The sequence below is a fragment of the Hypanus sabinus genome, chromosome 2, assembly GCF_030144855.1.
Source record: "Hypanus sabinus isolate sHypSab1 chromosome 2, sHypSab1.hap1, whole genome shotgun sequence".
NCBI lineage: Eukaryota > Metazoa > Chordata > Chondrichthyes > Myliobatiformes > Dasyatidae > Hypanus > Hypanus sabinus.
In genome coordinates, this window is record NC_082707.1 from 38842218 (window position 1) to 39980332 (window position 1138115).

The 1138115-nt window shown below is 40.4% G+C and overlaps 13 protein-coding genes, 3 long non-coding RNA genes and 1 other non-coding gene across 37 annotated transcripts; 10 read left to right on the forward strand and 7 right to left on the reverse strand.

The window, feature by feature from the left end:
* The first annotated feature begins 202529 nt into the window (after positions 1 to 202529).
* LOC132403427 (adhesion G-protein coupled receptor G7-like) lies at positions 202530 to 228073 on the forward strand. The gene is made up of 6 exons (XM_059986834.1): positions 202530 to 202749; positions 214101 to 214244; positions 216876 to 216945; positions 219573 to 219743; positions 226272 to 226422; positions 227939 to 228073. Exons 1-6 carry the CDS (start codon positions 202530 to 202532, stop codon positions 228071 to 228073), a joined length of 891 nt encoding a protein of 296 aa, XP_059842817.1.
* A 50865-nt stretch (positions 228074 to 278938) lies between these two features.
* LOC132403438 (NACHT, LRR and PYD domains-containing protein 3-like) lies at positions 278939 to 318416 on the reverse strand. Its single transcript, XM_059986844.1, has 14 exons — positions 318407 to 318416; positions 318025 to 318156; positions 317907 to 317930; positions 315587 to 317321; positions 313603 to 313689; positions 313167 to 313337; positions 312543 to 312713; positions 301928 to 302044; positions 301499 to 301669; positions 300901 to 301065; positions 299491 to 299652; positions 297620 to 297695; positions 281921 to 281993; positions 278939 to 279423 (listed from the first exon to the last, which is right to left on the reverse strand). The coding sequence occupies exons 1-14, from the start codon at positions 318414 to 318416 to the stop codon at positions 278939 to 278941; spliced, it is 3579 nt and encodes a 1192-aa protein (XP_059842827.1).
* Positions 318417 to 318614: 198 nt separating this feature from the next.
* Positions 318615 to 318721, reverse strand: LOC132390650 (U6 spliceosomal RNA). The gene has a single exon (XR_009510968.1). It is a non-coding gene; the product is annotated as a U6 spliceosomal RNA (small nuclear RNA).
* A 28789-nt stretch (positions 318722 to 347510) lies between these two features.
* LOC132404603 (uncharacterized) lies at positions 347511 to 391147 on the reverse strand. 2 transcript variants are annotated; one of them, XR_009515602.1, is made up of 5 exons: positions 391050 to 391147; positions 388181 to 388351; positions 384598 to 384818; positions 383655 to 383821; positions 347511 to 348469 (listed from the first exon to the last, which is right to left on the reverse strand). It is a non-coding gene; the product is annotated as an uncharacterized LOC132404603 (long non-coding RNA). The 2 variants fall into 2 exon arrangements; XR_009515595.1 differs by having other exon boundaries at positions 387896 to 388351.
* LOC132390573 (NACHT, LRR and PYD domains-containing protein 3-like) lies at positions 348860 to 380547 on the forward strand. Its single transcript, XM_059963183.1, has 10 exons — positions 348860 to 348869; positions 350299 to 350373; positions 354337 to 356107; positions 358730 to 358816; positions 360981 to 361151; positions 362896 to 363066; positions 364714 to 364884; positions 369197 to 369367; positions 375423 to 375590; positions 380427 to 380547. Exons 1-10 carry the CDS (start codon positions 348860 to 348862, stop codon positions 380545 to 380547), a joined length of 2916 nt encoding a protein of 971 aa, XP_059819166.1.
* A 76-nt stretch (positions 391148 to 391223) lies between the features above and the next one.
* LOC132377866 (protein HEG-like) lies at positions 391224 to 471835 on the forward strand. 9 transcript variants are annotated; one of them, XM_059944306.1, is made up of 12 exons: positions 391224 to 391398; positions 432447 to 432647; positions 435478 to 435681; positions 438926 to 439093; positions 439367 to 439480; positions 442008 to 442154; positions 442660 to 442860; positions 450982 to 451107; positions 455278 to 455394; positions 457112 to 457237; positions 463571 to 463700; positions 469956 to 471835. In XM_059944306.1, the coding sequence occupies exons 1-12, from the start codon at positions 391326 to 391328 to the stop codon at positions 469990 to 469992; spliced, it is 1644 nt and encodes a 547-aa protein (XP_059800289.1). In that variant the 5' UTR covers positions 391224 to 391325; the 3' UTR covers positions 469993 to 471835. The 9 variants fall into 9 exon arrangements, with proteins under 9 accessions (XP_059800289.1, XP_059800294.1, XP_059800306.1 ...); XM_059944311.1 differs by having other exon boundaries at positions 439034 to 439093; XM_059944323.1 differs by having other exon boundaries at positions 432600 to 432647.
* Positions 471836 to 490203: 18368 nt separating this feature from the next.
* Positions 490204 to 513216, forward strand: cpdp (CPD photolyase). Of its 2 annotated transcripts, XM_059988902.1 has the most exons (11): positions 490204 to 490340; positions 490456 to 490575; positions 499240 to 499805; positions 501094 to 501239; positions 503172 to 503354; positions 505578 to 505736; positions 506402 to 506600; positions 507240 to 507392; positions 508861 to 508982; positions 509253 to 509412; positions 511650 to 513216. In XM_059988902.1, the coding sequence occupies exons 3-11, from the start codon at positions 499346 to 499348 to the stop codon at positions 511808 to 511810; spliced, it is 1743 nt and encodes a 580-aa protein (XP_059844885.1). In that variant the 5' UTR covers positions 490204 to 490340; positions 490456 to 490575; positions 499240 to 499345; the 3' UTR covers positions 511811 to 513216. The 2 variants fall into 2 exon arrangements, with proteins under 2 accessions (XP_059844885.1, XP_059844894.1); XM_059988911.1 differs by lacking the exon at positions 490456 to 490575 and having other exon boundaries at positions 490233 to 490340.
* Positions 513217 to 520458: 7242 nt separating this feature from the next.
* On the reverse strand, positions 520459 to 651491 carry rubcn (rubicon autophagy regulator). 3 transcript variants are annotated; one of them, XM_059944371.1, is made up of 25 exons: positions 651098 to 651491; positions 649646 to 649895; positions 601389 to 602297; positions 578682 to 579042; positions 572369 to 572522; positions 568972 to 569010; positions 565942 to 566022; positions 561549 to 561696; positions 559489 to 559595; positions 556562 to 556718; positions 555062 to 555592; positions 550194 to 550289; positions 546594 to 546709; positions 541729 to 541933; positions 540256 to 540360; positions 539644 to 539718; positions 536767 to 536827; positions 535475 to 535607; positions 534985 to 535130; positions 534816 to 534880; positions 534046 to 534284; positions 533252 to 533313; positions 530442 to 530595; positions 528147 to 528240; positions 520459 to 526153 (listed from the first exon to the last, which is right to left on the reverse strand). In XM_059944371.1, the coding sequence occupies exons 4-25, from the start codon at positions 578747 to 578749 to the stop codon at positions 525987 to 525989; spliced, it is 3003 nt and encodes a 1000-aa protein (XP_059800354.1). In that variant the 5' UTR covers positions 578750 to 579042; positions 601389 to 602297; positions 649646 to 649895; positions 651098 to 651491; the 3' UTR covers positions 520459 to 525986. The 3 variants fall into 3 exon arrangements, with proteins under 3 accessions (XP_059800354.1, XP_059800360.1, XP_059800369.1); XM_059944377.1 differs by lacking the exon at positions 649646 to 649895; XM_059944386.1 differs by lacking the exons at positions 578682 to 579042; positions 601389 to 602297; positions 649646 to 649895; positions 651098 to 651491 and having other exon boundaries at positions 568925 to 569010; positions 572369 to 572387.
* On the forward strand, positions 584847 to 593917 carry LOC132404621 (uncharacterized). The gene is made up of 3 exons (XR_009515607.1): positions 584847 to 584938; positions 587216 to 587448; positions 591216 to 593917. It is a non-coding gene; the product is annotated as an uncharacterized LOC132404621 (long non-coding RNA).
* On the forward strand, positions 602511 to 641649 carry LOC132377915 (UAP56-interacting factor-like). 2 transcript variants are annotated; one of them, XM_059944406.1, is made up of 10 exons: positions 602511 to 602627; positions 610691 to 610834; positions 620491 to 620648; positions 623693 to 623796; positions 624026 to 624122; positions 627082 to 627140; positions 630329 to 630364; positions 631072 to 631143; positions 636432 to 636558; positions 639225 to 641649. In XM_059944406.1, exons 1-10 carry the CDS (start codon positions 602558 to 602560, stop codon positions 639318 to 639320), a joined length of 963 nt encoding a protein of 320 aa, XP_059800389.1. In that variant the 5' UTR covers positions 602511 to 602557; the 3' UTR covers positions 639321 to 641649. The 2 variants fall into 2 exon arrangements, with proteins under 2 accessions (XP_059800389.1, XP_059800380.1); XM_059944397.1 differs by having other exon boundaries at positions 623690 to 623796; positions 639225 to 641644.
* Positions 651492 to 651541: 50 nt separating the features above from the next.
* Positions 651542 to 793590, forward strand: lrch3 (leucine-rich repeats and calponin homology (CH) domain containing 3). 8 transcript variants are annotated; one of them, XM_059944417.1, is made up of 21 exons: positions 651542 to 651818; positions 683830 to 683974; positions 688883 to 689009; positions 694429 to 694534; positions 701177 to 701313; positions 712386 to 712498; positions 718627 to 718720; positions 719377 to 719497; positions 726073 to 726221; positions 728429 to 728508; positions 730320 to 730368; positions 731947 to 732108; positions 734677 to 734733; positions 741760 to 741819; positions 746142 to 746222; positions 767354 to 767411; positions 768463 to 768567; positions 771476 to 771594; positions 775174 to 775311; positions 782614 to 782691; positions 785752 to 793590. In XM_059944417.1, the coding sequence occupies exons 1-21, from the start codon at positions 651560 to 651562 to the stop codon at positions 785956 to 785958; spliced, it is 2445 nt and encodes an 814-aa protein (XP_059800400.1). In that variant the 5' UTR covers positions 651542 to 651559; the 3' UTR covers positions 785959 to 793590. The 8 variants fall into 8 exon arrangements, with proteins under 8 accessions (XP_059800400.1, XP_059800428.1, XP_059800419.1 ...); XM_059944445.1 differs by having other exon boundaries at positions 789412 to 793590; XM_059944436.1 differs by lacking the exon at positions 746142 to 746222.
* Positions 793591 to 798569: 4979 nt separating this feature from the next.
* iqcg (IQ motif containing G) lies at positions 798570 to 832282 on the reverse strand. The gene is made up of 10 exons (XM_059944493.1): positions 832145 to 832282; positions 831313 to 831442; positions 822043 to 822290; positions 820749 to 820877; positions 820028 to 820109; positions 812902 to 813063; positions 806995 to 807069; positions 806254 to 806385; positions 802500 to 802601; positions 798570 to 800169 (listed from the first exon to the last, which is right to left on the reverse strand). Exons 1-10 carry the CDS (start codon positions 832219 to 832221, stop codon positions 800041 to 800043), a joined length of 1266 nt encoding a protein of 421 aa, XP_059800476.1. The 5' UTR covers positions 832222 to 832282; the 3' UTR covers positions 798570 to 800040.
* Positions 832283 to 832527: 245 nt separating this feature from the next.
* Positions 832528 to 837646, forward strand: rpl35a (ribosomal protein L35a). The gene is made up of 5 exons (XM_059944505.1): positions 832528 to 832634; positions 832823 to 832860; positions 833427 to 833579; positions 836428 to 836572; positions 837572 to 837646. Exons 2-5 carry the CDS (start codon positions 832850 to 832852, stop codon positions 837593 to 837595), a joined length of 333 nt encoding a protein of 110 aa, XP_059800488.1. The 5' UTR covers positions 832528 to 832634; positions 832823 to 832849; the 3' UTR covers positions 837596 to 837646.
* An 18010-nt stretch (positions 837647 to 855656) lies between these two features.
* On the forward strand, positions 855657 to 879083 carry LOC132377972 (uncharacterized). Its single transcript, XM_059944532.1, has 3 exons — positions 855657 to 856362; positions 866886 to 867002; positions 878227 to 879083. Exons 1-3 carry the CDS (start codon positions 855711 to 855713, stop codon positions 878361 to 878363), a joined length of 906 nt encoding a protein of 301 aa, XP_059800515.1. The 5' UTR covers positions 855657 to 855710; the 3' UTR covers positions 878364 to 879083.
* A 232-nt stretch (positions 879084 to 879315) lies between these two features.
* LOC132377976 (uncharacterized) lies at positions 879316 to 885138 on the reverse strand. The gene is made up of 3 exons (XR_009506858.1): positions 884927 to 885138; positions 882297 to 882392; positions 879316 to 881989 (listed from the first exon to the last, which is right to left on the reverse strand). It is a non-coding gene; the product is annotated as an uncharacterized LOC132377976 (long non-coding RNA).
* Positions 885139 to 885247: 109 nt separating this feature from the next.
* On the forward strand, positions 885248 to 1031150 carry psmd1 (proteasome 26S subunit, non-ATPase 1). Its single transcript, XM_059944518.1, has 25 exons — positions 885248 to 885394; positions 908176 to 908219; positions 908956 to 909029; positions 909693 to 909862; positions 911112 to 911317; positions 912052 to 912195; positions 913470 to 913696; positions 917980 to 918046; positions 919430 to 919567; positions 919648 to 919736; positions 930346 to 930424; positions 939709 to 939882; positions 941632 to 941743; positions 949365 to 949561; positions 958558 to 958653; positions 960290 to 960354; positions 1003554 to 1003668; positions 1004355 to 1004471; positions 1017125 to 1017227; positions 1021538 to 1021707; positions 1023591 to 1023683; positions 1025371 to 1025466; positions 1025717 to 1025872; positions 1029636 to 1029787; positions 1030943 to 1031150. Exons 1-24 carry the CDS (start codon positions 885379 to 885381, stop codon positions 1029780 to 1029782), a joined length of 2895 nt encoding a protein of 964 aa, XP_059800501.1. The 5' UTR covers positions 885248 to 885378; the 3' UTR covers positions 1029783 to 1029787; positions 1030943 to 1031150.
* htr2b (5-hydroxytryptamine (serotonin) receptor 2B, G protein-coupled) lies at positions 973690 to 991832 on the reverse strand. Its single transcript, XM_059963193.1, has 5 exons — positions 991718 to 991832; positions 989044 to 989200; positions 984460 to 984929; positions 975441 to 975641; positions 973690 to 974837 (listed from the first exon to the last, which is right to left on the reverse strand). Exons 1-5 carry the CDS (start codon positions 991830 to 991832, stop codon positions 973963 to 973965), a joined length of 1818 nt encoding a protein of 605 aa, XP_059819176.1. The 3' UTR covers positions 973690 to 973962.
* Positions 1031151 to 1138115: the final 106965 nt, after the last annotated feature.

Here is a 1138115-nt window from a genome sequence, read left to right on the forward strand (position 1 = left end):
GCTGAGCAGTGAAAGGCACTATTTCAATGGAGACTGCAGACAGAGATATTATTGAGTTGCAGTCAGGAATGAAAATGAGCATGGACAAAATTGGAAAGTCTAAGCAGAAACTGGCCTGGCTGAACAAATTATGTTATCACTGTGGCAGGAGCTCACATACATCAAAGAAATGCAAATTTAAAAGCAAACCTTGCAGAAGATACAAAAAATAGGACATATAGAAAAAGCATGTCAGGCAGACAAAAATAAATTGACTGCACAGAGAAAAGAAAGTCAACCATTCAAGTTGCTGCTTCAAAAAGAGTACTAATCTGCATGCTGTTGATGAAAAATTGGATAATGATGGGACACAGAAATTGGATAATGGGACTCAGAACTGGGTGCACTTGAGATTCACACTGAGAAAACAATACGGACTAGACCAGAAGTGAAGAGCAAATTCATTAAAATGGAATGGGACACAGCTTTGGCTGTTTCAGTCATTCCACAAAATGAGTTTGAACAACATTTGAAAGATACTAAAATTAAGCTTGCAGTTATCCATCTAAGAACTTTTACCGGAGAAATGATAACACCTATGGGAATGACACTTGTGACAGTGAAATACAACAACCAGCAAACCATATTGAGTTTTTATGTGATTAAAACAGAAGGACCCGCATTATGGAGGGGTGTTTGGCTAAGACAAATACAACTTGATTGGAAATCCATCCACCAGTTGCATGGAACGCCCCCTGCAATAAAGCCAACGGAAAGCAAATCAAAGAAGGTATGGGATGATGCCACTACTACTTTCCCGCTGAATAATAAAACAAAGAGAAGACAAAGAGGTGTTGGTGCCAACTTCTGTACCTCTGATTCAAATGCGTATTGGACCAAGAAAGGACCATGCTGCTCAGAGGGAACTTGAAAGTGATGAGATCAAGTACAGCTTTTGCAGGCAACATATTTGAGAAAGGTTCTGATATGTTACTCAGGTAGTTACTTGTGAAACCTGGCTTGGTTTTAACCTGCAAGAGAGTATAACAATCTTCAGGAAAATTGCAAGCATTTGGCTTCTGTGAGGATAAAGGACTAGAATCTACTCTGCATGTTTTAAGGTTGTTGCATGAGCTTCAAATGAAAGATAAAAAGCTGCTTATAAAAGTAAATGCAAAGACCAAAGTCCTGCTGGATGAACAGAAGGCTGAAGAGAGATGTGTCAATGGAAATACAAAAACTGAGGATTCCTCAGATGATGTTGTGGACGAGGAAACCAAGAGGAGAGATCAGATCATAAAAGGGAGCAATTCTTCTACTGTGAAGTTGCAAGCAGTTGTAGTAAATGGATTTGTTTCAATTTTAGATGTGTAGTCGAGCTCTGTGTCACTGAAGCTGATGTTAACTTGCTTGTCGCCTCTGTAGTAGATGGTGCAGGAGTTGTAGTCCTCTCTAAATTGTAGCCACGTTGAATCACAGATTTTCGAGGTGAAATGTGCAATCACGAGAAGTCCACTCTGTGTCAATGAGGCTGATGTTGATGTACTTGTTGTCTCAAAAGTGGATGTTGCTGTAGTTGATGACTGAACTGATATCAAAGTTGTAGTCGTTACTGTAGTTGTAGCTGCATTCAGATACTCATGGTCAAAAAATATCAAGAAAATAGCTTTGTTCTTGTTCACACACAATGTGAAAGCAAGCAATGAACAGTAGAAATTTTGCGGAACCAATGATTTCTGTAGTCATGGAATTTTTCATTCTATGCAAAATTGCTAGCACCAGGAAAAATGGACATGCTGTACCTTTTGGAGATGTAGCAGAAATAGAAGCAGCTGAAAATAGTATTGATGAAACAGCAATAGGTGCATAATACATAGTCATATCAGGAGATGATCAATAGGCAAACAAGCTGTAATACTAGTTGTGATAGGATTGTTAGAAACAGTACCTGAGTACCTACACCCCGGGACTGCAGCGGTTCAAGAAGGCAGTTCATCATCTCCTTATCAATGGCAACTAGAAATGGGCAATATATGCTGGCTTAGCTGGCGATGCCCACATCCTGTAAATGAATTGTAGCACAACTTGCCTTCCAAATGGCATTTGTGCTACCAATATTATTCTGTGTTTTCTTCTTTCTTTATCAATCTTTTTATTAGTAAAATTTATATATATACACACATACAAATTATCACAAATATATATATATCTATAACAGTTCAAATAAAAGGAAAAATAAACATTATCAAGATCAAACAATGTATTAATCTAATAGTATATAATAAAGAGAAAGGTAATTGATTCCTGCTTCCGAAGGAATGATCCCAAAAATTGCTATTAGTAAATTCAGTTGTAGATCCAAATTCAGAACCTTTGACAAAGTTTTGAAAACTTCTTTCCAAAAATTATCTAACTTGATACAAGACCAGAACATTTATGTTAAAGTAGCCACCTCAATATTACATCTATCACAAATAGGATTAATATTAGAAAAATACAAACTAATTTGTCCTTTGACATATGTACCCGATGCACTACCTTGAACTGTATCAAGGAATGATGGGCACAAATAGAAGAGGTATTTACCAAATGAAAAATTTTATCCCATTGATTATCTGAAAGTGACATTTGAAACTCCAATTCCCATGCAGCTTTAATTTTGTCATTAGAAAACATACACAAGTTCAATAACCATTTATAAATTATAGCTATCAGTCCTTCTTGAAATGGTTTGACCTGAAAATGAGTATCAATAATATTGGGTGAGTAAGCCAAAGGAAAATCTGGCAGTAAATTATGTAGAAAATTCCTAATTTGTAAATATCTAAAGAAGTGTACATCAGATAGATCATATTTATCCACTAACTGAGTGAAAGACATTAGACAATTACCCAAGAACAAATCTAAAAAAGTTACTCTTCCATTGGTTTTCCAAATTGAAAAGGACTGATCAAAAATTGAAGGTTTAAAAAAATAATTAAGAGGGATTTTACTAGAAAGAACAAAGTTATTAAAATTAAAGGAGCTCCAAAATTGAAACCAAATTCTTAATGAATGTTTAATAATAGGATTAAAATCTCAACCACTGGTTTACTCAATCTAGGATTTTTTTATTATTCCAAATAAAAGATAAAATTTTGGAGTCTATTCTATCAAAAACAGTTTAGGAACAAAAGGGGGGATTGCTTGGAATACATATAAAAACTTTGGTAATACTATCATTATAATAGCATTAATATGGCTAATTAATGATAATGTCATAAGAGACCATTTAGAAATTATTTGCTGCATATACTCAATTAATGGAAGAAAGTTATATTTATACAGGTCGTTAAAAGTTTTGTTAATTTTAATACCGAGATAAGTGAAGTTATTTTAGCAATACTGAAAGGAAATTGATCCTATTGATCAAAATAATTGTTAATAGGAAATAACTCACTTTCATGCAAACTTAATTTAAATCCAGAAAAACTACTAAATTCAGAAAATATAGATAACAAAGCAGGAATCGATTTCTTAGGATCTGAAATATAAACTAACAATCTGCTTATAATGAAACCTTATGCACTTTATCTCCTCTCTTAATACCTAAAACCTCATAGGAGTCCTGAAGAGCAACAGCAAGAGGTTCTAGAGCTAAATTAAATAACAGCAGACTGAGAGGGCAACCCTGCCGAGTACCTTGATATAACCTAAAATAAGATTTTTGATTATTAGTTACAACGGCCGCCAAAGGGGCTTGATAAATCAATTTAATCCAAGAAATAAAGAATGGATAAAAACTAAATCTTTCTAAAACCTGAAATAAATAGGGCCATTCTACCCTTTCTCTGCATCAAGAGAAACAACACTTTCTCTGCATCAAGAGAAACAGTACATTCAAATTCTTTAGATGGAGAGGAATAAATGATATTCAGTAATCTCCAAATATTAAAATATGAATATCTATTCTTAATAAATCCAGTTTGATCTTTAGAAATAACCTTAGGTAAATATTCTCAAGCCTGTTAGCCAAAATCTTAGAAAGAATTTTGGGATTGACATTTAATAAAGAAATTGATCTGTAAGAGGCACATTCAAATAAAACTTTTCCTTTTTTAGAAATTAATGAAATTAATGCCTCATAAAAAGTTTTTGGGAGGGTCCCAGAAGATATAGATTCAGTGAAAATTTGTCATAGATGAGTTGTAAGAATATCCTTAAATGTCTTAAAAATTCTACCATAAATCCATCCAGTCCCGGAGCATTACCTGATTGAAAAAATGATATAACTCTTACTATTTCCTCTCAATTAATGAGTGCATCTAAAGTATTTATATCTTGGGTAAAAATTTGGGATATATTCAATCTTTGCAGAAATTCATTCATAGAAGTGGTGTTGTCTGAAAAATCAGATTTATAGAGTAAAAGTCCAAAAAATCCTTATTAATTTCCTGGCTGTCAGATGTTTCAGTTCTATCAGATCTTCATACTTTCAAAGTCTGCCTTCTAGCCATAGTTGCTTTGTTTACCTGATTTACCTCCATCTATTTAAAAATGACTTTTCGATTTCAAAAGTTGCTGCTCAATGGGATAAGTCAATGGCAAATCATGCTGCATTTGAAGTTTCACCCTTTCCTTGTATAAATCTTCAGTAGGTAATCCTGAATCCTTAATCCTGTTAGTAATCACTAAAAGCTCCACTTTAGTTTTCTTTCTTAAAGCTGCTGAATATGAAATTATATGTCCCCTAAGAAAAGATTTCACCATATCCCAAATGATCAACTTTGACATACCCTCAGCTGTATTTAAGTCAAAAAATAAAGAGATTTTCTCTTTTATAAAACTTTAAAAAGTTGAATCATGGAGCAGTGCAGCATTGAATCTCCACTGAGCAGCCTTCCATGAGTTAGCAGAAAGCTTCAGTGTGAGTATCATAGGTGCATGATCCAACAGCACATTAACTTCATATGCACAATCAGCAACAAAAGATACCAATCGCACATCTAAAAAATAATCAATTCTTGAACATTTGTGATGTACATGTGAAAAAAAGGAAAATCTTTCTCTTTAGGATGTAGAAATCTCCAAATATCTAACACACCATATTCTAGTAAAAAGTAATTAATGCAGGATGCAGGCTTATTAGGAAGGCACGGATTGGACAATGACCTATCAATCGAGGGATTGAGACAGCAGTTAAAGTCATCACCCATAATCAACTTATATTCATTTAAATTCGGCAGTGCAGAAAATAACCTCTTAAAAAATTCAGGACTGTCTACATTAGGTGTGTACACACATACCAATGCCACCTTTTGACCACATAATAAACCAGTAACAATTAAGTATCTTCCAATTGAATCAGTGACAGTATTAAAATGTACAAAAGAGATTTCAAAATTAACAAAAATAGACACTCTATTTTTTGAAATTGACAAAGTGTGATATTGAGAACCCATCCAAAATTTTTAAAAATGATTTTTATCTTCCCTACGGATGTGGGTCTCTTGCACAAAAATAATATTGGCTTGAAATGTTCTCAATTTCTTAAAGACCTTTCTACGCTTACTAGGTTGATTTGAGCCACTCAGGTTCCAGGAAATTATATTAATTTTATTAACGTCCACACTGAGATTTTAATTTAAGGATTTATAAAAAGAATTAGTGGGCCATGACAAGCAGAATCCACAGGGAGGAATAGAATGGATTTGATCAGAAAAAAAACATGATTGACAAGAAAACCTCTCAGGACTGCCCAATTGAAAAAACCTAAACTAATAGCCCCACCCCTCCTCCCAAAGCCCGAAATTAAAACTATCCAATAGGCAGTTAGCAAGCTAACTACACCCTTTAAACCCATGTCTCTAATAGGCAGACTCTTTTTTAAAAAAAAGTTATATACTAACATCAGTGACTCAAGGAGCAACATCAGATGCACAGAGAAAAAAATCAAACAATTCTAAGTATTATAATATTATGTCTAACAGAGGTTAAAACGTAGTTAACAGCAGCCATCTTAAATTCATTTAATAAACCTTGATCATATATTCAAAAAAGAAAAATCTAATCAAGTAATATGATATGACTAGTAAAAAACTCTTACAGATCCTAAAAGAAAGCAGAAGAAAAAAGAATAAAACCATCAGACGATGTCTGGATAATCAAAGAATGTAAATTAAACTTTCAACAATTGAGCTGTAAATGACTCTCGACTAAAGATTGAATTCAATTTTATGTCTAACACATATTTAACAGTGGTCATCTTAAATTCATTAAGTAAAAACTGATTATATATTTAGAAAAAAATAGATTCAAGCCAATAATATGTTGTGACATGTTAAATTCATACAAATCTTAAAAAAGAAAAGAAATACAAGAATCAAAGTGATGAATATACAGACATAGAACATAGATTAGACTTTAAACGATTCAACTACACATGATTGTCAGCTAAGGATTAAAAGCTGAAGTTGCTTGCAGAACAGCACTGGAGTAGTTGCTTACACGACTGACTTAAACTCATTGAAGAACTTCCTAGCTTCCTCGGGAGAATCAAGATGTTTAGGATGAGTGTCAGGCGGAAAAATTATCAAGCAGGCAGGGTAGCGCAAAGATGGGTGAAGATTTTTCCTATACTGTTCTGCCATCACTTCTCAATATTTAATTCTTTCTGCATAAACTTCAGGGGCAAAATCTTCAACAAAACGAAACTCCACACTTAACTTCCCCCAGTTCCTGGCATCTCAAAGAATAGCTTCTTTAGTAGCAAAATAATGTAAAAACAGAATTACTGCTCGTGGTTTCGTCTCAACCGATGGCTTGTTGCGGGAAATTCGGTGCACCCTGTCCATTAGCGGAGAGGTTTCAAGTATCTCACTAAAAAGTGAGTATAACATACCCGTGAAAAACGTTAATGGCTCCATATTTTCAGGCAAACCCAGTATATGTAAATTCATCCTTCAGCTTCTACTTTCCAGATCAATCACTTTCTTCTTAATTCTTAAAAGAAAACTTTAACTCCTGCTCGTTAATCACTTGATGTAATGTCTCTAGTTGTCTTTGGATTTTATTACTATCCATTTTAAGCGTTTGATATTAAGATTCCAGATTCCTCAAAGATTCTTGGACGGCAGATACGGTTTTTTCAAGCTTTTCATTATCTTTCATCAGTTAATCAATTTTAGAATCCACCATTCCAATTTTGGTATTAGTATCTTGTATCAATAAGAACATTCTTTCAAGAGTATAGGTTTCTTCTGCCTCCCTTGTAAATTCGGTTTGTTCAGTTTCAGAAACAATTCTGCCACGTCTTAATTCCTTTCCAGTTCGGGTTCCAGCCATCGTAACCAAATTGAAAATCCTTCACTAAAAGTAGTGAATCTTCAAAGTTTAAACAAAAGTAGCAGCGGAAAGTAGGTTGTTAAAGGATAGAGAAGAGCCAACAAGCTTCTTACGCCATGAGCTGCCCAGAAGAGACTCTAATCTGTGTTACTTTCAAAGTTAAATAATCAGAAAGGAAATGACACACAAGAGAACATGAATGCTGGCATTTGGAGCAAAACTTCAAGCAGCTGGTGGAAATAACATTCCAAATGAAGCACCCTAACCAAAAATATCACCTGCCCATTCCCCTCAACAAATTCTGTCCATCTGGTTGTTATAATGCAACATAACCTTTCTCAATTTCAAGGAAAAAGTAATTATGCATTGCAAAATGTACTTTCTGATTGTTCAAAATGAAGAATTTTGTGATTTCATATGGTGGTGATGTAGTGAGAGAAATTGTTGCAGGTGCATAGAAAAGTTCAAACAGTCAGAATGGGCTGTTTTATGAAACTCCCTGCTTTCCCCTCAATGCACAGTACATAATTAATAGAAATACATAATTATTGAGAGAAGTTACCATTATTAACACTGTGATGCTAGAAACTAGAGGCTTGCTTCTCTTCAAATAACAGGAGATTGAATATTCTGATTGGTTACTTTGTCTATACTCACACAACACTATGTAATGGCTTAGTCATTGCCATGGGCATAGCTTTGTCTACTTAGACTTCTAGGGTTGTTAAGCTGGGAGCAGTTGTTGTAAGCGGACTTGTTTCAGTGTTATCTGTGTAGTTGAGCTCTGTGTTGCTCTGTGTGCACCTGTTGCCCCTGTAGCAGCTGCTGCTACATTTGTTGATGAAACTGATGACAAAGTTGTAGGAACAGGAGTAGTTGATGTTGCCTCTGTCGCAGTATGGAATCATAGATGCTAAGGGTGGAATGTACAATCGTACTAAACCATTTGTTTTTTGCTGACTCACAATATGTTATCAAGCACCAGGAAACACTGCTTTCTGAAAGAAAGGCTTTTCATGGTTTTATTCAAGTTTGTTTGCATCAAGAGAATTTGTATAAAGTGTATCTGCTAGCAGTGTAACATTAATAAGAGTAGCTGAGTGTAGTGTAGATAAAACACAATAGCGGCATATATATTACTTGCATCAGAAGAAATAAATGGACATACAGCAGTACTAGTCATAGGAATAATGGAAGCAGGAATAGTTGGATCAGCAGAATTTGCAATAGGAGCAGACAATATCCACTTTTGACCTTGGTTTGAATTTGATGGATGACTATGAAGATGTCTATCATTCTTCTTCCAAAGACAAATAAGGTATCGTGCCTCAGTGGTTATCACTCGATGGCTCTAACACCCACCATCATCAAGTGCTTCAAGAGGCTGTAGGGTGCAGTATATTTCCCTGTCTACACCAGTGGACAGAATACATAGAAGCGTGAGAATAATAACCACCAGGCACCAGGGCAGCTTCTATTCCACTATTATAGGACTCTTGATCAGACCACTTGTATGATACAGATAAGCTCTTGAACTCTCAGTCTATTTCATAATTGCCTTACACTTCATTTGTCTGCCTGCACTGCACTTTCTCTCGAACCAGCACTATATTTGGAAAGAATGAAGGGGTGTTGCATTTCTAATTAAGGAGAACATCACGGCAGTAATTTGAGATGAAATCATGGAGGGATCATCCAAGGAGGCTTTATAGGGGAGCTGATATATATATATATAGTTCCACAAATATCCGTTCCACAAGACAATGTTCGAAACTGGGGCAAGGCAAATTTGGGTATTGGACAGGATTTATTGAAGTAGGATGTGTGGGGGCAAAGAATTGTCTGGAAAGTGAGAGGTGTTCATGAGTGAGATAACAGGAGTTCATTGCTGATAAAGTGAAGGGCAAGACTGACAAGAATAGGTAACCCTGGATGATAAGGGATATTGAGGCAACTGGGATTAAGAGAATCCCTAGATGATATGGGGCATGCAGGAGTAAATTTGAGAAGGAAATTAGATGGACAAAAAGGGGGTATGAGATAGCTTTGGCAGAGTAGATTAAGGAGAATCCAAAGAATTTCTTAAGCATATTTAAGGGAAGAGTAACCAAAGAGAGAATAGGACCTTCCTCTGACTCAAGACCAAAGTGGACACCTTTGTGTGGAGCTACAGGAGATGAACAAATCCCTCAATTAATATATCTCCTTGTTTTTAACCATGGAGAAAAACATGAAGACTTCAAAACATGAATTAGTTAATGAGAATGTCTTAATAATGGTTTCCATTACAGAGGTGAGGTGCTGGATATCTTAAAATATATGAAAGCAAATAATCAGGTATATCCAAGAAGTCACCAGAAGAGATTCTGAGGGATATCACAGATATGCATTTGGTATGATTTTGGAGAGTCAGCACACCTTTGACTGTGGGAGATGATGCATCATGGATTTGATGGAGGTCTTTGAAAAGGACACCAAAACACTCAATAAGAACAGGGTGGTAGACTTAGTCTATAGAGACTAGAAAGGCCTTTGCTATGGCTAATCATGGTAGGCTGTCATGGAAAGTCAAACCAGGGGTATCTAGATACTTGCACGAACAGTTGGCATGTTGGTAGGAAGCAGAGGGTGATGGTAGAAGGTTGTTTTTTTTGTAATGGATGCTTGCGACTTGTCATGTTTTCTGTGTTCACTGCTAGGGCTATTTTTTTAATCATCATTTTCAATGAATTGGATGAAAATTACAGGGCATGGTTAGTAAGTCTGCAGATGACACTAATGTAGATATATAGGGTAAGAGGACAGGGATTTAATACGGATCCTAAGGGCAACATTTTCAGCCAAAGAATGTTCGTCTATGGAATAAGCTGCCAGAAGAAGTGATTAAGACAGGTATATTTACATTTCACACACTTGAACAAGTACATAGATAGGAGAGGTTTGTAGGGATATAGACCAAACACAGGCAAATAGGACTAGCTTAGTCAGCATGGAACACTGGGCTGAAGGGCCTGTTTCTGTGCTGTATAACTTGATGATTTGTTCAGCTAATTGCTTGAACTACAGTCACAATTTCATGGGGAGTTACAATCACTGTTTTAAGAACCGCAATACCAATACTATGGTACATAGTATATATACTATGAATGGAGGGGCAGTATGGACTCTAATGGAACCAAGAGTACAGAGGCAAGGAGGACAGGTGCACAGTTGGTTGAAAGCAGTGTCGCAGGTAGACATGGTCAGCATTAACTAGTTAAACTGAAGGCCCTGTATCCTTGCAGAGCTGCTGTACAACTCTGAGACCTTTTTGAACAGATAAAAACTGACTACAAGATATCTTCATATTATAATACTGACAAGTACTCACTCATGTATAATTACTTGTATTTTATGTTCTCGATCTTAATGCAAAGGAATACACAGAAATGCATCTTGATTTTGTGTTATTACTGAGTAGATTCCTGCTCTTGCTTTTTTTTTTAAATCCCAGATCAACCAGTAAATAATAAGGCAATTTTTCTTGCTTACTGTTTATTGCAGCTGCAGTTGTTGATTCATTCGCTGATGCAGTGGAGCCATCTATAGCTGTTAATAGTGTTGTGTTGGTTGTTCCAGCACTGGATGGAGATTGAATGGTCGAGCTAGTTGTTTCAGTAGTCGTGATTGTAGAGAATCCAGTTAGTTCTGCAGAAATATAAATGATTCAGATTCTGTATGTAATGTAGATTCAAATGAATTGTCCTATTTTACTTAGGTTAAGTATCAATGAGATAAACAATGCATATTTGAAACCAACATATTCATGTACAAATGGTTGTTAATGTTGTTTATGCAATTGTAACTACAATAAGATTAATTATAGTTCTTTAGAATGTGTCTGAAATTCCTCTACGCTCTCTCATATTGGTCTGGAGGAGGAAGCAACTTTTATCGATCATTTGAGTCTATTACTACATTAATCTTTTTTTTAGAAATATTCTTCCCAGATTCTCCCACTCACATACACACCAGGGATAATTTATAGTGGCCAGTCATCCCACTAACCTGCATGTCTTCGAGAAACCCAGCTACTTGGGAATACTCCACAAAGGCAGCGGCCCTGATCAGGACCGAACCTGAATCAATGAGCAGCAACATTGTGCCTCCCTGTACCATGATGTTGAAAGCAATTAAGGCAGTTTGTTGAACAAACTAGCTTTGTGGAATTTTATAATTTCTGTCTGGTGAGATTGTAACTGGATTATTTTAAGAGATTTTAATTGCAATTGAGGGAGTAAAGGTATTAATCTTTCTTGTGGTGAAGTGGTGGTGTTCTTTAAGCAGAGATAACCACATTGACCTAAATGATCTAGACTTTACAGGACAGTACCCATTGTACATAGAACAGTACAATACAGGAACAGGCCCTTTTGCCCATCATGTCAGTGCCAACTAAGATGCCAATTAAAGCAAATCTTATCAGCCTGCACACGTTTTATACCCTTCTCTTCCCTGCCCAATCATGCGCCGATTTAACTGACTCAGGGTTTAAATCTTCCATCCTTTAAACTTCCATCCTCTTACCTTAACAGATGCTCTCTCGTACTTTACATTTCCACGCTAGGGAACATTCTAACTGCCTACCTTCTCTTGGCATCTCAGAATTTTATATGTTTCTGTTAAGTGTGGAAATTGTCTAGAATCAGGTGCAACATTGTTGTGCAATCATTCCAGTTTGCTTCACTTCTTTTACTCATAGTACTGAAGCAGCTTGGCCTGAAAACCCAGTCCAGTCAAAACATAAATATCCATGCCACATCCAAGGAAAAAGGCATCAAACTGTGTGCTAACATGAAAGTTACCTGCACATTCTCTGTAAGAACATTGTCTGCATGAGGATTTTTTCACAGCAGCATCTGCCCTTCCAAAATCAGTTCTGTAAGCATTTCACTGTGTTCTTCTGCTATGTCCATTGTCCATTTCCATTCCCCTTCTTCAATCCTCTGTCCTCTCTAGAAAATGCCTCCCCATTCTTTTTCCCCATGCTCTTGCAAGCATTTCCCAAGACACATCCTATTGGCTAATTCAACAAGCCTAACTTAATCAACTGAATTTTTATTTTAAACAGCAAAAATGAAGTACTTGATTGTATAATGTAATTTTAAACACTTAGTGCATTGAGAAAATCTGCAGAAAATAAAATACCCAACAGCATAAGTCTATTAATAAAATAATTCATGGTCTTAAACCTCGTTTTGGTCTTATATAAAAAAGCAGAATACTAGAACCATTCAGCAGTAGGCTTCATCTATGAAAAGCAGAGTTAGTATTTCAGATTGATCATCAGAACTAGATTCAAGATTGTTTAATGTCATTTCCAGCATTCAAGTGTAAAGGAAAACAAAATAATTGTTACTCCAGATCTGAAGTAGCAGAAAAAACACTAAGATAAAAACACAATAATTATAACTACATAAGGTTGCTTATACACATTGATTGTATGTTCATAAAGTGACACCAGGTACAGCAAGGTCAGTACATACAATGACTGACAGGAAATGATGTGGTGGTAGTGGGGGTGTGGATGGCTGGGTTAGTGGGTGGAGGTGTTGATCAGCCTTACTACTTGGGGAAACATCACTGGTTTCGAATCTAGTGGTTCTGGCGTGGATGCTACATAGCCTCCTCTCTGATGGGACAGGGACAACCTGTCCATGAGCAGGGTGGATGAGATCTTTCATGATCTTACTGGCTCTTTTCTGGTCCCTTTCTGTATATGTCCTTGAGGGCAGGAAGGTTGGTGCCAGTGATGCATTGGGCAGTTTTGATCACTTGTTGTAGAACCGTCCTGTCCATCCCAGTGCAGTTTCTGTACCATGCAGTGACGCAGCTTGTCAGAACACTCTCTACTACGCATCTGTAGAAAGACATGAATATAATGTGCATAGTTCAGCTTTCTTCAGCCTCCTCAGAAAGCAGAGTTTTCTTGACCGTGTAGGATATATAATTGGACCACGAGAGATTGTAAGAGATGTGCACTCCCAGGAGTTTGGAACTGCTTGCATTTTCCACTACTGTGCTGCCAATGTAAGGAGTGTGAGTGGTGCAAGTTCTCCTGAAGTCAATAACCAAATCCTTTGTCTTGTTGGCATTGAGGAAGGGGATATTTACCCTGGACCAAGCCTCAGGCTCTTCCACCTCCTCTCTGTAAACTGTCTCATCATAGTCCTCTATTTTTCTAAGCTCCCTGTACCTATCCAAAAGTTTCTAAAAAGACCCTATTGTATCTGCCTCCACTACCGTTACCGGCAGCCCATTCCATGCACTCACCAATGAGTAAAAAACTTACCCCTAACATCTCATCTGTACCTACTCCCCAGCACCTTAAACCTGTATCCTCTTGCGGCAACCATTTCAGCCCTGGGAAAAAGCCTCTGACTATCCACACAATCAACGCCTATCATCTTATACATCTCTATCAAGTCACCTCTCATCCTCCTTCGCTCCTAGGAGAAAAGCCCAAGTTCACTCAACCTATTCTCATAAGGCATGCTCCCCACTCCAGGCAACATCCTTGTAAACCTCCTCTGCACCCTTTCTATGGCTTCCATATCCTTCCTGCAGTGAGGTGACCAGAACTGAGCACAGTATTCCAAGTGGGGTCTGACCAGGGTCCTATACAGCTGCAACATTACCTCTTGGCTCCTAAATTCAATTCCACAATTAATAAAGGCCAATACACCATACGCCTTCTTAACCACAGAGTCAACATGCACAGCTGCTTTGAGCATCCTATGGACTCGGACCCCAAGATCCCTCTGATCCTCCACACTGGCAAGAGATTCACCATTAATACTATGTTCTGCCATCATATTTCGCCTACCAAAATGAACCATTTCACACTTATCTGGGTTGAACTCCATCTGCCACTTCTCAGCCCAGTTTTGCATCCTATCAATGCCCTGCTGTAACCTCTGACAGCCCTCCATGCTATCCACAACACCTCCAAATTTTGCATCATCAGCAAGCTTACTAACCCATCCCTCCACTTCCTCTTCCAGGTCATTTACAAAATCACGAAGAGTAGGGGTCCCAGAACAGATCCCTGAGGCACTCCACTGCTGACCGACCTCCATGCAGAATATAACCCGTCTATAACCATTCTTTGCTTTCTGTAGGAAATGTCCCCTTGGATCCCATGTCTCCTTACATTCTCAATAAGCCTTCTATAGGTTACCTTATCAAATGCCTTGCTGAAATCCTCATCCACTACACCTACTGTTCTTCCTTCATCAATGAGTTTAGTCCCATCTTCAAAAAATTCTATTAGGCTCATAAGGTACAACCTGCCCTTGACAAAGCCATGCTGACTATTCCTAATCATGTTATATCTCTCTAAATATTCATAAATCCTGCCTCTCAGGATCTTCTCCATCAGTTTACCAACCACTGAATTAAGACTCATTGGTCTATAATTTTCTGGACTATCTCTACTCACTTCCTTGGATAAAGGAACAACATCCGGAACCCCCCAATCCCTCGGAACCTCTCCCATCCTGATTGATGATGCCCAGAATATCGCCAGAGGCTCAGCAATCTCCTTCCTCACCCAGAAATCACCCAGTAAAGTTATTGATCCCTTCCTGTTCCCAGCCTCCACCCACACAGACTCAGTAGACAATCCCTCCATGGCGTCCACCTTTTCTACAGCCGTGACACTTTTGTCTTTTGTCTTTTCTTTGTTCTCTCATCCCTCTCATATGTTTTCTGCTCTTGTAACACTTCATAAAACAGCCATAAGCAACAAGTTTTTTGCTTCACTCTTGACTTTTGAAGAACCCAATGATCAGGATTCAATATCTTCCAAATCTTTACTCTGAAAGACAGCTGCAAGCCTCAGCCCCATCTCACAGTGTGTGTGTGTACTGCCAACTGTTGGGGTTCAGTAACCTCGCATATTCCACCATTCCTTGGGTTGTTTGTGTTTATCTTTTTGCAGTAGGATGTGAAGTACAATTTCAGGTGCAAAAAAACTAACTAGCAGGGAACAGGCAAGGTGACAGCATTAATGCAACAACATGAGTTGACTTCATTTGAAGGTGAGAGCATCCTCAGGCCTATCCTCAACAAGAGAAAATCTGCAGATGCTGGAAATCCAAGCAACACACATGAAATGCTGGAGGCAACTCTGCTGCCTGGCCTGCTGAGTTCCTTCATGCATGTTTGTCCTTACTTCTCACATTCTACTTCTCCCTCATCTCACAATATTTTCTGATACATACGTTAAAAGACGACACCTTTTATTTTCCCCGTCTTTGAGAATCTTTTATCCCCACTGAACCTATATACTCTCATTTGGTTCATAGTCATCAATGCCTTAGTAATTTGTATTTGTCTCCATGCTACATACATGATATGAGAAAACCTGCCTGCACCACCACACTAGCAGTCAGTGTGTTCCCGATTAAGTGCCTTGTTGAGCAAGGCACTTAACCACACATTGCTCCAGTCCGCCCAGCTGAAAATAATGGATACCGGCAAACTGCTGGGGGTTAACCGCACGATAGACTGGCGTCCTATCCGGGGGGGGGGGGGGGGGAGTCTCATACTCTCAGTCACTTCACGCCACAGAAACCGGTATAAGCACCGGCCTGATGAGCCTAAAGGCTAGGGACAGACTTTAACTTTTTAACTGAGAATCATTTTACCTTGGGAGGGGTGTCTAAAGCAAATGGCAATGGTAATAAAGATGATGCTGGGGGATCAGAGGGGATCTGAGAGGGATTTTAGTTTTACACAGAAAATGGCTGGAATCGGGAACACACTGACTGTGAGTGTGGTGGTGCAGGCAGGTTTTCACAGATCATGTACAAAGCATCTAGACAAATATAAATTGCTAAGGCATCGATGGCTACGAACCAAATGAGGGTAAATAGGGTCAGTGGGGATAAATACTGTGGTCATCAAGGGCAGGGTGGCTGAAGGACCTGTTTCTGTCCTGTACAAACTTACCTTTGTGTTGTTATACAAATAGCCAAGAACTATAAGTTGTCAAACAGGGTTGATATTAAAAAAAGGACCGAGTGCTTTAGGTTCATATAAGGACACCAGAACAAAGTATACAAAATAGAAGCAAGCTTTGTGCCCTCTGAGGCTGTTCCCCTGTTCATCAGACTTGCCTGATTTTTTGTAAACCTCAGACCATCCTCCAGCACAATCACTTTATCTCTTGACACACTTAAAATCTATAAATTTGGCAATCTGATTGAATGAATTCAATGAACTGGCTTCCATGGGCCCAGATAAAGAATTCTAAAGGCTCATCAACTTCAGGTATTTTTCCACATCTCAGTTCTAGATAGACTTACCAATTTTTTTTTTAAAAGACTCTGATGCCTGGTTCTAGACTCCGCTCCCCAGACAGCATATTTACTGCATCCATCTGTGAAACCTTGCAAGAACAACATGGCCCAGATGACCCGTATACAATTTAGAATTTGGCTTCATGATCATCATGTGGTGAGACACTGATTATGATTGCTTTTGTGCAGTCAATTCATTCTGTTGTCAATGGAGGAGACGAATTGTATGCTGTCCCCTCCAGTGAGAATAAGCAGCCTCTGGAATATCAAAGCAATGGCTCAGACTTCTCGACATTGTGAGAACACAATGACTCTGTTATCACAGAGGGGATAATGGACTGAGTAATGCAAAACTCCTGTACATTATTTTGGAATTCATGAGTCAGCAACAACACGTCATATTGCCCCACAATTGAAACACAAATCCATGCTCTTAAAATGATAACAACTGGGCAGATCACCACTTGAAGGTTCAGAAGAAGATAGTGATCTAGAAGCTTTTAGTCCAACTTATGGGACTGTAGCAGAACCTATTCCACATGCTAATGACCGTGTAGCTACACTGGATTCTGTTAGTCCCAAGTAAAGATACACCAGGCAGCAATAGAAGGTGCCAGAGGGAACTGGACATATCTGATTGCATTTAAAAAAAACACTAACAGAGCTCTGGAAGAACTCAGTGGTTTGAGCAACACCTGTGGAGTCAAAAGATACACAGTATGTTATTTCAAATTGAGAGCTCTGCATTATGACTGGGAGGGAAGAGGAACGATGCCAGTATACAGCAAAGGGAGGAAGGGGCAAGATAGAGCCTGCTTTGGGAGATCAGATCTGGAGTGCTGGAAGGTGGGGAGATGAAACCATATGGGGGAGCAGAGATGGTGGAGTGGATGAGTATTATGGGAGAAGAAGTCTAGGTAGAAATCTGAGTGTGCGTGGGAGAAGAATACTGGGACGTGGGTTACCTGAAATTGGAAAATTCTATGTTCATGCCTTCATGAGCTGCAAGTTAACCCAAGCAGAATGTGAGATGCTGTTTTCCAGTTTGGGCCTGCCCTCTCTGTAGCAGTGTGGGGTGTAGCTATGGAAAGGAGAGTTAAAATGAGGTGCAATTGGAAACTTGAGATGACAGTCACCCAGGTTTGAAGAGGTGCAGCTGAGTCTCTACCTCACTTGATAGGTCTGCTTTGGACTGGATAGTGGCGAGGGAGGGGTTAAAGAGACAGGTGTGGAATCTCCTTCTGTTGCCAAGGGAAGTAACACTGAGTTGGGTGGGAAGGAATGAGCAGACCAGGGAGTCACACAAAGAGTGGTTACGGTACTCTTTTCCGTCATTCACATCATTCCCCAATATCTCCCCCAATGCCCCCACCCACCCCCCAAACTGTTTTAGGTTCTACCAGCCCTCATCATATCCCTCCCTCACAGTCTTTCCTCTTCCCTCTTAATTCCAACGTAGGGTCCAGACCCAAAATGTCAATGTACACCATTTGCCTTCACAGATGCTGCTGAACTCTGAGTTCTTCTGGTGTTTTGATTCTTTTTGCTCCGGATTCCAGCATCTGCAATCTCTTTTGTCTTTTCTACAGTTTTTTGTTGATTGGCAGTTAATTCTGTAATTCATCAGAATAATCCATTCAATTTGATCTGGCATCTACTCAACCTATCCTTTGTGGGTTGGTGAATGTTATAACCTGTAAACACTTGTTAAGTGGAACTCTAATCTCAGAAGACACCATGGTGTATAGAATTGAGCAATTTGTTGTGTTTGACTGCTCTGGGTTGCCACAGAGCTGTTTTCCTTAAACTTCCAGTAGGGGGAGATAGGAAGACATAAAGATTAGTGCCTCCATAAATAATACACATGATTCAGTCTCCCTGTCTGCCTTTAATTACAGTGTACTCTCAGGCATCCACATTCCATGGGGATGTGGGTTGCTGGTTGCATGAACATGATGTTTGTTGGCTTCTGAATGACTAAAACAATACTTACAATAGTTAGCAGAGGAGGGAGGAGTGTTACAGATTAATTTGTGTTCATAAGTAATACTGATAAATGAGATGGCAACAGGCAGAAAAAAATCCACCTGCTTTGTCTCGTCGTCTTTCTCCAGCTCTCCCTTTCCACCTTCTCCACATTCTTGTCTTCATCCTTTTTCTGCTTTTGCCCCTCTTCCTGGTGGTCATCAAGCTGGAGCTACATAATGGCAAGGACGTGCAGCACAGAGCAGGCCAAGACACCTGCTGATGGCCGTTTTCATACACACTGCAAAGGTTTTTCAGGCAGCAGAATCCGATTCGGATTCATATTTAGATTTATTTCTCACACGTACAGTGAAATGTGGCACTTGCGTTAATAGCCAACACACCCGAGGATGTGCTGGGTCAGCCCGCAAGTATCGCCACACATTCTAGCGCCAAGATAGCATGCCCACAATACTCAGCAAAACAATACAGAACACAACAAACTACAAAACAGCAAAAACAAGGCAAGTCCCTATCCTTCCTCTCACCCACCCACAGACACGAACAGTCCTCCAGCTCCAGGACAGGCCTCTGTGCTTCTAGTCACCTGCTCACACAGGTATCTGATCCTGAGACCCTCTGATCTGGGACAGCCTGATATCCATGGATGGTGAAAGTTCAAACGTCAAAGTAAATTTATTATCAAAATACATATAGTTCACCATATACAGTTGTTACTGTGGAGATATCGGGCATAGACTGTATGATCACCCATCATTTGGATGGTCATTGGTCATTGCTCATCTCCAGCTTTGCACATGGCAGCAACAAAATGAGTTGAATGCAGGCTATGGCCTCACCAGAAGCTAGCAATACTTGGGAATCTGCAAGAAGCTATGCGATGCAGTTAGTTCTCCTTGAACAGAACATTGCAGGATGTTACACATGTCCAGTGCATAAATATTAATTTCTATGTCACCCACTGCAATGTGATCCTCACCCTAACATGAGGATACATGTATGACTGGATTTGATGGCTGATTTAATCATGTTTTCCCTTCTAGAAGCACATATCATGGAATTGTACAGCAAGAAAACAGGCATTTTGGCACACTGTATTTTTGCCAGCCATCAAGTACTATCTATACTGTTCCCATTTTTCAACACATGCCCCCTTGGCTGTTTCAAGTGCTCATCTGAATACTCCTTTAATGGAAGAATGCTTGCCTCCATTTTATCAAGGAGGTTATTGCAGATTTCAATCATCATCTCCATGAAAAAAGTTGTTCCTCAAACCCCACCCCTTCTAAACTTCTTACCCCTGATCTTAAGCCAATGATCTCTGGTTCTGCTGTGGGCGATGTTTCTGAGTATCCACCTCTCTAAGCTCCCTTCGTTATTGTATGCTTTTATCAGGTCTTCCCTCAGCACTCTGCACTTCAAGGGAAACTAATCCAGCCCTCCAGTCTCTCTGGGTGAGTCTCCTTTGCACTGTCCCCATTGCAATCATGTCCTGCCTGTGGTGCGGTAACTGGAACTATTTACACTACACCAGCTGTGGCCGAACCAACGTTTTATAACATTGCACCTCACCTTCTCCCTCTGATACTTCATGTCGCAACAAATAAAGGAAATGTCTTCTTAACTACTTTATCTATTTTTGTTACAATCTTCAAGCAGAATTTCAACATGTGAATTGTGTATTCTTTAGTTCTTTCTGGAATCCTACCATTGATTGCCTATACTCTAACTTTATTAGTCTTTACAAAATACATCAACTTTAATTTATCAGAAGTGAATTATATTTTCCTTTGTGAACAGAGCAAACTCATCAATATTGTCTTTCTTCATTATCAACGCCACCACCTGTTCGCTTGTCATCTCACACAGTCTACTCTCACATCCAGATTGTGAACGTATGTAACAAACAGTAAATGTCTCAACACTGATCCTGGTGTCTAGCACCAATCACAAAACTAACTCATCTATTATCCTCTGCTTCCTATGACCAAGCCAATTCAAATCCAGACTAGGAACTGTTCCCCATCCCATGGCTTGTACACTTTACACCACTTTTACCTTTAGGACATCGTCAAAATCCTTACTGAAATTTATGCTGTTATCAGTACACTTAGTTACCTCATTGGGAAAAAAATAGATTATTCTTACTGATTATCCATTTTCTAACTGGCATGTAGTCCTGAGTTATCTTGACAGAATCCTAGCTGAAGACTGGTGAGCTGACAATTACTGAGAATGCTTCTCGATGGTTATCATTCTGCTGACATTTGACAATGGAACGATGATGCAGTCATTTGGTAAGGTGGATCTATCCTGTTGTGCTGGTGTGGGTTAACTAATAATACAGATGTGGAGCACAGCACTAGAAGCAGCACATTGTCAAGGTCATCTGATTGAAATTGGTTGAAAGCATCTTTGAACAACATAAGAACATAAGAAATAGGAGCAGGAGTAGGCCATCCAGCCCATTGAGCCTGCCCCGACATTCAATAAGATCATGGCTGATCTGCCCATAAACTCAGCTCCATCTACCTGCCTTTTCCCCATAACCCTTAATTCCATCACTATGTGAAAACCTATCTAACTGTTTCTTAAATATACTTAGTGAAGAAGCCTCAACTGCTTCCCTGGGCAGGGACTTCCACAGATTCACCAGTCTCTGGGAAAAACAGTTTCTCCTCATCTCCATCATAAATTTTTTCCCCGAATCTTGAGGCAATGTCCCCTAGTTCTAGTCTCACCTACCAATGGAAACAACTTTTCTACTTCTATCTTATCTATCCCTTTCAAAATTTTGTATGTTTCTATAAGATCCTCTCTCATTCTTCTGAATTCCAGAGAGTATAGTCCCAGGCGACTCAATCTCTCCTCACAGGTTAACCCCTTCATCCCTGGAATCAACGTGGTGAACCTCATCTGCACTGCCTCCAAAGCCAGTTTATCCTTCTTCAAGTATGGAGACCAGAATGGCACACACAACTTGCTTTTCTTTTAGAGACTGCATGTTGCAGAAATGCAATGCTTTGATCTGGTTCATTGATTAAGGGATTGCTCAGCCCTGACTAAAACAGCACCAAGAATTTAGAAAGTAAACACAAGGAAATCTGCAGATGCTGGAAATTCAAGCAACACACTCAAAATGCTGGTGGAATGCAGCAGGCCAGGCAGCATCTATAGGAAGAAGCACTGTCGAAGATTCAGGCCGAGACCCTTCGTCAGGACTAACTGAAAGGAAAGATAGTAAGAGATTTGAAAGTAGGAGGGGGAGGGAGAAATGCGAAATGATAGGAGAAGACCGGAGGGGGTGGGGTGAAGCTAAGAGCTGGAAAGGATCATGGGACAGGAGGCCTCTGGTGCTCCCCTCCCCCTGTCTTTCTCCCTAGGCCTCCCATCCCATGATCCTTTCCCTTCTCCAGCTTTGTATCCCTTTTGCCAATCACCTTTCCAGCTCTCAGCTTCACCCCACTCCCTCTGGTCTTCTACTATCATTTCACATTTCCCCCCTCCTATTTTCAAATCTCTTACTATCTTTCCTTTCAGTTAGTCCTAACGAAGAGTCTCGGCCCAAAACGTTGACAGTGTTTCTTCCTATAGGTGCTGCCTGGCCTGCTGTGTTCCACCAGCATCTTGTGTGTGTTACCCAAGAATTTAGGATGTCTTAATCTAATGTTGATCTTCAACAAGTTGGATATCATTTTCAGGTGCACCTTCCTGTTTCTGATATGCTCCATATAGTCCTCTTTAAATTAAGCTGGCCTATCAGGCTTGTTGGTATGTCACCAAAGACCAGCAAATTTTGAATTATTTGGAAACAGCTCCTTCCCCTCTGCCATCAGATTTCCAACTGGCCCTTGAACACAAACACTCGATTCCACTATTTATTGTTGTAATTGATCATAATTTTTTTATGGTTTTGCACTGTAGTATGTCTGTATAATAAGTTTCTTGACTTACAGTATGTCAGTGACAATAAGGGTGATTCTGACTCAGTTAGTGATATGTATGCCAGTAGCCACTCACTATAATTCCACATTCCATTCCATGTCATGATGAGGCCACACTTAGGCTGGAGGAACAACACCTTATATTCTGTCTGGATAGCCTCCAACCTGATGGCATGAACATCGATTTCTCAAACTTCCAGTAATGGCCCTGGCATGTCTCTCCCCTGGCCCCACCTTCAGCATTTCCTATCCCCTTGCTCCTCTCTGACTTTATCTCCTTGCCTGGCCATCATTCTCCCCTCACCCCAGTGCTCCCCCTTCTTTCTTTCTTCTATGACCTTCTGTTCTCTCCTATTGGACTCTTCCTTCTCTAGCCCTGTATCTCTATCACGAGTTAACTTCCCAGCTCTTTACTTCACTCCTCCTCCTTCCCCCCCCACCCATGTTTCACCCATCACCTGAGTTTATCCCCTCCCTCCCCCCACCTTTTAACTCTACCCTTCATCTTTTTTTCTCCAGTCCTGCTGAAGGGTTTCAGCCCGAAACAACAACTGTACTCTTTCTCATCCAGGGGTCGGCAACCTTTACCACTGAAAGAGCCATATGGACCCGTTTCCCACAGAAAAGAAAACACTGGGAGCCACAAAACCCGTTTGACATTTAAAATGAAATAACACTGCATACAATGTTTTTTTTGCCTTTATGCTATGTATAAACAAACTATAATGTGTTGCATTTATGAAATCCTGCAGAGAAAACGGAATTACATTTCTGCATGCAACAAAAATATTTTGAACTCTGAAAAAAAGACGTTGGGTTGAAGGTTACTTTTAAGTAAAATACTCAATGTCTATTTGAGTCCTTCCTGAATTTATGAAAAACGCCAAACTTAAATTTTCCGCCAGCAGCAAACCAAAAATAACGTCAGCCAGCTGTCAACCTGAAACATAAAAGGACTATTTCACTGAACAATGAAAAAATATGAATATATGTAAAATAATAGGCAATTAAAATATTTATCATACTTGGTTAATGGGATTTCTGCTCCTGGACCTCAGCGCACAGCGTCTGCACATCAGGGCTGTATGACATCACCTTCATCTTTACACAGGATCGCAAGCCGTCATCTGTGAGGCGTGCGCGATGTTTGTTTTTAATAAAGTTCATGTTGGAGAACACCTGCTCACATACATATGTGGATCCAAAGATCGACAGGACTCCAAGCGCGTACTTTTTAATGTTTACATAAATGTCGGGGATAGCATTCCATGTTTCGAACACAAGTTTGTCCGTTTGGGGAGGTTTTCAATATCACTCCATCTGAGCAAGAACGGCCTTCTGACGGGAAACCTCTTCAAGGTCTGCTGTCAAGCGTCTAAACTTGGACACCCATATGTCTTTGTCGGCTGTGTCGGCCAGTTCCATCACAAGATCAGGTTGACTCACACCTGCCAATGCAGTCGTATTCAGTAGGGATGGATCGATGCTTAGGGGAGTGGCGGGTGTCAGGCATTGGCAGTGGTGCCATATTAATAGCAATAAAAAACACTTTGTAGCGGTGTGCTACATGCAGCGCTAAAACAACGACACGGAGTCGGTAAACTGCAGTCAAAGATAACTCTATTCGAACTAAACAGCCTTGCTTTTTAGCCTCCCTCAACCCTCCCCCCTGTGGGTGCGGATGCTCCAAAAGACACTTACTCACAAACCCCCGTAGGCTATCTCCCTTAGCCGGAACGCTGGCTAATTGTGAGCCGGTTCGGATGTGCCAGGAAATGGGTCGCCACAACGTTTTATTTAAATTGTACAAGATCACCATAATCTTCAAATTTAGAATTACATTTCAAAAACTAACAAACTAACATAAAATACATTTTAATTAAATACTCACCATTTATTTTCCAAAGCCACAGGGAGCCGCAGCACAGAGATGAAAGAGCAGCATGTGGCTCCGGAGCCGCGGGTTGCTGACCCCTGCCATAGATGCTGCCTGGCCTGCTGAGTTCCTCCAGGATTTTGTGTGTTGCAGCAACATGCATACTTTTAGATTACGACATGTGACAGAATACAAATCTTCTGCTGATGTTATATTTTTCCCCAAACTTATCCAGTTAACTAAAGTTAAAACTGATATCTGCCATTGTGGTATTTGAACGTCTATCTCCAGATTATTAAAACAGGCTCCGCAATAAAAATCTAGTAAGGTAAATATAGTGCTGTCAACATCCAACAGCCTTCCACAGGGAGACTGGCTATTTCACCAAGTATTGAGACATTTGTCTTGTAAATGATGGTCTGAAGTACAATCCCAGAAAAAAAAGAGGTTAAATAGCAAAACAGTGAGAGTGTTCTGTGGGAATACTGTGGTGCTGAGTGGCTCCAAATAAGAATGTGGTTTATTATCACTGACACAAGTGGTGAAATTTGTTCTTTTGTGGTAGCAGTACAGTGCAAGTAAAACAAATTATCGTAAGATACAAAAATAAAAATAAACATTGCAGATGAGCAATAGTGAGGTGGTTTTCCTGGGTTCATGAACCATTCAGAAATCTGATGGCAGAGGGGACAAAACCATTCCTAAAACAATGAGACTGGGCCTTCAGGCTCCTGTAACTCCTCCCTGATGGTAGTAGTGAGGAGTGAGTATGTCCCAGAAGGGGTGGGTCCTTCATGATGAATGCCACCTTCTTGAATCACTGCCTTTGGAAGATGTCCTTGATGGTGTGGAGGCTTGTGCTTGTGATGGACCTGGCTGAGTTCTTAACCATCTGAAGCCTCTTATGGATCAGTGCGCATTGGCACCACTTTACTAGATGGTGATGCAGCCAGTCAGAATGCTCTCCATGGTACATCTGTAGAAATTTGCTGGAATCTATGGTGACATACCAATTTTCCCCACCTAACGATTGTCTGCATCATTATGGTGGCTTGAGGAAAAGCAGATAAACATTATGTCTGGGACTGGTTTTAAGAATTTAATATGACCTGATATTTTAGACACGCAGCTCTGCAGCAGATGTAAGAACATATTAAGAGATTAGCACAAGAGATCCTACAGATGCTGGAAATCCAGAATGACTCAAACAAAATGCTGGAGGCAGCATCTATGGAAAGGAATAAAGAGTCAATGTTTCACGCCAAGATGCTGATGAAGTATCTCAGCCTGAAACATTGTCATTTTATTCTTTTCCATAGATGCTGCGTGACCTGCAAAATTCCTTCAGCATTTTGTGTATGGTAAGAGAAACCTTTGTGAATATTAGCAAAGATGCGTAGATGGAATGATCATTTCTAATTTCAGTTTTTGATGTTGTTGTTCTGCATCCATGGGTCAGCTTGAGATTACACAATGGAAACAGATTAACTTCTTTACCATAGTTTCTCAAGATTTATGATATTTATAACCTTCAAGAAAATCCCAGAGATCTTCAGAATTCATGCTTTTAGGATATTGAAAATGTTTTTGATTTTACTTTTTTTGATACAAAGTCAATTACTGAAGACCAGGCCTATTCAAAAGTACACAATATTGTATTTTGGTGGTGGTTGATTGCAGATATAGGAGGATTTCTATGGGTTCCAGCTCATGTAGGGGTGAAGGGGAATGAGAGGGTGGATGAGTTGGCAAAGAGGGCATTAAAGAAAGAAAACATTAGTATCAGTAAAGCAGAGGCTAAGTGTGTAATCATTCAAATGTGGCAAGAAAGATAGGACAGAGAGGGGAAGGGGAGGCATTTATATCAAATACAAATGAGTGTTACAGGTACTAGGGTAGGCAGTGGATACAGAAGAGAGGAAACTGTGTGGACTAGGTTAAGGCTGGGGCACTGTGCTCTAAACAAAACATTGAGAATGATAGGGAAACACCAGACAGGATTGTGTGAGGAATGTCAGGAAGAGGAGTCAGTAGAACATGTAATTCTGAGTTGCAGGAAGTATAGGACACAGAGTGAGATGATGAGAATTAATCTAAGGGAAATGGGGGTGCAGGAATTTGCATTAAAAGGGTTACTGGGCATGGGTGAGAGGGCATAGGTCAAGGTACTTTTAGCTTTCTTAAGGGATACGGGGGGTTTTTATAGGATATGATGGATAAGCAGGAATAGGGTACTGGGATGGCCAAAGGAGGAAGGATAAAGTGTAGATTAGGGTGTGTGTGAGTGCGAGAGTGAAAGTGAGAGAGAGAAAAATGGGTGAAAGGGTTTAGAATGTAAGTCTATCGTCTGCTCTACACCCTGGAACAGGAGGTGGTGGTAAAACACCATTAAGCTGGGTGTCAACAGCCGTAAAACAAGAAGAAGAAGGGAGGAATGTATTCACAATTGTGTAGGAATATCAAGAGGAAGTTCTGTACTGATAAAAAACAAGAATATATCAAGATGTCACACTTCACTAAAGAATGTAATACTGCAGTTAAGCCAATTATATTTATATTTAAGTCCAAGAGGCCAATAGGTATGGAAGGCATGAAAATAATTTTTAACTTGGCCAATTCATTAGCTACTTACTTCTGGGTTTGCTCAGATCTCAACTCCATTATCAAAACCAAAATTTCTGCATAATCTTCAAACTTTCTGCATAAACACTCAAAGAGTTGAACTGCACGTGCATGTAACGAGAGCTGTATAACTCATCTCCTTCTACCTTAGATCACGAATTTATCAATCACCCCTGCTGTTAACCACTTCTGGAGGTCCAAGACACCAACTTCTACAAAGACAGGATCCGAATGCTCCACGACCACTGGACTAAGTGTGTAAATGTAGAAGGGGTCTATATTGAAAAATAAATGTGTTCGGTTTTCCAAAATAGACTCCTTCTACCTTAGGCCACAAACTTATCAATCACCCCTCGTACTCTACAGGCAGGAGGAAAGGGAAGAAGAGTGAATATTTTCAGCATCTTCATATTTTACCTGAATAGTTGGTTTTCTGAAGAAGAACTGAATGGATTTCAGAAGTTCAACATCTTAACAATTCCCAACATGAAAGCTGTTGGGGTCAACAAGGATCAGGAGACTGATACTGTAATCACTGCTTTTCATTGCAAGAACGGCTAGGGTCCTGGTTAAGTGCTTTACAAAATACATAATACAGAAGGGTTGTTGATGAAATTATTCAAATAACTTCTCCATCCATTCACAAATCTGAGATCTGCACTGAAATTACCTTAAAGAAACTTACTGACCACCAGTATCGTAGGATGTATTGAACTATTTGTATCCCAAATGCCTGAAAAGAATGTTCGTAAGGAACATCAAAACCAAAAGGAGAATTAAAGCTAAGCAGAATATAATGCATCTTTAAGAAATTTGATACTCTCTGCAGTACAGATTTCCCATACAATGAGCTACAAGACAAAATGCACAGAACTGTTTTATGAATTGTGAGGAATGAAAAAGAGGTCACTGTCAATATTGATATTAATGCAGCAGCAGTAGCAAACATACAGTAGTTGTCTGAGTGGTTCTGGAAGCTCTCAATTATGAGGTTCACCAGAGCCCTGACTATCACCACTGGATATTTAGGTGTCAAACCTGACTTGTCTCAAGATGAACCTGTCTGGGGCTTTAACTTGTATTGCTTGATTCCCACTGGCAAATTATTAGCTAAAAGTATGTAATCCAGGAAGTAATTTTTAAATGTAGTTATTATGTATAGGTGTATATAATTAGGCATACAATTGGAGAGGCATTTTCAGGTATATTTGAGAGAATAGGCAGAATCCAAAATGTAATTGATGGGATAGATCTGAGAGCTCACATAGACTCAATGGGCTGAATGACCTCCTTCTATGTCAGGTGCAAATAATAAATATGAAATGAAAATTAACAGAAATTAACTTTCTAAAGCAACTGTGTGTGTTTTAGTGCAACTACTATGTTTTTATTTTTGCTCTAAAACTCTTATGTATTGCAACAACTGAGGTTTTGGTAAAGGAGCACAAATGTATCTCATTGTCTTGCTCTGATTGCTGGAATACACTGAGGTGATATCTTCAGGAGTTTGGAGTCTATAAGCATCCAATGTAGAAACGTTTGTGCACCTGTGCATACTGACTTGAAACACTGGGGCCATTGGAGGAAGGGAATGATCTGGGAAATAGAATCATGTCAATAATTTGTTCCAAGCAAGTAATATTTAAATTTTCCCTGAGAAGTGAAAGAATCAGGGATGGTGGACTCCCATGGACCAAAGGCACCACTGCAAGTTTGACCTCTTTGTGCTGTGCCCAAGTGGATGGATGTTCAGAAGACCTGGAAGCACAGACGTGTGACTGTCTACTTAGGGGATCAGCAGTGGAGATGGTCATGAGCTATTGATACTTGGGTGTTAACATATTGGACAAACTCTCCTGGACCTAGCACATAGATGCAGTCAGAAGGAAGACATATCAGTATGTTTTTTTTTTCTTTCTTAAGATGTTAAGGAGGTTCAGCTTGTCACCCAATACTTTAACTGACTTCTACAGATGTACTGTTGGAGGATTTCTGACTGAATGTTTCGGGGTCTGGTGCAGGACAATTTGAATGGGCATGGAACATAATGACATAATCACTGCAGTACAACAACACTTTGATCACTGTGCACTAAAATGGATTTTGTTTTTTTAATTTTCATTCCAGGACGAAGGAGATGCCTTCCTTTTTTAAACAAAGGGGCTTCCCTTCTTCCACCATCAACTCTGCTCTCAAACGCATCTCTCCCATTTCCTGCACATCTGACCTCACCCCATCTACCCACCACCCCACTTGGGATAGGGTTCCCCTTGTCCTCACCTACCACCCCACCAGCCTCCGGGTCCAACGTATAATTCTCCATAACTTTTGCCACCTCCAACGGGATTCCACTGCCAAGCACGTCTTTCCCTCCGCCTCTCTTTCTGTTTTCTGCAGGGATCGCTCCCTACACAACTCCCTTGTCCACTCATCCCCCCCCCCATCCCTTCCCACCGATCTCCCTTCTGGCACTTATCCTTGCAAGCGGAACAAGTGCTACACCTGCCCTTACACTTCCTCCCTCACCACCATTCAGGGCCCCAGACAGTCCTTCCAAGTGAGGCGACACTTCACCTGCAAGTCGGCTGGTGTGGTATACTGCGTCTGGTGCTCCTGGTGTGGCCTTTTATATATTGGTGAGACCCGGCGCAGACTGGGAGACCGTTTCACTGAACACCTATGTTCTATCCGCCAGAGAAAGCAGGATCCCCCAGCGGCCACAGATTTTAACTCCACGGCTCATTCCCATTCTGATACGTCTATCCATGGCCTCCTCTACTGTCAAGATGAAGCCATACTCAGTTTGGAGGAACAACTCCTTATATACCGGCTGGGTAGCCTCCAACCTGATGGCGTGAACATTGACTTCTCTAACTTCCGTTAATGCCCCTCCTCCCCTTCTTACCCCATCTTTGATATATTTAGCTTTTTTCCCCCCTCTTTTTTTTTCTCTCTTTCTGCCCATCACTCTGCCTGTTCTCCATCTTCCTGTGGTGTTCCCTTCCCCCTTTCTTTCTCCCTAGGCCTCCCATCCCATGATCCTTTCCCTTCTCCAGCTCTGTATCCCTTTTGCCAATCACCTTTCTGGCTCTGAGCTTTACCCCACCCCTTCCAGTCTTCTCCTATCATTTTGCATTTCCCCCTCCCTCTCCTACTTTCAAATCTCTTACTATCGTCCTTTCATTTAGCCCTGATGGAGAGTCTCGGCTCAAAACGTCGACAGCGCTTCTCCCTATAGATGCTGCCTGGCCTGCTGTGTCCCACCAGCATTTTGTGTGTGTCACTTGGATTTCCAGCCTCTGCAGATTTCCTCATGTTTGTTTTTTAGTGTGCTCTTTCCCGTAAAAACTGTACAATTTATGTTTAGAATACTTTTCCTTCAAATGCTTATGTGGCTGTGATGCCTCTGCAAGTATTTTTTCATTGTATCTGTTCATACACGTACTTTTGTATATGACAAAAAACTTTGAATTCAGTTGAAATACTAAATTACTCTTAATCTTTCTGCAATGAGATATCATGTACTGAAACCCTCCTCTGCCAAGGTGATTCACTGTGCACAGCTCGATGGGTACTGGTGGAATTCTGTTCATTCAAGGTAAGCTCCTGCTATATCCGTTCCTCTATTCCACAAGAACACAATAAAGTAGCAGTAGAACTGGGCCACCTTGCCCCTCAAGCCTGCCTTCTCATTCAGCTTGACCGAGGCTCATCTTTGCTGCCCTCAACCCCAATGACAGTACCTCGTAACCCACAATTCAATGGTTTTTCTAATATTTATCTACTTCCACTTATCTAATGATTTGGCCATCTAAACCCAATAATCTCAGGAGTTCATATCAATGGGAGTTACTTTGTGAAGGCGCACCACAATTATAGAGTTATGCAGCATAAAAAAGACTATTCAGTCCATCAGACTAATGCCAACCATAATGCCTAATCTATATTTAGGCTTGCCTCTCTAAGTCCAACCCTACGTCTTTGTTATGAGTGATGGAAATGGTAAAGCCAGGCAAAGGGCTCTGGTGAAGCTGTATAGGCCAATGCCCTTTATAGTCAGTTACAGAAGTGTTGATGAACTCCAACCATACCATCAACTTCAGAGGATGAGGGAGACAGGAGGTCATCAATGTCCTCTGCAGCACTGGGAGCTAAGCACCCAAGTAAGTATATTTATTCTTTTTTTTCCATATTTTATTTAAATTTTTGAAGAAATATAAGGACTCCATTAATACAACATTTGATACATACCGGAAAAAACTAATTCAATACATTGACTCCAAGAGAAAAAGGATCACCTATCCCAAAATATAAGAGACAGAAGGAAGAAAGGAGAGAAGAAACAAAAGAGTAGGCATCCAGCTCTCAGAGTCAGTTTAAAATGCAAATTTAAGAAACTAGGTTATAATAAGGGATATATTAATTTAAAAGAATTAAAATAAATAAATTAAACAATCCAGGCATTTAAATAATCCAAATATGGTTACCAGATCTCAATGAACATAGCGTATCCATTCCTAAGGGCTTAGGTAATCTTCTCAAGGGGTATACAACTTGGCATTCCACCTGGCTATGTATGAAACTCCACTCCTTTTGGATAGATTTGGGGGAGGTATTGGGAAAGATTCTGGGGATGGATTTCCCTCTAGACCCAGAATTGTTTCTCCTGGGGAATTTAGCAGTTTTGAAAGCTGGCCTCCCCAGGAATAAATCCAAATTTATCAAAATTGCACTATCAGTAGCCAGGAAATGCTTAGTGGTAACATGGAAATCCGATTCCCTGGTACATATTGATCGTTGGAATAAAGAAATGCAAAGAAGTATTTTTATTCTTAACCTATATTTAAAGTAATTGCCTTAATTTGTCACATACACAGCGAAACCTTGAAGAGTGAAATCTGTCATTTGCATCAAATCAAGATAAAGTTTACAGATTCAGGTTTATTTATCACGTGTACATCAAAACACACAGTGAAATGCATTATTTGCATTAACAACCAACGAACTCAAGGATGTGCTAGGGTATGCCCCCCCCCCCCACCAAGTGTCACCACACATTACGGCGCCAATAGAGTATGCCGACAATAATTGGCAGAACAACACAAGCAACATAATTTCAACAGCAAAATCAGCTCCCTTCCTATCTCTCCCCATACACATACACATTCCTTTAATCCCAGGACATTGCATCTTCTTCAGCTCCAGCCTCCAGCAAGGAAAGTGCTGGGAACTGCCTGCAAGTGTCACCACATTTCTGGTGCAAATATAGCATGCCAACAAATTACTAACCCTAATCCTAATCATACATCTTTGGAAGGTGGGAGGAAACAGAGCACTAGGTGAAAATACATGTAGTGACTGAGATACTGACAACATCTTCGAAAACACAGAGCTTCATTCAGAAGTGCATTGAAGGTGTTGCTCCTCAAAAATTGGTCCAAGCCTACCCAAACCAGAAGCCTTGGATAAATAGTTCAGTGTGTGTTGCTCTCAGTGCAAGGGATAAAGTCTTCGCCTCTGGAGACCAACAGGAGCTCAAGAGATGCCACTATGATGTGTGTAGAGCCATCAAGGTGGGCAAAATGGCAACACAGGGACAAAATCCAGTCACAACTCTGTAACAATGACACACACAGCGTATGGCAAGGACTGCACCTATTGTGGACTTCAAGAGGAAACACAACAGTACAGCCAATATTGTCGCCTCTCTCCCAGATGAGCTAAATGTTTTATTATGCTCAATTCAAGGTTGATTGGACTAAACCCCCAAGGAGAGCCGCGAACAAGACCTGCACCTATTGGAGTATAAAAGTTGAATTATTTGCTGTGTAATCAAAACTATGTAGTCAGCTTGCTATGCTCAGTTGAGTTTGCTATTTGCTATGCATGTAACCTAAGAATGTAAAAGACAATGGTGTGTTAGAGGAAGCTAAGAGATGTAAATTATGTAATCTGAGTTTGCTATTTGCTATGCATGTATCCTAAGAATGTAAAAGACAATGGCATGTTAGAGGAAGCTAAGAGATGTAAATTATGTAATCTAAGTTTGCTATTTGCTGTGCATGTACCCAATTTAGCAGGAGAATGAAATATTAAGAATGTAGAAGACAATGGTGTGTTAACGAGAGGTAGTTAAGAGATGTAGATTAGAACACGATTAAGTCACGAAGTATTAAGAATGCAAACTTGCTATTTGCTAGAGAATGAAATTTTAGGAATGTAAAAGACAATGGCGTGTTAATGAGAGGTAGCTAAGAGATGTAGATTAGAACATGTATGTGTGGTACCTGTGATACGCAACTATAGCAACTGGACCAGGAGATTGCCATAAAAAATGCTGTGTTCAAAGATCGGTGGGCAATCAGCGACTAGCTCAATGACCGTCTCAGCTTTGATTTGCAAATTAAAGTTTAACCCTTCTTGAAGAATCTTCTGCGGCTCCTGGTCATTTGTGAGGCACGAAAAACCACGACACACCCCGGTCATTTCCGAAGCTGAGGTACATAGAACATTCCAACGTGTCAACAGTTGCAAGGCAGCGTAGCTGGACAGCATCCCCGGGTCGGTCCTCAACTTGTTTTCGGAACAGCTGGATGGTGTGTTTATGGATATTTTTAATCTCTCCCTCTCCCGGGTGCAGTGACTTTCTGTTTCAAACCATCCATTATTGCCCCTGCATCTAAGTAAACCAAGGTAGCATGCCTGAACAATTGTGAACTATGTCACACTCATCTCAATTATAAGCAAATACTTTGACAGGATGGTTAAAGGCTACTTCTGCAGCTTGCTACCACCCACACTGGACCCCCTACAATTCCCATACTGATGGAGCTGGCCTACTGACGATGCCATAGCTGCATCACTACACACCAACCTCACTCACCTGGAGAAGAGGGATGCATTCTTTAGAAAGCAGTTGGACTATAGTCCAACATTCAACACCATAATTCCCTGCAGACTTGAGAGGAAGCTCAAAGACCTCGGCCTGCACCCCACCTTGTGCAGCTGGATCCTAGACTTCCTATCAGATCGCCAACAGGTGGCAAGAATGGGCTCCCTCACCTCTGCCCCTCAACACGAGGCACTTGTCCCAAGTCCCCTCCTGCATTCAGTTTGCACCCACAACTTTACTGCCACACACAGCTCCAATCTGCTAATAAAATTTGCAGATCGGTCTTATTTCTAGTGGCAACAAGATAGCCTACAGAGGAGGCTAACACAATGGCGCCAGGATAACACCCTCAAGGTCCAAAAAAAAGGAGCTGGCTGTGGATTACAGGAGGAACAGAGACAGGCTTGGCCCAATCAACATCAATGGGTCTGCAGTTGAGAGGGTGAGTAGTTTCAAGTTCCTCAGTATACACATCACCAAAGATCTCATCTGGACTGTACACACCAGCCATGTGGCATAAAAAAAGTACAACAACATCTCTTCCACCTCAGGCAACTGAAGAAGTTTGGCATGGCCCTGAAGTCAAGACCTTCTATAGGGGCACCATTGTGAGTATCCTGACTGGCTCTGTCACCACCTGGTATAGGAACTGCATCAACACAGATCGCTGGGCACTGCAGAGAGTGGTACTGACAGCCCAGCACATCTGTGGATGTGTACTTCCCTCCAGTGAGGATATTTAAAGCAGCAGATGAGTAGGGGCAGCATGGAAAATCATCAGGAAAACCAGTCACCTCAACCATAAGCTGTTTCAGCTGCTTCTGTCTGGCAAACAGTACTGTAGCATTAAAGCCAGGACCAACAGCTATGGAACAGTTTCTTTCTACAAGCCATTAGACTTAAAAATCCACATTTCCAACCCTCTCCTCTGCATGTGAGTCCTCACAGATAACGCATATGAACACTGGTGCCTTAGTTCAACACAGTAGTCCCATTTTTTTTTATTTGTTTTTTGCTGATCACTGTCCCTTCAACAGCCCTCAATTCTTGGCCCAATAGGAGCAATTTATAGTTGCTAACAATCTGTCAGCCAGCACACCTTCGGCATGTTGGAGCATAATGCTATTTAGTTTGCTGACTACAAAGTTCTAAGCTCAGACTTAAGCTGTATCCAATATAGAAGGCCATGGGTACCCTCAGTAAAGGGAGGTTGTACTGTAGCTACCTACTCTTTAAAAACTAGTTCACTTCCCTGTTTGCCCTCTGTGGTATCGAAGGCAGTGTGGGAGCCCAGGACCTAGGGTAAAGTATTAAAAGGAATGTGGACGCACAGGACTGGTATTTTGAAGCGGGTATGGGAATCCTGGGCCTTGGTGCACTGAGTATTCCACAGCCCCAGAGATTTGAGAGGATCTAGAATACCAGCACCCAGTGAGACAAATGCCGAACTATCTGTGAAAAGTCACAGAAAAGATTATAGGGTTTTTATCTATCCTGTCTGTCATATACCAATAGGTCAGAATCAGAATGAAGTTTATTATGAGTGATGCATGTCATGAAATTTGTTCTGAGGGAAAAGAACAGTGCAAGACATAAAATTATTACATTACAGGGATTTACATGTAAATCATGTAATTATTACATTACATGTTGATGGTGGCAGCACGTCCAGGTGAGCAGAAGCAGAAGTCGGAGAAAGGAGGTCTTCTATACGCCACATTTTACGCAACCAGGGATTTGGCGCTGGGCTCTTCCCTTCTCACTCACAGTTACTGAGGGAATCCTCATTAGTTTCATTTCCTCCGATTAGTAATATGCTTAAATTCAGTGGGTTGTCACGTCTGATCTGAGGTCGTAGGCAGAAGAGAATGGAGCACTGGCCAGGCAATGCTGCAGGGCAGTGCGCGACTTCCAGCAGGCGGGCGAGAAGGTGGACCAACCCAGTGTGTGCCAGCTCCCCCACTGCTGACGGGCGAGACAGGCGGGTGTCTGGTGGCCACATCTCACACAAATGATATTAATAAATGTAGGTAAACAAGCAGGAATCACCTGTCTGTGCTTACAAGAGCATGCCAACACAGGAACAGGTCGAATGCAACCAAAACAATGCACAGTAGATTGGTACGATGGCCCAGGAAATTTGAAATTACACTTGCACGAAAAATCTTCAATCAGTGCCAGATTATCAAAGGAAACAGATTACAGGTAGTCAGATTAGCTAAGGGCGACTATACAATAAATAAGTGATCATGGACCAGTCAGAAATCTGACAGAGGGGATGAACCTGTTGCTAAAAGAGTCGGTGTGAGTCTTCAGGTTCCTTTACCTCCTCCCTGGTGGTAGTAATGAGAAGACCACACGTCTTCAATGGTGAGAGTCCTTAATGATGTAAACCCCCTTCCTGAGGCACCACATTTAAAGATCTTGTCAATGATGAAGGCTGTGCCTGCGATGGAGTTGGCTGAATCTATAACCTTCTATAATACCCTCTGTGGCTTCTTTCAGTCTTGTGCAATGAACCCTCCATAGTCGGTGGAGATGTAGCCAGTCAGAATGCTCTCCATCGTATGTCTGCAAAAATGAGCCAGTCTTTGGTGCCATACCAAACTCCTAATGGCTTTGCTTCTTCATGATTGTATCAATATGGGCCAGAATAGATCCTCAGATGTTGAGACCCAGGAACTTGATAAAGAAAGCAAACTGCTGAGAAACCAAGTGAGGGGAATTACCACTGTTTGACACACTTGCAAATAACTGAGTTCCAAGTCAAAAAAACATGTTTAATCCTTTATTATGAAAGCAAAGATGAATGATCAAAAATTGTGATAGAAAATAAAGAAACTAGTGTATTAAAGTGAAATTAGTGGTCAACAAAATAATATATACCTATTCCCTAGCTCACCCCCTCTAACTAAACTAACATCAAAGGTCAAATGCATCACTATATTCATTTACTTCTGCCACACTCAAACCCACATGACAAATTACCATAATCCATAGTAAAAGCGTGCAACACAAAATACAATAAAATGGAACCAAAATAAATGCATGGCTTCTACAGTATGTATTACTCTTCTACAGTTGCTCAAAAGCAGAGTGGACCACAATTGAGATTGTGTTGGCTGTAAACCTGTTGTGATGGTGGGTAAATTGTAGTGGGTCCAGATTCTTGGTTAATTCTGACCATGACAACCCTCTTAAAGCACTTCATCTCAGCAGATAGCCATTGCAGCAGCTCACCCTGCTCTTCTTGGACATTGGTGTGTTTGATGCCTTTTTTCTATCAGAGAGTGACTGAAGGTATTCTTGAACATTCTAACCAATTGGTTGGCATAAATTTTCAGTACATTGTCAGGTATACCTCTGGGGCCTGATGCCTAGCAAGGGTTCACCCTGTTCTGATGTTGGCCTCCAAGACAGTTTATAGGGCTGCCAGACACTGTGGGGATTCGCACAGGTATAGTATTGTTCTCTATTTCAATGTGTGAATAAAAGACATTGAGCTCAGGGGGAGTGAAACATCACTATTTATGCTGTTGGTTTTCACCTTATAGAAAGTAACAGCATACAAACCCTGCTGCAGCTGTTGTGTGTCCGATTGTGACTAACTTCATACAGAATTGCTTTATCACTCTCAGGATAGCCTTCTGTGGGTCACACCTGGACCTCTTGTAGAATTCTGGATTACCAGTCTTTAAAGCCACAGGTTTAACCTTCAGCAGACTGAATCTCCTGATTTAGGTAACCAACAATCAATTACTTAATTACATCATTCTGATTTAAGTATGTTCAATATATTCTTCAAGACGCAAACTCATCCACACAAGCCTTGAAGTTGTTGATGACTCTGTCATGATCACTCAGATTTAAAGATAACCCCAGAATATAGTTCAGTCCTCTGATTAAAAGCAGTCCTGAAAGCACTACTCCACCTCCCTTGATCATACGTTTGTGGTCCTTTCCAGTGGTGCTGCGGACCTCAGTCTCTGCCTTTATGCCAAGAGCAGATGTACAGCAAGGTGAAGGAAGTAACTAAGTGCGGGCATGTGATGGCAACCAAAGTATTCTGATGGCAGTATAATTATGACCAGCTGAGCTGGCTCCTCCAGTCATTTCAATGATGGGCAAGTGACCTTAACCCCTTCAAGATGGTTGAGAAGTATTAACTGTTCCTGAACCTAGTAGCATGAGTCCCGAGGCTCCTGTACCTTCTTCCTGAAGGCAGCAATGAAAAGAGACCATGTCCTGGCTGGTGGCGGTCTCTGCTTTTCTGCAACAACATTTTGTGTAGATATGCTGAATGGTGGGGAGACTTTACCCGTGATGGACTGGGCCACATTCACAACTTTTTGTAGGATTTTCTGTTCAAAGGTATTGGTGTTTCCATACCAGCTGTGATGCAACCATTTAATATCCTCTCCACAAAACAGCTATAGAAGTCTGTAAAAGTTTTAGATACCATACTGAATCTTTGATAACTCCCAAGTAGAGGTGCTACCATGCTTCCTTTGTAATTGCCCTGGACCCAGGACAGGTCCTCTGAAATAATAGCACTGCAGAATTTAAAGTTGCTGACTCTCTGCATCTCTGATGAGGACCAGCTCACGAGCCTCTGGTTTTCTTCCCCTGCAGTCAATAATCAGCTCCTTGATCTTGCAGACATCAAGAGGTGGTTGTTGTGGCACAACTCAGCCAGATTTTCAATCTCCCTCCGATATGCTGATTCATCATCATCTTCAATTCAGCCTACAACCGTGGTGTCATCAGCTAATATGTATATGGCATTGGAACTGTGCTTAGCCACACAGTCACAAGCGCAAGTCGAGTAGAGCAGGGGCTAAGCACAGAGTCTCGTAGTGCACTTGTGACTCATCATGTAGATGATATCATGGAGACTTCATCAGCCACTCTGTCCACATCAATGGATGAAAGTAGGATCAGTCTAAAAATGGCTGATAGTTGGTGTGGACTCAGTAGGTCAAAAAAGCCTGTGTTCATGCTGCATTTCTCAAAAATTGTATAATTCCACATCTCCAGAACATCTTGGCATATGTCACCTTCTGTTGCAAAAGTGTGTGGGGGGGGGGGCTGTCATTCCCTCTTTAAAGAAAGATGTAAACTCTTTATTTCCCTCTACCAATAACTGCCCATTGTACCATTTAAGCTTGACGTTGCACATGGAAATTATATTTGGCTTTGAATAAAAGTAAATTTCCAGATACAATGTTTTTGAAAGGCTCAAAGTTAGGTGAGACAGTGCATCACGAGCAAAGGAATTGAGATCAGTGTCCATTTTACACTAGGAAGTAAGCAACACAAGATAAAAATTGCTGAAGCCTACATGATAGCATTTTCAGTTGCCAATCAAAAATAGTGGAAAGAATCACTATTTATTTGAAATTTAGATATAAGCAATTTTTCCCCCTCAGAATATGGTAATCCATCTGTTGATCAGGTGGGATCTTCAAACTACAATAGACAGTAGGTGCAGGAGTAGGCCATTCGGCCCTTCTAGCCAGCACCGCCATTCACTGTGATCATGGCTGATCATACACAATCAGTACCCCGTTCCTGCCCTCTCCCCACATCCCTTGACCACACTATCTATAAGAACTCTATCTAACTCTCTCTTGAAAGCATCCAGAGACTTGGCCTCCACTGCCTTCTGGGGCAGAGCATTCCACATATCCACCACTCTCTGGGTGAAAAAGTGTTTCTGCATCTCTGTTCTAAATGGCCTGCCCCTTATTCTTAAACTGTGGCCTCTAGTTCTGGACTCACCCATCAGTGGGAACATGCTTCCTGCCTCCAGTGTGTCCAATCCCTTAATAATCTTATATGTTTCAATCAGATCCCCTCTCATCCTTCTAAATTCCAGTGTATACAAGCACAGTCGCTCCAATCTTGCAACATATGACAGTCCCACCATTCTGGGAATTAACCTTCTGAACCTACGCTGCACTCCCTCAATAGCAAGAATGTTCTTCCTCAAATTTGGAGTCCAAAACTGCACACAATACTCCAGGTGGGGTCTCACCAGGGCCCTGTACAGCTGCAGAAGGACCTCTTTACTCCTATACTCAATTCCTCTTGTTATAAAGGCCGGCATGCCATTAGCTTTCTTCACTGCCTGCTGTACCTGCATGCTTGCTTTCATTGACTGATGTACAAGAACACCTAGATCTTGTTGTACTTCCCCTTTTCCTAACTTGACTCCATTTAGATAGTAATCTGCTTTCCTGTTCTTGCCACCAAAGTGGATAACCTCACATTTATCCACATTAAACTGCATCTGCCATACATTTGCCCACTCACCCAACCTGTCCAAGTCACCCTGCATTCTCATAACATCCTCCTGACATTTCACACCGCCACCCAGCTTTGTTTCATCGGCAAATTTGCTAATGTTACTTGTAATCCCTTCATCTAAGTCATTAATGTATATTGTAAACAGCTGCAGTCCCAGCACCAAACTTTGCGGTACCCCACTGGTCACAGCCTGCCATTCCAAAAGGGACCCGTTAATCACAACTCTTTGTTTCCTGTCAGCCAGCCAATTTTCAATCCATGTCAGTACTCTGCCCCCAATACCATGTGCCCTAATTTTGCCCACTAATCTATGTGGGACTTTATCAAAAGCTTTCTGGAAGTCCAGGTACACTACATCCACTGGCTCTCCCTTGTCCATTTTCATAGTTACATCCTCAAAAAACTCCAGAAGATTAGTCAAGTATGATTTTCCCTTCATAAATCCATGCTGACTCAGACTGATCCTTCTACTGTTATCCAAATGTGTCGTAATTTCCTCTTTTATAATCGACTCCAGCATCTTTTCCACCACTGATGTCAGGCTAACTGGTCTATAATTCCCTGTTTTCTCTCTCCCTCCTTCTTGAAAAATGGGACAACATTAGCCACCCTCCAATCAGCAGGAACTGTTCCTGAATCTATAGAACATTGGAAAATGATTACCAATTCGTCCATGATTTCTAGAGCCACCTCTTTAAGTACCCTGGGATGCAGACCATCAGGTCCCGGGGACTTATCAGCCTTCAGACTCAACAGTCTATCCAACACTGTTTCTTGCCTAATTATAAATTTTCTTCAGTTCATCCTTTACCCTAATTCCTTTGGCCACTATTACATCTGGGAGATTGTTTATGTCTTCCCTAGTGAAGACAGATCCAAAGTACCTGTTCAACTCATCTGCCATTTCCTTGTTCCCCATAATAAATTCACCTGTTTCTGTCTTCAATGGCCCAATTTTGGTCTTAACTATTTTTTTGCTATTCCTCCGGTTCCTCCCAGTCCTATTCCTAGTCCTACTCCTATTCCTAGTCCTAGTCCTACTCCTATTCCTTCCCAGTCCTCCAGTTTCCCGCTCATCTTTGCTATGTTATACTTCTTCTCTTTTATTTTTATATTGCCCTTTACTTCCCTCAAAAGCCACAGCCGCTCCTTACTCCCCTTAGGATCTTTCTTTCTCTTTGGAATGAACTGATCCTGCACCTTCTGCATTATTCCCAGAAATACCTGCCATTTTTGTTCCACTGTCTTCCCTGTTAGGGCATTGTTCCATTGAACTTTGGCCAGCTCCTCCCTCATAGTTCCATAGTTCACTTTGCTCAACTGTAATACTGACATATCCGATTTTCCCTTCTCCTTCTCAAATTGTAGGTTAAAGCATATCATATTATGGTCACTACCTCCTAATGGTTCCTTTACCTCGAGGTCCCTGATCAAATCCGGTTCATTGCACAACACTAAATCTAGAATTGCCTTCTCCCTGGTAGGCTCCAGTACAAGCTGTTCTAAGAATCCATCTCAGAGACACTCCACAAACTCCTTTTCTTGGGGTCCAGTACCATTCTGATTCTCCCAGTCTACCTGCATGTTGAAATCCCCCCATGACAACTATATCATTACTTTTGCAACATGCCAATTTTAACTCTTCATTCAACTTACACCCTACATCCAGACTGCTGTTTGGGGGCCTGTAGATAACACCCATTAGGGTCTTTCTACCCTTAGAATTTCTCAGTTCTATCCATACTGACTCTACATACCCAGATTCTATGTCCCCCCTCGCAAGGGACTGAATATCATTCCTCACCAAAAGAGCCATCCCACCCCCTCTGCCAGTCAGTCTGTCCTTTCGATAAGATGTATATCCTTGAATATTCATTTACCAGGCCCTGTCCGCTTGAAGCTGTATCTCAGTTATTCCCACAACATCGTACTTGCCAATTTCCAACTGATCCTCAAGCTCATCTACTTTATTCCTTATACTTCGTGTAGTCATATATAATACTTTTAATTCTGTACTCCCCTCTCCTTTCATATCAATTCCTATTTTACTTGGCCACACTGTATGATCTCTTCTTGAGCTTTCTACTCCATTGATTCTGTTGTCCTTTTTAACTTTTCTTATTTCCACTTTCCTTTTAACTCCATCCTTACATTTCCAGTTCATCCCCACCCCACCCCCCCACTACTTAGTTTAAACACATCCGTGTTGCAGTGGCAAACCTGTCTGCCAGAATGCTGGTCCCCCGCCTATTAAGGTGCAACCCGTCCCTTTTGCACAATTCATCCCTACCCCAAAACAGATCCCAGTGGTCCAAGAATGTAAATCCTTGCTTCCTGCACCAGTTCCTCAGCCACACATTCAAATCCATTATCTCCCTGTTCCTGCCCTCTCCAGCATGAGGAACTGGAAGCAAAGCAGAGATAACCACCCTGCAAGTCCTGCTTTTCAGGCTTCTTCTGAGTTCTCTGAAGACCCGCTGCAGAATGTCCTTCCTCTTCTTCACGATATCATTTGTGCTGAAATGCACCACCACTTCCAGCTGTTCACCTTCACCCTTGAGGATTCTCTGCAATCTGTCCGTGATGTCCTGGATCCTAGCACCAGGGAGGCAACACACCATCCTGAAATCTCGCCTGTTGCCACAGAAACCCCTTTCCGTACCTCTTACTATGGAGTCCCCTACTACCACGGCTCTTCCTGATGTCCGACTCCTCGGCTCTGCTTCTGCACCAATTTTCGGCTCGCAAACCTGTCCGCCTCTCAGAATGGCAGTATCTTCTGTCCCGACAGCTTCCAAGAAGGTGAACCTGTTTACGAGAGGTACATCCCCTGGGGTCTCCTGTACTTCAAGCATCCTTTCCTTCATCATCATCCCCTTTCTCTCTTCCGGTATCCTTGGTGTGATGACCTCATTGTAGGTCCTGTCCAGAAAACCCTCGTTTTCACGGATAAACCTGAGGTCATCCAGTTCTTCCTTCAGTGCTGTAACATGCTCCTTCAGAAGCTGAATCTGGACACCCTTTCCACAGCTGTAGCAGCCAGGGACACCATCTGTGTCTCTGACCTCCCACATCATGCACATAGCACACTAAATCAGCTTAACGGTCATGTCTTCACCCTCTGCAATTGTGCCTGGTGTAGTCTCCTCGCCAAAGACTAGCACCTTTTACACCAGGCACTTCCCTCGACCAGGCCCCTCCACTAGAGCTCTCCCTCATTTTATTTGCTTGAGCTTTACAAGCTGCAAGGTCACCTGACCTCGATTGCCCAATCAGCTGTTTTCTGCTGAGTCTGAACTATTCAAATCTTGATTGCCAATCAACTGCTAATCAATTCTTGATTGCACTATCCATCTGCCAAAACTGCCAGAACCTCTCGAGCCAAAGACTAACACTTCACACCAGGCATTTCCCTCAACCAGGCCACTTCCCGACAGGTTGGAATCTAATAAAAATGTAATGCCCTGGATAAGATTTCTACTGGTATTCTGAGGTTTTCTACAAAAGTGAAAAGTCCTGCTAGCAACAGTGTTTTAGTCTGGGCCAAAGGTAATGAGCTATGTCGTCCAATTTAGGAATATGGTGCCAGGTATTCAGGGTTGGCTTGGTATGTCAGCAACAATCTGCCCAGTAGAACATCAGAATGTGCTGTGCGAGGGTGATTTCTGAAGGACAGTACAGAGGTCTGGTTTGGAGTCTTTTTTGGCTGAAGCTGTAGAGCGGGGCACAAGGGAAGGTACCCCATAATGCCGTTTTAAGGAGAGTCCCCATTGTAAGAAGTACTTTGTGCAATGGAATGGCACCAAGGAGGATCCAATAATTCTGAGAGCTAGTTCGTTTGAGATGGCCTTCAAGGGAAGTTCAGGCTGTGGTGGGTACTTTCACATAGACCGTGGGTTTCACACGAGTGAAGCGATACTCCAGAAATTAGTTCCAATGTTTATGTACATATTGGGCTAGTTTAGCTGTAATGGGCCTTTTATTTTTATGTAACTGTAAATTTGGTAAACATTTCTTTGTAGTTTTATGCCAGTGTACAATATGTTAATTTTCTGCCAAGCAATAACTTTGCATGGAGCAGTATTTATACAGCAATCACTACAGTCAATGTTCCTTAATCAGAATGTCTCAACTTTCCTGTTTGGTTGAACCCCAATCATACTGACACTAGACGTATATTGTTTAAGGATGGTGGTCTTCTCACAGCTGAGTCACATGGCTGTTAGCAGAGTTAACTAACAAGCCAAGTTTGTATACAAGCCTAGTGAGAGAGTTACAAAAACGTACACACCATCTTTACAGTTGGTCAGTTTCTATGTCAATAATCAGAGTTTTTAAATCAATAATAGTGTTATGCCAGCATTCTCCTACTGAGACACGTTTCACAGATAATTTGAGGACTATTAGGCAAAGTTAGATACAGGAAACCTTAAAGATGTACAGAGGCTTTGCCAATTAACAGTAAATTGCTCTAAAATGAATTCCATCTTCCTGATGTACTTGAAGATGCCCAGTGAGCATATTTGTTTGATCACATCATTACACAAAGAATTACTCAATTTCATTTCATTGCTCTGAAATCCACAGTATATAACACAATAAATATATTAGATTTGTTTACCTGTTGTGGTCTGGTGGTGAGCCACATCAATAGTAGCCAGAAAAAGGAAGGAATACATCCACATCGCCGCTATAGCCATGGTGTTACCCTCTTGTTTGTGCCTCCATTCACAGAACTTTTTCCAGTCTGCAGTAACTTTATTAAACATTCACCTGCTGTCATGTTTTGATAACGTGTCTGCCAGAACTCCACCCTCCTTTGGAATTGTTCCAGTTACTTTGCCTGACACTTTTTCCGGGTTGGGTTATCTTCTCATGTTTCAAAGGCTCAAGTAGCCTTGGATCTCCCACCACATTGATCAGTAATCCTTGTTTATGCTCCAAATTAAGGCAAGTCAGAACTATGAGGTGGCAACAGAGACTATTCCACAGTCATTTTTATTGTTCAGCTGAATACCACTGTTTGACAAAAATGTATGAGAGCAATTATGAACTGGTTGAATTACCACAGTAGGGAGGCAACTGTGAATTATGATTATGTCAATTATGACCAGGAAGAGCTTATATATTTTATGAACAATTTATAACAAATCGAGGATGGAGTGGTAGCATAGTAGTCAGCACAACACATTTACAGCTTGAGGCATTGCTGTCTGGAATTCAATACAGAGTTGTCTGTAATGAATTTGTATGCCCTCCCATGAACACATGAGTTTCCTCCAGCTGCCCTAGTTTCCTCCCACAGTACAAAGGCGTACTGGTTAGTAGGTTAATTGATCATTGTAAATTGTCCTGTGATTAGGCCAGGGTTAAATTGGTGGCCTGCAGAGCGTGAAGCTTGTTGGGCCAGAAGGACCTGGTCCATGCCATATCTCTTAAAAAAAGGAATTTAAAAGAAACTTGTTTTTTGATAGTAGCATTTGTAGTGTCATGCCATTCCAAAGTCTTTACAAGTAAACAATTTGTGAAATGAAATTGTTGTTCTAATGTTAAGGCAATTAATTTGTGCATCAGTTCTCATAAACAGGGGTGTGATAATGACTAGATAATCTACTTTGAACCATGATGATTCACGAGTAAAATTGGGACAATATCATGGAATATGACTGCTTTACTTTAGAATATTGCTAGTTCATTTTCTGTCTCTCTGAAGGAGCACATGAGAGCTCTGCTTAATGGTTCACCTGAAGATTGTACCTTTGACAGCACTTCAGAGCCGCTGTATGGCATTTCCAGTATCTCTGGAAAAGGCTTCCTGGCTTGAAATCTGCAAATGCCTTCACAACCTTAAAAATAATTTTTAAGCCATTAATTTGTATTTCAAAAATATTCAGTTGTATATGATACAACTATTTTTAATATTATTCATTGTCAGATAACCTGCAATTGGGTTTGAATGCTTTACATGTTAATACATAATAGTAGAAAAATCTTAATTTTACATCTTTTGCACATCAACTAATTTGTATCATGTAAGTTTTAGGAACAAGTAGTATAGCACCATATACAACACTGAAGATTATTTAATGACTACATTATTGGATTGTTACTGGACTACAGTCCAGGGCATTGGATTATTGACAGACAATTCAAATTGCACCTTGATTCCTGTGGAATTTGAATTCAAATACTTAAATGAACCTAATCTCTGTAATAGTAAAATACAGGATTGCTGTAAGAAAACCCTATCTATCTGATCTTCAGGGAAAGAAATTTATCTTTATCTTTATCCATTCAGGAGGACAGTATCACATAATGGTACCGGACAGCGTTGATGTTTTCAGCCAGCTCTGTAAGGAGTACCATGATACTCCAAGTCTTCTATTATAAAGCTGAAAATTTCAGTACAATGACTGCAGTGATTGAAGCCATTTAATCTCATAAGTAATCTTTCAATCGTAGAGAAACTCAGCAAACCATATGACCAAAATGGAGGGCCGTATAGGAAGGTTTAGACTGATCTTAGTATAGGTTATAAGGTCAGCACAACATGATGGGTCAAATGGCCTGAACTATATTGCAGCGTTCCATGTTCTTTGTTCTGTACTCCACGTTCAATGTTTAAACTACCTACAAAGATAGATCAACACCTGCTGGTATCATGGAGGCCTCCATTGTGACAGATATCAAGACTAAAGTACCTGGGCTTGAGATGCTCCTCTCTACCATTACCTCCCGGATAAATTGAAGTGATTAGAAAACAAGCTAGAGGACCTCAGAGCAAGCCTGCTGCAGCAGAGACTTGGGACACTGCTGTGCACTTTGTTTCACAGAGACATCGCTCATCTCCATCTCTTTGGATGTGACACTCCATCCTAAGGATTTCACCACTGAGGGATTGAACAATGGTGTCAGCTAGAGCAGAGACAGAGGTGTTTGCTTCTTCATCAACTTGCCCTGGTGCTTGGACATACCGGTTCTGTCTCAGTCTTGCTCCCTGACCTGGAGTACTTGGCAGTCAATGTCATCTACACTATCCACTGAGGGAGTTCTCTGCCACTACCTTGGTTGCAGTATTCATCCACATTAGGCAGACATCAAGCTGGCACTGGAGGAATTGACCACTATTATTAACAGAAACAAACTGGCAATGAGACCTTTGCTCTCATTGCAGAAGACTTCAACCAAACAGCTTACAGAAACCTCTGCTGAACTACTACCTGGAACACCAGAGGACCCAACATACTTGACCATGGCTATACCACCATGAACTGCATTTACTGAGCCATCCCACACATGTACTTTCGGAAAATTAGACCGCTTGGCCCTGCTTCTGCACACAGGCAGATAGCAGAAGCACCAGCCACCAAAGATATCTACAAGAGTCAATAACTCAGAAGGGTGACATCCATCAATAAGGACCACCCTACTACCATACTATCCAGGTGACACCTTCTTCACAATGCTGCTATCATTGCTGTCTCCCATCAGTTTCTTGATCTGTCCTGATAAACCAGCACTTTCTCAGACATTATTGCTTTTCCTTCTCAGTTTTTTTCTATTTAGTTTTCTCCCCATGTGAGTCATGTTTGTAATGTATAGTGCTGCTGCAAAGAGTTCACTTTCATTGCATTTATACCCTACATAGCTCTGCCCTTGACAATGAACTTGAATTTGGACAATGAACCTGACACTTTATTACTACTACTTCATTTTTTGCATTGGATAGGGAGAGGAAAATATAATTAGTCTATTCTATTTTGATAACAAATCAGATATCCTAGGCTGAAAGATTCATTTATCTGGGTGACTGACGAAGTTATATCAGAAACTACCTGCCATAGTTCTCACAGACAAGTTCAAAAAAAGTAAGAGGGCCCACTTGTCAATAGGCTGGTAGAATTCTACACCTGTAAAAGTCGCTCAGTTCAGGACAGGGACAGAAAAATAGAAAATATGAAAAGACTATTCATTGAAAGTATCAAAAGGTGATTGTTAATTGATAAGCTATTCCTCAGGGTACAGGACAAAGCCAACAATTTTCGCTGATCCTACCTGGTTAAAAACAGACAAAATATTGTTTTTGTCTTAAATTTTAGAACACAACATTTGGGGTACACAGAAGTACAGCAAATATATGACATAATCCTAACAGATCTCTGTTTCACATGGAAAAATGCAAATGGTCACAAGAATGGATAAAGGTGTTATGAAAAACAAATACACAATGACAAGGAAATGAATAGCTGACTAGCTTTCAACTGTGTCATAGTGCTGAATGGCAACTAGAGGTTAATAGTCATTTAATATTTACAAGATAACTACTCTTAGAAACAGCAGTACATCAGGTGTCATGCCATTTATACTTAGGAATTAATGTGTTAATACTAGGAATGGTGGAAATTCCCCCACCAATTTTTACTGTAGATCATTAGTTCAGGATAAGAAACATGCACTGTGTTGAAATGAATCAAATAAAACAAAAAGAAAATCAGACAACACCAGAAACACTCTAACTGAGCAATTTGGAAAGAGAAACAAAACTACATTTCAGATCAATTTCTTCAAAAGTGAGAAACATTATTGGTTGCAAAGAATTGAGAGACGTGGAGAGAGAGAGAAAATAAAAGGAGTGTGTATAGTGATAAACCATAATTGCCAGCCTTGGAGGCTTTTATAGACCCTTAAGGTTGGACATACAGAGCCTATAAAAAGTATTCTCCTCCCTTGGAAATTTTCATGTTTTATTATTTTACAACATTGAATCACAGTGGATTTAATTTGGCTTTTTTTGACACTGATCAACACAACACTCGAATTCTGCAAGCATACAAGTCTATGCCAAATGCACTGGGCGATGCCCTTCTCATTGTAATGTATACAAAATAATAGATGAAGTGGATTGAATCTCATTATACTATTAATATGGTGGAAAGTTTTCATGTTTTATTGTTTTACATTTAATCACAGTGGATTTAATTTGGATTTTTTTTGACACTGATCAAGACTCTTTTGTGTCAAAGTGAAAACAAATTTCTATAAATTGGTCTACATTTATTACAATTATTAAACTCAAAGTAACTGTTTGCATAATTACTCACCCCTTCAAGACAGTATTTAGGAGATGCACCTCTGGCAGCATTTACAGCTTTGAGTCTGTATGGACAGGTCTTTATCAGCTTTGCACATCTAGACGCTGCTATTTTTTCCAATTCTTCTTTACAAAACTGCTGAAGCTCTGTCAGATTGTATGGGAATCATGAGTGAACAACCTTTCTCTAGTCCAGCTACATACTCTCAATCAGATTGAGGTCTGGACTCCGACTTGGCCTCTCCAGGACATCAACTTTGTTGCTTCTAAGACATTCCTGTGTAGCTTTGGCTTTATGCCTGAGGTCATTGTCTTGCTGGAAAGCCAATCTTCTCCCAAGTCACAGCTATCAGCATAATTTCCTCCAGGATTTCCCTGTATTTTGCTGCATTCATTTTACCCTCTACTTTCACAAGCCTTCCAGGGCCTGCTGCACTGAAGCATCCCCACAGGATGATGTAGCCTCCACCGTGCTTCACTGTAGGGATGGTATGTTTTTGGTGATGAGTGGCTTACACCAAATGAAGTATTTCGTCTGATGGCCAAAAAGTTCAATTTTTGTTTCATCAGACCAAAGAATCTTCTTCCAGCTGACTTCAGAATCTCCCAAATGCCTTCTGGCAAACTCTAGCTGAGGTTTCATGTTAGTTTTTTTTCAACCACGGTCATCTCTTTACCACTCTCCCATAAAGATGCAACTAGTGAAGCATGCAGGCAATAGCAGATGTAGGCACAGTCTCTCCCATCTCAGTGACTGAAGTTTGTAACTCCTCCACAGCTGTCATAAGTCTCTTGGTGGCCTCTCTCATTAGTCCCCTTCTTGCATGAGGTCTCAGTTTTTGAGGACAGCCTGCTCTAGGCAGAATTACATCTGTCCCATATTCTTTCCATTTCTTGATAACTCCAAGGGATGTTGAGCGATTTGGAAATTTTCTTGTATCCATCTCCTGACTTGTGTTTTTCAATAACTTTTTTCTTTTAAACAGAGTTTCTTGGAGCATCATTCTTTTGTCTTCATGGTGTAGTTTTTGCCAGGATACTGACTCACCAGCAGTTGGATCTTCTTCTTCGGCAGTTGGCACCCAGCTTAATGGTGCGTTACCGCCACCTTCTGCTTTGGGGTGTGGATCAGACGATAGACTTACATTCTAAATCTCTTCACTCATTCACACACATGCACATACCCTAATCTACACTTCATCCTTCCTTCTTTGGCCATCCTAATACCCTATTCCTGCTTATCCATCATATCCTATATTTTAAAAACCCCATATCGTTCAAGAAAGCTAAAAGTACCCTGAGCAGTGCTCTCTCACCCATGCCCAGTAACCCTTTTAATGTGAATTCCTGCACCCCCATTTCCCTTAGATTAATTCTCATCACCTCTCACTCTGTATCCTATACTTCCTGCAATTCAGAATTACATGTTCTACTGACTCCTCTTCCTGACATTCCTCACACAATCCTGTCTGATGTTTCCCTATCATTTTTAATGTTTTGTTTAGAGCACAGTGCCCCAGTCTTAACTTAGTCCACACAATTTCCTCTCTTCTGTATCCACTGCCTGCCCTAGTACCTGTAACACTCATTTGTATTTGATATAAATGCTACCATTTCCCCTCTCTGTCCCATCTTTCTTGCCACATTTGAATGATTACACACCTAGCCTCTGCTTTACTGATACTAATGTTTTCTTTCTTTAACGCCCTCTTTGCCAACTCATCCACCCTCTCATTCCCCTTCACCCCTACATGAGCTGGAACCCATGGAAATTTTTCCAGACCTCCCTGATTTGCAACACTTGTGACTGACTGAAGGACTTCATAAAGTACATCTTGCCGGCTGTTTGAGTGACAAGACCTTAAACTTGCTAGAACTGAAGATGAATCTGAGCACATCAATGCTTTGACTAGTCTAGCTTTCTCCACCCATCACAACCAACATTGCCACCATCTCCACTGTATGCACCCCTAACTTATTAGATGTTCTTCTGCTGATTCCAATTTATTTTGATGGTTTAGCCACTCCAAACTCTGTCACTCCTGTTTCAGGTTCCTTAGTACCATCCATATAAATCTGAGTATCCATCACATGATAATTAAAAGCACTTACCAAATCAGTTTTATGTTTTTCTTTCCTTTTTACATCTAACCAATGCCAGGCTATGTCAGGTCGTACAATCTTCCATGGAGCTACAACCGGATAAACTACTGAAGGACTTATCCTTGGATCAAACACTCCACATTCTTTAGCAATATCATTCCCTACCAGACTGAAGTTATCCCTCTGAAACCTCCCATTCTCCCAGCACTCCTGCAACAGTCCTTTTGTGGGGCGAGAATCATTGTGCCTCTGTAAGTTAGCCCAGTAGTTTGCCATCAGTTGCATCCTTCTTAGTTCCAAAGGCATTACTCCCAATTCTACCTGTAGAGCTGCTATGTTTTAAAAGCCCCACTGCATATTTTCAAAGCCTGAATCACATCCAGTTTCTTATAAGAGACCTAGCTGCCAAACCATGTGCTATATTTCCATAGGCCAACACAGATCTTATTAAAGCCACATACATTTTCTTCAAAAATGAACAACTTGCTCCCCATTCCCAAACAAACATCTATTACTATCACATTTATTACGTTTTTACACTTCTCCTCAACTTTCCTGATACAGTCTGCCCATGTTAACCGTGAATCAAATATAACTCCCAGAAATTTAAATGATCCAACCCTTTCTAATTCTATCCCATACGTCCTTAACTTCTTCCCTACCTCAATTATCTTCCTGGTGAAACATACAGTTTGAGTTTTTTTTCTACTGAAAATCTACACTCCCAATCATAACCCCAACCCAATTGCTCCTTGTAGCTTCCTGATTACATGCTCCATGTTTCTACCTCTTATCCACAAGGCCCCATCATCCACAAACAGTGACCTACCTATATCCACTGGTACCTTTGTGAAGATGTCATTGATCATAATGATGAAAAGTAATGGGCTAATCACACTACCTTGAGGAGTGCCATTTCCCACTATGTACTGATTTGATAATTCTGACCCAATCCAAACTTACATTTTCCTTCCAAACAAAAAATCTTTTATCCAATTAAAAACTCTCCCACCAACCCCCATCTTGTGCAGTTTAATTAACATAATTTCACATCGTGTCATGGGCTTTTTCTATGTCAAAAAAACACTGCAACTACCGACTCTTTATTTGTCTGGGCCTTTCTTATTCCAGTCTCTAACCTTATCACTAAGTCCATGGAATTTCTTCCCTTCCTAAAACCACTCTGATAACTTGCCAGCACGCCTCTCTTCTCAAGATCATACAATAACCTTTCTGTTATCGTCCTTTCCATTACCTTCCATTTCTATTTGATGTTAGTGCTATTGGCCTGTAGCTAGTGGGTTTTAACGGATCCTTGCCAGGTTTCCTTATTGGAATTACTACTGCTTCTTTCCATGCACTTAGTAATCTTCCCTCCTCCCACACTGTTGTAAAGATGCAGCAACTTCAAGAGCGCTCCTTCTCCTAGATTTTTTAGCACAACATAGCAGATCAGATCCTCCCTGGAGAGGCTGGTCTCGATCTCTTTATTACTCTCACCATCTCTGCCAACATAAATGATTCATCAATTATATCATCAGTTTCTTCCCTCCTGTTTAAACACACCTGGCTGTTGACTCACTGTTCTTTCCTTTCTCCATTCTTCAGGCAAATTTTCTGAACAATATCTTTATAAATGACCATGATCTCAGTCTTATCCCTGCTGGAGACTGCTGTTTCCTCCTCAGATAGCATTACTGGATATTCTCATTCCCTTCTATCTCCTCCCATCCTCTTAATCATTCCCCATACCTCTCCCACAGGCATTCTTCCTATTTTGTTACAAAAACTCCTCCAACTTGCCCTTTTAGCTTGACGTATAGTTCTTCTCACCACTGCCTGTGCCTTCTTATACTGAATCAAATGCTGCATATTATGGGTTCTTTTAACTAGTCTGAATGCTCTATTTCTGTTTTTTTTTGTGTGTGTGTTTTTTTTTTAAAACAGCTTGACAACATTCCTCTGTCCACCTTTGCACCAGTTTTCTATTCACCCTGGGTATTGATCCTTCTGCTGCCATAATAATTGCTGAAATCACCTGGCTGTCTAATTCATTTATATTTCCAGGAATGTCAATCCTTGTCAATGCTTCTTCACTCAACTTCTGGAACTTACCCCAATCTGCTTTTCCAAATACAGACTTTGAGATTGCACCACCTGATCTTACTTTAACTTTTACACCCCTGAACATGAAACTAGGTAGTGATCTGTCAAAGCAGTCCAAACTCCACAGTTACTAACACCAGCCAAGGTATTAGCCACTAACGTAATATCTAACACTGACTCAGTTCCTGTTGTTATCTTTATCCTTGTTCCTCTACCATCATTTATACACAGCAAATCCTTTTCTTCCATCAAATCATCAATTACCTTTCCAGTTGAATTTGTAAACAAATCCCCCCATATTGTGTTGTGAGCATTGAAATCTGTACACCACACTACTTTATATCTGTTTTGTGCTTGTATCCTTAGTAGGCTACCCAAATCCAACCTTTTACATGGATTATTATAATTTATTATAGCTACTTCCTCCCCTCTCTCCCACACTTCCACCACTATATATTCCTGATCATCTCCCTTTTCCAGTACCCTATATGGTATACCTTGTTTGATTAATATAGCACAACCCCCTCCTCCCCCTAGATTTCTATCTTACCTTATCATCGTATATCCATGAACCACAAAGTCTAAAGCTGGTTTCAACCAAGTCTCCTGAATACACACTACATCCAGTTTTACAAACATTTCTTTAATAAACTGCTTGAATTCCTGGCTATTGGCCAGTAAGCTCCTTGCATTCCATTGCAAAAGAATCACCATAATTAGTATTAATCAACCCATGACATTCCCTGGTTTGACTGTTTAGTGAGGTTCTCCCTCACTTCTTCCCATGTCATTCCGACTAACCCTAAATGGTTCATTGCTACTTTGACAACCAACTGAATTTCTTTCACTTTTTGACTTTACCTCAGCCATACCATTAATCACTCCTGCAATGAATGTTACTAAAGCCTTTTGTCTACATAAATCCTGTCATTTGTTCTTTGTTGCATCTCTTGCATCCCTCTTGCTCCCTGTTCATTAGGAGCATTATTCTGTTCTCTTGACATTCTTACCGCTTCTGCATAAGTGATTTTTCTTATCACTCTTATTTCTTGAATTTTATTCTCCCACCTCATAATCTCACACCCACTATATGCCACATTATGAGCTCTTTCACAATTACAGCATTTTGGTTGCACTCCTGTTCTGCACTTCACATATCCATGATTGCCCCCACATCCAGCACATCTCCTCTGCCTATTACAGTTTTTAGCTATGTGTCCAAACCTTTGACAATTATAGCACCTCAATAGCTTTGGCACATACACTCTTACTGAGTAACTCATGAAACCCAGGAACACTTTCCTTGACACACTTTCTTCTTCAAATTCAATCAATACTGTTTCACTTTCCTTTTCCAGTTCCTCCTTTTTTGTTTTCAGTCATTGAACATTCATTACTTTTCCTCCTTTGATATTCTCCTTTAACTCCTCCATATTGATACTCATTGGCACCCCCCATGATCACTCCTTTACATTCACCACCATTTCGTGCTCCCACCCTCCATGTGTATTCCACCTTACATTTTCCTATCTCTCTTAATTTGAGTGCTTTCTCAAGCTGTTCCTCATTCACACATCTTACCAATATGTTTCCATCATTAAGGACTTTCACAAGTACTATATCCCTATCTTATTTGCTAGTGTTGTTGTTAGTACAAACAGGTTAATTTTCATGTTTTCTTGAGCTTTCTCACTAAACCTTTTTATGAAAACACCTTCTCTCTGAACCTATTCATCTTCCTCACTTTCATAGCACTCTCCATCATCTTTTCATATTCTTTTACTCCCTTTGTCTCAGTTTTCATTCATCCATCCCCTCACTATCTCCTCATTCCCTTTATTTCTCCCTTCACAGCCATCCATTTCTCCCCAGCTGCCTCCCTAGTAAGACCTTTCAGACCAACTCCTGGCCACTCCACCCTCTCCTCAGAGAACAGCTACAGCCAGCACCACACCTGCATTTAGCAGGAGATCCCCCCAGCAGCTGAACCTTCCAGCTACAGGTGCATTTTTACTACAATCAATTGAAACACCTTGATTACATACAGGTGAACTCTATTTAACTAATTATGTGACTTCTAAAACCAATTAGCTGCACCAGTGATGATCTGATGTGTCATGTTAAAGGAGGTGGGGTGAATACTTATGCAGTTATTTTGTGTTTTATATTTGTAATTAATTTAGATCACTTTGTAGAGATCTATTTGCACTTTGACACAATAGATTGAAAACTTCCGGAGTGTGGGGTGCATACATTTTATAGGCACTGTATAAGTGAAGAATGGTAAACCAATGTATCGCTGAAAATCACAATCTTTGTTCAAAATCAGAATCAGAATTATCTTCACTGACATGTTCTGATATTTGTTGTTCTGTGGCAGAAGTACAGTGCAAAACATTAAAAATTACCATAAGTTACAAAGTAAATAAATATGATTAAAAGATTATTAATGAGCTCATTGGTTCCTAGAACAGTTCCAAAATCTGATGGCGTAGGGAAGAAGTTGTTTGTAAAATGTTAAGTGCTGGTCTTCAGGCTCCTGTACTTCCTTCCTGATGAAGGGTCCCTTTATCTGGTTTCATCTATCACCTGCCATCTTGTACTCCTTTCCCTCCTCCCACCTTCTTATTCTGGCTTCTTCCTGTCTTTCTTTCCAGTCCTAATGAAGAGTTTCAGCCCAAAGCATTGACTATTTATTCCTTTCCACAGATACTGCCAGACCTACTAAGTTCCTGCAGCATTTTGAGTGTGCAGGTTTCCAGCATCTGCAGAATCTCTTGCATAGAACGTTGCCATAAGTTACAACAAGACATCGATAGGATGCAGAGTTTGGCTGAGAACTGGCAGATGGAGTTAAATCAAGACGTGTGAAGTGATACAATTTGGAAGGAAGAGACTGAAGGCAGAGTACAGGGTTAATGGAAAGATTCTGAGTAGTGTAGCAGAGATATCGTGGGGCCCATGTCTATAGATCCCTCAAATTTCTTTGTTAATCTCTTAAAGTTGCCTTGCAAGTTGATAGCACGGTTAAGAATGCAGAAAGTATGTTGGTCTTCAATATCTGAGGGATTGTGTTCTAGAGGCACAAGGTAATGTTGCTGTTCTCTAAAACCCTGGATGGACCAAACTTGGAATATTATGTTCCATTCTGGTCGCCTCATTATAGGAAGGATGTGGAAGCTTTAGAGATGGTATAAAGGAGATTTATCAGGATGCTGTCTGGATTGGAGAGCATGTTCTATGAAGATAAGTTGAATGAGTGAGGGCTTTTCTCTTTGGAGTATAAGAAGATGAAAAGTACTGTAACTTGATCAACATGCACAAGATAATAAGGGCCAAAGATTAACTGGAAAACTGGACACTTTTCCATGGCAAAAATAGCTAAAATGTAGGGGGGTATAATGTTAAGGCAATTGGAGGGAAGTACTGGGGGGTTTGAGAGAATTTTTTTTTACACAGAGAATGATAAGTGCATGGAATTCAATACTGGGGTAGAGGTAGAGGCAGATACATTAGGCACATTTAGGAAACTCCTAGATGGGCAGATAGTTGAAAGAAAAATGGAGCACTATGTGAGAGAGAAGGGTTAGATTGATCTTAGAGTAGGATAAAAGGACAGCACAATGTCGTGGGCCAGGGAGTCTGCACTTTTCTAATATGAGAGGGGTCTGTCTGAGAACTGAGGGTATTTAATGATGGATGCCTCCTTCTTAAGGCATCACTTCTAAAAAAATGTCCTTGATGTAATGAAGGGTGGTGCCCATGATGGAACTTGCTGAGTCAACAAGTGTCTGCAGCTTCTTGCAGTCCTGTGCTTTGGAAGCTCTAGGCCAGACTGGGATGCCACCAGTCAGAAAGCTCTCTGCCAAACATCCATTGAAATTTGCAAAAATCTTTGGTGACACATAAAATCTACTCAAATTCCCAATGAAGTAGGATTGCTTTTGTGCCTTCTTGGTGATTTTGTCAAAGTGTTGGGCCTGAAATAGATCCCCTTATTTGTTCGCAGTAATAAAGTGAAAAAGAGAAGTGAGGATGGATATCGGGCCACTGGAAAACAATGGTGGAGAGGTTGTGATGGGGGAGGGGGGGGGAGGGAACAAGGAAATGTGTAGGCCTCCATTAGTCTCGATAGAACATGGATTTGCACCTTGGAAAGTTTCCAGGGAGCAAGCCTGGGCAAGGTTTTTTTTATATGGAAGACTGGCAGTTGCCCAAGCTGCAAGTCTCCCCTCTCCACGCCACCAATGTTGTCCAAGGGAAGGGCATTAGGTCACATATAGCTTGGCACCAGTGTCGTCGCAGAGCAATGTGTGGTTAAGCGCCTTGCTCAAGGACACACACGCAAGCCTCAGCCAAGGCTTGAACTAGTGACCTTCAGATAGCTAGACGAACTCCTTAACCACTTGGTCACATGCCAACACTACAAGGAAATAGCAGACAACTAAATAAGTATTTTACATCCATCTTCATTATGGAAGACACTAGCAGCATGTGGGAAGATCCAGGTGTTAGGGGTCATGAGATGTCCAAATTTGTCATTACTAGAGAGATTATTGGGAAACTGATAGGTCTGAAGGTAGATAAGTCACCAGGACCAGATGGTGTACACCCAGAGTTCTGAAAGAGGTGGCTAAAGAGATTGTGGAGGCATTAGTAATGATCTTTCAAGAATCACTAGATTTTGGAACTGTTCTGGAAGACTGGGAAATTGCAAATGTTACTCCACTCTTCCACAGGGAGGGAGGCAGAAGAAAGGAAACTGCTGGCCAGTTCATCTGACCTCAGTGGTTGGGAAGATGTTGGAACTGATTATTAAGAATGAGGTCTCAGGGTACTTGGAGGCACATGATAAAATAGGCTATAGTCAGCATGATTTCCTCAAGGGAGAATCGTGCCTGACAATCTGTTGGAATTCTTTGAAGAAATAACATGTAGGATAGACAAAAGGGAATTGGTTGACATTATGTGCTTGGATTTTCTGAAGGCCTTTAACATGGCACCACACCTGAGGCTGCTTAACATGGTATTACAGAGAAGATTCTAGCATGGATAAAATAGTGGATGATAGGCAGGAGGCAAATAAAGTGGGAATAAAGGGAGCCTTTTCTGGTCGGCTGTGATGACTAATGGTGTTTTACAGGGATCTGTGTTGCAACCAATTCTTTTTACATCATATGTGAATGATTTGGATGATGGAATTAATGTTTTTGTTGCAAAGTTTGCAGACAGTACAAAGATAGGTAGAGGGGCAGGTAGTTTTGAGGAAGTAGAGAAGCTCAGAAGGACCGACAGATTAGGAGATTTGGCAAAGAAATGGCAGATGGAATATAGTGTCGGGAAGTGTATGGTCATGAACTTTGGTAGAAGAAATGGAAGGGTTAACTATTTTCTAAATGGAGAGATAATACAAAATTCTGGGGTGCAAAGGGACTTGGGAGTTCTTGTTCAGGGTTCCCTAAAGGTTAATTCGCAGGTTGAGTCTGTGGCATGGAAGGCAAAAGCTATGTTAGCATTCATTTCAAGAGGACTAGAATATAAAAGCAAGAATGTATGTTGAGACTTTATAAAGTACTGGTGAGGCCTCATTTGGAGTATTGAGAGCAGTTTGGGGCCCCTTATCTTAGAAAGGATGTGCTGAAACAGGAGGGGGTCCAAAGGAGGTTCACAAAAATGATTCCAGGATTTAATGGCTTGTCATATGAAAAGCATTTGATGGCTCTGGGCCGATATTCACAAGAAATCAGAAGAATGAGGGGTGACCTCTTTGTTATCTATCGAATGGTGAAAGCCCTTGATAGAGTGAATGTGTAGAGGATGTTTCTTACAGTGGGAGAATCAAAGACCAAGGACACAGCCTCAGAATAGAGGAGCATACTTTTAGAGATGAAGAAGAATTCCTTTAGCCAGAGAGTGGTGAATCTGTGGAATTCTTTACCACTGTCAGCTGTGGAGGTTAAGTCTTTATGTACATTTAAGGCAGAGGTTGATTGTTTATTGATTGGTCAGGGCATGAAGGGATATGTGGGAAGGCAGGAGTTTAGGCTGAGAGGAATATTGGATCAGCCATGATGAAAGTGACAGAGCAAACTTGATGGGCCAAATGGCCTAATTCTCCTCCTATATCTTATGATGTTATGATCTTATGGTAATCATTGCATGACACTTCTGTGGAGCAAACATTATTTGTTACTCCTCAGCCCATGTCCAAACATCATGGATGTCTTGTTTCTTATATAGACAGTTTCTTATATAGACAGTGACTGCTTTGGTTTGCAAGGAACCACAAATGGTATTGAACACTTCAATTACTGACCCTATGATGGAAAGCTGATCAAAATACCAATCAAAATCCATAGCTCCATTGAACATTTAGATTGGTATCTGTCCTGATATTTTTAGTTGGCACAAAACATTCATTTCAGCTTCTTACCAAAATGCTTTATAGCTGATATGTGGTCACCATTGTGATGTAGGAAGTGCAAGATTTGATTTGTAAACCAAAACTGTGTGGTTTTAGAGATAGGATTGCTGTCTGCTTGAGCACTGCTGATACTTCTAAAAATAATTTGATAGTGATTGTCCTAAATACAGGGAGGTACAATATTTACAAACACTTTAGAGTTCAGTACCAACCTGATCTTGACAATATTGATTCAATGATAAGTTCATTTTACAAGGGCAACTGCTAGGGACTAATATAGGCTTTTAATTAATTTAAGTTTTTAAAGTGTCATTTAAGAGCCTTTAAGTATTTTAGGACTCTTCAATTTTTGAGAAATGCTTTAAATCTTTAAAAACATTAATAGTGTTCGATGTTTTGAATAATGGTTTTAAATCTCAGTGCATTCAAAGTATTTCAAAATATTCATTGTTCCAGCTAAATCAGTTGCTGCTAACCCAGCAAATCATAAGCACAGTAGATTCTCCATAACTTTTATCATCTTCAAGATTCAAAATTCAAAGATTCAAACTATATTTATTATCAAAGTATGTATGCAGTTTTATGTATGTATGCAACCCTGAGATCTGTCTTCCCACAGAGAGCCATGAAAGAAAGAAAACCACGGAACCTGTTCAAAGAAAAAACATCAAACCCCTTAATTCGGGGGGAAAAACACGAATTGTGCAAATGTCAAAAAAATTAATGAGAAACGTGGAAAATAAAATATCAAATCACAAAGTCATCGAAACAGTCCAGGAATATTCAGTTCAGCTCAGTTCAGGTCAATCCAGCACCGGGTCATTTGTTGACTGCAGGCCGCAGCGCCAGTCCGTCCCAATCAACATCACACAAAATAGCAACGAGAACCCAGAAACCAGAAACACACCAGAACCTGAACTTCAGGTTCCAATCCTCAAACTTTGCCCAAAGCCCAAGACTCTGGCACAATCATCTGGTATCACTGAGCAAGAGAGTGAGAGAGACTGAGCAAATTCAGGCACCTTCCTCCAGTAGCAACAAGTAAGAAGGAGAGATAGAGTAATCAAACGCAGAAAGATGGTGCTGAACACCCACTCACCTTCAGCTCTCATTGATTTCAATCTTCCTCCATGACTTAGTTGGTGAAATCAGTGAAAAATGGAGTCAATCATGGGCTCTTGCCCTGCCTCCAGGCTTCTTGACCTCCAGGCCACATACTTGGCTTAAAATCTCATCGAACTCCTTCAGAGACAGCAAAGCACCAGATCACTCAATCGGCCTGAAATCGCACTGTCAAAATATAGATCACAGGCTCCAATAGTAGCAGAATCCTATTTGAAAGAAGGTGACATAAAAGAAATAAGTAGTTTTGTGAACTGTTTGATGGATGTCGCCCTTTGGTCACGTTGTTCGCTTCGCTGGTGCCATCTTCTTCAACAGGATTCTACCACTAAATATATCTTTACCTCTGACCCCCCCCCCACCCACTCTCCACTACCTGCAGGGATCACTCCCCCAGCAAATCCTTTGTTCCCTCATCCTTCCCTTCTGATCTCCCTCCAAGTGACGGCATGAACATTGACTTCACTAACTCCAGGTAACTTCTCCCCCTTCTCTCTTTTTCCCTCTTCCCCTTACCTGCTTATCACCTCCCTCGGATACTCCTCCTCCTTCCCATTTTTCCATGGTCTACTCTCCTCTCCTATCAGATCTCTCCTTCTTCAGCCCTCTACCTTTTGCACCTATCACCTCCCAGCTTCTAATTTCATTGTCCTCCACACACACCTACCTTTCCCCTTACATGGCGTCACCTCCCAGCTTGTACTCTTTCCCTTACCCCTTCCTTCCTATTCTGGCTCCTTAAGTTCTGATAAAGGGTGTTCACCCAAAACATTGAATGCTTATCCCTCTCCATTGATGCTGCTTCAATTGGTGATTTCCTCCAGCACTTTTTTTTGGTGAGCTATTCAAACCCAGCAGGCTGTCAGTGAATTTTCCACCACTCCTGTTGATGGAGCCTAATCAGTTCCTTATACATCTCCTCATCCCCCTCTCCTTATGAACCCAATATATCACCAAAAGCCTTTTCAATAAGTATGGGGTCCAGTTAGTTCTCCATCACTTCTTGAGGCTGAATGATTCCCAACAAATTTAATTCAACTTTATTTGGAAATAAGTAAATAAGGATACTATGGCACTGATCATGAATTTTGGGCCAAAAAGAAATTTGATCTGATAATGACTGGAACATGCATATTTAACTATTTTCATGAACTACAACACCAGTTCTTATTTCCTGTATATCAAATCCAAAATAAGATGACCAACTAAACTGGAACAGCTTAGAAACACAGTAACAAAGGTTGAACAAAGAAAATGAAGGTAACTATAAATATATTTTTGTGTTAGATATTCATGCAAATATATAAAAAGTATATGCTCAGAAACAAAATTACTATTAATCTGTGTCAAAACATAAAGAAAATAGTTCTTGTTGGACAGGTTTGACAACAAAAATGCTTAAGTTCCCATAAATGGGCGTGAATGTGTTGACAGTGGCAATAGCAACAGAGCTACTATTGTAACTTATTGTTACATCAGGCAAAATGTCAAATTCTCTCACTGAGAGAAAATGCTTTTATCAGCTGAATAGCTGCCAAGAAAACAAAACCCTTGACATATTTTTGGCCTTCCATTTCCTTAAAATCTCAGCAGGAGACTACTGAAAGTCTCTAATACGTTAGTATAAATTCCAGGCTCACTTTTATCACAATGCCATTTTACAATGTGAGACCCTTTATGACCATTTTCTCAGTATGTGTTGATTACTGGTAAAATCAGTATGTATTGCCTATGCCTTTTCTTTGTATTTGAGAAGGAGACAGTGAAGTTCTTGAATAGTTAGTTGTAGTTCTTCCAGTGAAGTTATGCACATAATTTTGCTGCCGGGGAGTTCCAGGATGTAGACAAGTGATAACAAAGGTGCATGAGTTAAAGGGGAGCCTGCAGATGATGGTGTCCATATGCATTTTCTATCTGTGTCCTTCTAAGCAGTTGAGGGTCCAGATTTGAGAGATGCATCTATTGATGCACACACAGCACGAAGGGTACACCCTTAACTTTGAGATAACCTCTAAAGAAGAGTTAATCTCAAACTTTATTTTTAAATAATTCTTTATCCATTATTATTATGGAATATTTTTTGTTGCATGTTGTGAAATCCTAATACAGCAAATTCCTAATACGTGTAAATAAATATGGCAAATAAAATTGATCCTTGATCCTTCATGAGGTGAATGGAATGAACATTGGAAAGGACTCCAGTCAGGAGATATCAGAAGGTGAGTCATTAACCAAAAATGCTATGCTTCCAACGTGTTCTTGCAATTGTAGTAAGTTATGTGGCTGTTTGACATGAGGTTCTGCTCAGTGATTACTATAAGACAATAAGACCATCAGATATAGGAGCAGAAATAGACCATTTGGCCCATTGAGTCTGTTCTACCATTTCATTGTGGCTGATCGATTTTTCTTCTAAGCCCCAATCTCCTGCCATCACTCCATATCCCTTCTTGCACTGACCAATCAAGAAATCTATCAACTTCTGCATTAAATATACATAAAGACTTGGCTCCCACAGCTGCCTGTGGCTACGAGTTCCACAGATTCACCATGCTCTGGCTAAAGAAAATCCTCCTCATCTCTGGTATAAAAGGACACCTTTCTATTCTCAGGCTGCATCATCTGGTCCTAGATTCTCCTGCCACAAGAAACATTCTTTCCACATCCACTTCGATGAGGCTGTACAACATTTGATAGATTTTAATGAGGTCAATACTCATTCTTCTGAATTCCAGTGAATATAAGCCCAGAGGCATCAAATACCAATCATATGAAAAGCCATTCAATCCCGGAATCATTTTTGTGAAACTCCTTTGAACCCACTCCAAAGTCAACACATCCTTCCTCAAGATAAGGGGTGCAAAACTGTCTCACAGTACTGAATAAAAACACAAAATGCTGGCAGAACTCAGCAGGTCAGACAGCATCTATGGGAGGAGGTAGTGACGACGTTTTGGGCTGAAACCCTTCATCAACCCTTCACAGTACTCAAAGTGAGGCCTCATGGGTTTTCAGAAGGCCTTTTGACAAGGTCTTTTTCAGAAGGCCTGCTTAACCAGCTGCAAGCCCATGGTATTAGAGGAAAAATTCTAGAATGGATTAAGCAGTGGCTGATTGGCAGGAGGCAAAGAGTCAGAATACAGGGAGCCTTTTCTGACTGGCTGCTGGTGACGAGTGGTGTTTCACAGGAGTCTGAGTTGGGACGAGTTCTTTTTACGTTATGTGTCAGTGATTTGGATGATGGAATTGATGGCTTTGTTACAAAGGTTTGCAGATGATATGAAGATAGATGGGTGACAGGTACTTTTGAGGAAGTAGAGAGGCTACAGAAGGACAGATTAGGAGAATGGGCAAAGAAATAGCAGAGTGCAGGGAAGTGTATGATCATGTACATTGGTAAAAGAAATGAAAGATTTGAGAGAAAATACAAAAATCTGAGGTGCAAAGGGATTTAGGTGAACTGGTGGAGGATTCCCTAAAGGTAAATTTGCAGGTCAAATTTGTGGTGAGGAAGGAAAATGCAACGTTAGCATTCATTTCAAGAGGACTAGTATGTGAAAGCAAGGATGTAATGTTGAAAATTTATAAAGAACTAATGAGGCCTCACTTGGAATATTGTGGGCAGTCTAGGGCCCCTTAGAAAGGATTTGCTGAAACTGGAAAGGGTTCAACAGAGCTTCATGAAAGTGATTCCAGGATTGAATGGCTTTTCATAGAATTGAATGCAAGTCTGATGGCTCTGGGCCTGTGATTCATTAGAACTTAGAAGAATGAGGGGTGACCATTTTGAAACCTAGCGAACGCTGAAAGGCCTTGATAGACTGGATCAGAGGATGCAGCCTCAGAATAGAGGGTGTCCTTTTAGAAAGGGGTTGAAGAGGAATTTCTTTAGCCAGACCATGGTGAATCTGTGGAATTCTTTGCCACCAGCAGCTGTGGAGGTCATCTTTTTATATATTTAAGGCAGATGTTGATAGATTCTTAATTGGTCAGGGCATGAAGGGATACAGGGAGAAAGCAGGCATTTGGGGCTGAGAGAAAAATTAGATCAGCCCTGACGAAATAGTAGAGTAGATTCAATGGGTCAAATGGTCTAATTCTGCTCCTATAACATATGGTGTTATGATCTTTATAAAGCCGCAACATTACATCCTTGCTTTTATATTCTAGTCCTCCTGACATTGCAGATGCCTTCCTCACCAGGGACTCAACCTGGTGAATCCTGCACGAGGACCCCATGTCCCCTTTCACCTCTTACTTTTTGAATTTTCTCTCCATTTAGAAAATAGTCTATCCTGTTATTTCTTCTAACAAAGTGCATGACTATAAACTTCCCAACACTGCATTCCATCTGTCACTTCTTTGCCCATCCTCACAATCTGTCTAAATCCTTCTGCAGCCTGTCTACTTCCTCAAAACTACTTGTCCCTCCACTCATCTTCATATCATCCACAAGCTTTGCAACAATGCCATCAATTCCATCATCCAAATCATTCACATATAATATAAAAATAAGCAGTCCCAACACAGACCCATATGGAACACCAGTAGTCACTGTCAGCCAACCACAAAAGGCTCCCTTCATTCCCATTTGTTGCTTTCTGCCAGTCAGCCACTGCTTTACCCATGCTAGAATCTTTTCTGGAATACCATGGGCTCATAACTTGTTAAGCTGCCTCATGTGTGGCAACTTGTTAAAGCCCTTCTGAAAAATCCAAGTACACAACTGTTACAAGGAGCGGGGGACAGGACACAGACACAGAGGTACTATAAACAGAACTGGGATTATTAATAGTTACTAGGAAGGCCAGGGAGTGAGGACAAAATGTCAACATGGACATAAACATTGGATAACAAACCGGTAAAACCTGGACTAGGACTTGGAACATGGACTTGAACTTGCCTTGGACTCAACTTGGACTAGGAACTTGGACTCGGACCCTGGACCTCAGCTTAGACTCAGAACTTGGATTTTGACTTGGACTCGGAATTTGGATCTTGATTTGGACTCGGACCATGAAAAGACGGAATACCCAACTCGGAGTAGTGGCAAATAGACAGACCTACCCAGATGGAAGGACATGGACAACAAAGAGACGGAATACCCAACTCAGGGTAGTGGCAAATGGCCAGACTACTCAGCTGGAAAGACTTGGACAATAAGGAGACAAAACCACACAATGGCAGCCCATTTGTATCTTTGCTCTGAGTGGCAGCAAATGACCAGCGAGTGTCAGCTGGCCACGAAAATGACAGAGTTTGTATCTTACTGGGATCAGCGGCAACTCAGCTGGACATGAAAACGACTGAATTCGCTAAGCAGCCACAGGCACTGAAGCGACTAGAGTCCACGATTCTCAGCGATCCCCGGATGAGCATAGCCGCAGTGGCTACGGTGAGATGACTGGCTTCCGGTGACTGGTTACCGGTGACAAACTTCTCATGACGGTCCAGCAAACTCAGCAGCTGTAACCCAGAGCCTTTCATGCTGCCGGTTGGAAGTGAAAATCAGGTGCCTTAATCAAGGCACCTAACAGAATGTGGTGAAAAAGAAATACCTGGAATGAGGAGTCCATGGACCAGACCATGACAACAACATCAATCAATTCTCCTTTGTCTATCCTACTTATTATTTCTTAAAAGAATTCCAACTGATTTGTCAGGCAAGCTTCCAAATGCTCTACCTTTCCACTAATTTTTGCTCTATTTCTGTCCTCACTTTGTCTTTGATGCTGGCTTTGACTTCTGTTAACCACAGTTGTGTCAGCTTGTCTTTTGAATATTTCTTCTTTGGGATGTACATATCCGGTGCCTTCTAAATTGCATATGGAAATTCCAGTCATTGCTGATTGGCTGTCATCCCTGCCAGTGTCCTTTTCCAATCAGTTTTGGCAAACTCCTCACTGATGCCTCTGTAATTCCCTTTATTCCGCTGCAATACTGATACAGCAGTCTTTAGCTTCTCTTTCTCAAATTTCAGGTTGAAATCGATCATATTATGATCACTTACCCCAAGGGTTTTTTGCCATAAGTTCTCTAATCAATTCCAGTTCATTATACAGCACCCTATCAAGATTAGCTGATCCCCTAGTGGACTCGATCATGAGCTACTCTAAAAAGCCATTTTATAGGCATTTTGAAAATGCCCCACCAACCTGATTTTCCCAACCTACCTGCGTATTGAAATCCCCCATGACTATTGTAGCATTGCCCTTTTGGCATGCATTTTCTATCTTCTGTTTTAAATGTAGACCACATCCTTACTACTGTTTCAAGGTCTGTAATACTGTAACTCCCATTAGGATCTTTTTACCCTTGCAGCTCTATACACAATGATTCCCCAGCTTCCGACCTTATATTGTGTCTTTTTAATTATTTGATTTTATTTTTTTACCAACAGAGCAATGCTACCCCCTCTGCTACCTTCAATACAATATGTATCCTTGGATGTATAATATTCTTTCGGCCATGATTCAGTGATACCCATAAAATCATACATGACGATCTGTAACTGTGCTACAAGTTCATCTAACATATTCCGCATACTGTGTGCATTTAAATATAACACCTCCTGTCCTGTATTCACCCTTTTCAATTTAGTCCACCTTTTACATTGCAACTCATCCTATGCACTGCAATTTTGCTCTATCATCAACCTCTCCTCACTAGAGGTCTCACTACACACTACCTCTGTTTGTAAACCAACTACTTCATCCTCAGCACTATCACTCCAGTTTCAATCCTCCTGCCAGAATATTGTTGGTGAGAATCTCAACGATTACGATGTCAATAAGTTAAAAGGATAGGTATTTAGAATCCCTCTTGCTGGATATATCAGTATATCTGTTTGTCATTTGCTGCACACTTGCCTGCTAACATCCCCGAACTTTTTTCTCAGCTCATCAATGACTGCATTAGCGCTGCCTTCTGCATACCTGCAGAAGTTAACAGTTTCATTAAACGTGCTGTCCAGTTATTACCCTACATTCACTTTCATCTTTGGTTTATCACTTACTTTTTTGAATCTCTCTACCTCCATCTCCTAAGCAGCTGGGTACCACCTACTAATTTTCCAGCCTGTTATGTTTCATTCCCCTCTACCCACCTCCTGGAAGGACTCTACTTCAATTCTCAGCTCCCCTATCTTTTTTGTATTTGCTCTGATGCAGAGGTGCCTCTGAAATGTCTTCCTTCTTCCCAAACCATGTCTTCCCTTTAAACAATACATACAAAATGCTGAAGGAACTCAGCAGGCCAGGCAGCATCTCTGGAAAAAAGTACATTTGACGTTTCGGGCTGAGACCCTTCGGCAGGACTGTAAAAAAAAGATGAGGAGTAGATTTAAAAGGTGGGCGAGGGCAGAGAGATACGTGATGGGTGATGGGTGAAACCAGAAGGGAGAGGAAAGAAGTAAAGAGCTGGGAAGTTGATTAGTGAAAGAGATACAGTGCTGGTAAAGGGGAAGTCTGATAGGAGAGGACAGAAGGCCATGGAAGAAAGAAAAGTGGGGGAGCATGAGTGGGAGGTGATGGGCAGGCAAGGAGGTAAGGTGAGAGAGGGAATAGGGATGGGGAATGGTGAAAGATGTGCCATTACCAGGTTCAAGAAATCAACATTCATGCCGTCAGGTTGGAGGCTACCCTGATGGAATATACATGTTGTTCCTCCAACCTGAGTATGGCCTCATCGTGACAGTAGAGGATGCCATGGATAGACATTTCAGAAAGGAAATAGGAAGTGGAACTACAACGGGTAGCCACTGGGAGATCCTGCTTCTTTCCTGGCAGACGGAGTGTAGCGCTCGGTGAAGCGGTCTCCAAATCTATATCCGGTCTCTCCAATATACAAGAGGCTGTACCGGGAGCACCAGACACTGTATATGACCCCAACAGACTCAGAGGTAAAGTGTCATTTCACCTGGAAGGACTGTTGGGGCCCTGAATGGTAGTAAAGGAGGCAGCGTAGGGGCAGGTGTAACACTTGTTCTGCTTGCCAAGAGGGAGATTAGTGGGGAGGGATAAATGGGCAAGGGAGTCATGTAGGGAGCAATCCCTGCAGAAAGCAGAAAGTATGGGGGAGAGAAAGATGTGCTTGGTGGTGGGATCCTGTTAGAAATGGTGGAAGTTCCAGAGAATTATGTGCTGGACATGGAGGCTGGTGGTGTAGTAGGTTTGAAGAAGAACCCTGTCCCTGCTAGGGTGGCTGGAGGATGGGGGTAAGATCAGACATGAATGAAATGGATAAGATGCAGTTGAGGGCAATATTGATGGCAAAGGTAGGGAAGCCCCTTGCTTTGAAAAAGGAGGACACAGAGTAACTGAGAGAAGGGTATGGCAGTTTTACGAGTAACAGAAGAGGTATAGTCCAAGTAGCTTTGACAGTCCGTGTGTCTATAATAGACATCAGTAGATAAGCTGTCTCGAGAGATAGGGACCCTTCAAACATTGTTAATAAAGCAATACACACAAAATGCTGGAGGAACTCAGCAGGTCAGGCAGCATCTATGGAAAAAAGTACAGTCGACATTTCGAGCCGAGACCCTTCTCCAGGACTGGAAAGAAAGAGGAATATATCAGAATAAAAAGGTGGGGAAAGCAAAAGGAGGATAGCTAGAAAGTGATCAGAAAAAAAAAGAAAGTGATCAGTGAAGCCAGGAGGGTGGGAAAGTTAAAGGGCTGGAGAGGAAGGAATATGATATGAGAGGAGAGTAGACCATATGAGAAAGGGAAGGAGAAGACCCAGGGGAAAGTGATAGGCAGGTAGAAGAGGTAAGGGTTGTATAGTTGATATTTCAATAGTATTTGAGTTTTCTTTTATTTACTTGTTTGTTTGTTTAATTTAGATTCTTGTTTGTTTAAATAATTATTTAGATTTTACATGAAAAATATGCTATTTGCATACATTGTCACATTATCTTGTGCACCTTGCCTAAAGAAAATTCAAACTACACCCATATTTTTGGACTCGTGTGGTTCATTTAAACTAGCTTAATGTTTCAAGTTACAAAACATAACTTTGGTGATGAGTTATTTATAAAACAAACCCAAAACAGCTATTGCAGCAAGAGATTCAAAAGAAAATAAAACATGGTGAGAGCAATGTTGAAACAGAGCAGTGTGTGTCTTCAGAAGAGAAATTACTGTCAAGTTTTTCTTTAAAAAGTAAACAGAAGAACGCAGGGTACAAAAAGAGTAAACACTGGGTGATGCTAGTCAGAAAAAAGCTGAAATGGCTGGTTACAACAGAAAGATTGATGAGTGTGGTCACGCAACAGGTAACAGGCACATGTATACTGAACTATTGGAACAGTATGTTGAAGTAAATGAAACAACCAACGAGAAGCCAGTACCTTTTTTGCTGAGTTCATCAGGTTTAAAGGTGTATAATTTGCTTCAAAGTTCAACTGCTCCAACCAAACCATCAGAAATGAGCTTTGGTGCTATTGTTAAAGTAATGCAGAGACACCTAGAACCAAAGCCATTATAGATTGAAGAATGCTTTAGGTTTCATGATTGAAATCAAGGAAGAGGAATTTATTTCAGTATATGTAACTGAATTGAAGCGACCATAACATCATAAGACATAGGACAGAATTAGGCCATCCAGCCCATCGAGTCCATTCCGTTATTTCATCATGAATAATCCCAGATCCCATTCAACCCTATATACCTGCCCTCTCACCATCGCCCTTGCTGCCCTGACCAATCAGGAATCTGTCAACTTCTGCTTTGAAATAACCCACGGACTTGGCCTCCACCACAGCCTGTGGCAGAGCATTCCACGGATTCACCACTCTTTGGCTAAAAAATTCCTCCTTATTTCTGTTCTAAAACGTTGCCCCTCAATTTTGAGCCTGTGCCCTCTAGTTCTGGATACCCCCACCATAGGAAACATCCTCTCCACATCCACCTTATTTACCCCTTTCAACATTCGGCAGGTTCAGTGACATCCCCCACACTCTTCTAAATTATAGTGAGTACAGGCCCCAAGTTGTCAAGCCGTCCTCATATGTTAACCCCTTCATTCCTGGAATCATCCTCACATCTCCTCTGGACTCTCCCTAATAACAACACATCCTTTCTGAGGAAGGGGCCCAAAACTGTTTACAATACTCCAAGTGTACCTGACTAGTGTCTTATAAAACTTCAGCATTATCTCCTTGTTTTTAAATTCTATTCCTCTTGAAATAAATGCCAATATTACATTTGCCTTCTTTCCCACAGACTCAATCTGCAAATTAACCTTGGGGAGTCTTGCACAAGGACTCCAAAATCTCTCTGTACCTCTGATGTTTGAACTTTCTCCCCATTTAGATAATAGTCCACACTATTGTTCCTTTTACCAAAATGCATTATCATACATTTCCCAACACTGTATTCCATCTGCCACTTTTTTGCCCGTTCTTCCAATATGTCTGTCTTGCTGCATTTGCACAGCTTCCACAGCACTACCTACCTCACCACCTATCTTTGTATCACCTGCAAACTTTGCCACAAAGCCATCAATTCCACTATCTAAATCACTGACAAATAATGTGAAAAGTAGCAGTCCCAATACTGACCCCTGAAGAACACCACAAGTCACTGCTACTTACCAGAAAAGGCCCCTTTTATTCCCACTTGCTGCCTCCTGCCTGTCAGCCATTCCTCTATCCATGCCAGAATCTTTCCTGTAACACCATAGAATTTTATCTTGTTAAGCAGCATCATATGAGGCACCTTATTGAATGCCTTCTGAAAATCTAAATAAATGACATCCACCCTTTGTCCACCCTGCTTGTTACTTCCTCGAATAACCCTAACAGATTTGTCAGGCAAGATTTCCCTTTACAGAAACCATGCTGACTTTGACTTATTTTATCATTAGTCTCCAAATACCCCAAAACCTGGTCATTAATAATAGACTAACATTTTCCCAACCACTGAGGTGAGGCTAACTGGCCCATAGTTTCCTTTCTCTTGTCTTCCTCCCTTCTTAAAGAGTAGAGTGACATTTGCAATCTTCCTTTTTCATCTGGGACCATGCCAGAATCAAGAGATTCTTGAAAGATCAAAACCAATGTATCCATTAACCCTTCAGCAACTTCTCAGCAACTCTGGGATGTAGGGGTCCATCTGGTCCAGGTAATTTATCCACCTCACGACATTTCAGTTTGCCGAGCACTTTTTGCTTTGAATGGCACTCACTCCTGATCCCTGAAACCCGCAGACCTCTGGCGGTTGTTTTCCACAGTAAAGATTGAAGTAAAGTATTTATTAAGTTCACCTGCCATTTCTTTGTCCTCATTACTACCTCACCAGCATCATTTTCCAGTGGTCCAACATCAACTCTCACTTCCCTTTTATTCTTTATATTACTGATAAAAACTGTTAGTATCCTGCTTTATATTCTCGGCTAGTTTGCCCTCATATTTCATTATTTCCCTTCTTATAGATTTTTTAGTTACCTTTTGCTGGATTTTACAAGTTTCCCAATCATCCAACTTCCCATTCTTTTTTGTTACCTTATATGGCCTTTCCTTGGCTTTTATGCAGTCTTCAAATTCCTTAGTCAGCCACGGTTGCCTACCCCTGCCATTTGAGAAGTTCTTCTGTGGAACATATCTATCCTGCACCTTGTGGACTATTCCCAGAATAGCTTCTGTACTTATGTTGTTTAAATGTTGTTAGTGCAGTGATAAGCATGATGATACACAGAGAGATTATTTTGTTTGCGGAATCTTAAAAGTAAGCATTCAAAACAGCCCCTAACTGAAGCAGAGCCTACTTCCGAATGAAAAATTGAATTTGGTATTTTAATGGAAACCACAGACAGAGATACAACTGAGTTGAAGTCAGGAATAAAAGCAGCCTCAACAAAATTGCAGCATCTAAACAGAAACCAGCCTGGCCAAACAAATTGTGTTACCTTTTGTAGCAGGGGCTCATATACACCAAACAATTGCAGATTTAAAAGTGAAATTTGCAGGAAATGCAAAAATGACACATACAGAGAGCATGTCAGGCAGACAAGAATAAGTGGACTTCACAGAGAAGAGAAAATGCTAAAAAGTTCGGTCGCAGTTTCAAAACAAGCACTAATCTTGTTGATGAAAAACCTGATAATTGTGTTGGTGACACAGGACTATGTAGTCTTGATATTTACATTGTGAACGCTAGCAATAGACAAACAATACTGCTGATGCTAGAAGTAAATGGCAAGCCTGCAGATATCAACAAAAAACTTATACTGAAGAAAAGATAACTCCTATAAGAATGACATCCATAATAGTGAAATACAACAACCAACAAGCCATAATGGGTTTGTATATGGTAAAAACAGCAGGACCTGCATTGTGGAGTGGGGGAGGGGGGTGTGATTGACTGAGATAACTACAACTTGATTGGTGATCCCTCTACAGTTTACTACCATAACCCCTGCAATGAAGTCAATTGAAAGTGAATTAAGAAAGGTGCCAAAACTGTCTCCATGCTGAACACCATGAACCATCACCCAAAGATGACAAACAGGTGTTGGTACCAACCATTGTGCCTATAGTTGGAAAGTATATTGGACCAAGGAAGGAATTTGCTTCTCAGAGGAACCATGAATGTGACGAAAGCAATGGTCCAATGCCAACAGTTTCTGTCGGCCACATAAATGAGAAAGCTTCTGACATGTTAATCAGGCAGTTACTTGTGAGATGCAGATTGCTTTTAAGCTGGAAAAGCTTTCAAGGAATTTCAAAAAAGTTAATTCAGCTTTGGTAAGTATAAAGAGCTGTGTACATTAAGGTTTTTGCATGAGCTTCAAGTGGGAGACAAAAACTGCTTGGAAAAATAGATGCAAAGACCAAAGCCCAGCTGGATGAACGGAAAGCGAAATAGAAATGAGTTAATGGAGATATGAAAACAGAGGATTTGTCAGATGATGTTGTGGATGAGGAAACCAAGAGGGTTAATCAGATTGTAAAGGAAGCAATAGAAGGATCAATAAGAGAATACAGTGAACTAAATGTACTTTCCCAAGATCAAGATGCACAAACTAGAAGAAGGAAAAGGAGAGAAGAAATGTGAGAAAGAAAAAGAAAGGGATTGAAGTACATTCAGAGAGAGAAAAGAACAAAGGTGTCCGGAGCTGTCGGATTCACAGGTGAAATGTTGCCTCACCTAGAAGGACTGTTTTGCAATCTCAGAATCGATGCCCAAAACCACCATGCAGGTGTTCCTAAAACCTGATATTATTTCAACAGCCACTATCTCACCAGGCAAGCAGAGTGATCCCCCTTGTCAGGAAAGGTGTTATCCCACAAGAGTAAAAAATTCCTCCAGAGTCATTATACATTTAAGCCTGAATAGGACAATTAAAAAGTTACTATGATTTGGTTGGCTGTATATAGTAGTTGTATCTTGTGATCTACTTTGTATATAGTTGAGATGCATTCTACATTGAGTTGGAGTTTATAGTTAAGATGTGTATTTGCTATTTCAATAATATTTGAGTTTACTTGTGTGTGTGTATATATATATATGTGTGTGTGTGTGTGTGTGTGTGTATATATATATATATAGTTTGATTTAGCTTTCATCTCTATTTCAATAATTCATTATGGGTATATGTAAAAATAGGTGAATTTCATACATCATCACACTACCACATGATACATGCGTGCCTTGCTTAAAGTCAAACTACATATTCAGACTCCCATGTTTCATTTGAATTAGTTTAATGTTTTGAAGTTACAAAACATAACAGTAAGAGGCCAGAGGGGGAAATAGAAGAAATGGATATGACCCAGTCCAGCAAAGGTAAAGCACCCCCCCCCCCCACCACCACCATTGAGCACATCGACATGGAACATTGTCATAGGAAAGCAGCATCCATCATCAGGGACACCCACCACACGGGTCATGCTCTCTTCTTGTTGCTGTTATCAGGAAGAAATCACAGGAGCCTCAGGACTAACACTACCAGGTTCAGGAACAGGAACTTGCTCCATCACTGAACAGTTCTCACAAACTACAGACTCACTTTCAAGGACCCTTCATCTCATGTTCTGGCTATTTATTGCTCATTGTTTGGCCATTGAGATGTTCCGCTTTTGGCGGATGGAATGGAGGTGGCCAATGAAGCCGTCCCCCAATGTACAATTGGTGTCACTAATGGAAAAGAGGCCACAATGGGTACAAGAAACAACCCCAGCAGATTCACACATGAAACGTTGCCTCACCTGGAAGGACTGTTTAGGGCCCTGAATGCAGGGGAGGGTGGAGATGAAAGGGCAAGTGTAGCACTTAGGCCGTCTGCAGGGGCAAGTGCCGGGAGGGAGATTAGTGGGGAGGAATGAAAGGACAAGGAATTATGGAGGGACCAATCCCTGTGGAAAGCGGAAGGGGGAGTGAACTCTCACCCATCACCCCATCAGCCTCCGGATCCAGCATATTATCCTCCGCAACTTCCGCCACCTTCAACAGGACCCCACCACGAAGGACATCTTTTCCTCTCTACCCCTCTCTGCTTTACACGGGGATCATTCCCTCCGTGACTGCCTGGTCCACACGTCCCTCCCACCTGGTACTTATCCCTGCAAGCGTAAGTGCTACACCTGTCCCTACACCTCCTCTCTTACCACCATTCAGGGCCCCAAACAGTCCTTCCAGGTGAGGCAACACTTCACGTGAGTCTGTTGGGGTCACCTATTGTATCTGGTGCTCCCGGTGTGGCTTCCTCTACATCGGCGAGACCCGACGCAGATTGGGGGACCACTTCATCGAGCACCTCCGCTCTATCTGCCACAACAGACAGGATCTCCCGGTTGCCACCCACTTCAACTCTGCTTCACATTCCCATTCAGGTATGTCCATACATAGCCTCCTCTACAAACATGATGAGGCCAAACTCAGGTTGGAGGAGCAACACCTCATCTACCATCTGGGTAGCCTCCAGCCCCTTGGTATGAACATCGAATTCTCTAACTTCCGGTAATTCTCTCCATCTCCCTTCCCCCACCCCACTTTCACTCTGTCTCCTCTTCTAGCTGCCTATCACCTCTCTCATGATTCTGCTTTCTTCTGCTAGCCATAGTGCTTTCTCCTTAGATTCCTTCTTCACCTCTCCAGCCTACCCCCGCCCTGCTTCCCCTCCCCCACCCCTTGATCTTCCCCCGATTGGTTTTTCACCTGGCACCTTCCACCCTCCCCCCATCTTATTTATAGGGCCCCTGCCCCCTGCTTCTTCAGATATGTTTAGTTGTAGGATACCTTTGGAGATGGCTGCAGTTGCTTCAAATAATATGTTATCTGGAGGCTTATGGGGTGGTAGGTGAGGACAAGAGAAGCTCTAACATGGTTAAGGTGGCTGGAAGATGAAGATGTGAGAGTGGATTTCTGGGAAATAGAGGAGATGGAAGTGAGGCCAGCATCAATGCTGGAGGAAGGAATGCCCATTCTTTGAAGAAGGACATCTGATGTCCTAGAAAGGAAATCTGCATTCTGGGAATGGATGTGGCAAAGATGAAGGAAATAGTATTTTTACAGGAGACGGTGAAGAGGTATAGTCCAGATAGCCATGGGAATCAGTAGGTTTATAAAAGGTCGACAGTTTGTCTCCAGAGATGGAGACAGAGAGATCAAGAAATGGGAGGAAGGTGTCAGAAATGGACCATGTGATTTTAAGCAACACAAACAAAATGCTGGAGGAACTCAGCAGGCCAGGCAGCATATATGGAAAAGTCGACTTTTTGGGCCGAAACCCTTCAGCAAGACTGGAGAGGAGTAGATTTGAAAGGTGGGGGTAGGGGAGAGAGAAACGCCAGGTGATAGATGAAGCTTGGAAGGGGAGGGATTTTAAGGGCAGGTTGGAATTTGGAGGAAATGTTGATGAAATTGACAGGCTCAGCAAGGGTGTTTGAAGCAGCACCAATGCAGTCATCGGTGTAGTGGAGGAAGAATTGCAAAGCATTACCAGGAAAAGCTTGGACCATGGACTGTTCCAAGTAGGCAATGAAAAGGAAGGCTTAGTTTGGGGCCTATGGGGGAGCCCACGGCAAACACTCAAGTCTGGAGAAAGTGGGTGGAGTTGAAGGAGAAATTGTTGAAGTTGAGGACCAATTCCTCCAGATGGAGGGAATGGTGGTGATTAGCTCTTTTATTGAGAAATAATTGGAGAGCTTTAAGGCTTTCTTAATGGGGGTAGAAATGCGTAGGGACTGGACATCCCTGGTGAAAATGAGGTGGTCAGGGCCAGGGAATTGAAAGTTAGCGAGGTGATCAAGAGCATGAGAAGTTTCATGGGTGTAACTGGGAAGGGACTGAAGGGGAATAGAATGGAGTCAAGGTATGAGGACATGAGTTCAGTGGTGCAGAAACAAGCAAAGATAATGGGCCAACCTGGACAGTCAGATTTGTGGATCTTGGGTAGGAGGTAAAAACGAGCAGTGTGGGGTAAGGGAACTATGAGTTTGGTGACTGTCGAGGTTCTCAAGAGTTGCTGAAGTTAGTGATGGTGTTGGAGATAGTTTTCTGATGGTCAGGAATGAGGCCCTCTTCAAATGGTAGGTATGTGGAGGTGCCTGGCCTCACCAAGATAGTGATCAGTCCATCACACTACAACAGCACACCCTTTGTCTGCGGGTTTGATGCTAAGGTTGAGATTGGTGTGGTGAGAGTGGAGGGCAATGTGCTCATAAGGAATAAAGTTGAAGGAGGAGAGAGGAATGCTGAAGCCAAGCCGGTTGATGTTAATAAAATCCTTGAACATATTTCATCTATTTCTCACAGACGAAATAATTCAAAAGTCATTGCTGGAATCAGTCCATTATGCTTATGTTAGAATTCTGGTCTTGGACTACAGTTCAGCATTCAATACCATAATCACCATCAGGCTTGACAAGATGCTCAGAAACCTCAGCCTGCACCCTGCCTTGTGAAGCTGGATCCTGGACTTCTATCGATCACTGACAGGTGATAAGAATGGCACCATCACCTCTGCCCCTTAACACAGGACTGTATCCTGAGCCCCTTCCTCCGCTCCCTATAGACCCATGACATGCACAGCTCCAACCTGCTGACCAAATTTGCAGATGACACGACATTGATGGGCCTTATTTCCAACAATGATGAGACAAACCTACAGAGGAGAAGTCAATGCCCTGACACAGTGGTGCCAAGGAAACAACCTCTCCCTCAATGTCACAAAAACAAAGAAGTTGATCATGGATTAGAGAATGAACAGAGACAGGTAGTCCCTTTTGACAACTATGGGACTGTAGTTGAGAGTGAGTAGTTTCAAGTTCCTCAGTATACACATCACCAAGGATTTCACCTGAACTGTACATAATGGCTGTGAGGTGAAAAAAGCACAACAGCACTTCTTTCTCCTCAGACAGCTGAAGAAGTTCAGCATGAGTCCCCAAATCCTCAGGACTTCCACCATCAAGAGCATCCTGACTGGCTGTGTCACTGTCAGCTACAGGAACTGTACTACCTTCAATCGCGAGGCATAGCAGAGAGTGGTGCGGACAGCCCAGCAAAACTGTAGATGTAAACTTTCCTCTATTCAGGACATTCACAGCAGCAGGTGAGTAAAAAGGGCTGAGGGGATCATCAGGAACTCCTGTCATCCCAACCACAAACTGTTTCAGTTGCTTCCATCCGACAAACAGTATTGCAGCATTACTTTACTTTATTACTGCCAAACAATTGATACTAGAGCGTACAATCATCACAGTGATATTTGATTCTGCGCTTTACGCTCCCTGGAGTACAAATCAATAGTAAATATAATAAAAATTTAGATTATAAATCATAAATAAATAGATAAGGAAAAGTAAGGTAGTGCAAAAAAAAGACCGAGACAGGTCTGGATATTTGGAAGGTACCACCCAGATCCAGGTCAGGATCTGTTCAGCAGTCTTATCACAGCTGGAAAGAAGCTGTTCCCAGATCTGGCCGTATGAGTCTTCAAGCTCCTGAACCTTCTCCTGGAGGGAAGTGCGACAAAAAGTGTGTTGGCTGGGTGGGTCGTGTCCTTGATTATCCTGGCAGCACTGCTCTGACAGCATGTGGTGTTAAGTGAGTCCAAGGACCGAAGATTGGTTTGTGTGATGTGCTGGGCTGTGTTCACGACCTTCTGCAGCTTCTTCCGGTCTTGGACAGGACAACTTCCATACTAGGTTGTGATGCACCCTCGAAGAATGCTTTCTACGGCATCTATAAAAATTAGTGAGGGTTTTAGGGGACAGGCCAAATTTCTTCAGTTTTCTCAAGAAGTAAAGGTGCTGGTGGGCCTTCTTGGCAGAGGACTCTGCTTGGATAGACCAAGTCAGGTCATTTGTGATATTGACCCTGAGGAACTTAAAGCTTTTGACCTGTTCCACCTGTGCATCACCGACATAGATGGGGTCGTGCGATCCGCTACTCCTTCTGAAGTCAACAACCAATTCCTTCATTTCGCCGACATTGAGGGATAGGTTATTGTCTTCACACCATGCCGCCAGGTTCTTAATTTCCTCTCTGTACTCAAACTCATCATTACCCGAGGTACGGCCTACAATTGTGGTGTCAATTAAGGCCAGGACCAACAGGCTCCAGGACAGCTTCTTTCAGCAGCCCATCAGATTGATCAATACACATTGATCAGATCGTATATATGACTGTACATACATGGACACAAACAATTATGTATACAATCTTAGCGTTAGGCAATATCCTCCCACATTTCCCTTATTGCTTGTACATGACGATAGATATTTTTACTTCCTCATGTTGTGAGATTAATGTAAGAAATAAAATAAATTCTAATTCTAATTTCAACTAACAGCAAGGCAGATTATTTTAGAACTCTATTTAACTCATGAATAGAGCCAACAAGTCAGAAAAAAATCTGATCTGTTCTAGCTAACTTACAAAGACCTGGCAATACGTACCATTACAGAGCCTAGCATACATGATTGGTATTCCTTAAACACATTATTAGGAGCCTCACAGCTAATTGTTGTAAATCATAAGCACAAAGAGATTCTGCAATTGCTGGAAATCCAAAACAATGCAAACAAATTACTGAAGGAACTCAGCAGGTCAGGCAGCATCTATGGAAATGAATAAAGAGAAAAGTTCATTCCGAGACTTTTCTTCCGGGCCCCTTTTCAGCTGATGGCTGTATTTTAATTGTTCGTCTATCCACAAGAGCATAACAATGTTTTATTGCAATACAAGAAGGTCCTGTTGAAGGGTCTCTACCTGAAATGTCAAGTCTTCATTCCTCTTCATAGATGCTGTCTGACCTGTAGATCTTCCAGCATTTTGCATATGTTACACTGTACTTCCGGCATATGCAGAATATCTTGTCTCTCCTTATGGAATATCAGAAATGTGGAGAAATTTCTTTAGGCAGAGAGTGGTGAATCTGTGGGATTTATAACCACAGGCAGCTGTGAAAGCCAGGTTTATGGGTGTATTTAAGGCAAAGCTTGATAGGTTCTTGATTAGACACAGCATCAAAGGTTATGGGGAGAAGGTCAGGTAGTTGGGCAGAGGAGGGAGAAAAAAATAAGATCAGTCATGACTAATGGTGGAGCAGACTAGAAGGGCCAAATGGCCTAATTTTACTCCTATGTTTTATGGTCTTATGGTCTTAAACTAAACCTGTAGGTCTCCATTAATTTGCCCAATCATATGACCTGCATAATTATATTAATCTCTGAGCCTGCCTGATTACATTAACCCCTTACCTGCCCCTCTTATGTTGTGTTCGATACGGAGGGATGGTACAGAGCACACCAGGACAGCAGCCTTGCAAGATATTCAACCAAACTCTAATGAAAATTCTGCTTATACAATATGTGAACCCCTTCCATGTGGGAGAGACTAACTGACAAAGGGATAGCTATTAATTACCACTAGTTCTCCCCTTCTTGAAAAAAAAGTAAAACTAGGTATGTACTTCTCTTTTATAGAACTGCATCGAAATTATGGTGATTGAAATTGAGCAATGCCATTCATCTTACCAATAGCATGCAACTTACGCTCTTTACTTAAATGTAAAAAAGAATTGCCATTATAACTGTCTTTCTCTTTGTTTTAATGGTCTCCCACTCTATTTGTTTTGTCATATCTTTCCCAATTACATTTTTTAAGAACAGTCAAATTTTGTGAAATGTTTTCAACACTACAACTCTTTTTAAAAAAACAATCTAATGGAGGTCAGGGTAGACTATCTGAACACTCCAGCAGAGTGAGAGGATTATTCTGCCTCTTTGGTCATTTACCCTAAGCTATTAGGCTATGGAGTCTATCTCTGTGGTGGGACAGGTAAACAACCTGATCTGGTGTAGGTTCCTGGAAATGTCGGCGGGGATGGAGATTCTTGAACAGATGCGTCCACCTCAGGTAAGTGGTCCTCACCATAATGATCAGGCCACTCTATTTCCTTCCATCTGATTACACCTTGCAATATTCTGGTCACAAACGATCATGGTGCATGCTGCCAGATGACAGTTCTTTCAGTCAATTGGTTCAAAACCCAAACAGCTTCACCACTCCTGAGTGGCAACAAAGATTTTGCGCTGTGTTTGAGATCATGCATGCTCCTTGTTTTCTCACGCTGCTTGTCTCAAAATTTCCTATTTTGTTGAAGTCCGGTAAGTGAGGTTGGAGAAGGGAAGGAAGAACTGGCAGGCTTGTTCTCAGTCTCTGCGCATTAACAGCTCTGATAGAGGTGTGGAGTGATAAGCTAGCAGTGTTTTGTAGGGATCTTTCGCCTTCAGTAGGAGACTCCTCACAGTTCCACTGCTCTTTCAAATTCTCCATTTCCTGTGGGTACTGTGGACCACTTGTCTGGTGTTTGAACTCACAGTCCCGAGCAAAGGCTTTGAATTCTGGGCAGCTGAATTGTGGGCCATTGTCTGACACAGCGTCTCTGGTATTCCATGGTGAGCGAATAACTGCTGTATAACTGCTGCTGAGAATGTAGAGGACAGCTTGGACACCTCAACATTCCATGAGTAGTAATCTACAGTGAGAAGATATTTGTCTCTTCACAGCTGGAAAATGTCTGTGCCTGCAATTTGCCATGGAATGTCTGGGAATTCTGTGGACCAGACTGGTTCAGCATGACTTTTGTGTAGTTTTCTGCTTGCTTCACATTGTTTTATAGAATCTCCCAGCTGTGAGCTCAGACCAGGCCACAACATGGACTGCCTTGCTCCTTAGGTGACACGTTTCAATGCCTTGATGTCCTTGGCAGATTTGATTGATGATTTTGGTGTGCATAGAAACAGGGATGACAAGTCTGGTGTCCTTTAGCAGCAAACCATCAAGAACAGTAAGTGTGTCTCTTTCAAGCCTGTAAGGTCTGAGTTTGTGAGCTCCATTGGAACAGGTGGCCACTCATGTTCACAGTATTGCACAACCTTGCTGCAGATTTGGTCCTTTTTCTTTTCAGTATAAATTTGGTACAGTTTACGCTGTGATGCAGGAAAGCTTTCACATAACTGAGTAGATTTTGATATCTTCCATGAGGGTGGAGTCAGCTTCCCTCCATTCACTTTTGCATGGCATCCTCGACAAAGTGTCTAGTATTGTGAAGGATTTTCTGGGGACAAGTTCTAAGTCATAATAGTATTGCATAAGCCTCATTCTGAATCTTTGCAGATATGGAGGTAAGTCATCCAAGTGTTTCGAGCCGAGGAGGCTGACAAGTGGCTTGTGGCCTGTTTCACATCAGAACTTAATGGCTATCAAATAACAGCTAAAGAGTTCACAAGCCCACATGAGAGCCAGCGTCTTTGGGCATAACATTATTCAATAGGCGTTAGTACTCTTGATGCAATGCCAGCAGTTTGCATACACCACTGCAGTTTTGCATGAGCATTACCCCTAGGCCAAAGGAAGAGGTGTATACTGAGAACTGGCTTGTGTTGTTCAGATCAAAGAACACCACTGTTGATGGAGAGATAAACTCTGTTTTAGGTGATGGAAATGACTTCCTATATTGTGCATCTCTCTAAACTTTTCTTTGAGAGACGAGGTTACGTAGTAGTTTTGTTTTCTCTGCCAAGTCTGGAATGAATTTTCCCAACTGGTTTACCATGCCAAGGAAACTGTGGATCTGCAATCTGGTAGGTCGTTCCATGTTCCGAACTCCTGCTAGTTTGTCTGAATCTCGTTGCACTCCCTCTGAGAACAGTAGGTTGCCTAAGATCTTCACTTCCAACTTCACAAATTTGCATTTCTTTTTGGTCAAGGTGAATCCAGCTTGCTTCACTCTAGTTATGATGTCAAGCGCCTCCATTCTTTCAAGTTCAGCTTTGACTTTGTTCATCAATGGGACTGGTGTATGCCTTGCTGTGGTCAGAGAGTAGGGTGTCACTCCTGGCCTCAGTTGTTCAGTACCCCCAGGCCTGTGAACAACACGGGGTAATTCTCCTGCCACTGAACATTGTTTAGTGAATCCAACCTTGCACTGAGATTCAGCTTCTTGATGGCATGGTGTACCAGTCGTGGTGAGAAGAGACTCTGAACAACATCAACATTCTCTTTTAACTTTTTCCCATTTTTACGGATGGAAATAATAAACATTCCTTTCACACTTAGCTTATGTTTCCCTGGGCCCACAAGCCACTTCCTTTGTTGAGTTTAGAGTAAGGCCTGTTTTCTTCACCATTTTTGTAAACAGACATCTGGGGATAGCTGTGACATCTGTCTCAGTGTCCATTTTGAATGTCACCACCTCATTTTGCAACTGAACTGTAGTACACCAGCCATCTCTGACCTCCTGAAGAACTTTGTTTGAGTGACACTGGCTTTTATAATGGTCAACTCTATTGGTGGCATTTCATTGCTTTTGCTGGACAGAGCTCTTTAATGTGGACTTGATACTTGTCACATCTCCTGCAATTAGATATTTTACCAGCTCTTTGTTACACTTGTCTGTTTTGTTTGAGCTGAGCTCTACTGTCACTTCTTTCTGTAGTCCTGCTGACTGCACCTTGTTTGGACCTTTCTTTTTGCACAGTTTCTAGCTTTACCTCAGTGTTGTTTCATTCCTGAGCTCTGCCTGTTGCCAACAGACATCCGCACTCTGCCTGACCATAGTAATAACTTACTCTAGCAGATTTGCCAGCTCTTGAAATCTCTCTGACCATTTGGTGTTGTGTAGCCCCACAACAATCCTGTCTCTAATGAGCTCAGCTCTCAGATTTCCATATGTGCAGTTGTCTGACTGGGCATGCAAAGCTGAGATGAAGTCATTTACACTTTCACCTGGCTCCTGTTTTCTGGAGTTCAACTTTGTCCTCTCCTGTATCACATTTGTTTTCCTGTTAACTATTCTTTGAGTTTATCTTGATATTTTTTTTACTCCTTTTCTGAGCATCTGTAAGTCCATGATGTCACCTGCTTTGTCACGCATGCAGTATATCAATATGCTTACTTCAAAGGTTCAAAGGTCCAATTTAGTGTCAGAGAAATGTATACAATATACATCCTGAAGTGCTTTTTCTTTGCAACCATCCACAAAATCAGAGTGCCCCAAAGAATGAACAACAGTTAAATGTTAGAACCCCAAATTCCCCACTAGATCCCTTCCTTCCTGGGCTTATGTGGCAGCAAGCAAAAATTTCCTCACCCTGCTGGCAAAAAAAAAGCATCGGCACCCACCATCAGGCACTCAAACATGAGCAAAGCAAAAGCAAAGACACAGAGCTGCAGTTACTCTAAAGATTTTGTGTTTCACCCAGTATACAGCATACCACAGGCACGCGTTTTCTCTCTCTCTCTTCCCCCCTCCTTCCCTCCCTCCCTCCCCCTAGTAAGGGAGAAGGAGGTATCTCCATTTTCCCAGTGAGCAGGGAGACATAACAAACAACTAACTGGTTTACGATGTTAACCAGTCCATTATGTCACTCAATCCACCCGTATCTAGAGCCCAGAGATCTTCCAAAACCAAGCCAGACTCTTAGGCCAAGCCCTTGGCATGCCAAAGAGCAATGGCCAGTTATGAAACCCTGAGAGTGGGTTCCATTCCCGCAAAGAACCAAAGTCAGCGTGTAACTTCAGGTCAGGATCTTCAAAAGAACCCTGAAAGAGAAAAATCAAGATATTAAAGATGGAAAGGAAGAGGCAAGAGGCAAGCAAAGAAGTCAACATTTAGCACCATCGTTAATCCTCTCCACCTCCTTGTAATGGTGCTTGATGCTCTTCTGAAGCCTGAGTGAGATGGCTTGCAACTCTAAATCTCTCGAAGTGTCTGAGCCATCTCTCAAAGTCCCCTAGTTTAGAAAATCCAAATGCCTTGGGGAGCTTTATTAGATAGGTAGATGTACTGCAGGTATTTGAGCAATTTCCTGTTTGTTTACTTTTTTATTATATTATTTATTTGGACTACAAAAATCTTTTCTCTCCCTGACAGCTTGACTGAGTTCTCTGCTGTGCTTGTGTCTCTGTGTGCTTCCCCAGGCTAGTGGCCCACAGATTGTTAAAATGAATCCTCTTTTAGGTGTAGCTCAAATGCCTTGCCTGGAAACCCTGGCCAGTTCTCAGCTCATGCCTTACTAGCATAGACTGTGACAAGAGACCTTGACAAGGATGGCTTGGACCCAAGTGCTGGAGTATCCGAGGCTGGAACGTGACACAGTATAATGCTGGAACAAGAACTAAGCAAAAACAAAATGCTAGACAATATCTCTAGTTAGGTTTATGATTGAGCAACGAACCTCAGTTCAGGTTCTCTTTCTATGCACAAGACTTGGCACCCGAAACATGATTGCCAATTAGCAGGATGATCCTGAATCCTTAAAAGGTCTGCACCTGCTATCCATATTCCAGAGACTTAGTGCATCTAAACGCTGGAAGCTGTCATGGCTGAGTGCATATCATAACAGGACCCCCTCCCCTATGGGTGACCCCTGATGGCCCTGGCTGCTTGGAGAGATGATGATGGTAGTCATGGTTGAGATCCAAGATGTCCCTCTCAGGAACTCAGCACTGTTGCTCATTTCTGACTCCCTCCCAGTCCACAAGGAACTGCCAAACACCTCAAAGTGTTTGTGAATCCAGAATTCTTTTTACAATGAAAACCTGTTCTCCATTAACAAATGTGGGTGGTTGTGGGATTGATGGTGGTGGGGCAAAAGGACTGGTACTCACAGGTTTTAATTTGAAACTATGGAAATGGGATTGATCTTGAGGGTCTTGGCAAGATACATTGTGTAAGGCATTGCATTTACTTCTTTGATAACATTGAAGGCTCCAAGGAACTTGGGCAACAATTTCCCAGACTCCACCTGGAGAGGAAAATCCTGGGTTGACAGCCAAGCCCATTGCCCAGGCTAGTAAACTGGTCCCTGTCTTCTCCTTTAAATTCAGCCTTCTGGGTAGAGGCTAACATAATCTCCCTTGTCTTAGTCCATTTCTCCTCGCAGCGTTGGACAAGATCTTCAGCATAGGAACCCCAATCTCAGCCTCCTCCTCAGGAAAGAGTGGCAGGGAATGCCCAAATTGGCATTCAAAGGGGGATATCCTGTGCACTGAATGTCATAAAGTATTGTGGGTGATCTCTGCCCACATCGAAGACATGTCTGGTCTTTCAGACGCCAGGCCTCCTAAGGTACGTACCATATCTTGGTTCACCCGTTCCATCTGGCCATTGAACTGTGGGTGAAACCCAGAGGAAAGACTCACTGTTGCCCCAATGGGCTTGCAAAACACCTTCCGGAAATGTGATGCAAATTGTGGACCGTGGTCCGAGACTATGTCCACCGGAAAACCATGGATTCTGAAGACCAGGTCCAGGGTAATTTCAGCTGTTTCTGCCTTGGGTGCTAACTTGTCCAAGGCAATGAATCTGTAGGCCTTTAAAAATCTACTGACAGTTACCTGTCCTCGGTCCATATTTACGTCCATGGTCTTCGTCCTGTCCATAGAGATGTACGCCAATGGTCTGTCCAGAACAGGGAGAGGCTGGAGGAGCCCTTGAGGTTGGGTATGGGACTCCTTGTCCGAGCGCACACCTCACATGCCTGCACATTTTATTGAACCTTTTTTGCCACTCTAGGCCATCAATAACTTACCATGATGAACTTAAGGGTCCTGGTAATCCCTGGGTGAGCAGCCATTCTCAATGTGTTCCCACTGGAGTACCTGTGACCTGATGGAGCTTGGGACAAACAGCTGACCTGGAGGACTGTCCTTAAGAGATTCCCCTTGTGCCTGGCCTTACAAACAAGCTCATCAATTCCCCAGTGGATTGGTGCTATAACCTTCACTTGAGGCAAAATGGTAAATATAGTAAGTTGCTCCTCTCCTTTGGGTTTTTCCAAATTGACAAGACAAGGCATCAGGTTTTCAATTCTTTGACCCTGGTCGATAGGTCAGGACAAAGTTAATACAGTTGAAATAAAGGGACCACCTGGGCTGCCTAGAATTCAGTCTATTGGCCTCCTGTTCTTCTGGTCTGTCCAGACTATAAAGGGGTTCTTGTCCCCCTCAAGCCAGTGATCCTATTCCTCCAATGCCAACTTAACTGCTAATAGAACCCAATTCCCGATGTCATAGTTTCTCTCTGATGGGGATAGTCCCCTGAAGAAGAATACACACAGGTGCAGTTTGCTGTCAAAAGGTGACCGTTGGGACAACACTGCACCCACTCTGATGCCTGAGGCATCCACCTCCAAGAGGAAGGGAAGGTCCAGGTAAGGTGACACCAAGATGGGAGCTGATGTGAACCACTGCTTAAGCTTTGCAAAAGCAGCATCCACTTTGGTAGTCCAGACAAAGGAGCCTGTGGATCTCTTTGTTAGTGTCATCAGTAGAGCTGTCACCGAGATAAACTTCCGATAAGAGTTAGCAAACTCCAGGGATTGTTGGACTTGTTAACACTGGATAGTTGTAGCCAATCTCTGACTGCCTGGGCTTTCATAGGGTCCATTTTGAGACTGCTGTTGGGGATGCTGAAACCCAAAAGTGAAAGTCGTCACGTGAAATTCAGACTTCTCCAACTTGACGCAAAGTCCATGGTCTAGAAGCTTCTTTAAAATGTCTCTGACATGAGCAACATGCTCCTCCAAGGACTTCAGGATGATTAGGATATCATTCACATAGACAAGCATCCTGAAGAGCATCCTTTATAAAGGTTTGGAAAACGGCTGGAACATTCACTGGGCTGAGGGCCATAACCAGGTACTCATAGTGTCTTGTCAGTGTATTGAAGGCAGTCTTCCACTTAAATTTTTCCCTAATACGAACCAGATTATATGCACTCCATAGATGTAGCTTAGTGAATCCTCTTGCCTCAAAGACAGTATTCTTGAGTGGAAGAGGGTATCAATTCTTGACTGTTATGTGCTTTAATCCTCTATAATCAATACATGGCCGCAGGCCCTTATCCTTCTTTTGTTTGAAGAACTCTGCACTGGTTGGTGAGGTGAAGGGCTGAATAAGTCCCATAGCAAGAGTTTCCTTTATATATTCTTCCATTGTACTCCTCTCTGGGTTTGAGAGCGCCTACAATCAACCCTGTGGAGGACAAGTACCAGGCAGAAGATCTATCGCACAGTTGTAGGATTGTTATGGTGAAGGAGTCGAGACTTTTCTCTTGCTGAAGATCTCTTCCAAGTCCTTGTATTTGGAAGGACGTTCAACCAGCCCGGGTGTTGCAAGTTCTTCTGAACTCTCCTTCAAGGACAACTCCTGAGGCTTCTTAGGTGACAAGGGTGGTCTCCTTCCTAGGTTCACACAACTCCATGATATCCCATGCTCCTGGGAACAGACTCCAAGGGTCTGCAGTTAGGAGTCCTCCCTTTAGTCAGAACCTGGCGGCTGGATTCCTTAGGCTTTGGGTTACCTCGCAGTTAAGTCTGTCCCCTTGCTGGTTGTTGGCCTCAGCAGAGGCTGGGAGTCAGAACAACCCGCTGCAAACGTACAATAAAATACATCACAATAACTGGACCAGGCAATGTTTCTCCCCTCCCTCTAGTTCACAGATGGATTATGCTGGGACAGCCAAAGGTATCTGAGATTTAGGGGTATGAGTCGAGAGTCAGTAATGTAAAAACTAATGTCTTCCACATCCCTGTCTTCCCTATCTTCATCTGCAAAACCACCATCTTCTTCTGGATCTGCCCGGAATCTAGCGGCAGCTGTTCAAGACAGCTGCGGCCATGGATTAGCTCAAGTCTCACATGGTGTGTTGAGCTGTTGAGCAGTTCCTAAGTGCAGAAAACTACCCGCTGCCCCAGAGTCCACGAAAGCCTTCACCTGCCTAAAGTTCTCAGCCCAGGTGAACTTCAGCATGAAACCAGAATTGGTGGGAATGGTACTAGTGGCTGCTACCATCACAGTCCTCCCGACACCGGATGGCCTTAGCAGTTCTCCAGCTGGTTGCAGCTTCGGACATTCGGCCCACTGATGAGCTGCTTCCCCGCAGTAATAACAACCACCTTGATTCTGATGCCGAGACCTCTCGTTAGTGGAGAGCTCCGTGTGACCGATCTGCATGAGCTCAATAGAGTCCCAAGAATGAGCATGGTCTGAGACTGAGGGGTTGGAGGGGGTGAAATCACAACAGATTGAGGCTGGGCTTGAACTTGCCCTCTTTGGCCTCTTACATCCTGCCAGCTGGTTGTGAAGGCATGTAGACTGGTCGATGAGAACCTCTAAGTCCCTTGTTATCTCTCCTAAGGCATGATTTCCAATTAGTGGGTGTTACGGATTCAGCAATAATAACTATATAAGTGAGGCAGGGTTTTTTATAACAAATAAAACATTTATTAAACACTGAAAAACAAACCCCCCCCAAAAGTAAACAAACCACTAACGTAACCGGCAATCAGCGGCTGTGCGGCAGCTTAAACAGTTCTTAAAGCAATGTTGCAAAAAAGGTTCTTCAAAGTAGTACTGCAAAAGTTCAAAATGCTTACAGTCCATTGAAGGAGAGACTTTTTAGATGATTTAAATTCTCTTTCCCATCGTGTTGTTGCGGTTCCCTGTCAAACTATGCTTTTCCCGGAGAATTTACGAAGATGAAAATGAAACGGCTTAAAGGCACTGACCTTTCCTTTCCACAACTGTACCCAACCCTTTCTGCTATTATTTGCAGGGGTTACCACGGAGACAGCCAACGAATTCCTTCCGAATGAGGATCAAACAAGGTCGAACCTGTTTCACCATCGAAATCGACCTTCCTGGATCTTTTAGCTCCCGAACTCCGATCTTCACTCTCCACTGATTTTTAATGCAGTATTATAAAGAAACTGCCGGCAATGACCTTTCAAACTTTAGGCATTAAATAAAACTCCACCTTTCAACCAAACTGCAACATAATATTGGACCACATGGTGGCATGAAGTCAAAATGGCAAATCCAGCCACGAACTGCCCCTCCTCACAGGGGGGGGGGGTCCTCCCTTTATACCCTGTTACAAAACCTGTCACATGACCTCTACTGGCGGGAAAATGACATCACTCCACCATCACAAGACCACTACCTTAAGTCCAGTATAGCTTCAACACCACTGTCACGTGACAAGTACAAAATACCCACAGGTACGTAACATGGGACAGTCCTGAACACTTAAAGGGGAATGCCAGCTATCCATATTCTGGAGTGTTAGAGCATCTAAAAGCCAGAAGCTGGTGCAGTTAAGTGCGTGTCATAACATAGACAGTTTAGGTTGATATGTCTCTGGATATTTTTCATAAATTTATGCTAACAAGAACAGTCACTGTAAATTCTTGCTTGTTGGGGTCACGTGGTCTGTTGCACCAATTCACTGATAATCAACCACTTCTAATGCCATGTTGCGTTTGATATTGAGGGATAGTGCAGAGTACACCAGGATGTCAGCATGCAGGATTCTCAACCGAACATTTTTGGTAATACTGCTTGTACAGTTTGTGAGCTCCTCCCGTATGAGTGTAGCTAATAGGTGGCATAGGAATAACACTATTCACCACCGCTACATCGTCCATCAGCACCTCTGCTTTTCCCTCCTCGCTCCTGGGACAGGACAAGCGCAGAGTTCCCCTGTTCCTCACTTTCCCTCCAAATAGGCTCTGCTACTTGGATTATACTCCTTAATTTCAACCAGTTTCAAAGAGATTCCAACATGACATAGCCTCCCCTCTTCTCTTCCTGTAAGGTGTGACCAAAACTGAACAGTGTTCCAAAAGTGGTCTAACCAAAATTTTATACATCAGCAACATGAGTTGCCAACTTTTATACCCAACAGCCTGACATATGAGGGCAGACATACCATACACCTTCTTTATCATCATAAATACCTCTCTTATATTTCTTATACCCCTCAATCACCAAATTTGTTCTTCACTGCCTATATCTGCTATGCACCTCTTTCTTCTTAGCCAGGTCCTCAATATCTCTCAACAACCATTTTATTCTGACAGGAACATACAAACTCTGTACTCTTCAAATTTCACTTTTGAAGACCTCCCATTTACTAAGTACACACACACACACACACACACACACACACACACACACACACACACACACACACACACACACACACACACACACACACACACACACACACACACACACACACACACACACACACACACACACACACCTCCCCCAATATCTCAGCAGTTTTACAAGGAGAAAAGACTCCTTCACAGATCTGACAAAGTGTCTTAAATCTGAAATATTAACTCTTTCCCTTCCAACTGGCCTGATACGTTGTGTGTTTTCAGTATTCTCTGTCTTTCTTTTAAGACTAAATGTTATCAGGGTCTTGCTGTGTGCAGTTTGGATGACTTCCTTTGCCAAGAAGTATTAAGTCTAATTAAACAAGGAGCAAACATTGGTGAATAGCTCACCTCTAACATTAGGAAGGCTGCTGATGAAGCAGCTGACTACTGTTGGGACTGCCCTGAGAAATTTTGCAATGACATCCTGAGTTTGGAATATTTGACCTGATAAGTTGGATCTAGCTGGACTCAAAGTGATGAGAAAAAGTATAACTCTGTAGATCCGTGGGTCCCAATCTTTCTTTGGCTTATCACCACCACCACCCACAATGACTTGAAAGACCACGTCCCCAATGCCCCCCTCTCTTTCCAGCCATTACATATAAAATATAAAGAAATTTGAATTCTGATGCACAGTAAAAGAAATTGGGAACTGCAAATTCAAAGCAGTAGCAACTAATTACAAAAAATATTCAAATCTATTTAAACTTACCGCTTGGTACGCTGCTGGTGTTTAAGGCAACAATGAAGGTCCTTCATCTCTGGCGTTCTTCGTGTCAGTAACTTCTTCTCAGATTTTACTACTATTCTTCACGCATGGAGACTCAGGAATACCATCACACTCAGATGTAGAAGGATTCTCCATTGCTTTTCCTGTAACAACTTTGTTTTACCAGTCAGGATTGTTAGCCCTGAGCTGAACCCCGAAATCTGGAAGATCTTATTCTGTCCTCTCAAGTCCAGTCAAACCAAGTCAAGTTTATTGTCATTTAACTCTATACACGTATACTGGCAAACGAGACGTTTCTCCAAACCGCGGTGTAAAGCACTGTAATATACATAATGCATAGGAACTTATGAAAGGAAGGATGAAATATCCAGACGGATTACCCATAATTAAACAAACTAAAGTGCATAAATTGAGTATTGTAAGGTACAGAACAAATTAACCAGTGACACTTTCAATCCAATGCAGCATTCAGTTCAACAGCTGAATGGCCCGAGAAAGAAGCTATTTCACATCCTGACCATTCTAGCTTTTATGCATTGGAGTCTCCTGCCTGATGGTAAAAAATCAAGGGGGATGCTGGATGGATGGGTGGGATCCTTAATAATACCAAGGGCCCCGTGTATGCAGCACTGCTTAAATATCCCCAGTGGAGGATCCCTATGACCCCCTCAGCCATCCTCACATTCCTTCGTAGGGATGTGTAAAGTGCAAGGACGCTCTCAATTATGCTCCATTTTCTGGGGTATGATATTCTCAAATGCGAAACTGAGGTCTATAATTAGCAACCTGGAAGACCAGATTTTCCAGGTGGGACAGAACAGAGTGGAGGGCAGAGGCTCTACGCTTTGACATGCTTGGCATTGGTGACCCTACCAGAGCAAAAGCATAGAGCACTGACTCCAGCCAACATAGCTCTCTGGGTCATTGAGGCACACAAACCTTCTTGGAGGAAGAAATCTACTTAAAGCTACAAATAATTTCTTTATTTTGTTACAGTTAAACAATTTTCATCAATGTTAAAGCCTACTTTAGTTGTGAAACTTTTCAGTACTTCATTGCTTTTTCACCTTTCAATGAGAAGGATGGGTTTTGTGCAGTGATATCAGCTTCTCAAGAATGTCATTCAGAAGGGTCTCAGATCTCCACATTCATTAACATGCAGTCTGCTTCATTGCTGAAAGAACTTGGCTAACTACACTGAAACTGCACTCCACTAGATATAATGTTGGAAAGGCAATAAAGAACATCTTGATGATTTTCCACAGTGCAGGATAGCATTCAGAGATTTCTTTCAGCAAGCTAAAGTCTTGATACGATATTTTGAACCTTGGCTTCAGCTCAGTCATTTTGTGGCAAGACCAGTTCTTCCTCTGTCCTTTCTGTTAATATGTTATTGCAAATGTTCAGGAATCAATTCATTACCCAATCTGGAATTTGAATCGAAGGAAGATCATTAAATTTCTCTGTCGTTGTTCTATGCAGCTGGTGGTTACAGTATAACTGAAGATCATCATCTGGTATTCTTTCTTACTCTTCCAACTCAGAGAGGCTCAGAAACTTAAAAAGGTTGCCATGATCAATGCTGCATTTAAATTGGGATAACTTGGGCAGAAAAGTGCAGACAACTGCTTTAACATTGACACGATTGACATCATTACCTTGTAATTGAGGATAAATTTTATAAAATTTTGTGAATAATTCTGACAAATAAGCAATGACACACTTAATATTCTTGAGTTGATTACTGAATGAAGCAATTGAGTCTTCAAAGAATTTTATCAGTTTCAAAAAGTGCATACAAGTGTTTCAGGCACTTTCCTTAAGAAAGCCATCTGACTTCTCTGCGCAACTTCAAGCATTCAAACTGTTCATCATTCTCAATATAAAGCCTTGAATTTGCTGAGAATTGAAAACATGGAACTTGATTTTATTTGCCAAGAATATTAGAGAGTTGAATGTCTTGCTCTTTGAAAAATTGCTCAACAACCTGCAATATTGATTCCATATGTTTGTTGCTTGACAAAGTTGACTTATCCAACTGCAGAGCAAATTCTATTGTGCTAATAAGTATGTATGTCCACATTCTCCGATATTCCATCTATTCATCTTTCTGCAATATCTGCAGAAAGAGAAAATTGAGCTACTGCTGTAAGTGAGTTACTCCAGCATTTTGTGTTCATTACTTTGGATTCCCAGCATCTATTTTGTTTATCAAATTAGACAGAACAGCTAAAATGTGTATAATTATATTGTTTACAAATCATTTTAAACATGCAAATACAGATAAAAGAGCAAACACCATGCATTAAAAAGATAGCTTAACAAATTCTTACAGCTCTTTTTGAGCATTTATTCCTGTCCCTCCACATGAAAGGGCTTATGGATGCCACACCATGCAGAGTTTCACAGTCTCCCTTGACAAGAGATCCAGGTGGTTCTCCATTACATCTTGTCGTTGAATGGATCACTGCAAGTATTTTTCATTCACAAACAAGAGAAAATCTGCAGATGCTGGAAATCCAAGCAACACACACTGTCAAGTCAGAGTTCTTGTTCTTTTTTGAACAAATGCAGCTTCCCCACTTGAAAGAGATGAATGCGCCTACCCAAAGGTTTTTAACCAGATTCCACTCAATGACCAAACAACTTTTCCTTTCTTCTCCCGCAAGTGCGACAGTTTGATAGTTTTTAGGCCTCATAAGTCTAGTCATAAGGTTAAGGTTAGGTCATTAGGTATAAGGTTAAGGTTAAATCATGTCATAAGTATTAGGTTAAGGTGAAAAACTGGCTGCCTCTTGGACTTTGTAGACAAATTCGGACCTGCAGCTCCATTTCTCTAATGGACCGTTATGATTTCAAACCGGGCGAATTCTCTCGAAGGTTCACGAGCTCTTCTGACACCTTGCGCCATTTCTCCGAGAAGTGCCGCGATGATCCCGTGGCGAAGTTGGCGCTTACCCAAACGCAGCGACAGCAGTGTTCTTTTCCAAGAAACAGTCTCAACTTATTTAAAGTTCAGCATCTTACCACCGATTGCACCGCTGCTCCCGGATTGCCGCCGTGACGCTGCGGGGTCCGCCCACATGTTCCTGGCAGAAGCAGCCTTCCGTCCGGTCTGTCAGTGAATTCTTGCTCGCACTTTTAAATTTTATTTTCTTTTGCCCCTAGGTCCCAATACTTTCTAGAAACTCAAGTTTGACTTGACACACAGAAAACGCTGAAGGAACTCAGCAGGCCAGCTGGCATTTATGAAAAAGAGTATAGTTGACGTTTCGAGCCGAGACGCTTCATCAAGCCGGGCATCCCTGCTGCCCTGACTAATCATCGAGTCCTGTTGAGGGGTCTTCATCTGAATCATTGACTGTTTAGTCTTTCCCATAGATGCTGCCTAGCCTGCTGAGTTCCTCCAGCATTTTGTGTGTGTTACAAATATTTTTCAACTTTCATTGGAAAACAACAGCATACAAAGATTCACTGTCACTGGCCAGATATTCTGGTTGAATATTTTGAACCGAAGAGGAAGACACCATGAGACCATAAGACATAGGAGCAGAATTAAGCCATTTGGCCATCGAGTCTGCTCCACCATTCACTTATGGCTGATCCTTTTTACCCCTCCTCACCTCCACTCCCCAGCCTTCCCCCTGTAACCTTTGATGCCATATCCAATCAAGAACCTATTAATCTCTGCCTTAAATGCACCCAATGACCTGGCCTCCATGGCAGCCTGTGGTAACAAATGCCACAAATTCAATGTCCTGAGGCTAAAGAAATTTCTCCATATACTCTATCCTGAGGCTGTGCCCTCTTGTCCTAGACTCCCTCACCATGGGAAGCATCCATTCCACATCTACTTTGTCTAGGCCTTTCGTCATTCGTAAGGTTTCAATGAGATTTCCCCCCAATCCTTCTAAATTCTAGTGAGTACAGACCCAGGCCCATCAAACGTTCCTCGTATGATAACCCCTTCATTCCCAGAATCATGGTTGTGAACTTCCTCTGAACCCTCTCCAACGCCAGCACATCTGTTCATAAACAACGAGCCCAAAACTTCACAGTACTCAGCGTGAGGCCTCACCAGTATCTTATAAAGCCTTAACATCACATCTCTGCTCTTGTATTCTAGACCTCTTGAAATGAATGCTAACATTGCATTTGCCTTCCTCATCACTGACACTACTTGCAAGTTAACCTTCAGGATATTCTGCATAAGGACTCTGAAGTCCCTTTGCATCTCAGACTTTTGGATTTTCTCCCCATTTAGAAAATCATCTGTATATTTATTTCTAATACCAAAGTGCATGACCATACATTTTCCAACATTGTATTCTATTTGCCACTCTCTTGCCCATTCTCCCAATCTGTCTAAGTCATCCTGCAGCCTACCTGTTTCCTCAACATTACCTGCCCCTCCACCAATTTTTGTATCATCTGCAATCATAGCAACAAAGCCATCTATTCCATCATCTAAGTCATTAATATACATCATAAAAAGAAACTGTCCCAACACCAACCCTAGCAGAACACCACGAGTCACTGGCAGCCAACCAGAAAAGGATCCTTTTGTTCCCACTTGCTGCTTACTACCAAACAGCCAATGCTTTAACCATGCCAGTAACTTTCCCATAATACCATGAGCTCTTAACTTGATAAGCAGCCTCATGTGTGGCACCTTGTCAAAGGCCTTCTGAAAGTCCAAATATACAACATCCACTACATCTCCTTTATCTATCCTACTTGTAATCTCCTCTAAGAATTCCAGCAGGTTCATCAGGCAGGATTTTCCTTTAAGGAAATCATCCTGACTTTGTCTTATCTGGTCCAGTGTCACCATGTACTCCACAACCTCATCCTTAACAATTGATTCGAACATCTTCACAACCACTGAAGTCGGGCTAACTGGTCTATAATTTCCTTTCTGCTGCCTTTCTCCTTAAAGAGTGGAGAGATAATTGCAATTTTCCAGTCCTCTGGCACCAGGCCAGAGTCCAAACATTTTTGAAAGGTCATTATTAATGCTCCCACAATCTCTACTGCTACCTCTTTCAAAACCCTATGGTGCAGTTCATCTGGTCTGGGTGACTCATGTACCGTCAGGTCTTTCAGCGTTTTGAGCACCTTCTCTCTTGTAATAGTAACTACACCCACTTCTCTTCCCTCACACCCTTCAACATCTGGCATACTGCTGGTGTCTTCCACAGTGAAGACTGATGCAAAATACTCATTTAGCTCTCTGCCATCTCCTTGTCCCTTGTTATTATTTCTCCGGCATCATTTTCTAGTGATCCTATATCCACTCTCATCTCTTTTAGACTATGAGGAGAAATTGAGCAACCTGGGTCTATACCTGCTGGAATTCAGAAGAATGAGAGAAGATCTTAAAGAAACATATAAAATTATGAAAGGGATAGATAAGATAGAGGCAGGAAAATTGTTTCCACTGGTAGGTGAGACTAGAATGAAGGAACATAGCCTCAAGATTCAGGGGAGTAGGTTTAGGGCAGAGATGAGGAGGAACTGCTTTTCCCAGAGAGTGGTGAATCTGTGGAATTCTCTGCCCAATGAAGCAGTGGAGGCTACCTAAGTAAATATATTTAAGACAAGATTGGATAGATTTTTGCGTAGTAGGGGAATTAAGAGTTATGGGGAAGAGGCAGGTTGGAGGAGATGAGTCCATGGCCAGATCGGCCATGATCTCATTGAATGGCGGAGCAGGCTCAATGGGGCAGATGGCCTATTCCTGCTCCTATATCTTATGTTCTTATGTTCTTTTTTTATTTTTTTTTACGTATTTGAAAAAGCTTGTACTATTCACTTAGGTATTGTTTGCTAGCTTGTTTTCATATTTCGTCTTTTTTCTCCTAATGATTCTTCTGGTTGCTCTCTGATCCCTGTGGCACACCACTAGTCACAGGCCTCCACTCAGAGTAGCAATCCTCCACTACCACTCTCTGGCTTCTTCCATTGAGCCAATGTCTAATGCAATTTACTACCTCTCCATGTATACCTAGCAACTGAATCTTCCTAACTAACCTCCCATGCGGGACCCTGTCAAAGTCCATGTATATGACGTCCACTGCCTTCCCTTCATCTACTTTCCTGGTAACTTCCTCGAAAAACTCTAATAGATTAGTTAAACATGACCTACCACACACAAAGCCATGCTGACTGTTTCTAATAAGACCCTGTCTATTCAAATACTTGTAGGTCCTATTTCTTAGTATTCCTTCCAATAATTTACCCTACCAATGTCAAACTTACTGACCTATAATTTCACGGCTTACTTTTTGAGCCTTTTTTAAACAATGGAACTACATGAGCTATCCTCCAATGCTCTGGCACCTGACCCGTGGATATCGACATTTTAAATATTTTTGCCAGGGCCCCTGCAATTTCAACACTAGTCTCCTTCAAGGACCGAAGGAATATCCTGTCAGGTCCGAGGGATTTATCTACTCTGATTTGCCTCAAGACAGCAAGCACATCCTCCTCTTTAATCTGTATAAGTTCCATGACCTCCCTACTTGTTTGCCTTGTTTCCATAGACTCCATTCCAGTTTCCTTAGTAAACACAGATGCAAAAAACCCTGACAGGAACATACAAACTCTGCACTCTCAAAATTTCTCCTTTGAAGGCCTTCCACTTACCAACACATCCTTGCCAGAGAACAACCTGTCCCAATCTACACTTTTTAGATCCTTTCTCATTTCTTCAAATTTGGCCTTTTTCCAGTTTAGAACTTTAACCCGAGGACCAGATCTATCTTTATCCATGATCAAGTTGAAACTAATGACGTTATGATCACTGAAACCAAAGTGTTCCCCTGCACGCACTTCTGTCACCTGCCCAAACTCATTTCCTAATAGGAGATCTAATATTGCATCTTCCCTAGTTGGTACATCTATATATTGACTCAGAAAAATTTCCTGAACACGTTTCACAAACTCTAACCCATCTAGACCTTTAACAGTATGGGAGTCCCAGTCAATGTATGGAAAATTAAAATCCCCTTCAATCACAACTTTCTGTCTCCTGCAGTTGTCTGTTATCTCTCTGCAGATTTTCTTCTCCAATTCTCGCTGACTATTGGGTGGTCTATAATACAACCCTATTAATGTGGTCATACCTTTCCTGTTTCTCAGCTCTTCCCATATGGCCTCAGTAGACAAGCCCTCTAATCTGTTCCGCCAAAGCACTGCTGTAATATTTTCCCTGACTAGCAAAGCCATCCTCCCCCACCCTTCATCCCTCTGCCTCTATCATGTCTGAACATCGGAACCCTGGAACATTAAGCTGCCAGTCCTGCCCCTCCTGTAGCCAAGTTTCAGTAATGGCTATGATGTCATAATTCCATGTGTCAATCCAGGCCCTCAGTTTGTCTGCCTTTCCCACAATACTCCTTGCATTGAAATATACACACCTCAGAAGATTATTACCACCATACACAACCTTACTATTTGCCACTTTGCATGAACTGCTAGCATCATTTATTTTTACTCCCATTCCACTATCTACTCTGACACTCTGGTTCCCATTCCCCTGCAAATCTAGTTTAATCCCTCCCCAATAACACTAACAAACCTCCCTGCAAGTATATCGGTCCCCTTGTACTCCAGGTGTAACCCATCTCTCTTGTACAGGTCCCACCTGCCCCAGAAGATGTCCCAATGATCTAGAAACTCTGCCCCCTACACCAGTTTCTCAGCCACGTGTTCATCTGCCAGAGCATCCTACTCTTACCCTCACTGGCATGTGGCACAGGCAGCAATCTGGAGATTACTCCCTCGAGATCCTGTTTTTCAACTTCCTACCAAGCTCCCTGTACTCACTCTTCAGGACCTCCTGACTCTTTCTAACTACGTCATTGGTACCGATGTGTACCACGATATCTGGCTGATCACCCTCCCATTTCAGAATGCTGTGCACGCGATCAGAGACATCCCTGACCCTGGCACCCGGGAGGCAACAAACTATCCAGGAGTCTCTGTCACAACCACAGAATCTCCTGTCTGTACCTCTAACTATGGAGTCCCCTATCACTATCGCTCTCCTCTTCTTCCCCCCTCCCTTCTGCACTGCAGAACCAGACTCAGTGCCAGAGATCCGGCTGCCGCAGCTTATCCCAGGTTAGCCATCCCCCTTCAACAGTATCCAAATCCGTATACCTGTTTTGGAGGGGAATGGCCACAGGGGAACCCTTTCCCCTTCCCTCACCTGACGGTAACCCAATTACCTGTGCCCTGTTCCTTAGGTGTAACTACCTCCCAGAAGCTACTATCTATAAACTGCTCAGTCTCCCGAATGATCCAGAGGTCATCCAGCTCCTGCTGCAGTTCCCTAACGCGGTCTGTTAGGAGCTGCAGCTGGATGCACTTCTTGCAGATATCGTTGTTAGGGACACCAGGGGTCTCCCTGACTTCCCACATCCTGCAAGAGGAGCATTCCAACAACCTGCCTGGCATATTCTCTAGTCTGAACAAAAAAAAAGAAGAAAACAGAAACTTACCGGAACTTACCCTCACCTCTGCCTGTTTCTCGCCAAAGCCTGATTGAGCCAAAGCCGCCCCACTCTGACTCAGTCCACTCCAACAATGGCTGCTGTATATGGCGATCTTTCTTCTAAACCTCGGTGCGCTACATCACACACCTGTGCAGTCTGGCCTCCTTTCCCTGATCAGTTAAAGAAAAGAAAAACGACCTTCCCTCTGTGATGCTTCAGACTTCCACTCTCAGCCTCTTGCTTCGCTTGAAATTTCTCTTTTGCTTTTACATTAGTTTTGACTTCCCTTGTCAGCCACCGTTGTAATATTTTGTCATTTTTTCATTTTTGGAATACATCTATCCTGCACCTTCCTCAATTTTCTCAGAAACTCATGCCATTGCTGCTCTGCTGTCACCCCTGCCAGTATCTCCTTCCAATTCACTTTGGCCAACTCCCCTATCATACCACTGTAATTTCCTTTTCTCCACTGAAATACTGCTAATTTAGACTTTACTTTCTCCCCATCAAATTTCAAATTGAACTCAATCATTACGTGATCACTGCCTCCTAAGGGTTCTTTTACCTTAAACTCCCTAATCTCCTCCAGTTCATTACATAACACCCAATCCAGTATAGCTGATCTCCTAGTGGGCTTAATGATAAACTGCTCTAAAGAGCCATACCATCGGCATTCAACAAAGTCACTCTCTTGAGATCCATTACCAACCTGATTTTCCCAATCAACCTGCATGTTAAACTCTCCCATGACTATCATAACATTGCCCTTTTGACTCAACTTTTCTACTTCCCATTGAAATCTGTGCTGCGCATCCCAGCCACTGTTAGGAGGCCTGTATATAACTGCCGTCAAAGTCCTTTTACCCTTGCAGTTTCTTAACTCAAGCCACAAGGATTCAACATCTTCCAATCCTATGTCACATCTTTCTACTGATTTGATGCTATTCTTTACCAGCAGAGCCACACCACACCCTCTGCCTACCTTCCTATCCCTCTGATACAACATGTAACCTTAGGAACAGAATTTGGCCATTCAGCCCATTGATTACGCTCTGCCATACCATCATGACTAATTTATTATCCTTGATGCCTTGACAAATCAAGAACCTATCAACCTCTGCTTTAAATATACTCAATGACTTGGTTCCCACAGTCATCCATGGCAATGAATTCCGCAGATTCACCAAAGTTCAAAGTACATTTATTATCAAAGTCTGTCCACATTATGCAACCATGAGATTTGTCCCCAAACAGGTAGCCTTGAAACAAAGAAACCCAAAAGAATCTGTAATAAAGGATCACCCAGCGTGGAGAGAAAAAAAACAAACCATGTAAATAATGGCATTGTGAACCGAGGTCCGCAAAGTGAGTCCTGTAGTTCAGTATAGAACTAAGTTGTGGAGTACCCATCTGAACAAGCCCATTTCTCACCTTGGGCCCTGACATCCTGACCTTTGCAAAATGGCCCAGCACCAATATCAATGTCCAAGCATCGGGTTTAATCATCTCGATACTCTCTGGGGCGAATAGCCCACCACCTCAATTCAGCCTGTAACCAACCTTTCTGATTCGTCCCCTGTATTTAAGTCTCCATCTAAGTATTGGGTTCAGTCACTTTCGTACACTCTGATGCCCGGACCTCAGCGTCTTGATTCAGCCTGTAGCCAAACTTTCCGATTTGGCATGATGCTTAAATCGATCGAACCTTGGGTCTTCCTTGCTCTCAGTGAGAGGACCACTGCCTCACCTTGCCTCAGTTCTGCCACATTGAGTTGCCTTCAAATTCAAAGGGAAGTTACAGACTATTACTTCCTATTATTGTTTTCCAGGAAATGTGTGATAAACAAATTAGTTAGTTATCTTCCCTGTTTGGTTAGCCACTAGCCAGACATCATTGAGGTTCACCAGCACCATCTTAAATGGAAAGGTTTAAAATGGCACCAGTTTCACTCTCTGCTGAAATAAATTCTTCCTCATTTCTATTAAAAATTCACACTCCTCCATTCTGAGGATGTGCACTCAGATTCTTTGAAGGAAACATCATCTCTTCATCCACTCTATCTAGGCCTTTCAATATTTGACAGATTTCAATGACATTTCACCTTATTCTTCTAAACTCCAGTGAGTACAGGCCCAGAGAGATCAAACAGTCTTTGTACATTAATACTTCCATTCCCAGAATTATTCTCAGAACCTCTTGGACCAAATCAACCTGCAAGTTAACCTTTAGGGAATCCTGCACAAGGACTCCCAAGTCCACCCTGCCATCCTTCTACCATCAAACACTGCCCATATTCTAACCCTTTCCTCACTGATATCACTCTTATAGACCTCCTCAAAACCTTCTCCAATGCTATCACACACTTTCTTAGATAAGGACCCCAAAACTGCTCACAATATTACATACATAGTCTTTCAGAGCCTCAGCATTACATTCTTGCTTTTATATGTTAGTCCCCTGGAAGAGAATGCTAATACTGCAATTGCCTTCCTTACTGCTGTATATGTCCATGCATCAAAACTAGTTGTGTAAGGATAAGTAATGTTCCATGTGTTACAGTGCGTTACCTACCCTTACACAAACAGTACTAAACTATATTAAACTGTATTACTACAGAAAGTTCAACACAGAGGCAATGGGTCAAAATGTCTCTAGTATGAGCTATCAAACTGCATAATTCTACAAAATTCTAGATATTGGTTTGATGTTTTTACAACTGCAATTATATTCTTCAATATTTAAATTATTGTGTTTTTTTTTTCTTTTAGCCTCCTGGACAGAGTTGAACATTACTTCGGCCTTTAATGAGTGAGATTACAATGTGCTACAATCCAGGCCAGAACTCGAACTGATCTCCGGTGAGCTTGCAAACATTTGCAAAAATATTATTTAGCTTTGTTCTATGCTTCCCTTCATTACAACAGCTTATTTCTTTACATTTTCATCTGAAGCTTGGTTACAATGCCACAGATTCTCCTGAAAACCTCACCTAATTAGTGGCCTTTCATGCCCTAGATTTTCTGCTATAAGCAGATGACGCAGATGAGTTCCAGTACACTAACTCGCCTGATAGTATTTAGAGGTGTGGAACTGAACAGCTCATTTCCTTTCTCCTTGGTCAAGACCATTGGGATGAGCACTATCAAATACTGTAGCAGTTAATGTCAGCTAACTCAATCCACACGAGTAATCTAAACTGGAGCCCCAGACCACCAATCAAAACTGGAGCTCTCATAACCATGGACAGCTTGCCCATTCAAATTCCATTCAAAACAGGGATGCATTTGCCCACAGCATCTTAATGTTCAACAATTATCACCGCAATAAAAAAGGCTGTCACGCAAGGTGTAACTAAATATAGAAATCTCCATTGTTAATCCATCTGTTACCTCATGAATCAATTACATGTTACTCTCCAACAAACTTTAAAATAGCCAGCGTAGATGAAAATTTTTTAAAAGCCGCAGAAGTTGGAAATCTGAAATAAGAAGAGAAAATGCTGGAAACGCACAACAGGCCAGGCAGCATCTGTGGAAATAAACAATGTTTCAGATCCCAAAACATTAATTCAAGAGATTCTGCAGATGCTGAAAATCATGAACAGCATGTAAAATGCTGGAGGAACTCAGATAGCAACTATGGAGAAAAATAAACAGCCAAAATTGGGCCGAGACACTGAATCAGGTTTGCAAAAGAAAGGGGCAGAAACAAGGAGGACATGAGGACAAACATTCAAAACTACTTGAACTGCTTATTAGTCTGAAGAATGGCATAGTTAAAATGCTTGATTTCTGACAGCAAATGCTTCATAGCAATGCTCATATTTACTGACTGTATTCTAAACTGCTGGGTGTCAGTGAACGTTCACTTTCTGAAAAAACCTTATGACAAAAGAAAGTTTATATCAGAAGGCTCAGATAAGTTTATTGTCATATACACCTGGTGCAATGAAATTTCATGCTCGCGTGAATATTAGCAAAGCTTATGCACAGGAGTAATAAATTCAGCAATAAGTGCAGAGAGAAGCATGATATAACCAAATGGTGCAGAGAATTGTAGAGCTAAAGAACTGCTAAAGTAACTATAATGGAAAATAGTTCTCAATAATTTTTCTAGTTCGTTCAATTCTCCTCCATCTATTTTTTCTCAATATAGAACCAAATTAGATACCAATTACTGAAAAGGTAATTCACTCTTCCAGGAGACCTTAAGACCATAAGGAATAGGAGCAGAATTAGGCCACTCAGCCTATCAAGTCTGTTCCAGCATTCTATCATGGCAGATTTATTAGCCCTCTGAACAACGTTCTCCTGCCTTTTCCACATAATCTTTGATGCCCTGACTAATCAAGAACCTATCAACCTCCACTTTAAATATATTCAATGACCTTGCTTCCACAGCCATCTGTGGAAATGAATTCTACAGATTTATCACCCTCTGCCTAAAGAAATATCTTCTCAATTCTGTTTTAAATAGACGTCTCTCCATTCTGAGGCTGTACCTTCAGGTACCAGACGCACACACTATAAGAAACATCCTCTCCACAAGCACTCTATCTATGCCTTCCAATATTTAATAGATTTCAATAAGATCCCAGTGAGTACAGGCCCAGAGTCATCAAACACTCCTCATGCATTAACCCTTTCCTTCACAGAATTATTCTTGTGAGCCTCCTCTGGACCCTCTCCAATGATAGCACATTTTTTCTTAAATATGGGGCCCAAAACTGCTCACAGTACTTCATGTGCAGTTTGACCAATGCCTTCTAAAGCTTCTGCTTTATATCCTTGCTTTTATATTCTAGTCATCCTTACCACTGACTCAACCTGCAAGTTAACCTTTAGGAAATCTTGCACAAGGAGTCCCAAGTCCATTTACACCTCATATTTTTGAATTTTCTCCCCATTTAGAACACAGTCTATGGCTTTATCAAAAGCAACACACACACAATGCTGGAGGAACTCTGTAGGCCATGCAGCATCCATTGAAGAGAATTAAAAAATTGATGTTTCAGCCTGAGACCCTTGCTTTGGATTTCCAGCAGCTACAGATTTTCTCCTGACTTTATTCCTTCTACCGAAGTGCATGACCATACACTTCCCTGCACTACATTGTATTTGAAACTTCTTTGCCCATTCTCCCAATGTTTCGAAGTCCTTCTGCAGAATCTCTACTTCCTCAGCACTACCTATCTATCTATCTTTGTATCATCTGCAAACTTGGCCACAGAACCATCAAGTCTATCAACCAAATCATTCACGTATAACAGGAAAAGAAGTGGTCCCAATAATGACCCCTGCTGGACATCACTTGTCATCTGCAACCGATCAGAATAGGCTCTTTTTATTCTGCCTCTGCCTCCTGCCATCAGCCAATATTCTATCCATGATCATATCTTTCCTGTAATACGATGGGCCCTTATCTTGTTAAGCAGCCTCATGTACACCACCTTGTCAAAGGCCTTCTGAAACTCCAGAATGGATTCATTGGTTAGACTACTGCTACCACAACAAGAATACACACCCTTCAAACTCACTGAATCAACTGGGTAGAATGTTACAGAACTATGTTTACTGTACAAGACAAGCTCACATTGCAACAGTCATAGAGTAATTGCTGTCAATGAAACCATCTCGAATTTTGAAATTCTTGCTTCCCAGACAGACGGGTGTTAATGTCCATGGATCTTTTCAAGCTAAAGTTGCCTTTGGCCGACCCAGAAGCAGAGTGATCATAAAATGCTGATGGTGGAATGCAAAAAGCTCATGTTACCAAGGTATTTATGGTGCAGAAACAACCATCCAGTCTAACGTGTCTAAGTCAGTATTCACGCACACCAAGACATGAATGGAATTTGAAGCTGATGCAAATCCATTCCATACTTTATCATGGTATTCCTGTTGGTTAGATTGAAAACAAGACCAACATCAAATTGTAATAACCTTCATGTAGAATGTGCTCAGATTCAAAATCTGCTTTATTATCATTGGCCTATGACGTGAAATTTGTTGTCTCATGTCGGCGGTAAAGTGCTAAGGCATACACATCTATAAATTAAATAAATATTACAAAAGCACTGAAGAATGTAGTAATCTTCATGGATTGACTGATTGCTCAGAAATCTGATGATGAAGAGGAAAAGGAATTCCTGGATCATTGAGTGCCATTCTTCAGTCACCAGTACCTCCTCCCAGTGTTCGTAACGAGAAGTGGGCATGTCCCCAATGGTAGGCTTCCTTTATGATAGATTCTCCATCTTAAAGCGCTGCGATAGTGGAGAAGGTTGTGCCCATGAGAGTGGAGTGAGTCTGTAACCCTTAGGAACCTTTTGTGATCCTATGCATTGGAGGCTAATTCCAGTCTATGATGCACTAGTCATAATACTCTCCACTATACATTTATAGAAATTTGTAAGCTTTAGAAACATACTAAACCTCCTCAAACTCCTAAAAAAAATAAGAGTCGCTGAATGAAATTTTGACAGGTCTCTACTGTTCTTTTCAATATCTCTTGCAATGGGAGTTCCCTTTATTAATTAAATTTTAGAAGCAGTGGGCAATTCTGGTAAAGCCAGTATCAAGCATTCCTAATTGTACTTGAGAAATCAGATGGCTAGCCAGCTTTTTGAACCATCCCAGTTCTTCTGGCAAAGATACTTCAGTATTGCACATTAAACAGGTTCAAATTTGGTTAAAGTATTTGTTTCAGCTATGGCTAGCGGGAAATGTGACTTCCTGGTGAAGTAGTTCATGGAATTATCAGAGAATAATTATTCATTGCCAGATCAATCAAAATTAATTGGACTAGAATTGGCAATTAATGTTAAAGTGCCCTTGTTTGCTACTGGCTTCTCAATAAAAGTAAAATATATTTGGAAAAATGCAGTGGACTGGTCATTGATGAAGCACTTGAAGGCAATTGTACCTGGGGCATAAAGAATAGGGTGAATCTCTCATTGTGAAATAGTTTAGCTTTCAAATGGCCTTCCATATAGGTTATTAACCAAAATTAAAATACACACAATTGAGGTTAATTTATTGTGAATTAAAGATTAGTAGATGGGTAAAAATACAAAACTAAGAATAAGCAGGTCATTTTTGGTTGGGAGGCTATGACTAGAGGGATGTGTATGTACATCAGTGATTTCACTGATGAGGTCAGGATGCAGATTAACTGATGATACAAAGCTTGGTGACAGTACGGACTCTGAAGAGGTTGCAGGAAAGTTTCAGTGGCACTCATCCACTTTGGTCGGAAAAATAAAAAATCTAATGAGAAAATGCAAGTCCACAATCCCTTATCCGAAATTCTGAAATCCAAAAAGCTCTGAAAACCATAGTTTTTAAATCGCCAACAGCTGACATCACTCAGGTGTCACATGGCAGCACCAGCAGAGGCCGCCAGACGTCAGTTGTGGCTCAACACTCGTACTGGTTACACATGCATTTGCTGTTCGCTGATATTTTGTGTTCACTGTTGACTTTTGTGTTTAATTTCACTGTGAAAATGTCAAAAAGAACTGCAGATACCACTATGGGTAACAATGAGAAAAAGAAAAGGAATTATCTATCATTATCAAAATCACAGAAAGTGGAGGTATTGCAGAAGCTTGATCATGGTGTGTCTGTGCGGCGTCTTACTGAAGAACATGGTGTCGGAACTACCACTGTATATGATTTAAAGAAACAGAAAGATAAGTTACTGAAGTTTTATAGTGACAGTGACATTCCATATTTATTCCAAAAAGTCATTTACCATGTGTCTGATTGGGTTCGTTTGAAGCTGTATCTTTTTATGTTTTATTGAATGTTTTTGTTGGAAATAAATTTTTTTCTTGTCATTATTCCCTAAACAATACAGTATAAACAGCTATTTACATAGCATTTACATTGTATTAGGTATTATAATTAATCTAGAGATGATTTAAACTATATGGGAGGATGTGCGTAGGTCCAGAGCTCCACCGGATCTTAAAGTCCACCGCACTGATATAGGTTAAATAAGGGACTTGAGCATACGTGTTTTTTGGTATCCGCGGGGGATCCCGGAACCAATAAGGAGGGATTCTGAAATCTGAAAAATTCTGAATTCCAAAATGCAACTGGCCCCAAGGATTTCAGATAAGGGATTGTAGACCTATATCAGTGTTAAAAGGGTTCTGTGTATGTTTGTAGACGAGTCAAGTACAGGAAGAATAATGAAGTCAAATGATATGTTGGCTTTATTCCAAAATAATTTCAGTACAGGAGTAGAACATGCCCCACTTATACAGCGAACTTCTTAAACACCAACTGTAGCACTGTATATCATTCTTGTCTCCTTATTTCAAATGAGGGAGAGCTCTGAAGGTTCACCAGCTTCATTCCTGGGGTGGTGGGTATCTCATATGAGGAGAAATTAAACAAACTAGCTCTTTTTGCTCTTGAAGTTAGATCAACAAGGTGGAAGCTGATTGAAGAGTACAAGAGGAGCTTGACAGGGCAGATACAAGATACAGTGCTGATGCAGAGCTAAGAGCCACTGTCTCAAAATAAAGGCTGGACCACAGCAATTAAAATAAATGGACTAACAGCAATTAAAATAAATGTCATGCCACAGCAGGTAAAGATTCTTTAGAATTTGGTACGCAAGGGGCTGTGGACACTCATTCATGGATATATTCATCACAGCATGATTAGATTTTTTGATATCAATGGAATTAAGGCATATGGGGTATAGTGGGGATTTATCCCTCCAGACCTCATCTTGGGTCTAAAATTGCTCTGTAATTTTATCCTAAAGGGACTTCAATGCCTCTTCTCTTGAGATATGTGAGGCTCTGGACCCTTTACAGCAGAAGCAGCTATCAATCCTCCCCAGATCCACCCTATCTAGTGCTTTCAACATTCAATAGGTTTCAAAGAGATCCCCACCCCTGCATTCTTCTAAATTCCAGTGACTACAGGCTCAAAGCTCATATGTTAATGCCCTCACTCTTGCAATCATCCTCCTGAACCTCCTTGGGACTCTCATTAATGACAACACATCCTTTCATATATATGAGGCCCAAAACTGTTCACAATATTCCAAGTGCAGCCTGAATAATGTCTTTAAAGGTTCAGCATTATCTCCTTGCTTTTATATTCTATTCCCTTTGAAATAAAGGCCAACATTGTGTTTGCCTCCTTTACCATAGACTCAACCTCAATCTGGGAGTCTTGCACGAGGACTCCCAAGTCCTTCTGCACCTCTAATGTTTGAAGCTTCTCCCCATTTAGCTAATAGTCCACACTATTGTTCCTCTTACCAAACTGCATTATCATACATTTCCCAAAACTGTAATCCATCTGCCACTTTTTTGCCTATTCTTCCAATTTGTCTAAGTCCTGCTACAACTGCATTTCTTCCTCAGCACTGCCTACCCTTCAACCCATCTTTGTATCATCCGCAAACTTTGCCACAAAGCTATCAATTCCATGATTCAAATCATTGAAAAGTGAGGAACACCACTCGTTACCAGAAAAGGTCACCTTTTATTCCCACTCACTGCCACCCGCCTCCTGCATGTCAGTCATTCCTCTATCCATGCCAGTATCTTTCCTGTAACACCATAGGACTTTATCTTGTTAAACAGTCACATGTGTAGCATCTTATCAAACGCCTTCTGAAAATCCAAGTAGATGACATCCACATAAGTAATGAAGGCAAGGCTTCTTTTTAAACCTCTGATGTCTGAATGTTATGAGAAAAATCTAAAACCTGCACTCTTATACCCTGTGAAGCTCAGAATATCGCCTCCGAATGCACCTCGGAGTGTTTTCCTTTCTACATCTGAAGCGAGAAGCTTTCTGAATGAGAACTTCCTTACTGCTACGGATTCTCATCTCTAATAAATGAGTGATTTTGATCGTGCAAGATGGTTTTTGTTTCTAAAACCAGATTTTGTTTCTGGCTATTGGTGTAGGTTTACTCTATATTTTATACTCTAATTAAAAGTTTTTTTTTGACATACTAATCTTTTTATTTTACTTACTTCAACCACTGTATTTTATCTTTGGTCATTATTATTAATCTTTCAAAGGTGAATTTTTTTTTTACTAAGATGGCGGTTTCTTCTCTAAAATATTTTCGGCTTTTTTTCGATTTCGCCATTTTTTTTTCTCTCGTCTTCTTCCTATAATGCATTTCTTATCACAGTTTAAATTTTTTTTGGTTTGTTTGGGTATTAACCCAATTTATAAGTTACTAGTGATTATATTCTTTTTGGGTTTTTTTTACTATCAATTATATTAAGAAGTTTGGTTTTAGTATAGTGATTATTATTTCTTTAGAGTTTGGGTGGATCTTTTTTTTATCCTTTATATGCGGAGTTGTTGTCTGCTGATATGGGGGTGGAGTTAGTTTCATCTGTCCTTTTTCCCAGCCTTTTCCTGGCTGGGGTGGTCTTTTTTCCTCCTGGGTGGGGGGTGGGGTTTTTTTTTCTAAATCTTATGTTCCTTACATCAGTTTGTTTTAGTTTCTTCATTTGGGCTGATTTTAAACTACTAAAATGTCCGTGATGTCGTCACTTCCGGGTCCACCCCTTATTTTTGTTCCTCTTCCAGGTGCATGAGTTCATAATTTGGTTAACCCTTTATATACCAAAGGGTTGCTTTCAGAAATATGGCTCAGACCATTAATTTTGCCTCTTGGAATACTAATGGCTTAAACCATCCGATTAAACGGAAAAAGATTTTTAAAGTATTCCAAAGACTTATCGCTCATATTATTTTTGTACAAGAAACTCATGTGAGGAGTTTTTTAGTACCATTCGAATTCGAATGCTAAAGTAAAGGGAGTTTCAATTTTTATTGACTCCTCTATTGCATTTGTCCAACACGATATCTTTTCGGATCCGAATGGTAGATTTTTGTTAATTACTGGCCTACTTTTGAACAAAAAGCTTGCTATGGTTAATGTTTATGCTTCAAATGTGGATTGTCCTGATTTTTTTAAGTCCTTATTTACTTCTCTACCTAATCTAAATGAATATAGTTAATAATGGGTGGTGACTTTAATTGTTGTTTAAATCCTTTGTTGGACAAATCTATATCTACTCAGACTTTACCTAATAAGTCGGCCACTTGTATTAACTCTTTTTTGACTGATAATGGAATTTTTGATATTTGGAGATTTCGGCATCCTAACGACAAAGAGTTTTCATTTTTCTCACATGTTTACCATTCCTACTTGAGAATTGATTATTTTTTTATTGACTCTTGTTTTATTCCATCGGTAATTGGTTGTAATTATGATATTATAGCCAACTCTGACCATGCTCCATTAAAACTTTCTATTAAATTTATGGATACAGCTTCTAGTGCTAGACAATGGCGATTTGATTCTACCTTACTGCAAGATCCGGATTTTATTAAATTTATGCAGGAACAGATTGATTTCTTCTTTTCAACTAATTCCACAGATGATATTTCTCGTGGTACACTTTGGGACACTTTTAAAGCATATATACATGGACAGATTATCTCCTACTCTGTTTGTGTGAGAAAACGCATTAAGAAGGAAACTCATTTATTGGTTGATAAAATTAAAGAGATTGACAAGAAATATTCGATTACTCCAAGTAAGGAGCTTTACAAACAAAGGGTTGAACTTCAAACAGAACATAGTTTATTACTTACATCTTCGATTGAAAATCAATTAATGAAAACCAGATCTGATTTTTCTATACATAGTGATAAATCGGGTAAACTGTTAGCTAGTCAATTGAAGAATGCTTTGGTTAAACATCAAATTACTAAGATCCGTCAGCAGAATGGGGATCTGACAGTTAACCATGATGAGATAAACAAATCATTTCAAGATTTTTATACCTCCCTGTATCATTCCACATTCCCTCATGATCATAATACCATGTGTGATTTTCTTGGGAAATTGAATTTTCCAAAATTATCATCAGATGATCTTTCAATATTAGAAACTCCTATTACAGATGCAGAAATTAAAGGGGTTATTTCCTCTATGAATTCTGGGAAAGCACCAGGTCCAGATGGGTATACAGTAGAATTTTTTAAATGTTTTTCTGCTACTCTTTCTCCTTGGTTATGCACGGTTTTTGAAGAAGCAATTAGATTGGGCAATCTGCCACTATCTTTTTATAGAGCTTCCATTTCTTTAATATTGAAGAAAGATAAAGACCCTACTGATTGTGCATCCTATAGACCAATACCTTTATTGAATGTAGATTCCAAGATCTTTTCCAAGCTACTGGCATCCAGGCTGGGGAAGGTATTACCCCAAATTATTTCAGAAGATCAAACTGGCTTTATTAAAAATCGCTATTCTTTTTTCAATGTTAGGAGATTATTGAATATTGTTTATACTCCTTCACATAGCACTTCAGAATGTGTCATTTCATTAGATGCAGAGAAAGCATTTGATAGAATTGAATGGCCATACTTACTTAATGTGCTTGAGAAGTTTAATTTTAGTCCAACATTCATTTTCTGGATTAAACTGATATATCATACTCCAGTAGCTTCTGTGCTTACTAACAATCAAAGTTCTCCCTTTTTTCGTTTATTTCGGGGTACTAGACAAGGCTGTCCTCTTAGTCCATTATTATTTGATATTGCTTTAGAACCCTTGGCAATTGCTATCAGAGACTCACAGAACATTTTTGGCATTAATCGTGGGACAGATATACATAAGCTATCATTATATCAGATGATTTAGTATTATTTATTTCTGATCCTGAGAAATCCATTCCTGCAGTTATATCATTGTTGGCTCAATTTAGTGAATTTTCCGGGTATAAATTAAATCTTAATAAGAGTGAATTGTTTCCTTTAAATAGACAGGTTCCAATTTATGGAAATTTACCTTTTAAATTAGTTAATGACTCTTATTTACTTAGGGATTAAGATCACAAAAAACTATAAGGATTTATTTAAGGTTAATTTTTTACCCTTAATCGATCAGATTAAATGTTTGTTTACTAAGTGGTCACCAGTATCTTTATCTCTGATAGGTCAGATTAATGCTATTAAGATGGTTATTTTACCTAAGTTTTTATATATATTTCAAGCTGTACCAATTTTTATTCCGAAATTTTTTTTGCTAATGTTGATTCAAAAATTTCCTCATATATATGGCAGAATAAAAATCCTAGATTAGGTAAAAAATATTTACAGAGGGCAAGGAAGGAAGGTGGATTGGCATTGCCTAATTTTAGATTTTATTATTGGGCAGTTAATATCCGATATTTGATATGTTGGTTAAAGGATTGGGATTTATCTTTTAGCCCTCATTGGGTGAACCTGGAAATTAAATCTGTACAAGGATTTGCATTGAGTTCTATTTTAGGGACTTCTCTTCCCTTTGCTCTTTCTAAATTGCCGAAACGAATTGACAACCCGATAGTTAAACATACTTTATGTATATGGTTTCAATTTCAGATATTTTTTGAGTTGACTCAGTTTGTTTTAAATATTCCTATTGTATCCAATTGCTTTTTTTATCCTATTATAGACCAAGCTTATTCAGCTTGGAAGACTAAAGGATTTCTACAATTTTCCGATTTATTTTTGGATAATTGTTTTATGTCTTTTGAACAATTATCTAATAAATATAATTTGCCTAGTTTTCATTTTTTTAGATATTTACAGATTAGGAATTTCTTAAATTCTGTACTTCCTAGTTTTCCAAATTTTGTGTCTTCAGATATTTTGGAGAATTTGTTTCAACTAAATCCTTCTCAGAAAGGGCTAATATCAAAACTTTACAATATAATTATGAAGATACATTCAGAGCCCTTCTATAAGATTAAAAATGATTGGGAAAGAGAACTTAACCTTACTATCCCTATTGAGAATTGGGATAAAATTCTTCAATTAGTTAATACATCATCTATATGTGCTAAGCATTCATTAATACAATTTAAGGTTGTGCATAGGGCTCATATGTCCAAGGATAAATTGGCTCATTTTTATTCCTATATAAATCCTATTTGTGATAGATGTCATTCTGAGATAGCGTCTTTAACTCATATGTTCTGGTCGTGTCCGCTTTTGAAAAAATATTAAAAAGCCATTTTTGATATTATTTCTACAGTATTGAACATTGATTTACAACCTCATCCTATTACTGCAATTTTTGGTTTACCAATGATGGACTCACTCCATTTATCCTCTTCCGCTTGTCGAATGATTGTATTTCTTACATTAATGGCTAGAAGATGTATTTTGTTGAATTGGAAAGAAATTAATCCTCCTACCATATTTCATTGGTTTTCTCAAACTATGTTATGTCTAAATTTAGAAAAAAATTAGAAGTGTTGTAATTGATACTTCTATTAAATTTGAAAAGATATGGAGACCATTTATTCAATATTTTCATATGATGTAATATGACTCTGTTCCAAGCCTATTTGTTTTTCCAGTTTTGATTTTATATATGTTGAGAGGATCGGAGTTGACGACACTGATGATTTTTTATTTTTGTGAGATATTATAAACAGCCCTTTTTTCCCCATTTTTTTCTTTTTCTCTTTTCTCTTTTTTTTGTTTTTTTTCTTTATTAGTTATTAGATTATTAGATTAGTTTTTTATGCATAATTTTTTTCTTTTTTCTGTTCTTTTTTAATATATATTATGATATACCTAGGTTTGCCTTGTTTATTTGTAAGTTGTATCGCCCAGGATTTGGGAATACTCATTTATACTGTAACCATTGCTTATGTATTCTTTCATGTTCAGTTGAAATGTGTACATTTGTAATCCCATTATCTATGTATCAATTTTATTTTGTTGATATTAATAATAATAATAAAAAGATTGAAAAAAGAAAGAAAGAAAAGATGATATCCACAGCCTCTCCTTTGTCCACCCTGCTTGCTACTTTCTCGAAGAACTCGAACAGATTTGTCAGACAAGGTTTCCCTTTACAGAAACCATCCTGTGTCTTCCACGGTGAACACAAATGCCAAGTACCCATTAAGTTCATCTGCTATTTCTTTGTCTGCCATTACTACCTCACCAGCATCAATTTCCAGAGGTCTAATATCAGCTCTCACCTCCCTTTTACTCTTTATATAACTAAAAAAACTTTTGGTATCCTGCTTTATATTATTGGCTAGTTTGCCCTCATCTTTTTTAGTTGCCTTTTGTTGGACTTTAAAAGCTTCCCAATCATCCATCTTCTACTTGCACAACTTTTACTTGGCTTTTATGCAGTCCTTAACTTTCCTTGTCGGCAACGGTTGCCTACCCCTGCCATTTGGTAACTTCTTCTTATGTGTGATATCTTTTCTGTGCCTTGTGAACTTTTCCCAGAAATTTCAGCCATCTCTGCTCCACTGTGATCCCTGTCAGTATCCTCCTCGAATCCACCTGGGCAAGCTCCTCTCTCATGCCTCTTTAATTCCTTTTTTTCCCATTGAGATACAGACATATGTGACTTAAGTCTCTCCCTCTCAAATTGCAGTATGAATTCAATCATATTATGATCACTGCCTCCTTTGTGTTCCTTTGTATTAAGCTCCCTAATAAGATCTGTGTTATTACACAACACCCAGTCTAAGATAGTCTTTCCCCGAATAAGCACAAGCACAATCTGCTCAAAAAAAACCATCTCATAGGCATTCAACAAATTACCTCTCTTGCAATACGACACCAACCTAATTTCCCAATCCCTTTGCACATTGAAGCCCCCGATTACAATTGTGTCATTACCCTTATTACATGCCTTTTCCAGCAACCTTTACAATCTCAGCCCCACAGCTTATCTACTATTTGGAGACCTATATATGATTCCCATAATGGTTTTTTTTTTACCCTTGTAGTTTCTTAACCCCAACCACAAAGATTCAACATTCTCTGACCCTACGTCACCTCTTTCTAAAGATGTAATTCCATCTCTTAACAACAGAGCCACACACCGCTTATGCCTTTCTGTCTGTCCTTACAATACAAAGTACAGTATGATGTTAAGCTCCCAATTGTGGTCTTCTTTCAGCCACGGCTAAGTGATGCCCACAATGTCATACCAACTAATCTCTAATTGCACCAGAAGTTTGTTCACCATATTCCAAATGCTACACACATATAAATACAACACCTTCAGTCCTACTTTCTTTGCCCTGTTTGCAACTGTACCTAATCATTAGCTGGTCCTTCCTTAACTTCATGATATACCCATCATTCTCAGCTCTATCACCCTGGTTCCCATCCCCCTGCCATATTAGATTAAACCACTCCCAACAGTTCTAGTAAATCTGCCCACAAGAACATTGGTATCCCTTGGATTCAAGCGCAACTTGTCCCTTTTGTACAAGTCCCACCTGCTCCAGAAAAGGTCCCAATTATCCAAAAATCTGAATCCCTGCCCCCGCTCCAATTCTTCAGCCACACATTTATCTGCCACCTCAATCTATTCCTATCCTCACTGTCACGTGGAACAGGCAGTAATCATCAGATAATTTTATACTGTGCTGTAAACAATGTAAAAATGACTAATGACTAATGGAAATTGTGGTTTTAATATGGAAGGTTGCAGGACAATCAGATTCTGCAGTGAACACACCCTTTATATCTAGCACGTAAAGGAAAATTTTGCAAGGGGAAGTAAATAAAAATAAGCAAATTAAGTACTTTGTGTGGAGATTAAAGTATGAATCCTAATATGGTCAGGTGAATTAGCATTCTGTTTGACTTTAAATGTTTAACATAGGATCAATCTTGTCTTAAATAAAATAAAGTGGAAAATCAAATAACAACACATTTAGAACATCTACAATTAAATATTAAGGTCATTGAACCATGCTAAATGTGTTATGCATAAACTTTAACAAAGCAAAATAATTCATTTGATAGAAAATGTGTGTAATCAGTAACAGTAACATCAGAAAATGAATTGTACATGCCTATGCTGAAGATGTAATAACAGCTGCAGTACAAGTTTTTACAAGTATTGGTGCAGATTCCTTCACAGTTTACCATGTAGGGTACACATGCATCAATATCTGAAGAAGATCAAATTAACACATTACTGAAACAAATACAAAACTCATTGGAAAACTCAGCCAGTCAAACAGCAGCAGCTGTGGAAAGCGAAACCGGTTAAATAAGACTGAGAAAAATTAAGACAGATTAGGTGATTAGGTGAGCGGGAGTATTCCCCATGATTGTGGGAAATGATTCCACCACTCACTTCCATGTTCCATCAGTCCCTACTCCCTATTCAGTAAGGCTAGCATGAACTAGTGACCTAGACAAATTTCAAAGTTTGTTATCAAAGTACATACATCAAAGTACAACTCTGAGATTCTTTTTCACGTGGGCATTCATAGTAAATCCAAGAAACTCAATAGAATCAATGAAAGATAACATCCTACAGGAAGGACAGACAGCTAATTCTGAAATGAAAATATTCCTGTTGCATCAGAAATTTAGAGTAAGTTTTTAAAGAGAAAAGTTTGTTTTGAAAGCAACCAGATTGAACAGTTCAATCAGAAATTCTATCAGAAAGTTATTTCCAAATCATTGATTTCAGAGAAAGCGATGGATTAATCAAAGTCATTGCTGAAGCCAAGATTGCAACTGTACACAAAATATGTGTTGATGCAGGCTCGATGGCAGCTTGATGTGCTTGTTGCACATTCATTGACAGCTGGGAGAAAATGTCCATTATTTCATAAAGCTGGACAATGCCAAATTTCATTACAGTTTTAATATGACGTCATATAGTATATTAATTTACTCTTTCTAACAATAGCTTTATTGATGTGCTCTTCCTTTAAAATACGAACTTGCTTTTATGAAACTTGAAATATATGCTTGACATTTCTTCCTGGAATTGATTTGCCACAATAGCTTTAAAGAATTCTGAAGTGACATCATCCCTTCCAAGAAAAAGAAAATGAATATCCTGACAACCATTATGCAGATAAATATTGCAAGTGTATGCCTGCAGATTGTGTCAGCAAATCAAACCACTAGGTAGAATATTTTGCCAAGAAATACTGATATACACTCAAGGAATTTATACATCCGATTTTACTTATGCTGTGGCAGGGAGAATAGGACAGAGAAGAGGAGTGATTTTGACAAAAGGATTACAGGAGTGGTTTGAAACCCGTCTTGCCAGACGTGATCGGATGCCAGCAGTGAGATGGGGACTAGGAATTTGGATGGCAGTGCTGTGGATAGGGGAGGAGGGTATATGGAAGGTATTGGGGCAAGCCAAATGGCCAGGCCTAGGTTATTATCAGGTTTGGTTGTGGACCTGAATCACAACAGGGTAAAAGATTGTTGTGGGATCAGGAGCAAGATCAAAGGGCATTGGGATTGTGCGGTTGAAGCAAAGCAAACAATGACCATTAGATCCATGATAAACAGTTGATTCATTTGGGAGGAATACTTGCCTGTCACTAAAAATTAGCTCTTTGCATCTGGACCAATTTTTGTCCAAATTTCCCTGTAGTGCTCTAAAAGGATTGTTAAATACCCACTGAACTGACCCAACAATGGTAAGTAACTAGGCTACAAAGCAACTTGTGTACAGAAAAAAAACAGTCAAAATCCCAGTGGCTCAAATGACCCTGAGAGAAACATTGTGTTTCACTTCCAATGGTGAGAGCAGCATCATGCAGGCAAGTTTCTATTCCACAGTTCTGAATTTATCAGTTATATAGGATCCACATCCTACCAGTACAATAGTTGTCGGCTACTGTGAAGCCAGGCAAACATCTGCACACATAGTTTCCAACCGTGTTGATGCAGAGTTATTGACAATAATGTGTGTTTCTTGCACATTCATCAATGTCTGGAAAGAAACAGCCAATCATTTAGTCACTTGGTCATACATTGTCACATTTCCACCACAGTGTGTCAAATTCTTCCCTATGGTGACTACAAATTTCATTGTTGTCCACCTGCAAAATACCAACAACTTTACAGAGCTTGACTAAGTGGATGGGGTAACAACAACAATAACCTGGGGAAGTTTTGGTCAAGTGAGATCTTTGAAGTGAGACCACCAGAAATCCTTCTGCTTACACCGACAAGATAGACTGAGGCAGTGTGTACTCAAACCAAATGAGTGAGGCCTCTGTAGTTTTTTTCCAAAAAACTCTTGTTCAGTATTTGATATTTCAATAATATTTGATTAATCTCATACAATATTGTTTAAGTATTATTGTTCATTCAAATAATTAAGGGTTATATGTCAAAATACATATGTCATCATTGCATATGTCATCATCACACTACCACTTGATATGTGTGCACCTTGTGTAAAGTAAACAAAGTATACGCGTACCTTTGGACTCCTGTGAGATCGTTGAATTAGGTCAATGTTTTGAAGTTACAAACATATTTTTGAAATTAACTCGAGATGACTTCTGACCTTTTAAAACGGAACAAAATGATCAAACTAACAAAAAAAAGAGTAAAATACCCAGTCTGACACACGCAGCAAGATGGTCAGGTTTTAAGTAAAAAGCAGTGCATCGTATATCCTTCGGAAGGGAAGACTTGATTGAGTTTGTTTATAAAGCCAGAAAACGGAAGAATTCATGGGTTCAAAAAGAGTACTGAAAGTCAGCGTGCATAAAGTTGCATCATCTAAACAAACAGAAACCAAACTGGCCAAAGGAATAGTGTTACCATTGTTGTAGGGTCTCGCATACACCAACCAAATGTAGTTTTACAGAAAAAACTTGCTGAAAATGCTACAATGCAGCAAGTCGAGCAGACAAAAATCAATGGACTGCTCAGAAAAGAGAAAAAGCTAAAAAGTCAAGTAGCAGCTTAAAAAAAGAGCACTAATCTGCACAATATCAATGAAAAACCTGATAACAATGAAAGTGACAGAGGATTGTGTACCCTTAAATTTGCAGTTGGAAATTAACAATAGACAATTAATATAGCTTACACCAGAAGTGAAAGATAAAGTAATTAAAATGGAATTAGACACTGGTTCAGTTGCTTCAGCCATTCCAAAGGGTGAGTTTGAATGGCATTTCGAAGACACCAAATTGAAGCCTGCAGATATTCAACTAAGAGCTTGTCCTGGAGAAAATATAACTCCTGTGGAATGATCTCTGTAACAGCCAAATACATCAACCAACCAACCACATTGAGCTTGTATGGCGTATATGATAAGACAGAAGGACCAGCAGTGTGCGTGTGATTGGCTGAGATAACTACAAATGGCTTGGAGTTCCATCCACTATTTGCATGCCACTTCCCCAGCAATGAAGCAAAATGAAAGCAAATGGCTGGATGATGCCACAGAAGTGTTCAAAGGTGGCATTGGAAAACTCAAACATATCATAGGTAAAATAGTGTTAAATGAAAATGCCGCATCAAAGTTTTGCAAAGCGAATCTGGTTCGTTACACCATCCGGGATAAAGTAGCCAGTGAGCTAGATTGCATGGAGGCTGAAGGAATTCCTTCCAAGGTTGAGTGGATCTATGGACAACACCAATGGTCCCAGTAGCCAAGAAGATTGGGTCTGTCAGGATCTGTGATGATTTTAAGGCTACCATCAACCCAATACTGAAAGCAGAACAATACCCTCCGCCCAGGATAGTGGCTATGTTTGCAAACCTTCCGGAGGAAAACACTTCCAGCGAAGTGTACTTAGCTGAGGCCAACTTGCAGGTGGAAGAAACGTCCAAAGGGTTTCTCACCATAAACAGTCACGAAGGGCTTTATCACTATAATTGGCTTGTTTTTGGAGTGGCATCTGCACTCTGGCAGAAAACTGTGGACCAGGTGCTACAAGGCTGCCCTAGCACTCAGCGTTACACAGTGAGGATAGTTTTAAAGAGGTTAGAAAATTAAGGCTCAGAACATGATGCGATGAGTGTGAGTTCTTTAAACCAAGCATTGCTTACTGTGGTCACACAGTACTGATGCACAAGTATTAAATAGTGTACTAAGGAAATTCAAGCAGTGTTAGATGACCCAAGATCAAAGGGCTTGAACAGGCTGTTTGGCCCACAATGTTGGCCAAAAAACAAATCGAATACGCCCAAACACTAATCTCTCCTACCTACATCATGTCCATATCCCCCTATCTTCTTTACATCCATGTGCCTATCCAAGCATCTCTTTAAAGCCTCTAATGAATTTGCCTCTACCATCATACCAGGCAGCACATTCCAGGCATCCACCACTCTCTGAGTAATAAACTTACCTCACATCCCTTGAACTTACCCCCTCTCACTTTCAATACATACCCTCTGATATTAGACCTTTCAACTTTAGGAAACAGATTCTCCCTGTTTCCTCTGCCTATTCCTCTCATAATCTTGTAAACCACTATCAGATCTCCCTTCAGCCTCCGCTACTCCAGTTAAAATAACCCAAGTTTACCCAGCCTCTGCCATGGTCCCTTCTGGCACCTGGCTATCTTCCTCAGGAATTGGGTCTTAACCACCTCGTTTAGTTCCCAATCATTCCCTGGCTCCAACAACTACAAACACCTGCATCCCATCAGCCAAGTCAGTATAAGAATCCTGTGACCACAACTAGAAGGTGCCAGTTCATTGGTTGACTTGTGTATGGGTAACCTCATTCCATGGGACTGAGGACTGTCAGTTCTAAACCTAACCTTGTTCCTGAATTATCTACTAGAACCAAGATTCTGGGCAAAGACAACCCTTCCCACTCTCGCTACGATGGCAACGCCTCCCAACTCAGCCTCCACGCCTGTGTTCTGCATTTGGGTTCATTCCACTGCCACGTCCTTGCAACAGCCTCTCGTAATGCCACATGCCCTCTAAACCAGGCAAGATCCTGGTAAACCTCTTCTGCACCATCTCCAGAACTTCAAAATCCTTCCTATAGTGGTGTGACCAGAACTGTGTAACTCCAGATCTAGAGTTCTATAAAGTTGCAACATAATTTCTTGACCTCTGAACTCAATACTTCAACTAATAAAAGCAAGCATTCTTTAAGCCTTCCTAACCACCTTAGCTACTTTCAAGGAGCTATGAACTTGGACCCCAACATCTCTCTGCTCAACAACACTGTTAAGGATCTTGCCCTTAGCAGTGCACTATCCCCTTGCTTTTGTCCTAGCAAGGTGCAACATCTCACATTTATTGGGGTTAAACTCCATCTGCCATTTCTCAGCCCATATCTGCAACTGATCTATATTGTGTATTATTTGCCAGTCTTCCACACCATCCAAAACTCCACCAGTCTTGATATCATCTGCAAACTTATCCATCTGCATTTTCATCCAGGTTCCTTATGTACATCACAGTCAGCTGAGGTCCCAGCTCAGTTTGCTGTGGAACACCACTAATGTACAGCTTGAATAGGTCCCTTAAACAACTAACATCTGTCTTCTATGTGCAAGCCATTTCTGAATCTAAACAGCCAATTTGCTGCGGATCCCATTTATCTTAACCTTCTGGATTAACCTCCATTGAGGGACATTGTCATATGTCTTACTTAAATCTATGTAGGCAACATCTGCTGCCCGACCCTCATCAATCTCTCTCGTCACCTTGTCAAATAACTCGATCAAGCTGGTAAGGCATAATGTGCCATGCACAAAGCCATGCTGCCACTCTCTACTTAGACCATGGGTTTCCAAATGCTCATATGTCCTACCTCAAAGAATTTTCTCCAACAATTTCCCGACAACTGACATGAGATTCGTTGGTATATAGTTCCTCAGGGTTTTCCCTTGTTTCCTTCTTAAACAGAGGTGCAACATTAACCATTCGCCAGTCCTCCTGGACATTGCCTGTGGCTAGAGAGGATTTGAAGATACTGGTCAAGGGCCTAGCAATCTTATCTCTTGTCTCCTTCAATAACCTGGGCTAAATCCCATCAGGTTCTCAGGATTTACCCACCTTAGTACTCATTTGGAGCCCCAGCTCTTCCTCCTCCTTGAACTCTAAATGTCCTAATTTATTTATACCCTCAGCACTGATCTCCATATCATTTCCCTTGGTCAATACTGAAGCAGAGCACTCAATAAGTACTGTATCAGGTTTCTACCAAACTCTGCTACTGTGCTCCACCCCTTGAACTCATTACTACGGATCGGGAAGAACTGACAACAAACAAAGCAGTGTGACATGGCTTTCGAAAAGGTAAAGGAACTGGTGATAACAGGCACTGTACTGACAGATTATGATCCACATTTTCCAGTGGCATTTCACCTTATGCTTTGGGTGCAGTCTTGTCACATGTTATGAGTGATGGAAGTGAACACCCCGTAGCCTTTGCATCACTTTCCCTTACCACTGCAGAGAAAAAAATATGCACAGATTGACAGAAAGACCTCGAGTCTGGTTTGGGGTGAAAAACATTTCAACCAGTACTCGTATGGGAGAGGGTTTACCTTCATACTGATCATCAGCCACTAGTGTCCATTTTCAATTCACAGATGTATGTTCCACCAACAGCAGCAACATGAATGCAGAAATGCTCTCTGTTCCTCGGAGGACACAATTCCAAGATCAAATTCAAGAGTATGACTTATCATGGAAATGCTGATATATTGTCCTATTTACCCTCAGCAAAGAAAGTACTAGAAGATTTTACTGAAAAAGTAGATGAGCTTGAGGCTCAGTTGGAAATTGGCAAGTACGATATTGTGGGAATAACAGAGACATGGCTTCAAGCGGACAGGGCCTGGGAAATGAATATTCAAGGATATACATCTTATCGAAAGGACAGACTGACTGGCAGAGGGGGTGGGATGGCTCTGTTGGTGAGGAATGATATTCAGTCCCTTGCAAGGGGGGACATAGAATCAGGGTATGCAGAGTCAGTATGGATAGAACTGAGAAATTCTAAGGGTAGAAAGACCCTAATGGGAGTTATCTACAGGCCCCCAAACAGCAGTCTGGATGTAGGGTGTATGTTGAATGAAAAGTTAAAATTGGCATGTAATGATACAGTTGTCATGGAGGATTTCAACATGCAGGTAGACTGGGAGAATCTGAATGGTACTGGATCCCAATAAAGGGAGTTTGTGGAGTGTCTCCGAGATGGATTCTTAGAACAGCTTGTACTGGAGCCTACCAGGGAGAAGGCAATTCTAGATTTAGTGTTGTGCAATGAACCGGATTTGATCAGGGACCTCAAGCTAAAGGAATCATTAGGAGGTAGTGACCATAATATGATATGTTTTAACCTACAATTTGAGAAGGAGAAGGGAAAATCGGATGTGTCAGTATTACAGATGAACAAAGGGAACTATGGAGCTATGAGGGAGGAGCTGGCCAAAGTTCAATGGAACAATACCCCAGCAGGGAAGACAGTGGAACAAAAATGGCAGGTATTTCTGGGAATAATGCAGAAGGTGCAGGATCAGTTCAATCCAAAGAGGAAGAAAGATCCTAAGGGGAGTAAGGGGCGGCTGTGGCTGATGAGGGAAGTAAAGGGCAGTATAAAAATAAAAGAGAAGAAGTATAACATAGCAAAGATGAGCGGGAAACCGGAGGACCGGGAAGCTTTTAAAGAGCAACAGAAGATAACAAAAAAGGCAATACACCAAGAAAAAATGAGGTACGAAGGTAAACTAGCCAAGAATATAAAGGAGGATAGTAAAAGCTTCTTTAGGTATGTGAATAGCAAAAAAATAGTTAAGACCAAAATTGGGCCATTGAAGACAGAAATGAGTGAATTTATTATGGGGAACAAGGAAATGGCAGATGAGTTGAACAGGTACTTTGGATCTGTCTTCACTAGGGAAGACATAAACAATCTCCCAGATGTAATAGTGGCCAAAGGAACTAGGGTAAAGGATGAACTGAAGGAAATTTATATTAGGCAAGAAACAGTGTTGGATAGACTGTTGAGTCTGAAGGCTGATAAGTCCCCAGGACCTGATGGTCTGCATCCCAGGGTACTTAAAGAGGTGGCTCTAGAAATCATGGATGAATTGGTAATCATTTTCCAATATTCTATAGATTCAGGAACAGTTCCTGCTGACTGGAGGGTGGTTAATTTTGTCCCACTTTTCAAGAAAGGAGGGAGAGAGAAAACAGGGAATTATAGACTGGTTAGCCTGATGTCAGTGGTGGGAAAGATGCTGGAGTCAATTATAAAAGATGAAATTACGACACATTTGGATAGCAGTAGAAGTCAGCATGGATTTATGAGGGGAAAATCATGCTTGACTAATCTTCTGGAGTTTTTTGAGGATGTAACTATGAAAATGGACAAGGGAGAGCCAGTGGATGTAGTGTACCTGGACTTCCAAAAAGCTTTTAATAAAGTCCCACATAGGAGATTAGTGGGCAAAATTAGGGCACATGGTACTGGGGGCAGAGTACTGACATGGATTGAAAATTGGATGGCTGACAGGAAACAAATCGTAGTGATTAACGGGTCCCTTTCAGAATGGCAGGCTGTGACCAATGGGGTACCGCAAGGTTCGGTGCTGGGACTGCAGCTGTTTACAATATACATTAATGATTTAGATAAAGGGATTAAAAGTGATTTAGATAAAGGGATTAAAAGTAACATTAGCAAATTTGCTGATGACACAAAGCTGGGTGGAAGTGTGAAATGTCAGGAGGATGTTATTAGAATGAGGGTGACTTGGACAGGTTGGGTGAGTGGGCAACTGTATGGCAGATGCAGTTTAATGTGGATAAATGTGAGGTTATCCACTTTGGTGGCAAGAACAGGAAGGCAGATTACTATCTAAATGGAGTCAAGTTAGGAAAAGGGGGAAGTACAACAAGATCTATGTGTTCTTGTACATCAGTCAATGAAAGCAAGCATGCAGGTACAGCAGGCAGTGAAGAAAGCTAATGGCATGCTGGCTTCTATAACAAGAGGAATTGAGTATAGGAGTAAAGAGGTCCTTCTGCAGCTGTAGAGGGCGCTGGTGAGACCCCACCTGGAGTATTGTGTGCAGTTTTGGTCTCCAAATTTGAGGAAGGACATTCTTGCTATTGAGGGAGTGCAGCGTAGGTTCACAAGGTTAATTCCCGGAATGGCGGGACTGTCATATGTTGAAAGATTGGAGCGACTGGGCTTGTATACACTGGAATTTAGAAGGATGAGAGGGGATCTGATTGAGACATGTAAGATTATTAAGGGATTGGACACACTGGAGACAGGAAGTATGTTCCCGCTGATGGGTGAGTCCAGAACTAAAGGCTACAGATTAAGAATAAGGGGTAGGCCATTTAGAACAGAGATGCGGAAAAACTTTTTCACCCAGAGAGTGGTGGATATGTGGAATGCTCTTCCCCAGAAGGCAGTGGAGGCCAAGTCTCTGGATGCATTCAAGAGAGAGTTAGATAGAGCTCTTATAGATAGCGGGGTCAAGGGATATGGGGAGAGGGCAGGAACGGGGTACTGACTGTGTATGATCAGCCATGATCACAGTGAATGGTGGTGCTGGCTGGAGAGGCCGAATGGCCTACTCCTGCACCTATTGTCTATAAAAAGACACCCTTCTTGACTAATTCACCCTAATACAAGTTGGAAGTCTCTCTATTATGACAGAGATCAGATCATAAAGGGAGTAATAGGAGGATTAATAAGAGGATACTCCAGTAAGCTAAATGGGCCTTCCCAAGATCAAAATGCGTAAACAAGAAGAAAAAGGAGGGAAGAGCTGGAGAGAAAACACGTGAATGAGAAAGAGAATGGTGTGAAAGAGAGAAGGAATATAAGAAGGAAAACTAAAGGGAACAAGGTAGATCCAGAGAGAAAAAAGGAGAAGAAAGGTGTTCAGAGCTGTCAGAACGACTTCCTGAAGTCTCAGATTAAACTCCCTCAGCCACCATGGAGAAAACCCCAGAACCTGAGATTTTTTCACTAGCCATGTAGAATGATCTGGATTGTCAAGAAAGGTGTTCTACCACAAAAGAAAGAAATCCTCATCATTGATTAAATCTTTAGGCCTGAATAGGACAATTTAAATTTACTAAACTGTGAATGTCTGTATATAGTAGTTGTACTATATAATCTACTTTGTTTATATTTGAGATGCATTCTACACTGAATTGGAGTTTATAGCCAAGCATGGAGCAGTGTTGTGTATTTGATACTTCAATAATGTTTGTATTTATATTTTTTAATGAAGTATTCTTGTTTGTTTAAGTAATTAATGATGGGTTAAGCATAAAAATACATTAATTACCTAAGTCACCACACTACTGTGTGATACGTGTGTGCTTTGCTTAAAGTAAAGATGAAGCCAGACTCACATTACTGGACACCCCATGCCTTCCTTTGAATTAGTTTAATGTTTTGAAGTTACAAAACATAACGGATTTTTCTGAGGCATAATGTCCCTTTACACAATAGGGGTTACAGACAAACTAACAGAAGAATGCGAAATATACCCAACAATAAGGTTCTATTGTTTTGTACTACTTCAAAATACCATCAATCGCCTGCTCGAAGTTTCAATTGACTTTTAGCATCTCTATTGAAAATGGCGATTGCTCTTGAGAGTAAGGAATTCAAACAAACACAATTGACAATGACAAATCTCTATAACTGAGACTAATTCTGTATAAAAATAGCAGTTTTCTGTTCAGACTTCGGAACGGTGTGGTGACCGGGACCTATGCTGGCTTCCTTGTTCACAAGTACAATTCTTTAAATGCTTGTATCATATGAGTGTGTTGTGTTGTGGGCCCAGTTAATTTCGTTATTTTATTTTACCATCAGTGATGACTGTTTTACTTCAACAGAGAGTATGAGTTATTAAGTTGATATTTACCCAAACATACTATAATGTTTCCACTTATATTTATAAGAACAGGGGCATTGGGAAATTTCCAGTTATTTATAAAACAGAAAGCATTTTGTGTGTGTTGCTCTGGATTTCCAGACTCTGCAGAAACTTGTGTTCTTACACAAGTAAGAACAAGTAAGAAACTTAGTTTAACTTTCTTTGAACACTGATATACAACAATAATTTTTATGTGGTCTGCCGTGAAACCATCCCTGCTTTGGAAGGCCATGGAAAGTAATAATAAATCCTCACTTATTCATTAATTTGACAAAATATTGTTGAATGAACAAACAAGAAGCCTGAAGAACTCAGGCTGGGTCAGGCAGCCTCTGAACTGATGAAGGGTCTCAACTTGAAACATAGCTGTCCACTAACACTACTAATGCTGCCTGACATGCTGAATTCCTTCACTTTCCTGTTTGTTGCTCCTGATTCCAATATCTACAGTCTCTAGTGTCTCTTTTGGTGAATGAAGCCTTGCAGATTGTACAGGCCAGTGAGAACCACTGGATGGAGTATTTGCCTAGAAACTCAGGTGCACTGTACTTCATATCATTGACTAGTACAGGAGTCAGCAACCTTTACCAGTGAAAGAGCCACTTGGACCCATTTCCCACAGAAAAGAAAACACTGGGAGCCGCAAAACCCGTTTGACATTTAAAATGAAATAACACTACATACAACGTTTTTTTTTGCCTTTATGCTATGTATAAACAAACTATAATGTGTTGCATTTATGAAATTGATGAACTCCTGCAGAGAAAACGAAATTACATTTCTGCATGCAACAAAAACATTTTGAACTCCGAAAAAAAGACGTTGGGTTGAAGGTTACTTTTAAGTAAAATACTCAATGTCTATTTGAGTCCTTCTTGTATTTATGAAAAACGCCGAACTTAAATTTTCCGCCAGCAGCAAACCAAAAATAACGTTAGCCAGCTGTCAACCTGAAAAATAAAAGGACTATTTCACTGAACAATGAAAACATATGAATATACGTAAAATAATAGGCAATTAAAATATTTATCATACTTGGTCAGGTTGACTCACACCTGCCAATGCAGTCGTATTCAGTAGGGATGGATCGATGCTAAGGGGAGTGACCGGGAAGGATAATGTGTTTTTTCCCTCTCTGAACTCACAGAAGCGTTTCCCAAACGATGTTTGCATTGCGATGATTGCAGAATGTAAATACTCCGAATTTATCATGTTGTGACCTTGTTTGAACTCTCTCAAATTGGGGAAGTGAGACAATGTGCCTTTCTGTAAATCTCTGGCAAGCACTGTCAACTTGCGCTCGAATGCCAAAACATCCTCCAACATGTTTAGGGCTGTGCGTCCTTTCCCCTGAAGAGCTGTGTTCAGCGTGTTCAGGTGCGCTGTCATGTCTACTATGAAATGTAGCTTTTCTAGCCACTCTGGCTGTTCCAGCTCAGGAAAGGTGAGCCCTTTGCTGCCCAGGAACGTTTTCACTTCTTCCAGACACGCGACAAAGCGTTTCAGCACCTCCCCTCTGGACAGCCAGCGATAAAAACACGTTGTAGCGGTGTGCTACACGCAGTCAGTAAACTGCAGTCAAAGATAGCTTTATTCAAACTAAACAGCCTTGCTTTTAAGCCTCCCTCAACCCGCCCCCCCCCCGTGGGCGCGGATGCTGCAAAAGACATGTACTCACAAACCCCCGTAGGCTATCTCCCTTAGCCTGAATGCTGGCTAATTGTGAGCCGGTTCCAATGTGCCAGGAAATGGGTCGCCACAACGTCTTATTTAGATTGTACAAGATCACCATAATCTTCAAATTTAGAATTACATTTCAAAAACTAACAAACTAACATAAAATACATTTTAATTAAATACTGACCAATTATTTCCCAAAGCAACAGGGAGCCGCAGCACAGAGGTGAAAGAGCCGCATGTGGCTCCGGAGCCGCGGGTTGCCGACCCCTGGACTAGTACGTTGGCATATTACTCAAACTAATAAATGGGGAAGATGGTCAAATGGGGGAAGGGTGAGAGGGGGAATGATGAAAGAAGCTATCTTCCCCTCTCACCTATCACCTGCCAGGACTTGCTCCATCCCTTCTGCCCACATTTCTATACTAGCCATCTCCCCTCTTTCCTTCCAATCTTGATGAAGAGTTACAACTTGAATCATGTCCCTCCATGGATGCTGATTGACCTGCTGAGCAAATCCAGCATTTTGTATGCTGTACCAATTTCCAGCATCTGTGGTCTTTCTTGTTTCTCCATGTGGAAGAAATTTTGTTACTAGGTAGATACGAAGGGGTTAAAGAGTTTATTTTTTCTTCACAGCAGCCTTAATCTGCTCCTGGAGGGCTGCTAAATGACTAACTAGCCTGAAAAGGAGTAATCAAAGCATAATCACATGATGTCCTGTTTTTCTTTTAGTTCTACTCTGTAATTGCCCTTGCTTGAAGGCTGCAGGCAGAAGTAGCCTTCCAATAGATAAGGAAATAGTAACTTAATTATACTTTTTTCTGTATTGTGCTAAGACAAGGTTATTGAGTGAAGGAATTATCTGTATGCTATATTTCACAATCATGCTTGGAAGCTTTTGATACATACACTCTGTCTATATAATGAGAAAAGTCTGTGTAATCAGGAGAGTCTCAGGAACTCTGCTTTAAGAGAGGTTGAGCTCTACTTGCTGTGCATCATGTTACAATAAAGACTTTCTAAGGCGACCTCCCTTCATGTCCGAGTAATACCCTTTCCACAACACTCCAAGAGCTTTATGAGGCATGCCAGGAATTAAGCTTACCTCATATAGCAAACCACTGACTTATCATTTGTTCCTGGGTTCTGATGAAATATCATTGGTCTAAAACATTAATTTTGTTCCTCCGAGTGCTACACGGAGCAGATGAATAAGGCAGCGCCAGTATTTTCTTAAAAGCTCGAGGTGTTTTGGTTTGCCACCAGATATTTCTAACAAACTTCCAAATACACACTTTTGAAAACAGCCTAACATCACGCCTAGTATGACAAGAAGTGCAGAGCTGTGGACACTGCCCAGTCCATAGCAAACACAGGCCTCCCCACCATTGACAGAGACACTGATGGAAGAAGGTTGCACCCAAAATAACAATCATCCGGGTCATGCTCTCTTCACACTAACGCTGTCCCAGCAATGGGACACAAAGGTCCACCTCTTGCACTTCCATTCACTTGTCCTCAACTGTGTCATTTTTGTGTGCACAAGGACTTGCTTTGACATAGTCTACTCTTAGTTTTACACTGTGGTATAATTTTATGTACAGTATAACTCATGTATGATTTATACTCTCTGTGTTATCTATACCGACATGTTTATGATGTTGTGATGAGCAAGTTATTTGTCGTACTGTACTTTACAGTAATTTAGCATGCAACAATAGACTAGACTTGTTTATAAAAGATAAAAGGCTAGTTTTACTTGTCACACATACATCGAAACATTCAGTGAAATGCATTCTTTGCATCAAATCAAATCAGCAAGGATTATGCTGGGCAGCCCACAAGAGTTTCCATTCTTCCAGCACCAAGGTGGCCTACCCACAACACACCAATCACAACCACATGTCTTTGGAATGTGGGAGGAAACCCATGTGGTCAAAAGGAGAGCAGACAAATTCCTTACAGATAGTAATGGGAATCGAACCCCAACAGAGTCATAGAACACTGCAGCACAGAGGAAGGTCCGTCAGCTCATCCACTACACACCAGAGTTTAAACCTGCCTGGCCCCATCCCTCTGCACCTGGACTTTAGCTCTCCATACACTTCCCATCCATGTATCTGTCCAGGCTTGTCTTAAATATTGAAAATAAACCAGCATCTGTCGCTTCCATTGGTGGCTTGTTTGACACTTTCTCACCATGCGCTAGGTGGTGAGGTTCCCCCTCATGTTCCCCTTAAACATTTTACCTTTCACCTTAACCCATGTCGTCCAGTTCCAATCTCACCAGACCTCAGTGGAAAAAGTCTGCTTGCATTTACTCTATCTATACCCCTCATATTTTTCCATATCTCCCCTCACTCCTTTATGTCCTAGCGAATAAAGTCCTCACCTATTCAACCCCTTTCCCAATAACTTGAGGTCCTTAAGAACCAACAACATTCATGTAAGTTTTCTCTGCACTCTTTCAATCATATTTACATTTTTCCAGCAGGTAGATAACCAAAACTGCAGGCAATACTCCAAATTAGGTCTCATCAATATCTTATACAACTTCAACATAACATCCTGTAGACAATACTTTGACTTATGAAGACCAGTATGCCAAAAGCTCTCTTTACAATCCTATTTGTCTGTGATGCCACTTCCAAGGAATTATGGATCTGTGTTCCCAGATCTGTCTATTCCTCCACACTTCTAATACCACTCACTGTCTAAGTCCCACCCTGGTTGGTTCTCTCAAAGTGTAACATCTTACACTTGTCGCATTAATTTCCATCTGCTATTTTTCAGCCCAGATTTCCAGCTGTTCCAGATTCAGCTGCAAGCTTTGATTGTCTTCCTCACTGTCCACTGCACCCTCAATCTTGGTGTCATCTGCTGATCCAGTTTATCACATTATCATCCAGACTGGTAATATAGATGACAAAGAACAAAGGACCCCGCACCGATCCCTGCAGCACACCACTAGTCACAGGACTCCAGTCAGAGAGGGAACTTCCTACAACTTCTCTTTGTATTCTCCTGTGAAGCCAATGGGTAATCTAATCTACTACCTCACTTTGAATGCCAATTGACTGAACATTCTTGACCAACCTCCCACTCAGGACCTTGTCAAAGGCCTTGCTAAAGAACATGTAGACAACATACATTGCCTTGTCTTCATCAACTGTTCTGGTAACATCCTCAAAAAAACTGTATGATTGGTTACACATAACCTACCACATACAAAGCCATATTCACTATCTCTAATCCATTCAAATACTTATATATCTCATCTGTTAGAATACCTTCCAATAACTTACCCACTTCTGATTTCAGGGTCACTGACCTATAATTTCCTGCCTCGTTCTTAGACCCTTTCTTAAATAATGGAACATTAGCTGTCCTCCAATCCTCCAGCACCTCACCTATGACCAAGGCTGTTTTAAATATCTCTGTGAGGGCCCCTGCAATTTCTGTACTAGTTTCCCATAGGGTCCAAGGGAGCACCTTGTCGGGTCATAGGGATTTATCCACTCTAATTTTCCTCAAGACACCAAACACCTCTTCTTCTGTAATCTGTACAGGGCCCATGACCTCATTGCTGCAAATTCTCACATCTATAGATTCTGTGTCCATCTCCCCAGTAGATACAGATGCAAAGAATGGGTAGATCTCCTCTTTAATCTACCATCAGACTAATTTTGTCCTTTTCCATCCTTTTGCTCAAAGTTCAAAGTTCAAAGTAAAATTAATTATCGGAGTACATACTTGTCACCGCATACAATCCTGACTTTCTTTTTCCTGTGGGCATACTTAGTGTGGTGAACTACATATACCTGTCTGGACACGCACCCCCCACCCCGCTGACTGCTCCTGTGGCTCCTCCCACTGACCGTGGCTCCTCCCACGGACCGCGGTATAAAGGCGATTGGAGCCTGAGCCCCGGCCTCAGTCTCCAGGATGTAGCATGGTGGTCAATTGCTGCTTGTTCTTTCTTCCAACCAATAAAAGCCTATATCTTGCCTTACGTCTCCGAGAGTTGTTGATGGTGCATCACTTAGCAAACCTATAGAACTGTAACTGTAAACAGGATCAATGAACAACAAACTTTGCAACTTCAAATATAAATAAATAGCAATAAATAATGAGAGCAGGGAATAATAAGATAGAGTCCTAAAGGTGAGATGACTAGTTGAGGGAGCAGCAGAACTGGAATGAGTGTAGTTATCCCCTTTTGTTCAAGAGCATGATGGTTGAGGAGTAGTAACTGTTCTTGAATCTGGTGGTGCCAGTCTTGAGGCTCTTGTACTTTCTACCTGATGGCTGCAGCGAGAGAAGAACATGGCCTAGTTGGTGAGGATCTTTAATAATGGATGCTGCTTTGCTACGATGTTTCATGTAGATTTGCTCAATGGTCGGGAGGGTTTTACCCATGATGTATTGGCCCAAATCCACTACCTTTTGTAGGATTTTCCACTCATACCAGGATTTTCCTGGTATGGTGTTCTCATACCAGGCCATAATGCAGCCAGTCGGTACACTTTCCACCACACATCTATAGGAGTCTGTCAAGGTTTCTGATGACGTACCAAATCCCTGCAGATTCTTGAGGAGCTTGAGGCACTGTCATGTCTTCTTTGCAATTATATTTATCTGATGAGCAGTAGGATACTGAGGAATGCTGTAGAGCAAAGGGATCTGAGTATACTGATCCATAATTCCTTGAAAGTGGCATCACAGGTAGATAGAGTTGTAAAGAAAGCTTTTGGCACATTAGCCTTCATAAATCAATGTATTCTGTACAGGAGTTGGGATGATATGTATAAGACATTGATGAGGTCTAATTTGGAATATTGTGTGCAGTTTTGCCTACAGGAAAAATATAAAGGGGATTGAAAGGGTGCAGAGAAAATTTGCAAGGATGTTGCCAGGACTTGAGGACCAGAGTTATATTGAAGGGTTGAACAGGCTACAGAGAGAAAGGAAGAGGATGGTGTTGAGAGGGATAAAAGGAATCAGTCATGATTGAATGGCAAAGCAGATTCTCCTTCCTTGTCCTATGGTCTTATGACATCAGATATTATCATGTACTCTGCATCATAGAGATATGGCTGACATCCATACTCCAGACTCAGTACTCCAGCCCAAGGGCTTCACAATCCACCACATGAATCAGTCAGAAGTGTCCGGTAGAGGCAGAGATGGCAGCATTTGCTTCATGATTAGCTCACCATGGTACATAGATGTGGCAGTTCTGTCGCTGTCCTGCTCCCTAAGCTGAAACATCTGGCGGTCATGTGTCATACTGGTTGGCATCACTTGGCTGTTACCCTGGTTGCAGTGTACATTCCACATTCACCAAGCTGACGCTCGAGGAGCTGAGCATTGTGATCAGCAGTTACGAGACAGCGCACCCTAATACCTTCCTGATTATCGCAGAGGAATTCAGCCAGACAAATTGAAGAATTCCCTCGCAATAAATCTAGAATTACAGATTGGCCTGGTAATGCGAGCCCAGTAAATGTGTAACCATCCTTTCTAATGCTTTTTGCCTTCATTTCCAGTGCATAAAAAATTAAATTCCACAGCTGGAAAAGTAGAATTTGAAGTCAGGTCTGTGGAATGTTAGTCCAGGCCTCATGATTCTCAAGATGGTACTTTAATCACTGCACCGGCACTTTACTGGAATTGCTGGGTTCACAGAAAGATCTGCCAAGTCCCTAGGCTGAAAGTGTAACAGACCATTGGCCTGGATTTCTGATTAAATCCTGTTCCATATATCAAATTAATTATGGTTTTAATTACTTGACCATTTTAATTTAGTAATTCAATGATTATTTTCATTTATTAATCAATTGTTTTGACTCATTTGTTATTCATTCAATAAAGTAACATATATATTTTCTTAAGAGAAGCAGGAATTGCCAGATATACACAGTAGGTCGGTCAAGCAGTATCTATGGAGAAAGACTACTCTGAGTATCATCACCTTGTCGTAGCTTGTGAGTACCTGAGATCCCTAAAGCAGTACTATCTGGAGTTTAGCAATCTGGTGCCCATGGCAGGAAGCTTCAAGGGGGTGTTCCCAGACAAACAGCCATCCAGCCAAGACTTCAGCAGTGGAGCTGGCAGAAAATAATGACACATCACAACAGCAGTGAAGGCAGAGGAAGGCTGTAGCTGTAAGGGATCTCCTGCCATCTAGTGGACCCCGACCCCGATCTGTCACGGACCATGTGGTGGCTGCCCATGAAACAATCTCCCAATCTTAAACAAAGTTATGTAGAGGTGTTCTTCATTAAGGGAATCCATCCTTACATCCCAGATTACAACCACTTGGAGAACATCATACTCGACTCAGGTGAATGCACTATTACTACTGCTACATAGCAAGAAAGAATGTTTCAAGCGTGTGGGCTGATTTTTATTTCACATTTCCAGCATCTGCATTTTTCTCTCCTTTTTTCATTACATTTTCCATCCCTGAGCCAAAAACACTGGCCTGGTTTAAAATACAAAATACATTCTTTTCATTATAATTTAAAACCTATCATATTCTCCTTCCATTTGCTGCTTTTACTCAGTTAATGATTAATAAGATTGGATGACTATATGGCAGGGGAAAGTCCTTATAGAAACATAAATAAATAAAAATGTAGAAGATTGCTTTGCACATATTTATAAAGAAGGCATAATAAATATATATCAGCTGATATTTCAAATACAACACGGTCCTACAACCTCAAGACGTTGCTTAGATCTTTCTATGCAACAGCAAAAGATTTGAATAAATCCTTTGAGAAACAACTTAGTCTTTACCCCTAAAAATGGCAACCAGTGGAAGAAATTTTTGTGTGCTCATCATTCTGTGCCAGGTAAGATTTTTGTTGGTTCAATTCAGAAGTTTACTATGTTATTGTTGTTTTTACCATTGCCCTAAACTCTAAGCAATACTCATTTAAATTTCAATGTTAAATTCCATCTGTTTTCTAGTTTTTTAATGTAAGCATTCTGATATGATTTATGTTTAATGGTTTATTTTTGGTTTATTTATAATGACACAAAAGGAGACTATTTGGCTGGGAGGGCAATCTCATTAGTCCTGTTACCTCTCTTTATTTCCTTCCACCTCACTGCCAATTCCTTCTCAAAAGGCAATCAGCACCCTGTTCATTTTGCTTTGCTGTTATCCTATGCTGAGGGGTAATTTCATAGTAGCTAACTTATTCATCAGAACTTTATTGTATGGGTGATGAAATGGGAGCTTCTTGGAAAAAAAACTTATGCAGTCACAGGAAGAACGTGACATCTCCACACAGCCTCCACTTAAGGTTGAGATTCAACTAAGGTGTCAGGAAATCCAAGGCAATGCTCTATTTGCTACACCATTTCCTCCTTGGAGGTGTTTAAATAAAACTGGTTATTTTTTTTAAATCTTAGATCAAAATTAAATAGATTCATTCAACTATAACCTATAAAAGTACTTTCAGTATTTGTATGGTCAGATGAATAATTTGTTAATTTTATTCAGAGATGCAGCCCACGTCACCTATTACACCCATGAGGACAATCAAGCCAATAACCCAATATGTCTTTAGAAAGTGGGAGGGAACGGGAGCACCTCAGAGAAACCCAGAGAACGTACAAGCTCCGTACAGAGAGTGGCAGGAATTGAAACTTAGTCACTAGCATTATAATAGTGCTATACTAATCGCTATGCCAGATCTGAAGGGCATGGTTCTGTACTGTAGTGCTCTATGACTCTATTGGATCAATAACTATCTTTCCAAAAGGTATGGATGTGCTGTCCATATACAATAATTCACCACGACATTTTGGGAATCAGTTTGTCAGAGGCAGATTGCAGACATTAGGGTGGAAACTTCCATGGGCTCCCATTTCAGTGGAGTTTCCCACAAAGCGAGTGGTGGATGATAGGAAATAAACCAACAGACGAGGGCACCCATTTTCCTGTACTGTTGCTGTACTGTCCTGTACTGTTACCACTGCTACTGTGATAATTGCTGGTGGGACAAATAAACATAAGAAGCACCATCACAGACTACTATTGAAAATGATTTGTTCTATATACCCTGTAAATTCTAAAAAGAATTAAATGAAGTTACCACTTATTCACTTATATTTGGAATCTCACTTCATAATTTAAACTTTGATACACAACTCTATCAATATCTTGTTCTGTAGTTCCAAAAACTGTACGGAGTTCCACAGGCTTTGTACAACCATTATTTTATACCCATACAATAGTCATTGCCTTTGGGATTATATTTTACAACAGACCATGATATTTTAATTGGAAAGCAAATAAAAAGCTGCAGATACTCAAAATCTGAAATAAAATGAGAAAATGGTAGAGAGGTTCAGCAGATGAGAGATATGGTGGTTGAGTTCACTTGACAGGCATGGCCAGTTCCTTGCACTTATGTGGCTTAAATATGGCAATTATCAACCCATACCTGAATGTTACCTGGATCTTGCCTTATGTAACTTAAAACAAAGTCCCTGTTCCAACAAAGGGTTTTGGACCTGTAATGTTAATTATGTTTTTATTTCATAAATGCTGCAGTTTTACTTTTATGGCTAGTGGATATTCATTTATTTCTTTTAGGATGTACTAGAAGCAATCATGTCACCTGGACATGTAGGCATTCACTCTCCAGCCACCTCTTGCACTATCCACAACTTAAAACATGTTTGAATTTTCACTAATGAAGGGTCATTCGTCTTACAGCTCTTTCTCCGTGGTTGCAGCCTGCTCTGCCGCAATATCTCATTTTATTACACTGTAGTTTAGTAACCCACATAAAATAAGTAATAAATAATAAGAATTGATTGGAACCACTTTTCCTAGCTATTCAGCTTCTGAAAAAAAATGCACCCACCCCTCTGTTGCAGATGATCCCACACTTCCCTGCAATGAAATGTGTTTCCATTCAATGAGGTCATTCACACTTCAGCAAATTTGAAAATAACTAGCTCTCCGCTGAGTTATTGGTTTCATTAAAAAAATGTCACAAACAGATAAAGTCCCAGCATGTATTCTTTGGGATGTGGCTAATTGCTTACCTCCATTCAAATTACTGCAAAATTTCAAAAGAATGTATTTTTGAGATACTTTTTAGAGCAACCCTATCTCTTTTAACAGATTTGTAGTGCATCACCAGACAATACTGGACCAGTTGATTCCAGGAATACAAGACAAAAGACTAATGTGAACTCTACTCTCCATCCCCAACGTCCTCTTCCATCAATATTTTTGCAAAGTCCATTAAATACAGCAACAGATAAAACAAAGGGAGTAGAAAGAAGAACTGGCCAGCATCGATCCACAGTACACATAGTGGAAATAAAGAAGGATAGTAAAAATAAGGAAGAAAATAGTGCTGCTTTAACTTCAGAATTAAGCCCAAAGACCTCTGGATTTTCCAAATTCATACCACTGGAAAAAGCATCAACAACTCATTCAAAATTGCAAAAAGGAAGACAACGAGGGTTGGAAAATCAGACAATGCCCCCACTGATTAGAACATTGCAAAAAGGGCTCGAGTTGAAAAATGTAAGATCAAGGAAAAGTAAGCAAAATTCAAATAACATGCTTGAGGGCAAAATGTTTTCTTTAAATTTACAAGAAGATAATCAGTTGATAGAAAAGTCTTCAGTGAATACACATCTTCATCCCATGAGAGGAAGAATTGTGCAAAACAAAAAGCAGACAATAGTGAATACAACTTTGCATTCAATAACTGAAAGAACACAACAGCAGGGAAGCCAGATTTCAGAGGAAAAGCCTACTGGAACAGAAGCTGCACCACTGAGAGAAAACCAGATGGTATTCAGTACAAACCTTTCCACATCGCAGAAGACTACATTGCGAACTAAAGAGGCACTACAGAAAGCAACAATCCTGAAAAAACTTGCAACCACACAGTCAGAGAAACACATCACATTGTACACAACAACAATGACAAATTGGACCACTATGTTGTGGACAAAGAAAACCACAGTGAATACAACTTCCACAACAGCAAAAACAATTGGGAATAATCTGACAACTATGAATTCAATATTATCAACAAATTGGGAAAATAAATGGTCAATTAACCAAACCACAGTGAATTCAACATTCTTGACAACAGCAACCACACCACTCTGGAATAATCGAACAATAGTGAATTCAACATTCCCGACAATGAGAACAACGACTCTATGGAATAATCTTACTGCAATGAATTTAACATTCCTAACAACAAGAAAAACGACACTCTTGAGGAACCTAACAGTGAATCGAACAATCCCAACTACGGATTCAACAACCACACTCTGGAATAATCCTACAACAATGGATTCAGCATTCCCAACAACAAGAGCAACCACACTCTGGAATAATCTTACGATAATGAATTCAACATTCCTGACTACAAAGACGATGACACTCTGGAATAATCTTACTACAATTAATTCAACATTCCTGACAACAGGAACAACCACACTCTGGAATAATCTTACTACAATGAATCCAATATTCCCGACAACAAAAACAACGACACTCTGGAATAATCTTACTGCAATCAATTCAACATTCCCAACGACAGGAAGAACCACACTCTGGAATAATCTTACTACAATAAATTCAACACTCCCGACAACAAGAACAACGACACTCTTGAAGAACCTAACAACTGTGAACCCAACATTTCCAACTACGAATTTAACAACCACACTCTGGAATAATCTTACCACAATAAATCCAATATTCCCAACAACAAGAACCACCACACTTTGGAATAATCGTACGACAATGAATTCAAGATTCCCAACAACAAGAACAACAACACTCTGGAATAATCTTACTACAATAAATTCAACACTCCCGACAACAAGAACAACGACACTCTTGAAGAACCTAACAACTGTGAACCCAACATTCCCAACTACGAATTCAACAACCACACTCTGGAATAATCTTACCACAATAAATCCAATATTCCCAACAACAAGAACCACCACACTTTGGAATAATCGTACGACAATGAATTCAAGATTCCCAACAACAAGAACAACAACACTCTGGAATAATCTTACTACAATAAATTCAACACTCCCGACAACAAGAACAACGACACTCTTGAAGAACCTAACAACTATGAACCCAACATTCCCAACTACGAATTCAACAACCACACTCTGGAATAATCTTACCACAATAAATCCAATATTCCCAACAACAAGAACCACCACACTTTGGAATAATCGTACGACAATGAATTCAAGATTCCCAACAACAAGAACAACAACACTCTGGAATAATCTTACTACAATAAATTCAACACTCCCGACAACAAGAACAACGACACTCTTGAAGAACCTAACAACTGTGAACCCAACATTCCCAACTACGAATTCAACAACCACACTCTGGAATAATCTTACCACAATAAATCCAATATTCCCAACAACAAGAACCACCACACTTTGGAATAATCGTACGACAATGAATTCAAGATTCCCAACAACAAGAACAACAACACTCTGGAATAATCTTACTACAATAAATTCAACACTCCCGACAACAAGAACAACGACACTCTTGAAGAACCTAACAACTATGAACCCAACATTCCCAACTACGAATTCAACAACCACACTCTGGAATAATCTTACCACAATAAATCCAATATTCCCAACAACAAGAACCACCACACTTTGGAATAATCGTACGACAATGAATTCAAGATTCCCAACAACAAGAACAACAACACTCTGGAATAATCTTACTACAATAAATTCAACACTCCCGACAACAAGAACAACGACACTCTTGAAGAACCTAACAACTGTGAACCCAACATTCCCAACTACGAATTCAACAACCACACTCTGGAATAATCTTACCACAATAAATCCAATATTCCCAACAACAAGAACCACCACACTTTGGAATAATCATACGACAATGAATTCAACATTCCCAACAACAAGAACAACCACACTCTGGAATAATCTTACTACAACAAATTCAACATTTCCAACAACAAAAGCAACGACACTCTGGAATAAACTTAGTACAATTAATTCAACATTCCCGACAACAGGAACAACCACACTCTGGAATAGTATTTCGACAATGAATTTAACATTTCCAATAACGAGAACAACGACCCTCTTGAAGAACATAACAACAGTGAATCCAACATTCCCATCTATATATTCAACAACCACACGCTGGAATAATCTTACTACAATGAAACCAGCATTCCCAACAAGAACAACCACACTCTGGCATAACCTCACAACAGTGAATTCATTCCCAACAAACTGGACAAATTCAATGTGGGTTAGCCAATCCACAATGAATTTAACTTTCCCAACAAAAGGAGCAACATTTTGGGATAACCATACCTCAACATTCCTTCCAACTGAAAAAACTTCATCTTGGGAGAATTTCACCTCATCTGTAACCTATACAGAATCAGCCAGTACTACAAAGAAGCAGTCTGTACCAGTTTCAACACCAGAAGGTACAGATAATGAATTTTTCCTTTGTGTTATCTCACATTCAAATATTATTTCTTTTTCCAAGGTTGTGTTCTTGCTCTTAGTTTCTGATGGTCTTTGCAGGGGAGGTAATAAAATAATAGATTTTTGTTTTAAATTATTGCTGTACATTGAACTATGAAATCAAGTATCTCTTATGCTTTCAAAGAAAATTAAGATGTTTGTGTATGTTGGAAGTAATTCATCCTCTTGGTATTGTGGACAAACTCTTCCTATATCCCTCTTTTTAAATGGCTCAGAATGTCAAGAATTACAGGGGAAGTTCCTAAGTGTACTGGGTTTTAACAGCGGTTTGTTGATAACTTGTCTTGTTGCCCACCCATTTGACCCATTTTTGCTCTCTGTAGGCTGTTTTGCCTTTCTAAATCTGGATCAAGCATATAGAGTCAATGGGCCAATGGAATCTCCCAGTGGCTTTTTTGGATGGCAGATACCGCCAAGAAAAGTCCAGGCCATAGTTTTACAAAGAAGCTGAATGCAAGCTCCAACAGTTCATGCAGATACAGTAGAATACATTTTTAAGACAGTATATGAGATACTTGCATTCATTGTTCAATGCATAGCATACGGGAACGAGAAGGTTGTTCGTAGGATTGTTACACAGTCATAGGACTATGTGTGATTGCAGTTGCTAAAGACAAAAATTATTTATGAGAATGTTGCATAACAAGAAATAGCAATAAGAAGAGATCATATTACACCTCAAGTTGACTTCACCATTTAATAAGATTTGGCTGCCTGTCAGATAAATTTTCTTGCTTGATCCCCATGAACCTGACTCCTATAATCCAACAAAATATTGATATTAGCCTTAGGTATGTTCATTTAGTTAACCTCAAAAGCTCTCTGTGTATATATTTACAGAAATTCATGACTGTCTGAGTAAAGACAGGGTGGCTCCTCACTCCAAAGTTACACTTTTTGTTCTGTACACCCCACTTTGTACCAAGGTTGTCAAGCCGAGGAGTGGTAGTGGGGACAAGCTCCCACTACCTAAAAGTGCTCCTCACGGCATGCACCTCAAATAGCCTCTGACAACCAAGTCCAGCTCCTGTCCTTCTTGTGTGGCTTAAACTCTAAGCCCGGCAGAACTGTTTCTACTGACAGGAGAAGGGGCGAAGGCGGGTCCTGGTGCCTTAAAACCAGTGCTTTCTGTAGATGGAGCTCATCAGCCTGGGAAGGCAGTCCATCTAAGAGAGGGAAAACTCTGATTTCAAACCTCCACTGCTTTGAGGCCATACCCTTCTCCTTCTTCTAAAAGCTAATGAATGTGTTAATTATCTGCCATAGGCTATCCTTTCATCTCAGGATTCATTTCAAACAGTCTCCAATAAGACATGTCTCTCCTTAAGAAGGCAACTTTAAATGGCACAGGAGTTATGATCCCATCAATGGTCAAAGCAGTTGTCGCAAGAATTCCCTCCTTTTTTTTTGCTAACACCCTCTTTCAATAAAGACAAATATTTCTCTTGCCTTCCTAGCTAATTGGTTTATTTTTGTTGAGGCCCATGCTTCAATCCCACTTGCTATAGTGAGATATAGCCTGCCTGAAGATGACAATTTGTTCACTATAAAGGATTCAACATGGTCATGCTTCTATAAAACTATGAAGACACTGTCTAATGATTTACTTTTCTTGGAGTTCTGGTGTATGAAATTAAATTGATTTAAGCTGTTTAACCTTGACAGAGGTTAGGTTAGCCAATGAAATCCCTTGTTTTCCATTACACTATTTCCTTGAATTGGAGCATTACATGCATGGTGCAGCAATCCACCAGAAACTTTCTAGACTGCTGGAAATTTCTAAACATCACAACAACTACCTCTTAATTTCTGATCAAGGGGTGTTGATCTGAAGCATTAACTTTGTTTCCCTTCACAGATGCTGACTCTTTTGCTGAGCATTTCCTGCACTTTATTTTATTTACTGAGAGATATAGCAAGGAATAGGCCCTTTCAGCAAAATGAGTCACAACACTTAGTGAATTTATTTCAGATTTCATCCCAGCACTTTGTTTTCTTTTTTTTTCAGATTTTCACCATTTGCAATTCTTTACATTTCAATTCACATCTACTCTTTCTCACCCATATTTTGACAATCCTAATGTAGGTCATCAGGTTCTGGGATTTGCAGCCTTTTATTTCATTTGCTTACCTCATAGTTTTTCTCCTATCAGAGTGATGATTTTAACTCCTTTCTTCCCTTGTACTTCCTGACCTTCCTCGACAGTGGGGTTCATTCATGCTTTGCATTGTGAAGAGAGATTAGAAAATACTTGCTCAAAGTCTTCACCCTAGTTTCCTTTATTACCTATTCAACCAGATCTTCTAAGGAACCAACTTTTACTTTAATTGCTTTATTCTAGTAGGAACACTTACAGCTGGCTTCTGTGCTTGCTTACTTATTCTCAAAGTATGTTTTACCTCTTTTATTGGCCAGGTAGCCTTGTTGGTTTGTAATATTTTCCTAATTTTCTGCCCTACCTCCAATCCTTTGATTCAATCCTTTTTATTTAACTATGGATGGAACATTCTTCTCGTAGAGTATTTATTTCTCATTATACCTTCTTTAAATATTTACCATGATTGCTATGAGGAGCCACCCTTTAAACTCACTGTCTGAAAGGCAGAGACACTCATCGTACCTGAATAGAAGTTGGATGTGCGCTTAAAGAGCTGAGACCTGGTTGCATCACAGCCTGGTATAGAAGCTCCAATGTCCAAGAGCAGAGAAGTGCATAAAAATTAGCAGATACAGCCAAATCCTTCACTGGCAAAGCCCTCCCCACCATTGAGCACATCTACTTGGAGCACTGCCACAAGAAAGCAGAATCTATCATCAAGGACCCCCATCATTTAGGCCATGTTTTCTTCTCACTGTTGCCATTAAGCTGGAGCTACAGGAGCCTTCGTTCCCACACCATCAGGTTCAGGGACAGTCATTACCCTACAACCATCAGGCTCCTGAACCAGTGTGGATTAACTTCACTCACCTCAACTCTGAGATGATTCCACAACCAATGGATGGACTTTCAAGCGCTGTAAAACGTAGTATTATCTATTTATTTTATTTGCACAGTTTGTCTTCTTTTGCACATTGTCTGTTTGTCAGTCTTTGAGAGTACTTTTCTATTGTTTCTGTTATGCTCCTCTGTTTTCCTGTGTATGCTTGCATATGAATCTTAAGGTAATATATGTAATGGTGCCATATATATTAAGTACTTTGATAAAACTCAGATCAGCCTCTACAGCCACCTGAGGATGCTGCAGTAGACAACACCTTAATAGAACACCTTACTCAATTTCTGTGATCATGCCACTACTACAACTTTGATGATAAATTTACTCTGAACTTCAGACTTGCACAACTGTCGACCTGTTTTAGTTAGCACTGATTCTTTGTTGAAAATTATGCAGTATTCCTTCAAATATCTGTCATTGCTTACCCACCACCTTAGCTTTAAGCAGTCTTACTCCACTCTAGTCAGCTCTACTTTCATACCTTTGTTATTTTCTGTATTTAATTTTATCATAACATGATGGAGGAGAATACTTTTGCCTGCAACTTGGTCTTCACTAGAGAATTATTTACTGTAAAATAGTTAATTAATCCTTTTTTTATTACACACTGCAGGACATAAAATTAGTTGTTTTGCTATGCACTTTCCCAATTGCACCTCATGAAGCTGTAGTCAGCAATACCTTTGCTAATTTTGTATGTTGAACCTTTATGGTTGGAGTCCCCATAGTTATTGGAGTACATATCTTGCAAGGCCAATTTTCTTTGTTTATACACTGTCTGAAAATGTAACTACTCCGTGTGGGCTTATACATTGTTCTTACCACTGACTCTGTCCCTTTGCTAAATTTTATCTCCATCCAAATTTATTCAATATTCTGAGCAAAGATATTTTTTCTCTACAGTACTAATTACACAGAGGAATTGTTTGCCTTAAATAACTTACTGTTAATTGGCCATTAATAACTTTAATTATAATTTATGCTATGTGATTTGCACAAAATGATGAAGTGATGGTGGTTACTCACAGCTGCAGAGAAGAGAATGATGTTTCTGGCATAGTTTCCCATTATGCTGTATACACATATGTGCTTATGATTATTTTTTAAAGAATATTTTTGTTATTAGATACTATGCCAACACTAACAAAGATTACCTCAACAATCTCATCTACAGCAACAAGCCTAATTCCACCAACAACCAGAATTCCAAGAACCTCAACTTCAACAACAACCTTAAATTCAACAACCTCAGCTCCAGAAACAACCTCAACTCCAACAACAACCTCAACTCCAGAAACAACCTCAGCTCCAACAACAACCTCAACTCCAGAAACAACCTCAACTCCAACAACAACCTCAACTCCAACAACAACCTCAACTCCAGAAACAACCTCAACTCCAACAATAACCTCAACTCCAACAACAATGTCAACTCCAGAAACAACCTCAACTCTAACAACAACCTCAGCTCCAGAAACCTCAACACCAACCTCAACTCCAACAACAACCTCAATTCCAGAAACAACCTCAACTCTAACAACAACTTCAACTCCAGAAACAACCTCAACAACAACAACCTCAACAACAACAACCTCAACAACAACAACCTCAACTCCAGAAACAACCTCAACTCCGACAACAACCTCAGCTCCAGAAACAACCTCGACACCAACAACAACCTTAACTTCAACAAGCCCAACCTCAACTCCAACAACAGACTCAACTCCAACAATAACCTCAACTTCAACAACCCCAACCTCAGCTCCAACCCCAACCTCAGCTCCAACAACAACCTCAACTCCAGAAACAACCTCAACTCCAACAATAACCTCAACTCCAACAACAATGTCAACTCTAGAAACAACCTCAACTCCAACAACAACCTCAACTCCAGAAACAACCTCAACTCTAACAACAACTTCAACTCCAGAAACAACCTCAACTCCAACAACAACCTCAACAACAACCTCAACTCCAGAAACAACCTCAACTCCAACAACAACCTCAGCTCCAGAAACAACCTCGACACCAACAACCTTAACTTCAACAAGCCCAACCTCAACTCCAACAACAATGTCAACTCCAGAAGCAACCTCAACTCCAACAACAACCTCAGCTCCAGAAACCTCAACACCAACCTCAACTCCAACAACAACCTCAACTCCAGAAACAACCTCAACTCTAACAACAACTTCAACTCCAGAAACAACCTCAACTCCAACAACAACCTCAGCTCCAGGAACAACCTCGACACCAACAACAACCTTAACTTCAACAAGCCCAACCTCAACTCCAACAACAGACTCAACTCCAACAATAACCTCAACTTCAACAACCCCAACCTCAGCTCCAACAACAACCTCAACTCCAGAAACAACCTCAACTCCAACAACAACCTCAGCTCCAGGAACAACCTCAACTCCAACAACAACCTCAGCTCCAGAAACAACCTCGACACCAACAACAACCTTAACTTCAACAAGCCCAACCTCAACTCCAACAACAGACTCAACTCCAACAATAACCTCAACTTCAACAACCCCAACCTCAGCTCCAACAACAACCTCAACTCCAGAAACAACCTCAACTCCAACAACAACCTCAGCTCCAGAATCAACCTCAACTCCAACAATAACCTCAACCCCAGAAACAACCTCAACTCCAACAATAACCTCAACTCCAACAACAATGTCAACTCCAGAAGCAACCCCAACTCCAACAGCAACCTCAGCTCCAGAAACCTCAACACCAACCTCAACTCCAACAACAACCTCAGCTCCAGAAACAACCTCGACACCAACAACAACCTTAACTTCAACAAGCCCAACCTCAATTCCAACAACAGACTCAACTCCAACAATAACCTCAGCTCCAGAAACCTCAACACCAACAACCTCAACTCCAGAAACAACCTCAACTCTAACAACAACTTCAACTCCAGAAACAACCTCAACTCCAACAACAACCTCAGCTCCAGAAACAACCTCAACTCCAACAACAACCTCAACTCCAACAACAATGTCAACTCCAGAAACAACCTCAACTCCAGCAACAACCTCAACTCCAACAACAACCTCAACTCCAACAACAACCTCAGCTCCAGAAACAACCTCGACACCAACAACAACCTTAACTTCAACAAGCCCAACCTCAACTCCAACAACAACCTCAACTCCAGAAACAACCTCAACTCTAACAACAACTTCAACTCCAGAAACAACCTCAACTCCCACAACAACCTCAACAACAACAACCTCAACTCCAGAAACAACCTCAACTCCAACAACAACCTCAGCTCCAGAAACCTCAACACCAACCTCAACAACAACAATGCCAACTCAGGAAACAACCACAACTCCAACAATAACCTCAACTCCAACAACAATGTCAACTCCAGAAACAACCTCAACTCCAACAACAACCTCAGCTCCAGAAACCTCAACACCAACCTCAGCTCCAACAACAACCTCAACTCCAGAAACAACCTCAACTCCAACAATAACCTCAACTCCAACAACAATGTCAACTCCAGAAACAACCTCAACTCCAACAACAACCTCAACTCCAGAAACAACCTCAACTCCAGCAACAACCTCAACTCCAACAACAACCTCAACTCCAACAACAACCTCAGCTCCAGAAACCTCAACACCAACAACCTCAACTCCAACAACAACTTCAACTCCAGAAACAACCTCAACTCCAGCAACAACCTCAGCTCCAGAAACAACCTTGACACCAACAACAACCTTAACTTCAACAAGCCCAACCTCAACTCCAACAACAGACTCAACTCCAACAATAACCTCAACTTCAACAACCCCAACCTCAGCTCCAACAACAACCTCAACTCCAACAACAACCTCAACTCCAACAACAACCTCAATTCCTACAACAACCTCAACTCCTACAACAACCTCAACTCCAACAACAATCTCAACTTCAGCATCCACAACTCCAAGCAAAAGTCATGATAATCCATGTAATTCCAATTTATGTCTGAATAATGCAACCTGCTTAGAGAATGGGAGAGAATACAGTTGTATTTGCACAGCTCAATACCGAGGAAAATTTTGCAATGAATGTAAGTATATAAGTTTTTCTTCTCTAGAAGACATTGAATAATAGTTCTTTCCCTGAAATTAATTTCCACTTTTCTTTTACTAATAATTAAGTTCAACTGTCAACTGTTATTCAAACAATTATATTATTTCAAGGGATTTAATAATATTACTGTAAGGGACTTTCACTTATTACTAACTTTTGAAGAAATAGCACCCTTTTTGTAAATTTCTTTCTCGGTTCTTGTGAGCATTTCCTTATTTAATTGTTTAATTGTTTGCTATTTTGTGTCCTCTTTATTTTGTTCCTTCATGCTATTTTCTCATGGCATACTGTAAATCTGAATCTTACTGAGTCTATATGTGGTCTGCATCTCTGCATTCCATGCCTTTCCCTTAAAAGGATGACTGCAGTCCAGGGACTGGCAGGATAAACATCTACCATTCTGCTTTAGCCATTGAAATGTGTATATTCCATCTTGTCACCTCCATGGTAAAATAAATGAGTTACAACATTTATAAACCTCACTCCAGTTTTGCTTAAGCAATCCCTTCACACAAACTCAGTGGAAAAAACCTTTGAAAGAGTTCCATCTGTGAAGTTGCACCACGTTAATAGGTCCAGCTGTCCATTATTCATTCACTCCTGCCCCACTCCCACCCCATCTTTAATAACCTTGATTTCATGATCTAGTTCCAGGAAGCTTAGGAAACCAGTGGGTTCCCAGTAAGACTTCCAAATTCATGCTGGCATCACTATAAACTACCAGCTTGTCTGCTTTGTAGCCCTATTTTGCTCATTTGTCATATTGAGGTTGCATGTGAAAGGCAGCCAACTGAAGATGGCTTCTAAATGACCGGCGTCTTCTATACATCCAACCATTCAACATCTCTTGTTCTCTAACAGTCACACTTCAGATTTCAGCCTAGTGTGCATCACCCAAAAGTGCAATGTATGTCATGGTAATTAACGCAGTTTCAGTATTCCTTTGTCCTAGCAGTCATTGCCAGATTCCAAAGGTCAAGATTACATTGCATTGGGATGTGATCTGTACTTTGTGGTCAGCAATTAGGAATGTAATAAGGGTACTTAACCAGTTTCAGCACACCTGTGCCAGATGTGTTACATAACATTCACAATCGGAGGGGTCGCTGATGCCCACAGAATCAACCCCAGTGGGAAAGAGAACTTCCAAGAGAAATAAACAGAAAAGGGAGAGGTTTCACATTGTACAGTATTTTCCTGAAAAAGTTATTTTTCTTCTACAGCGGCTGTCTGCAACAAATCTTCAGAGAACATAAACGGCACAAAAATTACTTTTGGGGAAATTAAGTTGGATTTGATAGGCTATTCAAATGAGTTTTGTAAGTCAGACACTGCTAATGGTAAGTAAATTGAATTTTTCCTTCCTGTTGGTGTGTTGATTAGTTTTATTTGATTACAACAGAGCTAATTAAAAACAGTCCTTGCAAATAGTCAGACTTTGTCATCCTTGGCCATATTTATGGTTCTTAACATTTGAAAAAGATGTAGAAGCAAAAAAAGATATTTGGTCCCTTTTAAAAGCAAACACGAGGAAATCTGCAGATGCTGGAAGTTCAAACAACGCACACAAAATGCTGGTGGAACGCAGCAGGCCAGGCAGCATCTATAGGGAGAAGCGCTGTCGATGTTTTGGGCCGAGACCCTTCGTCCAGACTAACCAAAAGGAAATCTATCTTTCCTTTCAGTTAGTCCTGACGAAGGGTCTTGGCCCGAAACGTCGACAGCGCTTCTCCCTATAGATGCTGCCTGGCCCGCTGTGTTCCACCAGCATTTTGTGTGCGTTGTTTGGTCCCTTTTGCCTGTTTTGTCATTCTATAATCAGAATCAGGATCAGTTTATTATCACTGGCATGGGTCATGAAATTTGTCAACTTAGCACATGCAGTTCACTGCAAAACATAATATAGAAGAAGAAATAATATGTGCAAAATACCAGAAATAATATATACTTAAAAAGTGAGGTAGTGTTCACAAGTTCAATGTGCATTTAGAAATCGGATGGCAGAGTGGAAGAAGCTATTCCTGAACTGAGTGTGTGCCTTCAGGCTTCTGTACCTCCTACCTGATGGTAACAGTGAGAAAAGGGCATGCCCTGGGTACTGGAGGTCCTTAATAATGGACGCTGCCTTACTGAGTCACCGCCCCTTGAAGATGTCCTGGCTACCTCGTAGGCTAGTACCCAAGATGGAGCAGATTAAATTTACAACCCTCTGCAGCTTCTTTCGGTCCTGTGCAGTAGCCACAATCCCTACCCCCCCCCCCCCCCACCACCACCACCAATACCAGACAGTTATGCAGCCTATCACAATGCTCTCCGTGGTACATCTAAAGAAGTTTTTGTGTCATATAACTAATGTCTTATCCCAATACCACTTTCCTACATTGTCTCTGTATCCTTTGATTAAAAAAATCTCTCTTTTGATCTTCTACAGCCCTCTTAAATAGAGAACATCAAAGACTATAAAACCTCTGCAAGGAGAATTTGTTTTCATTTCACTTTTCAATGCCTAATCCCTTACTTTGAGCCTGAGACCCTGAGCCGAATTTGAGCTTGTTGCTCTGCGGATCAACATACCGTACCCTGATCTTTGCTACTGATTTTTGATATGATCATGGATGAGACAAGTTTTAATCAAGTGAAACTGCAGGAAAAAATATCATTGAGGACCTGTCTCTGGAAGGAATGAGGGGAGAGGTGAATTGGAAAAGAGTAAGCCCATGTATTTGTTGGGTGAGAAAGGGACTGTGAATCAGAATTGGAAATTGAAGCAGATTGGTGAATCAGGTACTGGAATAGAATGGGAAAAGAAGAGAGGACTATCAATTGTATTGATCAGACCCAAAAGACCCAAACCAATTTGAGCCCCCAGAAACCGTGGTAATAAGTGTAAAGGCACAACAAAGTAACTTAAGCTGAATTTATTATCATAAAACAGAAATAAACACACAAAATACTAGTAATTCAATTCAATTGAAGTTTAATTGTCATTCAACCATATATGAATACAGCCAAATGAGACAGTGTCACTATGGGATCAAGATGCTAAAACACATTACTAAGTCACACACAAGAACACATTCACTGAATAAAAGAGCCCTGACAGGCCGGCCCCACTCCACTCCTGTGACACCATGGCATGAAGTTCAGCCTGTGCATCACAGGTCAACAAAACTGTATAGAATACCGGTAAAATATAACGGCACAGGATATGCATGTAGAGTCCAGAACCCCCAGCCTACTGATATTATACATCAACCCACTTGGTGATAGTGAGGCTTTGAGGCCCAGTCTTCGCATATACAAGCACATATACTGTAGAATGTTAATAACAATACAATTAGACAGAGTATGCTTGTATACAGTCCAGAGCTCCCAGTCCACCGAGATCATCTCTCAACAGGTGATACTGCAGCTTAGCAGCCCAGTGCACACATATATAGGAAGATATAGAGTGTTAGTAAAAATACAACCAGTCAAATATGTACGTACATTGTGTAATCCAGATCCCTCAGTCCAATTGAAATCTTCAGTCAACCATGACTGTGCTACACCACCCTGGTAGAACACAGCAGCTCGGGCACCTCTCCCCCGGCAGTTGAAAAGCAAGCAGCCCTGCAGCTTGAGGCCCGAGTTGATTAAGCGCTGCCAAGAAGTTTGCAGCCGACCACAACAGAGCCTATCTTCTGCCGAGTGAGACCCTGGGAGGGCAGTGATGAGTCCATTCTGCCACATCGCCCCCAGTGAAGCACAATGGCTTCATCTCCTCATTTCAGCGGCTGCAAACAGACGATTGAAGGCGGGGCTTCAGGCCTGGTCTCCGCTGCTAGTTAGGCCAGGGAGCTCCCTCACCATCCTCCCCTGCTCTCATCCAATAAATCAGTGAATCAGACTTGTGGCATACCAGAATAACAACATCCATAAGGATCTTGCAATCACAAGAGAAGCGACCATGATGGTCACTCGCTATTTGACTGTAAGCCTCTATCAATTCAGGCAACAACATGTTCCGCAGCTCCTTCAAGTGAGCATCTTGCAGGTGGTGTAGACCTGCAGTACTTTAAGTTTTTAATGTATAGCAAGATCTTGTGATCATTAGAAGTACACTTCCATAGCACCTTTCGTTGACCATCTGGAAGCCACTGTGACCAGTCGCACTGCCATCTTGCTGGAAGTTGTGGTAAAGTTACAAAGATTTCAACAGAGCTTTCAGGGCTCATGATCCTCAGCCACTACTTGACTGTGGCCACAGTCAGAGGAACTCTGAATTCCAACTCATGAAATCAACCTGGATCAGTCCTGGGCACCTATTGATCACAATCCTTGGTGTAGGTTCCCAAGAACTGAGCGAGAGATGTCTCATTAAATAGCGATTCAATCCGCAAGCATTGAGAGACATGCAGAGACAGATATATTCTTTGCTCTTTTATTCTCATGCCACTAGTGCCTGAAGCTAAAAAAGAATCCAGAGGCTATTAGCAAACATTTAACAAACCTATAGTGTGATACAACCACACCTAACAGACATTCAACAAATCTGGTGTTTAATTTGTACAGAAGCCCTACATGCTGCAAGCTCCCAAAGAGCTAAAGTGTCACTTGGAATTGTTCAGACTTTGATCTAAGATTTTTACAAAATTTAATACATCACAACACACCAATTGGACTGGGAAACATAGAACATGAAATTGCAGCACAGAATAGGCCCTTTGGCCCAAGATGCTGTACCAGACTATAGATTCCTTGAAGTCGCAGCACAAATGGACAGGGTGGTTAAGAAGATGTATGATGAGTCATTATTCAGGGATTGAGTTCAACAGTCATGAGGTAATGTTATAGTTTTGTAAAATACTGGTTAGGCACACTTGGAGTATTATGTTAATCTTCGTCACATTTTAGGAAGTAGGTGGAAGCTTTAGAAAGGGTGCAGAGGAGATTTACCAGGATTCTGCCTGGATTAAAGAGCATGTCTTATAAGGAGAGGTTAAGCGACTAGGGCTTTTCTCATTGGAGAAAAAGAGGATGTGACATGGCTTGATCGAGGTGTACATGATGATAAGAGGAATAGAGTGGATAGCCAAGACTCATTCCAAGGGTGGAAACGACTGATACAAGCATATCTTTAAAGTTTGAAGGAAGGTGTTGGAGGGGAGATGCAGTGAGTAGTAGATACATGTTAGTCACAGTGTGAGAGGCAGATTTTTAGGGACATTTAACAGACTCTTAGTTAGGCACGTGAATGAAATACAGATGGAGGGTTATGTGGGAGGGAAGGATAAGATTGGCCTTGGCATAGGCAAAATGGCCAATGGGCCTGTACTGTTCAATACTGCATATTTTCTATCCCTTTGTTCCTCACAATCCTTACATCAACCTTGTACTTAGCCTTCAAGTTCAATTCTCCAAATGTGTAACTTTACACTTCTCTGGACTGAATTCCATTTACCACTTCTCCATCTAATTCTGTGTCCTGTCTGTATCTCACTGCAATCTGCAGCAATGTTCTGCACAACCCTCCACACCTGCAATCTTTGTGTCATCCACCAATATATTAACCCACCCTTCTACTTCCTCAACTGAGTAATTTATAAAAATCACAAACAGCGGGGGTCCCAGAACAATCCCCATGGGCGCCACTTGTCACTAACCTTAGGCAGAATACGGTTCATTTACACCACTCTCTGTGGGCTAGCCAATGCTGAATCCATGCAGCCAAGCTTCCATAGATCCCATGCCTCATGATTTTCTGGATGAGCCGACGAAGGGGAAGCTGGTCCAATGACTTTTCCCCCCACATCCACTGCTCCGCCTTCACCAATATGTTTTGTTACTCTGCAAAGTTATTGTAACAAATAAGAGTTGCCCAAAATGGATCCTTCAATCTTTGCAGATATTTACATTCTTTTAAGAGAGACAGAGAACAAGGAAAAGTAGTGATCACCATCTTCATTAATTGTTCTGGCCAAACATGTCAAACAGTTAAATCATATTTGTTTTGTTATTGGCACATTGGCCTTCATAATTCAGAGTATTGAGTGCAGGAGTTGGGATTTTATGTTGATATTGTATAAGATATTGGTGAAGCCAAATTTGTTTGCAGTTTAGTCACCAAGTGTACCTAAAGGAAAGATATCAATAAGATTGAAAAAGTACCAGGAAATGTACAAGGATGTGCCAGGACTTGAGGGCATGAGTTAGAGAGAAATGCTGAATAGGTTAAGATGTTACTCTCTGGAGCACAGGGGAATGAGGGGAGATTTGATAAAGGTAACAACATTTTGAGGGGTATAGATAGGGTAAATGCAAGCAGTCTTTTTCCAGTGAGTTTGGGTGAGACTGGACCTATAGGTTTTCAGTAGATTAAAGGTGAAAGATTCAATATTTAAGTGGAACATGAAAGGAAACTTCTCCATTCAGAGGATGGAGCAAATATGGAACGAGCTGCTTGTGGAAGTGGTGGATGTGAGTTTTATTGCAACATTTAATAGAAGTTTGGGTAAGTACATAGATTGGAGGGTTATAGAGGGCTATGGTCCAGGTGCAAGTCAATGGGACCAGGCAGAATAACAGTTTGGCATAGACTAGATGGGTTGAATGGCCTGTTTCTGTGTTGTAATGTTCTATGACTCTCTCATTCTAATTAAATCATGTTTAAAGCAGTCAAAATGAATTTTCACTTTCAGCAGCTAAATTACATCTTGCAACTCGACGATGTACTTTACACAACAACACATTAAAACTTACGCAACCAATTCTGACTAACTGTTCTCAGGATCTGGATGGTGTATTGGTAAGTGAAAATATCAACTATAAACAATTAATGAACTTGAATGGTGACAACTTATATATCAGTATATGTAATATAAATAACATATCATCTCCTGGGAATGGTGTGGTGAAACATGACAATGGCTTAGACAACTGGACTTAATTGTCTGTTTCTATCTAAAGATTCTTTGTAACATTTTTCAAGACTGGAAGTGATGAAAAAGGATATTTGGGGAAGTTCTGACAGAGAAATTGCACCGCGGTGAGCAGGTTTTCTCCTTCCTAACTTTAGAATTGGAGGCATTGACATGATATACGGAGATGTATGTTATATCTTGGTCTTAATAGTGTTCATCTCAAAGTGGAGAGAAATTTCAAGATGAAATGATGTGTTAGCATGTGAAAGCCAGAAGTCTTTAAAAGCCTTGTGCCTTGTATGAGGTTTGAGATGTTAAATTTGCTATTTTCTGAATGGCTATCAATTTGGAGGCAACCTTTGATCATATCAAACAACTTTGCCTTCACCTAAAACAGGTTGTGGAAAGTAGCGGCAGTCATATTTTGTGACTGGGCAATTTTGTGAACTGGTATATATTGTAATGATGCTGCATGTTGGCAGTCAAGGAGACTTCTCCAATCTTCATACAGAATGGATGGGGAGGTAAAGTGCCCATCCCTATTTTAGTCATATTTGGAAACAAAGGAAAAAATGCAATTTTTGACATTTCATCCCATATTACCAGAAGCTGAATACATTCCTTCCCTTAAGGTGCAAAAATTCCTCTTCATGCAAGTTCTTAAGCATTGCTTGACCACTGGAAATTCTCTGCAAACTCTGGGAAAATATTACGGCTTTTCCTTTCAACCACAAGTGATTTCTTTTTTGTCACACCTGCTTTCCCTTCTGACCTCAGAATCAGAACCTGGGTTATTACCATGACATGGGATGTGCAATTTGTAGTTTAGTGGCAACAGTGCAGTACAAAAGCATAAAAATCTATAAATTACAAGAGTGCATGTCCCAAATGGTGAGAGTACTTAATGATAGATACTGTCTTCTTGAGGCACTGCCTTTTCAAGGTATTGTCAATAGTGGGGAGACTTGTGCCTGTGACGGAAATGGTGGGGTCTACTGTCCTCTGTGACCTCTTTCAAACTCGTGCATTCGAGAGTCAACACCAGGAAATGATGCAACCAGTCAGAATGCTCTCCACAGTATATCGGTAGAAATTTGCTAGAGTCTTTAGTGACCTACCAAATCTCCTCAAACTCCTTTTAGATAGTGCTTTTGGTGCATAATAAACTTTGAGTGTAATTGACTGTGAATGGAATTCTGAAACATTGCAAATATTATGGATAAATGCCAGATCTCAAGGAACATAAAAAGATATAGCAGTTCAGATCTGTCACCGCTAACATTTGATCCTGTTCTATCAGCAGTAGTGGGCTACTGGTATTGAAGCTGGAGGCTAAGTCTGACTTCCTACTCGGCCACTCAGCAGAGCAGAATGGGACTTTGTTCAGTTCTCTCATTTTCTCCCACATGCCAAAGCTGTGCTGGTCGATAAGTTGATAACAACTGCTTCTCCAAGTACGGGTGTGTGGCCCAAGAGCTAAAGGAAGCTTATGGGGATCTGAGCAAGAAAAAATGGGACTACTGCTGATGGCATTGAACTAGTGGGTAAGGCACCTGTATTCACGTGCCTTATCTATGAGCCCTGTCATGCAGAGGAGGGGAGTGAGAATGCTTTCCCCACAGCATCACATTAAGAAAGACTGGTCAATGAGTGATTTCGTATAGAAACAGGCATTTCTTCCCATGATATCAATGCCAAATATCATACATAATGACAATATTCCTATTTGCTACCACTCAGTCTATATATGCTATGACAGTTCAAATGATTGTCTGCATATGTTCTAGATGCTGAGAAGGTACCTATCTCCACAACCCTTAAGAACAGCATACCAGATTTCAATTGTTCTCTGGTCAACAGTAAATTCTTCTCAGGATCCCTTTAAACTTGCTGTTTATGATCTTAAGCATGTGCTCTCTAATTACAGACAACTCTGCAAAGAGGGGGGAAAAACAGGTAAAAATCTGCTATGGTAAAACTCTGGTAACCCAGCACGTCCACATATTTCATGGTTCCAAACTGGCAAATGTTCAGGCATATTGGATGTTAATCCACTCGAACGCTACCATATGTTTAATGCATTAACTTTTAGCTGTTACACTGTAGAATAATGAATATCCCAGAAAAAAGCTATTAATTTAAAAGTACTATGGGAAAGAGAACCCAGTGAGTTTCAAAACAGTGTGAATAGGAGGCCAGTGAGAATCACAGAATGAGAGTATCCTTGGCCCATGTGTGCTGATGGGAGTGTGGAACCTCAGGACCTGGCATATTGGAGGGAGTGTGGAACGCTAGAACCTGGGGTATTGATGAGAGTGTGGATCCCTCGGACTGGGGTATTGATGGGAGTGTGGAATCCCAGGCCCATGTGTGCTGATGGGAGTGTGGATCTCCAGGCCTTGGGTATTGAAGGGAGTGTGAAACGCCAGGACTGTGATATTGATGGGAGTGTGGAACCCCAGGCCTTGGGTATTGATGGGAATGTTGATCCCCAAGTCTGGGATTAGATTATGAGGACATTCAATCCTCGTTTATTGTCATTTAGTAATGCATGCATTAAGAAATGATACAAGTTTCCGGTGACGTCATCGTCAAGAATGGCAGCTTAAGTCACTAGCTCCTCCGGGAAAACGCGTATTAAGCCCCGTTAACCCATCAAATATAGTATTTTTCAAAAAAATATTTGAACTGAAAAAAGGGGCAAGAATGGGGAAAAAGAATGGAAATTTAAAAAGCGACACTGCGGAGCCTGCGTCCGAAAGGAGTGCAGCGAGCGGCTCTCTTACCTGATCGCATGCTAGCGAGGTGGCCGCTGGACCTCGTTTAGGTGACGTGGCGAATGTCTTCGAAATCCTGAAAGAAATAATAGAGGTCCAGAAAGAAATAAAGCAGCAGCTCTGTGATATTAAGTCAGAGCTCGACAGCGTCAATCAAAAAATAGTGGTGGCAGAGACTCGAATTGAGAAGGTGGAAGATCGCGTTCAAAACGTGGAACAGATACTGAGTAAGACAATAAAAATATTACATCACCAAGAAGGTAAACTGCTTGACCTGGAGGGAGGATGATGATGGAAAAATATCAGAATCTACAATGTTCCCAAAGGAGTAGAGAGCTCGTCTATGATGGAGTTTGTCGGAAAGTTGCTGGGAGACGTGCTGGAGCTTCCCCTGGCTATGGAGCTGGAAATTGAAAGACCCCACCGCGCGCTCGTCCCGAAACCTACCCAGGATAGAAAGCCACGCTCAATAATAATTAAATTCCTTAGGTACAACACCAAGGCGGAGATTCTACGAAGGGCCTGGGGTAAGAAGAGAGTGTTTTTAGAGGATAAATTAATATATTTCGACCAAGATTACCCCACCCCACGGTCCTCCAGAAACGCAAAGAATACTCTGAAGTAAAGCGAATACTAAAGCAAAATAAACTTAGATTTCAAACTCCGTACCCTGCTAAACTTCGAGTGTTTTATGACAACGGGACGCAGTTGTACCAGACAGTGGGAGGTGACTACAGACATGAAGGCCAGAGGGTTGCCCGTCAGCATGACCAAAACGAGGGAAAGCCTGGCTGAGGAATTATCCCACTCCGCTTGGGAAATAGTGCAAGAATCGAGAAGGCAGGAGACGGGAGGAGGCCAAGAGAAATATATCAGGAAGAGACCGGGAGTTTCCCAAAGACAGTCCTCCCCCCCCCCTTCAGAAGAGCCATAAGGTTTGGCTAACTTTAAAAATGTTGAGAAGCTAAACAGAAGTACACAGTGATATACCTATCTCAAGGAATACTTATTATAATGTGGACCTCAGCCTTGGAATCACACGTTCATTGCCATTTTTGTTATTATTTGCATTTCTTGGTTCTTATTTATTCAGGGAGTAGACCAATTAAGTTTTATTCTAATTTCAATGATACATTGACAGATAAATACAGATGGCTAAGGACAAGGTAAAATTCATTTCTTTTAATGTCAATGGGCTATTAAATACAATCAAACGTAAGAGAATTTTATCCAAAATGAAAAAAGAACAAGCCCATGTAGGATATTTACAGGAAACTCATTTAAGTGATAATGAGCATAAAAAACTAAAGAGAATGGGCTTCACTAATCTGTTTTTCTCCTCATATAAATCAGGACATAGGAGAGGAGTTGCTATTCTTATCTCAAGTAAGCTAAATTTTGAAAAAGTATTCGAAATGGGAGATAAAGAGGGCAGATATATTCTGGTAAGGGGGAAGATAGACGGAAATTCAGATACTCTTTTGAATATATACGCACCCCCGGGAAGCGATATTGGTTTCTTTCAGAAAATTACTGATATTATGGTAATGGAAACAGAAGGTCTCCTGATATGTGGGGGAGACTTAAATTTACAATTATAACCAAACTCAGACTCTTCCAATAGAAAAACCTATGAAACAAAATCTTTACATAAGAAAGTTAATACACTTTTTGAGGATGTAGGTTTAGTTGATATATGGAGGGAGCTTTTCCCTGACAGAAGGGATTACACTCATTATTCTGCTCCCCTTTCTGTATATACAAGAATAGACTATTTCATAACATTTGGAAAAGACAAAGACAAAATAAACCCCTGTGGAATTGGGACGATAGATGTAAGTGACCATGCACCTATATATTTATCTGTTGATTTTGACCTACAACCAAAGAATACTATTTGGAAACTAAATTCAAGTCTACTCAATGATCAGTACTTTAAGGAACAAATTAAAAAAGAAATTGGTCTCCACTTAGAATTTAATGATAATGGAGAGGTTTCACCTCCCATTTTATGGGATACTCTGAAGGTGGTCTTAAGAGGGAAAATTATAGCGATATCTTCATATAAGAAAAAAATAAGGAATAAAATATTAGGGGAATTACAAAATAGGCTGAAGGAACTAGAGAAAAATCACAAATTGAATTTGACACAGGATACATTAGGGGAAATTAAAAGAATTAGGAATGAAATAAATAATTTGGCTACGCAAGAAATCAGGAAAAACAATGTTTCTGAAACAGAGACATTATGAAAGTGGATCGAAATCTATGAAAATACTGGCGTGGAAACTGAAAAAAAAGATAGCATAAAATACAATTCATAGAATTAGGGACCCAAGAACGGAAATGATAAAAAGTAAGCTAAGTGAAATTCAAGAAGCTTTTGAAGTGTTTTACAAAACTCTATATTCCTAAGTTCCAGGGGAAGCATAACCCAAATTGACACCTTCTTGAATTCCCTAGAGTTACCCACATTAACTGAAGAACAAAATAGAACGATGATTGCTTACATAACTGAAGTTGAATTAAAAGCTGCAATTAGTAGGCTTAAATTAAGCAAGTCATCAGGATCAGATGGGTATACCGCAGAGTGGTACAAAGAATTTAAAAATGAGTTAATTCCTGTTTTACTCCCCACACTGAACTGGGCTCTAAAAAAGGCACAAATGCCACCCAGTTGGAAGGAAGTGATAATCTCAACTATACCGAAAGAAGGCAAGGATAAAATGGAATGCGGGTCATTTAGACCAATATCCATTCTCAATGTAGATTATAGGTTATTTACCTCCATCATGGCCGAACGATTACAGGAGTTTCTACCTGTACTGATACATAACAATCAGACAGGTTTTATACGACAACACCAGACACAAGACAATATACAAAGGACACTTCACATTATGGATCATACACAAAAAAATTAAATCGAAGCAATAGTGATAAGCATAGACGCTGAAAAAGCATTTAATTCAGTTAATTGGAATTTTCTTTGCAGAGTTTTACATAGATTTGGTTTCCAAGACACAATTATTAAAACTATACAGACACTATATGACAATCCTACTGCTAGGATAAAAATCAATGGATTTATCAAATAGTCTTACCCTAGAAAGGGGCACAAGACAGGGTTGTGCATGGTCACCGCTACTCTTCGCATTATATCTGGAACCATTAGCTCAATACATCAGACAAAATGAAGATATCAGGGGAATTACTATTAAAGGGACAGAGCATAAATTGGCTTGTTATGCGGATGACATTTTGATCTATCTAGGGCAACCAACATACTCTTTGCCTAAATTGATGCAATCCTTTGAACAATATGGTCAATTATCAGGATACAAGATCAACATAGATAAAACCCAATTACTTTCATATTACTATAGCCCACCAAGAGAAATTGAAAGTCGATATCCCTGGGCAGGACGCACAGAGTCTTTCAAATACTTGGGCATCATTATGCCAAAAGATTTGGCAAAATTATCAGAATGTAATTATCAGCCTTTATATAAAAAAATTAAGGAAGATGTGGCAAAATGGAACCTGATTCCTTTTTTCTGTCTCAGTTCAAGTATTGAGTCTACTAAAATGAATATACTGCCCAGACTGTTATATCTCTTTCAGACCCTATCAATCAAAATCAAAATCAATTCCATGAATGGAACAAGATGCTATCAAGATATATTTGGCAGGGTAAAAGGCCTAGAGTTCGTCTCAAAACATTGCAATTAGCAAAGAAAAGGGGAGATGGGGCCTACCTTCTCTTAGAGATTATTATTTTGCAGCACAGTTGAGAGCTGTGATATGTTGGTGCAACCCATCATATGATGCTCAATGGAAAAACATTGAGGAGCGAGTACTTCCCATCCCCATAAAAGCAATTTTGACTGATAGCAACCTGCAAAGGTACATAAATACTATTTATCAATGGGTGAAATTGACTCTTAAAATATGGAAAACTACTATAAAAGAATATAAACTAGAAGGAGAAATTGCAATTCTTAAATTGTGTGCATATGACTTGGATTTTACACCAAATAAATTGGATGCTAGATTTAAGGACTGGACAGCTAAAGGAATAACAGTCCTTTGCAACATAATTAAAGAAGGAATACTGTTCAGTTTTGAAATGCTTAAAGAGAAACACTTATTAGAAAAACAAGATTTTTATCGGTATTTACAGATGCAACAATATGTTAATAAGATGCTTAAAAATGTAACCAAGGTAAATACATGCTCGATAGAGCTCATTAGAAAAGCATATAAATCAGATAATGGTAGTAGGATCATTTCAAGCATGTATAAGGGGTTGTTAAATCTTAAACCACATTTGACTTCATACATTAAAACAAAATGAGAGAAGGAAGGAGGGATAATTATAACTGAGGAAGAATGGACAACAATATGGAGATATCAATGGAAGTGTACCAGTTCACAGAAATGGAGGGAGCTTGGATGGAAAAACTTGATAAGATATTTTATTACACCCTCTCAGAAATCCCATTATGATAGTAACCACCCTGTTTGCTGGAGAAATTGTGGAAATCAAAATATAAATCATTATCATATTTTTTGGGACTGTCCTGTTATCAGAAACTATTGGAGGGGGATACACAATGCCCTACAAGACATCCTTAAATGTGAAATACCCTTAGAGAGTAAGACCATATATTGTGGATATATACCTCAAGAATGGTTGAAAAGAGATAAATATTTAATGAATATACTGTTGGTGGCTGGTAAAAAGACTCTTACTGGGAAATGGTTATCACAGGAGAGCCCAACTTTAAATACATGGATGGAAATTACAATGGACTTTTACAAAATGTAGAAGATAACAGCATCTGTTAATCATAAGCTGGAACAATTTGATTCATACTAGGAAAAATGGTTTAACTATATAATACCTTATAGGCCTGATTTTATTCTCACAAATCAATGAATCTGTTGTAAAAAAAAATCACTCCCTACTTGTACATAGTTCTTTCCTTTTCCTTGTTTTTTCTTTCCACTCTTTTCTATAGGTGTATACCTCAGCTAAATACTTTGTGGAGATTTGTGATATATATGATTATAAGATATATATGTACAATGTCTGAAATACATCTTATGGAAATGTTTGTTTGATGACGAACTTCAATAAAAAAATAAATTACGAAGAAATGATACAATGTTCTTCCAGTATGATATCACAAAAACACAAGAAAGACCAAGACTAACTGACAAAAACCACATAATTATAACTTATAATTACAATAGTGCAAAGCAATACCGTAATTGGATATGGGCAGACCATGGACATGGTGAATAAAAGTCTCAACGTCCTCGATAGCCCATCATCTCACGCAAACGGTAGAAGGAAGAAAAACTCTTCCTGCCATGAACCTCCAGTGCTGCAAAACTTCCCGATGCAGCCTCTGGAAGCATCCTACCACAGCCAACTCTGAGTCCGTCTGAAAACTTCGAGCCTCTGACCAGCCCTCCGACACCAAGCACCAAGCACCATCTCTGCCAAGCGCTTTGACCTCGGCCCCGGCCACCAAGCAACACGCAAAGCCAACGATTCGGGTCCTTCCTCTCCAGAGATTTTTCAATTGCATGGTAGCAGCAACAGTGAAACAGGCATGTCAGAAGTTTCACCAGATGTTCCTCCGTGTTTCTCATGTCTGTCACCATCAAATCAGGATTATACACGGCCTCCTACGTAACAGATAGCAAATATTCATTCCTGGAGTGGCCACACACACTGCCATTGCACCGCTATCTTCTCTTCTTTCTCTTCTATTGATGGGCATGTGGAACCCCAGGACAGGGGTATTGAAGCAGGACCTGGGGTATGGGAGTGTGGAACTCCAGGCCCGGAGAAGTTCTGGCCTCCAGAACTTCATGCATGGGAGGTGGTCATGTCTAACCAAACTTATAAAGTTTTTTGAGGAAATTAACAGAAAAATGGATGAAAGCAAGGCAGTGGATGCTGTCTACATGGATTTTAGCAAAGTATTGGACAAGATCCTACATGGGAGGTTGGTCAAGAAGTTTCAGTCACTTGGCATTCAAGATAAGATAGTAAATTGGATTAGACATTGGCTTTGTGGAAGAAACCAGAGAGTAGTGGTAGGTGGTTGCCTCTCCAACTGGAGGCCTGTGATTAATAGTGTGCCGCAGGGAGCAGTGCTGGTTCCCTTGTTGTTTGTCATCTATATGAATGATCTGGATGGTGATGTGGTTAACTGGATCAGCAAATTTGGGGATGACACCAAGAAAGGTGGTAATGAAGAGTGAGAAAGCCTGTCCTGCCTTGCAGGGAGATCTGCATCAACAGGAAAAATGGGTTGACAAATGGCAGATGGAATTTAATGCAGACAAGTGTGAAGTATTACTTCAGTAGGACAAATCAGGGTAGGTCTCACACAGAAAATGATAGGGCACTGAGGAGTGTGACAGAACAAAAGGATCTGGGAATACAGGTCCATAAATCATGAAAAGTGGTGTCACAGGTAAATAGGGTCATTGAAGAAAGCTTTTGGCACAATGGCCTCCATAAATCAATTTGAGTAAAAGAGGTGGAATGTTATGGTGAAGTTGTATAAGACATTGATGAGGCCGAATTTTTAGTACTGTGTGCAGTGTTTGTCACCTGCCTACAGGAAAGGTGTAAATAACATCAAAAGAATACAGAGAACATTTGCAAGGATGTTGTCAGATCTGGAGGACCTGAGTTATAAGGAAAGATTGAATAGATTAGGACTTTATTCCTTAAAATGTAGAAGATTGAGAAGAGATGAACATCTCCTCTCAAGAGGAGGAGAACATGAGGGGAAACTTCTTCACTCAGAGGGTTGTGACAGTGTAGAATGAGCTGCCAGCACAAGTGAGCTCAATTTCAGCTTTTAAACAAAGTTTGGATAGGTAAATGGATAGTAGGGGTATGTAGAGCTATGGCCCCAGTGTAGGTTGATGAGAGTAGACAGTTCAAGTGGCTTCATCATGGAGTAGATGGGCCAAAGGGCCTGCTTCTGTGTTGTACTTCTCTATGACTCTAAATTGAAAGGGCTAGATAGTGTGGATGTGGAGAGAAGGTTTCCATTACGGGGATATCCAGAATTGGAGAGCACAGCCTCGGGATTGATGGACATCTCTTTAAAATGGATCAGGAGGACTTTTTTTTACCCAAGGGTGGTGGATCTGTGGAATTCATAACCACTTCCAATTGTGGATGCCAGGTCATTGGGTCAATTCAAAGTGCAGTTTGATTAGTAAGGTTGTCAAAGTAAGGTAGATTAGTAAGGTATGAAAAGGCAGGAAATGGGGTTGGGAAGAAATATAAATCAGCCATGTTTGAATGGCAGAGCAGACTCAATGGTCTGAACAGCCTAATTCTGATTCTATGTCTTATCGTCTTGTGGTCTAATAACCAATCTCTGAGCTACAAAGGGACAATGTCACCATCATATTACAGTTCTGATAAAGGTTATGCTTGAAATGTTACAGCATTTTGCATTTTATTTTAAATTTTAATTTATTTTATTCCTGAATTTTATGTTTAGTTTTTGTTTCTTTTCACACAGGGTGCTTTCAAAACCCCAAACGATTCTGCAAAAGCAGCAAGTCAAGTTGTGGTTTTAACATCAAATTCAAATAACTTAAAAAAAGATGATGTTATAACAACCACAAAGATTCTCAGTAAATTAATGGAAAATTTTGAATCCGCCGAAAATGAGGTCAGTAATAAGTGTTTAAACTGGAAAAGATGATACTTAATTTTTAGCGTAACTGGATTTCCAAAATAAATCAGTACTTACAGTGTTTGGTGATGCTGGGCTTTAGTAAGGCAATAGGTTGTGATGCTTTAAATATTGCAGTGGCTTTTGGTAAACTGGGATGGAGGTGGACAGAGAAAACAAGGGTGCTAAGAGAAATTTATCTTCCTCTACATCCTATTTTTTCCGCTTTTCCCCAAGAAATTCTCTTAATTTCCATTAGCCTAGGCCTCAAGAAGGGTCACTAACTGAAGAAAGAAAAGAACTTCTGGGGCTAGGAATCTGAAGCACAAAATGATGAAAGAGTTCAGTGGGTCAGGTTGTAACAAAGGAGCAAGAAAGAGTCATTTTTTTTAGTTAAATGGCTTATCACCTGAACTGGATAAGTGAGAAAACATTGATCTTTTAAGCTGCAGAGAGGTGGAGGAGAAGTGAAGAGAATAGAGAAAATATTTGTGTGAAGTGTATTTTAGGGTTTTCCAGTTAAGAATTACTTGATTATAGAAAAAAAATACATTAGAACTGTAGTGATTGCTACAGTGATGGTGATCGTAAAGTGGACTGTTGGAACTGTGCAGGACACCGGGCAGCCTCTTCTGAGCCAAAAAAAAACTGATGCAATATTAAAGAGAATTTTTTCTCTCTGCACCTACTAACCAACTTCAGTAACTCTAACTTATTTGATTTCTTTAAGTTTTGCTCATTAGGAATGTGCATACTTGCAGATTTAATATGAAATTAAGCTATGACTGAAGTTGTGTTTCCCTACAGACTATAGCATACACAATTGAAGCATTCTGCAACGTGTTGAAAGCAAAGGGTTTTGTCATTACTGAGGCACAGTCAGCGCTGCAAAGGTATTGTAATTGGATAAAAAGGAAATTATAATTATGGGGTATCTGCTTTGCTCTTCTTATCCCTTGACCTGAATTTCCCTCCTGTTTAAAGCCATATCCACAGCTCTAGTTAATGTGATTTGTTAGGATACTGTCCCAGTTTGATCCAAAAGACAGTTTTCATGAAACAGCTCCCTCTTTCACCAATGTGGGTGCCAGTGCTTTATGATTTCAAATAGTTTTCTCCCACATTCATCTTTTAACTGCACATTCAGTTGTCTTATTCGTAATTGTCCTATGTCAAATTGTAAGTGATTAAGTTAATAACCTCAAGATTACCTTTGTAATTTTACTTTTAAATTTGAGATCTAGCTGTTACACTTTTTCAGGAGAATCTTCTTGTATTGCTTCCCACGTAGACTATAACATGTGAATCATCCCCATCCCATATAAGTTTCTCTCTAGACTCAATAAAAACACCAGTAGCAGGCAGGCAGCACAGCCCTTGGGACTTGGGCCCAGTGATGCAGAGAATGATGCCTATACTTTGAGCTATACTGTACTCAATCACAATACCCCAGTTGGAATGTCTCCGTGCACTATGGTGCTGTGGTCAGTTTGCTTACTGATTGCATTTCCTGCTCTTGCCACAACAAGCTGCAAGAATTTTATATCTGCTGGAATTGCAAGAGCTGGAGCTGCTCTAACACTACCTTCTGAATTCCCAATCACCCTCACTCATTGTCACACTCCTGTCCCTATGGACTGATTAGTTCTGCACACTGTATCTAAGGAGTGTGACTGTCTCCTGGAACAAAGTCTCAGTGTCTGAACCTTGGACTCCAGCCCATCAATTTTGTGTTCAAGTTCCTCGAGCTATAGAAAATCACTACAGATGTGTTCCCCATGGGTCTTGGTGGTGTCCATTAGCCGGAACGCATAGTGAAAATAGCACATTACTTTCCCTTTCTTAATTTAATTATGTTATTTAATGTTTTAACTGTAAACCATTACTTTTACTCTTACCTCGCCTACATTTCTTACTTATTAAAGTCAAAAGTGAATAAATGCTGTGTACTGCGCTCATCACATCAGAACTGCATGACAGTCATAAAGATGTGGAATGGAACAATACCACTCTGCCTTGTTTCCTAGAAAGAAAATTAAAATGCCTTTAATATTTCAATAAACTTCAAATGCGATTGCAATTTCTGTGGGTTTGGTCCTTAGTGCTTCATTAACCACTATTTAATAAAGTGGTCTGAATAATTACCTGACTTCTTTGAATTAGGCCAGCCATCTGCAAAAAGCAATATTATGCAAATAATTTGTAGAATGCAAATAAATTAGGTAGGTCGAAAGGTTAAATGTGTTCCTTGAGTAATTTGATTTTAACGTTAGGGTTCCACTGTTTGAATTGCCTCCCAAATGGGACTGCTGGGCCTTCTCTACATTTCCTCTCACCACTATGGATTCAGTACACATGTACAAAATCACGTTTTTGGTTTCAAACTCATTAGCATTACTTATCTAGGCAAATTTTCTTGCTAGAGCTTAGGGTAAAGTTTTAAAACTTCTGAAGACATTGGGGTGAGAGCAAAACTATAAATCAATGGAAGCTTTCATTTGCATGCCACCCCTTGCATGATATGAGATGATGATTAGTGAAAGTTATTTCCCTAAAGTGAGTAATAAGCTTAATTAATATATTACTTTTTTTGTTTCAGTTTGTCTCAAACACTAGAAAATGAAACAACTAAAGTGGATCTGGATGAAGTGTGTCCAATGGTGGCAGTGAAATCAAAGGAAAAAATATCAGATACCGAAGGACTAGTTCTTTATAAAAGTAAGATTTTACATGAACATAGACCTAAGAGCAAAAATAGTCCACTCCAGCACAGAGTCTGCTCTACCATTCCATCATGGTTTATTTAGCAGCATAGCAGTAAAAATGTGAGCCATGTCATTACACCTGAAATAGTGATACATCTGACTTTATCTCTCTCTAATACCGAAGTGTGAATTATATATTATGATTACTGTCTCCTAAGGATTCTTTTACCTTAAGCTCCTTAACTAAATCTCATTCATTACACAAAATCCAATCCAGAATTCCCTTCCCCCTTGTGAGCTCAACCACAAGCTGTTCTAAAAAGCCATCTCGAAGGCATTCCACAAATCCCTTCTCTTGGAATCTAGCATCAACCTGATTTTTCCAATGTATCTGCATATTGAAATCCTCTGACACTCTAGTCCCTTGTTACATGCCTTTTCTATCTCCTGTTATAATTTATATCCCACATCCTTGTTACTGTTCAGAAGCCTCTATATAATTCCTATCAGTTTCTTAACTCTATGTACAAAAATTCTACAGCTTCCATTCCTATGTCACCTCTTCATTTGATTACAATTTTTACTAACCGAGACACACCATTCCCTTTGCCGATCTGCCTGTGCTTTTGACATAATGTGTATCTCTGCATTTCAATCTCTCAATTATGATCTTGTGGCAGCTTGCCCACATGGCAAGCGAACTGGCTCCAGCAGTCGCGGGCGAGTCCACAGTCAGTGGCAACCGAGAGGGCCCTGAGTGCTGGGCAGACCTTGGCCTGGAAGCCGATGTCACTTCCGCTCCGCAAAGAGCAGAGGATGCTGGGAGCGGATACTTAAGCACGCGCGGATTTAAACAGTAAACAGTTCAACCAGACCCCGCTCGACTCACTGTGTTGCTTTCACTCGTTGCGTATCAGTGCAATGACATTGGTGACCCCGACGGTCCAATGGTTTCCCTTAAACTGCCAACCTTCTTACCACTCAACCCCTGGTCTGGTTCGAGCAAACAGAGGCCCAGTTCCAGGTCAAGCAAATTGTCTCAGTCGCCACGTGGTGGGCATGGTGGGCGCCTTCAACCAGGAGACAGCCGGCTGCGTTATCGACTTTCTGCATCGGCCCCCAGCAGCAGACAGGTATGAGGCACTCAAGGCCCTGTTAATTCGCACATTTGGCCTCTCCCGCCGTGAACGGGCCACGCGGTTACTACATATGGATGGCCTGGGCGACCGCGCGCCATCAGCCCTGATGAGCAACATGCTAGCACTGGCAGACAGCCAATAGACTTGCCTCCTTTTTGAACAGATCTTCTTGGAGCAAATGCCAGAAGACATCCGCCTCCTGTTGGCAGATGAAGACTTCAGAGACTCGCGCAGTGTAGATTCCTGGTGGACACAGGGGTGGAAATCAATGGCCTACCCCCTTGAGCCACGAAACCTGAACTAGAAGAACAGGACCGGAACTTACGGCACCATCCGCACCTACAAAACTAGAACCATCCCCTTGCAGTTCGGTTCCAGTGGCTTTACATGGACATTTACGCTGGCCGTAGTATTGCAGCCATTGCTGGGTGTGGACTTCCTCCGTGCATACTGCCTGCTCATGGATTTGAAGGGACAACAATTGGACGATGCGAAGACGTTCCAGTCTTTCTCCCTCGGTGCAGCCAGGTTACTAGCCCCGCACCTGGACTCCATCACGTATTCTGACAACGGGTCCGCCTGAGTGCTATTGGAGTTCCCATCTATCATAATGCCACAGTTTTCCTCAACAGCCCCCAAGCACGGCGTGATGCACCACATCCCCACACAGGGACCGCCCAACAAGCTCCGCCTCATGAAAGAGGAATTCAATAAGATGGAGGAGATGGGGATTGTGCGGCGTTCCAACAGCCCGTGGGCCTCCCCACTCCATATCGTGCCCAAGTCTGCGGGAGGGTGGAGATCGTGCGGCGACTATAGGAGGCTGAACGACACCACCACGTCTGATCACTATCCGGTACCACACATCCAGGACTTTACGGCGAACTTGCATGGGGCGCACATCATTTCGAAGATTGACCTGTCCGAGGGTATCATCAGATCCCAGTCCACCTGGACGATGTACCCAAGACGGCCCTCATTACCCCCTTTGGCCCGTTCGAGTTCCTCAGGATGCCGTTCGGGCTCAAAAAGGCGGCGCAAACGTTCCAGCGCCTGATGGATACAGCAGGGCGAGATCTGGACTTTCTGTTCATCTACCTGGATGATATACTTATCGCCAGCCATTCCTGCCAGGAACATCTAGCACATTTACACCTGCTCTGCTCTGTCTAAGCGACTACAGCCTGGCTATCAACCCCACCAAGTGCCAGTTCGGCCTACCCGCCATCAACTTCTTGGGACACCAGATCGAATGCCATGGAGCTGTGCCCCTGCCAGCAAAAGTTGAAGCCATCCACTAATTCACCAGACCCAGCACTGTTAAAGGCCTGCAGGAATTTGTTGGGATAGTTAACTTTTATCATCGTTTCCTGCCCTCAGCAGCCCGGATCATGCAGCCCCTTTTCGGCTTGATGTCCGGCAAGGATAAAGAGGTCAGCTGGTCAGAGGAGGTGATGGCGGGTTTCGAATAAGCCAAGAGCATACTAGCAAACGCCAGGCTCCTGGTCCACCTCCAGTCGATATCCCCACTGCACTCACTGTGGAAACCTCTGATGCGGCAGTTGGCGGCGTGCTCGAGCAGCTCATCGAAGGCCAGGGGTGTGCAGTTCACATCGGTTTTGTGGTCTGCCCTGGCACAACTCCTCGAAACCCAGCTCCACCAAACAACTGCTTACCACCCGCAGTCCAGCGGCCTGGTGGAACGTTTCCACAGGCACTTGAAGTCAGCCCCGATGGCACCAATGACCGTCTCAAACCGGCGCATCTAGACCTTGAACACCCGGTTGTGGTGCCACCCCCACGACGATGAGGCCGGTCACCTAAAAGAACTGACCGTGTGCAGGCTGTGGACTCTGCACCTCCTAGCGCCCGTTCTGGGGGTGGGGGGGGGGGTCATGGCAGCTCGCCCACACGGCATAGTGAACCGGCTCCAGCAGTCGCGGACGAGTCCGCAGTCAGTGGCAACCGAGAGGGTTCTGAGTGCGGGGCAGACCTCGGCCTGGAAGCTGTTGTCACTTCCGCCCTACAAAGAGCAGGGGATGCTGGGAGCGGGCACTTAAGCGCACGTAGAGTTAAACAGTAAACAGTTCAACCAGACCCTGCTGGACTCAGTGTGTTGCTTTCACTCGTTACGTATCAGTGCGACCACAATCTTCTGTCAGCCATGGCTCAGCGATGCCCACAACATCATACATGCCAATCTATAGCTGTGCTACAAGTTCATCTACCTTATTCCATATACTGCGTGCATTCACACCTTCAGTCATTTGCCTAGTTTAATGTCAAAACTGTATCACTGAAGCTTAAGAGAATATTTCTGATCGCTTAGAAGATGTTTCATTATTTAATTTTTGGAAATAAACTGTAGTTCCAATGTTGGAAAAAATATTGGTGTTAGTGTTAAATCAAAGATCCAACTGTTTTTACTGTCTGTACACTTTATAAATCAAATTAATAGCATTAACAGTAGAGGTATAAGTATTAACTAGATTGAAATTCTCAGATACATTTTCAAAACAAAATAGTATTTCCTGTTTATTCCATTTCCAAAATCTAGAAGTATCCAGATGTTTCTATGATTATAAAAAAACTCAGTGTGGTTTCACATCACACTTACTGGGGCATAGGCCACCATTAGTCACTCGCCAGAGTCCTCTCCCCAGGTCAGTTTTTCAAGTTGTCCCCAGTATAGCCCATCTTTCTTGCCCACGGATGAGCTCTTAGGAGCTTCTGTTGGCATTTCTGCAGCTCTGTCTTTTTAAAGGGATGGGGTTGCTAGTTCCATAACCAACCCTCCTCCTTTTACAGCTGGGCTTGGGACAGTCCAAAGTTCACTGGAAAGTTACAGTGCACTGTTTACGGTTGTTACTTACTTTTTCTTAAGTGTCCTGGTACTGTTTCTGACTTCCACAGTTTTCTATAGGTGCCAAAGTGAAAGTATTGCTGGAAGGACTGACAATGATTTTAAAGTGATTATTCCTTATACTGGAAGCATCCATAAAGGATTTATTTTTTCCTCTGTCATATCTATTGAATCTATTACTCTTCTTAGTACCTCAACTTTTCAAGGAATTAAGTATAAAAGCTAAAACAAAAGAGATCTGATGTCCTCATACCTGATGCTAATGTATTTAAATAATCTTCCGCATTTTGCATTTCTACAGCTTCCGCCAATTACACCCTTGAAAAAAATGCAATTAAATTTGAAGAAAATAAAGGCACAGTCAACGACTCAAAGATTCAGGCATACATCTCCATATCTGGCATAGAGACCAGTAAGAACTTTTCATGTTAACATAAATTTTGATATGTTTAGTAAAGAAACAAAAGAGACTTTCAATGAAAGATTAATTACATTGATTATGGTACAGGTATTACTATTTATAAGATGTTGTAATTATTATTGGTGCACCTGTGTCTCTTAAACCTTTGTGATTTTACATGGCAATATTACAGGCAAGTCTGTAAATACCTTCTATAAATATTGGCTCTTCATTTATAATAAGCAAAAAATGTCAATGTTCCTTGTTTATTTTGTTGTATTGCATCTCCAGCCCAATATTTTGTACCAGAATTGTAGTTTGACCTACAATATCAGATAGCAGGAAGATCCATATAATAATATCACTCAAGTTACTTCTGGCATAATCAGATTACACTGCTAACCTCCTGCGTATTGTTGGCCCAGAATAAGGTCTATTGAGTGGGAGATATTTGATATACGTTACTCCGGGAAGATGTTGAAAATGCTGGTGGGAGTTTGTTGATGGAAATTTGATGTGGCTGCTCTCTCCACCATCCACCCTCCTGTGTTAATATTGAGCATTGAACATCACAGCACAGAGACACAATTCCTGATTTAAAAAGGGGTTTTTTTTGTCTTTGCTGACCTGGCCTGGATCTAGCTATGGCTTCTTACAGTGATAAAACTGATAGCTCTACAGCTAGGGAGCACCTATCCCGAACGTCTACTGCAACCAAACTGAGCATGCTGTTCACCCTGAACTTTATTGTGATAGCCAAGGGTGAGCCTCTTTTCTCTTTGAGGTTAACACCTGATAGCCCAAGCCCTAATAAGATTATAAGACACAGCAGAATTAGGCCATTTGGCCCTTCAAGTCTGCTCCACCAATTGATAATGGCTGATTTATTATCACTCTCAATCTCATTCTCCTGCCTTCTTCCCATAGTATTTGAAGCCCTTACTAATCAAGAACCTGCCATCCTCCACTTTAAATATGCCCAGTGACTTGGCCTCCACAACCATCTGTGGAATTTAATGCCATAGATTCACCACCCTTGGGCTAAAGAAATATCCTCTCATCTGTTTTAAAGTGACATCCTTCTATCTGAGGCAGTACCCTCTGGTCCTAGACTCCCCACTATTTGAAACATCCTTTCCACATCCACTCTATCGAGGTCTTTCAGTATTTGATAGGTTTCAATAAGATCCCCTCTCATTCTTCTAAACTCCAGTGAGTACAGCCTCAGGTGTTAACCCTAAACTCTAGTCAGGGTTGTACCCTAACCCAACCAGTCACTGCGCTCCCCACAAATATACACATCACATATCTTGGTACTCTCATCCATAATCCTTCTCTACCACCTAATCAATAAAGAAACAAAACCCCATCTTGAGCTCCAGACTAGACCCAGAATGAACGTGCTTGAATGAAGACAAGGTGAAGAGAAAAACCTGGATCCCCATAAAATCAGGTAATGAAGCAGGATAATGAGAGTGTTGACCAGATCAGAGTGATATCTCCCAGTGAGACTGATGATCTCCCATAGTGAGAACAGTAAGTACAAGAGGGATGGATTTCCCACTGCCCACAAAATGACACACTAACCCCAGTCCTGTTTTACTTTCATCCTGTGTTGCAAGAATAGACAAAGTCTTGGTTCCATTCAAGACTGCCTTACTAAGGTGCTAGATGACTTTTAGAGGCAAAGTTCTGTACAACATAGAGATAACCCCACTGTGCTTGTGCCAGACATAATTCCTAACCATATTAATCTCACTTGCTTGCATTATTTCCATATTCAAGTAACTGTTCAGGTGCCTCTTAAATGTTGTTACTGTTTCTGGCCAGAGCAACCCCTCTGATAGATCATTCCAGGTACCATCCTGTCTTTGTGTGAAAAAAATCACCCTTAAATCTCTTCCTTCTCATTTTAACCTCTGTCCTCTAGTTTTAATCACTCACACCATGGAAACAGATTATCTATGCTCTCATAATTTTATATATTTCTATTCGTTCACTTCTCAGCTTCCCACAGCGAATACAGACCCAGTTTATTTGAACTCTCTTTATAACTCAAGCCCTCTAATCCAGACAAAATCCTTGTGAATCTTTGCAGCACCCACTCTAAGTTATTCACATCCTTTCTTTAGAGTGACAACCAGGCCAATATATGTTTTAAACAATGAAGCCAGTTGTCCCAACTCTTGAACTCAGTGCTTCAGCCTATGAAGACAAGCATGCCATGCTCCTTCTTGTCAACCTGTCAACATATGCAGCTACTTTCATGGACCTATGTAAATGTCAGAGGTTTCACTGTTCAACAACATTCTCCAAGGGCCTGCCACACCACAGGTAACAGGCCTCCAGTCAGGCCTCCACTACCACCTTCTGACTCCTACAACTAAGCCAATTTTGTTTCCAGTAAGTCATCTCACTCTGGATTCCATGTTGTTCGAACTTTCTAGATCTCCCTACCATCTGGGTCCTTGCTAAGGTCACAATCCTGCTTAAAATCCTTATAGGGCATTGTGTACTACCATACAACTTCCCCCATCAATCATTTTTGTCACACCTTCAAAAAACGCAATCAAATTTGCGAGATTATTTCCCTTGCACAAAGCTATACTATTTCTAATTCTGACTTTCGAAATGGAAACAAATCCTGACTCTCAGAATTCCTGGAGTTCACTGTGGCCTTTCTTAAGTAAGGGTATGGAAACTTTTGAGCACAAGGAACAAGAAAAAGTTGGAAAAAAGGCACAATATTAGCTATCCTTCAGCCTTGTTCCGAAAAATGATAGAAATTTTTTGTCAGGTCAAATTCCTTCTTCCTATAGCATCCTGGAAACTGCCTAGTCAGCCTCAGGAGATTTTTCCTGAGAGATGTGTTATAGATGAGTTCCCTGAATTCATAGGTCTCTACATCCTTCTCAACAGTAAATACAGGTATTTATTTAAGACCTCACTCATTTTCCATGCCTTCACAAACAGATTATCACATTGGTCCTTAAAGAGGCCCCCTCTGTCCCAATTTACTCCTTTATTCTTAGTATGCACAGAATCTTTTAGAGTTCTCCTTTATTTTATTGCCAGAAATACTTCATGCCTTCCTTTGCTCTCCCAATTTCCTTTTTTTGGTGTATATCCACAGACCTTGTACTCCTGAAGGAAATGCCCCAGCAGTCTATACTTTTATCCTGACCAGACCCTCGACATCATCCTCATCATCAGCCAAGGTTCCCTAATCCTTTTCACACTTCCAGGAATATACCAGGCCTGAACTTTCCCACTTTTAAACACCTCCCACTGCCAGATGTCTCTTTAAAAGTGAAAAGCCTCTTTCAATCAAATTTTACAAGAAGGTGCCTGATGCCATCAAGATTAGCTTCCGTCTAATTTAGGATTTTAATTCAAAAAGCAGTTATATCCTTTTCCATAAAAGTTGAAACAGAGCTCAGGTAACTTCTGATTTTTCTCAAGTGACCAAGTCAGCAATGAAAGTGAGCGTCGAGCGCGCACTTTAAAAGACAGGACTTCTTTTCAGAGTGGTCATTTGAATCGGGAGCAAGTTACAGCTTGTGATTCAGCTGGGAGCTCAGAGAATTCGACCGTGTAGGTAGGATTTAAGCCTACCTGGTCAATACCTGTGGAGGAGGGGGAACTGTGCAGGCGCGAGTGACATCAGCGTCGAGCGCGCACTTTAAAAGGCAGGACTTCTTTTCAGAGCGGGCAGCGGAGTCCGTGGAAGCAGAGTCCTGGGCTTTGGCTAAGTGGGCTTCGGTAAGCCTGTGTGATTGCTCGCTGAGGGGAAGAAGGTAAGGTCGCTAGGTGCTTTTTAGACTTATTCTATTAATCCAGTTCAGGTACGAGGGAGACAGTCAGAGCAGTGGTGTGCTCCGTATGCAGTATGTGGGAGGTCAGGGTCAACACAGTTGTCCCTGATGACTACACCTGCAAAAGGTGTGTCCAGCTGCAGCTCCTATCGGCCCGAGTTAGGGAGTTGGAGCTGGAGCTGGATGAACTACGGATCACTCGGGAGGCAGAGGCAGAGATAGATAGGAGTTATCAGGAGGTAGTCACACCAAAAAACCACGAAGTAGGCAGATGGGTGACGGTCCAGAGAGGCAGGGGGAGCAGGCAGAGAGAGCAGAGCACCCCTGCGGCCATTCCCATTAACAATAAGTATACCGTACTGGATATTGTTGATGGGGATGACCTACCAGGAATGAGTTGTAGTGGTCCTGCCTCTGGCACAGAGGTTGAACCCTCAACTAGAAAGGGGAGGAGGGAAGAGAAGAGAGCAATAGTTTTAGGGAATTCTATAGTTAGGGGGGCAGATAGGAGATTTTGTGGGGCAGATTGGGAGTCTCGGATGGTATGTTGCCTCCCTGGTGCCAGGGTCTGGGACATCTCAGATCGGGTGCAGGCTATTCTTGAGAATGAGGGCATGAACCCAGATGTAGTGGTCCATGTAGGGACCAACAATGTAGGTAAGGTGAGTGAGGGCGTCCTGCTTAGAGAGTTCAGGGAGTTAGGAGTGAAGCTGAAAGGCAGGACCTCCAGGGTGACAATCTCGGGATTGCTACCTGTGCCACGTGCGAGTGAGGCGAAGAATAGAATGATTATGCACATTAATACGAGGCTGAGAGCATGGTGCAGGAAGGAAGGGTTCAGGTTTTTGGATAATTGGTCTTTGTTCCAGGGACATTGGGATCTGTTTCGAAGGGACGGTCTACATCTGAACCGGAGGGGTACTAACATTCTTGCAGGAGTGTTTGCCAGTGCTGCTCGGTGGGGTTTAAACTAGATGTGCAGGGGGCAGGGATCCAGATCCAGAGGGTTGGTCAGAAGGAGCATGGGGTTAAATGTGTAGAAGGTTTGGGTGATCTTGAGAAGGTCATCAAAATTCAGGGTGCAATTAGCCCGATGGAAGTTCAAGGAGCTGGATTAGGTACAGTAGACAGTGTTTTAAGCAAAGAGAGGAGGAATGGGTTAAGAATTCTATACTTGAATGCGCGTAGTGTCAGAAATAAGACAGATGAGCTTGAAGCTCAGATAAAAATGGGGAACTACGATATTGTTGGGATAACAGAGACATGGCTGCAAGGGGATCAGGCCTGGGAATTGAGTGTACCAGGGTATACGTGCTATCGTAGAGACAGAAATATGGGAAGAGGGGGTGGGGTGGCCCTGTTGGTGAGGAATGAGATTCAGTCCTTAGCAAGAGGTGACTTGGGAACAGGGGAAGTAGAGTCTGTGTGGATTGAGCTGAGGAACAGTAAGGGTAAAAAGACCCTAATGGGTGTTGTGTACAGGCCCCCAAACAGTAGCATGGATATTGGGTACAAGTTGATTAGGGAGTTGAGATTAGCATGTGCTAAAGGTAATGCAGTCGTTATGGGAGATTTCAACATGCAGGTGAACTGGGAGAATCAGGTAGGTGCTGGACCCCAGGATAGGGAGTTTGTGGAGTGTCTAAGGGATGTATTTTTGGAACAGCTTGTGCTTGAGCCAACCAGGAACGAGGCTATTTTGGACTTGGTGATGTGTAATGAACAGGAATTGATAAGTGATCTTGAAGTAAAGGAGCCATTAGGAAGTAGTGATCATAACATAATAAGTTTTTATCTACAATTTGAGAGGGATAAGGGCAGATCAGAGGTGTCAGTGTTGCAATTAAATAAAGGAGACTACGGAGCCATGAGGGAAGAGCTGGCCAAAGTTAAATGGGCGGATGCCCTGGCAGGAAAGACAGTGGATCAGCAGTGGCAGATATTCTTGGGGATAATACAAAAGATGCAAAAGCAGTTCATTCCAATGAGAAGGAAGGATTCAAAGAGGGGGAAGGGGCCACAGTGGTTGACAAAGGAAGTCAGAGATTGTATAGCATTAAAGAAAAAGAAGTATGACAGGGCTAAGATGAGTGGGAATACAGATGATTGGGAAAGTTTTAAGGAACAGCAGATCTTAACTAAAAAAGCAATACGGAGAGGAAAAATCCGGTATGAGCTCAGTCTAGCCAGGAATATAAGAGGGGATAGCAAAAGCTTTTTTATCTATGTGAAGAGAAAGAAGATAGTTAAGAACAATGTTGGCCCCTTGAAGAATGAATTGGGAGAAATTGTTATGGGAAACAGGGAAATGGCAACAGAATTTAACGCGTACTTTAGATCTGTCTTCACCAGGTAGGACACAAGCAATCTCCCAGATGTATGCATGGGCCAGGGTCATAAGATATCAGAGGAATTGAGACAGATTGACATTCGGAAAGAAACTGTGATGAGTAGACTGGTAGGACTGAAGGCTAATAAATCCCCGGGTCCAGATGGTCTGCATCGAGGGTTCTAAAAGAGGTGGCTCAGGAAATTGCGGATGCATTGGTAATCATTTTCCAATGTTCCTTAGATTCAGGATCAGTTCCTGAAGATTGGAGAGTGGCTAATGTTGTCCCACTTTTCAAGAAGGGAGGGAAGGAGAAAATGGAGAACTATCGCCCTGTTAGCCTAACGTCAGTCGTGGGGAAGATGCTTGAGTCCATTATTAAGGACGAAATAGTGGCACATCTAGATGGCAGAAATAGGATTAGGCCGAGCCAGCATGGATTTACCAAGGGCAAATCATGCTTGACTAATCTGTTGGGGTTTTTTGAGGGTGTAACAAGGATGTTAGACGAGGGTAAGCCAGTGGATGTTGTGTACCTAGATTTTCAGAAGGCATTCGATAAGGTGCCACATAGGAGATTGGTGAGTAAAATCAGAGCTCATGGCATTGGGGGCAGGGTTTCAACATGGATAGAAAACTGGTTGGCAGACAGAAAGCAAAGGGTAGCAGTGAATGGGTGTTTCTCGGACTGGCTGGAGGTGACTAGTGGGGTACCACAGGGCTCTGTATTGGGACCACAGCTCTTTACGATTTATGTCAATGATTTAGATGAGGGCATTGAAAACTATATCAGCAAGTTTGCTGACGATACTAAACTGGGTGGCAGTGTGACATGCGAAGAGGACGTTAGGAGAATACAGGGAGACTTGGATAGGCTGAGTGAGTGGGCAGATACTTGGCAGATGTCATTCAATGTGAATAAATGTGAAGTGATCCACTTTGGAAGCAGGAACAAGAGGGCAGAGTATTGTCTGAACGGTGTAGAGTTAGGTAAGGGAGAAATGCAAAGAGACCTAGGAGCCCTAGTTCACCAGTCAATGAAGGTGAATGAGCAAGTGCAACAGGCAGTGAAGAGGGCAAATGGAATGTTGGCCTTTGTTACAAGGGGAATTGAATACAAGAGCAAGAATGTCCTTTTGCATTTGTACAGGGCCCTGGTGAGACCACACCTGGAATATTGTGTACAGTTTTGGTCTCCAGGTTTAAGGAAGGACATTCTGGCAATTGAGGAAGTGCAGCGTAGATTCACTAGGTTGATTCCTGGGATGGCAGGGCTGTCTTATGCAGAGAGATTGGAGAGATTGGGCTTGTACACGCTGGAATTGAGGAGATTGAGAGGGGATCTAATTGAAACGTTTAAGATAATTAAAGGATTTGATAGGATTGAGGCAGGAAATATGTTCCAGATGTTGGGAGAGTCCAGTACCAGAGGGCATGGATTGAGAATAAGAGGTCAGTTATTTAAAAAAGAGTTGAGGAAAATCTTCTTCTCCCAGAGAGTTGTGGAGGTGTGGAATGCACTGCCTCGGAAGACGGTGGAGGCCAATTCTCTGGATGCTTTCAAGAAGGATCTGGATAGATATCTGATGGATAGGGGAATCAAGGGATATGGGGACAAGGCAGGGACTGGGTATTGATAGTGAATGATCAGCCATGATCTCAGAATGGTGGTGCAGACTCGAGGGGCCAAATGGTCTACTTCTGCACCTATTGTCTATTGTCTATTGAAGGACACGATGTTTGACTTAGTAACTTTATTTAACTCTTAACTACTAGAACAAAGAAATTAGTAACTCAACCAGCTCTTAACTAAAGCTCTAATTCAACTAACTACATCTACAAATCTAGCGTAATTCAACTAAAATAACAAAACAAGACATATTTATTTGATTTTTCAGTAATAAATCAATCTCAAGGTTGCATTAAATGCATACTAATTCTGATCAGCAATTAGCAATCCGGCTTGTACAGTATATGCTTAACCACTCAGTCTTTAGTGCTGGGCAGCCCCAACAGTTCGATGAGACATGAAGTGATATCATGTTCACTAGGCACTGGGCATCATCCACCCCTGGAGAACCTCCAAACGCTTCTTGAAACAACCTCACTGTTATACTGTTCAGAGTCTCCCTTATCTCCATTGCAAATCATCTCAGGCGGGTCTACCTGCATAACCAAAGCTTAAAATTGAACTTGAGATATCCATCCTGTCAACATATTGAACCATTTTTATAACTGCTCTAAAAGAGAGATCACAAATTTTGTTTCATCTTACCACAGATCCTAAAGTACTCATCCATTGACACATCAATCACTTATCCAACCTTATTTCCTTAGGGCAGATCTAATGCAGCCACTTCTCTCATAGGTTCATCAGAAAACTTGTGTAGACAAGCTTAGCACAACTCTTTTAATACAAAGTCAGTCTTAGTCAATATTACAAAGGTTACAGTGCTATCATGTTTGCTGTTGTGTGCTGGGGCAGCAGGCTGAGGGTAACAGACACCAACAGAATCAACAAACTCATTCGTAAGGCCGGTGATGTTGTGGGGGTGGAACTGGACTCTCTGACGGTGGTGTCTGAAAAGAGGATGCTGTCCAAGTTGCAAGCCATCTTGGGCAATGTCTCCCATCCACTCCATAATGTACTGGTTAGGCACAGGACTCATTCACCACACATGATTCAGCCAGAGACTCATTCCACCAAGATGAAACACTGAGCGTCATAGGAAGTCATTCCTACCTGTGGCCATCAAACTTTACAACTCCTCCCTCGGAGTGTCAGACACCCTGAGCCAATAGGCTGGTCCTGGACTTATTTCCACTTGGCATGATTAACTTATTATTATTTATGGTTTTATTTTGCTATATTTCTTCACTATTCTTGGTTGGTGCAACCGTAATGAAACCCAATTTCCCTCGGGACCAATAAAGTATGTCTGTCTGTCTGTTAAAATTAGCTACTATTACATCTCTATTATTCCTACATCTATCTGTGATTTCCTTACATATACACTTATTGGCGACTTTACTAGTTACACTGGTACACCCGCTCATTAATGCAAATATCTAATCAGCCAATCACAGGCAACAACTCAATGCATAAAAACATGCAGATATAGTCTAGAGGTATAGTTGTTGTTGAGACCAAACAAAAAGGGGGAAAGAAATGTGTTACAAGTGACTTTGACTGTGGAATGATTATTGGTGCCAATCAGGGTGGTTTGAGTATCTGAGAAACTGCTCTCCTGGGATTTTCAGCACAACTACTATCTCCAGAGTTTACAGCGAATGGTGTGAGAAACAAAAAACATCCAGTGAGTGGCAGTTCTGTGGATGAGTATGCTTTGTTAATGAGAGTGGTCAGAGGAGATTAGCCAGACTAGTTCAACAATGGTGTGCAGAAGAGCATCTCTAAATGCACAGCACATCAAACCTTGAAGTGGATGGCCTGCAGCAGCAGAAGACCATGAACATACAGTCAGTGGCCAATGAGTCTATTTCCTTCATCTCCTAACTATTTGGGGGCCTTTTAATAGTTTTATTTCTAAATTCTATGCATATGGAATTCTTGCACATCCTCTCCTGGGATACCCACTCTAAGTACTCTTAGAGAGTGCAAAGGAGATTTACAAGGACGTTGCCTGAATTGGAGGGTGTACCTTATGAGAATAGATTGAGTGAACTCGGCCTTTTCTCCTTGGCATGACGGAGGATGAGAGGTAACCTGATAGAGGTGTATAAGATAATGAAAGGCATTGATTGTGTGGATAGTCAGAGGCTTTTCCCAGGGCTGAAATGGCTAACATGAGGGGGCATAGTTTTAAGGTGCTTGGAAATAGGTTTCGAGGGGATGTCAGTGGTAAGCTCCTCATACAGAGAGTGATGGGTGCGTGGAATGCACTGCTGGTGGCGGTGGTGGAAGCAGATACAATAGGGTCTTTTAAGAGCCTCTTAGATAGGTACATGGAGCTTAGAAAAACAGAGGGCTATGCGCTAGGGAAATCCTAGGCTGTCTCTAGAGTAGATTACGTGGTCGGCACAACATTGTGGGCCGAAGGGCCTGGAATGTGCTATAAATTTCTATGTTCTATGTACTCTGGCCCTGATGGAGGGTCTTGGCCTGAAATACCAACTATTTACTCTTTCACATAGCTGTTGTCTGGCCTGCTGAGTTCTTCCAGCATTGTGTGCGTTGCCACTCTAAGTCCTCTGCTGTGCTGTTCTCCTTAATCAATAATGTGATTTCCCCTCTTGCCTCCACTTCTAAAATTCTGGAAGCATATCTTCCTCAGAATGCTGAACTGAGCTGAGCTCATGGGGAAACTGTAATAACCACCACAGACCCACATGGTGATCTATAGAATATAGAATAGTACAGCACATTACAGGCCCTTCAGCCCACAATGTTGTGCTAACCCTCAAACCATGCCTCTCATATAACCCCCCACCTTAAATTCCTCCATATACCTGTCTAGTCATCTCTTAAACGTCACTAGTGTATCTGCCTCCACCACTGACTCAGGCAGTGCATTCCACGCACCAACCACTCTCTGAGTGAAAAACCTTCCTCTAATATCCCCCTTAAACTTCCCTCCCCTTACCTTAAAGCCATGCCCTCTTGTACTGAGCAGTGGTGCCCCGGGGAAGAGGCGCTGGCTGTCCACTCTGTCTATTCCTCTAAATATCTTGTACACTTCTATCATGTCTCCTCTCAGCCTCCTTCTCTCCAAAGAATAAAGCCCTAGCTCCTTTAATCTCTCATCATAATCCATACTCTCTAAACCAGGCAGCATCCTGGTAAATCTCCTCTGTACCCTTTCCAATGCTTCCACATCCTTCCTATACTTTAAGTTCATCTGAGCTCCCCATAAGATATTCTGCAGCTTAGCCTGTGAGATCTTCCACACCTCATGTCCTGCCCACTGGACTTGTTTATCTTTGTTGCAAAATGAATCTCAATGCACCAAGTAGCAGAAGGTATCCCACCTGCACCAGTTTTTCAAACACGCATTCATTTGCTTTCACATCCTAACCTTACCCTCTCCAGCACAAGGACTAATCCTGAGATTACAACCATAGAGCTTCTGCTTTATTAATCATCTGCCTGCACCCTGTATTCACTTTGCGGGACTTCATCTCTCTTCCTGCATACTCCCACTAATTGAGCCTCAACTGCAATGCAAGTTAAAATCAAGGAAGAAAATTAAAACTTGTGCTGTTCACTAAAATTTGCAAAGTGCCATTCTATGGCTGGAAAAAGCTCAGATGTTAAATCTCTATTTATGCAGTCTCTGATTTTTTAGAAATCCTGGTATTTCAACATCTTACTTACATGGCTCTGATTCCTACACTAAATTTAGTATATCATCAGAGATTTACTATCTTTTTTTCTAGCCACAAGACACCACTTTTCCTGCACCTCTTTCAACTCACCATGGCCATTTTGCTGTACATCTATTAACTCGAGGGGTTTGGGGGGGGGGGGGCTGCTGTTCCAGTACGGTCTCTAAAATCACTAGGGGCCCAGCCCATGCTCCTTTTAAATCACTTAATGCCATAATTCTCAGATTTCTTTAACCTCACTGGAAATGTTGTAAAACAATTTGTCACTTTAAAGAAAAAGTGAATTGGATGTGTATTGGGTAGCAAAAGAACCTAATATGCAGAAAATCTGCCAGTTTGGCATCAATGAAGTGTTTTGTTATACTTACATAAAAAAACCTACAGCAGAATACAGGCCCTTCGGCCCACAAAGCTGTGCCAAGCATGTCCTTACCTTAGAACTACCTAGACATTTGATTGCTTGTACTGAGTATGGTGAATGTTTTCTGCTTTTAATATAAATTATGTTTAAAGTTAAACTTGTTCTATATGATGTTGATTATTAATTGCAATTTCTCAATCTTCTTTATTTTCTATCCTTAATTTAGAGAATAATGATCGCATTGGATTTGTTCTCTATGACAAAGCCACATTCTTTCCGGTTCCTAAAAGGACGGGCAGTACAGTTTTGAGGACACAAGTAATAGCTGCCTCTGTTCCTCATCCTAATGCAGATATTAAAGCAACAGTAAAATTAAGGAAAGTGGTAAGAAAATTCAAAATAATGAGTAGACATACAAAAAAAGCAAGCGGGGTGGGTAAAGCTGCATTTGTCATGCCATTCCTCTAAATTCACAAAGAACGCTTCAAATATAAAAGAAAACCTTGAATTAGAAATTGGACTAGATAGGGGTGGAATGGTGGTGCAGTGGTTAGCCAGCAGCATGGGTTGTCTTGTTCCAGTCGCATAAAATCAGTCTCAGAAAATAAACTCAGACTCGTAAAATCCTGCTGCTGTCTGTAAGGAGTTTGTTTGGTCTCCTCATGATCACATGGGTTTCCTCCAGGTGATCTGGTTTCCTCCAACTTTCCTACAACATATGGAATAGTAGGATAAATGGTCACATGGTTGTAATTAGGCACTATAGTCTTGATGGACCAGAATAGCCTGTTACCTTGTTGCATCTCTACATAAAATAAAAATTTGTCGGCCCTATGATATGTTGGAAAAACAAATGAAGCCAATGACATGCAGTTCCCAAGATTTGTCTTCAATGATATTTTCCAACACATTGGTCCAAAGAACAAATAAATTCTTCTCAGGCTTCCAGCTGGGTACAAGTATTGATTATAACCGACATTTTGATGACAAACTCTGCCTACTTCATCAGGGATGGCAGAGTTTGCCATCAAAATGTAGGTTATAATCGATATCTGTATTGGGTTGGAACCCCGTGAAGAGTTTATTCATCATATATGCCAGGAAAACACTTGATCTTTGATCCAAAGAACTTTATATGCTGATAACTTACAGAAGAACTGTTATGATTTTCATCACTAATGATGAAAATTTGAATGTTATTAAAGGTTTGGTTCAGCATCTGCAACATGGACCTCATTTGCAACCAAGGTATTTGTACTTAAGTCTTTTGAGTCATTTAAACCTCAAACCAATTGAATCTGGGTCAGGAATACAACAAGCTGTGCCAATAAATCAACATTATTGCGAAGTTAATATACATCACTCTACACGTTCACATTGCACAATCACAAACTACTGGATGAACTCAGCAGGTCAGGCAGAATCTATGAAAATGAATGAACAGTTAACATTTTGAGCCGAGACCCTTCATCAGGGCTGGAAAGGAAGAGGGCAGAAACCAGAACAGAAATGTGAGGGAGGGGAAGGAGAACAAGTTAGAAGCAAGGTGGGTGGGGAAGCCAGCCAGTGGTGTAGTGGCACCTGCACCAGACTTCAAGGCAGGTGATCCCGGGTTTGAACCTGGCCAGCTCCTTGCATGCTTTCCTTCTGTGCTGGGTTCAGTGTCGAGCCAGCATTTTATTCTCTTAAAAAACAGACAAAATACTAAAAAACCACAAGGTTGTGCCCAATGTGCCACAAGGTGCGGAAAGGAACAACAAGGTGGGTGGGAAAGGTAAGGAGCTGGAAAGAAGGAACCTGATAGGAGATGAGAGTGGACATATGGAGAAAGGAAAGGAGGGGCACCAGTAAGAGGTGTTAGACAGGTGGGAAATAAAGTAAGAGACCAGAGTTGGAAATGGAAGAAGAGAGAAGGGGGAGGGAAAAAGAAAAAAAAAGACAAAAAATTACCAGAAGAAATCAATGTTCATGCCATCAGGATGAAGGCTACTTGGACAGAATTTGAGGTGTTCCTTATCCAACCTGAGAGTTCTGCCTCACCATGGCAGAACAGGACTGGCTCATGTCAGAATGGGAAAGGGGATAGGAATTAAAATTGACCACTGGGAAATTCTGATTTTGGTGGATAGAGCAGAGGTGCCCAATAAAGCAAACCCTCAATATAGATTTGGTCTCACCAATGTAGAGAAGGCCGCTTTAGGAGGACCAGATGCAATAGATGATCCCAACATATATTTATCTTCATATATATGCCTATCGGTGATGAGAGGCATTGATTGTGTGGATAGTCAGAGGCTTTTTCCCTGGGCTGAAATGATTAACATGAGGGGACACAGTTTTAAGGTGCTTGGAAGTAGGTACAGAGGGGATGTCAGGGGTAAGTTTTTATGCAGAGAGTGGTGAGTACTGGAATGGGCTGCCAGTGACTGTGGTGGAGGCGAATACATTAGGGTCTTTTAAGAGGCTCCTGGATAGGTGCATGGAGCATAGATAAATAGAAGGCTATGGGTAACCCTAGGCCATTTCTAAAGTAAGTACATGTTTGGCACAGCATTGTGGGCCAAAGGACCTGTATTGTGCTGTAGGTTATGTACTATGTTTCTATATTTCTATATTTTGCATACTGGACACTCCACACTAGTGCTTCCTTACATCTTACAAACAATACTGCTTCCCAATGTCTATTGGTGTAGAGCCACCAGTCCTTTGCCCTGGTGACATGGGTTTTCAAAGAACATCATCAAGACACTGCAGACCAATGAGGGTCATTTCATCCTCTCTCTCCACTTCCTAGCATGCAATCCATTCCTGGTGATAAGTTGACTAAATGTGCACTGTGAGTTTATTTTTTTGAAAGGAGACTTTGACTATGTTTGATATTTATCTTCAAATCAATTTTTTTTAAATTAAGTACCATTTTTTCTTTTTGAATTTCTTCCTTTCTTTATAGTTGCCAAAATGCTTGATCTTTCAAAACACATTGGGTGAAATTATATAGTGTTTTAATAAGCAGTCATCTTGTAAGTGGATAAATTGTAATTGAATCATTCTTAACAGACAATTTTTGTGACTAATATTAAAATTACCTCCCAGGTTATGTTGGCTAAAATAAGGGAAATTTATATTTCAGGAGAGATTACAAAAAAGCTTTCTCTAGGTCTGAACACCATTTTATTTTCTCTTCACAGGTGCTAAATGATGGATTCTATTTTGATCATCATGAATGTGTGTTTTGGAATTACAGCATTAATGAATGGAGTACAAATGGATGTAAACTAGAAAAAGATAATAACTCATATCTTACATGTAATTGTAGTCACCTAACTAACTTCGCAGTTCTCATGGTAAGATATAATGAACTTTGTCTTTATTTTGGATGATAAGATAAAAGCGGTGATAATTTCCTTGCAGGAAAATTTGCTGGTGCTAGTTAAAACTAGAATAACTGGGGCTGGGACACTGAGCAGGAGCCAGTCATGGGTAAAGCAGTATCCATTGAGACCAGTCTTGTAATTAGGATAGTCAAGGGTACAGTAAAGGCAGTGAAGGAATACTCCATTAAACTGCATTTATTTCAAAGTACAAGGCTTAACAGAGAAGACGGACAAACTCAAAGCACAAATTGTCTCTGCGGATTAGGGTGTTATAGCCATTAAAAAATGACATGACTGAGAGAAGGGCAGACAGGCAACTCAATATTCCAGAATACAGATACTCAGGTACAGGCGAACACTAATGAAAAAAATAACAGCTGTGCTCTGATGTCATTCTGGGGTTTGGTCTAATTAGGCCTTATGGGTAGAACTTAGAAACAAGGAGAGGAGAGTCACTCAGGTGCGGCTGTAACATGGACCCCCAAAATGGTCAGCAGGAATGAGGATTTTATGTGCTCACAGTTGTAAGAATAAGAGGGTTGTATCAGAAAGAAGCTAGAATGTAGAACAGAACAGTTGCACTCAATGTTGTGTTGACCTTTAACCTACTACAAAATCCATCTAACCCTTCCTGCACACGTGACACTCCATTTTTCTTATATCCATGTGCTTATTTAAGAATCTCTTAAATGTCACGGATGTATCTACCTCTATCACTACCTCTGGTGGGGCGTACCACATGCTTCCACTCTCTGTGTAAAAAAGCATTCCTCTGACATAACCACTATACTTTCCTCCAGTCGCCTTAAAATTATGTCCTCACTAACCCACCATTCCGCGTCTTCATGTGAATTATTTACAAACATCACAAAGAAAAGAGCAAATCCCTCTGGAAAGCCACTCATCTCCAACCTCCAGTCAGAAAATGCTCCAGATTCTTCCTAGCTATCTTATAACTCAAGAGCTTTCTCTGATCCTTGCTTCCTACATCTTAATGTTCCACTTCTCCTGACAACCATAGTACTTTCACCTTACCATCCCTTGCCTGCCTCAATGGGACAAGCCTATCCAGAACCCCATGCATGTGCTCCCTAAACACCCTCCACATTTCTGTTGTGCTTTTCCTAATTTACGGTCCTAAGTTCCTGCCCAAAAGCATCATAGTATATACCTTCTCCCAATTAAATACTTCCCCATCATCTGCTCCTATCCCTGCCCAATGCTATAGTAAAGGTCTGGAGATTGTGGTTGCTGTTTCCAAATTGCTCACTCATCAAGAGTGACCACGTTCATTGCCTGGTGCTTGATCCAATATGGCCTCTCCTCTAGTCCGCCTGTCCACATGTTATGTCAGGAATCCTTCCTGGACACACCTAACAATTTCTGCTGCATCTAAACCTTTGGCTCTAAGTTGGGAGGGGAGGGGGGTCAATGAATATTAGGGAAGTTAAAGTCAGCTGAAATAGCAGCCATTGTAACTATCTGCCGCAAAATGGGAAGATTTCACAATATTTTTTATCAAAAAAATTACTTCCATTAGGGAGAGTATAGCTACAGATACCAGTAACCTTTGCTGCCATCCTTGTAAAATGACAGCAACTATGTTAAAATTAACAGGTATTTCTGAATCAAAACTCAATAAGATTGTAACAAAGAATAAACTGTCTACTTGCTGTCTCAACCCTGACCCTACTGCACTTTTAAGGACACTTTCAATAGTGTTTTCAATTCTGTTAGGAAAATTATTAACACATTCCTTGCAACTGAAGTATTTCCAGATGCTTTCAAAACTGCAACTGTCAAACCCCTACTTAAAAATCCAAAACTAGATAGTGAGGTGCTAGCTAACTATGGACCAATATCAAATCTTCCCTTCCTGGGTAAGGTTCTTAAAGTCATCTTGAATTAATTCAACCACTTTCTGAATGACAACAATATTCTAAAAGAGTTTCAGTTGGATTTTAGTGTCAACCACAGCATGGAGATAGCCCTTACCAAAATGGTCAGTGACCTTAGGATCAACATTAATGCCCACAGAGGCTAAGTTCTAATTCTTCTAGATCTAAGTGCTGCCTTCAACACAAATAATCACAACATTCTCCTAGACTGCCTTCAGAACTGGGATGGCCTTTCCAGTAATGCCCCTAATTGGTTTTGTTCATATATCTTAGAGAGAAATTTTTAGTCTGTTTTGGAGACCAATTTTCTAAGAGATACAACGTAACTTTTCCTCAGTAAAGTTATCTTGGTCCCCTACTCTTCTCTTTCTACATGCTCCCCTTAGGAGACATCAATGGGGAGCATAAACCTGATCCCCACAGTTGACACAATTGCATGTCTTGCTTGAGTCTGATGATGATAACACTCTATCTTCTCTGACTTCTGGTATGGCTGCAAAAAAAATGGATGAGCAACAATTTCCTAAAACTAAATGAGAATAAAACTGAAATAGGTCTGGTTGGTCCCAAAGCCAAAAGAAATAAACTACTTGACTAACTTGGGAACTTGAATCTCCTTGTAAAATCAGAAGGATCTAGCATGGGTGTTATCCTTGATTCAGGTTTGAATTTTAAGTCCCACACAAAAGAAGTGACCAGAGCAGCATTTTCTGCATTTACTGTAAGATGTTGCAAAGACACGCTTATTTCCTTCACATAATGATGCTCAAAAACTAATTCACACCTTCATATCGAATAGACTAGATTACTGCAATGCGCTTTTTACTGGGTTTCTTTTTTTTTTTAGTGGGGGTGTCACACTGTGACTCTGGGCAGGTTTCTGCTGTGGTTTCCTGTTTCTTGAAATGGCTGTTGTGAGTTCTTTTTTTTTTTAATAATTTTTTATTGCATTTTTAAATGATTACAAAGTATGAAAAAACAATGTATATAACCCATACCCCCTCCCCTTAACCCCTCCCCCCTAACTGCCCCATAGAAAAAAAAAGAAAGAAAGAAAGAAAGAAAGAATGCCTGGTGGTTGGAAGATCTCCACATGCTCCATGGAGTTCGTAATAATTTTAATATGTATATTTATTTCTTTCCCCTAATAACCAATTGTTTCATCTTAAAAGCATCTATATATTTAATCCTATCTTTTGTAAATAAGGGCTCCAAATTTTCAAAAAATGTTTCATATTTATCTCTTAAATTATAAGTAATTTTTTCTAATGGAATACAACCATAGATTTCTTTCTTCCAAGAATCTATACTTAAATGTGTATCCGATTTCCAAGTAACTGCAATAGCTCATAGATTTCTTTCTTCCAAGAATCTATACTTAAATGTGTATCCGATTTCCAAGTAACTGCAATAGCTTTTTTGGCTACTGCCAGTGCAATTTTTATAAATTCTTTCTGATACTTATTTAGTTTGTAAAGCAATCTATCAACTCAACTCATTCTGTCAATCTATCAACTTCAACTCATTCAGAACACTGTTGTTAGACTTTTAACCAAAACCAGGATGAGGGAACAGATCATTCCTGTAGTAGCTTCACTGTATTAGCTTCTATCTTTTAAAATTGATTTTAAAGTTCTATTTCTTATTTTAAAGCTCTTAATATTCTGGGACCAAAGTACATCACAGATTTTGTTTTATAATTTTGCTCAAGTTCTCAGGTCTTCTTCCACTGGTCTCTTAAATTTAAAAAACCTCCCTCAAAAGATTATTGGCAGGTCGGCTTTTTTGAACTACACTCCTAAAACTATAGGGGATGCAAACTCATTTGACACTTCTACAGGCAAGCTCAAAATCTATATATTTAACCTTACTTTTAATAAATTATTTTATTTTCAATTTTGCATTTTTATGCCATTATAAAGCACTTTGAACTACATCATCTGTATGAAAAGTACTCTATAAATCAGAATGTGAAATAAAGTTAGTAATAATTAGTATGATCATTATGTTTCCAGAATCCACCCAGGAACTTGAAACTGCTCACCCTTTCCACTTCTGATCCCTCTTTGATGATTGGTGTGTGTTCCCTCGACTTCCCCTTTGCGAAGTCCTCAATCAATTCCTTGGTCTCACTAACATTGAATACAAGCTTGTTGTTGTGATACCACCCAACCAATTGATCTATCTCACTCCTGTACGCCTCCTTGTCACTATCTGAAATTCTGCTAACAATAGTTGTGTCATCAACAAATTTATAGATGGAGTTTGAGCTGAGCTTAGCCACACAATCATGGGTGTGTTTAGAGTGGAGCAGAGCTAAACACGCATTCTTCAGTGTGCCAATATTGATTATCAGTGAGAACAAGATATTATTTCCAATCTGCACAAACTGTGGTCTTCTGATGAGGAAATCAAGGATCCATTTGCAGACAAAGGTACAGATGTACAGGTTTTGCAGTTTGTTGATTAGGAGTGAGGGTATCATTGTGTAGAATGCTGAGCTGAAGTCAATCAGCAGCAGGCTGACGTAGGTATTACTATTGTCCAGGTGATCCAAGGCCAAGTGGAGGGCCAGTGAGATTGCATCCGCTATAGACCTTTTGTGGTGATAGGTAAATTGCAGTGGATCCAGGTCCTTGCCCAGGCAGGAATTGGTTCAAGCATGACAGTGAGAATAGGAATAGGATGAGGTGGAGGATAAATGTGTGGCTGAGGGATTGGAGCAGGGGGCAGGGATTCAGATTTCTGGATCATTGGGACCTCTTTTGGTTGCACTTGAATCCCAGGGGGACCAAAATCCTGGCAGGGAGGTTTGCTAATGCTACTGGGGAGAGTTTAAACTGGAATTGTTGTGGGGTGGGAACTGAACTGAAGAGACTGGGGAAGAGGAGATTAGCTCACAAATAAAGAAAGCTTGTAGACAGTGTGAGAGGGATAGAGAAAGGACGCGTTCAGAACAAAGTCTTGAGATGTGTCTATTTCAATGCAAGGAGTGTTGTGAACAAAGCAGATAAGCTTAGAACGTTGATCAGAACTTGGAGATATGAAGTGGTAGCCATTACAGAGACTTGGATGGCTCAGGGACAGGATTCGTTTTTTCAAGTCCAGGGTTTTAGATGTTTCAGAAAGGACAAGGAAGGAGGCAAAAGAGGTGGGGGAGTGGCACTGCTGATCAGAGATAGTGTCATGGCTGCAGAAAGGATGGACACCATGGAGGGATTGACTATGGAGTCTCTGTGGGTGGAGGTTAGGAACAGGAAGGGGTCAATAACTTTACTGGGTGTTTTTTATAGGCCGCACAAGAGTAACAGGGATATCGAGGAGCAGATAGGGAAACAGATCCTGGAAAGGTGTAATAATAACAGAGTTGTCCTGATGGGAGATTTTAATTTCCCAAATATCAATTGGCATCTCCCAAGAGCAAGGGGTTTAGATGGGGTGGAGTTTGTTAGGTGTATTCAGGAAGGTTTCTTGACACAATATGTAGATAAGCCTACAAGAGGAGAGGCTGTACTTGATCTGGTATTGGGAAATGATCTGGTCAGGTGTCAGATCTCTCAGTGGGAGAGCATTTTGGAGATAGTGATCATAATTTTATTTCCTTTACAATAGCATTGGAGAGAGATGGGAACAGACAAGTTAGAAAAGTGTTTAATTGTATTAAGGGGAATTATGAGGGTATCAGGCAGGAGATCGGAGGCTTAAATTGGAAACAGATGTTCTCAGGGAAAAGTATGGAAGAAATGTGGCAAATATTTGGGGATATTTGAGTAGAGTTCTGTATAGGTACGTTCCAATGAGACAGGGAATTTATGGTAGGGTATAGGAACCGTGGTGTACAAAGGCTGTCAAGAAGAAAAATCTAGTCAAGAAGAAAAGAAAAGCTTACAAAAGGTTCAGACAGCTAGGTAATGCTAGAGATCTAGAAGATTATAAGGCTACTAGGAAGGAGCTTAAGAAGGAAATTAGGAGAGCCAGAAGGGGCCATGAGAAGACCTTGGTGGACAGAATTATGGAAAACCCCAAGGCATTCTACAAGTATGTGAAGAGCAAGAGGATAAGATGTGAAAGTATAGGATCTATCAAGTGTGACAGTGGGAAAGTATGTATGGAACTGGAAAAAATAGCAGAGGTACTTAATGAATACTTTCCACTATTCACTATGGAAAAAGATCTAAGTGATTGTAGTGATGACTTGCAGCAGACTGAAAAGCTTGAGTATGTAGATATTAAGAAAGAGGATGTGCTGGAGCTTTTGGAAAGCATCAAGTTGTATAAGTCACCAGAACCAGACGAAATATACCCCAGGCTACTGTGGGAGGCGAGGGAGGAGATTGCTGAGCCTCTGGTGATGATCTTTGCATCATCAACAGGGACAGGAGAGGTTCCAGAGGATTGGAGGGTTGCGGATGGTGTTTCTTTATTCAAGATAGCCCAGGAAATAATAGGCCAGTGAGTCTTACCTCAGCGGTTGTTAAGTTGATGGAGAAGATCCTGAGAGGCAGGATTTATGAACATTTGGAGAGGTATTATATGATTAGGAGTAGTCAGCATGGCTTTGTCAAGGGCAGGTCATCCCTTACGAGCCTGATTGAATTTTTTGAGGATGTGACTAAACACATTAATGAAGGAAGAGCAGTAGATGTAGTGTATATGGAATTCAGCAAGGCATTTGATAAGGTACATCATGCAAGGCTTATTGAGAAATTAAGGAGGCATGGGATCCAAGGGGACATAGCTTTGTGGATCCAGAACTGGCTTGCCTACAGAAGGCAAAGAGTAGTTGTAGATGGGTCATATTCTGCATGGAGGTCAGTCACAAGTGGAGTGCCTTAGGGATCTGTTCTGGGACCATTACTCTTCGTGATTTTTATAAATGACCTGGATGAGGAAGTGGAAGGATGGGTTAGTAAGTTTGCTGATGACACAAAGGTTGGAGGTTTTGTGGATAGTGTGGAGGGCTGTCAGAGGTTACAGCAAGACATAGATAGGATGCAAAACTGGGCAGAGAAGTGGTAGATGGGGTCCGAGTCCATAGGATGCTCAAAGCAGCTGCGCAATTTGACTCTGTGGTTAAGAAGCCGTATGGTGTATTGGCCTTCATCAATCATGGAATTGAATTTAGGAGCCAAGAGATAATGTTGCAGCTTCATAGGTCCCTGGTCAGACCCCATTTGGAGTACTGTGCTCAGTTCTGATCAACTCATACAGGAATAATGTGGAAGCCATAGAAAGGGTGCAGAGAAGATTTACAAGGATGTTATCTGGATTGGGGAGCATGCCTTTTGAGAATAGGTTGAGTGAACTCGGTCTGTTCTCCTTGGAGCGAAGGAGGATGAGAAGTGACCTGATAGAGGTGTTTAAGATGATGAGAGGTATTGATCATGTAGATAGTCAGAGGCTTTTTCCCAGGGCTGAAATGGTAACCACAAGAGGATACAGGTTTACGGTGCTGGGGAGTAGATACAGAGGAGATGTCAGGGTTAAGTTTTTTACACAAAGAGTGGTGAGTGCGTGGAATGGGCTGCCGGCAACAGTGGTGGAGGTGCATATGATAGGGTCCTTTAAGGGGCTTTTAGATTGGTACATGGAGCTTATAAAAATAGAGGGCTGAAGGTAAGCCTAGTAATTTCTAAGGTAGGGATATGATCGGCACAACTTTGTGGGCCGAAGGGCCTGTATTCTGCTGTAGGATTTCTATGTTTCTATATTTTCTAACCTCTCAAAGCACTTCATCAAAGTAGATATGAGTGCCACTGGGCGATAGTCATTGAGGCAGATCAACTTGCTCTTCTTAGGCACTGGTATGATTGTCTCCCTTTTGAAGCAGGTGAAAACATTGGCTGCAGCAGTGAGAGACTGAAGATGTCCTTGAACCACACAAAATCAAAATTCGAATAGTTAAACAAAATGTTACCTGTCAGTGGGGTTCTTACAACAATAACCACTAGCATGGAAGTCAAGAAAGGGAACCTTGGTAAGGGGACAGGCATTGTATTTTGCTTCATCTGTTCCATCATGGTTTTGTTTTTTGCAGTTTGGATCCACGTTATCAAATCATCACAGTTAGTTCAGGTACTAGTCCTGTCTGGAGTGTCCTATCTCAGTTCCTGCTTGACAAAGCACAAAACGAAGTTTAGAGTGGCTCAGAGTAGGTTGGGGATTTCATTTGTCCTTTAAGTTAGCCTGTTGTTTCACAAAACGTCTTAATAAGTCTTAATAAGGACAAGCTAAGATACTGTTTTGAAGTATTGAACCAGAAACAGTGAACAACAAATCTAATATGTTCAGTCATGCAACTTATCATTATGAATTGCTTTGATTCTTAATAATCACAAATGAAATAATAGTTAATGGTAGTTTATTAAATTTCCTCTCTAGAGTGTTAAAACTAATGATTTACAATTCTTGGACACAATTACATACATTGGATGTGCATTATCCATCATAGGACTATTGGCAACCATTGTGGCACCAATCCGAATGAGGTAAGGACTTTTTTTAATAACTTTCATTGTGGTGACTTTTTTTGTACAAGGAATCAATATATAATCTGCAGACAGAAAAATTCTCAGCCACTTGATGGACCTTGTGTAGTCCATTGGAAAACAGCTTAAGGCATGGTAGCCATTTAGTTTCAGCTAAAACAAAATCCACAGAAAGCAGCTGTGTCAATCAAGGCAGGCAATACTGAGCCAGGATTACTTGTGTTTGCTCAGTGCGGTAACTGTAGACAAAAAACTTTAATTACTGAAAGTGATCTTGCCTTTTCCTGTGCCAGCTCCATGGGTTCCCATAAGGACTTGGATTTAGGGCAACAATGGTTGAAGCATCCAGAATAAGTCATAAGTATTTAAAAATTAAATTGTGGTTCTGATGCCTTGGGCTTTTGGGGTTTCTGCTTTCAGGAGCCTGACCCGACATATGAGCTACATGCTGATGAAAACGGGGTTAAGCAGCACTACATCTGAGCTTCTGTGTAGACAAATCATAAAAATCAGTCCCATTATAAATTCTAACTTAGTGGTGGTGTTGAATTCAGTGCTGTACTTTCATAGAAGTACCATTGTTTACAGTATGATTTCACTATGTTAGCAAAGATGGAGTTAATAGAGTTATTCCTATACCATTTATTTTGCCTCTCCCAAATGGGAGGAATTCACATACTGTGCAAGCTGAGTTATCAATAAAATTCAGCTGAGTGTCCTGCAAGTTGGTGTCCTGGTAGGCTCTGCTCTCTCCCTCACTAACAAACTCAACATGGTGTCAGAAGTGGTTGATCATTGATGAGTTGGTAATCATGATTACAGACTAAGTGAGATGCCCAATAAAAAAGAATTTACAGTATGATTGCTCGGGTTCTCATATCTACGGAATAAGTCCATAGACTTATCAACCTAAACTGCCTATGCTGGTTTGTTAATTGTATACGTCATGAGGCTGAGCTGAGAAAGGGCCAGAATTGCTAGGCAATGCCTTCAAGCCACACCTAAAAGTGGATGGGTTGTGATAATCCATGGGCCACTAGCCAGGGGAAGTGCACAGAGACACAAGCACAGTAGGAAAGTCAGTCAAACTGTCAGGGAGAGAAAAGAAAGCTTCTGTATTCCAAATAAATAAACTGTTATGATCCCAGCCCCCTCCTTTGTGAGAATTGCAAGAGCACCCGTTGAGGGGGGGGGTCAGTAGACCCAGTAGGAGAGAGAGAGAGAAACGTGCTAAATTGCACGTCCCACCCGGGATACAGAATAAGACGACAGCGACTATTGTCTCATGGAGACCACGTGAAAAGCCCTCGGGCAAGGTGGGCTAGTTGAGAGAGAGACCGCACCATCCCAAACTGATTAACACCTGCGACCCCGTGAGGAAGTATAAAGGAGGGTCTCAGGGGGACAGCCCCCTCAGACGCACCAAGAAGACATGAGAGTGTCCCGCAGCAGCGGGAAGCCATTCTGAAGGAAGCCACGTGCGTTAGATTCCGGGATTGGAATCTGTGGCTGGAATCACAGAAAACCACTTTTATCTAACATCGGGGAGAGGAAACCAACGCTCCCCCGATTTCACAGAAGATTCATCGAGACTCGGCAAGTTCTTTCTCTTCTCCCCCCCAATCTCTCTCTCTCGGTCGCCCCACGTGAAACCCAGCGATTTTCAAAGGGCTGAGGCCCGCAGACTTTCAGAGTGACTTTTATATTTCCAACGGACAATCTATTAACCCCTAGACAACAGCAGAGCTCACTTCTTAATGATGAGTATTACTATACCCGCACTTTAGATTGAGTGTTGACGATGTGCACTATCTGAATGTATGTATTAACCCTACTTTTGTGTCCCTTTATAAATAAAACGTTTGAAAATAGTGACATCAGACTTCAACGGACCTCTCTATCTTTGCTGGTAAGTTCTCCAGTTACGGGATTCGTAACAAAAAAAACAAGCAAACAGGAAAATGGAGCAAATACATGCTGTATCTACAACTACCTACCTAATAAAGTCCCCTGAGACATTTGATTTCTCTAAACCAGAAGACTTTGAGGGATGGCACAGGCACTTTGAGAGATTTAGAGTTGAAGCAATATCATTCAGGCTTCAGAAGAACATGAAGTAAGCACACTGGTACACTGCATGGGTGACAAAGCAGGTGACATCGTGGGTTGATTAGGACTGACAAATGTCAGAAAAAAGAGTACAAAACTGTTCAGAACAAATTCAAAGAATATTTCACAGGAAAGTGAAATGTGATACATGTGAGAGCAAAGTTCAAATCCAGAAAACAGGAGCCAGATGAAAGTGTAAATGACTTCATCACAGCACTGTATGGCCAGTCAGACAATTGTGCATATGGAAATCTGAGAGATGAGCTCTTTAGAGACAAGGTTGTTGCCAGCCTACTAGAGACTAAATGGTTGCAGGCAAAACTCACACGAGAGAAAGTTATTACAATGGTCAGGCAGACTGAGAATGTACGTTGGTAACAGGCAGAACTCAGTCACAAAAACATTGCCGAGGAAAAGCGAGAAGCAGTACAAAAGTGAAGGAAGGAGACAAACAAGGTGCAGTTGGAAAAGACGACAGTAAGAGGTGACAGTAGAGCCCAACTCAAACAAAACAGACAAGCGAAACAAAGAGCTGGTAAAATGTCCAACTGCAGGAGATGTGACAAGTCTCTAGTCCACGTCAAAGAGCTCTGTCCAGCAAAAGCAGTCAAGTGCCACCACCTCAATAGAGTTATCCATTAAAAAGCCAGTGTCACTCAAAAACAGATATTCAGGAGGTCAAAGAAGACCATGATTCAGGCAAAGAGAGAGCTTTCCTTGGGGCTCTAGATTCAGTCAGGCAAGGCTGGTGCAGCATGCACCATGCAATTGCAAAATGAGGCAGTGATGTTCAAAAATGTACACTGTGGCAGGTGTCACAGCCGTCCTCAAATATCTGTGCACAAAATTGGTAAAGAAAACAGGGATTATGCTAAACCCAACTTAAAAGGGGACTCGTGGGCCCAGGGAAAAATAAGCTAAGTGTGAAAGGAATGTTTACTATTTCCATCTGTAAAAATGGGAAACAGTTTGAAGAGGATGTCTACATTGTTCAGAATCTCATCTCACAACTACTGGAACGACATGCCATCGAGAAGCTGAACCTTAATGCAAGGCTGGATTTGCTAAACAATGTTCAGTGGCAGGAGAGGTACCCGGAGTTGTTCACAGGCCTGGGGGTACTGAAAGAAGTGTACCTTGTCCAACTGAGGCCAGGAGTGACGCCCTACTCTCTGACCACAGAGAGGCACATACCAGTCCCATTGATGAATGAAGTCAAAGGTGGAGAGAATGGAGGCGCTTGAGATCAAAATGAGAGTGGATGATCCTACTGACTGGTGTGCTGGCTTTGTTCCTGTTCCCAAACCAGGTGACACATTGAGGATCTGTATTTATCTAACACAATTGAATAATGCCGTGTGGTGGAAGAAGTTTATTCTGCCCTCTGTTGAGCATACATTGGGTATGCTGGGTGGAGCAAAGCTCTTCACCGAACTAGATGCAAACCGAAGTTTCTGGCAAATCTGTTTATTCCCCGAGTCACAGAACTCTCAACCTTTATCACACCATATGGATGTAATGCCTTCAAGAGACTCCCTTTTGGCATCTCATCAGCCCTGAACTCTTTCAGAAGAGGATTAACTGAATTTTGGAGTGTCTGGAAGGAATAGTCTGCCACATGGATAATATACTCATCTTCGGAAGCTGAGGAACATGACAAAAGAGTGGAAGCTGCCTTGGAAAAACTGAAACAGGCTGCAACCACCCTGGATAAAAAGAAATGTGAATTTGCAAAGTTGGAGGTGAAGTCCTTAAGCCACCAACTGTCCTCAGAGGGAATGCAACAAGATTCAGGCAAACTGACAGGAGTTCGGAACATGGAACAAACTATAAATGTATCAGAGATCTGCAATTTCCTTGGCATGGTAATCCAGCTGGGAAAATTCATTCCAGACTTGACAGAGAAAGCAAAGCCACTACCTCTGTCAGAGAAACGTTTGGACCTGGGCACAGAACAGGAGAAGTCATTCTCATCAGTTAAAGCAGAGCTCATCTTTCTGCCAACATTGTCATTCTTTGATCTGAACAAAGCAATCAAGGTCTCAGCAGATACCTCTTCCTTTGGCCTAGTGGGGAGTGCTCACGCAAAACTGCAGTGGTGAATGGAAACCGATGTCATATGCATCAAGAGCACTGACTCCTACAGCACAGCATTATGCCCAAATTGAAAAGGAGATGCTGGCTCTCGTGTGAGCTTACAAATGTTTCAGCTGCCACTTGATAAGCACTAAGTTCCTACTTGAAACTGACCACAAGCCACTTGTCAGCCTCCTCAGCTCGAACCACTTGGATGACTTATCTCCATATCCGCAAGATACTGAATGAGGCTGATGTAAGACTGTTATGACATTGAACATGTCCCCAGCAAATCGTTCACAACCCCAGACACTCTGTCAAGGATGCCATGCAAAAGTGAGTGGATGGAAGTTGACTCCGTCTTCATGGAAGATGTCAACATCTACATAGCTCAGGTATGTGAAAGTTTTCCTGCGTCACAGAGTAAACTGGATGAAGTGCATGCTGAGTTGAAAAAGGACCAAATCTGCAGCAAGGTTGTGCAATACTGTGAGCATGAGATGCCACCTGTTCCAACGGAGCTCACAAACTCAGACCTTACAGGTTTGAAAGAGACACACTCACTGTTCTTGATGGTTTGCTGCTAAAGGACACCAGACTCATCATCCCTGTTTCTATGCACACCAAAATCGTCAGTCAAATCCGCCAAGGACATCAAGGCATTGAAACGTGTCACCTAAGGAGCAAGGCAATCCATGTTGTGGCCTGGTCTGAGCTCACAGCTGGGAGATTCTATAAAGCAATGTGAAGCAAGCAGAAAACTACACAAAAATCATTCTGAACCCATCTGTTCCACAGAATTCCCAGACATTCCGTGACAAATTGCAGGCACAGATATTTTTGAGCTGGGAAGAGACAAATATCTCCTCACTGTAGATTACTACTCATGGAATGTTGAGGTGTCCAAGCTGTCCTCTACATCCTCAGCAGCAGTTATACAGCACCTGAAAGCTGTATTCACTCACCATGGAATACCAGAGACGCTGTGTCAGACAATGGCCCACAATTCAGCCGCCCAGAATTCAAAGTCTTTGCTTGGGACTGCGAGTTCAAACACCAGACAAGTGATCCACAGTACCCACAGGAAATGAAGAATTTGAAAGGGCAGTGGAACTGTGAGGAGTCTCCTACTGAAGGCGAAAGATCCCTACAAAACACTGCTAGCTTATCACTCCACACCACTTGTGAATGATTACGCTCCATCAGAGCTTTCAATGGGGCAAAGACTGAGAACAAACCTGCCCGTTCCCAATCTTCCCTTCTCCAACCTCACTTACTAGACTTAGACAAAGTGAGAAATTTTGAGACAACACAGTGTGATCTCAGACACAGAGCAAAATCTTTGTCACTGCTCAGGAGTGGTGAAGCTGTCTGGGTTTCAGACCAATCGACCGAAGGAATAATCATTTGGCAGCATGCACCACTATTGTTTGTGACCAGAACATCACAAGGAGAAATCAGGTGGAAAATGTGTGTGCTTGTGTGCCTTCAAAGTCTAGGAAAGGTAACGATAGAAATAGAATGGCCTGATCCTTATGATGAGGACCACTTACCTGAGGTGGATGCACCTGGTTCAAGAATCTCCATCCGCTCCAGGAACCTATACCATTTCAGGTTCTTTATCTGCCCAACCACAGAGATATACTCCATAGTCTAATCAGGGCAAGTGACTTGTTGGAGTGTTTAGGTAGTTTACCCTGACCTCCGTTAGATTTCGTGTTTTTTAAAAAGAGTTCTAATGTTGAAAACATTTCACATAATGATGCAGAATCAGGTTTAATATCATTGGTATATGCCGTGAGATTTGTTAACTTAGCGGCAGCAGTATAATGCAATACATGATACATAGAGAAAAGTAAGTAGATCAATTCCAGTAAACATATATGTGTATTAAATAGTTAAAATAAAAATATTGAGTGCAAAAACTGAAATAATAAAAGTGAGGGTGTATTCATGGGTTCAATGTCCATTTAGGAATCAGATGACAGATGGGAATCACTGAGCGTGTGCCTTTAGGATTCTATACTTCCTTCCTGCTGGTAACAATGAGAAGAGGGCCTGTCCTGGGTGATGGGGGTCTTTAGTGATGGACTCCGCTCCTTAAAGATGTCTTGAAGGCTAGTATCCAAAATGGAGGGAACTAATTTTACAACTTTCTGTAGCCTCTTTCAATCCTGTGCAGTAGCACCTCTCCTCCCCCACCCACCAGTGATGTAGCCTGTCAGAATGCTCTCCATGGTACATCTGTAGAAGTTCTCAAGTGTCTTGAGTGACACTGCAAATCTCCTCAAATTTCTTATGAAATACAGCCACTGTCATGCCTTCTTTATAGCTCCATTGATAGGTTGGGACCAGGTTAGATCCTCAGAGATATTGACACCCAGGAACTTGAAATTGTTCACTCTCTCCACTTCTGATTTCTCTATGAGGATTGGTTCATGTTCCCACTTTCTACCCTTCCTGAAGTACGCAATCATCTCTTTGGTCTTATTGACATTGAGTGGAAGGTTGCTACTGCGACACCACTCAACTAGCTGGTATATTGCATCTCCATCTGAGATTCTGGCAACGATGGTTATATCATCAACAAATTTATAGATAGCATTTGAGCTATACCTAGCCACGCAGTCATGGGTATAGGGAGAGTAGAGCAGTGGGCTAAGGAGATATTAATACCAATCCACACAGATTATGGTCTTCCGGTTAGCAAGTTGAGGATCCATTTTCAGAGGGAGGTACAGAGGCTCAGTTTCTGTAGTTTCTTGATCAGGACTGTGGGAATTATTATGTTAAATTCAGAGCTATAGTCAACGAACAGTATCCTGACATGGATGCTTGTATCATTCAGGTGATCTAAAAACTGTGTGAAGAGCCATTGAGATTGCATCTCCGTAGACCTACTGTGGCTATTTGCAGATTGCAGTGGGTCCAGGTTTTTGCTGAGGCAGTGGTTCATTCTGGCCATGACCAACCTTTCGAAACATTTCATCAGTGTAGATGTGAGTGCTACTGGACGATAGTCATTAAGGCAGCTCACACTGTTCTTCTTGAGCACTGGTATAATTGTTTCCCTTTTGAAGCAGGTGGGAACTTCTGACCATAACAATGAGAGATTGAAAATGTCTTTGTATACACCCACCAGCTGGTTGACATAAGTTTTCAGAACCTCACCAGGTACTCCATCATGGCCTACCACCTTACAAGGGTTCACCCTCTTGAAAGGCAGCCTGACATTTGCCCCTAAGACAGAGGGTTAATGAGTTAATGAGAGGGTTAATAATTAAGGGTCAATGAGTGCAGCAGGAATCTTCACAGCTGTAGTTACATTCTCCCTTTCAAAGTGGGCACAAGAAGCATTGAGCTCATCTGGTAGTGAAGCATCACTGACATTCATGCTATTGGATTTTGTGTTATCGGAATTAACATCCCCCAAACCCTGCCAGTGTTGATGTGCATCTGATGTCATCTCCAACCCTGCTCAGTACTGTTCTTAAAAAAAAACAAATTTGTGGAAAAAAAGCAGGGAAACAAAGAGAGAGACCATTTAAAAACAAAGAGGAAGACAATTATAATATTGGCAATTCTTTTTTATACAAAGAGAGTGAGAGACCACTAAAACAAATGGAAAGACAGTTATAATTGATGGCAACTCTTATACGTTTATGTGAGAAGCCTAAGTTACGTGCTATGTGTAAAGTGAACTGAATCACTCAATTTCAGTGACTTCAATTTCAACACAGTACCCTGGACAAGATGTACATACCTAATTTTTCTTTTTTTTTTAAGAAGGGGAAATGTAGTGGTAGTTAATAGTATAATTCCAATGCCATTCAGTTAACCATGTCCACTTGGGAGGAGTTCATAAACTATACAAGCAGAGTTATCAGTAAAGTTCAGTTCAATATCCTGCATGCTGGTGTCCTGGTGTGCTCTGCACTATCTTTTTTATCAATCTATTTATTAGTTAAATAAAAAAGTATATGTATATATATATATATATATATACACACACACACACACACACGTATAAACAAGAGGAGAATTGTCTTAAAAATCTATATCAATAACAATTCAACTAAAAGGAAACATACAAATTATCATGCTCATACATAGAATTAAGCTAATAGTATATAATAAAAAAGATAATTGATTCTTCTCTTATCCATAACTAGAAGAAAAAAGATAAAGAAACTTTTATAATTGAAATGTACATCGAAAAACCCCAAAGCAAAAAAAAACAAAAGAAAGAAAAAGAAAAAATAACTGGGCAGTTCATCTTGAGAGTAAAAGCAGGAAAAAAAGGAAAAACTTTCTGATCAAATCCAAAACTTCAAAAAGGTAACTGGAAGGGCTGTAAGGCAGATCCTATGAACATAATGAATAAAGGGTCGCCAAGTTTCCTCAAATTTAAGGGATGTATCGAATGTCTGACTTCTTACTTTCTCTAAACTTAAACAAGACATAACGGAAGAAAGCCCAAAAAAGACAGTAGGTGGATTAGAAACCTTCCATTTGAGCAAAATGGCTCTCCTAGCCAATGAAGTAGTAAAAGCTATCATCCGTAAAGTGGAAGCAGGAATATCTCCTGCTTCCGATGGAATAATTCCAAAAATTGCTGTTAATAGGTTCAGTTGTCGATCCAAATTCAAGACTTTATCCAAAGTTTTAAAGACTTCGTTCCAAAAATTATCTAATTTGATACAAGAACGTATGTGTTAAAGTAGCCACCTCAATATTACATCTATCACAAACAGGATTAATATTGGAAAAAATAGTGGCTAATTTATCTTTTGACATATCGCACAATGCACTACCTTAAACTTTATCAAGGAATGATGGGCGCAAATAGAATAAGTATTTACCAAATAAAAAATTTTATCCCATTGATTATCTGAAAGAGACTTCTGAAACTCTATTTCCAACACAGCTTTAATTTTATCATTTGCTAACATACGGAAATTCAATAGCCATTTATAAATTCTAGCTATCGGTCCTTTATGAAATGGTTTGACCTGAAAAAGAGTATCAATAATATTAGGTGAATAAGCCAAGGGGAAATCTGGAAGCAAACTACGTATAAAATTCCTAATTTGGAAATATCTAAAAAAGTGTACATTAGATAGATCATATTTATCCACTATCTGAGTAAAAGACATTCAACAGTTGTCCTTGAATAAATCTAAAAATGATACCATTCCTTTGAATTTCCAAATTGAAAAGGTCTGACCAAAAATTAAAGGTTTCAAAAAATAGTTAAGATGAATTTTACCAGAAAGAACAAAATTATTAAAATCAAAGGATCCACGAAACTGAAACCAAATTCTTAATGTTTGTTTAATAATAGAATTAAAGTCTCAACTACCAATCTTAGAAAGCAAAAAAGGAAGAGGAGCTCCCAGTAAAGAGGCCATAGAATACCCCTGCACTGAGTTTTTCTCCAGATGTACCCATAAGGGGCAGTGTGAGTATTAATTGCCGAGTAGTACATTCTAAAGTTTGGCAAGGCCACACCACCATTTTTTTTTTAATTTCTGCAATAAAGGTTTACTCAATCCAAATAAAAGATAAAATTTTAGAGTCTAATCTATCAAAAAACAGCTTAGGAATAAAAGAGGGGATTGCTTGAAATACATATAAAAACTTAGGTAACACTATCATTTTAATAGCGTTAATACGGCCAATTAATGATAATGTCATAGGAGACCATTTAGAAATTACTTGTTGCGTGTACTCAATTAATGGAAGAAAGTTATATTTATACGAGTCATTAAAATTTTGGGTGATTCTAATACCAAGATAAGTGAAATTATTTTTAGCAATACTAAAAGGAATTTGGTCACATTGGTCAAAATAATTGTTAATAGAAAATTTTATGCAAATTCAATTTATATCCAGAGAAACTACTAAATTCAGAAAATATAGATAACATAGCAGGAATAGATTTCTTGGGATCTGAAATATAAACTAACAAGTCATCTGCATACGATGAAACCTTATGCTCTTTATCTCTTCTCTTAATACCTAAAACCTCATTGGAGTCCCAAAGAGCAATAGCAAGAGGTTCTAGAGCCAGGTTGAATAACAACGGACTAAGAGGGTAACCCTGCCAGGTACCTCTGTATAACCTAAAATAAGAAGATTTTTGATTGTTTGTTATAACTGCCGCCATAGGGGTTGAAAAATCAGCTTAATCCAGGAAATAAAACCAGGACCAAAATTAAATTCTTCTAAAACCTGAAATAAATAGGGCAATTCTCCCCTATCAAAGGCTTTCTCTGCATCAAGAGAAACAACACATTCAAATTCTTTAGATGGAGAGGAATAAATAATGTTCAATAATCTCCAAATATTAAAATATGAGTATCTACTCTTAATAAATCCAGTTTGGTCTTTGGAAATACCTTAGGTAAAATATTCTCAAGCCTGTTAGCCAAAATCTTAGAAAGAATTTTAGAATTCACATTTAACAAAGAGCTTAGTCTGTAAGAGACACATTCAAATAAGTCTTTTCCTTTTCTGGGAATTAATGAAATTGATGCCTCATAAAAAGTTTTTGGGAGGGTCCCAGAGGATATAGATTCAGTGAAAATTTGCAATAGATGAGGTGTAAGGATATCCATAAACGTCTTAAAAAATTCTACTGTAATTCCATCTGGTCCTGGAGCTTTGCCTGATCAAAAAGAAGATATAACTCTTGCTATCCCCTCTCAATTAATGGGTGTAATTAGAGTGTTCATATCTTGGGTAGAAATTTGGGGAATATTTAATCTTAGTAGAAATTTATTCATAGAATAGTGTTGCCTGGGAAATCAGATTTATAGAGATTAGAGTAAAAGTCCAAAAAACCTTATTAATTTCCTGACAATCTGGTGTTTCAATTTTATCAGATCTTCGTATTTTCAAAATCTGCCTTCTAGCCATAGTTGCTTTGAGTTGAGCAGCTAACAATTTACCTGATTTATCTCCTTGTATATAAAATTGACTTTTCAATCAAAGGATGCTGCTCATTGGGATAAGTCAATAGCAGGTCATGCTGGGTTTGAAGTTTCACCCTTTCCTTTTATAAATCTTCAGTATGTGATACTGAATAAATTTTATCTATTTGTTTAATCCTGTTAGTAAGCACTAAAAGATCCATTTTAGTTTTCCTTTTTAAAGCTGCTGAATATGAGACTATCTGTCCCCTAAGAAAAGATTTCATTGTATCTTAAATAATCAAATTTGTCATACCCTCTGTTGTATTTAATTTAAAAAATAAAGAAATTTCCTCTTTTATAAAACTTAGAAATGTAGAATCATGAAGCAATGGAGAATTGAATCTCCACTGAACTACTTTCTGTGTGTTATCAGAAAACTTCAGTGTGAGTTTCATAGGTGCATGATCCAACAATGGAATAACATCATACGCACAATTAGCAACAAAAGATACCAATCACATATCTAACAGAAAATAATCAATTCTTGAATATTTATGATGTACATGTGAAAGAAATAAAAATCTTTATCTTTAGGATGTAAAAATCTCCAAATATCTAATAAGCCATATTCTGGTAAAAAGGAATTAATACATGTTGCAGCCTGATTAGGAAGGCACGGATTCGTTGTTGATCTGTCCATCAAGGGATTAAGACAACAATTAAAATCACCTCCCATAATCAACTTATATTTATTTAAATTCAGCAACGCAGAGAATAACCTCTTTAAAAATTCAGAACTGTCTACATCAGGTGTGTACACACAAACCAGTGCCACCTTTTGACCACATAACAAACCAGTAACAATTAAGTATCTTCTAATTGAATCAGTAACAGTATTAAAATTTACGAAAGAGACTTTAAAATTAATAAAAATAGACACCCCTCTATTTTTCGATACTGAGAACCCTTCCAAATTTTTTTTTAAAAACAGTTTTCATCTTCCCTACCAATGTGGGTCTCCTGCACAAAAATAATATCAGCTTGAAATGTTTTCAATTACTTAAAAATCTTTCTACACTTAATAGATTGATTCAAGCCATTCAGATTCCAGGAAATTATATTAATTTTATTAACATCCATATTGAGACTTTAATTTAGGGATTTATAAAATAAATTAGTGCACCAAAGTAAACCAAACCCGCAGGGAAAAACAAATTATCAGTTTGATCAGAAAGAAAAAAAGCAGCATGATTGACAGGAAACTCTCTCAGAACTACCCAGTTGAAGAAACCTAAACTAATATCTCCACCCCTCTCGCCCCACAAGCCAGAAAACAAACCATCCAATAGGCAGATGGTATGTTAATCTAAACACCCTAAATTCCTGTCTCTAAATGGCAGACTCAATTTTTTAAAACTAAGTTATATACTGACACCACTGACTAAAGACACAACATCAGATAAAAAGAGAAAAAAAAGAAAAGTTCCAAATATTGTAGTATTATGTCTAACAGAGGTTAAAACGGAGTTAACAGCAGCCAATTTAAGTTTGTTTAACAAAAATTAAACATTCAAAAAAGAAGTATCTAATGAAATAATATGACACAACTAATATTAAACTTACAGATTTTGGAAAAAGGAGGAAGAGAGAAAAAAAATAAAACTGCCAAATGATGTCTGAGCCAAGAATAAATGTAAATTGAACTTTGACAATTCAGCTGAAAACAACTCTCAGCTGAAGATTGTAATCAATATTATCACTAATAGATGTTAGCATGTATTTAACAGTGGCCATCTTAAATTCATTTAATAAAGATTGATCATTAATTCAGAAAAGATAGATTCAAGCAAATAAAATGTTACTCATATTAAATTCATACAAATCTTAAAGAAAGAAAAAAGTAGAAGAGTCTAACCGATGGTTATACAGACCTAGGGCATAGATTAAACTTTCAACAAATCAACTACCAATGATTGACAGCTAAGGATTAAAAGTTAGAGTTGCTTGCAGGACAGCAGTGTTGGAGTAGCTTCGAAGACAGCTTTAAACTGGTTGAGAAACTCTCACGCCTCCTCAGGAGATTCAAAACGTTTTGGACGAGCGTTAGGTGGAGAAGTTATCAAACGGGCAGGATACCTTAGCGATGGATGAAGGGTTTTCTTATACAATTCTGCCATCACAAGCCGATATTTTATTCTTTCTGCATATACCTCAAGGGTAAAATCTTCAACTATATGAAATTCCACACCATTATAAGTTAGTTTCCCCCACTTCCTGGCATCTCGAAGAATTGCTTCTTTAGTAGCAAAATAGTGTAAACACAAAATTACCGTGCAGGGTTTCATCTCCACTGATGACTTGGGGCGAGAAATTCAGTGCGCCCTATCTATTAGTGGAGAGGTTTCGAGTATCTCACTAAAAAGTGAGTGTAACATGGTTGTAAAAATCTTCAATGGCTCAGCGGTTTCCATATTTTCAGGCAAACCCAGTATGCGTTATTTCATCCTTTGGCTCTACTTTCCAGATCAATCGGTTTCTTCTTAATTCTTGATAATTCCGAAGAAACTTCAGCAATTCTCTTTTCCATGGTAGAGAACTTTAATTTCTGTTCTTTAATCACTGGATGTAGTGCCTCCTGTTGCCTTCCAATTTTATTAGTATTCATTTTAAGCGTTTGATATTGAGATTCCAAATTCCTCAAAGACTCCTGGACGGCAGAGACAGTTAATTCAAGCTTTTCATTAGCTTTCGTCAGTTTATCAATTTTAGAGTTCACCATTCCAATTTTAGTGTTAGTATCTTGCATCAAAGAAAACATTCTTTCAGGAGTATAGGCTTCTTCTGCCTCCCTTGTAAGTTCAGTTTGTTCAGTTTCACAAATGATTTTATCACGTCTTAATTCTTTTCCAGATTGAGTTCCAGCATCATAATTAAATCAAAAATCCTTCACTAAAAGTGATAAATCTTCAAAGTTTAAACAAAAGTAGCATTGGAAGCAAGATTGTAAAAAGTTGGAGCAGAGCCAACAAGCTTCTTACTCCATGAGCTGCCAAGAAGAGACTACTGCCCTGCACTACACCTCAATAACAAACACAACATGCAAATTCAATTTACAAATGCTGAAAATTTGCTCTAAAAATTGCTTTAAATTTGAATTTAAATGACATCCATCATTCCATAGTGGGGATACTTCATAGATTATTGAAAATAGCAGAAGCTGCAAGTCTGCTGCAATAAAAATATGAACACTCTGAAGGTCAGTCAGTATCTGTGGAAATAGAAACAGAGTTAATGCTTCAGATTGAAAAGCCCTCATCAGAAAATGTGTAAACAAGTTACCTTTAAGTTCCAAACTAAGAGGATTGGGAATGATGGACAAGACAAAGAGAATGTATCTGATAGAGGCAATTCCAATGTTTATGCAGGATTTTGGTTAACAGAGCAATGAGGATAGATCAAAGCAAAATGGGACAGTTAAAATGGTGAAGTCCAGCTCAGCTGTTGCTGAAACCAGAAGCTAAAGCAAAATGGTGAAAATCTCCAGGCTCATCAAGCATTGCCTATGCAAAGAGAGATACTGACTTGTTGTTGCAGATGGATAACCTTATTGGTCTGACCTGGCATAAACTTAAAAAGTTGTTGAATTTCGCTGAAATATGAATGGATGGTAAATAAGCTGCAGTTCCTTTGGTTTTTGATGTGCCTTGTTGGTATGGTGCAAAAAAACTGGCACTCAGGACTCTCTTCCTATTTAGACCTTCTACCTCAGTTCTTTTTCCATTACATTGGTGACTATATTTGTGCAGTTTCATGTGCAAATACAGAACCTGGAATTTTCCTGACTTCTGCTACCAATTTCACATCCATTTCTGACTTCTCTCTTTCCTTTTCTGGATTTCTCTTTTCCCTATTTCTGATCTCCACTTTGAGTCCAGCATCTGCCACAGTTACCTTAACTACGGTTTCCTGTAGTGACTCCATTCCATTCATTCAGTTCCTCCACTTCATTTCTATCTGCTCTGATAATGACACGCTTTCTACACCAGAGTCACCAAAATGTTCTCCTTTCTCCTGAATCAGGCAATTCCCTTTATTGTAACTGACAGAGCCTTCAATTACATCTCATCTTTTTCCCACACCATTCCTCTCACCCCCTCAGCACCTGACTAGAGAAAAATAGGGAATCTTGGTCCTCAACTTCCACCCCGCTAGCCTGCACTTTCAACAGATCATCCTTCACAATTCTTCTCTGACATTTCTACCACCATTCATCTTCGAGGTCCATTTAAACAATTAAAGGCTCATTTGTCTCCATTCCCCTTCTCATGGCAATTCCCCATGCAATCATAAGAGATGCAAAGCTAATTTTACTTCATCTTTCTCAACATCAAAGGATCTAAAGAGACCCTCCTGATAGAGTAGTGTTTCAGTTGCACTTCTGATCTGGAGTATTTCATTTGGTAATTAATATGTGGTCTCCTCCACATTAAACATAGATTGGCTGAACACTTTCCAGGGTACCTCCATTGCGTCCATAGTTGTCTCCTTTTTTCCCCCAACCCCTGGTTGAGTTTAAATATAAGCTTCATTCTTTTTGTGTGTTGATCAGGAGAAAATTACAAGGAATTTCTAGTTCTGTTCCATTTTTGCCTCAGTTACACAGGAATATAATAGGGAAAGATGAATTTAAAGTTCCTTTACCTTTTCGATAAACTCAGATAAATAAGAAAAATGCCTAATGTGTCGATTATACTAATTTTATGATGTGACTAATCTATTTAATTATTAAATCAAGGGATTATCGTAGAAGTGTGAATGGAAAACTGCAAATAAACCTATCCATTGCTCTGCTGGGGGTGTACATCACCTTTCTGTCTGGGGCAATAAACAGTTCCTGGGCAACAACTGAACCTGAGAAATCCAGCGAGAATCCAAAACCAAATGATGAAAAATTTAAAAGCCCTTTCTGTACGGCAGCAACATTTCTTTTACATTTCTTCCTTTTGGCTTCCTTTGCCTGGATGTGTGTACAAGGAGTTGCATTGTATAGTTCATTTAATCGCATCATTCAGCAACTGGAGACAAGCTACTTTCCCAAAGTGGCAACAGGCGTGGCATGGGGTAAGAAGCTGTTGCACTCTACTTGTATTAATTATATAACAATTGCTAATGAACATTACTTTTCAGAGTTCAAAATCTAAGCAATAAGAAAAATCAAAAATTCAGAACTCTAATTTCTTGTCTGATAGCTTAACAATTGTGCTCATGAATCATCTTCTCAACTTACCTTACAATATCCAGATTTCTCTGTGTGGTCATCTAATTTTCCAGCATTCATCCTTCTTCCTACAAAATACTCTTCACAGTTACTGTAATAAAGTTCAACACAGTAGCAGGCCCTTCAGCCCATCTAATCCATGTCAAAACCATTGAAATTACCTACTCCTATCGTCCTGCGCCAGAACCATAGCCCTCCATATCACTATGATCCATGTACTGTACCTATCCAAACCTCTCTTAAACATTGAAATCAAGCTCACGTGCATCATTTGTGCTGGCAGCTCATTCCACACTCTCACAACCCTCTGTGAAGAAATTTCCCCTCATATTCCCCTTAAACCTCACCTTTCACCCTTAATCTGTTACCTCTGGTTGTGAAACCCACCCAATCTCTGTGAAAAAAGCCTGCTTGCACTTGCCCTATCTAAACCCCGCATAGTGCTGTACACCTCTGTCAAAATTCCACTCAGTCTTCTAGGTCTTAAAGAATACAGTCCCAACCTATTCAGTCTTTCTTTATGACTCAGGTCCTCCAGACCTGGCAACATACTTGTAGATTTTCTCTGCACTCTTTCAATCTTGCTTACATCTTTCCTGTAGGAAGGTGACCAAAACTGCACACAATACTCCAAATTAGGCCCCAACAACATCTTATACAACTTCAACATAACATCCATCTTCTGTACTCAGTACATTGATTTATAAAGGTCAATGTGCCAAAAGCTTTCTTTACGACCATTATCTATCCATGACACCACTTTCAATGAATTATGGACCTTTCTTCACAGATCCCTTTGTTTTACCACACTCCTCAGTGTCCTACCATTCACTGTGTAAGATCTGTCCTGGTTGGGCCTTAAAAAGTACAAAACCTTGCACTTGTTTGAATTAAATTCCATCGACCATTTTTCAGACCATTATTCCAGCTGATGCAGATCTCTCTACAAGCCATGATAGCCTTTCTCACTGTCCACTACGCCCCCAATCATGGTGTAATCTGCAAATTTGCTGATCCAGCTAACCATATTATCCTCCAGATCATTGATATAAATGACAAACAGGAAAGGACCCAGCACCAATCCCCGTAACACATCACTAGTCACAGGCCTCCAGTCAGAGAAGCAACCCTCTACAACCACTGTCTGGCTTCTTGACTGGCCTTCCATGTGGGATCTTGTCAAACGCCTTACTGAAGTCCAGGTAGACAACATCCACTGCCTTGTCTTCATCCACTTTCCTGTATGTGTAAAATTTTATTATCACACCTGCCTGCTTAGTTCCTCTAGCATTTTGTGTGTGTTGCTTGGATTTCCAGCATCTACAGATTTTCTCTTGTTTGAAGTTCTCTGTTGTTTACTACATTTCTGAGCTTCATTTCATCAGCATATGGTCTGTATTCTAATTGCATACCAGAATGTTATTTTGTTATTTGTTCACAATGCATTAATGATGCATCCTTTAAATCCTTGTCATATAGTTCTGTGATGTGCACATGTAACTAACTTTTATTGAAACGTGTTGCTGCTTGGTGAGAATTGATGACAATCCATGGTTTCACACATATGTGTATAACCATCAGTGTTATATTAAGTATTTGGTAGAGATCAGGACCACACTATAACCAGGGACCCATTATGTTTGAGGGAGCAGGATAAACAGGAGCTTTGTGTGGCTGAAGGCACATTGTAATCAAGGCTTAGTGAATTAGGGAGAACACCACAATCAGGGCGCCAGTGTGTCAGATGGAGTGTGGGAATTTGGGAGTCCCGGTGAATTACAGGATGTATGGACACTGGGGATCCCAATGAAGCAGAGATAATGCGGGAAATGGGAGTCCCAGAGAATCAGAAAGAGTGTGGTATCAATACCCATTGGGTCAGATGTCAAATCACTGGGATTTCTGAATAATCAGACAGCAGATTATTGGCATTTACTGATCTGGCTCAGTCCTGAAGCAAGGGCTATCAGGTAGAGTTTGTGCAATCGACTTATGACCAATTTCACTCAGGCTGGTTTCTTTCCACATCCAGAAAGGTGTGCTGAGAGGTGAATTGCCCACCTTTTTTTTACACTTTTGTGCTGGTAGGTAGCAAAAGGATTATAATGGGAGGCTACTGGGCTAATGAGAGAGGAAAAGTTGCAGGAGCACGGAGGAATGAGATGAGGGAGAACGGAATGGATGAGCTTGCTCTGCTTGGAGCCAGCATGGTCTTGGTGGGCTGAATATGTGAGAAGATGTAAGAAATATACATTGCCTGAGTACATTGATGTTGTTTTGCTCTTATTATCTTACCAGTTCAGAATCCCCAAGAAACAATGCCATTTATGAAGAGTTAATGTGTGATCTGTCATTTGTAGAATCAGTATTATTAATCACCATCTGGAAAGAATAACAAGGGAGAGTAATAATGAAACTTGCTGCATTCCCAGAATAGATGCATTGTACCAACTAAACTTTTGTTCTTCTTTTAGGTGTACCAGCTTTAATTGCAATTATAACAATTGGCGCAACATATTCTAATAAGTACAGACAAGATAAAATGTGAGTTCAAATTTAAAAACAAGGCAATGAATAATGAAGTGCCCCTTACAAATCCTTTTGGGTAGTAACTTGTTTTTGGATATTGTGTTAAAATAATTATGTTACTGAATTAAGGGCCAGCATTCTGCATCATGAACCTAGTAACTGAGTTTCAGCTTCACAACTGCAGCTGGAGGATATGAATTCAATTAATCTAATAAATATGTCATTTAAAAGAAAGTTAGTAACAAAAATCAAGTACAGATATGCTGCATTTTGGTAAAAAAAAAACACCATCATTCATTAATGTCCAATGTGAAGGTTCAGACTTATGTCAGTTCCAGGGCAGTGAAAGATGGCAAAACTCTGTCATTGCCAACGACACCCATACCTCATTAAAAAAACCCTTTGTAGTTCACATTCGTGATAATGATAACATCTTCTTGGTCTTGAGCATTTTCCTAGAAATTAACTTCATGGTGGTTCCGTTACAAATGTTTTGCCACTCATATTTCTTCTCATCTTTACTTGAAAATAAAAGTGAGAGAATCAAATTAATGAGCTTATCTAGGCTATTATGATAAACAATTGCACAGGTATTAGTAAATATAAGTTTTACCAAGTTCAACCTAAATTCTTCATACACACCTGGTTTGACCGACTATAGGTGATTGCCACTGAGATGCTTTCTCACTATTTTGTAGCATATTGTCAGTGATAATAACCCTGATTCTGATTCAATAAAGATGGGGGTAAGATTGGTGGGGGGTGAAAAATATTTAGCTCGCAAAGGTTTTCTTTGGCTGAGCAGTAGAAACAGATAATAGTCGTTATACTATGCTGCTAATCACTAGCGTGCATTGAATCCTATTTACCTGTTCAAGGTCCAACATGCAAACAAACTCAACGAAATCGGAGGTCGCCCCCTCCCCTTAAAGAGGTGTTTGGAGTTTACAGCTCAGAGCACCACCTGGTCCTGTGTTCTCATCTGGCAAGAGTGATACCTTTACTGAGAAGGCTAAAAAGCTCTAGTACAGCCCCGATGATGGTAGGAGATGCGTATGCAGTGTCACTAGAGGTCACATACACGAATGGAGTGGCAATGGCTTGGCTTTTTCTTTGCCCAGTGATCTTTGTATCTGTTTTCAAGATGAATGAATTAATTTGAAGTCAAGTCAAGTCAAGTCACTTTTTATTGTCATTTCAACCATAACTGCTGGCACGGTACACAGTAAAAACGAGACAACGTTTTTCAGGACCATGGAGCTACATGAAACAGTACAAAAACTACACTGAACTACGTAAAAATAACACAGAAAAAAGACTACACTAGACTACAGACCTACCCAGGACTGCATAAAGTGCACAAAATAGTGATAAGCAAGACAATAGGCACAGAAGAGGGCAGTAAGTTGGTGTCAGTCCAGGCTCTGGGTATTGAGGAGTCTGAAGGCTTAGGGGAAGAAACTGCTACATAGTCTGGTCGTAACAGCCCGAAGGCTTTGATGCCTTTTCCCAGAAGGCAGGAGGGAGAAGAGTTTGTATGAGGGGTGCGTGGGGTCCTTCATAATGCTGTTTGCTGTTTGCGTGTAGTGTAAATGTCTGTGATGGCGGGAAGAGAGACCCCGATGACCTCACTATCTGCTGCAGGGTCTTGCGATCCGAGATGGTGCAACTTCCGAACCAGGCAGTGATGCAGCTGCTCAGGATGGTCTCAATGCAACCCCTGTAGAATGTGATCAGGATGGGGGGTGGGGGGTGGACTTTCCTCAGCCTTCGCAGAAAGTAGACACGCTGCTGGGTTTTCTTTGCTATGGAGCTGGTGTTGAGGGACCAGGTGAGATTCTCCGCCAGGTGAATACCAAGAAATTTGGTGCTCTTAACAATCTCTACCGAGGAGCCATCGATGTTCAGTGGAGAGTGGTTACTCCGTCCCCTCTTGAAATCAACAACCATCTCTTTTGTTTTGTTCACATTCGGAGACAGATTGTTGGCTCTGCACCAGTCCGTTAGCCGCTGTACCTCCTCTCTGTAAGCTGACTCGTCATTCCTGCTGATGAGACCCACCACGGTTGTGTCATCAGCGAACTTGATGATGTGGTTTGAGCTGTGTGTTGCAGCACAGTTGTGAGTCAGCAGAGTGAACAGCAATGGACTGAGCACGCAACCCTGGGGGGGCCCCATGCTCAGTGTGATGGTGTTGGAGTTGCTGCTCCCGATCCGGACTGACTGAGGTCTCCCAGTCAGGAAGTCTAGGATCCAGTTACAGAGGGAGGTGTTAAGGCCCAGTAGGCTCAGCTTTCTAATCAGTTTCTGAGGGATGATTGTGTTGAATGCTGAACTGAAGTCTATGAACAGCATTTGAACGTATGTGTCTTTTTTGTCCAGATGGGTTAGGGCCAGATAGAGGATGGTGGCAGTGGCATCATCTTTTGAGCCGTTGGGATGGTACGTGAACAGCAAGGTGTCCAGTGAGGGGGGCAGCAGGGTCTTGATCTGCATGGAGGGGAGGAATTACACTGACATTGTTGAGCTAAACTTTTTCTAAGCTTCCTTGAAACTTTACTGAATATTACCATAACGTAAAATTTTATTTTGATATGTCTGATTACCATTGTTCACTTTAAGTGTGAATGTTTCACTTTCAGCTGCTGGCTTGCTATACCCCGCGAAGGAGGCAACCTTGCTAGTGGAGAGAATGTGCTATTGTGGGCATTCTTACTTCCAGTCTCTTTGATGCTACTAGTGAACATGGTGATCTTTGGATTGATCATGTCCAAAATGATCTGCAACCAGAAAAACCTGAAGGCATACAGAGGGTAAGGCTCTGAGTGATGTCACTTGGAATTACAGAACATTGAACAGTACATTTGGAACACAATGTTGTGCCAATTGTGATGCCAAGTTATACTAAATCTCCTCCTCCTGCATATATTCCATATTCCTCTATTCCCTTCATATTCATGTGTCTACCTGAAACTTTTAAACTCTGCCAAACTACCTGCTTCCATTACTACCCATCAGAGCCTATTCCCATTGTAACCAAACTACCTGCTTCCACTGTGATTTAAAACAAAACCTTGTCTGTCTCATCACCTTTAAACTTCTCCCATCTAACCTTAAAAACACGGTCTCAGTTGTTTTGGCATTTCTACCCTAGAGAAAAGATTCTCTCATAAGTATAAAAACTTCTATTGGGTTTTTCCCCAGCCTCTGATGCTCTAGGAAATAAACCTAAGTTTATCCAACATTTCCTTATTGTTCATACCCCCTAATCTGCTACCATTTCATAATCTCCACATCCTTCTATAACAGGGTGACAAGAACTGCACACAATGCTCCAAGTGCATTCTGACTAAAGGTTTATATAGCTGCAGTATTATTTCCTTACTTTTATACCCAACACACTACTAATGAAGGCAATCATTGCATCTGGAAAAGTTAGAGGATTGGGAAGCTTTTAGAAACCAACAGAAGGCAAATAAAGAGCCATAAAGAAAGAAACGATGAAATCTGAAAGTAAACTACAAATGTAGTCAATAATATGAAAGAGGATATAAAAAGGTTTTAGATGAGAGTAGGTATTGGACTGCTGGAATGATAGTAATGGGAGACAAAGAATTGGCGGATGAACTTAAGTTTTTACATCAGTCTCCACTGTGGAAGACACTGGTAGAATGCCAGAAATGTGACTGGGTTAGGGGGCAGAAGTGAATATCTTTGTGCGTGGGAAGGTCAAAAGTCTGAAGTAGGCAATTTACCCGACCAGATGGACTACACCCCAGGGTTCTGAAAGAAGTAGCTGAAGATATTGTGGAGGCATTAGTAATAATCTTTCGAGAATCGCTATATTCCAGAATGGTTCTGGAGGACTGGAAAATTGAGAATCTCACTCCACTCTTTAAGAAGTGAGGGCAACAGAAGAAAGGAACTCCTGGCTTCAGTGGTTGGGAAGATGTTGGGATTCATTATTAAGGATTAGGGTTCAGAGTACTTGGAGGCAAGTGACAAAATAGGCTAAAGTCTCCATGTTTTCCTTAAGGGGAATAAAGGAAACCTTTTTTGGTTGGCTGCCAGTATCAAGAGGTGTTCCACAGGGATCGGTATTGGGACAGCTTCTTTTCACGTTATATGCCAATAATTTGCATGAAGGAATTTGCGGCCAGATTTACAGACGATACAAAGATAGATGGTGTTGAGGAAGGAGGTTGTCAACAGAAGGACTGAGCCAGACTGGGAGAATGTAGTGTAGGGAAGCATATGTTCATGCGCTTCCATATAAGGAATAAAGGAGTGGACTATTTTCTATTTTATGGAAATGAGGCAAAGCAGCAGCAAGGTCATGAACCCCAGGCAAATTACAGAACAGGAGGTATTAGCTGTCTTGAGGTACATTAGGGTGGATAAATCCACAGGGCCTCAAACAAGGAGTTCCCTCGAACTGTGGGAGGCAAGTGCAGAAATTGCAAAGATCCTAGCAGAGATACTGAAATCATTTTTTTGTGACAATCCTCCAGTAGACTGGAGGATAGATAATGTTGTTCTGCTATTTAAGAAAGGCTCTAAAAATAAAGCAGCAAATTATAGCTGGTGAGTCTAACATCAGTAGTGGCAAGGTTATTGGAAGATAGCCTAAGGGCTGCATATATGAATATTTGGAAAAACATGGGTTGATTATGGATAGTCAGCATAGTTTGTGCGTGGAAAGTCATGTCTAACCAATCTTATAGAGCTTTTTGAGGAAGTTGCTAGGAAAGTTAATGAAGACAAGGCAGTGGACTTTGTCTACATGAACTTCGGTAAAGCATTTGACAAAGTCCAGCATGGGAGGTTGGTCAAGAGTTTTCAGTCGCTCAGCATTAAAGATGACGTAGTAAATTGGATTAGACAATGTCCTTGTGGGAGGAGCAAGGGTGAAGTTGTAGATTGTTGCCTCTCTGACTGGAGACCTGCTGCTGGGATCAGTGGTGGGTCCATTGTTGCTTGTCATTTATATGAACAATCTGGATGATAATGTGGTAAACTGGATCAGCAAATATGCAGATGACACCAGGATCGAGGGTGTAGTGGTTAGAGGGGAAGAATATCAAAGCTTGCGGTTGGATCTGGACTAGCTGGAAAAGTGGGCCAATAAACGGCAGATGGTAAAGGTATTGCGCTTCAGAAGGGCGAACCAGTACAGTGATTGGTAGGGCATTGAGGAGTGCAGTTGAACAAAGGGATCTGGGAATACAGGTCTATAATTCATTTAAAGTGGCAAGACAGGTAGATAGGGTCGTAAAGAAAACGTTTGCCATTTTGGCCTTCATAAATCAAAGTAATGAGTAAAGGAGATGGAATGTTGTGTTGAAGTTGTATAAGATGTTGGTGAGGGCTAATTTGGAGTATTGTGTGCAGTTTTGGTCACCTACCTACAGGAAAGATGTAAGTAAGTTTGAAAGAGTGCAAAGAAAATTGACAACAGTATTGCTGGGACTTACAAGGGAAGATTGAATAGGTTAAGATTTTATTTCTTGGAATGTAGAAGATTAAGGGGAGATTTGATAGAGATATACAAAATTATGAGAGGTGTAAATGCAAGCAAGCTTTTTCCACTGAGGTAGGGTGGGACTACAATCAGAGGTCATGGGTTAAGGTGAAAAATTTAAGTCGAACGTAAGGGGAAACTTCTTCACTCAGAGGGTCATAGGAGTGTGGAATGAGCTGTCAGTGCAAGTGGTGCATGTGAGCTCAAGTTCAATGTTTAAGAGAAATTTGTTTAGGACCATGGATGGTAGGGGTATGGAGGGCTCTTCTCTGAAGATGCAGTTTGACAATGGGAGTAGGAGTTTAAATGCCATTAGCATGGGCTAGATGGGCCAAAGGGCTTGTTTATATGTTGTTTCTCTATGACTAGAATACAAAAGCCAAGGATGAAATGCCACTTTAAGGCATTGTCCAGAATATTGAAAGGCCTAGATAGAGTGGATATGGAGAGGATGTTTCCTATAGTCTAGGAATGGAGGGCACAACCTCAGAATAAAGGGGTGTCCATTTAAAGCAAAAAGGAGGAAAACATTTTAGCCAGAGGTTGGTGGATCTGTGGAATTCATTGCCACAGTTGGCTGTGTAAGCTAAATCACTGGGTATATTTAAGACAGAGGTTGATAGGTTCATGATTAATCAGGATGTCAAAGGTTACGGGGAAAAGGAAGAAGAATGGGGCTGAATGGAATAATAAATTGGTCAGGATGGAATGGTAGAGCTGACTCAATGTGCCAAATTGCCTAATATTGCCCTGATTGTATGTCTGATGGTCTTATGTGCTTTTTTTTCCACCATCTTATCCTCCTGCATTGCCACTTGCAGTATATGACAGACCTGGACCCAGGATCTCTCCATTCCTCAGTGCGATTCAGAGGCCAGCATTAAATGTATTCTTTCTCCTTTCATTTGACCTCTAACACCTCACTTGCCCAGATTAAGCTCCAGCTGCCACCTCTCTGCCTCAATCTATAACACATCCAGATGTTACTGTGTTATTTGATAATCTTTTACACTGTCCACACTTGGACTGCCCTCAAATGTACCAATCCACGCATCTACATTTTCATCCAGATCATTGATGCATATCACAAACAGAGATCCCAGTACTAATCCTTGCAGAACAGAACTGATCATGGACATCCAGCCTAAATAACAGCCTTTCTCCACTACTCTCCGTCTTCTACAGAGAAGCTAGTTCTGATTCCAGACTTGCAATTTACTCTGAATATAACTCACCTTTATCTTCTAAATCAGCTTACAGTGAGGGACCTTGTCCAATGCTTTACTGAAAACCTTGAGGACTTATCTAATTTAATGATTTTCTGAAGACTCAGCCCTCCAATACGACCTCTTGTTAATCTCAAAATGTCCCAATACATCAGTATGCTCCACATTGCTTTCACTACCTTCCAAATCCTTCTCAGTAAATATTGACATTAAGTACATGTTTAGTACTTAAGAGAAGACCATAAGATATAGGAGCAGAAGTAGGCCATTCAGCCCATCAAGTCTGCTTCGCCATTCAATCATGGGCTGATCCAATTCTTCCAGTCATCCGCACTCCCCTGCCTTCATCCCATACCCTTTGATACCCTAGCTAATCAAGAACCTATCTATCTCTGTCTTAAATACACCAAATGACTTGGCCTCCACAGCCACTCATGGCAACAAATTCCACAGATTTACCACCCTCTGACTGAAGTAATTTCTCTACATCTCTGTTATAAATGAATGTCCTTCAAACCTGAAGTCATGCCTTCTTGTCCTAGAATCCCCTACCATGGGATTTGCCATATCCAATCTGTTCAGGCCTTTTAACATTTGGAATGTTTCTATCAGATCCCCCCTTATTCTCCTGAACAGAGAATACAGACCAAGAGCTGCCAGACGTTCCCCATATGGCAACCCTTTCATTCCTGGAATCATTTTGTGTCTTCTCTGAACCCTCTCCAATGTCAGTATATCCTTTCTAAAATAAGGAACCCCAAACTGCACACAATACTCCAAGTGTGATCTCACGAGTGCCTTATAGAGCCTCAATATCACATCCCTGCTCTTATATTCTATACATTTAGAAATTAATGTCAACATTGCATTTGCCTTCTGCACCACCAACTCAACCTGGTGGTTAGCCTTTAGGGAATCCTGCACAAGGACTCCCAAGTCCCTTTTCATCTCTGCATTTTGAATTCTCTTTCCATCTAAATAATAGTCTGCCCATTTATTCCTTCCACCAAAGTGCATGACCATACACTTTCCGGCATTGTATTTCATTTGCCACATCTTTGCCCATTCCCCTAAACTGTCTAACTCTCTTTGCAGGCTCTCTGTTTCCTCAACCCTACACACTCATCCACCTATCTTTGTATCATTGGCAAATTTAGCCACAAATCCATTAATACCATAGTCCAAATCATTGACATACATCGTAAAAAGCAGCAGTCATAACACCGACCCCTGTGGAACATCATTGGAAACTGGCAGCCAGCCAGAATAGGATCCCTTTATTCCCACTCACTGTTTTCTGCTGATCAGTCAATGCTCCACCCACACTATCAACTTCCCTGTAATTCCATGAGAACTTATCTTGCTAAGCAGCCTCCTGTGCGGCACCTTGTTAAAGGCCTTCTGAAAATCCAAGTACACCACGTCTACTGCATCTCCTTTGTCTACCCTGCCTGTAATTTCCTCAAAGAATTGCAGTAGGTTTGTTGGCAGGATTTTCCTTTCAGGAAACATGCTGGCTTTTGCCTATCATGTCATGTGCCTCCAGTTACTCTGTAATCTCATCCCTAACAATCAATTCCAACAACTTCTCAACTACTGATGTCAGGCTAACAGGTCTATAGTTTCCTTTCTGCTGCCTTACACCCTTCTTAAATAGTGGAATAACATTTGCAATTTTCCAGTCATGCAGTACAATGCCAGTTACTCTAATCCCAAGCATGCATTCCCTCTTTTATTGTTGAGTGCACCTACCCTTTGTTGTGTTACCCTAATATTTTCTTACTATATCTATAAATTGCCTTGGGAATCTCCTTGATCCTGCTCGCTAAAGACATTTCATGGCCTCTGTTTGGCCTACTTAATTGCCTTCTTGAACACTCCTACTATTGGCAAGGGCCAAGCCTAATTTTAGCTTCGAAAGCCTCACATTTCCTTCCTTTTCCTTCCTATCTAAATTTAGGACTTCTCAGGTCATCCAAGGTTCCCTTACCTTACTATCATTCTCCTTACCCAAGTTTATGCTGTGGCATTGAGTTCTGGGCAATCAAATCATGGGGTTCACAACCTGAGGTCCACAGGCCCCTCTGTAAATGACAGGGGTCCAGGGCATGAAAAAAGCTGGGAACCCCTAATCCAAACTAACCAATGCTTCCATCCCACTCACAATACTAATGAAGAGTTGGCAAGTGTTGAGGTCGTAATGATACTTGTGCATGGGCATTTTAAAAGTTGGAATTACAAACAAATTTAAATTATCAACGTAAAAATATTTGGAATAACATTCAGGTACCTCCTAAAAATTGCATTAATTCTATGACTTGTAGCAAGTACAATGAGCTTTCAAGTGCTTGTAACTGTATCATGGGTAACTAATGCAGTTACAAACCACTGACTAAAATCACTCATTTCATGCATAATGGAAAGAATACATGTTCCATGGCTTAATTGTGATATTTTGAGTTCATAAAATCATAAATGAACTTCAGCATTGAACAGAAAGAAAATCTTTTAGCATTACGAATGAATCATTTCTGAAAATCACCTGAAGTGCTTTGAGAACTGAATTTAACTGAAACTTATCTTTATTTTTATAGAGAATTTAAGAAAACTCTTCAAAAGAATTTTGCCATAATATTTGCTAACACGGTGACATTGGGCATCAGCTGGGTCATTGGTTATTTAATGCTTATTAACGCAACATACGAATTTTTCAGCACACTGTTTTGTATATTGAACTCTTTCCAGGTAAGGGAACTCAAAACAAATGTATTTTTAAAGTACTTTCAACCCTAGCAGTGTGTTATTAACTTCTGGCATCAACATGGAAGGTGCCAGGTTTTTGCTGGACTCTGTTTTTTCACTGACAACCAACATATCACATTTATTGCACTACAAATTACCCTGTAAAATGTGAACTACCTGGCACATTGATACCATTGGCTTTCCTTCAAATACATTTTGATTGCTCTGGAACTCAGCCAGAAGATAACAGGGTGCTCAACTTATCATAATTACCTGTGCAGCTCTGAATTTTCAAGCCATGGGTTCCTGCTCCAGTTGGAAGGCGAGGACTTGTTATACTGTTCATATACCAATAATATATCAGTCATGAGTAACTTTAGAGCCAATGCATCCTTTCGATCTAGACAAGCATAGTTGTGATCAAAAAACAAATTGCAAAGAAGATTCTGTATCTATATTCATCCCGAGTCATGCTTGAAATTATGTCAAAATTGGGATAAAAATTAGCATTGGTTCATTATTGTAATATTTACCAACACAGAATGGAAAGACTGTGTTTGTGTGCTGAACAGGAGAGGGGAGAAGAGAGAATGACCAAAGTGGAAAGGGCTTTTGATTGTGTAGGCTGCTTTCCCCAAGGGAGTGAGAAGTATAGATGAATTCAGTGGAGGGGAGCAATTCCATGTGGTCTTGTGTAAAGCAGTTGCCATACTAAGCTATATGGCATCCATACCGGATCCTTCTATTGTGCAACTGCAAAAATAGCTAAATTTGTCTAGCCTTTTGAGGAGCAGAGGCATTGGTGTGCTTTCTTGTCCATATCACCCACGCAGCCTGATCAGGAATACTTATACCTAGGAAGTGAAGCACTTAACCATTACCATCATGAATTAGCACCACTGATACAGATAGGTGCATGTAGTCCATTTCACTTCCTGGAAACAATGACCAGCTTCTTCAATTGAGAAAGCAGTTGTCATCTTGACCCCATGCTACTTGCCTCGCTACTTCTTTCTTGTACTCCACCTCATCATCATTTATCCACCCCATGGCACAGGTGTCACCTGCAAATGGAATTGAAGGAGAACCTAGCCACACAGTCATGAGTGTGTAGAAAGTATGGAGCTGAGAACAGAGCCTTGTGGGCTTTAGTACTGAGGATAATCGTGGAGGAGATTATGTCAACTGGCCTTACTGATTGCAGCCGTTGGCCAGGAAATAAAAAAGACCCATTTGCAGAGGAATGTCCAGAGTTCTTCGTCCAGGAGTTTAAAGATGAGTTTCTTTTAGAATTATCACCTTTCATGCTGATGCTTGAAGAAGCTGACATAAAAATATCCGCTTTCTGTTATTCAGACAAATTTAGGGCTGAACTTATCTGTCTTATTTCCCAATATAAACACTTGAAATTGCATTTATTAAAATAATTAATCACTGTTGCTTTTGGAAAAATTCATATCATATATAAGTGATTAACTTGATAATGTATAATCTTAAAGACTTGATGTTTGTATTTTAGGGAGTTTTAATTTTCCTCCTGTGCATGATGAACATAAAGGGATTTAGAGACCGAATGAAGCAACCACTGAAAATACTTACAAAGGAAAAACGGACCAACATCTCAATGAGCAGACTTATTGTGAAAGGTGATTAACACAACTGCTCGCAATTAATATATTTTGGACATTGCAGTAGGAGTGTATTGTTAGTGTTTTTAGAGTTTTTTCCTCAATGAACATTGTGGGATGTACTGTCTTCACTCGATATTAATACCAATTGATATTGTTGCCAGCAGGCCAGTGGTGTGGTGTGCTGTGAAGAGCAATGTTAGAGTGAAACTCCAATGCATAAAGCAAGGACATGGTAGAAACAGGAAAAATGGTGATTGAAATCAGATCACCATGGTAAAGCTACTCAAGATTGTATCCCATCTGTACTAAATGGCTAATCTTTCAGCATTAACCTGAAAAATTCAGGGCAATTTGCATAATTTGGTGCTCACAAGCAGGAACATGTTGGCAAAAATCACAAGGGTGTTTAAAAGCAATTTTCTAAATGTCTTTAAACCCCCGTTAATTGATGGGGCAAATGAATCTTGAATGGCATGAGGTGGGTGGCAGACTGCAAATGAGTAGAGAAGTCATTCTGATATCTGATGGTCGGCATGCTAGAAGCAAGTAATCAGCAAGGCAAGATTACAGTCAAAAAGTCAACCACAGCACTAGATGAAGTCTTATATTCAATGTGAAGTGTGATTTTATACCATTCTTAAAGTTGGAAATTAATTACTAAAGCTGATACTTTCAAAGCCTTATAACATTTTATTACCATTTAGATTGTTAAATAAAGCTGTTATATAATGGACCTTTGTGTATGGCTCAGTCTTTCCCATTATCTGACAAGCAAAAGTTAAGTGTATTTTACTTACAGTAACACTGCATATCTGCTATTTAAAGAGCATCCTGTCATGGTTCCGGTTGGCCGTTCTCCTTTAACACTTCTTTCTCCCTGATTATGCCCCAATTTCAGTCAATTGCTGCTAGTTTACCTAATTACCATACATCTGGCTCTCATCAGAGACTGGGAAATAAATACAATAGCCACTCTATCACAGGTTACCAGTTCATTGGTCAGTTCTCGTGTGATACTTCATTCCCTGTTCCGATTAGAACCGGTAGTTCTAAGTTCCGCTCTAGTTTCCAGACAGTCCCTGTGAATCCCGTCTTCTTGTCAAGATCCCTCTGGTTTTCTGTTCTACATTCAGATCTACGCCAGCCTCCCCAACTGAGTCGACGTGCCAGCATTTGGGTTCTCCTCCGTTGCCCCCATGTAACACATCCACGGTTCATTATTCTAGCTAATGTTTGAATCCAGCTCAGTTAGACAAGCTCATATCCCAAAAAGTGAATTTCAATCCAAAACTTTCATGTATATGTCAGTAAAGAATCACTTAAGATTTATACCTCCAGCCACTATAACGTATAGCCAGCTGGTGGTGTACTGGCTTCGCTAGGCTTCGGGGAGAGAGGTCCTGAGTTCGAATCCAGCCAGATCCCTTGCATGCTCAACCTCATTTTTAAAAAAAACAAACCTGGAGAGGGATGGGCTCCGCCAGATGACCAAGACACACCATATGATGAGCACACCAAAAAGATCAGCACAAAAAACTTGTCCCGACGACTCCACTAGGAATTAAGGGCACATGCACCACTATAATGTATCAATCAAATCAAATCAATTATAATTGTCATTCAAATCATACATGGATACAAATGAGCCAGCATTCTTCTGGGGCCAAGGAGCAAAAATATACAAGCACTTTCAAAAATATTGAGAAAGAGAATAAAACATAGTCACTTAAGAAAAGACATTTTTATTCCAAGACCCTGAGCAACAAGTCCCACAAATTGGCAGCACCAACGGGCGAGACTCAACTGGACACCATGCTACAACACAAGCCAGTGGCTTAAGGCCTAGTCCTCACTACAACTGAGGCAACACTTCTTCCTCTCTGCCTGTCTCACCACCAAGCAAGGGAAGCAGACTGCAGCAATCAATGTCCAACGTGTATGGCACAGTGCAGATCGTCTCTTTGAGTTGCCCTTAGAAAGTGAAGATAAAATATGAACTGAACCTTAGCCTGTCATGTAGTAGTCTTAATATTTGCAGCTCAGATTATTTGCGCAAATGCACTCCGCCCTTCAGCTGCAATGTCGTTTTAGGACTTAGCTATTTTCTAGTAGAACGACACACTGCTTCAGATTCGCAGCAGTTTCTGTAGATGCTGGAAACTTTGAGCAACACGCACAAAATGCTGAAGGAACTCAATAAGTAAGGCAGCATCTATGGAAGGAAATGAGCCTTGATGAAAGGTCTCAGTCCAATGTGTTAACTGTTCATTCCCCACCATAGATGTTGCTTGAGTTCCTCCAGCATTTGTGTGTGTGTTGACCATTTCAGATTGCACTGTTCCCACAGGACTTCTCTATCTTTCTCTGTTGTGGTGTCACACAGTCTGGGAACACCAGGCTCTTCACCATATCTCAGATTCAGTTTATTGTCATTTAAAAACCACAAATGCAATGCAGTTAAAAAATGAGACAACGTTCCTCCAGAATGATATCAACAAAGCACATGACAAAACAGACTACACCAGAAAATCCACATAATGTTTGGCAATCCCCAATCCAGAGTCTGGAGAGGTTGCTGCGTATTAATATCACGCTACGTCTCAGTGCGTTCCACGGAAAGGAGCTCCAAATCCACCAGACAAAACAAGACCAAAAACTAAAGCCTGCACAAAACCACATAGTTACAACAGTGCAAATAATACCATAATTTGATTAAAAAAAACAGACCATGGGCATGGTAAAAATAGCCCAAAGATGTTAAAAGACTATAAGTTCGAAAGAAACCACCACACAGTTTCCACAAGTCCTCAGGGTCCCGATAGACTCGTCATCCCACGCAGGCGGCAGAAGGGAATACCCTTGCTATGGACTTCCACGGCACCACCCAAATCAGCCTCGCAGACACAGCACACAATGAAAGCTCTGTCGAACCCAGACTCGCAGACACAGCACTCACTGAAAGTGACCTGACCACAGGAGACTCTGAGTCTGTCAAACCCCCGAGCCAACGACCATCCCCTCCGGCACATCTTCTCTGAGCACCATCCTCTGCCGAGCGTATTAAGACACCACTGGCAACGCGATCCTGAGGACAGGGGGCCTGTTCTTCCCAGCAGAGACCCGGACCTCACAGCAGCAGCTGTGAAAAGGGCCTTTCTGGAGATTTCCAGGTGTTGCTCCATGCTCCCACGTCCATTTTTCATTAGATTAGGATTGCGCATCTGACCAACTATCAACCACCCATGCACACTAATCTCATTTTTCTTCTCTTGTCTCCATTGAATCCCTTCCACGCTAATTGATTCTTTTGCCCCACACTATACCAATACTGTACCAATTCACTATCAACCAGCAGCAGTCTTGGGACACGAGAGGAGATCAGAGTACCAGAGGGGAAATACAATTTAAGAAAGGAAGGTAGTTCAAACTTCTAACGGCCAGCACCTATGCCTGGATTGACTAATATTTGTACCATAAAGAATCCACTTGTGTCCTGGTAGGACTGAATAATGTTCCCCCAGAGCATCATGATCTTCTGAGACTTTGGTGACCAAGTAAGACTATATTCTAACAGTATAAATGCAATACATCGCTGTAGAACTGCACTGTGATCCTAAAAGGTTGCACAGTGTCCACCTGAGTGTTGGTTGTATATTGTAGGGTCTGATATTGGTGTATTATTGTCACATGTGCTAAGAAAAAGTGAAAAGCTTTAGTTTGCATGCTATTCAGCATGGTAATTCTTAATTACATCAAGGTAGCAAAAATGAAAGATGGAAGGCAGAATATAGTGCAATATAGCATAGCTACAGAGAAACTACAGAGCTTAACAGGAAGTGGGAGAAAGGGGAATGCCTGAAGTGAGAGGGATCCCAGATTAAGTTGATTGCCTTATAGCCCAATAGGTCTCTGGAGTGGCCCTTGTATTGGCAGGAGTTCCAGACAGTGTATCTTTTGCTTGTCATTATGGAACAAACCCAATATCAAAGTTTTGTAGTCCAGCCAAATCTAGTCAAGCTTGATGATAAATAACTCATTGGAGCAGGACAATTTGCCAACAATTTGCAATGAAACTTGGATCAAATGTGTGCACCAAAGAAAGCTGAATGATTTGTAATCAAGTTCATCAGGAAAGTCTGAAGTCTGGCTTCCTCTGAGATCTCAGAAGGCAGACTACAGCCTATTTAATATATTCTCTGTGTTATCTGAGAACACTGGTTAAGGTGAAGTCTGATGAAAGTATGCACTGCAGAATTAGCCATGTCTCTAGCTGAACCATCCACCAGGCCGAATGGAAAATTATCCACATATGTCCAAGTCCTTGAAAAGCAGGACCATTCTGTCTACTTTCAATTAAAAGCAGAGTGATGGTAAGTGTAAACAGAAGTATGACCAAGCAGCATTCACTCACTGTTGCCTAGTTTGAGTCCCAATCACCTTCAGCATTCTTATGAATGACCTTCTCTCCATAAGCTAATGGAAGGATGTTTGCTGACAAAAGATTTAATTCCATCTGCAACTGCCAAGAAATTGAAAAGTTCCATCTCTTTGTGCAGCATTCAGGTCTGCCTTCACTCCTTTCCCTGCTTCTTCCCTGCCACTTCGTACTGATGCTCTTCACCCACCCAATGCCTTCATTCCAATTTCTGATCTACCATCTCTTCTCCACTCTCCAAGTCCACAGGCCTCCACTTTACCAATCCTATCCCTCCCCTCACCCTCACAGGCTTTTGATCATTTTACCTGTAGTGCCATTTGATTAAAAATCTCAGTCCCACAAAACTCACATCAGAAATTTGCACCAATAATCAGGACACAGCGAGCCGACCCCCTGAGAATCACTTTCCATTTAGGGACTGGTGAGCATCAAGCAAAAAGCCCCATTTCTGCTGAATGATTAGCAGCCAAACTAATTTAACACAACGTCACATCTGAAGCCCTTTCAGAGGCTTTGTGTAGAGGGAATACTTAGAAAATACTGGAGCACGGTATATAAATGCTGTAACTTATTTTCCCTGCTAAGGATGGAACAATGTGATAACTTTGTTTTGAATGTTTCAATGGCCACATCAGCATTGTTGTCACTTATCCTGCCAGACCTTGAAACTCAAAACAGGCCAAGGAGAAGGAGAAGTGGGATTTTCAGAAACAACCCTGCTTACTATGGGTTTCACAGTGGGAGGAGACTGCTGAGAAGGGCAGATCACAGAAGACCAGAGTATATGGGCAGGATTAGCTTCCAAACTAGTATTTCAGGAGATATGGGCTGTTGTGTCAGTCATATAATTGTGGCCAAGAATAGAGAAGTCCACAGACTGCTGAACACAGTGCTAATGCTTTATCAGTAACCATTAACATTCTCAACTTCTTTGCATATCATATATTTCAGAGTTCTTTCAATGTACCTGCAAGTTTCGGCAAATAGAAACACACAAAGATTTCTTTCCTTAGGTGGTCTCTTAAAGTTTAAGGAGGAGTTGCTTCCACTCTAATTTTGTGGATTCATCAGTGACTGAGGAAGCCAATGTTTGCACTAACAATCTTCCAGAGATCAGGCAAGTATTGGCCAATGCGGTGACTGAAGAGGAAGTCTGCTCCTTCTGTTGTGAATGGAAGATACTTGATGCCTGACTTTGAAGTTCTCAGCACCATCCCCAATGCTCCCTATCCATCGGAGGCTATCAGAACTTTTGCATTTTTTTGGATCCCTACAGGAATTTCCCAAAAGCAAACCATATTTAAGTTAAACATCTCCCAAACTAACCATATCACAAATTACAACGGGAGATAGAAAACGCAATGTTACAATGGTCGTGGGGGAGTTTCAATATGCAGGCAGATGAGGAAAATCATATTGGTGCTGGATCCCAAAAGGGGCAATTTCTAGAATGCCTATGAGGTGGCTTTTTAGAGCAGTGCATGGTTGAGTTCACTAGGGGATCAGCTATTCTGGATTGAGTGTTATGCAATGAACTGGAATTGATCAGAAAGATTAAGGTGAAAGAACCTTAGGGGCCGGTGGTCATAACATGATCAAATTCACCCTGAAATTTGAGAAGGAGAAGCTAAAATCAGACGTATCAGTATTACAGTGGAGGAAAGAGAATTACCGAGGGATCAGAGAGGAGTTGGCCAAAATTTACTGGAAAAGAACTCTGGAATTTCTGAAAGTAATTTGGAAGTCACAGGATTTATACATCCCAAATAGGAAGTATTCTAAAGACAAGGTGACACAGCTGTGGCTAACAAAAGAAGTCAAAGCCAACATAAAAGGCAAAAAGAGGGCAGAAACAGAGCACAAATTAATGGCAAGTCAGAGAATTTGGAATCTTGCCTGACAAATCTGTTGGAATTCTTTGAACAATAACCATAATAGACAAAGGAGAGTTGGTTGATGTTGTGTACTTGGATTTTCAGAAGGCCTTTGACAAAGTGCCATACATGAGGCTGCTTAACAAGATACCAACCCAAGGTATTACAGGAAAGATTCTAGTATGGATACAGCTGTGGCTGATTAGCAGGAGGCAAAGAGTGGTGACTAATGGTGTTCCACGGGACCTGTGATGGGACCAATACTTTTAACGTTATATGACAATGATTTGGATGACAGATTTGATGACTTTGTTGCAAAGTTTGCAGACAATACAAAGATAGGAGGAGAGGCAGGTAGTTTTATGGAAGCAGAGAGGCACAGAAAGACTTAGATTAGGAGAATAGGCAAAGAAGTAACAGATGGAATACAGTGTTGGGAAGTGTATGATCATGCACTTTGGTAGAAGAAATGAAACGGTTGACTATTTTCTAAATGGGGAGAAAATAAAAAATAACTGTGGCACAAAGGGACTTGGGAGTTCTTGTACAGGATTCCCTAAAGGTTAATTTGCAGGTTGAGACTGTGGTGAGGAAGATAAATACAATGGTAGCATTCATTTCAAGTGGACTAGAATATAAATGCAAGGAGGTAATGTTGAGGTTTATAAAACACTAGTGAGGCCTCACTTAGAGTATTGGGAGCAGTTTTGGGCTCCTTATCTTAGAAAGGATGTGTTGAACCTGGAGAGGGTTCAAAGGAGGTTCAAGAAAATAATTCCAGGATTGACTGGCTTGTCATATGAAGAGCGTTTGATGGCTCTGGGCCTGCATTCACTAGAATTCAGAAGAATTGGGGTGACCTCATCGAAACCTATCGAATGCTGAAAGGCCTTCCTAGAGTGGATGGGGAGAGGATGTTTCCTGTGTTGGTAGAGTCTAAGACCAGAGGACACAGCCTCAGAATAGAGGGGTGTCCTTTTAGAATAGAGATGAAGAGAAATTTCTTTAGCCAGAGTGTGGTGAATCTATGGATCTCATTGCCTTAGGCAGATGTGGAGGGCAAGTCTGTACAAATATTTAAGGCAGGGGTTGATAGATTCTTAAATGGTCAGGGTATGAAGGGATACAGGGAAAAGGCAGAAGATTGGGGCTGAGAGGAAAAACATATCAGCCATGATGAAATGGCAGAGCAGACTAGAGGGGCCAAATGGCCTAATTATGTTCCTTTATCTTATAGTCTTAAAGTCTTATATAAGAAGGAAATCCTAGAACTGCATCAATAACAACATTTAAAAGACATTTTGACAAGTTTACGGGTAGGAGAGGTTTAGTGGAATATGGTCTAAATGCAGGCAAATGTGCTCGCTTGGTGAGTCCCATAGTCTGTACAGAGGAGTTGGGCGTAAGAGCCTATTCCATTCTGTAATAGTCCATAGCTCTAAAGTTCATTTCATGTCAACAGCTACAGTACATTGGTATCAGACTATACCTCTAGTAATTTAGATGCTCTTTTCTTATTTAACTCCATAGGGCATATGACTGCAAGGTATCACCTCACTGATTAAAACTTTGGAATGTGTGGTTAAGATAAACAAGACCCAGGTCAAGATGGATTGAAGTAAAAATGAAGATTATACTGTAGGTGTTGAGCTATCTACCTTAATTATAGGTGAGAAAGAGGCAATGTGAACTGTGAATTACCCACAATTGAGCATATGACTACTGATAAAGTTTCACATTAGCGATCTTTGCACTATGCCCTCACTTCATTCAGTGTTTCCCGTAATCCACTGCAAATTCTTGATGCCAGGTTGTTGTGATAGTCTGCCATAATCATAGATCCCTATTGTTAAATTCTCCTGAATACCCTGAACTGTCTCAGAAGCAGAATTCAGGCAGAGGTAACGGAAACTAGAGTGGCAGCATAATCAGACTTGATTTCACTAGCCTCTTTTTAAAAAATATTTCATAAATTTGAATTTGCCTTAAAAATCACAGGATCATGGAATAGGTACAGCATTAAGGGGGTGATTTAACCCAATCCAGTTCAATCCAGTGAAAATCATTTCCCAGCCACTCCCCACAACCCAGCGATATCTGTCCTTTTATCTACATACCCACCCTTCTATTTAAGGCCATCATCAAATCCACCTCCACTTCTGCCCTGGTTGTGCAGTCCAGATCCTAAACATCTGCTTTCTGGAATGGTTCAGTCAAGAATCATTCACACTCATTTCAACTGGGTCAAAAAGTGAAGCATTTACGTTTGGAGACACAAGAGGCTACAAATGTTGGGACCTGGACCACTTGGGAATTCAGCAGATACAGACAGCAACTATGGAGGGAAAGGAACGGTTGATGTTTTGCATCAAGACCCATCATATGGACTGAAGGAAAAAGGGGCAATAACCAGTAGAAAGAGGTGGAGGGAAGGGGTGGAAAGCGAGCTAGCAGCTAATAGGTGGATCCAAGTGAGCAGAATAATAAGCAGATGGAGGGGGAAGAGCATATTGATGTCAGAAGCCAGGAGGTTAGAGGGCTGTGGAGATGGCTGCTAATTGGAGAGGACAGTGCAGTATGGAATGAAAGGAGGGAAGTAGTGAGGGTATATCAGTTGGAGGAGTGTGTGGGTGATTGTCAGCTGGAAGGAGTGGGGGGAATGGAGAGGCAGCTGACTGTGGACGTAGTAGATCAGGAGACAGGGAAAATGCACAGACGAAGACTGGTTACTGGAAGTTTGAGGTTTCAGTGTTTACATACCTCCCACTGAGAGTCAAAGGCTTCAAAGTGCATTTATTATCAGAGTATGTATACATTATGCAACCTTGTGAGCTGAATGCTCACAGGCAGCCACAAAGCAAGGAACCCGAGGGAACACAATTAAAAACAGAAAGACCAACATCCAATGCACTGAGAAAAAAAGGAAAACTCAACTCATGCGGACAACCCTTCCTAGTCACCCCACCCATTCCCCGCAACCTGGACCCAACTATCACCTGCCTGCTCTTGCTCCACTCCTTCCTTCTATCTTTTTCCAGTTAAATCCCCTCTTCCCTTCAATCCTGGTGCAGGGTGTCGACATGGAGTGTCTACAGCTGATCTTTCACAGCAAGAGAGAGAGGGGTCTGCTCACCTTGCAGGTGGTGTTTGCTCACATTGCTTGGTTGAATGGTGCATGGCACTTTAATGCACTCTCTGGTTGTGCAACATCTCAATACGGCCAAATTATGAACATTGCTTCTGACATCATCTAACCACAATAGTCATCATTTGATCAGGGTTTGATGATCTGATGCCCAAGGCATCTCTTTGTTCCATTAAGGCCCTGGTTCTCATGGCAATGATACCAGGAGAAACCTCATCTCCAGGGGCCTGTTAGTCCCTTTCATATTACAAAACACAGAAACCCTACAGCACAATACAGGCCCTTCAGCCCACAAAGTTGTGCCGTACATGTACTTTAGAAATTACCTAGGGTTACCCATAGTCCTCCCTTTTTCTAAGCTCCATGAACCTATCCAGGAGTCTCCTAAAAGACCCTATCATATCCGCCTCCATCGCTATCACCGGCAGCCCATTCCACACATTCACCACTCCCTGCATAAAAAACTTACCCCTGACATCTCCTCTGTATCTACTTCCAAGCTCCTTAAAAATGTGCCCTCTCATGTTAGCCATTTCGACCCTGGGAAAAAGCCTCTGACTATCCACATGATCAATACCTCTCACCATCTTATACATCTCTTTCAAGTCACCTCTCATCCTCTGCCGCTCCAAGGAGAAAAGGCCAAGTTCACTCGACCTATTTTCATATGACATGCACCCCAATCCAGGCCACATCCTTGCAAATCTCTTCTGCACCCTTTCTATAGTTTCCACATCCTTCTTGTAGTGAGGTGACCAGAACTGAGCACAGTACTCCAAATGGGGTCTGACCAGGGTCCAATATAGCTGTAACATTACCTCTCGGCTCTTAATCTCAATCCTACGGTAGATAAAGACCAATGCACCATATGCCGTAGCTTTGAGTGTCATATGGACTCAGACCCCAAGATTCCTGTGATCATCCACTGCCAAGAGTCTTACAATTAGTACTATATTCTGCCATCCTATTTGACCTGGTTAGCAGAGCTGGGACTTCTCTCTTTGGAGCATTGAAGAATAAGAGGGGACTTGATAGAGGTCTACAAGATTATGAGAGGCATAGATAGGGTGGATAGTCACCAATAGCAAACACCAGAGGGCATAGGTACAAAATTAAGGGAGGGAAGTTTAGGGGAGACATCAGGGGTAAGTTTTTTACACAGAGGGTTGTGAGTGCCTGGAATGACTTGCCAGGGATGGTGGTGTGGGCTAAAACATTCGAGGTACTTAAGATCCTCTTGGACAGGCACATGGATAAAAGAAAAATGGAGGGTTATGGGGTAGTGTGGGATTAGTACTTTTTTAAGGATTATATGGGTCAGCACAACATGGAGGGCTGAAGGGCCTGTACTGTGCTGTAGTTTTCTATGGTTCTATGACCTACCAAAAATAACCACCTCACATTTATCCGGGTTGAACTCCATCTGCCAATTCTCAGCCCAGTGTTGCATCCTATCAATGTCCCGCTGTAACCTCTGACAGCCCTCCACACAATCCATGACACACCCAATCTTTGTGTCATCAGCAAACTTACTAACCCATCTCTCCACTTCCTCATCCAGGTCATTTATAAAAATCACAAAGAGAAGGGGTCCCAGAACAGATCCCTGAGGCACACCACTGGTCACCAGCCTCCATGTAGAATATGACCTGTCTACAACCATTCTTTGCCTTCTGTGAGTAAGCCAATTCTGGATCTACAAAGCAATATTCCTTGGATCCCATGCCTCCTGACTTTCTCAATAAGCCTTATATTGGGTACCTTATCAAATGCCTTGCTGAAATCCATATACACTACATCTACGGCTCTTCCTTCATCAATGTGTTTAGTCACATCCCCAAAAAATTCAATCAGGCTAGTAAGGCACTGCCCTTGACAAAACAATGCTGACTATTGCTAACCATATTATGCCTCTCCAAATGTTCATAAATCCTGCCTCTCAAGATCTTTTCCTTCAACTTGCCAGCCACTGAAGTAAGACTCACTGGACTATAATTTCTTGGACTATCTCTACTACTATTCTTGAATAAGAGAACAACATCTGCAACCCTCCAATGTGTTGTGATCTGTTAATTAACTGTCCACATTGTCTGCATTTATTGGAAATAATGATATACCTCACTGCCCTAATGTTACTATGTGTGGCATGTCAGGCCTACCCTCCACCACCATTATCACTACCCTATGGGTTTCTGCAAGATCCCTGAAAAATTGCTCTTATCATTATCCACAGTAATTATTAGCCTATAGAGTAGCTAGTAATTGTAATTGCATTTCTATTCTTTCTGAAATATGAACAAATAGATTTAGTATTTTTCCTTTTAAGATATTTTTTCAATTTTCAGCAACATAATATCCTCCTTAATCAATGCAACCATTCATTATCCTTTCCTAGTTTCCCTACTTTGGTACTTTGATACTTTTTATCCAGAATATTTAGAATCTATTCTTGCCCCTTTGTTTAACAATTCTGTATAGCTAATTATGTCGGCAGCTCACCAACTTATTCAATGCACTTCTCTGTCAACATAAAAGCACTAAAATCTATCTTGAATCTGCTTCTATTCACTTTTCATCTGATGTAGATGTCACTCTTCCACAATGACCTCTCTGATTTCACATTCTACATTGTAAGTCTGAGAAATAGCACTTCATCTTTGCATGGCCACATTACAGCCCTTGGGGCCCACTACCAAATTTAACAACAACAGATAACTGCACCTTTTTTCCCCATGTCTTTCCAGAAATGTAACTTTCTGTATTGATTAGTTCCCCCCCCCCACTGTCTCCTATTTGCAGATGAACAAAAACAATTGAAAGAGGCACGCTCCACTTGCGTGAAAGAAAGCAGCGTCCATCATCGAGGACCTCGGCCTTAGGCCATGCTCTCTTCTCACTGCTGCTATTGGGAAGGATGTACAGGAGCCTTCTGTCCTGCACCATGATGTTCAGGACACCATCCAGCTCCTGAACCAATGTGAATAAACTCAACTCTGAACTGATTCCACAACCAACGGGCTCACTTTCAATGACCCTGCAACTCATGTTCTCAACTTTATTTATTTATTTTGCATGTGCATAGTTTAGTTGTTTGTCAGTCTTAGTGCATAATTTTTATTGATACTAATGTATTTCTTTGTTCTGCTGTGAATGCCAGCAAAAAAAACTCCAGGTGACTTATATGTACTTTGATAATAAATTTAATTTAAACTTTGAACTGTTTTGATCCTCCACACCAATCCTGACATTGTATCCTGAATTTTTCCTTTTTTGTTGTTCTCTTCCTGGTGAATTATTTCCTGTTTTAATGATTCCCTTTCTTACTAATAATTAGGTCAGCTTAAAGTTGGATATATAGATTGATTTTGAACAATAGAGATTCTGATTTCCAGTCTGAAGATAAACATTCCAATTGCGAAGCAACAAAATTTGGAAGCAGTTAGCCGAAATCACACTCCTACTGTTGACAACTTCCACAATGATTCTTTTGTTCTTTGCACACGTTTCATCTGTTTTTCAAGCTGTTTCCTCAATCACTTTAGTTAGGCTACTTCAAACTATAAACATCCACTGCATTCAAAAGTTCTTCTAAGTTCTCCCTTTGATTGCTTTCTCAAGACCCCTGTAGTCACAGACCAATTTTCTATTGTATTAATGTTCTTTCTCATTTTGATAACGTATGACAGATCTTGTCTTTCTTTGCAACTAAGCAGATAAAAATTCTTGTGGTTTGAAGTTTTCTTGATCCATTTTCTAGATCATTTGTACTTTACTTGTTTGTTCTTTGCAACCAGCAAGTAACTTCCATTATCAATAAGGAACCATTCAATGTATAAGACAAAATAAAACAAAAGAAACAGTCATTAGTCCAGCTGTAGCAGTTAAAAAAACTAATTGCCCTCAATTTAGCTTTAAATAAAAGATAAGTAAAACACTCAGCAGGCTATTATGGGAAACTTTAATCAATAGGTCATTTTATTTCAATAACAGCTTTGTGTATGAATTATCTCAGTTTATTGTAGTTTGATAAGTGATTATCTGCTCAGATTAAAAATTATCTCAGTTTATTGTAAAACTAGTACAGAATGATGCAAAGTCTGAAGCAAATAAACGTAATTTTTCAATTTCTCTTTTTCATACAAAAATGATTCTATATTTATGCAGGTGCATTTGTATGTGGGTGTGATTGTGACTATGTTTGCATGCAATTGTGCATTTGTCCAATTCAGTGGATGCCACTTCTGGGAGAGGAGACTGCATGAAGGTAGGTATAGGAACGGAATTGCTCTGATGGTTCACAAAAACTCCATGGATTAAACACCCTCCTACTGAATGTCAAAAAGAAATATGAGAATGATTACATAATGTGTAAATCTGACTGCAAAATTCAATTGTTAAAATACCTGTAACTAATCTCTAATATGAGGTGTTACACTGCTAACCAGCAGAGCCATATTTCCACTTCTAACTATTTCCCTTAATTTTTGCAAGGAAATTGCCCTCGCACTTTTTCATAGAGCATCTAATGGCCTACTCTTTCACCACCATTTCAGATAAACACAAGAGCCTTTTGGCAATTAGTACCAGTTAATGTACTTCAAGCATTGGGTATAGTTACTCCAGAATGTATATGGTACTGATAGAGAGAGTGTAGAAGAGATTTATCAGGATGTTGCCTGGAACAGGCTGTAGTTATGAAGAGACATTGAATAAAACGGGCTTACTCTCTCTGGAACATGGTGGCCGAGCAGTGACCTTTAAGAATTCTCTTAAATTATTTGGTACACAGATAACACTGATTGTCAGAATATATTTCCCAAGGTAGAGGTGTCCAGAATTAAAGGGCATAGGTTTAAAGTGAGAAGGGAGAATTGTAAAGGAGATTTGAAAGGATCATCTTTCACACAAAGATGTTTGTTATCAGAATTGCCAAAGAAGGTGGAAACAGGTACAATTACAATATTTAAAGGTATTTGGGCAGATATGTGGACAGAAAAAAGCATAGAGGCATAGGTGCTTATGCAGGGCAAATGGGATTAGAGTAGATAGGTGTGACAATAAACATGATTGATGTGAGCCAAAAGGGCTTTTTTTCTGCGCAGTGGAACTACTGTATTTCAATAGTTGCATTATATTGCTGACAAGTGATCTAGAGGATTGGACTAACAGTTCAGTAATAGCAGTTTAAAATGTCATCACATTAATTAGAACATTTTAATTCAGTTAACTAAATGATTAAAATAATTGGAATTTTTAAGATAAATATTAGGATCAGTACAGGATATCATGCACCTAAATATGTGGAAAATTTCGTAAATATATGCTGTTTTCAAAAAGGAGGACAAAAGCAACCCAAATAAGTACTATACACAATTAGTTTACTCTCAGTAAAATGATGAAGGTATACTATATCGATGATGTTAATTGTTCATCAATAATCTGCTTTTCAATATCTAATATGGATCTTGTCAGGAGTACTCTACATCCAACCTCACCACCACCTTGTTTCCTACATGAATGTCGGAGCTCAAGGTGAAGGGAGGTGACAGTGGCTGCCCATGGTTAGGTGCAGCAAAGTAATAATGGTGAATCTGAAGCCAATGGGCATTGTGGGGAAAACATCTCTGTTTGGAGTCAACTGTCTTTGTGCAAGATGCATGGCTATTGCATGTCAATTATGTCAGCCGTTGCACATCACTACAGCTGTTCCTCTAAAGCACATCCTAGTTTCAGCTATCTTCAGCATAGGGTCAGAAATGTGGACATTCACTGAAGATTACACAATGTTCAATCCCATTTGTAATTCCTCGCAAATGAACAGTCCATGAAGCAAGACCTAAACAACATTTAGGCATTTGCTAATAAATGGAAAGTTAACTCCAAGAGGTCCAGAATTTGTAAAAATTCACTGGGTCTGGCATTAGTCAAAATAAGAGTAACCCATTGTGAATAAGGCCCTCTCCTTCCATGTATAGAATTATAGGTTATAATATTTAAGAAAGAACAATTTTTACTTGACAGATAGAGTCATGACATCTTCAAGAAGCCAGCATTTGTTGTTATAGACGATCACCACCGTGATATACCCTCTTCCCATTTCTACTATCAAAGAGGAGGTACTGGAGACTGAGGGCTCACACTCAGGCTCTCCAGATCAGCTTTCTGAACATGCATGAACACTATCTCATTATTCATCTCCTTCACAATTTATATTTGTAACTTATAGTAATTTTTAGGTATTGCACTGTACTGCTGCCACAAAGCCACAAATTACATTTCATACAAATGTTAGAGATATTAATTCTGATCCTGGTCCTAATTCCAATTTTGATCCTGATTGAATGAAACACAGAAGGCCTTTTGCTGTCACGTTACTGTCATTACCATTACCATTCTACTTTATTGCCCACAAACGATTGATACTGGAGCGTACAATCATCATAGTGATATTTGTTTCTGCGCTTCGTGCTCCCTGAAGTACAAATCAAAGTAAATATAATAAAAATTTAAATTATAAATCATAATTAGAAAATAGAAAAGGGAAAGTACGGTAGTGCAAGTCAGGTCCGGATATTTGGAAGGTACGGCCCAGATCCGGGTCAGGATCTGTTCAGCAGTCTAATCACAGTTGGAAAGAAGCTGTTCCCAAATCTGGCCGTACAAGTCATCATGCTCCTGAACGTTCTTCTGGAGGGAAGTAGGACAAAAAGTGTGTTGGCTGGGTGGGTCTTGTCCTTGATTATCCTGGCAGCACTGCTCCGACAGCGTGTGGTGTAAAGTGAGTCCTAGGATGGAAAATTGGTTTGTGTGATGTGCTGGACTGTGTTCACAGTCTTCTGCAGCTTCTTCCGGTCTTGGACAGGACAACTTCCATACCAGGTTGTGATGCACCCTAGAAGAATGCTTTCTACGGTGCATCTATAAAAATTAGTGAGGGTTTTAGGGGACAGGCCAAATTTCTTCAGCTTTCTCAGGAAGTAAAGGCTCTGGTGGGCCTTCTTGGCAATGGACTCTGCTTGGTTAGAGCAAGTCAGGTCATTTGTGATATTGACCCAGAGGAACTTAAAGCTTTTGTCAACATATAATATTGATGATTTCACTCTTCAGTAATTAAATTTCACCATTCAGAATGGCACAAATATAAAATCATGCAGTCACCTAGAACATGAGATTAGGTTTAGCACTGAACTTATACCTGTTGACCTCTTCAACTGATGAATTTCTTCCAGTAACTGAACTATAAATCTCTTGTTTAAATATCTCATTTTCAAACTGGTTTGGATGAGTTTATTATCAGCACATGCCACGAAATACAATGGAATTGCACATCATTCTGCCAGATCATATCATGCATAATTACATAATTACACGAAGGCTGTAAAAAGGAATAATGCAAAATGTAGTGTTGCAGTTATAGAGAAAGTTCGTTGTAGGTAACAACATACTCAATAAGTCTAAGTGCCATGACGAGGCATATTCAGGGATCAAAAGTTCAAGAATTCATCTTTGAGTATGGAAGATCAGGTAACAGCAGGATAGAAGCTCAAGCATTGGCATCTTCTGCCCAGTGGAAGAGAGAATGACTGGGGTGGGAAGGGCCATTGATTATGTTAGCTGTTTTTTGTTGCCAGCAGGAAGTGTAGATGGAGTCAATAGAAGAGAAGCTGGTTGGTGTGATTGACTAAGCTGTGTTCACAACTCTCCACAAGTTCTTGCATTCTCAGGTAGTGTCGCCATACTAACTGTGATGCATCCTGATAAGAAGATCTCTATAATGCATCTGTAAAACTTAGTAACCTTATCAAGGACTTGGTCTTAGCCTTCTGAGAGGCATTGGTGTGCTTTCTTTGCCTTAGCATGGTTGAACAAGAACAAATTGTTGATGATAATTGTACAACTAGGAGCTTGAAATTCTCAAACATCCTCACCTCACTGCCACTGATAGAGGCAAAGGTTTGCACTCCACTGTGCTTCCTGAAGCCAATCATTCCAACCAAACTTTATTTTGCAAGCAATAAAGAAGTTAATGAAAATTTAAAACCAGAACAGTGCATTTGGCCCCCTCATTTTTTTTTATACCGAGTTTCTTCTGCTTGTGAGCAGTTGATTAAGACACAAGTTCTGAAGATTCCAGGCCAGTCCTGTGATCAGAATTCTTGTTACCACAGACATATTGTACCAATATTCATCAGGACAAACTAGAGAAATAAATCAGCTTTTTCTTTCATGTAAGTTTCCAGAGCCTGATAAGTTATGAAGCTCTTCTAATACTTGTCAGCTCCAGTTAAATTCAGTTCTCAAAACAAACTAGATGAGGTGCAGTTATGAACTGATATGGCAGCTGTTGTTGGAAGATTTTCTTACAGTTCCCTGCTGAAGTTCCCTAATGATACATACATAAAATATCACATTTGATCCAGAATAAATTTTAATCACTTCCTTTTCTGGTCACAATTTTCAGCTGGAAGCTCATTGGATGCCCATATGCCTGACAATCAGTGATATCCATCACTAAGGCCCCCCACCACCAAGACCTGCCCTCTTCTCATTACTACCATCAAGGAGGTGGTACAGGAGCCCAAAGCCACACATTCATCATTTTAGGAGCAACTTCTTCCCTCCAGCATCACATTTCTCAATGGTCAATGAAACTATTTTTGATCCTTTTTTGCATTACTTATATAATTTATATACATATTTTTATTGTAATGTATAGTATATTTTATGTATTACACTGTATTACTGCTGCAAAACAGCAATTTTTACAACATGTCACTGATAATAATCCCGATTCTTATACTATTACAATCAAATTGTATATAATTCCATAATTTGCTAGCTTAACTATTTGATTGTGTATGTAATCTGTCAGATAATATCATTTTTGTGGCAGCACTTGGGGAAACAAAAAGCGTTGCGTGTCAGACACTCAGTTGGCCTCCGACCAGTGTCTAAAGGTGTTGGCCATTTTCATCATGCAAATTTACAATACCGCATGACATTCTCCCCTGAATAAACAATGCAAAGAGGAAAATTGAGACTCGTAATTGTGAACTTCGGAAGCCAAATTGAAGTCTAAGTTTTAATGAAACCCCTTCAGAAACATTGCACGTGTAACATGCTGTAAGGTTTCGCTGCTAATGCAATGTTTCTCTGTAGCAGCAATGTTTGGGTTTTGACTAGAGATAACGGGGGCTTTGGAATGTGTGCCATCCAATGAGAGGCATGTTATTTCTTTCCTGGGGGTCTGAGAGAAGGATTCACAGTCTTTTGCAGGGGGCAGATGAAGAGAGAAGACGCAAATGAAGAGAGTTGGTAGACCACTAGAAGGAGTGGACTCGGAGTGAGGGTCTGAGGGTCGGCAACGCTCGGAGGTTGACGGGGATGAATGGACAGAACCGTGAGCTCCAACGTTGCACATTAGACTGTTTCATGAAAATGGGCCCTTTTCCTTTTTATTTCTTTACTAACCAGATAGTCAAATTAAGAATTATAAGGCTCAATCACTTAATTGCATATTGTGTACTGTTTGTTATTTCGTGGTACTGACTTGTAACAGGGAAACACATCACGCAGCATCCACCCAAACAAGATTACTTAAGTTTGGCCAGGCTGGGGGCTGTCTTCCCCTAGATTAAGCTGCCAGTCAAACATAAGGTTACAATTGTGGTGGCTCGTCCCGGATTGATTTTGTTGGATTCTGTGTGATTACCCTGAGCGTTGAACCAGTGGGGTAGATATTCGTACTTTGGATGAATTGTTAATTCTCCTGTTAAGTACCGTTGAAGCGTTGAAGTTGCGATTGTGGGCAGACGTTTGATAAAATGGCGGGTGCAGCTCTCGTCTTAATGCAGACCAGTGCGGACATAACAGTAGCTGGGAGTGATGATTTCAAAGGCAGGGTTCCATCGTTTCTGAGGTGTGAGAGGAAGGAGTGGTTGGATATGGAATGTCTAATTAGTCCTCGTTCCCCAGTGAAAAGTGAGAACTCTGAGGTAGTATCTGTCCTTACCTCTCTGGCGAATAAATGGAAAAATGCCAAGGTCCAAAGTCCCAGCTATGGTAGGCTCCACCTATTCTCTGGAATAATGCTCACCCCTGAGGGAGAAGAGGAGTGTGACACTTGGGCAGAGCAGACCTCTCTGTTGTGAGATGAGTGTCAGTACTATGATAATGTAAAGCGACAGAGATTGGTTGAGAGTTTGATTGGGTGGGCTGCTGATGTTGTGAGAGCCTTCATGTCCTGGTTTCCCCTAGCAGCTATGAGCAATTACATGCAAGTACTGGAAAATGCTTTTAGCACGACAGAAAGCCCAATGGCACTCATTGCGAGGTTTCAGAACATGCATCAGGAGAAGGGGGAGAAGTCTTCTGCTTACATTTTGCAGCTAGACAGGCAGATAAATTGCTTGTTGCTCAGAAGGATCATTCAGGCCGCTGAAATGGATCAGTTAAGAGTGTACCAGATAGCCAAGGGCACCCAGTCCCAGGACCTGATTGCTTGGGGTCTCCGACAGTCTCATAAAAACTGCCCTCTCCCTCTTTTGTTGAGCTGATCGGAGAGGTAAGGGAGGAGAAGAATGTGTCGGAGTTGCAGGAGGGCTCCTTCAGCAGGGTACAGCCCTCGGTAGTTGTCCCCTGCAGTGAGATGACACTGATAGCCTAACCCGGGGAGCGGTAGAGGAGATTGTGGCAGAGTTCAGAACTGAGATGTCTCAGCTGTTATCAGCAGGTGTGACCCCCCCCCCCCTATGATGGAGCTGTTGGGAGGGGGGGGCGGATTCCCCAAGGGGACGAACAATGCGGAGGGCTGCTGGCAGCAAGTGTCACGCCAGAAGGAGAGTGAGCCCCTGGGTACCTCAGCAGAGAGAGTCGCTGGGAAAACTTAGAGGGGACCCAGTGAGGGAACGGCCTGGTGACTCTGGGGGAGCACATTCCCAGCAATGTGCCAAGGAACCCCCAAAAGCAAAAGACCCTATTCCATAGAACTATCACAAGACAAATGAGCAGAAGCAGCCCCTTCAGCCCATCGAGTCCGCTCTGCCACTCCACCATGAGTTCCAATTTCCGGCTTTTTTCCCATATCCCTTGATACCCTGACTAATTAGATACCTGTCAATCTCCTCCTTAAAAACCCTCAATGATTGGACCTCCACAGCTGTAGAACATAGAACATTACAGCACAGAAACAGGGCTTCTGGTCCTTCTTAGCTGTGCTGAACCATTTTTCTGCCTAGTCCCACTGACCTGCACCTGGCCCATATCCCTCCAGACACCTCTCATCCATGTACCTCAGTGGAAAAAGCCTGCTTGCATTCACTCTATCTATACCCATCATAATTTTATACACCTCTATCAAATCTCCCCTCATTCTCCTATGCTCCAGGGAATAAAGTCCTAACCTATTCAACCTTTCTCTGTAACTCAGTTTCTCAAGTCCCAGCAACATCCTTGTAAACCTTCTCTGCACTCTTTCAACCTTATTAATATCCTTCCTGTAATTCGGTGACCAAAACTGAACACAATACTCCAAATTCAGCCTCAACAGTGCCTTATACAACCTCACTATAACATTCCAACTCTTACACTCAATACTTTGATTTATAAAGGCCAATGTACCAAAAGCTCTCTTTACTACCCTATCTACCTGTGATGCCACATTTAGCGAATTTTGTATCTGTATTCCCAGATCCCTCTGTTCCACTGCACTCCTCATTGTCCTACCATTTCCCTTGTATGTTCTACCTTGGTTTTTCCTTCCAAAGTGCAATACCTCACACTTGTCTGTATTAAACTCCATCTGCCATTTTTTAGCCCATTTTTCCAGCTGGTCAAGATCCCTCCGCAAGCTTTGAAAACCTTCATCACCGTCCACTACACCTCCAATCTTTGTATCATTAGCAAATTTGCTGATCCAATTTACCACATTATCATCCAGATCATTGATATAGATGACAAACAACAATGGACCCAGCACTGATCCCTGTGGCACACCACTAGTCACAGGCCTCCACTCAGAGAAGCAATCCTCCACTATCACTCTCTGACTTCTCCCACTGAGCCAATATCTAATCCAATTTACTACCTCACCATGTATACCTAGCAGCTGAATCTTCCTAACTAACCTCCCATGTGGGATCTTGTCAAAGGCCTTACCGAAGTTCATGTAGACAACATTCACTGGCTTCCCTTCAGCCACTTTCCTGGTAACTTCCTCGAAAAACTCTAATACATTTGTTAAGCATGACCTACCACACACAAAGCCGTGTTGACTCTCCCTAATAAGTCCCTGACTATCCAAATACTGGTAGATGCTATCTGTTAGTACTCCTTCCAATAATTTACCTACTACCAACATAAAACTTACTGGCTTATAATTTCCTGGATTACTTTTAGAGCCTTTTTTAAACAACAGAACAACATGAGCAAATGTTGTGATGAGCAACATGAGCAAATCCTCCCACTTACCAACACATCCTTGCCAGAGAACAACCAGTCCCAATCCACGCTTTTTAGATCATTTCTCATTTCTTCAATCCACCGGCACCTCACCCGTAGATACCAACATTTTAAATATATCTGCCAGGGCCCCTGCAATTTCAGAACTAGTCTCTTTCAAGGTCCGAGGGAATACCCTGTCAAGTCCTGGGATTTATCTACTCTGATTTTCTTCAAGATAGCAAGCACCTCCTTCTCTTCAATCTGTATATGTTCCATGACCTCACAACTTGTTTGCCTTATTTCCATTGACTCCATTGTCAGTTTCCGTAGTAAATACAGACACAAAAAAACCATTCAAGATCTCCCCCATTTCATTTGGTTCCATACATAGCCGACCACTCTGATCTTCAAGAGGACCAATTTTATCCCTTACTATCCTTTTGCTCTTAATATACCTGTAGAAGCTCCTTGGATTATCCCTCACCTTGACTGCCAAAGCTACCTCATGTCTTCTTTCTTAAGTGTTTTTTTGCACTTTTTATACTCCTCAAGCACCTTATTTGCTCCCTGTTTCCTATACATGTCATACATCTCTCTCTTCTTCTTTATCAGAGTTCCAATATCCCCAGAGAACCCAAGGTTCCTTATTCTTATTCACTTTGCCTTTAATCCTGACAGGAACATACAAACTCTGCACTCTCAAAATTTCTCCTTTGAAGGCCTCCCACTTACCAACACATCCTTGCCAGAGAACAACCTGTCCCAATCTACACTTTTTAGATCATTTCTCATTTCTTCATATTTGGCCTTTTTCCAGTTTAGAACCTCAACCTGAGGACCAGATCTATCTTTATCCATGATCAAGTTGAAACTAATGGTGTTATGATCACTGGAACCGAAGTGTTCCCCTACACACACTTTCATCACTTGTCCTATCTCGTTCCCTAATAAGCGATCTAATATTGCACCCTCTCTCATCGGTACCTCTGTATATTGATTTAGAAAACTTTCCTGGACACATTTTACAAACTCTAACCCATCTAGACCTTTAACAGTATGGGTGTCCTAACCAATATGTGGAAAATTAAAATCCCCTATGTTGTAATGTGAGTATTATTAAAAGTAAGTTAATACTAGTCGGTGAGCTATTGGTAGCAAGATGCGGGATCCAGGGTTGGCGGGGTCTTTACTTCTACTCTTTTTTACTCCCAGTATGCATTGTATATAGTTCCTCCACCCAGGCTGCACGAGGTACCTGGAAGCCTCTATATTGTAAATATCATTTGCCACTCCAGATAAAGAAGCTCTTTTGGCCATCAAGTTGTCGAGTGGTCTTTTTGTAAAGTAGAAGTTACCACACACTACTATCACAACTTTATGTTTCCTGCAGTTGTCTGCTATCTCTCTGCAGATTTGCTCCTCCAATTCTCGCTGACTATTGGGTGGTCTATAATACAACATCATTAATGTGGTCATACCTTTCATACTTCTCAGCTCTACCCATATGGTCTCGGTAGACAAGCCCTCTAACCTGTCCTGCCTGAGCACTGCTGTAACATTTTCCCTGACTAGCAATGCCACCCCCCCCCCCCCGCACCCTTCATCCCTCTGCCTCTGTCACGTCGGAAACATCGGAACCCTGGAACATTAAGCTGCCAGTCCTGCCCCTCCTGTAGCCAAGTTTCACTAATGGCTACAATGTCATAATTCCAAGTGTCAATCCATGCCCTCAGCTCATCAGCCTTCTTCACAATACTCCTTGCATTGAAATAGACACACCTCAGAAGATTATTACCACCACACACAGCCCTTCTATTTGTGACTTCGCATGAAACTTTAACATCATTTATTTTCACCCCAGCTCCACTATCTACTCTGTCACTCTGGTTCCCATTCCCCTGCAAATCTAGTTTAGTTCCTCCCCAATAACACTAACAAACCTCCCCACAAGTATATTGGTCCCCTTGAAGTTCAGGTGTAACCCGTCTCTCTTGTACAGGTCTCACCTGCCCCAGAAGTGGTCCCAATGATTCTGAAATCTGAAACCCTGCCCCCTATACCAGTCCCTCAGCCACGTGTTCATCCTCCAGAGCATCCTATTCTTACCCTCACTGACACGTGGCACAGGTAGCAACCCTGAGATTACCACCCTCGAGGTCCTGCTTTTTAACTTCCTACCAAGCTCTCTATACTCATTCTTCAGGACCTCCTCACTCTTTCTTCCTACATCATTGGTACCGATGTGTACCACGACATCTAGCTGCTCACCCTCCCATTTCAGAATGCTGTGCACATGATCAGAGACATCCCTGACCCTGGCACCCGAGAGACAACAAACCATCCAGGAGTCTCTGTCAGGACCACAGAATCTCCTGTCTGTACCTCTAACTATGGAGTCCCCTATCACTATCGCTCTCCTCTTCTTCCCCCCTCCCTTCTGCACTGCAGAACTAGACTCAGTGCCAGAGATCCTGCTGCCGCAGCTTGTCCCAAGTAAGTTGTCCTCCCCAACAGTATCCAAATCGGTATACTTGTTGTTGAGGGGAATGGCCACAGGGGAGTCCTGCTCTGCCTGCCCTTTCCCTTTCCCTCGCCTGACGGTAACCCAATTACCCGTGCGCTGCTCCTTTGGTGTAACTGCCTCCCTGTAGCTACTATCTATAAACTTCTCATTCTCCTGAATGATCAGGTCACCCCGCTCCTGCTCCAGTTCTCTAACGCGGTTTGTAAGGAGCTGCAGCTGGATGCACTTCTTGCAGGTGTCATTGTCAGGGACACCAGAGGTCTCCCTGACTTCCCACATCCTGTAAGAGGAGCATTTCAAACTCCTGCCTGGCATTCTCTCTACTCTAAACAAACAAAACAAAACTTACCGGAACCTACCCTCGCCTCTGCCTGTTCACGCCGAAGCCTGTTGAGCCAAAACCATCCCATTCTGACTCAGTCCACTCTGACGATGGACGCTATATATGGCGGTCTTTTTTTTAAACCTTTGGTGCGCTACGTCACACATCTGCGCAGTCTAGCCTCTTTTCCCCGATCAGTTAAATAAAACTGAAGGCTTAGTGGGGCCATGCTCCAGTGTGTCGCTACAGATAGAGGGTATTTATGCTACCCAGTCGCAGGTCACGTTGCTGTACCGTTCGTTTTACAACCGGTATCTGACACATTTACCATTGACACCATTCAGTGCACTGGAGATCTGGGGTCTTAGTGCAGGTGATTATCCATACAACGGTTATTTGTCAGTGAAACAGGAGTTTTTGGAGGCCGATGTGGGAGCAGCTGAGGTCCTTGATACATTAGTGCAGGTTTGTCTGGACCCCATTGAGAAGGGCAGTGTTTCAATCCTGGTGGGGACCAACACCCCTCTGGTGAGGAGGCTCATGGGGGCTGCAAGAAGGCTGGAGAGAGCTTTCTGGGAACATTGTCCGTACACTCGGGTGTTTCGAGCTGCTTTTGAGGAAATGCATGGCTGCATTGGGCCGGATACCGAACTTAGATGGGGGACAGTGTTGTTCACCTAGTCAAAGCCTATTGTGGTACGGCCCGGGGAAGTAGCAAGAGTGATGGGGACCCCCAAATTTCCCGGAGTGCCTGAGGGCAAGGTCCTCTTAGTGGACTCTCCAGAAGACCACAAGGAGCAGTCGGGATTTCCTGCTGGGGTACTGGTGAGGGCCAAATTGCAGAAGCCCTCAGTTGTAGAGGAGAGCAGGATGGCAGTGATTGTCAGGAACACTACGAAGAGGGAGGTCATCTTCAAGCGGGGGATGCCCCTGGAGTATCTGTTCCCGGAGACAGTAATGTCTAGTGTCCCTGTGAGACAAGCCGGGAAGAAGCTATTGGAAAAAGGGGGAAAGTTAACCACTGAGTCATTTGACTTCGGGGACTCCCCAGTACCTGCGGGTTGGAAGAGGAGGCTGGTAGAGAAGATGTTGAAACTGGAAGGTGTCTTTTCCACTGACGAGTTTGATGTGGGTTGTTCCAAGAGCACTCGTCACACTATGCAAGGGCACACCGTTCGGAGAGAGGGTGCGGCGACTGGCCTCTGCAGAGGTGGAGGACTTTCGGCAGCATTTGTGTAAGTTGAAGGAAGCTGGGATCATCACTGAGTCCCGAAGCCCCTATGCATCCCAAATAGAAATGGCCCAAAAGAAGAATGGGAAAGTACGGGTGAGTGTGGACTATAGGACTCTGTACAGGTGGACCGTTCCTGACCAATATACAGTCACGTGGATCAAAGACGCGCTGGCCTGTCTGAGTGGTGCGAGTGGCTCAGTGTGCTGGACTTGAGGAGTGGATATTACCAGATCCCCAGGAGTGAGCCTGACGAAGAGAAGAGAACGTTTATATGTCCCCTGGGATTCTTCCAGTTCAAAAGGATGCCACAGGCCATCAATGGTTGGTCACGTTGTCTGCCTATGATTTCAGCCTGAAGTACGGCCGGGAAGCAGGAACATTGATGCTGATGCTTTGTCCCGATGGGCACATGAAGGGCCATTCAGGGACGAGGAGTGGGGAAGCGTTCCTGCCCCAGGGGTGAAGGACATGTGTCAGTTTGCCATCACCGTGAAGGCAGATGGAAAGGAGGGACAGGATTGAGCGGTGAATCAACTGGGAGCTTCTGATGACACCATTCCACAAGTTTGCTGTAACCTGACTGTTCCGAAGACAAATCAGCTGCCGGAATTTAGTTCTGGGGAAGTGGCAGCTACTCAGCGAGATGGCACGGGCATTGGCACCATTTGGTCTGCGTTCGGAAAGGGAGACATGGCTCAGGCAGAGAAGACGAAACATGCAGCAGTGCGTCCATTACTGAGAGAGTGGCCTCGGCTGGAGTTGCGGAACCAGGTTCTATACAGGGTCATGTCACTCCCGGACCGACCTCAGCTGGTTCTGTCAGAGAAATATCAGAGGATGGCATTGAAGTCACTTCATGAGGATTCTGGACATTTGGGGCTTGAAAAGACCTATGGATTGCTCAGAAACCGTTTTTACTTGCCCCGAATGAAGTCGGAGGTCAAAGAATACTGCAAGTTGTGCATTCGATGCATACAGCGGAAGATGCTGCCTACAAACTTGCAGAGTGCAGGGCCTCTGGACCTGGTGTGTATGTCAATAGGACCCGATGCCAGCAACATGGCGAATGTCTTAATCATCATAGACCACTACACTAGATATACTCAGACTTTCCCTACCAAGGACCAGAGGGTGTCGACAGTGGCCAAACTGTTATGGGAGAAGTATTTTATTTATTTTGGCCTCCCCAGGTGGATACATAATGATCAAGAACAGAGTTTGAAGAGTAGGCTCATCCCTGAGTTACAGGGCAAGCTTGGAGTTGAAAAGTTGAGAACCACTCCCTATCACCCGCAGGGTGATCCCCAGCCAGAGAGGTTTAATCGGACCTTGCTAGACATGCTCGGGACCTTGGAGATCAGCAAGAACAGCTATGGAGTCAACATATCAGATATCTGATCCACAGTTACACAAAATGAAGCTACCGACTATTTGATGTTTGGGTGCAATGCAAGGTTGCCCATTGACCTTTGTTTTGGGACTGGCGAGGGCGACTTACCACCAAAGACTTATCTGAAGTACAGGTATGTGTCTGATATGAGAACAGAGCTGAAAACGGCTTATGAATTAGCTGGAGTCACAGCTTCCAAGCAGAATCAAAGAAATAAGAGGAGGTATGATCAGAAGGTGAGGTTCTCCCAATTCCTGATGGGAAACCGAGTCCTCATAAGGAATTTATGGCTACCTGGGAAGCACAAGTTGGCTGACCACTGGGCGGCTACGCCCTATGTGATGGAAAGTCAGATACCAAACCTACCAGTTTTCCGGGTGAAACCAGAGGATGGGAATGGGCCTGTCAAGATTCTCCATCAGAACCACCTGCTGCCCCTGGGACAAGAGGTGCTGGCTGACCCAGAGTCCGACCTGGAGCCTACACCCAGTAAGAGGACTCTGCAGAAAAGCGACTGCAGGGCTAACAGGGATACTGATTCGGAGGACAAGGACCTGGATTTGTGGTATGTGATGCCCTATGTTAACTCCCCATTGATTGAGGAAGAGCCTCCCAACCCTTCTCCCATTGAGTCAGGTGAAGTTGGAGGAGGGTGTCTGTCTCTGGACAGCCTTGGTTGCAGTGGGACCTTCAAGGTATGAAGCAGGGCTTGGCCATGGGACAGAGGGCTCCGAGTTGCCAGTGGGCACGAGTGAGAGGCCAGGGGAGGCCTCTCCAGATAGACCAGAATTATGCCCACTAGTGTCAGAACCTGAAGAGTTAGGTGAGGGAAACGGAGGTCTCAGAGAATTAGGAGACTGCCAGATAGGCTGGCCTATGTAGCACCAGGGGAACAGAGTGTGACCCCTACCGTTTTGGGGAGCTACGTCCCTGCCTTTTACACCTGGGTTGGACTTTATGTTTTGCAGGAAGGGTTGGTGAATTATCTCAATGTCATGAGGACATGACTAAGTTTGGTGCGGGGAGAGTGTAACAGAATGTAAGGTTTTGTTGCTAATGTAATGGCCTCTCTGTAATGTTTCGCTGCTAATGCAATGTTTCTCTGTAGCAGCAGTGTTTGGGTTATGACTAGAGGTAACGGGGGCTTTGGAACATGTGCCATCCAATGAGAGGCATGTTGTTTCTTACCTGGGGGTCTGAGAGAAGGGATTCACGGTCTTGTCTGTGAGAGATGAGGACAGAAGACACAAATGGAGAGAGTTGGTAGACTGCTGAACGGAGTGGACTTTGAGCAAGGGTCCGAGGGTCAGCCATGCTTGGAGGAGGTCGACGGGGAACGATTAGATGGAACCATGAACTCCAACGTTGCGCATTAGACAGTTTCATGAAAATGGGCCCTTTTCCTTTTTTGTTTCTTTACTAACCAGATAGTCAAATTAAGAATTATAAAGCTCAATCGCTTAATTGCATATTGTGTACTGTTTATTATTACATCTTACTGATTTGTAACAGGGTAACACCTCACGCAGTGTCCACCCAAACAAGTTTGGCCGGGCCAGGAGCTGCCTTCCTCTAGATTAAGCTGCTAGCCGAACCTAGGGTTACACACACAATAATGAAGATAGTCATTACTCAAAAGTCAAAGTCAAAGTAATTGTCATATGCACAAGTACATGTATGCACAAGTGCAATAAAAAGCTTATTTACAGCAGCATGATGGGCAAATAGTTTCATTAACAACAAAAGCAAATTAAATAAATCATACACAATACTTAAATGAACAAAAAAGCTAAGTAAATTTTATTACAAAGTCCTGTAAGGGGTACATCTCATAGAACATACATTGCTGTACACTCTTACTTTTCAGTTTCAGCTTAATTTTTTGTTTAATGGAACAGAACAATTTTCACCTACATTCCTCCATAATGTTGGGAAAACAGTTCTGCAGACCAGAGCCAATTATTCACACTTCTTTTTAAGCAATGTCATTATCCTTGTTGTTGAGAAGACATGAAATTCACAGGCTCCTTGTCCACGTATCTTCTGCCGGTGGATTAGTTGTGCCAGCACCTTTTACATGCACCTGAAACATTCAAGATCGTACCATTAACTGATGAAGTTCTCATACCCAGAAAGATCAGCTTTATTTGGCACGAGAACATTGAGTCATTAGAACATACAGTGAAATGCCTCAGTTTTGTGTCAGTGACTAACAAAGTCCAAGAAAATGTCACTATGCTTCCAGTGCCAACATAACATGCCCACAACTCACTAATCCTAGGTGCATGTCTCTGGAACGTGGTGCTCTTGATTTCTTCCTTGTGTTCTCTTGCATGTCTTATACTCCTTAAGTAGCTCATTTGCTCCTTCCTGCCTATACCTGCTATGGACCTCCTCCTTTTTCTTAAGCAGGGCCTCAATATCTTTCAAAAGCCAACACTCTCTAAAACTGTTACCCTTGCATTTTATTCTGACAGAAACATACAACCTCAGTGCTCTCAAAATTTCCTTTTGAAGGCCTCCCATTTACCAAGTACACCTTTGCCAAAAATCAACCTGTCCCAATCCTCAATTGCCAGAACCTTTCCAATGCCATCAAAATTGGCCTTTCTCTGAGTTAAAATCTCAGCCCGAGGACCAGACCTATCTCGTTGCATATTTACTTTACAACTAATGGCATTATGCACTGGATGCAAAGTGTTCCCCTACACAGCTTCTGTCACCTGCCCTTTCTCATTCCCTAATAGGAGATCAAGTATCACAATCTCTTTAGTTGGACCTTAAATGTATTGTTTAAAACTATAAGGCCATAAGACATAGGAGCAGAATTAGGCCATCTGGCCATCGAGTCTGCTCCACCGTTCAATCATGGCTGATCCTTTTTTTCTATTTCTTCCTCAACCCCAGTTCCTGGCCTTCTTCCCATAACCTTTGATGCCATGTCCAATCAAGAACCTAACAATCTTTGCCTTAAGTATACCCAACGACCTGGCCTCCACAGCTGGATGTGGCAACAAATTCCACAAAATCACTACCATCAGGCTAAAGAAATTTCTTCACATCTCTGTTTTGAAACAGAGGAAGCTTCCTGAACACATTTGACAAACTCTCTCATATCCAGCCCTTTTACAATATGGAACTCCCAGTCAATTTGTGGAAAGTTAAAATCACATACTATCACAACCTTATGTTTCTTGCAACAGTCAGCGATCACTCTACAAATTTGCTCCTCTGTTGGGTGTTGGGTGGTGCGTAATAGAATCCCATTAACGTGGTCATACCTGTCTTATTCCTCAGTTCCACCCATACAGCCTCAGTAGATGATCTCTGCTCTGTCTGAGCACTGCTTTGACATTTCCCTGACTAGTAATGCCTCCTTTAATCCTTCCCATTCTATCAAATCTAAAACAATGGAATCCTGGAACACTGAGCTGCCAGTCTTGTCCCTCCTGCAAACAAGTCTCACTAACAGTTACGATGCCATAACTCCACGCACTGATCCATGTCCTGTCACTTTTCCTCCAATACTCTTTGCATTGAAATGTACACAACTCAGAACACTAGTCATACAACGCTCAATCTTTCAATTCCTGACCTTGTATGGAGGCTTAACATCTGCCTCCACAACCACTCCACTACCTGTTCTGGCAGACTGGTTCGCATCCTGCTGCAACTCTAGTTTAACCCCTCCACCCTACCCCCGGTGCAGCACTAGCAAACTGTCCTATAAGGATATTAGTCCCCCTCCAGTCCAGGTACAAACTGTCCTTTCTGCACAGGTCACACCTTCCCTGGAAGAGAGCCCAATGATTCAAAAATCTGAAGCCCTCCCCCCTGCACCATCTCCTTACTCACATTTTAACTGTATGAGCTTCCTATTTCTGTCTCACTAGCTTGTGGCATGGGTAGCAATCCTCAGATCACGACCCTGGAGGTCTGATCCTTTACTTTAGCACCTAATTTCTCTGAACTCACTTTGTAGGACCTTGTCATTCATCCTACCCATGTCATTGGTACCAATGTGGACCATGACCTCTGGCTGCTCACCTTCCCACTTATGAATGCTGTGGACTTGATGCAAGATGTCCCTGACTCTGGCACTTAGGAGGTAATATACCATCCAGGAATTTTGTTCTTGGCCAAAGAACCTCCTGTCTGTTCCCCTAACACAATCTTTGTTCCCTCAGGAACCCTCAGAATCTTCTACCTGATGGGAGGGGCAAAAGGGAGAATGTCCAGGGGAGTCTGGTTGGCTGCTTTACCAAGGCAACAAGAAGTGTTGGCAGAGTCTATGGAGGCAAGGCTGGTTTCAGAATCAGAATCAGCTTTTTTTATCACCGGCATGTGAGGTGAAATTTGTTAACTTAGCAGCAGCAGTTCAATACAATACATAATCTAGCAGAGGGAGAAAAATAATAACAAATAAACTAAAACATAATAATAAATAAACATGTAAATCAATTACATATATTGAATAGATTATTTAAAATGAGCAAAAACAGAAACACTGTATACAAGCAGTCCCTGGGTTACGAACAAGTTCCGTTCCTGAGTCCGTCTTTAAGTTGGATTTGTATGTAAGTCAGAACAGGTACATCCGGTATTATTTAGCATCAGTTAGTCAAACGTTTGTCTTAGTATATAGTATGTATTTTACCTTTCTATGCATATAAAGCACTTAAGAAACGTATGTCTTTCAATAATTAAATCATTGCATTGCTTAGTAATAATTGTAACTTTCATCGGGGTAGGGCCTTTCACATGCTCCATTATTCTCACTTTATCCTTTACCTGTATCCTTTAAAGTTGTTCCAATCGTTGACCATCTGTAGCCTGAAGCTTTTCCAATGACCGATGATGTTTCACCTCTTTGTAATCGCTTTATTATTTCCACTTTATTTTCAATCGCAATTGTTTTCTGTCAATGGAACTGAAAACTATGGATTTTATGTTCTATCACTGAGCAGCAGTGAACCATCTGATTGGCCTATCAGAGTTCTCTTTGGGAACTAGTTGACTTGATCAGGATTTCTGATCTGGCTATTGTTCACGATCGCACTTAATAAAAAGCAGCTGTGGGTAGCGGGTCTTGTGCTGCTCCGGGTCCTAAAGTCCACCTGCACTGAGACAGGTTAAATGGGACAAGTGGGGGGGAGGGTATTGACTGGAAAAGGGGGATCAGGGTGAATCTTGCTAAGAAATATTTAAGTTACACACTCAACACATTGTTAACGGCAACGACTTAAAATGGCGGACTGAGCAACCCCTTTGTTTCCTTGGGAGAATAGTGCCCACTCCTAGGAATTTGAAACTCTCAGCTCTCTTGTCCTGAGCACTGTTGATATAAATAGGAACATGTGCCCTGCCCCCTTCTTGGTAATGACCAGCTCTTTGCTGACATTGAGGGAAAAGTTGCAACAACACCATGTCATTATGTTGACTCTCTCCTTCCTGTACACCGACACATCATGGGGACCAAAGGGAACATTCAAGGTGATTATCAATGCCTTCAAATTTGTCGTTATTTCTAACTTGTTGATGTATTGAAATCATTTCATTTTCACTCCCAGTTGTTTCTGTCATTTCCAAGTACGAATGCTTGCAACCACAGTGAGCAAAACAATTCAGAACTATCTTACTATCACTACCTTTTGAAGACTAACACACACAAGTGACGTTATTTAAAAACTGTTCACTCAAAGCATGTTGTAGTAGCTAACGACCACACAGGCACGCGGGATAGGTGCTAGTTAGAAACTGCTCGGCACAGTCTCCTGTCCCAATTGAGAGGCAAAGTGGTCCAAACAAATGAATTAATTCTGGCTATTTTCTTGATTACTTTTTGTTCTTTAAGTGCTGTCCTAAATAAGTAACATCCCCCATTAACCGATGGTCCAATTAAAAGGATTCCATTGAATATTTGGCCTCCACATCCTTCTGTAGCAATGAATTCCACAAATTCTCTACTCTTTTTCTAGAGAAATTCCTCCTTATTTCTGTTATAAAGGGACATCTTCCTATTCAGAGGCAGTGTCCTCTGGTCCTAGACTCTCCACTTTCACTTTATGCCTTTCAATATTTGGTTATTTAATGTAACCCCCCCCCCATCATTATTCTAAACTCCAGTGAACACAGGCCTAAAGCCATCAAGCACTCCTCATAGATTGACCCTTTCATTCACAGAAATTTTCTCGTGAACCTTGTTCAGACCCACTCCAAAGCCAGTGCATTCTTTCTTAGGTGTGGGTCCCAAAACTGCACCTCCCTTTTCTGTATTTCTGAATAATTAATCCTTTCACTTCTTCTACCAAAGTGCATGATCATACACTTTCCTAAATGGCATTCCATCTGCCACTCCTTTGCCCATTCCCCTAATCTGTCCAAGTCCTTTGTAGACGCCCTGCTTCCTCAAAATGGCTTGACCCTCTACCTATCTTTGTATCATCTGGAAACTTGGTCACAGTCATCAATTCAATCGCCTGGATTATTAACAGATCATGTGAACGGTAAATCCAACTGCAACACCTGCGGAACCCTAATTACAGGCAACCAACCAGAAATGGCTTCCTTTATTCCTAGTTTTTGCTCGTATCAGCCAGCTAATCTTCAGTTCATGTTAGTAACTTTGCTGTAATGCCATGGACTCTTATCTTATTTACCAGCCTCATGTGCAGCACCTTGCAAAGACCTTCTGAAAATCCAAGTAAACAACATCCTCTGACTTTCCTTTGTCTATGTTGCATATAATTTCCTCAAATTCCAACATATTTGAAGGGCAATGTTTCCTTTTAGGGAAACTATGCTGATTTTGGCATATTTTATCATGAGCTAGCAAATAACCCAAAACCTCGCCCTTAACAATCTACTCTCACACCTTACCACCGACTAACAAGTGTATAATTTCCTGTCTTTTACATCACTCTCATCTGAAAGAGTGGAGTAACATTGCCAATTTCCAGTCCTCTGGTACCATTCCAGAAACTAGTGATTCTTGAAAGATCACTACAAATGCCTGCACAATCTCTCCAGCTACCTTTTTCAGAACCCTGGAGTGTAGTCTATCCGATCCAAGCAATTTATCTACCTTCAGCCCTTTCAGCTTCACAAGCAGCTTCTCCCTTGTGATAGTGTCTGCTTTCACTTTTGCCCCCGACACTCTTGAATTTCGGGCACACTGTTATTGTCTTCTGCAGTAAAGACCAATGCAAAATACTTATCCAGTTAATCCGCCATTTCTTTATCCCTCATTACTATCTCTCCAGCATCATGTTCAATGGTATAATGTCCACTCTTGCCTCACTTTTACTCTTAGAAACAGAAAACCTACAGCCACAATACAGACCCTTCAGCCCACAATGCTGTGCCAAACATGTACTTACTTTAGAAATTACCTAGGGTTACCCATAGCCCTCTACTTTTTACGATCCATGTATCTATCCTGGAGTTTCTTAAAAGACCCTGTCGTACCCACCTCCACCACCATTGCCGGCAGCCCATTCCACGCATATACCATTCTCTATGTAAAAAACTTACCCCTGGCATCTCCTCTGTACCTGCCTCCAAGCACTTTCAAACTGTGCCCTCTTGTGTTAGCCATTTCACCCCTGGGAAAAAAGCCTCTGACTATCCACATGATCAATGACTCTCATTATCTTATACTCCTCTATCAGATCACCTCTCATCCTCCGCTGCTCCAAGGAGAAAAGACCGAGTTCAACCTGTTCTCATAAGGCATGCTCCCCAGTCCAGGCAACATCCTTGTAAATCTCCTCTGCACCCTTTCTAGTTTCCACATCCTTGATACTTCTGAAAAAAATTTCAGCATCCTCTTTTATATTACCCTTATCTTTCATCTTTCCTCACCATGTTGCTTTGTTAGTTGCCATCTGTTGGTCTTAAAAGCTTCAGAATCTTCTGGCTTTTGACTGAGTTTTGCTATTTTGTACATCCTCTCTTTTGTTTTTGTCTTGTTATTGACTTCCCTCATCAGCCATGCTGCCTCATCCTCCCCTTAGAATCCTTCTTCCTTGGGATGAACCTATCCTGCACTTTCTGAGTTACTCCCAGAAGTTGCAGCTATTGCTTCTTTACCATCATCCCTGCTAGTGTCCCCTTAAAATCAACTGTGGCCTGCTCCTCTCTCATGCCTCTGTAATTCCCTTTACTCCACTATAATACCAATACATCTGATTCTAGCAATGGAAGCAAAATTGCCCAAAAGACTATATTTTAACCATAGAACCATTGAACACTACAGCACAGTACAGGCCCTTCAGCCCTCCATGTTGTGCCGACCCATATAATACTTTAAAAAAGTACAAAACCCACACTACCGCATAACCCTCCATTTTGCTTTCATCCATGTGCCTGTCAAAGAGGATCTTAAATACCCCTAATGTTTTAGCCTGCACCACCATCCCTGGCAAGTCATTCCACGCACTCACAACCCTCTGTGTAAAAAACTTACCCCTGATGTCTCCCCTAAACTTCCCTCCCTTCATTTTGTACCCGTGCCCTCTGGTGTTTGCTATTGGTGCCCTGGGAAACAGATACTGACTATCCACCCTATCTATGCCTCTCATAATCTTGTAGACCACTATCAAGTCCCCTCTCATTCTTCTATGCTCCAAAGAGAAAAGTCCCAGCTCTGCTAACCTTGCTTCATAAGACTTAATAGACAATAGACAGTAGGTGCAGGAGTAGGCCAATCAGCCCTTCTAGCCAGCACCACCATTCACTGTGATCATGGCGGATCGTACACAATCAGTACCCTGTTCCTGCCCTCTCCCCATATCCCTTGACCCCGCTATCTATAAGAGTTCTATCTAACTCTCTCTTGAAAGCATCCAGAGACTTGGCCTCCAATGCCTTCTGGGGCTGAGCATTCCACATATCCACCACTCTCTGAGTGAAAAAGATTTTCCGCATCTCTGTTCTAAATGGCCTACCCCTTATTCTTAAACTGTGGCCTCTCGTTCTGGACTCACCCATCAGCGGGAACATGTTTCCTGCCTCCAGTGTGTCCAATCCCTTAATAATCTTATATGTTTCAATCAGATCCCCTCTCATCCTTCTAAATTCCAGTGTATACAAGCCCACTCGCTCCAATCTTTCAACATATGACAGTCCCACCATTCCGGGAATTAACCTTGTGAACCTACGCTGAACTCCCTCAATAGCAAGAATGTCCTTCCTCAAATTTGGAGACCAAAACTGCACACAATACTCCAGGTGGGGTCTCACCAGGGCCCTGTACAGCTGCAAAAGGACCTCTTTACTCCTATACTCAATTCCTCTTGTTATAAAGGCTAGCATGCCATTAGCTTTCTTCACTGCCTGCTGTACCTGCATGCTTGCTTTTATTGACTGATGTACAAGAACACCTAGATCTTGTTGTACTTCCCCTTTTCCTAACTTGACTCCATTTAGATAGTAATCTGCCATCCTGTTCTTGCCACCAAAGTGGATAACGAACACATTTATCCACATTAAACTGCATCTGCCATACATTTGCCCACTCACCTAGCCTGTCCAAGTCACCCTGCATTCTCATAACATCCTCCTGACATTTCACACTGCCACCCAGCTTTGTGTCATTGGCAAATTTGCTAATGTTACTTTTAATCCCTTTATCTAAATCATTAATGTATATTGTAAACAGCTGCGGTCCCAGCACCAAACCCTGCGGTACCCGACTGGTCACAGCCTGCCATTCCGAAAGGGACCCGTTAATCGCTACTCTTTGTTTCCTGTCAGCCAGCCAATTTTCAATCTATGTCAGTACTCTGCCCCCAATACCATGTGCCCTAATTTTGCCCACTAACCTCCTATGTGGGACTTTATCAAAGGTTTTCTAAAAGTCCATGTACACTACATCCACTGCCTCTCCCTTGTCCATTTTGTTCTCCAATCCAGGCAACATCCTGGTAAATCTCCTCTGCACCCTCTCCATAGCTTCCACATCCTTCCTATAATGAGGTGACTAGAATTGAACACAATACTTTAAGTGCGGTCTCACCAGAGATTTGTAGAGTTGCAACATGACCTCTCTACTCTTGAACTCATTCCCCCTGTTAATGAAGCCTAGCAACCTATAGACCTTCTTAACTACTCTATCAACCTGCGCAGCGACCTTGAGGGATGTATGGATTTGAACCCCAAGGTCCCTTTGTTCATGCACACTCTTAAGTAACTGACCATTAATCTTGTACTCAGTCTTCTGGTTTGTCCTTCCAAAATTCATCACCAGATTGAACTCCATTTGTTATTTTTCTGCCCAACTCTGCAGCCTATCTATATCCTCTTGTAACCTTCGACCACTTACAGCTCCATCCACAACTCCTCTAATCTTCGTGTCATCCGCAAACTTACTCACCCATCCTTCCGCCTCTACATCCAGGTCATTTATAAAAATCACAAATAGCTGGGGTCCCAGGACAGATCCCTATGGCACTCCACTAGTCACTGACCTCCAGGCAGAATACTTTCCTTCTACAACTACCTTCTGCTTTCTTCTTTTAAGCCAATTTTTCATCCAAACAGCCAAGGTTCCACTTATCCCATGCCTCATGACTTTCTGGATGAGTCTCTCATGAGGGACCTTGTCAAATGCTTTGCTAAAGTCCATGTAGACCACATCCACTTCCCTATCCTCATCAATTTCTTTTGTTACCTCTTCAAAATACTCAATCAGGCTCATGAGGCACGATCTTCCCTTCACAAAGCCAAGTTGACTATCCATGAGTAGACTGTACTTCTCCAAATGCTCGCAGATCCTATGCTTAAGAAACCTTTCCAGTAGCTTGCAGACCACCGATGTAAGACTCACCGGTCTATAGTTCCCAGGTTTCTCCCTATTACCTTTTTTAAACAAGGGAACTACATTTGCCATTCTCCAGTCCTCTGGCACTTCCCCTGCAGCAAAGAGGATTCAAAGATCATAGCTAATGCTCCTGCGATCTCTTCTCTCAATTCCCACAACAGCCTGGCGTGTATCAAATCCGGCCCTGGGGATTTCTCAATCTTAATCTTTTTAAGAAGATCCAGCACTTCTTCTTCCTTAATCTCTACATGGTCCAGCACACAGGCCCGCTCTACTTTGATCTCATCCTGATTAAGATCCTTTTCACTTGTGAATACTGAAGCAAAGTATTCATTTAGGACCTCCCCAACCTCCTCCGCCTCCAAGCACATGTTGCCCTCTTTATCCTTTAGCGGTCCCACCTTCGTTCTCGTCATCCTCCTGTTCTTCACATACACATAGAACGCCTTGGGGTTCTCCTTAATTCTACATGCCAAGGCCTTCTCATGCCCCCTTCAAGCTCTCCTAAGTCCTCACTAAAACAATAAAATCAGTTTTCTTGTAGCCAGCAGCTACAAGTAAAGTATTCACTTGTTAAGTAAACAACTGCAATCAAACATATAAATATATATGACTATATTCAGTGTCATAAAGTGTAAGGGCAGTTTCAGAATGCTAAGATATAATTAAGCTTTAAAATTTTAAAATAAAATTCCTTCCCATCTATGCAGATTTCAAATTAATCTATTCATTTTAAAGATAGAAACAAAGAAATCCTTAAGAACACTGGGCATAAACTGCTATTCCATTCCCATGTGTGAACTGCAGAGGCATTGCATGCACACATTCTGTCATTTAGCTCCCTCAGCAAAGACCAGATCACAGTGCCAGAGGAGACCACAGCACCACACGGTGCTCTGTGTGAGCTACGCTGGCAGCAGTGTCCCTGGTGGTCTGACACTTTGCGAGCATTTTAGATCCAACAATCTCAAAGTTCAAAGTGAATTTATTATCAAAGTACCTACTTGTCACCATAAACAATGCTCACATTCATTTTCTTGAAAGCATACTCAATAAATCCATAACAAATTAATATCCATAATGGAATCAGTGAAAGACTGCAACAACTTGGGCATTCAACCAGTGTGTAAAAGACAAGAAACTGTGCAAATACAAACAAATAATAAATAAATAAGCAATAAAAATTGAGAACATATGATGAAGAGTCCTTGAGTCCATAGGCTGAGGGAACATCTTAATGATGAACAAGTGAAATTGAGTGAAGTTATCACTTTGGTTCAAGAGCCTGATGGTTGAGGGGTAATACCTGTTCCTGAACCTGGTGATGTGAGTCCTGAGGCTCATGTACTTTTTTCCTGATAGCAGCAGTGAGATGTGAGCATATCCTGGGTGGTGGAGGTCTCTGATGTTGGATACTGCTTTCCTGCAACAACGTTTCATGTAGATGTGCTCTTTAGTGGGGAGGACTTTACTGTGATGGACTGGGTCATATCCACTACTTTTCTTTTAGGATTTTCCATTCAAGGGCGTTGGTGTTTCCATACCAGTCTGTGACGCAGCCAGTCAGTAAAGCCAGGTAATGAGCTGTGGATATTGCTGGTATTGGCAGACTTTATCATTATTCCCTGATAGCCTTTGAACTGAGGAGTCTACAATTCAGGCAAATCCAGAGACATAATTGAGCATTAGTGAACTTGATAGGATTTTAACATAAACTAGTAGATTTACTGAGGATTTATTTAATTAATGGAACTCACTGTGAGGCTCATTTTTGTGCCTCTAGCTCCATGGTCCGGAATTCTGGCAATTAGTTCAGCCACTCAATGTCACTGTACTTCTCAATGATTTGGTCTCCCACCAGGATTGCACGCGGATAAATTGATCAATTGATCAATTGGTTTATTATTGCCACAGGCACTGAGGTACAAAACTTTGGTTTTCATGCCATCCATCCAGATATGCTGAGCTGTGTCCATAACTCCCTGCAGCTTCTTGTCTTCCTTCACTATTCACTGTGTTTAATAACAACGGTGTCATGGCTTCAAGGCCACTGATGATGACATCATACTAGCTTGTGTAAACTGAGAAATGTGGCAGCAAAACAATGTGGACAAATCTGTGATAGATTGATTTTAATCTCAATGAATGTGAGGTAAACCGTGCTGGACCAGAGAGGAATAGATCTGGTAAAGCAGAAGAGATCCTTGGGGTTTCGTAAACACAAGAGACTGCAGATGTTGGAAATTTTTATTTTTATTTAGAGATACAATGCAGAATGGGCTTTTCGGTCTAACAAGCCTCTCTGCTTAACATCCCACCAATTTAACCTGGTAACTGCTGTGCCTTTGGACTGTGGGAGGCAACGGAGCACCCAGAGGAGTTCGCAGTCATGGGCAGAATGTACAAATTGCTTAAGCACAACACCAGAATTGAACTCTGAACACCAACACCCTAAGCTGTAATAGCTACACTACCGTGACACATAACAACATAAGAAATAGAAGCAGGAGCAGGCCATCTGGCCCGTCGAGCCTGTTCTGCCATTCATGCATGACTGATCTGGCCATCGATTCATCTCCACCTCTCTGCCTTTTCCCCTACTATGCAAAACTCTATCCAATCTTGTCTTAAATATATTTACTGAGGTAGCCTCCACTGCTTCATTGGACAGAGAATTCCACAGATTCTCCACTCTCTGGGGAAAGCAGCTCCTCTCATCTCCTCCTAAATCTACTCCCCGGAATCTTGAGGCTATGTCCCCTAGTTCTAGTCTCACCTACCATTGGAAACAACTTTCCTGCCTCTATCTTATCCACTCCTTTCATAATTTTTTATGTTTCCAGAAGATCTCCTTTTATTCTTCTGAATTCCAGTGAGTACAGTCCCAGGCGAATCATTCTCTCCTCAGAGTCTAACCCCCTCATCTCTAGAATCAACCTGGTGAGCCTTCTGTGCACTGCCTCCAAAGCCAGTATATCTTTCCTCCGGTAAGGAGACAGGAAATGCATGCAGTACTCCAGGTGCGGCCTCACCAGTACTCTGTACAGTTGTAGCAGAACCTTCCTGCTCTCAAATTCAATCCCTCCAGCAATGAAGGCCAACATTCCATTTGCCTTCTTGATTTACTGCTGCACCTGCAAACCAACCTTTTGTGATTCATGCACAGGCACTCCCAAGTCCCTCTGCACAGCAGTATGCTACAATTATTTACCATTTAAGTTAGTGTTAACCAACCTTTTTAAGCCCAAGATCCCCTACCTCGGCCTTAGTAAAAGGCGAGATCAAGCCCAGATCGATTAGTTACACGTATGTGCACTGGGGCAGAAATGACCGGAAGTAAAACCCCACAACCCGGTGTGGTGAACTACATTTACCTGTCTGGACACACCCCCCACCCCCCCCCCCCCCCGCTGACTGCTCCTGTGGCTCCTCCCACAGACCCCAGTATAAAGGCGATTGGGGACACAGCCCCGGGCTCAGTCTCCAGGATGCAGTGTGCTGGTCAATTGCTGCTTGTTCTTTCTTCCAGCCAATAAAAGCCTATATCTTGCCTCACGTCTCCGAGAGTTGTTGATGGTGCATCACCTGGAATGCATAAACACCAGGGGTACCCACAAGTTTTTTGCACCACGGACCAGTTTAATGTTGACACAATATTCTTGCAGACTGGCCGACTGGGGTGGGGGGGGTGTTAAACACGACAGGAATACAGCGATACTCGAAGCAGGTTCCTTATGTCCAGTCTATTCTGCAATTTAGTTTTCACGGCTCTCAGCACTTAGCTGCTATCCCACGCTGCTCACGTATTTTTCCGCTGAAAAAAGTCTTTAAGTTTAGGGTGCTTGGACTCGGTACCGAAGCAGTTTTGAGGGCTTCATTGCCTCATTAGACAGCCTCCGGGCCTGAACTCCAGCCTCTGCTCGTCCGCCGCCAGACACCCTGGCCAAATGCGGCTGGTCGTGGGTGGGGTGAGAGGACAAGCTCAGGGCACGAGGTCCCAGTGACAGAGCCACAGTGGTCACAGTCCAGAGAGAGTGACCGACCACCGAGCGAGGAGTGTGACAGGACGCCCTCCCGCCCGCCCCCCTTGTAGGATCTATCAGTGGACAAAAGTTTGGCTGGAGGGATGACTTTCAGTAGATCGCAGCGAGGTAGCTGCTCTGCTACTTACAAAACGTTGAGCCCGAATTAGGTCGTCTGCAAATATTTTAGCACCAAGTTCCCCACAAACATTCGGTGTGGTAAACAGGTTTAGAGGCTGTTCCCACCGGCCGTGCTCCGGGCCAGTAGCATCGGCACTTCCCGCCGGCCGCGCTCCGGGCCAGTAGCATCGGCACTTCCCACCGGCCGCGCTCCGGGCCAGTAGCATCGGCGGTTCCCGCCGGCCGAGCTCCGGGCCAGTAGCATCGGCGGTTCCCGCCGGCCGAGCTCCGGGCCAGTAGCATCGGCGGTTCCCGCCGGCCACGCTCCGGGCCAGTAGCATCGGCGGTTCCCACCGGCCGCGCTCCGGGCCAGTAGCATCGGCACTTCCCACCGGCCGCGCTCCGGGCCAGTAGCATCGGCGGTTCCCGCCGGCCGAGCTCCGGGCCAGTAGCATCGGCGGTTCCCGCCGGCCGAGCTCCGGGCCAGTAGCATCGGCGGTTCCCGCCGGCCACGCTCCGGGCCAGTAGCATCGGCGGTTCCCACCGGCCGCGCTCCGGACCAGTAGCATCGGCGGTGCCCGCCGGACACGCTCCGGGCCAGTAGCATCGGCGGTTCCCACCGGCCGCGCTCCGGACCAGTAGCATCGGCGGTTCCCGCCGGCCGCGTTCCGGGCCAGTAGCATCGGCGGTTCCCACCGGCCGCGTTCCGGGCCAGTAGCATCGGCACTTCCCGCCGGCCGAGCTCCGGACCAGTAGCATCGGCAGTTCCCACCAGCTACACTCTGGGCCAGTAGCATCGGCAGTTCCCACCGGCCAAGCTCCGGGCCAGTAGCATCGGCGGTTCCCACCGGCCAAGCTCCGGGCCAGTAGCATCGGCGGTGCCCGCCGGACACGCTCCGGGCCAGTAGCATCGGCGGTTCCCGCCGGCCACGCTCCGGGCCAGTAGCATCGGCATTTCCCACCAGCTACACTCTGGGCCAGTAGCATCGGCATTTCCCACCGGCCGCGTTCCGGGCCAGTAGCATCAGCGGTTCCTGCCGGCCACACGAGCTGAACACTGGCATGAGGGTATCACTGCTTTTAGGCAAATGAAGACCTCACGTGGGTTCAAGTTCAACAGTGGCTGTGACAGGGTATGAGGAAAGGTGTCCCTGACTCGTATTGTTTCCTTGCGGCCTGGTGGTTGGGGACCGCTGAAGTACACTGTGTAGTGCGGGGGAGCTGTGCGCATGCGCACTGTGCAGAAAGCACAGAACGAAAACCCCGCAACCTGGAAACAATCTCTCAACAGTATTTGTGTACTTATTTTTTATTATTTTTTCGGGATCTACTGGGAAAGTCTCAAAGATTGACCAGTCGATCACAATCAATGTGTTGGCAACCACTAATTTAAGTAATAATCTGCTCTTTCACTTTTCCTTCCGAAGTGGATGACCTCACATTTACCAACATTGTACTCCATCTGCCAGACCCTTGCCCACTCACCTATCCAGTATCTCTTTCCAGACTCTCCTTATCTTCTGCACAATTGCTTTTCCACTCAACGTAGTGTGATCAGCAAACTTAGATACACTACACTCAGTCCCCTCTTCCAGATCGTTAATGAATATCGTGAATAGTTGCGGACCCCAGCACTGACCCCTGTGGTAAACCGCTCACCACTGATTACCGACCAGAATATCACCCATGTATCCCAACTCTCTGCTTTCTATTAGTTAATCAATCCTCTGTCCATGTTAATACGAGGGATGATTGATAGGTTTGTGGCCTAAGGTAGGAGTCAATTTTAGAAAACCTAGTATATTTATTTTTCAGTATAGTCCCCTCCTACATTTATACACTTAGTCTAGCGGTCGTGGAGCATACGGATCCTTCTTTGTAGAAGTCGGCATCTTGGTTATACAGCTCTCGTTACATGCACGTGCAGTTCAACTCTTCGAGTGATTATGCAGAAAGTTTGAAGTTAATAACTCATCTTCTCGTAATAACTCATAGGCCATGAACTTATCAATCACCCCTGTTGTTGACCACTTCTGGAGGTCTAAGACACTGACTTCTACAAAGAAGGATCTGTATGCTCCACGACTGCTGGAGTAAGTGTGTATATGTAGGAGGGGACTATGTTGAAAAATAAATGTGCTAGGTTTTCTAAAATTGACTCCTTCTACCTTAGGCCACAAACTTATCAATCACCCCTCGTACATCACCCCCAACTCTTCATCCTTATCTCAAGGATATGTCTTGTATGTGTCACCTTATCGAACATCTTCTGGAAATTTAAGTAAATAATGTCCATCTGTTCCGCTCTATCCACTGAACTTATGATATCCTCAAAGAACTCCAGTAAGTTTATCAAACAGGACCTGCCTTTGGTGAATCCGTGCTATGTCTGCTTGATGGATCCATTTCTTTCCAGATGCCTCACTATTTCTTCTTTAATGATAGCTTCAAGCATTTTCCCAACTACAGATGTTTAACTGACCTATTGTTACCTGCCTTTTGCCTACATCCTTTTTTGAACAATAGTGTGATGTTTACCATCTTCCAATCTGCCAGGACCTGCCCAGAATCCAGAGAATTTTGGTAACTTATCAGCAAAGCCTTGATTATAACTTTTGCCATTTCTTTCAGTACACTGGCATGCAGTCCATCAGGTCTAAGGTGCTATCTGTCTTCACCCTGCTCTGCTGGGTGAGAAGCTGACAGTGATGCAGGTGGATGCTTCCCTGGTGTCATGGATTATTGATTACCTGACTGGCAGACCACAGTACGTGCGCTTGCAACACTGTGTGTCAGACAGAGTGGTCAGCAACACTGGGGCTCCACAGGGGACTGTCCTGTCTTCCTTTCTCTTCACCATCTTCACCTCAGTCTTCAACTACTGCACAGAGTCTTGCCACCTTCAGAAGTTTTCTGATGACTCTGCCATAGTTGGATGCATCAGCAAGGGAGATGAGGCTGAGTACAGGGCTATGGTGGGAAACTTTGTAACATGGTGTGAGCAGAATCGTCTGCAGCTTAATGTGAAAAAGACTAAGGAGCTGGTGGTGGACCTGAGGAGGACTAAGGCACCGGTGACCCCTGTTTCCATCCAAGGGGTCAGTGTGGACATGGTGGAGGATTACAAATACCTGGGGATATGAATGGACAATAAACTGGACTGGTCAAAGAATACTGAGTCTGTCTACAAGAAGGGTCAGAGCCGTCTCTATTTCCTGAGGAGACTGAGGTCCTTTAACATCTGCCCAATGATGCTGAGGATGATCTACAAGTCTGTGGACTAATTTCCACTTGGCATAATTTACTTATTATTATTTAATTATTTATGGTTTTATATTGCTTTATTTCTACCTATTCTTGGTTGGTGCGACTGTAATGAAACCTAATTTCCCTCAGGATCAATAAAGTATGTCTGTCTGTCTGTCTAAGATCACAGATTGGCTCAGCACTTCCTCTTTAGTGATAGCTATTGTATCCTGGTCCTCTCCTCCCATTGCATCCGTAACGTCTCTCTTTGGTATGTTAGGCATGTCCTCCACCATGAAGACTGATACAAAATAGTCATTCAAAGCTTCAGCTATTTCCTCATTTCCCAATATCAGTTCCCCCTTCTTGTCCTTCAAGGGCCTATGTTCACTTTAGCTACCCTTTTTTGCTTTATATAATTATAAAAAACCTTTACTGTTTTTATAGTTTGTGCTAGTTTTCCCAGTCTTCCTGTTTCCCACTACCTTTGGCAACTTTGTACACATGAGCTTTTAGTTTGATGCTTTCTGTTATATCCTTAGTTATCCATGGCTGGCTCTCCCCACCCCTACTGTCTTTGCTTTTAACTGGAATATACTTTCATTGAGCACTGTGAAAAATCTCTTTGAAAGTCTTCCACTCTTCCTCAACCATCCAACATATAGCCTATGTTCCCAGTCTACCCTAGCCAAATCCTCCCTCATCCCATTGAGGTCTCCATTGTTTAGGCGTAGTACACTAGTTTTCAATCGAACTGTTGCACCTGTCATTTGTATGAGAAATAAGATCACTCTTTCCAAGAGGCTCCCGAACTACAAGCTCACTAATTTTAACAGTCTTATTGCACATGACCAGATCTAAGATAGCACATTCCCTTGCAGGTTCAGTAACATGCTGTTCAAGAAAGCCATCACAGATGCATTCTACTATGTCCTCCTCAAAACTGTCTTGACCAACTTGATTCACCCAGTCTATGTGCAAGTTAAAGTCCCCCACGATAACTGCTGTTCCATTCTTACATTTCTCAGATATTTCTCTGTTTATTGCCTGTGCCATAATAATATTATTATTCAGTAGCCGATAGACAAATCCCACCAGCTATTTTTTCCCTTTACTGTTCCTAATCTCTACCCAAATGGATTCAACATTCTGCTCCTTAGATCTTGTATTGTCTCTCACGATCGCCCTGATTTCATCTTTAATTAAGAGCGCTACCGCATCTCTCTTAATCTTTCTGCCAGTCCTTCCATATTACCTGATATCCTTGGATATTTAATTCCCAATCCTCCCTACCCTACAGCCACATTTCCGTAATGGCCACCAAAACATACCTGCTTGCACAGATTTGGCCATAAGTTCACTGACCTTGTATCAAATACTATGAGCATTTAGATAAAGTTCCCTGACACTCACTGTGCTTTTAAAATCTTGTAACATTTTTCTCTTTTGCACTTTACTTTACTTCACTCCATGAGCTCCGAAAGTTACACAATGCAGGGTTGTTACTTAAGCTGAAAAAGAAAGGAAAAGGCTTGCATTTCTGCTACACTTTAACCAACTGAAGGTCATGCTAAATGCTTTAAAGGTACTGAAGGAAAATTGATGTGTAATTCCTGCCATATACAGGTGTCCCCTGCATTACGAGTGTTCGCTTTACGCCATTTTGCTTTTACAAAAGACCTACATTAGTAACCTATTTTTGCATTACAAAGAGGATTTTTGCTTTTACAAAAATTTTTCCATATAAATTAATGGTTCTTCACTTTACACCATTTCGGCTTAAGAAAGGCTTCATAGGAACGCTCTACCTTTGTAAAGTGGTGGGGGGGACACCTGTACAACAATTTGCACAAAAGCTCCTTCCCCAACCCGCAATTTCTTTTAAGGTGTTTATTGTGGAACTAAAATTATAGTACAGTTAGATTATTTCATTACCTAAACAAATCAGGAAGAAAATAATACAAAGAAAAAAACATATCATCTTGTATTAAAATATTTTATACTGACTATATTTAGTCCTAGTTAAATGCTTAGCTGTTGAATTAAAGTAAATAGATTTGCACTATATTCCTAAAGGTTGGCTGAAGATAACAGTGGCAATACCTTGAGTTGTAATATGGAGATGTGTGAGTTGGCATGCTACCAACTGCTACAAGTTGAGATCATAAATTCGTGATAATTCTTTGGTGAGTAACTGGATTTACAGCTCTGACACCACCAATACTGGCAAGACATTGAGTTGTAATGTGTAGATGTGCGAGTTGTGCTACCAACTGCTATTGTCTGAGATAATAACTTCTTGATAAATCTTCGGTGAGTAACTGCATTTCCAGCTCAGACACCTCCATTATTGATAGTGGAGTTTTTTTTTAAATTCCTGTAATTTGTATCCTCATTCTGAATAGTTCTTTACAGTGTGGTCACTAAAACCAGCCATAAGGCCCCAGTAGCCAAACATATATCTCACAAGAAGAAAGAAAAATATCTGTCTTCAAAATTTATTCTAAGCTGTATGGAATGGGTAAAAAGATTAAGGTTCACTATCAAGTAGAAATCCACAGAGATTATATCAAAATCTTGTTTATTTATTGATATACAGCGTGGGGTAAGCCATCTGGACCTTAGAGCCATGCCAGCCAGCGATCCCCCAATTTAATCTGAGCCCAATGACGGGACAATTGGCAACGACCAGTTAACCTACCAACGGCTACGTCTTTGGAATGTGGGAGGAAACCAGAGCTCCCAGAGAAGACCTACGGGTAGAACGTCCAAACTCCTTATAGGCAGCAGCGGGAATTGAACCTAGGTCACTGATACAGTAAAGTAGTGGTTGCCAACCTGTCGATCATGATTGACCGGTCGATCTTTGAGACTTTCCCAGTAGATTCCGAAAAAAAAAAGAAAAAGAAATATACAAATACATTATGCCTGATAAACCTTTTGATGCAAATATGTAGTAACTTCTACTTTGAAAAAGGACCATTCAACAACTTCATGCCCAAAAGGAACAACTTTATCTAGAACGGTGAAATGATATTCACATACAGAGGTTTTCACGAATGCGCACCGGGTAGAAAAGACTGGAAGGAAAACCCCGCAACCCCGGAAACAATCTCTCTTTACAAACAGCTTCTGTAGCGGGAGTATTGCTATATTACCATGATCCTAATAGGTATTAACTTATCTTTATAATGCTCACATTACAACGCTTCTCCCACTTTAAATTCCAACATTCCCCAAATGTAAAAGAAATGGGAAACAAAAACAGTGGTGTCTTTAGCTTGCGTACCCCTGAAACTTATACTGGTGTCTCAGTTGTTGTTGTTCATCTTTCGGAGTCGAAGACAACTACGACTTCTGTCAGGTGGAGGGTTTGTGACTGTGGGTCCGGAAGTGAATGGTGAGGCCAATCTGGGCCCTGAAAGCTCGCCCACATGTGGGACACATGAGGGTAGGTGCTGCAGTGGAAGTGGAGGTAGTTTGGGCCTTGCACGCGGCGCGTTTCCTCTGAGCCTCTGCGATGCATCTGATTTCTGCTGCATACGCTCCTTTAGTGGTCCTGCTCCACCAGGTTGGGCGGTCCAGAGCAAGTGATTCCCAGCTACTGGGATTGATGTTGAGGTCTTTGAGGGACACTTTGAGGCAGTCTTTGAAACATTTCTTCTGCCCTCCAACTGAGCACTTGCCCTGTCTCAGCTCTCCATACAGCAGCTGTTTTGGTAGTCGACTGTCAGACATCCTGACAACATGGCCAGCCCATCTGGCTTGGGCTTTCTGTAAGAGGGTGTAGACGCTGTTGGTTCTAGCCCGCTCCAGGACCTCCGTGTCTGGGACTTTGTCCTGCCATTGTACGTGGAGAAGTCTGCGGAGGCAGCTCACGTGGAAGTGGTTGAGCTGTTTAGCGTGTCTGCTGTAGACAGTCCAGGTCTCGCTGGCATAGAGGAGGGTGGTGAGAACCACAGCTCGGTAGACCTTCAGCTTGGTGGTAAGGCTGAGTCCTCTCCGCTCCCATACATTCTCACGGAGTCTCCCAAAGGCGGCACTGGCTTTGGCAATTCTGTTGCTGATGTCTGCATCTATGTTCACCGCTCATGATAGAGCACTGCCCAGATAAGTAAAGCTGTCGACTGCCAGTAACTTCTGCCTCTTTACTGTGATGTGTGGTTCCTGGTAGGGCTTTCCGGGTGCGGGCTGGTACATAACTTTGGTCTTTTTGGTGCTGATTGTAAGTCTGAAGTTGTCACAGGCTCGTGAGAGGCAGTCCATTTCTCACTGCATCTTCTGCTCTGTGCTGGCGTTGAGGGCGCAATCATCAGTGAATAAGAGGTCTCTGACGACAGTCTCCTTTACCTTTGTAACAGCCTGTAGACGCCGGAGGTTGAATAGCCCACCGCCAGTCCTGTATCGTACGTGTATACCATCCTGACAATCGCGGAAGGCATCAGTCTGCATAGCAGAGAAGACCATGCTAAAGAGTGTAGGGGCGAGAACACATCCTTGCTTCACACCGTTTGTCACTGGGAAGGCTTCTGACTCGTCATATCATCCAAAACTTTCACCATCATGCCATCGTGGAACTGCCGAACAATCATGATGAACCTGCTAGGGCAGCCAGACTTCTCCATTATCTTCCACAAGCCATCTCTGCTGACCGTATCAAATGCCTTGGTCAGATCGACGAAGGTCATAAAGAGGTCGCTGTGCTGCTCTTGGACATTTTTCCTGGAGTTGGCGTGCAGCAAATATCATGTCGACAGTTCCACGCTCTGCACGGAAGCCACACTGGCTTTCTGGGAGGAGACCTTGCTCAAGGTGTTGGAGAAGGTGATTAAGCAGGACGCGAGCCAAGATCTTCCCAGCTATGGACAGGAGGGAGATGCCTCGGTGATTGTCACAAGACTGGTGGTTGCCTTTCCTCTTGTAGATGTGGACTATCTTTCAACTGTTGCGGGACCTTTCCTTCATTCCACATAGACTGGAAGAGCTCAGTCAGCTTCTGCATCGTGAATGGGCCTCCTGCTTTGTAGACTTCAGCAGGGATTGTATCTGATCCTGGTGCTTTGCTACAAGAAAGTTGCCCAATGGCTTTTCTGACTTCTTCTTCTGTGGGGTGGATGTCAAGGTCCATGTTGATCTCCACCTGAGGTAGGCGAACAATGGCCTCATCGTTGATTTCGGCAGGGCGGTTGAGGACCTGGTTGAAGTGTTCAGCCCATCTCTCCAAAATCTGCTTTTTCTCTTCCAGCAGCCGAGTTCCATCTGCACCAAGGAGTGGGGAGGAGCCAGAGGACTGAGGTCTATACGTAGCCTTCAAAGCATTGTAGAAACGCTTGGTGTCTGACTGTCTGCGTAGCCCTGGATCTCATCGGCCTTATTGCTGAACCAGACATCCTGCATCTCATCGAGTTTCTTCTGCACTTTCCATCTTGCACTGGCGAAGGCATCTATCTTTGCTTGTGATGTGGGATTGTTCTGGTGCACTCTGAACAGTTGGTGTTTCTCTGACAACAGTGCCTGTATCTCCTCGTCGTTCTCATCGAACCAGTCTTGATGTCTACGGATTGCTGGTCCGAGGTGTTCGAGAGCGGTAGAGTAGACCGCATCTCTGAAAGCCGTCCACTGCTCTTCAATGCTGGTGTGGTCATCCTTGGGTGTGTCAAGCAGCCTGCTATCTAGGTCTTCACGAAGTTCTTCTGCAACTACGCTGCTCTTCAGCTTGGAGACATTGAGCCTCTTTGCAGTCTTCTGACCTTGGGGTCTTCTCACAGGCAGGATGCGAAGTTTAAACTTGGACACTATGAGTCAATGATCTGTCCAGCAGTTGGCACCACACATGGCCTTTGTCACTCTCACGTCTTGCCAGACCCTCTTTCTGGTGATGACATAGTCAATCAGATGCCAGTGCCTAGAGCGTGGATGCATCCAAGATGTCTTGTTACGGTTAGGGAGGCTTCTAAGTTTGACTGTTTGTTAGATATTGCCGCCTAACTGTTAACTTCCGGTTAAGTTAGTCATTTGTTTACTTTGCTAAGTTTTGAGCAGTGGTTAATAAATCTCAGGATTTGTTTTAAACCCTGTCTCAGTTTCATATTCATTGCTGCTGCATTCAGAACACCTAAATGGCATTCTAGGTTTTGAGAGGTTTCACAAAACAGAACAAGCAGGGAGAAAACAATTCCTTTGACAATAGATGCAACCAAGATAGGGAGCACGGTAGTGTTCTGATTAGCACAAAGCTTTACAGTAGTGGTCACCAAACTTTTTAAGCCCAGGATCCCCTACCTCGGCCTTAGTGAAAGGCAAGATCGACCTACTAAATCGTTAGAGAAAAGACAGCTCAGATTGTACTTCCAACTTGAGGCCCTTTATTTGAGCTAATTGTATATTAATTACATAAAATGCTTTTGTCAAACTTTCAAATTAATTCAACCAAGAAAACACTATAACCAGCATATCAAACAGGCCATAGCAGCATCGAGCTTATCCAATAATGCTTTGAATAAGTGGTGCTGAAGCACTTTTGCTCGAATCAAATTTATCAGCTTGACCACCAGTGACATCACATGAGAAAAGTCCACGACCTTCCCAGCCAAGGCCTGCTGATGAATCACAAAGTGATAATCCAGGAAGTCAGGAAAATCAGGGTCATTACGGCACAGTGCTATAAAAACCAAAATGCAAACCGCGCATTGCTGGGCCCCATCATTAGCAATTGCTCCCAGTTTATGAATGGGGATGTCATTTTCACGGACATTTTTTTAAAACTCATTGTAAATATCCTCACCTCTCATTCTCTCCTTTAAGTGCAAAAGAGTGAGGAAGTCCTCCTTTGTTGTAAAATCCCGGAAAGCCATTCTGACAAATACAACAAGCTGAGCTGTTTGCGTTACATCCAGGGATTCATCGAACTGTAGTGAAAAATATTCATAGAGTGACAAGTCCTTTAACACTTGTCGATCCACGTCTTCTGAGCAGCATGTTTGCTGGGCCTTCAACCCCGCTTTCAGCTCCTCAACTTTCCTGGTATTGGTAAAATATTACTGAGACACATGGGGTGTATGGGGTGTCAGGGAGAGGTAGTACCTCTGACAGGGAACACGTCGTACTCTTCTGGGTAGATCGTCCGCATTGGTCCTCACCTGACACTCAGCTCTCACCAGTGGTTCCTCTTAGCTGCTTGCATGCAACAGCGGCCACACCCCGGGCAACGGCTTCGACTGGCCGGCAAAACCTGGTGAGGGTAGCCGATGGGCCTCAAACCCTCGGTGAGTTAGAGTTTATCTACCTACACATGCAAAGACTGAATTCGGCAGACTACGCGGAGGAGACCACCACTTGGCGGTCCAACGAGTAGAAAGGCGGACCCAGCAAAGCATTGTGGAGTGCAATCAGGGCACAGTGAGACACGTAGGACACTGCTGGCCATCCACTGCAACCTGACTTATCTCCAGCCGTCTCAACTCCGTCTTGCAACTGGATACAGATAGGTCGGGACGAGAGGGTGAGGCTGACGATTTGCATGCCACAATTCCTGAACGAAGTCAAAAAAAAAGGTCGATCATCCCCAAGACGCTGAATGACATTAACTTTATACAATCCTTTGAACTCGGATAACTCCGGTAATGCCTTCACTCTCTGATACCAATCTGTAAGGGAAAAATAAACGTGCAACAAACAAAACTGGTGGAGCCTCCACACCTCCGACTGGCAACAACAACGTTGCACAAAAATAAAAATGAGAACTGCGTCACAGACTACGGGTTGGTTGAAGTACTGTTTGGAATATGCCATCACATGACATAATATCACCCTATGGTCATAAGATAATTATATCATCCCACTCACAAGACTATTACATCGTCCCACTGTCCCGTGATCAAACTGTGAGCATGTAGCTTAGCCTTCTCACTTCCTTTCTTCATTCAGTGTAAAATTAACTTAGTTTTCCTAAATTCTCTCAACATTGTACTTTTCTGTTGAATCATAGCTCACAAATCCTAACAATGACATCTATCACCAAGGGCAGCAGGCACATGGGAATGTCACAACCTGTCTGTTTCCCCAAGTGCACACAACTCTGATGTGATAATATTTCACCAATCCTTTAATACTGTAGCGTCTAAGTCTTGGAACAACTCACCCAACAGCATTGTGGAGATATCTTTACGTAAAAGACTACAGCCATTCCAAAAAGCTGCTTACTAACAACATTTGAAGGGCAAATAGAGTGGGGCTTGTGATGCCCAGATATTGGAAAATGAATTAATTTTTTTTAAAAAATCTTCACAATACCTTTGGCTTCTTTCCGAGATTGTGGTGCCTGAAACTGAACATAGTTCTTCAGCTGAAAGTTAACCTTTGGTTGCTAAGAAACGAAATCTGAGAGTGCTGGAGAACCTGGCATGTCAAGGAGCATCTGTGGAAGGAAAAACACTCAGTGTTTCAACGTAAGGTTTCGGACGACTCTTCATTAAACCAGACAGCCATTTGCCCTCTTTATTTGTGCCAAAGAAATTCAACAGGAGGAGGAATACCTTTTCTGAGAAGTTTGAATGTGATGAGGGTGAATTGCTGTTGCGTGACATGTTAACCACTGGCCTCTGCTCTTCTCCATCTCTTATTATGCTCTTGTTTTAGGTTTTGCTGAGACCTGATATTTGCCAGAAAAAGAGGTTACTTGTTTCCTTTAAACAAACCCTTGCATTGAGGAAACAATATTAGATTTTTAACCTTAACTAAAGATATAAATTCCTCCAGTCTTTCTTGGAAGCATGAATGGCCTTTTCTTCAGGAACATTTTTTTAACTGAGGAAACAGAAAACAATATTCAATAAAGCTTTGGTAATTATTAATAAGTTGAATAAGAGAAAGTCACTTAAGTCACGCACCAAACCAAATAAATTTAATTAGTTTACCACTGGTTGATCCGAACTTTGGAATGCAGATGATTATTTCAATGTTTGAAAATGAAACAAAACTTTGAAATGCAGTAAAGAGCATAGAGAATATAAAAGGCTTTAGGAAGATGGAATGGAGAGACATGTGGAAAATTAATTTTAAACAAGGAAGTGCAAAACAATATATTTTGTATGAAGAAGGAGGCTTTTCATTGACCATGTAAGTAAATGATGGTATACAAGCACAAAATCAGCATCATTCTATTAAATTTCTGGTTTGGTGCATGACTTAAGAAACCTTCCCACAGGCAGTTTTGTATATACTGGGGGATGTACCGAGGCAAATAGTGAGTATGGGCTGTTTTCCAAAGTTCAGCTCAACACATAATCAGAAAAGCAAAGGACCAAAGGGAATAGGAGCAGAATTAGACCATGGCCCATAAAGTACATTCTGCCATTCCAACATGGCTGATTTACTGTGCCTCTCATTCTCCTGCCTTCTCCCCACAACCATTGACACCCTACACTGTAAGCAAACTAAAGAAGAACTAATTAAATTTATTAAGCTTATTGTTCATGACGAATCACAAAGGTGTTCTTTAAATCCCCCTCCTGTAACTTTAATCGTGCTTACTTGCACGGAGGCTTTATTGAATTGGATTTTTAGATTACTGACTGAAAATTAGTGACATTCATTATAAGTGCGTTACCATCTATGTGATAGAACATCCCTTTGGCTCTTAATTTCATAAGACCATAAGGTATAGGAGGAGAATTAGGCCATTTGGCCCACCCAGTCTGCTCCACTATTTCATCATGGCTCATCCAATTTTCCTTTCAGCCCCAATCTCCTGGCTTCTCCTTGTATCTTTTCATGCACTGACCAATCAAGAATCTGTCAGTTTCTGCCTTAAATATACATGAAAACTTGCCCTCCTTAACTGCCTGTGACAAAGAATTCCATAGATTCACCACTCTCTGGCAAAATAAATTCCTCCGCAGCTCCATTCTAAAAGGACACCCCTTTATTCTAAGGTTGTGTCCTCTGGTCTTAGACTCTCCCACCATAGGAAACATCCTCTCCACATTCACTCTTTCAAGGCTTTTCACCATTCAATAGGTTTCAATGAGGTCACCCCTCATTCTTCTGAATGACTGTGAATGCAGGCCCAGAGCCATCAAACACTCTTCATATGACAAGCTATTCAATCCTTGAATCACTTTCGTGAACCTCCTTTGAACCCTCTCCAGTTTCAGCACATCCTTTCCAAGATAAGGGGCCCAAACCTATTGCTCCAAGTGAGGCCTCACCAATGCTTTATAAAGTCTCAACATTACATCCTTGTTTTTACATATTAGTCCTCTTGAAATGAATGCTAACATTGTATTTGTCTTCTTTACAACAGAATCAATCTGTTAATCAACCTTTAGGGAATCCTGCACAAGGACTCCTTTTACACCTCAGTTTCTTTTTGTATTATCCCTCCATTTAGAAAATAGTCAACTGTTGCATTTCTTCTAACAAAGTGCATGACCATACACTTCACGACACTGTATTCCATCTGTATACATGGAATGACGAACATTAAAGAAAGATCTAAAATATATTCTTGGTTTTGAGAATAAAATAGAACAAGCAGAAGAAATTGGTTCCACTGGGTCAGCAGCCCAATGGAGCAGTTCAAATACATACTGATTGTGGAACAGCAAGTGAGCGAGTGTCTTTGACGCGATCTATGTTGAGTCTAGCTTGAAGGAAATATTTGCTCCAATAGTGGATCTTAATTTCTCTACCCATTCTATACAGGCCTCCTCAGCTGAGTTACATTTTAGAATAATGGTTGAAGAAACATATTTTTATACCTTCCTTAAGGATTAATGTTTTGGAGCTCCACAGGTTTTGCCCTGAAATGTCCACAGTTCCTTTCCCCTAGAGATGCTGCTTAAACATTGAGTTCCTCTGGCAGATTGTTTGTTGATCTAGGTTTTGGGGCTTGTGACTGTTTTGCTGACTGCACTAAAAAGTATTGCTTTTAGAATGGGGATGCAAATTCTAGGAAATAATAAAAGAATTAAAATTAATTATGGTGTCTGAACAGCAAATCCAGCAATTCATCCAGTAATTCGTCCAGGAATTACTCATAACAGATGATAAACATAAGTCAGCTTTTCAGTTCTTATATCTTCAGAAAGACAAATCTCAGGGTTGTATTCTGCATACATACTTTGATAATAAATGTACTTTGAATCTTTATAAGTGACAAGGCAACTCCAGATATTTTATCTGCTTTTCCAAACTGAGGTTCTTAAAGAATAAAGGGCAGATGATATACAGTACAGCTTCAATATAAGGAGGTTATCAGGAATTGGTATGTGCATAAAAATTCTTCTACATTTAGCAGGTTTCATTTTTATTTATGCAATTCTCACCTTGGGCCACATGATATTGCCTACAGTATATCTGAGGTGTTGATATAATGAGGTGCATCATGCTCTTTTTATTTTAGCTAAGCAAATAAATGAATTACACTCAGCATATAAAATCTAAGTGCCAGATGACGCTAATAACTTTCTCTTTGCATTATTTTATTCCTGCTTTCTTTAAATTATAAAAGAATCTACCTGAGCTCAAACTTTAGCAGGATAGAAAGTTGTTAGAATATTCATTATTAGTAGAAATAATTAAATATAGAAAGAGGAGTAAACATTTCAACTCTAAAAGCCTTTACACCTTCAAGTGGGAAGCTGTGATTAAGCTGTCATTACGAATTTGGTTCCAGTTTTGTAACTTTTTTAATCTTAAAAAATTTAAACTTTTTAGTTGAATTTATTGAAATTATTTATTTATCAAGTCAAGTCAAGTTACTTTTATTGTCATTTTGACCATAACTGCTGGTACAGTACATAGTAAAAATGAGACAATATTTTTCAGGAAAAATATAATAAAAACACAAAATGCTGGCAGAACTCAGCAGGCCAGACAGCATCTATGGGAGGAGGTAGTGACGACATTTCGGGCCGAAACCCTTCATCAGGAGGATCACTACCTCCTCCCATAGATGCTGTCTGGCCTGCTGCGTTCTGCCAGCATTTTCTGTTTTTATTTATTTCCAGCATCTGCAGATTCACTAATGTTTTTCAGGAGCATGGTGTTACATGACACAGTACAAAAACTAGACTGAACTACATAAAAAACAACACAGAGAAAGAAAAAAACACACAACAACTACACTAGACTACAGACCTACCCAGGACTGCATAAAGTGCACAAAACAGTGCAGGCATTACAATAAATAATAAACAAGACAATAAGGAAGTAAGGTGTCAGTCCAGACTCTGGGTATTGAGGAGTCTGATAGCTTGGGGGAAGAAACTGTTACATAGTCTGGTCGTGAGAGCTCGAATGCTTCGGTACCTTTTCCCAGACAGCAGGAGGGAGAAGAGATTGTTTGAGGGGTGCATGGGGTCCATCATAATGCCGTTTGCTTTGTGGATGCAGCATGTAATATAAACGTCCGTGATGGCAGGAAGAGAGACCCCGATGATCTTCTCAGCTGACCTCACTATCCGCTGCAGAGTCTTGCGATCCGAGACGGTGCAATTTCCGAACCAGGCAGTGATGCAGCTGCTCAGGATGCTCTCAATACAACCCCTGTAGAATGTGATGAGGATGGGGGGGTGGGAGATGGATTTCCCTCAGCATTTGCAGAAAAAAGAGACGCTGTTGGGCTTTCTTTGCTATGGAGCTGTGTTGAGGGACCAGGTGAGAGTCTCCGCCAGGTGAACACCAAGAAATTTGGCGCTCTTAACGATCTCTACCGAGGAGCCGTCGAAGTTCATGGGGAGTGGTCCCTCTGTGCCCTCCTTCGTTAAATGATCCTACCTTTCTTTTTTGGAGGAATAAAGGGGTTTATTCCTTCATGGATCTGTTCCAAGATGGCCGATTGACTTCTTTTGAGAAATTAGTAACTAAATACTCTCTCTCATATTCACATTTCCTGCAATATCTTCAGGTCAGACACTTCTTACAAAAATACTTAAGTAATTTTCCATATATACAAGATTCTGACCTGTTAGATATTATTTAAAAAATTAATCCTTTAGTGAAGGGTTTTATTGGGAAAATTTATAATTTATTGTTACAACAGCACAATTACCTTTCACTTAAGATTAAGCAAGATTGGGAGAGAGAGCTTAACATGACCCTGATAACAGAAGATTGGTTGTGGATTTTGAAGCTGGTTAACTCTTCTTTGATCTGTGCCAGTCACTCTTTAATTCAATTTAAAATTGTAAATCATTACTGTTTGACAAAGGAGAGACTGTCTAAAATGTTTCCTAATGTTGATAGTCAGTGTGACAGATGTAAAACCGAGACAGCCACATTGACACATATGTTTTGGTCATGTTCTGTACTGAAACATTTTTGGAAGTCTATTTTCTCTACAATTTCTAAAGTTTTAAAAATTAATTAACAACCTAATAAATTGACAGTTTTATTTCGTATAATCCCTCAGTATATTCATGGTATTTCTCCATCAGACCAACATGTAATTGCGTTTGTTACATTATTGGCCAGAAGGGCTATTTAGTTGAAATGGAAATATGTTTCTGCTCCTACTTTGATACAATGGTTCTCTCAGGTGATGCTATGTCTTAGTTTGGAGAAAATCAGAAGTCAAATTCTTCAAGGCATTCTTCAATTATGTGAAAAACAAAAGGATGACAGGAGTGAAGGTAGGGCCGATTAGAGATAAAAGTGGGAAGATGTGCCTGGAGGCTGTGGAAGTGAGCGAGATCCTCAATGAATACTTCTCTTCAGTATTCACTACTGAGAGGGAACTTGATGATGGTGAGGACAAGATGAGTGAGGTTGATGTTCTGGAGCATGTTGATATTAAGGGAGAGGAGGTGTTGGAGTTGTTAAAATACATTAGGACGGATAAGTCCCCGGGGTCTGACGGAATATTCCCCAGGCTGCTCCATGAGGCAAGGGAAGAGATTGCTGAACCTCTGGCTAAGATCTTTATGTCATCGTTGTCCACGGGAATGGTACCGGAGGATTGGAGGGAGGCGAATGTTGTTCCCTTGTTCAAAAAAGGTAGTAAGGATAGTCCTGGTAATTATAGTCCAGTGAGCCCTACATCTGTGGTGGGAAAGCTGTTGGAAAAGATACTTAGAGATAGGATCTGTGGGCATTTAGAGAAACATGGTCTGATCAGGGACAGTCAGCATGGCTTTGTGAAAGGCAGATCGTGCCTAACAAGCCTGATTGAGGAGGTGAGCAGGCATATAGATGAGGGTAGTGCAGTGGATGTGATCTACATGGATTTTAATAAGGTATTTGACAAGGTTCCACATGGTAGGCTTATTCAGAAAGTCAGAAGGCATGGGATCCAGGGAAGTTTGGCCAGGTGGGTTCAGAATTGGCTTGCCTGCAGAAGGCAGAGGGTCATGGTGGAGGAAGTACATTCAGATTGGAGGGTTGTGACTAGAGGTGTCCCACAAGGATCTCTTCTGGGACCTCTACTTTTTATGATTTTTATTAACAACCTGGATGAGGGGGTTGGCAAGTTTGCAAATGACACAAAGGTTGGTGGTGTTGTAGATATTGTAGAGGATTGTCGAAGATTGCAGAGAGACATTAATAGGATGCAGAAGTGGGCTGAGAAGTGGCAAATGGAGTTCAACCCGGAGAAGTGTGAGGTGGTACACTTTGGAAGGACAAACTCCAAGGCAGAGTACAAAGTAAATGGCAGGATACTTGGTAGTGTGGAGGAGCAGAGGGATTTGGGGGTACATGTCCACAGATCCCTGAAAGTTGCCTCACAGGTAAATAGGGTAGTTAAAAAAGCTTATGGGGTGTTAGCTTTCATAAGTCGAGGGACAGAGTTTAAGAGACGCGATGTAATGATGCAGCTCTATAAAACTCTATTTAGACCACACTTGGAGTACTGTGTCCAGTTCTGGTCACCTCAGTATAGGAAGGATGTAGAAGCATTGGAAAGGGTACAGAGGAGATTTACCAGGATGCTGCCTGGTTTAGAGAGTATGGATTATGATCAAAGATTAAAGGAGCTAGGGCTTTACTCTTTGGAGAGAAGGAGGATGAGAGGAGACATGATATAGGTGTACAAGATATTAAGAGGAATAGACAGAGTGGACAGCCAGCGCCTCTTCCCCAGGGCACCACTGCTCAGTACAAGAGGACATGGCTTTAAGGTAAGGGGAAGGAAGTTCAAGGGGGATATTAGAGGATGGTTTTTCACTCAGAGAGTGGTTGGTGTATGGAATGCACTGCCTGAGTCAGTGATGGAGGCAAATACACTAGTGAAGTTTAAGAGACTATGAGACAGGTATACGGAGGAATTTAAGGTGGTTGGTTATATGGGAGGCGGGGTTTGAGGGTCAGCACAACATTGTGGGCCGAAGGGCCTGTAATGTGCTGTACTATTCTGTTCTACGTTCTAAATTTTCGATCCACAATTTGATTTTGAGAAAAGGTGGGGTTCATTCGCCCACTACTATCATCTGATTTGAGTTAATTAATATGGTTTCCTTCCGATTTTTCTTTGAGTGGATTTGAGTTGGCAGATTGATGTTTTTCTTTAATGGAAGCTTGTATGATGTATAGCTCCGGGGTTGTGCTCCCAATGGGTTTTTTTTCCAGTTAGTAGGGGTTTTTTTAGTTAGAAGGGTTTTTTTTTCCTTCTTTTTCTTTCAAAAAATTTTCTTAACACTTTATTTTCTCTTATTATTATTGATATATTACTTAGCTTTGTTAATCAGTTATTTGCTAATTTAATTCCTTATTGTATATAATGATATATTGACTTAATGTATCTTTTTACTTGTTAATCTTCAATAATAATTAATAAAAAGATTTTAAAATGAAATGGAAGTGGTGTGGCGACTCACTTTCTGTGCAGGCAAACCGGCTCACAAATAGCCAGCGCGTGGGGGGAGACTTTGGTAATGCACCTCTGATGTAATTTCCGCCCGGAGAGGGCGGGCGCTAGGGATTAAATGCCAGTGCCGCAAAGTTTGAATAAACTAGTCTCGAAATGACTTACCAACTGCGTGTCATTATTTCAGCGCTGTGTGTAGCACATCGCTACAGTGGGAATATTTTCTTATCTAACACCATCCATCATCTTTAGTCTCAATTCATAGATTCATAGAGTTAGACAGCACAGTAATGGACTCGTGACCATACAAACCAAGATGCCTGTCTAAGTTGATCCATTTGCCTGTGTTTGGCAGACAACCCTCTAAACCAGGAGTTCCCAACCTTTTTTTTATGTCATGGACCCCCACCGTTAACTGAGCGGTCCGTGGTCCCTGGGTTGATAACCCCTGCTCTAAATGTTTCCTAACCATATTCCTGTCCAAATGTTTTATCAAACATCATAATTGTATTTGTCTCTACCAACTCCATAGGCAGTTTGTTCCATTTACCTATCACCCTCTGTGTGATAAACTTTCCTCTCAGATCCTCTTTCACCGACAACCCAGATGACTGCCCTGGGACATACCTTCGCACCAGTGGTCCCAGTTTATCCATTCTATCTCCATATCTCAAGCCCGTCATTCCAAACAATATCCATATGAATATTTTCTTCATATGATCATGCTTGTTCATGTCCTTCTTGTAATGTGGGGACTAGAAATGCACACAGTGATCTGTCTCTGGATAAATGAATCTTTTATACAACTGTAATATAAGGTCCCAGTTCTTGTACTCAATGCCATATTCAGGAAAAGCGAGCAAGCCATACACCTTCTTTACCAGGTTATCTGCGTATGTTGTTATTTTCAGGAACAATGTACTTCTACACCTCTGGTCTCTATGTTCAACAACACTTCAAAAGGTCCCTGCCATTCTCTGCAGATGTCATACCTGGTTTAACTCCCCAAAATGGATCAGGTCGCACTTACCTAGGTTAAATTCCATCTGCTGTTTTTTTGCCTGATTTCCTGGTTGATCAATCTCCTGTTATAACCTTAGACAACATTCTTCACTAAAATCTATAAGATAAGATAAAATAAAACTTTATTTATCCCAAAGGAAATTATTGTAGCAAGGTTACTCAGTCAGCAATGTATTCCAGTATTCAGAAGAGCTTGCTCTAAGTATGAACAGGATTATGATTGTAAACAAGGTGGAACAGCAGAAACCTGATTGGTTGAAGTCTAACCAATCAAGAAGGTCGGACGACAGGGGTACATATACCAGCAGAGTAGACGTGCCTAGGATTCGTCCCTGATCAAGGTGATGGAGTCTGTCATCAAAGCGTTGGTTGAAATCGATACCTGTACCTAGCTGGAAGCCTGGGAAGAGTTTATTCATCTGCAAACTTGTTATCCATGCCATTAATAACCTCATCCAAATCATTTAGAAGATAAACAACAGAGGATCCAGCTCTGACCCATCACAAGCCTCCAATCTGTAAAACAGGGCCCTCCACACATTTCTCCCCCAACCGACCTCTGCCTCCTGCCACCAAGCCAGCTAGGAATAGCTGATTCCTAACTAAGAATAAATGATCAACCTCACATATTAAGTCATTATTTGAACTAATAGCCACTGTGAATTTCCACATTTTCAAATTCCCTGATGAATGAGCTACATCTGCTTTTCATGCGCAAAAGCAAACTGTTGGAAGATGCACCTGTTGAGGCAAACAGATGGTTGAAAATAGGGAAGGTAACAAGGTGAGAGAGCAGTTGGAAAGATATTCAGTAGGTGGATCCAGGTGAGGAGTGAGTGATTGACAGATTGAGCCAGATGGGGAGGAAAAGTTAGAGATAGTGAATGAGGCTGGGAGGTGATGGGTGGAGGCAACAAAGGGCTCCAGATAATGGAATCAGATAAGTAAGGAAGCTGATGAGTGAAAGCAGATGCTGGTTAGACGGAAACGGTGAGGGGTTAAGAGGAGACAGGTTATCAAATGGATAGAGGGTGTTACTGATAGGCAGGTGGGGAGGGTAAAGAGCCTCAGTAAAAGGAGCTGGTGAGGAGGGTAGTGCTGAGAAAGCAAGCGGTGTGTAAAACAACCTGGATGTATCAGAGGCAAAGGGAAAGGAACCGAATGGGTGTGGGTTACCTGAATTTAAGTTTACTTGAAATCAGTGTTCATGCTGTTGGGTTGAACACTATGTAAGAATACCTTGGTCCCCTTCGAATTCCTGTGATCCTTATTTTTCACATTACCTGCCTCTACATCCAGAACTTTTCTCACTCCTCAGAGCCCTAGTAACCTTATGCACAATCTGCCCTGTGTGTTACTGAGACTTCAGCATTCTATGTTCAGTATTATGTAATGGTCATTCTGTACACCAAGTTTGGTCCAGAACTCCAGATTTGAAAACAATTAGCTTTAAAAACTATTTTTAAAGCTCACTGCTTCTTTTTACTGATGTGTGTTTGAACCATTAACTCACTCATGATTTTCTTTTCTTCAACATGCAAACTCATACCTTTTCCTTTCTGATCAGCATGGATGATCTCACAATTAACTTCCTGCGGGTTCTGGTGAACTGGTGCATCAGAGGAATTAAACTTGAGATGGATCATCTTTCCTCTTTTTACTGCATGGTGGGTCAGGCTTCAGAGACCAGGTGGCTCCTATGTTCTTGGATGCTGTGGAGGTCAGTGAACACCCAGAGCCCCATTAGGTATTCCTGCAGGTAATGGCCAGAGCAGGTTTCTCCAGGGATAAATGACCCAGCGGCATGCAGCAATGTTGCAAGAAAGCTCATGATCTCATATGATAATATCAAAGTGAGTTTACACACTAGTGGTAAGACTGCTGTCTTATCAAGATGGACTTTTAGACACACATATACACTCCCTCTCATGTACTCACATAAACTGTCTAGCACCTAAATTGTCACTTGATTATACTGACTCAATTTCACCCACATCAACTCACTGCTGAGATGGTGCTGATGACTGAGGATAGGCTAACTGAACTGAATAGAATTGAATTGACTTTATTACTTACATGCTTCATATACAGGAGGAGTAAAAATATTTGTGTTACTTCTCCATCTAAATGTGCAATGTGCAATTAATAGTAATTTGTAATAAATAGTACGTACAACAGGAAGGTCAATATAACATAGAAATACAATTGAATCAGCATGAATTAATCAGTCTAAAGGCCTGATGGAAGAAGCTGTCCAGAGCCTGTTGGACCTGGTGGTAGCATTTCCTGGATGGTAGAAGCTGGAACAGTTTGTGGTTGGTGTGACTTGGGTCCCCAGTGACCTTTCGGGGCCTTTTTACACACTTGTCTTTGTAAATGTCCTGAATCATGGGAAGTTCACAACTACAGGTGCGCTGGGCTGTCCGCACCACTCTCTGCAGAGTCCTGCGATTAAGGGAAGTACAGTTCCCATACCAGGCAGTGATGCAGCCAGTCAGGAAGTTCTCAATTGTGCCCCTGTAGAAAGTTCTTAAGATGTGGGGACCCATACCAAACTTCCTCAACCGTCTGAGGTGAAAGAGGCACTGTTGTGCCTTTTTCACCACACAGCCCGTATACACAGACCACGTGAGATCCTCAGTGATGTGTATGCCAAGAAACTTATAACTGCTCACCCTCTCAACCCCAGATCCATTGATGTCAATAGGGATTAGCCCATCTCCATTCCTCCTGTAATCCACAACCAGCTCCTTTGTTTTGCAACATTGAGCTGGTAGATATTAGCCGGATTAGATTTGTCCTGCTTTAATGAACAGAGAGTCAACTATCCCTTTTTACTGAGCACACGAGTTGCTGAGGACAAAAGTTAAAAGCTGATCTGAATAAAGTAGATATTGCGCAAGATGTGAATATCTTCAAAAAGGATTTGCCTCTACATCTGGATTTTGTGGCATGTCATTTGAGTTGTACCACCAGGGAATCAAAGGTCAATAAGCCAAAGCCAGGCTGGACAACTCATCGTCTATGCCCAATCTGGGCAGCTCATTAACCAAAGGCCAGAGGACACTCTGTGAACACTATCCAGCCTGGATATTCACTAACCACAACTCACTGATCTGCACAGCAGATTTTGGGAGAATTTTTTCTGTCATTTGAGCTCTCCCAACTGAATATTGGTGCACTATATTGATGTTATGGGTTGTACTATACAGAGAGTCACTTGTTTTGCATTGGGAAGCATGATTTTACTGGTTCTTTAAAAAAATACTCTCCCTATGAATGATTTTCATACAGATAGCATACATTATTGACAAGTGAGAGACAAAATTACAAACAAGAGAAAATCTGCAAATGTGTTAAATCCAAAGCAATACACACGAAATGCTGGAGGAACTCAGCAGGCCAGGCAGCAGCTATGGAAAAGAGTACAGTTGATGTTTTGGGCTGAGACCCTTCATCAGGATCGGTGGAAAAAAGATAAGAAGTCAGAGGAAGAAGGTGGGGAGAGGAGGTAGAAATAAAAGGTAGCAGGTGATAGGTGATATTGGAGGGGAGAAGGGTGAAGTAAAGAGATAAAAGGCTAGAGAAGGGGGATCTTTAATAGGAGAGGACAGAAGCCCATGGAAGAAAGGAAAGGAGGAGGTGCACCAGAGGGAATTGATGGGCAGGTAAGGTGCGAGAGGGAAATGTGAATGGGGAATGGTGAAGGAGAGGGTGGTGTCATTACCGGAAGTGACACATCTCTGGAGACAGAGATCATTTACAAACATCTTTTACTTGTTTTACAAACCTGTCACTAACAAAAATGTCAGTTCTTCTGTCTCCTCCACATCTGCTTTCAAAATGGGGTTTTCCTCTCCAGAACATCTGAGATGTCACCTCTTTCAAAGAATGGGATTTCCCTTCTGCCATCATTGATGCTGCCTTCACCCACATCTGCTCCATTCCCCGCACATCTTCCCCACCCCATTCTCCTGCTATCACAACAGGGATAGGGTTCTCTATGTCCTTACCTACCAACCCATGGCCCTCCATATCCAGCAGATCATTCCAACCACTAAGGCAAGCTTTACCACACACTCATACACTCCCCACTTTCTGTACAGGTCACTCTCTATACCTCCGTCCACTCATTCCACCCCACTGATCTCCTTCCTGTCACTTATCCCTTTAAGACCATAAGATCATAAATTATAGGAGCAGAATTAGGCCATTTGGCCCATTGAGTATGTTCCACCATTTCATATTGGCTGTTCCAAATTTCCTCTCAACCCCAATCCCCTGCCTTCTCCCTTTATCCCTTCATGCCCTGACCAATCAAGAATTTATCGACCTCTGCCTTAAATATAAATAAAGACATGCCCTCTACAGCTGCCCTTGACAAAGAATTCTGCAGATTCACCACGCTCTATCTAAAGAAATTCTTCCTCATCTCCATTCTAAAAGGATGCCCCTCTATTCTGAGGCTGTGTCTTCTGGTCTTAGACTCTCCCACCACAGGAAACATCCTCTCCCCGTCCACTATATCAAGGTCTTCCACTGTTCAATAGGTTTCAATGAAGTCACTCCTCATTCTTATGCAGTCTAGTGAATAGAGGCCCGGAGCCATCAAATGCTGTTCACTTAACAATACATTCAATCCTGAAATCATTTTCCTGAACCTCATTTGAACCCTCTCCAGTTTCAGCGCATCCTTTCTAAGATAAGGGGCCCAGAACAGTTCACAATAGTCCAACTGAGGCCTTACCAGTGCTTTATAAAGTCTCAACATTACATCCTTGCTTTTATATTCCAGTCCTCTTGAAATTAATGCTAACATTGCATTTGCCTTCCTCACCTCAGACTCAGCCTGCAAATTGAACTTTAGGGAATCCTGCACAAGGACTCCCATGTCACTTTGCACCTCAGTTTTATGTATTTTCTCTCCATTTAACAAAATAGTCAACCCTCTCTTTTCTTCTACCAAAGTGCTTGACCATATACTTCCCCAGACTCTATTCCACCTGCCATTTCTTTGCCTATTTTCTGTGCACTTGATGAGGGTATAGAGGAGCATGGCCTGGGATGGAGTGCCTCCACTTCTCCTTGGAGCAGAGGCACCTGATGGTGGTGCACCGAATTAAGCATCATTAGGACAGACTTAAGGAAACTCCTTCATCTGCGAGAGGTGTCTAAGACCAGAGGACATAGGTTTACTGTAAGGAGTAAGAGGGGATCTGCAGAAGATACTTTATCACCCAAACAGTAGTAGCGACGTGGAACACATTGTCTGTGAAATTGGTACAGGCAGAGCCGCTGACAATGTTTGAGTAGCATCTGGTTTAGCACTTGAATTCACCCAAATATAGTAAGTAAATAGGATTAGTATGGATAGATATTTGACAGCTCGTGTAGACAAGGTGAGCTAGAGGGGCTTTTCCTGTCTTGTACGATTCCATGACTCCATGGAGAGAAGCTGTCAATGTTCCAGGTCAAAGACCCGGCATCACAACTGACAGCGAGCTCAACAGCAGGCAAAATATTTTTTTTAAATGCAGGTCTGGAAATCTGATTTAACAACAGAAGTGCTGAAAGCAGTCAAGTTTTATATTTCAAGCAAGGGAAAATCTGCAGATGCTGGAAATCCAAGCCACACACACAAAATGCTGGAGGAACTCAGCAGGCCTGCTGAATCATTGACTGTACTCTTCTCCATTGATGCTGCCTGGCCTGCTGAGTTCCTCCAACATTCTGTGCAAATTTTATATTTGATGCCCTGGAGTATTAATCCGATCTTTTTCCCAGAGATGTTTCCTACATTTTCCAGTTTTATATTAAATAATTCTGTTACAGCACACAGGAATTGAATGGTCATCATATGCCACCTTTCTATGTATTTTGTCTTGCGTGACACTTAATAGAAAATCTAGAAAATTTGCTCATTATTTTAGAGCTTCACCATAGACAGCAAAATTGTATTTACCTGCATCACTTTTGTATTCCACAGTTAAAAATCACCTTCTAAGCAATGGTTTTCAATATCATTAAGCTGGCTTCAGAGTCAGAGATGCCTTATTCCTTATTTAGTTACAGAATCTCTTGCTACAAATCTTATTGTATCTTCATGCAAAGCAGAAAAATTTGGATAAAATAATTTAACATCAAATTATCTGTGTTTATATAAAAAGGAGAGTTATGTGATGTGTTAATTTGCAGTGTTATAGTTTATTATCGTTATGGTAATTTCACAATGAGTGACTTTTTCTTTTAAGTCTCCAAACAAAAGATTATATGAATTTTGCTTCAGAAAGCGTTTTGATAATAGTGCATTCAGGGTATTCAACAGTAGGATTATATACTTTTGTTGTAAAACTATTTAGCAATTAGCAGGATACCATAATCTCCATCTCATTAACAGTAAGATTATTGAAAATATTACCATTAAGTTTTTAATAAAATATGTACTTATACATAAAGATACAGCTCTGATCTTTTTGGATTTGTAAAAGCTGAAGGAATCCTGATCATGTAGCAAAAATGGCAATAGGTACTCTACATAATTTTCATGCATTTTAAATAGATGTAGAATTCACAGCTATTACTAGTCAACTTAATTACAAATTAAACATTTCTGAAACAGTAAAAGCTTAATCGGCACACATTGAAAGACACAAAATATGTCCAATTAGCGATGCCATTTGCCTTTATTCTGTTTTTTAATTAATGCGACAATTGAAATTCGATACAGAATATTGTTTCACATCTTTCTACTCACATAGTAGTTAATCTCGTTTCAGGGCACAATCTTTCTAAGGCTGTCACATGGACACACACACACACACACACACACACACACACACACACCTTATACAGTAATAATGTCTGATAATGAATGCTGAGGCCAAGCAGGGCAAAACAGAAATTAAACTTTTATGTACCCCAGACTTTATAGTTCATGTCTCTGCTATGATATATACAAGTAGTTAAACTAGCTGAACAAATCCATCATAAAAATAAAATGATTTCACACAATCACCCAATTGCTATGATTACATAATTTTGAAGTTTACAGTATGCTTTCTGGCATTTTTCTATTAATTCCTATAGAATTATAGATATTCAAAACAAAGCACAGGGCAATTCAGTGACGTTACTTAGATTTTTTCCACCTTAGACACTCTTACATGGAGATCGTTCCTTTTCTTCTCCAGCTCCTGTAGCTTTTTGTAACCATCTGTAGAAAAACGATTCTTTTCCACCCTTTATGACAGATAAGAAATAATATTAGCTAATACAAATATCTACAAGTATAAGTCCCTTTTGGTTCATCTGATTTTTGCAATGTCCAGGGAAGAAAGGTTCTGCCTAACTCTCATCATTTCTCTCGTGGGAAACCACAACAAAACAAATGTGCTAAAATGGTCCATTAATGGGAATTTCCTCTATCCATCCGGCCTTTAAAAGAAAAAAACATCAAAGGAGAGATTGCTTAAGCTTAAGCTATAAGGATTCACTTGGTAGAGATTCCTTCACCCATATGTGGAAGGTTGTAGTTAAGTTATTATTATTTTGGCTGAATGCAAGCTCTTTGTTCTTTGTAAAGAACATTGGCAGCCTCCATCAACAACAAGTCTGTGAGGTCAATGAGACCAAAGTTCTAAGTTCAAAATTCAAAGTAAATGTATCATCAAGGTACATAAATGTCACTCTATACAACCCAGAGATTCATTTTCTTGTGGGCATGCTCAATAAATCCATGATAGAATAATATCCATAATAGAATCAATGAAAGACCACTTGGGCATTCAACCAGTGTGCAATAGATAACAAAGTGTGCAAGTACAAAAAGAAAGAAATAATAATAATAAACAAATAAGCAATAAATATTGAAAACATGAGATGAAGAGCCCTTGAAAGCGAGCTCCACCTAAAACCACCAAATTTTTACTTCAGAAAAAAGATTAAGTTGGCTGTCTTGATCAAGGACAATGGTTTACTGGGGAGGAGGATTAAGCTAAATAACTTCTGATCTCTCAGTCAGGAGGTGGGGTCAAGTAAAGTATCCTCCTGAAATGGCCAGTTTAGTTTCCTCTGAATACCGGGGATATGCTGATGAAAGATGCCAGTTAAGCTGAATCGATGTTGAACAGAAGTAGCCAATGTACAATTAATCTTTAATACTTAGCTATTTTTAATTTATCTTATCAAAATTAAATAGAGATAATTTCTAAAATAGTACAGTATAGTGTTCATTTATGGTCATGATCTGAGGCACAATATCAGGAAACACAGTATTTTCTCTTCAGTGCCTCAGTGGAACTGAATTGCAGAAGTAGAGTGTGGTGAACTACATATACCTGTCTGGACACGCCCCCCCCCCCCCCCCCGACTGCTCCTGTGGCTCCTCCCACAGACCCCTGTATAAAGGCGATTGGAGGCACTGCTCCTCCCTCAGTCTCCAGGATGCTGTGTGGTGGGCTCATGCTGCTGACGGTGCTTTCCTCCAGCTAATAAAAGCCTATCTCACCTCACGTCTCCGAGAGTTATTGATGGTGCATCATAGAGTTCGAAGCATCTACGTTATCTTTTAAATAGTGTGTTCAGTGCATGCTTCCTGACTGCAGTCTGAAAGCCAATGATGACCAGGCAAGGAAAAGTCTGCAGCTGCGACATCAAATAAAGCACCCTCCAGATGTTCCATTTAAATTTAATTGGTTGAATCCAAAAAAGAAAACAATATTTGGGATTCAGGGGAAGAAACCAATCAAAGTACTAAAGCAAATACCTTGTGCTGCTGGATTCAGATTATTTGGTGTTTTCACTATTAGGTGTTCAATGTGACCAAAAATCGAATATTTATGTCAAAAGTCAAGAAGAAGATCTTTCTTCAAGCATGTATTAAAAGTAATGTTTGATTTTGCAAACAGTAGCCTGCCTTGGTTGGAGCATAGAGCAGTACAGCACAGGATCAGTTCCTTCAACCCACAATGTTGAAAAATACTTGCAATAGCACTTTTAGATTTGACTTCTGTCTGAAGCAGAGGTAAGACTTTACCTTATTGTCGTAAGAGTTTTACAATCTGAAATGAAGTCTTGAAACCATTGAATAGATTTGTCTGTAAACTTATTGTAACTTAAATCAAGGTGTAGCAGTGACTGAAGTGTTGAAAATGATTTGACTTTGGTGAAGGCATCTGTGAGTCCAACTTTTGATAGCCTGAAAAAATAGAAATGGGGACAAAAAATGGAGATTTCACAAAGCAAAAATTAGCACCTGAGTGGTAGATCCTCTAGCAAATTAAGATCATTGAAGTGACTAATCTTTTTTCAAAATTCATCTTGAGAAAGGGGAACCTATTGACAGATTGAGATTAGAGGCTGTAATTTGACTGTGAGACAATAGCAGATTTGTATGACTAGATTTTTAGCAAAGAAATAATCTCATTTACTTCAGCTGTTAAATTGATTGTAAAATTCCAGACCAGAGACATTTTAAGTGTACTAACATATCAACTAATAATATTAATAGGCTTAAAGTTGCACTGTGTTATGTCTCACACATAGGCAGAATGCAAATACAGTTATCAATTGGGAGTAAAGTACTGAAAGGGTAAGGCTTTCATGGGTTCAGAACCAATTGAAAGAGGTTGTTGAGATGAAAGCAGAACCCTTAATTGACAGTAGAGTTTTATGTGATGTTCATCAGGACAGTGAAAATCCACTTCCTAATCAATGCAAAATTGTGCATATATAATCATTAATTCATCACCAAATTACAATCTGTTTAGAAAATAGCTGGTATGAAATATAGTACATGAAATATAATTTTATTAATGACTATGCGTATTCTCAGAAGGGTCAGTTACTTAATGCCCATTTCTAACTGCCTCTCAATTGAAGAGATATTCAAGAGATCTGGAGTCACATACAGGCAACTATGGGTGAAAGGATGAAAGGCTTCTTCTCTGAAAGACGTTAATGATCTAGATAAGTTTTCACAACAATCTGTAGGTTTCATGGTCAGCAATACTGAAGCTAAAGCAGACACACAAAAAAGCTGGAAGAACTCTGCAGGTCATGCTGAATCTGTGGAAAGAAGCATACCAGATGACACAAAATATCAACTCTTCAGATTCCTCTATAGATTCTGCCTGACCTGCTGAATTTCTTTGGCTTTTGTGTGGTGCTCCATTTTCAGCCTCTTGTGTCTCCCATACTGAACTTGCATTTCACTAAAGGCTTGTGTAATTAATTATGAGCTGTGTCATGCAGAGAATGATTGTGAGCAATATCTTGCCAGTTGTGATATTATTCTTTTTACTAGAGATAGTGCTAAAAACAAAAATCAAAATAACATCAATGTTGCATTAACGTAATTTCTTGATTGATGGGATTCCATTTGCTTGAATCCAAATTCAGAGATATATCAATTTATTAAAATCAATCACTCTATGTGTTTACATACCCCAGCTTCTGCAATTTACAGCCTGCAAGATTATTGAAAAGACTAATCAGTCCATTATCTCCCAGTTCATTCATGCTCAGGTCCAGTTCCATCAATGTCTGGTTGGTTTTGAACACAGATGAAAGTTCCGCACAACAATCACTTGTTAATTTGGTGCACACCACCCTATGGAAAATACAAGAGATGGAGGAGTAAAGTTGAAAAAAAAGATGATAGAAGATTTTACTCAACATGACCATTTCCCAAACTTAGCAACAAGAGGACTAGGCTGATATTTTCATTGATGGTTGGGTAGGGTTGTGGTATTGGTCAAGAAGTAGTTTAGGTTATTGATTATTGAAATACATATTACTGGGTTGACATTGTTGACTATGCAAAGAGATTACCCTTTCCACAAAGACAGAAGCTGTATGACAGAAGATGTCATAACCATATCTGGGGATTCATTGGATGATTGGCTAATTCCATTGTAGTACATCAGAATGAGAAATAGTTAGAGGTGGCAATGAGGCTCACTGCTTGATTACTTTCAGTTTTGATACGACAGTGCTGAATTTCATATAATACTATTTCTCAGAACATGATTAATAACAGATACTTCAGTGAATGAAGTTTGCAGCCCGGTCCACTCAGAATCTCGCACAATGCAGTCATTCCTTCATTCTGCAAGCTGTTGGAGCTGAGGTCCAGCTCTTTCAGGCTCTGGTTTTCTTTCAGGGCTGAGATGAGCTGCTTGCAACTTTCTACTGTGTATGAATTCTTCGCCAACCTTTAAGATACAAAACAAAGCCACCATTATCAGTCTGTTGTGAGGTGAATAGATAAAGAAAAAAAGGTCAAAATGGAAACTTTTAAATCAGAGGGAGCGCACACACACACACACACACACACACACACACACACACACACACACACACACACACACACACACACACACACACACACACACACACACACACACACACACACACACACACACACACACACATTTTTGTGTGAACAGGACATTGTGAATAATTTCATTTACCCCAAACTTTGCAATGTGCAATTTTTGTCTTGCAGCAGGTCATAAAGATTTTCAGCTCCAGGAGCATCCTCATAAGTTCCCATGATTCCAAACTCAAACGCAAATATAGAATTCAACCTAAACAGAACATAAATTAGCTTGATACAAATTTCATTATCTTAATTCATTTTTGGAATTTGGGTATTGACAACAAGACCAGCATTTATTGTCCATCCCTCTTTGCTCTGTGCCGTTGTTGGTATTTTTGATCTACTGCCATCCTACTGACTCAGTTACAATGCTTCTCCTTATTTACATGTTATCCAATTCTACATAACCCTTTATCTAATAATCACATTAAATGAAACCAAAAACATTGATAGCCATCATATAGGTTAATATTTAAGATACATTATGACTCCTTCCCACCTATTTGACTTGGTAGCCACAATTTTTTTGAAGTTCTCACATAACATAATTTCATTTAAATTAGCATGTTTTGAAGTCAATAGGACCTCAAATAGGTCTTTATGTTGCAATTGAACTTATAAAGGGTGATTTTTTTTAACATGCAATTGACTAGCAACATATTAACATATTATTTGATTTCTTTTCATGGAAAGTAAAGCCAGATTGAGTTAGAGGCACAGAGGAACTCGGAAAGAGAACCTTCAGCCCACTAGTCCACACCAACCACAGCATCTTCCTTGCTGGACACCGTCGCCTGTGTTGGCCCATAACACACCAAGCCCTTCCCCTCCGTGTACCTAGACCATAACACCAGAAGATATAGGAGCAGAATGAGGCTATGCACCCATCTAGTCATCTCTGCCTTTTGATACATTTCACCTCTCAATACTATTCTCCTGCCTTCTCCCCATAACCTTTGACACCCTTACTTATCAAGAACCTGTCAACCTCCACTTTAAATATACCAAATAACTTGGTCTCCACTGTGATCTGTGGCAATGAATTTCACAGATTCACCATTCTCTGGCTAAAGAATTTCCCCCTCAGCTCTGGTTAAAGGGACATTCTTCCATTCTGAGACTGGGCTCTCTGCTCCTAGATGCTTCCACTATTGGAAACATCCTTTCCACATCTGGTCTATCTAGGTCTTCCAATATTCTGCAGATTTCAATGAGATTCCCTTCATTCGTCTAATCTCCTGCAGGCGCAGGCCCAGAGCCATCAAAAGCTCCTCATATTTTAACCAACAAGAGAAAATCTGCAGACACTGGAAATCCAAAACAACACAAACAAAATGCTGGAGGAACTCAGAAGACCGGGCAGCATCTATGGAAAAGAGTACAGTCACTGTTTCTGGCTGAGACCCCTCATCAATCCTGATGAAGATTCTCAGCCCAGAACATCAAACGTATTCTTTTCCATTGATGCTGCCTGGTCTGCTGGGTTCCTCCAGCAATCTGTGTGTGTTATTTATACCTTAACCATTTCACTTTCAGGATTGTTCTCATAAACATCCTCTGGAACTTCTGCAATACCAGCACATCCTTTCATAGGTATGGGCCCAAAACTGCTCAAAGTCCTCCATATGTGGCCTTATAAATTCCAAGCATTACATCCTTGCTTTTATATTCAGTCATCTGGAAATGAATGATAACATTCCATTTGTCTTCCTTACCACCAATTCAACCTGCAACTTAACCTTTAGAGAATCCTGTACTTGGACTCCCTAATCCCTTTGCACTTCCAATTTCTGAATTTGTTCCCTGTTTAGAAAATAGTCGATGCCTTTATTCCTTCTGTAAGAGTGCATGACCATACACTTCCTTACACTGGGTTCCATCTGTCATTTCATTGCCAATTCTCCTAATCTGTCCAAGACTTCTGCAGATACCCTGCTTACTCAACACTACTTCCCCAACACACCATTCTTAATAAAGGAACCTAACATCTTACCAACTCCTGAAGTCAGGCTAACGGGCCTATAGCTTCTTGACATTTGCAATTTTCCAGTCCTCCAGAACCATTCCAGAATCTAGAGAATCCTGAAAGGTCACACTACTGCTTCAACCACCTCTTCAGCGACCTCTTTCAGAACCCTGAGATGTAGTTCATCTGGTCCAAGTGACTTATCTATCATCAGACCTTTCATTTTCCCAAGCTCCATTGTCTTAGTGATAGTGACTACATTCACCTCTGCTCCCTGCCTTTCTCGGAAATCTGATCCACTGTTAGTGCCTTCCACAGAGAAGACTAACACAAAGATACTTATTCATTTTGTCTGCCATTTCTTTGTTCCCCATTACAAATGTCTCTAGTGTCATTTTCCAGCAGTCTGTAGTCAACCTTTTTGGTATCTTCTTTTATATTATTGGCTAGCTGACCTTCATATTTCATCTTTTCTCTCCTTATTGATTTTTAGTTGCCTTGTATATAACTTTCATCAGTTTCTTTTTACAGTTGCTGCATCTTAGCTCTACCCACGGAAATTCTACGTCTTCTTATCCTGCATCACTTATTTCTAAGGCTTTTAGATCACTTAATTTGTGGAATGTTACAAGAAAGCATTAAAAAATGACGCATAACTGAAGAACAACTTACATTTAAAAGAGCAATTGAAATTGTCATATCAATGGAAACAGCAAACAGAGATGCAGTTGAGTTGCAGTCAGGAACAAAAGTGAACATTATTGCAACACATAAGCAGAAACCGGCCTGGCTAAACAAATTTAAATGTGAAACTTGCAGAAAATGCAGAAACTTGCAATAAACTGGGACACATGCAAAGAGCATGTTGGGCAGATAAAAATAAATGAACTGTACAGGGAAGAGAAAAGTATAAAAAGGCAAGTTGCATTTTCAAAAAGAACACTAATCTGCATGCAGAACCACCAGCCTTGTGGGGACATGATTGGCTGAGACAACTACAAGTTGATTGGAGATCAATGAAGCCATCTGAAAGTGCATTTGGAAAGGTACTGGATGATCCCACAGCAGTGTTCAAGGATGGCTTTGGAAAACTGAAACATACCAAGAGTAGTTTTAAATGAAAATGCTGCATCCAAGTTTTGCAAAAACCTGTCCAGTTCCTCATACCATCTGTGATAAGGTAGCCAGTGAGAATTCTGAAGGAGTTCTTTTCAAGTTTGAGTGGAGCCCATGGGCAATGCTAGTGGTCCCAGTAACCAAGAAGAATGGATCTGTGGTGATTTTAAGGTTACCATCTACCCAGTACTAAGAGTAGATCAATACCCTCTGCCCAGGATAAAAGATATCTTTGCAGAACTTTCTGGAAGAAAACACTTCAGCAAAGTTGGCCTGGCTAAGGCCTACTTGAGACGGAGATGGAAGAAGAGACCAAAGTGTTTCTCACCAAGGACACCCACAAAGGGCTTTATCGCGATAATAGGCTTATTTTTGGAGTAGGAGCTGCACTCTGGAAGAAAGCTAGGTTGCCCAAGCACTCAGTGTTACCAGTAAGGATGACAAGAAACATCTCCAAAACCTCAAGACACTGATAGAAAGACAAGAAGATTGTGGCATTATGTGACAAGTGTGAATTCTTTAAACAAAGCATCACTTACTGTGGTCATACAATTCATGCTCAAGGATTACACAAGTGTGATGAGGAAATCCAAGCAGTGGTGGATGCCCCAAGGCCTAAGAATGTGTCACAGTTAGGGTCCTTTTTAGGATTTCACCTACTATAACAGGTTCCTGCCAAACATGACTACTGGACACTGTCCCTTGAACTCATTACTACAGATCTGGACAAAAAGACAGAGGACAAAGTAGTGTGAGATGGCTTTCAAAAAGGTAAAGGAAATGGTGACATCAGACACTGTACTCACACATTATGATCCACGTTGTCCAATGAGGTTTGCCTGTGATGCCCCACCTTGTGGTACAGGTACAGACATGTCACATGTTATGAGTGATGGAAGTGAACAGCCCACAGCCTTTGCATTACCTTCCCTTACCACCACAGAGAAAAAATATGCACTGATTGACAGAGAGGCCTTGAGTCTGGTTTGTGGTGTAAAACATTTTAACCGGTACTCGTATGGGAGAGAGTTTACCCTCATTACTGATCATCAACCACTAGTGTCCATTTTCAATCCACAGAAGCATGTTCCACCAACAGCAGCAGCACGAATGCAGAGACGGGCTCTGTTCCTTGGTGGATACAACTACAAGACTGAATTCAAGTGGATGATTAATCATGGAAATGCTGGGAGATTGTCCCATTTTCCCTTGGAAAAGAAATCATTGGAAAAATTTACATAAAAGGACACATCTCTTGTCATATTCTCCCTAATGGAAATCGGAAGTCTCCCTCTTACAGCAGAAATTATCCAAACGGAAACCAGAAAAGACCCCACACTGTCTCAGGTCTACCTGGGCACCCAAAATGGCTGGAATGTGCAGCAGAACTCCAGATCCCCCATTTTAACAAGTGCTGATAGTAACCTGCCTTTGACAGATGTTGCCTAAAGTGGGTATTGAGAATTGTGCCATCCAAGCTAAGAGCTAAAGTGTTAGAAGAGCTACATGCAGTTCATCTAGGCATGGTCAAAATGAAAGCGTTGCCTCACTTTTGTCTGCTGGCCTGAGATAAAATAGCAGATCAAGCACCGTTCGTAATGCCAACACATCCAGAAGATGCCAAGAGCATCCCTGGGAATGGCCTGCATTGTTCTGGCAGAGGATTCATTTGGAGTTTGCTGAACCATTCATGGGTACAAATTTCATGGGACTAGTGGATGCACCTGAAGTGTCCCAATAGCCTTCACAACAGCCTCACACACTGTTGGTGTATTGATAAGCCTATTTGCAAAGTCTGGTGTTCCAGAACACTTAATCAGTGATAATGGACCACTATTTGCGTGGGAACAGTTTCATGCATTCCTAAAAATGAATGGAATAAGACATATTACATCTGCACTGTACCATCAGCTACAAATAGCTTGGCGGAAAGGTTTGTCCAGTGTCTAAAGAAAGCACTGTGAGCAACGTCAGTAGAACACACGACACTAACACTGAAACAGAAGCTCACCAATTTCCTCCATGCATATCATAATGCAACACACTCCACAACCAACAACTCACCAGCTGTGCTGTGCCTGGGTCATCCCTTACGCTCACATTTGGATCTCCTCAAACCCAGTATCATAAGGAGTTTGCAGGACAAACAGTTGAAACAAACTGAAGACTCCTCAAACAAATAGGTTAAATGTTTCATTCTTTTGGACACGCAGTCCTGCTGAGGGACTACAGAAATTATCAAAACTGGGTACTTGGAAAAGTTAAGGACAGAACTGGACCACTCTACAAAGTGGAGATTGCATCTGATATCATCTGGAGATGACACATCAATCAATTGAGGAGACCAGTGTCAATTGTTAAAGAAGATATTTGGCTACCACCATCAGACCCACTTCCTGCAGTCCCAGAGTCAATTCCTACAACCACCATGGAGATGGCCCCAAAATCTGAGAATGTTTCACAGCCACAAGTCTCACCTGCCAAACAGAGTGCTACCCCTTGTCAGAAAAATCATTATCCAACAAGAGTAAGAAATCCACTGCACTGATTAAATCTTAAAGCTTAAGTGGGACGATTTAAAATTTACTGCACTGAAGATGTCTGTATATAGTAGTTGTATTGTGTAGTATATTCTGTACATTGGTGAGATACATTCTATATTGAGTTGGAGACCTTTGACCAGCCGCCAATCCAGACATCAGAAGCTTGGAGAGGAGGGGACTTCAATCAGGTCCACTGTCTGAGGATAAACGGCAGGAGCGGGTCACGGCTGCTTAATAGAGCTTTGACCAGCAACCAGTCAACATCTGGGATTGATTAGTAGGAGCAAATTAAAGTAAGTCAGGGGCAGGTGCAGCAGCCATCATTGCAATGGACAGAGAGTGGTGATCTTAACTCTTTGAGGCTCCAATGAAGAGAGTCTTCATTCAGCCGATGCTTTTTCATTTTCTTCTTTATATCTTCTCTGCTCAGATGGTAGGGATGACAGGCAAGATAGTGAAATGCTCCTCTTGTAGGAAGGCAGGGAAACCTCCAGTATCCCTGACCACTACAGCTGTGACAAGTGCATCCAGCTGCATCTTCTAAAAAACCACATTAAGGAGTTGGAGCTGGAACTGGATGAACTGCAGATCATTTGGGAGGCTGAGGGGGTGATTGATAAGACGTGTGGAGAGGTAGTTACACCCAAGGTGCAGGGCACAAGAAACTGGGTGACAGTCAGGAGGTGGAAAGGGGTTAAAGAACCAGTGCAGAGTACCCCTGTGGCCATCCCCCCTCATATCACCTTGGACACTGTTGGGGGGGGTGGGGTTGACCTAACAGAGGACGTTTGCATTGAGCAAGTCTCTGGCGCTGAGCCTGCCTCTGTGACTCAGAAGGAAAAGGCGGGTGAAGAGGCATGGCATGGTGACAGGGGATCCATTAGTAAGGGGAACATATAGGAGATTCTGTAGGCGAGAAAGAGATTCCCGGATGGTATGTTGCCTCCTGGGTGTCAGGGACATCTCAGATTGAGTCCTCAGCATTCTTAAGTGGGAGGGTGAACAGCCAGAAGTTGTGGTCCATGTAGGTACCAATGACATGGATAGAATGAGGAGTGATGAGGTTCTGCATTGGAAGGTCTGGGAGTTGGGTGCTAAGTTAAAGGGCAGGACCTCCAAGGTTGTGATCTCAGTATTGCTACCCATGCCACATGCTGGTGAGGCCAGAACTGGGAGGATTATATCATTTAATACGTGGCCAAGGAGTTGGTGTAGGAGGGAGGGCATAAGCATTTTAGATCATTGAGCTCTCTTCTGGGAATGTGGAACCTGTACAGAAAGGACAGTTTGCACCTGAACTGGAAGGGGTCTAATGTCCTAGTGGGAAGGTTTGTCAATGCTGCATGGTGGGGTTCCAACTAGACATGCAGGGGGATGAGAACCAGAGTGCCAGAGCAATTAGTGGAGAGGCTGTGGAAGCAGATGTTGGTAAGACTTCAGACAAAGTTAGGCATCAAAAGGTTGAGCTTGGTGTGACCAGTGTCCTGAGCTGCATGTATTTAAATACAAGAAGTATCGTAGTAAAGGCAGATAATAGTACTGAGGATGAGGTAGCTGGTTTACAAACAGAGGCAATGTGTAATGAGGAGAGGCTGTTGTTAGGGCAAAATTTCTGTTAACAGGATGAGTTACAACGTAAAAAGAGGGCAAAATTGAAAGGGGTGAATACAGGACTGAAAGTGTTGTATTTGAATGTGCTCAGTATATGGAATAAAGTGGATGAGCTTGCAGCACAGATACAGATTGGCTGGCATGATTTTGAAGGCATCACCAACCCATGGCTGAAAGAAGATTATAGCTGGGAGTTTAATATCCAAGAATACACATTTTATCAAAAGGACAGACAGGAAGGCAGAGGAAGAGACGTTGCACTGTTAGTAAAAAATGAAATCAAGCAACAATGGTGTTGAATCATTGGGGATAGAGCTAAGGAACTGCATGGATAAAAAGACCCTGATGGGAGTTGTATTATACCTAAACAGTGGTCAGGATGTGGTCTACAAATTACAAAGGGGGATAGAAAATGCATGCCAAAAAGGCAATGTTACCTCAGTCATTGGTGACTTCAATATGCAGGTAGGTTGGGAAAAATAGGTTGGTGCGAGATTCCATGAGGTAGAACTTCTAGAGTGCCTTTGAGATGGCTTTGTAGAGCAGCTCGTGGTTGAGTGCACTAGAGGATCAGCTATTCTGGACTGGGTGTTGTGCAATGAAACAGAATTTATTAGAGAGCTTAATGTAAAAGAACCCTCAGGGTCAAGTGATCATAATACGATTGAATCCACCCTGAAATTTGACAAGGTGAAGCTACTAAAGTCAGTATTGCAGTAGAGTAAAGGGAATTACAAAGGCAAGAGAAAGGAGCTACCAAAATTGATAGAAAAAGAACACTGGCAGGGATGATGACAGCGCAGCTATAGCTGGAATTTCAGGAAGCAATTCAGAAGGCACTGGATATGTACATTCTAAAGAGGAAGAAGTATTCTAAAGGAAAGATTACACAACCATGGCTAAAATGAGAAGGCAAAGCCAACGTAAAAGCCAAAGAGAGGGCATGTAACAGAGTAAAAGTTAGTGGGAAGGTAGAGGATTGGGAAGCTTTTAAAAACCAATAGAAGGCAACTAAAAAGTCATTAAGAAGGCAAAAATGGAATGAAAGTAAGCTAGCGAATAATATTAAAGAGGGTACCAAAAGTTTCTCCAGATGCATAGAGTGCAAAAGAGAGGCGAGAGTTTATGTAGGACCGCTGGGTAATGATACTGGAGAGGTAGTAATAGGGACAAAGAAATGGCTGATGAATTGTAAAAGTATTTTGCATCATTCTTCACAGTGGAAAATACAGGCAGTATGGTGGAAACTCCAGGTGTCAGGGGTCATAAAATGTCTGAAGTTACCATAGCCAGAGAGAAGGTTCTTGGGAAAATGAAAGGAATGAAGGTAGATAAGTCATATGGAGCAGATGGTGCATATCCCAAAGTTCTGAAAGAGATGGCTGAAGAGCTTTCAAGAATCACTAAATTCTGGAATGGTTCCAGAAGACTGGAAAATTGCAAATGTCACTCCACTCATCAAGAAGGGAGAGAGGAAGAAGAAAGGAAACTATAGGCCAGTTAGTCTGACCTCAGTGGTTGGGAAGATTATGGAGGTGATTATTAAGGATGATGTCTCATTGGAGGCACGTGATAAAATTGGCCACAGTCAGCATGGTTTCCTGAAGGGAGAATCTTGCCTGACAAACCTGTTGGAATTCTTTGAAGAAATAACAAGCAGGATAGACAAAGGAGAATCGACTGATGTTGTGTACTTGGATTTCCAGAAGGCCTTTGACAAGGTGCCACACGTGAGGCTGCTTAACAAGCTATACGCCCATGGTAATATAGGAAAGACAGTAATATGGATAAAGAAGGCTGCTTGGTAGGAGGCAAAGAGTGGGAATAAAGGGAGCCTTTTCTAACTGCCAGTGACTAGTGATGTTCCACAGGGGTCTGTGTTTGGACTGATTCTTTTTACAATGATTTGGATGTCAATGACTTGGATGATGAAATTGATAGCTTTGTTGAAAAGTTTGCAGACTATATGAAGATAGATGGAGGGGCAGGGAGTTTTGAGAAAGTAGAGAGGCTACAGAAGGACTTAGACAGATTAGGAGAATGGGCAAAGAAGCACAGATAGAATACAGTGTTGGGAAGTGTACAGTCATGTTCATTGGTAGCAGAAATGAAAAGGTTGACTATCTTCTAACTGGAGAGAAAATACAAAAAAGTGAGGCACAAAGGGACTTAGGAGTCCTTGTGCAGGATTCCCTAAAGGTTAATTTGTAGGTTGAGTTTGTAGTGAGAAAGGCAAATGCAATGTTAGCATTCATTTCAAGAGGACTAGAATACAAAAGCAAGGATGTAATGTTGAGACTTTATAAAGCACTGGTGAGGCCTCACTTGGAGTATTGTGAACAGTTTTGGGCCTCTTATCTTAGAAAGGATGTGCTGAAACTGAAGAGGTTCAAAGAAGCTTCACAAAAATGATTCCAGGATTGAATGACTTGTCATATGAAAGCGTTTGATGGCTCTGGGCCTGTATTCGCTGGAATTCAGAAGAATGAGCAGTGACCTCATTGAAAGCTATCGAATGCTGAAAGAGTGGATGAGGAGAGGATGTTTCCTATGGTGGGAGAGTTTAAGACCAGAGGACACAGCCTCAGAACAGAGGGTGTCCTTTTCGAACAGAGATGAAGAGAAATTTCTTTAACCAGAGTGTGGTGAACGTATGGAATTCTTTGCTGTAGGCAGCTGTAGAGGCCAAGTCTTTATATATATTTAAGGCAAAAGTTGATCGATTCTTAATTGCTCAGGGCATGAAGGGATACAGGGAGAAGGCAGGGGATTGGGGCTGTGAGGAAAATTGGATTAGCCATGATGAAGTGGTGGAGGAGACTCAATGGGCCAAATGGCCTAATTCTGCTCCTATATCTTATAGTCTTATGGCCTTTGTAGCTCAGCAAGAAAGAGTATTGTGTATTTAATATTTCAGTAATATTTGAGTAGTCTTGTATATCTCTGTACATATTGTTTGATTATTCATTCTTGTTCACTTAAATAATTCATTATGGGTTATATGTATACAGTATATATGTGGATTGCATATGTCTTGCTTAAAGTAAGCATTATATAAGACTCACATTTTAGCCACCTGTGTATTGCTTTGAATTAGTTTAATATTTTGAAATTTCAAAAAATAGCATTTCAAGAATATCCAGGTATTTGTGAGAAATATGAGCAAATTCTTAGGACTTAGAATACATTACCAGAAGAGAATTGCATTGGATTGAATTGCGCCTGGTAGGTATCTAATCTTTTTTCTGTATTGAGGAGAGTAAGCAGGGAAAGGGACCTTGTTGAATCGATCTGACATGAAGCTGGTACAGGCTTAATGGACTGAATGGCCTTTCTGCCTTGTAATCATTCTGTGATATTTAAGGAGCATTCCATTTTATAATTTTACCACAATTATGTTACTGAATGGAGTGAGTTATAAAAGAGGAGTAAAAGTGCAAATACCACTGACAAAAACAGTAGTCACATACCCAAGCTTTTCCAATTTACACTCTTCATTCTTCAGTGCCTCACATAGTCGTTTCAGTCCCTCCTCACCTATTCTGTTGAAACTTATATCCAGCTCAGTCAGGGTCTTGTTCGTATTAAGCATAGAGGCGAGCTGTTCAGAGCAACTGGCAGTTAATTTATTATTACAGACCCTGGAAATAAAAGAAAACATATAAAATTATTGGAAATACTGACTGACATCAAAATACTACACCTGACAGCACAACATTCAATTCAATGCATTTCAACTAGGAATTTCCTACAGTTGCAACTATCTGGAAGAAAGTTAGTTCAAATGATGTTTTGCTTCCAGACACTCTCTGCAGGGATCATTTCCACAAAAGCCAACGCTAGAAAATTGGTAAGAATCTGGGTGCAATCACATTTTTTGGTTTTCAATTTTCCAGGAGTTCTCAGAGGTTTACAAAATAAGCACAGATAGTAAAGGTGTTCAATTCATTTCAAAAATTTATTTTCACAACTACTTTTAAAAGAAAACAACATATCATTGTGAAATACCTGCTGAATAGAAATGGGAGGCAGAGCATGGATTTTTACAAGCATCTTACTTTTGCAGTAAATAAAGCTGTAAAGTATTTGTTTACCTCAGGATTTGCAGCGTACAATTCTCTTTTGTTAGAGCATCACATAACAAGCTAACACCCTTGTCCTGTATATTATTATCACTCAAGTCCAAAAATGTTATGCTGTGGTTAGTTGTTAAGACTTCAACAAGTTGCTCACAACTTTTGTGAGTAAGATTATTTCCATCTAATCTATATAATAAAAACAAAGAAATTAGCCAGGAATATAAAGGAAATGCCATTAGATATAGCAGATATTTCCTTTCAGTATTGTCATCAACACTAAAAGTGACAATAAACCTCAGGGCATTGTCTGCAAAACTTCTTGCTTTCACTCTTCTGAAGGTTTGCATATTTTAATTATGAAAGGATCTATACATGCTGAGCCAGATTATTGTTTTATAAGCTAGCTTTGTAATTGGAAATATGCTCATCATAGTGGAAACAGCTTCCTTACTTCAGACTTTGCAGTTTGCAGTCCTGCCTTTTCATCACACCAGAGAGTATTTTCATCCCAGCATCCTTGATATTGGCTCCAGATAATCTAAATACAAACAGAAATAAAAAAGGACATGTTTCAAAATTACACCTCATTTCATAAAATCTGAAAATTGCCTTCATGTCACTATTTTCAAGTCCTGTCGTATCATTTAATATATGTGATCTTGATGACATCACTGTCAGCATCTCAATTTTTCTTTCACCGATATTCCTAGGTTTTTACATTGCCTGCAACCCATTATAAGAGCAGAAAGCTTTAAACTTGGCTTTATTCCTACAGACTCTTGGAAAATATACGGGATAGAAACAGGGGTTGTCCATTTATTCCCTTACGTCTTTTCTGCCATTCATTCTCTGACATCTATGTCATGTTCCAGCACTGGTCTAATATCGCTGATTTACTTAATTTTTAAACATTTATTCTGTCTTCAAAACACTAGGTGGCAAAGCCTTCACGGTGTTTTGGACCAGTGAAATGCATGGACTCACCATCCTGTGGGGAATAACTCACATGGGAGCTCAACAGGACCTGAAAGGGACAAACACGATACAGCTGAAGCAGGTGTGAAAAGAGCTTGAAAGGAACACCCAGACTTCAAGTGGACCTGAAAGGGTGAAAGGTCTGATGGAGCTCGGATAGTCTGGAATAGTGGTGGCTGGGTGGAACTCAAGCAGACTTCAAAGCTGAGCTGAGGCAGACATGAGGGTTTTAATGGTCGGATGGGGCTCACGGGGACTGGGAATAACAGCACGGTGGAGATCAGGTGTATAGGAAAGTCGACAGCGTTGAACAAACCTAGTGCAAGGGTGGTCAGAGTGTGAATAAATAACCTTTGTGTGGAAAACACAAGGTGTACAGAAATGGTAAGCGGAAAAGCCTGCTTCCAGATGTACGATTCCGGCTCGTTTGGATTTCCCAATCTTTATGTAGACTATTAAGCTCGTGAATATTTCACTACCCTCATCACAAGTACCTTTCATATTCTGCTCAGTAGCAAGAATCCCGTGAATTTTCACTGCAAGCTGACAGAAAGGTTGAAACTTAGGCCAATGCATATAATTGCCGAGAATAATTCCTACCTGGAATTTATTTCAATATTTTGAAATCACATCAAAAGAATAATTGAGTTATAAATGGATGAAAGGCAGAAGAAACTGGGCTTTTGTTGACATACAATACTGTTCTGGGCAAGTACCAAATTAAACCTGAGAGTGTTTGATGTAATTTTTTTGACATAATTGTACTAAAATAAATGATGGATTATGATGGAGATACATACAGTGAGGGTCACTGGGATTTTGTTCTACAGCAGATCAATATATCTCCGAACACCTGACAGGAGTTGTATCCAGAGGCAGGAATTCAACTGCTCAGCAGAAGAGTTAACATGGTCTTTGCTCCCTGTCACTGACAATGCTCGCGTTTGTGTTTCCAGGATTGTCCTGAAATTTCCAAATATTAAAGGGATTTTCTGAACAGTGTCACAAGGGAACCTAGAAGAAAACTGAGATCCTAAACGTTGTGTCTTATTTTAATTTCTATGATAATCTACCTTCATTGGTTATAAAGAAATTCAAGATGGCATTGGAGGCTTTTTAATTTTAGGAGCCAGATGAATTTTAATGAAGCTGCATTGAAATGTGAAGTCATATTTGGGAACATAGTTGGCAGTGTTCAAACTAGTCATTTAGTCTTTTGTAAGTTATGCTTGGATTCTTGGTGGATACCGATGGAATAGTGCTTGGAGTAAAGTACAAGGTAAATGTTCATTAAACTGTTGTAACATCTACTGTACTTTAAACAGGCAGAAGCAGTTGGAGCCACAGTACAAATGATGATATTGTGAATTGCAAACTGAGCTCACAGCATGACAAAAAGTAGGAGAATCTGCCTGACTCTGGAAGATGACAATACAAAATACACAAAACCAGATACTCACTTTATCCCACTAAAATAATTTGCAATGAGAAGCAGTCTCTGTATGCCAATAGATGGCAGTTTATATACAGAGAGATCCAATTCTTGGTAGTTCTCTTCTGACATCTGCAACACAAAAGCCAGTTTAGCACATTGAGCTGGTGTCAGAGAACCAGATTTAAAGGTTCCAGTCTTGAAAGCAGCCTTTATATCATCAAAGGCAGTGATGTCATTTAATTCATATAGGCAATGCAAAATGTTGATGGTTTGCTCAGGAGGAATGTTTCTCTGCAAAGTCTTTTTCAAGAACTTAGCAATTTTCGGTGAGTCGTCTTTAGCTGCGTCGACTGCCACAAGCCCTCTTAAAAACTCCTGACTTTTTTGTGTTCCTAGTCCACAAAGGAACCTGAGAAAAAATTCTTGACATCCTTTCTTAACTGCACTCTCACAGGCCTCTTTGCATATCAGGGAGTAACTGAGCTTTTCATACAACTTGAGTTTTTTTCCAAAAGCATTCTTTTTATGGTTGTGATAAGAAAGGAAGACATACAAGGCTGCAAAGTACTCCTGGACTACCAAATGGACAAAGGAATAGTTGGTTTGTTCATTTTCCCCAGCAATCTCTTTACAAAGGCCGCCACAAACAAATGCGATGTCAATTCCATTATCTTCCAAATCCTTTTGACTAAATAAGACTGTCTGGGTAACATCTTTGGAGCTCATTTCAAAAGCCAGCTTCCCTAATGCAAAGACCGAGTTTTGCTTTGACTGCAGAATTTTAGTCCGTTCACTGCCTTTTGCTTGTTCGTTTTTCCCCTGCTGGTATATAATCAGATAAACTAGGAATTGGGAATAGACGTCTGTAAGCGTTTGGGGTATCTCATCCATTCCTGCGGATTTCAACACAGCTTCCAAAACAGCAAACAGAGTGCAACAAAAAGCAGGGACTAGGCACATGAAGAAGAGGCTCCGCTGTTTCTTCACAACCTGGATAATTCGCTCCACCAGTTGATCATCTTTGCATCGCATACGGAAGTAGGCTTCCTTTTCTGGGTCTTGGAAGCCCTTGATTTCAGTCATCCTGGTTATGAGGCTTTCGGGTATGGCATTTCCAGCCCGGGTTGTTATCCAAATAGTAGCCGAAGGAACAAGTTGCCCTTTGATGAGATTAATGAGTAAAGTAGCAGGTGTGACAGCCATGTTCACATCTCGACATACCATGCATTTGTTAAAGTCTAATTCCAGTTCACCGTCCGATAGGCCATCAATAATAAACATGGACTGGATTGATTCATTTGCCAAAATACTTTCACAGTTCTCTATATGTGGGTAATGCTGTTTGACAAGGTCAGGTAGACTGATTTCTTTTTTCATTGTGGACAATAAACTAAGCTCGCGGAAGGAAAACCTGAAGATGAAATCATATTTGCACAATGCAGCTCCTGTGGCCCAGTCGCAGATGAGTTTTTGCACAAGAACTGATTTTCCAATCCCAGCTATACCCCTTGTAACTACAGTCATGGGGGCTTTGGGCCGGTCAGCTGATGGCTCAAACAGGCGATCAAGTTCAATAAAGTTCTGTGAAGCCTCATCGGGCCGATCGGATTCGTTCATATCCACCTCAACGATGCTCACTTTGACAAATCGCTGGCACAGCGGGACTGAGCTTCCGCCCTTCTTCCCATATTCTACCATGTACTGAAACCACTCTCTTGATTTATTTTTGTGGATCTCTTTGAGATTTTGTAAATCAGCCTCTATGATGGAAAGTAAAAGTAGAGGTTAAAAAGAAAGACTTTTTAGATCAATGTCATTGAGTCTCTCAGGCTTAATTGGTTAAACTGCAAATTAAAAAAACAGTATCCAGGAAGATGGATTCCATTTAATTATCTCAATTTTATTTAAAAATGAAGAAAACAAGCACTTTGCAAATGAAATTCGACCCAATCGGATACGGGGAAAATGAACAGGCTGGAGGCTGCAAAAATAGATGGAAACATGATCATAAATTAAAAGACAGAGAATTGGGGTACTATGGACGAGTGATATTTTGACAAGAGCAGGGATGGAATTGGATGCAGGAAGTGGAGCTGTGGCTGAAATCCATTTTGCATAGGTGAGGCTGAGGAAGAAAGTGGGGACGTTACAGGTGATACCAAAGGTACAAATAAAATTTTAGTAGCAAAGACTTTGAGGTGGGTGTAGAGGTGGGCATTTTATATGAAAGTGGAGAGAAATAAACTTGGAGTTAGTATGAAAAAACTAACAGGAAGGAATAAGATCCAAACTAAGAGAAATAACATACTTACATCATAGCTCTGAATCTCTGTATTTGTACTTACCTGTTAGTGGTTTTCCTGGGACACCTGAAAATTTAAATAATATCATGAATAATTTATCCAAAAATATTAATATTCTAATTGTACACTAAGCACTTGTGATGATAATTAACATGATTACCTCCATAGTAGTTAACAATTGTCTTGTTGTCCATGGAAACTGACACAGGTCCAGAGATATGATCACTTTGAATATTGGGTGCAAACAGTTTTCCATCGCCACTGACATTCTGATGAGTCGCAATGTTTTTGCCTTAAAGATAATAACAATTTAAAATAATAGATTATCTCATTACAACATGTTTTATTCTCAAGCAAACTGCATTTTAATTAATTGCTTGCAGTTATACTAGTTTTCTATAGTTGCCCCCAAAAGCACATTTTCCAACGATATTTTCAGAAGTACCTTCTTGTGCCCTGTTCCATTATGGGGCCCAAATACATTTATTAGTTAATATGCAAAATTATTTTGTTACAAACAAATATATTAAACTTTGACTTACCTGTTGCCATGGTGCCAATATGCAGATACTTGCACAATTAAGAACTTGGAATTTGAAATTCCTGAAAGAAAAAATACCAACAAAGCAATTTGTTTTTCAGTACTGTTTTAAATTGTCAGAGGCTATTTGAGGCACATGCCTTTGGGAGTATTTAATAGGTAGTGGGAGCTACCTATTACCAGTCCTGGATATAACAACCTTAAGGAACAAAAGAATGGAATGCTTCATCAACATCCATGTCATCCTTGCACAGGGGCCATGATAATCTTCTCCATATCATTCCAATTTTAGTACGTGTGCTGCCAAAGTGAGCAGGTTCAGCTCCTGACCTTCTCATCTGGCTTAGCTACTAAGCCCGAAGGAACCATTTCTACTGACAGGAGCAGGGGCAAACATAAAGGTGGGTTACTGATGCCTTAAAATCAGTCACTTTGGACAGATGGGGCTCATCAAATGTGGTTGGCAGCTCATCTAAGAGAAAGAAGACCCTGATTTGAAACCTCTGATGTCTTGTGGTTATACACCGATGGGGAAGGCTTGTGGAGTAAACCGTGAGGAAAAAAATCCAAAGCTGGAGTCCCTGAAGTAATCCTACGGTGAGTTCAATGCTGGCTGCCAACTCCTGCAATGCTGCTGGTACAAAACTGTATCGGTCTCTGCCATTCCTTAGGATTTATCTGATACGTGGAGAGGGGGAGAATTTTACATGGCCAACACCTTACTCTCCATATTGTACTGTCTAGGCTTGCGTATCTAGACAGCTAGGACGCATCATCTATGGTCAACCCTGAATGTTGTGAATTATATTTGATCTTTTATTTACTTGTAATGCCAGAAGGAACAAAAACCAATCTGAAATGGCTAGGCAACACTTTCTTTATATTTATGATATCTATTTATATATATATATTCTTAATCTGAATTCTGATGTGATTCTCCACAAAATAATGTTTGTATTTTTGGATCTTTATGAGTTGAAGGTAGATGAACAATTGTTCCTGACAAGAGACCGAACTCAGAAATCACCAAGTTTTAAGTAAGTTTGAATCCTACAGAAGAATTCAAACCGTTGGCTGTAAGCTATGCAGGTGCACTGCTGTGCAGTAACTGAAATGCTCGCATGCACATAGGCTTTGTCGTCGAGCAGATGGAATTTTCTGTTATAGCAACGTTTTATTTAAGTGCTGCGCAGTTTTCAGGCCATGTAAATATTTCCTGCTCAGATCAATAGCTAGTCAGCTCAGCTGTTAAAAATATTAGAGAGGACACTCTGCTTATCCCACTGCCCTGTACTCTCTATGCTCATGACTGTGTAGCTAGGTACAGCTCAAAATTTTCTGATGACTCCACTGTTGTTGGCAGAAACTCTGATTGACATGTACATGAGAGCGATAGATTATCTGGTTGAATGGTGTCACAACAACCTTGCACACTAGCAGCTGGAATTCATTAGGAGTTTGAGGAGATGTTAACAGAGACTAGCAAATTTCTGTGGGTGTACGATGGAAAGCATTTTGACTGGTTGTACCTCCTGGTATGGGGGTACCAACGTGCAGCAATGAAAGAGACTACAGAGGGTTGTAGAGTCAGCTAGCTCTGACACAGGCACAACCCTCCCCTCCACTTTTGATCACTTCAAGAGGTGGTGCCTCAAGAGGCAGCGTCCATCATTATGGACCTTCACCATCTGGGACATGCCATCTTCTCATCACTACCATCAAGAAGGAGCCTGAAGACCACACTCAATGTTTCAGAAACAGCTTCTTGCCCTCTGCCAACACAATTCTGAATGGTCCATGAACAATACCTTGCTATTCTTCTGTTGCACTGTTTATACCTTTAGTTATTTGTTTGTTATAACTTATAGCAGGGGTTCCCAACCTGGGGCTCGGTTAAGGGTAGGGATCCATGGCACAAAAAAGCTTGTGAGTCCTTGACTTATAGTAATTTTATGTCTCGCACTGTACTGCTACCACAAAACAACAAGTTTCACAACATGCGTCACTGATAATAAACCTGACTCCTGGAGCACAGAACAGGTCCTTTGGTCCACCATATCCATGCCAGCCATGATGCCTAATCCCACTGGCCTGCCCTGCCCTCTACACTGCTTGACATCTTCTATATCCCCAGGTGAAGGATGCAATGTTTCCAAATCTCTTAATCTCTAGTCAATTCCAACTGGTATTCTAGACCCTGTGAATGAGTGTGACTGTGTAGGAAAGAGATATTTTTACTTCTAGAGCCTCAGATGAAGTCTCTTCCTTATTGTCCACATTTTTGATTCCATCCACAGGGTGTAACTGGACCATCATACTCCTATTGTCCTATTTGTTATATTGCATTGTGCAATTTAGGGTTCATAGTGCCCTATACTAGTTTACCATTATGCCAAGTATGTACACAAATAACACACCATATGGGCTATGCACAGGAAATCAGGCCTGATCTGCACTTGGTACTTGTTTGATTCTTGTCACTTAGAACAGTGCAAGTCCTTTGACCTATGATGTTGTGCCAAGCTAATTCCTTCTGACAGCAAACAGTCACTATCCCTCCATTCTCTGCAGATTCAAGTGTCTATCTGAAAACCTCAGAAAAGCCTCTAACATATCTGCCTCCACCACTACCCCTTGCAGCGCATTCCAGGCACCCACTGCACTCTGTGTAAAAGATAATTTGACCTTCACTTCAACTTTGAATTTTTCTCCCTCTCAGTTTAAATGCATGCCCTCTAGTATTAAACAGGATAAAGATATTGGCTACCCAAGTTATATCTTTCATAAACTTACAAACTTCAATCAAGTCTCCCTTTTACCTCTACTGCTGTAGAATGAGGAACACTAGTTGGCCCAACCCCTCCTTATAGTGTACATCATCTAATCCAGGCAGCATCCCTTCTTCACCCTCTCCATATCCTCATGAGGCAATCAGAATTGAATGCAATTCTCTAAATGTGGCCTAACTAGAATTTTTTAAACTGCAACTTAACTTCTTGACTCTTGAACTCAGTGCCTCCATTACTGAAGATCAACATACCCTACACCCTCTTTACCACCCTGTCGACTTGCGCAGCCATCTTCAGAGAGCTATGGACTTGGCACCCCCGCCCCCCCAAGACATCTCTATACATCACAAGCACTGTGAAAAACTTTTCTTTTGCATGTTGTCACACAGGTCATTTCAAACCATACTGTAGGAACATCACAGTAATGCAAACGGAAAAGAAGTAACAGAATACAGAATATAGCATTGGAGTTACAGTTGCAGAGAAAATGCAGTGCAGGTAGGCAATAAAGTGCAGGCGTCATGACAGGTAGATTGCGAGGTCAAGAGCCCACCTTTAATGTATAGGATGTAGTGATAAAATGTTCAGTAATAGTATTAGAGCAAGGATACAAATCTGTTCATCCCTGACATCCCGTACCGTGGGACTCCAATCTCACCAACCCCAACAAGAACTCGCCTTGCCCTACACCATAATATCAACGAGGTGAAACAATTGACATCTGTCACTAACAGCCTCTGACAACTAAGTCCAACTCTTGGATTTCACATGTAGCTTAGCTACTAGACCCAGCAGAACTGTTTCTACTGACAAGAGAAGGGGCATAGGTGGACTACTGGCGCCTCAAAACCAGTTGCTCTGGGCAGGTGGGGCTCATCAACCTTGGATTGCAGCCTCCCTGGGATAAGGCAAACACCGATTTTAAACCTCCACTGCCTTGTGGCTATATCCACCCAAGGGAAAGGCTTCGGGAATAAACCCTGAGGAAGGACTCGGGAGTTGGGGTCTCTAAGGCAGTTTGATGTTGTTTACAACTGGCGACCTCTGGGACGACACTGGTGCCAAGCCTTATCGCTGCTGGCCCTTCCCCTGGACTACATCAGTGATATGGAGAGGGGGAACCCTCTGCATGGGCAACAGCAAATCTTCCCGCCCAGGCTTGTGCCCTGGAGAGGTCAAAGTACACCAGAGGCACAAATCCATGATCCCCTGGGATCGACAGCTGCCTACTACTCCTATTCACCAAGGTTTGCTTTACCCATGGTGAATAAGCCAAGACATGACTGATAATAGACCATGGGGTCCATAACTAATTTATATTCCTGTCTGGGTTAACTGTTGGGTATTTCAGGTTCCTGGGTGTCAATATCTCTGAGGATCTCACCTGGTCCCAACATATCAATGCAGTTATAAAGAATGCAAGACAGCAGTGATACTTCATTAGGAGTTTGAAGAGGTTTTGTATGTCAACATATACACTCAAAGACTCAATGGAGAGCATTCTGACAGGCTGCATCATTGTCTGGTATGGAGGTGGGGTGGGGGGGGTGCTACCACACAGGACCAAAAGAAGCTGCAGAGGGTTGTAAATCTAGTCGGCTCCATCTTGGGTACTAGCCCACAGAGTACCCAGGACATCTTTAGGGAGTGGTGTCTCAGAAAAACAGTGTCCCTTATTAAGGACCTCCAGCACCCAGGGCATGCCCTTTTCTCACTGTTACCATCAGGTACAGAAGCCTGAGGCACACACTCAGTGATTCAGGAACAGCTTCTTCCCCTCTGCCATCCGATTCCTAAATGGACATTGAACTCTTGAACACTACCTTACTTTTTTTAATATATAGTGTTTCTGTTTCTTTCACAAATTTTAATCTACAAATGATTTGTATTTAATATACATATACTGTAATTGATTTACTTATTTATTTATTATTATTATTTTAATTTGGTTTTTTGTTCTAGATTATGTATTGCATTGAACTGCTGCTGCTAAATTAATAAATTTCACATCACATGCCGATGATAATAAACCTGATTCTGATTCTAATATAAATATAAAAGAAAATTCTGAAAATACTCAGCAGATTAGGGTGTGGAATAAGAAATAATTAACATTTCAGGTTGATGATCTGATGAAAATTTCTGTTAAAACATCATTCACCTAAAATATTGACTCTTTTCCCCACTCCACAGAGATAATGGTTCTAGTAAATTTTATTATTGTTAATTTGTTATGTTAAAACATGAAATCTTTCAGAGAATAGCTTCAATCGATAGATGGATTTTTTAAAATAAGGTATAACTCACCACAAATACTCAGAGCTCTTTTCCAGCATTAACTTCAAGTAGAACCCCAATAAATTCAACACTTTGTTCAGGTATCTGTGCAAGTTTGTTACTGATGTCTTGAAAGACACAAGGATTTTTTTCTCTGGCTATATTTGTCAAGCTCAACTTTCTTTATTGAAGCCATAAAGATTATATATTAACTCCAACAGAACTCCACTTACAGTTCTTCTCAATAACGTTATTTTATTGTATTTGGTTACATTGCTTCTTGTTCAACTAATTTGCTCTTCATAAAGAAGGTACTAGAGTCCAAAGATTTCTGTTTCAGATTTCATAAAATTAATGATTGCTAATCATAAATGTTGATATCTTGGAAAACATATTTATGGTTTAATATTACATTTCAGCCATTACGAACACAAAAGATTTGAAGTGCTTTAACAATTTACTGATGCTGAGTTGATTGTTTTGCTCAAGACCAAAGCTGCTGCTGGAACCTAGTCTTGAGTTCCAGTGCTGGAACAGACCTGAGGTTTGTTGTTGCATTTTTCTGCTCAGTTGCCTGTTTTCATACTGCCTCTTGTGCAATTTATACTTTAATATTTGATGTATTGTTTTGGTGTGCTTTGGCATGTATAATTGATTTCACCTAGCCAGAAATATTAAATTAAATAATGAATAGGTGATATGTTTATGAAACCTAGCAATCTCTCAATCTTCATTTATGAAACCTTTCACACAGATTGCACCCAATTTCAATAAAACAATTTCAGTTTCTATTACAATAATAAACAATCCAGCAATTGTAAAGTGTTTTGATGATAAGGATGAATTGAAGGCAACTGAAAGTAGTTTATGTGCAAAAACTGATGTAACGTTAAAGTTATTTACACGCAATGTTGGAATCAAGCATAACTGTAAACAAGAGAAATATTGTTAAAAGGCAATTAAACATCATAGAAGCTAAGTTAGTTGAATAAGAAATGAAGTTTTGACTCTCGGAATTTCTTAAGTAAACCATTTTCATTAGAGAGCTTAAGGTAATGGAACCCGAAATGGCCCAAGTTTGCTAACCATACGAAGATAGATGGAGGGGCAGGTAGTATTGAGGAAGCCTGAAGACTGGAGAAGGAATTATAGAGATTAGGACAGTGGACAAAGAAGTAGCAGATGGAATATAGTGTAGAAAAGTGTATGGTTTTTGTTACGGCATTTTTGGGGTTAGGATGTAAAGTGAACAGTGACTTCAGTTACCAACCTTCAGATCTGAATATGCATTGAAGATTAAATCTAAAATGCAACTCTGAACAATGGGTAGACAATGCTGATTTAAATTCATTATTTGTGTGTCTGTAGTATGGTTGCAAAAGAGGGAGGTATGAAAGGGGGTGTTGTTCAAAGGAAGCATTGTAAATATGGATTTATTTGAATTGTCATGAATTTGTCTTTGATCGTTAGCACATGAAATGTTGTGTGGACCTGTTTGGGTCAGTGGTTGGGAACGGTACAGTAAAATGCTAAAACTGTGGCCTATCAGGACATGGTTAGGGGCAGTATCCAAAAAAAAGGAAAGAAAAACAGGCGAAAGACATGTCAGCCACATAATCTCTCACCCCCATCAGTGCCCAGTCTGATCAAACTGACTGCCAATCAGATCATAGAGCTGGTGAAGACGGCTTCTAGTTCAGATAAAGAGGTAGCAACAACCCTCACTGCCTGCACTGGTGACCCGCAGGTGTACACAACAAAATTGTTTGGGGCTGGTTATAGGATATGCTGGTTGACATCAGTATTGATGGCAGACCTGTCCTTGCCAACATCCAGACAGGCTATTTATCTTACAGGTGTAGGAGGAAAAACAGTGAAAGCAGAAAGAAATGAGTTGCAGATACTTGAAAAGGATGGGGTGCAGCTTCTAGTTTATATCTGGGTCTGTCCAAATAATGAGAGCACTATCCTTGGAATCACCATTCTAAGGGAACCAGGGGCCATTATTAATTCAGGAAAGGGAGAAATAATATGGACAAGCCAGGAGCAGCGAACACGTTCAACCAACAGAGAACACAACATAGCCAGCAAAGACTCAGCCACTCTGATGATCAGAGACTGGAGCCAGGACAGTGTCCATGGGTTACTTTGTCAGCAGTTCCCAGCAGTGTGGGTCGGACGCAAGCAAGAGGGTCGAGTAAAGATAAAGCCAACTAAAATAGTCCCCAATAAGCAGTATCCCATAAATACTGATGCCCTGACAGCTATCCACAGGACAGTAACAACAGTTAGGGACACAAATGAACCCATGAGCACCATCCTAACAGAGGGAGAGGCATTCAAGTGTGAAAAGGAAATAGAGCTGGAAGAAGATATCGGTGTGAAGGAAACATCCCTGGAAGGGGAAGCAGAGGAAATGTTTATAGATGGGTCTCGGAGGTACATAGACAGGAAGCCACAGACTAGCTGGGCCATGATGAAGGAAACAGGTGAAGAATTCATTTCAGGAGCAAGTTGATCAGCTCAGGGTTCGGAACTGGTGGCCCTGATAAAAGCTGTGCGACAGTAAAGGCAGACAAGCAAATAAATATACAGACAGCCGCTATACCTTTGGGGTATGATTATCTGGTGCTATGGTCATGACAAGGATTTGTAACCTCAACAGGGGCAGGTATTCAACACAGACATCTAATACAAGAACTGCTGGAAGCAGTGAGTCTGCCAGCAGAGGCAGCAATGATTAAAGTAAATGCTCCCCAGAAAGGAGTGCTTTAAAATTGTTAGTTAAAATTGTACAAGGCATTGGTGAGGCCAAATTTGGAGTATTGCGTACAGTTCTGCACAGACTAGAAGGGCCGAGATGGCCTGTCTCTGTGCCGTAATTGTTACATGGTAAGGATCAGAAAGGAAATGAGTGGGCAGGCATCCGTGATAAGAAGGCAGCAGAGGTACAGGAAGCAATTGAAATTGCAAGTGTGCAGGAAGAAACGACTGAAGCCAGTTTGGTAAAATAATATGAAGAGGTGGAGGCAGAAGAGAAGGAGAAATGGAGGAGAAAGGGAGCAAAGGAAATCTTCCCAAGGTGGGAAACCACAATTTTGGTAGACTAGAATCAGGGAGCACATTTCACAGAGGAAGTGGTGAAGGAATTGTAATGACTGTTGGGGATTCAACAACAGTTCCACGTACCCTATTACCCTCAGAGTTCAGGAAGGGTAGAAAGGATGAACTGAACAATCAAGCATTGAACTGAATTGACTTTATTTCTTACATCCTTCACATACATGAGGAATAAAAATCTTTACGTTATGCCTCCATCTAAATGTGCAATGTGCAATCATAGTAACTTATAATAATTTATAATAAATAGAACAGTCAATATAATATAGAATATACTCAAGTCAGCATGAGTTCATCAGTCTGATGGCCTGGTGGAAGAAGCTGTCCCAGAGCCAGTGGTCCTGGCTTTTATGCTGCGGTACAGTTTCCCAGATGGTAGCAGCTGGAATAGATTGTGGTTGGGTGACTTGGGTCCCCAGTGATCCTTCGGGCCCTTTTTACACACCTGTCCTTGTAAATGTCCTGAATCATGGGAAGTTCACAACTGCAGATGCACTGGACTGTCCGCACCACTCTCTGCAGAATCCTGCAATTGAGGGAGGTACAGTTCCCATACCAGGCAGTGACGCAGCCAGTCAGGGTGCTCTCAATTGTACCCCTGTAGAAAGTTCTTAGGAGTTGGGGGCCTATATCAAACTTCGTCAACCATCTGAGGTGAAAGAGGCGCCGTTGAGCCTTCTTCACCACACAGCTGGTGTGCATAGACCATGTGAGGTCCTCAGTGATGTGGATGCCGAGGAACTTGAAGCTGTTTACCCTCTCAACCCCAGATCCATCGATGTCAATAGGGGTTAGCCCATCTCCATTCCTCCTATAATCCACAAACAGCTCCTTTGGTTTTGCAACATAGAGGGAGAGGTTGTTTTCTTGACAGCACTGTGCCAGAGAGATGACTTCTTCCCTGTAGGCCACCTTGTTATTGTTTGAGATCAGGTCAATCAATGTAGTGTCATCAGCAAACTTAATTAGCAGATGGAGCTGTTGGTGACGATACAGTCATGGGTATACAGGGAGTAAAGGAGGGGGCTCAGTACACAGCCCTGAGGGGCTCCTGTATTGAGAATCAGGGGGTTGGAGGTGAGGGTGCCCACTCTTACAACCTGCCAGCGATCTGACAGGAAGTCTAGGATCCAGCTGCACAAGGCTGGATCAAGGCCGAGGTCTCTGAGCTTCTTGTCGAGCCTGGATGGAACTATAGTGTTGTAGTCCAAGAACAGCATTCTCCCATAAGCATCCTTAGCCATAAAATGCCTTAGCCAAAGCTATAACTGAGATGAGAAAGACACGGGTTGACATATTACCAGGATCCTGATCAGATTGCAAGCAAACCCAAACTGCACGGTGGTTACGAATTATTGATGGGGCGAGCAATGTGACTCCCTTATGGGGTAATTACAGGTTGTGGTGAGCCTGGGGCTTACAGGGGTAGAATGACACAGTACCTGAAAGACTTTTGTAACTAACTTAAAGCGTTGAAGGAGCAAGCAAGAATACAGCAGCACATTGCTGATTAGCGAGAGCCAGAGGGAAAGGGGGTAGTCCTCCCACAGCTGGGTGATCAAGTCTTGGTGAGGGCGAAAGGGCAGGGTTTGCTCCCAGATGGATAGGACCACAGACAGCACTTTTAACAAGGTGCAGACTCGGTGAGGCAGCCAGTGGAAACACTGGACTCAGGTTAAACCATATGACTCACCATCTTGTTGTCCCCACAGACAGAGCAGGGGATCAAGCGTACCCAGTAACCGTGGAATTACAGAGAACCTAGGAGTTGAACACCAGGCAGCCACACCAGAGCTGAGCACGGCTGATGGAAACACACCCACAGAAAATGTGAAGGCTGAAGACACCGAGATCATGACAGAAACCCATGAACAGCATGCTGAAGTGTGATGGTCATGGTACTCTGTAATGAAGGCTGGTTGCTAAAGACAGATGATCAGTTGAATAGCACAGAACAGAAAAGATATTGGGGAAAATAGATGGGGAGGGATTTATGTTAAAGCAGAAACATCAAGTTCCACAACTTCAGTGGCACGGCAGACTGAGAAAGATTCCACGCTGCATCCGAAGGCAGTCATCCTCATCCCGAACGAGGAGTGAATACAAATCAGCTGGGCCAATGATCGACTGGACAGTTTGCAAGAGGATGTCACTGGGGAGAACTCCTTGCAATCATTCAAACAGAGACCACCCCAACCCCTTCTGGTACATCGATGAGAGGGCCTGAGAGCCTGATGCACTTATCTTGCTGGCTCCCCTGAAAAGAGAGAGCTTTAGCTACAAGAGAATAAAAGGGGAAAGACAAGGAACGTGATTAAGCTGCAATTGGCCAGGGGGGGAAGGGCCAACCGGTGTACAAATGAAGCTGCATTTCTAAAGACTGTTGTTCAAATTTTCTGGAGAGATCTCTCTGCTTAGCATTTGGGATGATAGGGTAGATGTAGATGCACATAGAGTAATTGGGAGGGTTCTGAAGCAGGGAATTTCTGCTGCTCTATTTGAGAAGATCCTCCTGAAGGTTGGCCTTTCCTGGTACAATTTTATTTTGTCCAGGAGGCCCAAGAGGAGAGACTGTTTTTGGGATTAGGTTGTACAGTGAATATTGACTTCAGTGACCAACCTTCAGATCTGAATATGCATTGAAGATTAAATCTAAAATGTAACTCTGAACAATAGGTAGGCATTGCTGACTTAAATTCATTATTTTTGTATATTTGGGCGTCCGTAGTATGGGTGCGAAGGAGGGAGGTGTGAAAGGGAGTGTAGTTCAAAGGAAGCATTGTAAATATGGATTTTGTTGAATTGTCCTGAATGTGTCTTTGATCTTTAACTCATAAAGTGTTGTGTAGGGCTGGGCAGAGCAGTCCATTTCCAGAAGGATCTGCTGCATTACGTTTTGTTGAATAAAGAGGCTGCTTCACAGCTACCAGTACTTTTCTCCGGTGACTTCATTCAAGCAAAAACAGCACTGCTCTTTGATTGCAGGATAAAGGTAAAAACTATTTTCTAAATGGGGAGAAAAATCATACATCAGAGGTGCAAAAGGACTTGGGAGTCCTTATGTAGGGTTCCTTAAAGGTTAACTTGCAGATTAAGTTGGTGGTAAGGAAGGCAAATGCAGTGTTAGTATTTGTTTGGCGAAGCAAGGATGTAATGCTGAGGCTTTATAAAGCATTGGTCAGACCACACAGAGTACTGTGAGTAATTTTGGGCCCCTTTTCTAACAATGGATGTGCTGACACTGGAGAGAGTCCAGAGGAGGTTCACAAGTATGATTCCAGAAATGAAAGGGTTAACATATAGGCAGCTTTCATTGGTTAAGGGCCTGTTTTCACTGGAGTTTAATTAATTAATGAAGGAGAATCTCATTGAAACCTATTGAATATTGGAAGGCCTAAATAGAGTGGATGTGGAGAGGATGCTTCATATTGCGGGGGATTCTAGAACCAGAGGGACAGCCTCAGAATACAAGGACACCCCTTTAGAACAGAGGTGAGGAGGAATTTCTTTAGCCAAAGGGTGGTGAATCGGTGGAACTCATTGCCACGGGTGGCTGCGGAAGCCAAATCATTGGGAATATTTAAAATGGAGGTTGTTAGGTTTTTGATTAGCAAGGGTGTCAAAGGCTATGGAGAGACTTCAGGAGAAAAGGGTTGAGAGGGATAATAAATCAGCTGTGATTGAATGGTGAGGCACTCCCCTCATTCATTAATTATCTCATTAATCTATAACCAGAAACTTCATAACACTGCAATCACTTTAGCATATCCTGGCCTCTGCCTATCAGAGGTACTGCTGTTGTCCTAAGTTTTCCTCCCAGAGACTCTCTGAAACTCTGCTTTCCCTTTCCCATTTCTGATGGAAATCTCAACCTGTTTCTCTTTCTGTAAATGTTACTGATGCTATGGGGTGCTTCTGGCCATTTCTGGTTTTATTTTATATTTATATTGCAAGTTTTTTCAGATTTTTTTTCTGCTGATGATCATTGGGAAAGGTACATTAGAAGTGACGGAGGTGTAGTCAATACAACTTGTGCTGTAAGAATACAGTATTGAAATCCTCTTCCTGAATGTCAGCACATTTTAGCTTTCACCATCTCCCAATCAATTCAATAAATTTTCAATTAAGCCCAAAGATCAGTACACTGCTCTACAAGGGCAAGATCTAAAGAGATGCATCTTGCAACAAGCTAATTAAATAGAATTGGACTGATCCCAGTCAGTGAACAGGAGCATGAGAAGAAGCAGTTTTTTCACTTATGTCCATGGTTGAAGATTTAAAAAGGCAACACTTTGTGGCAGTTTTCAGAGTTGGACTACGCCCAATCAATAAATGGGATTCATTAGCAAGGGTGAATTAAGAGATGTCAAAGCCAACATAAAAACCAAAGAGTGGGCATATAATAGAGTGAAAATTAGTGGGAAGTTAGAAGATTGGGAAGCTTTTAGAAAGCAATAGAAGATAAAGATAATATTAAAGAGGATACCAAAAGTTTCTTCAGATACATAAAGTGTAAAAAAGAGGTGAGAGTGGATATTAGATCACTAGAAAATTATGCTGGAAAGGTAGTAATGGGGGACAATGAAATGGCAGATGAATTTAAATATTTTGCATCAGCCTTCACTGTGGAAGACATTCCCAGTGTGGTGGAAGTTCCAGGGGGTCAGGGGTCATGAAGTGTGTGAAGTTGCCATAACCAGAGAGAAGGTTCTTTGGAAATTAAAAGGTCTGAAGGTTGATAAGTCACCTGGACCAGATGATGTACATGCCAGAGTTCTAAAAGAGGTGGCTGAAGAAATTGTGGTGGCATTAGTAATGATCTTTCAAGAATCACTAGATTCTGGAATGGTTCCAGAAGACCGGAACATTGCAAATGTCACTCCATTCTTTGACAAGGAATAGAGACAGAAGAAAGGAAGCTATAGGCCAGTTTGTATGACCTCAATGGTTGGAAAGTTGTTAGAGTTGATTATTAAGGATGATGCCTCAGGGTACCAGGAGTAACATGATAAAATAGGCTGTAGTCTGCATGGTTTCTTCAAGGGAATATCTTGCCTGACAAATCTGTTGGAATTCTTTGAAGAAGTAACAAAGGAGAAATGGTTGATGTTGTGTGCTTGGATTTTCAGAATGCCTTTAACAAGATGCCACGCATGAGGCTGCTTAACAAGGTTGGAGCCTATTGTATTACAGGAAAGATTCTAACTTGGATAAAGCAGAGGCTGATTGGCAGGAGTCAAAGAGAGGGAATAAAGGGAGCCTCTTCTGATTAGCTGCCAGTGACTAGTGGTGTTCCATGTGGGACTGTGTTGGGACCGATCCTTTTTATGTTATATGTCAATGATATGAATGATGGAATTAATGGCTTTGTTGCAAAGTTTGCAGATGATATGAAATAGATGAGGGGCAAGTGATTTTGAAGAAGTAGAGAAGCTACAGAAGGACTTAGACAGATTGGGAGAATGGAAAAAGAAGTGGCAGATGGAATATAGTGTCAGGTAGTGTATGGTCATGTACTTCAGTAAAAAAATATGTGCAGACTCTTTTCAAAATGGAGAAAAAAATTCAAAAATCTGAAGTGCAAATGGACTTGGGAGTCCTCGTACAGAATTCCCTAAAGGTTAATTTGCAGGTTGTGTCGGGGTGAGGAAGGCAGTTGCTCAGTATTCTAGTATTCATTTTGAGAGAACTATAGTATAAAAGCAAGGAAGTAATGTTAAGGCTTTATAAAGCACCGGTGAAGCATCACTTGGAGTATTGTGAGCAATTTTTGACTCTTTATCTAAGAAAGGATGGGTTGACATTGAAGAGAGTTCAAAAGAGGTTCACAAAAGTGATTCTGGGACTGAAAGGATTGTCAGAAGAGGAATATTAGATGGCTCTGGTCTTGTACTCACTGAAATTCGGAAGAATGAGGAGGGATCTCATTGAAATTTATCAAATATTCAAAAGCCTCAACAGAGTGGATGTGGAGAGGATGCTTCCTTTGGTGGGAGAGTCTAAGACCAGAGAACACAGCCTCAGAATAGAGGGACATCCACTTAGAATGGAGAAAAGGAGGAATTACTTTAGCCAGAGTTGTGAACCTGTGGAATTTCTTGCCACTGGGAGCTGTGGAGGCCAAGTCTTTATGTACGTTTAAGGCAGAGGGTGATAGATTCTAGAATAATCAGGGCATGAAGGAGAAGGCTGAGATTGGAGCTGAGAATGAAATGGATCAGCCATGATGAAATGGTGGAGCAGGCTCAATGGGCCAATTGACCAGCTCCTATATCTTATGGTCTTATCGTCTCATCTCTGGTATATGTGGGTTCTTCAATGTTGTAAAAACCATGCCACTGCTCAACTGAGAGCCAAGAACAAAGCTCAAAGTTCAAAGTGGATTTGTTAACAAAGTTAACACGAGGAAATCTGCAGATGCTGGAAATTTAAGCAACACACACAAACTGCTGGTGGAATGCAGCAGGCCGAGCAGCATCTATAGGGAGAAGCACTGTTGATGTTTTGGGCTGAGACCCTTTATCAGGGTCCGAAACATCGACAGTGCTTCTCCCTATAGATGCTGCCTGGCCTGCTGCGTTCCACCAGCATTTTGTGTGTGTTGCTTATTAGCAAAGTTCATATATTTCACCATATATAACCCTGAGACTCATTTTCTTGGGCATGCTCAATAAATTCTTAATAGAATAGCGACCATAATAAAATCAAAGAAGACCACACCCAGCAAAGCAGACAAACAACCAAGGTACAAAAGAGAACAAACTGAAAAAACAAAAAAGTAATAATAATAATAAATAAATCAGCAATAAATATCAAGCATATGAGATAAAGAGTCTTTGAAAGTGATGTCATAGGTTATGAGAACATTTCAATGACGGGGCAAGTAGAGTTGAATAAATTACCCCTTCTGGTTCAAGACCCTGATGACTGAGGAGTAATAACTGTTCCTGAACCTGGTGGTATGAGTCCCAAGACTCTTGTTCCTTCTTCCTGATGGCAGCAGTGAGAAGACAGCATTTCCTGGGTAGTGAGAGTCCCTGATGGTGGACAAAGGTGATCTAATCAAGGCAGCAAGATGCATACAAAGTACAGGTTGAGTAACCCTTGTCCAAAATGCACGTGGTTGATAGTGTATTACATTTTGGATTTTTCTGGGTTTTGGAGAATATAATGAGATTGTGCAGGACTGCTGTAATTTTCATCCCTGAATTTATGTGCTTCAGGTAAGCAGTCTTTGTCTTACACTTGTTCATCACAAATATGTACTTAACAGTAAAACTTATTACATACCATTTATATAATATGTGCAGTGTAACAAAAGCAGCATTGGGAGAATACCCGATTCAACTGCTGAGCAACTGCAGACAACCCAGATTTTCAGCGTCCAGCCACAATGCCAAGTTTTGATTAAAAGGTTACAGCACACTGTATTTGTATTTTACTTTTTTTAACTTTCAGGTATTAAAACAATCCATATTGTAGACTTGTTCTGGTGTTAGTTTTTCATCAGCAGCGCTTTAAAAGTGTATCGTAATTACATAAGATACAAAAATAATCAACATCATATATGTGTTCTGGTGCTAGATTTTCGTGATCAGCATACACATTAAAAATTTAATGCTATGCCTTTTCTTAAATTTCTGCAACCAGCCTGTTGAATATTCACAATCACCTTCAAATTTCAGTTTGTTGTGATACATCTTGCCTTGTTTCACAATCAGCACACCTTTAAGCAGCATACATTCACTCCAACACTGACAATACACGATCAAGATCTTCATTCTTTGCTTTATGATGTGTTTTTCTATTTTTCCTTAACTTCCATTCATTACATATGTATGTGAGGTCATTTCTCAGAACCACCTGTGTTGTCCAGAGACCTGCGCATGGGCTGGGAACCTTCCCAGGGTCTTGTGGAATTTTCCATGGTAACATGCCAGTGGTCAAAAACAACGCGGTCTTTGGATTTTGGATAAGGAGTACTCAACCTGTAATAGAGACAATCGGCAGATCAGGCAGCATCTCTGGAGAGTACTAACCCGTCAACTTTTCAGACCAAGACCCTTCATCAAGACAAGAAAGAAACTAATAGCAGAAGATGAGGAGAGGGAAAGAGTACAAGCTGATACATCATAGGCGAAACCAGCTGAGGGGGAAGATAGGTGGGTGGGCGAGAGGACAGGAAGTAGGAAGTTGGGATATGATAGGTGGAAGAGGTAAAGGGCTGAAGAAGAATGTGCCTGATTGAAGAAGATAGTGGACCCAAGGAGAAATGGGAGGAGGAGGGGCACTAGAGGGAAAAGATGGGCAGGTGAGGAATAGTGAAGAGGGAAGCCAGAATGGGGAATGGAAAAAAAAAAGAAAAGGGAGAAGGGCAAGACTTTGAATATTTCCTGAACTGTCACTTTGTCCTTGTGAGACTTCCCTTGATTCTATCTCACAGCAGTGTCCTCGATCCAGATTTGCGTCCACTCCTGAATGGTTTATTGTTGCTGAAATGTGTTGTTTTGCAGCAGAAATATAGTGCAATACATAAATAATTACTATAAGTCACAAGGCAAAATATAAAAAATCAATATGTGGTGCAAAAAGAAAACAAAATTGTAAGTTAGTGTTCATGGGTTCAGAGCGTTCAGAAATCTGATCGTGGAGGGGAAGAAGCTGTTCCAAAAATGTTGAGGGTGTGACTTGATAGGAATCTCCTTTGCCCAAGAATGAAAATCCCCAGCTTGCTTAACCTGTCCTTATGTCATATTCTCTAATCGAGGCAACATCCTCTGCACTCTCTCGAAAGTTTCAACATTCCTTCTATAATGAGCTGGCCTGAAATGAACACAACAGTCCAAGTGTGGTCTAAGCAGTTTTATAGAGCTGCAACATTACCTCATGGCTCCTGACTTCAATTCCCCGATCAATGAAGGCCAACAAACCATACACCTTCTACACACTATAAATTTGCGCAGCAATTTTGAGGGTTCTATGGAGATAGACCCCAAGATCCCTCTGTTCCTCCATACTGTTAAGAATCATGCTATTAATCCTGTAGTCTACCTTCAAATTTGACCTTCCAAAGTGAATTATTCACACTTTTCCTGATTGAACTTCATCTGCCACTTCTCAGCCCTGCTCAGCATCCTACCAATGTCCTGTCATAACCGATAAAAAGACCATTAGATACAGGAGCAGAATTAGCCATTTGGCCCATCGAGTCTATTCTGCCATTTCATCATGGTGGATCCAACTTCCAGCCGCAATCTTCTGCCTTCTCCCTGTATCCCTTCATATCCTGACCAATCACGAATCGATCAACTTTTGCCATAAACATACATAAAGACTTGGCCTCCACAGCTGCCTGTGACAAAGAATTCCACAGATTCACCACTCTCACCCTAAAGAATTTCCTCTCACCCTAAAGAATTTCCTCCTCCATTCTAAAAGAACGCCTCTCTATTCTAAGGCTGTGTCCTCTGGTCTTAGACTCTCCCACCATAGGAAACATCCTCTCCACATCCACTCTATCAGAGGTCTTTCAACATTTGATTGGCTTCTCGCCAGAGAAAGCGTGATCTCCCAGTGGCCACACATTTTAATTCCACGTCCCATTCCCATTCTGATATGTCTATCCATGGCCTCCTCTACTGTCAATATGAACCCACGCTCAGGTTGGAGGAATAAGACCTGATATTCTGTCTGGGTAGCCTCCAACCTGATGGCATGAACATTGATTTCTCTAATTTCCATTAATGCTCCTCCTTCCCTTCTTACCCCATCCCTTATTTATTTATTTATTCCCCCCCCCCTTTTTTTTCTCCCTCTGCCCCTCTCACAATCACTTCTTGCCTGTTCTCCATTTCCCTCTGGTGCTCCCCTCCCACTTTCTTTCTCCCTAGGCCTCCCGTCCCATGATCCTTTCCCTTTCGCATTTCCCCCCTCCCACTTTCAAATCTCTTACTATCTTTTCTTTCAGTTAGTCCTGATGAAGGGTCTCGGCCCGAAACGTCAACTGTACTTCTTCCTATAGATGCTGCCTGGCCTGCTGTGTTCCACCAGCATTTTGTGTGTGCTGCTTGAGTTTCCAGCATCTGCAGATTTCCTCATGATTGCATTTTTAAATCTTTTTTACGCTTGATTTGATGTTGCCAACACTGAGCCCTGAGGAGAGCCACTGATGTGACCGGCACCTTGGTCATCTCTGAGGCTGTAGTACGCAGGTGTTTCCAACGAGTGGACAGCCACAAGGCTGCAGGACTGGACTGCATCCCAGGGCAGGTACTCAGGATGAATGTGTTTGCAAACATTTTTAATCTCTCCCTCTTCAAGTGTAGAGTGCCCTCCTGCTTGAAAACATCCACCATTGTTCCTGTACCTAAGAAGACTAAGGTAACATGTCTGACCGACTGGCATCCTGTCATACTCACCTCAATAATAAGTAAATGCTTTGAGAGGCTGATGAAGTATTACATCTGCAGCTTGCTACCAGCCAGACTGGACCCCCTACAATTCGCCTACCAACACAACTGATCAGCAGACGATGCAATAGCCACTGGTCTACACACCGTCCTTACACATCTGGAGAAGAAGGATTCTTATGTGAGAATGCTGTTCTGGGACTGCAGTTCAGCATTCAACACCATAATTCCCTCAAGGCTTGACAAGAAGCTCAGAGACCTCGGCCTTCACCCTTCCTTGTGCAGCTGGATCCTAGATTTCCTGTCAGATAACTGGCAGGAAGTAATAGTAGGCTCCCTCACCTCTGCTCCTCTGACCCTCAACATAGGAGCTGGTTATGAACAACAGGAGGAATGGAGACAGGCTAACCCCTATCAATGGATCTGGGGTTGAGAGGGTGAACAGCTTTAAGTTCCTCAGCATGTGTGGTGAAAAAAGCACAACAGCGCCTCTTTCACCTCAGACAGTTGAAGAAGTTTTGTATGGGTCCCCAAATCGTAAGAACTTTCTACAGGGGCACAATTGAGAGCATCCTGACTGGCTGCATCACTGCCTGGTATGGGAACTGTACCTCCCTCAATTGCAGGATTCTGCAGAGAGTGGTGCGGACAGCCCAGCGCAACTGTGGATGTGAACTTCCCATGATTCAGGACATTTACAGTGACAGGTGCATAAAAGGGATTCAAAGTATTACTGGGGACCCAAGTCACCTCAACAATGAACTGTTCCAGCTGCTACCATCCAGGAAACCGTACCATAGTGTAAAAGCCAGGACCAACAGGCTCCAGGACAGCTTCTTCCACCGGGCCATTAAGCTGATTAATTCACGCTGATACAATTGTATTTCTAAGCTATATTGACTGTTCTGTTGTATACCTTACTGTACACACTATTTATTACAAATTACTATAATTTCCACATTGCACATTTAGATGGAGATGTAATGTAAAGATTTTTACTCCTCATGTACTGGAAGCATGTAAATAAAGACAATTCAATTCAATTCAACTTCCTCCACAACCTCTCCACTAACTGTTCTGGCACTCTGGTTCCCATCCCCCTACAACTTTAGTTTAAACCCCACCATGCAGCATTAACAAACCTTCCCACTAGGATATTAGTCCCCCTCTAGATCAGGTGCAAACTATCCCTTCTAACAAAAAGGTCCCACCTTTCCTGGAAGAGATCCAATGATCTAAAAATCTTATGCCCTCCCTCCTACACCAACTCCTTAGTCAACTACTGAACTGTATAATCTTCCCAGTTTCTGGTCTCACTAGCACATGGCTTGGGTAGCAATCCTGAGATCACAACCCTGGAAGTCCTGCCCTTTAACTTGGCATCTAACTCCCTGAACTCCCGATGCAGAACCTTGTCACTCATCCTACCCATTCATTGGCACCTGCATGGACCACGACTTCTAATTGTTGCTGAGGACTCATTCCAAGATATACCTTAAATCCTGGCACCCAGGAGGCAACATACCATCCAGGAATCAACGTCTCAACCTCATAACCTTTGTCTGTTGCCCTAACTAACAAATCCCCTATCACCACAGCATGCCTCTTCTTTCCTCTTCCCGTCTGAGTCACAGAGGCAGACTCAGTGCCAGAGACCTGTGACACTGTTCGGTCACCTCCCCGATAGTAACCAAAGTTGTTGAGGGGGATGGTCACAAAGGAACTCCTTAACCCCTTTCCCCTTCCTGACTGTCACAGTTTTCTGTGCTTGTACCTTGGGTATAACTACTTCTCCATATGTCCTATCTACCATCTTCTCAGCTTCCCAAATGATCCAGAGTTCATCCAGTTCCGGCTCCAACTCCTTAACAGAAACAAGAGAAAACCTGCAGATGCTGGAAATCCAAGTAACACACACAAAATGCTGGAGGAACTCAGCAGGCCAGGCAGCATCTATGGAAAAAAGTACAGTCTACGTTTCAGGCCAAGACCCTTCAGCATTCTGTGTGTGTCACTCCAACTCCTTAACACAGTTTATTAGATGCTGCAGATGGATGCACTTCTCATAGATGTAGTCGTCAGGGACACTAGAGGTCTCCCTGCCTTCCCACATCCCACAAGAGGAGCATTTCACCATCCTGCCGGGCATCTCTACTGTCTTAGCTGAGCAAATATAATGAAGGGAAGGAAAAAACTTGAGCTTTTCTTTCCTTTGCTTTCTCTGACTGAAGCTTCTCTTTGCTGAAGCCTCGAAGAGCTAAAGACTCAAGATCACCACTCTGACTCTGCCCACTCAGACAACAGCTGCTGTAATAATGGTCACTGCACTTGCCTCTGCCTTCCTTTAATTGGCTCTTACTAATCAATTCCCAAACACTAATTGGTCAAAGCTCTTTTACATTGCAGTAATCCACTGCTGCCTTTTATCCTCTTGCAGTGGACCTGATTGAAATCCCCTCCTCTTCAAACTTCCAATGATTGGCACTGGTCAAAGTTCTAAACTATCCACAACACAACAACTTTGATGTGACATGCAAACTTACAAACCCTCCCTCTACTTCCTCATCCAGGTCATCTATGGAAATCACGAAGATTAGGAATCCCAGAACAGATCTCTACAGAACACCACTGGTCACTGTATTTTGCAAAGCAGAATACATTCCATCTACCTCCACCTTCTGTGGGCAAGCCAATTCTCAATCCAGTACCAGAGGACATGGATTGAGAATAAGAGGTCAGTTATTTAAAACAGAGTTGAGGAAGAGCTTCTTCTCCCAGAGAGTTGTGGAGGTGTGGAATGCACTGCCTTGGAAGATGGTGGAGGCCAATTCTCTGGATGCTTTCAAGAAGGAGCTAGATAGATATCTGATGGATAGGGGAATCAAGGGATATGGGGACAAGGCAGGGACTGGGTATTGATAGTGAATGATCAGCCATGATCTCAGAATGGCGGTGCAGACTCGAGGGGCCGAATGGTCTACTTCTGCACCTATTGTCTATTGTCTATTGTCTAATCCAGGTAGCCAAATTTCTCTGGATCCTATACCTCTTGACTTTCTGAATGAGCCACCACGGGGGACCATAAGACCATAACCAAATGCCAGATGCCTTTCTAAAATCCATATTCACCTCGTCTATTGTTCTATCTGCTTCAATTTGTTTTGTCACTTCCTCAAGGAATTCAATCAGTCTCATGAGAAATGACCTGCCCCTAACAAAGCCATACTGACTATTCCTAATCACACAATGCTTCCCCAAGTGCTCATAAATCCTGTCTCTTGGAATTACCCACCACTGACATAAGACTCACTGTTCATTAATTCCCAGCATTACTCCTTTTATAATTCTTGAACAAAGGGATGACATTTGACACCCTCTAATCTTTTGGTACTCTTCCTGTGACCAGTGAGGACACAAAGATCATTTCCCTTACTTCCCATAGTAAATTGGATTGTACTCCATTCAGCTCCAGGGACTTGTCCAGCCGAATGATTTTACATTTCCAGCACATCCACCTTCTTAGTTTTGACATACTCCAGCATAGTTTCCAGGGAACGTGCTAAGATAGTAGCGCAATATTAATATGCAACAGCCTCTCCAGACTCTGGATTTGGGGATTGCCAAATGTTATGCGGATTTTCTGGTGTAGTCTGGTTTGCCGTGTGCTTTTGTGATATAATTCTGGAGGAAAGTTGTTTCATTTTTTTAACTGCATTGCAGTTGTGGTTTCTAAATGACAATAAACCAAAATTCAATTCAATAACAGCCTGTTTTATGTTGTCCTCACAAACATCAAGGTCCTTCTCACTGGTGAATACTAAAGCAAGAGATTCACTAAGAACCTTCCCTACCTCTTCTGACTCCAGGCACATGTTTCTTCTTTTATCCCTAATGGATCCTAGACTCACTGTAGTCATCTTCCTGTGCTTCATGTATGTGTAGATCTTCTTGTGGCTTTCTTTATATATTGTGTCTATATATTGTGTCAGAAATTCTATTGTGTTAGGACACACCTAACAAATTCTGCCCCATCTGAAACTTTTACCCTAAGGAGGTGCCTGACAATATTGAGATAACAATCCTGTGATTTTTGCACCTTTCCAAAATCTTCCCTTCCTGTTTTTGACATCCACCCGTACTGACGCAATGCTCAATCCCTCCAGGGTGTCCTCCCTTTCTGCAGCTGTGATTCTATCCCAGTTAGAAATCCCCCTCCCTCACATCTTTACCATTTTTCCTGTCCCTTTTGAAACAACTAAATCTCAGAACATCCAGCAGCCATCCCTGGCATTGCGATAGCCAAGTCTCTGTAATGGTCACAACGTCATAGTTCCATGTACTGACCCATGCGCTAAGTTCATCACCTTTGTTCCTGCATTAAAATAGAGACACTTTAACCTATTCAACAGACTGCATTTATGCCCTATCAATTACCTATCCTTCCTCACAGTCTCTCTACATATTACAACTACCTGTACACCATTTGCCTATCCTCTGACCTATCGTTCTAGTTCCATCTCACAGCCAAATTAATTTAACCCCCCCCCCCCAACAGCTCTAGCAAACCTACCTGCAAGGATATTGGTCCCTTTCAAGTTCCGGAGTATCCCATCCCTTTTTATACAGGTCATACTTTCCCCAGAAGAGATCCCAATGACCCACAGATCTGCAACAGTGCCTCCTGCACCATTTCTTCAGCCATGCATCCAACTACCATATCATCCTATTTTTACCCTTCCTGGCAAGTGGCACAGGCAGAAGTCCAGAGATTACTACCCTTGATGTGCTGCTTTTCAGCTTTCTACCTAGTTCTCTATACTTTCTCCTCAGGACCTCACAGTTTTTCCTTTCTATGTCATTGGTACCAAAATGTACCATGACTTCTGACTGCTCACCCTCCCCTTAAGAATGCTACAGATCTGATCTGAGATGTCCCTGACCCTGATACCAGGAGACAACATACCACCTGAAAGTCTCTGTTATGTCCACAGAATTTCCTGCTTGCTCCTCAAATTATTGAATCCCCTGTCACCATTGCTCTCCTCAACTCCTCCTGCCCTTCTGTGTCATTGATTTAAACTCACAAACTTGAGCAACTAAATTTATTTCTTAAATAAGGAAATATATGGAAAATGCCCTTACTTAGAAGAGCTTATAAAGTTTTATTATTCTACTGGAAATGCCTTTTGTAATGACACTGTGCCCACACATGTTAATAAATAATCTTTACAACATGAACAATCATAAAGAACACTGTACATTAAAATAGAGTTGAACCCAACATATTTCAAAAGTATTAAAAGCATAGAGACTTACACTTAAGCATAGCCAGCCTTGCTTCTTCGTTGGTTTTTCCTTGAGGTATTTGTCCTGCTTCATTGATCAAGGTAATATTTCAGTTTGTTGTGATGTATACTGAAATTGCTTCAAAGGGGAAATTAAGCCATATGCTTATTAAAGCAAATGTAATTAGTATTTGGTGGCCAGCCAAAATCTATTGAATTAGAAATGAAATGGTAAGTATAAAAGGGGATGCTTGTTTGATAATCTAGAATTTCGGTGGGTTTCTGTTGGTCCTCAGTCATTACGGGTAAGAAATGGACAAAACAACCAGTGCATTCGATCAAAAATGCACTTTATGTCAGGAAGCAATTGCAGCCTTACTTGGTATTTAAATCATTTGAAGCACCTCTACAAATTTGGAAAGTTGTCCCAATTCTAACACTGTGTTATGAGCATAGAAGTAAATAATAATGCTGGCTTTGTGTACATTGCAGAACAATGGTTAGGTTAGCTAATAAGCTGACAAAGGCAAGGAAGACAACAGAAATGTTAACTTGCAGAGAGCAATTTTACAAATTACCGGCTTCAAAAATTTCATGGGAGTTCCTGTCTGTTCATGGGTTGCTACATTTGGGATAGACTCATCTCACTGTTTGAAGTGAGATGTATCATAGTGAATGAAATTTACATTGTGAAGGCAGAATAATTGAGCTGTTTTTCCTTCTGGTGAGGGTGGCTTATTCAACAGAAGGATCTGAAAGATGCTGTCTGAATTGAATTTAAAATGCAGCATAAAAATGGTGTAATGGTTGACATCAAACACTTATACTGTACATTCCACAAAATTGACTGCAGAACTTTCCAACAACCTACGAAGTCCCATTAATGGAGGGCAGTAAGTCTGGGACATTGAAGGCTGGAACTCTGACACCGGATATGTTGTCTATTTTGTCTTTTGCAAGGAAGTTTCCAGCCACCTCTTTTAAGTCTCCTACTTCTTCAGTGGTTTGTCCTGAGCTGTCTTCATTATTACAGACTGGAAGCCTGGACTCAACCCCAATGAACCCCTTCAACACAGAGGACAAATAATTGACCCAATATAGTGCTGGAGGTTTTGTTTGCTCTGAATTTGCATTTCAATGCTAATCCTGGGAATTCTATCATCCAACTCTCCCCAACTTCCCTGATCCATGTTTACTGTTCATCCATCTCCTGGTAGGATAGATTTCCAGCCTTGCCTAATTGTTTAATCTTCTCCCTTCTTCCATCCTAAAAACTCTGACCTCTCCACTGGATATGACTCCATTTCTTCTACAAGACCTCTCCTTCTAACCAATCTCTCTTCCTCTGACCCCTCTTCTACCCTACCAAAATGTCCAAGATCCCATCAATTCTGGTTTGGCGTCTAATCTCTCTCCCCAATTCCTTCCTGGTTCTGAGAGAATCAGAGTCAGAATGGGATTTATTATCGAAGACATGACATGGCATTTGTTGTTGTGCAGCAGTGGTATAGTGTAGGGGCACAAAAATCCATACATTATAAAAGTAACTAAATAATGCAAAGAAGGAATAATGAGGAATGCTGAAAGATAAAGGAATACTGACATCTACCTTGGTGGCAACTCTCAAACATCTCCTCATACTTATCCCTCCAGGAGAACTCCACTCTACACTATCAGAAAACTATGGTGAACACAATCACAGGCCTTATCCCCTATCCAGTTCCCTAACCCAGCACTACCTCCTGCCCAAGATCCACAAACTGCACTGTCTGGGTAGAAACATTGGAACATAGGAAATCTACAGCACAATACAGGCCCTTCAGCCCACAGTGCTGTGCCAAACATGTACTTACTTTAGAAATTACCTAGGGTTATCCATAGCCCTCTATTTTTCTAAGCTCTATGTACCTATCCAGGTGTCTCATAAAAGACCCTATCGTATCCGCCTCCACCACCATCAGTGGCAGCCCATTCCACACACACACCACTCTCTGAGTAAAAAACTTACCCCTGACATCCCCTCTGTACCTGCTTCCAAGCACCTTAAAACTATGCCCTCTCATGTTAGCCATTTCAACCCTGGGAAAAAACCTCTGACTATCCACATGCTCAATTTGCCTCTCATCATCTTATACACCTCTATCAGGTCACCTCTCATCCTCCGCCGCTTCAAGGAGAAAAGATAAAGTTCACTCAACCTATTCTCATAAGGCATGCTTCCCAATCCAGGCAACATCTCCTCCACGCCTCTCTATAGTTTCCACAGCCTTCCTGTAGTGAGGTGACCAGAACTGAGCACAGTACTCCAAGTGGGGTCTGACCAGGGTCCTACATAGCTACAATATTACCTCTTGGCTCTTGAACCCAATCCCACGGTTGATGAAGACCAATGTACCGTATGCTTTCTTAACCACAGAGTCAACTTGTGCAGCAGCTTTGAGTGTCCTATGGACTCAGACCCCAAGATCCCTCTGATCCTCCACACTACCAGAAGTTTTACCATTAATAAAAGGCCTATTGTCTCTGCCTGGTCCCTTCCTACTGAACTAGTGTCTTCATATCTCAATTCCATTCTATCCCCTTGGTTCAGTCCCTTCCCATCTACATCCAACTTCTCATTCCCTTGATCTCCTCAGTGACTTTCAATTCCCTGGCCCTGACTGCCTCATCTTCACCATGGATGTCCAGTCCCTATACACTTCTATCTCCTATAAAGAGGGCCTCAAAGTTCTCCACTTCTTTCTTGACAAAAATCCAACCAATCCCCCTCCATCACCAACTCCTCCATCTGGCAAAACTGGTCCTCACCCTGAACAATTTTTCCTTCAGCTCCTTCCAACTTCTCCAACCCCAAGGGATAGCCATGGGCACTCACCTGGCCCCCAGCTATGTCTGTTTCTTTGTTGGATTTGTAGAACAGTCTATGTTTGAAGCCTTCCCCATTTATACTCCCTAACTCTTCCTCTGCTATGCTACCGACTGCTTTAGCGCTGCTACGTGCACCCTCTCTAAGGTTGTCGATTTTATCAACTTCCACCTCACCCTTCAATTCACTTGGTCTATCTCTGTCACCCTCTTGCCCTTTCTTGATCACTCTTTCTGCATCTCTGGGGACAAACTGTCAACTGACATCTTTTATAAACCTACTAATTCCCATGGTTATCTTGATTATGCTCTTCCCACCATATCGCCTGTAAAAATGCTATTCCCTTTTCTCAGTTTCTTTGCCTCCATCACATCTGTTCCAGGACATGAGAGATGTCCTCTTTCTTTAAAGAACGGGGTATCCCTCTCTCTATTCTTGATGCTGCCTCACCTTCATCTGTTCCATTTCCCAGATATCTGCACTCACCCCACCTTCCTGCCACCTTAATAGTGACACAGTCCCTCTTGTCCTCACCCACCATCCTGTCAGCCTCTACAACACATTATCCTCTGCAACTGCCACCATCTCCAAAGGGATCCCACCACAAAATATATCTTTAACTCTTTGCTCACCCCCCCCCCCCCCCGCCAGCTTACCACAGGAATTACTCCTTCTCCTTATTACTCCTTATCCATTCATCCCTCCCCACTAATCTCTCACCAGGTACATATCCCTGCAAATGGCCCAAGTACTATACCTGCCCATACACCTCCATTCAAGGTATCAAACAGTCCTTCCAGGTGAGGCAATGCTGCAAATCTGCTGGAGTCATCTATTGTGCCTGGTACACCTGATGCAGTTTCCTCTACATTATGACACTGTCATAAATTCACGGACCGCTTCATCGAACACCTCCACATCATCCACCACAACTGGGACTTCCTGTTGGCCAAACATTTTAATTCCTTTCCCGTTCCACCGTGTCAATCTGTGGCCTCCTCTTGTGCTAAGATGAGGCCTCAGGGTAGGGGAATAACACTTTCCTCTGGGTATCCTCCAACCTGATGGCATGAATATTGATTTCTCCTTCCAATAAACAAATTCCACCACACCCCATCCCTTCCTCTACTCCCCACTCTGACCTTTTACTTCTTTGCACCTACTTCTCCCTGGGTCCCCTCCTCCTTCCCTTTCTCTTATGGTCCACCCTCCTCTCCCATCAAATTATTCCTTGACTTTTCCCACCCACATGGCTTCAGCTATTACCTTCCAGCTGGCCTCTTTCCCCTCCCACACCTTTTTATTCTGGCATCTTCCTTCTTCCTTCTCAGTCTGAAGAAGGGTCTCACCCCAAAAAGTCGTCTGCTCATTCTTTTCCGTAGATGCTGCCTGACTTGCTGAGTTCCTCCTGCATTTTGTGTGTGTTCCCAAAGAATAATGAGGTAGTGTTCATGGGTTCATGGATCATTCAGAAATCCAATGATGAAGGGGAAGAAAATGTTCCTGAATTATTCAGTGTGGGGCCTCAAGCTCCTTTATCTTCGCCCTGATGGCAGTAGTGAGGAGAGTTCATGTCCCAAATAGAGAGGCTGTTTAATACCTGATGTCCCCCCAGGCCTAGGAGTGGTGGAAGCTGTGTTTCAGTCTGATTACTTGAGACTTCAAGATTAACCAGGGTTCTGGCAGGGGCCCAGAGCTAGGTATCAATGGCATGAAAGAGGCTTCCTCACAGTACTGCCTGAGACAGGGTTAGCCAAAAATATGTGGCTGCTTAGGAAGCTGTGGGATTCATGCATGCAATTTCCCTGCTTCAAACATTCATCCATTTATCTAGTAGAAATGCATGTATCTGCTCAGTCACCACATGAACAGAGTAAATGGAATTCCAACAAGTCCCAAAGTAAAACAATTTCTGCAAATGTGTCACTTCAACTCCAAATTATTCTTTAAAGTGTCCATTTCATACTCACCCTCTAATCTTTTTCTTTTACACACTATCTCAAGTTTTTGCGGTAAAACATCTCCATGTCAATGAACCACAGATGAAACACATTGTTTATCATTTGGTACATGGGAGACAAACTTCCAACATGTCAGTCAAATTACTGAATACTGTCTCGGTGATTTTCATATATGATTATCTGTCCAGGTCCTGATTCATTTCCCAGAGATAACAAATTAAGGAACAGGTCAATTATCTTATCTCCATGTTTCCCAAAGAGCTTGACATTGAGAATAATCAATTAGTGGAGCTTCACTAGAGCAGTTAAAAATAATAAAAATGGATGGACAACAACAGGAACTTTAGGGTCTTCCTGGATGGATGAATTTAAATGGTCTTAAGAGAGAATATTCGGGCTTCAATTAAAAAAGAAGAAAATTGAACACAAGCGAAAGTGTAGATGCTGGAAATTTGGAGCAACATATAAAAGCACCAGAAGAAAGTGCTAGATGTTCAGGGAGCATCTATGGAGGGAAATGGACAGACAACATTTCAAGTTGAGACCATTATCTGGACTGTAAGGAAGTAAGGAGACATCCCATGTGGAAAAGTGAAGCAAGGAGGGTGGAGCTGTACGTAGGTAAGAGGTGGTTTCAGCTGAGGAGGGTGATAGGTCGAGCAGATAGGGAGAGAGCTGGAAGGTGACAGGTGGATGTGACAAAGGGCTGAGGAAGATGGAATCTGACCGAAGAGGACAGTGGAGCATAGAATAAAGGGAAGGAGATGGGAAGGGAACCAGTGTGTTCAGGTGATGGCAGTTGGAAAGGGTGGAGGAGAGGAAAGAGATAGAGTGATGGGGGGCAATTGGACCAGGAGGAAAGAGGAAAGGAGAACACAAAAAAAATGAATGAATGGCAGAAATTACCAGGAATTGAGAGTTTGATGTTCATGCCAGCAGGTTGGAAGATCAGACACTTTGATGGCCAATCTAATCCTTCTTTTACCTCTACAGAACAGTGGAGAAGATCAGGGGCTGGATCCAGTCTGACTGCCACCCTTGGCCTTGTTATCCATGCAGCAGGTATGAGTCGACCCTCCGTATGAGGTGTGGAGGGGAGGGTGGTCTGATCAGCCCACAGAGTGTGGTATACCATTGCAAAGGTACAATTGAGCAGGAGCTGCATTGTGGAGGTCGAGCAGCCTGTGTGAAGGAAGTACATGGTGGAGAGTTGGCAGCAGGGGGCCTCTGCTGTCATTTTGGGTATACGTTGTTGACTGTGCCAACAATCCAGCTTCAATTCCCATGGCTGTCGGTAAATAGTTTGTATGTTCTCCCTGTGACAGTGTCGGTTTCCTCCGGGTGCTCCAGTTTCCTCCTACATTATAAAGACATACGGTTAGGATTAGTGAGTTGTGGGCATACTGTTTTGGCACTGGAAACATATTTACAGCTGCAAGCTAATCTCAGTACATCTTTGGACCTTGTTGGTCATTGACGCAAAAATGACATTTCATTGTACGCTTTGATGCTTCAATGTACATGTGATAAATAAAGCTAAACTTTCTTTGTAAGGGAATATCATCAGTTTATATTATGTATTTGAATGTTACAGATGCATTTAAAAAGTGCTGGCACAGCTTCTCCACCAGCAGAAGATATTCAGACAATGAGCCTGTGCATTTTTATTTTCTAAACTACAAGGATAATCAGAGTGTAAATATTTTTTTTAAAGCGGATAATTGGTGAGAACTGATTCCCCAACATTATGGAGGAAGGTAAGTATAAAAAGCTTTTTTGCATTAAACAAAACTTAAGTTACAACAGAGAAGCAAGATTATGCAACTACGTATCTATGAGATGTACTCCTTACAACAATTTGTATGAAAACAGACTTTTTTGTTCTAATGGTTTTCTTTCTTTTAAATATTGTGTATAATTTATGCTTTTGTTGTAAATGCTGCTCATACTCTCACTGGCTACTTTATCGAGTCACCTGTACACCTAGCCATTAATACAAATATCTAATCAGCCAATAGTGTGGCAGCAACTCAATGTTTAAAAGCATGCTGGCATGATCAAGAGGTTCAGTTGTTGTTCAGACCAAACATCAGAACAGGGAAGAAATGTGATCTAAGTGACTTTGACCGCGAAATAATTGTTGGTGCCAGACAGGGTAGTTTGACTATCTCTGAAACTGCTGATCTCCTGCAATTTTCATGCACAACAGTCTCTACAGTTTACAGAGAATGATGCAAAAAAACAGAAAATTATCCAGCGAGTGGCAGTTCTGTGGGTGATAAAGCTTTGTTAGTAAGGGAGCTTAGAGAAGAATGGCCAGGCTGTTTAAGCTGACAGGAAGGCGGCAGTAACTCAAATAACCAGTGGTGTGCAGAAGAGCAATTCTGAATACAGAACATGTTGAATCTTGAAATGAATATTACAGTAGCAGAAGAACATGAACATTCACTCAATGACTACTTTGTTAGGTACTTCCGAAGTTCAAAACAAATTTATCAGCAAAGTACATATATGTCACCATATAAAACCCTGAGATTCATTTTCTTGTGGACAATCACAGTAAATACAAGAAACACAATAGAATTGATGAAAGACTGCGCCCAACAGAACAGACAACAACCAACAGGCATAAAAATCCAACAAACTATGTAAATACAAAAAGAAAGAGAAAAAATAATAAATAAAGAAATAAATAAATAAATAATATTGAGGATATGAGGTGAAGAGTGTTTGAAATCTTCAACCCTCCCCCAATATCAAGGACCCCTCAGTGTCTCAAAAATCAGTATTCATCACTAAGGACCCTCACCCTCTGGTCATTACCACCATTGGGAGTGAGGGACAGGAGCCCGTAGACCTACGCTCTATGATTCAGCAGCAGCTTCTTCCCTTCAACCATCAAATTTAGCTACAAATCCAACTTCATATAATACAGTGCCAATAAACCTAATTCTTATTCTGACTTCCCAGCTTCTCTCTCTCTCCCAATGTCATCTGCATGTTGAGTGCTTCTAACAAACTCTGCTTTCATTTCAGCTATTTTCATCTGCAATATTCTACTTTGGCTTTAATTTATTGCTATTTTTACTTGGACAGTTTCTGTAAACATATGATGTTTAGTTTAATCGTTAAGCTATGAAGTTCAGTGTTTCACGGTATTTATTTAAAATGTTTGATGTGCTTTAGAAATTCTTTCTGAAGATTCAGCGAATGACTTTCCAGATGGAAACTTGGATTTTAATGACAATGTGACATCTAGGGGTAAGAATAGCATGTCATATTATATTCCTGACAATTGTTCTTAAGGGAGAGAGGAATGTATAATGATGGCAATGCCATTGATCTGTGCTTGAATTCTCAAGTACAGAAAGCTAAAAGATATAATATCTGAGGTTGCTCATAGCTAATAATCATGACTTTCATTAAATTTCCATAAGACAAAGGAGCGAAGTTGGCCATTCGGCCCATCGAGTCTTCTCTGTTACGAACCCCATAACTGGGTCACTTACCAGCAAAGGTAGAGAGGTCCATTGAAGTCTGATGGTACTATTTTTAACAGTATTTATTGATAAAAATACACAAAATAACATCAATGCAACCATACAGATAATATACGTCGTCAATACTAAATCTAAAAGCGCGGGTATAATAATAATCAATAAGAAATAGTCCTATTGTTGTCTAGGGGATAATGTATTGTCCGATGGAAATATAAAAGTCACTGTTAGTTTGTTCAAGCTGCAGCGTTTTGGTTTGAGAGAAAGACGTGTTAAACTTGCCCAGTCCTTTTATGATGTCAATCCTTCGAGAGTCATTGGGAGTTGGTTTCCCCGTTGTTAGCTAAAAGCCATTCTCCCATGGTAAAAGCCACCAGTTCTGGGGCAAATGGAAACGAACGCACGTGGCCTTCCTCCCACCGGCTTCCGCTATTACGGGATCGCTAGCGTTTCTTCTTGTGCGTCTGAGGGGCTGTTCCCACAGACCCTCTTTTATCCTGACTCACAGGGTCGCAGATGTCAATCAGGTTGGGGGTGATGCAATCCCTCCCTCAATCAGCCCACTTTGCCTGAGGGCTTCCACATAGCACAGTATTGTAATACACAAGTCCGTCTCCAAGGGACAATGGCCGTTTCCCGTAGATTTTATATCGCTGGGGGGGTCAAGACATTCTGCACGTCTCTCTCTCATTTCCTGGGTCTCCTGACCCAAATCAATAGCGATCCTGTGATTCTCTGAGGGGGCTACCCCGCACCCTTCGGCCCCCTCAGAGCTGTGGTACATTCATAACACCTCCACCATTTTATCATGAGCTGATCCATTCTCCTATTTAGTCCCACTCCCCCACCTTTTCACCATAACCTTTGATACCCTGGCTACTCAGATACCTATCAATCTCTGCCTTAAATACACCCGATGACTTGGCCTCCACTGCCTCCCGTGGCAACAAATTCCACAGATTCACCACCCTCTGGCTAAAAAAAATGTCTTCGCATCTCTGTTCTGAATGGACGTCCTTCAATCCTTAAGTCATATCCTCTTGTACTAGACTCCCCCACCATGGGAAAAAACTTTGCTACATCCACTCTGTCCATGCCTTTCAACATTCGAAATGTTTCTATGAGGTCCCCCCTCATTCTTCTAAACAGTCCAAGAGCAGTCAAAAGTTCCTCATATGTTAACCCTCTCGTTCCCAGAATCATTCTAGTGAATCTTCTCTGAACCCTCTCCAATGTCGGCACATCCTTTCTTAAATAAAGGAGACCAAAACTGCACACAGTGCTCCAAGTGAGGTCTTACCAGTGCCTTATAGAGCCTCAACATCACATCCTTGCTCCTATACTCTATTCCTCTAGAAATGAATGCCAACATTGCATTCACCTTCTTCACCACCGACTCAACCTGGAGGTTACTTTAAGGGTATCCTGCATGAGGACTCCCAAGTCCTGTTGCATCTCAGAACTTTGAATTCTCTCCCCATTTAAATAATAGTCTACCCGTTTATTTCTTCTACCAAAGTGCATGACCGTACACTTTCCAACATTGTATTTCATTTGCCACTTCTTTGCCCATTCTCCCAATCTATCCAAGTCTCTCTGCAGACTCTGTTTCCTCAGCACTACCGGCCCCTCCACCTATCTTTGTATCATCAGCAAACAGCCACAAAGCCATCTATTCCATAATCCAAATAATTAATATACAATGTAAAAAGAAGCGGCCCCAACATGAACCCCTGTGGAACACTACTGGTAACTGGCAGCCAACCAGAATGGGATTCCTTTATTCCCACTCTGTTTCCTGCCAATCAGCCAATGCCCTATCCACATATGTAACTTTCCCATAATTTCCTGTTCTCTTTATGGTGCAATGTGGTGTATTTACTTTCAGCTGCTTTAAAAATGCAAGTGAAGTCTCACTTCAGGAACCACCAGCCATTGTAGCTGATTTTTCTTTTAGATAATTGATCAGCTGTGTTTCAAAACATTTTTGAAGGGCTAAGTTATATTTATGCTTCTTGTAAAACAGAATTTCCTCTGCTGTAAAGTGTAGCTTGGATGAATCGCTGGAAATAGGTTTAAAGTTATATATTTAGCATTCACTTTGAGAGGACTAGAATATAAAGGCAAGGATGTAATTGAATAATTAAATCTACAGCACATTACAGGCTCTTCTGTCTGCAATGTTGTGTTGACTATATAAGCTACTCTAGAAATTGCCTAGAATTTCCCTACCACATAGCCCTCTATTGTTCTAAGCTCTATATGCCTATCTAAGAGTCTCTTAAAAGACTCTTTCATATCCGCCTCTACCACGATCGCTGGCAGTGCATTCCACTCACCCACCACTCTGTGTGGAAAAACTTACCTCTGACATCCCCCCCCCCCCCAACCAGTATCTACTTTCAAGTGCTTTAAAACTATGCCCCTTCGTGCTAGCCATTTCAGCCCCGGGAAAAAGCCTCTGACTCTCCACAGGATCAGTGCCTCTCATCATCTTATACACCTCTATCAGGTCACCTCTCATCCTCCACCGCTCCAAGGAGAAAAGGCCAAGTTCACTCGACCCATTCTCATAAGGCATTCTCCCCAATCCAGTCAATATCCTCGTAAATCTCCTCTGCACACTCTCTATAGCATAATAGAAAGGCATTGGCCAGACTGCACTGGAAACATGATGCAACACACACAAAAAGCTGAAGGAACTCAGCCTGCCAGGCAGAAATTATGGAAAAGAGTAAGCAGTTGACTTTTTGACATGAGACCCTTCATCAACCCAAAACATCGACTGTTTATTTATCATTTTATTTACTTGGACTACAAAAGGCTTCTTTTCTCTCCCTAAGAGTTTGACTGACTTTTCTGCTGTGTCTGTGTCTCTGTACAGTTTCACAGGCTAGTTGCCCACAGATTATTACAATGAATCTACTTTTGGGTGTACAGTAGCTTGAAGGCATTGCCTAGCAACCCTGGCCAGTTCTCAGCTCAACTGGCATGGGCAGATTAGGTTGATGAATCTTTGGAATCTATATATATACACAAACAGAAACAGTCTTACTGTAAACTCTTTCTTGTTGGGGATATCACTTAGTCTGTAGCATCAATTCCTTAACGATCAACCTCTTTTGACACCATAAAATGCTGGAGTATCTCAGCAGGCCAGCCAGCATCTTTGGAAAAGAGTAAAGAGTCAATGTTTTTGATCAAGACTCCTCATCGGTTATGTTTGATATTGAGGGATGGTGCAGAACACACCAAGATGTCAGCTTGCAGGATATTCAACTGAACTTTATTGACAACACTGTTTGTACAATATGTGAACTCTGCCCAAGTGGGAATGGCTTACTGAGTGACATCGGAATAACACAAATAGCTACCACAACAGAGGCTAAGTCATTGGGTGTAGTTAAGGTAGAGGTTGATAGGTTCTTGATTAGTAATGGTGTCAAAGGTTACAGGAAGAAGGCAGGAGAATGGGTTAAAGGGGGGTTAACACATTACTCCTGATGGAACGGTGGAGCAGACCCGTTGGGCTGAATTGTATAATTCTGCTCCCAGGTTTTATGATCTTAAGCTCAATTTCATCTGGCTGATTATTGTAGTACTTTTTTAAAATTTTGTTTAAGATAAGTGGATATTAAAATTTCAAACCTCAATCACTTAGGAATACATATATCATAGTGAATATTCACCTGGAATTATTTTCTTCTGCCCCTTCTTTTCATTCCAGAAGATGTTCTTCTGCATCTCAAACAAACTCACATCAGTGCTTTGAAGGAAATGTGTGTGTGCATAAGAGGAGAGTCTGCATGCAACACGTTTTCAGACCTATGGGTCACTGAAAGTAGTGCACAGTCTCAGCAGCACGAAGGCCCGGAGCACCAGTATATGGATCAGAAGATCAGACCGGTCCGCTTCCTCAAATATACAGAGATTTTAAAACCAGAAGCTGAAGGGAAAAGGCCTCACAGAACCACCCTTACAAAAGGAATAGCTGGAATTGGCAAAACAGCATGTGTAGAAAAGTTAATTCATGACTGGGCTGCCGGATCTATACTCCCAGAATTTGATTTCATATTCATGTTCCCATTCCGTAAATTCAATATGCTGCCACAAAGGACACTAAGCCTGATGCAACTTATAGAGTTTTGCTACCCACATATGCAGCATTGCAAAGAGATATTTTCAAGCACATCAATCAAGTGCCTGTATATATTTGATGGACTAGATGAAAGTAGGCAAACTCTAAATTTTGAAAACCAGTTAGCTTGCTATGATGAATGTGAATCAAGGCCACTTGAATCTTTGCTCTCAAACCTTATCAGAGGTAACATTCATCCTTCCTCTTCAGTTTGGATCACCACCCGGCCAGCGGCCATGGAACAGATACCTCTGAGTTATATTGACAGGCTGACTGCAATACGAGGTTTCAATGAACAGCAGAAGAGGGAGTACTTTCTCAAGAAGTACGAAAATAGGCTCCTGGCAGAGAAAATGATTTCAGTTATGAAGAAAGAAAAGAGCCTATCCTGTCTATGTTACCTGCCCACTTTTTGTACTGTTTTGTCAACCTTTTTGGAAGATGCATTAAAATCATTTCAATGCCAAGGGCTCAGTGATTACATGCCCATAGTAATCACACCTGTCTTCAACAATTTTTTGGTTCAAATCCTTTCCCATCAACAGCAACGACAGGCAGATTTAGGAAGCACAAGGAAATCTACTGCTGAGTTCATGAAGTCAAAGCAAAGAGACATCATTAATTTAGCAAACTTGGCTTTTGATTTGCTGAGAAGCCAAACATTTATATTCAACGAGAATCACTTAAGAACGTACAACATTGATGTCTCGCTGATGGAGAGTGGAATATGCAAAGAACGTACAATGGGAAATCAAAACAACTTGAAGAACATCTGTTTTGTTCATGAAGCACTGCAAGAATACATGGCTGCTTTGTATGTTTTTCTTTCATTTAACGGCACCAAATCAAATCCTTTAATGACATCGACCAAACCAAAGATGCAACAGCAACTTGAAAAACCCAGCTACTTCCACATCCTTAAACAGGCCTGTAAAGAAACCATCAAAAGTCCGAGTGGTCACTCAGATTTATTTCTCAGATTCCTTTGTGGACTAGGGACAAGTCAGAAAAGCTTGAAAGGGCTGATGACGAGTTGTGAGATTGATCATAATGATATAACAAAGATCACTCAATTGTTGAAGCAAAATTTACAGGAAGATATTGCTCCAGAAAAATGCCTCACTCTGATATATTGTTTAATTGAATTAGGTGATAATTCATTTGTGGTGCAGTTTAGCAAGACCCTGTCTACTGAGGCTGCCACATATCGGACTCTGTCACCTATGGATTACTCTGCAATGGCCCTGGTTTTGAAAATGTCAGAGGAAAAATGTGAGACATTCAATCTATCGGAACACAAAATATCGTCCATCGGTCTTCAGAGATTGGCTCCAGTTCTGTTCACTTTTACAAGTCTAAAGTAAGGATGCTGCTCCCCTTCAAAAATATTTTATCAATAACATTCAATAAATCATTGTAGATTATGTGAAGTTGACAATAGAAACATATTCCAACATTCAGTGACCAGCGGGTGATGTTCCACACTTAGTGACCACAAGAGCAAAAATTAGAAAATAAATAGAACCATAGAACCTTAGAACATTACAGCACAGAAACAGGCCTTTTGGCCCTTCTTGGCTGTGCCCAACCATTTTTCTGCCTAGTCCCACTGACCTGCACCTGGGCCATATTCCTCCAAACCCCTCTCATCTATATACCTGTCCAAGTTTTTCTTAATTGTCAAAAGTGAGCCCACATACACCACTTCATCTGGCAGCTCATTCCACACTCCCACCACTCTCTGCATGAAGAAGCCCCTCCAATGTTTCCTTTAAACTATTCCCCCTTCACCCTTAACCCATGACCCCTGGTTTTTTTCTCCCCTGGCCTCAGTGGAAAAAGCCTGCTTGCATTCACTCTATCTATACCCATCATAATTTTATACACCTCTATCAAATCTCCCCTCATTCTCCTACGCTCCAGGAAATAAAGTCCTAATCTATTCAACCTTTCTCTGTAACTCATTTTCTCAAGTCCTGACAACATCCTTGTAAACCTTCTCTGCACTCTTTCAACCTTATTAATATCCTTCCTGTAATTAGGTGACCAAAACTGCATACAATACTCCAAACTTGGCCTCACCAATGCCTTATACAACCTCACCATTACATTCCAACTATATATACTCAATACTTTGATTTATAAAGGCCAATGTACCAAAAGCTCTCTTTACAACCCTATCTACTTGTGACGCCACTTTTAGGGAATTATGTATCTGTACTCCCAGATCCCTCTGTTCTACTGCACTCCTCAGTGTCCTACCATTTACCTTGTATGGTCTATCTTGGTTTGACCTTCCGAAGTGCAATACCTCACACACATTAAACTCCATCTACCATTTTTTAGCCCATTCCTCCAACTGGTCCAAATCCCTCTGCAAACTTTAGAAACCTTCCTCACTGTCCACTACACCTCTAATCTTTGTATCATCAGCAAATTTGCTGGTCCAATTTACCACATTATCATCCAGATCATTGATATAGATGACAAATAACAATGGACCCAGCACTGATCCCTGTGGCACACCACTAGTCACAGGCCTCCACTCAGAGTAGCAATCCTCCACTACCACTCTCTGGCTTCTTCCATTGAGCCAATGTCTAATCCCATTTACTACCTCCCCCATGTACACCTAGCGACTGAATCTTCCTAACTAACCTCCCATGTGGGACCTTGTCAAAGGCCTTACTGAAGTCCATGTATACAACACTTACTGGCCTATAATTTCCCGGCTTACTTTTCAAGCCTTTTTTAAACAATGGAACTATATGAGCTATCCTCCAATGCTCCGGCACCTGACCCGTAGATACTGACATTTTAAATATTTCTGCTAGGGCCCCTGCAATTTCAACACTAGTCTCCTTCAAGGTCCGAGGGAATACCCTGTCATGTCCCGGGGATTTATCTACTCTGATTTGCCTCAAGACAGCAAGCACCTCCTCCTCTTTAATCTGTATAAGTTCCATGACCTCCCTACTTGTTTGCCTTGTTTCCATAGACTCCATTCCAGTTTCCTTAGTAAATACAGATGCAAAAAACCCATTTAATATCTCTCCCATTTCTTTTGGTTCCATACATAGCCGACTACTCTGATCTTCAAGAGGACCAATTGTATCCCTTACAATCCTTTTGCTCTTAACATACCCGTAGAAGCTCTTAGGATTATCCTTCACCCTGACTGCCAAAGCAACCTCATAGCAGAGAACTCAATTAGAATTTATCTTTCTGCCACGTACAATGAACTAACTTTCATTTTTTTTCTCTATTGAGTATGTGATATTTTGATCTAGGTAAAATTATGCAATCCACAATAAGACATTTGAGAACTTTATGTACATTATTTTTACTTCCATCTTGCTGAAAAAGCCAACAATTCACTCATTATTTCAGCTCTCATTTTAACTTTTCTACTAATAATTTAGTAGCTACTTATATTCTTACTTGATGTACTTTATACAAAGATAAGCATATACAGAGTTGTAAAAAGACATCAGAGACTTGCTACATTAACTCTGTTTCTCTCACTAGAGATACGGCCCAGCCAGATAGTATTTTCAGCACTTCCTGTTTTGACTGAACACATACATTCATGTTTTTTTTGGTGTGGTGATACCCAAGATCAACATTCACATTTAGTATATGTTACTTCGAGTTCCATTTCATTTTAAATATGATTGGAGTCCATAGTAAGGAAAATTACATCAAAATTATACCGTGATGTTTACCAGAATTGATGAGAAACTATTCAATTTTTATTCTTATATCACCGAATAATTAGGTGTGAATTCTACCCTGTAGATCCCCAAGAAAAAAAATCAAAATTAAATTCTTGATTCTATGAGAAAATAATAAATTTACAATGGGTACATAAAAAGTAATATTTGCTTTATTTTAATTGAGGAACTAACAGTACCTGGGACTTCCTTCTCAAATAGTTGTGGCAGTTTGATTGTAAATTTATTTGTAAATTGTTTCCACTTAGGATGAACGGATCAAATTTAGGAGATACTGGAGTCAAAATATTAGCTCAAGTGATCAGAAGTCAAGAAGGAAAATTGCAAAATTTAGAGTAAGTTGTGAAAAACCTTAATGCTTCATCCAATTTGTTCCTTGTAGAACTTGTAGTGGTACATTGAATCAGTCTTGTACTCTGAATTGAAGTTACTTTCTGGGCATTGACTCAAAGTATTTGAGTTATGAAATAAAAAATCCAAATTATTTGAAAATATTTATATTTTCAGGTCAGTAGATTAAAGATATTATATGATCAGATCCTGTATAATGTTGAAATGTTTTTAATATCCAATCTGTTTTTGATCTCTTAGGAATCTTTAACAAAGGGAAATATCAATAAATTGTTTTCTGATGTTCAGTCATCAAGTAATTAAAGTCTAATCAATATTACATACATATCGATATCTTATCGACATACCTGTTCAAATGTTTTAAAAGGTGTGACTGCACCTCTTCCACTAGCAGCTCATTCCGTATATGCACCACTCCCATTGTGAAAAGTTACTGCTTAGTACCCTTTTAAAACTTCACTGTTCACTTTATACCTATGCTGCCTGTGCGGGCTCTGTCGGTCGTGGTCGACCATGGGTACTGCGCCTCTGGTAGTCACTGGTTGAAGATGCTATAAAGCAAAGCTGGAGTGGCTTCTCCAGTGTGCAAGCCAGGGCAGAGTTGATATGGAGATCCGCCTGTTGCCCATGCAGTGGGACACTACCCTCTCCATGCTGATTGCAGGTCCAAAGGAACAAAGAAAGTCAATACAGTTTGGTGCCAGCAGCATCACAGGAGTTGCCGTGCCAGTGCTGGGTTCAGCAGTCAGCTGCCTTTGGGACTCCGACTCCGGATTTTTCCTCGGGATTTACTCCCAAAGCCTTTCCCATGAGCGGGTACAGCCACAAGGCAGCGGAGGTTTGAAATTGGAGTTTTCCCTCTCCTAGATGAACTACCATCTGCGGGTTATGAGCCCCATCTGCCCAGAGCATCTGCCAGTGGCCCGCCTTTGCCCCTTCTCCTGTCAGTGAGAACAGCTCCGCTGGGCATAAGAACTGTGCCACACGTGAAGGCCAGGAGCTGGACTTGGTTCTCAGAGGCTGTTTGAGACGCGCCCCATGAAGAGCATTTGTTTAGCAGTGGGAGCTCGTCCTCACTACCACCCTTTGGCTATGACTACCTTTGGAGTAAATTTTGCTGCCTAGTTTTGGGCAATACACACAAATTACTGGATGAACTTAGCAGTGCAGGCAGAATCAATGGGAAGGAAATGAGCAAGTGAAGTTTCATGCCAGGACCCTTTCAGTCAACTCAAAATGTCAACTGTTCATTTGCCCCCATTGATAGTCCCTGACTTGCTGAGCTCCCCCAGCATTTAGTCTGTGTGTTGCTCAAGATTTCCAGCATCTGCACAACCTCTTGGGCCTCTCTCTAGTTTTGGACTGCCCTACTCTGGAGAAAAGACAATGACTAATCCTTATCTATGCTTCTCATGATTTTATAAACCTCAGCTTCCTATGCCTCAAGGAAAAAGGCCAAGCAAAAACAGCTTCTCCTTACAACTCAGACTCTCTGGTCTTGAGGATATCATTTTTGCATACTTTCCCTCTTATTGATAACCTTTCTATAGCAAGTTAATCAGAACTGTACACTGTATTCCAAATGTGACTTCACCAATGTCTTCTATGGCTATTTATATTGGTGGCAAAAAACAAGTACATTGGAAATAGCAAACAAAAAAAGATTTAAAGATGTAAAGATATTTAAAGTTTAGCCTCATTTGTCACATGTACATCCAAACACCAAAACACAACAGTGAAATGCACCATTCTTGCATTGACAAACACGGTCCAAGGATTGTTCTGGGGGCAGCCCGCAAGTGTTGCCATGCTTCCATCACCAACATGAGATGCCCGTGATTCAGTAACCCTAACCCTAACCCTAACCATAGGTCTTTGAAATGTGAGAGGAAACCCACATGGTCATGGGGAGAAACCTCAGAGGCAGACTCCTTACAAACTCCTTAGAGACAGTGGAGTGAATCGAACCCCAATCAGTGATCACTGGCATCGTAAAGCAATTGCACTAACCACTGTGCTACCATGCCCCCCCCCCCCACCATGTTTCAGTAGCCTACTCACCTTCTCAAAACTGCATCAACTGCCATGGAATTTGGAATGAATGTCAGTACACTCAATTGCATGCATTTTTTTTTCTCTTTTGCACAGGTTGGAAAGAAATAATCTCACACATAAATGTTGTGAAGCCTTAGCCTTCATTCTAAGCAATAACAGCATGCTGAGGAACGTGAACCTATGTGATAACCATCTTGGAGACAAGGGAATATGTTTGCTCTCTACAGTTCTGAAGCAGCCTCAGTGCAGAATACAGAAACTAAAGTATGTGAAATAGTTTGCATGTGTCATTTCAAATTCAAATGTTGAATTGGTACTGAGTTTTGAAGCTAACTAACCTTCAGTTCAAACCTCTAGCAGAAGTTCATCCTTATGTTTTACTTAGACATTCTGCTTTGGGGGACCATTTACAATTTAACTAAATCCATTTAAAGCCCAGCCAGCATCTTGCAATTGCTAGACCACCTTCCTGGCCTACATACACAAAGTGCTGAGGAGCTCAGCATTCAGAGAAAAGAGTAGATCACACAGGGGGAGCAGTGAGAGAGGGTTTTATTGAGCTCCCATCGAAGGGAAGATCTAAACTTCTGCAGCGTAGCCATCCCTGAAAGAGACTTCACAGTGTAGTAGTCCAATCACAAACAAGAGAAAATCTGAAGATGCAGGAAATCCAAGCAACACACACAAAAGGCTAGCGGAACTCAGCAGACCAGGCAGCATCCATGGAACAGAATAAATTACAGAGGGAAGCAGTGAGAGAGGGTTTCACTCAACTCCCACCAAAGCGAAAACTCCCTTCTCCTTTCTTTTAAGCTCTCTACTTAAGCCTCCTGAGTCCCAGAGCATTTTTGATATTAGTCAAAATAACCAGTGGTTTTCCATTAATTGTAACATCACTGGTCACTCCCCTCCCCTCCATTCCCCACCTACATCTACAATTCTACCTAGTCCCACTTTAAATTTATGCACTGTAACTTCACCTCAACGTGGCATGTGGCAATTACTTTCAATGGTTTAATACAGAAGGCAGAATTTTCCCACAAACTGATTCTAATCTATGCTCCTACCTTTAAGCTTGTTCTAATAATAACAATTCCAAATTATAAAGTTGTGGTACCAGTCTAACAGACATCCAGAAAATGGTTACCTACGCATTTTTATTGTCTGGGAAAACAAATGGTACAGTTATGTAGTTAAGAACAAAATAAAACTTAGCACTGCCTATGAGAAGAGAAAAAAGATCAGATAGCAGACTGTGGCATTGACACAAAAGGCACTTAAAGATAAGATCTGGAAACCCAAGTGCTCTACATTTTTAAAAGCTTAGCTATCCCATTATTTATCTGAGAGACAATGAAGCACACACAGAGGCTTAGCATACACCCATACGCACACCAGATAAAAATAGTTCTTATCCATTCAAACATACATGTCTCTTTAAGAGTACTGTTAATCACATTCAAGCATTACAACACTTCGCATCTGGTGCTTTCCCGGTGTACGATGAATAAACTCTCCTCAAGCTTCCAGCCAGGTACAGGTATCGATTATAACCAACATTCCGAGGACAATCTCTGTGGCCTTCATCAGGAATGATCCCTGTTGAAGATGGCAGAGTTTGTCATCGAAACATCGGTTATAATTGATACCTGTACCCAGCTGGAAGCTTGAGAAGAGTTTATTCAGTACAACACTTACTTAATTAGCTCTAAAAATTAATTTTTATGGTAATCTCATTCCTTTAAATTTTAATCATGGTGAGTGATTTTACAAAATGTATAGGTATGTAGAGGTTCACTTTGTGCCACTTCTATGTCTAATAATCCCAGAGTCAATGTCTAATACTATTTACCATTGGTTACAAAATCCAAAGGAGAATCTGATATTTATTCAATTTAAAAGCCATGTTTAAGATTAAAAATGTTATAAATGTGATTTGATTTGCGAAATACTGGATAAGTAGTTTAATTCCAACTTCAAACATGCTAACTGTTATTAATCTCTTCAGTCTGAGCAATAATAATCTCTCAGATGGAAGCTGGGAGGAGCTGGTCCCTGTGCTCCTGATAAACCAAACTCTGCAGGAACTGAATGTGAGCAACAACAGGGTGGGTGAAGCAGGACTGAAGATATTGTCTGCTGCACTGAAGGATTCACGCTGCAAGTTACAGAAGTTGGGGTATGTCCTTATTGTGTCTGATCATAACAACTATTCAAATATTACTCTGTGGCAACATTAATTTATGAATCAATTATACATGGGAGAGAAAAATTGGGCAAAGCATCCTAACAACAAATTCCATTGCAAAATTCATTGGTCATAATGCAATTAGTTGATGGCTGACCTAGTAAGTGCATGAATATCAGGGATTCTTGGTATTACTTACCTTAGATAATCACCACTCTTGAAAAACTTATCTCAGGGAATTGGCAATTCTACACTGATTCCCTTTACTCTGAAACTTCAGCTTCAAACTCTGTGCTATACACAGCTGCTGTTCACTGTTAATTATCTGTGGTTGCTTGGAAATAACATAAAATTGCAAACACTGGAAATCTTTTTTTAAAAAAAAAGCACTCAGCTGGTCAGGCAGCATCTGTGGAAAGAGAAACAGAATTGGTGTTTTACATCAAAGACACTTGGTTAGAACATTTTGAAGGACGATCTTCAATCTGAAGTTTTAACCCATCCCTGCCTAGACTGACTTTCTCTTTCCTTTTTAAGTCAAGGAAATGTAACCATCCAGAAAATAAGGAGTTGTGAGTAGGTAAATCTGGAAAGCACAAGTAGCATCATATGGTCTTGCACTAAAAATAGAATCTTAGTGTATCACACATTCTGTGCAGATCAACCTGGGTGATGTGGCATGGAGGATGTGGCACTGAAGTGTAGGAATACTTGAATTTCAAGGGAACATGAGCCAGCTTGGTAGAGGTACAGTTCATATCCTAGTCTATTTCAGATGGCCCAGGTGAAAGATGATACAGTTGTCATCTCAAATAAGTCTGTGCTACGGAAGTATCATAGTTGCCAATACAGCTGTTGACAATACTATGAGTGCCTTCGTAACCCATCTGAGACATTGCACTTGTTAAAAGTGCAATCATATTTGCCTCGATCACACCTCCGGTCATTAGCAGAATGGTGATCAGGCCTGACCCCAGTGGCAGGTGTCCCTTGGAATTCATCAGCCAACTGATGTTCCCATATTCCACATCCAAAAATTTGGGCTGATTTGAATTTCAAGCTATCATTTGCTTTGTATAATTGTAATTCTCTGCTTTGTATTCACAGTATACATTAATTAAGTGAAATAATACAAAAAATACCAGTAATTAATATCTGCTCCGTAATTAACTTATTGTACTCAGGCTGAATAATACTTCTACATTTGATTTTGGAATGATGGGCTCTTATCAAGAGGAAACTGGAGTAGAAGTACTCTGCAATGTGCTAAGAGATCCCAGGTGCACGTTGAAGAGTTTGGAGTAAGTTGCAAATATTCATCATTTGTTGACTACTAAATCTTATTTATTCCCACCAAGTAGTTTCAAAAGGAGACTTGTGGCTTAGCTATCATTGTAACCCATTAATATTATTCTCCACATATTTATAACTTCTATCCACTGTCATCATATCTAAGGTGGAGATAGCAACACATTAGGAAGAGTTGAATAGCATTTTCAATCAATATCACTTGATCAGATGCATATGTGCTAGAAAATATTGTGAATTAAAATAATTTTCTGGAATGCAATTACCAGGAATATTTCAATCATTGTCGATTTAGAGTCTGCAATTTAAATTTCTTCTTCCGATTTACAGGTTGACCAGCAATTCTTTGTCACAGAAAAACTATAAAGAACTTGCTTCTGCCATCAGAATCAATCACATGCTGACCCATCTAGATCTCAGTTCCAATGTTATTCAAGATGCAGGCATAAATGTATTATCTGTGGCATTGATGGACCCAAGCTGCTCAATACAATCTTTGCGGTAAGTAACGGTAGAGAAGGCATTAATTTCCATTGTTATAATTATTACAAGCATTAATTACCAATCCTATAATTAAGACACTAGTCAGGCCACACTTAGCATGTTGTCAACAGTTTTGGGCCCCATATCTCAGAAAGGATGTGTTGTCATTGGAGAGAGTCCAGAGGGGGTTCATGAAGATAATTCCAGGAATAAAGGGGTTAACATGAGGTGTGTTTGGCAGCTTTGGCCTTGTACTCACTAGAATTTAGAAGAATGCAGGGGCATCTCATTGAAACCTTCTGAATGTTAAAAGGACTAGCTAGAGTGAATGTGGAGAGGATGTTTCCTATGGTGGGAGTACCCAGAACTAAAGGCACAGCCTCAAAATTGAGGGACAACCCTTGAGAAAAGAGGTAAGGAGGAACTGTCTTTAGGCAGTGAGTAGTGAATCTGTAGAATTCTCTGCCACTGACTGCAGTGCAGGGCAAGTCTGTGCATATATTTAAGGCAGAAGTTGATCGTTTCCTGATCAGTCAGGGCATTGAAGGATATGCCGAGAAACAGGCGTATGGGGTGGAGTGTATGGCGATCAGCCATGATGGAATGGCGGAGCAGACTCAATGAGCTAAATGGCCTAATTCTCCCCCTTTGTCTTGTGGTCTTATGGTTATTTATCACAGATCCTCCCCAGGCCATGGCAGGGTTCTGCTACTGTGAACTGTTCACAACTGGACAGTTCACAAGTCGGAAATGCAGCAGTGACCCCAGTTCCCTGGTGGCAGATAAATCCTGCAGCCCCACAATAACTGGAAAAAACCACCCTCATGCTGCCTGAACACTCATTTGTATGTGCAGGCAGTATGTAATTCAGCCCTGTGTAACAGAGGTAGGAGTTACACTTCACAGGGACTGCAGTGACATCGATGTAGTATGTGCAACAGCAGGGTGCTAAACAGTATTTTGATGCATTAGCATGGCATTTTGTTGATTATGGACCCAGTGAGGGATGGTTACATGGTTACAAGAAAAACAGACGCAGCAATTTTGCATTTTAATTGTCCAATATGTCTCACAATAGGGGTCAATGTCAAAGTAAAATTTATTATCAAAGTATATACTGGTGAGACCGCACCTAGAGTATTGTGTGCAGTTTTGGTCCCCTAATCTGAGGAAAGACATTCTTGCCATAGAGGGAGTACAAAGAAGGTCACCAGATTGATTCCTGGGATGGCAGGACTTTCATATGAAGAAAGACTGGATCGACTAGGCTTATACTCACTGGAATTTAGAAGATTGAGGGGGGGATCTTATTGAAATGTTTAAAATTCTAAAGGGATTGGACAGGCTAGATGCGGGAAGATTGTTTCTGATGTTGGGGAAGTCCAGAACGAGGGATCACAGTTTAAGGATAAAGGGGAAGCCTTTTAGGACCGAGATGAGGAAAAACTTCTTCACACAGAGAGTGGTGAATCTGTGGAATTCTCTGCCACAGGAAACTGTTGAGGCCGGTTCATTGGCTATATTTAAGAGGAAGTTAGATAGGGCCCTTGTGGCTAAAGGGATTGGGGGTATGGAGAGAAAGCAAGTACAGGGTTCTGAGGTGGATGATCAGCCATGATCATACTGAATGGCAGTGCTGGCTCAAAGGGCCAAATGGCCTACTCTTGCACCTATTTTCTATGTTTCTATGTTCCTACTTTGAGATTCATTTTCTTGCCGGTATTTACAAGAAAATAACAAAATACAATGGAATTTATGAATAACTATATCTAAACAACCAACCAATGAGCAAAGGGAGAGCAATGGTGCAAGTGGACAGGTGATATAGAGGTACTACCGAAAAGGAGTTGCAGAATCCTTGAAAGAGAGTTTGTAGGTTGTGGAATCAGTTCAGATATGAAGTGAGTGAATGATGAGCCGTAGCTGGAGAGACTGAGGACCCATAATTCTAAAGGAGTGGGTAAAGCTTTCTAAAAGAGGAATAATAAATACTTGTGACTTGAGAAGAAAATCAATGTTTCAGAGACTTGACAATGAACCAGGTGTAAGGGATAGAGCATTGCTATGATAAAGGGATTAAAGAACAGCCTTGCTTTTCACATGTATAATGAGATCACATGTATAATGAGTCAAAAGATCAAAATCAGATCAAATGTTGCAACTGGGAACTGGTGTCACACATTGAGCAGATTGGGAAACTTCCCAAAAAAATGTTTTTTTTTCCGGGTGTTACGAATGAGGAGCAACTCTGATGGGCAGAAGGGTACAGAATCTCCAATGCCCCCCCCCCTTTGGAGAATCGCAAATCACTACTATTCCGATGCTGTTATCAAAGGAAATGAGAGAGATAAACAGCTCATACAAATTTATGAGAGAGGGGCACAGCACAGGTTGGAATGTCTCCCATTGACAAAGAGAGAGGTTACTGCTATTGTCTCTTGGAGAAGGAATCGTGTATTGAGTCCTGCTCTATTCATTGAAACCCCTCAGGGGGCAACTAGAGTGGTCTGGTTGAGGGATTGCATCATCCCAACCTGATCAACATCTGAGACCCCGTGAGTGGGGATAAAAGTAGGGTCTGGGGTACACCCCTCTGACTCACCAGGAGAGATGCTATGAGACCGGTGGGGGCTTGTGTGTGTGTCCACCCTTGCCTGGGTGATGAGTCCTCCACAGAACGGTCTAGCTAAAGGACAGAGACAGATCAAGATTGTAAAAGGAAAGTCGGCAAGTTAATAGCTGTTATTCTCTCTCTCTTTCTCTCTCTCCAACAATTGCATCACTGCGAACAACAACTACTGCAGCCTGCATGAACTGAACTGAACTTTATATTTCCATCAGACAATTCATTATCCCTTAAACAATGATAGAGCTTATTTCTTATTGATTATTATTATACCCGCACTTTTAGGTTTAGTATTGATGACGTATATTATCTGTATATTTGCATTGATATTATTTTTGTGTATTTTTACTAATAAATACTGTTGAAAATAGTATCATCAGACTTCAACGGATACTCCTATCTTTGCTGGTAAGACACCCAGTTATGGGGTTTGTAACATGGGATACTTCCTTGCTTGATTAATGCCAAAGGGAATTTAGTGCTGCCCAGCACACACAAAAGAAAATGAAAGTTGTATCTCCTTCAGACAAATTGTTAATTTAAGCATGGAGAAAGTTTCAAATGTAATGTGGTGGAAGTTAATGGGAATTTGAAAAGAGGGGTTGAAAGTCATTAAGCTGCAAGACAAGTAGGTGTTGGGAGTGATCAGTAGCTGGTATAGGTTGGTATGCAGGTGTGTGTATTATGAACAATTTGGAGATAATGTATAGAAAGGCCAGCATGAATACATAGAGAATAATTGAGTAATGTATAGTGGCAATAAAATTGTGGATGTAGTTTCAGCAGCAAGTAACATTGCACATCTAGTTCATGGCAATGAATAGGGAGCAATGATAGGTGAACAGCAGTAACAGCGTGTACAATAATGGATAGGGTATGTGGCAATGGACAGTGTACAGTACTGAAGTAGGTAGTGAAATAATGGATAGGATTCAGAAGCAGGATACAGAGCAGTGTCATGCTCATGCAATGATGGTTATGATGGAGGAATGGATGTACAGGAAAGAAAAAAAAACCTGCATTGATGGATGGAGCATTAAGACAACATGCATATCAATATATGTTTCTTTCAGTGTTGGATTTAGGGGAATAGATGAATGATACTGAATTGGACATGTAATAGTGTGTAGACTGCATGAGTAAGGTACATAATGTAGCAATGGACAGGGCATACAATACATAGTGCATTGGGATCAGGTGTACAATTGATAGCTTAAGTGTAGGGATAGACTGTCTGGTGAAGGATATCATTTGGGATGGTGATGGTTACCAGAGTAAAGGTGCACATCTGTGAGTTTAGTGTTCATAGGACATGAGCAGAGTGTAAGTTAATAGGACCATACAAGAAGTAAAGATAAGATGTGATGGTAGACATAAGGATTGGATGTACAGAAATACACGTGTAGGCTATTGAGATGTGGTGGGGTATAAGATTAGTATGTATGACATTAGATAGGGCATTACCATCAAGCGTCTGGTGATGGGCTCGTGGTTTGACATTGTTCTGAAATTTGTTTCTCCATTCTCTTATGGTCAGGTTCTGAATAAATGAATCCCCAGAAAAAGAGAAAGGAGAGTAGAACTAATAGACCAGTCAAATGAGATGCCTTTTGTTCATAAAATAAATATTAATTATTCATAGCTGATACTACATTTATAAAGCTTGTGTGGATTTGGTATAGACTTCTGCCATTTTTCTTGCAGGATTACTAATACGAAACTGACATCTACTTGTTGTGAGAAACTTGCCACGGTGTTAGTCACGAACCAGACGCTCCGAGAACTAGATCTAGGCATGAATAAACTGGGTGATTCAGGTGCTCATGCACTATCTACTGCACTGAAGAACCCACACTGCAAACTGGAAAATCTGGGGTATGTACCGTTCTGTCATTTCAAGGCAACTTTTATTTCTATGGATAAAATCATCATTAGAAGCCAATGTATAATTATGTAAAAGTGCCCTGGAGATGGTGTAGCAGGCAACTGCAAGGTTAGGAAATAACAAGGTTGGTTTTAACCGATCCTTCCCACATCCCAGTTGTCTCCACCCTACCCAGTTATGGTTCAGATGGGCAGATGTACTCAAAGCCATCTTCCGCATCTATAATTGACCTTAAATCAGAATTAAGCTTATTTGCAAAAGCAAATTTAGTCACGTGATCTTGTTTTGTCTACTGGCCTGCTAATCACTGTGAAATCTGTCAATCACCCAATATAGTACTTGGATCACTGGGTTGGTAAGTTACTTGGATTACCTTTCAAGTATTGACACACACAGACCATTATTGTTGTTGCCATCTAAAAATAGTTGCCTCAAAACTGCACCCCATAAAAGGTACATAAAAATTGCTTTGCACACAACACGAATGTTCTCATAGCTGGTGGAGATTCTTCATACTTTTCATTAAAAGAAAAGCGAAAATCTAAAACTGCTCCAAATCTTCAGCAGGAAGTGTGCATGATGTTTGGTTCCTCATTTTGTCTATCAGTAGACTGGCTCTGAAAGCTGAAATACTGCAGTAGGTTTTTGCTGCAGAGATCACCTCTGAGCTTAGCTTGTCTTATGAGGGCAAGCCTCACAGTTACTCAAAGCTACTTAAAGATGGGAAGGAAGGCCAGTGAAGAATGTGGGTAGTGAAAAATATGTGACCCTTCCTCCACCATATTCTCCCTTCTTTCTCCAGCAGCCTTTTATATATTTACAGTGTTTGCCATGAAGAGAATTGAAACCCAAGACCCATTTCTCGTGATCTCCAGAAGTGAAGATGCATATTTTCCTTTTGGTGGGGAACCGCACTAACGACTTTATAGAGATAAATTTAAGCAATATAGTGCTCTTATAGAGCTTCCAGGCTGTGTATTATGACTAAACAGAACATATATTTAGTGCATCAAAATGGGTGAAATCTTGCCCCATGTTATCCATTTGTAAAAGAGTTTTCAAAGATAACCTGTTCTTTCAAACGAGTGTTGACCAGGACTCAAAGATGGTTTTCATCTTTTTCTTTCTACTCAGCCTAAAGGCCTCAAAGTAACTTGCTTCTTCTAGGCCAGGTGCAGCTGAACTTAATACAACTGTTAGAAACTTTGGTTTTAAGACTACAAGACACAGAAGCAGAATTTAGCTGTTTGGCCCATCAATTCTGCTCCACCATTCAATCATGGTTAATTTATTTTCCCTCTCAACCCCATTCTCTTGAATGTTTACCTATCAACCTGGGTTTTATATATCCAAAGGCAGCCTCCACAGCCATCTGTGGCAATGAATTCCACAGATTCATCATCATCTAGATAAAGAAATTCCTCCTCATCCCTGTTTCAAAGGGACATCCTCCTATTCTGAGGATGTGCCCTTTAGACCTAGACTCTTTCGCTATAGGAAAGATACTCTCCACATCCACTCTATCTACATATTGGATCCTCTCTCCTCATTCTTATTGCCTCAAATATTATCAATCTGCCCTATTGAAAATGACCTCGACTTTATAAAGTTTAGAACATAAGGCCATATGACAATAAGACACAACGACAGAATTAGGCCAGTCAGCCAATTGAGTCTGCACTACAATTCCAACACAGTTTGGAAAATACTTCTGAAATTTTAAACCAAATAAATTGCTGGAATCAGTTAGTTCACAATACAATTTTATATAATTAAAAATTATAACTTTTCCTTATAAATATTAAGATATGGTTGGTTGATTGTAATCTACTGTAAATCCAAAACAATCACACAACCAGAAAGCTTGTTCATAAAATTTTCTGCTTAGATTTCTTAAAATGAATGTGATTATAGCAGAGCTAAAGTATAACTCAGTCGATATGTGTTAACTAAGCTGAACACACTTTCAGCCCTAACCAGTGACTGAAGGGTATAAATTTGTTACTGATTGATGTCTCTTGGATCTGCTTCAGTTCATCAAGCATTTGCACTTCTAGTTTAGCTGAAAAATATAGGAAGCTGAAGGATTTTGTCTTTGAAGTTTCTGCATTTACCAGTTGTTCACAAGCCCAAGTGCATGAGAGGGCACTCCTTTTCAGTTTCCTTTTGCAGTTCTTCCTGGGAGAATAAAAAGGAGCTTCCAAAGGAGGCCAAACAGGAAGAGGAAATGAGAAGAGCTCTCTGCAGAGGGCCATACCATCCAAGTTTATTGAAGAGCATTTCTCACTACACAAATTTTTGCGAAGAATTAAACATGAGGTGAACGTGCACTGAAATATGTTCACAGCTCCAACCAGTTTCAGAGAAAACAAGGGCTACCATACAATTGCATTTTAATAGTCAAGGCTTCTCCAATAGTTCCGGCTTCCCATTTAGAAAGCACCTCTTCAGCTGGATGACTCAAACTTGCCTACATTAAAATCTGTTTGGAAGATTTTTGTCTACTTGTTTAATCTAATAATTTTCTCCATAATTAACTGCTTTTGGATTCACTGCATTTAATGATGTTTATCTTTCTTTACTGTCAAACTTAGAAACATAGCTTTCTACCTTATTATCCAAACAGTTCATAAGTGTAGTGAATGCTTAAGTCCCCACACAGCTTGGCCACATCTTGCCCACACTTCTCCATTATTTGTACTCTGTCTTCTGTCATTTGCCCAATTTCCTGGTCAAGTCATGACACTTGCATGCGGTTCCATGATTCACAAAAACATAGAAGCAAAGGAAGTTTATAAAACAGGAAAAGGCTGAGTCAAAGAATGAGCTACCCAACCTCCAGCACAAGCAATGTATCCCTGCACATCATGCGCCTTCTAGTACATAGCTTTGCCTCCTGATTTTTGATTCCCTGCCAAGGAAATTCTCCATTTATCCTTCATAATATTATGCACCTCAATTAAAAATCCTCTCAGCCTCCTGTGTTTTAAAGAAAGTAGCCCTAGCTTATTTAGCTTTATCCTCATAAATGCAACCTTTCAGTTCTGGCAACATCCTTGTGAATCTGTTCTGTGTTCTCACCAGTGCAAAGACTTGCTTCCTTTAATGTATTGAACTACACTATAATAAAGCTAACTTCCATAACATTTCAACATTACCTTCTGCTGTTACATTCTTTGGCATGGGCAAAAAAGGAATGGTTTCTATGTTATTTTAATCCAGTTATTGACAGTTTATGAAGCAGTAAACATCTATAGTTATACTGCCAGCCTGTAAGAAAATCAGACGATAGTGCTAGACATGTTCTAAAAAGTTCCACAGTTTACTTAAACTTTGATGAACTTCGAAATGATGTAATTGTGTGAAATAACCTTTAAATGAAAGAAGCTTCTTAATTTAAAATAAATAAATGAGCTATTTAGCTTATAATAATTAAAAATAAATGAATTAATGTTTTTAATGAAATGGTAGATAAAGTAATGTCAAAATTATAATTGCTCTAGACATTCTTCCAGAATAATGACTTTGGTCTCTATTTTATGTAGGCTGAATAGCTTATATTCAAGAGTAGAGGTATTCAGTTGCTAATTATATAATAGGGTAACCCAGGGCAGTAACAATAGGAAGCTCTTTATGAACTAGATAGTGAGATGCTGATCTCCCTGTCCTATTTCCCAGTGTCAATATAAGTGTTGTAGAGTCAAAGGGGTACTCAAGGCTCATAATTTTCCAGTCAGCCCTAATTTAGGTATCAACCCAACCACTGGACACACAGAATTCAAATAAAAAAATATTAGAACCTGGCACATTTTTGTCAGATTGAGCACTGCTTTCTTAACTTTATAAATTCACCTATAAATCATACCAAGTACATTACAGAAATTTACCACTTACAACTATATTCAAAGAACCATTCACCTGCTCACTTAAAATTGTCAGAAAGTCTAGAAGACAACTTGCTCAAATTTTGTGGTCATGTTTTGACAAAGAAGTTGTCATTTTTCCTGTAATAAACAGAAGACAAGACCATAACACATAGGAGCAGAGTGAGGCCATTTGGCCCTTCGAGTCTGCTCCTCCATTCCATCATGGCTGATTTATTATCCCTCTGAACCCCATTCTCCTGCCTTCTCCTCTAACCTTTGACACTGCTGACTAATCAAGAACCTATTAGCTTCAGCTTTAAATATACCCAAAGACCAGGACTCCATAGTCATCTGTGAAATTAATTCCACAGATTCACCAGCCCCTGGCTAAAGAAATTCCACTGTTCTAAAGGGACATCCTTCTGTTCTGAGGGTGTGCCCTCTGGTCGTGGACTCCCCCACTATAGAAAAACCTTCTCCACATCCATTCTATCTAGGCCTTTCAATATTCAATAGGTTTCAATGAGATATCCCTCCCCACCCTCTCATTCTTCTAAACTTCACTCTTCTTAGTTGGAGAATCTTCTGGTAGCCATGTCTTGATGCACTGTTGTATTCTGGAAAAGCCTGGCAGTTCTTGTCAATCCATGTAAGAGAAAGAGGTTTCACTGTTGGGAGGTAACATCAGCAGACATGGGAGGACCCCAATGTAGGGAACATCTGTTGTTGCAGCTGTATAATTTAGCAAAGTGCTTGAATTTGGCTGAACAATTTTGAAGTTCACTGCTTGTGAGAAATTTATCCTTTCTGCAAACAAATCAATCATATTTAGTTGCAAAGCATCATGGGCCTCAGAAAGATGGAAGGTAAGTTTATTAAAACGTCTTGAAAATGTGAGAACACGTAAGATGAGACTGTTCTTACCTGGGCTTGTGCTTAATGGAATGTAGTTTAGACAGTTCTTTAATAAAGTTGTTCAGAATTATGTAGGGAGAAACTGTTACCACTGACAGAAGGATCAAAAGCAGAAGTATAGGCTTTTTTGAAAATTAGGAAGTAAAAGGAAGTCCATGTAATAATAGGTTTTTTTTGGCAAGCACTCCTCAAAAGATGTTTCAGAGGGGAAGTGGGTAAAAGCGAAGAGGAAGCATTTACAAGGCAAAGTGAAAGTGTGCAGGAATGGAACTTAATGGATCACACTCTCAGAAAGATGTCAGAATAAACTAAGGAATTTCACTCGATGCTTCATGGTCTGAACTTGCATTCCCCGTGGGAGGCACTAAATCCATATCAACAGTGATATGAGTCTGCTGTACACATGTATCTGAAATTCAGTACTGCTGAATTTGTTAGAATTAATTTCTGAGGGAGAGTTGAAGCTATTATCACTATTTAGCAAGTTTAGGTCTGCAAATGAATTTTGTAATTTTTTTTGATTCTATGAAGCCTTCATGTCAACATTAGGCTGATTGGAATGTTCTCCCCTTCCACTAGCAGTGGGTCACATGGTGGAACAACGGTTAGTATTAACACAGCTCACAGCTGTATTAACCCAAGTTCAATCCCGACTTCAAGTGTTGCCTTGGTACAGTCAGCAACTTCTCCCCATGAGTGCTCCAGTTTCATCCCACATCCCAAAGCTGAAAAGACACCTGTAAGTTATCCCTTAGTATAGGTGTGTGGCAGGAGAACCAAAGGGGAGCAGATGGGCACATGAAGGAAATTGAGTAGCAGGGAAATAAGTTGGGGGAGTAGGGTGTTGGACTGGGGGGAGCTGCTCTTTCAGGAGCCAATAGTGAGCTAAATGGAATCCACGCCATAGATCTGGGCAATCTACATGTGTCCTTTCTCATCCAAGTTGTTTTCATGGCAGTGGTGTTTACAGAGCTTGTAAACCTGCAGATGTGAGAACTATTTTGCAGTACTGAACAGGAGTATTAACTATAACTGGTACAGCCATAGAATCTGACAGGAATCCCAATCTAAACTCAGAGTGTGATTCACCTGCAGAGTTGCATGGGGTGATGAAATTGAGAAGTAATGTTAAACCAGAGAAAGTAGCTACTAACTCCATTATAGTCACCCTTAATAACTTAAATCAGGAAAGTACCCTTGCACTTTGACATTTATCCTAACATACACTTCAATTTGATTTTCTTTTGGTTTCTGATCTCTTTAGGTTAAAGCGAACACTACTTACTGATGGATGCTGCTATGGGCTAGTGGCAGCACTCAGTACAAACCAAAAAATAACCCATCTGGATTTAAGTGAAAACTCACTTACTGATTGTTCCCTAAGCAATATCAGCAGCTTGATTCTGACTTGCAGCAACCTGATGGTTATAAGGTGAGTTTGAAATCTATTTACTACTTCCATTTAATAACTGAAATCAGTTTAAATTGTTAAGATACTAGACAAAGGAACCATGTCAATGCGGCCAGTTATATTTTTGCATAGTGGAATTTTACTTCTAAAAACTCAAAGGAAATTGATATAAGGCCAACATTTCTAACACATAAGGCCATACCTTGTTGGGCAGTCTCATCACCAGGAGTCACCGTCTGTAAGGGTCAAGCACCAGCATTTATTTGGTTTGGATATGAACAACCTAATATTCAAACTCCCCAGCTTCTTCATTCACAGTTGACATCTTATTCACAGAAAAAGTGTGTCCCAAATCTCCCTTGAAATAAGGTGAAACAAGGAGTTTAGGCTTGATGTCTGTCATCACTGAATCGGACAGCTTTTATATATAGTCAGTGGCCACTCAGAGTTCTCCTGCACACCTGTTCATTAATGCAAATATCAAATCAGCCAATCATGTGGCAGCAACTCAATGCATAAAAGCATGTAGACCTGGTCAATAGATGAATTTTTTCTTCAGACCAAACATCAGAATGGGGAAGAAATGTGATCTAGGTGACTTTGACCATGGAACAATACTTGGTGCCAGGTGGAGTGGTTCGAGTATCACAGAAACTGCTGATCTCCTAGGATTTTCACATACAACTGTCTCTAGAGTTTACAGAGGATGATGCAAAAAAAAAACAGAAAACATCCAGTGAGTGACATTTCTGTTGGCAAAATATGTTTTGTTAATGAGAGAGGTCAAAGGAGAATGGTCAGACTGGTTCAAGCTGACAGGAAGGTGACTTTAACTCAAGTAACCAGTGTTACAACAGTGGTGTGCGGAAGAGCAAATTTGAATGCACAATACATCAAACCTTGAAAGAAATAGCTACAGCAGCAAAAGCCCACAAACATACACTCAGTGGCTACTTTATTATGTACAGAAAGTACCTAATAAAGTGGCCTCTGTGTCCATTGTAACAAATGCTTATGTTGATTAAAAATAACCATATGGATATCTCAGAGTCATAGATCTAGAAATTCCTTCACAGAACTCTAAAGACATAAAACCGTAAGACATAGGAGCCCATCGAGTCTGCTCCAGTATTCCATCATGACTGACATTATTCCCACAACCCCAGTCTGCTGCCTTCTCCCCGTAACCTCTGACACCCTTACCAACCAAGAACCTATCAATCTCCACTTTATTATACTCAATAACTTGGCTTCCAGAGACAGTTGTGGCAATCAGTTCACCACCCTATGGCTAAAGAATTTCATCCTCATATCTGTTCTAAGGAGACATCCTTCTATTCTGAGTTTGTGCCCTCTTGTCCAAGACTCCCCTACTGTAGCAAACATCCACTCTACCTAGGCCTTCCAATATTTGATAGGTTTCAATGAGATCGTCCCTCATTCTTCTAAACTCTAGTGAGTACAGGCCCAGAACTATCAAACACTTATCATGTTGTATGTTAACCCTTTCATTCCCAGAATAATCCTTGTGAACTTACTCTGGACCCTCTCAAATACAAACCACTTCTTTGCCCATTCCTCCAAACTGCAGGGTAAACTGTATCCTTATTATAGTCACTGCCTCCTTAAGGTTCTTTTACTTTAAGCTCCCTAATCATACCTGGTTTATTACACAGCACCCAATTCAGAATTTCCTTTCCCCTAGCTGACTCAACCACAAACCATCTTGTATGCATCCACAAATTCCCTCTCTTGGGATCCAGAACCAACATGATTTTCCCAAGCTTCCTGCATATTGAAATCCCTGATGACTATTGTAATATTGCCATTGTTACATGCCTTTTCTAATTCCTGTTGCAATTTGTATCCCACAACCAGGCTATTGTTCAGGGGCCTGTATGTTACTCTAATTGGGGTCTTTTTACCATTGCAGTTTCTTAACTCTACCCACAAGAATTCTATATCTTCTGATCCTATATCACCTCTTTCTAAGGATTTGATTTCAGTTTTTACCAAAAGAGCCACCTCCTCCCCTCTGCCTTCCTGCCTGTCCTTTTGAGACAAGGAGTATTCTTTGATGTTAAGCTCCCAACTATGATCATCTTTCAGCCATGTCTCAGTGATGCCCACTACATTGTACCAGCCCACCTGTGACTGTGCCACACGATCATCGATTATCTGTATACTGCATGCATTCAAATATAACACCTTCAGTCTTGCTTTCATCGCCATTTTCAATTTTGCCCCCATGATACCCTTCATCTCATCTCCCTGACTGCATTTGCCCTATCATCTGCCTGTCCTTCCTCACAGTCTCACTACACACTGCATCTACTTGTATACCAACTGCCCTATCCCCAGCCCTATCACACTGTTTCCCATACCCCTGCCAAATTAGTTTAAACCCTCCCCAATAGTTCCAGCAACCTGCCAATATGGCCCCCCTCATGTTCAGGTGTAACTTGGCCTTTTTGAGTAAGTCATACCCTCCCCATAAGAGATCCCAATGACCCTGAATTCTGATGCCCTGCATCACTTCCTCAGCCTCACATTCATTCGTCAGATCATTTTATAATTACCCTCACTGACGCATGGCACAGGCAGCAACCCGGAGATTACTACCCTGATGAGAACAATGGGGTACAGTTATAAACCTGTGTAACCATAATCCTAACATTGTCCCATTTCTGGGTGTTTTATTACCCTTGGAGAAAATTAACCTGAGTTTCTGTCCAAGCACGAGAGAATCTGCAGATGCACAAAATCAATGCAACACACGCAAAATGCTGGAGGAACTCAGAAGGCCAGACAACATTCAAGGAAAAGAGTAAACGGTTGATGTTTTGGGCCAAGTCCCCTCATTAGGGCTCAAAAAAGAGATGAGGAGTCAGATAAAGGGTCTCCACCCAAAACTTCAGCTGTTTACCCTTTTTCATAGATGCTGCCTGGCCTGCTGAGTTCCTCCAGCATTTTTGTGTGCGTTGCCGAGGTTTTTGTTGATATTCTTGTTTATCCTTCTTACCTTTGCCTTTGGAATTTATAATATTGACAATAGTATAGCAACAATATTAAAAATAGTGTAACAATGATATTGATAATAATGCGACAATGATATTTACAATAGTGTAACAATGATGTTAAAAATAGTGTAGCAATGACATCGACATTAGTGCAAAGATTATATTGACATTAATGCAACAATTATATTGACAATAGTGTGACAGTGATACTGACAATATTGTAACAATTATATTGACAACAGTGTTACAATGATACAGTATTGACAATAGTGTGACAATGATGCTGACAATACTGTAACAATGATAGTGACAATAGTGTGACAATGATATTGACGATAGTGCAACCAGCAACATTTGTTTTCAGTCATGTTAAACCAAAAATTGGTAATCCAGCTTTACACAGAACTCTAAGTTATTTTCAAATTCTCATTTTCATTCCAACATGTCTGTCCATGGCTTCCTCTACTGCTGTGATGAGGTCACACTCAGGTTGGAGGAGCAATACCTTCTATTCCAACTGGGTGGCCTCCAACCTGATGGCATGAACATCAATTTCTCAAAGTTCTGGTAATTGACCCCGCCCCTTCACCATTCCCCATTTCCATTTCCTTCTCTTACCTTATCTCCTTACCTGTCCATCACTTCCCTCTGGTGCTCCTCCCCTTTCCTTCGACCCTCTCCTATCAGATTCCCCCTTCTCCAGCCCATTATCTCTTTCACCTAATGACTTCCCAACTCTTTACTTCATCCCTCCCCATCTCCCGGTTTCACCTCTCACCTACTACCTTGTACTTTTCCTCCCCACCCCCTGCATTCCTTCTCTGCCTTCTCATCTCTTTTTTTGAGTCCTGATGAAGGGCCTTAGCCCAAAATGTTAGCTGTTTGCTGTTTTCCATAGATCCTGCCTGTGCTGCTGAATTCCTTCAGCATTTTGTATGTATTACTTTGATTTCAGCATCTGCAGATTTTCTCTTGTTTATTCTTCCAGCTCAATTCTCCTGAAACTGTGAAACTTAAACTGTGATCTCCTGTGTATCAAACATAGATTCACACATATGCATGAACTGTGTTGTCCATGGAAGTCAAAGTCATGTTTACACTTAACTTCCAGCATGAGGGTATCCCTGGCAACAGCCACTATCTCTCCGACATCTCACAGTTTTCTTCACCCAGGTGCACTGCAAGGTTACCCACTCGTTCTCACACAGAGTATGACACAACCACCTTTCATCCAGCGGTGAGAACAAGTAGAGAAGACATGGGGATGTGTGCATATTGCAACGTGCACAAACTTGCTGGCATGGAAAGTCTGCTCTCCTGTAGTACTAGTCCACTTAGAGTCCTCACTAGCATCATGTCCAGATTATCTCCATGTCTCTCCTGCAGGCACTGTTCTTCATCAGTCTGTCCCTGTTTCCCTGACCTCTGCGAACAATCTGTTATCCCCCTCTTAATATGCAGCACTTATTTGTAAAGTAGCAACTCTCCACTGTAGCTGGAAGAGTGCTACCTGTATTTCAGAATGACACTTTAAGATCTAGCTACAAGTGTCACTCAGGAGGTAAGAAGCTCAGGACTTGAAAAGTATGCTATTTAGAGAATGACCTGGTGGAGAAACACAGCAATGCTCCTCTGTAACTTTATAATTGAAGATCATGATCTTTATTGAACTTTCACAAACAGCTTTAAGGTCATCCATAATAATATTAAAAGCTAATGAATCCAACTTAATGTTTGTAGATTTAGAGTGGAGTGTAGAATGAGTAGATGCAAATGTGTTATTTCCTTCCAAAATATACAGTTCATCAGTTTCTTGCAATATTTCTGTTTGGTGTAGGCTAGAGGAAAACCAGTTCACTACAAATGGCCAGATAGCCATAAAGAAGCTGAATCTGAAGAAACCGGATGTTGAGATTTTTGTAGACAGAGATGTAAAATATTTTGGAACATTTCTTTAAGTTATGATCTTTTTGTATCCTTAGTAATTATTTCAATAATTCCTTTATGTTTGAAAACATCTTGGGTGTATTTCATGATTACGGACTAGTGCTGAAACATTTGAATGGAACAGATTCCACAGCCTGACACGTCTATACAGAATTGGCACCAACAATCTCATCCAGTTAGAACAGATTTTCTAATACCTTGTATATCATCAGCTGAAATAGCAGAGCTGACATTTCAGCATCATTGTTCTATGCTACGTACTTGTGCCACCTCATTTTATGATTAATGATATTTACTGTTTGCTAGATTTTATGTAAATCATTAACAGATTATATACTGCATATGTAGATTTATCATATAAATATCTCATGATTTTAATGAAAGAAAATGAACCTTGAAATTCATTCACACTGGCAATCAGGAGTGGCAAAAGAGCCTGAATTGCAATCATCAATTCACATGTGGAAAACAGAAAAGTTTTAATCTTAAGAAGTCTTATAACACAAAAAAGTGAACACTATTGTCCATAATGTTGTTGGGGAATGTTTTTTTTCTGATAAGCAATCGCTTTTAACTTGATGGCTGAATAAGAGTAGAAATAGCACGGAAGAAAAGATCATCTTGGCTGAAACCAGGCACCGGGCCTATGTCATTCACTATGCCTGAGGTCACAAGTGAGCAGTAGTTATGATTTGATATCTTTTTTCTATATTTGATAAAGATATCACTTTGCTGATGGGAACCACAAAGAGTGGTGAATGCTTCCTGCCATCCTTCATAACATTGGCCGGCCTGTGTAGGTGAAAGTCCATCTCCTCCCCACAAGGGGTCATGATTGTTACCTTCTGTATAGATCCTATGACAGACACTTAAGGCCAGTGAGACTTCAAGCAATGTTGCCTCTGTTTGTAAGTATAGGTGTCAATGGTATTCCTTTGGAATCAAGTTGAAACACAAAAGATGCTGATGACCCTCTGTGGGTATAATATCCACTTCTTGTTCCTTCTTGTTCTAATTTCCTTTAATGCTCTCCCTCCCCCACTACATCTAAAATCTTGGTAATGATTTATCTGATGATTTTGATCTATTGATTTCTAAAAAATGTCGATGCAGATTCTTCAATTTGTAAATGATTCTTTAAGAAGGACCAATGTCACAAAACTTGCACCCAATCATTGTATTTTCTGTTATAATAACCATGAAATTTATCATAGATGCAAGATTTCTGTTAGTTAACAACATTTCTCTTTTGTTATAATGCAGCTAATAATGACAATCAGCTGATTTCAGGTGAACTTTATTAAATTTGTGAATTCTCTTTGTTGTTATTTCTTGTTGGTATAGTGGGTAATTGTGTTCTAACTGCAGCAGAACGTTTATGAACTGCAGAGTAAGGTTTAGCTAAAGATTGGATACCTTGATATTTGATTGGTTTCAATTGTTTGCACCAATTACTTAGAAAAGCATCCCAGTTTGTAGCACTAACCATGGTATATAGCGGGGCAGTACATTTTACTTTGTTTCTAAAATGTAGTAACCTTCTCTTGTATTATAACCGTGCTAATAATTCTTCAACAAAAATGTTCCATCATCTGCAAATCAACCAGATCACGTACGGGAGATATACAAAGATTTTCAAATCCCTCTCGGATCATTTGATAAGCTGAAATAAAACCGCAAGAGTAGCTTCTATATGTGGCATGATATTGGGGTACTAACGTGTAACTGTAATTGATTTTTTTTTTCCGTGAACGGTATGTGGAATTCAACTTACATACAGACTTGGTGTCAGACATGCACAGTCACCTGACAACATTTCAGAGAGTACTTAGAGAGATGCAGTTTTAAAGAATTAAATAATGAAAGTCTAGTTGCAACCTCTGTTCCCACAAAGATAACTTTACAGTTATGGTACATTTACAATGCAGCAGAAACCTCACTGGGTTTGACATTTGTCCTATTGCATTCTTCATTTGATTATTGTTCTGATTATAATGTACTTTTGGCATCCATTCTTCCACAATGGAAAAACCTGCGTGCAGAACACTTAAATCTATTTTAATCTCCCTAACAAGAAAAGGACATTTAATACAAAACTAGGCGCAAGGGAAATACTTGAAGTAACCTAGTGGGAAAAGTTGTCCATATTTTGGAGCTCAATTCAGAGTCAAGAAACAAATGACACCAACAATAAAATGTCGAAGATTTTGGAATTACCTCATGCTTCTGGCCAATAAAGTAATCTCAGGATGTTTGACTGAACCCATCTACAGAAATATAATCTATATCCATGGAAACAAAAGAGAAGGTATAAAAGGAAATGAATTAGTAGTAGGGATAGACAAGAAAAAGTCATGAATTGCCTTTCCTTTCCCAATATGTATTGTCTTCTTCTTTCTCGATAGCCCAACAGGATCAAGACAAATTCATTTTCAGTTTACTTTTGAGGTGTGGGCAATGCCTTTCACACACACACACATGCACACTCAAACCCAGTTAACTGATTCAGAAGAATACTGTGCTGCATGTAATACAACTTCCCTCCCTCTTCCATAGCTCCCTTCCTATCCACCAAGCCAATCCTCATTTCCTTCCCTTCTTTTGTAAAAACTCTAACACCTTTCCCCCGAGTTCCCCTTCTCTTTCACTAACCTCCTTCCTTCCCACCTCCTTCTCTCTGCTGTTTCCTCACAGTTCTGCTCTCTCCCCTTTCCTAACCTCACCTATTCCCCCTGCCCTGCCCTAGCCATTTTAAACTGTTGGTTGCTTGCCCTGTCCTAAAGTGAAGCTGCCAATCCTTTGAGATGCTGTTACTTTGTTATGAGTGCCAACGGGTAGTGTCAATAGATCGGTGATATATTTTAGGATGAAAAATGATCCTTTTCATTTTCCAACATACTATTTAACTCCACGTTCTTAGAAAGGTACTCTATGTTCCTAAGTCTACAAATGACCCTTGTGATTTCTAAGTATAAGGGTTCGTAGCAAACTCGAGTACTGGAATCACAGAGACTGCAGTAGCTCAAACAAAATGAAGATTTATTACAGAAGTTAACCAGCAGAACTAACAAGAGCTCATGCAAACTCTGCAGAATCATGAAGAACTGAAATCACTCACGATACTCAGAAGATCTCAGTCTGCGTTTCACCAGACAAGGATCCATAACAACCGAGCAAACAGAAGTTGGAGTGCCCACATGAAATGCATCCTGGAGCACGTAGGAATTCAGGGCCAATCAGGCAACATAGGGGTCCGGTTGAAGCAATAATCCCCAAAGTCAATAACTACAATGCATGAAATTGAAAATACAGTGCTAATTAAATTATCCCAAATTGAATAAAGGTGATAAGTACTAAGAGAGTTTAACAATCCCCCCCCCCCCGAAGCCAAATAAGATTCCTACAAAACAAAGTGAAAAACCAGAGCGAGTACAAAGACAAGCAACTAAATATAAAACGTAACTAATCCAAGGAACACTGTACACCCACAAGGTTACACTGAGCAATTACAATCCACATACTAACTACTTTGAGTCAGTGGACTGGGCCACGTTCAAGCACTCATCTGTGGATCTGAATGACTACACCAAGATTGCAATCAACCATATTAAGACAACTGTAGATTAATGTGACTCCACAAGATTTTTCAGGGTTTTCCCCAATCAGAAGCCCTGGATGAACCATGAAATCTGAAATTTACTGAGGGCTAGATCAGAGGCATTCAAGTTCAGAGACCAAGGATGCTACATGAGGTGCAGGTATGATAGCAATCTCAAAGGTTCAAATGTTCATTTTATTGTCAATAAATCTCTGATATTTGACTTCTCCAGAAGTCAAAAAACCAAGGGAGAAGTTGAAATAAAAGACATATCCTCCCCTCCCAGCAAGAAAAAGGAAAAGAAACAACCCCCCCCCCACGCTCTCCCTCACACAAAAAATTAACAGATTGCCCACGTGGTAAACAGTAGCTAGAACATTGAAAACCCCAAACCCCTAACGCTGTCCCTCGCAAAACACGAAAAACTGGAGAAGACCAATATAAAGTATAGTAATATAATCACCATAAATCTCAAAATATTGAAAACATCTTCCCATCAGCATTGAAGGAGACCGGTCACATGAACTCAGACTTTCTGTGAAAAGGGACTGCCACGCTGGGTCTAGGGTTGCTCTTGATCCCTCACCCTGTCTCTGGTCTTCTGCATGAGACATCTCCGAACACTACAGAGCACCAGATCATTCGATCGAATTCCAAACTGCACCTCACAGGTTCCAGCAGTCTCTGTAACACAATCAAGACAAAAAGAATAAACAGCTCCAATACCATATGGAAGTTCATTGACAACACCACTGTTGTGGGCTGAATCGAAGATGGTGATAAATCAGCATATAGGAGGGAGATTGAAAGATTGGGGGAGTGGTGTAAAGAAGCGTAAAGGGGCAAGCCAGTGAGAGATGTGACCAGGAGCGGGAGGGGATGGAGAAGACCCTGGGGAGGAGAATTGGAATCTTTGGAATGGGAACAAGCATCACAGGCTTGGACAAAGGACTTGTCATCTCTATTCATACCAGGCCATCAATAACATCTTTTTATGAATTCTCAGGTGCATGAAATTCCAGGGTAGGTTATTATCTCAGATACGTGCCACCATTTGAGAGGACCTCCGACCTAAGTTCAGGTGGCACAAAAAGGCGACTTGGGGGAACATTACTGGGAACTAGATTACTCCCCTCGAGTGCTTGCCTAACTTGGGAATCAACGTCTCAAGTGATAGGATCCAAAAGGTTATTCTCCCAAATTATCAATAACAACTAAGGCCTATCTATCAAATCAGAGGGGGGGCAGCAAGTTGCCTAGACAGGGTATCAGGCTTTAGATGCTTGGAACCTGTTCGATAAGTAATGACAAAGTTAAAACAGTTAAAAAATAATGCCCAATGGGCTTGCTGTGAGTTAGGTCCCTTGGCATTCTGGATATAAGCTAAATTCGTATGATCCGTCCAAACTATAAACAAATGCTCCACCCCTTCCAACCAGTGCCGTCACTCTTCTAAGGCCAGTTGAACAGCCAACTCCTGGTTACCAATATCATAATTGAATTCAGCTGGTGACAACTGTTTCACGCAGTAAGCACAGAGATGCCATTTTTTATAATCAGTGGTGGAATGTTTAAACAAGACTACCCCTGCTCCAATGTTGGAAGCGTCAATTGTTTTGTCACTGCTACCATATTGCAACCACCCAACCCTGAAGAGCAGATCAGGGGAGGCTGGGGAGGAGCAGGGCTGGGTGGTTACAATATGGGGGCAGTGACAAAACAATTCTTAAGATCATTAAAGGCTAACTCCACCTCTGCCATCCACAGAAACAATGCCAACTTTGTCTTGGTAAGATTGATCATGGGAGCAGCCATGGAGCTTAATAAATCTTCTGTAAAAGTTAGCAAACCCCAAGGATCTCTGAATCTGCTTGACAGAAGTGGGAATGGGCCAGTCCCGAATGAGGTCCATTAAAAGGAGACTTTAGGAACATGAAATTTGCACTTCTCTGGCTTGACAAATAACTTATTATCTAATAAACACTGAAGGTCCTGACGAACATGGGAGATATGTTCCTCATAAGAATTTGAATAAAATCAAAATGCTGGGACAGTAGCAAGCCCAAGAGGCATAACTAAGTATTCATATTGCCTGGTGAGCATACTGAATGGCATCTTCCATTCATCACCCTGACGAATCCAAATTCAACTGTAGGCATGCCTGAGATCCAACGTAGTGAAAACTTTGGCTCCTTGCAGTAAACCAAAGGCTGAGTTCATTAATGGTAAGGGGTAACTAGTTTTAATGGTAATCTTGTTAAGATCCTGATAATCAATACAGGGTCAGGCTACCATCCTTCTTTGTGACAAAGAAAACTCCACCTTTGCAGAAGGAGGTGAGGGTCTGATGAACCCAACTATTGATGCTTCTTTAAGGTAACTGTCTATAGTCCATCTCTGAGGACCAGATAGGGTTCCCTCAGAAAGGGCAGGAACCAGTCCATAACTCAATTGTGCAATCATAATAATGATGGGTTGGCAGCGAGGTAGCTCTTTTCTTGCTAAAAATGTTTAGGAGGTCTGAGTATTCAGGAGGGACTTTCTTAATCTCATTAATAACTTCTAACTCAGGAAGCGTGGACACAGGTTCAGGGATTTTCATTTTGATCTCGGGCAATTGGGAGACATACTCATGATTCTAGGAAACCAATAAAAAGCAAATACTTTGGCAATTAGAGGACCAACCAGTAATAACCCCTCATAGATATCCAAGAATAAAAGGGATCTCTGTCAAATTAATTAAGTGGAACTTCAATGTTTCGCAGTGATTTCCAAAGCGAAAGCCTAACAGTCTGGAAATGTAACAAGCCTTAGCCATTCAAGAGGCCTACCATCCAGTACAATGGCAGCAAGGAGAAAGGGACCCTCATTTGTTGTGCCACCCCTAAATCTAAAAAGTTACCCACTGAACCAAGGGTCAACAAACACGTGAATGGGAAACTCCTTTCGACTGCATATCAAACAAGAGGGTAGGTGTAACCGCGTGTAAGTACCTATGGGAGAGGCCAAGGGACCATCACAGATCTCCCCTCACTGGGTGGCCCCCAGGAGTTTCCCAGCCTCTTGGGGCACATGGCCAGATAATGCCCTAGTTCCCCTCAGTACAAAGAATGTCTCTCTTTAAATTTTGTGTTGTGTTCGATCAGCAACCGAGAGATGTGCCCTGCCCAACTGCTTGGGTTCCATGGCATCCAGCAAGTGGGTCACTGAAGGATCTATAGGAGGAAATGGGTGGATGAGCGTCAGTAGGATAGAAGCTGGGGAGCTGCTGGCACTACTCTCACTGCCTTTCTGACAGACAGATGTCCAGACAAGTGGCTAAATTGATTAAAGTCTGGTACAGGATCATGAGCTGCCAGTTCATCTTTAAGACTGTTCTTTCGAACATGGCCATCAGAGCTTTACCACTCCCCACTCTCAAGAGCCAAAGTTCTGAACTCAACTGAGCAGTCCACCCTGTCTCGTAGCCACCTGCTCCCAACCATGGGGTGATTAGGGCACTGATAAATGGATTAATAAAGGAGCATTTGGGATCATCTCTCTCAAACTTAGGTGTTGTCCATTCCAGAGCTTTACTGGAGAGGAAGGTAATAATGCAAGCCATTTTATTTCATTCAGTAGGAAACTTGTGCATCATCATTTTGGACACCAGAGAACATTGGGTTATAAACCCCCAGTACAACTCAGGACTCCTGTTAAAGAGCCCCAGAGTAGGCAGATTTAGGCAGCTATCGGCATTTTCCCCCGAGTACATGGCATACCTGATTCCTGGGCTTTTACATTTCCCTTGATGGCAGAGAGAGACGCGGTCCTTTCCCGCAGCTGACCGCGGCACTCTGCTTTGCCAGATCTGGTTGGACGCCAAATCCTGCTCAGGTCACCTTTCTGAACCGGGTCGAGATGAAGGGTCGCAAGCACACTCAAGTGCAGGGATCACAGAGACGTCGGCAACTCAAGCAAAATAGATTTAATACGGACATTAACCAGCCAAACTAACAAGAGCTCACGCAAACTATATTGAATCTTGAAGAGCTGAAATCACTCACATTAAACCGAAGAACTTGGTCTGAGCTTCACCAGATGAGAATCCACAACAACTGAGACAAGAGAAGTTGGCGTGTTGCACCCCCTCAAAATACACCCTGGAGCACTTAGAAGTTCAGGACTGATCAGACAATGTAAGTGTCCAGATGAAGCAATGGTCCCCTGGGCAACTACTATAAAGGAAGATATTGAAATACCGTGCTAATAAAATTACCTCAAATCGAATAAAAGTGATAAATAGAAAGAGAGTTAACAAACCCCATGACACGCAATGAGACATCTGCAGAGCTTCATAACCAGAGCTAGTCCAAAGACCAATGATTAGTCATAAAGGGTAAAACAATCCAAGGAATTCTGCATGAGGTGACACTGAGAAAATACAGTCCACATACTAACTGAAAAAGATTACCCTGGTTGTGACACCAAGCCTAAGATGAAAAGGCTTTTCTCCAAGTGAGGAACTTCAGGGGGTATAAAGTACATCTGAGCTGTGAATGTTCAGGATTAAACTAGAAAATGCTACAAATATTCAACACTGCAAGTCTTCTTTTATTTTAGAATTCCAGTATTTCCAATTTTATTGAGTTTCAATGAATTTCTATGTCTTCCCTACCATGTCTGTCAACTTTGTAAAGGTTCTGGTCCTCATTCTGAATGAATTTCTGTTTATCTTTTGTACCTTGCCTGAACTGCAGAGTGAGTCCAACATGTGTTTTACTCCTTTTCAGATTTCCAGCATTTTGTTGCTTTTTTGATTTTTTTAGTTACTCACGTACAGGCTTTGTGCATTTCAGCACTGTGTCCTTTGTCCCCTTCAAACTGCATTCTATCTGGTTGAGACTAAAATTCTGGTTTGTGTTGGTTGTCATCATATCCGACGATGACAGAAATTTCTGTTGGAAGGTTTTTAAAATGGAAAAGCTGTTGCACAGGGGCATCTCCACTCCCTCGATCTCAGATGTCCAGATCCAGAGATATGAGTAGTCGTCAAAACTGAGACCTTCCTTGGTTGCTGAGGATGACCGTGACCTCTTCAGTGCCTTCGCTCTCCAGAAAGTGTTGCTGCATCACTTTTGTGGCCATTCGATCTCAATGTTGTTCTCGTCCGCCCAGTCCACTGGGGCTGACCTTGCTTGCTAGGACAGGCATGTCCCTATCTCACTAGAGGTATGAGGCCCACTGGCTACTCTCGCCTGGTTTAGCCCACCATCTGAAGCGGTGTACCAGGGTTTGCATGCAAACAGCTACTTGGAGCCATAGGCAAGAGCTGAGTGTCCGGTGAGGACCAAAGGTGCAAGAACAGCCCAGAATGGACACAACAAGCTCCTTCCACAGAGCTGCTACCCCTCCCTGGAGATCCTATACATCCCGCTGGTTTGTAATGTGGGTCTAAACCCCAGTGGCAATTTGGTTGGAATTGCTTAAATTAAAGTTCCTTACAAATGCTAGAGAGAGAGCACAGCATGATAGAATAGTGCTTAGTGTAACAGTATTACTGCACCAGCAACCTGGTTTCATCCCGCCCCCACTTCCACTGTTCTCCCCATGACCATGTGGGTTTCCTCCAGGTTCTCCAATTTCCTCCCACATTCCGAAGACATGTGGTTAGGAGGGTAATCGGGTGTAATTGGGAGATATGGACTCAATAGTCCAGATGAGCCTGTTACCACGCTGCATCTTGAAATAATAACAAAAGGTGAGTGACAGCTGTGTAACATGTAACTGGATTAGATTACATCCTGGGGTTTAATAAATAACAATCTATTAATTGACTATAGTGGATTCCCTCAGACATTCAGTTATGTCCAACAATATCCAGAATACTTGAGCACAACTTCATGGTCAGCACCAAAGCAGCTGAGTTCCTCTGGTTGCAAATCCTGTCAGTCAGAGTGGGCAGAACAGGCCAGGCCCACAAAATTGGTGCTTAAATAGCTTGAGATATGCAGCCCTGCTGAAATGGTGATGATTCCTTTCCTCCCACAGATGCTGCTCGGCCCACTAATTTCTTCCAGCAGATTATTTGATTGCATCATTTTCTATTATCTTCCAGTTCTTGTTTTCTGATTGGTCTTTGGTGCCCTTGGAATCCCCTGCTGCTGTTAGTCAATCTCACATTTCAGTGATAAATTTGAATTATAAGACCATAAGACATAGGAGCAGAATTAAACCATTTGGTCCATTGATCATTTCTTCCCCTCCTCAGCCCCATTCCCCAGCCTTCTCCCCCTTACCTTTGATGACATGTCCAATCAAGAACCTATCAAACTCTGTCTTAAATACACCCAACGGTTTGGCCTCCACAGCTGCCTATGGTAACAAATTCCACAAATTCATCACCCTCTGGCGAAAGAAATTCTTATGCATCTCTTTTTTAAATGAACACCGCTATATCCTGAGGCTGACACCATGGGACACATCCTTTCCACATCTACTCTGTCTAGGTCTTTCAACATTCGAAAGGTTTCAACAAGCACCTCCTTCATCCTTCTAAGTTCCAGCAAGTACAGACCCAGAGCTATCAAATGTTCTTTAAAAGACCTATTGTATCCACTTTCACCGCTGCCGCTGGCAGTGCATTCCACACACCCACCACTCTCTGTGTAAAAAAGTTACCCCTGACATCCCCTTGGTACTTATTTCCAAGCACCTTAAAACTATGCCCCCTCACGTTAGCCATTTCAGCCCTGGGAAAAAGCCTCTGGCTATCCAAACGATCAATGCCCCAGTGTTCTGCACAAGGATCCCAAGTTCCTCTGCATTCTTAGATTTTGGATTTTCTCCCCATTTAGAAAATAGTCTGCACATTTATTTCTACTACCAAGGTGCATGACCATGCATTTGCCAACATTGTACTGGGGTTGCACTTACTTTGCTTTGAGGTTTGTTGGTTTTCTAAGCAGACAAAAGTTAGGCCAAATTGTTATCTTCGATGTCTGAAAGATCACACCTCTTGTAATATTACACCATAGATAAACACACCACCGAAATGCAAAATCAACTAACCCGGAAAGTAGCACAGAAAAATTCCAAAGGTGGGTGGAACACTAATCTAGGCTGAAAGTGGTTAGAAATTAAGTCTTTTAAGACAGATTCCTCAGACTGTAAACTTGTTTTGTATGAAGGAACAACAGAGAATACAATAACATGGCAGCTGCAGCAAAGTGGATTTACACTCTTGTGCTTTTAAGTGACTTAATCGATGGACAGATTACAACAGGTAAACAACTTTGCTACCATTATTTGTATAATCATCAGGGGGATAAAATGCAAGAAATTGAATTACTCATAAAGCAGTAATATCCAGCAGACAGTTTTTCTGGTCATTAAATGTAGATAAATCAGAAGTGCATTCTATTTAGTTTCTGGTAAACTGTGTGACTGCTTGTAAGGAGTTAGCTATTACTGTGATTACAAGCTAACCGCAACATAACTCGACAATACATGGGGAATAACGATGAAAAGGCCAATTCCAATTCATAAACACATCTAGGGAGAAAATGGTTCAGGTAAACTCAAACATAAAAATTTGAATGTCCCTTTAAGATAAAGTAGGACTGTTACTTGTACGAACACAGACACAATCATGCACATTTACCATTCGCCAGGATGCAATAATTTAATTCACACCAGTGTAAACTTAGATCGAAATTGTATTGACAAAATATTTTAAACTATAACAAACACATAATACTATATAATACAAAATAAAAAGGGTCCATAATATGTATAAAAATATCAGTCTTTAATGTACATGTAATTATTAGAGCTCATTGTTGTGTAATCAATCTAGTTTGCTTCAATTTTATTTACTCACGGTACTGAAATGATTTTGTGCTGAAGAACCCGTCACAGGGAAAAATACATTGACGCAACATCCAAGGATAAAAGCTATCTGTACAGTTTCCCTGAGACCATTACCTGCATGAGGATTTTCCAACAGCAGTATCTGACCTAACAAATGGGTTCCGTGAGCATTTCACCATGTTCTTCTGCTGTCCTTTCATTGTCCATTTCCATATTCCTTCTTTTTTTCTTCTTCAGTCCTGCACTATTTCCAGAAAATGGCTTCCCATTCTTTTTCCTATGCCCTCTCTAGAAAGTGAACCAAACAAACATAACTTTTCAGTCAAGTGAATTATTATTTTAAACAGCAAAAATGAAATAATCGATGTATCATGTAAGAAAAGGGACACTTCGTCATAGAATCGTAGAGCTGTACAGCACAGAAACAGGACTTTCAGCACATCAAATCCACGCTGAACCCATTTCAACTGCCTGCTGCCATTGACCATACTCCTACAATCCATGTACCGATCCAAACTTCTCTAAAACATTGAAATCGGGCTTGCATGCACCACTTGTGCAGGCAGCTCATTCCACACTCACATGACCCTCTGAGTGAAGAAGCTTCCCTTCATGGTCCCCTTAAACTCCTCACCTTTCACCCTGAACCCATCAACTCTGGATGTAGTCACACCCAAACTCAGTAGAAAAAGCCTGCTGCACTTACCCCTCATAAATTTGTATACCTCTATAAAATTTCCTCTCGGTTTTCTACATTCTAACCTATTCAATCTTTCCTTATAACTCAGGTCCTCCAGAGCCATCAACACCCTTGTAAATGTTCTCTGTAACTCGTTCAACCTTATTTACATCTTTCCTGTACCAAAACTGCAACATCTCAACAATATCTTATATGACTTCAACATAACATCCCTTCTCCTTTACTCAAGATATGAAGCCCAAAGCTTCCTTTACGGCTCTGTTGACCTGTGACATGACTTTCAATGAAGTTAGGATAGGACCTGTATTCCCAGGTCCCTTTGTTCTATCACACACTTCAGTGCCCTTATCGTTCACTGTGTATGACCTACTTGGTTGGTCCTTCCAAAGTGCAAAATCTCGCACTTGTCTGCATTAAATTACATCTGCCATTTTTCAGCCCATTTTTCCAGCTGATGCAAATCACTCTGTAAGCTATGATAGTCTTTCTCACTGTCCATCACACCCACAATCTTGGTGTCACCCGCAGATTTGCTAATCTAATTATCATCCAGATTATAGACAATAGACAATAGGTGCAGAAGTAGACCATTCGGCCCCTCGAGTCTGCGCCACCATTCTGAGATCATGGCTGATCATTCACTATCAATACCCAGTCCCTGCCTTGTCCCCATATCCCTTGATTCCCCTATCCATCGGATATCTATCCAGCTCCTTCTTGAAAGCATCCAGAGAATTGGCCTCCACCATCTTCCGAGGCAGTGCATTCCACACCTCCACAACTCTCTGGGAGAAGAAGCTCTTCCTCAACTCTGGTTTAAATAACTGACCTCTTATTCTCAATCCATGCCCTCTGGTACTGGACTCTCACAACATCTGGAACATATTTCCTGCCTCAATCCTATCAAATCCTTTAATTATCTTAAACGTTTCAATCAGATCTCCTCTCAATCTCAATTCCAGCGTGTACAAGCCCAATCTCTCCAATCTCTCTGCATAAGACAGCCCTGCCATCCCAGGAATCAACCTAGTGAATCTACGCTGCACCTCCTCAATTGCCAGAATGTCCTTCCTTAAACCTGGAGACCAAAACTGTACACAATATTCCAGGTGTGGTCTCACCAGGGCCCTGTACAAATGCAAAAGGACATCCTTGCTCTTGTATTCAATTCCCCTTGTAACAAAGGCCAACATTCCATTTGCCCTCTTCACTGCCTGTTTCACTTGCTCATTCACCTTCTTTGACTGGTGAACTAGGACTCCTAGGTCTCTTTGCATTTCTCCCTTACCTAACTCTACACCGTTCAGACAATACTCTGCCCTATTGTTCCTGCTTCCAAAGTGGATAACTTCACATTTATTCACATTGAATGACATCTGTCAAGTATCTGCCCACTCACTCAGCCTATCCAAGTCTCCCTGTATTCTCCTAACGTCCTCTTCGCATGTCACACTGCCACCCAGTTTATTATCGTCAGCAAACTTGCTGATATAGTTTTCAATGCCCTCATCTAAATCATTGACATAAATCGTAAAGAGCTGTGGTTCAAATACAGAGCCCTGTGGTACCCCACTAGTCACCTCCAGCCAGTCCGAGAAACACCCATTCACTGCTACCCTTTGCTTTCTATCTGCCAACCAGTTTTCTATCCATGTTGAAACCCTGCCCCCAATGCCATGAGCTCTGATTTTACTCACCAATCTCCTATGTGGCACCTTATCGAATGCCTTATGAAAATCTAGGTACACAACATCCACTAGCTTACCCTCGTCTAACATCCTTGTTACACCCTCAAAAAACACCAACAGATTAGTCAAGCATGATTTTCCCTTGGTAAATCCATGCTGGCTCGGCCTAATCCTATTTCTGCCATCTAGATGTGCCACTATTTCGTCCTTAATAATGGACTCAAGCATCTTCCCCACGACTGACGTTAGGCTAACAGGGCAATAGTTCTCCGTTTTCTCCTTCCCTCCCTTCTTGAAAAGTGGGACAACATTAGCCACTCTCCAATCTTCAGGAACTGATCTTGAATCTAAGGAACATTGGAAAATGATTACCAATGCATCCGCAATTTCCTCAGCCACCTCTTTTAGAACCCTCGGATGCAGACCATCTGGACCCGGGGATTTATTAGCCTTCAGTCCTACCAGTCTACTCATCACAGTTTCTTTCCGAATGTCAATCTGTCTCAATTCCTCTGATATCTTATGACCCTGGCCCATCCATACAACTGGGAGATTGCTTGTGTCCTCCCTGGTGAAGACAGATCTAAAGTACGCATTAAATTCTGTTGCCATTTCCCTGTTTCCCATAACAATTTCTCCCAATTCATTCTTCAAGGGGCCAACATTGTTCTTAACTATCTTCTTTCTCTTCACATAGCTAAAAAAGCTTTTGCTATCCCCTTTTATATTCCTGGCTAGACTGAGCTCATACCTGATTTTTTCTCTCCGTATTGCTTTTTTAGTTAAGATCTGCTGTTCCTTAAAACTTTCCCAGTCATCTGTATTCCCACTCATCTTAGCCCTGTCATACTTCTTTTTCTTTAATGCTATACAATCTCTGACTTCCTTTGTCAACCACTGTGGCCCCTTCCCCCTCTTTGAATCCTTCCTTCTCATTGGAATGAACTGCTTTTGCATCTTTTGTATTATCCCCAAGAATATCTGCCACTGCTGATCCACTGTCTTTCCTGCCAGGGCATCCACCCATTTAACTTTGGCCAGCTCTTCCCTCATGGCTCCGTAGTCTCCTTTATTTAATTGCAACACTGACACCTCTGATCTGCCCTTATCCCTCTCAAATTGTAGATAAAAACTTATCATGTTATGATCACTACTTCCTAATGGCTCCTTTACTTCAAGATCACTTATCAATTCCTGTTCATTACACATCACCAAGTCCAAAATAGCCTCGTTCCTGGTTGGCTCAAGCACAAGCTGTTCCAAAAATACATCCCTTAGACACTCCACAAACTCCCTATCCTGGGGTCCAGCACCTACCTGATTCTCCCAGTTCACCTGCATGTTGAAATCTCCCATAACGACTGCATTACCTTTAGCACATGCCAATGTTAACTCCCTAATCAACTTGTACCCAATATCCACGCTACTGTTTGGGGGCCTGTACACAACACCCATTAGGGTCTTTTTACCCTTACTGTTCCTCAGCTCAATCCACACAGACTCTACTTCCCCTGTTCCCAAGTCACCTCTTGCTAAGGACTGAATCTCATTCCTCACCAACAGGGCCACCCCACCCCCTCTTCCCATATTTCTACGATAGCACGTATACCCTGGTACACTCAATTCCCAGGCCTGATCCCCTTGCAGCCATGTCTCCGTTATCCCAACAATATCGTAGTTCCCCATTTTCATCTGAGCTTCAAGCTCATCTGTCTTATTTCTGACACTACGCACATTCAAGTATAGAATTCTTAGCCCATTCCTCCTCTCTTTGCTTAAAACACTGTCTACTGTACCTAACCCAGCTCCTTGCACTTCCATCGGGCAAATTGCACCCTGAATTTTGATGACCTTCTCAAGATCACCCAAACCTTGTACACATTTAACCCCATGCTCCTTCTGACCAACCCTCTGGATCTGGATCCCTGCCCCCTGCACATCTAGTTTAAACCCCCCCGAGCAGCATTGGCAAACACTCCTGCAAGAATGTTAGTACCCCTCCGGTTCAGATGTAGACCATCCCTTCGAAACAGATCCCAATGTCCCTGGAACAAAGACCAATTATCCAAAAACCTGAACCCTTCCTTCCTGCACCATGCTCTCAGCCTCGTATTAATGTGCATAATCATTCTATTCTTCGCCTCACTCGCACATGGCACAGGTAGCAATCCCGAGATTGTCACCCTGGAGGTCCTGCCTTTCAGCATCACTCCTAACTCCCTGAACTCTCTAAGCAGGACCCCCTCACTCACCTTACCTACATCGTTGGTCCCTACATGGACCACTACATCTGGGTTCATGCCCTCGTTCTCAAGAATAGCCTGCACCCGATCTGAGATGTCCCGGACCCTGGCACCAGGGAGACAACATACCATCCGAAACTCCCGATCTGCCCCACAAAATCTCCTATCTGCCCCCCTGACTATAGAATCCCCTAAAACTATTGCTCTCTTCTCTTCCCTCCTCCCCTTTCTAGTAGAGGGTTCAACCTCTGTGCCAGAGGCAGGACCACTACAACTCATTCCTGGTAGGTCATCCCCATCAACAGTATCCAGTACGGTATACTTATTGTTAATGGGAATGGCCACAGGGGCGCTCTGCTGTCTCTGCCTGCTCCCCTTGCCTCTCTGGACCGTCACCCATCTGCCTCCTTCTTGGTTTTTTGGTGTGACTACCTCCTGATAACTCCTATCTATCTCTGCCTCTGCCTCCCGAATGATCCGTAGTTCATCCAGCTCCTGCTCCAACTCCCTAACTCGGGCTGATAGGAGCTGCATCGATATCAATTTATCGATGTAAATAATAAAAAAACAAATGACCCTGCGTCAATTCCTACAGCTCACCACCAGTCACAGGCCTCCAGTCAGAGTGGCAACCCTCTACTCTTCGGCTTTTCCCACAAAGGCATCATCTAATCCAATTTACTACCTTATTCTGAATGCCAAGCAGCTGAAACTTCTTGGCCAGCCTCGTTGCAGGAGCTTGTGAAATGCCTTAACAAAGTCAATGTGGATAGATCTGCTGCCTTGTCTTCATCCATTTTCATGGTAACTTCCTTGAAAAATTCCATAAGTTTGGTCAAACATAACCTACCACACACAAAGCCACACTGCCTATCTTTAATCAGTCCATATCCATCCGAATATTTATATTCCTGATCTTTTAGAATACCTTCCAATATCTTTCCAATGACTGATGACAGACTAACCGGTCAACAATTTCTTATTTATGTTTAGGGCTTTTTTTTAAAATGGCAGAACACATTGGCTATCGTCCAATCCTTTGGGATCTCTCCTATTGCTAAGGATGATTTAAATATCTCCGCTAGGGCCCCAGCAACTGCTGCACTCACTTCCCGTTGGATCCAAGGGAATACCTTGTCAGGCCCTGAGGGTTTATCCATCTTTATTTGCCTCAGGGTTGCAAACAGACAGACAGACCTTATTGATCCCGAGGGAAATTGGCTTTCGTTACAGCCACTCCAACCAAGCAATATAAAATTTTATATTGCAATATACCAATATAAAACCATAAATAATTAAATAATAATAAGTTAATCATGCCAAGTGGAAATAAGTCCAGGACCAGCCTATTGGCTCAGCATGTCTGACACTCCAAGGGAGGAGTTGTAAAGTTTGGTGGCCACAGGTAGGAATGACTTCCTATGACGCTCAGTGTTTCATCTTGGTGGAATGAGTCTCTGGCTGAATCATGTGTGGTGAATGAGTCCTGTGCCTAACCAGTACATTATGGAGTGGATGGGAGTTATTGTCCAAGATGGCATGCAACTTGGACAGCATCCTCTTTTCAGACACCACCGTCAGAGAGTCCAGTTCCACCCCCACAACATCACTGGCCTTACGAACGAGTTTGTTGATTCTGTTGGTGTCTGCTACCCTCAGCCTGCTGCCCCAGCACACAACAGCAAACATGATAGCACTGGCCACCACAGACTCGTAGAACATCCTCAGCATCAACCGGCAGATGTTAAAGGACCTCGGTCTCCTCAGGAAATAGAGATGGCTCTGACCCTTCTTGTTGACAGCCTCAGTGTTCTTTGACCAATCCAGTTTATTGTCAATTCATATCCCCAGGTATTTGTAATCCTCCACCATGTCCACACTGACCCCTTGGATGGAAACAGGGGTCACTGGTGCCTTAGCCCTCCTCAGGTCCACCACCAGCTCCTTAGTCTTTTTCACATTAAGCTGCAGATGATTCTGCTCACACCATGTGACAAAGTTTCCCACCATAGCCCTGTACTCAGCCTCATCTCCCTTGCTGATGCATCCAACTATGGCAGAGTCATCAGAAAACTTCTGAAGATGGCAAGACTCTGTGCAGTAGTTGAAGTCCGAGGTGAAGATGGTGAAGAGAAAGGAAGACAGGACAGTCCCCTGTGGAGCCCCAGTGCTGCTGACCACTCTGTCTGACACACAGTGTTGCAAGTGCACGTACTGTGGTCTGCCAGTCAGGTAATCAATAATCCATGACACCAGGGAAGCAGCCTCCTGTATCACTATCAGGTGATCATCTCCTCCTCTGTAGTCTGTACAGGGTCCATGAAGTTGATGCTGCTTTACCTCACTTCTATAGACACTGCATCCATCTCCTGAATAAATACAGATGCAAAGAATTTATCTAAGGTCTCACCCATCTGTTTTGGCTCCACACATGGATTACCATTCTGGTTTTCCAGAGGACCAATATTGTCTCTTGCAATCCTTTTGCTCTTAACATATCTGCAGAATCCCTTGGGATTCTCCTTCACCTTGTCTGCTACAGCAACTTCAAACCTTCTTTTAGATCTCCCAGTTTTTTTCATAAGTGTTCTCTGACATTTCTTGTACTCCATAAGCACCTCATTTGTTCCTACTTGCCTATACCAGCTATGCATCTCCTTTTCTTTCTTAACCAGGGCCTCAATATCTCTTGAAAATCAAGGTTCCCTACACTTGTTATCTTTACCTTTTATTCTGACAGGCAGATACAAGCTTTGTACACTCAAAATTTCATTTTTGAAGAGCTCCACTTATCAAGTGCACCTTTGCCAGAAAACAGCCAGTCCCAATCCATGCTTACCATATCATTTTTGATACCATCAAAATTGACCTTCCTCCAATTTAGAATCTCAACCACGGACCAGACCTATTATTTTGCATATTTACTTGGAAACTAACAATGGGTGCAGTGTTCTCCTACACAAAGTTCTGGCATGGGCTCTGTCTCATTCCCTAATAACAGATCAAATATCACATGCTCTCTCATTGGGACTTCTACATGTTGATGAAGGACACTTTCCTGAACACATTTGACAAACTCTATCCCATCTAGGATACATTTTACAGTATGGGATTCCCAGTCAATATGTGGAAAGTTAAAATCACCTACTATGACAACCTTACATTTTTTGCAACAGTCTGTGATGTCTTTACAAATTTGTTCCTCTAAATCCCCAGGACTGTTGGGTGGTCTGTAATATAACCCCATTAATGTGATCATACCTTTCTTATTCCTCAGTTCCAACCATAACATCTCACTAGTTAAGTTCTCCAGTCTGTCCAAGCAGAGCTCTACCGTGACAATTTTCCTGACTGGTAATGCCACCCCTCCTCCTTTAACATCTGAACAACAGAACCTCAAAGTATTGAGCTGTCAGTCCTGCCCCTCCTGCAACCAAGTCTCACTAAAGGCTACAACATCAGAATTCCAGGTGTAGATCAATGGCCTGAGCTCATCTGCCTTCCCTACGATACTTCTTGCATTGAAATATACGCAGCTCAGGCCACTGGTCACGTCATGCTCAACTTTTTGATTCCTGACATTGTCTGAGGTCTTACTAACATCTGTCTCCACAACCCCTTCACTATCTGTTCTGGCACTCTGTTTACCATCCCCTGCAACTCTGGTTTAAACCCCTCTGTGCAGCATTAACAAACCTTCACACTAGGATATTAGTTCCCCCTCCAATCCAGGTGCAAACCATCCCTTCTCAGCAGATCCCACCTTCCCTGGAAGAGAGCCCAATGATCCTAAAATCTTAGGCCCTCCCTTCCACAGCAACTCCTTAGCCACATGTTAATATGTATAATCTTCCTAGTTCTGGCCTCACTAGCAGGTGGCATGGGTAGCAATCCTGAGATCTCAACCCTAAGGTCCTGCCCTTTAACTTTGCACCTAACTCACTGAACTCCTGATGCAGATCCTTGTCACTTGTCCTTCACGTGTCATCGGTACCTACATGGACTACAACCACTGGCTGTTCACCAGCCCACTTAAGAATCCTGAGGTATTGATCCATGATGTCCTGGACCTTGGCACCCGGGTGGCAACGTATCATCTGGGAAACTCGTTCTCACCTACAGAACCTCCTGTCCATTTCCCTGGCTAGCAAATCCCCTATCACCACAGTGCACCTCTTCTCTCCCCTTCCCTTCTGATTCACAAGAGCAGACTCAGTGCCAGAGATGCTTCATCCTGCCTATCATTCGTTCCTGCCTGCAACCCAGTTTCTCCTGCCCTCTGACCAGACTCAGCTTGGTCTTCAATTATATTGGAGTCCATTTCCTTTTCACTATACAGTATCACCTCTGGTTATCCAGTGGTTGTGTTCCCCACTGTACCCGGTCCAGACTGACATCTTTTCGTCAACTCCTGCAGGGAAGTTTGCATAGGTAAGTCATACCACATTCCAAATTCATTATCTTCTGAGTCTGTACAGTATTCAATAGATTCATCCAGTTGCTCTTCATCTCTTTCCACCAAAACCATATTATTGACTGGCTTATCTTTATCTTGTTTCTTTTCATTTTTTCTTCTCCTTTGCAGAGTTATTTTACTAGGTGTAGATTCTATGTCAGACTCTGGGTCGATATGTAGTCACTGCCCCAGAGGTAAAAGATGGTCCCAATGGAGAATTTTTACAGGACCATTTCCTTCCTCTGGTTTCAAACAAAAAAAACTGGCAAGTTCAGCATCTGACTCTTCACTACATACTGTAGGTGTAGAAACCCAGCAGTCAGCCAAATTATTGTTCTCTTACAGTCCTCAATTTCTTCTTAGAAATCCATCTTCAGGCATCAGTTGAGAAAATTTAATCTTTTGAACATATTGCTTCTTGTTTTCTTGATTTTGTTTTCCAGCTGAAACCATTGCTAATTCATTAGCTTTTTGCAATTCTTTCTTTGAATCAGACACATACCCGAGGTAAGTTTTCTGTGGCAAGTCCTCACTGGAGGTTCCAAAGTAAAGATCCACGGGTAGTCTCTGTTTGCGTCCAAACATTAAATAGTATGGTGAGTAGTCATTAGCTTCATTCTGAGCACAGTTATAACAGCTCAAACATGCTCAGTAACTCATGCATTCCATGGTTCTCAAAATCACTTTCCTGATCACTGTGCATCCTTCTTGGGAGGCCACAATGAATGAAGTATTTCTCCCACAACACTTTTGTAACTGTGGATGCTGTCTGACCCCTTGTGGGAAAGGCTTAAGCATATCAGGGGTAGTGATCAGTGATGACCAAGACCTTTGCACTGTTACTTGAATCGGGCTCTATGGAGGGAAAATCCATAATGCTAGATCAACTGGTGCCATGCTTTGTAGGTGAGACAAGGGAGCAACTCTTTTAGGTCTTTCTTTGAATACAACAAATGCACAACTTTCAGTAATCTTCAACTTCAGACTTCATACATGGCCAATAGAAACAATCTCTGACTAATCCGTAAGTCTTGTCAAGTTCCAGATAACCTGAGTCATCATGAAATGGCCTTAGTACAATATTCCTGTACTTCTCAGGCCAAATCAACTGAGACTGTCAAGTTCTGTTTGGAGGAGATGTAACCCTGTCTAAGACTTTGTTCCTCAACTCTAACTTTCCCATTCTCTCATCAGTAGGGGTATAGTAGGATATTTGGTCTTCTCAACTTTCGAAGTATGTCCCTTGAAAAAGGCTGACCGGATTTCAGCTGTGCTTCTGACAGGGCTTGAGGCAGGCAACTGTTTCATATTCAGCATAGTCAGGTTGCAATATACTTGTGGAATTGCATAGGTAAAAATGTCTAAATCATGACAGCTCTATCAGACTTTACTCTGATTGGCCAACTGTGGAAAACTGGCACGTTGCTTTAACACCCAAGTCAGGAATGCCTTTCCACTCCTGGTCAGTTACCAGCATCTCATAACGGATCCACGCCAATGTTCTGAATTCCTGGCCAGTAATTAAGGCTGAAATCATAGACAGACAATGCCATTAGCAATCAATGACCTGTGGCATTCAGTTTTGCTGAGGTCAAAATATAAATTAGTGGGTCGTTGTTCGTTCTCACCACAAACTTGGCACCATATAGATGGTCACTGAATTTGTCTACCACTGCCTATTTCAATGCCAGAAACTCCAATTTGTGAGCAGGGTGGTTTTGTTCAGATGGCAACCAACTCCAACTAAAGAAAGCAATAGGTCTGAGAACTTTACCTCGGTCTTAATATAAAACACCGCCTAACCCTTCCCCACCACTCATAAGGATAATCATCAGCACTAAGCTCCCAATTTCAGGAGCACTGATAGGAATCAATGGTAAATGCTTCAAAGACCTGTTGTAAAGGGATCTGTAGAGTAAAGTAACTTGAGAACCTGTGTCAAGAAGGGCTCTAGCATAAATGCCTTTAATCCATACGGATACATCAGAGTTTGGTCCCATTAAGCCTTCAGGAATAGTGTTTTGCCCTTTAGTATTTCTATTCATACGCTGATTTCAATGTATGTCAGGCCGTCCATTTACTGGGTCCCTCCATAGTTTCCCATCTTCTTTTTCCTGTTTGATTAACTTCTGGTTTACTTTTTGAAGATTTTCCTGTCCCTCACAATCTTGCTTGAACTGTCCATTGTTTCCACATTCGTAACAGAAAACCGCAGTCAAGCAACCCTTTGCAACGGTGTTCCTCTGCTTTGTGATTTTCTCAGGTGGGTCGGGTGGACGTGTCACGTTTAGCTGCAACATTGGCAGACATCGACCGACCGAGCTCAGCTCGAATGTTTTTCACTTCATTTCTCAAAAGCTCTGCTTCTGCAGCAACAGGAGTCACTTTAGCAACAGGCTACCACTGACAACGTAACTTGGCTTTTGGAAACGCTTCACCCCCTCAATCACATTTTCCTCTCTAACTTCTCTGAGTAACTCTGTAAAAGATGGGTGTATCAGGCATCTTGTCGGTCATTTGAATACGTGGAGCAAACATACCTTCTGTCACTGCGCCCTTCACATTTTGCTCCATTCTCTAGCGATTTCTCTCAAACAGCTGAAACCTCATTTGAGGCACAGACAATGCAGCAGTTTCTCCAACCTGAAAAGGTGGGCAGAGAGTTTCCATCCTTCCTCTTGGAATTCCTGAACTTCACCATGAGATCAGCTGAACTTTCAGTGATGCCGAGACCCTTCATCAGGTCTCCACAGGTACTGCCTGACCTGCTGAGTCCCTTTAGCATTTTGTGTGCATTGATTTGGATTTCCTGCATCTTCAGATTTTCTCATGTTTGCAACACTAGAAGAGTCCAGCAGGTAAAGCTGGTTTCTTTAACTCTTTTCTTTTCTCCATAGTCTCCCTGAATATTTTCAGCATTTTGTGTTTTTATAAACAAGTTTCTAGGGAGATAACTCTCATCACGGTCATGCCTTTTGGTTGCCAAGATTTTATTATATCACCAAAGGTGGAAATTCCTAGTTCACTAAGCCTAAGTGATCAAGGCTCAGATCTCCTGTAATCTATTATTTGTCCGTGAAGATATCCATCGAGAATTTCTTCTGATCCCTTTCCTCTCCTTCCTGTTTTGTTCAGCCTTCCGCAAAACAATAGACCAGCATTGACCATAATGATATGTGGTTATCAGTTGAAAAGAATGCATCAGTTGATTAACAGGAATTAAACCATGAGAAATGGAAGTGGCAGCACCCAGGTATGCAAGGAAGAACAGGTGAAAAAAGGGTGGAAGCATACTTAGATTACATGGGTTGGAGGAGAAGTGCAATGGGGTAGTTCTTTTTTATAAAGAGAAGCAGATTTTGTTAACAGAAAAAAAGCCTAAATTCTTTAAAGTAATGTTATTGTGTCAGAGATCATTAAACTCACACCAGCAAATTGCCTAAGACCCATCTGCAAACTTCAGTTGGATTTATGCAAAAGGTAATGCAATCACAGGTTAACAACATGTTGAAACCAATACTCCAGATATGCTTCTTTGTTATAATGGAACATATAAGTCATGGAGTCCTAGAGTCCTAGAGTGCAGAAACAGCCCCTTTGGCCCAACTCGTCCGTGCTGACAGTGTTGCGCAGTGAGCTGGTGCCTTCTGCTTGCATTTGGCCCACAGCCCGCCAAACCTCTCTTATCCATGTGCTTACCTGGCTGGCTTTTAAATATTGCTGATGTATTGGACTCAATCACTACTTTTGACAGCTCATTCCAAACACACATTGCATGAAGAAGCTGACCCTGATGTGCCTTTTGAATCTCTTAACTCTGATTGTAAACCTATGTCCTCTTTGTTTGCGCACCCCCTCCCTGAGAAAAAGATGGTGCTTTCACCCTATCTAAGCCCCCCCATGATCATATATATCTCTATTAAGTCACTCCTCAGTCTCCTATGCTCCAGGAAATAAGGTCCTACTCCATACAGCTTCTTGTAACTTGGGCCCCCGAGTCTAGGCAACATCCTGGTAAGACTTCTCTGCACTCTTTCTAGTTTATTAACATATATCCTCTAAAAGGATGACCAAATCTGTACTCAATTCTCCAAGTACAATCTTACCAATTTCTTATATAATTGCAACATAACTTCCCAACATCGATATTCAGTGTCCTGATTGATGAAGACCAGCATGCCAAATGTCTTCTTCAACATGCTAACTACCTGAGATGTCACTTTCTGTGGTCTATGCACTTTTGTACTCCTAGAACCCTCTGTTCCGTAACACTCCCCAGACTCTGCTATTCACTGTACAGAATATTTCCTTCACTGATCTGATCTCCCAAAGTGCAACACCTCACACTTATCTGTCAATCTTCAGCACAGATAGCTGACTGATCAAGATCCCCTGCAATTCGCCATGACCTTCTACAATATCTACTTCCCTAATATTGATTGGCACCTCCTTTGTGCACAAAGTTAAGATAGGACAAAGTTCGTTATATGTTTCTAGGAAGGATTCCCAACAGAATACTTACACAGGCTGACTAGAGGAGAAGGCATACTGGATCTAGTATTAGGCTGGTTAGGTGAAAGATCTCTCAGGGGGTGAGCAGCTCAGAGATAATGACCACAATCTCATAATCTGTACAGGGACAGGAACAAACGGTATGGAGAAGTATTTAATTATGGAGGCGGAATTAGGGTGCTATTAGGAAGAAACTTGGTGCATGAACAGGGAACAAACATAGTGAGGGAAATGTACAATGGAAATCTGGAGATTGTTAATGGAACACCTGCATGGGTTCCTGGATAGGTTTGTCCTATTGAGGCAGGGAAAGGATGGTAGGATGAAGGAACCATGGTTCACAAGAAATGTGGAACATCTAGTCAAAAGGAAGAAAGAAGCTTACTTATCGTTTAGGAAGCAAGGAGCTGATAGGGTTTTTGGAGTTATCATGTAGCCAGGAAGGAACTTAAGAAGAAACTTAAAGGAGCCAGAAAGGGATATGAGAAGGCTTTAGGATGTAGGATTAAGAAAATCTTAAAGCATTCTACACATTTGTGAAGAAGGATAATTAGAGTGAGAGTAGGACATATCAGAGACAAAAGATGAAACATGCCTAGTGTTGGATGAGTTAGGGGAAGTACTTAATGAATGCTCTACTTCAGTTTTCACCAGTGAAAGGAACCTTGACTTTTGTGAGGACAACAGGCTGATATGCTGGTATATCAAGCTGGTATGCTAGAGCATGATGACATTAAGGAAGAGGATACATTCTGGATTGGTTTGTCCCACTGAAGTGGCAAAAGTTCCATTGCCTCCTCTTGTGGCCACCTTCAAGTTGGAGGCGCAACACCTTATATTCCATCTGGGTAGCTTCAAACCTGATGGCATAAATACTGATTTCTCTTTCTGGTTAAAAAAAATCCCTCTCCTTTCCTCTTCTTCTATTCCTCACTCCAGCTTCTTACCTCTTATCATCTGCCTATGATCTCCACCTGAATCCCCTCCTCCTTCCCTTTCTCCTATGGTCCACTCTCCTCTTCTATCAGATTTCTTCTTCTCCAACTCTTTATCTTTACTACCCATCTGGCATCACTTTATCAACTTCTAGCTCGCCTCCTTCCCCTACCCCCTCATTCTTATTCTGGCATTTTTCCCTTCCTTTTCAGTCCAAAAGATGGGTCTCAGCCTGAAACATTGACTGTTTATTCTTTTCCATTGATGCTGCCTGACCTGCAGAGTTCCTCCATCATTTTGGTAGTGTTGCTCTGGATATTCAGCATCTGCAGAATATCTACTGTTTAAGGAAGAGGATGTGCTGGAACTTTTGAAAACCATTATGGCAGATAAGACCGGGAGTCAGATGAGGTACACCCCAGGTTACTACAGAAAACAAAGGAAGAGATTACTGCATCTTTGGTGATGATCTTTATGTCCTCATTGCCACAGGAGTAGTATCAGAAGATTGGAAGGTAGCAATATTTATCCTTTGTTCAAGAAAGTTAATAGGGATAATCCTAGGAATTATAGACTAGTGAGTCTTACATCAGTGGTGGCAAACTGTTGGAGAGGATTCTTAGAAACAGGATTTATGAGCATTTGGAAATACATAGGCTGGTTATCGTTTGTCAGCATAACTTTGTGAGGGACAGGTCATGCCTCATGAGGCTGAATGCATTCTTCAAGGATTTGACAAAATAAATTGATGAAAGTAGATTTTAGTGAGACATTCAACAAGCTTCTCCAGAATGGTAGGATCATTCCAAAAGTCAAGTCAAGAGGCACAGGACACAGGGAAGTTAAGCTGTGTGGATTCAGAATTGGCTTGCCCACAGAAGGCAGAGGGTGATAGTAGGTGGAACATATTCTACTTGGAGTTCAGTGACCCGTAATTTTCAGTGGGGATCTGTTCTGGGACCCCTGCCCTTTGTAATTTCTATAAACGACAGATGAGGAAGTGAAAGGTGAGTTAGTAAGTTTGCAGATGACACAAACGTTGGTAGTGTTGTGGAGAGTGCAGAAGGTTGTAGGTTACAACAGGACACTGGCAGGATGCAGAGCTGGGCTGAGAGATGGCAGATGGCGTTTAACCTGGAAAAGTATGAAGAGATTCATTTGGCAGGTCAAACTTGAAGGCAGATGACAAGATCAATATCAGGATTCTTAGCAGGCTGTGGATGAACAGATAGATCCTTGATCCTCACTGTTGCTGTGCCAGTTGATAGGGTGGTTTTAAGGATTAGGGTGCGTTGGTCCTCATTAGTCGAGGATTGAGTTCAACAGTCATGAGTTAATGTTGCAGCTCTATAGCACACTGGTTAGATCACATTTAGAATATTGTACTCATTTTTGTTTGCCTCATTTGGGTGTGGAAACTTTAGAGAGGGTGAGAGGGTGCAGAAGTGTACAGGATGCTACCTGAATTAGAGAACATGTTTTATAAGGAAATGCTGAGTGAGGTAGGGATGAAGAAGGATGAAAGGAAACTTGATAGAGGTGTTTAAATACATAAGAGGCATAAAGTGGACTGTCAGTGCCTTTTTTCCTATAGTGACAGTGTCTACTACAAGAGGACATAATTTTAAGGTGAGTGGCCCACCACTGATACAAGACTCGATTATCCCCATTAACTTTCTTGAACAAAGGCTGAACATTTCCACCCTCCAATCTTCTTATAGTAGTCCTTTGACAATGAGGACATAAAGCTCATCGCAAAAGCTACAATACTCTCTTCCCTTGCTTCCTACAGTAGCCTGAGGTATATCTTATCTCTTTAGGAGTTTGAAGAGACGTGGTAAGTCACAAAAGACTCACAAATCTCTACAGATGTAATTTGGAGAGCATTCTAACTGGTTGCATCAACATCTGGTATGGAGGGGTCACTGCATGGGATTGGAAAAAGCTGCAGAAAGTTGTAAACTCGGCCAGCTCTGTAATTGGCACAAATCTCCCCGGCATCAAGGATATTTTCTTTTTGCCCTGCTTAATATATACAATATTTTATATATATATACTTGTAATTTATAGCTTTTTATGTGTTGTGACATACTGCTGCCACAAAACGATATATTTCACAACATATGCCAGTGATACTAAACCTGACTCTGATTCTCTTGTTGCACCCAACACTACTGCTCCCTGTGAGGTATCTGCTGCCACTAAGTGAGGTCTGCTGCTCAATTTATACAGAGGGTTACTGCCCTCTGCAGTCTCACAGTGATACCCTCCTCCTTCGCTGATATAGGCGTCGATGCAGCCTCCCAAGGAATTAATGTCCTGACTGCTGCCATCTGTACTTTCAAGTTTGGTCCTTTTCTATTGCTACTGACTGTAACAACACTGACTATCACGGGCAGATAATTCACTTCTATTGTTGGAAATGGTCATTACCTATTGCATTTATGGTACAAATGTATTTTTGCCACTTATCATATGCACAGATGGAATTCTTCGTTTGCTGAAGGAGTTGTGAATGGAATTGAACATCAGTGATCTACACATTTCCAACCTGTTGATGGAAGGAAAGTCATTTATAAAGGCTCTGAAGATGGTTAACCTGACAAACTCCTGCAGTGATGCTCCAGGGCTATGTCTAGTACTTGATCAAAAGTAAAACAACAGCTAAAGACAAAAATGCAATAGGTAGCTGTTTCTCTGACAGAATTTCAATCAGTCACAAAGTGTTGCTTTATATTTACGATCTACATTACAAACGTCAAACATTAGCACATAAATACTGTTGTCAATGATAATAGAATAAAATAGCCAAAAGAACTGGGCCCAGAACACACGCACTCTTATGACTCAAGTATTCCTTTTATTTTATTTCTGCACAGGGAGAACAGCATGGCCCTATGAGTCTCTCTGTCTATCGAGAATTAGCTCAGAGTAAGTCCTTGTGGCCCTTCGAGCCATGCTGTCCAGCAAACCCCCAAATTATCCGAGCCTGATCACGGGACAATTTACAATAACCAATTAACCTACCAACTGGTACGTCTTTGGACTGTGGGAGGAAACTGGAGCACCCTTGGGAAACTCACAGGAAGAATGTGCAAACTCCTTACAGGCAGTGAACCTGTGGGTCACCTGTACTGTAAAATGTTGTGCTAACCACTACACTACAGTGCCACCCGTTCTGAAGCCTGAACAGAAAACTTCTATTTTTATACAGAATTGGCTTATCAACTACAGATATTGATCATCGTAAACTCTACATTTTTAAATTCCTTTCTCACAAGATCAATCATTATTCACAATGGAGGCACTAAAGTCATTCAAAACTTCAAGCTGATGATATTTTGAAGTTACAAACAAGAAAATCTGCAGATGCTGGGAATCCGAGCAACACACACAAAATGCTGGAGGAACTCAGCAGGCCAGGAAGCAACTATGGAAAAAAAGTACAGTCAACATTTTGGGCAAAAACCCTTCAGCAGGACTGGAGAAAAAGTGCTGAGGAGTAGATTTAAAAGTTTTAGCACTTGTCCTGCTTGCAAGGGTAAGTGCCACGAAGCAAATCAGTGGGGAGGGACAAAGGAGTATTCCGTTTAGGTAGCCTCCAACCTAATGGCATGAACATTGATTTCTCAAACTTCTGGTAACCTCCCCCTCCTTCTCCATCCCCTTTTCCCTCTTTCACTCATCTCCTTGCCTGCTCATCGCCCCCTTACAGTGCTCCTTTCCCCTTTTTCTCAGCCTTCTGTCTCTTTCACCAATCAGCTTCCAGGCTCTTAACTTCATCCTTCCCCCTCCAGGTTTCACCTGTCATCTGATGGTTCTCTCTCCCCTCCCCCACCTTTTAACTCTACTCCTCAGCTTCTTTTTCCCAGTCCTATCAAAAGATTTCAGCCCGAAACATCGACTGTACTTTTTTTTCCATAGATGCTGCCTGGCCTGCTGAGTTCCTCCAGCATTTTGTGTATATCTTGAAGTTAGTAAGGACAATAGATGTGTTAAAAGTCAATTGAAACTTTGAACGGACAGCCAATGATATTTTGAATATAGTAAGGACAATAGAAGCTTAGTAGTTGGGTATGTTTCACATTCCTCCATTACTTTTTGATCACCTGTCTCCGGCACCTCTGATTGTGTAAAGGAACACTATGTTTCAGGAAGACCTTTCTGGAAAAGTCTCACCACAGAGGCCTTACTCGACTGGCTTGAGTACACTCTGCCACAATCAACCCAGCCTATCTCATCTGCAGTAAGCAGAGGTGTCTCCAGCAGTCTCACTTCAAAGGTCCCACTTGAGTAAACTTATCTCAGGCTATCCTTGTCTTGATGCAACTTCCACACTCCCTCCTCTTTGTCCTGTAGAGAACAGCATACTGTAAATGTTACTGATTTTGAATAATGCAGTCTCTGAAACTCCATGACAGTTTCATCAGGGTCAGTTGGCTGTGGATATCAGGACTTACATGCAACATTCCTGATTAATAATGATCCCCAAGCTAAGGAATAAATAAATAGAGCTTTAATGTTAGGAATCATTAAGATGTTGAACTTCAGAAATCCATTCAGCTCTTATTCTTTGTCAGAAAACTGACTTATATAAAATATGAACATTGCTGAAACTATTTACTCTTCTTCTCTTTCTACCTACCTGTAGAGTATTTCCAGATTTTTTTGTCTTTCTTTCAGAATTATGTGTCTAAAATATCAGATGTAGTTTTATTATTGTAGTACTAACCACATACTACATTCTTACAACCAGTTCCAGTCATAACGTTTATTTGTCTTTCCTCATTCTTTTCATTGTTGACAATGTCATAGGACCTGATACTTATCAATCCCGATACTGGCACTCCTTGCTCTAACAAACTGATGACACTGAATGAAGTGAAATTGGACTCCCCTACATTGTAACTTAAGACCATAAGACATAGGAGCAGAATTAGGCCATTTGGCACATCGAGTCTGCTCTGCCATTCAATCATGGCTAACCCTTTTTTCTTCACCTCCTCAACCCCGGTTCCTTGCCTTCTCCCTGTAACCTTTGATGCAATGTCCAATCAAGAACCTATCAATCTCTGCCTTAAATACATCCAACAGCCTGGCCTCCACAGCTGCCTGTGGTAACAAATTCAACAATCCCTCCGGCTAAAGAAATTTCTTCACATCTCTGTTTTAAATAGATGCCCCTCTATCATGAGGTGGTGCCCTCTTCTCCTAGATTCTCCCACTAAGGTAAACATCCTTTCCACATCTACTCTTGTCTAGTCCTTTCAACATTCAAAAGGCTTCAATGAGATCCTCCCTCATCCTGCTAAGCTCTAGCAAGCAGACTCAGAGCTATCAAACATTCCTTGTATGATAACCCTTTCATCCCTGGAATCATCCTAGTGAACCTCCTCTGAACCCTCTCTAATGCCAGCACATAGATGAAGAGCCCCAAACTGTTCACAATACTCAAGGTGAGGCCTCACCAGTGCCTTATAAAGCCTCAGCAACACATCCCTGCTCTTGTATTCCAGACCTCTTGACATGAATGCTAACATTGCATTTGCCTTCCTCACTATCGACTCAACCTGAACTTCCTTCAGGGTGTTCTGCACAAAGACTCCCAAGCCCCTTTGCATCTCAGATTTTTGAATTTTCGCCCCATTTAGAAAATAATCTGCATATTTATTTCTACTACCAAAGTGCATGACCATGCATTTTCCAATATTATATTTCATTTGCCACTCTGTTGCCCATTTTCCTAATCTGTAAGTCCTTCTACAGCCTACCTTTTTCTTCAACACTACTTGCCTCTCTACCAATCTTCATATCATCTGCAAACTTGGCAAGAAAAAACTATCTATTCCATCACCTAAGTCATTAATATACAGCATGAAAGGAAACACCAACCCTGTGGAACACCACTAGTCACTGGCAACTAACCAGAAAATGATCCTTTTATTTCCACTCACTGCCTCCTACCAATCCAACCATGCCAGTAATTTTCCTGTGACACCATGGGTTCTTAACTCGATAAGCAGCCTCATGTGTGACACCTTGTCAAAAGCTTTCTGAAAGTCTAAATATACAACATCCACTACATCCAGTTTATCTATCCTACCTGTAATCTCCTCAAAGAATTCCAACAGGCTCATCGGGGAAGATTTTCCCTTAAGGAAACCTTGATGACTTTGTCCTATCTTGACCTGTGTCATCAAGTACTCCATAACCTCATCCTTAACAATTTACTCTAGTATCTTCCCAACCATTGTGTTCAGACTATAATTTCCATACTGCTGCTTTCTTCCTTTCTTAAAGAGTGGAGTGACATCCTCAGTTTTATAGTCCTCTAGCACCATGCCAGAATCCAATAATTTTTGAAAGATGATTACTAATGCTTCCACAATCTCTACCACTGTCTCTTTCAGAACCCTAGGGTGCAATTCATCTGGGCCAGGTGACTTACGTACCATTAGGTCTTTCAGTTTTTTTGAGCATCTCCCTTGTAATAAAATAAGCTAACTTCTCTTCCCCCACACCCATCAACATCTGGCACATTGCTAGTGTCTTCCATATTGGAAACTGATGGAAAATACTGATTTAGTTCACCTGCAACCTCCTTATCCACTGTTATTATTTCTGCAGCCTCTTTTTCTAGTGGTCCTATATCCAATCTCATCTGTCTTTTATTCGTTACGTACAGTACTTGGAAAAACTTTTACTATACATTTTGATATTGTTTGCTAGTTTGCTTTCAGATTTTATCTTTTCCTTCCTAATGATTCTTTTAGTTGCTCTCTGTAGGTTTTTAAAAGTTTCCCAATCCTCTATCTTCCAGCTAATTTTTGCTTTGTTGTATACCCTCTCCTTTGTTTTTACATTAGCTTTGACTTCCCTTGTCAGCCACAGTTGATACTATTTTGCCATTTGAGTATTTCTTCATTTTTGGAATACATCTGTTCTGCACCTTCCTCTGTTTTCCCAGAAATTCTCACCATTGCTGCTCTGCTGTCATCTCTGCCAGCAGCTCCTTCCAATTTACTTTGGCTAACTCCTCTCTGATACCACTATAATTTCCTTTATTTCACAGAAATATTGCTATGTCAGATTTTACTTTCTCCTTCTCAAGTTTCAAGTTGAATTCAATCATATTATGATCACTGCTTCCTAAGTGTTCTGTTACCTTAAGCTCCCTAATCGCCTCCAGTTCATTACATGACACCCAATCCAGTATAGATAGTCCCCTAGTAGGCTCAACGAAAAACTGCTCTAAAAAGCCATCCTGTAAGCATTCAATAAACTCACTCTCTTGAGATCCATTACCAATCTGATTGTCCCAATCAACCTGCATGTTAAAATCTCCCATGAATATCATAACATTGCCCCTTTGATACGTCTTTTCTATTTCCCGTTGTAATCTGTGGTCCACGTGCCAGCTACTGTTGGGAGGCCTGTATATAACTGCCGTCAGGGTCCTTTTACCCTTGAAGTTTCTTAACTCAACCCACAAGGATTCAATCTTCCAATCCTATGTCATATTTCTACTGATTTGATGCCATTCTTTACCAGCAGCGTCGCGTCACCTCCTCTCCCTACCTTCCTATGCCTCTAATACAACATGTGACCTTGGACAATCTGCCATGATTCAGCGATGACCACAACATCATACCTGACAATCTAAATAGTGCAACAAGATCATCCACCTTATTTCTTATACTTCGTGCATTGAGATATAACACTTTGAGTGCTGTATTTGCTACCCTTTTTGATTCAGCATCCCTAATACACTGATACTCACCCTGCTGGCTGCAATTCTGCCTGCCCTACCTGACAGTCTGACTGCCCGCTACCTTTGCATTTTTACCATATGTCTTATCCCGACTGCCTTCACTCCAGTTCCCACCCCCTGCCAAGTTCATTTAAACCCTCTCCAACAGCTCTAACAAACTTGCCCATGAGAATATTGGTCCCCCTCGAGTTGAGGAGCAACTCATCCCTTTTGAACAGGTCATACCTCCCCCAGATAAGATCCCAATGATTCAAGAACCTGAAGCTCTGCCCCCTGCACCAGCTTCTCAGCCGTGCTTTTATCTGCCAAATCATCCTGTTTCTACCATCACTGATGCACAGCACAGGTCTCTTCAGGACCTCGTTGCTTTTCCCTCCTATGTCATTGGTACCAGTATGTACCAAGATATCTGGCTGCTCTCCCTCCCTCTTCAAAATGCTGTGGACATGATCCAAGATGTCCTTTGCCCTGACACCTGGGAGGTAACATACCAGTTGGGTGTCCTAGTCACATCCACAGAATGACTCTCTGACTATTGTGTCCCCTATCACTACCTCTTCTCCCTCTTTCCCTTCAGCACTACACACCCATGCTCAGTGCCAGTAACCTGGTCTCCTTGACATTACCCTGGGAGATCATCCCCCCCACAACAGTATCCAAAGTGGTATACTTATTGTGGAGAATGGCCACAGAGATAATTGCCTATTTATATTTCTATTTCTTCTGACAGGTACCCAGCTACTTGCCTCCTGCAACTTAGGGGTGATTACTTTGCTGTAATTCTGACCAATTATCACATTCTGTACAAGCTGAAGGTCATCCAGCTGCTGCTCCAGATCCCTAACATCCCTAACATTTCTTGAAAGGTTATACCAGAAACATATTGTACAACGTGTTTCATCTCTGAATGCCATGCACCTTATTTCACCTCTGAACAAAGACTTACCAGTCCTCGAAACTGGCCTTAGGACAGGAATGCATTTGGTAACAGTTCTACCTTAGTCTTTGTTGCTATTATTGTAGGGTAATGTAATTGCTGGAAATGTACAGAATTCACAACCACCAGCATTGAGTTGGGGTTCACTTAAAGAGGCGGGTCTGACATGATTACGTAAAGTTTTTTACCGCGCTTTGTGTTCAGTGTTTGGATTACAGTAAGTAAGTTGTTACAACTTTTCTTAAAGATAAAATGTCTCTACCATATTTATTTGTGAAAACCTACAGTATAAGTTTAAAACATTTTAAAACCACATTCAGCATTGACTCCATGCTCTTGATTTTCTTGCAGTGTAGGATGATTTGGACTAGAATGGTAATACGAAGTGAAACTCCAGAATTAGAGATGTTTAAAATAAATTACACTCAGTGGCCACTTTATTAGGTACAACTGTACAATACTTGTTAATGCAAATAGCTAATCAGCCAATCATGAGGCAGCAACTCAATGCATGGTCAAATGGTTCACTTGTTGTTCATATCAAACATCAGAATGGAAAAAACCTGATCTAAGTTACTTTGACCATGGAATGATTGCTGAATCCATATGGGGTAGTTTGAATATCTTATAAATTGCTGATCTCCTGGTATTTTCACACACAATAATCTCTAGAGTTTGCAGAGAATAGAGCAAGGAACAAAAAGCATCCATGAGAGGCAGTTCTGTGGGTGAAGACACCTTATTAATGAGAGTCAGAGGAGAATGGCCAGAGTGGTTCAAGCTGACTCTCAAATAACCACACGTTACAACAGTAGTGTGCAGCAGAGCATCTTTGAATTCACAACACATTGAACCTTGAAGTGCATGGGCTACAGCAACAGAAGTACACAGACTTACACTCAATGGCCACTTTATTACTTCACAGTAGGTGCATGTGTACATGTGCAGCGATCAGATTTTTGATGATCATTAATCATTACTGAAAGCATGGGAAAGCAGAAAGTCAACCATATGGAAAATTGTTTTCAGCAAAATGCAATCGAAATTTGACATTAGTCAAAGTAAATGCAATAATGGTTGATGCTGGGTTGTGTTGTGTCAGATTGGCATTGCTGATACAACTTCTATGCTAATTTCGTACAAGATGATAATCCATTCAACAGGTTTGGAACATTATAGAAAAGTTTGGACTACATTGTCCCAAGAGTACTCAGCATTGAACACTTCTGTCAGATATGTTTTATTAAAGTAGCACTGGATTGGGACATGTGTAAACAAATCCTTCACAAACACCAGGCCCATCATATGATACTGACCTCTCCTCACTACAATCCTTGACATCTACAGTCATTCATGGCTCGTCCACTTGAAGAGTCTAAACTTTTAGGCTGCCATAATGCCATGACTTTTGATTTCCTGTAGCCTTAATCCTGTACCCTATCTAAATACCTGATTAGCTCATGTCTCTCAACCAGTAATCCCGATGCCCTCATGAAGACCTCTACTTCTCGAGCTAGCCTCAGTGCCTACCTCAGTGACCCATTACTTATCCTCTTGCCTCTGGCTGGCCTTCCCTTCCTCCCAATTCCAGATTTGGCCTAGCTACTGAACGGTACATTTTACATTATAAAAATTCTACTGCAATGCCCAATCTCAAAGTATTGGAGTTTCTCACTCATAGTCTGTGCATGGTTGTTAATTTATGAAGTTTGTCATTGCTTCAAACACTTTTACCAATAAGCTGAAAAACCTGAGCTATGGAATTCTGGGTATGTGGATCTTGAATGAGGAGCTGTGTGGTATGCCAGAGTGGGTGACTTTATTCTTCTGAAGGTGCTGTCTTTACTTGTTTATCACTGATGACAGACAGATGAAACATTGAGTTAGCATAAAATAGGCCAATTTCAGACTTGAAGTCTACCTGGATGAGATCAGGCCTCATCATTTTTCTTGAATCCCTTGCTACCTTTATGAAAATGAAGGATTCAATACCCCTTTTCTAACATCCTTTACTGACTAGTAATGTTAAATTAGAATTGACAGGGAGAGGAGCTGTCATCTTTCTGCCAGGACCAATGTCAATGTCAGTGATAAGGCAAACAGGAATGAAATAGGTCAACTCGTTGGGTTCTAACGACAACCTTCCATTCAACATCAGCAAGTACTTTTCATCTCAGACGCTCAATAGCTATTGCTTATTTTTTTCTTTCTGTATTTGCTTGGTTTGTTGTCTTTTGCACAATGGTTGTTTTTCCATCCTCTTGAATATAGTCTTTTATTAATTCTATTGTATTTACTGTGAATTCCTGCAAGAAGATGAATCTCTGGGTTGTATATGGTAAGCTATATGTATTTTGATGATAAATTTACTTTGACGTATGAACTTTCACCATCCATGGATATCAGGCTGTCCCAGATCAGAGGGTCTCAGGATCAGATACCTGTGTGAGCAGGAGACTGGAGACTGGAAGCACGGAGGCCTGTCCTGGAGCTGGGGGACTGTTCGTGTCTGTGGGTGGGTGAGAGGAAGGATAGGGGCTTGCCTTGCTTTTGCTGTTTTTAGTTTGTTGTGTTCTGTATTGCTTTACTGAGCATTGTGAGCATGCTATCTTGGCGCTAGAATGTGTGGCGATACTTGCAGGCTATAACCATATAACAATTACAGCACAAAAACAGGACTTCTCGGCCCTTCTAGTCCGTGCCGAACGCTTACTCTCACCTAGTCCCACCTACCTGCACTCAGCCCATAACCCTCCATTCCTTTCCTGTCCATATACCTATCCAATTTTTTTTTTAAATGACAAAATCGAACCTGCCTCTACCCCTTCTACTGGAAGCTCGTTCCACACAGCTACCACTCTCTGAGTAAAGAAGTTCCCCCCCGTGTTACCCTTAAACTTTTGCGCCTTAACTCTCAACTCATGTCCTCTTATTTGAATCTCCCCTACTCTCAATGGAAAAAGCCTATCCACGTCAACTCTATCTATCCCCCTCATAATTTTAAATACCTCTATCAAGTCCCCCCTGAACCCTCTATGCTCCAAAGAAAAAAGACCTAACTTGTTCAACCTTTCTCTGTAACTTGGGTGCAGATACCCAGGTAACATTCTAGTAAATCTTCTCCATACTCCCTCTATTTTGTTGACATCTTTCCTTAATTTGGTGACCAGAACAGTACACAATACTCCAAATTCGGCCTCACCAATGCCTTGTACAATTTTAACATTACATCCCAACTCCTATACTCAATACTCTGATTTATAAAAGCCAGCATACCAAAAGCTATCTTCACCACCCTATCCACATAAGATTCCACCTTCAGGGAACTATGCACCATTATTCCTAGATCACTCTGTTCTACTGCATTCTTCAATGCCCTACCATTTACCATGTATGTCCTATTTGGATTATTCCTACCAAAATGTAGCACCTCACACTTATCAGCATTAAACTCCATCTGCCATCGTTCAGCCCACTCTTCTAACTGGCCTAAATCTCTCTGCAAGCTTTGAAAACCTACTTCATTATCCACAACGCCATCTATCCTAGTATCATCTGCATACTTACTAATCCAACTTACCACCCCATCATCCAGATCATTAATGTATATGACAAACAACATTGGACCCAGTACAGATCCCTGAGGCACACCACTAGTCACCGGCCTCCAACCTGACACAGTTATCCACCACTACTCTCTGGCATCTCCTATCCAGCCACTGTTTTTTTTAAAACTTTTTTATTGCATTTTTAAGTAGTTACAAAATGAAGTATGAAAAAAAAATGTATATAACCCTTCCCCCCTCCCCTTAACCCTTCCCCCCTAACTGCCCTATAGAAAAAAAAGAGAAAGAAAGAGAAAAAAAAGAGAAAGAAAGAGAAAAAAAAGAAAGAAAGATTGTCTGGTTGTTGGAAGATCTCCACATGCTCCATGGAATTCGTAATAACTTTAATATGTATATTTATTTCTTTCCCCAAATAACCAATTGTTTCATCTTCAGAGCATCTATAGATTTAATCCTGTCTTTTGTAAATAAGGGCTCCAAATTTTCAATGTTTCATATTTATCTCTTAAATTATAAGTAATTTTTTCTAATGGAATACAACCATAGATTTCTTTCTTCCAAGAGTCTATACTTAAATATGTATCCGATTTCCAAGTAGCTGCAATAGCTTTTTTGGCTACTGCCAGTGCAATTTTTATAGATTCTTTCTGATATTTATTTAGTTTGAGTTTCGGTTTTATCCCTTCAATATCACCTAATAAGAGTAATATTGGATTATGAGGAAATTGTGTTCCTGTAATTTGTTCCAGTAAAAGTCTTAAATTTGTCCAAAAAGGTTGAATTTTAGAGCAAGACCATGTAGAATGTAAAAAAGTACCAGTTTCCTGGTTACATCAGAAACACTGATCCGATAAGTTTGGATTTAATTTATTTATTTTTTGTGGTGTAATATATAATTGATGTAGAAAATTATACTGCACTAATCTTAACCGAACATTTATTGTATTTGTCATACTATCAAGACATAGTCTTGACCAATTTGTTTCTTCAATTTTAATATTCAAATCACTTTCCCATTTTTGTCTTGACTTATGGACTCCTTGTTTAATTGCCTGTTTTTGAATCAAATTAGACATACAAGATATAAATTTTTTAATATTTCCTTTTTGAATTAAAATTTCTATTTCATTAGGTTTCGGCAATAACATTGTTTGACCTAATTTTTCTCTTAAATAAGCCCTTAATTGAAAGTAACAAAATAAAGTGTTATTTGATATTTTATATTTATTCTTTAATTGATCAAATGACATTAATATACCTCCTTCAAAACAATTCCCTATTTATCTAATCCCTTTTTGAATCCAATTATATAAAAGTTGATTGTCCATTGTGAAAGGAATAAGTCTATTTTGAATTAAAGATCTCTTTGCTAATAAAGATTTTTTGTCTCATCATCAACATTTATCTTATTCCATAAGTCAATCAAATGTTTTAATATAGGAGATGCTTTCTTTTCCCGTATCCATTTAGATTCCCATTTGTATATAAAATCTTCTGATACGTTTTCTCCTAATTTATCTAGTTCTATTCTAATCCATGCCGGTTTATCTTTCTTGAAAAAAGATGCAATAAATCTAAGTTGATTTGCTTTATAATAATTCTTAAAATTTGGAAGTTGTAATCCTCTTAGCTCAAATTTCCATGTCAATTTTTCCAACGATATTCTTGACATCTTACCTTTCCAGAGAAATTTCCTCACATATTTGTTTAACTCTTGAAAAAACTTCTGGGGTAATTGTATTGGTAATGATTGAAATAAATATTGTAGTCTAGGGAATATATTCATTTTTATAGTATTTACTCTACCTACTAATGTTATTGGTAATGCCATCCATTTATCAAGATCTTCCTGAATTTTTTTCAAAAGTGGTAAATAATTTAATTTGTACGTTTTTTATGTCATTATCAACTCTTATACCTAAATATTTTATAGCATTTGCTGGCCATCTAAATTGAGTTATTAATCAACATTGATTATAATCTCCTTTAGTAAGAGGTAAAATTTCACTTTTATCCCAATTTATTTTATAACCCGATATTTTCCCATATTCTTCTAATCTATAAGATAATTTGCGTAGTGAATGTAATGGATCTCTTAAATAAAGTAGAACATCATCAGCAAATAAGTTAATCTTGTATTCTTCCTGATTAACTCTGAAACCCTTAATATCTGGGTCCATTCTAATTAATTCAGCTAGTGGTTCTATTGCCAACACAAACAAAGCAGGTGATAATGGGCAACCTTGCCTAGTTGATCTTGTTAACTGAAATGATGTTGAAATTTGACCATTTGTCACTACTTTAGCTTTGGGATTAGTATTTAAGGTTTTAATCCATTTTATAAATGATGTTCCTAATCCATATTTTTCCAATACCTTAAATAAAAAATCCCATTCCAATCTATCAAATGCTTTTTCTGCATCTAAAGCAACTGCCACACTCATTTCCTCCCTCTTTTGCGCTAAATGGATTATACTAAATAACCAGGTTACATTATCTGCCGATTGTCTATTTCTGATAAATCCTGTTTGATCCATATGCACTAATTTTGGTAAGCATTTAGATAGTCTATTAGATAAGATTTTTGCTATTATTTTATAATCGGTGTTTAATAAAGAAATAGGTCTATATGATGCTGGTTTTAAAAGGTCTCTATCTTTTTTTGGCAATACTATTAAAATAGCTGTTGAAAAAGATTCTGGAAGTTTATGCGTTCTTTCCGCTTGATATATTAACTCCATAAAAGGAGGAATTAATAAATCTTTAAACTTATCCAGCCACTGTTGAATCCATTTTACTATTTCAATACTAATACCTAATGATTGAACCTTCCTAACTAACCTTCCGTGTGGAACCTTGTCAAAGGCCTTACTGAAGTCCATTTAGAAAACATCCATTGATTTACCGTCATTAACTTTCCTCGTAACATCTTCAAAATATTCAATAAGATTTGTCAAACATGACCTTCCACGCACAAATCCATGTTGACTGTTCCTAATCAGACCCTGTCTATCCAGATAATTATATATATCATCTCTAAGACAGACAGACAGACATACTTTATTGATCCTGAGGGAAATTCAGTTTCGTTACAGTTGCACCAACCAAGAATAGATTAGAAATATAGCAAAACAAAACCAGAAATAATTAAATAATAATAAGTAAATTATGCCAAGTGGAAATAAGTCCAGGACCAGCCTATTGGTTCAGAGTGTCTGACACTCTGAGGGAGGAGTTGTAAAGTTTGATGGCCACAGGCAGGAATGACTTCCTATGACTCTCAGTATTGTATCTCGGTGGAATGAGTCTCTGGCTGAATGTACTTCTGTGCCTAACCAGTACATTATGGAGTGGATGGGAGACATTGTCCAAGATGGCATGCAACTTGGACAGCATTCCCTTTTCAGACACCACCGTCAGGGAGTCCATTTCCACCCCTGGCCTTACGAATGAGTTTGTTGATTCTGTTGGTATCTGCTACCCTCAGCCTGCTGCCCCAGCACACAACAGCAAACATGATAGCACTAGCCACCACAGACTTGTAGAACATCCTCAGCATCGTTCGGCAGATGGTAAAGGACCTCAGTCTCCTCAGGAAGTAGAGGGGGCTCTGACCCTTCTTGTAGACAGCCTCAGTGTTCTTTGACCAGTCCAGTTTATTGTCAATTCATATCCCCACTATGTCCACTTTGTAATCCTCTACCATGTCCACACTGACCCCTTTGGATGAAAACAGGGGTGACCAGTGCCTTGGCCCTCCTCAAGTCCACCACCAGCTCCTTAGTCTTTTTCACATTAAGCTGCAGATGATTCTGCTCACACCATGTGACAAAGTTTCCCACTGTAGCCCTGTACTCAGTCTCATCTCCCTTGCTGATGCATCCAACTTTGGCACAGTCATCAGAAAACTTCTGATGATGGCAAGACTCTGTGTTGTAGTTGAAGTCCGAGGTGTAGATGGTGAAGAGAAAGGAAGACAGGACAGTCCCCTGTGGAGCCCCAGTGCTGCTGACCACTCTGTCTGACACACAGTGTTGCAAGCGCACGTACTGTGGTCTGCCAGTCAGGTAATCAATAATCCATGACACCAGGGAAGCATCCACCTGCATCACTGTCAGCTTCTCACCCAGCAGAGCAGGGCGGATGGTGTTGAACGCACTAGAGAAGTCAAAAACCATGACCCTCGCAGTGCTCGCCGGCTTGTCCAGGTGGGCGTAGACACAGTTCAGCAGGTAGACGAGAATATTGGGACCCTGCGTCGGAATTAAGAGGGAAGAGGAAAGACTGTGAGGGAGGGATATGATGAGGGCTGGTAGAACCTAAAACAGATTGGGGTTGGGTGGGGGAGATATTGGGGAATGATGTGAATGAGGGAAAAGAACATCGTAACCACTCTTTGTGTGACTCCCTGGTCTGCTCATCACTTCCCACCAACCCCTCCCAACTCATTGTTACTTTCCTTGGCAACAGAAGGAGATTCCACACCTGTCTCTTTAACCCCTCCCTTGCCACTATCCAGTCCAAAGCAGAATACTTTCCATTAATTTACCCATCACTGACGTCAAACTTAATTGCTAGGTTTACTCTTAGAACCCTTTTTAAACAATGGAGCCACATGAGCAATACGCCAATCCTCCGGCACCATCCCCATTTCTAATGACATTTGAAATGATCCAGCACATCCTCGGGTGTGTTGGCTATTAATGCAAGTGCCACATTTCACTGTACGTGTGAGAAATAAATCTAAATATGAATCCGAATCGGATTCTGCTGCCTGAAAAACCTTTGCAGTGTGTATGAAAACGGCCATCAGCAGGTGTCTTGGCCTGCTCTGTGCTGCACGTCCTTGCCATTATGTAGCTCCAGCTTGATGACCACCAGGAAGAGGGGCAAAAGCAGAAAAAGGATGAAGACAAGAATGTGGAGAAGGTGGAAAGGGAGAGCTGGAGAAAGACGACGAGACAAAGCAGGTGGATTTTTTTCTGCCTGTTGCCATCTCATTTATCAGTATTACTTATGAACACAAACTAATCTGTAACACTCCTCCCTCCTCTGCTAACTATTGTAAGTATCGTTTTAGTCATTCAGAAGCCAACATCATGTTCATGCAACCAGCAACCCACATCCCCATGGAATGTGGATGCCTGAGAGTACACTGTAATTAAAGGCAGACAGGGAGACTGAATCATGTGTATTATTTATGGGGGCACTAATCTTTACGTCTTCCTATCTCCCCCTACTGGAAGTTGCAGGTAAAACACACAAAGGATGGGTTGAGTAGATTCCAGATCAAATTGAATGGATTATTCTGATGAATTACAAAATTAACTGCCCATCAACAAAAAACTGTAGAAAAGACAAAAGAGATTGCAGATGCTGGAATCTGGAGCAAAAAGAATCAAAACACCAGAAGAACTTAGAGTTCAGCAGCATCTGTGAAGGCAAATGGTGTACTTTGACATTTTGGGTCTGGACCCTAAATTGGAATTAAAAGGGAAGAGGAAAAACTGTGAGGGAGGGATATGATGAGGGCTGGTAGAACCTAAAACAGATTGGGGGGTGGGTGGGGGCATTGGGGGAGATATTGGGGAATGATGTGAATGACGGAAAAGAGCACCGTAACCACTCTTTGTGTGACTCCCTGGTCTGCTCATTCCTTCCCATCAACCCCTCCCAACTCAGTGTTACTTCCCTTGGCAACAGAAGGAGATGCCGCACCTGTCTCTTTAACCCCTCCCTCGCCACTATCCAGTCCAAAGCAGACCTATCAAGTGAGGTAGAGACTCAGCTGCACCTCTTCAAACCTGGGTGACTGTCATCTCAAGTTTCCAGTTGCACCTCATTTTAACTCTCCTTTCCACAGCTACACCCCACACTGCTACAGAGAGGGCAGGCCCAAACTGGAAAACAGCATCTCACATTCTGCTTGGGTTAACTTGCAGCTCATGAAGGCATGACCATAGAATTTTCCAATTTCAGGTAACCCACGTCCCAGTATTCTTCTCCCACGCACACTCAGATTTCTACCTAGACTTCTTCTCCCATAATACTCATCCACTCCACCATCTCTGCTCCCCCATATGGTTTCATCTCCCCACCTTCCAGCACTCCAGATCTGATCTCCCAAAGCAGGCTCTATCTTGCCCCTTCCTCCCTTTGCTGTATACTGGCATCGGTCCTCTTCCCTCCCAGTCATAATGCAGAGCTCTCAATTTGAAATAACATACTGTGTATCTTTTGACTCCACAGGTGTTGCTCAAGCTACTGAGTTCTTCCAGAGCTCTGTTTGTGTTTTTTTTTAAATGCAATCAGATATGTCCAGTTCCCTCTGGCACCTTCTATTGCTGCCTGGTGTATCTTTACTTGGGACTAACAGAATCCAGTGTAGCTACACGGTCATTAGCATGTGGAATAGGTTCTGCTACAGTCCCATAAGTTGGACTAAAAGCTTCTAGATCACTATCTTCTTCTGAGCCTTCAAGTGGTGATCTGCCCAGTTGTTATCATTTTAAGAGCATGGATTTGTGTTTCAATTGTGGGGCAATATGACGTGTTGTTGCTGACTCATGAATTCCAAAATAATGTACAGGAGTTTTGCATTACTCAGTCCATTATCCCCTCTGTGATAACAGAGTCATTGTGTTCTCACAATGTCGAGAAGTCTGAGCCATTGCTTTGATATTCCAGAGGCTGCTTATTCTCACTGGAGGGGACAGCACACAATTTGTCTCCTCCATTGACAACAGAATGAATTGTCTGCACATTAGCAATCATAATCAGTGTCTCACCACATGATTAGATTAGATTAGATTAGATTAGATTCAATTTTATTGTCATTGTGACTATACAAATACAAATACAGATACAAAGCCAATGAAATGCAGTTGGCATCTAACCAGAAATGCAAAGAATAGTGTTATTTACAAAATAACTGCAAATAAAAAGTGCTACAGCACACAAATATAAAAGTACTGAGACAGTCCAATATAGGTGCAATACTGCTTAGCGCTGTGATGTGAGGTTCAGCAGAGTCACAGCCTCAGGGAAGAAACTCTTCCTGAGCCTGCTGGTGCGAGAGTGGAGGCTCCTGTAGCACCTACCAGATGGGAGGAGAGTAAAAAGTCCATAGTTAGGGTGAGATGCATCCTTGATGAAGCTTTTTGCCCAACCCAGGCAACATTTATGGTAGATGTTCTCAATAATGGTGCCAATGATCCACTGGGCAGTTTTCACCACCCACTGGAGTGCTTTGCGGTCTGATACGGGACAATTATCAACCCACCCTGAGATGCAGTTGGTGAGTATGCTCTCAATGGTACAGCGATAAAAGTCCATCAGTATCCTGGACAGAGGTAAGCTTTCTTGATGCTCCTCAGGAAATAAAGGTGCTGATGATCATGAAGCCAAATTCTAAATTGTATACAGGTCATCTGGGCCATGTTGTTCTTGCAAGGTTTCACAGATGGATGCAGTAAATATGCTGTCTGGGGAGAGGAGTCTAGAACCAGGCATCAGAGTCTTTTCAAAAAAAAAAATTGGCAAGGCTACTTAGAACTGAGATGTGGAGAAATATCTTAAATTGGAGGTTGGTGGACCTTTAGAATCCTTTAACTGAGAGGGCCTTGTATGCCAATTCATTGAATTCATTCAGTCGGATTGCCAAGTTTCTAGATTTTAATTGTGTCAAGAGATAGTGTTGGAGGATGGTCTGAGGTTAAAACAACAGGCAAGACTGATGAACAGGGGAACAGCCTCAGAGGGCACAAAGCTTGCTTCTATTTTGTATATTATGTTCTGGTGTCCTTACATGAACCATAAAGCACTCGATCCTTTTTTAATATCAACCTTGTTTGACAACTTATAGTTCTTGGCTATTTGTATAAAAACACAAGGGTAAGTTTGTACAGGACAGAAACAGGTCCTTCAGCCACCCTGCCCTTGATGACCACAGTATTTATCCCCACTGACCCTATTTACCCTCATTTGGTTTGTAGCCATCGATGCCTTAGCAATTTGTATTCGTCTAGATGCTTTGTACATGATCTGTGAAAACCTGCCTGCACCACCACACTCACAGTCAGTGTGTTCCCGATTCCAGCCATTTTCTGTGTAAAACTAAAATCCCTCTCAGATCCCCTCTGATCCCCCAACGTCATCTTTATTACTATTGCCACTTGCTTTAGACACCCCTCCCAAGGTTAAAAAGATTCTCAAAGACAGGGAAAATGAAAGGTGTCTTCTTTTACATATGTAGCAGAAAATACTGTGAGATGAGGGAGAAGTAGAATGTGAGAAGTAAGGACAGGCAGGACAAATGCACAAAATACTGGAGGAACTCAGCAGGCCAGGCAGCATCAGTGGAGAAAAGAGTCGACATCTCAGCCCGACTCCTGTTAGTTGTTGTCTCAGTAATGCTGTCTCCTTGCCCGCCTGCTGGTTAGTTTTTTAGCACCTGAAATTATACTTCACATCCTTCTGCAAAAAATAAGAACAACCCAAGGAATGTTGGAATATGCGAGGTTACTGAACTCCAACAGTACACACACACTGTGAGATGGGGCTGAGGCTCACAGCTGTCTTTCAGAGTAAGGATTTGGGAGACGTTGAATCCTGATGCTTTTTCAATCCACAGGTGCTTCGAAAGTCAAGAATGAAGCATTAAACTTTTTCCTTATAGCCGTTTTATTAAGTGTTACAAGAGAAGAGAACAAATGAGAGAGATGAGAGAACAAAGAAAAGACAAAGGAAAAAGCAGTGTGATCATCTCATACTCAGACCAGAGATAACAGTGAAACTATAAAATAACCAGATACAAGTAGCGGGTCACCTGCTACTGAAAATGAAAACATTTCTAGAAAAATATCGAAGCTGCCATACCATAATTACTGAAAGTTCAACTGTTTATAGGTGATTATGTACAAATACAAGCAAGCATAGGAAGGTTATGGGGGGAGGGGGAACTACAATAAAAATAACAATTCTATATCCTAATCCAACACATGGATGACTTCACCTGGTCCCTTAATATATGGTCCCTGAATAAGGCACAGCAGCACCTCCACTTTCTAAGAAGATTAAGGGAAACAAGGCTCCCAACCCCCATCTTAACTGCATTTTACTGGAGAACCATTGAGAGCGTCCTGACAAGCTGCATCTCCATCTGGTATAGGAGCAGTCGTGCATCAGACCGGAAGTCCCTACAAAGGACTGTGAGGACAGTTGAGAGGATCATAAGGGTCTCCCTACCATCCATCGGGGTCATTTATCTGGAGTGCTACATACACATTGTTAAGGATCTCACCCATCCATCCAGCATCCTCTTTGACTTTCTACCATCAGGCAGGAGACTACGATGCATAGAAACAAGAATGGTCAGGATGGGAAACAGTTTCTTCCACTAGGACATTAGGCTTCTGAACTCCCAGCCACATCTTACTTGAAGTGTCACTGGTTAATCTGTTCCTTACCTTATGATATTTAATATGAATGCACTTTAGTTTGTTATTTATGTGTGATTCATCTGCAGATCTTTACCTTCATAAGTTATTGTGTGTTATGTGTGTTGTGTGTATAATGCTTTACACCCTGGTTTAGAGAAACATGTCTCATTTCTATATACATTATATGGTTAAATACGTTATATACATGTAAGTTAAATGACAATAAACTTGACTTGACTTGACTTGACTCACTTGAATAGCTGTGATACATCCAGATAGAATGTCTTCTATAGAGCATGTGTAAATATTAGAGTCGGTAGGGACAGGCTGAGTTTCCTTAATAGCGTGAGGAATAGAGGTGCTGCTATGCTTTTAAGCAACTGCTCATGCCTCAGGACAAATTAGCAACATAGAAAACCTACAGCACAATAAAGGCCCTTTGGCCCACGAAGCTGTGCCAAACATGTCCTTACTTCAGAAATTACCCATAGTCCTCTATTTTTCTAAGCTCCATATACCTATCCAGGAGTCTCTTAAAAGACCGGTCAAATCCGCCTCCATCACCTTCACCAGCAGCCCATTCCACGCACTCACCACTCTCTGCGTAAAAAACTTACCCCTGACATCTCCTCTGTACCTACTTCCAAGCACCTTAGAACTGTGCCCTCTCATGCTTGTCATTTCAGCCCTGGGTTGGTGATAGTTACACTGAAGATCTTGATGTTCTCAGCCAACTCCAAAGCAGCACCACTGCTGTAGGCAGGGGAACATACCGCACCCTACAGCCTCTCGATCAGCACCACTGCTGTAGACAGGGGAACATACCGCACCCTACAGCCTCTCGATCAGCACCACTGCTGTAGACAGGGGAACATACCGCACCCTACAGCCTCTCGATCAGCACCACTGCTGTAGACAGGGGAACATACCGCACCCTACAGCCTCTCGATCAGCACCACTGCTGTAGACAGGGGAACATACTGGACCCTACAGCCTCTTGATCAGCACCACTGCTGTAGACAGGGGAACATACTGCACCCTACAGCCGTACTCATATTGCAGTAGGGTGAGGCTAAATGTGTCTGCAAGAATTTCCAACAGCTGAACCACACGGGTTCTGAAGGCTCTATCCGACAGTCATATTCTGCGGATTCACTCCCAGGAAGGTTCATCTAACATCTGCAGTGGTGACCACTGGTGCAGGTGCATCGGAATCCATAGGGGTGGATGTTGTTTCATCCGTCTTCTATTTGAAAAGAACTCATCAGGGTGGGTTGTGTTGTTGCCAGCAATGCTGCCTGACTTCATTTAGTAGCCCATTACAGCATGCAAGCCTTGCAAGCAATCCTCCACTACCAATCTCTGACTTCTCCCGTTGAGCCAATGTCTAATCCAATTTACGACCTCACCGTGTATACCTAGCGAATGAATCTTCCTAACTAACCTCCCATGCAGGACCTTGTCAAAGGCCTTACTGAAGTCCACGTAGACAACTTCCACTGCCTTCCTTTCATCCACTTTCCTGGTAACCCCCTCAAAAAACCCTAATACATTTGTTAAACATGGCCTACCACGCACAAAGCCATGTCAACTCTCCCTAATAAGTCCCTGTCTATCTAAATACTTGTAGATCCTATCTCTTAGTACTCCTTCCAATAATTTACCTACTGTCGATGTCAAATTTACCAGCCTATAATTTCCTGGATTACTTTTAGAGCCTTTTTTAAACAACGGAACAACATGAGCTATCCTCCAATCCTGTGACACCTCACCTGTAGATATGGACATTTTAAATGTATCTGCCAGGGCCCCTGCAATTTCAACACAAGTCTCCTTCAAGGTCCAAGAGAATACCCTGTCAGGTCCTGGAAATTTATCTACTCTCATTTGCCTCAAGATAGCAAGCACCTCCTCCTCTTTAATCTGTATATGTTCCATGAACTCACTACTTGTTTGCCTTATTTCCATTGACTCCATGCCAGTTTCCTTACTAAATACAAACACAAAAAACTCATTTAAGATCTCCCCCATTTCTTTTGGTTCCATACATAGCTGACCACGCTGATCTTCAAGAGGCCCAATTTTATCCCTTACTATCCTTTTGCTCTTAATATACTGTAGAAGCTCATTGGATTATCCTTCACCTTGACTGCTAAAGCTACCTCATGTCTTCTTTCTTAAGCATTTTTTTTGCTCTTTTTATACTCCTCAAGTACCTTATTTGCTCCCTGTTTCCTATACATGTCATACATCTCTCTCTTCTTCTTTATCAGAGTTCCAATATCCCCAGAGAACCCAAGGTTCCTTATTCTTATTCACTTTGCCTTTAATCCTGACAGGAACATACAAACTCTGCACTCTCAAAATTTCTCCTTTGAAGCTCTCCCACTTACCAACGACATCCTTGCCAGAGAACAACCTGCCCCAATCCATGTTTTTTAGATCCTTTCTCATTTCTTCAAATTTAGCCTTTTTCCAGTTTAGAACATCAACCAGAAGACCAAAATCTATCTTCATCCACGATCAAGTTGAAACTAATAGTGTTATGATCACTGGAACCAAAGTGTTCCCCTACACACACTTCCGTCACCTGTCCTAACTTGTTTTCTAATAGGAGATCTAATATTGCATCCTCTCTAGTCAGTACCTCTATGTATTGATTTAGAAAACTTTCCTGAACATATTTGACAAACTATAACCCATCTAGACCTTTAACAGTATGGGAGTCCCAACCAATATGTGGAAGATTAAAATCCCCTAGTATCACAACTTTATGTTTCCTGCAGTTGTCTGCTATTTCTCTGCAGATTTGCTCCTCCAATTCTCGTTGACTATTGGGTAGTCTTTAATACAACCCCATTAATGTGGTCATACCAGATGCTCTAGTTTCCTCCGACAGTTCAAAGATGTACTGGTTAGAAGGTGAATTGGTCATGGTAAATTGTCCTAATGATTAGCCTAGTGAAACAGGCCTTTGGAATGGATACCATGTTGTATCTCTAAATTAATTATCTATACTTCATATTTTCTAAAAGATCTCACCTCTTCTCTTCCAGTCCAGAGAATAAAGTTCTAACCTAGTCAACTTTTTCTTATAACTCAGGTTCTCTCGTCATGGCAACATCCTTCTAAATTTTCTCTGACTCCTTCTAGCTTATTGATATTTTCCCTGTGGATATATGACACCAACTGCAATAATACACCATATTCAGCCTCACCAGTGTTTTATACAACTTCAACACAACATCCTAACTCCTGTACTCAATGCCCTAGTACTTAATCCCTAGAAACAATTCTTTTTTTTTTGCTTAGTTTCTAATGACATTGGAGAATGTCACCGTCATTAATGCAAAAATCATAGTATCACTCCTTTATATTTCTATTTTTATCAAATAACCTGTGATTCAGCAGATATCCTCTTGCTCTACCAGCAATGGGAAAGGATTGAACTGGATGCTTAGCATTATCTGTGCCTTACAATCACATCTGACTCCACACTTGATCTGTTGGTATAGGAAGACATGTTGGTTCAAAATCTGTGCTTTACTTCTCATTGTAACACTCTGAGTAAGTAAGTTATTTCCCATATTACTTATAAGACTGAATATCCTTTTCATTTCTTTCACCTTACTCTTCATATCTGTGATCTCTAGCCTTTGTCTGACCTTGTCTGGGGGAGAAAGCCTGCATGCGTCACCCACAAATACCACAGTAGCACAGCACAGACCGTGATGTTATTACAGCTCAGGTCACCAAAGTTCAGAGTTCATTTCTGGTCTCTTCTGTAAGAAGTATTGTACGATCATCCCAGGTGTACCTGAGTTTCCTCCTGGTGCTCCTGTTTCTCCCACAGTCCAAATATGTACCGGTTAAATTGTCCTCATGATTAGGCTAGCATTAAATATGTGGGTCCTGGGCAGTGACTGGCCTGTTCAATGCTGCATCCCAAAAAAAAATTATTAATTATTTTTTTTAAACTGTGTAGCCGTCTATAAAGGGTTTCTACAGTCTGCCCAAGATGAGGAGGTTTTCTCCATGGGCTTCAGTTTCCTCCCACATTCGGAAGACGTACAGCTGAGTAGGTTATTGATCACATGTGTCTATCTGGGCAGTACGGGCTCTTTACCAAAAGGGACTGCGATCATTCTGTATCTTTAAGCACAGTATTTCCCCACCGCGTTCCCCAATTGAAATTCCCTTTCATTTATGCAGATGCAACTACAGCTGCTGAAAGAAGTACAGAAACTGAGACATCTACAACACCTCTACAATCAACAATTATATCACAAATCATTACAGCTACTCCAGAAATAACAAACATCATGACACAAACAGCTACTAACACGTCCACTCAATCTTTAACAGGTGAATCCACAACATCAACAATGGCTGTCAATTCCACAACAGAAACTAGTGAGTATCAAATAATGGCCTCAACAGCCATTTTGCACTGGTTACATGACAGTATTTTCTTAGTGATGCCAGAATTTAAGATACTGTAAAGCAGCTCATCCTGTGTGGTAATGATAAACTCTGTCATAGAGACAATACGATTGAGCACTAGTACTCACAAATATCATATTAAGTAGCAATAAGAACCTCTCATAAGAAGAATTCCTTCTAATCTTCTTCTGATGTCACATTGTCTATGCCTGTGTAATTAGTGTCTACTGCCCCTGTCTTTACAACAATGTCAGGAACAAGCAGTACAGCAGAGTCAACATCTAACATACGTAAGCACCGATCTGACATCAACAAATGAACCCACAGGTTCAACCAGAACGTCAGCAATTACCTCGACATCATCAGCAAGCAGTAAGCAGTCATCTGCTGACTTCCCATAAGAAAATATTGACTGTGGGTGATCAGCAATACTGAACTTACTAATGGAATAAGGCAGAGTCAAAGAGCACGATAGCACAAAAACAGGTCCTTTGGCCAACACGTCTCCTACATGCCAACCTGGTATTCTGCCCGGTCTTATCTACCTGTACAGAAACTATAGAACATTGTACCTTCGCATCCACATACCCATCCAAACTTCTCTTCAATGGTATAATTGGAGCCGCATTAACAATTATACTGCCACCTCATTCGACTCCCGCAATGCCCTCTGATTGAAGTAGTTCGCACCAAACCCCTTAAACATTTCACCTTTCATTACACATTGATATTGCTAAGCATTGAAGCACATTGGGTCAGAAGGGCCCATTCAATGCTGTATCCTGAAATAAATTACAAAATAAAGTTTACACATTCTGGTACTCTCTGTAAGATGCTGGGGTTTCCTCCAGGTGGTCTGATTTCAACCCACATTCTAAAGACAGACGGCTTATTAGGTTATTAGTCACATGAGTGTATTTAGGCAGTATGGTCTCTTTGGGACAAAAGGGCCTTGTTACTGTGATATTAATTGTTATTGTTAAATTAAATTCTAAATTAAATCTGTATACCCCATAATTTTGTATATATCTATAAGATCCCACCTCATTCTCTTCTGCTCCAGGGAATAAATTCTAACCTGGTCAACTTTTTCTTAGAACTCAGGTTCTCAGATCATGGCAAGAGCCTTCTGAAGTTTTTCTGCAATCTTTCTAGCATTGATAGTTTTCTTGTAGATAGTCTACAACAACTACAACAGTACTGCATATTCGGCCTCACCAATGTCTAATACAAATTCAAAGTAACATCCCAGCTCCTGTACTCCATGCCCTAGTACTCAATCCCTATGAACAATTCCATATTTATTGTGAAATTTCCAATGATATTGGAGAAATCACTGTCAATACTGCAAAAATTCTCATTTTGCTCTGTTATTTTCGAATCGCAAGACCCTGCAGCGGACAGTGAGGTCAGCTGAGAAGATCATTGGGGTCTCTCTTCCCGCCATCACGGACATTTACACTACACACTGCATCCGCAAAGGAAACAGCATTATGAGGGACCCCATGCACCCCTCATACAATCTCTTCTCCCTCCTGCTGTCTGGGAAAAGGCTCCAAAGCATTCGGGCTCTCACGACCAGACTACATAACAGTTTCTTCCCCCAAGCTATCAGACTCCTCAATACCTGAAGCCTGGATGGACACCTTGCCCTACTGTCCTGTTTATTATTTACTGTAATGCCTGCACTGTTTTAGTGCACTCTATGCAGTCCAGTGTAGGTCTGTAGTCTAGTATAGCTTTCTCTGTATTTTTTTAATTACATAGTTCAATCTAGTTTTTTGTACTGTGTCATGTAAACCATGGTCCCGTAAAACATTGTCTCATTTTTACTATGCACTGTACCAGCAGTTATGGTCGAAATGACAATAAAAGTTGACTTGACTTGACTTGACTATTTTGATCAAATAGACTGTCATACAGCAGAGTCATCCTCTTCCTCCAACAGCAACTGGAAAGGATTGAAATGGGTATTTAGTTTCTGAGTAATGCACTAGCTGTGTCACATACCCAAAAATGACCCCACACTTGGACTGTTGCTATAGAAAGGTACATTGGTTAGACATTTGTGTTTATTCCCATTGTTGCTCTCTGAGTTAAGTAGATCATTTCCCAGATTTCATTCCAAGAGTGAAAATCCCTGTTGTAATGCTTACACGACCGGCTGGTGTATGTCTAGGGGAAAATCCGACCACCCGCCAAACCACGCCTCCTGTCTACATGGATGCTGTGAAATACACGCTAATACAAACCTGCACACACAATATCAAGCGCACACCAGGTACGTTTACAGAATACACTTTATAAATCTTACTAGAGCCAAGTGATTGATAACAATACAATATATATGAAGGGAAAGAAAATAAAGAAAAAGGCACCAAAACTTATCAGAGTTCAGTAAATTAGTGCACATCGTTGGAGCTCAACCATCAAATCCTCCAATCACTCTTCGATCTTCTCTGACCTCCACAATCCGCGCACCTGGGACTACCTTCGGTGATTGACCAGCAGTGCCGCACCTGTCCACCATCCTCGCGGTCTTCTCCCCGACTCTCGAAAGTCTGCACAATCCCAGCTCACAGATCCACAAGAGAAAATAACATCTAACCCAATGTTAACAAATGAATACAATCCCACGTTATCAGCAATTATACCCCAAACAAGCTTCGAGAAGCTTCGAGAGTGCTCTGCAAGATAAGCACTCTCTCTCTCCAGTTAGCATAACATAGAAGCATTTTTACTTTTAACAAACAAAGAAGCCATTTTGATTAACATACGCAGTACACTGTCATTGATGCAGCTGCAGCAACATCTCCTGGAATGAATCCTAACAATGAGACATCTACAACACCACTACAATCAATTACTACATCACTAATCTTCACAAATACTTTGAGAAATACAAGCATGGTGATACCAAAGGCTACTGACACGTCCACTCAAACTTTAACAGCTGAATCCACAACATCGACAATGGCTGTCAATTCCACAGCAACAGAACCTGGTGAGTATCAGACAATGGCTACAATAGCCATTTTGCACTGGTTATGCTGTTATCTTAGTGTTGCCTGAATTTAGGATACACTCAAGCAGCACATCCTGTATGGTCACGATAAACTCTATCAAAGAGACAATATGATTGAGCATTAGTACTCAAAAATGTTATCTTAGATTGAGCAACCTCAACAGTTCCTTCTCACCTTCTTCTGATGTCTCATTGTCTATGACTGTATAATTAATGTCTACTGCTCCTGTCTTTATGACAATGTCAGGAACAAGCAGTACAGCAGAGTCAACATCTACAGAAAGCACCAATCAGACATCTACAAATGAACCTACAGGTTCAGCCAGAACATCATCAATTATCTTAATGTCTTCTGCAAGCAGTAAGCAAACTTTTTTCAGGCATCATCTGCTGACTGTTCCCTTAAGTACTCATTGACTAGGTAATACTTAGGTACAATCGAGTATAAATATTAATTCTCAGACCTTCATTAATCGTTATATAAGTGATCAGCAATATTGCTTATGCTGAACTTACTAATGGAATAAGACAGAGTTGAAGTGCACGATAGCACAGAAACGGGTCCTGTGGCCAATCTCCTACATGCCAACTTGGTTTTCTGCCTAGTCTTATCTACCTGTACAGAAACTATAGAACATTGTACCTTCGCATGCACCTACCCATCCAAACTTCTCTTCAATGGTATAATTGGAGCTGCATAATTATATTGCCACCTCATTCCACTCTTGCACCGCCCTCTGATTGAAGTAGTTTGCATCAATCCCCTTAAATATTTCACCTTTCACTTTGTATCTGTGATCTCTGGTTCTCATCTCCCCAACCTGAGGGGGGAAAGCCTGCACTCGTTCACCCATATGTGACACAGTGACAGACCAGTTAGCATAACATTATTGCACCTCAACGCATCAGAGGTCAGAGTTCATTTCTGGTTTGCTCTGTAAGAAGTTTTGTACGATTTTCCTGTGTCCACATGGGTTTCTTCCAGCTACTCTTGTTTCCTCCCACAGTCTCAAGATGTACCGGTTAAATTGTCCTGATGATTAGGCCAGTCTTAAAGACATTCTAAAGACAGACGGTTTATTAAGTTATTAATCACATGACTGTACTTAGACAGTACGGTCTCTTTGGGACAGACGGGTCTTGTTACTGTGATATATCTCTAAATTAAATTCTAAAGTAAATAAGCATACCCCATAATTTTGTATGTATCTTTAAGATCTCACTTCATTCTCCTCCGCTCCAGGGAATAAAATTCTTACCTGGTCAACTTTTCCTTAGATCTCAAATTCTCAAGTCATGGCAACATCCTTCTGAAGTTTTTCTGCAATCTTTTTAGCATTGATAGTTTTCTTGTAGATAGGTAACAGCAACAACAACAATACTCCATATTCGGCCTCACCAATGTCTAATACAACTTCAGCATTACATCCCAACTGCAGTACTCAATGCCCTAGTAAGAAAAGAATCACAGAAAACCTACAGCACAATACAGGTCCTTTGACCCACAAAGTTGTGCCGAACATGTTACCCATAGCCCTCTATTTTTCTAAGCTCCTTGTTCCGATCCAGGAGTCTCTTAAAAGACCCTGTCGTATCCACCTCCACCACCATCGCTGACAGCCCACTCCACGCACTCACCACTCTCTGCATAAAAAACCTACCCCTAACATCTCCTCTGTACCTACTTCCAAGCACCTTAAAACTGTACCCTCTCATGCTTACCATTTCAGCCCTGGGAAAAAGCCTCTGACTATCCATACAATCAATGCCTCTCATCATCTTATACACCTCTATCAGTTCACCTCTCATCCTCCGTCTCTCCAGGGAGAAAAGGTTGTTCTCATAAGGGATGCTCCCCAATCCAGGCAACATCCTTGTAAATCTCCTCTGCACCCTTTCTATAGTTTCCACATCCTTCCTGGAGTGAGGCAACCAGAAATGAGCACAGTACTCCAAGTGGGGTTTGACCAGGGTCCTATGTAGTTGTAACATTACCTCTCAGCTCTTAAACTCAATCCTACGATTGACGAAGGCCAATGCCCAGATGCCTTCTTAACCTCAGAGTCAATCGCTATGAACAATTCCATTTTTATTGCTAAGTTTCCAACGATATTGGGCAATATCACTGTCAAAAATGCAATAATTATCATATCACTCTGTTACTTTGATCAAATAGACTCTGATACAGCAGTCATCCTCTTTCCCCACCAGCAACTGGAAAGAATTGAAATGGGTATTTAGTTTCTGAGTAATGCACTAGCTGTGTCTCATACCCAAAAATGACCCCACACTTGGACTGCTGGTATACAAAGGCACATTGGTTAGATATTTGTGTTTCACCTTTCACTTTGTATCTGCGTTCCTTAGTTCTCGTCTCCCCAACTTGAGGCAAAGAAGCCTGCACTCATTCACCCATAGGTGACATGGTGGTAGACCAGCTAGCATTATGTTATTGCACCTCAATGCATCAGAGGTCGGAGTTAATTTCTGCTGTGCTCTGTAAGAAGATTTCTACTATTTTCCCATGTACACATGGGTTTCTTCCAGCTGCTCCTGTTTCCTTCCACTGTCTCAAGACATACCAGTGAAATTGGCTCATCATCATGGGGTTTCCTCCAGGTGTTCCAATTTCATCATCCCTCATTCTAAAGACGCATGGTTTGATAGGTTATTGATCACATGTATTTGGGCAGCACGGGCACTTTGGGACAAAAGAACCTTGTTTGTGCCATATCTCTAAATTAAATCAGTATACCCCATAATTTTGTATTCATCTGTAAGATCTCACCTCAGTCTCTTCTGCCCCAGGGAATAAAGTTCTAGCCTGGGCATTTTTTCCTTAGAACTCAGGTTCTCAAGTAATGGCAACATTCGTCTAAATTTTCTCTGCACTCTTTCTAGCTTATCCATGTCTATCTTGTAGATAGGGGACAACAACTGCAATAATTCTCCATATTCTGCCTCAGCAATGTCTTATACAACTTCAACATAACATACCATCTCCTGTACTCATTTTCCTCATTGCCCTGGTGAGCAACTCCATTTTAATTGCTTAGTTTCCAATGACATTGGACAATGTCACTGTCAATAATGAAAAAAAAACATAATATGGCTCCATGTTTCCTCAGTATTGGTGTTTATTTCTCATTGTTACACTCTGAGCAACTAGATTATTTTCAAGGTTATACTGCATTCCAAGATTGAATATGACTTGTTTATGCAGCTGAAACAACAGCTCCTAGAATGAATTCTAACACTGAGACATCTACAACAGCTGTTTTGAGAATAACAAACACAGTGATTCCAATATTTCCTGACATGTCCACTCAAGCTTTAACAGGTGAATCCACAACATCTATAATGGCTGTCAGTTCCACTGCGAAAGAACCTGGTGAGTATCAGACAATGGCTTCAATGGCCATTTTGCATTGGTTATGCTGTTATGTTAGTGATGCCAGAATTCAGGATACACTAAAGCAGCTCATCCTGAATGGTCACAATAAACTCTATCAAAGAGACAATATGAATGAGCCTTAGTTATCACAAAGGTTATATTAGGCAGCCATAGCAACCTCAACAGTTCTTTCTACAAATTCTACTGATGTCACATTGTCTATGCCTGTATAATTAGTGTCTACTGCCCTTGTCTTTACATCAACACCAGGAACAAATAGTACAGCAGACTCAACATCTACAGGGAGCACCGATCAGACATCAACTACTGAATCTACAGACAGAGCCGAAGCATCAACAGTTACCTCACTGTCATCGGCAAGCAGTAAGTAAATTTTCTTCAGGCATCACCTTCTGACTGTTCCTGGGAAAAGCATTGACTAGGTCAGGGGTGGGCAAACTTTTTGACTTGTGGGCCACAAAGGGTTCTAAAATTTGACAGGGGGGGCCAGACCAGGAGCAGATGGACAGAGTGTTTTGGTAATACACCTCATAAGAGAAAATAAAATATCATGGGATATGGAGAAAACATGTGCTTTAATTTCAATTGAAAATGAACAAATGCATTACAACAAAATATCTGTCTTTGAAGACCCATGGTATTTAGCTATTTATTGAAATGACTTTTAAAACACTGAAAATTAAATGAATAAATTACAGCTTTTTTTAATAGTAACAGTTATTATTTTAAAGCACTGAAAATTCTGTTATCCTTCAAGATATTATCATCATCACTCTCCTCCTGACTGTCTTTATTTCAAAAACGGTAGGAGATGCAGGTCTACTTGTCCTGCTCCTTCTTATTCAATTGTCCCCTGTGCCAAAACTCAACAATGACCAGCACAAAGACAGAACAGTGACAGCGCGCCAGTATGCGGAGCGCGTTATTTGATCTGGAGCGCATTTTTTATTTTGAGAACGTACGTGCACCTGCGCACTACTCATGTCCATCACTTAACAGAAATGACATGTAACATGTAAGGCTTATTGAAAAAAATATTTTCAAATGCATTTTTTACATAACACAACGAAGAAACTTATTTTTAATTTCAGTGGGAACAGTGTTGTTGGTCTCCCTTTTTAGCCAGCGCATCAAAGTCTGGATTTAGTTTTGTTGTGGCGATTCTCAGGATGGATCTGAGGTGTTGGTCAGTTAACTTGGATCTGTGGCTGGCTTTGTTGATGTTCATGACGCTGAACGCCTGTTCACACAAATAGGTCGAGCCGAACAAAGAGTAAAGCGCAAATGTGGAGTAATACGCTGCACCTCAACAAAGGTCAATGTGTAGCGGTGTGCTACATGCAGCGCTAAAATTACGACACAGAGTCGGTAACTGCAGTCGAAGAGAAAAACTTTATTCGAAATCCCCAGCCTCACTTTTAAGCCTCCCTCAACCTGCCCCCTGTGGTGCAGAGGCTCCAAAGCTCTGTGCTCGCAAATCCCCGCAGGCTATCTCCCTTAGTCGGAATGCTGGCTAATTGTGAGCCAGTTCGGATGTGCCAGGAAATGGGTCACCACAAATGTATATAGAGTGCGTCATCTATTGGGAAAACGCCAGAATTGCGGGGAAAAAACTTTAACAAGGTTTATTAATATAATTTCATCAAGTTCTGCGGGCCGGATTAAAAAGCTTAACGGGCCGCATATGGCCCGCGGGCCGTAGTTTGCCGATGCCTGGACTAGGTGATAGACAGCAGCAACCTGAAAGAAATACTTACTGCTTCTGGGTCATTGTGTTGTGTGCAATGTCAGCAATATTGCTTTGTAACAACATCTGTGTTGACTTGTCTGTGGAATTTCTTCCCATTGCTATGCCTCCTCTGACAGGGCATTAATTCATAAATTATAATATCACTGCAATAATTTTCTAATTTAATCAAGTAGCTATATAAACACAGATTCAGCAACAGAGACACCCTCTTGCTTCACCAGTGACTTGAACGGATTGAACTGGTTGCTTAGCTTCTGAGATAAGGCATTATATTATCTCTGCTTTGAATCAGAACTGACCCACACTGGAACTGCTGGTATCGAATAACACGTTGTTCAGAAATTTGTACTTCTTTTCTCGTTATTATACAGCATTTGTCAAACTGCATAAGTAGGTTATTTCAAAAGTTAGAACCAAAGACTAAATATACTTCCCATTTTTGCAATTACGTCAATTGCTTCTGGAATAAATCACAATACTGAGACATCTACAACACTTCACAATCATCAGCTACCACACCAGTCTTCACTATAAGCACAGCAAACACAGCAGTTACTGACATCTTCACTCAACCTTTGTTACAGAAAATCTTTCCTATAAGCAAATGCAGCAGTTCATCCCTATGCAACAGGAAAACACACATCATAGTATAATAGTCTCTGTTTTATTGTTTCGTACATTATTATTGCACATTGATACATTATTATTTCACATATTATTATTCTGTACTTTATTATTAGTTAATATTTAGTATATTTATTATTATTACTATGTGTGTTTTAAATGTTGCTGCTATAACTAAACAATTTCCATTTGGGATCAATATAGTACCTATTATTAATATTAACAGGTGATTCCACAACATTTACAACTTCAGTTGGCACTTCCACAAAAATGCCACTTTGTGAGTATCAGATAATGTCTTCAATAGCCATTTTGTAATGGTTACACTGCAAAGTTCATGACAGTGATGTGGAACTTAAAACATACTCATGAAGCTCATTATGTAAGAACAGAATAAACTCCACTGAAGTGGCAACATGAACTAACAATAGTACTCACAGATGTTATATTAGGTAGTCATAGCAGACTTCCCACTATACCTTTACTGATATCATGTTGTCTATGCCTGTAAATTAGTGCCTACAGCCCCTGCCTTGATATCAATGCCAGGAACAAGCAGTACAGCAGAGTCAACATCTACAGGAAGCACCGATCAGACTTCAACAACTGAATCTACAGATAGAGCCGAAGTATCAACAGTTATCTCAACGTTATCAGCAAGCAGTAAGCAAGTTTTCTTCAGGCATCACCTGCTGACTGTTCCCAGGGAAACGCAAAAACTAAATAACACAACCACAATCATATAAAAATATTAATTCTCAGACCTTCATCAGTCAATATACTGCATGAATGATCAGCAATATTTGTTTTGTGAGAATGCCTGTGTTGACCTTTCCAAATGGAATTTGTTTTCATTGCTAAGTTTCTAAAGACACTGGAGAATACCATTGCAATTAAAACATAAGTTATATCACTGCAGTCATTTCCTATTTTGATCGAGTGGCCGTATAAGCACAGATTCAGCAATAGAGTCACTCTCTTGCTCCAACAGCAACTTGAAAGGATTGAACTGGACTGTGATAACGCATTATCTGTACTTAATAACCACAAATTACCCCACACGAACTGTTGATACAGAACAACATGATGATTAGAAATTTGTGCTTTATTTCTCATTGTTACATGCTAAGTAAAGAGACTGATCACTGTATTCATGTTATTTTTGCAGTTACGTCGTTTGTTTCAGGAATAAATCAAAGTACTGAGACATCTACAGCACCTTCTCAGTCGTCAACTACCAGACCAATCTTCATAACAAGTACAGCAGACACAATGACACCATCAACTGCTGACATCTCCACCCAACCTTTAACAAGTGAATCCACAACGTCTACAACAACGGCTGTCAGTTCCACAACAACAGAACCTGGTGAGTATCAGATAATGGTTTCAACAGCCATTTTGCACCGGATTCACTTCAAAATTTACAAATAAAACCAAGTAAAATGATTGGTGATGAGCCTGCACCTTGTGAGAGAACATTCACTCCCACGTCTGCTCTGTCATTTATATAGGTGGCATTCTTAATATAAAGATAAGATACAAGTAAATTAAACCTCTATAATGAAAATTGTTAATAAAATCAACAGGAATCCAGCTCTGTCCTGTGCTGCAAATCCAATAACGGCTTCTCAACTGACATCAATGTTAGTTTCTATACTGATGTTCACCACATCTTGGAAGTCGATTCATAAGTCTCTGGCACTGACCCAGGCTCTATGGCTCTAAAGGAAGGTGGAAGAAAAGGGGACCACCGGTGATAGGGGATTCAACAGCTTGGAGACCGACAGGAGATTCTGTGGATGTGAAAGAGTCTCCCAGATGATATGTTGCCTCCCAGGTGCCATGGTCAGCGACATCTCAGAGGATTTAAAGCAGGGAGCAGAATTTCAGATTTCTCGATCATTGGGATCTCATCTGCAGAAGGTTTGACCTATACAAAAATGATGGAATACATCTGAATTCAAGGGAGATCAATATCCTTGCAGGTGTTTGCTCGAGATGTTGGGGAGGGTTTGAATTAGTTTGGCAAGGTGATGAGAGCCTCAGTGATAGGTCCAAAGATGGGGCAGTTGTTATATAGGTAGACGTAGTGTGTAGAGAGACTGCGAGGAAGGATAGGCCATTGACAGCACAAAATTGCCATCAGTTGGATCGGTTGAAGTGTCTATTTTAATGCAAGAAGTATCAGGTATAGGGTATGAATTTAGAGTATAGGCCAGTACATATAACTATGACATCATGGCCATTAACAGAGGCTTAGCTGCCACAAGGGCAGGAAAGGCTGCTGGATGTTCCTTGGTTTAGATGTTTCAAAAGGGACAGGTAGGAAAGTAAAAGAGGTAAGGGAGTGGTATTGTAAATTAGTTAAAGTATTAGAGCTGAAGAAAGGGAAGATATCCTGGGGGGATTGTCTACCAAGTCAGTGTGGATGGAAGTCAGAAACAGGAAGGGAGTAATCACTCTGTTGGGAGTATTCTATAGACATCAGAATAGCAACAAGACACTGAGGAACAGATTGGGAGGCAGATTTTGGAAGGGTGCAAAAAATAACAGTGTTGTCATGGTTGATTTCAACTTTCCTAATGCAGATTGGCAGCTCCTTAGTGCAAGAGGGCAGAATTTGTTAGGTGTTAGAATTTGGAGGCAGGTACAGAGGGGATGTCAGGGCTAAGTTTTTTATGCAGAGAGTGGTGAATGCATGGAATGGGCTGCCAGCAACGGTGGTGGAGGCAGGAACGATAGGGTCTTTTAAGAGACTCCTGGATAGATACATGGAGCTTAGAAAAATAGAGGGCTATGGGTAAGCCTAGGTAGTTCTAAGGTAAGGACATGTTTGGTACAGCTTTGTGGGCCGAAGGGCTTGTATTGTGCTGTAGGTTTTCTATGTTTCTATGTATCCAGGAAGGATTCCTGACAGAATATGTACGCAGGCCAAGAGGAGGATCTGATATTAGGCAATAAGCCTGATAAGTGTCAGATCCTTTGGTGGGTGAGCACTTCAGAGATAGTAACCACAATTCCCTGAACTTTACTACAGCCTTGAACAGGGATAGGAGCAGATGATATGGGCAAGTATTTAATTGGGGGAGGGGAAATCATGATGCTATTAGGCAGGGACTGGCACTGTAAATTCAGAACAATATATTCAGAGAAATGCACAACAGAAATGTGAAGGTTGTTTAGGGAGTACTTGCATGAGCTTCTGGATAAGTTTGTCCCACTGAGGCTGGGAAAGGATGGTAGTGTGAAGGAACTATGGTTGACAAGAAATGTGGAACATCTAGTCTAAAGGAAGAAAGAAGCTTACTTAAGGTTTAGGAAGCAAGTATCACATAGGGCTCTGGAGAGTTATAAGGTAGCCAGGAAGGATTTGCAGAATAGACTTTGGAAAGCTAGAAGGGGGGGTATGTAACAGCTTGGTGAATTGGATTAAAGAAAACTCTAAAACATTCTATACATATGTGAAGAACAGAAGGATAACTAGTGTGAGAGTAGGACAGATCAGGGATGGAAGAGGAAAAGTGCCAGAGTTGAAGGAGTTGGGGAGGTCCACAATTAATTCTTTGTGCTAGTGAGAGGGACCTTGACATTTGTGAAGACAACATAAAACAGGCTGATAGGCTTGAACATGTCAACATGAAGAAAGAGGATGTACTGGAACTTCAGAAAAATATTAGGATAGATAAATCCCATGAGGCAGACGGGATATATCCCTGGCTACTATGGGAAGTGAGGGAAGAGATTGTTGCATATTTGGAATGATCTTTGCACCTTCACTGTCACAGGAGTGGTAACAGATGGCTGAAGGGTGGCAAATGTTATTTCTTTGTTCAAGAAAGGTCATAGGGATAATCTTGGGTGTTATAGACCAATGAGTCATGGGCAAACTATTGGAGAAGATTTTTAGAGACAGGAGTTAAGAGCAGTTGGGGAAGCTTAGTCTAGCGATAGTCAGCATGGATTTGTGAGAGACAGGTCAAGGCTGATTGAATTCTTTGAGGATGTGACAAAACAAATAGATGAAGGTAGAGCAGTGAATGTGGTGAATATGTATTTTAATAGGGTTTTAAATAAGCTTCTTCATGGTGGGCTTATTCAGAAAATCAGGAGGTATGTGATCCAGGGAAGTTTGGCTGCATGTTTCAGAACAGGTTTGTACATAGAAGGCAGTGGATGGATATAAATTGAGCATATTCTGTCTGGAGGTCAGCGAACTGTGGTGTTCAGCATAGATTTGTTTTGTGACTCCTGCTCTTTGTGAGATATATAAATGATATGGATGAGGAAGTGGAGGGTGCTGGGTTAGTACATTTGCAGATGACTCGAAGGTTGGTGGTGTTGTGGATAGTGCAGAAGCTTGTCGTAGGTTACAACAAGACATAAAAAGGATGCAGAGCTGGGCTGAGAAGTGGCAAATGGATTTCAACCAAAAAAGCATGTAGAGATTCATTTTGGAAAAACAGAAGCATCTTGGAGTCTACGTCCATAGATCTCCAAATTTGCCCCACAAGTTGATAGGGTTGTTAAGAAGGCATATGTTGTGTTGGCCTTCATTATTCAAGGGATTGAGATCGAGAGCGGAGAGGTATTTTGCAGCTCCATAAAACCCTGGTATGACATCAGTTGGAATTTAGGTTCAAAGTTTAAAGTCAATTTATTATCACAGTACATATATTTCACCATATTCTACCCTGAGATTAATTTTCACAGGAATTCACAGCATAAAGAAATACAATAGAACAGGCATGGGCAAACTACGGCCCGGGGGCCATATGCGGCCCGTTAAGCTTTTTAATCCGGCCCGCAGAACTTGATGAAATTATATTAATAAACCTTGTTAACGTTTTTTCCCCGCAATTCTGGTGTTTTCCCAATAGATGACACACTCTATATACATTCGTGGTGACCCATCTCCTGGTACATCCGAACTGGCTCACAATTAGCCAGCGTTCCGGCTAAGGGAGATAGCCTGCGGGGATTTGCGAGCACAGAGCTTTGGAGCCTCTGCACCACAGGGGGCAGGTTGAGGGAGGCTTAAAAGTGAGGCTGGGGATTTCGAATAAAGTTTTTCTCTTCGACTGCAGTTACCGACTCTGTGTCATAATTTTACTGCTGCATGTAGCACACCGCTACACATTGACCTTTGTTGAGGTGCAGCGTATTACTCCACATTTGCGCTTTACTCTTTGTTCGGCTCGACCTATTTGTGTGAACAGGCGTTCAGCGTCATGAACATCAACAAAGCCAGCCACAGATCCAAGTTAACTGACCAACACCTCAGATCCATCCTGAGAATCGCCACAACAAAACTAAATCCAGACTTTGATGCGCTGGCTAAAAAGGGAGACCAACAACACTGTTCCCACTGAAATTAAAAATAAGTTTCTTCGTTGTGTTATGTAAAAAATGCATTTGAAAATATTTTTTTCAATAAGCCTTACATGTTACATGTCATTTCTGTTAAGTGATGGACATGAGTAGTGCGCAGGTGCACGTACGTTCTCAAAATAAAAAATGCGCTCCAGATCAAATAACGCGCTCCGCATACTGGCGCGCTGTCACTGTTCTGTCCTTGTGCTGGTCGTTGTTGAGTTTTGGCACAGGGGACAATTGAATAAGAAGGAGCAGGACAAGTAGACCTACATCTCCTACCGTTTTTGAAATAAAGACAGGCAGGAGGAGAGTGATGATGATAATATCTTGAAGGATAACAGAATTTTCAGTGCTTTAAAATAATAACTGTTACTATTTAAAAAAGCTGTATTTTATTCATTTAATTTTCAGTGTTTTAAAAGTCATTTCAATAAATAGCTAAATACCATGGGACTTCAAAGACAGATATTTTGTTGTAATGCATTTGTTCATTTTCAATTGAAATTAAAGCACATGTTTTCTACATATCCCATGATATTTTATTTTCTCTTATGAGGTGTATTACCAAAACACTCCGTCCATCTGCTCCTGGTCCGGCCCCCCTGTCAAATTTTAGAACCCTTTGTGGCCCACAAGTCAAAAAGTTTGCCCACCCCTGCAATAGAATCAATGAACACCTCACAAAGAAGTGGTGCAGAAAGGAGGGCATATGATTTTTGGATTACTGCATACTCTTCCAGGGTAGGTAAGACCTGCACAAAAGGGACAGTTTGCATTAGAATTGGAGGGGGACTAATATCCTGGCAGGAAGGTTTGTTAATGCTGCTCAGTGGGGTTTAAACTAGAGTTGCAGGAGGATGAGAACCAGAGAATGAGACAGGGCAGGTGTCAGAAGTTTGTGTAGGGCAACACATTGCATCCAGTGACCACAATGCCAGTCTGACATCAGTTGTGGGAAAGTTATTGGAAGTAATCTAATGGACTGGATGTATAAGTATTTGGATAAACGTGGAGTGATTAAGGATAGCCAGCATGGCTTTGTGTGTGGTAGGTCATGTCTAACCAATCTTACAGAGTTTTTCGAGGAGGTTACTAGGAAAGTGGATGAAAGCAAGGCAGTGGATGTTGTCTACATGGACTTTAGCAAGGCATTTGATAAGTTCCCGTATGGAAAGTTAGTCAAGAAGGTTCAGTCGCTTGGCATTTAAGGATGAGGTATGATATTGGATTGGACATTGCCTTTATAGGAAAAGCCAGAGAGTGCTAGAAGAGGGTTGCCTCTCTGACTGGAGGCCTGTGACTAGTGGTGTGCCACAGCAATCAGTGCTGGGTTCTTTGTTGTTTGTCATCTATATCAATGACCTGGATGAAAATGTTAACTGGATCAGCAAATTTGCAGATGACATCAAGATTTGGGGTGTAGTGGACAGTGAGCAAGGCTATCGTGGCTTGCAGAAGAATCTGCATAAACTAGGAAAATGGCAGATGGTACTTAATGCAGACAAGTGTGAGGTTTTGTACTTCGGTAAAACCAACCAGGGTAGGTCTTAAACAGTAAATGGTAGGGCACTGAGGAGTTTGGTAGAACAAAGAGAAATGGGAATAAAGGCACATAGTTCTTTGAAAGTGAAGTCACAGGTAGGTAGGTCATAAAGAAAGCTTTTGGCACATTGACTTTTATAAATCAATGTATTGAGTACAGAAGATGGGAGGTTATGTTGAAATTGTATAAGACATTGGTGAGGCCTAATTTGAAGTATTGTGTGCAGTTTTGGACATCTTACTGCAGGAAATATGTAAACAAATTTGAAAGAGTACAAAAAAAATTTACAAGGATTTTGCCAGCTCTGGAGGACCTGAGTTGAAAGGAAAGCTTGAATAGGTTAGGACTGTATTCTTGGAACATTGAAGATTGAGAGGAAATTTAATAGAGGTATACAAGATTATGAGGGGTATAGATAAGGTAAATGCAAGCTGGCATTTTCCACTGAGGTTGTGTGAGACTACAGCTAGAGGTTATGGGTTAAGGATGAAAGGTGTGGAGTTTAAGGGGAACATGAAGGGAAACTTCTTCACTCAAAGGATTGTGAGAGTGTGAAATGATCTGCCAGCACAATTGATGCATGTGAGCTTGATTTCAATGTTGAAAAGAAGTTGGAAAGTTACATGGATATGGAGGGCAATGGTCTCAGTGCAGGTCGATGGGAGTAGGCAGTTTAAATGGTTTTGCATGGACTAAATGGGCCAAAGGGCCTGATTCTATGCTGTACTTCTCAATGACTCTATGACTCCATGACCCCACTACCATTGTGCAAAAGAAGCCAAACTATGGAAATACATACACACAAGCCAACAAATAAATAATACTGAGAACCTGAGTTGTAGAGTCCTTGAAAGTGAGTCCATTGGTTGTGTTCAGTGATCAGTTCAGTGTGGTGGAGAGTGAAGATATCCACACTGGTTCAGGAGCCTGATGGGTGAAGGTTAATAACTGTTCCTGAACCTGCTGATGTGGGGGCTTAAGGCTCCTGTACCTCCTTCCTGAAGGCAGCAGCAAGAAGAGAGCATGACCTTGATGATGGATGCTCCTTTCCTGAGGCAGTGCTCCTTGTAGATGCACTCAATGGTGGGACAGCTTTTCCTGGGCTGTATCCGCCACTTTTTGTAGGCGCTTCCATTTTGGACATCGGTGTGTTTCCAGAAACTTCTGTAAAAGGATGTTTAAGAAGTAAACTGTAGAATAACCATCAGCCAAACCATGGACACATTGTCATAGAAGGACACAACATAGCCTTTTAAACCATTGTGTCCATGCCAACCATCAGTCACCTGTTTACACTAATCCTATTCTCATCCCATTAATTTTTGGTCCCCACTTTCTCATCAATTCTCTCTAGATCCTACTCATCTACACAATGCAGGCAATATTCAATGGCCAATTAACCAATCAACCCACACATCTTATGGCTGTGGGATGAGTCTGGAAAAACCCACAATAAGAATGTGCAAAGTCCACAAGGACAGCACTGAAGGTCGGGACCAATGCGTACACATCTCATGCTACCAGTGCACAAAGTAATTTCAACTATGCACAAAAGGTTGTCACCCTCCACCTCATTGGCATGTTGAGTATATTTTGTGGATCATACAGAATCACATTTCCTTTTCCGGTTTCTGAGGCAGACAGTGTTGACAACATGAAGTTTGTGATGATTTGTCTGCAGATTTTAGAACTGGCTTATTTATACTGTTTTTAATGAAGAAGTTATTCAGGGTGCACATGTCACTGGACAAAAAAAATGCACAGCACAAGATTTTTGGGCACACTGGTCATTACAAATTAGAAGGAACATTGGTCAGGACCAAATTTGGATTTCTGGCACTGTGAGGCAGTTGCTCTACCAGTTGCCCTCCATGAACACAGATGTTCACATATGAACACACACACACACACACACACACACACAATGTGACAACAATACAAGGGAAGGGAAATACACTAAAATAGAAGGGAAATAACAGTGAATGTGTGACAAATGTACTTTTCTTTACATAAATAATGCCTATACTTCTGTTGTGTAATTGTAACACAGCTTAATATTTTGGAAAGAAACAAAGCTTCAAATAGAACCTGTGAAAGTATATAAAAATCTGGTGATGAATCATGCATTAGATAATGTGCCTCGGTTTCTAGGAAAATGCTCCATCCAGTGGTTCTCACTGGCCTGTACAATCTGTGAGGCTTCATTCAGCTTAATGTTTAGGAGAATATTCATAGTTATATTTTGTGGCCTTCAAGTAGAGATGGTTCCACTTCAGACCTCATGAAAATTATTGTGGTATATCAATGTAAGAAAGTTTATTTGGATTGTGTTTTGCAAGTCCCAACTGGCAATTTCTCAATGATCCTGTTTTCATAATAAATTAAGTAGGAAATATTATAACCTCTTATAACTAAAAACATTTTAGCTCATGCTACCCGTCTACTTTGCCGTGCTCTATAACATTGAGTTAGTATTTTGAACGTGGACAACTATGGAATTGGAATTTGACATATTGTGGCAGCGGATGGAGTGTAATATCACACAAAAGAATAATTGTTTTTTCTCTCTAGACATCGATGAATGTGCAACCAACACATCAAACTGTCAGCAAATCTGCATCAACACAAATGGAGGCTACACCTGCAAATGTAGGAATGGTTTCACTGTCAACCAAGCCAACAACACCCTTTGTGATGGTAGGAAATCTTCAAGCATGTACATCCTCCTGTAGCATAAGCAGATCAGTGGGAAATGGTTTACTGATGAAGTTTTGTGTCCTTTGGTCAGAATAATCTATATTAATTGGTTTTACCAAATGTGTTCCCACAACATAGGACACAGAGCATAGAACATCTCAGCACAATACAGACCCTTCAGCCCACGATGTTGTGATGAACTTTAAACCTACTCTAAAATCAATTTAATCCTCCCCTCCTACATTGCCCTCTATTTCTCTATCACCTAAGTGCCTTTGTAAGAGTTTCTTAAATGCCCCTAATGTACCTGCCTCGACCACAACCACCGGAAGGATGTTCCACGCACCCACCACTCTCTGTGTAAATAACTTACCTCTGACATCCCCCCCATACTTTCCTCCAGTCATCTTAAACCCCTCCCTGCTTGTGTTAGCTATTTCCACCTGGGGAAAAAGCCTCTAGCTTTCCATTTGATCTAAGCCTCATACATCTTTTATACCGCTATCAAGTTACCCCTTATACACCTTCACTCCAAAGAGAAAGGTCACTAGATTGAGGAATCATTCAGCTACTTACAGATACATTTGGAGGCCACTTTATTAAGTGCACCTGTACACCAGCTCATTAATGCAAATATCCCATCAGGCAATTATGTGAAAGCAACTCAATGCAGAAAAGCATACAAACATGGTCAAGAGGTTCAGTTGTTGTTGAGACCAAACAAATAAATGGGGACAGAATGTGATCTAAGTGACTTAGACCATGGAATGATTATTGGTGCCAGGTGGGGTGGTTTGGGTATCTCAGAAACTGCTGATACGGTGTTTCCACCCACAACAGTCCCTAAAGTTTATAGAGAATGGTACAAAAAGCGAAAAATAATATGTGAGTGTGTGGCAGTTCTGTGGGCAAAATATCTTGTTAATGAAAGTTAGGTCAGAGGAGAATGGCCAGACTGGTTCAAACTGATAGGAAGTTGACAGTAACTAGTAACTCAAATAACTACGCATTACAACAGTGTTGTGCAGAAGAGCATCTTTAAATACACAACAAATTGAACCTTGAGGTGGATGGGCTACAGCAGCAAAAGACCATGGCTTTGTGATCACTTAATTAGGCATAGGAAGAATAGAGTGGGCTGTGTGTATATTACATTTTCTGCGAGTGAGGAAAATCCGAAATATGTATTGGACGCCCATTCCTCAGAACGCCTCACAGATAAGATAACAACTGCTGTATAATTGGCAACCAATCTGCTTTCACCTCTTTCAAGTTTCAAATCTTCCTCTTCAAAATACCACAATCAGATGATGTGATAATTACACAAAGAGTTCATTGTTATAACAAAAAAAACATTGTCTACTTATGGCAATTTATGTAATAGTAATACATTAAAGATGTCAAAATCTGATGTACTAGGTTAAGTTCAATAATTCTTTTAGAAGATGCAATAAATGGGAACTATTTAAGTTGTCGATATGCCCTGTTACTTCTGCAAAAAAACATTTATCTACTACACAGTTTATCTACTTGCAGATTCTATTTTTTACATAAATAATAGCTATAATATGATGTGTAATTTGAATGCACTTTAGTATCTTGAGGACAAACAAAATTTCTTTTTTTACTTTTCAAAGTACATAACAATCTGGTAATGAGTCATGCATCAAGATCTATTGTGGGCACATTGTTTAATTGATTAATATGCCAACATACAAGAGAATGGTATCAATTATAGAGCACCTGGGTTTCTAGGTAAATACTCCATCCAGTTGTACTCACAGGCCTGTAAAATTTGCAAGGCTTTGTTCATCAAGGGAGACTCAGGCAAATGCAGATATTGGAATCAGGAGCAACAAAGAAGAAAGTGGAGGAACTCAGCATTTGTGAAGTTAATGGACTGTTGATGTTTCAAGTTGAGACCCTTCATCAGTCCACTGACACAATCTGAGTTTCTCCAGCGTCTTGTTTGTTTATTCAATAATATTTGATCAAAATAACGAATAACAGAAGATTTATTATCATCTTCTGTGGCCTTTCAAAGGAGGAATCGTTTCACTGTCTACGGAAAGAAACTTGAAGTAAATTTCATAAGCACAGGTTTCTGCAGGTGCTGGAAATCCAGAGCAACACACACAAAATGTTTCCTGAACTACATTTTGTAATTGCTAACTGGCAAGTTCCTAGTGCTTCTGTTCTTAATAGATGTATAGTAAGTGGAAATTTTATAGCTTGATGTGAGAAATATCAACGTTATAACTCATACTCCCTGTTGAAGTGACTGCCGTCACCAATAATAAAATAAACTAAAATAACTGGCGCCAGAACACATGCACTTTCAAGACTCAAGCATTCTTTTTATTTTACTTGTGCACAAGGAAGGCTTGTTCTGGTGCAGGTCAATGGGAGTAGGCAGTTTAATTGGTTTGGCACAGACTAGATGGGCCAAAAGGCCCGTTTCTGTGATGTACTTTATTACTCTAAGGAGAAGCGCATGGGTCCCTGTCACCCACACTGCTCTGAAGTCTGAACAGTAAAGAATTATTTTTACACAGAATTGGCTTATCAGTTACAGATATGATTATTGTAAATTGTCATTTCGTACGACCAGATTCGTATGGCCAGATTTGGGAACAGCTTCTTTCCAACTGTGATAAGAATGCTGAACAGATCCTGACCCGGATCTGGGCCGTACCTTCCAAATATCCGGACCTGACTTGCACTACCTTACTTTCCCTTTTCTATTTTCCAATTATGACATAATTTTTATTATATTTTTATTTTATTTTATTTTATTTTATTTTTATTATATTTACTTCAAGTTGTACTTCAGGGAGTGCGAAGCACAGAAACAAATATCACTGTGATGATTGTACGCTCTGGTATCAATTGTTTGGTGACAATAAAGTAAAGTAAGTAAGTGTATATGTAAATTGTACATCAGTAAAAATGCTTTTTCTGTGGTAAATTATATTAAATTATCACCGCAAACAGTGAAGGGTGAGCATTGGCAAGGCGACTTCAGAGGATGAGGCAAGAAGGTTTGTTGCAGTTGGAGTGGCAATACTTACAGAGAAGAAGTCATCACCCTGACACAGTGATGTCAAGAACCTCTCCCTCAATGCCGCAAAAACAAAGGAGCTGGGTGTGGATTACAGGAGGAATGGAGACAGGCTAACCCCTGTTGACATCAATGGATTTGGGGCTGAGAGGGTGAACAGCTATAAGTTCCTTGGCATACATGTCACCGAGGATCTCATAAGGTCTGTACACACCAGCTGTGTGGTGAAAAAGTCACAAAAGCACCTCTTTCACCTCAGATGGTTGAAGAAATTTGGCATGAATCCCCAAGTTCTTTCTACAGGGGCACAATTGAGAGCATCCTGACTGGCTGCATCACTGCCTGGTATGGGAACTGTACCTCCCTAAATTGCAGAACTCTACAGAGAGTGGTGCAGACAGCTCTAGGTCTAGGTCCAGTGTCCAGATCCCAGTGTGAGGTACCTTATGCTGTTTGGATAAATTAAATGCTGGCCTAGATTGGAGGCAAGAGCCAATTTCACTCACTCTCTGCGATCTTCACTCCTCTTTCCATGGCACTGAAGCCTTTCGCTGTTCCATTGTGAGATCCATTCAAACACTGGCTCAGATGGACTAAAAAATCGGTGTCATCAGGACAAGAGCCGATTTCACTCAATCACCGTGATCGCTATAACCACGGCACTGGCTCTATGAAGACTGCCCGGTTGCTGTGCTCCATGCTGCTAATATGATGAACTGATGAGTGAGCCTTTGGGCCTACTGTGGGTTTCTCCAGGGTTCGAATCTGAGGACTCAATTCTGATTCGGAATGCTGTTGTTCACTTCAATTGATTGCGTGATTTGTGCTTTTTCTCTTTCTCTTGTGCATCGAGTCTTGGTCTCACTTCAAAGATCTCACTTGACCAAAACTTCCCCAGGCTATCGTTGTTGTTGCTGCAGCTTCCACATCCCCATCCACTTTGTCAAGCTCTGTAATGTTGTTGGTATTTTGCAGGTGGACAACAATGAAATTTGTAGTCACCATACAAAAGAATTTGACACACTGTGGTGGATGATGGTGCGTTTAAAGCATGATGAAATATGACAATGTATGACCAAATGACTAAATGATTGGCTGTTTCTTTCCAGACATTGATGAATGTGCAGGATACACACATAATTGTCAACAACTCTGCATCAACACGGTTGGAAGCTACGTGTGCAGATGTTTGACTGGCTTCACAGTAATTGACAACTATTGTACTGGTAGGATGTGGATCCTCTATAATTGATAAATTCAAAACTGTGGAATAGAAACTTGTCTGCATGATGCTGCTCTCACCATCGGAGCCTAGTTACCGTTTTTGGGTCAGTTCAGTGGGTATTTAATGATCCTTTTAGAGCACTACAGAGAAATTTGGACAAAACTTGGTCCAGATGCAAACAGCCAAATTTTAGCAATAGGCAAGTATTCCTCGCAAATGAGTCAACTATTTGTCAAGGATCTAACAGTCATCGTTAGGTTTGCTTCAACCACACAATCCCAACGCCCTTTGATCTTGCTCCTGATCCCACAACAATCTTTTACCCTGTCATGATTCAGGTCCACAACCAAACCTGATAATAACCCAGCCCTGGCTCAGATTTTCCCTGATACTTTCCTTACTATCTCCTCAGCTATCCACACAACTGACTCCCATTCCCCATCCCACATCTCGCTGCTGGCCTCTGATCGCACCCGGCACTTTCCAGTCTGCTGGTATTAGATCACTGACCACATCAGCCCCTCATTTCCCTGAGCTCCAATCTCAGTCTCATTCTGTGCAATCATAAAGTCTCCAATTCAACCTCAACTCTAACCTTATTAAGTGACAGTCTCTTATCACCTCTCCCACTGTGGTGAACTACATATACCTGTCTGGACACTCCCCCTGCTGACTGCTCCTGTAGCTCCTCCCACAGACCCCTGTATAAAGGCGATCAAGGCCTGAACCCGGCCTCTCAGTCTCCAGGATGTAGTATGGTGGTCACTCACTGTTTGTTCCTTCTTCCAGTCAATAAAAGCTGATATCTCGCCTTACGTCTCAGAGTGAGTTATTGATGGTGCATCACCCACACCTCTGAACATTATCCAATCTGTCTCCAAACCACCTTCTTCCTACTCAGTGTCCAATCTTATACCATTTCCTGACTTTAATAGTATCCAGTTTTCCATTCCCTAATTCCATAGCCAATGCAATACAATCTCCATTTCTCTTCTTCCCTGGCTAAGATGGCAGTCTCCGATTTCCACCCTCCATCATATAATCTGCTCCTGTATGATACCATCTCTTCTCCAACTAGCCCATGGGTTTATTCCCCCTTACCCTCCATTCCCCAACCTGTAGCTGTCTGGTTTCAAACCACCCCTTTTTTCTTTCATTCAAAATCACTTCCTGCCCTCTTTTCCCTGCCACAGCCTAGGTAAAATTGGACATGTGGCTGCAGGATCTCCTCAAACCAACCTCTCACAATAGAGTACTGCAGGCACACTTTACTCTGGAAGATATATAATACCAAGTTGGTAGAATCTGAATCTAGTGACTGGAATGGTAGTTAGTCTTGCTGCTGTCTCTATTTAATGCATCCATGAGGGTACTTCAGAGTATCCAGGCAAATACTTTACCTAGTGATTCTATTTTGCCTACACAATCTACAGGTCTTCATTTGGCATTATAATATTCTTGAGTTTGTATAGTAGGGATGACACTGCAGACCTCAATAATACCGTGTTGGTCACATAATGCCATGTTAAGTCAATTCTAGGAAGAAATATCAAGCATATATTTCAAATTTTATAAAAGCAAGGTAGTATATTTCAGGAAGAGAGCATCAAAAAATTTATTTTTAGAGAGAGCAACTTAACATACTACATGATGATGTATTAAATTTGATGAAATTTGGCACTGTCCAGCTTTATGAAATAATGGACATTTTCTTCCAGATGTCAATGAATGTGCCACAAACACATCAAACTGTGATCAAACCTGCATCAACACATACGGAAGCTTCATGTGCCTATGTAATCCTGGCTTCAGCAATGACTTGACCAATCCTTCGTTTTGCGATGGTAGGAAATTTTCAAACACGTAGATTCTCTGAAATCAATGATTTTTTGATATAATTTCTGATTAGGCTGTATGATCCCATCAAAGCAAGCTTTTGTCCTCTTCAATAATCAAAAAATTACTCCAACCTTCTGATGTAACAGGGATATTTTCATTCGGGAGTTGAAGAAAGTGTTTGTCTATGTCATCAATTATTAGTCAGTTGTTAATGCTAGTCTTACTGAGTAGAGAGTAGAGACTGATAGAACATGTGATAGAATCATTTCCAATGATCACTGTTTAAGAAATGCTCAAAAAGTAAACCAGAAAATTATAGGCCGATGGCCTTGACATAAGTAATGTGAAAGTTATTGCTCAACTCTTGTCAACAGTCAATACCCCTAATTACCTAATCTGTCTTAATTTATCTCCTACAGTTTTTTGCTTGACACCTCACTCATCGCGTCCAACTCTGTCTTGAATATGGTCAACTCTTCACTCTTCCCCCAGTTCTGCAGAAGGATCTTTAAGTCAAAATTTAAACTGGTTTCTCTTTCCACAGCTGCTGTTTGACTGGCTGAGTTTTCCAATGATTTTGTATTTGTTTCAGTAAGGTTTAATTCAATCTTCTTCTTCAGATATTGATGCATATGTGACCAACATGGCATACTGTGAATGAACCTGCATCCATATATGTGGAAGCATTTACTGCAGCTGTCAGAACATCCTCAGCATGGACATATACAATTCATCTTCTGCTGTTACTGTCACTATTTACTTGCATGTTTTCTATCGAGGCACAAGGTTGCCCTAGCAGGCATGGTGAAGGAGAATCAAAGGGATTCTACAGATATGTTCAGAGCAAAAGAATTGCAAGGGACAAAAGGTATAGCACTTGTTCCACTTGCAAGGGTAAGTGTCAGGAGGAAGATCTGTGGAGAGGGATAGATGGACGAGGGAGCCACATAGGGAGAGATCCTTGCAGAAAGTCGGGAGGAGGGAAAGATGTGCTTGGTGTTAAGGTCTGGTTGGAGACAGTGGAAGTTATGGAGAACTTGATGTGGAAGCAATGGGGTGGGAGCAAGAGGAACCCTATCCCTATTAGGGTGAGGATGGGGTGAGGTCAGACATGCAAGAAATGGAAGAGATGCAGTTGAGGGCAACCTTCATAGTGGAGGAAAGAAAGCCCTTTCTCTGAAGAAGGAGGACATCTCATTAGCTCTGGGATGAAAAGCCTCATCCTGAGAGCAGATGTAGTGAAGACTGAGGAACTGAGAGAAGGGGATGGCATTTTTTACAAGTGACAAGGTGGGAACAGCTATAGTCAAGGTAGCTGTGATAATCAGAGGGTTTATAAAAGATGTTAGCAGATAAACTGATTCCAGAGATAGAGACAGAGAGATCAAGAAAGGAGATGGAGGTGTCGGAAATGCACGGTAAATTTGAGAGCAGGGTGGAAGTTGGAGGCAAAGTTGATGACGAGATCAGCATGGGTGCAGGAAGCATCCCCAATGCAGTCATCAATGCAACTTAGGAGAAGTTGGGGAGCAATACCTATGTAGGCTTGGAAAATAGACTATTCCACATAGCTGACAAAAAGGCAGGCATAGCGGGGACCCTTGTGAGTGTCCATGGCTACACCTTTGGTTTGGAAGGAGGAGCCAAAGAAGAAATGACTGGGAGTAAAGGCTAGTTCCGCCAGGTGGAGGAGATGGTGATGGAGGTGAACAGGTTGGGTCTGTTATCTAGAAAGAAGTGAAGAGCCCTCCTAATGGGGGATGGAGATGTATAGGGACTGGATGTCCATGGTGAAAATGAGACAATCAGGGCCAGGGAACTTGAAGTTTTTGAAAAAGTCCAGAGCATGTGAAGAGTCATGGACGTAGGTAGGAAGGGGCTTAACCAGGGGGAATAAAACAGAGTCAAGGTATGCAGATATAAGTTCAGTAGGGCAGGAACAAGTGGAAACAATGTGTCTAGGCAGGTTTGTGGAGGAGCAGGGTAAGAGAACTATAGCCCTCCTCTCTTCCATTTTGTGCACGTCTGCCCTCACCCCATCCTCCTGCTCCCACACCATGAATAGGGTTCCTCTTGTCCTCACCTACCACCCCAGTAGCCTCTGCATCCAGCACATAATTCTCCGTAACTTCTGCCATCTCCAATGGGATCCCACCACCAAGCACATCATTCTCCCCCACCACTTCCTGCTTTCCACTGGGATCACTCCCTAAGCAGCTCCCTTATTCATTCGTCCATCCCCATTGACCTCCCTCCTGGCAGTTATCCTTACAAGCGGAACAAGTGCAACACCTGCCCCTACACCACCTTCCTCACTACCATTCAGGGTCCCAAACAGTTCTTTACAGGGGAGGCAACACTTCACCTGTGAGTCTGTATCCGGTGTTCCTGGTGTGGCCTCCTGTACATCAGTAAAACCCAACGCAAATTGGGAGACTGCTGCACCGAGCACCTACCCTCAGTCTACCAGAAAAAGTGGGATCTCCTGCTGGCCACCAACTTCAATTCTACTTACCATTCCTATTCTAACATGTTAGTCCATGGTCTCCTCTACCATTGTGATGAAGCCACACTCTGGTTGGAAACGCAACACCTTTTATTCCATCTGGGTAGCCTCCAAACTAATGGAATAAACATCGATTTCTTGAATCCAGTAATTGGCCCTCCCTTTTCACCATTCCCATTCCTGTTTCTCTCTCTCACCTCATCTCCTTAACTGTCCATCAGCTCCTCCTCCCTTCCCTTTCTTCAATAGTCTTCCACCCTCTCCAATCAGATTCTCTCTTCTCCAGCCCTTTACCTCTTTCACCTATCACCCTCCCAGCTCTTTACTTCACCCCTCCCCCCCACCTCCTAGTTTCACCAATAACCTACCACAGTGGGGTACTTCTTCCTCCCCTCCCTCTATCTTCTTGCACTCACCTCATCTTTTTCTCCAGTCCTGATGAAGGGTCTTGACCTGAAACGTCAACTGTTACTGTCCATAGAAGCTGCTTGGCCTGCATTTTGTTTGTGTTCCTTGGATTTCCAGCATCTGCAGATTTTCTTGTCTATTGAGTACAGGAGTTAGGATGCTATGCTGAAGTTGTATAAGACGTTGGTGAGGCCTAATTTGGATTATTCTGTGCAGTTTTGGTCACCTGCCTGCAGAAAAGATGTAAATAAGGACATAAGATGTAAGAGCAGAATTAGGCCATTCAGCCCATCGAGTCTGCACCACCATTTCATCATGGCTGATCCCATACACCTGCCCTCTCACCATGCTCCAACCAATCAGGAATCTACCAACTTCTGCTTTAAATATACCCACGGACTTGGCCTCACCACTGTCTGTGGTAGAGCATTCCAAAGATTCACCACAAGATAAAGAAATTCCTCCTTACTTCTGTTCTAAAACATTGCCCCTCAATTTTGAGGCTATGCACTTTAGTTCTGGATACCCCCACCACAGGAAACATCCTCTCCACATCCACCTTATCTAGTTCTTTCAACTTTCGGCAGGTTTCAATGAGATCCCCTAAATTCCAGTGAGTGCAGGCCCAAAGCTGCCAAACCCTCCTCATATGTTAACCCTTTCATTCCTGGAATCACTCTCTTGAACCTCCTCTGGACTCTCAGATGCAATTGCTTCCTTAGCACTACCTACCCTCCATCTATCTTCGTATCATCCGCAAACTTTACCACAAAGACATCAATTCCATTATCTAAATCACTGACAAACAATGTGAAAAGTAGTAGTCCCAAAACTGACCCCAGAGGAACACCACTAGTCACTGACAGCCAACTAGGAAAGGACCCCTTTATTCTCAGTCATTGCTTCCTGCCTATCATGCCAGTATATTTCCTGTAACACCATTGGATTTTATCTTGTTGAGGAGCCTCATATGTGGCACCTTGTCAAAGGCCTTCTGAAAATCCAAGTACACAACATCAACCATGTCCTTTGTATATACTGCTAGTTACTTCTTCAAAGAATTCCAACTGATTTGTCAGGCAAGAATTTCCCTTGAGAGGATCATACTGTCTACAACCTATCTTATCATGTGCCTCCAAGTACCCCGAGACTTCATTCTTAATATTCGACTCCAACATCTTCCCAACCACCAAGGTCAGACTAACTGGCCTATAATTTCCTTTCTTCTGCTTCTCTCCCTTCTTGAAGAGTGGAGTGACATTTGCAATTTTCTAGTGCAACTCCCTGGTTTCCTTTGCTGCTTAAGTCTAGGGAAGACAATTTCCAGCCCTGCCAAACTTGTGAGAGTGAGACACCCTCCCACCCCAAACCCCTGTTTGCATGGATGTTGCATAACTACCCTGTTACAAATTAGTGCCATGAAATAACAGACAGTACATTGAATGTGATTCAAAGTTTATCTTTATGATTCTTAGTTTGACTAAAGGGTTAGTAAAGAAAAGAAAGGGCCCTTTTTAATGTAACAGTCTAATGTGCACACGCTGGAGCTTACAGTTTCTTCAAGTCACCAATCCTCCATTGATCTCAGCCCAGGCTTCATTGAATCACAGTCCCGCTCCAGGATGAATCCTACAACCTCTTCTCTCCTGCATCTTCCCTCTTCACCTCCTCTCAATCAAAAGCCCCAAACCCAGCCTTAGTGTCCTTCACCAGAGAAACCTCCACTAAATCCGACCATCCTAATTAGATGGCACACATTTCTCCCCATCTCTTATCTTCAACAATAACCCAAACAAGCTGAAAATGGAGCCAACTGAAAACAAGCTGCTCTTACAGAACTGCTAAAATGAAATAAATACAGCATTGCAGTAAAAATATGAACCAGGGCATTACACCAGTCTTCCAGAACCATTCCAGAACCTGGTGATTCTTGAAAGATCATTACTATTGCCTCAACAATCTCTTCAGCCACCTCTTTCAGAACCATGTGGCGCACACCATCTGGTTGAAAGAGTACAGAGAAAACTTACAAGGACATTGCCGGGACTGGAAGTCTTGAGTTATAAGGAAGGATTGAGTAGGTTGGTACTTCTTCTCCTTGGAACATAGAAGATTTGGGGGAGATATACAAAATTATGAGGGGTATAGATAGGGCAAATGTAAGTAGGCCTTTTCCACTGAGATTGGGTGGAACTGCAACTAGAAGCCATGAGTTAAGGGTGAAAGGTGAGAAGTTTAAGGTGAACATAAGAGGAAACTTCTTCATTCAAAGTGTCCAGAGAGTGTGGAATGAGTTGCCAGAACAAGTGATGCATGTGAGATTGATTTCAATGTTTAAAAGAAGTTAGAAAGTTACATGGATAGTAGGGATATGGAGGGCTATGGTCGCAGTGCAGGTCGATGGGAGTAGGCAGTTTAAATGTTTTTTGCGTGGAGTAGATGGACTGAATGGCCTGTTTCTGTGCTGTACTTATCTATGACTATGAAATACTTAATTTTATAAAGTTTATCCATAATATATTTAGCATGGTTGGATGAACTTAATATTTAATTTTAGATGTTCTGAGTGTGGTTGTTTAATTTTCCTCTTTATTTTATTGTTAAATGGTTTAAAGTCAAACCGAATGCCATTTCACCTGACCACATTAGGATTTTTACTTTAACATCCATACAGAGTACTCAACCTGCTCATTTTTATTTATTAACCAAATTGGATTTTTTGTAGTTAAATTATTATTCCTTCTGCAATGAAAACAGTAACCTAGACTTTATGGATGTGATTATGGCAAAACATGAAGCTAATTGCTGACAGGAACCACTGGAACTAGAACAGCATTAAAGGCAGACAACCAGAAGCTGGTGTTTACCCCTTATTCTATGCAAATTAAATCAATGGAGCGTCAGATCCTGGATGCAAAATTTTACCTTTACTCTCTATGTTTGCAAAAATTGTTAATTTAGCTGCTACTTGAAGATTGTATATGGAACCTCCTTTTACTTTTTAATTGCCTTTTGCCAACCACCACATTAAGAAGGACATTCACCCATCTTTAAATTTATCCATGCTAAAGACATTCAGAAAATCCATTCCATATTATCAGCAAGGCTGATTTGATTTCCTCACTGCTAAATTAAAGGCACGATAACTAAGCTAATGCCATTTGTTCAATTCTGTGTGGAAAATCCACCATTTGGCAGCAGAAAAGTGGAATCACAATTTCTTCATTTCACTGCAAAATTCATTTTAACTGCTCTGTGTGAAATCTTCCTTTGGGTGATAGATACGAAAGCCGTGTTTTATTGCAGCATACATTCACTCTGCTGGTATCCATGCAATCTTCCATATTCAAACTACTGGAGCATTTTAAGAATACTCTAACCACAACTAACTTTAGCCTTAATCACATCTTTACACTGTTTGCAGTACAACTTAAAATTATTCTACGGGTAACTGTCACAAGCGAGCATCTGGATTTGGCTGATGAACAAATCAGAAAGAAGGTTTTCCTACATCTCCAAGAATATGCTACATGGGTTGCTTCTTATTTTCACAGGTATGCTACGGAAAATTATCATTAATTGTTCATTCTGAGTTATAAACTGAGCCTTCCTCAATTGAACATAGTGAAGTATTATAGAAATCAGGTGCTTAATTCTAGGGGCAATTGAGATCACATACAATCTGCAAGCTAGCACCATCTGCTTCAGTAAATGCCCTTTCCCCTTATACTGAGTTCCTATACTGAAATATTGAATAGCACTTCCCAACAGAAGAATTCCAAACGATACACATGAGACACCACAGTCCAAATCATTTTAATTTCAGTTATTACATTTCAAAGTTCAAAGTTCATATATGTCACCATATACAACCCTGAGATTCCTTTACTTGCAGGCATGCTCAATAGAAGCATAATAGAATAATAACCATAATAGAATCAATAGAAGACTGCACCAGCTTGGGCATTCAACTAGCGTGCAAAAGACAATAAACTGTGCAAATATAAAAAAGAAAGAGCTGATAATAATAAATAAGCAATAAGAACTAAGAACATAAGATGAAGAATTCTTGAAAGTGAATCCATTGATTGTGGGAACATTTTGATGATGGGGCAAGTGAAGTCGAGTTATCCTCTTTGGTTCAAGAGTCTGATGGTTCAGGGATATTAACTGTCCCTGAATCTGGCAGTGTGAGCCCTGAGTCCCCTGTACCTTTTCCCTGATGACAGTGCGAGAAGACAGCATCACCTGGATGATGGAGTCCCTGATGATGGATGTTGCTTTCCTGCAACAACACTTTATGTAGGTATGCTCAGCAATGGGGAGGGCTTTATCCATAATGAACTGGACCATATCCACTATTTTTTGTAAGATTTTCCATTCAAGGGCATAGTGTCTCCGCATCAGGCTATGATGCCTTTCTGAAGATTGCTAAAATATAGTTTTCTGTATATTTTCCTGTAAACTACTGAAGCATGATCAGTTACTGAATTATTAATGTATATTTCAGTTAATATTTTCAACAATAATTTTAGCTAGAGATTTCAGTGCTGTTAAGGGTCAGAGCCTCAGAAGGACCTGAAGGTGTTGAATTCCATTGGAGATAAAAATATGGAGACCAGGATCAGGTCCAGAGGGATAAACCTGACATTGGATCAGTAACTGATCTGGTCAGGACCTATACTGGGTTTTCAGTCAGTTGTGGTAGAAGCAAAGTTGGTCAGCATTCATTTATACAATCTGAATCAGGTATAAAGACTGGGGTTTGTGAATCAGGGAAAATGGTGAGAAACTGGCTTCAAGTAAAGGGACTGGGAAGCTGGGAGAATAATATTTAGGTAAGAAGCCAATGAGATGTGAAGAGGTGGATGGAACTCAGTACAGGTCAGTTGGTGCAGGGTAAAGTTAGGCTTCCAGGGATTTGGAAAGGATTGGAAGAGATCTTTGGGGTGGCATTGATCTGTATCATGGGATATTGTGTGGCAAGGGGGAGGTTTCCAATTCAGTGTTCCTCAATAAATACTTCATTTTCTTCAAAACATTGGTCACTCCTTGGACAACTTAATCTTTTTTCTGCCAAGTGTTCCAGGAAAAATTGAAAAGACTAATATTGCAGATTCTGGAAATCTGACTAAAGCAGAAAATGGTGGAACTACCTAGCTGGTCAACAGCATTTATCAAAAAGGAAACAAAGAAAACAATAATATTTCTGTTACAGTACACATGCCACCATGCCTGTTTCCATGGTGTAGGTACTCTGATTCTCCAGAGTATGGATTGCATTAAAGATTCAGGCCCACCCCACTAATTGGCAGCCATGTTTTGTTGCCTGGATTTTAATATTTAAAATTGTATCTTGAGTCTAGTCTCAGATGCTCCCGTACCTAGGTCCTTACCATCCTCACCTAGACCTTTCATCACAGTACAACTGAGCCAAACATGGACCCAATGGGGTACTGGAGCCTCTTGTCGGCTGTGGCTAGCCACAGTGAGAAAATTTCAAGGCAGAACCTAGAAAATTTCAAGTTAGAGCCATGCGCTAACTGTCGTAAGCAGGAAGCCAGAGTCACTCGGACGAGGCTGTCAGTCACATTGCGGAGTCAGTCCATCTTCTGTCCCCGGAGAGATTCAGCAGTGACCCAGATTCTTGCCACGGCTTCCTTACACAATGCTCATTGGTGTTTGAACTCCAGTCACCCCGGTTTCCCACTGAGTGTGGAAAAGTGGCCTTCATGATTTCTCTCCTGACCAGGGCAGCTCTGGTCTGGGCCACTGTGCATTGGGAGCAGAGGTCAGAAATTTGCTCGGATTCGGAAGAATTCATAAATGCTATGAAGAGGGTGTTCCATCATCCCACCAGGGCTAACCAATCCCCAGACCATCTGATGAAGGTACGTCAAGATAGTTGGTCAGTGGCCGTCTACGCAATTGAGTTTCAGACTTTGGCCAAGATGTGTGGCTGGAACAGGGAGACCTTGGCCACTCTGTACCAGCAAGGACTCTGAGGTGAATTAAAGGTTGCCCTTGCTTTGGGAGAGATGGTAGAGCACTTAGAGACTCTATTTGATCAGTCCATCAATCTCGATAATCGCCTGGCTACATGGGACTATCTCAACAAGGTCGAAGAGGGCTAGCCCAAGCCCAGCACCATAGTTCCACTTCCCAACAACAGATAATGACCAGCCAGCACAAGAGTCTCAACCAATGAGAGGACCCAGCTTCGGAATCAAGGTTGTTCCTACTACTGCAGAGAAGCACCTGCGGACCAAGCATCTGAAGTTACAGCCCTTAGGAAAACTGCTAAGATCCTCCAGTGTTGGGAGGTCTGGGATGGGAGCACCCATTACTCCTAAGCCTACAGATTCTGGTGTCTTACTGAACAGAGAGAACTCCTGAGGAAAGAACTGGTGAAAGGTGAATGCATTTGTGGACTCTGGTAATTTCCTCATTTAGGGACATACCACTGCAGGAGTTGAGCCAGCACACGACCACAACTGCCTCTTGGGTCCAGGCAGATCTTTCAGCAGACATCAGTTTTGAAAATGAGGACAGAGGAACATACAGAGGACATCTGTTTTCATATCACAGATTCTCCTCACGTGCCCCTGATCCTTGGGCACCCTTGGCTATACAACCATAACCTTTCCATGAATGCGAAGAAGGGAGTATCATCCTGTAGTCAAGTCTTTGCAAGAAAGAATGTTATCAGTTTGATATTCCGACATCCACACTCTCAACTGAGGCCAGCAGCCGATAAAGAGGCAGACTTTTGCTTGGGGTAACCTAAAGCCTTCAGGGGACCTTGTCCTGTCTCCAAGGCCTCAGTCAATGGAACTGTGTGAGTCCCGAACCTGTATCATCAGGGGGGTGTGCTGGAATGGGAGAGTAAGGGTCTCTAGTTCTGGAGCAAGCCGAGAATCCCACCAAGGAGGTACCCAAGCAGCCAAGCCCAAGGGAACCTGTCATCAGGTCCTGTCTAAGGGAAGGGCCCCTAAACGTAAATCCTCAAAGCCTATTCACAAGAAGACAAAGACAATTCATGGATTTTATCATCTCTAATGGCAATCTCAATTCATGTACTCTGAGGATATGGATGAAGATTTGGAATCTGATTTGGTCGAGTCTCTGGAGTCAAATAAGGGCTCCGATTGGGACTCTGTTTCAACAAGGGACTCAAGTGAACCTATGGAGGAGACTCCGAGGTCTGACAAATTGACCCCCGTCTCCTAAGGAGCCTCAGGAATCACCATTGGAAGGATGTTGGGTGTAGTTGCAACACCCAAGCCAAGCTGAAAATCCTCCATCTACAAAGATTTAGAAGAGGACTTCAGCAAGCAATAGGTCTCGACGCTTACACTGCACTAACCCTACAACTGTGTAATAGATCTACTGCCTGCTACTTGTCCTCCACAGGGTTTTGATCATACACACTCTCAGACCTGGAGAGATGCACTATAGATAAAAAAGGCTCTTGCAATGCAATTCATTTGGCCTTCTTCCTCACCAGCCAGCGCAGGCTTCTTCTTCATACAGAAAAAGGATAGAAGCCTGCAGCCTTGCATTGATTATAGAGGGCCGAATTGCATAACGGCCAAGAATCGTTACCCGCTTCCTCTCAAGAACACAGCCTTTGAGATTCTCCGAGAGGCAAGAGTATTCTCAAAGCTAGAGATACAGAGTGCGTACAATCTGATCCACGTAACGGAGGGTGACGAGTGGAACACTGCATTCAACACACCAACAAGGCACTATGAGTACCCGGCTATGCTTTTTGGCCTTGCTAATGCCAGCAGTTATCCACGCCTTCATAAACAGCTGGTGGCGTAGTGGCATCAGCACCGAACTTCGAGGTGAGTGGTCCTGGATTCGAATCCAGGCAGCTCCTTGAACACTTTCCTTCCGTGATGGGTCGAGCATCCATGCTAACAACTTGTCCTCATAAAAAACAGACAAAAGTGCTAAAGAAACAGCAAGGTTGCCACAAGTCACAGAGGAATAACAGTAAATGATGTGCTGCAGGATGCGGTCTATTGGTATGCCTTCGTATACTTGGGCAACATCCTAATTTTCTCGAAGTCTATGGAGGAGCACATCGCTCACATCAGAGTTATCTTGAAGAGGCTTCTGGATCATGGACTTTATATCAAGCTAGAAAAAAACAAATGTCACATGACCAGAGTCTCATTCATGGGTTTTATCATCTCTAATGGCAATCTCAAGATGGACCCTACTAAGACACAGGCAGTCAGATATTGGCCACAACCACCCAATGTGAAACAAGTCCAATGATCCTTGGGATTTGCCAACTTTTGCAGAAAGTTCATCAGGAAATTCAGTTCAGTGGCAGCTCTGCTGACAGCACTAAGAGATCCATGGGGCCTTTTGTTGGGACTACCAAAGTGGAGGCTGCTCAAGCAGCAGTTCATGACAGTTCCCATTGTGGTCTCACTTAACCTGGACCTTCTATTCATCATGCAGGTGGATGTCTTGGACGTCAGAGTGGATGCAGTTTTGTCTCAATGGACACCCACGGTCCAATGGTCAGACGGAGTAGGTGAAGCAGGATATGGGAGTGAACCCTGGGGGAGGGGGAGCAGGCCTCAGAGAAACCAGATGAGTGGTGCAAACCTTTGAAGTGGGTCGAGGTTGATCACAACACACTACAGCATACAGGATGCCCCCCATTTGAGTCCCATTTTGGGTATTCTCCGCCACTCTTCTTTGAGCAGGAGGCCAAAGTTGGGATTCCTGCTACTCGTCCAGCACTGTAAAGAGAAATGGACTAGGGTGAGGGAGATTTTGTTGTCCTCTACCCATAATACTGAACTGAAGGGCTAACTGCAAGGGAAGACAGGGACCAGCTTTCCAGCTTGGTTGTCTACTCAATATTTGCCTCTCTGGGTGGAGTCTAAGAAACTGGTGCCTAAGTTCTTTGGACCTTTCAAGGTTCTTAAGAAAGTGAACCCAGTAGCTTACACCATGCTGTTCCCCAAGACCATTAAGATCAGTCCCACCCTCCATGTACCCAAGTTGAAACCTGTGAGTACCAGTCCTTTAGCCCCACTGTCAACCTCCCCGCCACTACACAGGCTTATTGATGGGAAACAGGGGTTTTCCCATAAAGAGAATTATAAATGATTAACATCAACGTCACTGCGAGCAACCAAGGCCGTAGGGGAGGGGTGCTGCTACAGTAGGCACCTGACTGTGCCAGCTTCCGGGGTTTCAATGCTCAGGAGTATGGATACCTGGCAGGCCCCTTTAAAGATTCAGGCCTGCTCCACTAATTGATGGCCATACTTAGCTGCCAGGATTTGGATATTTAAAGAGCACCTGAACTCAGGTTCAGTGCTCAATTGCCGGCTCTACTTTAGTTCAGTCTGCAGGGATTGCGTACTTGGATTTCTGTCTCATTTGGATCCTCATCTAGCATCTTGTCAAGAACCCTGTTCTCGACTCAGTTTTAAAATCGTGTCTCAAGTCTAATCTCGGATACTCCAGTACCTGGGTCCTTCCTTCTCTTCCCAATTTCACTTCATTACAACTGAGAAAACTTATGAATTTCATGTGTTTTAAGTTGTAGGAAAGAGGAAGGGGTGGAGAGTACAGCCAGAATACTTGTGAAGGGATGAAAACTAAGAAAGCATAGAATGAGAAAGCAGGTTTTGGTCAACAAATGTTTGTGTTGGGCAAGGGTGTTACGCATGGACTGGTCAAAAGATGTAGATTGTAAGGTATAGACTCCAGCAATAATGAGTAGGCACAGATTTGATATCTTAATCTAAAAGTTATCCCATTTTTTCTTTCAGCATGTACCAAAACGGAACCATTCTGGTACTGAACTGATGGCAAAGAGAAGTTGTGCCCAGGAGATCTAAGTATATAGACAGAAACGGAACAAATAGAATATGTTGAATGACATTTTGTAATATGTTGAATGGCATACCTGTGCAATGTGTACATAATTCTATGATAGTAATAGCATGTGAAAGGAGAAGTTCAACCTTTCTTGTTAGGAGGGAACAACTGGATGGACCTTGGCTGTTAGTTGTACTTCCCTCCACACAATGAAGTCAACAGAGCTAAATGTGTGAGGGAAGAATAAGATTAGATTTGATTGATTAGCTGTATTTGCCACATATACATCAAAACATACAGTGAAAGGCGCTGTTTGCATCAACAACCAACACAATCCAAAGAGGTACTGGGGCAACCCATATGTGTTGTTACACTTCCCGCGCCAACATAGTATGTCCAGTATTTGGTAACCCTAGCCCTTACATCTTTGGAATATGGAAGGAAAGTCATGCAGTCATGGGGAAAATAGTCAAATTACTTACAGACAGCAACGGAACTGAACCCCAGTAAAGCGTTAGGATAACCGCTACATTCCCATGTCACCTCAATACAAGAGCTGACTGCACTCTACTGGAATCACCAAAGAGTAATTTCACCAATGTATATTCTGCCTGATATTGCTTGGGAATGAGAATGTAAGTGTCATTCTCTGCTTCATCTTGTTATTTTATAATTACTGCTATTTATCATTTACATTTTCTATAATATTATACTGTATTTGAAGTAAAATTGTATTTACTATATATACTCAGCATAAGAATATATCGTGATTTTAGCAAAAATAATGGGCCTAGAAATATAGTTCTGCCAGAATTTGGAGTGAATTTGAGTCACACGCACTGATTGATATTTTCATGTGCAATGCAACCACTACTAATGGCAAGTAAACTCTGCTCAGGCTTCCAGCCGGGTTCAAGTATCAATTATAACCGACATTTTGATGACAAACTCCACTATCTTCATCAGGGAAGATGCCACAGCATGTCTAGTCCAGTGGTATTTATACACCCGTGGTATAATGAACTATATGTGCCCTGGCATCATCCCTGATGAAGATGGTAGAGTTTGTCATCAAAACATTGATTATAATTGATACCTGTATCCAACGGAGAGCCTGAAAGGAGTTTAATTGTCATATACACCTGGAAAGCACGAGACCCTTTTGTAGTACGAATGGGTTCACTTGGCAATGTTAGTGATAAAATTCTTAGGTATGGCATTTTTGGTTTTGATTCCAGGCATGGTTAAGACAGACATTCCTTCCCGAGGAACATCAGGTGCTTTCACTACCCCCACTGTCAGTAAGAGTAAGCTGCATTTGGAAGACCTCAGCATTATTTGGATACCAGGTGCATTGTTTAGGTACTCAGTCAGCGTAGAGCTAGTGCGTCATATTCACAACTGCCATCTGGCTGATTGGGATGATCAAAGTTTAGAGAACATTTCTGTATATCATGCACTGAACCAGGAAACAGGGTCACTGTGCAGTAGTGAGTTGAGTGCAGGTGATCAGTTGTTTCTGCATTACAGATGATTGTCTTTGGCAAGAGGTGGCTGTTGAAACAAGATTGTACTGTGGCTTTGAGAGATTGAATTATGTTAATAACACTGTTGCTTCAAGACAAATGTCAATGGCAGAACTAAAAGTTAACAATGTATATTACACTTTACAATATTTACATTAATTGCTTGTGATTTGGAATAAGATTATTTTTGTCAAAAATATACTTTGTTGATAAATTATAACAGAATTAGAACATGTCATTATCTTCATTCACTGTATCATATAATTCAATACATTCATTCTCAATGTGTCAATGAGAATCTTTCATCCTCAAACCTTGCGTCAGTGAATTATTGAGGGGCTATGAAGAGGGTCCTACGTAACCCTCAGCAAACAGAAGGGGCCTTTGCCATAGTGTCTTCATTGTGGCTGTATTGTGCTTCAGAGCATCCTTCAGCATTAACATCTGCACTTTGGAATGTGCCAACCAACAGCATTTGCTCAGGAACACTGCCTTGCACAGGAAGTCCACCAAGTTTCAGGCAGACCAGAATGTGCCTTTCACTCAGTTGATGATCTCCCAGCAGCAGTCAGAATTTACCTCAGTGAATGTTCCTGGGAACAAACCATGGAGTATAGAATCTTGTTTTACACAACTGCTTGGGATGAACTTCAACAAAAACCATGCATGCCTTTCTAACCAGATGCTGGAACCTGGAGCAATACACAAACTGCTGGAGGAACTCAAAGGGTCAGGCAGCATCTATAGAGGGAAATGGGCAGATGACGTTTTCAGTCAACACTTCATATGTCTTCCATCCCTTTCTGGAACTACTTGGCTGGTGTAGTGTTAGCTACTATGAGAATAATTTAAAAATTAGTTAAGTAAATTTCTACCTTTTGACTTAAAAATTCTGGGAGAAAGGCCAGGTAATACATATTTGGAGGAGACATGGGCTTCATGGAAGTAATGGTTTTAGGATGGAAAATTCAAGCTTGTTGGGGATTGAACTCCAAATTATTTGCAAATCTGTCCCAGTCCTCAATTGTCTTTCTTTTTCAATGTTCAAACCACAGGTAAATAAGTAAATTGAGCAATTATTTTGGTGGGCATTTTATCAGAATTAAACCATAATACCATAAAATAAAGGAGCAGAAAAATCCATCAGGCCCATCGAGTCTGCCACCATTTCATCATGGCGGATACAATTTTCCTCTCAACACCGGTCTACTGCCTTCTCCCCTTATCTCTTCCTGCCCTAACCAATCACAAACCTATCAACCTCCACATTAAATATACCCAATGACTTGGCCTCCAAAACACCAGTAGCAATGAATTCCACAGATTGACCAATCTCTAGCTAAAGAAATTTCTCCTCATCTCCATTCTAAAATACGCCCCTCTTTTCTGAGGCTGTGTCCTCTGGTCTTAGACTCTCCCACCACAAGAAACATCCTCTCCACGTCTGCTCTATTGAGGCCTTTCAACATTTGATAGGTTTCAATGAGGTCCCGTGAATACAGGCCCAGAGTCAAAGGCCTCAAAGGTACAATTTAATGTCAGAGAAATGTATACAATATACATCCTGAAATGCTTTTCCTTCACAACCATCCACGAAAACAGAAGAGCGCCCCAAAGAATGAACGACAGTCAAATGTTAGAACTCCAAAGTCTCTCCCCTCCCAGCTCCCCACTCCCACGTGCAAGTGGCAGCATGCAACAATCTCCCCTCCTCCCACAGGCAAAAAAAACATCAGCGCCCACCACCGAGCACTCAAGTGTGAGCAAAGCAACAGCAAAGACACAGACCTGCAGTTATCCCAAAGACTTTGTGTTTCACCCAGTATTCGGCGTCTCTGTTTTCTCAGCGAGCGGGGAGACATAACAAACAACTCGTTGGTTTACGATGTTAAAAGTCCTCCACGTTGCTTTTTCAAGCTCTGTACCCAAAAATCTGGGCACACATCCGCAGATATTCCGACTCCCCCGACGACATGCGGGTCTCCTGTTGTGACACCGACCCTTGATCCACCTGTCTCCAGAGCCCTGAAGTCCTAGGCCTCCAGATCCAAGCTGGACTCTTATACCAAGCCCTTGGCGTGCCAAACAACAACAGCCAGTTATAAAATCCCGAGAGCAGGTCCCATTCCCACAAAGAACCATAGTCAGCGTGTAACTCCAGGTCAGGGTCTTCAAAAGAACCCTGAAAGAGAAAAATAAAGATATTAAAGGTGGAAAAAGAGCTGTTTCCAAAGATGCAAGCAAAGGAATCTCCATTTAGCACCATCATTACTCCACTCCACCTTCTTCAAAGGTCATCAAATGCTCTTCAAATGACAAGCCTTTCAATCCCAGAATCATTTTCGTGAACCTCCTTTGAACCCTCTCCAATGTCAGCACATCCTTTCTTAGAAAAAGGGCCAAAAAGTTGCTCACAATACTCCAAGTGAGGCCTCACCAGAGCTTTATGAAGTCTCATAATTACATCCTTGCTTTTATATTCCAGGCGTCTTGAAATGAATGCTAAAATCGCATTTGCCTTCCTCACCTCTGACTCAACCTGCAAATTAATAGACAATAGACAAAAGACAATAGGTGCAGAAGTAGACCATTCAGCCCTTCGAGCCTGCACCGCCATTTTGAGATCATGGCTGATCAACTACTATCAATACCCAGTTCCTGCCTTGTCCCCATATCCCTTGATGCCCCTATCCGTAAGATACTATCTAGCTCCTTCTTGAAAGCATCCAGAGAATTGGCCTCCACTACCTTCCGAGGCAGTGCATTCCAGACCCCCACAACTCTCTGGGAGAAGGAGTTTTTCCTTAACTCTGTCCTAAATGACCTACCCCTTATTCTCAAACCATGCCCTCTGGGACTGGACTCTCCCAGCATCTGGAACATATTTCCTGCCTCTATCTTGTCTAATCCCTTAATAATCTTATATGTTTCAATCAGATTCCCTCTCAATCTCCTTAATTCCAGCGTGTACAAGCCCAGTCTCTCTAACCTCTCTGCGTAAGACAGTCCAGACATCCCAGGAATTAACCTTGTGAATCTACGCTGCACTTCCTCTACAGCTAGGATGTCCTTCCTTAACCCTGGAGACCAAAACTGTACACAATACTCCAGGTGTGGTCTCTCCAGGGCTCTGTACAAATGCAAGAGGATTTCCTTGCTCTTGTACTCAATCCCCTTTGTAATAAAGGCCAATATTCCATTAGCCTTCTTCACTGCCTGCTGCACTTGCTCATTCACCTTCAGTAATTGATGAACAAGGACTCCTAGATCTCTTTGTATTTCTCCCTCACCTAACTCTACACTGTTCAGATAATAATCTGCCTTCCTGTTCTTACTCCCAAAGTGGATAACTTCACACTTATTCACATTAAACATCATCTGCCAAGTATCTGCCCACTCACCCAGCCTATCCAAGTCACCCTGAATTCTCCTAACATCCTCATCACATGTCACACTGCCAACCAGCTTAGTATCATCAGCAAATTTGCTGATGTTATTCACAATGCCTTCATCTAAATCATTGATGTAAATCGTAAACAGCTGTGGTCCCAATACCGAGCCCTGTGGCACCCCACTAGTCACCACCTGCCATTCCAAGAAACACCCATTCACCGCTACCCTTTGCTTTCTAACTGCCAACCAGTTTTCTATCCATGTCAATTTCTTGCCCCCAATGCCATGAGCTTTGATTTTACCCACCAATCTCCTAGGTAGGACCTTATCAAATGCCTTCTGAAAATCGAGGTACACTACATCCACTGGATCTGCCCTGTCTAACTTCCTGGTTACATCTTCGAAAAATTCCAACAGATTAGTCAAGCATGATTTACCCTTGGTAAATCCATGCTGGCTCGGCCCAATCCTATCACTGCTATCTAGATATGCCACTATTTCATCCTTAATAATGGACTCTAGCATCTTCCCCACCACCGATGTCAGGCTGACAGGTCGATAGTTCTCTGTTTTCTCCCTCCCTCCTTTCTTAAAAAGTGGGATAACATTAGCCATTCTCCAATCCTCAGGAACTGATCCTGAAGCTAAGGAACATTGGAAAATGTTTAACCATTAGGCAATCCTGCATGAGGACTCCCAAGTCCCCTTGCTTATCAAATTTTTGAATTTTCTCTTGATTTAGAAAATAGTCAACCCTTTTATTTCACTACCAAAGTGCATACACTTCCTGACACTCAATTCCATCGGCCACTTCTTTGCCCATTCATGTAATCAGTCCTTCTATAGATTCCCTACTTCCTCAATACAACCTGCCCCTCCACAAATCCTTGTATTGTCTCCAAACTTTGCCACAAAGCCATCAATTCCATCATCCAAAGTTCAAAGTAAAATTTATTATCTGAGTACATACATGGTACTATATACATCCTGAGATTCTTAGTTCTGCGGGCATACTTAACAAATTTATAAGACAGTAACTGAAAACAAGATCTGTAATAACTGTAAACATCAGGAACTGTAATCTGTAAACAAACTACAAATCCAGATAATAAATAAATACTACAAATAAATAATGAGCATGAAATAACAAGATAAGTGAGTCCTTAAATAAGTGTAGTTATTCCCTTTTGTTCAGGAGCCTGATGGTTGAGGAGTAGTAACTGTTCTTGAAGATGATGGTGTGAGTCCTGAAGCACCTGTACCTTCCATCTGATGGGAGCAACAAAAAAAGAGCATGACCTGGGTGGTGAGGAGCCATTGTCTAAGTCATTGACACATAAGGTAGAAAGATGTGGTCCCAAAACTGACCACTGCGAAACACCACTAGTCACCAGCAGCCAATCAGAAAAGGCTTCTTTTATTCCCACTCATTGCCTCCTGCTAATCTGCCACTGCTTTATCCATGATAGAATCTTTCCTGTAATACCATGGGTTCTTAACTTGTGAAAATCCAAGTACACAGCATTCACCAATTCTACTTTGTCTATCCTGCTTGCTATTTCTTCAACAGAATTGTCAGACAAGATATTATCTTGAGGAAACCATGCTGACTAGGGCCTACTTCATCATGTGCCTCTAAGTACCCTGAAACCACATCCTTAACAATTAACTTCAGCATCTTCCCAACCACTGAGGTCTGACTAACTGGCCTATAATTTCCATTCTTCGGCCTCTCTCTCTACTTCATATGTGGAGTAACATTTGCAATTTTTCACTCCTCTCGAACCAGGCCAGAGTTGATCAATTCTTGAAAGATCTTTACTAATGCCCACACAATCTCTTCAGCCACCTCTTTCAGACCCCTGAGGTGTAGACCATATGGTCCAGGTGACTTACCTACTTTCAGACCTTTCAGTTTTTAAGAACCTTCTCCCTAGTAATGGCGACTTCACACACTTCTACCCCTGACACTCTCAACCTTCCGGAACATTGCTAGTGTCTTCCACAGTGAAGACTGTTGCAAAATATTTATTCAATTCATCTACTATTTCTTTGTCCCCCATTACTACCATTACTACCTCTCCAGTGGTTCAATATCCACTCTTGACTCTCTTTTACACCTTATGTATCCTCTTTAATATTATTGGCTAGCTTACCTTTTCCTTCTTAATGATTTTTTAATTGCCTTCTGTTGGCTTTTTTAAACTTTCCAAACCTCTAACTTCCCACTAATCTTTGGCTTTTGTGTTGGTTTTGACTTCCCTTATTAGCCACGGTTGTGTCATTTTGCCTTTGAAATACTTCTTTTCCTTTGGGACGTATATATCCTGTACCTTCTGAATTGCTTCAAGAAATTCCAGCCATTGCTGCTCTACCATCATCACTGCCAGTGTTCTTCCCCTATCAATTTTAACCAGCTCCTCTCTCATGCTTTTTTAATTCCCTTAACTCACTGTATTACTGATACAGCTGACTTTAGCTACTCCCTCTCAGATTTCAGGAGGAATTTGATCACATTATGATCACTTGTCCCTAAAGACTCCTTTACCTTAAGTGCTCTAATCAATTACAGTTCAATGAACAACTCCAAACCAAGAATAGCTGATCCTTTAGTGGGCTCAACTACAAGCTGCTCTAAAAAGCCATCTTATCAGTATTCTAGAAATTCCCGCTCTTGGAATCCAATACCAACCCAATTTTCCCAATCTACCTGCATTTTGAAATCCCCCATGACTATCATAACATTGCCCCTATTGCAAGCATTTTGAATCTCTTATTTTAATTTGTAGACCACATCCATACTACTATATAGGGTGGTGGCATCTGTTAGTCTCACGAGACCATGGATCAGTGCCTGGAATGGTTGAATGGAAGACCAGCAGTTGCCCAAGCAGCAAGGCTCCCCTCTCCATGACACTGATGTTGTCCAAGGGAAGGGCAAGGGCCGATACAGCTTGGCACCTGTGTTGTCACAGGAGTTGCCAAAACGAGGTTGAAGACAACATCAGACTGCCTTAGGGACTCCAGCACCGGATTTGTCCTCAGGGTTTCCTCCTGAAACCTTTCCCATGAGTGGGTATGGCCACAAGGCAGCAGAGGTTTTAAATAAGAGTTTTCCCTCTCTTAGATGGACTGCCTTCCCAGGCTGATGAGCTCTATCTACTCGATACTATACAGGGGTCTGTATATAACTCCCATCAGAGTCTTTTTACCCTTGCAGTTCCTTAGCTCTACCCACAACAATTCAACCCTATGTCATCTTTCTCTAATGATTTTATTTCACTTTTTACCAACAGGGCAATGCCACCCCCTCTGTCTTCCTGCCTGTCCTTTCGATGCAATGTGTATTCTTGGATGTTAAGCTCCCAACTATAATCTTCCTTTAGCCATGACTCAGTGATGCCCACAGTGTCATACACGCCAATTTGTTCTGTGCTACAAGTTCGTCTATCTTATTCCGTATCCTGTGCACATTCAAATATAACACCTTCAGTCCTGTATCCATCCTTTTTGATTTTTCCACCATTTACATTGCAATCCATGCCGTTGACTAAAGCATTGCCCTGTCATCATCCTCTCCTTGCTAGCAGTATCACTGCACACTGTCCCTGTGAACCAACTACCTCATACTCTGCACTATCACTCTAGTTCCCATCCCCCTGCCAAATTAGTTTAAACCCTCCTCTAACAACTCCAGCAAACCTGCCCACAAGGATAATCGTCCCCCTTGGGTTCAGGTCCCTTTTGTGCAGGTCAAACCTCCCCCAGAAGAGACCGCAATAATCCATAACGATCCCTGCCCCCTACACCAGTTCCTCAGCCACTCATTCACCTGCCAAATCATCCTATTCTTACCCTCACTGGTGCATGGCATGGGCAGCAATCCAGAGATTACTACCCTGAAGATCCTGTGTTTCAGTTTTCTACTAGCTCCAAAAAATCTGTTTTCAGGACCTCCTCGCCTTTTCTACCTATCTCATTGGTGCCAATATGTACCAAAACTTCTGGCTGCTCATCCTCCCCCTTAAGAATGCCATGGACATGATCCAAGATATCCCTGACCTTGGCACCTGGGAAGCAATGTACCATCCAGGTATCTCTAGGATCTGCCCATAGAATCCTCGTTCTGTTCCTCTGACTCAGGAATCTCCTGTCACCACTGTGGTCCTTTACACCTCTCTTCTCTTCTGAGCCACTGTGCCAGACTCTGTGCCAGAACTGCTGCTTTTCAATGGCTGTTTCCTGAATGGAAGTGTGGCAGAAACCCTGGTGCGCACTCCAGTGGAACAGGGTGTTGCTGTGTGCTCGTGTCGGACACAAATGAACAGATCCAGTAGGCGAGAGATGGCTCTCAGAGTTGCTCCCTTTGAAATAATTGGCCTTGAGAACATAGCACAGGCTGACTCAGCGATGAATTATTTATCTTTTGCCTCCCTTTCTGAAACATCTAAACCCCAGCACTTGAAGTAACCATTCCTGTCCCTGAGCTATCCAAGCCTCTGTAATGGCCACCGCATCATAGCTCCAAGTACTGATCCACGCTATAAGTTCATTCGCTTTGTTCGCAATACTCCTTCTGTTAAAATAGACACATCTCAAACCATCTGTCTGAGTGCGTCCCTTCTCTAACACCTGCCTATCTTCTCTCTCGCATTGTCTACAAGCTTTCTCTATTTAAATTCCCCAGTAGCCTTACCATACCTCCCTGCCAGGATATTGGTCCCCCTGGGATTCAAGTGCAGCTTGACTGCTACTGCTTTCAATTCATCCTGACCTAATGACCGGGGTTGAAAAACCAGAAGCCAGATGCTCCGTCCCATCATCTTGATGTACCAGAATGAGAGGAGCAGCCTACCACCATTTTGCCCCTACCAGGGTGGTAGTGCCAAATTATTAGGGTATTGATGCTCCTGTTCACAAGGCCCAAGCGCAAGGGTAGATTCCTAAGAATGGTCCTCCAGGTAGGCTATTCGTCCCAAGTTCAACTGGTCCCAGGTACTCCAATAGGGACATTTGTCAAGAATGACCACACACTCAGGGATTACCAGGACCCTCGAGTTTATCAAGAGGAGGTATTGGTGGCCCGGAATGATGAAAGAGGTTTGGCAGTACATGTAGGCATATCAAGTGTGCACCCAGAACATGAAACCCCGTACCTGACCTCAAGGGTTCCTCCACCTGTTCCAGAAAGATCTCGGGCACACATTTCCATGGATTTTATTACAGGTCTCCTGGGGAAGTCAGTCCGCATGGTAGCTGTCGATTGGTTTTTGAAAGCCTGCAAGTTCATTGCCTTGGAGAAGCTATTGTCTGCAGCGGAGATGGGTCAGATTGTCCTGGGCCAGATCTTCAGGATCCATGGATTCCCAGTGGACATTGTCTCGGATCGTGAACCACAATTCATATCACATTTCTGATAGGGGCAAGAACAAGCCTTTCCCCTGGGTTTCACCCACAGTCCAACGGCCAGAGGGAGTGGACCAACCAGGATTTCAAACGTACCCTAAGGTGCCTGACCTTGGAAAGATTTGATGAGTGGTGCAACCATTTAATGTGGACAGAGGTCGCTAACAACACCTTAAAGCAATCGGTACATGGGATGTCATAGTTCAAGTACCAGTTTGGTTATCCTCTGCCTCTATTTCTGGAACAAGAGGCCAGGGTTGGGGTTCCTGTGGCCGAAGATCTCATCCAATGTTGCAAGCGAAGAAGGATTAGGGTAAGAGAGATTTTGTTGGACTCTACCGGGAAAACAGACACCAACATGAACCAAAAAAGAGGTCAAGGACCTACTTTACAGCCTGGGCAACAGGTCTGGCTGTCCACCCATGATTTGCGTCTTCACGCGGAATCTAGAAAATTGGCACCCAAGTTCAATGGACCCTTTGAAACCCAGAGTAAGGTAAACCTGGTACTTACACTTTGAAGCTCCCCAAGACCCTAAAGATCAACCCCACTTTCCATATTTCTGAATTAAAACCTGTCTGCACCAGCCCCTTAGCCCCAACATCATCAACCCTGCCGCCACCCAGGTTTATCGAGGGGGAACAAGTCTTCACAGTGAAAAGGCTTTTGGACTTGTGTACTGTTCAAGGAATTTGGCAATACCTCAAGAACTGGAATGGATTTGGACCCAAGGAGAGGTGCTGGGTGCCCAAACGAGACATCCTGGATCCATCTCTCCTCCACAATTACCGTTATTGCCTCTCTCAACAGCCAGGGCCATCAGGAGTTGGCCATAGGGGAGAGGGTCCTGTTACAAGACGCCCCCAACCACATCACCTTCCGGGGATTAGACGCCCTCACTCCCTGGAGTATGGATATCTGACGCAGCCCTTTTAAGTGTTCAGGATGGTCCCACTAATTGGTAATCATGTTTTGAGCACCAAGAATTGAGTATTTAAGGAACACCTGAACTGTGTTTCAGTGGTCAATCAAATGCCTACTCACTATATGGTCTAGTGTTTGTCTAGTACTCAGATCAAGTTTGATACCATGCCTCGAACCTTGTTTCAGATATCCCAGCAAGGACTTGCATCACAGAAACTGCTGATGCTGGAAATGTGAGGTAAATCAGGTCATTCACTTGAAATATTAATTATTTCTCTGTAGATACTGCCTGACCTACTGAGTATATTTAGCAATTCCTGCTTTCTTAAGAAAAAATATAAGTGTTACTTCAATGGTTCAATTTAATATCACAGAATGTATACAATATAAAACATGAAATTCTTATTCTTCACAGGCATCCACGAATGACAGAGGATGTTTGAACCCCAAAACACCCCCTCCTCCTCCCATGCACAAGCAGCAGCAAAAGCATCAACCCCCACTGTCCACCATGCAAGCTATTGCAAAGCCTAAAGGGTCCATGATCTAGAGCAGGGATGGCCAACCTATGGCACATGTGCCAAAAGTGGTACATCGGATGATTAGAAGTGGCGTATTGCACCCCAGTGATAATAATAAAAAAGTAAGCCTACTCATACAAAAAGTATTAACCAAAAACTTAATTGTAGAAAAAAATCTATAACAGGAATTCAGGTAGCTTAGAGCTAGAAACGGGTTTTACTAAGGATAAATCTAAAACTCAGCAATCATTTTTAGTGATTTTATTATTTTGCGCACATCTTTTGGCAAATGTTATCTTCTTTCACATTAATTCGTTTTCATTTTTAAAAAATTCATGGAGTCAAACTAAGAAAGAAGGACTTTTGTTCTGCAGTCATTCCATAACTGCTCAATACACGTTTGATATTTGCTTGATCCTGAGGCACCAGGCGTCTGCACCAGTGGTGCGTCGCAGGTTTTTACCAGTCAGTTTACAGTTGACACTCCTGTGCTACGGAGTTGTGCTTTGTTTGTCCTTTGTGAACATTTGCAGTTTTGTAGTTTTTCAAAAATTAAGCCTTGTTTTTACATTCAGTTACCCATCACAGTGCAAAAGAAAATAAGCAAAAGAAAAGCAGAAAGTGATAGTAAGCATGAATTCAATGAACAGTGGGAAAATGAATTCTTATTTATAGTGGGTCCATTGGGAAAACCCTTGTGCATTGTTTGTGAAAACACTTCTTCACATAATAGAAGACATGATCTTAATAGACACTATAAAACACAACAGACTGAAATAGAAAGAAAACTGAAGGTAGTGCTTGCGTCTGAGTTACGGAAAGAATGTGTGATTAAGAAAAAGGAAGAAGTCAAAAGAAGACAAAATATATTTGTTAAAAATCTCATTAAGATAAGTAATGTTTATCTTGTTTTTATATTAAATCAATATATCACGTAACAATGCTAAATATGTCTATATTAACATATTTTTTACAAGAATTGAATAGGGGTACAAGAGTTGTATGGTGCATCTGAACTCGTGTGTGAAAAAATTGACCCATGGAATATCAAAGGATGGCCACCCCTGATCTAAAGTCTATGGCTTATCCAAGTTTCCCAACTTGAGGACTAACAGACTGTCACTCATCTGCCATCCTGATGTTTCAATCTCCTGCGATGCTTCAGACAGCGACATCGTCAAGGAACCAGGTTGTTCACAGGGCAGCACACATCTTCCAGCCCACACTTAGAGATACCAAAACACCAAGCTGCACGGCAAGTCTGAAAACGAGAACTCACCGCCCGTGGAGGACCGTCGTTTGAGCTGCAGATCACAGAGTCCAAAAGGACCCTGGCCACCTTGAAATGAAACAAGAGACATAAAAAAAGGAAGAATAAACTGTTTGGCGGATAAACTGGAAAAAGTCACCTGGCTCTGCACAAGCCTCTGGTCCTACCTTTAGTTCGTCCCACTAAAAATAAATAACAAATTAGGTAAACAAATTGATTAATAAACCAAACTAACTAATTAATAAATTAAAAGTATCAATAATTAAACTCATAATTAATTCTATATATGAAACAGAATTTAAATGGGATGACAGATCAATGCTGCATTATAACTTCATCCCAGGGATTTGGTGGAGATCCCCGTGAACCTAGGTACTCCAGTAAAGTGGTGGAGCAGTGACTGAAATATCATCCTGGTCATCAAGAAGCCCGGTCTAACACTCCACACACCTGAATTCAAATTCTATCTTTGTAGCTATGGAACTTAAGCTGTTTATGCACTGGAACTTATGGAAAAAATAGTAAGGATTTTCACACTTTTATTGGGTTACCATTACCAGGTCGAACTGCAAATCTACTTTCTTAAAAAGTCTTGCATTCTTTCAGGGATGGACAATAAGTGCTGGTCTTGTCAGAGATTCCAATGAATGAAATTAATTTTAGAAATGCTTGTATCTGGAGTTGGATATGTAAACAGGAGTCTGAATGCAGGAAGCTGGACAGTTAGCTGGACCGTTTGAAACAGTTACCTTATTTGGGCAGATAATGGCTGACATTGCAGTAGTAATCAGTGATATGGATGGGTGACTGACAGACCAGCAAAATGAGAACTGGATTCAACCTCTCCTCTTGCCTAATAGGTATTGCCTGTACGGATACGAGTGAAAATTTCAGGAAATTTTCACTTATCACTGCATCATGATCAAGGGTGGTGGGGGAGGGCGATCAAATTAAGAGGGTTAAAACAGAACATAATAATGACAGGAGAATGCAGCTGAATCTCAGACAGTTGAGGATATGTGCTCAAGACTGTGGAAGAAGTTGCTGAGATCTGCAGTGGTTCACCATAATTAGAACTAAGAATGGAATTCTACTAAGAGGTATGGTTCAATTAATAAGTAGAATGTCAGAGGAGAGAGAAAACCAGTTAGTGTTTTCAGGATGATGATCCTCAACCAGAACCTACCAGCTCTGATACAAATATGTGAAACTATTGAATTTTGTAGTGTACAGATCATCTACTTCTAGTGCATTGACTCTTCTTAGCTCTAATTATTGACTGATAACTTACCCATGCGCATTGATTTGTTGCTCTCTCAGCGAAGTGAAACTACAAGTTAACTTCACCTCTAACTCATGCCTTTACTTATTTGATATGTAGTTGTACAGATACAACAAATTGGCGACGAGTACGAACCTGAATGTCAGCGAAAATCTCCAGCTGCACCAGCAATTACATAATGACAGAACTCAGAGGAAGGGAGAGAGACAGCAATTGGAAAAAGTGAGCCAGTACAGAAGAGGCAGTCGTGAATGCTAGCACAGGGGTGTGTGAGTGACATTGCACAGTACACAGTAAGAGACACACAAGTAACAAAGGTAAAGTGAAAATAACATGACAATGACCTCAGTTGGGAAAATTGACAAATTTTATAGCTCTAATGAGGACTGGGAATCATGTATCGAAAGGGTTGAACTGCTAATGACATGGATAGGTTAATGGATGATTAAATGCAGAGTGTCTTATGCAACTTAGTAACTCCTGCAAAGCCGGCAAGAAAGATTGTTTGAGAATTTGTTGAAATTTTACAAAATCACTTGAGCCCAAAACCACTAGTAATAGCTGAGAGATTTAGATTTCACAAAAGGAACCAGTCAAAGGATGAAAGCATTTCTGAATAAATTGCAGAACTGTGCAAACTTTCCCAATACTGTGACTTTGGTGATGGACTTTCTGATGCACTAAGGGACAGGTTTGTATGTGGCATGCATAGTCAAAGCACTCAAAATAGGCTACTGTCAGAAAGAGACCTAAACATTTAGATCGGGCATTGACCATTGCAGTATCAATGGAGACAGCAGCAAAGGATGCGTCAAAACTACAGAAAAAGATTTTGGAATATGGAATACCTCTGAATGGTGCAAAAAGCCAAAAAAAAATGTTATTGATGTGGCAAATCTTCCCAAGATGCAAATGGCTGTTGGTTCAAAGAAAAAATTTGCAGGAAGTGTCACAGAAAAGGCCACATAGAGAGTGTGTGCAAATCCAACAAAACAAACAACCAAAGAGAAAAACTACACAGAGTGAGAAGTTCCAAACACAAAACTAAACAAATGCATGAAGTGTCTGAATGTGAAACTGGCTCAGACAACACAGAGTCTGACAAAGATGAGCTGTCATGTCTGGAACTGCATAGCACTACTGAAGCAGATCGCAAAATCATATGGATCACAACAGATGTGTCTGGTGTAAAATGGAAAATAGAACTAGATACAGGGTCAGCTTTGTCTGTAGTTTCAAAGGCTGACTAGACACACTGTTTTCTAAGCTACAATTAAAAAAATCTTTGATAATGCTAAAGAGCTTCACAGGTGTAAAAGTGTCTCCCAAAGGCAAACTGAAAGTGAATGTGATGTACAAAGGCAAAACACAGCACTTAGACCTTTATATATTGAAAAAATGGAGAGCCAGCACTTTTCGGACATGAATGGTTAAAAAAATCCAATTAATCAAAGCTCTCAATATATCATCAACAGGCAACTGCACCCCAAATGGTAGCACTAACCAGAGACTGTCACAGCTGCTTAATGCTAATGAGAAGGTGTTTGAGAAGGGGATTGGTAAGCTCAAAGGCATGAAGGTCAGAATTGAACTGGATGAACTGTGAGAAGGTTGAAATCTGTTCAATTTAGTTATAAATAATTATTCAAATCTTTTTTAAAAGAAATTAAAATAAATTATTTAATGCGAATAACATTTCATGGTGGGAAAAGAAGATATTAGTTTAAAATCATACAAATGTGTTTAGTTGAAAACTCTGAGAATCAGTGTGCAAGATATTAGTTTATAATATTGAACACTGAATTGGCATTGACCTGTAAAGACTTGTATTCAATCTTCAACACATGATTGATTGCTCAAGCCTGCCAGAATGCCTGGGGGAAGGGGGTGGGGGAAGTACACACTGTATTCTCATTCACCATAAAGTTACTGAGGAGTAAACAATACAGCGTGTATGTTTCATTGGCCATCTCCCTTTTATAGGTAGAAAAAGAAATACAGAAAATAAATTGAATTTTAAGTGAATCGGTACATTTACATTCTCCGAAAAGCACTGTTAAGTATTTTTCTCCGAAGTTTTGTATAATTATTTGAGTTATATGTTTGTTTGAAACTGTGAAATAAGGCTGTTTTCACCTATGTGGGTTGTATAATTGAAGATGCACAGAGAAGGTGCCATAAGCAGCAGTGTAACTGTTTGGATGCATAATATTGCTGATAACAGAAGATGATAGTTTATTAGAGTATTTTTATATTTGTGTTGTATTTTTTGATAATTTAGAATTAAAGTGAGATGTTCCCATGGAATAATAGATAGTTAAACCAAAAAAAGACATGAATGTTAAATGAGTAACAGTACAAACAGGAAAAGAATTGAACTTGATTGAATTCAAATCTCATTGCCTATAGTTACACTGGATGTACTGCAATTTATTTTGATTCACCATAAAGTTACTGATGCATGAACAGTACAGCATCTCCCCATCTCCCTTTTTCAGGGGTACTACAGAAGCAGCAACACCAAGATTCCTTAAAGCGTGTCCAGTGCCTTATGCACTACATCCTAAGGCAGATGCTGTACTTCAGAGCTTGGAGGTGTCTGGAATTCTCTCAAAGGTTTGAGTGGAGTGATTGGGCCCATTGTCCCAGTGATCAAGAAAGGGAAGGCCAGAGCTGTTTGCATATAGGGGGACTTCAAAGTGAGCATCAGCCCTGTGCTGCATACTGTGCAGTATTCCCTACCACGAGTAGAAGACATTTTTGCATTTTTGGCAGGCAAGTAGAGGTTATTAACTTTGAGTTGTCACAAGCCTATCTGCAAATGGAAATTGAAGAGTCAAGCAGGAAGTTCCTCACAATCAATATTCACAAGGGACTGTTCCAGTATAATCGTTTCGTCTTTGGCATCACATCAGCTCCAGCAATTAGGCAAAGAGCAGTGGACCAAGCACTGCAAGATATCCCAAGGACACGAAGTTACCTTGATAACATCATTGCGACTGGCAAAAATGATGAAGAGCACCTCCAGTACCTTGGTGAAGTGCTCACCAGGCTGAGTGAGTATGGTCTGTGCACAAAGAGAGGGAAATATGAGTTTTTCAAGAATGGAATCTCATATTGTGGACATGTTATTGACAAGCAGGGCTTACATAAGTCACAAGACAAGATTGAAGCAGTGCTATAGGCATCCAAACCAGAAAATACATTACAACTCAGGTGATCCTTGGGCCTTGTAAACTACTCCCACCAGTTTCTCCCAAATCTTGCTATAGTGCTACACCCACTAAATGCACTGTTATAGACAGGAGCAAAGAGAGAATGGCGAGAAAGGTGTAAAAAAGCATTCAAGGAAACAAAGAGACTAATAACATCAGATGAACTGCTCACCCATCATGACCCATCTCAACTCATCAGACTGGCGTGCGATGCTTCCCCTTACAGCATTAGTGCCATTTTGTCACACACTATGAAAGATGGATCAGAACATCTAGTGCAATTGCTTCAAGATCACTGATGAGCACAGAACGCAACAATGCACAGATCGACCAAGAGGCCCTTAGTCTAGTTTGGGGAATAAAGAAGTTCTACCACTATCTCTACAGACAAAAGTTTACTCTAGTGACAGACCATCAGCCTTGTGTGTCCATTAAGAATCCCAGGAAGGGAAACCCAGTGACGTCTGCTATGCTTTAGCAACATTGGGCATTTTTCTTAGAAGCCAACTTTTATGACATGGAGTTCAAGGGTACCAAACAACACAGCATTGCTGACAGCTTGTCATATCTTCACTGTTAATAAATGAAGAAGAAAATACTTCATTCTGTGACCCAGCAGAAGTATCCACACAGCATTGATGGACCAGATGCAGGTAACTAATTCTGAAATACAAAGAGAGAACAATTGGCTGTACGTCAAAGAACACTGATGTGTAGCTCTCATGTTGCGATTCCCTCTAAACTGCGCAACATCATATAAATATATATTTCATCATATATATATGATGAAAGCATGACAGTGCCTCTACTTCCTCAGGAGTATGCGGAGATTCAGCATGTCAAAAACCTCGGCAAACTTCTAGAGATGTGTGGTGGAAAGTGTGCTGACTGGCTGCATTACAGCCTGGTATAAAAACACCAATGCTTTTGAGCAGAAAATCCTAAAAATGTAGCTGATATGGCCCAGTACATAACCGGTAAAACTGTCCCAAGCGTTGAGTACATATACATGAAACATAAAAAAGCATCTGTTGTTGTGTGAATGTAATCACCAGAGAAAATTACTAGTAGATACAAAGCAGCTTCTTTATTTGACAAAACAAGGTACAGCAGGTATCATACGGAGACACTTTCGGTGGAAAGGTCTGCTGGCCCAACGTGGGGCTCGATATTTATTTGCTAAACGCAAAGGACAGTTCCATATTTACAAAGTATAGACAAAGCTCTCTTTTGAGACTACATATGAACTTCACATCTTCTGGTTCACATCCATCCCACAGACACCAGCAGTGTCTGGACTGGGATCCACAGCTTTTAGGAATGCATTGTTCCAAAATAAATCCACAATACATTATCAAGGAATAGAAGACTGGCAGCCAAAACCATTTTGCTAAATGTCAATGACTTAAACCGAAAAATCACTCTAACACCATCATCAAAGATCTTCACCACCCAGGCCATGCTCTTTTGTCGCTGTTGCCATCAGGTAGAAGGTACAAGTGCCTCAGACGCGCACCATCAGGTCCAAGAACAATTTCTGCCATTCCACCATCAGGCTCTTGAACAAACAGGGGATAACTACACTCAATTAAGGACTCTTTTGCCTTGTTATTTCATGCTCATTATTTATTGCTATTTATTTATTATCTGCATTTCCATGGTTTGTTTAGTTTACAGTTCCTGATGTTTAGTTACTATTCTATACATTTGTTAAATATGCCTGCAGAAAAAGAATCACAGGGTTGTATGCGGTGACATGCATGTACGTTGATAATAAATTTTACTTTGAACTTTAAGTGTCAGAGAATCTGATTGAAGGACACCTGGTAGTCAAAATGAAGAGTCTCGCCCCGAGCTACGTGGTGGCCAGGAATAGAGAGACAGAACATTATACGTGCACGTCGCGCTAAAAGAATAAATACATCTCGGTTCTGTTTTTCCATTTGGTTAGTTCTCTGTTTTGGAATTACAAAACATAGCAGGAACAACTGTAGGAGGCCAGCGGCTGATAGATTAACATGGGTGCGGGATGCAGCATTAAAGTGTGTTCCGAATGAAATGAACTGTCATACTGTCCCTCCCTGTAATGACAGATCTGGACGAGGGTTGGACACCTTACCGAGACACACAGACGTTGCCCATCCGCTCAGCAATGGTGGCGGCAGACAGTTCACCTGGGCCGCGACTCCGTGCAGAGACGGGAGACTGCTGAGGCTGGAACCTGGGACAAGGCTCTGTCTGCTGGAAGAACTCAGCGAGTGGGGCGAAGGGTCGACAATTCAATGCGTCCCGTAAATGGCGCCTCATCCCCCAACAGTTAGATTGTCGGTTGTTTCCGCCTTCAGTGTGGGCGCGCCGAAATACTGAGAGGAGGCTGTGAGTTGCTGTCACTAACAGGGATGCCAGTGTCAAAAAAAATCCGTCTCAATGTTCACGGCGCAGGGCTGCGAATGAATTAAAGTGGTTTGAATAGCCTCTGATCCTGGTCTGAGCGCGATGTTTTGGCCTCTCAAAATATTTGCCTTCTGTTAGGCGTAATATGTTTATCAAACGCAAGAGCATTACTACATTTAAAGGTGGAAATATATGCACAAATATATCAAAGTCGCTCAGAAAAAAAGCGCGCCCCCCTCCCTTTCGGAAGGACGCGATTGGGCGTGTTCATTACCCTTGCATAACACTAAGAAAGTTACACAACGTTTCAATACTTACATAAGTGCAGTCGGCGCTCGTAACAAGAAGCCAGGCGTCTGTTGGTGAAGCCTTAAAGTGTGTGAAACTGAGCAGTCCAGAATCAAGGTATTGTACAGGCTGTGCTACGACTAAAGCTCAATTGTTTCCTTCTCATAGATATTGCTTAACTGCTGAGAAATTACCGCACATTGTGGAAACTGATTCTTTTGCATTTGCTCAGGATCGAGGATAACCTGCTTCCAACCCAGTTCTGAGGATCCTGAGGTATCAGTTACTGCTCCTGCAGCAGAAGAGAGAGAATGCACAGGCAACCACAGTTTCTAATTGTGTATTGTCTTGGGTAAGCCCTTAAGTGAATGATTGCAGGACATCATTTTCCAGTTTCAGATTAAGTGCACCTGCAATATTCCTTTTTTCCCTCCATCCTGATTGATCTAGTTCTTCCTACACCCACAACACCCTACTTCTTTACCCTCAACCACACACTTCTCCCACTGGGTCACCTTTTGCCCCCCCCCCCCCCCCCCCCCCCCCCCCCCCCCCGGTTGTTTCCATTTGATCACCCCCACCTCCCTTCTTGATTTCATGTTCCACCTTCCTTTCCTACCTAATTCCATCATCTGCAACCCTTTCTTCTCACCACTTGTCACCTGCCAGCCTTTGTTAGTATTTCTACTTTTCCCATCTCCTCCTGCCTTTTGCCTCTCTCCCCTTGGATCTACCTAACACTTGCCAGTTCTTGGCCCACCCCTTCCCCCTCTTTATATTGGCTACGTTCCCCCTGTCGTTCAGTCTAGATGTTGGGTCTTGACCTGTTATATTGACTGTCTCTTTCTCTCCATGGATGCCTCCTGACCTGCTGAGTTTCACCAGCTTCTCAGTCCTGTTGCAGACTCTGACACCTGCAGTCTCCTGCGTCTCCAGGACGTTATTTATTCTGAGGTGACTGAATGGCCAGCTTTTTGAGGTTTTTAGAACTGTGCCAGGTCTAAACTGAGAACCTTCCTAACAAGTCGGTGATTGGATAACGGAGGCACAAGAGACTGCAGATGCTGGAATCTGGATCCGAAAGCAAACTGCTGGAGGAAATCGGTGCATCAAGCCGCACGGAGGCAAAGGAATTATCAATATCCCGGATCATGACCTTGCATCAGTGCAGAGGGAAAGTAGCCAGTGTGAAGTGAGAGGGAGTCGTGATAGAGGGACTGGTAGGTGATAGGGAGCAGGTGAGGAAGGGATGATGGGCAGATGGAGCCATATGAGAGAGGGGATAGTGAGGGTGGGCTAGAGAAGAAAAAACGCAAGTGTGGATGATGGGCTGATACAAATAGGAAAGGGGAAGAGAACCTGGGTGAACTGGTTTTGGGGGTGGTGGGAAGGAATACACGGGATTGGGTTGAAATTGGAAAATCCAATGTTCATACCTTAGGTTGTAGACCAGACATGGAAAATGAGGAAGTCTAGTTTGCACTTGGCCTCACTGTGATGGTGGAGAAGGTCTAGGATAGGCACGTCAGTGTTGGGAAGAAAGAGTCAGGAGACAGGAAGGGCTGGATGCAGAGGGATAAACAGATGAAGGTGTAACATAGAAACATTGAAAACCTACAGCACAATACAGGCCTTTCGGCCCACAAAGTTGTGCCGAGCATGTCCCTACCTTAGAAATTACTAGGCTTACCTATTGCCCTCTATCTTTCTAAGCTCCGTGTACCTATCCAAAAGTCTCTTAAAATACCCTATTGTATCCGCCTCCACCACCGTCGCTGGCAGCCCATTCGACGCACTCACCACCCGCTGGGTAAATGACTTACTCCTGACATGTCCTCTGTACCTTCTCCCCACCACCTTAAAAATGTGTCCTCTTGTGGCAACCATTTCAGCCCTGGGAAAAAGCCTCTGACTATCCACACGATCAATGCCTCTCATCATCTTATACACCTTTTATCAGGTCATTTCTCATTCTCCGTCGCTCCAAGGAGAAAAGGCCGAGTTCACTCAACCTATTCTCATAAGGTATGCTACCCAATCCAGGCAACATTCTTGTAAATCTCCTCTGCACCCTTTCTATGGCTTCCACATCATTCCTGTAGTGAGGCGACCAGAATTGAGCACAGTACTCCAAGTGGGGTCTGACCAGGGTCCTATATAGCTGTAACATTACCTATCAGCTCCTAAATTCAATTCCATGATTGATGAAGGCCAATACACCATACGCCTTGGAGTAATGGAGAGAGTGGTGCCTGCTGAAAGCAGAAAATGGGAGGGGGGAAGATGTGACTGGTAGTGGGATTATTTTATGCTTTACATTGAATTACTCTATAGCCTTAGGGATTAAGTAACACATTTCTAAGATGAACAACTGTGTGTGTATTATCCTCCAGAGAGACCAGTCAGAAATCTGACCCATCAAAATTGTCTAACACCTCACTTCTACGGTCTTCAGAATCAGGTTTGATATCTCCCACATATGTTGAGAAATTTGTTAACTTAGCGGCAGCAATACAATACAATTCATGATAAATATAGAAAAAAAGAATTACCATAAGTGTGTGTGTGTATATGTGTGTAATGGTTAAATTAAAAATAGTAGTGCAAAAACAGAAATGATAAAAAAGTGAGGTTGTGTTCTTGAGTTCAATATCCATTTAGAAATCAAATGGCAGAGGGGAAGAAGTTGTTCCTGAATCGCTGGGTATGTGCCTTCAGGCTTCTGTACCTCCTTCCTTGCAGAATTATCAACCACTCATAAAAAGCTCTGGAACTATGAAATAATGTGAATAATCTCAAATTCAAGTTCAGTTTACTATCATTCAGCAGTACACATGTTTACCGCCAAACAAAACAATTTTCTTCCGGACCAAGGTGCATAACAGTACATATAACTCACATAGGAAACACATGAAGTAATATTACCACTAATAAGTTAATAATAAGTTGCATATACAATACAAGTTAAAAAGTAAGCATGATGACAGTACTGGTGCTTCGTACATGATGAGACCATGTTGTGGCAGGGAGTTTAGTGGTCTTACAGGCTGGGGGAAGAAGCTATTTCCCATCGTAAATGTTCTTGTCCTAATGCTATGGTACCTCCTGCCTGGTGGTAAGGGGTCAAAGAGATTGTTGGATGGATGTGAGGAATCATTGACAATGCTTTTGCAGTGTTCCTGATGAATATCTCTTTTGGGTGGAAGAGAGATCCTGATGGTGGTCAGATACCTGGCAATTCCCGTACCAGACGATGATGCAGCTGGTTAAGACACTCTTGATGGTGCTCCTGTAAAAATTGGTTGAAATGGGGGAGAGGAACCTCACTCACTCAGTCTCCTCAGGAAATGGAGTTGCTGCTGTGCCTTCTTGACCAAAGAAGAGGTGTTGAGGGAGTAGGTGAGATTGTCCATTACGTGCTGCTAGCTCTCTGTAAAGAGAGTCGTGTATGCTCAATGAGGAGTGGTCAGCCTGCTCCTTCCTATAGTCCATTGCTTAGTTTTGTAATTCAAAACAAAACATGAGTCTGAAAATGTGGGTCTAACTACATGTTTAAGCAAGGTGTGCACATATCACATGGTAGGGTGATGTATTTCTGCATGTAATCCATAATGAATTATTTAAACAAAACTTTAGTTGTACCATGGAGAGCATTCTGACAGACTGCATCACTGTCTGGTATGGAGGGGCTACTACACAGGACCGAAAGAAACTGCAGAAGTTTATAAATCTAGTCAGCTCCATCTTGGCACTAGCCTACAAAGTACCCAGGACATCTTTAGGGAGGGGTATCTCAGAAAGGCAGCATTCATTATTAAAGACCTCCAGCACCCAGGGCATGCACTTTTCTCACTGTTACTATCAGGTAGGAGATACAGAAGCCTGAAGGCACACACTCAGTGATTCAGGAACAGCTTCTTCCCTTCTGTCATCCGATTCCTAAATGGACATTGAAGCTTTGAACACTACAGTACCTCACTTTTTTAATATACAGTATTTCTGTTTTTGCACATTTTTAATAATCTATTCAATATATGTAATTGATTTACTTGTTTATTTATTATGTTTTATTTTATTTTTTCTCTCTCTGCTAGATTATGTATTGCATTGAACTGCTGCTGCTAAGTTAATAAATTTCACATCACATGCTGGTGATAATAAACCTGATTTTGATTCTGATCCTGATTCAAACAAGAATATTTAATCAAACAAAATATATAAATAAGATTATTCAAAAATATTACTGGAAAATTAAATATACAACACTCCTCCCTGCTCAGCCATAAACTCCAACTCAATAGAGAATGCATCTCAACTATATACACAGTATACTATATAATACAACTATCATACAGACATCCACAGCATAGTGAATTTTTAAATTGTCCCATTCAGGCCTAAAGATTTAATCGCTGTAGAAGCTTGCTTACTCTTGTAGGATAATATCTTTCCTTGTCAAGGGGGATTACACTGCTTGGCAGCTGAGACTTGTGGCTCAAGTTCTGGGGCCTCCTCTTTGGTGGTTGTAGGAATTGACTCTGAGACTGTGGGAAGTGGTTCTGGTAGTGGTAGCCACCTTCTTTCTTCTTCCTTTGTCTTCTTCACATTTGTGGATCTTGGGAAGGTGCATTTAGTTCACTGAAGTATTCTCTTATTGGATCCTTCTACTGCTTCCTTTTAGATCTGATCTCTCCTCTTGGTTTCCTCATCCACAACATCATCTGACGAATCCTCGGTTTTCGTATCTCCATTGACTCCTTTCTTTTTGGCCTTCCATTCATCCAGCTGGATTTTGATCTTTTATTCTACTTTTACAAGCAGCTCTTTGTCTTCAACTGGCAGTTAATGCAATAACCGTAATGCATACAGAGTAGATTCTGGTTCTTTATACCCAAAAAATCCAAATGTTTACAACTCACTCCCAGTTTAAAACCAAGCCACATTTCACAGTTAACTGCTGGATTAACAGATTAGAAGTTTTCTCAGATACGTTGCAAAAACTTGTAGTCAGACCACTGCTTTCATCACTTTCATGCTTCCTCTGAGCAGCATGGTCCTTGTTTGGTCCAATATGCTTTCCAACAGGGGCACAAGAGGTTGGCACCAACACCTGTTTGTCTTCTGTTGGGTGATGGTTCATGGTGTTTGGCTTACAGACAGTTGTGGCATCATCCAGTACATTTCCTAATTTGCTTTCAGTTGGCTTCACTGCAGGGTTTATGGCATGCAAATGGTGGATGGATCTCCAATCAAGTTGTAGTTGTCAGCCAGTCATGTGCCAACAATGCTGATCCTCCTGTTTTTACCACATATAAGTTCAAAGTGGCTCATTTTTTGCTGTATTTCATTGTTATGAATGTCATGTCCCACAGGAATTTGATTTTCTCCAGTACAGGATCTTAGTTGGATATCTGCGGGCTTCAGTTTAGTATCTTTGAAATGCCCCTCAAACTTATTTTGTGGAATGACTGAAACAGCTGAACCAGAGTCTAATCCCATTTTAATTAATTTGCCATTCACTTCTGGCCCTAAGCCATAGTGCATGTCTGTTGTTAATTTTTACACTAAATTTCAAGGCTAGCCAGCCAGTGCTGTAGTGGCATCTGCCTGGACTTCAAGGCAAGTGGACCAGGATTCAAATCAGGTCAGTCCCTTGCACGCTTTCCATCCGTGCTGGGTTGAGCTAGCAACTCGGCCTCGTTTAAAAAACCCCAGACAAGTGCTAAAAAAATGGTAATGTTGCCACAAGGCACAGAAAGGAACAACAATAACATATCTCAAGCTACACAGTCCTGTGTTACTCTCATCATTGCCAAATTTTTCATCAACGGCATGTAGATTAACGCTCTCTTTGAAACAGCAACTTGACATTTTAGCTTTTTCTCTTCCCTGAACAGTACATTCATTTCTGTCCACCCAACTTGCTGTTTGTGTTTGTCCTACTTTGTTGCACTTCCTGCAAGTTTCACCTTTAAATCTGTGTTTTCTGTGGGCCTCAGCCACAACAGTACTACTATTTATTCAGCCAGGCTGGTTTCTGGTTAGAAACTGCAATTTTGTTCACGCTCACTTTCATTCCCGACTGCAACCCAATTGAGTCTCTGTCTGCAGTTTTCATTGAAATAGCAATTTCAATTGCTCTTTTAAATGTGAGCTGTGCTTCAGTTAGGAGCCATTTTTGAATACTTTCTTTTAAGATTCCACAAACTAAACATTCTTTCAGTGCATCATTAATACCATTACCAAACTGACAATGCTCAGACAATCTCTTTAATTTAGTCACGTATGGCAAAATGGACTCCCCTTCCTTTTGATTCCACTTATGAAACCCAAAGTGTTTGGCAGTCAACAATGGCTTTGGTTCTAAATGCTCCTGCATTACTTGGACAATCTCAGCAAAGCTCATTCCTACCAGTAGTCAATGAGGAGTCAAACTTTGAAGCAAACTATGCCTTTAAACCCAATGCTCTCAGCAAAATTGGTACTCGCTTTCCATTGGCTACTTCACTTGCTTCAAAGTACTGTTCCGATAGCTCAATATACATGAGCCAATTACTTGTTGTGTAATCAAACTTGTTAATCTTTCTGATGTAGCCAGTCATTTCTTTAATTTTTTAAAATGATTATTATCACTTGGTACTCACTCTGTTTGAACCTGTTAATTCTTCCATTTTCTGACACTTTTCAAAAACAAACTCGATTGCATCTTCCCTTCCAAAGAACATGCTGCACTGCTTTTTTTAACTCAACCTTCTCTGCATGTGCTGTGTGCGCTGCGCTTTTGCACGACCATCTCCACATGTACTCTGCTGCGTTTTTACGCAACTGTCTCCACATGTACTCTGCCGTGTTTTTTAAATCGACTGTCTCCACATGTACTCTGCTGCGTTTTTACGCAACTGTCTCCACATGCACTCTGCCGTGTTTTTTAAATCGACTGTCTCTGCCTGAGGTGTGCTGCATGTTTTACTCACCATTCGTCTCGCAGAAATTTTATGAAACTCCTTCTTACCAGACATCCCTAGAGTTGCAGCTCATTAACCCCTTGCTACCAGCCACCGGACTCAGTGGTGAGAAAACCACCTTTCTCAGCCCCCATATGTCTAGGATCAATATGACTTGGGTTCCACCAAAACCAGGAAGTTGGAATGTCTCGCCCACCCAACCCCAATCTGAGTGAATACCGTGTAAATACTGGCACCGTGCAATTACTTGTTGTCAAGAATTAACAGTTCATACACTACATACTATTATAAAGAAAGTATACTTATAAATGTTAACTTAATCAAGAAGAAAGAAAAAAAGAAAAGGAAAAGGCCCATCATAACTAAAACAGTCAAATGTGCACAGGTTGGACCTCAAATCTTCCAAAAACTGATGGGTCCAATGCACTCATGGCGCCAACTCCTATTCACTGATCACTGTTAGAATTTCTCCTCTTGGACTCCATTGAGTCACACATTACCAGTGGATCGAATCCTACAGCCAGTTCTCCCTAGCTTCTTCTCTGTCCATTTCCTGCCACAAAAGACCTCAACCCACCTCACTATCCATCACAAAACCTCTCTGCCACCATCCTGATTAGATGACACGACATTCCTAAGCATGAACATCACAACCCCTTATCGTTAATGGAAGCCCAAACACTACCAGCAGAACACACTGCTTCTACAGAAAGCCATTAAATACAATACTTCACACAAAATGCTGGTAGAACATAGCAGGCTAGGCAGCAGGCTTGGACATCACTTCTCCCTATAGATGCTGCCTAGCCTGCTGTGTTCTACCAACATTTTGTGTGTGGTGTTGTTTGAATTTCCAGCATCTGCAGATTTCCTCATGTTTGCAAATACAATACCTACAAGATTAGGGGTAAAATATTAACCAGAGTGTTACACTTACTTCAAATGTCTTGCTGCACTTCCAACAGGTCAGTAGCTGTCTTGGGTTTGCTTTAGAAAAGTAGCTAGTCACCAATGTTATGTTTAGTAACTTCAAAACATAAAACCAGTTCAAAGGAAGATATTGGAGTCTGAAAATGATGGTCTAACTTCGTGTTTACTCTGAGTGAGGATCACACATATCACATGGTAACATGATGACAAATGCAATTCACATATTTATACGTATACTGTAACCCATAATGAATTATTTAAATGAACAAGAATGCTTAGTCAAACTATATATATATATATATATATATATACACACACACAAGATTACTGAAATATTAAATAATAACATCCACGATCATCTCTTTGGTCTTATCTATGTTGAGACTCAAGTTGCTGTGCTCACTACATTCTACCAGCTGTTCTTCCGCCTCTCTGGATGCCATTTTGTCATTGTTGTTAATGAGTCCGACCACTGATGTATCATCAGTGAATTTGTTGATTCAGTTTGAAGTGGATCCAGCATGCGTCAACAGCGTAAACAACAGTGGGCTGAGCACACAGCTTTGGGGAGTGCTGGTGCACAGCGTGATGGAGCTAGAGATGTTTCTGGCAACACAGTCTTTCTGTCAAAAAGTCCATGATCCAATTACAGAGAGAGGTGTTGAGACCCAATGATGACGCTTCTGAGGGATGATCATATTAAATGTGGATTCCTACCCTTTATTCATATTAATCTTTTCTTTCCTAAAAGTTGATACTGGACCTTCCTAAGTTTCAAATATATTCTCTTGGAAGAAGTACAAATTAGCCATAAACTCTGTCCGACAGGCAACATCCTTAAACTTTCATTTATGTCCATAACTGATGAAATTTGCAACTATTTTCAGGCAAATTTAAAATAAGTGGATTTTATCCACTTTTAGCTTTTAAACTGTTGGACTCAAGCATCAGACATAATAGCTCAGTTGATATTTTTTGGCTGCAGATAAAATGCATGTTTGAATCTGTCAAAAAAATATACTGTAAGAGTCACCAAGTGTGGGAATCCCATGGTGTAGTTAAATATAAATGGACATAAACCTCCTTTGAAACTCGCTTCCTGCTTTTTTTTCTGTTTGCAGGTGGTTTGGTGAAGCTTGCAAGTCGTTGTGCTGTGGCCACTCTGTATCTCATTTCTCCAGACCTTTGTTTTCTCCTTTGCTGCTGAGCATCAAACATTGAACCAAAATGTCTTCAAAAGGCAAAAGGCCATCCAAGAAGTCTGTAGGTGAAATGGAAGGTTTGGACCATGAGCAGAAGAATGAAGAATCAAGTGAAAAAACAATAGAATTTCCTACCTCTTCCAAGACCCTGATGGAACCTAATCACGGTGATTCAAGTCAGAAAGAGAAACCAAAACACCCTGCTAGGAGAAAGAGAATAGCGGGAAAATGTGAGCCAGGACAAATTGAGAAAGAATTGTCCAACCCTTACAGAAATAAAAGTAGAAAAGTTGAAGATCAAATATCTCCCCCAGGAAGGGAAACCATGTTAGAAAGCATTAAAAAGTCACGCTTGTCCACTGCAATATCAGTTGAAGAATTTGGTTATAACAAAAATCGTGTCCGTCTTCTTTCCAAAGACAACAGGATCCGGGATAACTGTCAAGGAGTTTCCTACTGGATGTCACGAGACCAGCGAGTGCAAGGTATGTCTGTATATGTCAAAGGAGGCAACAAGTTCAAGTTCAGTTTATTGTCGTTCAACTGTACTCGTCTATACGGCCAAATGAGACAACATTCTTACAGACCAAGATACGCAACACAGTACATATAACTCACACACATAACACATAAAGTAATATTACCACAAATAAACTAACAAATACTAAGGTGCATATATGATACAAGTTAAAAAGTAAACAGCATGATGCTACTGGCACTTTATACGTGATGAACCTGGGTGGTGATGGGGAGTTCAGTAGTCTTACAGCTTGGGAGATACAAATATAAATATATATACTCCATAATGATATATTGTAACTTCACCATGTAGAGTGTTTTTAAGAAACAGTCAAAAACAAGTTTATTGTCATACGCACAATTACACATTTGCCTGAGAAACTTGCATGTGGCAACAACACAAGAAATGCAACATTCACTAGAAAAACATGAATTATAAACATTTTTTACAAGAAAGAACACAATTAGAAGAAAAATAATGCATTACTGTGCAACGTTGTCAGTGATCATGCTGTTGCTATACTGAGGTAGGGTTCTGCAGATTGGTTCAAGAACCCAATGGTTGAAGAAGCTGTTCTTGAATATACTGGTGTGGGACTTCTGACAGATCGTAGCTGTGAGAAGATGGTATGTGCGGATGGTGAAGATCTTTGAGGACTAACATTGTTTCTAAAAGACTCTCATAATTACAGTACTTCCTTAATTCATTAACCTTTGATTTAATACCTTGACACTTTCAGATACAAGCTTTCACTTTTATTACAAGTTTTATCCAATTAAGTGAATTAGAATTCTCTGTTGGCTTTAAGCGATTAAGTCCAGTGTGCCTGGATCAATAGTTCAGGTCTGTGGATACTAGTCAAGTAATTTAATTAGCATATTACTACACTTGGTGTTTAGAAACACAGTATTCTGTTTAGCTGCTGGGTTTTCACTACAACATTTGTGGCTTGAAAACTTGAAAGCAAACTTTCACGTAAGATGAAGAGCAAGTTTAGTGTTTGGATTTAATGTGAAAGCCTGTGAGAGAACAAGCTTGTCTCCTTCTGCATGAAGTGGTGTTGAAATTAATTAAATCTGCCGTTCAGTTGCAGATATATTGAGGTACCCAAATATGGAAAAGGTATTTTGATGTCAAATTGCAGTATTTCTTTTCTTTTATATTGTATTAACTGCAATACTTCAGCATTATTCTGGAATCTGATCATCTATCTGCTATATCTTGACAAATTATGAATAATTTTATTCTCACAGATAATTGGGCTTTCTTGTATGCACAGTTGCTTGCTCTTGAGCATAAACACCCAATTCATGTTGTCTTCTGCCTGGTCCCCAAATTCCCAGATGCTACCATCCGCCAATTTGATTTCATGCTGAAAGGACTTCAGGAAGTTGCTGAGGTAAGTAACTTAGAGTCTTCCATGTTCAGGAAGTTGCTGAGGTAAATACTTTAGAGTTTTCCATGTTCACTAAAGTATTGTACTGCATCTCTCAGATCACAAGAAGTTTCAAGACTAAAAGGGCTACAGGATACAAATAATGACTTCAAGCAGATAGTACTTCTACCTTGGGTATATGCAATGAGTTTTAAAGAATGCCATTACCATGAGAGTGGCAAGGATGTGGCGTTCTCTCCAATGGAATTCACCAGCAAGAAAGACATGTTCTTCAGAGGATAGGATGTGAGAATAAAGGACTGAAGGTTATGCAAAGCAGAAATAGAAAACTGGCAGGAGGCTTGATTGCTTAGGGTAACTGCTTATGCTCAACAGCCAGATTCTGTTGTGTGTACTTTCTGCAAATCCTTCTATTTATTGCCCTTGCCAGTAGATAAAGGTCCACTCAGTGTTGGTATTGCGTTTTGTGAGACTTAGCAGGGAAATGCTCGACACCTTCTTATTAAGAAGTACCTCAGGGTAAAAGATGATTTGCTTCCACTCCCATTCTATGGCTTCTGAGGTGGGGTGTTAAGGATACAGAGGGAGTTCCGAAGTATGCCACAGCAGGGAAAGGAAGTGTCTGATAAGTCAGATGATGTGCTCCTTCCCTCACTTTCACCTCAGTGTTCAGTGCCTTTCCACTTATTACTCCGCTTTGAGTGGTCACAGGCCTGGGATTCCTACGAGATGATGAAGACGTTACACTTTTTCAAGGAGGCTTTGACAATATTCTTTATGCATTTCTCTGTCTTCCTGAAAAGCATGCCTTGTTGAAGCTCAGAGTAGAATATGTATTTGGTAATCTAGCATCAGGCATACAGAGCCTATAATCTGATTGTTGTAAGTTGTTGAGTGTTGCTAGAGCCCTGATGGTGGGTATATTGGCCTGGTTTGCTTACACTGTCAGTAATCAGTTACCCAAGCCTTGCATTAATCTTCTAGACATTCTCATCAGGGTGGCCTGTCATAGAGTGGAGAGTCCCTTCATTGGTGCCAATTGCAGCAGCTGTCAGGACAGTCCAGATATCAAATGTCCAAGTCAAAGTTCAAAGTAAATTTATTATGAAAGTATGTAAGTATAACCATAAATAAGTAAATAAATAACGCTGAGAACATGAATTGTAGAGTCCTTGAAAGTGAGTTCATAGGCTGTGGAATCAGTTCAGATATTGTGGATATTCTGTGGTTCCTTTTGGATGGGACCCATCAGATTGTCTGTGAGTTCCTACTTACAAACAGCTTTCTTTGCTGAGTCATTAAGACCTGCAAAATTAGTTTTACTGCAGCAGCATTTCTGTTGTATTATTGGATAGGTCCATGGAGAAGAAAGAAATGCTATAATTATTTAGCATTTATAGATAACCACAAGCAATTATTCAGCTTCTTTATAGCAATTTGATTTTGATTTTCTCAAGACAGCTGTTTAGTGTTGGACTGTAGATTTACATTAGCATAGGTTGTGGAGACAAATTTTCTTCCTTCAGAGATTATCATGGAGCTTAGAAAAACAGAGGGCTAAGCAGTGGGGAAACTCTAGGCAGTCTCTAGAGTAGGTTACATGGTCAGCACAACATTGCGGGCCGAAGGGCCTGTATTGTGCTGTAGATTTCTATGTTCAATATTATATTATCAACCACTTGTTGTTTGGCAAATTCGTAGCTTTCTGAACCACTTCTGTTTTCTAGTGAGGATTTTTTGGAATTGAAAATATAAGCAATGGGAATAACTTCATCCTATCATTATATTTAAAAATGAAAACAGAACAGCCTGAGAACAGAAAGAGGAGACAAATAATTGTCACCAGCTACCGTCAATGATCTGATGGAATTGAACAGGCAGAGTGTGAACTGGTGGGCTTTTTTAACTGAATGTGTATTGAATATATCCTTGCAGGAGTGTCAGGTGCTGAATATTGCTTTCCACCTGCTGACTGGTTTTCCTAAAGATGTGCTGCCGGCGTTTGTCAAAGAACACAACATCGGTGCAGTGGTTGTAGACTTCTTACCATTACGTCTCCCTCTGCAGTGGATTGACGAAGTGAAAAATAAATTACCAAAAGATCTGCTATTTATCCAGGTACGTGTTCAATGTGTTGGGGTTCAAACCAGAAAAGTGTGCTGTAATGTTTTAGTATTATCTTCCTTTCATTTGAGTGTTTAGCATGTTCTGAAAAATACCCTAAAATGAAAGTTATGTTCTTTCATATAATCCTCCAGTCAATTTTTCTACAACATTTCTGCTGCCTTCCTGAGCATTTTACTCCAGCTGTTCACCAACATCTGCTTAAATAGTTAAACTGAACTTTTTGTGTAGCACACACAAAGTTCTGGAGGAACTCAGCAAGTCAGGATGAGAAAGTGGGAGGAGGGGTAAGGGTACAAGCCGGCAGGTAACCAGATGAGGGGGAAGGTGGGTAGGTGGGGACGGATGTTGACGTGAGAAGCCGATAAGGGAGGTGGAAGAGGTAAAGGGCTGAAGAAGAAAGAATCTAATATGAGATGGCAGAAGATCATGAAAGTAAGGGCAGGAGGAAGGGAACCAGAGGGAACTGCTGGGCAGGTTAGGAGAGGAGAAGGGGTCGGGGGTAACCAAAATTGGGAAAGAAAAAAGAGAGAAGGAGGGAAGGGGGAGAAATTACCAGAAGTTGGAATAATCGATGTTCATGCCATCAGGTTGGAGGAGTTCTATTTTCTTTCTTCATCCCCCCCTCACCTGGTACCTGGTCTCACCTTTCATCTGCCAGCTTGTATTCCTTCCCCTCCTCCTACCTTCTTATTCTGGCATCTTCCCTCTTCCTTTCCAGGCCTCGGGGTCTCAGCTCGAAAAGTCAGAACTGTTTACTTCCCTCCATAGATTCTGTCTGACTTACTAAGTTCCTCCAGCATTTTGTGTGTGTTGCTCAAGGTTTCCAGCAACTGCACACATCTTGCTTTTGATACGGGACTGCTCCCACCCCTGATTGCAGCCATCATTGTGGAGAATAAATGGTTGTGCAATGCCTGGGAATCCCAGCCCAGATGGATTTACTAACTAGGCAGTCAATCAGCTTCATCAAAGTTTCTTGATGTGTCTCTGTCCAAGTGATTGGTTTGCAAGAGGACACACAGCTCCTCTTCTTATTTGTCTTTCTGATACTACCCCTAATGGTCACTGTCATCTCTGCTTTTTAACATGTCATAGAGGGGCATCACAATTTGAGAACGTACTGCCAGTAGTAGCTTAATAGACTTAGGATCTTTCTCAGTTCTCCCATTGTGCCTGGCCTCTTCTCTTTTAGCGCTGTTACTGTTACTGTGTCCACAGGATCTATCCAATTTCCTCCAAGCCAATATGCAGGACAGATCAACAGTACCAGAAATGTTTGGTTGAAGTGATTGCTGTACAGTGGGGTCACACCAGTTACTGAAAGCAAAGGTTCACATACTTTTTCCAACAAATACATGTAATATTGGATCACTTTCCTCAGAAACATAAATTAACAATGTTTTTGTGTTATTTATTTAATTGTGTTTTCTTCATCTAATTTTAGGACTTAAGTGATCACATTTTAGGTCATATTTATGCAGAAATAGAGAAAATTCTACAGGGTTCACAGACTTTCTAGCACCACTGTGCTAAGCGAAATCCCCTGTGTTTTGTAGGATTTTCTGGTCAAAGGCACGTTGTTTCCATACCAGGCCGTAATGCAGCCAGTCAGCACACTTTCCACCACACGCCTATAGAAGCTTGTCAAGGTTTCTGATGACATGCCAAACCTCCACAGACTCCTAGGGAAGTAGAGGTGTTGTCGTGCTTTCTTTGCAACTACATTTATATGAATCCAATTCTGATTCTGATTTATTATTTGACCTGGATTTTTAACTATTTTGTATCCTTTCCTCAGAGTTTAGATGCTTTAATTTAAGTATCAGATTGTATGTTCTTCACTGCAGCACTTCCAATACCTGGATAATGGAGCAGGTTAGCTGTAATGATCACTGTGCTCCATCCAGCTCTGGTATTACAGCTGCTTAATTTGTGATACATATCAGAAGATTCAATTAACTTTATGCACCATTGCAGTACATTTCCTTCTATTATTCTTATTCATAGATTTAATATATAAATAATTTTGAATATCAAAGTCTGTACTGCTCTAAAGATATTGATTCTAAAGAGCTGAGGATCTATTTTCACTTTATTTCACAATGAAAAGTGATTAAGTTACACCTCAGAACATTTCACAATTAAGATGGTTAATGCAGAAATGCTTTGCTTACCCTTATTGTAATATCCAGATGTTTTATTTGCAATGTTTAGGTGGATGCTCACAATATTGTACCTTGTTGGGTAGCTTCAAACAAACAAGAGTACAGTGCCCGAACAATCAGAAGGAAAATTCATGATAAGCTCCCACAGTTCCTGACTGATTTTCCTCCAGTTATCCGACATCCATATAGTTCTCCTCAGAAAGTCCAGGTTAGTATCATAGAACAATTAATCCAGAATATTATCGACTTAATTTAACATTACAAAGTATACACTAATGGCTTAATTCTTCAAAAGGAATGGTGTTCATATGAGGAAGCTTCGTACAGGTTTATACTTACTGCTGTCAGAGGGACCAGTACTGAGTTTCTGCACACATAGCTATAAATTGGTCTTCACTGAACACTAATAAACAATTGCTTCCTTTTGTTAAAGATTTAAACTTGCTAGCTGATTGTATAATTTCTTGTAATGGCCATCTGCAAATCTTTCAACCTTGATCAAACTACATTTGGATTTCTACAATTTTTCCTTGGGCTAAGAGCACAGTTATTCATTCACAACATAAAACTTATTTTGAGAATGAAATTCGTTTTCATGCCAATGACTATCAGGCAAGAATTGTAGCATTTCTGATCAGATGTTACTATAAGATCATTGAAATTTTTAAAAACTGACCACAAATTAGTTTTCTGATTCTAATGCAAGTTTAAGTCTAGATTTATAATCTTCATGAAAGAAACAATGATTTGTTATCTACTCATTTGCATCTGATTTCCCTTTGTTTAACAAGGATTGTAGAATTACAATAGCTGTCAGTTGTGTAGTGGGTTTATTTGATCTCTCTTACTTGAGTCACCTGATTATCATTCTAGATCATTGATTGGGATGCAGTATACGCAAGTCTTCAAGTGGATCGCACAGTTCAGCAAGTTGACTGGGCAAAAGCAGGAACTACAGCAGGTCTAACAAAGCTAGAGTCATTCATTAAGGAAAACCTCAAGCACTTCAGTACAGACAGAAACAACCCAAACAAGGCCGCCTTAAGTAACATGTCACCATGGTTTCACTTTGGTGAGTGTCTTTGAAGCATTTAAGATCAGGAATTCAGGGTGACGCAAATGCTTCTGGAAACACTGTAATACTGTATGGAACTCAGAAGATACACAGACAATGCAATGGAGGAGAACTTAAGACATTAATGTGAAATTTTGTCATTAAGTAAATCCTACAAAATTGACACAATTAGAGATAATTCATATTTAAACTGTATTTGAAATATTAACCACTTTTATTTTCATAGTATATTCTTAATCTTTGATCAATAGAAAAAAACCCCAAGGAGGCACATATTGAAAGTGGTGTTGCGTTAATGGAACACAGTGAGTGGTCCACAGATGGAATTTACAGTTAGTTAGGATTAGAGCCATGAAAAAGATGTAATTTGGATTTTTATAGCTTATGCCAAGACTGAGAAGCTGTTAAGAATTATGATTTATTTAAAAGGGAATTGAATAAAACCATACGAGGAATAGACACAGGAAAAAGGGAAAGAATTTTGATGCTTTATACTACCAAATTTATTTGCACTGTTAAGAGATTAATTGGATAGAATAGTCTTCTGCAATTCTGTCAAAGTTTTACCTTTGGCCTAATTTACAATTAGGTAGCTCTGAATTTGTGTCTCCATTGAATCCTGTTCTCCTTTTACAGGTCAAGTTTCAGTTCAGCGGACAATCCTTGAGATAAAGAAGTTCCGTAACAAGTTTAAAGAGAGTGTAGACAGTTACATTGAAGAAGCTGTGGTGCGGCGGGAGTTGGCAGACAACTTTTGCTTTTATAATAAAAAGTATGACCAGTTTGAAGGTGAGGCTGACATTGCTACATTTCAGCTTGGGTTGAGCATCGAAAAATTAAGTGCTTGCATTACCCTGGCAGTTTTTGACATTTAAATCTTAAATTAAGATTGTTAATTGAATTCAGTTTTAGTTGGATATCGGTATTCTACCAATCTATGGAATCTTTTTTATTTTGATTTTCTTGTCAGCATTATATACTGCCGACAAAATGAGTAAGCATTAAGCTCCCAGTCCACCCCTATGCAGTGACCTGATTGCATCACTCCAAATTAATCACTATGTTTTAAACACTCACAGATATGCCAGTAAATGTACTTTAAATGCATCTCTTTTGCTCTATTTAATCTTTGTGACTTTGGAACTATTAAAAGTTTGGGAAAGCAATCATTTTTCATCTCTGATAAATGAAGGGATGAAGGGATTAAAAGTAACATTAGCAAATTTGCTGATGACAAAGCTGGGTAGCAGTGTGAAATATGAGCAGGATGTTAGGAGAATGCAGGGTGACTTGGACAGATTGGGTGAGTGGGCAAATGTATGGCAGATGCAGTTTAATGTGGATAAATGTGAGGTTATCCACTTTGGTGGCAAGAACAGGAAGGCAGATTACTATCTAAATGGAGTCAAGTTAGGAAAACGGGAAGTACAATGAGATCTAGGTGTTCTTGTACATCAGTCTGAAAGCAAGCATGCAGGTACAGCAGGCAGTGAAGAAAGCTAATGGCATGCTGGCCTTAATAACAAGAGGAATTGAGTATAGGAGTAAAGAGGTCCTTCTGCAGCTGTACAGGGCCCTGGTAAGACCTGGTAAGAGTATTGTGTGCAGTTTTAGTCTCCAAATTTGAGGAAGGACATTCTTGCTATTGAGGGAGTGCAGCGTAGGTTCACAAGGTTAATTCCCAGAATGGCAGGACTGTCATATGTTGAAAGATTGGAATGACTGGGCTTGTATACACTGGAATTTAGAAGGATGAGAGGGGATCTGATTGAAACATGTAAGATTATTAAGGGATTGGACACGCTGGAGGCAGGAAGCATGTTCCCGCTGATGGGTGAGTCCAGAACTAAAGGCCACATTTAAGAATAAGGGGTAGGCCATTTAGAACAGAGATGTGGAAAAACTTTTTCACCCAGAGAGTGGTGGAAATGTGGAATGCTCTGCCCCGGAAGGCAGTGGAGGCCAAGTCTCTGGATGCATTCAAGAGCGAGTTAGATAGAGCTCTTATAGATAGCGGGGTCAAGGGATATGGGGAGAGGGCAGGAACGGGGTACTGATTGTGTATGATCAGCCATGATCACAGTGAATGGTGGTACTGGCTAGAAGGGCCAAATGGCCTACTCCTGCACCTACTGTCTATTGTCTATTGATTTTCCAAACATAAAGGACCACAAGACTGAAAATGAACTTTGGAATGGCAGTTTTTATCTTGACCATGCCAAACCTTAATTTTTTACTTGTATTATTTGCTTCTCAGGTGCCTCAGAGTGGGCACAGAAAACTCTAAAATTGCATAGTAGTGACAAGCGGCCGTACCTGTACACCCTAAAACAGCTAGAGGATGGGGAAACACACGATACCTTGTGGAATGCTGCACAGGTAAACAGAAACAATTTGTTCCACAACTTTGCATTTCGGGCACGAATGCACATCAGTGAGTTCTGAGAATCCAAGATAGCCATAGACGTGCATTTTCCAATGTTTGACTAAAGTCAGATTTTTGAGAACGCTCACAATGTGAAAAGCCATTCAGCTCATCCTAGTGAATTCATACAGAATGAATACACGCTCCTTTATTCCTGTACTTGCTAGCACCTTGCTGGTATTTATTTTCCTGTGGATTTCAGCAACAACATCTGTTTTCTGTAGCTTCAGATGGTCTATGAAGGGAAAATGCATGGTTTTTTACGAATGTATTGGGCTAAAAAGATTTTGGAGTGGACCTCTTCACCTGAGGAAGCATTGACGTTCGCCATCTATCTGAATGATCGTTACCAACTTGACGGAACAGATCCAAATGGATACGTGGGTAAGCTCAAAACTGGCATGCATTATCTAATAAATGATACCTAGAACCTCCGCATACTAAATCTACAATGTATGAATGGGTGATTTTGTAGCACCTTCCTTGCCATTTGCTGGAAACAAACAAAATCAAGAGCAAGTGATAGTGTAATGCAGCACAGATACATGTCTGTCGGCCCATCGAGTACATGCTGACCACTGCGCCCGTGTAGTGGTTTCCTGCATTTGGCCCATATCCATCTGAACCAATCTCTCCAACTGTTTCTAAAATGGTTTTATTATATTTGCCTCAAGCACATACGCTGGCAGCTCATTCCATCTGCTCATACCCTCTTTATGATCCAATTGCCCCTCAGATCTCTTTTAAATCTTTCTCCTCTCACCCTGCCCCTAGTTTTGGACTCCCCTTCCCAGAGAAAAGACTACTACATTGCTTATTATCTATGCCTCTTATTTTAAACATGTTTATAACACTGTTCCTCGTTGTCCTACGTTCTAAGTGATAAGGACCTAACCTTGTCGCTCCTGATAACTAACTCAGGGCCTCCTTCCAGTCAACATCCTTGAAATCTTGTCTGCGCTCTTTCCAGTTTAACCATATTTCCCCATAACAGGGTGACAAAAGCTGTACACAGCAATCCAAGTGTAGCCTCACCAACAACTTAGCCAACAGCAACTGATGACGGCCAGCCTGCTTAATACCGTTTTCACCATTCTGTCTGTCTCTGATGCCACTTTCAACAAACTATGCACTTCTACTCCTAAGGACCCCTGTTCACCTACACACGCTAGTGTCCAACCATTCTTCGTATAGGCCCACTACTGGATTCACTTTACAATATCGCAGCTATCTGTATTGAAATCCATTTTTCCACACCTCTGCTCACTTCCCTAACCAATTAAAATCTAGATCCCACTGTAACCTATGCTGACATTTTTCACTACTAATGCTAATTTTGTGTCATCCATAATTCTACTAATCAAGCCTTGTGCAATTGCATTAAAAGTCACTTGTATAAATAACTAATAATAAGGATCCCAACACCAACCCCTGTGACACACCCACCAGACACCAACCACCATTCCAAGGTATCTCATCCTTGGAAAGATTTGCTGCCAGATATCCAGAAAAGGACAGTGAAAAAAAACCCAGAGTTAGTGGCTTTTAACAGTTTTTAAATCTTACCTCATTTTTAAAAGCACCAATACTTTTACATCCAGAATTAGCATGCAGAGGACACAGAGTGGTCACAAAATATTAGCAGGATCAAGGGAATGGGAGAGAAGCAGTATATCATCCCCATTCTTGTGCTAATGTTGTAGCCAACTAGAGTTAAAATTTATTGGTACATTATTTTGTCGTAGAATCACAAAATGATGCCATAGTCTCCCAGAGCAAGGAAACAGGCTCTTCAGTACAACCCTTCCACACTAACCATTTTTACTTTTCGTGGAAAAGAGAAACTAAAGAATTCAAATCTTGTTCTTTTGTTGGAACTGTGAAGAACTGCACAAATGACCAGAAGATGCCACTTTGGAATGATCTACGTTGCCCCTCCAGGTCTTTCAAAGCAAAAGACTCAGTTTTAATCTAGTCCTGAAGAAGGGTCTCAGCCCAAAACTTCAACTGTTTGTTCATTCCATAGATGCTGTCTGACCTGCTGAGTTCCTCCAGCATTTTGAGTATTTTACTTTGGATTTCCAGCATCTGCAAAATTTCATGTGTTCTCAATTTTAATTTATTCATTTATTGAATGTAGTCAGCATTAATGGCCCTACATTTACTGGCAAATCCAAGAAATGACCAAAATGTGACCCCTTCATCCACTATTTCATTTTCGCATATAGTAACAGCAGGAGAAGCGGTGGTAAAATTACCCTGAAAGCGTGTGTCAACACATTACACTTCTATCGTGCTAGCAGACATTAGAAGAATATATTACCAGGACACAATTACAATCCTTTGCCAAAATGACAGCTAGGCTTCGTGAGGTTAATTTTACAAGGAACATTTATTTAAACATTCCATTTAAGGTTTGGGACTGACTGAAATTTAAAGATACCTTGAACTTTTCAATGGTGAAATTAGGAAACACTTCTCCATTCAAAAGTTAGTACAAAAAAACATATGGTTTTCAAAGTGATTTGTGTTGTAATTTGCCTTCAGCAGCACTTAATACTCACGTAGTTAAATCTATGTTTCATACTTCTAATTACCGTATTTAACACTTTGCCCCACAGGCTGTATGTGGTCAATCTGTGGAATCCACGACCAAGGCTGGGCAGAGCGACCGATCTTTGGCAAAATTCGTTACATGAATTTTAATGGATGCAAGAGAAAATTTGATGTTGTCCAATATCAGCAGAAGTACAACCACAAGAAGCTCACAAAAACAAACTAAGATCAATGTTTGCTTTTATAATTGTGTAACCTGATTTTAAGTGCCTTATCACTTACTGCATTCTACCTCTGCCATAGTCCTAAGCTCCATTTCCCTCCTGAAATGTCACCACCTCCCTTTCCTCTTTAAAACAAAGGCCTTTTATATGGCTTTTCATCATCTTCCCTGGCATGCCATGCTCCCATGAAGAGCCTCAGGATATTTTACTAGATACGATCTATAGCATAATTACAAAGTTGCTGAGTCTCAAGAAGATTTATTTTCCTTAGTTGAATGAAATTGAGGCATAAGAATGGTCGAGGGAATAATATTAGACAGTGTGTAATAAGATTTGGAGAGATGGAATGTGCAGCTCCAGGAAAACCTGTTTAACAGGTCATCATAGCCAGTGCTTTTTTTGAAGTGTTGTTTTTACTTCTCATTTTTTTTTACAAATGTTAACATCCTTGAGGACTTCTGGGTCATAGCTGTTGGTGGTGATTGGTGATTGCCTGATTTTAAGAGTGTGTTCTGATCCAGTGAGAATTTGAAACATGGAAAGCAGAAGAGAGAATCAACTGCAGGATGATCACTATTTAAAAGTTCATACGTCTTTCACAAGTCTTTTTTATACAACCTACAAATAAAACCATAAGACATAGGAGCAGAATTCGGCCATTTGGCTCACCAACTCTGCTCCACCAATTGATCATGACTGATTTATTTTCCCTCTCAATCCCATTCTCCTGTCTCTTCCATGCAACCTTTAATGCTTCAGTAATCAGGAACCTATCCACCTCTGCTTTATGGACTTGGTGTCCATAGCCATCTGTGGCAATGAATTCCACAAATTCACCACCTTCTGGCTAAAGAAATCCCTCCTCATCTCTGTTCTAAATGGACATCCTTCTATGCTAAGGCTGTATTCTCTGGTCCTTGACTCTCTCACTATTGGAAATATCCTCTCTACATCACCTTCAATATCTAGGTCTTTCAATATTCAGTAGGTTTCAATGAGATGACCCCTCATTCTAAACCTCAGAGAGGCCCAGAACCATCCAATGCTCCTCATACTGTACATTAATCCCTTTGTATCCTGAATCATTCTCATAAATTTCCTCTGGGCTCTCTCCAATACCTGCACATCTTCTCTTAGATATGGGGTTAAATATCCTCTGGAGTGTTACTGGTTCTCTATCTGCTTTGTATTCTATGTTGTGCCTTTACTATGGTATCTATTCACATGAGTGGGGGTAGCGCAGTAAAAACAAAGGGAATAAATTACATATTTTTGCTTATTTCATTGAGTTTGTAGCTTGGGACCAGTGAAGGTCATACCATTTGATGACCACTAAGATATCGCTGACATAATGCTCAGTAATGGTTAATTGTATGCTTGCTAATTGCTAATAAAGGTTCAACTTTCGGAGGAATCATTAGAGCTGTGGGCGTGTCATGCAAGTATAAGAGTTCATACAGTAGCAGGCAAACAGAAATTGATTTGTTTTGATTTTGGATTAGATTTACTGCTAATTTCTGTCAGCAAAAGTTTTCGACAGTGATACCAAATGACCATCAGCATTCAGGCATGTCCCTGCATCAGGAGCACTACAGCCTGGAGCAGCTTGTGGCAAGTAATGACTTTTTGTTAGTTCATGTTGTGTGTTTGGGTTTGAAACACAGTTTTCAATGGCCATCATTGCCACGCCCAGCTGGCTTGTTCTGGAAAGCTGTGTGTTTGAAGAGTTCAATCCTTGGTTCTGTTGAAAAGCTGAAGAACTGAGTTGCTTCCATTGTTGAAAAGCTGAATTGAAACTGCCATTGTTTTGTCTGGTTTGCACACTTGGAAGACAAAGTGAGTTTAGCTGGAAGCAATAACTTGAAATCAAGACCAAGAGAGAAATTAAACAAACGATGTTGAAGGTCAGTTTCTTAGAGTTTTTACAAAGCCAAAGAACAGGCTGTGGCTAAAATTGAAAATTGAAAAAAAAATAAAATAAAAAATTGAAGACAGTGGGTCTAATGTAGGTACAGCACGTTCTATTCTAGCAGAATGACCCGTGTGTGGTACCACATCAGTATGCATTAAAATGGAGGCTGATTTAGCTGAGTTATTCACAAGGCCACAAATATTGAGGGATAAGCATGCCTTGAGGAAAAGGCAGAACAGCTTCACAGAATAATGAAACATTTTGGAAGAACATGAGCAATTCTGAAGAAAAATGGAGCAGCTTGATTTGCAGCCATGTTGGCCAGAGTTAAAGTTCTAAGTGCTGTTGGTGCTAAATGTGCTCCAGCAGGGCAATTCCATGCTGTGAGTTCCTATATAAACAGAACAGAGAACATCCAACATGCATGATATCAATGTGGATACATTTGAGGAAAAAGAGTCAATGAGCCACGAGTTTGAACCCCAAGGAATAGTTCATTCCCAGCCTGCTCCAAGGAGGCACTCTGAACTTACGCCATATCCAATAGCACAAGGTGTTTGTGAGGACATTGATTTACAGTGTGATGTTTCAAATGATAAAAGTCTAAATGCCACATTGGAGGATATAAGGAACGAAAGGAAATAACAAGCATAGTGATGCACCAACAATGCTTTAATGGTGATCCAATGCAATACTATTCATTGATAAGGGCTTTCAAGAATAGCACAGAAGGCAAGATTGAAGATTTTGGTGACCTTCTCTATTTTCTCTTAACAGCTCACTGAATTTACCCTAGAGAGCTTGTCAAAAGTTGCCAGCAGGCCAGTTTGGAGTGTAATGGTAGTTAATAGTGTTATTTCTATACCACCCAGTTAGTCACTCCCACATGGCAGGAGTTCACATACTGTGTTGTAAACAGGGTTGTCAGTAAAAGTTCAGTTGAGTATCCTGCATGCTGTTGTCCTGGTGTGCTCTGCACCATCCCTCGATAATGAACACAATATGGTGTAAGAAGTGGTTGATTGTTGATGAATTGGTGCTACAGACCAGGTAAGATTTCCAACAAGAAAGAATTTACAATAAGACTGTCCTTGTTCGCATATGTCTATGAAAAATGGCCAGAGGCATCAATCTAATCTGTCTATGCTAGTTTGCTAAATGTATGCACCATGAAGCATGAGCTGAGGAAGGACCAGGGTTGCTGGGCAACGCCTTTAAGCGACACCCAAAAATGGCTATATTGTAATAATCTGTGGGTCACTAGCCTGGGAAAGTCCACAGAGACATAAACACAGCAGAGGAGTCAGTCAAACTCTCGGGGAGAGAAAAGATTTTTGTAGTCCAAACAAATAAAATAATAGACAAACAGGAGGAGCATCAAGTAAGCACACTGATATACTGCATGGGTGTATTAGGACTGACAGTAGGTCAGAAAAAGGAGTATAAAACAGTGCAGGACAAATTCAAAGAATATTTCACAGGAAAGCGAAATGTGACATGCGAGGGCAAAGTTCAACTCCAGAAAACTGGAGCCAGGTAAAAGTGTAAATGACTTCATCTCAGCATTGTATGCCCAGTCAGACAACTGTGCATTTGGAAATCTGAGAGATGAGCTCTTTAGAGACAGGATTGTTGTTGGGCTACATTGTCAGAGAGACTTCGGTTGCAGGCAAATCTCACCCTGGAGAAAGCTATTACTATGGTCAGGCAGAGTGAGAGTGTTCACCAACAGGCACAAAAACAAAGGAAGGGGACAATCAAGGTGCAGTCAGACTACAGAAAGGGATGTCAGTAGAGCTCAGCTCAAACAAAACAGACAAGTGAAACAAAGAGCAGGTAAAATGCCTAACTGCAGGAAATGCAGCAAGTCTCCATTTTGCGTCAAAGAGCTCTGTCCAGCAAAAGCAGTGAAGTTCCACCAATGCAATAGAGTTGGTTGTTATAAAAGCCAGTGTCACTCAAAAACAGTTCATCAGGAGGTCAAAGAAGACCATGATTCAGATGAAGAGACAGCTTTCCTTAGGGCTCTAGATTCAATTGGACAAGCTGGTGTACTACGGTTCACTTGCAAAATGAGGCAGTGATGTTCAAAATGGACACTGGGCCAGATGTCACAACCACCCCTGAAAGTCTGTTCACAAAACTGGCAAAGAAAGCAGGTATTACACTAAACTCAACAAAGAAAGTGCTTATGGGGCCAGGAAAACACACGTTCAGTATGAAAGGGGTGTTTACTACTTCCGTCTGTAAAAAATGAGAAACGGTTAAAAGAGGATATCAATGTTGTTTGGAATCTCTTCTCACCACTGCTGGGTTGACATGCCATCAAGAAGCTTAACTTCATTGCAAGGTTAGATTTGCTAAACAATGATCAGTGGCAGGAGAAGTACCCAGAGTTATTCACAGACCTAGGGGTACTGAAAGAAGACTACCCTGTCCAACTGAGGCCAGGAATGATGTTCTACTCTCTTACCACAGTGAGGCACACTCAAGACCCAATGATGAAAAAAGTCAAAGCTGAATTTGAGAGTATGGAGGCATTTGACATCATAACAAGAGTGAATGGACCTACTAACTGGTGTTCCTGGGTGTTGTTCCTGTTCCGAAGCCAGAGGGCACATTGCGGATCTATGTTGATCTATCAAAGTTGAAGTATGCAGTGAGACAGGAGAAGTTTATTCTGCCCTCTGTTGAGCACACATCAGGTATGCTGGGTGGAGCAAAGTTCTTCAGCCAACTAAATGCAAACTCAGGGTTCTGGGAGATCCATTTAGTTCCTGAATCACAGATGCTCACACCTTTATCACACCATATTGATGCTATGCCTTCAAGGGACTCCCTTTTGGCATCTTATCAAGCCCTGAACTCTATGAGGATGAACCAAATTTTGAAGGCACTGGAGGGAAAACACTGCTACATGAATGATATAACCATCTTCGGAGGCTCAAGTGAGGAACATGACAAAAAAGTGGAAGCTGCCTTGGAGAAACTGAAACAGGCTGGAATCACCCTGAACAAAAAGAAATGTGAATGTGCAAAGTTGGAGGTGAAGTTCTTAGGCCACCAACTCTCCTCAGAGGGAGTGAAACCAGATTCAGACAAACCAGTAGGAGTTTGGAACACAGAACAACCTACGAATGTGGCAGAGATCTGCAGTTTTGTAAACCAACTAGGAAAGTTTACAACCAACTGGGAGTTGTAAATCAACTGGGAAAGTTCATTCCAGATTTGGCAGAGAAAACAAAACTACATGAGCACCTCTCTCAGAGAAACATTTGGATCTGGGACGCAGAACAGAAGTCATTCTCAACAATTAAAGCAAAGCTAATCTCTCCACCAACATTTTCATTCTTTGATCTGAACAAAGCAATCAAGGTCTGAGCAGATGCCTCTTCCTTTGGCCAAGTAGGGAGTGCTCATGCAAAACTGCAGTGGTGAATGGATATGCATCAATAGTACTGACTCCTATGGAACAGCATTACACCCAAATCGAAAAGGAGAGGCTGACTCTCATGTGGGCTTGTGAACATTTCAGCTGCTATTTGATAGACACTAAATTCAGATTTGAAATAGACCACAAACCACTTGTCAACCAGCTTGAAACACTTGGTTGACTTACCTCCACATCTGCAAAGATTCAGAATGATGGTAGCAGCTGGAATGAAACAAACCCCGCAGTGAGTACCACCCTGGTATCTAAAGGGCTTACAGGGGCTGGTGATCACGATAGTGAACCTCCTATAATTCCAGTTCAGGAGAAGTCTCAGAAAGTTAAATTATGCTTTCCTGGTTCAAGGAAATATAGCAGTGTTCTGCACAGTGAGCCTCATGAACAAGCTCAACATGATGGGAAAAGGAACACACATTTCCTTTTGCCATGGATCAAGAGAAGATTGCGCTTAGCTAGTTGCTTCAGAATTGGAAATGGCTGTTGTAGATAGTGAAAACTATTGTTAACTGCCTAACACTTATACACAGAAATGTATGCCTATCCACAAAAGGAACATCCCTTGTCAGAGAGATCTTCAGGAATGGTCTCACCTGAAGCATGTTTATTTGCCAGAAATTGAAACGCTTATATAGAACGAAGGGTCTCGGCCTGAAACATCGACAGTGCTTCTTCCTATAAATGGTGCCTGGCCTGCTGTGTTCCACCAGCATTTTGAGTGTGTTGTTTGAATTTCCAGCAACTGCAGATTTCCTTGTGTTTGCTTATAGGATTGAATGTGTTTGAGGTATTGGAGCCATTACAGATGATTCACAGTGTTAATGATGGACCTTATGCAACAAAATAATGCTGGCTTGGACTGTTAATTGAAAGGAGACAGTGGTGGTGGAAGAGATCGCTCTTGGGCAGACCAGACAGTTAATGGAACTTCAGTTTTGCACTTGAATGAACTTTGGCAGCAGCAATTCACGACAGATTTGTCATGAGAAGATCAAAATCCAGGATAGACTGCTGCTCAGAAGAGGACATTTGTGTAAATGTTGAGATTTCATGTCTCCTGTGTATTGTTAGCATGTAGTTGTAATTATTATAGTAATTAGGGGGTTGGAATGTAGGATTCATGTATATGTTCTCTTTGTATTCTGGGATGCACGTTTATTATGGTAACTAGTTGAGTGGGGGCACGGTAAAAGTGAAGGAAGAAGTTACGTATTCTTGCTTATTTTGTGGCAGTTTGGCCATTGGGACCAGCTGTATCTGTTGATGACTGCTGAGATAACACTCAGTAATGTTTAATTGTATGTTATTGAATAAAGGGTTTGACTTCTGGAGCAATCATTGGTAAAGAATGATGCAAAAATATTTAGTCATTTCTTATGGATGAACAAAGGATTTGAACTTGGGGTTCAAATCCATACGTCCCTCAAGGTCGCTGTACAGATGATTAGGGTAGTTAAGAAGGCCCATGGTTTGCTAGGCTTCATTAATGGGGGGGGGGGGGGGGATTGAGTTCAAGAGTAGAGAGGTCATGTTGCAACTCTACAAATCTCTGGTAAGACCGCACATAGAGTATTGTGTCCAATTCTGGTCACCTCATTATAGGGAGGATGTGGAAGCTATGGAGAGGGTGCAGAGGAAATTTACCAGGATGTTGCCTGGATTGGAGAACAAGTCATATGAAGCAAGGTTAACAGAGCTGGGACTTTTCTCTTTGGAGCATAGAAGAATGACAGGGGACTTGATAGAGGTCTACAAAATTATGAGAGGCATAGATAGGGTGGATAGTCAGTACCTGTTTCCCATGGCACCAATAGCAAACACCAGAGGGCATATGTACAAAATTAAGGGAGGGAAGTTTAGGGAAGATATCAGGGGTAAGTTTTTTTTTTACACAGAGGGTTGAGAGTGCCTGGAATGACTTGCCAGGGATGGTGGTGGAGGCCAAAACATTAGGGGTATTTAAGAGCCTCTTGGAGAGGAACATGGATGAAAAAAAATGGAGAGTTATGGGGTAGTGTGGGTTTAGTACTTTTTTTTAAGGATTTTATGTGTTGGCACAACATGGAGGGCTGAAGGGCCTGTACTGTGCCGTAGTGTTCTATGGTTCTTTGCTATCCTGTTAATACTCTCCGTTGTTATTTTCCAGCTGCCTAATGCCCACTCTTGCCTCTTTAAAAATGTGACAAAAAACTTTTCATGTCCTGTTTTATATATTGGCTAGGTTACCTTCATATTTCATCTTTTCTCTCATTGCTTTTCAGTTGCTGTTAGTTTTTGAAAGCTTTCTATTCCTCTAGCTACCCACTAATTTTTGTTCTATTCTATGCCCTCTTTTCTTTTCAGGTTTAAATGTAATTTGAGATATATGGTATTTAAAATAATGAGAAAATTTTTTAACCTCAAACAGTTTAAGAGCTAGAGATGAGCACCGCTACAGTATTGGCAATTATTTTAGGGAAAACATCATTATTTATCTTAACTGTAGTTTCCAATATAAGAGGATTTACCTGGGAACAAATAAGTCATCAATTTTTGCACAGAAAAGTGAAATCAGAGGTTCAGGTGCTTGCAGGAAACTGCAGATTTGATCATTTCTTCCACTATTGCTCACCCTTACTGACCTGTTCTGGACACAGGGAGCTGACCCATCCAACTCTGGAGCCAAGTGGCATCCTGCAAGCTGGACTACACTTTGTTCCCATTCATTTGCTGTACCAATAACGTGTAGATTTTCATAACATGGTAATTGTAGTTTTGAGATCAAGCTCCTAAGTTGTTTAAATATTTTGCTTTTTGTTTAAATAAGTTTTTTTAATTATAATGTTCTAATATAACAGTGATAATTCAGAAGTACTTCAATACCCATTCAATATTTCTGGTATGCCCTAAAACACATCGTGCAAATTCCAGATTGCTTCACATATTAAGTAGGAATTCATATATTTAAATCTTTTTATAATATCTATTAGTTAATGTCAAATATTCCAAAAGGATCCCCTTGGAATCCAAATTGGGATCTTGTCTTCTACAAATGATTAATTCTTTATGAAGCAGATTAACTGCTGTACACAGGCTGCTGTTTTCCACTTTGGAAATTGTCTACACTTCCTATATGCCCTTGATGCACTGCCGGATACAAATTAAATAGTAACTTAATTGTTTATAATTTAATAGAAATATGCTGAAGAATTTTTGATTTATCCAATGCAAGAAGCTGAAGGACTTTGAAATCTTAGTAGCTTAAGAAATCTTTGAATGGTACTTAAAGATTTATTAAAAATCAGAACATGTTTTGGAATGTTTTTTTATTGTGGGTTACAGAATGGGATTACAATACAAATTTGTTCAACTTCAGTTCAAACCATATACAAGAATCAAACAATCCCCGTCTGGATTAAAATAGAGATTTTGACATTAGAGTTTTACATATGCCAATGCTTCAATAGCAATTCATATACAGGATATTGAGAATTAACACTAAAATTAGAAAACCATACAAATGCAAGGGTTTTATAAATCAGCAAATATAACACTCATTAATGTTTATTTTATGAAATTAACTGAGAATAATACATTAGATTTCTGTACTGGAGTACTTCACTACATGACAAATTTTCATCAGATTGGACTTGATACAAATCATTTTAATTGATGTAGCCAGAAAAACTGGATAAGCATGCCTATTGATATTATATCAGTTATATAACTCTGTTGTATCTGTCATCCAATAGGAATTTTATTACATGTCCATGCATTTATCTGATTAATGGAAGTATGTTTTACTGCATCTTATTCAGCTTATTCTTTAAAAAAAGGTATTAAAATTTAAGTTTGAAAGGACTGTACACTGCAATAGTGAATCTGTTACCTGAAATATAGACCACCCAGTTCCCCCCACCCCACTTCATAGTGCTAGCTAGTCAGAGTATTTCACAACTTGTTTAAAATTTCAATTCTGCACTATTTATTGAAATTACAGATAATAATATTTCCATATTTTTCTATTCTATTTATATGTGTATTATCCTCAATATTCCCTCTGGAATCATCCCAATACATGGCTTAAGTAAATACAACCAATATTCAATCACCCTGGCCCATATTCAGTGTATAAATAATAACTAGCAACAAGTGCAATCGAAGTAACTTAACACTTTTAATTTTCCAATATCAATATTTCTAAGTCATAGTACAGCAGATCTGTACAAGAGGTACTGACAAAGAAATGAGGATAACTTGTCAAGATGGCTGATCCACTTGGTGGCTTTGATAAGCTTGAAAGAATAAAACTTCCTTTCTAGCAAATATTTCATATGTATATGAACATATGAAATTATTTAGAAGATGAACTGTCTTTAAGAACTGTAGTTATTACACAAAACTTTTTAGTGGTTTATTCTTGCAATCTTAAAAAAGTTAAAACATGAAAACCACTCACTCCCTTACACAGAATGAATTAGAAATATGTGAGATTTGTATGCTTTACTTACAATATATGATACAAAAGTACAAGACATAATGAGAAACTTTCACAACTATTGTTATGTTATCCAGATGTGCTCTTACTGGAGTTTACACTATATAAAGAAGAGCAAACTAAATGTTATAGTGCACGCATTCACATGATTTGCCCAAAACTACCAGCAGTTTCCATTTAACAAGCACTTTGAAGTCATTTTCCTTCTTCATAATTTCCTCATGAAATAATAAAGGAGTACCAATTGTTTTAAAAAAAGGGGTAAGGAGAACATTCAGAGACCAGATTCAAAGAGGAATCTACACAAAACTGTTTAAAACAATTATAATATATTCATTTTTAAATACACAGTTAAAGATAAACTGGAAAAATAATTAATAAAAACAAAGTAGGTTATGGTTCCTTTATGTAATAGACAATCTGATGCCACAAGAGGAAAACTGGTTGATCACAGGTTCAATACACTACTATGTCTTCCCTTTCTGCATCCAAAATGCGGGATTATCAACTGGAGATTAACTTTTTCGGAAGTGTGTGTGCGTGGCAAGGGCAGGTAAGAGGGAAATTGAGCTATTAAGAAAGTATCATTTATGAAACACAATGAATTTTTCTACGTTCTTAGGAGAACATTTTACATGCTGTAATTTAAAATATTCAGATTGTATATCATGATAGCTCACCACTAATTGTTCTCAAATTGTAGTATTTAGATGACTGATTACAGATGAGGAGAAACACAAACTGTGACCTTTCTCCAACTTCAAATGATAGTTCATTGCAGGTGGCATACAAAAACAGAAAAAGACACATCATTCTACCAAGCTTAGATATTAGCACAGTGGGAACCTGCCGCTCCATAAGTACATTATTTCCTTATATCTATGTTCAAAGGTTATAATTAATGGCTGCAGAGTTTTAAGGGAGTATCTTTTAATCAATGCAAAATTTAAAAACCTCCAAATCACAACTGTAATTAAAATAAATTAACTTTATTAATTGGATATTATCTTCTAAAATTCAGTAGATCCTAGAACAGTTTCTTCAATTTGGAATATACCAAACATGAGACCACGACCATAAGGGGTAAACCACTGATCTGGTTGCCAGGCATCACAAGTGGATAACGGCTGGATTCCATTGTAAAGGATTTGAATATCAAGACTTTTTTAAATTTTACTGAATAGTGTCAACATGAATTTGTGGACAGGGAATAATGGTCAACTTATCTAAAGGAGTTCTTTAAGGTTTCTAGAACAGTAAATTTGCAGACAAGAAATTGATGTAAATGTATATTCATAAGACTTTCAATAAGGCCTGGTAAGTTGTTCTTCATGGAATGAATTTACCAGGATGGATTTAGAGTTGGAATAACAGATCGAAAACAAAGACAAGGAATAAATAAGTCTTTCTCAAAATGATACAGTATCTAGTGTGTTACTGTGGGTGTCTGAGTGTGGGCTGCAAATATTCACACTCCTTATCAATGCCTTTGGTGATTAGATTAATTGTCACGCATAGCGCAGGGTGCAAAGGAATTCCCTGCTTATATGAGGCTCACAGACTGAACAATACATACAGCAGTAAAAAGATAAATACACCGATAAGCACAGAACAGCAGAATAGCATAAAGATTGCAGCAGATGATCAAATCTAACATTTTTATGTTTGCTGACGACCAAGAAACTAAGTGGAAATGTGAATAGAGATGAGGAAGCAAGATGTAGACAATCTAAGTGCACAACAGTGTCACTAGATGCAGTACCATGCAATAAAATGAGCAGTTATCTACTTAAGTAGGAAAAAAAACATATTGAAATGCTGAGCATTTAAGAAATAGTAACTTTCAAAGGGAGCTGTGTGTCCTTGCATAAAGCTAACATAAAGGTGCAGCAAGCATTTAGGGAAGTAAATGATTCAATGGGTCTAGCTGCAAAATAACTTTAGTAAAAGTACTTCTCACTATAATTACATAGGGTCTTGCCGAGTCTTTATTTGAGTGTCATGTATAACTTTCTTTTCTTTACTTCAAAAACAGTTATAAAGTGCAGGGAAGGCTCACTGTGCTGGTTCCTGTGATGGAGGTCATTTGGGGGAGAAATTGAGTAGTCTTAGCATCAATTTTATAGATTACCGTGAAATATGACTTCACTGAGACACACATTTTTCTTTAAAGGTTGTCCAATAGGTTAGATACTGGAGAATATTACCCCTGGTTGGCATGGTTTAGACTTGGGGACTGTCTTGAAATATGGTTAGACCTTTTAGTATTGAAATGAGGAGAAATTTCTTCACTTGGAATTTTCAATTGAATCTTCACTTTGGAATCATCAGTGCTAGAAGGCTATGGAGGCTCATTTATTGCCTACGTTCTAAACAGATCTGGATTTTAGAGGAATCAAGAGATACGACATGAAATGGGTATTGAGGCAAGAGATTGATTATGACCTTGTTGAATGGCAGAGGGGCTCAAGGGGTCAAAAGGACAGAGCCTCCGCCTCTTGTTCTTAATCCATCTCAGATTTAGATAAATAGTTCCATCTTCTTTTCAGAATCATACAGCATGGAAACTTTCACAAATATCAGTCCCCTACATAGCATGAAATAAGAGGTGATGTGTCTATCTTAGCATTTGATTCTCTATTACAAATCTCCCTTTTTAGACATATAGTAGTTTGTCTTTGAAATTATAAGAATGTACAATCAAACTGCAATGAATCTAGTCATATTTTCCCAAACAGGAAAAAAAGAATTGAGAGAAAATGATATTAAGGACTTGCTGTATGTGACAGAGAATAGTCATAAAAAAGAAAGGAAAAAATCCCCAAACAGATAGTTAATTAAATCTACAAGATTTGAAAAACCTACCAATGTCTTTTATACAAGGTTACTTTTGAACATAAATTGAACTGAGTTCCATTTGAAAGAAGTAGATTGGATCATTAGAATCAAATAAACATTAGGATTTAAATAAATTAAAGGCTGATTTCAGACTGTTGCAAACAATATAATACTTTTGTTTTGATTTTATTATTTGACGAACAAATTAAACTATCACCTTTTTGTTTACAGCCATGTGGCTGCCTGAAATGGGCTCAAGTTTTATCTGAAGACATTCTAATGAAACAATAACTGTTCCAAATATGCATTGCAAACGAGTGATCATACTGCATTAGTAAATGAACTTTAATTGGCTTCATCTAAGAGTACAAATTCTCAAGAGGTGTAAAGATGTCTCTCAACTATTCAATTCGGTCTACACCTAATTTTTTATGCAGCACTTTTAATAAAATTGATCTCCAAACTATTCAGAATGCAGGTTATAGCATTATACATTTCATATATAGCTAAAATGAACAAACTGGCTTGCACATAAAATATAAACAGTTAAGTTATAATCAAACTCAAATAACAATAAATAACCAAATAGCTTTGATGATATTCAATACATTTCACAATTTGTACACTGGAGTGCCTCAATAAAAACCTTTTGCTATAAGTCATACTGCATTCATAGAAGATTGATTTAATCCAAGTCAGCAGTATAATGAAATAGCCCAGAAATAAAACAATATTAGTAAAACTCTTTCAATCATAATGTTTTTCTGACAATCCAGTCAAATACTTCAGGTGCTGTGTTTCAATAACAAACAGACAGAAGCTAGGTTTTTTTTACATTCCTGAATAGTCTTTCATATTCGAATAATTAAGTTTGCTAACCTGAATTTTTAGCTCTAAACATTCTTGGAAGTCTTAAGGTATTGAATAAAGGTCCTCACAGTTGTATCCAAAACACACATCTGTCCCAACAGCATCTGATCTTAAAATACCACCAGATAATTCAATTAAGTAGTAATAAAAATGTCAGTGATATCTATTTGTTAAACATAGAATACCAGATATACAAGTACTTTTCTCCACTGTCCAAGATGTGAATGACAAGTGCAATTAGTTCAACTGACTGAAACACCATTCCTCCAACATGAATACGGCTACTTCCTAGAACCCAGCAAGGAGCTTCAGTGCTATACAATACACACACTGCTCAGACTGAACAATCACTTCCCTCCCACCAAACAAAAAGTTTTTGGACATTCAATCACACATTTTCTAAAAGCATTTAAATAAACAGATTGTTAAATTAACAAGGATGGATAAGGTATTATCAACTTACTGACCAGCAAAGACAGTATCACCAAAATAAGCTTTGCTCATGGAAGGCAATAGGTTGTATTATCAGTATGCAGAGTTAGGTATGGGCATTGGGGCCGGTCCCAAATTTTTAAAAAGTGCATGCTTCATTGAAAAAAATTCAAGTACTTTTGTTAACTTATGTCTTCTTGCTCAATCACAATCCATGCACTGTGAACTCTCATTTTCTCCTCCTTGATCCTCTGATGAATAACATTTTATGGTTTTTCTAGCAAGCAATTCTTTACGTGCCTGAAGTCGGTCACAACGAGGACAGTGATCTGATTTAAAGCAGGATTTGTGATAACATGCTTTACATTCTGAAGAAACAAAAAAAATTTTCATTTTACTAAAACACATTTCAGGAAGAAATTCATTAAAATAAAAAGTGAGCTTTGGTGTGAGCACAAATACAAATTATAAATGCTACAATGAACTTGATTAGCATTGGTATTCACATTATCTAAGGAGCACAGACCAAACAAATCTTCAAAATAAAAATGGATCAAACAGTTTCTACTTGTCTGCTTTAAACTAAAACTTATCTCTAGCATCTAGCCAAAAAATGGGTAAAGTCAAAGAAGATAGTAGGAAAACCATCTAAAAGTTCACTTGAAGACAAGTTTTCAGTAAGTCTTAAAGGAGTAGTGGTGTGCCAAAGCAGGTTATGAAGGAACTTGCAGGGTGTAGGTGACTACAGCTGCAACGGAAGGGGTGAACAGCCAGAGCTGGAGGATGCCATTTGCAGCAATGGAAGCAACGTAGATACAGGCGAGTTTCATACAGTGCAGGGAAAAAAAACAAGCAACCTTAAAAGAGACCGTCACCATGTCAGAAAAGAAACCAACAATTAAAAACTGATTTAAATAAATACAGTGGATTCCGGTTAATTCTCCATCGGTTAATTGGGTCAGCTGCTTATTTGGGACAGCTCTTGAAGAACAAAAACTAATTGAGAAAACAGCCAGGATTCCTTTCATTATTTTGGGACACCTTGCTGCTTAATTGGGATAGAAGATTTGTGCCAAACAGCTTCTAACTAGCATCATCTTTCCTCTCATTGCTCTTTAGTTGCCTTCTGTTAGTTTTTAAAAGCTTTCTAATCCTCTAGCTGTCCATTAATTTTTGTTCAATTCTACACCCTCTTTTGTTTTCAAGTTTAAATGTAATTTGAGACCTATCTGCTAATTAGAAAGAAAATAATTGGAGAATATTTTAACCTCGACAGTTGAATAGCTAGAGATTAGTACCACCATTGGCTATTTTTTTTTAGGAAAAACATCATTATTTAACTTAACTGTTGTTTCCAATATAAAAGGATTCATTTGGAAATGAAGTCGTCATCAATTTTTGTACAGAAAAGGGAAGTCAGAGGTTCAGGTGCTCGCAGTAAACTTCAGATTTCATCATCGTGGATCTGAATGTGCCCTGAACTTTCTTACACTATTGCTCACCCTTGCTAACCTGACAAGCTAAGTGTGTAACAATGTGACTAGATGCAGTGCCATACATGGCAGGTATGCTGGATGATTTCTTCTGTCGATAACTGTTAGAAACCAATACAGTTTTATAGTACTGTAGTGGCTCCGGTAGTGTTCTAATTTGTTCTGCATTTCATTTAAATACATAATTTGTTACTCAGTTAAACGACAGTTTGCCTTTTTTTAAAAATACCTTTCTAACTATTTCCAAGAAACCGGTTAACTGGGGCAGTCGCTTAATTGGGCAAAAATGTATTTCTGTGTATGTGTCCCAATTAACTAGAATCCACTGAGCAAAGAATGGAATTAGCGGCAAGCATTCAAACATCTGAGTGAGCCATTACATCTAATTGCATCTAAGAAAAAAATCTGCCTTCCTGAACCGTTTTTATCAACTCAGTGGTGTCAGGTGTAACTGGAAAGGCACCGAGAATGAGAAAAACCAAAGTATATAATGGGGACCTGAACTATACAAAATAAAAGAAAATAAGCTTTTTGTCTTCAAGATTAATTGAAGTTCTATTGAATACTTACATTACTTACTTAGTTAACTTTATCTGTGGATAAATTAATTGAACACTGTAAGTTGCCCTTAGCTAGCATAAGGATGATTGGTAGAATCAGGATAGAATTGATAGTGTGGAAGGGTGGCTGAAGGTTGGTGCAGCCTGTTTCCGTGGCGTATCTTTTTACGATTATGTATAAGGCATTCACATAGTCAGACCACAAATAAGTTTCACATGCTTATTTGTGACTTGAGGCTTTTGAACAAATGCTTAATAATAGACTCCCAAGATGTTCTTACCAGAGAGTACAACCATTAAATACTAACCTTCACACCTTTTACATTTGTGGAGTTCAAAAGGGAAGATGATATCAGTATCATTACCACAGAATTCACAGATGAAGCCTTTAGCCTGACAAAGCTAAGCAAAGCAAAACAAACCAGTTATTCTTAAATAGTTTCTTAATTGCAAGATTTCACTTTAAAGAACACTAGTTAATACATCAGCAGAACTGAAAATAATGTTGGGAAGTTAGTAGTCACATTCCTAAGTAAATTCCTAAGTTGGGGCAGCAACACTTTACAGTACCAGCGACCCAGGTTCATCGCTCGACACTGCCTGTAAGGAGGTCGTACATTCTCCCCGTAACCACATGGGTTTACTCCAAGTGCTCCAGTTTCCTCCTGTATTCCAAAGACATACTGACTGGTAGGTTAATTGATCATTGCCTTGGTTAGGCTAGGATTAAACGGGGGGATTGCTGGGTGATATGGCTCAACGGGACGGAAGGGCCCACTCCACACTGTATGCCAATAAATAAACAGAGACAAATTAAAACTTTACCAATCTTAATGAGTAAGATAACATCACTAGGCTAATTTTAAATGGAATGCATAACATTACAATATACATGGTGTCCACAATATATGCGATGAACTTACATATACGCTAGCACTGAACTATACTGATGAAAAGCAGAATTTATCTATGTAGAAGAAAACCAAACAAGGAAAATGAAAAGGTTAGAAATTCCTCTTTCACCCTGTAAGAACTCTGCAATAAAAGCACATCATCTATTCATTTTTCTCATAAAGCTATTAAACCAAATAGGTTAATAGTCACACACCAAATTAACTTTGAAATATGAAGACAACATAGGGTGTCCAGGGAGGGGTAGCACCTCTGGTCCCCACTATATTCTCAGCACTCACCTGTGGTTCCACGTAGCCGTGTGCATGCGACAGTGGCCACACCACAGTGCACTGCCTTAACAGGCGGGGTAAACCAGGTGAGAGTAGTCAGCAGACCTTACACCCCAGCAAATAGGGACATGTCTCTCCCAGCATGCAAAATCAGCTCCATGAAGAGCAAAGGGCTTGACAAGGCACAGAACTAGTCAAAGGCATCCACAAAAGGTGCCAGTTATGACGACTGCTCATACCACTGGACTGGGACCTCTGAGGTCGAGAGCGGAAATATCCCCAAAGCAACGGCTTTTCTATTTTAAAATCTCTCCTGCACAGGTTTCCTGTCATTGTTCACTACGGCAGACAACCACCACGGAGACAAGAGACTGCAGATGCTGAAATCTGCAGCAAAAAACAGACTGCTAGTGTTATGAATGTACCACAGCTCTGAGGGGCCGAAGGAGCGGGAGCAGCCCCCTCCTTCCGGAGAATCGCAAGATCGCTATTAATTCGGGTCTTGGAAGTGAGAGACAATGCAACAGTTTTGGCCATTGTTCTTAGAGGCACCTGTGTGACGTGCACGTCCCTGCTACGTGACAGCTACCATGGATATGGACACCCTCGGGCAATGTGGGGGTGGGGATTGCATCTCCCTACTTTGATGGGCATCTACAACTCTGAAAGTCAAGATAAAAGGGGACTGCAGGAGGCAGTACCCCAGCGACGCACCAGAAGGACACCCTCGCTCAGTGCTCCCGTGGCTGGAAGCCACTCAATGCCACATGCGCTCCTAACTCCTTTGCCTGGGGAACGGGTGGCTGATAATACCGAGAAGGACTTCGAACTAACAACGGGGAAACAACATTCCCCTGATTTTACAGAGTGGCTTCATAAAGACCCGGGCAAGTTTTTTTCGTTTTTCACCAATCCCTCTAAAACACGTGAAACCCAGCAATTCCCCGAAAGGCTAAAGTCTGCAGACTTCTGAGTGACTTTTATATCTCCAACGGACAAAATATTATCCCCTAGACAACAGCCGAGATTACTTCTTAATGATGATTATTACTATACCCGCGCTTTAGATTGAGTATTGATGACGTGCATTATCTGAATGTTTGTATTAACCTTACTTTTGTGCCCCTTTATAAATAAAAACGTTTGAAAATAGTGACATCAGACTTCAACGGATCTTTGCTGAATCTTAACTATCTTTGCTGGTAAGTTATCCAGTTACAGGATACGTAACACTAGTTAAACTGATCAGGTTGGCAGCAGCTACCTAACTGGATGTTTCTATTCTATTTGCCATTATCATATTACACCCATTGCACTTACAGGATAGTGGTCAGCATATGCTGCATTAAACGTTTAGATACATCATGCTTATTTCTATAGTATGTTGCATTCATTCCTGAGAGTCTCAATGCTGCATACCATACACTGGGCCACATGGGCTGAGCCTATCTTCACAAGGTCCTTCAGCCTTCCAGCTAGTTCCCCTTTCTTTATAGCCGTGAGATCATTTAGTGAATATAGATGAAGATCTTCAGTGAGATGACCCGGTTCTCTGTCAAAGTTATCCAGAAGACTACAAAAGCAGAATATAATAATATGTTATTGTGCAAGCAATATTGGAGCTTTACAGTCTTACCAAAAAGTATGCCCCTATTTGGCATATCTGAAAGTTAAATCTTAAAGAACTCAAAATCTATGACCATCTCTTTATGTAAGACTAAAAATATCCTAATACTCTTCATGGTTTAAAGTACACACAATCATAGTTGGAAAATTTCAGTGTGATATTACAATTTCTTTTAAATCATTTGTGAGTTTACTAAATACAATTCTTAGTCAAGTAAAATGTATAATGGTAGAGAAACTGCAGCAATTAAATCAGTGGCAAAGGAGAGTGGAACCAATTGATGCATTCCATAAGAATTTACAAAACAAAAACTTCTACCCAGTGTCTCTGAGATATGGTAATACAGTCAAGAAACAACATCTCAGGGGCAGCCCAGTATGGTACCAGTTAGATTCAAGATTCAAAAACTTTACTGTCATTCTAACCATACATCAGCTCTGCAGGGCAGAATGAGACAGCGTTTCCCAGGAGCAGTGCAATCATAACATAACAAACGCAGCACTAAATAATAAACATAACAATAAATAGTAAAACACAACAGCCACATGTCAGTTAAAAACAAGTTATAAGTGTCCAGTGAAGGTTAAAAGTGTCCAAAGTAGAGTCAGGTAGAGCAGCTATTTAGCAGTCTGACTGCCTGTGGGAGGAAGCTGTTTAGTAGCCTTTTGGTTTTAGTTTTGATGCTTCTGTAACGTTTACCTGATGGCAGAAGAACAAACAGTTCTTGGAGAGGGTGTGAGGGGTCTTTAATGATGTACCGTGTCTTCTGGAGGCATCGACTCTGAAAGAGGTCTTGGACAGAAGGTAGGGAGATCCCAATAACCTTCTCTGCTCCCCTAACCACCCTCTGCAAGGCTTTTTTGTCGGCAGCACTGCAGCTGGAGTACCAGGTTGTGATGCAAAAGGCCAGCACACTCTCAACCACTCCTCTGTAGAATGTAGTTAAGATGTTAGTGGAGAGCGATGCTTGGTTAAGCTTCCTCAGAAAGTGCAATCTCTGCTGGGCTCATTTCATAATCTCAGTGGTGTTCCTGGACCAAGTGAGATTGTCCGAGATCTGCACCCCAAGGAACTTGATGTTTTCCACTCTTAATTAGCATAGCATTATTACATTCAATTCCACCACTGTCTACAAGGAGTTTATATATTCTCCTTGTAGCCACATGGGTTTCCTCTGGGTGCTCTGGTTTCCTTCCACAGTCCAAAGACATACGGGTTAGTAGATTAATTGGTCATATGGGTGTAACTGGGTGGTGCAGGCTCATTTGAACTGGAATGGCCAAATGAATCACTAAATAAGTTAAATATCTCTTACAATTTCTAGCTTTATTTCCTCCAACTTGTGGCATGTTGTGAATTATAGTTTTGTAACTATACATGTGATACAATAGTATTCCTAGGTTTTGTACTGTCAACCATGTCATCCACTTCCAAAACTCTGACCTTGTTAATTCTGGAGTACAATCTAGATAACAATCAAATACTTGATACTTATTCAGCAAAGACATTTGTAATTACAGCCATATTACCAACACAGTTACCATGCAGGGCAGTGAGCAAAGTATACCAGTTATATCATTAGCATCAAATTACAGAGAAACTCATTTGAATCTACTTTGCATTGTGAAACTGACAAGACTAATTTATAATGGTCTTGTTTGGCCTAGTCGTAAAAATCCCCTAACTGGTACTTTTTTCGTTGTAAACCACAACATGCAACATTGTTTATTATGCTGTACAACTCAAAAATAGATAAAACCACACATGAAGAATATTTGATATTCATTTGAACATCTGGGGAAAGTTTCCACATTGCACTGGAGAATGAAGAAGTAAAACAGACAGTTTAAGAACATGGCTGTTTCAGTAAACATCCTCTCAGCTTCAAACAGAAAACCAGAAAATTGTGGGCAACATAACCTTGAATTTTCCAGTACATGTTCACAGTGAGCACAAACGAGGGCCTAAAAGTTCTACTGCATAACATCTTTACAAATTATGTTAGGGGCATAAATGCTCCACAACAGGAGAGCATGATGACATTATGCATTAACTATTAAAGCTGCAAACATTGGAATAAAATGTCTTTTACTAGTTTAATAATGTATGTAACAGCCTTCACTCTTCTTAAATAGAACAGGCTTAATAAAGCACACTAAAAATGCAATTGCAATATTTGTCCTAAGCTATTATGGAAGGATATAACAACATCCTTCTCTTATTTTAGTAATTCTGGGGTATATAAGCAAGTCAGTTTAGAGAAATTAATGAATATATTTTAAGAAGCATTTACAAGCTTGCAGTAAATAACCCAAAAACTTTTCTACTCAACTTCAGGTGATTAAAAAAAAATCCCCATACAAGCTGTTTTCAGTGATCGGAATGAGTACCACGAATGGAATTGTTAGACCCATTATGAATAACATTTAGTTAAACTTGGATGTATTTCAAGGCTGAGAGTTATTACAGTACTCTTGTTTTTAATCACTAGAAGTCAAAAACAGCATCGCAATCTTTATCCTCTCCTACCTTCTTCATGCCTATTTCATACGAGAGAAAGGAATTGTGTACAATTGTGCTTTCAATGAAAAAAATTACTTACTCTTTTGCCAGCCTGCATGTTTTCAATAGATTCTTCATGTGAACTAGTTGCACTCTCAACATCTGCAAAACATTTTAAACAAAGAAAACACTATTTTTTCGATACTTTTATGATTAATTACAAACAATGCTGCTTGGAAGAAATAACTAATTTCACTGTCTTGTTTAAACAAAACCATGGCTAGTTTTCAAACAGGCAAGTGAATTGCTATTAAAAAAATAATGCTTTCACACTGGCCTTACATGTGAATGATCTATTCTCATATCTTTGGATGATGCCCAATTAAAAAACATACGACAGGGTCTTTTAAGAGGTGCATGGAGCTTAGAAAAATAGAGAGCTGTGGGTGAGCCTAGTAATTTCTAAGGTTGGGACATGTTCAGCACAACTTTGTGGGCGGAAGGGCCTGTATTGTGCTGTAGGTTTTCTATGTTTCTATATGATTAATTTATTTGAATGACTAGATTGATATTAAAGGTGGCTTATGAAACATTTGAGGGAAAAGTCAAGGTCAACAAGCTTATGATTCTTTAAGGCCAAAACAAACGAACAAATATCTTTAATATGTTATTTTGGGTATTGAATGAAATTTGACCCAAAAAAATCACATTGTTCTTAAAATGTCCATTTGGAATATTACATCATAAATGAATACCATATGACAATACAATAGCGAGAGTCCATTCCCTCCACAGGCACTGCGATTGTGCCTTTCCACTCAGAAAGCAGTAAGTACCACTTAATGAAATATTTAAATTCCATGCTAACCAGGAAAATTTTTAAAGATTGCTTACGTGAACTTGATCGAGGGCCTTCACCTTGCGATATAAAGCAACATTAATGTCCTGAACGTTGAAAAGTGGATCATTCCAGATTTTATTCAACAAATCCTTAGAAAAGTTACTGACATAATACTTGCTGAAGTCCCATTTCCGCAATATTCGGCTTGGAACTGATGACTGCACATTCTCATGACAGCACTGACAGAAATACTTCCCTAGATATTCACAATAACGTAGTCTCTTTATATATTCTGTAAGGAAAAGGTAGGAATTGTTACACTCAGGAACAAGTAGGGAAAGATATTCTTCACATAGTAATTACACTGCAAATTTCAAGGAAACAAAAATCTGCATTCAACTAATTTCTTACTTCCCCTTTAAAAGACTAAGTAGCTGTTCTTCAAAAAAAAACATCTCATCTTTCAGCAGTATTATTTTTAAATCAAACACTGGAAGACAGAGACATGAAAAAGTGGTGATTGTGCCTTTCCAATAGTCTCAGAAAGCAGTACCACTTCATGAAATATTTAAATTCCATGCGACATGGCTGCTAAAAGGTCTGTAGACACCACAAAATCTTGTACCATTTAGCAAAGGATTTCCAAAAAATAATAAATTCTCCACCTAGAAGAAAGGTATGAGGAAGAACTGTGCTACAGAAATTATGTGGTATTTTTAAGACAACTTTTAAATATAAATACAACATGATATACAGAGAATTATATAAGGTTATCCAAGTACAAACAGAACTTTATTGTATTAGCTTTCTGAATATCACTCACCAGGGTCCACTTTGATACCACATCCTGCACAGCGGTAATTTTGTTTGGCAACAACCACCTTCCTCCTAAAGTAACATATTATTGTAAATGATATTATTTTAAGTTCAATCTAAAAAATGTTCATCAAATAAAAAAAACAGCCAGTTTAATTTGTATAGCAAGTTCTTACTTGGGAGGTGGGTGAATATTAAAGATTATTTGTGGCCTAGGTGGTGCCCACTCCAAGTTTCCACGTACTCTTATTCGTAGTTGGTAAATATCAGCATGCTCACCATCATCAGGAGATACCGGAAAAGAGTCTGGAATTGGCAAAAGCTGTAAGGAGGAGGAGGTTACTCCATGTGGAATTAGAATAATTAGTCCACAATCAGTTACATTTGGCTACAGAAACAAATCTACAAGCTCTGCTCTACAGCTCCTCAAGGAGATGTATACAGAAAGATTTGAACTTCTGAGCATCAATTTTTGGTGATTTGAATATCTACATCTCCAGTAACCAACAGGAGACCTTGCTACAAAAGTGAATAAATGCATCAGTGGACTTCAAGACTTAAAAAATTAAATTGTATCCTGTAATCCTCAACAATGGATTTTATTTATAAATTAAATTGTGGCTTCATATGTCCTTAGCTGCAAGATGACGAAACTAAATGCCTCACCTTCTGAGGAGCATCATGCTCAGGAACTAACCAGTCCAGTTCTGATGCAGCAGGAAGTTGCATTCCCTCAAACTGTTTGAGTAGACCCATAGCAACTGCTTCAGCCGAATTGGAATGAAGGAATGAAAATGAACTGGAACAAAAAATAAGTTTGAGTTATCCCCCTTTCAATCGAAATCACATGTTTATTATAGAATGTCCCATTTTGTTTTAAAATTTAAAGCATTTTCCGCACAAAAAAGGTCCAGAGATGAAAAAGCTCTAAAGTACAGAATAAGATCACAGGATGAATCTGAAGATCAAGGACTGAATAAACCTCAATATAATTTCTGAAGATTTCATTTTAAATACATGACCACTTTTAGCAGTTTCATAAAGCTCTGGCAACTATCGGAAAATAAAGCTTCCACTATTCTTGCCTATGGCAAACAAGCTTACAGTTAACTTCTTGCCTATGGCAGGTGATTTTACAGTCAGTTGTTTCCTTAATCACTGTAGCTTCATTGCCCCAGATGCAATGTAGTTTTTTTTTAATTGAATTCCATTCTAGCTTGAAGCAGTAAAAAGTCCAAGTGAATGATTTTACAAAAGCAGAATAATGAAGATTTGGCATTGAAACCTGATCAGCACTTCATATTACCAGTTTAACAGCTGACATTAGAACAAACAAGAGATACTGAAAAGGTAGCAAGACATATCAGTATCATTGGTATATGTGGGAATTCTAGCAATGTCTCCAGATAGCATTGCCATGAAGCAATATGCTAAGGAGAAAAAGAAATGATCACAAGGAAAACCTTTTGGTAAATCTGAAAATAAACTTTTCTAAAAGATATACTGGCTACAAAGGAGTCAGTAACAGCGGATCCAGATAAGGAAAGAGATAACTAGCTATTTAATGGATAGATGCATAAAGTGTGACTACCAAAGGAACAACTGTCCAGGGGATGGTAGAAATCTGACAGCACGTTAGGGAAAAACCCATGAACCATGCGTGGCACATGCTGGAAATCTGAAACTAACAAATGCTCCAAGTATCCAGCTTAAGCAAAACATTTGAAGAGAGAAACCACTAAGGTTTCTTGTCAATAACTGTCTGCCACAGTTAAAAATTGTATTTTTGTTAGAAACATTAAAGCTACATAAGAGAAGCTGCAAAATAGTCAGCATACCTTACATTAGTCTAAATTTTAATTTAAAAGGCAGAGTGGGATAGAATCAGCTTTTACAACAAGTTAAAGCATAATCAGAAAAATGGCAATTTTTTCACTACACATTTCACTTAGTCTTACATGGACTCAGAGTTTATTACTGACTTGGTGCTTGAAGCCAAACTCCTCCTAATATCTGCATCTGCAAAAAAGAAAAACACAGCAGTTAAGACTGTAACTGTTAAATAGTCGGAACTTGGAACTCACAGATCAATGTTTCAAACAATAGTTGAACACAATTATTATACTTTAGCTGTGTGAATCGTTTTGTAGCTCAAGATACCAACTTTTCATTTTAAAATTTGCAGTTCACACACATTAATACAATAATAAAACTGGAACTCATTCAAAACCACAAGATTTTCAAATCTGTGAAACTCAAGTCACTTAGAGATTTTAAAAGATACAACACTACATCAGTTGCACATGCAAGTTGCTTCCTTTACTATAAGTTCTCAAAGTGCACTGGGGGGGGGGAACCTAATTATTGTGTCTTTTTTAAGCCAATGCTTTCCAAGTATGATTACATTACTTCAGCAATAGAAGACAATGCAATGGGAATAAAACTACAGTTATTCTAAACAAGAAAGGGAATTACAATATATAATGATTACCCAGTTATCAGTCCAGTACTGCAAGTAACATTTTTAAACTGTATAAATAAATTGAATTTTTTGCCAGATTTCGAAATGATATTAAATAAAGCAGTTATGCTTCATTACATATCTTCAATAGTGCTTAAATTAACAAAATTTTTAGGTGCAAGTATCACATAGGTCCCAACTTGCAAGCGTGTGTGAGTTCTTCTCAAAATTTTCTGAATAAAATGATTTTTGTGTCAGGAATGTCAATAATGTTCAATAAAACTACAGTAAAAGTAACATCTATGTAACACCATATTCTACAAAACATTTGGCTAAACTTTGAACAATATTCAAAACAAGCAGCTAAAAAAAATGGTAATATTGAAAGTGCAACAACAAATCTAACTTCTATTACGTTTAACAAGAGATAATTCAAAATAAGTCTTTAGAAATTGAGAACATTACCAAAACACAACACTAACAGAAGGACCATTCCTCAGATCTCAATTGACAGTGTAAAATCTAACAGATCAAACTTTAAGATCAAACCATTAAAACAGTATTTTAAATTGAGAGTAACTGCACAAGCAGAATAGATGGGACAACATTAAAATCAATTTAGACAGAACAATGAGTTTTACCATGTTTGAAAATCCAATATACCTCTTTCTATTTCTTTCACTTTCAGGGCATGGAAGTAAGTTAAACACGGCATGAGACTCAGTCTCCGATGTGCTCTTAAAACCATGATAATTATGTGTTATTTATGAGACTAGTTTAATTGAGTTTCTGATCAACAGTGATTCACAGGAATACAATGATGCGGATCTTAACAATGATAATCTTAACAGTGCAGAATAACCCCGAAACACTAATGTCTATCACAAGAAAATTCATCCATATTCCTGCCTTTTTACACAAAATCTCAGGGCATTTTGCAAAATGTCCAATGATGCCATAATATCTATTATGTTATAATATAGATGCTGTTTGGTATCATGCATTCCCAAGAGAGATGCTACAATAATTTTGAACTGTCATATGTGGCACGCATATTCATAATTATTTTCAAAGATATTTCTCAGACCTCCAAGTTAACTTATATTCTGGACTTAAAATTTTATGCTTATCTGTAAATCAGTTGCCATTAGGGTTTCTCATGGTCTGTTGTTTGATAAGCATTCTTAAACTTTATGCATTCATGTGAAGTATTGAAATGAAAATAATAGGAGCAATAAGAATTATTATTTTTAACTCATTCCCTGTTAAACAATGTTATGCAGATACTGTATAACAGATTCTATCTATCCAAAAGTAAAACATACTCTGCTTCTCAAGGAAAGGTCCTTCCTTGAGCCTAACTAAAACAAAACACAACACAAAACACCAGAGAACTCTAGGGAGAGCTGCAGCCTTTCACAATAAATCTACAAACCCATTAATAAACTCAATTCACTCTCAAATGTTGCAATCAGTTGGGTGATCTTTGCTAGGTGCCATTATAGGCAAACTGGCCTCAACAGCTCCAAATTAGATGCAAAGTAATTAGAGATCCTCATTCTAATTTATTCATAGGACATAAATGCAGCTAACAAAGCCAGCTTTTACTGTCCATCTCTAACAGACATCACTTCACTGCTACCAGGAGAGAAGTATGTACTACGTTGGTGGGTCTTGGGTCTGGAATCTGGAATCTGTCAAGGCCAAATAGATAAGAATGGCAATTTTTCTTCACCAAAAGATATTACTGACATATATTTCATACTTTGAATATAAAGCACCGTAGAATTTGTCTTTAAATATGTTCCAAGCCAGTAACTTAATTGTTTTACTACTAAATACAAAAAACAACTCCAGAACTGATTCAACCTCAGTTATTAATAACTTAATTGCCATGTGATAAGTGGCCACTTGGACAAGGGCTGCCAAATCTGCATAGCACCAAAGGCAAGAGAGGATTTTAAAATGTGAGTTAATCAAGCTGGGAACAAAAGGCATTTTGCTCACAGTAAATTGGATCGTGCATCTTTAGGACATCATTTAAAGAACATTAAATGATCCTTACATCAATAACCCCCAACTTATCTCCCATATTCTTCCTCCATTCTTTTCCAAGTTCCCTTAAATTGGAACACTCTAACATTACTCATAGCAGCCTACATCTTACAGCAGCTCGAGGATGACTTAACTTTCCTAACAATCTTCATTATATGGATTCACCAAAATAAAGATACAAAAGATACAAATGTAGAAAAAAGGAAATATATAAATTATTGGCAGTAGACTGAGCTCTCCCTTAAGTACTGTGGAAGAATTGGGAAGGAAACAAAGAGAAAACAAAAATCAGACAACATCTAATTCTCTAATGAAGTACCTGAAAACAATGATGCCATTGATGCTGAGAGCCCATTCGCTGACATATGAATGAGGTTAGACTCATCAATACAATCTGTATGACACAGTGACAATAAGATTCACATCATTCCAATGGCATTTTTCAGCCGCAATTGTTAATATCAGTAGTATGCAGACAGGATGCATACTATATCTGCCTAAAAAGCAGAAAATAAACCAGACTACCACATCCTGGAGTACTCATCCATTCAATAGTTTCCTTCAAGTCAAAAGAAACTCCATGCATTTTTACAGCAAAAAATAGATCATTTTAGTGCAATATTCTGCTGCAGAACATTTAAAATAAAAAAAACATGTTTATTAACAATGGAAAGGTAATTTCTCCCCCAAAACAGTCATGAGTTCTGACTAATTCTCGCCTCTCCATTATGCTCAAGTGACAAATAAAGATTTTGTGAGATAGTCAAACTGTGGCATTAATCCAAGCAGCCCATAAAACAAGTGAAGAAGAGAAGACCAAGTTGGGGAGAATCTAATTCCACAGTGTCTAGTAAAAGGAAAGACTATGTAACTAGTTTTCATTTGTTCCACTTATTTAAAAATACCTGTGAGACTGACAGCTATACAATACCTTTTAATTCAAATTCATCAACTCCATCAGTGGTGGATCCAGAATCTGATAATGGTGCAGAATCATGGGAACTGAAAGGGGAGCCACTTTCAGTGGTGGTAAAAGCTATGAAGGAGAAAACATGTAAAAATTTTGCATTTTCCTGTGGTGTCTGAGTTAGCAACAGGACCAAAACAACTAGTAATAAACCCCGATGATAAAGCATCCTTGCGACAGTATTTAACATTTCAAGTTTAAGACCTACTTAACAGAATTTAGAAACTAATTTAGGATGATAGTTCAGTACAGTATTGAATAAGGGTTATTAGACTTAACTTGCACTGACAAATATAGAATTGTGATTATGATGGGGTCTGATGAGCATTGTTGGAGCTGGCTTTAGATTGAAGCCCTTGTGTCCTTTCTGGTGATATAATAAATCTTCTGGCTCCTCTTATAGAACAAAAGCACTTTCCCTGTAGACTAGCAATGATCTTCCCATCACTTAAAATCAAATTACTGGCAATATTCCTCATATCCAGGGTGGAAATTTGGTACGTGCAAATTACAATAGTGACAACATGTCAAAAATGATAATAATCAATCCATGTTTTTGTCTCTCCTGGAATCAATGGGTAGAAAAATCTGGAATTAAAATCCCATCATACAAATGTCAGGTTGAGGGGAATAAGTCTTTTAAAAAATTGATTGACTAACTTGTCAACAGATAATACTTTAGTATTAAAATGCAAGTTCCTTTTGAAGTTAACTTCACTAAATCACTCTAAATTTTTCATTTTAACCACATACAGAATATCTAATCAGATTAGAATTCAGATATTGAAATACTTGAACACCAAATTGAAGACTGCAGATTTGTACGTATGGTATTTACCTATTCAATAAGATTTAATCACATCCGCTACTTGGAAATTTTAATATTGCTATTCAACTTAACTTTTTTGCATTTTCTAATAAGATCAAAGTAATTTTCCACCTTTGTGCTGACATTTTGTTCGGTATGAAAAATGGCTCTTTTACCATTTCTTGTCTTTATATAATGTATATATTCTTAGTGCATTGCTTTTGTATGAATACATTACAATTTCCCATTTAAGCTCATTCCCTATTATTAATAACCACTTTCACTATGGCTCTGGGTTTACCAGTAAATTAAAATTCCTGTACAACAGTACGTCATTACCTGGGGGTCAATTTGACAGGTACTTAAAAAATACCTTCCTGGGCACCCTGGGCAGATTTTTTTCCAGAAGAACAGCTTCAATTACCCTTTTTTTTAATATTGGCATGGCTTCAAATGGATGAATGCCCTCTGCTTACATCAAAAAAAACTCCTACTTTTCACCACATGCCACAAATTAAGTTCACTATAATGAGGCTACCACTCTAATTTTAGACCCATGTACAAAAGGATGAATATAATATTTATATCTTTTAAATGTAAATATTATCAAGAATAATATCTATACATACTGTCTGACTCAGCATTCCTGACCCGAGGTAAAAGCTTTCTGGTTTGGATTTGTTGTCGTCGAATTCGAATCTTCTGTTTTAGTTCCCTTATTTCTTTGTCACTGTCATCTTCATCATCCTCCATCATGTGTTTATTCATTAAATTGCATTTCATCAGTTCAATAGCAGCAATTAATGATTCAGAGATACTGAAGTGTGCATTCTCCTAAGGAAAGAGTTTGCATATTAACAATATATTTCCAAACAAAGCAGGCCGAGAGTGCCTGAAAAATTACACAACTTCTCCTTTCAACAAAAATGGGACTATAATATACATACTCAAAAATTTAAGGGTGGCAAAACATAATGTAACTTGATAAATTCTCCACAACTAATAGCCAACATTCAGTGTTCTAAATAAAGCAGATGCAAAGGTTTAGAGATCAGTCAAATCCCGATTGTGGAATAATCCCAGCATAATATAAAGTTTTATATTGTCGTTATGATTAAATTAAGGTGCATAACATTGCGAAAGGTATTAACAAGCCAAATACTGAGAGATAGACCCAATATACGAAATCTTAAATGATTACATTCATCCATATGAATAGTTTCTGTGGTTTAATTACTTGCTTTAGTGACCTATAGGTCGAGATACAAATAATTCAGAAATATGAATTTGTCCCATCACAACAAATCAAATAATCTGCAATTTTAAGAAACTTTTCAATAGTAACAATATAACAACATTATGTAGTGAAGAACTATTTGGTCCTCAATCAAATCTGCCATCCTTATCCAGTCTGACTTACTTATGACTTGATGGCCCAATAATATGCAGTGAACTTCATTTAAGTCAACTGCACTGCAATAGCTGCTCTAGCTAGGCCGGGGGTCGGCAACCCGCGGCTCCGGAGCCGCATGTGGCTCTTTTACGTCTGTGCTGCGGCTCCCTGTTGCTTTGGGAAATAATTGGTTGTGGCGACCCTTTTCCTGGCACATCCGAACCGACTCACAATTAGATAGCCTACGGGGGTTTGCTAGCACAGAGCTTTGGAGCCTCTGCGCCATGGGGGGCAGGTTGAGGGAGGCTTAAAAGTGAGGCTGAAGATTTCGAATAAAGTTTTTTCCTTCGACTGCAGTTACCGACTCCGTGTCGTAATTTTAGCGCTGCGTGTAGCACACCGCTACATGGTCAGTATTTAATTAAAATGTATTTTATGTTAGTTTGTTAGTTTTTGAAATGTAAATCTAAATTTGAAGATTATGGTGATCTTGTACAATCTAAATAAGACTTTGTGGCGACCCATTTCCTGACACATCCGAACCGGCTCACAATTAGCCAGCGTTCAGGCTAAGGGAGATAGCCTACGGGGGTTTGTGAGTACGTGTCTTTTGGAGCATCCGCGCCCATGGGGGGCGGGTTGAGGGAGGCTTAAAAGCAAGGCTGTTTAGTTCGAATAAAGCTATCTTTGACTGCAGTTTACTGACTGCGTGTAGCACACCGCTACAACGTGTTTTTATCGCTGGCTGTCCAGAGGGGAGGTGCTGAAACGCTTTGTCGCGTGTCTGGAAGAAGTGAAAACTTTCCTGGGCAGCAAAGGGCTCACCTTTCCTGAGCTGGAACAGCCAGAGTGGCTGGAAAAGCTACACTTCATGGTAGACATAACAGCGCACCTGAACACGCTGAACACAGCTCTTCAACGGGGTAAGGACGTACAGCCCTGCACATGTTGGAGGATGTTTTGGCATTCGAGCGCAAGTTGACGTTGCTTGCCAGAGATTTACAGAAAGGCACATTGTCTCACTTCCCCAATTTGAGAGAGTTCAAACAAGGTCACGACATGATAAATTCGGGGTATTTACATTCTGCAATCATCGCAATGCAAACATCGTTTGGGAAACGCTTCTGTGAGTTCAGAGAGGAAAAAAACACATTATCCTTCCTGGTCACTCCCCTAAGCATCGATCCATCCCTACTGAATACAACTGCATTGTCAGGTGTGAGTCAACCTGAACAAGGATGATAATATTTTAATTGCCTATTATTTTACGTATATTCATATGTTTTCATTGTTCAGTGAAATAGTCCTTTTATTTTTCAGGTTGACAGCTGGCTGACGTTATTTTTGGTTTGCTGCTGGCGGCAAATTTAAGTTTGGCGTTTTTCATAAATACAAGAAGGACTCAAATAGACGTTGAGTATTTTACTTAAAAGTAACCTTCAACCCAACGTCTTTTTTTCGGAGGTCAAAATGTTTTTGTTGCATGCAGAAATGTAATTTCGTTTTCTCTGCAGGAGTTCATCAATTTCATAAATGCAACACATTATAGTTTGTTTATACATAGCATAAAGGCAAAACAAAACGTTGTATGCAGTGTTATTTCATTTTAAATGTCAAACGGGTTTTGCGGCTCCCAGTGTTTTCCTTTCTGTGGGAAACGGGTCCAAGTGGCTCTTTCAGTGGTAAAGGTTGCTGACCCCTGAGCTAGGCGTTACCATTTGCTTTGCTGATAATAAACAAACCAAATCCAAACAAATCACATAATAGTGAATGATACAAATAGTTCAAGACGAATTCAAAAGGAGCTTATTGCACAACTCAAAACAATATTGGACCACATAATTTCTTACAAGGGCTGCGAGAAGGAAAAAAAAAATCAGATGAAAACATCAGTCATTACAATGCAAGTTTGTTTCTAATGCACTCACCCACAACTTGAACCTTTCTATTGACCTTCCTTTCCATAAAACACCAAGTTACAACTTAAAGTCTGTCCTGAGCCTTATAGACTCATCAGGCCAGTGCTGATGCCAGTTTCCATGGCGTGAAGTGATTGAGAGTATGAGACTTCCCCCCCCCCCCCCCACCGGATAGGACGCCAGTCTATCGCGAGGTTAATCCCAAGCATTTTGACGGTACCTATTTTCAGCTGGGTGGACTGGAGCAATGTGTGGTTAAGTGCCTTGCTCAAAGACACAACACGCTGTCTTGGCTGGGGCTCAAACTCACGACCTTCTGATCACTAGTCTAACACCTTAACCACTTGGCCATGCGCCACATCATAAAACTCAAGCAGCAGCCTTTCAACTCTATTCCACCATTCATCAAGATAACTGTTGAATTCTCTTATAGCACCATTTTCCAACATTAAAAACCTATTCTTTGCTCCTTCAAATGCCCAAAAATGGATCGGTCTCTGCTTTGAATGAACACAATGACCATTCTAAAGAGGCTTTTGGGGTGGGGGAGGGGAGTCTAGAATTTCTAAGGTTCACTACCTTCTGCCTGAGAAAATTTCTCATCTGAATCGCAAATATATGACCCTTTATTCTGAAACTGCCTCCTGGTCCCATATTCAAGATTGTTAAATGTCATTTCCAGAACACAATTATAAAGGAGAACAAAGTAATTGTTATTCCTGATCTGATGCAACACAAAACAAAATAAACACAATGAAGACAATAATAAAAAAAAAACAATAAATACACAAGATAGCTTATATACACAAGAGTGACTGTACGTCCACAAAGAAGATGGCGCCAGTGAACAACACAACCAAGGACGACATCCTCCAGGCGGTTCAGAAAACTACTCCTTTTACGTCTTTATTTCAAATGTGGTTCTGCTTTTGTTGTAGGCTGTGATCTACTGTCCAACATGTGTGATCTACATTTTAGTGCTGTGTTTTCGGGCTGACAGAACTTTGCAGTCTCCAAGTGGATAGCCTCCTCCCTGATGGGAGTGGGACAAGCAGTCCATGAGCAGGGTGGGAGGGTAGGTGGGATCCTTCATGCTGTTACTGGCCCTTTTCCAGCACCTTTCAATATATATGACCCTGATGGCAGGCAGGTTGGTGCCAGTAATGCTCTGGGCAGTTCTGACTTCCTGTTGTAGGGACTTCCTGTCTGCCACAGTGCAGTTTTCACACCATGCAGTGATGCAGCTTGTTAGGATGATCTCTATTGTGCATCTGTAGAAGGATGCGAGTATAGATGTACATAGTGCAGCCCTCTTCAGTCTCCTCGGAAAGTAGCAGCATGATCCTCAGCCATGATAAATATCCTCTCTGCATTCAGCCATTAAGCCCTGTTATAATTTGTATCCTTCAATGCGATCTGTTTTCATTGATTTAAACATTAGAAAATACAGCCCCAGACCACAAAACCTCTAGACGTGGGAAAAACACCTTATTTCTATAAAGTAGTTGAATGAATACTGCATTCCCTCTCTGGCAAAACCCTCTCCAGATCTCGCTAGGCCCTATACAATCCCAGTAAGACTATTACTCCTTAGTTACTCTAAAGCCCAGAAAAGAAGCTTACTGCTCATACATACAAAAACTCTAATGCTGAATGATAGCTACAGTACCACCACTGGTAAGACAAGAAACATCAACAGCTTGCAAATACTCATCAAGAATCCAGACATCTGTGGCCAAACAAGGAGAGAAGAAATGACAAACCAAAATTTCAGATATGCTCCATACAGTCACCCCACTTCAGAAAAAATACCCAAAATCACAGAGGAATTTCCTTAAGACAGAGGAAGTAGGGCTACTGCTATAACCACCCACAAGCTGTAGCAGGCACATTAGACTCAGAATAGGAATAAGAGTGAATGAACAGCTTCTGAAGGGTCGGAAGTGGAATAACTGGCGAGCCCTAAGCTGCCTCTGACATGATGAAATTGAGTTGCTCTACTACGCCACAGGTCTGCAATTGCAGTGAAGGCAGACTACACAACACCTTTTTTGTAAACCAGCTTATATGTCCATCTGTCCATGGACAAATTTGATTCCAGTGGGTGTGAAGCACAAGGTAACAACATTATTTAAGAATCACAGCTTCAATTCACATATTTGTAACAAAATTATAAATATACCTTTTCCAAGTCAGCACAACTTCCAAAATCCTGCTCCGACAGATAGCTGATCAGAGACTGGCCCTGTGACGGCCGGCGAAACATTCCATCGGAATTGTTTGAGCGCTGTGATCCTTCTAAAAGAAAGAGCAAAACTACAATTGGACATAGAGTCATGCGCAACGCAATCAAAGATACCATCATTTGCTAATGTGCGACTGAATGTTTGAGCAGTCCAAAATCTAATTTCTCTGTCATTGTAATAAAACAGTAAATTCAAGGTCAAGTTCAGTTTACTGGCATTGTACTATGCACATGTATACCACCAAATGAAACAACATTCCTCTAGACCAAGATGCACAACAGTGCATATAACTCACACACATAACACGAAGTAAAATTACCACAAATACATTAACAAATAATAAGGCACATATTTGATACAAGTTAAAAAGTAAACAGTATTGGTGCTTCATAGATGATGAGATCTGCGTGGTAGCAGAGAGTTCAGTAGTCATATGTTCTGGGAAAGAAGCTGTTTCTCATCCTAATGGTTCTTGTCCTAATGCTGCAGTACCTCTTGCTTGATGGTACGATGTAAAAGAGATTGTTGGACGGATGGGAGGGATCATTAACAATGTGGAGGGCCCTGTGTACGCAGCACTCCTGATAAATATCTCTAATAGGTGGAAGAGAGATGACCCTTTCAGTAGTCCTTGCTATCCTTTGTTGGGGCTTGAGGTCAGATGCCTTGCAATTCCTATACAAGACGGTCATTCAGCTGGTCAGGACTCTCCCAATGGTACTTAAGCAAAATGGAAGGAGGTAGAGATGCTGCTGTGCTTTCTTCACCAAAGAAGTTATGTTAAGGGACCAGGCGAGATTGTCCATTATGTGCACTGCCAGAAATTTGGTGCTCCTAACGCTCTCCATAAAGAAGCCATGTTTGTGCACTGAGGAATGGTCAGCATGCATGTTCCTGAAGTCCACAATCATTTCTTTGGTCATGTCCACATTCAGACTCAAGTTGTTTTGCTCACTCCATTCTGCCAGACGCTCTACATCCTATCTGTACAATGCCTTGTCATTTCTGTTAATGAGGCCAACCACTTTTGTGTCATCAGTGAACTTGAGATTAGATTTGAACTGGATCTAGCTATGTAGTCATGTGTCAGCAATGTAAACAGCAGTGGGATGAGCATGCAGCCTTAGGGGACACCAGTGCTCAGCACAATGGAGCACAGAGATGCATCTACTAGCACAGCCTTTCTATCAAGAAGTCCAAGATCCAGTTATAGAGAGGGGTTGAGATCCAAGGAGGACAATTTACCCACTAGCTTCTGAGGGATGATCATATTAAATGCTGAGCTGAAGTCAATAAACAGCATCCTGATGTATGAGACACCATTTTTCAGGTGGAGGACAGAGTGGAGTGCAGAGGCTATGGCATCATCAGTGGGATGATTTGGGTGATAACTGGAAAGGGTCCAATGTAGCAGGAAGAAGAGATACAATGCAATCCATAATGAACCACTCAAAGCACTTCATTATTGTTGAGGCCGTAGTTGTTGAGGCAGGTTACTGTCAACCTCTTGGGAGGATAGAGGCCAACTTAAAGCTTGAAGGGACAGTGGACTGTTCCAGTGAGAAGTTGAAGATGTCTGTTTGAACCTCAATTAACTGGGCTGCAAAGTCCATCATCACTTGACCAGGTATGTTATCAGGCTCCACAGCTTGACCTTGACTAGGATGTTCCCCAGTCTGTGCGGCTTCAGAGCTGAGAGTCAGACATGGGTACAAGCAGCACTAGGGCCCCATAGGAGACTGTATTGGCTCCGTTCCTGTTTACCCTGTACACCTCAGACTTTAGATACAACACTGAGTCATGTCATCTACAGAAACTCTCATGAATCAGCAATATTTGGGTGTATAAAGGGAGGATGGGAGGGCCCTGATGGAGGACTTTATCAAATGGTGCAAGAGATGGTGATGGACTTTAGGAAGACAATGCCTGCTTTGCTCCCTGTTACTATTGATGGTGAGGACATGGATGTGGTGAGGATCTACAAGTACCTGGGGTACACCAGGATGACAGACTTGAATACAGCACCAACACAGAGGCTGTGTACAAGATGGGCCAGAGTCGCCTCTACTTCCTGAGGAGACTGAAGTCCTTTGGAGTGAAGGCCTCTACTTCACATGTTCTACCAGTCTGTTGTCACCAGTACAAACTCCTATGCGGTGGTGTGCTGGGGCAATGGCTCAACATGGGTGATGCCAACAGGCTCAATAAACTGACTAGAAAGGCCGGCTCTGTTATAGGAGTCAAAGTGGACACACTAGAGACTGTGGTAGAGCAAAGGACCATGTGGAAAATCCTGGGACAATTCTGGACAATGTTTCTCACCCTCTCCATGCCACCTTGGCTAAACAGTGGAGCACTTTTAGTAATAGACTAAGACAACTGCACTGCTCCGATGAGCACTATACGAGGTCATTCTTACCCTCGGTTATTAGGCTCTATAATATATCAACCTCCAGCCGGGGAAATGATGGCCCCTTCCTGTTAGACTGCTTGTGGTAACTTATTTTTTATTCTTTCTACTTCTCTTCTAATATTTATATCTGTGCACTTGTAATGCTACTGTGACACCATAATTTCCTTTGGGATCAATAAACTATCTATCTATATCAGCTGTGGCCAAACAAAATGCCTACTCTTGGGGAGTAAAGGGGGTACACCTCTCCAGTTATCAGACTGAGTGTAAAAAATATTCAGCCCATCGGGAAGAGAGACATCATTATCACTGGTGCATAGGATAGACTTGCAGTTCGCTACGGACTGAATGCCCTGCCACATGCATTTCATGTCTCTGGTGTCACAGAAGCGGCCATATATTCTCTGTGAATAATTCTGCTTTGTGGGAAAGCGCAGCTCTTGCTGACCTGGGAGCAATCTTACCCCTCGGTCTGAAGGCAGCATCCCAATCTCTCAGCTGTACCTGGCCCTGTGCTATTAGTCATGACTTCTGATTTGCCCTCGCATAGATGTGTTTAACAATGGTGACATCCTCAATGTAAAATTGTGTAAAGTTATACATACACAAATAGATTTTTCACAAGGTGTTTTCAAGTTATCTAAAATATCTTTACAGATGGGAAACCAGAAAGATTCATTTTCAAAAGCTGATTAAGAGTTGTGTGTTTTAATGCAACTGAGCCTTTTTCTACAGCTCTAAGATGTAATTAATTAGTTGATTAAAATAGTAATTTAGCTAATTCTACAGCAGGCCTAAAGCATGAAGCAGTTGCGAAGGTAAATTACACAAACAGGCTACTTCCACATTACTAAGCACCAATATCTGATTAAAATATAGGATTAAGTCAACAAATCACCAAATTCATTTAAAACTGTCTGGCTTAACTATTACTTATAACTGCTAAATGAGACAAATGATTTGGATGTCAGCTAACACAGAAAAACAAACTAATCAGGAAACTTTAAAATTTAAATTGAACATCAATTTACCAATATACAGCCAATCAAAATCTCTGACAAAATGAGTATTTTATGAAAAAACAAGCATAGTAAAGTGAAAAAAGATTTTAAGTAGCATTTACCGGCTTCCATGTAAGGAGAGCTAGGCGTGCTAACTTCACTGCTCTGTGCTGAGAAAGGACCATTCTCCTTCTGGTGTCTAATCTCTGGATGTGATTCTAAAACACAAAATCCAGTTATTTGTTTAGTGGAAGAAATTCTTCATTTTGATCTGCAGGGATTTTATTCTTTAATTATATTTCAGACAAGTAACTTAAAATTCACATTCCTCTCCTGAAAAACTAATTATTCAGGATATATCAACAGTTTTGCAAATATGCAATGGAAAGCATGCTCTAATAGTTAAACTTTGTTTAAATTAACTCACTTTAAACAGGCGATAAAAGGAACAGAATCTCTTTGGAAAGATGGGGAGAAGCAACATTTATGCAATTGAAAGTAAAAATCTACAAATATTTAAATTACTCACCAATTTCAAAATGCCAAATAGATTAAATCAGAACAAAATAATGAAATACATAATGGTATTAAATGCAAGCTAGGTACAGAAGTGGTGGCAGTGGTCATATGAAGTAAGCATCAACCAATAACAGCAGAAATATTTAGAAAAATGTTCAATTTACATTAATGGGATGGATTAACAAGTATAAATAGCACCTTAAACACTAAATAATTTTTATCTTTCTTCAAGAGATTAGTTCCTTCATTACTTACAACCAGATTCTATTCAGTGTGCAGAGGATGGATACAAATCACTTGTAAAGAGGCCATGTACAACTAACCAAATAGCTGTTGATAGTTAAAACTGTATCAGAATATTCAAAGCAGGTCTGTGATTCTGCAGTTGCTTTGCTTGGCACTGAAGTTTTTAAAAGAACAGCTGATAATTGACCAATCTAATTACTGAAGATCATTAAAAAAAACTTTAACTTAAAGAAGTCAATCAACCAAGCTAGCTGCTGCCTGATATAAACTTGGGAGTTCAAACTGCGCACATATGGCAAATGGCATCTCTAAGAAAAAGTAGCAAGAACACATTTGAGCTGTTTTTATTTAGAAATGAGCATACAAAGTCAGAGGCCTCCAGATATCAGCAACACAACTTACTCGCATACTGCACTAATTTCGGCTTGTTGACAAAAAAGTGAAAGAAATGGCATTGCATGTTTTTGGTCTCTTACTGTCACTACCTTAAGCATGCTATCCACAACTCAGAATAAAAACCAGTTACGTTCACTGTTGGTAGCAGGGCTCAATGTGAAAACTCACGAATGCAAACCGTAACGTGGTCTATTACACAAGTGCCTCCTACTGTACTTTTATTATCTCTTCTGAACTATGGTCCCAATTAGCCTCAACCTAATAAATTTACAGATTAACAGCATTTATAAATCATCTATATTAATTGCCAAAATAAAATGAGAATTCATGTTTGAAGTCTACACAATTAGGGGTGTTTGGAACTAGCGTTCCAAAAGTTTCCCGATCCATTGATGGGACAAAGGCTGTATCAAAGTGAAATCTGGAGAGAAAACAGTTCCCCAAAGCCAAAAAATAAAGCACTCAGACATTCTGCCCATTTGCTATTCATCAATTCACAATTTTAGCACAGGAAAAAAAAGTGGAAAACAGATCAAAGTGAACAAGATATTCAACCAAGATATAATAGTGTTGAGTAATAAAATTTTTTCATTTGTAATGTTTCTATTTCACTTCTAGAGAAATCAAGACAATTGTATACTGTATATGATTATATACCACACTCAAATATAGCTACGTTGAGGGAAGTGTTTAATGAAGGGTCAATATTACTAAAGCCTGCACCAAAACAAAGTTTTGTTATATTGATTTATATTAATTGATTAAATGGATTTTGGTTCAATGCCATATTATCTAAATTTGCAGATGATGACACTGGAGTGAACTGAAAGAAGGGACAAAACACCAACACATTGGAAGAAATCATGCTATGATAAATGAAATTTAATACTGAGAAGTGCAAGCCATTATATTTTGATAGGATAAGGAGAACCAACATTAACTACTAACCAAAATTAACAGCATAATTTGCAAGTTTTCAGCTAATACCAAAACTTATGAGACTACAGTGAAAAGGGTTGTCAGAGATTACAACAGGATATCAAAGTGGGCAAGGGAATGGCAGAAGAAAGTTAACTCGGTAAAGTACACAATGCTGCACTTTGGGATATTAAGCCAGAACAAGACATATAGTTCATAGTAGGGCCCTAGTAAGTCCTGGTGAGGAGAGAAACCCAGGAGTACAACTACATATATTCTTGAAACCAGCATCGTAGGTAGATAGAATGATGGTGATGTGTGGCACAATTGCCTTCACTGCTTAAATGATTGAATACAAGAGACATTACAGTCATAAAGTTCATCTGTTCAGCCACACTTGGAGTATTGTGTGATGTTTTGGCTGCCACACTACAAAAAAAGCTGTTATTGACAGGGTGCAGAAAAGATTCACAAGGACAATGTGTGGACTGGAAAGCTTGAGTTAAAGGACAGGTTGGATCCAATGAGTCTAATTTCCCTGGAGTGAAGGAGATTAAGAGGTGACATAATAGGACATATATAAAAATATGAAAGGCTGAGCTAGGACAGCTATCCAGAGTCCATTTCCCATGGTAGGAATGTCTTAAATTGGAGGGCAGAGGTTAAGGTGAGAAGAAGAAGTTTTAAAGGGGATCTGAGAGATAAATTTTTCACACGAAGAGCAGCTGGTATCTGGATGGAGTTTGTAAGAGGTGCTGGTGGAAACAGAAAAATTAACATTTACGATGCATCTTATTCTGTACTTGAATGAACTTGGCATAAAAGTATATGGAATAAATTAACTCTTTCAATGTTGTAATTATGTTGTGAAACAATTTCCAAACACCTAATGTTAGAGCAAGAAATAAAGAGAGTCTTACACCTATACAATTATGGAATTTGCTGTTCTGGGCATACACTAAAATATGCTAAGTTTTGTTCAATGAGATCCAGTCTGCATTCTTAGGAGGTTAATGAGGTTTGGCTTGTCACCAAACACCCTAACAAACTTCTACAGATGTGCTGTGAAAAGTATCCTGACTTTTTGCATCATGGTCTGTACGGCAATTCAAATGGACAGAAAAGCAAGAAGCCGCAGAGAGGACTGGACTCAGCCCAATATATCACAGAGACATCACTCCCCACCATTGGCAGTATATACAAGACACCTTTGGTATTATATGCAACAGGTGCTGCTCAGGAAGGGAACATCCATCAAAGTAAACTTGACTTTGACTTTAAACTGAAGGAGCAGAATATATGCATAGAATGTATCTCAATTAGTAAGCTATACTCAACTTTTTAAATTAAGTGGCACTTAGAAATAAAGTGCTTTGAAGCAAAGATATCTGAAGGACTGTCACATATTAAGGTAGCAAGATAGGTTATTGGCTGAAGCAACCTCAAAAGTGTAGAGAAATAATCAGTTCCATTTCTGCCTTTTATATATAATGCTGATACTGCTGGTATAAGTAATAGGTCTGAGGACTGCATGCTGCTTCATAATACTAAAAATTAAAGTTATGACAGCATTTGCAAACCTTCCACTGGGTCCTCTACAATAATTGTGATTTTCCGCAGGTCTCCTTGAGAAAGCCGAAGAGTAAAAATGGGGGAAATGAAAGGTCACAAGACAAAAGGATTAGAGGTTAGTGTAAAATCCTTTGCAGTTACACTATTCCCCCCCCCCAAAAAAAAATAGATACTATATTTTTATAGCTCATAAGACAATTCAATTCCAAAAGTTCTATACATCCCACTAACACTATTCAAGATAAGGTGCTGGAAATACTTAAGCTGTTCAGAAAGCATTCTGTGAAGAGAGAAATTAGTTGAAATTTCATTCAATGACATTCGAATGTGCATTAACTGTATTTCACTCTGCACAGAATTCTGCCTTAAGTATTTCCAGGTCTTTCTTTATTTTAATCCTCCTTGGGAAATTAGCTGTGTTACTCAAGAAGGATTTTTTATTTTGCCAATTTTGTTCTTCTCCAAAATAAACAGCCAGGAATATTAAATGTAAAGGTCAAAACATTGGTCACCATAACTAATTTTTGCAACAATCAGGGTGAGTACTTTATTTAATAAAGTAACAACAAAATATGTGATCAATGTTTTGGAAAGTCAATTGACTGCAAAATATTTTTGATCAATTATAAACTTATAGAATTTGCCGTTGGAGGTGAGATTTTTAGTCATTTGTTACCATCTTAGATCATGTGCCAAGAATTGAAACTAAGAAACCCATTCAGATGGATTTCAACCAAACAATTCTGAAATCTGCCAACAAACAGCCCGGAAAAACAGTTCTTTCCATTTCCTTTACCAGTCTGCACTTGAATCAAGTTCAATTAAATTTACAAAACAGTGTAAATAACATCCATGATCTTCTATTACAAATGTGTGGGAAGCCTGGAACAAAACTTACAGGGAATTAATTCTTTAATTTGATCTCTCTATAAAATCTATTTACTACTTCTTCAGGCTTCAAATATCTCATCAGTACATTCCCCAACTTACCACTCTTAATAAAGGGCGTTGACAAGTTAAACTGATCTTGGAAATGTCACGATGAACTGCTTTTTTAAAAAATCTACTCCTTATATAATTTAACATTAGAGCAACAGATAGACATTAAAGGTGGAATACTTATTAGCCTGCTCTTTGCACCCCAGATATAAAGGACAAACAAGTTAATGAAAGAATTCACTTGACTCAGTAACCACATCAAACACATTCTAATCACTAGAGATGACAAATTATCTTCTATTAGGAAACAGAAAGCACTAATGGAACATTCCACTTTTTGGGTACCGTGTAGCAAGCAGACATTGTTACATGCAAATCCTTTAAAGAAATCTCACTATACCTGGTGCAGTTGTTGATGATATACCAGTATCAGAATGGGATCGGATATGGCTTTTCTTGAAACTTCCCTTTCGCTCCAGAGGCTTGATCTCTGAGAAGCTGGAACTTCTTGGAATATTCAGTGAAGGTATACTGTATTTGACATCAATTTTATTAACCTGCCCTGCAGCTGGAACTATTTTGTGTGAACATCCAGAATAGGAAGATGAAGTATCACTGCATTGACTTGAACTTTGATCCCTCTGTCCCAGGTTTCCAATAGCTAAATATTCTGGTCCGTCATCAAATTCACTTGATCCCTCGTCTTGTGTTTCACACCATGAGTCCTCACCATGGCTAACTGGGGTACTAACTGTTGTTTCACTAACTGGAGAAAAAGGTTCCACAGAAGGAATGGTACTGAACTGCTGGATGCCAGAGTTTTTATCTGGTAGCAATTTATCTGCAGAATCTGGAAAGCATGTCAAATGTGTCTTCTTCATGGTTTCTTGCTGGGAGTTATTTATATGATTGAACCCTTGTAGTGTAGCATCTATGCACCAACGTGGAAGAGAAAAAAAAGGATAAATTATATTTTTGACAATGCAAAATAAACCTTTTTCCACAGGCTGGATTGCTTGCCACTGAGAAGTATTAAAAATTAAAATAATTGTGCAATTTATGCACTAATACTTCTTCAGCAAAGACCAATCATTGAATGGACAATACTTCTCAATAATGACTTACAAAACAAATTCAGTACATTGGGGCTTAAATACCTGGTCATAAAGCTATTATATGACTTGTGTTCATAAAGCTATCATGTGACTTGAGTTCACAAACCAATTATGATTTATGTTCAACTTATATTTTGATAACTCAATACAACTGCAACATTTGATATTGGCATGAAAATAAAATTCAAATTATGAATTTTCAATTTTATAGGCTGTTATTTATAATTTTTCTTTGGTTGTCCACTCTAGCTGAAAGACGACTGGGGTGATACAGGGACAAAGAGTAAAGAAAATGGAAAGAGAGAAATACAATATCTCAGTGTACCATGCACCATGATCAATCAAGGGATAAAGTCTCTTAAATAGAGTTCATTATTTGTATGCAGATATAATTGTTCGGTATTATCTGCGAACATAGATGCAGAATTACATTACTTGTTAATTGCAGAGAGTTGTTTGAAGTTTCTACCCAAGTGGTGAATAATTACAATTAATTACTGTGGTAGTTAGAAATGCACATGTACATTAATTACAAACTAACACAAGTCCATAATACATCAAAATTATGACACATACTAAGAAAACACCCAGCGGTGCAATATTGAAACAAGTTCCCTGTTCGAAAATGCTGAAATTATGCTAACGTAAAACATCTGACATTACATAAGTTTTTAACATTATAATCAACTTTCATTTCAAAATTATTTTGCCATTCAATGCAAGACAGTGGGGAGAGGGGTGGGAAAAATGACTAAGTGAATATGTTTTAATTATTTTTCACTTGCCTGAGACGTTCAAAGTAGAATGACCGGTGAGTGTGGTATATGAGGTTGTATGTCTTTGTTGGCTTCCCTCTGCAAGGGAGGTACACTTGATACCAGGTAGTGCAGTTAAACTTTGGTTTTTCACCATTGGTAAGAAGGAACCAAACTTTCTTGCAAACTAAAATTTATAGAAACTGTTGTGAGAAACATTGCAACTTATGATTTGTCTAAACTTCTGTGAAGCTAAAAAATTCTAAATTGTTGAGTTCAGTTTGCTGTAACATTTTAATTTAATTCTAAATTGGCATTTCTTAGATTCTGCTGCGCAAAACTTTAGACCTACAAGACCAACTCCAATGATAAGATTTTAGAATGAGCCATAAGAGGTAACATTCTACACAAAACAGAATGTGCAGATAATTTAATGATAGAGTAACCATTTCCTCTTTTATAACAAAGTACTTCGGAATTTTAGTATTTTAAAACAACATCTGCCTCTTTCATAAAATTACGCCATCAGAAAATCTTATAACTGTTTCAGTTGTTTTAAAATATTAAAATTGTCCCTCTGCTGAGTTAATGAAAGGACATTGAGACCACGTCTTTGCATCCTTTCCATTAGCATACAAGTTTGTCAGCCTCAAACACCTGGCCACTTGGCTTCCACAACCTTTTTAGGAGATTTCAGATCTAGACAACTGTTGATATATTTCACACTCTTCTAGGTCTCTTGCCAATGGTTTAAGTTTATGACTTCAGGTCCAGCTGCAAAAGGAGACTTATTTTTTTCCTCTCCCCAACAAAAATTCCCGTTGTGTTTTAACTTCCTCTATACCTATATGAATCAACTACCCTATAATTTCTAGCGATTCAATTCTAAACAAAATTTTGTTCCCATAAATTTCAACTGGACCCAAGACTTAAACATCTTCCTGTAAACACCCCGCAGATCTCTAGATAAGGCAAAGATTCCGGCTGCCCGATTAGTGGCAGGAGCAAGCCACAGCAACGAAGTTTCTCGCAGGTCAGCAACGCTTAATTAGAAGAGATTCATGGGCGCTCAGGCTCAATCCAGCGGCCCAGTCAGTGTTATCATACGAGGAACATTTGATAGCTCTGCGTCTGTACTCACTGGAATTTAAAAGGATGAAGGGGGATCTCATTGAAAACTTTCCAATGTTGAAAGGCCTACACAGAGTAGATGTGGAAAGGATGTTTCCCATAGTGTGGAAGTCTAGGACAAGACAGCCTCGGTATAGAGGGGCATCCATTTAAAACAGAAATGCAGAGAAATTTCTTTAACTAGAGGAATTGTGGAATTTGTTACCACAAGTGGCTGTGGATGCCAAGTCATTGGGTGTTATTTAAGACAGAGCGCGATAGATTTTTAGCTGGACACAGCATCAAAGGTGACAGGGAGAAGGCCAGGGAGTGGGGCTGAGGAGGGAGAGAAAAGGATCAGCCATAGTTGAAGGGTGGAGCAGACTCGATGGGCCAAATGGCTTAATTCTACTTCTATGTCTTATGTGATCTCTCCATTAACCTCATAACAATGAGATGAAACTTTAAGAAGGTTGAGTAGTAGTAAGGAAAGAAAACAAAGATCAATTTTACAATAAGAAAATGTTTTGAATTTTATTTTTGGCCAAGTAATAAGGTCAGCTGATTTGAATACTTCTCCAGTGCAATATTTGCACAATCTCACTTGTCTTGACCACAAACAATAACTTTGGCAGACAGAAGCCACCATACTCTGTGATGACTCTGCCATCCATGATGGAGGTTGTATTGGAGATGTTTTTTGCAAGTCTGAATGTACTGGGGCCTGCTAGTGAGGAAATCAAAGATCCTTTTGAGGTCAGGTTCTTGAAGCTTATTGATCAGTTTTGAGGGGAAGATAATATTGAATACCAAGCTGTAGTCAATGAAGAGAACCCTGATGTATGCACTTTCGCTATCCAGATGTTCCAGGGCCAAATGAACAGCCAATGAAATGGCATCTGCTGCGGACCTGTTGCTTCAGTAGGCAAACTGGAATGGATTCAAGTTGCTTCTCAAGCAGGAGTTGATATGTTTCATTACCAACCTTTCAAAGCACTTCATCACAATGGATGTAAGTGTGACTGGGCAACAGTCACTACGGCAGGTTACCATGTTCTTCTGAGGCACCAGTATAACAGAAGACTGCCTGAAGCAGGTGGGTACCTCAGACTGCCAAAGCTAGAGATTAAAGATACCAGTGAACACTCCAGCCAGTTGATCGACACATGTCTTTAGTATTCCCATCTGGGCCAGGTGCTTTCTGTGGGTTCACCCTCCTGAAGGATGCTTTCACCTTGGTCTCAGTGACTGAAATCATAGGGTCATCAGGAGGTGTGGGCATTTGTGAAAGTTCCTCCATGTTTTGATGGTCAACGTGAACATAGAAGGCATTGAGCTCATCTGGGAGCAAAGCCTTTTTGTCACCTATGTTGCTTGGTTTCATTTTGTAAGAGTTAATAGCATTCAAGCCCTTTCACACCTGTATAGCATCCTTTAGTGATTCACCTTTGGTCTGTAATTGTCACTTAGCATGTAAAGTGGCTTTCTGAAGATAGTACCTGGGCCTCTTTTATCTTAGTTTGTCACCAGACTTGAATGTCACCCATCTGACCCTCAACAGATTGCGTATCTCGTCATACATCCAGGGCTTCTGGTTGGGGAAGAGTCTGAATATAGCAACCTGAAAAGCTCTGCCAGCCTCACAATTCTTCATCACATTCTCACTTGAAATTAGGTATGGGTACTAAATCGTGAATTTGTTATTAAAGCAATTAAGGTATCACACAAAGTAAAGCAGCATTCTCAATTATTTTCTCTCAAGTTTCCAAACATGCCCTTTGGAAAGCCCTAAATCATTGTCACTGCATGCAGTGTTTAAATGTTTTATAAAAAGAGGCTGGTCTTACCACAGATGTGTCAATCTGAGCTAATATTTTTGGATTATTCTGTTCCACAGCCTCCAGACACTGGAACATTGCAGTCACGTGGGGATCACTCAACAGAAATGCAGTTTCTGCAAGACAGAAACAGCCTCCAATGATTATGTACACATTTACAAAGTTATAATAAGCTACAACCAACAAGAATATTTCTATAGTAAAAGTGTTCCATTGAATTTGATTTTGAATTCATTTATGCTGAATTAACCTTTTAAAATACATTGAACCTTTTAAAATATGGTTCAACATTCTTAAATATAAGGGACTTGGAGGTCCTTGTGCAAGATACCCTAAAGGTTAGCCTCCAGGTTGAGTCAATGGTGCTGAAGGCAAATGCAATGTTGGCATTCATTTCTAGGGGTATAGAATATAAGAGCAGGGATGTGACGTTGAGGCTGTATAAGGCACTCGTGAGACCACACTTGGAGTATGCATGCAGTTTTGGGATCCTTATTTTAGGAAGGATATACTGACATTGGAGAGGGCTCAGAGAAGATTCACGAGAATGTTTCCAGGAATGAAAGGCTTACCATATGAGGAAAGTCTGGCAGCCCCTCAGCTGTATTCCCTGGAGTTCAAGAGAATGAGGGGGGATCTCACAGAAACATTCCAAATGTTAAAAGGCCTGAAGAGATTAGATATGGCAAAGTTATTTCCCATGGTAGGGGATTCTAGGACAAGAGGGCACGACTTCAGGACTGAAGGATGTCCTTTTAGAACTGAGATGTGGAGAAATTACTTCAGCCAGAGGGTGGTAAATCTGTGGAATTTGTTGCCACGAGCAGCAGTGGAGGCCATGTCATTGGATGTATTTAAAGCAGAGATAGATAGGTTCTTGATTAGCCAGGGCACCAAAGGGTATGGGGTGAAAGCAGAGGAGTAAGGATAACTGGAAGAATTGGATCAGCCTATGATTGAATGGTGGAGCAGACTCAATAGGCTGAATGGCCTACTTCTGCTCCTATATCTTATGGTCTAAAACTCAAGCCAATTTTTGCACTTCATGAATTGAATGTTAATGTAGATTCCCAATTTCAATTTCAAATTCACCACTGAAATTACTGTTCACTGTAGATTTAAGGAACTTTACCAAGGTAATTCTATAAAACTTTCCTTAAATAATCCTGATATCAATTCCTTGATTTTGTAAGGAGAACCTAAAGTTTGTTCTTGATATATTATCATCCTAACAAGAACCCTAGTGCCAAATGTTTACTCATTCTTTTACCCATCATTTCAAACACTTTCTCAAGTGCTGATTATGTATTTTCCTCAAGAACTTTTTTCTGACTTTTGTCTCTATCAGTACATGGGAACTCATTACTGTGCAGTTCTTGCTGAGTTTCTGAATAAATAGGGCAGATTCATAATTGAATACTTATTTTGTGGATTGCTATGAGTATGAAGTTTTAGTCAGGTCATCATTGCTCAATTTTCCATCCAATTAAACCAAAATTAGCAAAATAAAATCACTTTGTGAAGGAATTTCATTTACCAACTCAACATGCTATGACTGCAAAGTTACTTCTGGCATTTAACACAAAATAATGGGCGGAAGGCCATTCAGCCCCTCAAGCTAGCTCGCCATTCAATACAATCATGACTGATGTATCTGCCCTCAACTCTTCTTCAGTGCCAGTTCCCCGTAACCCCACAATTACTCAAATATTTATTTATCTTCACTTTAAGTATACATGATGAACTGAACATCCATTACCCTCGAAAGAGAATTCTCAAGACTCACTAGTTTTGAGAAGAAATGTCCACGTCTGTTTTACATTACCAGCCCCTATTTTGCAGTCATGACCCTTATTCGTGATTCTCCCACTAATCAGCTTTGTAGAATATGTCACATATTTCATAACTGTAAATAATATTTACCTACCCAATTTGTGTTAAAAAAGGAGAATTAAGGTTTGAGAATAAAAACTCTCAAATTCACCTTTGTATGCTCAAGAATTTTATTCATAATGGAGAGGAACTACTGTTCCCTCTTACATAGTTCTGAATACATTCAGCTGATGTACCTTTGTAAAACTTCCTTGTATAGTTGTAATTGCTGAGCAAAGATCTTAGCTGTGATGACAAACAATGGAACTGTAGACTGTGGTGAAGCCAACATTGTGCTTTCTGAGTATTACTCTTTGGGACAGTTTGCTCATCGGTGTCCATCAACTGGAGGATTAAAAAAAAGATATTCAAATTATAGATTTGAAATTATAGTTTAAACTGAAGATCTTTATGCTGGATGAGAAAATAGAAAAAGAAATTTACATCTATAACTGCCCATCCATCTTTTCCCTAATGATTCAGTAATCTTAAAACTTATTCAGCTAAGTAACAACTCTAGACAGGATCAGAATCACTTTATTGCCAGTACAAGAAACATACCAGAATTGATTGTGGCTCGGTGCCAAACATAAAACACAGGACAATACCATAAAAGACAACACAATGGCAACCAACTATTTACAAGACAACGATCCATGAGCAATCAACAATTAGCAGAACAGTCACTTGCACAAATGCCAATAATCAAATTTAAATAAATGTGAACATAGGAACAAGCGAAATAATTATCAACAGAACAAGGAGAGCAAGAAAGACCATTTAATGGACATTGTGCATGGACAGTTACTACCGTATGAGTTTTGTTGAGATCAATAACTATAGGAAAGAGGTTTCAGAAATAATGTCTAGTCCTGGAGGTGATGGACTTGCAGCACCTATTTGGTGAATAGGAGACTGCGAGGGTGGGTGGAGTTATACCTCAACTATTATTTTCTATGTTAAGCACAATTCAATGTTAATACAATTTATAAACATGATCTGAAATCAAAGTGTGATGCCAAGATGAAGGACGACCAGATTGCAGGCTTATAGAAAGGTCAAAATTCACCTTAAATATATCTGTGGGAACCAACAGAACTTTACAAACACATCATCAAAACAAAGAAACAGCTGATAACAGCATAACACAACATTCTGTTGAAGAAGTTTGTGAAAAATTTATTAGCTTCCTTGGAACACTTGCCTTTGTGAATCACTACATATCACTAAAAGTGAAAGGCAAAGCTCAGGAAAAATAGATTGTAGATTTATCTGCTTGAATGGGGTGCCAATGCACATGACCAGATAATGCAAGCTGAAATCAAATATTCCAAGAATAAAAAAAAGGAACCAGCTTTGCTGCTGTACCTGTAAAACTGTGGGCTGATTCACAATAACCGTGTGGCCCATGAAAATAGCCTTAAGTAATAAAGACAGTATCTGATGGAGATCATCCTAATACAGATGCAAATTCTACACTCCACAAGAAGCAGCTGCACGATTTATTTTAGAAAAAAATCTGAAGAAACTCCAAGGGTTGATGGAAAGTATGTCTTGAGCTAGATAAGAATAAGCAGGCAGTGGTACATTCTCACAAGATGTGCTCCACTAGCTGAAAAAAGAGATACTGAAAGCTGAACTTTTAAGACTGATGGAAGCAGAGATCATTATGTCAGTACATATTCTTGTGCCGTGGGTATCAAGCTTGTTTTGTGGAAAAGTCTAGTTTGGCCTGCCTGCAAAGTATTAAAAAGCTTCACAATCCAATGGAGGCTGCTAAAGATTCCTTGCCGGACCTAGAGGAAAACATTAGAGGCTGGTAAACAACAATGGATTTCAGCATGTAAAACTTGACAACAGTATTTGCCACCATTTTGGAATATGGTGCTTGAGGATGTCTCTTGGGATTAGCATCACATCCAGAGGTTCAAGCAAAAGATGAACCACACTCTTTCAAAACACACTAGCAAGAATATCACTGCAGGTGATATTATTGAATGCAGAGGAGGACAGACTATAACAGGCAGCAAAAGACCACTAGGGTCTTAACAAACAGAAGCAGAGAGAAGCAATTCAAGTGCAAGGTGCAGAAAGAAAAGTACAAACTGAAGGGAGCTTCCTTCATGTGCTCACCAGAGACTCAAAGCAGATCTAGTAAAAGTAAAGACAAACGTGGTAACTCTAAACCTGCCAGATATTGATTTTCTAAAATTTATTAACACCTTAAGTTCCTATCCTATCTAAGTGTAAACCACAGGTACAACTGACAAGAAGCAAATTGTCCAGGAATGAAGAAACTTTTTGAGAGCCTGTCCCCAAATTGGCAGTAATCTTCTAAAAAAAAATCTCACTTGCTGTAGTAATGTTGATCAGAGATTATCATTGATTAATGAATTAGTAACAATAACTGTGAACTCTTAGGAAAAAGGAGTCATGTTACTTATTTATGTATATTCAATGTTTTTATTATTAATAAAAGAATAACAGAGACAGTTTCATAATGCCGCTTTATAGAGAAGTCCTGGACACCACTATTTCGGAATAATAGATGCAAAATGCTTTATCACCCTTGTTAACCATGCCAAATATTTCACTCCAACACTCATAAAGATCTCTCTGCAGCTTCTCCCATCATTTGAAGATATTTGTTTCTTTCTTGGATACACCAGGAAGAAACATTCTCAACAAACATAGAAGGGACAGATACACTGCGAGGCAAGGAAACAAAAACAGTCAAATCATGGGAGAAGCAGCAGAAATCTTTCAAACTTCATCTTCACAATACACTGGGAGCTGAGCCAAGTAAGTGCAAACAATGAAGACCAAAACTGAGGAACAATAAAAAACAGAATTAATAAAAGCAGAAAGGACTGAAGGTGAACATTAAATAAATCAATTAAATGTCTAAATCTTTAATGGCTACTTGAAGTACTTCCTGCCACCCAAACTGAGCAGATTTTCAATCATTTTCTGAGACATTACCCCTATGTCACCAAGACTGCTCATCGGGTTACTTTACTTGGTTTTTAAAAAACTGGCCTTTAATATTGCAGGGAAATCAATCTACCAATATGCAATCTTTCAGACAACTTCCATTTGCTATTCTACTCTGTTGGCATTGATTCTCCAGTGAAATGAATATCTAGTGAATCCAATTTTATCTGAACTTGTTTTACCTTTAAGTGGGCTAACTATTGTCTATAATAGCTCCATATTTGTATGACATAAAAAACTCAGCACACTGCACCTATGCCAACCGTCAATATCATCCTATACCCCAAAGATACCTCATTGAAACCCATTCTTCTCACATACCCATTAACTAATATCACTCATGCACAGTAGAAGTGATTTAGATTTGCCAATTCACAGCACAGCTTTAGCATGTGGGAAGAAAATTAAGGAAATCCACTGTCTCAAGGAGAACATACAAATTCTATGAAGACAGCACAGTAAGTCAGAAACGAATCAGATCATAACAGCCATAAGGCAGCAGCTCTACCAGCTGTGCCACTGAACTTGTTAATCAATGTATTAAAATAACACCATCTAAATTAACCTTATAGTTTCACTTCCCAAATATTTTACCAAGTTAAAACAATCGTGAATCACTGTGCACAAGTCAAAGTTTAAGCTTTATTTCGACTAAAGGGCTTGTCTCTGTGTTGTACTGTTCCACACTGAGTGGCCACTTCATTAGGTACACCTGCACATTAATACAAAATATCTAATCAGCCAATCATGTGGCAGCAACTCAATGCATAAAAGCATGCAGACATGGGCAAAAGGTTCAGTTGTTCTTCAGACCAACTATCAGAATGGGGAAGCAATGTGACTGTGGTGCAATTGTTGATGCCAGAGGAGGTGGTTTGAGTATCACAGAAACTGATCTCCTGAGATTTTAATGCAAAGTGTTTACAGAGGATAGTGCTAAAAATAAACAAAAAAATCCACTGATGTACTGTAGGCAAAAATGCCTTGCAAATGAGAGTGGTCACATTAGAATGAGACTGGTTCAAGCCAAAAGAAAGGCAACCATAATTCAAGTAACCACGTGCAGCAATAACAGCGGTGTGCAGATGAGCATTCCTGAACGCACACTTCGGAGCTTGAAGTGGATGAGCTACAGCAACAGAAATCCATTAACAGACCCTTAGTGGCCACTTTACAATGTACCGGAGAAACATAATAAAATGGCCACTGAGTGTATGTTCTAATGTTCATTGAGGTTTGAGCTTTGAGAGATAACAGGAAATTAAAGACAAAATTAACAATGCAAATCTTGTTCTTATATAAGTGTCAATAAAAAAATTAATTTTAATAAACTTGAATAAGGATCCTAACTTTCAAATACTGTAGGATTCGAAAGTTTTAAATGGTCAAATGATACATTCTGAAACGGTCTGTGATTTCCAAAATATTTTATAATGAATGTCTAAATATCAAGATATTTCATGATTTGGTAGAAGACATGAAAACAACAAACAGGAAGGGAAAATAGCACACCTTCTGCAGTAATCGAACATTCAAGTACAACAAACAAGCACCAGAAGAGTAAATAACCTTATCATTCAGGTTTCTTTAATTTACCTGTTCATTATTAGCAAGATGAGGACCGACCCAGCAGACATCTTTCACAAATGGCCAGTAATCTTTATGCTGTAAATATATCTGTTTAATTGAAAACATAAAAGCAATTATATTTATATACTAACACTCTAACAGTGAGAACTTACTCTTCACAAGGTTATTCTTTTCCTTTGTCCCAGATATAATCATTAAGATCCAATAGCACACTTATGTGCCAAATGCTAAAAGCAGTCGATATTTTATCTCAGTTCACAACTTCAAAACTCATTCATAAAACCCTAATTTGTTTTTCTTTACAGCTACACGGACCAACAAATGTTCTGAACAGGAAATTTTTTACATGGCTGTAAAATGTATGGCACTTTAATTTTTTTTCTGTAATATGCATACTATGAATATTTCGAATGAAAATTGAAAAATCGCTTGCTTTTGATTTTATTAATTGAAGGGTATAATGAAACAGAGTACAACAAAGAACATTTTTTCACCTTGTGTGAACTTATTTTCATCTGTCTTTATTCAAGCTGTGTGGCAACAAGGGCTACATGTGTGGGAGCAATTCAGTTCCTGCAGCTGTGCACCCATGCAGCTTAGAGGGAACAGAGTAAGGCACATTGCTTTTTCAATAGTGATGTTTCAAGAACTGCCTTGGAACTTCAATAAAGTAAAGTAAAAAGTGAGATACTGAAAATCAAACCTTGGTTTAGTTTGGGGTTTATTGCTTTATTACGTGTTTTATTTTTCTATAGACTCATGGTCAAACCAAATGGAAATATTGATAATTCAGCTGGAATTGAGTTTTTTTTCACATTGTAATAACCTTAGTGAATCCAGGTGACAGCAAGTAACAGGAATACAAAATTAAAAATATGCACACCCTCTTATCTGCTTATCAGAGCATTACAGTTTGTAGAGAACATTTTCATAGTTAAACAAATTTCCCAAGAAGGGGGAAAACAGCCTAAATAGAATGCAGCCAAGAGATAGTTGACATTTTCTTTCAGTAGTTTATGGAAACTCCCAGATCTGCAACATAAGTCACATAATACAAAAGCACTGCAGGCCAGTCACATGATATAACCAAAGGGACCAACTATTAGAATTTGTGTAATAGAACATAGAACAGTGCAGCACACACCCTTTAACCCATGATGTTGTGCTAACCTACTCAAAGATTAATCTACTGCTTCCCTCACCTGTACCCCACTTTTTATCCCTCATTTTTCAGTATCTCAGGACATTTTAAACTCAGGAGTTTGTCAATTTTGTCATATTCAGCAATTAAAAGTAGGAAGTCAAACCTAAAACTGAAAAAAAGATTTCAAAAATAGTACTTCAAATAACTGTTCTCCTTTGGATTCTCAGAATAAATTTACAGAACAGAAAAAACTTTCGATTGCAAGTCAAAAAACAATCAGCACTGAATTAAAGAACAAACATGGTTTTAAGCTCAGTGATAAGTAAATACTTCCCTTTTTTGCATTAGCGTAGTAAGTTAAAACATGTTGCCAAAAATACAAGTTAAAATGTACTCTGACTCTGGTCAAATTATCTTCAAATGAAGAAATTAAACAAGCTTAACCCAAACTCAATTACCATTACTGAGAATAATGCAAGGATAACCCAACATAGTGTAGTTTTTCAATTTAGTCTTCAACAGCCAAGCAAAATCACTTCAATAAAATTATTGTCTTTTACCTGAACTGTTGACTCTTTCCCATTCTATAGATATTACTTGATGAGAGTTTTCAACATTTTCTAATTTTATTTCAGATTTCAAACATCTTGTCTACTTAATTTTTAATAAAATTATCCCTGCCCAAGACTGCAGTCCTCCAAATATCAAATCCATTAGATATTCTATTAATCAAGTCCATTAGATTTTGGTCAAGAACCAAAAGCAAAAATAAAACCTTTCATTACAGGAAAATAACAATTTGACAACTTTGTTTGAAACCTCTCCAAGCAGGATTATTAAGGGTAATAGAAGGTAAATTTGATAGTCACACAAAAAGGGCTTTTAAAAAGATGGTTTTACACCAGAGTCAATCAAGCCATCAACATGCAATTAACAATAATTTAAACTATCAATGTAAATATTTTCCATGGAACTTAGTGGCAAAGATACCAGACTAGCTTCTAGAGACATGGACTATATCCAGATATATAAGTTCAAATCAATCATGGAAACTGGGGAACCTAGATGTAAGTAATTAAATATACCTGTATGAATTGTTTCATACACAAGGAGAGAATGGATAGGCATGATTTGCTTTCCTTGGAGCAGAGAAAGATAACCCAACAGAGGGATACAAAATTAAGAGGGGCAGAGATTGGGTATGTAGCAGGAAACTTCCCCACAGCAGGTGTACATAAGCATAAGTTTAAGGCAAGGAATAGGTTTATAAAGGATCTAAAGAAGAATTATTTTGGAATCTTAAATGTACTGTCTAAATGGTTGATAGAGGCATATACACCCAATGAATTTCAGTGTCTGAACAAACACTTGAATTTCTAACACACAAAAAGCTATGTGTTTGACACAAGAGATTCTGTAGATGCTGTAAATCAGCAGCAGCACACAAAATGCTGGAGGAACTGAACAGATCGAGGTACACCTATGAAGGGAAATAAACAGTCAACATTTTGGACTGAGACCATTCATCAAGACAGGTCTTGCTGAAGGGTCTCTGCCGACATGTCAGGAGTTTATTTCCCTTGATAGATGTGCCCTGATCTACTCAGTACCTACACTATTTTGTATGCAAAGGCTATGTGTTGTCATTCAAAACACATTGCACTCACTCACATTATACTGTGAAGGACATCTACCATTCCTAATCAGTCTGGCCTATGTAACTAGACCAACCAGTGTAAGAGCTTCCAACAGCCTTTTCAGTTGTGTACTAATGAAGGATTGGCAATAAATATCAGCATTCTTAGCCAGGGAACATCCCACGGCCAAACTAAAAACACAACATACCCCATATAAGTAAACACCAGCTACTGAACTGCAGAACCAGCACTCACTTCAACAAGGCCAAGCAGTACAAGTCTACAATCCATGAGCTGAAAAAAAATCAATAATAATAATCATAAGAGATTCTGCAGATGCTGGAAATCTTGAGCAACACACAGAATGTTGGGCAAACTCAGCAAGTTAGGCAGCATTAATTATAATGCCCAATAATAAAGATTAATTCTTTGATCAGTTATACTGTAAATGTTGACAATTCCTTTCCCATTTACCTTAAGACATAGGAGCAGAATTAAGCCACTTGGCCCATCGAGTCTTCTCTGTCATTTCATTCTGGCTGATTTATTAACCCTTTCGACTCCATTCTCCTTCAGTCTCCCTGTAAGCTTTGACACCCTGACTATCCAAAAACCTATCAACTTCTGCTTTAAATATACTCAATGACTTGGCCTCCACAACCATTGTGGCAATGAATTCCAAAAATTCATCACCCACTGGCTAAAGAAATTCTTTCTCATCTCTGTTCTAAATGGGTGTGCCTCTATTCTGAGGCTATGCCCTGTGGTTTTAGACTCACCTTCTATACAAAATATCCTCAGCATCCACTCTGTCTATTTAATATTTGATAGGTTTCAATAACAATCCCTCCTCTTTCTTCTAAAATCCAATGAATACAGGCCCAGAGCCATCAAACACTCCTCAAATGTTAAGACTTTCTTTCCTGGAATCATTCCTGTGAACCTCCTATGGACCCTTTCCAATGTCAGCACATCTTTTCTTAGTTAAGACAAAAATGCTCACATTACTCCAAGTGAGGTCTGGCTAGTGAGCCTCAGCATCACATTCTAGTCCTCTCAAAATGAATGCTAACATTGCATTTCCCTTCCTTACCACCAACTCAACCTCCAAGTTAACCTTTAGGGAATCCTGCAAAGGACTCCCAAATCCCCTTACATCTCAGATTTTTAAATTTTCTCCCTGCTTAGAAAATAGACTATGCAGAAGCAAAATGTACCAATATGTACAGCCATACACTTCCCTACATCACAATCCTTTGACTACTTCTTTGCCCGTTCTCCAAATCTGTCAAAGTCTTTCTGCAGACTCCCTGCTTCCTCAACACTATCTGCCTCTCCACCTACCTTTGTATCAACTGCAAACTTGGCCACAAAGCTTCATTCAAATTCCTTCATTCAAATTGTTGGCATATAACATGAAAAGGAGTGGTCCCAATACTGATCCCTGCACAACACCAGTATACACCAACAGCCAACCAGATTTTCTCCACTCTTTGCCTCCTGCCAGTCAACCAATCTTCTATCTGTGCTAGAATCATTTCTGTAATACCATGGGCTCTAAACTTATTAAGCAGCCTCACGTGCAACACCTTGTCAAAGGCCTTCTGAAAATTCAAGTGAACATCTGTTAACTCTCCTTTGTCTATCCTGGTTTCTGTTGATTTTTAAAAGCTTCCCAATCCTAATTTCCCACTAAATTTTTGCTATGTTATATACCCTTTTTTGCTTTTATGCTGTCTTTGACTTCCCTTGTCACCCACAGTTGTCTCATCCTCCCTTTAGAATATTACTTCATCTTTGAGATGTACCTCTCCTGTGCCTTTCGAATTGCCACCAAAAACTCCAGCCACTGCTGTTCTACCATCATCCCTGCTAGTGTTCCCTTCCAGTCAACTTTGGCTAGCTCCTCTCTCATGCCTCTGTAATTCCCTTTACTCCACTGTAATACTGATACAGCTGATTATCTTCTCCCTTTCAAACTGAAGGGTGCATTCAATCATATTATGATCACTGCCTCACAATGATTCCTTTACCATAAACTCCATAATCAAATCTGGTTCATTACATAAAACACAATCCAGAATTGCCTTTCCCCTAGAGGGCTCAACCTCAGGCTGCTCTAAAAACCAATGTCATAGGCATTCTATATATTTCCTCTCTTGGGATCCAACACCAACCTAACTTTCCCCAATCTTTTTGCATTTTATATTCCCCCATGACTATCATAACATTATCCTTATTACATGCCTTTTCTATTTCCTGTTGAAATTTACACCCCACATTCCGGCTACTGTCCAAGGACGTGTATATAACTCACATCGGTGTCTTTTTACCTTTGCAGTTTCTTAACTCTACCTAGAAGGATTCTATTTCTTCTGATCCTAATGTCACCTCTTTCAAAGGATCTGATTTCATTTTACCAACAGAGCCACTCCACCCACTCTGCCTACCTGCTTGTACTGTCAATACAAAGTCCCAACCACTATGTCTTTCAGCTACGACTCAGTGAAGCCCACAATATTCACCAATCTCTAACTGTGCTACTTTATTCCACATACTGCATGCAATCAAATATAACACCATTGGCCCTGTATTTATCATTATTTTCAATTTTGCCCCATGTCATACTTAAACTCATCTGAAAGGCTGCTCGACCCACTGAGTTGCCTTTTGCTCCAGATTCCAGCACCTGCAAACCTTTTTCTCATCATAATTAATTTTTACTGTTCTCATTTATCCAAAATGAAAAAGTTGTTACTCTGCACCACCCCACCCCCCATTTCAACACCATGGTTCAAATAATTTACATTTGTTTTTGTTTATATTCATTTCTGGATCAGAGTCAGGTTTAATATTACTGGCATATGTCATGAAATTAAATAAGTTGTGCAAAAAGAGAGCAAGAAAAAATAGTGAGTTAGTGTACATGATTTCATTGTCCATTCAGAAACCTGATGGCAGAGGGGAAGCAGCTGTTCCTAAAACACTGAGTGTGCGTCTTCAAGCTCCTGTACTTCCTCTTTGATGGTCACAATGAGAAGAGGGCATCTCCAGGGTGATGGGTGATTTTTTGGAGATCTGGGCAACACTGGCAGTGCCAGTGTTTAGTACTCATCCCTAATAATCCCCACGAAGATGGTATGGAGTTGTTTTCTTAAACTACTGCTGTACTTGGGATGAAGTTATTCCCAGATTGCTGTTGGGCGGCAAGCTTCAAGAATCTGATGTGGTGGTGAAGGAACAATGATATATTCCCAGGATTTGTTATAATACTTACCTAAACCTCCTGCAACATCTGCTAAATTTAATTATGTATAATTAGTCAACTACTTTACAGTGATAAGTGCACTATCGTATAGGAACAAAATTTAACATTTTTGTGATTATTTCCTGAAGGGAAAGAAGTCATACTGGGCCATATATCAATTGGAATAAAAAAGGTGTGAAATAGCACCATCAAATGTGTTTCAGAAGAGTATGCTTCCGTATCATGCTTTTTCAATAGCTCTGCACTCTTAAAGAACCTCATCAATTCAGATCATTTTGAACCACAAATCACAATGGCTAAACAATTCAAACACTGATCTTTGGAAGAAATAAGAGTCAATGTTTTGATGATAACATGTTGTCACAAGAGACAATAAATCAAGACCTTGTCTTCTAGAAGTCCATGACTCATGATGTTGTTCATTTCCTTGCAGAGTCGCTCCAATCCTCCATATTTGGACCAAACATTTGGATTGTTGGTTGACAGCAACCCCTCCACAGTAGTCTTCAAGGCACCCAAAAGCTTCCAGTGTTCTTGCCTAAGACAAGTTTAAGAACAACACTGAGAACCACAAAAATATAACCCGAGCAAAGAACAGTGCTTTATTCGTCAAAAATGTTACTTGAACATATTGCAGGTTATGCACATAAGCATAACATTTATGATAAAAAATCTATATTTGTGACTTTGAATTTGTTACAGAGGAATTTCAAAGTTCAAAGTACATTATCAAAGTATGTATACTATATACAACCTTGAGATTCGTCTCCTTACAGGCAGCCACAAACCAAAGAAACCCAAGAGAATCCATTTAAAAAAGACTGTCAAAAACAAAAAAAACAATCAAGCAAACAATAAAAGTAAGTAAATAGCATTCAGAACTGAAGCTCATGGAAATAAGTCCACAACCACGAAGCCAGTCAAAACCAATTCAGGAGCCCGTTAGCTGCAGGCGGCACCTCAGTTCAGAGCAGAGGGAAGTAAACCTCGCCAAGCTGAATACCAGCCCCTCCCTCACCTCTGGTCCCAATACACTGAGATTTCCAATTTTGCCGGGTGCTTAAATCAGCCAAACAGCAGGTTGTTACTCACTCTCAGACCCAAGCCCTGCAATAAACCCTCAGGCCCGGGAACCACCGCTTCAATTCAGCCAGCACCTGACTTTCCCAATCTGGCTGAGTACTTAAAATCAGTCAACGTCAGCTTGTGCCTCACTCATGGGCCCAGGCTTCGCCACCTCAACTCTGCCTCACTTCAGTTCTTCTGCTTCAAATCTCCTCCAAATCTGCTCCAGCAACCAAACATTGGCTTGTTCCCCACTTTCAGGCCCAGGCTCCACCGCTTTGATTCATACCCAGGCACACCGGTCTTGCACTTTCTGGACTTCAGCTCACACCCTAAAAATGCCAGGTCCTACAGGTAGCTCAAAAGCTCAACTCCAAAAGGGGAGTTACAGGCTATTGACTGCAGTGACCATTTTTGATAAAAAGTGTGAATAACAAAATAATTAGTAGGTCTGTTTGCTGCCAGTAAGTCATCGCTGTGCTTCACCAGCGCCATCTTAAACCAGAACAAGGAATGACCAAAAGACTGTTTAAAATACTGTAACCACAAATTAATTATTGCTTAACATATCATAATTAGCGCACCATTAAGCCCAGTTTAAATAAGAATGCAGCGAACCATGAAAAACAAATGTATCACGAAGCACACCCTCCACTTCCTGAAACCAAAAATAATGATTAATCCAATGCAAGGTAAACATGAAATTAAAAATGAAGAGATGATGGACTAGATCTTAGGGGAAAAGAGTGGAGTAGACATTTCGGGCCAGGGCCCTTTGGCAGGACTGGAGAAATAAAGATGAGTAGATTAAAAGGTGGGGCGGGGAGACAGAAACACGACCGGGGGCCGGGGGGGGGGGGTGAAGTAAAGAGCTGGAAAGTTTTTTGGTGAAAGTGATACAGAGCTGGCAAAGGGGAAGTCCAATGGGAGAGAACAGAAGGCCATGGAAGTAAGAAAAGGGGGAGAAACACTAGAGGGAGGCGAGGGCAAGCAAGGAGATAAGGGAGAGAGGGAAAAGGAGATGGGGAATGGTGGGTGTGTGTGGGGGGAGCCATTACTGGGATTTCAAGAAACCAATGCTCATGCCATCAGGTTGAAGGCTACCATGACAGACTATAAGGTGTTCCTCCTCCAACCCAAGTGTGGCCACATCACAACAGCAGAGGAGGCTGGGGATTAACATATCGGAATGGGAATGGGAAGTGGAATTAAAATGGGTGGCCACTGGGAAATCCCGCTTCTTCTGAGTAGGTACTCAGTGAAACAGTCTTCTAATCTATGTCAGGTCTCACTGTTATAAAGAGGGCCACACCAGGAGCATCAAAGTATATGACCCTATAAGACTCGCAGGTGAAGAGTCGCCTTCCTGGAAGGACTGTTAGGCACATTGAATGGGAATGAAGCAGGTGGAGTAGGGGCAGCTGTAGAAACTGTTCCACTTTCAAGGGTTAAGTGCCAGGAGGGAGATCAGTGGGAAGGGATGAAAGGACCAGGGGGTCACGTAGGGAGCGATCCCTGCAGAAAGCAAAAAGTGGGGGGAGGGAAAGATGTGCTTGGTGGTGGTGGGATCCGGTTGGAAATGGCAGAAGTTTTAGAGAATTATGTGCTGGACAGGGAGGTTGCTGGGGTGGTAGTTGAGGACAAGTGGAATCCTATCCCTGCTAGGGTGGCGGGGTGATAGGTTAAGAGCAAATGTGAGTGAAATTGAAAAGATGCAGCTGAGGACAGTATTGATGGTGGAGGAAGGGAAGCCCTGTTCTTTGAAAAAAGAGGACATCTCCTTCATTCTAGAATGAAGAGCCTCATCCCGATAGCAGATGCAGTAGAGATGGAGAAATTGAGAAAAGGGGATGGCATTTTTACAGGTAACAGGGTGGGAAAGAGGTATAGTCCAGGTAGTTATGAGACTCCATAGGTTTGTAATAGACATCAGTAGATAAGCTGTCTCCAGAGATAGAGACAGAAAGATCAACAAAGGGGAGAAAGGTGTCGGAAATGGGCCAGGTAAATTAGAGAATGCAAGTTGAAGGCAAAGTTGATGAAAGTCGACGAGCTTAGCATGGGTACAGGAAGCAGCACCAATGCAGTCAATGCAGTGTAGGAAAAGTGGGGGACAGACACCTGTGTATGTTTGGAACGTAGACTGTTCCACATAGCCGACAAAAAGGCAGGCATAGCTAGGACCCATGCAATTCCCTATAGCTACACCTTTTGTTTGAATGAAGTGGGAAAAGCCAAGGGAGAAATTATTTAAGTGTGAGGACAAGTTCCACTAAATGGAGGAGAGTGGTGGTGGAGGGGAACTGGTTGGGTCTGGTGTCCAGAAAGCAATTTTCAGTTGCTTTATTCTAACTTATATCAATGGTGCTAAGTTCTGATCTGCCAAGCATGGAAAAATATTTTCAGCAATTATCCTACTAGAACCTTACAGACCTTAAAAGAAAATACAATTATACCAGCTTCACTTTTCTTGCGAAAACAAAAGTTCCAGCCTGGTCATGGGTTTTGGAAGCAGAATGGTTAAGTAGTCATAGTGAAAATTCTGGACCACTGATTCAGAGATGAGTTTGAATGTTACCCAGATATTCTGCTTTTTAGATATGAACTTGAACTATAGACTTTTTTCAGACTTGTAGCTTTTTATATTGAGTTTCTTGCCTGACCCTTCTAATGTTTTTTTTTTATGATGATCATGCTGCCTCTCTTTTCGTTCGGGTTTCATGGCTACCTACAGAAGAAGAATTTCAAAGTTGTATACTTTGATAATAAATGAACCTTTGAACACCACAATTATAGTTGGAGAATTAAGAACCAGGGTTTCTAAGTAAACATGTTTTATATATATTTAAAAAAACATATTAATGGAAACCATGAAACTACCACTTTGTCATTGAAAAACACCTTGTCACTATTATTCTTCCATGAAGAAAACCCACCATACTAATGCCACAAGCAAACTGGGAAATTCGCTCTGTGGCCTATTTCTGCTGCCAGAGTCTCCACTGTTTCATTATTAGTTCCGGGATAATTAAGTTGGACAATAATTGACGCATTCTATAAAAACTGAAATAACTTTGTGGATAAGTACACTCTTCCATATTGATAGCAACTTTAATATCGTCTTTTATCTGCAAGAATAATTAGAGCATTTTTCACGTGATTGATGTTTATTGATACTACGAAATAGCAACTAGTCACCTAAAAAATTGAATCCGCATAAATAACTACAGAATTCTGTTTCAACAATGCTGAAAATTACAAAACAGATGCAGTCATAGAGTTAAAGAGCATAGGAAAGCCCTTCAGCCCAAGTCATTCATGCCAGCCAAGGGGCCTTCCTGAGTTTATCCCATTTCCCTGTGTTTGGCACATATTTCTCTACACATTTCCTACCCATGGATGCATCTAAATACTTTTTAAATGTTGTAATTGCATCTTGCTCTGCCACTTCTGACAGCTTATGCCATATGCCCAATACCATCCACGTGCAAAACTTCCCCAGTAGGTTTCCATTTTCCCAATCTTTCCCCTCCAACCTTAAACCTGTGCCTTCTAGCTTTAGATTCCCTTATCTACAGAAAAAGACTGTGACCATCCACATTATGTCTACCTCTCATGACTTTATAAACCTTCAAAAGGTCATCCCCCAGTTCCCTTCGCTCCGGGAAAAACCATCCCAGCCAATGTTCCCCCTAATTTGTAATGACAAGTGGATGCAAAAAATCTTCTGCTGTGCAATTTTTTGCCAGTGACAACAACAGGTGCACACTGAATAATTTCTTCAAAAAAAAAACAGTATAAATAAACCAATTCTAAAATCTGAAGACAAATCATTGCAAGCTCTGTGAGATCAACACCTTCTGCATCAAAAACCAGAAAAGGAAATGTGATTGTGTACAATCATGAAATATACTTAACATGCCAATGTGGTAGAGGGTGACCAGCTTTTGTGCGCACTAGGAGCAAAAGATGTGTATGTGTGTACAGACCTTAGAGGGAACATTAATCCCAGCCTATCCATCTCGCCTTATAACAGAGGCCCTCATGTCCCAGCAATATCCTTGACAACTTTATTCAGCACTTTCTCCAGTTTAAAAACATCCTTCCTGTATCTGGGTGAGAACCGCACACAATACTCTATGTGTGATTTCACCAATACCTTCTGCAGTTGTAACATATGCAATGCTTAACCAACAAATTAAAACAACATAAAAGTTCAAGTCAAATATTAATAAGAAGGCAGAACAATTGGCATAAACTTAACCCACCAATGGAAACTTCCATTAGCAAAGCTTTTGCAAGAACTTGAGTAAGATAAAAAAAACATTCAACTGCTCAAATATTCATTATAATCAGCACATAGAACAAAATCAAGTTTTTTTTTGCAGGCTGTGCAACTCCTATATAAAAGAAACTTAGAAAATCTCATTATAATTGCTAGAGCCCTGAAGTGCAAAAATTGGTACTAAACTGGTTCCTCTTATTTAAAATAGGTTTAATTAATCAAAAAACTAATTTTATTTGCATTAATTTTATTATATTTCTACTTTTTTCCTAGTTAAATTAACTTTGAGGTAACAGGAACATGCTACATAGAGCTATCTCAACTAAAAACAATCCTTGATGTTTTAAGTGAGCAAAGTAGCAATAAATTATGTAAGCCGAATCTCCAAGGTTTAAAAGCAGCACAGAAAGAGCAGTGTTAAAACTTCGAGCATTCCATTCTCCAGCATAATTACATTCTTCCTTTGTTCTTTTGGTCATCATTTAAAATACAAAATAGAATTGTTTCAAAATATTATGATCAATGACATCATAAATGTTGGCTACTTGTGGAAACTACCCAGTTTGCTTGTGACATCAGCAAACATTTAATCGCCTGAGGATGGATATTTAGCTCTTAAAAGTAATGCCTGTGAGACATTTATTGCTCAAAAATGCACTTACTACTGGAGCATTTTTTTAAATTTGTGCTGTATGACATTCATTGCCTTTAAAAGTGATGGGAGACAAAGACGATCAACAGGTTCAAAATGAAATTGGTGGGTGAGCGCGAACAAATTGAACTATTTGGGCTGCAGGAATAAAAGGAATGGGAATAACTGAATTCCTCCACGTGAACTTGACGGCTTCCCGTGCTGTAGTTACGCTACGATGCGGACTGCAGTAAGAGACTTACATGCTCGCTGTGCATCTTCAGCACCCATAATTGCTGAAATCCTAAATGTAAAAGCATCTGGGAATCAATATGATCTAAATAACTGGATACACGGTCGCATCTTGCAGCCAAAGGCTCCGAATCCATAGAGTTATAGAAAATTATAATTGTCGATTTAGGACAGTTGATCCTAGCGATTCTGCAGCTTCAGAAGAAAATCGGATTTTACTTCGCAGCTGTCACTGAAAACTACCTCTTTCCACTTGGTATCATCCTCCTCCTAAATAAGACATAGTAACAGCAATGTCCGCTATGGTACACCTAACCCACACATGAACTGAACATAACCGTTCTTATACGGCGATTTAGGAAGGAATCTCCCAGGCACAAGAAGCTACAATTCAGGCCATGCAGTCAGTTGATCAGAACGCAATGACAGGACACACGGTTTGACCGGTCAGACAGGGCCAGTACCTGCATTCTTCCGCCTCCGGGCTCTCCGTGTCCTGGAACCAGGTATCCTCGCTCCATGTCGACAACATGCCCTTCGCGGCCTCAACGCTCCCAGGACGTTGATGGCAGGTTCCTCCAAAAAATATCGGCCCCACCACCTTACTCGGAGGTCAAACACACACTTCCCAACACAGTAGCCCAAGGCCGGACCGGACCGGCCCTGCCCACAGACAGCAGGCGGACGACCGCAGCCCAACTCCCGGCCTCCCCTACGGCTCGCTCCCGCCTGACGTGACACGTCACTCCGCCCTGCCACGGCCACGCGCCGAAACCGGGAAGTCGGAGAGATTCAGCATGGCTCGCAGTAAATCCGGATCCGATCCTGCACAAAAAATATATAAGACAGCTTATATACATTGATTGTATGTCCATAAAGTGACTCTACGCACAGAAGTGTGTACATAAGGAAATGATAAAGTAGTAGTGGGGCAGTGAGTGGAGGTGTTGATCATAGAAACCCTACAGCACAATACAGGCCCTTCGGCCCACAAAGCTGTGCCGAACATGTCTCTACCTTCGAAAACACAAAGTATACTGCCGATGCTGTGTTGACCCCTACCTTAGAACTACCTAGGCTCTACCTCTATTTTTATAATCTCCATGTAGCCATCCAGGAGTCTCTTAAAAGAACCTTACTGCTTTGTGAAAGTAACTGTTTTAAGCCTGGTTGTCCTGGCGTGGACGCTGCCAGCCTTCTCCCTGATGGGGCTGGGGCAAACAATCTATAAGCAGGGTGGGTGGGATCCTCCTTAAAATTGCTGGGTCTCTGTCCGGCACCTTTCGATTTCTGTTGGGTGCCTCGGTAGCATAGCGGTTAGTGTGATGCTGTCATACCTCAGGTTCAGTGTTCAATTCAGGAGTCATCTGTAAGGAGTCGGTACATCCTCCCGGTGGGTTTTCCCCGCTTCTTCTGGTTTCTCCCCATGGTCCAAAGGGTAGGTTAATTGGTCATTGTAAACTGCACAGTGATTAGGCTCGAGTTAGATTGGAGTTGTTGAGTGTGGGAGGCAGTGCAGCTTGAAGGACCTACTCCACACTATTTCTAAATAAATATCTTTGATGGCGGGTAGGCTGGTGCAGAAGGTGGGTTAGACAGTTTTGACTACCCGTTATTAAGCTAACAATTTGTGCAGAAGGTCATCGTATACACACATTATTGGACTTTCTTCCATCATTTGGTACTGCAGTGTAGTTTCAGGACCAGGCAGTAATGCAGCACGTTAGGATGTTTCCTACTGCCCATCTGTAGAAGGACATGAGCATAGATATGCATAGTCCAACTCTCTTCAACCTCCTCAGAAAGTAAAGGGGTTCTCCTGAAGTAAAGTAAAGTTCTCCTGAAGTCAATAACCATCTCCTTTGTCTTGCTGACACTGGCATCAGGCCTCGAGCTCTTCCCCCTCCTCTCTGTAAGCTATCTCATTGTCAGTGATGAGCCCCGCCACTGTCATGTCATCTACGAACTTGACACTTCGTTGTTTGGCCATTCAGTCATGCCTGCGCACAACATACAGCAATGGACTCAGTACACAGACCTGGGGAACCCACGTTGAGGATGGTGGGGAGGGAGGAGCAGTTGTCCATCCTAACTATTTGAGGTCTGTTAGTTCAGAGGTCCAACACCCAGTTGTACACTGGTGTATTTACGAGGGGTGATTGATAAGTTCGTGGCCTAAGGTAAAAAAGGAGTCAATTGTAGAAAACCTAGCACATTCATTTTTCAACATAGTCCCCTCCTACATGTACACACTTAGTCCAGCAGTCGGGGACCATACCGATTTTGGACCTCCAGAAAGTGTCCACAGATGGGTGATTGATAAGTCTGTGGCCTAAGGTAGGAGATGAGTTATTAACTTCAAACTTTCTACATTATCACTCAAATTGAACTGCATGTGCTCGTAACAAGAGTGTCCTGGACCTCCAGGTGGTCCACAGCAGGAGTGATTGGTTTGTGGCCTAAGGTAGAAGGATATGAGTTATACAACTCTCATTACATGCATGTGCAGTTCAACTCTGAGTGAAAATGCAGAAAGTTTGAAGATAATAACATCTCCTTCTACCTTAGGCCACAAACTTATCAATCACCCCATGCTGTGGACCACTTCTGGAGGTTCAAGACGCCAACTTCTACAAAGAAGGGATCCGTATGCACCATGACCATTGGACTAAGTGTGTAAATGTAGGAAAAATAAATGTGTAAAATTGACCCCTTCTACCTTGGGCCACGAACTTATCAATCACCCCCTTATCGATCAAATAGTAGGAATTAGTTCACCAAGGGCTGTGGGTTAAGTGCTGAACTGAAATCCAGAAACAGTATTCAGACATAATGTAAGTGTTCTTGTTTTCTAGGTGTGTCCAGGCCAAGAGCATGCACCAACAAGAGGGAAGGCCTGTCTAGTTTTGACATTCTGTAACAATCAGGATAGAATTTTGAGTAGGGAAGTTGTGCGCCTTTAGAATTAGTTGCATAACATTGTTAGTCTCAAAGTTTCTTGGGAGAGTATATTAGTAAAAACAAAGCCATTAAATTGAATTTCAGAAAGGCAAAATTTGTGCAGATGTGGCAAAGACTTGAGAAGATAAACTGGAAGGAACTGCTTAACGCTGACTCAGTTCAGAAACAATGGGGTCATTTTAAAGAGGTAATACACATAGTGAAGGAAATTTAATTGACTTTACTACTTACGTCCTTCATATACACAAGGGTTAAAAATCTTTGTTACGTCTCCGTCTAAATGTGCAATGTGCAATTTATAATAATTTATAATAAATAGTATGTACAACCGAATAGTCAATATATCATAGAAATACAATTGTATCAGCATGAGTTAAGCAGCCTGATGGCCTGGTGGAAGGAGCTGTCCTGGAGCCTGCTGGTCCTGGCTTTTATGCTGTGGTATCATTTCCCGGATGGCAGCAGCTGGAACAGTTTGTAGTCGGAGTGACTCAGGTCCCCAATGATCCTTCAGGTCCTTGTTACTCACCTGTCTTTGTAAATGTCTTGAATAGTGGGAAATTCACATCTACAGATGTGCTGGGCTTTCCGCATCACTCTCTGCAGAGTCCTGTGATTGAAGGAAGTACAGTTCCCATACCATGCAGTGATGGAGCCAGTCAGGATGCTCTCAACTGTGCTCCTATAGGAAGTTCTCAGGATTTGGGGGCCCACACCAAACTTCTTCAACCATCCGAGGTGAAAGAGGCGCTGTTGTGCCTTTTTCACCACACAACTTGTACCATAGAACCATAGAACATTACAGCACAGAAACAGGCCTTTTGGCCCTTCTTGGCTGTGCCAAACCATTTTTCTGCCTAGTCCCACTGACCTGAACCTGGCCCATATCCCTCCAAACTCCTCTCATCCATATACCTGTCCAATTTTTTCTTAAATGTCAAAAGTGAGCCCGCATTCACCACTTCATCTGGCAGCTCAATCCACACTCCCACCACTCTCTGTGTGAAGAAGCCCCCCCAATGTTCCTTTTAAACTTTTCCCCCTTCACCCTTAACCCATGTCCTCTGGTTTTTTTCTCCCCTAGCCTCAGTGGAAAAAGCCTGCTTGCATTCACTCTATCTATACCCATCATAATTTTATACACCTCTATCAAATCTCCCCTCATTCTTCTACGCTCCAGGGAACGTACAGACCATGTGAGATCCTCAGAGATATTTATGCTGAGGAACTTAAAGCTGTTCACCCTCTCAGACCCACCCAGATCCATTGATGTCAATAGGGGTTAGCCTGTCTCCATTCCTCCTGTAGTCACAACCAGCTCCTTTGTTTTTGCAACAATTGAGGGAGAGGTTGTTTTCTTTTGATTACTTCTTCTCTGTATGCTGCCTCATTATTATTTGAGATTAGGCCAATCAGTGCAGTGTCATCAGTATGATACTCTCAGAGCAGCAGCATTTGTGGAGGTGGTGGCTCTCAGCACTTGCCTCTGTCCCACTTGCTCACGTTTTTTCTGCTCAAAAAACTCAACGAGTTTGTCTTTAAGTGCAGGGTACTTGGACTCAAGGTGCCGAAGCAGATTTGAGGGCTTCATTGCCTTATTAGACAGCTTGTCTCCACATATCACACACAGGCGGCTTGGAGCGCGTGAGTCACCGGTCGCATTAAAGCCATATTTTCTGTACGACCCATCGTATTTTCTGTTGAAGAAAGCTTTCTTTTTTTTTGCAGTCTTGGCCTCAGCTGCCTCTGCGTTATCATCATCATTAGGCCTTTTACGTCCCCTACCACCTCTTCCAAAGAAACTCTCAAGCAACGTTTGTTTTTTACTCGTTGAGTAGTTGAAGGTTAATGACCAACAGATGACCTCGTATGGGTAATGATCTCGCGTGCATAATGAACTCGCGTGCGTTCAAGTTCAACAGTGGGCGTGACAGGGAATGAGGAAAGGTGCAGCTGACTCATATTGTTTCATATCATTTCCTCACGGCCCAGTAGCACATGCTTTGCGGCCCAGTACTGGTCCGTGGCCCGGTGGTTGGAACCACTGGAAAAATTCACAAGTCGGGTCACGCTCTAAACCCATTATCTTCTAATCTTTTTAACACTTTCTTGTGATTTTCGAGATTAACTTTGTATCCTCACCGGTAACAATGATATCAATCAGGTAACATTAAGTATCTGGGCAGCCTTGCAGTACCTGGTCCATAGCTTTCTGGCAGAGTGTAGGTGCAGATGGTACTCCAAGAACAAGCCTATTATAATGATAAAGTCCTTTGTGAGTGTTTATGGTGAGAAACTCTTTGGACTCTTCTTCCATCTCCATCGAGAGGTAGGCCTCAGCTAAGTCCACTTTGCTGAAGTGCTTCCCTCTCGAAGGGTTTGGAAAGGTACCCTCTATCCAGGGCAAAAAACGTTGATCTATTTTCAGATGGCGACCTTAAGATGACCACTGATTCTGACATCCATCCTACTTCACTACTGGGACCACTGGCATTGCCCATGGGCTCCACTCAATCTTGGAAAGAATTCCTTCAGCCTCCATTGATAGAGCTCACTGGCTAATTTATCACAGAAGGTACAAGGAACTGGATGGGTTTCGTAAAAATTGGGTGTGGCATTTTCACTTAACACTTTTTTACCCTTTCAAATGCCATCTGCGCTTTCCAATGCCATCCTTAAATACTGGCAACATCCAGTACCTTTCTCAACTTGCTTTCAGTTGGCTCTATTGCAGGGAATGTGGATGGATCTCCAATCAAGTTTTTGTTGTCTCTGCCAATCATGACCCCACAATGTTGGACCTCCTGTTTTTAACACATACAAACCCAATATGGATTCTTGGTTGGTGGGTTTCACTGTTAAGAATGTTATTTCTACAGGAGTTATCTTTCTTCTCCAGTAAAAATGTATGATTTTTGCACAGTACTGTATTTTGTCAATGTGGAGCGGACAGTGAGTTTGTAAATTTGGTAGGAGCAAAGGATGTTGAGAATGGCAAGGGTGGAGTGCTGCTGGAAGGGTGGGAGGCAGGTGGCAGAGAAGGAGTGCTGGGGTGCGAGTGGCACAGGTGCAGACACACCCAGCCTTAAGACACCAGGCAAGTTAATTTGATTCCAGACAATTAGTTTATTCATCATTGCAGAAAGTCTCTCAGGTGTTTCTTGCTCCCTCCCTTTCCCTTTCCCTTCCCCTTTTCCTAACCATGATTCGCCTCTCCCTGCTTCCTTTCCACTCTCAGTCCACAATAGAGACTCATAATAGAATCAGGTTTATCATTACTCACACATGTCATGAAGTTTGTTTTCTTTGCTGCAGTAGCAGTACAGTGCAATACGTAAAATTATTGCATTACTATGCAAAAGTCTTAGGCACCCTAGCTATATACCGTACTGTGTATGTGTGCCTTAGATTTTTGCACAGTACTCTAAGTTTTAGTTGAATATCTGTAGGTGTGCCAAGGTTGAAATCTGTTCAACTTAGTTATAAATAATTTTTCAAATAATGAGAAAAAAGGATATTACTTTGAAACTATGCAAATGTCTTAGTTGAAAATTCTGAGAATCTTTTATACTTATTAATATTGAGCACTGAATCTGCCAATGACTTGTGAAGTCTTGTGTTCAATCTTCAGCACACAATTGATTGCTCATGCCTGGGGGAAGGGGGTGGGGGGAGTACACACTGTATTCTCATTCACCATAAAGTTACTGAGGAGTAAACAATACAGCGTGTATGTTTCATTTGCCGTCTCCCTTTACAGGTAGGAAAAGGAATACAGAAAATAATTGGAACTTTAAGCAAATCAGCACCTTCATGTTCTCAGAAAAACATTAAGGATATTTATGTCTTGTATAAATTCTGTATAATTCCTTGAGCTTTATGTTTGCTTGAAACTGCGAAAAAAGGCTGTTTTCACTCATGTGGCTTGTATGATTGAAGCTGCATGGAAAAGGTGCCGTAAGCAGCAGTGTAACTGTTTGGATGCATAGTATTGCTGATAACAGAAGATGATAACTTATTGGAATATTTTTACATTTTGTGGTATATTTTTGATAATTTAGGATTAAAATGAGATGTTCCTTTGGAATGACAAAAGGTCCCACTAGGAACTGTGTTTGAATCAAAGTATTTCTACTCTTAGAGCCACAGAATTGTAAAGAACAGAAAAAGAACTTACAGCCCACTGCATCTATGCTGACCTATACAAATCCTAGTGGCCTACATTAATCCCGTTCTACAGCTTTCTCATTCAAGCACCCGTCCAGATGTTTTTTGAATGTTGTTAGTGCTTCTTAGTTTACCATTCCCCCCACTGGCAGGTCATTCCAAATACCAACTGTGCCTTTTGCCTTTTATGAAACCTTCAGCTCTTAGGTCTCTGTTGAACCTCCTCCTTCTCACCTTAAAACCTATTCCCTCTAGTTTTAGATATTTTGATCATGGGAAACAGACTCTGGCTATGCCGCTCACAATTTTATATACCTCTATCAACAGTATAAATGGGAAAAGAATTGGACGATTTAATGCAAATCTCACTGCCAATTGTTATACAGTTAGCTGGATGTACTATCACGCTGGATGTAATTTGTGTGTGGAAAACTGCAGAAATGGAGGCTATTGAATTTATAGAGAACCCTACTCTTCTGTTTTTGAGGAAAGCCAAAAAGGAGGTTCTATGGGACATTGCTAAAAAATGGAAACTTTCCAGAATACACAGGAGTATGACAAAGGCAGGAATTTGGAGGAAAATAGCTGAATATTGTGTTGGGAAAGAGTTACTTGAGGAAGAGTCACTACAGGAGTTTCTGACAGGTGATGAGGAGACCCTGTTATGACTAGAACAATTAAGAATGGAGAGTCTTAAGTTCAAGGCTGCAGAGGCAGAGAAACAGAGGGAGTTTGAGAGGGAGATGCGGTGTCAAGAGGGTCAAGTGTCAGGCCGTGGAGGCGAGAGGGGTGTATCAATTAATGTCAGTCAGGAAATTAAGTTGGTATCTCCGTTTGCTGAAGGAGACGTTGATAAGTACTTCCTACATTTTGAGAAAGTGGCTCAGAACAGGAAGTGGCCGAGGGAGAACTGTGCAGTTTTGCTGCAAAGTGTGTTAAAAGGGAAGGCGCAGCAAGCATATTATGCCTTGTCTGTGACTGAGTTGACTAATTATGATGCTGTAAAGGAGGCTGTGCTTAAGGTCTATGAAATGGTGCCAGAAGCGTACCAACAGAAGTTTCGGGGTTTGAGAAAGTCTGGGAACCAGACATGTATCGAGTTTGCCCCTGAAAAGGAGAGGTACTTTGATAGGTGGTGTGCCTCGAAAGAGGTAGATGAGGACTACCATAAAGTGAGACAGCTGATGCTGATCGAGGATCGAGGAAGAGTGTGTCCCTAGTGAGATACGAACATACTTAGAAGAGAGAGTTTGAGACTCTTTCCGCTGACGTTAGGTTAGCGGATGAGTTTGCCCTGACTCACAAGATTAAGTTTTTCCCAAGCAAGGGTTATCAGAAGAATTACTGGTGAGAATATGAAGAGGGTAAGGGGTACATGTAGAAGGGGTGGGCGGGGGGTAAATGTAGCAAAATATGGAGATGATACATCACTGGGGAAGTGTAGGAGGACATGGAAGAGGTAGCTAAAATAAGATGCCAGACAGCATGTGGCAACCACAAAGAGGAACTTGCGACCACAAGACAATGTGTTCGGCAAAGTATTTTGAGCTATATACCTATTTCAAGTGTTTCACTTGCATCCATACCCATTCCAAGTATTACGCTTGCATCTATGCTTATTCTGAGTATTTCACGTGCTTAGCTATGCAATAGCCAATCAATTGATGAACTTGAATTGGTAACCATATTTGTGAATGTAGTACCCTGCTTTTGGGTATAAGTATGACCTTTGTAAACCCACAAATTGGGAGTTGGCTACCTTATGCCCAAAGTGCGTGGGGCTGCGAACTCCTCTCTGAATAAAAACTGTTTCAGAGGTAATTTCGTGTCTCTGGTGTTTTTCCTCAACTGAGCAGGTTAATAATTTCAGGTTGACAATTTGGCGAGCCGAGCCAGGAGCCAAACAGTTGGCAGTCCAGGATCCGGTGTAAGAGATCAGCGGGCAGGTACGAGCGGGTTGAGACGGAAGGGCCCTCCAAGAGATTTTTCTCGGTCTCTCTCTCCCTCTCTGACTCCTCGTTCCAACTCCTTCAGCTCTGGCTGACCATCTTACGGCCTCCACTGACAAAACGGAGAACCTCAGTTGGGAGACACGGATAACAGGTAAGAATTGCATAGAGTTTGGGGTTCGAGTCCCCTCATTTAAGAAGTTGGGGTTAGAGGCCCCTGGTTTAAGAGTTTGGGGTTCGGGTCCCCTGGTCTAGGAAGCGGGGTTAGAGTCCCTGCATAGAGTTTGGGGTTCGAGTCCCCTGGTTTAAGAATTTGGGGTTAGAGGCCCTGCATTGAGTTTGGGGTTCGAGTCCCCTGGTTTAAGTTGGGGTTAGAGGCCCTGCATAGAGTTTGGGGTTCGAGTCCCCTGGTTTAAGAAGTTGGGGTTAGAGGCTCTGCATAGAGTTTGGGGTTCGAGTCCCCTGGTTTAAGAAGTTGGGGTTAGAGGCCCTGCATAGAGTTTGGGGTTCGAGTTCCCTGGTTTAAGAAGTTGGGGTTAGAGGCCCTGCATAGAGTTTGGGGTTCAAGTCCCCTGGTTTAAGAAGTTGGGGTTAGAGGCTCTGCATAGAGTTTGGGGTTCGAGTCCCCTGGTTTAGGAAGCAGGGTTAGAGGCCCTGCATAGAGTTTGGGGTTCGAGTCCCCTGGTTTAGGAAGCGGGGTTAGAGTCCCTGCATGAGGTTTGGGGTTCGAGTCCCCTGGTTTAAGAAGTTGGGGTTAGAGGCCCTGCATAGAGTTTGGGGTTCGAGTCCCCTGGTTTAAGAAGTTGGGGTTAGAGGCTCTGCATTGAGTTTGGGGTTCGAGTCCCCTGGTTTAAGAAGTTGGGGTTAGAGGCCCTGCATAGAGTTTGGGGTTCGAGTCCCCTGGTTTAGGAAGCTGGGTTAGAGTCCCTGCGTGGGGTTTGGGGTTGGAAGCTCCAGAGCAATACATACTTAATTTGATTAAGGTCTGGTCCCAACATCTAACTGAAACCGCATCCTGCCTTAGACTGGTTGTTAAGAGCAGAAATCTGCCACACGATGGTCAGGAAACTGAAGTGGATGCGAGAGTAAGTTACCAAAATGGGCCAGACTCTGGATAAATCGGGACCAAATACACCGTTATGGAAAATGTGTAAAGAATTCCCTGAAAACAAGACAGACTTACGGAGACTGAGCGTGTGGATGAATAAGGAGTTGGGGAATGAATTTTGGCCATTGGGGGAACCTGGGATCTTGAGAAGTGTAAGCGAGCAGAGGGACAGGTGTGGCGACAGAATGTCTCACAGAAATGGAAAGATCTAATTACGCGTGGTATACCATGACCAGTAGACTTAATGAGCGCTCCCGCCAGACCTCCTGGGAGGTGAACGCAAAAAATAGAAAAATACCCATCAATGATAGTAACGGAAAACCCAGGGGCTGGCCGGTACTGAAGGCCTTATGTGAAATCTATGATGAACAGCGTAGGATTGATGATCATTATGTAAAACTTGGTGATAAAAGGCCGACGCCGGATATGACTGGGCTGCAGACCCTATTTGACCCTAATGAGGACACTGAGGAGGAGGAGGAGGAGCAGGTCCCTTCGCCTGCGGGGGCTGCGGATCCCATCCCACCTGTACCTTCGGAACCTTCCGCTCCCCCTGTGCCTTGACCCATGACCTCATGCACTCCCGACCCCAAGCCCACGGTTCACCAACCCCATTGCGGCCTGTACCCGAGCTAAAACCAGGAAAGGGGACACACAAGGTACTAAAGCTGCAACTCCTAAGAACTGCATGTCTCGTAAATGGACTGCAGGACGGAACCTCTATGTGGGTGACGGCCCATTGATAGACCCCCAGGGACGAGTTTGACCCTGACTCAGACTTTACCACCTCCAGTGTTGATACTGACCCCGAGGATAATCCTGACGCAGCCCTTGCTCGAAAGTACCCTGATTGGTACTCCACCAAAGATCCAGGTAGATCCAAGCCCCCCCCCCGCCCCCGCCCCCAACAGATGCCAACGTGAGAGGTCCCTAACCCTCGTCACAATCCAGCCCAGGCTGAGGATGCTGTGCAAAATCCCTTGACGGTTTCTGTGTATACCCCCTGGAAGCCCAATGAAATGCTGGTAGTGATGCAGGGCGCTCCGGACAGAAAGCAGAAACCAGAGGAGTTTATTGAATATTTGCTGAGTACTATTAAGATCTACAGGGCGACCCCAAGGGATCTTTTTAGTTTCCCTGCATCAACCAGTGACGGTCTACTCTTCCCATGCGATAACTGCCCTTCTAACCTTGCACAGACTCAACATCTCACTCAGGCCAGACTCAGCCGCTACAAGATTGCTCTTATCCATAATCCGTCGCTGACGTTCGTCTATTGTACCACACTTAACCCTGCTACCTTTGTGGATCACTCGCCCGACCTTCTATCCGAGCCTCCCCACTCCTGCGTAGACCAAAACCACTTCCTCATTTCCCCGCGGCCAGACCTCCAGGACATTCAGTTCGACAATCCGGACCTGATACTTTTTGTGGACAGCTCGTCCTCTGTCTCCCCGGACGGTGTCCGGCAATCAGGTTATGCCATTGTGACCCCACACACCACCTTGGAGGCGGCAGCCTTCCACCCACCAGTCTCGGTATAACAGGCTGAGCTTTTCGCCCTCATGCATCCTCGCCTCGGGTCAGACAGCCAATACTTACACAGATTCACGCTAAGCATTTGGGGTCGCTCACGATTTTGACACACTATGGGCGCAGCGGGGCTTCCAAACGTCAGCTGGCAAAAGCATTGCCAACGGCAATTTGCTCAAAGCCATCCAGCTCCCCGGTAAGCTTGCTATTGACAGCACTCTGTAAGTTGGGGGAGGGGGGAAATCACAGTAATTTTAAATAAAAAAAAAGCTTGCTATTATAAAATGTGCCACCCACTTATCCGATGACTCTCCCGTTAGTAAAGGCAATGCCAGGGCAGACCTGGCAGCCAAGCGAGCCTCCTCCTCTAAAACAATAACTGTGGATTCGGCCCCACGCCTTCTGCCGGTTGAAAGCCCAGGCATATCCGACATCGCGCGATTACAGGGGGACGCCACTGCAACAGAAATTGATGTTTGGAAGAAACATGGTTGTATTATTAATAACGCAACGGGCCTCTGGCAGAGCCCAGCAGGTCAGACTTGTATTCCTGATAATCTCCTGCCTGCCCTGGTCGACCGCCTCCACTCTGACACCCACCTCGGCAAGGAGGGAATATGTATGTTGTTATTAAAAACATGGTGGTCCCCTAGTTTAAATGATGCAGCGGAGAGACGGGCAAGGGGTTGCTTAATTTGCCATAAAGTAAACCCGGATAAATCTATTGGATGTGATAAAGGGTGCACCCCAACCCCAGCAGGACCATTTGACACATTACAAATGGACTTTATTGAGTTACCTAAGGTGAATTGTTATAAGTACTGTTTACTTATAATTGACGTCTTCAGGCTGCCACGGTAGTGCGGATGCTGCTGAAAGAAGTTATTCCTCGTTTTGGTATCCCACAAAGACTCTCATCTGATAACAGTCTGCACTTCACTGAGACAGTAAACAAAGAACTCTGCGAAATATTAAAGATTGAACAACAATTCCACTCTGCCTATCACCCCCGAGCCGCAGGAATCGTGGAACGTGCAAACGGCACCCTGAAGGATAAACTAACTAAATTGACCCTTGAAACAGGACTAAATTGGCTTAAAGTCCTTCCCCTGGCACTGTATCACATGCACGTTACAACTCAAACCGGTACCGGGCTAACTGCTGCTGAAACCATGGGGCAGTGACCAAAACCCCCCCCCCCCCCGCCAATACAAGTAGATCTACAAATGATGGGCGAGGAATTGCAGTGTTACCTCAAGCATTTAACTTTGTCTCTTAAGTTTCTACACACTCAGGTGAAGGAAGCCTCAAGACCTGTTCCTGACAGAGAAGGCGAGTGGCAGGGAGCAGAACCAGGAGATTGGGTGTTAATAAGGAACTGGGCTCGACCCAAGCTGGAACCCCGGTGGAAAGGACCGTACTAGGACCTCCTGCAGACCCCCTCTGCTGTCAAGGTGAAGGGACAAGAACGTTGGATTCATCTGAGCGACTGCAAGCGCTGGACCCCAGACCGCTAGAAACTACAGATAAATGAAGGGACTGATAAACGGACTTGATTGGACTGTCGTGTGTTTAAATTCCTTTTTCCTTGTGGTGCCACATCCTTGAAACTGCACTCTGGTAATGGAAGGTAGGATGCTGTTGGTTATCTATATTCTTTTAGCGATAGTAGGGTATAGGGCAAAGGTCGAGAGACGGGTCTATCGATGCCACGGGGAAGAACAGTAGAGTATACCACCTTTGCAGCCAGGATGTCCTGGTCTGCAACGATGATGAAGGCCAGTTGGGGAAATGGAATGTAACCAGGGTTAATTATTGTACTGGGAGACTTACACACCCGGACCGTCAACTGGTCCTAGGCGAAAGGAACTATTGAACCCCTCCCTGTGGGGACCAGAATTGCAGGTTTGACTTTACTTGCAAGAGAAATCGGGCACAGGGTCGATTAAGGGGCCTGTTACACAAGGGGAAGTGTTTGCGGGAAGCTCTGGACGAGGAAGGCGGAAAAGGGATTGGAGTTTCCCCAAAGGCCCCACCCTTGGAAGACCTCCCTCAGGGTTTATCAGTGAGAACTATTTCCAAAACGTGCAGAAACGACTGTATGGAACCACGACCATCGTTTGCTATCCCCACCCCGCTGGTGTCTCCTCGCTCTTTACCATTTTCCCACACAGGGATTGTGCGGATCAACTCTTCCGATGTGCCCCCGCCAGCGAAACATTGCCCGAGGGAAAGAGGGTGGAACTCACCTATGACTCTTCCACGGCCCCTGTCGCGGACTGCCTATTTCCCCCGTCCATCAGTAAACGGTCAAATCGACTCCTCCCGCGGATGAAAGAAGATTTCTGGTGGGAGGGGAATCCCAAGCCCCCGAAGGGTGACTGAGTATATGAGAACTGCTACTTCGGAACAGGGTGGGGATGTTCAGACGTGAATGTCTCGAATGACGTCACCTGCCTCTCCAAGCCCTGTAGGGAAAGGGAGTGTCACCCCACCAAGGACCCCTTAGGGATCTCTTGCTCTTGCCATGAGACAAGTGCCAGTCCCTGGCCCAGGGGGTGCAACTTCTTTGTGGGGAGGGGAACCACACCCAACTCCGGGTCAATGATCATGTATTCCTACGACCTGAATATCATAGGGGTACCAAACGAGTGTACGCCTCTGCCGGTATAGGAGAATGGAGTGATGCCATACACCTAAAGGGTAAGGGTTGCACTGAGACTATGTATACCCTCCATTGCTATAACGGCATTGCCACCAACTTCCTGGAGTACCCATTCCCTTCCTCGGTGGCCTATGGCACCTTCCTCCCCACGGCGGTCCCTTGCCCTGGGTCTTGGGGCCCCCGTCCCGCCCGTCTGGGAGGTACAAGAGAGAGGTCTCCTAAGAATTTTGTGCAGATTACCAAGTCCTGACCACCCTAACCGCAGGTCAGGTGGCCGGATACGGGGCAGCTGGCTTTTTCTCTTTGGGAGCATCAGGAGCCACTATGGCGGCCCACAATCTGAACTATCTGGCCTGTGGTCTCATGAGCCTTGGGAACGCCAGCAGGGGAGCATTAAGACTCATAACTGACAGCCTTAACCAACTGAGGCTCTTCTCCATGCAAAACCGCTATACACTTGATTACCTCCTTGCCAGGGAGGGTGGGCTCTGCTAACGTAAAGGACAAATGCATAATGGGGCTAGACGATGCTACTGCCAACATAACGCAGTATATGAACAAAACAGATGAACAGTTAGGATCCATTAAGGAAGGAACAGGTTGGGCAGGATGGGGGGTACTGGGGACTAAGTGCATGGAGGGACTGGTTGATCAATGGGCTGACAGCTATTATAGGGATTTTTGTCTGTATCGCCATTGTCAAATGTGTCCTGAACACATGATGGCCTTGTTAGGGGACCTGCTGCCGGCTAAGCCACTGATGGTAGTATGAGCAACGTCAAGGCCACCGAGCTCCTCGAAACTGCACCAGAGGATTTTCACGATATTGATGAGTGATCATTTCATGATCACAGGAGGGAATGAGGGTAAGGGGTATTTGTAGAAGGGGTGGGCGAGGGGTAAGTGTAGCAAAATATGTAGACAGGGCCAGGGAGAGGATACGTCATTGGGGAAGTGTAGGAGGACAGGGAAGAGGTAACTAAAATAAGATGCCAGACAGCATGTGGCAACCACAAAGAGGAACCTTGCGACCACAAGACAATGTGTTCGGCAAAGTATTTTGAGCTATATACCTATTTCGAGAGTTTTGCTTGCGTCCATACCTATTCCAAGTATTACGCTTGCGTCTATGCTTATTCCGAGTATTTCACGTGCTTAGCTATGCAATAGCCAATCAATTGATGAATTTGAATCGGTAACCATATTTGTGAATGTAGTACCCTGCTTTTGGGTATACGTATGACCTTTGTAAACTGACAAATTGGGAGTTGGCTACCTTACGCCCGAAGTGCGTGGGGCTGCGAACTCCTCTCTGAATAAAAACCGTTTCAGCGGTAATTTCGTGTCTCTGGTGTTTTTCCTCAACTGAGCAGGTTAATAATTTCAGGTTGGCACCGGGATAATCCGCCGAGTAACACAGGAAACAAGGCAGGAGCTAGTGACAGAGGTAAAGAGGAGGGCAGAGTTCAGGGTATCACTGATGTACCCATTCCAACGGGTAAGAGAGCCTTGAGAAGGTTTTCAGGTATGGTAGGGTATTACCGAAAATTTTGCAAGAACTTTGTGGATATTGCCCTTCCACTGACAAAACTGTTGAGAAAGAGTGAACGATTTGTGTGGGATGAGTGTTGCCAAAAGGCATTCAAACGGTTAAAGTGTATCTTGTGTCACCATCCAGTGCTAAAGGCACTAAGCTGTTCTCCCTAGCGATGGATGCTAGCGATGAAGCTGCAGGGGGGAAGATGATGGTATTGAACATCCAGTGGCATACTTTTCCAAAAAGTTTAATGTGCACCAGAAAAATTACTCAACGATAGAAAAAGAATTGCTGTCCGTCATTTTTGCATTATAACATTTTGAGGTTTACATCAATGCCGCACAAAAGCCGTTAGTGGTGTACACTGACCACAACCCTTTGGAGTTTTTAGATAAGATTAAAGATCGAAATTGGCGTGTATTAAACTGGAGCCCGTGTTTACAGCAGTTTGATATCGAGATAAGACATTTAAGGGGTACGGACAATGTGACAATGTGTGTAAATGCTAAATGTATGTTTTGTGAGGTAGAATGTAGTGCTTGGTGTGTAGAATCTGTGAGTGAGCAAAATTTTGCTCAAAGATCAAAATTTTCCCAAAAGGGGGAATGTGTCACTCAAGTGAGAAACTGCTAGAAAATTCAGCAGTCTAATGAACAAGGAGGCAATTAAAAGGGAGAGAGGACTCTGACTTGGTTTTGATAACACTTTTAATTGTGACCTTGAGAGAGAGAGAGCGACACAAGCTGGGAAGTCACCATGGTAACAGCTCAGAGTGGTTGAGCTAACGGACAGCTAGAATTTCAAATGGATTATAAAAAGTTGAGGCTTTTGGTCTGATAACGGCAGAGGAGACACGACACGGGAGAAGTGCGGAAGCTACCCGAGAAACCACTGGTGGAGTTTAAGACCACGACGAGTGTGGAGGCCACAGACCGATTAATTTCGACCCATGATTACCAGTGTGGGTAAGAGTTTGCTTGTAGGGGTCTGCTGGTGGTGAAACTGTGCCTTGGGTTAGTAGACCGTTCCCTAGAAGGGGCTCTGTCCATCTGTGTGGGGTTCACACAAAGTGACTAACGACTTCGGAAGCAAGAACAACTAAAGCTGCCAACGTAAACAACAACTCAATTAACTCTCTCTCTCCATCAATTCAACTCGACGCAACACAAAGTGAACTGAACTGCTTAAACTTACCTGACAGCGTAAGACTGATATCTACGTCTAGGACTATTATCTTTGTATCCACACACACACATTTACAGATCTATATATATATGTATAAAAGTTATATAATATTATATCTATATATAAAAATAGTTTATAACCTGTATCATATTATCCAGTTTTAATGATATTAATTTGCAGTAGTAATAAATATAGTCTTCATTTATAGTAAACCAGACTCCAGGTAGACCTCGTCCGAGGATACCATCAAATCCCGATGCATCCTGACGACGTCCCCAAAACGGCTCTCATCACCCCGTTTGGCCTTTTCGAGTTCCTCCGCATGCCGTTCAGCCTGAAGAATGCCGCACAGACGTTCCAGCGGTTAATGGACGCGGTGGGACGTGACCTGGACTTTGCATTCATCTATTTGGACGACACCTCATAGCCAGCAGCAGTCGTCAGGAGCATCTGTCCCACCTCCGTCAACTCTGTGCCCGACTGAGTGAGTACGGTCTTACAATCAACCCTGCCAAATGCCAGTTCGGACTTGATACCATTGACTTCCTGGGCCACAGGATTACTAAAGTCGGGGCAACCCCTCTGCCCGCTAAGGTAGATGCGGTCCGCCACTTCCCCCGACCCACCACGATCAAAGGCCTTCAGGAATTCGTAGGTATGGTCAATTTCTACCACCGCTTCCTCCCTTCAGCTGCCCGGATCATGCGCCCCCTGTTCGCCCTGATGTCGGGTCCGAGCAAGGACATTACTTGGGACGAGGAGTCTGCCACTCCTTTCTTTCAAACGAAGGAAGCTTTGGCGAACGCCACAATGCTAGTACATCCCAGAATGGACTCCCCTACTGCCCTCACAGTGGACGCATCTAACACGGCAGTCAGTGGGGTGCTGGAGCAACTCATCGCAGGTCGCTGGCAACCCCTGGCGTTTTTCAGCAAACACCTGCGGCCACCCGAGCTCAAGTACAGTGCTTTCGACCGGGAACTGTTGGCGCTCTATCTGGCAATCCGGCATTTCAGGTACTTCCTAGAAGGTCGGCCCTTCACCGCGTTCACGGACCACAAACCGCTTACCTTTGCGTTTACGAAAGCGTCTGACCCCTGGTCATCCCACCAGCAACGCCACCTGTCCTACATCTCTGAATACACGACGGATGTCCGGCATGTCTCGGGTAAGGACAATGTTGTGGCGGATGCGCTCTCTCGCCCTACCGTTCATGCCCTTTCCCAAGGGGTAGACTTTGAGGCACTGGCAGAGGCGCAGCAGGCGGATGAGGAGATTCCGAGTTACAGAACCACAGTCTCCGGTTTGCAGCTCCAAGACCTCCCCGTAGGCCCGGGTGAGAGGACCCTACTCTTGACGTCGCCACTGGCCAGCCCCGTCCCGTCATCCCGACAGCCTGGCGGCGCCGTGTTTTCGACTCCATTCATAACTTGGCCCATCCCTCCATCCGGACAACTGTCCGGATGGTTTCCAGCGGGTTCGTTTGGCACGGACTCCGCAAACAGGTCAGTGAATGGGCCAAAACGTGCATGCACTGCCAGACAGCCAAGGTGCAGCGGCACACCAAAGCCCCACCGCAGCAGTTCCATCCCGCCCACCGGCGTTTCGACCACATTCATGTGGATATCGTGGGCCCCCTGCCAGTGTCGCGCGGAGCGCGGCTCCTCCTGACTATCGTGGATCGGTTCACAAGATGGTCAGAGGTGGTCCCGCTCACCGACACCACCTCCGAATCTTGCGCCCGAGCCCTGATCACCACCTGGATATCTCGCTTTGGTGTACCGACCCACATTACCTCCGACAGAGGCGCCCAGTTCACCTCCAGCCTGTGGTCAGCTATGGCCAGCCTTTTGGGGACTCAGCTGCACCACACAACTGCCTATCACCCACAGTCGAACGGGCTAGTGGAGTGTTTCCACCGACACCTGAAGTCGGCCCTCATGGCCCGCCTGCGAGGAGCCAACTGGGCGGACGAGCTTCCCTGGGTCCTACTCGGCATCCGCACAGCGCCCAAGGACGACCTGCACGCCTCAACGGCCGAGTTGGTATACGGCGCGCCCCTGGTCGTCCCCGGGGAGTTCCTACCAGCCCCACGGGGGCAAGAGGAAGATCCCGCAGCAGTCTTGGGCAGACTACGCAAGAAGCTCAGTAACCTGGCCCCCATACCCACTTCACAGCACGGGTGGAACCCAACCTGCGTACCCAAAGACCTGCAGAACTGTAAGTTTGTGTTTGTACGAAGGGGCAGGCATCGGCCACCGCTGCAGCGGCCATACGAGGGGCCGTTTATGGTGCTCCGGAACAACAGGTCCACGTTCGTGCTGGACGTTGGGGGGAAAAAGGAGGTTTTCACGGTGGACCGCCTCAAACCGGCCCATGTGGACCTGGCGCAACCGGCCAAGTTTCCAGCACCTCGGCGCAGAGGCCGACCTCCCAAGCAGGTTCTGGCCCAGACTGTGGACATTGGGGGGTGTATCGCCGGTTCTGGGGGGGGGGGGGTTATGTGGCGACCCATTTCCTGGCACATCCGAACCGGCTCACAATTAGATAGCCCCTAGGGGTTTGCGAGCACAGAGCTTTGGAGCCTCTGCGCCATGGGGGGCAGGTTGAGGGAGGCTTAAAAGTGAGGCTGAGGATTTTGAATAAAGTTTTTTTCCTTCGACTGCAGTTACCGACTCCGTGTCGTAATTTTAGCGCTGCGTGTAGCACACCGCTACAATAGTACATACTGCAGTTTATCTTGATTCACCATAAAGTTACTGAGCAGTAAACAGTACAGCATGAATGTTCCATTTGCCATCTCCCTTTTTCAAGGGCTTCAGTTCAGTATCATTGAAATACCATTCAGACTCATTTTGTGGAATGACTGATACAGCCGAGCCAGTGTCCAGTTCCAGTTTAATTTGCCATCCATATCTGGTGTAAGCCACTTGTCTCTTGTTGGTTTTCACATTCAAGTCTGGTGACCCTTACACTATTTTTAGATTTCTCATCAACAGCATGCTGATTAGTGCTCTCCTTGCAATGGCACCTTGACATTTTATCTTCTGTCTCTTTCCTACACAGTCCATTTATTTGTGTCTGCCCGACATGCTCCTTCATGGACTTACTTTCAAGGACTGTTCATCTCATGTTCTCGATATTTATTGTATATTAATTTATTAATATTATTTCTTTCTTTTTGTATTTGCACAGCTTGTTGTCTTTTGCACAGTGGTTGAACACTCGTGTGGTCTTTCATTGATTCTGTTAATGCTATTCTGCAGATTTATTGAGTATGTTTGCAGAAAATGAATCTCAGGGTGTACATGGTGACATATATGGACTTTGATAATAAATTTACTTTGTTGCATTTTCTGTAAATTTCACTTTTAAGCCTGCATTACATGTGAGCCCCTACCACAATGGTAACACAATTTGTTTAGCCAGGCAGGTTTCTGTTTAGACTTTGTAATTTTGTTCACGGCTCACTGTCATTCCTGACTGTAACTCAAATGCGTCCATGGCTTATGTTTCCATTTCAACTATTCTTTTAAATGTGAGTTGTGCTTCAGTTAGAAGCCATTTTTGAATGTGATCTTGTAAACTTCCACAAATTAAATAATCTCTCAGTGCATCAAGCCCAACAATGAATTGACAATGCTTGGACAATTTCTTCAATTTAGCCATGCAAGCTGAAATGGACTCCCCTTCCTTTTGATTCTGCTATGAAATCTAAAGTGTTATGCAATCAACAATGGTTTTTGTTTAAAATGTTCCCACATTATGTTCACAGTATCAGCAGGCTCATTTCAGCTGGTTTGGTTGGAGCAGTTAAACTTCTAAGCAAACGTTCCTACCTATTGCACTCGGAATCACCAGCATTTCTTTTTCATTGGCTATTACATTTACTTCAAAATAATGCTCTATTTGTTCAGTATACATTATCCAGTTATCTGTTGTGTAATCAAATGTGTCTATTTCTCCAATATAGCAAGCCATTTCTGCTTTTTAAAAAAATTATTACTACTAGCACCTGGTACTCACTGGTTATGAACCCATGGCTATACTCATTACATGTTAATTTAATCTATTTTTTGCCTTTTTTTTTTAAACTTGAATGTCTCTCTCCCCTTCTGAAGAAAAATGTGCTGCACTTCAACAGGTCTCAGGTTCGACTTAAAACTTCATCATCACTGTTATGTTTTGTAACTCCAGAAACTAATTGAAAGAACAACACAGGAACCGGGATACTTGTTTGTTTATTTTTTTTTCTTAGTGAGGTGCTCACATATGATATGATGGTGGAATGATGTATGCTATTCACATACTTCTTACATATAACCCATAATAAATTATGTAAACAAACCACTTAATCAAACAATATATTTGATCTGCAATACATCTGCAGCTTGCTACCACCCACACTGGACCCCTTACAATTTGCCTACCAACACAACCGATCAACAGATGACGCGATAGCCAAGCTCCACACACCAACCTCACCTCTGCCCCTCAACACAGATGCCCCTCAGGGCTGTGTCCTAAGCCCCCTCCTTCACTCTCTGTATACCCATGACTGTGTCACCACCACAACCCCAATCTGCTAATTAAATTTGCTGATTATACTACACTGATTGGCCTAATCTCAACTAATAATGAGGCAGCCTACAGAGAAGAAGTCTTCACCCTGACACTGTGGTGTCAAGAAAACAACCTCAATGTCACAAAAACAGAGGAGCTGTTTGTGGACTACAGGAGGAATGGAGATGGGCTAACCCCTATTGACATCAATGGATCTGGGGTTGAGAGGGTAAATAGCTTTAAGTGCCTCAGCATAAATATTGCCGAGGATCTTGCATGGTCTGTACATACTGGTTGTGTGGTGGAAAAGCACAACAGCGCCTCTTCCACCTCAGATGGTTGAAGACATCTGGTATGGGCTCCCAAATCCTAAGAACTTTCTACAGGGGCACAATTGAGAGCATCCCGACTGGCTGCATCACTGCCCGGTATGGAAACTGTACCTTCCTTAATCGCAGAACTCTGCAGAGAGTGGTGCGGACAACCCAGTGCATCTGTAAACGTGAACTTCCCACTATTCAGGACATTTACTAAGATGGGTGTGTAAAAAAGCCCCGAAGGATCATTGGGGACCCAAGTTACCCCAACCACAAACTTCCAGCTGCTACCATCTGGGAAATGGTACCGCAGCATAAAAGTCAGGATCGACGGGCTTCAGGACAACTTCTTCCACCAGGTCATCAGATTGATTAATTCATGCTGCCATAACTGGTATTTCTATGTTATATTGTTATACATACTATTTATTACAAATTACTGTAAATTGCACATTTAGACAGATGTAACATAAAGATTTCTACTCTTGTATATGAAGGGTTTAAGTAATAAAGTCAATTCAATATTCCTCAAATATTATGAACTACAGGTGGGGGATGAAGTGAGAAGGTGGCAGGTGATAGATGGAAAAAGTATTGCTACATGAAGACAAAGATGAGAGTGGACTGTTGCAGAAAAGGAAGGAGGGGGCACAAAGGATTGTGATAGGCAGGTGAAGAGAAAGGGCAAGAGGGGGAGCCAGGATCAGGAAGGGAAAAGAGAGATGATTCACCAGATTCATTTTCCTGGGATTGAAGTTTATGTATGATCATAATGTACACCAGGACTATGCTGAGATTTGAGAGAATTAGAAGTGATCACATTCAAAATTCCAAAACATATCCTGTTATTGATATATGGTTTATATTCCCTTGTCTAGGCTGTTTGAAACCAGGAATTACAATCTCAAAATAAGAGTTTAGTATTCAGTAATGAAATGAGAAGTGATGTCTGCAACCAATTCATTGTTAATCATTGTAATTGCAGCCAGGAGGGCTGAGAGGTTCAAGCTTTTTGAAAGAGAATAGTATTGAATATACTCTTATTTCTTTGTATCATCTGGCTTCAAATGAACCAGCCAAGAGATAGATAAAATAATTACAAAATCCAACCAGCCTCCACATTCAAACATCTTCCTTTGCACTGTCCCTTCATGACTCTCAGGTATTGGTGATTTGCTCTGCCTACCACTCCACGTCTTGGGCATTTGTCCATGCAATATTCCGTCTGGGTAGATTCCAACGCGATGGCTTGAACATCGATTTCTCGAATTTCCGGTAATTACCCCACTCTCTCCTTCACCCATTCCCCATTCCTTTTTACTCTCTCATCTCCTTACCGGCCCATCACCTCTCTTTGGTGCCCCTCCTTTTTCTGACTTCTATGCTTTCCAATCAGATTCCCCCTTCTCCACCCCTTCATCTTTCACCAACTACTTAGCCCTCCCCCTCTTCCGGTTTCACCTATCATCAGTATCACCTCCACACTCCCGGTTTTTCCAGCAATTAGAGTGCGTTGCTTTGGATTTCCATCGTCCTCAGATTTTCTCGTGTTTGTGAAACCATTTCTGTTATTGTATTTAATATTTGAATAATCTTTTTTTATATATACTGTTTAGTTCAGTATTTTCGTTTAAATAATTCATTACGGGTTCTATAAAGACGTAATTGAATACGTCATCGCGCCACCACGTGATACGTGGGCGTCTCGCTGAAAGTAAACACAGACATTCCGTGTCTTCCTTTTAATTGATGTAATGTTTTAAAGTTGCAAAACCTAACAGCTTATCTAGTTATCTATTCTACCTCCCCTGCTGTCTTTTTTCAGCGTTATCTGTTTTTGATGTCAAACAATGAAAAAAGATTAATTGCAAATAAAGAGCATGAGTGGAGTACAACACGCAAAGAAATGCCAGCAACATCCTAGAATGGGAATCCCATTTGTGCAGTGATTACTCAGCTGAAATCCACGTTTGAGTCAACCAGACGAATAGTTCATCATCTTCCCAGCTGCGCTGGTGCAGCCTAACCAGCTGAACACGTATTCAAAGTCATAAACACAAGAGCATCTGCAGACACTGGAAATCTTCAGCAACGTCTGTGGAAGGGAATAATGAAGAGTCTCAGCCCAAAACATGCCCCTCCATAGGTGCTGCCCGACTTGCTGAGTTCCTTCAGCACTTCGTTCCCATTTCAGTGCATTTACATGTTATGTATACCAATGATTTAGACTAAGAGTCAGAACCATTTTTGTCTGATGATCTGTCAAGTGGCGTTGATTTAAACTACGATCGGTGCGTGGGAGGTTTGCGGGATGACGTCGGTCCTGACGTAACAAAGCCGCCAAGCGAGGGGGAAATGGTCGGCATGGAGTGGAGTACGGCGGTGACGGGGGATACGGGACCTGACAAATTGGACATGTCTTTGGGTAGGCTGCTGGCTCCACTCTGCACCTGCCTTTACCTTGCCTTTGTTTTGACTGAAACGAGCGGAGAATTGGTACCCTCTAATTGAGATGTGTGCTAAATTGAGATCGTGGCCTGGCCAGTTTTGGGATACGGGGACAAGGAAGGAATTTTAATGGCAGAGTGAAGAAAAATGTGCTTGGCTGCGTAGGTGTGAATTGAGTTGGCTGAAGTTTTAAATATCATTCTGTAGTTTTTTTTATCCAAACTGTCTCAGATTTCTCTAATCTTTGGAATGACAAATTTTTATTATTTTATAATTGGCAAAGGTTAAGGTGTTTTGCATTAAATATTAATATTTTGTAAAGAATAGTACACTTAAACATGCTTATTCAAACCGTGAACATTAAGTTATCTAGAATTCTGATCATCTGATCACTGAAGATGTGTAGAATAAACCCCGTTGATACTATTTTTCTCTGAATTTCACTCCACCCCCACTGTCACCACCACCAGAAGCCATTTAAAGAATTTACATGAAAGTAGATTTTTTTTAACCTTTCAAATGTAACGTTGAATGCATTAGGAAAGTCAGTAATGTCTGTATTGCATATTTAGAAATGAAAGAAATAACTGCTTAGCAGAAACAAGAGAAAATCTGCAGATGCTGGAAATCCAAGCAACACACACAAAATGCTGGAGGAATTCAGGCCAGGCAGCATCTATAGGAAAGAGTACAGTCGACATTTCAGGCCGAGATCCTTCAGCAGAATTCCCACATCTTGTGTGATTATGTTTAACAGCTTTGTTTTGCTAAATATACAGTGTAGGGAGTATGAGCAGATTTAAAGCTTTGATGGCCACATCTGAAAAGTGAGAAATTAAAGCAGATTATTCAATTTCTTAAGATTGGCTTCTTCAAGCTGTGGTTTAATTATTTGCCCATTCTATTTGGTGCTGTCTGTCATTGATTCTATTATGGGTTTTGGATTTACTGAGTATGCCCACAAGAAAATGAATCTCAGGATTGTGTATGAAATATATGTACCTTGATCATAAATTTACTTTGAAGGTTAGAGCTTTGAATGACTCTGTTTCTATTTGTATTATGCTGGAAGCCTTTTGAAGCTTTCTAGGGTTAAATAACATTCACATTTACAGGGTAGCTTCATGGTGTAGTGGTTAGCACAATACTTTAGAGTACCAGTGAACTGGGTTCAATTCCTGCTGCTGTCTGTAAGATGTGTTATTTTCTCCCCATGACTGTGTGGGTTTCTTATGGGTGTTCTGGTTTCCTTCCACAGTCCAAAGACTTAATTGGTCATTGTAAATTGTCCTGTGATTAGGCTAGGGTTTAATCGGGGTTTGCTGGATGGTGTGGCTCAAAGAACCAGTTCTGTGCTATATCTCAACAAGATAAAATAAAAAAAATATTGCAGCTGGCTGTTGAATAGTTTTGGCATTGCAGTTGAGTGGTCACGTTGGAACTATGGAAAGCCGTTGAGCCCTTTAGCAACTTCAGTTAGAACTTGGTTGATTTGTCTAACGATCCTCCAGACACTTTAAAAGCATATGCTCTTGTATTAGCCATTACCACCCTGGGAAAAAGGCAGAGGCTGTCTATTCTATCAATTCTCTTATTATCTTTTATACTTCCGTCAAGTTGCCTCTCATGCTTCTTTGCTCCAAAGGGGAAAAAAAGTCCCTTCAGCTCAGCCTTTACATATTGTTACAGTTCAAGTTTAAAGCAAATTTATTATCAAAGTACATATGAAGAAAGGTGGGGGGGGGGGGGGGGAAGGACCTGAAGTAGAAGGAATCTGATAGAAGAGAGTGGACCATAGGAGAAAAGGAAGGAGGAGGAGAACCAAAGGGAGGTAATGGGCAGGTAGGAAGAGGGGAGGCAGAATGGAAAAAGAAAGGGAGAGAGGAGAAAATCCCTATTCTAGATCCCCTCTTGCCCTTCCCTTCTCACTTGACCATCACTTCTATCTGATGACACCCTGCCCCACTTCACCTGCTCCCGTGGTCCACCCTGAAATGTTTCATTGGTGATACTCAATGTAATATATGCATCATTAGGCAACATTTGAGGATTTTCAGTGATGCTCTTCAATGCACTATCACTTGTTCACCACTGAAGAAACATTTCCTCCAGTTACCAACAAAATCAATAGTATTCTGATATGGCTTCATTAACAACTGTTGTTTATATCAAACTGCTTTTTCCATCAGGTCTGATGCTTAATGATCCAAAATGGTTAATTTTTCTCCAATGTAGCTCATGCTTATTCCAACACCTAGCACACAGTCCCTATTGGTGATTCTAAAGAACTTATCACACTAATGTTAGAAGTGTTGCATATCGTGCTATTGCTTCGAGAAATTTTCAAACTGAAGTATGGATTGAGTTTATCACTGCAAGGCAGCTAATACAGTGGTACTTTCAGATAATCATTAACTTAGTGGACCAGAATTTGAGATGCATGTTGTCACTGAATTAAGTCACCTGAAAGACACTGCAACTGGTGATAATAGACAATAGGTGCAGGAGTAGGCCATTTGGTCCTTTGAGCCAGCACCGCCATTCACTGTGATCATGACTGATCATCCACAATCAGTACCCCGTTCCTGCCTTCTCCCCATATCCCTTGACTCCACTATCCTTAAGAGCTCTATCTAACTCTTTCTTGAAAGCATCCAGAGAATTGGCCTCCACTGCCTTCTGAGGCAGATCATTCCACAGATCCATAACTCTCTGGGTGAAAAAGTTTTTCCTCAACTCCATTCTAAATGGCCAACCCCTTATTCTTAAACTGTGGCCTCTGGTTCTGGACTCCCCCAACATCGGGAACATATTTCCTGCCTCTAGCATGTCCAATCCCTTAATAATCTTACGTCTCAATCAGATCCCCTCTCTTCCTTCCAGTGTATACAAGCCCATTCGCTCCAATCTTTCAACCTATGACAGTCCCGTCAACCCAGGAATTAACCCCATGAACCTACGCTGCACTCCCTCAATAGCAAGAATGTCCGTCCTCAAATTTGGAGACCAAAACACAATACTCCAGGTGTGGTCTCACCAGGACCCTGTACAACTGCAGAAGGACCTCTTTGCTCCTATACTCAACTCCCCTTGTTATGAAGGCCAACATGCCATTAGCTTTCTTCACTGCCTGCTGTACCTGCATGCTTACTTTCAGTGACTGATGAACAAGGACACCTAGATCTCATTGTACTTCCCCTTTTCCTAATTTGACACCATTCGGATAGTAATCTGCCTTCCTGTTCTTGCCACTAAAGTGGATAACCTCATATTTATCCACATTAAACTGCATCTGCCTGCTCACCTAACCTGTCCAAGTCATAACATCCTCCTCACATTTCACACTGCCACCCAGCTTTGTGTCATCTGCAAATTTGCTAATGTTACTTTTAATCCCTTCATCTAAATCATTAACCATTGTTATCAGTGATATAGAAGTCTTTATTCAGCACAACATGCAGGTATTCTGGAGACACTCTGGGTGGAGGTTCACAAAACCAAAGGTGCATCACATCTTTATACCCTTCATATCAAAGATAACAGGAGCTAATACAATAGAATTCCAATAGTTATAATTACATTGTTTGAGTTGACAATGCTTCCTTTGAATTGCTCATCTACAATGACAGATGCCTATGGAATGTTCAAATGCCTTTTGTCTCAAACTGATTCACAGAACTAGTCAAAAAATTTCTGGAGGCTGAAATCCCAAATGAGAGGACATGATTTGAGAGTTAGGGGGTAGAAGTTTTAAGGGAAACACGAGGGGGTATTTCTTTACTCAGAGAGTGATAACTGTGTGGAATGAGCTTCCTGTAGAGGCCAGTTCAGTTGTGTCATTTAAGGTAAAATTGTATAGGTATATGGACAGGAAAGGAGTGGAGGGTTATGGGCTGAGTGCGGGTAGGTGGGACTAGGTGAGATTAAGAGTTCGGCACGGACTAGGAGGGCCGAGATGGCCTGTTTCCGTGCTGTGATTGTTATATGGTTATATGGTTATACCCAAAATTAATGTCAGGGCTGACTCTGAGAACACAAATATGATAAGTGCACAAAGACTTGTTAATTGCCTACACCTGACATCATCCATCCGGTCTGGCAGCTTGAACTCAAGTCACAATGGTGCAACTAATTTAGCGATGTTGCCTGGTTTGATGCAAACCAATTAATACAACTCCCCTTGTCTTGATGTTTTACTCTTGCATATGTAAATGCATCATGGTCACCATTTTGGAAACCAAATCTCTTGGTCTGTGGGCTTCAAAGTACATTTATTAATACAAACTTGAGATTCATCTTTTTACAGGCAGCCACAAAACAAGAAACCCAAAATAACATTTTTTTAAAAAAAGACCGGCAGACATCCAATGTGCAGAGAGGGGAGAAAAAGCATATTGTTCAAGCAATAAAAGTAAGCAAACAACATTTAGAATGAAAGTGAGTCCTCAGACACAAAGCCTGGAGCAGGCTCTTAGCCTCAGAATGGGCCTGGCCCTTTATCCCGGTCTGGTCACCCTGCCTTTTCAAATCATTTGGACTGGCATTTAAATCATCCAAACATCAGGTCATTCCTCGCTCTAAGTGCATCAACCCAGCACTTATATTAATCAAACCTTGCTCTCAGTTTAGGTGGACATCAGTTTACAGCTTGCAATTTACAATAAGAACTGAAGCCTGATTCTTGTTTGAAATAATATTTGCTATATTAACATAACTCCAGAATACTCCCTAACGATAAAAAATGCAGAAACTATCAGTTATTGCTGTTATGAATTGTGCCCATAAGACTGGAGTATGCGAACTTTCAAAAACAAACAAGTTTGAGGCTATATTGTAAGTGAATTGTTGGATATGGGACACCTTTTTATACTGACAAAAACCAACTAGTCTTTGAAAATAAACCTAATTAAGTGTAAAGTAAAAGCAGTAATTGGTTTTGAAATTAAAATGTATCAGCAGAGCACAGGCTACTAGCCCACAGCAGGAGGCTGGCTATTCAAGATATTATTGTTTATAAAGTGATGTTGCCATGAGGCATTCTTGCCTGCATCAGCCAAACATAAGACAGTGGGCTATGTTAATTGACCTACAACAAACAAGGCAACTGCAGCTGATTTATTTTGCACCCTTCAAAGTTCAAAGACTGATTATTAAAGTACATATGTCGCCATATTAAACCCTTGAGATTTTTTGCAGGTATTCATGGTAAATCCAAAAAGCAATAGAATTTATGAAGGACCATACCTAGCAGATGGACAAGCAGCCAATGTGCAAAAGACAAGCTGCAACTACAAAAATAAAGAAAAATATAATAAATGTAATAAATATCGATAACATGAGATTAAGAGTCCTTGAAAGTGAATCTATAGGTTGTGGGAGCAGTTCAGTGATGTGGCAAGTGAAGTGCCCGATGATTGAGGGGTACCAGGTGGTGTGGGTCCTGAGGCTCCTGTATCACCTTCCTGATGGCAGCAGTGAGAAGAGCATGTTTTGATCAATACCTCATTCCTGTGACAGTGGTCCATATAAATGTGCTCAGTGGTGGGAAGTGTTTTACCCATGATGGACCTTCCAGAGACCAAGAAGGGCTGCCAGACTATACCAAATTTTGTTACTTAGCATATCAAACATGATCATACAAATATTTTGCTCTATCAATGACTGGGATATTTGTATACTCAAAAATATCCCTCACAACACTAATCTTGGGATCCTGGTTCTGTCCTGAAAAGCTTATTGACCATCTGTTTGAATTAGTTTTTCACAAAGATGTGTGAACCTTCAGAGGTGTCTTATTAGGTACAATATGCTCCCACTATTAATACATACTTCAAAGACACCATTTGTCAAGCATAAGATATTAAAGTAAGTGGTCATTGTGGTTTTTGAAGTTGTATTGAGTCACTTACTGTTAGCATTGTTCTTAATAATATAAAACTGATGGATTTTGAATTTGTGGGACACAACCAACAGGGTTTCCAAGAGAACGTCTGCTTGTTCTGATGAATAAAGACTACAATATCCACCAGTTTCTCCAGTCAGAACATAACATAAAATTAGATTTTATAATCAGTGGCAAAGGAATGGAGCTAACTGCTGACTTCAAAATGAAAATAGCCCATTAAAAGTATTGCTGGACTGAATTTCTCTAAAAACTGGCTGCTGTTGGAGATCAGTATCATTGTCAGGAGTGATGTCATTAAACTGAGCAAATCACATTAAAGAATTGGTATTTATAGGAAGTCAAATTTTATAAGGAAAGTAACTGATATTTTACAGAATGAATAAAAATTAGAACACAAGATTAATCTACATGTTAAATTGTTTACATCTATGATTTTTGAAATATTCTGAATATTTCACACATAAAATTAGATCTTAGAATCAGAAGGATCATAAAGCATGGATTATGATTCTATAATACATATTGCTGGAGGAACTCAGCAGGTCAGACAGCATCTCTGGAGGGGAATAAACAACATTTCAGGCCAAGACCTTTCATCAGGATTGGAAAGAGAGTGAAGAAGTTAGAATAAAAATGTCAGCAAATCCAGAGTAGTCTGGAGGAACGTTTTTTGTGTGTGTGTGTATATATATATACACACACGTCTTTTGTTAGTATATTTTCTCATAAATTCTATTACATTTATTTTCCTACAAATAACTAAGAAAATGAATCTCAAGGTAGTATATGGTGATATGTAATTTCATAATTAATTTGAACTTTAAAAGATTGCGGGGGTATGGAGGAAAAGCTGGCAGGTAATAGGTGAAGCCATGTGACAGGGAAAGTGAATGATTACCTTTCTGGTCTTATGGAACAGCTTGTGCAATTCTGCAAGTTGTTTTTAATTTTGAATCTGGATATGCCAAGGCATCTGGCTACCCAATTGCTCCGGGTTAGTGTAACTTACAACTAAATTTATGATGGGTGCTGCTACTGCTCTTCAGCCTTTGATATTTGTTAATGTATCGTTAGATGTAGAAGTATGCAGGATTGTTCCTGAAATATATCTGGTGACTTATTTATTTATATATATATTCATTTATCTCATCTGCTGCAGTTGAATACTCTATTGCTATTTATTAGCAATGACAGAACTTTGTTTAAATCCAGTTCTCCATTATAGCTAAGGTGGCCAAGATTCTGGAATGTTAACGTAAACATAGAACAGTACAGCACAGGAACAGGCTTTATGTTGTCTATGCTAGCAGTGATGTCAAATTAAAGTAGACCTACATGCCTGCTTGTGAACCATATCCCTTCATTCCCTTTATGTTCAAGTGCTTGTCTAAATGCATCTTAAATTCCACTATCATTTCTGCTTTCATAATCACTCCTGACAGTATGTTCTAGGGATGAACTACCTTGTGTGAAGGAAGAGGGGAAAAACCTCACCCTGCACATTCCCTATAGCTTCACCCTCTGTCCCCTATTGTTTGACATTTGAATCCTGGGGGGAAGAGACTGACCTGTGTATGCCACTCATAATTTTATAATCTATGTCTCCCCTTCTGTTCCAGAGAGAACAATCCAAGTTTATCCAACCTCCTTATAGGTCATACTCTCTAATCTGTTATGCACCCTTTCCAAAGATCCACATCCTCCCTATAAAGTGGCAACTAAAACTCACTTACTATATTCCAAACATGGTTTGACCAAAATTTTATACCATATGACTGATGAAGGCAAGTATGCAGTACGTCAGCTTTATCATCCTATCTGCTTGTGTTGCAATTAGCAGAAAGCAGTGGACTCGCCCCACGTTCCTCTGACGAGGGAATGCCAATCATATTTATGTATTTGAATTTCTGGTATCACTGTGCAATTAAATATTACAGGAAGAGAATAATTTGATATTTAACAATGGGAGCGTGATACCTTCTCAAATGAACCTCTAGATGGCCCTGAGCTGTATTAAATTAATTTACTTTTAAATTTCCCATATTTTCAGCGTGTGACCCATTCAATGATGACTGCAGCAAGAGTAATATTTATTGTTCATCCTTTAACTGTAAATTACATTTTGTGTACCACAGATGATATAATTAAACTGAATAAAAAGCAGCGTAATGTGAAGAAATCTGTACCACGTAAAGGAAAACAGATATTAAATCGCTCTTCCTATTCAACAATGCAGCTGAAACGGTCAAACAATTGGCGTGGAATCCCACAACGATCCGGTAAGTTTAGAAGTTACCGGAGCTGCTGTTCACTTGAAGTACCTTTGATCTGAAATCACTGTCTCTGCAAATTGCACTTTTGGAATACTGGAGCAAAATCAGAGACTTGTCATTTAATATCAAGATATAAACACTTATTTGAAGTATAGCTTGTGTTTTTTTTAAGTTACATTTCTCTGATTGCAAATAGTAATAATGGCAATACTCGAAGATTTTAACATTTTTGAGCAGTCCTTCAGAATCTTAAAAATTCATCAGAAATTTTAAAAGAGCCATTGATAAATGCATATCATTGAGCCATAAGAACTGTAATGTTTGTGGTCTTAGAAATGACAGCTGATCTTTGCCAGAGCAGATGTAAGCTTATAAAGTTTGCTGGTGAAAACAGAAAGTGTTTTAAAACTGGAAACTCTTCTAATCTATCAACGACATGTTGGAAGATGCACAAGGGTATTCTAGGAGTGCCATTTATAGACAAACACTGCAAATTATTTGAGGGATGCAGCCATTGGGTACTTATAGCATCATTAGTGTGTGCTGCTGCTATGAGGGGATGAATATTTTATTTTGACTATGCTGAGTCTAGGTTATTTAAATCTGTTATACCCAGTTATACTGAATGCTTCTAAAATGTACTATATGGTTCCGTCATCTTCTCTGACAGCATGTTCCAGATTTCTACCACTCCATGTGTTTATAAACACAAAAACGTGTCCCTTGGGTCATCTCCTTCAATGCTGCTTTGTATTTGTGCTAACTTCATAGAGGCTAAAGTTCTAGCTCACTGATTCTTCAGTGGTTATCCTTGTAAATTGTACATGTATTTTCTGAAGTTCATCAAAGTGCACAGACCCTGTCTACCACTAATAAGTTTGTTGCCTAACAGATTCCATCACCATCACCTTCTCACTCAAAACTAGCTTGCACCACAAATGTCCACATTTGCATTCCCAAGCTCCAGCACATCCTGCTCATATTTTTGTAGGTTTATATAAAGATAAATGCAAACAGTAACTGCCTCTCCACAACATTATAGAGATTTTACTTTAAATTCTGTGATTGATAGGTTGTGGACATCAAAGCAGGTCCAGGATTTGATGTCTCAATAAATGCCTCTCCATTTGAGGGGCATTTCAGAGTTGGCCCCATTAGTATGGGTTGGATTCTCAAGTCAACTAGTGATGCACCATCAATAACTCTTGGAGACGGGAGGTGGACGATAGGCTTTTATTAGCAGCAAAACGGAGCATGGCATCTTGGAGACTGGGACGAGCAGTGCCTCCAATCACCTTTATACAGGGGTCTGTGGGAGGAGCCACAGGAGCAGTCAGCAGAGGGGTGTGTCCAGACAGGTATACATAGTTTACCACAACTAGTTAGTGTAGGAAAAGGTGACTCCTCTCCACCTTATGCATTTGTAATTGAACAGCATAGGAACAGGCCCTTCAGCCTGCTGTTGTGCTGAGCCAAATAAATTAGTAATGGCCAGTTAAACTAATCTCCTGCGTACACAATGTCTATATCCTTCCATTTTCCTCAGGATCATGTGCCTAACTAAATACATCTAATGTATCTGTCTCTACCACCACCACAAGCAACACATTCCAGGCACCTACCACTCTGTTTCAGGGGAGAAAAAGCTTACCCCTCAGGTTTCCTTTGAAAATACCCTCTCTCATCTTGCATGCATGCCCTCTGTTAGAAATTTCAAGCCTTGGAAAAGATATTTACTGTCTACTATATGCCTCTCAAAGTCTTATTAATCCTCTATCAAATCTCCCCTTGGCGTCCTCCACTCCAGAGAAAGCAATCCAAGTTTGTCCAACATCTTGTTATATATAGTACATGCCCTTTAATCGAGGACACAATCTGGTAAACCTCTTCTGCACCCTCTCCAAAGACTCAACATCCTTCGTATAATAAGGCAACCTGAACTGCATTTAACATTACAGATGCGGCCGAAATAGAGTCTTGTAATGCTAAAATATAACTTGCTGTCAATTGAGCTCAATGCCTTGACTAATAAAGGCAAGCATGCCATATGCCTTCTTAACCCACCCCCGCCAACCTGGGTAACCAATTTCAGGGAGATATGAACTTTTCTCGTCAACAGCGTTAAGGGGCTTGCTCTTAGCAGTGTACTGTCTCTTTACATATGGCCTACCAAGGTGCAACTTTTACATTTGGTTGGGTTAAACTCCATCTGCCATTTCTCTGCCCATTATCTGCAACTGATTTTTAACCCACTGTATTCTTTGCTAGTCATCTACACTATCCACAGCACCATTAATCTTCATATCATCTGCAAACTTACTAACCCATCCCCATTTATATACATTGCATACAGCTGAGGTCCCAGTATAGATCCCTGCAGAACACCACTAATCACAAACCTTCAGCTAGAGTACATCTTGTTGACTACTACCCAGTTTTGAATCCAAGCAGCCAATTCACTATAAATTCCCGGCATCTTAATAAGATGTGTTATTACAAGATACCCTTGCTGGCTTTTTAATTCAAGAATGAGTTTAATTATCAAAAATTAATTATCCCTGTTGCCACAGTGGAATTTGAAATCTCAGTTGATCATTAGCAGGGGTTTCTGGTTTGCTACGTAAATAATTCAGCTGCAATTCTCCCACACCCTGGTACAGGTAATTGACATCAGGACCATCCATTTAGCATCTCATGTGGCCCTCAGATCTGACAAACAGCCTAGAAACTTGGAAACTGGGTCTCTTTGGTGACCACATTCCTGGTGGATTAGAGAAAACAGATTTTAGCGATGTTGCCTCATTGATGGATAAATCCTAAATGAGAACACTTAGATCAAGTAGAAACTAGGAACTATTATGTAAGTGAACGTTAATGTAGAGAGGATTTGCATGTTTATTTGGAGAGACAGCATGGTAACAGGCCCAACAAGCCCGCACCACCTATTTACACTCGTGACCAATTAACCTACTGACCCGTACGTCTTTGGAATGTGGGAGGAAACCTGAGCACTCTGAGGATACCAATGTGGTCATGGGGAGAATGCAGAAACTCCTTACAGATGGTGGTGGAGTTGAATCCAAGTTGCTGGCATTGTAAAGTATTATGCTGCCCTCGTGCAATGGAAAGTGTTTTACAGATTTCTCAGGGCATTCCCTATCTCAGGTAATAATGAACCCATTTTAGAAAATAACTGATTTTTATTTCAGAAAGCTTTCTTATGTTAGACAATGGCATGCATTTTGCCCAGTGCATTTTTCTCTGCAGTAACGTGAACTGTATCACAGGGAACCAAGGTAAGAAGCCACAAGGTAATTACATGCACTTAAAGGATGCTTGTCTGATGGCCCTCAACTGACAGTAGCCAATTCCATGCAGGGAAGACAAAATCATTCTTCTTGCACAGCCTTTGTACAATTGATGGAATGGGCATTTAAAGTCAAAAACCTTGAACCTGCCTTAGAACGCCTGGTCTACTGGTTAGCAGCAATCCTTGACCTTGTATACTTTTGAGATAGAAACACAGAAACATAGAAAATAGGTGCAGGAGTAGGCCATTTGGCCCTTTGAACCTGCACCACCATTCGGTATGATCATGGCTGATCATCCAACTCCGAACCCTGTACCTGCTTTCTCTCCATACCCCCTGATCCCTTTAGCCACAAGGGCCAAATCTAACTCCCTCTTAAATATAGCCAATGAGCTGGCCTCAACTGTTTCCTGTGGCAGAGAATTCCACAGATTCACCACTCTCTGTGTGAAGAAGTTTTTCCTCATCTTGGTCCTAAAAGGCTTCCCCTTTACCCTTAAACTGTGAGCCCCTCATTATGGACTCCCCCAACATTGAAAACAATCTTCCTGCATCTAGCCTGTCCGATGCCTTTAGAATTTTATACGTTTCAATAAGATTCCCCCCTCAATCTTCTAAATTCCAGTGAGTATAAGCTGGATCTATGCTACCAATATCAGGCATCTGGACATACTGGAAAGACACCACCATTGGCATAAAATCCTCTCATTTCACTAGAAGGAATGAGCGAGTCAATATCCTCTCCTAGTTCAACACTTAGGGCTAAGTTACGTGGTCAGATTTGTTAATAAGAAAAGATTCAAAACTAGGGTCAAAGCCTTGAAATGCTGTATCCCAGTTGGCTCATGGCCCACAATCACAAGAAGCATAAAGGATGGATGATATGTAACTTTGAGTCTATGCATTGGGAGCACACAAAAGCCCTGCATAAAAGAAAGGGAGCACACCATCTGATGTATAAACATCATTTTGCCTGAGCTCCATTTATGGGAAAAATCTGTGCTTCCCATACTGGCCTCATGATTCCCCTTGGAATCCACAGAATTGGAGGGGAATCAAATGATACTTGATCCTGAGAGACTGCTTGGGAAGCATGTGGTTTAAAACTAGTATTGATTTCTTTGAAGCTTGTATGGATTTTGCAAAATGGATGTTGTTTTAAAATGGTTCCTATTATACATTCACCCACTGAACAAGCTAGATATTAGGTTACAGTTTACCTTTCACTGGTTCTTAATAAAGTGAAAGGCAAGACTTGTAGGAACAGGAAACTGTGGATGACAAAGGATATTGAGGCTCTGGCCAGGAAAAAATAAAGACAGAGGCATGGTCCCGTACAGGGAGCTGGAATCAAGTGAATTTTTGGAGCAGAATAAGAGATGTAGAAGAATTCTCAATGAAATCAGTGGGGGTGGGGGGGGTGGAAATGGGATATGAGGTAATTGGCAGAGGAAATCAAGGCAAATCCGAAAAGATTTTTTAGCGCAGAAGAATAACTAGAGAGAGAATAAGGCCCTCATTGTCAAAGGGAAAACCTTTGTGTGGAGCTGCAGTGGATAAGCAATTCCTTAATGAATATTTCTCCTCAGTTTATATGATGGAGAAAGACACAAAGACTTCAGTACTTGGAAAAGTAAATGGGGAGATCTTGGTGATAGTGTACATTACAGTACAAGTGCTGAATGTCTTATAATGGATGAAGGTAGACAAATCTCGAGGGTTAGAGCAGATTTATCCGAGAACACTGTGGGACGCTTGATAAAATTGCAAGAACTTTGACAGAGATATTTGCATAATTTTTAGCCATGGGTGAGGTTTGGAGAGTAGAAAACATTGTGCCTTTATTTATGAAAATCTGCAAAGCTGGGATTTATAGGCAAGTAAGTGTAATTTCTGTGGTGTGGGTAGGTTACTAGAGAAGATTTTGTGGTATAAGAGATGTAGTCAGCATTGTGCATGGTAGATCATTGTTCAAGCTTGATTGAATTTTTTTGATAGTGACTAAGAATGTTGATGAGGGCAGGGTGGTAGATGTGGTTTATTAATGAATAATATTCAGTAAGGCTTTTGATAAGGTTCCACGTGGTAGGCTGCTTCGGGGAGAGCTAGTTAAATAAGTACATAATAGGCTTGATAGCAAAAAGCAAAGGGTGATAATGGAAGGTTGGTTGTTTCTCAGGTTGGAGAGCCAAGACTACTGGTGTGCCTCGGGTCAGTGCTGGACCCATTATAGTTATCTATAGCAACAACTGGGAAAATATTACACAAAGCATGCTTAGTAAATTTGCAGATGTGGACAGTGAAGGAGGTTACGGGGGGGATCTTGATCAGCTGACTGTGTGCAGTGGAATGGCAGATGGAGTTCATTTTGAGTGCAGTATGAGATGTTGTGTTTTGGAAAGTCAAATCCAGGAAGGAATTTCACAGTGAATGGCAGGGACCTGGGGAGTGTTGTAGACAGGGATTGGAAGTGGAGTCACAGCTAGACGTGGTGGTGTAGAAGGCATTTGCAGTGCTGGTCCTCGGAGGTCAGGACATTAAAACAAAAAATTAGAGGTCATGGTGTGGTTGTACAGGTAGCTAGCAAGACCGCACTTGGAGTATTGTGTTCAATTTTGATCACCATGCTATAGGAAGGATGCCATTAAACTAGAAAAAGTATGGAAAAGATGTACATGCATGTTGCCAGGATTTCAGACTGAGTTACAGGACGAGGTTGGACAAACTGGTACTTTATTTCTTGGAGTGTAGGAGATTGAGAGGTGAGGTTACAGGGATATATAAGAACATGAGGATTTCATATAAAATCACTCTGGATAAATTTATTTACCCATAGATAGGGTAAATGTACTCAGTCTTTTTCCCAGAGTGAGGTTATCAAAACCAGAAGCTTGGAGTGAGAGAGAAAGATTTAGGAGAAACTTGAACAGCCACTTTTTAGATGAGGAGTGGTCTCTATGTGCTATCAGTTGCTGGAGGAAGTGGTTGAGGCAGGTAACGACTTTTTAAAGCAGTGGGCAGGTACATGGAAAGGTTTAGCAGATAATGGCTAGATCCTGGTTAGTGAGACTAGCTTGCATGGAGCATCTTGGTCAGCATGGGCTAGTTAGATCGAAGGGCTGGTTTCTGTGCTCTAAGCATCTATAACTGGTGAAGTAAGTTCCAGGGAAGTGAAGTATGCTGAAGCTTAATTTTGTATGAATTCGGTGAGATCCAAGAAATCTGCAAGCTTAACATGAAATATACTTTTAAATGTTTGTGCTGTGTGGTATATTATAAAATAATCAAAATTTATTTTTAACTGCTAATAAGCCTATATAGGTCTTTAAAATTTTTAGTAATTTTGATACCAAGATAAGTGAAATAGTTTTGGGCAATATTAAAAGGTATTTGATCATAATAATCAGAATAATTATTAATAGGAAATAATTCACTTTTATGTAAATTAAGTTTATATCCAGAAAAAATACCAAATTCCGTAAATATAGATAACATAAAAGGAATAGATTTCCTAGGACTTGAAATGTAAACTAATAAATCATCCGTGTATAATGAAACCTTATGTAATTTATCCCCTCTCTTAATACCCTGCACAGAATTAGAATCCTTAAGAGCAATAGCAAGTGGTTCTAAAGCCAAATTAAATAATAAAGGACTAATGGGACAACCCTGATGGGTACCTCTATATAATCTAAAATAAGGAGACTTTTGATTATTTGTTATAACCACAGCTACCGGGGCCTGATAAATCAATTTAATCCAGGAAATAAATCCCAGACCAAAATTAAACCTCTTCAAAACCTGAAATAGATAAGGTCACTCCACCCTATCAAAGGCTTTCTCTGTATCCAAAGATACAATACATTCAGATTCTTTGGCTGAGGGGGAATAAATAATATTTAACAATCTTCTAATATTAAAATGTGAGTACCTATTTTTGATAAATCCTATTTGATTATTTGAGATAACATTAGGCAAGATATTCTCAAGCCTGTTTGCTAGAATCTTAGAAAGGATTTTAAAATCTACATTCAATAAAGAAATAGGTCTATAGGATACACATTCCAGTGGGTCTTTTCCTTTTTTTTTGGAATCAATGAAATTAGTGCCTCGTAAAAAGTTTTAGGAAGGTTCCCAGAGGGTGGAGAATCGGTAAACGTTTGATGAAGATGTGGTATAAGCATTTCATGAAAAGTCCTGTAAAATTCTACCGTATAACCATCAGGTCCCAGAGCTTTACCTAATTGCATAGAGGATATAGCCTTGGCTATGTCCTCTTGTTTAATAGGTGCATTAACATATCAACATCTTGAACCAAAATTTGAGGTATGTTTAATCTTTGCAAAAATCTATTTGTAATAATAGTGCTATCAGAGAATTCAGATTTATAATGATTAGAATAGTCCATAAATATCTTATTAATTTCATAAGGATCTAAAGTTTCTGTTCTATCTGGTCGACCTATATAGGTATAATTTCTCCCCTTTAGTTGAATATGCTCAACAGGCGCTTTCTAAATGGTCGCCTATGTCGATGTCATTGGTAGGTTGAATAAATGCTATAAAAATGGTTATTCTACCGAAATTATTATATATATTTCAAGCAGTTCCCTCTTTTGTTCCAAAAACATTTTTTGATAAAATAGATTCTCTGATTTTGTCTTATGTTTGGAATAATAAAAGCTCTAGAGTGAATAAACTTTTATCGCAAAAACCAAAAAAAGATGGAGGACTGGTCTTACCAAACTTTAGATTTTATTATTGGGCAATTAATATTCATTATATTACTTTTTGGATTTATGATATAGATGACCAAGATCACCCTTCGTGGTTACAGTTGGAGGAAAATTCAGTAATGGGGTTTTCGTTAGCTTCTTTATTAGGAGCGCCTCTTCCGTTTTCGCTCTCCAGAATAGGTAGACCAGCTCTGAACCCCATTGTTAAACATACTTTAAAAATTTGGTTTCAGTTTCGTAGATTTGTTAAATTAAATGATTTTCTACTTTCTAGTAATATTTATTCTAATTTCTTTTTTAAACCAACTTTGGATGAGGCTTTTTTAACATGGAAAATTAAGGGAATAAAAACTTCCTTATGTTTGTTTTTACAGGACTGTTTAATGTCCTTTTCGCAGTTAATGGATAAATATGACACCTCTAATACACATTTTTTCAGATACTTACAGGTTAGGAATTTTTTAATGTGATTTTTTTTTACCAAATTACCCCTTGGCCTGCTCTTTAAATTTGGATTATGCTATTTTTCAGCTTATACCTTTTCAAAAATGATTAATAGCTATCATTTATAAACAGTCAATGAACGCTCGCATGACGCCTAATGATAGGGTTCAACACTTCTGGGAAATAGAAGTTCAACATTCACTTTCAGATAATCAATGGAGTAAAATTTATTATCTAGTCAATAATTCATCTATCTGTGCACGCCGTATTTTAATTCAGTTTAAGATAGTACACAGGGCCTATATGTCCAAAAATAACATATTTTTCCTAATATAAGCCCTATTTGTGACAGATGTAACGCAGAAGTGGCTACTCTAACTTGTATTTTTTGGTCATATGTAAACAAATAATTTTTGGAGGGATGTGTTTGGAATACTATCTAAAGTTTTAGATGTGGATGTTCAACCTAATTTACTTACAGCAATTTTTGGGATTATTCCAGAGGAAGCAAGCAAAGTGTCTGCTTCCACTCAACATGTGATAGCCTTTTCAACTTTACTGGCTAGGAGAGCTATCTTGCTATACTGGAAAGACTCTATTCCATCTACTGTTTTTTATTGGGTCTCCTCCATTATGTCATGGCTCAGCTTGGAGAAAATCGGAAGCCGGACATTTGATACATCTTTTAATTTTGAACAAGTCTGGCGACCCTTTATTCAATATTTTCACATGATTTATTTATTTATTTATTTATTTATTTATTCTTTATTCTCTTTAGGGAAAATCTTTATCTATGAAGGTTTGGGGATGACTGGAAGGATGTTTTTTTTCTTTCTCTTTTTTCTAATTTTATCCTCAAATGGACTGCCCAATCTTTCTTTTCCTTTTTTTTGTTTTAGTTTAGTTAGTGGGGTTTTTCCCATTATCAAATAAAATTTCCAATCATTTTTTTATGGTTGTAGTTTTTTTTTACTATATTGTATATAACAACGTAACATTTTACCTATCTGATTTTGACAATATATACTTTGTTTTTTTTATCGCTGTTTAGATGTTTTTTGTATTATCTGTTTGCTAAGCTTCTCTGATTTGTATATTCTTTATTGGAAAATCAATAAAAAGATTGAAAATGAAATGAACTGCTAATAAGCTAATTTTTTAAAACTATGATAGGGAGAGCTGTGAGCAGACAGATCCCTGTTGGTAGAAGGAAAGTTTCTGGACCCCGGAGAAGGCGATTTCAGGGTTTGATAACTGGTCTGGCAACAAGAAAGGCTTTGATGCTACAGAAATCGATCAGTACACAAAGCAGGTTATCCTTGAGTCATAAGGTAAATTGTGCAGGGTTTTGCTTCTTGGCATTTATTCTTTTGCATTGCTTTATTTGTAAGATGAACTGGTTGTACAATAACAAGTTTCCTCTTTGGTTTGCTGCCCTAGTTAATTGAAATCCACAGGAATAATGAATATGCTATTTGTACTTCATTCAGAGGATGAAACAATAGCCTCAAAACAATTCTTTTAAACACAGATGCCCATTCTGAATGTGTTTTCAATATAAGCAGTATCTCGGCCTTTTGGAACAAATACAGCCAAAAGGCCAATGATGAACAAGGCCATTGAACAATAAACTTCCAAACTTTTATTCTTCCATATTTGTTTGATGCAAACTTTTCTAACCAGAACTGCTGGTTGCTGAACAAAATGAGCAAGCACTGATAAATGTGCTAAGTGAGATCTTATTCAATGATATCTCTACAGAAATAAATAACATTGTACAAGGCATTGGTAAGGCCAAATTTGGAATATTGTGTACAGTTCTGGTCACTGAATTATAGGAAAGATATCAATAAATTAGAGAGAGTGCAGAGACGATTTACTAGGATGTTACCTGGGTTTCAGCACTTAAGTTACAGAGAAAGGTTGAACAAGTTACGTCTCTATTCATTGGAGCGTAGAAGATTGAGGGGGGATTTGATCAAGGTATTTAAAATTTTGAGAGGGATAGATAGAGTTGACGTGAATAGGCTGTTTCCATTGAGAGTAGGGGAGATTCAAACGAGAGGACATGATTTGAGAGTTAGGGGGCAGAAGTTTAAGGGAAACACGAGTGGGTATTTCTTTACTCAGAGAGTGATAGCTGTGTGGAATGAGCTTCCTGTAGAAGTAATAGAGGCCAGTTCAGTTGTGTCATTTAAGGTAAAATTGTATAGGTATATGGACAGGAAAGGAGTGGAGGGTTATGGGCTGAGTGCGGGTAGGTGGGACTAGGTGAGATTAAGAGTTCTGCACGGACTAGGAGGGCCGAGATGGCCTATTTCCGTGCTGTGATTGTTATATGGTTATATAACTTTGTATTCCAGATTGTATTTTTATCATTTGTTGACAGTAAATATTGAGTTATAGAATTTGTAAAGGTTCCAGAGTTTTTATTTAAATGTTAAGAACGTTACTTTTAATTTCCCTGAAGTAATTGATTCCTTGTTGGGAGATGGCTGTGCAAGTGCAGGATACCCTTTTCAAAGATTCAAAATACATTTATTATCACAGTATGTATGCAGTATACAACGCTGAAATTCATCTTCCCCACAGACATTCACAAAACAAAGAAGGACCATGGAACCAACCCGTTCAAAAAAAAAAATCAAACCTTCCCCCCCCACACACATGAAAAAAATCACACAAATGTAACAAAAAAAACAAGGGAAAGCACAGAATGTAAAACACAACATCAAAAGGCATATTTTCGTACAGTTAAGCTCAGTGTTCATTATCTGCACACCATCCCAATTCAAAAATTGCCCAGAAGTAGTAACAACAAAGAGCAACTAGAACTAGAAACTAGAACACATCAAGTGATATCCAACAATTGCCTCCAATGGTTTCTCTTCTCACATATCACTTTCCTCCTAGTGTTTTCCCTGAGACCAAAATTGGCCATCTTCCCTTTTGTCATCTACTTGCTTGTTTTGCAATACCGTTTTAAAGTGCATAATTTTCTGCATGTTTACCAGTTATATGAAGTACTACTACATCATAATATTTCATAACTTCTCTACTGTCTCTAAGATGTCAGGTTGCTTGACTTGCTGAGATGTACTTGATGAAGACAACTTATAATCTTGTTAAAATCCACTCTGCTTGGCTTATCTGCAGTTGAAAACCTAGTTCATACTTCTTACTTTTATTGACTTTTCTGATTTACTCTTGGCCAGATGCACTTAGTCTGTCCTCAATTTTTTTTTTAATTGAGATCTCCAAGAATCATTTTTTTCCTGCCCTCCTTTACATTGTCCCATTCACTTATCCTGTCTTTGTTCAACACACTCTTGCTGAAAGAGACATTAAGCAATGCCTTTGTCCCTACTCTGCAATCCCTTAACAGCCTAGCCCTCTCTTCTGCCTGTCATTATTGTGCAACCAGTAAACCAGGGTTATACAAGCTTTTTAATGCCATGGACCCCTGCTGTAAACCTTCAAGATATTCCAACTTCTCTAGTTCCTGGATTTTGATTATCCCCAGTTTTAATCATTTGGTCATTGTTTCATTTGCCAAGTGCTTACGCTCTGCAATTCCCTCTTCAGAGCACTACCACTCTACCCTTCCTTCCTTTAAAAATCTACCTACAAGCTGCCTTGAGTCTTTTGCTGTTAAAGTTAATGTATGAATTCAATTTTGTATTTTTTTTAATTCTTGATCAGGGGTTCCCAACCTGGGGTCCACGGTCCCCTTGCTTAATGGGGTCCATCAACATTAAAAAAAGGTTGGGAACCCCAGCCCTAGATGTATCTGAGCCTAGATAATTGGCAGATTAATTGACTGCAGGAGATGTCCTAAACAAATTCTTTTTTAACATCTGTCATTTAGACTTTTTGGCCTTGGTCATTTACAATTGATCAGAATATTGTCGCCAACTGTAAACTATTTAATATTTTTTCCACTGCAGTATTCCTGCCACTTAGTGGTGCAGTTTTTTTTATTTGGGAGTTCTCAATTCAGTGACTTAATGATTCCATTGTTGTCCTGGTAGTTTGTGTAACTCAAATTTACTGTTTTTGTGGTATTAAGACTGGCAAATTGGAACCTTATGAAGGAAATTGCTGCGAGCTTCCAAAACATTTTTCCAAAACTTTTCTGAGTGCATAGTGAATTTATTGAAAGGTGCAAAGTAGAACAGTAACTTGCAAAACAAGTTCAAATTTAGCCAGATATAGTAAATCCTAGACTTAAAGGGAAGTTCAGTATGATAAATATTATGGCAAATAATTTTGAGTATAAGGAATCTGATTACGTCTCTCTCCTCCCTTCCCCCTCCCATCCTCCTTTTTAGGATGTCTGTATTTGGTGTTGATTTCTTCTAAATGATTTCAGCAGGCTGGACGGAGAACGCCACTTCTGAAAACTACATCAGTATTTGGGCAGAATGAAGGACAGCAAAGATTTATGTCATCATTGAAGCATTCATTGCAGCTAAAGAGGTGAGGAGATGGATGAAGTTGATGGAGGATTCATGAAAGTAAAGCAGAGGTTCCCAACCTGGGGTCCATGGTCCCTCAGTTAATGGTAATGGTCCGTGGCATAAAAAAGGTTGGGAACCCCTGGAATAAAGGTTTAAGGATGGAATTTATATTCAGCATTGTGTTGAAATAGTTCTAGATTCATTATGTAAAAAATAATTCTCCTTATATTGCCTTCTCATATTTTCAGGAATTCCATTCAGATGAATTTTCCCAGGATTCCTGTGCAGGCACAGCAAAATAAAGAAGCACGGCAAGCAACTTTTCTTTTCAAAAGAGGCCTAAAGGTATTTAAGATTCTGCCCAAAGAAATTTTGGAAGTCCTATTGTTTTAATTCAATTAAATACTTTTGTAATTAATCATTGATTACATTCATTCAATTTGAGCATTTAGCACTTGTATTTCAAAAGCCTCAGTTTCCTACATCAAGATGTCAATAGTTCAAATTCCCAGGCTGATTCTTAACCTTGTTCATGCTTACTATTTACTTCAAGGCAACATTCTTAGCAGCAAAGGAAATAATTTATCAGTTTCAACATTCATATCCATTTCCCTCGTTTAAACTTTTAGTTAATTGTAGAGTCATAGAATACTGATCTAAAACTCCAGTCACATTTCTGTGTCAAGGGTCATAAAACACTACAATACAGAAGCAAGACCTTTGGCCCATCTAGTCCATGCCGAATCATTAATCTGCCTAGAAACATTGACCTTCACCCATACCATAGCCTTCTAAACCTCTTCCATCCAAGTCCCTGCCCAGATTTCCTTAAATTTTGAAATTGACCCCACATCCACCACTGATAGCTTGTCCACACTCTCGCCACCCTCTGAATGAAAAAGTTCCCCCTCATGATCCCCTTAAACATTTCACTTTTCCTCTTTAATCCATGACCTTTAATTCTAGTCTCACTCAACTTAGTGGAAAAAGCCTGCTTGCAGTCAACCTATGTATATACCCCTCATAATTTTCTATCAAACCTCCCATCCTTCTTCTACACTGAAGAGAATAAAATCTTAACGTATTCAACCTTTCCCTATAACTTGGGTCCTCCAGTCCTAGCGACATACTTGCACTCTTTCAAACTTATTGACATCTTTTCTATAGGTAGGTGACTAAAAACTGCACATGATACTCTAAATTAGGTCTCACCAACACTTTATACAAATTCAACATAGCATTCCAACTCCTGTATTCAATAAACACAGACAAAATGCTGGAGGAACTCAGCAGGCCAGGCAGCATCTATGGAAAAGAGTACAGTCAAAGTTTCGGGCCGCAACCCTTCATCAGGACTGGAAGCAAAGATGAGTCAGATAAGAAGGTAGGGGGACGGGAAGAAGCAATACAAGGTGATGAATGAAATTGGGAGGGGGCGGAGGAATAAAGAAAAGAGCTGAGAAGTTGATTGATGAAAAAGGGACCAATTTTGTCCTTATTGCTCTTTAGTATATCTGTAGAAACAGTTGGGATTCTCATTCACCTTGTCTGCTAGACTTTGTGCATTCTTTTAGCCCTCTTGATTTCCTTAAGTGTCCTCTTGCATTTCTTATACTCAAATACCTCCCTTTGTTCTTGTTTCAGGGTCTCCATCTCTCTCAAACCATGGTTCCCTAAACCTGTTACCCTTGCCTTTTATTCTGACAGAAATATACAAAGCCTGTACTCTCAAAATTTCACTAGCACTGGCCCCAGTCTCCTTGGGAACTGTGGTGCTTATAATGTCTTAACTGTCCCTGTTCACTTCTTTTGAACTCTCTCTTGTGCATGTAGATTGATTTTTTTTTAAAGAACTTGTGCATTTTAAAGGTGCCACTTTAAAATAAAATCGTTAAGGTATGAATAAGCTTTTATCTATGTATTAATTTTTTTTACCATGCAGCCAAAATATATTTTCATATCCTTGTAGTTTTTTTTTCTTATGGTGTTCACTGCAGCTGCATTTAACTCCAGAAATAACTTTGTTACCTGCAGTATAAATCATGGGTTTAATGTTAGTCATTTGAGCCGGTTATTTTAGTTGGTGGACATAAACAAGTATTGGAAAGCGGGTTTGATTTTACTTCCTCTTTTCCTGGTGTTCAAACAAAAATGTAATCATCTTATGTCTTGCTAGTGACAACATTTTGGTTATATCTTGAAAAGTAAACCTTTTTCTTATGAATTCCAATGTTTGGTTTTCAGCACACATCAGAAACTTTGTAAACTTTGAAATTTGAATTAATTTTCACAGGAATATGGGTGCTGATGGTTAGGTTACGTTTATTACAGAACCATATTCACCTTGGTGATAACGGATCTCATGGACGAAAGTAGCTCATTAGGCTTCAGGAGCTGAGACAATCAAGCCTCATTACCTATTAGTGGCAGGTAGTCATGGAAAGATTGGGAAGCTGTTGTTGCAGTAAATGTCTTGCCTGCTGATTGAAAGCCACAGTCCTGTGGGAGGCAAGGACTGGCCCATGTGAGGAGCACTGCAGCCTCACCCACTAGCTTCCGTTTAGATGATGATGTCATGGCGACCGTGGTATTTAAATCTAGCACGCAGTAACCTTGTGGTCTCTCTTTTTCCCGTTGGGTCTCTATGAACTAGGTAGACAAGGGTGCTGCAGAAATAGTAAACAGTGGTGATGATGGGAGAGGGGGTGGTGGGGTTTGGTATGCTGTGGTGCTGAAGGCCTGTGTGTGCACTCTAGTTAAGTATGTTTAGTGTCTATTTTGTCCTGCCACTTCAGGTGCTCAGTTTAGAAAAGAATGTGTCATTGAATGTTTAATGTTGTTGGCTTGGGGGGCTTAGATAAGTACTTGTTTGACTCAGATGCTTGGTTGAGTGTTTCACTGTTTGTCTTGCAAGTAAATAGTCAATGTGCTAATCGCAAACAGGGTTTTCAGTCCCACTTACTGAATCCATAAATCCGCTTCATCATAACAGTTGTGTATTACCTTACTTCAGCATTTATTTATAATTGTTTGTATTTGCAGTGTTTTGACATTTATATTGTGTCTTTTGTTTTTGGTATTAACTCTATTTACTTTGTAGACCTTTGTAAATTAAGCTCACCTATGTTTCTAGTCCAATGAGCAAATTTATTATGAATTCAAAATTTGTATGTTCTTCTGTAAGTGCTGACTTTCACTATTTTGGTGCATTATGCCACCTTGGCGACTAGAAATCCTGTCTTGTTTTTCTCTGAGTAATGGAGAAGGGAAGATATTGATGAGCTTTTTTTTCCAAAAAAAACAGGTGCACATGCAAACTGAACAAGGGATGAAAGGAAGATCAATTAAGAGACAAATGCGACAGTAAGTACAAAATGGAAGCTAATTTTAAATAGATCTTTCAGTTAAAAACATTTTCCACATTTATGTGTTCAAATTCATGGTTACTTAAAGCTAACTCTGCTAAAATCTATTTTGGGAAAATTACAAGTACTTAATGGGATAATATTGAATGACTATTGAACATGTTCAGTTTCTCAGTTGAGTTGGTGACCACAAGATGGATAAACTTTGGATTAGACATTTTTTTTAAAGCAAATAATGATAATGCAAGTAAAAAAAATAGTAATATTTTCAGAGGTAAACAAATTGTCTAATTTGTTCATTATACTTGACGCAAATACCACTATACTAGGTTTTTTTTTACCAAAATTGAGACTAAAATGTTGGCATGTACCTATGCAAACAAAGCAAATTGCTGTTCCTAAATTAAACTATTTAATGAACAGCAAGGTGTCTGAATCAGGAAGTGTTTATTTTAAAATATGAAAAGAGGAAAGGGCATTTTCATATGATTCTTTGCATATATTTCCATATTTTTTATGGCAGTTGCTTAGCTAATTTTCATATATTGAGTGCACCAACTCTAATCCAATTTATCTGTTTTTCTGTACATCAATTTTGATGCAGGTTGACATTTGAAGTACAGTCAAAGATATGCAATTGACTGGATTACTGCTGTCTTCATATTCCTCCTTGCCCCACCCTCACTCCCATTCCCATCAAGCTCTCTAATGTATTGGTAGGCTTTAGACTAGTTCATGAAATTATTAGCTATCTATAAGTTCAAGTTTAATTGTCATTCAAACATACATGGATACCTGTGAATACAGCCAAATGAAACATTGTTTTGCTGGAGCCAGGCTGCAAAATCCAGTATCAAAGTGCATTTAATATCAGAGAGTGTGTATCCAGTATACAATCTGAAATTCGTCCCTTTCAGAGACATCCACAAAAACAAAGAAACCCCATAGAACAATGTGTAAGTAGCAGCAAAAAGCATTGACACCCCCCCCCCACTGACCCCCTCCCCCAGTATGCAAGCTCAGCAAAAGCACCAAGAGTCCATCAAACCACAGTCCACAAACCAGCATTTCGGTATCTCAAGACAGGCTCTTGCTCTCCAGCCAGGGAGAGAAAGAGGTCACTCCTGCAACGAGAGTAGAGACTGGCAACTCACTGTTCTGCTAATTACAATCTTCCCTGTCGCCTCTCCAAGCCCCCTGAAATGAGGACTGGCAGAGGAGAGGGAGGGGGATTGCTCAAGTACAGGGGCCTTCTGAAAGCAGCTGGTGATTAGCAAACACGTCGCCTGCTGTCTTGGTGTTCCACTCCTGATGTTTCAGTCTCCACAACGGTGCATATTGCATATCTTTGAATGTAGTTCAAATGTCAATCTGCATCAAAATTTATGTACAGAAAAAAAGATAACTGTGTCACCTATGGGCTGCTCCCTGACTTCTGATCTCCCAGCCCCCACGGGTGCACGTCTTCCTGGCTATTCCTGGAGATAGTGAAGTGCTAGGCCACACAGTCGGTCTGAAAATTCACCGTTGGCGAAGAACCGTAGTTTGAACTGTAGATCACGGACTCCGTCAGAACCACAACCACCAAAAGAAAAGAATGACAGAAGAGAAATAAGCTGTTTTGTAGAGGAACTGGAAAATGTCCCTGGGTTTGCAAAATCCCATGGCACAATCTCTCCTTGCTCCTCCACACAGCACAAGGCACATGTATCAGTAAAATACAATTACATAAAAAATATAGTCCAAGACCTTGGGTACATGAATTTCGCAGAAATCTGCAGTTGAACAGAATACGGTTTGTCTTCTGCCGAGCTAACACCTGGGAGGCAGCATTGACTCCGATACTTCTGTCCTGGGCTGCTGTAACCAGGTAACACCGTGCTTGAGGCCTAGTCCTTGCTCAACCAAGGCCTCGCAGCTCCCTCACCATCCACCAACAAATGGGTGAATTGGATTTGCAGCAATCCACATTAACAATGTCCAACAGCATCTAGTGATCACAAGAAAAGCAACTAGAGAGAATCACTTGCTGTTGGACTGTACACTGCCTCCACGCACTGACTCCTCCAACGCACTTCTGATGTAAGTAGCAGCATGATCCACACCAAGTCCAGCTCTTTCAGTTTTTCTGCAAATGAGCAACTCGCTGATGGGGTAGACCTGCAGTACTCTTGAGTTCTTAATGTCCAGCATGGTCTTGCGATCATTTAAAAAAACTGTTTAAAAAGGACAGTGACACCCTTGGTTGACCTTCAGAAGCCACTATGGTCAAACACACTGCCATCTCACCCGAAGATAACTTGCTGTTCAATAGCATTGCCATTACAAAGTTCTCTTGGGATCAATGAATAACATCACATGGATTTAAGTCAGAAGCTAGATATCTTGTGACAAGTAGCATGTTTCATGTCAGCCCTAGTCTTCACACAATCTGGAAGACATGTAAACAGTGTGGTGGAATATTATCTACCTGCTTGGATGAGTGCGTGTCCAGCTAGTGCCGATGAAACTTGACATAATTCAGAATAATGTAGCCCATCCACTCTTAGCAACAAAAAACAAGTTTGTATTTCGTATGGAAATGCACTACAAAGTTTCGTGAGTTAGAATGATTGTACCACTCAAACCAAAAAGGATGAGCGCAACATTCACAGGTAAACACTTATCAACTGTAGGTTCCCTTAAATTGGTTCACTTTAAAATTGGACCTTAATGTCACCGAGTCTAAATCTTGCACTTCTCAACCAAATAGTATGTTATCATCAACAGAACTATGGCAGCTCCAGAAGATGACACACTAGCACATTAACAATTAAGGATGACAAAAATTGCCAGCAATACCCATATCCCAAAAAGTAGATTTACAATTTAAAATTGGCTGCATAACATCTTGAGTGCTCAATCTGTTCTATTGGCATTTGAGTCAAGGAGCAGAAATGGGTGGGAACGGTGTCTTACATTTGCCACACTATTACACCCTGATGAGGATCATTAACCTATAATCTCTGTAGCATTCTGCACAAATGCTGCTCCACCTTACCTACTGAATATTATTTGCATCTTTAATTCTGTATTTCAGATTTTAAGCATTTTTTCCTTTAAATTTGTTTAATTGTTGCATGACTTAATAAAGATGTGACAGTTGAAGGTAGATAATATGAATTGATTTGTAATCTTATTTTTCAGGTGGTCAACCAATTCTGATACTGTGACAGTTGACCAGTAAGTACTTAAACTGTTAAGATTATTGAACACTACACCAAAATTTGCTGAGTATCTCAATTATTGACAGGAGTGCAAGAGAATTAATCATCAAGGGATATATGGAACAGTGTATTTCGCAGCACCAGTACGAGTGCCATTTGAATATAATGTAACCAATTTAAGAATGAAGGGGTTGGTACAACTGAAATCTGCCAAACTCAAATCACATCTGTTCAATTGTTTTAGTTAGAGTAGGTGTTAGAAGTTCTGGCAGGTGAAATATTTCATATTTATATACAAAATGATAATTCATGAAACCATGTGAGAAAATGATGAGAAATAGTGTGTTGGGTTAACTTCCATGTTGTAATGCAAAAATATAATGCTGCTGTTTGAAAGTCAAATCTGGTTTGTGTAGCTGAGTTAACCAGTCCCAAGTGTGAGATTTTCTTTTTATAAAACCAACCCACAGGAATGTCATTGTGGACATTATCTCACCTTGAAAATCAGTGGATCTGAGTATCTGGGCATCTGACTGTTTATTCATAGCCAATTAATGATGCCAAGCACAAAACTGACTTGTCAGAGGAAGAAGATTTGCATGCAAGTTGATTGTGCAGTGAAGATGATTCACTTATTAGAATTCAAGAAAATAATTAATTTGTTAATCTTGATCATTTATTTTAAAGCACAACTGACTCATGTTTAAATTGTTCTGTTTTCAGAAGTCGCATTCCTAGTACCAGCAGGGGTGTTTTGACTGTGTCCATTCAGAACCCATCTGCCAAAAATACTGAGTATGTCTTATTTTTAAATCATTATTTTGTCAATTTAAGCACCCTTATTGTATTTGCCTTTCAATTAAGTTCTCTTTGCATTGGGGTAGGAGTTTAGTGTTTTGGCCTATTTGCTAAATATTTAAAAGATGAACTGCTTTCATCTCTGCTCCCTCTAATTTTCTCATGTCCTGATACGTCACTGTGGAAGACACTAGCAGTATGTCTGATGTAGTGTGTGAAAGAAGAGAAGTGGATGCAGTTACTGTTACCATATAACCATAAAACAATCACAGCACGGAAACAGGCCATCTCGGCCCTCCTAGTCCGTGCCGAACTCTTAATCTCACCTAGTCCCACCTACCCGCACTCAGCTCATAACCCTCCACTCCTTTCCTGTCCATATACCTATACAATTTTACCTTAAATGACACAACTGAACTGTCCTCTACTACTTCTACAGGAAGCTCATTCCCCACAGCTATCACTCTCTGAGTAAAGAAATACCCCCTCGTGTTTCCCTTAAACTTCTGCCCCCTAACTCTCAAATCATGTCCTCTTGTTTGAATCTCCCCTACTCTCAATGGAAACAGCCTATTCACGTCAACTCTATCTATCTATCTATCCCCCCTCAACCTTCTACGCTCTAATGAATAGAGACCTAACTTGTTCAACCTTTCTCTGTAACTTAAGTGCTGAAACCCAGGTAACATCCTAATAAATCGTCTCTGCACTCTCTCTAATTTATTGATATCTTTCCTATAATTCGGTGACCAGAACTGCACACAATATTCTAAATTTGGCCTTACCAATGCCTTGTACAATTTTAACATTACATTCCAACTTCTGTACTCAATGCTTTGATTTATAAAGGCCAGCGTTCCAAAAGCCTTCTTCACCACCCTATCTACAGGAGACTCCACCTTCAGGGAACTATGCACTGTTATTCCTAGATCTCTCTGTTCCTCTTCATTCCTCAATGCCCTACCATTTACCCTGTATGCTCTATTTGGATTATTCCTGCCAAAATGTAGAACCTCACACTTCTCAGCATTAAACTCCATCTGCCAACGTTCAGCCCATTCTTCTAACCGGCATAAATCTCCCTGCAAGCTTTGAAAACCCACCTCATTATCCACAACACCTCCTACCTTAGTATCATTGGCATACTTACTAATCCAATTTACCACCCCATCATCCAGATCATTTATGTATATTACAAACAACATTGGGCCCAAAACAGATCCCTGAGGCACCCCGCTAGTCACCGGCCTCCATCCCGATAAACAATTATCCACCACTACTCTCTGGCATCTCCCATCTAGCCACTGTTGAATCCATTTTATTACTCTACCATTAATACCTAACGACTGAACCTTCTTAACTAACCTTCCATGTGGAACTTTGTCAAAGGCTTTGCTGAAGTCCATATAGACTACATCCACTGCCTTACCCTCGTCAACATTCCTCGTAACTTCTTCAAAAAATTCAATAAGGTTTGTCAAACATGACCTACCACGCACAAATCCATGCTGGCTACTCCTAATCAGATCCTGTCTATCCAGATAATTATTAATACTATCTCTAAGAATACTTTCCATTAATTTACCCACCACTGATGTCAAACTGACAGGTCTATAATTGCTAGGCTTACTTCTAGAACCCTTTTTAAACAATGGAACCACATGAGCAATACGCCAATCCTCCAGCACAATCCCCGTTTCTAATGACATCTTAAAGATCTCCGTCAGAGCTCCTGCTATTTCTACACAAACTTCCCTCAAGGTCCTGGGGAATATCCTGTCAGGACCCGGAGATATATCCACTTTTAAATTTCTTAAAAGTGCCAGTACTTCCACCTCTTTAATTGTCATAGGTTCCATAACTTCCTTACTTGTTTCCCACACCTTACACAATTCAATATCCTTCTCCTTAGTGAATACCGAAGAGAAGAAATCATTCAAAATCTCTCTCATCTCCCTCGGCTCCACACATAGCTGACCACTCTGATTCTCTAAGGGGCCAATTTTATCCCTCACTATCCTCTTGCTTTTAATATAACTGTAGAAACCTTTCGGATTTACTTTCACCTTATTTGCCAAACCAACCTCGTATCTTCTTTTAGCTTTTCTAATCTCTTTCTTAAGATTCCTTTTACATTCTTTATATTCCTCGAGCAATTCCTTTACTCCATGCTGCCTATAAATATTGTAGACATCCCTCTTTTTCCGAACCAAATTTCTAATATCCCTTGAAAACCATGGTGCTTTCAAACCTTTAACCTTTCCTTTCAACCTAACAGGAACATAAAGATTCTGTACCCTCATAATTTCACCCTTAAATGACCTCCATTTCTCTATTACATCCTTCCCATAAAACAACTTGACCCAATCCACTCTCTCTAAATCCCTTCGCATCTCCTCAAAGTTAGCCTTTCTCCAATCAAAAGAGAATTACAAGAGAGAAGATGCTACAAAAAGCTGAAAGACCTAAAGGTACATAAGTCACCTGGACCAGATGAACTGCACAATAGGGTTCTGAAAGTGGTAACATCATAGATTGTGGTGGCATTAGAAATGATCTTTCAAAAATCATTGGACTCTGGCATGGTGCCACAGGACTGGAAAATTGCAAATGTAACTCCACTCTTTAAGAAAGGAGGAAGGCAGCAGAAGGGAAATAATAGGCTAGTTAGCATTTGGTTGAGTCAGTGGGGAGGAAGGCAAATGCCAAGTTAGCATTCATTTCAAGAGGTCTAGAATACAAGAGCTTTATAAGGCACTGGTGAGGCCTCACCTTGAGTATTGTGAACAGTTTTGGGCCCTCATCTTAGAAAAGATGTTCTGGCATTGGAGAGAGTCCCGAGGAGGTTCACAAGGATGATTCCAGGAATGCAAGGGTTATCATATGAGGAATGTTTGATGGCTGTGGGTCTGTACTCACTGGAATTAAGAAGGATGAGGGGGGATCTCACTGAAACCTTTCGAATGTTGAAAGGCCTAGACAGAGTAGATATAGTGAGGATGTTTCCCATGGTTGGAGAGTCTAGGACAAGAGGACACAGCCTCAGGATAGAAGGGTGCCCTTTCAAAACAGAGGTGCAGAGAAATTTCTTTAGCCGAATGGTGGTGAATTTGAGGAATTTGTTGCCACATGCATCTGTGAAGGTCAGGTCATTGGTTGTAGTTAAGGCAGAGATTGATAGTCTTTTGATTGGACATGGCATCAAAGGTTATGGGGAGAAGGCTAGGAGTTGGGGTTGAGGAGGAGATACAAAAAAGGATCAGCCATGATTGAATGGAGTAACAGACTTGATGGGCCAAATGGCCTAATTCTGCTCCTATGTCTTATGGCCTATGTTCCTTTTGGCCTGTGTGCAGCCTCCAATTCCTCTATGCCCTTTACAGCTGGGCCTTAGGGTACCAAGTTCACAAACTAACCATACTTTCAATCTCTGTCTTTCTAATTCAATTTGCTTCTGTCCCTAAAACCCACATGTTGCCTCCTCTCCAATCCCAAAATATTGTACTTTAGTAGGACATATTTTTCTAATTATAAATGGGGTGTTTTCAGTTCTTTAAGGTTCTTGAGAACAGTTATAATTTCATATGTTTTGTGGTATTCATTAATAAAGACTTAGACATCTGGGGAAAGGATTGAATCAAGGTGGTGGGCCCCAGGCCTGAGAACGAGGAACGAGCCAATGTTTGCCCACTGCTGGAACAAATGGAGCCAATTCAAAGCAGCAGAACTGAAGCAAGGCAGAGTTGAGGTGGTGGGTCCCAGGCACGAGAGCGAGGAACAAGCCAGTGTTTGACCAATTTAAGTGCTGGTCCAGATAGGAGAGATCTGGTACGGGCCGAATAGAGGCGGTTGGGCTCACACTCGGAGAGTGTATAGAAATAGTTGCACTCGGGTCCGGGAGCAAGGACTGACCCGCTGTTTAGCTGATTTAAGCACTGGGACAGATTGGAAAAAGTCAGGGTCTCGGGGCCCGAGGCGAGGGAGGAACAGGCAGTATTCAGCTTGCTGCTTGCGAGGTTTTTATCTCTGCACTGAACTGAAGCAATGGACTGCAATTAATGGGCTCATGGATCGGCAGTGCTGGCTTTCTGGCTCTGAACTTACTTTTGTGAACTTCAGTTCTGAATGTTATTTATTTAATTTTACTGCTTGTACAATTTTTTTTCCCTGTACATTGGGTGTTTAATGGTCTTTCTTTAAATGGGTTCTGTTGGGTTTCTTTGTTTTGTAGCTGCCTGTCATGAGATGAATCTCAATATTGTATATAGTATTTATTGATAATAAATGTTCTTCGAACTTTTAAAGGCTAATAACATTATGCTGGATCTTGGGAGACTAGTTTGAGAGCAGCTATTATTTGGCAAGTCCACATATAGCAGCTATTTAAAAGCCAGCTGGTCAAAATTCAGGTCTAACATTTGTCTTCCTCGTAGGGAGACAGCAATGGCAAGGTTTGGGAACTTTGGATGTTGAGATGTTGCAAACTTGGTACATATAAGGTTTACCAAGCTGAGTTCAAACAGAATATTTGAGGAATAAAAAGGAAATAGGAAAGCACCTAAAATAGGAATCAGGAGGGTCTAAGGAGCCATAAAATCTTTGAATAGAATTAGAGAATCCCAGAGTTCATATACACTAAAAACGAGGTAATTGGGGAAGGGATATGACCACTTATAGACAAAGGAGGGAAATTATTCATGGAGTCAACAAAAATGTGTGAGGTACTAAATGACTAGTTTTTTTTTTATTTAGAGAGGGTGAACAACAGGTTTACCAGGATTTTGTCTGGATTAGAGAGTATGAGCTCTCAGGAGAGATTGGATAAACTTGGTTTGTTCTGGAGCTTTGGAGACTGAAAGGGTGATCTGATAGAAATGTATAAAAATTATAGAGCCATAGAGTAGATAATAGAATCTTTCTCCCAGGGTGGAAATGTCAAATAGCAGACAACATGGCTCTTAGAGATGCAGAATGTTTAAAGGAAATTTACAAGGCAAGTGTTTTATGTTTGTGTTTGTAGATTGGTAGATGCCTGGGAAAACTTGGGGGAAGTAGTGGAACCAGAAACGACAGCAGTGTTAACACGCATATTGACAGACCTGAGAATGGAAAAATATGGACCACATGCAAGCAGATAGAATTAATTTTGGATTTAGATCTTGGTCTAAACAGACATTATGTGCCAAAGGTCCTTTTTTGTGTGGTACTGTTTTGTGGTAAATTTATGTTGTCTTTGCTTAAAAGGAGGAGACATACTTTCTTCTTAATCACTTCTTCTAATCTAGTTCCCAGCAGTTCCGAGTCAGACACCCCTCTTTGATTCCATTTGCAATAAAAAAGGATCCGACTGAAAAGAAAGAACCACCAAAAGGAGTGCAACTGGAATTTGATATCAACAGTGTTGGAAAACAGGTAAATGTATACCAATGATTGGTTAGGTTAGCATTCCTTTTTGTGCATAATTTCATGTGTGCCTGCTTCCCTTTGGATAGCAGCCTCAGTGGAGAATATTGTTTCAGTGCTCTGTAAGCATGCATGTGAGCATTGAAGTTTCCATTTTCAAATCAATATGGGAATTTGTTCAAAGTGGAGGCCAAGTGTTTCCATGCAAAATATATTGAAACCTTTTCCTATGACTTTATTTTTAACTAGTTAAGTTGTTCACTACTGGTTGAGTGCCCCTAGTCTGAAATTTCAAAATTCGAAAACCTTGAAAATCGGAAATTTTTTTCAGTGCTGACATGACATCACAAGTAGAAGACTTCCACAAGGGACTGAGAAGGTTGGCAGGCCACTTACAGGTTTCTGCGCAGTACACACAGTTCTGAGAAGTGGTCTCGTGCAATAAACAGAAGTTAATGAAAAATAGGAAAACTGCATAAAGCGAAAAATAAAGATTTTGATCATGTATTGGTGTAGGAATGAACATATACCACTTAACAGTATGCTGATCATGAAACAAGCAAAGATCTATCATGACAAACTGAAAATTGAAGGTAATAGTAAATATTCAACAGACTGGTTGCAAAAGTTTGAGAAAAGGTACTGTAGCGGTGTGCTACACGCAGCGCTAAAATTACGACACGGAGTCGGTAACTGCAGTCGAAGGAAAAAACTTTATTCGAAAACTTCAGCCTCACCTTTAAGCCTCTGTCAACCGGCCCCCCATGGCCCAGAGGCTCCAAAGCTCTGTGCTCGCAAACCCCCGTAGGCTATCTAATTGTGAGTCGGTTCGGATACGCTAGGAAATGGGTCGCCACAGTACGACAATAAATTTTCAAAGCATCTGCTGATCACAAAAAATTAACACCATAACAAGTTTACGAGGCTGATTGCTTTTATACCTTGCCTTAAAAAAAGTAAAATGTAAATAGCATTTTAATCAAAAAACGGCATTGTAGGGGGAGACGGAAAGCTTCACAATGCTGCTTTTGTTACCCTGCATATATTATATTTTTACTGTATTAATGGTATGTAATAATTTTTACTAGTAAGTACTTGTGTAATGAACAAGTGTAAGATAAAGCAACACACACAGTGCTGGAGGAACTCAGCAGGCCAGGCAGCATCTAAGGGGAAACAAGTACTGTCGGCATTTTGGGCCGAGACCTGGAACGTCGACTCTACTTCCATAGATGCTGCCTGGCCTGCTGAGTTCCTCCAGCATTTTGTGTGTGTTGCTTGTATTTCCAGCATCTGCAAATTTTCTCTTGTAAGTGTAGGGAAAGGGCTGCCTACTGGTTGTACTGGTAAATTTAGAATCAGAAATGATAGTGATCCTAGACTATCTCATTATATACTCATTTTATATTCTGAAATCTTTCTGGTCCCAAGCATTTTGGATAAGGGGTACTCAACCTGTAACTTGACATTGGGATTCTGCCACACCAAACTGGGAGAGCTGTGATCCCAAGTTATAAACTCTCATGCTGCTGTTGGTCACCTATTAAGTTCGGAATGCCTTTTTTAGTTACACAGGGTGACTTAAGACACTAACATTAGATAACTTCTGACTTATTTGAACTGTGCATTCTCTTTCACATGAATCTTTATAAACCTTTGGAAGCAGACTTGCAAAATTCTTTGGTGAGATGACCCAGATAATAAGCTAGTTTAGTTCACAATGCAGTTAATATGTGGAGTTTAGTTCCATCTAAGCTGTCAAGCAAGTCAGTGTATTAGCTCATTGTGGGCAGCAGAACAGACCTACTGCAGCCTCTGGAGTGTTCTCAGTGGGTTTGTCTGCTCACTCCTTATGGCTTTCAGGCACTTGTGTAGAGTGAGTGACCGCACAAATAGTTTTTTTTATTATCCATTTTCATAGCTGTAACTTTTTAATATAAAGTTCTTTTACTTCAAAATCAAAACTGCACATGTTAGAAATCTAAACAAGATCAGAAACAAGTCTTTGGTTTGGAATGTTAACCGTGTTTCAGTCAGTGGTTGTTACTGCCTGATCTTCAGCATTTTCTAATTTGTTTTTTCCCCACTTAGCTGTTTCAAATAAAAATCACATTTCCATTTACATCCTTTAAGCTATTGTTCAGTAAAAGCACTAATTCGAATGCTCATTGAGCATATTTTCTGGGTCTTTGTACTTGTATTAAAAAAATGCACTTAAATATTATGAAACTATAACCCTTTTCTTCACTGCTGTTTTTCATACTTCATTGATTTCCCAGCCTTTCACATCGTTTTCATCTTCTTTTTAAAGCTACCAAGGTTTCTGTTCTTCATTCAGCCTAAGAAGTTGAGCCCTGATCCAAATGCACAAAAGCAAACTTTACCCAAAAGTATATTGATCCTTCCTCTCTCCTGTTGTGTAATTCATTTGTCTTGCAGAAGTCCTTCCCCAGAATTGGCCTCATTTTAATCAGAATATTAAAGTCCTTCCTTCTTCCCTCTCTGCCCAAGCATTCAACTGCACTTTAACCAAAACAAAGCAGCATTCTCAGGAAGACAGTAAGAATAACAAAACCTCAGATTTATGTCTTTTGCCTTTGAGGTTGACAGTCAAAAATTTGTTAGCAATCTTGTTTGAGGAATGTCACGGTAACATTTTTCATTCTTTCCTTTAGACTGGTATCACCTTAAATGAGCGATTTGCGATTTTGAAGGAACGGCGAATAGCAGTGGCATCAAGCAAAGGAGAACGATTTGTGACTGTGGGATAAATGAGATAACTGGCATTTGATCTGGCAGAACTCTTGGGAGCTTGTTCCCATGCACTCTGAAGTGATTTAATGTCAAAAACAGACATTATGCAGATGGATCTTGTTGACTGTACTTTGAAGCCAATTTTACAATGACATAAGAAGAAATGATATTTGGATTACTTGTTTAAACTTTGTTTTTGTCTGAGGAACAGTAGATGAAGATGGAATTGAACAATATTTGAATTATCACATTGCAAATATGAAATTTTGTTACTTTCAAGAAACACTTCATTAGCTAAAAATGTAAATTCAGTACACTTTCCCCAGAATTTAGTATTTTTGGAAACTTGTTGAAACCTTGACTAATTTTTTTTTAACATTAAAGTTTAGCAATTTAACCGTTTTCCAAAGTAATTGTTTATTGAATAGCTTTTCTGTTCAAAGTAAATTTTATTATTGAAGTACATGTCACCATATACAACCCTGAGAATAATTTTCTTGTGGGCATACTCAGCAAATCTATACAGTAACTCTAACAGGATCAATGAAAGATCAACCAGAATGCAGAAGACAACAAAATGTGCAAATGCAAATATAAATAAATAGCAATAAATAACAACATGAGATAAAGAGTCCTTAAATGAGATAATTGGTTGTAGGAATATTTCAATGATAGGACAAGTGAGTGTAGTTATCCCCTTTTGTTCAAGAGCTTGATGGTTGAAGGGTAGTAATTGTTCTTGTACCTGGTGGTGTGAGTCTTCTAAAAGTGGCTGCACATACTTGTTTAAGTTAAATGTTCTCTCATTTACAGCTGGAGATAACATAAGCATCATACAATTTAAGGATGGATGCTCAACACAAGTTTGATCATCATTATAACATTATTGGTTGTTTGAATATTTGCACATTGTTTCATTAATCTTATGTACAAGTGTCCCCTGCTTTCTGAATGTTCGCTTTATGACGTTTCACTTTTATGAAAGACCTACATTAGTACCTGTTTTTGCTAACCGAAAGAGGATTTTTGCTTTTACGAGAAAAGATGCCCGTTTTAAACTTGTGTTTACTCTGAGAAAGACTACCATGACCATGAAGCCTTGTGCGGGCAAGTGTGTGCGCATGCATGTACGTGCGCACGCATATACATGCTGATTTTTTTTCTACTAATCGGTTTTGGCTCAATCTTCCCGATTCTGGTAAGTGAAACTATACTGTACATACATTATATTTTATATAGGCTGTGTATTTATCCTATCATTCTTGCTTTTAATGTATGTTAGTGTTATTTTAGGTTTTATTTGGTATGATTTTGTAGGTTATTTTTTTGGGTCTGGGAACGCTCTACCTTCGGATAGTGGGGGAAACCTGTACATTGAAACAGTGAAATATAATTTGCATTAACAGCCAATGCAATCTAACTATGTCATGGGGGCAACCCGCAGTTGTTACCACACATACCTGTGCCAACTTATCATGCTAAAGATGTTCAGCAGAACAACATGGAACACACAAGCAATAAAAACAACAGTAAGACAAACCCCATTCCTCCCACCTGCACACGCACTTCCCCAACCCCAAGACAGGCTATCTTCAACTTCTAGCGACCCCATGGATTCAGACATTGGGCTTCGACTTCCCTAATGGACTCTCAGGTCAAGGCTTTGAGACTTCCAATTGATCTTTGGACTTTGATCTTTGGTGTTGACCCAAGCATTCACCAGTGTTGACAAATGAGGACCCCAAACACTAAGCCTTGAACTCCAGTCTCGCTGATTCGCATACCTAGTGTGTCAACTGTCCGCGTGCCTCCTGCCTGTGTGGAGCTCCGATTCCAGAATCTGCTACCAATTCGCTGATCAGTGGGGAGCCACCAACTCTTGTCCTCACTGGTCTACTAGGCTGATGTCTAACTATGGATATCCCATGTTCATGTCATTGGTCTTCGAATCCAGGGTATTGGACAAGACACTTGCCTGACCTCAAATTCCCCCGTATCTCTTCTTGGCTATTTTGTATTAGGTCTTCAAGCCAAATATGGGAAATGTTTAGTGAAACTTGTTGAGATGTCAATGTCAGAAACAGGCCCTTTGGTCCATCTAGTCTGTGCTGACCTGGTTTTCTACCTACAGCTGGACCATAGTCCTCCATACCCCTCTCAACTATGTACCTATCCAAACTTCTATAAAATGTTGTAATTGAACCCATATCCACCACTTCAGCTGGCAGCTTGTTCCACACTTGCACCACCCTCTGAAGAAATTTTCTTTCATGTTTCCCTTAAATATTTCACCTTTCTCCCTAAACTTATGACCTCTAGTCTCCCCTAACTCAGAGGGGAAAAAGTCTGTACGTGTTTATCTGTACCCCTCACAATTTTGTATACCTCTAAGATCTCCCCTCATTCTTCTATGCTCTGGGGGATAAACCTTTCAACCTTTTCCTATGACTCGTCCTCAAAGTTCTGGCGGCATCCTTGCAAATTTAGATAAATTTAATATTTAAAATTTAAATAATTGATCTTAACACTTTGGATACTGGGACTAGATCTTCAATCTAATCAAAACAAACTGAAGGGATGAGGTGTAAATTGGCTGTGCTAGACTTTAAGGGTATTACAGGAAATGCCAGCTAACACAGATTTCAGAAACATACAAGATGTTATTTTTGACTATGCTATGAAGCTTATTCTTCTGTGTTTTTGGTTATAATCTTCAAAAATTTTAGATTCTACAGCAATTCCCACATATTGGAAGACAGCAAATGATTTTGAGTGGAGGGAAAGAGGAAGTGAGGAACCAATTATTCTGACCTCTTAATAGGGAAAATGACAATCTCTTACTAAGAAAGCAGTAACAGGACACTTAATAGGGTTGGGCAAAGTATGAAAAGTAAAAATTAGATAAATCTTAGATTCTTGTTAGCCACTAGTTCCATTGGCCTAACTTAGCTATCATGCATTTCAGTTATCAGAAAACCTTTGAAGTGCCACAGGATATTAAACAAAGTAGCCAATTTCATGTATTTTGTTAATACACTGTAGTGCATTCTGCATGGGTTATTGAATAGAAAATAATAGAAATGAACAGCCCATTTACAAGAGTGTATGGGACTAGTCAAGTGCTGCAGGGAATAGTGCTGGTCTCCAGTTGTTCAAAATGTATACCAATGATTTAGATGAGGTGGTCAAGTTTACTGTTCACCCATTGAAAGATTGGTCACCTGGCAGGCTCATTACCTGATACCAGGTCCAGTACAGCACCTCCTTTTGTTGGATTATCTACATTTGATTAAGAAACCCTCCTGGATGCACCTAACAAAGTCTGCCCCATCTAAACCTCTTGGATTCAGAAGGTCCCAGTTTATATTAGGGAAGTTGAAGTCCCCCCATGACAACAACCATGTTTTTATACCTTTCCTTAATCTGCCTGCATATTTGTGCTTGATATCCAGATGGCTATTGGAGTGGGTGGTCTGTTGGACAATCCCATCAGGGTGATTACACCGTTCCTATAAGTTCAACCGATAGAAACTCTGTGGACAAACCCTCCATTATGTCCCCTCTGAATGCAGCTGTAATACTCTCCCTGACTAGTAGTGCAGCACCCCCACCTCATACCTCTAGCTTTTCTAAAACATTGAAATCCTGGGATATTAAGAACCCATTTATGCCCCTCGCTCAACAAAGTCTCTGTAATGACCACATCATAGTCCCATATACCAATCCATGCTCTAAATTATCTTTACCCACAGTATTCCTAGATTAAAAATACACACACTTCAAACTGTCCATCCCATCATATCTATTACTTTGCTCCTGTCTTATTGGCCCTGACATCTATCTTCCTGTCCATCCTACTTTCTGACCTGGTGCTCTGGTTTACATGCCCCTGCCAAATTAGTTTATACTCTTCACAAATAGCTCCAGCAAATCTCCTAGCCAAAATATTGTTTCCCCTCAAGTTTAGGTGCAACCTGTCCCTCTTGTACAGGTCATCCCTACCCTGGAAAAGTTCCAATTATCCAAGAACCAGAGACTCTATCCCTTGCACCAGTTCATCAGCCACTCATTCATCTGTACTATCATCCTATTCCTGCCCTGATGAGCATGTGGTACTGGGAGTAATCCAGAGATTACTACCCTAGAGGTGTACTTTTCAGCTTCTTTCCTAACTCCCTGTACTCACTGCGCAGGACCTCCTCCCACTTTCTACCTATGTCATTGGTACCAATGTACACCATGATCTTTGGCTGTTCACCCTCCCTCTTGAGAATCCTGGACGCCAGCACCTGAGAGGCAATACGCAATCCTGGCATCTCTTTTGTAGCCACCAAAGCCTCTGTCCCATCCCCCTAACTACCGAACCTCCTTTCACTATTGTTCTGCCAGATTTCACCCTTCCCTGCTGAGCCTCAGAGCCAGCTGCAGTTCCACTCAGTGCCTGATACTGCTGTTGTGCCCATGTAGGTTATTCCTGCCATCCCCAGCAGTTTCCAAAAGGGTATACTTATTGCTGATGGGAATAGCCACAGAGGAACACTGCATAGTATGCTTATTCCCCTTAACTCTCCTGATGGCCATTCAACTGCTACCTGCAGCCTGCACGCTGGGTGTTACGTGACTACCTCAGTAAGTTTCATCTTTGAGGTTTTGGTGCTTGGAAGTTGGGGTAAGTTGTTTTTTTTTACACAGAGAGTAGTGAGTGTGTGGAATGGGCTGGCGGTGGAGACGGAAACAATATGGGCTTTTAAGAGACTCCAGAATAAGTACATGGAGCTTAGAAAAATAGAGGGCTATGGGTAAGCCCAGGTAAGGACATGTTTGGCCCAGCTTTGCGGGTCGAAGGGCCTGTATTGTGGTGTAGGTTTTCTATGTTTTTCAGCCTATGAATGGTCCTCAGTACATCCAGCTCCAGTTTCCTGACCTTGTCAATCAGGAGTTGAAGTTGAATGCACTTCCCCCAATACCATTAGGTACCCTTCAATCCCACATCTTACAGGAGCATTCCACCACCTTAACTACCATCCTGTCTACACTTGTTATACCTTTGACTTCTCAAGCTTAAGTTCCAGCCTTTGCCTGTTGAGCCAAAGCCTGACCACTCCAACATTAGCACCCCACTTGCACCTCCTTTCTTTTCATTGGCTCAAATAAAGCTCACTCCCAATGAGACATTCTTTTCAAATGGCTCCTGCCATGCAATGATGCTGTCCTCTCACTCGCTAATTTGAAGAATGATTCACTCCCAAGGAGACTTGTTTTAAAATTGTTCCTGCTTTGTAATGACACTACTGTCATACTCACTAATTCAAAGTATAGGTTAACGCAAGAACATAGAACATAGGCCCTTCAGCCCACAATGGTGTACTGACCATGTAACCTATTCCAGAAACTGCCCAGAATTAGCATACCACATAGCCCTCTATTTTTCTAAACTCCATGTATCTATCTAAGGGTCTCTTAAAAGACCATATTGTATCTGCCTCCTCCACCATCACCAGCAGTGCGTTCCATGCACTCACCATTCTCTGTGTGGAAAAACTGACTCCTGACATCCCTACTGTACCTGTTTACAAGCACCTTAAAATGATGCTCCCTCATGTTAACCGTTTCAGTCCTGGGGAAAAGACTCTGGCTACAACGCGATCAATGCCTCTCATCATCTTATACTCCTCTATCAGGTCACCTCTCATCATTTCGTTGCTCCAAGGAGAAAAAGGCCAAGTTCACTCAACCTATTCTCATAAGACACACTCTCCAATCCAGGCAACATCCATGTGAATCTCCTCTGCACTCTTTCATCCTTCCTGTTGAAGTGACCAGAACTGAACACAGTACTCCAAGTCGTTGGCATATGCAAGTTCATTCATGGTTATAATGAAAGGCAACAAGGGACAAAGCATCAAATGACCACCTGCCATCTGAGAGCATAATGGAAATTAATGGACGTGTGAGAGACAGCAGATACATGAAATCAAGAGTTGGAAATTAGTGGGTCAGACAGCAACCATGGAGGGAATGAAAAGCCAACATTCCAGGCCAATACTATTCACCAGGACTGGAAAGAAAGTGGGGAGATGGTCAGAGGTGGAATTATTGAGTGATAAGTGTGTCCAAATGAAGTGGGTGATTGTGGTGGATAGGCAGCTGAGGGAGGGTTGATTGTGGGAATGATCTGAGTAGACAGGTGTTAAAGATAAAGGGCTGTGGAAGATGAAATCTTGAAGAGGACAATGTCCAATAAATAAAAGGAATAAAATGGATGTGGGGGGAACCTAAGGGTGGAATCTGTGGGTGAGGGGCAGATTAAGACGGTGGGGTGGGAAAGAGAAGGGGTTATGTCCCAAATGAGAATATCTGCAGATGTTGGAAATCCAAGCAACACACTCAAAATGCTGGAGGAGCACAGCAGGTCAGGCAGCATCTATGGGAAAAAGTACAGTCAACGTTTCGGGCCAAGGCCTTTTGGCCTTCCACAGAGATTGTTCCCTACACGACTACCTTGTCCATTCGTTCTTCCCCACTGATCTCCCTCCTGGCACTTATCCTTGCAACACCTGCCTCTAAACCTGATCCCTCTCTACCATTCAGGGCCCCAAACAGTCCTCCCAGGAGAGGCAACACTTCACCGGTGAGTCTGTTGGGGTAATAAGTGTGGCCTCCTGTATATCAGTGACACTCGACCTAGACTGGGAGACAGTTTCGCCGAGCACCTATGTGCCGTCTGCCAGAAGAAGTGGGATCTCCCAGAGGCCACCTATCTTAATGCCGCTTACCATTTCCATTCCGTTATGTCAATCCATGGCCTCCTACTTTCGCGATGAGGTTGCACTCAGGTTTGAGGAACACCACCTTGTATTCTGTCTGGGTAGCCTCCAACCTGATAGACTTGCCCGCCCATCGCCTCCCTCTGGTGCTCTGACCCCTTTTCTTTCTTCCATGGCCTTCTGTCTCTAACTATCAGACTTCCCCCTTCCCAACCCTGTGACTTTTTCACTGATCAACTTCCCAGCTACTTACTTCATTCCTCCCCTTCCCTGTTTCACCCATTACCTTATGTTTCTCTCTCCCATCCCCCACCTTTGAAATCTACTCCTCCCCTTTTTTCCTCCAGTCCTGCTGAAGGGTCTCAGCCCGAAACATCGACTGTACTTTTTCTATAGCTGTTGTTTGGCCTGCAGAGTTCCACCAGCATTTTGTGTATGTTATGAGGTAATAGGTGCAGTGGGATAAGGGGTAAAAGGGGGGAGGACAGAGAGAAGCAGTTATCAGAAGTTAAAGAAATTGATGTTCAGGTTATCAAAATGGAGACTACCTAAGCAAAATATAAGGTGCCATTCCTCTAATCTGTGTCTAGCCTCAACATGGTAGTGGAGGAGGCCGTGGACGGTTATGTTGGTGTTGAAAATGAACATGGGTGATCAGAATGCCTTTACAATTTTTAATTCCGTAGTTAAGCATAACTTTCCATATATTTTGTGGTACTTAAAATCCATGCTGTGTCCCTAGTATGTTTCCAGGATCAGATCATAGTAGAATGTACTTGAAAATACAATTGGAAAATTAGGGTATTAGAGAGACCAGTGGAAGTTTTCCTGTTGGACTGAAATTCCATGAAAAGAGAATTAGTTATAACACAAGTTCACATAAGTAACAGAAGCAGCAGAGGTAAATCATATCAAAATCATGAGTTTTAGTCTTTTTTAAAAAAGGAAGTATTCTTTCTGCAGATATTGCCTGGGTTACTGAGAATTTCCACTATTTTCTGTTTATCATCACTGCCACGGAAGTGGTTCAGAGTAACTACAAGGTGACCTATGTTATTTTTAATCCAACCAAATGCTTTGTGGAATAAAGGCTAAAAAGGTGTCTCAAGGCACACATCTGAATCTTTTAATGTCATACAGGCTTGATGTCCAGAGAAGTACAAGTATTTTGAACCTACATTTGAGAGAATAGCAAATTAACTTGAACTCTCACAAGAGCCTTTAGATCTATTTGTGTTCTCCTTGCAAACCTTTTAAATGCCTTAAATTCTAATGTAGGACTTGCATTCAGTTGTCACTACAGTACTGGCTGATATTAATGTTCTTTAAAAATAACGTTATTCTGCTGGATTGTTATTACCACTATTATCCTCATGATGGTGCTGTAATCCTCTAGATAACAGTGAAAATATTTGAACTTTAAGATTGAGAAAAGGTGTGGTACAGTAGAACTCAAATCTCATTTTATCCCCTTATTAAATAAAACATTGAAAAAACTGTGTGGGGGGTGTAGAGGGATAAGTGGGCATGTGAATACAATTGAGGTCGGCTGGGGGAGGAATAAGCATGGAGGTTGGTAGGTGGCAGGTGAAACCAAGAAAGGAGAGATAACGGGCAGATGGAACCAAGACCCTGGATGGACTGGTGGGAATGGGAAAAGAACACAGGACTACCTGAAATTAGAAAACTTAAATGTTCATGCCATTGGGCTGTAAATAGACTTGGATTCAGGATACATTTCATTGTCATCTTAATATTAAATGTTAAAGTGTAAATGATTATTTTCATATTGGTTACACTGGATGCAATACATTTAAACAAAGAGTGCAAATATGCTACATTTTCTTCAAATAGTATCTAAAAAAAAAAGTACAAAGATGAACCCTATACTTACAATCAGACATGAACTAACAACTTGCTAACAGGTAAATATTAGGTAGGTGTGAACAACAACATACTTGCACAGCAGTGTCATAGCAGTATAAGTAACATTAAACCCTAAGGCAAGAGCACAGGGGGATTTGAACAAAAATAGAGAATTTTAAAATTAAGTATTTGCACATCTGAATCACTGAAGAAAATATTGTTACTTCGCATGAATATTAGCATTTTGCATGAGTTTATAGAGAGTAGATGATTTTGATAGAAAACTTTGGCAGGGGAGTATCAATATGTCACTAAGGACAGGATGTCCTTAGACATCCTGAATGTCCTGAATAGAAGACAAAATTATAAACTTAGCAGATTCTAAGATAATCGAGCACTATATAAGTTTGACTATTGTAAACTTTATTTCAGCAGCAGCTTGGTCACCCAAGGCTGTGTGCCTAGCCCCCTGCTCTACTCACTTCATACTTATGACTGTGAGGTGAAGCACGGCTCCAATGGCATATTTAAGTTAACTGATGACACCACTGTCATTGGCCGAATCAAAGGCAGTGATGAATCAGCATGTACGAGGGAGATTAAAAGCCTGAGTGAGTGGTGCCACGGCAACCTCTCACTCATTGTCAGCAAGACCAAGAAGCTGATTATTGACTTCAGAAGGAGAAAACCAGAGGTCCAGGAGCCAGTCCTCATCAGGGGATCAGAGGTGGAGAAGGTCAACAATTGTACATTCTTTGGTGTGATCATTTCTGAGGTTCTGTTTTGGGTACAGCACATAAGTGCCTTTACAAAGAAAGCATGGCAGCGCCTTGACTTAGAAGTTTGTGAAGATTTGGTTTGTCATCTAAAACTTTGACAAACTTCTATAGACATGTGGTGGAGAGTTTATTGACTGATTGCATTGTGGCTTGGTATGGAAACACCAATGCCCTTGAACAGAAAATCTTATAAAAAGTAGTGGATAAAGCCCTGTTCATTGTGGGTAAAGCCCTCTGCACCATTGAGCACTTGCAGGAAAGCAGCATCCATCATCAAGGACCCCCACCACCCAGACCATGATCTCTTCTCGCTGCTGACGTCATGGAGAAGATACAAGAGCTTCAGGATCCACACCACCAGGTTCAGGAAAGGTTACTAACCCTCAACCCATTAGGCTCTTGAACCAGAGAGGGTAACCCCATCACTGAACTCTTCCTACAACCTGTGGACTTGCTTCCAAGGACTCCAATCATGTTCTCAATATTTATGCACACACAAAATGCTCCAAGTTAATTGGTGAAAGAGATACAGGACTGGAGAAAGGGGAAGTTTGCAAAGATTTAGTCTGTCATATAAAACTTTGACAAACTTCTATAGATATGGGGTGGAGAATATATTGACTGCTTGCATCATGGCTTGGTATGGAAACACGAGAGATAGGGATCACCCCACCAGCCTCAGCAGCCGGCAGGTATTTCTCTGTAACTTCTGCTATCTCTATCAAGGTCCCACCACCAAACATATCTTTCCCATCCACCCACTTTCCGCTTTCCAGAAGGATCACTCCTTATGTGACTACATTTTCCATTTGTCCCTCCCCACTGATTTCCCTCCTGGCACTTATCCTTGCAAGCGAAACAAGTACTACAGCTGCCTCTGCACCTCCTCCCTCACTATCATTCAGGGCCCCAGGAGAGGAGACACTTCACCTGTGAGTTTGTTGGGATCATTTACTGTGTTCGGTGCTCCAGCTGCGGCCTCCTGTATTTTGATGAGATCTGACATAGACTGGGTGACCGCTTCACCAAGTGCTCCATCTGCCAGAGAAAACAGGATCTCTCAGTCGTCACCCACTTTAGCTCCACTTCCCATTTCTATTCTGACAACTCAGTCCATGGCCTCCTCTACTGTCACGATGAGTTTGGATTCTATTCTGTTCCTCAGATTTACTGTGTATGCCTGCAAGAAAATGAATCTCAAGGTGATGGGTGACATATGTACTTTGATATTAAATTTATTTGAACTTTGAGTCCATTACTATTCACTACATCAATTCACTACTGATTCTACAACACCATAAATCCAGAATTTTACTGGCATGTCAATTACTGTCATTTTCCAGAGTGTGGTTAACCAAACTAAATCATCTGGTTTGCTCTTCTGCCAGGCAATTTTTGTACTAATGCTATCACAAACTTTTTTGTTAGCCACAGTTATGTCACTTATTTATTTTATTACTAGGCAAAAATGTGCAACTATTGTTACTTTTGTTCTTTAAATATTCATCGACTATCCTCCAGTGTCTTTTAATAAAGTTACCCAATCTATTATAGCAACATGCTCTTCATATCTTCCATTGTTCTGAATTTAACTATTTCACTTTCCATCTTAATGAAGAATTCCATCATACTGTGGTCATCCAAGACAAGAATATTAATTAAGAATACTATCTCTTCTTTCAGTTAGTCCTGACGAAGGGTCTCAGCCAGAAACTTCGACTGTACTTCTTCCTATAGATGCTGTCTGGCTTGCTGCGTTTCACCAGCGTTTTATATATGTTGGTTGTATTAATTAACACTTTTTGATTGTACAATACCTAGTCTAGGATAGCTTGTTTCCTTGTTGATTGCTCAATCTTAATCCCTAAAATCCCCCTAATCCAATCTGCGAATTGCTCCTCAACTTTATTAATGCTGATCTAATGTGGTATATTGTTTTGTGCATCTCATTTCCTGCGTGAGGCCCTTCTCTACATTACCACTATTGTTTAAAGGCTACAGACAACTCCCACCAATGTTTACCACCCCTGGGTATTCTTCAGCTCCATCCAGACTGATACCAAATCTTAATTTATTGAACTGGTAGCCTCTTTCATTATTACATAATTACTAAAAATTATACTTGGCCCCCTATTTCTTTTATACTTGTCCTTTTAAAATATCGATTAACCTTTGAATATTTATCTCTTATTTGGATCATTCTGCGGCCACGTCTACGAAATGACAAACGTTGTATCCGCTATCACTTATTCCATCCATTTTGCTACGAATGTTCCGCACGTTTCGAAACAGCACTTTTGGGTAAATACCTGGAAGATGTCTGTGGGGTAATGATAGATATAGACGTGGTTGGATGTGATGGCAAATAAATAAACTGTTTACCTGCTCTGCACGCTTTCTGAATCTGACTCCTGAGGATCCATCTCGGCCCGAAACGTCGACGTTTGTTTATTCCCCTCCATAGATGCTACCTGACAAGCTGTGTTCCTCCAGCATTTTGTGTTTATTTCTCTGTAATTGATACTTTATTCTGCATTCTGTTACTGAATTACCTCAAAGCACTATACAGACGGTACGCAAATCAACTTTTCACTGTACCTTGGTATTTGTGACAAGGTTGTCTGTTTGATACAAAAACAAATACCCCCCTAATATTTTGTATTAGTGTCGTTGGAATCTGTAGCAACAACAAATCTGCTTTTAGAGCTGACGGGTTGAACATCCCCAATAGGAGGGAAAGGCCGGTCGACGTTCAAAGTCGCTCCCCACTTCCCTCACGTTGTACTTCACACATGCGCAGATGGATCGGGGTTCGTACATGCGCAGTAGTAACCAGATTGTCTAATGGCGGCGGCGATGTTGATGTCGGACTGTCAGCTCGGTGTGGCGAGTGGTGGCGGCGGGGGAGGATTAAACGGATTTGATGGCGGAGGAGGCACTGGCCACAACGGCCCCACATCGGGTCAACTCCCTTGGAACAGAAGTTTGGAGCGGGCCTTGGAGGAAGCTGCTGCGACCGGAGTGTTGAACTTAAGCGGGAGGAAACTGAAGGAGTTCCCGAGGAGCGCGGTGAACCAGGACTTGACAGATACTACGCAGTCGGGTAAGTGAGATCTCCGAATAACAGTTGGCACCATGTAAACAGTGGGATGCGGGCGCGCGCGGCGCGTGTCTCGCCGATGACCACGAGCGGGGGCTGGGCGTGGGACTCGGGGACTTTGATTACACGCACCATATGAAAGTTTCGACTTCTGGTAGTTTGCCCAGGGGAAGACTAGGCAAGTATAGAGGAAATATGCAGATGCCGGAAATCTGAAGTATGCAAAATCCTAAAGTAATGGAAATACTTACAGGTCAGTTAGTATTTATTGGGGGGAATTCATGTTTCAGGGAGGTAGATTCCAGGGAATTGGAATTGCACAGTGATCAAGATTTCACAACCCTCAAGTAAAGGATCATTTAGGTTATCTTCACTCTGTGAAGCACCAACCCATCTTTGTTTTAAATGATCAGCCTTAATCTTGTAAGTTTCCTTCAAGATCTCGACGAATGGAAATATTGTCATTTGTACGATATGTATTTAAATGTTTCATTAAAATCTTGGAAGGATCGAAGAATATAAGTGTAATAATTTAATTTATTTTAGCCATTCATGATGGGACAGGAATTAGCTCGGTTTCTGTTGGACTGTCTGGTATATCAAGACTTTTGTATCAGCTTTGCAAATATAGTACACCTAGTTTTTCCTTTATCAACTCTGCAAGTTTAATCATCATAAAAACTAGCAATTTTTCAAAATTGATTTAACTTTTACGAGGTCATGTTTGCCTAGTTTTATTACATGAATCCTCTCCAAATGATCAGTTAATTTTCCTTGATTGTTAATCATTGGTTTAACACTATTGATTTCTAACGTTGGGTTCAGCATTAGTAATTTCTTTCCTCCCATAAATGCTGCTCATTCTCCCCCGCCCAGTTCTTCCAGCAGGTTGTTTGTTGCTCCAATATCAATAAAACACTTTTCTAAGCAAGGGAAGTAAAATGATGTACAGCTTATAGATGTGGCCTCACTAGTACCTTGTTCAACGATCTCTGCAGTTTTATTCTTTAAAACCTGCAGATGCAGGTCATTGGGATCTGGCAACTTGCGTTCTTTAGTCCCATTGGATTTCCTAACACCTTTCCCCTTGTGATAGAACTGCTGTTTCTTTTTTTGAGTATTTAGAACTAGATGTTGTAAAAAATTGTTTACAGTTGGAGCTGTTGAGGGGTGAGAAATTGTTATCAATGACGACATTGGAATTGTCAAATTTGAGGAGTACCAGTAGGTCTGAGATGTTTCACTCATGTTGCCAATTGTTTTAAGTTTTCCATCTTGTGCTCAAAAACATAAATATTAATGAACATACTAAAACGTCAGGAGTTTCATTGCTATGCCATTATGAGTAAACACCAAGAGTTTCAAAGTAAAGATTTCAAATACTTTTGCTTCTCATTTGTTGTTAATTTATTCCCTATACTTCATTGTTTGTGCTATTTATCTTTAACTGTTAAACTTCTTAAATTTCAACATTACTCTTTTCATTGTTCTTCGGGATGAGCTAACAACGGGACATCAGTATATTTCTTTGATCAACTAAAACTTAACTTCAAATACTGTTTTAAGCTGGTTCATTGATGAATCTTATGAATTCTTGACATGTAAACTTTAATCATGCTGTGTGTGCAGGTGTGCAGCAGGCTGATGTCATTTGGATAAGCTTTTGAATGTTGTCAGATGTTGCAAAGTTGTTTCATGCACTTACTTTACGGAGTTTTGGAAATGTGCTTTTTGAGTCCACAATATAGTAATGGAATGTTTAGGCACTGCGTTAGGAAATGGAATTCTACTTTGCTTTTGTGTTTCGTGCCATTTTTATGATCTTTTGTTGAGACCTATTTAAGTTGTTCTTCTGTCTCAGAAATTAAAATGAGATGGTATTGAGTGTGTAGTGACCAACATAATTTTAAAATCATCCAAAATGTCACATATTTACAGATGTGCATAATTTATTATTTATTACATTTCAGTGGCAGTTAAAATCTTTGAACAAAATGCAATATGTTAAAGTTAATTTAGAATCTTTGCTTTCAAGTTATTTTCAGGTTGTTTGATTTCTAGAATTCTAAGTTCACTTTATTTTATATTTTCTGTTTCAAACAAAATGAATAAGGAATGGCCAATTTAGGTTTTGAACATATTTGAGCTTCTGAATTTTTTCTCTGCCGTGAATTTGCCAGCTGCCTGCCTTGGGACATGCTGTTTCTTCTGGCGCAGTCTGGTGCCTGGTGTAGTGGTATGATGCTATGCAGCAGTCTCAGTGTAGTGGCAGAACATTTTTCAAAGTTAGTGAGGCCTCACTTTCAGGTTCATCAGCTGTTAATGCCATCACCATTACTAGGTGTTTGTGAATGTCTTTGATACCAACAAATATACAGTAGCATTTTATGAATTCTGTAAATAATTGAATTAAAAGATAAAGATAATACATTTTAAAAGATAAGAAATAGATCTGTGAACAATTTTGCATTAAATGAAATAAAACAAATAAAAAGGTGTATTTATTATTGTCCAGGCAAGAAATTCAATAGAAATATTGTACTTCAGCTGGTCCATTGTCTATCAGCCCATGACTATTTTTCTTCACATTTAACCATTCATTTTCTTACAAAGTTATTTTAGATTTTTCCTGCAGTGCTATATTTGTAGATATTCCCCATTGTAGTAATCAATGGTATAGAATTAATTTTCAAAACACTGTTTCTGTGATTGTCTTTAATTTATATGGCCTGGTCATACAGCCAAAATATGTCTCTGCAATTCGTTTTGATTTCGATTTAAAAAAACTCATAATATTGAAAATCCATTATCATTTCTATTATTTATTGCAATGCCAAGAGCTACTTCGGTTTATCTAGGCTTTTCTCAGAGCTAAAGGCAATTCCATCTTTCCTGTGATGCAGTCTTACAGATTAAAGTGTATAAATATATTCTGTTTAAAAATATTTCATAAAATAGATAAGCAAAGCCAGAACAGTTCTGTAACAATGACTTAGATGTTTCTTTTTTATTTAGCTTTTTCCACATTTATTCCTCCAGAATATATTATCCTTCACCTCTCTGCATGAAATATTGATTGGCTTCAGTCTGTGTAGTTTGCAATTTATCATTAACTATATAGATTGAATTTTAAATTAGTAATATAGGTATTAAATCTGCCACCTGTGAATATTGGACGAGCCATTGGGCTACTGAAAGCCTGTTCTTGCTCTTTGCATGTGACGAGCTGGTGACCCAATACGGTTTGACACTTAAATTGAATCATGACTAAGAATAAAGACCTAGTTTTATTTGGAAGATTGCAGCCTAGTTTAAATATGATGCCATTGAATAAAACAAGTTTACATTTGTGATATATAATGTTGTCTTGAGTTTTGGTTTAATGTAGTTCTTACGATCCTCTGTAAACATTCTTAAGCTGATTTGGAGTCTAAATTTTGGAGTTATTATTAAAGAACTATACAGACTTTCTTATGAGGAAAGTGAAATGTTATAAAATATTTTCCCTTCATTTCAATAATCATTATTTTGAGAGTGACTCAAAAGCATTGTAAATGCTCTGTGGGCCAAAATTTCATAACTTTTGAAAATGATTTTGTAATTGTAATTTTTTTTATTCTTCAAGATTCAAGATTGTTTCATGTCATTTCTACTACATAACAAAATAATTGTTAATCTGGATATAAAACAACATAAAAAAGCACAATAAGATAAAGAACACAATAAAAAGCATAATAAATGTAAATAGATAATATAACTTATATACATAAATTTATTATATCTACATAAAATGATGCCAGGCACAGGAGTCTAGTACATAAGGTGACTCTGACAGGAAATTATAAGTAGTGGTGGTGAGGATTGTGGAAAGGTGGGTTAGTGGCTGTGGGTGTTGATTAGCCTTATTTGAGTCTGGTGGTCTTGGTTTGGATGCTACATAACCTCCTCCCTATTGGGAGCAGGGCACACAGTCTATGAGCAGGGTGGGTGAGATATTTCATGTTGGTGCTGGCCTTTTGCCAGTACTTTTCTATATATATATGTCCTTGAGATAGGTTGGCTGGTGCCGACGATGCATTGGGCGGTTTTGACTACTTGGTGTAGAGCCTTCCTGTCCACCACAGTGCAGTTTCCATACCATACAGTGTATGTTAAGATGCTCTCTACTGTGCCTCTGTAGAAAGACGAGAGTATTAACATGCATAGTCTAGGTCTCTTCAGCCTCCTCAGAAAGTAGAGGCATTGGTAACCTTTCTTGATTGTGTAAGATGCGTTCTGGGACCATGAGAGGTTGTGTGAGATGTGCACTCCCAGGAGTTTAAAACTGTTCGCAGTTTATCCGCAAAGAGCAATGTGTCAACCAATTGCTTCATCCCATTTGTTTACGTTCTTTCTTAGTATATGACCAGACTTTTTCTTTTGAATAATGTAACCCATTGGAAGTTAGAATCAGGTTTATTGTCATTGGCATATTTTGTGAAATTTGTTGTTTTATGGATATAGTGCAATGCATAATGAATTACTATAAGTTAGAATAATAAATAAACAAGTTATAATTAAAGTGTTTACAATTTGAGGTTTTAAGTGAATCAGAAGTTGTAAAATTGTTTTTGGAATGGTATAGCAGTAGCAGCTGTTCAGTCTTGTTTCTTCACAAATTCTGACAGGAAATAGGAAAGCATGTGTATCCACAAAGGAGCTGATTACCTCAGGGCTTCCCTCAGAAGTTCCTATCAGGCATTGCTGTGGTTTCTATTTCAGTACTTTTATACATCCTATTTGTCTTTCCTTCCTTCTAATGTTTTTGTACAATCACTTTTCAAACACCAGTTTTAAATCATAAGCTGAATTTTATCTACCTGAGTAAACAAGAAATTAGATGTCAAATCAGCAGTATCTTTAGTTTTAGTGTATTTAAAATGTTCAGAGTTTATATTTGCATATACCATAGAAGCATCTATACAGGCAAATATTGGTGTAATAACCTCTGCATGATTTGTCCAAATTACAGTGCATCATTTTTCACTTGAGCATCTTGTGAACATATGGATTTTATTTGCCCCAGGAGTTAATGGTTGGGTTTCTTTGCTGTCTATGTGATTTATAGTTGATTTTTCCAGCATTACTGTGCAAATATTCTTGCTATTCTTTTAAAAGATTCATGGCTATGAATCTTTAGCTACACTGATTTGAAATTCTGATATATTTTATTGACAAATTTTCATTATGGCAACTAATTCCAGAATTTTGTTTCGTCATAAGGATCAATTGAATTTAGAATAGAATCATAGAAGTAATACTAAAACAATGGAATTTGTGTTTTTTTTTAAAGAAAAGGTAATGTAGACTCTTTTATACACTCTTCATAACATCTCTTACTAATCACAGTTTATTGACTTAAATAATTATGCACTGTAAACATTAACTTCTGATTTTTAGGATTTTTGATGTTTATTTAAATCTAAGTGATTTTCCTTTATCCAAAAAGTTGTGCCGGCTGGTGGCGCAATGGCATCAGTGCCAGACTCCGAAGTAAAGGCTCCGGAGTTTGAATCCAAGTCGGGCCACCCTCGAGTACGCTTTCCATGCATGCCAGGTTGAGCATCAAGCTAGCCACTCAGCCTTGTAAAAAAAAAGATCGAGTCAGGAACGTTCATATCATGACCCGGTTTATCTGAAGGGAGACCAATCCTGAAACCACGCACCAGACAAGAATGGCTGACAGTCTGGTGCGACATGCTAAAAAAAAATTTTTTAATCCAAAAAACTGGAATGCTAATTAACAGGCTTTGAGCCATCAAAACAAATGGTAAACCAAGCGTAAACATAAATTTATAGGATGGTTTTGAAAATCAAAATCATTGAATTTATGTTTAATCTCAAGCTCCTAAAGGATTGTAGGTGATTTCTGCATATACCTTCAGAGGAATTAAGTGGAAAAACTTCATATCTTCAAACCACGTTTTCCACTGGAGCAGCTGGGAAAATGGGCAGAAAAGTGGCAGGTGGAATTTATGTAGACAAGTGTGAAGTGCTCCACTTTGGGAGGATTCAAGAGCATTTATTTTCATTTTTCATTACAATAGTGTAAGGAAGAACAAAATGATTGTTACTCCAGATCCAGTGTAGCATAAAAAAGCATTAAAGCACAATAATTATAAATATAAAAGCATTCCTATGAAACAAAATGTACAAGTAACTTTTGAGTATGGCCATATATACACAAGATTGGCTTATGTACACAGACTGATTGTACATACATAAAGTGACACTAGGTGCAAGAATATCTGAACATAAGGTTACTGACAGGAAATGATAAAGTGGGTGAGGTGGATGTAGTGATGGTGGGAGATGGTGGAGTGGGTTAATCGGTGGAGGTGTTGATCAGCCTGATGGCTTGAAGGAAGTAACTATTTCTGAGTTTAGTGGTCCCGGTGTGGATGCTGTGTAGCCTCTTCCCTGATTTGGTGTAGGATAGTCCATAAACCATGTGGGTGGGATCCTTCATGATATTGCTGGCCTTTTTCCAGCTCCTTTCTGTATAAACGTCCTTGATGGTGTTTAGGCTGGTGCTAATGCCAACGATGCATTGGATGGTTTTAACTGCTCATTGTAGAACTCTCCTGACCACTGCAGTGCAGTTCCTGTACCACACAATGATGCATTTTAGGATGCTGTCTGCTATGCCACTGTAGAAGGTTGTGAGTATTGATATGAATAGTCCAGCTCTTTGCAGCCTCCTCAGAAAGTAGAGACAAAACAGGGCAGGATTTACCCAGTGAACGGTAGGGCATTGAGGAGTGTGTTAGACTTCAAAGTGCATTTATTATCAAAATATGTATCTATTATACAAACCTTGAGATTTGTCTTGTTACAGGCAGCCACAAGACAAAGAAACTCAAAAGAACCCATTTAAAAAAGACAAACACCCAATGTGCAGAGAGAAAAAAAAACAAATTGTTCAAGCAACAAAAGTAAGCAAGTAGCATTTAGAACAAAAGTGAGTCGTCATGTACAAAGCCAGAGCAGGCCTTAGCATCAGTGCAGTGAAGAGCAGAGTAAACGTCACAGAGCAGCGAGTAGAACTGGCCCAACCCTCACTTCTGGTCCTGACACCCTGCCTTTTTAATCTGCCTGGCCCTGCATTTAAATCATCCAAACAGTGGGTCATTCCAAATCTAGGATCTGGGTCCTGTCACTTTGATACTCTCTGGCCCTGGACCCCACCACTACATTTCAGCCCGTACCCAACATTTCCAAATTGGGCTAACGCTTAGATTGATCAAACCTTGCTCTTAGACGGGCCTCCAACCTGCCTCTCCTCTGCTCCAACTTGGATCGCCCTGACTTTGCTTTGAATATGCCTTGACCTCGGCCTGACTTCACCTCGCACCAACACACTTCGACCCTAGACTCATCCTCACCTTCACTTGCCTCTCTATTGTTCGTTCTGATCATTTACCATAGTGTTTTATTTTTACAAAGAAAGTGTTATTAATAAAGTATTTAGTTCTATTGCAATACGAGTGAATCTGCAGATGCTGGAAATAAATAAAAAACACAAAATGCTGGCAGAACTCAGCAAGCCAGACAGCATCTATGGGAGGAGGTAGTGACAACATTTCGGGCCAAAACCCTTTAGTTCTATTCCTGGTTTTGGTAACTGCCAGTAAGTTGTCACTAGCCTTTTAACAGCGCCATGTTAAACCAGTAGCAGTGGGATCTAGGAATACAGATCTATAATTCCTTGAAAGTGCTATCATGAGTAGATAGGGTTGTAAAGTGACATATTGGCCTTCATGAATCAGAGTATTGAGTACACAATTTGTGATGTTATGTTGAAGTTTTTATAAGATGTTGATGAAGATGAATTTGGAGTTTTGTATGCAGTTCTGGTTATATACCTACAGGAAAGATTTCAGTAAGCTTTGAAGAGTGCAGAGAAAATTTACAAGGTTGAATAGATTAGGGCTTTGTTACCTAGAGTGTAGGTGAATGAGTTAATATCTTAGAAGTGTACAAAATTACGAGTATATATAGTATAGTGCAAAAGTCAGGCACATGTAAAAACATTCTGTAAAGTGAATATGCTTCCAAAAATAATTAAATGAAAACTTACTAAAAGTCAAGAAATATACTATAAGGAGCAGTTTAAAAAAATCAAATCAATACTTGGTGTGACTACCTTTTGCCTTTAAAACTGTATCAGTTCTCTTAGGTATATTGTCATGCAGTTTTATAAGAACACCAGCTGGTAAGTTCTTCTAAGCATCTTTGAGAACTTGTCACAGTTCTTCTGCAGATTTTGTTTGCTTTACTTGCTTCTGTCTCTCCAGATAATCCCAGTAAGCCTCAGTGATGCTCAGTGGAGGCTAATCTCCTTGTTCTCCCTTTTCACTAAAGATAATTCTTTATGATCATGGCCATGTGTTTGGGGTCATTGTCCTGCTGCAGAATGGAGTTGGGACCCATCAGATGCCTCGATGATGGTATTGCATAATAAATGCAAATCTGCTTGTACTTAGTGCTGAGGATTCCATTCTTTCTGATCAGATCAATGTCCATTTGCAGACACGCAGCCCCAAACCTGTAGGAAATCTCCTCTATGCTTCACTGTTGGTTCTAGATACTCATCCATGTAGCATTCTCCCAGTCTTCTATTGACAAACTGCCTCCTGTTTGAGCCAAAAATATCAAATTTTGACTTGTCAGTTCAGAACACTTGCTGTCATTGTTCAGCACTCCAATCCTTGTGTTATTGTGCATAGGTGAATCCCTTGGCTTTGCTTTCACTTATAGAGGAAAGGCTTTTTGGCAGCAACTCTTCCATGAAGACCACTGTCTGACAAGACTTTTTCTGACTGTAGAGGAGTGTAATTGGGTTCCAGTGGCTTCTATGAGTTCAGAGCTGATATCAGTGCTGGACTTCTGATTTAGAAGGGACATCAGTGATATCTCTTGTCTGCTGCACTCATTTTCCATGGCCAACTATTGCATTTCTGGTCCTCAAGCTTGCCTATTTCTTTGTGCTTCCTCAGAAGAGCTTGGACAGCACTTCTTGAAACTCCTGTCTGCTGTGAAATTTTTGCTTGGGAGAGACCTTGCTGATGCAAGATGACCACCTTGTGTCTTGTTGCTATACTCACTCTGCTGTGGTGTAAGAATTGATAATATGATGGTTAAACTGTCACATTTGCCACACCCTCACCTTTATGTTTGGTTGCCCTTTGCCCAGTTTAATTCCTTTTTACACCCTTTTGTGTTTCAGTTAATCAGTTTAGTTCACTTGACTTATTGTGTCATTGATCATTAGTACCTGTTTGTTATATTTGTTTAATTATATACTATGTTATATAGCCACAAAGTAATCAAATTTTTATTTGAAAAGTGGTCTGTTACTTAATATGCAAACACGAGGAAATCTGCAGATGCTGGAATCAAACAACACACACAAAATGCTGGTGGAACACAGCAGGCCAGGCTGTGTTCCACCAACATTTTGTGTGTGCTGTTACTTAATATGTTTCTTTCTTTAATGAAATACAAAAAAATTCTCTAATATTTAATTTTTTGGAAAATGAATGTTTGGAAATCTAAAACTTGCTCTTTTTCTGATGTTGTATTAATGCCGAAGACAAAAATAAACATCTAAAACAAAAATTATATTAAAAATCTAGAGTGCCTAAGACCTTTGCACAGTACTATAGATAGAGTTTCCCCTGGTTTGTGTGAGACTAGAACTAAAGGTTATACATTTATGGTGAAGTATTTAAGGGAAAACTGAGGGAGAATTTTTTCGCTCAGAGGCTGAGCGAATATGGAATGAGCTGCCAGCAAAAGTGGTGGATGCATGTTCAATTGCAACATATAAGAGAAGATTGGAAAGGTGTATGGATGGGAGGGTAATTGAGAGCTATGGTCTGGTTGCAGGTAGATAGAACCAAGCAGAATATTAGGTTGGCACGGACTAGATTGGCTGAAGGGCCTGTTCCTATGCTGTATGCTCTGATTCTATGACATTTATTATACACGTACTGGAATCCTTAAATTCCTTTGTTGATACTCGTTGGTATTCAAAGCCAGCCAAATTAACAAAATATATTGTTGCATAAGTATATGTATTTTTTGATGTTGAGCTGAACATGTTAACTTTAAGAATTTTAAGTGTGATTGCCATTAATTAAGTTCAGCTCCCTGTGAAATTAATATAGGCCATGTGATGTGTCAATGAACAATTGTTTATTCTGAGGTTGTTTTTCAAAGTTATCTCTTTTTTATTATTAATTGCAATCGTGAACAATAGTCAGATCAGAAATGCTGATCAAGTCAACTAATTCCCAAAGAGAACTCTGATAGGCCAATCAGACGGTTCACTGCTGCTTAGCAATAGAACATTTAAAAAATTGTATGTACAATTAAGAAACATTAAAAATAGTAGAAATCTTGATGATCATGATGAAGTCTGCTGAAGAAAGATATTTATACACATGCTGTCCTCCATAATTCAGAGAGATTGAAGGATAAGGTTACAGGGTGACAAAATGTGACAGGAACACTTGGAACTAAAAACTAATTGCAACTGGGAGAAAACAGTACCTGATCTTTCTCCACTGTTCTCCAGCAATTTAAGGACTAAGTCCAGCCGGAACATAACTTACAAGTACTCTTGAAAATCAGGTATTAACCCTACCTGCCAACAACCAAGCATTGCCATCCTGGTCCCCTTCATGACAGCTTATGAAGAAGCATGTGACTTCCCTCCCAGAGATAATAGGTGTTTATGCACTCGACTCTTGAAGGCTTGGACCCCATCGTCGCAGGTGTTTCCAACCACAGCATCTGGAAGGCTGTTCCAAATTCTGATCGCATAGTGAGGGAAGCTTCTATCCAGTGTGTAGGTTCTCGCATCAGGCATAGATAAACTTGATCGTGTGGTGTGTCGTCTCTCATAAGATGAAGGCAGCATGGCGCAAATGTCTGCAGGCCTGTCATTGGTGCATAATTTGTATAGCACAGTAGCTGTAGCAACCTGTTGTCTGTGGTATAAGCTACTGATGGCTAGCTTCTCATGAGCTGCGGCTTCATCTACACCTATAATCCTGAGAGCCTTTCTTTGAATGGAATCAAACTGGCTTAGGACACTGTGAGTCATTTGTCCTTGATAAGCAGGCATACTCCATGCTACTTCGTACCTGGACTTTGTAAACCGTTGCTCTGCCCTCTTTGTCTAGTTTAAATGCTACTTTCCGCAGAGCTTCAAGCCTTCGTCCAGCCTTGTTTGAAATAGTGGAAATGTGTTTATCCCACATCAACTTGCTGTCAATATTAACCCCAAAGATTACTAGCTCCTTCTTAAAATCCAGCTTGCAGTTCCCAAAAATACAGGTCTTGACTTTACTTGAACCAAAGGATATTTCTGAATACTTTGAAGATACTTGTGGAAATTTACCATTCATTAAACATTCTGTGGCTATCTGGAATAAATACCTCATGTTAATTAGATAGTAAGTACTTTAAATAGCTGAAGATGGTAAGATTCTCCTACAATATCTAATGCTTATACAGATCTTAATGTATCTTAAGCTTTTACAGTTACTGACCATGACGTAAGTGTCAAAATGAAAAAGCTCAAATGTGTTTCAATTATTTTAGTAGTTATTCACTTTTATACACTAAAAACATGATCTTGCACAGTGTTAACTGCAGTGTGATCAGAAGACTGGTTTATTTAATTAGTAGAAGGTTGTTTGGTTAGAATGTGAATTGTGAAGCAGTGAAAGTTTATAGTTCTTGTAAGCAGTGTATGTATGAGAGACCAAGAGAGGTTGTCTGAAATAACAATGAATGAAGCTCACAATTATTAAGTTAAACCATAGCGAAACTGAGCATATTTTCCAATATGATTTAGTTAAATATGAAAGAATTTAGCCTGAACCAATTTTTTGGGAAGTTTTTTTTTTGCTTCCTGGGGTTGCGCAAAGACTTTAAAAAAATCATACCTTTATTAAGATATAGTAAGAGCTGATTGTGGACTTCAGGAAAGGTAAGATGAAGGAACACATATCATTACTCATAGAGGGTTTAGAAGTGGAGAGGGTGAGCGGTTTCAAGTTCTTGGATGTCAAGATCTCTGAGGATCTAACCTGGTCTCAACATATTGATGATGTAGTCATAAAGAAGGCAAGACAAGAGTTTGAAGAGATTTGGCATATCAACAAGTACACTCAAAAACTTATATAGTTGTGCCAGGGAGAGCATTCTGACAGGCGGCATCATTATTTGGACGGGCTACTGCACAGGACTGAAAAAAAAAGCTGCAGAAGGTTGTAAATCTAGTCAGCTCCATCTTGGCACTAGCCTACAAAGTACCCAGGACAGTGCCAGGACAGGGAGCAGTGTCTCAGAAAGGCAGCGTCCATTATTAAGGACCTCCAGAACCCAGGGCATGCCCTTTTCTCACTGTTACCATCAGGTAGGAGATACAGAAGCCTGAAGGCACACACTCAGCGATTCAGGAACAGCTTCTTCCCCTCTGTCATCTGATTCCTAAATGGACATTGAAGCTTTGGACACTACCTCACGTTTTTTTTAGTATACAGTATTTCTGTTTTTGCACATTTTTTAAAAAATCTATTCAATTGATTTACTTGTTTATTTATTATTATGTTTTATTTTACTTATTATTATTATTATTCCTCTCTGCTAGATTATGTATTGCATTGAACTGCTGCTGCTAAGTTAACAAATTTCATGTCACATGCTGGTGATAATAAACCTGACTGATTCTGATATAGTGAGTTTGTCAGAATGTGTTCCAGTTGCTTAACCTCTATTAACGAACTGTGCATTTAGTCTTCTCCAGGTATTGTAGAGGATGCCAGTCTGACTTTCAGAGAAGGTATTGTGTGGTACAGAATGAGGAATATTGAGTGTACTTGAAGCTTAGCGGCTTAAGTTGAATGATACTGTGTGGAATAGAGATATGTCGTTTACAGCAGGCGATTCATAAGGAAATGTAATTTGAAGCAAAAAACTATTTGGTTCTGAATGAATCTTTTATGGATATTCATGAATTAATGGAATTAAACAATAATGTAGATTGTTCAAAAATATTGCTGTGACTTCAAAACGAAGAAATCCTTATTATTTTCTGATTTGTATAATTAACTTTTTAATGATTCTGGTTTGTTTATGTAGGATCTGTATTATCAAATTTGGACAATATTGTACCCATTTTCATTTTTATAGTGACCTTCACAAAATTGTTCTTTAAGTATCATTTGGTTGGCTTTTGCATTTTTGTCCTGCTCATTTATTTTCATTGGGAAATGTAATAATTTTCTATACATATCAATGAAACATTCCATTTAAAATATGGTTACAAACAGATTCAATATGAATGTTGCTTTAACTTCCTCTTCTGAATATTATGCATGCTAATATCACCAGGTATTTGTTTACTGGCTCTTTTTCTTTGAAAATTCCCAACTCTTGCTTATTAACCATTCTTGCCTTTTGTTTCTTGGGCATTAGTTTTTAATCACATCAAACCTCAGTAAGATTAGATGTTTTGCCAAACCATTACTGTCCCTCACCCCACCAAGGAATTATATGGTGCTATTTGTTCCATCTGAAAGAAAAAAAAGCTCACTTCAGAGACATCTGTGTAGAAGATGATCAGAGATGGAGAGATGAAAGAATAGAATTGAGACTTGGAAGGGGCAGGGTGGGAGTGTATAGGTGTATAATGGATGTTCGTGGCTTTCCTGTCTCCTATGATGAAGATGGAGAGGCCAGAGAGGCCTAGGTAAAATTATAGATGGGCCATGTGAAAATGATAGCAAGGTGGAAATTGGCAGCAAAAGAACTTTTAGGCCTGGTTAAATCAGGAGCACCCACCTTCACTCACAAGAACAATCCTGAGGTTCCTGTTCCTTTCCATTTTTGATTCTCCATTATGCTGTCACTCTGACCTATCTATCCTTGGCCTCCTGCATCAATACAACAAAGACCAATGCAGGTTTGAGGAACAACATAATAGCCTTCCAAAATCAACATTAAGTTACTCAACTTTAGGTAATTTGTGCTGTTATGTCTACCAAAACTGCCATTTCTGCTGTAAGTCACCCAACTATGACACTGGTTCCAATGTAAGTTGCTGATAGTCTGAATGCAACTCAGAAATTATTTCTAGTTGGTATGTTACATCTATTTCAGGATAATGTGACTATTCCAGTGGAGGAATTGTGTTTTCAAATAAATATTTGAATGGTACTAAGAAAGAAGAAAGTTCAGAATAATTTGCCATAGGGATACCGTTAATAATACCCAGCAATTAGTGTGGTCAAATCTGTTGTTATGATTTACCATATGACCACTTTAATCAGATTTTTTATATAATTTGTTTTAAATTCAAAATAGGCATGTGTCATTATAATAGTAGGTTGTACTATATTTTGAAATTCCCTAGAATTTAAATGCATTTAACCCTGTAGCTGCTGCATTACAATTTACATCAACTTTAAAAACAGATTATTCTTGAACCAACTCTGTGTTATTCTCTTTAAGATAAATTAGGGTATGCAGCTCCACTCTTTCCAGCTTTCCAGCTTTACAATCAGCAAATCTGCAAAAATAAAGGAAAAGATAAACAGATGCTTAAGCGCTCCTTACATTTTCTTGGGAAACCACACAGTTGTTATTTTTTTAGAACCTATTAATAATTTTTGGAAGTGTTGCTTAGCAGACAAAAATAACAGTCTTTCTAAGCAAAATCTTGCAAGTTGACAGGGTGGATAAGAAGGTGTATGGTGTGTTAACCTTCATTAGCCGGGGGATTGAGTTCAAGACCGGTGAGATAGTGTTGCAGCTCTATAAAATTCTGGTTACACCACACTTGGAGTATTATGTTCAGTTCTGGTTGCCTCATTATAGAAAGGTTGTAGAAGCTTTAGAGAGGGTACAGTGGAGATTACCAGAATTCTGCCTGGATTCGAGAGCATGTCTTATCAGGACAGGTTGGTAAGCTAGGGTTTTTCTCTTTGGAGCAAAGAAGAGTGAATTAGCTTGATCAAAGTATACGAGATGGTAAGAGGCATAGATAGAGTGGACAACAAGAGATCTTTTCCAAGGGTGGAAATGGCTAATATGAGAGAGAATAATTTTAAGCTGATTGGAGAAAATTCTAGGAGAAATGTGAGGTAGGTTTTTTTAGACAGAGTAAGTAGTAGGTGTGTGGACCAAGCTGCCGGGGCGGTGGTAAAGGCAGATGTATTAGGAACACTTGGGAGATTCTTAAATAGGTACATGGATGAAAGAAATATAGAGGGCGATTTAGGAGGGAAGGGTTAGATTGATCTTGGAGTAAGTTTAATGGTCAATATAACATCATGGCCAAAGGGCCTGTACTGTGCTATACTATTAAGTGTTCTATTTTCAATCCTGCTCTTCCCAGTCACTGCATTTGAGAGATGTTCCTTGATTGATGATTCTCTGTGTTTTTAATTGGAAGCTCCACTTGTGTGCACTTTATAAAATATGTGCCTTCTCACAGGCTGCTCCTTTTAAAGAGATAGGGCTATCCAGGGGGATTTTCAGGGGACTGCTAACATCCCTTTAGTCAAGGCAGTTGGTATGCCGAGTATATAAGTTACCCCAATACCATTAATAAAAAAAATAACTTATGACTCCCGTCATCTTTCGTTTACACACAATCCCAAGCCCCCTCTTTTAGAGATTGTGCATCGTAGTTATAAAACATTGGTGTGCTTACTTGAAGTTTACATCCGTAAGTATCTCAGACAAGTCCATTTCTTACAGTCACTGTTTAATCTATCTCTGACAGCTTGATTCACAATCTATAATTCATTGGTGGTGAATGAAGGTACAATGTGCCACCATGGCATGTAGTGTGATCAAAGACTATTGCTTGTTCAAGGGAACAAACTTTCATGGGGGAGGACATTTTAAAAATGAAATATTTAATTGAAGTAGAATATAGTAAAAACACAGTAAATCAGGCAGCATCTTTTAAGATAGAAAAGACATATTCTTCCAGCTTTTTATGAGAACTTTTCTTCCAGTTTTCTGAGAGTTCAGTGTTGGATTGAACTTTGGAAATCACTGGGGAAGAGCAACAGGTGAGATAGAATCTGTACTTAGCAGCAGTTTCACAAGTTGCCCTTCATTATTTGGCCTGTTACTTTAACACAATAGTATTCCACAGAGCACTGATTCTTGGTTTATTCTGCTCTTAGTCCTTCCTTCAGTCAAAACACTAACAAATTTTGTACTGTACTTCTACCTTCACTTTCCTTGAACTTTTGGTTTAAAAAAAAGACTCAAGAGCCAAGGGGTGTCCTTCTGTGTCATTGAAAATACATGAAAATAATGTGAAAAGTTATGTCAACTACCTGTACTGTAATATACCTGCAACCTGGCACGAATCTGTGCCCTCCACTGGAATGATTGCACCAATGATTTGCTCACAGTTCAGTTGGAAGAGGCTGCTTCTTAGGCCTGTAGGCATTTGGACTGAATGGTGCATGTGTGCAGTACTAAGGTACTAAACTCATCTGCACCATAAATGTAAGTTAATGTTGGCAACTGGTAGCATCTACTCCATATGTTGACAGGCTGTTCAGACTTGCAGTTTCTCTCTTCACCTGTCATGAATACAACTGCAATAAACTGGTTTGGTCTGAATCTCCAGTGCTTCCTGTGTGGAGTTTGTATGCTTGTCCCTCAGTTGCATGCTCTTGATTCTTCCCATTTGGAAATTCAGTTGGTAGGTTAATTGTAAGATAGTCCTGTGATTCGGCTAGGGCTAAATGAGTGGATTGCTCATAAACAGTTTGTTGGGTCTGTCCTATGCTGTGTTGCTAAATAAATGTGTTACAAGGAAATAAGTCGGGAAATGGGATTGATGGGATTTGTCTAAAAGCCAAAATAAATTCAAAGAGCCAAATGGTCTCTACCGTTAGAAAATGAATATTTAAAAACATTATTTTTTGTCTTTTTTAGGATTCAAACTTAGTCCCTGTTTGAATCCTAAAATGTTTCCATTCCTCAGGCCTTCTTTAATTCCTACTAGTTTTTAAGCATCTTCCTTCAATTTAATGTTAGCATTAGTTTCTCTTGTCAGGTACAGAAAAAATAGTTTTCAGATTGTAGTACATTAAGGAAGCATTTGGGGAAAAAGTTTTTTTGGGACTGGCCACACTTCAGTCAAGCTAGGAGCCAGTTTATTAGAAAATTGAGTAACTAGGACTACAGATTTTATATTTATATATATATTTTAGAGACACAGCATAGTAACAGGCCTTCTGGCCCATCAAGCCTGCACCACCCAATTTCACCCATGTGACCAATTAACCTACTAACCTGTACATCTTTGAGTTGTGGGAGGAAAGCAGAGCTCCCAGAGGAAATCCACACAGTCGCAGAGGGAACATACAAACTCTTTACAGACAGTGATGGAATTAAACTCAGGTCACTGGTGCCATAATAGCGTTGTACTGACTGCTGTGCTACGAAAAAGAGTTAAACTGTGTAGAGTGGGACACTGTACTGCCATGGGGAAATTTATATTTGATACAATTTTAATTTTCTTAAAGGTGATTTTTAAATAAAAATTGTGGAATGTTGCATGTGAAACTATAAATTAAACAGGAAATTTTAAGTTTGTCCTGAAGCAACTGGGCAACCTAGTAATGCATGATTGTTCTCTGTTGAATTGATTGCCAAGAATGGCATCGCTTGTATTCTGCTTTGCCATGTGGTGACATCATTGATTCTGGGGTTTCCTCAACTGTGAAGAGCAGTACTCAGCTTTGGGTTAATGAGGGGACTTTATATGAATTATATTTTAAATCTAAATAAATATGCCACTGTTTTCAGAGTAGCAAAAATGTATTATTTACTATTTCACAAGATATAGAGTTTATTTGTTATTCAAATGCACTCCAGCATCTTGTTGCTATTTTAATTATCCGTTAGTAAAATATCCTGCATAATCAGAACAAATAGGTAATAACAAGGATAACAAATCTGAGTGATTAGAATTTATGCTGCAGTCTTAATTTTTTTCATTCTGCATCCTTTGTAGTTATTTGAACCACAACATAGAAGTGATGGATGACATAGTGAAATAAACTGCTTTAGATAGTCTCCTAACTTAATTATACATGTCATAATCATTGACGTTTCCTACTTATCAGTTTGTCATAAACTCATCAATTCTGCACATTATGGCATGCAGACTGGCATTTTATTACATTCAAGTGAAGATTGTAGGATGCTGTTAATGAATTTTAAATGGTTCCTAAGGCAATTGCGATAATTGTCTTTCAATGTTGAATTTGCTTTGAAGTAGTTCATTTGAAACTAATTTGGAGCTTTTATTACATTTTGCTGGTTTACTACTTTGAAGTATCTAGTCATTTTTAATCCTTTTTAACTGTTTCATGAACAATGCTATTATAATACCAGTGTACATTTTCTTGTTGATATATTTTAATATTTATAATTTTCTTTCTGCAAAAATGGCTTTCTGCAGTCGAGCTTTTAAACTAGTCTGTGGAAGTAACATCTGTGAACTGTCAGTACTTGAAATTTGGAATACAAAAAAAAATATAGCTGTAATGTCCCAATGTTGCTTTACAGCTAAGGTGATAGTTTGAAGTATAGACAGAGACACACGCGCACACGCACACGAGATCACACACGCATGCACGCACAAGATCACACACAAGACAAAGGAGTAGAAGTAGGCCATTTGGCTCATCGAGTCTGCTCCACCACTCCACCATGAGCTAAACTATTCTCCCATCTATTTCCAATTTCTGGCTTTTTTCCCATATCCATTTGATACCTTGACTAATTAAATACTTATCAATCTCCTCCTTAAGCACCCTCAATGATCGGGCCTCCACAGCTGTATGTGGCAACGAATTCCATAAATCCATGACCCTCTGGCTAAAAAAATTTCTCCTCATCTCTGTTTTAAATGGGTACCCTCTAATTCTAAGATTGTGGCCTCCTGTCCTGGACTCACCCACCAAGGGAAACAGCCTTTCCACATCTACTCTGTCCAACTCTTTCAACATTTGAAATGTTTCAATGAGATCCCCTCTCATTCTTCTATACTCTAATGAATACTTTATTATCACCAAACAATTGATACTAGAGCATACAATCATCACAGCAATATTTGATTATACGCTTCGCGCTCCCTAGAGTACAAATCGAAGTAAATATAATAAAAATTTAAATTATAAATCATAATTAGAAAATAGAAAAGGGAAATTAAGGTAGTGGGGAAAGAAATTACAATCCTAGAGCCGACAAACTCACCTCATATGTTAGCCCCTGCATTCCAGGAATCATCCTTGTAAATCTTCTCTGAATTCTCTCCAATATCAGTACATCCCTTCTAAGATAGGGGGCCCAAAACTGCACACAGTATTCCAAATGAGGTCTCACCAGTGCCCCATAGAGCCTCACCAATACCTCCTTACTCTTATACACTATTCCTCTTGAAATGAGTGCCAACATAGCATTCGCTTTCCTTACTGCCGATCCAACCTGATGGTTAATCTTTAGGGTATCCTGCATGAGGACCCCAAAGTCCCTTTGCACTTCTGATTTTTGAATTTTCTCCCCATCTAAATAATAATCTGCCAATTATTTCTTCTTCCAAAATGTACAACCGTACATTTCTCAACATTGTATCTTACTTGCAATTTCTTTGCCCACTCTCCTAAACTGACCAAGTGTCTCTGCAACCTTTCTGGTTCTTCAACACTTCCTGCTCCTCCACCTATCTTGGTGTCATCTGCAAATTTAGCCACAAAACCATTTAATCCATAATCTAAATCATCGATATACAGTGTAAAAAGAAGCGGCCCCAACACTGACCCCTGCAGAACACCACTAGTAACCGGCAACCAACCAGAATAGGATCCCTCTATTCCCACCCTTTGCTTTCTACCTATCAGCCAATGCTCCACTTATTCCAATATCTTTCCTGTAATTCCATGGGCTCTCATCTTATTAAGCAGCCTCTTATGCGGCACCTTATTGAAGGCCTTTTGAAAACCCAAACACACAATTCCATAGCCACTCCCTTGTCAATCTTATTTGAGATTACCTCAAAAAAAATTCTAATCGGTTGTTGAGACAGGATCTTCCCTTCATGAAATCATGTTGGCTTGGGCCTATCTTATCATGCACCTCGAGGTATTTCATAACCTCATCCTTGAGGATCGGCTCCAGTAACTTTCCATCTACCGATGTCAGACTAAGGTCTGTAATTTTCATTTTGCTACCTCCCTCCTTTCTTAAAAAGCGGAACTACATTTGCGACCTTCCAGTCCTTCAGAACCATGCCAGAGTCTGCTGATTCCTGGAAGATCATTTCCAATGCCTCCACAATCTCCAAAGCCACCTCCTTCAGAATCAGTGGGTGCACCTCATCCGGTCCGGGAGACTTATCTATCCTTAGTCCATTTAGCTTCTCAAGCACTTTCTCTCTAGTAATCTTGACTGTACCTAATTCTACTCCCTGAGATCTCTGGCTGTCAGGTATGTTGCTAATGTCTTCCACTGTGAAGAATGATGCAAAATACTCATTTAGTTCCTCTGCCATCTCTTTGTTACCCATTATAATTTCTCCAGCATCATTTTCAATAGGTCCTATATCTACCGTGTCACTCTTTTACTCTTCATATATTTAAAAATAAACTCTTAGTATCCTTTTTTGTTAATTGCCGACTTTCTTTCATAATTCATCTTTTCTTTCATAATGACTTTCTTAGTTTCCTTCTGTAAGTTTTTAAAAGTCGTCCAATCCTCAGTTTTCCCACTAATTTTTGCTTCCTTGTGCGCAGTCTCTTTTGCTTTTATTTTAGCCTTAACCTCTCTCGTTAGCCACATTTGTGTCATTTTTCCATTCATGATTTTCTTTTTTCTTGGAATATATTTTTCCTGCACTTTCCTTATTTCTTGTAGGAATTTCATCCAATTCTGCTCCATCTAGCTTACTTTTCCAATCAACTTGGGCCAGTTCCTCTTTCATACCACTGTAATTTCCTTTGTTCCACTGAAGTATTGATACACCTGATACCAGCTTCTCCTTTTCAAATTTGAAACTGAACTCAATCATATTATGATCACTACTTCCAAGAGGTTCCATTACCTCTAGCTCCCTAATCGCCTCCGGTTCATTAATGTGGTGAACTATGTGCCTGTCTGGACACGCCCCCTTCTGACTGCTCCTGTGGCTCCTCCCACAGGCCCCTGTGTAAAGGCAATCGAGGTCTGATCCTCTGCCTCATTCTCCAGGATGTAATATGATGGTCACTCACTGCTGGTTCCTTCTTCAGTCAATAAAAGCCGATATCTCGCCTTACGTCTCAGAGTGAGTTATTGATGGTGCATCAATTACACAGCACCCAATCCAAAACAGCCGATCCCCTGGTGGGCTTATGGACAAGCTGCTCCAAAAAGCCTTCCCGTAGGCATTCTACAAACTCCTTCTCCTGAGATCCAGTACCTTCCTGACTTTCCATAGTAGAATCGTATAAAGTTAGTTACCACCCCACCCTGCCACTACCCAACTCCAAGCCAACCTTACGATATATAGAAAAGTTCATCAGAACTTATATTACCACAGAGCTGTATTTGTTAAAAAAAGGTATATTGTTTACACATCAAAAAAACCCGTAAATCTTAACTGAAAGAAGCTGGAAGTAAGGGATTTAAATGCAAAAGGAAAAAGGAGGGATGAACCCTTAATCTAAACGGGAATTTTGAAAATATTCAAGAAAGGGACCCCACACCTTTTGAATCTTTATGTCTAAATTAAGAAATGAATAATGAATCTTTGAATGAATGGAAGATTTTAAAAATGAGGTAATTTCATGCCATAAAAATGCACTGCCCATCATCAAAGTATAATCTTGTTGAGTATTGACAAAAAATGGAAGTGGTTTTCATGAGTGGAATCTGCTATTCATTTTCCCAAGCTGACTTTTAGAGGAGGAAATGTGAATTACACTGTTTCTGGGACGAACATTTCCTGAAGCTGTGAGACAGACTTCCTAACGACAGCTGTTCTACGTTTAAAAATAAGATGTAGACGAAGTGCAGATGGCCCATATGTTTTCTTAGCAGTGTATGTACACTGACTTGATTGAATTGCATAATTATCTTTCAGTCTTGTCTAATTATGCTTACTAGTTTTTTCCAAGTTTTCCTGGGTTTTAGTACTAACCAAAATGACTCCTTTGTTTTTAGATGACTTTGTAAATTTCTTGAAAAATGGGGTCCATCTGGTTGCATGCTCCAATTCCTATGTTTCCCCAACTAAAGAATTTTACACTCAATTCAAACGTCCTTTAGTATTACCATACAACCCAATTGCAGAACTAAAATATTTGCATTCCACATTACAGTATGATATCAGTAAAAATAAAAATCCAGTAGATTGTCTTGTCCATTGCACTATTTCTTTAGAAATCTTTACACCAAAAATAGGTTTTCATTTCATTTTGTTGTATATATGTACAGTCAGATAATAAAACTGAATTTGAACTTCTGGCAGATGATCAGAGAAGGGTGTTTGAGCAGGTGGGACTATATCTGAGTCAAACACAGGATCCTGAGCAAGTGATGAGTAGGGGTAATTTAATGCATTGTTTGGAAAATATTAACCTGTGTTCCAATAACTTGGGGTGGGGAGGGGAGTTCTCAGGTAAAAGAAATCAAACTAGACTTGGAAAAATGGTTCTGAACCTATTTTGAATGCATCTCCAATCTTGTGTTATGATTTTATTCCCTTCAAAAATACCCCTCATGTTCAATGTTACTCAATTTTACCAGGTCAGTGATGGAGACCGACAAGCATGTTATCTTTGTATTATCTCTTTATTTTGGTTTGAGGGCTGTTTTGTTAAAATAAAATACTGAAGTAATTTTGGATCACCATGATTTCACAGCAGTAGGTTCCTCAACTGAATTGTAATAATCAATTTTTCAATAATTTATTAATGTGTACAGAATAAACATTGTAGTAAATATTTGTTAGTGCAAGTGGATTGATGCAGATCTAATACCCTTTTGGGAAATGCATAATGTTGTATACTTTAAATTCCCAGTAGTTAGATTCTGATAATGTATATCTACTGAATGTAGTATGTGCTTGCTATTTGTCATTTCCATATTTATGAAAGTACCTGTATTTCAAAATTCCACTTATAGTCCTTAAAGCACTGTTGAACATCAAGGGTTATGAAAGAGATTGTGTAAATATGAATTTTTAAAAATTTCTGTTCCCCTCGTTTTATTTATTTCTTTCCTTCCTACTTATTCTTTCTTTCTGGATTTAAGCTGATGTTTGTTAAATGTGTTTGTTCTCTGTATTTCAAAGTATGTTACAAGGCTAGAAAATTTCTGGAACAGCTTTGTTGTGTAATTTTCCGAAGAACTCTAATCCTATTTTACCGTTGCTTCCAGTCCCACTCCTCCTGTGAGTTTAAAGAAAAAAGATAGATAGCTCTTTGAACACAAAGAGAGGTAGAAGGGCTGGTAGTTTTGAGGAAATAGGGAGGCTGCAGGATGGTTTAGACCAGGGGTCAGCAACCTTTACCACTGAAAGAGCCACTTGGACCCATTTCCCACAGAAAAGAAAACACTGGGAGCCGCAAAACCCGCTTGACATTTAAAATGAAATAACACTGCATACAACGTTTTGTTTTGCCTTTATGCTATGTATAAACAAACTATAATGTGTTGCATTTATGAAATTGATGAACTCCTGCAGAGAAAATGAAATTACATTTCTGCATGCAACAAAAACATTTTGAACTCCGAAAAAAAGACGTTGGGTTGAAGGTTACTTTTAAGTAAAATACTCAACGTCTATTTGAGTCCTTCTTGTATTTATGAAAAACGCCAAACTTAAATTTGCCGCCAGCAGCAAACCAAAAATAACGTCAGCCAGCTGTCAACCTGAAAAATAAAAGGACTATTTCACTGAACAATGAAAACATATGAATATACGTAAAATAATAGGCAATTAAAATATTTATCATACTTGTTCAGGTTGACTCACACCTGACAATGCAGTCGTATTTAGTAGGGATGGATCGATGCTTAGGGGAGTGACCGGGAAGGATAATGTGTTTTTTTCCTCTCTGAACTCACAGAAGCGTTTCCCAAACGATGTTTGCATTGCGATGATTGCAGAATGTAAATACTCCGAATTTATCATGTCGTGACCTTGTTTGAACTCCCTCAAATTGGGGAAGTGAGACAATGTGCCTTTCTGTAAATCTCTGGCAAGCAACGTCAACTTGCGCTCGAATGCCAAAACATCCTCCAACATGTGCAGGGCTGTACGTCCTTACCCCGTTGAAGAGCTGTGTTCAGCGTGTTCAGGTGCGCTGTCATGTCTACCATGAAGTGTAGCTTTTCCAGCCACTCTGGCTGTTCCAGCTCAGGAAAGGTGAGCCCTTTGCTGCCCAGGAAAGTTTTCACTTCTTCCAGACACGCGACAAAGCGTTTCAGCACCTCCCCTTTGGACAGCCACTGGACTTTGTTGTGCAGCAGGAGATCAGAATATGCGCTTTCCATCTCGTCCAGTAACAAACGGAATTGACGGTGATTTAAACTTTTTGCCATTATTTTATTGACAATCTGAATGACAACATCCATTACTTCTGTGCATTCCGGAGGAAATGTTTGAGCGCACAGTGCCTCTTGGTGCAAGATGCAGTGAAAAGTCAGCAGCTTTCTGTCCAGCGACTTCTGCAGTAAAGCCACAAATCCCTTGTGCGTTCCCGTCATATTCGGTGCCCCATCAGTAGCTACTGACACCAGATGGGTGGTCTTTATTCCTTTGGCTCTTAAACAATTCAAGACAGCCTCACAGATGTCCTCCCCCCGTGTTTGGTCTTTTAGAGGTATCAACTCAATCAGTTCTTCCTGTGGCCCGGCAGAGTTTACATACCGGCAGAACAACGCTATTTGTTCAATATCACCTTTGTCTTTAGACTCGTCACAGGCAATCGAGTAGGCCACAGCTGAATTGATGTCTTTAATTTGCTGTCTTGTGATGTCTTCTGCCATTTTTATGGTTCTGTCTTTGACAGTCTTTGCAGAGAGGGGCATATCCCTGATTTTCTGCACAATTTCACTCTTGTTTTTAAAGTCCGTGAATAGATGTTCTGAAATCTTAATGAAAGATTCTTTTATATATTCACCATCTGTAAACTGCTTCCCGTGCCTGACTATTTCCTGAGCGGCAATATAACTGGCGTATGTCGTTGATTTTCCAGACTTCATCCATTTCTGGAAATGATTTTTGCTCAGATCAACCTTCCGCATCAGTTCCGAAACGGCTTTTTTTCTCTCATCTCCATCCGGATATTTTTGAGCAAAGGCTGCGTGTTTATTCTGGAAATGCCTTGCGACATTTGACTTTTTGTTGTTTGCTAGTTTCTCATTGCATATTAAGCATACCGGTAAACCAGTCTCGTCAACAGTGAAAGCAAATGAATCTGTCCACGTATCATTAAACGTTCTGTTTTCTTCAGTCACTTTTCTTTTTTTAGAATTCTCCATAGTTGGCTTACCTTGGATCGAAAAATTAAAGAAATCGCGCACTGGCGGGTGTCAGGTATTGGCAGTGGTGACGTATATTAATAGCGATAAAAACACGTTGTAGCGGTGTCAGTAAACTGCAGTCGAATAACTTTATTCGAACTAAACAGCCTTGCTTTTAAGCCTCCCTCAACCCAGCCCCCATGGACGCAGATGCTGCAAAAGACGCGTACTCACAAACCCCCGTAGGCTATCTCCCTTAGCCGGAATGCTGGCTAATTGTGAGCCGTTTCGGATGTGCCAGGAAATGTGTCGCCACACTTAGATTGTACAAGATCACCATAATCTTCAAATTTAGAATTACATTTCAAAAGCTAACAAACTAACATAAAATACATTTTAATTAAATACTGACCAATTATTTCCCAAAGCCACAGGGAGCCGCAGCACAGAGGTGAAAGAGCCACAAATGGCTCGGGAGCCGCAGGTTGCCGACCCCCAGTTTAGACAAATTAGGAGAACAGGCAAAGAAGTGCAAGTTGGAATACAGTGTCAGGAGGTGTCTGGTCGAAGAAATTAAACGGCTGACCATTTTCTAAATTGAGAGAAAATACAAAAATCTGAGGCGCAAAGGGATTTGGGGGTCCTTGTGCAGGATTCCCTAAAGGTTAATTTGCAAGTTGAGTCTGGTAAGGAAGGTAGATGCAATGTTAGCTTTCATTTTAAGAGGACTAGTCTGGCAAGGATGTAATGTTGAGACTTTATAAAGCTCTGGTGAGGCCTCACTTGGAGTATTGTGAGCAGTTTTGGGCCCCTTATCTTAGAAAGGATGTACTGAAACTGTCGAGGGTTCAGAGGAGGTTCACGAAAATGATTCCAGGATTAAACAGCTTATCAAATCAAGAGTGTTTGATGGCTGTGGCCCTGTATTCACTGGAATTTTGAAGAATGAAGGGTGGCCTAATTGAAATGTTGTGAAAGGCCTTGATAGAATGGGTGTGGAGAGGATGTTTCCTATGGTGGGAGTGTCTAAGACCAGAGAACACAGCCTCAGAATAGAAGGGTGTCCTTTTAGAATGGAGATGAGGGAGGAATTTCTTTAGCCAGAGAGTGATGAATTTGTGGAATTTGTTGCCGTAGGCAGCTGTGGAGGCCAAGTCTTTATGTAGATTTACAGCAGAGTTTGATAGATTTGTGATTGGTCAGGGCGTGAAGGGATACAGGGCAAAGGCAGGGGATCAGGGCTGAGAGTAAAGATGGATCAACCATGATGAAATAGCAGAGCATACTCGGTTCAAATGGCCGAATGCTGCTCCTGTATCTTGTGGTCTTAAAGGAATCAAAAGAACTGGAGATAGTATTGGAAAATGTTGGTGACGTAGAATACCAACCATGGTATAGAATGGCAGAACAGGCTTAAAGGGCAAGATGGGCCACTCATGTTATTATTTTCATTTCTAAAACACCCATCAATTGGGACTCTTCAGAATGATTGTTCATAGAAATGTGGTAATTTTGTTTGGCATAGTTCAACTTGGAAACACCTCAGTCATCATAACATAGATTTTGAGACATAAAGAGCTGACAGATACTTTGTCTGAATTTTTTAAGCGATGCACTTATGCATATTCAAAGAAGAATATTTATTTACTATAAATATCCAGAATGAATTGAAATTTAAATAGTCACAAAAATAGTACAAGAGTACCAAAATCATGAATGTTCTCACTGCTTTAGAGCTGAAAATGCTGCATCTAGAAATCTTTCTTTCTTTCTTTTTCAATCTTTTTATTGATTTTCATATATACACAAAAAAAATAACATAGTAATAAGTAAATTATGAATACAAAAGACTTGAAATCACATTGATAATAAGATAATAATATCCTACTAAACATCAAAAGAAAATACCTTAATCAATCAAGTCCACATGATTATATGGAAAAAAAAACAAAAATAACCATTAAAAAAGAAAAAAAATATTAAAAATATGTGAAAAAAAATATATATTAAAAAAAAATAAAACACTAAACTAAACTAACATGGGCAATAATAACAGTTTACAAGTATAAGATAGTGTCAAAGAACTCCGGAACTCCATACCTGAACATGAATAAGCAAAAAGAAGGTCTGGAAAAGGCCAAATTAATTCATATGAAAATGTCGAATAAACGGTCTCCAAGTTTCTTCAAATTTAATTGATGAGTCAAAAATAGTGCTTCTAATTTTTTCCAAACTCAGATAAGAAATAGTTTGAGAAAGCCATTGAAATGTAGTAGGAGGATTTACTTCTTTCCAATTTTGTAATATAGACCTTCTGGCCATTAATGTTACAAAAGCAATCATTCGTCTGATTGAAGGGGAAAACTGATTACCATCTTCATTTGGTATGCCAAAAATTGCAGTAATAAAATGAGGTTGTAAATCTATATTCCAAATTGAGGAAATAGTAGTAAATATGTCCTTCCAATAATTATGTAAAGTGGGACATGACCAAAACATATGGGTCAATGAGGCCACTTCTGAATGACATCTGTCACATAGAGGGTTAATATGAGAATAAAATCGAGCAAGTTTATCTTTAGACATATGAGCTCTATGTACAATTTTAAATTGTATTAAAGCATGTTTAGCACATACAGAAGAAGAATTAACCATTTGCAAAATTTTTTCCCATTTATCTGTTGATATGTTATATTGAAGTTCTTTTTCCCATTCTTGTTTAATTCTAACTGATATTTCTGGTTGTATCTTCTTAATCATATTATAAATAAAAGCTACTAATCCCTTCTGACAAGGATTTAAGGTAAAGATCAAATCTGTAATGTCCACCAAAGTTGAATTAGGAAAAGATGGTAAAACTTTATGTAAGAAATTTCTAATTTGTAAATATATGAAAAAATTAGATTTAGGTAATTCAAATTTATTGGAAAGTTGATCAAATGACATCAAAGTATCTTCAAAAAAGAGATCACGAAAACATTTTATAGAAATCTAATTACAGAGACGAGGGATGTGGGAATAGGTTTCCGATGAAGAGAAATTTAGAAAGTTTAAACAAGAAAACAGACAAAAGTACAGGAAAACTGAAAAGATGTGAAACGATGGCTGGAGAAAATTGCAGAGCAAAAATGGGTAACTATAGATAATAATAAGACTGACTAATTATAAATTTTAAAAATGTGATGTATGAGAAAATATTCCACATAGCAGACCAAGAAGAGAAGACATTAGAGTTGATGAAAAAGTGAATATATTGTGGAACTGGAGAAATAGAGATGAGAATCATAGCTAAATGACTTCTGGGAACATTGTCATGGATTAGAAGATGGGGGGAGGAACTGTGGCTTCTTTAGGCAGAGCTTAACACATAGTAAAATGCTGAATTTGTTGACTTATATACTTAGCACATATGACAGGCAGATTACAGAGGGTAGTACTTATCGAAAAAAAGGTTTTATTGCCTGGAGTACAGGAGAATGAGATAAAATTTGATAGGCGTATACAAGGTTATGAAGGTGTAGATAGGGTAAATGTAAGCAGACTTTTTCCATTGAGGTTGTGTGAGACTGGAACGCATAGGTTAAGTGTGAAAGATGAAATATTTAAAGGGGATCATGAGAGGAAACTTCTTCACTCAGAGTGTGGTGTGAGTGTGGATTGAGCTGCCAGCGTAAGTGGTGGATGTGGATTCAAGATTGTTTAATTTCCTATATACAAGTGTAAAGCTGAATGAAATAATTGTTACTCCAAATCCTAGGCAACACAAAAGATAAAGAATGCAATAATAATAAAAACAAAAAATATACATAAGATGGTTTATATACATTGATTATGTGCAACACTAGGCTGTACATAAAATGACTGAAAGGAAATAATAAAGTAGTGGTGGAGTTAGTGGTTGGAAGTGTTGATCAGTCTTACTGTTTAAGGAAAGTTAATTTTTTTTGAGTCTGGTGGTCCTGATGTGGAGGTTATGTAGCCTCCTTGCTGATAGGAGTGTGACAAACAGTCAATGAGCAGCATTGGTGGGATCGTTCATGATGTTACTAGTATTTTTCTGTATACATGTCCATGAGGCCAGGTTGGCTGATGCCGGTGATGCACTGGGCAGTTTTGACTGCTCATAGAGCTTTCCTGACTGCCGGTGTGCAGTTTCAGTACCATGCAGTGATGCAGATGGTCAGAACACTCTCTAACGCGCATCTGTAGAATGACGCGAGTATGAATGTTGCGAAGTCCAGCTCTCTTGAGCCTCCTCACAAAATAGAGGCATTGGTGAGTTTTCTTGACTGTGTAGGACAGACAACCCCAATAGGTGGACCATGGGCCAGGTCCGGTCTGCCCCTACCCATTGGCACTTACGTGAACGCACCTGTCATAACATGTAAATAAAGCGCATGCTGCTCTAATTTATTTTAACCTCATCCCACACTGTACACTTGACCTACTAGAGCATGCAACTTACTGCTTTCTGGTCAAAGCTGAACCTTTTGGAGAGAGACATTCACGGGTTGCACTTCCCAAGTCTGCGGGAGCATTGCGAGAAGGACAAAATGCGGGAAGATCCAGTGATGAAAGCTCCCCTGAACTCTCAGGTGACATCGTCCTCTTCCTGAGACAGCTGTTCTCTGTTTTGGCTGACGGCCAGTGGACTGCAGCGGCCAAAAGGCTGGTGCCTTCCATAGATGAGGCAACTCTTCAGATGGAGGTCTCTGATTTGTTCGAAGCACAACACAAGGACGTTGGGGTGAGTGATTTTTGGATCAACGTGGTTCCCCAAGCTCAATTCAAAAACATGAGAGCTATTGCAATGCTCCTACTCACACTGTTCCTCTCCACGTACATATGTGTGTCATCGTTTTCTTCAATGAGCTCTATCAAGAACCAGGACAGAAACAGACTCTCCAATGCACATCTTGGCCAGTGCCCCAGGATTGCCACAACAGAATACAGGCCCGACATCAGAAGGATTGCCTTATCCCGTCACTGTCACTTCTCTCACTGATTGGTGAGTGAATCAATTTATTTTTGTCCATTTATCAATCTTATTGTGGTATAATAATATTATAACAACAATAATACTGATAATTTCATTCATAGCTACACTTCATACTTCAAATGCTGCATAGCTTAATTTAAAAAAACAAATAGATTAAATGAGAGAACAGAAACAGTGGAAAAGGCAGTACCTCTAAAACTCTTTGTGTGGAAGAGAAGTGGTGAAGCTACCATGTTTTGTGTGTGTGTGTTTTAAGTCCCAGATGAGTTCTCAATGTGACAGCTGACAGTTGTGATAGCTAGAGTCAAATGGTTGGTTTTGGACTTACTTTGTTTCAAGAGTGCATTTTTTTCTTGTGTGACCCACAATACAGGCTTTGAGAATCCCAGGCCTAAATTATTACTACTACCACTACTACTACTACTACTACTAATAATGATGGTAATAGCAGCAACAACAATGTCTGCCCATAAAACAACTTACTGGCACAGTGAAAAAAAGCCTGGACATTTTGGCCCTTGGCTTGGCATGCTTGACATAATTTGACCCTTGTAGAAAACTAATAGGGAACCCTGGTGTACTATGTGTTCTAGGACCATGATAGGTTGTGTATGATCTGCATCCCCAGGAGTTTCTACTGCTGTGCCACTTATATAAAGAGGGGTGTGAGTAGTCTGGGTTCTCCTGGAGTCAATAACCATCTACTTTGTCTTGTTGACATTAAGGATGAAGCTATTTGCCTGGCACCAGGCCTTGAGGTTTTCCACCTCCGCTCTGAAGGGCATCTCATCGTTGTTGGTGATGAACCCCACCACTGTTGCGTCTTTGGTGAACTTGGTGATATGATTGTGTGGGTGTTTGACTTTGCAGTCATGTGAGCAAAGTGTACACCAGTGGGCTCATTACACAGCTCTGAGGGACACTCGTGTTGAGGATGATGTGGAGGGAGGAGCGGTTGTGTATCCTTGCTATCGGAGATCTGTTTGTTAGGATACCCAACACACAGTTGTGCAGTGGTGTATTTAAACTGAAGAGTAGGAGTTTGTTTACCAAACTGAAATCCAGAAACAGCATTCTGACACAAGATCAATTGCAACATTTAAAGGAAACTTAGGTAAGTATATGGATAGGAGGGTAGGAGGGGTACAAAGGGCTGTCGGTTGATGGAACTAGGCAGGATAACAGCTCAGCAAGGTCCAGGTGGGTTGAAGAGTCTGTTACTGTGCCATAGTACTTGATGACTGGGATTTTAAAAAAGTAGTTTTCTTCATAACCCAAAACTCTTTGTAATTTATAACTGGCACTTGTTTGTATTATGTTCCGCTAATGTTTTTTTTCCAATCTAGTGCACACTTACTCATCTTCAGTTCTTATTTGTGTTAATTTTTGTTAGTTTTCCCTTATTTGCAGATCTATCCAAGAACAGATTAGTGGAGATTCCAGCTGAAGTTTGTTACTTCGTGTCATTGGAGAGCCTTAACCTCTATCAGAACTGTATACGAAGTATTCCAGAAGCCATTTTAAATCTACAATCATTAACCTTCTTAAATATCAGGTATGCTTTTTTGAAATGCAAAACATGTAAGTTAACCAACATATAGTCATATAGTTTTTACTATCTGTTTTGGGTGGCAAGCCTGCTGAACAAATTTCTATGTAGACTATTGATGAGATGTAATAAATAGGTTTCTCAACTATTTAAAGATAATGATTTTATTATTGAAAGCATTTGTGAACCAGAAAGAAGATATTATCGTAAAATTTGCTTTTCTCTCAGCCTCTTCAAAATTTCTATTTGACAGTGGAAGGTCTTTTGTCCATCTTAAATAAGTCTGTAGCCTATTTCTCTATGAGCATAATTAATTATGGGGTGTAGTATTCTTGATTATTTTCACTTTTTTTACACTCAGGCTATCATAGGTAATCTGTGATCAACTGAATCTGCATACACCAGGATTTCATAAACACTTTAATGGCATCTGAGCCAGTAAGGAATCAATATCTGAAGGATATGCTACTGTGTCTGAGGTATTTTTGAAATGAAAGAAAGACAATAACCACACTGGGAATACAAAAAAAAATGTATAAAGGATAAACTTTCTACATTAAAAGATGTGAACACAAACATTCACTAGAAACATTTTTACTGTTTTTATCTAATACAACTTGTTACCAGGTTTAAATTTAAGAAAGAAATGCAACTAAAAATTTTGCTCCTCTTTGTTTTAATTTGATTTAGATAATTTATGTCATAGTGAAGAAAGATTGTTGTTACTACTTGACTGAATTCTAATCTTTATGAAAGCAGTAACTAAAAAACATATTATTTTCCTACTTGTCTGAAGTTCAGATAGCTTTAACAGTTAAATAAAGCAAAAACTTAGGGAACCTTCAGTGTATGCAGATGCACTGCTAGTGTTTATGTCTTTATTGGTTAATGCAGTACAACTAAGCACAGATGAAGATGGTTATCATATATAGCATAGTGGTTAGTGTAATGCTATTACAGGTGTTAGATATGTGGGATATTACCAAAAGAAAAATATCTAGAGTCATTTAGCACTTTAGTGCAAGGATGTTTAGTAGGTGCATCAAAAATCAAACTTAGAAAAATTACTAAAAAGAAAACTGCTAATATTTACAAAAAGCTAAGTACCAGAAAACACAATAATAGCTCCATACTTATTGCTGTCCACTGTGAATCCTGGCAACCCCTATCACTCTCCTCTACTGAGGGCAAAGAGCTTCCACTTTTTTAGGCACAAGACGTATCGTCTTTAATTACCAACAAAGTTAAGATGCACATGAACTAGAGTATGATGCACCCCACAACGTAGTTGCAATTATATTACAAAATAAATGAAGTATCTACATTAAATACGGTATACAAACAACAGTGTGTGGAGGGAAAAGCACCGTAAAGCCAACCCAAGCCCATCAGCTCAGTTTAGAACCCATTATGGGAATATACCAGGAAAGACATTGAAGTGTGTACACTCAGCACAACGACAGAAGAATGACAAAGCAATGTATGTGTGAATGTGCATGTGTAAGGACTGCCTTAACTGAGTGCTTTTCATCACACAGCACAGGCAAACTGGGTTCAATTCCTGCTGCTGTCAGTAAGGAGTTTGTACGTTCTCCTTGTGACTGTATGGGTTTCTTCTCACATTCCAAATGCATATGTGGTTTAATTGGTCACATTGTACAATTTGGCAGCTTGGACTTGTAGAGCCAGAAGGGCCTGTTACTGTGTTGTATCTCTAAAATAATGAATCTTCCCCCTGCAACCACCTTGGCCATTCACTTGAACGCAAGATCCATCTCATTTTGACCCAGTATGCATACTGAAACCATCATTATTTGCTGCTGGAAATCATAAACTCAATGTAATAGTCCCTGTGGCCTACCAGAAACTTGCTAGTCTATACGTGTCTTAATGTAGCATGATGTAGCAGTATTTCAGTGGAGTAAGGGAAATTACAGAGGTATGAGAGAGGAGTTGGCCAGAGTAAATTGGAAGGAGCTGCTGTCAAGGATGTCAGCAGAGTAGCAATGGTGTGTGTTTCTGGGAAAAATGAGGAGGGTGCAGGACATGTGTATTCCAAAAATGAAGAAATAATCAAATGGTAAAATAATACAACCGTGGCTGACAAGGGAAGTCAAAGCTATTGTAAAAGCAAAAGAAAGGGCATACAACAAAGCAAAAATTAGTGGGAAGATAGAGGATTGGCAAGTTTTTAAAAACCTACAGAGAGCAATTAAAAAAAATCATAAGAAAGGAAAAGATGAAATTTGAAAGCAAGCTAGTAAATAATATCATAGGATAGTGAAAGATTTTTCAAGTATGTTAAAAATAAAAGAAAAATGAGAGTTGATAAAGGACCACTAGAAAATAAGGCAGGAGAAATAATAATAGGGAACAAGGAAATGGCTGCTGAACTAAACGAGTATTTTGTATCAGTCTTCACTATGGAAGACACAAGCTGTATGCCTGATGTAGTGTGTGAAGGAAGAGAAGTGGGGTGCAGTTACTGTTAGAGAAGATGCTCAAAAAGCTGAAACACCCAAAGGTGTATATATATATATAAAGTCACCCAGACCAGATGTACTGCACCCTGGGGTTCTGAAAGAGGTAGCTTTAGAGATTGTGATGGCATTAGAAATGATCTTTCAAAAATCATTGGACTCTGGCATTGCGCCAGAGGACTGGAAAATTGCCAATGTCACACCACTCTTGAAGAAAGGAGGAAGGCAGCAGAGAGGAAATTATAGACCAGTTTGCCTGACCTCAATGTTTGGGAAGATGTTAGAGTCAATTGTTAAGGGGGGTGATGGAGTACTTGGTGACACAGGGCAAGATAGTACAAAGTCAGCATGGTTTCCTTCAGGGAAAATCCTGCCTGACGAACCTGTTAGAATTCTTTGAGGAGATTACAAGTAGGATAGATAAAGGGGATGCAGTGGATGTTGTATATTTGGATTTTCATAAGGCCTTTGACAAGGTGCCACATATGAGGCTGCTTGCCAAGTTAAGAGCCCATGGTATTATAGGAAAGTTATCATACGATTAGAGCATTGGCTAATTGGTAAGCAGCAGCGAATGGGAATAAAAGGATCCTTTTCTGGTTGGCTGCCAGTGACCAGAGGTGTTCCGCAGGGGTTGGTGTTGAGACCATTTGTTTTTATGCTGTATATAAATGATTTGGATGATGAAATAGATGGCTTTGTTGCCAAGTTTGCAGATAATACGAGGGACAAGGGCAGGTAGTATTGAGGAAACAGGTAGGATGCAGAAGGACAGAGTAGGAGAATGGGCAAGAAAGTGGCAAATGAAATACATGTTGGAAAATGCTTTGGTATTAGAAATAAATGTATGGGCTATTTTCTAAATGGGGAGAAAATCCAAAAATCTGAGATGCAGAGGGACTTGGAAGTCCTCGTGCAGAACACCGTGAAGGTTAACTTGCAGGTTGAGTCGGTGGTGAGGAAGGCAAATGCCATGTTAGCATTCATTTCAAGAGATCTAGAATACAAGAGCAAGGATATGATGCTGAGGCTTTATAAGGCACTGGTGAGGCCTCGCCTTGAGTATTGTGAACAGTTTTAGGCCCCTCATCTTAGAAAGGATGTGCTGGCATTGGTCCAGACAAGGTTCACAAGGATGATTCCAGGAATGAAGGGGTTATCATACAAGAAATGTTTGATGGCTCTGGGTCTGTACTCGCTGGAATTCAGAAGGATGAGGGGGGGTCTCATTGAAACCTTTTGAATGTTGAAAGGCTTAGACAGAGTAGATGTGGAAAGGATGTTTCCCATGGTTGGAGAGTCTAGGACAAGAAGTCTCAGGATAGAAGGGCACCCCTTCAAAACAGAGATGTGGAAACATTTTTTTAGCCAGAGGGTGGTGAACTTGTAGAAGTTGTTGACATACAGCTGTGGAGGCCAGGTTGTTGGGTGTATTTAAAGCAGAGATTGATAGGTTGTTATTGGACATGGCATCAAAGGTTACAGGGAGAAGGCCGGAGAGGAGAAGATAGAATAAAGAATCAGCCATGATTGAATGGTGGAGCAGACTCGATGGACCAGATGGCCTAATTCTGCTCCTATGTCTTATGGTCTTAATTTTGTGCATTATCACATTCCAGGATCCATGTTTGTATGCTGTGGAAATCTCTTGAATGAAGTTCCATATAAAGACTTGGAAGCTAAGGTTACTGTGTAGTGCTATCCTCTTGAAGCTTCCATTGTAGAAGAGACCCTAATCCATGTGGTATAATTATAAAATAAATAAGATCTTTGCAGGTATGACAGAAAATGCATAGGAGGTACAACTGCAAAAATTTTGCTTGACATCAAATTACTATTGCAAGTCTGATTTTTTTTACGAGAACGTAGAAAATGGCAAAGAAGTGGCAGATCAAATATCATAGAGAAGTGCATGGTAATGCCCTTTGGTAGGAAGAATAGAGGTCTTATGTTTCATATTCAGTTTGATCCAGGACATACTAATGTTTTGATTTGTTGTTTGAGTAATTTTGTAAATCATCATAAAAATCACCAGATCTGTCTGTGCTCTCACGAGGTCTGTTTACGGATTAACCATTGATAGTGAGCTTCAAAGAATATCTAGAGTACCCAAGAAAGTTTTTAATAACCATTCTCTGACTTTCACTGACCTTTTAAAAAAAATCATAGTTTTGGCTACATGCTTCTATATTATTTTAAACCATATACTTAACTAAATGGCATTAATGACAGATAATTATTTTTGTAATTGATCACCCAGTTGCAACTCTAATTTACTTCTCTGATATTACTTTCATATGCTTAAATATTACTGCATGAATAGATTGTCATTATTCATTGTAACAAGATTCAGGAAATCTTTTTCAGGAATGGTAGCCTTCTTTCACTTTGCCTTTCCAGTTAAACTCTGGTGATATTTTTTGTCTTTCTACAGTCGCAATCAACTCACAACATTGCCTGGGCATATCTGTACTCTCCCCTTAAAAGTTCTGAATGCAAGCAACAACAAATTAATATCATTGCCAGAAGAGGTGGGATTACTACGGCAATTAACTGAACTTGTAAGTACCAAACATTAGTGGATGTGTCAAGTTACAGGGGGAAATTATCCATTGGTACACTCTAGTCTATATGGTTGCCATTCGGTGGAATTTATATATTTTATATTCCTGTGAATTGCAGAGTTAACAGGTGCAGCATGAAATTTAAAAGGTACATAACCTATTATACCTAATTGTCTTCTATTACTCTTGTTGTTTATAAAGGGTTTTTTTTTTAATATAATTGTAGCATGACAACTTTACAGGGCCTTACAGGCACATCTGGAATAGTGTATACAGTTTTGGTCTCCCTTTTTGATCCCAGTTGGTTTTCTGATTCCATTTTCCTTTAGTAGCACTTGCTGTCTGAGGGGAAAATAGGATTGATACTAACATCTAAAATAATAAAGCCCTGTCTTTACCTCTTTCATGTCTCTATTTTCTTAAGTACTATATCTCTACCATCTTGCAGCTCTGATAAAGTATCTTTCCACAGATGCTGTCTCGCCACCTGAGTGTTTCCAAGATTTTCTGTTAAATTATTGTATCCATGGAGTCAAAATCAGGTAAAATAGATTTGGAGATGAGGGTAAAAAGGTGCACAATATCTTCATTTGTGATTCATCATAGTATGGTTCATATCATTCAACACTCTTCGCATTTCCAATTCTCCATGTTTTGGTTCTATTTGAAACCATTGACACTCAATGCAACCCGTATTTCTTGGATTTTATCTTTGTTTTGGTACAGTTCAATATTCTGGTCTGAACTTTTGACTTCATTAAAAGACCTCATTTCTATTTTCAAAGAATACATATATAGATAGGTATCTTGCTGTCCACTGGTGTTTTCATAGTTTTGAGGATGCCATTGAACTTGTTTCTTGCTTGTCTTGTATTATTCTTTGTTTATAGAAAGATTTTGCAAGTTTTTATCACATTCACTCTTTCTCTTGAATGTCATCTTTGCTGATATGTTCTTAACTTTCCCTTTTTTTCTGGTGTCCTTTAAACTGTAGTCAAAAACACTAGTTTTGCGACTTCAGAATATAAGAGCATGCTGAATTCTCAAGAATACAGCATCTTTTTGAACATATTCTGAAGCTATAATCTGCTTTATCCAAAAATTAAATGTCTGAATAACTTTACTATTTTGCATTTTCCTCCTTCCAAATATTTTTCCGTCCATTTGTAGTTCCTATTTTTTCCTGTTTCTAAATTGGGAACAGTGGTAATTGCCAAAGAACATCTGTTTCTGCAGTTCAGATGAACTAACCTTCCATGATTCAAATATGAAAGCATTGGTCTATGGCTTGATCCATACTAGATGAGATATCAGGAGAACCATGTCCAGTTTTCTTAAATGACTAATTTTTGGATTTTTATGTAGTAATGCCCTAAGCTATAATGTGCAATCATGGTATTTTTTTGCCGATGACTAGGGAACAGGTTACAAATGAATTGAAATAGAATTTAATTTGGGCTACAAATTTGAGTGATCATATGAGTGTGTTTATACATTGATTTGAAAGTAGATTTCTGGTAGTTAACCTTTGCTAATAAAGCAAAATATATACTCTAAAGATGAAATCTGTATTGGGTGTCATAAAATGCATTATATCTTGAAAAGATGGCCTGGTATTGTAGGTGGCTTAGAAATGGCATCTGTGATCCTATGGGCAGCTTTAGGTCAATCTAATATAAACATTTCAAGCAATGTGGGTAGAGCTATTCACATTATCAAAATCTGTGGATCAATTATGCATAAGTGGATAACATGAACACTGAAGCAGGTCAGAAGTTGAGAAGTGTGACCTTTCTCCTGACTTCCTCATAACTCATTCACAATTTACATGGTGAAATCGGGAGCTTAATGGAACACGCCATTTTCAAAGATGTTTACAGCTCTAGCCACACTCAAATCTTAATCCAATATGCACTCCACTTCCACCTTAACATAGGAGGACTAGGAATCTTGCCTCCATTAAGATCATGGCTGATCTGATTAGAACTTCAGTTCCACATTCTTTTCTACTTGCAGTAACTTTTCACTTCATTGCTTATTGCATTCATGTTCACACATTCTACAAATATGTTCAAATATTTTGCTACTCAGTCATTTGATGAAGGAAATTCTGATGACTCAAGATAGGCAACTATTTATATTTAAAAAGTAATTCAACAGTTCTAGGTTATCTCCACATCCATCCTATCAGCCGTTTTGATGTGTTCCAATAAAATTGCCTTTGTTTTCTAAACGCTGATGGTTTAGTATGTCCAACTTTTTCTCATGAGATAATCTGCTCATTCTGGATATCAGTCTCTAAACTGTTACCTAGCTAGCCTTTAGTGAATTATTATCCAGATCCCGCTGCTTCTCAGAGCTCTGCAATTTCTGACCATTTAGAAATGTTTTTTTCTGCTTTTACTGCCAAACTGCACAATTTCACATTTTTTGCCATTATCATTCTTTGCTCACTCATTTAACCTATTTATTTATTTTTGTAACTTCCTTTCCTTTACTCATCAGTAAGTCATGGCTGAAGTACTGTACATACCATTTACATGAATTTTAGCAGCATGCCAAGGCTTCTTTGCAGCATTTTGCTAACCTGTAAATCTTCCCAACTTCCTTTGCAAGAATTAGGCAGATAGAAGTACTCTACCAAATTCTCTACTCACATATGATCTGGACTTGGACAAATGTTATTGGTTGTTCCTTGTTCGTCCACGTATTCTGCAATAGTCCATCACCACTTCAAACTGGGAGACAGGGAGAATTGTTGCAGTAATGTGACAGCAGTTTTGTACTTCGGTTGTAATTAGATATGTCTATGCATTTTCACAAGTGGGAAATGATGTATATGTATGCCATATATGTTTGTGGGAATAGAAATCTTTAAAAATTATCTATATGCATTCCCAAGCCAAGGACCAGTCCCCAAATTTAAATATGGAGTTTTGAAGTGTTTAGCAATGACTCACTTTTTATAAATGGTTTTGGGATTCCCATTTATGCTCAAGACAAAAACATATTTCCCTAAATAAAGAATTCATTGTCCAATGTGTCCTTTCAAAAAAATGTTAGCACAAACAACATCATGTTGTTTGGCCCTGTCAGTTCTGTATTGCAAGTGAGTTTCCCAGCTTGTGGTAAACACTGGAACAGAGTGGTCAAGGGTCCAGGCACATGAAAAATGCAACATAATATGGAATTGTAAAACAATACTAAATGGTAGAATATTAAAGAGGATCTAGGTACAGGTTGGTTATTTAAAAGTGGCAGGACCATTTAAGAAGTCTGTTAATTGGGTAACTGAGATCCTTGTCAATAAAAATGGGTAGAAATTAAAGGAGAGTTTAGTAAATTAAAATTTTATTAATCCCTACATGAAATACTGTACCTAATTATTTGGGCACCACAAATAATACCCAGATTTGATAGACAGTAGAATAGAATTTTAGCAGAAAGATACCAGCAACCAGAGAAATTAGGGTTATCTTGCAGAAGAGAAGATTAATATTTTGTAGTGTGCTGAATTGCAGAAAATTTTAGAGAAGTAAATATGGAGAAACTATATGACAGATATTAGTAACCAGACCCAAATGACAAAAACACATTAATTGTAGAGTAAGAAACCTTTGTGGTATCCTATTGGAACAGAACTTAATCCTTGTGGTAACCAGTCCATTTTTTTGCCAACTTTGTGGTAAGTATGTATTTTGTGGATTCCTGATGATCAGTTTGTATAGTATCATTAAGTGAAGAACCAGAACAAACTTGACCCATGAATTAGCCAATTACAAAGAAAAGGCACTCAGATTTACAAACTATTTAAAAATTAGGAAATTAGTTGTGGAAATAAATTACATAACCATCTGCCTTTTGATTCCTCCTGCCAAACTACTTCATAATGTGAAATCATGCACTTCGATAGGTGGTATCAAATGATGGAAGTGGATGGAATTGAAATTGAGAAGCAACAATGAAAGATCAGGAGAGAATGACTAATATTATAGCTGTTCAAAGCACAGGCACAATGGAAAGTATTGGCACTTCTTACACAGTAATTACATGTGACGTCATGAATCTTAAAATAGAAGTGTAAGGTTTGAAAAATTGCAATCATTGAAAAATATGCATCCCAAAAAAACAGCTGTTGGCTGTACAAGACATTTCAAATGCTAGAATTTGAGCAACACAAAACATACTGGAGAAACCGCAGGTTAGGTAGCATCTATGAAAGAAACTAAATAGTGAACATTTTAAGTCCACTCCTTTCATCTGAACTGGCAAAAAAGAAGGGAGATGGCCAGGAAGAAATGTGAAAATGTGTCGAAAGGGTGGAACAACACTTGGCAGGTGGATCTAGGTGAGGACGATAATAGGCAAATGAGAACTACAATACCGTCAGAAGCTGGGAGGTGGTCGGTGGAAGTAGCAAAGGACTGAAGATGATGAGAAAAGAACAAAGGGGAAAGAGAAGGAATGGTTACTGGAAGTTTGAGAATTTGATGTTTATGCTGCCAGTTGGAGACTGCCCAGTGAAATTTTCATTTGGCCAGGATCTGGCAGTTGTTGAACATAGTGTGGGAATGAAAAGTTTAATTAAAGTAGCTGGCCGCCAGAAGATCTTGGCTGACCTGGCGGACGAAGCTGTCTGCAAAGCTCTGTCCTGGCTCTTATATAGAAGAGTCCTCACTAGGAGCACTGGATAAAATAAATAACACTGATGGATACAGATGTGAGAAGTTACTTCACCTGGAAGAGCCCTTTCTGGCCCTAGATAGTAAAGGAGGAGGAGATGTAGGCTTAGTTGTAACTCTTTTGCACAATTACAGTGACAAGTGCCTGGCAAGGGAGGGATAGTCGGTGGGGAGGACTGACTGGATGGTGGAGTACAAATGAACAATCTTGACATGAAGCATTGACTGTCCAATTCCCTTCCACCCCCCCCCCCCCCATTAATGATCCTGCCTAACTAGATCTGCCTAATTCCTCCAGTTATTTTTTTGCTTTGTAACAGCAATTAGCTACTTTGAAGATTTGGAATCTCTATTTCATGAGGACAGCAAAACCAAAGAGTGTGTTTTTTACTTAAGTGGATTATTGTCTGTAATAATGCTGTTCTTTGTGTAACAGATTTATCTGTGATAATAGAGATCTTTAAAAAGATATAAGTATGAATTGCAGAACATTATGGAATATGGGAGTAAATTTTTAATCTTGTACAACTAAACTGAATCAGTATGAGGTGCTTGTTTTAAATATGAGTCCGAAACAGCTTAATCGTTCAAACAGCGAATAGAAAATTGTTTTATTTATATGACTTTGTTCCAGCATGATGAATCTTTAAGTGAGAATGTAAAAAGTTATGCAACTAAAATCAGACAGTTGACTAAATTTATTTAATTTTCATTTCTTCAAACAAAATCTGCAGGATGTCAGTTGTAATGAGATACAGACATTACCGTCACAGATGGGAAACCTGGAGATTTTAAGAGACCTGAACCTAAGGAGAAATCACTTAGTAACTTTACCAGAAGGTTAGTTTTATAGAACATCTTAAGATTTAAGTCTTTCTTTGTTTCCTGTTAACAGAAAAATCTGCAAGTATTTTCAAGTTTGTATGTTGTACTAATTTAATGCATTCTAATGGTCATTAAGAAGACAACACACTGATTACACAATGGTTGAAGTATTGTGTTCTCATATTGAGGCATGAATGTTCGAGGCACAGAACCAGCTTTGTTCTGAAGTGGCTGATCCTGGCACTGCTGTGAGGCACAGTTGGTCAGTGGATTGGATGGTAACAAATTAGCCAGGATTCTTCATTCAAAAAAATTATATTTTTTGAAAACTGGATTAGTTTCTGTTATGTTGCTGAACATGTCCAGTGTGTGTGACTACTTGCTGCTGTAAAGTTATATATACATTCAGTAGCCATTTTATCATGTACCTTATGAAGAAGCCACTGAATGTATTTTTTGTATGTTCATGGTCTGCTGCTATTGTAGCCTATCTACTTCAAGGTTGGAAATTTTGTGAGTTCAGAGATGCTCTTCCGCAGACCACTGTTGTAGCACATGGTTATCTGAGTTTCTGTTACCTTCTTGTCAGCTTAAACCATTCTGGCCACTCTCCTCTAATCTCTCACATTAGCAAGGTGTTTTTACCCACAGAGCTGCTGCTCACTGGATGTTTTTCTTGGTTTTCACACCATTCTTTGTAAACTCTACAGACTGTTGTGCATGAAAATCCCAGGAGATCAGCAGTGTCTGAGATACTCAAACTAACCCTTCTGGCGCCAGCAATCATTTCACGGTCAGTCACAGTGGTGCTTGAAAGTTTGTAAACCCTGTAGAATTTTCTCTATTTCTGCATATATATATGACCTAAGGTGATCAGATCTTCATGCACTTTCTAAAACTGAAAAGAGAAGCCAATTAAATGAATAACACAAGAAAATAATATACTTGTTCATTTATTTATCAAGAAAAACTATCCAATATTACATGTACTTGTTGGAAAAAGTATGTAAACCTCTGGGGTTATGCCTTCTACAAAAGCTATTTGGAGTCAAGTGTTCCAATCAATGAAATGCGATTGGAGGAGTAGGTTGTAGAGGTGCCCTGGCTGAGAAAACAGACACACAAAGTCAGGTTACTGACAGAGCCTGTTCTTGTCAGGAAAGATCAGTTTATGTGCACCATGCCTCAATCAAAACAACATTCAGTAGATCTTAGAAGAAGAATGGTAGAGATGTATGAAGCTGGAAAAGGCTTCAAAAGCATTTCTAAAGACCTGAGTGTTCATCAGTCCATAGTAAGTGAAATTGTCTACAAATGGAGAAAGCTCAGTACTTTTGTTACTCACCCTAGGAGTGGGCATCCTCCAAAGATCACACCAAAAAACATGTACAATACTGAATGAGGTGAAAAAGAACTCAAAGGTGATAGCAGAAGACGTGCAGAAATCTCAAGAACTTACAAATGTCTCTGTTCGTGTATTCACTACAAGAAAAACACTGAACAAAAATGGTGTTCATGAAAGGACACCACAGAGGAAACCACTGCTGTTTAAAAAAAAAAGACATTGTTGCACATCTCAAGTTTGCAAAACTCTTCTGGAACAGTGTTCTGTGGACAGGTGAGACAAAAGTTGAACTTTTTGTCAGAAATGCACATTGTTGTGTGGAGGAAAAAGGGCACTGCGCACCAAAACCAAAACCTTATCCCAACTGTGAAGCATGGTGGAATGAGCATCATGATTTGGGGCTGCTTTGCTGGCTCAGGGAGTGGACAGCTTGCAATCATTAAGGGAACAATTAATTCAAAGTAATATCAAGTTAAGTTATATCGGAAGAATGTCAGGGTAGCAGTCCGTCACATGAAGCTATGTCGCAGTGAAGTGGTATCGCAGCAACAACCTTTCACTCAAAGTCAGTAAGATGAAAGAGCTGCTGGTGGACTTCAGGAAGGATAAGATGAAGGCACACGCACCAATCCTCATAGAGGGGTCAAAAGTAGAGAGAGTGAGCAGTTCCAGGTTCCTGGGTGTTAAGGTCTCTGAGGACCTAACCTGGTCACAACATATCGCTGCAATTATAAAGAAGGCAAGACGGTGACTATACTTCATTAGGAGTTTAAAGAGATTTGGTATGTCAACAAATACACTCAAAAACTTCTATGAATGTACTATGACAGGCTGCATCACCGTCTGGTTTGGGGGGGTCGGCTGCACAGGACGGAAAGAGGCTGCAGAGGGTTGTAAATTTAGTTGGCTCCATCTTGGGTACTAGTCTACAAAGTACCCAGGACATCTTCAAGGAGTGGTGTCTTAGAAAGGCAGCGTCCATTATTAAGGATCTCTGGCACTCAGGTCATGCCCTTTTCTCACTGTGGCCATCAGCGGTTCAGGAACAGCTTCTTCCCCTCTGCCATCCATTTCCTATTGAACCCGTGAACACTACTTCACTTTTTTAATTTGTATTATTTCTGTTTTTCGCACGATTTTTAATCTATTCAATATACGTGTGCTGTAATTGATTTACTTATTTTTTTCTGCTGCTGCTGCTTCTATATTATGTATTACATTGAACTGCTGCTGCTAGGTTAACATATTTTACAACACATCCCAGTGCTAATAAATCTGATTCTGAATCTAATAGAAATTGGATAATGCAAAAGACAATGATCTAAAAGACAAGAGTAAATCAACAACAGAATGGTTTAAAAAGAAGAAAATTTGTGCGTATAAATAGCCGAATCAAAGTCCTGACGTTAATCTTACAATAATGTTGTAAAAGAACCTAAAGCAAGCAGTTCAGGGAAGGAAGTCCACCAACATCCCAGAGTTGAAGCAGTTTAGTAAGGAGGAGAGGCCTAAAATTCCTCCAAGCCGATGTGCAGAATTCATCAACAGTTAACAGAAACATTTGGTTGAAATTATTGTTGTACAAGGGAGTCACATTAGTTACTGAAAGCAAAGGTACACATACTTTTTCCAACAAATACATATAATATTGAATCATATTTCTCAATAAATAAATGAACAAGTATAGTGGTTTTTTGTCATTATTTAACTGGGTTCTCTTTATCTAGTTTTAGGACATGCTGGATCCTGGATTGTGCATAATTAAGCACTTGCCAAGCAAGGTACAATAAAAAGTTGGGTTTAAGCGGAGCAGCCATTGTGTGCATGGACAATTGTTAGAGTGGGGAGTTTAGGTTTCAGCAAAGAGAGGTGGATGCTGTATGTAGATTTTTTCATTTAAATTTTCTTTTGTTTTCTTTTAATATACTATTAAAGCAGTGGGGATGCCAGGCTAGATAGTGGAATGTTCCTCCTGCAGGATGTGGGAAGACAGAGAGACCTCTGCCTTGATGACTACACCTGCAAGAAGTTCATCCAGCTGCAGCTTCTTACAGACAGTGTTAAGGAATTGGAACTGGAGCTGGATGAACTCTGGATCATTCGGGAGGCAGAGGGGCTGATCGACAGGACATACACCAAAGGTTCAGGACAGGGTAACTGGGTGACTGTTAGAAGGGGAAAGGGTATAGTCAGCCAGTGCAGAGTACCCCTAGGACCTTTCCCCTTTACAACAGTAATACTGTTTGGAGAGGGGTGCAGGGTGGAAGTCCTAGCAGAGGAAAACTACAGTGATCAGGTCTCTAGCACCGAGTCTGCCACTGGCTCAGAAGGGAATGGGGTGGAGAGATGAAACAAGTTGGAGTGTTAGGGAATTCATTGTTGAGGGGACAAGGTTCTGTGGATGAAAACGAGATTCCCGGATACCATGTTGCCTCTCAAGTGCCAGGATCATGGACATCACAGGTCGAGTCCACAGCATTTCAAAGTGGGAGAATGAGCAGCCAGAAGTTGTGGTCCACATCAGTACCAATGACTTGGATAGTAGGGTAACTAGGTCCTGCAAAGTGAGTTCAGAAAGATACTAAGTTGAAGTGCCAGGCCTCCAGGGTTGTGTTCTCAGGATTGCTACCTATACCACTTGCTAGTGAGGCTAGCAATAGGAAGATAATATAATTTAACACATGGCTAAGGGGATGGTGAAGTAGGATTTTCAGGGTCTCTTCGAAGGAAGCTGGGACCTATGCAGGTGCACTTGGTTCTAATTGAATTGAATTGACTTTATTTCTTGTATCCTTCACATACATAAGGAGTAAAAATCCTTACGTTATGTCCCCATCTGAATGTGCAATTTACAGTAATTTATAATTAGTATGCACAACAAAACAGTCAGTGTAGCTTAGGAATACAATTGTGTCAGCGTGAATTAGTCAGTCTGATGGCCCGGTGGAAGAAGCTGTCCCAGAGCCTTTTGGCCCTGGCTTTAATGCTGCAGTACTGTTTCCTGGATGGTAGCAGAAAGAACAGTTTGTGGTTGGAGTGACATGGGTCCATAATGATCCTTTGGGCCCTTTTTACACACCTTTCACTGTAAGTATCCTGAATAGTGGGAAATTCACATCCACAGATACGCTGGGCAGTCCACACCACACTTTGCAGAGTCCTGTGATCGGGAGAAGTACAGTTCCCGTACCAGGCAGTGATACAGCTGGTCAGGATGCTCTCAATTGTGTTCCTGTAGAAAGTCCTGGGGATTGGTTGTTTTCTTGACACCACAGTGTCAAGGTGATGACTTCTTTTCTGTAGGCTGCCTCATTATTATTTGAGATAAAGCCAATCAATGTAGTATCATCTTCAGATTTGATTAGCAGATTGGAGCTGTGGGTAGCGACCCAGTCGTGAGTATACAGGGAGTAAAGGAGGGGGCTAAGGAATCTGCCCTGAGGGGCTCTTGTGTTGAGGGGCAGAGATGAGGGAGCCCACTCTTACCACCTGCAGGCAATCTGACAGGAAGTCCAGGATTCTGCTGCACAAGGCAGGGTGAATGCTGAGGTCTCTTAGATTCCTGTCAAGCCTGGAGGGAATTATGGTGTTGAATGCTGAACTGTAGTCCAAGAGCAGCATTCTCACATAAGCATCGCTCTTTAGCTGTGTAAGGACAGTGTGTAGAGCTGTGACTATTACATCATCTAATGATCGGTTGTGTCACTAGGCCAATAGTAGAGGATTCAGTGTGGGTGGTAGCATGCTGCAGATGTAGTCCTGGACCAGCCTCTCAGAGCATTTGTTTATTGAGGTGAGTGTGACAGGACACCAGGTGTTCAGACATTACCTTGGTCTTTTTAGGTACAGGGACAATGGTGTATGTTTTGAAGCATGAAGGCACACTGTAGTGGGAGAGGAAGAGATTAAAAATGCCTGCAGACACACCTGCCAGTTGTGCCACGCACATCCTGAGTACCTACCTGGGATGCCGTTCAGCTCCACGCCCTTCCTGTAATATCTGTAAGATCCGGTAGCAAATAGGTTCATACCTTAGCTCCATGGGAGAAGCCAGAGAGTGGTAGTAGATGGTTTCCTCTCTGACTATAGGCTTGTGGCTAGTTTTGTGTCACAGGGATCAGTGCAGGGCTTGTTGTTTGTCATCTGTATCAATGATCTGAATGATAATATGGTAAACTGGATCAGCAAATTTGCAGATGACACCAAAATTGAGGGGTGGGGGTAGTGGATAGCGAGGAAGCTTGCAATGGGATCTCAGCCAGCTGGAAAAATGGGCTGAAAAATGGCAGATGGAATTTAATGCAGACAAGTGTGAGGTGTTGCACTTTGGGATGACCAACCAGAGTATAAATTGAGTAGTAGCGCATTGAGGAATGTGATAGATCAAAGAGGTCTGGGAACTCAGATCCATCGTTCCTTGAAAATGGCACCACAGGTCGACAAGATCATAAAGCTTTTGGCACATTGGTTTTCATAAATCAAAGTATTAATTATAGGAGTTGGAATGGTATGTTGAAGTTGTATAAGACATTGCTGAGGCCTAATTTGGAGTTTTGTGTGCAGTTTTGATCACCTACCTACAGGAAAGATGTAAAGAAGGTTGAAGGAGTGCAGAGAAAATTTATATGCATGTTGCTGGGACTTGAGGACCTGAGTAATAAGGAAAAGTCGCGTAGGTTAGGACTTTATTCTCTAGAGCAGGGTTCCCAACCTGGGGTCCTGGACCTCTCCATAAATGGTTGGGGTCCCTGGCACTAGACCCTAAGACAATGATGGGAGATTTCATAGAGGTATACAGAATTATAATGGTCATAGTTATGACAAATGCTTGGCAGGCTTTTTCTACTGAGGTTGTGTGAGACTAGAACTAGAGTTCATGGGTTAAAGGTGAAAGGTGACATGTTTAAAGGAAAATGAGGGGAAACTTCATTCAGAGGGTGGTGAGAGCGTGGAACAGCTGCCAGCAGAAGTGGGTGGATGCAGGTTTGATTTCAACATTTAAGAAAAACTGGATAAGTACATGGATAGGAGGGGTATGGTGGGCTGTGGTCCGGGTGTGGGTCGATTGGACTAAGAAGAATAATAGTGCTACATGGACTAGATGGGCCAAAGGGCCTATTTCTGCGCAGTAGTGCTCTATGACGCTATGATTCTTAAGTGTTATGGATGAATCTCACATACAGCAATAGAAGTTTCTTAAGTACATTCATTGATCACCTAATTTTCACTTTCAGAATTGCAGTAAATGGAGTTAAATGGACTTAAAGAGTATTTTGTCTTTTAAACTAATTGAGTATTCATCATCTTATTAGAACTTGCAGATTTACCACTTGTGCGATTAGACATCTCCTGCAATAAAGTGACAACAATTCCAGTCTGTTACCGAAATTTGCGGCATCTTCAAACAATTATATTAGATAATAATCCCTTGCAGTCTCCACCAGCACAGGTAGGTGCTCAAAAACCTGTGTCCTGATTCTTATTTCTCATGTATATATTTCAGTTGTTGCTAACTAGCTTTACAAAGTTGTTATTACTAGTAGTCATGATTGCTATTTCATTATTCCATAATTATGGAAGTCCTTTTTTTTACTTCTTTGGGCACATTGTGTCTCATCTTAAAGCTGGAAGTTATTATAATTGGTCCCCTTGATAACATGATTTATCACTTGTTGCAAGATAATTTATGATGCAATGATTGACTTTCTTGAAAAATTTCACCTTCAATGTTTTCAAGCAGACACTTATTTGGCTGTAGTTCCAGAAGGCACTTAATATTGTCTCTCAAAGAAACATTAAGCTAAAATTGAAGACAATCCATTTAAAGATAAATTATTAATGTAATGAAGAGATTGGCTCAGCAGCAGGAAACTGAGAATAGGAATAATAGGTATTCTTACAAGAACTGTGCAGACTTCACTACTAACCATATTACCGACTTAAATGATGGGACGGTGCCAGATTTGATATTGCAAAAATAAGCATTATTATAAGCTGTATAGGTGGAAGTATAGTATTAGATATGTTATTGGGTAACTAAACAGGCTTAACTGTAACAGCATTTAAATGTAGTAGAGTGCAGTCCAAGTCTGTTCAGCAAACACGAGGAAATCTGCAGATGCTGGAAATTGAAGCAACACACACAAAATGCTGGTGGAATGCAGCAGGCCAGGCAGCATCTATAGGAAGAAGCAAGAGATTTATAAGTAGGAAGGGGAGGGGGAAATGCGAAATGATAGGAGAAGACCGAGGGGGTGGGGTGAAGCTGAGAGCTGGAAAGGTGATTGCCAAAAGGGATACAGAGTTGGAGAAGGGAAAGGATCATGGGATGGGAGGCCCAGGGAGAAAGAAAGGGGGAGGGGAGCACCGGAGGGAGATGGAGAATGGGCACCATCACTCTGCAACCTTATGAAATTACAGTAAAATTTCCTTTCTTCTGTATTCAAATACTAGCATTCAGTTAGATTATTAAATATCACAGGGAATAACAATGCATAATGTGAGGTCCTGCAGTATTGTACAAAACTGGTTGCCGCACACCTGCAATAATGTGATCAGTTTTGAACTGCATTTCTTCGGAACTGTTTATTGGCTTTATGGAGGTGTGCAGTGTTGATTTACTAAAACGATTCATAGTTCTGCATTCATGATCATCAGTCAAAACTCTTTAAAAGGTGAAATGCCATTGAGCTAAGATTCCTGCTAGCCTGTAGAGATACTTACAGTACAAAACAATCTCTTGAATCTAAGGAAAGCAGCCAGACCGGACAGGGTACCTGGCCAAGTACTAAACTCCTGTGCTGAACAGCTGGCTGGTGTGTTAACTGACATTGTTAACTTCATGCTTTGGTAGTGTTTGGTACCCACCTGCTTCAAGCAGGTTTCAATTATACTGGAGCCCAAGAAGATTGTGGTGACCTGCCTCAATGACGTTCACACAGTTGCACTTTCATCCACAGTGATAAGGCATTTTGAGAGGCTGGTGATAAAACATATCAGCTGCTGCCTGAGGTGACTTGGATCTGCTCCAATTTGCCTTCCAGAGCAACAGGTCCACAGCAGATGCCATCTCATTGGCTCTTCACACATCCCTGGAACATCTGGACATGAAGATACATACATCAGGATGCACTTTATTGATGACAGCTCAGAGTTCAACATCATCATCCCCTCAAAACTAATCAATAAGCTCCAAGACCTTGGCCTCCATACCTCTTAGTGCAATTGGATCCTGGATTTCCTCACTTGTAGATCCCCGTTGGTTCAGATTGGCAAAGACATCTCCTTCATTATCTCCATTGACGCAGGTGCACCACATCTTTGTGCTTAGCCCCCTGCTCTACTTGCTTTACACCTAAGTCTGTGTGGCTAAGCCCAGCTCCAACACCATATTCAAGTTAGCAGATGACACTACTGTTGTGGGCCATATCGAAGGTAGTGATGAATCAGCATACAGGAGAGATTGAAAATTTGGCTGAGTGATGTCATAACAACAACCTTTCGTTCAATGTGAGCAAGAACAAGGAACTGATTGTAGACTTCAGGAGGAGGAAACAGGAGGTCCGTGAGCCAGTCCTCATTGGAAGATCAGAGATGGAGAGGGTTAGCAACCTAAATTCCTGGCTGTCATTATTTCAGAGGACCTGTCCTGGACCCAACATATAAATATAATTGCAAACAAAGCACGATGGCGCCACTAATTCAGCATGACATCATAAACTTTGACAAACCTATAGATGTGTAATGGAGATTGTATTGAGTGGCTGCATTGTGGCCTGGTGTGCCTTTGAACAGAAAATTCTACAGAAAGTAGTGGATTTCATCCAGTCCATCATGTGTAAAGCTCTCCCAACCATTGAACACATCTACATGAACACTGTCGTAGGTAAGCAGCACCCATCATCAGAGATCCTCACCATTCAGGTCATGCTCTTTTCTCGCTGCTGCCATCAGGTAGTAGGTACGAGAGCCTCAGGACTGGCACCACCAGGTCCAAGAACAGTTACTACTCCTCAACCATCATGCTCTTGAACCAAAGGGGGTAACTACACTCACATACCCATCCATTGAGATGTTCCCACAACCAATGATCTTTATCTTTTTATTTCATGTTTTCATTACTTATGGTATTTATTTATTTTTGCAATTGCACAGTTTGTTGTCTTCTGCACTCGATCTTTCATTGATCCTGTAGAGTTACTATTTTGTAGAGTTGCTGAGTATGCCTACAGGAAAATGAATCCTGGGGTTGTGTATGGTGACATGTATGTATTCTAATAATAAAATTTACTTTGAAACTTTGAACTTCTGACTTTTGCTTTTGAGCTCTGCAGTAGAATTAGAACCCTGTTGATCTGGGAAAGCCCATACCCAGCATAATCTGGGTTCTGAAGAAGATGATTTATAGGATAGTAGAAGTTGGAAATTTCCTTCTTGAAAACAACAGGTTATGAGTCAAAGCAACACACAATGATATCGGGGCCAAGACCCTTCTTCAGGACTGGAAAAGAAAGGGGAAAGACTCCAGAATAAAAAGGAGAGGGGAAGAAGGATAGCTAGAAGGTAATAGGTTATTAGTCAGTTTTAGTTTTAAGTTTGAGATTGATAATTTTTTTATGAACCAAAAATATTGAAAGGTGTTTGTAGAAGACCTCATTAAATGGTGGAACAACCACAAAGAACTGACGAGATTATTACTGTTCCTAAGTTATGTAGTTGCACGTTTTGTTTCTATGAGTTTGCATGGCATTTCACGTACTGTTGCCAAAAAATCCATTGCAGAAGAGTTTATTTGCAAATTTATGTAACTGAAAGTTTTGTTTTCCTTCTCTCAGTCCATATCCCTCCCCCAAGCTCTTCACGTCAATATCCTCTGAAGTTTTATTAAATCATACTCTTGCATCTGCCTCAACTTCCTCTAGCAGCTCATTCCACCTATTTACCAACCTCTACATGGAAAAAGTTGCCATTCTTTTAAATCTTTCCCTTCTCACCCAAAAAATATGCTCCCAAGTTTTGGACTCTCCTTGCTTGGAAAGATACGGGCAGAAGCTGAAACTGCAACTGGCTGAGTGGGAACTGTGGTTGTCATGAACCCTGACAACCATGGTTGGGTTGGAAGACAACCTATGCTGTATGGGTCTCTCTGATAGGTGGTTCAGTATGTACTGTCTCAAGAGTATCTGAGCATGGGCACCCCCAGGTCAACATGGTTCCCGTCCTTCTGCGGTGCTCTAAAGCACAAGGAATTGTATCAACCAGTCTGTCATAGATGAACGAGAGGTTCAAGGGTTATTCACACAGAAGTACCTGGTAGTGACACACAACAACCTGTTCCTGCATTTCCCTCTGAGAGGGTTAAAAAAAAAAGATACCTTCATACTTAGGACTCAATCCTATCTTTCCATGTACCAATGTATTTTCTCTTTCTCCACACACACTTAATCCTATTACCCATGTTTCGCACCCTCTAACCCTGGGCCCCCAGCTAGCTTCCAATCATTCAACTTCCAATCCTTTATCCCCTCCATAATAATTCCCACTAATTATTTGATCTGTTCTGCCCCTCCCATCACAGTAAATTGGATGTATAACCACCAAACTTGAAGTGAACCATTTAGGAATAGAAGTACCAAGTGTCATCTTTGCAAATCCAAAAAAAATCTACAGTGCCTGGTAACATACATGAGGCCCAATCCTAATGGCACTACTGATGATTTCCGTAGAAGGGCAGTGACTAAAGCAGTCATTGGTGCCCTAATGGAATGTCAAAAGGTTGTGCGTTTGTTTCACTCCAGATTCTTGAGCATAAAAGTCAAAATGTAGCACACATGTAGTACTGACAAGATGATGCACAATCACAGGAGCCCTTTTTTGGCTGAGATACTAAACACAACCTGAAGTCAAGGCTCTCTTTTGATAAGCATCGAGGACATTAGCCTGACCTAGTCAATATTTATCTCTTATTCAATATGAAGTTGATATAGAAACATAGAAAATAGGTGCAGGAGTATGCCATTCAGCCCTTCGAGCCTGCACCGCCATTCAGTATAATCATGGCTGATCATCCAACTCAGAACCCTGTACCTGCTTTCTCTCCATATCCCCTGATCCCTTTAGCCACAAGGGCCATATCTAACTTCCTCTTAAATATAGCCAATGAACCGGGCTCAACTGTTTCCTGTGGCAGAGAATTCCACAGATTCATCACTCTCTGTGTGAAGAAGTTTTTCCTCATCTTGGGCCTAAAAGGCTTCCCCTTTATCCTTAAACTGTGACCTCTCGTTCTGGACTTCCCCAACATCAGAAACAATCTTCCTGCATCTAGCCTGTACAATCCCTTTAGAATTTTATACGCTTCAATAAGATCCCCCCTCAATCTTCTAAATTCCAGTGAGTACAAATAGACAATAGGTGCAGAAGTAGACCATTCGGCCCCTCGAGTCTGCACCGCCATTCTGAGATCATGACTGTATGTACTTGCTTTGTACATATAAGTTACCATGTGCCTTGTAAGTGATATTTCACTTCAAAAATGAAATAAAATTTGGATCCTCGATGACTTGGCTGATTAGATCCAAAATATGCTTGCCCATAGAAAGCAAAGAGTAGCACTGGACAAGTCTCATTCTGAACAGAGGTCTGTGACTAATGGTTTTCTACAGGGATCTATCCTGGGACCTGTCTTGTTTGTTATATATAAATGATTTGGAATAAAATGTGGTAGATTGGGGTGAATAACTCTGCAGTCAACACAAAGGTTGGTGGCGTTGTGGATTGCATAGAAAATTACAAAGGATATGTTGCGATATAGATCAGTTACAGATATTGTTGGAGAAGTGGCAAATGAAATTTATTCTGGGAAAGTGAAGTGCTACACTTAGGGAGCTCCAACATAAAGGAAAGAACACAGTTAATCACAAACACGAGAACATATGCAGGTGCTGGAAATCCAAAGCAACATGCACAAAATGCTGGAGGAACTCAGCAGACCATGTGGCATCCATGGAAAAGAGTAAACAGTCAACATTTTGGGGTCGAGACCCTTCTTCAGGACCATTAACATAGTTAATGGTAATCATTAACAGCATTGATGAACAGGGGGATCTTGGGTTCCAGGTACATGGCTCCCTCAAGGTGGCTGCACTGTTTGATAGGGTGGTAGAGAAGGCATATAGCATGCTTGTCTTCATTAGTTGAGACAATGATTTCAAGGGCCAGGAAGTTAAAACTCTGGGTAGGATACAATTAAAGTACAGTTGGCCCTCCTTATCCATGGATCCCGCATGTGCGGATTGAACCAACCACAGATCAGGAAAACCTGGAAGTTCCCTCTCCAGCACTCGTTGCTTGAGCATGTACAGATTATTTTTTCTTGTCATTATTCCCTAAACAATACAGTATAACAACTATTTACATAGCATTTACATTGTATTAGGTATTATAAATAATCTAGAAATGACTTAAAAGTACAGGCAGTCCCCGGGTTATGAATGAGTTTCATTCCTGAGTCCGTCTTTAAGTCGGATTTGAAGTTGAGACAGGTACATCCACTATTATTTAGCATCAATTAGTCAAATGTTTTTCTTGGTATATAGTACATATTTTACATTTCTATGCATATAAAACACTTAAGAAACATACATATTTCAATAATTAAACCACTGCATTGCTCAGTAATAATTGTAGCTTTCATCGGGGCAGGGCTTTTCACATGCACCATTAAAATTGTTCCGATCGTTGACCGACTGTAGCCTAACGCTTTACCAATGACCGATGGCGTTTCACCTCTTTCCAATCGCTTTATTACTTCCGCCTTATTTTCAATCATGATTGTGATTATTTTCGTGAACAGAAACACCACGGATTCAGAGCTGCACCACCAGGTCCTTATACCTACTTCCCTGAGCATGTTAAATAAAGTCCGGAGTTCCACTGGTTCCTAAAGACCACCACATCGAGCCGGGTTAAATAAGGGACTTGAGCATCTGCATTTTTTGGTATCCGCAGGGGGTCTCAGAACCAATCCCCCATGGATAAGGAGGGCTGACTATTGTGTTCAATTCTGGTTGCCTCATTACAGGAATGATGGAGGCTTTGGAGAGAATGCAGACTAGGTTTATCAGGATGCTGCCTTATGCTAAAGAATAAGGCAATAATAGACAAGCTGGGGCTCTTTTATCGAGAACGGAGGATGCAAAGGGAAGATTTAATAGAATTTTATCAAATTATGCGAGTTATATATAGAGTAGACAACCAGTATCTTTTTTGCTGGATTGAAATGTATACTGTTAGAGAGCATGTATTTAACATAAGGGGGGAAAATGCAAAGCAATTTTTTAAACACAGAGTGGTGGGTACAAGATTGGTAATAGAATCAGAGCAAACACGAGGAAATCTGCAGATGCTGGAAATTCAAGCAACACACACAAAATGCTGGTGGAACACAGCAGGCCAGGCAGCATCTATAGGAAGAAGCACTGTCGACGTTTCAGGCCGAGACCCTTCATCAGGACTAACTGAAAGGAGAGAGATACTAAGAAATTTGAAAGTAGTGGGGGGAGGGGGAAATGCGAAATGATAGGAGAAGACCGGAGGGGGTGGAATGAAGCTAAGAGCTGGAAAGGTGATTGGCGAAAGTGATACAGAGCTGGAGAAGGGAAAGGATCGGGAGGCCTCGGGAGAAAGAAAGGGGGAGGGGGGAGCACCAGAGGGAGATGGAGAACAGGCAGGATGATGGGCAGAGAGAGAGAAAAAAAACTAAATATGTTAGGGATGGGTTAAGAAGAGGAGGAGGGGCATTAACGGAAGTTAGAGAAGTCAATATTCATGCCATTGACATGGATAGACATATCAGAATGGGAATGGGACGTGGAATTAAAATGTATGGCCACTGGGAGATCCTGCTTTCTCTGGCGGACCAAGCGTAGGTGTTCAGCGAAACGGTCTCCCAGACCAGTGGCCACACATTTTAATTCCACGTCCCATTCCCATTCTGATATGTCTATCCATGGCCTCCTCTACTGTCAAGATGAAGCCACACTCAGGTTGGAGGAACAACACCTTATATACCGGCTGGGTAGTCTCCAACCTGATGGCATGAACATTGACTTCTCTAACTTCCCCTCCTCCCCTTCTTACCCCATCCCTGACATATTTAGTTTTTTTTTCCTGTCTCTCTGCCCATCACCCTGCCTGTTCTCCATCTCCCTCTGGTGCTCCCCCCCCCCCCTTTCTTTCTCCCGAGGCCTCCCGTCCCATGATCCTTTCCCTTCTCCAGCTCTGTATCACTTTCGCCAATCACCTTTCCAGCTCTTAGCTTCATTCCACCCCCTCCAGTCTTCTATCATTTCGCATTTCCCCATCCCCCCCACTGCTTTCAAATCTCTTAGTATCTCTCCTTTCAGTTAGTCATGACGAAGGGTCTCAGCCCGAAACATCAGTAGTGCTTCTTCCTATAGATGCTGCCTGGCCTGCTGTGTTTCACCAACATGTGACATGAAATTTGTTAACTTAGCAGCAGCAGTTCAATGCAATACATAATCTAGCAGAGAGAGAATAAAATAATAATAATAAATGAAATAAAACATAAGTGAACAAGTAAATCAATTACATATATTGAATAGATTATTAAAAATGTGCAAAAACAGAAATATTGTATATTAAAAAAAGTGAGGTGGTGTCCAAACTTCAAAGTCCATTTAGGAATCGAATCGCAGAAGGGAAGAAGCTGTTCCTGAATCACTGAGTGTGTGCCTTCAAGCTTCTGTATCTCCTACCTGATGGTAACAGTGAGAAAAGTGCATGCCCTGGGTGCTGGATGTCTTTAATAATGAATGCTGCCTTTCTGAGATACTGCTTCCTAAAGATGTCCTGGGTACTTTGTGGGCTAGTGCCAAGATGGAGCTGACTAGATTTACAACCTTCTTCAGCTTCTTTTGGTCCTGTGCAGTAGCCCCTCCATACCAGACAGTGATGCAGCCTGTCAGAATGCTCTGCATGGTACAGCTATGGAAGTTTTTGAGCATATTTGTTGACATGCCAAATTGCTTCAAACTCCTAATAAAATATAGCCATTGTCATGCCTTCTTTATGACTATACCAGGTTAGATCCTCAGAGATCTTGACATCCAGGAACTTGAAGCTGCTCACTCTCTCCACTTCTGATCCCTCTATGAGGGTTGGTATATGTTCCTTCATCTTACCCTTCCTGAAGTCCACAATCAGCACTTACGTCTTACTGACATTGAGTGACAGGTTGTTTCTGCGGCACCATTCCACTAATTGGCATATCTCACTCCTGTGCTCCCTCTCATCACCACCTGAGATTGTACCAACAATGGTTGTATCATCAGCAAATTTATAGATGGTATTTAAGCTATGCCTAGCCACACAGTCATGGGTATAGAGAGAGTAGAGCAGTGGGCTAGGCACACACCCCTGAGGTACGCCAGAGTTGATCACCAGCGAAGAGGATATGTTATCACCAATCTGCACAGACTGTAGTCTTCTGGTTAGTAAGTCGAGGATCCAATTACAGAGGGGAGGTACAGAGGCCCAGGTTCTGCAACTCCTCAATCAGAATTGTGAGAATGATGGTATTAAATGCTGAGCTATAGTCGATGAACAGCATCCTGATGTAGGTGTTTGTGTTGTCCAGGTGGTCTAAAGCCATGTGAAGAGCCATTGAGATTGTGTCTGCCGTTGACCTATCGTGACGATAGGCAAATTGCAATGGGTCCAGGTCCTTGTTGAGGCAAGAGTTCAGTCTAGTCATAACCAAACTCTCAAAGCATTTCATCATTTTCGATATGAGTGCTACTGGGCGATAGTCGTTAAAGTAGCCCACATTGTTCTTCTTTGGCAGTGGTATAATTGTTGCTTTTTTAAAGCAAGTGGGAACTTCTGCCCGTAGCAGTGAGAGGCTGAAAATGTTTCTGGCAGAAAAGATAGCAGAGGACCATTTAAGAGTCTCTTAGATAGCTTCATGAATATGCTAAGAAGAAAAGAATCTGATCATTTTATGGGGAAGAGGGAATCAACCAATTAAGAGTTATTGGTTTAATTGGTTTGGTATGGCATTGTGGGTCAAAGGCCTTGTTCTATGATGAACTGTTCTGTGTACTTAATTGGCCATAATTTCCTTTGAAACATTGTGAGAGTGTGAAAGATAGTCTATAAAAGTAGATATTTTTGCTCTTCTTGGTCCACATAACACAAAACACTTGCTCGCCTTAACTATAAATAAGTACCCCCCCCCCCCACTACTCCCTGGCTCTATCTGTGTAAAATTTTGTGATCACCCGCCCACTGCCCAATTGATTTCATTAGCCACCTCAAACACATGAAACAAGAGTAAAAGCAAGTCATCCTGAGGAACTGCCCAAGGCAAGATTCACTTCTCTCTTTTCTTATTTAACCCCACCCTTTGTCTCTTTCTATTGAGTTATTAAATGATATGTTAATCCTTAATAATCAGTGTTATGAAGGAAGTTGATTCATCCAACTTCGTCTATGCTTTTAATGATTTCTGTTCTTGTTAGAGTTTCAACAGTTTTGGAATTCTTTCCTTTTCACACAAGGACACAAGAAATTGGAGCAGGTGTAAGCTATCAGGCTGTTTAAGCCTGCCCCACTACTTAATTATGCTGATTTATGCAAGCCTTAATTTCTCTCCTATGCCATTTTTCCACACCCATCCATTACCCAATCTATCATATAGTTATCTGATTGATTATCTGTCCCACATAAATACATCTATTATTTCAGCTTCTGACACCTGCCAAAGCATAAAATTCAACACCCTCTGAAAAAAGAAAATCCTGTGTAGAAATTAGAGAAATCTTTGCAAATGTTATGTATTTTAAATGTATTTTTAATTTCTTTTTCTTCGTGCTTTTCTTCACAGCTTTGTGATCTGTTAGTGGTTATGTAGCCTGGACTGTTCAAAGGAGGTTCACAGAAATGATTCCACAGTTGAATGGCTTGTCATATGAAGAGCTTTTGATGGCTTTAGCCCTGTATTCACTAGAATTCAGAAGAATGAGGGGTGACCTAATTGAAACCCGTCGAACTTCGAAAGGCCTTGATAGAGTGGATGTGGAGAGAATGTTTCCTATGGTGGGAGAGTCTGGGACCAGAGGGCACAGCCTCTGAATAGAAGGGTGTCCTTTTAAAACAAAGATGTGGAGAAATTTTTTTAGCCAGAGAGTGGTGAATCTGGATTTCTTTGCCACAGACAGTTGTGGAGGGCAAGTCTTCAAGTATATTTAAGGCAGAGGTTGATAGATTCTTGGTTAGTCAAGGCATGAAGGAATACGGGGTGATCACATGAGATTGGGGCTCTGAGAGAAAATGAATTAGCCATGATGACATATTGGAGCAGCTTTGATCGGTCAAATGTCCTAATTCTGCTCCTATATCTTACGGTCTTGTCTTAATTCAGAACATAACATTGTTATCATGTTTTATTTTCATCATAGTATTAGATAACTGACTGGAACATGTATGTTTTTCTTCTAGATTTGTATAAAGGGGAAAATCCACATATTCAAATACCTTAATATTGAAGCATGTAAGAATGTTCCAGAACTACCAGAATATGACAGAACAAGACCAACTGGGTTCAACTCATGGTAAGTAAAGAAACGTTTCCAAGGCTGGACAGTCTATCAGTTTGGATAGTTCACATTTACTATTTCCAAACTGGAAAGAAGTTGGGTGATGATTATAGAGGACAGTGCCAAAGGTTAAGGTGGTTAAAAACTGCAATCAATTTAATGTACATATCCAGCTTTGCTGATTCAATCTTGAAAATTTCACCAAGAATCTAAACTGTATTATTTAAGGTATTTGACAGTTTCAACATATCAAGAATTTGTTCTTCGTAATTCACTAATTTTTTAATACTGTAGTTTAGTTTTAGCATTAATCTAGGATCTTCAGTTTAAAGCTTTGTGGCATTATTTTGAAACACTTCTATTGATTAAAAAATGAATATTTAAATTTCCAGTGGGGTCAGTTAACAAGAAGTGTATTTGATGTGGAAAAAAAATTGAATATTTAGTTATCTCAAAAGGAAAGCTGATTTAAAAGGACAATTGTATTGCTTTTATGGAGTGTGCAATTAAATGTATTATGAGCTATAATTTTATAGCCACTGAACTTGACCACAGACTATGAAAACTATTTTACAGTTACATTTGATTTTTCTCTGTATAAGGGCATAAGTAGCAGAAATAGGCTATTTGACCACTTATCAAGATCATGGCAGATCTTCTCTTAATACCATTTTCTTGAACCTTTGATTTTCTGAATATCCAAAGTCTTAACAATATATCATTTTGAATATGTTTAATAACTATGTACAGTGGTGCTAGAAAGTTTGTGAACCCTTTAGAATTTTCTCTATCTCTGCATAAATATGATTAGACCTTCACACAAGTTCTAAAACTAAATAGCGAGCCCAATTAAGTAAATAACACAAAAACATTATACTTGTTCATTTATTTATTGAGAAAAATGATCCAACATTACATGTATTTGTTGCAAAAAGAATGTGAACCTCTAGGATTATCAGTTCATTTAAAGGGGAAATTAGAGTCAGGTGTTTCAGTCAATGGGATGACAATCAGGTGTGTGTGTGGATGGCCCTGCTCTATTTAAAGAATATAAACCTGGGACTTCACTATCAAAGTGTGATCTTCACCACACAGGTTTTTGGAAGTGTACCATGCCTCGATCAAAGGAGAATTCTCAGAAAGTAAGTTGATGATGCTCACCCAGCTGGAAAATGATACAAGACCATTTCTAAAGAGTTTGGGCTCCAACAATCCACAGTCAAGCAGATGGTGTACAAATGGAGAAAATTCAACAGCAATGTTACTGTACCCTGGAATGGTTAACCAACAAAAATCACTCCAAGAGCAAAGCATGGAATATTGCAGGAGGTCACAAAGATGCCAGGGTAACATCTAAGGAGCTACAGTCCTTTTTTGCATTGGCTAATGTCAGTGTTCATGAATCTACCACCAGGCAAACACTGAACAACAATGGTGTACATGGCAGAAATCCAAGGAGAAAGCCACTACTCTCCAAGAAGAACATTGCTGCCCATCTAAAGTTTCCTAAAAACCACATGGATAAGCCAGAAAGCTATTGAAAGTATGTTCTGTGGAAGGATGAGTTCAAAATAGAAATTTTTGGCTTAAATGAGAAGTGTCATGTTGGTGAAACGCAAATATTTCAATCCAGCATAAGAACCTCATCCCACCTGTGAAATGTGGTGGCAGTGTCATGGTTTGGGCCTGCTTTGATGCCATGGGAGCAGAGCAGCTTGCCATCATTGATGGAACTATGAATTCTGAATTGTACCAACAAATTCTGCAGGAAAGTATTAGTGTGTCCTCTGAACTGAAGAGAAAGTGGGTCATGCATCAAGACAACGACCCTAAACACTCAAGTTGGTCTACCAAAGAATAGTTAAAGCAGAAGAAATTTCATGTTTTGGAATGGCCAAGTCAAAGTCCTGACCTTAATCCTATAGAAATATTGTAGAAGGACCTGAAGCAAGCTGTTCATGCAAGGAAGCACACCAACATCCCAGAGATGAAGCAGTTTTGTAAGGAGAAATGGTGTTAAATTCCTCTAAGCTGATGTGCAGAACGGATCAATGGTTAACAGAAATGTTTGGTTGAAGTTGTTGCTGTGCAAGGGGGTCACACCAGTTACTGAAAACAAAGGTCGCATACTTTCTCCATATAATATTAAATACATGTAATATTGGATTATTTTTCTCAACAAATAAATGAGCAAATGTAATGTTTCTTGTGTTATTTATTTAATTGGGTCTTCTTTATCTAGTTTTAGGACTTGTGTGAAGATCTGATAAGGTCATAATTATGCAGAGATAGAAAAAATTCTAACCAGTTCACAGACTTTCTAGCACCATTGTATTCATAGTACTCCAAGGTACAGAACTCCAAAGAATCGCTAGTCTTTGTGAAGGAATTTCTCCTCATCTCTATCTTAACTGACCTTTTGTTCTGAAATTCTTGTTGCTCATCTTGATCTGATGTGCTGCATTCAGTCTATTGAGCCCCACTAGATTTTGTAAGTTTTGAAAGCTCTCGTAAATGTCTACACAATCATTCCTCGTGTAGCACACCTGCATCCTTGGAACAGTCTAGTGAACTTTGCTGCAATTGTTCTGTAGCAAGTATATCCTTGGGAGAGAATTTTGATATGCCAGGACAGCTCCAATGCTGATGAATCATACATAACAACTAATTTCTGGATACCCCATTGGACTCATACTATTTTGCTAATAGTTGTTGCTCAGATGTTTTGGCCACATTCTTTGTCCCAAGGTAAGGGAGTCTAAACCTCAAGGCTGTAGGTTTAAGGTATAAAGGGATAGAATTAAAGGAGAGATGAGGATCAACTTTTTCCACACAAAGGGTGCTGGGTATATGGAACAAAATACCAGAGGAAATTGTAGAGGTGGGTACAATTATAATGTGTAAAACATAGATTTCTCTAATAATCGTATTTCAGATTGAAAGGACATTCAAACAGATACAATATATGGATAAGAAAAGCTTTTAAGGGTATGGGCCAAATGGAGGCAAATGGAACTAACAAAGGCAGACAACTTTGTTGGCATGGACGTTGGACTGAGAGATCTGCTTCTGTCCTGTACAACTCTATGACTAGGAATATGCTGTACTTGTTTCAACATACCTACGTAAAGAGGACATACCTACCTTCTCTAACAAGAAAGGGTCTAATCACCTAATCTTGACAATACTGCTGATTTCCCGAATCTCAACATACTAGAAAGTTGGAATTGATTAGAATCTTAACTGCACCTACCTCATAAATACTGTGGGGATGGCACAGTATAGTAGCATTTAGCATAACAGTATGAAAGCACCAGTGACCTGCATTCAGTTCCTGCTGCTGTCTGTAAGGAGTTTGTACGTCTCATATGACGATGTGGGTTTCCTCCAGGTGCTCCAGTTTCGTCCCATGTTCCAAAGATCAGTATGTTAATTGGTCACATGAATCTAATTGGGTGGCGCAGGCTCATTGGGCTGTAAGGGCCTGTTACCTTGCTGTATCTCTAAATAATAATAAATAAAAAGCTGGTTATAATCTGGGTATCCTGCTGCAAGAGAATTTTTGATGTCAAAAACCATTTCACCATCTACAAGGTACAAATCAGGAGTGTACTGAGCTACTCTCCACAGGCCTGAATGAATGCAGCTCCAACGACTTCAAGAAGTTGATAGCATACAAGATATAAGAGTAGATTGGGTACATTCAAGTGAACAACTTATAAGTATGCACTCCCTCCAGTACAAATGAACTGCAGAAGGCATATCATCAAATTTCATTAAGCTTACTCCAGCATCACTGATTTCTGCAGTCAAGAGCAACAGAATCAGGTTTTCCTGCAAATCTTGCACCATGTTTTTTTCACCATGATTCTTACTGTGTCTTAAGTCTGGAATACCCCAACCTATCCAACAAAATTATGTGAAGTAGCTTGTGAACAGCTCACCATCACCACCCTGAAGGTAATTAGGGTTGGGCATTACATGCTGATCTTTCCAGTGATGATGCCCAAATGAAAAAAAGAAATCTGATCACTTTGATGAATAGTTTTTTGAAAATAGTGTGTGTTTGCATATGATGTGTGCCTTGATGAACGCCATAGGATAATGCACAGTTTAGATGAGAGTTTTATGCGTTCATGTGGGTGTTGGAAGGGAACAGCAGCAAAAAAGTCACATGCTAACTCAGTCAGTCATTAAATTTATCTGTAAAATACCATCATTGCAATCAACAAATGGAAGGTTTTATTTAACAGAAAATTGTAGCAACCAATGGGAATAGAGAATGTCTCTGACCAAGTAAGCACTTAGTAGCAGTACATAATTTGTCTGTGTTAAGTTAAAGTCAGCTGAACTGTTATCTGACATCTGCTGTTCTCTGCCTATCTGCCACATCTCATTCCTTTTCCTTGATACGAATTCTCATTAGAGCATTAATTAAATAGGAGCCAGGCAGACTGATTTCAGTGTTATTGTAACTGCAGTTCTCAAGCACGTCCTGCTTGAAAATTGAAAACTCAAAGATGATGAGTTGATCATTAAAATAGTAATAATAGGAGTAGATTTTGACTAGTTACTTTAATAAACTGTTTCAAAGATTCTGAGGTGAATAGTATTCATATGCCTGGTAATTTATTTCTGGCACTAAACTATTGGTCAGAGTTGTCATTGGTAACATTTGGAAATCTTTGGCATAATCAACTATTTGAATAAATGAATATGTCATTCTGTTTGTTGACTGTTTGAAACTTGTTTTTTTCCTAAAATGAGTGAACAAGTAAGCTGTTAAGTACTGAACTTGGAGTTGTGCTTTAATAGTCCTTTTTCTATATGAAACTCGGTGTTCTACAAATTTGTATGACAGTTTTTTAATATTGTTTCTCTGTTAAACTTGCCTGGGTGGATCACAGCAGACAAAGTCTAGAAGGAGCCTTGCCAGAACTTGTCAGATTTTTAAAAATATTTATTTCAATGGAAGGCAAAATCAGGAATGCTTCGCAACTGGAGTTCAGCTATTTCTGCTAGATTTGCTTGAGCAGTTAAGATTAAACTGCATTTAGAACACCTAACCTTTAGAGTTATTTTAACCTTTAGAGTATCTATTTCAAGAAAAATTGTGTTATAATGTTTTACATTGTTGAGTTTTTGTTAAAATTAAAAACAAGGTTCACACAAAATTAGGAGCTAGGAATAGTGAAACTATTATTGGAGGAATTAACAAAAAGCCATCATTTAGCTGTGAATTGCCTCAGTGAAAGGTGAGATATGCTTCTTGAGATCTCCGTTGAGCCTCATCAGAATGCTTTGGAAGTAAAGGTTGGAGTCATAGATAGGGAATCAAGTGAAGCCTATACATTAAGAGAATGGAATTATTATATCAATCACTCGACTGGCATGTAGCTTTGCCTGTGAAGAAGATATTATCCTGTGTGTATTGAACACAGTATTACCTGAACATAATCTTTCTTCACTTGGTCTTTTGTTACAGTTCGTTCACTGAGTATGATGCCTTTGTAGTTAGCTAGAGCTATTACATGTCCAGTATAATTAAGCTTGTAAATAATTAAGATTATTAAGGGATTGGACACGCTGGAGGCAGGAAGCATGTTCCCGCTGATGGGTGAGTCCAGAACTAGACGCCACAGTTTAAGAATAAGGGGTAGGCCATTTAGAACAGAGATGCGGAAAAATTTTTTCACCCAGAGAGTGGTGGATATGCGGAATGCTCTGCCCCAGAAGGCAGTGGAGGCCACGTCTCTGGATGCATTCAAGAGAGAGTTAGATAGAGCTCTGATAGATAGCGGGGTCAAGGGCAGAAACGGGGTACTGATTATGTATGATCAGCCATGATCACAGTGAATGGCGGTGCTGGCTAGAAGGGCCGAATGGCCTACTCTTGCCCCTACTGTCTATTGTCTATTATCATTGGATACCACCCTGCTGACAAAACTTGACTTTGAGCTCCAGAAATAACATGGTTACCAAGAATGCAGTGCTTGCTTTTGAACACGTGCAAATCAAGTAGTTATAGAACCTGATCACCAGTATTCGTGATGAAAAACATGATTGATTACAGGTATTTTACGTATTTTTCCCAGTCATTTTTTAGCTCTTCCTCTGATGATTAGTCTTTATTCTTTTTACAGTCAGGAAGAATATTTCACAGGTCGACCATATGGAGCACTGGACTCAGGCTTTAACAGTGTTGACAGTGGAGATAAAAGATGGTCAGGGAATGAGGTATGTAACACTATGCCTTTACAAAATAATACTTGGATCACATATTGCCAATACTTTGGAGCTTTCTTTAAATATTCATTGTTATTAGCTAAAAATTGCATTCATATTTTAAATCTTTCTAATGACAGTAATAAAAATAACGTTCTTGGTCCTTTCATTGCTCCCAATCAAAATATCTCTACACTTGCTGCTCTAGGAAAATTACTTTTTTAATTGGATTCCTCTCATGGTTCAGTGAGCAACATTGGCTTTGGATCACCTGTATGCTCAGATCTGTTACCAATTATCCTTTTCTGTTGTCAAGATTATTACCCTTGTAGTATTTTTAAAATATTTTGTCACTCACTCCCCACTGAATTACTAATGCATTTTTCCAATTATTAATAGAACAATATATTTGAATCTAGTTTTACAATTGTGATTCTTTCCCTGAACGATAAATTAACAAATACCATCCAGTTGGGAAATCCTTAGAATATTCCTATCGAATATATGATTAATTTCATTTGATACTTAATGGGCATATCCTAACAATTTTTTTTGAAATATTGTCCTATTTGTTGGTGTTTTTTTAACAGTATTTTGAGACAAGGTCTATTACTGTTGTGTTAGATTATATTTTAGTCTAAAATGGCAAATCTTGTCTTGCTGTGCAGCCGACAGATGAATTTCCTGACGTTCCACAACGAGTGGCTGAAATTGCAAAGGAGCAAAGGCAGCGACGAGAGTGTCAGCATCATGAACAGCGATCTTCATCACTCATGCCAAATGGCATAGGTAAATTCAATTCAGAGGGCATTAAGTGCAATCACATCAATTGTATCTCTACAGAAATGAGGCCAAAAGAAGAAATATTCTGTGGTTGTTAACATTTTAACAACTATTCTGTTAACAAAGATCCTGTACGTTTTCCTCTGACAAAAATAAATGTGTCTCCTTAAACCAATTTACCTTGCTTTGAATAATACAAATATGTTCAATTTATGTTTTAATTTCTCCACTTACAATTCCAATTTTTAAATGTCACCAGATTATTGTGTTGTTATTTTAAAATCCTATTTTCAGACTGAGAATCCTTAGGACAGAATTTGGTAAAGTTCTTGTTATTTATCATACAGTTAAAATCAGAACTCTTGGACTTAAAATGATAATTTTGATCCTCTGTCCATAAATGCTGCCATATCTGTTGAGTATTTCCTGCATTATTTTTGATTCTAGTCCCTGCTTGCTCATGATATGAGGATAAAGTGGAATGCCATCATACCTCACTGACGAGTTTGAAAAGGAAAGGATAATATGAAAAGCTATATGACATTAACTCTTCCTGCGACCAATTTCTTCAGTGCTGACTAAGTTTTCTTCCTGAGCTGGTTCCATTTATTTTCATTTGACTTCGATCCCTATAACCATTTTCTCACAATCAGTCTGCCAAAATATCTTTTAAATTTTGTAATCATTCCTGCTTCTACCAATTTCTCCAGCAGCTTGTTCTATTCCTACTACCATCTGGTAAAACTTGACCTTTTACATCTCCTTGAAATCTTTCTTTCCTCATACTTTAAGCATATGCCCTCTAGTTTTAGACTGTTCTACCTTGAGAAAAAAAGACTGTCACCATCCATCTTACCTATGTACCTCATGATTTTATAAATCTCTACATGTTCACCCCCAGCCTCCTTTGCTCCCAGCATATTCAGTCTTACATACCTCAACCCTTGAGTCCCAGCAACACTCTTGTGAATTTTTTTTCTGTGCTTTGTTTAGCTTAATAAAATCATTCTCATAGTATTGCAACAAGAACTGTACACAATATTCCAGCTGCAGTCTTGGCTACATCTTACGCAGTTGTAACATTATGCCCTAACTCTTAAACTCATTTTCCCATCCAATAAAGGAAAGCATATCATACACCCTCTTCGCAACTTTGTCTATCTGTGTATCCACTTTCAAGGAACTTTGTACTCGCACCCCAGGTCGTACATTCTATAGCATTTTCCAGATCCTTGTCATTCACTGTGAATTAGAATCAGAATTGGGTTATTATTGACATACAGTTGCAAGAAAAGTTTGTGAACCCTTTGCAATTACATGATTTTCTGCATTAACTGCTTGTAAAATGTGGTCTGATCTTCATCTGAGTAACAATAGTAGACAAACATAATCTGCCTTAACTAATAGAACACAAACAATTGTACTTCTTCTCGACAATACTGAGTACACCATTTAAACAATCACAGTCTAGGTTAAAAAAAAGTATGTGAACCTCCAGGGTAAAGCCTTCTGCAAAAGCAGTTTTGAGTCAGCTGTTCCAAACAATGAGATGAGATTGGAAATCTGGGTTGTAAAGGTACCCTGCTCTATAAAACGGGCACATAAAAGTCAGGTTACTCTAAAAGGCTGCTCTTCTCAAGAAAGATCTACTTATGTGCACCATGTGTTGATCAAAACAACTTTCAGAGGACCTTAGAAAAAGAATTGTAGAGATGCATCAAGCTTGAAAAGACTGTAAAAGCATTTCTAAAGATCTGCATGTCCATCAATCCACAGTAAGAGAAATTGTCTACAAATGGAGGAAAGTCAGTACTGTTGCTACTCCCTAGGAGTAGGCATCCTGCAAAGATCACACAAAGCACAATGTGCGATGCTGAATGAGATGAAAAAGAACCCAAGGGAAACAGCAAAAGACCTGCAGAAATTTTTGAAACTTACTAAAGTCTTGGTTCATATGTCCACTATGAGAAAAAAAAACACAGAATAAGAACAGTGTTCATGGAAGGACACCACGAAGGAAAGCACTGCTGCACACCTCAAGTTTGTAAAAGATTACCTGTGTGCTCCAGAATGCTTCTAGAACCATGTTCTGTGGACAGATGGGACAAAAACTGAATGTTTTGGCAGAAATGCACATTGTTCTGTTTGGAGGAAAAAGGGCACTGCACACCAACATTAAAACCTCATCTGAACCATGAAGCATGGTAGAAGGAGCATCATAGTTTGGGGCTGCTTTGCTTTTCAGGGCCTGGACATGTTGCAATTATTGAAGGAACAATGAATTAAAAATTAAATTAAGGCACTTTACAGGAGAATGTAGCGATCTGTCACCTGAAGCTTAATAGAAGTTGCAACAAGATAAAGATCTGAAACACAAGAGTAAATCAACAACAGAATGGTTTAAGAAGAAGAAAATTTGTGTTTTGGAATTGCCAAATCAGAGTCCAGACCTTAACCAATTTGAGGGTCTGTGGCACGAACTGAAGAGAGCTGTCATGCATGGTATTCCAGAAATATTGATGAACTAAAACAGTTTTTCGTGGAAGAACTGTCTAAAGTTCCTCCTCACTGTTGTGCAAGTCTGATGAGCAGCTCCCAGAAACATTTGGTGGAGGTTATTGATACTAAAGGTTATTGATAACTAGCAGTTATTAAATACAAGGGTTCACATACTTTTTCCAGCCTTGACTGTGAATGATTAAACAATGTGTTCAATAAAGACATGAAAAGTACAAATATTTGTTTATTAGTTTAGGCAGGTTGTGTTTATCTATTATTGTGACTTGAAGATCAGACCACATTTTATGAGTAATTAATGTAGAACACCAGGTAATTGCAAAGGGTTCACAAACTTTTTCTTGCAACTGTATGTCTTGAAAAGCGTTGTTTTGTAGTACAATGCAGTACAAAAAAGATACTATAAATTATAACAATATATATAAAAACATAAATCTGTGTGTGCAACATTTATGAGGTAGTGTTCATGATTTCATTGTCTGTTCCGAGATCTGATGGTGGGGGTAAAGAAGCCGTTACTAAAATGGTGAGTGTTTGTCTTCAGGCTGCTGTACTATCTCTCTGATGGTAGCATTGAGAAGAGGGCATATCTTGGGTGGTGTAGGTCCTTAGTGCCATCCTTTTGGGACATTGCCTTTTGAAAATGTCCTGATGCTGGGGAAGCTAGTGCTCATGATGGAACTGGCTGAGTTTACAACTGCGTGCAGCTTTTTCCAATCCTGTGCAGTTGTCCCTCCATGATATATGGTGATGCAACCAGTTAGAATGCTCTTTATGGTACATCTGTAGAAATTTGCTAATCTTTGGTGACATACCAATTCTTCTCAAATGTCTAATTAAATATAGCTGGTGGCATGACTTCACAATTGCAAGAAACCTATTGCATCCAGGGTAGATCTTTATAAATGTTGACACCCAGGAACTTGAAACTGCTCACTCTATTTACTGCTAACTTTTCAATAAGGACTGAAGTATATTCCTTTGACTTCCCCTTCCTGAAGTACAAATCCATTCCTTGATCTTACAGATGCTGAGTGCAAGATTTTATGACACCTCTCAACCAGCTGATCTATCTCACTCCTATACGCCTCCTCGTCACCATCTGAGATTTTGCTGAAAGTAGTTGTGTCATCAGCAAATTTATAGCAGCGGTTGCACTGTGTCTAGCTCACGGTCTTGGGTATAGAGCAGTGAGCTAAGTACGCCTTCTTGAGGTGCAGCAGTGTTATTGTCAACAAGGAGGAGATGTCATTTCCGATCTACACTGACTGGTCTTCTGATGAGGAGTTCAAGGATTTAGTTGCAAAGTGTGATGCAGAGGCTGAGTTTTGAAGCTTATTGATTAGAACTGAGGGGATGATTGTGTCGAATGCTGAGCTGTAATCAACAAGCAATCGCCTGACATACATATTGCCATTGTCAGGGTGGTTCTAGATTGAGTGACAAGCCAGTAAGATTGCTTCTCCTGTAGACATACTGTGGCAGTTGATAAATTGCTGCAGATTCAGGTTCTTGTTCAGGCAGGAATTAATTCCAGCCATGATCAATCTCTCAGAGCACTTCATCACAGTAGTTGTGAGTGCAACTGGGTGACAGCTGTTGATGTAGCTCACCCTGCTTTTCACCAGTATAACTGATGCCCTTTTGAAGCAGGTGGGAAAGTGATTGCAGCAGCGAGAAATTGAAAATGTCCTTGAGCACTGCAGCCAGTTTGTTGGCACAGGTTTTCAGTATCCTACCAAGTACACCATCAAAGCCTGATGCCTTTCAAGGGTTCACCCTCTTGAAAGATGTTCTGATATCGGCTCCTGACACAGATATCACATGGTTGCCCAACACTTCTGTTTCATTCAGTTGCAGTTTTATTCTCCCTTTCAAAGCATGCATAAAAGGCATTTAGCGTAAGGGGCATTTATCTGGGAGTGAAGTATCACAGTCATTTATGATGTTTGGTTTTGTCTCATAAGACCATAAGTTATAGGAGCAGAATTGAGCTATTTAGCCCATCAAGTCTGCTTTGCCATTTCATCATGGCTGATCTAATTTTCCTCTCGGCCCCAATCTCCTGCCTTCCCCCTCCCACCCCCTTGTATTCCTTCATGCCCTGACCAATCAAGAATCTATCAACCTCTGCCTTAAATATGCATAAAGACTTGGCCTCTAAAGCTGCATATAGCAAAGGATTCCACAGATTCACCACTCTCTGGCTAAGGAAGTAAAGCCCCACCAAAGCTGATATGCATCCAATTCCATCTCTACTTCCTTCAGTGTTGCTTTTTCTCTTGAGACAGTCTTCTTGCATTAATTTAGCATACAAAATGCAACATTCAACACTTGCCTGAGATAAATTCCATCTGCCAATCCTTGGCCCATTTTACCAATTGATCTAGATTCTATTGATACATTCTTCACTGGAATTTTAATTTATTGGAATATTTAATAACAATAAAAACTTAAGTATACTACAGCACCAATTTTGATTATTTCCACAAACTTACTAGTTATGCCACTTTCACTCTTATCCAGATCGTTAATATAGGGGAACCAGCACCAATCCTTGTGGCATATGCCACCCCATGCAGACTGATAATGATCAACTTATTTTTATTGTAACTTATTCCTATAAATCTATTCTAAATATTGCAATTTAGTCCGCTCTGTAAATGAATCAGGTGTATTGAATCAACGCAATCATTCAGTGCCTCATATTTGCTTATGTTCTATATCCGAGAAATCCAGAAACAATCCTGCTAACCACCTCTGTCTGTCCATGTCACCATGTAACTTTTACTTTGCAAACATTTACCTCACTTCTTTAAAATATATTGGTATTACTGATTTGACCACTCCCAGCAGTACGTTTCCTTTAATAACTGATAACTTCCAATTGCTAACACTCATCAACACTGCCTGAAAGACTTTACATAACTCTGTCAAACACGTAAATAAAATTCTCTGAATCACATCATGGCGGAAGGTTGCCCAAGTGTGTTTTTGGAACTATTATTCTTTTATTACTATAGTTTCTACTAACCATGGCACACATGAGCGAAAGCAGGCCATCTATATGTTAAACTTTGAGTATGTTGTGGCAAACCAAGTGTTATTCTTGAGCTTATCTGACAGTTGCTCTCCAAGTGTTGACTTCAGCCAGTTGTCCAGATAAATCTATGCAGATGGTATCTTTTTGAATGCTTTCCTCGAAAAGGATCTCACTGTAAACAAACATTTCAAGCCCAAGCTAGGAGGAAAAGTCTGTGGCATTGATTTCAGGTGAAGTGGGCAGGCCGGCAGCAGAGTTCTGAAAATAAATCCAAACATTTAGCAAGCCTGGCTCCAAATCCAGATAAACTGGTTAGGTTAGTCATACATAAAATTGTGTGCAAAATATGTGGAGCATTAAGCTGCTGTAACTGGCCACTGTGACATTGGTATTCATAATGGTTAATGTTTTGTGTGTTTTTGACTGATTTAAATGGTACCTGCTTTAAGTTGAGAGGATTATGAAATGCAAAAAAATCTATGATTTATGCTCTGGATGGTTTGCAGATATTGTATAATGCATTGTGACAAACAACATTGTGTTCTATTTTAGTTATCGTTTTATTTATTTATTGAGATACAGTGCAGAGTAAGCCCTACCAGCCCTTTAAGCCATCTGCCCAACAATCCCCGATTTATTCCCTCTAATTATGGGATAATTTACAATGACTAATTAATCTACCAACTGGTACATCTTTGGACTGTGGGAGAAAACAGGAGCACCAAGAGGAGACGCACGTGGTCACGGGGGGAACGTGCAAACTCCTTACAGGTAGCGGCGGGAATTAAACCTGGGTTGCCTGTACTATAATAAAGTGCTGTACTAACCAATATATCAATATATAACTGCTACTCTCTCTGTCCCACCTTATAAAACTCTATACTTGACTTTGTGGTGCCACATACGGTTTCTTAAATTTATCATGAACAAACAAAAGCTGAGACTAAGGTTGTGTCATTGTGCATGTTTTGTGAAGTAAATAATTTGCAATAGTGGGTTGAAAATATTGTTTCTATTCCAGTTGAACATGATCTAGAACAGATTGATTACATTGATAGCTGTCCAGTCGAGGAAGAGGAGGAGGAAGTGCGATTGTTAAAACGTCCTGAGTCCACTAGCCTCAGTTCACAATTTATGGCATATATTGAAAAGAGACGCATTAACTATGAGGTAGTATGCATGATCTTTGGTATTCCATACAAAAGAGTGGAGATGTTTACATGTAAAGAGCATATGATTAAGAAAGTGGTTTGCAGAAGTAATGTGTAATTGAATTAAAATTTACCAATTAGCTTTTCAATCAATAACCTTGTCAATGCAATAACTTATATTTGATTTTCTTCAATTGCTATTTCTTGATGAATTAGATTTATGGAAAAAGATAAATGATGGGTCAATTTGGGCAGAGACAAATCTCATTCATGATATGTAGTGGATTCCAGTTAATTGGGACACATCAAGATCAGTACATTTTCACCTAATTATGTGGCTGTTTGAATTAACTTTCATGGAAGTAGTTAAAAAGGTATAAAGAATACAAACTACTGTTTAACTGAGTAACAAATTATGTACTTAATGAAAAATTAGAACATCATCAATACTACTACAGTAATATAAAACCGTGTATTCATTTCTAACAGTTATCAGTGGAGGAATTCATCCAGTGTACACTGCCTTGTTCTTTCAATTAACTGTAAATGAACAAAATCAGTGCCAATGCCTAGTGCAGATAATGGACTGCCTTCATACTATCCTTTCGACAGTTGCTTCCTCCAAATCTACATTTTCATTGTAACATTTAAAATGATTGTCAATGCCGTCATATTCTTTGTAGTTTCTAACTTGTTGAAGTAATGAAATCATTTCATTTTCACTCCTGGTCATTTGTGGCGTCTCCAAGCCTGAATACTTGAAGCTGCAGTGAGCAAAACAGCCTTACGACTTATTTCTTGCCAACTATCAGTGGCAAAAGCACTGCTGTTTGGAAAAAAATGCATGCAACTGATGATATTTTAAAACTGTTCATTCTAAGCATGGTGTGGTGTATAATGGACACATAAGTACACGAGACTAATGCTAGTTAGAAACTGTTCGGCAACAGACTCCTGCCCTAATTAAGTGGCATCAGAATCAGGTTTATTCTGATATCATCGGCATGTGATGTGAAATTTGTTAACTTAGTAGCAGCTGTTCAATGCAATACATAATATTAGAAGAAACAAAATAAAATAATAATAAATAAATCTTTTATAGTATACTCTATTGAATAGATTAAAAATCATGCAAAAAAAACCAGAAATACTGTATTTTTTTTTAAAGTGAGGTAGTGTCCAAGGGTTTAATGTCCATTTAGGAATCGGATGGCAAAGTGGAAGAAGCTGTTCCTGAATCACTGAGTGTGTGCCGTCAGGCTTCTGTACCAGCTACTTGGTGGTAACTGAGAAAAGGGCATACCCTGGGTGCTGATGGTCCCTAACAATGGTTGCTGCCCCTCTAAGACACCGCTGCTTGAAGATGACCTGGGTACTTTGTAGGCTAGCATCCAAGATGCAGATGACTAAATTTACAATCCTCTGCAGCTGCTTTCCGTCCTGTGCAGTAGCCCATCACCCCCCATAGCAGACAGTGATACAGCCTGTCAGAATGCTCTCCACAGTACATCTGTAGACATATTTTTGAATGTATTTGTTGACATACCAAATCTCTTCAAACTCCTAATGAAGTATGGAAGCTGTGTTGCCTTCTTTATAACTGCATCAATATGTTGGGACCAGGTTAGATTCTCAGAGATCTTGACACCCAGGAATTTGAAACTGCTTACTCTCTCCACTTCTGATGCCTCTATGAGGATTGGTATATATTTCTTTGTCTTACCCTTCCAGAAGCACAGTCAGCTTTTTGGTCTTACTGACGTTGAGTGCCAGGTTTTTGCTGCGGCACCACTCCACTAGTTGATTCTGCCAACAATGGTTGTATCATCAGTAAGTTTATAGATGGTATTTGAACTATGCCCTAGCCACACAGTCATGTGTATATAGAGAGTAGAGCAGTGGGCTAAGCACACACCCCTGAGGTGCAACAGTGTTGATCATCAGCGAGGAGGAGATGTTATAACCAATCCAGGCAGAATGTGGTCTTCCAGTTAGGAAGTAGAGAATGCAATTGCAGAGATAGTATCTCAAATAAACAAAGGGAATCCTAGCTATTTTCTCAATTAATATTGTTAACTGAAGAATTGTCCCAAATAATTGGCTGTCTTGATTAGCCTATGGCCCAATTAACTGGAATCCATTGTATCCTATTTAACAAGACTGGTTAGTAATTAGTTCCACAGTGCTTCTAAGCAACCAATAGTGAAGGTTTTCTTTCTCTTGAAGGGTTCTTCTGTGAAGTCACCAAAGCTTATTGGAGATCCACAAAGAACGGAAAATGGGAGGAGCTGGTTACAACAGAGCAGGTAATACGTCAGCTTAAATTTATTGCGTTTGCATGAAACAATGAAAGTGACTTGCATATTTCAAAATTACAACTTTTTTTAAGAACCAGAGCAACTGAAAATAATTTAATGTAGCAGGAATATATTAGGTTTTACAATTATAAAACCTGGCATATTGTAACTTTAAAATAAAATACTTGAAAATTAGAGTTTTCTGCAGCTGAGTTAGAGGCCTTTTGTACCAACAGGATTATTCAGTGCTTTATATTTATATCAGCAGAGCAATCCAGAACCAATCCCATTCACATAGTAGTATACCTCAGTTCAAATCAAATAAAGTTTAATTGTCATTCAAGCCATACATAGATACAGATAAATGAAACAACATTCCTCTGGGACCAAGGTGCAAAAACATACAAAAACAAAATAATGAGAAAGAAAAAAAAGAACATAGACAAGTAAGAAAAAAAAGTTTTTGACCAAATTCTTGAGTAAGGAGGCCCACAAATTCATGGTTCCTCCTCAGTCCAGCCTGTATTTCCATTAATCCACCACTGGGGGGCGCACCGCCAACCAAGCCTGGACACCACACTGCAATACAAGCCCGAGGACTGAGGCCTCCTCCGAGCTACAGCCTAAGCAACACTGCTACCTCGTCGCCTGTCTCAACACCAAACAAGGGAACCTAGCCTGCAACAATCAATGTCCAATAAGGTCTTGCGATCACAAAAGAAACACCTAAGGCAGTCACTCACGGTTTCACTGCATGCCACCTTCGCGCCAGCTCGAAGGCACTAACTTTTCTGGTGCCTCCGAATACCATGCAGCAGCACGGTCTCCACCCAGGTCAGCTTTTCCAAGCCCAATCCAGTTTCACCTGAGGGCCCGGCTCAAGTCCCCCTGGTCCGACAGCCCAATTCAACATCCCCAGCCTGATGGACTGACTCGCTGGCTCTTACAACACCCCAGCCAGCTACTCTGAACAAAGACTAGCTCACTGATGCGATAGACCTGCTCTACAGTTAGTTATTGGAATAAAGAATAGTCTTTCTATGTATAAAAACACATTTAACAAGGAAGAAAGCACCTTCAGTTGGCCCCCAAGAGGCCACTGCGTGTATACACAGTGCCATCTTACCGGAAGACTCAGTTAACCCATGTTTAGGAAAACAGTGGGATTCATCAATCTTTGTGTAACTTCAAATCAGACATTAGAAAATTTAAGTTTATTCTTTTCTTTTTCACCTTGTGTATGTTTGTTTTGTTACTTGGTCTCTAGTTTTACCTATCTGAGACAAAAATATGCAAGTATTAATCTGATGAGAGAATGGCTGTTTAATGTCTGCTTGAGAATAATGCCATCCTGTTACCATTTTGAACATGGCTGGTAATGTTGTTCCACTGAGTCTCTCCAGGGCAGTGAAAAACTACTATGTAGAAACTGGCAAGGGAATTCTTCAATAGGAAATGGCAAAAATGCCACCTTCAAAGGCAGTTGGTGTAGCAAGGTTTACTCTTCCTTATTAACCAGAAGCTGTCTGCTTGACAAACACTTGAATGTTGTTTATTTGAGAGACTAAAAGCACTACCATAATAGCATACCCAAAAACAATTTAATAATTGTAAGATTCTTTTCATTCCTGCATTGGTGAAACAGCCTGATTTGACTACTGTTTAATTAACTTAATGTGAGTTTTAATTGTCAGTACTAATGTAACCTTAAAGCATTTTATTCAATTTGCCATTTGATAAACATATGCTTAAATATTACTCTTGAAGATGAATTTGCACTGCCTTAATCTGCATTAAATTTCAATTTTTTTTTCTTCCAGTGAAATTTCAGAAGCTGGCATAGTGTCAAAAACTACTGGTCAATATGTGGTAATTATTATATAGATGATTATTTCTAAAGTTTTTACTAATCATTTATGTCATGCTGCCAGATGAGTTTTTAACTCACTTGAACACAACAGTATTAATCTCTGAATGCTGTAATATTGAAATACTAGAGGAAATGCAATTTTTATATTTAAATCAAATCTATAAACCCAGGTTTATAGATTACCTTGTCAAAATGAATTTTATTAGAGTTGTTTAGTCTAAGATACTAAGTTATCTTACTGTGCCATTGCTGCCATAAGACTTATCACTTACAGTGACCCTGCACCAAACTTAAATGGTCTTTATGGAAAGGGTATTCTTTGCTGACCTAAAGCTTCCAATATGAAGCATGAAGGACCAAGGGGCTTTAGTGACTTTCAGCAAGGTGAAGTTTTGATATGACTTCAAGGGAATCCAGCACATGTGCATTTCACTAGGAACTGCTGGCATTTGCAGGCATAATCTGAACCTATATATTTTTATAGCCCTTGTTCCTGTCAGGCAGTTTCTTTTCAATTTAATTGTTCAGTTTTGTGTCTCTTCCTGTCTTCTTTTTCCCTTGTCTGAGATTTTTGCTGTTCTTTAGCTGGTTAAAGAGTGAGACTGGCAGAAAATAGAATATATTCACTGTGGATGTCCTGTCCCTGTACACCTTCATCCCCCATCAGGAGGGCCTTAAAGCTCTCTACTGCTTTCTAGACAATAGACCCACCAGTTCCCCTCCACCACCTCCCTCCTCCATCTGGTCGAACTGGTCCTCACTCTCAATAATTTATTCTTTGATTCCTCCCACTCTTCAAACCAAAGGTGTAGCCATGGGCACTCGCATGGTTCCCGGCTATATCAGTTATGTGGGACGGTCTATGTTCCAAGCCTACACAGGTTATCACTCCAACTTTTCCTCTGTGTCCAGTACATAATTGTCTGTAACTTCCGCCATCTCCAGTGGGAACCCACCACTAAGCACATCTTTCGACCCCCCCCCCCCACACACACTTCCTGCTTTCTGCGTGGATCACTTCTGATGCGACTCCCTTGTCTATTTGTGTGTCCCCCCCCCCCCCCCCCCACTGATCTCCCTCCTGGTACTTCTCCTTGCAAACAAAACAAGTGCTACACCTGCCCCTGCATCAATTCTTTCACTATCATTCAAAGTCCCAGTTTGTCCAGATGAGGCAACACTTCACCTGTGAGTCTGTTGGGAAGATCTACTGTATCCAGTACTGCCAGTGTGGCCTCCTGTATATTGGTGAGACCCGACATAGTTCTTGCAGCATTTTGTGTGAATTGTGACAATAGAACCTGTTGTTTTGTGGACATTACAATTAAGAACCCAAAAAAGGATGGAGATGACTTTTAAATCACAAAGAAAACAGAAATAAAATAGAATTGTGTTCTTTAGATCTTAGCCTTTTTAATCCTAAATTTCAAAATTGCTGTTTCAAATTAAACATAATGGCTCAACTTTAATTCAGTTCTTCATTTGACAACTGAAATTTAATGTTGTAGAAGGGGGTTTTAATGTGAAAATCATATTTGGGTGAAGAAATAAAATGCTTTCAATGCTATAATTATTAGACTTCGAATGCTGGATGCACAGAGTTGGAGCCACAGAAAAAGCGTGAGCAGTTAATGGTTGAACGGACCAGAAGAGAGGCACAAATTGCAGCTGAACAATATGAAGAAGAGCGAATCCGAACAAAACAAATACAGAAAGAAGCTGTTCTTGACTTTGTGAGAGTAAGCAATAACATTTTAACAATATGACCACAGTACTTTACAATGGTAATTTTCCAGGTTTAGTCCAGAAAATACTGATCTTATTTTCTTGTTTGAGGAAATTATCTTAAGTTCTGTTTGCCTTGTATATTTTGGCCTTTTCTTCCTCAAGTACCCACTTCATGAATTTTAACAGAGCAAACTCAATATGGTGAATTGCTAACCCTTGTTTCACTGTTTCTCAAGGATAATCAAAACTTTCTACAGATTTAATAGATTCCATCCTTAAGTATTCATCTGGAGCTTTATAAGTTTCCTGCACATCCTTGGCAATATTTACATTGTGTAGCTGAATTCAGATAAGTTAAGTTGCATTGGTCAAAGTTGCACAGGGGTTTATAAAATGGCTCTTATTTTCCCTCTTGTACCAATGTCACCCATTAAGTTTTTCAAGATAGAAGAATGGGATTTTTATGTCACCACATATTATCTTTTCATTTAAAAAACTTACCTGAAATTTAAACTTGCTTCCTTCTCCAGAAGCCAGCAGATAGTGAATAGATATCTAAGTGTCAGTGTATGGCCATTACAGTTCTTTTAGAGATAATCAATCAAGTCAACACTTTAAAAATGAAATTGTTAATCCCATCCAATTTGTTCATCTTTTCACTTTATAATCTAAATTTATTTTGGAAAAAGTAACAACAAACAACAAGTGGAATTGCCAATTCTTTATGGATTCTCCTCAGAAATAGATTTTGGCATGTACATGGGAATTAGTGGCAATGAGGGAGTCTGATAACTTTGCATCTTGAATGCTTGCTTGAATAGGAATTCTATGCTGCTTGTAGCTTTCTCTTGGTACATGGGGTTCAAATGGTGCATGTTACATCCTTGATAAATAATTTAGAATCTACTATGGCCTTGTGCTTTATTACATTAGTTTAAACAAATTTCTGAAAAATCCAGAAAATTAAATTTTCAATTGTATACCCTTTAGTGCATTTGCATCAGAATACTTTGTTCCTGAAGTTAGATTTTTGATGTTTATTAATTGCAAACCCATTTCAGAACTGAAGAGAACTATCTGATGTAATATGATTACAAAAGCTTCATATAAACTACATGTTGGGTTCTTTTTAATAACTATTGTCACATACCCCTTGACAGGTTAAAGAACCAGCAGAAATGGAAAACACATTGGAGTCTGGTATTGCTAATAACTAATAGTGTTTATTAGTAATTACGCAATACAGTACTATAAATGCAGATGTATTAAAAAGTTAGCAATGATATATATATATATATATATATATATATATATATACATACACACACACACAAGTGTGGAAATAGGAACAAAACTAAGCTCTTCCAAACCCAGGGGTGAATGGATAGAGTCTTACAATGTTGAAGAGAGTTCAGTTCAGTTTGAGTTAGTTAATTGAGTAACGTTAGAGAGAGAGAGAGATTTGTAATCCAAGGGTGTATGTTGTGAGAAGGCAATTATGTCGCTATTCCAAAATAACAATAACAGTAGATTTTATCTCCGAAGTTATTCCAGTCCACACATGACGTATCACCGCCAGTGATCTTCAACGAATACCCTTTCAACACAGGTGGTACCACACCCAAATTCAGCTACTGGTCATCCCAAAGTGGTGGCCACAGGATACTCAAACAGAATCCATGTATGGATTATCACCAACAGTAACTTATCACTGAGATACCACCTTCAAGTGGTAAAACTACCAACCCAGGCAAGGATTATCACACACAGGTAGTTTCCACACAAGGTTACCCCAAGCACTCAACTGTGATAGCCACTTATCCAGTTCCACAACATACGAAGTAACTCCTACAGTGATTTACCACAGGGGTGCCTTTCTTCAGTGAACTACCACACCCAAACAAGGGTAACACACACAAGTGGTAATCACAAAGTTTTCCACCTCACCAGAGAACCCACTCCTGTGGATTAACTACGTGACAGTCACACCCTCATATTCAAATGGAACTCAAACTCACCCTTACGGGCTACAGAGGAGAGAGTCCAAACAGTGACCTCTTTGTCGCTTGCAGAGAAACCATAACATCAATCTTCCAAGCATTCTTCTCCTCTCTCTCAATATTAAAATCTCTGCATTGGACACCTCCGTCTCTCTCTCTGTAACAGCTCAAACAGTGTCCAAAAGTCAGTCTCGTTCTCCCGACGTTAAAGTGATTGTCCACAGAAAATATGAACCCTAGGGGTACATAACACTATATATTTGTATAAATGGTTCAAAGCTTTGGCCCATCATGGTTGTATGGCTGACTTTACTATGTTTGTCCAAGATAACTCATCCTGTGCACCAGTTGTTCAAGTAAACATGATTTTCTCTTGTGTCAGTCACACTGCTTTAAGACACACATGAAAGGTGGAATCATTTCACTCAGCTGAGTTGGAAGCTGCTGGCTTACTCAGTATTTTTTGCGTTTGTAAAATATAAAGACCACTATTAAATATGTAATTTACTGATCTACCATTCAAACAATTTTATAGGAATGTGGTTAAAGTCATAGTGCTTTTGCTCTATCTCCCTGCAGAAAAAAAGTGGCCTGAGCCCTCAGAAACAGAATCCTTCAGGCAGCGATCACAGTGATGTAAGTCTGTGTGCAGGGCTAGATGGATATCAGAGAACAGAGTGACTATTGACATATGCCAGCTCTTCCCAAGGAATAATGTATTTTCACAGAACTTCAGTTCAAAGATACCATTATTGTGAACTATTTACAAAGGGTCCAACTAAGTCATACATTAACTTTTTCTCCTCAAGAGTACTTAATATTTAATTATTGTATTCAGGACATGCTTCGATATCTAGTTATTCGCAACAAAATTCCTTTAAGGAATTTAATCTGGTCAGAGTAATTTACAGGTTTTCTAATATAGATCTGTTTCTAACTATTATAATAGCCCTTCAATAACAAAATTGTTTTGTAAAGAATGTGAGGTTTTCTCACTATTATTCACAGAACTGTCCTATTTTGTTTTACTTATGGAAATGTTCAAAAACAATTTGACCATTTCCACAAATAGAATTAATTGCTGTGCTATGTACAGAAAAATATCAGACTAGTTGTGCAAATCCAGAAGGCACTAGATCATCTCTCCACTCTTAAACCTCCTGCCATTCCATTATCATCACTACACGCATCCCCAACTAAACGTTCTAAATTGTAACTTCTGAAAACTTAATCCTATTTGACTGTATTGTACAGATTTTCCCCACATGTTTGCAGACATTGTGAGCTGGTTGGAGACCCGAATGTAGGCAGTTAATCATGAAGTTTCATCTCTTTTGTTTCTTATGACAAACTTATACATTCCTGGTTAGAACTTATAAAGTTTCTGTGGGTTGATCAATTTGAATAGATCTCAATAAATAAATTTAAAATATTTTATTAGGAGATAGTTAGACACAAACTTGCTGTCGCTAAATTTCATGACATTTTAATTGTAGGTGTTCCAATACCTGCAACAATTTCCAACTATGTATACCTTTCCTCTAAGTGAGGGTAGAAGATGTAATATTTAGTCAAAGGTCCTTTTATATCCAAATAAAATAATAGATAATGACACACTACCAATTCTCTTCCCATCTCTGATCCCAGCTCTAATTTGTGCCATGTCTTCACCATTTCCTCCAATCTACCCCTCTCAGAGGCTGAACATTCTGTCCTCAGCAAGGACCTTGAACTTTGTCCCTCTTTTCCTGCACATCAATGACTTCTACGCCTATCACAACACCAAGCTCTTCTTCCATCACCTCCATCTCTGAGCCTATTCTTTGGCACAGTTTCCTCATCCCAAGATCAGAGAAGGGAAAAGAGTTGACATCAGAGAAGAGGGGAGGATTAGAGTGTTCAGAGAAGTAGAGCGGGAGGCTCCAAGGACCAAAAGGTGACAGGGGAACCTGAAAGACCTAGGGTTGGATGCTGTTGTAGTCTGGCATAGTGACATCTACTTTGCTGAGGCCAGATAGCAACTCTCAGAACACAAGAACTCAAAATAGGAGCAGGGGTAGGCCATCTGGCCCGTTGACCTTGCTCCACCATTCAGTAAGATCACAGCTGATCTAGCCATGGACTCAGCTCCACCTAGCTGCCTTAATCCCTATAACCCTTAATTCCCCCACTATGCAAAAATCAATACAATCTTGTCTTAAATATACTTACTGAGGTGGCCTCCACTGCTTCATTGGGAAGAGAATTCCACAGATGCACCACTCTCTGGGGAAAAACGGTTCCTCCTCATCTCCATCCTAAATCTACTTCCCTGAATCTTGAGGCTATGTCCCTTAATTCTAGTCTCACCTACCAGTGGGAACAGTTTTCCTGCCTCTATCTTATCTATCCCTTTCATAATTTTATATGTTCCTAAAAGATTTCCTTTCATTCTTCTGAATTCCAGTGAGTACAGTCCCAGGTAACAATCTCTCCTCATAAACCCCCTCATCTCTGGAATCAACCTGGTGGTCCTCCTCTGCACCTCCTCCAAAGCCAGTTTATCCTCCTTCAAGTAAGGAGACCAGAACTGCAGGTGGTACTCCAGATGTGGCCTCACCAGTACCTTGTACAGTTGCAGCATAACCTCCCTGTTCTTAAATGCAATCCCTCTGGCAATGAAGGCCAACATTCATTTGCCTTCCTGATAGCCTGCTGCACCTGCAAACCAACCTTTTGTGATTCATGCACAAACACTCACAAGTCCCACTGCACAGCAGCATGCTGCAATTTTTTACCATTTAAATAATAATCTGCTCTTTAATTTTTCCTTCCAAAGTGGATGACCTCGCATTTACCAACATTGTATTCCATCTGCCAGACCCTTGCCTACTTAATTAACCCATCTATATCTCTCTGCAGACTCTCTGTATCTTCTGCACAATTTGCTTTTCCATTCAATTCAGTGTCATCAACAAACTTACGGACACCACACCAAGTCCCTTCTTCTAGATCATCAATGTATATTCTGAACTGTTGCGGGCACAACGCTGACCCCTCTGGTACACCGCTCACCACTGATTGCCAACCAGAGTAACACCCATGTATCCCAACACTCTGCTTTATATTAGTTAACCAATCCTCTATCCATGCTAATACATCACCCTCCAATTCTATGCATTCTATCTTATGGAAAAGTCTTTTATGTGGCACCTTATCGAGCGCCTTCTGGAAATCCAAGTAAATAACGTCTGTCTGTTCCCCTCTATCCACTGCACTGGTTATATCCTCAAAGAACTCCAGTAAGTTTATCAAACAGGACCTACCTTTGCTGAATCCATGCTGCATCTACCTGATGGATCCATTTCTTTCCAGATGCCTCACTATTTATTCTTTAATTAGAGCTTCAAGCATTTTCCCAACTACAGATATTAAACTAACTGACCTATAGTTACCTGCCTTTTGCCTACATCCTTTTTTGAACAGTGGTGTGATATTTGCCGTTTTCCAATCTGCCAGGACTTTTCCAGAGTCCAGAGAATTTTGGTAAATTATCACCAAAGCCTCCACTATAAATTCTGACATTTCTTTCAGTACCCTGGGATGCAGTCCATCAGGACCAGGGAACTCTTCTATCTTCAGGACCAAAAGTTTGTTCAGCACTACCTCTTTAGTGACAGCTAGTGTATCGAGGTCCTCATCTCCCATCACTTCCATAACATCTCTCTTTGGCATGTTAGGTATGTCCTCCACCGTGAACACCAACACAAAATACTCATTCAAAACCTCAGCCATTTCCTTATTACTAAATGTCAATTCCCCCTTCTCATCCTCAAGGGACTTGCATTCACTTAAGCCACCCTTTTCCACTTTATGTAATTATGACAACTTCTGCTATCTGTTTTTATATTTTATGTTAGTTTATTTTCATAATCTAGCTACCCTTTCTTTATTGCTAGCTTAGTGGTACTTCATTGCTTTTTAAGGTTTTCCTAATCTTCCAGTTTCCCACTACTTTTGGCAACTTTATATGCACAAGCTTTTAGTTTGATAGCTTCTTTTATTTCCTTAGTTATCCAAGGCTGGCTCTCCCCACCCTTACTGTGCTTGCTTTTAACTGGAATATACTTTTGTTGAGCGCTGTGAAAAATCTCTTTGAAAGTCTTCCACTGTTCCTCAACTGTCCCACCATATAACCTGTGTTTCATATCTACACTAGCCAAATCCTCCCTCATCCCATTGTAATCTCCATTGTTTAGGCATAATGCACTGGTTTTAGATTGAACTATTGCACACTCCATTTGAGAAATTCAGTCATTCTGTGATCACTTTCCAAGAGGATCCCTAACAACAAGATCAATAATTTTACCAGTCTCATTGTACAGGACCAGATCTAAGATAGCACATTCCCTTGTAGGTTCAGTAACATGCTGTTCAAGAAAGCCATCAATAGACGCATTCTATGATGTCTTCCTCAAGACTGCCTCGACCAACCTGATTCACCCAATCTATGTGCAGGTTAAAGTCCCACATGACAATTGCTGTTCCGTTCTTACATGCCTCAAATATTTATCTGTTTACTGCCTGTGCCACAATAATGTTATTATTTGGTGGCCGATAGACGACTCCCACCAGTGATTTTTTTTTTCCCTTTAACTGTTCCTAATCTCTACCCAGATGGATTCAACATTCTGCTTTTTAGATCTTGTATCGTCTCTCGCTATTGCCCTGATCTCATCTTTAATTAAGAGCATTACCCCACCTCCCTTACCTTCCTGCCTATCCTTCCATATTACCTGATATCCTTGGATATTTAATTCCCAATCCTCCCTACCCTGCAACCATGTCTCTGTAACGACCACTAAATCATAATTTTTGTACTAATTTGTGCCACAAGTTCACCACCTTGTTTAGAATGTGACAGGCATTCAAAATAAGTGCCCTTACACTCATTGTGCTTTTGAAATCTTGTAATCTTTTACTCTTTTGCACTTGACTTTTTTTCACTCCACCCTTACTTTTCTCTTTTTATCTTCATCTTTATCCACGATTTATTATTTTATCCATACTTCTCCAATCTGTTGAACCCACCCCCTACTATTTAGTTTAAAGCCCCCCCCCTCTCTCTCTACGGCCCCCCATTTCTTTCTCTCTGCGACCTTTTCTTACTTGCTGCTTGAAAAGGACCCCACTCAGGACCATCAGAACATTGTCTCCAGCACCATCACCAACCACATCAACTCTGGAGATCTCCACTACTCATTTCTGCTTCCTTCCAAGATCCAGAAACCTGACTGGCTGGGTAGGCCCATTGTTTCTGCCTGCTCCTACCCCACTGATCGCATGTTCACATATCTCAGTCCCATTGTACCCCTCAGTTCAGTCCCTTCCCGCCTACCTCCATGACACTTCACATGCTCTCGATCACTTTAGTAACATTTAATTCCCTGGCCCTGATCGCCTAATCTCACCATGGGCGTACAGTCCCTATACAATCCCCCATCAAGAAGGCCTTATAGCGTGCCACTTCTCTCTTGATAACAGACCTGACCAATTCCCCTCCACCACCACCCTCATCCGTTTGGCAGAACTGCCCCTCGCACTCAACAACTTCTCTTTCAGCTCCTACCACTTACTCAAGTTGTAGCCATGGGCACCTGGAGGGGTCCCAGCTATGCCTGCAGTTTCGTTGGATGAGTGGAACAGTCTATTTCTCAGTCTTCCCTGGTAAAGCTCCTCTACTCTCTCTGCACTACGTTGATGACTACATTGGTGCTGCTTCATACACCCGTGCTGAGCTCATCAATTTCTCCAACTTTGTCTCCAGCTTCCACCCTGCTCTTAAATTCACCTGATCGATTCTGATGCTTCCCTTCCCTATCTCAATCTCTGTTTACATGTTTGGAGGAACCAAACTACCTTCTGATATTTTTTATAGGCCTACTGACTCCCATGGCTATCTTGACTATACCTCTTCCCATCCTGTCTCCTGTAAAAAAAAAAAATGCCATTCCTTTTTCTCAGTTACTTTATCTCCATCATACCTGCTTCCAGGATGGGGGGTTTTCCAGGACCTCAGAGGATCTCCTCCTTCAAAGAGCGCAGTTTCTCTTCCTCTGCTATTGATGTTGCCCTCATTTCCCAGACATCTGCCCTCACCTCATCTTCCCATCGCCTTAATGGAAATATTTCCTCTTGTCCTCACTTACCACCCCATGAGCCTCTGCATCCAGCACATTATTCTCAGCAACTTCCATCTTTAATAGAACCCTACCAAACAGATCCTTACCTTCTCCAATTCCACCACCTCCCCCCAACTCTCTGCTTTCTGCAGGGATTGCTCCCTCTGTGATTCCCTTTTCCATTCATCCCTCCCCATTAATCTCCCTCCTGCAAGGGGCTAAAGTGCTACACCTGCCCATCACCTCCTCCCTCACCTCCATATTCAGGGCCCCAAACAGTCCTTCTAGGTGAGGCAACAGTTCACCCAGCAAATCTGTTGAGGTCATCTACTGTATTGAGTGTTCCCAGTGCAGCCTCCTATACATTGGTGAGACCCGATGAAGATTAGGAGGCCGCTTGTTGAACACTTTCACTCCATCTGCAAAAAGCAGGATGTCCTCCTGGCTGACCATGTTAATTCCAATCTCCGTTCCCAATCTGACATGTCGGTCCATGGCCTCCTGTACTGCCACAATGAGGCCATGCTCAGTTTGGAGGAGCAACACCTCATATTCTGTCAAGATAGCTTACAACTTGATGGCATGAACATCGATATCTCCAACTTCTGGTCATTTTCCTTTCCCCTTCCTTATTCAATTCCCCACTCTGGCCCACCAGTTAATTCTTCTCCTCTCACTTCCCACTGGTACACCTCCTTTTGCCCATGGTCTACTCTCCTCTCCTATCAGGTTCCTTCTTCTCCAGATCTTTACCTTTCCTGCCTATCACCTCCCAGTTTCTTGCCTCATTCCCCCCCCCCCCCCCCCACCCCAGTCCTACCCACCTGGCTTCATCTGTCAACTTCTAGCTTGTCCTTCTTCCCCTCTCCCCACCACCTTTTTCTGGCTTCTTCTTTCCTTTCCAGTCCTGATGAAGGATCTCAGTCCAAAATGCAGAACTGTTTATTCATTTCCATAGATGCTACTTGACCTGTTGAGTTCCTCCAACATTTTGTGTGTGTTGCTCTGGATTTCCAGCATCTACGGAATGTCTTGTATTTTAAAAGTAAACTTTTTTTCCTAGAAGCAGGTTGCTGATCAACGTTCCTTGCTACTGAAAGAATTTTACTAGGTTGCATTTAACCCACACCAGTTCTCTTTCACATTAGACTAAAATTGAGTACTGCTAAATTTTCCCCAATTCTTTTACATATAAATATTGTAGTATGTACAGTTTGATTAATTGGGCAAATTATCTGGATCCTGGGTAGTTTCAGTTGGGAGTGCATGAGTCATGGTTTTTCTAAATAATGACATGGTCCTTGGCGGTGTAATATGTTAGATGAAGTGCACAGTTTAATTTTCTGCAATTGTTTGGATTATAAAATCAATAACTTAATTAATTGCACATACGTAGGTTTGATTAACTCTATTCCAGTGCTTGTCCCTACATTTGACTATTAAGATAACTTGTTGTATTTTATTGTATTTATTCATCTCTTTCCTCATTACCCTTCCCCAGCACCCCAAACATTACCCTGTCAGACGGTCTCAGCACACAGATGATAGCGCCTTATTAGTGGTAAGAGTGTGCCTGCATGGATTAGCCTGTATTATAATAGAAGTTTAGATTATAGAAATGGCATGCCATGCAATCTTTCAGTCAGATTGATTGAATAGCACAACCCACAAAAAAGCTGTTTGCCATCACTGCTGTACATCATTATGACAGATATGTAAACAAAGTTTCTCTCCCAGTGATGGAAAACTCATACATTTCAAACCTGTAATACATCCTATAATAATAACTAAAGATAGGCAAAACAAAGAAATAAAAGAAACTTTTTATCTTGCATTTAAATTAGGTGTGAAATTAAACAGAATTAAATCAAGCATTTGATTGGAAGAGAGATAGTGCTAATGTTCTGTTACTTGATCTCGTTTTAAGTGCTGTTCCACAGACAGTGCAATGAGTGTTGTGCTGCACTTTTCTTTTCTGTCATTTTTTCTTGATTTTTGACTCCTGGTTATTCTAATATAAACAGCCTCTCTGACAAAAGTCTATAAATAGTTTACTTGAGATCAGTTTAGTTTTAGTTTTAGATCAGCCTTGTTTAGTTTCTTGTGGGTACAGTTCCTGGGAACAAAAAGCCCTCAGTTGACATTTTATTAATTAATGATTGAAGTGAGTATTAGAACAGAGTGATAAAATTTGAATTACTATGATTCTGCCACCATATGCATGGTGCCATGATGCCTGCTAACATCTAATGTATTATTTTCCTGGGAATACTGAATGTTGGTACTGTAGAGGAGTTGTTACCATTCTCACATCTTCAATTTCAAAACAAAATGATGCTAGAGATCCTCAATAATACAACAAAATAGACAGGAAAACCAGTAATATGTAGATGCACTGTTTCAATGTTGTGCAGGGAAAAACAGTGTTCTGTTTTACTGATCATTTAACTGAGTGGATTTGCTAATTTAGAATCCTTAACACATGTTTTTATCAGATTTTGTATGCAAAGGTACACAACACTTCACTTTAGCTTAGCTAAAGTTTTGGCTTTGCAAGTCAAATTTGACTTTTGATGCCTGGTATTTTGATAGATCCCTTAAAAAATTGAGTTTCATATTTGAATAAAACCACATTTTCAGTTAGTGATGCAACACTCTGAAGTTGAAAACCATATATTTTGCACTATGTCATGAGGATCACCAAAACAAAGGGGAAGAAGTACTGCACTATTGTGTTTACATTGGATCATGAATGTAGGTGAACAAGAACAAAAGGTTATAGATGAACTTAGAATAAAAATGGAACAAGAACATAAAGTGTAAACAGGTAGATTTGGTATACAACTTGCTGAAGATTTGAACCCTGTTGGTAAAACCATTCAAACAATTGAGAGAAAGTTGTGTATTAAACCCTAAATCTAAAAGGTAATCTACAGCAAAATGTACATCTGACTTTGCTAGACAAAGATAAGAAATCCCCTCAGCAGCAGTATAGGAATTCTCCCTGATGATTTGATTAAGCCAGACAATATAACTTTTACCTTTGATTTGGATCAGAATTGAATACCTTTTTTTTTGTAGTACATCACTTGTTTTAATGAAAGATTTCTACAATTCTTGTGATTAAAAGAACTGTATTCCTACCACCTGATAACAAAAAATCTGGTAGTAGTTTACAGGATAGAAAATTAATCCCAATTCAAGTCTATTACTTAATTGATTCTGCACTTGCATTCCAAAATGACCTGAGTGAAGATGTCAAAACTTTCTGAAAATCAAATATTTGTGAATATAGCATGTTTAAATTAAATTTGAGAAAGATTGATGTGGATTGTGCTATTCTCATTAGTTTTATGTAGAAGTGATTTGTTCAGTTACCTGATTGTCTTGAATCTGTAGATAATGCTGTTCTGACCTGAACAGGGAGGCATGGAATTATGTCATGTTTTGCGTGGAGTTGCATGTGCTCCACACTTGCCTGAAGTTCTGTCTGCCATAATAACCAATGGGCTGTTTATTGGTAGAGTCGGAAGCACGTAGAAATCATCAAGATGCATGTTTATATCTGTGTTATAAAAGAAGGTACATAATACATACAGAAATTTTTGGGCTGCCCTATCATCTAAATGCTTATTGTTTATTAATTTTTGCAGCAACTACACAAAGTCCAGCATGGAATTACTTTTTCGAAATTTCTATCTTGGGTCTCCTTGCAATAGAGTATTTTGGTCTGTGTGTCTGAATGATTAAGTGTAGTTTTAACTGGATTTTTACATTTCATTTTCAGTTTCCAGTTTTACTCACCTTGATATAGCATATCTGTAAATTTTGCTTACTTAATCCAAATTCTTTTCAGGTTAAAATAAAGATGCACGTAGCTCCCCTTATTTCTACACTGCTTTTTTTTTGTAGATTTTTATTTGTCTTCGTCATTTTTATGGTTAGGCTAGTTTTTATTCAAAGGGAATATTTTTTGTAGCCATGTTAGCTTTCATTCTTCATTGTTTGGCCACTCTGAATGAAATGTCATCTATATTACATTTCTTAAGCTTTCTGTTTTTACTGCTGTGACATTTGCAACTTCTATATCATGTCATTTCAATAATAACAGTAGTCATTTTGACACAGGTCTTCTGTTTCAAATAATTTATATCCAGAATGCTTAAGAAGGGTGGTGGAAGCTGATCTCATTGGATATATATTTAAAGAGTGGGAGTTGAAAACAGGACTACATGAATAGAGCTAGGGAATACCATTTACAAGTTGTCATGGGCTTCATCTATATGTAGTGACTTTTCAAAAATCTTTTGAGATTCACATGTTTATAGAGTATTGTATATTCTTTTGGCAGATAATTGTTGGTTGGAAGGTGAAAATCGTTTCATATTGAAAAAGCATTTGCTTTTCTTGTGCTTCCACAGATTAACCTCTCATTTCTAGGTGGAACCCAGCAATAGCTGAAACATCATATCTTTTAATTACTTCTGTTACCTTAAAAGATTTGTATTTCAGGTGCTGCAAAAAAGTGTGGGTAAAAAAAGATTTTAAAAGTCCGCAATTTTAAAATGCTTTGAAGTAAGACAAACAGTATGGTGAATTGAAAATTTTGTATGTTGGCATAGTTGGTTATTGTCATTAGATGACAGTTGCCTTGATTATTTTGTGGCTAGTGATTGATTATATTAACCATACTTCATCTAATTCACTGAAGATTAATTGAATAATATGAATACATGGTAGTGCAGACCTGAATTTATGATTTTACTGTAATTTAGGAATTCTTGTAAAATACTTTGTTTTGAACTATATGGAATTCTGCCTCTGATCCACAGTAATAGTTTGGTGATTTTCTCAATGAATTGCAAAGTTATTATTTGCAGTTTAGTTAAAGGTGTAGAACTAGAAACCTAACATAGGTGACCTCTTAACTCAGGTTAAGAGAAGAGGTACAGTATCAGAAAAGCTGACTGCTGGAAACAGGGCTGGTTATATGGATAATGACAAATTAAAGTGAGGGTTTTCTCTGAATATGTAGAGGAGTGTGTCGAGTTTGCCCATCATTGATCAACTTTATCTTAGTGGAATAATTGCCCATCACTTAAAGGCAAATGTTTTGAGCTTACCACTTTCATTTTTGCCTGTACATCGTGTTATCATTTCTGACTTAACTGATTATTGACAATCTCCATAGAATTTGCGTTTCATTTTTATGAAAAATTATGTAAATGGATGTACATTTTGAAATGCTTGCTATTACCATATCTTGGAGTTATACAGGGTAGTAACAAGCCCTTTGAAAACCATGTCCACACTATCAAGTAGCCATCTTCTAATCGCACTTATCTACGCTTGGTACATGACCTGTGAATGTCTTGGTTATTTAAGTGCTCCTCTAGATTCTACTTAAACATTTGTGAGAATTTTTTCCTCTAGCATCCTCGTTTCACCCAGTGAAATGCACTGCAACTTTGGGTGAAAAAATTGTTCATTATAATGCGTCTAGACCTTTCATTGCTTAAATTTACAATATGTTCCCTTTAATTGTAGTGTTTTCTGTATCTGTGCTCATAAATTTGTATATCTTTATCATATCTCCTCTCAGCCTTCTTGACTTTATCTTAGTGGAATAATTGTCCAGCCCTTAAAGGCAAGGAAAGTAGTTAAGTTCTGCTTGAGTTCATTTAACTTGCATTTTTGTAAAATCTTTACTATGTAATTATATTATCTGTAAATCACAAACCAAGCCTTAGCAAGGAAACATTATTGTTATAATCCAGAATATGTTAGGCATCTATCTCAAAGGCTGTCGTTAGCTGTTTTTTTTTTAGAAAGCTCGTGGACTTTCATGCTTATAGCTCTGTCCTCTGCTTCTCTCTGTAACAGAATGGCTTTGAACCGCACTTCTTCTTTGAGATTGATAATAACACCAATACCATTAAACGGAGGCCTGGCCCTCACACCAAGGTGACTTAGCAGCTTGTGTGGAGTTTGTGGCTTTGTATAGATTCTTGTTTTACTTTGTATTCTTTGCATGAAGTGGTGACTGAGTATGGCTTCTTTCACCAGACCAGACTTTACAATATTATTTTAAAATATAAAAATTGTCAGATTAAAGGGATTTGAAACTATTTGCCAACTTCTCTTCATGAGCTGTTTGAGAGAGATACTAATCAAGGAAGGATGAAATGATTACAGGTCTCTCAATGTTTGAAATAAGAGTCATTCCAAACAATACTTTGAATCACACAGCATTTGAAGATATAATTGTTTAGGCAATATAGATGGATGGTGAAAGATTCTACTCAATCTGCATGTGAAGATTAGCATTAGAAATATAAACCTATCTTAATGATTGCTGCCATCTTTTTAGAATTCTAATTGGAATTGTTTATTATTGTCACATAGATACAGTGAAAATCTTGTTTTGCATACTGTTCATACAGATCAAATCATTACACAGTACGTTGAGGGAAAAATGATGAATGTAGAATAAATAATAACAGCTGTAGAGAAAGTGCACTGCAGGAGAACAGTAAGCTGCAAGGTCATAACAAGGTAGTTTGTGAGGTCAGGAGTCCATGTTTTCATGCCAGGAAACCATTCAATAGTCTTATAAAAGCAGGTAGTACATACTTTAAAGCTTTTAGATCTTCTGCCTGATGGAAGAGGGAAGAAGAGAGAATGTCTGGAGTGTGTGGGGCCTTGAATTATGCTGGCTGCTTCACTGAGGCAGCAAGAAGTATAGACAGAGCCATTGTGGGGAGGCTGTTTTCTGTGAAGTTTTGAGCTGTGACCACAAGTCTCTGCAGTTTCTTACAGTCACGTGCAGAGCAGTTGCAATACCATGCCATTATGCATCCAGATAGGATGCTGTGTATATGAATATAAAAAATCAACAGGGACATGCCAAATTTCTTTAGCATCCTGAGCAAGTAGAGGTGTTGATGAACTTTCTTGGCTGTGCTGTGTATGTGGCTAGACACTACTCCAAGTGAAGCTCTCGACCCACTTTACCTCAGCACAACTGATGTGCACTGTCCCCCTTCCAGAAGTCAGTGACCACCTTTTTTGTTCACTGACAGTGAGAGAAAGTTTGTTGTCATGACAAAATGTTTACTAAGTTCTCTGTCTCCTTCCTGTACTTCAATTCATCATTATTCAGAATGTGGCCCACTGCAGCAGTATCATCTACAAACTTACAGATAGAGTTAAGAGGAGAATGCAGCCATGCAGTTGAACATCACTTTGTCCAATGTACGTGATTATATTTTATTGAAAATAATATTTTCACTAGTTGCTAGATTAATGAACTAACCAGAAATTGTGAATCTTGAATTTTAAAACCATTTCCTGATCTAATTGTTCTTAAGATTTTTCTATCTAGTTTTGCAACAGAATTTTTTCCCACATTGCAATGTTTCACATTTTCTTTAATATAAAATCATTGATTTTCTTTGAACAGATTTCCAGTAAATTATAGGATTTTTATAGAATATTTTCCTTTAATTGTCCATATTATTTTTTGAAATGAATTGTAGTGTGCCATTATTGTAAAATTATATTCTGCAGTGTCAGTTGCTGTATTGAATGTAAGCTGGACTATAGATACAGAAGTTTTTAGTCCTTTATTTTATTAGATTAATCCTGTCACCATATCCTCAACTGATAATGACATTCTGATGCATTAACAAAAGAAATGTAATTTTAAAATATTGGAAAGCTAGATCAGATCTTTCCTTATAATGTACAGTACAGTCAACCCTCCTTATCCACGACAGATTGGTTCTGGGATCTCCCGTGGATACCAAAAAACACGGATGCTCAAGTCTCTTATATAAAATGGCATAGTATTTGCATATAACCTATGCACATCCTCCTGTATACTTTAAATCATCTCTAGATTATAATACCTAATGCAATGTAAATGCTATTAAATAGTTGTTATACTGTAATGTTTACGGAATATTAACAAGAAAAAACTGTACATGTTCCTCTCACTCACAACACCAGCAGCGAACAAACGAGACGCAAAGCGAACAATGATCAAACAAGTAAAACTTTTAATCATCTCTGGATTACAGAACTTATAACACCTAATACAATGGAAATGCTATGTAAATAGTTGTTACACTGTCTTGTTTAGGGAATATTGACAAGAAAATAAACTGTACATGTTCCTCTCGCTCACAACACAAGCAGCAAATGAAAGAGACGCGAGGAGAACAATGATCAAACAACGAGTACACTGTCTTGTTTAGGGAATAAGGACATTTTGGAGGAGGCTCAGTAAAACTAAAGTCAGGAATTGTGGAGGTTGAGGGCTGAGGATCTTCAAGTGTTGAACGTCAAGACTTCAGAATTGCAGCTCCTCTGGGAACGCTGCTGCAGCCTCGACATTAGCTGATGCCAATTCTCTCGTGATCTTTATGTTTTTGAGGCTGTAACACTTTACATAGCCAGCCAGCCATCCTCTACTAGCAAACTGTTTTCTCTTGCTGTCATCAACCCCATCATGGTAGTGCTCATAGAGACTAAGAGCTTTTACACATATAATTTGGTCATCAACAGGGATTTGCTTCTGTGACATGTCCTCTAGCCACGCACTTAATGCTTTCTCAGTCTTCACAAGCACTTTATCACGTACCAGAGACTATTTTTGCCGTTGTAGGGGCAGCGCTAACACTTCCACGAATTTCAGCTTCTTTCTGGTTTATTGTGCGAATGCTTGATTCGTTCTTACCGACCTTATGGCCCACTTCAGAATGCGACATGCCACTTTTGAACAGATCTAATATTTCTACTTTCTCAGCAAGAGATAGCACATTCCTCTTAGCCTTTGAGGAATTGCTTTGATCACCTAATTGTTTTTTAGAAGCCATTTTTTCACAGGAGCAAAGTAGTGAATGAATGAGATGCGAGGCGAACAATGCTCATAAAAACAAGTCCTGGAAGAGCACTTCCAGGTTTTCTCGATTCGTGGTTGGGTGAATTCATTCTTGCGGAACTCGCGGATAAGGAGGGCTGACTGTATATCTTCATATAATTGTTTGAAGTTACCTTTCATTTTTATAAGATAATTGTACTATTCCCTTTCACCCATCTCACTCCATTCCTCACTCTAACCCTTCTTGGGCTCCCCTCCCCCAACTCTAACCCCTCTCACCACCCTCCTTCCCTCATTTTCCCCATCTCCTCCTCTAACACTGGTATCAAAATTTTCATTCTGATAAAAAAGACCTTAACATTATTTGCAGCTCCTTTTTAAAAGAGAAAACAAATTTATAGGCATTTGATGGTGAGGATATAGATGTAAACCTGAGTGTGAAAAGGAATGCTCAGCAATTATATTTAATAATGTATATATAGAATCAAACTATAAGATCAGTTGTATTGTCAAATTTAATCTGTAGAAAGCACCAATAATAGTACTGTGCAGATAAAATTGTCAAATCCACATTCAATCATAACTAAAGTTAAAGATTTGGATCATTTAATTGGTAAGAAGGGACATAGTTATTATTCTTGGTTTGCTGTCTAACTTGCGCACTGACAAATGCTACAAAGTAATGAAATAGGACTATTTGTTGCTGCAACCACAAAAAATAAAATTCCTATATTTGCTTTTTTTTTAACTGGGTGAAAGCAAAGATGTTCTTTGTTCTCTTAAATACATCTTTTGCAGAATAATTCACAATACATGTTTTAATTTGATTTAAATTATGAAAAACCTTGATCTGTAGATTCAGTCTATAAAGAAAAATAGTGTCTCAGATTTCTTAGCATCTTTTATAGAAGAGTGCCAGTAATTGTGTTTTGTTGTTTCGTCATGAGTTACCAACAGCAAGTTCTCTATACCTGTAAGTTTAATGTTTATGTTTTTAAGTGCTGATGTTTCAGAGGAAAATCTTCAGTATAACATGGTGTAGTCTAAGGATGCAAAATATTCTTAAGCAGTATTAATGTTTTTAAAGTGAGCAAACACATTCATGAAGAATGAGGAAAATCTATGATATTCTATAGCTGATCTTTGATAGTGATTTTAGTTCTTTTTATCATTTGAGCCATCATTCCAGGAAATAGATTTCTCTTTCACAAGCGCACCAAATCAGAGTAGACATATCATAAAACATACAAGCAGAATTGGGCCATTCAGCCCATCAAGTCTTTTGCACCATTTGATCATGGCTGATTTATTCTCCCTTTCAAACCTTTTTTCTGCCTTCTCCCTATAAATTTTGACACCCTTACTAATCTAGAACCTATCAACCTCCACTTTAAATATACCTAATGATTTGGCCTTCAGAGCCACAGGTTCACTACCCTCTAGCTAAAGAAATCCCTCCTCATCTCTATTCTAAAGGGACATCCTTCTATTCTTAGATTGTGCCCTTTGGTCATAGACTGTCCCACTATTGCAATCATTCTCTCCATAGTCACTCTATGTAGGCCTTTCAATATTCAATAGATAGCAATGAGATTTCCCTCCTCTTCCCCCCCCCCCCCACACCATTCTTCTAAACTGTAGTCCCTGGAATCATTCTTGTAAACCTCATGGGCCATCTCTGCGCCTTTTCCAATGCCAGCATATCCTTTCTTAGATACGGGATCCATTATTGCTCACAATACTCCAAATATGGTCTGGCCGATGCCTTAAATTTAACAATTTCCCTCAGAAGATAACACTAGACTGCAAAGATTTTGCTTCTTGAATACCTTTAGGTGTATCTTATGGATTTTGGGTTGCTTGATGATGAAAATCACCATGCAATGTCCCTATCATGCACCTTTTTTTGGAATTGCCTACATATGATATTTGGCTTCATAATTCAGGTCAATTAAGATGTTGCCCACAATGTTAGCTGAAATTTTTTCTGTCCTGTCCAGGCCTATTGGGGTGCCAGCATGACCTACAACAATGGTGTCTTTTTATGGATTCTTCAGTGCTAATTCACTAAGCCTGAAAGCTATGTTACTACACAACAGCCACGTCCACCCTTTAAAACCAATCGGCTATGCAGTACGTGTGAAAGAAAACTACTGAAATTTGGAAGTCTTATTAAAACATGTACAGTACAGCAACTACAACTGGAACATCTGTGGTGATCTAAAAGTAGTAGCACTTCTACTAGGAATGCAGCCTGGATATACCAAGTACTGTTGTTTCAATTGTGAATGGGACAGCCATGCTAAACGATCTCATTACATTAAAGAGGATTGGCCACTCTGCAAGCAGTTGGTTCCAAGGCAAAAAAGTGTGATACATAAGCCATTAATAAAGATATTTTTAATTTCTCTTCATATAAAACTGAGGCTTATGAAAAATTTTGTTAAAGCTTTAAACAAGGAAGGTGAAGGATTTTGATATTTGAGACAAATGTTTCCCAGAATAACTGATGCCAAGGTTAAGGAAAGCATTTTTGTTGGTCCACAAATCAAACAGGTCATCAATGACAGGCAAGTTGCAGAATGTCTAGTGGGACTGGAGAAAATCACATGGAAGGCATTCAAGGATGTTGTTGAAAATTTTCTTGACAACTACAGAGTTGGTTGACAACATGCTTCAAGCATACAGAACCAAGAAGTGCAATAGGTCACTAAAGATTCATTTTCTGCATTCCCATTTAGACAGATTCCCTGCAAATCTTGGCACTGTCAGTAATGAGCATCGTGAAAGGGTTCACTCTGACAGTGTGATCATTGGTATAAGGGCAACTGGAATCCATCAATGCTGCCTGATTATTGTTGGATACTTGAGTGAGAAGCCTCAGACTGAGTATAATTGAAAATCATCAACAAAACACTTCTAGCTTAGTTGAACTATTGCTAAGTGTCAGCACCATTATGCAGTTAATCAAACTATATTTAATAAAAGTTCATTTCTTGTGTCTCCAAATTTCTGTGTGATACAAGTACCTGAAATTATATTTGTACTCGCCTTAAACGGTCTATCGTAACCACAAAAAATGTCACAGGAAGCAACACTTGAAAAGAGTTGTTGTCCAATGTAATTGGCAGGCCAGTTATTTTGAACTACACTCTTAAACTGTAGAACTCAACCCTTAAAACTATAAGGCATGCAGGATCATTTGTCACTTTTAAACACCAGCTCAAAACCTATACATTTAACCTTGCTAACATCTTTATGTCTTTTATTTTTGTGTTTTCTCATTATCCCATTTATAAAGCACTTTGAACTATGTCATTTCTATAAAAAGTGCTTAATAAATAAGATTAGTATTGTGCCTCAGGATTACGTCCTTGATTTTATATTCTAGTCCTCTCAAAATGATTGCTAACATTTCATTTGTTGTCTTTACTACTGACTCAACTTGTAAATTAACCTTTAGGAAGTCCTGCATGGATTCCCAAGTCCCTTTGCACCTCTGATTTCTAAATTTGCTCTCCATTCAGAAAATAATCTGCATCTTTATTCCTTTTACCAAAGTGCATGACCATATACTCTACACTTTATTCCATATGCCACGTGCATATTTACCCATTCTCCTAATCTGTCCAAACCTGATGTAGCCTTTTTTTTAGTATATGAACATATTATCAATGGAAACAGGAAGTCATACGGCCCCTTGATCAATGAATTCAGTAAAATCATTGTATGTTCTATGTCCTAAGTACCTTTTCTACCCTAAGCACGCCATCCTTTGATTCTATTAATATCCACAAATCTATCTGTCTCATTCTCCATCTTGGATATACTACCTGGAAAATTTTTGAACATGTATAAGTTGGGAAATCTAAATTGCAGATTATGTTAACATCAGCCTGACATAATTATGCTCTCAGTCTATGTTCCCTCTAAGCTGTGCACGCGCGCACACATTTTTTAACCAGCGCACAAATGAGTGCACAAAAGATTAGTTACCTAAAATAATGTAGTAATTAATAATTATACTTACTGAAAATAATCTTTTAGGTAAATGTTTCTGTTAACCAGTTAGTTGGTTTTTCAAATACCACAATGCACATCACTAATTTACGTCACATCACCTTTCCTGCTCCAGTTTGTACAGGTGCATCACGGCGGTTGCCATATTTGGTGGACAGTGTTCATATCATTAAGTTTACAAAGATCTGTTTCAAATCCTGTAGGTAGCGTACTAAGTTTTTATTGAAAAAAATATTGATTCACTATATCAAATTCAAAAGAAGCGAAAGGCGTGAAGTGCAAAAGAACTGCAAATTTGTTTAAAGTTGAATGGCTTAACAAAATAGTAGAAACTGCTACACTGAAAGCTCATGAGGTCATGAACGTTCAGCTATGAGAAAGATTTATGTATAATTTGGAAACTGGAGTTATCTGTATTGTGATGCAAAAATTGCTGGAGAATTTGCTAGTGGAAGGAAGTGGGATGATATTTGGAAACTTGACTTTTTGAAGCATCATTTGACAAGTAAATCGCATTTGGATTATGTACAAAAGCTCAGGAAACAGGACCTGTCATTACCTGTTACAGGAGTGTTATGCATGTTACGGTTGAGTGCAGATGAACGAGAACGAAAACTATCAGACCCAGAGAAAATCAAAGTCCTATCAACAGTGTGTTGTTAGCTGTTGAAATGAATAACTCTTTACATGCAGTTCAACACATTAAGATAAAAGAAGTATCTGGGAGACAATGTTTCATGGAGTGACCAAGTTAAAGTTTGCTAAGCCAGCAACATGAAGAAAACGTCACAGTTGATCCAAGTTCGCTGTTGACTTTTATAAACAGTCTTTGTTCATTTAGAAGAAAGGTTTCCTGAAGATGAGGTACAAGAATGGTCAGCTTTTGATTTCTCTGCAATTGCAGATAGTGACTTCACATTTGACGATGAACAAGTTAATACCTAACGTCTAAAGTATCATGATTTTCTAGTTGAAAAGACTGTAAGTTAGATAGTTTAATGATTTTAAATTTTCCGTGCAAGAAAAAATTAAATCCAAACTGATTTCAAACCTTGCTCGAATGGTGGCATTTGTGCTTCAAAATGAACAGTTTTGCGACCTTGTGCAGTTGATGGACATTGGGGGAACCTTTCTTGTGTCTAGTGCGGACTGTGAGCGAGGTTTTAGTCTAATGATTCAACTCAAAAACAAACTGAGAAACCGTTTAGGTAAATGTCATTTGGATATGTTAATGAGAATCAAAAGCTGTCAATTGGATGGAAGTTTTATTAGTCTAGATAGAGTTTACAAAGAATGGGTAAATGCCAAAGACAGGAGAGAGAAAAAATAACTGAGTGACTTAAATATGTATGTTATTTTGATGTTGTTCTGTGCAGCTTTATGTCAAATATTTTGTAAACCTACATCAGCTGTGCCATGTGTGCATACTTTTGTCACAGGAAAAAAATTTGCACAACCTAAGATTTTTGTGGACACTGACTACTAAAAATTAGAGGGAACATTGCTCTCAGACTCACACCTGTCTGTCACCAGATATATCCGTCCCATTGGTAGTGCAATAGCCCTGAGCATCCTGAATATTAGAAACATAGGAAGCCTACAGCACAATACAGGCAATTCGGCCCACAAAGTTGCGCTGAATATGGCCCTACCTTAGCATTTACTAGGCTTACCCATAGCCCTCTATTTTTCTAAGTTACATGCACCTATCCAGAAATATCTTAAAAGACTGTATTGTATCCACCTCCACCACCATTGCCGGCAGCCCATTCCACGCACTCACCACTCTGCGTAAAAAAAAAACTTACCCTGACATCTCCTTGGACTGTATGGCAAGAAAGTACCACGTTGAAAAGTTATGTTGTATTATTGCTGGGCTATCTCATGAGGCTTGGAGATGCCATTGCCATCCAGGGGAGTCTGAGAGTAACTGCTGTTGGACTGGTTAGCTGCAGATGATGAGAAAACCAGGAGGAGGACAAATCTCAGATAACCTTGCCTGCAGGAGTCAGCTGAGACAAATGTATTAGTTGAAGTGCTACGTACTAAATTTGTGCCTCAAGCACCATATTTGTACCAAGTAGTACCATTGTATGTGGCTTTATCATTGTGCGAATTGTTACAGAACAAGAACAGTTATGAGAACTATAATTTGCACATCCATGAGACACTCTGGATCATCAGCAACATCAAAATTATGTAACCGTTACAGATCTTGGCGGTATGTTCATTGCAGTCAAAACAACAGACTATCTTAAAAGCAATGATGAGTGTTCAAAAAAAATCTGACCTTGCAGGCCATGCCCATATACACTTCTGAGTACTTAAGAGAAAAAGGCATAGGCAATACACAAACTATACACCAGGACATTCTTCATGACGCTATTATCATCATGCCAGGGGACAACAGTGGTTTTGAAGCAATTTGATCATAAATAGTGATGAATAACTTAACAAAGGGGCTCAGCAGTTCCTGGACTGAAACAAGAACATGGATATTATTCTGGCAAACGCTGATTTATTGAATCAGTATTCTTGAACAATAATTGTTCTGATTGAATACATTGACGTGTCTACTTGTGGTGTACAGGTCACTACTGTACTTGTATTAGTTTAACAGATGTGCTTCAGACACTTTATTTGCTGTAAATCAATTTGGACCGTGTGCTGCAAGGTATGCAGAAGGAGCAAAGCAGAAGAATTTTATCTGAAAATGTAATGCGGTACACTCTGTGTACCAAGATAAATACAGCTGCAGCAAAATTGAAGACGTTTGATGACATCTTGGACAAAACAGCCAGCATTGTCGGCACCTTATACACAATCTCAGCTATTCATTGTTTCTGCAATGTGTACAATAAGTTCGCTATGTGGCATAAACTTGTGGTCATAGTAGAACTAGGAAGTTGATTACTTGTTGAGTACTATTCTGTCTTGAATGCAATTCCTTTATCATTGCTGCATCAAAATTATGCAACTGTTATTGCTCTTGCAATAAGTTCAATACATGGACCTTTGCAGTCAAAGTGACAGGTTATCACTATCTTAAGGACAATTATGAATGTGCAAAATATTCTGACCTTGTGAGCCATGCCCATATACATTTCTGAGGACTTAAGAGAAAAATGGCATAGATTTTGTGGTCATTGGTGAGTTCCACTTTGATATCCACTGAAGAAAGCATGTTGACTGAAGCTGATGCCCTGTCTCGGTATCGAGGACCTATGTTGTGGTGGAGCCTTCTGAGCATCAAACCCTGTTGTATGAAGGAGGGTGTGGTTCAGCATAAATCCTACCTATGAAACAGCTACAAAATTGGAGTCAACTAAAACTGAATGTATCTAACATTTAGATGCATTTCAAAAACTTCCCAAAACCAAAAATTAAGTGAACTATTTAAAAAAAGAAATTACAAATGCAGAAATTGTTAAATATATTACAAAAGAAGCAAAGACATTTAAAACATTCAAAAGTATATTACTTCCTTTTTATTAAAAAAAAGCAAAAATATTTATACCTTACTTCCTCACAGCTGGTTTCCTCCTTTGAATATATTGAACTTCCTGTGTTCTAAGTGGGCACAGATGTTCAAGCTTATTCACCGTTGCAAGTATTAGGGAGCTACTCCCATTTCTATCTCCACTGTTGAGCTTGTACTGACAGTTTGCACAGGAATCTATCAGCATACTCCCAGCAAAATTGAAGACTGCAATACTTGGAATATTGCATTCAGTTCTGGTCGCCTCATTATAGGAAGGATGTAGATGCTTCAGCAAGGATCCAGAGGAGATTTACCAGCATGTTGCCTGGATTAGAGAGCATGCCCTATGAGGATAGGTTGAGTGATCTGGGGCATTTCTCTTTGGAGAGAAGGAGGACAAGAAGTGACTTGATAGAGCTGTACAAGTTGAAGAGACATTGATGGAATGGCTAGCTAGAGATTTTTTTTTCCCAGGCCATAAATGGGTAATATGAGGGGGCATAACTTTAAGGTTTTGTGAGGAATGTAATTCCTCAGGATGTCAAATATGTTCTTTATATAGCAAGTGGTAGGTGTGTAGAATGTGCCACTGAGGTGGTAGAGACAGCTGAATTAGGTGCTTTTAAGAAACTCTTAGATAGGCACATGGATGATAGAAAAATGGGGGTTATATTGGAGGGATAGGTTAAGTAAATCTCAAAATAGGTTAAATGGTTGATACAAACATTGTGGGTGGAAGGGTCTGTACTGTGCTGTTAAAATTCTGCGACACTTTGCCTTTGTGTCATTTGGCTGCGTGAATGTTTCCAGTGTACCCAAGCAGGTAAGCAGTGCACTAGTCCATGAGCCAGTAGGGTTCCATCCAGTGCACCACCAACTGTTCAGCTTCCTCTTCTCTCTCCATCTTCCATCCTCTGTCAACAGGGCTTGGCACTTGTGGACCCTTCTCCAAACATCTTCTCCATATACCAGCCTGGTAGTTGGCTTGCTGTGCAAGTTTTGTTAAGCAGAACCTTGCACGTTGGGAGTTGATGACTTTCGATTTCACCTTTTTTGGCATAGAAAAGGTGATACCTGAGCTCATTGACCTTGGTGGTCAATGCTTTTGGGGCATACAGGAGACATGTAAATGCCTCCAGTTTGTCCATCAGTTCTGGGGAGAGGTCCCATTCCTGACACAACTCTTTAAGAATGTGTCCTGAGTTTCCCTGTCGCTGGTGAGAAGTTTTAGGACACTTCCCTTTGCCTGCAAAAGCACTCACAGTGTCACATCCTGTATATGCGTGCAACCCAATGAGAGCCCTACAAACCTCTATACCAACTGTGGCAGCAACGTTCCTGATGTCTACAAGCCTTGTACGGATTCCAGTGCCACACTTCTGAAACAATGCGGCCTCAATCTTGTCACAAAATGCTAAAGACATGATAAAGACATCTGTGTCTTCTGAGCAGATCACTACAGACTGGTATCCCTCTCTTGTGGCATGGACAGTGTGGAGAAGTAGGCGACCATCTGCTTCTCCTTGTTGACACTGAAGAGCTGACACTTCCTCACTGTCTGGAGATGTAATTCTGTAACATCTGTCATTCATAGTTGCATACAGAATCTTATTCTGTAGCTTTGCTCTGTACTCTGCCTTCGTCTGTTCATGGACTGTGAAGCTAATGAGACTATTTTTGTTACTGACTTTGATCAGGAAGATCCTCCATTGCCTCATCATCTGCGTGCCTGTGATACCTCACCCCGTAGAGATCTTACACTATTCTTGATAGAGTTCTCCTTGTATGTGTCAAACACAACATCTATTCTGCTACTCTGACTGCCCTCCCTCAGAGCCATACCCAGAATTGTTGTGACAACATCTCTGAAAGTAACTTGATCACCTTTCACTCTTTGGACCAAGTTCATTCCATTAACCACTGTAGCAGAGTTTCCTGGGAGCTGCTCTTCTACAGCTACATTTTTCTGCAAGGTTATGGCTAAAGTAGCTTTATTTGTCTTTCTCAGCAACCCTTCTGGTGTCGACAAGGCCCAGGGCTATGGTCCAAGGGGATGAGAAAGGATATCCTCCATACATAGACTGCGCCCTTGTGCCATCACTATGATGCATCCAAACAAAGACCTGTCTGCTTTCAAGATGATCGCCCGCCCATTTGATTTCACTCCTCTCTTCTTACACATGTCACTGAATGTTTTCAGCTTGTTGGTTTCATTGGGTCATGGAATTTCTTTGTGGGTGGGTCTTCCTCAAGTCTCTCATCCTTGAAGGTTGCTTAGCATTGCTCACCAATCTCATATGCCTTCATCTAGTCCAGGGGTCAGCAACCTTTACCACTGAAAGAGCCACTTGGACCCGTTTCCCACAGAAAAGAAAACACTGGGAGCCGCAAAACCCGTTTGACATTTAAAATGAAATAACACTGCATACAACGTTTTTTTTGCCTTTATGCTACGTATAAACAAACTATAATGTGTTGCATTTATGAAATTGATGAACTCCTGCAGAGAAAACGAAATTACATTTCTGCATGCAACAAAAACATTTTGAACTCCGAAAAAAAGACGTTGGGTTGAAAGTTACTTTTAAGTAAAATATTCAATGTCTATTTGAGTCCTTCTTGTATTTATGAAAAACGCCGAACTTAAATTTTCCGCCAGCAGCAAACCAAAAATAACGTCAGCCAGCTGTCATCCTGAAAAATGAAAGGACTATTTCACTGAACAATGAAAAAATATGAATATAAGTAAAATAATAGGCAATTAAAATATTTATCATACTTGGTTAATGGGATTTCTGCTCCTGGACCTCAGCGCACAGCGTCTGCACATCAGGGCTGTATGATGTCACCTTCATCTTTACACAGGATCGCAAGCTGTCATCTGTGAGGTTTTCAATATCACTCCATTTGTGTTTCTGAGCAAGAACGGCCTTCTGACGGGCAACATCTTCAAGGTCTGCTGTCAAGCGTCTAAACTTGGACACCCATATGTCTTTGTCGGCTATGTCGGCCAGTTCCATCTCAAGATCAGGTTGACTCACACCTGCCAATGCAGTCGTATTCAGTAGGGAAGGATCGATGCTTAAGGGAGTGACCGGGAAGGATAATGTGTTTTTTTCCTCTCTGAACTCACAGAAGCGTTTCCCAAACGATGTTTGCATTGCGATGATTGCAGAATGTAAATACTCCGAAATTATCATGTCGTGACCTTGTTTGAACTCTCTCAAATTGGGGAAGTGAGACAAAGTGCCTTTCTGTAAATCTCTGGCAAGCACTGTCAACTTGCGCTCGAATGCCAAAACATCCTCCAACATGTGCAGGGCTGTACGTCCTTTCCCCTGAAGAGCTGTGTTCAGCGTGTTCAGGTGCGCTGTCATGTCTACCATGAAGTGTAGCTTTTCCAGCCACTCTGGCTGTTCCAGCTCAGGAAAGGTGAGCCCTTTGCTGCCCAGGAAAGTTTTCACTTCTTCCAGACACGCGACAAAGCGTTTCAGCACCTTCCGTCTGGACAGCCAGCGATAAAAACACGTTGTAGCGGTGTCAGTAAACTGCAGTCAAAGATAGCTTTATTCGAACTAAACAGCCTTGCTTTTAAGCCTCCCTCAACCCAGCCCCCATGGACGCAGATGCTGCAAAAGACGCGTACTCACAACCCCCCGTAGGCTATCTCCCTTAGCCGGAATGCTGGCTAATTGTGAGCCGTTTCGGATGTGGCAGGAAATGTGTCGCTACACTTAGGTTGTACAAGATCACCATAATTACATTTCAAAAGCTAACAAACTAACATAAAATACATTTTAATTAAATACTGACCAATTATTTCCCAAAGCCACAGGGAGCCGCAGCACAGAGGTGAAAGAGCCACAAATGGCTCGGGAGCCGCAGGTTGCCGACCCCCGATCTAGTCGGAGGCAATGTCCTTGGGGGCTGCCTTTGCTGTAGAGGTGCTAATGAGGTCCAGCTTCTCTGCAAATGGGTTGACCCATTCATGTATGAGGCTAACCACTGCTGAAACTGCTTCCTCATCTTTCTGGATTCTTGGCCGCTCCACATGACAAAGCTCTGATTTGTTGCCTTGCTACCGCCGCTACAGTGCTATCACATATTTTCTAGCACTAGGGGTTTATACCTTGCCAAAAATCACTGTAAGAATTATTCCCCCCAGATGGTACCAGTGGCCCAAATTTGGGGTCCTGGCTCACGGACTATACACAACCTGCATAGTTTCAGAGAAAATGAGGTGGGCCACTTTGCTGATTGTATTACACTTGTCAATATTGTTGAGTGTGTTTCAAATGCTTACATTGCCACATGACTTGTGTCTTAAATTAAGAATATCTGAACTATTTAGAAGATATTATGATACAATATTCTGTTTGTCTGTTAGTACTTAAATTTAGGAAAATCTGATTATTTATTCCTCTGGGGCAGTAGATTTGTTTATATTAGCATGTGAATTATATCTCTGTTAAGTCTATGCAAAAAAGCATTATACAATTTCTCTCCTATTTCAGATGTTTAAAATTGAAGCTTGCTGGTGTTTGAACATGTACCGTAAATTCCGGACTATAGAGCGCACCTGATTAAAAGCCGCACGCTCTAATTTTAGAAAGAAAATCAATTTTGTACTTGTACAGGCCGCACCGGATTTTAAGCCACAGGTGTCCCACGTTGTAATATGAGATATTTACACAGAAAGATATTACACGTGAGGATTTTTTAACTTTTAATTAAATCCATATGGTAACATAAACAAATACATATTGCAAATGCTTTTTTTCGAACAGTGCCTGTAACACAGCTACTTTTAAATATACATACGTATCAGTAACACACAAATTACATTGCGTATACTTTTTTACTGAACAGTGCACGAACAACATTCCAATATCTCCTAACGACTGGTAAAAAAAATATATATACTGCAGCCTACCAGGAAAAGTTACTGATCGCCTTCTTCATCTTCCTCCTGCGCACTAAAACCATCAAAGTCCTCTTCTTCAGTGTCCGAATTGAACAACCTCAGGATCTCGTCACTCACTTCAGTCTCTTCGTTGTCGCTCTCACTTGAGCGCACGCGGTCCTCTTCGTCACGCAGCTGTCCAGCCTTTCGAAACCCGTTGGTGATGGTGGATGTTGTGACACGGCTCCACGCAGTTAGGATCCACTGGCAGACTTGAGTTAAAGATGCTCTTCGCATGCGTCCTGTTTTGGTAAAGGATTTCTCGCCATTCGTCATCCAAGCCTCCCACTCAATGCGCAGCGCCGTTTTTTTCTGTGAAAAAATCCCCCTGGTCGCTTGGCGTAACACTCTCTCAGCCAATCCTTCATTAGACTCTCCATCATCCAACCTTTCTTATTGGCTTTCACCATGATTTCTTTTGGGAATTTTTCCTTTGGCATTGTCAGCCGCTTAAAAATCACCATCGGTGGAAGCTTTAGTCCGGATGCTGTGCAGCTCAGAACACAAGTAAAATGCGTTCTCTCATGGCCACTTGTTTTCAGTGTGATGGACGAGTCACCTTTTTTATTAACAGTCCGAGTGAGAGGCAGGTCAAACGTCAAAGGTACTTCATCCATATTTATGATATCATCTGGCCCGATGGAATTCTCCGCTATCTTTGAGTGAATGTGCGGAAGTTAGCAAGTTTTTCCTCGTGGTCGGGAGGGAGCTGCTGACACAGAGTCGTGCGTACCCTGACAGACAGGCCTTTTCGTCTCATAAATCTAAAACACCACGATGGCCCACCTCTAAAATCTTTGATTTTCATTTTGGTGGCGATTACTTTAGCCTTCAGTCTGATCTGCACGGTGGAAACACCGCGGCCGCCTGCTCTCTGTGTGTTAACCCAGTCTTCAAGAAAGTTTTCAAGTTCGGGCCATCTGCTATGATTACCTCTGAAAGCTTTTGTCGTCTTTTTGCATTGACTCAGTTCTTCACGCTGGCGTCTCCACCGTCTCACCATCGATTCATTTATGCCAAGATTATGTGCAGCAGCTCGATTTCCTTCTTCAACCACCAGATTGATCGCCTTTAACTTAAAAGCTGCATCATATGCTTTTCTTCGAGTGTTATCCATGTTGATGAGGGTGAGTACAAATGACTGATTTACAATAATTTAATTGTGAAAGTGCGCTTGATTTATCGTACAATTTCATTGGACCTCTGTGAACTACTCATCAATTTTATTGGTCTACTGTTACGAGGCAAAATGTTTTTGGCGGCATGAAAAAAAAACATGCATTAGCCGCACCGTAGTATAGGCCGCAGTGTTCAAAGTGTGGGAAAAAAGTAGCGGCTTATAGTCCGGAATTTACGGTACTCATAGACCAATAGAGAGCTATGGCATAAAAGCAGGTTCTTAAGCTAACTGTCCATGCTGACCATCAAGCACCCATTCAATCCCAGTTTTTTCTTCCCACATTCTCATCATCTACCTCCAGATTCTACCACTCACACTAGACACAAATGATTTAAAGACTTTGGTGTTTGGAAGGAAATCCAAGTGGTCACGGAGGATGTGCAAATTCTACGCAGTCAGTCCCCAAGATCTGGCACAGTGGCTCTTCTAGTTATGCCACTCACTTTATACAGTATACACTCAGATTTCAACTTTATAGATGTCTTCTCCTGCTTTGACCCTTCTCAATAAAAAATCCATTGTCATTTTACTGCACATCGCAAATCAATATTCACAATACCATGTTCTGTATAAGGAATGGGCCATAAGAGTGGAAAAGGCCATGTTGATCTGGAAACACCTTGTAATTTCTAAACATAATATAGAAGACATCATCAGTGACTTCCCATTCTCAGTTATTTCTGAAAGATTGTTTAGTTTTAGATCCTGTAGAAATCTTTAAAACTATTTCAGTCATAACCGCTGTTCCTCAGCTTTATCTTAACATTTTTCTTTTTGTTTGTTACTCTTGATCTTTTGTCACCAATCGGTACAAGACATAAAAACATCCTTTTACTTGTGCCTTCGTACCTCTTTATGTATTTTAACTTCATTGTCATAAAAGTGTACATTGTATAAAACCTACTCTTCAAATATAAGACTATAAGACATAGGAGTAGGATTAAGCCACTCATCCTAATGAGTCTGCTCTGCCATTTCCATCATGGCTATCTTATTATTCCTCTCAAATCCATCTCCTACATTTTCCCTGTAACCTTTGACGCTGAGTAATCAAGAATCTATCAACCTGTACTGTAAATATACTCGATGACTTGGCCTCCACACTTGTCAATGAATTATACAGATTTGCCACCCTCAGGCAAAAGAAATTTGTCATCAACTCTGTTCTAAATGCACAATCCTCTATTCTGAGGCTGTGCCCTCTGATCCGAGAGTCACCCATTATAGGAAACATCCTCTCCATGTCCACTCTATCTAGGCCTTTTAATATTCAATAGGTTTCAAGGAGATCTCCCCTCATTCTTCTAAATTCCAGCGAATACAAGCCCAGAGGCATCAAACACTCCTCTATATGTTAACACTTACATTCCTGGAATCACTCTTGTGAACGTCTTCTGGTCACACTCCAATGCCAGCACATCTTTTAGATAAGGGACCCAAAACTTCCAAGTTCACAATACAAGTGTGGTCTGACCTATGTCTTATAAAGCCTCAGCATCACTTCCTTGTTCTTGTATTCTAGTCCTTATGAAATGAACGGTAACATTGCATTTCCTTTCCTTACCACCAACTCAACCTGCAAGTGAACCTTTAGGGAAAATGCACAAAGGACTCACAAGTCTTTTTGCACCTCTGACTTTTGAGCTTTCTCCCCAGTTAGAAAACAGTCTACGCCTTTATTCCTTCTCCCAAAGTGCATGACCATATACTATATTCCATCTGCCACTTATTTGCCCATTCTCCCAAGCTGTCTTGGTCCTTCTGCAGGCTCTATGCTTCCTCAACATTATCTGTCCCTCCAACTATTGTATGGTCTGCAAACTTGGACATATACAACTTGTCACCAGCAACCAACCAGAATAGGCCCTCTTTATTCACACTGTTTGTCTCCTGCCAGTTTTTCCTGTAATACCATGGGTTGTTACCTTGTTAAGCAGCCTCATGTGCAGCACCTTCGCAAAGGCCTTCTGAAACTTCAAGGAAACATCAGCTACTGACTCCTTCGTGTATCTCACCTGTTATTTCTTTAAAGAATTCCAATAGATTTATCAGGCAAGATTTCCCTTTAAAGAAACAATGCTGTATCATGTGCCTCCAAGTACCCCAAACCTTAACAATAGACTCCAACATCTTTCCAACCACTGAAGTCAGGCTAACTGGCCTATAATTTCCTTTTTTCAAGAGTGGAGTGACTTTTGCAACTTTTCAGTCCTCTAGAACCATTCCAGAATCTAGTGGTTCTTGAAAGATCTTTACTAATGCCTCCACAGTGAAGACTGATGCAAAATCCATATTCAGTTGGTCTGCCATTTCTTTGTCTCCACCCCCCTCCCATTACTACCTTGCCATAGTCATCTTCCAGTGGTTCAATATTCACTCATGCCTCTCATTTACTCATACATATATATATCTGATTTATGAAAATAACATTTGGTATCCTCTTTCATGTTATTGGCTTGCTTAGCTTCATATTTCATCTTTCCTCTTCCTTGTGGCTTTTTAGTTGCCTTCTGTTGGATTGTACAGCTTCCCAATCCTCTAAATTTCCACTAAAATTTGCTGTATTGTAAGCCTTCTTGTTTGCTTTTCTGCTGTCTTCGATTTCCCTTATCAGCCACAGTTGTATCATTCTCCCTTTAAAATACTTCTTCATCTTTGGTGTTTATCTATCCTGCGCCTTCCAAATTGTCCCTTGAAATTCCAGCCATTGCTGTTCTGCCATCATCCCTGATAATGTCCCCTTCCATCAACTTTGGTCAGCTCCTCTCTCATGCTTCTGTAATTCCCCTTTTCTCCACTGTAATAATGATGCCTCTGACTTTTATCTTTTTTTCTCTCAAACTGCAGGGTGAATCCTATCATATTATGATCAATGCCTCCTAAGGTTCCTTTACCTTAAACTCCCTAATTAAATCTAGTTCAATACACAACACCAGGTCAAAATTGCCTTTACCTTAGTGAGCACAACCACAAGCTGCTCTCAAGAGTCATAGGAATTCTACAAATTCCCTCTCTTGGGATCCAGCACTAACTTGATTTTCCCAATCTACCTGCATATTGAAATCCTCCATGACTATCATAAAATTGCCCTTATTACATGCCTTTTCTATCTCCCATTGTAATTTATATCCCACATCCTGGCTACTGTTTGGAGGCCCATCAGAGTCTTTTATCCTTGCAGTTTCTTAACTCTACCCACAAGGATTCTACATCTTCCAATCCTATGTCACTTCTTTCTAAGGATTTGATTTCATTTTATACCAAAAGAGCAACCCCACCCCCTCTGTCTACCTGTCTGTCCTTTCAATACAAGGTGTATCCTTGGAAGCTCAGCTCCCAACTATGATCTTCTTTCAGCCGTGACTCAGTGATGCCCATAACATCATACCTGCCAATCTCTAACTGTGCTACAAGATAATCACAGCATGCATTCAAATACAACACCTTCAGTCCTATATTCATCATCCTTTTTGATTTTGCCCTCGTTTTACACTTCAACTTATCCACTGACTGCAATTTTGCCTTATCACCTGTCTGTCTTCAGTCTCACTACACACTGAATTGACTTGTATACCAATTGCTCCATCCTCAGCTCTATCACTTCGGTTCCCATCCCCTATCAAATTAATTTAAACCCTCCCCAACAGCTGTAGCAAACCTGCCCATGAATATCCTATATAGCTGTATGAAAATAGTTATTATAAACCAAGCTGGTGTATATAATCTGTTTGAGAATATTTTGGAATTGTTAATTGGATGCTTACAGAGATGGAGTACAATTGCACTCATCTCAGTACCCTCCAGATAATGTGTGCATTAATTGGGCAATAGAGCCAGTGTCCTTGATAATGGGTGCTTTTGGAAGTTGCTACAGTTTAGGTTTTGCTTTCAGATTCTTTATTTACACTTTTACAAAATATTAACCAGCTGTGCTGTAATTTTTAGGTGCTTATTGCTGTTAAGTATTTCATCCAAGACCCAGTTCAATTGTTACATACCTGCATAGTGATTTTTATCTATTCTAGAGGATGCTTACCTAGCCTAATCTGTTCTTATTCACTTGCTCTGTTTCCCAGCTGAAAATGATTGATAATAACTTGGGAGCCCTAGTATTTGCAGATTTTACTATGCGGTGGAGTTTCTGTAACTTGTTATGATGCATGTTAGGTTGTATTGTACTTAGAGTCAATTCATATTATTAGAACTGATTTGAGTGGGAAGTAAATGACATTAATCAAGTCTCTTCAGTCAGGCCCTTAGCAGGCTGTTCGGCCAATAATACTAAATCTGTTTTGACTGTGGCATGCAAAACACAATGGTGTAGCTAAAGCTTTTAACTTTAATTAACTTTTATACATACAGTAACCAAAAATTATTGCAGAATAAACTAATTTTTAGTTCAGATTACACTTTAATTCACTGCTTTACTCTGAAAGAGTATCAAGATGTCAGTGTGGCTCAGTGTTGAAAAGGAAGTAAAATTGCAGAGAGGCTCCACATTGCTTGCTTTTAGTCTCTGTGCAACTCATCTTTTGTTAGTTTTTAAAAGTCTTGTCTTTTTCCTCAGAATGAAGACAAAGCACCCGTGTCACCAAATGCAACGACCCAATCATCTGCACATATAGGTAGGAGAAAAACCATTGCAAACTATAACAACAACAATTGTTCCTCTATTTGTATGCACAATAAAATTATGTATTTTGTGTTTCCTTCATTTGATGTCAAGTAAAACATTTACTTGTTTTTAAACAATGTTGCATTGTAATAAGCATCTGAGATAAGGATCAAAATTCAGCTTCAGCATTGTTATTATTCACCTGGTCAAGACAGGGACTGATAGAATGGCGCATGTTTTTGTAAAGCTCTGAAAACCCCTCCATTAATCTATTCATAATCTCTGATCTTGGAAATCTTAAAAATATCTACCTTCACATTTCTAGGTAGACTGGTGGTGGGCTACAATTACAAAAATTATCTAATCTTTGGGACAGGTTTCCCACTTTGACATGTGTTCAATTCACTTTTATCATTGAGAATATCTTGGTGTAATTCATTTGTCTCTATAGTCATTCAGCCCAAGGCGGAGTTATATCAGTCTAGTACATGGTAAGTGCCATGCATTCCCTGTTGCTAATTGTTAGGTTTCCAACTTATTTGTATTTCATTGGTGAAGTAGCCTACAGACAGTTTCAGGAGTCTGGAATCTCTTGACAGCAGAAAATAAAACTATTGAGTCTGGTGCAAAATGACTACAAACTGCGGAAAAATGGTATACATAACCAGTAAGCAGTATGTAGATTAAATAAATAAAAGTTGCCAAAAGTAGAATTAATAAAATATCAAAATTGAAAACTTACAAATACACAGCAAGTTTTGGAAAATTAATATTTTGAATATAGAAAAATATGGATATAAGGAGTGAATCAATAGCCAAGTCCTCTCTATTAAAAAGATCATTACTTTTAAACCAACTCATTACAGGTTGATCAAACCATTTATCATACATCATAAAATTACAATTTTACTGTGTTATGTTGGTATACCTCCCACCTCCCCCCACCCTTCCACCTCTCCTTTCCTCCCCTCTCCCCCTGCTCATACTGATTGTTAATTAAACTCGGTTTCTTAATTCTAACATCAAGTTCTGCTCATTTTTATCCTCATGTGTGTCTGCAGTCCAGCCTGGCCTTTCTTCTCCCCACTTTTACAAGCAGGCCATGCAACCTAACCGACCTGAAAGCTTTCTCTTGAGAGCAACCATGCGTGATGAAATGAAAAAGGGTAAGTGAGATGAAAGTAAATTTTGCATTGTTCAGTGGACCACAGGAAATAGTGTCATTAACACTGATTGTCATGCAATTCAGATTCAGATTCAGTTTATTGTCATTTAGAAACCAGAAATGCAATGCAGTTAAAAAATGAGACAACGTTCCTCCAGAATGATATCACAAAAGCACATGACAAAACAGACGACACCAGAAAATCCACATAACGTTTGGCAATCCCCAATCCTGAGTCCAGAGAGGCTGCTGCGTATTAATATCACGCTACCATCTTAGCGCGTTCCCCAGAAAGGAGCTCCAATCCCATCAGACAAAAAAAGACCAAAAACTAAAGCTACAAGACCTGCACAAAACCACATAGTTACAACAGTGCAAACAATAGCAGAATTGATAAAAAACAGACCATAGGCACAGTAAAAATAGTCCAAAGATGTTAAAAGACTGTAAGTTCAAAAGAAACCACCACACAGTTTCCACAAGTCCTCAGGGTCCCGATAGATTCATCATCCCACGCAGGCAGCAGAAGGGAATACCCCCGCTATGGACTTCCACGGCGCCGCCCAACTCAGCCTCACAGACGCAGCACGCAATGAAAGCTCCGTCAAACCCAACCTCGCAGACACAGCACACAGTGAAAGTGCTCCGACTGCAGCGGACTCCGAGTCCGTCGAACCTCCAAGCCTCCGACCACCCCTCCTGCACAGTTCCTCCGAGCACCATCCTCTGCCGAGCGTATTAAGATGCCCCTGCCAGCGGCCATCAGCAACGCGACCCTGAGGACTGGGTGCTTGTTCTTCCCAGCAGAGACCTGGACCTCACAGCAGCAGCAGCAACGAAGAAGGTCTTCCTGGAGATTTCCAGATGTTCCTCCATGCTCCCACGTCCGTTTTTTATCCGATTATGATTGTGCACGGCACCCCACTTAACAAATAACAGATAATCAGCTCCTTGTTTCTCTCCAAATGTGCAATATTTCTGTAAACAGTAGGTGACATACATCAGCAGAAAATGATACTTAGTTTTCTTATACATTCAAAGAATATGAATGCCCTGGGCTGCATCAGTATTTTTTGTCCATCCTAATTGCCCTTGAGAATGTGGTGGTGAGCAGCCTTCTTGTACCGCTGCAGGCCTATGGGTGTGGGTGTATGCACAATTCTGTTAGCAAAGGAGTTCCAGGATTTTGATCCAGTGGCAATAAAGGAACAGATAAGTTTCTAAGTCAGGACAATTTGTGACTTGGAGCAACTTCTGATTGGTAGTGTTCCCATGCTTTCACTGTCCTTATTCTTTGAATTTGTAGAGGTCATGGGTTTGAAAGGTGCACGCTAAGTTATCTTTGTGCAGTAAAACTTGTAAATGGTACATTGTACTGCTGCAGAGTGAGTGGATGGTTCTGGTTGGGATTTCTGTCAAGCCAGTTACCATGTCTTGTATGATGTTAAGCCAGTATGTGGCTGAGAAGATACACTCTGTCACATTGTGCACTACTGCATTATCTGAGGATTCACAAATAGTGCTGAACGTTATGCAAAAGGCAAGTATCCCTCCTTCTGACTTAACTGTTGAAGGAAAGGTCATTGATGAAATAGCTGAAGATGGTTGGGCCTAGGACACTACCCTGAGGAATTGCTGAGATTTGCTAAGAACATTTAGTAAACATGAGAATAAAGGAGTTCAGGAAATTACATGATAAAATCAAATACAAATGTCGATCATACATTGAAATACGCCTTGGGAGAAAATTCTTGAATTAGGGATAGATATTGATTCCTGCTTTCACAAAGTTTTTTTTCTTCTTTGCTGCTTCATGTGTAAATAACAAGCACTTAACATTTAGCTGTCCCTGCATTACTATAGAGACATCATTGACAAATATACTTTGGGTTGCATTGGAAGCAGATCAGAAATTTTTTAAATCTCTGCTTCCTGTCAAGATGTTCTTGGCACAACTTTCATCATAGCTACAAATATCTCCTTTATTCAAAATCAGAATCTGGCTTATTATTACTGACATATATTGTGAAATTTGTTGTTTTGTGGCTGCAGTGTAGTACTTAAAAGATTCCAAAGTTAATAATAAATATGCAAGAAATAAATAAATAGTGAGGTGATGTTCATGGATTCATGGACCATTCAGAAATCTGATGGAGGAATGGAAGAAGCTGTTTCTAAAAAGTTGAGTATTCGTCTTCAAGCTTCTGTATCTCCTCCCTGATGGCAGTAACAAGAAGAGGGCATGGCCTAGATGGTATGGGTCTTTAATGATGAATGCCTCCTTCTCTCTTCATTTGCTTGAACATATCTCTGAATAACCTGGGATTTTTCTTCATTGAGATCTGTACTGAAATGCAAAATATGTTGCAGTCTTGCATTAAAAATGTCAGTTTAGACTCCTCAAAATTTTAGAATTGAAGTTTCTAGATTACATAGTTGTAGATTCTTTTTCTCATCATTGGGTTGTTCCTATTGATGCCAGATTAAAATATCAAATGGTTCAGGCTTTCATATAAACAATGGTTGTCTGGTTTAAATTGAGATGTAGCAATTGAGGAGAAGTCTGACAATTCAGTGCCTATCAGAGAAAACAAAAAGTTGAAGAGAAGGATGATCAAGTTGTATATCAATTTCTTATTTTATTGTTACTTCCATTATCCTTTTGTTCACTGTAATGCAGGACAATGTATTTAGCCCCGGATTAATTTTTAGTACCTTGTTCATGATGCCTTAAGTGGCTATCACATCTTTAAAAAGAGTTACAATGTATCTGAGGGCTACAAATTATTTAACCCCATTGAATTTACAAAGGGATTTCATCAACAAATATGTGTTGGATACTTGATACGAATGTCAAGCAGCAATGTCCCCGTGGTAATTTCTTATGCACAATTGACCTTTTTTTCTAGATGGGAACTTTTCTGCTTTGTCCTCTGTAAACTCTGGCCAGGATTCTGAAATCCCGATGATGCTGCAGAACCAAAAACAATATGAGGATGAACAGAGAGCGGTTCAGCAACTAAGGAAGGTAATCAATCGTACAATTGTCCACAGTTGAAGCATCACTGCACTGGCCTGCAGTAAACAAGTCCACAGAAAAATTATCTAATGATAGATTGTGGAACATACTAATGAATTCATGATGGAATGATTTTGAATGGTATTTATGTAAATAAATGCAAGGAAGATGCCTGTGCTTTTTTTTCAAATCCCCTCAGACTGCCAAAAGTCTGGAACATTAATGTGCTCCTGGAATAAAGTTTAGAGATTTGTTGACACCTGCCAGTCATAAACCACATAAACTACCCACTAACCAACCCCACAACACCCCCACCACCAACACTTTATTATTTTCTGTCAGAGTAACCATACGTACAGACACTCCTGTACCTAGTGTCACTTTACGTACATACGATCAATCTATGTATATAAGCTATCATAAGTTTATTGTGTTATTTTATTATTTTAGAACTCATAGAAAAAGGGTGCTGCAGCATAGATATAGGCCTGTATTTATCTGCCTAGTCTCAACAACCTGTACCTGGACCATAGCCCTTCACACACCTCCCTTCCATGTACTTATCCTAATTTGTCTTAAATGTTGAAATCCAACCCATATCCACCACTGGCAATGGCAGCTTGTTCTACACTCTCACTAACCACTGAGTGAAGAAGTTCCCTGTCATGTTCCCCTTAAACATTTCACCTTTCACCCTTAATCCATAACCTGTAGTTGTAGTCTCACCCAACCTCAGAAGAAAATGTCTGGTTGCACTTACCCCATCTATACCCCTCATAATTTTTTATACCTCTATCAAATCTCCATTCTGGGGAATAAAGTTGTAACCTATTTAATCTTCCCCTATACTCAGATCTTCAATTCCCGGCAACATCTGTGTAAATTTTCTTTGCACTCTTTCAATTTTATTTATATCTTTTCTGTAGGTAGATTATTGTGTTGTTTATCTTATTGTGTATTATTTTGTGCTGCTTTGGAACCAGAGTAACAATTATGTTATCCTGCTTTACACTTGTGTACTGAAATGGCATTAAATAATATTGAATCTTGAACAAGCCTTTCTGCTTGACTTATGCACTAATCGTTTACACCAATCCCAGTTTTTCTCCCCAAGTTCCTATTATCTCTTTTATATTCTTCCTATCACCTATACATTAAAGTCAATTTACAATACCCAATCAGCCTCCAAACCTGCACATCACTGGTATATGGGAGGAAACCAGGGCACCCAGAGGCAATCATGGGGAAAACATACAAACTCAATATAGATGGAAGCAAGGTCAGGTTTGAGGCTGGGTTTCTGGAGTTGTGAGGTAACAGCTATATTAGCTGCACCACCCTCCACCTCCACAACATGAGACTCTCTAGTCTAAATGCAGGTCCATACCTCCTCGTATCTCCATACCTCATGACTCTTGACTGTCTTCTGAAATAGGTTAACAAGCTAAAAAGTTAATGCAACTGGCACTACCAGCAATTCCCAAGTGCTGTGCATGAATAGAAAGGGGAAAAAAAACACATTAATCTGTTGAAATTTGTGCTTGTCAAGTTAGGGAAATAAAATCTACCACTTTGATCACCTAGTTCTGGTGTCCCACAGTAAAGTATTTAAATGAGTCTTTTCATTTCTGACATCAAAAACGGGGATGGTGCCGGAGGATTGGCGTATTGCTCATGTGGTTCCATTGTTTAAAAAGGGTTCTAAGAGTAAACCTAGCATTATAGGCCTGTCAGTTTGATGTCAGTGGTGGGTAAATTAATGGAAAGTATTCTTAGAGATGGTATATATAATTATCTGGATAGACAGGGTCTGATTAGGAACAGTCAGCATGGATTTGTGCATGGGTCATGTTTGACAAATCTTATTGAATTTTTTGAAGACGTTACAAGGAAAGTTGACAAGGGTAAAGCAGTGGGTGTTGTCTATATGGTCTTCAGTAAGGCCTTTGACAAGGTTCCACAAAGAAGGTTAGTTAGGAAGGTTCAATTGTTAGGTATTAATACTGAAGTAGTAAAATGGATTCAACAGTGGCTGGATGGAAGATGCCAGAGAGTAATGGTGGATAACTGTTTGTCAGGTTGGAGGCTGGTGACGAGTGGTATGCCTCAGGGATCTGTACTGGGTCCAATGTTGTTTGTCATATACATTAATGATCTGGATGATGGGGTGGTAAATTGGATTAGTAAGTATGCAGATGATACTAAGGTAGGTGACGTTGTGGATAATGAAGTAGGTTTTCAAAGCTTGCAGAGAGATTTAGGCCAGTTAGAAGAGTGGGCTGAACGATGGCAGATGGAGTTTAATGCTGATAAGTGTGAGGTGCTACATTTTGGTAGGAATAATCCAAATAGGACATACGTGGTAAATGGTAGGGCATTGAAGAATGCAGTAGAACAGAGTGATCTAGGAATAATGGTGCATAGTTCTCTGAAGGTGGAATCTTATGTGGATAGGGTGGATAGGCTTCAGATCCCTCCAGACTAATAGGCACTGGAGAAGTTTTTTCCCTACTGCAGTCACTTTGCTGAACAGTTAACTGTCGGCTAACTATTACTTGGATTGCACTACTTGTATGTATAATCTATATTTTCATTTATATTTATCATTATTATTGTTATGAGCAGAGAGACATCTGCCAGAAGTAAATTCCTTGTATGTGCACAGGTACTTGGCGATTAAAGTCTGATTCTGAAGAAAGCTTTTGGTATGCTTTATAAATCAGAGCATTGAGTATAGGAGTTGGGCTGTAATGTTAAAGTTGTACAAGGCATTGGTAAGGCTGAATTTGGAGTATTGTGTACAGTTCTGGTTCAAATTATAGGAAAGCTGTCAAAAAAATAGAGAGAGTACAGAGAAGATTTACTAGAATGTTACCTGGGTTTCAGCACCTAAGTTACAGGGAAAGGTTGAACAAGTTAGGACTTTATTCTTTGGAGCGTAGAAGGTTGAGGGGGGACTTGATAGAGGTATTTAAAATTATGAGGGGGATGGATAGAGTTGACGTGGATAGGCTTTTTCCATTGAGAGTAGGGGAGATTCAAACAAGGGGACGTGAGTTGAGAGTTAGGGGGCAAAAGTTTAAGGGTAACACGAGGGGGAATTTCTTTACTCAGAGAGTGGTAGCTGTGTGGAATGAGCTTCCAGTAGAAGGGGTAGAGGCAGGTTCGGTATTGTCATTTAAAGTAAAATTGGATAGGTATATGGACAGGAAAGGAATGGAGGGTTATGGGCTGAGTGCGGGTCAGCGGTACTAGAGTAAGCGTTCAGCACGGACTAGAAGGGCCGAGATGGCTTGTTTCCATGCTGTAATTGTTATGTGGTTATACCAACCATTTTTAAGTAAACTACCATCTTAACTACCACATTAATCTGCTTTTATCTTGTGTTAATATATCCATTAGGAATAGGGCCATATTTATTATTACAAAATGTTTTAGCTATCAGATGGTAAAATGAAATTACTTTATTTGAATTTAAGTTGCAGAACTAAAATTCAAGTGTATCACTTAATCCTCTGCATCACTGTTTATAAAATGTATTTGCTAAACAATTAACCATTATAGATTTTTCACTGATTTATTTTTCAGAACATTGAATCACGGTTAAAGGTTTCACTCCCAAGTGATCTTGGAACAGCACTTACAGATGGTGTTGTCCTCTGTCATCTGGCTAATCATGTGAGACCACGGTCAGTCCCTAGTATCCATGTCCCATCTCCAGCAGTGGTGAGTATTCTGAAGTGTAATTCCATCAGCTGCATCCTCAACAGCAATTGACAGAGTGTCAGTTTTCACTTGCAGGCTTAGGCATCCTTGCCATCACCATTGGCAAATGCAATGTTAGCTTTCATTTCAAGAGGACTGCAATATAAAAGCAAGGATGTAATGTTGAAACTTTATAAAGCATTGATGAGGCCTGGTTTGGGCCTCTTATTTTAGAAAGGATGTGCTGAAACTGGAGAGGGTTCCAAGGAAGTTAACAAAAATTATTCCAGGATTGAATGGCTTGTCATAGGAAGAGCATCTGATGGCTCTGGGCAGAAGAATGAGAGGTGACTTCATTGAAACCTAATAAATGGTGAAAGGCCTTGATAGAATGGATATAGAGAGGATATGTCCTATGGTGGGAGAGTCTTTAAGACCAGAAGACAGCCTGAGAATAGAGAGGTGTCCTCTTAGAACGGAGATGAGGAGAAATTTAATTTGCCAGAGGGCAGTGAATCTGTGGAATTCTTTGCCACAGGCAGCTGTGGAGGCCAAGTCGTTAAGTATATTTAACATACAGGTTGATAGATTCTTGATTGGTCAGGGCATGAAGGGATATGGGGATGAGGTAGGAGATTGAGGCTGAGAGGAAAATTGGATCAGCCATGATTAAATGGCGAGCAGATTTAATGGGCCAAAAGGCCTATATCTTATAGTCTTACGGTTTTATCTTGACCCCTCCATTGACCTCTTGTCCAGCAGTCAGTAATGCATGAGTAGAAAAATCCTCCAGCTAAATACTATGAAGATAGAAACTAATGGTCTTAGCTCTCTGTATCTTACTCTGTACAGTACCTTCAAAGCAACTCTTTCCCTTGTAACTTCCTGGGACTGAACTAGGTAGTTTTGTTATCATAATGATACTTAATCCTATGATTTATTAATATGAGAATACCCTATTGTCCACATATTTTACCTCCTTAAACTTGCACTGTCCCAACATCTCAACTGCTGCAAAAAAAAAACTTTCATCAGAGAATTGTGGAACCAGGTGCTTATGGCTCACTTCATCCTCCATGTGTGCTAATCCTATTTACCTGCATTAGCCCCATATACAGCACTTCACCTTTGCTATCCAGATACCTATTTGAATGCCTTTTAAGCTGTATAACTGTATCTGCCTCTACTACCTCCTCTGGTTCAGTTCATATATTCACCACCCTCAGTTTGATAAGCTTACCCCTCAAATCTCATATATTTCTCACCTCTAGTTTTGGACTGCCCTCAATTACATAAACCACTATAACCCTGTATCCTGTATTCCAAGTGAAAGTAGGCCCATCTAATCCAATTTCTCTTAATGCCTCATCTCTCCATTCCAGGCAATATTCTGGTAAATCTCTTCTACGCTCTCTGCATTGCTACCCTGACCTTCATGAACTATGGTGAACAGAAGCGTACATCTGTCTAACACTGTCTAACCAATGTTCTGCAACACGCTATCCCAACTCTTATATTCGGTGCCTCAGCCTGTGAAGGCAAGCAAACCGATTGGGTTTTTCCACAACCCTATCCACTTATGTCGCCATTTTCAGGGAGCTCCGGGCATGCACCTCAAGATTTCCCTGTGCATCGACTCACCTTATATCCATATAACCATAAAACGATTACAGCATGGAAACAAACCATCTCGTCTGTGCCGAATGCTTACTTTCACGTAGTCCCACTGACCCACACTCAGCCCATAACCCTCCATTCCTTTCCTGTCCATATACGTATCCAATTTTACTTTAAATGACAATACCGAACCTCTACCACTTCCACTGAAAGCTCGTTCCACACAACTACCACACCTCTGAATAAAGAAATTCCCCCTTGTGTTACCCCTAAGCTTTTGCCCCCTCTCAACTCATGTCCTCTTGTTTGAATCTCCCCTACTCTCAATGGAAAAAGCCTGTCCACGTCAACTCTGTCTATCCCCCTCATAATTTTAAATACCTCTATCAAGTCCCCCCTCAAACTTCTACGCTCCAAAGAATAAAGACCTAACTTGTTCAACCTTTCCCTGTAACTTAGGTGCCGAAACCCAGGTAACATTCTATAAATCTTCTCTGTACTCTCTCTGTCCCTGCTATTTACTCTATATGTTTTACCTGAATGTGACCTCCCAATGTACATTACCACAGACTTTCCAGTTGATGTAAATCCCACTATAATCAGCCCCTTTGTTATATCTAATCGTCTATTCTAATGCATTCCAAGCCATTTCCATTATTCTACTGTCTGGCTGTTTTGATTAAAACTATTGTCTCATTGTAGACCATTCATCGCCCTACATTGGCACACAGTTAAAGTCTTACTTTCAAAATTCTTTTCAATGTTTTCAAATTCACCCTTGATCTTACTCATCTAGAGTTTTGTAACCTTGTTTATTCTCGTAATCCTCTAATTATCCAATTTCTGGCCTCTTGATCATCTCCAGGTTTAATTGTTTTACTACTGGCAGATCTGCAGTCAGCTGGGAAAGCTCTCAGCTGTTGAATTGCATATTTAAGGCACTTCTTAAAATCAATTTAGTCTTTTTTGTGTTTTGCTCTGATGTCTCTTATGTGACACACAAACTGCTAGAGGAGCTCAGCAGGCCAGTCAGCACCAATGGAAAACAGTAAATAGTCAAATTTTAATGCCGAGACTCTTCATTAGGACTGGGGGAAAAGCTGAGAAGTCAGAGCAAGAGGGTGGGGGAGGGGAGGAATAAGTACAAGGTGGTAGGTGACAGGTGAGACCAGGAGGGTGAAGTAAGGAGTTGGGAAGTTGATAGGTGAAAGAGATAAAGGGCTGGAGAAGGGGGAATTTTGATGAGAGGGTAAAAGACATTGGAAGAGAGGGAAGAGGAGGAGTACCAGAGGGAGATCATGGGCAAGTAAAAAGATAAGGTGTGAGAGGGAAACGGAAATGGGAGAATGGTGAAGAGGGTGGGGCAATTACCAGAAAACAACATTCATGCCATCCAGTTGGAGGCTACCCAGAAGAAACATACTGTGTTGCTCCTACAACCTGAGTGTGGCCTCATTGCGACAGTAGAGGAGGCCATGGACTGATGGATGGGACTGGGAAGTGGAATTGAAATGGGTGCCATCAGGAGATCCTGCTTTTTCTGGCAGATGCAGCGTAGGTGCTCAGCAAAGCATTTTTCCAACCTACGTCGGGTCTGACCAATATGCAAAAGGCCACGCTGGGCAGCTGGCGCAGCAGATATAGTAGATGACTCCAACAGACCCACAGATGAAGTGCCGCCTCACCTGGAAGGACTGTTTGGGGCCCTGAATGGTCATGAGGGAGGAGGTGTAGTGCTTGTTCCACTTGCAGTGGGGAGGGACGGGAGCGACTTCCTGAGGAGACAGAGGTCCTTTAACATCTGCCAAACAATGCTGAGGATGTTCTACGAGTCATGTTTGCTGTTGTGTGCTGGGGCAGCAGGCTGAGGGTAGCAGACACCAACAGAATCAACAAACTCATTCGTAAGGCCGGTGATGTTGTGGGGGTGGAACTGGACTCTCTGACGGTGGTGTCTGAAAAGAGGATGCTGTCCAAGTTGCATGCCATCTTGGGCAATGTCTCCCATCCACTCCATAATGTACTGGTTAGGCTTCAGCCAGGGACTCATTCCACCGAGATGCAACACTGAGCATCGTAGGAAGTCATTCCTGCCTGTGGCCATCAAACTTTACAACTCCTCCCTTGGAGTGTCAGACACCCTGAGCCAATAGGCTGATTTCCACTGGGAAAACTTTACTCATTATTATTTAATTATTTATGGTTTTATATTGCTATATTTCTACACTATCCTTGGTTGGTGCAACTGTAACGAAACCCAATTTCCCTCATGATCAATAAAGTATGTCTGTCTGAGCCACGTTGGAAGTGATCCACACAGAAAGCGAGAAGTGTGGGGGGTGTGGGTGGGAAAGATGTGTTTAGTGGTGGGTTCCCATTGGAGATGGCGGAAGTTACAGACAAAGTTACAGAAGCTAGACACAATGTCCAATTTTGTTCATAATTGGACAATTATGTAATTGTCTGTAATACCTTGGAACATTATGCCATGTTAAAAGCAATGTAAAATATGTATTACTATTGTTGTTATTCCTCCATGAGAGTAAGAATTATGTACTAGTTACATCCAGTTGGTGGTGATACTAAAAGGTTTTATTGCCACAAAAAAGCTGTTGTGCTCATAAAACTTGCATTTTCAAATTCCAGTTCTAATTTCATCAGTTGCCTTGTCTTTGATTCTGATAATTGAACACAAAGTAGTAGTTGAACATGACTTCTCATGATTTAGTATAAACACCACAAAATTTTAGTTACTTAATGTCCATGGAAGGTAGAAATAGGCAGGTTGGACAAGTGTATTCTAATGATCAAGTTTAGAGGTAACAAAGGTACAGGATAAGTATTCTAACCACCAAGCTGGAACATATGGGAAGTGGAAATTCATTTTCATAAATATGCAATAAATGTATAAATTAATACATTTAAAACTCTTCTGGGTTGACTTCAGTTACCAGAAAAAGACAATGGAGTAACAAGTTAGGGAACTGAGCTTTTTGCAGGGACTAAAGAAAATTATTTTGGTCATCTCATTATTTGGTTGGAGTATATATCTCATTTAATGTAAATGGTGTAATAGGAGTCTGACAAATTTGAAGGCAGTAAAGGGAATAGATGGCAGACTTGACTGTAAAGGTACATTATACTAAACCAGGAAGATCAGGGATTGCAGACTGTTTGGTCTAAACTGTTGTCTGAAAATCAGTCAGATGGAGGGAACTCTCGAGTTAAACTTCGGCATTGTGGACAAGGTGACCTCCAGTGTAGGAAGGCAGATTTGTTGTGTGATCAAATAGGAAATGCTTAAATAATTTGCTGAATGGTTCATTGTGTGTGAAATTTCAACAAGTTAGGGAGAGCCGAGTAGAATTCCAGATGGTTTTTATAGCAACTTCACTGTAGCTAATTAATTCGGGGCAGTATGGTATGGGGGACGGTGGGGATGTAGCAGCATGTTAGCATTATGATTAGCATAACGCTTTGCAGCACCAACAGTCAGGGTTCAATATTCACCACTGTCTGTAAGGAGTTTGTACATTTTCCCCGTAACTACATGGATTTCCTCCTTATTGGTGCTCTGGTTTCTTCTCACATACATTCCAAAGACATTTGGGTAACGAGTTGTGAGCATGCTGTGATTGTGCCAGAAGCATGGCAATATTTGTGGGATACCTCCAGCACATCCTCAGACTGCATTGGTCGTTGACACAAACAACACAGTTCACTGTTGGTTTTGATGCTTCGATATATATGTGATAAATAAAATTAATTTTTAATCTTTCTTCTGTGGTGCAAATATTGTTTGCCGCTTATCAGCCCATTTTTGATTGTTATTTAGATCTTATTGTGTGCTGGCTTGAACTGCTTCATTTATTGAGGAGATGTTTGTGCAATCATCAGTAAAAGTTCTTAGTTGGAACCTTCTGATGGAGTAAAGTCATTGATGATTTAGCTAAAGATGGTTGGGCCAATGACACTTAACATGAGGAACCCCTGTGTTGATGCCCTGATGCTGGGTCAATGGATCTCCCCTAACTACAGTTGCTTTATTTTGTGTGAGGTGTGAATCCACCCAATAGAGTGTATTTCTTTTTCTTGCTCTATGACTTCAATTTAATCATGGTAAAATGTTGCCTTGATGTCAAAGGCAGTCACCAATAGAATTCATCTGCTTGGTGTTGCCACATGCATCTGTGGAGGCCAGGTCATTGGGTGTATTTGAGGCAGAGATTGATAGATTCTTGATGAGACATGGCATCGAAGGTATGGGGAATGGGACTAAAGGGGAGATTGGATCAGCTCATGATGAAATGGCGGAGCAGACTCGATGGGCCGAATGGCTCATTTCTGCTCCTTTGTCTTATGGAGAAGACCAGGAACTGGGGTTGAAGAGGAGAAAAAAAGGATCAGCCATGATGAAATGGCAGAGCAGACTCGATGGGCCAAATGGCCTAATTCTGCTCCTATGTCTTATGGTCTTATGTTGGGATTAAGTTTGTGATGAGGTCTGGAACCAATAGTTCTGGCAAAACCCAGTTTGAGCAAGAGTGAGCAGGTTATTGGTGAGTAAGTATTATCTAATAGCCCTGTTGCTGACACCTTTCATCACTTTGCTGGTGAATGAGGTTAGACTAATTATGTAGTAGTTAGCCGTGTTAGACTTATAACTGTTTTTTGGAAACAGGTAGATTCCAGTATTGCAAATATACTAAAATAGCTTGGCTAGAGATAACACCAGTTTTGGAATGTAGTTGGCATGCGGTCTGCTCCAGTGGCCTTTGCTGTACAAAGCCACTTTTGATATTACATGGAGTACATCAAGTTGACTGCTTTCTGTGATTCTGAAGATCTCTTGAGAAAATTATGGTGGCATTGTGCTTGCTCACTGCATCCTTAAATGATTATTTGATGTCCTGTCATTGTTTAACGATTTGCATTTTAGTGTAAACTTCAATCTAACCTTTTTATAACTGCTGAAGTACAGAGATTTCCTAAAAATGGACTGAAGTAACACACACAAAACTCAGTAAGTCAGTCAGCATCCATGGAAATTAACAGTCAATGTTTCAGGCCAAGACACTTCTTCAAGACTGGAAAGGAAGGGGAGGATGATAGCAGAATAAAAAAGTTGGGAGGAGTGGAAGGAGGACTAGCTAGAAGGTGATAGGTGAAGTCAGGTGGGTGGGGAAGGTCAAGGGCTGCAGAAGAAGGAATCTGATAGCAGAGAAGAGTGGATCGTGGGAGAAAGGGGAAGAAGGAAGGGTAGCAGTGGAGGTGACAGGCAGGTGAGAAGTGGTAAAAGGCCAGAGTGGAGAATAGAAGAAAGGGGAAGGGAAAAAGTTACTGAAAGAGGAAATCGATGTTTGTGACATCAGGCTGGAGGCTACCTAGACAGAATATGAGGCATTGCTCCTGCACCCTGAGAATGGCCTCATTGTGGCAAAAGAGAAGGCTGTGGACTGGCATGTCAGAAGTATTGAAGCGCTGAGGCAGCATTTAAAGCCTCAGCAGTTTCAGTTCAAACTAAACTTTCTCTTTATGTATAACTGCATGGGGTAATTAAATATAAACATAAGTTCTATAAATATCCTATGTGCCTCTTTTTTCAATCCATCACCTCCTGTTGTATTATCCAACATTTTCCTATAATATCTCCCATAGACTGAACTTTGACTTCAGTTTACTAGCTTGTTCAACTTCTGGTTACAGCCCAAACTTACAATGGCAAAATGCAGACGAAATGTGGAGAACTTCTTAGAGGCATGTAAGAAAATTGGTGTACCACAGGTACGTGCACTTGTTTTGAGGTTATATGAAGTCTACGTCAAACCTAGATTCTGTGCCTCTACATGGTTCATTCTGCTGTTTTTATTGACATCTAACATTATTGATGCAATAATTGACAAATCAGTCATCACTGACCAGTCACATATTTAGAAAAAAAATCAGAAACAAACACCATTATTGTGATTATTGCTTATTTCCCTCTTTATTTCTCTTTCAATTTTCTCTCTTTCCCATTTCATCAGTCATTACCAAGTACTCCAATTCATATTCTTTCTCTTAATGGAGATCTCAACTGAAATCTGTTCAGTTCCAGTGTCTCTTCTCTGTCGAGCAAGCGACCCACTGTCCTGAAAAGTTTTTCTTGCCGCTACAGCCAGCTTCCTATTGTGCATTCTGCAGTTCTTTTTTCACACTCTGACAGTTACACTGCACAAGATTTCAGAGCCATTGTCATTTCTTTGTTTTAAAGTTAACGTTGAATTTTAAATTACCAGAGTGTGGACATGCTCAAGAGAGTTAATTAAACAAATCTGGTTTGATGATACAGTATTCTTGGCCTATTAATGTTGGAATCTCTTTTGAATCTTTTTACAGAGAGAAATTTGATCTAAAGCAATAGAAAATAGAAAATGCAAGACAACATTTCATCATTACTCTCCATCGAATGATGAGTGTTTCCAGCATTTTCTACTTTCACTGTTAATTTCCATTAGTGTCAGCTTCTTCCCCCCACCCCCCCCCCCATGCGTTTAGAGAAGTAAACTTTTTTCCTTAGTTTTATCAGAATTTTGCATGATTCATTAAAAATATAACCTTGGCATTAACTCAGGAACATTTTTAACAGCATGTGATTTTTATAAAATATATATTTAACTATAAGGAATTGCAAAACTGAATTCCAGAACTGATGATGTTATGTATGCTGGATTTAGAGGTACAAATTTACTGAAAACTGTAATATTGTCTTCATGTCACAATTAAAATAATACTTTTTATATTAAAATAAATTTCAAAGATGTGAGACTTCAAAGTATGTGGACTTCCGTCGGTACAACAATAGTGTGTTTTCAGTATCTCCGGTCTCCTGCATGTATAAGTTTTACCTTCTGGGTATATGGGTATATGATTTAATTTTTGTTGGATGACTTGAATCTTTTAGCTGGATTTATACCTGCATGAGCTGGAGAGAAACTATTTTAACTTAACATACTTTGACAATAGACAAGAACAATGTTTCTACATTCTACAATTTATTTGGCGCTGTTTTGGGCATAATATTGAACATTCCTTTCTTTCAAATGTGAGGTTTCTTGGTGCATCTTCAACTAAAAGAGAATACAGCCGGTCAGACAAAAACAATTGCAATAGGTTTCTAAAAGCCATATTTTCTTTGTACAGAGTGTACTGCCAATGATGTCACTATTAATTCCATGAAGTATTTTATCCACAAATATGTAAATTGTCATTGTACCATTTATTGATCATAAACTAACTAGAAGAATACAAAAACCACTATGGATTATTGTGGCAGTACTGTGGCAGATCATTAACAATTGTGTATTTGCAATTCTCAATGGCGAATGCAGTGAACTGTATAATGTCCTTGTGTGAATCATAATTAAAGTAATTTAAGAGCATTTTAAAATTTATCGTAATCAGAAACATTGGTCCCTGCATCCAGGATATTCACAAAGTACAGATATTTATGCTTTCAGATTAAATTCTTGTGCTTCATTGATACAACCTGTTTTCATGTTTTTGTTAAATGTGTTTATCTAATTGAAATTATGTTCCTACATTAGGTTTAACAATAAAAGATCAGAATTACAAGAGACCTGATAATCTTAGCATCAATACAATTAACTGCATTTGAAATGTCAATTAAAGACTCAACTTTCAATTGAGTCTTTAAAATAATTGTTCTCTGATTTCTTATTGAGTATGATTGAAAAGTAAACAGTTACAATGAAAATAATAGTGGTTGTAAATTAAAAGACTTTTATTTGAAAACAAGAGGTAGGGAATCAGTGAAGGTTTGCATTTTTAAACTGGAGGATATAACAGAAAAATACTGTTTTCCCTCCTTTTTTGCACATGCCAGGTCTGCTTTCAAGATGTGTTTAATAACTTCTTTGATAGCTTGCACCTATTCTTTGTAGTAATTGCTATTTAATGCCCAACTCATTCCTCCTCAGAATGCTACCCTTGGAATCAACGTAATACTGCTCTTGTTTCTTCTCATTTTGCTTCTGTGTGAAAATCTAATGAAATTCTATCAAAGCTGTTATGTGTAAAGGTATTTAACTGCTATAACTTCTTATTAAAACATAACATACATAAAAAAATGAAAATATTCTAAATAACATGTTCTTTCCAAAGATAAATAGCTCCTGAGTTTAATAAGCAAATGGGAACAACAAAACCAATCTTATTACATTTATTGCCTAGTGAAATACTTCCTTTGTGCCTCTATTATCCAAACAATATTTTCCACAGTGGAATTCTTGTGTTACATTTTGCAATATTTATTTTTACATGAACTGAAATCAGAGATAAACATTCCAGCTCCAATCTAGCAATTACATGGTACAGTGCAACCTAGCCTGACAACAAACTGTTCCAGCAGTTACAATTGAAACTGTTAGTACAGCTACAGATGTGGTTGGCTTAGCATTTCATCAAAATTTAAATTTTGTTATAAGAATATAGTTAAAGAAAGCAGCAATAAACTGTTGCTCCAACTTCTACGACAATACAGTCAGTCTTTGTAAACAGAAGTTACATCAAATGAAAATATTTGTTCTAATAGATTCACAGACAAATCCATGAATCTTAGGAAATGAAAAGGGAATATGTAAAGGTAATGGCTGTTAGTTGAATAAATGTTAGAAATGAATTCAACATTTAAATGAGTTGCTGGCACATTAAAGTTAATTGTAGACTCGTTTATTATGCATGGCTCTAAACTGAGGCAAAAGTAAAAATCTAAATGTTGCATGCTGATTTTCTCGACTAATTTTTCTTTGTCATTTCTCTCCTCACTCACTGAAACATTGGAAGGATGTCCTTTGCTCTTCATCTGATGTGCTCCAAGCCAACTTCCTCACCACTCAAAAGACGGTTGACATGCTACTGACTTTGGGAGCAAGCATAACCAGTCCTGTTCTTGCCCCTCTCTCTGGTGTCCAGCTTGCAGGCTTTGCTCTCTTTTACGTCAATGTTATGCTTCTGCTTTTTGCTCTGTACCATTGGGTCACTGTATTCTAATTAGAAGAGAAGGTATGTGCAAGGGGAAGGATGAGAGAAAGGGAGTCTGTAAGTGAACTGCACTACTGGTTTTGATTGAATAAAGTTCCATAGAAAATGTTTTCTAGTACTTCAAGGTTTTTAATAGAGATCCAATGATTAGATTTCAATAGTTTGGAGAAGAAGCCATTCATAGTGCCTTCAATTCATTTTGCATTTTATGGGTTTTAAGCCAGGTTCTATTTTCTTTTAATCATTTGGTCTTCTCAGCCCACTCTTTGGATGAAACATTCATGCATGCATACACACTCCAAAAAAACTTAAATAATTGTCGTGACTATTTATGATTATCTTGATAATCAGATTAAAATATTTCCAAAATAACAAGACTTGTTTACATACTTTTGGGGCTTGTTCTAAGGGCAGGACTTAATTGGAAAATAGATCAAGTAGTTACAATCAACATTAGTTAGATATTTAGCTCTCTTTTAGTGTTGCCTTTGGATTGCCAGATCTAAAAAGACAGTGCATTAAAATACTCTGTCTTCAAAACAACTCCGTTATTTATTCTATCAAACTGTGATCCATTTGGATTATATTTAAATCAATTATATTTGCATTAAGTTGATAATGCTGACTTTTATAATGCGGTTGAGTGGCTTGTGTAACAGTTTAGTTTGCAGACTATTGATTATCTTCATTTACTGTGAATCTGCACACATACTCATTTAAATGTTTAAGTTAACCATATGTCTATTGTTTCTCTGTCTTCAGTATTACTGTTACAGGGTGTATTAAAGCACAACTATTAAAAGCCATAGCAAGAATAGGTTCAGTAGTAATAATCTGAATTTTCTGGGGGGGCGGGTGGAATAATGATTTCAGAAAAATTATGTAGAACTTTTAATGTATCAATTGTAAATCACCTTGGTCCTGACCCCACAGTTGAACGTCTACCACATTTAAAAATTGTTCAGGAAATGCAGACTGTTTCAGACCAATTTCTGCCTGGTCTCTGAAAATAAATAAAATTCAACATAACATTATGCAACAAAGAATGTAACCAAATTTAATGGAGTAAAGATCGACTCACCTAGGTACATAAAAAATCTTTGTATTTAAATGTTCGCTTGTTGTAACTGAAGAACTTGCTTTTCTCAAGTACAGAAATCTTATCTAGCCTAGTACATCATTAATAGTTTAATTTATATTTGATATTTTTGATTAAGACACTAACATCAAAGAAAAATATTACTGTAACTACCTTCTTTTGCCTTTAATCATGAAACATCAAAGATAATTTATGTTTTATAAGGACTTTTTATATAACACCTTGTCATGCTCAGTTTATAAATAAAATATCGAATTCTTGATCAGCAAAAACAAGTACTTTACGAACAGATAGTGTAACAATCTTCCAGGTAATATTTATGCCTGTTTTCCAAGACAACAGTTAATATTACACAATTTGCAAATTTTTACATCCTCTATTCAGAGAGGTTGACATTTAATGAGAGTTAGTGGTCATTACTACCTGTAATTGGATCACTGAAAATTATTTTGTTGTAGTCAGAATTAGTTATACAAGAGCTGATTCAATCCATTTTCATTTTTCCTATATTAATCACAAGTCTTATTCTTGCATTGTACCAAAGATGAAATCAGTGTAACACATTCAAAGGAGAATGCATAGAAGTGCCACAATTGTTATTTGTTTACAATTCTGCTCAACTCTGAGACCTAAGTTTACAATTGCCAAAGGGGATACAAGCCATCTTAAGGAATAAGTGCCCTTCTCTGAATCTTAACTTTTAGCTTCTTTGCCCTTAGCTGGAGAATGAGTCCATGGTAAGAGTCCACTTCTTATTTTGCCGTGTGCAACTGTAAAGTGATTACTCAATGGGGTGTTCAAACATAATGACCAATCAGTGTAAACTTCTAACTTTTCAGCACTGTATGTATACACCCCTTTCCAGCAGGATAGAAGTCAGGAGTGAGGAATAGTGGGCTTATTTATTTTTTCAATACCCCAATATTTAAGACAAATTTTAACAGTTCTGTTGGTTCTTGATTGATCAACTTGCTTCTCTTCAAGTAAGAACTTAAGCTTAGACTTATATAATCTGCACAGCACAGGAATATATTTTATGACTCAACCAGTGATGGATTTTTAACAGGTAATATTACACAATTAAATTAGTTTTAACAGGTAAACATTACTTTTCATTAATTAAAGCCCAAGATGTTTTGAAAGGTGTTCTGAAGATACAGCACATAATATTCTGTAATAAAAATATAAATTTTCTCAAGATATTAAAAATATTTGAACTTCCTTGATGCTGGAGGATGTAAATAATGTCTCTTTAGTTTGAGAGTTGACTTGTGGTTGTTGAAATAGAAGTCCAAAGTATTCAGTAGTTCAGTCAACACTTACTAGGTCAGAACCAGTGAGAGCTGCTATTGATTTTATGTAATATTGTAAGAAAGAATCTAAATGCCAAATAATAAATTTTCAATTAACTGAAGCAATACCTGATGAAAGAATAGTGTACCTATAATTTCTGTACCCAATAATATTTGCATTTCAAAGAATTTTCCAATTCATATAAAGTTCCAATTTGACGGGAAAAGATTGTTATCAATAAATTTTAAGAATTATTCACGTTTGAAGAGAAAGTTATAGATTCAAATTGCTTATTTCTCACTGAGTAGTTTATTTTGAAAATAGTTGATTTTTAAGACATCATTTCCAAATTTGTTTGAAACCTGGCTTAGTTTTGGTATTAGAAAACTACGTTGGTTTTTTTTTCCCTGATGGGTGATGAATAATAACTTTGCAGTATTTTTCAGTGGACAACCTTGAAAGTTTGGGGTCTGTACCATTATATGTAAAATTCTTTCATGTGTGTTTCCTTGCAGAAAAGCCAGGTAACATTATAACTGAAATTAACTTTACATTATAGCTGAAATTCAACAGGGAAATTGATTTGTTGCCTCTCATTATGTTAAATAGGAATTGGATATATAGATCACTAATGCATTTTTAACCATGCATGTATAGGATGAAAGGTCTACCAATAATAAACTAACCCAATATAATACCTTTTAAAACCTTTTGTCTTTATGCGAACAAAGACGGCATGTAAACAGTATTTAATGTCAAAATTCATTCAACTTTAAGTAGAGTATATTTTTTGCATTAACTTCCATTATCTTTCATAGAGTCAGTACATGAGGTTTGAAAGTAGTGGCTATTGATTGAAGTAGGTTTTAGCAAGTGTTACCACACCATCTTCCCACTTCATTACTACTTGTCTTTTTCCGGTATTCATTTGTGTGCAAATTAATTTGGTGTTATTTCATTTTTCAGGTCTTCCAATTTTTGTTATTTTACACAAGTATATCATTTGTTAATTTTGTTTTTCTCCTTTCCTTTTATTCCCCTCCCTTTCTCTTGTTTTTGATTTTGTTTAGGATCGGTTGTGCCTGCCCCTTCACATTCTAGAAGAGAAAGGACTGGCACAGGTAGCAGTGACTGTAGAAACTCTGCTTGAGCTCGCTCCTACTAAGCAGCACCATTAATCAACTGTCTAGCGACTACAAGTGATGGGCGTCACACCCAGGAAATATTTTGCAGCATTATAAAAAGTATTCCACTTTGGTCTGCATGGTGATCATATTTATCACATTCTCTTTTTTTGGAATCTCAATGATCATTTCCTGCCTTGTTGGCACTAGAAGCCATTTGTTAAACATGACTCTTTTGATCTTTGCATTCTGTTACTTTTATGAAAAGGCAGCACTCCATTTGTTTTTTAGCTTGAATACTATGATCCAAGTGGTTTTCATAGTAGCACTCATTGAGATATCGCAGAGTAGTCCTAACAACAGATTAAGGAACTAAAATAAAAAATAGATTTCCCCTCAACTTGCCTCATGAGTGGCCAAGCAACACATTAGATTTCTTGTTTGTGTCGTGGCCAGTTGGATGGAATTTGATAGGAACAGTCAGGACAGTCCAAGACAAATTAGAAAAAGAAATTCACAGTAAACATTCACACCAGTTTTAGTTTGATTCCAAGTTCTAATTAGGAGTAAGAAATTCACAATAGCAGCAGATCTTCACAAGGTAATAAAATATTTTTATTCAGTGTATCTCTTGTCTGGTAAGAAATTCTAAGGAAATACAAAAGTACATAAATGTCCACTCAGTATTTTTTATAGAAATGGTTTATTTCACCAATAGCTGAACCCCATTAAATACTGTAAAGATTCTTATCAGAGAATGTTTCACGGTGATTTTAGAAATCCATTTCTAGAAACTATGCACTGACTGTACTCAAGTGGATCAGTACAGTATGATTAATTTCTGGTTTTGGTTACAGGGTTTTAGTCGTTATATATTTTGAGGCATACATGGACATGATTATACAAGACATATTAGAATAATAAATTATTCTAATATTAATATTACTTTCTATTGCCTTCAAGTGCATTTATTCTAATCTAACTAAATAGTTTAATAGAGCTTTTATAATTAGTTTTTTATCATTAGATTTTGTTCATAGAGTATACATTTATATTTATGATAAAACAACCACTAAATAATGTCTGGTTGCTCAGCTGTATTTAAGTAATGTAGTGAAATGCACTTTATCATGAAGTAGCATGAACTTCAGTGAGCTTCATGACATCAGTAGGAAACCTGTTTGTAGTGTAGTCTTTCTGCATGACCTTTAGTACCTTCCACTACACGTTTGTACATTTATGTGAGTACTTATCCATCATTTTAAAGTACTAAGTTCACAGTAAATTTATTATCAAGGTACATATATGTTACCTTATACTACCCTGAAATTAATTTTCTTGCAGCTGATTCACAGTAGATCTAAGAACTACAGTAGAATTAATTATAAAAACTACACACAAAGATTGATAAACAGTGGTTTTGACTTGAAAGGCTGTGTGTGTAATAAGTTGTAACTGCTACTTCTCATAGTCTAATCTTTAAAATTAAATTCAATCCTTGCAGTAATAGTAAACGTAAAATTTTCAAACTCTGATTATGAGGAAGATATCCTATATTTCATCCTCAAACAGTAAGTGCTCACACCAACTTTTTGTTATCTATCAAAGTGGCTAATAATACATTTTTATGCCACTTAAACTTGGGGCTGTTCTTAAGTGTAGCAAAGCACGAAAATAGAAGGGAGTTCTTTTTTTTAATCATTTATGACCTGAACAGATGGAGTTTTGCCTGCACTTCCCTTTTCACAAATAACCACATTTCATGTTTTCTTGTTTTTAATATTAGACAGTTCACACTCTGTTCAAGTACAGATTTGCTTTAAATTATGTTTTGATTTTAAGCTATACAATATGATTTTATTACCAAAGCTAATCTCTTTGTACCGTCTTTTTCATTGTCATTATTTCAAATTTGCTAACTGGTGTCTGATTGACTTAGTAAAACCCATTGGCTCTCTGAAAATTACTTGGCCTAAATTGGAAACAGTTGAGGTGCAGATTAACATTGTTCACATTAGTTGTGAAGTGAATTCAGCACAACAAATCCACTTCACATGACGTAATCTTTGTCAGCCATACTTTTTGTGTCTGCAGACTTGCTGGACAGAAAAGTACATAATATTCATATAATTTTGAAATATTTGAATAGTATTGTTTTGGGGCAATAGCCATTTGTGTGTCTGATAACAAAACAGAAATAATATATTTAAGAACTGACTCATTTTCACTTTTTAAAAAATTTGATAAGAGAATAAGAAGGATAAGTAAAAAAAACTGGGGTGAAAATGTATTATAATATTAGTCTTTAATAATTGCCCATCATGGGAAAATTTTAGATAGGAATCATTTGATTTCAATAAATTTAAGACACTGGGATTGGGAAAAGGAGGTAGTTCTGATAGGACTGGGTGCAGTGAGTGAGGATTAATTTTGATAAGGAGACAATATTTTGCACATTTAAAAATAATTGGCAGCATTGTGCTTTTGGAAAGCGACGCTGCTGCAACAAAACTATAAATGCTGTCAGTAATAAGCTTCTAACCAGTAAAAGCACACAAATCTAAGCAACCATTAGTAAATAAATCAATCGTATACTTTGGTTTCAACAATTCGATATTGTTCTTCTATTTTCAATGTTCAAAGTAAACTTATTATCAGAGTACATATATATGTCACCATATACTTCCATGAGATTCAATTTCTCATTCCTTGAGTTAACCTGGCTTGTAAGAAGTGCAATAGTACTGATTTAAGAGGGCATCTTTTTTTAAAACATTTTCCCATTTATGTGCAGTGATGACTTTAAAACACTTTTGTACTGACTAGAATTTTCAGAAGATCATTGTACAAAAATGTATTCATCAAACAAATTTGAGAATGCATATTGGCTTGGATCATAACCCAGCATAGTGTGTTTGACTGCAGAGTATTTCATCAGTGCAGCTCATTGACTTGAAAAGTTTACTGCTTCTCTCCAAAACTGTTACCAGACCTGCTGAACATTTCCAGCATCTGCATTTTCAATTCCAATTTCCAGTATCCTGAGTATTTGCTGTTTGTGATCTTGTCTATTTGTCATTCTGTTTTTGTTTGGAGCATCAACATGTTTAAAAGGCGTTCACGTAATGGAGATTATGAACATTTCAAATGATTAGTAATAATATGAAAATAAAGGTATGACTATATCTGACTGCATAATACTGCATTGCAGATTAAGTTGATTTGTTCTCAATATTGCACTATCATTAAATGAATCATATAGGATTCTTAATAGACTACTTAATTGTAACCCTGTTTCTAAGTAAATCTACTTATACCTTGTTGCTCACCTTTACAAGAGGCAATCATAAAAATTCTTAAAACATTTGAATATCTTCTTGTGCTTTTTCTGTGTATTGACAAATATTAGACTGTTCTAAATCTAATTCAGTACTGAATTTTATAGGATGCAATTTTTCTACATTTCTTTGATCTTTTTGTGGCACTTACTGGAAATAATGGAATATCTAATTCACTTGTATTCAGCAGGGATGTAATGTTAAGTCACTGACCTATGAATCAGGCTTGGAACCACTTTTATGCCAGGAGTAAACTGAGATGTATCAAGTAATGTTTTTGCTGGACCATTGGAAATTGACTGAAACTGACAAATATTGGAACAAATAATTTCCAAAGAAGTTGACTGTACTTCCCAACTAGTTGGAACGAGTACCTAAATGTCTGTGATTAACATACGTGGAAGAGTTTTTGCTTTTCATTTGTAGATTGTTGTAAATACTTCTGTAGCTGCTCAGTTATGATTATTTGTACACAAATTTGGATGTCTTTATGTTCATATTCTTTTTTAAATGTGACATTTTGTCTGCTGAGAGCATCTAGATCTGTCACTTGTGTTCTTACAGCCACAGAGACTTGATGTGTATTGTTCAATTATTTCCCAGAGTGGACCTACTAAAAACATGGTGGCCTTGGCTCTAAATATATTGTATAGATAACTGTTATGTAAAAAGGCATGATTTGTCAACTCCACTTTAGTTGTAACTGTCACCTTTGTACATATGTATAACATACATTATAGGTTTATGAGGCTTTTGTGATAAATAAAGATTGTATATGAATATAGTATACATTTATTTGTGTGTATTTTTCCTTCAGAATGAACTTACCTCAAACGATTAATTATTAAGTATTTACAACAAAGTAAAGTAGAATTTCACTACTTTAGTCTGGCATGGTACAATACACCTCACATTTATTGCCAATTACAAATAACATATTTATGTAGCAAAGGATGTTAGATACATTTGGATGCTCAAGTTAGTTTGGATAAAGCTGCAAAATAAAAAAAAGTGGAGAAAAGACAAACTGGAGTGATTTATGGCACCCTAATAGTAGCTGTTCTGTCAGGCTATTAAGAAATTAGGATCATATAATACAGTGAATAATTTCCACTATGCAATTTAAAACACATTTGCAGTAATGTGAAGAGAATTATTCACGATGCTGTACAAGATCAATTTTCACTTCCTCATTCCTGGAATCTTGGCAAAGTTCCTTACCAAAAAAATGTATGAGAAGACAGGTGTAATATATGTCTGGACTGAGGATTGATTGATGGAAAACAGTAGAATAAGTAGGCTAGGTTAATAGATGAAACTAGTAGGAAGTAGAAACTGCCATACTTGGCCTCAACTTTTTATAATACAAATCAATGTATTATTTCAAGTTTACAAAGCTGCAAGATGACTACAGAGAAATCAAGTCACATTGAGTACGAGCAAAAATGAGGCAGATTTTGTAAAGTTGCCCAATTTGATCCGAAAAATAGGAAAGAATAAAGTTCAAAGGATATTTATTATCAAAGTATATATAAATTATACAACCTTGAGATCAGTCTCCTTACAGGCAGCCATGAAACAAAAACCTGAAAGAAACCATTTTAAAAAAACGACACCCAATACACAAGAGATTGGAAAATCTTGGTACTTTATGTACAATGCAAAATACTGCAAGCAGAAAGTAGAGAGCATTTTGGCCTTTTTGATTTTTGAGTTTTAATTTTAAAACTCAATGAAGATTTGCTGCGATCTCATTGAAACCCATCAAATGTTGAAAGGCCTCAATAGTGTGAATATGGAGAGGATGTTTCAATGGTGGGGGTATCCAGGACCAGAGGATAGCGTCGGAATGGAAGGACACTCATTTAAAACAGAGATGAGAAATATTTTTAGCCAGAGAGTAGTGAACCTGTGGAATTTATTGCAACAGGTGTCTGTTGAAGCCATGTCATTGGGTATATTTACAGCATAGGTTGATAGATTTGTGATTAGTCAGGGCATGAAGTGTTACAGGGAGAAGGCAGGAGCATGAGGACGGAACAAAATGGAAATGGCGGAGCAGACTCAATGGGCCAAATAGCATAATTCTGTTCCTATATTTTATGGTCTTATGGCTTATTCTAAGGAGGAAAGTGTAATTCTTTGAGAAATGTTTGATTATATTTGATCTATATCTCCTTAGAAAGGAAAATGATTGCATTTGGATTTTGCAGTTCTAATCCTGATGTTTACTATTAGCAGCAATTTATATATTTACACATGTGCATAAATTAAAGCAGAATTTGTTAACTAATTCACTGCCCTGTGTGAGCTGTTTGTTTGAATCATGAACAGCCTGGTAAAAGATACCTATGTACCATGCCTATAAAAAGTACTCACACCCTTGGAAGATTTCATACTTTATTGTTTACAGCATTGAATCACATTGGATTTAATTTGGCTTTTTGATACTGATCAACAGAAAAATACAAGCAACACACACAAAATGCTGGTGGAACACAGCAGGCCAGGCAGCATCTATAAGGAGAAGCACTGTCAATGTTTCAGGCCGAGACCCTTCGTCAGGACTAACTGAAAGGAAAGATAGAGTTTTGAAAGTAGGAAGGAAGGGGAAAAAGTGAAATGATAGGATAAGACCAGAGGGAGTGGGGTGAAGCTGAGAGCCGGAAATGTGATTGGCCAAAGGGATACAGAGCTGGAGAAGGGAAAGGATCATGGGATGGGAGGCCAAGGGAGAGGGGAGCACCAGAGGGAGATGGAGAACAGGCAGAGAGAGAAAAAAAGGAGGGGGAAAAAACTAAACATCAGGGATGGGGTAAGAAGAGGAGGGGCATGTTAGAGAAGTCAATGTTCATGCCATCAGGTTGGAGGCTACCCAGCTGGTATATAAGGTGTTGTTCCTCCAACCTGAGTGTGGCTTCATCTTAACAGTAAAGGAGGCCAGGGATAGACATATCAGAATGGGAATGGAATGTGGAATTAAAATGTGTGGCCACTGGGAGATCCTGCTTTCTCTGGCAGACAGAGCATAGGTGTTCAGCAAAACGGTCTCCCAGTCTGCATCGGGTCTCCCCAACATATTTAAAAGGCCACACCGGGAGCACCGGACGCAGTATACCACACCAGCCGACTCACAGGTGAAGTGTCGCCTCACCTGGAAGGACTGTCTGGGGCCCTGAATGGTGGTGAGCGAGGAAGTGTAAGGGCAGGTGTAGCACTTGTTCCGTTTACAAGGATAAGTGCCGGGAGGGAGATCGGAAAGGGATGGGGGGGTCGAATGGACAAGGGAGTCACGTAGGGAGCGATCCCTGCGGAAAACAGAAAGAGGGTGGGAGGGAAAGATGTGCTTGGTAGTGGGATCCCGTTGGAGGTGGCGGAAGTTACAGAGAATTATACGTTGGACCCGGAGGCTGGTGGGGTGGTAGGTGAGGACAAGGAGGACCTTCCCCCTCCTACTTTCAAATCTCTTACTATCTTTCCTTTCAGTTAGTCCTGACGAAGGGTCTCGGCCCGAAACGTCGACAGTGCTTCTCCTTTTAGATGCTGCCTGGCCTGCTGTGTTCCACCAGCATTTTGTGTGTGTTGCTTGAATTTCCAGCATCTGCAGATTTGCTCATGTTTGCAACTGAAAAAGACACTTTAGTGTCAAAGTGAAAACAGGTTTCTACAAATTAGTCTAATTTTTTTTACAATTATTAAACATAAAATAATTGATTGCATAATTACTCACCCCCTTCAAGTCAGTATTTAGTAGATACACCTTTGGTAGCAATTACAGCCTTGAGTCTGTGTAGATAGGTCTCTATCAGCCTTGCACATCTAGACACTGCAATTTTTCTCCATTCTTTACAAAGTTGTTCAAGATCTGTCAGATGCCATGGTGATCGTGAGTGAACAACCCTCTTCAAGTCCAGCCACAAATTCTCAATTGGATTGAGATCTGGACTCTGACTTGGCCACTCCAGGCCATTAACTTTAAACACAAAGTACACTGCAGATGCTGGGGTCAAAGGACATTAACTTTGATGTTTTTGAGCCATTCCAAGGTAGTTTTGGCTTTATGCTTGAGGTCATTGTCTTGCTGGAAAACAAATCTCCCAAGTCACAGTTCTCTTGCAGATGGCATCAGGTTTTCTTTCAGGATTTCCTTGTATTTAGCTGCATTCATTTTACCCTCTATCTTCACAAGCCTTCCAGGGCCTGCTGCAATGAAGCATCCCCACAGCATGATTCAGCCACCATGTTTCATGGTAGGGATGGTGTGTTTTTGATTATGTGTGGTGTTCGGCTTATGCCAAACATAGCTTTAAATGTGATGGTCAAAAGGCTCAATTTTTTTCTCATCAGACCATAGAACCTTCTTTCAACTGACTTCAGTCTCCCAATACCTTCTGGCAAATTCAAGCCAAGATTTCACGTGAGCTTTTTGCAACAGTTGCTTTCTCTTTGCCACTCTCCCTTAAAGCTGCGACCAGTGAAGAACCCAGGCAACAGTTATTGTATGTGCAGTCTTTCCTATCTCAGCCACTGAAGCTTATACCTCCTCCAGAGTTGTCATGGGTCTCTTGGTGGCCTCCCTCACTGGTCCCCTTCTTGCACTCACTCAGTTTTTGAGGACAGCCTGCTCTAAGCAGATTTACAGCTGTGCCATATTCTTTACATTTCTTAATGATTGACTTAACTGTACTCCAAGGGATATTCAGTGACTTGGAAATTTTCTTGTATCCATCACCTGACTTGTGCTTTTCAGTAACCTTTACAGGGAGTTGCTTGGAGTGTTCTTTTGTTTTCATGGTGTAGTTTTTGCCAGGATACTGACTCACCAGCAGTTGGACCTTCCAGATACAGGTGTTTTTACTACAATCAATCGAAACACCTGGACTGCACACAGATCTCAAAAAACACACCTCCATTTAACTAATTATCTGACTTATAAATACAATTGGCTGCACCAGTGAAGATTTGGTGTGTCATATTAAAGGGGGGGGGTGAATATTTATGCAATCAATTATTTTATGTTTTATATTTGTAATAAATTTAGTTCACTTTGTAGAGGGCTGTTTTCACTTTGACACGAAAAAGTCTTTTTCTTTTGATCAGTGTCAAAAAAGCCAAATTAAATCCACTGTGATTCGATGTTTCAAAACAATAAAAGATAAAAACTTTTGGGGGGGTGCTGGGGGTGAATACTTTATATAGGCACTATAGGTTCTAAGTTTCTGTGATGTATTAACCTGAAACAACTTCTCGCAAAAGGTGCTGCTAGGCCTACTGAGAATTTCCAACATTTTTTGTTTTTCAGATTTGTGTTTTCTTTTATGTTGACAGTGAAGAGGTCTCAATGTTGACAGTGAAGAGGTCTCAGTTCAGGGCAATCTATTGCATCTAGCGACTAATTGTTATTAAGCTGCACTGAGAGCAAGGAAATCAAAGAGGAAATCTTTCAGCGATAAACTGCAGGAGGCACTCAGTGGGTTGAACAGCATCTGTGGAGGAAAGGGAATTATCAATATTTCGGATCAAGACCTTGCATCAATCCTGCTTCAGGTTCTCAACACAAAACATCAATAATTCCTTTCAATCCAAAAATACTGAACAAACTACTGATTTCCTTGAGCAGTGTAGGTTGTTCCAGATTACAGCATCTTTTTGCAAATTTGTGTCTTCAAACTTACAACTCTTTTTTCTTCACACATTTTGTTAGAATATAAAATAAGTATAAACATTAAGGTAGAACGTAAAATATTTTTTCCAAAAGAATTTTATTTTCAAAGTATGTTTTGTACTATTTATTGAAGATATCAATCCATACACGGAATTAATTTACTAGAGCTTAAGAGTTTACTAAGTAGTAATTACGGTTTGATAAACTATTAACAACTCACTTGTAACAAAGCATATTTTCATTTCACAAGTTCCTTGGGTTTACCTGTATTCACTAATCTCACATGATTATGCATAGAGGTAATGGCAAGCCAATGAGCCTTATGCCAATGGCAGGAAGATTAATTGTTAGAATCTTGAGGGATTTACGTACATTTGGAAAGTCAGGAATAATTAGCATAAACTGTGTGGGGGGAAATCCTGTCTCACTAATTTGATTGAGATTTTTTCACAAGGCAGCTGAGAAGATTGATGAAGGCAGGGCAGTAGAAGGTTACGATGCATGGGATCGAAGGAAGCTGGGCTAATTGGATCTCACAATTATCTTAGTGATAGGAAGAAGAGAATGATGGTGTAAGGATACCTTTCTGATTGGAAGTCTTTGACCAATGGGGCAGGGATTGATGCTGGGACCCTCATGGGTTGTGATAGAACAAAATACAGTTTCTGCTTTTAAGAGACATTTAGATAGGCATCTAAGTAGGTAATGTTGAACTTAATGTGGGAAAATGGGATTGGTATAAATGAGGGAAAATATTGAGCATGGGCATAATGGTTCTATGTTCTATGCTCCACGATTCTATGACTCTTCAGAAGATCTGCAAGTACCATAGCCTGGATTACTAGCAGCAATTATGGGGCTTCTGCATTAAGCAGTGCATGCTTGTAAATTTCAAGGTTCCTACGACTTTTCTAGTGTTTACAAAAGTAAAACCTTGGTCATAAAATTTTAAAGGACTTGAAGATATTTCCCTTAGCTGGGGAGTATTGAAATTCTGGCTCTCGAACACTTTGGGTTACAAACAGTTCTTGGTGGTGCAACCCTGTTATAATATGGGGACTGTTGATATTATAAGTAGTGTAAACAGTAGTATAGACACAGTCTGGATGCAGAGTTTTGACCTGTAACTTTGAGAATTTATTTCCTCCCTAGGTGCTGCTTGACCTGCTGAGCTCCTCCAGCTAATAGTTTATTGTTTTTTATTCCATTGTGGATTTCTTAAGCGGTGTCACAGCAAAAGATATTCCATTAAAACTTAATGTCATAATTTGCATTTTAATATCTTAGATAGTTGTGAGTTTGGAAAGCAGAAAGGTGGGTCTTGAAAGTATGGAGAATAGAAGGATTTGCACTCATGAAAATGCTAAGAAACAAGTAAGACATGAAGCATAAGATATTGTTTTCCCAAGGTGAAAAATATAAAAGGTCAATTATTGGTATGACTAGCAGTTAATTTTGTATAAACTGAAATCTTATTTGGTAAATGCAAATTGAACTGTATTACCAAGTAATAATCTTCCACATTGAAACAAAAGTTGGGCATGCTGTAAGTTTCTAAGTTCAGAAGTGGTTTCATTTTTTCTTCTTTTTATCGTCCTTCCCTTTTCCTTTGGCCTTTCCTTTGTTTTCTGCTTTCTTTTTAATATTCTTGTAGATACCAATTCCCTTGCGAACCATGACCCCTCTCCACCATGACTGAAGCTGTAAAAAAGGGGAAGATTAAATATCTCATACAAAAGGATATTCAGTGAGTTTTTGTAATATAATCTGATACAAAAAGCGAAGAAAACAAGTTATTCGATTGTTGAGTCACAAACAAGGGGAAATGAAATCCAAGCAACACATACAAAATGCTGGAGGAATTCACCAGGCTAGGCAGAATCTATGGAAAGGAGTACAGTCGATGTTTCGCTACATCTGTCCTGAAGAAGGGTCTCGGCCCAAAGCGTCGACTATACTCTTTTCCATAGATACTGACTAGCCTGCTGAGTTCCTGCAGCATTTTGTGTATGCTATTTGATTGTTAGCTTTTTTTGTACAGCAAAACCCAAAAGTTTTTTTATATATTACTGCTTATTGGCCCAAACCCCCTAAAACTGTGTTCACTATGAATGCCTTAATGGTCCATTTATATCCGTCAAAGACAAAATGTAACAAATATGTTTAAAAGTTATGTATTGCAATGTGATAATTGCAAATTGTTTATGTAAGTACACTGCATTATCAATATACATATTTATAGTTGAACCATCTAATGAATCGATTTGTTCACAAAAGGTTTCAAATTAAACTATTTCAACTTAGCTTTCCACATTTGTTTGAAATGCAGACATTTTCTGAAAATTGTGAGTTACATTTCCATGTTAAAGAATGTGATGATTCCTGCCCTAATGTTTCCATTATCCCACCAAACATTCAGAGAAGTAGGATATATAAATATTTAACCAGATTATACTATTTAAATAACATAAAATTTGAGAATTCCTAAAATACAAAATCCTGAAAATTCTCAGCTGATCAGGCTGGATGAATGGAGGGAGAAGCAGAGTTATTGATCTTTCATCAGATCTACAAACTTAGAGATAGAATTGCACTTATGCAAGTACACTGTTAGAGACAAAAATGGAAGATATTCCCACTTGATGGAGAATCTAATGGTAGGGACGATAAATACAGTCGGCCCTCCTTATCCGCGGATCGGGAAAACCCGTAAGTTCTCTCTCCAGCACTCGTTGTTTGAGCATGTACAGACCATTTTTTCTTGTCATTATTCCCTAAACAATACAGTATAACAACTATTTTCACAGCATTTACATTGTATTGGATATTATATGTAATCTAGGGATGATTTTAAAGTACAGGCAGTCCCCAGATTATGAACGAGTACTGTTCCTGAGTCCGTCTTTAAGTCAGATTTGAAGTCAGAACAGGTACATCCGGTATTAATTAGTGTCAGTTAGTCAAACATTTGTCTTAGTATATAGTATATATTTTACCTTTCTATGCATATAATACACTTAAGAAACCGTATGTATTTCAATAATTAAACCACTGCATTGTTTAGTAATAATTGTAGCTTTCATCAGGGCAGGGCCTTTCACATGCTCCATTATTCTCACTTTATCCTTTAAAATTGTTCCGATCATTGACTGACTGTAGCCTAACGCTTGTCCAATGACCGATGGCGTTTCACCTCTTAGTGATCGCTTTATTACTTCCACTTTATTTTCAATCATGATCCTCATTATTTTCCTGAACATAAACACTACAGATTCAGAGCTGCAACGCCAGGTCCTAATGTCCATCACACTGAGCTAGGTTATTAAGGTCCGGAGTTCCGCTGGGTCCTAAAGACCACCACACTGAGACAGGTTAAATAAGGGAAATGAGCATCTGCGTTCTTTGGTATCTGCAGGGGGTCCCAGAACCAATCCCCCGTGGATAAGGAGGGCTGACTGTATTTTCTCCCATACTGTTACTGAATTCTGCTTCACTTTGCCAATCTTTTTCATGCTAGAACCGCCACAATTTTGCCTTTTACCTTCTGCTTAATTAATACATTCTGTATGACTCAGTTGTCATTGCCTCTTACTAACATTTCTGCTATCATCTGCAGTTAGCCATCATCTGTTTTCCACCAAATCAGCTCACTGGATACCCCTAAATTTATTACACCAATTCTTTCCGCTTGTTCTGTTGGTTATTGATAAATCATTTCATAAAAATAACCTCAAGTCAACACTTAAAGCATCATCTCATTTATTCCCACATGACTAGTTATTATATATTATTTATACTTTGAATTCCTTGCATGGTGACCTTGCACACATATTTAAAGACACAAAGTACTTCTTTAAGAACAATTTGGGTGAGCAGAATATCCTGAAGAAAATTTATATCGTGCAATTACATTACTCAATTATAAAGAACATTGATTTATTGTATTGATCTGTAGCTAGGTATAGTTGGTCTGGCATGAATCCGATTATGTTGCATATAACTATTAGTAATATACATGCATATAATTTTACCTTAATAATGCTCTTATACTCTTTTTCTTCTTGTGTCCGTCTCTTCCATTCATTCTCCTTCTCAACTCTGTCATCAATAATCACTCGTTCATATGTCAGGTACTGAAAAGTTAGAATGATAAAATGTTGCTAAGTATCTTTATTTTCAATCTCTTTCCTAGTTGAATTAACCAGAATTAAAATGAAGAGGCAACCCAGTCGAAAACATGTTTCATGAAATTCTAGTAGATCAGCAGTCACATCATGATAAGGATATATGCCATGAGCCCCTTAAGCAAAACAATAAGAAAACAAATTATTTATTTAATCTGTCTCATTAACACACAAAGCAGTTCACGTAATAAGTTATTTATGATGCAAGGACATCTGTGTTGAAATTATTGGCCAGCAGCTCGACAGATGTTGTTAAATAATGCTCATTTTCCACTTTCTCCAATTCTACAACTTCTTCACAGATAGAAGATCTAATGGTTTAAGTTTACCTCTCTTATTTAGCTATCCCCTTATCGTGCTATTGTAAATGTGCAGATAGTCTTTCAAATACCCCAAAATTCTGAAGTCTGGGGTAGGAAAATTTGAAGAAGATATCGCATCATTCAATTTGATATTACAGCTACAACTCGGGTACATTGCAGATGACAGGCGTTGATTGAGATTTGGGATCGGAACACAGGGAATCACCAAGCATGAGTTTTCTGCAACCGCTCAGAAGTCATTTCCAGAGCACTCAGATGAGGGCAGAATCTTTCTCAGTTTTGACAAAGGGTCTCAGACTTCAAAAATTAATACCAGTTTACTTTCTACATGTGCTGATGTTTTCAGCATTTTCTGTTTTTCAAGTCAGTTTTCATCTAGTAAGGTATTTTACAAAGTTGGCAAGTTTCTTATTATTTATTAATGTGTGGAATGAGGATGGTGCAAAGTATTGATTGTCCATCCCTTAGCTCCTTAAGGTGGTAAGGAATCAACTTCATGAACTTGTGTAATCCCAGTGAACACATTCCACAGAGTTTTTAGTGTTCCTGGATTTGGATCTAGTGATATGAAAAAATGATGAATATTTCTGTCAGAATGCTGATAGCACGTTTAGTTTATGTGTTCCTTCAACAATACATAATGTACACAATTCTAATATTTTCTCAAACAGTTGACTGTGATAAATAATTTATGCATCTCCATGGTGGTGTTCCATGCTTTTGCTAACCTTATGATAGTCACAGGTTTGACAGGCACTAGTAGACAATACCATGTGAATAATTGCTCAGCATTAAGCAGTTATTTTCCTGGTGAAGTGTTCAGTACAATGGCTGGATTGTAAATGAAGGGGGTATTATCAAGCCTTTCTGAAAGTCTGCATCAACTGGTGCAGCCCAGTTACAATCTGTGTTCAATTTTGTGTAGAATCCATGCTGTCCATCATGGAACTAACAGAGGGCACAGATGACAGGTTTCCTTCAGTGGAAAATGCTTACAGCAATCCAATACTATCATGTTACTTATTACTGATTTTATTCAAGATGTACTTATATTTACTTACTCAAAGTTAAACTCCACAGCTGCCATGGTACACTTGAACTTGTGTCTCTAGCTCAATATTCTAGATCTTTGGATTCAGCTCAAGTAGCTTGACAACAGTGCTATATGCCTTTGACATGGTGTACGTAATGCTAAATGGGCGAAGTCCAGCAGCCTGTGAAGTATGAAGAAGCTCGCCTTCTGAGGAAATCATTATCTCCACATTGCCTGTTGGTTTACTCAAGAAGAAAGAATTTCCCTCTCCTTGTGTTGTGAGCATCACTAATGTCTTGGAGATAATAGTGGGCCACAATGAAAATATCAGCTGCAGTTTCCAGATTGCTATTTGTAATCAACAGGAAACAACTTTTACAAGCAGATTAAACTCTCTCAATGTCCTAAAAATATTGTACTAAACACTTGTAAATGGAGCTAGACTGTTATTTTAACAGCCTTAAACATTTTTATTGTTGGCATCCTTCTGTCTCGGAAGATGGTGGGTGGCTCACAAGAAAAGTCCTTGGCTGAGGACTCTCACTCCAGAGTGATAGTTTCTTCCACAATGGCTGCAGGTGAAGGAAGCCGGACATCTAGTTGGAGCGGTCCTGTCCTTCCGTTGAGTTCTCTGGGCAGCCAGCTCATTGATGCAGGTACTTTCTGCTCTTTGCACACTTTTCGAACTGCCATACTCAGGGTGGCCCAGTTGTCTGCTATGTCTCCCCAGTGGTTCACATCGATGTTGGCCAACTTCAGATCCCTTTTGCAGTTGTCTTTGAAGTGAAGCTTTGGGTAACCAGCTGAGCATGCACCCTCTTCCAGCTGCCCAAACAGCAAGTCTTTCGGAATTCAAGCAGAGCCCATTTGCCTGGCATGTCCTAACCATCTGAGCTACCTCTGGGTGAGGAGGGCAAACACGCTGGGGATGCCTGCATGCTGTATAACCCCTGAATTAGTAGCTCTGTCCTGTCACAGAGTCCATCTGAGGTAGTGCAGATGAAAGATGTTCAGTTTTTTCTCTTGGCTAGCATAGACTGTCCAGGCTTTGCTGCCATAGAGGAAAATGCCAAGAACACAGACTTGGTACACATGCAGCTTGGTATTAACAGTCTATGCTGCTGCTCCACACTCCCTTCTTCCGCCTAGCCACGACAGCTGCAACCTTAGCTATTCTGTTGCTCAACTCAGCATCAAGAGACAGAGTGTTTGTGATGGTTGACCCAAAATGGGTGAAGGAGTCAACCATGTCTAGAGCACGATGATGACGAATGGAAGGAAGTCAGTGTCCTGGGCCATGACATTTGTCTTCTTCAAGCTGATGGTCAGTCCAAACTTCTCGCAGGCATGGGACAGGTGGACCTGCAGTTGGCCTGTGTGGGAAGTCAGTGCTTTCTTTCTTTCTAAATCTTTTTATTAATATTAATAATATGGACAGAGTACAGATGATATATTGATAAAGAAATTACCAACATACACATTCCATTACATGTGAAAAAAAACATACATAATAGTTACAATATAAATGAGTTTACCAAGACATAAGCCATAAGATATATGTATGGACATAGTAAATCTAAATATTTCATAATGTATAATATAAAAAAAACAGAAAAAAGAAAGAAAAAAAAACAAAAAAAAATTTATATAATGCAGAACTAACTAATCTAATCTAATAACTATAGCTAATAAGTAATATAAAAGAAAAAAAAAACAAACAAAAGAGAAGGAAAAAAAAAAGTGGGCTGTTTATAATATCTCACAAAAATAAGTATTCATCAATGCCGTCACGGGAAGTCAGTGCTGTGTCACCAGCAAACCATAACTTGCAAATGAAGACCTGACGGATCTTGTCTTGGAGCAAAGTCAAGCAATGCTGAGAAGTTTGCCGACAGCTCTGGTATGCAGGTAGACATCCTCAACACATTCTCCAAAAGCATACTGAAGCCACATGGAGAAGACAATGACGAAGAATGGCGGTGCCAGAACACAGCCTTGCTTTACTCCGCTTCTCACCAGAAAGGGTTCTGACTGTGCCTATCTTCATGGAAGGAAGTGATTGTGCCCAACAGTTTTGGAGGGCAGCCTATCTTCTGCAGCAACCTGGAGAGCACACTTATGCTGACCATTTTTATGCTGTGCATTATTGTCACTTGTACAGAAAAGGACCATCAAAAGTGCAAAGGAGAAAAATAATCAGCCATGTTCTTATCCTAATATATGAATAATGGACTACTGGCTGTACCTTTTCAGAGTACTCTTTGAGTCGTTGTAAATTACTATTCTTGGATGCTTTTAGAGAAATCAATTCACTTTGCTTTGCTTCAATATCCTTATCATATTTTTCCATCCAAAATTCCAGCTTTTCTTCCAGGTCCTAATTGAGAAACAAGGAGAGAGGTACTTAAATCAATAATTTTTTAAAATCATTGGGTAGCTTCTAAAATATTAAAAATTTAGTGGAAGACTATTTTAGCTCTACTTTTGAGCAAGTGTTTCTCCTTTTAGAAATATTAGATGTAATGCTTAAGAATGCAGCCCAATTTTGGGAGTGGTTTGAAGCTATGTTGTGCCGACCATGTAACCCACTCTCGAAACTGCCTAGAATTTCCCTACCGTATAGCCCTCTGTTTTTCTAAGCTCCATGTACCTATCTCAGAATCTCTTAAAAGATCCTATTGTATCCACCTTCACTACCATCACTGGAAGTGCATTCCATGCACCCAACACTCTCTGTGTGAAAAACCTACTGACATCCCCTCTGTACATACCTCCAAGCACTTTAAAACTATGCCCCCTCGTGTTAGCCATTTCAGCCCTGGGAAAAAGCCTCTGGCTATATGGAAAAATACATTAATTTGTGATTTAAGAATTCCATGTGGTAGAAACCAAGCTGATACAAAACTAATGCAGCCCTTTCTGCCTTTTGTTCTAATTTAGAGAAGCAGAGTTCCTTGCATTAAAATTGATGTCTTGGACTACTTACTGTTTGATTTTGCCTCAGGAACTTTTCAATCTCCGAGTGTATCTGAATCTCCTGTTCAATTTTATTTTTCAAGAGCTGGTTAGAGAAGACCAAATATAATGGAATGAGAGATTTTAATAGCCTGACAACATTTTCATAATTAAATAATCTTGACTTTTTAACTGCATTTTTGTTAATGGAACTGTTGGAGTATCATTGTGCACTCATTGAATGTAAAGATAAAGATATTGCTGGGAGAAGCGGAGCAAATACACAAAATACTGGAAGAAATATGGAAGGGAAGAAAACAGTCAACATTTCAGGATGAGACTCTTCAACGAATGTTTAGGCCATAAAACATAGGATCAGAATTATACCACTCAGCCCATTGAATCTACTCTGACATTCCATCATGGCTGATTTATTATCCCTATCAACCCCAATCTCCTGCTTTCTCCCCATAACCTTTGATGCCCTAACTAATCAAGAACCTATCAACCTCTGCTTTAAATATATTTGAATTTATTTATATCTTACATTCATCCCACAATGTGAGGGAGTAAAAATCTTTGCATTATGATTCTGTCGCAATGTAATGACATGTGACTTTAGAAGTCTAACAGCTTGTAGAAAGAAGGTGTCCGTAGCCTGTTGGTCCTGGCTTTAATGCTGCAGCACCATTTGCCAGATGGAAGCAGCTGAAACATTTTAGGGTTTGGGTGACTGGTGTCCCCAAAGACCTTCAAGGCCTTCTTTGCACACCTGCTGTTGTAAATATCCTCAGTGGAGGGAAGTTGACAACCACAAATGCACTGGGCTGTCTGTACCACTCTCTGCAGTGCTCAGCGATCAAGGTTGGCACAGTTTCCATACCAGGCAGTGATACAGCCAGTCAGGATGCTCTCCGTGGTGCCCTGCAGAAGGTCTTGAGGATTTGGGAACTCGTGCCAAATTTCTTCAGTTGCCTTAAGTAGAACAGACAGTGTTGTGCTTTTTTTTGCCACACAACTGGTGTGTACAGTCCAGGTGAGATCTTCAGTGATGAATATACCAAGGAACTTGAAACTACTCATCCTCTCAACTGCAGTCCCATTGTTGTTGGTCGGGGTGAACCTGTCTCCATTCTTCCTGTAATCCACAATCAGCTCTTTTGTTTTTTGGACATTGGGCGAGAGATTGTCATCTTGACACCATCTTGGTGTCAGGATGTCAACCTCTCCTCTGGAGGCTGCCTCATCACCACTAGAAATAAGGCCGATCAAAGTCGTGTCATCTGCAACTTTGATTAGCAGATTGAAGCTATGTGTGGCAGCACAGTTGTGGATGTAAAGTGAGTAGAGGAGGGGGCTCAGGATACAGCCCCCGGGGTCTCCTTCACTGAGGGTCAGAGAGGCAGAGGTGAGGGAGCCCAACCTTACCACCTGGCAGTGATCTGATTTGAAGTTCAGGATCCAGCTGCACAAGGTTGGGTGCAGGCTGAGGTCTCTGAACTTCCTGTCAGTCTGGAGGGAATTATGGTGTTGAATGCTGAACTATAGTCCAGGAACAGCATTCTAACGTATACATCCCTCTTCTCCAGTTGAATGAGGATGGTGTGTAGTGCTGTGGCTATGTCAACATCAGTAGACTGGTTCCTTTGGTGACTATGATTCCACAGATTCAGCAGCTTTGAGCTAAAGAAATTCCTCCTGATCTTTGTTCTAATGTACATCCCTCTATTTTGTTTCATTTTTTCTTTTCTTTTTTCATTTCTTCTTACAGAATTGAGTGGCATTTGCTATTTTCCAGTCCTCCAGAACCATTCCAGAATCTAGTGATTCTTGAAAGATCATTACTAATGCCGGGGTCTTCACGGACAATTTCAAAATGTCCCTGACCCAGGCAGTTGTGCCCACAAGCTACAAGATTGCCACCATCATGCCAGTGCTGAAGCATTCCACAGCCACGGGCCTGAATGACTTCCGTCCAGTTGCACTCACCCCCATCATTGCATTTCATGTTCAATCTTTTTTTAATTGATTTTCAAATAAGGAATATACAAATCGGAAGAGGAGTTTAACAAGTAGATAATATAAAAGACATATAAACAGCAATAGTAAAAACAGAAAGTATATAATGTCAAAACCAAATAGGTAAAATATTATGCTGTTATATATATAATGGTCAAGAAAAAAACTACAACTCCTCATAGCAATCATAAAAAAATAGGAAATTTTATTGATAAAGAAAAAAAAACCCACTAACTAAACTGAAACAAAAATCATTTAATTCAAAAAATCTATGAAATTGAAACCACATTTTTAAAGTATGTTTAACAATAGGGTTAAGAGCTTGTCTACCTATTCTGGAGAGCGAAAACGGAAGAGGAGCTCCTAATAAAGAATCTAACGAAAACCCCATTACTGAATTTTCCTTCAGCTGTAACCATGAAGGGCAATCTTGGTCGTCTATATCATAAATCCAAAAAGTAATATAACGAATATTAATTGCCCAATAATAAAATCTAACATTTGGTAAAGCCAGTCCTCCATCTTTTTTTGATTATTGCAATAAAAGTTTATTCACTCTAGAGCTTTTATTATTCCAAACATGAGATAAAATCAGAGAATCTATTTTATCAAAACAAAAAAATTTTTGAACAAAAGAAGGAACTGCTTGAAATATATATAAAAATTTCGGTAGAATAACCATTTTCATAGCATTTATTCGACCTATCAATGACATTGACATAGGTGACCATTTAGAAAGCGCCTGTTGAGTATATTCAACTAAAGGGAAGAGATTATACCTATATAGGTCTTTAAAATCTTTTGTAATTTTGATACCAAGGTAAGTAAAATAGTTTTTGGCAATATGAAAAGGTATTTGATCATAATAATCAAAATAATTATTAATAGGAAATAATTCACTTTTATGTAAATTAAGTTTATATCCAGAAAAAGTACCAAATTCCATAAATATAGAGAACATAGAAGGAATAGATTTCTTAGGATTTGAAATGTAAACTAATAAATCATCCACGTATAACGAAACTTTATGTCATTTATCCCCTCTCCTAATACCCTGCGCAGAATTAGAATCCCTAAGAGCAATAGCAAGTGGTTCTAAAGCCAAATTAAATAATAAAGGACTAAGGGGACAACCCTGACGGGTACCTCTATATAATCTAAAGTAAGGAGACTTTTGATTATTAGTTAAAACCGCAGGTACCGGGGCATGATAGATCGATTTAATCCAGGAAATAAATCCTGGACCAAAATTGAACCTCTTAAAAACCTGAAATAGATAAAGCCACTCCACCCTATCAAAGGCTTTCTCTGCATCCAAAGATACAATACATTCAGATTCTTTGGCTGAGGGGAATAAATGATAATTAATAATCTTCAAATTTGAAAATGTGAGTACCTATTTTTAATAAATCCTGTTTGATTGTTTGAGATAACATTAGGCAAGATACTCTCAAGCCTATTTGCTAGAATCTTAGAGAGGATTTTAAAATCTACATTCAGTAAAGAAATAGGTCTATAGGATACACATTCCAGTAGGTCTTTTCCTTTTTTTGGAATCAATGAAATTAGTGCCTCGTAAAAAGTTTTAGGAAGATTCCCAGAGGATGTAGAATCGGTGAACTTTGCATCATTGCAAAGTGCTTTGAGAGACTGGTTCTATCACATCTGAAATCCTGTCTGCCCACTACCCTGGACCCCCATCAATTTGCCTATTACACCAACAGGTCAACAAAGGACGCCATCTCCACGGCACTTCACTCTGCCCTGACCCAGCTGGGCAGCCCAACTCTTAAGTCAGAATGCTGCTCATTGACTTCAGTTCAGCATTCACTACTGTGATCCCCTCCAAGCTGATCAACAAACTTCGCCAGCTTGGTGTCAGCTCATCCCTCTGCAATTGGACCTTGGACCTTCTGACTAACAGACCTCAACCTGTTAAGTTAGACAACCTCTCCTCCTACACCATCACCCTGAACACCGGCGTGCCTCAAGGCTGTGTGCTGAGCCCTCTCCTATACTCCTTTTTCACCTATGACTGCGTTCCTATACATGGTTCTAACTCCATAATCAAGTTCACAGACGACACCACGGTGGTTGGCCTGATCAGAAGGGATGATGAGACAGCCTACAGGGATGAGGTCCAGCACCTGGCCACGTGGTGTGCCGACAACAACATGGCCCTTAACACCCAGAAGACCAAGGAGATTATTGTGGACTTCAGGCATGCTAGGAGCCACACTCATGTCCCCACCTACATCAATGGAGCTGTAATGGAGCGTGTATCAAGCCTCAAATTCCTTGGTGTCCACATTTCCCAGGATCTCACCTGGTCCCTGAACTCCTCCATCCTGATCAAGAAGGCGCAACGGCGCTTTTATTTCCTGTGGAGCATCGAGAAAGCTCACCTCTGTCCCAGGATACTGACGGACTTTTACCGCTGTACCATTGAGAGCATACTCACCAACTGCATCTCAGTGTGGTACGGCAATTGTCCCATATCGGACCGCAAAGCATTCCAACCGGTGGTGAAAACAGCCCAGTGGATTACTGGCACCCAATTGCCCTCCATTGAGAACATCTACCATAAACGCTGCCTGGGAAGGGCGAGAAGCATTATCGAGGATGCATCTCACCCTAACCATGGACTTTTTACTCTCCTCCCAGCCGGTAGGTGCTACAGGAGCCTCCCTCCACTCCCGCACCAGCAGGCTCAGGAAGAGCTTCTTCCCTGAGGCTGGGACCCTGCTGAACCTCACATCACAGCGCTAAACAGTATTGCACCCATATTGAATTGTCTCAGTACTTTTATATTTGTGTGCTGTAGCACTTACTTTTTATTCACAGTTATTTTGTAAATAACACTATTCTTTGCATTTCTGGTTAGATGCTGACTGCTTTTCATTGGCTTTGTATCTGTACTCGACATAATGACAATAAAGTTGAATCTGATCTAATCCACAATTTCTTTGGCTACCTCTCAGAACCCTGGAGGTAAGTCCATCTACTTTCAAATCTTTCAGCTTTCCAAGCACATTCACCTTAATAATAGCAACTGCACTCACTTCTGCTCCCTGATACTCTTGAATTTCTGGCATACTGCTATTGCCATCCACTGTGAAGATGGATGCAAAATTTATTAATTTCACCTGCCATTTCTTTGTACCTCTCCAGTCTAATTTTCCAGCCATCCAATACCCACTCTTGCCTCTTTTTCATTTTCATTTTCTGAAAAATCTTGTAGTATCCTCTTGTATATTATCAGCTAGCTTACCTTCATATTTCTTCTTTTCTCTCCTTATGTTTTTTTAAGTTGTTTTCTGTTGGTTTTTAAAAACTTCCCAATCCTCTAGCTTCCCACTAATCCGCTATATTATATGCCTTTTGCTTTTAAGTTATCTCTGACTTGCCCTCAGAAACTCTAGTCATTGCTTTTCTGCCATCATCCCTGATTGTGTCCTCTTCCAATCAACTTTGGCCAGCTCCTAAGATGCTGCTTGACCTGCTGAGTTCCTCCAGCAGAATTGCTTGTATTTGTGAATTAAAGTAGAATATGCAATTATTTTGATTTATGCATGTAGAGTTTAAATATAGAAACAAGACTGCTTTGCTAACTCAACTAGTAAATTAGGCATAGGCCTGAGCTATAGAGAACAGTGAGTCTTGTGTATCATGCTGCATTTTGAACCAGAATGGCAGCCAAGTCACCACTGTCAGCTTCAGTGCATATTGACCAAGGAGGCAAAAGGACAGATCTTGCTGCTGATTATCTATTCATGGGAACATAAATAAGGAAGTGGAGCACAAAATATGTTGGTATTAGTATCATGACCTTTGGACTAAGCAGGAAACGAGCAAGATCTATGTGAACAACAGCAAAGCTTCAGTACAGTTAAGTTAGAGTTCGCTTTCATTTCCTGACCTGCACCTCTCCTTTTAATTTATCCTCCTCATTGGCACATTTCTTATGTGTCTGAAGGACCTGCAGTTCTGAGTCTTTCTTCATGTACTTCCCTTCCAAGGAGGTTTTTGCTTTCATTTCTTGCACTTGGTCTTTTAAGTGTGCAATCATCTCATTTTTATTCTGGTCAGAAAAATAAAAGGCAAGAATCAGCGGTTGCATTTACTTTCCACCTCTGCAAGTATGTTGGTGTATAATCAATAAAATTAATAAACATGATACTGTTTTCCTGAACTAATCTTGCCCAGGATACAGTTGGTTTTATATTCTCAGAACCAGGCTGAAGTTTTAATTTTCATCTACTCTATCTAAATGCAAAGAATAAAGCAACATATTCTCATTTCCACAATATTTTTGTCCCATTTCTCTGTCAGACTGGTCACTTTGTTAAGACCTAGACAGATGGTTGTAATATTATTGTATTGTCACCCATTCCCTAAATATGTTTGTTTTAGGAAATAGAAAAGATTTTTAGACATTCTTAGAGATTGCATGTTTAGATATTTCTCACATGTACATCTAAACATATAGAGAAATGGATCACTTGTATCAAATCAAATAAGCAGGTATTGTGCTGGGGAGCCTGCTAGCGTTGCCACACTTCCACCGCCAATATGCAAGCCCACAACTCACTAACCCTAACCATACATCTTTGGAAAGTGGGAGGAAACAGGGACACACACACACACACAAAACCCACACAGTCACAGAGAGAACATACAAACTCCTTACAGACAGTGGTAGGAATTGAACCCCAATCTTACAGCTGGCACTTCAGGGCAATCTTGAATTTCCCTTAATAAATCATCTTGTTATGAAAACAATGCAACTTATTTTGGTACTGATCTTTTATACTAATTATGGTAGATTTTTTTAAAAACTAGCTTTTACAAACAGCTGGAGCTGTTCAAAGACTATAATACCTTCTGTGTACAATTAAATTAGCAACCTTTATCTATCGTTGACTAATGAAAGTAGCATAGTTATTTTTTCTTTAACTTTACAGGTTACTCCTGATCTATGATTAAATAAAAAGAAAATAATTGGAATAATTCAATCAATCCACTAATTATAAAGTAGCTTCAATATTTTCTTAATATTTAGAAAAATAATTTATATTTTCAATTTGGAAAAACTGTTGGAAATAATATTAATTAACAAAGGCTGATGAATTACAGAGAACTTATTCAAAACCAGACCCTCTTCAGATAGCCCTTTCACCATTAATTTCCATTGCTTTTTCCCCTCCTGGTTTACCTAACTTCCCTTTTATTTCCTACAGTGTTATTTCCTTCAACCACTCCTTGTAGCAGCAGGTTCTGCATTCTAACCACTTCCCTGTTGGATGTATTACTAGTTATCCTTTTTTTATGAAGTAGAGTTTTGGCCTTTCCCACACCACATCACCCCAAGAATTGAAAAGATTGACATCAACCTGCAGAACCTTTCAGAATCTTAATTTTTTTTCTCTCCTGACCTTTTTGTATTAGCTATTTACTCCCTAGGAAAAATGCGTTGACTATCCACTCTATCTGTGCCTCTTATTATCTTATACACCTCTATCAAGTTATCTCTCACTCTCCTTTGCTTCAACAAGAAAAGCCCTAGCTTGCTCATCCTTTCCTCATAAAATACTCCAACTAATCCAGACAGAATCCTGGTAAATCTCCTCTGCACCCTCTAAAGTTTCAACACTGTTCCTATGATAAGGTGACCAGAACAGAACACAATATTCCAAGTGTGGTCTAATGATGGTTTTATAGAGCTGCAACATTACCAAGCGGCATTTGAACTCAATCCTCTGCCTACTGAACGCCGCCAACACACCATATGCTTTCTTAACCACCCTCTCAACTTGTGCTGCAACTTTGGGGATCTATGGATGTGGACCTCAAGATCTCTCTGTTCTTTCATACTGTTAAGAATCCTGGCATTCATTCTGTACTCCACTTTCAAACTCGACCTTCAAAAGTGATTCACTTAAGACTTGTCTCTGTTGAACTCCATCTGCCACTTTTCAACCCCATTCTGTATCATGTCAATTTCCCATTGTAATCTACAACCTTTTACACTATTCACAACAACACCAACCTTTGTGTCATTTACAAAACTTACTAACCCAGTGGTTCCCAAACTTTTATAGGTTACCTTGATTCCCAGACCACATCCCCAGCACCCTCTTTTCCCTTTCTGGACATTACATAAAAATGATAAAGAATCTTGATTTATAATGCCCTGTGAAAGAAAATAGAGGCAAATTCATAGCAGTGACAAATAATATCAAAAATTATTCAAATCTATTTAAAGAAATAAAATTATTTCTCTGTTTAATTACAGTGAAACAATTTCCATCAACAATTTTGGAGTGTACATTATTAGTCCAAATATTCACTGCTTCATTGCTTTTTCACTTTTCAATAAGATGGACGGGCTTGGAGCAGTGATATCAGCTTCTCAATATCAGGCTGAATCAGGCACAATATCAGGAGTCTCAGATCCCCATGTTCAGTACTTGTAGTCTGTTTTGTTGCTTTGAAAGTAGTTGGGCACCTGCAGTAAAACCGTGCTCCACTAGATATGATGCTGGAAAGGCATTAAAGAACATGTTGACTTTTTTCCACATTGCAGGACAGCATTCAGAGATTCCTTTCTGCAACCAAAAGTCTTGATATGATTTTTTTGAACCTCAGCTTCAGCTCAAAGGCATTTTGTAGCGAGATTAGTTCTTTCTCCATCCTTCCTGTTAATTCCTCATTACAAGTGTTCAAGGATGGATTTATTACCCAATCTGGAATTTAGATCAAGAGAAGATCCTGAAATTTCTCTGACATGTCTTTATGCAGCTCACCTAAGTGAGCACATCTTTCCTGAAGATCATCACCTGGTATCCTTTTTTTCTCTTCTAACTCAGAGAGGTCAGAAATCAGAAAAGATTGTGATGGTAAATGTTGCATTTAAATAGGGTTAACCTGGACAGAAATGTGAAGATGACTGATTTGACTTTTATAAAATTCATATCATTTTCTTGCAATTGAAGATGATTTCAATAAACTTTGTGAATAATTCTGGCAAATATGCAATGCCCTGCCTAATCTTCTTGAGTTGATTACTGAATGAAGCATTTGACTCTTCAAAGGATTTTATCACAGTTTCAAAAAGTGCATAAGACATCTCAGGCAGATTCCTTTTGGGAGCCATCTAAATTCTAAAATGTTGCAACAGTTCATCATTCTCATTACAAAGCTCTCAAAATAGTTGAGAATTGAGGGCATAGGACGATTTTATTTACTGCAGTATTTAGTAATTTGTGCAGCTGATCACTTGGGTTTTTGTGACAAGGTGTCTGTGAATTACTCAGTAAGTTGTAAGTATGTTAGGTACAGCTTTTTTCAAGAAAATAATGATTCCACCGTGGTGTCCTGTCATTGATGGTGCCCCAACTGTTGCACAAGCAAGAACGTTGGTGAGTGGAATGTCTTTCTCATTGAAAAATTGCGCAATAACCTGAAATGTTGAATCCCCCTTTGTATCTGTTTCTAGTCCCCCTGCAAAGAGCAACTCTTAACCATATTTGCTTCTTCTATGAAGTGAATGTAACCAGGAAGCAAAGATTCATTACCTGGCAAAGTTAACTCATCCAACTACAGAGCAAATTCTGTTGTCCTACATATGTTGCACAATGTGTCTTCTTATTCTCAGACATTTCATCTATTCATCTTTGAACAGAGTTGTTGCCGAGAGGAATCACTTTCATTATTTGGTTTGGTGACTTATGCAAAAACATACTCAGAACCTCCCTCATTGATAGCAGAATCAGTTCTTCTCCAATTGTATGGGGGTTTCCAGATTTGACAATGGGCAATGAAATGTTGAATGAATCATGCAAACCATCACTGTTTGTTGGGAAGTGCTGGGAAACAGGTTTTGAAGTGTTCTCTTTTTTTGTAAGTTTTCACAAGGTGACTGAAAATAAGCCAAATTCTTGTTTGCTTTATCAGAGTGTACTCTCTTCAAACGTTCAAGGAGCCTGGACAGTTCATTGCCTCACTTGAAGAAACATTTTCACACGACAGACATATTGGCTGCTGTTAGTTGCTTGGTGCTGGTATAAATCCATTTTTGACATATTCCACACTATACTGTCCACACTTACTTTTCACATGGTCTGCTTCTGCCATTTGCATTATGGATTAATGGCCATGGTCATGCACCTATTGTTTAAGACAACCCCAAGCACTTTGATGAATAAAGGGGAGAGTTATGACATCATCATAGCTCAGGCAAAACCTGACTCTCTACCCGAAGGTACATAAAGTGGGACAGCGATATCTCAATTGGGCCATGGACTAGAGAAATGCGGTCAAGATAACTTGAAAGAGCAGATCTGAACATTATCCCATTGAATGCCATACTCTAATTCACGGGAATTGTGTCACTGCATGATTAGAGCATGGGAATCGTACTAGCTAACATTTTATTACAGTAGTGAATGGCAATAATGTGCAGAGATAACACGATTTCTCCAGTCCAGATTTCTCATTATGTGCCAAATACAGAACTGTCATATTGCTGTCCAACATCCATAATGTGCTTTGAGCAAAGTCTAAAAGAATGGTGGGCTAGGAAGAGATGAGGTGATTACATGATCATTGTAATCAATTATTAGGTACAGAGGATCAAATGCTTATAATAAGCAACTCATTTCTTAAATTAAGCCTGTAATCCTTCAGCTGCCCCCCTTGCCCCACCAGTCCCTTTATCCTTGTCGCCTCCTTAGAAACTCCCACTACCCCCATGGGGGAGATATTACCCACTATGGGAACCACCGTACTAATCAACCCATCCTTCCACTTCCTCAACCAAGTCATTTATTTAAAACAAAATCACGAACAGCAAGGCTCCCAGAACAGATCCCTGTGGAATACCAGTGGTTACCAAACTCCAGGCAGAATGTGCTCCATCTATTACCACCATCTGCCTTCTGTGAGCAAGCCAATTCTGAATCTGTGCAGCCAAGTTTCCCTGGATCCCATTCCTCCTGACTTTAAGAATGAGCCTATCATGAAGAACCTTGGCAACAGATTACACCATATCCACTTCTCTACCTTCAACAATTTGTTTTGTTACTTCCTCAAAGAATTCAATCATGCCCATCTCAAAACCATACTATCTCTCATCAGACTATGCTTCTCCAAATGCTTGATAAATCCTTTCTAAGAATCCTCTCCAATAGTTTGCCCACCACTCATGTAAGACTCACTGGTCTATAATTGCCAAGGTTATCCTTATTACCATTCTTGAACAAAGCAATAACATGTTCCATCCTCCAATCTTTTGGTACTACCCTTGTGGCCAGTGGGGACATAAGTATCATTGTCAAAGATGTCTTCCCTCATTTACCTTAGTAACTGGGGTATAGCCCATACAGCCCTGGAGACTTGTCTATCCTCTGTCTTAATGTTGACATGTTCCTGCATATTAGCCTGTTCTATGCTGTCCTCACATTTGTCAAGGTCCCTCTCACTGGTGAATACTGAACCAAAGTATTCATTAAAGGCCTCCCCTACCTCCTCTGACTCCTGGCACATGTTTCCTCTTTTATCCTTGATGGGTCCTACCCTCACTCCAGTCATTCAACTGTTCTTCCTTTACATGTGGAATGCCTTAGGGCTTTCCTTAATCCTACTCACCAAGACCTTCTCATGTCCCCTTCTAGCTCTCTTAAGTCCTTTCCTGGTTATGTAATAACTCTCAAAAGCTTTATCTGATCCTTGTTTCCTAAAGCTTAAGTATGCTTCTTTCTTCCTCATGACTAAATGTTCCGCATTTCTTGTCAACCATGGTTCCTTCACCCTATCATCTTTTCCCTGCCTCAGTTGAACAGACATATTCAGAACTCCATGCAAGAGCTCCCTAAACAAATTCCACATTTCCATTGTGTTCTTCCTTGAGTACATTTGTCCCCAAGCTACACTCCCAAGCTCCTGCTTAATAGCATTGTAATTCCATATCGTGTGTTACCTGACCAGGTTCATTACCTATTAACAACTTCTGTCCATCTAAACCTTTTGCACTAAGGAGATGCCAATCAATATTAAGGAAGCTGAAGCCTCCCATGACAACAACCATTATTTTTGCACCATTCCAGAATCTGCTTCACAAACTACTACTCCATGTCCCTCTTGCTATTGGAAGGTCTATAGAATAGTCTCAATAGAGTGATTGTTCCCTTACTCTTTCTGACTTCCTCCCACACTGACTCAATAAACAACCTCTCTACCACATCGTCCCTTTCTGCAGCTGGGATTCTATCATGGGTAGGCCTTGGGAAGTAGGTAAAAGAGATGGAGGAGTGCTTTAGTAATCAGGAATGGTATCACAACTGCAGAAAGAGAGGATGTTGTGGAGATGTTGTTACTGGAGTTCTGAAACATCTAAATCTGGAACCATTCCTGCCCTTGTGACAGCCGAGTATGTTTATATACATGTATTGTATATTGTACTCATGTGTATAGTATACATGTTTAATATAATTTCACTGCTTTTCAATATCTCCTATTGATGACTTAAGCCACCATATTTTAGAGTCATTAAATATTACTAACTTTAATTGGATCAATACAAACATATTTTGTAGTACTGATGCTGATGCTAAATTAGTATTCCATGAGGATTGATGCTTTTAGCACACTAAAATTTAGTGCAGGAGATGAATGCATGCACTAAAGCCCTTGAAAACTGGCATACTGTGCACAAACATGTACACGGGTATATCCCTCTTGAAATTCTAGTCATATCACTACCCACAATGTCCTAACAAAGAGCAATTTCACAACCAAGGAATTTATGGCCTTCCAATTCTTCCTACGAAAATGTATCTTAAAACCTATCTGCATTTAAAAATGTTTGCCAATTACCTGTGATTTTTAAAAATTTATTAACAGCTAAATATTTTGCTGTAGATTCTTTTCAGAACTAGCTGTACCACACTTAATACATGGGCAAATTTGAAATTATACCTCTTATTCGAATTGAAAATGCAAAAGAATAGACCTTTGTAATGTCAGATAATAAGGAGCTTTGAAACCTGTTGTTCTGCCTCCTTTTCTTTCTGTAAATTTTGCAGCTGATTTCTCAGAGCTTTGACTTTCCTTCTGCCTTCTTCTTCCCTGTTACAAGTATATCAAAAAGTGAGTACCACAAGCCTTGGCAACATATACCATTAGCCACAAATGCATGTGGCAATTCATTGTTTAACCTTTGAAGTTTTGGTAAGACTAAAATAAATGTTTAAGATTTAGAGTTACTATAATCAGTAATCTCAATAACCAGGCCCATACCACATTTTGAATTTTGGTTAGCACGATCAACTTTACTGCATGTGCAAATCGGAAAAGCAGTTTTGAAGTGCTTTTTGGCTTCAGAGGGGTTCCCAACCTGGAGTCCACAGATCCCTTGTTTAATGGTAATGATAATGGTACAAGAAAAGTTGGGAAGCCCTGCTTTTGAGCAATAACATTTATCAATGTAATCCTGTGCTCTCTTCATTATTTGTTTTTCAAACAAGGAACTTACTCCTTTAATTAAAAGATGGATAGAAATATAGTTGACTATTTCAGTTAACACCCAGAGCTTCTAGTCCAAGATTTGCTATGAGAAATATGGCTGTTTGTTCCAGAGTCTATTGAATGGGATCTGAAAGTATAATTTAAAGTTGGGAATACAGTGAGTCAGTCAATCGGAGAGTAAAATCTGTTCATGTTGACATTCAGGTAGACATTAAGACAACCATTGATAACAGGGCTCACCTGATGATGGCATTTTGCATGTTGATTTTTTTCTGTTTCTCCTTCTCAATCACATCCAGTAGAGTCAGGAAAGTTCCTGATACATGCAACTCTTCCAGGGTATTAGTAATCACATCTAAAGCAAATTGCCTATTAAGAGAATAAAAACTAGTAATAGTTTAATAATCAGGAATATATTGGTCTAAAATAAAACAGTCCATGTTATATTTAATTTCTAAATTGTAGTTTAAACAGATAGAGAAATAAATTAAACTATTAAGCCTATTTTAAATATGACTTTTTACCTCTTTTTGCCACTGTAGTAGAACAAGGTAGACATAAGGGGGAAAGGAAAAGAATTCTAGTTTCATTAAATGGTGACTGACATGTTGTTTCCAGCATTTTCTGTTTTTATTTCAGAATTCCAATATCTGTAGCTTTTATTTTTAAACTTGTCACATGTATCAGTATGGCATGAAGTTGAGAAGCAAATCATGTTGGTTAGTTATGTAGATTCTGCAGATGTTGGAAATTCAGAATACGCACACAAAATGCTAGAGGAACAGGCAGTACCTATGGAGAGGAATAAACAGTTGGTATTTCAGGCCAAGACCCTCCATCAGGGCTCATAAGGCTCATTAACCCTTCATCAGGTTAGTTAAGTCGAAAGGATGCTAACTGCAAAGAATAAACTGAAACAGAATTGTGTTTAACATTTACAGATTGTGAAATCAGGGCACCAGCTTTGACCAAGGTGCTATCCTGAGATTTGATAGAGGTATACAAAATTATACCTCTGAGATTTCAATCATGCCCATCTGAAAACCATACAAAATTTTGAGGGTATTGATAGGGTAAATGCAAGCAGGTTTTTTCACTGAGGTTAGGTGAGACTGCAACGTGAGGTCATATTTTCTGTGCTGGGTGCCCTGATGCTGCAGGTTATATTTGGATGTTAATTGGGCAGAGATTTTGGACAAAGTGGGAGTAACTTGGGAGAAATTGGGAGCAAATTGGGCAGAAGTTCTTCATTGAGAGATGGCAAATCTTTGTAATTCTCTACTCAGAAGAGACCGTAACTGTTCATAAAAACAGAGTTCAACAGATATATGAAATTAAAAGAATCAAAGGATTTGTGGACAGGTGAGGGAAATGGAGGTGTTGTAGAAGAGCAGCTATGATGTTGATGAAAGGTGAAGCAATCTGAAAGGGTCAGACAACTTTCTCCTGCTCACGATATTATGTTCTTATTAATTCTTATATTTTTAAACAAAAATATAATTTGTACTTAAAATGTTTGTCGTTGTGATCTCACCTGTCAGCTTGCACCTTGGCCAGATTATCAGCACTAAGTGGACTCTGTTTCAGGGATGTGTTGAGGAGCTGACTATTCTTCTTCAGGTCTGCTGCAGTTTCTTGGATTTGCTCTCTCAGCCCCATTAACTGGTCTGTAGGAAGTCTTCCAGCCGCCTTGTCCTGTGACCTCAGAGTCAGAAGATCCCGACATTTTGACTCTGCTTGTTTCTGACCCTTGAGTATCAGGTCAATTTCATTCCTGATATACTGGAGATGAAAAATGTGAGATTTTCCTTCAGAGTAAAAAAATACTGTAGCACTCAGGATTTTCAAAATCTTTACAATTTTAAGGAATATAATTTATAATTTAAAATTTTATTAATATATGGATTATCATCTGGTACACTACACACTTTAACAATGTGATAACGGCATGTGTATTTTGCAGACAGAAAAGCATTTAAGCCAGAACTGCAAGATTCTTATTAACTTGTCCTCTAGTCCTGATGAAGGGTCTCAGCCCAAAACGGCGACTGTACTCTTTCCCATAGATACTGTCTGGCCTGCTGAGTTCCTCCAGCATTGTGTGTGTATTGCTTGTGTAACGCTTACGTGATCGGCTGGTGTATGTCTAAGGGAAAATTCGTCCACCCGCCAAACTGCGCCTACCATGAAATACACGCTAATACAAACTCACACACACAATATCAAGCACACACCAGGTACGGTTACAGAATACACTTTATAAATCTTACTAGAACTAAGTGATTAATAACAATACAATATATAGGAAGGTAAAGAAAATAAAGAAAAGGTGCCAAAACTTATCAGAGTTCAGTCAATTAGTGCACATCATTGGAGCTCAATCATCGAATCCTCCGGCCACTCTTCAATCTTCTCCGACCTCCACAACCCGCACACCTGGGACCACCCTCGGTGATCGACCAACAGTGCCGCACCCGTCCACCTTCCTCAGCATCTTCTTCCCGACTCCCCAAAAAGACTGCACAATCCCAGCTCCCAGACCCACAAGAGAAAATAACGTCTAACCAATTGGTTAACAAAATAATACAATCCCTGTTATCAGTAACTTTAACCCAAACAAGCTTCAAGAATGCTCTGCAAGAAAAGCACTTCCTCACCAGTTAGCATAACAAAGAAGCAGTTTTACTTCTAACAAAGAAGCCACTTTGATTAACACAGGCAGTACATTCTCCCTCCACCAACAAAAGTCATGTCCTCATGACATTAACAGAGTTCCTCAATGTTTCTTGCAAAACACAAAACACAACCCAGGTGCAGAAAGCAGTGACATAACTGCCCAGGGCGGTAGAGATCACACTCGGTTCTCCTGGCACTGCATATGTCAACCGCTCCAGGGGGTGCCTACTTCTCTGAGATCTCTGTATCCCCTCTGGCGACCCTTCCATCTCAGACACCCCAAGGGACACACCAGGTCTACCTGTTGGACCCTCACCCTCTCCCTCACTGGGATCCCTCTTCACCTAAGAACCCTCTGTCTCGTGTTCGGTTTCACCTTCTCTCCCCCCAATGCCGGCTGCATCTCAGTTTGCCCGTAAACACCCTCCCTCCTCTCACCTAACTCAGTAGGGGAAGGGCCAGGAGCCTCCTCTTCTGGTACTGGGGAATTAGCGAATGGAAACAAGGGCCACACATCTGAATTGTTGTCTTCCGAATCGGTATCCCTTTCCGGGGTGAGGATCAGTCCTGTCTCTTCCACAGCGGGCTCTTCCTTCGCCCTGCACCCTTGCAGAGTCCTCTTACTAGGCGTAACCTCCCCCTCGGGCTCTTTATCCACCTGCACTGCTTGACCCAGGGGCAACAGGTGGTTCTAATGGAGTACCTTGACAGGCCACTTCCCATCCTCAGGTTTCACCTGGTAAACAGATAGATTCGGCATCTGGCTCTCTACCACATAGGGGGTGGCCGCCCATCGATCTGCCAACTTGTGCTTACCGGGTAGTCCTAGATTCAGTAAAAGGACCTGGTCACCCGGCAATAATTGAGCGAACTTCACCTTCTGATCATATCTCCTTTTATTCCTCTGATTCTGCTTGGAGGCCACCGCCTCGGCCAACTCGTATGCCCGTTTCAACTCTCTCCTCATATCAGACACCTACTTCAGGTAGGGCTTCACAGGTAATTCACCCGTCTCAGTCCCAAAACACAAGTCATGGGCAACCTGGCTTCCCGCCCGAACATCAGATAATAAGGCAAGTTCCATGTAGCGTCATTGCGAGTACAATTGTGACAGTGAACCAATGTGTCGACTCCACTTACTTTTCTGACCAATCTCCAGAGTCCTGAGCTTATCCAACAGTGTCTGGTTAAACTGTGTATCCCCCTGCGGGAGATAGGGGGTGGTCCTGGATTTCTCAACCCCAAGCATAGTTAGTAAATCACGGATAAGCCGGGTTTCAAAGTCCGCTCCCTGATTACTATGGATCCTCCTGGGGAGGCCATAATGAACAAAGTACTTCTCCCATAATACCTTCGCCACTGTAGTCACTTTCTGATCCTTAGTGGGAAATGCCTGAGCGTATCGAGTGTAGTGAACCGTGATGACTAAGACATTCATGGTGTTGCTGGTGTCAGGTTCAATAGACAGGAAATCCATACATACCAGGTCCAGAGGTCCCGCTCTCTGTAAGTGCGACAAAGGAGCCACCGGCACAGGCAGTGTCTTCCTCCGGATGCAACGACTGCACTTCTTACAGTATTCTTCAACCTCCCCCCTCATCTGGGTAGAACTGGTCCTTGAGTAATCCATAGGTCTTTTCCACCCCCAAGTGCTTGGAATCATCATGCAGGGCCCGGAGCACAGTCTTCCGATACTCCTCAGGCATGACCAGCTGCCAATGCCAGGGTTGGTCCAGAGGCACCATGACCCGGTACAAGACTTGGTTCTTCAACTTTAACCGAGGCCATTCCTTCAATGACAGAGAAGTTTTGTCTTCTCTGCCCACGCCACATCCCCCTTCTCTACCGCGCCCCACACAGTGCCAATGCCCGGGTCATTTCGCTGAGCAGCTGTCACTTCCCCCGGACTTAGTTCTAGCAACTGTTTAGTCGTCAGTGCAGTCAGCTCACAGTAAACCTGGGGCAGGGCGTCATCAAAAGCCCCCAAGGGGTCCACTGCTCGCTCCGGCCTCCCCCTTCCCTTGGCCTTCACGATGATAGCAAACTGACACATGGTTTTCACTCCAGGGGCAGGAATGCTCTCCCATTCCCCGTCCGTCTCCGGTTCCCCATGCTCCCAACGTGACAAAGCATTCACATCAACATTCCTGCTTCCCAGCTGGTACTTCAGGCTGAAATCATATACCAAGAAAGCTGCCAACCACCGATGCCCTGTGGCATCCAGTTTCGCCGAAGTCAGGGTACAAATGAGAGGATTGTTATCTGTTCTCACCTCAAACTTGGCTCTGTACAGGTAGTCACTCAACTTGTCCACCACCGCCCATTTCAGCGCCAGGAACTCCAACTTGTGAGTGGGATAGTTTCTCTCAGATGGCGACAAGCTTTAGCTGACAAACACCACCAACTCAATGCGTTGCCCTGTTTCTGGTACAGGACAGCTCCGAGACCCTCTCAGCTGGCATCAGTCTGCTTCTGGGGATCGGCAAAAGCCAACACCGGGTCCTGGGTCAGCGCCCTTTTTAGAGATTGAAACGCCTCCTCACATTTATCATCCCATCTCGATCCAAAAGGCTCCACCGGGTTCCAGCGTCCTCCTGCATCTTGCCCTCGGTCCCCCTTCCTTTTCTTCCCCACAGGTGGATAGCCACACAAGAGCTGGGTCAACGGGTGACACATTTTAGCGTACCCTTTCATGAAACGCCGGTAATATCCACAGAACCCCAAAAATGAGCGTAGAGCATTCACCTTCTGGGGCTTCAGCCAGGTGGTCACGACGTCTATCTTAGACGGATCCGTATCCACTCCCTCTCGCGGAATTATGTGGCCAACATAGCCGACCGACAACTTACAGAACTGGCATTTGTCCAGGGAAAGTTTCAACCCTTCCTCCTTAAGCCAGCTTGACACCTTCAATAGCCTCTCCTCATGTTCCTCCGAAGTAGATGCAAACACTATCAGATCGTCCAGACACACCAGCACCTCGAGCAGGTTCATATCCCCCACAGTCCTCTCCATGAGCCTCTGGAAGGTGGCTGGGGCTCCCAAGATGCCTTAGGGCAGTCGTTCGAACTGAAAGAACCCAAGTGGGCAGATAAAGGCTGTCTTCTCTTTATCGCCCTCACTCATCAGGATCTGATAATACCCACTCCTCAAGTCCAGCACACAGAACCACTTCATTCCACTTAGGCAGGCCAGCTCGTCTTCGACCCTTGGGACGGTATACAGGTCAGGGAAAATTCGCCAACTCAAAGTCCTATAGTCCACACACATGCGTACCTTTCAGTTCTTCTTCCCGGCCACCACTACCGGGGACACATAGGGGCTTCGGGACTCAGCGATGATTCCAGCTTCTTTCAACTTGCACAAGTGCTGCTGCACGTCTTCCACATCTGCAGGGGCCAGTCGCCGTGACCTCTCTCTGAACGGGGTGTCCTCAGTGTCAAGCAGGTGAGAAACTGCTAGAAAATTCAGCAGTCTAATGAACAAGGAGGCAATTAAAGGAGAGAGAGGACACTGACTTGTTCTGATAACACTTTTGTGACCTAGAGACAGAGAGTACGGCGCCAGCTGAGACACGAGCTGGGAAGTCACTATAGTAACAGCTCAGAGTGGTTGAGCTAACAGACGGCTGGAATCTCGAATGGATTGTAAAAAGTTGAGGCTTTTAGTCTGATAACGGCAGAGGAGACACGACACGGGAGGATTGCGGAAGCTATCCAAGAAACCACTGGAGGAGTTTAGACCACCACGAGGGTGGAGGCCACAGACCGATTAATTTCGACCCCTGATTACCAGTGTGGGTAAGAGCTTGCCTGTGGGGGTCTGCTGGTGGTGAACCCGTGCTGTGGGTTAGTAGACCGTTCCTGAGAAGGGGCTCTGTCCATCTGTGTCTGTGTGGGGTTCACACAAAGTGACTCTAAAGACTTCAGAAGCAAGAATAACTAAAGTGTCCCTCCTCCCCACAGCTGTAGCACACTCTTAGCCGCTCACAGTCCCACTGGAAATGCCCCTTTCCCACAGTTAAAACACACGCTACCCACCGCCCCTCCTTTCCCAGGACACCCGCCACTCCCAGCCCACTGCGCAAGTCGTCCCCAGAGGGGGTACTCTCCCTGTCCTTCCCCTCAAATGGGGACCCCTTGGGTGTCTTGGTCCTCCACCCAGCCACCACTTCCTGTACCGCTGAGGATCGCTCCCGGTGGCCCGAGCCCCTTTTCCAGCCCAACGCTCTCTCTTCCTCCCATACCTCTCTGATCAGCTGCCCGAATGACGGAGGGGGGCCCTTTTTATAAGACTGCTGGAGACTCCATGCCACCATGTCCTCCTCCAGGGAACCACTGAAAATCTGACTCATCCTCACTCTCGCCACGTCATGCGCCTTCACTACACTCTGGCGCCGCAACCCCGTAAGCATTCTCTCTAGCCGAAATATGTATACTGAGAGCTTTTCCCCGCTTTCTTGCTCCATGTGTTGAAACTCTGCTAAAAGCAGCCAGGGATCCCCTGACAGCCCAAACGCTCCCTCCAAAGCTTCTAAATACTCCTCCAATGAAGCCAAGGGTTTTTCAACTTTCAACTCCTGGACTACTTTGGCCGCCGCCCCCCTCAAACTTCCCACCAATCGCTGTCTCTTCTCCTCATCTGAGCCTGGCCACTCCTCTAACAACAGGGATGTATGTTCAATCCAGGTCTCATAGCCAACCTCCCCGTCGAGGGTAGGCGTGGCTCCTGAGGAAGCCCCCAGCTTCAGCCACGGCCTCTCAACCACTTCCACCAGGGAGTTAAGGGTGGCTGCCAGCACGGGGGCCTCCACTCTATTTGGGGGGGGGCAGGGCCTGGCCAAGCCTTCCCACTCCAACCCCCCTTTACTTGTTACTGGCACCTCTCCTGGGGGCAACTCTAGCTCCTCCTCTGGTGATTCCTCACCTTAGTCCTCCGGGAGGGTGTGGAGGCCCCTGGGCCCCACCTCCCCCGGATGCTGACCATTGCTGGCAGTTCCAACGTCAGCACTCATATGAACCAACACCCAACTTGCCTCCATCTCTTTACCACACCTTCATGCCACCAGTTCTACCTGCCCATACCTTTGACCAAACTCAACCCTCGCACTAATGCACCATCTGAAATGTGAAAATCCACCCCGCTCACCACACATGCATAGTTCACCAGTACGTCCTCTAAATCGCACCAGTTTACAATCTTATCTCGATCCATCTCTGCACTACTGGACATGCACGGATTACACAGCTACTGACAATTCAATCTGAGATGACCACCCCACAAATGTAACGCTTTTGTGATCGGCCGGTGTATGTCTAAGGGAAAAGTCGTCCACCCGCCAAACTGCACCTCCCGTATACATGGATGCTGTGAAATACACGCTAATACAAACTCACACACACAATATCAAGCGCACACCAGGTACGTTTACAGAATACACTTTATAAATCTTACTAGAGCTAAATGATTAATAATGATACAATATATATGAAGGGAAAGAAAATAAAGAAAAGGCGCCAAAACTTATCAGAATTCAGTCAATTAGTGCACATCGTTGGAGCTCAATCATCGAATCCTCTGGCCACTCTTCACTCTTCTCTGACTTCCACGACCTGCACACCTGGGACCACCCTCGGTGATCAACCATCAGTGCCGCACCCGTCCACCTTCCTCGGCGTCTTCTTCCCGACCCCCAAAAAGACCGCGCAATCCCAGCTCTCAGACCCACAAGAGAAAATAACATCTAACCCAAATGGTTAACAAATGAATACAATCCCTGTTAAGAGTAACTTTAACCCAAACAAGCTTCGAGAGTGCTCTGCAAGAAAAGCACTCTCTCACAGTTAGCATAACAAAGAAGCAGTTTTACTTTTAACAAACAAAGAAGCCATTTTGATTAACATATACAGTACACTTGGATTTCCAGCATCTGCAGATTTTCTAGTTTGTGATTGGACTCTTATGACTTGTTTGAACTGAAATATAGGGCTGCAATCAACACTTAAAATTGTGTGCACCATTGACTTTGAAGAATCAATTTATATAATAAAAACTTTAAAGATAAAGATAAATTATAAGATATTCCACTCCTACAAAATGCACTACTAAGATATGTGATGTTACCTGTTTGAATAGGTAAGGTGGTACCCATAGAACTATTCTACATCAGGCAGCACGGCCTGAGGGGTAGGGAAAAACTGCAGATGCATCAAAAATAGTTTGGAATTGGTGTATATCTACTTAACATGTCACGGCATATATGCATTCAATAATCACAGCATCATTGGATAAATTTAACTAAACAGCAGAGATTTATGTCAAGACTTTACTGCTAATTAAACCGATAATTATCAGTGTGAGAACTGCAACTAATGAAATTTGTAATTATAAAATAGAAAATGTTATAAAGGTTCACAGGCAGGTAGCTACTCTGAAGAGAAAGAGAGTTAATAGTTTGTTCAAAAGATAAAAATAAAACTAACTTTAAATTCCTGACAAATGGGGAGAGGCAGAGGAAATAAAAGGGAAGCTACAGTCTACTTTTAATTTTACAGTATGGATACCAAAATTGTTGTAATGTGAGGAACATAATTGTACTTCGCATTTTCAGACATGCACAAAGTTAAAATAGATTATTTCTAGGCAAATATCTTTTGACTAATCACAGATAACTGATGTGATTAACATGAAGGAATAATAAATTGTTAATTATTTTAATGTGCTAACTATACCCATTGATGGAATGCTGTGGGATCATTAACTAGGGAAACAAGTTTTGATAAAGAGAGAAAGAGGGGGGAGTGGGGGCAAGATGGAAAGGATGGGTAGATACATAAATTCTATTGATGTTTAACAGGAGAAATTGATATTTGTTCTACTTTGCAAGTGATCATTCAGGATCAAGGATGACTCCCTTTGACTCCAGATCTCTGGGTTCCGAGGTGGTTAAAAATCTCGTCTGGAAACCACAGACACTCCACAAGTGGAGCTGGAGTTTCCAGATGGATGAGTGGGGGGGACTAGTCATTTTATGGTTGGTTTTCTCCTTCTGCTCTTTGTGCTGGATATTTGTGTTTTCCTAATGCATTGAGTTGGGTTTTCAATAGCACCCTTAGTCCATTTTGAACGACTTCCAGGTGTCACTGGGGCTGTTGCTTTTTTCAAGGAAGCTCTGAAAACATGTTTTTTCCCTCTCTCTGTCTAACCGTTACAGGTATTCCAGATCTCAGACATGGGTATAAAGGCAAAAGTAGAAATTGATTTTGTATCAGGCTGGAGGCATTAATCTTCAAACGGCCATTTCATCAAAAAGCCAAAGGTCGTGCTTGAGAGCTGAAGGTTGTGCTGAATTTCTTCACTGACATTAGGTTTTGTAGAGGGATGGCTCCAGAGATAAACTCACAAAATGCTGGAAATACTCAGCAGATCAAGCTGCATCTATCAAATGAGAAACAGCAATAATATTTCAGGTCTAAGAATTAACATTTGAAACGAAAACATTAACTCTATTTCTCTTCTCGCAGATGTAGCCTGAACTGCTTTTTCTCACACTTCCTGCTTTACTTTAGGTTTCCAGCATCTGCAGTTCATTTTTTATTTTGAATTTAGAAATATTACCGGGGATTATATTTTCCAATGTTTCACTGTAGTGGTTCAGTTTTCCAGATATTGAGTATGAATCCCATTCTTTCGAATGCTTAAAGCATTTACAGTTTTTTTGTAATTTACACAATTTATGATAATTTTAAATTGCTCACAAATTTTGTACACATGCTCACAAAAGGTATGAATTTTGCCAAGAACCAATTAGCACTTTGTATCTTTGCATGGCACAATTTAGCACAATTGAAAAAATCAGTAGGTAGAATTGCTATGTCAGTTTAACAACATTACAGTACAGAAATAAAAAGGGAACTGAGGAGGTAATAGTTTATAGACTAGCATCTTAAAAAGTTCACCTTTCCACTTATTACACTTCTCTTTGTTGCTGCAGGTCTCCCTGCATTATTCCTCTACGTGATAAAAAGAGTCTATTCCCACAATAAAACTGATCATGATCTGGCACACAATTGATTTATTAGATCCTTTGGTAGATGCAGATATAACATAGATTTATGCCTCTACTTACACGTGTTGCATCTGGCTTTTCTTCATAGGAGACCGGCATAATGAGGCCAAGAATGGTTAATTGATCTATACAATCTTCCAGAACACTGCAAATCTGGAGAATGTCACTCTGTGAAAGTTGCTTCATTGACCTATTCTCAATAAAGGAGAAAAAAAGACAATGCTAAATTTAACCAAGATAAAATTACCACCAGTCCAACAATTTGCTGAGATAAGGAAAGTTTAAAATAACTTCTTGTGATTGGACAATAAATGAAGACACTGTTAGATTGGATTAACAGGCCAAATTCCATTTGGACTCAGGGTCCCTCTTTAGTATTAGTGAATGGTGAGATGTGGTTTTGTATCTGTTACTACAGAAATATCAATAATTTCAATGGACAGGCAACTCAGCAAGACACAAATTCTTGTAGCTTGCTGGAGACAGATTGCCTGCAATAGCAATAATAAGAAATTATAGCGTGAATAACCCAAGAGAATTAGGGTACGTAGCCATAAATGTGAAGTTACCCTTTTGCTATTAAGTTATTCAGTGAGGAAAATTCTACTTCTACGCACATGATTTTAACTAATGACATTAAATCAATTAACTTCAAAGTAAGAAATATAACCATAAATAATAGACTTGCCTTTATGTAAAATGATTTTATGCCTCCTTCATGACATGGTAGAGCACTTCACTACAAACATTGGGCTAACTCCCAGCACTTCCATTGCGGCAGAGCCACTGTGGATCATTTTGGCTGAGTAACACGCTGGGTAGTGCATCTACCGAACTGAGACACTGTAGCTATTGACGTGCAAACCTGCAGCATTAACACCGAGCAACTCACCCTCTTGCCTCGTCATTTACAAGAGATTCATTGGGATCAGCACAGAGAATGTCCCCCGGCGCCCTCATCCCAGCCATTGTTGTTACGTTCTCATGGAAACAGTGCGGGGCTTACACTGGACACGATGGTGTCCACGCAGCTGCCCTGAAATATACGCATGCAAGTTCATAATGACGAAACTCATCCTTTTATGCATTGCTGAATTAAAGATTTTACACAGTTTAAACCAAAATTATTTAAAAATCACTTTCAATCCTTAAACCTTTAATTTGCAAGAAAATTGTTTCCCAATTAGAATTTTAACTGAACCTGATTTTATAAAAATATTTCTGACAGGTTAAGCAAAATAAATGTATTTGTATTGATTAATATCTCAGTGCAACCCGCCCAGTGCCGTGTCCACCGGCGCCTGGGGTTGGTCCTCCACTGTCCCAGCGTGCCGTGCGGCGGTCTCTTCCTCCATCTTGGGCTTTGGGGCAGGCTGTGAGTGGTGAGTGCTGTGACTATTAGCTAACTCTAAAGACATAGTATTCATCTTAGGCAGTTCAAAGTCGTTTGGGCTAATGCAGGAGTGTTCGTGCGTCGGTTATTTGTTGTTGGGGAGGGTGTGTGTTGGCGGATGATTTTGATACTGAGCGGATTGCACTTGGTGGTTAAACGCCTCTCGCTGTTTTACAGGGTCCGGCTGCCTGGCGCGCACTCACAATGCCTGGAAGGTAAGAGGCCATGGGATCGGATTATTCACTGAGTGTCCTTACGGGGCTTTAGTTAAAGTTCCTTCGAGCTGTACAGATCGTGCGAACAGCGCCTATGTTCAGTATCTGGAAGGTGGGGGGGGGGGGGTTTAAGGGGTATTGCTTCCTAGTTCCGTGTGCGTTCCTAAAATGAACGATGAAAACTTAATAATTGTCAATCTCTATATGTTGACCCATCTTCTCGTTATATCCCCCATTCTTAACTGCCAAGTTTGATGCAAAATTCTCGGTAAATTGCTTGAAACTTAAGCTAAGTGAACTTGCCTTCTTTGAATGTCAAGTTAATAATTACATTGGGGTATGTGATCAATTTGGAAGTTACCTGATTCGGTCTTTTTAAAATTGAGTTCTGATAGTTGAATGAAAATGTGGATATGTGTATTGATATCTGAAAAGATCTGGTAAAATGTTAAATGAAATATATAAATTCTATAAAGCTATATAATGTTGCTATGTCAGAGGTCGAGTTGTCTTAAATGAAATAATTTTTAAATGACATATTTACCATTTTCACTTTAATTCCTCAGATTGTGGTGCAAAGCTGTTTTTACTGGCTATAAACGGGGCCTTCGAAACCAAAGGGAGCATACAGCTCTGCTGAAGATCGAGGGTGTTTACTCCCGTGATGAAACTGAATTTTACCTGGGCAAAAGATGTGCCTATGTATACAAGGCAAAGAAGTGAGAATACCGTTTGATTCATAGTAGTAAATTCTCCTGTAATGTTTTCTAGTTATTGATGCAACAATTTCTTTATTGCTTAGTGAAATGTGTATTTGTTACACTCGCTCCCTAAGCTTTACATTCCTGTCCTTTTTCTTTCATCACCTCACTTACCATCCAAGTTTCTCTTACCTTGCCATCTTTTTCTGTCCTGACTGGAACATAGCATACTTTATTCTGTGCATTTGTTTAAACCTTCTCCACAAGGCAGCTATGGGCTTGCCCAAAATCAGCTATTCTCAATCAACTCCCTGTTGAGTACCCTCATAATTTGCCCAGCTCCTGTTTAATACTCTCCCACAAGGTTGAACCTATAGCTATCTTAAAATTTAAGGAGTTGTGATCGTTCCCTGACTGCACATCCATTGAAAGTTTAGTCACCCGGCCAGGCTCATTACCTAACAGCAGATCAGCATCACATCTTGTTGGACTATCATGTTGATTCAAGAAACACTCCTGGGTGCACTTTAACAAATCCTGCCCCATCTAAACCACTTGCAATAAGAAAGTCCTAAGTTTGTATTAGGAAAGTTGAAGTCCATATGACAATAACTATCATTTTTTTTTTACACCTTTCCTTAATCTGCTTGCATATCTGTTCCTTGATATCCCGGTGGCTGTTGTGGGTGGGGGAGTGGTCTGTATTATAACCCCATCAGTGATTACACTCTTTCTGTTCTTGAGTTCTATTCATTGTTTCAGTGGATGAGCTCTCCATTATGTCCCCTCTGATTGATTGGCCCTGAATAGTAGTACAACGTTACCTCCCTCCAGCAGTATCCAGAGGGGTGTACTTAATTGCTGAGGGGAATCCTGCGTTGACAGCTAACTCCCTCTATTCCTCCTGGTGGTCACTAGTCTTATCTGAAGCCTGCACTCTGCAAACTGAACCTCACAGATGGTCTTGAGTATATCCAGCTCCAGTTCCTCCATTGAACATTGAATATTTACAGATAGGCTTACTTTTTCTTACCTGTGTCTCTCTGAATCTTTGAGTTTTGCACTCACCTGGGTCGCTAACTCTTGACGTGTTTGTTCTATCTTTGGGTCCAATTTCTCAAGCTGAAGCTTCACAAAACAAATGATGAGAATTGACGCAGCACTTTTAGCCTCTTGTTTCTTGTTGCCAGAGCCTGGCTACTCTAATGCTGTCCCACTCCCACAATGGCCACTCTGTTCACACCTCCCTTTTTATTGGCTCAAATAGGACTAACTCCTGACAAGAGTTGTTCTTTTCAAATGGCTCTTGCCTTGCAACGATGCTGCTCTCTCACTTGCTAATTCAGCTAATTAAAAATGTGAGATTCCAAGTTCTCTTCTAGATCAGAGTAAAAGAGAGATAACAGTCAACATTGGACTGTTTGAGAATCATGCTATGGAAGTAATAGAGAACACAAAATTGGTAGAGGAGATAAATAAGTATGTTCCATCGGTTTTCAGTAGAAGCTACCAGTAACCTGTTGTGAATTCAAAGAAGTGGGGGAAGCTGAGAGTCAACAGTGGGTAATTGACCTGGACCAGATGGCTCTGCCCCAGAATTCCAAAAAAGATAGTGGGATATTAAGGAGACAGTAATAATGATATCTCATCGCTGGAATGGGTTCCAGGGATTGTAAAATTACTAATGTGGTGATATTTAAGAAAGGGGGCAAAGACCAGAAATTTTAGTTAAGTTAGCCTGGTCTTAGTGATTGGTAGGATTTCAGAGTATTATTAACTATGACATTTCACAGTACTTGAGAGTATATGATGAAGGATGAAGTCAGCACTGTTTTGTTAAAAGGGGGCTGTTGCCTGACAAATCAGAATTCTTTGAGGATGTACCAAGTGGGCGAGTTGATGGATGTTACTTGGACTTGCAGCATTCTTTGGTACAAAATAAGAAGACTGATATTAGACACAGTACTAGTACGGATAAATTGCATAGATTGACTGATTGGTTGAAGTCAAAATGGGAGTAAAACACGCCTTTTCAGAACTGCTTCCAGTGACTGGATTCTGCAGGGGTCACATTTAGGACAGAAACTTATCATTTCAAGATCAAGATGGAATCGTGGCCATTTTTGCAGATTATATCAGTGTAGGTGGAGGATAGGTGTCGCTGAGGTAGGGAGTTTGCGACAGGACTTGGACAGGTTAAGAGAGTGGGTAAAGTAGTAGTAGATAAAATACAGCATATGGAAGTGTGGGGTTATGTACATTTTGGTGAGAAGAATAAAGTGTAGACTATTTCCTAAATGGAGAGAAAATTCTGAAATCTATTGCAAATAGATTTGGGAATCTTGGTTCAGAGTTCCTTGTGCTTCTATATCTTAAACAAAACTGCACTTTAGAATTGTTAGTAAATTGGATTGTATTTGAACAAATTTATTTTTAGGTCTTTTTTATTATAATGGTGAAATATATGTGCAGGTAGACTTGCTGATCGTGCTTGATCACTCTATGGCTGCTGAAATTGTTAATTTATTCTATTGCAAATGTTTGGATTTTTGTGCCTGCGTATGTAGGATTGGGGATGTGTTCCTGTTATTTTAAGTGTTTTTCTCAAGTTGTAAAATTTGAGCTTCTATTGCATTATTTTGATTTCATACAAAATAATACACCTGTAATTGGTATTTTCTATGTTTCAGTTCAATTACTTTCATTTTTAACTTTGTTTCTCTCCACTTGCTTGATCTAGGTATATCTTATTTCAGATATCCGCCGTCTATAGTTTTTGAGGAGTTAAATAAATTGAATAAATAAATACATTAAATAAATTGATTCATGATCTGTGGTGAAATGCAACCTCTGCTCCTTTTTACAGCAATACTGTCACTCCTGGCGGTAAACCAAATAAAACTCGCGTTATTTGGGGTAAAGTGACTCGTTCTCATGGTAACAGTGGCATGGTCCGTGCTAAATTCAAAAGTAACCTGCCTGCAAAAGCTATCGGGCACAGGATTCGGGTGGTAAGTACAGGAAGCAATTTTTTTGTTTATATTGTCATCTGGTTTGGTTATTGTGATCAAAAAAATGTCAAGTTTATTGGTTATTTAATTTGTACATCTTAATAGTTTGCAGTTTAAACATTGAGTATGAGAGATGGAAGGGGTGGCGTAGTTGCAGAACAGTTATCCTAACACTTTTCAGTATTAGCTGTGTTTCCTCCCACATTCCAGAGATGTAGAGTTAGGGTTAGTGAGTTGTGAGCATGCTATGTTGGCACCGGAAGCATGGCAACACATGTGGACTACCTAGCACAATCATCACTGCTTGTTTTGATATACATGTGACAAAGTTAATATATATAGGCATAAAGGTCAAACTGTGCAGGTTGAATCAAAGTTTCTGGTAAATTGTAACAATTGGTTTGGATTTATTTAGATCAGAACGTGTAATTACAATTACAGTCTCTACATTTCCCCATTGCCCAGTATTTACCTGGCCGTCTGAAAATTAATCTGAAGTGTTGTTCACAAAGTTTGATAGTGTTACTGATCTTCATTATAGATGTAGAATTATTAGAAACTTACACACATTTCCAAACTTGGGACAGAAACCAATTTTCCACTTTTCAGTTACGCTCCTGGGGTATGGCAAAGCATGGTCTGGTAGAAATGCTTGGTAAACACTATATACTGCACTCTGCTTCTACTGTTGTTGGGCAGTTTTGAGTAAAATAACTCAAGCTTAGGAGACTTTGCCAGTTCCAGGTACCTTTACTGTCCTTAGTTGTGTAAGAGGTGGACATTGTAAAACACGGATTTGGCACTGAATAAATTTGGAGTTAGGCAACTGCATATTCCACGAGGGATAGTTAAATGTACTTAAAGTTAAAAGTAAGTTTATTATATGTCACCAAAAACAACCCTGAGAATTTGTTTTTATTGAGAAGTTTAATTGAATCTTTAAGTAGTTTGCAGGTGTTTCATTTTTTCTAATATTCTTAAATTTATTTTCTTCTGCAGATGCTGTATCCATCAAGAATTTAAAACAGCTGTACATAAATTGAAAATAAATAGCCAAGTGGTTTAAATTGTCTAGTTGAATGCCTTACTGTTTTGTTATTTCATATAGTACAGTACAGTGGTAACTAAAGAAACCCAAGAATTTGTATGATTGATGTAACAAAGCTGGGTGTTACATACATGCTTTAATAAGCAATCTTCAAATCTTCTATTCCCTTAGTATTGAAACTGGCAATAGATGAGTTTGTTTTCCTCATGCTGCTGAGTCAACTATTCCAAGTAAAATTGAAAAATTGCCCAGTTTTAAATTTTATTGCATAAAGTTTTCTTTGGTGTTTAAAATTCCGGTTTCTATTTTAGTATGTTAAATGATACAAGCTGATGGATTTTAATAGTGAAAGAGTTGGGAGAGTTTGTGCACAAAATCTTTGTAGGTTGTACAAGCTGCATGAGAGTGTGGTTGAAGCTCAGTCACTAACTGCACTTAAGTATCTTGCTGAGCACTAGAATTGCATGGGCATGGAAGACTTGAGAAGTCCTGAAGTAGAGCCTTCTTACAATAATGGAGGCCGAAGCATAGAAGAGATTTATTGACAATTAGATACACTTGGGCTGGTAATGCTTGAAACATTTAGGTCAAGTGGCATATGTGCAAAGAAATTGCCTGGGTTTCGGGTCAATGTCAAGGCAGAAAAAGTTGTAGATCAAATCAGTTTGAAGTTCTAGATAAGGGCACGGCGGGGAGGGTTGAAAAAACAAAAGGAATGTTTGAAAGGGTAAAGACAAAGACGCTGAACATTCTAACATGAAAATTATGAATTATGAGCTTTTACCATTTAATAATACAGCAAAATAGACTAACATCATTGTACGTTCCTGTTTGTCAACAGCAACCAATGACTCCAAACTCCCCCCCCCCCCCCCCCACCCCGCAAACTCTCAATCTTATCAAGTAACTATCCCTTTAAAATAATTAAAAAGTTGCTTCCATCACCCTTTGAGGGAGGAGTTCCAAAGACTAGTGTGGACCTGGAAGGAGAAAAAGGATAACTTTAGTGTTAAACAGGTTCCTTGCTTTTTAAATTGATTTTTCCCCCTCCTATGGATTCCTCATAAGAGGGATTGTACTTATTACATCCACCTGGCTCTTGTACATTACAGCCAAATAGTTTTCTAAACTTCAGTATAACCTTTCCTGTTTTATTTGCCAACTCCTTATTAGTTGAGTAAACTCTACTAAACTTTTTCTAATGCCTTAATATCCTTAATTAAGCAGTCCAAAACCACACAATATCCTGAATGTCTTGCCATTTCCCCATATAACTGGCATAACCTCCCTCTTGCATTTAATTCCCAGCAATCTGCCTTTTGGATGTGGGGTGGCAGCCTCTTGCCCATCAGACAACCTGTTTTTGTAGTCTTAATACATCATAGCCATCTTTCCTACTCAGTGATATCAAATTTAATGACCATGCCTTTTATACTTAGACCCAAGTTATAAATTACAAAATGTATTTCCATGACTTAATTAAATGTCAACCAGAAAAAAGAACTCTTGGATTTTCCCTTTATAAAACCTGCATGTGTCTGATTATTTATAACTCATGGAAGTATGATGCTGGAGCACATTTAATAATGGCTTAGGAGTTAGATGGAACGTGTGAATATGAGAACAAAGTGGAAATAAATTCCAGCAGAGATGGTCAAATTTTCAACACTGATACGATTATCAACGTAACAAGGGCTAATAGAAGGTTGTGTGTGTGTCTGAAAGGAAATATGCTCCATAACCCCATAAAGAGATGGGGAATCTTGGACAGAAACAGCCAATTAAAGCCTTCGGCAAATCAGATAGCATCAGAGGCAAGCTGCTGGGAATACATTTAGTTAACTGAAGTTCATAGTGTAAGGTGGGACCTCTTGAAAAGCTGGAATTTTCCTTTACAGAAAAAAAAGGCTAAAAGGATATTTCATAATTCTCTAAAACAGCAAAGAAGTTGGGTAATTGGTCTATATTTAATGTTTCTAGTGGCTTAAAGAGAAATGCCATGGATTTACGATAAAAGGCAAAACCAAAGCAAAGCCACTAGAACAGAGAATAGTACAGTACAAGATGTTTTAGCCTATGATGTGCCAGACTATAGGATAATGACACCTATCCTGGAAGGCACCATCAGGGTGCCGGATTTTCATGGCTCTGGAGATGGGCTGATTCAAGGTCGGTGCCCCTGACTGAGGCATCGCAGGAGAACACAACATCGGGAGCAGTGGGTTAGCTGCCAGCTGTGTGTCCAGAGGCCTGAGCCTCAGGGCTGATTCATTGGGCACAGAGTTCAGAAAAGGTGATTCAATGGACCTTTAACATAAATCAGCGAGTTATGTCTCCCCTCGATGTGAAACGGACACCTCTTTTCCCCTTATTGGGGAGAGAGAGTCTGTAATATGTTGCATTTCCAGGTGAACGAGTAGTCTTTTCAGTACCAGGGTACTGCAAGTCTTCACACTTGAGTGCTTAGTGGTGGGCACTGTTGCTTTTTTTTGCTTGGGGGGGGGTTCCCTTGGCATTCTAACATTTAACTCATTCATTCTTTGGGGATGTTTGCAAAGAAAAACAATTTCAGGATGTATATTGTATACTTTCCTCTGACATTAAATGTACCTAATCAAACTAATCCTGCATGCAGATGGTCCATTATAAACCTCAATACATTAAAGATATGTTCCTTTTGCCTCATCGGTGGATCTCAACCCAAATTCGTGACAATCCTTTTACCTCTGCAGATGCTGGCTGACTTGCTGAGAGCCTCCAGCAGTTCATAGGGCACTACAACACAGAAACAGGCCCTTTGATCCAACTAGTATGTGCCAGCCTGATCCATCTAGTCCCATTTACCCTGACCAGAGCCCTCCACACCCTTCGAGGATCCTCTTCAAACTTCTTTTAAATGTTACGATTGAAATCGCACCTACCACTTCCACTGGCAGCTAGTTCCACTCTCAGTGGAAAGATTAACCTGCAATGCAACTTCCAGAAGTTAATACATGGTTACCAAAATGTATCTACCCAAACTTACAAACCCTATATTTTCTGAAATAATTTTTAGATCGCAGGAAGCAAACTGGCTAAAGGGCAGAAACCAAAAAGGTGTAATAATTTTTCTTTTGGATTATGGGGGGATGTTGGCACTGTGTTGGTTTATTATGACCACTGGTCTATTATGTTGCTTAAAATGCATATTAACATTGTTAAACTGGAGTTTCCATATTTGTAAATAAGCAGAATGGCAGAAGACAAAGATGGATGGAAAACACATTTTACCACGGATGTGATGTAAAAAGTTGAATATATTATGTGTGATTTATGCATAGGTATGAGAAAACTTGGAGCAGTACATGGTATATAAGCAGCTTTCACAAGATTTTTAAAAAGTTTTTACATAAAGGGGTTCTGCCTGCCAGATCTTCCACTTCAGCACATCCTTCCACCTTGTCCAATCTCCCTGCTGCCCCATTCCTACCATCCTAGTGATATGCATTTTCTTGACTGCTGCTTGCACCTCTTCCTGGTCAAGTTTGTGACTGGTCCTGTCAAAGCGGGTTGAAGGGAAGTTGCCAAGCCCTGCCTAACAGGGCACCACTGTCCCTATCAGATACCTGTGACACAGCCATATCCACCAGGTCCTTAGCCTTCCATTTCTTGTCAGCAGGCATTGAGGTCTGGACAGACAAGTCTAGGGATGCTGGAATCTGCACAGCAACAATTGTCTTGCATGGAAAAGCATGAACTTGTTCAGGGTTCTGAAGGGAAGCTGCAGTTTATTTCTCTTCCCATGCAGTACAATGCTGCTCAGGCTATGGGAGGCCCAGCCATCTTCAAAGATAGCCATTGAGATTTCTTTTTCAAGAGCTTCTGCTGTAAACATGGGTATGTCATACACCAGCATGGAGCAGAGGATGCGAAGCTGGTGGATCCAGGCCTTGAACTTGCCAGGTAGGCCTGACTCGTCTGCACTGGTGAGCCAGACTTGGAACTCCTTGGTGGTCTTCCGGGTAGCAGCCGTGTGTCTAGCCTGCAGTCAGACCTTCCCCAGACAATCAACTGATAGAGATTGATGAGATAGTAATCCCATCCAAAAAGAAACTGAACTTGGAGTCTGCCTTTTATTTCAAGACCAGAGAACTGGATTTCTCTGGCTTAAAGCTCATCCTTACCCATGAGATGAGCGTCATTGTCCCCTGGAGTATACATCTGCTGCCTGGGATTGATGTAGTTGGCATCCATGAAGGCTCTGATTGGGGTTGCTGTACACCTGTCTTAATGAGAAGGCCTCTGCACTTCTTGAACCTAGTTGTGTGGGATATACCCCAGGTGCTGAAGATGTTTGATTATAAATCTCTGGGAGTAGCACCTGTAGCTACCAATATTGAGGAGGCATATGCCCATGATGCTTTGGGCAGAGTCCCCTACTCAGCTTATTACTTTCTTGCGCATTCAAACTGCAGGAGTGGACATTCAATATGTTCAAGCCCAGGAATTTAAAGCTGCGGACTCTCTTCAGAATTAATCTTCCAGAGTAGCTGTGTACATTTTCGTCTTCCTTCCCCTTCCAACAATCAGCTCTTTAGTTTTGCTGTCACTGAGTACGAAGTTTTTGTGGCACACTCAACCAGGTGAGATATCCAATCTTGCTTCATTCTTAATCATAAATGGAATTTTTAAAGAATGAGGAAAACAGCAGTAAAATACACTAATGCATTTTAATAAGCTTACAGATAGATAAATGCTTGAGAAATTTCTGTACAGATAAAAGAAATCGGAGCAGGAGGAGGCCATCTGCCCCTTTGAGCCTGCTCCGTTATTCAATAAGTTTGAGGCTGATCTGGCCATGGACTCATCTCCACCTACCATAACCCTTAATTCCCCTACTATGCAAAAAAATCTATCCAACCTTGTCTTAAGTAGATTTACTGAGCTAGCCTCCACTGCTTCATTGGGCAGAGAATTACACAGATACATCACTTGTTAGAAAAAGCAATTCCTCTTCATCTCCATCCTAAATCTTACTTCCCTGAAACTTGAGGCTATGTCCCCTAGTTCTAGTCTCACCTACCAGTGGGAACAATTTTCCTATCTCTATCTTAATCTGTCCCTTTCATAATTTTATATGTTCCTAAAAGATCTTTCATTCTTCTGAATTCCAGCAAGTACAGTCCCAGATGCCTCAATCTCTCCTCATAGTCTCACCATAGTCCTCTGGAATCAACCTGGTGGTCCTCCCCTGCACCACCTCCAAAGCCAGTTTATCCTCCAAGTAAGGAGACCAGAACTGCACGTGGTACTCCTGGTGTGGCCTCGCCAGTACCCTGTACAGTTGCAGCATAACCTCCCTGTTCTTAAATTCAATCCCTCTAGCAATGAAGGCCAACATTCATTTGTCTTCCTGATAGCCTGTTGCACCTGCAAACCAACCTTTTGTGATTCATGCACAAGCACTCACAAGTCCCACTGCACAGCAGCATGCTGCAATTTTTTTACTATTTAAATAATATGTTCATTCATTTTTCCTTCCAAAGTGGATGACCTCGCATTTACCAACATTGTATTCCATCTGCCAGTCCCTTGCCTGCTCACTTAACCTATCAATATCTCTTTGCAGACTCTCCGTATCTTCAGCACAATTTGCTTTTCCACTCAATTTAGTGTCATCAGCAAACTTACATAAACCACACTAAGTCCCTTCTTCTAGATCATCAATGTATATTCTGAACAGTTGCGGGCACAGCACTGACCCCTCTGGTACACCGGTCACCGCTGATTGCCAACCAGAGTAACACACCATGTATCCCAACACTCTGTTTTATATTAGTTAGCCAATTCTCTGGCCACGCTAATACATCACCCTCCAACTCTGCATCCTTATGGAAAACACTTTTATGTGGCACCTTATCGAACACCTTCTGGAAATACAAGTAATTAACGTCTGTCTATTCCACTCTATCCACTGCGCTCGTTACATCCTCTAAGAACTCCAGTAAGTTAATCAAACAGACCTGTCTTTGCTGTATCAATGCTGCATCTACCTGATGGATCCTTTTCCTAACTACAGATGTTAAACTAACTGGGCTATAGTTACCTGCCTTTTGCCTACATCCTTTTTTTGAACAGTGGTGTGACATTTGCCATCTTCCAATCTGCCAGGACCTGCCCAGAGTCCAGAGAATTTTGGTAAATTATCACCAAAGCCTCTAACATTCCATTTCTTTCAGTACCCTGTGATGCATTCCATTAGGACTAGCGAACTTGTCTACTTTCAAGTCCAAAAGTTTGTTCAGCATTACCTCTTTAGTGATAGCTATTGTATCAAGGTCCTCACTTCCCATCACATCCATACATATCTCTTTGGCATGTTAGATGCATCCGTGAAGCCTGACACAAAATAGTCATTCAAAGCCTCGGCCATTTGCTCATTACCAAATATCAATTCTCCTTTCTCATCCTCCAAGGGACCTACATTCACTTTAGCTACCCTTTTCCACTTTATATAATTATAAAAACATGCTATCTGTTTTTACATATTGTGCTAGTTTGTTTTCATTATCTACCCATTCATTATTGCTTGTTTTGTGGTCCTTTGTTGCTTTTTAAGGTTTTCCCAATCTTCCAGTTTCCCACTACTCTTAGTGACTTTGTATGCATGAGTTTTAGTTTTGATGCCTCCTTTTATTTCCTTAGTTATCCAAGGCTGGCCTTCCCCACCCTTACTTTTAAATGGAATATACTTTTGTTGAGCACCATGAAAAATCTCTTTGAAAATCTTCCACTGTTCCTCGACTGTCCCAGCATATAACCTGTGTTCCCAGTCTACACTAGCCAAATCCTCCCTCATCCCATTGTAGTCTCCATTGTTTAATCAAGTCAAGTCAATTTGCTTTTTATTGTCATTTCGACCTTAAACTGCTGGTACAGTACACAGTAAAAGTGAAACAACGTTCCTCCAGGACCATGGTGCTACATGAAACAACACAAAGCTACACTAGACTGTGAGACAACTCAAGGCTACCCTAGACTACATAAAACAACACAAAAACTACACTAGACTACAGACTTACACAGGACTACATAAAGTGAACAAAGCAGTGCAGGGCAGTACAATAATTTAATAATAAACAAAACAATACGCACAGTAGGAGACAAATTTCAATATAATAAATGATGTAGATGTCAGTCTAGACTCTGTATTGAGGAGTCTGATGGCTTGGGGAAAGAAACTATTGCACAGTCTGATTGTAAGAACTCGAATGCTTTGGGTACCTTTTCCCAGATGGCAGGAGGGAGAAGAGTTTGTATGAGGGGTGCGTGGGGTCCTTCACAATACTGTTAGCTTTGCAGGTGCATCGTGTGGTGTAAATATCTGTAATAGTGGGAAGAGAGACCCCAATGATCTTCTCAGCTGACCTCACTATCAGCTGCAGAGTCTTGCGATTCGAGATGGTATAGTATACTAGTTTTTGATCGAGCTATTGCACCCTCCATTTGTTTGAGAAACTCAATCATATTTTGATCACTCTTTTCAAGAGGGACCCTAACTACAGGATCACTAATTTTACCTGTCTCATTGCACAGGACCAGATCTAAGAAAGCACATTCCCTTGTAGGTTCAGTAACATGTTGTTCAAGAAAGCATCACATATGCATTCTATGATGTCCTTATCAAGACTGCCTCGACCAACTTGATTCACTCAATCTATGTACAAGTTAAAGTCTCACATGATAACTGCTGTTCCATTCTTACATGCCTCAGATATTTCTCTATTTATTGCCTGTACCACTGTAATATTATTATTCGGTGGCCAATAGACAACTCCCACCAATGATTTTTTTTCCTTTTGCTATTTCTGATCTACCCAGATGGATTCAATATTCTGCTCCTTAGATCTTGTATCGTCTCTCGCTATTGCCCTGATCTCATCTTTAATTAAGAGCGCTACCCTACCTCCCTTCCTTCCGTATTACCTGATATCCTTGGATATTTAATTCCCAATCCTCTCCACCCTTTGTACTGCTTTGTGCCACAAGTTCACTGACCTTATTTCGAATACTATGGGCATTCAGATAAAGTGGCCTAACACTCATTGTGGTTTTAAAATCTTGTAAACTTTTCTCTTTTGCATTTGACTTTTCTTCATTCCACTCTTAGTTTTCTCTTTTGTTTTTTTTTTAATCTTTATCCTCACTTCTCTCTCTTACTTTATCCATACTTATCCAATCTGTTGAACCCACCACTGTATTATTTAGTTTAAAGCCCTATCCACAGCCCTAGTTATGCGATTCATTGGCATCCAGGTCCCATCACGGTTCAGGTGGAGCCCGTCACATTAGTACAATTCCCTCCTTCCTCAATACTGGTGCCAAGTTCCCATGAATTCAAACCCACTTCTCCCACACCAATCTTGAGCCACGCATTTAACTCTCTAATGTTCTTGACCCTATGCCAGTTTGCACATGGCTCAGGTATTAATCCAGAGATCACCACCTTTTTGGTTCTGATTTTTAATTTAGTCCCTATCTGCTCAAATTCCCTCAGCAGAACCTCTTTCCTCATTCTGTCGATGTCATTGGTACCCACATGGACCACGACAACTGGATCTTTCCCCTCCTTCTGCGAGTTCCCCTGCAGGTCAGATGAGATGTCCCGAACCCAGGCACCAGACAACACAGCCTTTGGGATGCTCGATTCTCATGATGGAGAACTCTGTCTATTCCTCTAACTATACTATCCCCAATTACCACCACATTTCTCTTTCCCCCTCTTGAATGGCTCCCTGAACTACAGTGCCAGTTAGGTTGCTTGTCCTTCCTACAGCCCCCACTCTCATCCACACAGGGAGCAAGAATCTCAGACCTGTTGGACTGCGGCTCCTCCAGCACTGTCTCTCGGATCCCACCACCCACCTCACTCACAGTTACACCCTCTTGTCCCTGACCACTGACCGAGTTTGAGGCAGCTTATCTAATGTGTATGGCTACCTCCTGAAGCAGAATCCAAGTAACTCTCCCCCTCCCTGATGTGCCACAGTGTTTGAAACTCAGATTCCAGGTCATAAACTTTGAGCCAGAGTTCCTCGAGCAATCAACACTTGCTGCAGATGTGGTCACCAGGAACCACAATGGGGTCCACCAGCTCCCACATCATGCTGCTACAGCACATCACCTGATCCTGCATCATCCCTTTTTTTAATTAGTTGTAATTTAGTGGCTTTTTATTCAACTACCACAACAGCCTTACCTGCTCCTTACCTGTGCCTCCCTGCCAAAGCCTTAAGTTCCCTCTCCTACTCTCGTCCACTCACACAACAGATGTTTTGGATGAAAGTTTGACCAGAAACAAAAATGAGTGGCAATGGGATCTGGTTATACAGAGAGAAAAACCTGAAATAATGGCACTGATTTACTTAAGGCCTTTAAAGAAAAAAACACATTTCTCTCATTGATCTGCTTTCAACAGGGCAATCATGGCAAACCTGACCTCATCCTATCGAAGATATTCCCCTTGATTGTTGCTCAAGATAGTGTTAAGCTGCGACCTTCGTTGAGGTTGCAGCTCAGTTTTAGTTGCAGCTCAGTTTGAGTTTGTGGGGATGGTTTTGGAAACAGAGGAGAATTAGATGTCAGGTTATGGTTTTAGGGTCAGGGATGTGGGGGGAATTAGAGGACAAGCCAAAGTCTGCTCTGCATTCAAAGGACAGCAACATAGATATGGGATATCTGTGGACCACCATGATGTCAGACTGACAGACCAGTGTGGGCGAAAGCTGGGAGCTCTCCCATGGTTAGCGAGCTGTTGGTGTGTTTTGGACTAGGAGGGTGTAAGAACTAGGTCCGATGACTCCCTGGGATTGGAAATTGGTGAGTCTGGAGTTTGAGGTTTGGTAATTGGTAAGTCCTGTTGTCAATGTGGAAGACCAAGGCCCAAACATAGAATCAGAAGTTTGGAAGTCCACTCCTTTTGGATGGAGACCCAGGTCTGTGAATCTCTGCAAGTTCACTGGGATAGTTGAAGGCCCAAGTCCGAGTCTGAGTCTACTGGAAGCTGAAGAGGATGGACTGTTATGGTTAGAGGACTGTTATGTGTACAGTGGCATACAAAAGTTTGGGCACCCCTGGATAAAATTTCTGTTACTGTGTGAATAGTTAAGATGAACTGATCTTCAAAAGTCAAAGTTAAAGACGAAACATTCTTTTCAACATTTTTGGCAAGATTAGTGCATTACATTTGTTTTGTACAATTTTAGAGTGAAAAAAAAGGAAAGGAGCACCATACAAAAGTTTGGGCACCCCAAGAGATTTGAGCTCTCAGATAACTTTTACCCTGGTCTGAGACCTTAATTAGCTTGTTAGGGCTATGGCTTGTTCAGTCATCATTAGGAAAGGCCAGCTGATGCAAACTTCAAAGCTTTATAAATACCTTGACTCCGCAAACCTTGTCCCAACAATCAGCAGCCATGGGCTCCTCAAAGCAGCTGCCTAGCACTCTGAAAATTAAAATAAATGATGCCCACAAAACAAAAGGTTATAAGAAGATAGCAAAGTGTTTTTAGGTAGCCGTTTCCTTGGCAATGTAATTAAGAAATGGCAATTTACAGGAACAATGGAGGTCAAGTTGAGGTCTGGAAGACCAAGAAAACTTTCCAAGAGAACTAATCGTAGGATTGCTAGAAAGGCAAATCAAAACCCCTGTTTGACTGCAAAAGACCTTCAGGGAGATTTAGCAGACTCTGGAGTGGTGGTGCACTGTTCTACTGTGCAGCGACACCTACACAAATATGAACTGCATGGAAGAGTCATCAGAAGAAAACCTTTCCCGCGTCACCACAAAATTCAGTGTCAGAAGTTTGCAAAGGAACATCTAAACAAGCCTGATGCATTTTGGAAACAAGTCCTGTGGACTGATGAAGTTAAAATAGAACTTTTTGGCCGCAATGAGCAAAGGTAAGTTTGGAAAAAAAAGGGTGCAGAATTTCATGAAAAGAACACCTCTCCAACTGTTAAGCACGGGGGTGATCGATCATGCTTTGGGCTTGTGTTGCAGCCAGTGGCACGGGGAACATTTCACTGGTAGAGGGAAAAATGAATTCAATTAAATACCAGCAAATTCTGGAAGCAAACATCACACCGTCTGTAAAAAAGCTGAAGGTGAAAAGAGGATGGCTTCTACAACAGGATAATGATCCTAAACACACCTCAAAATCCACAATGGTCTACCTCAAGAGGCACAAGCTGAAGGTTTTGCCATGGCCCTCACAGTCCCCCGAGCTGAACATCATTGAAAATCTGTGGATAGACCTCAAAAGAGCAGTGCATGCAAGACGGCCCAAGAATCTCACAGAACTAGAAGCCTTTTGCAAAGAAGAATGGGCAAAAATCCCCCAAACAAGAATTGAAAGATTTTTAGCTGGCTACAGAAAGCGTTTACAAGCTGTGATACTTGCCAAAGGGGGTGTTACTAAGTACTGACCATGCAGGGTGCCCAAACTTTTGCTTCAGGCCCTTTTCCTTTTTTGTTAGTTTGAAACTGTAAAAGATGGAAATAAAAAAAGTAATCTTGTTTAAAATATTAAAGAAATGTGTCATCTTTAACTTTATGCCTTTTGGAAATCAGGTCATCTTTTACTCGCTTAGCTATTAAAGGTAACAGAAATTTTGACCAGGGGAGCCCAGACTTTTGCATGCCACTGTATGTACGTCAGTGGGAGGGAGGAATGGGAGTAGTTTTGTTGCTGTTGTTTTGTTGTTTGGTGTATTCTGTTCATGTTTTGTTCTGCCGAGAATTGTGATAATCAAAACAGCAATTGGTGGATGTACTCAGCAGGTTTGGTAGTATTTGTGGAGAGAGAAAAGGATTAACATTTGAGCCCAATGACCTTTCACCTGATAACTATAGGGTTTTAATGGAAGGACAGAAAGGAGAAGAGCAAATTAAGAGGATTTCAAATATAATAATGCCACTAGAAAATAATTGTGTTTTTCACCCAGAAATTTCTGAGATCACGGGGTCTCCTTACTATAGGAAAAATTAAAGATAAGAAAAGTTAAGGCTTGAGGAATGATGATTATGGATAAAAGTAGGCTTGAAATACAAACATGAACAAACTAGGCATATTTAGTCTGCAACCAGTTAAGTACTTTAAGTATAATGCCCAGAATTCTGCATAGTATTTTAGTTTTATTGATTTTGAAGTGATTTCAAAATTAGCAGTATCATTAAAATTCAATTTGCAATGCTGTATTAAAGAAATCGTTTGAAGTTGTCAGATTTTACAGCAGTAGTCTAATATGTAGATTCTTCTTCCACTTACTGGCTGAATTCTTTTTGGGGGGAAGGACTTGAGCAGCTGAGTGTTTCATATAAAGTGATCTCCACTGGAAAGTTTCTTTTGTTAATCAAGGCCTTGCCAGAATATGGCTGGGAAACAAACTGTCTTGATACAGTGCCAGATTTTAAACAAAGGTTGCTTTTAGCCAATTCATTGTGGGACATGTGAAGAGTGAAGTGTTAAAATTGCTTATTTAGAAAATGTAAACGCTTCTCTATAATTAGTCTTTTTATAAGCATGTCATTAGACCTTAATATGATGACCAGAAAGAGAATTCTGGCAGAATCTTTGCAGTTGGTAAGTTTTTCTTAGGTGAAGGGGGAGGGGAGGAGGATTAATTCAACTTTCAAACCACTTTCCCCTTCAAACTTTAGTTGCTGTGTGTAATACTGAAACATCCGTGATTTTTAAAAATATCTACAACTCGCTGTCGTATTACTATTACAGCATTGTAACTGTTTTATATCTCACATTTATCCATTCATCAGTCCTTTACAAAATTAATACTCTATCCATTCTGTATCACTCATTCCTTCCAAATTTCACTGTTCACTCTCATTTAGCAGCTGCCTCTCTCAATGTGTGCTTCATTTAGCTTATCATATGCTCTATGATCTCTCTTGCCTATGTCATTATTTGAAAAAACATGCCATTAGAGGAATTATGTGACTTAGTCAATAGCCCACCTTTGTAATTTACTGCAGTTTAATGAATGACAAACCATAATATCAACATTGATTTTTTTAAAAGGACAACACAAAAATGTACAGTTTACCCCTTGGTCAAAAAATACATAAGAAATAGGAGTAGGAATAGGTTGTTACACCTGCTTCACCATTCAATAAGATCTTTGGACTCAGCTCCACCTATATGCCCTTCCCTATAACCCATAATTTTTCTGGTATGCAAAAAAATTATCTAATTGTATCTTATATACTGTATATTTGATGTGGTAGTCTCTACTACATTGGCAGAGAATTCTACAGATTCACTATTCTGTGGGAAAAGAAGTTTCTGCTCATCTCCATCATGTTAGCCTGACCTGTGTGGTTGGGAAGATGTTACAGTCAATTTTTAAGAATGAAATGATGGAGTACTTGGTGACACAGGACAAGATGGTACCAAGTCAGCGTGGTGTCTTTCAGGGAAAATCCTGCCTGACCAAACTGTTGGAATTCTTTGAGGAGATTACAAGTACGGTAAATAAAGGGGATGCAGTGGATGTTAAATATTTGGACTTGCAGAAGGCCTTTGACAAGATGCCACACATGAGGCTGCTTATTCCCCCATTTCTTTTGGCTTTGTCCCCTAATTTGAGTCTCATCCATGGAAACATCTTCCATGCCTCTATCTTAGCTGTTTCTACATCTTTGTATTTTCTCTAAACATAATTCTAAGCTTTTGTGTTATAGTAGATATACAAACCTTTGTTTTCGTTATAGGATTGAACCACCTTCAGTTGCAATTTGTGCAAAACCTACTTTTGATATACCTATGTTTGCAGGAATTACCTAACTTATTCAAGAAATAGATTTTTGAATAGGTTAAAATACTTTGGGTTATGCACATCGATCAAAGTTCTTAATGGATGATGAACCATTCGAACACTGTCTGTAATTCTACAGTGGAAACGAGAACCTGATTCTTATCAGAAATAAACATTATTTCAGTAGGGGGTTCTGGTGAGGCATTGTCAAATAACAGGAAAATCTGAGCAGGTGTTAAAACCTCAGAGGAAGAAAGAAAAACCAGATTTAGATATTTAATGTAATTTGATCTGAAACTTAGTGCAGTAGGTACATATAAATTTGAAGCGGAAACAAACAGACTCAATCCACTGTCCCCAAATGAATTAATTCAATTTTCAAAATTCTGAAATGTTTTTTCAGAGATTTAAAAGATTAAAATATGTGTAAGTCTGTTAAGAAAGAACAACTACTTGAGCCAAAATCAGGACTTTATTAAACATGTGATCTCAATGGCTCACCACGCAGCCTTAGATCACCTGGGCAATACAAATACCTATGTCAGAATGCCGTTTATTAACTGTAGATCAGCGTTTAACACCATCATTCCTACAGTCCTGATTGAAAAGCTACAGAATTTAGGTTTCTGTACCTCCTTCTACAAATGGATCCTAGATTTCCTAACCAAGACCACAATCTGTGTGGACCGGTAATAGCATCTACACATCATTGATGATCAACACTGGTGCACCTCAGAGATGTGTGCTTCTACATTCTACACTGCTCTACTCTCTTTATAGCCATGATGCTTGCTTTGGTATGAACATTACGAAATGCCAACTGCTTTGCACCTTCGACAGTGCCAACGCACTGGGACATCAGAGATCCGTGAACACCATGGGTTCCACCTGCCAGGGCCATCTGCTGTTCATTACAGACACCCTCTCAGGGCGCCCCTTCCTGTGGGACACAGATGCTCAAATGAGCGTGCTGCCAGCATCGCCTATTGAAGAGAAGGCAAAGAGCAATGAAACCTCACTGGAGGCTGTCAACAGCGGCAAGAACCAGACTCACAGGACACGAGGGGTGACGCTCTACCTCAGCGGGCGATGTTACATGTGGAACTTCATCCTGGCTAAAGTGGCTAAACCTCTGGTCTGTGCAAATTTCCTGTGTGCCCAAAGGACTACTAGTTGATCTTAAAAACTGCTGGCTTGTGGATGTCAAGGACTTTGAGTCATTTCCCCACAATGACTCTGCCAAGCTCATGCACCACTGCATGTGAGTTTACTCGCCTGCTGGGCAAATTCCCAAACCTCACCAAGGCCACATTTTCCACTAATCACAAAACATGGGGTTAAGTACCGCGTTCCCACAACTGGCCCCTAAAAAGCTGGCAACCATGAAAGCTAACTTTGCCAAAATGGAAAGAAAGACTTAGCATTGTACACTGGTCAGATAGACCCTGGGATTCTAAGTCTGAAGGTGGCTGCTGCCCCAGTGGCAATTACTGATGCCTTAAAGTGGCCACTGTCCCAGTCATTAGCTGGCCCCACACGTCCAAGCATGGTTAACCAGGAGGTTAATTGTTTCCAAAGTTGATCTAGTTAGGGGCTTCCATCAGGTTCCTGTGCACTCAGAGAACATTCCCAAAGCAGCTGTGATAGCCCCGTTCGGCTGCTTTGAGTTTCTGCGCATGCCATTTGGGCTGAAAAATGCAGTACAGACTTTCCAGCGGCCGATAGACTGTCACCAGTGCATCCAAACCCAAACACACATCTCATCTCCGCACACTTTCCAGCACTTAAGCCAACATGGGTTGATTAATAACTCTGCTAAATGCCAGTCTGGGTTGTCAACCATTGACTTTCTTAGCCATTGCATCTCCGCAGAAGATGGAAACTCCTCCCATCAAAAGTAGTCACTATTGCGGATTTCCCACCACCCTGCACTACTAAAAAACTACAGGTGTTTTTAGGGTTAATTTCTATCACTTCATTCCGCGAGCTGATGAACTCATGCTCCTCCTGCACAGTGTGCTCAAAGGCAGTACCCCTAATCACCTGCTCAACTGGTCAATGGACGTGACCAGAGCATTTGATGATACAAATGAGTTCTTTCCAATGCAGCCCTACTGGTGCACCCACTCCCCAACACACCCATAGCCATTACCACTGATGCTTCGGACTATGCTGCGGGTGCTGTGCATGAACAGTTGGCCAGAGGTGTGTGGCAGCCACTCGCCTTCTTCAGCCAGCAGCTTTGTCTCCCCAAAAGGAACTGCAGCACATTTGACCGTGAGCTTCTTGGTCTCAATCTGGCTGTCCGCCATTTTCATTTTCTTCCAGAGGGTCACCATTTCACAGCATTTGTTGGCTACAAACCTCCTTGTGTACATGTTGGCCAAAGTATCAGAATTTACAACTGATATACAACATCAAGAGGATATACAATACCGTGGCTGATTGCCCCTCTCAGCCAGCCATTGTGGGCATACATGTGGGGGTTGATTATGTTGGCATGGCAGCCGACCAAGTTACTGACCCAGGGGTACAGGCTTACCAGGCAGCAGTCATGGGCCCCCAGTTGGCTGACATTAAGTTTGGGGGAGCTTGGGTTTCTGTCCTCTGCGATGTCTCAACCAGTCACCCTTGCCCTACAGTGCCCGCAAACTGTAGACGGACTGTTTTTAATTCCATATGCAGCCTCTCGCATCCAGGTTGGAAGTCCTCACAGAAATAGGGCAAACTAAAGTTTGTGTGGCACGGCCTTAGTGTGTGACTGGACTGCAGCCTGTGCAGAATGCCAGCAGGCAAAACTGAACCATAATGTTCAGGTACCTCTTGAGGTCCAAGTGTTGGTTTGACGATGTCAATGTGGACCTTGTTAGTTCCCATCCCCCTCCCGCAGTTTCACGCACCTCTTTATTATGGTGGACCGTACCAGGTGGCCAGGGGTTGTCCCTCTAGCCTTGATGACAGCTGTAAACCCATGTGATATTTCCTCTGACTGTGATCCCCAATTCATATCAGACCTCTGGGCGGTGACAGCTCAGAACCTTAGTGTTCGGCCAGATTACACCATGGCTTATCACCACAGTCCAATGGCCTATGCTAGTGGTTTCACCAGTCCTTAAAGGATGGCCTGATGCATTATTTTGGCATGATCGTCTCGCGTGGGTCCTGCTGGGGCTCAGAACAGCTCCAAAAGAGGGCCTGCAGTCATCCGCAGCTGAGTTGGTATACGGGCAGTTGTAATGAGTGCCAGGTGATTTCATTCCTCACACTGTGACTGTCTGGTCAGCCTCTCAACAGCATGCCCCCCTCCTCAATTTCTGTGCACCTATTCTACTTCCCATCATGGCATTCTTGGGTTCTGTTGACCTACATTCCGCCATGATGCACACCAGCATTCCCTTAGTTTCACGTTTTGTAACGGAGAGAAAAGACTTTTATCATAGGGGAGTAAACCTGAACGTGTTATGGCAGATTACCTTAAACAGGGCATATGGAGATGTGTAAAATAAAGCTTTGGAAGATTCCGTTACTATCCCCCTGCCGTCACGACACGGCTCACATCTGTGGACAAGCCGCCGGCGACCTGTCCAAGCTCTTCACAGGCTCACAATGCCGACCCTGCCGGCTGTATCGGGTAATATAATTGGTGGAAACTTAACAGAATTCACAACCACTAACATCGAGTTGGGGTCACTTTAAGAGGCGGGTCCGACGTGATTTACATAAAGTATTTTAACCGCGTTTCGTGTTCAGCTTTCTGGAGTTGCTATAGTATTTTTTTCTGAAATATAAAACGTCTCAAGTCATTTTATTTGCGAAGACCTACAACACCACCTCACTAGTTCTTACTTGTTTTGCAACTATTTATTTTAACTATTTAATATACGTATATATACTGTTAATATTTTCCCTCTATTTATCATGCACCGCTGCTGCAAAAGTTAAACAAATTTCACGGCATCTGCCGGTGATATTAAACCTGATTCTGATTCTAACCCACCAGGTCAAAAAAATGTCATTGTCTATCTTCTTTGGGTAAACTTGATGGCTTGCGTTGCTCCGGGAGGTTCCGACCCCCAGGCGAGCCACCGCCGTTCCCACGTCCGTGTTGGACGATGCGGCGGGCAGCTGTTGGGTGAAATGAGGGGGTGTGATTTCCTAGCGACTGTGACATCACAAACCAGTAAGGGCCCCGCCCCTTGTGAAGTGACCAATGGCCAGGCAGCTGGCGTTCGAGGCGAAGCCGGCAGTCGGGACAGCGATAAGCTGGAAAGTGTGGCAATGGGCACGGATGCAGAGTGGACCGAGAGGGAGTTCCAGGAGGTAGTCAAGACTATCGGAGGTAGAGAGAACATCTTCCTGATCGGGGAGGTGTGCGATAACAGGGACCTAATGTTTCAGTTTGTAAATAACATGTTTTCACTACCGGGGAAAGTTTGCAGCAGAATTTCGGACACGAAAAGCAACCATCAAATGATCGAACCGCAATGTAAGGAGCAGAAGTCCGAGGCTGACAAAGAATGGGAGTTTGAATCCTTAATTGATTCTTCCGCTAAAGTGACACACGTGGTTAATGGGAGTAAGGAGCAGAGACGTATCAAAGCCCGGTTAATTATCTTCCTTTTCCATCAAGATTTTATCAGTGACAAGCAAAACGACCTCGTGATCCAAGAACTCCTGAAAGATGTTCGGCAAAGGTCCAGTTCCTGGGAAGATCTACCCGCGCTCATCGGGGTGGTGCACGCTGATGCTGGCAGTGGGGACCTAAACATTGCAGTCCGCCTCGTAGAGTATTACTTGCGAACAGTTTTCCACAGGCACCCTGCCGAGTGCGTGCAGGCTCTTCCCTTCATCTCCAGCGAGCCAGCTTCTATGATAGAACTGAAAAAGACCATCTGTGTTACCCTCCGAGCTTTACCGCGCTTCACAGAAGGTATTGAGCTAATTATTGACATAATAGAATTCCGCATATTATGGCATTGTAATTTATCATGTTTTTTTCCAAAAGGAAATTGTGTCCCTGAATTCATTGTACACAAAAAAAGTTGATAGATCTAATAACTCGTAGCTATGAGGAAGGGTTCGATAAGCTGCAGTTGTTTTCTGTGGAACAGGGAGGTTGAAGGAAAACTTAATTCAGGTGTCTAAAATAAAGTGACGGCAATTACGTGTGGTCTCCTTATCTATTTCTTCAGTAAAGAGACAGAACTCCTCACCTGTTAGTGAAAATTCGACTGATGTGGAAACTCAGCCTCCCTGGAACCAATGTAGAGAGATTGAATAGGTCTGTATTCTCCACAGTTTTGAAAGAATTCTCACAGGAATTTAGAAGATTCTACCAGGGCTTTGACCAGCTTAATGTGAGAGGTGTTTCTTCAGACGAGAATTTGGAATAGAGTGTTACAATCATTGACTTCCTCATTAAGAGATAACAGTCAGTGAGGATTGGTAATACATCTTGCTGACAACACAGGCGCACCTCAAGGATATGTACTCAGCCACTGGTCTACTCTCTCTGTACTCATGGCTGTGTGGATGGGCACAGCTCAAACACAGTCTATAACTTCACAGATTACATTACTGTTGGCAAAACCTCAGATGGTGATGAGGAGTGAGATATAACATTTCAACACCCGATGTTGCAACAAAAGCTTCGCAAACGTCAGTAAGACTAAGGAATTGATCGTGGACTTCAGGAAGGGGAAGACACACCGGTCCTCATCGAGGGGTCAGCAGAGGAAAGAGTGAGTGGCTTCAAGATCCTGGGTGTCAACATCTCAGAGCATCTATCCTGAGCCAAACACATTGATGCAATTAAGAAAAAGGCACTACAATGTCTATGCTTCATAAGGAGTCTGAGGAAATTTGGTATGTAACCAAAGACTGGCAAATTTCTGCAGAAGTACAGCTTGGAGGGCATTCTGACTGTTTACATCATTCCCTGGTATGGAGGCACCAGTGTACAGGATTGAAAGAAGCTGCAGAAGGTTGTAAATTCAGCCAGATTCATCTTGGGAATTATCGCCCTCACCATTGAGGACATCTTCTGGAAGGTGGCGTACATCATTCAGGACCCTCACCTTCCAGGACATGCCCTCTTCTCATGGTGAGGAGGTGCAAGAGCTTAAAGAACCACTCACAATTTTTAGGAACATTTTTATCATACAGAACAGTCCATGAACACCACCTCACTGTTGTTGGCAGAATCTCAGCTGATGACAAGGAGTGAGACAGGTCACCTGCTTAAGTGGTGTTGCAACAAAGTCTTGCATCAATATTTATTTGTGGTATACATGTATGTGTAACTTGTGATATTTGCACTGTCTTGCTGCCACAAAACAACAGAGATATATGTCTGTGATAATAAACCTGATTCTAATTCTCAGAATGAGGAAGAGGTCCCATCCAGTCTACGAACACCCAACTTATGTAAAATCCAATTGGCAGGATGGATTTTCCAACTGCTACATGTATGCAGGCATCTTATGCAATGTGGGAACTTGGTTCATGGTCACATTTCTGATGAGTGAACTGTTTGGGTTTGAACCCTGCAACAACCTAGGGACGTCGTTTAGAACTAAGATGATAAGTTTCTTTAGTGAATTTCTTATCCTGAAGGGTCATAAGGGCTTGGTCATTTAATTCATTCAAAACAGATTGTTACTTCTATTAAGGTGATCATGGGATATGGGGACTGGGCAGAAAAGTGGCACTGAGGAAAGAGATCAGCCATGATCTAGATGATGGGCAGAGCAGGCTCAAAACACCAATTGGCTTAGTCTTGCTCCTATTCCCTACTTTCTTATGAAGGTCCTGGATAAAGTAAATAAGGACCCATTTCCTTTAGAGGTAAATCTGAGTGAGATAGATTTAAAATAATTAGAATTAAAAGGGATGATGAAGATAATACTTTTTCCCTGTGAGGGTCGTAGAAGTCTGGAACTTATCTGTAAATCTGGGGACAGTTAATAACCCTCAGAACATCCAATCATTACTTGGATGTGTACTTACTTGAAGAGCTGTAAACTGCAAGGCTGTGTCCTTGTGGTGAAAGGTGGGATCAGGTTTCTCTTTGCTGAAGACAGACACCAATGGATTGAATGGCCTTTAGGTGTTAGGGTTTCTATGATTGTATTTGTATTGAGAAATAATATATTTAATCAATCTTCCCAATAATTGTTTGACTAACCCAAATAATTGTGAATACATGACCAATAAAAGCAGGAAGAAATGTAACCTTCTTAAACCATAGGTTCTTCTAGAATTCATTGTATACACTCATTTACTCTGAAGAGAAAATGAACAGTTTAGAATTTCACTTCCTTAATTTTGATTTCTCTTGTATGACAGTTCATGTCACCAAGATATTCAATCAGCACAGAATTTTGTGTTGTTTAATCAACACAGTGGTTTAAATATCAAATTATCAGCAATAAACACTGTAGAATTAGTTTGAAGACCTTTTAAAAACAGTATGTAATAAAGGGAGCAAAATAAAGATTGAATTGAGAGACAATAAAGATAATAGAATTGTAACTGAAATTGAAGAAGTGAATCTACTCAACTGTCAATGTGTTACGGACATTTCTAATTAAGACATTATCACACTGATTAAGGGAGACCATACCAGAATAAGAACAATTTAATAATAATAGGCATCTATTAGTCTCGAGAGACCATGGATTTGCGCCTTGGAAAGTTTCCAGGGCGCAGGCCTGGGCAGGATTGTATGGGAGACCGGCAGTTGCCCATGCTGAATGTCTCCCCTTTCCACGCCACTGATGTTGTCCAAGAGAAGGGCAAAAGCCAATATAGCTCTGCACTGGTGACGTCGCAGAGCAATGTGTGGTTAAGTGTCTTGCTCAAGGACACAACATGCTGCCTCAGCTGAGGCTCAAACTAGCGACCTTCAGGTCACTAGACTGATGCCTTAACCACTTGGCCACGCGCCAACACTTTATATAAAAGTAAAATACTGTTATCTGTTGGAAATTTGAAACAAAACCATAAAATACTGAAATTATTCAGCTGCTTAAATAACATCCATGGAGTAGGAAATGTTGCCTATTGGTTGATCTGTCTGTTCTGACAACTAAATTTTATATCAAATTTAGTTAACTACAGTGAGGCTTTGCAGATTGCAGACCAGATGCCTGCCGCTGGAGTTAGTATAAATGTTCATCATGGACATGGTGGGTGAAAGGGTTGTTTCTCTGCAGTACAACGCTATTCTGTGGTTCTATGACATAAATATCAGTACCTTTCGCTATATTTGACTAAGGAATTAGATAAGAAAAGTAGTAAATTCTTTCCATGGGGCATGTTTGACTGTTATTTCTGTTTCAAGTAACCCTGGTGAAATTTGCTGTCTTGGTTGTATGGAAATATTGTTTGGTGACACTGTTCCCTCTAAGCTGTGCGGGTGCGTGCCCGGGGAGTAACTGAAATGCTCCCATGCACATGGCCTTTGTAGACACGCAGCTGGAATTTTTCTTTATATAATGTTTTATTAAAGTGCCGTGCAGTTTTCAGGCTGGGTTGAAAAACAAGTTCCTGCTCAGAGCAATGGTTGGATCTTGCAGCTGTTTTAAAATACAAATTAGAGGGAACATTGGAGTTACCGGCATAATCCAGACCAGTGTCTTTTTGTTTAAGTTTTTTTAAATTTCTGTGTCTGGAACAGCAACAAGAAAGGTGCTAGAGGAACTCAGTGGGTCTAGTAACATCTTGAAAGGAAATGTTGATACTGTGGGTTGAAACCTTGCATCAGGACAAATACAGGGTTTCGGACTGAAATGTTTTGTATATGTACAATTTGTCTTTTGCATGTCGGTTGTTTGTCAGTCTTTGCAGATTTTCATGGATTCCATAGAATCATAGAACACTACAGCACAGTACAGGCCCTTCAGCCCTCCATGTTGTGCTGACCCATATAATCCTTAAAAAAAAAGTACTAAACCCACACTACCCCATAACCATCCTTTTTATTGTATTCTATTCTATTGGATTCTATTGTATTTCTTTATTTTCCTGTAAATGCCTTCAAGAAAATGAATCTCAGTGTAGTACAGTGGATTCTGATTAATTGGGGCAATGCTTAACAACAACTAATTGAGAAAATAACCAGGATTCCCTTTGTTTATTTGGGAAACTATGTCACTTAATTGGGTTGTTGCCAAACAGTTTCTAACTAGTGTCAGGTGCATGCATTTGTATTGCTGTTAGTTTTAAATAGCATCAATTGCTGTATTTGTGTTCAAAGAGCAGTGATTTTTTTTTGTCTGTGGTAGATGGCAAGAAATATGCAGTAAGACAATTCAGAGCTGTTTTGCTCACTGTGGTTTCAAGCATTCAGACTTGGAGATGCTGGAGATCCAAAGAAACACACACAAAATGCTGGAGAAGCTCTGCAAGTCAGGCAGCGTCGATGGAAGAGAGTAAACAGTCACCATTTTCAGGCCAAGGCCCTTCTTCAGGACTGGAAAGGAAGGGGAGAAGTCAGAGTAAGAAGGTGGGGGGGGGGGGGGGAGGGATGGAGAAGTACAATGTGGCAGGTGATGGGTGAAACTGGGAGGGGGAAGGGGGTGAAGTGAAGAGTTGGGATGTTGATTGGTGAAAAAGATAAAGGGCTGGAGAAGGGTTATTCTGACAGGAGAGAATAGAACATGGAAGAAGGGGGGGGGTAGTACCAGAGGGAGGTGATGGGCAGGTAAGGAGATGGCTGAGAGAGGGTAAAGGGAATGTTGAAGGGAGGGGGGCAGTTACCAGAAGTAGCAAAAATCAGTGTTCATGCCATCAGGTTGCAGGCTACCCATTCGGATATAAGGTGTTGCTCCTCCACCCTGAGTGTGACCTCATCGTGGCATTAGAGGAAGCCATGGACTGACATATCGGAATGGGAATGGAAGTGGAATTGAAATGGGTGGCTCAAGGGAGATCTCACTTTTTCTGTAGGTGCTTGGTGAAGCAGCTTCCAACCTGTTGGGTCTCACAGATATACAGGAGGCCACACCTGGAGAACTGGATTTAGTACATGACCCCAACAGACCTGCAGGTGAAGTTTTGCCTCACATGGAGGGACAGTTTGGGGCTCTGAATGGTAGTGAGGGAGGAGGTGTAGGGGCAGGAGTGGCACTTGTTCCACTTGCAAGGGTAAGTGCCAAGAGGTAGTTCAGTGGGGAGGGATGAGTGGAAAAGGGAGTTGCATAGGGAGCGATTCCTGTGGAAAGCAGGAAGTAGTGGGGGGATCCCGTTGGCGATGGCACAAGTTACGGAGAATTATGTGCTGGATGCGGAGGTTAGTGGTGAGAAGAGGAACCTTATCCCTGGTATGGCAGTGGGAGGATGGTATGAGGGCAGCATTGATGGTGGAGGAAAGGAAGCCCTTCATCTCATTAGTTATGGAATGAAAAGCCTCATACTGAGCATATGCAGTAGAGACACAGGAACTGAGAAAAGGGGATGGCATTTTTACAAATGACAGGGTGAGAAGGGTCCAGATGTGAGCTGTGAGAATCCATGGGTTTATAAAATATATCAGAAGATAGACCGTCTCCAGAGATGGAGACGGATCAAGAAAGGGGAGGGAGCTGTCAGAAATGGACCGAATAAATTTGAGGGCAGGGTGGGAAGCAATATGAATGAAGTTGACAAGCTCAGCATAGGTGCAGGAAGAAGCACCAATGCAGTTGTCGATATAGCATTGGAGGACTTTGGGAGCATTACCATTGTAGGCTTGGAACATAGACAGTTCCCCACAGCTGACAAAAAGGCAGGCATAGCTGAGACCCATATGAGTGCCCATTGCTACACCTTTTGACGTGGAGGAAATGGGAGGAGCTGAAGGAGAAATTATTGAGAGTAAGAATCAATTCTGCCAGACGGAGGAGAGGGGTGGCAGAGGGGAACTGTTTGAGTCTGTTGTCCAGAAAGAAGCAGAGAGCTTTAAGGCCCTCCTGATGGGGAGCAGAGGTGTATGAGGACTGGATATCCACAGTGTAAATGAGACGATTGGGGCCAGGGAACTTGAAGTATTGAAAAGAACAAAAGTGCGTGAAATGTCACGGATGTACGTAAGGGACTGAACCAGAATGTAAAGTAGAATAAAAACAAATAGAAGAGTTGTAAACAAGGGTTACCATTCCTCCTTAGATCCTCATCCAATCTTAACTGATTCAAAGTGTAGACTCAATGGTCTAAACTATAGAAGTCCCATTTTATATCTCTTCCATTCTCCTTTACAGATCATCCACAAAACCCTTGGCTCTTTGACATAACTGTTTAGATCCTTAAAATATGTTTTTTTTTAAATCAATTATTGACCAATTTGTTAATGACCATGTTACTGCTTTGTTATTTTACAGAATTGCAAGACATTGTTTATTCTTTTATTCCTAAAGTTTAAAACAATATTGAAGTTACTGTTCAGTCTTGTCATAACTCACTTTAAAAACTGTTAGCATCTGAGTTAGTTTTACAGAAAAACTGACCCAGTACCTTTCGTAACATATTAAAAATATAGTCGGCCCTCCTTATCCTCGGGCGATTGTTTCCAGGACCCCCTGTGGATACTAACAAACGCAGATGCTCAAGTCCCTTATATAAAATGGAGTAGTATTTGCATATAACCTACACACATCCTCTTGTATACATTAAATCCTCTCTAGATTACTTATAATACCCAATACTATGTAAATAGTTGTTATACTTTATTGTTTAGGGAATAATGACAAGAGAAAAAGTCTCTACATGTTCAGTATAGACACAACCATCATAGCTCTTCAGGGAACGCTGATGCTGCCTCGGCATCAGCCAATCCCAATTCTTCCGTGATCTTTACGTTCTTGAGGCTGTAGTGCTTTACGTAGCTAGCCAGCCATTCCTTATTAGCCTTAAACTCCTTCCTCTCACTCTCAAGTAGCGAACGAACGAGACGTGACACGAACCGTGCTCAACTTCCAGGTTTTCCGATCCACGATTGGTTGATTCCGCGCATGTGGAACCTGCGAATAAGGAGGGCCAACTGTAGAAAGAATCAATAGCAGTGTTCAATCATTAGACTTGTGAATAAAGATGATCGTAAAAGAAATCTAATAATTCTGATGTGGTTCACTGAGTGAATGACCCTACATGATGCCAGCTGGTTAGGATTTTGGCAAGAAGTTGGAGTTAGGAGTTTTGACTGAGAGGAGATTAAGATAATCCTCATAATGTTAGGATCTCTATTGCAGATTGAGTATAATTCCTGTTTCTAGATCTTAGACAACCTTATCTTCAGAGTTATAATCTATGTCCTACAGATTGTTTTGCCATGTAGGGCCCCTAATAAATGAGAGTAATAAAGAACCATAAAGGAAGGAGAATGGGGACAGGAGACAGGTAAAAATACACTTATCAATTCTTAGTGATGTGCCTATTCTTGGATCTTGTTATGCACCCCACCATTTTACCAGTGCTTCAAGTTCAAAAATCTACAACTCCTTCCACTTCTACATTTCTCTATCTTCAAAGCACCATTTAAAATCAATTGACCATGTGCACTAAAGGTATTCAAGTTGGATCTGCCATTTGTATTGTGAGGTATCTTGAGATGCTTTGCAATGTGTTTACTTTATAAAACTGCATTGTTGTTGCATAGGACTTACACAAATTGTGTGACTTAATATTTACTTTGGTGGATTTGTTTGTAAAAATAAATGTATATTAATGTGTTTGTTTATACCAAAGATGATGTTATTTGATCAAAGTGCAAAGAAACACCTGCCTAGGAAAGATTACTTCGAGCTTAAAGATTTTACTGCAAGGAAATTAGATTTTCATGATGACTACGACAGTTATATGCACTAAGAATGGCCATTAGTACTGCAAGCCTTTTGTTATTACTAAATCATAGCTCTGCAAGGAACACAATATTACGATTTAAATCCTCTAGTAAATAGTGACTAGATTGCATGTTTACTTAAATATCTTTTTATAAAACCTCAGAAACATAACCAGTCTTTCAACATCACCTTGGTTACAAGCAATGGAAGTCCTGACAGGTTGAATAGGTACTTGTCAGTTTAGTAATTCCCTTAGAAGAATCTTTAGTGGCCCGCACCACGTGGGTCATCTGTGCCATGAACCATATCACTCTGGCCATCTGGGTCATGATATCATTTGCATGATCCATATGACTCATCTATGTGGGTCGAATAGATCCACACACATACTTTAGTGTGTATCTTGGCTAATGTTTGTGTTTGAGACTTGATTAACTTTGATGAAATGTTCAGAACTCTGCTTAAATTCTCGATCCTCTAATTTATCTTCTGATAACTCAGCAACTAAAATTGAAGGGACATGATAGGAGGTTCATCCTCTCACATCAAAACCTATTATAAGTGTAAGCTGTACAGTTTCTGGTTGCTAATTTCATATCTGTCCATTCAAAACCTTCCATTAATTTTATTCCTCTAAACAAATCATTTAACCCAAGATGATGTAAAAACTGATTATTTGCAAAAAGAACATGTATTCATGAAAAGCTGATTACACAAATCTTTTCTATGAATGTTAGGGCACTGGATGCATTCTTGAAGAAATGTAAATCTGTCACTAGAAAATGAAATGGAAAATAATGAGAATATGTTTGTTGTAAGAAATACATGTAAAACGTTTCAAATCAAAAAGCTCCTTGTCAGCTCTGGGAGAGTGACAAAACAAGTTAGTTTTAAATTGCAGAGAAAATAGGTGAAGGATGGATAGGTCAATAATCTCTGATAAGATGAGGCCATGGAGCTAGGTTGCAGAGGCCATCAGACAGCAATGGCCATTTCTAGTACAGATAGAGAGTATTAAGTTGCCTGAATATGCAGAATTTGATATTAAGTGTTGAAAGCTACAGTACACTTGAAAGGAAATGAGGTACTGTTCAGAAAGCTTGGGTTGAACACCATTTTTAATGTTCAATGGCAGACTTTTGCTGATATATTGGCCCTGTTTCTCCCCCTCTCCTTTGGCTTTCCCTGACCTGATGGGTTTGTTCTTCAGACCTGCATTTCTCACCTTTTCACATTCGTTTGTCTATATACTCACTCTCTAACTGCCTCAGAGCTTTGGATCCATTCACAGACGTTTCCTGACCTGCTCATTATTTTTGGAATATTTTGTTTTTATTTCATACAACTGGCATTTGCAGCTTTTAAAATTTTCCTTCACCAGAAAATCACTTTTTAAAAAACTTTCCTCTATGAAATGTATTATTCAGTAAATATAATCAACCTAGAATTTTTTTTCCTGCAATGGCCATACAGTTTCAATCACTTATAATTTCTTCTACGTTAACTTTGAAGGTGCAATGGTTTTGTGAAGTGGTACATCACTCAGTGAACCACTGTGTTACATCAGAAACCCAGAAGACAAACAACAAATAAGAACATACACAGCAATCTGAAAATTCAAACATCTGTCTCTGGATTTTACTTCTTTGCTTACTTATCATTAATGATTAATAGCAGATTCCTAACAGAACCTAGTGATTTGAAAGGATCAATTGGACTTCCAGTTGGACTGTTACATGAATTCCTGTTTCTGTATATGAATTGGACCTAGCTAATTGAAATCAAACTTTATTAAATGGATAAAAATTAGCACCCTTTTCCAATTTTCCCTAGCTTCAAAACTCAAAACCACTCTCTCAAATAAAACTTTGGCCTGATATTTGTGATAAAGGATTCAGGAAACAGCAATACTTGTACCAATGAACCTTACTCAAAGGACAGAAATCTGATACTGTGTGATTTCAGTCTAGACATATCTAAATTTCATAAACTCAGAATACAAGAGAAGCCAGATCATCCATGATCTTATTGAATGATGGAACAGGCTCAACAGGCCAGATGGCCTACTCCTGATCCTATATCTTACTTTCTTATGTTCTAAAATATAAGAAGTGAACTGAGGTCAAGTATCTTTAACTGTTCCACTTCACCAGGGCAATAGGGTTTCTCCTGAGATTAAGTATCATACAAGATTGGGAGATTTATATTTTAGGATATTTTATATTTTAAAAAAATATAGGGGTAAATTGCAGGGAGAACTGATTATAAATAATAGGATAAAACAGCTAGGCTAAAATAGCTAAGAAACAGCAAAGGGCACAACACATACTGTCTATTGGTCCATAAACAGCATTGTGAAGAGTGATTAAATGATGGCAATGCCGTTCTCGGGCTTTCAACCTCTGGTTCTCTCTTTCCCACTTCCAGACATAACTTCTGCCTCAGATGCTGTTAGTCCTCCACATTTTGTTGGGAAAGAAGAAAAATGTTAAATATCTTTAGAGAAAATTATTTATTCTATCCTATTATCCATAAAGACATTGTGTGTGTGTTATGAACAAAAAGCAAAGGGGACAACTACAAATTTTAAAGAAACATTTTACTTTGAAATCAGTAAATCGTGTTTTGTCTACAGGTGTAAAGAAAAGAAGGCATACATGTTTTCCTGGATTGTTTTGCTTCTTGGGCAATACCAGAAGACGTAGAGAAGACTGGGATGTTAATAACATTCGGAATAGTATTGAACAAGAAGGTACACGAAAACATGACAATATAACTTTATTTGTTGAAAGATGTTAAATTTTGCATGTAAAAGTTTGCTTTTGAAAATGAATTTTCCCTGCACTTCTGCCAACATTTTTCTTTATTTACATATTTCTTTTTGATTCAGTATTCATCAGCCTACATACACAACAGTGTATTCCAAATCCTAACCAGTCATTGCTGAATATATTTGTTTCTTTGTATCATTTTTTATTCAAGTTATTGATTTCTTTTAACCAGTGGAAGCAATTTTTCCTTATTTAATCTGAATTCTTTATGATTTTAAATATCTTCATCAAATGTTTTCTTAGCCTTGATTGATGTAAGTGTGAAAAACACTAGTTTCTCCAAACTGTTCACAAAACTCCTCATTTCTGTAGTGGAACCATTCTGTTAAATATTTAACATAGCCGTTCCAAAACCTACATATCCTTTGTACAGTGTAGTGCCAAGAATTGGATCCAGTTCTCCAGTTTGACCACATTGTTTTAAAATACTTACAGCATAACACTTTTTTGACAACAAAAAGTTTACATGGCCTTGTTATAACTGCCTATTCCATGTTTACTTAGAGCAGTCCGTATTCCAAACCTAAGCAGAACAATCCCTAACTCATCCTTTGCTACATTTGCCACTTCCTATATCCATGCAGAATCCATCAATTTGATCACCAACTCCTATTCTGCCCTCAAATTCACTTGGTCCACCTCTAACACCTCTTTTCCCTTCTGTGACCTCTGACACAATCTCAGGACATACATAATCCACCAACATCTACGACAAACCTTCTGACTCCCACAGCTACCTTGGCTACACCTCCTCCCACCCTGTCACTGTTGTGGTTTTTAGTGCCTCACAAATGACTAGGAGACGCAGAAGATTCTTCAAGAAGGGTTTAAACTTTAATTTGCAAATCAAAGCTGAGACAGTCATTGAGCTAATCACTGATTGCCCACTGACAGGGCATTTTTTATAGCAATCTCCTGGTCCAGTTGCATTAGCATATGTAATCGATCTATAGTTGCGTATTACACGTACATCATGTCCCTATTGTTCCTATCAATTGGCTTAATCATGTTCTAATCTACATCTCTTAGCTACCTCTCATTAACATACCATTGTCTTCTACATTTTTAAGACTTCAGTCTCCTACCAAATTGGGTACATGCATAGCAAATAATAAACTCAGAACTGAGCAATGTTCTTATCTACATTTCTTTAGCTCTTTAGCTACCTCTCATTAACATTCTACATTCCTAAGATTTCATTCTACTAAATTGAGTGCATGCATAGCAAACTGACTACAGTTTTGGTTACACAGCAAATGATACAAGTTTTATACTCCATAATATTTTTGTACTCCAATATATCCCCCCTACAGAGAAAGAAGACTAAGAGTCCGCGCACAAAAGCCTCAATAAACTCAAGCATTTATTCCCAAATCTCGGGTAAACCATAATTTTCTGCGCCAAGACCTCAAAGTATTCTCTCCCTGCTACCCTGGGTCGTTGAGCCAAAAACCTGTCCCTTTGTACCTGAGACAGGGAAAAAGACTCATAAGCCCTTACAATCTACTCCCACACTGTCGTTTTGCTCTTGTTCATCCTGCAGGTGTTGTAGGCTGTAACGATACATTTTTGGTGTTTCTTTCTCCACTAAGCTTGCTTTTAGTCAGCCATGCTCCCCATCCTCTGAGTCTACTTTCTAACCAATCAAAAAACTGATGGTCAAATCCTGCATTCTGTTTGACCTCCGTCCGCAGATTCTTTAATTTATTCATTGCTTTAGTAAATGATCCTTCTGGGCTAGTATTGTTCGGTATGAAAGTGCAGCATTGTTCTCCAAACATTACACACACACCCCCTTTTTCTGCCAAAAGCCAATCCAGTACCTGTCTGTTTTGCCACGCCATCCTGCTAGTTGCATCTAGCTGTTGCCCTAAGGCCTCCAGTGCATAATCGGTGTAGCTGATGAACCTCTGTTGATTATAGTATATATAGTTTATCCATTCAACATTTTTGCTTACCCCTATCACAGGTATGATAGCTTCCCAGCCTGCAGCAATCGCATGCGGTGCCAGGCATGTTATTCGATTAGTTTGCATGTGGTAACTCATCAATGCTAACTGTAAAGCATCGACCCAATTAAGTTTAATGTCTGCACAAATTTTGTTTAGTCTGGCTTTTAGGGTTCCATTAATTCTTTCTACCATGCCCTGTGACTGAGAGTGGTATACACATCCGAATCTTTGCAAATCCTCAGCGCCTGTAGTACCAGTTTGACCACTTTCTGGATAAAAGCTGAACCATTGTCTGAGCTAACTTCTGTAGGTATTCCAAACCTTGGGATCACTTCATTTGTCAGAAATTTTACCACTGTCTTTGCCGCTTGATCTTTTGAAGGTACCGCCTCCACCCATCTGCTAAATCGATCAATTACTACCAGCATGTATCTTTTCCCTCTCACTGTCTTTATCATGTCTACGTAATCGATCACTAGATGTTTAAATGGTCCTTCAGGTACAGGAACGTGGCCTATTGGGGTTGTAATTCCCTTTCGAACATTATTCTGTGCGCATACCTCGCACTGTGACAAGACAAAGTTCACTGAAGCCTATAAATAAGGTGACCAAAAGCCATCCTTCTTTATTTTCTTTATCACTTCCCCCCTTGCACAATGGTCCATCCCATGCGCTTCTGAAATCAGAATCATCAGGAGAGGGGTGGGCGCTACCAACAAACCGTCTTCCGTGATCCACAAGCCTTCCGGGTTCTGCTTGGCCCACCTTTTTCTCCACATTGTCTGTTCCGCCAAAGTTGCCTTACCTTGTATTTCAATTAGGTCCTCTCCCTCAGGTTCTGGAGTTAGGCTTACTTGGGGGGCAATGACAGCTGATGTACGCCCAGACGCTTTTCTGGCTGCCTCGTCCGCAGCTTGATTTCCCTTTGTTATAACATCGTTTCCTTTTTTATGTGCCTGGCATTTTACTATAGCCAATGCTTTAGGTTTCATTATGGCTTTTATTAAGTCTAGAATTTGCTGACAATGTTGTATGGGATCTCCGCTACTTTTTTAAAACCTCTCTGCTTCCACACTGCCCCGAACAAATGGCATACTCCATGAGCATATGCCGAATCAGTATAGATGTCTACTTTCTAACCTTCCATCATTTCACACGCAGCTGTCAGGGCTTTGATTTCCGCTAGTTGGGCGGAACACGGTTGGGGACAAGATTTCATCCTAATAATCTTATAGCTTGACTGATCCTGCTGCACGACTGAGAACCCTGCATGATTTCCATCATAGTCCCTATAACAAGAGCCATCTACGAACAGAACCTTTTTATCTGTATCCTCTAGAGGTTCTGACCGTAAATCTGCTCTCAATTTGGCAAATGCCATCGTCTTCCCTACACAATCATGGGGTTCTGCTTCATAGTCTAAAGGGACAAAATCGGCCGTATTACTGGTAGTGCATCTCTGTATAGTTATATCTGGAAATGTCAATAGCATCTGATACGCTGCTATCCTAGTTGGCGTCAACACAAATTTCCCTCTTTCCAGCAACTCTGCTACTTTGTGGTGTGTGTACAGAGTCACAGGATAGCCCAGGGTTACAGATGATGCCTTTTCATATGCATAGTACAGCGCCGCCAATCCCTGATAACAGGGTGGATACCCCTGAGCCACCTCATCTAGTCTCGTACTGTAGTATGCTATTGGCTGCTTTGCTTTTCCTGTGCCTGTCTCTTGTGTTAGAATCGCTGTGACGTAACCCTCCTGTCGGTTGGATACATACAAATTAAAAACCTTCTTGTAGTCAGGCAAAGCTAATGCTGGTGTTGACTGCAATTTCTGCTTAATAGTATTGAAAGCTATCTCTGCCTCTCCATTCCACTGTAAGCCATTCTTCAAATTTGTGTGTCCTGCTTCTTTCATTATCTTTCTCAAAGGTGCCACAATCTCTGCATATTCTCCTATCCAATCTGAGCTGTACCCTGCCATTCCCAAAAATGTCATCATCTGCCCTACAGACTGAGGTTTGGGGGCCTTAGTTATTGCCTCAATCTGATCTGGTGCTATCGCCTTCACTCCCTTGGATATTACCCTACCAAAGTATTCCACTTGCTGCGTGCAAAATTGCAGTTTCTTTTTGGATACTTTTATGTCCTCTGTGCGCTAGCTTCTCTAACAGAGTTATAGTGTCCTGCTCACACTGTTCCTTGCTGTGGGAGCAAATCAACAGGTCATCCACATACTGTAACAATGTACTTTCCAATGGCATACCCTCTAGGTCTGCCTTCAATACCTGATTAAAAACGTGTGGTGAATGTTTAAATCCTTGCGGCATTCTGGTATAGGTATACTGAGCATCTCTGTAAGTAAATGCAAACAAATACTGACACTGATCGGCTAGAGGAATGCTGAAGAAAGCCGAACACAAATCAATCACTGAAAAGTAACTTGCTTCTGGTGGAACATTAGTCAAAAGCGTGTGTGGGTTGGGGACTACCACTGGCCAGTCCTCTCTACCACATCATTTACCGCTCGCAAATCATGCACCAATCTCCACTTAGATTTATCTGCTTTTAAAACCGGCAGCAACGGGGTATTGCATGGACTGTTTGTTCTTTTAAGCACTCCTATTTCAAGCAACCCCTGCACTGTTGATGCTATTCCCTCTTCGGCTTCTGGTCTTAGAGGGTATTGTGGTCTCCGGGGTGGAATTGCTCCCCTTTTCAGCCTTATTTCCACCGGACTCGCTGTTCTTATTTTCCCTATGTCCGTGTCATGCTGTGACCACAGAATAGACGGCAACTCATCTAATCTTCTATCTTTCTGCTGGCCTCTTTCCTTTCCCAGCAAGGGCAGGTGTGGTTGGGGAGTTATTTTGACCTCTCTCACTGTCTCCACCATATCTACACTTACCATTATTTTAATGCAATTGTTGTCTTCTGATATCCACACCTGGCGTGATTTTCCTCCACACTGTTATGGTTTCAGCACTCTTAACTAAGGGTCCTAAGTCTTTTGACTGATATCCCTTATTTCCCAATAACGTTTTGTGGGGCGTATCCGGCATCCTGTACCATTTTTCTAAAAAGGTGTTCCATTTAACTTGTAAAGCTGCCCCTTGCTTTCCAATTATCACAGCCTCCCCTTCCAGGCGCTGCTGGGTACATGCCTCTAGGTGCCATTTCTCCTCTAACTCCCTGTTCTGAGTCTCGTCAAAAATCACTGTACAATGTAGCTCAGATTTGGGCATTACCGCCCTGAGTAATATAGCCTGCACGCCCTTTTTCCATTTCTCCCAGGTTTCCTGAATCTGATCTGCGATGTCTCCTATCCAAAGGACATTAGCCTTCTCGTCTTCTCGCACTATCAATTGAGCCCCTGCTCTTTCCACACTCAGCCCATTTCTGGTGCATTCTAATTTTAATTCCAGTTTCAATAAGGCATCTCTGCCTAACAAATTATTTGGAGTTCCTTTAAATACTAGCACCGGCAAAACAATTTCTTTATTTCCCATTCTCAACCACACTGGAGCCGTGCAGTGTGTCAACTGTGTTTTCCCGAGAACCCTACTGTCTTAATAAACTTTCCTGACATGGGAAGGTGAAGGGCATACTGTGGCTGTACGCAAGTGTACGTGGCTCCAGTATCTATCATCATTGGTGTCAGTTGCCCTTCTAACATAACCTGAACAATGGGTTCCTCATCTGCCTCCCTGGTTATCATTGGGTAATGTCCCTTCCCACTCAACTTCTCAGGGCACCCCCAATACCTCGCATAGGTGTTCACAGGTCCACTTGGGCCTGTGGGGGCTGGTCCTTGGCTAAACTTTAGTTCCCTTCTTATCAGTTCTTGCTGGTGTATAACAGGCCATAGTGTAAACGGACAATCTCTTTTCATGTGACCTGGCTGATTACATTCCCAGCACAATCTCTACTTCTCTTTCCCCCTGTTTCCTCACTGGTTCCCTTTGCCCATAGCTTCTCTGTCTCCCTCCTTGGAACTTCCAGTCCTGTCTGGGCTGTTTGAATTTAGTCTGTTCCTGATAGGGCATTTGTGGGAATGCTCCCTCAAAGACAATTATTGGCATGGGATTTTCCAGCCCCTGTCTTACAGTATGATCGGTTCCCCCATATAGCAGTGCTTTGTCCAGTTCAATGGCTGTACTCGGACTGGTGGTTGCTGGCAGCATCTTTTTGCTTTTCTCTTTTTCCTTCTTTTTGAGTTCTTCGAGCTGCATTTGTATTAACTTTCTTTGCACCTCTTCCTGCTCCTCAGCCAACCTTCGTTTGTCTTTCCGGTATTTCTCAACCGCATGGCGTGGTCTCTAAATTCTTGTGGGGTCTTTGACGTTAGCCCAACCACTTCCTCCAGTTTGGATTTTACTTGTGGAGGCATTGCATCCAAAATGCTTTGTCGGAACATTGTCATAAATAAGCTATTCTCCACCTCTTGCTCAGTCTCCAGTCTCCACCTTTTCAACTGGTTTTCTACGTAGGCTGCTGGGTTTTCAGTGTCTCCCAGTGGATCCCCTTTTAAGGCTTTGGGGTCCACTTTGGGTGGATAAAGCTTTCTGAGGGCCTGCCATACCCTCTGCCTCACTCTGTCAAACCCATCTCCATCAGTTCTTGGGTCGTTTGAGTTTACTATGCCAGCCATTTCCATTAGTTCGTTAAATTTGGAGGTTCCCATCAACAGTGCCTTCAAATCTCCTATAGCCAATAGTCGTCCCGCTGTTCCTTCTTCAAAGGCTCTAATCCATTTCCCTGCTCCTTCATGTAGATTGGGCAGAGAGTTTTTCAGCCCTTCTAGGTCCTGGGATCCCCAAGGGATATACTGCACTTGTCCTGATCCTTTTACTAACAATGGCTTCATTCTTCCTCCTTCTTCCCAACTGCCCTGGCTCTCCTCCTCACCTGACTCCCCATCTGTCTCAGGGTATGTCTTTACTGCCTCCCACACAAATGTCTCCGGGGTTTTCTTCCCTCGGTCTCCCTGTGGAGTCCTTCCTTTCTGTCTTAATTCAATACTTGGTTGGCCCCTGGAGTATTTTTTGCATCTCTTCTGGCAACCCCCTCTCAGTAACTTATCTGGCTCTCTCTCTACTTCCGCAACTCCCTCCCCTACCGCCTCCTTCTGTTCTTCTAGGCTTCTGCCTCCTACCTCTTCCCCACAAATTCTCACATCCTCTCTCTCTCCACTTAACTCTTGCTCCTCCAATGAGTCACCTTCTTTTCTAGTCTGTTTATTTCTATAGTATAACCGATACTCCTCATATTCTTTTTGCTGTCAAGTATTTCATCCGTTCAATCTCTTCTCCCATTTCTCTCTGTACCTGTTCTATCTTCTTTTCTGCCTGTATCTCCTTCCATATCGCCGCTTTTTCCTTCTCGTATTGTTTATTTTCCCTCCTCATTATCCCATACTTGGACTTCTCCCTGCATGTTTACTGTTCCTGTCAGCAGGGGGCACTGCTTAGGGGTTCCTTCCTCATTATAGGGAGGGGGTTTTTCTGTTTCTGTCACATCCGGGTACAGAGCCGAAGCCAACTTCTCACCGTACCCTTCTCTCTCTCTCTCTCTCTAACAAGCTGTTTCTCCAGCACCTTAGTGTCTTCCTCGCTTGTAATCAATATTCTACCTGTCCTCCTCAGCCTTTCTCCCTCCATTCTGAAGAGTTTTAGCACTTCCATTTCTCGTTCTCTTTTTTGCTCTTTTCTTAGATTTATCTTTTGGTTTGTAATTTTTAATTAGTCCCTCCATTTCTTTGCACAAACTTACATCAAACGTTCCTTCTCTTGGCCACTTTGTGACCAGGTTATTGGTCCTTTTTTCCCATTTTTCTGAAGTTTTTGTGATCTCATTATTAATTAACGGGAATTTTTTTGCTCAGAATCTCTATTGCCGTTCCTTTACTTGTCATGTTATTCTCTCTTTTTAAGGTATTTCGGAGATTCCAGTTCGTTTACTGGATAATATTACTTGCTCTAATTCTATGCCTAGTCTTTTCTACACTAAATTCACGTGGACTTTTTCTACACTAAATTCACCCTAATTCTAACACCATGTGGACTTTTCCTTCCTATACCACATGGACTTTTTCTTAACTAAACTTACTCTAATTCTATGCCTAGTCTATTGTCTATCTACCAGCGCTTTAAACTATATATTGGACTGTCCTTGTTTCCTATTCTGTTCTGCCCGTGCAGACCTCTATTCAGAGCGGTATCCACAGAACTTTCTCTTTGCACCTTGCCCGTTCAGACCCTTATCTCTTAAGGCGGTATCCACGAGGATTTTCTACTCTAATCACCTCGCCCGTTCAGACCCTTATCTCTTAAGGCGGTATCCACGAGGATTTACCAACACCACGTGGACTTTTTCTTAACCTTAACTTATTTGTACTTACCTTCACTGCAGTGTTCTTGATCAATCCTCTGAGCCTCCTGTTAACCCCCAATTTTGCCAGATTCTTTGGACCAGAGAGACCCTTCGGCAGTGGTTCCACACTTCTGAGACTCCAAGACCTCCCAAAGCCAACAGAATTCTTAGTCCAAATTGTCGCAAAAGTGCTTATCTTTTGTTTGGGTGCACCCTTAATTCTGTTAGCCTTGTGGGGGTCCCTAGAGGACTGGGAAGCGCTCCCATTCTGCCGTTTCCTTTCCGCGGGTCTCTATCTGGTCCTGTTACGGTCGCCAATTATGTCGTGGTTTTTCGTGCCTCACAAATGACCAGGAGACGCAGAAGATTCTTCAAGAAGGGTTTAAACTTTAATTTGCAAATCAAAGCTGAGACAGTCATTGAGCTAGTCGCTTATTGCCCACCGATCCTCGGACACGGCATTTTTTATAGCAATCTCCTGGTCCAGTTGCATTAGCATATGTAATCGATCTATAGTTGCGTATTACACGTACATCATGTCCCTATTGTTCCTATCAATTGGCTTAATCATGTTCTAATCTACATCTCTTAGCTACCTCTCATTAACATACCATTGTCTTCTACATTTTTAAGACTTCAGTCTCCTACCAAATTGGGTACATGCATAGCAAATAATAAACTCAGAACTGAGCAATGTTCTAATATACATTTCTTTAGCTTTTTAGCTACCTCTCATTAACACACCATTGTCTTCTACATTCCTAAGATTTCATTCTACTAAATTGAGTGCATGCATAGCAAACTGACTACATAGTTTTGGTTACACAGCAAATGATACAAGTTTTATACTCCATAATATTTTTATACTCCAATATCACTTACATGGATGTCATTCCTTCTCATTTGCTCTGTCTTTGCCACATCTGTTCTTATCCATTCCAGGATAAACAAGATGTCTTCCTTTTTCAGAAAACAGGTGCAACCCAACTATTGTTGATGGAACCTTCACTTGGATCTCCTCTATTTTCTGAAGGCAGAAAAGGAACAGAGTTCCGCAAGTCCTCACTTACCAGCCCACTAGTCTACACATTCCAGCATACCATTCTTCGGACCTTCTACCACAGACATAATCCCAGCATGACCGCATCTTCCCCTCCATACAGACCACTCTCTCCATGACTCCCTGTCTGCTCATCCCTCCACATCCATTTCTCTTCTGTCCCAGGCACTCTTCCCTCACCACCATCTAGGGCCATAACAGCCCTCCCAAGTGGTGCATATCCCCCATCTGATGCTCCTGCTGTGGCTTCTCTACATTGGCTAGACCGGACGCAGACTGGCTGACCACTTTGATGAGGATTTGCGCTCCATTTGTTGTGACTATTTGGAAATCCTGCTTGCCAGCCAATTTAATTCTCCTCCCCTTTCCCACACCTGCACGCCTGTCCTCTGCCTCCACTACCAAGATGAGGCTAAATGCAAACCATTGGAACAGCACATACTCTGTCCAGTTAATTTACAACCTGATGGTATGAACTGAAATTAGAGAATTTATTGTAGTGCTTCCTCTCTGTCCACTTTCAATCTCATCCAGATCCACCTGCTCACCATGTCTCTCTTCTCCACCATCTCCATCTGGCCTCACGCACACACTCCTCCCACTGGTTCTCCTCACCTACTATTCCCAAATGTCCTCTCCATCTTCCGTTTCTATCAGATTCTATTACCTTCAGCTCTTTCACTTCCACCTATCACCTCCTAGCTTCTGTCTATAAGCCATGATCCTAACGAACGGATTTACAACAGAGCCAACCTCCATGAAGACTAGTGCCAATCAAACGTACTATCAGCTATCATAAGTAAACTTGTGTGTGTGGAAGTTTGAATGCAAGCATTTTAAATGAGTTGTCTGTTCAATAGGTGTTAGAAATTAGTTCATGTTAATTCTGCAGATAAATAATTTTGATTAATATAATTCTTCTGCCCACTGGAGATTAGTTCATTTTTGAGAACCGAAACCTAAACACTTAGATGATGTTGGGATGCGGTATTGTATCATCTGAGAACAATATAAATTATATACATGGTGTGGGCTTGCAGTTATATCTATGGAAAAAAGGGGTAGTAGCAAGTAGACCTTGCTCCCTATAGCAATTTAGTCTTTTCTAAGTTCTAGCCCACAATATGACCTTGAATTCAACCTCTGGATTACTAATTGATTACAATAACATAAAAGGCAGCAGACTTGCTTACGTGCTAATGCTCCTTAGTTTGGTGTGGATTGTGAAAGGGAGATTTTTTTTGAAAAGGTTATTCCAGTTATAATTAAATATTGAGGATTAGGTTGACATTTTTTTAAAAATAACTCCTCATCTTTTGATCATTAGAATTTTACCTAAAGCAATTTAGATATCTGGGTGTGTAATAGGTTTGAAAATTTTGACTTAACAGTTGTTGCAAGAGTCTTCTGTAAAATGAGTTGATGTTGCCTCTCTCTATTTCCCACTGAATAAATCTTTTATTGATAGCATGGTCACAGAATGACACAGAGGCATGTTTTCCATATCAGTCCATTTCCCTTCTGACGTTCAACTCTACCTCTGTAAAAATCTTGACTTCATAGTTACTGCTTAAAAAAAAAAGGAAAAATATTTTATTCTGTTCTAGTATGTCATATTAATGAGTATGTCAAACAGAATGATGGAAAACTGACAATGTGTAAATTAGTAATCTGTATGATTTGCAAACAAATGATGAATTCATAATCATATTTGAAATAGTATTCACATTATTATCTTAAATAATTTTATATATTTTCTAGGTATATCGAAGCATGTTGAGAACGACGTTGCTTCACAGCAATTGACAGTGGGCGCAAGCATGGTTGATGTTTGTAAAAGTGATCTGCAAATTGACACCAATGGAAATACCGAACTGAACATTGAAACCGAAGTTTAAATAATTTGACCCTTTTTTCTAAATCTGCATATTCATTCCAAAGTACTAGAACCAGCTAAGAAAAGAAAATTATTTAGCTAACTTTCCACAACAGACATTTCCCATTTCTGATTCTATTAGTTGGGAAGAGTTGTTATTTCAAAACAATGTGAAATATATTATGAATATATAGATGACATGGTTAACTAGCAACAAGGTAATGGTATACACATTCATTTTCTAGATTTGTTTTTCACTAAAATCCAGTTACCACTTTTAATAATAGTTGGAGTCCAAAGTTAACTAGCCCACTACTATTGAATTAACTCTTGTTGACAATGACAAAAAGATGTATTACTGCCTGGCTGACTTTAGCCAGATTTACAAAAAAAAATTGAAACTGCAAGAGGTCTCCTGGGAATCATTTGAAACCTCCTTCTCTTCTGTCATTATAATTTTTTTAACAATAATATACTTGAATGAAAATTATTAAATAAAGACCATGGGGATATTTAATATACTATAGGGGTAAACCCATAATTTTCTAATACTACTTTAATATTTTAAAAAGAGGTTTGCCATGCATCAGCAAACTTTTACCAACTAGTCTGCTGTTGATGTAACTTTTTAAAATAAAGTTAGCTTATTCCTGTTTCTTGTTTATTCACAAATAGAGTATTGTCTGTTTAGAATAATTTTAAAATAAGGGTTTTGAAATACTACATAACTACCTGTTGTAAAGTTGATGCACAAAATTAAACATTTGAGAATTGCTAAAATAGTATAAAATTGCAGTTTTAATAATGGTGTTGCTATTAAATAAAAATATGTAAAAGTGAACACAAGTGAATCTGCAGATGCTGGAAATAAAAAAACACAAAATGCTGGCCTGCTGAGTTCTGCCAGCATTTTGTGTTTTTATTTAATATATAAAAGTGATTGGTTTGTGAACAAAACAGAAATGGGCTCTCTTGAATTATAATTAAGGCAGCAACATTTTTAACGTGTTTACTATAGATGTGTAGAGGATCTATTTTATCTTTTGGACAAAATTCTGTGAAAAACTGGAGGATTTGTTGTTTTTGGAAATGGTGAATGAGATCCAAACTCACTGCAGAGATCTCAGTCAACATTGTCAGGGACTCCAAATATAGGATGACCCACACTTGGAAGAATACCACCATGAATTGAGGTGCAGCACTGCACTACTAAAAATATCTGTTTAGGGCCATATATTTTTTAAAAAAGAAATAAATAAAGAGTGCAGGGGAGATTTACAAGGATGTTGCATGGACTGGAGTGCATGCCTTATGAGAATAGGTTAACTGGACTTGGCCTTTTCTCCTTGGAGCAACAGAAGGTAAGAGGTGTATAAGATGATGAGAGGCATTGATCGTGTGGATAGCCAGATGCTTTTTCCCAGGGCTGAAATGGCTAACACAAGGGGGCATAGTTTTAAGTTGCTTGGAAGTAGGTACAGTGGGGATGGCAGGGGTAAGTGTTTCACACAAAGTGGTGAGTGCATGGAATGCACTGCCGGTGATGGTGGTGGAAGCAGATACAATGGGATCTTTTAAGAGACTCCTTAGATAGTACATGGAGCTTGGAAAAATAGAGGGCTATGTGATAGGATGATTCCAGACAGTTTCTAGAGTAGGTTACAGGATCGGCATAACATGCTGGGTGAAGGGCCTACAATGTGCTGTACATTTCTATGTTCTAACTGTCCATTTAATTGGGATGCTAGATATTTGAGTACACAAGTAAACGAAATATAAAATCATCAGCTGATTACATACCAACACCACCAGATGATTCTGAGGCTATACTCACTGGAGTTTAGAAGAAAGAGAGGGGATCTCTTTGAAACCTATTGAATATTGAAAGGGCTTGATGGAGAGGATGTTTCCTATAGTAGTTGAGTCTAGGCCCAAAGAGCACAGCCTCTGAATAGAGGGATGTCCATTTAGGACAGAGTTGAGAAATTTCTTTAGACAGTGGGTGGTGAATCTGTGGAATTCATTGTCATGGACAGCTGTGGAGACAGAGTCACTGAGTATACTTAAAGCAAAGGTTAATAGGTTTTTAATTAGTCAAAGGTAACGGGGAATAGGTGGGAGATTGGATTTGAGAGGGCTAATCAGCCATGATGGAATGGCAGAGCTGACTCAATGGGCCAAATGGCTTAATTCTGCTCCCAAGTCTTTATGGTCTAATAGTATCAGTCCCTATTGCATTTATGTTAGCCTATTCATTACCAGTTTGGACTAAAATACTTGAAATGAAGTTGAATCCCATTTGTTTAAATCCATTTGTGTTTTAGTTCGTCAGTAAATTTAGATTACACAGATAGCCCTTTATACAATTTAGGCAAAATTGTTTTGGTAATTTAACTTAAAAATCAGTAAAGGTATATGTAATTTTAATTGTTTCAACAGTGGAGAGTGGGGATCATTTTGTGTTGATAAACCTGGGTTCGTTAATACTGACACCAAGGTATCGGAAGTTAATTTATCACTTCTCAAGAAGTGAAGCTATTAATAAACTAAGCCAAATAAATGAGTCATCTTTTATTTTTCTAGATGGGTTACAGGGATCATTTATTTTGAAGATGGGTGGGGTTTGTTTTTCCACAAGAAAAATCTACAAAAAAAATCTTTCGATCCATTTACATTTTATAGTTATTGAATTTCTACATAATGTATAATTTGTCTAAAACTTAGGTCCACAATAGGAATTAAGATATTTTACATTAATCAAATACAAAAAAGTATTTCAGAGGGAACTAGTTTTAAAAGATTCTTAAAAATTTGGTTTTACTCTCAATAACGTACTTTATTGGAAAAGTATGTTTCCTAAATGAAATCTATCCATGTACTGTAATGAAATGTATATATGAATCACTAAATAATTTAGTTAGATAGTATTGATCATTTTATGGCAATTTATGCTTTCACTGACTGGCACCGACAATCTAAAGTAAACTATGTTCAACGTGTTTCTAAGGTGAGAAAAAATCAGTATAAAAATACATCAAATACTTGACTCTAGATCTTTTAAAACTGAAGTATGAAAATACTTTTATTACTCATTTTGACATGTAGCTATTATAGATTGTCCTTAATACAACTCTAAAAAAATTCTCAGGCACTTCCACATCTATAAATCAGTGGAAATAATAATAAAGAAATTATTCAATATCTATCACCAATCTAAATCAAATTGGGTAACAATCCTGTGGTTTAGGTAATTTAAATTAAAGAAGAAAATCAGTAAAGGAATATGTAATTTTCACTTGCTTCAACAGTAGAGATAATTTGATACTTTATTAACAAAAATCATTTTGAGGTTGTTTGTACAGAGTCCAATTGTCTATACTGTGGGTAGCTTTTAAAATACTACATAAATAGGAAGAAAAATGTATAAAAGTGAGAATTTACAACCAGGTAACTTCACATTGTTTAATAATAGCTGGGGCACAAGATAGAATGATCAATTGGGTAAAGTATCAGAGAGCAACTTGTGTTCCCCAGCAAGAAGTCAAATGTTTTCAGAGAAAGAGTGAAGTCAGATTGCAGTCTGTTTGCTGTGAAGCATCAGTTTATGTATTCTGCCATAACTCTAATATTTCCATTAGATGGTAAGACCTGCAGGAAAAACAAATGAATATAAATTCTTCTTCAAGACACTCTTCAAACTTTTTAAATCAAGTTACTCAAACTGCAAGAGTATCAGAGTGATTTGTATGTGATGCTTGATTAAATTAAATCTTCTATTGAAATAGTGATGGAACCAATGTATTTACGGTAAGCTAATGCAACACTTGCACCTTCACTAATATGACAGGATTGCTTAAGAAAGCAATATTTATTCGCGCCTATATATTTTCAAGTGATCTAAATGGCAAGATAAAGGGAAAGGCCATCAAAAACATTAGTAAAGTTATAAAATTACCAGTCTAGTTACTCATAAGAGTAATTGTTCTTTACAGTAATTGTCCCGTAGTTTTTGTTCCTCTAAGTCTCATTTCCTGGTTAATAATTGGTGCACCTGTGATAAGGAAAGAGCATGTAATAAGACAGGTGTACTGTCAACTTTGTTATTTATTTAGCAAAACAGCGTGGATTGGATTGAATTGACTTTATTTTTTACATCCTTCACATCTGAGTAAAAATCTTTACATTATGTCTGTCTGAATGCACGATGTGCAAATTATAGTAATTTGTTATAAATATGTACAGTAAGATATACAACAGAATAGTCAAGATAGCTTCGAAATACGATTGTGTCCGCATGGATTAATCGCTTTGATGGCTTTATGGAAGAAATTGTCCACCAACTTCTGGCTTTAATACTGCAGTATCTATGAAGTTTGTGGTTGGGGTGACTCCGGTCCTCTATGATCCTTCAGGCCTTTGAACCACGCTGCCTCAGCAACTCCCGATTAACCCTAACCTAATCACGGGACAATTTACAATGACCAATTAACCTGCCCGATGCGTCCTTAGGGCTGTCTTTAAACTGGAACACTGGGGAAAACTCGCGCATTCCACGGGAAGGACTATAGACTCTTTACAGACGACACCAAAATTGAACCGGATTGCCCTGAGCTGTAAAAGTGTCGTGCTGACCGCCTCGCTATCTTGCCGTCCTAATAATACAAGAGGGTCTTCGCAGCATGAACTGTTTGATAAAGTGTCAATTCTGTAAAATCAAGGTAATCCCCATAGAGGGGTCAGAAGTGGAGAGAGTGAGCAGCTCTCAAGCTCCTGGGTGTCAAGATCTCGGAGGATCTAACCTGTCCCAACATATCAATGAAGTTTTAAAGAAGGCAAGATAGCGGATATACTTCATTAGGAGTTTGGAGAGGTTTGGCATGCCAATAAATACACTCAAAAACTTCTATAGTTGTGCCCTGGAGAGCATTTTGAGAAGCTGCATCACTGCACAGAGCTACTGCACAGACGGAAAGAAGCTACAGAGGATTGTAAATCTAGTCATCTTGGGAACTAGCCGACATTCCCCCGAATCAATCATCCATGCCCCCACCTTCCTGTGGGTGCACAATGCCCTTTCAGTGTCCCGTGGCATATCTGCCTGTGTCTGAGCAGACCTGCTTTTTATCTCTTCTGCCGGGGTACCAGCCATCCATCAACTGACCATGTCCATGTCCATCAAGCTGGGCCACTCCTTGCTGTCTCAGCAAGAATGTTAACGAGCAAAGAAGAGTGTCCTTGTAGCAAAGGTAAATAATCAGTGAAGAAGCCATAATACTAAATTATGTGTCTGTCTCTCTCTCTCTCATCTGCTCTGGGTGCCGCCCCCCTCTTCTCTCTCATTAGCAGCAAGTACGTAAAAGCCAGACTCATTTTACGTACTTGCCAGTGATAACAAATTCGATTCTGCTAAGTGTGATTAGAATATTGCAGATACAAACCTGCAACTTTTAAAGTCATGAATATTCAACATAAATATCAAACGAATTATATAAATATTAACTAATGAATAGGTGACAAATCTAATTTGTACACAAATAAAAACACATTTAATTTTCTGAATAGGTTTGTTGCTTTTTTCACAGATCAATGGATTGAAACAATGCACAAATCAATTACCGAGTATTGTGATATCTAAGTGTATATCGCCATCAAGTGGGTATAAAATAAACTAATCTTTCTTTTGCCGGTAATGAATTCCTAGACTACGGCAGACTTGAGAGAGCTGTGAAGACGTCTTCTATTGTTGGAAGACAGGCCAATAAATGTAATTAAAGGGATTAAAGTTACTTATAAATAAGGAGAGAATGATTCTTAAAATACATTGTATTTAAAGTTACTGCATCCCGTTGTTTAATTCTTTATTATTACATACAATATGACAAAGATCAAAAGGTAACTATATTCGAAGTGTACATACACAACGCTGGAAGAACTCAGCAGGTTAGGCAGCAACCGTGAGAAACGAGTAGCCAACGTTTCGGGCCGAGACCCTTCATCAGGAAGTGTCCTCATTCAAAGTTTGTCGTTAGCTCTGATATTAGTATTTTTATGTCAGAAACAGATTAATGTTTAATAGAAATATAAACAGAAATGCTGAAAATACTCAGGAGCTTCAGTAGAAGGAAAAACATTTAGATTTAAGATTCCTATAATATATTTACAATCCTCATATGCATTTCATTTCTCCTTAACAAAACATGTTCCAACGTTAAAGTGAAATGCTTAATTATTTTCAATCCTGACCTAAACTATATGAAAAGGTGACCAATCTACAGATTTTCAATATATACAGCTTTTCTGAATATACTTTAAAATTTATAACTTTAACTTTCAGGTCTTTGTTCTTGTTTCACTCGTATATGGTGTTTAATGAATATTATTAAAAATAAGCGAATTAGAAGTACAACAGACGGGACAAACTGTAGATGCTGGAATCTGGAGCAACCAACAACCAGCTGGAGGAACTCAGCGGGTACAGGAGCTGTCAACATTTGGCTTTGGGACTCCGCATCAGGCATAAACCCAAAACATCCAAGTTCCTCTCCACCATGAACCCCCACCATTAACTTTACATTAACGACGAACCTGTCCGTCACTGCGCCAAAGTACAAACTGGATTTCTGCCTCATTTTGTCTATCACTTCAGAATTATTTTAGCCTCGGACCCGCCACAGTTATTCTCCCATTTGACGCCGGCCGGCCGGCTCCATTAGTCCGCGGCGCCAAAGGCGGGGCTTCAATGCAGCTGTCTAGCGAACGCCTGTGTCTGAAAGTCTAGAGCTGCGAAAGTATTTTATATATTGCCACAAACTAGATGATGATAATAGCAATAAGTTGTTTTAATAAATACAAGGTGCCACTTGTGAGGTAATTGCTGTGACCGAAGAAGCAGGCGGCGGCGGTGGTTGCGAGGACCCCGGGGGGTGAAGCAAGTCGGGTTTGTGAGTGAAAACTCCTGAGTCAGAGCGGCGGCGAGTCCCGGGCGGGCAGGCAGGCAGCTGGGACCGTATCGAGACCGGACACCGAGCGGTTACAACATGATTACCTCGGCCGGTGAGTAAGGCTGCTCGAGTTCGCCCCTTCTCCCCGGCTGAGCCTGAAGATGCTGCCGGCTGGTCTGAGACCTGTGTGATCTTTAATAGAAGAAGAGAAGGCTAGAAATCCTCAGCAGCATTCTCTTATTATCTGGAGGGCTACACACACACACACAAAATAGGTTGATGTTGTATCTTGTGAACTGGTCATTGTTGCTTCGTGCGCTTAATAGCCTGCGCCCGCAGAGGCCTAGAGAACCTCACTTTGGCTCGTTTGGAGGTGTTAAATATTCGCTAGTAGTTGCCTGGGACTCAACAGCTGAGTCATTGAATGAATGAGGCCTGAGAGCGGGCTTCGCACGTTAGTGCACCAGGAAGGGATTCACTTGTGGGAGAATGTGAGGCTAGAGTGCACGATGTGTCTCAATCAAGAGCCGTGTCATATGTTGACGAAAGAGTCCAGGGCAGAGTTACATTTGTTTTCATATGATCGGCAACTCAGAATAAAGTGAGCAAGTTACTCATGAATCTGAGGCTTATAAGGCATTGGTCAGACCACATTTGGAGTGTTGTGAGCAGTTTTGGGCCCCATATCTAAGGAAGGATGTACTAGCATTTCAGAAGGTCCAGAGGAGGCTTACGAGAATAATCCCGGGAACGAAAGGTGAACGCATGAAGAGTGTTTCATGGCTCTGCGCTTGTACCCGTTGGAGTTCGGACGAGTGAGGGGGGTATTTCATTGAAACCGACCCAATATTGAAATACCTGAATAGAGTAGTTGTGGGGACGATGTTTCCATTCCTGGGCGAAACTAGGACTAGAGCACTCAGACTCAAAATAGAAAAGGGCGTCCCTTTAGCATAGAAGAGGTGAATCTACAGAATTCATTGCCACAAACGGACAAATCATTTGGTTTATTTAAAGCGGAGATGGATGGGTTCTTGATTAGTAAGAGTGTCAGAGGTTACCGGGAGAAGGTGGCGTGCGAAACCTCACTCTCCTCAACTCTGAATTGATTTTACTTTCAAGGACTCAACAGTTCATGTTCCCAGCTTTCTTTGTTTATTTTTATTTGTTCAGGTTGTATTCTTTCGAACAATCGTTTGTTTATCAATCTTCGTGTGTATTTTTCATTATTTTATTTCTCAGTTCTGCTGTGAATGCCCACAAGAAAATTAGTCTCGAGGTAGCATATGTGCTTCGATAATAAATTTACTTTGGAATGGGGTTGAGAGGGGCGGCTCAGTTGCCCAACGATTAATATGACACTTTACAGCGAAAGGGATTGGATGATTGGTGTTGAATTACTGCACGTGACTAAGGAGTTTGTGCATCTTGTGACTGTGTGGGTTTCCTCTGGGTGCTCCACTTTCCTAAGACGTGTGCAGGAGTGATGTATCTAATTATTGTCTGTCAGTATTGAATTTGTGTTGCGCATCCTCACTCTGCGTTAAGGTAATTTGTCACCTGTGCCCAATCACTTGGCCTCCACCGCCATCTGTGGCAATGAATTCCAAAGATTCATTAAAATAATTCCAGATTCACCAGCGTCTGGCTAAATAAATCCTTCCTTATCACTGTTCTGAACCTTGTATTCTGAGGCTGTGCCTTCTGGTTGTAGACTTCCTTACTGTAGGAGAACCCTCTCCACATCCACTCTTACCTAGTCCTTTCAATATTCCATAGGCTTCATTGAAATTCCCCCCTCATTCGTTTAAACTCCAGTGAGTACAGGACCACAGCCATCAAATGTTCCTCATTTATTAACCCTTCCATTCCTGGGATAATTCTTGTGAACCTTATTTGGACCTTCTCCAATGCCAGCATATCTTTCCTTAGATAAGGGGACCAAAACTGTTCACAATAAACACTCCCAACACTCCAAGGATGTTGGCTGGATTGGAGAGCAATGCCTTATGAGAATAGTTTGAGTGAACTCAGCCTTTTCTCCTTGAAGTGATGGAAGATGAGAAGTGTCCTGATAGAGGTGTATAAGATGATGAGAAGCATTGATCATGTGGATAGTCAGAGGCTTTTTCCCAGGGCTGAAATGGCTAATGTGAGGAGGCATAGTTTTGTGCTTGGAAGTAGGCACAAGGGGGATGTCAGAGTTAAGTTTTTCACACAAAGTAGTGAGTGCATGGAATGCACTGCCAGCGAAGGTGGTAGAGGCAGATACAATAGGGTCTTTTAAGAGACTGAGATGGGTACATGGAGCTTAGAAAAATAGAGGGCTACGTGGTAGGGTAATTCTAGGTATCTTCTAGAGTAGGTTACATGGTTGACACAACATTGTGGGCTGAAGGGCCCAAGGAAAAAGAGAGATATCTACAATAAATATAGGCAGCATGGAGTAAATGAGGTGCTTGAGGAATATAAAGAAAGTAAGAAGAATCTTAAGAAAAATTAGAAAAGCTAAAAGAAGATACGTGGTTGCTTTGGCAAGTAAGGTGAAAATAAATCCGAAGGGTTTCTACAGTTAAATTAATAGTAAAAGTATAGTGAGGGATAAAGTTGGTCCCTTAGAGAATCAGAATGGACAGCTATGTGTGGAGCCAAAAGAGATGGGGGAAATTTTGAACAATTTCTTTTCTTCGGTATTCACTAAGGAGATGGGTATTGAATTGTGTAAGGTAAGGGAAACAAGTAGGGAAGTTATGGAAACTGATTAAAGAGGAGGAAGTACTGGTGCTTTTAAGGAATATAAAAGTGGATAAATCTCTGGGTCCTGACAGGATATTCCCTAGGACCTTGAGGGAGGTTAGGGTAGAAATAGCAGGGGCTCTGACAGAAATATTTCAAATGTTATTAGAAACGGGGATGGTGCCAGATGATTGGAGTATTGCTCATGTGGTTCCATTGTTTAAAAAGGGTTCTAAGAGTAAACCTAGCAATTATAGGCCTGTCAGTTTGATGTCACTGGTGGGTAAATTAATTGAAAGTATTCTTAGAGATGATATATATAATTATCTGGATAGACAGGGTCTAATTAGGAAGAGTCAACATGGATTTGTGCGTGGAAGGTCATGTTTGACAAATCTTATTGAATTTTTTGAAGAGGTTACGAGGAAAGTTGATGAGGGTAAAGCAGTGGATGTTGTCTATATGGACTTCAGTAATGCCTTTGACAAGGTTCCACACGGAAGGTTAGTTAGGAAGGTTCAATCGTTAGGTATTAATATTGAAGTAGTAAAATGGATTCAACAGTGGCTGGATGGGAGATGCCAGAGAGTAGTGGTGGATAACTGTTTGTCAGGTTGGAGGCTGGTGACTAGTGGTGTGGCTCAGGGATCTGTACTGGGTCCGATGTTGTTTGTCATGTACATTAATGATCTGGATGATGGGGTGGTAATTTAGTAAGTATGCAGATGATACTAAGGTAGGTGGTGTTGTGGATAATGAAGTAGGTTTTCAAAGTTTGCAGAGAGATTTAGGCCAGTTAGAAGAGTGGGCTGAACGATGGCAGATGGAGTTTAATGCTGATAAGTGTGAGGTGCTACATTTTGGTAGGAATAATCCAAAAAGGACATACATGGTAAATGGAAGGGCATTGAGGAATGCAGTAGAACAGAGTGACCTAGGAATAATGGTGCATAGTTCCCTGAAGGTGGAATCTCGTGTATAGAGTGGTGAAGAAAGCTTTTGGTTTGTTGGCCTTTATAAATCACAGGATTGATTATAGGAGTTGGGATGTAATGTTAAAATTGTACAAGGCATCGGTGAGGCTGAATTTGGAGTATTGTGTACAGTTCTGGTCACCGAATTATAGGAAAGATGTCAACAAAATAGAGGGAGTACGGAGAGGATTTACTAGAATGTTACCTGGGTTTCAGCACCCAAGTTACAGGGAAAGATTGAACACGTTAGGTCTTTGTTCTTTGGAGCATAGAAGGTTGAGGGGGTGGACTTGATAAAGGTATTTAAAATGATGAGGGGGATAGATAGAGTTGATGTGGATAGGCTTTTTCCATTGAGAGTAGGGGAGATTCAAACAAGAGGACATGAGTTGAGAGTTAGGGGGCAAAAGTTTAAGGGTAACACAAGGGGGAATTTCTTTATTCAGAGGTGTGGTAGCTGTGTGGAACGAGCTTCCAGTAGAAGTGGTAGAGGCAGGTTCGGTATTGACATTTATAGTAAAATTGGATAGGTATATGGACAGGAAAGGAAGGACTAGAAGGGCTGAGATGGCCTGTTTCTGTGCTGTAATTGTTATATGGTGTTACTGTGTGAGTAAGGTGATGGTATTTTGGGGTTTTTTTTTGTCCAGTTGCTGAGAAAACAAGATATATTAGAAGGAAACTGAAGATTTTGCTGTTCTCAAAAATACTAGCTTTGACTTGGAAGAAGTGATTTTATGCTGGATAGGTGGTTTGATTAGAATTCTTGTTGAGTCATAGAAATTGATGCCTTAGAAGGAAACCATTCAGTCCATCGTATTCACGTTGGCTAAAAGTGGGCCCAATCCCATTTCCCAGCTCCTGGTTCATAGTCTTGTAGGTTATGATTCTTCAAGCTGTCATTCAAGTAGAGATGATTTCTTTCACCATCTTTTCAGGCATTGAGTTCCAGGCTGATTGAGCAACAGTCTGGTTATTGGACTGAAAGCAGATAGCAGGACCGAACAGATTGTTCTTGGGCCTCAGCTATTTGCAATTTTTGTCAATAATTTGGCTGAGGGGACCAAATGTGATTTTTCCAAATTCGCTGTTGATATTAACCCAAGTGGAATTATTAATGCAGAGGTGTGTGTAAAGAGCATCAAGGTGATATGGGCAGGATCTATGAGAATGTGGCAAATGGAATACAATGTGGAGGAATACGAGGCCATTAATTTTGATGAACCATGGATTCCAGTTAACTGTAGCCAAAGTTTCATAGAAATAGCTGAAAAGGTATAAGAAAAAGGCAAACTACTGTTTAAATGAGTAGCGAATTATGTAGTTAAATGAAATACAGAACAAACTGGAACACTGTCAATACTATTACAGTACTATACAACTGTTATGACAGAGGAATACATTGTGTGTACGCTGTTGTGTAGGGGGTGTCCAGGGAGGAGAAGGAGTTGTCCTGCCCATTCTGGGGTAGCTCACTCACCCTTGCTTCCCTCCAAACACTCAGCTCTCATCTGTGGCTCCCAAGTAGTTGTTTGTATGTGACAGTGGCCATAATTTGGTGCACCTTATCAGCAGTCAGGCTAAATCAGGTGAGGAATCATACCCCAGTAAAGTATGTCCTAGCATGTGAACTCAGCTCTGGCAGACTGGATGGATAAAATGAATAGTGAGATCCAATGGCCAAGAAGTTGGTTCTGCAGCACTTTGAGGAGAATGAAGGCATGATGAGGCATAAAAGTAGTCATGGCTATCCACTGGAAAGGAAACCACTGGATCCAGATTTCTGAGGTCAGAAGAGTGGAACTGTCCCAGTGTAATGGCTTTTCCACTTCATAAACTCCTGCACGGGTTTCACTGTTATCGTGGGATACGACAGACAACCAACATGCTGCTGTGTTCTTTTGTTTGACTGTAAATGAACAAAATTAGTGCTGACACTTAAAGCAAATAATGGATTACTTTCATACAAACCTTTTAGAATCCAAATCAGGTTGTTTCGTGGCAGCAATACATTGCAAGAAATGATAATAAAAACTCTCTAAGAAAGAAGTAGATATAAAAAAAAATTAAGTAAGTAGTACAAAACAAGAGAGAAATATAATGAAGTAATGTTCATGAGTTCATTTGCCCATTTAGAAGTCTGATGCTGGAAGGGAAGAAGCCTGAAGTATTGAGTGTGTGAACTCAGGCTTCTGTATTTCCCACTTGATGGTAGCAATGAAAAGAGAGCATGTCCTATGTAATGGGGGTCTTTGATGGATGCTGCCTATTTGAGGCATCACCTTTTAAAGGTGTCCTCAGTGCTGGGAAAGCGATTGCCCATGATGGCGTTGTACACTTTCTGCAGCTTTTTCCGATCCTGTGCCGTGGTCCCTCCTTACCAGGTGATGATGCAACCAGTTAGAATGCACTCCACTGTACATCTCTAGAAATTTGTGAGAATCTTTAGTGACATATCAAGTCTCTTCAAACTGCTATGAAATATAGATGCTGTTGTGCCTTCTTTGTAATTGCATCAACATGTTGGGCCCAAGATAGATCTTCAGAACTGATGACACTTGAAACTTGAAACTGCTTACTCTTTCCACTGCTTATCCTTCATTGAGCACTGGTGTGTGTTCCTTTGAGTTCCACTTCCTGAAGTTGACAGCAGCTCCTTGATCTTACTGACGCTGAGTGCAAGGCTCTTGTTGTGGCACCAATTGACCAGCTGATCTATGTTGTTCCTTTACACCACCTTGTCACTGTTAGAAAGTATTCTGAAGTTAAATGAATATTGCAGATATTAATTCAAACAAGAATCAGGCTTCAGTTCTTATTGTGAATGTAAGTTCAGGAAGCTTGCAATTAGCTTTCAGTTTTTTATGTAAATTGCAAGCAGTAAATTGAAGTTAAAGGCACAATCTGCTCCATAGACTACAAGATTGCATTTGCAAGACCCAAGCGTTAAAACAATGAGGTTGTGTTAATTGGCTTACATCAAACCAAGCAATGTGGCTACCGTAAATTCCGGACTATAAGCCGCTACTTTTCTCCCACGCTTTGAACACTGCAGCAACACTGCGGCCTATACTACGGTGCGGCTAATGCATGTTTTTTTTCATGCCGCCAAAAACATTTTGCCTCGTGACAGTAGACTGTTATGAATCCCGTAACTGGAGAACTTACCAGCAAAGATAGAGAGGTCCGTTGAAGTCTGATGTCACTATTTTCAAACATTTTATTTATAAAGGGACACAAAAGTAGGGTTAATACATACATTCAGATAGTGCACATCGTCAACACTCAATCTAAAGCGCGGGTATAGTAATACTCATCATTAAGTGAGCTCTGCTGTTGTCTAGGGGTTAATAGATTGTCCGTTGGAAATATAAAAGTCACTCAGAAAGTCTGCGGGCCTCAGCCCGTTGGAAATTGCTGGGTTTCACGTGGGGCGACCGAGAGAGAGAGATTGGGGGAAAAGAGAAAGAACTTGCCGAGTCTTGATGAATCTTCCGTGAAATTGGGGGAGTGTTGGTTTCCTCTCCCTGATGTTAGTTAAAAGCGGTTTCCTGTGATTCCAGCCACAGATTCCAATACCGGAATCTAACGCATGTGGCTTCCTTCGGAATGGCTTCCCGCTGCTGCGGGACCACCCTCTCGTGTCTTCTTGGTGCGTCTGAGGGCTGTCCCCCTGAGACTCTCCTTTATACTTCCTCACGGGGTCACAGGAGTCAGTCAGGTTGGGATGAAGCAGTCTCTCTCTCAACCAGCCCACCTTGCCCGAGGGCTTTTCACGTGGTCTCCATGAGACAATAGTCGCTGTCGCCTTATTCTTTATCCCGGGTGGAACGTGCAATTTGTATTGTTATGATCCCAGCCCCCTCCTTTGTGAGAATCGCAAGACCACCCGTCGAAAGGTGGGGGGGGGGGGGTGTCAGTAGACCCAGTTGGGGAGAGAGAGAGAGAAACGCGTCAAATTGCAGGTCCCACCAGGGATACAGAATAACAACAGCGACTATTCTCTCTGAATGTTTGTATTAACCCTACTTTTGTGTCCCTTTATCAATAAAAACATTTGAAAATAGTGACATCAGACTTCAACGGACCTCTCTATCTTTGCTGGTAAGTTCTCCAGTTACGGGATTCGTAACAGCACGTTTCTCTCTCTCTCCCCGACTGGGTCTACTGATCCCCCCCTCCCCCTTCGACGGGTGCTCTTGCGATTCTCACAAAGGAGGGGGCTGGGATCATAGCAAGACCAATAAAATTGATGAGTAGTTCACAGAGGTCCAATGAAATTGTACGATAAATCAAGCGCACTTTCACAATTAAATTGTTGTAAATCAGTCATTTGTACTCACCCTCATCAACATGGAAAACACTCGAAGAAAAGCATATGATGCAGCTTTTAAGTTAAAGGCGATCAATAACTTTTCCTGGTAGGCTGCAGTATATATATTTTTTTACCAGTCGTTAGGAGATATTGGAATGTTGTTCGTGCACTGTTCAGTAAAAAAGTATAGGCAACGTAATTTGTGTGTTACCGATACGTAGGTATATTTAAAAGTAGCTGTGTTACAGGCACTGTTCGAAAAAAAGCATTTGCAATATGTATTTGTTTATGTTACCATACGGATTTAATTAAAAGTTAAAAAATCCTCACGTGTAATATCTTTCTGTGTAAATATCTCATATTACAACGTGGGACACCTGCGGCTTAAAATCCGGTGCGGCTTGTACAAGTACAAAATTGATTTTCTTTCTAAAATTAGAGCGAGCGGCTTTTAATCAGGTGCGCTCTGTAGTCCGGAATCTACGGTAAGTTATTTGCACCATAGTGAACAAGGAAAATCTGCAGATGCTGGAAATCCAGGCAAAACACACATTGTGCTGGAGGAACTCAGCAGGCCAGGCAGCATTGATGAAGAAAAAAAGTTGAGTCAATGTTTCGGGCTGAAACCCTTCAGCAGGACTGGTGAAAAAAAGATGAGTAGATTTAAAAGCTGGTGTATGGGAGAGAGAAACACAAGGTGATAGGTGAAACCGGGAGGGGGAGGGATGAAGTAAAGAGCTGGGAAGTTGATTGGGTAAAACGATACAGGGCTGTAGAAGGGGAAGTCTGATAGGAGAGGACAGAAGGCCATGGAAGAAGAAGGGGGGGGGAGCAGCAGAGGGAGGTGATGGGCAGGCAAAAAGATAGGTGAGAGAAGGAAAAGGGGATGGGGAATGGTGAAGGAAGAGGGTCATTACTGGAAGTTTGAGAAATCAATGTTCATGCTATCAGGTTGGAGGCTACACAGATGGAATATAAGGTGTTCCTCCAACCTGGCTTCATGGCGACATGGATTGACATATCAGAATGGGAAGTGGAATTAAAATGGGTGGCCAGTGGGAAGTCCTGCTTCTTCTGGTGGATAGAGCATAGGTGCTTCTCTGAGGCCACACTCAGGTTAGAGGAATAACAGCTTGATTTCGTCTGGGTAGCCTCCAAGCTGATGCATGAACATCAATTTCTCGAACTTCCGGTAATGCCCCCCCTACCCTTCTACCATTTTCCATCCCCTTTTCTCCCTCACCTTAACTCTTCACCTCCCCATCACTTCCCTCTGGTGCTCCCACCCTCCTTTTATTTTTTCATGGCCTTCTGTCCTCTCCTATCAGACTCCCCTCTTCTCCAGCCCTGTGACTCTTTCACTGAAAAACTAACCAGCTTTTTACTTCATCCCTCCCCTTCCTGGTTTCACCTCTCACCTTGTGTTTCTCTCTCCCCCCCCCCCTTTTAAATCTACTCATAGTTTTTTCTCCAGTGCTGCCAAAGGGTCTCAGCCCGAAACTTCGGCTGCACTTTTTTTCCAGAGATGCGGCTTGGCCTGCGGAGTTCCTCCTGCATCTTGTGTGTATTGCTCCATTGTGACTTCAGTGCAGGCTGGCAGACCTGATGGATATTGTCACTTAGCATATCAAACATGATCACAGGTTAGGCAGTCAATAGCTTTGTGTACTCAGAGACAGCCCTGAGAACATTAATTTTGGGTGTCTGGCTCTCTTGTCAAAATGTTTTAGAATATTTGTTGTAACGTTCTCCTTCGCGTGTCACGAACGCCGAATTTAACGTCGAGATAAACCACAGTTAATAAGAACCAGATCGTAGTAAGATTAACCATTTACTGTTCACTCTTCACATTAACATATGGTGAAAACTGTTGATAAAACAATACAAGATTGATACAGTATTTGTTCCTTCCTTAATATCACATTTCAAGTGTAAATACTTGCAAAGGTGACTATAACTACATTACACTAAGGTGCAGTATACAGGGAGAGTTTACCTGCTCCATTGACTACTTTAAATACACTTCCATGCAAACTATCCGCGACTCTTTAACTAACGAAAGCATAAACATTATCTACCGTCGTTACTTCTAACAGGATCGGCATTAACATCTTAGTTCAATATATCGATTATCTATTAACTTACAGCGTTGCTCTCACTGTGATTTCTCATGCCTGCAAAACAACTTCTGCTCAGGTGAGCCTCGTGGTAAGCCCCCACCCTCGCGCTAATTTCAAACCGGTATTTTCCCACAAGACGCGGTGAAACCGGATGTGACGTCATCGCATGCCGATATATTTTACATGCAATGAATATACTTTAAACACTTCTAATTCTAACTAGAAAATACTATTGAATGAATTACTAAGCGAAAATATTATAAACTAAATAACTGTCGTAAAGACAGCACACTCCCCGCTTGACCTTCGTAAGGTCACAATGAGCAGAGTACAAAACTTAGTCTCTTAATCAGTCATTGGGTAGAAGTAGAATAACTTCTGTAACTGGCCTTTGGTAAATTTTCACATCGCCTTGGTCGGTAGTCTTCAATTCGATCTTCCTGACATGTCCATCCTCGCTAGGGAATGTAGCAGTGATTCTGGCCGTTGGCCAGCTGTTGCGGGTGGCTTGCTTGTCCCTGAGCAGGACTAAGTCTCCAACTTGAAGATTCCTGTGGGGTTCTGTCCACTTTTGTCTCTGTTGCAACAAAGGTAGATATTTTTGTCTCCAGCGAGGCCAGAACTGATTTGCCAGAGCCTGGACTTGTCTCCATTGCTTTGTGTACAAATCCTTGTCTGAAAAGTCTCCTGGTGGAGGAGGTGCTCCTGTCTTCTGCGTAAGGAGCGTTGATGGCGAAAGTATAAAGGGGTTTTCTGGGTCAGAAGACACAGGTAGGAATGATTGTGCGTTTATAATGGCTGTGACCTCTGCCATTAGGGTGCACAGTACCTCGTGGGCCAATCGGGTGCGTTGCTGCATCTCAGGTTTCCTTTTCTGGGTTTTCCGTAAGGACGTGAACCGTTTGACTGCCTGCTCTTTGTTATCTGGTGAGCGCTGGCGTGGTTCTCTGAAAGGCAATGGGGCAACCCCATTATTTGCTTCATCTCTGAAGACCTTGGTGTCTTTGGGTTTTAAAGAAATGGTATCTTGAGCTGATTGTGCAAGTTTGTTTCCGTGCTCGGTTTGAACGAAAACTGACTGACCTAGCGTCTCGTCGGTTACTTTACGCTTGGTAATGTCTTGTTGTGCTTCTTTAGGGTACACCTCAGTGAGGCAGATCTTGGAATAAGAACGGCTTGACTGAGTTTGACCGCAAACTTCTGTACAGTTCGAGCTGACAATTGTTGTCCTGGAGTGAACCTCTCCCTCCCCGCCATCCTGTTGTGGGGGTGAAGGAGCATTGTCGGTTCTTTCATTCTTGACTTCATCACGGAGCCGTGAGGGTAAATTTCCTTCCTCGTATGGATGTGATGCAATCGTGACTCTCTGAGGTTCCTCGTAGCTGGGGAAGTTATCGAATACGTATGGAGAGGGGAGACGAGCCTGCCTGTCTATTTGAGATTGTACATAGTCGCTTGTGCGTTCCAGTCTGGTCCTTTCTAAAGTAGATCTTGCTTCGGTCAGATCACGCGACCCTTCAGCTTCTTCTATGTACTCTGCTTCCACCATGGCAGCTTCTTCTTCTCTTTCTAGCTGCAGCACTTGCAACTCTGTCGATATTTTTGCCATTTCCAACTGGGTTTCGGCTTCTCGGGCAGCCTTTTCGGCTTCTCTGGCGGCCTCTTCTCTTTGTCTGGCGGCCCTTTCTTTCTGGATTTCGGCTTCTCTGGCAGCCTCTTCTCTTTGTCTGGCGGCCCTTTCTTTCTGGATTTCGGCTTCTCTGGTGGCCTGTTTCATTTTCAAAACTGCTTCTTGTTTGGCGTAACGCAGTCGCACCTTGGCGGCTTCTGCCTTGGCTCTTGCCTGTGTGGACTTACTTGATGTCGTTCTACTGCCCTTGTCGCTGGGCGCCATCGACTTGATCCCAGATCGAGCTGACATTGCAGCACTTGGAACACCTGATAACGCCTGGGTGGGCTTACTTGATGTCGGTTTACTGCCCTTGTCGCTGGGCGGCGTCGACTTGATGCTGGATTGAGCTGACATTGCAGCACTTGAAACACCTGATAATGCCGCTTTTTCACTGTAACGTTCTCCTTCGCGTGTCACGAACGCCGAATTTAACGTCGAGATAAACCACAGTTAATAAGAACCAGATCGTAGTAAGATTAACCATTTACTGTTCACTCTTCACATTAACATATGGTGAAAACTGTTGATAAAACAATACAAGATTGATACAGTATTTGTTCCTTCCTTAATATCACATTTCAAGTGTAAATACTTGCAAAGGTGACTATAACTACATTACACTAAGGTGCAGTATACAGGGAGAGTTTACCTGCTCCATTGACTACTTTAAATACACTTCCATGCAAACTATCCGCGACTCTTTAACTAACAAAAGCATAAACATTATCTACCGTCGTTACTTCTAACAGGATCGGCATTAACATCTTAGTTCAATATATCGATTATCTATTAACTTACAGCGTTGCTCTCACTGTGATTTCTCATGCCTGCAAAACAACTTCTGCTCAGGTGAGCCTCATGGTAAGCCCCCACCCTCGCGCTAATTTCAAACCGGTATTTTCCCACAAGACGCGGTGAAACCGGATGTGACGTCATCGCATGCCGATATATTTTACATGCAATGAATATACTTTAAACACTTCTAATTCTAACTAGAAAATACTATTGAATGAATTACTAAGCGAAAATATTATAAACTAAATAACTGTCGTAAAGACAGCACATTTGTGTTAATTTGTTTCTCACAATGATATTTAGACTTTCAGAAGTATCATCAATTACAATGTGCTTGCACTATGTATCTCAAATGATCATTTGTCAACCCCAAGTACTGAAGGAAACAATGTCATTGTAACTATTAAAATTAAATTGAATCACCTGCTGTTACCTTTGATTTTAAGGATATAAAATTGTGAATTTTTGTGTTTGTAAGTAAAAGAATGTTTCCATGAGAATGCCTGCTTGTGCTAAATACAGACTATAACCAACTTCAGAGTTTCGCTGGTGACTTTGATCACAGTTACGACAGTCACCATCTGATATTCTGCCAACAACAGCTGCGTTGTCAGCATATTTATAGATGGCATTTGAGCTGTGCCTAGCTACACAGTCATGGGTGTAGAGAGAGTAGAGTAGTGGGATTAACACACATCCTTGGGGTTCACCAGTGTTCTTTTCTTTCTTTTTCAATCTTTTTATTGAGTTTCATATATAAAAAAACATAACATAATAATGAATAGGTTATAAGTGCAATAGACTTGAAATTGCATTAATAATAAGATAACAATATCCTATTAAATATCAACAAAAAATAGTACATTAATCAATCAAGCCTATAATAATTATATATGAAAAAAATAAAAATAATCATCAAAAGAAAAAAAAATTAAAAATACAAGAAAAAATATATATTGAGAGAAAAAAAAACACTAAACTAAACTAACATGGGCAATAATAACAGTTTATATGTATATCATAGTGTCAAAAACTCTGGAACTCCATACCTGAACAAGCAGAGAGAAGGTCTGGAAGAGGCCAAATTAATTCATATGAAAATGTCGAATGAACGGTCCCCAAGTTTCTTCAAATTTAATTGATGAGTCAAAAATAGTGCTTCTAATTTTTTCCAAGCTCAGATAAGAAATAGTTTGAGAGAACCACTGAAACGTGGTAGGAGGATTTACTTCTTTCCAATTTTGTAATATAGACCTTCTGGCCATTAATGTTACAAAAGCAATCATTTGTCTAATTGAAGGGGAAAATGATTACCATCCTCATTTGGTATACCAAAAATTGCAGTAATAAAATGAGGTTGTAAATCGATATTCCAAATTGAGGAAATGGTAGCAAATATGTCCTTCCAATAGTTATGTAAAGTGGGACATGACCAAAACATGTGGGTCAATGAAGCCACATCTGAATGACATCTGTCACATTGAGGGTTAATATGAGAATAGAATTGAGCAAGCTTATCTTTAGACATATGAGCTCTATGTACAATTTTAAATTGTATTAAAGCATGTTTAGCACATATAGAAGAAGAATTAACCATTTGTAAAAATTTTTCCCATTTTTCTGTTGATATATTATATTGGAAGTTCTTTTTCCCATTCTTGTTTAATTCTACCTGATATTTCTGGTTGTATCTTCATAATCATATTATAAATAAAAGCCACTAATCCCTTCTGACAAGGATTTAAGGTAAAAATCAAATCTGAGAAATCCATTGAAGTTGAATTGGGGAAAGATGGTAGAACTTTATGTAAAAAAATTTCTGATTTGTAAATATCTAAAAAAAAAATTAGATTTAGGTAACTTAAATTTGTTGGAAAGTTGGTCGAAAGACATCAAACTACCTTAAAAAAAAAGATTTTATACCTTTTCCATATGCTAAAAGCTTGATCTGTCAAAGAAGGTTTAAAAAAAATTAAGTAAAATAGGGCTATCAAGAACAAAGTTTTTCAGAGTAAAAAACTTACGAAATTGAAACCAAATTCGTAATGTATGTTTGACAACAGGATTAAATATCTGTTTATTGAATTTAACTAAATCAGCAGGAAGAGAAGAACCAAGAACGGAGAATAGAGAATATCCCTGTGCCTCATTGCATTCTAAATTTACCCACTGTGGGCACAATGGTGAATCCAAATCTAATTTCCAATATATTAGGTTACGAATGTTATTCGCCCAATAGTAAAATCTAAAGTTAGGTAAAGCTAAACCACCATCTTTTTTAGATTTTTGTAATTGCCTTTTATTTAACCTGGGGTTTTTATTTTGCCACACAAATGAGGAAATTTTTGAATCAATGTTATCAAAAAAAGATTTAGGAATAAAAATTGGTAAAGCTTGAAATAAATATAAAAATTTCGGTAAAATCATCATTTTAATAGCATTAATCCGACCAACTAATGATAAGGATAGGGGAGACCATCTTGTAGTAAGTTGTTGAATTTGATGGAGCATAGGTAAAAAATTCAGTCTAAATAAATCTTTATATTTCTTGGTAATTTTTATACCTAAATAGATAAAATTATCAGTAACAACTTTAAATGGTATCCTATCATTCAATAAAGTTTGCGCGTTTAAGGGGAATAAATCACTCTTATCCAAGTTTAGTTTATAACCAGAAAAACTACCAAATTGAGCCAACAAGGATAAAATAGCGGGAATAGACCTGTCAGGATCAGAAATATATAACAATGTCATCAGCATAAAGTGATAACTTGTATAACTTCTCATTACGGGTAATACCAAAAATATTAGGAGATTCACGAATAGCAATAGCTAAAGGTCATAATGCGATATTAAATAATAAAGGACTTAAGGGACAACCTTGTCTCATACCACGAGATAATTGGAAAAAAAGAGGATCTGTAATTATTTGTAAGAACAGAAGCAACAGGTTTATAATATATTAGTTTGATCCATGATATAAAATTAGAACTAAAATTAAAATATCTCAAAGCGTTAAATAAGTATGTCCATTCAACTCTATCAAAAGCTTTTTCAGCATCTAATGAAATAACACATTCTGGGATTATGGGTGATGAAGTTTAAATTATATTAATCAATTTTCTAACATTAAAAAAGGAATACTGATTCCTAATAAAATCAGTTTGGCCTTCTGAAATAATCTGTGATAGTACCTTTTCTAACCTAATGGCTAAAATTGTTGTAAGAATCTTAGAGTCTACATTTAATAGTGATATAGGGCGATAAGATGCACATAAAGTAGGATCCTTATTTTTTTTAAGAATTAGAGAGTAGCTTCATAAAAAGATTGAGGTAATCTCTTCTTAGCAAATGCATCATTAAAGATTTCACATAACCAAGGGGAAAGCAAAGAAGAAAAAGTTTTAAAAAATTCTATAATATAACCATCAGGACCAGGAGCTTTCCCTGAATTCATTGATGAGATAGCCTCTCCTATTTCGGCCAGAGAGATAGGAGCATCGAACAAGCTCCGATCTTCATCCGTCAGTTTAGGAATATTCAAGTTGTTAAAAAAATTATCCATCATGGACAGATCACCATCAAATTCTGATTGATATAATGATTTATAAAAATCTTGAAAAGTGTTATTGATTTCTTTATGATCAGTAGTTAGATTACCGTCTTGTTTACAAATTTTAATAATTTGTCGCTTAGTCGAAATAGCTTTTAATTGATTAGCTAACAGTTTACCAGTTCGATCACTATGGATATAAAATTGAGCCCTGGTCCTAATTAATTGATTCTCAATTGAAGAAGATAATAATAAGCTATGCTCCATTTGAAGCTCAACTCTCTTCTTATAAAGTTCTTTGGTAGGAGTCACGGAATAAATCTTATCAATTTCTTTAATTTTATCCAATAATAAAGCAATATCTAAATATCTTTGTTTTCTTTTACCAATGGAATATGAGATAATTTGTCCACAGATAAAAGCCTTAAAAGAGTCCTAAAGTATTCCTCTGTCAATCTCTTCAGTATAGTTTGTTGAGAAAAACAAGTCAATTTGCTGTTTTATGTAGGTGATAAATTCTGGGTCTTGAAGCAAAGTAGCGTTAAGTCTCCAAGATCTAGTATTATTGGAAAAGTCCGAAATCTTGATAGATAACTTCAAAGGTGCATGTTCCGAAATAGTAATAGAATCATATTTACAATCAGTAACATCTGTTAATAAACGATGATCAATAAGGAAATAATCAATTCTAGAATAACTGTGATATACATGTGAAAAAAATGAAAATTCTTTATCTTTAGGGTTCAAAAACCGCCATATTTCAGTAATTCCCGAATCAACCATAAAAGAATTAATAAGTAAGGCTGATCTATTCGGAAGAATTCGGATAGGTTTAGATCTATCCATCAAAGGATTCAGACAACAATTGAAATCTCCACCCATTATCAACATATATTCATTTAGATTAGGAAGGGAAGTAAATGTTTAAAAAATTCAGGGCAGTCAAAGTTTGGAGCATAAATATTAACTAGAACCACTTTTCGATTAAAAAGTGAACCAGTTATCAACAAAAATCTGCCCTGTGGATCAGAAATAATTTCATGATGTGTAAACGAAATTGAGGGGTCTATAAAAATAGACACATCCCTAATTTTGGCGGTACAATTCGAGTGAAATTGTTGACCCTTCCAGAACCTAAAAAAACGTTGATTATCCTCCCTCCTAATATGGGTCTCCTGTGCAAAAATAATATTAGCGTTTAGTCTATGGAATACTTTAAATATTTTTTTACGTTTAATCGGATGATTTAAACCATTAGTATTCCAAGCGATAAAGTTAATAAGCTTATCCATCATGCCAATATTAGTTGTGTATATCATAAAAGGTTAAAAAGACACATAACCCATAATTCAGGAAGAAGGAAAAATGATTCAGGAGCAACCGGAGAACATGACACCTCAACAATATTAATAATTTAAAGTTGGCCCATAAACTAAAAGCAAAAAAAAAGCAAAAGCGTGAAAAAAGATCCCTCCCCCCTCCCCCAACCCCTCGAATAAAAGCCAAGCGGCAGGCGCACGAACTAATAGTAATATTACCCCCATTTTCAAGATGGCAACTTCATGAAAAGAAAGAAAGGAGAAACTATATAACACCCAGATATAAATACAGGGTTGTAAAAAGAAAGAATATATATCAATCAAAATGAAAAAATAATATAAAAAAGCAAAAAATTATTAATAAAAAAAAGGATAACCATTGAAATTTAAAGTAGTGTAATATGCCTTTAAAAAAAGATTCCATATTCAAATATAAGAAAATGACGTTTCAAAAACAGAGACTTGTGGGAAGAAGAAACGACATTTTGAAAGGACCATATTACAGAATATAAATGTAAATTCGTCAATCTTTTTTTAAAAAAAAAGGTCATCAAAATAAGATTAAAAAAGGATTCAATAACCACTACAATATATATAAAAAAAGGTCCAAAAATTCAAGACATTCGTCCCATTCTCAAATACAGGCAAATAAACGCTTATGGAAAGCAAAGTCTTATGGGAAAAAGAAATGACATCTTAAAAAATAAATCATTATTACAAAATCTTAACGTGTATATCTAATCCAGAGGGAAAAAAAAATTAAAAAAAAACATTATAGTAAAATTAAAAGAGCATCTGTAAATCATGATAATAAAAAAAAACCAGGTCTACAGACCAAAGTAAAAAGCTATACCGCAGCTTCATAAGTTAAAGCCTAAAAGTGGAATGGCGTCTTCTCTCCAAAAATTCTTCAACATAACACATAGTTCAACTTGTTCTAGAAGACCGATATTCTTCAACGAATTTCTTCGCTTCTTCCGGAGTATTAAAGAAGTGCTGACTGGCATCACTCAACGTAATTCTGAGATTCGCTGGGTATCTTAAAGCTTGTTTAAGTCCAATCGAATGAATCTCTGCCATCACCGGTTTAAAAGCGATTCTCGCCCTCATCACCTCGAATGAATAATCCTCAACAATACGAAACTTGTTGTTTTTGTGAGAAATCATACCTTTCTGATGAGCTAATCGAATTAAAAGCTTTCTCCTGAGGATAATGGAGACGGACAATCACAGCTCGTGGCTTGTCTTTCGCAGCCGAAAATCTCGAAACTCTGTGGGCACGGTTTAACGCGCAAAGCGTCCTCGCCAAAAATTTCCCGCAATAAGTTAGAGAAATATTCAGTTAAGTCACCAGACTCAACATTTTCGGGAAATCCAATAATACGCAAGTTCTGTCTGCGAGATCGGTGATTTTAAACTTATTCTGCTCCACTATTTTAGCGGTTGATCGTACCTTCTCCTCCAAAGTTTCGATTGTACGTATTTTTTCACAAATTATCTTGTCAAGAGCCGCAAACTTTTCTTCATGCCGTTCAATATCTGCTGCCAGCGATTGAAGCTTGGTATCAAATGATCTAACGACTTCTTCAAGCTCAGACATTTTCGCAGTAAGTTTGTTTTCCAGACTTGCAAGTTTAGTATCCAGAAGACTAGAGATTGCATCGAGAGATATAGGGTCTTTAGACGATTTCTTAGGTACAGACATTTTAAGTTTGAAAAAATTAAATCAGGTATTATTTTAAAAAAGAAATAAATCGTAAATATCAACCCATGTAGTTAAGTACGAAAAGATTTGATTAAAGGGTGATTATAGCTTAAAAAATGAAGAGCGCCTAAAAGACAGATGTCTACGTCACCATCTTGAAACTCCGCCCCACCAGTGTTGATTGTCAGTGAGGTGGTGTTATTTCTGAACTGCACTTACTGGTTTCCAGTGAGGAAGTCAAAGATCCAGTTGACTGGAGGTATGGAGGCCCAGGTTTTGGAGCTTGTAGATTAGAACTGGGGGTGTGATTGTGTTGAACACTGAGTTGGAATCAATAAACATCAGTCTGATATAGATATTGTTATTGTCCAGTTGATGCAAGGGTGAGTGGAAAGTCAGTGAGATTGCATCCGATGTTGATCTATTGTGGCGATAAGCAAATTGCAGGTCTTTGCTTAAGCAAGAATTGATTCTAGCCATGAAGATTCAAAGCACTTCATTACAGTTTTGTGTGCAACTGGGTGACTGTCATTGAGGCAGCTCACCCTGTGCTTCTTGGGCACTGGTATGATTGTCATCCTTTTGAAGCTGGTGGGAACCTCCAAATGCAGCAGTGGGAAATTGAAGATACCTTTGAACACTCCCACCAGTTGATTGATACAGGTTTTCAGTGCTCTACCAGGTATGCCGTCAGGACCTGATGCTTTGTGAGAGGGTTCACTCTCTTGAACAATGTTCTGACATTGGCCTCCGAGACAGAGATCACAAGATTACCAGATGCTGCCGGGATTTGCAGACGTATAGTTTTATCCTCGCTTTCAAAATGTGCATGAAAAGCACATGAAAAACATCTAGAAGTGAAGCATCACAACCATTCATGATGTTAGGTTTCACTTTGTAGCAAATATTGGCCATCTGTCAGTCAGTCATACCTAGACAATTTGTATAGTTCTGAGTCACTGGTCTTGATTGCCACAGATTTAGCCTTTAGCAGACTGAATCTCCTAGTTCAACCATGGCTTTTGGCTTTTACTTAAAGTAGAATATAGTTCAAATTGTTCAAAGATGAAATGATCACAAGGAAGTAAACTCAGACAACTTAAGTGATTGAAACTTTTGAAGATGGAGTTAATGTAGCACAGAGGAGGAATTTGGTACTACCTGTGCAGTGTGTGTAGTATGTGCCTGCAAGTTTTTCATTCTAACTAGCTGTACTTGAGCATATGACACTAAACTTGGCATGAAAAGTTGTGTGAACTAAGAAATGCAGACTAATTCAAATTTTGCTAAGAGATGTTAGTATATTAAATGGATAATTAGTAAAAGATTGGAGTGTGAACAATTCTAAAGAAACATGAGTGTGCTATCCAGTCTTTTGAGCATCTCCTGTTCAAATGTTGGATGATTGTTGATCTGTTCCTCAAATCTGCTTTTCTATTTTTGATCCACATTACTTGATACCCAGTCTTTGCAAACAAATCTTAGATCAGTCTTTTCAGTCAGAAAATTAACCTAGCCTTTAAGTGAAGTGATATATTTTAAATGTAGAAGATTTTTGATTTTGTTCCTGAATGTTTAAGGTCTAGTTATTTGTACAGTACTTGATTTATTGTTTTGAATTCTTCCATAAAAGTAGTTTTCTGTGATTAAAAGGAAATCTTTACTGACATTTTAACATCTATTCTTAGTTATTATCACACTGAAGGAGAATGTTAATCTCATTTTCTACTTTTTTTCCCTGTCAGTTACCACAAACCCATCAACTCCCCTTTGATTCTTTTACCAACCAATATAACATCATGACCTCTAGGTTGAAGAGAAAATTGGAGCAGTCTGCAGAAACCCATGTGGTCATGGGGAGACTTGCTTGGAACCACAAGCAATGGTCTTCAAGGAGAGTACTTAACAACCATTTACAGAGAAGAAGAAAAAAATAAAAAAAAGTGAAAAAAAAATAATCAGCAGTTAAACTGTGAATCAACCAACAGGGAGGCCTTCAATAAAGACTTCAAACCTCCAAAACAAGTTCGTCAATTGTAAAACACTATAGATAAAGTTATACAAGAATAAAATAGATTACACAAGTACAATTTAAACGTCCACAGGGAAACATTAAGCACAGAATGTCTATTAAAAAAAAAAGACACACCAAATCCAGGGAAAGATTGTCAACATCCCTTAGAGTTTCAATAAATAATGCCTGAGTGATTCGAGTAAGGTCTGAGTCCAGAAAAAGTAATTTTACTACGAGAGGTACTTATCCACCATTTTAGGAGGTCCAATCGGGTTCTGAAGATGGCTGGATAGCCGGAAGACTTCCAACAAATTCCTCAGCCTCCTTCACTGACTTAAGCCACTTATATTTTCCAGTATTAAGCGTGATCCGTAAATCGGCAGGATTGCGAAGAGAGGGTCTAAGACCACGATCAAAAAGCACTTTCATTACACCTTTAAGCTCAGTACACATCTTTAAAACCTGGGGGGCGAAATCCTCCACAAAGCGAATGACTGTATTTTGAAAAGCAAAAGTACCTCTGTGACATGCCTCCATAATCAGATGGTGTTTTACCTGGTATTGATGAAAGCACAAAATTACTGGTCGCGGGCGGGAGCCCAGAATTGCGGGGGGAACGTGGACCCTGTGTGCCCTTTCGAGCTCAGGCGGATTCGGAAGCAAATCTTTCCCGAATATCTCACAAAGGAACTCGGAGAAGAACTTCACGGGGGAATCCCTGTTCGGTGGCCTCTGGCAAACCAAGGATTCGTAGATTGCAACGTCTGCTCCGGTTTTCAAGATCCACCATTTTGGAAAGCGTTTATCATACTTTTCTTCTAGGCTGGAACAGAGAGTCTCCAAGTATCGAACACAACTTTTTAAATCTTCAGAAGTCAAATCGATGCGAGATAAGTGTTCAGCATGTTCGTCCACTCTAGCATTGATCCGATCCAGTTTGGCGTCCAGCTGGTTGAAAGTAGTTCTAAATTCCTTTAAAATATCGTCTCAGTGTTGTTCCAGCACAGCAAGGGTCTCAGTCGGCAGAGCCAAAACTTCCTTTCTCCCGGATTTAGAACTCTTGTTAGACATTGTAAGGTAGATGTGTTCGCAGGCGAGTGAAAGAGACCAAATAAAGTTCCTAACTAAGGTTTAAAAAATGGAGACATTTAGTGCAAAGATAGCGAAAATAACGGAACAAAAGTTCGGAGCAGCTAAGCAATCGCCATCTTACCGGAAGTCCCCTCACCCAGCAATGGTCTTCATACCTACCTGTAGTGTATTACCAACCACACTTTTTTAGCAAATCTTTTGTGTGTGTTTATATCACATTTTTCTTTCTCCCTTTACTTGATTAACCTGTCAATCTTACATCGATGTTGTGATAGTTCATTCCCTTGACAGCCCTAGTGTCACTCTACTATTAAAGATATTTCTTTAGTCCAGTGCAACCTTCCACAGCCTCTCTACAACTTAAAATTACTTTCTCCTATTCCCAAATCCGATGAAGCGTCTTCAACTCTGTTCCTTTTGATTGTTGCTTGATACGCTGAGCATTTCTAGCTTTTCTTTTGATTTCCAGAATCTGTCTTTGATTTATCATTTTCTACCTGGATAATCATTGAACAACACCATCCCTTGTTTTTAATGATTTGCTAGAGTTAACTAATATATTTTATGCTAATGTTCCATCCATAATTGTATTTTATAGCTGGAATCATTTCACTTCTGGATGAAAAAGAGCCACAGCTCAAGGTAAGTGCTTCAGAGAAACAATTTACAAAAGTTGAAGAATTTTCTATGTTTGGGAAACATTTTAGGGAGTATTTTGACTAAAGCCCCAATATATTTTAAGGGTCATCTGATTTTTGCAAATTATTTCAGTGTGAAATGAATGTGTCTATCTTGGGAATTAAACCTCCGATACTCTAATCACAACACTGGTGAAACAACTAACTTGAGTTCTAAATGTTAAATTTAGGGCAGTGTTTTGATTGTAATTATCAATGCAACTAGTCAGGTAGGATCTATAGATGATAATGAGCAGTTGGATCTGTCAGGGGAGACCATTCATCAGGATGCGATCCATTGGGACCTCGTCTTGATGAATGATCTTTGGCCCAAAACATTAAACATTGACTGTTCATTTTCCTCCATGGATGCCTGGCATGCTGAGTTTTTCCAGCTTTCTTTTTATTGTGTTGATCCAGATTTTTAGCCTCTGCATTCCCTCTTGTGTCTCTTGTGTTATTTTGGTTCAGCTTTAGTGTCTCTTCATTACCATGAATATTGAGGAGTTTTATTGGTTACTGCTTTGATGTCATCCTGAGGCATAAGAGTTTTTAAGGTGTGAATGAGAAAGATCTGCAGCTTCTTTTGTACTCATTTAAAGAAAGGGCATACAATCCACACTGTTTAGGTATCAAAATATACCTGGTTAGACATCAAAATATATTCTGTGCCTTTACATTTTTTTTGCTCTCTGTTCCAGGAGTTTGCTCTGCACAAGCTGAACTCTGTTGTCAATGACTTCTGGGCTGAAATTTCAGAATCAGTGGTTAAAATGTAAGGCATTTGTTTTTTAAATATTTTTCCTAGCAAATACCTCTCTGACTTGTTATGGTAATAAAAATTTATAAACTTATGTAATTCAGCAGTGGAGCTTTTGTATTCAAGATCATTTTGTATTTCTGTACCTTGTTTTTGTATGCTTATGCATAATTTCTTGTGGTTTGATAGTTATAGAACGGCATGGTATCTTTGTATTCCAGTTGGTTGTGTCATTTCTAAAAAGGGTATCTGCACATTTTCTGTAATGTGGATGAAGTATTCAATTTGCTTGGTTCATAAATTTAGTAGTACATAAACAATCAAATGTGTCTGTGGATGCTAACTCCCATCCTCTGCTCTTCAGGAATTAGAAGCAGCATTTTAAGTTTTCTTTCACTCCTGTGCACTTGGACTCTGGTTACATTGTCATAGTCCATGTCCATTTTACAGCTGTTACCGTTAAACCAGAAGAATGAAAGCTACTTTAATGCAAATAAGTTACAGATATTTAGACAACTGTTTCCAAAGGATTAGCCACATTACAATGTGACTATCGTGCAGATTGTTGGTTCCATTATTCACAAATAAATGAAGATTAATGATACTGATTCGCGTTACCCATACCTAGGCAAAATTTATAATCAAAATATTCATCTTAAACATTGTGCCCATTTTTAGTGAGGAACTATATGAAGATGAGACATTCCGGAGTCGGGAGTTTGCTGCTTTGGTGGCGTCTAAAGTTTTTTATCATCTTGGAGCTTTTGAAGAATCGTTGAATTATGCACTTGGAGCTGGGGACCTCTTCAATGTCAATGATGAATCAGAATATGTAGAAACTATTATAGGTTAGCAGTATTCTAATTTCTATTCCTTGAATGTGAATTTTGTGAAGCATGTTAAACACTGATAATGTGGCACTAAAGGATCTTTGAGCTCATGTATCACCTGTTGATGTTTTAATATTTTGTGGAAATTTAATTTTGAAAAGTATAAAATTACTTCTGTACTGTCTGATGAATAAACTGTTCTGGGACTTCCAGTTGGGTACAGGTATCAATTATAACTGGCATTTTGAAGACGGATGGCCGTGTTTGTCATTAAAATGTTGTTTATAATCAATACCTGTATCCGGCTAGAAGCCCGAGAAGAGTTTATTTGTCTTGTATGCAGGGAAAGCACTAGGTCCTTTTTCAAATTGCTGTCTGATTTCTAATCTTGCAACTCTTATTTTTTTGGAATTGCATAAATTTTCTGATTTCTAATGATAGAACAGTCATAGTGCAATCAAGAAGAGAGCTTTAGGATTTCCATTAAGTGGCAGTGAAGGAATGCTGATATATTTCCAAATCAAGATGATGTGTGATTTGAAGAAGTTGCAGAGGATGGCATTCCCATGTGCCCACTGCTCTTTTTGTTGCTGGCAGAGGCTGTGGTTTAGTGAACTGTACTCAGTGCTTTATAGAAGTACAGTTCAGATGGCACACACTTGTAACCATGTCATGCTGCTGGTGGAGGTAGTGAAGACTGAGTTAATTGGATGCTGATTAAATGGATTGCTTTGTTTTGGATTGCATCAAGCTTCTTGAATGCTTTTCTTGGCATGTGGAGATTAGTCTATATCATATTCCAGACTTGTGGCTTATAGATGGTGGAAAGGCTTTGGGATGTTAAGTACGATGTTAGACTAATAAAGCTGGAGTAATTCAATTTGGTGCTTACTTACTAGATTGAGGGGATTTGATGGAGGTGTACAAACAAATGACTGTTTTAGATGGAAGGAATAGAAAGTATCTGTTCCCAATAGCAGATCTTTCAGCTGTGAGGCAAAAGGTGCAGGGGTGCTTGAGGAATAACTGTTTGCAGCTTAGCATGGTTTTAAGCTGAAATTCACTGGTTGTACAAGTGACAGAAATGATTAGCCAGTGCCTCCAAAAGGTAATTATTTTAGCATGATACCTATGGAATCGTTTCAGTACACATACAAGGAAAGATTTAGAACTCCAGTGTCTTGAGGCAACACAATGAGTAGTCATAACTTTGTTCATATGAAAAAGGTTTACAAAGGTTTTTAAATGTTTGTATTTTTTTTTGTAGCTAAATGTATTGATCACTATACAAAACTTCGAGTTGAAAATAGGGAAACACCTGATGGTGAGGAGAAACCTATTGACCCTCGATTAGAAGGTATTGTTAATAAGATGTTCCAGCGGTGCTTTGATGACCACAAATACAAACAAGCTATTGGCATTGCTTTGGAGACCAGGAGGCTTGATGTCTTTGAAAAAGTGATTCTTGAATCTGTAAGTATTTCTATTGTTAATGTTTATGAAAGTACTGCATTTTTTCCGACCCCACTTCTTTTATTACTTTAGTAGTTAATACTGCTGTTTTAGTAAATCTACAATGTGGACATTTCAAATTAGTGTCACTGAAGAGACGAAGATAAATTGTGTCCTGTGGCTAATTTGTATTTAGTTTCAAGTTCCAGGTAATTGTCATACAACATGTACACAGCTAAATGATATATTGTTCCTCTGGAGCAAAGGTGCAAAACTCAGTTATAATCCAGCACATACAGTCACAAAATAGTATTAGTACCTGAACAGAATGGCCTGAATGACAGGTTGACGTAAAGTACAAAATACGTGTTTATGTGAAACAGTATAATGTCACTGGCACTATTGTAATAAAGCAAGCAGTGGTGTAACTATGTGTAACAGCAGCAATGAAAGATGAAGAGTGACCAGAGCAAGTTGAGAGTGTGCCAGTGAGTTGCAGAGCATTCAGACAAGGTGCATGTGTATGCTGGGTGGCAACAGGGTGTAAAGCAGTCCAACAGCTTGGGAGAAGAAGCTGTAATCCAGCCTGGCTGATCTGGTTCTGATGCTGCAGTACCTTCTGCTCTTAGCTGCAAATGACAGGATGCCTTTTGGTAAGAACGCCTGTTCATTTAGCAATGTCCATTAGGTATAACATACCAACAAAACAATGTTTGCAGAATGGTGCCATATTTAACTCTTCTATTCTTTCACAGAATGATATCTCTGGGATGCTTGCATACAGTGTGAAAGTGTGCATGTCACTGATGCAGAATAAGCAATTCAGGAATGAAGTCCTTCGTGTTCTGGTCAAGCTGTATATGAATCTGGAAAAACCAGACTTTATTAATGTCTGTCAGGTAATACTATTTTCAAGTGCTTGCCACAAATCCAAGTTAAGGATTTTCAGTAGTGCTTCCATGGGAGCATTTCTACCTGAAACAATGTATAACTGCTGGTCAAGCAGCATCTGTTTTAAGCTGAAAAGTTGACTTTATTTTTCTCTCTCCACATATGGCCTGTTGAGTATCTTTTGAATTTTCTTTTCCATTTTAGGTTTTGTTCATCAGGTTTTTTTCTAGCAACTTATCGTTCTTACAACATTGTTAAACAAATATCAGATGTACTCCACTTTCTCCCCATTCCTATTCACATTTATCTTGGGCTGTGAATAAATGCCAGAAATTAGTTGATCTTGTACCTAACCCTCTCATCTGGCATTTCCCGAAAGCATTCTTTTCAGGCGAGCAGTTATAATATCTTTTGAAGGCAATTTAAAAATAGTTACTGTATGTCTCCTGTTCTCCCCTGTACTGACTCCCAGAAATTTATTATTGCTTTAGCTGGGGAAAGCAAAAATATAATTAAGTGAATGGGAACATTAAAGGTTCAAAAGAGATGTTTTGATGTAAGATGTGCAGTTCTCATAAAAAATCTTGTGACTCTTGGGCTATCACCCTGTTATTAACAGTTCTACAGCAGTGAATCCCTATTTCAGTGTATTAAGATTTGAAATTGCAAATAATTCATTAAGAAAGCACAGCTATTTGAGCACATGAAGATTTAGATTATCTCTGTCAGCTGGTGGTTAGGCTGGACTATGATTTTAAGATATTTTCCTGCTTGCTGTACATTAATTGTGTGATTTTTGGCAAATATGCATTGCAGGTAAGATTCATAGTTGCAAATTTGCAAATATGGTGGATGTAAATTTGTAAATTTTAAATACAATTTTGGAGAAGAATTGTTTAATAAAAACACTTGATTTCATAACTGAAATCTTGAATAAATTGATAGATCTTCCCATAAAGCTAATATTAAATCTGGTTTAAATACCAGTGTCCTGCTTGGTGGCGTAATAATATCAGCGCCGGACTCTGGAGTGAAGGTTCCGAGTTCAAATCCAAGTCGGGTTGAGCGTAGGGTTAGCAACTCGGCCTTGTAAAAACAAGAATAGCATGCTATGGAAACACCATCATGATGGTGCCCCGATAACTCCACTGTCAAGTTAAGTGCTATTCTTCTTCTATTTTTAAATACCAGTAGATGGCAGAATTGGGCTGCCTTGCTGCAGAAATGTCTTTGGCAGTTGCAGAGGGGATTTGCTCTAACTTCTGAAATTTTATTTTTACAGTGTCTCATTTTCCTGGATGACCCCCAAGCAGTTAGTGATATCCTGGAAAAACTTGTGAAGGACGACAACTTGCTGATGGCCTATCAGATCTGTTTTGACTTGTATGAGAGTGCCAGCCAACAATTCTTGTCGAGTGTCATCCAGAACCTTAAGACTGTAGGCACTCCTATTGCTGTTGTACCAGGTTCTACTAATACTGGTACTGTACCAATTACTGAGAAAGAAAGGTAAAAGCACAGTATTTTCTTGTAGCAAAACTTGTTCATAAATAAGCAGTGATTGGTTTTTTAAGAATATAGAGATGCTGTACCATGACAATCCCTCCTGAATTTCCTTTGACTTCACAAGTGTAGTACTGCCATTTTCTGTATTAAATGGCAGTTGCAGCATTTTAAAATCTGAAAGTACTTTAGGGAACTGTTTAAATTATGTCAAATAGTTCTGTTAATGGTACACTGACAAAACAGCAACACAACATTTAACTTTTTGGGATGTTTTCATACATTACATATGAGACGGATGATTTTGTATATGAACGTGACAGCAAGAAACTGCTGTGAGAATAGCTACTCAGTGGTGAGTGGCATTTAAAATGATACGTTAAATTTGTGCACTGTGAAAAGGACAGTAGTGAGATATGAAGAGTATAGGTTGGTCCATTCTTGCAGGGTTACTGAACTGCAGTGTAATTTTGTATAATAGCCTGCCTTTTTATTGCACAGGTAATTTCTGCAGGCAGTTTGGAAGGCACCGGATAGATACATCCCAAAGATGAAGAAGTATTCTAAAGAGCAGATGAGGCAGCTGTGGCTAAAAAGGAAAAGAGAGGGCGTATAATAAAGCAAAAATTAGTGAGGAGTTAGAGGATTGAGAAGCAGAAGGCAACTAATACTAATAAAGATGTCATACAGCATCTTTGGAAATGAATAAACAGTTAATGTTTCGAGTTGATGCCCCTCTTCAGGACTGGGAAGGAAGGGGAAGATGCCGGGGTAAAAAGGTTGGGGGGAGTGGAAGGAGGATCGCTAGGAAGTGATATGTGAAGCTAGGTGATAAAAGGCTGGAGAGGAAGGAGGTGACAGGCAGGTGAGATGCCAGAGTGAGGAATAGAAGAAGAGGGGAGGGGAAGAGAATTTTTTTTTAACCAGAAGGAGAAATCGATATTCATGCCATCAGGTTGGAGGCTACCCAGATGGACTATAAGGTGTTGCTACTCCACCCTGAGGGTGGCCTCATCTTGATGCAAGAAGAGACTGTGGGTTAACATGTCAGTATGGGAGTGGGAATGAGAATTAAACTGTTTGGCCACCAGGAAGTTCCACTTTGCTGGATGGTGCAGAGATGCTCAGCAAAGTAGTCCCCTAAATAACAATGGGGCTCACCAGTGTAGAGGAGGCTGTATCAGGAGCATCGGACATAATAGACAACCCCAGCAGATTCATAGGTGAAGTGTTGTTTCACCTGGAAGGACTGTTTGGTGCCCTGAATGCAGATGAGGAAGGAGGTGAATAGTGTAGGTGTCGATGAGTTGACAAGGGAATCACAGAGGCAGCAATCCCGGAAAGTGGTCGGGTGAAGACAAAGATATGTTTGGTGGTAGGATCTGTTTGGAGATGGTGGAAGTTACGGAGGATGATGTGTTGGATGCGTGGGATGGTGGGTGTGGAGAAGAGGAACTCTATCACCATTAAAGCCAGTGGGAAGGTCGGGTGAGCACAGATGTACGGGAAATGAAGGAAATGCAGGTGAGGGGAGCATCAATAGTGGAGGAAGGGATTAGCACCTTTACAGGAGACAGCGTGAGAAGGGCTATAGTGGAGATAACCGTAGGAATCAGTAGGTTTATAAAAGAGGTCAGACAACAGTGTGTCTGCAGAGATGGAGACAGAGAGATTGAGAAAGGGGAGGGAGGTGTCAGAAATGGACCAAGTGAAGTTATGGGCAGAGTGGAAGTTAGAGTGATGAAATTCTGAGCTCAGCATTGTTGCATGAAGCAGCACCAATCATCAGTGTAGCAAGGGAAGAGTTGGTGAGCATCACCAGGGAAGGCTTGAAACATAGACTGCTCTTTGTAGGCAAGGAAGAAGCAGGCATAGCTTGGGCCCAAATGGGTGCCCATGGATACCCCCCGAGCGGGAGGAACTGAAGGAGAAATTGCTGAGGATGAGGATTAGTTCTGCCAGACTGAGGAGGGTGGTGGTGAAGGGGAAGTTAAGAAGCCATAAGGTGAGAAATATGAAGGTGAGTTAGCCAATGTTATTTTTTTTTAAAAAAAAAGGATGTCAGAAGCTTTTTTTCCGGATGTGCTGTATAAAAAGTAAAAGGGAGGTGCGAGTCAATATTAGACCACTGGATAAGGATGCTGGACAGGTAGTAATGGGGGGGCAAAGAAATAGTGGATGTATTTTTTGTCTCTTTTCACTTGTATGCCCAGAATTCAAGAGTGTCAGGAGTAGAAATGAATGTAATTGCTATTACTAAGGAGAAGGTGCTTCGAAACTGAAAGGTGTGAAGAGTGGTAGGTCATCTGGACCAGATGGATACGCCCCAGGGTTCTGAAAGGGGAAGCTGAAGTTATTTTTGGAAGCATTAATAGATCTGCCAAGAATCACTAGGTTCTGGAATGGTTTCAGAAGATTAGAAAATTGTAAATATCACTGCACTCTCTGAAGAGGGAGGTAGGCAGAAATTGTAGGTCATTTAGCCTGACTTAAGTGGTTGGGAAGATAGAGTCCATTTTTCAAGACCAGTGGATGATACAGCATGGTTTCCTTAAGGGGAAATCTTGCTTGACAGATCTGTTGGAATTCTTTGAGGAAATAACAGGCAGGATGATTAAGGCAGGGAGTCAGTGGATGTTGTTTACTTGGATTTTCAGAAGGCCTTTGATAAGGTGTCGCACATGAGGCTGCTTAACAAGATAAGTACCCATGGTATTACAGGAATGATACTAGCATGGATAGACAACTGGCTGACTGGCAGGAGGCAAAGTATGGGAACAAAGGGCCTTTTCTGGTTGATTGCTGGTGAATAATGATGTTCCACAAGAGTTGATATTGGACTACTTTTCATATTATATGTCAACAACTTGGATGATGGAATTGATCGCTTTGTGGCCAAGTTTGCAGACTATACAAAAATAGGCAGAGGGGTAGGTAGTGTTGAGGAAGGAGGGAATTTGCATGACTTATTTGAGAGAATGGGCAAAAAAGTGGCAGATGGAATATAGTGCAGAGAAGTGAATAGCCTTGTACTTTGATAGAAGGAATCAAGGTGTAGACTTTTCTAAATGGGAAAAATTTCAAAAATCAGGTGCAAAAAGACTTGGGAGTCCTTGTGCAGAATTCCATAAAAGTTAACTTGCAGGTTAAGTCAGTGGTAAGGAAGACAAATGTAATGTTTATACTCATTTTGAGATGACTAGAATATAAGAACAAGGATACGATGCTGAGGCTTTATAAGGCATTGGTCAGATGGCACTTTGGAGTATTGTGGCAGTTTTGGGCCACTTGCATATGAAAAGATGTGCTGGCATTAAAGAGGGTCCAGAGGAAGTTCATGAAAATGATTCGGGGAATGGAAGGGTTAACATATGAGGAACAGTTGATGGCTCTAGGTCTGTACTCATTGAAACTGATAGAATATTGAAAGGTCGAGACAGAGTGGATGTGGAGAGAATGTTTTCTTAGAGCCAGAGGGCAAAACCTCAGAATATAAGGATATCCCTTTAGAACAGAGATGAAGGGAAACTTCTTTGGCCAAAGGGTGGTGAATATCTGGAATTCATTGCCACAGAAGGCTCTGGGGGCCAAGTCTTTGGATATATTTAAAGTGGTAGTTGATACGTTCTTGATTAGTAAGAGTGTCAAAGGTTACTATGAGAAAACAGAAGAGTGCGGTTCAGAGGGATGATAAATCAACCACAGTGGAATGACAGAGCAGATTTGATAGGCTGAGTGGCTTAATTGTGTTCCTGTGTTTTGTGGTTTAATTCACCTGTGTCCCTGATACGTGCAATGGTAAACTCTAAGATGATATCACTGATATGCTGGAATATGTAACTGAAAAGCCTGTTTTAATACATTTTCTGAATATATTCTCATAGATGAGAAGGGATCAGATTTGATTTGGTTCATACCACTCTTGCATGTTGTGGAAGCAGACGTAGCTTTAACCAGTGCTCTTAAACTTGAATGCAAATTAGTTATCTTTTAGAATTGCTCTTTTTGTTATGTACTCCTATAGAAGTATAATTGCAGTTCATCAATAATTGAATAATGTAGCATTAAAGTGAAAACTTGTATGGGTATTATTCGATCTCGAACAACTTATTTTCACGTTTTTAGTTCCATGTGGGAAATGAAATTAATATAGTCCAAAGGGAATACCGGAGATGTTAACTCAAGATAATTGGTTTTAAGGATGGATTGTAAGCATAAACTAAGTCAGAAGTTTTAATTAAATAAGTCAGTTGATTCTGTATCATTAATACTTTGAATTTTATCCCTAGTGAATCTATGGAGACAGACGAAAAGTTGGGAAGTTCTCCAACAGCATCCGTGAAAACCACAGAATTGGTGAGAAGACGAGAGTATTTTGTTGCATTTCTTACATTGCTCCCACTTTTCTACACTCCTCTCCTTACCTTTCCACTTCTCCAGATACCTCTCCATGTCCTTCCACTTCTCCTTGCTTGGGTGAAACACATATCCTTTTTCATTATATTTTCTTTTGGCTTTTTTGGGACTTATGGTTTCTCCAAGAAAGACATGAGGATGCTTACATTGACTAATTGGCTGATGACAAAAAGTAACTCTGAATCCTTGAGCAAACACGAGGAAATCTGCAGATGCTGGAAATTCAAGCAACAACACACACAAAATGCTGGTGGAACACAGCAGGCCAGGCAGCATCTATAGGGAGAAGCGATGTCGACGTTGACTTTGTTTTTTTGCTCCCGATGTGAAGAGTGATGCTTGAAGTAATTTTGATCTTTTTTTAAGAGCAGTTTTTCTGTATTTTTTTAAATTGGGTATTGGAATATTGTTAGAACTAAAAGATTTGTGGTAGGCACAGATCCACTTCCTTTTTAATCTTAGCTGTTACAAATGGAATTTGATTAGGGAATTAAAGGTACTTGTCATTAATTAAGTCTTTTATTTTAGTCATGACTGCAGTCCAGTAGATTTCTTATGTCATTTAACCTCTACGTTCAATCAATATGTCCACTATTGTGGAAGGAATTGAAGGAAACCAATAATTTGTTTACGAGAGCTAACTGTGAAGTTAATGTAAAATATCTTTACATTTCGTGATTGCTTGGAACTTTGCATGGTTCAAATAACATTAATTACCTTATTTACTGAATTTGGAAAAAAAGCTGTAAAAAATTTTTTTTAGACCAATACAAGGGTTCCAGCAGGTGGAATTTTAAGATGCATATTTTGATTTCTAATGGCACTTATGTGGTATTGCAACAGCTTCAATTGCCTTCATTTTTATCAGTCCAGGGGTGCAAGGAACAATCTTGACACTTTTTAAAATTAGAATGGCAGAATGCTTTGACTGGAGAATATCTTGATCAGTAATTTAGGGAGGAGTTTAAATTTGAAACAGTTGCCAATTTATCTTGCTCTATTTCAGCATACCAAGAGTGGAAATATAGATAATTTGATCTTCTGTGGCATAAGAACATCTGAACTTGGAGTCAAATGGCCTGTTCTATGCTATAGTTTTTTTGGGGGGGTGTGAAATAGGTAAATGAATGTCCAGAGGCTCTACTGTGAATGTAACCTTGATAATTACCCTACTTTCTAATTCTAAAATATTTTTTCTGGAGAATAAATTATGGTTCTTTAAATTTCTTTATAATCCACATGAATAGTGAATGTATAATTTGTGAAATTCAGGTGCATATGTAGCGCTTCATAATTGCCAAATATTTGTATTTTACTTTTCAGACTTCGGAGTCCAAATCCTTGCATGATCAGAACACAAAAATGATAAAAATATTAAGTGGTGAAATGTCTATTGAATTACATTTGCAGTTTTTAATTCTAAATAACAACACAGACCTTATGATATTAAAAAACACAAAGGTAAGTCATTGTCTAAGTTTAATTTTAGAATTTTATAAGTTATTTCTAATGTTACTTAATAAAATGTTTCTCTTTGCCAGGATGCAGTCAGAAACTCAGTTTGTCATACAGCAACGGTGATAGCTAATTCTTTTATGTATTGTGGAACAACAAGTGACAAATTTCTCAGGTAAATGAATAGTACATTTTCTTTAATTTGTGAAGTAAAATTAAAACAAAATAGTTTTTTATAATAATGGCAATATAGAGTGAGTCCTCCATGTTAAAAGTTAATAGGGAGATTGGAACCTAACATTGAGCTGTAGTCAGTAAGCCGCAACCATACATAGGTATTGCTATCGTCTAGGTTAATAGTCGCCTACACGTCGATCACGATCGACAGGTCGATCTTTGAGACCCAGTAGATCCGGGGGGGGGGAAAGAAATGAAAAATAAATACTGTTGAGAGATTGTTTCCGGGTTGCGGGGTTTTTGTTCCATTCTTTCTGCACAGTGCACATGCACATAGTTCCCCCGTACTACACAGTGTATTTCAGCAGTCCCCAACCACTGGGCCGCGAGGAAACAATATGAGTCAGCTGCACCTTTCCTCATTCCCTGTCATGGCCACTGTTGACCTTGAACCCACGCGAAGTCATCAGTCGCCTAAACGCAGTGACACCCTCATGCCAGTGTTTGCCTCGCACGGCCGGTGGGAACTGCCGACGCTACTGGCCTGGAGCGCGGCTGGCGGGAACCGCCGACGCTACTGGCCCCGGAGCGCGGACAGATGGGCGCTGCCTCTGAACCTGTTTACCACACCGAATGTTCATGAGGAATCTGGTGCTAAAATTTTCGCAGATGACCTAATTCGGGCTCAAGGTTTCGTAAGTATCAGAACAACTACCTCGCTGCGATCTAATGAAACAAACTTTTCTCAGCTGATAACCTCTACAAGGGAGGTGGGTGCGAGCCTGTTGCTCTCTTCGCTTGGTCGCTCTCTCCAGACTGTGACTGCCACGGGCCCGGCACGGGGACCTCTGGCCCTGACCTTGTCCTCTCACCTGACCCACAACCAGCCACACCTGGCCAAGGCATCTGGCGGCGGGCGAGTAGAGGTTGGAGTTTGGGCCGGGAGGCTGTCTAATGAGGCAATGAAGCCCTCAAAACTGCTTCAGTACCCTGAGTCCAAGCACCCTAAACTTAAAGACAAACCTACTGAGTTTTTTCAGCAGAAAAAATGTGAGCAGCGCAGGACAGCAGCTAAGTGCCGAGAGCCGCGAAAACTAATTTCCACTTCCGGGTTGCGGGGTTTTACTTCTGGTCTTTTCTGCCCCCAGTGCGCATGCGTGTAACTAATCAATCTGGAGTCGATCTCACTTTGCACTAAGGCCAAGGTAGGGGATCTTGGGCTTAAAAAGGTTGGTGATCACTAGTCTACGTGATCTGAGGCCAAGTGGAGGGCCAGTGAGGTTGCATCCATTGTGTAGACCTGTTGTGGTGATAGGCTAATTACAGTAGATTCAGTTCCTTGGTTAGGCAGGAGTTGATTATAGTCATTCAAATGAGCTTATTGAAATAGCATCTAGTGTCATTCAGCAACCACAAATAAATATCCTGAGTTACAGTGCATTTCAATACAGGACACCCATGTTGAGAGGTGGAAATTTATTTGAATCTGGAGCTCAGATGCTCAGACAGGTCCTTGGCTTAGTAGGGTCCCTGGATCCTGCAGACACAGGTGAACAGCAGAGAGTTGGGTTTAGAGTTGAAACATGCCTGTATCTTCCATAGTGCTTCTCTTGAGCTCCAAGACTTCTGTTGACTGAAGCTGCAGGCAGTTACTTTTAATAAATCCTGGGAACTGTTGGTAGGGCTGTAGCTGATACAGGTTGAGCACCACTTATCTAAAATGCTTGGGTCCAGTAGAGTTTTGGAATTTGGAATATTAGCATCTATATAATGAGATGCCTTGGGGATGAGACCCAAGTTTAAATGTACAATCCATTTACAATGCATATACAGTACAGTTTATACATATGCCCTGAAGGTAGTTTTATATAATTTAAATATTTTTGTGCATCAAACAATAATGTGTACATTGAACCATCAGAAATGTAAGCTATCCCTACCGCGGGTGGTGGTTTGGCATCACCATCATTCCTAATTCTGAATTTATGTGCTACCAGTAAGCAGTCTTTCTCTTGCATTTGTTATTCATACATATGTACTGACATGGCCATTCAGCGTGCTGTAGCGCCTCATTTCCTAGCGTATCCGAACCGACTCACAATGAGATAGCCTACGGGGGTTTGCGAGCACAGAGCTTTGGAGCCTCTTCGCCATGGGGGGCCGGTTGACAGAGGCTTAAAAGTGAGGCTGAAGTTTTCGAATAAAGTTTTTCCTTCGACTGCAGTTACCGACTCCGTGTCGTAATTTTAGCGCTGCTTGTAGCACGCCGCTACAATTGGTGACCCCGACGGTCCAAATGATTTTTGGACCAGAAATGACCGACGCCGCCTCTGTTCATGCGGTTTCGTTGAAACTGCCGGGTTTCTGGACACAGCGCCCGGACCTATGGTTCCAGCAAGCCGAAGCCCAATTCCACGTTCGCCGGATCACCTCAGAAGACACCCGCTACTACTACGTGGTGGGCTCCCTCGACCAGGACACAGCTGCCCAGGTCGCGGAGTTTGTACAGTCGCCCCCGGCAGACGGCAAGTACACGGAATTCAAAGCCCTGCTCCTTAGGACTTTCGGACTCTCACGGCGCGAGCGGGCTGCCCGTTTACTGCACCTGGATGGCTTGGGCGACAGACCTCCATCGGCTTTAATGAATGAGATGTTGTCTCTGGCCGAGGGACACACAGGCCTCATGTTTGAGCAGGCATTCCTGGAGCAGCTGCCCGAGGACATACGCCTGCTGCTGTCCGACGCGGATTTCAGTGACCCCCGGAAGGTGGCAGCCCGGGCGGACTTGCTGTGGAACGCCAAAAAGGTGAGCGGGGCGTCCATCGCACAGATCTCCCAGCCACGCTCCCGGCAGCAAACCAGTCCAGGCCCGGCCGCAGAGCCCGCTAACCCCCGGCCCAATGACCACTGGTGCTTCTACCACCAGCGGTGGGGCGCAGAAGCCCGCCGTTGCCGCCCGCCCTGCAAGTTCCCGGGAAACGCCAGGGCCAGCCGCCGCTGATGGCTACGGCGGCTGGCCATCGGGATAGCCTCCTGTATGTGTGGGATAGCAGGTCGGGACGCCGGTTTTTGGTCGATACTGGGGCTGAGGTCAGCGTTTTACCTCCGACGAGTTACGACACCCGCAGCAGGGCACCGGGTCCCCCCCTGAGGGCCGTGAATGGCAGCACAGTAAGGACCTATGGCACCCGTCAGGTGCAGCTACAGTTCGGCCCCAGCCAGTTCACGTGGGACTTCACACTGGCCGCCATAGCCCAACCGCTTCTGGGTGCGGATTTTTTGCGAGCTCACAGCCTGCTGGTTGACCTGCCCAGGAAGAGACTGGTACACGCCGAGACCTTTCAGACTTTCTCCCTGGGCGCGGCCCAGTTGCCAGCCCCTCACCTCGGCTCCATCACGCTGTCCGACAACGATTTCACCAGGGTCCTGGCGGAGTTCCCATCGGTTCTGGCACCGCAGTTCACAGCAGCCATGCCCAGGCACGGCGTACAGCACCACATCCCGACACAGGGACCACCCCTCCATGCCCGTGCTCGGCGGCTTCCCCCGGACAAGCTCCGACTGGCGAAGGAGGAGTTCCAGAGAATGGAGGAATTGGGGATCATCCGGCGGTCCGACAGCCCCTGGGCTTCCCCCCTGCACATGGTGCCCAAAGCGACGGGGGGCTGGAGACCGTGCGGCGACTACCGCAGGCTGAACGAGGCTACCACACCGGACCGCTACCCTGTGCCGCACATTCAGGACTTTGCGGCAAACCTGCATGGCGCCCGGATCTTCTCCAAGGTCGACCTTGTCCGAGGGTACCATCAAATCCCGATGCATCCTGACGACGTCCCCAAAACGGCTCTCATCACCCCGTTTGGCCTCTTCGAGTTCCTCCGCATGCCGTTCGGCCTGAAGAATGCCGCACAGACGTTCCAGCGGTTAATGGACGCGGTGGGACGGGACCTGGACTTCGCGTTCATCTATTTGGATGACATCCTCATAGCCAGCGGCAGTCGTCAGGAGCATCTGTCCCACCTCCGTCAACTCTGCGCCCGACTGAGTGAGTACGGTCTTACAATCAACCCTGCCAAATGCCAGTTCGGACTTGATACCATTGACTTCCTGGGCCACAGGATTACTAAAGACGGGGCAACCCCTCTGCCCGCTAAGGTAGATGCGGTCCGCCACTTCCCCCGACCCACCACGATCAAAGGCCTTCAGGAATTCGTAGGTATGGTCAATTTCTACCGCCGCTTCCTCCCTTCAGCTGCCCGGATCATGCGCCCCCTGTTCGCCCTGATGTCGGGTCCGAGCAAGAACATTACCTGGGACGAGGAGTCCGCCGCCGCTTTCGTTCAAATGAAGGAAGCTTTGGCTGACGCCGCAATGCTAGTATATCCCAGAATGGACACCCCTACCGCCCTCACAGTGGACGCATCAAACACGGCAGTCGGTGGGGTGCTGGAGCAGCTCATCGCAGGTCGCTGGCAACCCCTGGCGTTTTTCAGCAAACACCTGCGGCCACCCGAGCTCAAGTACAGTGCTTTTGACCGGGAACTGTTGGCGCTCTACCTGGCAATCCGGCATTTCAGGTACTTCCTAGAAGGCCGGCCCTTCACCGCGTTCACGGACCACAAACCGCTTACCTTTGCGTTTACGAAAGCATCCGACCCCTGGTCATCCCGCCAGCAACGCCACCTGTCCTACATCTCTGAATACACAACGGATGTCCGGCACGTCTCGGGTAAGGACAATGTCGTGGCGGATGCGCTCTCTCGCCCTACCGTTCATGCCCTTTCCCAAGGGGTAGACTTTGAGGCACTGGCAGAGGCACAGCAGGTAGATGAGGAGATTCCGAGTTACAGGACTGCAGTCTCTGGTTTGCAGCTCCAGGACTTCCCCGTGGGCCCAGGTGAGAGGATCCTACTCTGTGACGTCGCCACCGGCCGGCCCCGTCCGGTCGTCCCCGCAGCCTGGCGGCGACGTGTTTTCGACTCCATTCATAACTTGGCGCATCCCTCCATCCGGACAACTGTCCGGCTGGTTTCCAGCAGGTTCGTTTGGCACGGTCTCCGCAAACAGGTCAGTGAATGGGCCAGAACGTGCATGCACTGCCAGACGGCCAAGGTTCAGCGGCACACCAAAGCCCCACCGCAGCAGTTCCATCCCGCCCACCGGCGTTTCGACCACATTCATGTGGATATCGTGGGCCCCCTGCCAGTGTCGCGCGGAGCGCGTTACCTCCTGACTATCGTGGACCGGTTCACAAGATGGCCAGAGGCGGTCCCGCTCACCGACACCACCTCCGAATCTTGCGCCCGAGCCCTGCTCGCCACCTGGATATCCCGCTTTGGTGTACCAGCCCACATTACCTCCGACAGAGGCGCCCAGTTCACCTCCAGCCTGTGGTCAGCTATGGCCAGCCTTTTGGGGACTCAGCTGCACCACACCACTGCCTACCACCCACAGTCGAACGGGCTAGTGGAGCGTTTCCACTGTCACCTGAAGTCGGCCCTCATGGCCCGCCTGCGAGGAGCCAACTGGGCGGACGAGCTTCCCTGGGTCCTTCTCGGCATCCGCACAGCGCCCAAGGACAACCTGCACGCCTCGTCGGCCGAGTTGGTATACGGCGCGCCCCTGGCCGTCCCCGGGGAGTTCCTACCAGCCCCGAGGGGGCAAGAGGAAGAACCCGCTGCAGTCCTGGGCAGACTTCGCGAGAAGCTCGGTAACCTGGCCCCCATACCCACGTCACAGCATGGGCGGCACCCGACCTGCGTACCCAAAGACCTACGGAACTGTAAGTTTGTGTTTGTACGAAGGGGCGGGCATCGGCCGCCGCTGCAGCGGCCATACGAGGGGCCGTTTACGGTGCTCCGGAACAACGGGTCCACGTTCGTGCTGGACGTTGGGGGGAAGGAGGAGGTTTTCACGGTGGACCGCCTCAAGCCGGCCCATGTGGACCTGGCGCAACCGGCCGAGTTTCCGGCGCCTCGGCGCAGAGGCCGACCTCCCAAGCAGGTTCTGGCCCAGGCTGTGGACATTGGGGGGTGTATCGCCGGTTCTGGGGGGGGGGTTATGTAGCGCCTCATTTCCTAGCGTATCCGAACCGACTCACAATGAGATAGCCTACGGGGGTTTGCGAGCACAGAGCTTTGGAGCCTCTTCGCCATGGGGGGCCGGTTGACAGAGGCTTAAAAGTGAGGCTGAAGTTTTCGAATAAAGTTTTTCCTTCGACTGCAGTTACCGACTCCGTGTCGTAATTTTAGCGCTGCTTGTAGCACGCCGCTACAGTGCTAGATTTTCCTCAGTGACGATCTTGGCAAATTCATCAATGAATTTCTCCACTGCTTCATGATCAGCAGATGCTTTATCACCAGAAATCTTTTAAAATTAAATGCTATCCCTTTTCTTAAATTTCTCCAAACAGCTTGCTGAATATTCACAATTAACTTCAATTTTTAGTTTGGCACGATAGACCTTTGCTTGTTTATGTTCACTCCGCTGATGAGTCCATTGTTTCCACTCATGATGGAGATCTTCATTTTTCACTTTATGTAGTATTTTTCAATTTTTCATTAACTTTTATTCATTGCGTATGTGAGGTAATTTCTCAGAACTGTCTGTGGTGTGCAGAGACCTGTGCATCACCTGGGAACCTTCCTAGTGCTTTGTGGAATTTTCCATTAATGACATCATGTCAGCGCTCAAAAAAAAATTTAGAATTTCAAAGGTTGTTGGATTTTGGAATTTCGGTTTAGGGGTGCTCATAATGTGCTACAGTACTAATAATGTGGCAAGTAGTCAGATGAGACGGAAACTGATTTTGAGAGCCGGATTAGTTGTGTTTGTGTGATACATATTTAAATACATTTAATAAAAATTGTGTATTGATTTTTTAATTATATTATTTTTGTTAGTTTTCCTGAAGCTTAGTGAAACATGAGTGGATTTTCATAAGCTATCGTTGGCAATCTGGTAACTGCACCATGAAAGGCTCTGCTTTTTTTCTGGGCCTAGTTTGCCACCGTGGGGACAATGTACTTAGAAACCTGCTACAAGAACAGGCAACCTTGGGCATTTTGGTCACCTGAAATTCTGGGTGGTTGTTGTTGCAAAATTCTTAATATACTGTATTGTTGCCAAACTCTTAATATACTGTAGAGTGGAAAAGCATGGCGGAATAGAGGGCAATTTTTGTGATATTACTTTAGTTTTAGAACAGCACAGAAACAGGCTATCTTTACCCCTCATAATTTTGTATACCTCTATCAAGTCTCCCCTCAATCTTCTATGTTCTAGGGAATAAAGTTGTAACTTATTCAGCCTTTCCCTGTAAATCAGGTTCTCAAGTCCTGGCAACATCCTTGTGCAGAGAAAATTTACTTTTTCAATCTTATTTACATCTTTCCTGTAGTAGATGACCAAAACTGGATACAGTACTACAAATTAGGCCTCAAAATAACATCCCAACTCCTGTATTCCCAATTCCAACTCAAGTACATTGACTTATGAAGGCCAATATGTTAAAAATTTTCGTTACCACTTTCTCTTTATGTGTGATGCCACTTTCAAGGAATTATGGATCTTTATTCCCAGATCCCTCTGTTCTACTAAACTCCTCAGTGCCCTACGCTCACTCTGTAAGACCTACCCTGGTTGGTCTTCCCAAAGTGCAACACTTTACACTTGTCTCCATTAAATTCCATCTGCCACTTTTCAACCTTTCTTCCAGCTGGTCCAGATCCCACTGCAAGCTTTGATAGTCTTCCTCACTATCCACTATAACCTCAGTCTTGGTGTCATGCTCAAATTTGGTGATCCAGTTTACAGCATTATCCAGATCATTGATATAGATGACCCAGCACTGGTTCCTGTGGCACACCACTAGTCACAGGCTTCCAGTCAGAGAGGCAACCATCTACAACCACCTCTGGCTGCTTCCACAAAGCCAGTGTCTAATCCAATGTACTACCTCATTCTGAATGCAAGCAACCTCCCATGCAGGACATTGTCAGAGTGCTTGCTGAAGTCCATGTAGACAACATTGTCTTCAACTTTTGGAGTAACTTCCTCGAAAAACTATAAGATTTGTTAGATGCAACTTGCCACGCACAAAGCCATGTTAACTATCCCTAATCAATCCATGTCTATTCAAATACTTGTATATCCAGTTCCCTTAAAATACCTTCCAGTAGCTTTCACACTACTGATGTCAAGCTTACTGGCCTATAATTTCCTGGCATATTATTATTGCCTTTCTTAAGTAATGGAGCAGCATTAGCTATCCTCCAGCACCTCACCCATGGCTAAGGATGTATTAATAACTCTGCTTGGGCTCCTACAATTTCTCTATTATCCTCCCACAGGGAGCATCTTGTCAAGCCCTGGGGATTTATCCATCTTAATTTGCTTCAAGAGAGCAAACATCTCTGTAATCTGTATAGGCTCCATGATCTTGCTGCTGTGTTGCTCCACATATATAGAATCTGTTCATCTCATGAGTGACTACAGATGCAAAAAGTAACATTTAAGATCTCCCCCACTTTTTTTGGTTCCATGCATAGATTGTCACACTGATCTTCCAGAGAACCAATTTTGTCCCTTGCTGTCTTTTTGCTCCTAATAGATCTGTAGCAGCCCTTGGGATTCTCCTTCAACTTTTCTGCTAGAGCAATCTCATGTGTTCTTTTAGCTCTCTTGATTTCCTCCTTAAGTGTTCTCTTGCTTTTCTAATACTCCAAGTACCTCATTTGTTCCTTCCTGACTAAACCTGCTATGCCCCTTATTTTTCCTAACGAGGATCTCAATATCTCTCGATAACCAAAGTTCCATAAACCTGTTATCCTTGCCTTTTATTCTTACAGGAGCTTTGTACTCTCAAAATACCATTTTTGAATGCCTCCCAGTGACTATGCACACCTTTGCCAGAAAACAACCTATCCTAATCCTCACTTGCTAGATCCTTTCTGATAACATCAAATTGGCCTTTTTCCAGGACCAGACCTACCCTTTTCCAAGTTACTTTGAAACTGATGGTATTATGATCACTACGTACAAAATGAACTTCAACACAAACTTCTTTCATCTGCCCTGTCTCATTCCCTAATAGGAGATCTAGTATCACACTCCCTATTAAGGACTTGGAGTAAAGAAAGTTTCCTGAACACATTTAACACATTTTACCATCCAGCCTTTTTAGCAGTGTTGGAGTTCCAGCCAATATGTGGAAGTCAAAATTACTTGTATCACAATCTTATGTTTATTGTAATAGTCTGTGATCTCTGCAAATTTGCTCTTCTAAATCCTTCTGATTAATGGGTGATCTATAATTTATATTAATGTGTCATACCTTTCTTACTCCTCGGTTCTACCCATAAAGCCTTATTAGACAAGCTCGTCAGTCTGTCTTGACTGATTACTGCTGTGATATTTTCCTTGACGAGTCATGCCATTCCTTCCCCTTTATTCTTTCCCACTGTATGATGTCTAGAACAAAGGAAGCCTGGAACATTGAGCTAGCAGTCCTGCCCTTCCTTCAACCAGGTCTCACTAATGGCTATAATGTCATGATTCCACATGCTGATCCATGCCCTAAGCTCATCCACCTTTTCAACAATACTCCTTGCTTTGAAATATATGCAACTCAGAGCATTAGTCCCACTATATTCAATTTTCTGATTCCTGACCTTGTATGTAGGCTTAACAACATCTTTCATCACAATCACTCCACTTCCTGCTAGGATATTGGTCTCCCTCCAGTTCAAATGCAAACCGTCCCTTATGTACAAGACAAATCTTACCCGGAAGAGAGGCCAGTGATCCAAGAATCTGAAGTCCTCTCTCCTGCACCAACCCTTAGTTATGTGTTAAACTGTGTGTACTTCCTATTTCTGGCCTCACTAGCACATGGCACAGGTAACAATCCTGAGATCACAGACTGGGGGTCTTGTCCTTTAACTGATCACCTAACTCCCTGAACTCACTTTGCAGGACCTTGTCATCCATCTACCCATGTCACAGGTACCAATGTGGACCATGACCTCTGGCTGCTCACCCTCCCACTGTGGACTCGATCCAAGATGTCCCTGACCCCGGTACCTGAGAGGCAGTAAACCATCTTGGAATCTTGTTCTTGTTTTTGTTTGCTGAACCTCCTTTCTGTTCCCCAAACAACAAATCCTCAATTACTATAGCTCTTCTCTTCTCCCCTTTCCCTTCTTGTTTTGCAAGAAATTTTAGTGAATTTTTCAATATAGTCTATTCCAGATTGTGGAAAATCTGGTAGAAAACAGTTCAATTTCAGTGTGTCCTTCATAAGGGTTTTTATTCCATATTGTCAAGTTAGAATTTTGCCAAATCTTCTGCTTTGCTTTTAAGTTTTATTTGTCTAATACACTGTGGCTTCAGATAAAGTGACAGTTGAGTTTAACTGGTGGGTTGTTTAAACTACAGTATACAGGCTGTAACTGAAAGTTTTCTGATTCTTAATTGGAGCATCTTACATGTGGTAATGTCGATACCACAGTCAATCTTTGCATCTGTAGATTAGAAAATAATGATAAATTTAAAAAATGTAGAATTGATGATAATAGGAAGGTTGACATCTGAAATTTGTTTTTTAGAGAGAATCTTGAGTGGTTGGCAAGAGCTACCAACTGGGCTAAGTTTACAGCAACAGCCAGTCTTGGAGTCATTCATAAGGTAATGACTTGTATTCTGAAAGTACAGTGTGCTTTTGTTGAACTAGTCTATTTGATTTTCTTTTTCATTCATATCATAATATTTCTGTATTTTACAGAAAATTCACTATATACAGTTTATAGAAGGTACTTTTGTAACATTCTTTCATGTTTCAGGATTTATTTTTCATTTGTTTAGTTCTGGCCAAATTGAAATTAGTAGAATTAAATGGATGTTTCCAGAATGTTCTTAAGTATAAATAGCTCTTGTAGTTAAACTTCTCATTTTAATCAGTGGCCACAGACAACAGGTCCACCTCTTCTGAGATGATATGTTGCAGATATAAGCAGAAAGTTATAAACAGCAACATGAGAGTACATTGAAATGCAGGCTCTGTGAAGTACTCAATCTTTAGAAAGGAAATAAGATTATGAAACCTATTAATACTGCTATGAAATAAATCTAACAGAAAATGCTTCCAAAAAGAACTCTTTGTTCCTTAGACATGTTATAGGATGAACTATTTATTCCAGTGTTCAACAATGGACATATTTAAATACAAGTAGGTGAAGATAACGATATGAATGGCATCTACTGCAAAATTCAGTAATATTCCAGATTTTTTGATCTGCAATGAAGGCAATTGGTTACGTTGATGTATGATTCAATGGATAAACGTATCGTGCCCTAGAATAAGTGAATTTTGATATGCAGTGGCAGAATATATTTAGAAAAGGGACAACATTCCTGTTTATTGTCTGAAATGAGTGATTAACGCAGCTAGATCATGTGGAGATTATTTAATAATAAATTACAGCAATTCTAGCTGAAAAAATACATAGCTCCAAAATACTAGTAAACATGAAAATATTAACCTTCTGTTTAGTAATTAAAAAGGATTGAACTATATGAGCCATAAATTAGTTTTCTCTGGATTTCCAGTAAGGTATATGTTGCAGTTGTCTGATATTTTATTGTAATTATTGATTTAGTTGAATGTTATTCTTTGGGAGTGTCCCCGAACAGACACTTTTGAGAAAGGATCAGGATGATCAAAGCTTAGAAAAGTTCCCTTTTTTGAGTCAAGATGAGGTGAAGTTAATTGTGTTTCACTGGGGCAAGAGTAAATCTGAGCCTGAGCTGTCTAATTTAACCTCTTTGATAATCACTTCCAAAATGTTTTCAAGCGAGTGTCACTTAAAGATAATGAACTTTAAAGTTCAACCGTCCTGCACTTTTTCTATACTACATCAACAACTGCATTTGTGCTGCTTCCTGCACCCATGCTGAACTCGTCGATTTCAATCACTTTGCCTCCACTTTCCACCCTGCCCTCAAATTCACCTGGTCCATTTCTGACATTTCCCTCCCCTTTCTCCAGAGTCAGCTTATCCACCAATGTCTATTATAAACCAATGGACTCTAACAGCTACCTGGACTATACCTTGTCCCAAATAGCTACACCATCTCCTCTCAATTCCTGATCTCAAGATGAGGCTTTTCATTCTACAAACCCCATTTCCAGAAAAGTTGGGATATTTTCCAAAATGCAATAAAAACAAAAATCTGTGATATATTAATTCACGTGAACCTTTACTTAACTGACAAAAGTACAAAGAAAAGATTTTCAATAGTTTTACTGACCAACTTAATTGTATTTTGTAAATATACACAAATTTAGAATTTGATGGCTGCAACACACTCAACAAAAGTTGGAACAGAGTTAAAATGAGATTGAAAAGTGCACAGAATATTCAAGTAACACCGGTTTGGAAGACTCCACATTAAGCAGGCTAATTGGTAGCAGGTGAAGTATCATGACTGGGTATAAAAGTAGCATCCATCAAAGGCTCAGTCTTTGCAAGCAAGGATGGGTTGTGGCTCACCCCTTTGTGCCAAAATTCATGAGAGAATTGTTAGTCAGTTCAAAAGGAACATTTCCCAACGCAACATTGCAGAGAATTTAGGTCTTTCAACATCTACAGTACATAATATTGTGAAAAGATTCAGAGAATTCAGAGACATCTCAGTGCGTAAAGGGCAAGGTCGAAAACCACTGTTGAATGTGTGTGATCTTCGAGCCCTCAGGCGGCACTGCCTAAGAAACCGTCATGCTACTGTGACAATTATAGCCACCTGTGCTCGGGAGTACTTCAGAAAACCATTGTCACTTAACACAGTCCGTCGCTGCATCCAGAAATGCAACTTGAAACTGTATTACGCAAGGAGGAAGCCATACATCAATTCTATGCAGAAACGCTGGCGAGTTCTCTGGGCCCGAGCTCATCTCAATGGACTGAAAGACTGGAACCGTGTGCTGAGGTCAGATGAGTCCACATTTCAGCTAGTTTTCAGAAGAAACGGGTGTCGAGTTCTCCGTGCCAAATATGAAAACGACTGTCCTGATTGTTATCAGCAAAATCCAGCATCTGTGATGGTATGGGGGTGCATCAGAGCCCACGGCATGGGTGAAGGTACCATTGACTCTGAGGCGTGTATTAGGATTTTAGAGAGACATATGTTGCCATCAAGGTGACGTCTCTTCCCGGGACGTCCATGCTTATTTCAGCAGGACAATGCCAGACCACATTCTGCACGGGCTACAACAACGTGGCTTTGTAGACACAGAGTGCGTGTGCTTGAATGGCCTGCTGCCAGTCCAGATCTATCTCCTATTGAAAATGTATGGCGCATCATGAAGAGGAGAATCAGACCACTGACTGTTGAGCAGCTGAAGTCTTATATCGAGCAAGAATGGACAAAATTTCCAATTGCAAATCTACTACAATTAGTATCCTCAGTTCCAAAACGATTAAAAAGTGTTATTAAAAGGAAAGGTGATGTAACACAATGGTAAACATGCCTCTGTCCCAACTTTTGTTGATTGTGTTGCAGCCATCAAATTCTAAATTTGTGTATATTTACAAAATATAATTAAGTTGGTCAGTAAAACTATTGAAAATCTTTTCTTCGTATTTTTGTCAGTTAAATAAAGGTTTACGTAAATTAACATATCACAGATTTTTGTTTTTATTGCATTTTGGAAAATATCCCAACTTTTCTGAAATGGGGTGTGTAGAATGAAGGAGATGTCTTCCTTTTACAAAGAAAAGGGCTTCCCTTCCTCCACCATCAATGCTGCCCTCAATCATATTTCTTCCATTTCATGCATGTTTGCTCTTACCCCATCCTCCTGCCACGCTACCAGGGATAGGGTTCCACTTAACTTCATCTGCCACCCCACCAGCACATAGTTCTCCGAAACCTCCACTACCTCCAGCTGGATCCCACTACTAAACACATCTTTCCCTCCCTTCCCCACCCCCCAACTTTCTGCTTTCTGCAGGCATCGCTCCCTACACAACTCCCTTGTCCATTTGTCCCTCCCCACTAATCCCACTGATCTCATGCCAGACACTTATCCTTGGAAGCAGAACAAGTGCCACACCTGCCCCTACACCACCTCCCTCACTGCCATTCAGGACCCCTAACAGTTCTTCCAGGTGAGGCGACACTTCACCTGTGAGTCTGTTGGGGTCATGTACTGTGTTCGGTGCTCCTGGTGTGGCCTCTTGTATATTGGTAAGACCCGACGTAGATTGGGAGACTGCTTGCTGAGCATCTACACTCCGTCCACCATAACAAGTGAGATCTCCCAATAATTCTACTCCTGTTCCCATTCCGATATATCCATCCATGGCCTCTTCCATTGCTGGGATAAGGCCTCACTTAGGTTGAAGGAACAACACCTTGTATTCCATTTGAGTACCCTCCAACCTTATGGCATGAACATCGATTTCTCAAACTTCCAGTAATGTCCCCCCTTCACCATTTCCCATCCCTTTGTCCCTCTTTCATGTTACCTCCTTGCCCGTCCATTGTCTCCCTCTAGTTCTCCTCCGCCTGCCCCCCTTTTTTCCCCTTTCGTCCATGGCCTTCTGTCTCTTCTGTCCATGTAGGGACCAACGATGTAGGTAAGGTGAGTGAGGGGGTCCTGCTTAGAGAGTTCAGGGAGTTAGGAGTGAAGTTGAAAGACAGGACCTCCAGGGTGACAATCTCGGGATTGCTACCTGTGCCACGTGTGAGTGAGGCGAAGAATAGAATGATTATGCACATTAATACGAGGCTGAGAGCATGGTGCAGGAAGGAAGGGTTCAGGTTTTTGGATAATTGGTCTTTGTTCCAGGGACGTTGGGATCTGTTTCGAAGGGACAGTCTACATCTGAACCGGAGGGGTACTAACATTCTTGCAGGAATGTTTGCCAGTGCTGCTCGGGGGGGTTTAAACTAGATGTGCAGGGGGCAGGGATCCAGAATACGAGAGAAGATGATATGTTGAAGGATAAGGGACAGGTGGGGAATACACGTTTCCCAAATATTAATTGTGTAAAGGAGAAAGGTGAGACAGATCATGTGTTGGAAAAGTTACATGTATAGAGGGTTGGTCAGAAGGAGCATGGGGTTAAATGTGTAGAAGGTTTGGGTGATCTTGAGAAGTCATCAAAATTCAAGGTGCAATTAGCCCGATGAAAGTTCAAGGAGCTGGGTTAGGTACAATAGACAGTGTTTTAAGCAAAGAGAGGAGGAATGGGCTAAGAATTCTATACTTGAATGCGCGTTGTGTCAGAAGTAAGACAGAAGAGCTTGAAGCTCAGCTGAAAATGGGGAACTACGATATTGTTGGGATAACGGAGACATGGCTGCAAGGGGATCAGGCCTGGGAATTGAGTGTACCAGGGTATACATGCTATTGTAGAGACAGAAATATGGGAAGAGGGGCTGGGGTGGCCCTGTTGGTGAGGAATGAGATTCAGTCCTTAGCAAGGGGTGACTTGGGAACAGGGGAAGTAGAGTCTGTGTGGATTGAGCTGAGGAACAGTAAGGGTAAGAAGACCCTAATGGGTGTTGTGTACAGGCCCCCAAACAGTAGCGTGGATATTAGGTACAAGTTGATTAGGGAGTTAACATTGGCATGTGCTAAAGGTAATGCAGTCATTATGGGAGATTTCAACATGCAGGTGAACTGGGAGAATCAGGTAGGTGCTGGATCCCAGGATAGGGAATTTGTGGAGTGTCTAAGGGAGGTATTTTTGGAACAGCTTGTGCTTGAGCCAACCAGGAACGAGGCTATTTTGGACTTGGTGATGTGTAATGAACAGGAATTGATAAGTGATCTTGAAGTAAAGGAGCCATTAGGAAGTAGTGATCATAACACGATAAGTTTTTATCTACAATTTGAGAGGGATAAGGGCAGATCAGAGGTGTCAGTGTTGCAATTAAATAAAGGAGACTACGGAGCCATGAGGGAAGAGCTGGCCAAAGTTTCCTGCCAGGGCATCTGCCCATTTAAGACAGTGGATCAGCAGTGGCAGATATTCTTGGGCATAATACAAAAGATGCAAAAGCAGTTCATTCCAATGAGAAGGAAGGATTCAAAGAGGGGGAAGAGGCCACAGTGGTTGACAAAGGAAGTCAGAGATTGTATAGCATTAAAGAAAAAGAAGTATGACAGGGCTAAGATGAGTGGGAATACAGATGATTGGGAAAGTTTTAAGGAACAGCAGATCTTAACTAAAAAAGCAATACGGAGAGAAAAAATCAGGTATGAGCTCAGTCTAGCCAGGAATATAAAAGGGTATAGCAAAAGCTTTTTTAGCTATGTGAAGAGAAAGAAGATAGTTAAGAACAATGTTGGCCCCTTGAAGAATGAATTGGGAGAAATTGTTATGGGAAACAGGGAAATGGCAACAGAATTTAATGCGTACTTTAGATCTGTCTTCACCAGGGAGGACACAAGCAATCTCCCAGATGTATGGATGGGCCAGGGTCATAAGATATCAGAGGAATTGAAACAGATTGACATAGGAAAGAAACTGTGATGAGTAGACTGATAGGACTGAAGGCTAATAAATCTCCGGGTCCAGATGGTCTGCATCCGAGAGTTCTAAAAGAGGTGGCTCAGGAAATTGCGGATGCATTGGTAATCATTTTCCAATGTTCCTTAGATTCAGGATCAGTTCCTGAAGATTGGAGAGTGGCTAATGTTATCCCACTTTTCAAGAAGGGAGGGAAGGAGAAAACAGAGAACTATCGCCCTGTTAGCCTAACGTCAGTCGTGGGGAAGATGCTTGAGTCCATTATTAAGGACGAAATAGTGGCATATCTTGATGGCAGTAATAGGATTAGGCCAAGCCAGCATGGATTTACCAAGGGCAAATCATGCTTGACTAATCTGTTGGAGTTTTTTGAGGGTGTAACAAGGATGTTAGACGAGGGTAAGCCAGTGGATATAGTGTACCTAGATTTTCAGAAGGCATTCGATAAGGTGCCACATAGGAGATTGGTGAGTAAAATCAGAGCTCATGGCATTGGGGGCAGGGTTTCAACATGGATAGAAAACTGGTTGGCAGATAGAAAGCAAAGGGTAGCAGTTTCTACAAAGGGTGTTTCTCGGACTGGCTGGAGGTGACTAGTGGAGTACCACAGGGCTCTGTATTGGAACCACAGCTCTTTACGATTTATGTCAATGATTTAGATGAGGGCATTGAAAACTATATCAGCAAGTTTGCTGACGATACTAAACTGGGTGGCAGTGTGACATGCGAAGAGGACGTTAGGAGAATACAGGGAGACTTGGATAGGCTGGGTGAGTGGGCAGATACTTGGCAGATGTCATTCAATGTGAATAAATGTGAAGTTATCCACTTTGGAAGCAGGAACAAGAGGGCAGAGTATTGTCTGAACGGTGTAGAGCAAGGGTGGGCAAACTTTTTGACGAGGGCCACAAAGGGTTCTAAAATTTGACAGGGGGGCCGGACCAGGAGCAGATGGACGGAGTGTTTTGGTAATAAAACCTCATAAGAGAAAATAAAATATCATGAGATATGTAGAAAACATGTGCTTTAATTTCAATTGAAAATGAACAAATGCATTACAACAAAATATCTGTCTTTGAAGTCCCATGGTATTTAGCTATTTATTGAAATGACTTTTAAAACACTGAAAATTAAATGAATAAAATAAAGCTTTTTTTAATAGTAACAGTTATTATTTTAAAGCACTGAAAATTCTGTTTTCCTTCAAGATATTATCATCATCACTATCCTCCTGTCTTTATTTCAAAAACGGTAGGAGATGCTGGTCTACTAATTCAATTGTCCCCTGTGCCAAAACTCAACAACGACCAGCACAAGGACTGAACAGTGACAGCACGCCAGTATGCGGAGCGAGTTATTTGATCTGGAGCGCATTTTTTTTATTTTGAGAACGTATGTGCACCTGCGCACTACTCATGTCCATTACTTAACAGAAATGACATGTAACATGTAAGGCTTATTGAAAAAAATATTTTCAAATGCATTATTTACATAACACAACGAAGATACTTATTTTTAATTTCAGTGGGAACAGTGTTGTTGGTCTCCCTTTTTAGCCAGCGCCTCAAAGTCTGGATTTAGTTTTGTTGTGGCGATTCTCAGGATGGGTCTGAGGTGTTGATCAGTTAACTTGGATCTGTGGCTGGCTTTGTTGATGTTCATGATGCTGAACGCCTGTTCACACAAATAGGTCGAGCCGAACAAAGAGGAAAGCGCAAATGTGGAGTAATACGCTGCACCTCAGTGTATATAGAGTGCGTCATTTATTGGGAAAACACCAGAATTGTGGGGAAAAAACGTTAACAAGGTTTATTAATATAATTTCATCGTTCTGCGGGCCGGATTAAAAAGCTTGACGGGCCGCATATGGCCCCCGGGCCGTAGTTTGCCCATGCCTGGTGTAGAGTTAGGTAAGGGAGAAATGCAAAGACTAGTTCATCAGTCAATGAAGGTGAATGAGCAAGTGCAACAGGCAGTGAAGAGGGCAAATGGAATGTTGGCCTTTATTACAAGGGGAATTGAGTACGAGAGCAAGGATGTCCTTTTGCATTTGTACAGGGCCCTGGTACAGTTTTGGTCTCCAGGTTTAAGGAAGGACATTCTGGCAATTGAGGAAGTGCAGCGTAGATTCACTAGGTTGATTCCTGGGATGGCAGGGCTGTCTTACGCAGAGAGATTGGAGAGATTGGGCTTGTACACACTGGAACTGAGGAGATTGAGAGGGGATCTGATTGAAACATTTAAGATAATTAAAGGATTTGATAGGATTGAGGCAGGAAATATGTTCCAGATGTTGGGAGAGTCCATTACCAGAGGGCATGGATTGGGAATAAGAGATCAGTTATTTAAAACAGAGTTGAGGAAAAACTACTTCTCCCAGAGAGTTGTGGGGGTCTGGAATGCACTGCCTCGGAAGACGGTGGAGGCCAATTCTCTGGATGCTTTCAAGAAGGAGCTAGATAGATATCTGATGGTTAGGGGAATCAAGGGATATGGGGACAAGGCAGGGACTGGGTATTGATAGTGAATGATCAGCCATGATCTCAGAATGGCGGTGCAGGCTCGAGGGGCCGAATGGTCTACTTCTGCACCTATTGTCTATTGTCTTTCACTAATCAACTTACTAGCTCTTTGCTTCATCCCTCCCCCTCCAAGTATCATCTATGGCCTGGTGTTTCTCTCCCCTTCCCCCACCTTTCAAATCTACTCCTCAGCTTTTTTTCTCCAACCTTGCCAAAGAGTTTCGGCCCAAAATGTCAGCTGTACTTTATTCCATTGATGCTGCCTGGCCGCCTGAATTCTGCCAGCATTTCGTGTGTGTTGCTCGGATTTCCAGCATCTGCAGATTTTGTCTTGTTTCTGAAGTTCAAAACATTTTTGCATAGAATTGCACAGTCAGATGACTCTTTCTATGAGTTTTTAAAAAAACTTTCTTTATAATTGTGATGTGGAACCTTCACGTCATCAGCTAGTCAGTAGCAATCATGAATGACCTTGGTGATTAGACTACTCAAAAATATTAATGCAAAATAGCAAAGATCTCTTTGTTACTGAGATCTCCCATTTTTGGTAAGCAGCTGAATTTTTGCCATTATTTTTGCACCTTTAATGGAATACCAGAAATTACGTCTGATACTACAACTGTCTGTTACTTACATTCCACATTTTATCTTGTTGGTACAAAACAATAGATTTAGCATTGACTACTTGCATTATCATTTCTCAGTACACATGCATTTTGTCTTTTAAAGTCATATGATCTTTTAGCATACCAGTGCTGCATTTTGTCATTGCATACATTGTTTAATTTGTTCAAGGAAGTAGTTGAAGCTTTGTATTCCTAGCAAGATTTTCTAATATTTGCAAGGTTTGCATTTTTTCTAATATTTTCCTGAAATCTGTACTCCTGAAATTTTGTTTCTTTCCAAGGGTCATGAAAAGGAAGTATTACAGTTAATGGCAACATACTTGCCCAAGGATTCCTCACCTGGGTCAGCTTATCAGGAAGGAGGTGGTCTATATGCCCTTGGTCTCATCCACGCAAATCATGGTGGTGACATAATAGAATATTTGCTGAACCAGCTGAAGAATGCAAGTAATGATGTAAGTGCTAAATATAGCTACAATCTGTGAACTTTTGAGAACAGAGTTTTGATCTGGGCACAATTATAACAACATAAGAAATGTGAACAAGTGTAATTATTTGGTCCGAGTTTGTTCTGCCATTCAGTAAGAACTTAGCTGAAATTATATCAGACTAACTTCATGCTCATGATTCCTTCACTGCATATCTAAAAAAAATATGTTTAACTTGTTTGCAGTGACATAGGTCTCCCATTCTCCTGGGTGGCAAATTGCAGAGGTTGACCATCCTCTGGGTGGATATATTTCTTCACGCTCTGAATGGTTGATCCTTTGTTCTGACACTATAGCTTCCTTCTTCTAAGCACATAGCCAAAGGAAACATCAGCTCTGATTCCACCTTTTCCAGTTTAAGAATTTTGTGCCTTTTATTAAGATCAATAAGGTACACATTTATGTTTCTACAAACTGTCCCTTCTGACAGACTATTTATCTCACTTTTTTAAGCATAAGACACTATTCTTATCAGAGCCCTGCCATCTTCCAGCCTATCAATGAGCCATATTCTCACTACTCTGAATTTACTTGTACTGAGCCAATTTGTGTGTGACTTGGGTAGTAATTATGACATTATCAATTTTCTATAACTTTTCTTTAGTCCAACACTGGAACCACAGCCTTTGTTGGTTCCCATGTGAACCATGACAAATGGATCTTTCTTTTCCTCTGTAAGTTTATATTGAGCCCCCCAGAACAAATGTTCTTAAACTTAAAATGTTCATAAGGGCATAATCACAGCTGTTAAGACTTCCATCTGTAGATGCAGAGAATGGTGTCTATTCTTCTAAAAGTCCTTATTGTGTTCCTATACACTTCTCTTGCTTCAATGGCCCCCTTTGCCCAAGTGCTGTGATCAGTTTTTTCATCCATCTTACAGTCTCTTTCATCCAGATACCCTGTGCCCTTATCGTAGATCTCTTTACCTTTCTTACTTATACTCACCTTATCCTGTCCTGTTTGATTGGAGCATTCCAGAATACTTAATCTAAGGGCAGTGACTGGCTTCTGGAATAGTGTCCAAGTAATGTTGCTTTCATTTAACATTGCATCACAGTGCCCAGATTTCATTCTGAACTGGTGTTCCTTGAACTACAGACTTGATCACCATGAATTCCATTGGTTTTCATCAGCTCCCACTTATCCACAGCTGCAACATTATCACTTAGCCTGCCATGCTGTCTTCATATATCATGTAGTTATTGAGTGTCACCATTTCTCTTCTCATAAAAGTCCTTTGTAGATTCTGTGTTCCACAGATTCTGCAGTCAGGCAACTCCCTGTGGAAACATTATCAGTCCCAAAAAACTTCATTCATTTGGCTTTACAGTAGTTCAGTGTTGGTTATTAACACACAGATGGCTTTATGTGTGCAATAGTGGCATGTGTAATCCAGTGAACTATTTGAGATTTTTTGGCCTATTTTCAGTAGCAAACATTACAATTTTTTTAACATGAATTAATATTTCTGAGCTTGATCAACATGTTCTCTGCACACAAAGCTCAAATTATTTTCACTTGCTAGTTGAATATGTGTCCATAGTTAGTTATTTAGTTTACTTGCTAGTAGTTGTAGTTCAGCATTTCTAGACTAGATTATAAAAAGTTTGTAGTTTTCAATCTGCTTTTTAATCTATGCATTTGTTGTGAGTAAAGCTTATGTTTTATGTGTAGCAAGAAAAGACTGATTTTACTGTATCTTTTTGCATATAGATTGTACGTCATGGTGGATGCCTTGGTCTTGGTTTGGCTGCATTGGGTACTGCTCGACAGGATGTCTATGATCTGCTCAAAACAAATCTATATCAAGATGATGCAGTTACTGGTAAGGAAGAGATGAATACCAGTCCCAATTAAAGTTGTAATTTGTTCAAAGACCTGTATGGAGTTAGTAGTACTGACCATTGCATGACTAAATGTCTTTTGATTTCTATTCTAGTGACCCTGAATTCTGTCCTTATCTTTCCTTTTCCCTCTCATTCCAAATAATGAAGAAATAATCATCTCAATGATTATTGCAATGTAGGTTAGACAAATTTTTGGATAAGCACAGTCATTTTCTACTAGTGATGTAAAATTTGTGGTTAGTCTTAATATGGTTGGCATGTACTCATCAGGAAGAGTATAGCACATAAATAGGCCCTTTGGCTCATGATGTTATGCAAGACTAATTAAATTAGTAATTAAAAGCTAAGCTGAACTACTCCCTTCTGTCTTATATAAGTCTATATCCCTCCTTTATCTGCATATTTCTGTGCCTATCTAAGAGCCTCTTGTACTTCTGGCAGTCCATTCCAGGTACCCACCACTCTCTGTGCAAAAATAAAACTTGTCCTGTACATCTTGTTTGAACTGATCTCCTCTCGCCTTATATTTATTTATTTTTTATTTTTATTCAGAGATGCAGTACAGAATTGGCCCTTCAAACTGCACCGGCCAGCAGCCCCTGATTTAACACTAGCCTAATTGTGGGGTAATTTACAATGAGCAGTTAACCTCCTGACTGGTACAGCTTTGGACTGTGGGAGGAAACATGAGGATCTGGAGAAAACGCATGCTTTCCATGGGGAGGATGTACAGACTCCTTAGATGATGTTAGAATTGAGTTGTAATGGAGTTGTGCTAACCACTAAGCTATCATGACAGAATGCATACCCTCTAGTATTAAATATTTCGATCATAATAAAAAGATACCAGCTGTCTGCTCTATCTATGTCCTCATAATCTTAAAATTTTTTTTGGCAAACACGAAACTTTCTCGGCCCGAAACGTCGACAGCACTTTTCCCTATAGATGCTGCTTGGCCTGCTGTGTTCCACCAGCATTTTGTGTGTGTTGCTTAAAATTTTTTTATTTGGTCTTACCCTCAGCCTCCACTATTCCAGAGAACACAACCCAAGTTTATCCAACCTGTCTTCATAGGGTATGCCTTCTAATACAGGCAGCATCTTGGTAAACCTCTTCTGCGCACTCTTTCTCTCTCCTCAAAGTCTGACACTTTTTCTATAATGGAGTGACCAGAACAGACCACAGTACTCCCATTGCAGCCTGACCAGAGGTTTATAATCCTGCAACATAACTTCTTGAATTTTGAACTCAATAAAAGGCAAGGATGCCATACACCTTTGCTACCTATCACACTGTGCAGCCACTTTCAGGGAGCTATGGGCTTGGACATCCTTCAGTGCATCAGCACAGTTGAGGGCCCTGCCATTAACAGTGTATATTGTTCCTTTACATTTGATCTTTCGAAGTGCAATATCTCACACTCGTCTGGATTAAACTGAATCTGCCATTTCTCTGTCCATATCTGCAACTGATCTATAGCTGTATCCACTGGCAATCTTCTATATTATTTCTATCATATGTGAACTTACTAACTCATCCACGTATTCATCCAAATAATTTGTATATCACAAACAGCAGCGGTCCCAGTACCGATCCCTGAGATACAACCATTAGTCACAGTCCTCTAGCTGTAGTAAGTCCCATCAATCACTATCATCTGCCTTCTATGGCCAAGGTGACTCCAGATCCCCACACATGGATCCCATGCATCCTAATATTCTGTATAGTGTATCATATGGGACCTTGTCTAGCACCTTACTGAAATCCATGTGGACTGAATCTATAGCCCTACCCTAATCAGTCACCCTTTTTACCTTAAAAATAACTCAACTATAGTAAGGTGTGGCTTGCCTTGCACTAAATTGTTTCTAATTGCTCATTAATCCTGTCCATAAGAATCATCTCCAATTTCTTCCATACCACTGAGAGTCACTGCTCTACTGTTACTAGGATTATCCTTGTTTCTCCTCTTAAATAATGGAATAATATTAGCTACTTAGTTAGATTTCTGGGACTTCATCTGGAGCTAGAGAAGACTTGAAGATCTTGGGCTGGTGCCAACAATCTTATCTCAATAACCATCAATCTTATCTCAATAAACATTTCAATAAACAGGTATATATCCCATCAGACCCTGGAGATTTAGTTTCCTTAATGTACAATAAGAGACCCAATGCTATCTCATTCTTTATCTCAAAATGTCTTAGCATGTTGGCTTGCTGCATACTGACATTACTATCCTCCACATCCTTCTCCTTGTTAAATACCATTTCAAAGTACTCATTTAGGACTCCGTCTATATCCTCTGCCTCCAAGTACATGCTACTCTTATGAATGTAGAATGCTTTGGAAAGATTGCAAATATTATATGATTTACTTAGAGTTTTATTCAGTATACAGTCCCTTTTTTTAAATGCATCATAACTAGATTGTTTTCAAGTTTGCAATTACATTCTTAAATCATAGCTTTGATCACAATGCTGCAGTTTCTGTAGAGTAATCTCCCATTGTCAACCTGAAATTATTAACCTGCTCAGCTGAGGAAAAACACCAGACACAAAATTACCTCTGAAATGGTTTTTATTCAGAGAGGAGTTCACAGCCCCACGCACTTCAGGCGTAAGGTAGCCAACTCCCAATTTGTCAGTTTACAAAGGTCATACTTGTACCCAAAAGCGGGGTACTACATTCCCAAATATGGTTACCAATTCAAATTCATCAATTAATTGGAAATTGCATAGCTAAGCATAGGTGAGTTCCACCCTCTTTCCCTCAGGCAATGTTTTGTTGACAGGGGTGCATCGGAAGGGCTGATTGACACGATCCCTGTGTGGGAAAATGGTAAAGAGCAAGGAGACACTGGTGGGGTGGGGATAGCAAACGATGGTTGTAGTGCCATACAGTCGTTTGTGCACGTTTTGGAAATAATTATCACTTAAACCCCAAGGAGGATCTTTCAAGGGTGGGGCCTTTGGGGAAACCCCAATCTCTTTTCTGCCTTGAAATGTCCCCCTTCGATCTCTTTAGGAGTTTTGGTTCCTCGTCCAGCCGTCCCTCAACCTTTGCCCTATACCCAACTATCCCTAAAAGAATATAGATAACCAACAGCATCCTACCTTCCATTACCAGAGTACAGTTTCAAGGATGTGGCACCACAAGGAAAAAGGAATTTAAACACACAACAGTTCAATCAAGTCCATTTATCAGTCCCTTCATTTATCTGTAGTTTCTAGCGGGTCCGAGGTCCAGCGCTTGCAGTCGCTCAGATGAATCCAACGTTCTTGTCCCTTCACCTTGACAGCAGAGGGGGTCTGCAGGAGGTCCTGGTACGGTCCTTTCCACTGGGGTCCCAGCTTGGGTCGATCCCAGTTCCTTATTAACACCCAATCTCCTGGTTCTGCTCCCTGCCACTCGCCTTCTCTATCAGGAACAGGTCTTGAGGCTTCCTTCACCTGAGTATGTAGAAACTTAAGAGACAAAGTTAAATGCTTGAGGTAACACTGCAATTCCTCGCCCATCATTTGTAGACCTACTTGTATTGGCGGGGGGTTTTGGTCACTGCCCCATGGTTTCAGCAGCAGTTAGCCCGGTACCGGTTTGAGTTGTAACGTGCATGTGATACAGTGCCAGGGGAAGGACTTTAAGCCAATTTAGTCCTGTTTCAAGGGTCAATTTAGTTAGTTTATCCTTCAGGGTGCCGTTTGCACGTTCCACGATTCCTGCAGCTCGGGGGTGATGGGCAGAGTGGAATTGTTGTTCAATCTTTAGTATTTCGCAGAGTTCTTTGTTTACTGTCTCAGTGAAGTGCAGACCATTATCAGATGAGAGTCTTTGTGGGATACCAAAACGAGGAATAACTTCTTTCAGCAGCATCTGCACTACCGTGGAAGCCTTGTTGTTCGTTGTGGGGAAGGCTTCAATCCATTTACTGAAGACATCAATCATAACTAAACAGTACTTGTAACAATTCACCTTGGGTAACTCAATAAAGTCCATTTGTAATGTGTCAAATGGTCCTGCTGGGGTTGGGGTGCACCCCTTATCATATCCAATAGATTTATCCGGGTTTACTTTATGGCAAATTAAGCAACCCCTTGCCCGTCTCTCCGCTGCATCATTTAAACTGGGGGACCACCATGTTTTTAATAACAACATACATATTCCCTCCTTGCCGAGGTGGGTGTCAGAGTGGAGGCGGTCGACCAGGGCAGGCAGGAGAGTATCAGGAATACAAGTCTGACCTGCTGGGCTCTGCCAGAGGCCCGTTGCGTTATTAATAATACAACCATGTTTCTTCCAAACATCAATTTCTGTTGCAGTGGCGTCCCCCTGTAATCGCGCGATGTCGGATATGCCTGGGCTTTCAGCCGGCAGAAGGCGTGGGGCCGAATCCACAGTTATTGTTTTAGAGGAGGAGGCTCACTTGGCTGCCAGGTCTGCCCTGGCATTGCCTTTACTAACGGGAGAGTCATCGGATAAGTGGGTGGCACATTTTATAATAGCAAGCTTACCGGGGAGCTGGATGGCTTTGAGCAAATTGTCAATGCTTTTGCCAGCTGACGTTTGGAAGCCCCGCTGCGCCCATAGTGTGTCAAAATCGTGAGCGACCCCAAATGCTTAGCGTGAATCTGTGTAAGTATTGGCTGTCTGACCCGAGGCGAGGATGCATGAGGGCGAAAAGCTCAGCCTGTTATACCGAGACTGGTGGGTGGAAGGCTGCCGCCTCCAAGGTGGTGTGTGGGGTCACAATGGCATAACCTGATTGCCGGACACCGTCCGGGGAGACAGAGGACGAGCTGTCCACAAAAAGTATCAGGTCTGGATTGTCGAGCTCGATGTCCTGGAGGTCTGGCCGCGGGGAAATGAGGAAGTGGTTTTGGTCTACGCAGGAGTGGGGAGGTCGGGTGAGTGATCCACAAAGGTAGCAGGGTTAAGTGTGGTGCAATAGGGGAATGTCAGCGATGGATTATGGAGAAGAGCAATCTCGTAGCGGCTGACTCTCGCCTGAGTGAGATGTTGAGTCTGTGCAAGGTTAGAAGGGCAGTTATCGCATGGGAAGAGTAGACCGTCACTGGTTGATGCAGGGAAACTAAAAAGATCCCTTGGGGTCGCCCTGTAGATCTTAATAGTACTCAGCAAATATTCAATAAACTCCTCTGGTTTCTGCTTTCTGTCCGGAGCGCCCTGCATCACTACAGCATTTCATTGGGCTTCCAGGGGGTATACACAGAAACCGTCAAGGGATTTTGCACAGCATCCTCAGCCTGGGCTGGATTGTGACGAGGGTTAGGGACCTCTCACGTTGGCATCTGTTGGGTGCGGGGGTGGGGGGGGGGCTTGGATCTACCTGGATCTTTGGTGGAGTACCAATCAGGGTACTTTCGAGCAAGGGCTGCGTCAGGATTATCCTCGGGGTCAGTATCAACACTGGAGGTGGTAAAGTCTGAGTCAGGGTCAAACTCGTCCCTGGGGGTCTATCAAAGGGCCATCACCCACATAGAGGTTCCGTCCTGCAGTCCATTTACGAGACATGCTTTTCTTAGGGATCGCAGCTTTAGTACCTTGTGTGTCCCCTTTCCTGGTTTTAGCTCGGGTACAGGCCGCAATGGGGTTGGTGAACCGTGGGCTTGGGGTCGGGAGTGCATGAGGTCATGGGTCAAGGGCACAGGGGGAGCGGAAGGTTCCAAAGGTACAGGCAGGATGGGATTCGCAGCCCCCGCAGGCGAAGGGACCTGCTGCTCCTCCTCCTCCTCCTCGGTGTGCTCATTAGGGTCAAATAGGGTCTGCAGCCCAGTCATATCCGGCGTCGGCCTTTTATCACCATGTTTTACATAATGATCATCAATCCTACGCTGTTCATCATAGATTTCACATAAGGCCTTCAGTACCGGCCAGCCCCTGGGTTTTCCGTTACTATCATTGATGGGTATTTTTCTATTTTTTGCGTTCACCTCCCAGGAGGTCTGGCGGGAGCGCTCATTAAGTCTACTGGTCACGGTATACCACGCGTAATTAGATCTTTACATTTCTGTGAGACATTCTGTCGCCACACCCGTCCCTCTGCTCGCTTACACTTCTCAAGATCCCAGGTTCCCCCTAATGGCCAAAATTCATTCCCCAACAACTTACTCATCAGCGCGCTCGGTCTCCGTAAATCTGTATCGCTTTCCAGGAATTCTTTACACATTTTCCATAACGGCGTATTTGGTCCTGATTTATCCAGAGTCTGGCCCATTTTGGTAACTTACTCTCGCATCCACTTCAGTTTCCTGACCTTTGTATGGCAGATTTCTGCTCTTAACAACCAGTCTAAGGCAGGATTCGGTTTCAGTTGGATGTTGGAACCAGACCTTAATCAAATTAAATATGTATTGCTCCGGAGCTTCCAACCCCAAACCCCACGCAGGGACTCTAACCCAGCTTCCTATGCCAGGGGACTCGAACTCCAAACTCCATGCAATTCTTACCTGTTATCCGTATCTCCCAGCTGAGGTTCTCCGTTTTGTCCGTGGAGGCCGTAGGATGGTCAGCAGGGGCCGAAGGGGTCGGAACGGGGAGTCAGAGAGGGAGAGAGAGACCGAGAAATATCTGTCGGAGGGCCCTTCTGTCTCAACCCGCTTGTACCTGCCCGCCGATCTCTTACACCGGATCCTGGACTGCCAACTGTTCGGCTTCTGGCTCGGCTCGCCAAATTGTCAACCTGAAATTATTAACCTGCTCGGTTGAGGAAAAACACCAGAGACACGAAATTACCTCTGAAACGGTTTTTATTCAGAGAGGAGTTCGCAGCCCCACGCACTTTGGGCATAAGGTAGCCAACTCCCAATTTGTCAGTTTACAAAGGTCATACTTATACCCAAAAGCAGGGTACTACATTAGCAAATATGGTTACCGATTCAAATTCATCTATTGATTGGCTATTGCATAGCTAAGCATGAGAAATACTCGGAATATGCATAGACGCAAGCGTAATATTTGGAATGGGTATGGACGCAAGCAAAACACTCAAAGGTACATAGCTCAAAATACTTTGCCGAACACATTGTCTTGTTGCCACATGCTGTCTGGCATCTTATTTTAGCTACCTCTTCCCTGTCCTCCTACATTTCCCCAGTGATGTATCATCTCCCTGGTCCTGTCTACATATTTTGCTACACTTACCCCTCGCCCACCCCTTCTACACGTACACTTTACCCTCTTCACATTCTCATCATGAGCATCAAAATGATAATGCCCAGATTCTTTTCGGTAATGATTAAGTATTAGGGTAAAAAAACAAAAGGAAGGATTCTCCTGCTGTTGTCAAAATACAATAGTAGCTTCTGAAGGATAGCCTCTTTAACAGCACAGTATTACCTCTGTGGCTGTTGAATGTCAGCTGATGATTTTGTACCCGGGTGTCTAGATTGTGATTTATGAGGCTAGGGTTCTAGGTTTCCAGTCCTTTACTGTATGAGCTACTTAATCCTATTTAGAACAACTAAACTGATGAATGACTAGATTTAAAAACATATTGATTTTTCCCGATGCATAGTGTTTAAAAGTAATGCAGTTCTGTTTTCCTTTTACATTGCTTGTTGATTTGATGGTCTCTGCAGGTGAAGCAGCAGGTTTGGCACTGGGATTGGTTATGCTTGGATCTAAGTCAGCTCAAGCAATTGAGGATATGGTGGGCTATGCTCAGGAGACTCAGCATGAGAAGATTCTCCGTGGTTTGGCTGTAGGCATTGCTATGGTGATGTATGGCAGAATGGAAGAAGCAGATGCGCTCATTGAGAGTCTTTGTAGAGATAAGGTAAGTTTACTTTAAAAATTTTTCCCCAGAGCATTTTTATCTCATTTGTTTTTATTAGATGTCTGTCAAAGGATATAGTGTAGGAATCTTAATAGGTCGCACATTTTAGCATATATAGTAGTCAAGAGCAGTATTTTTATAAAATGTTGCTTAATAATGTCTGTATTTATTTATTTATTGATATATATCTAAGACAGAATCTTAGAGGCATGGTAAAATGGTGATTAAAGCTGACTTCAATAATCTCATGGTATAGCCCAGATGACTAATTGTTCAAATGGATTTTAATTGAAAAGGATCTAATGCTTTCCCGGTATATAACAGGTTGAAATCGATACTTGTACCCAACTGGAAGCCTGAGAAAAGTTTATTGGAATTTCATTGTAGTTAATTACATAAATCAAGAACTTAACATTAATATTAGTAATGTTGGCAAGAACCAGACCCATCTCCTTCCCTAATAGCTTTTGAGGAAGGACGATGGTTAACACTCCATTGAGGGACAGTTGGGGTCAGCAGCATATGATAACCTTATGTGCAATGCACTTGTGAAGAAAAATTTAAGTAGTTTTGGAATTGAGTTTATAATCTGTATTTATCTGTACATTTATTGAATTAAGATCATAACTGTATTTGAGACAATGTGGTCATTTGTAGGGTGATGGGTAAAGCAGTGCAGTTTATGATTAAAGAATGAATAAGGAGTTCAATTTATTCCTGGTAATGTTGGGGAAAGAAGGATAGCACATTATAGACAATAGACAATAGGTGCAGAAGTAGACCATTCGGCCCCTCGAGTCTGCACCGCCATTCTGAGATCATGGCTGATTATTCACTATCAATACCCAGTCCCTGCCTTGTCCCCATATCCCTTGATTCCCCTATCCATCAGATATCTATCCAGCTCCTTCTTGAAAGCATCCAGAGAATTGGCCTCCACCGTCCTCCGAGGCAGTGCATTCCACACCTCCACAACTCTCTGGGAGAAGAAGCTCTTCCTCAACTCTGTTTTAAATAACTGACCTCTTATTCTCAATCCATGCCCTCTGGTACTGGACTCTCCCAACATCTGGAACATATTACCTTCCTCAATCCTATCAAATCCTTTAATTATCTTAAACGTTTCAATCAGATCCCCTCTCAATCTCCTCAATTCCAGCGTGTACAAGCCCAATCTCTCCAATCTCTCTGCGTAAGACAGCCCTGCCATCCCAGGAATCAACCTAGTGAATCTACGCTGCACTTCCTCAATTGCCAGAGTGTCCTTCCTTAAACCTGGAGACCAAAACTGTACACAATATTCCAGGTGTGGTCTCACCAGGGCCCTGTGCAAATGCAAAAGAACATCCTTGCTCTTGTATTCAATTCCCCTTGTAACAAAGGCCAACATTCCATTTGCCCTCTTCACTGCCTGTTGCACTTGCTCATTCACCTTCATTGACTGATGAACTAGGACTCCTAGGTCTCTTTGCATTTCTCCCTTACCTAACTTGACACCGTTCAGACAATACTCTGCCCTCATGTTCCAGCTTCCAAAGTGGATAACTTCACATTTATTCACATTGAATGACATCTGCCAAGTATCTGCCCACTCACTCAGCCTATCCAAGTCTCCCTGTATTCTCCTAACGTCCTCTTCGCATGTCACACTGCCACCCAGTTTAGTATCGTCAGCAAACTTGCTGATATAGTTTTCAATGCCCTCATCTAATTCATTGACATAAATCGTAAAGAGCTGTGGTCCCAATACAGAGCCCTGTGGTACCCCACTAGTCACCTCCAGCCAGTCTGAGAAACACCCATTCACTGCTACCCTTTGCTTTCTATCTGCCAACCAGTTTTCTATCCATGTTGAAACCCTGCCCCCAATGCCATGAGCTCTGATTTTACTCACCAATCTCCTATGTCGCACCTTATCGAATGCCTTCTGAAAATCTAGGTACACAACATCCACTGGCTTACCCTCGTCTAACATCCTTTTTACACCCTCAAAAAACTCCAACAGATTAGTCAAGCATGATTTGCCCTTGGTAAATCCATGCTGGCTCGGCCTAATCCTATTTCTGCCATCTAAATGTGCCACTATTTCATCCTTAATAATGGACTCAAGCATCTTCCCCACGACTGACGTTAGGCTAACAGGGCGATAGTTCTCCGTTTTCTTCTTCCCTCCCTTCTTGAAAAGTGGGACAACATTAGCCACTCTCCAATCTTCAGGAACTGATCCTGAATCTAAGGAACATTGGAAAATGATTACCAATGCATCCGCAATTTCCTGAGCCACCTCTTTTAGAACCCTCGGATGCAGACCATCTGGACCCAGGGATTTATTACCCTTCAGTCCTACCAGTCTACTCATCACAGTTTCTTTCCTAATGTCAATCTGTCTCAATTCCTCTGATATCTTATGACCCTGGCCCATCCATACATCTGGGAGATTGCTTGTGTCCTCCCTGGTGAAGACAGATCTAAAGTATGCATTAAATTCTGTTGCCATTTCCCTGTTTCCCATAACAATTTCTCCCAATTCATTCTTCAAGGGGCCAACATTGTTCTTAACTATCTTCTTTCTCTTCACATAGCTAAAAAAGCTTTTGCTATCCCCTTTTATATTCCTGGCTAGACTGAGCTCATACCTGATTTTTTCTCTCCGTATTGCTTTTTTAGTTAAGATCTGCTGTTCCTTAAAACTTTCCCAATCATCTGTATTCCCACTCATCTTAGCCCTGTCATACTTCTTTTTCTTTAATGCTATACAATCTCTGACTTCCTTTGTCAACCACTGTGGCCTCTTCCCCCTCTTTGAATCCTTCCTTCTCATTGGAATGAACTGCTTTTGCATCTTTTGTATTATGCCCAAGAATATCTGCCACTGCTGATCCACTGTCTTAAATGGGCAGATGCCCTGGCAGGAAACTTTGGCCAGCTCTTCCTTCATGGCTCCGTAGTCTCCTTTATTTAATTGCAACACTGACACCTCTGATCTGCCCCTATCCCTCTCAAATTGTAGATAAAAACTTATCATGTTATGATCACTACTTCCTAATGGCTCCTTTACTTCAAGATCACTTATCAATTCCCGTTCATTACACATCACCAAGTCCAAAATAGCCTCGTTCCTGGTTGGCTCAAGCACAAGCTGTTCCAAAAATACATCCCTTAGACACTCCACAAACTCCCTATCCTGGGGTCCAGCACCTACCTGATTCTCCCAGTCCACCTGCATGTTGAAATCTCCCATAACGACTGCATTACCTTTAGCACATGCCAATGTTAACTCCCTAATCAACTTGTATCCAATATCCACGCTACTGTTTGGAGGCCTGTACACAACACCCATTAGGGTCTTTTTACCCTTACTGTTCCTCAGCTCAATCCACACAGACTCTACTTCCTCAGTTCCCAAGTCACCTCTTGCTAAGGACTGAATCTCATTCCTCACCAACAGGTCCACCCCACCCCCTCTTCCCATATTTCTGTCTCTACGATAGCATGTATACCCTGGTACACTCAATTCCCAGGCCTAATCCCCTTGCAGCCATGTCTCCGTTATCCCAACAATATCGTAGTTCCCCATTTTCATCTGAGCTTCAAGCTCATCTGTCTTATTTCTGACACTACGCGCATTCAAGTATAGAATTCTTAGCCCATTCCTCCTCTCTTTGCTTAAAACACTGTCTACTGTACCTAACCCAGCTCCTTGAACTTCCATCGGGCAAATTGCACCCTGAATTTTGATGACCTTCTCAAGATCACCCAAACCTTCTACACGTTTAACCCCATGCACCTTCTGACCAACCCTCTGGATCTGGATCCCTGCCCCCTGCACATCTAGTTTAAACCCCCCCGAGCAGCACTGGCAAACACTCCTGCAAGAATGTTAGTACCCCTCCGGTTCAGATGTAGACCATCCCTTCGAAACAGATCCCAATGTCCCTGGAACAAAGACCAATTATCCAAAAACCTGAACCCTTCCTTCCTGCACCATGCTCTCAGCCTCGTATTAATGTGCATAATCATTCTATTCTTCGCCTCACTCGCACGTGGCACAGGTAGCAATCCCGAGATTGTCACCCTGGAGGTCCTGCCTTTCAGCTTCATTCCTAACTCCCTGAACTAAGCAGGACCCCCTCACTCACCTTACCTACATCGTTGGTCCCTACATGGACCACTACATCTGGGTTCATGCCCTCGTTCTCAAGAATAGCCTGCACCCGATCTGAGATGTCCCGGACCCTGGCACCAGGGAGGCAACATACCATCCGAGACTCCCGATCTGCCCCACAAAATCTCCTATCTGCCCCCCTGACTATAGAATCCCCTAAAACTATTGCTCTCTTCTCTTCCCTCCTCCCCTTCCTAGTTGAGGGTTCAACCTCTGTGCCAGAGGCAGGACCACTACAACTCATTCCTGGTAGGTCATCCCCATCAACAGTATCCAGTACGGTATACTTATTGTCAATGGGAATGACCGCAGGGGTGCTCTGCTCTCTCTGCCTGCTCCCCCTGCCTCTCTGGACCGTCACCCATCTGCCTACTTCTTGGTTTTTTGGTGTGACTACCTCCTGATAACTCCTATCTATCTCTGCCTCTGCCTCCCGAATGATCCTTAGTTCATCCAGCTCCTGCTCCAACTCCCTAACTCGGGCTGATAGGAGCTGCAGCTGGATGCACCTTTTGCAGGTGTGGTCATCAGGGACAACTGTGTTGACCCTGACCTCCCACATACTGCATACGGAGCACATCACTGCTCTGACTGTCTCCCCCATACCTGAACTGGATTAATAGAATAAGTCTAAAAAGCACCTAGCGACCTTACCTTCTTCCCCTCAGCGAGCAATCACACAGGCTTACCAAAGCCCAGGACTCTGCTTCCACGGACTCCGCTGCCCGCTCTGAAAAGAAGTCCTGCCTTTTAAAGTGCGCGCTCGACGCTGACGTCACTTGCGCCTGCGCAGTTCCCCCTCCTCCACAGGTATTGACCAGGTAGGCTTAAATCCTACCTACAACGGTCGAATTCTCTGAGCTCCCAGCTGAATCACAAGCTGTAACTTGCTCCCGATTCAAATGAGAATTCAAAAAATTATAAAAGAGAGTAGTATTGGTAAATTGGTAGGCAGCGTACACTAGGATCAATATTAGTCAAGCAGTTTCTTTTTGTATTATTCTTTAAATGAGAAAAACTGTAGTTCCTGTAATTTAGGGAAAGGAGAAGGAAAGCATGAAACTTTGTTCTACATGAGGTAGAACTTTGTTCTTTTTTTGTTAGTAAAATTCCAGACTATTAGGTAAAATTGAGTACTTTTTAATGCATTAAGTTAAATCACAGATTGGTATACTTAGTATATCAAAATTCATTGGAAATAATACTTGTGAACATTTGATGCTATATTATAGACTATAGTAGCATACACATTCCAGCTGCAGTACTGAAGACTTGCACACCAGAAATGTGCCTCCTGTTCTAGAATAATTGCACACTGAAATTTAGCCAACAACATTGAAAATGACTCTGGTATGTCCTGTTAACAATAAGACAAGTTCATCCTGGCTTAATGCAAGCCGATTGAGTCACTTCCCAATCACTGGTAAAGTAATGGGAACTGTCACTGATAATTCTATCTGGCAGTACATGACAATGTTCCATTTGTGTTTTGCCTGTAACAATTTGCTCTAGGCCTCTTCACAAGATTTGGTTGAAAATTTGACCAAAAAATAGTTGACCAAAACCTGAGTGGCACAGTAGTATTGTGGCTAGTGTAATGCTATTACAGCACCAGCAACCCAAGTTTAATTCTGCTGTTGTCTATAAGACATGGCTACAAAAAGTGAGATATCCAATGGCAAGTGCCACACCACTTAATACGCCAAAGCAAAGACCAGTACATAATGCTCTCTATTTGGCTGGAGTTGTACAATTCTTTTGTTACTGGCATAATGTAACTGCTGCATTCCATTTGCAAAATGGGCTACAATTAGTCATCCAGGCATCTGGCAGCACCTTCCAAACTTCGGATCTCTATCACCAGGAAGTGTGAGGGTAGCAAATGTAAGAAACCACCAGCACTTGTAGGTTTCCCTCTAACTTGATATGGATACACTGTAATTGTAAAATATATTTCAGTGTTGCTAAATTGAACTTTTGGATTTCTCTACCCAGCGCCCTTCTGGAAGTGTATACATGGGAAGCATAGCAGTTCAAGATGGCAACTAAACACAACCTTTTCAAGAGCATTTGGGGATAAGGAGAGTCATAGAAAAATACAGCACAGAAACGGGTTCTTTGGCCCATCTTGTCCATGCCAAACTATTTAAGTTGCCTACTTCCATCAACCTGAACCAGGAAGATAGCCCTTCATACTTTACCACCCATGTATCTATCCAAACTTGCCTTAAATATTTAAATCAAGCTGGCATGTACTACTTGCACTGACTCATTCCACACTCCCCTGACCTAAGTGTAGATCTTTCCCATCACGTTACCTTTAAACTTTACACCTTTCACCCTTACCCGTGACCTCTGGTTGTTGTCTCACCCAGCCTCCATGGATAAAGCCTGCTAGCATTTACCTTTCTATACGCTTCATAATTTTGTATAGCTCTATCAAATCTCCCCTCAATCTTCTGTGCTCTAGGAAATAAAATCTGAGCCTATTCAGCCTTTCTGTATAACTCAGGCCCTCAAGGTCCTCACCGGTGTAAATTTTCTCTGTACTCTTTCAACCTTATTTACATCTTTCCTGTAGGTAGGTGACCAAAGTTGCCCACTATACTCCAAATTAGGCCTCACCAACATCTTATTCAACTTCAACATAATATCCCATCTCCTGTACTCAATACAGTTGCAAGAAAAAGTTTGTGAACCCTTTGCAATTATAGACAAACACAATCTGCCTAAACTAATAACACACAAACAATTGTAGTTTTCATGCCTTTATTGAACACATTGTTTAATCATTTGCAGTCCAGGCTGGAAAAAGTATGTGAATCCTTGTACTTGATAACTGGTAGAACCTCCTTTAGCAGCAATAGCTGCTGATCAGACTTGCACAACAGTGAGGAGGAATTTTAGACCATTCCTCCATACAAATCTATTCCTGTTCCTCAATATTTCTGGGATACCTTGCATGAACAGCTCTCTTCAGATCATGCCACAGCAACTCAATTGGATTAAAGTCTGGACTCTGATTTGGCCACTATGTTTAAACCATTCAGTTGTTAATTTACTCCTGTGTTTCAGATAATTGTTTTGTTACATCATTCAACTATTAAGCTTCAGGTGACAGACCACCATCCTGACATTCTCCTCTAAAATGTCTTGATACAATTTTGAATTCATGGATCCCTCAATGACTGCAAGCTGTCCAGGCTCTGAGGCAGTAAAGCATCTCCAAACCATGAAGCTCCATCCATCATGCTTCACAGTTGGGATGAAGTTTTGGTTTTGGTCTACAGTGCCCTTTTTCCTCCAAATGCTGGGATGTGCATTTCTGCTAACAAGTTCAACTTTTGTCTCATCTTTCCACAGAACATTGTCCTAGAAGCATTTTGGAACATCAAGGTGTTTTTTTGCAAATTTGAGACATGCAGAAATTTATTTTTTTGGAGAGCATTGGTTACCTCCATGGTGTCCTTCCATGAACACCATTCTTGTTCAATGTTTTTTCTTCAAGTATGTACATGAACAGAGACCTTAGCAAATTCTAGAAATTTCTGTAGGTCTTTTGCTATTACCTTTGAGTTCCATTCACCTCCTTCAGCATTACACGTTGTGCTCTTGGTGTGATCTTTGCAGAATGCCCACTCCTAGGGAGAATAGCAGCCATACTGAATTTCCTCCATTTGTAGACAGTTTCTGTTACTGGTGGCACAGTGACATCAGCGCCAGACTCCGGAACGGAGGTTCCTGGGTTGGAATCCAGTTGGGCAGTTCCTGAGTACGCTTTCCATCTGTGCCGGGTTGAGTGTTGAGCTCGCAACTTGACCTCGTAAAATAAAGAAAAAATACTGTGAAATGTCTGTTTGAGTAGTGGCGCGCCACACAGTCTAACGTTCCACGCCTTGTAAGGCATGTAAGTGCCCGACGCTGGCCTCTCAGGCTTGAGTCGACATCATCATCATCATCATCATCATCTTACTGTGGACTAATGAACACCCAGGTCTTCAGAAATGCTTTTGTAGCCTTTTCCAACTTCATACATCTCTACAATTCGTCCTCTAAGCTCCTCCGAAAGTTGTTTTGATCAAGGCGTCGTGCACATAAACAGATCTTTCTTGGGAAGGGCAGCCTCTGTCAGTAACATGACTGAGTGTCTTTATTTTATAGGGCAGGGTATCCCTACAACCCACCCCTCCAATCTCATCTCATTGATTGGAACACCTGACTCCAAATAGCTTTTGTAGAAGGCATTACCTCAGAGATTCACATACTTTTTTTGAACCTTGACTGTGATTGTTTAAATGGTGTATTCAGTACTGACAAGAAGTAGTACAGTTGTTTGTGTTTTATTAGTTTAGGCAGATTGTGTTTGTCTATTATTGTGACTTAGATGAATATCAGACCAGATTTTATGAGTAATTAATGCAGAAAACCAGGCAACTGCAAAGGGCTCACAAACTTTTTCTTGCAACTGTACATTGATTTTTGAAGGCCAATGTGCCTTTCTTTACGACCCTTTCTACCAGCAACTTACAAGATGTGGTTTTACTGGCAATGTTCAGATTTTGGAGGATTAATAACTTTATTTAAAAATAGATCAAGCTAATGATGTCTTCAAAGTTTTTAAAAAATTAATGATTTAGCTCATCACTTGAAGACTGGAAATTTAATCAAATGAACCTTAATTCGAACTGTTTGAAAAATGATTTTGTGAAGTTATCAGTGATGTTATAGAACAGAAATGATAGTTAGCAGAAAAGATTTATTATAGCACCTTTTATCCAGCTAATGTAAAAGTTTGCATTTCGTAATTGGTATCTTTTCTTGATATGCACAGGATCCCATTCTCAGACGTTCTGGAATGTACAGTGTTGCAATGGCATATTGTGGCTCTGGAAATAATAAGGCAATCAGAAGACTACTGCATGTTGCTGTAAGGAAAAAAATTGCCTCTTGTTTAATTATTTCAATTGTTAGGTGATTTATCATCTTGCACCACCTATCCTAGATACTGACCTGTATAAGTATATGAATTTAAGAATAATAGTAATGTCCTAGTAGGCCCTCATGCTGTGTATTATTTAAGATTTTTTTTAAGATTGTTTAATGTCATTTCTGTACACAAGTCTATCCCTCAGATTCAGCCAGCATGCGTTTGTCTAGGGGAAGACAGCCTCTGGCCCAGTCAAACTGAGAAATCTCACTTGTGTGGATGCTGCATGATGTGTTGCCCGGTTACAAATGTGAAATGCAAAATATCAGACTACACCATATACAATTTAACGATTAAACTTTATAAATCTTAATCTGACTATAGGGTTAGTAAAGAAAATAAAAAGAAGGAGCGCCCATTTTAATGAAACAGTCTAATGTGCATGTTAGAGTTCACTGATTCGTCCATTCGTTCCCCATCAACCGCCTCCAAGCATCGCTGACTGTCGGACCCTCACTCTTAAGTCTACTTCATCCGGTGGTCTACCAACTCTTTCCATTCACGTTTTCTCTCTTCATCTCTCGCCGACAACTGCCTAGTCACACTATCATGTGTATATAGAGAGCAGAGCAGTGGGCTAAGCACACACCCCTGAGGTGCGCCAGTGTTGTTCGTCAGCGATAAGGATATATTTTCACCAATCCGCACAGATTGTGGTCTTCCCGTTAGGAAGTCGAGGATCCAATTGCAGAGGGAGGTATAGAGGCTTAGATTCTGTAACTTCTCAGTCAGCATTGTGGGAATGGTGGTATTAAATGCTGAGCTATAGTCAGTGAACAGCATCCGGACATGAGTGATTGTATTGTCCAGGTGGTCGAAAGCCGTGTGGAGTGCCATTGAGATTGCTGTTGACCTATTGTGGTGATAGGCAAATTGCAAAGTGTCCAGGTCCTTGCCGAGGCAGGAGTTCAGTCTAGTCATGAATAACCTCCGTGATATTGACCAGATAATTAGCTCTTAGTTATGTTAATATGGAGTTGAACCTGGCAGGAAATAAGGAGAATTTTCCAATTTGAGAGCTTATTGGTGTCTGAAAGATAGTTTTCCATTGCGTTCAGCTCTTCTTCAGGACTCTGATAGTATATCACTTGAAAGCATCATCAGTGAACATGATCCTATGCTTGCGTGACATCTATATTTTTGCACTTTGGAAGTGCATCACTGGAGAAGTTGATTTGACTCTCCTCTCACAACCCCTCTTCACTCTTATAATTTATATTGTGGAGTCAATTTTGAATTGAGTTCCAAGAATCACAGATAAATCAGCCTAAAAATAAAATTTATTTTAAATGATCTGTGTATGTACTGTTCACACTTTCATCATGGACAGATTCCACATAAAAGCAAATTTGAACGTTTTTTTTGCAAAATCGATAACTTTAGGCAACACAGTGCATTTGATCCAAAGGATTGCAATCTCTTGTACACAGTGTAGAGTTGAGAGGAAAGTTTTTCTGCAAGGTGGATTTCAGCTGTCTGCACGTCTTTCTGCATGGTACAATCGCTTGGTAGAAAGTGATACTTAATATTAATAAAGGGAGACTTCAGAATTGATGAATTTTCCTTGCTCTTTCAGGTGAGTGATGTCAACGATGATGTCAGACGTGCTGCTGTAGAATCTCTTGGATTTATTTTATTCAGGTATAGAATTTTGTATTATTGTAAACCATGGTTTGAAGTGCATTGTATGGTACTTGTTCTACAGCCATGACTTATTCTGCCACATGGTGGCGCTGGTTGATATGTTTTCCAATAGGAATGAATCTGCATAATCCCAAGCGCTAACTACTGAAAATGCAGACTAATGGTATGTGCGTGGTGGAATTCTTTTTGTGTATTTTCCTTCCCAGACGTTCTGTCATAGTCTGTTTTTGCAGTCCTTTATACCTTAGTTTGAATTTAAGGGAGCCTTTTCTATTTAATTGTTTTCTACAGCTACAACAAAATGTGTTTTATTCCATATTAAAAATATATATACTGAAGTTGATATTATGAACTTGGCAAGCATTAATTTGTCTCATTTGGATGATGGTGTATTCCTTTTGAGTTATATTTATTGACAGAATCTCACCCTTTTTTAAAAAAAAAAGTGTTTAATATGGACATTTTGTTTCATTTCATGGCATCAGGCAACTCTTCCCTTGAGGAGTGGTATAATTTTAGTGTATGTACTTGGAAATGTTAATATGATCACCTTGAGGCAGAATATGTGGGCTTGGTAAACTGTTACTGGACAGCAAGATTATGCGTTTTATTTTTAACATTGCTTATTATTCAGGAATGGAAACTGCTCTTGATTCTTACGTCACATTTTCTGTTTTATATGTATTGGAGTACTGAATGTCTACCATGAATTAATTAAAATGCAGCAATTGAGGCCAACTGATTCTTTAAGCTTGTCTCTCCCAGTAGTGATATGTAAGGCAGACATTTTGCCTTCTAAAGGCCATGTAATTTGGTGGTCAGGCACAAAAAAAGTCATCTCAATTAATGATGTTATTTGGGGTGGAGGATAGAGAATATGGTGGCATTAGTTAAAGACCTAGATGGACCTAGTGGGTACAATTCAAAGCTAGCAAGATTTCATTTTGAATTCCCCAGAAAATAATTCATAAGTTCTTACTGGCCCTGCTTTATTGATCTATGTTTTATGATGTTTAGTGGCTCCAAATTACAATTCAGTAAGGCATATTTTAAAATGTTTAATCACTGATTTTGCTGTCATTTTCGTGAACTTTATTGCCTTGTTTAGAATTGTTCTCTGGTTTTAATTCAATCATCTAAACTGGGTAGAAGAATTCTGAAGGAAGAGTGCCTGCATTTCATTTACGCTGTTTGTTTTGCAAAAGGCCTTGAGTCATTTCAGGCTTGAGAGACTACACATGGCACAAAGTTGCACAATATATATAGCTTGTTGGGTTATTTGTTTTTTAAAGTTAGTAACACAAAAAAACCCAAAAATAGCTGTGTTGCCAAACTCAAAAATGTATTATCTTGAGGTAATATGCATCTAATCTCTCTTTTAGTAATTTAGTGTGTTGAGTCATGTGTTCATTTAACCTGTACCATATTTACTGATGTTAACAATTTTTTTTTACATGTTCTATTTCATTGGAGTTTCCACATTAGTTTCTTTACGACTGTGAACAGTCTCTCAAATTCCCCTCGTGCTATTGTGATGAATACATCATGAAGAATGGATAGGAGAAAATGATATGAAATGTGAAAGGAAATCCGAGCATCTGGGTTAAATCCACATGCTAAAAGTGGCAATTTGCAAACTCCACACACACAGCACCATAAGTATGTGATGTGAAGTGTCTTCTGTGTTTAAAAAGGAACATTTGATTTTTTATTTTTATGGTGATTAACCGGAACTTATTGCAGGCTGTGGGAAGGCAGGGAGACCTCCAGTGTCCCTGCCAACTACACCTATAAGAAATGCATCCAGCTGCAGCTTCTAACACAATGAATTATGAGTTGGAACTGGATGAACTCTGAATCATTTTTTTTGGGGGGGGGTGGCTGAGGGCTTGATAGACAGGGCATACAGCAAGGTAGTTACACCTAGATGCAAGACACAGGTAACTGGGTGACTGTCAGGAGACGTTAAGAAGATGGATAGCCAGTGCAATGTACCCCCATGATTGTTCCCCTCAACAACAGGTATACCGCTTTGGATATTGTTGGGGGGGGGGGTGGCCTAGCAGAGCAATGACGTAGCAGTTGGTTCTCTGGCACTGAGTCTGCCTCTTTGACTCAGGTGGGTGGGGGTGGGGGAGAAGAGTTATGCTGCAGTGATAAGGGATTTGTTGGTTATGGTAGGAGAAAGAGGGTTCTGTGGATTGCCAGATAGTTTGTATCAGGGTCAGGGACATCTCGAATAAAGCATTCTTAGTGGGATGGGGAGCAGCCAAAGGTCGTGGTCAGTGTTGGTACCAATGACATGGTAGGATGAATGACTAGGTTCTCCAAAGAGAGTTCAGGGAATTAGGTGCTAACTTTTAATGGGCAGGTCCTCCAAGGTTGTTATCTCAGAGGATTGTTACCTGTGCTACGTGCTAGTGAGGCCAAAAATAGGAGGATCATTCAGTTTAACGCGTGGCTAGCAAGTTGGTGCAGGAGAGAGGGCTTCAAACATTTGGATGATTGGGCTCTCTTCCAGCGAAGGTGGGACCTGTACAGAAGAAGTGGTTTTCACCCTAACTGGAGGGAGACTGATACCCTAGCGGGAAGGTTTGCTAGTGCACAGTGGGTTTAGACTAAAGTTACAGGGGCATGGGAGCCAGCGCACTAAAACAGATAGTGGGTGGTTGAGAAAGATGTAGTTAAGCCTACATACAAAGTCAGGTTGAACATCGAAAGGTTGGACATGGTGGACTCAACTGTGTATATTTTAATACAAGATATATTGTTGGAAAGGTGGATGAGCTTAGGCATGGATCAGCACATGGAATTATGATATTAGTGAGACCTAGTTGCAGAGGGGCAGTTCTGGCTGTTCAATATTTCAGGGTTTGGTTGTGATAGAGCGATGGGATTAAAGCAGGATGGAAAACGTCACAGCAGTTCTTGATCAGGACAGACAGGAAAGCTAATTTATTAAGGCTTTGTGGGTAGAAATGAGGAGTAAGAAATGTATGACTACTTTAAGGGGATTATATTATAGATGGCCCAGCACTCTGTGGGAGTTAGAGGAGCAAATTTGTAGAGAGATTGCAGACCTGCTAGAAATATAAAGTTGCGATAGTGGGTGACCTTAACTTTCCACATATTGATTGGGACTCCCGTACCATGAAAAGGCTGGATGGGAAAGAGCTTGTCAGATGTATTCAGGAAAATTTCCTTAATCAGTGCATAGAAGTCCCCACTATAGAGAGTGTGATACCATATCTCCTATTAGGAAATGCAACTAACCAGGCGACAGAGGTTTGTGTAGAGGAGCACTTTCCATTGAGTGGTTGTAATGTTATTAGTTTCAAGGTACTTATGGAAAAGGAGAGGCATGGTCCTCAGGTTGAGATTCTAAATTGGAAAGAGACTAATTTTGATGGCAAAGACCTGGCAAATGTGGATTGTGACTGGTTGTTTTCTGGCAAACGTGTACTTAACAAGTAGGAGGTCTTCAAAAGTGAAATTTTGAGAGTACAGAGTCTGTGTGTTCCTGTCAGAATAAAAGGCAAGGATAACAGTTTTATGGAACTTTGGTTTTTGAGAGTTATCGAGGCCCTGGTTAAGAAAAAGGAGGCACATAACAGGTAAAGGCAAGCAGGAATAAATGAGGTACTTGAGTATAAGAAATGCAAGAGAGCACTTACGAAGCAAATCAGGAGGGCTAACAAAGGGCATGAGGTTGACCTAGCAGACAAGATGAAGGAGAATACTAAGAGATTCTATAAATATATTAAGAGCAAGAGGATTGCAAGGGACAAAATTGGCCCTCTGGATGATCAGAGTGTTAACCTATGCATGGAGCCAAAAGAGATGGGGGGAGGTCTTAGTGGATTTATTTCATCTGAATTTACTGGGGAGATGGACACAAGAGCCTATAGATGTGAGGCAAGGTCATGGACCCTATGCAGATTACAGAGCAGGAGGTGTTTGCTGTCTTGAAGCAAATTAGAGTGGATAAATCCCCGGGACCTAATGAGGTGTTCCCTCAGACCCTGTGTAAGGTTGGTGCAGAAATCGCAGGGGCTGTAGTAGAAATATTTAAAACATCCTTAGCCATGGGTGAAGTGCCAGAGGATAGGATAACAGGTGATGTTGTTCCCTTGTTTAAGAAAGAATAAGACAGAGATTATATGTAGGTGGTGAGCCTGACATTAGTATAGAATAGAAAAGAATAGTGTGAAAGTTATTGGAGGGTTTTCTAAAGGACCAGATATGACTATTTAGGTAGATAGGGACTGATTAGGGATAATCAACATGGCTTTGTGTGTGGTAGGTTGTGTCTAACACAGGGGTGGGCAAACTTTTTGACTTGAGGGCCACAAAGGGTTCTAAAATTTGACAGGGGGGCCAGACCAGGAGCAGATGGACAGAGTGTTTTGGTAATACACCTCATAAGAGAAAATAAAATATCATGGGATATGTAGAAAACATGTGCTTTAATTTCAATTGAAAATGAACAAATGCATTACAACAAAATATCTGTCTTTGAAGTCCCATGGTATTTAGCTATTTATTGAAATGACTTTTAAAACACTGAAAATTAAATGAAGTTATTATTTTAAAGCACTGAAAATTCTGTTATCCTTCAAGATATTATCATCATCACTCTCCTCCTGACTGTCTTTATTTCAAAAACGGTAGGAGATGCAGGTCTACTTGTCCTGCTCCTTCTTATTCAATTGTCCCGTGCCAAAACTGTGAGAGCGCGCCAGTATGCGGAGCTCTGTGCTCGCAAATCCCCGCAGGCTATCTCCCTTAGTCGGAACGCTGGCTAATTGTGAGCCGGTTCGGATGTGCCAGGAAATGGGTTGCCACAAGGTCACAAAGTAAAGCGCAAGTGTGGAGTAATACACTGCACCTCAACAAAGGTCAATGTATATAGAGTGCGTCATCTATTGGGAAAACGCCAGAATTGTGGGGAAAAAACGTTAACAAGGTTTATTAATATAATTTCATCAAGTTCTGCAGGCCGGATTAAAAAGCTTAACGGGCCGCATATGGCCCATGGACCATTGTTTGCCCATGCCTGGTCTAACATAAAGTTTTTCAAGGAGGTTCTCAAAGTTGATGAAGGCAAGGCAGTGGAGGTGGTTTACATTGACTTTAGCAAGTCCTTTGATAAAGGTCCCATGTGCAGGTAAGTCATGAATGTTAAGTGGCTTGGCATTCAGGATGAGGTAGTAAATTGGATTAGATGTTGGCCTTGGAGGAGAAGTCAGAGAATAAAAGTAAATGGTTCCCTCTCTGACTGGAGGCCTGTGACTAGTGGAGTGTCGCAGGGATCGGTGCTGGGTCATTTGTTCTTTGTTATCTACATCAACAATCTGAATGATAATGTGGTAAACTGGATCAGCAAATTTGAAGATAACACCAAGACAGGGAGTGTAGTGGACAGTGAGGAAAACTTTCAAAGCTTGCAGAGGGATCTGGACCAGCTGGTAAAATGGGTTGAAAAGTGGCAGATGGAATTTAATGCAGATGTGTGTGAGGTGTTGCACTTTAGGAGAACTGACCAGTGTAGGTCTTACATGGTGAGTGGCTGGGCAATGAGGAGCGTGGTACAACAAAGGGGTCTGGGAATATGGATCCATAATTCCTTGAAGATGGAATATTAAATGGCACATTGGCCACAAATTAACTATTGAGTGAAAAGTTGGGATGTAATGTTGAAATTGTACAAGGTGTTGGTGAGGCCTAATTTGGAGCATTGTGTCTAGTTTTGGTCACCTACCTACAAGAAAGATTTAAATAAGATTGAAAGAGTGCAGAGAAAATTTACACTTGTGTTACTGGGCTTGAGGACCTGAGCTATAGGGAAAAATTGAATAGGCTAGGTCTTTATTCCCTCAAATGTCGAAGATTGAGGGGCGATTTGATAGAGATACACAATATAAGAATACAGGTGCATTAGGGTTGAATGGGATCTGGGATCAGCCATGATGAATTGCGGAGCAGACTTGATAGACTGAATGATCCAATTTTGCTCTTGAGTCTTATGGTCTAATATAAAGGGTATAGATAGAGTAAATGCAAGTTGTTTTTTTTTCCCCCCTCACTGAGGTTGGATGAGGTTACAACTACAGGTCCGAGTTAAGGTTGAAAAGTGAAATGTTTAAGGAGAACATGAGGGGGATCATCTTCACTCAGAGGGTGATGAACTTGTGGAATGAGCTGCCAGCAGAGGTAGTGGAACAGGATTGATTTCAACATTTAAGAGAAATTCGGAGAGGGACATAGATGGGAGGGGTATTGAGGGTATTGAGACTAGGTAGATTAATGGTTCAGTGTAGACTAGATGGGCTAAAGGACCAGTTTCAGTTTCTGTGCTGTTCTGTACTCTTGAGTCAATCTTTTTTTATTACCTTGTCAACTTCAAAATATTGGTAATGTTGGGTTTAAAACTGTTAAGTGTTGTAATATTTGCTTTCTGATTATTTGCATTCCTGTCTGCCTGAGTTCCCTTACAGGGATTGGAGATGGCATCTAATCTGATTTGTTATTGCATACTACAGCCATAACTCTCTACCACCTGCGTACCAAATAAGAAAGATCCAAGTGTTTTAGGGCGGTTGCCAACCGATTCTGTTCCCCAGCAACTGCAGATGAAGTTTTAACTTCAGACCTCTCACCTTTCCCAGAAAGCATTCAACACATTCCATGCTTCAATTTAACCAGATTTATGAAAGAATAATTAGAGAAAAATCTGAATCATGCATTTGTTATCTGTTAAATTGTTTTCTGGTGGCATCTGGATGATTTGGATTATTTTGCAAACTCAGCAAAAATATTCTGTGAAAAGTAATCTAATCAAGCATATTAGCTAAGACAAGCCAATCTTTGAAGAAAATAGTTATATAAAAATTAATTTCATAGTATTTGAATAGAAATTCTTCAATTGCATAATGTAACAATAGGTATTTTGGATCGTTGGGATTATTCCCAAGGCACGGTTGGTCTGTATACGATGGATGAGTTGAACCTAAAATGGAGGGAGACTGATGTCCTCTGGAGGGTTTAAACTAGCGAGCAGTTTGCCTACCAGGAGCACATGGAGTCGACGATGCTGCCATCTTCTTGCTGAACAGAGCCTACTCATTTGGATAAGCAGGGCAGCACTGTGAGGATCATGTTTTTTGATTTCTCAAGTGCATTCAATACCATACAGTCCTCATTGCTGGGGGAAAGCTCCATTCAATGCAGGTTGGCGCTTCCATTGTATCCTGGATAATGGACTACCTGACTGGCAGACCACAGTTTGTGCAGCTCCAGAGCTGTGTGTCAGACATGGCTATAAGCAGCAATGGGGCCCTTTGTGGACTGTATTGGCTTCCTCCCTGTATACCACAGACTTTAGATACAACACTGATTCATGTCATCGACAGAAATTATCTGATGACTCAGCAATAGATGTGTGTATAAAGGGAGGATGAATACAGGGCCTTGGTGGAGGACTGTGTCAAATGGTGCAAGCTGAATCTGCAGGTTAACATCAGTAAGACAAAGGAGATGATGTTGGACTTTAGGAAGACTAAGCCTGCCCTGATCCCTGTTACTGTTGATGGTGAGGACATGGATGTAGAGTGGACCTGGGGTGCACCTGGATGATAGACTTGAGTGGAGTACCAATACAGAGGCTGTGTAAAGAAAGACCAGAGTCGCCTCTACTTCCTGAGGAGACAGGTCCTTTGGAGTATGCAGGCCTCTCCTTCACATCTTGCCACATGCGGTCTTCTATGCGGTGGTGTGCTGGGGGCAATGGCATCAACCTGGGTGATGCCAACAGGTTCAATAAACTGACTAGAAAGGTTGGCTCTGTTATTGTAGTCAAACTGGACACACTGGAGGCTGTGGTAGAGCAAAGGACCCTACAGAAATCTTGACAATTCTGGGCAATGTTTCACACCCTCTGCATGCTGTCTTGGCTGAACAGGGGAGCACTTTTTGTAATAGACTAAGACAACTGAGCTGCTCCAAAGAGTGCTATATGAGGTCATTCTTACCTTTGGCCAATAGGCTCTATAATGAGTCATTCTACAGCCAGAGAAGTGATGACCCCTTCCTGTTAGACTGGGGCAGTTTATTTTTTATTCTTTTGTACTTTTTTTCTCATATGTCTCTGTCTACATTATTTTGATTGCTACAACAAAATCCAAATCCACTTTGATTTTATTTTTATCATGCCTTTTGTGAAACTTTCAGGATGTTTAGTCTTTTGCCTTTTCATCAGTAATAGGACAGGGTTCTCCTGTACAAGGAGAATGTCTACATTTTCTATACTCGCAACACCCACAAATGGGAGGCGGGGGAGTGCTCGCACATTCCCAGAAAACAGTCCATATTGTAATTTTCTTCATTGAGAAGCTGTGTCATCTGCACATTGTTTATTTTTTCACAAATTCTGAGAGGGCAAATTTTATTCTATATCTCAAATTTTTGGGTAGTGATTTGTAAATTCTGTAAAAGTGAGTTTCTGTTACATAGACAGCTGTATGTAAAACCATGAAAGTGAACTTGAATCTCAACGACACACTTATCATCTTGAACCACTACTAAAAGTACTAACACTTATACCGTGTTGTATAATAATGTAACTAATATTCAGGATGACGGTTCTTTTTTGCACAATTAAATTCTGCATAAGCCAATTATTTATTATCAGTTTCATTAGAACATAGAACAGTACAGTATTGGACAGACTATTTAGCCCAAGATGTTCTGATCTTGATGCTCATTTATACTATATGTCCTTGTCCTGTGTATTGTGTATTTAATATTTGAGTAATTGTGTGTGTGTGTGTGTGTGTATATGTGAATTCTATACGTCATCAAGCTACCACATGATATGTGGGTGCCTTGCTTAAAGAATGAAGTTAGATTCTTATCTCTCAGTTCTCTTGTTTTCCTTTGGATTAGTTTAATGTTTTTGGAGTTACAAAACATAAAACTCTATCATCCATATCCCTCCATTCCTTTCACATTTATATCTATATAAACGCCTCCAAACTGCCTGCTTCCACTACCACTCTAGTAACCAATTCCAGGCACCTACCACTCTGCATTTTTAAAAAGAAAATTTGCCTCTCAAATTGTTTTTAAGCCTTAAAGCATGTACTTTGATGTTTGTCATTTCTACTTGGAGGATGATTCTGTCTTGTTTTCTATAATTTTCTTATAATTTTGAAACTATTAATCAGAAATCACCTCAGCCTTTAACATTCTAGAGTGACAGTTCAGGATGAATAATACATGTATTGATGAACAAATTGCATAATTTCAAAAGTCATTTGATAATGTTAATTAATTGGCAAGATTACTTCTAAATGCAACATATTGCACTGCCTTACTTCCTCTATTTGCAGTGAAAATCCACTTTGGAATGTGGGCAGTAGAGAGATGAGGTTCAATACAGAGTGGATAGAAAAAGGGCATGTTTCTGGATTGTTTTGTAGGCACTTAGGATGGGATACCATCCAAAAGTGCTATTAAGAGAAACTAGTGAGGAATTTTGAGCCTATATAAATATGCTCAGTTTTTTACTGCAGTAAACAAGAAATGGTGTAGCACTTCAGGCTTTTGTACCTCCTGCTTGATGGCACAGCCCAGACAGTGGTGATCTTAGATAATTGCTGTGCCTTCAGTGGAGGCTACTGATGGTGGGGAGAGATGTGCCCGTGATGTATTGTGCAGTGTCAACTACTCTCTGAAGCTTCTTGCATTCCTGCACATTTGATTTACTATAACAGATCATGGTGCAAGCAGTCAAGAATAAGTCAACAGTACATCTGAAGAAGTTAGTGTTCAGTGACATACGTGTGCAAAAATAATTGGAATCCACTGTAATACTGTTATCTCTTGTTGAATTGTTTGCCAGCATTTTCAAAGCTAATATGAAAAGAATGGTTTTAGCAATTTGTTTACATGGTCAACTTAATTCAATGCAAAAGAAGTTAAAGGTCCAATGAAGTTGGCAATTAATATAGCAATAAAACCTACCCTGAAGTATTGAAAACATCTTGCAATAATGCTTTGTGTTTTCCCTTTCCACAGAAGTTGTTTGGCTAATTTCTCCTAGCATCTCTTTATTTTAGACTCCAGTGTCTACAATTTTATTTGCTTTGACCGAATTTAGTAGTCAGTGTTGGTTACTAAGTGTTATTAAGCTTTGTAAGTAAAACAAGAAGCAGAAATACAGGATTTCTAATAAATGATTTGCCAGACTGTATTGGCCATTATTTTAAATGAGTGGTGCATGTAAAGATATAACCCATTTTGTTTTTGAGACAATTGAACGTGACAGACGTTGGACATTAGTACAGATCAGGCAGATATAATTACCTTTGTTTACAGGAAATGCATTGATGGATGGCTTGATGCATGTCTTCCAATCATTATTTCTCTCTCCTGTTACTAAGAAATGAATGTCCAAGAAATTTCTGCACAGCCTGTTGGAATAGTGATTTGATGAGGGCAAGCAAAGAGAATATCCTCTCTAATGTTATTCAACATGAGGAATAACACAGACTTGAGTAATTCTTCTTCCAAAAATTGTATAGCCATTTTGAGTATCCTAAAATTTTACTGCAGTTATTCAAATAATTAGGAATTGTAAAATTAGTCCACAGGGTAAATTCTTAGCCAATCCGTGATTTTGGTAGATAATTAGGACATCAGATTTAAAGGAGTTGATAGAAATCATCTTAATTACTTATCCAGAAACAAATAATTTAATTGATGTAGTATGTAAAGATAACTTCAGTTTGCTTGGTAGACAATGTTGGTAGTTTGACAATTTCATAGGCTACTTGTCCATGTTTTAGAACAAAACTCGAGTTAGCATCTATGTTTAAAGATACTGGAGAAAATAGTAAATGCTGTCAGTTATTCACCTTCTGAGTTTATTTGGCCTGCTTTTTTCTATAAATTACAATTTTTAAAGATTTGGCTGCAAACTTTTAAGAGGAAATTTCTCAGACTATTGTGTCACATGAAATATAATAGTATTTGATATTTGGTCAGTAACTCATTCCAGTCAAAGTGGAAATCAGAGTAATGCTTCATCCAAATCTACATCTATTGGTGCAGTGGTGGATCTTAATATTAAATTGAAATACTTTGTGATTTGGTCTGATTTTCCAAATCTTTTTTTGTCATCACACATATGTTCAGTTTTTCCACAATCAAATTAATTTAACTGCGCGAGACAAAGTTGGGTTCCAATTGTGAACTGCTTTATTCCACAGTGATAAAATGCACAAAGCATTAAGAGTCACAAGCCAGCTGTTACTTCAGTTCATTAACTAAGAGCATGAAATCTCAAAACCAACGAATGATTTGACAAATTTTCTTAAAAACTGAATTGTATTTTAGTGAATTTCTGTGCCCAGAACAATACTGGTTCCATTCAGTATGGCTGTTCACTCCCAGATTCTTGGAATCTGATGCAATTTTTGCATGCCCATTGATACATGTAAATTTTAAAAGTTTTCAGATACAGAAATTTAATGTGGCCTTACTAAGAAGATAAATCTTTTATAAATTAAAGATAAGTGAGAATTTTAGTATTTGTTGCTCACCAATTCACAATCTAGCATTGTATGAACTTGGGCAAGCTTTTACGAGAAAGCACTTAATAACAAATACCTCTTTTTTTAAAAAAACAAATTCTTTCGATAAAAACAAAATGCCCAACAAATTTTTAATTACAACGCGTCATGGCTTGGTTTGATCCTCACCCATCCCCATTATCTAGAATCCTTTTACCTCTCCCTCTGATCACCTTAGCTTGGTGACGCCTTTTGCTTGAGTTCTCAGGTTGTAGACTAGATGACCTAGTTCTACTTAGTTGCTTTTGCACCTTCCACACCCTACTAAAAATTACTAAGGATCTAGTTTTAGTTTTACAATGTTTGTGGTGGCATTAAAAAGCTCTATGCTTTCACACTGCCTTTATATATCTCTGTATGAACTGCAGTTTCCTCTAATATAGGCAGAAAAAATTAGCTTTGGCCCCTGCTATTGATTCCATCATCTTTCTAAGCCATACTTGAGCAATTTTAGCACCTTGGTCATCCGTGATCTGAGATTGTGTTGCAAAGATAGTCCAAGTCTCTCATCCCAGATTTCATTGAATTTCAGCTTTTATCTTGCATCTCTGAAACTTTGCAGCCCAATTATTCAAATATTTTGCTGTTTGGCCTCCTAACTTTAATAAACATAAAAACTTAATAATGAAAGAAATGGTAGCAAGAACAGGCATTTCAACACCATGTGCCTGCTTTGCCATACCTTCTGGAACCAAGTCCATCATATTTTGATTGCTTTAATAATCTTAAAAAAAAAATTCGACACTTTTTCAGGAAATGCGCTCCGTAGTTCTCTTGGATTGAGAATTCCAAAATTTCATATCCTCTTGAGTGAAGAAATTCCTAATATTTCAAACAAGAGTGGTCAACTTATTTGAGACAAATGCCTAGTTCCAGACACTCCAGCCTGGAGGAATGTCATTTTTGCATCTTCCTTCCTCTATCCATAAGGACTATGGAGTATACTGTATTTAAGATGTGATCTCACTAAGAGCCTTTATATTTGGAGCAAGTTATCTCAATTCTTCCACTCAGATTTCAGTGCAAGGATCTCTAGGTTCGAACCTTTAAACCTTTCTCCAGTAAGTTTGCCTTTATATTATTTTTTCCATCAAAAATGAAGAACCTCACATTTTTTCAAATTATACTTCAATATATCATGTTCTTCTCAGTCTTGTAACCTTTAAGTATTCCCGTGAAACTTTTCTGATCCTGATAGGTCACAATGCCACTTTGCTTTGACTGTCAGTAAACTTGTGGACTTCGGTTCATCTGAAAGTGCATCATACTTTGTTCTCCCAACATCTCATCTTTGCTGATATATATTATTTTTTTTTATCCAACAGTGCCAATGGTTTATAAATTTCATCCTTGTGTTTATATTACTTCTTGATTTTGCCCCCTCCCACCATCTCATTAACTTTGTGAAGTTATGCAGCTGCTGACTTCATCCATGAAATTTTCTTTCTTTGATGTAAGCTTGCCTTTTCACTGTCCTCTCCTGAGAAACAACTTCCATTCAGAAGCCTGTCTCTTTCTACTTTTGTATTCTCCTTTAACATCTTTCCTGAAATCCATTTCCTTAACTGTTCCTTAAAATTTCTTAATGCCTCACTGGGGCATTGTTTTTCTTTCCCTTTCCTCAAATACTGAAATGTATTTTTCTTTACATGTTTTTGTAAAGTTAATAGTTCTCAAGTTTGATGTTCTGTGTCACATGGATTGTATTGGTGGGTGAATGTCCAATTCACTGAGGGCATAGATAATCATTTTGATACTGGGCCTGATATGATATGTAGCAAACATGTTAGCTATTGAAGAAAAATGCTTCATTGATCACAGTAATGAATTGTAAATGTATATCCTCTTATTGAAAGGTTTAATTAGCAGTAATGTGCTCTACATGTTGAATCTTCATACTGATTAACCTCCATTTTATACAGAGTGCTAAACAGTTGGTTTATCTTGCTGTTTCCTTTACTTTCTTTGAACTTTAAATGTAGCTTACTGCCTCTTCAGCTTTGTCGGTCTCATTGTCAGCAAGGAATAGAGTGTCCAGCATTATTGTTCTTTGGCCAGGGGCAGGTCCTAACCGCAGGGGACTAGCATACGTTGGGTTGATTCCATTTTTTGTATTGAATAACTTGGCGTTTTCATTGATTGATGTTTCAAAAGACATCCGGCTGAAATACTTCTGAAGTATTTTAATATCCTTTTTTCTTATATATTCACATGTAATATATCGGCTAAATGCCTTGCGAAAAGTCTTGTTGAAAAGAGTATACACAAGTGGGTTAACTCCTGAGGAGACATAACCCACCCAGACAAAAACTTCCATCAGTGTTACAAGGAGTTTCTGGTCACAGTTCTTGCAGATGGCAAAAGTGACGTTTGTTACAAAAAACGGGCACCACATCACCAAAAATAAGAAGAACACTATTCCTAAAACCTTGGATGCTCGTTGTTCGTTGCTGATGCTCTGCATGGACTTTTTACCCAAGCTGGAGAGTCTTCGGATAGGTATATTTTGAATTGTGCAGGGAAGTGTCTTGTTCTTCTGTGAGCCATCAATCATTGCAACCTTCTCTGGAGAATTTGTTGATGTAAGGTCTTGCTGAAAAATGGTTGAGACAGTAGTCCAGTTAAACTGTTGAGGTGGTTTGGCTCTAACCAGGTATGCTTTCTTTCTCAGCACTTGAATGGTCAAGAAATAGATAACTATCATGATGGCAAGGGGAATGAAGAATGCAGTCAGTGACCCAAAGATCATGAAATTTTTAAATTTTCCAACGTTAAGTAAACAGGTTTGGTTTATAAAGGTGTTTGTTTCATCCTGTAGACCTTTGATAGGGATGGGAATAGCAATGCCTAAATTGAAGAGACAACAGAATGAGGTGAATGCAGCAACTGATTTTCATCATTTTGTTATGTACTATCTAAACCAATAAACTGGAGCTGTTTTTATGCAGGAAGATGAGCTGTCTTTCTGGTAATATGTCCCAGATATTTTGGAGTCTTTTTACCAAGTATTACAGTATATTGTGCTTTGCATTTTTGAACTGTATATTTCAGGAATTTTAAATTGCCCTTAAAATATTATTATAATTATTAGGATCAACATAATTTAACTTCTCATTAAAGCAAACATGACGGAGTTGCATTCCAATTTTCAGTCCATGCCACTTTCCGTGATTAAACTTACTGGTTTAGATTGATTTGCTTTGTAAGAAATGCAGAGCACTAAATAATTTCTAGGCTGTTTCTTCTAGCTATTAAAGGTACAAACATGTAAGAACCATATTTGTACCTATGCACAGAAAAAATGAATTTTTTTACCTACTGATAAGATTACAAATAATAGTTCTTAAACTATTATGTTAGTTTAATAAAAATGTATTACTTTGGTGTCTGTTAATCAGAAGAATATAAATTAAAACATATGAGTTAAAGATTCCAATAAACCATACATACCAATGGAGATGATCCATACTACTGTGATCTTAATGAGAACTTTAGCCCTGGAGTTGAAACGACTGTGCTGAATAGGTTTTTTAATAGCAATATAACGGTCTAAAGAGATTGCACACAGATGCATAATTGAGGCTGTGGATAAAAGAACATCCAAAAATATCCAGATAGGACATATCTCGCAAGGTAATGGCCACTCAGAATCTGAAAGTAAGAAAGATCTTTACAGTATGCAGAACTGTGTTAAAGTTTATCTTAAAGTCCGTCAGCTTGAGCTGTTCGGCTTCTGTTACAGCACAAACTTCAGGTCAAGTAGCATTTCTTTCAAAATCAACAATATATGCCTATTCCCTCAATTCATCATATGTTTCCTACAAAAATCCATATGTACAGCTAATATATAAATCTCTTGTATTTAAATTCACTGAAAACTGCATATAAATAAAACTAAAAACACAAAATGCTGGCAGAACTCAGCAGGCCAGACAGCGTCTATGGGCGGAGGTAGTGACGACGTTTTGGGCCGAAACCCTTCATCAGGAGGGACTTCTTCTTCGGCACTCCTGATGAACGGTTTTGGCCTGAAACGTCGTCACTACCTCCTTCCATGGATGCTGTCCGGCCTGCTGAATTCTGCCAGCAGTTTGTGTTTTTATTTATTTCCAGCATCTGCAGATTCACTTGTGTTGCATATAAATAAAACTCTTTTGTTTGTAATTTCTAGAAAACCTCTACTTATTCAACATTGTATATAGGTCAACCTTTCAATGGGCCTGACAAATCCCTGGCTTTTAAGGGAGCAGAGGCAAAGTTACTTATGTGAAAAATATGTGTTTACTAATTCTTCTGCAATATTCATTTTATTATATTCAAAAAACAATTCATAAGGATTCTCCATTTGAAATATACTTTGCTATGTATTGTCATGCTTCCTTAAGTATTAGTAACATGCAAAGCATAAAGTTTAAAGTCAAAGTTGAGAATTTTGTTATCTGCACAAGTACATGTGTGTACAGGTGCAATGAAAAACGTGCAGCAGCATCATAGACACATAACATTGAATAGCAGCATCCACAAGAAAAACTTAAGTTTAATATACATTATACATATTTTTATAGGAAAGGACACAAGTAGAATGAAACAAACCAAAATCCAAGTGGTCCTATCATTGCTATACCGAGATAGTGATAGGGGTGTGCGGGTTGAATATGTTACAGTCACCACTGCCTTTGTAAGGACAATATATTTGTATTTTCTGTTTACTTGAGTACATTTCCTCTTTGTTTTTGTACGTTTCTACTCTTCTGTTAAAAATAAGATGATTGCAGTCATGTTTCTGGACTGATAATGACTCCTGAACATCAGCAGATACTTAAAGATGCCCATATCTTCAGCCTCCTTTGATAATATTTTACTTAACATAAAATTAAGTATATTTTTAAATAGTGATTGCTCACTCAGCAAATTTTTTCCTTGTATATGTGAATAGTTAAGGATTTGCCTAGCCTACTCTGTCACTGTTTTACCTAGTTTTTACTCAGCTTTCCTTAAGATTTAAAATTAAATAATGGGCAATGTTGTTCTTGATTTAAAAGTAGTTGACCTGTACTTCATCATGCATTGGCAAAAAAAAAGCAATTTCTATAGTACCTAAAAGGGAAAGTAGTAGCTTCAAATTTTGGCGAATTTGAGCTGATTCTGCTTGGCAGTAGTCCCCAGGCAGTAAATGAATATATTAGTACATTTCCTAGTAAATCAGTAAATATATATTGCTAGTAAATATCAGTGACTTAGTTTGCTGATTTGTTTAAATTACATTAGAATGAATGAATTTAGAAAACTGCTTGTAAATCTTTGAAGCCTGGAGATGTTTGATTTTTATAAGAAAGTTCATTCAAATTTAGAAAAATATCTAAATGTGTTTTCCAAAGGCACATTGATCACCAAACCAAAGAAGAATTAATTAGCTGGAATGATCAAAAGTTTTATGGGTGTTGAATTTTGAGTAAAGTGCTAAGGCATATGGTTTCAGGAATCTAGACTGATACTGCAGAATATTTGTCTAGATTTCAGGCTACAGGGACAAAGTAGTTTCATATCTGTCATCAAAATTACAAAGTTACAACACCTTGAAGAGTGAATATTTTAAAATCATGATATTGCTTACCCAGAAGCTCATGTTGGCCAGCAGCAAAGAGGTAATTTGTGAATGACGATTAAGATAGGACATGCATAACAATATTTTGTATGTCCTCCAATTCATGGAAAGTAGAATTAGGAATGTCTACCCAGTAGTGTGTTGAAATCGTCAAGTATAGAGGTTGCAAAAACATTGATTGCATTTTGACATCAAGTATGGTGCCAAGACCTCAAGCAGTTAGGGTAGTATCTATCATACTGCTTTGGGTAGTATCTATCATATAAATACAATGAAGGAGAGGGATACCGTCAGTTCATATCAAGAATTTAGGAGAGGGTTCAAAGACAATGGCTTTGATTTTTCTCATTTATTTGGAGGAATTTTCTGGTTCAGGGGTTCAGCTCAGGGCGAACAACCCGGACTGGTCCAAAAAAAGATTGTTACAGAAACAGCAATAAGACTTCATTGCTGCCCTAAAACGCCAGCAGTGTTAACAGGCTGCAAATTATTTCTTGCCAACTAGCAACAACAAATCACTGCTTTCTGAACACAAACACATGCAATTGATGGTATTTTAAAATTGTTAGTTCTAAACACTGTGTAGTGTCTAACTGCCACATAAATTCACGTGATTGACACTAGTTAAAAAACTGTTTAGCAACAGTTTCCTGTCCTAGTTAAATGACATAGTGTCCCAAATAAACAAAGGGAATCCTGGCTATTTTCTTGATTAGTTTCTGTTCTTTGAGAGCTGTCCCAAATAAATGGCTGCCTTGATTAACTGATGGCCTAATTAGTTGACTAAGCCAATGTATTAATAACATACTGTATATGAGGAAATCATTTTTGGATCTTGTCAAATAGTAGCAGATTGATGAAAACCTGAAGGGGTGATCTGCAAGATATGGTTGTTCAGTCACCGTTCCAATTGCTAAGTTAATAGTTAACTAAATATTCCTGCATTGTTAAGATTAAACTATGCCATTTGCATTCTTTTCCCTTTTCCTATTTCCATAATTCTGTAATGTCAGCTTTTACATGTGATAATTAGAAGTTCTTGGACACTTTACACTTTATAAAAGTCAATGTTTTTAAAAAAGGAAGAAAATTAACAAACAGCTGACCCATAATTAGTAAAATATTTAAATATGATAAATATTAGTGGATAAATTCTCTAGTTACCAATTATCCAAGAGCCTTGGTTTTTAATCTTTATGAGCAAATGTATGGAGTTACACTGACAAAGGCTGTACTGTCCATCATGTGTTTATGCTCCATAAGACCCCTCTTGTGTAAATCTAATCCACAAATATATTCCTTTCTCCCTTTATGGAATATCTCTTTCAGTGCACTTTGTTGTAGAGCATTCTTCATTTTTACCAGTCCTTAATAAAGAAGTTGCTTCTGAATATTTTGTGGATATAATATGTAGATAATGATGATGTTTGGGCACTTCATGAGTGAAAGTGTTTTATATAACTTTAACAAACTTTATTTTAAAGATCTGGATCAAATTATGCTATGTTCTTCTCTAGATTCCTTCAATCAGCTTTACTAATAGGAAGTCTGTCAGTAAACTAATTTTGTTAGCATATTCAGAATTGAATAACCAGCAGCCCAGTTGTGATTTGGAACTGAACCTTAAAGACAACATAACAAAACAAGAATATAAATTCAGATTAAATTATTGCAAAAACACAACTAAGATTAATATGTTTTGAAAATTTCAGTATAGGATTACTAAAAAGGAAATTGCTTTTAAGTGAAGCGACCTTATTAAAGGTTTCCTTGAACATAATTCCATAAAATTATGTCTAAGATAATAACCATGTGTGTTTACAATTTAATGTGCTCATAGTTGCATAGAGTGTATGGCTACAATTGTGGAAAGGAAAATAGATCATGTGCTGTTGAGTCACTTAGGATGCAAGGCCTCATAGAATAAAATAAGAAAGATGGAAATTACTATATTTTGTTCACACAACATTCTCACATTTCATATAATCATTAAGTTGTAAAAGGACTTAGTCCTATCAGAAGCCTGCTTCTCTATTCCAATTGTATCAGTCTACCTACTAATTTGTTAATTGTCCATCGATTTTGAAAATTGACTATTGTGTTTGTGCAGTTCATCTGATGTGTATTTGGCAGTAACTGTAGAGGCCAATTCTTGAATGGCATAGATGCTTAAATGGACACAGGGGAGACAGCTGTTATTCCTGTTTTCCTCTTTTGTCAGGTAGTCTCCAGGTCTGCGTGACACCTATCTTCTAAGTTGCTGTCAGCAAGTTTAACCAAGGGTGCACCTCCTGTGAGGTCTACCACGGTTTCTGCTCCCCTGTGATAAATGGCCATAGAGCAGCTGCCTAGAGAGTCTGGAGTCCTCTAGGAATATTAACATGTCCAGTCCAACAAAGTTTTCAGGTTCATGGCTCCAATACTGGTGGTCTTTGCCCTATTGAGGACTTCCAATTTTGTGATACGGCCATGCCAGCGTATTGTCCACTGATGTAACTATATCGCCATCTACTGATTTAACTCTTGGAAAAAGGTATAGTCTGTTTACTCTATGCCTCTCATAATTTTATAAGCCTCCAGCAGATCTCCTTTCAGCCTCTGTCACTTCAGATAAAACACCAGAAGTTTGTCCAACCACTCATTAGAGCACCTGGCCACATCCTGGCAAACCTTTTCTGCAGCCTCTCCAAAGCCTCAAGATTCTTTCTCTAATGGGGCAATCAGAGCTGTACTCAATACTCCAGATGCAGCCTAACTAGAGTTTTATAAAGCTGGAATATAACTTGCTAACTTTTAAACTCATTGCCTCATCTAATAAAGGCAAGCATGCCATATGCCTTCTTAACCACTTTCAGGGAGCTTTGGCCCAAAGATCCCTCTGCTCATTAATGCTGTTAAAGATCTTGCCCTTAGCGGTGTACTGTCTCTTTGCATTTGACCTACCAAGATGCAACACTTCACATTTGGCCAGGTTAAACTTCATCTGCCATTTCCCTGTCATATCTGCAAACTGATCTATATCCTGTTGTGTTTTTTTGCCAGTCTTCTGCGTGATTCACAAGACCACCAATCTTGATATCATTTGCAAACTAACCAACCCACCAATCTATATTTTCATCCAGGTCATTTGTATACATTACAAACAGCAGAGGTCCCAATGCAGATCCCTACCGATCACAGACCTCCAACCAATAAAGTCCCCTCGATCACTACCCTCTGTCTTCTGTGGGCCAGTCAGTTGTGATCCAGAAGATCCAGATGCAGTCTATGCATCTTAATCTTCTGCATGGGACATCTTAAACTTCCAGATAAGGCATTCTTATATTCTGGATGAGAGTAGTGAACACAATATTTGAAAATACAGTTTGATATGAAAACCAAAGATCCATAATCAGTGTCATCAATTTAAATAAGAGCAATCATAATGGTACGAGGGGCTTTGTGGATTAGTAAAATAGAAAATACCTTTTTAAACATTGTATTTCTATTTGTGTCTACTTCATCCTCTGGCAGCTTGTTCCAAATATTCACCACTATGTAGAAAAGCTTATTCCTTAGATCTACTTGAAAGTTATCTTAAACTTATACAACTGCTTCTAGACTACTTGGGGAAAGAAAGAGAATATGGCTCTCTATCATAACTGTGCCTTTTATCATTTTATAAACTTGGTCTCCTTGGCGTCCTAATTTCTAGTGAGAATTAACTGTGCCTGTCCAATCCCTCCATTTTAGGCAACAACCTGATGATTCTCTTCTGTACGCTCTCTGTTTTTACCATATCCTTCCTGCAGTGAGGCAATCAGAATTGTACTCAATACTCAGATGAGATCTAACCAGTGTTTGTACAGTTGCAATGTGAAGTCCTACCCCTCGTACTCTTCTTACTACCTGAAGACCCATATTCAATGATTCAGGAACGACTCCTTCCCCTCCATAATCAGATTTCAAAACAGTCCATGAACACAACCTCATTATTCCTTTTTTAAAAATTTTCACTATTTATTTTGTAATTTACAGTATATTGTGTCTGTACTGTACTGCTGATGCAGAACAAATTTAATGTAATTTAAGGCAATAGTAATAAATGTGATTCTGATTCAATACCTTGGCCTATAAAGGCAAGCATACCAAATTCCTATTTCACTACCCTATCTATCAAGGAGCTATGGACTTGTACCCCAAGGTATCCCCGTATCAATATTCTGAAGGTCCTTGTTATTTACTCTGCTTGACCTCCAAAGTGCATTACCTCATTCTGTCTCAAGTAAATTCCAACTGCTGTCACTCTTCCCAACTTTCTAGCTGATCTGTATCCTACTCTATTTAACCAACCATCATTATCTACGACTCCTACCATTTTTCTGTGATCTGAGTATTCGCAAATCATACTCGATTACACTCAAGTCATTTATGTACATTACAAACATCGAAGTTCTAATACTGATCCCTATGGCTTATCACTTGATTCAGATTATCAGTCAGAAAAGCACCATTGTCCCAGCCAATTTTGAATATGTACATCAACACGTTTCAGATCCTTTGTGCCTTAACCTTTTGAACCAGCCTACCAAGTGTGAACTTTGCAAAATGCCTTAGTAAAGTCCAAATGGACAGCATCTACTGCCCTGCTGTCATAGATTCTCCTGGTTATATTATCTAAAAAGAACTCAATAGGATTTGTGGGATATGATCTTACCTGCAAAACAAACTATGTTGACTCCTAATCAGTCCTTGCCTTTCCAAGTTAACATCAATCATGTCTCTCAGAATCTCCAACAACACCATTCCTACCACTGATGTGAGGCTAATTGGCCTATAATTTCCAGGCTTATTCTTACTGCCTTTTTTTGAATAAGGGGATAACATTTGCTATCATTTGGTCTTCTGGTAATGAAGGTGCCAAGATTTCTTAAGTTATTTCTGATATCCTATAAAAACATAAAGTGATCCATTTGATAGCAGTTTCCTCTATAAATGCTTCCTTCTTTTCCATGAACAAACCTTCAAATTCTTTGTTAACTAGGGTTCCTTAAATTTACCATTGCTGCCTCTTACAGGGAAGGGGATGCTAGTCTAAGGGACTTGGAGCCTAAAGGCATAGGCAAAACTGTTGCAGAAATTCAGTTTATGGATGATTAAAAGACAAAAATTGAAAAGCAGAGTTACTTGGGAAGATGGAAGGACTGAAGGTCTAGGAGAGATTGCAGAAATAGCAAGAGAATGAGGCCATAAAATAATTTACTTTTAAATCAAGATATTACTCAGCCTGTAGCCAGTGTACTGTAACTTAAATCAACATGATTTGGAAGATGTACAGTATTTGCAAATAAGCAGTATTTACCCAAGTGAGAATTCAGTATTAAAGATATTGAAAATACAGTATTTTAAACTGATTTTTCTTAGAAATTTCCCTACCAGTAATACTAGGCTGATGATCCTTTAACTATGTGAATTCAAGAGATTTTAACAATATTTTGTCAAACTTTTGCATCCAAATTGCTCAGCTTCTCATTTTGTTTTTAAGTACATTTCATATATAGCATTTTCCATATTTTCATATTTATAATTCGTTAGATCATTCATTTCTCTTTTTTTCTTCAAATTATGAAAGTTACACCTGAATGGCAAATTACTATATACTTTGTTTTAAGTGATTTATGACCAAGTTTCAGTTGATCAGAATCTTTTTGCCATTTTATAAATTTAAATTGGACAGTTCTTAACAATTCTGTTGTGTGTTGGTACTAAGTGAGGTACCAAACAGTTTCCTCTGTTCCCCTTCAGAGAAAAAAGATTGTGTATAGAAAGAGGTATGTTTTGGTTATACAATATTTTAAGGCAAGGAAGGTAGTGGTAGAAGAAAAGTGTTGTCGGGAATTAATGCCGATATAAACTCCATCTTTTTGTTAATGTGTACTTATGAATTTGTGCAACCCAGAGGGAACATTTGTAGATGATCATTAGAGGTAAACGGTAAAGACAAATTACTTTTCCTAAGTCTTGCAGCAAGGTACTCTTGCTGTCTAGTGGCAACTGTTGGTAATACTTTTCAAAACACTTTAACCTCTAGGTTATTGAAAACTTGTTTCTTCAACTCATTTCATTTAATTGACCATCTTGTTAAATGAGTACTTATTAGATGAGGCTAATTGCATGGTTTTAACAGTACAGAAAAAGGCCATTTGATTGATCAGATCTATATTAGTGTTTGACCTCCACATCAGTTCCTGATCTTTATTTAATATCATTTTGCCATTTATTTGCTCTTAAATTGATCCATGTAGTTTGCTTAATTTCTACCCTCTGATAGTCTCACTGTATTCTACTCATTCTTGGCACGCAGTAAACAAGTTTTAGCAGAATTCCTTTTATGGATTTATTAATGGCTACCTTTCAATCATAGTCGCAAATTGTAGCTCGCTGAATCATTGTGTTGTAGGTAGCTATACAAATTATGCTTCCTCAGAAAGTATTGTAAAAATTTAACTACACAAAGAAACATTGAGATAATGCATTTTCCTCTAAGCTAACATATCATAAATTTATTGGAAAAGTTGGATTTTTAAGGAATTTTCTGAAGTTTGAAAGATGAAATAAAAGTTATTAGGACATGATCCTTTAAAAGAAAAATGTTCATGTGATAATCTACAGGTGAGAATATTCAATATAGCATACGCTAAGTTTACTTTAAAGAAAAGATTATTAGGTAAACGCTAACATGTTTACAATCAGCAGGACAAGTGCTTCATTTCCCTTTGTACCTATAACATCTGAAACTGACCAAACAGCATGTACCTTCAATAACTGGCAGGGTAATACTGAACTGAACCTGAGAAATGGAAGAGAAAATTGAATGACACTTACTGAACAGAATACTTAGAAGAGCGACGGGCATCACCAGAAGTCCAACCAACATATCCGCTGCTGCAAGTGACATGAGGAAGTAGTTGGTGGCATTCTGGAGTTTCTTCTCGAGAGAAACTGCCAAGATAACAAGAATATTCCCACCAATAGTTGGTATGATCACTAGTAAAATTAGTAAAGCTGCCCACTGTAGTCCATCCTTCGAATAATCTTTTAAAATGTTAGAGCTGCTAAGGACGCTGGCAAGCTTAGATTCCTCTGTAATTGTCAGATAGATGATTTTGTTTGTTCCTGAATTGTTGAAGGGCTGGATTGAGGTTTCCTGCATTCTGCTGGTTGTAAACATGCTTGTAGAGTCCGCTGAGTTAGACACGCCATAACTCTCTGGTCCAGGCATCATCTTTGAATATTGGCAATTGCCCACCTGCTTCTTTTCGAATAATAGCGAGGAACAGGATGCATGTTCTGAACTGTCAGTTCATAGATCACTGGCACATTTGTGCCAGAATAACGTCTTGCTGCAGATTCTTTGTAGCTTTGTCCATGGCATCAGCCAGATGTGTACTCTTGAAGTGAATGTTAACTTCTCCATTATGTATCTCTTTGTTCAAAATTTCCATTGTATCTGTAGCCTGCTGTGACAGTTATGTAATAAATAATTGAGGAAGAAATAAAAATAATTTTTAATACACTTGTGAATAGCTAAAATTTCCTAAAAGTGAGCCTCTCCACCCTGATTCCAGCTACCAAGAATTGCTGCAAGCCTTTCACATTTACTTTTGTAGGCTACTAATTAAATTAACTATTTTGCTCTATAATTGCTCTTACCTCCCATCTGTTGTTTGTTTAAGTTAACAATCAGTTGTCTTAAGCTGCTGGTGCTTCCTTTGCTTGGTCAGGAAGTAATTTCATTTCTCTTTTTCTCTGCTTCTCCGGAGCTGTATAGCTTTGTTTTAATCCATATGCTGTATCGCTGCCAGATCACTGCTCTCGTTTCACTCCTTGTGGCTGTACTGCATCTTTCTTTGCTATTTATTAAAAATGCATCTACTTAACCTTTCCTTGTGATTATTTAATCAGGTCATAAAATTTCTATTGACATTTCAACTGTTCTTTTTGGATTTACAATATTTCTATCCAAAGTTGTCCACCACTAATGCTTATGTCTGAAGATGCATTTACAACCCCCTTTCCCTCTTCTGTTTCTGTCTCCCTTTCTCCTCTCTCTACTCACCCTCCCACCACCACCGCCTCACTTACGCCCTTAACAGTGTGTTTTTTTAAAATCTAAATATTGAGGTTCCTTTTTCATATTGCTATTGGACACAACTAATCTCCAATGATTGAATGCAGAAAACAAATGAGCATTTTTAATGTCAGTGCAGAGGCTGAAATCCAAAAGGTAATACGCTATTTAATTGCCGTCAAGAATTTATTTGTTTTTACAATTTTATTTGTAAGGTTTTCTTGTGAAAATTTTAAGTTATCTTGGTTACGTGTTCCAGAGTTAACTCTTCCTAGTCTTCAAATGCTTTATATTTTCTGTCATCTTTTATTTTTAAAGATTTGATAAATTTTAACAGAGTTCTTTGGTATTTTGTATGTAAGAAGGAAGGAATTAACTTTAGGAGAAATCATAAATTCCTGTTTATTAAAAATACATGACATTGTGCAATAATTTGAATAATTACTAACTTCATCTTGTTTCATATATATATAAAATGAAAGAAATAGTAGTTATTGATGTTTCTGGCTGTTATTTCAGTGTGTCATAGATACAACTTAAATCTACTCTTTTTGAGAAGATTCAGAATTTGAAAGTGTTTTTTGTGTTAATAATTAAAATTTCCTATCTCTTCCATGCTTCTTGAACTTGAAGTACAAAATTTAGCTAATAATATGCAAAATTAATTCTAAAATGTGCCAGCAGTTGAGGCTAACTGGACTAGCAGTCCAGAATTTTGCGAACTTTCCTTTGCATCAGCCTGCCTGTTATGAATGTTAGTAATTGTTTATTTAACATCAACAGAAAGCTGAAAGTAGCCGGCTTTAAAATGATTTGACTGTAAGTCATTTTCATACCACTTGCTGTAAACAATATATAGCCAAACATCAATAACTTGATTGAATATCATCTTAAAATTGGTGAAAGGAAAAGTTTATATTGACTTTTTCAAATACTTCATGGCTACCACTATTAAGTGCTATTTTGGTTGCTATTTCTGTGATATTAATTGTAATTTTGACATTTGCGTTTATTGTCATGTGATGTGTATGTGGAATACATTGCTCATGAAGTTGTAAGAGGCTCAGATAAAATAAATTATCTGTGCCTTAAATTCAGCATGCAGGTCATATAAATGTATTTTTCTTTTGGAGTACTTCTGGGTCTCATCATAAATCTACCTAACAGGATCTAATGTGCAGAAAGCTATGATTTGGCAGCACTTACTGAAACTGAACTTGGAGCTGACAGAAAGACTTTGAAAGCATTAGCAAGCAAAGAGAAGATTTGATTTAGGGGTCATTGAGAAGACCATAGTCATATGGTCTCCATTTGGTCTTCGTTATGAAAGATGCCAGCAGCATGCCAGAAATTCAAGAATGTCGGGGGGAAGAAGTGAGTGTAGTTGTTAATATCTAAGGAAAAGATGCTTGAGAGGCTGAAAGGTTTGAAAGTAGATTGGTCACATAGACCAAATGGACTACGTTCCAGGGTTCTGAAAGTAGTAGCTAAAGAGATTATGGAGGTATTAGCAGAGGTCTTTCAGGATTGTCTAGAGTCCGGAATGGTTCCAGAGGATTGGAAAACCACAAATGTTACTCCACTGTTTTAAGGAATGAGGCAAAAGATAGGAAGTCATAGACCATTTAGCCTGACTTCAGTGGATTGGAAGATGTTGAGTCCATTATTAAGGATGAAGTTTTGGAGTACTTGGAGGCACATGATAAAATAGGCCAAAGTCAGCATGGTTTCCTTAAGGGGACAAACCTGTTTGACAAATCTGTTGGAATTCTTAGAGGAATTAACAGGCAAGATTGTCAGACAAATGAGAGTCAATGAATGTTGTTTACTTGGATTTTCAGAAGGCCTTTGACACGGTACTACACCTGAGGCTGCTAAACAAGGTAAGAACCAATGGTATTACAGGAAAGATACTGTTATGAATTGGAGATTTGGCTGACTGCAGAAGGAAAAGATTGGGAATAAAGAGGTCTTTTCCGGTTGGCTGCAGGTGACTAGTGGTGTCCTGTTGGGACCATTACTTTTTGCGTTATATGTTAATGATCGGGATGATGAAATTGATGGTTTTGTGGCCAAGTTTACACATGATGCAAACAAAGCTAGAGGGGCAGGAATTGTTGAGGGAGGAAGAAGTTTGCAGAAAGACTTGGACAGGTTAGAAAAAAGGGAAATGGCAGATGGAATACATATAGGGAAGTGCATGATCATGCACTTTAGTTGAAGGAATAAAGGTGTGCTGTTTTCCAATTCAAAAATCAAGGGTGTAAAGGAACTTAAGTCCAAGCGCAGGATTCTCTAAACGTTTAAGTTGTTAGGTTGAGTTAATAGTAAGGAAGACAATTGCAATGTTAACATTCATTTTGAGAGGGTTAGAATATAAAAGCAAGAATTTAATGCTGAGACCTTATCAGGCATTGGTCAGACCTCATTTGCATTATTGTAAGTTGTTTGGAGCTCAATATCTTAAAAAGAGGATGTGCTGGTGTTGGAGATGGTCCAGAGGAGGCTTATGAGAATGATCCTGGGAATTAAAAGGTTGACATACTGTATGAGTAGCATGTGATGGCTCTGAGCCTGTACACATTGGAATCTCATTAGAATTTCAGGATGTATACTGTATACATTTCTCCGACATTAAATGTATCTATTGAAACATATTGAAGAATGAGGGGGGTCTTATTGAAAACTACTGAATACTGGAAGACCGAAAGAGTGGATATGGAGAGGATATTTCCAATAGTGGGAGAATGTAGGACCAGAGGGCACAGCCTCAGAATAGAAGGATGCCCCTTTAAAACAGAGATGAGGAAGAATTTCTTTCGCCAGAGGGTGGTGAATCCGTAGAGTGCATTTCTCTAGAAGGCTGTGGAGGCCAAGTTATTGGGTATATTTAACGTGGAGGTTAATAGATTCTTGATTAGTCAGTGTGTGAAAGATTACAGGGAGAAGGCAGGAGAATGGGGTTGAAAGGGACGATGGAGGAGCCATGATCAGCAGGGTGATCGATGAGCTGACTCGATGGGCTGAATGACCTAATTCAGGTCCAATGTCTTGTAATCCTAAAGTTGAAACAGATAAATTTGCAGCACTCTTAAGGTTGCAGTGAACTATAGGGTGAAGCAAAGCAAACTTTGAAATTTTTCTTCTTGTGAATTTATTCAAACCGAGAAGAATTAACCTTTTTGGTTGATGTAGTGCTGTAGGTTACCAGAAGGAAATGCAAGAGAGCAAGTTATAAACACAGTTTCTTTCTTTGTCTTTTCCCATTTCTGTTTCTTAAGTAAGCAACCTCATCACAATCTCTCACTTAGAAAGCTTTGAAACTTACTGCATCTGACCTCTCATGCTGACCCATGGGTTTTCTACTGACTCCTACTGTCCTAAGCTGAAGAGTTGGACACACTTTGTGCTTGGTCCCTCGGTTTTGATACTTTGAGCCGATGTAATGGGGCCATTGCTCTTCTGAAACACTGAACTGGGAATTTTGTTCACGAACTTTATAGGAATTAACATTAGTGTTATAACTAATTTACATCAGTCAGTTTTCAAATAAATGTATTAATTTAATTATTTAACATTGGTCAGCTCAGATATTTAGAAACTGATTCAGTCTTCTGACAGAAGATCTTCAAGGCAGTGTGTAGGCTGGGGTTTCAATTTGTACCATCACTTCTGGCCCTCTTAAGAACAGCTTTAATAGTGAATTTATGAGGCTCTTGGGAGCTACATGGCCACAGCAGGCTGCTTCAATGAGATTTATCCAATAACTTAGTAGAAGCATCAAATAAATTCTGAGCATGCTCCCCCATCTTGCCAATTTTTAGTAAATTGTTACTTTGCTAATGCCAAGCCTAAAATTTTTGACAATCCTAAATTTAATTCGGATGTTTTCACATTTCTTCCTCATAGATCAGAGTCTTTCTTTGCGCAGTCAATAGATAAACTTGTATTCTCAAGTTCTTGTAATAGATTTTTCTAGTAGCAATTCAGATTGCACCATAAATGTGGTAATTATCAAGAATTCAGGTCCTGAAATAAGCTGGTTGCAATTGATGTATTTAATAGGTTGATACGTTGATGGAAACTATATTTTAAAATGCCTCTTGATTCGCAAGTGATTTTTTTTTTAAGAAACATGTACCATTTTGCACTAATTAGGAATATTTAGCAACATGGGTATGAAATGATTATCTTGGTGGTATGGTGATAAATGCAGATTTAAAGATTTTTAATTAAGTTTTATTATGGACCATGTTTTACTTTGCTGATGTTGAATTCAAGGAAATACCATTCAAAATCATAATTTCTCAGAGTAGCAGTTCTGCATCAACAGTTTTGTTTTCAGCACAGCATTTTAGTTTTTGCTGTTCAGTTATTTACTCTCCCCCTGCCTTCACTTAGTGGGGGCTATTTTCTCACTCTGTTAATTCAATCTATTATCTTCATTCTGTTACCTCAAATAAATGCTTATAAATATTGCCCTGACCTCAATGAATTTGGATGTTTATTCATTATCAATCCGTTGTTAGTATAGAAACATAGAAAACTGGGAATATGAGTAGACCAGTTGGACCTTCATACCTGCTCTGCTTTTCAAAGCTAACCTTTATCTGAATTCATATCCCTGCTCTTCCCCCATTTTCCTTGATGCTTTTGCATGTAGAAATTTTAATCTTTTTTTCCTTTTCCTTGTCATTTTCTCCTTCAGTTCTCTGTGGTAGAGAGTTTCACAGGTTCATTGTCCTGGATTTACTGATCCATACTCTGACCCATGATTCTCCAACTTCAGCCAGAAGAAACATTCTCCTTGCATCCAATTGCTCAGTCCTGTCAGAATTTTCATTTGGATCCCCTCACATTCACTAGAATGATAGTCAACCTCTCATCATACAGCAGACCTGTCATCCTAGGAATCAGTCTGGTGCCCCTTTGCTACATCCCTTCTATGGTAGTTAAATCCTTGGGTAAGGGGACCAGAACTGCACACAGTACTGCAGGGGTGGGGTCTCACTAATGATTAAAATAGCACTACCAAGCGTGTGTGATGGCTCACTGGTAGTTATAAAGTTAAGAAATATGACTAAAAATATACTCTTTAACACCCTTTTTGGGATAAATTTCACTGTAAACAGTGAGGGGGCGAGTGATCGCAAGGCAAGTTTGGGGGATGAGCTGACAGGTGTGTCGCAGAAACGATGCAGATGGAGTGAGCTATTCGGAGATGAGAGGTTCTGAAACTCATACAGCTAGCCCTGGTGTGAGGCTGGATAGCCTGGACGCTGAGCTGATTTGAGGAGCTTGTGAGTGGCTTCGGGCTGGGTGGCAAAATCTGGGCCTGGAGTGAGTCACTGGTTGGTGTGGTCTAGACCCTGAGCCCTTTGCAGCAGCTGGGTCCTAGTGCGAGGTACAATCCACTGTTTAGACAATTCACACGGAGGCCTAGATCAGAGGCCAGAGCATATTTCACTCATTCTCTGATGTTCACTCCTCTCTCCAGGGAACTGGAGCCTTTCACTGTCTGTTGTTTTGGTCAGTTCAAACGCCGGCCCAGATAGAGTGAAAAGCCAGGGTGTCAGGATCTGAGGCGAGAGCAGATTTTGCTTACTCAACGCGATGCTCATTCCTCTCTCCATGACACTGAGACAGTGAAGACCTCCCTGGCTACTATGCTCCATGCCTGCTAATATGATGAACTGATAAGGGAGGTTTTGGGGCTGCTCCAGGGATTTGATCTGAGGACTCAGTTTTGGTTTGGAATATTGCTGTTTGCTTCAGTTGCTTGCATGATTTGTTTTTTTTCCTTTCTCCTCTTGTGCATTGAGTATTGGTTTTCTATTTTTATTTTTTTCTTTCTTTGGGTTCTTTCAGGTTTCTTGCTTTATGTCTACCTCTAAGCAAACAAGTCTCAAGTTGAATAATTTTATGCATGCTTTGATAATAAATGTGCATTGACTTTTAATGCCCCGTATGATTTTACAAAACAGCATTGCTGTTGCATTCACATCTTCTTACTTTGAAGGCTTGTGTACCATTTGCTGTCTGAACTGCTTACTGCATCTTCATGTTTGCTGATGTACAAGGACATCTGGGTCTTTGTACTATACATCAACATTTCACAACCTGACATTGTATAAGTGCTGTGCTGACTTTCTGCATTTCCTGTTGAACTGGATAACATCACAATTTATCCACTCTCATCTATTCTACCAATTATATCCTCAATAAAAGAACTGCTATAGGTTTGTCAAATGCTATTTCCCTTGCAAAAATCCACATTGATTTTGTCCTACCTTGTTGATATTTTCTGTCTTCTATCACTGACATAAGACTAATCAAAGTGGAGCCACCTCCAGTCTGCAAGAACTGTTTCATTGCTGTTCCATAATGTATAGAATTCTGGAAAATGCTAAGCAATACACGTAGTATTTTATAAGCTACTTCCTGCAGTCCTTGGGAATTTATTAATTTTTGCTGCTACTAATTACTCCAGCATTATTTTCTTAACACGGTGGATTCAGATTAATTGGAACACATCAGGACCACAACATTTTGGTTTAGTTAAGCAGCTACCCCAATTAGCCAAAATTTCTGCATAAAGTCAAAAAAAAAACAATTATCGAATATCACTGCTTTTTGAATCTACATCAGTCATTCCAAATGGATAACACAAGCACATGTAACTGCGCTACTTAAAAACTGTCCACTCTGGTTTCAAGATGGCGGCACAGTGAAAAGTCTGCAGTGAAAACTCAGCACCACAACACTGATAATTTAACATATAAGCCTATCCATTTCAACTTTTTTTAAAAATGCTCAGGTGTCAGATTTAATGACATGAACATTGAGTATTTTTTTTGAGCTGCTTCAACACCATGCTGTTGAAAGGTACTAAAAAGGCGGCCAAGATAGGCTGTACAGAGTGCTCGCCCGGATCTAAGGAGCTCGCTGCTGCTAGCTATGCTAACACATTGGACCCTGCTCTTCATCAAGTAATTCAGGAAGTTATGGAGAACATATCCAAAATGATCTACGAGAAGCTGGCTCCACTCTCTCTGACACTCCAAAACCACATATTGGAGCTTAAAAATCTTGTTACAAGAATGACTGAGGCCGAGGGCCGAGTCTCTGTGGTAGAGACTGTAACTGATCAAACCCAAAGCTGCATCCAGGCATGAGAAAAGCAAGTTCAAAGCCTGCCTGACCATATCGATGACCTTGAAAGCAGAGGTAGAAAAAAGAATATACGAATCATCGGTCCACCTGAAGGTACAGAAGGCAGCCAGCCAGTGAAGTTTTTTGAGGGCTGGCTGCCTAATTTCCTTGATTTAGAAACCAAGACTGGATGCATTAAAGTGGAAAGAGCTCATTGTACACTGGCGCCAAAACTGGGCCCAGGCCAACACCTGTCCTCATGCGGTTCTGTAATTTTGGTGATAAGACAAAGGAGCAGAAGTCAGCCATTCAGCCCATCAAGTCTGCTCCGCCATTTCAACATAAGCTGATCCAATTTTCCCTTTAGTCCCATTTCCCCACCTTCTCACCATAACCTTTGATGCCCTGACTACTCAGATACCTATCAATCTCTGCCTTAAATACACTCAATGACTTGGCCTCCTCTGCCACCTGTGGCAACAAATTCCATAGATTCACCACCCTCTGGCAAAAAAAAAATTCGCATCTCTTTTCTGAATGGGCACCCTGCAATCCTCAAGTCATGTCCTCTCATACCAGCAAATTTTCAGCCATTGGGATGAGTTGCAGTGCAATAAAGTTGCAGTGCAATCAATGCAAAAGGTACCAAATACTGAACTTAAGGTGTTATACTTAAATGCATGCAGCATAAGGAACAAGGTGGATGATCTTGTACAGTTACAGATTGGCAGGTATGATATTGTGACCATCACTGAGATGTGGCTAAAGGATGCACAGTGCTCCTTCCACAATAAGCAAGGAATGATGGAGGCTTTGAGGCGCCACAGGACTAATGCCCAGGCTTTAATATATGAAGGATCCAGGCTTATGATTTTTCAAGATTTTTTGACGGCCGTTATTCAGAAGCACAAGGAATTCGACCAGGAAAAGAAGCGGCTGAGAAAATCTGGAATCCAATTATGCTATACCCAGCGGCACTGAAAATAACCTACAACGGGACCACCAAGATATTTGATTCTCTTGGCAAAGCTAAAACTTTTGTGGACACGTTGGGCTGAAGAATGTATACAGTGTATTGTGTAGCCCTGGTTATGGATGATAACATGCCCGATAGTCGCTTTATTTTACCTTTTCATTACTTGACGACAAGATATCTTATAGGATGGGTAATGTGATTGTTTTGATTAATACAGTTTCATTATTTGTTTAAATTGGCGGTGCTGCTCCAGCCTGAAGGAGTTTAAACATGACGGTAACAAATCGGTGAATTGATAAATTATGAACTGTTTTCATTTTTGTCTATGTTAAATGCCATATTGGCAGTGGGGCAGAATATGGGGTGCTAGAAGGTTCAGATATTCCCCTTAAGTGTGGGGTAAGTCCTCTTGTTCAGCACTGTTGGTGCTTTGTTCTTGTATGTGAGTTTTTTTTATTTACTTATTGCTGCTTAGCTGATCTTAAGTTGGGTTTCTTCTCCGGAGTCACATGATTGTTACAAAGGTTTGTGACCAGTAATATATTACAACTGTGCACTTGGAACAAGCAAGAGAGAGAAAATCCTACTAAACCTGAAAAAGGTGGATTTATCCTTATTGCAGGAGACACATTTAAATGATAAAGAACATCTAAAACTGTAACTGAGTGGATTTGATCAAGTCATCTTATCCTTATTGCAGGAGACACATTTAAATGATAAAGAACATCTAAAACTGTAACTGAGTGGATTTGATCAAGTCATCTTTTAATACCAGGAGTCAGGGAGGGAGTGGGGTTGGCTATTTTAATTAGGAAGAACTTGCCTTTTAAATTATTAGACTGCATTAAAGTTAGGTATGGAAGATTTGTGATTGTTAAGGCTTCAGTATATGGAGAGGAATATGGTATTCTCAATGTGTACTGCCCTCTAGCTCATCCTCTCAAATTCCTAACAGGTGCTTTTTCCAAACTTACAATCTTTTCAATACAAAACATTATTGTGGGTGGGGATTTTAATTGTCTCATGGACCCATTGATGGACAGAGTGCCAAGTGGTCCCCCATTGCTCTCCTCACAGTCCAAACAAATCATGGGCTTATGTGGAGACTAGGACTTGTGGATATGTGGAGGTTGTTACATCCCTCAGACAAGGACTTCACATTTTTTTCTAATCCACACAAGTGTTACACCAGAATAGACTTTTTTCTAACCCCCAAAACACTCCTAGATTTAGTTGTATCCTGCACAATTGGAACTATCACTATTTCTGACTATGCAGCAGAATATTTAAATATTAAGCCCAAAGATAATTTGGCACGATCTAGACATTGGAGGCTGAATCCTTTTATCCTAAAAGATAATAAATTTATAGACTACTTCCGAACTCAAAACTTTCCTATCTATTAATTCCAAATCAGCTAGTAGCCCATTGATGCTCTGGGAAACTGCTAAGGCCTATGCAAGGGGATTAATTATGTCCTACTCTGCTAGTAAGAAGCGACAGGCTGCGGAACAGCAGCGCCTAGTGGAAGCAAGGCTTGCAGCAGCTGAAAAGGATTATATTAGTAAGCCTTCTGCAGCCAAGTTACAGAATATCACAGCCTTACGCTGTACACTAAACTCTTTACTTAAACAAGCAGCCAGAAGAAAACTGACATTTGCTAAACAATGATTGTTTGAACATGGTGAAAAACCAGGTGGGTATTTAGCTAGAAAGAAAAATGCCTCTCAGACTATTGCTTCATTTAGGGATGAGACAGGAGCCCTCACTAGTAATTCTAAAATGATTAATGTTGTGCTTAAGAATTTTTATTCTAAACTGTATCAATCTGAGCAATGTAATGATGGACAATCTAGGATGGAGTCCTTTCTCAGGAATTTAGATCTCCGAGGCATTTCTTCTGAACAAAAGTCCCTTCTCAACGCTCCGTTACCTATACATGAGATACAGGAAGCTGTGAGACAGCTCCAAAGTGGGAACGCCCCTGGTCCTAATAGACTCACTAGTGAATTCTATAAAGTACTCACAGGGTTATTATCAGAGCCTATACTAAAAATGTTCAATCACGCATTTAATTGTTGTCTCTTCCCACCATCATTGAGAAAAGCTAATATTTCCCTAATTCTTAAGAAAGGAAAGAGCCCTGAAGATTGTGCCTCCTACAGGCCTATTTCATTGTTAAATGTTGACTTTAAAATCTTACCTAAAACCTTAGTGTTGCAATCAGAAACTGTGTTACCTTTTGTCATAAAAGATTATCAAACAGGTTTTGTAAAAGGCCGTAGATCACCTAACAATATCAGAAGATTACTTAATGCGATTCAGACATGTCAGCAACAGGCAGTGGACGGCTTGGTGGTTTCTTAGACGCAGAGGCGGCCTTTGATCAGGTCAAATGGCCATATCTTTTTCACTTTAGAACCATTTGGTGTGGGCAATAATTTTATTATGTGAGTGAAGGTTCTTTATAATGACCCTTTGGCTGCGATCCTCACTAATGGTATTAGGTCGGATAATTTTAGTATTCTGAGGGGCAGCCAGCAGGTCTGCCCTTTATCACCACTACTTTTCTCACTAGTGATGGAGCCATTGGCTGAGGCTATTCAGCGAGACACCAAAATATCTACTCCAGGCATAGGACTAAAGTCACATAAAATTACATTGTATGCAGATGATGTTCTAATTTTCTTATCAAACCCTGCTATATCAGTCCACCATCTTACACAATGCATCAATTCATTTAGCGCCTTTTCAAGTTATAAAATCAACTTTACTAAATCAGAGGCTATGCCTCTGGGGAATCTGCAGCAGGTACCTGACACTTAGGGTGTTTTCCCCTTTAAGTGGTTGCAGACAGGTTTTGTTTACTTAGGCATATTTATCACACCTACGTTTGATCAATTGCTCAAAGCTAACTTTACACAGTTATTTGACAAAATCAAACGGGATCTTGAGCGATGGAGCACTCTTCCCATTGCTTGGCTTGGCAGAATATCCTTGCTCAAAATGAACATTCTTCCTCATCTGCGCTACCCAATACGAATGATTCCAGTCATTTTTACCCAACAAATACTTTAAAATAAAATAGCTGGTTTGTTTCTTTCATCTGGAACAAAAAAAATCCTGTATTAAAATGTCTAAATTACAGTTTCCCAGTAGTCTAGGGGGTCTGGATTTTCCAGACATCAAAAAATATCAATTAAGTTCCTTTTTATCTTATGTGGTTGACTGAGTTTGCAGGGACCCTTCCTCAATTTGGCTAGACATTGAAGCTTCACAAGCAAAATGACCTCTTATTAATTTGCTTTTCCTCAATAAGATGAAACTAGTTAAGGAATATTGTTGCAGTCTAATAACTATTAATACAGTTGGGGCTTGGAGGGCGGTGCGACAAAGTGAGGACAACGCAGCGAAAGTATCACCCTTCACTCCAATAACTGGCGGTCCAGATTTTCAGCCTGGCATAATGGATTCGGGATTTAAACTTTGGATTTCTAAGGGTATTTTCTGTGTAGGAGATTTGTTTGATGAAGGAAGAATTGTGTCTTTTAGTCATATAGTACAGAAATTTAACATATTCAACGAGGATCTTTTTCGTTTCTTTCAGATAAGAGATTATATACAGAAAAAAACATTGTTAACTGACTTCTCTAGTTCTGAAAAGAGGGAATACATTCCTTTGGACTTTTTGACATGTGTACAAATAGTTTTCATAAAACATGGCAACCTTTTCTGCAGTATGTAGATGTAAACCTGTCTGCTCTACGAATAAGGGCTTTTGCATAGGACGTTGTGGTGATGTCTATATTTTGATGGAAGTGTTCTGATACCTTATCTGTGAGAGGAAGAAACGTAAGTGTATCTGGAAATTGAAAGTTTTGTTATGCTAAGCAAAAAAAAATTGAATAAAAACTGTCCACTCTGTAATTAACAGCCGTTTCTGGCATCTCCAAGTCTGAATGCTTGAAACCACAGTGAGGAAGACAGTTCTGCTTATTTCTCACCAAATATCAGTGACAAGAATGACTACTTTTTGAACACAAACGCAAGTAACTGACACTATTTGAAAATTGTTCACTCTAAGCACAGTGTAGCGTTAATGGCCACACAAGTTCATGCAACTGACACTAGTTTGAAAACTGTTTGGCAGCAGTCTCCTTTTCCAATTAGGTAGCAAATATATCAAGGGAATCACAGATGTTTTCTTAACTAGTTTTGTTCTTTATGACTTGTCCCAAGTAAGTGGCTGCCCTGATTAACCAATGGCCCAATTAGCCAGAATCCACTGTATTTCCTTTGCTTCCTCACTGGAGTCTTGGTTCTTCAAACATTTCTGAATAATTCCTTCTATCTACTTATGTTTAAATTATTGTGCCTTTTTAATATTCCCCATTATGAACATTACTGCCATGGGGTATCAAAACTTGATTTTGCTAATCCCTTTTTCCTTTCTCTCCTTGCATTCTATCAACATTTTTATCTTTTTCACTTTGGATATTAACATTTTTCTGTTATATGGTATGCTTCCTGTTTTCAATGCTACATTCAGATAGCGGCTCCCAACACTTCTCCATACAGGTTGCAATACACTCAGACGTATTGTGCACATCCAGACTCCCAGGATCCTGCAAATACTCTCACTTGGATCCTTATTCCTGACCCAAGTGTCCAAAGTATTTAGTTTAAGTCATCCAGTTTCCCTTCTTCGTGTCTTACAGTGCTTGCTACCTGGAGAACAGCTCCTTAACACAGAACTAAATTTCTTCTGACTGCAGCATTTACCTTGGATGTGGTCCCCTTAGACAAAAGTGTCCACAAGCTCCCACAAATTGCAGCAGCAATATTTCTCTTGTTCTCTTATTTTTTATTTATTTAGTTAGTTTAACATTTATTAAATTTACCTCATTTATTGAGTTTATAAGCTTAATTTGGTTAACTTAACACACCCCACCATCATTTGCCACTTACATGCCTTACCTGTGATGTCATATTGTAGATTTCTGTGGTTGCAGATCTAAACTGTCAAAAGAAATGCCAGTTTGAAGTTGGTCGTTCACTATCAACCTACTTCACTGAAGCAGTCTTCCTTTCAAAAAACTACACTTTGTTTGCAAGCTTTGTTATCCAAAGAAAGTACTGGGAAGGATTCAAAGTGCAAATAGCTCTAAATTTTGTATTTTGGTTAGTTAGAAGATTGTGTTGGATGGTAAAACTATTAGGCAATGTTCATGCACAAAAAAAAGCCATATAATTAATCATAATCTTTATCACAACTGTGCTTGTTCCCATATTCCACAAGTATTACATTTGAAGTCATTATCATTCTCTTAGGCTAAATGTTAAGTCAGTTATTCTTTCCACATCACACTGAGACTTTTTATATATATTTTGGGGATTTAGGAAAAGTTGCCAATTATCTTTCTTCCCTAATTGCCATTGATGGTGGTGAAGTCCATCTACCAAGATGGTCCCAATGGTACTATTCAGCAGAGTGTTTCAGGAGCTGAATCATCAAAATATGTTATGGACATATTCTTTAGTTGGTTTGCTTGTATAGATCTAATACCCTTGTATGGCATTTTTTGATCACTGGCCTCAGTAATTTCTCTTCTTTAATATCCCTTGGAATTGGAGAGAGCCTGCTTCCACTCTGATTTTATGTAACTAATAAGGCCTGAGAGGGAACTGTACACTTTTCAGAGATGTGATGGGATATGCCTGGCAGGCAGGTGGAATATGAAGACTTCAAACTATCTTGTATATTAGAAAGTTTATATAATCAATAAACTTAAATGATTTTAATCATCAATGATCTGCAAGTTTTAATTGTGACTATAAGAAGCATTTTATGTAGCTACATCATGAGCTGGTCTGGATACTGCTCTGCCAGTGGTCTCAAGAAACTGCAGGGAGTATTGGATCCAGCTCAGCTTATTATGGAAGCCGGTCTCCCCTCTGTGGACTCTGTCTATGTTTCTTGCTGTTTTGGTAAAGCAGCCATCACAATAAAAGACCCTACCCTGAATATCCTTTCATCTCTCTACTCCCATTGGGCAGAAGATACAAAAGCCTGAAAACATGTACCATCAGGATCAAGGACAGCTTCCATCCCACTTATTGAATGTTTCCTATTCATACAAAGATGGACTCTTTACTTCATCCACCTTATTATGGCCTTGTACCTGCAGTTAGTTGTGTTTTCTCTGAAACTGTAACACTATATTTTGCATTCTTGTATTATTATGCCTTGTATTACCTCAGTACTCAGATGTAATGATATCTGTGTGGATGGGTATGCAAGATAATTATTTCACTCCAGCTCAGTACATGTGACAATAATAAACAAATGATGTACTAGTTGTTCATCTTCAGCTGAAGTTTTTGAGATGGCTTCTGAGGAATTATTTTTTTTATATATTCAAGTATATGACATTTTTATAAAAGGAAACTGCTAGCAAAACATAAGCACTGTAAAATTATGTGCTACAGAAAGTAGTAATCTTTCTGTGGTATTTTTACTTTGATTTTTGTTAAGTTCCAATTGTATAATCCAATAGGTCTTTAAAGCTATATAGAAGGCTAAAAGCCTCATGCCAGTTTTAGTTTTTAGATCTGCAATGAAACCAGTGTAAACAAGAAAGAATCTACAAATGTTGACAATCTGAAACATAAACAAGAAATATTAGGAACACACAAGTTAGCTGACATTTATAGAGAGAACAGACAATGTTGTCTAAAAGTATGATTAGTTGTTTGCATCATTTCTTTCTTCACTTAGTCTTGTGTGTTTGAAATTAGATCTCACTCTGCATATGTCAGACTTGTGACAAATACAGAGTTCAATCTGGAATCCAGGTGTTTTACAGCACAGAAACAGGCCCTCTGGCCCGGCATATCCATTGTGCCATTTGGACAGCTTCATGGTTAGGAAAGGTTTAGAAAGATACGGGCCGGATGCAGACAGGTTCAAGAAGGCACCTTGAATGGCATGGACAAGATGGGTCAATGAACTTGTTTCCATGCTGTATAACTCTGACATTAACTGATGTGAAAACTAAAAATGTGTATCGCATCAGTGAGAAATTTTTTAAACCCAGCTAAAGCAGTAGTGTGACTTGGAATTCGTCATGGAAGCAAACCCTTTGGCCCAACTCATCCATCAAAGTGCTCATCTAAGCTAGTCCCATGTGCTCGTGTTTGACCCATATCCCCTAAACCTTTTCTATCTCTGTGTTTATGCAGATGTTGTTGTACCTGCCTCAACGACCTTCTCTGGAATTTGTTCCATCTACTCACCACCCTCTGTGTGAAGAAGTCACCCATCGGGTCCTTTTTAAATCTTTCTACTCTCAACTTCAACATGTGCTCTTTCTTGGGACAAAAGAGCTTTGAACAGTGGCCAACCCAGACATGGGAAGTTTTGAGAGGAGGGGTCTTCAATCAGGTCCACTGCCCAAGTACAAAAGGCTGCAGCAGATCACTACAGCAATAAAGAACTTTGACCAGCAGCCAGTTGTCATTTGAGATTGATTAGCAAGAGCAAATTAAAGGAAGGCAAGGGCAAGCACAGCAGCCGTTGTGTGAGTGGACAGAGTCGTGGCTTCCATGAAGAGAGGCTTCAGTTAGAGAAAGCAAAAGATAAACTCAAGCTTTTTCTTTATATCTGTTCAGTTAGGACAGTTGAATACTCTTGTGGGATGTGGGAAGGCAAGGAGACGTCCAATGTCCTTAATAATTACAACTGTGAGAAGCGCATCCAGCTGCGGCTTCTAATGATCTAAATGATCTATGTTAAGGAGTTGGAGCTGGAACTGGATGAGATTTGGATCATTCAGGAGTCTGGGGGTGATAGATAGGACACAGAGAGAGATAGTTAAACCCAAGATGAAGGACACAGGAAACTGGATGACAGGAGGGGGAAGGAGGTTAAGGAGTCAGTGCAGAGTACCCCTGTTGCAATCCTTTCTCTCCCCCCCCCCCCCAACAATAGGCATATCTCTTTAGATGACCTAACAGAGGAAAGTCAGAGTGGTCAGGTCTCTGGCACTGAGTCTGCCTCTGTGACTCAGAAGGGAAGGGGAGGTGAAGAACAGGCACGCTGTGGTGATAGGGGATTCATTAGTTCGGGGAATGGATAGGCTGTTGGCGAGAACAAGATTCCTGGATGGTACATGGCCTCCCTGATGCCAGGTTCCAGGATATCTCAGAAGGAGTCCTCCACTTTCTTAAGTGGGAAGGTGAGCAGCCAGAAGTCATGGTCCATGGGGGTACCAATGACATGAGTAGGATGAGTAACGAGGTTCTGCAGAGGGATTTCAGGGAGTTGGATGTGAAGTTAAAGAGCAGGACCTCCAGGGTTGTGATCTCAGGATTGCTACCTGTGCCATTTGCTAGTGAGGCCAGAACTAGGAAGATTATACAGTTTAATATGTGGTTAAGGAGTTGATGTAGGAGAAATGATTTGGTGTTGGATCATTGGGTTCTCTTCCAGGGAAGGTGGGACCTGTGCAGGAGGAACGGTTTGCACCTGAACTGGAGGGGGGCCAGAACTAGGTAATATTGCTGAAGATGAGGTAGCTGATTTACAGACAGAGGCAATGTGTAGTGAGGAGAGACTGTTGATAGGGCAAAATTGAAGTCTACAGGATGAGTTGCAACATAATAAGAGAAATAAAAGTGAGAAGGATGAATACAGGACTGAAGATACTGTATTTGAATGTGTACAGTATACAGAATAAGATGGATGAATTTGCAGTACAATTACTGATGGGCAGGTATGATGTTCGTAGACATCATTGAATTATGGCTGAAAGAAGACTATAGCTGGGAGGTTAATGTTTGAAGATGCACATTGTATTGAAAAGACAGGCAATAAGGCAGAGGGGGCAGCATTGCTTTGTTAGTGAAAGATCAAATCAATAGAAAGATGATGGCAGTGGAGGTCAAGTCCTTATGTGTATTCAGTGCTGAGGTTGAAAGATTCTTGGTTGATCATGGCATGAAGAGATATAGGGAGAAGACTGAGGCTGAACAGAAAATTGGATCAGCCATGACGAAATAGCGGAACAGACTCAATGGGCCAAATAGCGCAATTCTGCTCCTGTATCTTATGGTCTTATTTCTTAACCATTTAATGTCAGTATACTGATGTGCATGATTTAAATTCTACTATTAAAGTGGCATTCAACATGCAAACTATTGAAAATGGAAGTGGAAGAAAGATTGCCAATTGCTTGGCAAATCTTTATTCTACATTCCCTATATTACTGGCTTGTTTTTTTTTCCACTTAAAAACAAGAAGTGCTACCTCTGGAGCTTTCCAGCACATCTGGAGAGGCATTGTTTTTCAACCATCTGTGACAAATCTTTCTTCTTTTGAACTTGAATGAATATTTAGCCTGTTCCCTTCAGTAGTGGAATTTTCAAGTCCTGCAATGTGGGTGGTCATCGTGTCTGCTGATGTAGAATAGTGACATACTATTTTTTGAGTAAACATCTTTATATACAGAGTTAACAATCTCATTTGGGGTTCAGTTACGCACTCCCATAGCAGTTCCTCTCTGTACCATTATGTGTGCCACCAAATCAAAATGATTGGTAAAACTAATGAGATGTTTATGCATAGTTGTTAATACAGAAGTTGTTGGTTTCATGTAATGAATGATAATTTGAATTTAAAATTAATGTTATTTTACATTTAATATTTTCTTTGTTTTATAGAACACCAGAACAGTGCCCAAGTGTGGTGTCTCTTCTTTCTGAAAGTTATAACCCCCACGTGCGGTATGGTGCTGCTCTGGCTCTTGGCATTTGCTGTGCTGGAACTGGCAACAAGGTGCAATCCTATATTAGTTTACAGTTATTAGATGTTCTGTGTCCCTATTGTGTAAAATTAGAGGCAACTTTAATATTATTATTTAACCCAGTTAACTCACTGTAGGGCATAATACAGTAAATTTAACATCAGATTTAATTTTTGCAACAAAATGTTGACCCCTCTGCATGATTGTGCAGAGCAAAGTCGGAACTTTTAATCAGTTCCACTCTCAACCAGTGGGCATTCATTTGAAACCGATCTGATGTGCTTTGCTAAAGGTATTTGAAGAAATTCTTTGAATAGGAAGACCCATTGAAATAGTTGATATATCATAAGAGAATGTGGATATTCTGTCCAGAGCATTAATCATCACAGTGAGATCCACTACGTTTTACTTTTATAACTCTTTTACTCATTTAGGTTCACACACAGACTTTAAAAATCAACAACAAATTTCTTCTACTTCATTAATCATTTAGCAATTGTTGGTTGTTCTGCAGAATCCTCTACTTTGAGGAGTTCAAACACAAGCTGGGTGATCAGTTTAGGAACAAATCTGTTGTGTCTACAAGCATGACATTGATACCACTAAATGACTGATTCTTTGGATTTTCAAATTATTAATGTCTAGCTCAGAAATTCCAGAGTGTATCTAAAATCTAGCTTTTACATTCATCATTACAAATATTTCCATACTTTTGCAGGAAGCTATAAATCTTCTGGAGCCCATGACTAATGATCCAGTGAATTATGTCCGCCAAGGTGCTCTGATCGCATCTGCTCTGCTCCTCATCCAGCAAACAGAAATCACATGTCCAAAGGTAAGACTGATTACAAAATATGCCTTCAAGTCCATCGAGTCATAGAGTAATGCAATATGATATAAGGTCACTCAGCCCAATTAGTCCATGTTGCCCACAACATCCACCATGCTGATCCCAGTTGCCTGAGTGTAGTCCCATTATCCTACCATCCATGTACCCATCCAAATGCTTCTTTAATGTTGCAATTGTATCTACCTCAACCATTTCTTCAGGCATTTTATTCCAGATACTCTCTGCCCTTTGTCTAAAGAAGTTGCTTCTCAGGACTTTTTAAAATCCCTCCCTCTAATCATATACCTGTGCCCTTTAGTTCAGGATTCCACAGTCCTGGGGAGCCAACTATGAACATCCACCTTATCCATGCCACTTATGATTTTGTAAACTTTTGAGGTCACCCCTCAATCTCCTACTCTCCAAGAATCATAGAATACTACAGCGCAGAACCAGGTGCTTCGGCCATCTAGACTATGCCAAACTATTAATCTGCCTAGCCCTATTGACATGCACCGGGACCATAGCCCTTCATACCCCTCTTATCCATGTACCTATCCAAATTTTTCTTAATTACTGAAATTGAACCTGAATCACCACTTGCACTAGCTGCTCATTCCTCACTCTCACCACTCTGAGTGAAAAGGATCCCCCTCATGTTTACCTTAAACAGTTCCCCTTTCATCCTTAACCCATGACCTCCAGTTCTAGTCTCACCCAACCTTAGTGAGAAAAGCCTGTTTACAGTTGCCCTATCTATATCCCTTATAATTTTATATACTGCTATTAAATCTCCCCTCATTCTTCTACACTTTAGGGAATAAAGACCATAAGACATAGGAGCAGAATTAGACCATTTGGCCCATCGAGTCTGCTCCACCATTGAATCATGGCTGATCCTTTTCTCCCCTCCTCAGCTCCACTCCCCAGCCTTCTCCCCATTACCTTTGATGCCATGTCCAATCAAGAATCTATCAAGTTCAGCCTTAAATACCCACAACGACTGGCCTTCACAGCTGCATGTGGTAACAAATTCCACAAAATTCACCACCCTCTGTCTGACTAAAGAAATTTCTCTGCATCTCTGTTTTAAATGGACACCTGTTTGTTTTGAAGCTGTGACATCTTGTCTTGGACTCCCCTGCCAGAGGAAACATACTTTCTACATCTACTCTGTCTAGGCCTTTCAACATTTGAAAGGTTTTCAGTGAAATCCCCCCCTCTTCTAAATTCCTGCGATACAGACCCAGAGCTATAACATTCCTCATATGTTAACCCTTTCATTCCTGGAATCATCCTTGAGAACCTCCTCTGAACTCTCTCCAATGCCAGGACCTCTTTTCTTAGATGAGGAGCCCAAAACTGTTCACAGTACTCAAAGCACATGACCATGCATTTTCCAAAACTGTATTTCATTTGCCACTCTCTTGCCCACTCTCCTAAACTGTCTTAAGTCCTCTGCAGCCTACCTGTTTCTTCAACACTACCTGCCCCTCCCCCAATCTTTGTATCATCTGCAAACTTGGAAACAAAGCCATCTGTTCCATCATTTATATACAGGATAAAAAAGAAACAGTCACAAGACTGTCCCTTGTGGAACACCACTAGTCACTGGCAGTCAACCAGAATGGATCCTTTTATTCCCACTCACTGCCTCCTACCAATCAGCCAATGCTCTAACTATGCCAGTAAGTTTCCTGTAATACCATGGGTTCTTAACTTGGTAAGCAGCCTCATGTGTGGCACCTTGTCAAAGGCTTTCTGAAAATCCAAATATACAACATCCACTGCATCTCCTTTATCTGTCCTATGTGTAATCTCCTCAACGAATTCCAATAGGTTAATCAGGCAAGATTTTTCCTTAAGGAAAATATGTTGACTTCATCCTATTTTGTCCTGTGTCACCAAGTACTTCACAACCTCATCCTTAACAATTGACTCCAACAACTTCCCAACCACTGGAGTCAGGCTAACTGGTCTATAATTTCCTTGCTGCCTTCCTGCTTCCGTAAAGAGTGGGGTGACATTTGCAATTTTCTAGTCCTCTGGCACTATGCCAGAGTCCAATGATTTTTGAACGAACATTACATCTCTACCTCTACCTGGTTCAGAACCCTAGGGTGCAGTTCATTTGGTCCAGGTGACTTAAATACCCTTAGGTCTTTCAGTTTTTTTGAGCACCTTCTCCCTTGTAATAGTAACTACTCACTTGTCTTCCCTTGCACCCTTCAACATCTGGCACATTGCTAGTGTCTTCCACCATGAAGAATAATGCAAAATATCAGCTCAGTTCATCTGCCATCTCCTTGTCCCTGTTACTATTTCTCTGGTTTCATTTTCTAGACATCCTATATCTCCTCTAATCTCTCTATTACATATTTGAAAAAGCTTTTTCTGTCCACTTTGATATTGTTTGCTAGCTTGCTTTCATATTTCATCTTTTCCCTTCTCATAATTCTTTTAGTTGCTATCTGTAGGCTTTTAAACGCTTCCCAATCCTTTGATAACCCAGTAATTTTTCCTTTGTATGCCCTCTCTTATGCTTTTACGTTAGTTTTGACATTCCTTGTTAGACACGGTTGTACTATCTTGCCATTTGAGTATTTCTTTGATTTTGGAATACTTTTATCCTGCACCTTTCTCATTTTTCCCAGAAACTCTCACCATTGCTGCTCTGCTGTCATCCCTGCCAGCAGCTCCTTCCAATTTACTTTGGCCAATTCCTCTTTTGTACTACTGTAATTTCCTTTACTTCACTGAAATACTGCTATGTCAGACTTTACTTACTCCCAGTCAAATTTTAGGTTGAATTCAATCATATTGTGATTGCTGCTTTCTAAGGGTTCTTCCACCTTAAACTTCCTAATCACCTCTGGTTCATTACATAACACCCAATCCAGTATAGTTGATCCCCCTAGTAGGCTCAACTACAAACTGCTCTAAAAAGCCAACTCGTAGGCATTCTTGGGATCCATTTCCAGCCCGATTTTCTTAATCGACCTGCATGTTGAAATCTCCCATGATTATCGTAACATTGCTCTTTTGATGCACCTTTTCTATTTCCTGTTGCAATCTGTGGTCCACATCTGGGCTACTGGTAAGCCTATATATAACTGCCAGCAGAGCCCTTTTTACCCTTGCAGTTTCTTAACTCAACCTACAAGGATTCAACATCTTCCGATCCTACGTTGCGTCTTTCTACTGATATGAGCCTATTTTCTTCCAGCAGAGCCATGCCACCCCTTGTGGCGACCTTCCTATGATACAACGTATAACATCGGACATTCAGTTCCCAACTACAACCACCCTTCAGCCATGATTCAGTGATGGCCACAGCATCATATCTAACAATCTTTAAAAGTGCAACAAGTTCATCCACCTTATTTCTTATACTTCGTGCATTGATATATAATACTTTGAGTGCGGCATTTGCTACCCTATTTGATTCTGCATCTCTAATGCACTGATACTCACCCTGCTGGCTGCAATTCTGTCCTATCATCTGCCTGCCCTTCCTGACAGTCTGACCTTGATTTTTTACCATCCATCCTATCCTGAGTCCCTTCACTTTGGTTCCCACCCTCCTGCCAAATTAGTTTAAACCCTCCCCAACAGCTCTAACAAACCTGCCTGCAAGAATATTAGTTCTCTTGGGCTTGGGTGCAATCTGTCACTGTTGAACAGGTCATACCTCCCCCAAAAGAGACCCCAATGATCCACGAACCTGAAGCCCTGCCCCCTGCACCAGCTTGTCAGTCATGCATTATTTTGCCAAATCATCCTGTTTCTACCCTCACAGGCGAGTGGCACAGACACCAATCCTGCTTCTCAGCTTTCTATCTAGCTCTTTAAATTCTCTTTTCAGGACCTCCTTGCTTTTATTTCCTCTGCCATTGGTACCAATATGTACCAAAACATCTGGCTGCTCTCCTTCCATCTCCAAAATGTTCTGGACACGATCCAAGATGTCCCTGGCCCTTGCACCTGGGAGGCAAAATACCATCTGGGTGTCCCGTTCGCAACCACAGAATCTCCTGTAGTTTCTCTGACTATTGAGTCCTCTTTCACTATCACTCCCCTCTTTCCCTTCTGCACCACAGACCTATGTTCAGTGCCAGTAACCCACTCTCCGTGGCATTCCCCTGGGAGGTCATCCTCCACAACCGTATCCAAAGTGGTATACTTATTTTTGAGGAGAATGGCCACGGGCATCCTCTATGCTAACTCCCTTCTCACATTTCCATTTCTCCAGTCACCCAGCTACTTGCCTCCTGCAACCTCAGGTGACTACTTCCCTGTAACTCTGATCAATTATCTTCCTCACTCTCCCATCCAATCTGAAGCTCTTCCAGCTGCTACGCCAGATCTTCGAGGAGCTGCAGCTGGATGCACTTCATGCAGATGTAATTCCTTGGGAGGCTCTGGGTCTCCCAGGACCCCAACATCAGTCATGAAGAACACACAACAGCCATTTACTACAAGGTACAACAAGGGAAAAAATAAGGAACTTTAACAAAAGCTTACTCAGAGCCAACATCTCTTTCAAGCCGAGGCCTCCTTTAAGTCAAAGCCTGACGCTTCTACTCTCGACACTGGACTACCCCCACCCAACAATGGCTGCTTCGCTTGTCCCTTCTTTCCTTTTAAACAAGCATCGTCACCCTGCGAGAAAGCTCGTCGCTGTGTCCTGCTCTTGCTGCTGATTGGATCATCGGAATATAGTTCCAACCTGTTTAACCTTTCCCTATGATTCAGGTCCTCAAGTCCTAGCAACATCTTTGTAAATTTTCTCTGCACTCTTTCAATCTTATTAATATCTTTCCTATAGACAGGTAACCAGAACTGCATACAATACTGTAAATTTGGCCTCACCAGCATCTTATACAGTTTCATCTATGAATTTGATCTATGAAGGCCAGTGTGTCAAAAGCTCTCTTTATGACCCCCTAGCTACTTGTGATTCCACTTTCAAGGAATTACGGATATGTATTCCCAGATCTCTTTGTTCTATCGCATTCCTTGGTGCTCTACCTCTCCCTGTACCAGTCCTACCCTGGTTCGTCCTCCCAAAGTGTAACACCTCACACTTGTCTGCATTAAATTCCATCTGCCATTTTTTCCAGCCCATTTTTCTAGCTGGTCCAGATACCGCTGCAAGCTTTAATAGCCCTCTTTGCTGCCTGCTCTGCCCCCAATCTTGGTGTCATCTGCAAATTTGCTGATTTAGTTTACTATATTATCATCCAGATCATTGATGTAGATGACAAATAACAATGGACTTGGCACCATTCCCCATGGCACACCATTAGTCACAGGCCTCCAGTCAAAGGGGCCACTTCTGCAAGGCCAATGTCTAATCCAGTTTACTACCTCTTCCTGAACGCCAAGCGACTGAAACTTCTGGACCATCCTCCCATGTGGGACCTTGTCAAAGAGCACGCACAAAGCCATATTGACCATCTTTAATCAGTTCCTGTTCTTCCAAATACTTGTATATCTGGTCCCATCCAATAACTTGCCCACTAGTGATGTCAAACTCACTGGTCTATAATTTCCTGGCTTATTTTTAGAACCTTTCTTAAGCAACAGAAAATTAGCTATCCTCCAGTTCTCTGGCACCTCACCTGTTTCAAAGGATGTTATAAGCATCTGCTTGGGCCCCGCAGTTTCTGAACTGGCCTCTCACAAGGGGAGCACCTTGTCAGGCACTGGGGATTTATCCACCCTAGATTTCCTCAAGACAGCAAACACCTCCTCCACTGTAATTTGAATACAATTCAGAATCCCATTGCTGTTTGGCCTCATTTCTACAGTCTCTGTGTCCATCTGAGTAAACATAGATGCAAAAATCTATTTAAGATCTCTCCCATCTCTTTTGGCTCCATGCACAGATGACCACTGTGATCTTCTGGATCAATTTTGTCCCTTGCAATTTTTTTACTCTTAATATATTTGTAGAAGAGCTTGGGATTCTTCTTCACCTTGTCTGCTATAGCAACCTCATGTCTTTTGGCCCTCCTGATTTTCTTAAGTGTTCTCTTGTATTTCTTATATTTCTCAAGTACAGAACCTCATTTGTTCCTGCTTCCTATACCTGCTTTTTCTTAACCAGGCTCTTGACCTCTCAAAAACCAAGGTTCCATAAACCTGTTAACTTCGCCTTTTATTCTGACATGAAAATACAAACTCCATACTCTCAAAATTTCTCCTTTGAAGGCCGCTCACTTGCCAAGCACAGCTTTGCCTGAGAGCAACCTCTCCCAATCCACACTTGGCAGGTCCTTTCTGAACCATCAAAATTTAGAATCTCAGCCTGAGGACCAGTGATCATAATGGCATTACGATCATTAGATGTAAATATTCCCCTTCACAAACTCTGTCGCCTGCCTGACTCATTCCCTAATAGAAGACCTGGTATTGCATTTCCTCTAGTTGGGGCTATGCATTAAGGAACTTTTCTTGATCACATTTGACAAACTCTTTGCTATCCAGCCCTTTTACATTATGAGAGCCTCAGTGAGGTTGTGGGAAGTTGAAATCACCTACTATCACAATCTTATGGTTTTTGCAACAGTCTGCGATCTCTCTACAAATGCGCTGTTCTGTATCCCACTGACTAGTGGGTAGTCTATAATATAATCCCATTAACGTGGTCACCCCTTTCATATTCCTCAGTTCCACCCAAAGAACCTCAATAGACAAGCTCTCCAGTCTGTCCTGTCTAAGCTCTGCTGTGACATTTTCCCTGACTAGTAATGCCACCCCTTTCCCTTTAATCCCTTCATCTCTATCATGTTTAAAACAACAGAATCCCGGAGTATTGAGCTGCCAGTCCTGCAACCAAGTCCCACTAATGGCTTAGTTGAGGCCCTCCATTGGTCAGGGTCAACCGTGAATGTTGTGTCCTAGCTACTTATGTGATACGCAAGCCAGTGCAGTACGATATGGAGTACAAGCAGTTGACCGTGCAGCAGGCTCCCCCACCTACACAGCTGACGACTCCAAAGGAACGGCTGAGACCGATACAGTTTGGCAGCAGTGGCGTCACAGAAGTTGTCAGTCAGTTTTGAACTTAACATGATGTAATAATCCAATCACAAACGAGAAAATCTGCAGATGCTGGAAATCCAAGCAACATGCAAAAATGCTGGGGGAGCTCAGCAAGCCAGGCAGCATCTATGGAAAAGAGTACAGTCCTACCGAAGGGTCTCAGCCCGAAACATCAGCTCTACTCTTTTCCATAGATGCTGTCTGGCCTGCTGCACTCCCCCAGTATTTTGTGTGAGTAGCTCAGCGTAAGACTGCTTTATGGACTCCAGCTTCAGATCTTTCCTCTGGCTTTACAACCAAAGCCCTCCCCATGAGTGGGTATAGCTGCAAGGCAGCTGAGTTTGAAGATCAGAGGTTTTTTTTCTTCTAGCTGAGCTGCCAACCATTGCTGGAGAGCCCCTTCTGCCTGAAGCATCTGTTTTTAAGGTGCCTTTAGCCTGCTTTTACCCCTTCTTCTGTCAGTATAAATGGTCCACCGGGATTAGTACCTAAGCCACACAAGGCCAGGAGCTGGACTTGTTTGTCAGAGGCTATTTGAGATGCATGCCATTGGGATCATTGAATAGATAGTGAGAACTTATCTCCACTACTTCACCTTGCGATATGAACGTTAAGAAACCTACCAACAGCTATAATGTCATAATTCCACATGCTGTTCCATGCTCTAAGCTCATCTGCCTTTCCTACAATACACCTTGTATTGAAGTGTACACAACTCAGAACATGCTCAACCTTTCGACTCCTGGCTTAACAACATCTTTCCCCACTACCACTCCACTATCCACTCTGGCACTCTGATTCCCACCCCTCCAACTCCAGTTGACCCCCCCCCCCCCCCCCCCCCCAGTTCAGGTGCAAACTGTCCCTCCTGTACAGGTCCCACCTTCCCTGGAAGAAAATTCAATGATCCGAAACTCTGAAGCCCTCCCTCCTGCATCATCTCCTTAGCCATGTGTTAAACTGTATGATCTTCCGATTTCTGGCCTCAATAGCACATGGCACAGACAGCAATCTTGATATCACAACCCTGGAGATCCCGTCCTTGAACTTAGCATCCAACACCCTGAACTAACTTTGCAGGACCTCATCACCACTCCTAACCATGTAATTGGTACTGACATGGACCACGGGTTTTGGTTGCTCACCCTCCCATTTAAGAAAACTGTGAACTCAATCAGAGATGTCCCTGACCCTGACACCTGGGAGGCAACCTACCATCTGGGAATCTTTTTCTTTGGTACTGAACCCTCCTGCCTGTTCCCCTAACCATTGAATCTTCTTAACACTACAGCTCATCTCTTCTCTCCCCTTCCCTTCTGAGTCATGGAGCTGGACTCAGTGTCAAAGTCCTGATTGTGGCTTTCCTTTGCTAGGACATGCCCCCAGCAGTATCCAAAGCCAAATGCTTGTTATTGATGGGAACAGCCACAGGTGTACTTTGCACTGGCTGCCCATCCCTTTCCCCCCTCCTGACAGCACTGAACCTGTGTCCAGTACCTTGGGTGTAACTGTGTCCCAGTTTATCCTGTTGATCCCTCAGCCTCCCAAAGAATCCAGAGTTCATCCATCTCCAGCTCCAGTTCCTTAACACTGTCTGTAAGAAACTGCAGCTGGATGCATTTCTTGTAGGTATAGTTGTCAGGGACACCGGAGGTCTCCCTGCCTTCCCACATCCCGCATGAGGAGCATTCCACTACCCTGTCTGGCATCCCCACTGCTCTTAACTGCAATATGAAAGAAAAAAGGAAAGAAAATGTAAACAAAAAATCAACCCACAGCCTCTGTCTCTCCTTACCAGAGCTTCTATGAGCCAAAGCCTTATCTCACTACTCTAACACTGACCCACTCACACAATGGACAATAGGTTATACCTAATTTCTTTTTCTTGTACCTTGCCAAGTGCTAATTACACACACCTCAACATCTCTTAGTGATGTATGGCACACAGAATGTTGCATGCACAAGGAAGATTCAGCATAGCCAGCCTCACCTTATAAATCAGACTCTTTCATCCAGTTAGTATAAATCTCTTCTGCATCCTCTCCAGCTGTACACAGTACTCCAAGCACGGTCCCACCAGTGACTTGTATAACAGCAGCATAATATCCCTACTCAAAAACTTGATGCCCTTAATGATCAAGACCACTGTTAACTTGGAAATGTTCAGCAATTCCTTAACGTTGGCTTGATACAACAACTTTGACTTGGGTCTGAAGTATAGTTTGGACCTAAACGTTTTGACTAGGGTAATGTAGTTATAGCCAGTACAAACTAACCAACAAAAATTAAGTCAGTTAGCAATACTTAGACACTTTCAGATGCTCTCACCTTTGTGAATAAACATTAATGAATGTTGTGGAGTTGAGGGGCATACCCTGCCCCTTTTTTATTTCCTTGTATGAAATGTAAGCATGATTTTGCATGTTGAGGTGGCAGTGAGGAGTTGGGGAATGGCTGTTCCTGGTGTTTGGATGATGGAGGTGAGGGTGAGGAAACTTATGGTGTTAGATTTAGATTTACAGTTGGCCCTCCTTATCCATGGGTTCCGCATGTGTGGATTGGGAAAACCCGGAAGTTGAGCATTGTTCGCCTCGTGTCTCGTTCATTTGCTATTTGTTTTGTGAGTGAGAGGAAGGAGTTTAAGGCTAGTAAGGGATGGCTGGCTAGCTACGTAAAGCGCTACAGCCTCAAGAACTTAAAGATCACAGGAGAATCAGGATCGGCTGATGCCGAGGTGGCATTAGCGTTCCCAGAAGAGCTAAGATGGTTGCCTCTGTACTGAACATGTACAGACTTTTTTTCTTGTCATTATTCCCTAAGCAATACAGTATAACAACTATTTACATAACATTTACATTGTGTTAGGTATTATAAGTAATCTAGAGATGATTTAATGTATACAGGAGGATGCGCGTAGATTATATGCAAATACTATGCCATTTTATATAAGGGACTTGAGCATCTGTGTTCTTTGGTATCCGCGGGCGGTCCTGGAACCAATCCCCCGTGGATAAGGAGGGCCGACTGTATTTATTTATCTCCATTTTATCAAAACATTCAGTGAAGTGCATTATTTGAATTGATAACCAATACAGCAAAGTATGTGTTGGGGCAGCCTGTAAGTGTTGCCACACATTCTCTCGCCAACGTAGCATGCCCACAAAGTTCAGCAGAACAACAACAAAAACAAAACAGAGCAGTTGAGAACATCAAATGTTAATGTAAGAAAACATCAGTAATATTCTCTCCCCCTACCTTTTTATTCTGGCATCGTCCCACTTCCATTCCAATCCTGAACAAGAGTCTCGGCCTGAAATGTTGACTGTTTATTAATTTACATGGGTGCTGCTGACCTGCCGAGTACCTCCAGCATTTTGTGTGTATTCCCTGCCCTCATCTTTTTATTCTGGCACCTTCCACCTTTATTTTCAGTCCTGATCTGCTGTGTTTCTCCAGCATTTTGTGTGTGTTGTATCAGTACTGGAAAGCTTTTTAAAATTACCAAGAGCGGCCGAGAGAGGTCCAGACCATGTTTGGAACCTTAAGAGGCCAATACTGGGTAGACACCACTTCTGAACATCCATTATTTTTCAGTGATGTCTTTTGTGGTGGCAGGTGTCACATTGATTTTAACAGCTACAGTTTTTTAACGCATTATGTATATAAATAATACTTTTACCAATAAGCTAACTATATTAACTAGAAGATTGTCGTTATTACCAAATATATAACTTTTTGGTGGCGGTGAAAATTTCCAAATGAGAGGAATCAAATGGTTATAAAACCATGTTGGGTTGCACTTTATTATCATAAGCCAAAGGTCTGGATGTCCACACTGATAAAACATGAACATGAAGTAATTAAAATAACATAATCTTGCCAACAAAACTATATGTATCACACTAACATAATAAAAAGTCCAAAAGTATATTAAAACTTTTGTTATGACAGTAAACACTTCCAAAATAACTGATCATTTGAGAACTTTTTAAGAAAATAAATATATACCTTGTTTATTTGTGAAATAAAGCCTGCACTGGATGTGTGAAAAGCTCCTATTGTCTGCATGAGCGTCTGGAACAGAGTTCAAGTACATTAACTGCAGTTAATGTTCAATTGTGATTAAACAGTAGAAATTTTTGAAAACTTTCAGTATTTACAGAGCACTAGTGTATTCTAGAGTTCATGCTGTGAGGCAAGTGTCTGCAGACTTCTACAAATAGAAACGTGGTGTTGACCATTTACAAAAGCAAACATTGTTTGAGAAGCTGGAAAAAAAGATGCCACTGTAAATCAGCTTTCAATGGAATATAGAATTGGTGAATAGAAGATTTGTAATTTTAGAAAGAACTAAGCAGTGCTAACTTTATAAGTAATCAGTTCCTCTTAAAGCAGTATGTCTATGTAAAATTAAATATGAAACTTGAGAATTTGGGCAAGAATGGGTGAATCAGTAAAGAAATGAAGGTACATGCTATGACAGCTCTGGAAGAAGGGCGACACTTGCTGACTGCCCCGACCACATCCTCGGACTGTGTTGGTTGTTGACACAAACAATGCAATTCACTGTTTATTTTGAAGTACATGTGACAATAAGGCTATTCTTTAAACTTAAAAGGAATTGAAACCATCGATACACCAGTGAACTTTTTAAGTGAGAAGTTAGCATGGAAAGTATGTGGCACTTTCAAAGAGCAATCTGACAAGAAGTTTGTCCTTTGTGTCCAAACACACATAAATCAAAAGCTTATCAGAATCTGTCATGCTGATAGATAATACCCTACTTGTCATTACAAGGGTCTCCTTGCATCAAAAGATTCTATTGTTTTAATCAAACATTTCTCACCAAATGTAATTTTGTCATGTAACCAGTGGACCAGTGCTATTTCCTACATCAAAAGGATTGTTAATCTAAACCTTTACATGTTAGTGAGACGAACTTTTTTAATAGCAGTCTCAAATGTACTGTTGATCTTTTACAACACCATATGTTGATCAGGAGCAGAATGTGTCATGATTCTAAGCAAATAATACTGATCCTGATGAAGAACTGACCTGATTTGAATTTATAATGGTGTCATAATTGGGTGCAGGTCTGTTGGCCAAATCCTTAGTTATCAGGCTCAGATCTGGTGACCAAATTCTATTTAAAAGTGCAGTTTTAGGATGATCAACTTAAATGCATTACATCCAAGCAACACAATTAATTTCAACAGCATGAAAGATTAGTATAATCTGAGTAAGATAAACTAAAGATCTGAGTAAAGGTAAAGTATATTGTACAAAGTTGCATCCATGTAGATTTTGCCTTTCTATATTTTAATGAATCAAATAAAACAGCATTTATGAAAATATTTGGTTCCCAAGCACCAATCACTTGAGCCTTACAGCTTGGACAAGCAAGAGTCAATCCTGACTACTGGTGCATCTCCTATGTGGGGAGAATGTGTTAACTTGTGAGTTTCATGAGTACTCTGGTTTCTTCCTACATCGTACAGATTGATGGTTGGTATGTTAGGTATATTATAAATTGCTCTTAGGAATGTGGTAGAAAATGAGTGGTGCTTGCGTTTTTCCTATTCATGTGCTGCCCTGTGGTTCTTCACTAGGTTACTCAGTTCCGTCAGCTCTATGCAAAGGTTATCAACGACAAGCATGATGATGTGATGGCCAAATTTGGTGCTATCCTAGCTCAAGGCATTCTTGATGCAGGTAATGCAAATTCTACATTGAAGCTCGATATTTTACTCAAGAAAGCTAGTCTGTGGATTTCTTGCATACAGTTTCTCTTCAGTGTAACCAGATTAAATCCTTTTAATGTGTTATGATTTTCAAAGTTACCATTAATTATTAAAGTATTACATATTTTGCCCAGCGATGAGACCAGACAAACTGAGATATATTTCCTTCTTTACACCTTTCATTTCTGAACCTCTGTGTCATATTAATTCTATACCAATGGAAGTATTCTCAAACCTAAGCTATTTTGGAAATTTGTCATTATTTGTGTCCTCAATCTCGACAGCCACCTCTTTTAAAATCTTTAAATTTAGATTGTTAGATTAATAAGATTAATAGTGAATATTTTTGTTAATCTCTAATACTTCATGTCAATGATAATTTTAACTTCCTTATTATCATAAAATCTTTATTTTCCTGCTATTTCTGACATATGTGTTGTCTTAATACCTCAAGTCATTCTTTTATTGGCTGTATTTTGGATATTGGAGACTTAAGAGCTATAATGAAGTCTACTAAGTATATCCAACTATATACAGTGCGCTTAAACTCTAGCCTCTTTTTAATAAAGGTCAACTTGCCATTTACCTTAATTACCTGTATGACCTGTCTGCTAACTTCCAGTGTTTCATGCACTGGATAACTAGCTCTTCCTGGACTTAAATCCTTTGCAAAATCTCCATTTAGATAATAATCTACTTTTTGATTCCTACTGCCTTAGTGCACGACCTTACACTTCCCGACATTAAACTTTATTTGCCAAGTTGATATCCAGTCAATCAGTCTACCAATATCCCATTGCAGAATCACGATGTCCTCCTTTCCACTATGTTCATATCATTGGCAAATTTGGAAACCCCTTCCAGGTCATTAATATAAATAATAAGCAACTGAAGCTTATGCTGTATTTCCTGGAGTCCTTCACTAGTTACATCCTTCCAGTTAGAAAAGGACCCATTTAGTCCAATTCTATTTTCTACATGATAGCCAATTTTCAATCTATGCTAGCATACTTTTCTCCAATACTATGGGCTATTAATTTGGCACCAACCTCTTTTGTAGCACCTTGTCAAATGCATTTTGGAAATCTAAATACCCTGCATCTAGTTTCCCCTGTATCTACTCTCCCTGTCACATCCTCAAAGAATTAAAGCACATCTGTCAAACATAATTTGCCTATCATAAAACTACATTAACTAGGTTTGCTTACATGCAGTTTTCTTAAATTATTATTTATTTATTCTGATTTTTGATTCCAGCATCTTGCCAATAATAAACATTAAACTAACTGACCTATATTCCTCACTTCTGCCTTGCTCCTATTAATGAACAATTTATTAAGTTTATCTCTCTTAATCGTTTAGACGCTGCCACAACCTATAGTGGTAGCCATTCTCAAAGTCAAAGAGCACTACAGCATAGATAGGCCCTTTGACAAATCTGGTCTTCTGCCTACTACCAGACATCTGCACCTGGACCATATCCCTCCAACTTTTCCCATCCATATACCTATCCAAACTTCCCTTAAATGTTGCAGCTTGCCTGTTTTAAATATTGAACTCGCATCTACCACTTCTACTAGCAGTTCTTTTCACATTTGTACCATCCTCTGAGTGAAGTTCCCCCTCAGATTCCCCTTAAACATTTCACCTTTCACACTAAACCAGCTACCTCCAGTTTTAGTCTCATTCAGCCAGAGGGGAAAATAATGACTACATGCATTCACCCTATCTATACCCCTCAAAATTTTGTATCCCTCTATAAGATCTCCCCTCATTTGCCTATGCTCCAGTGAATAAAGTCCTAATCTATTCAACTCGGGTCAAGTCCCAGAAACATCCTTATAGATTTTCTCTGCACTTTTTCAAACTTACTGATATCTTTCCCATACATAGCTGACCAGAAATGCACACAATATTCTAAATTTAGCCTCACTTACACCTTTTATTTATTTATTGAGATACAATGCAGAGTAGGCCCTTCCGGTTTTTCGAGCCACACTGCACAACAACCCCTAATTTAACCTCAGCCTAATCACGGGACAATTTACAATGATCAATTAATCTACCAACTGGTAGATCTTTGGAGAACATAGAAACTCTTTGCAGACAGTGACAGAAATTTTGCATGGGTTGCTGATACTGTAAAGCACTATGCTGCCGCGCATCCCAGCTCCTGTTCTCAGTGCCTTGATTTATGAAGGCCAATATGCCAGCAGCTCTCCTGTGACCCTTTCTACCCTTGATGCTGCTTTCAAAGAATTATGGATCTGTTTTCCCGTATCGCTTTGTTCTACCACACACCTCAGTGCTCTATTATTCACTGTGTCAATCTTGCCCTGGTTTGTCCTCCCAAGTGCAACACCTTACACTTACCTGTATTCAAGTCCATCTTCCAACTTTCAGCCCATGTTCCCAGCTGAACAACATCACACTACAAACTTTGATAACCTACTACGCTCCCAATTTTGATGGCACCTGCAAATTTACTGAGCCAGTTTGCTATACTATCTTCTAAATCATTAATATAAATGATAACAATGGTGGACACAGCATAAATTCTGAGAACTCATTGAAGCCAGAGTGATCATTCAGCCACTCAATTATCTTCAGTTAAACCATTTTTGATATGTAACTATCTCCAGTTTTTAAAAATTGTTTCTGTATACCTTAATATCCTTGTATATCACTGTTTTGAAGTTATCAATGGACCTAGCTTTCTTTGGGATGGAGGGAGGTGGGGGAAAGTTTGATTGATTTTCCTGTGTGGAAGTAATCTTCTGAAATGGTCTAATTTTAAGTTTGTGTTTCAGTTTCTAGAGCCTCTCACTGGAGGAAATAGTTCAAAAGTAACGAGTGAAGATCTGCAGATGCTGGAAATCCAAGCAACATCCACAAAGTGCTGGAGGAACTCAGCACGCAAGGCAGCATCTATGGAAAAGAGTAAACAGTTGCTGTTTTGAGCCAAGACCCTTCATTGGGACCCATGCTTGGATTTCCAACATCTGCAGATTTTCTTTTGTTTGTGATTGAAAACCATGTTTTGAATTTGTTGCACATTCTATTTCTCCTGAAGTATCTTTTTTTTCAATAATCAGGCAACAATAATGTATGTTCAATCTTCTAGAGAAGCAAGTTGCGATTAGACGATGTGTCATCTTGTTATTCCCTTAATTGAAACAACTTTATCATCTAAATCAATTATACTAGAGGTTCTGTATAAGTAATTGGACCCATATTGGCTTGAAATCAATTCATGGGTGGAATCTAATTTATATCGGAATTTGACAAACAGTATATGGACATTATAAGTTAATGCAAGGCAGTGTATTTGAATATTGAGGCTATTCACATATGATCTCAGCTGCATAGTTTGGAAATTAATATCTTGATCACTTTAAACACAGCATCTTATTAAATTAGAATCTGGCTTTAGATGAGATGCAGTTAGTCATAAAGCAATACCACACAGATATAGGCCCTTTGCCTTAATGAACACATGCAGACCATGGTGTCCACCTTCTCACTTTCTCATTCTCATTTTGCTACGTTCTGCCCATATCCCTCTCTAAATCCTGCAACTCCAGCAATTCCTTAAGGTGCTTCTTAAATTATAGCATTGTACCTGGCTCAACCACTCCTTTGGCACCTCATTTATTATATAGTTGCAGTAAAGTTGTACCAAAGTCACAATTTTATTTACAAACACTTGTGCAGTCAAAACACACCAAGGTATATAATAGAGGTGTTATCAAACTAAATTTAGTAGTGAGACACTGGATTATGTTGGAGCAAGTATCTAACAAGATTGGTCAATGAGACAGGATTTAAGAAGCACTCAAAAAGCTGTAAGAGGAAGTGGAGGAGTTGCTGAGGTGTGATAGTTTATGCCTTAGACAGTTGAATTAAAAACAACCAAAATTTTGGGTTGTGTGATGGTGTATAACACAATGTATTTTTTTCTCCCTCTATTGAAATTGAGATTCTCCAGAAAATAATTTGAAGGGTGAGATTGTAAGTTAGATACAGCAGTCAAAGCTGTTATATTTACAAGGCTTTTACTTGCTGTGCAGTTTCCAAAAATGAATGCTTCATAGGATATGCTCCTTGTTAAGGGACCTCCAAGCTTGAACAGTTTAGTAAAACAAGGTCCATTTATATACAATTAATTCCTTGTATTGCACAAATCCTTTATCATTTAAATTAATACATTTTGCTTAACTCCTAAACAGCGGGGACATTAAGTCATAATGTAAGGTTATTTAATTTCCTTTTTCTTGATAGGTGGCCGTAATATGACCATTTCACTTCAGTCACGGACAGGGCACACCCACATGCCCTCAGTTGTAGGAGTGCTGGTGTTCACTCAGTTTTGGTTCTGGTTCCCTCATTCGCATTTTCTGTCCTTGGCCTTCACTCCAACTGCAGTAATTGGACTTAACAAGGACCTCAAGGTAATTTGTGTGTTTTTTCCTTTGCCCCTTTTTTCAAGGGAATGTGGGAAACAGGAAGCTTATGAATTGGGAATGGTGAGTTTTAAGAGAAAGTGGGAATCATCACCAGTGAGACAGATGCCAATCCATAAGGATTTTGGAATAACTATCTCATGGATTATCAAGAGTTTTACTGTATGCTGCTTAAATTCACCATGCCTGTAAAACAGGAAAGGTTAATGCTTTGCATGTAAACAGGCTAACTTGCGTTTTGTATTTAAATTAGTCACAAAACTAGATGATTTGTGCATGTACTATAGTAGATAGATAGGTTATTAAAATAGATTTTAAACATGCAATGGGGTCAGGTACTCCAGTGACAGCGCTCTGTGAGCTATGATAGATGTGGGACCAATTGCAGGTCATAAAACTTGAGCAGATAAAGTGAATTCAGACTGAAGAACTCCTTTCTGATGTCCGTTACACTGTTGGTGTTTATGGCAACAGTGAAGATCCTGCATTTCTGGGCTTCTTTCATTATGTCAAAAGCTCAGTTCTCACTACTGTCAGTCATGCAAGTTCTGAATGGAGACTCAGCAATACCAACACACTCAGAGGTAGAAGGATTCTTCATTGCTGTTTCCGTAAAGTGTTGTTTTACCAGTCAGGGTTCTAAGCCCTGAGCTGAACCCTGAAATCAGGAGGGCCAGTGGACCGCTCTTATTCTAGCCTCTACCCTTTGACCTGTTTGGCATGGGTGACCCTCCCAAGAGCCAAAGCATAAAGCCCAGACTCCAGTCAAAATAGCTTTCTGGGTCACTGAGGCAAGCAAGCCTCCAAACCACAACAAAGTTGTGGTTCTCTTGGAGAAGACTGAAAATATTTTCACTACTGAAAATACCATCTTTTAGATGAAGTGTTAAGCCAGTGCACTTTTTAAATTAAATAGAAAAATGCTACACATGTTGGAAACCTACAGAAGAAAATTCTGTAACTACCCTGTAGATCAGGCCACATCTACAGCAAAAAAGATATTTCTGGCCAATAAGCTTTCATTATGTGATGAGTTCTGTGAATGGTCGTTGCCTGCTCTCCACATATGCTACCTTATCTTCTTAGTACTTACAGAATTTTCTAAGTTGCATCTGCAGTTTTCTTAATTGGATGTAAAATATCTTGCAACTGAAGAAGAGCTAGATAATTGTTGTATTCTGTCCAGTGTTTCTTCCCGATACTTGTATTATAATTATGATGACACTGTAAATGTGTTCCATTGATTGTGAAATGCCCTAGGAACACCAAAATTGTACAGGTGTCCCGTTTTCGCTAACCAAAGCGGATTAAAAAAGACACCAGCTTTATATGTGTGTTTACCCCGAGAAAGACTACAATGACCGTGAAACCTTGTGCAGGCAGTTGTTAGCACATGTGTGTACGTGCCAATTTTTTTTCCTCCAAGTCGATTTTGGCTCGCTGTCTTCCCGATTTTGATAAGTGAAACTACACCATACATACAATATTTCTACTTTATTGAGGGTGTATATTTATCATATAATTCATGCTTTTACTATATGTTAGTGTTACTTTAGGTTTTATGTGTTAGTTGCTTTGATTTGGTAGGTTATTTTTTTGGGTCTGGGAATGCTCAAATATTTTTCCCACATAAATTAATGGTAATTGCTTCTTCACTTTACAACATTTCAGTTTACAAACGGTTTCATAGGAATGCTCTACCTGCAGATTGGCGGGGGGAGAGACCTGTATATAAATGCAGAAATTTCCTTCCCATTTCTAAATAAATTGAATTGCACAAAATTTTCTGAAGTGTATTTTGTTGACCTTGTTTTTCTTCAGCTTGCTGTATAACTTTTGAACACTACTTGTATGGTATGCTTTGTTCACAGATGCCTAAAGTCCAGTACCGATCAAACTGCAAGCCATCCACATTTGCTTACCCAGCCCCATTGGAGGTTCCCAAAGAGAAAGAAAAGGAGAAGGTCTTATTTCATAGGCTATTTCCATACATAAATGATAAATCACAAATGCAGTGCAAAGTTCAGAGGGATAGAATAGTCTCAACTGTGAATGTTTTCTCTTTTTTGGTTCTCTTATAAAATATTCAAATTATTTTTATGAAATTGTATCTTAAGTTTCATCCACTTAGTTTAATTCACGATTTAAATTTTGAAATTGTTAAAAATGCAAGTTAAAATATTGAGTATTACTAAAACAGCAATATCATACAGTCACATAAGCTTGTTTCTTCTTTTGATGAAGTAGAAAATTCAGGTATTTTTGGTGATTGCACTTTCTATAGCTGTTGCTGCTGTTGTGTATTTTGAACTTGAACTCATCTTTATTAAGCATAAAACACAGAAAATATAGACCAGTGCAGTGCAGTACAGACCACTTAACCTACTCCAAGACCAATTTAAACCTTCACTTCCACATAGCTCTTCATTTCTCTTTCATCCATATGCCTACCTAAGTCTTCTGGATCTCCTTAATGTATCGGCCTCTACAACCTACCACCTCTCCTGGCTGTGTATTCCATGCCTATAAAAAAAAAACTACATCTGTGCATCTGACACATTAAAGCTATGCCCCTTGTATTATCTATTTCTTCCCTGAGAAAGTGTCTCTTGCTGTCCTCTCAATCTCTGACTTTTATCTTTATTTACACCTCTATCTAGTCCTTTCGTCCTCCTCTCCAAAGAAAAATTCTCTAACCTGCTCTCTAATCTAGGTAGAATCCTAGTAAATCTTCACTTGCACTCTCCATAAAGCTTCTACAGCCTTACTATAATAAGGCAACTAGAATTGAACACAGTACTCCAAGTGTGGTCTAACTAGAGTTTTGTGGAGCTGCATTCGTGAACTCAGTCCCCTTAATGATGAAGGTTTGCACATCCTTAACCACCCTATCAACTTGTGTTACATCTTCGAGGGATTTATGTCCCTCCACACTTTGAAGAATCCTGCCAATAGCCCTATATTCTGCCTTCAAGTTCAACCTTCCAAGTGAATCACTTCACACTTTTCCGAATAGAACTTGATCTGCCATTTCCCAGCCCAGCTCTGCATCCTGTTAATGTCCCATTGTAATCTATGACAACCTTCTACATCATCCATAACACCAATTTTGTGGTATCTGCAAATGTGCTAACACACCTTTCTATTTGTTCATCTAAGTCATTTATAAAAATCACTAAGAGTAGAGATGCCAAAATAGATCCGTGTGGAACGCCACTAGTCACTGACCTCCAGACAGAATAGTCTCCATCTAATAACACCTTCTGCCTTCTGTTGAATCCACACAGTCAAGATTACCTGGATCCCATGCCTCCTGACTTTCTGAATGAGCCTACCACTTGGAGCCTTCAAGCGCCTTACTAAAACCTATATACAGCACCATATCCACTCCCTGCTTTCATCAATTTGTTTTGTCACTTCCTCAAAGTATTTAATCAGGCTCATGAAGAACAATCTGCCACTCACAAAACCAGGTTGACTATCCCTAATTCTCCTGTCTCTAGGATTCCTCTCCAGTAGCTTGTCCACTCACTGATCTATAATTCCTAGGGTTATCCCTATTGTCTTTCTTTAAACATGATAAACTTTTTAATTTCTCTACATTGTGACTCTTGGCTTGAAGTATAGATATGCAATCTGTTAAATCCGCAGGTATCAACAGCTGTTTTGTCAATCACTGCCAAAGCAAAAAAGAAAGAGAAAGAAAAAGAGAAGGGAAAAGAAAAAGATGAGGAAAAAATGGAAGTTGTAAGTATGAAGTGAACAGAGATTTGAATTATTTGTATTAAAGTATCTTGTAGTCAGGAAACTGCTGAGAAAAAGAGAAAGAATATAATTTTCTTGCTTACACTTTGCAAATTTCAGAACATAACATTTAAACATCTATTGAAGAATAAATTTAATACTTGAAAGTGCTTTATATGGTAACTTTATTAATTTAGATTAGGAATGCTCATATAAATGTATACTTATGTTAATTAAAGTTGTTACTCTTCAGGAAGAAACGGAGAAGAAAGATGAAGACAAAGAAAAAGAAAAGAAGAAAGAACCAGAGCCAAGCTGTCATCTGTTGGAGAATCCAGCTCGAGTAATGCCTGCACAACTCAAAGTCTTGGCAATGCCAGAAGGTTGCAGATACCAGCCCTTTAAACCTGTGAGTATTGCGTTCAAAACATTTAACTTAACCAGTTGTACATTTAAAGTAATAGAATGTAAGACATAGGAGAAGAATTAGGCCATTCAGCCCATCGAGTTCTTATCTGCCATTCCATCATGGCTGATCCCAGATCCCACTCAACCCCATACATCTGCCTTCTCACCATATTCTTTGATGCCCTGACCGATCAGGAAACAATCAACTTCCACCTTAAGTATACCCATGGACTTGGGCTCCACCGCAGTCTGTGACAGAGCATTCCACAGATTCACTGTCCTGGCTAAAAAAAATTCCTCCTTACCCCTGTTTTTAAAGGTTGCTCCTCAATTTTGAGACTGTGACCTCTAGTTCTGGATGCACCCACCAGAGAAAGCATCCTCTCCATATCCACCCTATCTAGTCATTTCAACATCCAATAGGTTTTAATGTGATCTCCACACATTCTTCTAATCTCCAATGAGTACAGGTCCAAAGCTGCTAAATGCTCCTTGTATGTTAACTCCTTAATTCCCGGAATCATCCTTCTGAACCTCCTCTGGATTCTCCAATAACAACATGTCCTTTCTGAGAGTGACATTTGCAATTTTCCAGTCCTCCAGGACCATGTCAGAATCAGTGAAGGATACTTGCTTGAAGGATCTTGACCAATGCATCCATTATCTCTTCAGCAACCTCGCTCAGGTTGGGATGTAGTTCATCTGGTCCAGGTGATTTAACCACCTTAAGACCATCGAGTTTGCCTAGCACATTTTCGTTTGTAATAACAATGGTGCTCACTCCTGCTCCCTAACACTCATGGACCTCTGGCACGCTGTTAGTGTTTTCCACAATGAAGACAGATGCTAGGTACCCATTAAGTTCATCTGCCATTTCTTTGTCCCCCACTACTACTACCTCACCAGCATTATCTTCTGGTGGTCCAATATCAACTCTCAACTCCCTTTTACTCTTATAATTAAAAAATAATCTCTTTTAGCTTTTAGTATTCTGCTTTATATGATTGGCTAGTTTGCCCTCATATTTAACCTTTTCCCTTCTTATAGCTTTTTTAGTTGCCTTTTGTTGAATTTTAAAAGCTTCCCAATCATCCAACTTCCTACTCACTTTTGCTACCTTATATGCCCTTTCTTTGGCTTTTATGCAGTCAACTTCCTTTGTCAGCCATGGCTGCCTACCCCTGCCATTTGAGAAATATTTCTTCTGTGGGACATATCCATCCTCTGCTTTGTGAACTATTCCCAAAAACTACAGCCATTACTGCTCTGCCGTCATCCCTGCCAGTACCCTCCTCCAGTCCACCTGAGCAAGCTCCTCTTTCATGCCCCTGTAATTCCCTTTATTCCATTGCAATACTGATACTGTAACTTGTTTTTCTCCCTCTCAAATTGCAGTATCATATTTTGATCACTGCCTCCTCAGGGTTCCTTTACATTAAGCTCCCTAGTAAGTTCTGGGTTATTACACAACACCCAATCTAAGATAGCCTTTTCCCAAGTAGGCTTAAGCACAAGCTACCCTAAAAAGCCACCTGAACAAATACCCTTTCTTGCGTCCCAACACCAACCTGATTTTCAAATCCCCTTGCATATCGAAGTCCCCCATTACAATTGTGTCATTAGCCTTACTGTATGCTTTTTCCAGTTCCCTTTGCAATCTCAATCCCACATCTTGGCAATGATTTGGAGGTCTATATCTGATTTCCATAATATTTTTTAACCCTTGCAGTTTCTTAACTCCACCCACAAAGATTCGACATTCTCTGACCCTGTCATCACTTTCTAAAGATGTAATTCCATCTCTTACCAAAAAAGCCACGCCACCACCTATGCCTTCCTCCCTGTCCTTTTGATACAAAGTTTATTCTTTGACATTAAGCTCCATCTGTGGCTTCTTTTTAGCCACAGCTCAGTGATGCCCACAATGTCATCCGACCAATCTCTAATTACGCCACGAGTTCGTCCACCTCATTCCAAATGCTACACGCATTTAAATACAGCACCTTCAGTCCTGCATTCTTAGCCCTTTTGCATTTTGTCCCTGTGGTATAATTTAACTCTTAATGCTCTGTATTTGTACCCAATCATCGGCTTGTCCTTCCTTACATTCATGTTACACTCATCATCTACTTGTAAACCTGCTGGCTCATTATTAACTCTATCATGCTGGTTCCCACCTCCTTGCCATAATAGTTTAAACCATTCCTTACAGTTCTAGTAAATCTGCCGCAAGAATATTGGTCTCCCTCAGATTCAAGTTAACCCGTCCCTTTTGTACAGATCTCACCTGCCTCAGAAGAGGTCCCAATTATCCAGAAAACTGAATCCCTGTCCCCTGCTCCAATTCTTGAGCCGCATATTTATCTGCCACCTCATTCTAATCCTATCCTCACTGTCACTGTGCACTGGCAGAAACGCCGAGATTACTACCCTTGAGGTCCTGCTTCTCAACTTCCCTCCTAACTCCCTGTATTCTGTTTTCAGGACCTCCTCCCTTTTTCTACTCATGTCATTGATACCAATATGTTCCACAACTTCTAGTTGCTCACCTTTCCTTTTCAGGATATTGTGGATGTGTTCAGAAACGTCGCGGATCCTGGCACCTGGGAGGCAAACTACCATCTGTGTTTCCTTTTCGCACCCCCTTCCAACAGTACTTAAAATGGAGTACTTTTTGTTGAGAGGGACGGCCGGAGTGCTGCTCTCCACTGTCTGAAGTTCTCCCTTCCCTCTCCTGACTGTCACCCATTTATCTATCTTCTTTAGCCTTGGAGTGACTCCCTCCTTATAGCTCTTGTCTATCACTTTCCCTAACAAGCCTAAAGTCATTGAGCATGTAGGCGTACCCCCTATTCTTTCAAGATTTAAATAAGAAATGAGGAATGAACCTACCTACTTGCCTTGCCTCTGCCTGATCTCGCCAGAGCCCTGTTGAGCAAAAGCCTTAACTCTGCCTCAGATTACTCCTACACTGCTAGGCAGTACCTCCCTTTTATAAAGACTTGGGTTTTTAAAGCTTTTTGCCAGACCTACGCAGGAATGCTTCTGTTGCTTTTGCAAAGTACACCAATCACTCACTCTCATCAAAAGGCTTCCTGCTTTTTAAAGCTCTTCGGCAGACCTGCACAGGAATGCTTCTGTTGTGCCCGCGCTGTACTCCAATCAATAATTTCAATATATGGCTTAATAATTGATTCAGCATGATTATGCTTTTTACTATAGTAATGTAGGTCAAAAGGGCAAAATAAAACTTTTTATTTACAACATTTATTGGTTAAGTATTAGCTTAGCTTGGATCATGGCTAGAAAGATGTGTTTTATGGAAGAACACAGTGATTCCAGCACTTCAGACCTTATCCAACAGGCACAAGATACTTGCTATTTGCCCTCCTTTTCACAATTTGGGTCTGAGTTCCTGTTCTCCCTTTTAACTCACTGGGACCCGGTTCTGGCACTTCCATTCAAATCCCTGGTGCCTGGCTTTCCATGCTCCCTTGAAATGTACCAGATTCAGTGGACAATTGTATTATAGGCTGACATCTATTTTAAAAAATGTGTTGCAGTATTAATGGTAATATTATTCAATGCTCTCAAATCTGCCACTCTGGCCCCAATAATGTCCAGAATGTGCTGATTTAAAGGAGTTCTACTGTATATTCATTCAGATTAATTTCTTGTTTGAAATTCTACAAAATTACTAAGTGTTTTTCTTTACATAAATTCATCTGTTTTGTGATGGTGTGGTTGAAATTTTGTTGTTGCAGCTATCAATTGGTGGGATTATTATTCTGAAGGACACCAGTGAAGAGGTAGAGGAGCTTGTGGAACCTGTTCCTGCTCATGGTCCGAAGATTGAGGAAGAGGAGGAGGAGCCTGAACCCCCTGAGCCATTTGAATATGTTGATGATTAAACCAAGTAAGTCTTGCAACTTGTCGATCCCTCTTGTGCTCTGTTTCATCAGTAACAAGAGTAATACTTGCACTTGTGTAATAAATTCTTGTAGCAAAATGTCCCAGGAGACTTGTAAATTAAAATAATATCATTAACACCAAGCCACAGAAGGAGATATTGGGACAGATGACCACAAGCGCATTCAAAGAAATGAAGTTTTAAGAAACACCTTAAAGAAGAAAAAAAATAGTACTTAGAATTTAACAGTGCAAATGAAATTGGAAATGTGCAAAGTGTCAGAATTTGAGTGCAAATATCTTGACAAAACAGGAGCCAGTTGCAGAGATTAAGAGCGACTGGACCATAAGAGATTTGAAAAAATGTTTCTGCATTAAGCAATTAGTACAAATCAGAAAGCATGAGCTACTAGCTAGAAATGAGTTATTGCATTTAGATTTTTTTGTTATGAAAATCTTGATTCATATTTGGATGCAAGTATACTGGTCAACAACCGTATGGTTAATTTTCATATGCAGGTTGTTAGGCTATATGAGATTCAGAGAGCATTATCTGACGTTCCTAAAGTTTAAAAAAAAACATTAACAATAATTAATCTAAAGAGAATGAAAGTTTTAAATAGGAGGTTAGTTATAGATTCACTGGGTGTTTTTCCTAAGGTTCAGTGGCTTTCCTGTACTTCTGGAGTCTAGGCACAAGTAATAGCTGTTTGATTATGTCTGGAGGAAGTGGTAAAATTATTAGAAATGCAGGAGCATGCCCGAACTGATTTTTGGTATTCAACTATCATGGCACCTGGACATCAGTTCATTGGTAATATCACTCAGCTTTTATCAGGCCTCTTACTTCAAATCTAAGTTCTTCTTGCACAATTAGTAAATGGCAGATATTCTTAAAGCAAATTGATGAGAAATTCATGTGAGCTTTGTTTTTCCAAATCTCCCTATTTAACTAGTGGTTCTACATCACATGTATTGTCTGCACGCTCCCTATTATGGGAACCAAAATATGAGCTAGATGCAACTTCTTTTATTTGGGTGGATTTAAATAAATGGTTTTCAGATTTAAATGAGTGAGAATGAAATGTTCAAACTAAGTAAAACATTTTTGCCAACAGGTGTCACTGAAAGGCTCATTCTGTTTTCTTTTGTTCCTTCACAGACTGTCCACAGAAATCTGGGGATATTTACACCATTTTCAACATTTTAATTTTATTGGGGGTACCTGTTTAAGGTGATCACACCATGCTTCTACAGAAAGGAGGGCTATTTCATATCTGGATTGATAACTTTCAGAACAACTGCAAGAGATTAATTATACATTGTAAAACTTGGTAATGTTGAAGAAATCAATAAACCACTTTCATGTATAAAAACATTGTTTTTTATTCAAATGCACTGTTTCTGTGCATTGGAGCCATTGTAGCAGGGTTATGATGCAAGCAGTCAGAATACTTTCCACTGAGTCTTTGATGACAACCAATCTCAAACTTATAATGAATTCGAACTACTAGTGTGCTTTCTTTGTGACTGCATCAATGTGATGGTCCCAGGACAGATTGTCAGAGAATTTGTAACCCTGAAATTGAAGCTGCTCACCCTTTCCTCCACTGACACTTTAATGAGAATGGTGCACGTTCTCTTGACTTCCCTTCCTAAAGTCGCAATCAATTCCTTGGTTTTGCCGACACTGAGCGCAAGGTTATTGCAGCACCACTCAACCAGCTGATCTACTTTGCTCCTGCATGCTTCTTTGTCACCATTTAAGAGTTTTCCAATACCAAAGGTGTCATCTGCGAATTTATACAAATGTTGAATTTGAGCTGTACTTTGCCATACAGTCATGAGTGTAGAGAGAGTAGAGTAGCGTGCTAAGAATGCAGAAGCACCATTTATAAATTCACCTTTGTTGATAGTCAGCAAGAAGATATTATCACTGATCGATACTGACTGTGGTCTCCAGACAAAGTTGTGGATCCATTTGCAGTGTAAGGTACAGAGACCCTGGTGTAGAAGACTAGTGATTAATATCGAGGAGATGATGGTATTGAATGCCAGTCTTAAATCAAGAAACAGTAGGCTGACATTTTTTCCTGTTGTGTAGGTGCTCAAGGCAGAGTGGGAGAGCCAGTGAGACTCCATCCACTGTAGACCTGTTGTAGCAGGGGGTGAAATACAACCTGTCCAGGTCATTGTTCAGGCAGCAGTTAATTCTAGCCCTAACCAATCTTTTGAAATGCTTAATCACAGTGGATGCGAGAGCTACCAGTTGGTAGTCATTGCAGCAGCTCACCTGCTTTTGGACACTGGTATGATTACTGCCCTTTTCAAATGGTTGGGAGTCTCAAACTGCAGGAGTGAGAGGTTGAAGTGAGAAAAGACTTTAGAAGTTAATCATTTTAAACTAGAGAAACCCATACAATGTTGAATCGAAAGTTTAAAAAAGTGGATTTTGTTTTCTTTATTATAGTTTAATTTTTCTTTATTGCTGTTCATTTATTTTGATGAAATTAAAATTTAAACAAATTAGATAATATGACAATTTTTGGATAAGTTGAGAAATAGCCCTCATAGGAACCAAGTTTCTTTGTTTTAGCTAAGATAGCTGTGGAAGTGCTACATTTGTCTCCCAACAATTAAGATTCTATTTTTGACTTCATTCCAGTGACCCATACTGTTAAGTATTTGTATGTGGATTAGAATATTTCCAATTGAGCTTTGATTTTCATCCTGCAGAGATTATTCTGTCATTCTCTAGGCTTATGTGAAAAATAGCAATTTAATCTAATTATTCCAGCGCTGCCAGTGCCTACAGGACATTCAAGGGATGTGGATAGGAAAACTAGAAGAAAATAATTTTTTAAAAGCATGCTGTGAGCGGTAGTAAGTTTTTCAAACTGTATCAAAATACATGCTAAGAATTTAGAGAATTCAGAGGCATAGTGGATATATAAATATAGCCATGATTTGTGAATGGCAGAACAAAGGTCAGAATTTGTATTCCACTCAGTTACTTTGTTCATACCAATAGTTCTGGTTTTATGTTTGCATCATTCACTTCATTTTTATACTTTTTTACTGTGCCACTATTTTTTCTATTTGTCCTTTTTCATTAGTTTTTTGCCACTCGACATTTTTATTTCCCTTAGTAGTTTTTTCATGACTTTTTTCTCATTCAGCATTCTTACTCATTAGAGGAAATAAGTACATTAAATTATAAAGGAAAACAGCAAATGTTGGAAAATCTGAGGTAGAAACAGAAAATGCTGGAGATAGCAGGTCAGGTGGCATTTACAAAGAGAAAAACAAAGTTAATGTTTCAGGTTGATGCCCTTACTCGAAAAAGGCAATGCTATTACCTTAAATCATTCTTTGATTTTTTTTTTACAGTGCTTGTCTTGAGTCACTCTTCAATATAACATTGTCATGGTGTGCACCTAAACACCTTATGAAATAATCTATATAAGATTTGTCAAAGATCCTTTATACAAAAAATTAATATTGCATGAGTGAAGTTCAAAATTAGTATTAAAGCCATAATTTCATCTTTAAATTAATTGCTTCATGTGATAAACAGCTATAAAATATGAAGATAAACATTTTGTGGGGGAAATGTATTTTGGTAAGCTTATGCTAGTTCTCATTAATAGAGCTGAAAGAGATCAGGTTTTGTTTGGCAAAGCACTTCAGTTTATAATTTGGAGCCAGCACAAGAATGATGCCCTTTATTAAACTAATGTTACCTCATACACCAAGCTCCCAGTAAGTAGTTCAATTATCGCAGTGGCAAACAAAGCAGAAATGATCTTGATGATCCACTCTGGAATGAATTTGATAAGTAAAGAATACTGTTGCCATCGTAATGTTGCTGTTCTCATGCCTGCTAGGAAAGTTGACGAGGGTAAAGCAGTGGATGTTAACTATATGGACTTCAGAAGGCCTTTGACAAGGTGCCACACGGAAGGTTAGTTAGGAAGGTTCAATTGTTAGGTATCAATATTGAAGTAGTAAAATGGATTCAACAGTGGCTGGATGGGAGATGCCAGAGAGTAGTGGTGGATAACTGTTTGTCAGGTTGGAGGCCGGTGACTAGTGGTGTGCCTCATGGATCTGTACTGGGATCAATGTTCCTTGTCATTTACATTAATGATCTGGATGATAGGGTGGTAAATTGGATCAGTAATTATGCAGGTGATACTAAGGTATGTGGCGTTGTGGATAATGAAGTAGGTTTTCAAAGCTTGCAGAGAGATTTAGGCCAGTTAGAAGAGTGGGCTGAACGATGGCAGATGGACTTTAATGCTGATAAGTGTGAGGTGCTGCATTTTGGTAGGACTAATCCAAATAGGACATACATGGTAAATGTTAGGGCATTAAAGGATGCAGTAGAACAGAGTGATCTAGGAATAATAGTGCATAGTTCCCTGAAGGTGGAATCTCATGTGGATAGGGTGGTGGTGAAAGCTTTTGGTATGCTGGCCTTTATAAATCAGAGCATTGAGTATAGGAGTTGCGATGTAATGTTAAAATTGTACAAGGCATTGGTAAGGCCGAATTTGGAGTATTGTGTACAGTTCTGGTCACCAAATTATAGGAAAGATGTCAACAAAATAGAGTGCAGAGGAGATTTACTAGAATGTTACCTGGGTTTCAGCACCTAAGTTACAGAGAAAGGTTGAACAAGTTAGGTCTTTTCTCTTTGGAGCATAGAAGATTGAGGGGGGACTTGATAGAGGTATTTAAAATTATGAGGGGGATAGATCGAGTTGACGTAGATAGGCTTTTTCCATTGAGAGTAGGAGAGATTCAAACAAGAGGACATGAGTTGAGAGTTATGGGACAAAAGTTTAGGGGTAACATGAGGGGGAACTTCTTTACTCAGAGAGTAGTAGCTGTATGGAACGAGCTTCCAGTAGAAGTGGTAGAGGCAAGTTCGATTTTGTCATTTAAAAAAAGTTGGATAGGTATATGGACAGGAAAGGAATGGAGGGTTATGGGCTGAGTGCAGGTAGGTGGGACTGGGTAAGAGTAAGTGTTCGGCATGGACTAGAAGGGCCGAGATGTTCTTTTTCCTTGCTGTATTTGTTATATGGTTAATATGAAAAACTAGGAAATTTCTACAGATATACCATAGCATTCTACCTGGTTGCATCACTGCCTAGTATGGAGTGTGGAGACTTAAATGTACAGGATCAAGAGAGGCTGCAGATGATAGTAGACTCAATCATCTCCATCATGGGTACAAAGCTCCCCACCGTCAAGGACACCTTCAAAAGGCAGTGTCTCAAGAAGATGGCATCAATCATTGATGAATGTCACCATCCAGTACATGCCCTCATCTCAAATTTACTATGAAGAAGTACAGGAGTCCGAACACCCATGGTCAATGTTTTAGGAACAGCTTCTTCTCCTTTGCCATCAGATTTGTGAATGGTTCATGAACACTAACTCACTACTGCTCTTTTGTACTATTTAATTATTGTAAATTGTAGTCATTTTTGTCTTCCATTGTACAGCTGCCACAAAACAAATTTCATGGCATAAGTCAATGGTAATAGATCTGATAAGCAATTTTCACTCTGCTGTATTCCTAAACTATAGTCTGCCTATTTAAAAAATCATGGGGTAATTAGATTTATTTTAAGAGATCACTAAGTGTGAAATTTTGTTTGCAAAGCACTTCAGGAGCCTGGTGTCAGCCATGCAAATGATGTTGGGTCCATTTGAGCCAACTGACTGTATTCAGGGTGCCACTACTGGGACCCTTGTCAGGAAATGGCTGCTATTGATAAAGATCATAAGCAGAAGGACCTGGCCACCCATCAGTCATTGAGATCTACAACTTCAATACCATTGTTTATATCCTAATTTTAAATACATTGATTCCTTTAATAGCTATTGCTGTTTCTCTTAGTGTATTTGGAAGATTTTGTGGGGATGATGGTACCAGTGCCTCTGCAGTGTTGCATGTAGGCAGCCCATGTCTCAAGCACAGAGGAGGAAAGAGATCATTGTTATCCAGTAGATCAGAGCTTTTTGTTGAGATCTTGATCTTTGAACACTCTTCAATCAAAAGCTAAGCTGGTGCACTAAAAGTGGTGAATTTCATCCATTTAGCCAATGATGTTTGTGCTGAACATGATGCCAAATTGAACTACATACACTGATGGCCGTTTCTACAGGCCTTCCAACAGTAGCTGGGACATGGACCAGAGATTACAACGGGAAATAGAAGAGGAATGCCAAAATAGCAATGTTAATGATCGTCATGGGGGATTTTGACATGCAGGCAAGATTGGGAAAATCAGATTGGTAATGGATCTCAAGAGAGTGAGTTTGTTGAATGTCTACAAGATGACTTTTTAGAGCAGTTTATTGTTGAGCCTACTACGGGACTGACTATACTGGATTGGATGTTATGTAATGAACCAGAGATGATTAGGGAGTTTAAGGTAAAAGAACATTTAAGAGACAGTGATCACAATATGATTGAGTTCAACTTGAAATTTGATAGGGAGAGAGTAAAGTCTGACAGCAGTATTTCAGCGGAGTAAAGGAAATTACAGTGGTATGAGAGGAATTGGTCAAAGTAAATTGGAAGGAGCTGCTGGCAGGGATAACAGCAGAGCAGCAATGGCATGTTTTTGGGGAAAATGAAGGTGCAGGATAAACATATTCCAAAATTGAAGAAATACTCAAGTTGCTGAATAGTACAACCGTGGCTGACAAGGGAAGTCAAAGCTAATGTAAAAGCAAAAGTGAATGTACAACAAAGCAAAAATTAGTGGGTAGATAGAGGATTGGGAAGCTTCTAAAAACCTATAGAGAGCAACTAAGAGAATCATTAAGAGGGAAAAGATGAAATATGAAATCAAGCTGGCAAACAATATCAAAGTAGATAGTAAAAGCTTTTTCAAGGATGTAAAAAAAAAGAAATGAGGGTGGATATAGGACCACTAGAAAATGAGGCTGGAGAAATAGTAATGGGGCACAAGGAGATGGTAGATGAACTAAATGAGTATTTTGCATCAGTCTTCACTGTGGAAGACACTAGCAGTGTGCAAGATGTTGATGGGTGTGAGGGAAGAGAAGTGAGCGCAGTTACTGTTCCAAGGAAGAAGGTGCTCAAAATCACCCAGTCCAGATGAACTGTACCCTAGGATTCTGAAAGAGGTAGCATTAAGAGATTGTGGAGGCATTAGTAATGATCTTTCAAAAATCATAGGACTCTGGCATGGTGCCAGAGAACTGGAAAATTGCAAATGACACTCCACTTTTTAATAAAGGAGAAAGGCAACAGAGAGAAAATTATAGACCAGTTAGCCTGACCTCAGTGGTTGGGAAGATGTAAGTCATTTGTAAGGATGAGGTTATGGTGTACTTGGTGACACACGACAAGATAGGACAAAGTCAACATGGCTTCCTTAAGGGGAAAATCTTATCTGTTGAAATTCTTTGAGGAGATTACAAGTAGAATAGATAAAGTGGATGTTGTATATTTGGATTTTCAGAAGGCCTTTGACAAGGTGCCACACATGAGGTTCCTTACCAAGTTAAGACCCCATGGTATTACAGGCAAGTTACTAGCATGGTTAAAGCATTGGCTGATTGGTAGGAGTGGGAATAAAAGGATCCCTTTCTGGTTGGCTGCCAGTGGCGAGTGGTGTTCCATTGGAGCCTCTGTTGGGACCACTTATTTTTAAGCTGTATATCAATGATTTAGATGATTTAATAGATAGCTTTGTTGCCCAGTTTGCAGATGATACAAAGATTGATAGAGGGGCATGAAGTGTTGAGGAAAAAGGTAGGCTGCAGAAGGATTTAGACATTAGGAGAATGTGTAAGAGAGTGGCAAATGAAATACAAATGTTGGAAAATGCATGGACGTGCACTTTGGCAGTAGAAATAAATGTGCAGACTATTTTCCAAGTGGGAAGAAAATCGAAAAATCTGAGATGCAAAGGAGCTTGGGAGTCCTTGTGCAGAACACCCTAAAGGTTAACTTGCAGGTAGAGTCGGTAGTGAGGAAGCCAAATACATGAGCAGGGGTGTGACACTGAGGCTTTATAGGGCACTGGTGAGACCTCACCTTGAGCATTGCGAACAGTTTCGGGCTCTTCATCTGAGATGTGCTGGCTTTGGAGAGTGTTCAGAGGAGATTCACAAGCATGATTCCAGAAATGAAAGGGTTATCATACAAGGAGTGTTTGATATTTCTGGGACTGTACTCGCTGGAATTTAGAAGGAAGGGGGTTCTCATTGAAATATTTCCAATGTTAAAAGACCTAGACAGTTTTTGTGGAAAGGATGTTTTCCATGGTGGGGGAGTCTAGAACAAGAGGGCACAACCTCAGGATAGAGGGGCAGCCATTTAAAACAGAGATGCAGAGAAATTTTTTTAGCCTGAGGGTGGTAAACTAGTGGAACTTGTTACCACAGGTAACTCTGGAGACCAGGTCATTGGATGTATTTAAGGCAGAGATTGATAGCTTCTTGATTGAACACGGCATCGAAGTTTATGGGCAGTAGGCCAGGCAGTGGGCTGAATAGGGGGAAAAGGGATCAGTCATGATTGAGTGGCAGAGCAGACTTGGTGGGTCAAATGGTCTAATTCTGCTCCTATGTCTTATGGTCTACATTTCTTCTGCCTGCTCATAATCCATCAATATAATTTCTGTTTGATTTAGCTCTCTAGATTTGAGGAAGTAATTCATGTTTTGAAGGCTCATGTCACGTTCTTTTATTGTTGGAGAGATGGAGGATCGAGTAAGAGAAAGACAACAGACAATGAACGTGTGCAGTACGATTCAAATACGGAACATTGGAACTTTGAGGTGGGAAATCCAGTTTATTTTCACCCGAACCCTGAGAGTTGAAGGTTGATGAAAGGAGAAGTGGTGAAAGAAAGCCAACAAGTGACTTAAGCACTTGAGGATGGTAGACATCTAGATCACATCAGGAGATGGCCAATTGAATCCCTCATTCCAGAATAAGCTAGTGAACAAGATGGGTTAGCACCACAACCTTACGAAGCAGAGTCCCCCATTAAAAGCACTGAATCCAGACCAACACTCAATCCTGGGGCTTCTGGGTTGCACCAGTCAGAATGGACCAGAAAACCAGTGGAATATTATCCTGATGAAGGGTTTCAGCCCAAAATGTCGTCACTACCTCCTCCCATAGATGCTGCCTGGCCTGCTGAGTTTTGCCAGCATTTTGTGTTTTTATTGGAATATTATCAAGCTGGTTTTGCCTAAAATCTTAGCGGGTGGAGGAATGTTCTATTCACAGGGTGACTGTTTATCTGCCTGTCGTGTGAATGTCGTGGGCTTGATTAACGTTTGATCTAATTCTGTGCGGGTGGGCATGTTCATTGTCTCTGGGTGACTACGAGTCAAGCAGACCTGTTCAGTTGCACAGGACACAATCCCATTTTCTTTGCTTTGGTAAACCAGCAACAGAGTTTGCCTTCCAAGCCTGCAAATACACAATTGTCTGCAGCTCAGTGATTGATGTGGACGTGACTGTAGTTCTGGAGTGCGATGATGTATGTTGAAGAGTTTCATATTTGCCTTTTAGTTTGACTCCACTCAAGTGTGAAGCTTGTGGTACAATTGACTGAGAAAATGATTGGACAAATGACAGCCTTGTTTGATGCCTGTCTACACTGAGACTGAGTCTATTATGGACCTGTTGGTTAAGTTCAAAGTTCATTTATTATCAATGTATATATAAATTATACAACCTAGAGATTTGTTCTGCTTACAGGCAGCCACAGAAACCTGAGAGCACCCAATTTAAAAGAAAAGACTGACACCCAATGCACAGAGAGAAAATAAAAACAAGCCATGCAAATGATAAAGCAAGCAACAGCATTCAGAGCCAAATTGAGTCCATAAAGCGAAGCTCAGAGCAGCAGGAGTAGGCCCATAGTTTCACTTCATCGGAAGCTCACAGACAGTAAGCCTGGAGCAGCCAGAGCAGGACACAGCCTTAGCCTCAGTGCTGAAGAGAGCGGAGTTAGTCGCAGAGCAGAACAGGGCCCAACCTTCACCTCCATTCCCAAAATCCCACCTTTTCAGTCCATCTGGTGCAGCTTTTAAATTGTCCAAACACTGGGTTGACCCCTGCACTCAGATCCAGGCCCTGCCACAGCGATGTGCTCTGGCCGGTTCCAGCCCATACTCGACCTTTCCAAATCGGCCTGGTGCTTAGATTGGATCCAGCTTCACTCCCAGAGTAGGTGGACAGGCTACAAAACAACACAGCTTCAACTTTTCCTCACTCCAACTCTGTCTACATGCCTTGACCTCAAGGTTCCAACTCTGCCTTGCACCCACAAGCCTCAACCCTCCAATCAGCCTCGCCTTCACTCACCTATTCATTGTTTACGGTGATCATTTACCATGATTTTCCACATAAAAAGTTTTATTAATCGAGTAATTAGTTGAATTTCTTGCTTTGAAAACCACCAATAAGCTGTCACCCAGCTTCAGTAGCACCATCTTAAACCGGCTTGCATGCCATCATGAAATGAACATGCAGATGAATTCCACTGTGCAGCTAAATTTGAGAATGATGCTTCACAGTGCTTCTCACTTGAAGGAGCCAAAGACTTCTGTTAAACTAATAGATTTTAAGGGATGCATACAAGGTATTCGGTAGATGCTGGAAATCCAGAGCAACACGCACAAAATGCTGGAGGAACTCAGCAGATCAGACAGCATTTATGGCAAGGAGTAAACAGTCAATGTTTCAGGCCAAGACACTTAATCAGAATTCTAAGGGAAGGAGGGGTGTATATGGTAATCAAAATATCAATAAAGTATGCAGATAATGCCACATATTCAAGTTTTGTTGGAGAATTTTCTTCAAACTTGCTAAGGCAATTTTAGTGTCTTATTGAGTTTTCCTTTTTTCCAAGGTATTTTGTATACCTAATTAGAAGTTGCAGAATCTGGCCTCTGCAATTGGATCTTCGACCTCCTAACCAGAAGACCACAATCTGTGCAGATTGGTGATAACATATCCTCCTTGCTGATGATCAACACTGGCACACCTCAGGGGTGTGTGCTTAGCCCACTGCTCTACTCTCTATATACCCATGACTGTGTGGCTAGGCATAGCTCAAATACCATCTACAAATTTGATGATACAGCCATTGCTGGTGGAATCTCAGGTGGTAATGAGAGGATATACAGGAGTGAAATATGCCAACTAGTGGAGTAGTGCTGCAGCAACAACCTGGCACTCAGCATCAGTAAGATGAAAGAGCTGATTGTGGACTTCAGGAAAGGTAAGACGAAGGAACACATACCAATCCTCGTAGAGAGATTAGAAGTGGAGAGAGTGAGCAGTTGCCAAGTTCCTGGGTGTCAAGATCTCTGAGGATCTAACCTGGTCCCAACATGTCGATGTAGTTATGAAGAAGGCAAGACAGCAGCTATACTTTATTAGGAGTTTGAAGAGATTTGGCATGTCAACAAATGCACTCGAAAACTTCTATAGTTGTACCGCGGGGAGCATTCTGACAGGCTGCATCACTGGCTGGCATGGAGGTCCTACCGCATGGGACCGAAAGAAGCTGCAGAAGGTTGTAGATCTAGTCAGCTCTATCCTGGGTACTAGCCTACAAAGTACCCAGGATATCTTTAGGGAGTGTTGTCTCAGAAACGCAGCGCCATTTTCTCACTGTTACCATCAGCTAGGGGATATAGAAGCCTGAATGCACATATTCAGCGATTCAGGAACAGCGTCTTCCCCTCTGCCATCCGATTCCTAAATGGACATTGAATCTTTGGACACTACCTCACTTATTTTAATATATGATATTTCTGTTTTTACACATTTAAAAAAATCTGTTCAATATACATAATTGATTTACTTGTTTATTATTATTATTTTTATTTATTTTTTTGTCACTCTACTAGATTATGTATTGCATTGAACTGCTGCTGCTAAGTTAACAAATTTCATGTCACGTGCCGGTGATAATAATTCTGATTCTGATGTGAGCTGAAGCATGAGAACGTCTAAACCAACCTCAGGAGAACAGAAATGAAATTTAGGCTATCATCAGCATGGTGAGCTTTTTAATGAAATGAATTACTGAAGGGCTGTGGTCGGGAGCTTCCAGAGGCTGCATCGGGAAGTTTTGCCGCGTTGGAGGTTCATGGCAGGAAGAGTTTTTCTTCCTTCTGCCGTCTGCGTGAAATGATGGGCTATCGGGGATTTTGAGTCTTTTTTTTATTGTGCCCAAAGTCTGCTCTTGTCAAATTACTGTATTGCTTTGCACTGTTGTAACTGTATGTTATAATTATGTGGTTTTTGTCAGTTAGTCTTGGTCTGTCTTGTGTTTATGTGATATCATACTGGAGGAACATTGTATCATTTCTTAATGCATGCATTACTAAATGACAATAAACGAGGACTGAGTGTCCTCATAATCTAATCTAATCTAATCTAATTCAGAGGAAGCCAAGAATGGGTTTGCAATCCAGCATAAATAAACTTTCATTATACAGTATCTGATTCAGATGGAACCTATATTCTCTTCCTGCTATCCTAAGCAAGGGGTTTTAGTGAAATTAACTAGTTCAAATATTACGAGCAGCCATTTGTCAACTCCATTTGCTAACTTGTGAAGGTATTCCCAATAGTTTAGTCCTTCTCCTGTCAGAAAAGTTGTCCAAGGGAATTCCATCCGTCATTATTATGGCATACTAATGCTAGAAATGTCCTGTGAATAGATGACAGAAATCAAGAGGTGTACCATGGAGAGCATTCTAACTAGTTGCATCAATATCTTGTATGGAGGGGCCACTGCACAGGACCAGAAAAAGCTACAGAAAGTTGTAAACTCAGCCAGCTCCATCATGGGCACTAGCCTCCCAGCATCGAGGACCCCTTCAAAAGGGGATGCCCCAAGAAGGCGGCATTCATCATTAAGGACCTCCATCACCCAGGACGTTCCCCCTTCTCATTTGCTATCATCAAAGAGGAAGTACTGGAGCCCGAAGAGAGATGCTCAACATTTTAGAAACAGCTTCCTCACCAACAATGGATTTCTGAATGGACAATGATCCCATAAGCACTACCTCACTTTTCTTTTGCTCTCTTTTTGCACTACTTAATTTTTTTAATGTATTTCTTATTGTAACTTGTAGTTTTTATTATTGTGCTCTGTAATGTACTGCCAAACAACAAATTTAATGATGTATGCCCGAGATATTCCACCTGATTCTGATTCTGAAACATTCATGAAGTTTTTTCACTTGAGAATTTTAAGGTACTGTAATTCCCAATTGAGTCTGCAGCTGGTTACAGGTTAACCTCATGTTAAGAGACAAGTTACAAGTTGATTGCCAATTTGTAGTAGATCGGCTTTGTTGATTTTATCATATTGTTTTTGCAGTCTCTCCACTCTATCAGCAACAAAAGATTGAAAACACTGCAACAGGAGAGTGAAACTTCAAAGGGAAAGAATGCCAAATTTGTCAGCCTGTTGCAAACATATTTTCTGTTGCCGGTGAAGAGAATGGCGCCAGCGCTAAGTTTTCCAGGCTTTCTGCCTTCCTGATAGGAGGCACATACAAAGTGAAAAGTTTAAGAAGTAAGACGGGAGAAGAGACCAGTAAGAAAAACAACATATTTCAATTTGAACATGTAGTGTAACTTTTGATCTGTAAATGGTAGGGACTAGAATATACTGAACATTTTTAGGTCACATTTATGCCATTAAAATTTACTTAATTCATGGACTGCACTTGCACAAACATGTCCAAAAAGTATTTCAATGATTTTCTCTGCTGTATCAATAACAGAGGTCTAAGAAGAAATTACAACATCACAGCTGATTATTCAAAAACTATAAAAACCTCATAGTGTAAATATGCAACAATATCTCTTTGTATATTAAACTCAATAGCCACTTTATTAGATACATGTGTACACCAGCTTGTCAATGTAAATATCTAATCAGCCAATCATGTGGCAGCAACTCAATACATAAAAGCATGCAGGCATGGTCAAGAGTTTCAATTGGTGCACAGACCAAATATTAGAGTGGAGAAGAAATGAGATCTAAGTGACTTTGACCATGGAATGATTGTTAATGTCAGAAGGGGTGGTTTGAATATTCCAGTAACAGCTGAGTTACTTAGATTTTCATGAACAACAGTCTCCAGAATTTACAGAGATGGTGTGAAAAGCAAAAAAAAAGTGAGCAGCTGTACTGTAGTTGAAAATGCCAGACAGGTTCAAGCTGACAGGAAGGGGACAGATACTCAAATAACTACACCTTACAACAGTGGTGTGCAGAAGAGCATCCCTGAATACACAGCACATGGAGCCTTGTCGTGGATGGGCTACAACAGCAGAAGACAACAAACGTACACTCAGTGGGAACTTTATTAGGTACAGGAGGAATCGAAGTTTTGTATTCGTTATGTGGGAGAGAGCAGAGCACACCAGGAGACCAGCATGCAGGATCTTCAACTGAACTTTATTGATAACGCTGCTTGTACAGTTTGTGAACTCCTCACATGTGGGAGTGATAACTGAGTGGCATAGGAATAACATTTAAACACTACTACAACAACTCCCCTTCTTGGGGGAAAAATGAAAAACTAGGTATGTACTCTTTGTGTATAGAACTGCATTGAAATCATAGTCACTGAGATTGAGTGATTCCATTTGTTTTACTCATATCAAATAACTTAAGCTCCTTACATAAACATAAAAAAGAATTGCCAACATTATAACAGTCTTTCTTTTTGTTTTTAACGGTCAAATGATATTAGTTTTCCTCCTTTATTTTACCAATTTGTGTTTTTTAAGAACAGTCTCATTTTGTGAAATATTTTCAACATTAGAACTCTTTAAAAACACTAAATGTAAAGGTGGTCAGGGTAGACTAGCTGAACACTGTGGCGATGATGGAGGATTATTCTGCTTCTTTAGTCACTTGTCCTAAGCTATTAGGCTATGGAGTATATCTCTATGGTGAAAAAGATAAACAACCTGATCTGCTGTAGTTTCCTGCAAGTGTTGGAGCAGATGGGGATTCTTGAACTTGAACAGATGCGTCCAATTCAGGTAAGTGGTCCTCATCATAAGGATCAGCCCTTGCTATTTCTTTCTCTGCCTTTCGTAGACTTTGAAGGCACACAAGTGCATACCTGTTCCACCTGAATTCTCCCTGTGATGTTCTGGTCACAAAGGATTGTGGTGCATGCTGTTGGACTATCGTTCTTTTGGTTGACTGGTCTGAAACCCAACCAGCTTCACTACTCCTGAGCGACAACAAAGATTTTGCTGTGTGTCTGAGATCATGCATGGCTTTCACTTTCTCATGCTGTGTTGACTCAAAATTTCTCACTTTATCTAAGTATGGTAAGTGTGGTTGGGAAAGGGAAGGAAGAACTGGCAGGCCTGTTCTCAGTCTCTTTCCCATTGACAGCTCTGATAGAATGTAACCATCCACAAGAGGAGTGGAGCGATGTTTTGCAATGTTTTGTAGTCATCTCTTGCCTTCGGTAGGAGACACTTAACAATTTGCACTGCTCTTTCAGCTTCTCCATTTCCCTGTGGGTACTGTGGAGTGCTTGTCTGGTGTTTGAACTCTCAGTCCTGAACAAAGGCTTTGAATTCTGAGCAGCTGAATTGTGGGCCATTGTCTGACACGATGTCTCTGGTATTCCATTGTGAGTGAATACAGCTTTCAGGTGCTGTATAAATGCTGTTGAGAACGTAGAGGACAACTTGGGCACCTCAACATTCCACAGTGAGGAGATATTTGTCTCTTCTCAGCTGATTTGGGAATTCTGTGGGACAGATGGGTTCAGCATGATTTTTTTTTTTGTGCAGTTTTCTGTTTGCTTCACATTGCTTTACAAAATCTTCCAGCTGTGTGCACAGACCAGGCCACCACATGCACTGCCTTGCTCTTAGGCGACATTTTTTGATGCCTTGTTGTCCTTGGTGGATTTGACTGATGATTTTAGCATGCATAGAAGCAGGAATGATGAGTCTGGAGCCCTTGGGTAGCAAACCATCAAGAATGATGAGTGTGTTTCTCTGAAGCCAGTAACGTCTGTGTTTGTGAGCTCTGTTGGAACAGCTGGCCACCTATGTTCACAGTATTGCACAACCTTGCTGAAGATTTAGTCCTTTTTTAACTCAGCATGCACTTCATCCAGTTTACTCTGTGATGAAGGAAAGCTTTCACATACCTGAGCTATGTAGATGTTGGTATCTTCCATGAGAGCAGAGTCAGCTACTATCCACTTAGTTTTGCATGGTGTCCTTGATGGAGCATCTGGTGTTGTGAAAGATTTGCCAGGGACGTGTTTAATGTCATAACAGTAATGGATAAGCCTCATTCTGAATCTTTGCAGACGTGGAGGTAATTCATCCAATGTTTCAATCTGAGGAGGCTGACAATTAGCTTGTGATCTGTTTCAAGTAGGAATTTAGTGCCTATCAAGTGGCTGCTGAAGTGTTTACAAGCCTACACAAGAGCCAGTGTCTCCTTTACAATTTGAATGTAACACAGTTCAGTAGCAGTCAATTCTCTTGAAGCATATGCCACCAGTTTCCATACTTCCTCTGCAGTTTTTAATCAGCATTCCCACTAGGACAAAGGAAGGGGCATTTGTGGAGACCTTGGATGCTTTCTTTGAATCAAAGAATGCCAATGTTGACAGAGAGATGAGTTCTGTTTTAAATGATGAGAATGACTTCTCCTGTGGTGTGTCCCAGGTCCAAACATCTCACTGAGAGAGATGGTTTCATCGTGGCTTTGTTTTCTCTGCTGATTCTGAAATGAAATTTCCCAGCTGGTTTACCATGCCAATGAATTGCAGATCTCTGATACATTTATAGTTTGTTCCATGCTCCAAACTCCTGCCACTTTGTCTGAATCTTGGTGCACTCCCTCTGTGGACAGTTAGAAGCCTAAGGACTTCAACTTTGCAAATTTGCATTTCTTTTTGTTCAGGGTGATTCCAGCCTGTTTCAGTTTCTCCAGGGCAGCTCCCACTCTTTTGTTATGTTCCTGATTTGAGCCTCTGAAGATAAGTATATCATCCATGTGGCAGACTACTCTTTCCAGTCCCTGCAAAATTTGATTCATCCTCATCTGAAAGAATTAGAACATAGAACGTAGAAGAGTACAGCACAGGAACACACCATTCTGCCCACAATATTGCACTGAACCAGCTAAAAAGCAAATTAAAAACACCCAAACACAAATCCCTCCTACCTCCATCCTCCTTATATTCACGTGCCTATACCGATGTCTCTTAAAAGCCTCTAATGTACTTACCTCTGTCACCATTCACTGAGTACAAGAACTTACCCCTAACATCCCCGCTGAACCTACCCCTTCTCACTTCAATGATACCTTCTGGTTATCAGACATTTCATCCCTGGGAAACAGGCACTCTCTGTCCACACTATCCATGCCTCTCATAATCTTGTAAACCTCTACCAGATCTCCCCTCAGCTTCTAATGCTCCAGAGAAAGCAATCCAAGTTCATCTAGCCTCTTATGATAGCACATCCCCCATAAACTATCCTGGTCAATCTCTTCTGCATCCTCTCCGAAGCCTCATCGTCCTTCCTATAGTGGGGTGACCAGAACTGTGTGCGATGCTCCAGATCTAGCATAACCAGAGTTTTATAAATTTGCAACATAATCTCCAGATTTTTGAACTCAATGCCTGACTAATAAAAGCAAGTATTCCATAAGCCTTCTTAACCATCTTATTGACCTCAAATCTGTCACTAAATTCCAAGACCAGGGCATCAATACCCCTTTGTGTGATTGATTCCTGGATTTCCTCACTTGCAGACCCCAGACAGTCCTCCACAATTTCCATTAGTACAGCTACACCGCAGGGTGCTTAGCTCCCTGCTCTTCTCATTTTACATCTATGACTGTGTGGCTAAGTACAGCTCCAACACCATATTTAAGTTTGCTGATGACACCACTGTTGTGGGCCATATCAAAGCTGGTGACATATCAGCATACAGGAGGGAGATTGAAAATTTGGCTGAGCGGTGTCATAACAACAACCTCTCACACAATGCCAGTAAAACCAAGGAACTGATAATAGACATCAGGAGAGGGAAACCAGAGGTCCATGAGCCAGTAATCATTGGAGGATTTGAGGTGGAGAGTGTCAGTAACTTTAGATTCCTGATTGTCACTATCTTGGAGGAACTGTCCTGGACCCACCAGACAAAGAAAGTACAACAGCGCCTCTACTTCCTTAGGAGTCTGCAGAGATTCGGCACATCTCAAAACCTTTGACAAAGTTTTGTGATGGATGCGCAGTGAGAAGTGTATTGACTAGTTGCATTATGTTTTGGTGTGGGAACACCAATGCCTTTGAGCAGAAAATCCTGCAGTGGGTTCAGCCCAGTACATCACAGGTAAAGTCTTCCCAATCACTGAGTACATCTACATGAAACATTGCCGTAGAAAAGCAGCATCCATAATCAAAGATCCTCACCACCCAGACTGTGCTCTTTTCTCGTGCTGCCATCAGGTAGAAGGTACAAGAGCCTCAGGACTCACACCACCAGGTTCAAAAACAGTTACTACCCCTCAACCTTCCTGCTCTGGACAAAAGGGGGTAGCTACACTCATCTACTGAGATGTTCTTACAACCAAATCTCACTTTAAGAACTATTTATCTTGTAATTTCAGGCTCTTGGTTATTGATTGCTATTTATTTATATTTGCATTTGCACAGCTTGTTGTCCTCTATGCTCCTGCTCTTTCATTGACTCTGTTTACAGTTACTGTTCTGTACATTTTCCGCAGGGAAAGGAATCTCAGCAGGATGTCGATACATCCGATAATAAATTTTACTTTGAACCTTGATCTATGTAGCCACTTTCAAGGAGCTATGAACTTAGATCCCAAGATTTTTCTGCTCAACACCACCGTTAAGGACCTTGTTTTTATCAGAATACTGTCTCCTTGCATTTGCCCTACTGATGAGCATAGCTCACATTCATCTGGGTTAAACTCCATCTTAAACCACATCTGCAACTGGTCTATATCACGCTGTATTCTTTGTTGCTTTTCTACACTATCCACAACTCCACCAATCTTGGTATCATTATAAATTTACTAACCCAACATTTTCATCCAGGTCATTTATAAACAACAGATCCCTGCAGAACTCCACTAATTACAGACCTCCAGCTCAAATAAGTCCCATCAACTACTATCCTCTGTCTTCTATGCTCAGGCTAGTTCTAAATCCAAACAGCCAATTCACTGCAGATCTTAATCTTCTGGATTAGCTTCCCATGAGGGACTTTGTCAAATGCCTTACTAAAATCCATGTAGACAACATCCACTGCCTAACCCTCATCAATCTCTCTCTTCAACTTGTCTTACCATCCCTGTCTTTCCTTCTAACAATTAATCTTTAAATACCCTCCACATGTCTGATGTGAACTTGCCTGAGAAAAGGTATTCCCAATTAACACTTCTTAGTTCCTGCCCAATGCCCTCCTAATTTGCCCTACTCTACTTTAACACTCTTCCACCTATCCTCATCTAAAGAAATCTGATGGGTTATCCTCTCAGCGGTATCTAAAGGGGTATACTTGTTGCTGAGGGGAATGACCACAGTGGAACCTTACACTGACTTCTCAATCTCCTTACCCCTCCTGGTAGTCACCCATCTGCTGGGACTGGGGCTTGGGCAGGGGCTGATGAGATGCCAGAAGGGAGTCTCTTGAAGGCATTATGTCCATATGGTGTGATAAAGGTTGTGAGCTTCTGTGACTCGGAAGCTAAACAGATCTACCTGAACCCTGAGTTTGCATCTAGTTTGATGAAGAGCTTTGCTCCACCCAGCATACCCAATGTATGCTCAACAGAGGGCAGAATAAACTTCTCCTGCCTCACTGCATTACGGTAAGTCCCCGGGTTAAGAATGTCCGACTTACAGACAACTTGTTCTTATGAACGGACTGCCATAAAGCCTATTATATTAAAAATTTGAATTAAATACAATGGTTCGTAACAACGAACGCACACACTACTTTGTGACACTCATGAAAATATTCCGCGGCTTCAGCGATTCGTCACCTCGTGGAAAGCTGTCCTGCCATTTTAAGTTGGATCACGTTGCCATTAACACTGTGTTGAGTGTGTAACTTTGTATTTGGCTTAAATTTTTCTCTTATTTACCCTTGTGACCATGCCTCCAAAGTGTAAATCTGACACAAGTGCTGGTGATGCATCAAAGAAAAGGAAAATGATCACGATTGAAAATACGGTGGAAATAATAAAGCGATCGGAAAGAGGTGAAATGCCATCAGTCATTGGAAAAGCGTTAGGCTATAGTCATTCAACGATTGGAACAATTTTAAAGGATAAAGTGAGAGTAATGGAGCATTTGAAAGGCCCTGCCCCGATGAAAGCTACAATTATTACTAAGCAATGCAGTAGTTTAATTATTGAAATAGAAAGGCTATTGATAATTTGGTTAGATGATCAAAATCAGGATAATATCCCTATTAGCCTTACTTGCAAGGAAGACTCGAAGCCTTTTCAATGATTTAAAAGCTGCACGTGCAGTAAGTGAAGGTGATTGTGATGAAGAATCCGTTGCGAGTAGCGGTTGGTTCAATCATTTCAAACTAAGACAAACATTTGACTAACTGACGCTAAATAAGAACCATATTCCGACTTACCTACAAATTCGACTTAAAGACAGACTTAGAAAAGGATCTTGCTTGTAACCCGGGGACTACGTGCATTCAATTTTAGAACATAGAACATAGAAAATATACAGCACAATATTTTGTTAGATCAATACAGATCCTCAATGTGTCACCTGGTTTGGGAACAGGAACAAAGCCAGCACACCAGTCAGTAGGATCATCCATTCTCTCAAGTTCAGCTTTGACTTTATTCATCAATGGGACTGGTATGTGCCTCTCTGTGGTCAGAGAGTAGGGCGTCACTCCTGGCCTCAGTTGGATAAGGTACACTTCTTTCAGTACCCCCAGGCCTGTGAACAACTCCGGGTACCTCTCCTGCCACTGAACATTGTTTAGCAAATCCAGCCTTGCGTTGAGGTTCAGCTTCTCGATGGCATGTCATTCCAGTAGTTGTGAGATGAGATTCTGAACAATGTAGACATCCTCTTCTAACTGTTTCCCATTTTTACAGATGGAAATAGTAAACATTCCTTTCACACTTAGCTTATCTTTCCCTGGGCCCACAAGCATTTCCTTTGTTGGGTTTAGTGTAATACCTATTTTCTTTGCCAGTTTTGTGAACAGACTTTTGGAGATGGCTGTGACACCTGTCTCAGTGTCCATTTTGAACATCACTGCCTCATTCTGCAACTGAACCATAGAACACCAGTCGTGACTCTGAGGAAAGCTCTCTCTTTATCTGAATCATGGTCTTAGACCATAAGACAGAGGAGCAGAATTAGGCCATTCAGCCCATTGAATCTGCTCCATCATTCCATTATGGCTGATCCTGGATCCCATTCAACCCCATACACCTGCCTTCTCGCCATATCCTTTGATGCCATGACTGATCAGGAAACGATCAACTTCCACCTTAATACACTGATGGACTTGACCTCCACCACAGTCTGTGGCAGAGCATTCCACAGAATCACTACTCTCCGGCTGAAAAAAATTCCTCCTTACCTCTGAAAGGTCACCCCTCAATTTAGAGGCTGTGCCCTCTAGTTCTGGATACCCCCACTAAAGGAAATACCTTCTCCACGTCCACCCTATCTAGTCCTTTCAATATTCGGTAGGTTTCAATGAGATCCCTCCACATTCTTCTAAATCCCAGTGAGTTCAAGCCAATGCCACCAAGTGCTCTTCATAAGTTAACCCTTTCATTCCTGGAATTATCTTCATGAACCTCCTCTGGACTCTCTCCAATGACAACACATCCTTTCTGAGATATGAGGCCCAAACTGTTGACAATATTCCAAGTGCAGCCTGACTAGTGTCTTATAAAGGCTCAGCATTATCTCCTTGCTTTCATGTTCTATTCCGCTTGAAATAAATGCAAACATTGCATTTGCCTCCTTTACCACAGTCTCCACCTATAAATTAACCTTCTGGGAGTCTTGCACAAGGACTCCTAAATCCCTCTGCACCTCTGATGTTTGAATTTTCTCCCCATTTACATAATAGTCTGCACTATTGTTCCTTTTACCAAAGTACATTATCATACATTTTCCACCATTGTATTCCGCCTGCCACTTTTTTCCCCATTCTTCCAATTTGTCTAGTCCTGCTGCAATCACATTACTTCCTCAGCACTACCTACCCCTCCATTATTTTTGTATCATCTGCAAACTTTGTCACAAAGCCATCAATTTCATTATCCAAATCTTTGACAAACAATGTGATAAGTAGCAGTCCCAATACTGACCCTGAGAAACACCAATAGTTTTATTCCCACTCACTGCCTCCTGTCTGTCAGCCATTCCACTATCCATGCCAGTATCTTTCCTGTAAAATCATTGGATTTTATCTTGTTAAGCAGCCTCATGTGTGGCACCTTATCAAATGCCTTCTGAAAATCCAAGTAAATGACATCCACTGCCTCTCCTTTGTCCACCCTGCTTGTTGCTTCCTCAAAGAACTCTAATAAATTTGTCAGGCAAGATTTCCCTTTACAGAAGCCATGCTGACTTTGACTTAATTTATCAATAGTCTTCAAGAACCCTAAAACCTCATCCTTAATAATAAACTCCAACACTTTCCCAGCTACTGAGGTTAGGCTAACTGGCCTATAATTTCCTTTCTTTTGCCTCCCTCCCTTCGTAAAGAGTGGAGTGACATTTGTAATCTTCCAATCCTCTGGGACCAATGCATCCATTATCTCTTCAGCGACCTCTCTCAGGACTCTGGGATGTGGTCCATCTGGTCCGTGTGACTTATCCACCCTAAGAACTGTGAGTTTGCCTAGCACTTTTTCCTTTGTAATAGAAATGACACTCACTCCTGCTCCCTGACACTCACAGACCTCTAAGACACTGCTAGTGTCTTCCACAGTGACTGATGCAAGGTGCCCATTTCCTTGTCCCCCGTTTCTACCTCACCAGCATCATTTACCAGTAGTTCAATGTCAACTCTCACCTCCCTTTTACTCTTATGTAACTGAAAAAAACTTTAATATCCTGCTTTATATTATTGGCTAGTATGCCCTCATATTTCATCTTTTCCCTTCTAATAACTTTTTAAATGATCTTTTGTTGGATTTTAAAAGATTCCCAATCATTCAACTTCCCATTCACTTTTGTTACCTTATATACCTTTTCTTTGGCTTTTATGCAGTCCTTAACTTCCCTTGTCAGCCACAGTTGCCATTCGAGAACAACTTCTTCTGTGGGACTTATCTATCCTGTGCCTTGTGAACTATTCTCAGAAACTCCCTTTCCAATCTCAACCCTGCATCTTGTTGCATCTGTTGCACCATTGGGGAGGCTGGTAGTCTCCCAGAAATCCCACATCTGACACTCAGAACAGAAGGAGTTCGTCTTTGATCTCCTGAAGAACTGTCTTTGAGTGACACTGGCTTTTATAATGGCTAATTCCATTGCATTGGTGGCATTTCATTGCTTTTGCTGGACAGAGCTCTTTGACGTGGAATGGAGACTTCCTGAATCTCCTGCAGTTGGACATTTTAACTGTTTGTTGCTTTGCTTGTCTGTTTTGTTTGAGCTGAGCTCTACTGTCTCCTCTTTCTGTCTTTCTAACTGGACCTTCTTTGTACCCTTCTCTTTGTACATCTTCTAGCTTGACCTTGGCATTGCTTTTGTACCTGCCTGTTGCTGATGAAAATTCTCACTATGCCTGACCATAGTAATAGACAGACAGACATACTTTATTGATCCCGAGGGAAACTGGGTTTCGTTACAGCCGCACCAACCAAGAATAGTGAAGAAATTTAGCAATATAAAATAAATAAATAAATAAATAAATAAATAGATAAGTTGATTATGCCAAGTGGAAATAAGTCCAGGACCAGCCTATTGACTCGGGGTGTCTGACACTCTGAGGGAGGAGTTGTAAAGTTTGATGGCCACAGGCAAGAATGACTTCCTATGATGCTCAGTGTTACATCTCGGTGAAATGAGTCTCTGGCTGAATGTACTCCTGTGCCTAACCAGTACATTATGGAGTGGATGGGAGTTATTGTCCAAGATGGTATGCAACTTGGACCTCATCCTCTTTTCAGACACCACTGTCAGAGAGTCCAGTCCCACCCCCACAACATCACTGGCCTTATGAATGAGTTTGTTGATTCTGTTGGTGTCTGCTACCCTCAGCCTGCTGCCCCAGCACACAACAGCAAACATGATAGCACTGGCCACCACAGACTCGTAGAACATCCTCAGCATCGTCCGGAAGATGTTAAAGGACCTCAGTCTCCTCAGGAAATAAAGATGGCTCTGACCCTTCTTTTAGACAGCCTCATTATTGTGGTAAATTCATCAGCGATCAACCACTTGTGATGCATTGTTGCCCTTGTTATGTGGGAGAGAGCAGAGCACACCAGGCGGCCAGCATGCAGGATCTTCATAACGTTGCTTGTACAGTATGTGAACTCCTCCCATGTGAGAGTGGCATAGGAAACCACCATTAACTACCACAACACGAAGAAAGTGGCCACTGAGTGTACACTGCCTGACAAATTTACTGAAACGTTCATTTGTAGCATATTGAGAAATAGCGTAATCACTGATGAAATGTTACCAGTGAAGACTTAATTTGGAAATGGCCATTTGTGATGATTAAGACAGATAAAGTGCTGCTCTCAGAATAAAGCTGACTATAATGCACAGAGATTGAAACATGAAGAACAAAATTCTCAAAACTGGCTTACAACGGGTTAATGCACTACGGTGCAAACTTCTGTTTGAAATTAATCTGTTGTGGAGTCCTGGAACATTCAGTTTATAAACAGAGAAAAAATCTGTTGTTTCAGTACAGCTTTATGTATATAGATTTATGTGATTTATAAGGATGATCACTCTTCTTATTTCAAACAAATGTATTGAACCTCCCAGACCACTGATTTTGTTTTCAGTAGAACAGTTCACTTAATTTCTATGCACATTTTCAATAGCAACTCCTCCTCAGTAGTCCCTGGATTAAGTCTCAGCTCTTTGTTTTAATATCCTGTTGTTAATTTTACATTTTCTTGTACACAATGCATAAATCATCTGGCAGGGTGGAATGAGCCTTGAAGTAATGTTGAAGGGATCTGGGAAACACCACAGAATCTGCAATATAATGTAGTGTTACAGCAAGAGCTCCAGATAACACAACCCAAGAGACAATGTTGAGACTGGATACCAGTATTTCCAATGAAACACTGTTCAAAGAAACTAAACAATACATCAGTAATGTTTAATAAAGGAAGATCTTAAGGATTTTCGTTTGTGAAACTTGTAATACGTAACAATGGTCCGTAAACAATCTGTATTTGAATGTCATTTCTTAAAGGGCATGTGCTCCACCCTGACAGCTTCAGCCTCCAGTTCTGTTGGCCTTGTCTGCACACACATTAGTTATAGGCACAAATAAAGAAAATAAATCATCCAGACAAAAAAGGAACTGTGCTTTCCTGGTGTATCTGATGGATAAACTCTTCTCGGACTTCCAGCTGGGTACAGGTGTTGACTTTAACCGACGTTTCGATGACAAACTCTGCCATCTTCATCAGGGATGATGCCTTGACACGTCTAGTCCGATGGTCTGTCCCTCCTGATTGATTAGTCCTCATTCAATCAGGTTTTTGCTGTCCCACCTTGTTTACAATTGAATTCCAGTTCTTACGTGAGAGAGACCTTCATCTTTGTTAAAACTCTTTTTCTCTGGTTTTATTTCAATGGCTCCCTTCACCAGGTGGACCCAAAAGGCACTGGCTTGACACAGTAGTTTTGAACTGTCAAAATGAAACCTATGGCCATTGCGAGTGCAATGTTCTGCTATCACTGATTTCTCCGGGTAACCCAAATGGATACACTTTCTGTGCTCTTTGACAGGGCACACAGTGGAACCCATCAAGGAGCACAGGAGGTGCTTCCCTTTGGGTTACCGATACTGAGGCTTTGGGTCTACACCGGGCTGTTCCGTGGATTCGGATCTAAGGACTCAATTTGGTTGGGAATACTGCTGTTGTTTCTCGCTTCCATTGTTCACATGATTCATGTTTTTTTTCCCCTTTCTCTGCATGTTGGGGGTTTTTTAAATGTGTTCTTCGGGTTTCTTGCTTTGTGGCTACCTGTAAGCAGACAAATCTCAAGGTTGTATAATTTATACATTCTTTGATAATAAATGTACTTTGAATCTTGAGTCTTTGAATATTTAGAAGGACAAACCAGAATATGACTTACACAGTGAATGCTTGGGCACTGAGAAGTGAGATAGAACAAAGAGATCTGGGAATACAGGTCCATAATTCCTTCAACGTGGCATCACAGGTAGACAGGGTCATCAAGAGAGCTTTTTTGGCATATTGGTCTTCAGAAATCAAAGAACTGGGATGTTATGTTGAAGTTGGTGAGGCCTAATTTGGAGTGTTGTGTTAAGTTCTGGTCACCAATTTAAGGAAAAATATCAATATATTTGAAAGAGTGCAGAGAAAATTTACAAGGATGTTGCCAATACTTGAGGACCTGAGTTATAGGGAAAAGTTGAATAGATTAGGATTTTATTTCCTGGAGTGTAGGGGAATGAAGGGACATTTGATAGAAGTATATACAATTGTGAAGGTTATAGATAGGGTAAATGTAGGCAGGCTTTTTCTACTGAAGTTGGGTGACACTAGGACTACAGGTCATGGATTAAGGGGAAAATGTGAAATATTTAAGGGAAACCACTCAGAGGATTATGAGAGTGTGGAACCAGCTGCCAGTGGAAGTGGTGGATGCAGATTCAGTTTCAACATTTAAGAGAAGTTTGGATAAATACATGGATGGGAGGGGTATGGTCCAGGTGCTGATTGATGGGACTAGGCAGAATAATAGTTCAGCACAGACAAGATGGGCTGCAGGGCGTGTTTTTGTGCTGTAGTGCTCTATGACTATGCTTTCCCGCGGAACACTTCTAGAATGTATATCTTGAGCAGGTTACAACAGTGCATAATGATACATGATTGTATCTGCTGGTTCTCATTGTGAAAGTTTTGCAAACTGAGGTAAGACTTTAAAGTAGGGAACAGAAAAAAAAATTGGACAGTCAATTTTTATATCACATTTCTTTTGTAAAGGAGGAGCAGTTTAGATTTGATCATCCTGCTTTTTGGTAAAATAAAATCCCACAAAGGTTAAAAAAATCCATCATAAACAAGCTAGGTGAATTTTCAGAATTCTTTGTCAAAGTATTTACAGTCTTTGCACATTAAAAGCAACTTGACATTTTTCCAAGGTTCCTGTGGAGATCAATGTGCAGACAGTTTGTGGTCTTCTAATGAAAATTGCACTATTTATCAAGTTTCAGTTCTGCTCTGAGCCCAATTTACGATGAGCAATTAACCTTCTAACTGGTCTGTCTTTGGACTGTGGTAGGATACCGGAGCACCTGGAGGAAACACAGATGGTTCATGGGAGAACATACAACCTCCTTACAGACACTGTTGGAATTGAACTCTGAACTCCAGAATGGCCCAGGATGTAATAACTTGTACCTTCAGAGAAACAATAGGAGGACTTAAAGAAAAAGCATAACAAATTTCAATTTGTTTCCTCATTTCCTAAAACCACTAAGTTTCTTTGATTGCATCTGCTGTGTAACTGAGAATGATCGGCTGTCTAACGCATGGCAGCAACACGCCAATTGTTCAGATTTTTTGTTTGATTAATAGGACTGGATGTTACAATCCCTGAAGTTTCTGCACTGCACTTGACTTGAGTGGAAGTAGTTCTTAAAGATGACCATTAGATGTTGTTACTACCATTACGACACATCTTCAGTGGTGTACCTCGACTTCACAGGGTGTTTCGGCCTTTTTTCACAAGACACCCTCAGCCGAGGTAGGCCCACCACAGGCTGATCAGGCCTGGGTGTGTGTTACATGGTTAGTCTCTAGATGGTCGCTTGGCAGTCCAGACAGCATCCCTTCTTTTCAGCCACAGCCAGTGACTGCTCATTTCGACAGCATTAGCAAGTGCTTTGATTTCCTTCCTATGGGCCTGGAAGGCTTCCCTACTTCCCTCAGCAGCCTTACTGTGGAACTGGCTACAAAGCCCCTGCACCCCACCTCAACTGGGCGCACTTTTACATTCCAGCCTCACTCCTCTGCTTCAACTGCAAGGTTGGCATATCGCAGACTTTTCTGTTTGTAAGACTCATCAACTGCATCCTCCCGGGGACCGTCAGCTTAACGATAAAGAGCTCAGAGTAGAATTGAAGCTGCATAAATAGTCCAATTTTCATTAGAAAACCATAAATGGTGCACATATTGACCTGCACAGGAACCTTGGAAAAATGTCAAAGCTTTTAATGTGCAATGATTGTAAATATTTTGACAAAGAATTCTGAAAATTGACCATGTTTGTTTATGATGGATGTATTGTTTATGTGGGATTTTCAGTCAACAATTTTCATCTTTCAGCAGCTATAGCATGGACAATTCATGAGAGATTTTTATTAGCCAGAGTCTGGCATAAGATATGTGAGCTATCGCATACTCGTTGCATGTCATTAATATTTCAGACAGCGCATGTCCTAAATGTTCTGCATACTGATTAAAACAATGATTTGTTTCTTCGTTATCTTGTTCTTCTGAAAATTAACTTCCCTTTTGAAAACTGAAATAAGATTTGGTTATTAAAGTTAACTAAAAGGTTAAAGCATTTAACATTTTATTTGACTTTAATTATTTAGTAATTTTAAATGCCACTCTGGGCTAAGGTTGAGGCAATAGACTTTTATATTGTAACCTAATGTTGAGTTGCATCCTGCTTATTTTTAACAGCCCACAGGCCCAGAGAGTATCAGGATTCAATGAAGCAGAGAAGTAGGTGAGTCACAACAAGCCTCCAGGGAGCAGATCCTGAGCCCCACTGAAAGACGAGTTGCTCTCAAAGGTCAGTTCAAACATCTCTGATGGTGAGAAATATATATTTTTTAATTTTTTTAATTAGTTTTTCAAAACATTTTACAAATTAAAAACCCCAAATCCCAATGAGGAACATTAAAACAGTGCAAAATTAAGCATACAATAACAATATACTACAAAGGAAGAGAGTTTAGCAAAAAAAAAGCACCTGAATTAAAGACAAGTAAGCTTAGTGTCCTCCCCAAGCCCCACAACACAAGAAAAAACAACAGCAACTCCAGACCAACCACAACACAATATAGAGAGTATAAGTCAGGACAGCCAAGCTCCCAGACTGTGAATACACTCAGCAACAGAGGATAATAATGCCTTCTACCAGAAAAAAAAAGGAGCTGAAAGCAAGGGAGAAAAAAACCCTAGTCAAGAGGAAGGTTATGAAAGTACTTGATAAAAGGTCCCCAGACCTTATGGAACTTTAGATCCGAATTGAGAACTGAATAATGAATTTTTTCGAGGTCCAAACAGGCCATGATGTCGTTAAGCCATTGAGCATGAGTGGGCGGGGCAAGATGGTGAGAAATATTAAAATGCTTGGAAGTGATCTAAATAAGCTCAAACTTATTTTAAAATAACTTTAATTAAGCATACTTGGTGATGAAACTTAAGAAATTTTAAGATTGACTCGGATAAACATGGGCACGAAGTCAGGAGTGGGCTGACCAGTGTCTTCTGTGGATCTGCCAGCTGGGGAGCACCATGGGCCAAGCCACTGGTTTAAGGAATACACAGCACTAGCACTGGTATTCATTTCAAAGTGATGTTAGCCATGTTGCTTACGTCAGGATCAGTTACTTGGGATTTCCAGCATCTGCAATTTTCTTTGGCTTTTCAATTACATGGAGTAATGTTTTCTTCAGGGAAGGATAGATGCACACTCACCAAAAGACACTTTCATCACAAATCGTCTCAACAGGCAGAATGGTCTTTTGAGTAAAGTGTTATCTAATTCCTGGCCGCAACAAACTCTGGTTCAGTGTGCTTCTACGTGCGTAGGTAATGAAAAGGAGCAGAGGGGGAAAAGAAAAAGAAAGGTAACCTGTACTTGTGCTTAATTGTAATTAAGGAACCATTCTGACTATATGGACACAGACCATTCATCTCTGGACCATCGGATGTCTACAATCATCACCGAGCCCCTCAAACACACTGTTAGGAGAGTTCTGGTGACAGAGCATATCCATTAAATTTCCAGTAAAGCTCATATGTCTGGGTTTTGATGTGAAATTGAACGAAACCCCAAGCCACTGAAAATTCAGTTGACATCTTTGAAACAGACATAATTGTAAATTTAGGCCTTGGGTGTGAGGCGGAGTGTTGACTAAAGCTTGTCTGGTGACCCATCATATGCCAAAACCACCAGTTGATGATTGAGCAATTTTATCCTCCAAAAACTGTGCACAAGTACGTCATCCCATAATATATATGGCTATATAGTGCCATGAATAACAAAACAGCAAAACCATTATGAGATTTTCTTTTAGTTTAAAGGTCCAGAATTCTGAAGTAAAAACAGAAATGCTGAAATACATGGCAACATATCCAACTTCTGTAAAGAGAAGGGATAACATTTTAGGTGGGATGAAGAGCTCTATGTGAAACATTATGCAAGTTGTCATTCATAAGTGCAAATTTTCAGTTTTATCTTTTAGGTGATAAAGAATGCAAATATGTTCCTATGTAAACTATCTCCAGACTGATTTAAAAAAAAATGGAGTCCTTAATTCTGGCCCCAAGTTGTGGAAAAAAAATCTACTTTTGCCTTGTGAAAAGCTTTCTGAAAAGAATAGTTTTAACCAGCAGCAAAATGGTGTCATCAAAATGTTCCTATATCAGGAAAGATTTGCTTTCATGTAGGTAGTGAAACAAAGGTCTATAATGCTGATCCCTTGAATGAAAGGGCTATAAAATGAGAAAAGATCGAACAGAATGGGCACATGTTCAGAATCAGAATCAGGTTTATTATCACAGGCATGTGTTGTGAAATTTGTTAACTTAGCAGCAGCAGTTCAATGCAATACATGATAATATAGAAAGGGAAAAAAAGTAATAATGTTCTCAGCAGTTTAGAGGACTGTGGGGTGATCATTGAGCTTGACATATAACATATCCCCAGGGTATGGCTTAGACATTCAGGGCTGAATTCTGAAGCAAAATTTTCTTTCAGAACACTGTGAATCTTCGGAATTTTCTCTCTCAGAATATACTACCTGCTTACCGAATGAGTAGAACTGAGGCTCAGCCAATATTTATTTGAGAATCCATGGAAGCAAAGGGATTTGTGGAATGAGTAAGAAAGTTGAGCCGAGATAGGAGACCTGCCATGTATCTTGGTTAAATAACTAATTCCTGTTCCTACTTCATATGTTGTTATTTTGATCAAACTGTCCAATTAAGATGATTGTGGTATGGAAAGTTCCTCATGTTGCTATAAAGATAATTCTACGTTTTCCAGTATGAGGCAGAAGCCATGGTTCAGCATCCTCTCCTTTGGTAAGTCTGTTTGTCCTGCTCTTCAAGTCTCCGTGGTAAGTTTATGTAAATGTTTTAATTCCATAGTGACAGCAGAAGTAAATTTTACAAGAGAAAGCTGTTCAACTGGCTATCTTGCTACGTTTGTGTACCTAATAGTGCACACTCCAAAGAACTCTTCATCTTTAACAGGTTGAGGAAAAGTGAGATTTAACCCTTATAGTACAAGATCAGCAGAATGAAGTGGTCAAGTAAAACATCTCAGGTCCTACAAGGTAGTAATATTCAATAAGAATCATGCAATTATTTGAAGTATACATCATGGATTTCATGACCATTATTTAAATACCTGGATTATGCTGAAAATCTATAATGAAATAATGTTCCAAGCAATTCCTCAGGTGTTTCCTCTTATACAGAAAATGTGCATATCATATGCTTTATAGAAAATATATTGAAAAGAATTCTCAGGCAATGCAAGTTTGTAAAAAGAAAATGAATGAAAAAATTTATGATTTCAAAGTCAGAGTAATATTATTCTGACAGAATTCAACATTGCTGCTGTCAATGAGGCATTGAATAGAATGCAGTCTCAGTAGAGAATGCCCTGGGACAATTTGATTTTCCTCAAATTGATCTTTCACAAACATTTTACAAAGTATATTTATTTAAGAAAGCTTACTTGCCCAAGAAATATTTTGGGAGAGAGGAGTAAATCACAAGAAAAGTCACTGAGCAGACTAATTATTATCATAATATGTAGCTACATCTTAAAAGAGTTCAAGTAATTTCCTATGCTATTTCAGCCTTTGAAATATATCTAATATTTACAAAAGATTTAACATTGAAAGGAATATTCAAACCTAGGATACCAGAGTCAGAGAAAGGCAATGTGTATATAGAGAAAGACAGAGACGGAGACTTTATTGATCCCAAAGGATATTACAGTGTCACAGTAGCATTATAAGTGCACAGGTATAAATATTAAAGGAGAAATAGAAAGAATAAAAATAAGTTATAGGTTAACTCATTATAGAGCCTAATGGCTGAGGTAAGAATGACCTCATATAGTGTTCTTTGGAGCAGCACAGTTGTCTATTACTAAAAATGCTCCTTTGTTCAGTCAAGCCGACATGCAGAGGGTGAGAAACATTGTCCAGAATTGCCAAGATTTTCCGTAGAGTCCTTTGTTCCACCACAGCCTCCAGTGTGTCCAGTTTGACTCCAAGAACAGAGCCAGCCTTTCTAATCAGTTTATTGAACCTATTGGCATTACCTGTGTTAATGCCATTGCCCCGGCACACCACCACATAGAAGGTTGTACTGCTGACAACAGACTGGTAGAACATGTGAAGGAGGGGCCTGCATACACCAAAGGACCTCAGTCTCCTCAGTAGGTAGAGGTGACTCTGGCCCTTCTTGAACATAGCCTCTATGTTGGTGCTCCACTCCAGTATGTCATCCAGGTGCACCCCCAGGTACTTGTAGGTCCTCATCACATTCACGTCTTCACCATCAATAGTAACAGGTATGGACTGGTTGGTATTAGAATGTTATTTCCTCGGGAAACATCTAACCAGAAACTAATCAGAGATCTATTGCCTTTCCAAGATTTTCACTTTTTTAGGAATACAACTGAATTATTTTTGTTATATAAGTATAACTCCTGAAATATAAAATCTTGGAAAATTTATGAGACCATTCAGCCCATCATTTCCATGCTGCATACATAAAAACTATACAACCTAATCTCTCTTCCAACAGTTCATCAGTAGCACTACAGCTAACAGTTCTTCAACTGCACATCTAGCACATCGGAGCATTTTTTAATATATGTTTTGAGGGCTTCTGTTTGTACAGACAGAAACTCTCATTACATATATAAAAAAATACTCACAGCATTCGGAAAAAAATTAAAGGGCAAAACATATAGCACTACCATGATGGAGGATATATTCTTCCTTTGCTCTCTAACCCATCAGCAGAAAGATACACCATTCATTTTAGTCAAACCCATCCTTTGGACAATAAAACCGGTTCAAATTGTTTAAATATATCAAGGGGATTTCTTAACATTTGCTCTAAATTAATCTTTGCCAGGCTTGTTTTTGTTATCAGGCAAGAGGTACATAAAACAAATCAGTTCTCGCTGCCAACAGGTTAGAAGATCTGGTGAGAAAGCAGTTAAGATTGTTAATGGGATACGTTAAAATTTAAGGACAACACTATTTTTACGAGATTTCCAACATATTTAGAGTAAATTTAATTTGAAGGCTTGTTTTAACAAGAAACCTTGAAAGACACTGAAGTTTTATAGACGTTTTGAAGTGTCTTTGAAGTAATAAATACTGAAAGAGATTTATAGATTCATGGTACTGAGGAAGTGCTGGTCGGTTTAGCTCTGCTAGCAATTGGATATGATACTATCTGCTCTTTCAAATCAATGTCAAAGATTCCATTGGAATCTTTTGAAGAATAGCTAGGGAGTTAACAGTAATTATTCCTCTGACACTGGATTGAATGGACATTATCGATTGTGGGACATTCCAATACATAGATTGGCTGCCTTATTCCACAAATAACAACATGCAGAGTTACTTCATTGACTACTCTGAAGTGTTGAAAGTCATTACTCTTTATTTTTGCATTGTGGTAGTGGGGTATATCATAGCTTGTATAAATTTCTTATAAATGAGGGACACTGTAAGGGAAGTAAAGAGTTTCCATTAGTGAGAACCAAAAGAAATATCAAAGCAAAATGTACCTTGCATCTGTCATCATTCTTGGAATAATTAACCAGGCTTTGTTTCTTAATACCCAAAGGAGTGACATTGAATTAACTTGGCAATGCCTAAGAAATTAGAAACCATTCTGTTATGAAAGGTGGAGATACAGAGTGAAACTACAAATCTTCAAAATGTAATGTATTTTGGTGGAGGGAAGGAAAATACACCTTTTCATTAAAAAAGCTTTTTCTTAGAATAAAGTTTTCATGCACATTTTACCTTGACATCTTTATGGCACGGTAGAATTCTGACATATGATGCACTTAAATTTAACATAGTCTGACATGCTATTTTTACTCCATTAATTTTTCTGCATGAAGGTTGGCCTGAAATCATTTTCAATTCTAAGCGCATCTGAAGAGCATCTCTTTATTTTTATTTTTCTCTTTACTAAGAATGACAGGTAATCTTGGCGTATCATTTCTATCAGAGATTAACTTGCACTAGTACTTCTGCTCTGCTGCCTCCAGCATGTTATTTCATATGGCACGATGAACTGAGATGTTTTGGAATATCTTCTGATGTCTGATTCAGTATTTTACTTCTAAAAGTATGCTTCATTAATTAAAAGGCAAACATCTGGAACTGAAGGTACAGCTTACATAAAGTATGCTTAATTGTTCCTGGTTTTTTCCTTTTTGATGTGGTCCAGAGTGGAACTTACTGAATTAACAATGTAGCTCTGGCTTCTTTCACCTACCTTTCCAGTCCTAATAAAGGGTCTCAGCCCGAAATGTCAGCTGTTTATTCCCCTCCATAAACGTTGCCTGACCTCCTGGGTTCCTCAAGCATTTTGTGTTAATTTCTCCGAATTAACAGCATGTTCGTTGCATTTCCCAAATTAACAATAATGATTAAATGCCGCCCAAGTAAGAATAGTGACTTCAGACAGTAATAATAACAGCGTGCGTTCTTGGGGGAAATGCTGCCCGAACTACTCGGATAGGAGGAACACTCTCCATTTTAATTTGGTACTGGTTCAGTACATAATAACATGTACTGAAATACAGTGAATAGCTTTTAATTTTACATGCTATCCAGACAGATAATGCCAAACAGGTAAAAAAAAGAAAAAATACACTGGTACAGTCAGAGAAAATGCAGTGATGGTAGTCAAAAAAGTGCAAAGGCAAATTTAGTGCCGGTAAGGTGCATAGAAAGCACAAATAAATAAATCGTGTCATCAGCAATAGTTCTTTTAGCTTGTGCAATTTCATAAAAAACAAGGGACGTTGCAAGGGAGTAATATAGTGCAAGCTAATATTAATTAGCAAAGCGTGATCCAAATCTAATAGTTACATCAGTAATTTGGTCCAGACAAACAACAATGGCAGTAACAATGTCAAACTGTTACTAACAATGATAATTTTAAAAAATCTGCAAAATGCTGAAAATCTGAAATAAAAACTAAAAAAAGGTTGGAATTACTCAGCAGCTTTCCCAGAGTGTCAGAGTGACGTGGGGAGTAGAGCTGTAGCCTCATAGATTCAGTTACCAGGGTTCAATCCTGACCTGTGCAGTTGTCTGTGTATAGTTTGATATGCTGGATTGGTAGGTTAATTGGCTATTGAACTTGTTCAAAAAAGAACAGGGAAATTTGAAATGTCCTAAGGGTAATGAATTAGTAAATGAAAATGTTTTTAACAACAGTTAAAATTTATGTTCTAGCACCTGAAATGGGCCCCTTTGAAACCAAAGCCTGCCAACCGATGAGTCAATACACTTTGTGCGTATTTTGTGCAAGTTTTTACCTTGTTAATCGACGCAGTAGTTTTCGCAGCTTTACTTACTTGGAAAGGAGAGTAATGATATTTGTTGAAGTGAAGCCTTTGTCGTTAATTTGATGATCATGGTCTTCGCTCTGCACTTCTATTTTAGATTATCCACGATTTTCATTCTGTAGTTTGCTGGTTCAAAAGATCAGTTTGTTCCATCATCTTTGTGGCAGAGCTCAAACTTCACAACCAACCTTGTTGATTTCTCCAAAATTCTAATCAATATATTAATGTCTTGGAAGCACCTAAAATGTTATTTAATTAGCAACCTATCCAAAGCAAAAGAAGACATTTTAACAATTAGTTAAGTGTTTTTTAAATTATTTTTGATGCATTGTGAATTATTTCATTATTGATTCACATAAACTGAACACTTTAAAAAACACAAATACTCTTTTCTCTTTTTGCTTCTATTCATCATGAAATCCATTTTCCTCCTTGTTCAAGCAACAGATATGTAGATTACGCAATTTCTACATGCTATTCAATCTCCCTCCAGCATCCAGCTTCTGGAATTTAATTACATTTAATTACATTTTCCCTATGTCTTTGGAAGTAATGGGAGAAACCATTTCATCTGCCAAAGAACAGGCAATGCAACTCATCTTCAATTCCAAGTATAATTTATATTTAATCTGATATTAATATCAGAGTTATTACAGTTGAATCAGGTTTTCCTAACAATTCAAAAGGAAAGGAGTGGAAAAGTAAAGTTCCATGCTTCAATCAGAAGCTAAAATTTAGTGAATGTTTCCTCTCAATAGTGTTATCTTCCCCAAATACAGTGTTCCCTATACTTTCAAAGAATTGTAATTCTATGGGTAAAAAATAGAAAAAAACTTTTTTACTGTCCTGTCCTGTCAAAGGCCCTAAGTCAGATACTGTCCTGTCCTGCCAGTGACCCTCAATCAGACACCGTCCTGTCAGTGATCCTCACTCAGACATCGTCCTGTCAGTGACCCTCACTCAGACACCATCCTGTCAGTGACCTTCACTCAGACACTGTCCTGTCAGTGACCCTCACTCAGACACCGTCCTGTCACTGACACTCACTCAGACACCGTCCTGTCAGTGACCCTCACTCAGACACCGTCCTGTCACTGACACTCACTCAGACACTGTCCTGTCAGTGACCCTCACTCAGATACTGTCCTGTCCTGTCACTGACACTCACTCAGACACCGTCCTGTCACTGACCCTCACTCAGATACCGTCCTGTCAGTGACCCTCACTCAGATACTGTCCTGTCCTGTCAGTGACCCTCAATCAGACACCATCCTGTCAGTGACCCTCACTCAGACACCATCCTGTCACTGACACTCACTCAGACACCGTCCTGTCACTGACCCTCACTCAGATACCGACCTGTCAGTGACCCTCACTCAGACACCGTCCTGTCAGTGACCCTCACTCAGATACTGTCCTGTCCTGTCAGTGACCCTCAATCAGACACCGTCCTGTCAGTGACCCTCACTCAGACACCGTCCTGTCAGTGACCCTCACTCAGACACAGTCCTGTCACTGACCCTCACTCAGACACCGTCCTGTCAGTGACCCTCACCCAGACACCGTCCTGTCACTGACCCTCACTCAGATACCGACCTGTCAATGACCCTCACTCAGATACCATCCTGTCCAGTCAGTGACCCTCACTCAGACACTGTCCTGTCAGTGACCCTCACTCAGACACCGTCCTGTCCAGTCAGTGACCCTCACTCAGACACCGTCCTGCCAGTGACCCTCACTCACACACTGTCCTGTCAGTGACCCACACTCAGACACCGTCCTGTCAGTGACCCTCACTCAGACACCGTCCTGTCAGTGACCCTCACTCAGACACTGTCCTGTCTTGTCAGTGACCCTCACTCAGACACTGTCCTGTTCTGTCAGTGACCCTCACTCAGACGCTGTCCTGTCAGTGACCATCACTCAGACACCATCCTGTCAGTGACCCTCACTCAGACACCGTCCTGTCAGTGACCCTCACTCAGACACTGTCCTGTCAGTGACCCTCACTCAGACACCGTCCTGTCACTGACCCTCACTCAGACACCGTCCTGTCAGTGACCCTCACCCAGACACCGTCCTGTCACTGACCCTCACTCAGATACCGACCTGTCAGTGACCCTCACTCAGATACCGTCCTGTCCAGTCAGTGACCCTCACTCAGACACTGTCCTGTCACTGACCCTCACTCAGACACCGTCCTGTCAGTGACCCTCACTCAGACACTGTCCTGTCCAGTCACTGACCCTCACTCAGTCACAGTCCTGTCAGTGACCATTACTCAGACACTGTCCTGTCAGTGATCCTCACTCAGACTGTCCTGTCAGTGACCCTCACTCAGACACTGTCCTGTCAGTGACCATCACTCAGACGCTGTACAATCAGTGACCCTCACTCAGACACCGTCCTGTCAGTGACCCTCACTTAGACACCATCCTGTCCAGTCAGTGACCCTCACTCAGACACCGTCCTGTCACTGACCCTCACTCAGACACCGTCCTGTCACTGACCCTCACTCAGATACTGTCCTGTCCTGTCAGTCTCCCTCACTCAGACACCGTCCTGTCCAGTCAGTGACCCTCACTGAGACACTGTCCTGTCAGTGACCCTCACTCAGACACCGTCCTGCCAGTGACCCTCACTCACACACTGTCCTGTCAGTGACCCACACTCAGACACCGTCCTGTCAGTCACCCTCACTCAGACCCTGTCCTGTCTTGTCAGTGACCCTCACTCAGACACCGTCCTGTCAGTGACCCTCACTCAGACACAGTCCTGTTCTGTCAGTGACCCTCACTCAGGCACCGTCCTGTCAGTGACCCTCACTCAGACACTGTCCTGTTCAGTCAGTGACACTCACTCAGACACCGTCCTGTCAGTGACCCTCACTCAGACACAGTCCTGTTCTGTCAGTGACCCTCACTCAGACGCCATCCTGTCAGTGACCCTCACTCAGACGCAGTCCTGTCAGTGACCATCACTCAGACACCATCCTGTCAGTGACCCTCACTCGGACACCGTCCTGTCAGTGACCCTCACTCAGACACTGTCCTGTCAGTGACCCTCACTCAGACACCGTCCTGTCACTGACCCTCACTCAGACACCGTCCTGTCAGTGACCCTCACCCAGACACCGTCCTGTCACTGACCCTCACTCAGATACCGACCTGTCAGTGACCCTCACTCAGATACCGTCCTGTCCAGTCAGTGACCCTCACTGAGACACTGTCCTGTCAGTGACCCTCACTCAGACACTGTCCTGTCCAGTCACTGACCCTCACTCAGTCACAGTCCTGTCAGTGACCATTACTCAGACACTGTCCTGTCAGTGATCCTCACTCAGACACTGTCCTGTCAGTGACCATTACTCAGACACTGTCCTGTCCAGTCACTGACCCTCATTCAGACACCATCCTGTCAGTGACCATTACTCAGACACTGTCCTGTCAGTGACCCTCACTTAGACACTTTCCAGTCAGTGACCATCACTCAGACGCTGTACAATCAGTGACCCTCACTCAGACACCATCCTGTCAGTGACCCTCACTCAGACACCATCCTGTCACTGACCCTCACTCAGACACCGTCCTGTCAGTGACCCTCACTCAGACACTGTCCTGTCCTCAGTCTCCCTCACTCAGACACCGTCCTGTCCAGTCAGTGACCCTCACTCAGACACTGTCCAGTCAGTGACCCTCACTCAGACACCGTCCTGTCAGTGACCCTCACTCAGACACTGTCCTGTCCAGTCAGTGACCCTCACTCAGATACCGTCCAGTCACTGACCCTCACTCAGACACCGTCCTGTCAGTGACCCTCACTCAGACACTGTCCTGTCCAGTCAGTGACCCTCACTCAGATACCGTCCAGTCACTGACCCTCACTCAGACACTGTCCAGTCAGTGACCCTCACTCAGACACTGTCCTGTCAGTGACCCTCACTCAGACACTGTCCTGTCAGTGACCCTCACTCAGACACCGTCCTGTCAGTGATCCTCACTCTGACACCATCCTGTCCAGTCACTGACCCTCACTCAGACACTGTCCTGTCAGTGACCCTCACTCAGACATTTTCCAGTCATTGACCGTCACTCAGACGCTGTACAATCAGTGACCCTCACTCAGACACTGCTCTGTCCTGACTGTAGCCCCCTCTCAGACTGTCATGGATGCCAGCAATATATTTACTTTGACCCATTCGTGATATAGTTCTGGATGTGGTCACAGTAGGAAAATATTTACACGTTCTGAGACTATTGTTATTGTTCCAGGTCAGGCATTTCATTCGAGAGGGAAATATTGGCTAAAACAATGAAATATTTCAGAAGAGGCTTATTTTTCAGTTGCTAAGCAAACTGAGAATGGAATCGATTATAGTAACATTTCATGGCTTTCTTTTGAATGCATGAAGGCATTTGAATCCCAGTACTGTCAATATTCTGCTGGAGAATTGTTAATTCGAATATAAACCACCAAGAATATCTAGAAAGGCAAATGAATCCTATCAGGAATATTCAGAGGGTGGGGAAGGTACTCCATACGGCTTCTGTAGTAATAGTTGAATATGCTAAGTGAAGTAATGTATCTATATGCCCATATTTAGACTAAAAAGGAAGCTTATTTTGAAGGCTGGAGGATAATTGCACTTGCTAAAATAAAAATTGACTATATTACTTTTTGTGCCTTATTTTCAGAATTATATGAATAAAATGCTAGGAGTAAGGAAGTGTGTGTTGTTTTTTAAACTTTTCTCTTGGGTATACAATTATCAATTTCATTACGCATTTAATCTTGCCATTGCTTTCCACTGCTTGAGGCTTAACTGAATACTTAGAATCAGTTCTTCAACATTTACTTTTAACTGGGAAAAGTAAATAAAATGCTACCAACTAAATAAGGATAGGTGGGGAAAACTGAAACAAAGAGTTAATATGCTCTGTCGTGTTATGTTCCTCCACAAATAAAAAGGAAAATGTTAAGTAAGTTATATTATTAATTTTATATTGCAGTTATTTTATGTTCAAGCAATTCCAGCTGTGAAAGATCATGAAATAAATACAAGGTAAGAGAAAACTGATCATACAAGACCATATATTGGTTAACTTTATGCTAGGGTACTTTGTTTAAACTTTCCTTTTAGCTTTCTGACAATAAAAAGCAGAAAAGCTTATTACATTCGGCATAGGTTTATAATTTTCACATTTCCCTTCATCTGTCGTGGTTGTGCCAGGATTTATTGAAGAACTGGTCTCCCCGGCAGCCATTCAGTTAATCCAGGACGTGTTGTAGCCACATTAGGATTAGGTGAAAAAAAATGTTTGTTTCTTCTCTAGCATCTTTACACAAAGAAACTAGATTTACAATGAACTTTGCCACTAAACACAATACTTTTGAATAAATTATGAAAAAGGTATTAATAATTCAGACACACCATTATATAAAAGATTTGTTTGCAGAATGCATTTAATTAAAATATTGTTATGCTAGGTTTCAGCAAAGTACTATAAGTATTAAACTAATATTCAAGACTGAAAACATTTTGGTTTAAAATTGTTTTAATAATGCAGCCAGATAAGATATCTGTGTTCAGTGTCCACACGGACTGTGAGTAGAACTGATTTACCCTAATAACAATCTCTTTTATCCAATGTGAAACAGGTTACATTTCCTTTCTAATCTCAGAGAGTATCATTGGTGATATAGAACATAGCATGATGTTGTGCCTTTTAGTCTATTCCAAGATCAAACTAATGCTGATATGGAGCAGTTATACATAATGTGCAAAAATGAAATTGCTTGGTTTAGAGCACAGTCTGATTAGCACACATTTATTTAACATATTTAGTTTTTTGATTATGGTATTATGTTTCAAATCCTGTTAGATCAGATTCAAAATCAGCTTTAGTGACACTGGCAAATTTTGCGAAATTTGTTGATTTTGTGGCAGCAGTACTTTGCAATACATAATATAAGAGAAGTTATATAATAGAGGTTATTTAAGAAGTTATATATAAGAAGTTAAGTAAGTCTCCTTTCTAGTGAAGAAATATTCTGTGTTTCAGTGCATTTGCAACTTCAAGATGTTTGTTTCACAATCATATGATGTCTATTTACTTTAAGGTCAGGTTTAAGTTTACTCAGAGCGAAATATGCACTCCATAATTTGACAGATAGAACAGGTGCATGTATTGAAGTTGCGTGTTTTACTTCAAATTGAAATTTTCAATTCATTGTTCGTGACGTTGTTACATACTTCTTACACTGGGTGAATGCCTGGTAGGTGGGGAATTAAAGTTCAAAGTTTATATTTAAAACCAGCAACCATTAGTGGACCTGAATAAAATGACACTGAAATTAGAATTAACAGCAAATGTTAAAGCCTGATATTATATTGAGTTTGGTAGTGTTTTTATAAAACTCACCATCAAATATGAATTGTTCTATATCTCTTTGAAATCAATACTTCGAACAATAGGTATGAGTGAAAGTTGTGTCAAATGATGCATTTTTTGAAATAAACTATCATTTATTTTTGAGACATGATATTTTATCATAACTGAACCAAATAGACCAGATCATCCTCAATAAAAAATAATTATTTAATGCATAATTGAGGGAGAGAAGGTATAGTACGAGGTAGTACTTGTGTCAGTTGTTACTTTGGTTTATAGAATCATGATCAAAGGCCATGTGGTGAAATATGGACAAACAAAAGACAAGAGGAGCAGATAGTGTATGGCAGAGTGGGATCACTGCCCATGTAATTACATTCAGCTATGAACATTCTGATATCTTTGTTCAGCCAGTACTGTTTAAACAACAGGATTAAATGATAGATTTTAATGTGTTGGACAGTGCCAACATGAACATGATCACACAGAATTCATTTCAGACAATTAATTCTAATCTGCCTTTTTTTGATTTAATGATAAATGAAAAGGAAGCAAAACGATTTTAATGGTCCTTCCATTGAATGTTTCTAGTAAATGAGCTGAATGATGAGTGCTTTACATGTTAATAGAAGTTCGATCACAGGATGTAAATGCTTTTCTGCTGAATTTCATCTTTTGTTCTGTTCTGTATCAAGCTTTCCAGTAAGCCCACAATTACTCATTTCTTATTGTTCTTTTACCATATTAATACTTTCATTATCCGTCCTGTAATCTTCCGGTGTGGATAAGAGTTCCTATTAATTATCCCTTAAACAATAAGCTAAATTGATGATGAATATTAACATTTGTTTTAGGAAAATCTATATAAGAAATTAGTGTCATTTCTGATCTAAGGTGAAGCCATTCAGACACATTTCAACTTGGATGCCAACTGTTCAGACTTAATGAATAAGGAAGAGAACTTGAGCATCCTGCAATTGTGAAATAAAAACAAGTGTCGTTCAGTTTCTATTTAATCAGCTGTTTCCAATTAAAGTTCAACTCTTGATGCTGGGGTGGAGTGGGTTAGTACTATTGAGGGTGGATTCTTTGAAGGTATTTGGTGATACTTGGTAGGTGTTTGTTTCTCTCTCAGGCCCAGTGCCAGTTTCTTCCTCCTTCACGGAGAGTTTGGACAAGCTAAAGCAACATCAGCAATTGCAGGTAACCGAAAACCCAAACACAGATTAAGATGAGAATCAAGGCCATATTATTAAATTGCCAAAGGAAGATTCATAGCTTACAATGCCTCACTATCCTAAAGAGCAAATGAGTTACATCTGGCTTTGTAGCCTTTCCCAATTCTATAGGAACCTGGCAGGCAATGTGAGGCTCCGAAAACAGAGATGTGTTAATAATCAGAAAATCGTTGAAGCTCCCACTAGAGAGGGAAGGTACAAGGCTGCTCCTGAAAGATAACTCCCCCAACAGTGCTGGACTCCCTCAGTACCAGACAGGATCATAATCTAAACCCACTAGGTTCTGATTCAGAAGCAAAACTAACATGGCACATGCATTTCATCTTGATGTTATTTACTTTTATTTAGAGATACGGCATGACAACAGGTACTTCTGGCTCAATGAGTCAGCGCTGTAACTACACAGAACAATGTGGTACAATTTTAAAATTTCTGAACTATACCTATTTGGGACTTAACTAAAGGAAGGAAAAACTAACAAAGTGCAAAGCAAGCATTTAAAAAACTTGCAAAATAGGTAATTTCAATGAAATTTAATGGGGGATGACTTTGATAAATAGAGCCTGGGTAGGAATAAAGAAGCAAATGTCTCGCATTCATGTGGCTAAGGACACCTTAAAGACCGTCTGTAAAATTCACCGATGACACCACTGTAGGTAAAATTACAGATGGTGAAGAGGAGGCGTACAACATTGAGATAGATCGGATGGTTGAGTGGTGCCCCGTCAGCAGCCTCACATTCAAGAGCAAGGAACTGACTGTGGACTTCAGGAGGGGGATAGCCACAGAGCACCTACCAGTCCTCAATGAGGGGTCTCACTGAGTGGGGGGAAAGGTGAGTTCTTGTGTGTCAGCTTCTCAGAGGGTCCTGCCTTGGACCAACACCGACGTGAACAAGAAGGAGGCAGACCAGCGGCTTTGCCTCCATGGGAGTCTGAGGAGATCTGATATGTCACCAAAGACTCTTGCAGATTTCTACAGATAAATGGTGGAGAGCATTTTGACTGTTTGCACCACAGCCTGGCATAGAGACTCCAGTGCACAGGATTGTAGGATGCTGCAAAGGGTTGTAGACCCAATATAAGCAAAGCAGCATCCATCACTAAGGTCCATCATCATCCAGGACAATGCCCCCTTCTTATTACCCCCAAATAGAGAGGGGCTACAGGAGCCTGAAGACCCACACTCAACAATTCAGGAACAGTTTCTTACCCCTCAGTCATCAGATTTCTGAATACTCTATGAATCCTGCTGGAGGGTGGAGCAAAGTCAAGATGGCACTAAACAGCGACTCCTTTGCATGCATCTTCGGAAACAGCTCTATTTCTATCTTTGATATCTCTTTTCTCCCTTTTCAAGGTTCTTTTAAAGGCCCTGACCTGGAGTTACACTCTGATATAAGTTCTTTGCAGGAAGGGGACCGGCCGCTTTCTGATATCCTAAGGATGTGGCCCGGAACACTAGCGCACCTTCAGGATGCCGGATTTTCATGGCTCTGGAGACAGGTTGATTCATGGCCGGTGCCCCTGACAGGAAAACACGGACATCGGGAGCAGTGTGTTCAGAGACCTGAGCCTTTCTGATGTCAATTCTCTGGGAGCAGAGCTCAGAAAAAGTGACACAACAGACTTATAACAACATAAATCAGCAATGTTATGTCTCCCCTCTGGCTGTGGAAGGAGAACACCTTCTTTTCCTGTAGTAGGGAAAGAGGGATACTGCGGTATGTCAAATTACCAGGTGAACGAGTAGTCTTTGGGTTCTGTAAGTCTGTGTCTTTATTGACACTTTGCTGCACGCTTGAGTGCTTGCTGGGTTGGGGGTTGTTGCTTTGCTGCTGCTTGTGAGTGGGAGGGGGAGCTGGAAGGGGCTTTGGGGTTCTGATGTTTAATTGTCATTCATTCCTTGGGGCACTCCTCTGTTTTCATGGATGTTTGTGAAGAAAAAGAATTTCAGGGTGTATATAGTATCAATTTCTCTGACATTAAATGTACCTATTGAATCCACGAACACCACCTCATTATTCCTTTCCTTTGCACTATTTATTTATTTTTTAAATTTATCATAAATTTATGTCTTTGCACTCTACTGCTGCTGCAAACTTCATGTCATATAAGACAGTGATAATAAACCTGATTCTGATTCAGAAATGAACTGTTGGCTACATCTTCATAAATCACAGAATAAAAAAACAAGGATGATGAGCTCACTAAAAGTTGAGACAGCCACTGGGATCCATTTCTATTCCTCACTTCTGGAGTGATAGATAGAATTGAAGAGAAAAGAAAAAAAAAACAGCTTTGGTTAGGTCACGCTGACCACAGTTCCAATAGCTTCATAAAATAACTTGTTGGTGAAGTGGAGAAGATGCATAAATATAGCCACATCTGGTATCTCAACTGATAAAGTGCATTGGTCAGTAAGGGATGATCAAGGTGGGGAGGCTGAGAGATGCTATTAAAAGGAAGTACTGAGTCAAAAGAAAAATTAAAATAGCTACAGTTCAGACTCCAGGAGAAACTTCTTTATCCAATGAATTATAAAATGTGGAAGTTTTATCACAGTCAATAAGCACTCAAAAGAATGGAAAAAACATACTGTTGAGATTAGATGAAGACAGTCAGTGAAGAAATAAACTCCAACACAGGCCAATTGTTTCTGTGATGTAGATATAGACGATCACTAATGACCAATGACCTACTGTTTCACCAGACTCATCACCAAATAAAGGGCCACTTGTAACTTTCTCACTTTGCGGTTGGCTGTGCCATGTAAGTCCGGAACAAATCACAGTTTTATAATTTTATAGGACAACAGGATGAATGGGTACAATTACTTTAATAACAAGCTGATTCACAGGAAATCTCAATTTACTTGATAATTACATGTTGCATTTCTCAATCCATAAGTTCTGCATCCTTCTACTCTGCACAATGGATAAAATTATTAATAATTATATTAATGATTACATTAGCATAATGTGATAATGTATAATGCAAATTAGCATTAATATCATGCCAGCTCAAGTAGTGCAAGTGAGCTTAATTTCAAAGTTTAAGATAGGTACATGGATGGGTGGGGTATGGAGGGCTGGGGTGCTGGTGCAGGTCAATGGGAGTAGGAGTTTAAATGGTTCAGCAGAGACAAGAAGGGCTGAAGGGCCTGTTTCTGTGCTGTACTTTCCTATGACTCTATGATTCTATTTCATTTTTCCGTCTTGCACTAATGCCATCATGTTTATTTTGTCATGTAAGTATAATCTATGTAAATGTAAGTTTTTGTCGTGTTTATAATGTACTGAGCTGCTGCTGCTGTGAGAAGCTGACATTTATCACATTTATACCCTGTGTATGTTTGCCCATGACAATGAGCTTATTTGAACTGGAACTTAAATAAATGTAATGTTTTGTGAAATTAGTCAGGGTGAGAGTTTGGATATAAATCTGAGCAGGAGTGAGGAGTGAAGTAGCAGCAGAGGGAACTGTTCTCTCTCCAAATGACAAAAAAAGTTATGCCCTGTTCTTTTTAAACTCTCTGGATACCAAAAGAGTAGACACGGTAATAGTCTAGAGAAAAATAAATCACAGTAACTTTGAAGGATCAAACTGATGCAATATAAATAGCAGACAATATGTGTCTTCCACATTAATGCATCGTGCAATGTTGAAAATCTTGCAGAGTGTGACTGCATTCTTGGCTGACTAACAGGATATTTTCCACAATTCAAATTCAATGTATTACTACAACATTGAGTTAGCTGGAACTAGTCTGTCACAATGACCATACTAGGGTGGAATACACAAGAGCACAAATCCAGCCCTTCAACATTTTTATAGACTCTTGTCCTGCTGTACACATTTCACGTTTATGAAGAAAGTGTCACTTCCTTTGGAAGCACAATTTAACTACTTTCCACACAGCGGCCGCTTATTTGGGAATTTACATACAAGCTATTTTTGTGCCATTTCATGGGGACGGTGAATTATCAACTCACAATGCCAATCGGTGCAAGCCCTTGCTGTTGGTTTCTTACAGCATCTTTGATACTGAAAGTGAGGTGAAACCCTACAAAATTTCTCCCACTTGAACGAGGATCATCAGCCAGAAAAGAGTTCGGACTTTAACCTTTTCTCTGAAAGTGCCCAGACTCCACCTTAACTTCTGAAAAGCAAACTTGCTGAGATTGGAAGCCTTGCTGCAGATTGTGGCCATACAACTGTATCAAACACTGGTGCTCCATCTTACCTTGTCATTCCTGTCATGTGCACACTTAAATGGGGATTCTTTAAAAGTCTCTTGAGGATGCTCATGTCTGACGTCAATGAGTTAAACTGAAAGAATCCAGATCCAGTGTACTTAATATTGGATGTGCTCATTTTTTCAATAAATGCTAAGGTTTCCTGTACATTCAGACTGGTGGTTACACTCGAGCTAAAACATCTGCTAACTACTGCTTGACTGCATCAATGAGTGCATATAAACTAGTCAACCAATAGCAGGAGAGTGGGGTATTACGTGGAGGCAATTGGGCTTCGAGACTGAATATTAGTGTCTATCATATTGGGTAAAGACAAAAATAATGTGACTTTCACACACCACTGAAACTAGTGTTTGCTCATTTACATCTGATTACAGACCATTTATTGAAAATGAGCCTTGAAGTTGTCTGCTAAGGATAACCAGGAGCTAGAAATGTACTTGAAAGTGGTGGTAGAAAAAGCAGAGTCTTCCTCCCAAGTCCACATTGATGAAATTGGTAGCAACTGGCAATCCGCACAGGAGGCCGACATCCTTATCCGACAGAGGATTTCCTCAAGTTACCCACTGAACCCAGCTTTCCCTCTGCTTGATTCTCATGCCCCATTGTTTATTACATGGCCCCAGACGTTGTTCCTCTCCACTCCCTGTGGTGCATCAGGCAGCAACCTTGCTGTTTCTTTAGCTTTTTTCTGTATTTTTACGAGGCCAAGACACTAGCTCAACATTTAACCCAGCACAGATGGAAACCATGCAAGAAACTGGCCGGATTCGAACACGGGACCATTTGCCTTGAAATCCAGTGCGACTGCCACCACACCACTGGCTGGCTAAGCATAGCCACATAATTTGAATGTAATTCCTAATCTCTTGTTCCCTACATACTTGTTCCTCAGTTCAACAGTTCTTGAAATTCCCTCAATCCTTTGTCAATCGTTTCAGAATTCCCCAACCCCTTCAGTCCTTAGGCCAGCATTCCCTAACAACTCACCTGTCCTTCCCAATTCTCAATCCAGAATTTCCTGTCCTCAATCCCTAGTCCTGACCCACATCATCTCCTCTGCCTATTTATCTGTGGGTGCAACATCACTTTTGAAGATTCTTCACATTGATCATTATATCTGGTCTTTGAAGAAGAGTGATAATGAGCCTAGATTCTTCAAAAGTAGATGAGCAGGGAAGTGTTCAACTTCTACTAAACCTCAGTTAGATTAGTCATAGCCTACTGCAGAAGGCTCAAGTTACACTGTAAATGAGACACTGAAAAGGATAAAACCAGAAATGCAGCTTTGCTTATTAAGGTGGGATAAACAGACAGGGTTTCTCTTCTCTTCTCTTCTCCTTGATAAAGAAAGCCCAGGTTTGGTGCAAGTAAAATTCAAGTTTCAAAGTAAATCAGAGTAGATATGTGTCACTGCATAGAACCCTGAGATTTATTTTCCTTTGGGCATACTCAATAATAGAATCAGTGGGAGACCACCCCAACTTGGGCATTCAGCCAGCGTGCAAAAGACAACAAACTGTGTGCACGTGCAGAAAGAAAGAATAATAATAATAATTTCTGTTGGAATTCTTTGAAGAAATAACAAGCAGGACAGACAAAAGAGAATCGGTTGATGTTGTGTACTTGGACTTTCAAAAGGCCTTTGACAAGAAGCCACATTCGATGCTGCTTAACAAGCTATAAACCCATGGCATCGCAGGAAAGATTCTGGCATGGATAAAACTGTGGCTGATTGGCAGGAGGGAAAGGTCATAAGTACAAATGTATAAAACAAATAGAGCAGGGCTAAGCACACAGCCTTGTGGTGCACCTGTGCTGACGGAGGTTGTGAAGGAGATGTTGCCAATCCAAACTGAATAGCATCTGTAAGTGAGGAAATTGATCCAGTTGCCCATGGAAATATTGAAACCAAGGCCTTGAACCTTATTGATCAGTTTTCAGGGGATGATGTATTGAACGGCGAGCTGTGGTTGAATTGATTGGATGCAATGAGAGTATTCCTGTTAATGAGGAAGAGCACCACAGGCAACACTTTGTGTAAGATAGATATGAAGGACTCCAGTTGGGAACTCCGAACTTTACCTGAGCAATAATTAAACAGATGATGAGAGGAAGGTGGGGTTGAGTCAGGAAATTATGAGGAGAGGATTGTGGAGGATTTGATCTGGAAATGTTGGATTGAGGAACAAAAGTGTAGAGGATGGGGATTGGGAATATACTGAAACGTTGATATACTTAAAGGAGGAAGGACAATTACCTGTGGTAAAATAGAATAGAGGATTACATTTATAAATTAAGATGAGGAAAGACTGAAGCAAACTCAACTGAAACTTAAATACCAGCAGAAACTGGGAAACCTTAAACCTCATCCTTCCTCCACACCTATATATGAGTGTGCCAAAGGATTTCTGGAATTGTGTCTACAACCTATATGGCATTGAAAGGTTTATTCTGTCCCATAAGATATCAAAATGCCTTTAACTCACATTACTGATTGTTGGCCAACAAAATTAAACCAGAACGTTAGTGCTAAAGAATGTTGTTTCAACAAGTAAAACAAGAAACACCAGCTGTGTCCCAGCTATTTATTTCTTTATCTCAATCATTTTTAAACATTGGCCACTATGGATAATTAAGATAGAAAGCAAACTTATTTGACAATTGAAAATAATCTAAATTGGACGGAGAACTTCACACAGATTTAAATTACTGGTCTGAAAAGGTATTCCGATCCTTTAGTTTTGGGCATTATTTATTACTACCCAGAGGGGAAAATTAAATGGTTAATGTTCAAGGGAGTGAGCATTTTAATCCATTTTTAAAAATTAGCCTAAGCTCTGTGTTCTAAAGTTTTAAACGGAAGCAGAAAATGGATCATTATGAACTACCCAAGAATCTTAGTTCTTGGTTTGAGTATTGTCAGTCCTGATGAAGGCTACACTAACAGGACTATTACACTAATCTCCACATTTGTTTAATCACACTTGTCAGAACGCTGGATAACTCTGAGCAGTCTATATCTGATAATCAGGGAAATGGTTTTCCTCTAGATTACGTTCCATCCACCAGCAAATTGCAGTACCAGGGGAAATAACTGCACAATAAATGAATCTGTGACTGCTGTGACTGTAAATGTCAAAAATGGAAACTTTCTGCAATGCATAAAGATTTTTCTGCCACTGGTCACTGGAAAATTCATGGCTGCAACATGTTCAAAGCTAACAGCTCTGCAATAACTACTTGAGAACAAAGAAATACTGTTTGGAGTTGGAACCCATTGCCAAACACATGTCAAACACATTGTAATAACCGTAGTCTTGCCCACTCAGCCTGGGTGGACAGATTCGGCTAATTATCCATAAGGCATTTCCCATTGGAAACATTTTTTATTGCGGGATTCCGCAGAGGTAAAGGTTTTGTGAAAGTAAAGCAAATGAAATAGCCATTTTATTGAAAAAATATTATCTTCCTTCTCCAAAAAACAGCATGATTTCTGGAAATGGTCTCATTAACAGATCTGGGTGATTCAGTTATAGACTGTATAGAGAAAAAGAAACACAAGTGTCTGACTCAAAGAAGAAATAAATGTTAAGTCATTCAATGGATCTATCTAAACTCCTAAAAGTACTGCATATGCAACAGTTTCTGAAACTGGAACAGCTCCTCAGTTCAACAGTTCAGAACTTCTCTGTAGTCTCCTTTTGTGAAATAGTTTGAGGCTAATTGTCTATTTGAGCCATTATGGATCCATGCTTACAAAGACTGAAAATGTTCAGCCAGGTAAATGTGTGATTCTTTCTTTGTGGCTTAAATTACATTTGTTTTAGCTGAGCAATGATCAAATGGAAGGGGAAAATATGAATAAACTGAAAGCAACTGTTGAAAACAATGGATTTTGTTTTAGCATTCTAATCGACCTATAAGCAATTGGATCTCATGTGGCATTGTTTACAGGGAAACAAAGGCAGTAATAGCAATTTGGTTAAAATTCATGTTGGGCATGTTATTGGGAGATGCAAGGTTATTAGCAATTTGGCTATTAAAACAATTTCAAGGCTTCTAAGGAGGCAGGGTAAAATAGTAATGTTGATAAGTGGGGCATTGGCTCTGTTGTTACAGATAGGTTGAAGCTGCAGTCAAAACTTCCAATGCTAGTGAGAGTTGGGAGATGAGTTTCTCAACTTCGATTCAATATACAGGCACATGTATGTTAGTGAAAACCTATAGAGCATTATATCGACATTTAGGCAACCAGTTCCAAAAGATAGAGGGGAAAAGATATTGTGTGTGCTTGTTCAAACCTAAGCCCACAGAGCAGTGGGTAATAAGCTGTACAATCATTAGAAAGCAAGGACACAATGAAGTTTGGAAGTTATGTCAGAATCAGATTTAATATCACCGACATTATGTAGTGAAGTTTGTTGTTCTGTGGCAGCAGTACATTTATATATATATATATATATATATAAAGTATATATGTCGTTTGTATGCATACTGTGTATATAGTTGTATAGTTCGAAAATATGTTCAAATATATGTGTATAGTTCGAAAAGAAAGGAAAAATATTGAGGTAGTGTTCATGGGTTCCTTGTCTATTTAGAGATCTGATGGTAGAGGGAAAGAATCTGTTCCTGAAACATTGAATGTGGTGTCTTCAGGCTCCTGTACCTCCACCTTCATGGTAGCAATGAGAAGAGGGATGATGGGGATCCTTAATGATTAATGCCCCCTTTATGAGACATTGCCTTTTGACCGTGCCCTAGATACTGAGGAGGCTAGTACCCATGATGGAGGTGGCTGAGTTTAAAGCTTTCTGCAGCTTTTTCCGATCCTGCGCAGTGGCCCCTCCGTACCAGATGCTGATGCAACCAGTTAGAATGTTTTCCATGGTACTTCTGTAGAAATTTGCAAGTGTCTTTGGTAATTCTCCTCAAACTCCTAATGAAGTACAGTTGCTGTTGTGCCTTCTTTGTAGCTGCATCGATATGTTGGGCCCTGGATAGGTCCTCAGAGATGTTGGCGCCCAAGAACTGTTCACCTTTTCCACTTCTGATCCTTTGGTGAGGACTGGTGTGTGTTCCCTCGACTTCCCCTTCCTGAAGTGTGATTGCATCCACTGTAGACCTATTGTGGCAATAGGCAAACTGCAGTGGGTCCAGGCACTTGCTTAGGCAGGAGTTGATTCACAGGGTCACCAGCTGCTGCTGGGATCTGCACAGGTCTAGTTTTATTCTCCCTTTCAAATCATGCAAAAAAAGCCATTGAGCTCATCTGAGAGTGAAGCATTCACGATGTTAGGTTTCACTCTGTAATGGCCTGCAAACCCTGCCAAAGCAGACGTGCATCCAATTTCATTTCTAACCTCAATTGGAATTGTTCTTTTTGCCCTTGAGATAGCCCTCCATAAGTCATACATAGACTTCTACAGTTCTAGATCACCAGTCTTGAATGCCACAGATCTAGTCCTCAGCAGACTATGAATCTCCTAGTTCATCCATGGGTTTTGGTTTGCACAGTTCCAGGCCTGCTGATTACATTGTTCAGCTCCTCCAGTGCCTGCCTGATGTTGGCTTCAGGTGGAATGTACACCACTACCAGGAAGACTCCCTTGGCAGATAAAATGGACCACTTTTGACCGATAGATATTCCAGGTTAGATGAGCAGTACTGTGACAGAACCACTGCACTTGTGCACCATAATGAATTAATCATGAAGTATATGCCACCTCTTCTGTCTTTAAAAGACTGAGCCAACCTGTCTTTGTGGAGAACATTGAAGCCATTGGGCAGAATTGAGCGACGTTTCCATGAAGCAAAGTACGCAGCTGCCCCTGATGTTCCTCTGGTACACTGATCTTGCTCTAAGGTCTTCGATTTTATTTTCCCGAGACTTTGTATTTGCCATAGATGATCGATGAGAGTGGAAGTCTAAGGCCTCTAAATTTCAATTATTCTTGCAGGCCGGTGCGAAGTTCCCCTTCTGTTTTCTTAAAGGGGAATTGCACTCACAACCTGAGTCCATCCGTCCGAGGTTCATCGATTTTGAGTATCAATACCTGATGAATCATTTCAGAGCTGCATGCGAAGAGTCACCACTTATGCCATCTTATCAGAAAAAAGGAAATGCAGAGATAAATCTGATGATTAAGAATTTAATCATGCTTAATCCAAGTTAAAATTACATTAGATTGATATCATCGGTTCAGAATGTTTGGTACTTATGAGGTAGCTTTACACTTTTTTCTTCTGACTTCACGGTTTATTATACAGATGTCTGTATCATTCTGCATGCTAATATATTAGTTCCTCAGGTTGATTCAGACAATATTTTTTTAAACTTTGCTGAAACAATAAGGAATTTATTTCTTCTTGAATTCATTGAGTCACTTGCCAACAGGCCACAGAGAACTACAGTATATACTGTACATACCTTGTATCATAGAGCAAGTTGAGTACATTCTCAAATGCACAAGCACATGTATACACAGGCACAATGGAGTACTTACTTGTAGTAGCCACACAGGCACATGGCATCATGCACAAGAAATGTATAAATTACAGTAGACAAATTATACACAAACTTTATAAGGAAGGATGCAATTAAAACAAAAGATTCAACAAGTCCATTTTAGTGAAAATGGCCAAAGTGCAGTGTTGCTAAACTGTAGTGATCAGCCTTTTGTGTGGAGACGTGAAGATGTTTACATTACGACGCAGCATCTCAGTTACCCCTCCCATCTAACTCTCTCCACAGCATGCGATTGATAACTTCTTAGTGACTTAGTCCCTTCCCACATGAGATGCTCAGGGTGTGACAAGATAAAAAAATGCCACTGTGGTAACTTGTACCAGAAGGTGCATCATTGAAGCACCGTCCATCAGGGTTTAACACCAAAACCAACTCAACGTGCCTCTTAGTGTGATAGTTGTTCCAACAAGAAGGAGAAGTCTGCATAGCATCTTAAAGATGGACAGAACTAGCGTTCATAAATTGGAAGTTCTACTGCAACTTGTGGTTGGTTCAAACTTTTTAGGAAGGGTTATAATTTGTATTACATTAGCTGAAATGGTTGGTTCAAATAGTAATTGAAAATAATTATTAAAGGAACTGATCAACTCCTGAAATGACTCTAATGTTGATGAAACAGGACTTTATTAGAAATTTAAGCTATAAGGAATTTATTGTCCCAAACGTGAAAACATACCAAAGATTAGTTAGTACTTCTGTTTGGTGGCATACTGTGGGATTGTCAAGTCTTCCAGTCAGAGACATCAAAAGCTTTCAAGGGCTATATGAGTTATTTGACAATTTATTAAGAAGCACGATTAACTGAGAATTTCTGGTGAAGTTCTGAATACCTGGTGATGTATATAAATGACCTGGATGAAAGTGTACGTGGGTGGGTTAGTACGTTTGACAGGTAATAAAAGATTGATGGTGTTGTGGATAGCATAGACGACTAGCAAAGAATACAGCAGGTTGTAGATCAGTTGGTGATATGGATGGAGCAATGTAGGAATAACGTTTAACCCAGCCAAAAGTGAAGGGTTTCACTTGGTAGGTCAAATATAAAGGACAAGACAATTAACAGTATTGATGGGCAGAGGGATCTTGGGGTCCAAGTTCATAGCTTCCCAAGAGTGGTTATAAAAGTTGATGGGATAGTTAAGAAGGCATATGGAATGCTTGCCTTTGTTAGTTGAGACATGGAGTTCAAAAGTCAGGAAGTTTTGTTGCAGCTTTATAAAATTCTAGTTAGGTCACATCTGGAGCATTGCATATGGTTCTGGTCACTCCTTTATAGGAAGGATGTTGAAGCTTTGGTGAAGGTGCAGAAGATGTTTACCAGGCTACTTCCAGGATTAGAGAGCACGTGCTAACAAGAGGTTGGACGAACTTGGGTCATTTACTCTGGAGCCGTGGACACTGAGGGAAAGGTCCAATAGAGGTTTATAAAGAGATTATTAGAGGTATAGATAGAGTAGGCAGATGGTATTTTTTCTCCCAGGGTTGAAATGTCTAATACCTGAGGGCATGCATTTAAGATAAGAAGAAGTAATTTAGAAGGGGATGTGAGAGACAAGATTTTTATACAGAGAGTGGTGGGTCCCTGGCATGCATTGCCTGGGGTGGTGGTAGAGGCAGACACATTAGGGGCATTTAAGAGATATTTAGAAAGGCGCATGAATGTGAGGAAAATGGAGGGATGTGGACGTGGTGTAGGCATGAGGGATTAGCTTAGTTGCCATTTGATTATGAATTTATTTGGTTCGTCTCAGCATTGTGAGCTGTGCTGTACTGTTCCATATTCTACGTACTTTCAAGAATTGTTTTCTTTACCTGTCATTCTCCCTTGGAATGAATATTATCCAAATAAAACCTCAATATTGTCTGCATTGGATAACACCTTGGGCTGTACTATCAGATTTAGTGGGATTCAAAAACGTTAAGGTTGTTTTTCTGCCAAAATGACTTCATTACACCAGCCCACCGATCAAGGGACAATAGTGATCCCTAATTCATTTTACTTGTCATATTTTCTTCTAGCTCGTGAAGATAAGACAACCATTAGTGAATTGTGGCTTGTCTTTGAACTAGGATTAGGGATTAGAGCTATAAAAATTACAGCTGATTTGTGGAATTTTAAGTTATTTTAACATTGTGTATATGGTGTATGGTGAAAAGCATGGTCTGATGACTTCAAAGGATTTAACAATGTTTCCCCAAAGTTTAATTCAAAATTATTAACTTGGCTTTGAAGATGTACAGGAGGCTGACAAGCTGGAATGCTTGAGTTCCATGACAGGAAATGTCAATTTAATACAAGTAGGATGAAAGATGAAGTTGGAAAGGAAACTGCTGAATTACCATTCCCTCAAATATTAACTAAAATGGCCGTTAAAATCATCCTGGCTTTTTGAAAAATCCAAGGAAATCCTCACCAGGGATAATTTGAACAGAGGACACACTTCCAAAGTGAACATCACCATCAATAATGATATAAAATGTTTTAAGGCATTTATAAAAAATAAAGAAAACTTGTACAAAAATCTTTGCTGAAAGGTGGCGGGAAGGGGTACAGTTGTATATGCAGGTGAAGAACAAACACAACTAGTGCTTTGCCCCATTAACCCCACCATGTACCTCTCCCTTTCAACCTACCCCAGTAGACAAGCTCTGCTGATTGTTTTTAATTTCTTCTATATTTAGAAACTTTACATTAGAATATATTATATATCTTTAGTATTTCAATGTTTTTTTCTGATGAAAAATATCCAGAAGTGCCTGATTATGCTTTAGTTGCTGTGTGAGCATTGGATTCACCTTTAATGTTGGTTTGTTTGGAGTAGCATCTGTTGATAAGGCTAATACACTGAGGAACTGCTGTGTGTTGGTCATTTCTTTCCTGCATGTGACCTTCAGAGTCACGAGCTTTTGTGCCATCAACCCTTGTCTTCCATGGAGAGCTGATTTTGGGAAGCGAATGGCAAGCAACATAATTCAATAGAAGTTTCTGGATTTCTATGTTTACTTCCACACCTGCCCTTTCCTGATGTTACTCTATCATTTGTAATACCATTAATGGAGCATGGCATTTTAATGTAAATGCAAATTTGGGCATTGCTTCAGAGCATCCCTGGTAATTTGAATCATGTAATAGCATTTATGAAGCATTGAGTATTTTGTACTTTGGATTTAATGCATTTAGGTAGATGGTCAGAAAAAAACTATGATTCTTGTATAAGTAAAATCTGAACACAATGGTTGGGGGGAGTTTTGTAGTCTGATTTTTTTTCCATCCATATATATAAAGTAGTTCAAGAACATACACATAAAAGAATGTTAGATGTGTAGAAACTTTAAATGAAATCAGAAGCATTAGATTGTCACTTTTGTACATGTGTATATATAAAGGGAAAAAAAGAAATATTGTAGCAGTAATATAATAAAAATGAAGAAATCATTTTCATCCTCTTTTTATTTTTCATTTCTTGGGCCGTGTTCCTTCTGTAAGAGCCATATAATTACCCAGTCAAGGAAAACTTCTGTGCTTAGAAATTAATGATAAAATGAGTGTCTATCTGACAAACCATTTGAAAAATAAAGAATATGTACACAATATAAGTAAAGTATGTTTTAATTGATTTTAATGTTGATAATGGAAACATAAACCAACTTTTTGTATATTTGTGATTCAGTTTGATTAATGTTTTCTCGGAACACATAACTTGGTTTTAGCAGACAGGAATCTAATAGTTTCATTGCCAAATGGAACTTTCTTCTTGTTTTGTTTTACAATTTCCTGAGAGTGTAGAGCTGAAGTCGGTGCCCAGACAAGGCACATAATGTATCATGTTTAGAAAGGTAACATGACTGGAATGGGGTGAAATATATCACTGTGCCCTCAGAGTAGTAAAGTGAATGATGCAGAACACAAGTGAAATCGCATAAACTTGCAATGATCCTTACTTACTGTTAAGAAAAGATATGGAGTTGGGAACTGTTTCACCAGTTGAATATTTTGTGAATGTAATGGAATCAAGGTCACAAAATATGCAACTTTGCATGCCTGAATACTTTTGGTACACATATTTATGATAATAGTCCTGATTTTGATACTGATTTTGATTGCACAGTATAAATGCTGAAATGTACAACAGACATAAAGGACTTCTGATGCTGAAGGTTTTATAAGATGGATCTATTGGAGGCTGAGCTAAAGATGGCACCAGAGGACAACTTCTCCCAGCTGAAACAGTTGCATTCTTCGCACCCTAATGTCTCTATTTTCCTTTTCAGAGTAGCTGGGGTCCTGTCAGGATCTTGATCTACAGAGGCACTCAAAACTGTGGTGCTGCACGATGGCATGTTCCCATTCTTGCTCACTGATCGGCCGCCTTTTGGCATGTCCAGGTTGGCTTGAAGTTGGGCGCCTTCGGGGCCTTGTGAGGCCCCTGTGGACACAAATTCCAGCCAGTGTGGTGAACTGAACCATAGTGAGAGCCAGAACATCAAAGGCAGTGAGAGTAGCTGTCGGAGGGCTCTGAACTTGGTAACCGACCTTGCTGCCGATTCTCAATTTGGGGAACTTGAAATGAAAAGCAATGCTTCAGACTGACTAACATCAAAATAGCGACTCTTGTCTCCCCTCTTGCTGTGGAAGGAGCAATATCTGTCTCTCCCTTGTTAGAGGGATGTCAAAAACATTGGAGTGAAGTTAGTTTTTGATGTACTGTAGATCTTTGGGGGCTTTGCTGTTGCTGGCATGGTGGGAAGTGGGAATGCTGATGCTTTATGCTAGAATTAGTGGGGGGAAGTTTGATGCTGCTTGTGCATGGGATTGGGTTAGGGGGCTTTGGGGTTCTGACGTTTTCTCTATCATTCTTTGGGGGTTTCTTCTGTTTTGAGGATGTCAGCAGAGAGTAAGAGTTTCTGGTTGTATTTTGTATACATTCTCTGATATTAAATTGAACGATTGTATTGGTTAGTTTAGAATATGAAATAAGTTAATTCTGCACAGTTCCAAAACCATTGCTTTGAGGCACAGGCCATGTTTCTACAAAACTTTCCTTTCCTCCAATAACTACCAGCCCTTCATACCTGAGCCTTGGAAACTGTTTTGCCATCTCAGCAGCAGCTTCTAGCAGCAGAACACCCGTCTTCTAGGTCCCATGTATTGATGCCTGTGCTTCCCTTTACAATCCAAATGGACTTCTAGTGAATACTGGATGTTGGGTTTAGAAATACTGTACCTCAGCCATTTGAAGTGGAGGTGAAGAGTGAGAAAGAATGGTTTTAGGAAAACTGAGATAAAAATACTTTCTGCATAGCATGAAGTTTCCTTTTATATTATGAAGCTTACTTTCACAGGAACACATGAAACAGCAGCAGGAGCAGGGCGTTCGGTCCCCTGCCTTTCAGTAATATCATGGCTGATATTTTTTCACTTCACTTTCCTGATCTAATCCCATATTTCCTGAGTCTCTTAATATCCAATTCATCTCTTTCTGATTGTTTACAATGACAGAGTCTCTTGGGTAGAGAATTCCAGAGGTCTGCTACCCTCTGGTTGAAGAAATTTCTTCTGATCCCAACAACTGAGTCTAACACTGAGACCATATATATACCTGGTCAAGCCTTTTTTTAGAATTGCATTTGTTTCTATGAGATCATCTTAGTTCTGGAGAATTTTGTTTCTGACTGCTTAATTTTTCCTCATCTGAGGAATACCAAGAAACAATTAATTAAATCTACATTGCATTCATCCTTTTTTAGATAAGGAGAGTTATATAGGCATCCATTAGTCTCATGAGACCATGGATCTGCCCAGGCCTGGGCAGGGTTGTATGGGAGACCGGCAGTTGCCCAAGCTGCAGGCCTCCCCCTCTCCACGCCACCAATGTTGTCCAAGGGAAGGGCACTAGGACCCAAGCAGCTTGGCACCGGTGTCATCGCAGAACAGTGTTGTTAAACATGCTGCCTCAGCTGAGGCTCGAACCAGTGACCTTCAGGTTACTAGTCCGATGCCTTATCCACTAGGCCACGCGCCTACATAGAGAGAGAGTGGACCAGTACAAAATGTATAGGCATGTTCCCACCAGGGCCCTATATATTTGCAGCTTTCACTCTTGTACTCAAATCCTCTCGCAATTAAAGCCCATTTGCCATTTGTTTTCCTATTTCTTGCTGTGCCTATATGACAACTTTCAGTGATTGATGTACAAGAACACCCAAGTCACTCTGAACGTCAAATCTTTTCAGTCTCGCACCATTTAAAAAAAACCTCTTCCACTTTTCTACAGTGGGAATGATCTCACAATATTGCACTTGACGCTTGTGTCTTCAGCACCTTTTAGGAATGGACTCTTTGAAGACAATTCGTTTCTTGGGAGGCCAAAAGTGAAAGAATGTTTTGACTATTTAAGGGAATGCTTGCTGCACTGCCTATGTAGAGGCTTCCAGCCCTCTGTGCATAAGGTGAGACATTGACCTTCACAAACTGTGCCTCATAATCACTCTTGCACACAATCACAATGAACAAAAGATGATTTGAATAGTTCTAGGTGCATCCATTTGACAAATACAAAAGCCATAATGAGCAGTGGAACTATGTGTAAACATGAGATTTCTGCTTGTTATCCCTTTAATGGCTGGGATGGAAAGAGGAGAAATGAGACATGCCTGTAGAGAGCTCTGTCGACTCCACTTTCCATGTATTCAAAGCTTTATGTAGGCAATTTAAGAATCAGATTGCTGAAGGTTAAGTATCACTTAAAGCATGTTTGATCCATATATAGATTTTCTTCCATCTATTTCTATGAACAGATTCCCGAGACTGCAGACCGTCTTGTTGATTTTTACAACAGTGATCTGTTGTGTTTGTACCAGCTTGTCAGATTGCCTGTTCCTGCATTCATTCGTGAATACCACACATTTGCATGACATAGAGTAAGGCTTTTGTTATTAGTTCAGTCTCAAGTAATATTTTGATGTATCATTATGCATGAATGTTACAGAAAGTACTGCTGATTGTTTCCATTGAAGGATCTAATTGGTAAATATTAGTAGTACTTACCAAATATTCCTGTCAGCATATCCAAATTTAAAAACTCTATATAGTATTTTTGAGATCACACAGAGAAAACAATGAATTAGTTTCAGCTTGAGAATTTTAGGATAGATCAACTAGATTGGATTTGACTGTGCTTAAAAGAAACCACAGTATGTGGTTTCTAAACTGCAAAGATTTTCTCAAGAGCTTGAATTATTACCAATGCTTCAGATGAGAGGACTACGTGCAAACTTCTTCAGATTAGTGTTGAATTTTCCAGAACATTCTAGGTCATGCATTCTTCTGTAAAGTTGTTTCAAAATTGAAATGAGTGAGTTTTTTAAATGGAAATTTATAGAGATAAATAAAGTTAAAATGTCAAGCAATGAATGCCCTTCAAAGCTAAAGGGTAAGCAAATGAAAGTGGGGATTATTAGCATCATGCTACGGGGGCATTGTACGAACATGATGCTAATACAAGTTTTTCCAAATACATGAATTCACTCCGTGTTCTTGAATGCTACTTCATGGTGCTGTTGAACAATGGCCAGAAAGTGAAGGATCCAGGCATGAATAAAAACCCCTATAGCTTAGTTTTTAAGAGGTGTTGTAGAAAGTCAAGTTGTCCTGTTGGTGTCTGTCTTATGGCGATGAAGGCTAGCCCTACCATCCTACTGCAACCCCTTTCTGTTTCTAGTTGCCTTTATTTGTGGAATTATTTGATTGTTTGTCTTGTAACTTCAAGGCATTAAACTACTTTTAGGAAAACACGGAAGTTCAGGAATGTAGGTTTAACTTTGGTTTTTCTTTAAGCAAGGTGTGCATGTATCCCATGATGGTGGATGCATTAACATATTCTTACATATAACCTGTAATTAATTATGTAAACAAATGAGACTGCTTTATCAACAATATATGTACTCTACTCTTGTAAGCTTTCCCCAACTGTACTATAAATCTACTTGTCTTGATTTTAGGTTTCACTGAGTGCCACAGCCACATATCAGGAAGGTCCCAGTAGATGGATCCTTTGTGAAGAAGCATCTAAACATCATTGGATCCTCTTTGGCAAGTTATAGAATCATTGAGTCATATAGCATAGGAACAGGCCCAGGTCCCTAGTCCCAATGGCCTATATCCCTTTAAATCCATATAATTATTCAACTGCCTTTTAAACATTGCAATGGTAGCCACTTCTACCTCTTCCTCTGGCAGCTCATTCCATATACTCACCAACCTCCATGTGAACCCTTTTGGGTCCCTTTAAGTCTTTCACGTCTCTCCTTAAAATTTTGTTGTCTAGTGTTGTGGAAACCCTATCTTGGGAAAAGACTCACCTTATCTATGTCCCTCACAGTTTTACAAACCCCTGTAAAGTCACCCTTCAGCCTCCTAAACAAAATGTCCCAGCCTTTCCTTATAACCCAAGCCCTCCAGTCCCAGTAGCATCCTCGTAAATCTTTTTGTACCCACTCCAATGAATTCATCAATTGAAGTACATGACACGTTCTTTTTTTCATTTACTGTACGAGGACATCACTTGCAAAGTCAATTTTTATTGCCCATTCCCTTTTTCCTTGACTATGCTCTTGAATATACTCTTGAGTCTTCTTTCTGAAGTCACTTCCCCAAAGTTGTTGGCCTGTAAACTCCTGTATTCTGACCCAGTGGCGAAATCGCAGACAACTTGTAGATGGCCCAGATGCCCTTTTCCATTAGGATGGTAGGATTTTTCAGGACCAGGTGAATAACTCTAGTGTTTATTCAGGTAATTTGCATCAATTCACTGAGAAAACTGGTGAAAGTTTATTCTTCATGTCCTATGTGAAAAAAAGGTTTTGCATTTAGTCTTTTTAAAAAAATCTCACCTATATTCCTTCTTAATGGCCATTGACATTCAGTGGTTTAAAATTTTATTATGTTCTTCCAGTGGCTAAGATGGTCATCAGCATGTCATTAATAACTTTACTGGGTACCACAGATGTTGAGGTACAATTTATAGACTGCAAAGTATTCACAACATGGAAATGGGCCAATTGACTAAATATTCTTTAGCTTGTGTTGTTGCCATCATCAACGTCATTCATCCTCCATCAAGTGCCCATAAGAAAATGGGCTAGAGTTCCTCCATCCTGGTCCACCATTCAATAAGATCACGGTTGATTAAACTTTTCTCAAGTCACTTTCCCATCCTCTCCTTGATGGTCCTTAGATTACCCGGTTATTGCAAACCTTTCTACCTCAGCAAGGACTCATCCTCCACAACTTTCTGGTACAAGCGATTCTAAAGTCTCACAGCCCTTTAAGAAAACGTTGTTGTTCCTCAACTTAATCCTCAGTGGGTGCCCCTTATTTTGAGATCATGTTTTCTGGCCCTATACTCTGTCCTGAAGGGAAATATCCTTCCAGCCTTTACTCTTTCATGTTCCCTGCACCTCACCTGTTCAACTTTCAACATGATATAGTCCTCCATTTCAGGATTTCCAGCACCTGCAGATTTTCTCTTATTTGATCTCCATTTCAAGAACTTTCCTTGTGAATAGTCTCTCAACTGCCTTCCCCGATATTGAATCTTGCCTAAAGGATACCAAAACTTTTCACAGTGTGCTGTGCTTATCTAACATTCTCTTAATGGCATGGTTCAAAATTTTCCATTCCCTCTGCCTTGTACTGGACAACCGCATCACAATGATGGCTGTTTTAAATAGGAAAATTGTTCCAGTATGTTATCAAGGGACTTTATGTTTCATCCAGTGCACCTTGGATAAATGAACTGGTCAGAGTTCAGTTGGCAGAAAATACTTAACAGAATTGTCTTTCAGAACTTATGACCAGAGATTGAGGGACCTTTTTCCAAAGGAACATCTGTTCCAAACAATTGCCTTTGTTCCTGCTGGTTCTAGTCCCTGCGGAATTGTCAGTTTTAAACATAGTACCGATTTAGGTTTAGCCAAAACAGAATTATAGCAGTTCTGGATATGAAAAAGCATAGCAATCGCATTACTAAATTATTAATTGCATCGCCGCTCAACAAGGTTTACTAGACTCTGTGTAGAACTATGGGACTCTCATGGACTTCAGGTCAGAACACTTTTTGCTTTTGCTTGTGGGTGTTTTCTCTGCACATTGGGTGCTCGATAATCTTTTTTTATATGTGCTCTTTTATTTTTTTAATTTTTTTTTGTATGGGCATGGTGTGTTTTATTTTCTCTCTGCACATTGGGTGTTTGACAGTCTTTTTAAAAATGGGTTCTTTTGGGTTTCTTTGTTTTGTGTTTGCCTGTTAGGAGGTGAATCTCACGGTTGTATAACATACATTTATTTATTTTTGATAATAAATATACTTGAATTTGAACTTTGAACTTTAAAATCTTTCTGTCTAAAATTTCAGTGTCCGGATTAAAATTATGATTGCTTTAAAATTTAATTCTGAGTGAATCACGAGCATTACAACAGAAATACAATTACACAAATGTTTCCAAGCTGATTTTAAAGCAATATTTGTAGGTTTTCTCAAAAAATTCCAATAGGATTTGTATGCTTCTTGCTTTGTGGCTGCCTGTAAGCAAAGAAATCTCAAGATGTATAACTTACACTTTCTTTGATAATGTACTTTGATTGATTTGCTGTTCCACTTCAGCCATAGCAGTCTGCAGCCCCCAGTTTGGAGGTGGAAGGCATAGGGGTGGGGGAAGAGAGTACTCTCATTCGGGAAAATACTCTCTGTTACATTCTCAGAGCAGAACAAGTCTAAGTTCATAAGGTTCATTTGGTTGAAAGATCTCCAAAAGGAGTCAAATGAAAAATGACTAATTGGATGAGAAGCCAGTGGTCTCCTTCCAAATCTTCACCTGAGAGAAGAGCACAAAAGAGAAGTGATGCACCACATTGTATGCTTATTCTCATTTCTCTGCTGGGTGAATGCCATTTATACTTTTATGCAGAAAAATGTGTTGAAATATATCTGGTAAAGAATCAGCGATGAGGCAAATAAACAGAGGCTGTGTGGAATTTGGTTCAATTTCTAATGAAGTCATTCAATTTCTCAAAAGAATGCTGCTTCTGATAACCACTCTATACAACTTAATGGTTCTGTGAGAATTGTTTTAGTTACGCATTTATGATGTTTGATGATTGCATCATTAGCCATTTATTCAGCTGTGTTTAAATTTTACAAATACCATAATTGTTCATTTGCTTTTGAAAGTATGAATTCCATGTTTTGTGAAAACATAGTTTTGCAAAAACAAAATCCAGAATCCCACAAGCCTAGCAAATCAATAAGCAGCCATGCAGTATTCTACAGAACAAAGAGACTATCTACACGAAACTTTGTGGATGGCCAAATCTAGAATCTTCCATAGTGAAACCATATTTTCCACCAGCATAGAAAGAGGCCATTTGGCCCTTTGAATCCATGTAGGTTCACAGAGCAATCCTTTCCTGCTAATTTTCTCTGAAATCTATTTCCCCCAGTTCTCCTCAATGTCCACCAGATGCTGCTACTTACCTACGAGGGGCAAATCAGAGAAGACAATTAACCTACACACAGCTTAGGAACATGGGAGGAATCCAGCAGACAACTTGGGGAATACAAACTCCATGCAGACCCCACCAGAAATCAGGATCGAACCTGCAACACAGGTACTGTGAGACAGCATCTCTGCTAGTGATGGTTGGTTATAGTGGCATAAGTCAGATGTAAAGAAAACACAGCATTACTCCCAAATGAGATTTTAATATGATTGTGAGCTCTCTCATCATATTGTACATCCATTAATGCTTCCTTTAACTTTTTGCAATCTATACAAATCTTGATTTGTTTTATGTTTTAAAGTTGTTTGAGTCATTTGAGTCTCATAAAGTAACATTCAATCCTGACAAGTTTGCTGTATTAGTTGTTGATATTGCATTTCCTCAGTCATGTAACTGTATATTGCAATACAGTAAACTGTATTCCATTTACCCAATAGATTAAATATCTCATTCAAGTAAAAATGTAAATGTTCTCAGGGATATAGAAACATGCAGGAGCTGGCTGGAGATGCGTCTCTCTACAAAAGGGGGTATAAGGCACTCCTTCCCTCCACTAGACTGCAGGCCACCCTTGTGCAAGGTGGAGAACCTACTTGTTCCCTCGATCAAGGTCTTGTAAAGCCATGGGAGCAGGTGGTGAATGGGCATCTGAGCAGTTGGTGCTTATCACATGTCCTGTTTCTACAAGCAGGCAGTCAATCACCGAAGAGCATTGATAATGCTGGGATCACCCATCTTGTAAAGTCACTGCCCAGATGAAGGCAATAGCAAACCACTTCCTTAGAAAAAATTACCAAGAACAATCAATAGACAGGGAAAGTCCTTGATTGGCCATGCCATATGACATGGCACATAATGAGCGAACAAACACTGCAGAGACCATTTAACCAACTGTGCTTGAGAAACCCTTTAAATGTGATCCTTGAAATGCTTAGTCTCAACTTTCTGTTTTTTCTATCTATAATCTCATAGCATTCTGATTTTCAAGTAGAAGTCCAAGCATGAAATTATTTATACAATGATCATCCTGCAAAACCGATTCAATTAAACCTTCCAACACATCCATGTCGTGTTTGTTTTTTGTAAGGCATTTTCAGGTTCACTTTCATGGCTTTGAGTATCTGGACGTCATTCTGCACATCTATGCTTTTCAGTATTGTGCCAATTATTCCATATTATCTTTCTTTATGAATTGTTCAAAAACTTATATAATTTCATACTTTGTTGCACTGAACTTCACCCACCTGATCTTTGCTATAGGTGGTGTTTACACCATGTACCACACTGAGAGCTTTGAATCATCATAATATTGCTCCATCCATAAGGGTCTTGGCAGATTTCACTGAACAAAGGTTTTTCTTCCTGAATACTTTTGGGTGTATCTTCTGGATTTTGGGCTGCTGATCATGTAAATCACCATGTCATTTCTCTATCACATACCATTTTAAAAAAAAGCTTATATCTGTTATTTCAGCTCATAAATCAAATCAGAATAACTGATGCCAAGATTAAGGAAAGCATTTTTGTTGGTCCACAAGTCAAACAGGTCATCAATGACAGGCAGGTTGCAGAATGTCTAGTGGGACTGGAGAAAATCACATGGAAGGCATTCAAGGATGTTGTTGAAATTTTTCTTGGCAACTACAGAGCACCAAATTACATGCAGCTGGTTGACAACATACTTCAAGCATACAAAACCATGAAGTGCAACATGTCACTAAAGATTCATTTTCTGCATTCCCATTTAGATTTCTTTCCTGCAAATCTTGGCGTTGTCAGTGACGAGCATGGTGAAACGTTTCACTAGGGTATTTTCGATCATGGAGAAACCATATCAGGACAACTGGAATCCATCAGTTCCAGCTGATTATTGTTGGACACAAAAGCAAGAAGTCTCAGACACTGAGTTTAAATGAAAATCATCAACAAAACATTTTTAGCTTAGTTGAACTATTGCAAAGCATCAGCCCTGTTATGCAAATAAACACATTATATTCAATAAAAATTAATTTCTAGTTTCTCCAAATTTCTTTTTTTTGTAATTTATTTTTTATTGAAGTTCATCATCAAACAAACATTTCTGTAAGATTGTACATATATATCATATAGTCATATATGCCACAAATCACATAATATTTATCTTAGGTATAAACTTATAGAAAAGAGAGGAAAGAAAGAACAAACGAAAGGAGAAAATTATGTATGAGTAGGGAGTGATCTTTCTTTTACATCATATTCATTGATTTGTGAGAATAAATTCATGCCTGTGAGGTGTAATGTAGTGAAACCATTTTTCTCAGTATGAATAAAATTGTTCCAACTTATGATAAACAGATGCTGTTATCTTCTCCATTTTGTAAATGTCCATTGTAATTTCCATCCATGTATTTAAAGTTGGGCTCTCCTGTGATAACCATTTCCTAGTAAGAGTCTTTTTACCAGCCATCAACAGTATATTCATTAAATATTTATCTCTTTTCAACCATTCTTGAGGTATATACCCAAAATACATGGCCTTACTTTCTAAGGGTATTTCACATTTAAAGGTGTCTTGTAGGGCATTGTGTATCCCAGTCCAATAGTCTTTGATAACAGGGCAGTCCCAGAAAATATGATAATGGTTTGCATTTTGATTTCCACAATTTCTCCAGCAAACAGGGAGGTTACTATCATAATGGGATTTCTGAGAGGTTGTAATAAAATATATTATCAAGTTTTTCCATCCAAACTCCCTCCATTTCTGTGAACTGGTACACTTCCATTGATACCTCCATATTATTGTCCATTCTTCCTCAGATATAATTATCCCTCCTTCTTTCTCCCATTTTGTTTTCATGTATGAAGTTGAATGTGTTTTAAGATTTGACAACCCCTTATACATGCTTGAAATGATTCTACTACCGTTAACTGAATTATATGCTTTTCTAAAGAGCTCTATCAAGCATGTACTAGCCTTGGTTACATTTTTAAACATCCTATTAACATATTGTCGCATCTGTAAATACCGATAAAAGTCTTGTTTTGCTAATGAGTGTTTCTCTTTAGTCATTTCAAAACTGAACATTGTTAAGTACTATTATTCCTTTAGCTGTCCAGACCTTAAATCTAGCATCCAGTTTATTCGGTGTAAAATCTGAGTCATATGCACGCCATTTAAGAATTGCAATATCTCCCTCTAGTTTATATTCTTTTATAATAGTTTTCCATATTTTAACAGTCCATTTCATCCATGGGTTATCAATAATATTTATGTACCTTTGCATGTTGTTATCAGCCAAAATTGCCTGCATGGGGATGGGAAGTACTCGCTCCTCAATGTTTTTCCATTGAACGCCATATGATGGGTTACACCAACATATCACAGCTCTCAACTGTGCTGCAAAATAATAATCTCTAAGAGAAGGTAGGCCCCATCTCCCCTTTTCCTTGACTAATTGCAAAGTTTTGAGATGAACTCTAGGCCTTTGACCTTGCCAAATATATCTTGATAACATTTTGTTCCATTCATTGAATTGATTTTGATCAATCTCTATTTGTAGGATTTGAAAGAGATATAACAGCCTGGGCAGTATATTCATTTTAATAGATTCAAACGAACTGAAACTAAAAAAAGGAATTAGATTCCATCTTGTTATATCTTCCTTAATTTTTTATATATAGGCTGCTAATTGCATTCTGATAATTTTTCCAAATCTTTTGGCATAATGATGCCCAAATATTTGAAAGACTCTGTTTACCATGCCTAGGGATATCTACTTTCAATTTCTCTTGGTGGGCTGTAGTTATATGAAAGTAATTGGGTTTTATCTATGTTGATCTTTCATCCTGATAATTGACCATATTGTTCAAAGGATTGCATCAATTTAGGTAAAGAGTATGTTGGTTGCCCTAGATAGATCAAAGTATCATCCGCGTAACAAGCCAAATTATGCTCTGTCCCTTTAATAGTAATTCCCTTGATATCTTCATTTTGTCTGATGTATTGAGCTAATGGTTCCAGATATAATGCAAAGAATAGTGGTGACCATGCACAACCCTGTCTTGTGCCCCTTTCTAGGGTAAGATTATTTGATAAATATCCATTGATTTTAATCCTAGCAGTAGGGTTGTCATATAGTGCCTGTATAATTTTAATAATTAAAACCAATCATGAAAACCAAATCTATGTAAAACTCTGTAAAGAAAATTCCAATTAACTGAATCAAATGCTTTTTCAATGTCCATGCTTATCACTATTGCTTTGATTTTATTTTGTTGTATATGATCCATAATGTGAAGTGTCCTTCGTATATTGTCTTGTGTTTGGCGTTGTTGTATAAAACCTGTCTGATCGTTATGTATCAGTATGGGTAGAAACTCTTCTAATTGTTTGGCCACGATGATTATACACTTTTTGAGGATGTTGGTTTAATAGATATATGGAGGGACTTTTCCCCAACAGAAGGGATTACACTCATTATTCTGCTCCCCATTCTGTATATACAGGATGGTAAGTATATACAGATTTGGATAAATAATCTAAAATCTACATTAAGAATGGATATTGGTCTAAATGACCCGCATTCCATTTTATCCTTGCCTTCTTTCGGTATAGCTGAGATTATTGCTTCCCTCCAGCTGGGTGGCATTTGTGCCTTTGTTAGAGCCCAGTTCAGTGTGGGGAGTAAGACGGGAATTAACTTCTTTGTACCACTCTGCTGTATACCCATCTGATCCTGGTGACTTGCTTAATTTAAGCCTGCTAATTTTTTTCAACTTCAGCTATGTCAGCAGTCATTGCTCTATTTTGTTCTTCACTTAAAGTGGGTAACTCTAGAGAATTCAGGGTTATGCTTCCTCCTGGAACTTTGGAATATAGAGTTTTATAAAACACTTCAAAATCTTCTTGAATTTCACTTAGCTTATTTTTTATAATTTTTGTTCTTGGATCCCTAATTCTATGAATTGTATTTTCTGCTACCTTTTTTTTGGAGTTTCCACACCAGTATTTTCATAGACTTAGATCCACTTTCATAATGTCTCTGTTTCAGAAACATTAAATTTTTCCTGATTTCTTGCGTAGCCAAACTATTAATTTCATTCCTAACTTTTAAAATTTCTTCTAACGTATCCTGTGCCAAATTCAAATTGTGTTTTTTTTTCTAGTTCCTTCAGCCTATTTTGTAATTCCTCTGTTTTATTCCTTATTTTTTTCTTATATGAAGATATTGCTATGATTTTCCCTCTTAAAACAGTCTTCAGAGTATCCAATAGAATGGGAGGTGAAACCTCTCCATTATCATTGAATTCTAAGTAAAGACCAATTTCTTTTTTAATTTGTTCCTTAAAGTAGGAATCATTGAGTAGACTTGAATTTAGTTTCCAAATAGTATTCTTTGGTTGTAGGTCAAAATCAACAGATAAATATATAGGTGCATGGTCACTTACATCTATTGTCCCAATTCTACAAGTGTTTATTTTGCCTTTGTCTTTTCCAAATATTATGAAATAGTCTATTCCTGTATATACAGAATGGGGAGCAGAATAATGAGTGTAATCCCTTCTGTCAGGGAAAAGGTCCCTCCATATATCAATTAAACCAACATCCTCAAAAAGTGTATTAACTTTCTTATGTAAGGATTTTGTTTCATAGGTTTTTCTATAGGAAGAGTCTAACTTTGGTTGTCCTGTAATTGTAAATTTAAGTCTCCCCCATATATCAGGATACCTTCTGTTTCCGTTACCATAATATTAGCAGTTTTCTGAAAGAAACTAATATCACTTCCTGGGGGTGCGTATATATTCAATAGAGTAACTGAATTTTCGTCTATATTCCCCCTTACCAGAATATATCTGCCCTTCTTATCTCCCATTTTGAATACTTTTTCAAAATTTAGCTTCTTTGAGATAAGAATAGTAACTCCTCTCCTATGTCCTGATTTATATGAGGAGAAAAACAGATTAGTGACACCCGTTCTCTTTAGTTTTCTATGCTCATTATCACAGATGAGTTTACTGTTAATATACTACATGGGCTTGTTCTTTTTACATTTTGGATAGAATTCTATTACATTTGATTGGATTTAACAGCCCATTGACATTAAAAGAAATTAATTTTACTTTGTTCTTAGCCATGTGTATTTATCTGTCAATATATCATTGAAATTAGCAGAATAAAACATAACCAATCTACTCCCTGAACAAATAAGAACCAAGAAACACGAATAAAAAGGTAACGAAGGTGTGACTCAAATGCTGAGGTCTCTAGTAGATGACCCTAGGTTGAGCTAGAGGAAACATCCAGCTGTGGGGGATAGCCCCTCCCACCTGTGAGTTGAGAGCCCCCATTGCAGTCCCCATAAAAGTAAGTGAACAAATCTATGTCCATTACATAGAAAAAAGTTCCCTGTGTATTCCTCCCGCATATATATTCACATTTAGGTGGGGTAAAAGGAGTGAATGAATGAATAAAGAAGAATAACTGAGTAATATAAAATCCACATTATAATAAGTATTTCTCGAGATAGGTATATCACTGTCTAGTTTTGCTTCCATTTAGCTTTTCAACACTTTTAAAGTTAGCCAAACCTTATGGCTCTTCTGGAGAGGGTTGTCTTCGGAAAACTCCCAGTCTCTTCCTGACATGCTTCTCCCGCCCTCCTCCCATCCACTGCTTTCATGATTCTCTCACTAATTCCCAAGCAGAGCGGGATTACTGCTCAGCCAGGTTTCCCTAGGTTTGATTATGCTGATGGGCAACCCTCTGGCCTTCATGCCTGTAGTCGCCTCTTCCACTGTCTGATACAGTTGGATCTCATGGTCATAAAACACCCGCAGTTTAACAGGGTACAGAATTTGGAATCTAATCCTTCCTTGCTTTAATATTCACTTTACTTCAGAGTATTCTTTACATCTCTGTAGGACTGCCAGGGGGTAATCTTGATTGAAATATACTAATTTACCATCTGAAAACACCCTCTTCTTACCCCAAGCCCTTCGTAGTATCTCTGCCTTGGTATCGTATCGAAGGAACCTAACTTACTATTGAGCGTGGCTTATCTTCTCTGTCTCCAGTAGGCCGTGGGGCAAGTGCACGATGCGCCCTCTCAATCTCAAGCTCCATAGTCGAGGGAAGCTCCAGCGCATCCAGCAGCAACTTTCCGACAAACTCCATCATAGAGAAACCCTCCGCTCCTTCAGGAACATTGTATATCCTGATATCTTTCCACCGTGATCTTCCCTCCAGGTTAATCAGTTTACTTTCTTGTTGATTTAATATTTTTATTGTCTAAATTAGTATCTGTTCCATGTTTTGCACGCGATCTTCCACCTTCTCAATTCATGTCTCTGCCACCGCTATTTTTTGATTGACGCTGTCGAGCTCTGACCTGATATCATTTAGTTGCTGTTTTATGTCTTTCTGGAATCCCTGTATCTCTTCCAGAATTTTTATCATATTTGCTGCTTCACCTGAATGAGGCCCATCATCAGCCTCACTACCACGTGTTTTGGCAGGAGCGCTGCTCGCTGTACCATAGGCTCCACAATTATGCTTTTCTTATCGCCATTCTTTTTCCCCATTCTTGCCCCTCTTATCATTTCAGATATTTTCAGAAGATCTTATATTTGATGGATTAACGGGGCAAAATATGCATTCTTCTGGAGGTGCAATTGACAAGCTGCCATTCTGGTCGATAATGTCACTGGACCCTCTCTGTCTCTCCAAATTTCTGTGTGATACAAGTAATCTAAAATTCAGCTTCAAGTGGTCTGTCATAAACAAAGAAACTTTCTGTAGAAGCAAAACTTCTGAAAAAGTTTGTTGTCTGGTGTTATGAGTGAGAAAGAACAATGAGAGCATACTAACTCAAATGAAACACCAGCCCAATCTCAACCCGTTTAAAGAACAGTCAGGTGGACTGTGCAAAGGAGTCCTCTTGCACTTCTGTTTTCTGAATTTGCTCACCTTTTAGAAAGTAGCCTATGTATTATTCCTCAACTAAAGTGCATGACCATACACTTCCCGACACTGTATTCCATCTGCCACTTCTTTGCCCATTCTCCTAATCTGCCTAAGTCCTTTTACTGACACTCTGCTTGCTCAACACTACCTGCCCCTCCACCTATCTTTGTATCATCTTCCCCGCCACCATCTGGTTTCTGAATGGTTCTTGAACCCATGAACATTGCCTCAATATTTGTCTTTTGCCTCAACCATGGATTCGGCAGCGCAGTAGACACTGCAATTGCACTCGTGAGTATATACGTGTCAGCTAATTATTATTTCATTGTGATAGTATTTAACTCCATTCATTCCATCGTAGTATTTGTCAAGACTGTGACACAGCAACACCTCGCTGCCCGTTTGCATTCTGCCTTGCCTGAGAAATGGGACTGTCGAGTCAACTGACTCTGAAGACTAGCAGTATTCATTTAATACTTAGTTGTTCTTTTCAGCCGCAGTGTAGGCTTCGTTTTCCATTTGAGAGTTTTAGTTAACGGTTTGCATTGAAGTCTGAATGATCAACCTGCTTCAGTGTCTCTCACTCTGCACTTGGGCCATATCCAAACTGGGTGACACCTTTTGCACAGGTTATTTATTTCTGTTGCTTATAGTAATTTTTGATGTCTCGTACTATCTGCTGCTACAAAACTGAAGATTTCACGTCAGTGATAAACCTGATTTTGATTCTGATGGTCGATAGTACGGCTCACCTTCGAAGTAGACCATGCAGTGCTGTGGCTGCCCAGGGTTTAGGGGAAGGGTAACTGCTTCAACATGATGTCAATATCACCGGCAAGTTGGCAGTTGTTCTGCATTCCTGTGGAATGAAGGTGAACTGAACCTCTGTGCGCCTGGCAAAGGGATTGTCACTGTGCTTTTGGGCAGGGAGTTCATTATTTTCGACACAGATGGAAATTATATTTGCCATCTGGGGTGGTGTGCCACCGGGAAGAAGAGTGTTGATTGAGGAAGTGGGCCTCAGTAAGATTCAATCCCAGAAATTGTGTAGATGAAAATGTTCCAGGAAAGGACGAGGAGACAGACTGCTGGATTGACAAAGCTGAAAAGGATGTGTAGTTTGGGCCAGCAAGAAGCACTAAACCTTATGAGGTGAGGAGAGCCAGGGCAGGGCAGCAAAAAGAAGTTGCGCAAAAAAGCCAGAGCAAAATAGATAAATAGATCATTATTCTAAAGCATTTAGTTTAAACTAGAATGATTGGGGGGTGGGAATCAAATTGAAGAGACTTGGGGAGAGGAGGTTAGTTCACAAATAGAGAAAGCTTGTAGACAGTGTGTGAGGGAGGATAGGCAGGTGACAAGAGAAGGGGAGCGCTCAGACCGAAGATATAGGGGAAAAGGACGAAAAAGATAATAAAGTTGTTTGCACCGTTAGGGATAAACGGAGAGTTTCTTAAGTGCATCTATTTTAATGCTAGGAGCATTGTAAGAAAGGTGGATGAGCTGAGAGCATGGATTGATACCTGGAAATATGATGTTGTAGCTATTAGTGAAACATGGTTGCAGGAGGAGTGTGATTGGCAACTAAATATTCCTGGATTTCATTGCTTCAGGTGTGATAGAATTGCAGGGACAAGAGGGGGAGGTGTTGCATTGCTTGTCTGAGAAAATATTACAGCGGTGCTTTGGCAGAATAGATTAGAGGGCTCGTCTAGGGAGACTATTTGGGTGGAATTGAGGAAAGGGAAATGTGTAATAACATTTATAGGGGTGTATTATAGACCACCTAATGGGGAGTGAGAATTGGAGGAGCAAATTTGCAAGGAGATAGCAGATATTTGTAGTAAGCACAAGGTTGTGATTGTGGGAGATTTTAATTTTCCACACATAGACTGGGAAGCCCATTCTGTAAAAGGGCTGGATGGTTCGGAGATTGTAAAATGTGTGCAGGATAGTTTTTTGCAGCAATACATAGAGATACCAACTAGAGAAGGGGCAGTGTTGGATCTCCTGTTAAGGAATGAGATAGGTCAGGTAACGGAGTTGTATGTTGGGGAGCACTTCGGGTCCAGTGATCACAATACAATTAGTTTCAATATAATTATGGAGAAGGATAGAAATGGACCTAGGGTTGAGATTTTTGATTGGAGAAAAGCTAACTTTGAGGAGATGCAAAAAGGTTTAGAAGGAGTGGATTGGGACAATTTGTTTTATGGGAAGGATGTAATAGAGAAATGGAGGTCATTTAAAGGTGAAATTTTGAGGGTACAGAATCTTTATGTTCCTGTTAGATTGAAAGGAAAGGTTAAAAGTTTGAGAGAGCCATGGTCTTTTCCAAAAAGAGAGAGATCTACAATAAATATAGGCAGCATGGAGTAAATGAGGTGCTTGAGGAATATAAAGAATGTAAAAAGAATCTTAAGAAAGAAATTAAAAAAGCTGAATGAAGATATGAGGTTGCTTTGGCAAGTAAGGTGAAAATAAATCCAAAGGGTTTCTACAGTTATATTAATAGCAAAAGGATAGTGAGGGATAAAATTGGTCCCTTAGAGAATCAGAGTGGACAGATATTTGTGGAGCCAAAAGAGATGGGGCAGATTTTGAACAATTTCTTTTCTTCAGTATTCACTAAGGAGAAGGATATTGAATTATGTTAAGGTAAGGGAAACAAGTAGGGTAGTTATGGAAACTATGATGATTAAAGTACTTGAGCTTTTAAAGAATATAAAAGTGGATAAATCTCCGGGTCCTGACAGGATATTCCCTAGGACCTTGAGGGCAGTTAGTGTAGAAATAGCAGGGGCTCTGACCACAAAATATTTCAAATGTCATTAGAAACAGGGATGTGCCGGAGGATTGGCGTATTGCTCTTGTGGTTCCATTGTTTAAAAAGGGTTCTAAGCATAAACCGAGCAATTATCGGTCTAAGTTCGACGTCAGTGGTGGGTCAATTAAAGGAAAATATTCTTAGAAATGGTATATACAATTATCTGGATAGACAGGGTCTGATTAGGAACAGTCAACATGGATTTATGTGTGGAAGGTCATATTTAACAAATATTGAATTTTTTGAAGAGGTTACTAGGAAAGTTGATGAGGGTAAAGCAGTGGATGTTGTCTATATGGACTTCAGTAAGGCCTTTGACAAGGTGCCACACAGAAGGTTAATTAAGAAGGTTCAATTGCTAGGTATTAATATTGAAGTTGTAAAATAGATTCAACAGTGGCTGGATGGGAGATGCCAGAGAGTAGTGGTGGATAACTGTTTGTCAGGTTGGAGGCCGGTGACTAGCGGGGTGCCTCAGGGATCTGTACTGGGTCCAATGTTGTTTGTCATATACATTAATGATTCGGATGATGGGGTGGGAAATTGGATTAGTAAGTATGCAGATGATACTAAGATAGGCAGCGTTGTGGATAATGAAGTAGGTTTTCAAAGATTGCAGAGAGATTTAGGCCAGTTAGAAGAGTGGGCTGAACAATGGCAGATGGAGTTTAATACTGATAAGTGTGAGGTGCTACATTTTGGTAGGAATAATCAAAATAGGACATACATGGTAAATGGTAGGGCATTGAAGAATGCTGTAGAACAGAGTGATCTAGGAATAATGGTGCATAGTTCCCTAAAGGTGGAATCTCATGTGGATAGGGTGGTGAAGAAAGCTTTTGGTATGCTGGTGTTTATAAATCAAAACATTGAGTATAGGAGTTGGGATGTAATGTTAAAATTGTACAAGGCATTGGTGAGGACAAATTTGGAGTATTGTGTACAGTTCTGGTCACCAAATTATAGGAAAGATGTCAACAAAATAGAGAGAGTGCAGAGGAGATTTATTAGAATGTTACCTGGGTTTCAGCACCTAAGTTACAGAGAAAGGTTGAACAAGTTAGGTTTTTTTTCTTTGGAATGTAGAAGGTTGAGGGGGGACTTGATAGAGGTATTTAAAATGATGAGGGGGATAGATAGAGTTGACGTGGATAGGCTTTTTCCATTGAGAGTAGGGGAGATTCAAACAAGAGGACATGATTCGAGAGTTAAGGGGCAAAAGTTTAAGGGTAACACAAGGGGGAATTTCTTTACTCAGAGAGCGGTAGCTGTGTGGAATAAGCTTCCAGTAGAAGTGGTAGAGGCAGGTTCGATATTGTCATTTAAAGTAAAATTGGATAGATATATGGATAAGAAAGGAATGGAGGGTTATGGGCTGAGTGTGGGCCAGTGGGACTAGGTGAGTGGAAGTGTCAGCACGGACTAGAAGGGCCAAGATGGCCTGTTTCCGTGCTGTAATTGTTATATGGTTATATAGTTTTGTCAGTTTTCAATTACAGGTTGTGTGAAATATTGGTCACAAATTTCCCACGAGCTGCTGCCGCTTCTGTAAGTTAATTAGAGTCATGGTGCACATAAGGGAAGGCACTTCTGCAGGACTGATTTTTATGGTGGTGAAGCTGGAAAAAATTTTCAAGAAATTACAGCTATTATTTTGTCATCTTGTGGGTGTTAACAGGCAGGCTGGTTGTTATTAGTACAGTCATGGCGCCACCTAGTGTGCACACCTTGTCATTCCTCTAACCCATGTGCTGATTCAGATCAGAAGTTCCTGGAACATCCATATTCCTGCTTCCTTGGGCAGGTAGGGGGAGTTCCACACTGATTTCCACTGCAGTGCCATTTTGGAGTCAGGTTATTCATAAATAAAAAGTATTTCATGAAGAAACAATAATTTTTTTGATGTCAGTTCTTAAGTAAAATATCGAAGGAGAATCTTTTCCGTAGAACATAGATTCCAGGACATTACAACACAGAAGAGGCCCTTTAGCCTACGATGTTGTGCCAATTTAATTAAATGAATGACTCCTATATAATTATAAGATTATATCTTCCTTCTGGTCAGATGGCGCCACGTGTGAATGCAGTAGCCTCTTGGGGGCCAACTAAGGTGCTTTTTTATTTGTAAAATTTGCTTTTATTGATCTAAAGACAATTCTACTCGAAGAACATCGGGTACTGCAGAGTTACTCCATCAGTGAGCTGCTCATCGATCGGAGTAGCTGGACTGGTGTCGTCGGCGGAGCCCGCCAAGGTGTCGAAGGGGTCGGCCAGGATGCTGGAGAGAGAGCTGACCAAGGAGGAGATGGAACCGGACCAAGGTGCCGAAGGGTTCGGCCAGGATGCTGGAGAGAGAGCTGACCAAGGAGGAGATGGAACCGGACCAAGGTGTCGAAGGGTTCGGCCAGGATGCTGGAGAGAGAGCTGACCAAGGAGGAGATGGAACCGGACCAAGGTGCCGAAGGGGTCGGCCAGGATGCTGGAGAGAGAGCTGACCAAGGAGGAGATGGAACCGGACCAAGGTGCCGAAGGGGTCGGCCAGGATGCTGGAGAGAGAGCTGACCAAGGAGGAGATGGAACCGGACCAAGGTGTCGAAGGGGTCGGCCAGGATGCTGGAGAGAGAGCTGACCAAGGAGGAGATGGAACCGGACCAAGGTGTCGAAGGGTTCGGCCAGGATGCTGGAGAGAGAGCTGACCAAGGAGGAGATGGAACCGGACCAAGGTGCCGAAGGGGTCGGCCAGGATGCTGGAGAGAGAGCTGACCAAGGAGGAGATGGAACCGGACCAAGGTGTCGAAGGGGTCGGCCAGGATGCTGGAGAGAGAGCTGACCAAGGAGGAGATGGAACCGGACCAAGGTGTCGAAGGGGTCGGCCAGGATGCTGGAGAGAGAGCTGACCAAGGAGGAGATGGAACCGGACCAAGGTGTCGAAGGGGTCGGCCAGGATGCTGGAGAGAGAGCTGACCAAGGAGGAGATGGAACCGGACCAAGGTGTCGAAGGGGTCGGCCAGGATGCTGGAGAGAGAGCTGACCAAGGAGGAGATGGAACCGGACCAAGGTGTCGAAGGGGTCGGCCAGGATGCTGGAGAGAGAGCTGACCAAGGAGGAGATGGAACCGGACCAAGGTGTCGAAGGGGTCGGCCAGGATGCTGGAGAGAGAGCTGACCAAGGAGGAGATGGAACCGGACCAAGGTGTCGAAGGGGTCGGCCAGGATGCTGGAGAGAGAGCTGACCAAGGAGGAGATGGAACCGGACCAAGGTGCCGAAGGGGTCGGCCAGGATGCTGGAGAGAGAGCTGACCAAGGAGGAGATGGAACCGGACCAAGGTGTCGAAGGGGTCGGCCAGGATGCTGGAGAGAGAGCTGACCAAGGAGGAGATGGAACCGGACCAAGGTGTCGAAGGGGTCGGCCAGGATGCTGGAGAGAGAGCTGACCAAGGAGGAGATGGAACCGGACCAAGGTGTCGAAGGGTTCGGCCAGGATGCTGGAGAGAGAGCTGACCAAGGAGGAGATGGAACCGGACCAAGGTGTCGAAGGGGTCGGCCAAGATGCTGGAGAGAGAGCTGACCAAGGAGGAGATGGAACCGGACCAAGGTGTCGAAGGGTTCGGCCAGGATGCTGGAGAGAGAGCTGACCAAGGAGGAGATGGAACCGGACCAAGGTGTTGATGCATCATCAATAACTCTTGGAGACGGGAGGCAAACGATAGGCTTTTATTAGCAGCAACAGACCACAATTAGCAGCAAGAGACCACCACACAACATCCTGGAGACTGAGAGAGGAGCACTGACTCCAATCGCCTTTATACAGGGGTCTGTGGGAGGAGCCACAGGAGCAGTCAGCAGAGGGTGTGTCCAGACAGGTATACATTGTTTACCACAGGGGTCAAAGGGGGCGGCCGAGGCGGGGATGATGGAGAAGGAGCCAGCTGAGGGGCCAAAGGAGCTGGTTGGGATATCAGGGGAGTTCGCCAGGATGTCGGAGAACCCGGTTTGGTTTTCGTGGAGCTGACGTGGCTGTAGACGGCATTGCTGCCCGCTACTCAAAGCATCGCAGTTGGTGCTGTATAACCATGGGAGATTGTCTCAGATGTTCCACCTGCGATCACAAGACTCTGTTGGACAGTGATTAAGTAAGTTGCTGCATCCTTGTCTGGTGGTGGGACAGATGATAAGAGAGCTGCGTAGCCACTAGGCCTCAAGCCTCAGGCTTGCCTGATGCTGCAGACCAGGTGAGCGTTTACAGCGTGGCTTCCCAGCTCGGCTGGGGCCTGGTCGCGCCCTTCAATGCTGCCCTCCTGTGTTTGAGTGGTAGAATGACAGGCTGGTTTGTATGTGTCTGCACACTGCCAAGAGACAGTACCATTGATTGCTGGACATTGCCGTTCAGGGTCTTGGGCTATATATGTGTTTTTTTTTGAGTGAATGTGCTTCTTTGCCCATTATTTTTGAATGTTTGCTTGCTATTTTGAATCTTTTGCACCTTGGCCCCAGAGGAATGCTGGCATGTTCGGCTGTACCTATGTATGGTTTGAATGATAGTTAAACTTGATTTGATTTGAGTGACACAGAAATGGGTAGCTTTGAGATTTATAATGTGAAAAAGAACAACAGACAAGCAAAATGGCTTACACCAGAAGTGAACAGCGAATTAATTAAAATGGAATTGAACATTGGCTCAGCTGTTTCCATCATTCCACAAAATGCATTTGAATGACATTTCAAAGATACTAAACTGAAGCCTGCAGATATCCAACTAAGAACATATACTGGAAAAAAGATCATTCCTGCAGGAATGACATTCGTAACAGGGAAATTCAGCGACAACAGGCCACATTGAGCTTGTATGTGGTAAAACCAGGAGGCCAGCACTGTGGGGCCATGGTTGGCTGAGGCTACGACAATTTGATTGAAGTTTCATCCACCATTTGCTTGCCACATCCCCGGAAATAGAGTCACCTGAGAGTGAATGCAGAAAGGTGCTGGATGATGCCACTGCAGTGATCAACGATGTCAGTGGAAAACTCAAACAGCTCAGGGGTAAAGTAGTTTTAAATGAAAATGCCACACCCAAGTTTTATAATGTCTCTCCAGTTTCTTCTTGACAAAGTAGCCAGTGAGCTAGATGGCGTAGAGGCTGAAGGAACTCATTCCAAGGTTGAGTGGAGCCCATGGTGTGATGGAGAGCACACAGTGAATGCATTCCTTACACAGATACAGATTCTGCTGTCATTACGGTGAGTGTACACACTTCAGTGTCTTCCCTGGTAAATTCTCATAATTCACCACCTGTTTTCCCTCCGCAATGCTACATCAATTCAGAGCCAGAAGCCAAAGTTTAGTTTAATTTCATTCTTTATTTGTATTTAACTGTAAGTATGCGATTATATTGAGTGTCTGCTGTTTCATGCCGTTGTCTCCTGGCAGTCCCATGGCATCCACTAGGGCCTACACAAATCGGGTTGGCTTTACGGTGCCTGTCCTGCCAGACACGGCAGAATATTCAATTTCTTTAGTAATGGGGATATGTTGTTGGTATAATGTAGATACTTAAGTTTATTTTGTATTATGATTGTAGCTACATCATATGATGCAACATATTCTAATTCATGTATAGTCTTAAGTTAACTTGTTGTGATTAAAGAAGTTATGTCGTAGTGTATGTAAAAATAAGGAGTTTTTTGCCCTCAGTAGGGGAGAGAGATGGGGCTTCCAGAAGTTCACAATGGACAACAGTAAGTATGGAGCTATTATTGTGCTTCTTGTAGATGACTTTTTGTAAATATTGGCAATTTTTCACTATTTGCACTAATTTTTGTGAGCATTTGTAAGTTTGATTTTTCTTTTTGTAATTAATTTTTTTATTGAAGTTCATCATCAAACAAACATTTCCATAAGATGTATTTCAGACATTGTACATATATATCATATAATCAGACATGTCACAAATCTCCACAAAATATTTATCTGAGGTATACACTTATAGAAAAGAATGGAAAGAAAAAAAAAGAAAAAGGAAAGAACTATGTACAAGTAGGGAGTGATCTTTTTTTTAACAACAGATTCATTGATTTGTGAGAATAAAATCAGGCTTGTGAGGTATTATATAGTTAAACCATTTTTCCCAGTATGAATCAAATTGTTCCAAATTGGATAAAATTCTCTTACGTTTGATTGGATTTAATAGCCCATTGACATTAAAAGAAATGAATTTTACCTTGTCCTTAGCCATCTGTATTTATCTGTCAATGTAGCATTGAAATTAGAATAAAACTTAATCTATCTACTCCCTGAACAAATAAGAAACAAGAAACGCAAATAATAACAAAAATGGCAACGAACATATATATATATATTCTCATTTTGGTGGGGAAAAAGGAGTAAGTGAGCGAATAAAGAATAACAACTAAGTAATATAAAATCCACATTATAATAAGTATTTCTCGAGATATGTATATCACCGTCTACTTTTACTTCCGTTTAGCTTCTCAACATTTTTAAAGTTAGCCAAACCTTATGGCTCTTCTGAAGGGGGTGAGGACTGTCTTTGGTAAACTCCTGGTCTCTTTCTGATATATTTCTCTCAGCCTCCTCCCGTCTTCTGCCTTCTTGATTCTCGCACTATTTCCCAAGCGGAGCGGGGTAATTCCTCAGCCAGGCTTTCCCTCGTTTTGGTCATGCTGACGGGCAACCCCCTGGCCTTCATGTCTGTAGTCACCTCCCACTGTCTGGTACAACTGCGTCCCGTTGTCATAAAACACTTGAAGTTTAGCAGGGTACGGAGTTTGAAATCTAATTTTTTTTTGCTTTAGTACTCGCATGACTTCAGAGTATTCTTTGCGTTTCTGGAGGACCGCAGGGGGGTAATCTTGGTTGAAGTATATTAATTTATCATCGAAAAACACTCTCTTCTTACCCCAGGCCTTTCATAGAATCTCCATCTTGCTGCTGTACCGAAGGAATTTAATTATTATTGAGCGTGGCTTTCTATCCTGGGTAGGTTTCAGGACGAGCGCACAATGGGCTCTTTCAACTTCCAGCTTCATAGCCGAGGGAAGATCCAGCACGTCCCGCAGTAACTTTCCGACAAATTCCTTCATAGACGAGCCCTCCGCTCCTCTGGGAACACTGTAGATTCTGATATTTTTCCGCCATGATCTTCTCTCCAGGTCAAGCAGTTTACCTTCTTGGTGATGTAATATTTTTATTGTCTTACTCAGTATCCGTTCCACGTTTTGAACATGATCTTCCACCTTCTCAATTCGAGTCTCTGCCACCACTATTTTTTGATTGATGCTGGTGAGCTCTGACTTAATATCATGGAGCTGCTGCTTTATATCTTTCTGGAACTCCATTATTTCATTCAGGATTTCGAACATATTTGCCGCTTCGCCTGAACAAGGCCCAGCGTCCGCCTCACTAGCACGCAGTCAGGTAGGAGAGCCGCTCGCGGCACTCCTCTTGGCCGCAGGCTCCGCAGTGTGGCTTTTTTAATTTCCATTACTTTTCCCCATTCTTGCCCCTCTTTTCAGTTCAAATATTTTTCAAAAAATATTATATTTGATGGGTTAACAGGGCTTAATACATGTTTTCCCGGAGGAACTAGTGACTTAAGCTGCCATTCTTGACAATGACGTCACCGGAATCTCATAAGTTTGATTTTTGACACACCCAATAAATACTCATGCACTAAAGCAGTGGTTCCCAACCTTTTCTATGCCCCACTCCCCTAGGAAATGTTTGATTAATGTTCGCACCCCCTACAAAAGTAATATCACATTTGAAGGTGAAAAAGTCTAATTTCTAATTTTTGAACCACAAATTGAACCACATACAATTCTGCGGGTGAACAAATTGAACTTAAAAAAATAAGCTTTTAACTCAGTGCATAAAATGCAAATATACACTGAGCAATTAGATTCTAAATTATTCAGAAAAAATTGTAAACAGTAAAATCAATCCCAATTGCAAACATAAAATTCAATGACTTCTTTGCTCCTGCTTCTCATTCATGATTTTGTCAAAATGTGGAACTTTCTTGCTGACTGCGATCTGCAGGTCTGCCTGTGGATTCAGGTGATTCCTAGATTTTGTTTTGATTGACAAAAGAGAACTGAATCCAGATTCACACAAGTATTTTGTTGCAAATGGAATGAGGACACGGAGTGCTTTTCCACCAAGCCTTGGGAACATATCCAGTGCTGCACACCAAAACTCCTCCAAAGTCTTGCTTTCAAATTGCATTTCAAGAGCTCGATTTGTCCACAAATCAATAAGATCTTCCTTCAGCTCTTCATCATCTGACATTTTCTCCAAATTGTAGGGATATGAATTCATGATCCATTGTTCTGAAATCTTCAGGTCTCCAGCAGCAAAATATCCATCGAGTGATTCTGACAGTATTTCCAAATGAGCCACAATTTCTTCACGCACAGTAGGAGTTATGGATCCAGCATCATCAACCATCTCTTCTAGTGAAGGAAAATTTGAGAGATTGCCTCTTTCCATCCTTCGACGCCAAAGGCGTAACTTTTCTTTGAAGGCATTCAACTTTTCTCAAGCCTTCAATATGTTTATCCCTTTTCCTTGAAGAGAAACTCTCAGGTCATTCATACGAGTGAAAATGTCAGCTAAGTAAGCCAGCATTTGGGCAAATTCCTGTGATTCCATTGCCCCAACCAGATCACATTCACGCTCCTCCAGAAAAACTTTGATTTCTTCCCGCAGTTCAAAGAAGCAGGTTAAAACTTGTCCTCGTGACAACTAACAGACTTCTGTGTGGAAAAGCAAAACTGGATGCTCACTTCCCAGATCCTCACAAAATGATTTGAAGATGGTTCAAAGCATGCCCCCTGATCCAGTTGATGATCTTCACACAAGTATCAAGGACTTTCTTCAAATTTGGAGGCAATGTTTTTGATGCCAAAGCATGCCGATGAAGAAAACAATGGGTAACTTGCAAGTCTGGAATCTCCTTTTTCATCAATGCAGAAAACGCCAGATTTATTTCCAAGCATTGCAGGTGCCCCGTCAGTGCACACAGAACCAATGACTTTGATATCTAAATCATGTTTGGCAAAGACGTCTTTCACCAGTTGCATCACATACTTTGCAGTTGTGTTTGTTTTCAGATCTTTACAAAACAGGAAATCTTCCTTTACAGTACCATCATTGACATACCTCACTAATGTGATGAGTTGACTACTACTGGAGACGTCAGTTGACTCATCCGACTGAATAGAGATTTTAAGAGGACTAGCTCTGACATCTGAGATGACTTGGTCCAAAATATCTTCACTCAAATCACTGATTCGGTTGTGAATGACATTATTTGATAGGGGCACCTGTTCAATTTTTTTCTTGCTTCTTTGCCCAGGATAATTGTTGCCATTTCTAGTGCACATAGCTTGATGAGATCTTCAGCAATTGTATGGGGCTTCTTGGATTTGGCCACTTTATATGCCACTTGGTATGAAGCACGAAGTAGTGGTTTTTCAACAGAAATGAAGCCTAAGTTTGGAAGAGTTCCTTGTGAATCACAACGAACTCTTTTGATTTTCAATGACCCAACATCATGTCCTTCATCATCAGCTCCGCCATGCTTGTTCTTGAAGTGCTCTTGAAGCTTGGATGGCTTCAGATTTGAGTTGGAAAACACAACACTACAAAGAATGCACTGGGGTTTTTGCAAGCCATCATTTCCTGTTGTACAAGTGAAACCAAAGTACACACAATCATCATTCCATTTCCTTCTTTTTGACATAATGAATGGTTAATGAAGGGAAAAATATGAACGAATATGAGAAAAACGATCTAAGTCAGGGATGACCGCTTTACTCAACCAGACACGCCTATAGCAAAGTATCGCGAGAAATACACTTTTGAATATTATATTACAATATTATCTGTAGTTAAGCCAAGATAAATCGTCAAGTGGAAATGCTACGGGGACGTCACACCACATATTAAGCTACTCTGTACTGAATTTACACACCTATTTCCGAAGATTACCAGAGATATGAACTCCCATCACACGATTCAAAGTCCTCGGTGCTAACCATGATACCTCCTCAACTAACACAATTCAAAATTATCAACGATTCAGGAAAAAAACCTTTGAAATTCAAAAACTTCTTTAATGCATTGAGACAAATGCGAATGAATGACTTCAGCTGCTTTTTATCAAAAGGCGGCTTTTTAAAATTTTATAATTGAATAATTTACCTACTGTCTGCGGATTTGGTTTTAACGCGAAGTTGTTACTTAATGGTTGATTCGGGATGTATAAAGATTTTGGCATTACGAGATGATTTTTAACTCTGAGGTGTAACCTTCTAGCCAACATTGATGAGATTCCTGGACTCTGAGGTGTAACTTCCCAGGTAACACTAATGAGAATCCTCAATGCTGACTTGGGCAGCGGGAGACTGGAGTGAGTTTACGTCTCTCTCGACTGGGGCAGCGGGAGACTGGAGTGTGCTTGGGACAAATGTTACTACCACTTCTCAAGACACACTGGCAGCTGGCTGAGTGATGACTTGTGACTCATCACTCAAGGACACAAGCCACTCTTTGTCACACCCCCTGAAATCCCATCTCTCACCCCCTGGGGTTTGGGCACCCCAGGTTGGAAACCCCTGCACTAAAGTGCAAAGTGACTCCAGGCACTTTTACTTTGGTAAAATTAAAGGTCATAACTCACATTTTTAACTCATGGGCAACGCCAGTGCCCCAGTAACCACAATGAATGAGTCTGTCAGGATCTGTGGTGATTTTAAGGCCACCATTAACCTGGTACTGAAAATAGATCCCTACCCTCTGCCCAGAGTAGGGGACATCTTTGCAAACTTTCTGGAGGACAACGCTTCAGCAAAGTGGGCTTAGCTGAGGCCTGCCTACAGATGAAAATGGAAGAAGAGCCCACAGTGTTTTTCACCATAAGTACCCACATAGAGCTTTACTGCTATAAAACGCTTATTCTTGGTGTAGCAGCTGCACTCTGGCAAAAAGCTATGGACCAGGTTCTGCATGGCTGTCCAGGCACTCCTGAATAATCACCTCAAAATTTGCCCTCGGCCAATTTAATACTTCCTTGTGAAGTCCACTCTTGTCCTTTTTCAAGGCTATCTTATAGCTTAAGGAATTGTGATTACTGGTTCCCAAATGATTGAATGGTTGAACATTTGACCAGATTCATTACCCGATAGTCTAGCCTCACCTCTAGCTGGACTAACTCTCTACTTGGACCATGAATACATGAATTGAATACACTGAAGTTGGTTGATATCTGTAACGAGGAGAAAAGTCAGAACAGCAGAGGGAGGAGCACCAGAGGGCAGTTAAGGAGATAAGGTGAGAATGGGGAATGGTGAAGGAGAAGTGGAGGCGGCCATTACCAGAAGTTCAAGAAATCGATGTTCATGCCATCAGGTTGGAGCTACCCAGATGGAATATAAGGTGTTGCTCCTCCAACCAGGGTGTGGCCTCATTGCGACAGTTGACGAGGCCGTGGACTGGCTTGTCAGAATGGGAATGGGAAGTAGAATCGAAATGGGTGCCAACCGGGACACCCTGCCTTTTTTGATGCGCGGTGAAGTGTCCTCCCAATCTACGTTGGGTCTCTCCGATATACAGGAGGCCACACCGGGAGCCCCAGATACAGTAGATGATCCCAGTAGACTCACAGGTGAAGTGTCACCTCAACTGGAGGGAGGGACTGTCTGGGGCCCTGAATGGTAGTGAGGAAGAAGGTGTAGGGGCAGCTGTGACACCTGTTCTGCTTGCAAGTGCCAGGAGGGAGATCAGTGGGGAGGGACAAATGGACAAGGGAGTCACGTAGGGAGAAATCCCTGTGGAAAGCAGAAAGTGGGGGAGAGGAAAAGATGTGCTTGGTGGTGGGATCCCTTTGGAGAAGGCAGAAGTTACGGGCAATTATGTGCTGTACGAGGAAGCTGATAGAATGGTAGGTGCCATTCTATTTCCCATTCCCATTCAAACATGTCAGTTCATGCCCTCATGCATGGTGGAGAGTTTATTAACATGTTACATCATGGCCTGGTGTGGGAACACCAGCGCACTTGGACAGAAAAATCCTACAAAAGCTCATGGATACTCCCAGTCCATCACGAGTAAAGCCCTCCCTACCATTGAGCACATCTACATAGAGCGCTGTCACAGGAAAGCAGCATCCATCATCAGGAACCCCCGTCACTCATGCCATGCTCACTTCTCACTGCTGCCGGAAGAAAGTGCAGGAGCCTCAAGACCCACACCACCAGATTCAGGAACAGTTATACCCCCTAAACCATCAGGCTCTTGAACTAGAGGGGACAACTTCACTCGCTCAATCACTGAACTGTTCCCACAATCTATGGACTCACTTTCAAGGACTCTCAATCTCATGTTCTTGACATTTATTGCTTTTTTTTTTCTCTTTCATATTCACACAGTTTATTGTCCATTGCACATTTGGTTGTTTGCCCGTCCTGTTCGGTGAGGGCTTTCATTGACTTATTGTGTTTTGTAGATTTACTGTGTATGCCTGCAAGAAAACAAATCTCAGGGTTGTATATGGTGACATATATGTACTTTGATAATAAGTTTACTTTGAACTTTGGTTTACAGTAACCAATTAACCTACTAATCAGTAGATCCCTGGACTGGGGGAGGAAACCGGAGCATTTGGAGGAAGCGCTGGCGCACACGGGAAGGAATGTACAAGCTTGCTTACGAGGACTCCAGGATTGAACTCTGAATGCCAATGCCCTGAACTGTAATAGCATCATGCTAACTGCTATGCTACCATCGCACCACAATAATAGTAAGCACTTTTCATACAGATAACGTAGCTCAAAGATCTTTACAATAGGATAAAGTGCAAACATGAAAATAAAAGACAAAAAGGCGTTCTTTTGAAACAAGGTTAAATAAATAGGTTTTGAGCTGGCATTTGAAAGTGTCATCTGAGTCTGCATCCCTTATAGTTTTAGGTAACAGGGAAATTGAAACTGAAAGATAGAACTAAGAATGAGATTTTCAATACAGAAATAATCTGAGATGGATCTGGTTATAAGTTGTCAAAGGCTGAAAACAACGTGGGATTTCTATGTGAAACCACAATAATTGTGGCAGTAGCAATTCTTTGAATCATTGAGCAAATAATGGGATTTAGACTTCTTTCTTTTACTTCTTTGTCTTTCAGGCTGTTCAGTTCATGCCAGCTGGCCAGGTAACCCCAGTAGTCTTGTTGCCCCACTGGGCATTGTGTAACCCACACATTCCCCTTACCATCCCCCGATTCTCCTACACCAGGAGCAACTTGCAGTTGCCAGTTAACCTAACACCAGCATGATATTGGGATGTGCAATGGACCACGAATTGTAGCGTTGTATACTGCATCCACACATTGATAATACTTTGAAGGTTGAAACTGGATTGCCTGGAGGAAACCTACATGAACACAAGAAGAATGTCCAAGATTAGCACAGACAACATTGGAGGTCAGAATTAAACCTCTGTTGATGGAGATGTGAGACAGTTGCACTACCAGTAGAGCTATCATGCCAGGATCTTATTTGTGTCAATGGAGAAGTATCATTGTTCCTGAGGACCGAAAAGAAGAGAAGCAAGCTTTTGGGAAGAATAGAGCTTGTGTTACTTTCCTGTTTAGGTAAGAAAGCAGTGCTTAACATACTTGGGGCATATTGAGACATTGGGCAGATGTTCAAACAGAATACTAGTACAGCTCATGGAACGCCAATTTAGAAAATGCTTCAGTTATTGTTACTGGCCATGTTTTTAACAGACAGCTTATCCATCATGCCAGATTATCCACTCGTACCTGAAAAGCGAAGTAATAATCTACCCCAAAATATCTGGAGTTTTATGTTGTTAGCACTGTATTAATTCAATCAGAAGTTTGGGGGATGTTACTCCTGAAAGAATATAATTGAGAAGTAGGCTGTTCAATGAAAGGGATACACCAATCATTCAGTTCGAGAATTTAATGTGTAAACAGAAACCTTTCCCTTGCTGGTAAAAATCAACTTATCAGAACCTGCTCCGAGCTTTCTTCCCAGCAAGTTGAAAGAAGTGGGCAAGAATGCTGTTCAGAAGCTTCCAGCCCCTGCTTTTAGCATCTCTGGAGATATCTGCTTGCTGTTTGTTGCTTAACGAGGCACAGTTCCACTTTTAGCATTGAACTTGGTTCAGCTTCTCTCTATACGTAAGATAGGGAATAACAGCAAAGCATTGAATAAGCCTTAATTTGATGAGAGCATTTTGCAAAACCCAGTCCATTGATTCAATTGTACTTGCCTGATGTATGATCCAGTCTATTGCTTTCATGTTCAAATGAGTCCAGTAAATCGCATTGGCCCAGATTTTAAACCCTGGCAAGGTATGGACAGGAAACCAAAAGTCTTCTGCAGTGCACAGGGAATTTTAAAATTTCTTGCCTCATCAACACAACTCCTGTTTGTCCCTGCCAAAATCTATGGTAACAATGATATGAAGATAAACTTTGCAGAAACTAATGGTATCTTTCTTTTTAGCAGATATATTTACATATAAAATGTTTGCAAATTTAGTTAATAATTAAACTATAAGAGAATTGATGAACTTCAAAGTTCATAGTAAATTTATTATCAAAGTACCTTTAAGTCACCATATACAATCCTGAGATTCATTTTCTTATAGGCATTCGCTTTAAATAGAGAGAAACACAATAGAAACAATGAAAAACTGCTCATGACACCAAACTGAGGAAATACAAAAATAAAATAAATACTAATAAATTTATTTAAATTAAATAAATAATCAATAAATATCAAGAACATGAGTTGTACAGTTCTTAAAAGAGGCTGTAGAATCAGTGATTAAAATGTATTGTTGGAAATGTAATTTAAATCATACTTGTTACAGCTATAGCTACAAGTCATATCTTAACATATCATTGGTTTCATTTCAGTAACGTGATTACTTCTAAGTGGAGTAAGATTAGTGTAAAGGAGGTAGCTGTTCATTCACCCATATTGATACCTACTATCCGAATCTCTTCACACTATGCTAAAAGCATAACGTGATTACAATGTGTGGAACCAAATGCCCTGTGTGAAAATGCGTCAGCCACCTGCCTCCTGCTGAGAAAATATTGCAATTATTCCTTTGAAAGGGTGCAGCCTGAGGTTTAAGCTGCCCATGAGAAAGTTGGGACTGATTAGGCTACATTAGTCCACTTTTCTGACAATTAACATAATATGGACAGTCGCCTGATCAGCATTAAACACGTAAAATCTTCACAATCAGAGGCTGAATTTACCTCAGAACTTTATTGAGCTTTAAAAGTGATTAATGTTCCAGAACAATAAATCTAAATTACTGCCATTAATAATTAGTAAATATGCTATATATTCTGAATTACAGTATGTTTATAATAGAACAATATTATCCACACAGTATTGCATTGACTTTTTATCATTATCTTCAAGATGATTTAGTATTATTTCTAGCACACAAGTATAAACGGGAATGAAATAATTCTTATTTCTGATCCGATGTAGCATAAAAAGAGAAAAGAATGCAATAAGACAAAAAACACAATGAACATAAATAGGTACAGAGGAGATGTCAGGGGTAAGTCTTTTACGCAGAGAGTGGTGAGTGTGTGGAATGGGCTGCCGGTAACGGTGGTGGAGGTGGATACGATAGGGTCTTATAAGAGACTCTTGGATAGGTACATGAAGCTTAGAAAAATAGAGAGCTACGGGCAAGCCTAGGTAGTTCTAAGATAGGGACATGTTCAGCACAGCTTTGTGGGCCAAGGGGCCTGTATTGTACTGTAGGCTTTTTATGTTTCTATAAGATGGCTTAAATACATAGATTGATTGAATGTGTAAAGTGACACAAGGCATAGTCCATACATAGAGGGACTCTGACAAGAAACGATAAGGTAGTGGTGGTGAGTTGGTGGGCGGAGGGTTTGATCAGCCTTACCACTTGGGGAATGTAACTGTTTTTGAGTCTGATGTAATACCCCAAGAAAAACTACATTTTGTAAAAAAGTACTGCTGAAAGTAATGTTATTTATTGATAGGAAATATACATAAGCTTGAGCTATTGAACAAAAATGGGTCTTTTTAATTTACATTTGCTTAATTGTATTAGATTACTAGTAATATATCTGCAACCTTCTACAAGTTGGTGCAGGTATACTGCAAGTTAAAGAGTATTCATTGATTACACTTATTCATGACTCAGTCATAGCACACCTACCTTTGAATTAAATGGTAGCTGTTCCCAGGTCCACCTTTGGATCTAATCATAGAATGGAGGTCAAAGTTTCAGTGATATACCCAGGAGCTGTTTTTCTGGTCACACTTCATACTGAGTAAAGCTTTCCTCTTCAGTTTAACCACAAAGCTAATTTTTGTATCATCTGCAGATTCATTCTCCATGTCCCCAGCTTGGGACTTGGGTCTAAATCTGTACTGGATATTTTAAACACACACGCCATCTTCTTCCTACCAATAAACCAGTTTTAGTTCTAATGTGCCACTTCCCTCTGGATCCTGTTGGGCATTTAGACTAAGCCTGCGATGTGGGACTGCATTAAACACATTTCCCTCATGGAATCTTCTTGTTACCTAAAAAATCCTTTCAAGTTAGTTGAGCACAACCTTTCCTCAAAAGGTTGTTGGTTCCTCAGACACAGCCAAATAAGAGTAATGTTTATGCTTAGGGAAGAGTCCGGTCACAAAGATGCAAAAAACTAACAGAATTTTAATGTTGAGCAGTGAAAAACCAGAAAGGAATGAAATTCAGCACAGTAAGAATGATTAAATTCCAACTACTAACATTTTCACCTGCTTTCTTGTGCTCTTTCCCTGCTCCCCTCCTCCTGATTCTGGCTTCTTGATGAAGGGTCTTGGCCCAAAATGTCAACTGATTATTCCTCCCCATAGATTCTGTCTGACCTGCTGAGTTCCTCCAGCACCTAGAGTGTGTTGCTCTGGATTTCCAGCATCTGAAAAATCTCCTGTAACTGGATGAAGAGATGGCAGATGAAGTTTAGTCGAGACAAGTGTGAAGTGTTATAGTTTGAAAGATCAAATGCAAGAAGAATGTCTAAGGTAAATTGCAGAATCCCTAACAGCATAGTTGTGCAGAGAGCTTTGGGTGCAAGTCCATAGGTCCCTGAAAACAGCAACTTTATGGTGGTAAGGATGGCATACCGTACACCATACTTGCCTTTATCAATTAGGGTACTGAGTATAAAAGTTGGGAAATCATGTTGCAGCTGTAAACTTTAGTGAGACCACATTCTTGGCAGTTCTGGTCATCACGCTACAGGAAGGATGTGGAGGCATTGGAGAGGGCACAGAATGGGTTTACCAGAATGTTGCATATTTTATAGCCTGGGAAAAATACACGCTCAGGACAACAAATACCTTTTCAGGTCTTTAATTCCTTTATCTGTTTTAGATGTTTTAACGCAGAAAGAGAGTGTCAAAATAAGGACAACAAAATGAATTTTAAAAAGCACAGTTCATGCTGTTACGATCTCAGCTTAATAGTATCAACTATTTACATATGCAGTATGAAAATAAATAAAACAAAATATACAAAACCAATATGGTAGTGGCAATTTTTGGCATGTACTTGCTTAACTTCCAAGCACGTATACTATAGGCCAAACCAACACATTATGTGCATAATGATGTCACAGTTTTCTCTTAAAGGCACAGGCAGCTACTTTAGCATTACCAGGGTGAACAATAAAAAATAAGATTTAATGGTCACCTGGTTACACATAGGTTGAGGGGTATTAGCTTTAAAGTGAGTTTGGAGAAATTCAGATTGTTTTCTCTACAGCACTGGAGCTGCTATAAACATATAAAATTATGAAAGGCAAAGATAGGATAGATAATTATTTCTCAAGGTGGAGAGATCAAACGCTAGAGGGAACAGGTTTTAGATAAGTGCAGGAAAGTTTCAAAGGAATATGTGAGGTACTTTTGTTACACAGAGAGTAGTAAGTGCCTGGAAACACACTGTCTGGAGAAGTGACAGAAGTATTCAGGGTAATGACTTCAAACAGACACACAGATATGCAGGGAATAGAGGGGTATGAACCATGCAGTTGGGGGTTAGTTGAGATTGATATCATGGTCAGTCAGACATCATGGGCTGAATGGTCTGTTCATGCCCTGTACTGTTCTATGCTCTTTCATTGTATTGTGAAGTAATTAGGGTTGATTGGATGCTAAGAGCATTTTAAATATGAATTTTACATCTGCAGCTATTTTGGATCACTTACTTAATTGGTTTTGTGAGTTAAATGTTAATCTGGTTTGTGTTTACTGAAAATGACAATTTTTCAATTGTTCAGAAATGACTAGTTAGGTAGAGAGGTTGAAGTTAACGTGACAAGATGACACATAGAAGGCATTAAAAGATTCACTTGTCAGAGATTTGAGCAAAAGTCTTGACATATGGTACAAAAAAAAAGGTGTAGAGGTAGAAAGTTGGATGAATTACAATACAAATCATGATAGCTTCTTCAACAAACTGCAAGATTTCAATTTTAGTCTTGAAATCTACAGATAATGCTAAAAAAAAGGGGTGTTTAGAATATGAAAGGGCAATCAGGTAGCAATGAATGAGAGGATTAAGACTTTGATAAGATGGATAAACCAAACCAAATGAGTAATTCCCTAAAATGCAAAATCACACATAAAACATTAAAAAAATTTATTGGTACTATTAATGATGTCTAAGAGTACAAGTGTTAACAAATAATGATAAAACTACATGTAAGATTAAGCAATACACACAAAATGCTGGTGGAACGCAGCAGGCCAGGCAGCATCTATATTATATTAGCTTTGTTGTATATTGTACCTCTTGTTAATATTTCAGTAATATTTGAGTAATATTGTAAATATATTGTTTGATTAAGCATTCCTTATTTGTTTACACAATTCATTATGGGTTATGTATAAAAGTATGTGAGCAGCATACGTCATTACGATACCACATCGTTTGTGAGCGCCTCACTAAAGTAAAACCAAGCAGACACATTGTCCTGAGCTCTGCGTTTTTCTTTCAGTTACTTTCTGGGGACACAAAACATAACAGTGACGATGAGTAAGTTTTAAAATAAACCGTAAGCAACTACTTACCTGGATGTTAGAGTTGAAAAAAAGAGCAGCAAGTTTTTTTTTCTTCAGAAGGGGAGAAAAGGACATTTGAATTTTTAAAAAAGCACAGCATGAGGTTTTTCAGAAGTGGGGAAAGACATTCAAATTAAAAAAGGCAGAAAATAACAAAATTAATGGGTTCATAAACAGTGATTATCAGCCAAAATTAATAACAAATTTTAAGAAATGGCTGGCTACTCACTTGATTGCACAACAGATAACTAGCTGATATATTCTGAACAATTTGAGCAGTATTTCAAAACAAATGGAAAAACCCAAGTGGAAAAGCACACAGTTTGCTTAGAAGTTTGACTGCTCCAACCAAACCAGCTGAAATGAACTTTGCTGATATTGTGAAAGTAATGCATGAACCTTTAGAATCAAAAACATTGTTGAGTGCCGAACGCTTTAGTTTTTATAAGTGGAATCGGAAGGCATGGGAGTCCTTTTCAGCTTATGTGGCTGGACTGAAGAAATTGCCTGAACATTGTCAGTTTAGTGATCGACTTAATGATGCACTGGAAGGTCATTTAGTTTGTGGACTCTTACAAGAAAACACTCAAAAGTGGCTCCTACCTGAAGCACAACTCACATTTGAAAGAGCAATTGAAATTGCTGTAAAAATGGAAACAGCAGTCAGAGAAACAATTGAATTGCAATCAGGAACGAAAGCGAACATGAACAAAGTTGAAGTGTCTAAACAGAAACCTGCCTGGCAAAACAAATTGTGTGACTGTTGTAGTAGGGGCTCACCCACACCAGAACAACACAAGTTTAAAGGCAAAACTTCCGGAAAATGCAACAGAGTAGGACACATACAAAGAGCGTGTCAGGCAGAAAAAATAGATGGACTGCATGGGGAAAAAATTAAAGATAAAAAGCCAGATTACAGATTTAAAAAGAACATTGATCTGCAGGATGAAAAATCTGAAGTGAAGCCTATTGGAGTAAATATAACTGGTGTGGGAAAGACCTCTGTAACAAAGCTGCAGGCCTGCCCAGGCGCTCAGGGTTATTTGGATGACATTATTGTTACTGGTAAAGATGACAAAGAACTTCTGCAAAATCTCAAAACAGTTTTAAAAAATACTAAAAGATTATGAATGGGACAAGCGTGAATTCTTTAGACCAAACATCACTTACTATGGTCACACCATTGATGCACAAGAATTACACAAGTGTGCTGAGAAATTTCAAGCAAAGCCAAAGGAGATGTCTCAGTTGTGGTCCTTTTTACAATTTGCCTACTTCTGCTACAGATTCCCGCCAAATGTGGTTACTGTACTCCACCCTTTGAACTCATTACTAGAGATTGGAATGAATAGACAAAGCAGTGAGGTGGCTTTCAAAAAGGTAAAGGACATGGTGACATCAAACACTGTACTCACACATTATGATTCACAACATCCAGTGAAGATTGCCTGTGAATCCTCCTCCGATGTGTTGAGTACTGTCATGTCACTGGTAATGAGGGATGGATGGTGACACCCCATAGCTTTTGCAACATATTCCCTTACAGCTGCAGAGAAAAATTGCATACACATTGACAGAAAGGCCTTGGGTCTGAATTGGGGTGTAAAATATTTCACTCAGTACCCGTATGGGAGAAAATTTACCCACATTACTGATCATCAACCACTGGTGTTCATTTTTAATCCATAGAAAGCTCTTCCACTAACAGCAGCAGCACAAATGCAGAGATGGGCTCTGTTTCTTGGAGGACACAATTACAAGATCAAATTCAAGAGGATGACTAATTATGGAAATACTGATGGATTGTCCCCTTTACCCTTGAAAAAGGAAATACCAAATAAGTTTATAAAAAAGGAAGTACAAAAAAGCTGGATGAACTCAGCAGGTAGGGCAGCATCTGTTGAAAGGAGCTTTTTTGTACATCTTGATTTGACCACAGCATTGCAGTGTACTTTGTGTTTATAAAAGAGGACACTCCTCTTGACATATTCACCCTCATACGTCTCCCTATTAAGGTAGAGATGATCCAAAGGGAATCGAGAAAATACCCCACACAGCCTCAGGTCCAAAATGAATGGAATTTGCGGTAAAAACTCCAGTTCCACTTTTTGACCAGCGGCTGGATGAACCTGCCCTTGACGGCGGTTGCTTTATGTGAGGATTGAGAGTTGTTGTACTATTCAAGCTGACAGCTGAAGTGTTGGAGGAGCTACATATTGGTCATCTAGGTATGGTCAAAATGAAAGTGTTGGCTCGAAGCTTTGTCTGGTGGCCTGGGATCGATCAGCAGATCAAGCAGCTTGACATGCAGTGTCGGGAGGCCAACACATCCAGAAGATGCCAAGAGCAGCATCTTCCCATCCCTGGGAATGGTAGAGGGCTCATGTGGATTTTGCTGGACCATTCATGGGCACAAATTTCTCGGTGGTAGTGGATACAGCTTCAAAGTGGCCAGAAGTGTCCCCAATAGCCTCCACTCCTGACTCACACACTGTGTTGAGAAGCCACTTCTCAAGGACTGGTGCTCTAAAACACTCAGTCAGTGACAATTGGCCACAGTTCGTTGTGGAACATTTCAGTTATTCCTGCAAATTATTGGAATAAGACTTATTACATCTGCACTGTACCACCCAGCTACAAGCGGCTTGGTGGAAGGTTTGTCCAGAGTCTAAAGAACACACTGCGAGTAATGTCAGTGAACAACACTTTACCCTAACAGTGTGATATACCAATTTCCTCCTTGCATATCGCAATGGAGCACACTCCACAACCAACAACTCACCAGCTATGCTGTCCCTGTCTTCTCAGAATGAGTACAAAGGGCAAAAGGCTGGAGAAAATTGAGGGGGCCTCAAACAAGGAGGTTTGCTGTTTCACCCCTGGACATAGCAGTCCTGGAGGGACTACAGAGGTGATCAAAACTGAGGACTTGGAAAGGTTTAAATCAGAACTGGGTCACTCTTCTACACAGGGGAGAATGTGTCTGATGCCATCTGGAGACAACATGTTGCTCAGGTGAAGAGAGCAGAGTCAATGGTCAGAGAAGAAAGGTATCCAGAGCTGTCAGAACCACTACCTGCAGTCCCAGAGTCAACTCCTACAACCACCATTGAAAATACCCCAGAACTTGAGATTATTTGACAGCCACAAGACTCACCTGCCAGCAGAGTGACCTCTCTGGGTAGGAAAGACATTGTCCCACAAGGATAAGAAAATCTTCCACAGTGATTAAATCTTTAGGCCTGAATGAGACTATTTAAAATTTAAATATATATATACACAGATGACTAGAGAGCAATATGTGACAGATTTGAGTTGAGTTGCATTCTATATTGAGTTGTAGTTTATAGCTTAGCAAGAAAGTGTGTTGTGTATTTCAATAATATTGTAAATATTTTATTTGAGTAAGGATTCTTTGGTTCTTTACATTATTTATTGCGGGCTATATGTAAAAGTACGACAATGGCATATGTCATTACACCACCACGTTACTAAAGTAAACCAGGTAGGCACGTTGTCGTGGGCTCCTGTGTTTCACTTTAGATTCATTACTGGAGTTACAAAACACAACATTTATCTTCACTGACTCCTGATGAAGGGTTTCGGCCCGAAACGTCGTCACTACCTCCTCCCATAGATGCTGCCTGGCCTGCTGAGCTCTGCCAGCATTTTGTGTCTTTACATTTATCTTCACATTGACCACTTTTTTGGATGTTTTTCAATGAAATATTAGACAATATTAGAAGGTTTCACAAAATTTGTTTTGACACTGCAACTAAAGGAATCAAATAAAAGATAGTTCTCCAATTGTATTAATAATCATCCCAAATGTTCATTGTAAACATAGAGGATAGAATGGTATGGCACAACAAAAGGCCTTTCAACTGATAATGTTGTGTTGAATCAAATAAATTAGTAATCAAATGGCCAACTAAACTAATCCCTCATGCTTACACAATGCCCATATTCCTCCATCTTCCTCACCTTCATGTGCTTATCTAAATGTCTCTGTATGGTCCTTATCGTGTCTGCCTCTACTACCACCACAGACTGCACATTCTAGACACTCACCACTCTGTGTAAAAAAAACTTGCCTCTCACATCTCTTTTAAAATCACTCCCCTCACCTTAAATGGCATTAGACATCTCGATCCTGGGGGAAAAGATACTGTCTGTCTACCCTAAGCCTCTCATAAACTTACAAACTTCTATCATATCTCCCCTCAGCCTCCACCACTCCAGAGAAAACCCAAGTTTGTTCAACCTCTCATTATAGCAAATGCCCTCTAATCTGGGCAACATCCTGGTAAACCTCTTCTGCCCCCTCTCTAAAGCTTCAGCATCCTTTCTATAATGGAATGGCCAGAACTGTACACAATACTCCAGTTGCAGCCTAACTAGCGTTTTATAAAGCTGCAACGTAACTTCCAGACTTTTGAACTCCATGCCTTGACTAATAATGGCAGGCATGCTATATGCCTTCTTGCCCTAACAGTATATGATTCTTTACATTTGATGTATCCAGGTGGAACATTTCACATTTGTCTGGGTTAAACTCCACCTGCCATTTCTGCAACTGACCAACATCCCACTATGTTCTTTGCCAGTCACCTATGTTATCCACATCACCACCAATCTTCATATCATCTGCAAAATTACTAAACCACACATGTAGAGAGGCTGTACTAGTGGTAGTCATCACATCATGATTACACTCTGAGTAAATGGATATTCAGTAAAATTCACAGTAGCCCTGAAAGGTTAATGTGCAATAAAGCAAGGTGCAATTTGTTTAGATGAGACTAGAAATAAATAAAACAAAGTTAAAATCAGAAAATGTTGTAAATACTTAATGGGTTAGGCTGCATGTGTGGGAAGAGAGATAGAGTTACATTTTAGGTTGAACAATTAATAATGTACAGCCTCACTACATAGCGGTGTACCTTTCACCTCAGGCAGACACTGGAGAAACTGAGCACCATAATCAGAAGGCATGAAATGGTGCCCCCTGAGGCCTTTCCTATCACTGCCAGGAATTTCAACCATGCCAGCTTGAAGAAGTCTCTGAACAACCACCAACACATCACTTGTCGAACCAGAGGAGCCAACACACTTGAGCACTGTTAGACCACCATCACGAACACTTAAGGTGCCATCCCACGCCCACAGTGGAAAGTCCGATTACTTGTCTGTACTTCTACTCCCAGCTATACAGGCAGAGGCTAAAGACCAGCAGCACCAATGGTGAGGGCCAAGAAACTGTGGTCAAGTGAGGTGGAGGAGCACTTACAGGACTGCTTCGAGTCAGTGGACTGGACAATATTCAGTGACTTATCTTCAAATCTGAATGAATATGCCACAGTTGTCATATGAGACCCGTGTGGATGTGTGTGTTCCTTCGAGAAAATACCAGACACTCCCAAACCAAAAAGCCTTGGCTGAACCAGGAGATTCACAATCTGCTGGGGCTTATATCTGTGCCATTCAAGACTGGAGATTCAGAACTATACAAGATGTCTAGGTATGACCTATGGAAGCCTATTTTAATTGCAGAAAAACAATTACGATTGAAGTTTGATGGAATTGGATTCACGTCGGCTCTGGCAGGGTTTACAGGCCATTACTTCCTACAAAGCAAAACCTAATATCATGAATGGCTGTTATGCTTCATTCCCAGATGAGCTCAACACCGTTTATGCACACTTTGAAAGGGAGAATAAAATACACCTGCACAGATCTCTGCAGCTTCCAGTGACCCTGTGATTTCTGTTTTGGGAGTCTACGTCAGAACATCTTCCAAGAGGGTGGACATGGCATGGCATCAGACTTTGATGATGTATCTGGTAGGGCTCTGAAAACCTGTGGTAACCAGAGCAATATTAGCTGTGAACGCTTGCCAGTGTGAATAGATCACTACAGACGAGGGGAGCTAAGTTCTTCTCACACTGGAAAAACCGTGCAGTGAAGTGTATGAGAATATTCAGGTAATTTAAATTGAATCAGAGTGCTCAGATCCAGAAAGTTGCTGTGACTCCTCTGCCACATAACATGAACCAAACACCTGGCACTAGTTTTGGTTGAGACTGGCCCCTCATTCTCCATGTCCTCTCCACCTGTTCTCCAACTCCTCGCCACATTCTCACCATAATCCTCTCCACCTCTTCTCCATGTCCTCTCCAGCTCCTCACCACAATCCTCTCCATGTTCTCTCAATCTTCTCTCTATATCCTCTCCATGTCCACTCCACTTCCACTCCATGACTTCTCCACCTCCTCTTCAAATTCTCACCATTTCGTCTCCATCTCCTCTCTACCCTCTGTCCTGGTTTAGCTGCTCAGGCAAGGGTTATGTTGAGCAAGTAATGGTAAAGTGTAAAGTTCTTCTTGATGTATTTTGTACTAGGCCAGTATTTCCTTGACTTTGCACAGTTGGTGTCCTCTAATGCCTGAGAACTCATGGTGTGTGAACAGAAGTCAAAGCCAAAGAAGCCAGGGGTGGTCTTAAACCCCAAGATCATACCTTTTGGTGCATGTAGTCCTGAAGAATGCATAAGTGCTTTGACTGAAATTCTTTGTTGAAAGAAAAATGTATAGAAGGTTCATTTACTAGAAGTATAAGGGATCGTTGACCTCCCTAATGCGGCATTGATCAGCAAAATGACCTAAAAATAAACTGCTGAATAGAACTCCAAACAAAGTATATTAACCTAAAATGTTCACTGGCAGTTTCCTTCTGCAGATCTACCTGACACATTGTGTTCCTCCAGCAATTTGTTGGGTTGTTTTTTCGGCTTCATATTTCAGTATCTGCATTCTATTGTGTCTCAATCAGATTCAGGTCCCAGAGCCCAAGAGGCTGAATGTGCGTAACACCTTGACTGAGCACAGCAGTTCATGCATGGGTGTTCTACAAATCTAGGAAAGTAACCATGAAAACCTTTGACTGCAGAGACTTTGCTCCACGGAGGCTGATCCCTGTAAACTCTGTGAGGATAAGGACTTCAAAATATGAGCACTGCTGTTTCTCCTCACTTCATTCAAACTGCCCAACCACAGTTTTCCTTTGGAATAGCATCTTCTCACTTCTAATAGCAGTGCTACAAAAGGGTATTGCCTGATGACAGAAATCTTTAGATGTATATATGATGTGTCTCTAGTATTTCACAAGTTCCAGCCTCAGATTTCTTATTAACTGAGACCTATGATATGTACCCAGACATTCAGGGCCACGTTATGAGTTTTGTGCAGCGTCATGTCAACAATAATTGAAGAATGAATGTCTTTGCAACTATTTCTGGGTCGTACCTCGCCACTTCAGTAACTTAATCGTGAACTGTGTGGAATTTTTAAAATTAGAATCCAATGCTATTTTGGTGTGGCTCAATTTTAAAACTACCAAAAAACACACACTTGCTGATAGATGCTTCATTTAAAGTAAACACCACTTCTAGCTGGTATGAATTGAGTCAGAACTTGGTGTCATGAAAAGAAAATATCATTCACCTTTTAAAATATCTTTTTAAGGTTACTATAGAAATAATACAATATTTTACAATTGTGAAGTGAACTTTTAGGTGCATTTGAGGTGTGACAATGTGGTCTTGTTCGAATTTAATGTCAAAGAAATTAAAGGGAAAACCTCTGGATGAAACTAATGGGAGCGCCCTGTATATTCTCATTAGCCTTAATTTTCGTTCTTTCAGCTTCTTTATCATGTCTCCTAACACAAGGTAAAACTGGAAAATAGAGTTGTTTATCACCAATCTTTCAATATTTAACTTATTTTATCTCTAGAATGAAACTTCCCTCTCCATAAAGCCACTGCCTCAATACCCACAGGAGAAACATGATGCAGATGTTCCAAAGTTGCTACTGTTTGACTAGGTCCACATCTGGCTCCACAGTCAACTAAAATATATGTTTCAACTTCAACCTGTTCAATGATTTCAGCATTTGTCAGTTGACTAAATTTTCTCATTAAGTCCTCCTATTATTTGAAAATTATGAAAAATATAAAAGATTTATTTGAGCTAAATTACCTCATAATCTTAATTCTCTTTGTCAAAGGGATTTGAAGAAAGAAAACTATGTGGTATAATTTTAAGCATGCATTGTGATAAATGGGATTAGTTGACTGATGCCTTTTCTGGCTGCAGCCAGAAATGTGTGAGTTCTTTTTGCATGTGATTTCTGGATAAAGAAGCCAATCCAAGAACTGAATGAATAAGAGCAACTTCTTCAATTATTTTTTTCAATGTAAATTTTAATGATCAACAATGAAACCTAGCTAAAACATATAAAACTTTTCCCATAAAGATACAATATATATAAGATACTTTTACTAAATCTGCTGAACTATTTTATGGCTTTAGTTCCTACTTTGAAAGAATATAGAGGAGAAAATACACCCCAGAAATCTTAGTATTGTGAAGCTTTAATTTTATAGTTTCCTTTTTCTTGTATTTACTGTTGTGTATACCAATGTTTCCATGATTCTGTATTTAATCTTCAGATAGACATACAGAAGTTGTTCTTGAGTATAAACAATAAAGAAAAAATGTATTTATATCTAGTGGTTGTTTAGGAATTTTCACCAATAAGAATATATTAGGAGAATGATGAAGAGCTTACGTATACAGACAGCATGACAAAAGTTAAAGCAGTGCCGTATAGAAAGGTTTTTTTGGATCAAAGTTTAGGTACTCTTGCAGAAACTCCCAAGCTGGACATCATTTCTCAATACAGCTCTGCCTATGACAATGGTTTCTTCAGGCTAAGCACAATTGACAAAGATTGCAATTGCATATATGATGACATCAGCTGACAACTCTTTTAAATTAGAACAGACGATTATTCTTTTCATATCATCTTTAATTACCAGGGAGTGTGCAGGACAACCCATGCTGTGAATATCCTGCATTGATGGGTTTCCTTAACATAGAAGAACTCTCTGTCTTTGATATTAGCTGGAGTGGCCTCACATTGTCCAATAACTGTTTGATAAACTGAGTGCTGCTGACAGCGTGGGTTCAACCATGAATGCAAAATGCTCGTGCAGAAACATTGTATTGGAACTGGAATATGTAAAGCAGTGTGATAGAGAGAGTTTAGAGAAAAAAAATCCAGAGAACTGCAAAGAGTTTTATTTTATGTTGTCTTGTTCCTGAGGCTATTGGCTATTTCTTTGACTTGGCTATTTTTTGTCAAGTAGATTGCAATAACCAATTACTTTATACTAACAAGTTGAACAAATATTTCACTTCTTGAGTTCTGATACTCCTGTTAACCTCTTTGGCATCTTCAATCAAATAACTTCTTCCCTACCCTCCCTCCCCCCTCCCCCCAAATATATTCCATCCTTCAAAGAGTTATTCCGTCTACTATTTCACCCACCTTGAACATTTTATAGGACATTTCAACTTTTTCAGGAAAAGTTGAATTTATTATTCTGTTATCTTTTGAGTTCCTCTATTAAAGTCACTATTCTTAACAATTTTAGTAATCACCATTAACTGTGGCTCAGTTTTTCTCTCCTAATCAAGTTAATATAAATTTCTTAGTCCTAGCAACATCATCATAAAAGTATTTTTGGAGTTTTTAAATGGGCCACAATAACAGCAGAAATATGTAAAAAGTCTATTTTTGCTCGTATCTAATGTGGTATATTAACGATGAATTGTTGAATGGAAGCCTTGACACAAACTGGGCAAAATAAAATTTTAAATATGTAACCAGGTGCTGCTTAGCAACGATACAAATCCAAGAAATACAAAGAATATTCCAGATAATAAGACACTCCAGCCTGAGACAGTTTTTCATCATAAGATAGATGTTAACACGAGAGCCCACACATGGAGATTTTCACAGTGAGATTAGTACTGAGAATGTTGTGTCTCCTCCATGGCTTTCAATCTACTGAAGGGAGCAGTGTACATCGAACTCCCAAATGTCACACAAGTCCCTGCACTCGGTGCACTACTTTGTAAAATATACCCAAATAATCAAAATATGCTGTTGCTTAGCTTAATAACAGTAAAACCATTTAGTATTTGTATTTGGGCATCATTGCTGTTTTTCAACATCCAGTGCAAATCTTGTAAGTCTACCCTACAGCTCTACTTTCCCTTCTAATATTTCCTCTTTGCGTATTTCCATTTTGTGTCTGTGCTGGTGTTCCGTTTATCCTAATCTAACTAAAAGCAGAGGAAGTTTCCAAATCATTAATGTAACGCCCCATGGAGTTTTGCTTACCAAAATTGTTTAAAATTCAAGTATGGAACGAAAGCCCTGGTGACTGGAATACGGATAAATACACACCAAAAATCTTGAGAAAAAAATACTATATTAATCAGATCAACAGAGACAGAACAAATGATAACTTTATTTTTCATGAGCCTAACAAGAAAAAGAAGATTTGGAATCACAGTGAATGGAAAAGAGTGGCCAATCCATTGCAGGTCATTTTGTAAAGGCTAAAATTAAATCTCATTCTCACCTACTTCTCAGAGCAGTTGTGTATATATTTGTGTCAAATAAAGTCAGAGATACTCAGCAGGTGTATGTGAATAAATATATATATATATCTCTGTGTGTGTGTGTGTAAAATATGCAATGTGTATAGTATATATGAATATACATACTATATGTATGTATGTATAATATATGTATGTAGAATGGCAATCAAAATATTCCATATTGCCTTCTTTAACATTGCATATTCCATTCAAAGGCATCATCATACTTTCCAAGAATCAATTACTTAGTAACAATAATATGTTTTATTATCATAGCAGTTGCTTGTTTTGTGTTATGATATGCAATTACTTTAATGTTTGTACTCCAGATACTGAGCTAAACAAATTAGTGTTATTTTGATGCATTCTTCCAGTCTACTTAGTGTTCAACATTTGCAAAAACCTGTAAAGAGCTACTGCAACTTTTGACTTGTGAGGGGCACCAGACTTTGTGAAAGCAAATATCCTAACCCTTTCTAAATTTTGATTTATGCAGGGGGACATCAAACAAATACTAGCTGTAGAAAGCTGATTGATGATAATATTAGGGAAAGAATGCAGTGAAAACAGCAAAAACAGTAACCAGTGATCACATGCATCAGTTTACTGGATTTTCCTTTTTATTGACTTCACTGCCAAATCTTTTCTATTTTATTGCAATGCAGTTATTTCAACTTGTCCTGACTGAAGGTCTTGTTACAGGAATGAAAGATTAAATTCCAGTTCAACATATTTGTTAATCTCTTCCAGAGGCTTTTTTAAATGTGGAAAGAGAGGTCTGCTATTTTAGGCAAGTATTCATTGATAAGAAAATGCATAGTTTCAAACTATTTCAATGTTCTAGATTTAATTAAGAGTGATGCTATATTTCAGGGAGGATGCACTTAGAATGTGGAAAGGTATTATTAATATTGCCTTTGCTTATTCCTGTAGAATTAGAATGTAGGCGGATCATAGACTCAGAGGTGATCGCTGCAGTTCTAACAAGTTAATCTCAACAAAGTTTTGCAACACTTTGACAATACAGAGCTTAATAAAATTCATTGTAAAATAATGTGGATTGGAAGGAATAATAGAAGCCACGATGTTTTGTATACAGGGTAAGAGAAATTTGAAGGAAATTAAGTTTCTTTACCAACTTGTATCTCCTTTCCAAATTGGATTGATGGACATCTAGACTATGAATGTTATAAATAGAAAATAAAGTATTTTAAAATTGCTGCAAATATTGTAGGTCTTAACAATATCCACACAAGTCTAAAAATTCTTTTCTTCTGACTGTCGGGTTGACCATATGAAACTTGACCTAAAATCTTTTCATGCCACTATCTGCTCCACAAAATGGATCCATTTATTGACCTTGGCAAAGAGTCTTCTTCAGCTAAGGTAAATAATCTGGGTGGAGTCCAAGTGACATACAGTTTTTAGACTGGTAAATTGCCATTGTGGGGAAAGTAGTTACATGGAATTTCATTGCAAGAGCAGCTGAATTTGGATCTGCCGTATATTAAAAAAAACCTCTTGTTTTTGATATGTCTGATACTCCAACTTTTAATGAAGTTTGATAAATCTCACAAAATAATTTCCAGGGCATATTCAATCTTCCTAATCCCCCACTCACTGAGCCAACTTCTAACCCATTAATCATTACTCCAGCAATTTACCGAGCAAATATTTTTATCAAACTTGGCTTTTTAAATCTTGTATTCTCATTTTAAGCCAC

Bases quoted from the DNA above. Each gene is read 5' to 3' on its own strand.
- htr2b (XM_059963193.1), bottom strand. From the start codon at position 991,832: ATGTCAGGTTGTGAAATGTTGATGTATAGTACAAAGACCCAGATGTCC. The intron at 984,930-989,043 runs GTCAGATGCAGT...ATGAACTGACAG, and splicing joins CCCATGGGTCAGCATGAGAG to TTCAGAACATGCATCCTGTT. The intron at 974,838-975,440 runs GTATGTATGGTT...TCTTCAATTTAG, and splicing joins AGTATGGATCATCTCCATTG to GCATTGCTATTCCCATCCCT.
- LOC132403427 (XM_059986834.1), top strand. From the start codon at position 202,530: ATGCCATGCAAAAGTGAGTGGATGGAAGTTGACTCCGTCTTCATGGAA. The intron at 214,245-216,875 runs GTAAGAAGCTGT...TTCTTCTTTTAG, and splicing joins GGCAACAGGCGTGGCATGGG to GTGTACCAGCTTTAATTGCA. The intron at 226,423-227,938 runs GTAAGGGAACTC...TTTGTATTTTAG, and splicing joins GTATATTGAACTCTTTCCAG to GGAGTTTTAATTTTCCTCCT.
- lrch3 (XM_059944417.1), top strand. From the start codon at position 651,560: ATGGCGGCGGCGATGTTGATGTCGGACTGTCAGCTCGGTGTGGCGAGT. The intron at 726,222-728,428 runs GTAGTATGCATG...TTTCTCTTGAAG, and splicing joins AGAGACGCATTAACTATGAG to GGTTCTTCTGTGAAGTCACC. The intron at 767,412-768,462 runs GTAGGAGAAAAA...GTGTGTCTGCAG, and splicing joins CCAATCATCTGCACATATAG to TCCAGCCTGGCCTTTCTTCT.
- LOC132377866 (XM_059944306.1), top strand. From the start codon at position 391,326: ATGGCAGCTGCAGCAAAGTGGATTTACACTCTTGTGCTTTTAAGTGAC. The intron at 435,682-438,925 runs GTGAGTATCAGA...TTGTTTATGCAG, and splicing joins TTCCACAGCAACAGAACCTG to CTGAAACAACAGCTCCTAGA. The intron at 442,155-442,659 runs GTAAGCAAGTTT...TTATTTTTGCAG, and splicing joins CTCAACGTTATCAGCAAGCA to TTACGTCGTTTGTTTCAGGA.
- rpl35a (XM_059944505.1), top strand. The intron at 833,580-836,427 runs GTGAGAATACCG...TCCTTTTTACAG, and splicing joins TATGTATACAAGGCAAAGAA to CAATACTGTCACTCCTGGCG. The intron at 836,573-837,571 runs GTAAGTACAGGA...TTTCTTCTGCAG, and splicing joins TCGGGCACAGGATTCGGGTG to ATGCTGTATCCATCAAGAAT.
- psmd1 (XM_059944518.1), top strand. The intron at 912,196-913,469 runs GTAATACTATTT...TTATTTTTACAG, and splicing joins ACTTTATTAATGTCTGTCAG to TGTCTCATTTTCCTGGATGA. The intron at 913,697-917,979 runs GTAAAAGCACAG...TTTTATCCCTAG, and splicing joins CCAATTACTGAGAAAGAAAG to TGAATCTATGGAGACAGACG.
- LOC132377915 (XM_059944397.1), top strand. From the start codon at position 602,558: ATGGTCGGCATGGAGTGGAGTACGGCGGTGACGGGGGATACGGGACCT. The intron at 631,144-636,431 runs GTATGTCTTATT...CTTCTAATCTAG, and splicing joins CCATCTGCCAAAAATACTGA to TTCCCAGCAGTTCCGAGTCA. The intron at 636,559-639,224 runs GTAAATGTATAC...TCTTTCCTTTAG, and splicing joins TCAACAGTGTTGGAAAACAG to ACTGGTATCACCTTAAATGA.
- LOC132403438 (XM_059986844.1), bottom strand. The intron at 313,338-313,602 runs GTAAGGAAGCTG...TTTATTATATAG, and splicing joins TGCAAACTGCAAAGTCTGAA to ATTAGATGGAAATAATCTTA. The intron at 301,670-301,927 runs GTAAATGAAATT...TGTATCTTAAAG, and splicing joins TGCACATTGCAAAGTTTGGG to GTTGGCGAAGAATTCATACA.
- rubcn (XM_059944377.1), bottom strand. From the start codon at position 578,749: ATGTTGTCGACATGGAGCGAGGATACCTGGTTCCAGGACACGGAGAGC. The intron at 569,011-572,368 runs GTCTTGATTTAT...ATTTTTTTTCAG, and splicing joins ATGGACTTCTAGAAGACAAG to CTCATGGATTGTAGACTTGT. The intron at 541,934-546,593 runs GTATATTTATAA...CTCTTTCCTTAG, and splicing joins GTTGTGCTGACTTGGAAAAG to GAGAATGCACACTTCAGTAT.
- LOC132390573 (XM_059963183.1), top strand. The intron at 361,152-362,895 runs GTATGTGAAATA...TAATCTCTTCAG, and splicing joins TGCAGAATACAGAAACTAAA to TCTGAGCAATAATAATCTCT. The intron at 363,067-364,713 runs GTATGTCCTTAT...TCCGATTTACAG, and splicing joins TGCAAGTTACAGAAGTTGGG to GTTGACCAGCAATTCTTTGT.
- iqcg (XM_059944493.1), bottom strand. From the start codon at position 832,221: ATGGCTGGGATGAGGGCGCCGGGGGACATTCTCTGTGCTGATCCCAAT. The intron at 820,110-820,748 runs GTGAGCCCTGTT...TACTTGTAACAG, and splicing joins ATGCAAAATGCCATCATCAG to GGAAGAAGAAGGCAGAAGGA. The intron at 806,386-806,994 runs GTAAGTAGTCCA...TTTCTCAATTAG, and splicing joins TCCTGAGGCAAAATCAAACA to GACCTGGAAGAAAAGCTGGA.
- LOC132377972 (XM_059944532.1), top strand. From the start codon at position 855,711: ATGGGCACGGATGCAGAGTGGACCGAGAGGGAGTTCCAGGAGGTAGTC. The intron at 856,363-866,885 runs GTATTGAGCTAA...TTTTGTCTACAG, and splicing joins TTTACCGCGCTTCACAGAAG to GTGTAAAGAAAAGAAGGCAT. The intron at 867,003-878,226 runs GTACACGAAAAC...TATATTTTCTAG, and splicing joins GAATAGTATTGAACAAGAAG to GTATATCGAAGCATGTTGAG.
- cpdp (XM_059988902.1), top strand. From the start codon at position 499,346: ATGTCTTCAAAAGGCAAAAGGCCATCCAAGAAGTCTGTAGGTGAAATG. The intron at 503,355-505,577 runs GTACGTGTTCAA...TGCAATGTTTAG, and splicing joins AAGATCTGCTATTTATCCAG to GTGGATGCTCACAATATTGT. The intron at 507,393-508,860 runs GTGAGGCTGACA...TTTGCTTCTCAG, and splicing joins AAAGTATGACCAGTTTGAAG to GTGCCTCAGAGTGGGCACAG.